Genomic DNA, 1104433 nt, shown 5'->3' on the forward strand with positions numbered 1-1104433 from the left:
ATATAAAGATACAAGTGAGTTGTTCTGCGGTTTCCGTATTGATATACAGATATTTGATAAGAATCTATAAATACGAGTGGAATGTCTGGAAACTTTTGGATGTCAGTTGAGAGAAGTTATTGTACTAGCGTATTGTAATTTTGTTTTGAATAAATACCAGAGACTGTACAGATGTTTTGTCTGTTCATATTATGTAATAAAATACAGACCAACCAGAATACATAAATAATTAATAATTTTAAGATGCGGAAAGCATATGTCCTAATAGTATAAAAAGTGCATTCTTTTTTAACATTGTTGGTGGCGAATTTACAGAATTGATAATTTTATGGTTCGTTCAGTTACATTAAAATTTATAACTCTGGTTACTACTATTTGAACTACAGTCAGCGTCAGATTTAAGTGATTAAGGAATTCAGAAATATTCCTAAATGCTTGTTATCACTTATCTCATACTCATCTAACTTTAAGAAAGCCTAATCTGATTCAAGATATGACAGTTTTAAATAAAAATCACAATTCTAACCTATAAAATACTACTAATTTTACCACTTTTGTCATACTTGTTGTCATTATCGTTTAAAGTTTCTAGAAAGTCTAGTTTCAGCAACTTTTATAAATGCCTCTTTTGTTAATTTTTAGTAAAATTGCAATTTCAATTTGTTTAAAATTAGGTTTTATCTATCGTTTCAAATCATTAAACAATGTCACTGTGATAATGTTGCCAGTTGTCATTTAATCTGTTAATTTTTAGTGCCTTAGAGTATGATGAAATTAAATTTATAATAATTAGATTGATATTAATTAGATACAATACAAGTGAGATTTAAAACATAAATTATAGAAGAGACAAAGTTGCGTACCTTTTTTAGTGGCAAAAACGTAATTTTGAAAAATAAAGTTAGCAATGGTTTTCTGATTCAAAATAGACAACAAAAGCATTATAAAAAAGTTTAATTAGTATTTAAAAAAATTCTCAATGTTGAAATTCTTCAACTTCCTCGAATTGAATTATTTCAAATAAAGTTTTTATAAGGAAGTAATTAACTGTGCCAAAAAAAATAATATATATTAATTAAATCAGATTCATTTAGCTGTAATTTTTTACTCACTTCTTTAATAATGATTTTCTCCTCAACAGTCAATTGAGATAGTTTTATAGTTTTTGATATTCATTCACACTCATACTAGGCTCTCATTGAAACTAATTAATGAATACTGAAAGTAAGATAGACTTAAGAATCTTAATTCCCCTCTGAATTCCCTCCTAACAGTTTGCAGTTAACATTTAATCAACATGAAATAATAAACTTCAAGTTGAATCAATTAATACCCAGTTAATAATTGCCATTACCGTAAGTATGTTATTTAAGCGGTTGACCCACAAACCATGTAAACCGGCTTTTACGGAAGACAAGATACTCGTACATGTTTATGTTTATGCGAAAGGATGAACAGTAAGGTCAGTGGCAACAAGATAGTCTTGAACATACGACGTTTTTCCAGTACGTCCATCTACAATGAACACATCGTCAAAGATTTGGTGGATTTTAGTATTGGTTAGTGTTGGTGTGAGTATTTGCAAAGCTTTACCACGTAAGTCAAATAATTATTGTTGTTTACTTGATCTGCATTGCAATTTGTTTTACGTTCAACAGAATCATGCCTTACTCCTGATAAACAGTCAGGATCTTGTGTGTTACTAGAAGACTGTCACTCTATCAACAAAAATTCCAACGACTTTGAATCGCCTATGACTTTGGAACGAATGCACTTCTTGATCAATTCAATGTGCAGCTACAAAGATGGAATTCTGACCGTTTGCTGTAGTCTAGAGGAACTGCGAGCCACTGAAACTGAAAGCAATCATTTGTTTTAGAATTAGAGTTGATTATTAAAGCTAGCGTATGTTTTGTAAATTATTACTAAACCGATTAAATCGATCGGAAACATATTAAGCTGAATGTTATTATTTGACGCCAAATTAAGCCCCAAAAACTGTAAATCTGCTGTCGTCAATATCATTTATCATGATGCAGTGACACTCTTTTTGGTCCTCTATATTTAATATTGCAAAAGCTTTAGTAAACCAACAGGGCACAGCGTAACGTCATGCCACTTTGAATAATAGGGAGTTAATCCTAGCCATCGTCCACAGTATTTTGATTTATAAGCTTTTAAAAATATAAAAGAAGGGTGGGAAATCATAAATATCGCTTTTGTTTTTCGGCTAATGCTTTTTTGTAATTTACTTTCCATTGGCGTACATCCAGAGTAAATCTTATGTGAACCTTTACGCATCCTGGACCATCGACCCTTACTGAAAGTAAACTAGGTTACATATTCGTATTTCATAATGTTGGCATATATTGTAATACCATATTTAATGTTTTCGAAATTGATGGTGAAAATCTCCGCCTATGATTTGGGGAAAGAAAATCATACGTTTTAATAAGCATATAACATGGGGATTGTTGAAGGATTTACGATTCAGCAAACAAAAATATTTTAAAAGCCCCGTTATATCGGTCAGTAGGGGATTAATGGTTCTCGTTTGCCTCGCATTTTTACATTATTAAAATGCTCAAAAGTGTTGATCGTTTAGTTGTCAAAAGCAATTTTTTGCATTAGTCGGCAGTTTTCTTTTGTTCGTGTTCTCCATATTCTATAACTATAACATTGATTGTTGAAGAAGTTGGAGGTTCTGATCACTTACGTTTAAGTAACAACACATATGAATATCTGAAAGTGGTTTTTCTACTCCTTTTTCCCCTGAGACTAAATTCTAGTTTCCATAACAGCTCCTTTATGTCACATTGACTAAGGGTGAACACAAGCTTGTATGATCAAAGTTTCCAATAACAAAGCAAGAGTGCAATTTGCTAACACAGATCTAGCGAAACACTCGAAGAAATGCCTCAAACCACTAGTTCAAAGTCCATAAAAGGCATGAAAAGTGGGGTTTTCCTTATTCAGGCGTCTGTTCCCTCAAAAGATCTGTTTATCACGCAATATATCTTTCCGGGTTCTCATCTTTTAGACTTTTCGGTCCTTTTGAAGTCTAGTTTCATTTTACTGGTTTTCGGCCGCATATATTTTTCACATAACAGCCTACATGTTTTAAAGGCCTTTGTCCGTTGGTTCGCACACACCGTAAGGACAAACATCAATGACTTCTTTACGGGGCCGCTAATCAACGTGTGCGATAAACGATCAAAGGTAGGGGCTCAAATTAATCAAGGCTTGAAAGTAGTCGTAATTTGGAATGTTTAATAACTTTTAGGGTCCTTGAAAAAGGGTGGTCTGAATGAAACTGGACCTGACCGCGGCGACTTTCGCCATAGAAACCATTATCTTGATGTCCTTTAACCTTGTGCTTTATATTCAACTGATATGACATAAAAAGCAGCCATTCTCTCTAACTTTGCAGACAGTTTTAGGAATATTTAAGTGGAGTTTTAGATCAAAAATGAACTAGTTAATTTTAATTTACAAAAAATTGCATTTTTTGAGAAAAACCCAGTAGATCTTCTTTTACATGTTTTGGAAGACTTTTGTGGATAGGTTCTATTCTGTTTTTTTTAAGTAGTTTTCTGAGTTAGGGAAAACTTTGTCAGTCCTGTTCTTTTTTACCTTGAAGATATCTTATAATGCAAAACTTTAGTAATTAACTAATAAATTGGTGTTAGGTTTCGTTTTAACATTTTTTTTATTGGCATTATTTTTGTTATTATATTTTTCCCAATTTTTCTTGCCTTTTAATATTTTTTTTGCGTTAATTATATGTATATTTAAGTCAATAAACAATAGATTGACATATTCACTTAAGTCAAGATCCCCAAATATCACTCATGTTACTATTATTTTCTCGATAGCATTGTTACAACTCAAACACTACACAAACTCAATTTACGAAAGGCGAAAAATGTCATAACATGTAATAACATAAACATGGAAAAAGAAGATCATTGGGGCAATACATTACCCAACTCATCACAAATAATGATAGATAGTTGAAGGAAAATACTACATCTTTCTAAATTTATAACCTGCAAAGAAATCTAAAAATGGCCTCTACAACTACAAAATACACAAAATTAGATTTTTTTTACATTTCTGACAAAATCGTTAGCAAATTTAGAACTAAAAATGTTAAGAGACAAACAGATTTACTTTATTTGCAAAATCACTAAAGAGTAAACAACAAAACAATACATCTTATTATAATTTCATGGAATGATGGTATCTTGAATATTTCATATTTCCTGATTGGTCCATTTCCGTATACAGGGTGTCTAACGGTGTAGGCTTGCTCAAAACTGACCACTCTTTTACCAAATCTTTTTTGATGTCAATCACTTCACCTCCTCCATTGTGTGGCATATTACCCTGTATGTTTTCCAGTAAATTCGAAATTACTGGTCCAGTTGAGGGTGGGTAGTTGATCACTTGAGCTGCGGTTCTCATTTTTTCTAATATTGCGTACTTTCTGTCATCCTGCGGTCGAAGGACTTTGTTTTTCTTCAGGGAGAAGTAAACGTGTTCTAAGATTCCATGACTTCTTAGCAAGTAATCTCGTTGGGCTAGACGTTTAAGTCTCTCTTTTTCCTCCGATTCGATTATCTGTTGTGGCATGAACGATTTTTTAGAATTTGATAGGTTTAAGTGGAATGAAGGTGTTGTTGGTGTTACAGGTTTTTTCTGTCTTGATGAAGGTTTGCTTGCAGGAGCTGGAGCTTCGCTTTTTATTATTTGAGAAATACGTTTAGAAGCTTCCAGTTTCTGTCGTAAAACCATTTCTCCTCTAAGTGCATTCTGCGCAGCTTCTCTAGCTCTGCTGGATACAGTGTCACAATATAGAGTGTTTTGGCCTTGGTCAAAGAACTTGCCGTAAGTATGTGCTGAGTTGGAGGCAGGATAAACCAGTCTAAACCCTCCACGATTGGCAAATTCGCTTTTGAAGTAATCTGAAAAAGTTCTGACATCTACAGACTGATAATCTTTGTCTTTAGTGCCGTGAAGGAGTCGTTCACGAATGCGCTTTCTATCTTCTCGCATCACTTTTCTTTTATCACATTTTTCGAGATTCATCATGGCAAACATGTCAGAAAGCAGAGCTTCTTTGACTTCAGCATCTAAAGGAGTGTCAGTATGAAAACTTGGTGAGTGGTTTACCTCAAGGACTAAAGGATTCATCTTTTTGTCGAGTATTATATCGATTCCCAGTAACTCACAACAAGCTGGTATTACGTCATGATTAGGAAAACAAGCAGCATAACTGTGTTTCAGCACTGGATAAGCACTAACAATGGTCTTGATTATTACATCATCAATTTTGTTCCAGATGGCATTGACGTCATACTTCATAGATTTCATGTAGTTGTTAAACCAGGTTAGTTTTCTTTTGCTACCGTTTCCATCTATATCTTGATTGTAGGTTCTGCTATGCTTATTTACAGCATAATTGGTAAGGTGCATGAATACATTGGTGATGTTTACTCCATTAGGTTCTTTATATTGACTAGTAGCAAATCGTACTAAACCTTCATTGTAAATGTATATTCTCAGAGGTTCACAGCTGGTTATAAGAGTGTAAACTCTCAAGTCAAACTTGTATCCATCAATAAGTAAAGGTCTAGAAATATACACCTGGCAAATTCCTCTGTCACATGGTCGAATGTCTTTAAGAGACTTTGTGATGATTATGCCTCTACCTTGACTACCCGCCTCTGGTTTTAGTATAAAAGTTTTGTTTCTGCGTAACTTTGCATAAGTAATAGCATCTCCCAAGTCAGCAGGAAAGCACCAAGTCTTGGGAAAAAAGTTGTAATCTCTAGGAAACATTCGTTGCATCCTTATAAGATTCCTAGCCAACAAATCCTTTCTGCATATCTCCAACATACCTGGAAAATGGTTGATTTTCTGAAACCTTTTCATTTCCTTGCATCGTTCTACGGTGATTGACAAATCCGTCCAGTATAAATTCCAACTTTCACCATCTAGCACTTCCTTATATCCAAACTTCTGAGCGATTTTTCTGATAACATCATACCTGCAATGCGTGAGACATGCGGTAATAACTTTCGTCTTCTTTCTTCCAGCTTTCTGGTCTACGACAGGTTTTTTCTCTTCCGCAGTTGGTAGTTTGCTGATGATAGTTTTTGGCTTGAGACTGTTTTGGTGATTTTCAGTATCCGAGGTCCAGGTGGAACTGTCGGTGGGCTCGTTGATCGCTATGCTAGTGTTAGAATCGCAAGCCATATGTTTGATGGTTTATTAATCAGTAAATTTCATACATTTTATAATTTTTCCTGACAAGTGTCAAGTGACAACACGTCAGAAATGGTTTATTTAATTATACAAGGATGTTGAAAGGTTAATTTATGGTGCAGTTCAGGTGGGTTGCTGAATGGATTTGAAGCCAAATTGCAATGATAAACCAGAATAAATATCTGTGTTCTGAAACTGAAAAAAATTACTTTAAGATGTCAGTTTTCTAATTTGTAAAAGTGTTTAAAAGACGTTATCAAATGGTGATGTGTGTGATGATGTGTTTAAGTTATTCAGATAATGCCTAAGATTTTTATGATTTTTCTATGATAGAAAAGCATTTTAGAAGTTTCTTCTTTTTTTTTAAGTTTCTGATTATATCATCTTGATAGCCTTTGCTGCTCATTTCTTGCTTTTTAAAGGAAATTTTCTAATTTAAGAATTGAGTGGTGAATAGAAAAAGGATGAAGTTCTCATCATCTTCAGCTGGTTTGGCTTATCCCACAATATAATATAAAAAGGTCGTGGTCGTATATATAATATAAATTGTGTTAAGCAAATTCTTATTCGGATCCTAGCTCTGACAGTGTTGACAAATATTACAAAAAATCTCAATGTCGAAAGTGCTTGCTTATTGTTTAATAAAAATGTTTTTTTAAGTGTAAAAATTAACTTTACGTTACGTTTACGTTTAATAACGTAATTAGGGTTCATTATCTATGCTATGGTGTTTTAACTATAATACGTTTTTTAGTTTACTTTTTATACTTATTTTTTCTATATCCTTGTAAGTGTCCCAAATTGGAAGAATTTACTTTTAACAACGTATTCTTCATCAAGTAATAATAATTGTAGTTTACCATATAACAATTTAAAATTTGTGTTTTTTAAATGTTTCAAGATGGTTAAAAGTATTTTAACGTAACCTTAAAGGTTTGGTAACTAAAAAGCACACTTTCTAATAAATAAGATATTTTTTTACCTAATTACAAATTTTTTACAGAAATAGGTGGTACGCTCCTGATTATCAGCTTATTTAAGCATTTATCGGCTTTTTCTTTCAACCTTCGATAGCTCAGTTGGTAGAGCGGTGGACTGTAGAGGAACAAAATAACGGACATCCATAGGTCGCTGGTTCAAATCCGGCTCGAAGGAAACTTTTTTATTATTTTTTTAATGATCGAGTAATTTTTTTTAATATTAAGCTTATGTTACGTGTGGTTTGTTAACGGGATTGGCTAATTAGTTGTCTATAAACGTTATTTTAAAATAATTATCTGATAAATCTTAATGTAGAAAAAAAAATTAAGTATGTTTTTTTTTATTTGTTGATCAAACTATTTTAATACTTAAAGTGTGCAGACGGCCTCGCAGACGGCACTTAACGAGGTAGTTCTGTAATAACGATTTTACAGGGTGTTCAAGTTACATTTTAAAAATTCGGTTTTTTAATTGTTTAACATTAATTATTCTTTTTAATGCTAAGAGGTTGAATTCACCCTTGTCATTTACTAAATCACTTAAAAATTTCCTACTAGAAGGTGCTAAAAAGGAATAAAATGTCATTGGTATGTTCTGTCACACCCACAAAAATAAATTAAACAAAAATTTCTTCCTAAATCCTTTTAAGGCAAATTTGACTCTTGCAATATCCAAATTTTGCAGAAAAAAATAAAGTAATATCTTGTCACAAACCATGGTTTTATTTATATAACTTACGTTATTTTTCTATGATTTAATTTACCAAATTTCGAAAACCAATAAAAATGTTCACTTATCAAATCTGCAACATGATTGTGCTCAATTAATCACGGGAAATGCGAATAAAAATCCTAACCAAATTGAGTATTTCCAGTGTGATAGTCTCGTTTTTAATAAAACCCACAAACTTAACGTATTACTGTTTTAAGTAATAGTCAGATTGGATTATAAAGCTTTTATCACTCAAGTTTGGAAATATGGTAATTAGTAGGAATTTTCTCAATGAAGTCATAAAATGTCTCTTATCAATGCTATGGCAACCGGTTACGGCAACGGCCACCGGTTTCGAACTTCATAAAAGCTCAATATTTAGTTTTCTTGCCCCAGTCAGTAAACAAAATGTATATCATACAGTTATGCTTTTGCGTTAGTGTTTTCATTATTTTATGTAAGGTAATTAGGTAAGTTTTAGTGGCTTTTATATATAATTTTCTTTGCATGCAGGGACGTCCAGCGTCGTTTCTCTAGAATTACAATGTGTACCACTAAAAATTTCTTACGATCTGTGGTGGCAAAGTCGTATGTTAACTATGGAATTTCTGGTGTCTGCACAATGCGGTCATGATGAAAATGGTAACGTAAAAGTTTGGAGCATTTGCTCATCACCGGATGATCGAAATAGTATTTGTACGCCTGCCATTGAATGTAACAAAATCAATCAGAATAGGAAAGAACAAGTTACGAATATTTTTCCATGCCACTATCCTGGAAAATCTGATTCATTGAACTGTTGCTTTTGGGCTTCATCGAAGCTGAGCAGTGTTTTAAGACCGAAAAGAGAACAGTCGAATAATCATCCGCATACCCATCGTTTTCACCATCATAACATTTCTAAATTCAGATATAAACCTGAATATCCAAAAGGACGATTTAGTGAAATAAATACATGTATGACACCAGATAATGTTAAAGGTATTAAAAATTCAAGTGCTGTTGTACTCAGATATTTTTCTAACACTTTTATTTTCAGGAGTGTGTACATCCCTTTATTCTTGTCCCACCATGATAGAAGCAGTAAGACAATCATCATATTCTCCCAGAGCAAAGAACTATTTGAAAAAGTTTGAGTGTTCAAGCAACAACGAATCATATGGAGTGTGCTGTGTTCAAACGAAAATTGTTATACCAACAGAAAAGAAAGTCGAAAATGCAGAAACTCATCTAAAGCATCCTAGTGTAAATGATAATAATTGTATCACTCCGGACAACCTGAAAGGTTTTGCAGATTTACATTTTTATACTGAGCTGTTATTCTAACATTTCTTTATTTTTAGGAGTGTGTACATCCCTTTATTCTTGTCCCACGATGATAGAAGCAGTAAGACAATCATCATATTCTCCCAAAGCAAAGAACTATTTGAAGAAGTTTGAGTGTTCAAGCAACAACGAATCATATGGAGTGTGCTGTGTTCAAACGAAAATTGATATACCAACAGAAAAGAAAGTCGAAAGTGCAGATACTCATCTAAAGCATCCTAGTGTAAATGATAATAATTGTATCACTCCGGACAACCTGAAAGGTTTTGCAGATTTACATTTTTATACTGAGCTGTTATTCTAACATTTCTTTATTTTTAGGAGTGTGTACATCCATTTATTTTTGTCCCACCATCTTAGAAGCAGTAACACAAATTGAATCAATAAATTCTGCGGAAGCAAGGAACTACTTGACGAAATTACGATGTTCCGACCAACCCTATGAAGAAGTGTGTTGTCTCCAGTCGAACATTGTTATACCAACAGAAAAGAAAGTCGAAAGTGTAGAAACTGATCTAAAGCGTCCTAGTGTAAATGATAATAATTGTATCACTCCAGACAACCTGGAAGGTTTTGCAGATTTACATTTTTATACTGAGCTGTTATTCTAACATTTCTTTATTTTTAGGAGTGTGTACATCCATTTATTTTTGTCCCACCATCTTAAAAGCAGTAACACAAATTGAATCAATAAATTCTACGGAAGCAAAGAACTATTTGACGAAATTACGATGTTCCGACCAACCCTATGATGAAGTGTGTTGTCTCCAGTCAAACATTATTTTCCCAAAACAGGATAATCTAATAGCTGAATTAACCACGAGACAACCAGAAGGTATACATTTATTTTTGATTGAACCTACTGAAACAATTCAGTGGGTACATACCAAGTTCTACGCATGGTTTGATTTCATTTACCATCCTAGTGGTCGAAAAAATTACACTTTTTTTAAATACAGAAAGGCAGTGTGGTCGTCAAGATGGTGGTGGTTCTTGGGCTGTCTCGCTAGCATATAATACAGAAAAAGGTAGAGCATATGCTTGTGGTGGTGCTATCATTAGCAAAAGATTTATTTTGACTGCAGCCTATTGTCTTAGTACAAACTTTCTCCGACAAATGAACTTATCACAAGTGTATGTAAATTTGCTTTTTATTTAGAAACGTTTTATGTTCCTGTACTTATTTCAGTGAGAAAGTTATTTTGGAGGAGTACGATACACTGAAACAAACCGATTGCTCTTTCACCAACTTTGGCAGAATTTGTGTTGATCCTGCTGACAGTTTTGGGATAGAAAAAATTATTACGCATGAGAGATTTGATGGTAGCATTAATGATATTGGACTAGTCAAGGTTGATCGAGATATTTTGTTCAGTGGTAAATGTTACCTACAAAATTGGTGGAATTAATTACTAAGCTACCAAACTTCTAGACTTGATTCAACCTATTTGTTTACCTGATAAGACTTTCCGCTTTGTAAAAAATGATGTGTATTTTATTACGGGAAGAGGACAAACAGAATTGGAAAGTCTTATGCCAAAGAGCACATTGAGACTTATTAAGAGGGAAAATTGCACTCAACCAATCATGGGACAGATTTGTTTGGTAAATGCAGAACAAGGAATTGATTGTTCCGGTAAGGAATAATACACTATTATTTCATGTTATGGTAGACCTTTAAAAGTTCAATAAAAACGACTCTTATTATACTCAACATCTATTAGATGTTTATGAATAATGAACAAGTAATAATGACAAAAAAAAGTTTTTGAAATACTCATATTTTTTAAAACAAGCACCTTTTAGGATAGATTCTGAACGGAGAAGACGTGGTTAAATTCAGGTCTAAAAAGTTAACAGTTCTTCTTGTTCACAAAACAAGTGTCTGAGTTGTTGTTCTTTGCAAGTTTTTCATTTTTTATTTTGGTTTTATCCACTTTCGCTTTTTCATGACTTGGATTTAGCTCAAAATGAACATTATTGATAGATCTATCTTAAAATAATAAACAAATATTAATATTCAAGAAAATTTACTAACAAATGGATTTATCTATTTTTGTCTGATATTAGAGAGTTCTTTACACTGCACTTTCCTTTTTTTTGCGTTATCTGTCAGAAATTCATTCCCTAACTAATAGATACCGTAACGATAAGTTACGTCAAATTTGTCAACTCAGTCAGTGTTTATTTACTTTTGTTTAAGGATTTTTAATTTGTGTTGATTTGTTCCAAAAATTAGTTTAAATTACTTTAACGCAACTTAACCACAATTAACAGAGTTTGGTACTGCAAAAACAGTGAAACGGACTATAGCTGAGAATAATAGTTCAACCCTTGAAATTGTTAATTCCGGTAAAAGTGATTTAATTTAATTTTTAATTTTACTACTTAGAAAAGCTACCTACTTAGAATCTTAAAAATAAATTAAGCAATTAACCAAGAAAGGCGAGGTTAGAATAATATGAAATAGTTTAATTTGGGTTAATGTAAGAGTAAGAAAAAAAACTTTATAAATCAAATTCCTTATTTAATGTAATAACATTTTCGCTAGTAGCTTAAACAAAAATCAAAAGAACCTTCTATTCAACATTTTTCTTGCCGTGAAGTCTTGATTACAGAGAGTTATTCAAAAGTTGGGGTTATCCTTTTACTACCAGATTTTCATGTCGCAGATTTGAAGACATGATTTTGAACGTAGAATTCTACGTATAAAAAGCAGGGTAGGTTGGGGTAAGATCGAATTACAGCCCTAAAATTCACGTATATGAGAAACCACTACTACTACTTTGTACGATAGTAAAGCACACATCTTTGTGTCAGATTGTCCAAGATGAATTGTAAGTTACTGTTGTTGTTAATCATTTTTATCAACAATCAACAGTTTAGCATTTGGGATCATTATTAACCCTCACAATCTCTGTGGCATCATCTGTGGCAATGTTCAACCACATTAATGAATGTACCTTTAACATGTGTTTCATGACATTTAATTTTTAATTATTTTTGTTTATTTCAGGTTATTTGGGAAAGCTTATAACAAAAACTACAACTATTGCTGGAAACACTGCTACATATGTGATAGGAATATTGTCTCACAGTATTAATGAGACGTGTTTAAAACATGCTCCAAGTGTTGCCACTTCCGTTCCCTTCTACCTAGACTGGATCAAGGCAAAGCTTGACGAAAACTAGCTCAAAGGCATCTACTTTAAGTTCTTAATAGACACTAAATCTAAATAAAGTGATTAGAAATCAATTATATGTACGAAACTTTGCTTGAATAATAAAAACGAATTCAGTAACATTCTATACACACTGTATAAAATAATACGCCCCTCATCAAAACGTAAACCCTCCTACAAATCAATAAACTGACTGACCTTGAACTTGAATTTGGGGATGCAAAAAGGGGCGAGGACAGTGTTGCGGAAGGGGAACATACGCAGGATTCGAGCCCCTGCAAGTTGCACCGGATTTTGAGCCTTAACGACAATAACAGGATTATTTTCATTTAAATCCAGTACATGAAAAGACAAATTAAACTATGCATTTATTAGGCAACAATATTTTGATGAATCCAGTTGACATACTCCGACACTTTGGTGTATACTCCGTATCGATCCGTAAATCCACACCCAACTCCAAAAGATACAATTCCAGTTAAGTACCATCGTGGACCTGTTTGCGTCGAATTTAGTTGGATCATTGCTGGTGCGCCACTGTCGCCTAAGTTTGGTTTGATTGAATTGATGTTTCTGGAAAATATTGAAAACTTACCCACACAAGCGTCTTTGCCAGTTTCACCTCCAGCACAAAACTGCCCTTGGTTTAAAAAGTGATGACTTGTTATAAAGTTATTTAAAAACATCCTGGAACACTGTGACATTGGAATTACTGGAACTTCCACCTTTTGTTTAATTTCACTTTCCTCGTTGTAGTTTTTCAAACCCCAACCGGAAATGGTCAATCTTGCGCCTGATTCTGGGTGGTGGTTGATGTTTGGCAAACAAATGGGGTAAATGTGACCTGATGATCAGATTTTCTTTAAAAAAGTAGCATGCAACTAAATTTATACTTACTATTTCCCTCAAACTTCACATCACGACTCAATCTGATCAAGGCAATATCATTATACCTGTCTCTAGTTCTTGGATTGTAGGCAGGATGGGGTATAGTTTTCTCAACACCAACATCAATAGCGGCATTAACGCAAGTTCTCCCATTTCCCTGTTCCACACAACTTTTTTCTAAACTTGTCTTGTTCCAAGCACCAAGTCGAACCGCAACACTTCAAATTTAAATTACTTTTTAGCTGGTGATTGTGACTGTTGCACTATTAACTTACAGTTTATTATCAGGATTTGGGGTAACACAATGAGCCGCTGTCAAAACGTATCTAGAAGATATCAAAGAACCTCCGCAGAGAAAGAATCGACTATTTGTAGCAACGTCTTTGTACTGAAGTAGAACAACCCATGAGAACTCATTTATTTCAGAGTTAATACCACCGAAAATTCTGTTTGTTATGGAAATATTCTACAAAATTTGAAGGTTTTTAGTTATTAACTTTATAATTACAGTATGAGGGGAACTAACTAGGTTGCGCTCCTGTTTGTCGTTTGTTGGTGAGACCTGTGGATATAAATAAAATGAGTCTCTTTATTTCAATTTTTGTGCTAATAATTTATAATTTGGGTTTCAAGACTTTAGAGTAGAGTAGTTGGTAAATGTAAGACTGTTATTTGTCATTTGTTACCTAACAGTAATGTGAAATCGGTAAAATCGTTTGTGAAAGTTACCCAAAGTAGATATACTGGCAGGTATTAAAAAGCAATCTTTTTTGGTGTCATTGATGGCTGTCGTATTTGTAGTTACTAGTTGGTATAAGCTAAATCGTATTTGTAATTTTGATTAAAATAAAGGTTAAATTACTATTAAAAAATATAATTTTTTTCTGCTATTTATATCTACCGTTAATCATAAAGACAAACAAGTCACCATAATTGGACATTTAAGTAAGGATGTGGCCAAAACTGGTAAGACTGTTGATGTCAAGAAAAAGTTTGGTCAATATCTCTTTCAAAACCGATTTCACTTCCTATTTTATATTTGTGTACAAACAAAAATACATAATTTTTTAAATATCTAAATGAATGCAAGTGAGCAAAGCTAAAAATTTCCAAACGTGTGGCCATAACTGGTATAGGTCGACCCTACTTTTTCATATTTAAGCTGCTCATATTAAAAAACTAACCTTGTACACATTTTTTACTTTAGACTTTTTTTATTAAATTTTAAATAAAATAAGCAAATTTTTTACCTTTATGCCGCATTGCTCAGTGGGTACTAAAGGATTGGCTTGAAAAATCGCACTTCGAGCTTCGTCGGTATTTTTGAAATTGACTGCACTGCCACAGCAGACAAATACCGTCCCGTCCTCGTATCCGCAATTCGATTCTCTCAAAAACCTTCTTGAATTCTTGTCGCTTAAATTCATAGCCGCGTTCAAAAGTCTGGGACAATTGAATATTGAAATGCATTGTGCTAGGTCACCGTTTGGAGTTTGGCAACTAGAGGAATTCAGTCCTGTTCAATCAAAACCGTTTTTAGAAATTATTTTATTATTTAGTAACGTGTTACCTTCATTAATTACACTTCCAAATGTATTCACAACTTTATTATCCGAAGGTAGGTTCAATAGACTGCCAACTGTAGAAGAAGGTAGTTCCCCACTTGGTGAAGGACAAGGTGTTGTGGTTGGTTTGACATCCAACTCGCTGACGTCACAACAATATAATTTGCTTTTATCTACGTCATAACCGCATATGGATCTGGTTACAAATGTTTGTTTATATATGTCACTGTGGTTTGCTATACGATTTAAAGGTGGACAATGCTTTAGCTGGGTGCAATGTCCTTCTGTTCCATTTGGAGTTTGGCATGGATTTATTGGAGCTACAATAATTAAAAAGTTTTAGTATTAGAGCAAGCTTTTTAGATCCATTTTGTTTTATATAAAGTTTGTATAACAAATAACTAATCACTTACAAGGGCAACTATACACATTTAAACGTAGGACACAAATGAATAACACAAGCACAGTAAACCACATTACAGAATCGCACTGAACCACTCCTACATCTTATAGAAATGCAGTGAAGTAGTAATAATTACAGTCCAGCCTTAAAACCATTATAATTAACGAGAATCTTAAGGCTAATTCAGTAATATTTTTGATACAGAACTGTTCGCCAGTTCATAGAGATCTGAAGTGAAGACTTGTTAATTAAAATTCAATTAAGCCTTAGTTCATTGTTAGAAAAGCTATTAGGAATCAGTACTCTACTGTAACACAAAATTCCTTAACTGGAGAACAATCTGGTCAAATTTAATACCTACAATTTTAAATAGTTTATTAATCTAAAAGTATAACCTCGTTGAAAAAGATATAAACAGCCTGGTCTTTCCAAGGTTCTGCTGATAAACACCCAACCATCCTTTCAGATATTGGTTATGGTGTGGGTACAAAAACAACATGCTGAAACGAATATTTAATTAAAAAATTTTTGTCACAGGCACATATTTCATTCTTTTATTTTAAAAAAATAACCAAACTTTTCAGTAATATTAATACTAATTGCATATTATGCTTATTAACTGGAAAACCCCCATATCAAGTTTATGTAGGAAATTATTTTTTTATAAAAGAAGTGTTAATAAATACCGAGAAATGGCAAACTTGCTCGACCAGTCTGAAAATCATCTTGAAAGCTGAACATTGTTGCCACGTATAAAGATTAGCAAGTTTGTTACTAAGAATCTGCTTAACGTACCTATATTGTCACAGACTGTCAAGATTAAGAAAGCCAGCTAGTCTGTCCAAAAATATGAAAAAAAAACTTCCTATCTTAAACATGCTTTTTCTTAATAAATACCCCTTCATCGAGATACAGAATGTCAGTTGAGAAAATAATAATATTTTTTGTTTTTTTTTATGGGTCCTATCTTCTACGCCACTGGAAAAATGGGTGCTTTAAAAAAATTCACTATGTATGTAATTATGTAATTATTAATCGTACATTTACTAAATAATTGACAATCTCACAAACAAATGTACTGAAAAAAAAAATGATACTCAAACTGTTAATTATTTAGTTACAGTTAATAATTGCAAAATTTAATTTTGACAAAAATTATTAATAAAATTAAACTTTTCTTATGAAGTAAATGTCCCGATTTATTAAATTGCTTTCTTTTAAGTTCAAAGTTTTCTTCAAAGACGGTTATGTTTCTAAGAGTTTTCTGAGAAACTATTAAAGTAGAAAAGTAGACACAAAAAACCACGGCAACATCGCCATTTACCAAGCGTATAACATCTTGGAAAGTTCATGTAATGCAATTTTAAACCTTCAAACTATACTGTACCATCGACAATGTCTTTTATAGTGCTGCTTTTTATTGTCCTTTTTCTGGGACATCCAGTTTTAAGTAAAAATGACGAAAGTTTAGGTAATGTTACGACCTTTTAGCATTAAGTAGGCTCAATTAGGTTCTTTTTTAGCCGAAAAACCTTTAGTATGCAGAACACCTAATGGAGAAAAAGGAGATTGTCTTAATATCTTTGAATGTGAACCATTTCTTAAATTGCTGACTGATCGAACCAAGATTAGTATGCAACAAAGGCAGTTTATTCGAGCATCCGAATGTAAACGACGCAAAGCTGGGGAAAGTCCTTTTGTTTGCTGTGGTACGTTGACCAATTATACGCAGATGAATAAAGCAAAAGTGAAAAGTTAAACTAAAGATTTAATGTAACATAGAAACTAATAAAAAGTGAGAATGTAGTATTTGATTTATTGTGCACTTGTAACTGACTGGGTTATGAATCCACTGAACATATTTTGCAACTGTAGTACGAAAACCAGGATATCCTATAGTTCCACATCTACTATGTTCAAACGATACCACTTCTCTAGGCATTATTCTTGAGTTAGCAGTGGGAACAGTACTCATCAACGGTCCACCACAATCACCTGGTTAATTATCTTGAATTCTCACTTAAAGGTCGTAAATTCTTGTCAAATATCTTGGCACGAATTTTTCCTCCGCCTTCATTCTTCTCTCCTTCTTCCTAACCTAACCTAACCTAACCTAACATAACTAATTATCCGTCAATGTAAAAACATGGAAATTAGCATATTTTTTAATGTTATTCTCGAATAATTGCATACGGATTTTCACGTCGTTACTGGTATCTTTTTCATTAAGACCCCTTGCAACAACATTTCCAGTCATTCCAGCTTCGTTAGGCAGATTGGTTGCACGTAGTCTGAAAACATTAAACAAACATGTTCTAGCAATATTTATATGTCCGGTTTATTGCAGAACGTTTTACCATTTTGGTAAATGCAGTCTTGACCCAGGCTGGTCGTTATATTTGCCCAATCGAATATTGGCACTAAAATTGCACAATATCAACTATAAACAATCAGTTTGCTTGATTTTGTGTACAGTTCCATTGTTCTCAAATTCCGTATACAATGCGCAGGAGCATATGCAGGATTTTTTTCGTAAAATTAGATATTCGGGGGTTTTTGAGGATAAAAAGTTTGATTTTCAACTCAGTTTTAAGCCGTAGGGCGTAGAGATCGCCAACTGCAGCAAATAATTTGCTTCGGCCAAGTGACAACTGCATGGAACCCGAATATTTGATTCCCAATATCTTGTATCCAAAAAAGGTATATCTAGCTAGTATCTCTAAAATCACCGGTTCCAGAGATTATTATTATTATTAGTATGGGGCTTGAAGCAATTATGAGAAAAATTTAAGAAAACTTTGATTGAATATTAATATTTGTGTAACAGATAAAAAGTCAAACATTTAAAAGTAATATATTTAATTTATTAGTTTCGAATAAGTAAAAAATTACAAAATAGTTTTCAACTCAGGGCCTGACTGTATTATGAATCCAAGGAACATATTTAGCAACTTTAGTATAAACACCAGGATATCCTGCAGTTCCACATTGCGTATGTCCAAATGACACCACTCCCTCAAGCATGAATCTGGTTCTGTCAGTGGGCAAATTTCTCATCAATGGACCGCCACTATCACCTGTTTTTGTCATCATTTTAGTATGGTAAATTTAAATTTTTATAGTATACCTGTGCAGGAGTCTTTTCCATGTTCACCACCAGCACATAACTGATTCTTTGTCAGTGTGACACCCTTTGTGCTAAAGGTTTTAGCGCATTGTTCAAAATCAGTTTTAGACACTGATAGCTTCAGCTTTACCTCGCTGTTTCTACCTTTTTCAGTTTTACCCCATCCAGCAACAATTAATTGTTCACCTGTGGCTGCCTCATAGCTAGGTTCAGGCAAGCAGATTGGTTGAACAAAGTCTGAAAACAGTCAAAATCACTTTACAGTTTTAATTTTTCAATTGTTTATACCTGTATATTGTACTTTTCTTTCCAATCGAACCAATGCTATATCATGTAAATTATTATTGTCTCCTGTATAGCTTGGATGTGGAATCAACTCCTCAATACCTACGTTAACTTCAGGCCGATTACAAAAGCTCTGCCCACTCTGATAAAAGCAGTCTTGTCTTGGACTGGTGATGTTATACTCGCCAAATCGAATGTTTATACTACAATTATGAGATTTTAGACTGAGGAATTTACCTAGAGTTTCAGTGTGGGTACGGTTGTCCAATTTTTTTTAAAATTGGTCCAGTTAGACAATGCGCAGCTGTGAGTATGTAGCGGCTATTTATGAGGGAACCTGCGCAAGCTATGCGGCGTTCACCGTTTGGTTTTAAGTATTGTATAACGGCCATCCAAGGAAACTCATCGAATGCAGTGTTTTCGCCATTGAAAATTCGATCAGTAGACTAAAAATAAGCTCTAAGAGTAACTTAAATAAATTCTAAAAGTTTATAGTTATTAACGAACGATACGAGGCCGATAAAGGGTAAATAACAAGCGGGGTTTATAATAAACAACGGTTTTAATCACGCTGTAAAGGCTTCTTTTTAAAAAATTTAAATACCCGCCATTTTATTAAAAGTTGTTGTTTGAAAATATCGAAGATATCCAGGATGTTTCAAGACATTTTAGCATAACGTCGAAAAAATTATTTAAAAAAAAAATAAAAAAGTAAGTAAGTCAGCTTTTTTAGTTAATTTTTAAAACCGTGTCATTATGCAAGAAATAAACGGATCTGGATTCAATATGCCCTATTATTATATTATATAGTATACAGGAAGATTCAGAAAAGCGTTACAAATATAACTTTGATGAACAAGAACAAAGAAAGTTTTTTTTCAGCCCTTGAAATTTTTGCTTTTTTGTACTGACATGAAAAGTGTCTTGAAAAAGCTGTCAAAATAGATCAGCTTAGACAGATTCTGCTGGCCAAAATCTGTATAGTGGTCTAAACATTGCAATGCCAAATGTTTGCAGTTTTTAAGATATTTAGGTTCAATATTGTCCTGACAATGTAAGTGTGGCCTTCAATGTCACAAAACTGAACTATTTTTTTCTAAATCTCTGCCTAATTGACAGCATATTCAAAACACTATGATTATTTAAAATGATTCTCATGGCTCAATTCGTTGGTTCGTTTTCTAGTTGGTCTAGCTTGCATTGTGGCAACTTTTAAATAAATTACCTGCCATCCACATTCATTTTTACTTGGTAGAGATGGATTGGGCCTGTAATTTTCATCAGTTACATCAACACTTGCGGTTACTTGGTTAAAACCCGATCCACAGCAAACCAAAGGTATCCCGGTAGAGGAAAAACCACATCTAAAATATAATTTACGTTTATATTTGAAACACCATATGATAAAATGAATCAATTCCTGATATCAAAATAAGGTCCTATGAATATGCGTAAATCTATTGTTACCATGCATTATACAGTATTCAACATTCAAACTAAAAAACTGAATGACATTTATTGATATTTTTAGAACCGGTTGCAAACACAATAAAAGAGAAAAAACTTTTTGTAACAAAATTTTAAATACATTTTTGATTTTAATCTTGCCAATGTCGTAACCCAAAAAGACTTTCCAGATGTGTAAAAACGTTAGTTTGTGTGTAAGTGGTTGCCTAATATATTACAATTATTTGCATTTGCATGTTTGTATAAACAAAATTCTATTTTAATTTCAAGCTTCTAATATTAGAAAAAATTCTGAATCACCTTGAATAAAAATACAAAGAATACTTACTTGGAAGATATTAAAAAATTAGTTTGTTCTTGAGTCCTACTAGAGAATCGAAGTAAAGCTATTAGCGAATCACACTGGTAGACACTAATGCATTTTGCAGACTCTCCTGAAGGAGTTCTACAAAATCCTCCTAAGTTTTCTATTGCCAAATACCATAATATTAAAAAGCTGTAATAATCAAATAGAGATATACGTACGGGAATGGACCACTGACAAAAACAATCCACATAAACAAAACACGTAAACCGAAATCATTTCCTTTGATACCCCTACTGACCTCCTCGAATTCTGCTACTGTAGTGAGCCAGAATGCAGCCACTTCGTTACAATCAAGTGTTCTTTCTGTGTGATAAACCGGTATTTCCTTCATTTTCACTACTTCCTTAGAGCTTTAAATATAGATAATTTATATACACATCAGCCTTCGGGTAATCCATTTCGTCGAAAGAACCTTTGAAAGTTCGAAGGTTGTTTGATAAGTGTTGTTTAATGTCTGAATCTTTTGTTCTGCAATTTATTTTTAAACTATAACGTTTTTCGATTTGCTCCAATTTTTATTTCTTACGTTACGTTAGTATTTTTGTAGTGTAAAAAATTTTAACTGCGATGATACATTTTTATTAAAAGTATTTATTAAACCTATTGGTAAAATACACTAGTAAATTATTTTATATCAACAACTTTTTTTTCTTTTTATTTTTCCTAATTTTATGTGATTTAGTGGTGATGTCTAAAATTTGCAGTTTAATCCAATTCAGATTCAACACCATAACTCACAAGTCCAGCAGCATAATGAGTATTTAAAAAAAAATAGATTTTCACAAAAAAAATTAATGAAAGTTGTAATTTTCAGCAAACCCTTGGTGCTCGCTCATCAAAGGACTTTTAGAATCTCCATTGCAGCTATCTTTAAGTTTTTCCCCTCCTGCGCATATTTGGGACTCATGGATATCTAGTCCTAAGTATGAGTTAAATCTTTCCTTGCAGTTTTCTTTATCAAAAGGTTTCAGGTCTATTCTGAGCTTGATAGGATTAGTTTTAGCTGTAAAAATTAGTTAGGACGAGTTACTCATTTTGATTGTTCTCCTTAGCAAAAAATTGGAATTTTACACTAGTAACAACTGAGTTGAGAATCATTCAGACCACCAGCATAATTAGATTATTATCAACAAATATCTGAAATTACCTTCTTTGGCTAAGTACCATTTTAAATAGATATTAGCAAATTAGAAACAAATTTATTCCGGAAACCAGCTTACACTAGAAGTTAGTTTATATTTTAATAAGTAATATATTTATATTGATTTTAATTTATTACTATCGTTGGTCTAAAATTGCCGGAAGCCCTTTATTGATCCTTATCAAATAAAAAATTGTAAAATAAACTGTTGGACTGTTGTTACCGTAAAATACTTACTTCGAAGACTTTAATGAGTCGGTCTGGTCTGCAGTTTATTCATAATTATTCAGTAAATCCAATAAAAAACTACAATCGTTAATACTCTGCGAAAAATGGTTTTGGAGTGCTGTTTTTATATTCATTTATCTTTCTACAGGAGGTCTAATCAATTCAAGACTAGAACATATTTTGATTCACTCTTTAAAACTGTATGTCCATAACGACCATAACAAAACTTTGGACCATAGTTTCTATAGCAAACTTGCTTTATTTTTTGAAGCTCTGAAATATGACGCATTTATTGTGGAAAACCATGTATAGAAGAGTTTGGACGTTTTTGTAATTTTAGATGGTTGAATTCAGTGTATAGTGCCACCATATTGGAAATTGAGGACTAATACTTTCTAGATGTTTACACATAGTTAGGTTGATATCCATATATTTTAAGTAACCTGAAATACCTCCAAGATTTGGAACCGCATGTACCTATAATAAAAATCCACCTACAAGGCAAAGTATCATTAAGATTGCTCCTTAATTCCCTTCCTTAAATAACCTGTGTAACAGATAAAAAGTCAAACATTTAAAAGTAATATATTTAATTTATTATATAGTAATATAGAAATATGTAGTTTAGAATAAGTAAAAAATTACAAAATAGTTTTCATTTCAGGGCCTGACTGTATTATGAATCCAAGGAACATAATTAGCAACTCTAGTATAAACACCAGGATATCCTGCAGTTCCACATGGGATGGGGCCAAATGACACCACTCCCTCAAGCATGAATCTGGTTCTGTCAGTAGGCAAATTTCTCATCAATGGACCGCCACTGTCACCTGTTTTTGATATCATTTTAGTATAGTAAATTTACATTTTTAGAGTATACCTGTGCAGGAGTCTTTTCCATCTTCACCACCAGCACATAACTGACTCCTTTTAAGTGAGACACCTGCTCTGCCTAAGATTTTAGCGCATTGTTCAAAATCAGTTTTAGGCACTGATAGCTTCAGCTTTACATCGCTGTTTCTGCCTTTTTCAGTTTTACCCCAACCAGCAACAATTAATTGTTCACCTGTGGCTGCCTCATAGCTAGGTTCAGGCAAGCAGATTGGTTGAACAAAGTCTGAAAACAGTCAAAATCACTTTACATTTTTCAATTTTCAATTGTTTATACCTGTATATTGTACTTTTCTTTCCAATCGAACTAATGCTATATCATATAACTTATTATTGAATCCTTTATAGCTTGGATGTGGAATCAACTCCTCAATACCTACGTTAACCTCAGGCCGATTACAATAGCTCTGACCACTCTGATAAAAGCAGTCTTGTCTTGGACTGGTGATGTTATACTCGCCAAATCGAATGTTTATACTACAATTATAAGATTTTAGACTGACGAATTTACTTAGAATTTCAGTGTGGGTACGGTTGTCCAACTTCTTTTAAAATTGCTCCAGTTATACAATGCGCAGCTGTGAGTATGTAGCGGCTATTGATGAGGGATCCTGCGCAAGCTATGGGGCGTTCACCGTTTGGTTGTAAGTATTGTATAACGGCCATCCAAGGAAACTCGTCCAATGCAGTGTTTTCGCCATTGAAAATTCGATCAGTAGACTAAAAATAAGCTCTAAGAGCAACTTAAATAAATTCTAAAAGATTTATAGTTATTAACGATACAAGGCCGATAACGGGTAAATAACCAGCGAGGTTCATAATAAACCGAATGCGTTAATTAGGTTTTCATCACAATGTAAAGGCTTCTTTTTAAAAAATTTAATTACCCGCCATTTTATTAAAAGTTGTTGTTTGAAAATTGCGTGTTTTGTGTCAAGACTTCGTCCAATACAAACGTATCTGTGGGAATGTACAGGAAGATCAGAAAAGCGTTACAAATATAACTAAAACGGACTAATTTTTGAATTTAAAGTTTTTTTTAATCAATTGAAATTTTTACCTTTTTGTACTAGACCACCATGTATAGAATATTTTGATGTAATTTACTAATCTTTATGACCTGAAAAGTGTCTTGAAAAAGCTGTTAAAATAGATCAACTTAGACAGATTCTGCTTGCCAAAATCTACATAGTGATCTAAACATTGTAATGCCAAATGTTTGCAGTTTTTAGGATATTTATGTTCAATCTTGTCCTGACAATGTAAGTGTGTCCTTCAATGTCACAAAACTGATTTTTTTCTAAATCTATGTCTAATTGACAGTATATTCAAAACACTTCAAAACACACACTGATTCTTTAGAATGATTCTCATTCCACTATTCGGTTTTTTTTTCTAGTTGTTTTGCATTGTGGCAACTTTTAGATACATTAAATAAATTACCTGCCATCCACATTCATTTTTGCTTGGTAGAGATGGATTGGGCCTGTAATTTTCATCAGTTACATCAACACTCGCGGCTACTTTATTAAAACCCGATCCACAGCAAACCAAAGGTATCCCGGTATAGGTAAAACCACATCTAAAATATAATTTACGTTTATATTAGAAACACCATATACCTGTACAAAATGACAAAATGAATCAATTCAATTATTTGCATTTGCATGTTTGTATAAACAAGATTCTATTTTGATTTCAAGCTTCTAATATTAGATAAAATTCTGAATCACCTTGAATAAAAATACAAAGAAATACTTACTTGGAAGATATTAAAAAATTAGTTTGTTCTTGAGTTCTAGTAGGGAATCGAAGTAAAGTCATTAGCGAGTCACACTGGTAGACACTAATGCATTTTGCAGACTCTCCTGAAGGAGTTCTACAAAATCCTCCAAAGTTTTCTATTGCCAAATACCATAACATTAAAAAGCTGTAATAATCAAATAGAGGTAGGTACGTACGGGAATGGACCCTTGACAAAAACAATCCACATAACCAAAACACGTAAACCGAAATCATTTTCCTTGGTACCCCTACTGACCTCCTCGAATTCTGCTACTGTAATGAGCCAGAATGCAGCCACTTCGTTACAAAGTGTCCTTTTTTATCACACAAAAACCGGTATTCCCTAAATTTTTACTACTCTAAATAAAGATAATTTCACAATTTTAAATAAAGATAATGACACATCAGCCTTCGGTTAATCCATTTCGTCGAAAGAACATTTGAAAAGTCAACGGTTGTTTGATAAGTGGGGTTTAATGTTTTAATCTTTTGTTCTGCAATTTATTTTTAAACTATAGGGTTTTCCGATTTGCTTCAGTTTTTATATACAGGGTGTCCCACGACGAAAGACCTCGATTGATATTGGAAAAAGTATAAATAGGAGAGTTTTGAAAATTTGGTAGGATACTGATGTGGGCATGCCCAATCCAACTAAAATATTTTCAAGATGGTTGCACTTCCGCTTATACCGGAAGTCGATCACAACTTTCTTATTTTAAATAGAACACCCTATATATTATTACATATTTGGATTCCTCACAAAATTCTGACCAACTTTTGTATAGAATGCCCTATGCCTATCTCTAGCCGTTTTCGAAATATTTGATGTTTTTCCAAAAAAGTGACAGTTGCAACGCTCAACATATTTTTGTACTATGTTAAAACCGTATTTCATTTTGCAATGAAACTTTGGGTTATTGTAAATAAAGGATCGTTTTATTAAACTGAGGGTGCGTAATGACTCATTTGTATACAGGGTCGTCAAAAAAAAAATCATAAAGTTGCCACTAAAAAAAATGAAAAATCTCAAGTTTTTTAAATAGAAACCCACATTTTTTATGACGGAATCATTTTGAGCATTAAAAATTACTATAAGTTTCAATTTACTTGCCTATACCTAAATCCAACCCATTTCGTTTTATTTGAGAATAAACATTTTTTTATTAGGCTGCATGGTTGGGATTAGCTGGTACTCTAGTTAGCCATGCTTTTGACACACGGTGATATTGGAGAACTGCAAAGCATGTTATGTTGAGCGTTGCAACTGTCACTTTTTTGGAAAAACATCAAATATTTCGAAAACGGCTAGAGATAGGAATAGGGCATTGTACACAAATATTGGTTAGAAATTGCAATTTCTACATTGGTATTATTAAGGATTGGTTTTGTTTTAATAGCTTTTATCTTCACAGATCCCGTATTCTTAAAATTTTCAATTATTTGCTTGACAGCTTTTCGTGATGGCTTTGGTTTTTCTGGATAACGAGCGGCAAATACCTCACACGTTCTACTCACAACTTTATCACATTCTCCGCAAATAATAAACAGATTTAAGTAATCTTGGTTTGAATAACGTAACCGCGACGGCATATTTGCAGTTGTCAAAACACTCAAAACTAGTGTTATTAACATGCTCTGCAGGTCTCCAATATCACCGTGTGTCAAAAGCATAACCAACTAGAGTACCAGCTAATCCCAACCATGCAGCCTAATAAAAAAAAGGTTAATTCTCAAATAAAACGAAATGGGTTGGATTTAGGTATAGGCAAGTAAATTGAAACTTATAGTAATTTTTAATGCTCAAAATGATTCCGTCATAAAAAATGGGGGTTTCCATTTAAAAAACTTGAGATTTTTCATTTTTTTTAGTGGCAAGTTTATGATTTTTTTTTGACGACCCTGTATACAAATGAGTCATTACGCACCCTCAGTTTAATAAAACGATCCTTTATTAACAATAACCCAAAGTTTCATTGCAAAATGAAATACGGTTTTAACATAGTACAAAAATATGTTGAGCGTTGCAACTGTCACTTTTTTGGAAAAACATCAAATATTTCGAAAACGGCTAGAGATAGGCATAGGGCATTCTATACAAAAGTTGGTCAGAATTTTGTGAGGAATCCAAATATGTAATAATATATAGGGTGTTCTATTTAAAATAAGAAAGTTGTAATCGACTTCCGGTATAAGCGGAAGTGCAACCATCTTGAAAATATTTTAGTTGGATTGGGCATGCCCACTTCAGTATCCTACCAAATTTTCAAAACTCTCCTATTTATACTTTTTCCAATATCAATCGAGGTCTTTCGTCGTGGGACACCCTGTATATATATATACAGTGTGACCCATTTAGAATGGAAACACCCCTATAAAATTTTAGGTTATTAACCGATTTCAATGATTTTTTTTTTGAAATAATTAGTAATGAAATGTCTATTACGGGAGAAAATTTTAAATATTTATTTCAGTTTTCAGGTCATATTACGATACTTTTTCTTGATAGAAAATGGAGAATTTTTATTAGCGATTTTTTTATTGAAAAAATTACTACGCCACTGGATCTATAGTGCTTTCAAATAGCTGTGACCAAATTTTTTGATTTTTTTTTTTTGATTTTTTTTTTTTGATTTTTTTTTTTTTTATTTTTTTTTTTTTTTTTAGACATTAATCAATTAATAATTAATAATAAACAAGTAAATAGTAACACCATTTCTATGGCAACAGTTGATGCAGGGTGTTCTTTTGTGACCGTTAGCTTAGAGGATTTTTGACTTTTAATTTGTCATAACTTTGTTATTAATGAATGGATTTTCATGAAATTTTGGTCACAGCTATTTGAAAGCACTATAGATCCAGTGGCGTAGTAATTTTTTCCATAAAAAAATCGCTAATAAAAATTCTCCATTTTCTATCAAGAAAAAGTATCGTAATATGACCTGAAAACTGAAATAAATATTTAAAATTTTCTCCCGTAATAGACATTTCATTCCTAATTATTTCAAAAAAAAAATTATTGAAATCGGTTAATAACCTAAAATTTTATAGGGGTGTTTCCATTCTAAATGGGTCACACTGTATACCATACAATCTTTATTCTCCAAAAGAAAAGGCTATCGGCCCTAGTGGCCTTGCTGCCCATAGTAATAACAGCATTTAGAGATTAATAATATACACTATTTATAAGCTATCTATATGTATGTACAATTTCAATAATACAATACTTATATCTAGAATTAATGTATGTCTTGGTAGTGTTCTGTCAAAGTTGTGTTTGGCGTCAGGTAACGTGAGGTTCGGGTCTGTCGGGTGAGGCATAACTTATTAATTATTGTCCAGTTGTCTTTTTTGTTTTTCCATTTTGTTTGTATTTTTTTATGTCGGTCCGTTATTTTAATTAAGTTAGTCCATTCATACAGTAGGTCATTAGATGGGTTGAAAAGAGGAATTTCTGGGTGCCGAATTTTTGTAATTAGTCTCAAGGTGATTTGTTCTGTCGTTTGAATGTATTTTTTGGTTTTGTCGTTTGCGTTTGCTAGTATTATGTTACCATAGTCCAGTAAAGGTCTGCAGATGGACTTATAAATTTTTGTAGCTGTATGTGTACCAATTCCGGCTTGTTTGTAAGTAAGTCCTCTGAAGTATTTTGCTCTTTTAGTAATGTTAACCCTAATATTTCGTAAGTGTTTAGTAAATTTCATTTTTGAGTCCAATATCATACCTAAGTACTTAACGAAGTAACTTGGACTAGTCGTCGGTTTGGCAAGAGAAGTTGGTTTTTTGTGGGATTAGGAGTCAGTCTCCACTTGTAGAACCATTCCTTGTAGAACCATAGTTTTGTTTGTAAGTAATTGTAGTTTACTTGTCGCGTTTTTAGTCGTCTTGTCATGTACAATCAAAGCAGTATCGTCAGCGTATTGTCCAGAGTTGTCAAACGTAAGTTCGTCTTTTTGATTGTGATTGTAAATGTCATGACAGTAGATATTATACAATAGAGGGGACAGCGGCGAGCCCTGAAGAAGGCCCTGTTCAGGGGAGAAGGAAAGGACAAAGTGTCGTTGATGCGGATTTCTAAAAGGTTGTCATTGAGAAGGTTTCTAATGGTATATAGTAGGTATTGCCGAGTTCGTAAAGTCTAAAAAGCATACCCTTGTGCCAGATGCTATCAAAAGCCTTATTTATGTCCATCAGTAAAGTAGCTGTTCGTCTGTCATTTAGGTGAGTAGTTTGTATATTGTTTGTTATCACAAATAGGGGATGAATTGTCGAGTTTTTGTTTTTAAATCCAAATGGGCCTGTCCCACAATTTTTTTTTATTTCATAACTACAAAGACGAATTGAAAATATTATACCCGTATTTTTTGGTTTTCAAAAATATTAAGTCTAAATAGAAAAAAAAATGATGATAAAAACTACATTAATCTCATGTTTTAAATGCCCGCCGCCGGTGACGTACTACACTATCAACCAATCAGCGACAAGAAGTGAAACAGTTGGCGTGCAACAGCCAATAAAATCGCCCAGAATTACGTACGTCACATGCGCGCCAAAACAGATCTTTTAAATTTAATGGACAAATTCAAACTAATGTAGGAACATTTACGACCATAATTTTTTCTTCAAGAATATGAAAAATTAGTTTTTTGATCCTATTCTTTCGATTCCAGTCATTAAAACAAAAATTTATGATATGTGGGATAGGCTGGTGTTCGGGTTCAGTTTTTATTTCTTACGTTACGTTAGTATTTTTGTAGTGTAAAAAAATCTAACTAACTAAACTAATTTTTATTAAAAGTATTTATTAAACGTATTTGTAAAATACATCACTAAATTATTTCAACAACTTTTTTTTTCTTTTTATTTTTCCGGATTTTAGGTGATTTAGTGGTGATATCCAGAATTTGAAGTTTAATCCAATTCAGGTGATAGGGAATGCTGGTGTACACTCCAGGCCAGTGTTCCATTCCGCATCCAACACCATAACTCACAAGTCCAGCAGCAAAGTAATGAGTACCTAAAAAAAATAGATTTTTAATAAATAAATCATAAAAGTTGTAATTTTCAGCAAACCGTTGGTTCTCATCAAAGGACCTCCAGAATCTCCATTGCAACTATCTTTCAGTTTTTCCCCTCCTGCGCATATTTGGGACTCGTTGATATCTAGTCCTAAGAATGAGGCAAATCTTTCCTTGCAGTCTTTTTTATCAAAAGCTTTAAGGTCTACTCTCAGCTTGATAGTACTAGTTTCCTCTGTAAAAATTAGTTGAGACGAGTTACTCATTTTCTTTGTTCTTCTTGGCAAAAAATTGGAATTTTACACTAGTATCAACTGAATTCAGAATCGTTTAAACTACCAGCATCTAATTAGATTATTACTAACTAATATCTAAAATGAATTTCTTTGGTTTATTAGCATTTTTAAGTACCATTTAAAATAGATATTAGCAAATTAAAAACAAATGTATTCCGAAAACCAGCTTACACTAACCGATATTCAAATTTCAAATCCACTAATCTAATAATGACTAAGAAAGGTATAAGTATAGACAATTTTCTATGGAAATTAATTTAGTTAAACATGTATTAACCATTAAATAATTTAGAACCAAAAAGATAGTTGTGCCATATACAGGGTGCCTCAAATTCGTGGGTAAGTATAGTGATTTTGAAAACGGTAAGAGATTTCTCTTTCATAGTTGGTTAAATGGCGAAACTGGGCAACTTGAAGTTAAAAAAAATAGTTTTCAAAATTTCGGATATCTCTGGAAGTAATAGAAGTTTTTGAAGTTTTAAGACTGCATATTATTAAGCTCCAAATAGCGTAACTTTGCCACGATTTAACCAACTTTGTGTCTTACCATTAATTTTTGAGATTCCCAAACTTACACACTAGTTTATGGCACCCTGGATTAAATACATGCATATTTGACTTATTTGACTATTTAAAACTATGTTTAGTTAATGTTTTCTATGTTTTTTTCCGATTTCTTTAGTTTGTTGTCTAATAAAAATTAATTTTTTAATAGTTGTTTTATCTTAGATTTTGCTGCAAAATTGACTTTCAGTGCAGTTTTCTCCACATATAACTCTTTTGGTGTGGACTTATTATATTACTTATTTTAAAACACAACAAAAGCGACTTTCTGATATAAGATTTGATAAACGAGATTGTATTGTTAAGATCCATATTTGCTTTGCATTAATGAAAAAGTATTTTCCTCTTTGAGTAATGTTAACAAGCCTTGCTTGGAAGAAAGAAGAAGTTTTTAAAAAAAATGTATTAACAGATAACCTTTTTCGGTTTTTCCCCAGCCACTAATGTAATACTTTCTTACATTCGGGTCATCTTCCTCTGGTAAACATATGGGACGAACAAAATCTGGAAAAATGCAAATAAATAAAAGTAAACAATTTCTAATTACCTTACACTTACCTGTAACTCGGACTGCTTTGTTCAAGTATAGTAAACCTATATCATTGTGATGGTTTTTAGATTTTGCGGAATAATTGCCGTGTACTATTGTTTTGTTTATTCGACTTATTTGTGGTGGGTCCGCACATTTAGTACCACCGGCTGAACAATCTATTTTTGATGTAACGTTGTGCTCTCCAAGTAGTACTGAATATCTGTTTTTAGTTGATTAATAATGTCATAGAATCAAGAAAATGTATACATACGGTAGTCCTCTGATATCAGTGAATTCAGATTGAATACAATGAGCTGCAGTGACTACATACTTCGGATGAATTAAAAACCCAGCGCAACCGTAATTTTTCTGCCCATATTTATTTTTGTGAATCATTCTCACCATCCAAGGATATTCCCCAATAACTGCCTCAGTACCACCATAAATTCTTGGTCGAAAAATTGGATTTTGTTTGCCACACTCTTGGGGTAACAATGGATAATCAAATATTACTTTGGGACTGCTTTCAACTGTAAAAAAGTTTTTTTTTAACACTGAACCAAAAATAACCATTCCACACGAACCTGTGTTATCAAAATCACTGCGATTCCTAAAATTGTTATATTTTCCACAACACACCTTAAAATCCTTTGGATTTTCATTTTTCGGGCCGCATTTCGAAGCTTCAACGAATTCTGAGTATTTCTTTTTGTTTTTGACTTTTTCTAAGGTTTCGCATTTTGAAATTTCTATACAGAGGGTCACTTCGTGGTTTGGTGTTTCACACGGTGTTGCAAATCCTGAAAAAAAACTAGACTAACTGCTTCTACATGCTTCAACGAATAATCTGGAGTAAGTTTATATGAATAGTGAGGTGCAAGGTGTAAATTATTAAAAAATTATCGAAATCATGTAATTAAAATCTCTATGTAGGTATATGATGAGCACCTTATAGACCTATCCCACTAAGTAAAAAAATAGTTTTATCATTAATAATAGTGCACAAATATAATATTATTTAAATTCAACAAAAAATCCCATTACAACAATTTCCCCTTCTTTATGAATCACCCTGTAGGTATAGTAATTTGGTAATGGTTGTTCATAATTGCTTTTTTCAGTTTGATGAAAGGTATTTTCTTAATTTTTCAGTAAGTCAGTTTTTTTAAATAAATTTAAAATGTATTTTAATATTTTTTACCTTTTTCTACAACTAAAATGTTATAGGTAAACTTTTAATAGTCTCTGTAAGAGTTTGAGTACATCTTTTTTTTTAAAAACTCTGTGACAGGAATAGTCACAATTGGTGTAATAATTTTGCAATACCCTGTAAGTCTAAGCTGTCACATTTCCAACCACTTAACCTACATATTTTATACTGTAAGTAGATAAATGTTCAGTTTGTTGTAAATTCTGGACGGTGTGGTACTATTTTGTCACATTTAACTGCAGCTGAAGAAAATACAAAGACCAATTAACTAAGAATCAGTATTCTTAACATCTAGAAAGCAAAAATAGCACACAAAATTTCCCAATCAGTTGTTTATATAATGACGTAGGAAAGATTATAACTATAATTGAAATTAAATGGACTGAAAAGTACCTAATAAAAAATCCATTCCAATTAAAACTTGAACTTACTCATATATTCCGTAAGTTTGAAAGTTTCTATCGAAATGTCTGTGACGGAAGTGATGGTTGTGGCTTCAACTTCCGGTTCAGAACTGTCTTCTAACCCAACACAAACTCCAGTGCAATTATAGGGTTCAGCATAGGACTTAGTGACCAAACAAAGCACCAAAACCCACTTAAACACGTCACATTCTAACAACCACTTTCTAGTTTGCATTTTTCGTTGAACTAAATAGTACAATGCAAAATATTATGGCTCAACGTTTAATCATCACTTTGACCTCTCAACTATTTATCTTAAGTTTGTCTGACTGTTGTGTGACTTACTTACAAATAATCGAAGATTGTGAAAATTCACGTTATTGACGCCACATGCATTTCTTATCAAATTAGCCCTTTAAAACGTGGGGAAACTACGGAAGAAAATTTAAAATTCCAGCTGTATTATACGTTCAAGCATTTATCGAGTCAACAATTGGCCGTTTAGTATGCGACATGCGATTTTTATGATCGAGATTTCCAAATATTCGATATTGAATGGAATTAGGGTCTTATTGTTGCCACGCTCCCTCATTAAATGCTTTTTTTGTAATGCATTTTGTGTAATAGCGGTAGTGGTGCTGAATACCAAATTCCAGTCGAACTTTCCATCCTGTGCAGTCTATTTGCTCCCATTTAAGTTCTGTTTGCCAGAAGCAAAAAATACCCCTTTTTTGAACGTCCCTTTAAAAACGACATACGCAAACCCTACTTGTATTACAAAATGTTTACATTGGAAGTCCAGATTGAGAGTATAATGGCGTATTGAAAAGTATAATGTTTGTTGGGCTGCAACGGACATGTTATCGGGGGATTTTACAGAAATATGATTGAGTTGAAATAAGGTCATAAAAGAGGAATAATGATAATTGTGGGAAAATACGTAAAGTTTGGGCCAAGGGAATAGTTCAGGCAAATTAACATATTTTAAAGCAAAAAAAATTGTAAACTAAATAAGAACAATAAAGAGATGGTCTAGGAAAATAGAGTAAACGAAAAAATAAATAAAATGCGAACGTTTTTACAGAAAATAGAATTTTCGTTCTGGTCACTTTTATACATAACATAAGCGTTTTCAAGACTTTTTTCTAATGAATTTATTTCTTCAGAAAAGTCGTACAAAGTTCTACAACCCCACATTTGTTTTCGTTTCTACTTTTTGTTAAAATAATAAAAAGATATAATTTCCATTTAAAAACGTGTTCAAACATTTAAACAACTCGATAAATGACTCGATAAATTAAAATTGATTTGTGCCATAATGAAACACAAAAGAAACATTGTTTTTTAATGTTTTCCTTAGAAATTTTAAAGTTATGTCAGAAAATTGATTTTTATACAATTTATAGAATATAATATAGGTACAGAGTTTTTTTTGATTCGCCTGGACTATAAGGAATATGCAAGAATTGAACCTAAATAATCGTAAACCACCAATTTTAGAATTGTCTAGTATTTCAGGTCTGTATCAAGGAACAAATGTAATATTGTATATGTATAGGTTTATTTATTTATCTACAACAGTTACATAATATCGTAATTTCGCACTATTCTCAGTGTCATAATGACGTTTATTACCGCACTAGTGCTTTTTTGAATCTATTACCGCACTAGTGCGTTAATAATCGGTGAACAATTTGTTTGTACATCTGGAGTTCTGTTGCCTCCACTATCTTGCTTCTTGTTAATATTAATATTAAAAGTAACTTTTAGTTAGATATTTTTTAATTAAAAAACATGACATACAATTACATGAAAACTCAATTATTATTAGGATAAATATTAATGTTAAACTCTTTACAATTGGATAAATTAATGCCATATGTTGACATGCCTAACAAGTTGCTGAAAATATTTTTATTTATTTTTTTAATTTTTTTAATTTGTATTTTTTTTATTTTTTTTTTCAATTAATTATTAAAATAATAATCGTTGTAGATAAAATGTTGTACGTAACACGTAGGATATGTTATTAACGCACTGTGTGATTACACGACTTGGCCTGCGGCCTCGTCGTGCAAATTTTCACATGCGTGCGTTAATAACATTCATATCCTACTTGTTACGTAAATAACTATTATGTATTACTAACTCACATAATATCCCATATACAGCTGGTGGATTTTAATTATAAAAATCCGTATTTTTTTCGTAATGGAAGTTTTTGCTACTATATTATGGATTAGTCCATCCATTACAACTGTGACTAGTTTGTTATTACAATGTTTATCAACCGTTTTGAGTTCAAAAGTCTGACCAACATCACGATTATCCAAAATGCTGTTTTCTTTACCTACCTATCAATCAACAAGCCTAATTTTGTTTAAGAAATACTAAATTTTGCACTTTACAAATATAAATAAACCGGCCCTCTTATGTATGATAAAACCAGCTTTTTTGCGTATATGTCTATTTATTTATCGTTACGAAGCAGACATTGCAGACGTGATGTTCCGGTTTGCAACAGATAGCAGGAAATATGTTCCTGCTGCTAAAGTGATATCCGGCTGTTCGGACTTGTGACAGCACGAATTCAATAATACAAGCTTTACGAATATGATACATCCCACAAACAATAGACTTTTTATACAGTCAGAGTAAATGGAAAACGTTTTTTTTTTAGGAAGCACTGATCGATTTTAGTCTGGATATCATTACAGGATAACTACCTAAGGTTGTTTCGTTATAAAAGCCCTCTTTATATTCGCATATAAAAGAACGACCTGATAAAATAGAAATATAGATAAAGACGTTCTATCTATACTTTTCAATTTTGCTGCACCCCAGCCGGATAGAGCTGTAAAATTTTATAAGGTTAAGGTTTTTTAATTTAATAAGGTTTTTTTTTGAACGCCCTGATTCTGTTCGTAATACGACTTTTGACGGTTTTCCCTGCAGTTTTGTCAAGGAAGGGGAAAACGGTTTGACACTAAAAGACTTTATGAAGAGGGCAATTTTCATAAACAGCGTTTATCTAAATGGTTAAACCAGAAATGAAAACGTTTTGCCTACCAAGTGAGATGTTCAATCAAGCAGTAGTGGTACAAAAACTCTGCCACATCAAAATCGCCCTACAAAAATATTTCAATTAAACTACTAATCAAATTAATGCATCCTACCGATAAATCCACCAAACGCATTTCCATGCCAATGGTGCTGAAATGAATCTTAACCATCACGTTGCCATGTCCTACATAATTTACTCTCTTCAATGTCACGAAATACTACACAGGTAAACTAAAATGTTAGTATTGGCAACGTTGGGTGACTTGTTAAGGCACTAAATACAGAGCCTGTCTTCACCGTATTTCTGCCCTATTAATTAGAGGGGCTGAAGATCCGATTAAATCTTGGCTTTAATTAAGACAGTTTGAAATCAATCAAGTGATTCCAGGAGAAGGATTTGTAAAGAATTCGACGCAATCGTGGAGGGTGAAACGACAAATTCTTGGGTTTTGTGGAAAACGGCGTTAATTTCACGATTTAAAGGACTATACAACTACACAATAAAACAACTTTTCATTACGTTAATTCGGGATTTAAAGGTTTTAATGGGAACGTACACGGGAAAGTGGAGTTTCAAAGCGGCGACCAAGCCAATCCTACGGAAAATGAAAATACTAGTTAGATTAACCCTTTTTATCTATACTTGCACTCCGTCCTAATCCCTTTTTAATTCCCTCGGGAAGAATAAATAGCAGAGGATTTGCAAAAATGCCATATTTTGCTGTTATCAAGGTCATTATCAAAATTACAGCTTTTGAAATCCCAGGTCCATTGTGTACACCAGGGGCGTGCATTATATTAACCGGAATGACCGAATTATAGACGTAATCTATGAGATTACGCTTTCAACCCTATAGCTATTGTACAACAGAAAATGTCATTATTAAACAGTTTAACAAGGATGAAAAAAGTTTTCCTAGCTGTTTACATAATTATTTTTCACTAAACTAATACGCAGAAGAGATTATTAATCTGATAGACACATATTCTGGTAGAATTAATCAATACAGTACAGTACAGAACAGGAATAATACCAAACGATTTTGTTGATTTTGTGGAAGTAATTATACGAATAACATTAGTAACATTTAACTAATTTTAAGTTTAATCAAACGGAAACCTTCGTACACATGTACTTAATTGTAACATTCCATTCTCGCCAATATTCGTTGGCAGGGAATGCGGCCTCAGATAGATGGGTCAGGCAAGACCCAGTCAGAGAGAGGAAGTCGCTACAAGTCCAGGAATTATCCCTTTCAGGAAGTTCCCAGAGTTGCATCGGCGTCCTCTGTCCTGGGAGAAGGATGTCCCCCCTGACGGAAGGACTCTTCTGGCGCTCTTCTTGTCCTCCATTTCTTCTTTCTTCGTCAGCTCGTCCATCAGAACTGTTCTCTGTTGGTCGATACGACTAAAAAGGATTTTAGTGTATGTCAACAAACGAATGCTTGCTATTAAAAGAATGGTTGCTAAAAATGCCAAGCATTCTTCTGACTATCGCACAATAAGCCTAATGTCACACATAAGATCCTGTTAAAAGTGATCCATAATAGAATATCCAGGAATCTTTATATAGATACACAACGATACACAATTTTGATTCCGGTAAAGCTTAGGGACAAGGAAAGTCACTGATTGCGCTCAATGTTCTGTCACAGAGATGCTTAGACATGAATCAATATCTACAAGTATGCTTTATAGACTACACTAAAGCTTTTGATAAAGTAAAACACAGATGATCTCAGAGACATCAGAATAATTTCAGAAGTACTATGGTCATAAAGCTGTAATACGAACAGAAAATGGTGTGACTTCTGAGATACGCGGACGACACAGCTATTTTAACTACACCTGAAGATCTACAGACGTTAATTAATAGAATAGTAACAAATTGTAAAGAATATGGACTCTCTGAACATAAGCAAACAAAATATATGCTGAGAGCAAAATCACCCCAAGACATACGTTTATATAGGTTATATGTACAGAATCACCCTATTTAACGAGTAAGAGAATACAAATCCATGCCAGAAGCATATTTGTAAGAATTAAGATAGTTTCCTGCTGTCGAGTGTACATACTGTGTGTTATCTGTACTATACTATAGGATGGAGGCATAAACTCTGAAGAAGATTGACATGAGTAGACTGGTCTTTAAAATATACTGGAGATTTCCTGGTTGGAGAACCAACGAGGGAGTGATGAGACGTATGCATAATAAGTGAAAAATAATTCCAACAATGCAGAGAAGAAAATTGGAATATATAGGACATGTCATGAGGACATCGAATATAAGAATTATTATGCAGGAAAAAATCCAAGGAAAGAGACGGAACTCTGACTGGTTTTGATGCAGTAACAACGAATTCTTTAGAGCCGCGATCTCAAAAGTAAGGTGGCCTGACGATTGCCACCTAAAGAAAAAGCAGAAGAAACTAATACAATTATAGCATTTTTCTAACTTTTACTAATAGAAGTTAATAAAGTAAAAATACCCGACACTGTCTTTTAGCCTTACCGAAAGCTCTCGGACAGTAGTTTAAAAGCAGACGTACAAAAACAGCCATTAGGAAAAAGCGGAACGGGCATTGTCAAATTTGTTTGTTATTATCAGGTACTTTATTACGCTCCCTTATCACTAGAAAAGTGACTTTTTTCCAACGTCCGCCTGGAAATTGTAGCAAAGTTTTATGTTTGTTAAAGCGACATTTTCTTGTGTAGTACTTTTTTTGTGGGGCTGTTAAGTGGCTAAAAGCTCTACACGAGAGGGCATTTAAGCTTTTACACACCGATAATCGTTCTTTTGTCCACCGCACTTCAAATCAACTTCGCAGCTTTAAAGTTTTCCAAACTGAACCTCCTTCATATTATTTTCGACTTTTCAACAATTCCCAAAAAAAAAGGTATTTTAATTTATATTCGAACAATGGAAGGGCGGATAAAAAGCTCGCGAACTAACCACCCCTTGATTACAGGGACGCAAGCTGTCATTGTACGTGTTGGCCCATTGAGGCTCCCTTCGTGTTCTCCCCCTTTTTGGGGTCCTTAATTCCGTAGCGGGTTACTGGACCATCTCAATTAATTCCCAAAAAAACCCGCTGGCCCACACTTTGAATGTCACGTCGAAATCAGGTTATGTTACTTATTTTAGGGCCGGGAGATTCTTTCATATTGTGACAGAGTCGTTTTAAGGGCCCTGGCATTAATTGGAAGCTGGAGGGGGGTTACCATTAACGATAACGTGATTGGGATTTTTAATTATTATTGCGGACAAAACGTTTTGTTTTGGCTTTTCAATAAGCAGTCTTTTTTGTTGAATTTTGTAAGGGTTTGTATATTTTTTAGTACAAAAATGGTTTGTAGTTTGGGGTTTTTCATTCAAATTTCAATTATTCAACAGCACGTATTACCAATACAACACAACACAAATTTATTTATATCTAACCAATCAAAATTATTTATTTTTCTGCAATGCCAGTTGTTTGTTCATTTTGATTGGTATATAATGTAAATATCCTAAAATTAGAATTATCTAAATGTAAAAAAAAAATTATTAGAATCAATCATGTTCTACTTTGCCTTTTAAGTTCTATTTTTTGTTATACTTTCTGGTAATTCAAATATTTTAACTTATTATATTCGCATGCTAAAATCTCTTGCATGCAAAAAATTAAGATTGTTGTGACGTCATAAAACTAGAAATTTAAAATCACTTCTACTATCTACTACTTTTATGCTGAATTTCTTTTAATGGGAATTTTAACACAATTCTGGGAAATATTCTTACGGTATTATCTAATGACATATTAATATTTAATAGCAAATTAATGTAAATAATAGTTTTAACTTTAAGCTCACAGGTTTTTTCATGACGGTATAGTGGTGAAGGCTATAGTTCGTCATCATTCATTCATGAGTGCCAACAAGGTTGAAATTTACGAAAACCTGGCGTGGCTGAACTGAAGTATATACTAACAAATCAAACAAAGTTAGGATGATGTCACAAATAAATATATTGATAGTCCGAATAAGGGCTCAAAAAACTCTATAGGCGTTAAGTCAAGTGATCTAAGTGATAACATTACCGATTTAGGAAATTATTGCTAAACTTACATGGTTGTTAATGAAGGAATAGAGTAGATATTAGTAGTAGATAAGTAGTATTCTTTCAACAAAAGTAAGTATTAATGGGTTTTGACTAATTGTAGATTCATTTTTTAAATTAATATATCTACTAGTTACCGGGCTTCTAAGAGTTAGGAAACTGATGCCAAGCAAATTTAGTATTAAATTAAAACTTTTTCCAGTGCCAAACAGACTTAAACTGTTCCTTAACTAGTTTCAATCAAAGTCCCTGAGACTTTTGATATCCAGTTCTCATTAGGCAGGAACAGCCGCTACTGAACTCCAGGCAGGTAACTGATAACCTACAAAGTGTAAAAACAGCAGAACACCGGGAGAACCTAATAAACAACTTCAAAAATTGTCCAGGTATTTACAAAATCTTCATTTTCGAGTCGGAAAAAAGCTGAAAAATTCAAATTATCAATTAATTACGTAAGCATAATTAACTGCTTTAAGATAAGGTGGTACAATGGCTTAAAACTGACCAACAAGCCGGTCAAAAAAAGCTTTTAAACACAAAGATGAAACAAGTAATCTATAAACGAAAGAGTTAAACCAAATTAGCATTGTTTTGGCTCCAATGATTGCAGATGTTTAAAGACGTAGACGTACGTAGACGTACTTACTACTTTTAACCCAAAAACGTGTCCACAGGTCCAGGACTGTAGCTCAATGAACCAGCTTTATAAAACGGAAGACCAAAAAAATAATCCAAAGAGAGAAAAATGTCAGTTTCCTCTTCAATACCACCACAGTCTTTGGTATAAAAATTCAGTACAGAGTACTACAAAACTGGAATATATTTTTGTAATAAAGTTTTACTTGGTGTATCCTCGAATCATTGATAAAACACGTTTTTAAGACATAAATCACTTTTCTCGATCGAACTTATCACGATATAAATCTGGTTTTTCTCGCGGAGAAACTTTAAAAATATGAAAGTGAAGAAACTCGCCTGCCCTTTTTGCGTCGATCATTTCTTTTCTACTAGAAATAATCGGCAAGCCGGAAACCTTTTATTCTATTAGTCATAAAACTTTGACGTTTTACGTTATGCTTATGGCTCGTCTTCGCCGGGAGTTGCGAGCGAAAAATGAACCAGCCATTTGGATTATTATTACTGAATTTTTAATGCTTCCTGTTTTCGTGGAAGGTACGTTTTTATTTTTAAAGTTCTTAGACGGAAAACTTTTCTCTCTCATCCAAGTATAAGGGTATTTAATTAAGTTAGACAATGCAGACTTTTTCAAACTTGCGTCTGTCTCTGGGATGATTTTCGAATAATTTTAAATTTCATTACGTCGAGTCGAAATAAACTTGGTTATCTGTGACTCTTTTTTTTTTTGTAGAAATAATTCCCTTCAAATATATGTTACCCTTAAATCCCTTTCACCAAGCTTTGTTACATGCTCTGCTAACTCAATTAAATTTATCCGATTTCACCAATCAAAAAATCTATTATTTGGAAGACCAGCTTGGAAAAGTTATCATAATTGATATCTTCGCTTCCTCTGTATAGAGTTCTTTTTTTATCGTTTCAGATCAAATTTTCTGTCTATCTCTCTTAGGGAGTTTTATTAGCATGTAAGCTACTTGTATATCATACTGTAAAATTCCATTAAAAAGGACTTTATATAGATGAATTTATTTACAGAAAAATGCTATCCGCTTTTAATTAAGTTTTTTTGTTAGCTTTTCGACAAATTAAAAAACCTTTTTCCTCTCTCTTTTCCCAAAAAGAAAAGCTAAATTAAACGGTACACAAACATGCTGTTTCAAAGTATTTTCGGGGATCTACCAACCCCTTTAGACATTTAAATTTGTGCGTTTTGTTTTCACGAGGCATCGCCATCCGAATTTCGAATGTACTGAAAAGAGTCGCCTCTATTTAGCCGAAAAGTAATTAAAGGGAAACGACTCTTGGAAAATAACAAAATGGATCAAAAATGGGAACGAAACCGGAACGACAGTTTTTTTGTAATTCAAACTGATACATTGTGAAAATACGACACTGCAGAAATATCGAAGAGGAAAAACCTTGAATATTTGTATACATAAAGCGCGTTTCCGCGTTGTATGTACGCTGGAAAAAATTCGAAAAGGGTCTGGCAAAAAGATTTGCTTTGACGAATAAATTCTCCAGACACATAATACACCTTTTAGGCTTGCAAGTTTTAAGGTGCCGGTTTTTCTTTATTATGTATCGGAATATATTTATGTGATTTATACAAAGGGTCTTATGTCTGATGTATGTATTTTTCAAGCAGATCCGGACTTTGTAAAAAAAATACAGTAAAAAGTTCAGAATGTATGGGTTTATCAAATTTATGATTAATAAAATATAACAGAGGTCAATCAAATAAAACGTTTATTTTAAATACTAAAAATGTGTGGTGCAGATGACATTATTTGATGTCCTTATGGGATTTTCCCGAACAGATTGATAAAGCAACTACGTCACTCTTTGTTTTAATTATAATGGTCGGTTTGTTGTTACATGTAAACACTTTTTTTAATCTGTGATAATACTTTAATATTACGCATCACGCATTCATTAATTTAATTATTAAAATGGCATTAATTAAAATAATCAATGGTTGTACAGAGTGACTTATCGAAAACAATCCAGGAACACTTTTAGGAACCTTGAAGATTACTTCGAAAAATTCTTAGATACGTCAACTTTATTTTTTGGAGGGACGTTATTATATACAAGTTTAATACACAGGGTGTTTCAATTAGGCAGAACAATAATTTTACCACACAACAAATCTGGACAGTTAGCCAGCACAATAATTTTACTACACTCTTCTATTCTTTTTTGAAAAGTTTATCTAATTAGCCAACACAACCAATTCTGCACATTATTCTACTCTTCTCTTGAAAAAGCAAGCACAATCATTTCAATGCATTCTTTGGCTCTTTTCCTGAAAATTTTAGGCAATTAGCTACAATACATTCTTCTACTCGTCTCTTGCAGGGCTTTTCTGTAGATGTAATCCGAGTACAGATTGAAAATTGCAGGAAATAGTACGTATCCCTGTCTTACACCACGTAACATTTGCATCTCCTCTGTTGCCTCTCTCTGTCTAACTTGACACAAGGCATATCTGATTCCAGTAAATATTTCTGATGAGTTTGAGGTCCTTCCTATTCAGGCCAGCTTTTTGCAGAACTTCCATCATTTTCAACCAATCATTTTAAGAAAATATTTTGTGTCCTAAGCTGAAAGTCAAATAAATATTATTTCAGTGATAGCAAAAAATCTAATTATCGAAAGTTTACCAAAAACGTGTTTTCATGTTTATGTTACCCTGTACTTTGAATTTTTAATATTCTTTATTTCCAATTAAATTATGTAAATACAATGAAAAAATGTACAAATGTGAAAATTATAGATAAAGAAACGTCAAAGTTTACTGAAACAACTCATGTAATAAACTGTATGGGCTAATTAATACAGATTTCAAAGATTTCTTAATTACATTTTAACAGCCTGTGTTTGAGATATTCTAAATGTCTGATATTGTAATCATTGCTACTCTCGTTCCTAACAAATAAATGTCTATTTTCAAATGTCATAATTGTTGCCCTCTTAAACATTTTGTTAATAATCCTAATTATTATTCGTCATTGTAATATAATTACAGATTGATTACTACCCTGAGTGTTTTGGTGGACAGTTTAAGAGGTCGAAATATACCCACAATGGAGGGAATAAAGAGAGTGATGACAAAAATGTTAGAAGCCACAGGATTTTTTGAGAAATATTGAGGTTATGAGTGGAAAAGTAAATGAATACATTACAAGGGAAGGTGTGTATCACTAGGCAATAAAATGTCAGTAAAAGAAATGTAGAGAAGATTTTACAAACCAAGCTAAAATCATTTTTGAACATTAATTGTATTTAATCCAGTTCTCTTGACGACTTGGTGATGGCCCACTATTATGTAAACGGTACTACCGTTAGTACCATTGAGTACCAATATACAACCTAGAAAATGTTCGATTTTGAGTGTTATTTGCTAGTTAAATTACTACAAAATATTTACATTAAGCATCTTTAACAGTGTTTTAACCACCGTAATTAACATACACTACATACATTTAAATTTAACAAATGATCTGCACTTGATTCACCTTTATACGAAAAAAAAAAGTCTGAAATAAAACACATTGAAAGTCTTCTGCGTACACCTCCATAACCTTATCTCCATCGTATCTAATAAAACCTGGTAATATACAATATTATAAAACTTTTTAGGAGGAGAACTCGGAGGCCAAAGTATGCGAACATAAAAGCTTCAAAAAGTCTATTCAAGTGTACGGAGATGACATGCTGTCCCTTTATGACAAAGTTTCTCAACTTTGCTTATATGTGTGTATGTGTGCCTATATCTTTGAAAAACTTTTTTATTTGTTGCATGTTATTTTCCAGCTTAAGGGACGTACAGGTGAGCACTGGTAATAAACCGGGTTCAATCCATAAAAAAGGAAAAGAAGTTTTCGATATTCGCTTTTCTATTCTACAACGGATGCATTTAAATAAATTGATTTCTAGTAGAGTGGGTAAAACTCTGTTTACGGAAAATACCCTTAACTCACTGAGGCTCTTATTATTTTATCTTAAAGTGGTTGTAGATAAACTCAATATTTTATCAAAAACCTAGTCCTTGTGCTGCAATATCCAGACAGATTTTCGAAAGTAATTTCGCAGAAAATCCTTTCTATATGTAAATTTGCCTATAGGTGCAGGGAAAGCATCTCAAAATTATAGTGCGATCAGAAGAGCGCTGGTTTATGCGTCTAGGTTCAGTCATGTGTAATAGATATGTAAAACTTTTTAAAAATAATCTTTTTTTTTTAAATAAGTTTCAGTCACCCCTAACTAGTGAACAGCATTTAATTAACAAATCGACCTTCGTGTAGTTTCCTGGCCAGAAACAAACTTTGCATCTAAAAGCCTTTAATAAATTAAACGATACGGCCCGAAATTTCCCATATCTCATAGTAATTGAATTTGCCACTTAAACGTAATATAAAAGTCAACCTTGTACATAATAGAAGGGTACTCTTGTTGAACAAGGGATATTAATCTGAGAAGAACGTTTTACTGTATATTTAGGGCTGGCTCTCTCCCCTAAACAAACTTCGCGAGACGGGCACTTTGTTTACTAATTGAATCTGCTGGCAAACTTAGAAAATGATAGTAAACTACCAAATCTGCAAGGTACAATGCAAAACCATAATCAAATATAGGTCCTGAGTTTAAATTATTTATTGTGTATAACTACAAACCTTGTTCCTCACGGCTTAGAAGATTATTGTTCCAGAACAATACTAGTAAAACAGTGCATTCAACAAGTATTACAAATATACAAGTGTCACTAAATTTAGATATGATAAACCAAAATCAGCGAAAAATATATTGGAAGAAGTAACGGAGTTCGTCTGTCACATTTCCTCTCTAAATCTTATTTTCAAACTCCTTCGAGAACTATCTCGACGAAATTTATAAGGCAGGCAAAAAGGCTGAAAGAGAACTCTTTTATTAAGTTGTGTTTATTCACGAATATGAAATGAAATAAATTTGTTTTAGAGTACGGTGGGGAAAAAACCGGCCTTATAAGGTTAGAGAAGGATGTTTCGGGGGCGAGTTTTGCTTTTTTCACTTGCCCATGGGAGTAAACATCTGGACCTAATCCGATTGGTTTATATGTATAACCTACACTCTTCTCGATCAGATACATGAATAACGGATTGCGATTGGAATGATTAGTTTTGATTAGACCTTCCAATTATTCGATTGAATATTTAGCAAAGTTAATCATAATGATATGAGTTTTATTGCAAACTAAATTTAATTTTTTTATAATAAATTATTATATTTATATCCTTAAAATATTCAGACCGATATGAAATTGTGTTTTTCTACTTAGTGTAGAAACACAGCTGACGAATATTTGTTACAATTTATCAATTTGTAATAATTTATAATAATTTTTAGGAAACTCTTGTAAATGTTGACGTCATAGATAAATGAGCCAAAAAAACATATAATTTGCAGATTTTAGTTCTCAATTATGTTCCTACAGGTATGGAACTGGTATGACATTATTTAATAGTTGGTCACTCAAAATCCTGTAACTGTCACATCCGTTTTCGAAGCTGAATTCTATCTTTGTCTAGAGTATTGATTTGCAATAGTTCTCGTTTCGTATCATCTAAGCATCTTATAACTAGGTGCTCTTATGTTGGAACAATTGCTTGGAAATAACCGTTTAGTGATGATAATGACAAAAGTATTTTGCAAATGTATACTTAATAAACTAATTGAAGTTAAGGGGAGCCTGTTATGATAAACCAACTAAATAATAATGAGTATTATGCAAAATCCGAATTTGAAACACAATATGATATTTCTAATGAATATGAAAAATGTATTTCATCTACCACTAGCATAGCATAGCTGATTTAGCTTCACATTGAGTTAAGTATGAAGCGATTTTACCACACTAGTCCAATAGTTATTAACTCATACATAACTCGTATTGATCAGAAAACAGGAAAAACAGGAAAAGTGTTTGAAAGATCCTGAGAAAATCAACATTAGCGTTTTAAGAGCAATTAAATAAAGCCACATTTTAATATTTAAAAAATAATGTCCTGCTTTTCATTTTAACAAAGCAATATACTTAAAGACAGCAATACAACACTCATTCTGTTATCGTAGAGATATGGAAAAAACTCTTCATTTAACAAAACAATTCAAATTGTAAGCAAAATCAATATAAAACAAGTTTGCTTAAGTGGAGGTGTGTAATAAACACTTTAAATTTGATTAAAATTTATCTGAATTACTTTATAAACTTCTCAGTGCAAATCACAAAACCGGCTTGTTTACTAAATCGCTTCACTTGAACATGTTGACGTACTTTTTAGTTTTGTGTTTGCTAACAACTTGGTAAGCAACCTAGCAACAGAATATTGGCTTCTTCTAATAGGGATGGGATGTTAGCTTGGGTGCAGATGACTATGTGGTAAGCAATCGAAAGTTTCCTTCAACCTTCAAGTTTGGTACTGCATCAGCTGCTTACCAAATTGAAGGAGGATGGAACGAAGATGGCAAAGGAGAGAATATATGGGACAGAGCTACACATGAATACCCAGAGAAATTTTCGAATGAAAACGGAGATGTAGCAGCTGATTCGTATCATAAGTGGGAGGAAGATGTGGAACTTCTGGCTGGTTTGGGAGTTAACACTTATAGGTTTTCTATTGCATGGTCCAGGGTTTTACCAACAGGTTAGATGCAAAAGTGATTTGGACATCATACAGTACATTGTGTTGTCTTTAAAGGTTTTGCTAATGAACCCAATTCAGCTGGAATAGCGTACTACAAAAATTTAATTCAAGCACTTAAAGAAAGAAATATTGAACCTTTAGTGACTATGTATCATTGGGATTTACCTCAACCTCTTGAGGATCTGGGAGGTTTCTTGAGTGAAGATATCCAAGAATGGTTCCTAGATTATGCAAGGTTGGTACTTATATCCAGTGGCCAATGTGTGTGTACCTATATATTTTTTAAGATTTCTGTATGATACTTTTGGTGAGGATGTAAAAGACTGGGTTACTTTCAATGAACCAAAACAAACCTGTTTGGGAGGATATGGAGTAGGCAATTTGGCTCCTTTGAAAGAAAAAAACGGGATCAACGAGTATATTTGTGCTCATAATTTGATTTTAGCTCACGCCAAAGCGTATAGGTTGTATGAAGAAGAATACAAGTCTACACAAAATGGTATGTAGTTTACCCAAGTGTAGAGTAGTGCTAGATTTTTCATTGTTGAGGAACAAATAGGCTTTGGCAATTTGTTCTTAAAATAATAGAATTCCAGAACAAAATATTGGGTTTCAGGAAGAGTTACAATGGTTATCGACACTACCTGGTTTGAACCTGCCACAAATAGTACCGAAGATGTTGAAGCAGCAGAACGTCGTCTACTCTTTACTGTAAGCCTCACATACACTAGAAATAATTAGATTTTTAATTGACGTAATAATTAGTATGGTTGGCTGGCCCATCCAATAGTATATGGTGACTATCCGGAAGTAATGAAGAAGAGAATTGCTAGTCGTTCAATTTTGGAAGGTTTCAACCAATCACGACTACCAGAATTCACAGAGGAGCAACAACAATACATTAAAGGAACTGCTGACTACATGACTGTTAATATCTACACTTCTGCAATGGTATAGAACAAGCTAATGTTGTTGGTAGTTATGTCATCATCATCTTAGTATGTCTTTCCCTACATCACAGGTTTCATTTAATTCTGTAAGATATGGCAACATTGAAAAGTAACAGTCACCATTTGTGATGGCCTAACTGTCATTACACTTGATTTGGACCTAGTTGGTTTAATAAAAAACATCGTAGGTTCGTGCAACTTCGGAACCAGCTATCGTGCATCTGGAACCTACCAGAGACAAGGATTGTGGTGTTGAAACCTACCTACCTGACGAATGGGAGACCAGCGATGTTGCCGCTTGGTTTAAGGTACTTCACTAATAATCTTGTCCTACATTCACTGAGAAAAACCTTTGGTTCAGGTGGTACCATGGGGTGCTAGAAAGCTGCTGAAATGGATCAGCGATACTTACAATCAACCAGAAATTGTTATCACTGAAAACGGGTATCAGGACAACGGAACAGTAATTAACGATTTGGACACCAGGGGGCGCTATCACAAGGTTTTGTTTTACTAATTGAAAAAAACAATTTTATTTTCACTCATAGAGTTACAGCTCTACTTGAGTAACACTCTTGATGCGATGTACGAAGACAATGTTAATGTTACAGGCTACATGGCTTGGTCATTGACTAACGATTATGAGTGGCAATTTGGATACACGTAAGTTTCACTAAAAAAACTCTTAATCAAAAATTAATTTCGTAATTCCAGGATTGGGCTGGGATTCTATCTAATTGACTTTACTGACCCCAACAGAACGAGAGTCCCTAAGGAATCTTCAGCCTATTACCGTCACGTGGTTACAACCCATTGTTTGTTAACGGATATTGAATGTATTGATTAATGTAGTGAATTATTTACGACATTTTTAATAAGGTTAAAACCAAATTTCTTGCAGACCTTATTCTCATAATTAATAATTTAACTAGTAATATTTATTAAGTCCTGAAAATGATACTTAACGAGCTCTAATTTCCATCAATTTACAAAATGATGAGGGTCTAAAAAAATGTTTTCTGAATTTGACAAGGGTCACTATTCTTCAGTCTCTCTGTACGGGCAGTCGTTATATTGGGTGACAGACAGCAATTTGTGCATAACAGTTTTATAATAAATTCATATTTGAACTTAATAAGTATTTTATTTCACTTTACAGCACTAATCCTTTTATAATACTCCCTGATGTGTACATCTCAAAATTTTAAATGTTTGCAAACTGTATTGCTTGTGTTAAACTGGACACTTCAAAAACTAAGTAAAAAGTAAATGTAAAATCCATACCATTCTATTGTAAATTTCCAGTTGTTACCGGATACAAATATCTGGGACATTTTAAAAAATATTTTTTTTTAACTATTTACATACTTTTTCAAGTTTTTTATCTACTTTAGTAATCTTATCTTTTCAAGGAGGTTTTTGTTATGTTAATGTAACTAACGCATGTAAATTTTTGAATGAGTTCAAATTCCACTTTAACCTCTCAAAAGGTGATATTTTTGATTAATGGAACTATTTACCTGTTGCGTTTAAAGTTAAGTAGACTTTCAGTTAACAAAAGTGTTTATTTAAATTTTACTTGAACGTTGTTGTTTTTCAAACTGTTTGATAACTCTTTAAGCACATTATAACTTAATAATTTAATTCAACCGCACAATATGTTAATTACTTTTAAACATTTTAAACATTGTAAATAAATTAGAGTTCATTCATTACACACGGAATTATGTGAGTTCAATCAGTAATGCACTTAAAATATTTGAGGTCAATCAGAAGTACTTACATTAATCTTTATTTTTTTAAACAAATATTTGAGGCACTTATAAAATTCGCATTATCGCCTATTTGCATTAATACTAAAATTTCCTAAAGAATGCAAACAATAATAATTATTAAACGTGATTTGACGTTACGTGCCCATACTTAATAAGTTTTTCTCAATAATAACAATTCAATCATTGGTATAATAACATCCATATTTAAAGGATGAGAACCAAGGTTTGACAGATTTTTTTTAAACTTGATCTGAATATCATTTGTTATAACGTTTTTCCTTAAGTAAATTTGAAATTAGTTTTAAAATGGTTGAACCAAAATAAAAAACTAAAACTTACTGAACTATTTCTTAACCAAAACCTATTCATATTAACGTTATTGCACACTAGTCTTATGTAAACAAAAAGCACTTATTGCATCACTTCACGTGACATTTTCAAGCACTTTCTAGATAAAAAAAATACTTATAAATTCAGTATCTCTGCATCGAACTGCTCAGTTTCGTGGATGTCCAAGTAAACATCAACATGAAACTCTTGCTGCTGTGTGCCTTAACAATTTCCAGGTATTTTCTCTCTTGAAACAGTTTTGAATTTTTAACTAACAAGGTTTTCAGCGTTTTAGCTGATGATTATGTAGTAAGCAACAAGAAGTTCCCCAGTGACTTTAAATGGGGAACTGCGTCTGCGGCTTACCAAATTGAAGGTGGTTGGGATGCCGATGGCAAAGGTGAGAATGTTTGGGATAGATCCACCCATGAACATCCTGAGTTGAACAATTACGAAAATGGTGATGTTGCTTGTGATTCTTATAATAAATGGGAGGAAGACGTGGAACTTCTGGTTGGTATGGGTGTCAATACCTACAGATTTTCTATTGCATGGTCCAGAGTTTTGCCCACAGGTTAGTTTTGATTTGTTAAATATAAAAGTGTAACCCTTGAACCTAAATTGTATAAAGGTTTGGTGAACTCTTCAAACGAGAAGGGTGTGGAGTACTACAAGAAATTGATCAGCGCCTTGAAGGCAAACAACATCGAACCTTTGGTTACCATGTACCATTGGGACTTGCCCACTTACTTGGAAGACTTGGGAGGATTTATCAATCCTGATATTCAGGAATGGTTTGTCGATTATGCCAGATTTTTGTTTGAAACTTTTGGTGATGATGTTAAAGAGTGGATTACTTTCAATGAACCTAAACAGGCCTGTGAACACGGGTAAAGAAATCCCACACAACCTATCTATTACAATTGCATCAACTAGTTCTTGCTTTTAGATATGGTACTGGTGCTCTTGCTCCTAACGTAGTTAGTCCTGGTGTTAAGGACTACATTTGCTCCCATAATTTGATTATCGCTCATGGAAAAGCTTACCGTCTATATGAACAAGAGTTCAAAGAAAGACAAAACGGTTAGTAATACTTCTTAATATAGTTTGGCAGCATATAAAGTATATGTGACTTACTTACAGGTAGGGTTACAATGGTTGTTGATAGCGAGTGGTATGAGCCTGCTTCTAACAGTACTGAAGATATTGAAGCTGCTGAACGTACAATGCTTTTCACTGTAAGTAATACTTCTTCACTAATGATTTACCTTAACCTGTTTTTATTGGTTAGTATGGTTGGTATGCCCATCCCATTGTCTACGGTGACTATCCAGAAATTATGAAGGAGAGAATTGCTGCTCGATCTTACTTGGAAGGATTCAACGAATCTCGTCTTCCCAGCTTCACCGAAGAAGAAAAAGAAATTATTAAGGGAACAGTGGACTTTATGTGCGTCAACATTTACACTTCTTCTCTAGTCAACGTATGTAGCACAATTTTTTACATGAGAGTTTAATTTACAAAGTTATATTTACTTTAGGCCATTGAAGAACCATCAATTCAATACCTCAGTCCCACCAGAGATTTAGATATTGGAGTAAACGTTTATCAGCCAGATGATTGGGAACCCACTGTAACCGACTGGTTTAAGGTTAACTTAAAAAAACTATGAAAAACAATATTAATAAAAGAAGAATTCTTTATAGGTTGTACCTTGGGGTGCAAGAAAATTGGTGAAATGGATCAGTGACACTTACAACCAGCCCGAAATCATTGTCACCGAAAATGGATACCACGACAATGGTACCGTAATTCACGACCTAGAAACCAGAGGTCGTTACCACAAGGTACGAGTAGTATTTGCAACTTAAGCGAAACGTCAAGTAAACCAAAATTTTCCTCCACAGCTATACCTTAGTAACTTGCAAGATGCTTTGTACGAAGATGGAGTTAAACTAACCGGATACATGGCCTGGGCACTTACCGACGATTTTGAATGGCAATACGGTTATAAGTAAGACTACGTTTGTTTAAATAACTTTCCAGTTAAATATAACTTGATTTTCTTAGAATCCAACTTGGACTTTACCACGTGGACTTTAACGACCCAGAGAGACCCAGAACTCCTAAAGACTCTGCATCCTATTACAGACAAGTTGTAACTACAGGTTGTTTGTTGGATGATGGAAACTGCGAAGAGTAATTTGTGATTGTAATATTTTAATGTTTGACTTTATTAAATTAATATAAAAATTTAAAAAAACATTTTAATGTGCTTATATAATCCTTAAAAACATAAAGGAGATGTTGGTAATATGTGCGGTTAAGATGGGAAGAAAAAACTGGCAGCAAACAAAAGAGAAAAATTGTGATTTCTTAAGGATTTTGTGAAAATGTGGTTTTTAAACTGTTAAAGTAAGTAGGCACAGAGTGGATCAATAATATTCTTAGACTCAATTTATATGATTTTAAGAAGTGTAGCAGACGAATGTGATGAAAAAGATGATTTTTTGTCTTCTAAACCTGGAAAAGATGACGGATTTATAGTCTTCATGGCCCATGAAGGTTTATGACCACCTGGTGGACATAAATACAGTTATAATTTAGTTAAACAAAAATAGAAAGACATTTTTATGTCAATTTACACATTTGAAATAAGCCAAAAACTTTAAAACTTAAAAAACAAATATTTCATGAAAATTTTGAATAATTTTGTCAAAAATGGAATACCATGACAATTTCACCTAGTGAAGCTACTTGCGATCTACAAATTTAAGAAAATTATGATTTTACAGTTTAGAAGAACGATTTTTTCATCCCAAATTAAACGTTTAACAAATCTAAATAAATCCCAAGTATAATATTGTCACGAATAACATAAGTTACACCATGTTCCGGTACCTAGTCTGGCCCCGGTCTCCCCCAGTGCACTGTCGCAGATTCCAACATTTACTATCGTACTATACACCGAATAATCGCGTATGTCAGCAAGTCTAGTAGGAATCTGGGTCAATCGACGAGTATTTATTCAGCAAGGCTGGCTATCTAAAATCACTGGTCTCCGGGTTGGTCGGCGAGCAACATTCCCTAACTTGAAGTGGTGGGTCGGCTCGCTACCTTCTTAGGATCCCAGGCTGATAAGAGAAGGGTTCTCTCGCAACTTGAAGTGACCGTTAGAACCCTTAACCCTGTCAGTTGTTCACTTGGTCTTTTGGTCACATCGTACAAGAACACCTTTGCGTGCCCCTTTACGGTGTAGCCGAAGGGCCAAAACCCCACTCGTCTCCCCCGAACTCACATGCGATTTACAACATTTACGGCCGTGTTGGCCCTTCTTTTCTGGGGGTAAGAATAACCCTCTTTAAGTGTTTATTTTACATTATTTATAATAAATAAGGCTTACCTGTAACCAGAGTTGTTTCTCTACCATCCCTCACTACGCACCCCTAAACGTGACATGGTGGAGGCGCCTCGTTTGATCTCGGACTACTGATCTTCATATCAGTAGTCACACCCCAGCTCTACCCCTGACGCTACGACCCTCCCAAAAAATGAAGATGTTGAAGATTTTGAAGGACCAGTTTACAGACTCGCATTTGCCCGAATCGAGTAGGGTAAAGTAAAGAGCGACCTGGAGGACGCCCTAAAGCAACAGAGTCTAGGCAGTGCAGATGAGCACAATAATAAGTATAATTTATATTAATTTAGTAAAGGTAAAATTTAACTGAGTAATTGGGTATAGTAGAAATAAGTATATAATTTGCATAGTTGCAGTTTAGTAATAACATTGTCTCAATTTTCTAAGCCAGTTCCTTGCTGAGACAGCAAAATAGTGCAAGTATCGTGTGTTTATTTAAAACTAGGTCAAGTGCAAGTACTTGATATAGGATTCTTTGTTTATTAATTTAAAAAATATATATATATTGTTTATTTCAGTGGCCACCGGACGACCTTGTTGCGTCTATCAACGCATTGCCATATCATTTAAGGAAGTAAAGCAGCAAGTCTTGGAGAAGCTGACATCTTCAGATGGGTCCCGCCACGACGGTTCTACTTACACCCGTGTGCACCCAGAGTCTTGAATAAGTCGAGCTGAAGAAGCATCTCCAAATGTGCTCACGTTAATTAAGAAGAAGTATACATGTCCAATGATAGGTGTGTTAAAGGAGCACGCAAAAGGACACAGTAGGAAGAAGTGAAGCTAAGCGATGAAGTTTGCCGCTTAGAGAATACAGTGCCAAGAGACGGCACTACGAGATGAAGCCTAGGTGAAGCGTTTCCACTTAGATGATGGTGCCCAAAGGAGTATACAATACAATGTGCAGTTGACGTAAATTTTGGCCAAAATGGAGAGCAAGAAGATAGACGCAACACAAGGTTGAAAGGTGACCCAAGGAAAGAATTAATTTTTTTTGTGGCTGAAAACATTATCTAGGAATCTAGAAGTAGTTTTAAGAGAAAAGTGTTTATATTTTTGGAATAAAGTTTTTCCCATACCCTCTCTAGCAAATAAGCAACATCGGTTAATTTTAAGATTCATATGGAAAAAGGAAAGACGAGAAATTGATTTTGTAATATAGAATTTTAGTGTTCGGGGCGAACACTTGTTGGAAGGGGGAGATGTCACGAATAACATAAGTTACACCATGTTCCGGTACCTAGTCTGGCCCCGGTCTCCCCCAGTGCACTGTCGCAGATTCCAACATTTACTATCGTACTATACACCGAATAATCGCGTATGTCAGCAAGTCTAGTAGGAATCTGGGTCAATCGACGAGTATTTATTCAGCAAGGCTGGCTATCTAAAATCACTGGTCTCCGGGTTGGTCGGCGAGCAACATTCCCTAACTTGAAGTGGTGGGTCGGCTCGCTACCTTCTTAGGATCCCAGGCTGATAAGAGAAGGGTTCTCTCGCAACTTGAAGTGACCGTTAGAACCCTTAACCCTGTCAGTTGTTCACTTGGTCTTTTGGTCACATCGTACAAGAACACCTTTGCGTGCCCCTTTACGGTGTAGCCGAAGGGCCAAAACCCCACTCGTCTCCCCCGAACTCACATGCGATTTACAACATTTACGGCCGTGTTGGCCCTTCTTTTCTGGGGGTAAGAATAACCCTCTTTAAGTGTTTATTTTACATTATTTATAATAAATAAGGCTTACCTGTAACCAGAGTTGTTTCTCTACCATCCCTCACTACGCACCCCTAAACGTGACAATATCAGTGTTTAAAATATAAACTATTAGCTTTCGTAGCTCTGTTTGAATATACTACTTTAAACCATACAAAAATAATACAAACTATGCTGATTCAAATTTCATCAGGCAATAATATTAATAATTAGCAAAAGCCTTAAAACTATATTCCGCACCAGCTTGAGAGCTTTACGAAACATGTGTTGATTGAAAAAACTGCCTAATATTAATCGGTTCATAAAAATTCGTCGGCCACTAAAATTAGGACTAAACAAAGAACCATTAAACTAAGAAGAAACTCATTTTTTTCCGCTAATGTTTTTCTAACCACATGTTTTTCATTTCAAGGATGTAACATGCAATGTTAAAACAGTCCCACATATATTTTTATTTCGGGAAGATGTTGGTAAATTTATGGGCCGTGAAATTAAAGGATTTTTCTCAAGTCGGGAGTGTTGTGATGGCTTTGCACAACAGAAATACTTCTGACTTGAAAAAATTTGGAATTTAATTAATGAGACATATGTTTATTGCAGATTGGAGATTTTACTAGGCAAGTATAGTTACAAGAAAACGTTTGAGTAAATATTTAATATAATACAATCAACACACAAATTAATTTAGTCAATTCGAATTACTACATTTAAAAGTTTTTGTAGTTTTTAATATCTGTTTCAAATATGCTGGAAGGAAAGATGAAAACTACGCAATGTTAAAAAAAAGTCATATCTGGAAACCCTTTCATAACTACAGAAAAGGCAAATGAACAAATATACGTCTAATCTAATTTACTGACACAATCAACTTTGACTTGACAGAATGTATATCACGCAAAAGCAATATAATTCAAATAGGTTGTCCTTCCTTTAAGCACTTACGACAGCAAGCAAGAGCAACTTATGAGAAAAGTGTTTACAATCCATTCCTGATGGGTTGGTGAACTCAAGTCGTGGTATTTGGCAGTACCACAGTACACATGAAAGTACCAACCCTAAAGGTACTGTTTTATTATTTGGTTTAAATTCAGATTTTCTTAATAAAAATCATCAAACTAGACGAGTATATTTAGGGTAGGCTGTAAATTAAATATTCTTTCGTTAACAGGATAAAAGAAAAAAACTCTTGACAAACTTACTGAAAAATTCACTAAAATATTTTAAAAATTAATCCTTATAATTCACCCTGCACTCCCCCCTTAAGGGAAGTCAAATCTTGTTACCGCCTTGAAATGTGCCTTCCTTTTTAATTTAACCCTTCCCTTTCGATCTTCTGCCATCGCAACGTTTTTTTACTGCGATGCTAAAGTTAAAATTAAAATTTATGGCTATCTAATCATGCGAACAATTAGTCCAAGTTTTTTAATTACCGGTACATTTAAACGACATTGCTCGCCCTTTGCCCTAAATTATTTAGAAATTGCTTTCATTTGTAATTTTTGTTCCTCTGCTGAGGTAATTATTTTTTTCAGTGTTGTCTCTGATTATTCATCTGATTTACACGCTATTCAGCATCCTTGTCAATTAATTTAAATATTGTCAAAGGTTTAAAAAAAGATTTGTTTTTTTCTGCATAAACTACTCTAAAAATTAATCTTCACATTTTGTGAGAGCTTGATGAGTTTCATTAGTGTTGCGCCACTGGGCTATCTTAAATTAAATTTGAAAAAATCTCAAACCCCTTTTCGAATAATCCGTTTCGTATTTAATTACTTTTTTAATAGACTTTCGCTTTATTATCATCGCCAAATCGTCATTTTCAGGAGGACCGGTTTTTCGGCGAATTTAATTCAAAACTAATAAGAAGGTTTATTAAGATTTCGGATCATACAAAAACACCTTTTGAATGAAGATAAATGACAGACATGTAGTGAATGTCCAATTAGGCGGCTGAACGTACGTTAGTTAGTAGAGTGCTCCTCAAAAAGTTGCTTAATTGCAGACGAACTTTAGACAAATTTCGGGTTTTAGCACTAAACAAATATTTACTCCATCCATCTAATAACAGCAAATATTAAGGTCCTAAGTACGTCCTTCAAAAATGTATTTCACTGAAGGATTACCATCAGTAAAGCAGACAGCATGTTCAAGAGGATAAAAGCAGCGGAGAGCAATTTGAAGAGGCAAGATTAAAAACAGGAATAAAAGGACGAGCACAGTAGGGCTTTGGGTGATATTGTTCCATATAAGGGAGATTTTTGAGACCACTGGAAGGGTTTAAATTAATCGACTGTAAACTGTTCTAGAGTTGCATTGCCTCTATTCACAATCAAATATGTTGTTCTAGTAATCTAACAGGTTATAGTAGTAATACAAAATTCACCCCAACTTTTTTGATTTAGGGTTTGCTTCTCTATGTCACTCAGATAGTCTAACAAAGGAGTAGGGAGCAAAGGGTGAATATGGGGCAGTAGGTGGTCCAAAGTAGGTGGAGTGGGCACCCGCTGACACTGTTGAGAACAAAAACTAGTGTTTGGTTTCTCTTTGTCTCCCCTACTTTAATATATTGTTATTGCTTTGTGAATGTGCGTAGTATTTTTTAATTGAATCGGAAATCGTTGTTTTTTTATGTCAAATTATGTCTGTTTTTTTGGAAATATATGGAGAAAGTCGATTAACAAAATTTATTGATAAGTATGTCTCAGTTTTTAGATAGATAGTTTCTTATTTTGACTCAGAAGCCTAGCAGTTTTTGTGAAAAATAATTTGTCCATATAGAGTAAAAGAAAAAAAAACATTCCTCTCAACCTCCTGATCTTAAATTTTCCAATATTGGTTTACATTTCTTATTACTTTAATTAATTATGTTGACCAGTTCAGAAAATATGTTGATGCTTTCCACCATGCTTAAATTTACATGTTTTAAAACTCAGTCCTATTTGTACCAAATTTATTATAACTTGATAATTCGCAATTTCAATTGTTTAAACCAACACGTAGAAAAGTCAATATTTCAACTAAATAATATAAATAAATAACTAGAATATAAAAAAAAATTGTGTTTTATTCAAATCACTTATTTTTTTTTAAGTATTATATTTTTAGTAAATTTTTTATAAAAACTTCTTAAGTGAAATAAGTAAAAGTTTATAGTTGAGCTTTAGCTAAAACACGTTTAGTACCATTAGGGTCGAGTTTAGTCACCCAGTCTGCAGAGAGACTCATTAGGACCCTGATTGGTTTTTTAAGCTAATTTGAACTATAAATTTAAACATTCTTCAGAAAAGCGCATTTATGCTTTTAAAATCTAAAGCTGAAATATCTACTAACAGTAAAATTAAATCATTAACCTACTGTTATTTAGGCTCTATTTTGCATACCCCAACTTTATTTGTTAGAAATAGCTATCATTACCCGCTAATTGAATAATATACTATTTTTTTCGTTTCGTATTTCTGCTTTATTTAACCACTTTAATTATTTTGAAATCCTTCAAAGAAAAAAGCGTTTTTATATTCGTTTTGCGTTAATTACGCAGCTGGTTCAAAGAGGCTATACAAATGAACCTACATAACAGAATAACAAGCAAATTAATTTGAAAATGCACTTTTTATGGGTTGCGCACAAAATAAACGGGGTTACATTGCGGAAATATATTGTGGGGGTGATGGTTAATTGCGAATTCTGCGACAGGCCTATATGTAGTAAAACGTACCAAGCAGTCGGTCGTAAAGTGTTTATTTCGGTAGTAAACGCTGTTAGTGGGATTCAATAGCACTTGCTTCAGTTTATCCACCTGATCCTCAAAACTATTAAGCGCCACTAGACCCTAAAAATATTGCAGTTTAGCTTTGAAAGTTGCTTTAAAAATGTTTTAAAATGCAAACCTGAGATTAATACTGAAGACCTGAATTGCTGCTAAACAAACCCACATGTTTTCACAAGCAACGCCATTTGAGGCCACCCTCAATCCACAATAAATAAAATTCCCAACCCCCATTTAGAAAATTATACTGCCAGGGTGCCCGAGGGGTTTTTCGTGAATTTTCAACCGTATTTCAGTCGAATTCTATACTGGTCCCCCCTTTTACGCGACCCAAATTTTATTAAAGAAGTATAAAATGTTATATGTGACAATAAACATGCACGTAAACCACATTCAAAATTAAACCGGGAGTGCGGGATTACCGACCTTAAAAGCCTGCAAAACGTTTCAATGGGACCCAACAGGATAAAAGGGCCGTATTTGCCAAGTTCTATGGATAATGCTTCGAATGGAAAACAGGATCATATACTTACTCTAAAAACAACGTGACATGTTCAGGTTGATAGGGAAAAAAGTCTCACAGGATTAAATAAGTTCAATACCAAAAATAGAAATATTCTTATACGATATTTGGTATAAGTTAAATTTGAAATTCTTACTTGGACCGTGTAAATATTAGTTTAAAGTTTGGAACGTCCCCTACCTGATTCTAAAGGTTTAACTAAACGCTTTATAGATAAAGGGGAGGTTTTACTGCCTTGATATTCACAACAGAGTACGAACGATGATATTTAGAGTTATTAAATTTGTATAATTAAAGTTGATTTATGCGAGGGTGAGGTAAATTTTAAAAAGGTCGACTGTTTCCTGGAGCAATAAAACTAAATACCCGGTCCTCTCGAAATCCGGACAGCCTTTATCCCGCCGGTTAAAATTTATTCTGTCATGTGTTCCGGACATCAAAGAAGTTAAAGTTGATATAGAGTTCCAGTTAATTAATTGGGGAAATAAATGAACGTCTCTCTATTTATTTGGCGAGGATGGTAAACATGTTCATTTGCCACAGCTAATTTAAGGAATAATTTAACCCTGGATCTAAAGGAAAAGGTTGCCTCGAAGGACGTTAAGGCACATTTTCTGAAGTGTTTTCATATCATTTGTTTTCGAGAAAAAAATACGAGGTAGCAAAAAAATGTTAACATTTGGCTGTCAAAGGACACCCTTGGTTCTACTACATGATGGCTTATGCTAAATTCAGCGTGAAACAAAATTGTCGCCAGGAGAGTTGAAAGAAGAAAAGACAGTAAAATTGCCTCAATTTTACTTTAATAAAAATGTTTTGCTTTTGAATTGAATAGGTTCAGTTAGTTAACATGATTTGTTATTACCATTAATGAAGAGTTGAATGTTTTCAAACTGAAGTTCATATTTTGGTTCTTGCAGTAATTAAGTAATTAGAGAGTTAGTTCTCTGGGTTCTCTGGATAACTGGGTTTTATTAGGAAACATTTTTTTATATTTTAACTTATAATTTTTGAAAAACACGCAATCGAAAGCCTTTGACCATTCACAAAGCTAATAAAGCAATATTTAAAACGTCCAGTAGTAAATTACTTGCTCAATAGTTATCAAATAAATCAATGCTCTTGACGAATATGAAAGAGTGACCTCTCAAGTGGGATGTGTCATTGTATGTTAATTACTTTTTTTATCTCGAATGAATTCAATCCGTTTGGTCAATCGGATGAGATAATTTGCTACGAAAACAGCGACAAACGGATTGCAATTACTATTAATATTGACTAGTCCATTCTAAAATGTAACTGAAACGGCATGCTCGATCCTATTAAAAAGGATTGGAAATACAGCTGATAGCGAAGCCTGAAAAGAGAAGATGTAGGTTATGCCGACAAGTAAAATATAGGGGAACGCTTTAACCATAATCACCAAACTTATGTTGTGTTTGCTGTTTGATTTTGATATACATATTTACTAAATTTATTAATGGTAATAATGGCTGGTTGCGAAGAAGATGCAAAATGAAATGTGAAAAAATGGGGTATGAGCATGAACATGACAAAAACGGATATATGCCAGTAGGAGATGGGGACGAAGATCAGAATCTAGAGTTGCAAAAATTAAAAAAAGTGCGAGAATATAAATATCTGGGAAGCATAATCTCGAGCAAAGGATCTACAGAACGTGACATAAAACACAAAGAGCCTGTCGCATATCAAAGAGAGCACAATTCGACTAATGAAATTGGGCGGGGAACAAATAGAATTCTTAGAATCTCGACAGTTAATATGGTATGGGCAAGTACAAGGCAGGAACAAGAATAGGTGGCCCAAACCTCTAGCTCTAGAATACATTTCAGGAAGCAAAAAAAAACGTAGAAGACCAGCAACTACATGGATAGAACAATCCAAGAGGATTTATGGAGAGATAAGAGAGTTTGGTGATCAAAATGAGGGATGCGGCAGAAGCTGTAGGACCCCCGCTTATACATAGATAAAAAAGCAAAGAAACTAAGGTGAACTCAGTTTAGTATAATCCTATCTTTTAACAACTGCTCTGTTCACTGTCGTGTGATCCATGACCATTGTATCAGAAAGCATTATTGATTTTTTGTGGATAACCGTCACATGCACTCCCTTAGCACAAGGTGATCCGACACATGTCACTAATACCACCAATCCTGATGGAGAACATTCTACTGCACTGCTTTCTTTCTTCTTGAGTGTGATTATAAGTTTATTTTAATTTACTTATGACCAAACCCTTACTAACTTTAATGATGGCATCCAAACAAATTGTTTTTTTGACATACCAAAATAAAAAATTCACTCCAACTGCCTAATAGTATTAGTTGAAATTTATTCATCGTGTCTTAATGTTGTTTATAGATCACGTCTTTTAGAGAAATTTGAGCATAGTTTAGAGCAAGATACAGATTTAGATGTTTACTCAAGTAGCAGTCGCTTTGTTTAAGCTATTTATTAAGAGGGAGCGGTCGAGGCGCTCGTAAATAGGGACTAATGTGCGGCATTGTGTAGCTTTTTGTCTGCACTATAGATTAAGACAGTGGGTTCCTTTATCTTATAATTGTTTCGCATAACTTATTGCACCTTTTCTTGTTTGCTCCTCTTTGGGGAAACGGAGCCCTTACAAAGACAGTTTAGACGATGCCTTTTAGATCGTTTTACATTACCCTAAGACCCCTTGTTCGTCCCTAATTGCTGATTGGGCTTTTTGTGTATTGGAGTTTAATTTAATTACAGCATGTCATTGGATGGGATATTGTAAACGGCAGATTTCAAACTGTGTTTATGTAATATTCAAATATCCAAATATGAACCGTTAGTTGTTATGGTTCATAATTCACAGTTTCGGTTTGGGTAATGGTTATTGTCGCGTCCGGATTCGTATTTATTAGGATATATTGTTTGCTCTTCGTCAACTGTCGTATTAAAGTCTTGCAACCAGCAGACTAATTACTGTTCAATTCATTTTGATCATTCGTACAAAAAACTATATACAAAGGACACCCTATTTCATCTAAGAAACCTAGGGCTGACCTATTAAACTACGAATACATTCACTACGCACTTCTTTATCGTCGTCAATAAAAATCACTCACCTCGGCCTTAAATGAAACAATGGTCCATTGAGAACACCTGGATTTTTATTCTGAATGAAAGAAGGGTGCGATATGTGTAAGTACGTCGTACAGGCAACCTTACACAAGTTTATGCTTGATTGTTGAAAATAATAACCAGTTTTATTGCGACCTTTGTGCATGAAAACTGCTGGAGTTCAGAATGTTTTGAGAACATATTGGGTAATCCTTTGAGCCAGCTGGAATTGCTATCTAGACACTTTGTTTAATCAGCTGCACCTCTTTGAACGAGGTTTTTTTTTAAGTTCCAAGGACGCCAGGATGTAACCTGACTACATTATATGGGTCAGATATCGAAAAATATGACGTAGCAAAAACTTACAAATGCCTTCTTAATAAACTGCATCAACAAATGAGATATAGACCTTGGCCAACAAGAATAATCATTTCGAAAAAGCAAATCGTTATTCATTGTTAAAAACCGAGTCGTAATGCGTTTCTTTCACATCCAGTGGATGCCATCATTAATTAGACAGGTTCAAAGATTGTATCGTTAAATAAAGGGATGTGGCCTAGTTGATCATTTCAGAAAACCATTCCCAATTATATCGCCGATAAACATCGGTTTCGTGAGTTGCATCACGCCAACTTACCCGAAAATTTCCATTGTCTTTTTTCGCAAATCCCGTTCTCATTTCATGGGAATATGGCTTCAATAATCGATTGTATTTTTTGTGCATTTAGACTACTCCAGAACTGTACTCCAATATTTCAAAAGCTGGATTTATTGAATGTTATTCCAGTGCAAAAAGATAACTTAACATTGTATCAAGTTTGACAAACTAGCTTTTATTTCAAAGATGACTCAATTTTGATGATTCTGAATTTAGTTACTTTAAAAATATTATCGTATCGTCTGCTAACGGGACTTCCTTAACCCCCGTATTTATGAGGTTGGAAAACCAGAACCGCCGGAAGTAATTTGGGATGTTACATTACCGTAATTTTTAGTTTCGTTAAGGGGTAGCGTGGATCTTTTGTTCCGATAAAATCGTAAGCATGAATAATAAACCACGTCCTTGTTGCCTGCATAATTGCCAAATAATATACAATTTTGTGTTCACATAGTGGTAAAGTCTGAACAATTTGATTTAACCATTAAGAAAATATTTAATACAATAAACAGTGAGATTAACTCAGAAATACACGTTACATTTATGTGTAACAGTATTATGGTATCTATAAATGTTTTAATAAAAAATAATACATCTACCAATTACGTCAATATTTAAGAAAATAGTATGAGTTCTTAAATTTCAAGAGAGAATGTTTGAGAAAGAAACACACTGTATTGATGTATATTTTTTACTCAGACTTAATCTGGATAAAACACTGTCCTTAAAAATGTAATTTTTTTGGATTTTTGTGATCTTCGGAAGTTTTTCTTTTTTTTTTTGATTTTATTTATTGTACATAGAACCAAACAAATGACACTTCTCTACATCAACTTTTAAAGCCGACATTTCTTCTTTTCATCATCTTTGATCATGATCTATCATCAACCTAATTGTTTTAAATACATTACCAATCAATAGACCATACATAGGAACTTACAACGAACAAGGACCGAACCATTCTGTAGCCCATAAAAAGTACAGATTACTGCAACTTGTTATGGAGGGCAAGATTGAGGGTAAACGTGATCCTGAATGTAGACAGTGCTCTTGGCTGAAAAACATAAGGGATTAGACAGGCTTAGATTTAAACTTACTGCTGAGAAGAGCCCAAGAAAGGCTCTCAACTCTCACACAAGAAGATGAATTTTACCAAAAGGTTTAACTGCAACAGTTGCTGCTAAGATCTGCTTCTGTTTCGGTTGATCTTCAAAATAAACTAAAAGTATTAGAGCTGCAATTCTTTAGTTTTACATCACTTCCTATTTTGTTTCATTCTCCCTGAGTTTTAATGGTTTGTTTACACTAGTAATAGCTACATATTTTAGTATTCTGATAGGTAACCTACTGCTTTGTTCTTCTATCCAGCTTGGTGTGTAGTATGCTATTCATCGTACTTGTCGAGATACTTTTCTGTAAGTGTAGTAAAATTATTATTAATCAATGTTAACAAACTTTGTCAAAGCTTATTTTTGCATATAATATATTCTAATATTTATTATATGCAAAGATGATATTTTGTTAGTAATAGTACTAAATTGTAAAATCAATGTTTCTACAGAACTTATTGTATGCAATCATGACGACTCAGAAAAAAGTTACATTACTCTTTTCAGAAAATAAAAATCATTCAAATACTGCAAATTGATATTTCATTGTAGCATGCAGTGTGTAATAAAATGTGTTGTGCAAAAAGCTGTATCTCTAACATGTGTTAGACTCAAAACACACACACACACGTTTATGATACGTTGAAACAACGTTCTAACTATTGTTTTAACGTTTCTCGTCGATTTTTGGTTATGGTTTTTTTAGTTGATTTAACGTTGAATGCCTTATTTTATAACTTGTTAAAAACTAAATTCAACAGTTTGTTAATCAAAGTTACACATGTACCGTTTACGTTACACATAACACGTTTATATTAAAGTGAAATTTAACGTTAATTTGTATGATACTTTTAAACAGGAATATAATTTTACAACTCTTTATTACATTTTCACAACAACGTAGCTAATCATCTTTTAGAAACGTTTTATAATATTTTCAAAGTGATGTGGAACAAACGTTGTAAGCTTTTCTTGAAAACGTTAAAAAACATTTGCAAATCAACGTTGCTGTTGCAAATTGATTCAAGTGACATTGTTACTAAATTTTAACGTTTCCCATTCTACCAAAATCATCTTTAATAATAACACGACGTTTCTACGAAGTAGTTGTGGTTATTGGGTAACGTTAAATACGTACGACTTGCAAACGTTGAATTACATTTGAAAATCAACGTTACTGTTGCAGGTTAATTGAACGTTGATTCAAGCCACTTTATTTTCACATTATCCAATCTTCTAAATTCAACGTTATATTGCGTTTTACCACGTTGGTTCCGGAATACTACATTTAAGCCGAATTCCAGAGCATGTTAATATTTTCCAATAATCTGAAGTGACATTCTATGTTTACTTTTAGTGCCCTAAAGAGGATCGAAATGACAGTTCAAACGTAACGATTACAGTTACACAAACACACAAAAAAAAAACAATAATTCTGATAATAATGATAATGATGATTTTTTTAATGTAGAGTTGGTAATTTGCTGTAGAGCATGATAACAAAGTGTTTGTCATTATCAATAATAGAACATTAAGTAAGGGATTCAGAAGAAAGGAATGCTACACTTAAATTATATAGCAAAACGTCAAAAATGTTGTAATTTTTATGCTTGTAGACCAACTGACCAAAAATACAAACTTTCCTAGTAAGCAATCGTGAGAACAGTTACTCACAGTCTAAAATTGACTAATGTGCTATTATCAAAAAGTTATGTACCACACATTTTCAATTTTAAAGTGCTTTTTGACCTTTAATCCAGATATTGTTAGTAAAAATGATTCAAGAAGTGTTTCTCTAGGGAAAATATCCTTAGACATGTCACCTCTTTCGTTCAGAATTTTCTTATAATCCAGAACAATTTTCTAGATATGCTTGCTTTGGAAGGCTTTATAAAAAGAGGAATTGAGCTCAATAATCATAGTGTACTTTATTTGCTAGAAGTACTGCTGTAAGTGTAAGTAACTTATCACAAAATCAAATAATCATCACTGCTTGCAATCAAACAGAAATACAGGCTCATAAATAGTCTCGAACAGCTGAACCGATAAGCAAAACATTAATACAAGAGAAAACAAATATGTATTTGCAAAATCTTTCCTTGTAGGTACTTAAACAAAAATCATCATAAATTCATTGACACTGTCATTAACGCCCACTTAGCTACTCCAAGATCACTATACAATCCTAGAAACAGATCAATATTGCTGATAACAGTTTCAGAAAAGTACTTCTGTTACGCATTTTTGTTTATGAGAAAAAGCAAGACTTATAGTATTAGTTGTGTTCGTTTTATTTCTTAATGTTTTACAAAACTACCATAAAACAAAGCAGATTTTGCCACCCTGGGGTCGTGCAAATGCAACTCGCGAATACAAACCATCCATTCTAATACTTAAGCTAACTAAATTACGACTGCATAAAGTCAGTCGCGTGTTTCGTATAGATTACACAGTCTGGAATATGTTAGCTTTTCTTATAAACGTGCTTGCAGTCTCTTGTAATAAGCACCGTATTTACTGTTTCGAAATTCTATTTATTTGGACTTTAGTGGACTGCATTTAATTTACTTGAAAGCGTAATGTATTGCGTATGTCTGTTTTAACAATGCAGTGGATAGAAAAAAAAATCATTGAAACTCAAAATGCTTTTAGATAATATATTAACTAAACAGGATCCGTCATTAAAATCCGCCAGCATGGGCTTAGCAGCCTGATAAAAGAGGATTAAACGATATCAAAGAGGATCTAAATACTGGGCAAATGTGCGCTTAAATCTAAATATCGCCCATACCGCCAAAAACCAAACCCCATCCGCCCAACCGCCCACATAACAAAATGACCTCATCTCGTTTGTATCCCTTTAGAGCAGATTGAAGAGAATGAATCAACTTCCATGTTTGAGTGCTGCGCCGTGATTGGTCCGAGGAGGGTGTGTAACCCTTTTACTTTGTCGTTTTGTTGTTTAATTTGCAGCCAGTGTATGCGTTAATTCGATATATTTGTCAAACTGTTGGAGAAAAAAGATTTTTTCAAGCAGATTGATTACCGAACGGTGCAGAGATCCGTTAGTAGAAAGCTAAAACTGGCGTCACACACACATGATGCATATTAACTAAACCGAAAACATGCGGTTCCGTCTTCAACTTTGACTGGTTTACAACTTTAAAAATCTCATTATATTAATTGGACATTGCGTAAGCGAGACCCTTAAAAACACAAAGAGCAAAACATAAACAGTTCACAGAAAGAGTTATTCGACACGATAGATTTCAAAACACGCATTCGTCGTTTTCTGAACGCGGCCTTTTAGATCTATTTGATGCCTGTGGGTCACACATTTTTTTGGTAGATTCTTTGTTAGCTATTATAAGAACTATGCCCCGTTTGCATTAGTTTCGACAAAAAAATCGTAAAAATTTGTTTTATGCCTTGTTTGGAAATATTAGTAGCTCTTTGATGTTTCCGGACTTCTTTACGATAATAAATATGCAAATTAGAAGATTTGTAAGGATGTGGTTTTCTTGGCGTTTATTATGATTGTTGTGTATGACATGATTTATGATTAGGAGAGTTTTGATTTAGAAGACCTCAGTAAAAATGATTGTTAGTTAATACATCTGATCAGCATAAAATATTGTGTTGGTTTTGTAGAAAGGAGAAATGCGAAACCCAGTCATCATTTACATAGCAAATAGTAGTGAAAATAGAAACATTTTTTTTATTCAAATCGCTATTGCTACGTCGTGTATACAAGTAATTTGCTATAGATACAAGTTGGTCTAATTGCTACAAGACAGCTATTTTTAAAGAGTAAAAATTGGACCATCGATTTGTTTTTATATTTTTTTAATAAAATTTTTTCTATGTTTAATGTTCCTTGTGCAAGTTATCTTTGTTAGTTATTGATTCCTCCATATCTACCCAAAAACTACCCCTTTTTTGATTATGGTATTAGACTTTATAAACATCCTGCATTCTTTGGAGTGATTGTATGACATAAATACATAAGTGCAATGACAATTTCAATCATCAAATTATATGTAGTAAATTCATTTTTGTTGCACGAATTATAATAAGGAAGAGAATTTTATGAAACATGTTTCAGTTCACTTAATAATCTTTAGATAGAACAAACCAAAGTGAGAATCAGAGTCTAAACCTGCCTTAAACTTGAACAATCAAAATGACTTGCATTGTATACTCCTAAAACAAAGTCACTTTTGAAGGATAGTTTATTTAGTTGACGGTTTTGATTATTTTGGCTATAACATTTCCTTTTAGAAATTTTTTGCTTATAATAAAAATAGATCTAATAATATGATTCAACAAGTTTGTACTAAAAAGAATGGGCGACTGAAAATCAGCTCTAGCTTAAAAAAGTCATCCGACCTTATTTAGTTAAAACCAATCTGAATTCTGATTTTTTTTCTTGCGTTCACAACCCAGACTAGCTGTAGGATACGATAGAAGGACGAATTTTTTATTTGAATATTTGAATAACAAAATTGTAGCATAACAGATCCAAAAAATGAACCCAAAATGTGACGCCAAGTCAGAAGAGTTCATTGGCCCAATAGAAACAAAACACAAAATTATCAAAACTAATGTCATCAAACACAAGTAGTCAGTACAAATAATTTTCTGGTCAGAAATTTTCGAATATTTTACGAAATTTGTCGCGGTTCGGAGTAAACTCAGTAAAAGATATTGAGAGAATATCTATCAAACTACTCATTCAGAAAAATACAAAAAGTTTAAAATGGTCATTTTGAGGCAGTTTAACGCATTACTTGCCGAAAAAAGTTACAAGCTTGACAGGACAACGTTTGTGGAAGATTTCTGTAAACTTGGCAAGATGCGAGGCAACAATGTGCCAGCACACAAGACAGGATGTATTGTGAAAGTGTTGTAAATACTGTGTGGAATGTGGAACTGCTAAGAACTGTACGATAAAGAGTTTGCTGGAGTTATTAACTCTTTTTGTGACTTTTCCTTCTCCTTCTTCTTCTTCTTCTATGTTAGCAGTTATTCATCCACTCCTGAACATTGTAGACTCTCTCCTAATGCTTTCCACGTCATCCTGTTTTGTGTAGTAGACCTTCCAACCTATTTTCTGGTTTCTCCTGGTCTCCAAATCGTGATCTTTATGGTCCATCTCTCTCTTGACCTCCTAAGTAACCCAACCCTCTGCTATTTCATCTTTGCTGTACATCCTATGAGGTCTGTAACGCGTGTGCGTATTTCAATGTCCTCGTTACGAATCCATTGCTCTCTGTGTTGTTCTTACGCTTCTCTCTCAACTATCTCACCAGAATCATCATCAACCAGCAGCTACAACATAATATCTGGAGCAACAGTTATTATAGTAACTGTATTTTTCATTGCACAACCTTTAATAATCAATTAGGTGTAGTACCTAAGTGAATGTGGTTTGTTTGATACCTAGTGCTAATAATTAATTATAATATTGTTTCCTGTTCCTATATGCTTTATTAGATGCTGCTTGCTTTAAAATTACATATTTATTCCAGAAAAGACTGAGAATCGCAATTAAATGATGATTGATAATTGGACTAGAGCAAATTATCTCTGTCATTCGCCTGTGATTGAGTTACAGTAATAATGAAATACCGTTTTTCATTGTGGAAACATCAAATTTAACAGATGAATGAAATTCTCAATAAAAAATTCCTTTACCTTGTAAATTGGGATTTCGACCAAACGAAAACAAATAACTACCAGTATCTTTATCAAGGATTTTCAATGTAAATTCCGTTCTCTCCTGCTGATTCCTCCAAAAGGATTTAGATTGAAGAAAGGGGTGCATTTGTAATAGCCCTAATGTTCCAATTCTTTTCGAAAAGTTAATTTTTAAGACCGGAAAGAAAAACGGAGTAATACCGGGGCGTATTACAATAAATTAGCCCCTAAACAGATGATTTAATTAGTCGCTAGAACAGATGCAGGAGACAATCGAATTAAAAAATGGAACATTCGGCTCTTTGTTTCGACCGTTTTGTCTAGATGCTTAATTAACTGCGGCAATTTATTTAACATTCCGTATATGCGTCGTGGAAAGAGTTATGTTTCCTCTTGTATATTTTTCCTAAATTATTTGGGATTGGAATAGGTTTATGGCGGTTTTGTAGTGACGTATTTATTATACCAAGAAAACAATTTTGTGAGCTTAATAAAAACAATTACATTAACATTAGAAAGTGGATTGTATTATGTTCGTGGAAAATGTTCTGGTTAACCTATCATTACCTATCACATATCTAGATAAGTTTGTAAAATTAGATGTTTTATGTAACCTATATACGCGAAACGGAACCGGATGTGATGCCGTACCGCCATTTAAGACACGCATCCAAAACCTATACAAAATGGGGTTCGTCCCAAAATTGGGACGCAACACGCTATAGTTTTTGATCCGCTGTTTGTTTAAAAGGAAATTTGTTTTATCTGATTCAGATTTGGTCGAAGATTAAATTTTAATTAAAATAATATTGCGCTAACAATACAATTTTGGAGAACAGGCACGGATTTAAAAAATGAAAGATATATCAAATTCAGTCGTAAAACACACCATTTGCCGCCATTTTCTTAAAAATAACATCCATATTTTAAGGTGGAAGTTTATATCCGCCCTCTAAAAGTACAAACATTTGATAAATCGTTTTCAATATGCATGTAACCGTTGTATATTTTATAAATAACCTGTCGAATTTTATTGAGCTAATTTTTCACTTTTATTGTGATATTTGAGTTAAATCACACGTTTTGAGGAAACGTATATATTACGATCAGTTTTTGTAAGGGTCTCGTTCCAAGCCAATAACTGAATAATAAACCCCCCCAAATACTATTATTTACTTGTTCGTGTTCAGTGCATATAGAAATAGCCAGGCAATAAATCAGAGTAAATTTGATTCAAGCAATAGACTTGATGAAAATCCAAGCAAATATTTAATAATTTCCCCGCAATAATGGCACATAACTCTTTCACTTTAATTCGATTTTAAGACGTCCTACGATAAAGGGTATTTTAATTTACGACCTAAAACTTCCAACACAATTGCTAGAGTGCTTTTCGGATACAAACGATCCATTGTTGTTACAGCGTCAATAGCTCGGCAATTATGTCAATTCAAGTTTGAAATATAAATAAGACAGACTACAGGAATTTTATAATAATCAATTCTAATTAGACAAAAATGGAACAAAAGACTATTTTAATATGGTCCAGTATTTTAGTGTATTGTATTTTAGAGACTTCCTTATGGAAAATTAACAGAAAATATGTGTAAAATTTTCAGCTGACCTATTACCTTAGAGTCAAAATTTTATAACACTTTTTTATTACACTTTGCTTTAGTATTGACGTTTCATTTTCATATTTTTCTACTTTTACATTATGAAGAGTCTAAATATTAACTATTTATGTGCCAAGGGCTTTATAAAAAAGAGGTTTTATGATGGACATAATGTGCACATCACAATGCTTTACGTTACATCAAAATATTAATTATTAGCAATGAAAAGGCAGGGTATACAAGTTTGTCATGTTTTAAGTGAAAGTGACTTATTTGATGTTTCTGTCAGTCAGAAATGATTGATTATTTAAACGGAAGAAATTTTGCACAATATAATAGAAAACAAGGCGTAATCTACAGAAGATATGTTCATTGCAGTTCGTAAAGTTGATACACAATTACAAATAAATTAACGGGGGCGTTATACGCGGGCATTATCATATAATGTATTTTGTTTCTAGTATGTATTATGGACTAAATACATAGGTAAAACATTATATATGGGATTATATAAACCCGTTCTTAGGTATTTACGTAATCGGATGCGACCAGGACCGAAAAAAATGAATTCATTATGCCCATATAATTCCTGCTATCTGTTGGCCTTGGCCTTGAGAACTAATTTTAGAAGCAGATGTTTTTGTTTACCGTCCTTTTGTGAAAGTCATATACGAGGCACGAGGTCGATTATAGAGTATTCTCACATGTTAAGCTTGTATAGGGTGTTGTAGGTTTAGGTTATGTTACTATGGAATGTTTGGTGATTGTTCATACCCCAGTACAAAAAATTTAAGTAAATTACGGTAATATTGTTTGAATTGCGAGTATCAAAATTGAGTTAAAAAGAAAATGTCTCTTTAAGTTTAATCGTTTTTATTATCATTTTTTTACTGAGCACTCACCCTTCAGTTCTTGAATTGAATGATGAAATAGGTTAATATAATTTTTCATTCTAAACACGGAAATGTTCCAAAAATATAATAATTAAAAATATTAAATGATTTTTGGAACAAAAGATTGAAATTTTGGAGAATTGATAATATTCCCAGTTTAATAGAGTACCTTGCTTTGTCTTCGAGCAATAAAGCCATCTTCAAGACTTACCATGGCAAACTTAACAATTACAATTAAAATTCCAAATATCGTATTTTTTAAGACAAGGAAATAAATGATGAACTGAAGTAAGAACTCAAATTTTCAGGAAAAAATAGGGATAATGCATGGTACTTGTTTTCATGAACGTTTCAACCTGTTGAAACACAAATATACTGCTTTAAGAAGCTTAATTAAATTTTGTTGCTTATAATTGAAGTTAAATATCTAAGAAAATTTGTGAAGTAAATATCGATAGATTGTTTGATAAAAAACAATATATCGTAAATATCAACTTTTCTGGTTTATTGTCTGTCGAATTTTTTGTACACCTGGCAAGTCTGCGTTTTTTTTTAAGTTTGAAAGTATGCGTCAAATTTGAAATAAGCGTTCTTTTCAACTGTTAGTTTGATCACTAATAAATAGACACAACATAATTGTGAGAGGAAGATTGTAGGAAAACATTGTAGGAACAACAGTCATTTTTCAATTTTTCTATTTTCGCATTTTTTCCTTGAAAACATAAAACTAATAATAATCCTTTATACAGGGTGGGAAGTTTTCTATAGATGCTTTGTTATTTGGATTTTGAAAACGGTTATAGATTCCACGACAAAAAATTACTTTTGGTTCAACCGCACAATAATCATCGTTTAAACCTTCTTTAATTTAAAAACAAAAAATTCATCAATTTTAACTTCTAACCTTCTTCTAACTTATGAAATTTCTATCCTAATGTCAGTTATTTTTTAATTTAAATTGGAGTTTATGTGTTCGGTTTCGTGTAGATTTTAGGGTACTTACCTATTTATCTATGGTTATACCTACTTATTACTTTTCATACAATGCAAAAAACTACCTACTACACATATTTTGAAACCTATCCTAAATATAGTATAGTGTTTTACGGTCAATGCATTGAAATAAACAGAATTTTGATTAGACTTAAAGCCTAAAGAATCTTGCAATGGAATGTTTAAGTAAAATAAACTGCTTACTATCACACCCTATATTCTATATGGTTTCACAACTATGTACAGGGTGCTGCATTTTCGATGGTTTTACGGGGTACAGAGAAAACGGTAATAGATAGAAAAAAAGTAGCATACGTGTTCCGATCTCATTTTCTGAGCTGAGATGATTGGCGAAGAGTGGGCTGCGCAAACTTCTTTCGTTTCAAAGATACGGGGGGTTTTTGAAAATTGGTCATTTTGGAACATCCTCTGTATTTCATTTGCTATTAAAGTTATCAAAAATGGAAAAACGGTTTCCGGTAGAAGTTTTGACGTAGAATCCAATGGCGTAGTCAGTTTTTTTCTATTACGTTTAGTTTCTGACATATGACACTAAGTTATATTTTTTTTAATGGAACACCCTATATATTTTTAGGTCATTTAATTCTGTTGATTTTTACTATTTCAACGGTGTATTAAAACATATAAGTTTGTAAACGTTAATCTTCGTAATTAGAAAAAAAGCGTTTCCTTAATAAAAAAGTGCTAAATAATATGTATAAAAATACCCACAGTCGAAACCAAATTTGGCTATATTCATATTAACATGTTACATGTCGTTTATAAACAGTTTTTTTAACTTCTACCTTAAAAATAGTAGAAAATAGAAATGGCCACTTTTCTTATTAAAGTGACGGTACAACTGTTTGTAACTTAGATTTTTAATAAGATTTATTAAAAATATTTAATTTCCTGATGTGTTAGCTTATATGATTTCCGATTTTGTTTGGTATTTTAGATATTGGTTATTTTTTAGCTTAGCAAAGGTCCTTTTTTTAAAATAACAGGATTAACCTCTACAAACTTATATGTTGTAATACACCGTTGAAAAGGTAAAAATAAACAGAATTAAATGAACTAAAAATATATAGGGTGTTCCATTTAAAAAAATATAACTTAGTGTCATATGTCAGAAACTAAACGTAATAGAAAAAAACTGGCTACGCCATTGGATTCTACGTCAAAACTTCTACCGGAAACCGTTTTTCCTTTTTTGATAACTTTAATAGCAAATGAAATACAGAGGATGTTCCAAAATGACCAATTTTCAAAAACCCCCCGTATCTTTGAAACAAAAGAAGTTTGCGCAGCCCACTCTTCGCCAGTCATCTCAGCTCAGAAAATGAGATCGGAACACGTATGCTACTTTTTTTCTATCTATTACCGTTTTCTCTATACCCCGTAAAACCATCGAAAATGCAGCACCCTGTACAGGGTGATAGTTGTTTAAATTTTACTGAATCGCTAACTCCGTTAATTTTGATTGGACAGCACAGTTTGGATTAATAAAATTGCAGTATGTTTCTTGAATCGCCAGAACTTGATGTCAAAATTGACAGATATCAATTACTTGTCACATTTTTGATATTCATTTTAATAAATAATCATGAAATGAACTGACCTGACACCGGAAATATAGTTTCTGTTCATGTCTGATTTTTAGTACTTCCAGCACCTGTTTTGGAGGCAGAACAACTGACTTAAAGAACTTGAAATTAAAAAAATGGAATTTAGAAATATTCGATTACCTAGAAAACGGTTTTCCAAAGTTTTGTGAACCGAACATACCCAATTTGCGGTGATACAGCTTTTTTAGTAAGCCTTGAATGTTTTATGTTAGAATTTTGAAATTTTGTATAAGCTTGGAATTGAGCATACATTTTCTCCACCATACATACCATCCTCAATCCAATGGTCAAGCTGAACGTTTTGTAGAAACTTTTAAGCGAAGTTTGATTAAATTCAAGGAGGAAGGAGAAATGAGCGAAAGAATCCAAGAATTTCTATTCACCTACCGTACAACAGCTTGTTCATCAGGACTTGATGGCAAGGCGACTGCTGAAATATTCTTTGGACGGATTGCCACAAACCATCCTTAGCCTTCTTCTACCAACTACAACCAGTTGTGTTAGAGACGAAGCAATGGAATTGCAATTTAACCGCCACAATGGTGCCAAAGTCCGAACGTTAGCCAAAGAGCGGGAATTAGAAGAGGTGGCTGAAGACAATAATCTAAATGCTCTTTTTGACGCATTTAGGATCCCGTCCTCGTTTCGTCCGCAAGTTCCGGTTCCTGCTCAAACACCTATCCAAAATCCATCTCAAAACATTCCGGACACATTGGTTACAGTCGGAAATCAAGATCAAAATGAACAGCCTATAGAGAGCTTTGCAGATCTTGAACCCAGACTCAGGCACTCTCAGCGGGACCGACGCCCTCCAAAGCGTTATGGCTACTAAAAGGGGGAGATGTTGTGAACCGAACATACCCAATGTGAGGTGATACAGCTTGAATGTTTTATGTTAGTTTAGTTGTTATGTCAGTAATCTTTAAGTGTTGTCAAATATAAAGTTCCTTTTTCGTAAGTAAGCGTATCTTTGGATTAAACCACTAGGACACAACAGTCATATACACTATTTAGGATTTGTTCACAAGAAAAACGATTATGTCAAACAGTACCATAAAAGATACTATTTGATTTCACAGCATGCTTATTAAAACAAAATGCATATTTTTGTCACAGTAATTTAGTAAAGATATGGGGTTTCAAGACGAGTTTACAAATCCTATAATTTTTAATACCGTTTCCACGTACTTAATAAGTAATTTTCATAAAAGTTTCTATCATGTATGTATACTTCATACACAATTTAATTTTTTTAGTAGTTGATTGTAAGTGGCGCGGATCACCCTGTTGGAAAGCCATGAAATGAATCTTAGAATCGTAAAAATGTTACTCGAAAGACCATAAACTATAAACTAACCTATGGAGTGAGATGAACTTGATGCAGAAATGAGAAAAGCTGGTGCAGCGTCGTCGTCGGCATCGCGACGCTTTCGCCCTGCCGCCGTCGCCGTCGGTCAGGGCCTCCGAGAGTGAAAAGCGGCGCACGTCTCGGCGCCGCGAAACCGAAAGTGGCCCCCTCCTTTCGCTTTTCCCGGTGGCCACGCGGCTTACTACACGCACCGGCTTCGCATTAAAACCAGTACTCAGTAGGCTTCCACGAGGCCTGGTGCTGGTCAGGTATATTACGTGTCTCTGCTTGTCGGTCTTTTTTTTGGCTAAGCACCACGATCGCTACGGAAACGGAAAAGCCCTTGTGTATCGCGCCCACCCTCATGGCCCCGCGCCGAGCCAACGGGATGGACAGCGTCGTCGTCTTAGGTGTTGACGGTCCTGGTTACACCAGGTGTTGTGTACCTTCCGGAGACTGTCTCAGGGTACAGCAAAAACTCACCTGCACTCATCCTGGCGAAGATCCCATGCTTATTGCCCTCGACGATCTTCGCGACACTGTCAGGGTTAGTAATTTCTTATTTTCTCATTGCCAAGTTCAAGGTTAAATTACCATTGAAACCTACGCCTGTTTAAAAAATAGTCGCAATAATTAGCAATTTTTTGTTACCAATTGAATTTTGTTATTGTTTACTAAGTCCTTCCTCAACTGGAAGATTTTACTCAGGAATACTGGCAAGCTTTTGACCTTTCTTAGTAGATTTAAAGTCATCCTCAGAACATTAAGATAAATCAGTAGAAAGAAGATTAAATGATTTACAAACATTTAAATATTAACAATAATAATTACTACTAAATTTACAAAAGGCCAGTTAAATTAGCAAGGTACCAACCAAGGTACCTAATACTAGTTCTTTTGGGTATCTATTACCCAGGACCTTTAGGTATTTGGACATGAAGCCAAAAATTGTTTTGAGCCAGGTTTTGAGAATTGCTTGTTTTTCATTTCAAAAAATACATTTATTAAATTACACTACACATTTTTTTTATGAGATCAAAATACAGATGTTGAAAGAGCTGCAAGGTACTAAAGCACTAAATTGTTTTACTTCAGTTTTACAATGTTGCTTAATTTGTTTTAATGTTCTTCACTCTCAAAATATAAATTGGGCAATAAATGCTCCAGAACCAGATTTACCATTGCTTGTTATGCATAGCCTACAAGTGTGTATATGCATCTTATTTATATAAGTGTAACATTTCATAAGTCATGAACACTAAATAGTAATAATTATTTAGTAGCTAAATAATAAATTAAGTAAACTAAGGTCGCCTTATAAAGTAGCTAATACCTGACTATTGGTCTACTAAAGTGTACTCCAAAGACTATTTCCTTCATTGTACCAGCCAATCAAGTTTAGAGAACCTTGCATAGGTCACCTATGCACAATTTACCTGATAAATAGGTTAGGTTAGGTTAGGTATAAAAAAAGAGACACGAAATGGATACAATAATAGTACTTTAATTATGTACCGGTCAAAAAAAAATTAAAATCGTATGCAAACTTACCAGCAAAACAAGTAAAGCTTGGGAAAAACTTAATTTAAAATTCAACACTCAATATTATGAAACATTATTAATATTTAATAAAATGCTAAAATTCTAGAAAGAAAGTATGATGTATTGAAAAAGTGTTATTGAAAAATGTAGCAACAAATTAGAATATTATAAAACTGAAACAGGATAATTTACATTTCAGTCTCACAAATGTTCAATATTCAATATATCTATTCTAAAAATGTTCTTTGGATTACTATTTTCTCGTGCTAATTTTAGACAGCATTGAAATTTTATAAAATTGTTCTCCTTCTATTAGCTACTTTATCTGACAAATTAAAATTCATCAAATAGACTAAGTACCAAGTACAAGTAGAAACTTGTACAACGGTTGATATACACAACTAAGTTTTTTTGTCTATTTAATTTTTTTTAGTTTTTTTTTTTTTTTATTGAATACTCTAATAGAACAAATTCATATAGTGTAAAAAAGTAATTTTGTAGTACAGCTTTAAGGAATTAACTAAACAGATTAATTTGAAATTAAGAAATTAATTATACTCAGCATTCTTAGAAATTCATTCATCATTAATAACATCTGTAAAAATCTTTTTTTACCATTGTTTGAGTGATGCTTGTTTAGCAGTTTATTGAATTTGTGTACAGGAAGTTTCCTATGGTCTTTTCTATTTATTTTCGGGTTTCAAAATTGTTTAATTGTTATTCAAACAAATAGCGCAAATGTTTTAACAGCCATCAGTATTTAGAACTTATAATATAACCTAGTTTCAGACAAAATTGGCCTAGTGACAGGAAACCTTGTAGTCCCCTGAATATACATCTAGATCTACTAGTATTCATTCGATTTTCAGTCGGAAATTATTGAGAATTGCCTTATTTGAATGTAATGTTCACTTTATAGAAAGAATAATTTGATTTGTTTTATTATTCAATGGGTCGGTTTAAACCGAAGTTGAATCCAAGTTTGAAACCGCTTATACTAGTGATCAATTACCTAGTTTAGTTTTTAAGTTTGTTTATATCTAAGGTATAATTTTCTTCACTTCTTTTAAACACTTTCTGGAAAATTTGATTTTCTTCTCTATAGTTAAATTCTCAATAATGTACCGAGAATGAACCGACAATATTCTGTTCATTATTGAAAAAAAAAGGATGTTTAGGTTTCTATGAGAGTTCTGAGTCGTTGAAAATGCCATTTATTAATCTCAGTAACATGTATATTAAATATTTACTTGGATTTTAACTTTCGAGAAGATTCAAGTCAGGAAACTTTGCTGGCCACTCAATTGATACGTCTTTGCCTAGTCTTGGCAACATTGCCATGCTTAACAGAGTGTAGGTACAAGTATTATAGCAAAATCAAAATAAATTGAGATGACATAATTAGTAACAAATAGACGACTTTTTTCTTCTCTCAAAGATGTCTACTTAAAACAATTCACAACAACCACATTGAGGCTGATTTCTCCTAATTCCATTGACTAAATTTTAAATAAATTTGTGTCAAAAGTTTTGCTGTGCACTTATTAGCATTTTTTTCATCATTCTATTAAATTGTCATAAAATTACTTTTTTCTACTCGCATATGCAAAGTATCTATTGCTAACTTTTTGCTTTGCTACTACTATTTCACACTCTAAAAATACATTTCTGACAATTTTCTATCTCTAATCATTATTGATGTTTATGTTTTTTGAGCAAATTCATAAACATTAATAATGATGACAGATTAGATTAGTTTCAGTTTAGACTATGTTATTTTGCACTTGATCTGTTACATTCAAACTTCAACTCATCTTAGAATCGACTTGGAAGTGTCCGGGAAACAGGTATAAGAACCTTGTTTTAAGTTTTAAGATCAACTTGATACACAATTACGTAGCTCTAAAAATAGCGTAAAATTCAAAGTGTGACAACTTCCAATCTCGTTAATATGCTAATTTTATTACAATTCCTATTATTTCCACGTAGCTCCAAGAAAATTCCTTGTAATTCCAAGAAACGCTTTGCATTTTTAAAGAATTCCATCTACTGGTTCACTAAAATTCCACTACTATTTTCCCATCTATAAATACTGACCGCCGTATCATCGATTTTGATTTACTCCTACATAAATCTTATTGATACAGGTGCAGCATTTTAAATCGACAGCCTGTAGATTTTTCTGTATCTAATATAAATTCACAAATTCGTTACTAAACAAGTTTGATTTATTGTTTCTGACCACCAAAAAATTCAGCACAAATTCAGTTAGCAGACAGAGGGCAATCAAAGCTGCGAACCTCAGCATATTTTCCAATAAACTTTCTCATATCTCCACGGTTCGTTATCTGTTTTCACTTTTGCTTCCACAACAGCGTTGTTCAGACTGACCCTGAAGTACGTAAATAAAACGTAAAAATGGTTAGCTAAGGCTGTTGATTATGCATGTGTAGACCGCAAAAGCCGGCCGGCATTTTAATAACTTTTAAGCGATATTACACCGGACTGGTTAGTAGGAAAGGTTTGTTTATTGCAGCTAAAAATACCAATTTACGAGACTCGCTTGTTTTGTATCAAAATGTCAGAGGCGGTATTAGATTAAGTACACACAAGATAATTTTTTTATTATTAAAGCTGTTACAGTCGCATCAAAATTTTTTGCTGGTTTTTGATGGATTTGAAATGCATTAAATTTGAATTTAAAGGCCAGTTAAATTTAATACGTCGGATTTATTGCATAAACCCCCATGAAAGCTCAAGCACATCAATAATACAAGCGATACTTGAAGTTTTATAATGTTTTGGCAAAGAAAGTGAAGTGGTTTAAGTTGTTTGTAGCTGAAGTAACTTAAAAGGTTCAAGTAAATATCGATTCAATAGATTTGTTGTTATTTAAATCTTGTTAAAGTGCGTGTTTTAGTTTTTATAATGCCTTATACCGGTTTTTATAAAATCTTGTTTACTTTAAGTTGATTCGAGTTTTTTATGTCACTATCGTTAGTATACACTAAGTTAATAAATTAAATACCTGCAGTGAAACTATGTAAAAGCAATTTTACACATTCTGAAATTAATTCATAATTATAGGTATGTATTTTTTTAGAGTACATTTTGTGTTTTATAAATTTAAAATAAAAAGTTGCTGTAAGTTTGGACCCTTTAAGAGAATCAGAGCAAAATTAATTTTCTTCAATGTTGGACAGAATAAACTAACATTTTTGCAAAGGACGAAACTTTAAAGTTTTTTTTATTTTGTTTTGGTCTTGAGGCGGATTTTGTTCGATTTGTTGATTCTTCAGTTGATTATCTTATTTCTGTTAAGTCTATTTTCGAAAATTTCGTTGTGGAGTAGAGACAGTGTTGCCAACCCTTGAATAATACATTTTGAGTTTCACTCAAATTTCTCAGATATTTCTTGAAATGTTGGCTTTAATTCTTATACTTTGCAAATTCTATGTGCTCACTAAAAATGCTATTATTATCTCTACTCAACATATGTTGCTCATAAAGCCCAAAAACTTTAATTTGAGCTTTAACAGATTTTATTAGTTTTAAGAAATTATTTGGTAGTTGCGGTTTTTACACGTCAAAACTGCCAAAAAACAACTTATAAAACTATAAAATGTTCTCCGGGATGTTCATAATGTTTTGCAGTTTGTAAGAAGCGTTTTTTGGGGATTTTAGTAAACATCGAGGTAAACTTTAAAATGCTGTAGTTTAAAAGCGCCCCAATTTTTTATAATATTAATAGGTAATTTGTAGCTTGTGGAGCATTTTTATTATTGGCTCCAACATTTCTTTAAAATGGATTTCTCTGGACAATAATAAACTCTCTATATTTTACCTCTTCATCTCTTACTGTAATATACTAATGTTTAGGTTGGTTTTTGATAACTTTTTTTATGCATAACTGAAATCTTTTTTTTAGGTTACCTGCAACAATGAACTTTGCACCGTCGGTAGATATATGCATCGCGAATGTTTCGACCAATGGGAACAAACCGTTTTGTCCTACCTCAAAACATGCGGTCGCGCGCGATCCTGGTCAGAACGGCAACGTCATCAGAATCTATGGACCAAAAAGGGATACGATCTGGCTTACAAGGCTTGTGGATGTCGGTAAGTCATCAGAAAATCCATTTTACATCACTGCTTTCCGTGTGTAAAATTACACTTTCTGCATCCCTCTAGAAATATCCTACTTTTCATTGTGCATCAATTGTTGCTGCGAGTGGGATATGTTAGGTTGTACTACTAAAGTTTAAAAGTTAGTGTGTAATGTATTTTACAGGCAAAAATAAAACTAGAAGTTCCTGTATACTTTTGCTGTTTTAAAGTGCGCTCTCCCTAAAGTGGATTTTCAGGTCATAATTTCGAACCTACAAAGTATCAAGTATGGGTTGTAACCGGTATCACAATTACGATCTAAAAATCAGATCCCAAGAAACCGGACTTGAAAAAGCATTTGGAGCACCTTTTTACATTTTAGTTTTTGTTCTATTTTTACTAGACACATTAATCCAATTAGTTTAAGAACTATTTATGAAAAGGACCAGCTATTCATTGTTAACATCTTGAATGTGTGCAAGTACAGTACAAAAAGTAAAACTAATAACACAGCAAGAAAACCACAAAAAAGCAAAAGGAAGAGACAAGAAATTTTCTATTGTCTAAAAGCTCAATATTGAAACTTACAGTCTTACTTTAAATAAGAAATGTAGACAAGTATATGATTTTATCAACTAAATTAAATGCCTGAATTTTATATGTAAAAGATACAAGTTGATAAAACACAAAAAAATGAAAAGATTGAAGAAAAAATGAAACCTTGCAAAAGAAACAGGAAATAGTATTTATAAATCCACGCTTTGAAGAAGTCATTAAATTATTTGCATAGCAAACTTTTTGTCTTAAATAAAAAGATTAAGAACACGAAGCATAAAAAAGGGCACCATTCACGACACACACAATGTCTGGCAACTTTCAGAATACAGGGTGTCCAACTTAAACTAAGGTGTTTTGTTTGAACCTGAACAACTGCCTTATTTGATTAATAAGGTACGGACTTTTACATATCGATAGATAACCGAGTGGATTGGAAAACCAATGATTTGGGTTTGGAAACAACAAAGTAGTATGTAAAAGCGTTACTTTGAAGTTGACATTTTTTGAAGTAACGTTAATGATTAGTTTGGAATAAAAGAAGAACACTAATTTTTGCTTAGTTCTGTATCCGACATTTAGAACGATTATTCTACAGCAAACTTGTTCTTTTTTAATTCAATCGATTTATACCATCTGAACCATATAATACTAAAACGTTTGGTGCACTTGGCTTGAAAGCTCTCCTTTGTTTTCTTCAGATGCGGACGCGGTCATCTGAAGAAAGATCTAGACTGGATGCCGCCGCCGCCCACAGCCAATATATTCGGTCGTATCGAAGAAATCGACACAGGAATGGCAAAGAAGAAAAAACGTCGCAATCGCAACTCTAGACCATCATTAACTATCGGTCCCGTCGGTCCATTGGTCGATATTCGGAATCGAGCTGGCAGCTTGTCCTGCTCCAGCACCGGAAGTAGCTCTCCTCCAGCTTCCGGTTCCGAACCCAGCGTATCTCCTGTGCATGGATCTCATTCGAAGAAGAAATCAAAGGTTGAGATGGGGAACGTCGTTCCAGAGCGACTAAGGTAAGTTTTTCCTCATTTTAATGTTACTGCTGCAATAGAATTGATTAGTCAATAACTAAATTAGTATTTACATATAATCGTGTGCTAAATTAAGCTATTAGACATAATTACGGAAGTCATGCAAATAAAACAAACATCCAAATTTAAACTAATTAAATAATTGGAACTGAATAACAAATACGTCAAACTGCAACAACACAAACTATCGTTTTTAGCAGTGCATACTTAATGTTTGTAGTTTTTTATTGCCATTATTTCAGTTATCTAGTACAGAACAAGACTACATGAAAGGTCAGTTTCTAGTGTCAATATCTGGGATCCCTTTGAATATCCATTTGAAATAAGATTTCTTAAGAATTTTTTATTATTAAATACGGTTCTTTTTCTTTACCTTAAAAGAAATATTTGCGATTTAGTTTAGCTACAGTTCTTTCACAACCATGCCCATAGATAACATAACATAAGTTATTGATTTCTCAGAATCTGGAGTTTACATCCCTTAACTAAGACAGCAAACCGACTACAAAGCTGGTTGATTAAGATCGTAAATCCAGCACACGCTAACGACACAATAACGTATCGTTAACGACCTGAGTCGTTAACAAATGGATATTTCGATCCTGATTAGCAATTAAGCTCCGGATTTATCTTTAGGTTTCTGGTTTCCTAAGTTTAGCGTCGTAATCAAACTGTTTCCATTTTCCGGTTGGGCTTACTCTATAATTCCAGACGTTCTTGTAAAAGTGAAAGTTTGCAGAGCCCGAGCACTTTTCCTGATGCATAAGTTATGCATCAGGATATTTTGACGAGGTTCTCGTTAGTCAATATTTACGAAAACCAGCTGGATTGAAACCTATATTTAGCGGCAAATATGATAATTTTCAAAACATATATTACGAAACTCGACACAAAATATCCAATTATTGAATAATATTCGGCTGGTTAAAATCAACAAGGGAGATAAGCTCTCGTTAGTGTTTACTTGAATTTTTGCTGTATTTTTGTATTTACGCACATTTTGAGACACTAATCTTTAATACCACCTTAATACACAACATTTCTCTGACAGTTCTTGTTTTTGTGTGTTCTAATTTTTGCATACATTCTTTATGACTACTCACGCGAACTGTAGTATAATGTTACGGAAGTTTGCTAAACATTCTTAGTTGTGAGCAATAAAAAATTGCAAATATTTGCACAAACCTGGAACAAAGCAATATTCCTCACAGTTTTACTGATGTTGTTTGTCTGACGAGTTTATTGAATTACCTGGGCATGAATCTTTCGTGTGTCAATATAAGCGACCTCCATTTTTATTTCCATATAAAGCATAAATTAAGCAGTATTTGTTGTATAATAATATTATTATTTTGTGAAAGTGAATCTCATTAAACCCAATACTTTTTAACACAAAAGTTTAGAAAGGTGTCTGGTTTTCGTATTGTTTGTCCGGATTTCAAAAGTTACGCACGTGTTTGCATATTTTTTAATAATATAGATAAAAATTTTCACAATAGTAAACATTGCTGTTTTGTTGAAGCATTTATTTTTAAATTCAGTAAACATGAAAAGAAGACATATTGCAGGTATAACCCTAATACCCTAAATTTATCCTAGTTATTCAGTGTTTTTCTCATTCTTCTTGTCTCTCACACTACATCCTATTCTTGCACATATTACCCATAAGTAGCCTAGAATAATGTTCACCAGTATATTTGTACTAATCGGGGATATGCATAATGAATGACAATAAATAATCTGAGATTCGCTGACGACACAGCTCTCTTAGCTGGAACAAAGAAATTTTTGCAGTAATCTCTATTGGAACTATCGAGAGAACTATATGTAAGCCAAATGAAAATAGGTTCATATCTTTATCAAATTAGATGAATGACCTATCATCTTGGTACTTGGATAAGGCTTCAACAACTAGAAATCAAAACATATATTTTAAAGTTCATATTTGTGGTCCGATATTTCCTTTTGTAGGAACAGCATAAAAAAACATCCCATATGCCCTCAAGTAATTTTCAGGTATTTATAAGACACCCAGTATACCTAGCTACCTATATTATAATGTTTACCACGGTGTAATATAGGTAAATCAAACTTACATCACCTGGCTGGTTCTAATTTTCTTTTCCAGCTGGTTTGATCAGTGTGACCTTTCTATTATATTATTAGAAAATTAACAAAACTGAAACTCTTCGTCTACTTTGTTCTAAACTTAGCAGAGTTGCTTTGCCACTTCTTTGATAATTCGCTAACCAACCTCGAAATGGAAATTTCATATTAGCTAGGTCAAGAAACAGCCCCTTTGATGCCGGGCCTTATCGATCGACAAAAAGACCCTTCTAGACGTTACCCACAGGAATAGCCGGCTTTTTGCCGGTTTGGGACCCGTTAAAGGCTCCCGTGATACTTCTCTAACCTCACTATTAAAATTCTTCGCACGTGTATACCGATCTCGTCAGTAAAAGTCCCGTTTTTTTCCTTGGATTTGTTCGCTAGCCCTGAATGCGTATATTGGAATATCTGGGGAAAACAAGTGGGTAAAAAGTTGAATTTATCGGGTAGGCGGATACTATTTTATCTTTACAGTTATGAATTAAACTGTGTTTTATCACCTACACCAACGAGATTAAAATACTAATGAACAGGTCTCCGATAAATGCTATTTTATAATAAACAAGTAATAAATTTTATAATTTCACTGTGTAAAAATAACTTTGTTTATCTCGTTTTCAATCGTCATAAACACAATAGCCAATCTGCATATTTGTGTATCTGTATAGCAGAATAAATCTACATAATGTTGATTAGTTGCAGTTTTATAGCAATGACATATTTCTGAACTCCAATTTAAGGGAAATGCAAAGGAAAATAGCTACAAGGGAACGAAAATAAAGCCTAAGTAGGGTGCATCATAAACTTTTTAACATCTGTCTCCCTGGATGAGGAATAAAGATATGCAAATACCGGCAGGAAAGGGCAAAAAGAACGAACATCAGGAATATAAGATCTGATTAGCGTTCTGCAGGTTGAATATCTGTCTGTCTGGCTGGGAAACGAGGCACACAAAGAATAGCTTAATTTAGAGAAATAACGAGAAAATATAATTTAGACGTGGAAAAATCGTTGCTCCGCGTTTAGACTATGCGGTTTGTTGTAAAAAAAAATGTTAGAACATGTTTTATATCATTTTTAAAACGGAGTCTTTTCGCATGTAAATTTCCTTCACCCAGCTGACATTAACTAATTCAAATTAGCATCCAGAACCGAAAGAACTCTTTCATAAAAGAGCCCCTTTAAAAATAACAGAAGTTCCATAAAAAGTTTGATTACTTTTCCAACTTCTTTTCATCGAGAAAGAAAGACGAAATTTAAACATACAGACAAATTTCTTTGCTAACGGTCTTTAAAAACTTACATAAATCTGGAATTTTGGAATTGAAAACGCCTGGAAAGTTAAATAACTTTTTACGCCTTACAATAGATTATGTCGTTTTTATGCATCAGACCGATAAAAGTAATCACACTGTGTGATGCAGCTATTGTTGGTACAGCGTTCAGGTGACACATTGATGTGTGTTGAATTTTATTTATATGACTGTTTCTAACACATGTTTGATAACAGATTAGATCACACCCACAGAAAAAATGGTGAAAACAAGTTGATAAGGTGTTTTATTAATAGATTTTTAATTAAGTGTCAGCATAATATTTGTTTTTCTCAAATTTTGTCACTTTGATAACCGTTTACAATAAGTTGTTGAATTTAATAAATTAAGACTTATTTTTAGTTTGATAAATCACTCAGTTGTGTGAGCGATTTTTCTATCTAAATGACAAGTTTGTCACATTGTATCCATGTATTGCCTCTTGCAGTTTAATTTCTTATTCAAACCAACTATTTTTTTTAAGCTTATTTGACTACAACATAAATTACAACTGATCATTCATATCACGTAACAATGTATTTGACGGTAATAGAGAAGAAGGGCATTACTCATAGTTGTCTATTCTTATTAAAAAGTGAGAGAATAGTTATTATTCAATGCTCTGTAAACCTACAATCTGTGTAGAAGATGATGTCTGTTTTTTTTTGTAATTATGGTTTCTAACTGTATTCCATCAAGATGTACAAGAAAAGTGTTGTTGCATTGTTCTTGGGATTGAGGGCGTCCAAACAACTCGGTTAAGTCTTGTCAGGATTTAATAATGGATGATATTTAAAAGCACTTATTATTAAAAGATTTGAATGTCTAGTCTGATTGGTGTATAGTAGGAACATCAATGAGCAGTCTTTAAGAAGCCACCAGAGTTAACTGACTACTTTAGACAAAATTGTTCATTCAGAAAAAAATAATACTTTAACTACTTTGCGGTGTAATTGGTTATGATTGTTGTTTACTATTTTTGAAAATCCAGCGAGGTGAAATTCCTAACAATGCGTGACTAATAAGTTATGAAATAAATCATTGCAAAAAGATACTTTGCCAATAGTAAAATAATATGTTTACCAATGCGTTTCAACTACACATAAAATGCCAATATCCTTCGAGACAACAATATCTGTTGCATATGCATCAGCAGTCTTAATTCATTTTACGCAGGAAAGTGTTTTTTTACATCTTAATGGCTTTCATTAGCACAAACATCAAACGGTTCTCTAATGTGGAGGTTGGACTTATTGCTCTAGCCAAGGAAGGTCGTTAAAATGAAACAATGCCAACCATATTCACGGTCTGTTAGATGCAGAAGTGAAGTCTCGAGTAATTCTTGTAGCCGCGTTAATAGCTTTCAAAGTGTTAAAATTGTTTTCCTCTAGTGATGATGTGATAACCCGTAATTATTATGTTCGTGGCAGAGTGACAGCGGTTCGCTACGTGTCGTTTTTATGGCACAAGAAATCGAGAATGTTTGAGATTTCTGGGCAATTTCTACTAGAACAACCGCGTTCTTTTATCTCGCAGGAAAAAAATCTGCTTTTAGTCATTGTTTTGTTAAGTTTAAGGCAAAACCACACGTTCGCTTTATTTATCTTATCAGAGACATGCCGAACCGATTAACATTATTGTTATAGAAGAATAACCGCAATACATTTTGGATTAGATAGGTTATGAATCAGGATATTTTTATGTACGCTGCATTGTGGAATTAGGTTTTTGTTAATCGATTTGTAGATAACTTTAAAATTTATGGGATGTTTTCATTTTAACGTCAATTGCTATTATTGGAAGAATGTCATTAAAGATTAATTACTAATTACAATCCCTAGCAGCAAAGTAACTGAATTATTTTCCAATTACTATCATTCAACTGAATAAAACGTTAATTGGTGGAGTCTCAAATTAATTAGATCATAAATTCTTTACACAGTACTGCTTTCTGTGCACTAGACTGCAGATATGCAATGTTTACAATAAATTATGGAGTATTGTAGTAAAACTGTCTAAATAAAGGATTTCCAATAAGATTTTGGATATATTGAAACGGAATAAGTGAGGATTAGCCTAGTCTAGGTTTGAGTTATAGTGATATTGATGGCATCGGTCGATTGAGGCTTATTTTCAGATTGCAGACAACTGCGATTTTTAAAAATATCCATATCGTAACAATTTGGTGACTAAGTCACTTGTACAAAGGAGCAAATCATTGATCTAAAATGTCTTGTGCTAATTGTTTAAGGGACGTAGTTGTGGAACCAGAGGTATTCAAGTGTTTGGATGTAATAACTTTGGCCACAAATCTTTTGAACGTCTAAGTAGTCCCATAGCTGACAATAGTAGAAATTCAAAGCAGACTGAGCAGCAGTGGTTCTTCAAATGGTGTTTATCAATAATTATCAAACCAAGATGCTAGGACAATTTGAACCCGAGTTAGTATAGTAGTCAGTCAGGACTATCAATGTCAATTTCCTGTGGTGGTTGCTAGTAATTTAATAGACGTTGACATATTTTTAAGCAGTTCTTTTGGAACAGACTGTTCATTGAATGACAAAAGATTGCAAATCACAAAGTTGTAGTAAATAACGCTATCAATGAACAGGACAACTGCTAAGTCAATAGACTGAGACTGACATAGGTGCTTATATTGATGAACTAAAGCAATGACGAGTAGAAAAAGTTACTCCAAGTTATCAACCTTTATAATGTGAAATATATGATATAGAGGAAATAATTGGAAAACAATTGGATTCCAACAAAGCCTTTGAAAACCTTAAGAAAAGACGTGACCACGAATCAAAGTTGCACATTTCACGTTCACTAACTCCAAAACGCCCAGTGAAAGAGCAGCAAAAGGAAGAATTTACGATACAAGATCCACTACTGGCAAACACTGCAGAAAAATATTTCTCAACTATTTTACTGACAGTAAGAAGTAGGTAAATGTGTCCTTAGTTCTGGCACATCTCTCAACTCACACATCATCTTTAAATAGAGAGCTGTTTCACTTTTAATTTCATTGTTCTACTTGTCATCCTGCATCAACCTTAACAAATCCACTTGTAATATGTGCTCTAGAGTTTGGTTATTACCAAATAATCGTAATCTGCTGTTAATCCACTAAGCAGAATCACTCCCAAAGGATCATCTTCTACAAGTTGTCCCATATCAGCTCAAAAGCTAATTGAATAGCATTTCAAGTAGATTCAGCCATTTTGAAAAATAAGTTGACGTTTAGAACAACCACCTTTTTGGTTAAACGAAATCACTCTTTAAGCTTATGAGTTACTTGCACCAGACCTTTCTACTGATTATGGGCCTACTACGAATATAACCTGTTGAATTAAACTACATTCATTTAAATGTTAGTTTAGTTAACTGTTTATCAAAATGAGTTAATAAAAACTTGAAAGGACAAAACAGAAGCTAGACAGACAAAGACAAAACAAAACCATGAGGACCAAGAAAAAGTTAGAAAACTGAAACAGCACGTGGTGTATGATGACCGAGATGATGTCAAAAAAGGAAGAGAACGCTATTGAAAAAATTACGAATGAATAATTGAACTATTTCCTGCATTGACTCTATTGACAGTGAGACTTTTCAAAACTGTTTTCTTTCACTTCACTTTTCGTAACTGGTGAAGAAAAGTTCTTTTTGTCACTCCCTGTTATGGAACACTTGAGGAAGAACTGGTCCATGGCACATAGTTGCCACATGTTATACAAAGTGTTATGAAAGTAATATTCTTGTCGAATGACTATCAGAAACATGACAGATTTTTGTGGAAATAAAGTTTTGCATCAAGTAAATTTAGACCATTTTCCATACAGATCATGTAATAGTATAATATTTCTTTGAACATAGGGAATGAGGGACATTAAAAGTAGCTGTTCATTAAGATGAAAAGCCCTTGAAAGACCAAATGATCGTTCCCGTATTTAGTTTTTCTAAAACTTTTCATTAGTTGTCAAGTGGCAAGTTTCAGTCCTCCAGCAGGAGAATTAATTTCCGAAATGCTAATGGCATACGTTTCTTTCCCGGAAACTTGTTCCGCAAAAAAATTATCTCTAGGGCGGTTTTATAGCCAGCAAGAGCCAACGGAAACATAAATTTTATTAATAGCTTTTGCACTCCTTCGTCACTTTCCTGTTTTTCCTTTTGTTTAGTTTTTCAAGTTTTTTTTTTATTACTGGAAGTTTCACCCAAGTGTATTTTATGTATTCCCGACTGAAACATTGATACCTTGCTTGAATAGAGCCGGATCTTGGAACGTTGAGTATCTGCGACATGATTATATTTAAGCCGAGGTATTTACAAGACAGAGGCGCTCCTAAAAGACTCCCCGTTCTGGTGTATAAAATTTCAAAGCAAAAAACCTTTCATCACCGTCTAAAACTTTCTCGTATAACGTCATTTTCCTTAGAAATAATTTCCATCAAAATGTTGGTTTAACGACACCCTTCATACAACAGCCAACAAATAAATTTAAAGCGTTAAATACGCTTCGGCAGTAAGTAATTGCAAAACAGTTGTACGACGTTTATTCCTTTGATACAGCTGCACTTTTAAGATATATGTGCAGGTTTATGTCCACGAAGTTAACTAAATAAGGCTCGAAAATTGCATATCTTGCCAATTCAGAGGTGTTTTATGACGGCAATTTGTATACTGGCAGCAAAAAGGTTAGCGACGTGATTTGCAGCGGAGCAACAAGTTCTTTGGTGAATCCGAGAGGAAAAGGGTGGAATCTGTTTAGGTAGGTAAACGTCTTTATTTTCACGACTAACTGCAAATATATTACGAACAGAGCAAAGTTTTAATAAACTCGTTAAAAATCGAAACGAAAGGGTGGCGATAACCAATTACAGTTAACGGGTTTATTTTTCCGACAAAACTTTGAATTATTTTAATCGACTTTCTAGTTAATTGCCTACAAATCAGATAAAACACAAACAGAAAGACCCAACGGGGCAATTTTAAAATGTTAGTTTTAACGGTGTTAAGTTCTTAAATTTGTTAAGTTTGCTTAACTATCATTCGTTGAAACAAATTATTAGTATTTTAATAGCTGCACTAAAAGTTTTTGATGAACAGCAATTCCTAGATTGAGGCATGTTGTACAATGACTATCTTAAATCAATTATCAGCAGTGTTAACAATAGAGGTGATAATGGAAATCTAGTTTGAGGATGGTGGTGGAGACCTCAAAACTGAGGCAATAGATTTTGAAAGGAATGTTTTACTATTCCATGTTTCAAAAGCATCACTTTTCATCTAGTCTGTACCAATATTTTAATTTTCCGTGTCTCATTAGTTTGTTAGAGATTGAAACCCTGAGATTAACTGAAAAAAGTTGATAATTACATGTTTTTGTGTCTGTTGCCAAATTGCCAGTTGTTTAACAATCCATTAACAGTTCTCCAGGAATACCAAACAAAATGAATTAAGTACGAGTTTGTTATTGGGAATTAACTAAAATACTGATAGATTAAAAATTGCTACTACTATGCAGCCAAATTTTTCTGGTGTTATTTTTTAATACATTTCAGATATTCTTCAAGTTTTGATATGATTCATTTGGAACTTGACACTGTTCACAAAATATCAACTAAAATTGTTGTGTAAGAACATGGATACAAAAGTATAGTATTTTTTTTATAAACCAAGCCTATATTTGTACTAATAAGATTATCCTGTCAACTCGAACAAACCAATCATGTTGCAGGTTTTTCCCCCCACGTCATATCCAACTAAGTTTATTTAATATCTTTCGGCAACTCCGTTTATAACTCCGAGGCCTGAGCGGCAATTTGCAGTTCCCCCAAGATCAATCTTCTGGATTTGATTGAAAACACGTTCCAGGTAATAAGTCTTAATATGTTTGTGTTCCTGTTCAAACAAGTGATGGTGTTTTGGGGATTTGTTCGTCCTCCTTTCTGGTCGTAAAAGCTTTAAGATTCAGGGCCGTTCCTCAAAGGGCCGTTTCCTTTTTTAATTCTCCGTAAACGTATTAAAACTTTGATGCTTTTATTAACGCTATTTATTAACACGTCATTGCCTGCATACGTAAATTGTCTCTGAATGCTTGGAGATTCGATTGGCTGACTGGGAGATAGTAATATCCGTGGAAGATCTCTATTAGCAGTTATTAAAAAACGTACGCTATACAGTTCATCGGCGTTCAATGCCTATAGAGTGCCTTCAAGCGAAAAGTTCAGGAGAATGAAAATTTTATATTGAATTGAGTTTGAGGGCTTTATTAATAATCAGAACGTGCCATTGAAATGGAATTTGTTTGGAAAGAGTGTCAGCGAGAAGAATGAAGTAACGTTTTTGGTTTGGTTTTCTCTATATTTCATTAGTTCCCAGGTTATACAAGTTGGCATACTTAATGTAAATAGAAACTTGTATAGTGTCAAACACACTTTATCCTTGACAGACTTTAGTGATGATCAACCAAAGAGTAAAAAAAGTTCACAAGCATTACAGAAGTACTCGTCAATAATGACGTGCAAAAACCTCTCTGATGTTATTAATACCAGTTTTTCTTGCTCTTGAAATAATATGTTATCCAGATGTTCCAAACAAATATTTCTTTTATAAATGGTTAATTACAACGAAAATGCTTTCGCATAACATAAACCAACCGTTTATTTATATTGCCAAACAAACACAGATTTTTTTTTAGTTTTTGGGTTCACTAGCCTTGTTGCAACTGTTCAATGTGTAGGTGTGCTTGGCGCAACATGCTAAAGCAGTAATTTTTCTGTCATTAAATGCAGATTATAGCGGTTTATCCGCTATAAGCAATAAACCTTCCCAGTAATCACACTCCAATAAGTTTCTAGAAACCCCTCTTCGACAAACCGCATCTCCTTGTGAAAAATCCTCCATGGGGTGATAATAAAAAATATTTATGCCTTTCGGAGTTATGCCGTGACTGGATCTGACTTTGAATATTAGAGGAATTCTCCCGAATGTGTGGGGGTGAAACTTTTCATAAATCCGACCTTTCCTTTCGGATCGCCGTCTGCATGGGTCGCTTGACATTACATTATAAGGGTGCGGAAAAAGGTCGTAATTCTGCCATCCAGCGAACAACAAGCCCATAAACCAACCGCAGCTTGTTTCGTTCCCTCTTTCTCATTAGGATCTCCGTACCTTTGTTTCAGGAACGTTCATCAGGGCTAGTTCTTAATTGATATCAGTGACAGCCAAAATCCTTTAGTAGTATTTATTTTGGGTTGTACATTTGTAGAGGTTTTTCTCTATAGTTCACTGCATCACGCAAAGGAAAACCCACTCCTCTTTCGACACAGTAAATCCGCATTTTTTAAATATTTCACGCTGAGTAATTCACACTGGTAAAATACAAAACCTAACCGTTACGCGGTGATAATGTATGTGGCATGTGAATATTTATTACCTTTAGACAAATGTGGCGAAGAATAGGGAGCATTAGGGCGGCGAGCTTCGAGAGACTCGCTTTTTATTGGTGACGTTCAGAAAAACGACTTTGAATGACGCCATTACTTTTCCTTTGGATGGTGTTTTTGTTCAATATATTATTGCCGATTTTGTAATGTTTTATATCATTGAATACTTTTTGCAAATGCTATCTAAGTAGTATGTATCTTCTAAAAGTATATAAGTATGATTATCTGACGTAACATATAAGTAATAACAGTTTTGCTATGTTCTCATAATATAGCAAATATGGTCTGGAATCTTTAGCTAATTTTTGGGTTCGTGTGCTTATGATCTCCTTTTTTCAACAGCCTTTCGTGGTCTACTCTTAGACATAGGCCTCTCTTTCCGTTTTCCATGCTTCCTTGTTGTGAGCCATCTGATGCCAGTTTCAACTAGCCTTCTCTCTAATATCATCCGGCCAACGTTTCTGCCTTAACTCCTTTGGCGTGTGACATGTCTAACTCAGCTTCACTTCATCCGAGCTATTCTTGCCATGACATCCTCGACTCGTGTTCTTCTTAACATCATTCGTTCAATGGCTCTTTGTGTTATTATAAATTTATTTGCGGAATTGATGGTAAGGGAGACTGTTTCCATTCCGTAAGTCGAAACATGGAGCACACAGGAATTAAATACTTTTCTTTTTAGATTAATTGGGATATTATTATCCTTTAGTATATGTGACAGTTTTCCTGTAGCTGCCTATGTTTGCTGAACTCGTATATTGATTTCAGCGGATTGATTTTCTTTGCCCAATTTAATAATGTGTCCCAAATAAACATACTCTCTATATTTCTCTTTAACGTGACCTCCAAGAAGTATAGCAACATTTTCAATTTTAGTCATAATTTTTGTCTTGCTCAGACTCATGGTTAATCCTATTTTCTCTGATTTCATCTTGAGAAATTCTACCATATCTTGCAATTTTTCAACATCCTGATTTATGAGAACCACATAGTCTGCAAAGCAAAGATGGTTTAGATATTTGCCATCAATTTTTATGCTATTTCTCGAGCTATTTCTGCTCCATTCCAGTGTCTTGAAAACACCTTCCAATGCAAGAATGAAGTTCAATTTATCATCTTATCGTTCTACTGTTTTTTTTTGCATTAAAAATTAATGTTTTTAATGATATAGAAGCTTCAGACTGCTAAAATGCAAATAAAGTGCTGATTTTTAACTTTTCCCTGTAGTTTTTTGACAGTTTTAAGGCACTTTTCTACAGAACATAAGATGAGATATGTTAAGTATCCTAATAAAATGTTACAGGCACCATATGGGCCTTATTGGATTTTTTTTTTATTGTGTCACTTAAGTCTATTTTATGCACTGAATAAGCAAAACCAAACAAAAAAGCTACAGAAGTAGGTAAGATTTTAGTAATACACATTTTCTTATTTTCACCAAAAAAGTATTAAAAAGTTTATACAAACCTAATTCACTAATTTCATCTTTAAATTTAATTTACAAGAAAAGTTTTACACTAGCAGTGTTAGTTTAGCTTACTATTGTTGTAAACTCTGAACCAAACCGTCAGTATGCAACTCCAACTTTAAAAGGTTTCCAATTTTGGTTTGTATCTTATAGTTTAAGCAGAAAATGGTAAACTATCCCTTACTTGACAGTTAAAGTTTGAATCTCCAAGTTTTAAAAGGAAGAAGTTATATAATGGTTATATCCACTTTATTGGACCTGAAGCAATATTATCTTAGCTTGCCTCCAAATCTTAACTAAGACAATTTGGTGTTAGGTCTGAATATCATTTTACATTGATAATTCAGGCTCTCTCTGCGACAAGATAGTAACATTAAAAAAGGAATCTAAATCCATTATCGGAAAAGGTGCTAATTTAGAAACAGAGGACAAAGTTAAAGATATTTTTCCCCAGAACTAATGAAAAATTGAAGCTGTACTTTCTGTGCAACAAGTTTAATTTTAGTTTACTGTCATTTCAGTATTATTAATGTATAAAAGCAAAAACCTGTCTCCTTAATTTAAATAAAAAAATAACGTATGTTAGGGTATATTTACTTGTGTGATTTAATTTTTATATGTGGATGTTCCTACTTTTTCTGATAAACAATTTTTTTACAGGCAATCAAATCAAAATAACTAAATTTGACAAGTGATTTACTAAACGTTTGATCTTATACTGATTAAAGCAGTAAATATACGGAACTGTTAAAGCCTTAATTGATGTATACACTTGTAGCAATAAATATTAATTAAGTTTGGACAAGTTACCATTAAATCATAGGTAATTATAGCACCTAAGAAGTTCGGAAACATTAATAAATCCTGTAATATTCTAATTAATGACCAAATAGCGGGAACCTTGAACAGAAACATCCGAGGAAACATCTGCAGGAAGTAAAACTGCATCTAGTGCATCACATTGGACAAAACAGCCAACAAAGCAATTGACAGCGGTATTTTTATTATTTTCACATGCATTTTCTTAATTACTAGTTACATAAGATGACAAAACAAATAAACATATTTGTTGCATTAACTTTGAGCTAACAAAAATGTGATCGTTTACTGAAATGTATACAATGTTTACGCAGATAAAGTGTTAAAGAAAAATTGTCCCACCAAGCTTATAGCGGCTTAACGTGGACTATCTCAATATTTTTTTTATTCCGATAATAACAGTTTACATAGTCAAGGATCCAGTGTAAATAACACAGCGGTTATCAACAAAATGCAGTTTAATTTGTTCATAGTGGAGGGTGGATTTTTTTCGAAGGCATTAACCCAATAAAAAGCCCAGCTGGACACGAATAAAATTTCCAACCTCATTATCTCAATTCAATAATGGAGATATGCGGACGCCTATGGAAGGCAGACAATTTAAAAAGAAACGAGATTCGAGTATAAAAGAACACGGCTTCTATTCAACTCGCAAATAGAGGAGGCGAACCGAAAAATTAAAACAATCGGGATTTTTTTCATCTTCCCAATGGAATAGAGCACAACAATGCCATCTTTTATCTCTATCCGTCGTTTGCGTTTTATTGCCTTTATCCAGCCTTTATCATCTATTTTATTAATCTCTTCAAAGTTTAACGATCTGTCGTGTACATAAGCTTATCTCACAGATTACAATTGTTTAACCGGCTTGGTTTATAGGTATGGCAAATCCTCAGCAATTCGATCATGTTTTCAAGTCTTCTTTGGTTCACTTTGGCGAACTAAATTGGCCAAAAGGCGCGAAGCAAATACGTGAGTTTCAGGCTAAAAGGTCGGTTAGTAATATGAAACCTTGGCTAAATGGTCTCATTTATTTATACAAAGTTAAAAACACGATTAGCTTGAATAGGATACTTCAAGGTCAAAAAATCATAATATTTTTGAAACATTTATTTAAACAGGCAGTGACTATGTCCCTTTCCACGATGGAGTGGCTTTAATAAATATGTGAAGAGGTGTATTTTTGTGAAAACATTTTTGGTTGTTGTTCAACTTGGCTAGGAAAACATAATGATTCAAAATGTAAACAAGGAATTTCAAATAAATCTAATCAGAATCAAAAAGTTAAAGGTGACATTGCCATATTTTTTCAGTGTACTTAATGTGTCGATGACCTTCCTTGCTCCAACAGACTCTATTATACAGCTGAGGTAGCGTCTGAGAAAAGTGCAATTTTGTTTTGTTACTTCAGCAATATCTTTCATATTTACTATCAAAAAATGCACCCTTCAGGCTCGTAAAGCTGACCGTTTCTCTGCCTAGACAGCTTCAAAAAATAGCGCAAGGTAATCGGAGATTCTTTCAAATTGAAAAAAAAAACATAAGTGCGACCATTAGCATACCATCGGGTGGACAAATAGAAATATTGTCACCGATAGATTGACACACCTAATTGGCTGCCAAATTTCCGGCATCGCATCTGAGCCACACAATTTGGCAGCTGAACCTAGAGAAGCGAAGGATTCGAGCCAGTACCAAAATAACAATTGAATTTATTATTGGACCTAACGCGAAAATAGTTCCTGGTGCATTGAATTCATATATGCCGGAGGTGGTACATCACGGTGTTTGACCAAGGCTAACGAGTGATACGTTGAGTTGGTCAGGAATGTCTATATTTAAATTTTACCGCTTAATTGTATGTATCTATTGGTAGTTATCTACTTACAGTTACTAATTTTATGCATAATTCCAGTCATTTAAATGTGAGATCGTTATTAAGCAAGCAACTTTCCTAGTTCATGCAGCGATAATGCTATATTAACTTATCAACACACTTCGTTAATAGATTACCTAGTGAAACAGGGGCTAATATTGCCACTAATGGTAATATAATACTATAGTAATAATCGATGCTGTAATGCATTTAAAAGTAAATAAAACTTTTAACTATTCACAGTAGTAGGTGTAACTTACATCAGTATAATTAATACTATTTGACTTACTTTGGTTAGTGGTATGCAATTTTTTTATGTTTGGAAGTTTCTTTCGGGTACATAAATAAGATATTACAATCCATAACAAGCTCTTTGAAAAAAAAAAGAAATTTCAAACTTCCAATAATGCTAAAGTTTAAGGAATAATGAAAATCTAACACTACGTCAAAATGTAAGGAGTAAGTGAGTTTTGTTTGATCTCAAATAGGAAAAATTGCTGTTTATTTCTACATACTACAGTCAATTGACAAATTACGAAATTTAGTCCGATGTTAGGTAGTCATTGTAGTAAATTTCCACGTAAGCTTTTAAGATATGACAAATATACACAACTCAAAAACAAGTGACGGAAATTCACATTGCATTTCTTAACGAAAATTTTAGTTCAGAATTTTTCATTCAGTTTTAAGTATATTTTAAGCCTAAACTAAATTAGACAGTTTTAAAGTATTTTAATAATTCTATTTTGAATCAAAGGAAAAAATTAGTAAAACTCGAAAATTATTTCTACGAAAAAATGTAACATAACGTCGAATTGCAATGGAGCAATGATAATGATTCTGGTTGTAAAATGTAGTAATTACCTAAGTAGCCTTGCACTTTTGTTAATTATTTGTAGAATTTTATCAACTTAATTTCCATTGCTTTATTACGAAAAGTAACAGCCTACAAATATGACGAAAGGAAGTAGTGTGGCATTGAAATGTAAAGATACATAAATTTTCAAGTAATTCAAGCTTGTACGTAGGTACAAAATAACGTAAATAAGTTCAGGAATATGTGTACGTTATTGCACGGTTTACATCACTAAAACAAGAGAATCTTCTCAACAACTCTTCCCAAAAGCAAAATGCATCGTTTTTCTTAATTAGTAGCTGCTCTTCGACAAAACATTTGAAAGAAGAATACATTTAAATGAGGAATAATACTTTTTAGGCTCAATTGTTTGAACCAACTCTACTGTAAGTAGACTTTTTCTTTAAAAATTCAGAAATTCTTGTCTTCAAGACAGTGTTCTGTATCAGTTCTTGATTATCAACTCCTAATTTCCATAATTCAACAACTAAAAACTTGTTAAGATAATGTGTCGTACAATCTCATGTATTTGATTCATCATCAATTAACATCAAGTTTCTTTACGAGTACAACTGCCTTTGTATTTTTTGACATATAAATATTTATTAAACGTTAACTTTCTCCTGTTTATCATGAATGATACCGTAAGTGTCCTTAAAGATGACCCAATTTACTTATTATGTTACATAAAAAGTAATGTTTTCGCCGAAACTGACTTATTACAATTGCGAAACAGCCGAGATAAACCAATGCATTTTATCGGCAATTTGTTGTTTTTGTTGCTGGTACCGATCATTCTGTATTTCATTTACACAGATTATAGATTCGTTATCGTTCCACTTTATTGTATTTTTCTACCCCCAATTAACCTCGATTGTTTTGCAATATTGATGTTGACGAATTTTAATGCTATCATTTTGTACGTAATATTTTGTAATTAATGCATTTTGTAGCAGTTAGTTACAGTCGTTGACACTTGGGTTGATTAAACTTATCTAGGTAATCTCACCAATATGGGTGTGACAAGAATCTCATTAAAAATCATTATGGTTTTAATAATGTATACTTTCTTTTTATAAAATTCGTAATGATTTTTTTTATTATGGTCAGTAAATTTTCATCTCGATTGTTTGGATGCATATACGGGTGGCTTTAGGCAATAACCTGTTTTACTGAGGAACAAATGGAAGAGAAATTTTCTTTGAATGTTCATATCGTTCGCATGATTACGCATTCCAATCCTGCGGCGAAACGAATCACAGGACTGGACTTTTACGTAACTTAACCAAACTGGTAATCGCAGGCACAGTGCAATGCACTTTGAGGCTATTAATATGTGATAATATTTGATATGCCGCACCTTTGAGTTTAGCGTGGCCGACCAGCCATGCATTGGGCTTTCATTTGCTCGTCCAACCTCGTTCAAGGTTGGTCTGAATGATTGTACGAAGTACCACACCTTGTCGAGAAATCTTAACGTGAACTTATTATTGTGTTTTGTCTTTGATGGATGACAAATAAAGGCTGAGCTTTAACATTTTATTGTATGTCATTTTTTTTACGTTAATGTAGCTAGAGATGGGCAACAATTCAAGTAATGGAATTTTGGGCCAGTAATTCTAAGATACCTTTTCCACGTGGAAAAACTTGAAAATTACACTCAGATCAACGTTGCCAAAGCCAAAACTTTTGATTCAGTCATTTTTGCAACGTCGAAAAGCTTTTAATTCGTGTGGTTGGAAAAACATGGACCATCGGAGATTTCAATGTTTGAAAACATTTTCTTGGCATTTTCTTCAAAAATACATTTCGCAGAATTTTCTAGCTCTAAATGTAGCAGTGTCGGGTCAAAAAACTGAAGCAAACTTTACGCGGCTTATACACGCCAAAACCAATAAACAATGAAATAAGTTTCTCCCGATACTGTTACGTCACAGCTGAATATCCGGAATGATCCTCCAGACTCTCCCGGGTATAAAGTTAAAAAAAGAGACAAAGAATATCACCTGGGACCGCATTACCAAAATCCCGCCGAGCCTGAATGCTTTCCCGTCCTTTATTTTCTATCAGCGCTGAGTCAAAAGAGTAAAACAGCAAAATCCCCGTGAATAAACTATGATGCTATTTTTGAAAGGGTTTAGTTCGGTTCCCGTCTATATGTCCGTGGATTAGACTGTCCTGAAGCAACGAACTCGCCTTTGTATCCTTTCTACCTTTTTTTTACAGGAAAAACGAGCCAAATCCCTTTAAACTGCTTTCAAAATTAAACCGTCGTCGTTAACGATCATCCACTTTAAAACATCTTTTCCAAGATTTTCTCGTCGTGGAAATGGAAACGTTACCGTTATCGCCATTAGGGCTTACTTTAATGGAAATTAATTTGGACTGTCTTAGGTTGTATTTCCATTATTTCTTCGCTACGGTATTTTGTAGATATTTATTACCCCGAAATGTCACGTCATTTCTCGAAACGAGACGATTCCTATCGCGTTGTAGTGAAGTTAATGGTTTGGACTTCATTTTATGTTTGCTGCTACCAGATTTACGTGGGTCGTGTTTAAATCCCATTCAATATTATTGGCTTTTAACTATTTCTTGGTGGAATTCAATCAGACTGGCATGTTTTATTGCAATATCCATATTAGGATGATGTTCTAAAGCAGATAATTGCAAAGGTAATTTAAACTTGAGTTACTACATAATCTACGTATGTGGAAAGCTCTGTTCATCGACATCAAAGAATACAATCGGTTAGTACAGTTTATAGGTCAGTTATCTCAATCTTTGTTGAGTGTGCATTGAGAAAAATGTCGATTTATTCGTAAAAAAACTGAAAATTGTTTATATTTGATTCTCGATTTATTTGATGAGATGATTGAAACTCATTATACACATTTTTTTTACTTTAACCAGTATTTACTGAATTTGGTTCAATACCAAAAAAAAGCGATATATTAGTAATTAAACTACTTTGTATTTACGAAGATTTTGACTTCTGAGTTGGTTTGTTTTAGAGATTTCAAATAATGGGAGTTTATGACCCTGACTAACATTATCTTCTGTTTAGATTCATCTTACAAGGTTGAATGCATTTTAAATGAATTCAATGCACTTACTTTAGAGGATCTATATTCTTAAGTTTTCATCAAAATCCCTGCTCTTTGAAGTGTGTATTGGGTCTTGTCTGCAGTGTTCCATGGCTACTTAAAATTGGTGTTCTTGCCTTGAGTGTTATAATATCCTTAGCTCATGTGTCTCACTTTATAATATGATAAAAGAGCAACAAAGTACTGTCAGGGCCATTATCGACTTTTCGATTTTTTCTCGAACGATTTGTTTAATGCTAACGATTACTCGCGTTTTTTTATTGTCTCTGTCGCCGTCATTATTTTCTCGTTAGCTTTTTAAAGCTATAATCGGACCATCCTGATACACGAAACAATACGAGCTATTTATTTTCTATTAGCGAAGTTTCTTCACTGTGACCTTTGATTAATACAGTTTTTTCTTATAAGTAAAACACTCGAGCGTGATGGTTTCTAAGGGCAGCAGCCATACAAAAACGGACAATAAATATCGTTGTTTTCGTCGACCGGTTTCCAGGATCCAAGTTCAACAAACACATCAATATATTACGAATTATTGGCCTTCGAGCGCTGCAACACTATTGAGCAGTATTTCACGTGAATGCAGAGAAATAAAAGCAGGAAACAAAGCGATTTGCTGCAGAAGCGTAAAAAATAAAACGGCTTTATAGGTCCAAAACCGCTTGTTGTGTCTGGGTCGAGGTTTGGTCGGGCGTTAATTTACGAGCCCGAAACGTTTCGGCCAAAACGGCTCAACATCAACAAACTCTTTTAAGGGTTTCCGTTCGGAAAACAAATTGTTATTCATTATCGAACGATTTGTTTTTTCGTGGGTTTTTAATGATCATTCAGTCTTGGATTGTTGGCTTTCCGATGCTGCCATTAGTTCGCATCGTTGCTCAGCTTTGTCTCGGACTAAGTGAATTTTTTTTTCGTATTGACCAAAAATAGCGTTTCATTATTCAGAGTTTTTCCAAAATGTTTTTCTGGTTTTGGGTATCATTTAAGTGTTATGGAAAGGTTTTTCTTCTTATTTACTACGGTAGTACTTTTTGGAAATTGTCATATAGTTTCTGGCGTTTGTCAGATGGTTTCTGGCAATTGTAATATTTGATCTAAGTAATTGATGCTATTTGTAGCTTCTTCTACTTTTTAGTGCAAAATTCCATTTTCCCAACAAACTTTTTTGTATTGTTGGGACAGAAGACCCAATTAGCAAAGAAATCCTTCATGATCAGTTTTGTTTCTAGATTAAAAACATTAAAATTTTCAATATTTGAAGAGTTAATATAAGCACATAATAGCAGGTAAACGGTTGAAGATAAAGTTAAGTAACAGTTTTTATCTTACTTTTTTGAGCAATATGCTACTTGTGTATGTTATGATATGTTAATAAAATTATAAAATTTTAGGTTCAAACCTCCTTTTGAAATCATTTTTACTTTACTGCTCTAAATACAACGGACGTCATGTCTTAAATGCTCACCAGGTACATAGCTACGTTATTGACACTTGCAAAAAACTATCTAGCAATGCCATTTATCTGGAATCGACTAAAACTATCGAACAATTATCAAAAACTATCTGACATTCTCATAAACTATGTGACAATTGTCAGAAACTATCTGGCAACGCCAGGAACTATGTGACATTGCCAGAAGCAATCTGAAGTTACCAGAAACAATCTGACAATTTCCAGAAACTCTCTGGCAATGCTAGAAATTATCTGGAAAGGGCAAGAAACTATCTGACTTTGCCAGAAACTCTGTCTGTCAGTCAGAAGCATTCTGGCACCTGCCAGAAACAATCATCGGACCACAGATAGTTTCTGGCAATGTCAGGTTACTTCTCACCACCAGATAATTTCAAACCTCTTTTTGGGTTAGGTTAGTTGTTTTAAATAAAATGTTAGGTACCAGAATCTATCTGGTCCTGTCAGAAGCAATCTGACATAGCTATCTGGCGCCACCTGAAGCAATCGAGAAATGCCAGAAACTATCTTTTTCAGAATATCTTTAATTGTGCTAGAAAGTATCTGGCCAAGCCAGAAAAAATGTAGGTACATTACCCCCCAGAGCCACCGTATTTTACTAATTTTATTCTTTTTACTGTTGCAAAAATAATTTATTTTTTAGATTTCTCACAGATATGGAATCAAAATTATGTCTATAATATCAGCGATCAGTAGAGAGAACCATTGCATTTAGTTGTTTCTAACAAAGCTGGAAGAGAACTTCATAATCGTTTAAGTCAGTTTCTGGAACATATGTGACGTAATTTGACAGTTACATGACCACTTTAAGACGTTTGGCTACATCTTTGTTGGACATAATGCTTTATACTAGCTCTCTCTCTTGTCGACTTTGAATTTTTAATCCCTCTAACGCCTAGTGACTTAACTTTTAAAAAACTATGATAGTATAACTGGATCTTAGAGAATAGTTAACATGGAGGTTTTCCTTGCAGATTGCATGTCATACACAAAAATCACAATTTCAAACTCATCTCTTTTACGGTTTTTTAGATTTTCTTAGAAACATGATGTCCTATATAGGTTTTATGAATTCGACTTTATATGGAGCCAAAATGTAAGTCACTTCATAAGTGCAAACCAATTTCGAGGTAGTAAAATAGACAGATACAAAGTGAACATAATTATCAATTACAATCAAATGCTATTAGACTAATTTACAATAACACTTTTGTTTGTAAACTAACTTTTCCATATCATTAGCTGTTACGTTCAGTTTGTTTTTCTGCGCAAATCAAAGATAAACAGCCGTCATCACTTTCGATTAAACTTAACACTGCACTGACCTATTTCGATAATTGGCGGATGCTAAAAAAGTGACACATCCTTGACCCCTTTGCAAAATGCATTTAGGCGATTGGATCTTCCTGTGTTTGCCATTTGTGTTAAGGCCGCGCTGGATGGTCGAAATTGGCAATAAGTATTTCATTATTGCTAGGCAGAGGCCGTTAGGGCCCTCATGTTGGAAATTTATCGCAAATCCTCGGAGAAAAAATGTCTCAATTTTCCTATTACTGACGACAATAAAACCGCTCTTAATAGCTATTAAAGACTCGGTCAGCAGAAAAGAAGAAGAGCTTGCCAAACGCAGGCCTGCAATAATTTCCAAAATAACTGAGACGTTTCGGATTCCTTATCTTTTCCACGAAGGGATCCTGGAAAACAATTATTGAGTAAATGACCAGAAATTCTTGAATACACAACGATGTAGTTAGTCATGACTCACCAATTTTGTACCATTTAAAAGTGTAAAACACTCCCATCTAATATTATCTGCTAACATATCGTATGTAATTCTAATAGTGTTTGCATGAATCGGTGATTAGACGCCCACGTGTCGTTAATGTTTTTTGCTAACCAAGCTCTTATAGTAACTCTTATCTGCAGCCAAATAATTGCCATTTATTGGTTTATTTTTAGTTAAATTACTTTATGAAATGCAGATCTAATTATTGCTATTTGTTAGGAGTACAAGGTCGTTTAGTACGTTTTAACTAGACTTTCGATTTCGTTCAGAGGAAACCTGTAATGATCCCAACTAGTAAACAATGTTCATTACTGTCATTAATAAAAACAAATTCGGTTACGAAGCACGTTTTTTTAAGACATAATCACTACTTGGATTCCTAACCTGAAAAATCAGAAAACTTTATTGGAGTACTTAATGATATTTCCAAAATTGTAAGCAAACAAAAACCTGCAGACAATAATGGAAATGAAAAAAATGATGATTAAAATAGCTGGCTAAGCAGGAGAACCAAATGAACAAAATGAAAAAACTTGACCATTTCAAAGCCTAACTATTCTAATAATAAGCTTTGAGGTTATGCAAAAGCAAATGAATGTCCGTTTTGCCAGCAAACATTTTAAGAATGCAAGGAACTGTTTTAAGTTACATTTACTTAGATAAATTAAATTTTACTGTTTTATATCTTTGCCACATCGTATATAAAGTGTGTCCCACGATCGATATAAGAAAACTCCTTTTTGTTTCAAAGTTTTGATAATATAGTAAAGTCAGCATGCATGATGTCTTTCGTCGTGGAACACCCTGTATTATTTTTTTTTTGTGTTTTATAGTGTAGGTTCTACAGGGTAAGAAGGTGTTATTTGTAGAACTAATATTAAAAATAACTAACTAGAATCATTCCACAATAGGAACTTTCGTTTGTAAGATGCTGTAAAAGTATACAAATTTAGAACAAGGATGTTGAAACTGTTATCAATGAGGAAAAGAATATTAATTGTTGAAGGAAATGCTCACAACAAGTAACGAAAAATTTTGACACTTTGACAGTTTGGAAAATGTGATACTTTGTATGTATGTCAAAATGATAGAAACGTATTTTTTAAAGGACATCTTTAGGTGTGACAAAGTGTTAACCTGCTGTTAGCAGCTGTAGTACTAACAAAGACTCCTCCTCTTTTTGTCAAATTATTCCACTCTGACAGGATTTACATATGTCACTTACGAAATTTGTCTTTATGTTTGTTGTGAGAATTGGATTGCAAATACCGCCAACAATATTTTAAGAAATCTTGAGTTTAGAAGAGAGATCTTGTCTTGTGACGATACGTTGGGAATACAAATGTAACGTGACATGAAGATTCTATATCAAAGCATTTTGTGTCTATTTTTCTAAGTAGTAGCCAGAGGAGCATGTCCAATTCGTGTTCATAAAGCAACTGAAAATAAATCATTTATTCTAATAATACTGGAAGAAGTACTGCGTTCATATAATTAATAGAAAATATTGAAACCTTCAGAACAAGATTCTTCTGGTCGTCTGATATTGAAATGTCAGTTTCACAACAGAATGTTGTGTGTGAAGAAAAAACTGAAACCTTGCATCAGATTACAACGTAATACCACAAAAAATGTAAACAAAGCGGTACTTTCAATTACCTAGATAGTCGTGACGAATACAGTACAATTAAGTGCGCCAGTCCCATGAGTTTTCGAAGGTTGTACTTTACTACGTAGTAACCTTGACAGTGAACCTTGACAAGTTGCGCAGAGTGCGTTGATAGAATCAACGATCTCACTTCCATGTGAATTTTGTAAGTTGGTTTAAGGACTTAAGGCAAATCGGAAAAAAAAAACGATTGAATAACTTGGAAAACCTGAACATGAAACGTTCTGCATGGGCAATGTCAATACAAAAAGATCTTCCGTAGCGGTCACATACACACAAGTGGAAGGAAGATCACTTAAACAATGGGGACCTGAAAACCGGACCCAGGTCCCCAGTCAATATTTGGTACCCATTAATTGCATAAGCTCGTTATTATTCCGTAGATGTGCAGGAACTGGTTTTCGGTTACCTAATCCGCTCACCCTATACGAACAACAAGAAGAAAAAAACCGAACGAAGTTTGACCAGATGATGATGATGGCGAAATTCAAGGTTAACAACTACGCGAACCGTGCGATTTTTGTTTGGTCAGGATGCTCCACTGCCTTCCATTTCATTATCGTCATAGAGAACTCCTTGTGTCGTTTCAAGGCTAAATCATTCGATTTAATGGGAATAAAACGGAGATTCGGATAGTGCCAATTGAAATATAAACTGGAGTAGCAGGATCATTAAAAGTCTTTTTTTAGATTCAAAGATATTTTTATATTACAAACGCTTAAAACAAGGTGCGTTGACAACATGGCGATAGTGGTATTGAAAAATCGTAAATAAACATTAACGAACTAGTTTTTGCGCAGCATTTGTTAAATCGTATTTGCTCGGTAAACAATATGTCTGGCGCCAATATAAAAACCGTTCTAGTTTAATACGAATGAGTCAATTTTTAATTTACTAGTCCAAATAAAGAATTCATGAAGGAATTAGGTTACTGGGTACAGAACGGCTCTTAGAAGTAATCAATTTATTAACATACAATACTCATCGTCAGGAACTTGAAAACTGATGAGAATTGCTATGCTCGGAAGCGTTCAACCTTATTCAAGGTTGCGTATATTTGCTAACTGAATTCATAACATTTATATGGGAAATGAAACTATTTTTAGACGGTTAGTGGTATTTTTGCCCGCCATTGTTATATAATATGTTTTCGCAAACTCATAACAACTGTGTTCCTTACTCTCATGTCTGCAATTAACAATCCTTAGTACTTTCACTACTTGCTATACTTTGGAGTAAGTGCTTTGTCTTGTACTGTTTGTCTTCATTTACATTTCTGTTTTATTACACTTTGTTTTTAAATGTTGTGTGTATTGTTATTCATGATACTAGTTTGGTAAATACTGTTTGAACGCGTAATTTGCAATGCAAAACAGGCAGACGAATTTCCAAGGTACATCTGCTATAAGTTGAGTTTGGTTGAAGAGGCTAAAAATTAATGAATGCTGCTGATCCGTGTTGTTATTATGAAAGTTGAAAAGAAAAGTTTTAAGAATGATATTCAACATAACTATATGAAAATCTTAATGGGCTTTGAAAGTGAGAATTTAGGTAATTTAAATTAGGTAAAGCATGGCAAAATTAGACAAGACTAGAATGTAACCAAAGAACTTTACATGCTCTATTTTTTACTGAAAAGATGATAAATACAGTGAACTTCTCATTAGCTTGTTGGCTTACAACTGTGTAGGGTAAAAGGGTTATTGCATAGATAAAAATATTGTTTACTAACAGTAGGTAATATTGTTTACTAACAGTACAGAATACAGTAAATTGTTAGATCCTTTTTCATAATAGTGCTTAGGTTTTTCTCGCTGGGCTGAACTATACGAGATACATATGTCACAATTATTCCTTCATTCTCCTTTACATTGCTAAGAAATCGTGCAATCTCCTTATTGTACGAAGTGATATAAATTAGGCAGTTTAGGGGTCAAAATGGACTGGTATCAGATTTGCTTCCTTACAAATTAGGAAATGATCTTTCCGCTGAGATACTGATTTTTCCGAGGATTTTTCGTTTTGGTGCTTGCACTCTAGCCTTTTACCTTATTTCTAGTCTTCTTGGCCCATTTTTAATTGTAAATGTAATCTGTGAAGAACAGATATCTTTTCTTCATAACAATCAAATTAGCTTCTGGCAATTTCGTTAAAACATCCCTCAAATTCCTTAAATGTCTTTCAGTGTCTCTTCCTGGAATAACACTGTTATCTACAAGGACAACAACAAAACGCATTTATTTTAAAATTGTCGTGTTTCAAGTTTTGAATGTTTTCTTGTTTTCTCATTCACTTCAAATTACATGTATTCCATTTTAAGTAAATTTGTAATATCACTATTTAATTGACCAAACTGCTCTTCAATTCTAGACCAAGGGTACATCACTCGAATCTTTGTTTACAGTTTCTATGCAGTCAGCACACAGTGTAATTTGATCAATACTAGATTCTAAATTTTCTCAATATGCAAATGGGGATTTTCTTTCTGTGGGAACAGCCATTATACAAGGTGTCCTGAGTTGCACTTGAGTAATTTTAACAGCGTATTTTACATCAAAAAAATAATGCTAGTTTGCTATATAAACTTTAGTCGAAAAATCCTTCGTTAGGGAAATACAGAGTGTTAAAAAGGTATTTAGCCTTAAAAAAGCTCTTTTTGGTTTTTTATTAAAAGTTTATGTTTATTAGCTTGGTGATCAATCAACATTGGGAAATCAAGATCAGATAATAAAAAGTACATTGTTAATTTGATCTTTTAAATAATTTTTATGCAAACTAAAGTCCAGAATTTATAAGTAATGTAACGAATTTGACAGAATCTGAACTGTTATAATTTTATATTAGAAATTTTTATTTGTTAAAGTGAGAAACAGTTTCTTTTCCTCTTTACAAGTTCTGTAAAATTATTAAAAATAAACAGGTTAAACTTTGTACAGTTACATGATTACTCATAATCACTACACTACACTACATAAAACACTACTTAATATCTGACTTGAAATTGGAACTTTTTGTTTGTTTGTGAGTGAATGTTAATATGTATATTAACATCAATCCAGTTAAATGTAAAAACACTTTACTTTTTGATCGGTGAACCTAATATTCAAAGTGTCTGGGAGTTGTATTTTCGGACTATTGCCTGATGTTTCATTACAATTTTACTATTAAGTTCAATGGTAGTAAATATGAATTTGTGTTGGTCGTTAACTGTATATTATGTATTTTCCTCCAGAACGCTTCTTCTCTACTTTCTTTAACAAAACGTGAGTAAAACAGCAATTACCAACATGTTTATTTAACATTTATTCTGACAAATTATCATTTCAAGTTTGCGTTCATACGAGAACATACCTTGTTCCCCATGAAGCTCAGACTTAGAAGTAGTGGATGGCATAATAGAAAATTGATAAACAGCTCAGACAAGCAAACAGGTGTTTCATCTTCAATTAGGAGTTATTATCAGGTAGTCTGGACAGAAGTAACTTCTTTAGTCGAAGAGCAACAATAAGCGCATTCGATGCAATCCTAAAGGTTCCACTCTTAAAATTGTATTTTTTTATTTGCCCAAGCTATTATCTACGAATGCGGGTTTGCATAACTTGAACAAACACGCTTAAGTTTGCTTTCAGTCCTTAAGAGAAATGTCTGTTTGATTTACCTGAGCCTTGAAACATCAGCAACAAGGTGTAACACGAAGTACACTCAACGTTTGAGTTGTTTGCGTTGTCGGTTGAGATAGGTTATTATCTGAACGTTAATTGAAAAAAGCGTAAGGAAATTCACACCGTGCACAAAATAACTCCCTCGAAAGAAAAAGTTAATTAAGGCGACCAAGTGTACAATTCCATTGTCTGCGACCGGGTTCTTCAATGCAAAATAATGCAAGCAAATCGGAATGGTAACACCAGTCTCGGTAAAGAGCGGTCGTTTCAGCTGCAGGGTTTTATACAAACGAGTAATTCAATATACCGAGAACAATATATCGTTAGTAATAAAACGGGAACTAAATACTTGATAAGTAGTGGCATAAATAGTATGAAGGCGGGTGGAATTATTTGCATTTAAAACTGCAGAACATTGACCTCTTTCGTGGTGATAAGGAACTGAAACTGCCAACTGTTCCGTGAATTAATAACCGCTTATCAACTTTCATTGATAACTATTACATTGTTATATGTAATCGTTCCGATTAGAACTATTATGGTTAACGAGGTCTCCGTATCGCAAATAAAAAATCTCATTTCTTCGTGACTGTGCTATTAAATCTACCCTCAAAGTGAATAAGTAATTTTTACAGACAATTTCAAATAGAAGGCTTGTAATACTGTAATCAGAGTTTACAAGTAAAAAAATTTACTTTTAGATAAACTATAAAGAGGAAACAACTACAGAGAGCGACATTCTTATCGTCTAGTTCTAATAGATTCAAGTGTAGAGGGTTGCAGTAGTAATATTTATCTGAAGGGCTATTAGGAATCTAAATGTGCCCAAGTTCCTTCGCCATCTCTTTTATGGCTGCAATGTCTGCACTGCGACATTCTTTTAAACATACGATCAATTTGTAGACGACTCCGCTAATGGAATACATAAATCTACCGTATCTATATTATTAGTACCTAAGGCAGTTTACGTTTTGAATAAGAAATCAGTCGATTAGTTTCAGTGTTATTATATGACGGCAATAAGTGAGCATGCTTAAGGAGTATGAATTTAGTCGTATAATTGATTCCAATTTTAGTATTTTTAAACTGTAACCATTTTTGTCGACCATAATTGTCGTAAATTGACCTTATTAATTTGTATTCGCATAAAAGGAAGAACAAATATTTGCCAACGGTTTTAATAGATTGTCATTTACGGCTAACTTAATAATAAAACAAATTAGTTCCACTTATGGATATTCATGTTCGCTTAATTATGTAAGTATGTGTATCTGTTGAGAATATTTTAACGTGGTAATTAGAGCACGGAGAGCAGATTATTATTAGGATGCTATAGGCTGGATTTACACAGTACAACATAACATAGGTAGAGAGAAAATACCTAATTTTTGATTCAATGATCCAACAAACATACAAAGCAAGTATTTAGTTTTTGCTGAAAACTTGTTCTATAAAAACTGCCTAATATCAATTAATATTCTAATTTACAAACTTCCAATTTTATAGCACCCGCACAACAGGTTTGTTTAGTTATTCTAGAAAATAACTTAGATTTTTTTGGGCCATTTATTTGGTATTTATTGTTGGTAAAGTTAGTTCGATCGACTAAAATAGTCGTTTATTTTATTTGAGAATATAAGGTCAATTAAATGACAAATGTATTAAAGAATATTGTGTCACAATCATAGCCAATTTACATATTGTTTGAAAAAATGTAAAAATTTCCAACACTAAAGCAGTTTTAACATTAATATTTTATTATTTAGTTATTACAAAGTTGTAAAACAGTGTTGTTTTTTTTTTTGGTAAAATGCAGCCTTTGGCTTGGTTTACATACTATAAAACAATAAAGAAAGTATCCTAGAAACTGAAAAAACCGAAATATACATGGTGTTCCATTTAAAATTGGGTTAGGTTGGGGACTTGGGTTGACTTATCAATGCTACACCTGTAACAGACCAAAAAATATAAAGTTAGAAGTTAGTTTGGTTTTTCAGACCTTTTGAGAAGTCATGTTACTTTTTAGCCACCGTGTAGTATCTTATTGCATTATTTACCGCCATTTTCATTGTCGATTATAAGCTGAATTTAAACCAAGTTTAGGTTAAGTGTGGTTCATACTGTCATTTTGTTCATCCCTGTTGTTACAGTCTGAACCACCCTTAACTTTTTTACATCATACCCTAACCTCAACAATGATGTGAAAAATAATGAAATGCCAAAATCGACACTGAAATTAGTATTCAAGATGTCAGGATATTACAGGCGTTGATTGTGTTTTAAAAAGTAGACCTGGTTTGCTATACATCTTTGAGATTTTAGTTAAGAATTTGCATAATCATCAGATTATTGCTTCGAAACGAAACATGTGACTTAAAACATAAATATAAAATTTAAAAAGAGACAAAGTAAAAAAATAAACACATATAAACATGAAACTGTATCTCTAACCGTTTTCAAGATCCAAATAGTGTCCTTCCATATCCTGGACACACTGTATGTATAGTTATTTCAAATGAAAAACAATGGTGCATTCTTTATAAAATAATTTTTGCAAAATGCAGTAGTTGGATTGGTTTTGAAATTATAAAGCAATAAATTAGCAACTAAATTATTATTACTTATGATCCACAGTAGATAACTAAATTCAGCTTTAATGCTTTTTGGAAAAAAAATTTGTTTTTAGTTTTTTTCTCACATCTAAAAAAATTGTGTTCCATTTAAAATTTCCAACTTGCAGATTTTGAGTTAATTTACCAATGCTGCATCTGTAACAGACCATCTTACTTTGTAATCCTCTCTATATTTAGTGTGCATAGTGTGCTTATAGCATTTCGTAATTTTTTGAATTTTAGTTGATAATTTGCTGATGATAATTGCTTCGAAACGAAACCTAATGTGATATGCTACACTATGTATAATTTAAACTTAGTCTTGTATATTTAAAATTTGATGTTTGTAAGGCCCAAATAGGCAGGAACCTTACTGGTATTTTAACATTTTCACGCATATTTAGAATCAGTTCTACTCTATTTTGATGTGTACATATTTATTGGCTATTGCTAGCGTTTGCTTTGGAGATACCCTGTATATCCTGTTTTTTACTGCAAGAATATTCTGTAGAAATTGTCTTTAGTCAAGTAAAAAATGTGCCAATTTCGAGCTTCTTAAGCTTTAGTAACTATAAGACCTATATGTGACTATATGTCCAATTAATAGATGAAATTATGTTAGGTTAGGTTAGGTAATATTGCTTGATCTAATTTTTGACTACTACAAAACTGTAAACAGTAATTCAAAAGAAAAATGGAAAAGTTCGAAAATTATTAAATCACAAACAATCTCTAATGTAAATTGAAACCAACACTATTTGTACATGTTATATAAACAAAATTTATGCTAAAAGGGTAAAATATCATAATAATCATCCCAATAACTTAATTAATATATTGATATATTGTTATCAGTTCATGCCTGTGTAATTGTTTTAATGCACTGCAGTGCTGCATTATAAGCAAATCATTTAGGTTAAAACCCTAGTAAAATAATGGCTAATAAATTAATTTTGTGTAAACAATAATTATCCAGGTATTTTTAGTTCACAAACATCTGAGTTATGTCAACCAACAAAATTTCGGTCCGCCACTGTTCCATCCAGAGCGCATCGCTCGATCATAAATAATAAAGTAACTTAAGCCGAAAGTTTAGTTGGAAACCTGAAATTCACTTAGGTATATTTGTGGGTGGTATAATTATTAAATTTTGAACGACCTTAGCTGACCTTGCCGCCTGAATGTATCCTGCGGGAAACTCGAAGTTTGTTCCCAGAATTTGGAATCCTCCCAGGACAAATATGCAACGAGTTCCGTCGGGAAACTGTGGAATTTCAAATCAGCGGCGCAACTAGCAAAAAATCGCCTCGTTATGCTAATATTACGGGGAGGCATTCCTTAAACTTATAATCGCCAGGGAACAATTCGAATTTCTTCGCACTTAAACCCTTAGAAAATTACCATTTTGCTTGGAGGTCCTGCATCGTCAAGTTGCCACGTGAAACTGAATCGATAAACAGCTTTGGTTTGGGTTCTTTGGAACTTATTAGAGAATACAATAATCCTGAAAACAAGCTAGAACAGTGTTCCCTCTAAGTTTAACTGATTTAACTGAAAATTATACATACCGCCCGGATCTGAAACTTGTTGGTGGAAAGATCGATCAACAAACTTTAGAGTTTCATAGTTTGTAACTTTTGTAGTTGCTAGTGATAATCATGTTGTGCGACGGTGTATTACAATGTTGTTCCTTTCCAAATTCGTCTGGTTCTCAGGCAAACTTCCTTCGGTATAAAGTTTCGTTTTGAAATGACATTAATTTAATATTGTAGTTGAACAAAACTCTCCCGGAGCGAAAGTTGACGTTTAATATCGTCTCAAACCAGCACTCATACAAGTTGGATCGAAAATAGAGAAACGTGAGCCATTTTTAGCTACCATTTCTCTTGCTTTAATAATAAACAGAAGTTTATACTTAGCAGCATCCTACGTGTTTACTGGCATGTATGATATCATGTTTATCGTGGACGTCTAATTCTGAATATTAACAATGGAAATTCATAATTCATCAGAATAAAATTTTATCACAAAATTGGGTGGGTTTGGGTTGATACATATGTGTGCGATATAAGGCTTTAATTTTAAAATTTGCATCCGAGTAGGTTTAAATAGCGAAAGGAGGACGTGTATAAAGTGTTTTATCTTAAAAAATGTTACGTCCACCTACGTTCTACATAAGGAAACTAATTTGAAGTAATCTAACCTGAACGGGTCTTGACCTTTTAGGTTTAGTTTCCTCAATTATTGTTGATTGCCTAAAGGTTTTTTGTTACACTAATGTTTGTTTTTTAGTAATTACTTATGGTTTTGGTTCAATCTGGTTAGTAAAAAGTAAGTTATCGCAACCAACTAATAACGCTTTGTTTTCTGTTTGTTAATTTTAGTTACTCGCATTACTGCCAAGAACCTTTTTTCATAAACATGTTTATTAACTCGGTTTGTATAACAATGTGACATGATTTATTATGGTTAGATATTTTGTGTTGTTTTGATGATTTTTAGAATAAAAAATTCATATTTTTGGCTATTAACTAGATAACATCGGTTAATTTAATGCCAATTCAAGTGGAACTTTACCTTGACTACTGTTTTCATCGGTAATATTTATTCAGCTGAGAAGGTTAAAATATACAGAATTAGCGAGATGAAACCTGCTCAGAAGATACTAAAAGAGAATTCAGAACTTAAAATTGTAAAGTTTGACAGCTTTAACTGGTGGCTGTGTTCGTTTCTATTGGAAATGTGAACTCTAGCGATGGTTTTACCTGTTCCTATAGGTTACCTTGTGCTTTCTTACATTAAACCTTTTGGTAAATATATAAATTGATTTCAGCTTTACAAATAAATAGAAAACCACAAACGGTTTGAAATTTTCGCTATCTCATCAGTATTAGAGATATTATAAAAATAATGTAGTTACAAGAGAAGGTAAGACTCTGATATTGTGCTATTTTATGTACGGAACATTTGTTCTTTACTTGTCAGAAAATGCAAAATGTAACTTTCCAAAATAGAATCTATGGTTTAGCATTTTTCTCGGCATTTTCCTTATGTTATGTTTTTGTATATAATTAAATTTAGCAGCAAAACTCGCCAGAATTTGACATTCTACATTTTATCCAATCTCCTAAATAATCGTAATTTTCTAGTTTGGCAAATGTGTTAATAATAATATCCACCTTCATACAAATTCTAAGAGATTTTATGTGTCAAATTTTTGCTGTAGAGTAGTTACATTAATTTGTGATTTAGGAACATTTAAACATTTCTACATATTTTGCCAAGTTTGTATAGGTGATGTGAGATTGATAATTTCGATTTATAATGACCGATATCTGTTCCTTGTCCAGTTTTTTGTGTATAACCTTAATTCAAATTAAATTTAAAAAATTTGTTTAATTTATCTGTTTTCTTCAAATGTTTATTCCACCTGTCATCTGCATCTTTTTTGAAGCATTTTGTACTATTGCACCTTTTTATGTTATGGCACTAACTTTCCAAACAAAGTGGACAAATTCGAAGTCAAATTATTCACAATTCAAAATATTTACTTTCAAATTTGTTTTTAGTTTGTTTTATTTATGTATTGCTTTTTTTGCCTATTTAGGACTCAAGTCCGGTTGTACCGGGTGGACAAATTTTGATGTTCTTAAAGTAAATCTCAAAAACTATAAGAGATCAGAAAACTGATACCCGAGCTAATACTCCAGGCTCGGTGTTTGTGCCTATTAAAAAATATTTTTAATTTTGTTATTATTATCTTTTTAAGTAGATTTTAATAACATAGTTAAAATTTTTATTAAGTTTTTTGACTTATCACTTCTGTAATCACAGAGTTGTATTTTTTTATAAAAAAAATGTAAAAAGAAATCATCTTATGGTTTTCAAGATGTCTTATAAAAACATAAAATTTGGTATCATTTTTTGTATTTCATTTTCTAGCGATATAAATATTTAACACAGTTGACATTAATTTGTTTTGTGTTGTTGTACTCGAAATTCGAGAGTGTAAGACAGTGGTTGTTCGTATATTTCTCTATAAATTCAAAACTGTAACAAAAAAGGTTTAGAAAATGCAAGTTCAAACTTTAACTAAGTTTAAACCAACCTGGCATAAGGATAAGTAATAAATAGTTATTTTCTCAGGTTTTGACAGTGGATGGTTACAGGGCGTTGAAACACAGATTAAAAAATTGAAAACCTATAATTACTGACACTTTTTATCTTTATAATATCTCTGCTATTTTCCCCACAACATTTACGAACCAGAAAAGTAATGTTTTGTTAACGCAAGTTAACGTTGACAGCCATTTCTGCCGCGTGCATCAAAAACGTGAAAAAATAATTCCGCTATAAAATTTTGTTCAAATTTGTTCATCATTATCAACATTTACATTAGACAAGTTAATCATGTTTCCAAAGAAAGGTTCATATATTTAACGCAGAAATATGTGGTAGAGATTTGTACAGACATTCTACAAACACACTGTATAAGGAAAAGTTAACAAAACTAGCGTGAAGAACGTCAGTGTTGTGAATTCTTTCAGAATGTTTATTTATTACAGTTTCATTAATCTTCTATAGTTCCCATCAAAAAAGTCCAAGTGGTAAGTGGTGGGGTAACATAAAAAATTAGGGATTGACCCTGTAAATAATTGGTATTGGTGTTACATTACAAAACCAAAGTAATAAAACCTAAAATGTAATGCATAAACTTCTTCAATCAACTTCAATCTTCTTGATTTAATTTTAGATAATTTTTTAGAACTAATCAACAGAGATTGCGTGTAAATTCTAATTTACATCCAACGTAACTCTTATAGAATAAAAAATGTTGATCTCGTAATGGTAAATTTTAATAACGTGTTAATGGTGTCGGAAATTGCAGTGTTATAAAACAGGATGTGTTTTACGAAGTATGCTAGGCATTTATCAACTAATATCTTGCTGTTGCACTAATTGATTTAAAAATGGTAACTATGTATTACATATGTGGTTTAAATGTTATTTAAGGTGGCTGCAAGTCATTTTATGGCAACATTCAAGCCTCCATACAAGGAGCACATTAAATTTGCATTTTACAGCGCACGTCAATTAATTCTTGTTATCACAAATTAAACTATATACTATGTGCTTATATTCTAAGTATTATACCTCATTTACAAGTGAATTTTATTGTTACAGGATTGCTGGAGGTGCCAATGGAATCTTCACCCGTCGCTTAGACTTTAGTTCGTTCAACTCGCTTCCAAAGAATAAATTGAATTCCTATCAAATTAAGGTAAGAGAAGTATGTCTTTTGTTCAGTTTCAAACAATGAAGCCCGAGAAACCAACTTAATTAAAGGCGCGGTTGACTAGTGAATTATTAGAGTGTTCTGGTTTAATAAGGGCTGGCTTCATTCTGTATCACTTTTGAGTTGAAATGCCCAAGAGGCACTTATATTAAAACGCTGGATTAGCAGAAACGGTTTGTCCGGAGATTTTCCTTCTGTTGAGTTGCAGACGCCGTTTGACTTGATTTAGTTTACTCCGAAGTGTAGGATGTTGTCTATAAAGACCATTCGAGTAAATTGCCACGAATGAAGTGGCAGAATAAAAAAAGACCGAGCATTTTCGCAAGGTTACTATAGCTGGCAGCGCGCCATAAAAGTTTCATTTTGACGAGAACGAACAATAAAATGCTTTCTTTAGCGACTGGCTGTTACCCAAAAAAAACTATACCCTACAGTCTGGTAAGCAAAATGAAAATTGTTTATCTACTTTCACATGAGTCTGCAACTGGTAGCAAGTCGATCTCGACGACTCGCCCAGGTAATTGGTTGGCAAGTCGCGAGTATTCTCTATACACCGTTTAACTGTAAACAAGCCTGTCAGTATTAATTCTCCAGAGTTAATGTTAAGGATTGGTCATACCATATACGATATGGAAATAGACGTAACGAGAACGTACGAGTTATGGGAGCAAAGCGAAACATGTGTACGTCTGAAGCCCGGTTGTGATGGGACGCTTGTTACTTGCAAAATTAATGGCTTCACCGTGTATATATAAAAAAAACGTGAAGACTGAGAGAGAGAGCGAATCAACTCTAGTTACAGAAGCATTTGATGACTTCTTTATGATTTATTTGCACAAGACACTCAATAAATCATCGGAAAGTCATTCAGTTCCTTGAAATTCATTATTTTTAGTTTTTTGCTCTGCAACCAGGCAGTGATGTTTTTATCATTAATTAGGTGGGTTTGCTGTAATGGTGCTTTGCAAACAAGGATGTAATGTGCTTTTAATATATTCCTGATACTGTATTTTTAGCTTTTTATAAATGTACTTGAACAAAAGTTGATACAGAAAAGTTTTAGTTGTTTTCTAATCTGTGAATTGACATAATGAGTTTTAAGGCACTTTTGTGTCAATTACTTATTGATCAGTTCATTTCTAAACAATATTTAGTTTTATTAACGAAATTAAAATCAAGGAGACGCTTTTCCAATTTCCACCTAGTACTGGAACAAAAGATATTTATTAAATATATAATTTAGCGTATGTGATTTGTGTAATGTATAATATATTTTTTTTCGTTTTCGTTTCTGGCAATGCCAGTTAAAATCAACGAAGTTAGTTTTTCTGAGTCTATCTGACTTTAGCCCATCCATCAATCTATTTAGCCTTTCGTCTGTCCATCTTTGGACATAGGCCTCCCCCAGTCTTTTCCATTCCTCAGATCATCTTCCCACCTCATCTGGGGTCTTCCTCTGCTTCTTTTGTTATCCCAGGGTCTCCAGTTTAAAATACCACCAAGTTCCATTGGTCGTCTTTTTGTCTGGCATTGTGACCGGTAAACTTCCATTTTAACCTTGCTAACATCTAACATCTCTTACTTTCGTTTTAGTCCTTATCCACTTGTTTCTTCTTCTATCTATCCGTTTTATATGTAACATTTGCCTTTCTATCAATCTTTGTGCTTTTGTTACTTTATCCATGGAATTTAACCTATTTAGCTACGTAGTAATGTCGATGAATTTGTCGCAAATGGTCCAAAATTATATATCTATTTCCTTGATTCCTTCTAGATATTATCGTTTTTCGGATTTCGACTAGTTAACATTAGCATTTTCAATATTTGGATCTAATGTAATACTAGGCAAATGGTTGAAGATAGAGAGTAAAACGGTTTGAATGTTCCTATCTGAATTGTTTAAGATCTTATTTGATATTTTCAAAACTTCATATTTTGAGTAACATTTTTGGTTCAAACCTCATTTTTAAATCACTTTTAATTTCTAAATACAAGCGACGTCCTGTTTTAGGTGATCACCCTTTACATCGTAATGTTATTGACATTTTTTATTTTTTTTTACTATTTGACAATTGCGAGAAACTATCTGGCACTGCCAGAAACAGTATCTGGCTTACTACTACTGTACTGCAACTATCTGGCATTTCCGAGCTTTTTGACAACAATCAGAGCTACTGTAATAATATACAAGTACACATACAAGTGTGGAAATTTAAGAAAGAGAAAATTTTTTGTAATTTTACATATAAGTAAATATACATAAAGGTAAATATAGCAGGAATATGTTAACTATGCTGTCAATGTATCGCTTATTTTCTTAAAATATCTTATTTTGCGAAGCAAACCAAACAACTAGTAAATTTTAACTAATGAATTTTGATCACTTAACCGACTTAAATGATATAATTGACCATTTTAATTACCCAATACATTTTTTGTTGTATTATTAAAAATAATTTAAACTGGGCTATCATTGTAATAGTTTTTAAAAAAATTTAGTTTAGGGAGTACAACAGGCATTTAGGGAGATAACACTTGTCTAGATAGTCATGGTGATACAGCATTATGCAGGACAGCAACAGTGACTGTCCCGTTCTTTTCTCGTTTATAACTGCCACAAAAGACACTCCAACTCATGTTAAACGTAAGGCCCAATTTGCTTTTGGGCAAAACTTCGAAACAACCGTCGAAAATGTTTTGAATGCATAATTTTGCCGCCCTGAAAACTCTCTTCCTTTCGCCGGCGTTTCTTGCAGGTTGTGACAACTGAATGGGTCTCATAATTGTGACAAATGACGGTTTTAATGTCTCAGCAGTCTGATTACTTCATTGTTTTTGTAACCGAAGTACAGTCTGGGTCGGCCGAGTTAATTTAGGCTATGCCGCGCTTATTGCCCATTGTTTCCCTTTCGTTCGCAATTGCATTTTCGGACCTAATGAAAGTGCTAAGTGCCCGTTTCCCGTACACAGAAAAAAAAAACTAAAACTGGAACGTTTTCAGTTTCGTTGTTTAGTCTACCCGTCTTACAAACGCGAGTCCCTTTGGCCAAATTCTGCTAAAACAGAAGAATTTGGATTGTCTGGGTAATTCCATCATTTTAGGCACAATTTTCGCCTCGCTAAATTCCAATCATTTAGGAAAAAGCCCTCTTGAGCATCAAAGGTCCGGCCCTTGCTCCCATTAATCCCGAAAAGCGTTAACAAATACAAGAGATGCCATCAATTTGATTTCAGGCTTTGGATGGTTTTGTCAGCCATTGTTGCCAAACTCAAAAGAAATTAGTGTGCAATTTTCTGTGTCCTTGCACTTTCCCGGACTATCGACAAAACCACGAGTGCATTGAACCACTCGAACGTTCAAATCTCCCTAAATGTAATCACTGGAATAATTAAATTTGATAAGCACAAACTACTAGGCAACATGGCTAGCAAGAAACACTTCCTTCCAGTTGTTGCTAAGGGTAGCGGACCTACCCCAGGCTTTGAATGATTGGGGTTTTTTCCCCACTGAATTTATAATCCTCAGGACAGAGTTGCCAAGAGCGCTGTAAAAAAACGGCAACAGCTGGACCGACTAAAATATGGAAATTTATTGAGTTTGCTTTTTGTTGCGGATTGCTTGTCGAATGTTGCAAATGTTAGTTTTTTTGTTACTCACTGTCGTGCAACTAAGTTTTGCATGTTCAGGAGTCTGAGGAAAAAGTTTCTGTGCATATTTCCAAATTTGAGCTGTCGAATATTTTCAGGTTCTTGCAGTTGATGTATTACGATTTAAAACTTTTCACCCAACACAACTTGTTTGATTAGTTTATATATAAAAGTTGCTCGAAAAGTTGGCAACTTACAAAGGGTGAAAATTTATGGCATTTTAATTTTTTTTTTGTGCTACGTTATGTTTCGTTAATTGACTTGGATGTTTCTTAAGTTGGAAATTTATGAAGAAATAACCCAGTCGTTTCTATAGATATAAAATATAGAGAGAAAATTTTAATTTTAGAAGATTTCAAGAGAATGATGAAGAAAGGACTAATAAATGCACATCATAAGTAACATTACAGGCAATATTTGTGTTTCTTGGAGGAATCGCACTAAGTAAGTACTCTTTACTATTGTCGAAACCGATGCCAGTGACCTGAAACTATGTATAAAATTAGAAATAGTTGCCAATTTGAGGAATTCCACTGGAAGTAGTCTTTAAAGTTTCATGGGACCAAATTTGGCAGTTTGTAGAAGTTTTAAGATGTTGTAACAAGTTTTAACTATGAATAAGTTGAATATAACCTTCCTGACTTGAAAGAATCAGTGTTCAAATAATTCAACTTTAAAAATGGACTAATTGTAATTATAGTATTAGAACCACAGTCAATTTACGAGGTACTGAATTTAAAAATATCATTTTATAGAGCAAAAATTTGTTTAAAAAAAAGTTGTAGCAACGTAACGAAACACCTATAAAGCATGCAAGTAAAAAATTAGGCCACAAACTGAGAAAGGTTAACTATAGCAATAAATATAACCACTTCAAAAACAAAGCTGTAAAAGCCAAGGCCTATACGCAAATCTATAAACTAATGCACATTTGAATATTGAATTTCTAAATGCAATTAGCTTGGTTTCCACTAGCAGTTAAGATGTTTTTAAGGAAGGATTATGCATGATTCACCGTAAAAAATTCGCTTTTGGCCACAGGAAACCAAATTGATTAGAAACGAGGGTGGACAAATTATTTTCGGGTAACTGTGGTGTACCCTCCTTTTGTCCTTACCATAAAGAAGAGGTTCATTAGCATACTGAATTATTAAGAAGTGGCAATTAAGCGTTCTTTTTTATTCAAATAGGGTAGTCCTCATGCAAATTAATTATTCTTTAATGTATTGTACACGGTTCGTTAACAATGATTTATGTAAGTGATTCGAAACGTTTTTGGCATCGTAAATTTTGATTGATGTTGAAATAGGGTATCTTTTTTGATTTACATGCATAAAACTGTAAATGATAGTGGCGATTAGGAGCAGTTAAGAAAAAACATAAAATCGAATTATCTCAATACAGAAGCGTTTTTAGGTCGATAAATAAAACCGCAAATGTTTACAGACCACAGCGAAATTACTGATTCATGACCACGATCTTTGCAGTAAACACAATTAGAAACAGAAATTTTAATAACGCAGTAACTTGCGTCCTTGTTTTTATGCGTATATTGTTTGGAGTAAAAATTTTTTATTAAATTTTATATTGTTCTAAATTGTAAATTTGTGTGCTACTCGCTGCGTTAAAAATGGGTTATTACTGCGTCCAGACGCATTTATTACTTCCTCATTGTTTTTGCATGAATTGCTCTCCATTTAGTCATTAATATTTTATGTATTTAAAACGTACACTGCAATTTATTGCACACAAGCAAAGTATTAAAGTTTACCTTCACGTCAAATTTGGCTCAATGGAGTTGTAAACACAACTTACAGTGCAATTCCTCAAAGAAACACAGCTATTTGGCATTTTATACTTTCAGGTCACTGGAGAGTGATTTTTGACAGTTTTTTTTTTTTTTTATCCTCTGTTTAATGGCGTCACCAACTAGGGTATTTTGCCAGCTCGATACGAAAGAGGCTCAGATAGTCGGGCTTGTGCCCCTGAGCCCCAGATAGCTACTAAAAGTTCTAAAAAATCGCTTAAAGGCACAATCCGAGCAAAAGATGTAGTCCTTCCTCGTGGAAACTATAACCGTCACTGTCACATCCACGTGGTCTTCTCCTAGGTTTTCACCCTTTCCGCCTTTTGGAAGTGCACCGCACAAGACAATTCCCCGTAGACTTTTAGGAATCGACTTTTCCACCCAGAGCTCCCACCATCTCCACTCGACCGGCTGCGGAGTTCGGTCGTCAACTTCAAATTTCTCAGAACACCGTTTCAAGAAACGTGGTTTCTTAGCGACACAAAATGGCGCCCACGAAACAGACGTGCGATACGTTTCAAGTTGAAAATCGAACTGATTTTTGACAGTTATGAGAGCTCTCACGTGACGTCAGAACTGTCACATTTGAAGACAACCGTCACGTGACGCAAGTAAGGTATTAAAGTGTTCCTTAACGTTCCATCTGTCAAATTTGACTTAATGGAGTTGTAAACACAACTTACAGTGCAATTCCTCAAAGAAACACAGCTATTTGGCATTTTATACTTTCAGGTCACTGGAGAGTAATTTTTGACAGTTATGAGAGCTCTCACTGTCAAATTTGGCTCCATGGAACTGTAAAGACTACTTACAGTATGGTTCCTCCAAGAAACACATCTACTTGCTGTTGCTTTTGATGTGCATTTATTAGGCTTTTCTTCATCAATCTTTTGAATTAAATTTAAATTCTCTTGGCATTTTCTCCAAAAATAAATTCTCTAGACATGTTTTTCCACAAAGAAAATGTTGCATTTTATTTACAATTGCCCTTCGGAAACTTCTTCCAAATTCGACGCGGACTTCGGGTTTTTGTTGCCCAACGATAAGCTAATTTCATGCAGGTCCAGTCGTGACTTACCATTCGATTTAGTCACTTACGCTGATGTTTTAGTCCGGTCCGGTTTTTTTTTCTTTTTTTTTTGTTCGATGACCATTTCTTTGGCCCACGATGTATTCTGGCCATGACCTAGCTCTGTTTTATGTTTTAGACCGGTTCTTAGCGATGCGAACGTGAAGAAAAAAGCATTTAGCATCCTTAAAAGAGTTTGCCATATAACCATTACAACGGTTGCCTGTTAATGAAAAATACACTTCTTCAGGGTACAACCTTGGATGTCAGGAATGCTTGAACCGAAAGAAGACAATGTAATTTTGGTATTTAGAATGTGGGTGTATTTATGTTATATATTTAAGAAGTACATACGTAATCTGATAAATAAAATATTCAAGCAAGCGTTGTTCTACAAAGTCGAGAAAATAGAAATCTGGTATTACTGTGTTATTGTTGGCATTACTTGAAAGTAATAAAAAAAATCCGGTCAATCACTACATAAATTATTATTAGACTGTTTGGTAAAACGTCAATTACTACATGACATGTACCCGATTTCCAAAGTGCTAATAATCATTATTTTCATTGAATTCTTTTCTATAAGAAGGGATGTGTACTAGAACCAAAATGAGTGTCTTAAAGGATACTTAATCCAAAATTAGCACCGTACTCAGCAGTAGTAGTTTATTAGATAGTTTGGAGTATCACAGCGAGTGTAATAAATTTATATTTTTGGTTGGAAGGTAGACACTTCAATTTTGTAAAATCCTGAAAAACGGTTCAGATTTTTCTTCGACTAAAATATTGTAATCCCCTGAGAAATTAGTTTTAGTATTCATCAACTTAACTTTTTACTACTCCTAAGCATACTGGTTTTTTTCCGGTTTCGGATCAGAGCGAGTCAACTTTTAAGGTCGTCCTGCAATATTTATGAGATCTGAAACTTCGGAACGCCAAGTAAATTAGAGATAAAACGGGAGGAAAATTCGGAAAACTGACATTGCACTTCGACAACTAAAGAAATTAGCTTCCCTAGCGGACAAATTTAATTGCCATTGATCCGGTTAGACGGTCCGCTTAATCGTATTTGGCTGTAGAGAAATTTCAATGGCTTTGCGGCATTTTTGGATTCCTTCTCGGTAAATTTCCTTTTAAGCCAGGTTAGTCTGTTCAATTACCGTTCGCCTATTTTTTACGATTTAATAATGTGAATATTCGTGATTTTGTATTTTTTTATAATATTCAGTAGACTGTAAACAAAACGGAATAACAGATAAACATTGACAGAAAAACTTTACACAACACTAGGGGGTGGTAGTATAGATGATCTAAATGTGGCAGCCTCGAATGAAACTTATCTCGCTCGACGTCGAAGCGTGTATCTTTAATCCTAGAACGAATTTATTCTGGAATAACACAAGTGTTGAGTATGTGAATGGACGACCCTTGACGCTCCAACACGAACACAATTTGGTAAATGGCGTCTAATCTCTGCTGCTGAGAAAGCAAGATATTTCAGACTTTCTATACGTTCTAGTTTTTTTTCTGTATCGGCCTCTCCGTTTGCTTTTTTTTGTATTTAAGGGTCTGTGATCTTTTCTAATAAAAGTTTATTTTGTTTGATGATTTTACATACCAATGTAAGTATCTTTACTAAGCAGGTTTGCTACATAGAATCTGTAACAATCTCACGACTAAAAGAGTAACAGACGAAGAATAACATTATACTAAGACAGACATTACACAATACTTTTTAATTTAACCTACTGACGAAGTTTCCTTTAACAATAAATTATCAATGATAGTAACAAAATTAACATGATAGTACCAGTACCAGGAATGACAAAATCCTCTAAAAAGACAAGACACTTGACATCTTTTCCATAACTCTTTTAAAATTCCAGAATCCGCTAGGACCACTTTGAAATGCTATTGAAACTCTTTTGAAAAGTAAGAGAGGCCTCTACAAGTGTTTTAAACTGTTTTAATTTGCCAGAGGCCTCTAGAACAATTTTGAAAGTGTCAGAGAGCTTTAAATGCTACTAAGAACCTTCGAAAGACTGCCAAAGTCTTAAACCTCCCATAATTGTTTTCAATTTCCAGAGTTCTCTAGGACTGTTTTGAAAGGTCCCTCTAAATGCTATTGAAACTCTTTTAAACAGCACCCGAGGCCTCTAGCAAGCAAATTTAATCAGCTTTTATATTGTATAGAGTGATCATGTCGGTAGAACACACAGTTCCCGAGATATATACAAAAAACCAAAAAATGCGACTTTCAAAAACCTCCCTCCCCCTCGGTATAAAGGCTACGGGCGGGGACTTTTGATTTGTTTACCTCGTAATAACTAGTCCAAACAAAGTTACGAAGTCAAATATTTTCTTTTAAGCATTACATTGAAAAACAAAAAAACTTTCTATAAAAATGTTAAATAAAAGTATTTAAACATATTTCACAAACTGAGGATTGATTGACATTAAACTGGTATATGTATTTATGAATTATAAAATGTAACTATCTGTTTTGACTATCTAAATACTCATTAGATAATTGCTTTAGCGCCACTAATTTTCTATATTAAGTTCTGCATTGAAATTTATGATTGAAACCCTAAAGTATCAAATAGATTTTGTTCAACGACCTCCCATAATGGTTTTTTTTGGCTGTCGCAAGTATATTGAACCCTTATTCGGTGGTATTATTAACATTCGTGCCAACAAACACCTTACACGAACTTATGACGTTTTTTATTGCCCGTCTATGTCCATTATCCAATCAAAAGGTGTATAATTACTTGGCTCTTGAAGATGTTTCAGCTTTCTACGGTCAAACTTGGCGGATCTTTAAACTTAAGCAACCGCGTAAAAACTTGGTCCGGTGAAATATGTGGCTGACATGCAAACAAAAAAGTTTAGGAATATACAGGGTGGACCATAAGTAATGGGACATAGAGCTACAGCATATTCCTGACATCAAAATAATATGATTTAGCTGAATTGTCCTACACCGAAAGTTAATATTAAGAAAGATACAGGGTGTGAAAGTTGAAATTTTATTTTAGCTTTTTTGTCATATCTTCACGGTCTTTTGATATAAATTACTGAAAGTTGGTATAAAGGGGTTTTGGCAGGCGTAAAATACGATGCTTTCATTTGTTTTGTAGTAGCTGATAGGGGGCGCTAGCGGTAACCATCTCCGTCCCTTCAAGAGGCTCAAACTTTTTTTTACGGAACTGAAACGGCCGTATGACTTCAAAATATGATTCTAAGATGTTTTCTACGTAAAAAAGGTATACTTGTTGTAAGTCTTAAAAGTCGACCGTTTTCGAGTTATTTAATCTTTTATTATTGCATGCATTTACATGTACAGCAGATTTTAATTACTATTTTTTTTTAAATTCTAAGTAGGATTTGATACAAAAACAAAAAGGGCGTTCATAACAACTAGCTTTATTTTAAAGTTTACAAACATTTTTTAAACGGTCAAATTTACATACAGAAACTGTTATGTGTGTAACTTAAGGGTATACAGCACATATCGTATTAACATACGACAATGCATGCAATAATAAAACATTAAATAACTCGAAAACAGTCAACTTTTAAGACTTACAACAAGTATACCTTTTTTACATAGAAAACATCTTAGAATCATGTTTTGAGAGCATATGGTCGTTTCAGTTCCGTAAAAAAAAGTTAGAGTCTCTTGAAGGAACGGATATGGTTGCAGCTAGCGCCCCCTATCAGCTACTACAAAACAAATGAAAGCATCGTATTTCCCGCCTGCCAAAACCCCTTTATACCAACTTTCAGTAATTTATATCAAACGACCGTGAAGATATGATAAAAAAACAAAAATAAAATTTCAACTTTCACACCCTGTATCTTTCTTAATATTAATTTTCGGTATAGAACAATTTTGCTAAATCGTATTATTTTGATGTCAGGAATATGCTGTAGCTCTATGTCCCATTACTTATGGTCCACCCTGTATACTTATCTAAATTACCGCAAACATATTTTACGTCTGCTCCGCAGACCATTGAAACTAAAGATAGTATTTTTCTGTCAGAGATATAAATTTCCCACAAGTTGGAAAGTTTTGCCCATAGTGGTGGCAAATTTTTCAGGAGTCAATAGAAAAATAAATCTTTTGGAAAAGAGATATTGGCTGGCCGAATAAAGGAGTTCGAGCGTTGCTCCTAATTGTCCGAAAGCCATTCTTAAGAGGCTGTTCCACCAACATAATCCATTACTTCCAATATGTTTCCCACTCCCCCAAAATAAAGTCTGCACTTTTTCTGATTTGTGGCATGCTCCGGCTTTTCTTCTTTTTTAACCCAACAATTACCCATAACACCTCCATTTCTCATTCCATCTTTAGTCCTGAAAGTTGTTAATTATATCTTTGTTTTTGCGGACAGTCATAGTTGAAAAACCGACATAATCTTCCAATTACGTGTTTAATTTCGGACGGGTACATAAAGTCCTACCTTTGGCTGGCCCTTATAAGGAAGAATTTTTTTGGAAACCTGTATCTTTATAGTCTGCCTCGAAACGCCTTCAGCCAAAAGTCGGAGTGTTGTAAAGCGTTTTCACTTGACAATGGCCCGACGTATAAGGGGATTGTAATTATGATAGCTTGCTAAACTGTGTGGGCCTCGAATTGAATTATTTTCTTGTCAAACATACGTTTTGCAACCGTTGTGATATGATAACTACACAAATGATTTCTTTAAACAACTCATGTGATATCGCGGTGCACGCCTAACCAAATGAAGCATGACCGTTGCCCAATAGTTTAACAAAAAAAAAAACACTCTCTACTGTATAATTTCGGCCATTAACGAATTAACTTCATAAATCATAACAATTTAAATTGAACGAAATTGATTGGCTTAATTATAGCGACTATCCCAAGTTCTCCAAATTTCATAATTATTTAATTGTCGGGGGCCTTTGTCTAGAAACAATCGAATAAATTGGACTCCGCTGAATTTGCGTTTTGAAATTGACTTCTAGGCCAAGGACGATACAACTTTTTTTTGGTAATTATAGGTTTCTATACTATTCTAATGGGTAATATCCTCTGTAGAATAGTAATTTTCCAAAGCTTTTATCTGAATTGGTTTTTTGTAAACGTTATATAATGATGCATCAATTGAATCAGTTTAAAAACAGATTTTCAATCAATTAGTTTATGCATGTTATCACTAGTTTTTTCAGAATGGATTTTAAAATTATGTTAACGAGTAAAAAAAGTTATACTACTGATTTTCCGTACTACTAAATGGCTTGCATATTTAATTATTGCCTTCAAAGTTCATTTTTTCAAGGAAAATAGTTTTTGCATTTAAACATCATTAGTATATTAAATATTACCTAAAATTATTATAGCTTATTTGAATACAGTATTAATAACAAATTTCGATTTAATTTATACGTTTACTGTAAATCAAACCATCATTAGCTATAATTGCTTATGCATATAAAAACTCTACAGAAATGTAGCCATTTATTTATAACCTAAAATTGTGAGATATACATTAATGGTGATGATCCTGAAAATCCTCTACAGGGTGAGAAAACCTATAGACTGAGCCATATTTACCCTTAAGTCGTACAGATCCAGAAACAATCAAAGCTACACTACAATCATAAAATATATTTTATGTATATTTTTGTATTTCCTGTCTAACTTTAGCTGTTTCTAAAATATTAACAATTATTTCTTCTTTAAATGAACCTAAAATCGTATGTCTGTCGTTTAGGTTTTGATAAAATATACAAGCTAATTCAAATTTCAAATTCGACCCCATTGGGATCTTCGTTGACCTGCACATACTTTCAATGAAAATAAAGAAAAACGAGGTAATATTATTTTAAAACTTTATTAGAAATTAATTTCAAAGTCAGTGACAAAATGGCGGCAGTTATTACAATACAGGCACCACATTCGTGTTCTTTATCAAGTAAAGACACATCCTATGATCTTAGGTAGGTAATGAATGGAGCTATCACGTGACGTTGAGCAGACACTGCTAAGTAGCTCCGTTTGGCCGCTAGAGGGCGTCAAACTTGATTATCTTTTTTCGGACATTTTTCTAAATATCTCGAAAACGGTAGAGTTAGCAGTATGCTATTTTTACCATGTAGAAAAGAACCTTAAAAAATAAAAAACTAAATTTTTGACATTTTTAAAGGGGTAACCCGATGGTTTTGTTTTGAAAAGTTTTTGAATTTAGCAGCAAATTGTCTTTAACTGCCTTAATTAGTTTATTTTAATGGTAGAAGTGTGACGGAAAGTGTCATTTGTTGTGCTCGTATTAAATTTCTAATAATGACATCATTAGGAAACTAGACTTTATGAAACTGAATCTCTTTGATATTCCCTAAATTTTCTTTGAACTAACATAGACTACTTCTACGATTCAAGTATTTACTCTGCGAAACTAAAATCAGACTAGAAGCTTAAATTCTGACTACTGCAACACGAGAAACAAATCACATAGGTTATTCTTATTAAAGTGAAATTGTTTGATTGTTTATGATCAATTTAATGATGAACCAAACAATTTACTACCTTTCCAAATACACATAACATCAAATCTAACTGCGTGATAAAATTATTCAAAACTAACGCCACCTGTGCTGTATTGAAGTATGTTTTATTCATAACCAAACTTGTTTCTGTCCGTTCTCATCTAATATATATTTTAATCATCTAGTTCTATGCGGTTTGGAGGATTTCAGGTTTGGTTTCAATTTTAGATTATGGCTCTGAATAATTTCATATTGAAGAGTAAATCAATGTTTACATCCATATGATATTGTATTAGTTTCGTGGAAGTGGTGCATAAAGTATTCATAACATAATTTTTAAAAATACTCTCAGTACATTATTGCTACTGTTATTCCGCTGCCTACAAGGCAATTCCGAGAGAAAGAAAAAATGAGCGCGTGGTAGGCTTAATAACAATATTTCCATACGAAACATATAAATTAATTATACTAACAATAAGAGCAGTGCAATGGTATGTTATGCATGCATATACTTGAACGCCGGTCGTTTATTATCCGAACCGCACCCATGGAAAAGATGGGTGTAATGTCAGTGTAAATCATGACCCTTTTTGAATAAGCACAATGTCATTCTGGAATTCGTCTGGCATTGATTTTCAGTGCATTTTTTACGTGAACTTGTGACCTACCTTAAAAGTCAGTTCATCATACAAAATCAATTCTCTACTAAACCTCAAAACGACTTTCTCCGACTGACTCTATCAGGTTTCTTTACCGTAGCTGGATTAGCAGCGAAGTCGAGCATTAATCAATCATAGGAAGACGTCTGACAAATTCCGTAGTAATGAATTTGACCCATGATCGAAATTTGATAAATTAATCTAGACGACGTTAGACCGTTATTAAATTAAGTCGGGCACGCGACGAGTCATTGTATTTATCGTTCTGACTTTGTCTCCTTTGTTACGTGGAATATTCGCTTTAAAGAGTTAAGAAATCTCCTTAAAACAGAACGAAGGGATTTGTCTAGGGGTTTAGCAAATAATGACGGTCTATAGCGTAATGAAGTGGCTGGAATAGAGGGAGATATTTAAATTGTCGACGTGAAAGCGCTCGAATTAGAGCAAGCAGAAAATTCTCCAGTTTTCCGCCGAGCTATTAGCACTTAAAATATTAAGGAGCTTAATTAACTGCCGTTATTAAATGGATAGAATATTTCCCGCAGACATACAAAAAAACAGGCAAAAACCTACTCTACAAACTTTGCATGAAATTTCGATTAACGCGCTTTGGCTGGTTTAGTCTTCATTCGTAATAGCTCTAAAATGATACCATCCATGGAAATGTCAACTTTTTTTTTGAAAGGGGAGGCTTAACATTGAGTTTAACGTCGAGAGGGTAACAAAAGCCTCGTTAAGACACACACACAGGGAAACTGTTGCGCAACATTTTACCGTCCTGAGTCATCAAGCGGTCATATCGAGCGGAAAACTTATAAATTGGTAGGCCTCAAGCTGACGCAGTTAGTCACCGGAGGTCCCGATATTGATCCCGAATTTCCCCCTTTGCAATGACGGCTTCCCTAACCATCGACACAATTCTCCACGTTGCAACTGGATGCGTAGTCGGCATAATAAAGCACTGTCGGAGGTCTGTTCCGTCGTTATCCAGACAAACTGAAACAAGTGTTGTAATTTAATTTTAAGACAAACAGAAATGTAATGTTACTAAACGATTTTTAAGGAAAATTTGATTACACTATTTTACAGAATTTAATTGTAATAAAGAGTCTACAGGGTAGGACAAATTGCTGATGCTTTTATGGGAACTTTAAAAATACAAGGTCGGTTGAATGGGGAAAGTTTTAGAGATTTTTAATTCATGGTTAGTTTAGAAGTTAAATTACATAAATTTCCCTGTAAAAATAGTTTTGAAGTTTTGAAATTAAAACATTATTTAGTTTCGAGACATTTCTGCGGAGTATTTCAGGACGTACTAAATTCTATCAAAATTGGTGGCTACACTAAAAAATAATTCAATTTTGACACCGGATCTGGGCCTGTCATAAAATTCTCTAAAACTTTCCCTATTTAACCGATTGTACTTCTAAAGATCAATGAAATTTTCAGCTTTGTCCACCAAGTAAATCAGACAAGAAAATGCTTCAATCACAAACTCGTTATAATTATGTCATAAATCTGCTATTAATTTGTCAAATGTGTAATTTTTAAGGTAAAAAGTGGTCGTTTTGAACTCGATTTTGAAGTACTTTTATGGTCAATTGCGCCATCGTTTTAATTATTTAAAAAATACGTTGGGGCAATCCACCGCATTAATCTCATTCGGTGTCCCAATATCTCAGAATGTGTAATAGTTGTAAAGATATCCAAATAAAAGTCCAATAAACAAAACTTTTGTCATGTTAAACAAGATTCGTTCTGAGAGTGGGTGCAGAAAAAAGTCAAAATATATGATACAGGATGGTCAAAAAATGGGCTCAAAAAATCAGTTCTAAAAAATGTCAGATAGTCTAGTTGACAGCCACGAAATGAGCTTTCTATTGACGTATAAAAGTCGATTGTGGTCCACTAGAGGGCGTCACCCAGAAATTTAATTTGTAATACACACAGAAAAAAGACACACAGTCTTCTCCAAAACAAATTTGTTGTTGACAAGACTGTGTGTCTTTTTTTTATTTTGTATTTTTAAACCTCCACTGAGAGATTATGGACTTCTACTTTCTTTATGTTTTTTTTATGTTATGGACAAGAAAAAGTGGCAAAAACGGCGTTTTTGGTGGAAATTAGGTAATCAGGGATTTGTCAAAATAAATTTTGAAGCATCTAAAACAAAAATTTGTAGGAAAGTTGTAATACAAGAAAGGACAAATTATTGTTTAGTAATTTGAATTATTTAGCTTTTGATGAAAACACAACTTGCTGATTGCAAATTTCACAGCAATCAGTAGTACATACTACTGACTTATCTGTCATATTAGATATTGTATATGATATTTCTGAACCAAATCAAAAACGTCACTGCAATTTTTGCCTCTGACAAACTATAGATATAACATTAATTTCAACATGAATCAACCAATTTGACCAATTTCTCCTAGTTTCACTAAATCTAGTACGTACTTTATATGAAAAAAATTGAGCTTAGATTAGAACGTCTTGAAGTGCCTTTTTCATTAATAAATCATTCAATTTCTACTTTAAGATCCATTTAAATTTATTCATAGTTTCCTGAATACTAAAAGTTTTAATGAATCAGAGACATTAAGACACACAAATTTAGGGAAACTTGTTTTACAGTTTTATTTTTATAATTTAAAACTTTTAGTGTAAAGTATCTTATACTAGTGGATCTTTAGTGTGTAGATTGTTGGCTAATAATTTTCAATTTTGACCTAATTTTTTGTCTTGTCGATTTGAACTGACAAACGTTTTTGCTGTATCTACTACACAGAAAAACTATGTGTATATAATACAATTTTGTTTTTTTGTTAATCATTTGATAATTTGAACACCATGAGCATTTTGCTGTGTTATAGTATATACGAAGTCAGTTGAAACTACTCAAAAAACAATTCTGGTGGAATAATCGTCGGCATCTTTGTTAAACATGGGCGGCGTTATAAAAATTTATTAAGGCGCTTTTTGCATGAACTGATCAATAAAACAAGTAAGAAAAAGGTATCATTATTAATAAACAATGTAACTTAAACCCCCAAGAACTGTATTAAATATGTAAACACACACTGAACAATATTATTTATATTTTAATATGATACGAATGAAAACTCTAAATACCGGACTGCACTGCCTTTTTCACAAGTACGGAAGCTAATCGAGGGTCTAACAAGCATCTGAAAAAACTAAAAATAGTTTTTAAAATGCTGGCCAATAGAAACTGTGGTGCAACCAATCAAACAGCTTTACGGTGGTTATACTCATAATTATTGGTGACACTCACACATCAAGTCCACGTTGACTCGCTGCAAATTTCTACGGGGGACAATCACATACAAATTTGCTCGTTTTTTCCTATGCTTTATGTGGTGTGTTGATCGAACCCCGTATTTTGACCTGTCCCAACTGACTTCGTATAGACTATACCATAAACCGTTCTTTTTTCTTTCAGCTGCAAAAAATCTCTATATTTTTATCTTTTCATTTTGTCTTATTAAATGACACGTTTCAGAACTTATGCAAGTAAAAGTTTGTCAAATTTCAGTCAAATTTGCTTGTAAGTTTCAAAGTAAATATTTAAGTAAAATAACTATAAAAAATATTCATTTACTTAAGGATTTATTATTTTTGTAGGGATTTGGACATTGTGCACATTTAAAATATCTACTATTACATAAGTCATCATAAGTCATATTTACAAACAAAATCAGACTTTTCCTAAATGATTAAGGATATGTATTATTTACACTGGCAAAAATAATAAATTATCAATAAGTTGTATTTTACTTTTAATTAAGTGGTACAACACATTTATTGGTGTTTTGGAGGTTATTTTCAGGTGTGGGTGCTTATAAAATTGGAAAAGTTAATTGGATTATGTATTATTTTGTTCAAATCTACTTAGTTGGCTTTATTAGATTATTTATGATTCGAATCTTGCATGTCAATTTTAATGATGTTTGTTTATTTACGGATTATGCATAAAGCTTTATTTTTCCTACGTAAACATCACGTTAACCCACCTTTAGCTGGTCGTATTTCAAAAACGGTAAAACGCAAATAACCAATAAGATTGCGTGGTTTGCTTTGCCGGCAATTCAATCCGATAATGATTCATTTAAGTGCAAAAGCACTGAACGTAGGAGGCGACCATTGCATTTACAGTTATTCGGCATAATTAATCATCATTACTTTCATCTCTACACCAATTAGGTTCAATAAGAAACAAAACCGTATTTCTGTCGATTTGTAAACATAATCGTGAAATTGGCACTCCTTAAAATTAAGAGTCGTATTGAGCAAGATTGACGTGAAACGTCGATTAATATTTGCCACTAGTCGTTACGGTTGATGGGCGAATAAGGAAAATCTGGCTTGTTACGTCTCAAAACATCGGAATATTAATTTCACCAGTTATTAGCTTGAAGTACTGCTTGAATGTAATACCAGCTGCAATAACACAATGAACTTATTATATTGCGTAACTAGAAGATTTAACCATATAACTTTGCCATTAATAACGACTCGATGATCAATCTTAGCAAGAGTATTAATTCCATCGTTGACCGACTTAACATAGCCTTGACTGCTCTCCTCAGAGGTCAATCTTGAGTTTTAGGCCACCTGGTGTATTTTTTTTATTTCAACCCATCTATGCGTTTTTGTTCGTTTGTGGCGCTTGTTCAACTCGCATAGCAACACCGAATTTGGACCTAATTGCTGACTGAACAACCTGAATACAAATGCGTCTGTTCACAGTTAAAAATATAATCTTAATCTTGATATGCATATGAAGCGGTTGTATCAAAGATTCAGGTTTTAAGGAATCCTGGTAAAAATGTTAATGATTACCTTATAAGAGTTGGTTCCTTGATTATAAATTAAAGCACTGCCAAACTACACATAAATTAGTACGTAATGTTTAATTTGTCTGGAATATTATACAGATTAAGTTGTCTTCTTTCCTAGTGTAATACTGTATGGTTAATGGTAATCTGTAGTAACGGAGTGTGCATCAACATCTAAGTTATGGCCAGTATTACTACTGGTATGAATGAACTTTTAAGGGCTTGATAAAGCTGAACTTTTTTCTTCATGTACCTAAACATTTTTCGACCTAAACACGAAAATCAGAGAAAAAATGTGATTGAATTCCCCCTCAGCCGATTTCCCGAGGAAATGAAAAAGTGTTTCTAATTTGACCTCGTTCGATGAAGACCGAATTATTTGGGAAGTTTGCGATAAACTGCCTTCTGGATGTAATTTTGAGAAGTAAGATTAACTTTCCGACCCTCCCCGTTTACCGTGCCAGTCGTTAACGGAGAAATTATACATTTTTATCGGTTTATCTTAATTAAAGAGGCGGCGCTGAAACGGTGATGACAAATCATTTCCACGCCATTAAATATTGTAGATTTAAATTAACCGAATTTATTGTTTTACGCACTTTATGTCTTACTTTTCTGTTTTTGGTTTTTTTCAGGTAAGTGTCATCCAGCAAGTTTTTATTGTGCGGTAAGTTCATTTCTGCTATTTAGCTATTTATTCAAAGTATGTCAGAATGGAGTAAAGTAAAAAATTCTATTTAAACATAGAATCCATATTATTTACAAAACAACATTATTAGCCATAGACCATATAATTAATGATAGCTACTACTCACGAAGATGAATGAAGATCGTAGATCATTGATGAGTAATAGCCATTACATGGGAGTAGAATACATTACTCTTTTTTAACTAAAATGTTCTTTTTAGATGAGTCACACACAATTTAAAATATCATTTGATGTCAATTCTAAATTAGTGCTCACATACGTAAAATTCGACACAAAAATTGATACTATCGATCAAACTACGTCAGCTTCATCCCTTCTCTCTTCAATTTGACTGGTGTTTGTCTTTTTGTCTATGAGATTTTCAGTGTTGTAGACTACACGTCAGAATTCAGAATGGATTATATAGTGTCAAAATGTCATTCAAAAAATTGGAAAAACAATCACAGTGATTCAGAGACGCTAATCAAATTAAAAATGATCTAATCTAGATCTTACCAAAAAGTCAAATAATGAGAACTTTTTTTTAGGGTTTTTTAAATTTGCGTAAAACTGTCAAAATGTGATCTAAACTTCTAGTTGGTAAACAATAGGTAATAATTTTATCTTTTTTGCATTCTAATTTTCATAAAAGCACTAAAACTTAAATTTAACAGTGGTTAGAGTAGATCCAAAAACAACACAAACTAAGTATACATACAAACAGAATCAATTCATATTTTTCTTCATCGTAAAATAACTTGCGTTCTTAATATTTTTGCAGAAAAAGATATAACGACCTCTTCCATGTCATATTCAGTAAAAGTAGGCCACACGGGCCTTTTCGAAGGGATTAACTTTCCCCTCTTTTTACCGCTAGTTTGAGGTGACATTTGAGTTTTGGATGATCCGCTAAGCTTCCCTCAGAGGCGACTCGGAATGTCATTTTGTTATTCTCGTCTCTTCATTGCTTGGATATGTAAATCTTCAGCGTAATTACATACAAATTACACAGAGATTAGAGTCCTGGAAACCCGGTCGGTATTAGTGCTTATGACGTGGTTACTCGAGGAGAGGGCTTAAAAAGGCGTTGAGCTTTGCCCCGCCAAACAAAGAGTTCCTCCATAAAAGGGCTAGCTGAGAGGGCAAGAAATTTTCCTTTATGAAGTGTTATAACACTAAAATCGAGGCATATCCAAAAGTCTCGCACAAGATAATCGGGTACATGCACTTAAGAAAAAGCAGTTTCTGAATTATTTAGTTTACAGCTGCTCGAACTTTATTTATAATGCAACATGAGTCTGGTTTTGGTATCTCACATATTATTCCAAAAAGGAAATAGACGGCCAGGGTAGACGGTCTGAAACTTTGATAAACAACAAGAGACAAACGACAATATATTTGTCATTGATGGCGACCGGTAAATTATTCAGCTGCTTGGCATTGAGACCCGCAAAAACAAAAAGTCTTATCAATCATAAACCTAATCGAAAAATTATAGATTTTTCATTCGAAGCGATCCAAACGAAATTTAAAAGCCACTCACGAACGTCATAACCGTTTTAATGCGGGAGTATGCAGGCCGTGTTGCCGGTTATTAAATAAAAAAGCTCCGAGGTTATTAAATGCAAGCACATCATTTCGGTAATTTGTTGCCAGTAAAAAAGCACTGCCGCTCCAGACACTGCACTAGTAATGAGGATCATAATCCATATTAAGGAAACGGCAAGTTTTTAACTGGTCCGGAACGAAACGCGAAATCCAGGATATATACGATGGCAAGGAGATTTTAATAAAAAAGTAAGGAATGGTTTTAATCAGGGATTAAAAGAGCAACTCTCCTTGATGAGGCGAGAAACGCTGGTAATTAAAAGAGATGCTAATGATAATGATGACTGAAGATTAAGACGTGAAAATGCCTTTAGTGGCAAAGCAAATACTATCAAATCATGTTTTTTTTAGCTTTTATCATAATCTTGGTTGCATAATAAATTAGCGAGAAAAGATAAGAACAACTTTGTTAGTTTTATATTTATTGTAACTATTTTATACATCCTACCAATAAACTAATTTGACGTATTCTGATCATTTTTAACCAATTTTAAATTGGAAGCTTTAACAGTAAAAAGATTTCTCAAAATAATTGAATTTATCATAAAATAACTCCAAAAAAGCACCTTGAATGTATTGAATTTTTAATTTATGTTTTCCTGTTGCTGAACTGAAACACATTCTACATCCTCTTTATTTTGTTGTTCATTACTCCTGCCTGTGAGGTAATCCTGTGGTAGTCCTGCCAAGAACTGACTGTTGAACAATAATTATTCCTCTCGATCCTCTGTTTAACTAACCTAAATCGCCGCAATCGACCTTATTCCTTCCATTCTTGATGCATTCTTTGCTATACTGTCAACAAATCAAATCAATGTTTACATCTTCCTTTGTTCCATGCATATTAAACTCGAAGAAGTCAAAATCCAAAAGTTCCAAAATCTAATTTTCGGTCTTGCAAGCAAAAACATTTCGGTAAAGATTTGATTTTTCAATCGGTCACTTACTTAAAAATATGAAAACGTTTATGTCACTTTTATTATTTAACCAAAAATATGTTTGCATCGTGAATAAAGTATAACAGCAAACCAAAAAAACTACAAAGGTTATAAATAAGGAAAAAAATGTAGCGACAATACAAATTGCCAAATTATGCAAATATTCTGGGTTAGTATGACATAACCGTGCGGGTTTTGACATTGAAGAAGGATTTTAGTTGGTTATCATTCGCTAATAGCATTGTAATGATGTAAGGTGGTTTGGTCAGCGTCTAGCCTGTATGTATAAGTACTAATTGCATACGTGACACGATTGCCTAAAAACTACCAAAATTTTTTTGTATGCTTAACCGATAACCTCACTGTGCTGTTTAAACGTGCAATAAAAATTCAGTTGCACATTGAAAATATTATTTGTTCACGCATTACGTTCCTGCTTGGGATGAAGTATTATTTAATACAGAATAACATCCAGACTGCGGGGAGGTTTTATTTATTCACAAAACCAAAAAGGCAGACGCTCCAAACGCGATTAGCCTTTTGTTTCACTTAAAATTGCTCGTATATGTATACGACCGGGAATTATTGCGCACTCTGCACGTGTGCATTTTAGAATACACATACAGCTTCCATTTGCGGACTTTTTGTTTGCGCGCGATATGAGAAAAAAGCATTATCTCGACATGCGGTATGTCTAGCCATTTTGATGCGCCCGTATTAATTCAGTTTTAAAATGTCCCGATTTGGAAACGTCCACTGGTTTGTTTTAAATGTCACGCCAAATAACGTTTTTTTCCCTCTTTTAAAGGCCACCAATTTGTTTTAGGGCTAATGTCACCTTGATACAAAAAGAGAAAGAGATAGGTATATGTATAATACCTACTTATGATCTTGCTTACTTTTTGAGGCCTTATGTTCTGGTCTAACTCACCAATATGTTATCCCAGCCAGTGTTTTCATAACAACTCACTAGTTGCTAAAAAAAAAACTCTTAAAGACTCCTTAGCAAAGGAATCCTTGAGGCTACCTTGGTATTTTCATCTAATAATGCATTTCTTAAGGAAGTAATGGATAAGAAGAACAACATAGCAAAAACAAACGAAAAAAGAAATAGTGAGATTAGATCAGGACTAATCAAGAGAAATTTTCGTATTTTTATGGAAGATTGTATTAGTATGACTATAAACTATTTAGTATAACTAATATAGTGTCAAGTTTGACAGCTGTCAACCAACTATATACACTAACCTACAAATTTCAAACTCTCAAAAGACAAAAAGTGATCTACGGCGCTTTACACATGGATACCAACATTTTGAATAATTTTTTTTTAAAGTAATTAAATTGATATTTTTTATAGTGACATATTGGTAAACTTAAAAGTGACAGTTGAACCAACTATATATTAATCCTTATAGCAAAAAGTCTATAATGGTTCTATACGGAAAATCAAACTACATTGATGTGTGTGATTTTCCGTATAGTCCATAGTGTTGGTGGCTTTTGGTAGATGGATCCATACAATGAGTTGTACTTCTTACATAATGAAGGAGAACAACAATAATTTTGTATAATTTTACTCACTTGTGCTGGAAAGAGACAAAGTTTCAATTTTGCCAGAAACACGAGAAAACGTTAAGTTTGAAGGAGAATTTGTATTATTTTCTGGTATCCAGGATAGTTTTACCACGGTTTGCAGTGTTTTAAATGAGTTTTCATTTTCAAAATTCACATTTAAAAAAATCAAGATTTACTTTTTTGGACTGTTCCAAGTTTACCACTTTCTCCAATTTGGTATTTGACATGATAGTATGACAAATTGGGAGATATTGCAAACCGTCTAAAAATATTTTCAACTTTGCTCTTTTGACGCAAATAACCGAATTGTGAAAAGCCAAAACCGTGAATTTTGGATCGAAAAAGCTCACGTATCTTTGTTAGCATCGAATCATTTTACTAGAAATAGTTCAAATAGTCCAGAAAACTGAGCAAAAAAAAGCATCTCGTACCAACGGATTTTCTCAGTGTCTGTTTTTGCATCTTGTAAAAGTACTTTTAGAAAATTAAACTTAAAAAATGACTTTTACAAGAAATCTGTTTTAGGGTTTAAAATGCAAATTTTATTAATGTTGGAAGGTGGAGAAATATACAACAATGTTTGACAATTTGTAGAAAAAGGTTTGATGCATGCAAGAACAAACACGCGAATGTATAGACCAATTTTACAGTTGATTCTCAAAAAAAGATAAATTTTTGTGGTTGATAAGCTTGCTATACACTAATATTCTAATATGTTTGACAGGTGGTCTAAAGCGGTGTTGTAAAGCTTTTATCGGTACAAATGTAAACACCACCTTGAGCAAAATAAAAACACAAACATACTTATTAATTGCTACTAAATAATCGGGGCAAATATGTTGAATAGAATAAAAATTACTGTTCTAATCTAGGTTAAACAAAAACAATGAACAATGTAACATAAATCGATGAAATCACGTGCTTGACTACTTCTATACATAAAAAATCATGGTGTATAAATTAAATAAAACCCAATTAAACATACCTACATAAAGAGTCCGGTCCTGACTTCAATTAGTTGAGGTACACTTACTGGCTGGTCCCGCTTATTATGCCAAATTTGTTTTGATTATTGTCAATTAAACTGTTTTGTAGTATATATTTGAATCAAATTAAACACTTTAGTTGATTCAAGGTTGAATTTTATATAACGTTATTTCGGTTTGAAACAGTATTGTATTTTAAATCACACAAAACGCTTTTTTTGCTTTACTAACTAATTTGAATATCATATCCATTCATATATCTATAACCATGCTACCGGCTTTTTTTCTACTAAAGCAATTTGCATTTAAAAATTAAAAATACTGTTTTCGTCTGATGGAACTAAACAAAAAGACTCCAAATTCAAACACTGCATGTCTGGCATTTTCCATATTCGGAATTAATTGTGTATCGTGGCGGACAGATGGAAAACGTGGAATGCAATTCGGTGTTATTATTACGATATGAGAACGAAAAGAAAAGTGGAGGATTTTTTCACATTTTGTATGAAAATACAGGTCTCACCTACGTCTAGTTAAATCTGAATATTTATGTGAATCAAGTTCGTTGTTGCATATAGATAAAACTTAATGGTGCATGTAAGAAAATTCTATTTTATTCTCGATAACAGGCAAATTAGCGACATATTCTATGTAGGACATGTCAGGAATAACTAATCACCTTTAGTTTTTTTATCACTTGTTCACTGAATTTCGATACCGATTTATATACCAGGTGTATATAGGTTTTGCACTGTCATTTGAGTACAATTTACTCCGTGACTTGAAAAGATTTTTATCTAAGATGATATTAACCGCCCTGACTTAAATTCATCCGGAACATATTCCTATTAAGCCGGTTACGTGGTTAACAAATATTAACTTCTTACCTAGGCGGAACGGATATTAACATAAAACTTTACCTTTACCCATCCCAAAACTAATTTTCCACATCTGCATCTGGGCTGTGTTGCCATTAAGCTACCTAAACTATAATTTTGCCACCCAAAATTGCTTCGTTCCAGGATATTCAAATTTAATGGTTACTGTTATTCCAAGGCGTTTGTAGGCTAGCCTGTCAGAGAGCAATAACTTTTTTTTTAATTAATAATCAAATATGGAAGAATGGATGGTCTCAGGGTCTAACAAAAACAGCACAGGAAGCTGTGATGTATAATTATAGCGATCGACGTTGATATACCTGTGTGAAATTAGCATTTTCTATCCATTAAGCATAGTTCGGCTAGAAACAAATAAAAGGTTTCACCAAACAGTTGACGGTTTTATGAGATTTATTATACTCAAAGAGAGTTATTTTTTTATTTTATCAGATTCCACTTTAGTCCCAATTTTTTTTTTAAACGCCTTATTTTGAAACTAGATAATGACCAATACGAAACGGTATCATGCAATAAATGAAATCATTGCGAACGCTCCACATTTGGATTTAAAAATTTCTCTTACCATTCCGACTGACATTTTAAACTACATAAAATATTGCTAATTTAATTCCAAAGTTTTAGGTTACTGATTAGTTGAAATACACCGCAAATTCGGATTTTAGGTTCACTCGATTAAGCCTGCCATAGATTCGATCTCGCGTGTATTTCCTCTCCACATATATCACATAAGATATAACATTTGATTCGCTAGTGTATATCTCTTTTACTGCGGTTACCCGCACTCTACGCATTTCGCCCTAATCAGATACCCCAGAATTACGCACAATTTCCCCCATTTATTTAAACGGTTACCTGGACCCCATTTCTCTTAATGTTCCGAACGGTGTCCTAATGTACTCGAAGAGATAAAGCTTTATGTAAAGCCCAGTTGAACGACAGTCGCTATCTTACTTCCTCCTTAGGAAATTTATGTGGAATATAAAGTAGTCTAGAATCGTCTTATTTGATGGAAAAATGTTGTGATGTTTGAATTATGTTTACCAATAATAATTCAATATGAAAGTTGATAAATTACTGTTTTTCTATGACTATCAAATATTATACGCATTAATGGTATCAATTCCACACCACAGTGAATTCCAAATTGGAAATCACTGATGCTGTTGGTCCTAGTTCATTATGCACTCCTCACAGTCAATCTGACTGTAATATCAGCAACCAGACGGCCAAGTTATTAACCAGACACATGACAAGTGTCATAGAAAGAATTCAGTGCCTTACTAATAATAATAATACACTAAACTTGCTAAACTTAAAAATTAATTTTTTGTTAAACTACTAGGCCAAATTCATTATTTTTTTACACAATAGCTATTTATGTAACCAGTTACGAAAAGATCGATTTTGTGTAACGAATGAATGTTTGTAGGGCGAGCGTAGCGAGGTGCTACAATTTGAATGAGTTACACAATAAGACATTTTCGAAACGTGTTGCATACATAATTTTTTCTAATTTTGACCAAAAAGCGGTAAAAACCATCTTTTAAAGTGATTTAACACAAATATTCACTTTCATAGCACCTTGTATAAACAGTGACAACGACATGTTATGATGGATGTCGCCCATATGTTTCTACGGAAATGCATAAAAACAGGGAGTGATGAAATGAACATTTCATAACTAGTTACATTAGTGATACTTTATGTAACTAGTTACATAAAGTAAAACGTTTTGTCACTCTAATCAGTTTTGAAAAGTGTCACTTTATATGCCAAAATTAGAAAAATGTATTTTTACTTAGACAATCCTATTAATTAATACTACTTTTACTTTTCAACAGAGCTTCTTGATTGTTTTTTCAATGAACAATTATTTACATTTGATACTATCTAATGAAAATTGAGAGGAAAGAAAGAAAGGGCGAACATCGTGTGAAGCTTATCTGAGCAGTATCTCATAAGGGGATGATTAAACCTACTCCAGGGGTGAGAAGCTGAGCAATATATTTTTATCCCCCGTGGTTTTGCTGTCGTATAGTTGGTGGCCGGAATTAAATCGTAATTTATAATGGTTCGTTTTTGTTTCCATGCCAATGACTTTGTTTTAGAGTCGCATTTCCTGCTAAATGGTATATAATCATTCGTCTTGTTATAATATAATTCCTCCCTGAGGTTGTGATATAATAAATACTGTAATAGTCTAGTCTGGAATTATTTTAGTAATAATCTTTGAAATGTTTGGCGGATCCTTAAGCAAAAATAATAAACACCCGAGTCTTGCCTAATATGTGGTGCTTAAAATAGAAAAAGTCAACGACCAAGTAATAAAACGTTGGTGCAAGTTGCACGAGATGAATTATGCGGTAAATTACGTTTAGCATATTTCAAACGGAATGGTAATGTACTTGTCGTCATTAACCTGGCATATAATATGCAAATTCCTTCATTTGCGTGTCCCGTTGTGTCACCGTGACTATCTGTTTCCATTTCATGCATTCGGTGACATTTTATAACAAGATCGAGGTTTATATCAACTAAATTTCTGATCATTTGACTAGCTGTGAATAATATGTTACCCAACAAAATTAGGAATCTACTAACAGTTTTAGAGTAAAACTCATTCTAATACTATTATATTACTATATACTATATTACTACTATATAGTTCTATTATAATTCAATAGAAGCTATTAGAATTAGCACTAATTGTCATGTAAATTATAGTTTTGAATGTTATTTAGACAGTTTTAAGGGTAATTGGATTTTAAACGAATTTTTAGCCTTTGACCTAACTTGGGAATTAGGAATTTTTACATATTTAGCTTTTGTGCTTTTAAAATGGAGATATCTGAAGACGCAGATGTTACTTGTCACCATCTGAGCTGCGAGTCATTCAACTGGGTGGAAAGTACTCACTTCCCACCCAGGAAAGGGAGAGCAGGTAATTTTCATCTTTCCACCTGGTTTACACATAAGAAACATAACGTTATTACATACATGGTTGAACATATCTACAATCCTGACAAAAAACTAAAATTAACTTCATCAAAAATCCGAAGCTTCAATCAGAAAACGCTCGAACTACAGAAAAAAAACTAAAATGGAAAATCAAAAAGCAATTTTCCTCATCCTCGTTATGAAATTTAATTTGAGAACAATGTTAAATTGGGGAAAGCCTCCGGACAGATTGGTAAGCTTAAAGTCTACCGCAAAACTAAAATACAAAACACGTTCAACTCTTATTCGAGCGAAATTGATTTGGAAACCGCCACGATGCAGAAAAAACGTGATTTGAGTGAAGGAATTACATGGCTTCACAGTTTTTTTTTGTCGCGATAAATTCTGCTTGTCCCGAAAGTTTTAGATTGGAAAACGGAAAAGTTTTATAGGCTGTATATTAACCATGTCCCTCCTCCAAACCCATTATACCATAACAGTTTTTGTTTAGGTTTGTACGTGACGTTTTTACACTTCTCTGTAAACTGCTAAAGGTTTTTTTTAGTAGTAAAACCAGACTATTAAAGTAGTCACAAAGAGGTGAGGTAAACAAACACTGTTAATAGAGTATTTTTCAAAACATATGGACCGTGTATAACGTGTATAATTAGGCAAAGTTACGTAACCGCTACGTTATTGTATATCTAAGTTGGTGTTATACCCTGTAATTAAAGTTGGATGTAATTATAATGGGGTTATTTGGTAGTAAAAATTCGGATGTATGCAGTATATAGGTGTTTCCAAATGGCCCATTGTTAGCAAAGTTTATGAGGCATGTTAAGATGTAGTTATAGACCATTAGATTTTTTTTCGATAGCATAATAGGCACTAAAAAAGGTATTATAAAGGACACCTAGAAGGGAGACCAATTTTCAGGTAGAACAGTTTTAGACATGTATTAACCTTCCCAACCATTTCCTCATATTTACATGTTATAATACAGTTTTTATGAAGTTATACATTTGTCACTGAAATATCCTGGATTTTGTTTATTAATGGCCCTATTTTATTTATTAATTATTAATTCACAATCACTGAATAAATGTTTTGACATTATACTTTTTACTTTCAATTTTTCTTTTGATCTAGTAGAATACAATTTTTGGTGCAAAACTTATAACATCCATTATTGGCGTCTTTTCTTCTCTTCTTTCAATTATTCTTCTTTTAAAGGGTTTTTCCATAAGAACTAAGGATAGTTTGAATCAAATATGTACGTTGATCTTATTTGTTACTAAACAAATTAAGAAACTATGCACTTTTTCAAAGAGAATTTTCACCTTTTTGACATATCTGTAGATTGTTGTGAAAGTCATCTTTCGTGAGTGACTTCGTGAGTTTAATTCTTTAGTTAAGAATAACCTCTGTTTTAAAATCAGTACGTTTTCCCACACTAAAACTTACTCTAAGTAAAATTCAAAGAATTTACATTTACGGTCCCGAACAGTCGAAACTGTAGAAATCATTATATGGGTACAGTATTCAGGATGATTATGAAATTTCAAAATCAAAATATCAACAAAACAAGCACATCAGGAGGTTATCAGGACCTAAACATTAAATTCTCTAGGTTGGTGAAACTGTTTTCATTGACTTAAAAATTTGATAGATGTAAAATGAAATCACAGTGTGCTCCAAGAAATTTATGATTTTATTTGACGTTCAATTACTTTGGTTGAAAACTTTTGGTGTAAAACCCTCTTTAGGATGGTTAATTTTGACTCTCTCACTTAATTCTGTTCCTTTGATGACATAATATTTTGTTAGGGAATAGTGCATGATTTATGTGCAACCACTTACTTTTTCTAAATTTTTCAATCTTCTTAGATATTTTCAAGTTAATGATTAACCGAGAGGCAAAAAAACCATCGTCTGGAAGTTGATTAACGAAGTAATTGACTATTAGCCCCCCCATAGTGGCAATATAACTTTTCAAGAAAATACTTGATATACAGCTTAAAGTCGAGCACATAATGCAAAAGAAAAGAAGCTAAAGCTGTATAAGACAAGTAAATGAAGCACCCGTTTATCGTCATACCGTCTGTGATGTTACTTTACACATTTAATAACCTGCAATATGTTGCAGGCCCGTCTCTTTTGAGTTTGAGAGGCGGTTGTCATTTCGCTCATTCACCCCATTAACCCTAGCGCTTTTCTGCTGATAAACTTTCGGTGCCAAATTAACTGGAAACATCTTTTATTTGTTTAGGTATGGCGAACTGAAATTCGCTAATTTATGAACGTCAAACACTGATACGTAAACGTTTTCCCAGCTGTGTTACTGCTATAAACGAGGTGCCAGCAAAAAAATATGCATTCTTTTTGATAACAGCGGAATTTTTTCAGAACTCTCAAGTGACAAAAAGCGCCAATAACGGAAGTACTCACCGATTACAACTGGTTTTATCCAGAATTGCTAATGTTATTGTTCCTATCAGTATTCGCTTTCACAACAGCTGTTTTAGGTGATTTGGATAATTGCTGCATTGCTTGTCGCAACTCCACCTTGAATTCTGCATCATTTAGAACACATTAACATAATAATTTAGATTTCAACAATTTTTCGTACAGATAAACAAAATTACTTGTTAACAACCGCGTGATCTCATTCTCTCGCGAATAAATTAGTAACATTTTTTTTGTTTAAACACCTAGACCCCCATTTGTTTCAAGGTTGTTAAATTATTGTGTTGATTGTTGTTTTAATTGAGTTTTGACTAATTTTTAGATTACTTAACTACCTAATGTTAAACTGCTGATATACAGGATGGCACAAAAGTGTGACATAAATTTCAAAGCTGTAAGTATAAGTTCAAATAAACGCAGGAAATTGAACACTCTGTGTGAGTTGTTTTCTAATGGGAATTGGATCTAGGTGTAGTAAATAAAACAACTAAACTTGCAATCATTTCGCCAGTTTTATTTTGGCCTTTTCAGGGCAAATTTAATTGGTTTTTTAATCGATAAAACTAAAACTAGCCATAGGAAAACCGTGTAACTGACAGAAACCCTAAAAAATGTCCAAGGAGCCGGAAATTTTGCTGCGATGTTGTCCACACAATTTTTTTTGGTAAAACTGTGTAGGCTGGTTAAATAAACCATTATTTTGGCTACAATCTGGCAAAAAAATCCACCCCGTAGCGGTCACGAAACCAAAGTTACGGCCTGTCAAAGCAGATAGTGACTTTTTCAGCTTTGGCTTGGTGTCACTTTGATGTTTCTCCGCCTGGCGCTGCCACTACACATTTTTGTAGTAAAACTATACAGGGTGATTAAATTAACCATTGTTTTAGCTTCAATCTGATAAAGAAATCCATCTTGTAGGTGTCATAGAACCAAACTTATGAGCTGTCAAAGTACACAGTGACCTTTATCCAGAAAAAAATCACATTTTTATTTAAATTAGAATATCTTATCACCCAGTAGAGTTATGGACGTCATTCTTGATGTGAATTAAGTGAGAGTTTAATGCAGAATGTCATTAAACCAAAATTCACATCTCTCTGAATTCGTCGACTAGAAACCTTCAAACAAAATTTTGTGACTGGAACATTTCTAGTTTCTGGCAACATTTCCCCGAAGCCTAATAAATATTTTTTTAGGTTGTCTGTCTTTGTCTTGCGCATGGAATTATCTATGTTTTTTTCTCAGTTACACGGGGTTTTTCTATGGTCAGTTTTATTACTATAGCTGCATATCATAAAATTCGTTTTGTGAATAAATTCATCAATTTCTTTGACATCAAACTGCGCTGTATAAAACCTGCTTAACTGATCGAAATGTGGATACAGAAACTCCATTAAAAGTTACCAACTCCACTCAATCATAGTTTTGATGTTTGTCACCAAAAACTCTGACCTGAAACCAACTAAAACCCCCCATCATTACGCTGAAACGAGCTCAGCCCAAAAAACATATCAAACAACAGACATAATCAAGATACACTCGAGGAAAAAACTAGACTTCCCTTTACAGCGCAACTTATTTCACTTAGGAAAACGAAAAGTGACGTAAAAACGGCTTATCTGAGGCAAAATTTATTGTCTTTAAACAAACCAGCAGTTTACTGCTGACGGGTAACAAAGTATAAAGCGGGAACGTATGGAAAAGATAAGCAGATCTAAGTAAAGTAGTGTGTATAAGGTCGAATCTCCTGATGGAGTTTTGGAAGTTCTACGTCGGTTTTCAGGCAGATTACGATAGTCATAATTAAGTAAATTAGCTCTTACTTAATGTGGTTAAGGCTGGTTTGGAGTTGGAAGATTACTAAATAATTTACTTGGATAACGTCAAACATCCATTACTTTTTATAGTGTGCTTTATTGTATTAATGCTGCTTATTTTGTGCTTATAGAGTTCAATTGCTTTGAAAGCATTTTTAGAGTGATTCTGCGATTATATGGAACTTTGCCTGTATTTCTATAAAGTCCTGTGATGGAGGCAAATGATACAATAAAATAAATTCATTATCTTTTTTGTTTTACATGAGCAATATACAGGGCTAAACACCAAACCTTTGATTCAAATTTATTAAAATATATATTTGTAGAAATTTGAAATTTTGAAAATAAATAAGTTCAATGCGTGCTATATGTTAAAAATGTTTTCATTTTTCTGTCACTTCTGGTTTAACCGGAAGTAGGTGTCCGAGTAGGTGTCACTTGCTTATTTTGCTACAGAAAAAAGAGATACAGAATTTTCAAATACCATTTTCAAAAAAAAATAAAAATTTCGGAAACGGTTAGAGTTGCAGAAATTTTGAAAAAAGTTCAAAAATGTTTAGAATAACTTTCTGCACCCAGTGGACTAGGTTTACACCTACACATCGGGTAAACGCGTTACCGTCTAACTCTAAGTTTAACTCTTTCCTTTCAATTTTTTAAACACCCTGTAGATGTTCAATCATGTCGCGGTTAGTACGATGTGAAAGAGCAATTCAAGACGAACATTTTGAGATTTTTACAGTCGCTGAAACCCCAAAAATAGCGGAGATACGGGATTTTCAAAATTTTTATTCAATTTCCAAAAAAAAAAGCAAAAAAGAAGAGACAGACAGAAAGAAAATATGTTTATTATATAAAACACATGCACAATCTAGATTTTGTAACAAATTATTCAGTGAGTGTAAATGAAAATTGCATAGCCCCAAAATGGACAAAATTATTTCATAACACCCAATACTTGTTACAAATTAAAAGAATGACAATAGTGAGCAAGCCTTTTCACTCTAAAAAGACGACACTTTTGCCGGACTAAAGATCCGGACAAGCTCAAATTACTTCGTAAAGTTTCTTAGATCTTTCAACTCAATAAAGTTTTCCATGTAGAGAAGCTTGTTCAACTTTTTCATGCAATAGGACAAAAAACGACAAATCGCCAGTTAGTCTGCAGGCTTGTTGAAAATAACAGGACGAAAAGAAAGTTACACGTCCCGTGTTTTTCGATAATGGACAACCTCTTATTGTTTCCGACGCTCTTGTATTTTTCCCAGAGGTAGCCCTCATGATAAAAGTTTTCGACAGACGAAAATATTTCAGTTTTGTTTTGATGTTTGTTTCAATTTTATAACTCTATTTTTAGGATCTCTTTTATGTACTCTAAAGAGTGTCTATTTTGAAATGTTAGCGGCCTTTGCCGTCATAACAACGCAGTTTCATTGATTAATGTTCGTGTTTTCTTTTGCAGGTAAGAGCTATCTGACCATGAAAGTAAGTAAGGTTTTCCTTAAAAATGCTTTTTAGTAGTTGCCAAGCAAACACGAAATGTAGTTATTTGTCCCTCGCGTGGCAGTAAATATACAACTTGAATTTTCAGCTGTTCAATCTAACATGTCTGACATTCTGCGTTTCCTTTATCAGTTATGCTGTACGTGTTTCAGTGCGGAATTGTGTAGCGGTTTCGGGATAACATAAATAAAACATCAACTTGAGGAAAGTTAGTTTAAAATCCAACGGGAATTCTTCAACAGATTTCCCTGTATTTGAGTTGTCAATCAAGTGGAGGTAATGAGTGGTTTTTCCTCTAAAAGATTCAACAAACTAGCGTATATTCACATTAAAAGTTATCGACAAGTATCGTTCTTTATAAATCATTTTTCTTAAAGAATTTTTCGAAGAGACGAGCCAGACTTCCAAACAAGTTAGCCCAAGATATAAAAGTGAATAAAGATTAGGAAACTTTGAATGGAGTTTGCGAACACGTTTTAAAAACACCACTCTCGTTATCGCCTCCTGTGTTTATAAACGGTTTATTAAAACCACGTCTTTTCGTGTCTCTTTCGCTTTAATTTCCTTTTTCCAAGCATTTCGGAACGTGTCCAACTTAAGCTGCAATTGTAATTCTTCTCTAATAACTACCGCAGTCAATTCCAGCAAAAAAACAAATATTTGAGATACCCCCAAGATTTAATTATCCCTCCGAGAATATCCTACAGACGCAATTAAAGTGTTAGGAAAAGGAAAATCCGAAGCTTGTTCCGAAATAATTGGATAAGCTGCTTCTGAAAGTATCTCCTGGCTATACTCAAGCAAATATTTTTCGCTGTTTCGTAGCCGGCTTCTCAACAAGCGTCAAAACGTGAAAATTATGTCTTTGGCTTTCCCGGACGTATTTTACTACTTTCTCGTAATGAAAAGGCGAATTGGACATTTGCAAATTATCCTTGTAATTAAATGTCTCGAAGACTAGACGATGTTCAAAAAGGAAAATCGAAAGAAAAAAGTTTGTTGAAATGTCAAGTGAATGCTTTAGAATGTCGGTAGGAGGATAATTTTCTTAGTATTGTATTACTAGAATTAATTGTGTTTTGTTTTGTGAATGGTATTTTAGACATTATATTCTCAGTTGTGACTTAAAAACAGAAACATAAAAGTTAATTCTAGATTTCTGAACCATCGATTTTCGAGTGGTTCTTCTTATGGCCTTAGGAACAGCTTGCCTAACTAACCTCACTCCTCTCTTTATTCGGCATAAACCCTTATACTGACGCTCAACATTGACTTTCCCATACCAGATTACTTGTCTCTGCCCCATATGTCATTACTGGCAAAACAGTGTCCAGTCGCCCATCTCAGACCTAATCTTCTTTCTATCTCTGTTGTTTGGACCATCATCAGAAGATATGTAGAAGAATCAATTTATGAATAGTAATAAATTGGTTCTTCGAAGTTACTTTTGAGGTTTGTTGAAGCCGTTTCAACATTTGCATGGATTTGCCATTTGCCAATACTGTCGGACAATATCAGGTATTTTCGTAAATATTCTTGATTTTATGATTCTTGATTATGTTGATTTGCCAGCGAAAGCTTGAATCATTTGCTGCTGATCTATGTTATCGCACGTCTCTTCATGGTCAACAAATATAAGTGGCTTGTTCTATTCCACACATTTCTCTATTAGGGTTTTAATGACATGCAAGTGATCATTTGCACCATAACGCCGCCTCTTTATGCGGTTGGTATAAAATAAACATACATGAAGAAATAGTTATTTGACGTTTATTGGCCACTATTAACGGAAAAAGTCTTACTTGATGCCTTAAATCCAGTTTGTTTTTGCATCTGCTGAAGTCATCTTATTTTAAACCAACCATTCACTATTCAGGGTTGAATCATCTAGTTAAACAAAAGTCGGTTATGTGCAGCAGTGTTAGAATTAGGTAAATAAAACTTTACTTAACTCTATTGTAAATTTAATAGTTTCTAATTTCCTTAAAAGTGCAGTTGAGAAAAATGATTATACTAAACGAAGACGACAGACTAGAATTTAATGGGATGAAAAATTATACTATTATTTTCCATTTCTTAACAATTTTCAAGAAAAACTGACACTTTGGCTAATAACAACTTTGGAAATGAACAAAATAGTGATATTTGAGCTGCAGACCCATACGTACCTCTTACTTTATTATTACACACTATTTTTTTCATATCTGAATTAATAAAATGATTATTCAACTGAAATTTGTATTAGTGATGAACTCTACATATTTATTAACAAAGTATAAAGTACACCAGTAATTGTCAAAATAAAATTGCAAATCTACCAAAAACGCTATCGAACAGTGTTATAACCTCTAAATTAATCTCTCTACATTTTTCGGTTGAAATGCGTACGTGACATGACTCAAACTCCATTTTTTTCAATTCTGTTATGAAACCATATCTGACGTTACGGATAAAATGAAAACTTTGTTGACGTCCAAGAAACACAAACTGGACATTTTATACGAGTAATACGCCAGCAAACTAAATATTGGATAAGAAGCTTTATAGCGAATTTGATACTATTTTGTCTCCTGCAAGTTTACTATAAAAACGCCCCGTTCCAGCTTGGTTGGCATGATCAAAACGTCAACTTGTCAAAACCGCATGTGCGCCTAATTGCAATCTGGATATTGCCACAACCGTTTAAGGTATGTATTCCCAGCAGCAGGGCCCTTGTCGGATAATTTGCCAGCTAACTTGGAATTTCTGCATAATTGAATATCTCCGATATTGGTAAATCACTTCTCGTTGTCTGCATCAGTCCACTTTAGCTAAGTGTACTTTCATTTAACAAACTGTATTAAAGACGGGCATTCGGGACATCAAAAATGAAATTTTGAATCAAATATTCAGCGCTCGAAAGCTGATATCTGATATAAAATCTGCTTGAAATTCACTACACAAAATCCATAAATAAGTTGGCACTTCATGCGAAACACATCTATATTTTATATCTCGACTTGATTTCAGTCGAGAAGATCAAAAGTTATGGCGCTTGTCATTTATTATGTTTATAGTTTGGGTAACCTGTCTGCCAAGAGTGGCTGTAAAGAACAAAAGGTATGGATTTTCTCTTTTCCCTCTGATGTTTAGAGAAGGTTTTTACTTTAGAAAGTTTTTTTAATTGATTGTTCAGAAAACTTGATATTAGGTATAACTACAAATGTGTATTTACATCAAAGATTTCCATTCAAGAAAGACAATAGAGACTGGGGTACACAAAAGGTGTCTATAGATATTAGCAGACGCCTTCGCTCCGAGTTTAGTGTAGCCGTGTCTAAATACTAAATACACTGACATCGCTGAATTACCGGTTAGTATTTGTATGCCAGACTGCAAGCTAAATAGACGTATTAACAGTTTAATCTTGAATCGATGTAGATAAAGCAAATAATTTGAGTCTGTGTTTTGTGTACGAGCGTCGACTGGCAAGTCACTGAAACGTACAGTTTGGCTGCTTCATAATTGAGATAAATCTTTAACTCCCTTGACTTTATTGAAATAGAAATGTCCGAGTCCAAGAAATGTATTAGTAATAAATATAGAGTAACCGCAGTTGTTAGCTACCATAATACCGAAGTTAATTTGCAACGAGCGCTAACCTGTCTTACCCTAGCTCCAACGAGAAAATTGCTTAAATTATAGAGACCGACGCCACATTACTCAGTGGCTTCCTTTGTAATCGACAATAAATTATTCTCATTTAGCGAGCGTTCAATATTACTGGAATTAACATTGATTAAGAGCATTATTGCATTGTCTTAGATTAGCTACTAAGACAATGCAATCACAAGTCGTACGATAAATAAAGCATATAAAATTGAATCAACCACACTAATATGAAAACGAACAATAGAAATTATAACTTCTAGTTTTGGTTCGGCAAACGAGAAAAACTCGAATGCTCATTTTCAGAACTTTCCAAAACAACAAGCCCGCTTACGAAAATATTTCATTACAAAGTTTTGATTGCTAAATTAAATTCTGTGTGTCGGTAGTAAAATTCAGGTATAGGTCGGGTAGACCGTTTATTTTCGAAGGTAAAATTAAGATAAAAGGGTTTATACCAGACTTGGTTTAATATAAAGCGACTATGAAATCGATCAACTTTTTATACATAGATTATGCTTAAGATAATACTTTGAACGTTGGTAGAGACTAGGAAGTTTGTTTGTTTTTCTGTTTGGTTTGGGGGGAAAAATGGAATTTTTCTCTAATTTCAACTGAGTTAGAAATAGGTACCTTCAACTTAGTTAAGTCGACTCAAAGCTAGTTAGGTTGCAGACTTAGTTTTTCCTGACATTTCTGTCATAATTTCAGCTACGTCTTCAGCGATTCTGGTAAAGCGATATTAGTGACGACAATGGTCACGTGATCTTAAAAAAGTATTTATTAATACAGTTACGTGACAGCTGTCAAAAGAACGGTCATAGAGCTAATAGTATTGCTTCAAATACTGCGAGAAAACTAATCTAACTTACGGTTTTGACAGATTTTCGACAAAGTTTGTCAGTTTTGGCATTAGTGTCACGTGATCTTAACTACATATTCTAGCAGTCACGTGACAACAATCGAAATAACTTCTATAGAGCTGAATAACAACTTTAATTAACTGTAATTTTGACAAATTCCGACAAAGTTTGTTAGTTTTGACGATATTAGCGGTTGTCACTTATTTAGACAGTCACGTGACATATTTCACAATATCGATCATGTAGCTAAAAACCAGTGTTGCTTCAATAACTGCAAGAAAGCTGTTTTAAACTACAATTTTGACAGATTCTGGCCAATATTCAACAGTTTTGACATTAGTGACAGTTGTCACGTAATCTTGAGATACTGTTTATTAAAACAGTCACGTGACAATTGTCAAAATAACGATCATAGAGCTAAGAATAATCAGTATTGCTTCAAATACTGCAAGCAAACTGGTCTAAACTACGGTTTTGACCGGTTTTTCACAAAGTTTGTCATTAATGACGGTATTGGCGTGACACTAGCATACTACTTACTTAGACAGTCATGTGACAACTGTCATATAGCTGAAAAACAATCTCTATTAAAACGCTTACGTGAGAAATGTCCAAATATCGGTCATGCAGTACGAAACACGTCTTTTTTCGAATACTACAAGAAAACCGTTCTGAACCCTGATTTTGACAGATTCTGACGTTAGTGACAGTTAGTCATGTGATATGTAAACTTCCAAAATATGCTAGAGGCTTTTAACAGGCTAATTTTAACAGAAACACGTCAATTAACAACATTTAGTCGAAACCATTGAGTTTTGATGCAAATTTTTAATTTAAAACTAATTGGAAAATTATTACCCGGAGCGATGTGTCAAAAGTAACGTGGCAAGTTTGACAGTTAACAGTACAAAACTAAACCACATTTATCTACTTTTAACTAGTGATATTCACTCGGTTACTTACTGTTTTAACTCGTTTTACACAAGGTGGTTTAAGGGTAAAATATCGTTTACATAAAAAAAATGAAAATACACTATTTAAAGGGCAAATTCAGGGAAAGTCTGGTATAAAACTTTAAGTTACAGCATGTGGCTGTGTTCGTTCTGCAAAAAATAGTCTGTTTTTAAAACAAAAATGTATTGATGAAACCTCAATAGTAAATCAAAATTTCGGTCTGAATGCAATTTGAAATAGATGTTTTGATTGGATTCAATTCCATGTATTCCATACAAATGAGTATTTTTCATCTATCTACAACTTTCTGATGGATAAACTTTTTTTGTAGAAATACCAGCAGTTCTCCCATTGACGAAATACAAAAGCAATCATTAAATCGGAATTTTCATTGTGTCGCTTTCGTTTTTATACATTCAGACTGTGTAAATTCGCTTTTGTTCTCCAATATTGGACTCGCAAATCATTTCGTTTGGCTTTGGCTGCAAATTGAAAAGTGATATATGAGAGCGCATTTAATTTTTTTTAGAATGTGAATATTTTTAATCAGTTGTCTTTATTGATCCGCGCTGTTTTAATATACGCTCACTAGGCGAGTTAATTGCAGATTCTAATAGAGTTGCTCCGTTTTAGGTGCAAGTTTATGCGGTAATACAAGTCGGATTTGAATTTGCTTAGATGGTAATAACGAAACGCTCACGAATTCTCGTAAACCAGTCGTTTTGAATGAATTTGTGTGACACTAAAATGCAATAGAGGCGCCGCTTTCGCTAATATGGAATCTGGAAATGCCCACTAATATATTCAATTTTATTTTAATTCTGCCTGGCCTACGTAATTTCAGAGTATAAACCAAATTTGAGAGCATGTGTTTTAAGACTTTGCCCTAAAAATTTTACGACTACGACAGTTCAGCAATTTGCTTAATATTCGTTTCAGCTGCCGTCTTTTATCATCCTTTACCATAATTCGTTTATTCTTGATGAGGAAATTTATACTTTGCTATCAAATTTTACGATTGCGAAAATTACGACACCTCATTCCCCACAGTGACGATGACATTGCATACCGTCTTTAGTAAGATTTGGCCGGGGGCCAGGAGAATCGTTCGACTAATTCCTCCCTGTAAAATTAAAGCTACGAAATGAACATTTAGGGGTAAAAATCAACAGTGCGATCCAGGCTTTTACAGCTCTGTGATACTGTGGTCATAAAGCAGAAAACGACTTTTAACGAAAGGCAAGGGTTGTAAAACTCGAATTTTAATGAAGGGCAGAGTGCATTAGTAAGCATTTCTATTCATTCGATGCGCCACTTTAAACTTTTGGAATAAAGCTTAATTTCGGCGAAAAATAGAATACGAAATGGTGAATTATACTTTAAGCTTGTCGCAGACTATCTGGGACAATATCTCGTAATTATAGTCGCCTGGGCTATGGTTAATTTAAAAACTTTTAGTCGCTATAACGATAAATTACAGATTTTTAAGGGTTCCCGAAGAGATTTCCAGCCACTAATGCAGACTTTTGTAATATCTCATCAATCATTTTTTTTACAACCTTTAGCCATGAGGCCAACAAATTACGTAGTATACCCTTGCTAAATTAACCGTCTGTTTTATTTAAAGACTGAAACTTCTCAAAAAAAAAAAAAACGGGAAACTATGAGAGGCTCTTTGCTACCGTGTTTTATATCGCTCGGATATAATTTGGACGTAAATTAGCTCCCAATTTTCTCGCCTGGCTGGATCCGGATGCATTTCTTATTTATTAAATCTGGCAAAACTACGGTAGAACTTTGTACTTAAATCCACGACTCGGCTAATTGGTACTTTTTTAACTGCAGCACCGGAGTTGAGGGAATAATTTAAGTCTGAGGGTTAACTATTTGCTAGAAGTCCATAAAAGTTATTCATGAGGGTTTTAATTTTTCATTAGCGGCCCAAGAGGAGTTGGTTTTTGTTTTTTGTTGGTTTGTGAATTTTTAATTTCGTTCTTGCATACTTGACTGTTTTTGCTAATCAAAAATGTCTACTAAAAGTTTTAGAGTTAGGAGATTAGTTTTAACAATCAGTGTACATTGTTTGAGAGCATTTATTATTTCATGTAAACAATCAATAATTGATTTAAATTCTAAAAGTGAGAAGTAACAGGACACTAAGGACACTTTTATCCCATTTAACCAAAATTGTATCTCTAACCGTTTTCAAGATCTCCATAGGGGCCCTCTTTATCCTGGACACACTGTATATCACACTGTATACAATGGTCATAAAAAGCGAATAATACTATATTTAACCAACGTTTTCGAGATTCTAATGGTGAGAGTAGAATTAGAATTACTCTGTATACTGAAAGCCTACAGTATTACTTTACCTGAAAAAAAATCAGTTACTCTACATCTATTTCACGTTAATTGATATTCTATTGAGAAAAGAAGGAATTTTATAACAAAAACGTACAAATTTTCAATTCACTTTGTTTCTTAATAAATAATAATATATTCTGAGGCTTATGGGTTAGAGTCATAAAAAAGTATGTTTATATTTAACCAAAATGTAAAATACTGAAAAAGTTACTTTCAAATTAATATTTTAGTGAAAAAAAACTTTTGTTAAGTATATGGTGAGAGTTGTTTTACTACAATTCCAGTATTCCTCAAAAATCAAAAGAGGCTCAGAAACAAGAAAACATACAGTGTTTTTATACTATTTTTAACCAGTTTAAAAAAAATTCAAATGTACAACATATTTCTAACTATAACTCATAGCCACAAGTTTTTCTAATTTCAGGCAACTCATATTGTTCAAATATAAAAAAGAAGCAAGAAAAAATGTAAAAAAAAATGCTTTCTTACTTCGGTTTAGTGTTTTCAGTAGATATTAAACAAAAGTATAAAGCAGCAGCTTTTTAACCTTACTCCAATTTGAGACTTCATGGAAAACACAGTTAGAGTCTAGAGGAGCTGTAAATCTAATAGCAATATCAAGAACTCCTACAGTGACCAAGCTTTAAGGGTAAAAGATCTTTAATCGCAGTTTAAGGAAGTTGTAGTTAACTGTAACAGATTGAAGGAACTAACAACCAAACATCGTTATATTGTGTGGATATTGTACAGAGACCCTCTCTATAACTATTGTAAAACTGCATTTTTTTAACTAAGAAGGAGTTTCATTTATTTTTTCACCATAAAACACCATAATTTAAGTTATCTATAACAAAACGCTTGCAGAAGAACTTCTTCTAATTATTGTCTTTGAAGCTAAGGTGATCTGGAGGTATCGATCAAACACTCTTATAGTATCTCCAATTTAAAATTACTGCTGTTTATATTTTATAATGTACCATTACTTACCATTATTGTATTCCTAAAAAATTACCTAAAAATTACAGAATATGACAAATAAAGAATAATATCTGGCTAAATAACTCTTGGCCAATGCTCTTTACTTTATGAAGTTTTTGAATGATGAAACTTTACAGAAAACCAAAGAGAAAGAACCAAATTTACAACACTCTTAACAACATATAAAAATATTTTAAACCACTTAATGATCAAACCTACATCACCTGACAGTAATGAAGACCATTGAACTTTGTATGATATTTGAAAAACTCCAGCACGTTTGCTTAATCAGAGAACATTTATGCATTTCAGTAATTTACCAGTTCATAAACATTTAAATATTTATGTATTTAAGCGCGAGACACAAATTAAAAAAACGGAGCTTTAATTTGTAAACTGAAGTGGCGAAAATGTTTGAGAGAGAAGAGTGATGAACTCAACTTAAGCGTCCATTAACGCGATAAAATGCTTTCCATCCACATTGTTTTATCCCAAACATAACAAAACTCATTTATCCAATCTACTTCGCTGGCTTAAAGTGCTGAATCCCTTCGCAAACGGGCTGCCAACTTCATATTTTGGTTGTAGTGCTGAACTTTAACCATCATCGCACGGTCTAGTGGTCACAATGTGTTTGTCTCTTGGCGCCATTACTTCAATATGGCCGTTCGCGTCCTGACTTTATATTGTTTTATAAACGCTTTTGAATGGGAGGAAAATAAGAAAACTATTTATTAACAGTCCCCCTTTTCGAGGATCCATCGTCCTGCTGGTGGGTTTCGGTTAGTATTGATCGGACAGAAAGGGCAAAAACAAAATGTTGTTAAAGATTCATAGTTTTCTTACTTCCTTTGTCTGGCTAACCAGATTACGGATCCGGACTGAGATTAATTTTGTTTTAAATTTAATTAATCTTGTAGCGTATAAACGTGGCTTCTTGGAAGTCAAAACAACGTCGTTTTTTACGATTGTTTCGGGCCATCTTTTGTTTTATTTACGCGCTTTGTTGGAGAGGCTTGTTTTGATCTTAGGAACGAAAAGTAATTTTAATTAATGCTTTTTTATGAACGAGTCACCGCACGCGAATCAATCTTTGCTCCAACGATTATGCAAAATATGACCGGGAAATAAAGTTGACACTCTAATTACAGAAACCGTAAACATCGGTAGATCTTACACGACACGAAGTTATTAAGACAAGAGGATTTAAATTCAACGTAATGTTCGCCTCGATGCATAAACCTCGTAATCTGCTCAATCTCCTTGGCAATGTATGCATCTGGCGAATAACGTTAGCGAAATTATGACTCGCAAAAACCATTGTGCGCGTCATAAATAAGGTTGCATTTACAAAACGAAGAGGCGTTAGAAACGATAAAAAATCGCTCAGAAACTGGGTCAGACGTATATCGACTTGAAGGACTGCACCCATGAACTCGTGTCTGCGACAGCATCAGGTAAACCTTCATAGAAATGGCTTTAGTTATCGATCTCATAATTTTGTTATTTATAATGGATTACAAACCAGAAACACTGTCACAGAGAACTTTACCTACAAACGAGTCTTCTGAGTTTTCGTTTTACATTAAAACTGAGTTTATCAAAATTCTAAATTGATAATATGTATTTACTCCATATTGTCCTCAACAAAGTTGCAGATATCTAATATCTAAATGCATCTACTTTTTCATGGAACGTTAATCTGCTTATTGAATATTTGCCTAAATTGCAGTTTCACACATGTGTGACAGTTGTCACGTGATCTTGAGATACTATTTATTAAGACATATAAACTACAATTTTTACAGATTGTAACGGTCACGTGACATTGACAAAATAACGATCATGGCGTTAAAAACCAGTTTGCTTTAAATACAGCAAGAAAACTGGTCTAAACTGCGTTTTCGACAAAGTTGGCCAATAATCACGTTATTGATGTGAAAGTAGCACATACTTACTTAGATGGTCATATGACACTGTCATGTAGTAAAAAACCGAAATTCTGACAGATTCTAGACAAAGTTGGACAGTTTTGAAGTCACAGTTGTCACGTGATCTTCAGACACTCTTTATTAACACAGTCACATGGGAAATGTCAAAATCGAATTTAAGTCAACATTCTACAGTATTACTCGTAAAAACTGCTTTTATAAAATTGCTTATAAAGCAATCAGACTCATTTCTGTTTCTACTCATATTTATGAGCCCCTCTTTATTTATTTCTGACTTTTTTTAGTAATTTCATGATAAACACACGAATTTCAACTAAGTTATCATAACCAAAGGTGTACATGGTGTTCCAAAACGAAAGACATTATATACGGAATGTTAAAACATTCTTTATGTACAGAGTGTTTCTAAATATGTGTTGCAGCTGTGAAATGAATAAAAGATAAGAAGAAAAAACAATTTCTAGTTCTAGGCTAGTTTTACGATTTTCGATTATTGCATACTGGTATGGCTTTCTTAAAATTTCCTTAACACTACCATTGTCCTCAACCAAGTTGCAGGTATCCAATATGCATCAACATTTTCAGGGAACATTAACTTGCGTATTGAATATTTGGCTAGAATGCAGTCTGACACATGTGCCTCGATAATCGAGGACATCCTTACTAAGTCATACTAATTAACCGTCTGCCTCAGTGGCTAAAAATGGTTACAAGTTGGCGACAAGCGAGGTCGACGTCCGCCAATTTGTGTCGATGCAATTCAGTTTCAAGCAAATCGCATTAATCTTGTTGCATCCCAGCAACGCACTGTAATTTCATTCATTGATCGCGATACGTAAAGGCTTATTTAACTTGCTTAATCTCCATCCCGACGATGAAGGCTTGTGATATTTTCGGGATTAAGTGCGCGTTTCTGCAGTATATGTGATTGGAGGTAGCGATCAGGACGAGATTAATCGGAGAGGAAAAAGTTTAGAAAGCTGCCACAGTAGAACAATACCGCAATGAAAGTTTTTTCCAATAGTCGCTTCGGTATTTGTATAATCTAAGTGATGAAAACACCTGTCATTGGAAAGAATCAACCAGTAATTACACGCGCATGTGTCTGTCATTAATAGCTTTAAAAACAGGAAAAAAATTAGAATAGAATGTTCTACTTACCAGATGGACACACTTTTCTAAGCCTATAGTGATGGATATGCATAGAGTCGAAACGTTGGTGTTGATGTCTAACCAATATAAAAGTTTTATGTGAATTATACATTAGGTTACCACTGGCAGAACTAGTTTTAGTAATTGCTGTTTTATAATGTCCATTGGACATCCAGATTTTATTCTAAACAAGTTACATTGTCCATGGATTTAATTTGGATTTCCAATGGATTAAGTTTTTATCGGAAGTTACTGGAGTAGCTTGAATACAGAAAAGTAGCTTAGATATTCAAGTAGTTTAAGCTACTAAAAGTGGCTTTAGCTGCATAGATCATTTAAGGTTTTGTCATGGAGACACTGTATAAGAAAAAATTGAGAAAAAATTTCTTTCAGAAGATGAAGTGTTAATACAGTTTGTGCAGATTTTGTGTAAGTCTATCTGAAATGGGTTTGATAATGAACGTAGTAATACTTCAAAGAATAGTGCTTGAACAGCCTTTTTGAAATCTACCCTCCACGCATCAATCCAAATCACATGGAAAGAGCAAATTTAACAGGAAGAATTTGATTTCAATTTAGAAAAGAGAACGCAAAGTTAGGAGTATCATGTAAAAAAACCCCAGTGAATCTCGATTTCTTTTTATTAAAATGTCGTAATAATCCATCCATGAACATTAAGCGTTTAACGCACGAATAATCAGCGATGAAAACCCTACAACCAGAGGTCGTTTCAACAGGAAGGAAAACGCGCCATCAAGATTAAACTCGTATATTAAAAAAAAAACTGAGTCTTTCGCCCGTTTTATTTCGGAAATATTTCACTTTTGACGTGTCTATAAGGCCTATCTCCTGCAATCATCGGCGAATTGTTTCGTGGAGATGCGCCCTAAGCCAAAAGTAAATAATCGACTTTCCGCCGGCTTTAAAAACTAATAAAAATCTCTGTAGATGAGAGTTTAATAATTTTGCCGGAGCGAACATTCGATTGAGACGTATATGAAAAATCGATTTGATCGTTTTGTGGTTTAAACACCCTCGGCGAAAGGTTTATTGGATACAAATTCGATCTAGAAAGGGTAAAGCAAATTAAATTACGACCCCACGGAGTTATAACGAGGCAATATTATCAGCTTAATATTAAATAAAGTGAGCCGGAAAACTAAGATCAATCAACCAGACGAATAACAGACATCCTGCAAACATGTTTACTGTCTGTTGCTGGAGTTAACAAATGTCCGGGTCTCTTATGAAAAATGGCTTCTCTTTCATAATAGCAGCATTTTATTTTATATCAACTTTTTGTTAAAGCTAATACGTAGAGATGGAAAATTCTCATAGAAAATGCCAAGAAAATTTAAGATGTTTTGGGAGAATCGAAGAGAATAATGAAAAAAAGGCTAACCCAATAATTCAGGCAATGGAATTTGTAAATCATAAAATGCCAAGTAAATGTGGTTTTTTGGAAGAACCATACTGTAAGTAGTATTTATAGCTCCATGGACCAAATTTGACAGTTATGGCATTAAGGAACACTTCATGTGTCATAACTGTCAAGTTTAACGTCTAGGAACGTTAGGTTAGGTTAGCCTTTCACAGTTCAGTTCGTCAAAGTAGTTCAACGTTGATTTGAATGTAATTTTGAAGCTTTTCCACGTGGAAAAGACATTTTAGAGTCTGAAAAAGTCTTTTTCGATTTGTACAGGTTTTTTGGCGTGAGTTTAAAACTTTTCACTCGTCCAAAATTCCATTGTCTGAATTGTTCCAAAAAGCCATACTTTTCCTTTTACTTTGGTTTATTTCTACTAATACGGTATCAGGAAAACTAGTAGTTGACTATCAGAGATTGCTAAAATTCTGTTGAGGGATACAAAGTAATATCAAACCCTTTTATCAAAATAAAAACCGCAACTTGTTCCGGTCTAGTTGCACATCCTGCAACGTACATATAATCTTTTCAACAATGCAATGGTCTGCGGCGTTTTAGCGTCGAATAACCAAAAAGAAAGAAAGGACGGCTGCTGCAAATAAATGCAGTTATTTTTTAATTCGTACACGAAATATCCTGTCGGTTTACAACAAACTGCAACAAATCGTTTTGTCTGCTCGAGCATCCGAATGACGGTGTTTAACCAAAGCAGTCAGCGTGGTCGCTGATTCACTCCAAACAATACACAATAATGACTTGATACTTTCGCGAAAAAACTACATCAAAATTTCAACCTACTCCTTGAACTCCTTCCAAATTGCTCTCCAAATATTATATACAAGCCAGGCTTGTTCTCAGACTTGGGACAAAAAAAGTTGGGTAAAAAGTAACCCTTTTCACCGGAAAGTCGTAAAGAAAATTTATATTTTGGGCGTTATACTTTTTTTCCGGGCAATTCGGCAGTAAAAAAACAGTCTTTATGGGGACTTTTCTTAAATTTCAAGTGTCGTTAACGCAACACTAGAACCGATAAATTTTTCGCAGACAATTATTTTTGCCAATTTGTCTGGGACCAAAAATAAAAATATACAGTGTAGTTACATCAGTTATGGTTGCGATTCTTGAAAATTACTATATTAGATCTAATATTCAGATTCATTTGGTTGCAGTATAACTCTATGAATCAGTAGAAAATACTAAAAGTGAAACCATTTGAATAATGCAGCTTCAATTTTAAATCAAGCCCAAATTGATTTCAAAATCCTTGCAATGATCAGTGCATTGCATACATTGTTATTAATTAAATTCTGTTTAAAAACAAATAAAAAAATAAAAGATAGAAGCATTGTTACTTTCTTGCGAAATAACATTGAAGAGTAAATTCTACTCAAAAATGATGTCCAGGAAGTAAACTACTAAAATCAATCAATGGATAAATGTGGTAGATTTACTTGAGATGTTGCTGTTTGGTCAGAGTATTAGGAAATTTGCCAAGGAAGATAAGAATACTGCTTGGTCTCTGATTTCCAACATTACTAATATCTCCTTTGATCGTTACTCCATATTTGCAGTATTTGCGTAAATCACAGCACTATTCGTAATTTGTGATTGGTAAAAAAAACAGCATTCTGAAAGCTGCTTTTTTGACTGTCTTTCTAGAGTGTCAAAATCATGTAATTTTCAATGTTAATTTTGATACGTTATTTCTTTGTAACTAAAATCCCAAATTGTTTCGTCCTATGTTGTGCAATATTTTAGGAAAACTGTTGTATTCTTTGTGCAGAATATATTAAATTATCTTTGACGGACTGGTTTCGACTTGGTAGACCATTCATCAGCAACTGGACATGACAAGAAAAAGACAATAAAAACCAGTTGTGGTTTTCTATAATAGAAATATTTATAGATGATATATTACCACTTACTCATCAAATAAGACAGTTCACAAGAGCTGTAATAAGGTTCTTAGGATGTGGTCCATAATTAAACGAAGAGTTGAAGAGAAGACGATATTTATTTGGTTGATTATTTGGTTATTGGTGAACCAAATCAAATCTGTAATCGAACAACAAGCATTTCTTTCTGATTTAGGCTAAAATAACCAAAACATTGAACCTGACTCGCCCGTAACTTATAAAAAAAAAATGGTTGCCAATGCAATAAATGATAATGAAAAAAGGCGCGGTATCGACGCAACCATTCGGTGGAAATGGCGTGTGGACTAGAACAAATTACACCCGAAACGAACATTAATCGAGCTTGAAATCAAAAATATAGAGACGACACGACAATCAAATAAAACAGCTGTAGCGAGCGAAAAAACGATTTGCTTTTTAAATGTCGACCTGGATGATATCGGTTAGTTCCCTATTTGACTCGCTTTTTTAGTAAAATTTACTATGATTGCCAATCATAATTTAACGAGCTGGTTTAAAAGTGCTTGACTTAAAAAAAAGCTGAGGTAGTTCATTAGAAGGTTAGTGTGCTAAGGGCTTAATTACAGCTCACTTCAATGCCACACAATAAGGAAAAATGCAGAAACCCTTTAAATTAATTAAACCGTCGCGCTAATCCTTAATACAATGACACCAGAGTCGCGAATAAGAAATCATCAGCGTGAATTCAGACACTGCTATGCTTTTGTATAAATAATAATCGGGACCAACATTTCCTCTCTAATCCCTGCAAATCTCTTGCAAAACCTCTTACCCCACCCTTTTACACAGCAACGTAGGGCGGCCTTATAAATGATTATCGTGAAAAAGGGCGCCTGCTACCTCATGGAGGAATAATGTTCCTAAGCCGTTATTCGACCGAATTATTAAAAGGATGACTTCATGCCAATTATTTTTTTTAAGGAAAAAGAATCTGAAAGCAATTTTTATACGGATTTATGTGCTCGGGGATCTTGTAGGATTTTCGTGATTACTTTCGTACTGATGCTGCTCCTTATATTTTGCTTATATTGACATTAAACCAACTTGTCTGGTAGTTTTGTTGAACTCCAATGAACAGGACAACGTAATTAAATTGCTTTTTAGCAACATCAAACTATTCAATCTTTGAGTCAGAAAAGTTGTTTCATCAAAGTTTCGAATTTAAACTGCTTGATTTCGCTGGAAGGCAAAGACCATTTAGGGAACGTTACCGATTGGGTCTGGTCCCCTTTTACAGAAAACTCCTGGAAATCCCGTATGCTTTGCCTTTTTTCCCCGGTAATGGAAATGTCAGTCCTTAACAATATAAGTCAAAATTGAAAACGCTCGCGAACGGTTTTTCAGCGCTTTCATGTGCAAATGCCTCGAAGGGATACACTGTACGTAAATAGGAAAATTTTACGGCGAAGATATGTCCAGTTAGTCGGGATGGATTTGAAGGGAGATTTGTCCGAGTATTTGTATCTGTATACAAAAGGATTTGGAGGGACTTTTCGAGCCGGTTTTATGGGACACGAAACATCCGATTCGTGAGATTTGTTGCGGCTAATCTTTCGGTGTATGATGGATTCGTTTCTTGAAAACCAACAAGGTCCACGATAGTAAAGATTTATTGGTCTTTGTTTGTTTTATTGACTTTTTGCTTTTCAAAGATTATAAGTTTGAATTGTTAAGGATCAAAAGTTGAATAACATTTAAATGCAGAATGGCACGAAGCTTTGTTAATTGAATTATTGTGCTGCCAACACAAGTAATTTATAAAATCTGATTTTTTGAGAAGAAAATTAATAGCACGTTAATGGAAAGCAACTGGAGTTATATACTAATGGCATCATTAAAACAAATCGTTAACTCTGCTTAAAAAGTCAAGAAATTGTATCAAAGAAAATGGGAAGATGATGTAGATCAAAGCCTACCAAATCGTTAAACTGGGTGAGTTGGAGCAATTTTTTCTGACATTGTCTTGTAAATCGAATCTTTTTGGTGATTTTTTTGGGTCATTTTTAAAACCTCGCCCTTTAGAAACGAATCAACAGATTTTAATGCGGTTTGGACTGTCATTGGGCTTGGCTTATTGGCCTTTACAGACCTTACAGGGTGTCCAGCGACATCTTTATATGTATGTATGATCAAAACACCGTATCAAGTTATTGGATATTAGCCAAAGAGTAAAACAAGACAGAAGATGTAAAAGTTTTATAATTTTCCTACCACTTATATGCTTATCATTCACTAGTTTTGAATAGATAACAACACCTATTAATTACCTACTCGTGAGTAATGAGTCATTACTAACAGCTATTTATCATGGGATTAGTCTACTTACGGGCACCACCGATATACAGCAAAAATCACTCATCATGTAGGAGTATAATAGTGTTTTTAATGTAACGTCTGTGAACGTTTGCTTTTTCATTTATAAAAGTCAAATATTTTCCTTTCTGCTGCAAAGTAGTACAAAGTCCAAAGTGTTATTCCTAAAATTATATTTAATTTTCTATTACATTGTTACGTCATAACAATTCACTTTGATTTTGTCAACTATGTGGAAAGGCTTGAAAGATACATTCAAATCAACGTTTCCAAAGCCAAAACTCTTCATTCAGTTATTTTGGCAACGTCGAAAAGCTCAAGAAGCTTTTAAATCGTACGGATGGAAAAACGTGGACCACTTTAACGAACTGAACTAGCTATGACATGCAATGACAGGCTTACAGTCACCTGACAGCTATCAACTGTCAGAACTCATTCAGCGCCAACATACAACAGGAATACGTAGATTAGTTGTATGTCTTTGACAAATCGGTTTGCAAGTTGTATTTATTACTCCATAAAGTTAAATTTAGCAAGTGTGACAACAGACACTTTGACATGTTTTTACGTCACGTGACAGCTGTCAAAATTCACGTAGCTGTGACACAAAATTACCAATCCAAAATAGTTCTTCCGCTTGGATAAATCAAACTGTATTTTTAGAAACCCAACTGTCAAATTTGGCTGTTGGCTGCATGGAAGTTTATACAACTTCCAGTGTAATTCCTCAAATTAGCAACTATTTCTAATTTTATAGTTTCAGGACACTGGTGAAAAGGTTTTGACAGCTATCACGTGATATAATTAAAGTATAAAAATGTTCTCTATTTGGCTCCATAGAGCTGTAAAGACTACTTTCTTCCTCCCAGAAACAAATCTACTTGGCATTTTATAATTTCCAAATTCCAATGCCTGAACTGTTTCTTTTTATGTGCATTTATCAGCTTTTTCTTCATCATTCTTTTGAATTTTCTTTAAATTCCTTAAATTTCCTTGGTATTTTCTTCAAAAATATTACATTCAGTGCAACATTGGTCTCTTTTTTCACTTTTGCTATTTTATGTGTTTTGATGCTAGATTTAATAATTCGTTATTAGATCCATTTTGACTTATCACAAAAATCGTAATAATACGCTTTCAGTACTGATGAATCACGAAATAGTCGCACCCAAGATAAACTCCATAATATCCCTAATATTGTTCCTATAATTTCTTACGCCCTACGCATTTGGTGAATTACCTGCCTAATCATTGTAAGTGAAGCCATATTATTTATTATTTAATACACTGCATTATGTATTATGAACTGTAAATGATTTAGTTCCTACGCCTTTGTGTAGGTGAAGCTTTTCAATCTTCTTGTATATTAGCTCTAATTCCAAAACATTATCATGTTTTACCGTTTTAATAAAATCACAGTAGGTGACTGTATTCGAAAGTTTCTAGAGTTAGTGAATATCACACTTTACATAGTTGATCTTGATTTTCTGGCAATGTGGCAACACAGCTTAACAAAATGATTTATATGTAACAGAACTCACTTAAAAATAGATGGCCTTGTGTTCGTTATTAGACTGCCGTCTGTAAGTACTCTGGGTCATGGTAGGTCATACCGACTGGGTAATGTATGGTCTTCAATGTGTTGGAGCCATTAACAAGAATGCATATTTATTATTGCACCTTTGTAATAGGAGCCTGCTGCGGCTTATTTGCTTACATTAGGCTCATTCACACCTACGAAGATGTTCTGGTGTAAATCGGAGCAGACAAACGCCATAACATTTTTTTGTTTTCTGGAAAAGGGACACTTCGCGTTTTAAAGCTTCTTTATTGGAAGTGGCTGGTGTTAGTCATAAACTTTTAAAACTGAGAAGACCGAATGGCTTTTTATAAGTTTCTTCGTGTAGCGGTGCCTTTGTTAAAACGACTTTGAAAACTTTTGCCCTACGGTAAACGAGCGCAGCAGCTCTGATTTTCTGCATGATATAAATGGAAAGTTTAGGGTAAATAGTGGAAATTCCATTTGAAATGGTAATAAAATGCTAAGTGGAGGTTATTGGCGAATTTAATACAGTAGAGGCAAAAGACTACCGAGAACATTTTTTTACTAGTTTCAAAGCTTACGTAATTACCATTATACATCAAATCAGTTACTCCAACAGCTTGTTTAGACTAATATGTCATCATTAACGCCCATCCGACAAGAGCTTCCAAGCTCCCATGTTATTATTTAATTTTAGCTATTTCACCGGGGCTTGATTGATCGATTCGATTATGCATTGACTGTTGTTATCGGTTTATTTAATTTCATCAATTCATCTTGTCAAAACAGTGGCTCCGTATAAGACAATGTTAATGGAAATCTTCTCAACTGTTGCGACAGTCATAACGCCAACAACCAGGTGGAAATATTCAGACTGAGCTCCTGTTTAGTCAACATATAAGCTATTTATTATGATTGGAATGAATCATTGTTGTTTTCGTTGCTGTTAAACGAGTTTTGAATTTAATACGAATTTAACGATAAACAAACACGATTTACAAGGAAAGCATTGCTTCAATGTCAAGTTTTATTCATTTAATATACTGCTGAATAGGTTGACAGATATTCAAAGTGTTAAATAGTGATCATAAGTTAGTTAGTTTATTTTTTTTTGCATTATTTTCAACTTAACTAAGTTAAAAATAAAAAATAAGTTGAAAATAACATCAACCTAATCTAATCTAGTCGTTTCAACTCAAAACCACAGACTTAGGCTCGTTGGGACTACATTGGACGCTGAGTTTGGCTCATTTCTGGTCAATCTGTGCCAAATTTTATTCTTTCGTCTCAAAGATTGACTTTGGTGTTGTTCTAGTCTGCATAATTGTTACTTTTGAGTCATTCTATGTCTGTTGGGACCACATTGGACGCTGAATTTGGCTCTGGCGTCTTGATTCCTTCTAAGGTCTACTACCATCTTTAGAGAATCTAAAAAAGAAAAGATGAATGATAAAACACAGAAAACACCTCATAATGTGCAAATTGGAATTCAAAAAAGGGTTTTTTGTCAATAAAATTGACTTTTGTCATTCCAATAGAAAAGGTTGTCTTTGTCTATCGTTTGATTTGCCAAATTTAGAATATTAACCAGGTTTGGTAAATATTGAAAGGATATCGCAACACAGGAATTATAGTTTAATCTAATATATGCACCTTTATTTTACTTCTTTTTCAAAAAGTTGATCATCGTCAATGTCATATCGTAAATTTGTGAAAATCTTTTTGTTTGTTGAAAAAAGTTTTTTAGGGTCTTCTAATTTCGCTTATGCAAAATTGATTGGAATTGGCAAAATTGGGAACTTTTATATATCGGAAAATTCAAATTTAATGACTTACTGGATTAACTTTATATTTGGCAGATTTAATATTTTCCAATGACATTTGGTAGAGCAGGATACAAATGCGCTAGTTTTACTAGTTTTTTCAATTTTTTTGCACTAGACTTGGCACTTTTGCCAGTAGAAAACCTGATTACTGACTGAAATGATACACAAGAGAAAGACAATTGGAACATGACAAAAATCAAAATTTTTTCCAGCAAAATTTATTTCTTGCTTGAAAAGTTTTTACGTGTCCAACTCCGGCTGTTTCCTCCAATTTTTTGCTGTCAACTGTCGTACGTCGAACTTGGACATAAAAGTATTAAATTCTGAGCAATTAATTGCCAACTCTCTGTATAGTTAGCAACTACGAGGGTTGTTTGTGAAACTGAAAAATGTTTTTAAATAATATAATCTACTAGTTAATTCATTCAAAGTAGTTTTCCTACTTCATTCATTACTTAAGAAACATTGTTTAAAACATTTAATATAATTAAATTTGCTTTCATTTTAGTTTATACTTTTAAATGTGTTGACACCTATCTCAAATTTAGCATTGTCATGGCTAAGGCACCCTTCCATTGTGCGAAGTAAGCTAAACCAGTCTGGACATCCGGATATGGCAAAGCTGACATTCGTATTGCCTAGCCGATTGTTGGTGTATATAAAAAGTTCAAGGATCGATCGAGCAAGGGAGATTAATTGAAAAGATATCATCCACGGAGATTGCAGCAGTTAATAGTGCGTATCGCTAGCGCCTTATGGAATCTTTACAACGGTTATTGTGTGTCCGCCTTTATCCAAACATCTCTAACAGTAAATCGACAATAATGTAAATACCGGTAATGAGTTTTTTCTGTAGCATTTTGTAAATAACCGTCGGAAAAATGTTAATGCGAAAATATTTGCATAAATAATTACGCGGAATTAGCCAAAGCACTTAGCATTTCGGAGATAGTATGATGGTTGTTCCTTAGAGCTTTTAGCCTGTTTTAGACGTTGATATCACGTGCGTTTAGATGATTAGGACTGCATAGCTCAGCTACACGTGTCGCTAACTTGAAGGTAATTATGCGTTCTTGGCAGGTGATCAAAGCAACACCGGTATAAAATTGCATTCGTTAGTTTCGTAATTTATCTTAATGAGAATTTTTGTCAACTACCACCCATAAAAAAGGCACCTTTCATCCTGAAGGCAGTTAAAACTTTCAACGCTAGACGGCCGCAATCAATAGTAAAACAACAAAGCAGTAGTGAAACGCAGATGCATATGCCAAACTCACTTTCGCCTAAGGCCATTTCGAATGAGAAAGGAGAGAGACAATCTAATTTTACTAAAACCAATCCGAAAGAAACGCTGTCAGTTATATTTTTCACGTCGACGACTTCCGAATCTAGTTTTTCTCGGTTTCCCCCCGATGCCAGAAAATCTTTTCCCGGCGCCCTTCTTGATGGAATTGTTCGATGTCGACCTAACTTTGCTTTTAATGCTCCTCTTTTTTACAATCGTTTTCGATAGTTTTTCGACACGAAACGGGCGACAGCCTCAGCCGTATCTGCTTTTTGCCAAAGCCTATTATAGATTATTTCCTTTTCTTTTTGTCTTGACATATTTTAACGCTTTTATAGGAATCAACCGTTCAAACATTCAGTGATTATTTTCTAAATTTATTACGAAATACTTTCTAATTAAATTCGCAAACCTTTATGAAAATTTGGTAAACGAAGCAGAATAAGAGGCAAAGTCACAGTTGGTGAGTTAGCATATTTCATGGATTTTAAATCTGTTCAAAACTTTTCCAAGTAAATTGTGCTAATAAGTTGAGAAATCTGAGTGAATGTTTTTAAGTTTCTTGAGAGGGTCTCCTAGTCGCATTATCAAGAAGTTAAAAATTTTAAGTTTAATAATTACGTTCAAACATTGCACCGAATATGAAGGATTTTACAATGATCATTCTGAAAATCTGAATTTTGTTTCATTGACATGTAGAGAAAAAGCAACTTACAATAGATCTGACACCCAAACATTTTGATATTGATTCTTCATCAAGAATGCAACATTTAGCAATGAATATTACATGCACCATTTACTTGTATTGTATTTCGTCAACTATTTCACTAAAGTGGTGTAACATACTTTGAGCGACAAACTGAAGCCAGAAGAAATATATGACTACTTCATGTAAAACATTACCTTGCCGTACAATTAAGGAAAAATATTTCAAAATACGGTATAACATCATCAACAGTCACTTTGTGCAGGCTGAAAGGTACTACTCGTTATTTCCTCAACTCGTCTAGTTTATTCAAATAATCTGATGCAGTTTGCCCGCGTTTATCTACACAGAAAGTCATTTTGCCAACCTCTTACGCTTATTAGAATATATTTAAAATGCAAAACTTTACAATATTCCCTCCAAATTGCTAGACTCGACTCATCTTTACATCTCTCATCTTTGTGATGTAACCACGTTATCCAGCGAAACTGAGTTTAGGTTTTTGTTGTTTTATTTCATGAATACAAATAGTGGTTCTATGCAAAACGAAGGTAAAGGGGTAATAAAATATTTTACTGCCAGAAACGTCTGCGAATTTCCTTCCCATTCGGTTTTAAATTACGAGACCGTGTAATTGAAATCGTGTCAATATTAATAATAATAGTCTGGCATTGAAACTTGGTTAAGAATGCGTGCGATTTTCTGTCACCTCTGGGGAGTTTAATAAACCAGAAAAACAAATACATAACTAGATAATCATCAAAATGGAACGTTGCCAAACAAACATTCTAAATTTATTTCGGACATCTAAGATCGGAGTCTGGCTGCATCGCTCAGCATGTAACTCTGTCTTATTATGTAAACAAAAAATATGTATGCAGCGGTTGAACGAAGCATGTTTCCTGCTTACGGGGTGAATATTTCACTTTGATTTACGTAAGAATTGGGCAGAAACTGCCTTTGTAGACAAATATCAGGAAAGCTAATTTTGACTGTTACAGAACCACTGAACCAGTTAGTAAATTTTATTTTTTTTTGTAGGTTAAAACATTTGTTAACTGTTCCAAGACTTCCAAATTTATAGTTTTCTTACTCTAACATAAAATGGTATGTTTAACATCATCACTATAATAACCAGTGGCGGCTCCTCAATAAGTGCACATGTGCACGTGCACTCCCAAATTTTGAGTCCAAAAATGCATGTTTTTATTATAAATCTTATAATGATTGAAATAATTTTCTATTAATACCAAGTATTAATCTTGGAAATAAATAAGCTTTTATTAATAAATAAACGAAATCTGGACGAATTACGGATCACCGCTGCCACCGTGTGCCGTGGTAAAATCAAGTGCACAGCTCATGGGTATAGTAAATCTGATTGGTCGAACTTCCGCCGTCCGCCCCCTCTGTACCCCGCGACTGTCTAGAGTCAGTCGATGTTTTAAGCTGGCCCGTGTGCACAATTAGATCGTGCACTCGGGGTTTTTCTTAACAGTCACGTGTTATTTTTCTTCGCGACTTTTTAAAATGCCTCCAGTATTTCCTACCGTTAGTGTGCAATATTTGAAAACAATTACATATTTTAAAATTGTAGGAATTGTGGGCGTGGTCTCAAAAATTTTTTCGCCTGCGGCGCTAATTGGCCCTTTTTTTGTGCACTACCTTTCAAATTTACTACGAGCCGCCACTGATAATAACTATAGTGTTACGTAAAATTTAAGTGTATACACTAATCCGCTACATCCAATATGTACAGAATTTACTCAGACATATTGAATGTAACGGATTATTGCGTACATTACTTTTAGGTAGCACTAATTAGTGATGTTGCCAAACATTCCATTTTATTTATAGTAAGATTACTAGCAGCCCCTGAAGAAGAAAGCAATAAATTTTCGAAAGCTGAAAGTAGCTAACAAATGTTTTAAAATATACACTTTCAGAAGACTGAAAATACAAAAACTGATGAGAATATCCATACGTTAGACGTTAGGATATTATATAAACATAGATAGCATGGTTTAAGTAAAACATTAGTAAGTGCAAGGTTGTCAAAAATGAAAACTAAAGTTAGGATAATTAATTAATCATTGGAAAAAACATCCAGATGTCCAGAATGTCCAGAATAATGTCCATCATTCAGGATATTATGTTCTCTCTAACTCCCTTGGTATATAAATGACTATTTTCAATATGTAATAAATTTGAAAAAATCTAATTGACACTTACAAATGTGCAATGTTGATAAGTGATTTTTAAAGACCCTTTTGACCAATTGGATAAATCTGCTACAATCAAGCACTTGATATTGCAGTTGATAAACCCTAAAAGGAAGAAATGTTATGTCAATTTTAGAGGTCAAGAAATCTACACTTTTCCTGAGATCAATCAATGGTCAAGAATATTCACAGTTATGCATACACATAATTTATACATTAATTTAATTTTAGAAGATTACAAATTTCTAATTAACAATGAAATGTGTTGTGTCAACAAATGACAACTTTTATGGTTATCGATAACTAACTCAATAATATAATAAGTTTCTGAATTTTTTGATTGTGAAAGATTTATCGTCCACTTTAACCAAGAATAACTCTTTTGTAATTAAATGTTTACTGTGCCTCTCCAAATCAAATTTAAACGCACTCCTCCAAACAATATTAAATAATACCAGAAGACATAATTTCTGGTTCCTTTCATCTCTCGGCACTTAAATTAATTAAAATTTTCACACCCACATTGCCGAAACAAATCATTCTCGTGAAAGCCTTAATAAGAAATATTGGACCAGAGCACTATTAGCAGATCCTTAAATAAATCATTAAAAGCCTTATAAATCATTTAAAATGTTGCCGTTCTCGGCTTCTGGAGGCCGTCGGCCTTCAAATCTTCGGTCGAGTTTATGGTTGCATTTCGAATATCCTGCGTTTGTCTTCCTCAACTTTTTGCAGCTTTATGTGGTGGGAAAAAGTTCAGTCAACAAGGAAAGTGACAGTGTCTGGCAAAAAATCCATTATCGCCGATACACCCCTGTGTCGATATATAACGCTGAGATTCTTTAGCACGTAAGAACTGGGGTAAACTTTTAGTATGATATATGGGGGACAGTTAAGACAAAGGGAAAGCCATTAAAAAGAAGAAGACGTTCGAAATTGTCTGGTAATAAATATAACAGAAACAGATCTCTAAAAGTTTTGTGTGCATTTGGGAGGAACAAATTGAATTAAGGGCTTAAGATTTACATTTATGTTTCTTTTGCGTCTTCGTTTAGTTCCTCCATTTGGAATTTATATTTAATTGCTTTTCTTAATGCGGAATATTTTCTGGTGTTGCTTTTTTTTGCATTTAGATTAGATTGGATTTTTGTCGAAGTCAATCTTCCAGATTGATTTCATGTAAGTGAAATACAATATCCACACCGAGGGCTTTGAGGTTGGGTAAATAAACAGTTCCTCTTATATTACAAGGTTATCCGGATAGAAAGGTAATATTCAGTTTGGGCGTTTGCATGGAGCAGTTTATTGCATCCGGACATAATCCCATCTTATTAAACCCCGTTCCGGATATTGTGGTCCGGAATGTTTAAGCTTCCAGCATTGTTGTTTTAAGCACATTTCACTCACCTAAAGTGCAGACTTTGTTAGCCTGCTTAGAGACTAGTTGAGTGGTAATTTTCGCAAAAGTGTTTCGCAAAAAAGGACTTCCACGATCAGTAAACAGCCAACCAAAATAGAATAACACAGATTTGTTGGTTTTAATTAACGGACTCTCCAAATTTACATCGGCTTTAATTAAAGATGCCGACAGACGGATGCGAACCAACTAAAAAAATTCAATGTTTTTTTGCTAAAACGTTCCTAAAATTAGCTGAAAATTAGTATTCATTGAAATATTCAGTAATTCAGTAAAGGACTGACCGAATCATCTTTTGTTTCAGACCGAAGATGAAGGCAATCACGGCAACGACGAAACCAGATGCTTCATTTTGTCTACTTTGGCTTCACAGGGTCGATCCAAGGTACATTGTATTCTTTGCGAGGAACAGTTGCTGGTGTTTGATCGATATCCACTTGTCGATGGCACATTCTTCCTTAGTCCCAGACAACATGCTAAAACCTGCATAGAGGTAAGATATTTTTAACCATTACACAGTAAAACTCCAGGTGTTTAGAAGAAGGATATTCCTTAAAAGATATAAGGGAGCTTTGAAAGCTTTTTTCATAATTTCGACTTTATGAAACTCATTGAGTGTAATTCAGTGTGTTGAGAAAGAGCATCAATCAACCTTTTTTCTATTTTTAAACCTAGATTTGTAAGAAAGAGAGAATAAGAATAAGATGAATTTTCATGCAAGCAGTTCTTTTTATAACATTTCTAAACTCTCTTCAAGAAATATTCTAATAAAACAACAATGGAAACTTGGTTTTTCTTTCACATACTTAACCATTTAAACAATTACTGCAAAGTTCAAGTTTAAGCAACTCAACAACCAGCTAAAAAAAATGTTGTTTCTATTGACTGAGAGTTTACAACTTGGCCAAATATTTGAACTAAATATAGACTAAAGATCATTTTTCTTAAGTGGGTCTTAAGGATAAGCATACATTATTATAATTCGACCTTAAGGTTAAACTTGACTGAGACAAATGGGGTGAAGGTAATGATTGTGCAACCCATATTTTATTTATAGCTTCATTATATTCAAAAATTGTCCAACCCGTAGGCGTGCGATATTATAAATATATTGAACGAGTTATTCTTATTTCTTTTCAGGTGAAAGTTGACAATCGCACCCAATTTTTAACAGTCGTTTGCATGGCATGTCTGGAGGGCGTTAACGGTCGGGCGATTGTTTGCCGATTCTGCAATCAAAAATGGGATGGGTCGTCATTGATTTTGGGCAGCATGTATTCCTACGACATTTTCGCTGCCATGCCCTGTTGCACCGAAAGGATCAAAGTACGTACAACATTGTCCGTCTTGTTTTATAATAAATTGGACAAGTTCAAACAAGCCCGTGTCCGGGTTCATTGTAAATAATGCACCGTCCGAACTACGGTAAATTAGTTATTTATAAATGTTCGTCGCCGAAAACTAAACTCGTGAAATTGATGGTCAAGGAACTCTAACAAAAGGGTTGACCCTTATAAACTATGTAAATACACGGGCATTACCATGTCAGGCCATCGGAAATTGCAGGAATTATTATTTCAACAAAATGTACGTAACACGAGTAGTGTCACATGAAATGCCGGTAAACTTGGAAATGTTATCAATCTTTAATCTTACTTGTCACATTTACGATTCCGGAATTGTTTATTTATTTTTATATGTATATTGTTAATCATCTGCAGACTTGATGATTGAAAATATACGAATACTTAATATACTTGTGGAAAAAGGTAGACCGTTCCGAAACATTTCCATCCCTAAACAACTACCTAACAGGTGTCTCTAGTATTTTTCTTAAATCACATTACAGTAAATCTCATAATAATTGAAGATATGCATTGGGCTTTCTTAAATTTTCAGATTCCATCTTCAGATCTCAGAGGTTCTGTCTGGCTTAATTACTTTACTGTATTGAAAATTTCAATTCTATTAGCTATATCACCTTCTATCAATTGTTGTAGATCTCGTTTTTGGATTTCTCATGTTTTGGGTGCTTGTTTGTCTGTCCAAGCATCCATTTGAAAATAAATTAAGTAACTTCTATTAATTAAGATAATTAATATCTAATTATTTTACAGTGTAACTCCTGCTACAAGCCAGTGTTACATCCAGCTCAGCGTTTGAACTTCTTTAGTGACTACAGCCATATGGTCCCCTGTCCGCATTGTCGCACCTTGGACACCCACTTTGTGAAACCTTTAGGTTTCTGCTACACCCGCCAGGTGTCGCGGGCGTCGATTCTGTGGCCATAGCATGCGGCCCATGCGGCCAAGCCGCCTTCCCCCATCATGGTGCCCCCAGGTCCGGTTTTCCGACAAACCATCCCCCAGGTCAGCCAATCGGCTAGTTTGTTCGGAGCCGCCAGTTACAATCCCCCAATCGGAGTTTTAACTCCACCGAAGACTTCCTTGTCCACACTAAGCAATACCGTGTCGACGCCCAACAATATAGTAACTCCACCAAGGTGCGTCGAGACGCCAAGGTGTGAGGCGTCGCCAGATTCGATGGACTTGGATTTGGGGCTATTATGGAGGGAGTTGGCAGGGCTGCGCCTCGACGAGTTTTGTCGCCTTCAATTGACCAGAACCCGTTAAGTCGTGTCAATTTCGAAGGTTTGAGTTTAGTTTTATTTGTTAGTTGTTGCGTTTTTGGTAACTGTTGATTTTTTTTCTGTATGAGAAACTGATTGTGTTTACTCGGTAGTTGCGTTTAGTTTTGAAACGGTCGAAGCCGTTAACGCTCGACTTCAGCATTAGATCAGTTTTTCATTTTATTATATTATTATTATGACATTTGTTTACTTTAAATCCGTTATGTTATTAGTTTATTACAATTATTATTATTATTGTACAAGGTGATTTGCGGTCTGTTTATAGAGTTACAAATCAAACACTACTGAAAGTACAACTAATCCTCAAAACGAATGAAACAGTTTTCATAAACAGTTTAGAATTATCTGGAAATACTGAAAATATAGCTTAGTTGCCTACACAAGAAAGCAGAACATTCTATTTACACACTATTTAAGCCTTACCAAAAATTACTTATTGTCCCAGATTGATGCAATAAGTCCACATTAGGACAGTTAATAACAAACCATATTCCACGAACTTTACCATGGAGTTTTATCAGAATAAGGTTGTTAACTACAAGTTAACTCTCGTTAAATATAATTCGCAATAAATGTAATGTTGCTGAATGCTAACTATATAAGGTACATTTCAGTAGCGTTGACTGATTGATATGAACTCTCTTTAGGTTTGCTTTTAAATACACTGACTAAGCTACCAACTCAACTGAAAATGCAGACCAGAATTGCCTTGTACGTTTGTTAGTTTTTAGTAGAATTTTTTTAAAACTTAAGTCCCCGCGTGGACGTAATATTGAAGTGACAATTGTGATTACATAGATATACCCTTAAGTTTTTTCTAAACTCGAAATTACCACTCGTGCGGTGAACGTAGAAATTGTTAAGCATACGGAAATGTTTAAGAGTGAAAACAAGCAATCTGTTTTTTAATGTCCGTTAGTAGATAGATTTTCTAGTGTTACGTAATATATACGGCTCTTATGTTGGTTTTTTAATAACGTGTATCATGATAACGGTAGTTTTTTACTTAAAACGTAGGTATTTTTAGATTTTAAGGGCGAGACTATTTCAGAAAATTAACCCTGGCGCTAGAACTTGGTAGTCTTCGCTTTTCTTCTGTACTTTAGATAAGTTAGCTAATTTTTTTTGTTTTGTTGCACTCTTTTAGGCGCGGTAAGTATTCCCTAGCGTAGTATGATTTTTTATTTAAGTTAGCTCATTAAAGGCACTTTAAGTGATAAAATGTTTTAGTCTGGAAATAGTAATTTTTTGTTTTAACGAATGATAATTTTGCGAACATAATGCAATTTTATCTTAATCCCTCCCAGTGTGATGGCTATAATTATTCCATTTTTAAATAATAAGTTGTTTAGTTTTCTTTTCAGTTATATAACTACCACCAGATCTAGTGGCCCAATATGAAATCCGGACTACTTTTTATTAAACCCAATTTTAATAAAAGGCAGTCTTTAAAAATACGACCACAATGTAAATACGTTTTAAATGTAACGCAGCTGTGTCCCAATAATTATTATAAATAACGATAGTGATACGTACGCTCCAAAAAATGAGTAGAGAGTGAGAATGACTACTATCCATTCATCGTATGTTTGAGTGTGCAACTATTTATTAATCTATCACCTTGTTAATAAAAACCCGACCCCTATTTCCACTCCAATGAAGTCATTGTACGATAAGACGTTATCATATTCGAGTATCTGGATGAAACCCCAAATCGATTCAAATTACTAGCAGTAGGTAACGTTTTATTTGCACTAATAATCTCAGGGTAGATCATCCCTGCATGTGCAACAATATTGTGTGTTTCTATATTTCTGGAAGGTAGAATGCGAAAATGACATATAGGAACACCGTGTATACGTTCCCTAACCGCAACCCCATAGCCTTTTTAGAAACGGACGTACAAAATCACTCAGTAGCCGCTCAGAAATAAAATATATCCCGCCAAATACCTCTGAATAGTATCAGAATTTAATTGATTGTTTTTCTTGTAGAGTAATCCAGAAGTAACGCTCAGATTTTATGAGTCTTAACGTGCCTTCTGGATTTTGTAAAGGGAAAGTGGCAAGTCTAGGAAAATGCTTCAAGTACAAACCGTTCGTTACTTTTGCAAATTTTATATAAATACATTCTAAACAATTGTTGAGGGTAAAGTAATCCTAACGCTGTTTTAGTCAATTTTATTTAATCTATTGGGTTTTTAATTGCTCTAACTCAAATTTAGACCACTGTTTATCATAACTGCATTACCGGGGCAAACACTATTTAACGCGCAGATTATTCTAATCCACTATACCGCTTCTGGCATGGCCTTCACGCATGACAATACAAAACTGCTATAAACCGATCAAAACGAAAGCCCCCAAGTACCGAGAATTAATAGAAAAAATACTTATATTGTTAATTACGTTGAATTTACTTTTATTAGAAAATCGTTGTGTTTTTCCACACAAACCTGCCCGACCTGAAAAAATCATTCAAAGATTATCCCCACGTCTGACTGGTTTGTGGTGTTTAAATAAAATTACACAGGTACCTTACAATCAGTAACTGAAATTTGTTACGTTGTCCTCAGTATTTTCCCCATTTGTTTGCACGTTTTGGTTCATGTCCCTCTGACCGACTTCATCTGCACGTGTGAGTTCAATACAGCGTACTGCATTTTGCAAAAATGTACTTGTAGATTGTGTTAGTTGTCTGTATATAAGCGCTTGTAACATTAGTTGAAAGGTGTTTTAAAGCTTCCTAATAAAGATGGAAATTTCAATGTAAGTCTGCATTCGATAATTTTATTTAAAACTTGTAATTTCCAAATTTTCAAAAGTGAAAGTCACATAAACATCATCTGACAAAAAAAAATGAGTTTGTTTAAATTGTTAATCAATAATCAGTGTCTCTATAATTATAGTTTTGGACCTGATGTATTTGAAGTTTTACAATTTATAGATTATAGTAATAAGCTGCAATTATTACAAGCTTTTCACTTACAATTATTCAATCCTTTGTCGACGAACTATGTTATTATAGCTTTCATATATTTTGGACCAATAACGAAGTTATGACGGGCTATATTTATGTATGTCTGTACTTCTTTCATGCCAGTCAGAATGAAATATCATCTTATTATTAATTAAGACAAGTTTATATGTTTACGTCAGTCCTGTAACTGAAGTAATTAAATAACTTTCTGTCAATTTGTGTTTAAATAGTTGAAGTAGTTGAACGAAGTGCAATTAGTTTTGCCTTTTGGAAAGATTTCCAATTTTATTATTTCTGATAAAGATTTATCAGACACGGAAAGACGGATACAAATCAATTTTAACTCAATAACTAATCATAAAATTAGAATACAGGGGAACAGGATTTGGATTTTATTGTCAGACATATCCAAAAAGCAGACTTTAGAATGTGTTGATGAAATCTTGCTCATAAAGCCTAACCATTTCAGTTGACGCGTTACTTCTATTTTCATTAATTTTTAAAATTTCTTGGAAGGATTTCTTGAAATTTTGTGAAAAGTTTGGTGAAAACCTAAGAATTGTATGAAAGGTTGGCATATAGCTTAGAGGTTAGGGAAAATCAAGAAAACTCTAACCTAATGTAACCTTAGCTAAGTAAGCATAGTAAGATTAGGTTAAGTTTTTTTCCTAGATTTTACTTTTTTACTCTTCGGGAAAATTCTTCTAGATCGGCAAAACGACAGCAAATAAAGGCATTTCATGCCGATGTGATCTAAATTGTTTAGAAAATTTCAAGAGAGGCATTAACAAGTCGATATATGATTTATTATCAGAAGTCAGCAATTAAAATTTTAGAATTAGTTGTCGAACATTTTATAATAATAATAGTTAGTTAAATTCAAAATCTGATTTTCGGTCTTTGTTAATAATGAAAACAAATTTAAAGTTGATATCAGAGGGAGCTTTAAAACACCAAAAAACAACTAATTGTGCTTGTATTAGTTTTAGAAATGCCACAGCTAATAAGGTAGACACTTAATCACGGCCTACATATTCTAATCAACGGTCTACACAATGACACTAAATTTGTACATATTTAACTCGCTTTCCAGTGCTAATATTCAAGATTTGAGAAAAAACTCTCCTTTAGTACTCGTAGTAATTATTTCATACTTCGTATGTATCGATACTTAATAATATTTTACGTAAGTAACTACGTAGTTCTTAGAATTATAACACGAAAGCATTTACTGAAACTTGATGATTTGAAATTGTAACGATTTGCTATAATTTACAGAAATTATAAATATTCTATTTTATGTTTCACTAAGTGTAAATATAAATAGGTGTATAATGAGAAAATAAAGTGGCGTGGGCACCAAAGCTGGTGCGAGGACCAAAGACTGCTGAGGGTGTCAGGACAAATATATAAAATTGTCTCGGTTTAAATGGGACACGTGAATGTAATATCAGCAGTCGCAAATATTTATGTTGCCCCCACAAAGGGCTGCTATTTAAAAAAGAAAAAACTAAAAGAAAAGCACGTTTGAGTCTCCCACTGAGAGCTAAGCTCTTTCACTTTAATAAGGCTGTCGAAGCACAATATACGGAGGTTGTTCTAAAACGGGGTCACTTTTAGACCGCATCACGAGGGCAAAATCAGGGTAAGGGTCGTACCGTTTATATTGCACCACATTTAACTATTAGTCGTATCGTCATAGAGTCGTATTTAGGGTAACTGTGAAGTTCTACTAGCTTTTGCTTGCTGCTATTTTAATGCATTCCTGCTGCCAATCAAGAAACAGGTTAAGACGGTCAATTTACTCTATTCGATGTAGTACCCGACACTGTCGTTGGGACTTCCTAAACAAAAAAAAATAAAAGCTAAACTGTGATATTTATACTGTAGAGGCTGTAAGCCTTTTTGGTAGATGGTTTACGAACGTTTTATCAAATGGACTTTTGATCAGAAGGGCAGCCAGTTTACATTATACATACATACCTACCCTAAAAGTCGTTTGTACCGTTAGCTACTTAAACAGTGATTAATTATTGATTCCATTTTAAAAACTGTATTTTTGTTTCTCTGGTAAATTTGTGGTAAAACTAGGTAGTAATAGAATACATTTTATACTCGTAAATCTGGTCAAATGCTGGTTATTAAGCCCTACGAAACTCTGACATATATAAATTTGACTTCCAATTGTAATGGGAGAGTTTAATGGATTTAAGTTGTTCTACTTTTTTTGGGTGATTTGCAGTCATATGACTACTAACTTATCAACAAATAAAACATCACGTGGTTAGTTTTCTAAATGGTCACTTTTAATGAGTTTTAAGTGGAATGACGACTTTACTTTCTTAATCATTTTTTTTCTCTGCTGTGCTTAAATGTTGTATTATACAATGAGTGATCCAGAGATGGTAAGCAGATCCAGAGAGATGATAGCAAAGTGTCCAAAAACGTTCATATATTTCTAATTGCACAATCTAGAGCTTTTAGCCAAGAACGTAGCATTATGGGGCAAAACATTTCAGAAGCAAAAATTTGATAATTTTAAAGTTTATCTTATCCTATCTATCTATAGTTTTTTTTATCCGTTTGGTAGTGCTGGAAATCTCATAGTCAGAATTATCTATAGCTCTCTGTGTTCTTTTGACATAAAATTCAAATTTTGACACAAAATTTCATATAGTTAAAGGTCAATTTTTGCAAGTGAACATATGGAATTTCAAAGGCGTCAAAAGCCTTAGTAATCCAAAGGCAAATGTTCTAATATCATCTCTCATGGGTACTGCAGTTGTTCTGAATTTTTAAATTCTTTTCTTAGTCTTTGTAGTTCAGATATAGCGTCCTTTATTCATCCTCACATATTTATAACTTGTGCATAACATTTTGCTGCATTTTTGTTTCTAGTTCCTCTACACTTTCTGAGTAACTTCTACTTTTGTACTGTTTTAGACACTTTCTGTTTTGTGCTGTTGTTAATAAACTTGAACAGAAATTAATCAACTATTTAATGTAGTGGTACAAACGACCACTAACGCCAAAAACACCTTAAACGAATATACACCACAATTTTTTATACTGAAACATTTTTCATGTGAATGTCGAAAGTGAACGTGACCAGAATAAAGGCTATGTGTAGTGTTTTAAAGTGAAATTGATCGGTGTCACTGGTACTACATCGAATAAACGACCCTAAATGAGTGATTATTTTAGATTATAGAAGGTTGGAAATTATAGGCTTAAAAATTGGCGAAATTCGGAACGTTTGTGATATATATTTTTTTACCTACTTTGTACGTAGTAGTTTGTCTATAGAGTTAGGGTAGAGTTTCAAAATTAACGCGTTAAAAAGAAATCCTATCGAGCAAATTTTTGGACTGGTCAAAAGTATTTTTAGGGAACTGATGAGTGATAAAACCTTGTACAGCAAGCTAAATTTTTGTACTGAGAAATGAATTTGAAAAATAAGTATACCATTTTTTTAAGACATAAGGTAGACGTTACAGGTTTTTATACTTAGCGAGTTAGTGATTTGCTTTAATATTAATAAATTAGGTATTGCGTAAGTTTCTAAATTTTAAGGTACAGATTTCTTGCTTGGCAGGAATGCTCATCGCTAGCGCATGTGGGTGTGTGATTGACAGAACAATTTTGCATTTTGTGATTGACGTAACGTCCAAGCTTCATATAGAAACCAACATTCTTCATCGTTGTGTATGTAACCATCTCATTCATCCCTGCATGAAAAGGAATAAGAGCGAATGCAACTCGATTGTTATAATGTAAATAAAAAACAATCATAATATTACGATAAATAAAAAACAAATTGAAATCCATGTTTTTATGAGGGATGCGCTTCTTTGAAAGTTTTACACTACAATAATTTGGGTCATGATGGATTTGTAAATCTGGATTTCAATTACCTTTGTACGATAAGATACTAAATCAATTGTTGCCGATTAAACGAAATATATAGGAAATCATTTTCAGACTGCCTCAACTGCCGCTTGCACTTTGATGCAAGTGGCAACTAGTTAAAAAATAATACACTGTGACGCACAAAAGCATCAAGACTGCAACTAGCAACAGATTTACCTCCCACAACGTTGCCAATTAATCTAAAACGTTGCCAAAAATCAGATTTTTTCATCAACATTGCCGTTGTTCTGTTTGTCACCCGTTTAGGTTTCAGTCAGAGTACAAATTTTCCTCAGCACGTTTTCTTATTAAAACTTATTAATTACTAAACTATTATTATATACTAAATAATCATTGATGTTGTAGGTTTTGTGCGGACCGCAAATTTAGCGGCGTATTTAAATATTATGTAGTTCTTTGATAATAGTCACTAAGAAGCTCCCTCTATGTTTTCAATTAAACATTATTATTGTTGCGCGACGTTTTTGGATTGTATTGTGTTTTTTCCTTGAAACGTCGTGTCTGGGTAAGCAACCAAATTATAAATTATTCACGAACATACTCGAGTTGAAATTACAACAAAATTATGGTTTGGTTGTTGATCCTCTTATGTTTTATGACCTATTAACGGAAAGTGTTGAAAGAGATGAGAAACGTATTTATGTCTGTTTATAGCGTACTGTAGTAGGGGAGGATAGAGACGGCAGGGGTGTCTTTCTTAAGCCTGCATTGCCACCCCTTAGATCTAGTTAGGGGTCGTACTACTTTAGCAGGCTTAAGAAAGAACCAACAATTGTTATATCGTAATGTTCTTGCTGTTATGCTCAGGATTATTGATGGTCTCAGTTGGTGTTAATGTACTCATATTGAAACAATAAAAGTACATTAAAATCCACTGAGAGAACACGTAAAGCTTACAAAATCATTGGGTGATCACTGAATGAGTACAAATAGCTGCCGTCTCGTTACCATCCGAATTTATCATTATTATTATCATTATTCTTATTATAATATATTTTCAGAGTTTACCTTAAGCAATATCATCAGAGATTTTATTATTCCGTTTTTAAATTTCATTTATTAGTTTCAGCGCAGTGTATGACCATCCAAGTTTAAAATAGACGCAAAAATGCTCAATCTGGTTATAAATTGATGTTTCTAGAATAGAATAAATCACACCTCGATAAACTACCTCAAAAATATCTGTTTCGTAATTCAAAAAAAGTTCCTGGTGTGCTGGCAAAAGTCTGTTTTAAACGTACACTGAGAGAAAAGTTAACTCACCAAAAAAGAAGTGCCACGAAAGAACCCTTTCTTTTTTGACGATTCTTTTTAAGTTTTAACTTTTAATTGCCAAATTTTTATTTAACGCTGGGACGTTGGGTGGCGCTGTAAGCGTTCTATTTCTAAAGCAATATGTGCCATATACTCGTCATTTATACCAAAAACGAATGATTCTCGCCACGCAACACCCACGAAGAGAAAAATATTAAGAGTGTGTTTTACTACTAGAGTACCTATGATGAAGCTGGTGGAAAGTTATATCGACAGAGAATCCTTCAGTGTAACTTGTAAAATATATATTTGTAACTCTAGGCTAATGTAACTTTAATCAGTTGTAAGTTGTGCACGTCTGTCGACTTGTCAAAATCGTTGAGTTAACCATCTCACCTGTTTTGAGTTTTGGATTTTGAACTGTTTGACGGGCGTGTGTTTTGATAATAGAATATGTGGAAATGTTTTTTTATAATCGTGGAAATATCAGTATAATATAATGACACTAAATGATCGAGCTTTTATTGGCTTTTTATAATAATGTAATACAATGGGGATTACAAATTTTTAAGGCATATTTAATATAACCATTGTCTATAAAATAGAATCTTTTGTTTTATTTATCACTTTTTTTTCAGCCCAAACGGTTTAAATAATCACTGTAGGTAAGTATAAAGGTAAGTATGTAATTTCCAAGAAGTGTCCTTTAAGAAAACATTGTTAAACCAAGGGGTCGTGACGCCAATTTAAAGTCTGGACTGTTGGGTCATTTGAGCAGCATTAAGCCGAAATAGAGCCGTAAATTGTTTAACTTGAGCGTCACGTCACGTAGTCGCATTTGCGAGTGGACAAATTGCAAAGTGCGAAGGAATAAATTGATGACCCTTCGTGGTTATCTGGCAAAGCTGTGAACTTCCCCGACGGAAATAAGGTTACCGAGAAAGTTTTCAGTAGTTGAAGCTCAGTTTTTAAATTGAATAATTCAGAAGAGAATCGATGCATTTAATATACTTTAATCATAGCAAGTCAATATCAATTTTATCTAATTTTACCAAACTGCCAGACTATTTGCATAATAGCGGTCCGATAAATATATATGGATGGCACACCTAATTGAAATCTATGGCTAAAATCACATTATCCTGTTCACGATCCCTGTTTCCAATGATATACTGCCGATGGATTACTTTTATAATACAATCAAATTTAATGGCCTGAATGGACCGAACCTTGTTCGATTTATCCCTTGATATCTCTATAAATTCCTCTTTACTCCTGGTATTACACTGTCAGAAAACCTCAGTTACGCCACATAGAACTAACATTTTTCTAGTGTTTGTTATGCTTAAACTCTCAAAATTTATTTAAAATATAATGACTTAGCTAGTGTAATAAGAATAATTGCGTCAGGGTGAAGGGGTAAAGCGGGGAACGGTCAACTGGCCATTAGCATAAGGGTGTAAAGGGTGTAATTTAAAGAGACATTTGAAAATTAAAGCCTTTCTCTCTTCGACAGTTATGGTGTCGTATATCAATAGAATTACAAAAGATGATGGGATTAGCGTACAGCTTGGAACGAAGTCTGCAGTTTATTGGCTCTGACTGTTTCACACCATCAAACTTTTAGAATACGGGGCAGAAAGTAGTTGAACTGTGTTATATTTGTTAATCACTATAAGTTATTCAGAGTAAACGTAATGTTTTTTTTAAAGAAAACTTATTTAGTTAGTCACTCCACATTGAACAATTCTGTCGACGGCGGCAGTTGAGTTGCCTAACATGTACGTATTTTGGTAAAGAAGCATTATTGCAGTATAATTCTGAAATTCTAAAACATCTTGTATATGCATTCTACGAATTTGGCAACTTTTATTTTACAAAGCCATCATGTTAGCTTTACTTTTGCGATCGAAGAGTCTCCCTTCTGAGTTTGTCGTCAAACTTGACAAACTACTTCGATTTACTTATATGCAGAATGGCCAAAGAGGCGTGCCAAGAATAGTAACCAGTTTATTACCTTAAAAGACGTTCTGGGTCTTTGTGCCTCCGAACTGGGTGCATAATATATCAGATGAAGGACCTCGGCTTGGAGGGATAACCAAATATTCTTTGATTCCGCTTTATAGCCAAGTTTCAAATGTCCACTGAGCCTTAATAATTTAAGTCAGCGCCCCTGTGTCATCGTTGACCGAAAGCCATTTTCAACTGCTTTGTTACGACAACAAAGAGGCGTTAACTTCAACTTTACCATTAAATTAACTAACGCGATTTATTAGAAGGGTCAGTCTTCTGTCCTTTCTAATTGAATGCCGACGCCTAATCCGAACTTTGTCGTGCAAATCTAAATTAGTCCACATCTGTTGGCTAAGTTAGCATGTGTGTATAGGAAAGCCTTTCCAGTGAATACTGGACAGGAAGTCGGATGCTGCCCTATCTCTGCTCAGAAGGGTTTAAAGTGAAAACGCACTTTAGGTGGATAATAGAATAAAATAACTTACGCCCTTTCAACAAAGAACTCTCCTATTAGCTCATCTTTAACAACCCATTACTTCTGCTTAATTATTCAGAACGATTTCCTTTGAACAACGTGAAACCCTTAATTTTTGAGAACCTAAATAAGCCTGATTCCGAAAAGGCATTTCTTTGATATTTAAATCCCTTTTTGGCACAAAGGGTTCAAAACGAACGCGCCATATGATAAAGAGTTACTATTACGACACGCCTCTAGTAGCTATTACCGAAATTGCTTGCCAGAGTTGCGGCCCTTTAGAACACCACCTACAAATATTTGCGCTCGTCGAGGTAATACAGTGCAGTCTCAATGCGTCTTCATAACGCCGGTTCTTGTCTTATGATTCCCCAATTTATGATAACGGATAGGTCTATTCTAATTGCAAATTGCCTTAAAGATTACCCTAAGGGGCCTCTCGTTATGTGTAGTTTAGATAATGATCCGGAGTTTGTCACCGACGATGTCACCCCTTTGGAACTTGAGCCCTTTTGGTCGCCAGCCCCATCTGACCACGACGTTAAGAGATCATCTTTCTAATCACGTTGGCCCCCCCATTGAATAATAAACAATAAACTGATATTAGGTTATGCAGGAAGGGCTACTAGAGGGTCAGTGTATGATATATTATTTGGGTTAGTGGGAGATTAGTTGGAAATTAATGCAGGACGATTTAGTGTTACTAAGAAAACATTTTCTCAAGAATTGCAGATGCCTACTAGAAACTGATGGGAAATTAAATTGGTATATAAGTTTTGATCATTTGTTGTTTCTTTTTTAAGACTGGTTGGACAGAATAAAATCACAGACCACCGCTAAAATCCTATGAAATATGAAATAGACCAGTCATGGGCAATAATTTAGACTACCAAGTGTACGTCAATAGTCACACGTAGACTTGTCTACTCCAAGTTTACGTGGAACTGTGGATGTTTTCCATGTAATCAGCATAAAATGTAGACTAAGATCGAATACCGACTACCTCGAAATAGGGTTATATTATTTTATCTGTTTATGTTTATATTTTTACTTTTCTTCCATAAAATCATTATTATTATTAGGAGTTTACCGGTTTTTGTGATTAATCTGTCTTCGGTACGCTTTTCAAAACCCAAAAACTTTCATACTAACAAAAAGAAGTATGTTGTGTCATTGTATATTGTCAATAAATGACAATTTGATTTCATTTAAATACTTGATCACATTAATGGCCAAAAGGAGGAGAAATGTTCATTTGACAACGTTATAAATTGGACATTAGAAACATTGACAAGTTTGGTCTTTGGTTAGTCAGTTTTAGTAATATGACGGTAAAATGTCAATTTCACAACATTGTGAAAACTGGCTAATTTATAAACAACTCTTAAAAAAGTTAGTATCTCAAGAGCTGTTATATTGCTACTCTATAAATGTTTGAAAAGTGCACACTTTTAGATGTCGATGGATTTTGCATACTAAGTAACTTAACTCTTCCACACTCAAATAACAGTTTACTGCACTTGAGTTAGAAAAAATATTCTGCTAAAATGTTTAATCAACACTTTCTCGTTATTTAATCAATGTTAGAGTGATTTGGGCCATCAGACTGTTGCCTTTTCGTAGTAAAAAAACTGTCGTAGAACATCAAAGTGCGTGAACGAAAACCTCATTATTCTGACCGATACCCTCATTTGCCATCCTATAAAACGGCACGTAAAATGTCCACCTTCATTTTAGAAAAAGGAAAAATAAAATTGTAACTGGATTTGTGATGGTAAAGGTGACCGTAAAAGGGTACATTATTAATGCTTTAGAGGGTAGTATTATCACACGCGTGTTGTTTTTTTATTAAGTTTATGCTGTGCTGTAAAAACTACCCTAAAACTTTATAGTCTGTGAGAGTTTGATTAACAAATAATATGTCAGTTACAGAGAGCTGTTCCGATTTGGAAATAACTAATTTAGCTTCAAACGAATAAATTTTGTATGAAACCAAAAATCAACTTAAACATGACTGGTGAACATTTCCAAAGAAAAGGGGAGATTCTTAACATAGAACTACGCAGGAAATTAAGATGTCTCGAGGGCAAGCCTTTAACAACACGAACGATATATTATGCACGTGCTTTATATAAAGGAAATCTTATTTAACTTGGAATGAATTAAAATCACCTCAGTATACCTTACGTTTGAGCTAGAGAAGAGAAGGCATTATATTTTACCCACAAAGGTTGCTTTAATCAAATGCGTGTTCTATTGAAGCGAAAGTTAAATTGGTCCTCGGGCCATCCTCAAAAGGAATTCGATATCTCATTTACATTTCGCCGTTTGCTGTTTTGCCGCTGTAGTTGGGAAAATAAAACGGAAAAAGAAAGTTGCCGGTGTAAAGTTTCCGAGTGTTGAACCGTATTTTGCGGAAACCCGACTATATTCACGTTTGAATTTAATTAGCTCCGGGAAAATTGGAAACTTTAGATTAAACGATCTTGAAACATTACGCTGCCGTTGTGTTTTAGATGTTCTGATTATGTTATGGCTGTAGGAAACTCTTCGTCGGTTTTATATCTGGATCTAGCAAACTTGGCATGTTAATGCTGTAATATGCGTTTTATGGATCCTATTCCAGACATGTGTCAATACTGCTTGTACGGTTAAGTGTCGCATACGCGATATATTGAACAGTAGCTGTCGCTCGCAATTAAATCCCTTCTGCATTGTAATTTGGCTTTGCTCGAACCAGGCTAGAACGAACATACACGTCAGTGGCAGTGCATATCAAATGAACGTGGATTCACTTAAGATTTATCTTTATCAGTGTATTATCGTGGGTATTTCTACCTCTAATTCAAATTGCACGAATGTGATATGAATATACGTTACAATGACACTCTGTCAGTCAAAATTAATCACAAAATAACATCACAATACTGTTTGTTTCAGCTGAATCTGAGAAGAATATTTTTTATATCCTAAAGCCAAATTTAATTAGAGTAACATTTGACTTAAGCATACTAAAATACAAGTTTTAGCGTTATTAGAGGGTTTATCCTATTTTAACTTGCTCTGACAAAACGAGATTATCTACATTACTACAGCTTAAAACTTAGGTTATCAAGTTGACCAAAATACGCCTAAAGCCGATGAGAATAGCTCAATTAAAACATTTTCAACATAGCGGCACTTTCTGTCACACCGTAAGTAAGTTCTATTTATTGTCAAAATAGTAGTTTTTTTTAATTCTAAGAATCTTTTAAATATTAAGTTTCACGAATTTGCGACAAAAACATATTCTAAAATATTTTTATAAATTACAATCATTCTGAAAATAAACAACATTATAGTCTTGTCGAAAAGCATTGTTTCGCGCACTTTCGGGATTGGAGTCATAAAGTCATATGACAGTTGATGTGACCTCATACGCACTTTGCAAATTGAAGCGTATTGTGACAAGCTGTCAACTGAAGTCTCAACTTTTTCAAAGATCTTTAAATTTAATTGCTTTCGATTTATTGATTTTATTGTTTTAAATGTTAAAATATTATTTGAAAAGTCAAGTGACCGTTTTTCAGTTTGTACTGACAACAATACGTGGTTCTCTTTACAGTACAAAAATGTCAATGTGACTATTTTCAATCATCAAATTTCTCTTAAAAGGTCTAGTGACTCTTTTTTAAGGTCAAAAAGCAAGCTTGGTGGTTAAGTCATACGACTGTTTGAAATGACGAAATAGTATTTAAGACGTCACGTGACTGTTTTTTTTAGTTTTTAACACTGAAACTTTACGTGACTATTTTTTTAGGTTAAACATCATACTTGCAGACGGTAAACCACTTTGTTAATTTTACTATTAGAGCGACTCAATTAAAATAAAATAGTCATTAACAAAGAGCAGAAAATAGAATGTCAACTTTCCGACACCAAACTGAGACAATTCAACAATAGAAAATGCTAAATTAAATTGCTTTTTACATCAACAGTCTTCCACGAATGTCTACCAAAAGATGCGCGTTTTATTTGAAAACAAATTAATGGAAATAATACTAAATTTTCGCGGCGTGAAATATAATTTCGTATTCAGCACGCAAATGATAAAAAGCAGTCTGCACTTTTATACACGTGTTTAATTAATTTTATTTTTGTCTCGGCTTATTTTTCATTAAGATTAAACTTCTTGTTTTGCAACGGTTATAAATCACCGAATCACGCTACTTAGAAATTAGTCTGACTTAATTTATACCTTCACCAGAACAGTAACTAATTCAATTAGTAAATAGAGCGATGAGGGATAAGAGTTCTCAAACATTATAATATTAAACGCTGATTAGTTGAAACACGTTCTTCCTAAAATTTTCCGCTTATTCAAAATACAATACCTTTTATGTTTCGGTATTACAATTAGTAAACAGCGAGATCAAAAACAAATCGCAAACAGCAATCTTCTTTTAATTCCACTGTCTGTATTTTAATCCACCTAAAATTCGGAATTTATGAATATTGATATTTCGATTTAGCAGCTAAAAACGGGACTGTAATATTCGAGTGCAGATATTGCTTTGGATTTCTACGATTTATTGAAACTCTTGTGCCTTTGTTAGACTTTTCCGACTTGCTAGAGAGTATGCTTTTTCATTTTCAGCGTTTTTATTCGTAAACATGGAAACAAGAGATGTCTGATACTTTTTACGGTCCGATTTTTAGATTACTTTTTTTATAGTATTTTTAGCTGAATTTCCTTTGGCATTCAATCGTATTGTAGCGGAAGTTTGTTTATCAGTGATTTACTTACTTATACAAAGTATTAAAAGTGTACAATAAGTAGTAACAGAACAGGGAAAGAGCGTTAAATGCATAAATGTTAAAAACGGAATAGTGTTGAACTATGCCTAATCCTCATTGAGAAGGTTTTGGAGAGAAGAGTAGCAGCATAATATGTGACAACCCAAAGAATTGCGGAAGCATCGTTCACAAATAAAACCTTTATTAAAGTGTGGACACTGTGGACAAAACAAATTCCAGATTACCAACTTTTGAATTCAATGCTTGTGACAAACCATTAGAAAATGTTTTATTACTCTATGGTTTAAAGATCCATTTATTACTTTGATGGTATCTTAATGAATAACAGGAAGAGATCCTTAAAGTAGACTTTGACGTTATGTTTGACACCGACAACGATTGTTTGACAAAAATCGACTACAGTATTGCGAAAACCGCATGGCTCAAACTGACATATCCTGCAATTTCAACAAAAAATGTTGTACAGTAAAGGATTTTGCAGGTATTCTAAGTTTTGTAAGTGGAGATTTTACTATTTCAAATTTTCTAAGGTGTTCTCTCAACTCAATTATAACTAACAACAATATGTAACTCATTATTTGTGTTGAAACAATAATTATAAAATCGAGCAGATAATTTAGAAGAAAACTAAAGCTAAAGTTAATTATAACTTTATGTGCTGCGTTTGATTTGAAAAATCAAATTATCATTCAAAACAAAAATGAAAGTTTAGAGAAGAAATATTGCATTATTAGTGGATGTGAACAAACTAATATAGCTTTGTATTTTATCAATAACTTTTTTTGGTTGGTAGCTGAAAGCATCGATTTCAATTTAATAAACTTCCCGTTAAGATTTTTTTTTAGTTTTGCCGGGAATGCCGGTAACAGTTTCAGTGTTCAAATAGCTTCAACGCTGTTTAAAAATACCCACTTGTCCGTCTGGGATCTAATGGATCCTTATTGTTACGTCTTTCTTCATTATTTTATTAAGATACTAAAAAAGTATTATCGATTCCCCGTTTAAAGTGCATTTACCCCTGTTGCGCAAGAAAGCCTTTTTGGTATTATTAGTCTTTCCGAATCTGCAAATAACATTTTTGCTTGTTTGCTGGCAGTTTTAACTGCCGTAAATTTAAACTGGTTAGATTAGATATAAAGCGGGTTTCGATATGACTAGGGCTGTTTATACGATACCGAAATACCACAATGTTTGAATATAATTTTACTGCCGTCCGGGTTAGGGAGAGCGAAACAATATCATTCTGGTCAAAGGTTTATGGGCCGCATTCTACCACTGGCTATTTGACCAGTTCGAGCAGATTAATTTTAGAGGGTAGTCGCTCCCAAAACATTTTATAGTGTTATTTAGTCGTTTTAATTGCTATTATGGAATTACACTATAAATCTATGCAGACAACGGACTATAAAATTGAAAAGCTGTCTAAGAGGGTATTATTGCGGCAAGCTTAAATCTACTCGAATAAATTAAGATTTAATAACTCTCTCGCATACACCACGGATTAAAGGGATACGGATGGTTGAGCGTAAATTTCAAAATTTGCTGTTTTAGATTCAACCAGAATAGTCAGTGATGGCACTTTAATAGGTGGAGAAGCAGTGGCATTTGCGCTTCCAGATTACACCAAATCAAGTCCGGCAAAAATCGTGACCATTCCCGGAAGCTCGTTATCCCTTGTCGTGTTGGTATGCAACCCGAGTCTTAGCCGCCAATCTGCCAGGACCGCCTCACAATTTTGAATACATTTTGGCCCACCTTTGTCTTCAGTCCCTTCGTCTTATCCATTCGACGTTCGTCAATTTAAAATTGGTCCTAATAACGAATGGGGCTTGGAAAACGTGGCCTGCAATTTTTGAGTTTTTGCTGATATACAGTATGTCAAAATGTATGGAAACGCTTGATTAGAAGGAAAAACAAATTAAATTATGTTGTAAATTAGTTTAAATCGATGAGAAATTCACGTTTTATTTAGTTTTATTTTTTATGTAATTAACATGAAACACCAACCATTAAAACATAACCCAACTAAACTTTATTATTTTTTTTTATGATACTTTTTTCATAAGTTACTTTCTCACTTGACTTTTCTTTTTTTTTATATTCACATATATCGACCTAACCTATATTCCATCGTACCCTCCTTGGACTATTTACATTTTTTGTTTTTTACTGAACCTACATCTTACACTAACATTTCAACATACTCCAGATACTTCCCTAACATCTTCCTAAAATAATTAATCTTATTAGAAAGGACGTTCTAGTAAATTTGGACTAATAAATTGATATTTGCAAAATCGGTAAATTACTAAAGTTATTAAACAAAAATTTAACATTAATTTTCAAAATTTTGGTTCTTTTCGAATATCTCTGCAAGTAATCGGAATTTTTGCAGTTTTAATGAGGCATATTATTAAATTCCAAATATAACCAACTCTTGATACCTTACCGTTTTCGAAATTCCCATAATTACACACAAATGTGGGGCACTCTGTATAACAACAAATTATATTGGAATTAATAGTATTTACTTAATCGATACGTTAGCGAATAACAGAAATACCGTAAGGGTCCCACAAAATACAGACTTTTGAAAAACCCAGGCTGTAGTAACTAAATCTAAACAAACAAAATAAATAATTAAGATATCTTGCAATACCAAGCAAAAATGAACACAATGGCTCTTAATCAGATACAGATAGAGCAAAACTGTTTGCGTGTTCCTATCTTAACTTTTTGAGATCTATCACCCTGTAGCATTTTTAAATGTTGTATATATTCAAACATAAACATTTAATTATTTTTAAAGTTTACTATGTATTTACTTAAATTATTTAATACTACAAATACAAAAATATGTAGAACTTAACTGCCCTATCAAAAAGCGTAAACATGTCTTAATAAATAAAACCTTCCCGGGAAACCATATGGCATAAACAACATAACAAAATACATAAAATAAAATCCACAATAACGTTTTTTTGGTTGTTGGGTCTTCCATCACGTGGCGACACCCCCGAAATAAAGTGTTTCGGGCAATAAACAACAAATATTCCAAACAAAAAAAAATCCAGGATATTTATTCCAGTGTTCGGGGCCGGATATGTTTTTATGGGCCAAGAATTTCAAGCAAACCGCGGGAATTATATTCACTTCAGTGACTGCTTGGCGATATTTCTTTTATTATTGTCCATTCGTCTTTCATGTGTTTCCGTCCTTTGTTAGAGGCGAGGCGGCGCTATTATCTCGATCTGTCTATATGGGGATGAATTTGTAAAGCTGCTTTTAGGTTTATGTTTGGGGATAACATTTTCTTTATATTCAAATCGAATACTGTATGCGACAATATTTCTTTAAAATTTCAGTTAAAATGAACTGAGTAAACCCTTTAGAGTAACCTAATTAAAACCAAATTGTGCAGAGTTTCAGAACTTTCTAACCCACACAGTATAGCCTTTGGACGTATCCATCCAAGTTACCGTTAATACCGTTAAATTTCTGCTCTTGTGTTGCTGATTTGACTGGAATGGAGTAAATTTCAATTGTTAACGTCAAAGATTCAAACCGCAGAGACGTGGTCAGTGCCCAGACTCTGCCAGATTGGCTTCAACTTGAGGGCAAATAGATTACTGGTTGTGATAGGAATTTAGTCTCCGGGATTACGAGGAATTGCCGAGGATATTGAAAGTGACAGCTATTAAATATTATTCAATGTGAAGGCGAACGATTTCTTTTATTTTCTCGTGGACCGTGAAGTCTAGAGGAAAATGGAATGGTAATCAGTAAAACTGGTTAAATTCAATAGTAGATTTAATTTGAAAAATGTCCTGTCAATTGATAGTGTCGTGACCACTAGTCTAGTTTATTAGCATTATAAAGTAGAAATACGACTTATGCACATGCAAAGAAGTAGATTGAAAGTCTCATCTGTCACCGAACACTGAACTCATTTCGTTGAAGCCAATTCATTCTTAATAATTCCACAATGGAATCCTCACGCAATGAATTTTAAGCACTTCCGGGACAGGATTACGAGATTAAAATTATGGAGATATCAAATGTCGAATAAAAATTCATGCAAATGCCTGATCTCTCGAAAATTACATTGTGATTTATTTTAGCGGAATATCCGGGATTAAAATTTTGAAAACTCATGAATCATTGGTCTCGAATTAACATACGAACTCTAAGTTTAGCCAGTTTACTCTGTAAAGCTGTGGTTTTTATTCAGAATATTCCTTCCTCTAAAGGACGACTTTGCTATAATTACATTAGTTATAGACACGTTTAAGTGACATTTTTGCCCAAAAAATAATCTGAAGGAACATTTGTCTATTTAAAACTAATATTCGGTTATTTTTTAGGTTATTGGATAATAAATTTAATGAGAATTTCAAAAATGTGCTTAAAACAGTCATTTTCTTACTCCAAGTGACTTTTACAGACAATTTTGTTCCTGACTGTCCTTTCAAACTGTGATTCAGGTTAAACTGCCTGAATCACAGTTTGAAAGGACAGTCAGGAACAAAATTGTCTGTAAAAGTCACTTTGACACCGCTTTTCTCCCTGACTGTACCAAATTCTGTAATGTTTTTTTATGTTATTGGATAGAAAATTTAATGAGGATTCAAAAAATGTGCTTAAAAATAAGATTTGGTCACTCCAGGTGGGTTTTACAAGCGATTTTGTCCCTGACTGTCCTTTAAACCGTGTTGAAACTTTAGATCACAATTTCACTGAGTTATAAATTTGTTGCACCAAACCAGTTTTTCCTAAATAATTCGAAAACAGTAAAAGTTAAAAAAAAAATTGCACAAAACTAAAAATGTTCCTAATAAACTCCTTAACCCAACACCGTAAGTTTGCAGGAACGTTTTTGCTTCCAGTATACAGGGTGTGCATGAAAAGTATGGCGATTGACTGTTTTTGGTCACCCTGTACGCAATTTTTTAAATAGAATTTTTTGCTCAACACTACTGGAAAGAGGAGCTCAAAACGGTTCTTTTAAATGGTTGAACCACCCTAAACTCAAAAAAATAACCTTGTTATAGGATGTTCAAATTTCAAACCACAACTTCAACATTTGAAAATTTGTTGAATCAACCCAGTTTTTCCTAAATAACTAGAAAACGGTGAAAGTTACAAAAAATTTGCCAGCGGCCAAAAATGTTCCTAATCAACTTTTTAACTCAGCACCTCACTTTCACTAAAAAAAAAATTCTTACTATCTTCTGAAAACAGTCTGAATATAACCTCACTTTTGTTGAAATCCGTCAAGCGCTGTCAAATGTTACTGTTTTTGCTAAATTGTTTATTAATCTTAAAGGTAACAAAAATTTGTATTTTTTAACCTAATCTAAATTAACCGTACTTTATACATATTTCATCAAATACAAAACTTTTTAAATCATCGGTAAGAAACGCTCAAGCTGGCAACTACGGAACATGAAAGAAAATCTTTCAAACTAATCTAAGACATGAGTAAAATTCAATATGACGTCACAATTAATGTCGTCACTGCTACTTCCCCTGAGACAAAGCGTTTGTTACCTAACAATTTGAAAGACTTTTTGTCAATGCAACAATAGTTATATTGCGCTAAATAAATATTAGCATTTATTTTTACAGATTTTTTCATGAGTTGCATGACAAAAATTGTTTTTTAATCAAAAAAATATTGTTAAGCACACGAAAATATAATTAGTTGGCCAATATTGACTCGTTCCAATGTAAACTGTGCATGAGGTCACAGGCCGACAAAAATATAACGCACCACAAAATATGAAATGCTAATTAAATAGCTTCTCCACACGAAAAAGACCTCAAAGCGAAGAAAATATTTTCGGTATTTTCGGTAAATAAAAAGTTTTCCAAGTTAATTAATACATTAAATTTGCATTTATGAAAATCGAGCTTTAATAACGAAAGCTAAATTGTTTGGCCTTTGCTTTTTAGAGTTTAAATGTTTCTTTTTTCGTTTTGCGAAGCAGAACATTAAAATTTGATTTTTTTTCTATTGTTGACAAAGTTCATTTACACAATTTTGGACTAAGCATTGTCAAATTCTAGTTTCAATCTAAGTTTTCAAATATACATTTTACTAGAGTTCGATTGTCAACAACCAGTAGATTCAAAGTTTTGGGAGAACAACATTGTCTTTATTTTGTACCAATTTGCAGCTTAAAAATCTGAAAGTACGCATTATATTATTAATTTAATTGAAAAAAAGCTTTTTCAGATTAATTTATGACTAATTATGCTATGGAAATAGCTAGTCAAAGCACTGTCAATTACCAACCGAACATAATCTCAACTTTTCACCATACTTTTCAAATACGACTAAATTAATATCCCTTAAAAAGTCGGAAGTTTTTATTCAGACAAGAGAGTCGGGCCTCTTTAATATTCAAACCCTAATTGACTTAGTACTCCTAATAAAGTTAACCAGCATTATCGGTGAACGAGGCGAATAACTTTGAAAAATTTCGAGACCGCATAAAAGTTTTAATCAAATCGAGCTCGGCTCGTATTCATGTAACAGTATATTAAGGAAAGAAAATTGGAAGAAGGGTCCTTAACAATGCATCTGTATTCCTGAGGTAAACAACGGACGGAATTAGATTGAATTTGATCTCGGCTAATGCATTTTGGCATAAACAGATTTTTAAGGGCTTAATTTGAATAAACCTCCCCTGTTGACGTTCAGAAACGATAGGAAATTAAGATTATTTCTGCGTTTATTGCGGCTATAATAATTTATTGAGAGTTTCGTACTTGAAAACTAATCTATACCTGTCAGGACAAGCGTTATTTGGTCGTCTAGCCAGTCCGGTCAGACTTTTTTTATAATTTCGATAACTCGGGAACTTTTCATTAATTTTCCGCGTGTACCTACAGGTCTAAGTGCTTTTTTATGGACAAATCCAATTTCCGAAAGCAATATTGATTCGATTTGCTTGGTCCGTCATATTGCTCTCGTCTAACCGACCGTTAGGGCATTAATGGCAACTAAATGCAGTTGAGCCGGATCAATAGGACCGTACTCAATAGATATTGGTACGTTTATCCTAAAAGTTCTTTTGATAGAATAAAAGCTACAGCTAAAAGTTAGTTGACGGTAAAATAGCTTTTCGTTTCTGTTATTGGAAGCTGTGTTTAACAGCGGTCATCAGTCATAATTCATAAATAATATAAATAATAAAGTTTTTGCTCATCATTACAGTGTATAACTTAATATTATAAGAACCTTTCTAGAGCAGTATATTTTACACCAGAAAGCAATAACGTGCCTAATTTATCAAAATGTTAACCAAAATTATTCAAATAAGAATATTTGATTAAAATTACAAACTCTGTGGTCAAGTCGAATAACAAATTTTGTCGTTTTAAGATACAAATTGAATTAATTTTTGATCAAATCAAAAGGAAAGTTTAATGTACAGGGTGTTCGAAGCTTTTTTTAGATTAGACGTTTACGGAGAAAGAGTCATAGATTCTCAAAATTTGTTAGCAAAGTACGTGAGCAGGTATAATCTAACTTTTTAAAAATATGCTAACAAAAATATATCAACTTTTATATTTTATGTGAAACACTATATTTTTAGATAAGATAATATGTAATAATGTCACGAATAACATAAATTGCACTATGTTCCGTTACCTAGTCGGGCCCCGGTCTCCCCCAGTACAATGTTTGTGTCAGCAAAGTTAACGTAATGAGGTTAGCTGACAAGTATAAAGGATGCACCGTAGCTCGGCTAAACCACCGAACTCTGGGGTCATCCCCAGAGGGAGGTCACGAGCGACAGTCCGAACTTTCTAGTGCCCGGACGGCTCGTTACCCTGTTGCAGTGCCTTAAGTAAGTCCTTTGGGCGTGCCGGACATAGGGGCACCCAGCTCGTATCGAGCGGGTACCGCTTGGCGGCACTTCAGAAGGCCTTACACCCACACACCCACACACCCCCTCTTGGACGCTAAGAGTAATACAGTGCCTAATAAAGAAGACTTACTTGAGCTACGATTGTTGTTTCTCTTCCTGCGCCACCCCCTAAACGTGACAATAAGCTTTTGTGTAACACGTCACACAAAAGCTGTATAATTTCCCGTATAACGATTCAAAAAACACAAAGTAAATGTAATTACTAGGTAAGATTTGCTAAATTAAGACATTTTTAATTAATTGAGTTCACTCACTTATTACTCTTATTAGTAATGTTCAAGACTGTTTATACACAAGTTTTTTAATGGTTTTAATTTTTCTAGTTGTTTTGTTTGTATTGGTATTTTTTTAAATTTAATTTTGTCTTTTTTTGCCCGCAGTTTAGGTGTGGTGTCCTTTTTTGTAATGTTGTGATTAAACCCCCCTAAGTTTGCGAAACTTTGCCTTCACTTATGTCTACAGGATGTTCCATTTCAAGTTAGGCATTTCCTGCTAAAATCTCCCGTTTCCGAGATATGGAATCAACTAGTGCGGCAAAATAACAGTTTGTCCTCCAGTCACCTGACTGTATACATCAATAGACAACTTTTTGCAAGTTAAGCATTTTCTGCTAAAATCACCCGTTACCGCGACATCGAGTCAATTACTAGTAGAGCAAAGCAACAGTTAGTTTGTCCTCCAGCAAACGGCAAATGGCGGCTGAAGGACATCTTTTTAAGTTTAAAATGGGCAAAGTTAAGATAAATACACACACTTAAATGTTTTTCCACTCGATTTCCTTATGGAAACCATTAAAAGCCTGACACGTGTTTTTAAGTGTAAATACTAATCCTATTTACAACATAAGTAAGTGACACCCTTCTACTAAGAAGGTTTCTTTTCCCACAGATTTACTTCAAAATTAAATATTTTCAGCATCAAACGCATATCATAACTTTATAGACTACTATAGCTAATTCTTTAAATCGCTCCTGGCCAGAGCTCGTTTTCGATGGAGAAATTTCAGTACAGTCACTGAATAGCGGGTTAGTACTTGGTAATTTTTCCCTTTTTTTTATGTTTAATACGTTTTTAATACGCTCTGTATGTGTCTCTATCTGCTATTGCTTAGGTCAGTGTTTTCGGTACCTTCAAAATGGATGTCACGGTTAAAGTGTACAGAATAATCTAGTGATGGGCGTAAAATTTGATTGAGAATTGAAATTTGCTTGAAACATTCATTTTCCTGTCATGGCTGTCATTAAAGTCATTCTTATACCAAATGAGTTTTTCAATTAAAAAAAAAAAGTAATGAATAAGTACCTACGAGGGCCTAGAAGGGCCACAAACATTTTTTTTCTTAAATTCCGACTTCAAACTCGGAATTTACATTCTCACATTGCAAAAGCTCTTCAAACCAAATTAGACAAAATTTTTCAGTTTGGCAACATTGCAAACATCTTTGAAGCAAATTAGTAAAATTTGTTAACTTTGGCAACATTGCAAACACACTTCAAAGAAATTAGTTGAACTTGTCAGTTTAGACAGATTGGAAACACTCTTCGAACCAAAATTGTAGAATTTGTTAGTTTGATAACATTGCAAGGATACTTTTGAACCAAATTACCAAATTTTGTCAGTTAGGCAACATTGCAAACAGTCTTCGATCTAAATTAGGAAAGTTTGTTCATTTGCCAACATTGCAAGCAAACACACTTCAAAGAAATTAGTTGAACTTGTCAGTTTGGACAGATTGGAAACACTCTTCAAACCAAAATTGTAGAATTTGCCAGTTTGGCAACATTGCAACTAATTTCCGAGTTTGAAGTCGAAATTTAAGAAAAATAACGTCTGTGACCCTTCTACACCTTCGTAAGTATCATTTTCTAAAAAATTTACATTTTCAGGTTTTTGTCACTTTTTTTTATTATTTCATGTTTTAAGATGAGAAATTTGTGACTATTTCATTTACTGACAATTGTCAAAATAACTGTCATAAATATCAGAAACACGAAAACGTTTCATGTCAGATGTCGTCATCAATATGGCCGATTCTCACTTAGTCTGAAAATCCGTATTTTGACAGTGCAAACATGAAAGATGTACAGTGTTGCGAGTTCTAAAGTAAAGTAATAAAACAACCAAAATTAGTAAAGCATCGGCTCAGCTGGCAACACTGTTTGAATGAGATTTTCTACTGGTCTGGACCATGAGAAATTGTATCTATCATATTTCAGGCAACCCGCCATACACCAATGCCTTTTAAAAATACGGCTATCTGCGTTAAACTGTAATTTTTGCAAATTTCCACAATTTTGACATTAGATACAGGTTTTTGGTGGATAATTTAGCTAGACAGTCACGTGACCACTGTCATAAATCTCAGACCTACGTGTTGTATCGAATACTGCAAGAAAACTTTTCTAAACCCCGATTTTTGCCACTTTTGAACACAGTTTGACAGTCAGGGACATAATCATCTGTAAAACCCACTTGGAGTGGGAAAATGACTGTTTTAAGCACATTTTTGGAATCCTCATTAAATTTCCTATTCAATAACCTGAAAAAACACTACAAGATTTGGTACAGTCAGGGAGAAAAGCGGTGTCAAAGTTTGAATTGCCAGAAATACAATTTGAAAAGACAGTCAGGGACAAAATTGCCTGCACAACCCACTTGGAGTGGGAAAATGACTGTTTTAAGCACATTTTTGGAATCCTCATCAAATTTCCTATTCAAAAACCTGAAAAAAAACTACAAAATTTGGTACAGTCAGGGAGAAAAGCGGTGTCAAAGTTTGAACTACCAAAATACAAATTGAAAAGACAGTCAGGGACAAAATTGCCTGCAAAACCCACTTGGAGTGGGAAAATGACTGTTTTAAGCACATTTTTGAAATCCTCATTAAATTGCCTATTCAATAACCTGGAAAAACACCACAAAATTTGGTATAGTAAGGGAAAAAAGCGGTGTCAAAATATGAACTGTCAGAAACACAGTATTTGATATGATCAAAGCTAATTTACCCATCACTAGAATAATCTAAATAGCGTATACTAAAAATCAAACAAAAGTAATATGACGTCACAGCAGATTCAACCTGATACTTTGATGACCGAACCCAATTTTGTCTGATTATACAAGAAAGAAATACCATTGACACTCTGGACAATAGCAGATAAACAATGTTAACATTCTGGTGTGTGACGCTAATTCAAATATTATTTAAGGTCTTAAAAATGTCAGCTGTCATTATTTGTGCTCCACGTGTGCAGTATTTGCGTAAACCTCAGCACAGTAGTCGGACCAATCAGAAACTAGCAACCAGTGCTGCGATTGGCGCAAACACGGCACACGTGGACACTTGACAACTGACAGTCTAGATATGAATTTTGAGTCTGACTTTAATAAAACGTTTCCTGATTGAACGTATTCTCTGATTTAGACGTGGATGGAATCAAATACGTCATTAATTACGACTATCCTAACTCGTCCGAAGATTATATTCACAGGATTGGAAGAACGGCTAGATCTGACACGACCGGTACTTCGTACGCCTTCTTTACTCCGGGTAATTCCCGGCAAGCTAAAGATTTGGTTTCTGTGTTGAAAGAGGCCAATCAGGTAAGAAACGTTTAACCTAAAAAGGGATTTGATTGGTCAGAAAAAGCAGCATTCAGTTTGCTGCTTTTCTTTACCAATTTAGGCAAATAGTGCACACACACGTAAAATGTCCCAAAAACAGGTCGTTAATCCAAAACTAATGGATATGATGGGTCGTGGTGGTGGTGGCGGCGGCTACGGTGGTCGCAATGGTGGCGGTCGTTGGATCAGTTCAGGAAGTCGCGGTGGTCCTCCAGGAGGCGGTCGTAACGGGCCACCTGGATCGAGTAGAAGCGGCGGTTTCGGCGGGGGCATGGGAGGCTCTAGCAGAGGTGGTTCTCGTAGTTTTGGGGGAGGTGGACGTGGTGGTTCAGGTGGCGGACCACCTGGAGGTGGTTACAGGTAAAAATGCCTTGATGACTGTCTGTGAGTTGGTCGACTCTGAAATAATTTTCAGTCGAGGTGGAGGTGGTGGCCGTGGAGGTCCCGGAGGCAGCAGCAATTTTAGGAGCGGGGGATCGTCTCGGTTTGGTGGCGGTTCGGGCAGAGGATGTGAGTTTCAGATCAACCTCATATAACTCCAAAATTTCACATTTTTTTACAGTTAACTGATCCGGCATTACTGCTCTGAATAGTGGCAAAACATTCTAAAGTTACTAATAGAATCAATGTGAATATAGATTGAGGTTTTTTGATTTTTTTTTTTCCAGTTTACTAGATTGCCAGAATCTAAGATTACTCATCTAGTTTGTCATCACTATAATTTTGTATTTCTGATCATCTGTGATTTAATATCCATCTTAATTTCTGTAACTATAATTTAATAAACTATTTTTTAGTTTGTGTTGGTTTTTATTTAATTTACAGGAAACTGTATATTAGGCTGTAATTGACAACTGACATTTACTGTGTGTTGTTAATCATCAAACCCCTGACGTCTGACGTAACACTGGTCACATATTCCTATTTGTTGTATGTGGTATGTTTAATGTTAGTGGAAACACACGGAAAAGAAAACCCTTGAGTCATGAGGTAACACTAAAAAAAGTGGCTTCCATTTAAAGTTTCCAAATGAACCAGTTAACATAATTTATTACAAAATGTTTTTTACCACCTTAAAACTATCCCTTTTGGTGCTTTTCACCCTGATACAGTTTACAAACAACGCCTCCCTGGACATCCAGGGTAATTATGAACGATTCTCCGGCGACCAAGGCCTGTACAGCCAAAAAGACGACGTGGAAATCCTCACATCGAGCAACTTTAAGCAAGCAATAGCGGTAGGGCTTGGCTGGTCGAGTTCTACAACAGCTGGTGTGGATTCTGCCAAAAGTTTGCCCCCTCGTGGAAGGATTTCGCCACCGACGTCCGCAGTTGGAGGGATTTAGTGGTGGTAGCTGCTATAGATTGTGCCAACGACCAAAACTTTGCTCTATGTAGGGAATACGAAATTATGGCTTATCCTTCCTTAAGATACTACCCAGAAAACTTTGAAGAAGCCCCAAAAAGCTATGGTTATGCCATGAACCGTGGGGTGTCTGCTGAAGATCACAGACACGACTTGGTGAAAAGAATTATAAAAGAACAGAAAGAGGGAAGGGGCACACACTACCCTAAAATGCTTCCTTTTGCTGGAAGCACCATAAATAGTCTGTTTGAAGACACTCCCAGTGAAACCAAGTATGCTGTACTGTTAAAACAGGAATCGGACTCACTTTTGGGACCAGAGCTGCTTCTAGATTTACATAGAATTCCTGGCGTCATCACCAAATCCATCTACTCTAACCACACAGAACTTTTGTCACACCTACCAGCAGACAGTGGCACTCCAGCTTTGTATGTTATAGAAAAGGGCCAGGAAGCCAGACAGTTAATGGTCACTTCTTATGAGCGAAAAGTTGTTATAGCTGCAATAAAAGAGAACCTAAAAGCCAAAAATATCTTGTTTTCCATTGAGGAAGACAGTAAGCTGGGTCTGGACCAGTACGATAAAAAAAAGGAGGTGGATGCCCTGTTTGACAAAGTGCGCAAAATGGGTCATGTCGTTTTTCAAATGGACTTAGAAAGTGCTTTGAGGTAGGTCAGGGTCTGTTTTGTTTTATTTTTAGTTAAATATTACTTGTAAATTTATATAACCTTGAGTGTGCTGTCAAAAATGATTATAACCTTTGAAATGTCATTATCAAAAATCAGTGACGTCAGAAGTAGGACAGGTTTGCCTTAGTTATGCAACCATACAAACAATTTTTGATAAATTTGTTTCAGATACTCTTTGAAACGGGAAGTAGGCGGTTTAAAGGAAATAACCGGCGAGAAACTGCAAGCTTTACGTAACTATCTTAAAGTGCTGGTGAAACATTTTCCCTTTGGTCGAAACGGTAAAGTGCTACTGCAGGAAATCAGCGACATTGCCGAAAGTTCAGATCCGGTCCAAGGAATTGCCATAGCCAAACTGGTGAGAGAGAGTGAGAAGGAAGACAAACAAGTGTTTTCCACACCTCAAAAATGGTTGGGTAGGTTTGTCCCTTTCACAGGCAAAATTGGTTACCTAAATTGATTACTAATTAGGTTGCCAAGGCAGTTCAGTCCAATATCGCGGTTATCCTTGCGGTTTGTGGAAAATGTTCCACTACCTCACAGTAAACGTAGCCGACTACGAATTGGGCTTGAGAGGTGACAATCCCCGGATAGCTTTGGAGACGATGCACGGTTACATCAAGAACTTCTTCGGCTGTTCGGACTGCAGTCAACACTTTCAAGACATGGCGGCACGCAGGGAAATTGACAAAGTCGCTTCGTTCGACGAATCAATCCTGTGGCTGTGGAGCGCGCACAACGAAGTGAATAAAAGACTGTCCGGGGACGCCACCGAGGATCCGGAATTCCCTAAAGTACAATTCCCATCGGAAAAAAGTTGCCCTCGATGCCACAAATCGGACGGGACTTGGGATAACGCGGAAGTGTTGAAGTTCCTCAAGCAAATGTACAGTAGCGTGAACGTGCGCTATTTGGGAGCGGACACTAAAATCATCTATCAGGGATTGGAGGGCAACGCGACAACACCCGGTGGGTTTTTTATTGTAGACGCATTGAAATTTTACTTTTTGCTCTATCCGGCTATTATCGCTCTAATCTACATACTGATTAAATTGTTTTTGAAGCGGGGCTACAAACGGAAGATGTACAAATACAAACACGACCTGTTAGGGAAGGTTTAGAAGGAGTTGGAATCGACGGTGGGTCCACGTCAAGCAAAGCAAAAGATAAGGCTAATTTTACATTGTTCGTGTTATTAACCATTTCATTTATCTATTTTTAACTAAACGGACTCTCTAGACTTTTCCTCCTCACAAGCGTATATTAGTCACCTTTTATTAGTAGTGCATGCAACCAGTAATACACTAACCTGATTGTAAATTGGGCATTGTAGTCAGTAGAGCAACTAACCAGACAAATGTAGATTATTGGATTTGTTGTTATATTGGCATTCTTATTAATACCTGATTTAATCAGAATGACAATAACGCAAATAAACCAACCAGTGTAAACGGCAATGACGTTTATGTCAAGTTTAACACACAACTGTCACTGCCGCAAACACTGGAATGGAGCTGCGATTAACCCCATTGAACTTAGAATATTTTAAGTTTCAGATTTCTGATAATAATCTCTTGCAGCAAACTGTTTTTTTTTAACGATGACCTGACACAAAACGCTCACTCTGGCAACATTGGCTGCTAAAAAAAAATGAATCGCGGCGTGTGCGTTTGAAGTTACCTTATCTTTTGTCAAATGTCAATTTGACTTGATTTATTATTGAACTAAAAGCATGAGTGTAAATAATTTTGATGAGGTTGTATATGTATATAATGACAATATTGTTAACTTATTTTTTTTCTGCCAAAAACCGAGATTTCTAATATTGTATATGTTGAGTTTCTTATAAATACTATTTAATATTAATAATCGTGTTTTAATTCATACATACCTTTTCTTGAAGTGGGTGAAGGACTGTCACGAACACTTTTTAGCACAATGGCATGCTTTTGACCTTTTTTCTTGAGCTCTAAAACGGTTCGTGTACCTAAAAAAGAGCATATTTAATGATAACTAATATAATCACAAATAATAGCATAAACTAACAAACATCACATGCCAGTTTGCCTGCGGTCTTTAAAGTGGTCACGTGCTGCGTTTTACCGATTATTCTGATTGGTCGTTGATGTGTAAGTATACTTTTTTCAACTTGTTTGCCGCCTTTCCTGTTAATAAGAATTTCAGTTATTCGCAGCCATGCATACCTATTTTTCAACGCTATATTAAGTCTAGTGTTAGCTGCTTTAGCAGTCGCAAATTAAAACGGTGGCCGATAACCTTTAACGCGATTCCAAACAAAATCATAATGGCATCCTGGAGTTTAAAGCAATACTCCACATCCAATATAATAAACCTGAAGCAGGCCCACAGTTTGGTAGGACGTTGTCGTGAGGCCCAAGTGTTCCTGCCAAGTACTGGAGTGTCTAGGTCGCATGCCAATCTTTTTTTGATGGAAGGACATCTTTGGATTCAAGCCCTTCATGTAAGTCATAGACAAAAAAGCAAATTTCTTTATAAGATTGTTCCCCATATAAGATTGGAGGAGTATATCACAATAAAGCCTTTTGATTGGTCACTCTCAACTCTTGTTGATTTAGATATTTCATTCTTATCATATTAAAATCAAGTCTACATTTCTATAACCTTGCAAGTGCCAAAATGCCTTATTATGGTCAAACAGTTGCAAGTGTTTGACCATAAAAACTGTAATAAGACCTTTTTGGCACTTAATGCAGGCCTTAAATATAAACAACATTCTTCAGTGTTCAGTGTGGAATAAAATTCTGCAGGGTTCAAGTTAGATTGCTTACTAACAATGATTATGTCCTTATTTGTGTTTTTTTTTCATTGGTACTTGCAAAAAGCTTTTCAAGAATTATTTTCATAATACATTTAACAAATAGTATGATAATTCCACCAGATTGTTTTTTTTTTAATAGTTTCAGCTGACAAAACTGATAAGATAATACAGGCTGCATTCGTTTTCATGGAGCTTGAAAACGAATGCAGCCATAGGCTTACTTACTCTATGGAGTAAACAGAGCTAATATGTGACGTCACAATGAAGTAATTTGACAGGTGGTTCAATTATGGTTAATGTGAAATTAGGTCACCCTCCTTAATCTCAAAACTAATTGGTAGCTTTCAATGGGTTCTATTTAAACCATTTCTGGCCATTTTTTTTTAGAGTGTTAATGGCACTTTTGTCAATGGAACAAAAATTCCTGTGTACACGATGCATAAATTGTCTCCGGGCGATCTGATCGGATTCGGTATCTCCAAGCAGAAATACGCCCAAAGTGAGATACAAAAAGGATGTCTTTTTGAGGTGCTTCAAGTAGGTTTCTTGTGTAACTTTCCCTTGAATATTGTAAATGTAAAATTTTTGTTTGGGTTAGACTGTGGAAAGCGCCATAGCATCCACTTCGGTGCCCTTGGAACAGAAAAATCAGAAATCCATGACAAACAGTAAAGATGCTTTATCTGAAATTGCAATTTCAAGTGTGTGTTCTTTACACAGACAAACTAATATATACAGACGGTCAGAGCAAATGGAAGCCATATAATTTTGGTGAAGGCGCCAGACCAGTCAGACTAATAAATTGTTTTAAAATATTGTGATGACTCATGCGTAATCGGCTGCGATCGTCTGAACGAGCGAAATTTGTTTTCCGCAGTGTTGCCATATTTCTGCAGAGACGCGTTCGGCGCACGGCATTTATGATTATACAACTGCATCAAATCACCGGCGCGACGCGACGGGTCGGTACGGAATAGAAATAAGAAAAAAAGCCGAGCGCATTTTGTACGTATGCTTGCAAATAATTAAATTTAATCTAAAATAGTACGTGTTAAAAATTCTACCTAATTTTAAGGAATAGTACATTAGACAAAGATTATTACATTGATATTAAATTAAATTAAATACTCTAAGTGAAATTACTGATTGTTTCGGTCATTATAGTAGTTGAAAAATTACTTTCTAATGACAATTATTAAAATATACTCTGAGAATAATGCAATTTTCCGTTGTGTTTATATCAATTGTTTCGTTTTTATTGAAACTCATCAGCGTTGTGTAGAAATCGCAGAAAATAATAAGTGTAATACGGAATGCAACATTTTGGGATTTATGTGTGAATTTTTTTTATTGATTGATACATAAAATCAATCAAATTGAAAAGTACTGAATAATAAGAGAAATTCAAATTTACGTTGAACATTTTTTAAATTATGTTGTTTTTTGAATACACATGTGATATGACACTTCTTCATTGTCTTCTAGACTATACATTAAACCACAGCGTAAGCAGACAATAATAATAATTATTAATAAATAATAATCTACCTAAAATAGAAAAATAAAAATTACCTAACAAAGTGGTCTTTTCAAATAAAAAAGCAATGATTCACATTGTTACAAGAAGTAACGGTGTAAAAGTTAAAGCAAATTCTAAACGAGATTTGAAGTTCTTTTAAAATATTTCTACTTAATGAATTCTGTATGTGTAATGACAAAGAAAAAATCCATTCTTTAGCAAAAGTGTTCACGATATAGCGAGCCACTATGGAGATCTTGAAAACGATTACAGATACAGATTTGGTTGAACATGGGAGATAAGTTCGGTAATCATGGCCTTATAAAATGACATTAAAACATCTTTTTGTTCGGTTTTTGAAAGAAATGAATTTTTTAAATTTAGATTGTATGTTTTTGTGAAGCTAATATTGAACCTGATCAAAACTAATGACACTTCTCTACCGCCACTTTTAATGCTCTTTAAACTGGCGTGGTTAGTTTTTTGGTCCCACGCTTCGTCTTTGTGGAACCATCAACTAATTTTTTAAAATAGGTCTTTTTTTCCGAATATATTGATGTATTAAACTTTACTTTTTTTTAATTTAAACTTTTATTTTTGGAATTGGAAAACATTTTTTTCTTTCACTTTTAAGTTTAAGTTAATAATTCCACAGACCTCTAACCGTTTATAAGATCCCCATTAATGGTTCTTCTTATCCTGGATGCATGTACTTTGTATTACAATATTTTTTCTTGATTTCAACAACGAACAAGATTCACTCATTTATGGTAATCAATTGCCAAAGCGTCTAGTTTTGAAAATAAATAAGACGCTTTTACTCAATTTAAAGTTAAAGAACAAACCAGTAGCGATTTAAATTTCTAGGGTAACATGATTTATTTTAACATTTAAACTAGAAATCAACAACTGATAAATAAATGTAGATTTTTAGTGATTTAAAGAAATGTATTCCAGCTTATTTAACACAAAAAAGCTTTGCCTCAAGTTTTTATCGGACTAAGCAAATTGATGAGGATATACCTACATCCACATTACCTATATTGTTTCCTATAATTGAGGAAATGCTATGGGATGGTTCTCGAATCAGAAAGTATATGCTGTCAAAAATAATAGTTTAGGTTTTTTTTTTTTTTTTTTTTTTTTTATTTTTTTTTTTTTAAGTTTTGTGATGCACCTAATCTTAAGATTAACAAGCATCCTAAATATAACCTAATTTACTACAGTGATTTAACTGTGACATTCCCAGCGGTCCATCACAGGTTTTCGCGTGTTTCGCACCTGGTCAACTGTTGTGCCTAACCCGCACTGTACTCTGCTTTTTCACAGTTCACTTCACAGGTTCACAAGCTCAAACGGTTTAGTTCTTTTGAGCCTCCTCACTGTGTTCTGGTTGTCTAGCAGTTGAAGCGCTTCAACATTCGGATGGTTGTGGAGTCTTTCTTCATGTCTCCTGGCTGCTATCGCTATTTCTTCTTTGACTGTCCGCACCTGTAGCTCCCGATGCAGATCCTCATTCCGAACATACCAGGGTGCATTTACAATGTTCCTTAGTACCCGATTCTGAAACACTTGTAGGCAATTGTAATTGCTTGGTTTGGTACAACCCCACAACGGAAGGCCATATGTCCACACTGGTTTAAGGACCTGCTGGTAAACCAGTAGTTTGTTTTTGATGGAAAGCTGCGAATCTCTTCCCAGTAGCCAATACATGCTTTTATATTTGAGTTTTAATTGTTCAGTTTTCATTTTAACGTGAACTTTCCATTTAAGCTTGACATCAAGGTTAAGACCTAAATATTTAGTAGTTTGTTTGCGAGGAATTATATTGTTGTTTAATTGCACTGAAAGATGGTTTACTTTTCTATTTGTAAAATTCATATGAACAGATTTATTTTCATTTAATTTAATCCGCCACTGTGCAGTCCACGCGTTTATGGCATTTACTGCATATTGAAGATTGGCAGTTGTCTCTTCTATGGAATTTCCTACTGCTAGAACTGCAGTATCGTCAGCAAATGTTGCTAGTTTTACGTTGTCTGTTACAGGTATGTCGCAAGTATATAACAAGTATAGCACTGGTCCAAGGACACTGCCTTGGGGGACTCCAGCGTTTATGATTTTTAATTCCGAGTACTCGTTCTCTTGTTTGATAGTTTAGGTAATTATTTCTTCTCAAATGGTTGTAACTCTCTAAAATCGAAAAAATGTGGTGCCTATTCGACATAACACCTTTTGTTTGAAAAAATGAAATTGTAACGAAGTTACGAATATTTTTCTGTTTGGTTTACTAAGCCGTCCGTTAGTACCGTTGGATTTGCGGCGATATGCAGATAAGGGATCTATTAATAGAAGCCGTTTAGTAAAGTGACCAGTGTTAGTACGTTGCCAAAATACGATAAGCCGTATTATTAAGTTATTATATTTTCTCAGGATTGGCCAGTCCGATTTTTACCATTCTTGTTGGAAACCATTGGTAGAATTACAGGGTTTACAACAACGCTGCAGTTTGTAAGCGCGCAATAGGAATTTAATGGTTTACGGCTTTCCTTGTAATTATAATTCGCGAGTTGACGTAGCCGGCTAGGTTGGCCGAAGCGTACCGTTTTCCTGCAGTACTGCGGTTCTGTACGCGTCACTCGAGTAGGGCCGTGTTTCCCACTACCCGAAAGTGGGGAATCGGACTGACTATAAAACTGGCGTGCGCCGTCAGTTCGTGCTCTGTTGAGATCGCTAGCTCCCCCGAGCAACATCTCAACCTCCCAGCAGCACCGCCGCAACACAGTAAGTATACCTGTTTAGTGGTTAGCTCTCCTAGTGCACTGTGTACCTGTTATTTGAACACCGAGGCTCGCTAGACCGGGTGTTCGTTCCCTGTTTACTCCAACCCTGTACCGCCGTTTGTTGTAGCGTCGTGGCTCGCTAGACCGGGCGCTGCTGTAACGTTCACGTCACCTGTTTTCATTGCAAACGCTACATGGTTCGCTAGACCGGGCGTTTGCACCGTTAGTCCCAGTCCGGCCATTTTTCCGGCCCTTTTACTTCAGTAGCATCGTGGCTCGCTAGACCGGGTGCTACGCCATATATCCGGCACTGTAGGCTTCTATACAAACACTACATGGTTCGCTAGACCGGGTGTTTGTATACTTTTCCCCGATAGGCCAATTTCCGGCCCTAGTTCACTCTGTAGCGTCGAGGTTCGCTAGACCGGGCGCTACACGATAGTTCCACCTTCAACACAAACGCTACATGGTTCGCTAGACCGGGCGTTTGTGTCATTTAGTAGTCCGGCCGCACTTCCTGGCCCTGTCTTTTGTTGACTACGCTACATGGTTCGCTAGACCGGGCGTAGGAGGCAAGTTTCTAGATCCCGTTGCCAACAAGAACCACTACAAGGCTCGTAAAGACCGGGTGGTTCAGTAATACCCTGTTACAACTCTTTTACCGACCCGTGACACCGTAACTTTATTTGCACTAGGACGGTTAATTGCTTAGTTGTAAACGTAGACCTGCATTGACCCTGTAATTAACTTTGATTCATTTTGTACCTGTAACATTCATTGCACTGCGTGGCTTTTTAACTTTCTGCATTATACCGTTGACCTGTTTTGCATCGCATCCGACCCGTACCGTAACTAAGTTGCACACTCTCACTCTCGTTCTTGTTTAATTAAGGGGAGGGGGGATTTAAGATACGTTTGTTTGCATAAGTATTTGCTCTAGTTAAGTTTGCTGGCATTTTAAGTTAATCACAGAGAATATACGTTAGTTGATTGGTACTTTTGGCTTTTATTTGCGTTGTCACCAACTGAACCACTGTTACCACAGATTGTCGGGAACCTTGTCTCCAGCTGTATAAAAGCTACCAAGGCATACGAATTGTGTTTCCTGGTTCACATTTCGAAAATTCTAATTACTTTCTTTAAACCAGGTGGCGCCCGAGGCAATTCTCATTAACTTTTGTTCTAGAACATACTTTAATTCGAACTCCCGAATAAATAGCGTCACAAAATGTTATAATCTACTAATAAATTTCTGTTTACTGATGTTGATTATAAACAAAACTTAATTTTTTTTATTTTATACTCGAGCTTATAATACTGTTACCTATCCAAAGAAACAAAGTTTATCAGTTACAAATAGTATTTATAATAATAATAATTATAATAGAACAACCTCAAATAATATTTCTCGAATATTTATAAAAAAGCAGCTCCTTGTTTATTTTATTAACTAAGAACTTATGCAATAACGCATAATTTTTTTCAATAAATCCTATTTAATGCAAAATCTGTACGAACGCCACTGGTTAAAATTACCAAATTGTTTGCACATTAAAACATGTGCAAGTCTAGTCTATGATATGAATATAGTACTAATTAGTAGAATATTATCATGTTATTAAGCATCACCCTGTATTATAAAAGTGTACCTACCTACCTATTCGTAGGATAGTCAATATAGTCAATAATATTGATCGACAATAATATTAAAGAAGGCATGACCCTGAACAAATTGAATACCTATTGCAAAGTGCGACAATGGGTTTTTAAATAGTCTTTTAACTTTTAAGTAAGGTAATAGGTTAATACAGAAAAGCATCATGCGGCACTACATTAAAGCAAGCTAAATAAGAACATTTTTAGTTAAAAATAGCCCATACCGCAGTAAATCACCCACTTTCGACAAAGTTCAGGGTTCTTATGGGGAAATCTAAATAATCGGACACCGTCACGACCACTTTTTCCACAGTTTAAGTACTTGCACACATTTCCCGACATATTTGTAAATATCAGATATCTATGTGAGCAGAAAAAAATAAATAAATAACACAAAAGTTAAACTTCCACTACCGATGTCTGCACGCACGTACGGTTAACAAATAGCAACAGTTTTGATGAATTTGGCGGGAAAACATTATCCGTAAATACAGTGCCAATTATAAACTTAAATACGTTCTAAATAAAGTTTTATCTGTTCTAACTCCAATAACACGATTCCTAGTTACCCTCAATATCTTAATATTTCTTAATAAAACAATATAAGCAAATTGCAATGATCATTTAAAAAAATTTCGGATGGTACAAAGAATTCTAGCAATACCAGGCAACGTTGCGTAATTATGCCTTCAAACAAGAGCCAAACTGCAGAAAAATTTACTGGCTGCACTGCCATCTGTTATGAGACGCTCGAAATAGATACCGTCGATTCGCCGATGGAGACTGTTGAACAGCAAAGGGTCTCCATTTAGCGTTTCGTTTTTTAACCATTTGGCTGACCGTCTGTATATATTAGTTTGTCTGTGGTTCTTTAGCCAATGAAAAAACACAAACAAAACCTGAACAATCCCCAAATCCGGTAAAAATGGCTTTGGCACAAAATGAACTTGTTATATCGGCAATAGAACTGGATAAACCGGTTGCAGAAACCACTGACAACCCTATAGTGATCGACATAACGGACGACGCAGAAGATATGGACTTTTCCTGCAGTCAAATACTGCAAATGTCCCAGATTGTGAGTGATCGAGTTTCGGACGACGTTTACCAAAAAATTAAAAACGAACTGGCCGAAATGGACTACTGCAACGATGGCGTGGTGGTAAACGCCGATTTGATTGATTCGGATGACGAAAACTCGGGCGGATTTCAAAACACTCAAGAAATCTTCGAATTACTTGAGGACACAGTTGAACCAAACGCAGACAACGAAGTGCTCGGAGCAATCGACGATTTGTCGCGTTTGTTTGAAGATGAACCAGTCAATCGTCAATCACCAAGAAGCAACAGTCCTCACATGGAATTTAATAGCAGTCTTAAAGAAGAAGGACGTAAAAAGCTAAAAGAATTAACCGGTTCCACATCATCTTCAACCGTACAACCTGAACCAAGGAAAACTTTATACAGGAAATGCAAACGTTTAAGAGTACGAACACCTCCACCCACCATTTCGTTAACATTAGCTACGAATAAACTTGGCAACGCTGGAGAAAAGAGAAAAAGGGGTAGACCACGAAAAATCCTGGAAGAACCTAAAACCGTTCCCGTGTCGGTAAGTCACGAAATGTTTAAATTACGTATTTTTGCAGTTAGTATTTGCAGACAACTTCCCTGACGAGTAATACGGAAACATCGCTTGATTTGGATGGTCCGAAGAGGAAAAGGAGCAGGAAAAGTCTGGACGCGCCACCAGAAGAACCAGCTGCGGTGGAAGCATGTTCAGTAAGTGAAAATTTTCAAGTTAACTTGGATCTGTCAGTTCTTAAATTGTCATCAAAAAAAGCCAAATAAAATTTGTAACTGCACTCTGTATGGTCAAGTTTTGAAGTACCTTTAAATACTTCTAATTTGACAATTTTAGTTAATTTTTAATAGAACATATTTTCAGATTAATTGATAGATCATTCTCTTGCAATTTCAAAAATATACAGGTGTGGTAAATCCAAAACCGTGTAACTGACAGAGAAACGTAGATAATTGCATGCGTGGGACAAAGACAGTAAACGAAATAAGTAAGAAAGTAAAAGAAGTAAACTAAAAATTAATTTTGTCGACGGTATTGGATTTTGGCAACAGCGTACTAAAAATACGGCCTACTTGGTATTTTTTTCGTTTACTGTATGGTCGGTTTTGGATTTACTACACCTGTATACTGTTGACAGTTCGTTTTGCCATTTTTTTTGTGGTGATTTAATGTTAGCCAAATTTGACAGTTACATCTGTCAAAGATACAAGTTTAGTAGCTGATTCGAATAGTGAAAACCCAATTTCGATCGGTCAAACCGTTTAGGAGATACGGACGGAAATTAGGTTAGACTAACTGGACAAAATCTGGTCTTTTACTTTATTCAATTCAATATTGTCTGGTAATTTAGGAGAAATTTTCCATTAACACGTTTTTCTACCTGCAATCCTAAACGGATTACGTGATTGGTCAAAAAAAGCAACTTTTAGCTTGCTGCTGTTTTTTTGACCAATCACCAACTACTAATCAAATTAGAAAAGACAGTTTACTGTCAGAAAAGTTATTCTGGATTGTTAGCATTATTAATTTTTGTTTTTAATGAAATTCCACGTACAGTGGTTGTGGTCTAGTGTCCACAACTAGGAAGATACAGATCTCCAGATATCAGTTTAAAAAAACCTTGTTTTTTCTATAACTGTTAGAGCAATTTTGATTAAATTTGGAACACGTACTAGGGCTTCCAATGCCGGGATTTCCCGGGATTCTGGGTGATTTTGAAATCCCGGGACCTGTGTAGAGAAGTGTCTGTAATTTTATTAAAAACATAATTTTTTTTGTTAGTTTTCACATTTTTCGGGACTATCGGACCAGTCCCAGGACTTTTCAATTCAGTCCCGGAACTTGGAAGCCCTAACACGTTCTTATGACAAGTCACAAGTAAAATTTCTACCTGAGTTATTGTACGTTTTACTTTAAAACGATTAGAAAGTATTCAAATCTGGCCATCTGTGAGGTTAATTTTTGACACTGAAAATAGTAAAAAAATCCAAGATTTTTGGACTAATTTTTACTGGCATTCAATAGACTATACAGGGTGTCCCACGACGAAAGACCTCGATTGATATTGGAAAAAGTATAAATAGGAGAGTTTTGAAAATTTGGTAGGATACTGATGTGGGCATGCCCAATCCAACTAAAATATTTTCAAGATGGTTGCACTTCCGTTTATACCGGAAGTCGATCACAACTTTCTTATTTTAAATAGAACACCCTATATATTATTACATATTTGGATTCCTCACAAAATTCTGACCAACTTTTGTATAGAATGCCCTATGCCTATCTCTAGCCGTTTTCGAAATATTTGAGGTTTTTCTAAAAAAGTGACAGTTGCAACGCTCAACATATTTTTGTACTATGTTAAAACCGTATTTCATTTTGCAATGAAACTTTGGGTTATTGTAAATAAAGGATCGTTTTATTAAACTGAGGGTGCGTAACGACTCATTTGTATACAGGGTCGTCAAAAAAAAATTATAAACTTGCCACTAAAAAAAATGAAAAATCTCAAGTTTTTTAAATGGAAACCCCCATTTTTTATGACGGAATCATTTTGAGCATTAAAAATTACTATCAGTTTCAATTTACTTGCCTATACCTAAATCCAACCCATTTCGTTTTATTTGAGAATAAACATTTTTTTATTAGGCTGCATGCTCGGCTGCATGGTTGGAATTAGCTGGTACTCTAGTTGGCCATGCTTTTGACACACGGTGATATTGGAGATTTGCAGGGCATGTTAATAACACTAGTTTTGAGTGTTTTGACAACTGCAAATATGCCGTCGCGGTTACGTTATTCAAACCAAGATTACTTAAATCTGTTTATTATTTACGGAGAATGTGATAAAGTTGTGAGTAGAACATGTGAGGTATTTGCCGCTCGTTATCCAGAAAAACCAAAGCCATCACGAAAAGCTGTCAAGCAAATAATTGAAAATTTTAAGAATACGGGATCTGTGAAGATAAAAGTTATTAAAACAAAACCAATCCTTAATAATACAAATGTAGAAATTGCAATTTCTAACCAACTTTTGTGTACAATGCCCTATTCCTATCTCTAGCCGTTTTTGAAATATTTGATGTCTTTCCAAAAAAGTGACAGTTGCAACGCTCAACATAACATGCTTTGCAGTTCTCCAATATCACCGTGTGTCAAAAGCATGGCTAACTAGAGTACCAGCTAATCCCAACCATGCAGCCTAATAAAAAAATGTTTATTCTCAAATAAAACGAAATGGGTTGGATTTAGGTATAGGCAAGTAAATTGAAACTTATAGTAATTTTTAATGCTCAAAATGATTCCGTCATAAAAAATGTGGGTTTCTATTTAAAAAACTTGAGATTTTTCATTTTTTTTAGTGGCAACTTTATGATTTTTTTTTGACGACCCTGTATGCAAATGACGCATTACGCACCCTCAGTTTAATAAAACGATCCTTTATTTACAATAACCCAAAGTTTCATTGCAAAATGAAATACGGTTTTAACATAGTACAAAAATATGTTGAGCGTTGCAACTGTCACTTTTTTGGAAAAACATCAAATATTTCGAAAACGGCTAGAGATAGGCATAGGGCATTCTATACAAAAGTTGGTCAGAATTTTGTGAGGAATCCAAATATGTAATAATATATAGGGTGTTCTATTTAAAATAAGAAAGTTGTGATCGACTTCCGGTATAAGCGGAAGTGCAACCATCTTGAAAATATTTTAGTTGGATTGGGCATGCCCACATCAGTATCCTACCAAATTTTCAAAACTCTCCTATTTATACTTTTTCCAATATCAATCGAGGTCTTTCGTCGTGGGACACCCTGTATAGGTAGTGACAAACTGAACAGTCTAAAAACTTGTTGTTTACTACTAGGAAGTTTTTTTAAACTGCAATTCAATGTTGAGTGTCTGAAATTGGATTTCAAATACTAAAAACAGTCTGGAAATCGAGACAAAGATTGTTGCACATAAAACTCATTTTTTACTACTAAAAATAGTGTAAAAGTTGACTTTTAAGGCTAGAAATAACTTAGGTTAGGTTAGGGTGTTTTATAGGAGCGTCTTTACAGGGAAATTCAGCTAGTGCAGGCAGTTCAAAGGGTACTTTACAAATGGAACGACCAGCCACCGATTCACATCAGGTAAATGATCATAATTCAGTGCAGAACCTATGGCCAATCCAAAATTGGCAAAAAGAAGCGTCCAAACTGTTAATGTGGAGCAATGGCGGTCCTATCCGCAACACCCCTAACAACAGGTTGGCCAAAGTAAAAATCTCACTAAATCCTTATACTACTCGAGTGTTGCAGACGTTTGCCGGAAGTGAACGACATAATTCGGGAAATGGTGCACTGGATTCCCAACCGATTGCTGGAACAAGTGCAAAACGACGTGACAACACCAATCATTAAGTTACCGAAAAAAATCCCCGCCACTTTTGACAGTTTCCATCAATACTACGATACTTTCTCGAAAATGGTGCTGATGGAGAGCTGGCAGTGTTTGTACAAAGCGTTTCGCGATAGCAACGGGTGAGTCGGTTTCGCAGCTTTTACAAAAAATGACAGAAAACTTGGTTTTTACAGTACCCCAAGCAAGATGAAAATACAACACGCCAGAGTGGTTAATGACAGTCTGATTTTGGACTGTATTTGTGAGTAATTAAAATTTTAGTATCATATTTTACTAAACTTTTGGTGGTATTAGCGGTCATTTCCAAGGAGGACGTGACGCGCGGAAACTATTACAAACCAGAAGATTTTGTGATGCTAGAATGCGTCATGAAAAACAAAAGTCACGTGCTCAGTCTGAATTTTGGGTTTGTACAGAGTTGCCGCATATCGTTGGTTGCTAAAGGGGCCAGACACTCTATTGATCGTACGTTTTGTCTTATAATCCTACCCTATCCATGGAATCAAAAATTCATTACCAACAATTCAGTAAAACGTCAATATTCCATGAATAGGGCAGGCTTTACACCTTAATTGACACCATATTATGCACAGAATTGCTCAACGGACCAAATCCTCATACTATACTGGAATTTACCGTGATGACGCGCTATCAACCCGAATTGGAACTAAACACTAAAATGACGCATTTAATCAAGCCACTCATCAACATCAGAACATACTTGATGCTAATCAGAACAATGAAAGAGACGAAACAGTCTCCTTTGTGCAAAATGATTTTAAAACCCCAGGCCAGCGACTACAAATTTCCAATCACCCATCGCGAAGTCAGATTTCCGGTTCGTAGTTTCTAACAACAATTTTCAGGCAATTTTAAATGTCATTTCAGAGTAACAACTGGAACAAAGAGCAGAAAATGATCGTGTTGGAGGCGGCCAGTTTGTGTACGGGAAATCGGCCGGGAATTTATTGCGTCAAAGGGCCCCCGGGCACCGGCAAATCCACCGTGATCGTCAATTTGCTGCAACAAATCCTGTTTGCGGACAAACACCGGACAGACGGCGGCAATCCGATGGTTTTATTGACGGCACCGTCCAACACGGCCGTCGATAACTTGATTTTTAAAATTGGTGCTGCACGAAACAATTTACCAACTGGTGAGTATTGTGTAGCTTTTTCAGAGCATTATGTGACTTTTTTGACTCACCTGGAGGACTATTCTTGAAAGCAGGGAATGGAATTCTCAAGAGAAGTGTTGATAGAATGTGACAGAAGAAGCTGACAATGACGGGTTCCTGTCACATTCTACAGATCTTTTTCTTGATAATTCCCTTCCCTCTTTCAAGAATATGCACCCGAAGTGTGTTTTAACAACCATTTTGCACATGATGAACCACCCTGTATAGTACCTGCTGTAACATTTACAAAAAAACAGAGTGATTTTTTAGCAGTTTGCCAAAATACTGGATTTTGTTTGAAAAATACTTCCTAATGGGTTTTAGCAGACTTGTAGAGGGCGTAGCAGTTTTGGGAAGGCTTCAGGACACTTGTGGAGGTTCTCATTAGTATTTAGACGCTTTTTGCTGTTTTGAGAAGGTTTTCACTAGTATCTAGACGGCTCTGGTAATTCCAAAACCTTCCAGGAAGATTTAAGACACTTTATGGAGGTTCTCACTAGATTTAGCAGTCTCTAGCAATTTTAGGAATGTTTTGGAAGGTTAGGACATTTTTAGATGCTTCTTGCAGTTTTGAGGAGGGTTTTTCTAGTATCTGAAGGCCTCTGGTAATTCCAAAACCTTCTTGGAAGAATTAGGACACTTTGTGGAGGTTCTCATTAGTATTTAGAAGCTTCTAGCAATTTTAGAAAATTCTTGGAAGGTTAGAACATTATTTGTAGACACTTCTTATAGTTTGAGGAGGGATTTTCTAGTATCTAGAGGCCTCTGGTAAATCTAAAACCTTCTTGGAAGAATTAGGACACTTTGTGGAGGTTTTCTCTAATATTTAGAAGCCTCAAGCAATTTTAGGACATTCTTGGAAGATTAAGATACTTGTAGACGCTTCTTGCAGTTTTGAGGAGGTTTTCATTAGTATCTAGAGGCCTCTGGTAATTCTAAAACCTTCTTGGAAAATTTAGGACGCTTGTGTAGGTTCTCATTAGTATTTAGAAGCCTCTAGCAACTTTAGAAAATTCTTGAAAGGTTAGGGCATTTGTAGACGGTTTAGGACAGTTTTGGGGAGATTTTTTATTAGTATCTGAAAGCCTTTGACAGTTTTAAAACATTCTTGGAAGATTTAGGACATTTGTAGACAATTCTTGCAGTTTTGAGGAGGTTTTCACTAGATTTAGAAGCCTCTAGCAATATTAGGAAGGTTAGGACATTTGTAGATGTTTCTTGCAGTTTGAGGAGGTTTTTACTAGTATCTGAAGGCCTCTGGTAATTCCAAAACCTTCTTGGAAGATTTAAGACAATTTGTGGAGGTTTTCTCTTGTATTTAGAAGCCTCTGGCAATTCTAAAGTATTCTTGGAAGATTTAGGATACTTGTAGAGGTTCTCACTAGTACTTAGAAGCCTTTGGCAATTTTAGAAAATTCTTGCAAGGTTAGGACATTTGTAGACACTTCTTGTAGTTTTGAGGAGGTTTTCACTAGTATATAGAGGCCTCTGGTAATTTTAAAACCTTCCTGGAAGAATTAGGACACTTTGTGCAGGTTCTCACTAGTATTTTGAAGCAATTTTAGTAAATTCTTCGAAGGTTAGGCACTTGTAGAAGCTTCTAGCAATATAAAACGATTTTCTTACTTCTGAAAGTTATGGTTCTCTATTTTGGCAACTTTGTAATTTGGTTCAATTGGCATGTTAAGTGCAAAACCAGTATATCGCCGTACTGTTTCAATGACATTTGATAGAGCAGGAAACATTTACGTTGGTTTTGCACTAAACTTGCCAATCGAATACACCTTTAGTACTAGCAACCAGCAAAACTGGTCATCTTAAGTGTTGCAAAAGCTGTTACCCCATGAAGAAGCAAATCTGACTGTATAAACACAACAAGAACTACAGAAGAGAACAATGACATGATCAACTAAAATTTTCCTATTTTCTGATGCATTTTGCAGTCCAGTCCATAAAACAACAGCCTTATTTTGTGTTTTTTAATAGAGATGCGTCCAAAAATCAAACTGGTTCGTATTGGTCCGGAATCGAGCATCCACAGGGACGTTCTCAACTACAGTCTGCCCAAACTGGCGGAAAAACATTTACCGCTCAAATTACAGCATCATCCCGAAATCAAGGTGAATCTTGCTCTGGTTCTTCCTATTTTTTTTGATTACACCAGAAAGTGATTGTAGGCCGCCAGGGAACGCAAAGACAACTTGCTCGAAGTGGCCCAACATTTATTGGGCGATCAATACCAAAAGGAGTTGAGGCAATGCGAGAAATTGATTATCGAAAAAAGCAACATCATCTGTACCACTTTGAACAGTTGTATCAATGCCCGGCTTATTGAGGCGGTCAACAAGTGAGTGGGTTTTTCAGTTGTTCCTTTACAGTTTGGTATGATTTCAGGGGTTTGATTAAGTTTACTTGCTGCGTAATAGACGAAGCCACTCAGTGTCACGAAATTGAAAGTCTCTTGCCGGTCGTTTTAGGCATTGACAAGTTTGTTCTGGTTGGTGATCCTCAACAGTTGAACGCTACCATAATGAGTCGAGTGCGCTTATTAAGTTCACCCAAAAAAACGTTCAATTTAACGGGTTTTTGTTTAGGAAGCCGTTAAACTGGGTTTTGGGGAGAGTTTGTTCACCAGATTGGCCAACAATTTCGGTGTGGACCCCAGGTCGCCCATCAGAATGTTAACGGAACAGTACCGAATGCATCCGGAAATATGCGATTTTCCTAACAAACATTTCTACGAAGGGAAATTACGGTTAGGCGGGTTTTCTGGGGGGTGGTTGGAATGTTGAAAAGTGTTGGAATTTCAGAACGAGCGCAAACCCTTCGAACAAGCTCCCCAGTGAAATACGACCTTATTTGGTGTTCAACTGCGAGAAACTCAGTCACTCGGAGGATTACACCAATATGGACGAGGTGATTTTGATTAAAAAACTGCTGAAAACCATATTCGACAAGTTGGATCGCAATAATTCCTACACGGTAGGAATTATCACCCCGTATAATGCACAAAAGGATTTGTTGGTCAGTCATATTAGGTAAGTGTCAATTTTATACAGAGCAAACCACAACAAATGGTGGTTGCGTCATTAATTACAGTCACACCACTTTTGCCGCTTTTACTTAAAATTGTCTTGTCATCAGTGACGTTATCCTAATTTAGTTTGATTGTTCTTGTATGTGTTACACTATAATTTTTTGGCTGTCAGACGTCAGGACTACTGTCAGGTAACCATCAACACGGTGGACAGCTTCCAAGGTTCCGAAAAGGACATTATAATTATATCGTGCGTGCGCGATTCGTCCAATTCGTTCTTGCAGAACCCGAACCGGCTTAACGTGGCCTTAACGAGGGCCAAACAGGCTCTGTACATCATAGGAAACTACTCCCTTTTCAAGGTAATTTTTTTAGCGGAGATTTAGACTTTATTTGCATGCCGGTGACGTTTTTGTTTGCATTATTTGATTTTGATTGGTGGCTGTTTTTTCTAGAGTCAATTTAGGAGTGTACAGAAATTCTTAAAGGAGGTAATTTTTTTCGTAGAATGACCATTAAGTGCGCTGACATTTTACGGGATGATCGATTGATTTTGTGTGTTTTGCAGGAATGCCCGTTGCTGTACGATATCAGGGAGGATGCCAAGAGACGGAAAGTCTTGCTAGACATCAAACAAAATCCGAGAACGATCGAACATCTGAGAAGGTACCTGATTAAAACACGCAACAGCCGAGGCGAATATACTTAAGATTTGTTTATGAAATTGTCGTTTTTGTGTTTGTCGATTTGACTTATTTTTCCGATAACAGCGCTGTTTGTGTGAAATCGCATGTGAAGCCTAAAATTAGTTACTTTTTTTATTAAATAGGAAATATATCTTTATGTTTGTAATACGTATTTTTTAAAGCCTTACTTCTGCATTATGCATTCTAAAAACCAAAGTTTGATGTTACAAATCCCGTAAAGGCAGGGATGTAAAATTTCCGGAAATTCAATTTATGGAGTTTTTTACATTTTTGTACTATTAACTTGAAAAGTGTATAGACAGTAAAAGTTGCATCCCATCGAGGGGCATTTGTTGTAAAAATTCAGAGATATTGAGCAAAAAGCGAGTGTCAACTTTGACGCCCTCTAGCGGCTAAACGGGACAACTTAGCCCTGCCCGCTCAACGTCACGTGATAGCCCCGTTCATTAGCGTTCTTTGATTGTACGGTGGTTTTATACAGGGCGTTTCAAATAAGTGTAGTATTTATATATACATAAATACATATTTTTATTATACTACAGTCCAACAGACTATTTTTCTGCAAGTTAGGCATTTTTTCACAGATATCCGGTAAGTTACGAGTTGGTTTATGCTTCAGGAGCTGGCGAAAATGGCGGCTGGAGGACAGACGTTGACAGAGAGATTTCTGCTGATAAAGTTGGATTTTTACCTTTTGAGAATGACGTCATCTTTTTACATCTTTGTTTATCGCATATCAAACATATGAAATAAACAATTTTAGCAAAAAAGGCACGTTGTTAATTTTGTCGTCCTGTCAAATTAAAAACGTTGACATTTACTGTCACTTTGATTTAAACGAATATCAAAGGTATAAAAATGCTGTGCTACAATGAGAAGGCCCAAATGCTAATTCTAAATGTGCTGCTTTTTTTCGAGTACGAAAAGAAACAGTTTCCAGATGTCAACTGAAACTCTCTAAAACTAATTTTTCAAAGCATTTGTAGGTTAAAATTTGTGATCTAATTCCAGACATGCGTGTTTTTTCACCTGCTTGACGTCATTCTCAAGGGGTAAAATTTTGACTATATTACGTGCAACCTTGTTAATTTTGTTACTGACTAGTAAAGGTAATAAAAAACGTCAAAAAATCTTCAATTTTGTATATAAAATACAGAAGGGAAGCGGAATTTACAGGTCAACATACGTCAAAGCATGAAATTTCTTTAAAAACCTTGCAGACTAATTAGTAAGATATGTAATTTTAATTCGTAACTTGATTACTTCACTAAGTAATCAAGTTACGAAATATGTTCCGTTAATAGAACATAGTAGGGAAAACGAACACACCTCAGGGTTTTGACAAACTTCGAAACTAAGTTTAAACCCATATGCGGACTTCAACGCGAACTTTCCAGTAATCTTTATGGAATAAGAATGTATCTGCTTAAGGGTTGCAGCGATGAAGTTAGGTAAAGTTTAAAGTGTGTGTACTTTCCCATATGTGATTTAAAAGTTTACTTTTCTTTAAGAAAAATTGTGTTCTAGCCTGCAAACAAATTCACTCACAACTCGCTCTAACAAAATCTTAATTATTGTCGTTTAAGAAGCTCGTCAGTATTCAATCAATTTAGCGAAACGAGATTTTAAAATTTAATTTTTCGCCTCGTCAAAACCTAATGTAATAAGAGAAATAATTGTGAGTGAACGGCAGCCATCGACTTCAAATCGCAATTTAAATTTAATCTCCTGTTATGAGAAAATCCAGCTTTAATGGCTTAGTGTTTTATAATTATTTTGTTTCTCCTTTGTTGATTGTTTTCTGTTGTTGTGCTAGTTTAATATTGAATTTTATTGGTATTTAGACAACACGTATAAAACGTGAAATGGTTAAACGAACCGCACTGGATGAATATGCACCTACAAATTTGATGGCTCCCCTATATGCAAGGGGCCCATTCCACTGCCAAACTGCATACAAGCGAGAAATGCACGAATACATTCGGCGATACTGTCCATTATGGCAAAACATCCCGTCCTTTGGCATAATTCTAAAACCCAACGCGGATAAATGGGATCTCCCTCACGTTCTGACTAAATAGAGGGGCAGTTGCACCCAAAACATCCAACAAAAATATTTATCATTTTAGGCCTTCAAAGCTATAAATTTTCAGTTTGTTATTAAGTTTTCTAACGCTTCGTATCCAAAGTCAACAAAATGTCAACTTAAGATTAAAGTCTAAGTCGGTCGGACCTTTTCGGAATTGAGATAAGATATTTAGATTCTTTGTAAGTTTTAAAAGAACGGACCGAAAGAATCAAGGGCGGAATAATCTCCCTCGAAATGCAGGACGTGATAAAACAAAACAAATTCTCGGGACTTTAAAATGGATTTGTTGGTCAAAGAGGGTCCTTCTGTCCCTTATTTAAGTTAGGTACAAGTAGATTTCTTTATTGGAATTGGAATTTTTATTGGACGTAAGAGGGTGAGTTGTAAGGTAGAAAAATTCAGGTTACAGGAATAACCTAGTCTAATAGTAACTTTTTTTGATCTCTGAAGAGTTGACATTATTGATTTAAAAAAAACGTTTTCTGGAAAAACTGACTAGAAAAAACTAACTTAACACATTTTTCTAGCATTTTGTTATACTGTTGTTACATTTTTGGGTAGTTATGATGAGAAAAAAGTATCAAATAAAATACATATTAAGTAGTTAATAATAATACTTTTTATGTCGAAAAAAACAATCATGAAATTCAAGAGAAAAGCAAAGAAAAATCATTCCAACTGTCACTAAAAATGAGTTATGTAACGATTTGTTAATTATACGTGGCAAGTCCAAAGTTTGAGAGTTCTTCCTATCAGCAAATAAAGCTACTGTATGATTATTTTCCAACTTTTCTGAAATATCAACACTAGAAAAAATTATAAGATGTCCAAGTTCTAAATTTATATCGATATTTTCTACATAGAATCTAGAATTTATGAATCGTGTTATAAGCCTTATTTGTTATTCCTTTTTCTTTGGTCTCAGCACTTTTCGTATAGCATGTTTCAGTTTTATTTATTTAAAAAAGTAATGCTAAAAAACTAGTGCTAGTAGTACTAAAAAGCTAACTTTTTTTAGTGAAAATGGTCACGTGACAATTTTTACACTTTTTAAGGTTAAAATATCATCCTTTTAGACTAATATTTTTAAGGACTCTTTTAAGATTAAAAATTAAATTTATATTAAGTTAAGTAAGTCCAATAAGTTTCACTATCCACTTTATAAGAAGGTCGCTAAAAGTACAAAACTACATCACGTCACAATAATTTCGAATGTGTATAACGTTGAAAACTGAACTTGAATTTCCTTATACACAATTTTCCAAATCCGTTTTCTTGCAGCCGCAATGACATTTTCTAATTTCATGGTTGCCCAGATGCCAACATATTTTATGCTTCACCCTGTCATCGAGGTATAGCCGTTTTGAACTTCCCAATCCGGCGCATATTGAAAATAATAATAAACCCGAAATAATTTATGTCCTCGCGAGGGATATAAGATTAGAACGTTATTTATATGACATTTCTTTATGGATGTAACGTACAAAGTTTAGGTTAGCGTAAATCATTTCCTCACCCTGCCTTTCTCTATAATGCCAAAATTTTATGTAGGGACATAAAGCGATTCTTATTTGTTTCAAAAATTTCCGCTTCACTTGATCCGTTTTATATTATCCGTAAAATGTAGAAGGTGTGCGAAAACAGATCGTGCATTTTTTATGGGCCCTAATATCGAACCTACGTTTCACTCCCTTTAATAGCATAATCCCGTTTACAAAATAGAGCCATTTTCTATTTCGTACAAGGCATAACGAATTTATCAGCAATTGAAGTTTAAACGCAAACCAAGCGCGCCAAAACGACGTGTGACGTCACGGGGCACGTTTCAGTTTAGTTCGCATTTCCCATTATTAATTTTGTCCTTGCTTGTTTCTCAATTATTATTGAAGGGAAAATGGTTACTTAGTCCACAACAGGATTAAATTAAGAAGAGTTTTTCAGATAGAGAATATGTAAGTAACTAAAATTTTTAACCTAGCGAGGACCTACCTTTTAATGAACTATCTACTACTTTTCTAAGGTTTAGACACATTAGGACACTTGTTGAGTCATCTGACAATTTTTAGGACGTTTTTAATAGTATTTAGAGGTTTCTGACCGTTTTAAATTATTTTTCTTTGGTTTAGGACCGTTATAAAGGCCTTTGACAATTATAAACGATTTTTATAAGGGTCAGAATGTAGAAATGTCCTCTAAACATTTACTGGTGTGGACTTTCAGTAGTTGTAGCATAATCAAAACAGCCCCTGTTAAGCCTTCTCATCCATACTTAAATGGTAAAAATGTAGTGTGTTTTGACAGGAAAACTCCATTTCTCGGCTAGATAGGAAAGAACTAGTATACATGCCTAAAACTCGATTTTTACTTACAATGTAAGTATGTTTATTTCATATTTCAGTTATTCCTGCAAATAACTGAAATAGGTTGATTTCCTACAAAAAAACATTAAATAGAGATTTGAATGTGACAGAAGCCTCTGAAACCTTTTTAAGAGTGTTCTAAAATTGCCAGAGACCTCTAGACACATTCTGATGGACATTTCAAACTGCCAAAAGGTTCTAATAGCGATTTGAATGTGAGAGAAGCATCTGAAACCTTTTAAGAGTCTTTTAAAGTTGGCAGAAACCTCTGAAACATTCTAATGAACATGTTAATGTGCCAAAAACATTAAATAGAGATTTGAATGTGACAGAAACCTCTGAAAATCGTTTTGAAAGTGCCAGAGGCCTTTGAAACATTCTAATGGACATTTTAACTTACCAGGAGCTGCTAATAGAGATTAGAATGTTCCAGAAAGTCTTGAAACCCTTCAAGAGACATTGAAAGTTGCTAGAAGCCAGTCAAAACTAATTTGAAAGTGCCAGAGGCCTCTGAAACATTCTGAGGAACATCTCAAAGTGCCAGAAGGTTCAAATAGTGATTAGAATGTGCCAGAAGCATCTGAAAGCTATTAAGAGTCTTCTAAAGTTGGCAGAAACCTCTGAAACATTCTGATGGACATTTTAATGTGCCAAAAATCATTAAATAGAGATTTGAATGTGACAGAAGCCTCTGAAAATTGTTTTGAAAGTGCCACAGGCGTTTGAAACATTCTAATGGACATTTTAACTTACCACAAGCTGCTAATAGAGATTAGAATGTTACAGAAAGTCCTGAAACCTTTTAAGACACTTTGAAAGTTGCCAGAAGCCTCTGTTTTCCCTATTACAGGATTTTCATCAAGACCCAAAAGTGCCAACCAGAGCCTTTTCCAATTTCTGGATTTGCAGGAAATCTAAAATTTACAGAAAATGATAAGTCACTCAAACACCATATTTTTCTCTCTGGCATCTTTCCCAATCCACCACAATGTAGCGAGGCAGTGGAGAGCTGGGGGTCGCTTAGGCGTGCGGAATCGTTCGTAGAGGGTTACTCACTTAGAAAAGCTCAAAAACTAGGGCTGAACATAAAGTAACATTTATTGTAGCCATAAAATTATCACAAGTCATCTAGTCTCTGAACTATTCTAAAATTATTCAACCTAACCTAAGTCTTCTCTCTTTTCTTGGTTTTCTTGGCGGTCGGCCTCTTCTACCGGCAACCAAAATAATAGAGATATGGGAATTATTTTCGTTACAACAAAACGTAAACAAGAAATTACTAATTATTATTCGTACCGCGGCGTTGCCATACCCGCTCCTACCATTTTAAATCAACATATTCCTTTTATAGCTGCACACTTCTATATTAGATTATTCGATGATATTGGTGAAAACTACTTATTTTTATTAATCACATTTCAAAACATAACATAGACTGCTTCAAAACATGGGTGATATGATGAGACTTGGCAACGTCGCAAATTGTCGTTCGCACCTTCGTTTTCCAAGACGCTCGCTTATTTTTAATTTTGTATCCTGGCGCGAGTTTACACACGTTTTGTTCCGGTCACTTTGATAGCTAATAACGTCAAAACCAGTCCGATTTCACTAGGCTTGATGGTACTCATTTTCGACTAATTTGGGGACGGCGAATCCATTCCAGCTGTCAAAATGACAGTAACTGTCACTCAATTCGAGATCGGCCAAACGGTGTTATCAATCAACTCATGTGGGGATATTTTTTGTTTTCTATGATATTTAGACGTATGGTCCATTTTTTTCCCGTCGCGGTTACGTCATCATTTGCCTTTCTTGTCTATTACATGCGTTCCGAGCGCGATAGAATTTTGACGTCATCGGCCGCCATTGTTGGCAAATTAATAGTAAACAAAGCGAAATGTTTTATTTTTTAAGAACTGGTTGGTGTTCAGGCACTCTAGGACTCAGTGATTTTTTACAATCTATGTAAAAGACAATAGTTTTATAGACAAAGACACAAGTTTTTCGATTGTTTTCCACTGCTTCTTTTGTGTAACTAAGTGAGTGTGTAACATTATTTTTTTTATTGCAACAATTCTAAACTCGCTATTCTTTTTTGATTCATAGCTTTAAAAAATCATTTGCAAATTAAGAAAGTCGAGTTTAACAAGATTTGCCCACTTTAAATCTAATTTGCCCTTAAACAACAAATTAGAGTTTATTTTTGGAACTTATTTATATTAAAAATTCCAGACTTTGAGAATGTTGGGTCACAAGCTTAATATCAAAAATAGCTGGGTATTATTTAGGAAAGATTTACCTATAGTATCGTATTTATCATTTTACCAAATTTCTTGTCGATTAACAAATTCACGGAGAATTGAAGATGATTTTGATGACTAACAGTTTTTGGACTTTGCTAAACAAGGTGACCTAACAGTACCCAATTTTAATCGAATTAAACCGCGACATAAAACCTCACATATCACCACCCTGCACGTTTAAACCTAAGCGTATAAGCGTAAAACGTCGGGTAATAAAAACGATACTTTAACCAGAATTTTACGACACCCTTAGTGCCTTTTTACTATTTCCTTTCGACGGTTTTATCCAGCAGCGCCTGAATCTTTAGTGTGCAAATTCGAATATCCACTAAAACGTAGACGAAATAACGACCCTTCCATAAAATGATGTTGGCAATCAAATTTCTTAATCCCGGAACAAAGCGTTTGACATTTTGTGTCAGTAAAATGTGACGAACCCCAGTGCAGCAGAATCCAGTGCGTATTGATTTCCAAAAAACAAAACCACCCTTGCCCTTCAGTTTTACCGACCTCGATGCAGTTTTGATATAAAAGTAGATCGATATAAAGGGTTGCACTTTCCCTATCACGAGGGGTACGCAATGGACATGAGCCGCAATATGCATTTGTTGCCAGGGAACGTCGATTCGTTATTGTCCTTGGCCGTGAGATTAAAGGGCACTGGCCAGGGGTGTAGAGGGCCAGTTTAATTATTACATTAATTTAGGAGAAAGTTTGAAAATGTAATTTGCATGGGAGATGATGCGGCATTGCTCCGGTTCACCCCAGAGGATAATTTAGTTTCTAAATATAACTGCGCAATGGATCTTGCTATGAAGAATTTGTATCTGCAACAATAGGGGTTTTGTACCAAATTTATTTTTGGTTGAAACTTTTCTGAATCTTTTCAAAATTGCTCATGTTGATTTTTACCAATTACCAAAAATTCTGTAGAGAAAATACAGAAAGATTTTCAATTTAATAGAAAATGTTAGTGATTATTAATTTCCTTAATTTTTTAGAAATCTATTAACATTCACCTGCATGTAGTACTTCTTCTTGTAAAATGGCCAAAGGCCTCTAAAACTATAAGGAACCTCCCAAAAATTGTTAGATCACTCTACAAGCATGCATCAATGCATGTTTTCACGATACTCTAAATTTGAAATAGAAATCGATGTGTGCTTTAAATCTCCTCTTCTTCTTCGTCTGACTAGGATTGTTCCTGTTTGTCTGCCACTCATTCTGATGTTTCGTTTGTTGTTGTCAGTAGCATTGCTTTCTATGTAATTTTCTTCTACTTCCCCGTGTTCCTCAGTGATATCTCCGATACGTATAAATTCATTCATGTCCTTTTTTTTGTATCCGTATCATTTTCCACACTTGCTTCTGGGATCCATATTAGTCGTGCTCCATATCTCTCGTGAATTTCTCCCAGTGTTCTCTCTTGATGTTGCCTATTTCTTGATTTACTCTGTTTCTTATCCGGACGTATTCTTCTCTAAATTGAAATGTTTTTTGCTTGCTTTAAATCTTATTGAGTGAAAATGGAACAAGACGAAGAAGATATTGGTGATGTTCATTTAAATGAAGTATCTTTTTCGTGCCCATAAGAATCATGAGAAGAATCATCATCCCATTTTCCTCTTATCACAGAGTTTTTTTTATAACTCACTCGTAAGATTGAGCTAGAAAGGACTATTATGCTGTTGTATAATAGTTCTTTAGGTCTTGACCAAATTATCTTAGGTTTATTTTAACAAACATTCTATTTTAAAATTCACAACATTCCACTTGGTAACCTAGCCTAACCTAACCAGTGATTGACTAGCTGTGCCAGATAAGACAAAAACTTGTTGTCTACTAATTCATTAGCAGGAAAATAAGTTACCTGCAAATCGTTTTAATCCAAATGTCCAGCAAGATGATTAAATGATTAAATGTGTCAACACTAAATTAGCAATATAATGTACTTAAAACAAAAATGACTATCCATAATCCAGTTTAGTAACATTCAGAAACTCTGGGTTGTCTATTAAGTACTTATTGGAGAACAAAATCGTTTTACAACTGAGGTTTATAGGCTAACTTAACACCCACACACACAAAAAATAAACGGTTAGGAATATGAAACCATCGCCCTTTTACTAGCCCATAGATAGACCGAAAGCCAGCCGTATTTTAATATAACCTAGGACATTCACATAATCGTTAAGGCAAAACCCAATTTTCATATTCCGGCTCGAACAATGAGAACGTCTGGACAGTTAGTGAGAAAATGGACCCGATAAATTCGAGGAAAATGTTTCCCCGGGAGCAAGTGCCAAAGGATAAATAGATAGTGGACCTAATGGCCACTAGTTAGTTCTCACTTTGATGGGATTAAGGTGTTTTAGATTAGCATCTTTAATATGAAGTTTCTGCATGCTTTTAGAGAGAGACTAGAGTTAACATTGGAACGTAGATTTTAATTTTGTGAACGTACCAGAGTAGAAACGATATTAAGTGTTCCTTTGACGTCTTTTTTTTAATTTAAAAGCTTACTACTCCCCGCCCATATAATCCAAATTAAAATCATCCAAAACGAGCCGAATAATGAGCACATCCCAACGAGTCAAAGGCGCAATATAAAAAGCTCCTACTCTTCCTTCCTCTCTTTCCGTGTACGAATTAATTTTAATTCTAATTTTGCTAAGTCTCTTATGTTTTGTATTTGTAGGCCTCTTTTGTACTTTTCGAGCTCTTGACGGGAGAAAAGGTATAAATCGCATAATGCAAATCTTTTTTAATCTTCTTTAAAGCAAACAGGTCGTAATAAAATTTTAGGGTGCACTCGAAATTGTATCTCCAGAAAAAATAAATTTTCCTAATTAATTTTGTTGGCAAGGCCTGGGTTTATCGTTGGCGGTTTTTTCAATGCTGCTCAGAATTAAAATGTATAGTCCCTTAACGGCTTAACTAAACCGGAATATTAAAACCAAAACTATGCAAAGCTTAGGATTGTGACATTGAATTTTTGGGCGAGCGAAATAATGAATGATCATTAACACGTGTACGTAAAACGGAACAATTTAATATTTTGTCGGGTGCAAACTGCAAACATAGTTAATGACGTTAAATCCCCTGTACTTTATTATCCCCTAAACTTTAAGCGGATTACTATGAAAGGTTTCAAGTAAAAAAATTGCATTTTTTTTTTGGTAAAAAGTGAATAATTTTTGAAAAGTCTGCGAATTAAGTCCACTCCATTATACATATTTTTAAAAATTGATTGATGGCGTATAAGCGGTTAGAAGTTGGAGGTAATTGAGCTCTATATGAGCATTTTGACAAATTAGAGTCCCATTAATCATTTTTATACCTATTTTTTTACTATACAAGGTGAGTCAGTAGGATGTAATAATCTCTCATTATTCTGTGTTGATCATCAATAAAATATTGTACAGGATGATTGTCTATATTTTATTCCATAGTAATCCATTAATTTTCATCTGACAGCTTGGTTTAAATTAGCAAGGAAGCAGTATATTTCCTGAATCCCCTGAGTCTTATTTCAGAATTGACATTAAATTTTGACACTTGTTTCAATTATTTTAAATGGCACACCCTGTATTTTATTTTCAATCAAGAAGTCTTTTTTTCTGATTTTAAAAATACATATTAAAGTTTAGGATTAGGTTAGGTTTTTTGTCAATATTTCTGACTTGCCAACCGCTGAATGAAATTTAGACTGTAAAAGCGGTTGTTAAGTAATTTTGAGATTGCAACCTGTAAAGACCAGTTGACACCTAAAAATAGTCACGTAATTTTTAAAAAGTAGTTTAATTGTTGAAAATTTGGTAAATTAAATTTAGACAGTTGTAAAAGCTTAAATTGTAAGAAAAACGTCACGTGTGACTTTGATAATTCAATTTTTGAGCTTGCAACACTGTAAAGGTCAGTTGACACCTGCTAAAATCATCACGTGACCATAAAAATAGTTTGAAGTGTGAGTGTGAAAATTTTCTAAAGCTGAAAGTTGTAAAAGCTAAAATCTAAATTACAAGTCACGTAGCGTTGACAATGCAATTCTGAGCTTGCAACACTGTAAAAGCTAATTGACACCTGTCAAAATAAATCACGTGACATTGAAAATGTAGTTTAATCGTTAAAAATTTGGTAAAATAAATTTTGACAGTTGCAAAAGTAGGAAAAACAAAAAGAAACACAGATATCAGAGAACAATGCGAAATACGAAAATTGAGTTGCAAAAGTTCAAATTGGAAGAGACACGTCATGTCACTTTGACAATCCAGTTTTTGAGCTTGTTCGCAATTCGCTCAAATGAATGGCAACATTGGCAACATTGCCCAGACGGGGCCGTTTTTGTCTGCGCACCGACGCGTCGTAGCGTACCAACTAAATTGTTACCGCGGCTTCGATGTAAAATAATTGTACTATTTAACTGGACCGCTACGGTCTTCACCTTGATTTCCGAATTATGACTATTTTTAGTTTTGTTTTCGTTTTAGGATCGCCTTCGCGACACGAAAAAGTGCGTGAAGTTAGTTATAGTTTGTTGGCTGTAGAGAGTTGAACGCATATGAATAAAGTTCATTTCGCTCCCCCAATTTGTACTCTTTTTTCTCTGTGTACTGCAAAACCAATAGTTTTGTTGTACCACCCAAAGTTTTATGCAATATAACAAGAAATTACAGTCCTGTTTTGGTGGTATGAGAAGGACAAAAGACGCCTTCTCGTTTTAGTGAATTTGGAATAAGAAAATAACTTCTATCCAGATCAGAGCTTGCAACATGTAAAGGCCAGTGGACATCTGTCAAAACCGTCACGTGACCATAAAAAATAGTTTGAAGAGTGAAAATTTGCTAAATCAAATTTAGACAGTCGTAAAAGCTGAAATTGTAGAACACACGTGACGTGACGTTGATAATGCAATTCTGAGCTTGCGACACTGTAAAGGCTAGTTGACATTTGGCAAAATAAGTCACGTGACTTAAATTAAATTTAGTTGCAAAAGCTGAAATTGTAAGAGACACGTCACGTGACTTGCAACACTGTAAAGGCCAGTTGATGTTGATACCTGGCAAAATCAGTCTCGTGGCCATAAAAAAACAGTTTGAACTAAAAAAAATTGCTAAATCAATTCTAGAAGATCTTCAGATTGAGCAAATAAAATACAGGGTGTTTTATTTAAAGTAATCAATACACATCTCAAAAATTTGACAAGTGATTGTCGTATGTTAATTTTGGCATTTTTGGCACTAGTATCTAGCAACTCTGCTAATTTAAATTATGCTGTCCGATCAAAATTAACAGAGTTAGCTATTCAGTAAAATATAACAAATTAACGAACTTGTGTGCTATAACCTACAACCACTATTATTTCTACACTAGTAATGTAAGTAACTATTTTGGGATGTAGGTATATACTACAAATTCAAGTTCCTTCTATAGTATAGCGAAACACTGAATCACCCAGTTAAAACCAAATTTCCTGGAACATGTCGTATTTCCCGACACAACCGTGAAAACTCAAGATAAAAGTTTGGTAAACACCTGAAACAATAAACTCTAAAAAGCTATAAATTCTTTGACTAGGTTTACATACGAAACTGTAGGGTTGCTGGTTGGCTGTTCGCATTTTAACGACATCGTAAATTTTTTCGCTTGTGCTATTCTCCCAGTATGACGATGGGGTAAAGGTGGCGTTTACGGTATGTTTGGCTCGCGTGAAATTAAAAAATTCCAGACTGCAACGTAAATATTCAGTTTTGTTGACCGACGTGAAATGGGGAGGAATTAGTTACGTTTCGCACAGAGTTGTTGGTGCAAAATATTGCACCAAAACCTAGCAAAAATATGTGTGCCAAGTGATATGATTCTGCAAGTTTGTTTCAACTTCAAGCTGTTTGTAAATACACTTCATACAATTTGTGGTGGGACGGACATCTGAAAAGGCTGCTCTATTTAGAACCCCTAGATTTTTCACATTTGTTCGACAATGTTGTATTTTTACCATTGGAAAGTGGTATTTTCAGCCTAATCATGGCTGACTTAACTATTTTATTAACATATGACCAGATACTAAGACTAAGTTTGCAAGTATTTCTGTTTATGTAAGTGAGGGGTTAAAGAAAACTATTTTACCTAACAAATGAATGGATTGTCAAATCTGCTTGCTTAAAGAATATATAACAACTTGTTTGAGTTTCTTCTATTTTAAATAAGTTACATAACCTGCTTGAAGCCAGATTTTATTACTATTATCCACCTACGAATCAAAACAAATACTTTTGCCTCAAAGCTGTGAAGTGTGTCAAAGTTTTGCTAACTAAAATACCAAGAAAATGTTGTACTTTTAGATGATCCTAATCTTTGCAAGTATTTGGTTATATCCTGTTTTTAGAAGTTTTGGTTTTCAAATATGCAATCACCTTGATTAGTGTATGAGTGATGAAACCTTGGATGTATCAAAACTAACTTTACGAAAATAGTACTCATTCTCTTGTGTTGAAAATTCAAAAGTTTGTTCCAATATAAAAGAATATAAAAACAAAGCAATGTCTAATTCCTAAAAAAAATAACGTATTATTTACAATTGTAAATAAATATGCAAAAAGAAACGCACTTGCTCTGTTATGGTGATATTACGAATATATACAAACATATACTCTCTTTAATATTGCGTACTCACCTAGGTCAGCTAATAATGGTCATCACAATATAAATTAAAACCCGTGATAAACATACGTACTGAGCCTAGGCACAATATTATCTGACGAGTTTATTTACCTTACGAGTTGATTACTCACAATATGAGACAAAAAACACAGTAAACAATTCAGTTTTTGTTTTGTCCTAAAAACCAACGAATTTAGATGAACCAATTTCAATAATTAAAAGCACAATTCGAATTTTATTCCTAAAATATTACTTTTTGTGTATCTATGAGTCTGGTATTATTCATTGATATCTATTGTGGTTCTGTCTGTATCTATCTCGCCCGTTCACCTTAATGCTCAGAATTTAATCTAAGAATCAATGAATGTTGTATTAATAGTGCATTCCACTCAGATTACTTTAAAGAAGATTATAGCAATTATAGTGTGTAGTTGATCAGTTTGATACACGATAACAACAAATAATTCAGATTCAAAACGTTTAAATCTGATGGTTTACACTTTAGTCAAGCTGATGATTATGGAGTATCTATTTAAATGTTTATAATCAAAATATAAATTAGACCTAAAAGAAAATGAGTTATATAGAAACTATAGATAGATAATTAGAATAAGAATATTAATACCTCAATATGAAATCAATCAAACCAATGGCAAATTTGAAGAATTATTTAATTAACTATCACTAATGGTTATAGTAAATCATAATTGAGTTTAATTGAAGGTAATTGACTTTTTTTATTGTAAAAGGAAGATCAGTAGCAACAAAGGCAAGCAAGCATTAACGCCGAATTATAAAATAATTTTCAATTATTTCAAACCTAGTTTAAAAAAAATTGGTTTTAAAGTCCAGCTCTTCACAAAACTTCTACTCAAAAAACTAGGAAGGTTAATTTAAATAATGCTAAAATAAGGCAAAACGTAAATACCAAAAATAATATTTTATAACTAGTTTGGCTTACGTTATTTTGTCACAATTTTGAACTGTATTTTTATCTATTACTTAATTTCAAGTAATAATGTATAGTTTCAAACAAGGTAGGTAACAGAAGAAGAAAACAAAAATTACATATTTAATTGAATTAACAGAACTGGACGCCATATTTAAATAATTGTGAGTAATATTGAATCCAGAGCTGGAGCTTTGATAATGTTGATAGTGCAACAAATTACACTCCCAAAGACCATCACACTGAATTAGTTGGAACTGGAACAGTGCAATCAAACATAGAGTTGCAAAATGAAAATAAAGATGAAAGTATTAAAATAGCTGAAGATGATAATATAATAGTGTAAAAGGCAACATGTTCATTTGGGATTTAATTAGTGAAAATGACTCACTTAACTGAACAAAACGAAGAAAATGTTACAGAAATGTTTCCAAAAAAACTACCCGTTTACAACTTTGATCAAACTTTTTTAAAATCAAAGATTACCATAAAATAAATATCCTGCACCCTGTGTTCGTTGATTTATAGTTTTAGACATTCAACAGCTTGACAAGAAAAAACCTGTTTATTTATTCATAGATTACGAAATTGGCGGATTTTTAACATCACTCGGAGACTGAACACTCCGTGACAATGATAGAGTGAGGTGTCACACGTCTGCGAAATTTTAAATGCCAAGGTATTGTGTAGTTCGGGTACGATATTTCGCGGATAAAGGGATGTTTTTCAGGGTTTACGGGGCGTAGAGTCGCTGAATAAAACATAAAACTGTCGGTTCGATGCGTTTTGATTTCGAGGGTGGTGCAGGTATTTTATTCATAAATCTTTTTGATGGTGTTTTGTTTGTGTGTGAAATTTCCTTACCGGAGCAACGACAAAAGAAAACTGAAAACAAATAGTCAATTTTTTTTGTTTGCCTAATACGAAATTTCATTTCCGATATGTACAATACCGTTTAGAAAAAGGAATTACTTTGTCAAAGAACCAAAACGTTTACGGCTTAGAAAAATTGCGTTTAGCTTTTTGATTTTTCCATTTCCGAGCATCAGCTCGTTTTATTGTACGTGTGGTTTGAAATGGCATTTTAATATCCAAAGTGATGCCCATCAGCTTTCAGAGGTTCCTATTTCCTCCCCTATAGAGGCGGTACGTTACTTTCATCTCTGACATTAAAGATAGAAAATAAAATATGTTATGCCTTTTAACTGATTATGTTCTGCCTGTCTAGACTTTATTTTCAACTAAAACGAAAAATCCAACAAAATAAAGGCTTATATTGCTTATTCGTTGCACCAGAATTGACAACGTAAAAAAAGGTGGCATTATGTTTATAAGATTTAGCTCGTGTGCGTGCTTGAGTATGCATTCTATGCATGTCACCTTAAATAAAAGGGAATTTACATTGTATCAATGCAATTACGTAAATATACGCAAACCAAAAGGTGCGAATAGAAATGATACCTTTCCTGCGTTAGCACACTGTTTCACATGTAAATTTACATTTATGATAATTCTGTTTGTCCTTTTGACATTTACAACATAAAAAAACTGCAGTTTTTAATGTAAACATTAGTAATAAAGATCTTGCTAAACATTTATGAATGTAAATTTAATGTTTTTTAAACAGCTCTCTTCTCCAATATTTTGCATCTCAATGAATTGAGTTATAACCATTTAAAACAGGTTTAGATGATGTTGCTTATTTATTTGTGATTTACTGTATTAATTCATTAATTCACAGTAATATTAATTAATTCAAAGTATGTCAAATATACAGGGTGATTGTTTATATTTTACTCAATAACTAACGCTGCCAATTTCGATCTGATAGCATAGTTTAAATTAGCAAAATTGTCGTATTTGATATGATATATGTCAAAATTGATACATATCATTCACTTGTCAAATTTTTGACACATGTTTTGAATATTTAAAAAAAACACCTTGTATTTTATTTGTTCAATCAAAAATTCTCTTTTTTATGTTACGTTGGTCACTTCTCAAAAAACATACTGTTTTAATTTTTTTACCTCTATTTTCCTGATTCTTCTGAGTTCTAGTGATAAAGTTTCGCGTTTCAATTTTAATAATATTATTAAAAATGTCAGTTGTGAGAGTTTCAATGTTAAAATTTTACTGTTTTTCAACATTTTGACCTTCAAAATTGACTACAAGACTTCAAATAGTCCAGTAAGTCAATTTTCATAAAGTCTTACGATTTTCAATGTTTTTGCTTTGAAAATTGACTGGAATAACTGCAAATAATTCGGTAATTCAATTTCCACGAAGAAATTTAATTGTTTTTCAACGTTTTGACTTCCTAAATTTACAAGAATGACTGGAAATGGTCAAGTAAGACAAAGACAATTTTCATGAAATTTTATTATTTTCCAATATTTTGACGTTGTAAATTGACTAGAATGACTGCAAATGGTCCAGTAATTCAATTTTCATAAAACTTTACAATTTTCCAATTTTTTAACCTTAAAAATCGACTAAACAAACCCTATATTTTTTGAAAAGCAAAGGTATTTTCACTAAATAGCAGCAAATTAAACTTTATAACATTAACTTTGATCGGATTTTTCTGAAATAAATGCATGTCAGATTTTCCTCGTTTATTGAATTAAAATAAACACTTATTGTGGAATGTGGTTCAAGTTCACATATTGAGGTCAGTTGTGACACAACGATTATAAGTAATTATAAAGATATCAGAGAGAGTTAATCAATGTAAATTTGACTATAAAATGCATACAAATTGACACATAATTAAGCCTCTTACACTACACCAAATAAAATGGATAACATAGTTTTGTAAGTAGTCGTAAACACATTTAAACCTCAAAGACTGTTGGGTACTTAAAAGTGTACTTGGCTTGCAGTTTTTGCAAATTTTATTTCCCAAATATTTATGCAATAAAAGTCAAAAATAAAGCATAAAAAAAGGGGATTCTCTCAGACAACTCAAAGCAACACAATAATACTTTTTTATGCGTTGGAATTGAAATAAAACCGCTAAGGGTCCAGTTATGGCCACTTTTATTACACTTTTAATACCTCAAACACGCATTGACCGGGTATATAGCCCTGAATACTATTTCGTCAGACATAAGGGCCTTAAGGGTTTAGCTTCGGATTCGAATGAATTACTGACGCTCCGGTTGCAAGGTTTATGGTATTCTTATTATTAACATAAGATTAGGCCGATCCTGCCTGAGGACATAAAGCGGGTTTAAATTTTATATTTCATTTTAGGAATTTACGCCTTAGGAGATGTTGGTCTTATAACCAAACAAAAGGCTATCATTTTCTAATAAACGAAATTTGATCCATTAAAAGCAAGAACGAAATTGGGACGGAAAGCATGCATGTACAGGGTGGAACGCTTCAACAAACCCAAATATTAACAGATAATTAAAACTCTTCTCAGCATTGACACCTTGTAAATAAAATTGTAGCAAAATCCTTCATTGAACCGAGGCGAAACTTAATTAGTCTTTAATGATTAATTAGCCATAGTAACACCAGGTTTTATTTAACTTGTTTTAATTATACAGTTGTTTCTAAAGTTAATTCACCCAGTAAGTCAGTAACCTTAACACCGGATTAGAAACACCCTCGAAAAATTTGTTTTACTCTGACATCTAATTAAAACAGTATGTAATTTCATTTCAATGTTGCGATTACATAAGTCTTTGGGTCTTAGGCTACTCACATGATATTCAATTGGACTAATTACTCTGTGAGTAATAACATGACCACCAAGGAACTTGTATGATATCCTGAGTAAATTAATATTCAATTAATCGAATGTGTAATCACATATCAAGCTAAGACAAAATACTTGCTTATTAGTAATTTAGGTCAATGCAAGTCTGTGAATAGAAAAATAATTACAAACAGTAGTCCACCGACCAGAGAAAAAATTACATGTAGCGATCTTATGTTGATAAAAAAATGTCGCTTATGAAACCTTGCTGGTTTTAAACATATGTGATTAAAATAATTAGCCATTAAATAATAATTATTTAGTGCTCATTATTTTATCAAAATGAGAAGCGATATTAAAATTTCTTTTTCGAAACAGGTTTAACACTCTATACATTTTTAAAGTGCCCAAACAATACTTTCTCCATTCTTTATGCATATGTTCGGTTATGAAATTACCAAAATGGTGAAATTGGTAAAGTGGATGATATTTCATTCAGATCAGCTTTTGTGTAATTTTAGACAAATATTTAGAATATTCCATGCATTCCTTATATTTTTTAATACCATATGCTTCAAGAATTATTATAAACTTTTCATTTAGCTGAAATAGTTTAGCGTTTTACTGGCGCAGATTTGGTTTTTGAACCATATTTTCCAAAAAAGTGTGTTGGTTAAGTACAAGAGGAGCCATGACTAGTGCTTGTATCGAATTAACAATTCTGCCAGAAATTTTTTTAGGAGTAGTTTCTCCCATTTTACTGATCACATTTTTTGGGGAACCTATTGAATTCAAAGGATTAAGAAGATGAAACCATCATCTACTTACATTTTCTTCGACTTAAGAATACAGGTTCAAGTGATGATATTTCAAAAATGTCATCGTTTCTCATAAGATCAGAAGAAGAGCCTTCAAAAGCAACAAAATTAAAAATCGTTATGAAAAGGCAAACGATCTACCAATTTGTACATTTATTTACTTTAACGAAGTTTCCCATCAGAAGTTAAGATTGTCATCACATGTTGGACAACAAATGAGATGTGACTATCAAGTTCAGAATTCTCCAATGGCAAACAAAAGTTTATCTTAAGATTTCTGAGAGTTTTCTGATCTAAGATTATTCGTGGATGATTGTCTTGATGCTTTTGAGTGCACCGTTGTTTGCAGCTTAGCTACAGCCTACAGCTTTCAAGCATTAAAGCTTGAAATGTAAATAATACATTTTTTTTTGGCTGTTTTATTGTATATCAGTTCCCATCGACAAACCATTTAGTTTTTCTCTATGGTAACTTTTCCTAGAATGAACTAATTAATTATCTTCGCGACAGTTGCATATTTGCAAAATGTACATGGTAGCGTTACACAAAAACCACTAATTTTGATTGATATTTAGCGATAAATCGTATTTTTAACTGTACTTTCTTCAGTTTTTATCAACTGTTTTACTATGTTCTTAAGCATTTCATGCCGACGTTTCACACCCGGATAATTTCCAACTGCACCCATGAATGGTTTTGCTGTATTTGCTATGGCAAAAAACTGCATTCGTCTTTTCAAGCATATCCGTTCAGTTTATTTAAATAAAACACTGATTTACGTCATCAGTGATACTTTGTCTAAAACTCAATGAAAAATGAAGCACATAACTAATAATAAACTAACTTTATTTCAAATAAATAAAATTATTATTGCACATGTCGACAGTTGCTTTAACACTGAGTCATTTACGGGTACTAAATTAAATACTTAATCTAAGACGGGATTTAACAATATTTAACAAGCTCTAGAAGACTGAATAATTATTACTATTTACACGGCAGTGATGCACACCCTGTTTATTTACATATTCACAAATAGGGGCGTATGGACTCCAAGTAGGGTCGCTTTTGGTAGAAATGGCTCAGAAGAATGCGTAGTAGTACCTTAACCTTGGTCCTGGACCCCCTGTAATATTTACATTAGTTTAATAATATATTAAGGTATAAATAGAAAATTCAAGAGCACAGAACAAAAGGTTTGCATCCCGGAAATGGTCTACTGGATTTTGTAGCATTTTACATGATCGATTATGTTGCTTACACATAATCAATTATCCAACATTCCATTGAAAATTGTGGTCTAACAACGTACTTGGTGGAATAAACGGTCATTTATTTGCTGTCACCGGAATTGATTTATTTGAAACTAGCTGGGAAATAGACAACGCAGATCGTTGTGTATTACCTGTATTTTAACCTTTAAACGTCAACCAGATAAAAGGTGTAATAGTAATGAATTAAAATTTTGAAACAAAAATATTAACCACTAAGAGCAATGGAAATACCTTAAACAATCATTAACCTTTCAAGAACGCAACCTTGTCATTGAACCATAAGATGTTAGTTAACAAAGATCATCACCAACTCGTGACTGTTATAACAAAAAGAACTTCCTGGTTGCTAAAAAAAGAAGATTTTATATCAAGGATTCCATTAATCTTACATGTTTCCTTAATAAAAAAAACACACATACAGGAAAAGTCGCATAGTTAAGTAAACACTTTCTATGCAAAGTTTCTCGAGCGTGCCCCCAATCGACAACTCTGTATGATAATGCTGAATCAGATTTTCCAGTGGTAAAAGTTGATAATTAAGTAGCAATCTTTTTCTCCCTTCAATGAATAAGTTCAAGGTTTCGGTTTTTATCGAACCTTGCAATTTCATTAACCTTAACAGCTATAATTAATGGATTTCGTAACAGGTAATACGGATATACAGAGTTGGAAATGAAACCTTTTTCTTCAGTTGTGGTGAAAATTTGTGACAAGACAATTTGATAGAAAATTACATTATTCTAAGGTATCAAGAGAGAGTTTTCAATGTTGGATAAGGAAGTGCGTCTTGTCTAGTTGAGCAATGTATTTATTACAATCCTGTATTATTACATATTTTTGATTTGTCACTTAAAAATTGTAACCAGACACCATATCTGCGTTATGGTGCCCTTACTTTTGAACCACAAAATACACACTTTCATCATTACAAAACCGCGTACAAATTCATGAAGTAGATAGTTAACTAGTCCCAAGGTTTTAGATTCAGGAGATCATCTAAAGAAACGAGCTGAAACTGAATAAGGAAACGGAAAAGGATCTGGGAGAAACTCACTAGTTTGGACAACTCTAAGGAGTTCTTGGGAAAAGAAAATTGGTTCCTTGAAACAAAAAATTCGATGTAACTTGTGGTTTTCTTTGTCTGTGTTGTACAGTACAATTATTCCACACTCTCTATAATGTAGGTGGTCAACACCTAATCTTGAATGTAAAAGGATTTTATTATGTGTTACTTGAAAATTACTACATTCTGGTTTGTTCATTGTTTGCAAACGTAAAAGGATAAACGTGTTCTCCAGCAACTGTATAACTGATGAATAATGAGACAATAGGCATGATTAAATAAAAAGTGAAACATCTTACCTCACGTAGACTAAGCATCTAACATCTATATTAGGTTTCTAGATCTAGAACCTGAAAGAGAAATCCGTCATGTCAGTCAAGTAAGTAAAACTCAAATTTCATGACCAAGCTGATCTGTATGAAGGATGCAATATGTTACTACTACAAGTCGACGATATTTACGATGTGGTTATAAAATGACCAAACTTGTTAAGTTTCTACTGCTACTACTACTACTAATGAAGCAACTGTGAAATCAATTTTAGGTGTGTGTTGTATACATTTCTAAACTAAACCCTTGTCTTTGCCTTCATTTAATCAACCATAAGCAACTTGAAACTTGAGTGAGGTCTATAGAATGCAATACACTCTCATGACATCAAGACAATTTCTAACCGCAAATCCCGCAATGCTGGTCCCTTTTGTTCCTCGCTGATGCTCTAAAAGTGACCGCCTCGATACAATAAGACTTGTCCCAATTTAAACTCAAGTTCGAACATGTGCTTGATAAATTTTCTTGGGCGAGCAGTGGAAGAAACTTTAACAGCCAACAGCCAAAACCAATTTGAAACCAAACTGTTTTGGCTGTTCAGTAATGGATTTCCTCCATTGTACGGTTTAGAATAGGCACGTCGATATGGGATAGTATTGTTTTTAAATTGATTAATTGTAAATTCGGAGATTGTCGCTAAGGACAAGAGGGCAACATCTAATTGGGTCTTGGAAATGAGTTACAACGGGGGTGAAAGTCGAGGTATTGTAATCGAGTTGTCTCGTGGGATTTAAGTTTCCTTCAGTTCGCCTTAGATCTAATTAAGAAGCTTTGCATGCAAGATGGATGGACCCACAGGTCAATAAGTAATAACTGTTCAAAGGACTGAGTTATATGAAAGGAACCTCAATCATGTTGACATAATTATCAGCAGGAATTGTGTGGTCGTAAATTTATTACTCTTTGCAACTTAATAGTAAAAGTATATATTTTCTGCATGATCAATTACTGGTTTAATGGTCCTTATCTTACCTCTGGTGAAGTCTAAAATTACAATCACCGGTTATAAAACTGAAATACGTGGGTGATATTTAGAGGGCAAGAAGATGTAGAGAAATGACTGCATGAAAATTCATATTAATTACCATTCTGCCTTGACTCAAATGTGAATCATTGATAATTCAGATTTTTCTGCTATCCCCCGACTAAATTAATAACAAAGTTAAGGTCACTGCGCTTACTTAACAACTTAATTGCGAAAATTTCTCGAATTTATGAGACTACCAAAACAGCTCTGTTGACTTTACTCTCGTTTATGGCATCAATAAAGGAAAGGAAAACGAAAGAAACTTTCTTTAACTATCCCAACAATCCGCGTCATGTTTTAAACAATAACCTCAACAGTAATTACACACATTAATCACTGATTAGCGGAATAATTGAGCTAAAGTGAAATTAATGGTAATAACCGAAACCGTATAGTTTATGCTTTGCTATTTCATATTGAATTGTAAGCAGATGTTCCGTACCAGATGGCGAAAATTTTAATTACTATATACGGTATTGAGAAACTACCTGAATTTTGTTGGTGATTTACGAGTGTGCATGTTTAGAATGAAATTGTGAAAGGAGTCGGACAAAATACAATTGAGGAGCGGCAAAGTTGAAATCTAGACCCGTTTTAATTAAAATAAGTTGCATTTTAGTCTTTATTTGAGTGAAAACCGACGAAGTTATCATTAAGTATTTGGATTTCCAAAAGTTCAATTAAATTTGTCAATTAAGTTTGGAACTAATCGGTTTAAATGCAAAAGTGAAAATAAAATACATTCTGCTTTGTCACAGTATTATTTTGATATTTAGGGAGTCCAGACTAGTTCCAGAAGTTCCATTATCATGGCATTAACTGAATAGTTGTAAAGTAATACATGTAATAATAATGAGATTAAAGAATGTATAAATTATGTACGAGTATCGATAAAAGTTTAGATTGTAAGCTACCAAAGAAAAATAAAACAAACAGAAACGTAAGCATATTAACACTTAAGTATTCGGAGAAAATCAATGACAAATTGACACTTCTTGAACAACTGACAAACTTGACACTTCTTAAAACAACTCTAAGTAACAGGATATAAACAAAATTAACAATAAGTATAGAAATAATATTATTTGCTAACATTGCGGGGGATGAATTGCAATATTAACAAAAGTGTGTGTAATGGAAAACTTGTTGGATGATCTAAAGCTTTGAAAATATGCTCATGAATGACACTACTGAGGAATATGAATCATCATGCGCATGCTTATGTTTTGAAGTTGACTACTCATACAAATACATGTTCAAAACTACATTACAAATTGCCGAAATGTTAAATTAGTCATGAAAATGTTGACTAATACAAAATGGTTTCTGACTAATATGCCTGTAAAATTGCAATGAAAAAATAACAAATAAATTATTGCTTCAATTATGTAGTTGTAACAAAGGACAATTTTACAAAAAAATTTGTTGATTTTTATTCTTGATCATCATTTAACTTTCATAAATCTCAGCACAATGGGTAGTTTGTGATGTGAAAAAGCAGCGAGCTGAAAGCTGCTTGTTTGACCAATATAGCTTTACTATCTGACGTTATTTTTGAATTACACAACAAAATTGAAGCACTAATTTAATAGTAGAAACTGATAAAAAAAAATATCTTACGTGGGCTGTTTGGTGGTACGAATCCATATCCAGATGCACCCACAACCACTCCGCTAGTTTCGCCATTATCAGGGGGCGAAGGGGGAAATACAACGGGGCCCGTGTTCTGTCTGGGGTCTCTTGCAGAGGTTAGTGCACTATCCAGACCAAAGCCCCCATAGGAAGAGAATTCTAAACCTAAGCCTCCAAACTGGGCTCGAGCCACAGCTGCGAGACAGGCTATGCAGGCGGAGATGAATGTCTGGAAAAAAGATTTTCTTTGGAAAAATGCTTTTTAAGGAAATTACATGGTATTAGTAGTGCTTTTTCCGATTCCGTTCTTTTCTAGTATAGATTTTGCTTAGTTCTTACTGCACCACATGGATGTTAACATCATATAACATGGAAAAAATGAAGACACTATAAGAAAATAGAATGAGTGCCATTTAGATTCAAATTTTATGACAGTTTTGCTAATTGTACCCATTTGATTCTTAACATAATCTTTTTTTACGTGCTCTTAAAGGAGAAAGTAATTTTCCCAACTATGACAACATTAACCCAACCATCTAAAGAGAAGAGACCCATGAGTATAACTTTTGCCTATTTAGTTTCTAATGGTTATGGCTAATTGATTGAAATTAATTTTGGAAAACAATACAGCAAAACTTCATCTAAAACAATAACGTATCTAATTTCATTCTATTTATACCTGCAAAGTAAAACACTTAAATAATTAATAATGTTTAACTTTGATAAATGACCATTTCGGACAAAGCTCGTAACAAGCTTATTTATTTGGGCAAGTTGGGATGGCGTAACCTAATAGTTTTTGCCCATCAAACCGTGTAAAAGCATACTCGAGATTAGTTTGCTAAACTTTGTTACCCGAGCATACAGGAACATATCCGCTATCAGGATTAATCCTTTTTTCGTCATTACGTTGAAGTGAAAGCTTTAAAGCGTATTTTCATCGCGTAAATAGCCAATTTCGTTTGGGTTATTACTTTTGCCGTACCGCAGTTTTAGTGTCGAGTTTTAATTAGGATTTGATGTTCATTGCGTTTTCTAATCGAATCGAATTAATAGGGTTCGAAAACTCATTTTAATTAAACGCAACACAAGAATATGTTTGATTTGATTTATTTGACTTTTTAATGAAAAATTTAAGTTTATTGTATGGTGAAACCATGTCGTTAACATGGTTTTATTTAATTATATCTTGTTACAATTAATCCAAGTTTAGCAAATATAAGTAAATCTTTTTCTTAAACCAAAGACGATGTATACATTTCTAAACGCATAATTTGTCAATTCGTGATCTTAAATATGAATAAGAAGAAAAAGAAGAAAAAAAATCCTTGTAAAAAAAACAAAACAAAAATAAGACTTCTCTACACAAGAAGAGTCTTCAAGAATCAATTGAGGATAGCTGGCTTAGCAGAAGGGTGTGCCTTAATAGGTACAAAATCCAAAGATGTAGAATTATCTTCTCAATTACCCATCCTCATACTTGGTTAGGAAATAAAATGCAAATAAATCCCTACGATATGCGGCAAAACCTCTACATACAGTTTTCCTAATTAAAAAGTACCTATATAAAAAACAAAGCACACAGTAACATATGAGAACATATTCAGATTAACGATTTGTACCTATTACAAACACATTGGTATATGTCAATTTAAAAGATAAATGCAAATTCCATAATCTGCATGTGTCATACCATAAAACAACGGGCACGTGTTATTCAACCCCAATATGACAGATTTGCTGAAACAAACCGTGTAAACTAAGAACAGTAGATAATAAATCATAAAAGGTGGGTTGGTAACTGGGTTAGAGTTCACCACCACATCGTAGTACTATTATTACCGTAAATTAGAAGTTATTCTATTATATGCTAATTTAATCCGACATTAAGAAACGTAAAAGTTATAGTGGCGCTTACATAGTAGTTCGTGATTAGCTAATGTGCTTTATCCGTTTAAAAATCTTAGATCGTACACAGTCATTATTTGTTTGTATCAAAGAATTTAGAGAATGAAATTAACTGGACTGGGAGAATGAACGCATTGACGTCGATTGGCCATGAACAATACTATTAAATAGATAAAAAGAAAATCACGTTCGCCCAGTTTACTCGTATTAACGCTTTTTTGTTCTTCGCAAGAAAGCATAAAAGACGAAAAACCATGTTGAATTCCTCGAGCAGAACGGCATTGCGCTTTTCAGGCCTGAGGTCGCTAATTTAATGTATGAAAAAAACGAGCGTGGCTGTTTCCTAATATTTAATAACATATAATATGCAAATAGATTGAAATTGTCCAATGATTAAGCTTAAAATTGAATACATATAGGAATAGTTATTCAGGTAATGAGAAATGTCTATATTTGAATTTGAGCAAATAGTTAATGAGATTTGCGGGCTTTTTAGGGGCAATCAGGAAGTCCTTGTATCAAAAAAAAATAATGAAACTATAAGAACAAACACTTTATACTTTAAGGAAATGAAATTGACTGATGTTATACTAAATATAGTTGTGCGTTTCACGAGTCTATTCCACTCAGTTTGCTAATAAGACAAATGGAGCCATATCCTCAAGGTATTTTAAAGTATCAATATTTACCAACCCAATATCAATATTAAACCTATTTTTCAGCATAGCTAGCAGCTAAATAGGTTATCAATATCAGGACAAACAATCTTGTGTGGCGTAACGGCCCTCACATACACTTTACTTGAAGTCCAGCAGCAACAGCAACAGCAATTACTGCTATGCAGATTTTTTCTGAATTGATGAATGTTACTGCAGGGAATCAGACCGTGAAACTCACGAAATCCTGGGCATTAGCCGTTTATTGTTACAACAGAATACGTTCTCGGCGCGGCTGCTAACTGCCCACACATTCAAAGTGTCAGTTTCAATTGCTCTTGTGTTATCTGCATGCTTAGAAAGGGTTTTTAAATTCAATTAAAAAAAAACACCAAGCTGGGATAATGAAATTGTGATTTTGTTACGGCTGTTAATTAGCAGATACTTGCTTGTTACTACTGTGTCTATTGCATAGATTAATCAAGATTTTTTAGTCAAGTTGACTGTTGATGGTGTTTGGCAATGTATGCAAAGTAAGGGCCACTGCACTGAATTATTGGACGTTATTTTAGTTAAAAAAATTGTTACACGGTTAAATTCTAATTAATGACTTTCAATATTGTTGCCTTAATTGGAAATACATTTACGTATTTTATGAAACAACGTTCTTACTGTTTTTCTTTTTGTATGGTAATAGGGACGTTGCATAGTAGATTGCAAGTAATTTTTTTGCAAAAAGTAATTTTTGATTTTTTTTTTAGCTTTTTTAGTGGGTAGAAGTAACAAATAGAAAAGAAGTTACAGTAGGTAAAACAGAAAGCCACTTTTTTGAAAATTTATTAAGTTCTAGAGTACTGTCCTTAAATTGATGCGTTTAACGTTTAATAGTACTGCATTGCTTTTCAACTAAAGCAATTTGTAAATAACAATAACAATAAAATGGTTTTGAATTTTAGTTTTTAGAGTACACTCCTTTATACTAGCGAAGATTGAGAAGAAACTAATTCAATTCCTAGAATCTGTTGTTTTGTGTGACACTCTACAGTTTTGGTGAAGATGAAAAAAGTTTTAATTATCTATTTGTTAGACAGTCTATGCTGACGGTAATTTAGAGAAGTAAGGAATATACCGCAGTTTTCTTTTACACTTCTATCAAGTTTTCAGTTTTCACTTTTGCTTCTTTCCGTTTTTAAACTCGGAAGATTTCTAACTCTTCTAAGATAAAATTGATACCAACACGTCAGTATCTTTTGCATTTTTGTTTGGATTAATAATTATAATGAAGTGTCATTTTAAGTATAAGAAAATATAAACAAATATAGCAAATTAACTTTAGAAGAGTCAGAAACTTCTGAATAAAAACTTTAAGAGGCAGAAAGTAATCTTAAAACTAGAAACTTGATAGAACCATAAAGAAAAACTGCATAATGCAGCATATTGATCTTGAGCTGAGTTTGACGTTTAATATGGTCAAGTCTTGATTTGACTGTAACATACTGTATCTATAGTATCACATTCTAATTCCAACTAAGTTAAAAAAATATGTTGGTGTAAATCGTCTATAAGCTTCTCAAGTTTACCTGGTTAGAGATGATGATAATCAGACGTTAACATATTAAGTAAGGAATTGCGTGAGATAGATCTCATACAGAAAAAGTCGAAACATAACAGAAAGTACAGCTTGGAGTTAAACGGAATTTCTGACATGGGACAAATTTGTATGTTTATGGGAGGCAGAATCAGAAGATGAGCAATAGAACTCTTGCACTTACATTAGGAACACACACATTAAATCAAAGAGACATAACAGGCCTTCAGGTAATCCTTAAATGTTTCAGAAAACCTCTTACACATTATAGTTTTAGTGTATTTGTATACAGTATATGGTATTTAAAGCAAAAGTCGCAATTTTTTGAAAAACAGTAGATAAAGTTCAATGTCAGTCATTAGATACATTAGATACAAAAGTAGACAAAGATGAAAATTTTTAAAAATCTAGTGTCAAATAGTACTAAAATAATGTGTGACAAATCTATTACACAACAAATTAAAGAATAATGATGGGCACGAAACTAGCAAACAACTGTGAAATATAAAGAACAAAAATTACTTTAAACTAGAAGACTACAAAAACGATATAGATATAGATCGTGGATTGAATAAAATATAATGGTAAAAGCTACAACACAATGATTTATGGTTGAAATGATACAACAAGATAAAAGTTTTACGTTCACTTTGGGTCATAAAGCGAGTGGTTATTAAATCAGATGCCCAGTTGTAAACAGTACTCAGTCTAGACGATCACAAATTACTATAACCGCCACTTATTTAATGAGTAAACCAAAAAACTGACATTCTTAAGCCCATCTTAACTAATTTGTGTGGCAATCAGGAATTTTATACCAACGGACTAGAATTTGTATAATGGCACGCGTCACTATTACATAACAAATAGTTGAACTCTCGCCTTGTAATACCACTAGTTATCATATGACTTATCCAGTGTTGTCAAATCAGTTTCATCACTCACTCATAGTACATTCCAAAACGTAATGACCATTTTTGAGCTAAACTTCCTAGTGATGCAAGATCATCTGCCTAACTATTACCATTCTATTACGTCTGTAATTCAAAGAAAACTAGGCTCATTTGGCAGCAATGCAGTACCTGCATTACGGCGGACGTGACATAGTACGACCGCAGCACAGGCGACCTTGTGGCTTCACGGTCGCAACGTGCTTTCGCTACCATTGAAAGAATGCTACAGGAGCTCTCCGCGGTACTGCTGGCATTTCTTTATTGACCATTGAGAAAGGCGCGGTAGTACCACAATACCGACTGCGTTATCCTGCTACGCTGGGTACTCAGACAGTGTGTCTGGGTACGGTTCAGGATATCGTGAATTTTTCTACATTAAATAGTACTGATTCATAAATGCAAATTAGTTTTTTTTAGTACCACACCTTGTGTCTTAAATAGTTAGGATAAAGAGCACAAGAGTATCTGAATGATGGAGTCAAACTAACCTAAAGAGGCAACAGATATTTGGTTTTCTTCCAGATTTTTAGCTAATAGTCTTTTATTGATTCCCCCTCTCCTACTTTGGCAAAGTTTTCCTAATTTTCTTCTCCTCGAGTTATTATGACTGACATGACTGACACTTTTAAATTCCTTGTTCAATTTGGAAAAGAAAGTATTTCTTGTAAAATTCTGATTTGAAACAAAAAGATACATCCCCTACAAACTTCATCTTCAAAAATCGTGTTTCTTGTCATAATTCTGAGATTGTTGAAGGAATTTAGATCAACTGTGGTAAAAGTCCTGATAAAATTGATACTCATTACTTGACGAAATTAACTTTGGTGTAAGCTGTGCGTGTCGATACAAGAGAATTGGTTTTTATACCTCTGGGCTCAAATGGATGATAATTGATTATAATGAAGGGTTTATTGTAGGTGGCTTTAAGACCCGGTAATGAGAAACAGTTTCAAGTCCTTGTACCAAATTTGATCGGTTTTCACTTTCAACGGGCTGAGATTATGACAAAAAATAACGATTTTTCTGAACTTTAGAGGGCTTTATTTCTCTTAGGATAAGGTTTTTCTAAACATACATATCAACTTATTTTTTGAATGAGAAACCACTTCTTGCAGAATATAGAGAATAAAATTTTACAATGGGCTCATCCCACATTTTTTTATTTCATATTTTGACATACATCGATTTGTTCTTATGAATTGTTTCCATTAATCCACCAAACTGTTTTTTGACGCAATAGCATCTTCCTTCAATTTGTCTTCCATTCTTATTCCTTTTGACTCACTTTTTACTCACCAGCCATTTAGATCAACCTTTCGTTGGAAGTGGATTTAATTTCTCTGAACTAGCATAAATAGTCTAAGAGATCATTTCCAACCATCATTACAACAATAATTAAACAACATAAAAACGTCTCTTTTTACGGTTTTAATTAAATTAATTTGATCAATGGAAGCGTTTCATATGTTGATTTGATGGAATTTTCCTGTTAGCAGTAGTAAATTAACTAACCCAACAAGCCATAAAAAAGTCAGTTTTTATAATATCTTCTACTCTTCAATGTTTTGTCTTTAGCTGCGTAGTTGAGAAACAAACTTCCCCAGAAACTTTTCAAATTTTTAATATATGCCGAAACCTTCAAAGCATGACCAAATCAAATAAATCCTTTGTCCCTAACGCAAAATTAATAGCTAATGATACCCTGTGAACTAAATTGCATAGCAATTGCATAATGGCAAATCCTATTTGATACGCACCTTTCCCACATTATTAAGTCTGGTTGCACAGTTCCCCGTTTGTCGGATACGTTTAAATATCCCTAGTATAACTACATCGACAAAACGCCGTTTGAATTTTATAAAAGAAAAATAAAACTACCAATTATACTGTCATAGTTCTTTGGTTATCTGGTTTAAATACCACTACGGCTATTTGTTTTTGCTTCAAGCGTTATTTATGTGGATGTTACTCTCGTTTGGCTTTCACCTGTTCATTCAACGAAGATTTTCTATTTTTGTATAGATGTGTTGAAAACATTTTTAAGGCAAATCTCACAACAAATATATTGTAATTTATTTAGTGTGTGAATCTTCAGTCTCGTTTGTTTCGTCATTGTAAAGTCTATCTTTTGTTGCTGTTGTAATTTAAAGCTAATCTACAGAAATATCTTCAGCTATAAATATAAAATCGACAAAACAAACAGAGAATGATTTACATGCAGGTAATTACGATCCATTACAAAATATCCAACTCATAAATTCCACTGTTAATGAATTGCTCTGTTAGATGAAGCTATAGAAACGTGTCGAACAAGATTATTAATAATGATAGGACAACTTATATCGGTGAAGAGCGAAACGTAAAATGAGGATAATGATTTATAAGTGCAATTTGTCGTAAACTGCAACTTGCAAGAAACCAGTGACCGGCACCAATTTGAGTTACGTGGGTGCCATAAAAAAATTGATTAACAATAATCGGTTACTATCGCTGTAGCTAACGTGCTACACGCTCGATTCTACATTACATTCTTATAGCAAAATCGCTCACATGGAAATATTTCTTTTTAATCTGCAGCCCATGATATAAATCTAAACAATGCCCGTATTTATTAAATTAGTGTTTTGACTGTGAAAGTTTTGAAATTCGTTATGCTGACAATAGTTTTCGACACTTTTCGCCAATTAAGAAAAAACGGCGACTTATTCGTATTGTTGCACGTTTACTGGCTGGTTGCGTAACGTGTTCGTTTATGAAAAATTATAGGAATATGGGTACCACCTTCACTTTTTTTTTATCTAATAATATGCTTTGTTTGGACTTTTTTTTTAATTAAAATGGACTTTTCCTACATTGCTTTTGGCAAATGTGATTAAGCATTTATATACACAGAGTGTCTGTGTACTGTCATCCTCTTATTATCCCTTGAGCAAGAAGGAATGTTTCACACGTACCATATTTTGCAACTTAACCTTTTAATACTCATATAATCAGTATGTTTTATTTAAACTTTAAAATAAGTACAACTTTTACAATCTCAGGAAACAGAAATTATTGAAACATTCCTAATAATTCCAGTCTGAAATCTTTCAATAATTCTCTAATTTTACTTAATATTTGAATGTTGTAAATTTAGTGTTATTTTTTAATTTCAGATAAAATATACAATTTTTGTAAGGGTTTTCAAAGTCACCCTGTATATGCATCTAATAAAAATGATGCTGAATACTTAATTGATTTTTTTCAGAACCTGTTAACAATTCTTATATTTCCACTCTTGAGGTAACTGAGCATGCATGTACATACACTTATTAAAAAATTAAGTTCAATGATTTGCCACTTAATTACTAAAAGCTTACAGTGTATGGAAATATTTAATTGACAGAATGACAAAGAAAATTATCTGTTACTAACCAAATTACTTTTCGTAATCAGCTACTTTACATATCTCTGGCCTTTTTTCGTAATAGCCTTCTGATAAAGCTTACGTAACCTGGTAAATTATACGTGCTTTTTTTTATCACGTGCAGAGAATTTGGACCCAGACATATGAAATTGGCATTTTCTTACTCAGAGACTGATGAACCTGTGTTGAAAATCAGTTACAGCTTGTAATTAAGTAGTAAAAAGTTTTTATTTCTTACCCAATTACCACTTAAAATCAGTTGAAGTAGAAATTGTGTTTTTTATGTTTGCACTTTTTGGTAAATATCTTCCATAAAGAAGCATTTAAAGCAAAATTGTCTTCCTTCATTCTTGTAGACTGAAAAAAGTGAAATTTCGTACAGCTTTCAAGTTTTTTGGTCGCTCCTGACATAAAGGAGATCCAATCAGTTGAAGTTGAAATTATACTGTAATTTTTGTAATTATTTCTCTTATTCCATTTGTCTTATTAATTAATGGCCAATAATGTCTCCTTTAACCATTATCAGAATATCACTATAAGTTATTTTTTGGTAGCTCTTCACACAAAAGCTCTACACTTTTTTCCTTACAACATTTAAATTAAAATTGAATTCTTGTAGGGCATTGTAACTCCTTAAGTAGGGCACGCCCAAACACTCTGTATAATCAAACTGATATTATTGTACCTACAGTTTTGTAACAAAGGGCAAAACAGATGAAGTCAATAAACTAGTATCCATTGGTAAGAAACAATGGACAATACCTTTCAATTTTATAGGAACAAAAGAAACCAGCAAATTACTAACCGGATCAACGATCATTTCTAAGTGTTGGAGTGTTTGCGGAATTGAACTTTTTGCCATTCTGTAACTAATTTCAACCTTCAAACATTTTTTAATATTATAAAAGTTCCTCTCCCTTTTTAATTCAATCAAGCGGATATTATCAATAGTAGTGGCGGTTGAAAACAAATTAATAAATAAATTAAATCGGTCTAAATGTATAATATTCACATTATGCACATTGAATAACTTAAACCCTTCTCATTAAATCATATTGGAACAAATCAAATGAATTTCACTATTTTAATTGTTATTTAACGATGTTATGAAAGCCATTGATCATTTTATAGCGTTTAATTTCCGTTCTCGTCAAAACATGTTTCATTTTCATGGGAATATCGAAATTAACAGGATTTATCAAAACGCAGCGTGGTGGTATTGTCACTAATTAATAACTATTTTAGATCTCGTTAGCAGTGTACTGTAGTTCCGTGTAATCTAATTTTTAGGGTAATTACTTTCAGAAAAAATTGCGCTAAAATCCCGTTATTGATCCAATAATGGAGGATGTATGGCAGCTTTAAGAATTATCATTACTCATTAATTACGTTGAAATTTTCAACAATATTTACACTTTCAATTTACGTAATTATACTCGATACAAATTTTCATCGAGGCATGTGGCCAAAAACTCTGACAGTAGGTACTTGTGCCATCAAACAGATGGTAGAAGAAAGTTGTCGTTTCACTATAGTTCATCAGAAATTTTTAACGGCAATAAAACGAAAGAAGATCTTTAAATTTATATACGCAATAAAAGTCAATTTACTCTTGTTTGTTTCAAAATTATTGATGTAATTCCAGTCGAAAGTGAAAAAACACTGGATACGTGAAAAGTCATTTTAAATATCGAGGTCAAAATTGGTGTGTAGTGTGAAATAGAGCATTGATATATTAATATTTTTTTGGTTCGATTCGCGTATATGTTGTTACAGAAAGCACTTTAAATTCTGTTGTACACATCACACATTTGCGTAAACCATTAATTTTTATGATACGCCGATGCTGGTAACTTGGTCAAGACTAAAAGGAAATACTTAATTCAAGTTTAGGCAACTGGCGTATGTTACCGTTAATAAAATTTGTTCAGTTTTTATTGGTGAAGTACATCACGAATTTGAATTTAAATTGCACAAGCTTGTTAAGCAGGGTTTTTCAAAACGATTAATCGTGACCTTTATTTTATAACAAAACTTTACTGTTTACGTAAGGCTAATCAAAAGTACTGCGTGAACGAAAAAATGCAGACTCGCTAACAATGTTTTTTCGCAAGTATTGGATTAAGTTTTTAGCCAAAACTTCATACGCTACGTTAGGTTTTTTTGCACGATTTGTTTAGAAGTGTATTAAACCAATGATTCGGCGGGAAGCAAAATTTCCTGCAATACTTTCGTACAGATAATTTGTTCTTACATAACGTAGCTTGCCAAATGAGCAACCCCACACTTTTTAAATCACGTACACCAAACTAGATATTTCTGGGTAAAATCAGCAATTACCGATATTAATAAATCAAAACTCAATTAAACCGAACTTGCAGTGCTCAGAATAATTTCACAGCTCAATGATAACACTTTGAATAATTATACATACATGCTCGAATTATGTTTTAGGCACGTTAATGCTTAATCCAGTTTACGTAACAGTAAAGATTTCTCTAAGAGAAAAAATCTGAATCAAAGCAAATGTGTTTCGTATAAGGCAGATTACACACTGTGTCTTCTCATTATCGTTTAGCACACTAATTTAATTAAAAACCATTGCTAGAATAGGTGTTATTGCATATAAACATTAGCAACATTTCTTGGTTAAGCTATTTTTTCTTTAGAAGCTTGAGTTTGTGTGATTTTATCAATTTTGATAAATGAAAGAGGTATAGTTACTATTTGACCTCTATTTATCACGTTGTATGGATCATACTTTGTCCATTTATCAAGTAAATTTGTATGTTCTCTTCAATTTGTGACGTTACTTATCTTTCGTTGATGATAAAAGCAGGGAAAAATTACAACTTTCAGACATGATGCCAAAAGTACCGATAAGAATACGACGTTTTTTTTGTAAAAACAGTTAATTATTATTATCTTTGACTGCAAAAACAAACTACTTCTAGTTATATAATAATAACTGAAAGTCACCTTTGCAAATTACTTCTAAAATATTAATTTCACATTTATTTTTTTATACTTTTACAATATTGTATGAGAAGTCATTGATGAATGGTCTTTCAATACTTGTACACAAGACGCAAGTAGAGAAATATTAAACATTGAATTATCTATTATTATTTAAAATGCAGTAATGTTTTTGTCAAAATCAAAGACTAGCCAAACAGAACCAAAAATGATAAATTTCCGGTGTTTTTATAGCAAGACTTTAAGCAGGTCTTTTAAAAAAGTAATAAACCTACAGTTTCCCAGGTAAATTATATTAGAAAAATACTTTGTTTAATTTTTAAGTTTATTATCTCAAAAATTATAAGTTACATAGGAAAATTTAAAAAAAGCTTTCATAATCTGAATTTTTTAAACAAAGTATTTTTCTAATATAATGCTCATAAACTCCGAAATTTTGTATTAAAAATCTGGCTACGCCATTTTGTAAGAGTATCAATGCAAAATGAATTTTAAAATGTCTCTCCAAATAAGACGAAACAAAATATATTTTTGAACAAATGTATAACCCTGTATAGAAGTCAGTACTAATTTACAAATAATTTGTCTTTGGTTTTGTCCTCATTGTAGTTATTAAAAGATTAAAAGAAAGAACTAAGAAGATAAAACAAACAAGGAGAAATGAAAAGACTACCAGATAAAAAAAAAGAAGAACTAAAAGTCGGAGATAAACAAAAAAGAAAAGGCCGCCAATTTAAATAAAAAAGAAACAGAGAAGAAAACTAAACGAAACTAGCCATAAGATTAACAAAGAAGAATTGAAATGTGTGAAGAACAGTAGAATAGAAGAAGAAAAGGCGCCAAAATTAGACACCAAATAATTTTTTTCGGAAAAAAATGGTTTTTTATTTAGAAGATAAAATAGTCGACCAAATTGAAAGAAGAAAATTCAAAAGAAAAAAAATGGCACCAATACTAGGGAAAAAAAATTTCTCGTCAAAAATGGTATTTCTAACAGATTAAAAGAAAAAGAATTCAAAGAAAAGAAGACATAAATAATAATAATAAGGCATAAAAATTAAGTAAGTTATAAAATATTAAAGTAAGAAAAGCCTTTTCTTAGAGCATTGTATGACTGGGTCCCTTCTTCTCTGTTTAAAATTTAATTATTTTATTTTATTATCAATAAGCAACAAAACAACGTTTTACTGTGTTTCATGTCTAAAATGCATTATTTACTTTAAGTGATGGATAATGATTGATTTGTAAACTAGTTTCATATGAGGAAAAAACACATTATTGTCGCAAGCTATCGCACATGAAAGAGCACAGGAAAGGCCTTTAAATCATGGGCGAAATAACATATTATTATATAACTTAGTAATCAATCAATCAACTTTTGAAATAAAGTGATAATCATTTATAAGAAAATGTTAAAAAGAAGATACAAAAAGTTGTAAAAAATTGGTTAATGTCAATATTAGATTTTTTTTTAATTAAGTTGAGGCAAGGATTTAGCTGAGCCAGAATAGAGCCAGAAAGAGTATTGTTTTACTTGCCACTTACTGTTATTAGTTCTCTTTATTAACAGGTAAACTTTTTACCAAAATAAGGTAAGGTACTAGCACCTAATCCTAAAAATGAACGATTTGTCTACATATCTGGTACTTTGAGATAAATTTGAAAATATTCAAAATCCCTTTGAAAGCTAAATTAACCACAATTTTAAATACTGTTTCAAGGAAAAACCTTTTACATTAAACTGACTTAGTGATAAAAAAAATGGAAATTATTTACCACCTGAAACCGCATGATCCATACACAAACCAAAAAGAAAATTAATCCAAACTAGTAAGGCCACTGAAAAATAAAATAAAAAAACTCGCGAAAATGTATCGAGCGCATTCGGTGTCGAATTAGAAACCGAAATCGGAAAATCGCACTAAACTGCCGATGAACACCACCAACTAAACTGCATGAAAGCTTAGAATAGGCTTTTCTTTGACACTTACGAATCTCATGATGTTGGACGCCTACTTCTACGGGTGCACTAGGTGGGTGAACTGCTGTAGACAGATACGGGGCAAAATCGTGGAGGAGAGTTATATATATTGAAAATGCAGCCTCGCAGTCGAGGCCAAACTGGGTCGTGCTTCAGGTGACGACGTCCAAGACGCCGGAAGAACAACGTGGTACCGGATCACGGTGAAGGCCGTGTCCACGTGCATATGTAGGTGGAGAGGATGAGTTCCGGACTTCCGGGATTTTGAAATATAGGTCGCGGATTGTTCCGGTTTGTTTTTTTTTAGGTGAATGTGGGGACGTGTAAACCGGTAATTTATCATTCTCGTTCGATGGTCAGTTGTACACCTCTGGCTGGAACTAAATTGTTCTAAATGACTTTCTGCCTTACCGTTTAATTAATGCGATGTCAGAACATTTATTAGAACATGTTACTGCTATAATGCAGATGTTATTTAGTAAGATCATAAAATAGTTTTTGCCTTTATTCAAGTTTTTGTGTACAAGATGTCCTTTTCTTTCAATATTCAGTCATTACTGCAATAGCAATAGAATAGGTATAACGACTTTTGTCAAAATTTCATGAATATCATGACGTTAAATTAATTAGTATTAAATTAAGAGGCTGAGGATTATAGGCAATTAGCCAGCTCAATCAATTCAACACATTCTTCCGCACATCATTTTATTATGAATGGAGTGAATGAATTTTTATCGGATATGTAGTGTGTAGTCAAAAATAGCTTTATTATCAGGTGAATTTTAAAATTTAGACTATACCATATTTTATTGTAATTGTTGTAAATAGAAAGCTTTCTCATATCAAATCACTTTAGTATAGTGACCCGTAAATCTTCTAAATAAGTAATAAACTAGCTACTACTGTTATTAATAATTGTATTTGACCATAAATAATAGGTTCTTATAAATCATTAGCAAAATACGTGCAGATAGCTATCAAAACTAAACGAATAATGGCATATATTTAGCAGAGAAAAGATGATTTATTGTTTCCTCATGATAGGTAAGGTGGTTTTAGTTAATCCAATCTACTTACAATAATCAGTTAACTCACCTATTTAGGATACAAATTTAATTAGAGTAATAAGTCAATCATTTTCATTAGTGGCTCGTCGATATTTTTCAAAGACTGTATTAGTACTAGTATTGGCCAAAAAAGTAAACACAACTTGTTTGTTAACTAATTTAATAAAAACAAGTTTAACAGAATATTAGTAGACTCGTACTTTTTTATTTCAGGCTAATACACTTACTAAGCTAAACAATATCAATAAAATGATCATTTAATAACATTGCTGCTATTAAATAAATAATAATAATACAGTAAAAAACAGTAATAAACAACTTAAAAAAATAGTTTTTTTATTAACACACTTGACATAACTGCTAATTACAGTGGCTTGCTCTATACCAAAATACTAAATTATTGCTATGCAAGTATGGTATAATTTTCATTACTCTTTATACAAAAAATGTTGCGAATCCGCACTTAATATTTTCTACATTATTTGATACTAAATTTGAAGGAGAAAAAACTGGTTAGAACAAAACCAACTGAGCATGATTAAACGCTTTGTGCACAATCAGCTTCAAAATTATACAATCGATAACCTTAAATTTCCACACTTGATTGAAGGACGCTAGAATTTACCAACATTTACAAAAAATCCCACAGTGAAAAACTTTCGTTTCTAATTAAAAGAAAATATGGTTCATCCTTAGCTAAAATGTTTCTGTGTAACATGGTGGTAACATTCAAACCATGCCTAATAAATTACATAATGGAAAGCCATAGGGATTCCCTTTTTTATTATTGTGTTAAACCAACCAAAAACAGTAAAAGTGCGGTGAAACACACGTCAGGGTCCTTTAACATCCCTTCAATTTCTTTAAAATTTTTTGAACCAAATTAGAATGCGTAGGAATAAACTTGAAATAACAATGCCAAGGTTTTGTGTGTTTTTTAGAAATTAATTTCAGACAACACATATTACAAATTATGCATACAATTAATTAAACTAAATATGTTCAACTAGATGTTAATTTGATAGAGTGACAGTAAACCCTGTACCATTTTTTTTTAATAAACCAGTGGGCGTGTTAAATCCGTCCAAACAGTTTGATTAATAAATTGGTCGTATGCGTGTACTTTACTTTTATCCTTGCTGTAAATTCTTTCCGTATACACTCACACGAACAGGCTTCCTCCTTATAAGCGAATGCAATTTAGATAATTAATGGCTTGAACATTCAGTAAATATTAATGTTATTGCCATTCACGATACTTAAATGTACTAGATAAATACCGAATAAAAGGCTTTTAAGTTGGGTGCATCTGCTTGATACTTAACATTACAATAAATATTAAGTAATTGAACTGCTTGATTTGATCTAAATGAATTAACAAAGTATCTAAAGTAAGTATTTATTAAATTAATGTAAAATCATACAGTACAATATTATAGTACAGTTTTGGTATACAATTTGGAGAAATCAGAACAAAACAAAAATCGTTTTTGTTTTGAAAAATTTAATCGAAATTACTTTTAATTAGTAAATACCTAAAGAGATAAGCTTAACGACACAAACATCACCTTAACAATACAATAATTAGGAAATCCATATTCCAAATAGACCAAATTTCAGATTCAAGAACTTCTTTCAACTGAACTTTATAATTTAAACTTTAATTTTTAAATGTTAAGGCTAATCTAGGCTTTTCTTAAGACTGACTAAACCTATAAAACTGGACATAAATCGTGGACGACTCAAGGTTAATTTCAGTTCCTACACGTGAATAGAAACACTATACTTGAATTATAGCGTCAAACACCAAACTTCTGGTTTGTTAATAACATCATCCTTGCCAGGATTTCGATTCCAAAGTCATACAAAGTACTATAAAAATGTATTTTATTTCAAAAATTGTTAACTTACAATTATATTTAAAAACTCCTCATAATTATTAGAGTGTTATGACTAATTTGCCTGACAAAACATAAATGTAACGTTCTTTTAAATGCTTTTACCTGTATCTAATTGTCATTGCGGTAGAATTGTTTGAATGCTAAGAGAATGGCAGAAGTGTTACGTCAACAGTGCAATTAATATTCCTGTAGTTTAACTCTTATTTTTAAGATGTGCCCACCAGAATATCTTACCAGAAGTACCGTTAATTAACGATTGAACAAAGACTACTTAACACTTTCAAACAGCTTGCATACAAATCACTTTGAAACGCTCATCATTGCTTTCTATGTAATTTCCTATTTTTGCGCACATTCTTGACCAATTCCATTAAATGCATAATATTATCTTAAAATACCAAATCTTGGCACGCATGAGTGCGGATAGCAAATCGATACGTGCTAATATCATTCACGACTTAATAAAAAGCTCATTGGAATGAGAAGAAAACCGCAAAAAAAAACAAAAAAACCAAATGAAAGTGTAATCAGTTGAGAAGTGATATAATTAAGGACTAATTATTTTGATTAATAACATCGTGGTACACGAATACCTATATCCAATCACATAATATTAGGAGAGATTCCATGCGTTTAGGCATGAAACCGCAACATAATCAATTAAACGGCTCCTACCTTTTTCTGATCGATTGTTTAACGATTCGTCTTAACATTGACTTCTTTGCTAAATGCTCCGTATCGATTATTTTTATTAGTTAAGTAAATATACCGTAAAGATTGGGATCAATACCTCTCGGTCAAATTAAGTAATACTCAATATTAATCGATTGGGAAAGGTCAAAGTACCAATATTAATAATAATAGTAATTTATTCCATCAGATTATTTTATAAATAACCAGATAACGAAAAACAGGCATAAATTAATTTGTGCTGAATATTTAATTTTAAGCGGTTTTTCCAAATACGAAACGAAAAAATATAATCAAACCTCGTGTCAATTAAATCCTACGTACATTTAACAATAGTATTAGAACTAACCTGGCAAGAATGATAATAATAAGTTGGTTACTATTAAATTACAGACTGAATAACAGAACTACAAGAACAAAATTATAAGTTAGCTGCGATATCATTAAGGAATCAGAACTAATTGCTTTTGATGTGTATCTGCCTTAGGTTAATAATAAAGTAGCTTGAACATTGTTGCGTTATTTTTTGCAATTCTTTTGACTATATTATTGTTTACTCAACATGTAAAAAATGTAATTTATTACTACTGTTACAAAAAAAAATTTGCAAAATTGTGGTAACATAATTGTCATGTAAAGCACACATCAGGTATCTAAACTCGTGTACCCAAAGCTCTAAATTTTCACATGGGCGTAAATTAATTAAGCACATTTTTGGAATCCTCACTAAATTCCCTATCCAATAATCTGAAAAGTCAAAAAGAAAAGCGGTGTTCGAGTTTAAACTGACAGGAACACAGTTTGAAAGGACAGTCAGGGACAAAATTGCCTGTAAAACCCACTTGGAGTGAGAAAATTACAGTTTTAAGCAAATTTTTGAAATCGTCATTAAATTTCCTTTTCAATAACCTGAACAACACTACAAAATTTGGTACAGTCAGGGAGAAAAGCGGTATCAAAGTTTGAACTGACAGAAAAACAATTTGAAAGGACAGTGAGGCACTTGGGTGCATATTCTTGAAACGAGGGAAGGGAATTATCAATAGAAATGTGACAGGAACCCGCCATTGTCAGCTTCTTCTGTCACATTCTATCAACACATCTCTTGAAAAATGACGTTTCCTGCTTTCAAGAATAGGCCCCTTGGAGTGAGAAAATAACAGTTTTAAGCACATTTTTGGAATCCTCATTAAATGTCCCATCCGAACACTACAAAATGTGGTACAGCCAGGGAGAAAAGTGTAATTTACCATTAACTTACCGGTCAATTACCTATTACTAAAAATAATAAATAAAGGGATAATATTAAAAGGATATTTGACTAACATATCAATATGATGATTTGGATGTTTTACTCCATTTTATGAAAACAAGTTTTTAGTAACCCATATGCCTTAATATCTAATGAAATAATTCGGACATTTTATAATATTATTGAAATATTACTGCGGTATGAATAAATATTGCCACAATTCATCAATCGAAATAACATGCTGCTTTGAAACGGTTCATTACCGTTGAACCAACAGCAATATATTACTAAGAAACTTGATTATATGATTATATTATACTCTCACTTCCTTACAATTATTATCTGGAGGAAGAAATAAAATTTAGATGTAATCTATTAAAAGAAAACGGAAAACATAATGTTTTCCAGTCAAAGATAGTGTAAAAATACAATTTCCGTTACAAACTTGCCAAAAAGTTTTTGCAAATCAGATCAGATCAAAATAAGTTACACCTAATATGACTAAACCAACATTTATTACGGTATTTAAATGTGAAAATAATTCAATAAATTCTACCACATATCCGATTAGCATACAACAATGATCGATTAGACCATTATCTTATCGTAAAACACCTCCACATACGGCCGGTGTGATTTAATACACGCCGATTAAGTGGCATTAGCGTTATTATTATAACAAATGGGGTTAACCTATCAAGAATTCGCTAAGTTAACGCCAGATATGTGTTTGTTCCTTTCATTCTTCATATGTGCACGTAGACACCTCGCCTTTGTCCTAGAACTTGGGAAGGTGTCATGGAAACCCAACAAGGTTATAATCTTTTTAATTTAAAACATATTGATTGTTGCTAATTAGTTTTTTATTTGCTTTTGAGTTAAACTCATTCATGCACACCTTAACTGAATTACTAAGTTAACTTCTGCTTTAAGTATTATAATGCATAGGTACATACATAGTTTTAAAGCAACAAACTTGATTTCAATTATTATATTAAATATAACGTAACAGAAGCGGAAGTAGGAAGTCAAAGTAAGGTAAAGTTATTTTTTTAAACATGTAAATGGTGCAACAAAGCACTATTTACCTAGAAGCAGGTACGACCTCTTTGGAGTATTTGCTTAATATTAAACAAGATTTTTTGTAGTCGCTTGTAAATCAGCTGTCAATGCCGAAATCTAAATTTGGTATCAATTTTAAATCGTTATAGTCAATTATAATTTTCTGATCTGAAGATCACGTACCCACACTTTTCAGGGGCATATCACTGGCAATGGGAGTAGATCCGCGTTTAATTGCGACATTTTATTATTTATTTTGGTTTTTGCAATTTATTTCCTGGATATATTTCCAATTCGAAAAAAATTGTACTAGTTTTTTTGTGTTGGTTGGTACATACCCGGAAAGCCATTGAAATAGTTATATTACTCTAATAAGTACCCTGATGGAATTGTAAACGGATATAATTATAGCATTTGATGATCAAACCAGTTATGTTCAGAGGAGAAATATGCACTAGATTACCTTCATTCTATTTGCTTAGCTTCTGAGTAATATTCTTAATAATGTAAGTTTTGTATAAACTAATGGGGATCCTGTTGCATGTTTAATTATTTATTTAATCCAAATTTAAAATTTTCCATCATCTCCAGAAGGTTTTCGTAACCTCTCAAATTTACCAGAGCTTTTCCGCATCGATTTTAAATTGTTCACAGTTTCTGCCATGCAAAAGATGATATTTACCAGATTATGTATATTGTAATAAATTATCTTTTCTAGATCAAACAAAAAACCATCTACAGAAGATATCTTATACACGCATAATCTTCTGCGCTGTGGAGAAAAAGTAGGGTTTTATATCAAGAGTAATTTTTATAAAACCTTAACGCTCTATATGTCTAAAAGTAAAATGACTGAATCAAATTTTGGCTGGAGCAACGCTGATTTGAATGTAATTTTCAAGCTTTTCCACGTGGAATCTGTGGAACGTCATTTTTTCGGTTTGTGAAGATAATTTCTCTAAAAACCGTAAACTCACTACTGTTGGCGAAATTCATGGGCAATTCATGAGATACCATGTTATGATTGTGGTAAAATCTCATCTCTAGCTACTATTTTAATGTTCAGATCAAGGCAACAATATAATTATTATTTTTTATAGAATTTTATAAGTGTAAAAGTAATATTTAAAGGTCACATTTGGACGAACAATTGATTTGAAAAATTGGCAAAGAAGTAATACAAATAACTAATCCTAAGTTTGATAGCTTATTTGTGATTTAATCGGAATAATTACCAGTTCTGAAAAAACATTGTAGCAATCATTTTGCTTTATTAAAATCAACTTAACCATGGCGAAGCTAAATAAGAAAAATGCATAATAATTATGAAAGGAATTGGAGGAGACTTGATAACATAACGTTGTCTGTACCATTGACTGATGGTTTAAATAATAACAATTACCAAGAATACAATCAATTTCTTTTACAGACGAGTATCAAATTCGATTAATTTTTTCGATACATTTTTGGTAACTTTTTAATAATCAGGTCAATTGTAATGCATTAAATCCAAAATCACTGGAATAGATGAAAGTTACTAAAGCAAAATTTGTTATGCAATATAACCAAGCAGCAACTTACCTCTTTCTTCAATATATCGACGAGAAACCTTCTTTTTTCTATTATGTAACTTTTCTTTTTCTCTACTCATCTGCTAAAAGTGTATGGAGCAAATTATTAAAATCTCAGTCTTCACCTGTAAATGAATAGTGTGTAAAAAAACTCAGTATAATGAATAAAAAGAAGTATTAGCTTGTTTTTGTTTGAACTAAAACTTTATGAAGATTACTAACAATCTTAAGTAAACTCTTGTCAGTGTCAAGTAAAAGTCACGATTTACAAGGTAATACTTTTTTATTCAACAGTTCCATTGTGTTACTGTCTTTATTAGCACCAATTTTTGTCAATAAAATAAAACTCTTTAAGATAATTCTTCAAAAAACACAACTAAAACTCAAGGCACTCTTCTCACTGCATGTGATGGCGTGGTCATCATAGGGAGACCGAAAAAATCTACCTAAAAATGTTTACACCTTTATAAGGTAATAATTTAAATAAATAATAATATCGCTTAACCAATACACAGATAGTAACAATAATTTCAATTAGCAGCTCTGTTGAACAGTACAAAAATATTGCATTTACCTTGCAACCCTTACAAGGTTGGTAAATTAATCACATATTTGTTAAAGAATTATTTGCTATTGCTGACTTTCGCCTAATAGGACTTATAATGATAATTATTATGTACAGTTTGATATGATTTAAATTAAAACAGTTAATTCGAACGTTAACCACTCGCACTCAAAAATTATTCTAGTATTAATAAACTTAATCAGTCCTTTCAACAATAATAATTTGTTCTGGAAGACAGACAACTAAAAATATCAATTCTAATAAATTACATGAACCAAAATACATTTCTGCTTAAAAGTTTAAGATATTAACAATTCCAATTTGTTTTAAAAAGTTCAATCAATGTAATGCACATCTTTACTTGATTAAACGACAGCAAAATAATAAACATTTTTCTTTAAATCATGTAAATAAAATTGAATTTTCTGTTCTGAAAAAAAGTAAAATTAAAAATCTGGCTTAGCCGACTTGGTTGAATATCCGAAAATGACTCAAAAACCAAATTAAATTGTGATATGAATGGGCAAAAACAAACATATTTTTAAACCGTATAGTTGGGCACAGACTAGCATACTTTATCACATGCATGCGCAAACATGTATGTCACACATGGTTGTGATACAGCTAGTCTATGCCCACCTTATATTAAAAAAATGTCTCGTCTCACTTCAAATACTATTTTTTGTTCGTTTTAGACTGCCGCCAAGCGGTTAAGCAATATCGTTCACTTTTGTATTCCGATAATGCTTAATCGCCTTCCATAACCTTAATCCTGAAGCTCCGATCAACCCCAAGCCACGTATTTCTTCACGGTTGAAGTCGTGTAACACTTCCTCTAGTTTATAGCCGCGTGACAAAACCTGTTAATAACTCACTCAGTTGTACCAACACTTAAATCAAACAAAAACTTACTTTTCGTCTGGCGCTATCGCTAAGACCCAAACCTTCGAGCCAATTGGCGAGTTTGGGATCTTCTTCACCTTCATCGCACTCTTCCGGCAACAAAGTATGTCTCAACACTTCAGCTTGTGTTTTAGTGGTTTCGTAAATAAACGTTTTCAATGATTCCATTTCGTGCCTATGGGATTCTTGCAGTTCTTTTACCTGTCAGACAAAAATTGGAAATAAAAACAGTGAGAGGACTCAAGGTAATTTTCTCCACAAAGAATTTACGGAAAACGATAAATTATAATCTTCGTTCAATTCTTAGTAATTTACCAAGAATATTCTCTTCTTACGCTTTTTTTATTAGTCACTTGTTATAAAATCTAAAAAACCTAAAGTATTGTCTTCAAATTTAATTTCTATGGAGCTGTAAAGACTACTTATAATATAGTTTCTCCAAGATCACATCTACTTGGCATTTTATAATTTCTAAATAAGTAATTCAAATTTTATTGCCTGAATTGTTGCTTTTGATGTGCATTTATAAGCCTTTTTCATTCTCATTGAATATCTCATATCATTCTCTTGAATTCTCCTAAAATTAGTTAAATTTTCTTCTAATTTTCAACAAAAATAAATTTCTTGGATTGCAATTTTCGCAGTATTTATTTAATTATTGATATCATAGTTTATAGCAGGAAGGTTCTTGCTGTTATTAATACAAAAAACAGAAATAGACAGTACGATTTTACAAAAAATGTTTAATGAGAAAGCACAAAAAACTTTAAAAACGAAGGCAATTCAACCTTCATGATGCATGATTTTCAGCAATTTTACTAATATATATGATAAATTTTGACAATTTTCTGTCACTTTTTTTGACTGAATCAAAAAACGATATTTTAAGGTAAACAACACTTACCACTATCCGTTTAAGGTTTTCAACACAGTCATGGCATAACCTGGAGTGTTCGCCCTTAAGATGCATTAAAGAATGATCGATATCGTAACTCTCGTTGGTTTTACTGGATTTGGACGTATCGACCGAACCTTGAGGAGCCAAACTCTCGCCAAGCTCCGGAGAAAGTACTGTTATAGCTGCCTGAACGCAAGACCGTACCAAATTGTCTAACGCGAACATCCAGTGGGGTTTGATAGGGTGTGAACGTAGAATTTCATTGACTGATTCCTACGAATTAGTTTGATTTTATCGATTACCGAAAAAGATATTTTAAGTGGTAGTAACGGACTTGATATAGATATATGGCGAATTGCAACTGGTGAATTGCCGTGCTATCATAGTCCATTTCCTCTTTTAGTTCTTTTACAGTGGATTCAACAATACTTAAATTAGGATCAGTGATGTACGACTTTAAACCGTCCATTAATCTGTAAATTACTTTCAATTTAGATTGTGAAAAGAATAAAAATCAATTTAAATATACTTATGAAGGTGATCGGGAGTCAACACAGTTTCTCCCAAATATTTGTCATGAACTTTTTGCATCCAGAGATCGCATATTTTTTTACCATCATTAGCCAATACTTTTGCTAGCGTTGTCCTTCTTTGCGAGTCTTTTTTCAGTAGGTAAAAACCGTCAGATTCCAATTTTTCATTTTCCACTGTTAAAAAATAAATTAAATTTAACTCACACCAAAAGTCTAATAGGAATATTACCTAAATCTGCCTCAGGAGATAATAGAGTACCAGACGAATTCCTTCTCTCTGAACTGTGGTCTAAAGCATGTTCGCCACAGTCCAAAGATGGTGTTGAAGCCAAACTAGAATTCAATTAAGCAATTTTAAGTATACGATTTAACAAATGAATTTAGGAATGTGGTTGTTTTCTCAAAAGCACAAATAACATAAACAAAAGCGTACCTGCCAAAGTTTAAATCAGTTGGCATTTGAATCGGCGGCAGTAGCGAAGCAGTTCTGTTGTGACGACTGGATCTAACAAAATATGTGAGTAAAACAGATATTACGTGTTCCCGATTATAACAACAACTATGACCATAAGACATTATTTACATCAAAACCCTATGTCAAACCACAATATGGACAACAGCTTATCACAGAATTACTGAGTTTACACACTGGATGAAAACGTTATAAAAATATACTCACTCAGAATCTGGAGTTGCTGGCGTTTGATTAGGAGCGCTCGAATGCCCCGAGTTAACTCTTGAAGCCATTTTATCAACTGGGACTGAAACGCTTCTGTTAAATTCTGTAGTTACTCTAACTGCCTTTTTTCTTTCAGGGCCTAAAAGTAATTATTACTTAAATCAATTGTAAAAGCGCTGTTTATAAGGTGATTTGATGACTTCTGCGCACACACATCCCTTATCTCATTTTATTAGATGAAGATCAAATAAAAATGTGTGTTTTACATGTATCATACTATTAGCTATTGTCAGGTTATTTTGACGGTTTCATCAGTTTCGTAAATAAAGGGTGAACCAATTATGTGTCCAAAATGCCGTTCAGGTATAGTAAAAGAGTAGTAATAGTCTATAAAAAGTCATATCAAGACTTTTTATAGACTATTTCCAGAAGTAAAAAGTGGCTTGAAAAACATTAGTACCGCTAAACGCAGTTTCCAAGTTTTTGTTTAATACGCTTTTTTTGTTTTTTTTTAAGAGGGTTTCAGATGCTTTAAGCATTTCGAAATCTAACGTACAAAGTCTAGGCCTAAACGGTGTAAATAAAGATAAAAGTTGTAAAAAACAAACTATAGCGAAGTGGGTTTTCCAACGGCATATAAACATGGTAACGATTTAAATTACCAGAAACCTCTATGGCATTTTGAAAGTGCCAGAGACCTCTGAATGCCTTTGACAACCTTTTAAAAAAAAGCCAGAAATTCTAGATGAGCCTTAAACATTTCCAGAGTGGTCAGAGGCCTCTAGGACCGTTTTGAGTGTGACAAAGACCTCTAAATGCTACTGAGAACTTTCTGAAAAGTTCCAAAGCCCTCTACAACTGTCTTAAACTTTCCCAAAATTGTTTTAACTTTAAAAGATTATTTTTTTAAATTATTTTGATTTTTACTAGCCGTATTATCACAACCACTTTTCCTAAACTGTAAAGCTTATATGTAGTAAAAATATTGAGACGACTTCCTGAGTTTTTCCATCACAATTTTTTCAAATATATTTGGGGAATGAATGTTGATGAACTTAGTTTCACAGACTTTTCAATCCTGTATCCTGTAAACCACAAATGTTTAAAGAAAACGTATAGGTTATGTACTGCCAAGAACTTAAAACTCTTCCAATATCAACCCTATACTTTTAATAAACTTGCCCCTTTTAAAACATGATCGTGTGTACCTTTTCGGAACCATCCAAATAGGCACTTTTTCGATACACAATCACTACGGAAACGCATTTTGCACTACCGAGTCAATCGGTAAAATAACAACAAATTAACCTGATTTCCGTATTATTATAATATTTAACTTAATAAAATGGCACGACGTGACTAAACTCGATTTTTAACTCTAAAATATTTGGCAAAAACTGTGCAGTTTATCCTCTACTTTTCAGAGAGTGATCATAAAACAAACAAAGCAGAAGATACAAAAAAAGTTGACCCACAATTTACATTACTAAGCAGTGGCGTAGACTACATTTATTTGCCAATAAACTACAAATTTAATGTTTGACAAATTGATAGATAGTTAGGTAGAGGTAGGTAGGTAAAAAATGGCCTAACAGAGCTCTGGCAAATAATTGATTAATCAAAGAGAAAAATTTAAAAAAAAAACCTATATAATAATATTGGATATTTAAAAATCAACCATGCATATTCTGATTTGGTATACTTTAAATTTGAGAGACTCGGTCAACTTAAATTATTTATTCTGTTCCATATGAAAAAACTAATAAGTAGGTACTTACATAAAAAGGGATCTTCTGACAACTGCTCTGCCGTTGCTCTCTTATCAGGATCTGACTCAAAACACCGTAAAATAAAAGTGGTTGCTTTCTCCGATAACTCCGGAATCTCCGGATGAGCTTTATGGTAACCCACCTAAACCAAAAATGTAACTTAGCAACTGAACTTTATATTAAAGTTTTGGAGAATCAACTTACTTTAAAAAGAGCCGCTTGTGGTGAACCCAGCTCTATAAATGGGGGTTTTCCAGTTGCCATTTCAACAACAGTGCAACCTAAAGACCAAACATCTGCAGGTGCAGCATAACCACGTTGCCCCCTATACAGTTACACAAAAATTAAAACAATTTTACTGGAAGCATAACACGTACCTGTCAATAACTTCAGGTGCCATGTATTGAATGGTTCCAGTAAACGTTTGAGTGCTGGGACTTAGTCCTATCAGCCTTTTAGAGGTACCAAAATCCGAAATTTTTACCACTCCACTGTATGTGTTTACAAGAACATTATCACCTGTAAAAACCACAAATATGCACCAACGTTGAACAACCCATTTCTCAGACTACAAACCCTTAATATCTCTGTGCACTATTCGGTGACTATGAAGATACCTCAGGCCTTCAATAATTTGTTTTGTATAGGAAGCCATCGTAACTTCATTTTTCTGTAACGAGCCCCATTTGGATCGTAGCAAAGCGCTTAAAGACCCTCCAGGAACTTGCTCCATGAATATTTTGAAAAACCCTGTTTGTTAATGGTAGAAAATTTAAATAGTGGAACTACAATGAGGTGAAAAAATAGTACCGTCTTCTGAACGCGAACCAAGATACTGCACAATGTTTCTATGCCTCAATTGAGAATGTACTCGAATTTCTTCGTGCAACGGCTGAACTGCCCCTAAGTTTTTCTCAGGGACTTCCTTAACAGCAATTCTGACTATAAATCATAACAATCAATCAAACTTTAATGCTTGCATTGGCTAAATAATACCTTGTTTATTCAAATCTAAAGCAGCATAAACAACCCCGTATGTGCCTTTTCCTAAAATCTTCTTTTTACCCTGCTCATCCCTTTCATATTCGCATTGAATTTCCTGAGGTGGTTCAGGCTCTAAAGGTCGCTCTTCATAGTTTAATAAATTAACCAGTAGTTTATGGAAAACGTCCCTTAAAATAATCTCATTTGGACAATTCATATAAAAACCTGGAGGCAATAATGCTTACCTACAGGCCTCTGAAGGGAAGAATATTTGGAAACAGTCTGATATGGCAAGGACGTAAAGAAAAAGAGATCGATCATCCTGAGTACTTAAACTGAAACTTCTAATATCGTCAGTAGTAAATTCCCATTCATGAATTTCGGTACATCCGGTTTTTAAGCGTTTTAAGCAAATATTGCATACCTAAAATATCATTAATAAAATGAGACAAAGTTTAGCTCAATTTTTTTGAATCTTGAAATTGATGAAGTATTGCTGACAAGATATAGTTTTCTTCGTCAGTTGTTAACTCAACTTTCAACAACCTTTTGGACATTTTAAAAATACAGTTTAACTAACAAAGCACAGTCTATTATAGAAATTCACTATTAACTGTTTACGCTCAATAATATCTACCAACAATTTATTCACTAAACAAGCCAAACACCTCCAGGTGACTGTAAAAATTTCTGTTTACTGGTTCCAGAAACCAATATATACCATCTAATTACATAATCAAAGAAATCCAATGGACCACTTTAAATAAATAAGCAGTATTATAACTATCATACAAACCTTAATAAATAAGTCCAGTGAAACTAATAACACTTACTTGTAAGGTTTGTGGTTCAGCTCCAAAATTAATCCAAACATAACTAGGCATGTATTCTTTACTGGGTTCAAATATCAACACTGGAAAACGTCCTGGAGAATTATCTTGAGTATGATTAATGGCCTCAGTAAAAAACTCCATCCAAAAGTAAAATACTTGTTCTTCAGCAGAAATGTCTTCGTCGTCTTTTTTCTTTCTGAACCTGTCAATTAACTTTATGTTTCCTATAGTAGATTTCAAGTACCAATCGGGAGGTTTCAAACGAAACATGTGTTCAGCAGCCTAAATTATATTAAAAATGTTTGTGGATTTTTTGTACTGAGCGAAAAAAACTACCTGAATTGCGTTAGCATAATTCTCTGCCAAGACAGATATTTCAAAAAACGTCGCAACGTCCCAGTAATCTTTTAGAGACGCGAGGCTACCCTTTCTTCCAATTAAATTGTTTAAAACAATGGCTATGTGTTGTAATTTGCTTGATTTGCTGAGTTCTTCACCTTTTATTACCAGTAAAGTGGCTAAGTTGATTCCTATCAGAGGAGAAAACTGTAAAAAACCCATAAACAGCAGTAATAAATCCTTACCAGCATACTCATTTGGTTGTACTTCAAACCCTCTCTCATACCAACGAATAGCTTGATCTAAACTTTCTTTGTCCATATAATTTGACTCAGTGAATTTATCTTTATAAATCCGACCAGCTAGGCACAGCATGTCAGGAAAGTTATTCTCTTTCTAGAATGTTTAACATTACAACACTTCAATTAATACTGTGTATAATAACACAAACCTTTTGTAATGCTTTGATGCAGACTTGAAGAGCCTTTTCTCTATCACCGTCTTTTCTTCTCCGGTTCAAGGCAAAAGCGTAATGAAATATTATATAAGAATTCAGATACTTCTGAGCGGCAGGTACAGAGTGTAGACCTTCTACTATGTTAATCATTGATTCATATTCTTGAATATCTCGAAAACTGAGCAACAGATTTAAGATGGTATCACCTGAAGCAATTTAATAATTCAGTCCACACCGCAATTTTGTTTCAGTAATATTTACCGGACAAGACGTTTCGATCGTTCAACCGATTCACAATTTTTAACAAAGCGTCCTTTTTCTCAGGTCCTGATTTCATTTCATTGATTTTTTTCAGGTCTATCATAAAACGCTCTTTCATGTGGGCCCTATAATTATAATCAGCTTGAACACTTGAATGCAGACAAGTTTAGTAACGTACTTGCTTTGAATTTCCACATCTTGCAACGATTTTTTGAGTCTTTGATGTAGGAATTCAGTTGTATCCTCTCCCCTGTCCGTAGGAGCGGTAGTTAAGCATGATGTTTCGGATAGTTTGTATGAAATGAATGTGTAGTTTGCGCAAGACAACTACAAAAAAAGGATTTTATCGCTTATCAACTTATAATGTCAAAACCTCTAAAACTTAATTGGATAAGTTTTAGAGGGTGAATTTTTCACGAAAACCTTACGTTTTATTGATTCAGGGTGAAAACCAAAAAAGTATTTTTGTAACTTTTTCAAGACTTCCATGAATAAAAATTTTATTTTGGGGATAAAGGCTCTTAAATACAGACTAATCTGAACAGTTTTTGTATGATCAGATAGTCCACAGGTTATGAATCAGTCAAGAAGGTTTTCTGGGAGGTTTTAGTACATATGGTGGGCTATCACAGAAATATGAGAAGTGTTGGAATAAATATCAAAGTTTTTGTTTTAGGAAGCAAATTAATATTGACAGGTATCATTCCAAAAGCAAATAAGTTCTAATTCCAACAATAACTGTCACAAAATTGTAAAAAACATGATTTTAGAACTTGGATGCTTTTAATATAACCAACAACTTTTGTTTCAATTAAAACCTGCACTTGTGTCTACAGAAATATTTTAAATAAATAAATACCATAAAATTAGTTTGTATTAGCTTTCTTTCTAGGGAACTCAGGGATTGCACTCTGTTTGAACATTATAAATTAACCTTTTTTAAAAGAAAGAATATTTGGGGAGATGCTAACAGTATTATTACTCACAGCCACAGGCATATACCTAAATTGCCAACAAAATTAGTACAAAGTACAAACTTTTAAAAAAATGATTGAGAAAATTTTTCTTCTGGCAGTAATATGTTACTAAAATGCAATATTATGAAAAGATAGTTGAACTAAGTAACTTTATTTTCTTAATAAGAATTCTTGCAAGGCATCTTGTTTTTCACAAACTACTGGGATCACTGACTAGTATCATTTATACTATTTACAGTAATTCATAATGAAAACATGGAAGAGGTCAATGCACAGGTAATGTTTATGTGTATAACACACTGAATGTCCTTGTACTCAAATGAATCAAACAATAACACCAATTTTATAATTTCTTGCTTTAATTTAATAACCTTAACACCCTGAAAAACTCACCTTTAGCCTCAAAGTGTCTTCAGAATTGAGATCATTATAAATCAATATATTCTGTTTCATATTGAAACTCTCCCTGACTCCAAGATGGTATATTAAACTGCTTCGTTGAACTTGTATGGACAGGTCAATAATAACCACATCAGCATTGTAAAAACTGCTCACAACATTAGTTTCTCCAAAATCAAGCTTTTCAAACTAAAGCAACAAAACATTATTGTGCATTTTACTGACCTGTGCATAACTAGGTATACATACTTGAATGTGGGAGAGTGAGGCTCCAACTTGAATGCAAGCCATTTTGACTTCTTCAAGGGCTTTTTTCCTGTGGTCCAGATGCTCATTTTGACAAATATCTATAACACACACAACTTCCATATGGGGCTTGATCATTGTGGTGCTAGTATGTGTGGAAATATCTGAATGGGATCCCACACTATCTGTAACACTGTGACACTCTATGCAAAAAAAAATTGGTTTATTTTAGTTAATGACAACATTTAATAATGAGTCATTTATACCTGCATCAGTTTCGATAACAGTCGGTGGTATAGAAGGCATTTTGCTAACATTTATTAACATAAACAAAACCCACTAATAAAATAAACAATACTATTATATTATTCAAGATAGGCACTTTTTGCACAGCTGGTTCAGCAAACAATAATATCAAGACTTGCTGGTAAATAAATCCGAGTAATTCTCTTAATCAGTCACCAATTGAACAAATTAAATAAATAGCGTTAAAAGGAGTGCAAAATACTTTTCACATAGTTTCCACTTTGACCTTCCACATTTGGGGCCCAGCATATGAGGAACCTACGCATGTCGCTGTTGAATTTGACGTCCTCGTCGCTTTTCACGTAGTATCCAACCCGTTGCTGTTTTTGGAAATATCCCAATCCGTTGGTATTTTTGTAGTTTTGAGGAATCACTCCAAAAAAAATTGAAAAATTAAAATTATAAAATAAACATAGAAGCTAAAATGTCATTAATGATTTATGAAGACGTCAAACTACAATCAACATCGACAAGTGATGTTTAACTGACAGAACACAGATTCTGTTCATTGATCATTAGCAGCAAAGGTTATGCAACCAGGAAAACAGCATTGTATGTGATTTTGTATTATTTGTATGTTTTATTGTTTGAAACTGTTAAATTTTTGTAATTTACGCTAAGTTGAATATCTAAAATTAAAATATATATTATACATTGTACTATAGGCATTAAAATTGGTCGGTCTGCATATTTTTTTTTATATTTTTGTAAATTTTCAATATGGCAAGGCAATTATCTTAATAGATCGAGCGCTTTAAATAGTTAAAAAGTAAACTATGATGAGTCCACATGTGCAGTATTTGCGTAAATCACAGCTCTGTTTCGTAGTTTGTGATTGGTCAAGAAAATCAATTTTTGATCAATCACAAATACAAACCGAATGAAAACTAAAAGTAAAAGCTTCAATGTCCATTTATTTAATTTTTGGCTTTAAATATCTTTCACAATTTCGGAGGTATCGACATTTTGGTTTTAATAAAATGTTCTACCAATTACTAAACTATGGCGGTAAAAGGAAAAGCTAAAAAAATTAGTAACGTAACAATAAAGTAAAAAATAAATTTTATTGCCAAAGTTTCATTACATGTTTTGATCAAACCGTTTTACTTTTCCATTAAATCACGTTTAAAGTTAAACAGGGAATTTTTGTTTTTGTATGAGTTTTGCAAAACATTTTTGAACATAAAAGAACCTTAACAGCTATACAATTTGTAACAAAACTATATAATTTATCTACCTAGTTGTACAATAAACGAGTCAGTTCAAATTCCACTTTACTTTCCCAAAATGATTTTTCTTGAAGCGCCGAAGTTCTGTCCAGCTTGTGTTGCTCCTTTGTTGGATCCAGCTTGAAGACCAATCAAACCCTCACCCGCCCTCAATTGTTGTTCTGAGAAGGCTCGTTTGTTTTCTTCGGAAGGTCTAGGGCCTAGGAAACCAAAAAAATATTATTTAGTGGTTAGGCAATTTGACTTTTGCTGGTACGACTTACCCAAGAAAGGTCCCCTCCATTCAGGATGTTTGTAACAGGTACGACCAATAGCAAAAATGGTGGTAGTTACTAAGGCAATGTTCTTTTGGTCCCATAGGTCGGTGGTTTGGAAAAGGTCTACGTCAGGTACTCCGTATTTTACGCAGGCTTTTTGGAACCTAAATTATTTCACTTGTTTAGTAAACTCTACAGAAATACTGAAATGATTCATTAGTTTTTGAGTCATTACTCCGTTAAATTTACAGGTGGACAGTGCCAAGGTGATACCACATAATGACCACAACGATTGACACATGACAAACAAATTCTATTAACACTTACTGGCTAAGATTGTCCATCATTTTGTAATCTCCTCCAGAAATGTTGATTCTGGAAATGATGCCAGGTTGCAGTCTGTTCATCAACTTGCAGAGGATGATACCATCTCGCAGGGCCCATTCATAAGGAACACCTGGGGGAAACCTTTCTCCAATTACTTGTTCGATCCATGTTTGGGCTTCCCGTTCTTGTTCAGGGTCGCGTTTTCCGGCCACCTGGAAATAAAAAATAAAATACATCATAAAAATAGTTCTTTCAAACTCAGGAAAAACTACGAAGAATGTTTTAGTTCTGTTTACGACTCAAAAAATAGTTGGATCCAGGGTGTCCCAAAAGTTATATTAATGCAACCGGTTCATACGACTTAGACTATTGAGAATAATTATTATGATATGTTTTTGATTAGACAATACTGTTCTTTGAATGCAAAAATTATTTATTAACAGTTAGACTAAACACTTATCATAACATTAACAATTAAAAATTAATGTTAATACACATGAAAAACTAAATTGTTTATGAATATAGATATGTCTTTAGGGTTATCTAACAACAATTAGAATCTTATAATATGGAACGTTCTCTACCTAAGGCTCTGGACAAATTTTGTTGTGTAAATCCAGATAAAACTATTACACTTTACAATTGATTTTAGTGATTTTGCAATAAGGTCGTTGCAGTGCTCTAGAAATGCAAAAGTGAAAGGATCTATAAATCCATAATTTATATGCATGTTATATCAAAACTTTGTCTTCTAATAATAGATACTAATCTGTTCAGGTTTTTACGAAAGTGATATGTGGTATATGTGCCAAATTATTGTAAGTGGAAACACCCACGCTAGTAGTTTCTATCAGATATTGCAAAATAAAAACGATCGATAAAATTAGAAAACTTTTATATGAAATATGGCTGTTTTGGCAATCTTGCTCTAATATATCATTTAAGTTGTGCCACCGTTTTGTATGACAATTTGTTATAATGTTTTGACTGCATCTCTGTATTTGTTATTTAGCACACCTAAAATTGTTGTAAAATGTTATATTATTAATTTATTCATTATAGGAAAGTATAGTTAGTGAGGTTGCACTCTGTTCTTAAAGATCCAGAAACTCCAGTCCATACCACCAAATCCAGACTAATTTTATTATTAATTCAGTTCCTCTAAGTAAGATAATAAATATAAACACTTTGTCACTTTTCATGCACACATCTCCTACACACTTCCTACAATCCTACTTAAAAAAAATAAACGTGACGCGAATGAATTTACATTTTTTTTAAATCTGACTAATCAAAGTTTAGTAATTTCACTTTTTGTAAATTTATTAATTACCACTAGACTTTCTTTTGAGAACAACTCCAAATAAAGTTAATAATTCACCTGATTTACTTTTCTAACACAAACACATAATAATTCCGTGTTAATAAGTACAAATAGAGTTAAACAAACTAATATAAATGTACATAAAATACCAGATCAAAGAGCGCCTGTTTCACACAACAAGTGTACAGTTCCCGCCCCCGCCTTAGTTTCTCATAAAGACGATCTGACTTTAGACCGACGCCTCAGTTAACGGCGTCGCGACGCAAAAGTTAAATCTCTCCTTCTCTCTCACACATAACAAAAAATGTCGGTAAGTAGGTGTTTTTTCAACAAATACCCTTAGTTTTCTCCTTACAAGTAATGTTTAATTCAAATTCAAACTTTGTGACACAAGTTCAAAAATATTAAATTTTTTATGCATTTTTCCTAATTGGGCCCCAAAAATGTATTCTCAGCTAACGGTTAAAGTGTAAAAACTTATTTTTAGTTGTAATCTTCTAAACACACCTGTGAAATCGCCAACAAAACCTCTAAACTGGTTGCGGCTGCCAGAAACATTCTTGAGTCAGGTAGACGAGTGTTTACAATAACGAAAGTTCACATTTTCCACCTGAACATTACAGTGTCGTGTAATCATATAAATAGATGAGATATTTTCAGCTTTGGGACATCAAGAGCCAAAATCCGGAAACTCTTTTACAACCTACTTATTTTCACATATTTCCTTGAAAATCTAAATTACTCTGGAAATTATCAAAACACGGTTTGAACTAATATTTACTTATACGAAAATGGCATCATCAATATTTGAACCATTAACGTGAGGTCATAAAAAACATAAAATCTGAAATAACAAGTGAAGTCAATTCTAAAAATGAAAAACTCGATTTTTGGACCGGCGCCAATCAAAATTACAAACGGCAGTTCAAATTTTTGCCTCGCAAAACATCTGCAGTTTGCACACAATTTCTTCAAACTGAACCTATTTAATACAGAAACGCAACAAGGAAGTTGAAGCCGAAGTCCTCGATTGGATTTCCAAGGTTCTGGGAGAACCCTTACCTCCAGGCGAGTTTGAAAATATCCTCAAGGATGGAGTAATCCTGTGCAATCTTATGAACAAACTGGCACCAGGCTCTGTAAAGAAAATCGCCACAAAGGGCACTAATTTCCAGTTGATGGAAAACATCCAAAGGTTCCAAGCCGGTATGAAGGCTTATGGAGTGCCACAAGAAGAAATCTTCCAGACTGCTGATTTGTTTGAAAAGAGAAACGTTGCTCAGGTATATGGCATTAAATCATTTGATTCGTTTTGTTACTTTTTTTGTGATAAAATAGGTGGCTTTGTCGTTGTATTCTTTGGGCAGACAAACCCAAAAACACCCAGAATGGAACGGTCCAACTCTAGGACCAAAAATGGCTGAAAAGAACGAGAGAACCTTCACTGAAGAGCAACTCAGGGCAAGCGAAGGGCAACTTAACTTGCAGATGGGTTTCAACAAGGGTGCATCCCAGTCTGGCCATGGAGGTTTCGGCAATACCCGTCATATGTAATGATTTTTGAATTTTGTTTAGTCTATTAAGTTATAATTTATTTTTTATATTCGTTGTTATACTGGCAACTTATTGATTTTCCTGTGCAATAAACAAACAAGTTGTTTTTCTAGTCACTTCGTTATTGGTTTCTTAAACTTTAACTTATTATTTACATATAAATATATCAAACATTCAGCTGGCTTTGAGATTATGTTAAAGAGTTGCATTAAAGTAAATTCAAATTCGTAGCACAGAGACTGCTGACCATGAATGGAAGAGATAATGGTTATTGTTATTACTTTTGGTGTTTGTCAATTGAAACTATTAGGCCAGGTCGTAGAATATTGTTTTAAAAAAATTTAAAACTTTACTGATGGAAAAATAGGTTGAATCCACCCGAAACGTTATTTTTAAGTAACACAGCTGTTTTCGCAGATCTGTAGGTGTTTAAAGCTTTGCATCAGACCGTGATAACGTCAGCTATTTGGAAAGCCCGTCCAAAAATAACAATGGCGAATTCTGGAAAAACTGTAATTACACGGTCAGTTTAGTTTTGCCTGGAATAGATTTAGATGTAATGTCTGGCTTTTTTAAAAAATGGTAATTTAGATACGAATTCGTAAAACCTCCCATGCTCTATAATAATGATTATTTATGACCACTAAATGTAGTGTTTAGTGGTTCTTCGGAGTAGTAATGGAAATTACTTAATTGAGCTGTATTGGATTAAAAAAAATGGTCTGCATTTTTATCAAATGCCATTATTTTCCATTACTATTTGTTTTTTTAGGTCACCCTGTATAATGCACTTTTTAGATAGTTTGCTATAGCTATGCTTTTGCAAAAATAAGTAAAGAAATTGTTAAATTTAAAACAAGACAACTCTATTTTTGTTTTTTTTTTGAAATTTTGCGCCTTAACTGGGTTAACGCCCAAACTGGCAAAACTTTTAAAAATATGGATTAGATTATTAAAAATATGTTTTGTAATATGTTCTATTAAAATTACTAAACATGCTGAACTGACAAAACTTATGATTTTATTTTGATTGTTTTTTTCTGTCACCCCGTAATGCAGTTAATAAGTTTTTACTTAAATTGGGTAGCTTTAAGGGTAATCTTGCTAATTCCGCTTTTCTTCTAAAAAAGATCTAAACTCACTTGTCACTAAAATTATTATTTATTTCTACAGTCTGGTAGAAAAAGCAAAAAAGTCCAAAAATAACTAAATCCACATTGACGAATGGAGCCAAAATAAATTTCAGTCAAGTATGTTTTGCCAACATTATATCTTCAAACTATATGTTGAATGAGTGTTTCTCATATTTGTTGAATTATATTGTTAGTAGGTAGTCAAAAGTTCGTGATTTAAATGAAAATCAGTAAAAAATGACACATATTTTGTTAATAAATTTCAAGAAATTACAAAAAATAAGTGTCTATTTTAAGTGTGCATTTTTCATAAATCTTATTGGCACTCAATGAGTACCTACTAATAATTAGAGAAAGATTGTTTTTTCTAATTAGTAATTACTACTAATTAATTGCTGAAAGTGAGTTTGTTATCAAAAACTAATAAAACCCATACTTAGATGAAATTTTTGAAAACCTTTATTTGGGATATGGACTACTTTTTTGAATTATTCAAGCACATTCTTAGCATCTATTGGTTTCTCCTTAGTCCTTGGATAGTTTCCTCTCTTTCAAACTGGCGTTTAGAAAAGAATAATTACGCACCGTTAAATGGTAATTATTTGTTTCGTATGTAGCTTCAAATGTTGCAATTGACTTCAAAATATGTTGCATATAATAGTAAACCGGTATATTTCTGCGGTTACGAAAATACCGCTCTTATGGACCAACCCTATTAAGTTTACAGTATTATACGGCATGACCGAGTAATAATTATTGGTAAAAGTAACACCGAGTGCCCAACCGATGTGTGTTTGCAAAGTGGCACACGCTTTTTGAAACACCTATAAATTTTCCTATCTAAATTAGCAAAAGAACCACATGAAATCGTATTGGATAACGACAATATGTGCAGTAAAAGCCGTTTACGTAAAATTGAAAAAAAAAACGGTACGCATAATACAGTGGTTCATCGAATGAAACGAGGCAAAAACCGATTACCGAATTCCAACTAGCTATCACAAAAGTTTCCCAATAAAAGCGTATTTAATCGAAAATAGCGGTGTTATTTTATAAGGAAAATTATATAACGCTGGTTCTTTCTTTATGTGACGTTGGACCCAACAATGTTTAGTTTTAAATCTAGGTCAAGACCAGTGTACCACTTGAATGGGACAAAATATTGTTTAAAGTTTCAAAATCACGTTAAAACCTTAAAGGAAGATGTCCAAAATGAGCAGTAAATGTGCCTTTACAGTGTAGTCTTCAATATCTAAAAAAAATTAAAAATTTTCCTGTCGAAGAAATTTACGCTATACTGAGTGTTCCACATAGTCTGTACTGTCCATGTATCCTCAAACAAAACCCTTTTTGGCTAATGAATATCATCTGAAAGTTTAACCAACAGATTTAAAGGATTACCATGAACTAACTACCCAATAGATCGAGCCCCAACAGCCCCAAATATTACATAACATAGGACTGCGTGTGTCCATAAACCCAGAGACCTGCAATCCTCAAGAGTGAAAGTTATCGGAGTGTGTCTCGGTCGCTTGCAGATTGCAGAATCGACTTCAAGATATAGATTTTAATTAGCGAGGTCTTGTTTATTCGAACCGGCAAGCCAAAACGTATTCTAGTGTAAGATAAACATGGTTCCTCGCGGGTTCTTCGTTTGTGTATTATGGTGCCAGTGGTTCGGAGGTATATGGGCCAAAATTTTGGATGTACAACGTAAGAAAATTTTCTTTATTCAAATTTTAAAACTGAAAAGGAATAGTTTAGTAATTATTTTGGGAGTTTACTTCTATAGTTTCTGATGCATGTTACTCAACCTCAATTTTGATGATGGAAGGAAGATCGAACAGAATAGTACATTTATTCAAATAGTAAATCTTTAACCAGGTGACATATTTTTAACTAAAACACTCTAATGAAGCCAAAAATTAATATGTTAAATTAAACAAAAATTAAAAATTAATGTTGTTATGACATTTTCGGTTGTACCAGAAGTAGGTACCAACTTGCTTATTTTAAATGGAAGTTAAATGGAAGAGTCTTCTTTATACTTGTCTTATTTATAAAGCGGATTATTCATTGAGTTATGCAACAAATAGTAAAATTCTTGTGGTTTGGTGGTCATTATAAAAGCGTCTTGTTTATACAATCACATTATAATTTTGCATTACTTTTGTAAATAGATTATTTACTTAAACAATATAAAAACATTATACCACGGTTAATTGCTTGCATGTATCCATGTTAAATTAGTCTGTATGTAAATAGATCAGAATACAATTATTATATTATTAAGGACAAATAGAGTTCACTCAGTCATTAAAATGATTATGATAAAAAAAAATAAAAAAAACTTACACCTTTTAAAATTACTGTCACGGTTAATCAGTTCATTATTTAATTTGTCAGCAACTGATTTATTTTATTATTTACAAAGTATTTTTTGACAATAACAAATTTTAATTAACTCATCATTACTAGTTAATTAACTTTCAGCTGATTTCGTCAAAACATGCATGATTACCAAACCTACTGAAGAATTTCGAAACTGCTCAACTAATTCAGTTCAACAGCTTTTTTACGAGATACCCAAAGGAAATGAAGACATTGGTTTGCAGGTTCTGGATCCGCTGAAAGTTCCATTCGTAAAAGTAAGTATAGTTCAAAATAGAAACTAGTGGTCACAATTGAGTAACCATAGTAATTACGATTGAGAAATATGATTGCGTAGACATACAAACTGCATTAGATTCTGTTCAAGGCGTGTGTTTTTCTTCATTTCAATTATGCCAAGGAACTAGACTTGAGTTACTCATAAAGTTAATGATAATGATGATTTTAGATTCTTCAAGGTGGTGGAGGACCAGTCACCGTAAACGCCTCCCTGACCCAGGTTACCGTAATTGGTTTTGGTAACACTAAAATTGTATTAAACACCGTTGATCCAGATACTTATGACTTCTACACCACATTGCATTTACCTAGAATGAGGATTGACGGAAACTATGAACTTTTAGGACGAATTCTCGTTATTCCTCTACGTGGAAAGGGCACGTGTTGGTTTGATGCAAGTAAGTCTTTCCACATACATAAAAACGCCCACCAAAAGTCCGATAATAGAACAGTGTGAGCGATAACAAACATCTAAACTCCATCTGTACAAATTTCAGGCAAACAGAAAAACACAAAATTATCGTTTTCCATCAAATCATAGTTTTCAAAATATATGAAAAGATGGAGCTTGGCAATTTTTGACATAAAGCCAAATTCCTGAACTATTTTCAGTGTCCAGCCGCCATATGGCTGACTTAGTCGTACTAATTGCCTTGTTTACATGATCAACGTAACGACCTTTTGTACATAAGATTGATTGCTGGTGTGGCACAAACATAATGATCACTTAATCAGTCACAATTTAGTTGTACATACAGGTACAGGTACCTATGAAACTTAAATGTTAGAGCCAACAATTTTGTAAAATAGAGACCAGAGGTCAAATCTCAAAGATTTTTTGGCAGTCAAAACAACTTAAATGGCTTATTTTTGATATTTGTTGTTGTATGGTTTTTGGATACGATACGATACGATTATTTATGGATTTTCTCTGAAATCATCTAATATGTACTGTAGTTTAGGTTGGGACATTCCAAAAAAATTACTGCGGTTAAGCAAAGAACAAAACAAACCCTAAACCAACGTACTTTTTAGTACTAATCAGTACTAATCGCCATTTCTAGTATATTTGATATAGTATACAGGGTGTTTCAGGTGTTAATACGCAAACTTAAACTGCGTCTAAAGAAAACAGTAGTTTCCTATACAAAAATTTATTCCAAAAATGCTTCCCTAAAACTCCATTTATGAAGAGTTTTTTGGAAATAAGAAAACTTTATTTTTTTCTGCAGCCAGTACCTATCTACTGCTTGCTTGAAATCAATGAGCATTTTATTAGGAAAAATTGGCACTACTACACTGATTTTTAGGGTGTACAATTGTTAATTGATTGATTTTCTTATAGAACTAAAACTTGAATAAAGCCTTTTAAACAAACATGTTTATTTAAAAATATATTCATATTTTTTTGGGTATCTGATACAAATTTGCGATTAACCCAAGTCACCCTATAAAATGTCATAAAATTAGTAGCTTTTTATAATTAATTTTAAACAATTTTCAAAAATGGGTAAAAAGGGAAGAAGAAGCAATTACTGATAAACCATAAAAAAGCAATCAAGAAAAAGTGACTTGAATTACATGATTATGAGAGATATGAATATGCAAAAAAGTGAGAAGAAATTGCAAATTTGTGGTGTGATGATTTAGAAATAAATTAATCAGAAATTTGTTTTTAAAGCTGATTAAAGAACTTTAATTATCGTACAAGGTCAACAATTCTAATTATTTTTAGATCATCATAAGCACTTGAATTTATAAGGTTTCTGTCACATCATCATCAGTTAATAGCACTTAGAGACATAGTAATGAACCTTTTTCAGCTGAGAAAAATGACTTTAAACTAACAATTTCCCATTTGCTTTTCAGAGGATTTAGAAATTATTGTTAAGTCGGATGTAAAATTGGAAAAACATGACGGTTTCTACTTCTTCAACGTCACAGCAGTCCACGTGAAATTCACCATAGGTGGACTGAAATTGCATATGGGAAACTTGTTTGAGGGAATAAAAGCACTAGGTGAGCCATTGGTTTAGAAGCTAGTTTAGAGGGTTTTCATGATAATATCGAACTTTCCAGAGGATTCTACTAACGCATATTTGAATGCAAATTGGCGTCCTGTTGCTGAATCACTAAATCCAATTTTAGCAAAAACCATTGAAGACATCATGTTAGATATTTTGAGGAAAGTGTTTGACAACATTCCCGCCAATTTCTTCATAGGAGATATCGAAGAAAATGAGAAACTTAAGGGTCGACAGACATAATTTAGGTTTATCCACTGTACTCTTAAGTAGGTATTTGTAAATTGTTTAGCAATCTAGTAATCCAAACCGCAACTTGTACTGATCTCAGAATGTGACCCATTTTTTTAAACGTCCCTAACCCGTTTTCTGAAAATACTCTTGAAAAAAAAACGAAAGGTCACGGGTATCTAAACACAGACGCTGTAAAAATTACGAAAGAACCACGCTAAAAATACTTCTAAACGTAAATAATTTGAAAGCTCTAAGACATTCAAGGTTTTCCAGATGCGATTTTTCAAATACGTGTAAAAACCGCCTTAAGTATTTTTGTTACAATACTACCTAGTGATACATTTTTGTAACTTTTATAATATATTGTATTATTGCTGATATAATGTTTAATAAAAAGAGAGTTAGTTTCTTTCCAGAACCATTTTTCAAACTTTAATCAAAAATAGATCAGGTGCGTAACATGCTAAGTTAATAAAAGCTCCCTGACTCATGTGAATTATGTTTTCGTGGGGAGTTAAATCATTACAATACTTATTTGTAGCAGTAACCAAGTTCTCACCTCCCAAAATTCAAGAATTTCAAAACAAAGTGGATTCTTGAATTGAAGTTTGAGTTTTACAAGAAACCACTTTGTAACACTTTAATCAAGCAAAAAATTAAAATATAAACACATACAGGTGGTTTGCACTTACTTGCCAAAGAGGTCTAGACGGTCCAGGCATTTTGATTGATTTCCTTGAAGCTTTGAGGGGGTGAGGATTGGTTCCACCTGTTATCACTAAAGATCACTGGTGAGAGTACGAAAGATTAACTACGTAGATTCTCCAACGTCTCTCTCTTATAACGTCGCATTTTTACTGTAGCGTCGGCCACGCCCACTCAAACGTTTTTCCAAGCTTTATTTTAAGAGTTACAAGCGAATTTTTGAGGTGGATTACTAAGAATTTGTCAGCAGTTTGACGTAGCTTGGATTGTATTTTACTTTATATGGCCACCCTCGTTTAACTTCCTCTAAACTAAACCACTTAAAAAAATGCCCTTCCTTTAGATTTCAAGATAAGGCAAATTTTGAATTGGCTGAAATGCAAAAGTATTGTCAGTCTTAAGGACAAAATTTACGGGGTTGAGGAGATGAATCAGTGTTGACGTATGATTTGGAATCACCGTGAATTGTTTTGGTTCCATATCGTTATTTTTAAGATTTATTACTCACATTTGCTACTGTTATTTTGAGTTTCAAATAACTAAGCGTAAAAAACAATATCATCTTCCAAATTTAATGCTAGAGTTTTGTTTTTGTACACCTTAGTCTATTTGTCATTAATTATATTGAGCATGTAAAACCTTTACAATGTGTGGGCACTCAAAACAAACCAATAAAATGTGGTGAAACTGTTAAGAATTTGGAGGAAATATTCGTTACTCGTGCTTGTAGTTGAACTATAATTGTTTATTTTTATAATTATTTTTGGCAAAACTTTAGAGATTTAATTGGATAGGCTTACACTGATGTATGCGTAGTAAATCAAGATTGGTATTGATCAATTTATTAAGTTATTGAAGGAAATAATGTATAATTAAAAGTCCCGTGATTTTTATTTTTACTTGAACTTGATTTTAACTAACTGATCGTGTAAAGTGATTGGATATTTTGGAGCCAGTAGAGTCAGTTTTGACGAGAATCTATTGCCATATCCAAAGGTGTTTTTTAGGATTTTGGCACGCATTTTCACAGTCTGGGAAACATGATAAACAAATGACTTATAAATGGAATTTTCAATAAATTTTAATTATAAAATAGGGTTGTTTATCATACATTACTTACTGCCATTTCCGTTATAACCAAAAAGGAAACTGAATTCAATTTTCATTATAAATTCTTTAAATAAAATACACAGTGGTGTGTAACATAGACTTTTCTAGACCATTTTCAGAAAAAACCTTAATATGAACACAGTTACCAGTGAAATCATTTTTTTTTTCAATACCCACTCCAATACTTTTGCAAATATCTTAATAACATGGTTACACAAACATTTTCTTGATTTTTATCTGGACTGTGTTTTTACCAAGTAGTTCTTTTATTGACTATCATCATCATGGTTAATCGAAGCAAGAAAAAAGTGTGGCAGCGGTGGGATTCGAACCCACGCCTCCGAGGAGACTGGTGCCTTAAACCAGCGCCTTAGACCGCTCGGCCACGCTACCGGCGCTGCAATGTCGGTTGTATATCTATCACATTTTACACACATTCAGACCTTGACTTTAATTCATGGAAATTTTCATGTTATGATAAAAACTTAATTTTAAATACTAGAAAGTAGTATAACGAGTTTTTTCAAAATTAGAAAAACGTAAAAAAAAAAAAAAATAATAATTAGAAAGTTTAGAAAAGCAAATTGAGAAACATACCAACGATTCACTTGAATTTTTTAATAATAAAACAAAGAAAACACTACAAAACTCTTTAAAAATAAATTGTTCTACTACCTATTTACAGAGACAATTAATAGTTTTTTTTGATCACGTGATCCTTAGTTTCGTTATTTTAACAGAGTCACATGACTCTCATGACAGTACTCCACATACTCGCTCATTAACTCATATATCTCGTTACTTGGACTACATTTTGATAATTTATTTACATTATTAATTTTATTCCTTTTTAGATAAAAATACGATAAAAGAGTATTCAAAATTGCAAAACCCTGGCAAAACCATTCAAAACATTATAATATTACAGATGGCGCTAAATTATTTTCAAATTTTCACGTTTTGACGCTGTCAACTTTAAAAATCAAAGTCAGCAGTCAGCTGATAAATGTCATTCTCGCAAAATAAATTAGCAAAATTTTATTGATAAATTGCCTTGTCCCCGTTTTTTAATTAATCCGTAGGAAAATGTCCGGTGCTCCCAAATAGATGAACTAAACACCCAAAATGAATCTACACCAAATTGTAAGCGGTGCTTGCAATGCGGGGGACAAGTGTTTTGCGGTGGGCTCAGTGGAAGGTGTTCCTTTCACGGTAAGTACATAATAATACCTTTTGTTTGCTTTTATTACATGGTATGAATTTAGACTTTGCATAAAAATTGTCGCAGTTAATACACTGTAATGTGTAATAACAGTACACTCAATAACAGTCAAATGATTTGTAGGCTTATGCTGCTGGATGTAATATAGTGATTTTGGCGTCAACTTTCGAAAGGGTTCAAATTATACCTGGTGCAGTCCATGACTATATCAGAATTAGTTCAATTGACTGCTCTAGTGATACTGGCAAAATTGCTGCTGCTTATGATGACAATATTTGTATCTATGAACCCACACCACTAATTCACAACAATTCAGCTCATGTAAGTATTGTAGCATTCTAAATGTTACTACAGTATTTAATTAATTAATTATAAATTGTTTTTATTTCTTCTGTTTTATTAACTACAATACAGTGAATCATAATTTATAACTATTTAATCTAATCTTAATTATTGTCAATATTTCCTAATTCTGTATAGAATGTTTGTGTTTATGTGGTTTACAAATGTTTCATTTATTATCACTAATATTTCAGAGGAGAAGTAAAAAAGCTCGGGGGGTTAAGGTATAGTGGTGTTAGTATTATTTGCTTACTCACAGATTTTTATTGATTTTCAAGTAACAATGGGTGACATCCATTTTTAAAGTGAATTTTAACATGTGTGTAGCCCATTTTTATGGCAAGTCCATGTGTGCAGTATCACAGCCCTGTTTGTAGTTTGTGGTTGGTCAGGAAAAAGCAGAAACCTGTTTTTTCTTGACCAATCACAAACTACTCACTGTCCTGGGATTTATGCAAATGTGGACTTATCATTATTCCTTTTTTTTTGTCTTTGATTCTGTACTGTTTTAAAGTGTTTTATAACTTATCCACTAAGAAAAAGTACATTTGTATGCAATAGTGGATCTCAAAACTATAAGAACCTGACTTTTTGTAGTATATTGTTTGAAAACATTATTTCTTTATTCTTATTATATACACAGTATTGAAAATATGTATAGTAGGCAAAATATTGAAAAATTATTACTCATATTGAACATAAAGAAGTATTATATGGCAGTTATTAGGTTAATTAAAAGATTTACATTTTTATAGATGCAATTTACTTCCTACTTAGGAGATACCAAATAGAATTTTCACATTAAGTAAAAGTGATTGCCAAAATTGAATGAAAAACCTTATTGACAAAAGAAACAAACTTTTTTGCTTTATTTTCATTAGGTAAATTGAGACCTTGTAGCAGTATATAAGAAAATTACATAAAAAAGAAAAGTAAAGTGTTTCTACTGACTTTTACTTTATAGTCTAATAGAAAGCTTGAGATCTTTTGAGGCCCCTTTTTGAATTTGTTTCTTAATTTCAAAGACAATTTTTCTTGTATCAAAAATTTTTCAAAGGGTGTTACCTATACCTTGTAGCTATGTATTGCATTTGGTCTACTCAATTTCAATTTATGAAACATAACTAAGAGAGTTTTCACTGTAAGTATGTATGTATAACTAGTATGTTTCTTTAAGTACCCTACAACCCAAAAAAATTGAATGTCACTGGAGAAGTGCACAGCTTTCTGATGCAAAAAGAAAGATTTTTTTGGAAACATTTTTTACATATTTTTTTTCTTGTTTTTCAAAATCAAAGAAGATTTAGGACAAAACTAAAATTATATTTGAGATCCTTAGGGTTAGTACTTTTAAAGCCACTTTCATTGCTATAGAGTATAGAGTAACAGGAAGCTTGAGTGTGTAAGGAAAGTACATACTTTGAAAGCTTTAATGATCAGTCAAAATTGGATTTTGTGGAGTTTCTGGACTTGTAAATGGTCAATATTTTCTTTCCTGCTTAAGAAGGAAATTCTATTTTTTTCTACCACTTACAAGCCTTAAGTTAGAAATTGCGAAAATTGTTTTTTTATTATTTCATTTTCCTTAACTCAGTATGACTGTATAATTTGCTTGAAAATGACAAAAAGATGAAGGGTAAGGCACACGGGGAAATGCAAAATAAGCAACAAATTACTTAATCTTAAAATAACGATTACCTTACCCATTCTCTTATCTATCCTTACTGTTTCATGTACATCTAAAAAAAATGTCAAAAATCAAAAATTGTTGCCTATGACTACAAAGGGCAATAAGAGTATGATCATACATACTAGAAATACAATAATACATACTAGAAAGTCTGTACTAGTAACTACTATACATAAAAATAAACATTTTAGTTTCAAAAGTTTTACATTTTCCATTGAATTTTGGGTACTTAAGTGAATTGAGAATTCTGTTTTGTAGACAGATAAAAATACCATGACGACATTTTTCTTTCTAAAGTCAGGTACTTATACTTTGCATACTACTATAATACTAACATTCACTTCAAACTAATAGCTTTAAACTACAATAACAACTTCACCGCTAAACATTTAAGGACATTTCCCTCCAGTAATCGAAGATTGCATTGAGTTAAATATTCCTTAGGGGCTTGACTATAGATGGGTTCAAACTGGAACTTTAAAAACTGAGTCTCCAGTTCGAGCACTCAGCTGGAATTTGGAAGGTACTCGCCTACTGACTGCAGGAAGTGACGTTCAGCTTTGGCATTTAAAACAGCAAGCGCCTGAAGAGCCGTCTGTCACTTTCACTCTTGGAGGTGGCGGCGAGGAAAATGAAAATTCTGATGAAACTGACAAACCTCAAGGTAAAGACAATTAAAAGTGTTTAACGTAAGCCTGTGTATTTCCTGTGATTGACAATAAACAGAAGTGTTTTTTTAATTTTATATTTTATGACAGTATTTTGCCTGTAAAGTAAAATTATTTATTAGCAGAACAAGAACAAACCTCCTGGCATTGCGTGTGGAAAGCAAACACTGCGATACCGGTGCAACATTTGGCATTTTCGCCAGACGGCACCTTATTTGCAACATGTGGAGAAAATGACCGTCTGGTTAAAATTTGGTATGAAAACAAACATTGTAAGTTAACTGAAATAAACTGCGAATTTTGACCTCAACTCCAAATTAACATTTTCCAGTCCTTTTCACCTCTAAAAGTTCGGACGCACCTCAAGAACTCGATTATGGGTTCGTTTATATCGCGCATCCTAGAGCAGTCACTCACGTTTCTTGGAGAAATACTTCCAAATACATGCCTAAGTATGATAATTGTATTAATGCACATGCTTGGGTTTTTTAAAAAAACATTTTTCTGCGTCTTACAGAGGTTCAGTGTCTAATATGTTACTCACGTCGTGCAAAGACAACATTTGTCGATTATGGGTTGAAACTGTTTTACCAGAAGATGGATTGGTTAATTTGTCACAATTGGATCCGCAGGCAAACCATCCGAAATTTAGAACCCACAGGCATAAACATAGGTTTATGCAGAGATTGAAACACATGAAGTAAGTTTACACTCGGTCGTCAATTCTGTGTTGAATGTGTATGATTGTTATGTTTTAACTTAAGTTGGCTTGGCAATCTTACACATTCAGTTACTTGTATGTTCTTATGATGCGAATTAATTCCACTTTTTTACTATTAGCAAATGGATATCTATTTTTTTATATTATAATGTATCAAGGATGTTTTATTGTGGGTAAGTGTGAATGGGTATTCTTTGATGAGTGCGTCGCGCTTTTTTGCGAGTTGTTTCTTAAATGTAGCTTAACTATCACGTGTTCTGGTTAGATACGTTTTTGTATAAAATGTATCTAAACGGATCGACAAGATGATACAGTCAGCAAAAAGGTAAGGTGTGGGTCCTCATAAAGATGTAAAAAATAGATTTTCCTTTTTGGCCGATTGTATTTTTGTTTAAATTTCTGTGAGTTAAATCGCATCATCACAACGCTATTAATTGTTGTAAATAACCACAGATAATTATCGACTGCGCTGTTAGTTTAGCTTACTAGTTCGATTTGTTATTTTTTAACGACTTACTTGGTTTGTCCCATGTTTAATACCATCGAGTGTAGATTTATTTGCGTAATACCTGCTAACGTCTCAAATTTTTAAATACGAGTAATCCAGTTTTCCCCGAACACTGGAAGCAAGTGAAGTTGTATGTTTTAGAACTTGTTTCCATATAAGGAGAAATGCTAAACATCAAGCTCAAGGTGTGGTAGGGTCTTCACAGCCTATTCCAACTTTACCATCCACTTACAGCGTGCACGACTTTCATTCTTATGGGTATCACGGAACAGGCGAGTTTTATAAGTTTCCTGGATGTTATGGGATTAACTTTTTGTTAATTTAAACAACAGGGGTTACTCCAGGACTACACTTTCATTTAGCAGCGTCAGTAAATGCAGAAACTGACATTCCTTTAGTTCCCAGCATAAGCTTTTACAATCCAAGACCTGCGTTTGTGTTGCACTGGTTGGACAATAAAGAAATGCAATTCAGCTTGCAGGCTGAACTTTTCCTTGAAGAATTTGCAAGGTAATGCATAAGCTGAAAAAACTTTTGGAAGTCAGTGATGTTTTTTCAGGCCAGTTGTTGAAAACCCCGACTCTGAGGAAAATTCATTAGAACCGCTAATGGAATCGAGTGGACCAGATGGAGTTGATGCTAGAATTGAAAGTTTTCTGAGAGATTGGCATCACAGCCCTGACTTGTTGTTCAGTATTCATCCCGTGGATGGTAGTTTTTTGATTTGGTAAGACTTGATTTACTGTATTTCTGGGATTTTTTTTGAAAAGTATTTAGTAGTTTAAGGGCTCATTTTATAAAATTTATGAATGAAGGGCTTCAAACTGCTGTTTTGTCATAAGGATATTAGTTTGTTATTGCTTACTGTAAAATAGCGTAAAATAACACTTTTACGCCCATGGGCTTAAAATTTAAAAAAAAAACGCTTAGCGGAGTTTTTGTTTTTTTCAGCGAAACCCCGTGAAATAAAATCAACATACGGGATGACTAAAGTGATACTTACACCTTAAAAGTTAAAAATATAATTATTTAATTATTCCCGTCGTACAAAAAATGTTGTTTGCACCTCTGGCGTAAACCACTTAATACAAAAATAACTATTATAGGGTTGTGGAATGGCTTGATGAATTTCATCCCGGCTCGTTTCGTCAAGCGCAAGTGTCATTTTCGACCAGAATCCCTTCAGCTTTTCCGATTGGTGACTCGATGAGCATGTCCACTACGGTCAGTTTATACAGCACCACTCCTTTAGTCAAACACTTAGTTAAGGATGCAGTGAACAGGGAATATTGCAGTCGTAATTTGAGCAGTGTCAAAGAGGAAGATGAAAACAATCCGTGCGCTGAGGTAAGTTTATCTTCAAATTTGTCTTCTTAAGATAAACGGTTTAATTTTGCTATCTTAAAGTTCACCTAAAGTATCAAAGTTAAGAAAGAATCAAGATTGTCATTTTCAGCTCTTTACAGGCAAAACAAAATAAATAAACAATAAAAAGACTGGGAAAATAATAACTTATTAGGTTTTAAGCTTAGTTCCACATGATGTATTATATTTTTTTCATAAAATAAAATAATTCAAACCAGACTGTTTACACATCAAGAGATGACACTGAAGTTTTACTTTGGTATACCTAGGTTTGATAAAGTAACTTTAGTAATTGCTTAAATGTTGTACAGGAATTAGAGTTTATTTTGCAAACTGTTTGAATCATGGGCTACTTTTCGGAATATCATATCACCCGCAGTACTGACGTTCTTTAACTTCTCTATTAAGTCTCAGTTTTTGTATTGGATGACCATTTTTAGGGACTTTGCTACAGCGAAGATCAAAACGATACGGTGCCTGTTGTCTTTCTTGTAACAAAGCACGACAACGGCACCCTCAACCTTTGGCATCTTACGTTTGCCGACCAGAGCAAGTTTGCTCAAGTGCTGAGTATAGGCCACAAAAGCCGAGCTTCCGGTCACAGATTTCGCGTTAATGACATCACCTGCCACCCAGTATTACCTCTATTATTAACAACCAGCCATCATAACATTGTTGATCAGAAGGAAGCTCAAAAATCAACTGTAAGACTTTTAACTTGATTTAATCACAATTTTTACAACATGTACAACAATAATTTAGGGTTTCTGCAGTGAATTGATTCTGTGGAAAGTTGACGCGGTAGGACCTTTATCAAAATCAGGAGGAATCTGCGAGTTAGCTAGAATTAGTTCTCCTGAACCAGCTGCGTTTAGTAATGTAGCTTGGATTCCTACGTTGCTTCCTTCAAGCACGCTCGGAAATCTTTCCAACTCTCCAAGCGCTTGCTTTGTAGCATCTGACGGAGAATGTTTAAGAGTATATCAAGCTGTCATTGATGCGAGAACTTTACTGGCGGATTTGGCTTGCAAGGAAACAAGACAGAAACATAATGATCCCGATTTAAGTGATGTTTCCGATTTATCGTCCTTTAACGAAGACGAACTTCTGGAAAATATCAATATTGTGTCGCAGCAGAGCACGTCCAGACCTGGATGTATTATTCAGTTGGAAACCATTGCGGAGGCTATACAGTGGCAAAATACTACTTTTTTGCATGTTTATCAGGAACAGCTGATTACTGGTAAGTCATGATTTTTCTTATAAGAACAATAGAAACATTCATTAATTATTATATATTATTTTTTGTTAAAGGTCAACGAAGTTCTACTAAACCAGCAAACCTTGATGCAATGGTAGACCTTCAACAATCTTCAGTGTTTGAAGAACCTTTCTACATAGTCCTTCTAGACTGTACTGACCAAAACACAATTATACACACTTGGAAGCTAACTATAGCGTCCACAGACGCAGATTTGACTTTAACGGCCAGTCAGATGTATGTACCAGATTCAAATTTGGTGCAAGATGAAAACGATGTTTCTCGAAGAAACAGCGTTGAATCGTTACATCTCAAACAAACTCAAGCTACTCCACATATAACATTGACAGTGCAAAGAGAAATCAAACAGATTTTGCCGTTACTTGATGGTGTAGAAATTGTGCACGCCGCTGCGGCCGCTGGACATTTAAGTTCGGCCTCAATTTATCCAGCCTGTTTGGCACCCTACTGTTTTGCAACTGCCTGTACGGACGGTGTAATAAGATTTTGGGCTGTATCCACTATGGGTCATCACGTGGATGAGTTATCGCATTTGATGTTAGAGGAGAACCATGAAATTGTGAATACTAATAAAGTTTGGACAGAGTGGAACATGATTAAGGAGTCCGCTATCGAAATCGAAGGGCAGGTGTTGAATATTAGTGTAGCCTACTCAGGAAGATTGGCTTGCGCCTACAAGTACGGCAAAAGCTTTACAAGACCTAATAAAGCTGATCAAGATTCAAGATATATTAATTTATGCGTGGCCATATACGAATGCGAGTCTACTGGAGGAACCGAATGGATTTTAGAAGACATAATCCATTTGAAGAACATTCACCTCCCTAGAATTGACATCAATAAGCATTTGGATTTAAGTTACTTATACGATTCAAGGACTTTAAAGAAAAAGCAAAGGATTAACGAAGTGTTGCACACTTTATCGGCTGATGACAGACAAAACAACATGTTATCTGCTGAAACTATTAAGCCTACACTCCTGGCAGTACCCAGCTTCACTACCTTACAATCATTGAGGAAGTCAATCTCTGAAATGGGAAACATTTGTCCACTTACTCAAAAGCACATTGTCCAGTTGGATTGGGTGTCAAACGAGGATGGTTCCCATGTTTTAACAGTGGCGTGCGGTAGCAAAATTTTGTTGTACACTCCCCTGTCAACGGATTTGGCTCAGGCAAATGTGAAAGCCATGAAGGAGTCGATCAATAATTTCAGACCGATTTTGAGGAAGGCTAGTTCTTTAGCTCAGCCCATGTTTGTTGGTAAGTTATTTGAAATATTTACTGTTGGTAGGTTTTTACTATCATTTATTCATTTTTTTTATGTAAAATTTCATCCCCAAGTTTTCTGATCAATTTTGGAAAAATATTGTATAATGAAAGTCCAAATATTAAAGAGAGTTCTGTGTGTTTTCCCGTTTAACCGATGAAATGAATTTTAACTTTTACTACTTTGTCTAACAATTTTGTTTTTAAGTATTTTTTATTAAATCTTAATTAACTTGGATATTTAAATCAAACGTACTTGATATTTTTTTGGTTAAAATGCCAGTAAAATCGATCTAAAACAAACTTAAAAAATATTTTTTTTCATTTTTAAAACCCAAATTGATTTTGGAACAAACCAACGGTCTTTAATGCAGTTTGTACTGATTTTTTGGCTTTTTTCTAATGTAAACAGCTTATACTTTTATTCACTGTAAGTGTACTATACCGGTTAGGAAAAAAACGCGTGTATAATAAGTTTGATTTTTAGGTCGTCACCAAATAACCAATCATTTTTTTTTGGTTTTGTTTTAACATAAGGTGTGTTGTGTAGGTCAATATTTCGAGACGTTTTTTAATTAACCTTCTGTCAAAGAATAGCTATTTAACAAGAAGAGACAGTTGATAAGAGAAAGCGAATTAGAGAGAAATAGACTGTTCCTACCAAAGTTAAAAAGGCAATCGTCTGACATCAGCTATTTTAATGCCTTCTTATGTTCCATGTTTGATAAGAGTGATAAGACCTTACAGGGTGTCCAGAGAGAGTTAGTGAAACTTGAAATTGTTCTCTTTTTGAACAAGCTTTTTCTTACTTTAACTGTCTTTAGACACCCACATAGTATGATTCTATCGGTCAAGGAAGTTAACTTAAAATTATGTAACACATAATAGGAAACTTACGCCTGACTTACTGCTTTAATTCGAGATTGAGCATTGTTAAGTCGCACTTTTCGAATAAACGTCACGCGATATGTATCTAAACAACACTTTCCTTTGTTAAAGTAAAACCAAAGAAAAATATTGGTTAACTGGGGACTACTTGAAAAGTTAGCAGTTTTTTTGCAACTTATTTGTTAAATTATTTTAAAGAGGATTTCAAGTGGATGACTCTTAGAAAAATCGAGCTGCATACAGCTGACGGATTACCTGCACTTCCAATGCAAATCAGTTGGGTGCGAGACGGTATTTTAGTAGTGGGTATGGACTCTGAAATGCACGTGTATACTCAGTGGAAACCTCAGCAACAGAATCAAAAACAGATGCTTGGAATGACGGAATCTGATAGCAATAGGGAAATGGACTTTAGGTTAGTTTTAGTAGCGCTGCAGTCATGTTTTCTAATTTGGGTTTTTCTTAGAACTTTAACCCAAGAAAATCAGCGTAAATTAGCGGCAATACCGACCTTAGGTCGCATCAGTTCCGTAAATCTTCAAATTCTCGACCGGAAACGAAACAAAGATCAAAATCTTGACTACATGCCCGATTACGGACTGTTTGAGGCCTCTCGCATTGCTTGCCCTGTTTTGCCTCAGTATCACCCCAAACAGCTTATGGAACTACTGAATTCTGGCAAAATCCGATGGGTTAAAGCAATCCTAGCTCATTTAGTCAAGTGTATAGGTGGCAATCAAGAACCTCCAGAAGACATTCAAGGCTGGGCTAGGTCTAGAACCTTATCGGTTAGCTATCCAGCCGGAAGTCCTGAACACAGAGCCAGTATTAGTGAAATTACTTTAGATTACGACGAAATTAGCAATATTCCCCCTTTGCCACTGTGGACATTGCTAGCTGCCGACAAAGAAGTGCCGTTAACACAAGAAGAAAAAAAAGATTACAACGAATTGTTTGACAATAACGTAATGATGGAGGATACGCTAGATAATATTCTGGATGAGGACGATGACGTCGCTCCTAGAGAGCGAAGGGCTTCGGAACGAAACGTGGGACTTACGCATTTCACACCGAAGCAAGGACGAATCTTATCAAGATTGTTGACTCATATGCATTTACCGGGGTTGTCTAGTTTGGATCAGATGCATTTACTTGCATTAGCTGACACTGTTGCCACTTGTGATACTGATTTAGCTGAAAGGTAAGTTTGTTTTGTTACATGTTTTTATTCAACATTTCAGCAACACAACAAGCTTTCAAAGTTTTCTAAACTATTTATACTTATTCAGTGATTATTAATTTTTGTTTGGAACACTTATATTTACTAAACTAAATCACATTTGTATAGATTTGCAATAGACGCCGCAAAATCAGCTATGGTGAAAGAAAACTTGATAAATCAAAACGAAGAAGTGATGACCGACAACTTGGACGATTGCGGTTTAAGGTTCCTTTTAGCGATGAAGCATTACAGCTATTTGCTGCGTTGTCTTCCCCTGGCTCAACGCACCTTATTGCAAAAGAACGGCGTGGGCAATAACAATCTGGCCTGGGCTTTTCACTCGGAAGGTCAGGAGGAATTACTCAATCTGATACCGAGCTATTCGAAAGGTTCTCCGACGTGGAATCAGCTTAGGGAACTCGGAGTCGGTTGGTGGATTAGAAATTTGAATTTACTGCGACAGTGCGTTCAGATTTTGGCTAAGGCCGCTTATCAGGCTAATGAAGATCCGATGGATGCGGCACTGTATTATTTGGCTATGAATAAGAAGAATTTATTGTGGGGTTTATACAGGTAAGTTCTATCGACTTGGACTATGGAGTATATGAGAAAATCTAGTGAAGTGTAACCAAATTAGTTATTATTCTTCAAACTTGTGTTGTTAGTTTTTCATTTCAAACTCTGTTTTTCCGTAAAAAATAATGTTTTTACTATATATATATCATACATATAGCAAAATTATTTCAGGTCGAAAAGAGATCAAAAAATGACTGACTTCTTTTCAAACAACTTTTCGGAAGAAAGGTGGCGAAAAGCAGCATTAAAAAACGCGTACGCACTTTTGGGAAAACAGCGTTTCGAGCATGCTGCCGCATTTTTCTTGTTGGCCGGCAATCTAAAAGATGCCGTTCAAATTTGCATTCATAAAATCGAAGATCTCCAAATGGCTATCATCATCACTCGGTTATACGAAGGAGACGGAGAAAGTCTGAAAAAACTTTTGTACACAGAAATTTTAGGACTCGACGAAAAGGGTACTTTACTTACGCTAAACTAAGAACTGATTTAATTCCGAATAAACGCAGGTGAAAACCCCGACATGACCAAAGCACATCCTGACCCATTCTTGCGGTCGATGTCATTGTGGGCATTAAAAGACTATCAAGGATCGCTTAGCACTCTTCTGATAGGGAACGCTGGCACACAACATCCAGCTCACGACGATGAAGCCAGAGAAACTAAAGAAGCTGATCCGAACGTTTTTAACTTTTACGTTTATCTCCGTACCAACCCATTGTTGGTTCGTCAAAACTTGGCGAATAGCGGACATAGAAAAATCTGGAGAGACGGAAAGCAAATCATCGCGGATGAATTCATCACACCGTTGGAAAGACAGCTTTATTTTGCCACGGCTCATGGACATTTCAGGGCCGGCTGTCCTGCTTTGGCATTGGAAGTGTTGTCCAAACTGCCCTTAGTAGTTCCTGATAAAATTAAGTCTACACCAAGTTAGTTTTGTACGATTCTATTAACTAGTGGTGATAAATAAAATGTTTTTTACCCAGCGACGTCCCCCCATGCTCAACAAAATGGGTTCAATATCGACGAAATTGCTACGGGGATGATATCATGGGATAGCAAGCCGGCTATTAACCAAAATGCGGGTTCGTTTGATTGGAGCGGACCTGTTAAAAACAAAGTTAAAACTGATGATCTGGATCTTAAGTGGAGTGACGATGAAGGTTAGTAGTCTTTTTCCAGAGATATTTAGAAGTAGTCTATGTCCTAGACGAGATTTTTGTACGATAATTATCAACATTTTCCAGTAGTTCCAACAGTAGCAAAAAGTTTAGTATAATTATGTAGACACCAAAATATAGTTAGAAGGGATTTTTACAAAAAATTATAAGGTTAATATAGCCCTTTCTTATACAGCGAATAATAAAACCTTTAAATAAACTGCGTTATTGATAGAATAAAGTATGTTTGGCGATTGATATACATAACTAAGATTTATTTATTTGTCTAATATAAATAAGGAAGAAATACTGGACCTAACATATAGGTATTGTTCCGTTGTGGAAGTGAAGTAATTATGCTGCTCTAAAAATCTCAGAATACGTGATGTTTTGGAACCTTTTCGCTCCTGAATTCTACTTGAGAAGTCTTGCAATATACTGTTTTAGTTTTTCTGTAGTCTTGACTGGGTTTTTATCTCTTTGAACTTGTATTCGTGATTCGCTTTATTAGTTCTTCTAACTCATGAGCTCTCTCCTTATGTGCTTTCACTTCTTAGCATCTTCACAAGCTGCTTAATTGTGTCTTGCATTTCCGGGATTTGTTATATGATGCTCACAACTATTCAAAAGTCTCTTTCTTGTGGTTTGTGGTTTCTTCTGTTCTCTGCACTCTCTGTCATCCTGGACCTCTAACGTTTAATCTAAATGAGAGTTATTAAGTCAATCCTCCATATTTGGACGATTCGACTTGGATTCCTATATCCTAGCTATGAAGTGAATCTTGAACTAAATTTAAAAAACCTTAAATTCAGTTAATAAAATTCTTTTATTCTATGAAAACATTTTGGTTTTTAAGTATTAAGTATATTTGTTTTTTTTTTTGCTAAAACACGAAATCATCATCAACAGCATTACTAAATTATTTGTTAGGTTATCAAGTCATCATAAAATTTGTCTTGAATTTAACTTACTTTTACTTTTATATTCTGAATTTAATATCTGTTACACATTCTTCCTTCTTTACTTATTCTCTTTGTTTTTTTTAATAACCAGTTAGATGGAATTTTTCCAGAATCTCTATTTTCGCCTTATTTTCAATAACTTATTTTCTACAAACTTGTGTAAGTGTAAGTTTGTATAATTTAAGAGTGTAAGTTTTGTTTTTGAGCTCCCAAGCTTTGAGCCAACATTTTTGCTAGTTTCAGTCCCAATTATGGACGGATTTTTTATCTGAATCTGATTCACAGTGTTACATTCTTGTAGACCATAGACAGTTAAAGTGGAAGAAAAACTTGTGCAAAAAAGAGATATGACTTTATTCAAGATTAAACACGGTTTTATACATTTTTCCGAATAAATCGATATTTCTTTGTACATGACGTTAATTAAGAAACGCCCAAAAACGTCCCTAGATATTGACCTAAATTACACTTCTTTATATTAAAACAAAACTTAAAAACATTATTTGTCAACTAGGAATTACTTGAAACTTTTCCACTTTGTGTAGTGCAGTTACATTAAAGTCAAATCACAATGTAGCGCGCAGTTTAGAATGTATAAACATAATGTGAATTAATTTAAGGCGGTGCCGATTCAGACGATTCCGGTGGTATAGCAATGAAAATTGGTGGTGATAAAGACAAAAACGAACTAACTCGAGGACAAACCGTCGAAGAAGAACGGGAAGAAGAAGTCCAAAACCAAGTAGACATTATGGCTCAGCAACTTAAGTTTGTTGCCTGTCTTAAAATTCTTATGGAGGAGCTGTCAACATTAGCCACTGGATTCGAAGTTGATGGTATTTTTACGCTTACATTTATCCAGTTGAAATGTATCCATATCGGTTCTGTTTCAGGTGGACAACTCCGATATCAACTTTATATGTGGCTGGAAAAGGAAGTGGAAGCCTTAAAAGAGTTATGTAATTACACCTCGTCTGATGTAGTGGAAGCCTCCGATTTGGAATCTTCTCCTGAACCGGAACATACTCAATCTACGGAAATCAATCCAAAACCGTCGCTTCATGAAATTTTGGTGCAAGAGAAATTGGACTTTGAGGCTAAAGTGCAGCGGGCTGCTAAACGAAAACGATGGTTACGAGGTAAGTCTGGTTTATCTTAAAAACATAAATTTGTTCTTTATAAAATTTTAGGTAACGAAACTTTGCTTCGAACTCTATTGAGCTACTGTTCGTTGCATGGAGCAACCGGCGGCCTCGCTTCAGTCCGAATGGAATTAATGCTTCTCCTACAAGAACTCCAGCAAGAAAAAACTCATCAGCAGTTACTCAGTCCCCTACCTTTCCCCACTAGTTTGCCTTTACTGGCAGCCAGTGTGGCAAGTAGTAAAACTGTAATCGCTGATCCAATCAGATATTTACAAGGGCTCACACATGATATGTTACAAACTGTGAGTGGTTTTCAGTAAAGTTTAATTTTCAATTTTATTGATTGATATTACAGATGGTGGAGTTCCGAAATCCTTACACTGACCAGAACCAATTGTTGGTACTCAGAGATTTAGCCATAGCTTTGTCCGCTTGCATTTATCAATCGCTGTGCGATTCAGACACTTTCAAAGCAACGATTCAAGAGTCTCAAGTAATTAGCAACTACTAATTTGTATTATTTGAAAAACTAACCATTTTTCAGGATATAACATCAACGTATTTGGTTGGAAGGAAGCGAAAAGTATCTGTTAATGAGGCTCTCCAGATAGTCACTCTACCATCAAAGTGGCCTGGAGTGACTAGCTTGAGAGCACTTCTAGCGAGGGAAAAGGACGAGGATACTCCAAGACTGACGGTTTTACTTTGCGAGTCGTTTACTGCTACATATTTGGCACTCCTGTTGTACGGATTAGTTACCTGCGACTGCGTGATTTTGCTTCATGTTACAGCTCATAAACTGGATGGAGAAGTCTGGGGAAAGTAAGTAATAATTATTTTTATTTTGACTGTAAGTGAATTAGATTTGTGTATAACTTTATATCAAAAACAATTTATTTAATCAGTATTCTCATTTCATTTCTTTCTTTAATTTTTGTCGGTATTGTTAACAAGCAGCCTTTTGTGGTAATTTTGGCAATTACTGTAAAATAATTAATTTTTAGCAGTTTTTAAAGTGACTTGCCAAAAAAGTCAAATGATAACAAATTTCTGTTTGCGACACCAAATTCACCTTGGAAAGTTACCCCGGCAGCGCCTTTTTGATTTTTAAATGTCTTCGTAGTTTTGGAATTTTTCATATAAACAAGCAAATTAGATTTTGCTGCCTCGGTTATTTCCGTTAGCAGTTTAGTTAAATTTCCACCTACAAAGATGCATTTAGCTTTCTAAAAAAAACTAACACAATCTTAAAATGTACGTTTTAAATTTTGTACTATCGCTATAATCTCATACAGATTATTTGGGGGAGGAGTCAAAAAGCTCCTACGTACAGCCAGTTTGAGCAGCAATCCTGGAATGCATCATCCAGGTTTGCAAAGTCAAAACAGCGTGCAAACTCCCAGTGAAGAATCTAGCGGCCCCACAAACTGGCTCAACAAGCAACGATTCAAACTAAACACCAAATTATTAGGACAACAGTCCAGCGTTATGAAAGAGGACAAGCCCACTTACAGAGAGCAGTTTGTTCCTCCTGAAATGAGCGTTTTGGCGTTCCTTTTGCAAAAGGTTTGTTGTAACTCAATGCTCCTTGACTGGGGAAGTTAAATAGAAAGGTCTATATAGCCTGAATCCAATTACTATGTGGATGAGGTGGAGAGTGAAAACGAAGACGAGGACGAAGATGAGGACGTGTTTGACGGTCCGGTAACTGCCACGGCCACTGCAACTAAAGTAGTTAATGTTGAACACTCAGATCCGAATTCCTACAGTTGGCTGGTGCTTAAGCTGGCCAGTTTGAGAATATGCCAGAATAGATTGCAGGAATTTTTGGCCGTAAGCACTTTATCCGCTTAGGTAAACAAATCTTGAAGTTTTTTTTAAGGTGGCTGGTCTAGAAACATCCGAACTACCCGTTGCCAGCCCTTTAATTCACAGTGCTTTAAGGAGCCTGTCTAACTGGCAAGAGAACTTAAAACGCGAACTGGAATTGAGACAAACCCCTCCTGAGTATATTCCAGGATGTTTTGTTGAAAGCAACCCTACTGGTCCTCCTATACAAAAATACCGGTAATATTCTAGTGGTTTACTTAGCACTACTTCATCTGATCTGTTTTGTTTCAGACAACTGTTAGAGCCACATAATACACCGTTCTCAACTAAAAGTTCAGCCAGTTCAGCCCGAGTGTTGTGGCAGTACTTAGTGCATCAAGAATTTGTACAAGATATATTTATTAGGGCTGTGTTTGGCGGAAAAAGAAGGTAAATTACACTTCAATATTTTAATCAGTTATTATGCCACTTTATTGTTGCACTTCATTAAATTATTGCATTTTATTTATTTAAGAACAAGTGTATAATTTCATTCCAGATCAACCGCAGCCCTAGATGAAGTTATGCCTCATCCAGAGAAATCAATAGAACCTGTAAGAATTATTCACAAAGAACAGGACTCCATTTCAGCTTTCTCACTAAATCACGTAAGTAAACTCCTGCCTATTTAAGGAGCATTAACGGTTCTTTATTTTGACTGTATCTCATTGAAGTTCTATGAAGCGACAATTTTATGAAAAATACCAAAAATTAGTTTTATAAACTGTTTTCCATTAGTAACGCTTTAGTGGAATCAAGTGTTTTATCTCATAACGGTGTTTATGAGAATAGAACGTAAGATATTCACTTACCATTATCATTTACGTCGTTACAGTATAAAGTACGTACTGTACTACCGTGATGTAGTTACGATGGTTACGGTACGACTACTGTTAAAACAACTAGTAACAACTAGTTCGGTCATGATAACGCAAATATCTACAAATAAAATATTAACGAATATTTCAGTCTGAAAAATAACGCAAATATGACAGCTACATGTCAGATTTGGAACACTGTAGATCTGCATAGGGTCATTAAATTACAATTATCCGGACATTCCCTGAACTAAACTTTACTTCGGTTGCCGAGACTAACAAAATTATTTACATGCAGTTAAACGGTGGATTGATAGTCGTGGCAACTCCGCGCGAACTACAAGAAATGGACATATCTTTGTTATTGGAGCTGCCTTCCTGGTTGGAAGACGAATGCGAAGTGGATATTTTGAATTTGACTAAAGACTGCCCTGACAGCACTGTGCCGCCATTTTTGGTTATTCAAAGTGCCGGCGATAAGTCGAAAGACACTCAACCCAGCAGTCCACAATCCGGTATTGGAAGTCAAAGTGGCAGAGGAACAAGTGTGGTAAGTGTATGAGTAGTTTGAATTTTACCTTCAAGAGGGCGTTTACGTTGAATTTATTTATCATAAAGTTAGGTTTTACCAAAAATTATTAAAAGCAAGGGAAGACCATGGTATGTCTAAAATACTCTATCAAGTAATTTTTTAAACTTACCAAAATAGTTAAAAGCAATGCAAAATTGCAGATTTCTTTCACTTTTTTATTTCAAATTTCAGTTAGGTAATAAATCTTTACAAACATGTTATTGACCGTTAGTATTTTAGCTTTTGACTACTTTATTAATAAATGATTAACATGTGTGTGTTGTACGGTTGCTTAGATGAAGGGGTTAAGCTTCCCAGGCTGTCACGATGCGAATTTTGTCCATCTCGTCTTGCTTCGGTCAGCACACATGCTTCGACCGGTGTGTGTTCTAACACTGCTAGTTTATTTTTGAATGTTAGAAGCTTGTATTATTGTGTTGCCTGTATTTCTCTCACTGGATGCTTATTAATTGTTGACATGGATTTTTAAGTAGTGAAAGAGCTTCTGCATCGTAGAATTAGCGCTCTAGAAGTTCTGGCAGTATACCAAAATTAGGACAAATAGTAGTAGTATTGGGGTGGTTGGATCTTGGACAGTAAAACACGTTTATTTAACTAACTAATAAACTTGTATTAATACTAAAAGGGAGGTGAACATTATTGTAATACAACCGACAGACAGACACACGTATTCTAGAACATTCGAACGTCAATTATTTTAGGTGGCGTTGCTTGTCAACCTATACAATGTTGCCACTGTTACAACAGGTTATTTTATAAACCCAACACTCCCACGTAAAATAAACAGTTGTAACATACTACTTAATTTTTAGTAAATCTAAGAAGCACTTAATACCTAACTGACTTACAAATCTCTTAAATTTGATTACTGACAATGCTTTGGTGAAACCATCTGCTGTTTGATCATTGGTAGAAACATATTGAAAATTAATTAAACCTAAAACATATTGATCCCGAACAAAATGAAATTTTATGTCGATATGTTTTGTGCGTGGATGAAACACTGGATTTTTAATAAGTTTTAGAGCACTTTGATTGTCGACGTACATATTAACGGGCAAAATTATGTTTTCACCGAGGGCTTCTAGTAGATTTTTCAACCATATGGCTTCTCTGGAGGCTGTTGAGGCTGCCACATACTCAGCTTCTGTAGTGGACAAGCTCACACACTTCTGCTTCTGGCTTTTCCATGTTACAGCACTGTTGTTGATTAAGAAAACATAGCCTGTTGTAGAACGTCTTGTGTCTATATCACCTGCAAAATCAGAATCACAGTAGCCACTTAGATTAATGCCACAAGGGTCACTTTTATAGTGAATGCCAATGTTTAAGGTGCCCTTTAAGTACTTGAAAATTCGTTTAACAGCATTCCAATGAGCTGTGGTGGGATTTTGCAGATAACGACTTACTAGTCCAATCGAATACATAATGTCTGGCCGACTTACAATTGCCAAAAACATCAGTGATCCTACTGCTTCTCTATAAGGAATATTTTCTATTGGTTTGCCAAGATCCTTGCTTAAACTGGAATTAGGATCTGCAGGTACCGAGACAGGATTTGAATCTTCTTGTCCAAATTTATGAACAATTTGATGAATGTACTTTGACTGATGGATGAATATTGAGTCATCTTTAAGTCGCTCAATTTGCAAGCCCACAAAGTACTTTGGATCTTCAATTATGGTAATTTGAAACCTCTTCTGTAACTGAACAAGCACTAAGTCCAATTCTTCATCACTGTCAGATAGTAGAAGACCATCATCAACATATAATGCTAGAAAAACTTTTCTGTCAGTCTTAATGTAGACACAATTGTCAGAAGTACATTGATAAAAACCAATGCTTTGACAAAATTCCTTGAAAGTCTCATTCCATACTCGAGGAGCTTGTTTTAGGCCATAAAGGGCTTTATTTAGTTTGCACACTTTTTGTTTATTATTGTTTAATCCCTCAGGTAAGTCTATATACAATTCTTCACTTAGTATGCCGTAAAGGAAAGCAGTTTTGATATCGAACTGCCTCATTTTCATTTTCTGTTGTGCTGAAAGGGCTAAAAGTACTCTTAGTGTGTCATACCTTGTCGTGGGGGAAAAAGTCTCCTGAAAATCTACACCCTTTACTTGACTAAACCCTTTTGCACATAGGCGAGCCTTAAAACGAGGTTTGTGACCATTTTCAGCTTCCTTAACTCGGAAAACCCATTTCGTCCCAATTGTACTTTTGTTTGGTGGCAAATTAACTAACTCCCACGTTTTGTTGACTTCCAAAGCTTGTAGTTCTTCTTGTATGGCTGCCTTCCATTCCTGCTTATTTGGACAACTAATGGCTTCTTGGTAACTGGAAGGAACACTTATTTCTGTAAAATTAATCTCAGAAAAGTCAAGATCAAAGTTTTGACACAAATATTCAGGTGGATGTATATCTTTTCTAACTCTTAAGTTGTAAGGTGATACTTGTTCATTGTCAGTGTCATTTTGTCCTTGTATATCAGGTTCCTCAAAATAGTTTGGGTCAAGGTCATCTTGAGCATCTAAATTGTCAGATCTGTTATTTTCTATTGGAAGTAGAACACAGTTTTGTCTTGGGGTTTTAAATTCACTATCTTCATTAAAAATAACATGACGAGAAACTTTTATTTTATGTGTCACAGGATCATACAACCTGTAATTCGTTGAATCCCCTTCATAACCTACAAAAACATACCTCTCGCTTTTCTTATCCAGTTTGGTTCTTAAAGTGCCTGGTGTTAACAAATAGGCTTCACAACCAAAAACTTTGGTGTGTTGTAAGTTAGGCCTTTTACCAGTCCAGTGTTCATAAGGAGTGGTTTCAGACTGCTTTGTAGGTGTCCGGTTCAGCAAATACACAGAAGTATTTACTGCTTCTGCCCATAAAGTTTTAGGCAAATCCTTGTCAAATAACAGAGCTCTTGCAGACTCCATTATGGTCCTGTTGTCTCTCTCACAGCGACCATTTTGCTCCGGTGTATAAATACCTGTAGTTTCTAAAACTATACCACTTTCAGATAAATACTGTTTTAGTGACTCATTTACATATTCTCGCCCATTGTCTACACGCACTCTTTGAACTTTGTGCCCAAATTTAGTGTTGCACAAGGAAATAAAGTTCTTAAAACATTGGGTTACATCACTTTTATGTCTAATAAAATTTACTGACCTGTAGCCTGTATAATTGTCTTTAAAAAGAACATAGTATTTGGATCCTCCAATACTATCTTCACTCATCGGTCCACAGACATCGCTGGAAATTAACTCACCTGGTTTTGATACATGTTTTTCAGTGTTTTGGAATTTAAGTTTGTGTTGCTTGGCATATACACAGCTTTCACAAAAGAAATTGTCATTTATGTCTGTTATACTTATTCCACTTACAAGATTCTTTGTGAATAGTTCCTTAATGTACTTGATATTTAAATGTCCGAGTCTTTCATGCCATTGTTTTAAAGTCCCTGTAGAAACTACATTTACCTCAGTAATTGCATTTTTGTTCTGTAGGCGAATCAACACTCTATAAAGGTTGTTTTCGTAAGGTACTGCAGTAGCCACCACTTGGCCACTTTCAAAAATTTCGGCCTTCTGGTTGTCCTTAAAAATAGTAAAACCTTTATTTGTTACTGCACCTTCTGAAAACAGATTTCTCCTTAAGCCGGGTACAAGCCATACGTCTGTCATAACGCCTTTACACCAAGTCCCATTTACAAACTTCTCTATCAAAATTTCTCCGATTCCTTGAACTGGAAGTTCTTTATTATCGCCGAGTTTTACGAATAAGTTTTGAACTTTTCGAACTGATGTAAACATACTTTCCGAGTGACACATGTGTCTACTAGCGCCACTGTCTAAAATCCAAATGTCACTACAGTCAATGTCAACTTCAGGCACACTGTCATCACTGTCTTCAATGTTGAAAGCTCTTCCATTTGCAGTGTTGCCAGAGTTACCACTTCCACTTTGATGTCTAGCTCGACCACTTTCATGTCCACTATATCCAGATCCAGGAAAAACTGTCCCGCGCTCTCGTTCATTGTCATTTTGTCCACCGCTGCTGCTTCTATGAGTGTTACCTCCTAATTGTTGCCTTTTCGGACATCGGCAATCCTTTGCAAAATGTCCCCTTTTTCCACAATTATAACACTTCACATTTGTTGACGGTTTTCTTTGTGGAGGCCCTGTGTTTCTAAAATTTCTATTGCCAAACTTGTTCATTTGTGTGGCAGCTAAAGCATAATCTTCATTATGTTCGCTTGTACTTAAATTTCTTTCTTCATCAAGTAATCTCGAGGTCAAGTTTTCAATAGTCTGTCTAGCTTCATCCATAGACAACCAAGCTTGTCGGAATGGACCATATTTTGGTGGAAGAGTGCTCATTATTTTTGTAATAACAGCAGTGTCACTCAACTGGTCTCCTGAATTTTTAATTTGCATTGCTAGATTTTCAACCTTTGAAATATGCTGAGCCATTGAATCTGTGGGTAGCATTTTGTACTGATAAAATTGTTCGTGTACCAACATTTTATTTGTCTCCGTTTTTACGTCATAGATCGAGTTTAACTTGTCTAAAACTTGTTTACTGGTCTCACAGTTTTCTATTAGTGAAATTTGATTTAGCCCCATTGCTGCAGTTATTATACACATTGCCTGAGCATCTTTTTTATTCCACAATTCACCCTCTGCAAATACTTCTGGTTTCGGGGTACTGCCATCTGCAATTCCATACAGGCCTTTAGCTCGTAGGGCGCACTTAACTTGGAATTTCCACTGTTGATAATTTTTGCCTTCAAATTTAGCTATTTGAGCAATATTTCCCAGATCGACGTTACTCATCTTAATGGATTCTTCTTCAGAAAATCAGGTCCAACTAGTTTTAACCTCGACTTCTCTTCTCGATCCGTTCAGTTGATTCACGATCCTTTGCTGCCTCAAGCTTTTATTGACGCCTTTTTTATTTTATCGATCGATACGTCCGACACACGGGTTGCTTCACTTTTTCTTTTACTTCACTGTCCAAACCACTCTGGGCCCATAACCTATTGGGGTGGTTGGATCTTGGACAGTAAAACACGTTTATTTAACTAACTAATAAACTTGTATTAATACTAAAAGGGAGGTGAACATTATTGTAATACAACCGACAGACCGACCCACATATTCTAGAACATTCGAACGTCAATTATTTTAGGTGGCGTTGCTTGTCAACCTATACAATGTTGCCACTGTTACAACAGGTTATTTTATAAACCCAACAAGTAGTAAAACCTTTTACAGGTTAGATCATTTTAATTTTGTGTTTGATAAGGTAATCAGATTCCACCTTTTACTTTTTTAACAGAATTTCAATTTTTAATATTTTTTTTCACTTCATACTATTATCTGAAGCACACATTAGTGTGTATTGACGTTAGTATTGTTGTGGCAACATTTTTAAGTGTAGAAGTGGTTCCATTGTAAATAATATGTCAGTTAATTTTATTAAACATACAGCAGTTTGATAAACTTGTGCTTTAAAACACTACAGAATTTCGTTTAAATTTTTACAAACACGTAAACTACCAACATTGTGTCTTTGTGTAAACAGAAATTTAATTTAACATCTGCCAGTAGGTTACTTATCGTTGTTGCAGATTTTAAACTTGTAGAAAGTTTTCAATAATGAATCTAAGTGGCTGTTTGCCTTTCCGGATATTTCTTATGCAAAATAAGTTAAATGTTGAAAAAAAAGTCCTAAAAAGTGTAGTCGACTATTCAATTATCTCGCTTTGTATATTTCTTCGTATTGTGGAACAAATTCATGAACAATTCGTGTATTTTTCTTAATAATTGGGACTGCCAGACGGTTTACACACACTATACGGCTAAAAAAATAAAATCTAGGAGATGCGTTTGACAAGACTAGTTTAGATTAAGTAAATACTAATAATATTTGAGTTTTTAATAAAATATTTGGAACATTTGAAGAGCCAAGGGGAATAATAATAAAAGACCTTTTTCGAATGAGATACAGAATATTTAAAATGTTGATGCGATTTCCAACAAAAAAAAATGTAAAATTTTAATATCTCGGAAACGCTTAGCGTTAAGAAACAATAAATATGATGAATGCAAGCAGTTAAATTCGAGTGTTTAACGAAGATGATCTAAATTTTGTAGTCTAGAGAGCCAACTGTATTACTTATTTTACAGTATTTCAAAGTATATAAACAAAGACATTCAACCATAATATAACTCATAATTACTACAGGACAAAAGATGACAGATAGTCACTTTTTGGACATAAATTCCCTCTGTCTACTTAAATGACTATTCCAACAATTAGTTTAGCTATTCCCAAGTTTGACTCAATTATAGTTTTCAAGATGAAATCAAATTTGAATTGGTTTTCTATTTGTAGTTGGTCGGTTTTATTTTTGCGTTTTAAGTAAAAACATTTCAAAATTACGTCTAAAATTATTGTAGAAAAATATGTACCATTATCACTGTTTTATAAATAATTAACAAACATAATTATCTAATAATAAATATTTTATGTTAACAGTATTTATCAGTTTGTTTTTGAAATGTTAAATAAACGGCGACTGCTTTATATTTTGAAAGATGGAAACAAACAAGTTTTTGCTTCTTTAATTTTTAATTTTAGTTGGGCTGAAATTGCAAAATGCTTTACAATAAATTTTACACTTTTAGCTGTTTCGTTGCAACTAAAGTCTTTTAAGCATGCATTGGTAGTTTTTCTGGATTAATTAACGTAACTATTGAATCAGTTAGTTGAAAAACCAGTCACTCTAGTTTTTTTTAGCATAGTTAAGCACTTTTTATCAGTGTATTTCTTTATATTGGATTAGGGCTTTAAACAATTATAGGTTTTCAAAAAGGATTGTTTTCTAGGTGGTCAAACATAAGATCGACGGTGTGCGACGGATAACTTCACATCCTTTGTTGCCTCTATGTAAGTTTCAAACGTTTGTAAAGTGCGGGTGTAATTTGATTAATTTGTCAGATTTAACTGGTGGAACTGACGGGTCTGTACACTTATGGGAATGGGGCCATCAACAACCAGTGGCCACTCCCAGACCTTCTGGAACTTTTGCCAAAGTAACCAGGCTTAGGTTTTCTCAACACGGCAATAAATTCGGGGTGGCCGATTCTGATGGCAAGCTGAGTTTATTCCAAGTTGGGTTAAGTGCCAGTGTTACTTGGCCTTTCTTTGTAAGTTTGCCTGCTTTCCTTTCTAACCTAATTTGATAAACAATTCGTTCTTTTAGACCCACGTCTGTCACAACAAAGGTATTAGCGATTTCGTCTTTTTGGGATCATGCAGCTTACTTGCTACTGGTAAGTTTAATAAATGACTGAGTTGATTTGATAATTATTTTCGTTTGGTTGTTCCAGCTGGACATAGTTCAGAAAACAAGAATGTTTGCATTTGGGATTCTATAATGCCGCACAACAAAGCGCTGGTCATGGCTTTCACTTGCCACGATCAGGGAGCGAGCAGTTTGGTTTTTGCGCCCCAACATCAGGTTTGTTGGGTTTTTCTCCTAAATCTCTAATACAACATTTTTTATTAGCGTGAAATTATTTACATGCACGTAGAAAATTTAATTGTACCACTATTACTTTATTGGGGGCTTAACTAATATGTGGTGGTAAATTAAGGTTTATAGCATGTTTTCAAGTTTTGCACTGCTATTATGTTCACTCTCAATGACTAGCAATAAACGGATTACCAAGTTGTTTTTCTAAAAAATGCAAAATGTCTGCATGGTTTGCATTTTACCGAAAATATTAATTATACAGCTTTGATGAATGTTTTTTTATTTCCTTTAGGTTTTGATATCAGCCGGTAAAAAGGGCGACGTCTGCCTTATTGATATTAGGTCGAAAAACATACGGCACAAGTTCAACGCTCACGAAAGTGCTGTTAAGTGCATCGCCATCGATCCTCACGAAGATTATTTTGCAACCGGTTCGGCTGACGGCGATATAAAGGTAAATAATTATATAAATATATTTTGGGTATTTCAGAATCTCAATACTTATTTATTAGCTTTAGTGAAATTGAAGTTAGTTTATAAAAAGCAGTTTGGTGCATCCTGTCAGTTTTTGTCTTTTAACTCCTGAAGGAGGCGCAAAAACACCTTAATACAATCTTGTAGGAGATGATTTTCGTATTTACATTTTTTGTATGGATATTTCTAAAAACTTGCCCTATCAAATGAATATTAGAAAAACTTTTCCAACAGTCGATATTTGCTCAATAATAGTGTTATCAAGAATGAACTACAAAATTTTCTGTTATTTTTAAAACGTGACGCGTTACAAACATCAGTGCCCTGACCTTTAAGTATTATCACCAAAGCTCATTAATTACAGTTTTTTTTTATCTCGCATACCTAATAGTTATCTTATACAGTTACCGAAACACAGATTGCAGTCATTAAACTGTGTTGTTTTGTATGGAAATATCTGAAACGAGTGCAAATGTTTTTAAATTGAGACGTAAAGATTTGAATGGATCATTTGATAAAATGTGTTTATTCCTTTAGTTTTGGAAAATGTTTTTTTCTTAAATTAAAAAATAGAACCGTTTCAAAAATGAAACTGTTCTTCATTTTGACTAATACGCAAACTTTTGGGTATTTTAAAGAATTAAGTATTTAATGTTGAAGGTGTTATCAAATCGAAATCAGTCAGGCTTTCTGATAAAATGCAGTCACCTGACCAGTTGTCAAATGCCAATGTCGTTATCTGATCAGATTTATTTATTTACTTCCTTGTTTATTTTAACTGTCAAATTCTATACGTAGCTTTATACTTAAAATACTCTAATCAGAACCAAATAACACTCAGTCGTGTCCACAATGTTTTTTTAGTAGTTTATTAAGTTAAAAACAGAAAAAACAAACTGACTAAAAACGGATGCAAAAACTCAAACCATTAGGTCGAATTATCAAATGTATAAAATAAAAACTTGCCATTTTTTTAACACAATTTGATTGGTATATTTCATCGATAAATTAGGCAAAAATTACAAAAGAAAAAGTTGGGTTTTTATGTAGTTGTTTGTTTATAACGTTGCAGTTTTTTTAAATGGTCAAATGCTTCTAGAATAGTTTTGAATATCTCACAGGCTGTGAGAGAAAACCAAACCACTACTAAGTAGATTTAAGATATCAAACACTAGTTGTATCATTCAAATAATTATGTTCTGACGACTTTCTAGAAAGTCCACCATCTTGTAAAAGGATTTTAAACTTTCCAATTTTTTTTATATGGTCTGAGGGCTCCAGATTAGGTTTGAATAGCCCAGAGGCTCTTCAACATTACTGACAGTCTTTAAAATATTGACAAAAGCTTCTGAAAAGTTCAAAATCGCCCAAAAGGTTTCTAAAATTGCCAGACCAGAATCCCCGAATAAAGTGGGCTTTTAGGGACATCTGCTTACTACCAACTGATTTAAATTGTGGTTATTTCAACCACGTTCTTTTGAAAAACACAACACCATACATATATCTCTTGTAGATCTGGGGTGTGGCCGTACCCAACGTAATGCTTTCTCTACCTGCCGAACATGCTCGAGGAAGTTTCTTCAAAAACATGAGCCAAGGTGTCACCCAGATCCAGATCGACTCGCACGGCCGATTGTTTTCTTGCGGCGCTGATGGTAGCATGAAAGTGCGCCAATTACCCGACAGGGAAAAGTTTCTGAATCATCATTAAGCACTGAGTAAGGTAACCTTTAACTTTAGTGATACAGACTACTGGTACCAGTATGTCGAATAAACGAGTAAGATATTTGAAGTTTTGGCGGTAAGTTGTAATGCAATTAGTTAAAATAATATGTGCTCTGCTGGACCTTATCGGTTACGATACAATTTTTAGTGGAATTTGTTGAGTTATGAACGAAATACAAATCACTGTTTAACGCACTTTTAACTTATTGTTAAATAATATTATCTAATAAGGATATTTTCAAAGAGTATATTTAAAAAAACCAAAGCTGCTATACTAAAACGTTGTTATTTTTGTGCTATGGCATTTACTATTATTGTGTCGTGTAATGTGTATAGTTCGATAATATACTGATTATTTACTTAAAAATTACACATAAACTTATTATGCAATATGATAACGCCGTTTTCGAGGCTTTACAGATTATAATACTATTTAAGAGAGCCGCAGTGATTATTCAGATGAACTTTCCTCCTTACAATTATTCTGTATTCTAAAATCTACGTAATTATATTCTATTTAAACGCTTTAGTTATTATATTATTGTGATGTAAATTCGTTAACTGTTAGGACCTGTACAGTTCTAATTTAGGCCATGGCGTTTCTGTCATATTATTCGTTAATTCGAACTGAAATTCAGTCCGACCACCAATAATAATTAATAAATAAGAATACGCATTCAACCACTTTGGATAACTTCTAGTCATATTATTTTTATTGTATTTAGTTCTCTCACGTCTAACTAACCTATTAAATCCTCTACGCAGACGGTTTTTTGACTGCAGTTAGGCGAAATTCAATTTCTTATATAAAGATATTCAGTGTTGCAGTGGTCGATTGTGGAATAGTAAAAATTTCTTTGCCTAGTTGGTTGGTTATTCACTTAATTGTTATTTTATGGTAAATATTGTGAATTCTTATATGCGAATAAATATATTACATGTTTGTTTTGTTTTACTTTTTTTCCACTGTAAATAAATACTTAATAAATACAAAAAAAAAGAAAGTAAGTAGTAAGTAAATACACTGACCTACATAGTGAAAGCTATGAGCAATTTTTATTATTAGGAGAGCCAATAAAAGCATGTTTTTATACTTCTTTGTGATGGGTTTACTATTAGAAAAACAAAGTTATAATAATAACTTAATGATTTTTCCCAAACAGTAAAGATTTTTTGTTTCTTTGGGATATTTCTCCTGGATGAATGGATATTTACCAGAAGACTTAAGGTGAGTTTCCATAACCGCGTTTTGCGTCTGACGTCACTAATTTCCTATTAGTCAACAGTAAATTTTTAGCTGACAGATCTGGCAAAACTTTTTTCTGCTGTTCACAGTAGTTTTCTCTAAACATGATATTTTTAATTGTCATTTAACTGTTACAGTTCTAAATAGTTATTGTACTATTCAGCTAATTGTCGCATTGGAAACAAGGATGAATGGAAATATCTGTGACTGTCCTGTTCAGTGTGTTCATCAATTTTTTTTCAGTTTTACCATTAAGATATAACGTTTGCCATATGCGCCGTCCAAAACGTTCAAATTTTCAGCTTCTACCAATTGGAAATAAGTAACGTCAGACGCAAAACGCGGTTATGGGAACTTACCTTAACTTGGAAAACCACCCCCTTTGGGATAGTCTAATGGCGTTTTTGATTGGCATGTTTATAGTGCAAAACCAGTGTATTGTTTCAATGACATTCTAGATACATTCGTTTTGCACTAAACTTGCCAATCGAAAACGCCATAACTATCACAGAGACCAAGTTATGCTGTCAAATTATGACATCTTTGAAAAAACATGTTTACTGGTACTGCTCTATTTCCCTGTCAATATCTTAGTTATTTGTAATTTTTTTAAGAAATTTGTATTCAAGTAAAAGAATGTCAACATTTCGGGCTATATTTTGACGTTTCAACGAACAGCTTAACTGTCCTAGGAACCAAGTTAGGAGCTCTCAAACTGTGACACCTTCAATGAATTTCAGGCCAAATATCTCATCGGTTATTTGTAATTTTTGAAAGAAATTCGTACTCAGGTAAAGTAATTCCAAAAGTATGACCTGTATTTTGACGTTTAAACGAACCTCCTAACTGTCACAGGGACCAAATTATGACATCTTCGAAAAAACATGTTTACTGGCACTGCTCTATTTCCCAGTTAATATCTCGGTTATTTGTAATTTTTTTAAGAAATCTATTCAGGTAAATGAATGTCAAAATGACGTGCTACATTTTGACGTTTCAATGAACTTTCTAGCTGTCATAGTAACTAAGTTAGCACGTGTCAAATAATAACACCTGTCATCTTAAAAGAAACAGAAGAACAGTGGCACTTGGGATTTTTGACAAATGTGGCAACCCTGGTACCTGGAAGTTGCTTTTTCTTCTTACAGTTCAAATAGCATACTTGCAGTCACGTGAGTATTTTCAAGCGTCGAATGGAATCTTTGAAGGTCACACGTGATTCTTCTTAAAGTTAAAATAGCCTTGCAGTCATTGAGCCTTTTTTAAGGTCAAAAGTCATTTCTGAAGGTTACGTGACTGTTTTCAATGTCAAACTAGTCACGTTGCCATTTTTGTAATTAAAAGGACAAGGTCACGAAATTTTCAAGTTTTCAATGTTATATGAAAATCAGTTACGTAGGTCACTTGACTCTTCTTACGATTAAAATAGAACCTTGTAGTCACGTAATTGTTTTCAACTATCAAATTCATCTACAAAGTCACGTACCTAATACTATTTTATTTTTCGTTATGGAAGCGCAGGAGCATAAGGAAGAAAGGATAAGACAAAGCTAACTCGGAATTGCAGAAAACAGTTTATTGTTATACAAAATATACTACTTATTTAAACGATGATAAAGTACACTGTAGTATTTTTAGGTAAAAAAAATATACAAACAAATCACAGAAAGCGTATGCTGTCTAAAACAATAATTTTTAGTAATTATCAGTGTCAGTGTTTATCACTAAATCTAAGGATTTAACAAATATGGGTAGTATTATTTAAAGGGTTCATCAGAGCAATATACTATACAACTATTAATAAAAACTAAACAATATTTACACAAAAATACAAATCATTACACCTAACATATGCTGCAGGCCTACTAAAGTAAGAGGAACTGCTTGGACAAAGAAACATACTATTTACAAAAAATAGACAAATTAACCATCAAATTCGAGTTCTTAACTCGTTGATCTGGTGCAATTTTATGTATAACACTCAGTCATTCAATATTGCAAGGGGCATAGTGCCCTCTACATGATTACAAATATAACAAAATGTAGTCTCTAATGTAGTTTCATTCTTTTTGTGGTAAAAGTCTTGTCAAATGGATGTCTAGGGAATGTTGCTGAAACAATAAGATTTATTGGTTTATGATTTATGATCATGCTGTTTTTTGTTATTTAGACCATTTCCAAAGTGCTCTAAAAGCTCTTTAACATAGCTGACATACTCTACTACGAAAATAATTTATTTATTCAAAAACAGAAAAAAATTACAATATTTAATGAGCAGACAATGAAGTTTTTATTTCAATAGAAAAAGAATATAATTGATTGTAACTTGTTGCCATCAAGGCTGTCTAAGTGATAAATATCACTTATTAATAAAAAAAATTACATTTCATTAAAATTGGTTGAATTAAATTACTGAAAAAAGTGAATAGCAATTTTTGCACACTTTATTTCAGCCTAATTTAAATTTCTTTCACAAATCTAGATTTAGTTCTCATTTTTTATAATATAACCACGGGTGTCATCGTTCAATTAAAACGTTATTGAATTTAGGCCGCAAGGACGGACAAGTTTAGTTAAATCGGCAATATATGAGTTGGTTAGTATGCCGATTAAACAAATTGCAGCTAATACGAGTATAATGTCATCTTATCATTTGACTTGTCGACCTCCTTTGATATTTTTGTTTTGGTTCAGGACCGAGCAATTGACGCATTATGCGTCAGCTGATTTTGGTACCATATCTAATAATTAAGCAGTTTTATGGATGGTTCTCTGTTTGACAATATTAATTTTGGTTTGAAGGAGCAAGAACTGGGTAACTCAATTATCACACACTGAATTAGACATTTCCTGAGTTTTTTTTTACACAAATTTGAAGTGTTTTATACACGTTATTGAAGAAAAAACAGAATGTGTGACAAGAAACACCCTGTCTCAGCTTAAAACGAGTATAAAAATAAGCAAAAACGTACCTAAAAGCAGTTTTGGAAATATGTACGATTAAAGAGTGGGGAGAGACCAAACGACAACAAATATGTTACCAAAAGTAAGGTAAATTTCTTTGAATTTTCTTAATCCTAGAACATTTTCTGTAATCTACAAAAAAAAAAAGATAACTGCACTACAAAAATTAGTTGCGTATATTCTTTTTGGTAAAATCGTGTTGTAAAACCATAATTTTTAAAAAAAATAGCTGCCAGCAAGCAATTTCCGTCGTGTATAAAAACAATTTTTTTTTTCTATTATTGTTGAATCAATTAAACTTATCAAATCCTGTGCGGATTTTTAATATATTTGACCGAAACTCAAGAAAAACTCCGAAAAAACGTAACCTTGTTATTATAATACATAAAAAAACACGAATGTAGCCTGTCATTATCAATAACATAATATGTGTGACATTTTAGGTAAAAAAACTGGTTTGAATTGAATCTATGCCTAGTCTTGCAGGAATTTTTCATATTAACAAGATCCATTTATTTTACAACAAAGTTATCTTCAGAGATCTTTTTTAGTTAAATAAGTACCTACAATTAAAAAACTAGCACATTCTGATAGTTATTTACAGACGTTCTCTTGCAGCCAAAGGTTCAGGAATTTTGTTTTATTATTTGCAATCTTAAAAAGGACAGACAGTTCTGGAAATAAAAACTAGAAAGAGAAAAAAAATTAGATTATTTTTGAATTTGTCGTAGAATAAATAAACTGTAAATTACAAAATCTGCCAAATTTTAGCAAAGTTGTATTTACGCACAGGCTACAACAAAAAACTACTACAAATTAATAATAAAGTGTCAGTTAGACTTCTTTTCAATTTTCGAAAAATTAGCCATCTCAATCATATCAACACAGTCTTCCGCTCTTCTTTTATCAATTCCTCTTTTCTTGAAATTTCTGAACCATCAGCAAGGTCAATCATTTCAACACAATTTTACGCTCTTCTTTTATCAGTTAGTCTTTTTTGAATTTCGTGGGCTATCAGCCAGCTCAATCATTTTGTCACATTTTTACGCTCTTCTTTTCACAGTTCGTCTTTACTTGAAATTTCTGAGCAAATAGCCATCTCAATCACCTCCACTTCAGCTAGAGTTGAGCACGAAAAGAAAGTTGATAACTTTCGAAAGTTGAGGAAGAAATACGAAAATTCCCAGATTTTCTCTAACTTCAAATCAATCTTATGCTACTCTTTTATCTGTTAAACTTCTCTTAAAGCTTCTAGGCAATTAGCCAGCTTCATTTTTCCACTCTTCTTTCCGATCTCAGTTGGTCTTGTTTTGACATTTTTCACTATTTACCTATCTCAATCATATCAACACAGTCTTCTTTTTGAAGTTTGTCTTCTTTTGAAAATGTTGGACAATTAGTCAGCTCAATCTTTTCAACACATTCTTCTCTTATCAGTTCGTCTTTTTTTTTAATTTATGGGCAATTAGCCAGCGTCCAAAGAAGGTGTAAAGCCTGTGTATTTGTTCATTCAGATATGATTTAAGTAGTACATCTGTTATTTTTGAACTGAGAATATTCGAATTAGCTAAGACGAAAACTCTAAACTCTAAAATACTTCTCTGTTGCTTTGTTTTTAAACAAAAATGATCATGACAAACCTTTTATTGTTATTGTATTTACTACTCTTACAATTCAATCTTCTAATACCAATCAAGCATGGAATGGTAAGATAAACATTTTAAAAATCTTATTTTGAGTGGTATACAAACACTTCAGAGTGTGCTTTCCCACTTTGGAGTCGTAAATATTAGTTTTATTTAAATTAGTAAGTCAAACAATACAGGGTGTCTCAAAATTTGTGTATTCCAAAAACTAAAACTAACTGTCCATGTGTCAGATCGTTTAAGTCTTCATGTTTTAATATTTTTTTTGTTCAAAATTATAAAAAAAAAAACAGGAAATTTCCCACAATATTTTTTTATCAATTAAACCATCTTTAAAGGAGTCTAATTCTATTTCAGAACATTTGGCACTCTTATTATCGTTAATAATTATTAATAATAAGCCATCCTATTGTTCTTAAAAACACGGGTTCATTATTAATTTTTCGCAGTAAATATTTACGTACCTGATGGAGGTAATATCTTATCGCCTGTAATATATTTTGGCAGAAACAAGATAATCTCTGTGTGTATGGATGGATTAAACTGTTGTTTTCTGCCCCTATTTTTTATTATCAGCCAATTTAAGCTATTATGTAATCGAAGGGACCTAACAACAGCAATTAGCAACGAGTGTGAAAATAACGATAGTTATAATAGATAAATCTGCGCTATATCTGTTAACATTGAGTAGTCAGAAATATAGTACTAATAAAATAATAGTACAATTTCATTACAATCGTTAAAAACAGAAAAAACATCCCAAAATGTGCTGTAACCGGCTTAATACATTTATCAACAAATTTGAAAAATAATATCATCGCACAAACAAACCGAAAGTTGTACCAAATAGCACCTCCCAAGTTTCAAGCTTATATATAACGAGGATTGGTGATCGGAGAATCAAAAAGCGCCTTGCCAGTACGCCAGTACTATCGCAGTATTATAAATTAACCGCCGGTAGTACCATCGTATTATTTATTAGGGCAAAGCCTTCCTACAGACCAGACATGGCACCCAACGACAACTTGACGGCCGTTTTGTACGGGATCAACGATATCAGACTGGTAGGTTGTTTGTTTTTCTTTTTATTACAGCATTTTTTGAATATTTTAACTGTCGAATTTATATTAGTATTGTGTTGTGCAAATGGCGTGTTTAGGCAGAAATCTTACTGTTAATTTTGTAGTCATCATGTATTAACATAATTATTGTTTCATTCATCAATGTGACTTGTTGATTAATTATACAAACTGTGTACCTGTATGCAACATATGTTAATGATGAAGCAGTACTGTGTGTATCAAAATTATTAACCATGCAAAGCTAATACTGAAGTAAATGTATTTTTCTAGGAACAAAGGTCCATTCCAGCACCCAAGGATGATCGTAAGTTTTGTTTTAATTCGTTGATTAGGGTTAAGGAAAAAACGTGCCCGTAAAATTTAAAAATTCAACACGTGTTGATATTAAAGCAACAATAACACAAGTTCAAGCCTCGTGTGCATTATAGTAACAGATTAATCAACTATTTAATCGTCAGCAATTTCGTTTATCAGTAGTTTACGTAACAATTCAAATTTAAATAAGTTTCATAAGTTTATGAGATTTAGATTTTGATTGTAATTTTTTCCAAAAAAACAATGTTTTCTGTTTGTTTCTACTACTGACGTAACAACGGACTAAATTTAGACGTTTATCAGTCAAAGCCTTTAACAGCTTGCAAATTTTTATTTTTTGCTTCACTAGTTTACAAAAACACATCCTAAAACTCTTTATCAGTGCCTTGAGCTTTGCTGGTAATAATGAATAACAAATTTCAATTTCTGTATTAAATAATACATGAAGTAATCAAGTTTATTCGATAATTCACAGAAAACATCCACAAACCGTTCTATGGCCTTCACCTTAAGCAGATCAAGTTAGATTTGGAATTCCTTTATATAACGCTGATTAAAAAACAACTTGATTAATTATCACAACTTGATAATATATTAAGAAAAAAGCTTATTTTTAAAAATAAATTTATTTTTAAATTCTTGAATATTTGGGGTAATTTCATAATATGTCATCTGATCTACATATTTAAAAAACAAACCGGTGTCACGTGACAAACTGTCAAATGACTTGAAGTAGTATGCAAAGACGATATTTTTGAATTTGACCCTGTGCCTTTAAAAATTATTCCATTTTGATTTTTTGACGTTTCTTGTTATAATTTGAATTTATTGATTTAGTTTTTATTTTGTGTAGTTGTATTTGTAATTTTAATGTTACAAATACAATTATTTTTGTTTTGTGTCATTCACAGCAGAATCATGTTCCCAAAGTCAAAATTTACCGTATTAAGTTTTAATTGAATGAATAGTACCGAAATGGCGGCGGTCATCCAGTAATCCACTTGTGCAATTATCCAAAAAATTCTTCATAACTTCTCCTGGGACAGATAAAATCTAATTTGCTACAATTACTTATTTATCATCAAGAAAGAGACAACTTGCCTAGAACAGTAATTATGACTTATTTACATTAAGCTTGAGATCATGGTGAGAAAAATCTTGAAAAGTATTTAAAATACTTAAGTATGTAGGTATAGAAAGTAAAGCTTCTCACAACAAATCAGAAAATTACTTATGAAGCTTTAAAACTGGGAAGCAAAAGATAAAAAGGAGTTTATCTGGATGTTTTAACTACTTATTTAAGTTACTACTACAGAATTATTTTGCATTTACTATCTCTAACTCACTAAACAAGAATAAAATAGTTGTAACAACTCCATCTAGTAATTTTAATGAATGGAATTCTTGACCAATAGAACTCAATTAAAAAACCGTTGTATATAACACACACTCCCTAATCCAGCCAATAAAACCATTTGTAGTTACAATCAACGCAAATAGTAAATTCCTAGTATAGTTTCAAGGTTGAATTGTGCATTTTTTTGTAATTGTAATTACTGTTATATTCAGTAAAAATGGCGCGTTCGCCATAAATTATTAATTAGTTATAGTTGAATACCAAGTTCATTGTTTTTGCTTAAAGGTGAAAAATTGTTTTCCAATGCCGTTACTTTAAAAAATTTATAATAATAGTAGCCAAGAATAGAAATAATCCAAATGTTAGTAGAAAAATGCACTAAATGGGCTGTAATGTACACAGATTGCTGTCACTTATACATTAATAATATTTATAAAAATATACAAGCTGTTTTCACACACAGAATGTCTGACAGATAAACGGTGGCAGAACTTAATTTTTATGCAAGTAATGTTTGTTGTGATGACACTTGTGACATCACTCTACTTTAATTTAACTTTCAGTATACTTTGAAACTAGAGTTTGTACACTTTGGGGAATTGTTGATACAATTTTAAACTTGTTTTAACTATTTTAGTACAAACTTCATGGAAAAATACTAAATTATGATCATTTTCAGAGGTTCTTTTGCAAATGGAAGTAGTGGGAATCTGTGGATCGGACGTGCACTATTTGGTAAATGGTAGAATCGGAGATTTTATCGTTAATAAACCCATGATTATCGGTAAGTTGTTAATATTTATTTTTACAATTTACTAGCATTCTATGAAGTATATAGATCGTAAATATATATATCTGAAATATGTTAGTTAATAAATATTTAAAAAAAATTTCAATGTTAAAATCATATTTAAAGCTTCAACCACTATGCAGTAATTTGAATGAGAACGTCACTTTTAGGAGGTTTTTAGCCAACCATCATATTCAAAGACTTATAGAAATGTTGGGGCGTTCTGGTCTGGTATTGTAAGCACCCTTTTTAAACTCTCGTTATTTAGAAACGAAAAAACAAATCTTGATGGTTTTGACTGTTATACTACGTTTCCATTTTCGTAAATTTTAAGACAGTGATTAGTTTGTGATTGATCAAGAAAAGCAGCTTTCAGCTTATTGCTTTTTCTTGACCAATCACAAACTACAAACAGTGCTTGGACTTTGGTATTATGTTGTATTCTTCCTTCCTTCCTTCCTGAATCCCCTATCCAACTAGGGGAATATGGCTTCTGCTCCCTATAAGGGGCAATTTGCCAGAGGATGTTGTATTCTTACCTTATGCATTTTCAGGTCATGAAGCCTCTGGAACTGTAGTAAAGGTAGGAAGAAACGTCAAAAACCTCAAACCAGGCGACCAAGTAGCAATTGAACCTGGTGTACCATGCAGGGTCTGTACCTTCTGTAAGAGCGGCGACTATCACCTTTGCGCAGACATTTTCTTCTGTGCCACTCCTCCAGACGATGGTAATCTTTCCCGGTATTACGTTCACGCTGCTGACTTTTGTCACAAGTGAGTTGACAGCCTCTTATCGCAACAGGAACGTATTTGAGTGATTATACACTTTTAGGTTGCCATCCAACATGGATTTGGAAGATGGCGCTCTGATGGAACCGCTTTCTGTAGGTGTGCACGCCTGCAAAAGAGGATATGTCACTGTAGGAGACGTGGTTCTCGTTTTGGGAGCTGGGCCAATCGGTCTTGTGACTTTGTTAGCCGCCAAAGCTATGGGCGCTTCGAAAATCATTGTTACTGGTACACAGAACGGTTTTAAAAACGTTTAACTCAATTTAACCCATATTTGGTTCACAGATATTTTGGACGTTAAGTTGCAAAAAGCTAAGGAATTAGGAGCACACCATACAATCAAAATTGAAAAAGATCAAGACGAGGACTTTATTGTGAATAAAATCCAGGAACTCCTAGGCGAAAGACCCAACAAATCTTTCGACGCTTCTGGAGCAGAATTCAGTGTCAGAGTAGCTTTAAAAGTCACCAGGAGTAAAGGAATAGTCGTTCTCATAGGAATGGGCAAGATGGAACAAACTCTACCTTTGGCCAGTGCCATTATCCGCGAAGTTGATATTAGAGGAGTCTTCCGATATGCTAACGAGTATGTTTCCTCTTTGTCTTCGTAACATCACATTTATTGTTAACAACCTTTTCAGTTATCCTACTGCAATTGATATGGTCTCGACAGGAAAAATCAGCGTAAAACCTTTAATTACTCATCACTATAAAATTGAGGACACACAGAAAGCTTTCGATACTGCCAAGAATCAAACTGGCAACCCCATAAAGATCTTAATTCACGCCAATCCCGAATGGAAACCATCGTAACTGATTTCAGTTGTGATTTTCAAATAGAATAAGTTTGTATTTTCAACTTTTGCTGAAAATCTTAAGTTCATGTATGTTACATACTAAATTGGGGAGGGTGTTTGTTATTTTTAATGCCATTTTGTAAATAAAAAAGTTCAATTTTGAAGAATGCATCGATTTCTGTTTTGACATATCCTAATTCATTATTGTCTATAGAGAGTTGGTTTCCCAAAATTCAGCAGTGAAGATTTAATATTAGCTACTAATGGAAGATATATTTCTGCAAATTAAGTTGCGGAAGGGTAGAGAGTGGAAGAGAAAGAAATACGCTGAAGATAGAGATATAAAATGAGTGTGACTGAAATGGGAATATAACTAGGGTAGAACTAATAGGAAATACTTTAATATCTGTGCAAATTTGAATGGGTAAAACGAATGCGCCAGATGAAAAAAGAGTGAAGAGGAGGCAGTTAGTATAACAAGAGTTTTACAAGAGAGAGTGCAGGTAAATAAGAAAACAGGAGAAGCTTCAAAATTGTTCATTAGGCCTACTACTTAAGTCAAATTAGAAGTTTTGACTGGGACGTTTTATATGTCTAAAAACTTGCAAAGCTGATTTTCCGTAAACATTCTCTACTTGATTAATAAACAATTTCAAAATTAAATATCTAACCACTTTATTAGTCATAACCACCACTGTATTCAGCTATTCAAATTATCAACATTTTAATTTTCAATGTTTGAAATACTATAAATCTACATTTTATTATCATACCACTCCCATTTTTCAACTATTCGAGTTTGTAAATAATTTAATAAACAAATTGACACGACACTCCATACTCCATGAATACCACAAATAAATCGGAATTTTCTAAACATTTAAATGTAAGTACAAATAACCAATTTATTCTTAGTTGGATTTGCAGTGAAAACTAGCAAATGTTATTTTTGTTATTAAACTTTCTAAAGCATTTATAAGATTCCAATCTGATCTCAGGAATAATCTTTATAGAGCTTGAATTTGGAATTCCAACCATCAAATTGTCAATATAGAGGATCTGATGTCAATATAAAGAAAATGAACTTCAATAGAACACCAAACTTAAACGTCGCCCAAGACCCATATTCTGCGGTAATGCTGCAAGACGAAATATATTATTCAACACCTAAAACTGTGCCTGTTTTTGCCACTGAAATATCGTAAGATACTTTACCTTATAGTGACAAAGTTTTAATGTTATTTATACTTGTAGCTCGGCTGAAGACTTAGACCATTATGAAAACAGTAGTAAAGAAAATCTCGGATATTTTACCCATCATTTTGAAAGCCCACTTTCCAGTCGTCCTAAAGGTATGAAATACCATAGCTTTTCTTTTTCATCTTAACGGCTGTTTATTTAAATTGCAGTCGAATCAGCACAAACGTGCGTTTCAAAGCCCAAACCAACTACACTATTAGATGAATTGCATAACAGCCCTTACTATCATAATGTTGATCGTAAAGGCGCCATTCGGTTCTTAGAGAACATTCCTAACTTAAGTGACGGAGCTTTCTTACTAAGACCATCAAAAAAATACTTATTTGTCTTAACCGTCTACAACAAGAAAAACGTTTATAATATACCAGTGGAAAAAGATGCGGACGGACATTTTTTCTGTCAAGTAGAAGGCATGGAAACTAAGTTTAAAACCCTCGAGGCGTTTATTGAATATTACACATTAAATGGATTGATTATATGCGATGAGGAAAATAATTTCCCGCATATTCGTTTGAATAAATTATTATAGTCACTGTATATTTGCTAACGAGTAATTTAATTTAAAAACTTTAAATTATGCATTGTTTCCTTTAGTTATTCAATTCTGTTATTATACTGTCTTGAATCTTATTCAGTGTTTTTTTGTGTTGGTTGTTTAAGTTATTAAATTCACTCATTTATGGAAAGTCCACATGTGCAGTATTTGCGTACATTTGTAGTTTGTGATTGGTCAATAAAAAGCAGCAAGCTGAAAGCTGCCTTTAATCACAAACTACCCACTGTGTTAAGATTTAAGCAAATTAAAGCCGTACATGTGAATTCACCATTACAACAATAATCAATTGTCAATTTGTTGGAAATTTGCTACCTCCTAACTTATGTCGTTTAACTACCTATTTATATCTACGATTGAAAACCCTAACATTCAAAGTTAAGCACTAAAACATCAATATTGAACCAGTTGAAAAGAAAATAGGAGGATTAAATTTGATTGCAGAACTCAAGATGGCGCTTGATGACGTATTTATAAGCAAAATGACGTTAGACACAAGAAAACCTCAGAGAAACCACCAAATAAATATTGCCAATCATCAATCCGTTGCTGATATGAGTATTTCTTTAAAATTAAGATTTGTTTAAAAAAGTAAAATGGCGGTTTATGACGCGTCATAATGATGAGAGAGATGACGGAAGTAGCAAAAATTGTGGGAGCGCTAAGTGTCAAATTAAAACCAACATGTTAAGGAAATAGAAAGGTTTACGTTTATTTACGTAACCTAACCTATTTTACTTTGATTTTTGTCATGTATCCAGATTCGAAAAAGACAAAATATGTTGGGGTTACAAATTAAAAATATGCCATACAAAAATGTAACACGTTAATTTGGTTATCTTAAAATTATTCATACTTTCTCACCAAAAAAACCCATGTAAAAATTATGTGTCACTCATATTTACATCAGATTTTCTAGCCGCATTTTGCTTAAAAATAAAATTACAGACTATCTAAAACGTGATAATAAATCAGCAAAACCAAGATTATTAACATTTGAAAACATATGCTTAGTTTTTATATGGATTAGTGAGCGCTACTCAGCTTGATCGACGTGACCATAAAAACCAGATGGAAAAATCAGTGTCAATCACGTTTAAAGGGTTTGATTCAAACAGCATAAAGAAATATCTTGTGGGTGTAAGTATGACTTAATTGTCAAATATATTTAATTAATCCAAATTTTCTGTACTTACAGCATAATTTAAAGAACGTTGTCCAAAAATTGGGGACAATGTCTAAGGGAAAAGAAGATTTTACTCTGGTAAGAGATCAAATAACGTACCTACAGAAAAAAAATATTGAAGTGGATGAACATAAAAAGTTGCTGTTGTGTGTTGTTCATAATAATATTAAAACTTGCTATACATATTAACTAATAAGTTGGTATTGTTCACCCAATTTAGGTAATAAAACATTCTACGTTTGACTTACATGAAGAATATCAGAGAGTATTAAATATTCGGCCACCAGTCAAAGTGACATCCCAAAACACGTCACAGTTAGTAAATAAAACAACGGAAAATAGTAAAATACAAGACTCTAATGAATACGAGACCATGCGACAAAGTTTGCAAAATACGGAAGATTGCAAAAAAGGAAAATTGAATTTGAAAGATGAATTGTTATTATCAGATGACATGACAGACTATATAAATGCGCTTCAAGATTTGGGGCTTACTGAACCTGAAGCTGAAAGTGGCTATGAGGGAAACGATTGTCCTACTTCTAAACCAAGCACTTCCTCTAAGTCGGTACTGAATATTCAAGAAAATCCGGTGAAAATGTTACGAAAAAATCGGAAGACATCAGGTAAATGTTACCAAATTTGCGTAAATTTAATTCGTTAAATTATTAGCTGTTTTTAGATGATATCACCAAGATTCTGCCACCACGCCTATCAGTAGGTAGGTTTATTCAAGGTAATGCTTTGACACAAGTTCAATTTTAAAATAAAAATCACCTGTAATTTGGCAAACTATTGCATTCAACTTACTGATGTATGTATGTTATTACATTTTTAGCAAGACCTTCAATAGATCTGTATAATTATGTCAATAAACTCGGTCGCCGAGAGTGTGAGGCCATACTCAAACGCCTGTCCAATATCGCAGATGGTACGTACATACTTCGATCTTCGATGCGTTTTTTTTTAGCCATTACTGTTTATCATGAATCACAGTTTTATAATGTGGGTATAATTAAAGATAGAAAAAATAAAAATCTATACTTGCACACAGATTCTAACTGTTACAGACAAAAATTTTGTACTATACCCAGTCTTATAGAGTATTATAAATTGAACCCCATAATTGTAAGTAAAAATAAAAGGTGTGTTGATGTATTTTTAAAACAACCCCACCTTACATAAGATGCATATATGAGTACAAACTAAGAATAAACATATGTAATTATTCCAAGTTTATTTTTAATTAATATCAGATACAATTACTGCGTTAAAACTAAAATTAATATATTATAAATCAAAATATTTCCATTGCTTCAAAATTGTTTTCAATATTTTCTGTTGTTTGTATTGTTAAATAAAAGTTCTAATATGCATGGTGTCTCACTGAATCTTATCATATGTACCTTTGTGATTGGTTTAAAAAATTCATTCAAAACAGGATAATCAAATTCAAAGTCTGGAATGGTTGATATAAAATTCACGTAAAAACAACAGCGATGTCCTGTAGAAGGCTTTTCAGGATATTAACCAAAAAGAAAAATTGTCAACAAAAAATAATGTAACAATAATATTCATTTTAAAAAATATCATCTGAACTATTCAAAGAAAAGCTTTATGAACAAGGCTTGCTGCTTAAATTTTGACAGTTCTTTGCTGAGTGTCCTAAAATTTTGGCTTATAAATTCTAACACCTTTTTTATCTTAAAGCTTTTAAGATTCTATTGAAACTTTTATATTGGTTTCATACTTACCCTTAAAGTATCCTTAATCTGGATTTGGAACATCTTTACAACAATTCCAACTAACTTTTTGTGCCGAAAAAATACTATACTGCATAAGATTCTTTAAAGATATTTTTAAATGTACAGAGTGTCCCAAAAACGACTGAAAGCATGAGAACCCGGATTCTTAAATGAATAATATAAGAAAGCGAGAAACAAAAATGTTTCAGTAAGTCTAAAAATATTGTAAAAGGTCTAAAAACTTGCAAAAACGTTTATAAGTGTTGGAGAAGCTCTGGAAATGTTACAGAAGGTCTACAAATTTTGCAGAAGATTTAAAAATGTTCCTGAAGGTCAAAAAATGTTGTCTAAAGTTTAGGAATGTAGCAAAAATGTTGTCAAGACTTGTTGTTTTAAAGACAATTTTCCGTACCTCATTTTCAATGGATTATGGTTAAAAACAAACAAAATGTCGTCTCAGACTGTTTTTTTTAGTTTTCTGTAAAAAAACCGTGTTGTGCAGCATTTTAAAGGGAGTTTTTTACTTTTTTAAATGGTACCTAAAATGTTGTTCACAAAAATGCGCTTCCAGTTGAATATGAGGCACTCTGTACTTCCTAACTATCTAAATAAAGAGCTACATTTTATAAAAAAAAAAAGATTGAACGATTGCATTTTTTTCGGCAGTTTAGCAAGTTTTAATGTTTCAGATTTTTATTTCCCCTTCTCAATGCTTCCACCAGTGATACGTTTGTTGTTTCTTTATTAATTTGACTAGAATGTCCCATGTTTATACTAGAATTTGGCTGAATATCACTTGGATAATCTCGATAAATCGGTTCAGTTAAGTAATTACTACTTGATGCGCTATAACTGCTTTCATCTATTTGAAATTCATCTAGAACATAATTTCGTAATTTAGATTAATGCGTCACTTTTATATTAATTTACTTACCCAAATTGCTGTAGATATCAGTATCAATTCCACCTTGATACACATGACTCCAATCAGTAATAACTCCTTGACTTGCTAACGGCTGAGCTGAGTTATAATTGCTCACATAAGGCACTGTTTGAGTGGTGACGTAATTTTGGTTGTACTGTTCATCGTAATTCTGAGTTTTATTGTGATCATCTGCTTTTTTTCGCATTTTTTCTTTAGCTAGTCTTTTCAGTCTCTCCTTCTCTCGTCTCTCTTTCTCTTGTTTTTGTTTAATCCAATCGACGTACAGCCCCATTTGGTTGTCTATAAGTTCTCTCATTACTTCAGTGTGACTTTTTTTGCTAGTGTGAACTGATTTATATTTTACGCGTCTTCGTTTCGAATCCCTTTCCTGCATCAACTTTTCTTTCTCAGTTAACGTCTTTTTCTCTTTTGAGTCGGACACCTCCCTATTAAATTAGTTTTGTAAAAAAAAAATATAAAACAAATAAAAAACATACAAAGTGAACTCCTCAGGTTTTGGAGGACCATCACTGTGTTTAACACTGTAATCATAAAGAGCAAGTCGCTCATCAGGTGAATAGGTGCTTATAAACCGTTCTGATGTCAATGGATCTGGTTCCCGGCCATTCCAAGCTAAAGAAACAAGTGCGTGATGTTTTAAATGATCCTAAAGTTGTAGGTTAGGTATATAAGTCACTAATTAATAGTAACCTAATTAAAAAAGTAAAATTTACCTAAATAACTTATATACCTTTTAAGTTTCAGTACCACAACTACATAAAGAATTAGTTTGTAGTACACGTTTAAAAAAAGGATATTTCAAAAGGATATTATTGATATTTGATGGATAGTAAATAAAGTTGGTTATTACTGTCCAACCATAAAAGAAAGTCTGAAAAAAACCGTTTGATGTACTATTAATAAAACCAGACTACTTTCATCAAAACTGAATAAGACTGGATTTAAAATGTGTTTTAAATAAATACAAATATTGACATTCTGCTCAATCAATTATTATAAATCCAGCTTCCCAGTATAAGCAGAAGGCTCCTGCAATTTTTAAATATTTTACCAAGAAACTCAATAAAAGTTTCTACATAAAATATTAGAAAATTACACTCTACACAATTCAATTACCACAGCATAAATAAAACACTTCTTACCTGATTTAAAATCAGATTTCATTGACCTAGCTCCACTAAAAACTTCAATCTTTTTAGCCACAGACAATTTTATGTTGCATTTACTATCTGATAATGGGTCAGATAAAAACTGGTCCTCAAGACTATATCCTGCAGATTTGAGTGAAAACTTTTCACAATGGGTTGAAATTGTGTGTTCTGTTACTAAATGATTTTTATTTATAGGACAGCAGACTTGCTTGCTAGTTGATTGCTGCATCTGAAAACATGTTTTAAAGGCTGTTTTAGACTATCCAATTTCTTATACAAGATCTTGAACAAAAGACTGAAACAAACTTGCAGCAAATTTTGGTTCCTATCAAAATTTAGCCAAGATATGATCCTATATTGGATGCAATTAGACAGAAAAATGCTTTCTTTATGTCATTAGTGTCATTCCTAATGACATTACTGTTTTTGGATTGGTTTTTAATTAATTAAGAAAAGTCATAAATGATCCAAATCAAATGTTCTATTCTCCTGTTTGCTTCAGTACTCCTTTTCTAACCTGCACCTATACTTTAGGTTTTTTTGCAAACCAAATTTTATTGAAGATTAGAAAATTGTTTGTTTTCTATTGGCCCAGGCTTGAAATTGGCTGAAAAATAGAACCCCTTCTATTTTTTGTCCATTTTTCAATCCTTATCAATTTTCGGACCAATTTACTGTATGACACTATCCAATCTACATTAGACAGACAATTGTTCAAAATCTTGTATAAAAAAATGAATAGTCTAACCTTAATATGATCTTGGGTAATATCAAGCAATTTGTGAGAGAAATTAGGGATTTGAAATGTCTATCCCAGATTTTACACCCATATTATTGGTATCTCCCACCAAGAAGATAACATATAAAACCTACAAGTCTCAGTTGTGGTTATGTAGAATTTTTATTGTGAGTAGGTACTATGCTTTTGAACAATGATGTTAAGCATATTTTATGTTAAATATCACTACTTTATGTACTTGAATAAGCATATGGGGTACTAGGCAAAATAATAATGATTCTAAACAGGTCATTCTTACAGCAAAATAATGAAAAATCTAATTTTTATGCACTTTAAAATTAATCATGTGAGAACTATTTTCAGTTAAAATTTAGGCATCAAGCAAAACCTTTCAACAGTACCAGTGCTAACATGGCAAAATTCTGGATCTTAAGTGAAGGTACTATTTGTTAACAGGGTTGTTATTTCCAATATATTTTTATTTTCCTTTTTTTACTTAAAAAGTTACTCTACAAATTTTTCTTCTGAATTATCAATTAATACTTAATTTTAACAGCTGTTAAGGCAATATTAATACAACTGAAATGTAGATTATCAACTCCAGGGCAGACCAGTACTAAAGACCCAGAATCACTTGGATCTTTAACAATGTTTCTTGAAAATAAATGCTTTGTAAAATAGCCAAGAACTCTTAATTCTTCTTGTAACACACAATATTTGAGACAATATCAATACCCATAACTTAAAAAAATACTGGACCAGTCAATATTAGCCTACCTGTATAGTCTTATCTAAGTTCCATCCCAAAGAGTGAAACACAGCTGCAACATTATCTTCTGAAGACTTGATGTACTGTTTCAAACTGTCCAATTGTTTTTTACGGATTTCCAAATTAAATTCCATCTTAACAGTATATTATATATTATATATTTGTTATCACATTGATAATCAACTAAAGTTAAAACATGTATTGTAGTTGTAAGCCCTACAAACACAAAATGGCCTAAAACTATTGTGCAAATTTCAAAAATTATAGCAATGTAGATCGCTCACAATCGATGAATTTACATTTTTTAATAATTTTAGTTTTAAATAACATTTTATAAATAATTTTAAACAAATACAATCCAGTCCACTTGACACAGAACAACAATAACATAAAAATGACACGTATAGAACAAAAGACTACCTACTACCACGTGCTCCTCATAAATAAGTTCTATAAAACTATCACGTGATACTTCTGACCTCTTTATTTCTTCTCTATCTTTTATGTTCGCTGCCAGTAGTGTCAAAACTGTCACCACTATTTCCGAATCCGATTCTCGATATCCCGGTACATCCCAGATCCCAACAGTAAACTAGTGAACACATTTTAATTTTACAGATTTGAACAAAAACGCTAGCAAAATTCAGGGTTGATTTTCCTACAAACGCCCTACATATTTCTGAGACCTGACAAACATACTTTTTGTCACTATACGCCGGTAAGTTTCCAATGTAGCTGATGCACGTGTTGTTTAGGCTTTGGCTTTTATTGCTTTTTTGCGTATTTTGCAGTCTTTCATTGTTAATACTGTCTTAACAGAATGTTTCTGTATCTATCTATTCTATCCATTGATTTTTTCCTGTATTTATTATAATATGACAAAACAGTTTCCAAGGGAATTCCTATATTTGCTGATCTATAAAAAATGCATTTATAGTTCAAGAATCTTTGCTGACCCATTAGAAATTCTTGCTGACCAGCATGCAGACTTGTAGTTAGGACTATTTTACATGTTGTACAGAAATTTCAACAAAATCAGACAAAGAATGATGCATGTATCTAAGCCCTACGAAACTTTCCAATAAGTGAGGCTTTTTTGCTGACCATTAGAATTTTTGGTCAAGTTTGCGGGATCGTAAATACGTTACTTTCTGGCTTATTTTGACATAATTTATACACAACTTTTAGATTGTAAAATAGTCTCAAGTGGTCAGCAAATTAGGGACAGCCTGACAAAATATATTAAAGCAGCAAAGTGTATGTAGGCTTTATACTTTAAGGATGTTTATTATTGTTTGGGTTTTTTTATGAACATTTGGATGTGGTTCTGGTTAACAGCAAAGAATTATCAACTGGATGATATCTACATCTATTTTTAAACTAAAAGCCTCCTCTTTAAAATTGTCTTTTACTCTTTGGTCTTATATCTTTTTTGTTCTATTCTCTAGTCTCTGCCCATACTGATTGTCTCTAGCGTTCTGCACTATAAAACCATTGATGATAAATCATTTAACCAACATGTGCAGCCCTGTTGGTAGTTTTTTTTTGATTGGTGAAATGGTCTAGAAATAGCAGATAATAGCTTTGTTCCAGTTCATGATTCTGAACCGTTCAGGAACTGTTCTCAAGCTGATTTGGGGTATCTGCATTGATGGGATAAGTATTTCTGTATACTGGTTTACAGAACTAAATACAAATTATTGTGCAAATTGTCCAAGCCCATATTCTAAACAGTTCAGAATCAATAACCCAAATAAATAAAGCTACTGAGTACTGAGAGCAGCCATTTTTTGACCAATCACAAACTGCCAACAGTGCTGTGATTCCCCCAAGTGCTACACATGTGCAGTTACCCCACTTACCATCAATTAACAATAAAAACTCCAGTTAAACAGGCCAGAAGACTAAGGGACAGACAGTTTTAAGGACAGCTTAGATAAGTTTAGTTTAGACTGTGTTATTTTGCACCTGGTCTGTCACATTCTGAACTTAGCTTAAGTTGTACTTAAAATCGACTTAGAAGTGTTTGGAAAACAGGCATTATTCAGCTGTTTGACTGAACTAAGCCAATACAGCTAAACCCCCAGTGTTCAGCTGTTTTAACTTTTTATCATTCTAAGGAAAAATGTGCTAACCTCAGGGGTTATGTGCTATTATAACCCCTGACTTTTGTTACTCAGTTTTCAGAACTAATATTTGTGAAAAAGCCTGAGTGTTATCACTTGGTTGTAATTAGGTTTAAGTTAAAGGATGTTATTGAATATACACTGTGTGTAAGAATTTCTGGACCACCTTAATGTTTCACAAACCAGGCTTTCAATAAAAAAAGATTCCTGTATAAAAGTAGAGGCAGTCAAATCTCTGTTTTAAAATTTATTGGAATTATACAGAGTGTTCGATAAAGTAAGTCAATATCAAAATAGTATTTTTTAAAGTGGATTGAATTGATATTGATTTATATTCTTAAACTGCTTTAAATTTGAAGACAACTTTCTATTACATGTTCTATTCCTAAAATCAATAATTTGGAAAATTAAACTTTTTTCATTCATATTAACGAAATCTTATAAGAACAATTTTATTATTGTGCAATATAAAAGTAACAAAATTATGACCTTGTATCAATTTTGTATCATGGATGCCTTTCGATGATAAACGTCAGCTTTACAAAAAATGGTAGGTACCTAAGTAAGGAAAAACAAAAAAAAAATAGAACACAACATTTCTGACAAATTGCTTAGTTTACAAGCAAGAAAAAAAAAATTTACAGCAGTAAGAAAATAAATAGAAACATACAATACATTTCTATTTAAAAAATTTACTGAATTTATTTAACTGAATCATTCAAGTCAATTTTAAAACATTGATATTCCTCCTCATCTTTTATACAGAAACTTTTTTTATTGGAAGTGTGATTTCTGAAATATTAGGGTGGTCCATGACGTTTTGAATACAGTGTATAGTAGGTGTATGTTAGGTATTAGTATTACCAAGGAATGCATAAACTAACTCACCAGGTAAGTACCCACTATAAAAAAACCTAAAATTATTTTAAAATATTTTTCAAACATTATTTTATTAGTATTTTTTTTTTTGTAAAAGCAAATGATAGGCATTGCATGCTTTTATTTTAAATCTACTAACATACACTGTTATTCATGTTTCTATTTCTGTGTATAGGAGCAATGGCAAAAGTATTGACACCTCCGGATTTGCTAAAGAAATTGGAGTGCAGCCTATGCAAATGTTATTTGTCTGTCTTTCCTATCTACATAAGATCGGATGGAAATGATCCAATTTGCGGCCGTTGCAAGGTTCCTAGTGATGACTACATACGTGACGAAGCATACGAAGCCATATCACAATTTTTAATATTTCCCTGTGCGGAAGAGAAGAACGGCTGCGTTGAACAGATGACACCACTTACATTGAAAGACCATGAACACAGCTGCGTTTCGCGTAAATTGGATTGTCCATCAAAAAAATTTACAGTTTGTAAATGGAGCGGTCCAAACAACGATTTACTAGCTCATTTTGTTGCAACGCACAACGAGCTAGTGTTAGCGGATCCAAAATTTGAAATAAATTTCATTAACAGCACAAATGAAGTGATACTAATGCCGTTCCAAGACGAATTGTTTCTAATCAAAAAGGAAATGGATTGCAGAACTGGAACTTTTATTTGTTCCTGCACTCAAATACTCTTAAAAGCAAATCCGGACAAATTTAATTACTACCTTCGAGTGGTAACAAGAAACGGCTCTTATTATCACAAATTTTCGGAACGGTCTACTGATCCTACATGGGAAGAACGTACCAAGTTCACCATTAATGAAATTAAAGAGATACTAAACGATCCTCCTGCAGTTATAGCTGTTATAGAAATTGTAAAAATTGCACCCAATAAAGATAATGATAAAAACAATAAACTTGAAGTTGACTGGGAAGCACTTCGACATTTAGAATGTCCAGTGTGCCTGGGATATTTTCATGCAAACATCTACCAATGCGACCAAGGACATAGCATTTGCGATGACTGCAAAACGAAATTGACGAGCTGTCCTGTATGTAGAGGATCAATTCAGACAACAAGAAACTTTGTCTTGGAAAATTATATTGCAGACCACAAAAACATGATGTACCCATGTAAATATTATAAATCAGGGTGCTCAGTGTTCACGAAGCCTTCTGAGATTCAAAATCATGAGAAATCTTGCGACTATGGACCGTTAGAGTGTCCTGTAAGAGAAGATGGAAACTGTGTGCAAAAGTTCACTAAAGCTGAAATAATGAACCATGTAGATAATTGTCACAACACATACGTCTTAAAGACAGATAAAATTAATATTACATTTCCTAATGGAGTTGCATCGTCATCTTTCTGGAGAGTATATCTTATTAAGTTTTCAAACAGGCTGTTCAAGGTAAGTTTTACTGATGTATTTGATTTAAATGATTATTCAGGGCATTCCGGCAATATTGTGCTAAAGTTTTCGAGTTGGTCTCTAGCAATCTAGCATTAAAACCAACGTTCTTTGATTTAAGTGCACTCAACTTTTTAATTAGTAGCACTGGATTGCTTGTTTGCTTTTTATTTATTTTTGAATAGACTTTAATATGTTTAATCATTTTAGGTCTGCTTCAAGTATCGTTCACAGACTAAGAGTTGCTATTGGGCATTTCAGTTGTTTGGCACTTCAGAGGAAGAGTGTAAAAAGTTTAAGTTTGAAATGGAACTGATTAATGAGTCAAATGGGAAATGTCAAATCGTTAGGGGTCCATGTATGCTTTTAGATGTAAATTTTGAAGTAACATCAATAACATCATTAACCCCCCACAATATTTGTTTGAAATATGCTGACATAATCCAGCATATTATTGATGGTGACAATAATTTGTCGTTCCGAGTGCGGATTTTGGAAGGCTTAAATTAGTTTACGAAAGTATTATTTATGTTTTATAAAAATATGGCAAAAGTCAAAGTAAAACAGGATGACAAAAATGTACACAATTAAAACGTTTGTATGATCACATTATATTAAATTGGTAGGTCATCATCTCATTTTACGTTGATTTTTGTCTTATACATATGTTTAACTGTTTTTGTGCTCTTTTTAATTATTTACATCATTTTTAGTTTATAGGCGTTTTTCTAATGACGTCATTCAAGATGTTATCTTCAGATGTTTGTTATTATGATATAATAACTGAAACTATAATCATAATACATACATTGCAAACCATTACAATTAAAGGGTATTGAGGTGTGGAAATTTAATCATTAAATGCCATTGATTTCCTACCGATAACCTTTGAAACTTTCATACTTGTATGAAAATGTTGTTTTGATAAATATATTTTTAGTTGTAAGTATATTTTTATACATAATTACGGAGTTGCTATGAAAATGTTCTTAAAAGTTTCATAATAAAAAATGTTTTTATACAATTTATCCTACTTGATCTAACTTGAACTAAACCGAACTTTTTGATGCCGAGTACCGGTACATTTTCACCTCGGAATAAATTTATTCTTGGAATAATTTCTATAGAAATGGCAGAATTAACCAAAATAGTAGCATCTAATTTCACAAATTATCGGGGGTAACACCACGAGAGTTTTAAAATTACCGATAATTTTCATGATAGCATGTTTTTCATAATTTCGCTTGAGTCCTTTAGGACGAAATTTGTAAGGAAAACATGGTAGAATGAAAATTCTCTGGTTAATTGAAAAGCTGGAGCGGTATTTAGTGAGATTTCCTAAATTGTTCTTAAACTCAACTTAGGCAATGTTGGGGAAACGGACATTAATGAACTATGGTACATTAGCCGTATTCTTTCGGTTTGTGATTTTGGATCCAAACGCGACATGATCCAAAAATCACGTGGCCTCCGTATGGTTTAAAATCATGGGTGATGGGGGGGGGAAAGCGCCTATATACATACAGTTTGATGTATACGTTTTATTTCTTTCATTTTTTGAAAATAGAGATGTGATAAAATACAAAATATCTTAAGGATTTATATGAGTTATTCATAACTATTGTCAATAGAACTCAAAATATGAAATGAAAAATACTACAACATAATATAACTATATACTTGGATTTATTAACATTTTTAAATGTCAGGAAAAAAGAATGGTGAATGCGCCTGTTCTCATGGTTTAAAAAAAAAGATGACTACAAGCTTTACACGTTAGGTCTCCAGAGGGCGCCACCACCAACACCATAGCTCCGTTGCCAACTCTACCTCATTTTCCAAACTCGTTTAACTACATCTGCACATAACATACAATCTGTGAAACTGGGAATACAATCAGGATTTATTTAATTAATACAAGCATTTCATAACAATTTAATAGTAATCATGATTAGAATTATTACAGAACTGAAGGCCGTTGACTCGAATTGATATAGTGGTACAAAACGACCAGCAAGAACAGGCCAATCCCTAAGGCGTTGGACAGTACGGCTAAGTGGACGTCCGTAAACATTGTGTCCTAAGAACAAAAAAAGAAAAATGGCTTTTACTTTTACGCTACATTAACTAGGTAAAGGGGTTTGACAATTTGGCAACGCCGCAATAACCGACCAATATTCAACTTGACAATTTTTTAAATGCCCAATTTATTTGTAATTATTTTTTACATTCTTTAGGATTTAGCGTAAATTTGGTTGCCCAAACACTTATGAAGCTGTTTTTAAGTGTCTAAACCTCTAAAGGTAAGTGCAAAGTTTAAGATTAAATTTCTGGTAGTGTGAGTAGTCTGGTGTGTTTGTTCAGTTTATTTCAGCCAGTTAAAATGTATACGTATAAGATACTCACGTTGTTTATCACTAGTTTAGGTCACAAACGTTGGTCTTTTAGCGAATATTTCACTGAAATTCGTGTAATTACGTGGACTTGCAATGTTAGGCACCCCGGCGATGTACAAACCTGTACCCTGCTGTATGTTTAATGATTTTTTTGTTTACGTGGTTATTGGCAAACTAGACTCGGGGATGGCAGACGGAGAATGTCGAATGTCATTTAAAGTTGACAATCTGGCTGCCGCGTTGCCAACTCTATATTACTACCAATCACCCAGTCTCAGTAGTCCGAACCAGAACACTCCGAAATCCCAGTTCCCACTTGTACAACTTTTTATGTTTTTTTTATGAATAATTAGCTATTAAACACTGCACTTCTCACTCCTCTACTTAGTGAGTATTTTCAAAATGGCTGTTTTGCCAAAGTTCTGAATCACTGCACTTATAAATGAGTTTTAAAAAAAATGCTCTATTTTATCCATCATAGAAAACGAAAAATTCGTATTATTGAAATCTATTCGAAGAATTAAGGTATAAAGTTCAATAAGAATATTAAAGTTTGTTATTTAGTAAAGTAGTTTGAATTTTACTAACAAATTAATTCATTTATTATTTTCTTGGGAGTGTGAATATCAAATCAGTTTTACTAATGGTTTGATTTTGTCCGCAGCAACAAAATGTACATCGCATCAGCCTCTAACGTTGTTAACTTTCACGATTTCCCCGCTAATCAACTGATCTACACTTATCAACCAATAAGCAAGAAAGAAGATACTTGTCGCAGTCTGTCATGGACCAAAGACGGCTTATGGTTGGCTGTTGTCCCGCATAGCGGCCACGCCCAAATTGTGACTTTGAAAGGACAATGCAAGCTGCTCCACACTATAAATGTCGTCCCCGAACCCACCTGCGCCTCTTTCCAAACTCTAACCAAACGCACCGTAGCCGTAGGCACTCAGGATGGTCAAGTGCTCCTGTATGACGTCAAAGTAAAGAGTATTAAGGGACGGTACCCAAGAACGTCGAGTACCATCACCCACGTGGGTTACACTGCCAAGGATTCGCATTGCTACGTCGGATGTGGCAACGGAGAGGTGTTGCTGTACAGTAACACTACCAAAAGTTTGTCTTCTACTTTTAAAGTACCCAAATCTTCCACCTTGACGGCGTTAAAGCCTCACCCGCAAAAAAGAAACTATTTAATTGCAAGTAGTACTGAAGGAATCGTATGCGTTTGGGATCTTAACGTCAATAGAGTGAAATTTCAAAGTAATTCACACGGCGCCCCCATAACTTCCGTAATATTCTCCCCCGTAAACTCATCATTGGCTATATCGTCAGCTTTGAATCGAGAAGTCTACGTCTACGACATAGAGACCAAGAAAAGAGTTTCAAAGATAACAGTCGAAAATAGCATCGCGTCTTTGGACTTCTCGCAGGACGCTGTGTACATTGCAATGGGCGCACAAAATGGTAAAATATTTATTTACGACACCCGAAAACTCCAACATCCAGTACATTCATATAAAGCTCACGAAACTTCAGTAAAACACTTATTATATCAAAATTGTCAAGAAAGTTCCAAAACCAGCAGTGACCATTTGTTGAATATCTCAGAAGACGTCAAAACCGAACCTGGTGATGCTAACATAATTAAAGACGATAGCGTCATCCTCGTTCCAGAATTCCAAGAAGCTTCAATGAGCAGTGACAGAGAAGCCAGTAAACCTTCTTTAGAAGATGGAGATTCCTTTTTAAATGGTTTAGGATTGGGTAAATCATTTATCAACCCAACAGAAAGCGATGCCATTGATTCGACTAATCGAAACAACAGAAAATCAGTAAGTTTTACCCCAACACCTTTAAATCGTATCGAAAGCTTCAAAACACAAAAAAGTTCGACTCCAAATGCTGGACCAGTAGATTTCAAGACTGATTTAAGTCCAATGGTGATGAGTGATCAAAATCCAACTAAAGAAATGACCGAACCCCTTCCTGAAAGTAAAGAAATCAGGGAAGCAATAGCTGATTTAAAAGATGATTTGTCTGCAAATATATGCAATAAAGCTCAAAAAATCAGTTGGTTCGTGCTAGAGAATAGATCAATTTTCATCAATAGCACTAATGATATGCAAAGAGGTATGGAAATGATCAAAGAGTGTTTGCGTGCTAGGCCTCTGAGCGATCAAGAGAATCGAATGCTGGACGAGAACAAGGCGTTGTGGAAGATGAGGGAACAACTGGATAAGAAACTAGAAGAAACAGATAAGCTACTGCAAGAAATGCAGAAAGAAATGAATGAATTATTGGGCAAGTCGAATGGATGATGCATGTTTTTTATCATTGCGATGCATCTTAATGCGAATCTATTTTGTCTATTATTACATATTTCGGTGTTAATTGATGTACAAAAAACTTAATTTAATAAAGATTTATTTTATAAATATTGCTTTTTGGATCTCGTGTGTATTGATGAGCGAAGAGTGTATTGATGAGCGTTAAACTCTATATGGAGCGACTAGACCAAATGTGACGTACAAATGGATCATAGCTTAGCTTGACAAATCTGTCAAATTACGTCATCGTGACGTCACATTGCTTTCTTGGCTTTATTAGTTGATGTCTTTTAATTATTTGCCTGTGACAATTTTGAAATTTCCTGTATCTTTTCTCATTGCACCTTTTCAAGCTCTGCAAGAGTGCTTATGGATATTTGTACCAACGTTTCCGTCTTTTAAAGCATTTAAAGTGGACAGAAGCCATGACCGTCTTGTCAAAGAAGAGAAGACGTCCAGATTTTTAAGTCAATTTAAGTTAGGTTAGGTTAAAAAAAATTTGGAGTTTGAAGACTGTGCCCCTGCCCCCTGCCCTATTTTTGGTTTATAAAATCGAAGGGCAGAAGCTAATTCAATGTTGTTCATAAATAAAGCCTTACAACGGCTAGTTCTAATCGAAATACCAAATCTCCAAAAAATTGTTACCCGAAATAAAGCAAAGTGTGTTGAGAAACCTAGAATTGGAGTTGGAACTGCTTTTAGACGGATTGTTCACTATCCTAAAGACAAAGAGTACACTGTTCAACCTTTAAATGTAACTAATTTGGGTGGAAGAGATCCAAAAACTGGACGTCTGGTAGTCAAGGGAATTGGAGGAGGTATTAAACACAAATACCATTGGATTGACTGGAAAAGAGTGGGGCCTAAAGAAGGACCTCCACAGGTAATTTAATTAGCTTTTGCTTCATCTTGCACTTTATTGTGGTGGTTTAGGAAGAGCGAGTACTTAGGATACTAAAAGATGGATGTAGAACTGCTTTTGTGGCCTTAGTGGCTCATGGGGACAAGTTAAAATACATTCTAGCCACTGAGAATATGAAACCTGGGAATATTATCAAAACCTCTTGTCATATTCCAAGAATTCCTGGTCTGTTATTTACTTGTAGTAACTAAAAAATCACATTGAAGTGTATTTTTACAGTGAGGGCTCAAGAAGGTGATGCATATCCTTTAGGGGCTCTGCCAATTGGAACAAAAGTAAATTGTGTGGAAAAATATCCTGGTTTAGGAGGGTTTTTCATTCATTCTGCAGGTACTTATGCAACTATTACCCGTAAGGCACCTAATAAAAGAGTGGTAATTATGATGCCCAGTAAGAAAGAATTCAGGTAAGTACTGAATTAATAAACTCAAACCGTTTAATTAATTGAATTTGTACAGTTTACCAGAAGTATGCATGTGCACTGTAGGTAGATTGAGTAATGTTACTCATGGTGACACACCAATTGGCTCTGCACAGAGAAACCGGGAGTTGGGTAATAGACCACGATCTGGGTGGTGGCAAAGAAAAACAGGCAGATTTGGAAAAAAAATACGTAAACCACCACCTGTAAGAGAGATTTCTATGAAAGGCAGCCCAGATTTCGAGGAGATCAAATTGACTACAAATGATTCATTTGTTAAAAGTCATAGAGCGTATTTTCATTTTTAAAGAAATAAATGTGTTATTGTAATGTATTTTTTTACATAAAATTACCCAATTTCCTATTCCCATCCATCTTTGTTAAGAAAATACATTTTGGCTGTGTGGAAACTGGAAAAGTGAATACTGAAATGTCAGTATCATTTCAGTGGCCCTATTCGTTTTCAAGGTCCATGGAGCGAGCAGAGCGTTTTTGACGTCACAATGACGTAATTTGACAGTTGGTTAAATTATGCTTTTGCTAAATTACGTCATCGTGATGTCAAAAACGCGCTGCTCGCTCCATAGATCTTGAAAACGAATGAGGCCAGGCCAATATGTCCTTTATCGTGCCTGGCGCCATCTGTTCATACTTTCTCTAAATAGCGTTTGTCATCTGTGCGAGTATGTCAGATTTGAAATTGACGTGACCTTGAATTTTTTTTCTTTGTAATGGCCAAAACATTCTGTTTTAAAAACATGGCATATTCTGGGATTTCTCATTTAAAATTGCATACATTCGAAAAGAAATACTTGTTGGTTGTCCGCTATTCCGACCGTGAGCTAGTCTGCATTTAATAATTTGAACTCATAAGGAACTTACCACTACTAAGTATTTAATATTTAAATGGTAAGTACTTAAACATACCTCTATCTTTCCTGTCCTTTTTTGATCAATTTCTTTATGATGTAACCTACACATAAGCATAGCAGGTCTTAAAAGTCACTCTTTAGGACACCACACAGAAACCACCTGGAACCAGTCAGACAAGCTCCACATCTGAAAATCAAGACAGTGATGATGATGAGCAGGATCAGGATGAACCTTCATTTTCCACTCAACAGGTACAGTGTATCTAAACATAAAGAAAAAGTTAGTCAATAAAGTTATTCACTAGCAGGACAATAAATTGAGTGTTGAAGATGAGCTGGTTACATTTCGAACCAAATGGCAGCAGGAAATTCAGCAACCTAAAGTAAAACCCACCTCAAAACAATCAAGACCCTCTGCTAGTCCAAATGAGGTGCCTAAATATGATAACTACTCAGAAGAGGACATTGCAAGAAATTATTTTAACAAAGGTATCATATTGGATACTAATTTCTATTATTCACTTATTGCCTCATTTGTTATTTATAACAATGGTTTCTAGATAAGTTAGCTTTGAAGAAATTCAATGGCTGCATTTATAAGAGCTAGAAGTTGTTATTGTGAATTCAAATACACTTGACCAAATTTATTTTGCCTTATGAATGTAGTCAAAGCATTATTTAATGTAATTTAATTACAATTTTATTTAAGTTTGTGTGGTATGATTATCTTATTTTGATCATTCACATGGGGAATGATTTCTGGTGCTTGAATGGTTGATCCATTTATAACCCTTTAAAAATTGCAATTAAACAATTGTACATACATTATTATACTCAAAATTTACACTAATTGCCTAATTGCAATTAACAGCTTGCATTGTTATCTCTTTTAGCACATTCAAACTGCAATGAAAAACTCATCTGTTTTCTGTTTTACACCAATTTGACTAAATTTATTATAATTTAAACAGCTTTAACTGTTTAAAACACTTGTAGAGGTCTTTAGTACTTTTTAAAAGGCTTTCATAGCATTTAGAGGTCTTTGAAACCTTCAAAATAGTCTTAGAGGTCTATGGCAGTTTAAAACAGTTACAGGAAGATTTAAAACATTTGTAGTTCCGGTATTTTTAAGAAGGTTTTCAATAGCATTTAGAGGTTTCTGGAACCTTCAAAATGGTCCTAGAGCCTTCTAGAAATTTAAAGCAGTTATGAGAAGGTTTAAGACACTTTTGACACTTTTTAAGACACTTGTAGGGGGCTCTGACACTTTTAAGAAGGTTTCCAATAGCATTCTGAGGTCTCTGACACTTTCAAACTAGTTCTAGAAGCCTCTGGCAATTTAAAACAATTCTAGGAAGGTTTAAAACAGTTGTAGAACCGTCTGGTATTTTTAAGAAAGTCTCTGGCACATTCAAAATGGTCTTAGAATTATAGAAATGCGAATAGAAGCAAGTTTAAAACACTTGTAGAACCCTCTGCCACTTTTTAAGAATATTCTCAGTAGCATTTAGAGATCTCTGACACTTTCAAAATGTTTCTACCTCTCAGTTTAAAACAATTCTTGGGAAAGGTTTAAACGACTTGTAGAACCCTCTGGTATTTTTAAGAAGGTTTTTCAATAGCATTTAGAGGCTTTTAGAACCTTCAAAATGGTCGTAGAGGCCTCTGGAAATTTTAAACAGTTCTGGTTTAAAACACTTGTAGAGAATTTTGGCACTGTTTAATATACTTGCAGAGAATTGCAATTCTAGAAAGGTTTACAACACTTGTTGAACCCTCTGGCACTTTTAAGAAGGTTCTCAGTAGCATTTAAAGGTTTCTGACACTTTTAAAATGGACCTAGAGGAGTCTGGCAATTTGAATCAAACCACTTTTTACTTTTGGAAATATTCTATAAAGTCTTGATAAGTATTTATTCCTTTTCACTATACCTGAAAGGTATTTTGGCCTTTTTTGAGCTTACTAATTTCTCATTTTTTGTATTGTGGTAATGTTATTGAGATTGGCTCTTTATTAGTTTAATGAAGCTTTTGTCTATAAAGCAATTTTAGGTATTTGAAAATAAATGCTACAGTTGAATACCTTTCTATTATTTTTAGGAGCTGACTTAGAAAAAGCTGGAAAATTATACGAAGCAATTCAGTTCTATCGAAAAGCGGTCCAACTAGTGCCGGATATAGAGTATAAGCTCGACTCTAGACCGAGACAGACAGTTAACGAAACGGACATCGAGCATTGTGAAGGCACGTTTATAAAGGTCAAATTCCAATTTTAGTTTTAATATTACAATACAGATGCTCAAGAGGGTGATGACGATGATTCGTCGGAAGACGACGAGCCAATTGAAGATGGACAGCTTTTGCCTAGAATTCAGAAAAAAGTTGCAAAGACGGGGCCGTTTTGTGTTCCAAAGTTTGAACAAACCGTAAGTTACGTTTTGGTCTTGAAATCGTTTTTATTCCCTATCACTTTACCTCAGGCTACACATATATCAGTTCTGCCTTTAGAACTTGTCTTGTATATCTTGAGATGGTTAGTTTCAACAGATTTGGATTTGAGGTCTTTGGAAATGTTTGGATCGGTATGTAGAGGCTTTTATTTGTGTTCCCGAGACTCGGAACTATGGCGCTTAACATGTTTACGGTTAGCATTTGTGACCAATTACAACTATTAAGGTGTGATCGACTATGTTTTTAGAATTTGGGGATTAAACTGCGGCCCTGATCCAGGCGTGTACGGATCGTGGCGTAATATGTTTGTTGAAAGACCCCGATTAAATTTCAATGGCTGCTATATTAGTAAAACTACTTACATCAGACATGGGGAAAACAGTTTCCAAGATCAATTTTATAGGCCTTGGCATTTGGTGACATATTACAGATATCTAAGGTGAATGCTACCATTTTATGTAACACCAAGTACAGTTATTAACTCAGATTTTCGTTAAAGATTTTTTCCTGAAGGGTTAGTACTTATGCTCACCTCTCCAGATGATCCTGCGCAGTGTGTTGCTCAGATGAAATCTAGAACACCCAGACAACCTGTTATGATCGGTTATTACCGGTTAAAAGATGATAAAGTAGGTTTTAAAACAGGTTTTTAATTAGTTGTGGTTATTTGTCTCTGTTTAGGTAACATTAGTGGTTCAAAAGCAGGAGCTTACTAAATCATTACAAACTACTTTCAAAAGGTCTAACAGGAGACGTGAAGTGGATAATTCCGAACAGACGTTTCATATGGTAAGTGTCAATTCGTTTATGGCTAGTTTCAACTTTGTTGGTAACAGATACTAACATAACGCCGATGTTACGAGTATTTGTTTTTAAAACCGAAGTGTTAGGTAAACCACTAATTAAAATTTTGACATTGTTTACTTACAAGTAACAAACTTTCTGAAACCAAATAAAGATCCACGAGTTTGAAGATATTGTACAGAATTAAGTCTTGTTTTTGCGTTTTTATAAAATACTGTGTTGTCAACAAATCGAATTTTTGATTTTAAAGGAACTGACTATACAAAATCACAAAGAACGTCGCCACGTCAAGCTGACATGGTCGTACTATTCAGTTTTTACGAGGACTAAACAGGGCCACGAGAACACATGCAATTTTGACCTTAAAACTAACCGTTTCCCGCCGTTGTGGTTTTCTAGAGTAAAAAGCTACACATCGGAATCTGACCAACCTTTAACCTAAAAAGTACAATGGTATTTTTGTAAGCTTAAATATGCAATCTAATCTATTAAAGTTAAGAGTTTTATGGTCACTCTCAACGTAATAATTTAATAGTTAATTAAAAGGGATTAGTTTCTAGTTTTTTTTTAAATTTTACTTTAGACTCCTCTATCTAATCCTGTATAATAAATAGAAAAGCGCCACCAAAACTTGATTTGGTTTGTTTCACAATCACGACTTTGTATGGTCTCAGTTATATTATATTTGACAAAAAGGGATTGTTTCTAGAAAGTTTACAGATTTGTATGACCTCTTATGTCTCAAATTTATAACTGAGGTATCCTTCATTAATTTGTGTTAACTTAACTCAATTAAGGTTTAATATGTTGGTTCTGTACATACTGCTGTTATACTGTCTATATGAGACTGTATGTGATGTTATTAAGGATAAAATATATTTTCGATGTTAATCCTCTTGTGGATATATGTTTGGCAATTAATAAATCCTGAAAATAATACTTATTTTTTTTTTTCTATACAGAGTGTCCCAATAAGCCGTGCACGCGGCTGTTTCTCGAAAACTATACATAGTATGGAACCGAATTTTTATTAGTCAATGTGGCTAAGAGAAAATGCTGGAAATAATAATGACATTGCATTTGATTTTTTCGAGATATCTAAGATGAAAGTGCAATTTTTCTAAAAACGCCCTCTATCGAAAAGACCGAAAACTAAATGGAACATTGTTTTGGGAAACTCTACAGGACAGAAAATGCTCTATAAAATGCCGCAAAAACAAAGTTTTTACGATTAGCCGTTCCCGAGATATTTCATTTCTTTCAAAGCAAACTTTGGACTACTCCCACCACTTTATTTGAAGAGATAGAAAAAAAAGTTAAATAGGAAAATTCTTCGTAGAGAATAGGGATAGAGAATTAGATTTTTACTATACCTTTCCATTTAAACTTTCAGAGTTTTTGGACATTTTTTAATTTAGTGTTTTTTTTATTTCCAGCATTTTCTCTTGGCCACATTTACTAATAAAAAAGTATTTTTCTACGAATGTTTGCAAATAAGCTACTTTGCATACGTAAAAGTGTGTGCAAAGTGGCACTTTCCCGCACACTATGCGGGAAAATGTTTTTCCCGCACACTTTTTAAAATGCTGATTATACCTTGCAACAGTGGTACTATATAGACTATTATACATAAAATCTGCTTAGAATTTTGCGTAGAACTCAAAAATGTAATAATATTCAGGGGTTTCATATAAAAAACACGACTTTTTTCACATTATTCTTCCGTACAGTTTAGGTAAATAAACCACCTTGTCTTTGTCTTTGAAAATGAGGCTTGTTTCCTTAGAAACCAAAGCTCATTGTCAAACAACGCATTTATATGCAATTTAAAGTCTACAACAGTGTTTAAGCCGGATTTATAGATTTGCGTAGCGTAACACAACGCAATCCTAGCGCATCGTAAGAAAGTTGAATCATCCAGAATATGTTGATCAATTTATAGATGCACAAGCGTAGCGTAGCACAACATAAGTACAACGCAGCGCATCGCAAGAGTTGGTAATTTTCAACTTTTACGCTACGCTTACGCTGTGCACCTCGCGTCTAGCCAATGAAAATAGGTTAAATGTCACTTGTCGCTTGTTAGTCTTTGTTTGACGCGCATGTATTCAAAGGAACTCACATCTTAAACAAATGAATCTATAAATTGCACTACGTAAGAAAATTGCGCTATGCTGTGCTACGCTGCGCTAGGATTGCGTTGTGTTACGCTACGCAAATCTATAAATCCGGCTTTATTCTTACTTATTTAAGTTAAAAAAACTATTTTAATAATGGATATCACTGAAGATGAACTTCCGGAAGATGTTCTAAAAGCCGCCAACATGGCTAGTTTGCAATTGCTGCCTCTCAAATCGCGAGAAAAATACGAGAAACAGTACGAGTTGTTTACCCAATGGTGCGAACAAAAGGGGATAAAAACCTTAAAAGGAAGAGGTACTTTTAGCGTATTTTGTTACTTTAAGCAAAGAATTCAAACCCAACACAATGTGGTCAAAGTATTCAATGCTCCAAAATGTAATAAAAATAAAAAGAGACATCGATATCGGTGAATTTTATAAGCTCACTGCATTTCTGAAAAAGCAGAATGTTGGTTTTAAACCTAAAAAGGCGAAAATTTTTACAAAAGAAGAAATATTCAGTTTTATGAACTCCACACCAGATGAAATTTACCTGTTAATTAAAGTTGCCACTATATTCGGACTTGCTGGTGCATGTCAAAGGGAAGAGCTAGCCAATTTAACCACTGCAGATATTGAAGACAAAGGAAACCTCATAATTGTTAAAATTAGGGATTCCAAAAATCATACAGCAAGAAACTTTATAATATCAGAAGAAGTTCATAACGGAACCTACCTGCAACTGTACAGAAGATACACCGGCCTACGTCCAAAAAAGTCAAACAATCGTTTTTTCCTAGTTTACAGAAAGGGTAAATGTTTTTCGCAAAGTGTTGGAGTAAACAGTTTTGGAAAAATGCCTTCTGAAATAGCTATTTTTTTGAAGTTGCCAAATCCAGAACTCTACACAGGGCACAGTTATCGTCGATCATCGGCAACGTTCCTGGCCGATTCTGGAGAAGGAATCACTGACATAAAACGCTTGGGGGGTTGGAAATCGACTACGGTAGCTGAAGAATACATTGATGAATCCACAAGTTATAAAAAAGGATTAAGTAACAAAATTCTGACCTTCAATCCTAAAGAAAGTGAAGCAGTTCCAAGTACCAGTATTTTACCTTCAGTTGCTCAATCTGCGATCAATTTAAAAAACGCGACCAACTGTACATTTAACATTAATGTTGTTAATAACAATAAATAGTTATAAGTTGTTGTTTTTAATATCAATAAAAATTAAAAACAAAATGTATAGATATTTCATTCCTAGAAAAAATATTGTTCCTAACACGTGTGCAAAGTAGTTTTCCCGCACTTGAAGCTTATCCGAACTCCGCTTCGCGTCGTTCGTCTAACTGCTTTCGGGTATGGGAAAACATAACTTTGCACACTGAATAGGAAAACTACTATTTCGTAGCCATACTATGTATAGTTTTCGAGAAACAGCCGCGTGCACGGCTTATTGGGACACCCTATACAAAACTTCACATTTACACAATTTTCATGCAATGTAGATACTTTTCTGCGATATTAACGGTTTAGAGATTGAAATCTGCTTTTGATCTCCAAGATATTTGAACCGTTCCACTCTTCTAAACATGTTTGGGAGACTTCAATCAGTGTTTAGAATAAGAAAAAATAATTTTAACGTCATAAATAAGTATATTTATTGAAAATCACAGCATACACTTTCAATAAGTTCATATTCTACTAATTTTAAGGCTTAATTAATTGTGCGAAGAGGAGCCAATTACGGAAGCATTAATTTAAAATACTATTTTCTATTTGATAAGCTGTATGCTTCGTTACTGCAGTTGCAATCTAGTAAAACCTATGAAATTGGACTATTTATATCTAAATCACAGTGCTATTTTGACCTTTACCTACTATAGGAATAAAGTAGCACATCTACGTTTAATCAAACTATTGTTGTTTACAGATATGTAACTTGAATTTCAAGTTTGTTGTTAACGACTTCAGTAAAATGTTCTTCTATCACATCTCTAAGTGTGTATAAAATAAATATATTGCACCAAATAGCGCTACTGGTATCCATTAATTAAATATACTCATTAATTACTCAAGGAATATCGTATTGAATTAAAATAGTTCACAGTAAGAAGCGTATTAAAAACTGCATTGATTTTTGGCCATCCAATGCAAATCTAAGGCTGTGGCTTGATGCATGCTCCACACAGCCGCCACCACCAAAACGTGCATTATATTATGGGAGTTCAGGATCAAATCAACCGAACCGGGAAACCACTTTTCTGGAACGTGTATTGCACCTATGCAGGCTCCCAATATTGAAACCGCATCCTGCAATTAATGTTTCATCCAAAACTATGTTATAAAGATCAATTCAAGTACCTGAAGAATAACATGTACAAAAGCTGCGGGGTCGCCGCCCCCTAATTTAGTCAATCTCAGAAACCATAAACCTATTCTATTTAAAAATGGAAGTAGAAAACACCACCGTCTTTCCCATGGAGACCAAGCCACCATAGCCTGTATTTAAGATGATTTAGTACAAAAATTAAATGGGTGAAGTGAAAAGTACCTTGTATAAACCCCAAGTTGACAGGGCACAGTAGAACGTTATTAAAAACCATCGCGGAAGTTGTGGAAGGCATTTTGTAGTAGCAAATACTAAAGGAAGCGCACCTGAAAAGGAATTTTCGTCTTTTAAAATCTGTATTTAATATTCGTGATTTCCTACTATTATTGATAATAGTAGATTACCTCATTTTCATGAAAATGTCTAGCATTAATAATAATTAATAGCAGGGGTTGTTACTGACTTATTCTTTCTTACAAATATTGAAAATTACAATACATTGCTAGCTTTAAATATGACCCATCATACCTATACTCTGGCTGGTCCATATCCCAACCATGTCAATTTGCAACAAGACATAATAAGCCATTGGTCCATAATTTAAATTCATAAACATGTGGTATAGAAAACTACCCATCCAAGGACATAAAATTCCCGCTATGTGACACCAAGCCAGGAAAGTAAGTTCCTTGGAGTGCCAAGGAAGCACTTCGGGTACAGTTAAAATGATGTAGAATATTGGAATAGCTAAAGAGGAATAGTTCGTTGCGTGCTTAAAATTCAATATTAAACTTACCATGCGTGACGATATTTACAGTTTCATTATGCCACTGAAAAAGACTTTTTACACATCCGAGTGGCGGTTGCAAAGGACGATAGCCGTCCAAAATATATGGATTGAATTGTAAGTGATCAGGCATCTCTTTAATACAAAGCAATTTTTTAGTATTGTCCTTTTTGTTTTTAGGATCATCATCTTCATGCTTCCTCGAATCAGGCTCTAATTCATGGCGTTCTTTATCCGTTCCACATACAGTATCGTTTTCTTCATCACTTGTCGCCTTAGAATCAGTAATTTTACCCCTAAACCGCGTTGAGCTTTGCGTAAGCTCGCATTCCATCATCGTCATTTTGCAAGAGACTGAAAACAGTTAAGGAGGAAGACTAAACATTTTCATCCCATCACTAAAAATCTTGACTTAATCATCAGACTGACGTGATGACCGTGTGACACCGATTCCTGACGTTACTGACCTCGTTTTAAAGGGCAGTATGGAAAAATCGGTTTCCAGGAACTCAAACGGCATGCGCCTAGCCCTTCATAATCATAATTGAAGCAGTAAGGCACTCTGGGGGACGTGTTTATTGATCTGTGTTTATTCGATTTTGCATAGAGATGAACAAACGCACGCAAACAAAGGTAATTAAATTGTCCAGCGTTTCAGGCTGTAATTAGTGACATATTGGCATAAGAACTCAAGAGCGAAAGCATTTTTGCTACTCGCTGATGTTGAATAACTCAACATACGCAGTTTATTAATATTAAATTAAATTTTCCTGAGCTGAAAAGTTACTTTACTCCTAAAAAAAATGGTAATTCTATTATTTTCTTCTTGTAAAAATAATCAAATAATACATTTTCATTGACTAAACTTTGCACATTAAAGCAGAGGTAAATTTGTCTTATAACTTGATTGTTTAAATTAAAATAATAATTAAAAAAACTATTGCATGAAGTAAGTTTAAGAAGTCACTTAGTATGATTACATTACCATTAAAAAATACTAAAATAAGAAAAAAATTAAAAACTAAATAATCATTGCATAACCTACCTTCATGCAATGCAGCGCTTGCCATATAAATTCTAAGTAATATCAGACACACAAACAAAATGCTTTATACACTTCCGCCGATATAATTGCCGCTCTCATCTGCTATTAATAAAATTACGTAAGTCGAACATATGACTTATTAAAAATGCGCTTTGCAACACTGCTACATGTTGGCCGGATTTGCATTGAAATCTAGCATTCAATGATGCAAAAGGTGGTTTTTATGTAATTAGCAATTGTTTGCTGTAGTTCAAATGCACTGATGTCATGTATAAAAATGTATAGCTACACTAAAATGGTGCTGATGGTATTTGATACTCAGACACATTTTGCCAAGTTTATGAAAGTTAAGACACAATTAAAACGCCGAGTTAATACCATTAATTTATTACGAACATGATATAGTGTATTATCTTAAACAAAATAAAAAATTAAATGCAACATTCCAAGTAAAACACAGTAGTACCTTATAGTAAGGTGAAGTGTTACATAATATATCATCTCGAACTCAATTACATAGCTCAGCCTGTTTTTTTCATTTAATATAAACTCTTTTTAACATCCTTCATCAAAAAATATATGGTCACTCTGTACATTCGGTTTGATTAGCATCCTCCAGTTATCACAACCACTAGATACTTATAATGATATACCATGTAGATTTTTTTGGTAACAAATTTTATAAAGACTTTCATAAAATATATGTTTGAAAGTACAAAATAGTCACTCTAGTTATATTAATAATTCAATTTTGTGGTAATAGTTACATTGTACGTTTACACTTTCTTCTTGATTGAAACATAGCATATTCTAATCAATTTGATCCGTCACTTGGATACATAAAGACTGAAGTTAAAAATAGAAAAAGGGACGACTTTACTATAAGCCATTTTTACAGCTATGAGATGTTTGCGCTAGACGCAATACAATAATAATAATATTTAGGAATCAATATGTGTGCTATTTTTGAATGATATAACTATTAAATTACAGTTTGTGATGATTCATAAATAGATCTGCGCTAAAAGCGCTTTGTGGTATTTGATAGTGCCTCAAATGTTTAATCCACTTCTAGACCTCGACCAGATGTTCCCGCTAACGATTTTTAGAAATAACATACTTTGGCAAAGCTGTTTAAGGTTTTTATCAATTGCAAGATAAAAATTTGTGGGAACTAATAATGGAACTGTTAGTGGAAGCGATGGCAGTATTTACAGCTAAAACGTCAAACTATTTGGAGGATTCTATCTGGCTGTTTCATAGATTTTCACCTCATTTAAATTAAAATGTAAATTGTGATGCTCAGTATAAACTACCCTGTAAAAAACCAAAGTTATTTATTTCAAAAGAAAATCAGTAACATTTTGCATGTGTTTTTTTTCTAGACCGTTCCAGGTACAAGTTATCGTATAATACGATTTCCACAAAATTTTCCAGTACTCACAACACTTTCAAATCGGTAATAACAGGGATTAATGATATGTTCTTAGAAATGGATTTTATCCAAGAACTTTACTGACTTTTTGGCTATTTTCAAATTGTTAAGACTTGTAGATCCTTACATACTAAATAGGGTAACATTATTAGTATAATAATATAAAAATTAAAAAAAAACTCTTACAGATTTTAAAGAACAACAGAAAATAAATAGGACCGTAAATTTAAAAATTATAAATGGATGTAAGTACGTTTTAAAAGGCTTTACGTCACGCCTTTTTTTAAAGATCACAAAATACTGGTCGACCGATCAATTTCTTAAATTAGACACAATAAGCCATAAATAAAGCGTTTAAATTAGTCTTTTAAAAATCAGTCGAAACAAACATGGCGAGCGATGCGAAGAACTTTGTAAGTTAATTTTAAGTTTTGTGATGTTTGTGCTTAAATATTTAATAACTATATCTTATAATAGTTTGGCTCTAGCAGTCACTCTAGCATGTAATATATTATATTTTTAAAGAGTCTGAGAGTATGGCACATAGGAAAGTGTGTAGGTAATATTAGTGTAGGGACTGGTTTTATGGTAAACAATTTCCAACTCAGGAAACTTAGCTAAGAGGGTGGTAGGTAGTTTCAGCTAAAATGGGCTGATATAAAAATACAATTGGTTTTGGCAATTCGTGACAAAATGAACACATTTTTTGTTTTCATGAAAACTGAAATATTCAGGAAGAACTTTTGAAGAATTTTATATTGTTTAACTTTTATTAAATACCAATATCAATAAGAAGGCAGTTATGTTTACTTATAAACAACTAAAAATAAAGATTATTTTTGGTAGAGAACTCAAATAGAGAGCAAAGGTACTTGATTGCTTACTTTTTTGTACAACGTAGGCAAATTAACACCCATCTGCTTCATGGTAAACAAAAAAGCAAATGATTAAATATCAATGTAGCTGAGATTTAGTTAGACTTCTAAGGAAGCCACGTAATTTCCGTTCAATGGTCATTTGCGTCTTGGGTGGCTGCCCGGAAATTAAGGTTTTATTGTAGTGACATTAATTGAATTAATTACGGTTGTGTTGGTGATAAAGAACCAAAAAAAAATAGGTGGGGGTTTAATGAACGTTAGCCAAAACGTAAATTGTTTTAGGCTTTGTAACGATCAGCTCGATTCATGGAAAACGCTAGGATAAGCCCTATCAAGAGCCCCAGAATTTTAATACCGACCACTGCACCGAACACCCCTAGAATTATAGGTAAACTTTTGATCACCCACTCTTTAATCAAGACGTAGCAACCTTTATCGTAAATAATATCGTAATTAGGGTTTTCTCCCATTTTGATTTCTGTGGTCATTTCGGCGCATTGAGAATCGGCAATATTTTCGCGACAACAACTGTGCGGAATATTATATTTTGTAGGCTTCGAACCAACACTTAAGTTAATATCTTTGTTTCGAGACCAATCTGTAGGAATCTCGGCGCCGCAGCATTGCATCTAAAACGTCCCCAGGGTCTCAATAACATATTTAAAAATTCATGGTTATTATAAAACAAATTACCTTAGCTTGTAGGGTGTCCCAGATTTCTCTGACATTGTTGTTTTTCTCGTAATCCTCCTGAACCGTTTCCATAACTTTTGAACGGGTAAAATCGCTCAAGGGTTCTCGGTTCACCCAAATCCAAATTCCTGAAGCGACTTCCACCACAATAACGATCAACAGCAAAGAGAATGACTGTAACAAAGTTGCCATTGACATGATTGTACCAAGTGTTATTGTACCTTCATAAGAAGGTTTATTAGATAGTTATTTTTTATAGTAAATTGTGATTCTAGTTGTTGTACAGTTCTAAATTACTTACAACAACCACTGCCCATCTAACTTCTTTAGAGACACTGTAGATGCCCAATAGAGAAAGCAATATCAGCAATATGGCAACAATCAAGTAGATGATTGCGGCAATCATAAAGTCGCCTTGCTCTTGAGCAAAGTGAAGTGGAATGGTTTGATCGACCAGGATCCATACTATCAGCCCTACTCCAGCAATTCCAAATATCTGTAATAAAATCATATCACATTACAGTTATTAGCGAGGGGTAGACTGCTGATAATTTTTTACGCCAAAATGCCTTTTTGCCTACAACATCTTTAAAATACCTCACAATGCTTCTCTTATTGCTCAAAGTGCCTCATAGTGATATATTGCCTTAAAACTGTCTAAAATGCCTCAAATTGCCTTGAAACACATCGAAATACCTTTAAATTATTTATATTCAATAAAAATTACTACCTCAGGTTATGTGATTGCTTTTCCAAATTTTGAAGACCCAAAAGTTTAAATTTAAGAAAATGGGAAATAAAGGCAGGAAAGGGCAGGAAAATTGTAATCTGGGACAAATTATGTTTCTTTTAACTTTATGTACTGAAAAATAAGTCAGTGCCTAATCAAGTGTTAGTTAGTTCTTAATAATAAATGTATCCTGACAAAAAGTGGATCAGTTTTATTGGCGGAAAACTCTCCACATGTTGTTGATTTATTTCTTAAATCCTTATTAATTAAATAGTAATATTCTGCACTATAAAAAATTCAATATCCAATTCAAAGATTGCAGTTTAATGGCACCACCATTTTTAATGGAGTTTAAGGTGTATGAGTAATGTTTCCATTCAGTCAACATTGTTAAGGAACAAAATTGAATAATAGTATTATAATGATATTTTAAATGGGATTGTCACTTAAAGAAGAGTAATACTTATGGTAGATTTTCAAAATATTTCTTTTGATTGTCCTGCTCTAAATTACAGCTGTTCTCAAAAATCATATTGAGGGCTCACACAATTAAAAGTGTCATTTACCTAATTTAAGATTAGGAAAATATTATTTTAATAATTAATTTGGGTTTATAGCACAGTTTATGGGAAAAAAAACAGTGTCTGATGATATTATTCACCTAATAAAACTATGTATTATTTCCTGTATTATGTTTGATAAGGCTGCTGTTATTTTTGTCTTTTACAGTTGTTCCCAAGCCTGATGTGGTACATGCATGTAAACAGGTCTATTAATATCTTAATGACTCAAAAACGTAGGTATTATCATATTCATACATCCTAATAGCTGATGAATCTGTGCTGTTTTATGAAGGTATTCTCTCCCTTAAATATTTCTGCACTGGATGCCCCAATTCTTGGAAAAAATGCAATTTTGGTGAATGATGAATGGATTTTCTAACTGCACCAAAATGTTGTTTTATGAATAAACCAAAATGTTAAAAAATTAAAGAATGTATACATTCTATTCGCGTACAAATCTATCGATCCAAAACGGGCAGAACCACCGCCCTCTGTACAAGAAAGCCAAGAAGGTGCATGCCAAAAATTCCAATATGGCCGAAATATGGGATTGACAGTTTGCATTTGTTTGTATTGTGGAAATTGAGTTTTTCGATGATTAAATTCATTTTTAAAGTCAAGACTTGGGATTACTTGCCAAAGTAATTTTTGTTTGCTATTATATATTGTTGTTTATATGTTTGTTGTTCTAGTGAAAGTGTAGTTTGTGTTCATTTTATTGTGTTATCACTATTGTTATTGTTCCTTCATTGTTCTATAATTTGTTGTTGGTTTTTTAACTTAAATTCTATTGCCTCTACAATATGCCGTCACACTTGTTGTTTGCCAAATTGTAAAAGCAATTTGGAGAAAGGCCCAAAAGTGTCCTTTCCTTTCCAAAAGACCCTGCTCGAACCCAACAGTGGTTGAAAGCTTTGAACTGGAATGATTTTACTCCAACACAATACTCAGTGGTAAGTACAATATGCTTTCTCATTCAGTAAACTTATTGCCTCTTACATACATAAGTGAGTTAAATTTTGAGGCCGCCTGCATTTTGAGAGCAACAAAGGTTTACTCTGAAGAAACAGGACAGCTTTTAGAAGTTTCATTGGCACATTTACATTTTAAAAGAAAGGTCTTGGTAATAATATAAAACCCATTTACCAGTTTTGCTTACCTAGATTCAAGGATTTCCAAATTTTCTTTGATTGAGCAGTTTTTACATTAGTTTGTTGTACTTTCCAAGACAAAGGGTTCTAACCAAACTTGCTTTGGCTGGACTTTATTGGATATAAAAAGCCATATCTATACATATCTGGATCAGGAATGAAGCGTTCTTTGATTTTTCACTCACAACTTCTAATCAACTAAACGAAAAAATAAAAAAAAAACATATTTTCTACTGCATCTCCATAGGTTTGTGTACAAAAAAAAATCCGATAACGCCGCCATTAAAAGGACATTCTAGGCTTTCTTGTAAAGAAGGCGGTGGCAGAACGGCTCTAAGTGCACTCAAAATGGCCTCTAGCGTCCTAGATTTACCAAACATATTACACTTACCAAGAAAATAATATTCAGTAAAACAAATAGGAATTTCATACACGAGTAGCAACCCATTGTTTCCACTTTTTTGGCACTGAAGAAATTTGAATCACCGTGTGTTATATTAGATTACATTAATCCAGATCTGGAAAACTAGCAGAGTTTTAACGCACGCAAATACGAATGAGAAATCCAATGCTCAGCATTGGACGGTGGACATTGACTTGCCCGCATTGAACAAATAAGAGTGACTGAAAGGAAAAATCAACGAAGACGAGAACGCCATATCTTCTGTTTCTGTTTAATCGTGTTGTTGTGGTGTGCTTTGGGTTTATGCGTGCAGCGCAGGTACGTTACCGTAGCAACACGGTGTATAGCCTGTAACTCTCTTTACGTACGGTGCACAGCGTGATCTTTGTCGGGCACCTGCTATTCCCAATAACGTCAACCTTTTCTGCTGACACTGAGCAAGAATTAGTTGGGCAATGGAGCGTAGAAGATTTTTGACAGATGACGTATGACTTCATTCGTTTCAACATGGCTTGTGTTGATGTTACGCGTCCCGAATATTTTTCTGCAGAAAATGTGCAATTTAATGATATTCCCAATAATATTACAGCAATAAACGCATTTAAAAATTTACTGTCTCCACGTAAACTACTAACGTAAAACAAATTTAAGCGTATACATTAAGAAGTGATTAAATTTTAGTGCGGGTTTAACACACTTGTGTGCAAGCGTCTGTGCAGTAGACCCTGTGACTGATCCCGCGTTTTAGCCAATTTCAGCAGTGTTTGTTTTGATTTTGTAAAACAAAACATCCAACATGGACAACAAGGAGGACGAGGAGGATGAAATGTCCCTTCTTAATTACCGGTCTCCAAAAGGACAATTGATTAAGTTGTTGGAGCAAAAAATCAAGAAGCCTGAAATTGATGACAGTCTGGGAAAGGTATGCCACTAGATTTCATACATAAATTGTTTTACTGATAAAAAGAAATTTAAATAGCTTGCATGTCGGAATGATAATTTAAAATTGTTTGCTAGTTTATGTACAGTCTGTTGAGCAGCTTGGATAATTTGAGGTATTTGATAATTTGGTGTCCAGAGTATAATGTAATAGGGATGTTCTCACAGTGAATCCCCAACTAGTACTTAGATAAATATGTACAGTTGTGATCATAAATCCATGATTTAGAGTAGTGTAAGATTGGTCTATGTATAAATTTGTCTTCAGGGTGCCTGTAAATGTGGCAGGAACCTCAAATTGTCAGGTCTACTATCACATTCTCACATCAGCACTTTTCTTGAGAATCCTTTTCCCTTCTTTCAAGAATTAACATCTAGATGTCTTGCTGACATAGCAAGTGGTTAGTAATTAGTACAAGTCAGATATTGTCAGTAATACTAATCCTTCTAAAGCAGATTTTGGTGTAAGAGGCCATGTATAGCTTAATAGTGTACAAAGCCCAAATTATTACTCAATTGTGGATGATCTCAGTAGAAAAAAAAAATAGGCTTGTACCACTTTATTTTGAAATTTGTAGCATCATAGGCAGGTTTACAATGTACACAGACTGTCCCACTTTTTTATGAACACAACTGTATAGCATGTCATTGGCCAGACGCCAGAAACTGTCATTGAAACTTGAAACAGGTGTTTTTTGCATGGTGTGTGGATTTTATAGTTCTCAAAAACATTACCACAACTAAATTCGATTATTGAAAAATAAACTTTTGTTTTCGCACTCCATAGAGCCAGAAGAGCGAATGGGACGTGACAGCAACCTAAATTGACAGTTGGTCAAATTATTGTTTTGCCAAATTACGTCATTGTGACCTCGATCTACTATTCAATTAGCTCAACAGGGTTTTTAGGTCTGATAATGGCTAATGCCCTAAAATGGTTACAATCAAATAAAACATGTAGGTACTAGCAGGTTGTGTCTCATTTCACTGACTTCATCCCTCCCTTTACTCTGGCATCTTTGCCTTGGCGCTCTATGGACAATACAGAGCGATTTTGACGTCACGATGACGTAATTTGACGTTCAACATGTTGTGTTGTTAAATTACGTCATTGTGATGTCAAATTTGCTCAGCCTGTTCCATTAAGTGATAAAAGCTTGCCTCTATGTTTCTAAAGTAGACTAATTTGAGAACTGAATGATAGAGTCATAGTTAGTCAATATTTACTCCTAAATAATGGTCAGAGCTCAAAGTGAGCAGTAGTCATATAAAAATCTCTATTAATGATATTCCACTATCATGTAAAATCTTATTTTGAACCTCCCCTCCCAAACTGTCACTGCTCTATGTGGAAAATCACACTAGAATAGATGTCACAAATTTTGAAATTGCTGCCAACATACACCACAAAAAACCAAACTATTTTCATGAAAATCAAGCTAATTTGACAATTAGTACCTTGGTAACAGTGCCAAGTTTATGGGTTTGAAATGCATCCTAAAAAGAAGGAATATGGGGATGGAGACCAGTTTAATAACTCCTAGTTGATGAATGAAACCAGTATTTATAGCAATTTTCTTAGTAACCCCACAAAATGCATATTTTTTAGCTAATATATTTTATTTGAGTGTTTTTATAACTAAGTTGCACCCTTGAAAAGATCTCCAACAATTCCTGTGGTCTAAAGTTTCTATTAAACCATTTTACGCCAATCAAACCCTTGTAAACGTAAAACCAATTAAAACTAGTTTCTTTACATATTTAGGTGCAAACTAAATCCTCTTTTGGTAACTTATAACTTGTTCAAGATTTTGGACCAGTTTTCTCAAATGACAAGTGAACAAATGACTTTTCTGGATAATGGAGTATTTCACATGAATTTTGCTGAAGATGCTCTACTTCTGCAAGCCTGTGGACAGTTTTATGCTAAGAGAGTAGACAAGTTGTGGACTGAGATGTTGGAATTTCACACAAGACTGGTTAAACATGGCGATCACGCAGCCAAACATTGCACCAATCGGTAATTTGATCAATTTTAGTAAATACTGGTTTTATCAAATTTTGTAAATCGTACAGAAAGGAAAGAGAAGCCAGGAATATAGAAGTGTCCAAGCTTGAAGAAAGACTAAACCGCGGCAAAAGGAAGAAAATTAGGCTAGCTGAGCCGGACAATGACGATGTGCCGGTTGACGGAGAGTACATTATTACTACTGTTACTGCTGATGAATCCAAAGAAATATTTGATGATCCATCGTTTCGGTTCTTTGGGGAAGAAGAAGAACCAGTTTTGCCGCCTGCTACAGTTCCCTTCAAGTTAGTGTCACAGTTACGTTCTGAGTGGAACTCACTTCATCAAAAGAGTACTAAAAAACATGACAGTATAGTAGTAACTACCGACTACTAAAATTTTTTTTACAGTTCAGCGAGAAGCAGAAAGGAACTTTAACTCTTTATTTGTATCACATTATCACTATCTTCGTTACCGTTTCAAACATTATGGCATTCCAACTGGACGTGAAATGATTTATGACGCTACTGATCCTGAAGAGTTTAACGCCCGTGAAGGTCGACTTATTTCCTGCCACTACATTAGACATTTGTTTGACGATAATGACAGGTGTCTAATACCTGATGAAAATTATTTAATCGCCAGATTAAGGTGCATATAAAATATTTATTCAGTAGAGAAGTACTAACTAATGAACTACTACAGATTGTCGTATGTTTTGCGGAAAAAGTTTCTTTTATCCAATAAAATAAGGCCGGACGAACCATACGAAAATTACCGGGAAGCTTGGGAAGATTATTTGAAGAAGTTTCTTGAAAGGGAGAATCGGAAAATACAAAATATGCCGCAAGCCACTTCTGATCAGCTAATTACGTTCTTTAAAGCTTTGGCCAGAAAGGAGCAACTAGCTTACGAGGTAAGTTTATCGTATATTGGTACTGTACAATTCTAAAGGTTATATTTACATAGAAAGTAGAAAAACTAAAACAAATGGGAGTTAAAAACCTTCCATATGTCTGCTTTGATAGCGTCATTGTGGAACCTGTCAAAGATGGTTATGAAGGCATATTTGATCCGTATATTCCAGATGAATTTTACACCCCAAAACCTGTAAACCGTAAGTTATTGTATAATTTATTTTTCAGTCTGGTAAAACTGTTTGTATGTTTAGTCATGGATCTTTACGGAGGTATTGAATGTTATCCTGACGAGGAATCAAATGCGGAGTACAATTTAATGATGAAAAAATTAATGAGATCCGGTAAGGCCTTAAATTAGTCAATTAAAATTGTTTGATTTTTTTATAATTCTTTCTTACAGCCCGTGAGAACTATATTGGAGAAAATACTGATGAGGATCCTGAAGCAGAAATCAGTTCATTGCTTGAAAATATGCCTGATAACCCTGGTAAGTTTTTAAGTTGCAAATTGCGTGTTATTTTTTTTATTTAAGTTGCGCTTTTATACATTTTTTTGGTTTTGTTTTATGAAAGTGTTTCATACCAACTAAATGAAAAAGCAGATTAGTAGTGGTAGTAGTTTTTATAGAGTAGTTATTTGTTTTTTTTTAACACTTTACTAGTAAAAGTTACCATTAGATCAGTTATCACAATTTTTTTAATACTTCCAAAAAGATTAGTATGTAGTATATTTTTCCAGAAGAAATCATGTTTCTTTAATTTTTTTATATGTTCCACTTCTTTAGAATTTTTTTGTAAACTGCACGCGCCACCTCAACGCGGACAATGATTTTTTTTGGTCATTTTTAAACAAAACTTTCTTTATTGGCATTATATTTGGCGAATTCCAAAACTCACCCGTGCATCCACTGGTTTAGCCGCTAATCTACCAATTCCTTTAAATATTCAACCAAAAATCAACCTTTTCTAAATTGATCGGTAGAATATAAGCGGTGATCTACCGGTAGCAAAATGGAGGCTTGGAGACCAGTGTTAGTGTTAGTGTAGTCTCCAGTTAACCAATATTTCTTTTGGCCGTTTCTCAATTAGCCCCTAACTTAACCAATATTTTTTTTGTTTTATTTTAACATAGGGAGTGTCTAGAAATAGTTAAAGTGAGAGAAAAACTTGTGCAAACAATTTCAAGTTTTACTCACTGTCTTTGGACACCCTGTAAGGTCTTATCAAACATGAGGCTTGTCCTGAAAAGAACTCAGATTATGAGACTACTTTTTTAACTTGGTTTAATGGCGTTACCAACTATTGCCAGCTCAATACGAAAGAGGCTCAGAAAGTCGGGCCTGTGCCCCTGAACCTCTAGAATTTTCACAAAAGTTACTTTACACACACAAAAAGATAAGGGCTCGATCCGAGTAAAAGATATAGTCATTCCTCGTGGAAACTATAACCGTCACATCCACGTGGTCTTCTCCTAGGTTTTCACCCTTTCCGCCTCTTGGAAGTGCAGCAAGTGGCAAAAAATGGCACTCACGAAACTGACGTGCGGTACGTTCCGTTGAAAACCGAACTGATGAGACTACTTAATAATTTAACTATTTTGCACGCGCTTCTTTCCCATTCTGTATAGTGCAGTCATAGTGCAATAAAGTCAACGATTCTCACGTCAGCACAAAGTCAATAAATCAAGCCTAATTGTAATCCAAACCGCATCAAAATCCATCGATTCGTTTCAAAATGACGAGGCTTTAAAAATCACTGTCCCCATTGACGTGGCGCGCAGTTTATTTGTAGTTTGCTTAACTCATTTATCGCTAATCAACTGCTAACATTTTGATCACCGTAGCTTTAATTTTTGTCCAACGTGTTTCCTTTATTTTTACTAGAACATAGCTCCTCTGAGGCTAAGTTGAAAGGTAGAGCAGACTCAGGATATTTTGACGGTGGGTTTGCTGATGAGGATGAATCGGTTTGTGATGATCGATCGGAGGCTCCGGTTGTCGGAACCGAGACGCCTTTTGAATTTGACCAAGACTCTACCGCTAACAAAGGTAAATGTCATTTGAGTAGTGCATGTTTAGAGTGTGTACTCCATCATTTTTGTTTAGTTAGTAACTTTACTATTGGTGGTAACTGAAACATTCTGAGTGATCGTTTAATTACTTGAAATCTAGTGTGTATGTCTTCTGGGGGAATCAAGGTATTTAATACAATCTGTTTCTGTTAGAAAGTGAAGTTGATGAGGCAGGACCCGTTACTGAAACTGCCGAGCCTGAAACATCCGAACTCCCCACTGAAGAGCATAATTCTGAAGAAAATAATGTCATAGACATATCTCAGTGCAATGAAAGTGGAATTGAAATGAACACCGAATCTGGTTTTGAACAATTAACACCGTCCAATGCAATGAACAAAAAGCTTAAAGAGCTTTCAATGTGTTGTTCTGAAGACCACCAAGAATCAATTTACAAAGCGTTGGAAAATAGTTACTTTGATGATAGTCACGAGATCATTGCTATTGTGTACAACAAGCAAAAAATGTTAGAGCAGAATCCTGCTAATGTTAATAGAAAAGCGAGGACAGTCAAGCGGGTAAGTTTTCAAGGTTGAGTGTTAAGTTAGTGAGTTTCATAGTTTGACTTTTTATAGAAGGAAGAGGTGGAAGAGAATATTCCAGTTAAAAGGCGCAGGCTGTCCCAGAAACTAGTTGCAATATTGAAACAAAGCGTAGTCGCACCTATTAAAGAACCAAAGTGGGAGTACTTTTATTCACTAAACTATCAGCCAGAAGCTGGAGAAGGTACTTATGCAAAATTTAATAATCTTCCAATATTGTTTTTTGTTTGCATATTTAGGCGAGGTGGAGCGATTAAACTGGGAGGAAAGTGTTGGTGATGCAGATGATTTGGCTGGGGACAGTGATGAGGGAGGGCATGTTAATAACGAGACATTGGATGAGCATGATAATCTTGAAGAAAGTCGAAGCGAGTGTCCAGAGACAACAACTAATCTGAACAAATCAGATTCCGGCATTGAAACACTTGGAGGTAAGTTATTACATGTTGTAGTGTAAAAAGAGAATTTTGTAAAATAACTTTTGCACAGTTTTTTCTATTAGGGCACAAAAAATATTTTTGGATAGTAATTGTGCAAATTTTGTTTGGTCCCATTATAGACTTTTTTTAATATTTGACCTTTAAAGGCTTTTTTGTCGACAAAAATTAGCAAACTTAGCCTCCATTTGAAAATCCTTTAAATCCTTATCAAAGAGTCTGAAATGCTTCTAGTCGAATTATTATCAAATCGCAAAATTAAATTACAAAACTTGATGAACAAAATAATTAGTTTGAACATTCAAAACGCATTTCCTACAATATTACATTTTATTTACAAGATCTGAGAAGTGAAGCCGATACTTCTGCTACAAACACTCAAGATAATAATAAAGTTACCGAAATGGATTCAAGTGATTCAACATCAGAGCTGTCACTCTTCAAATCCTTAGAAGAAAAACTGGAGAAATGGGGGTTAGTATTATGTAGTTCAATATAATCTTTTGGTGTATTTTGTTTTACAGAAGTGAAATATTTAGTTTACACTGCGGGATATTCGAAATTTGTAATAAAAATGTGGAGTTTATAATATTTGAAGAAACTTCAAAAGTGAGAAAGGTATTTGATTGAGGAAAACTTACTTATGTGTTTCCTTGTTTGGACTGTTTTACTAGGTTTTACTAGAAGGGTAGACAAAAAGACAATTTTTTTCTTTAATAATTCTTTTCCTAGAAAAAATCTCAGACCATACTTTTATAGTAGTATACAGAGAAAATTTTTAACGTTTTGATCAGATTTTCATGATTATTACGATTTCCCATTTATACTGTAATGATGACAATCTTTGTCCATGAACAAGCAATGAAGATGAATGAGATATACTACAGGATTTTTGAAAATATAAGATGTACAGGGTTATTCAATAGTAATATGTTAAGTGCATGTAAAATTGCCGAAAATCATGCATAAAGGTTGTTGCCCTATAAACAGCTTGAATGAATTTTAAGGTTGTTTGACAAAAAGTGCCCGATTTGAAGAAGAATTTTGTGGATTATATCCCGAATAAAAAAGGCAACTCAAATCCAGCTTCCAAAAAAAACACCATAAACTATCAAACCGGGGATCATAAACCACAAATCATTAAGTAATTTCTCGGATGAAAAAACACTTTTGACCAACAAACTCCTTTGGAAGTCTACAAAAATGAGCAAGTGTCTTACATTCCTTTAACTCGAAAACAGCTAAGCTAAATGTCAACATATTATATATTTTTGAAATGAGAAGGAAAAAAGTCGTATCAAGTGTTACAAAATCCTTTTTAAGGTAGATTGGCACGGGAAAAAGTAGGCCCAGTAATCAAATATGATCAGCTAAATAACACAAAACATTATTAGAATATACCACAAAACAAAGTATGGTTACAATTTACCTAAATATGCGAGTAAATTGAGGTAAGTTTAACACAACAATTGGGCACCAAAAGCTTATTTTAAAACCGAATAAATTGATGGAACAAACACAAAATACGACGGAGGAACGTACGCAAAAACCGTTCCCTGATAAAATAATTCGACAGGGTCGTACTCCTCCGCTACACAAGTGATTAGAAAGAACATAGGGTGTCCCATTAAAAATTCATCAATTCAGTTTCAACCTTATTCCACCTTAAGGTCGATTAGTCAATTTTTGGGGAACGGTATTGAAATTGAAAAAATACTTCATAGTTGTCTATTGTCAACTTGTAAAGGTCAATTTTTTTAGATTTTTAGTTTAACAGTTTAAATTTGTTAAAAATTGAGTTCTTCATTTTAAAAACTAGTTGAAAATCAGCATGCATGCAAACCTTAATTAATTCAAATCTTACAAGGATCTTCAATTGGCATGGAAACAGTAATACAGGTCAACCGAGTGTTTCACATGTAAAAAGTAGGGTTGTAGAATAAATGGTTAGTGAAAATACTGCCTCTCAGATAACATGATAACTCATGGTCATCAGCTTAAAGATAGAAGCAGCGTTTGCCAAGTGTGCTAAAACAATGAAAAAAACTCGATATTTTCGATTAATTTGGCATTTCTCTCGAATGGAGAACACGTACCGAGCAATCATTTTCGGTTAGTTTGTGCATTCAAGAAAGAAATAAAAAATTTTTTTTGTCTACCCTGTATCAGTTAATTTGTCAGATGCTTTACTCTCACTCAAATATCTTTTTTCATACTTATAAGCTACACATTTGTATGTATATACCCAGTTTAGTTCTAAAATGTAATTTAACGCATTAGAGCTGAGAGAACTGAGCTACCAGAAACCGCCAGCACAACTAATTTGACACCACGCGAAAAGGAAATGTTGGAGTCCAGGAAACGAGTAGCCGAATGGCGAGCGTTCATAACGCCAAAACTACGACAACTGAACGATCAGGATTTTGATATCCACGAGTACGGCTCTAGAATAATGGACGACATGGAGATTAATGAATCCCGACCGTTCTCAGACTTTGTCGATGGCAAATCATCGTCTGAAGTTGTTAGGTTCGTTTTTCCTCAACTACAAAGCGTGTTATAGCAGTGTCGTTACAATCGTAGGTACTTCGTGTCCTCTTTGCAACTGGCGAACACGTTAAACGTGGAAATTTGCGGCGCCAAACCAGGCGAATTGTCGAATGACACGTTCGAGCTGAAGTTATTGCATAAGGATCGTTACCACGAGCACTTACAGGACTATCAAGCGCCTTCAGAGGAAGGTCTCAAAGAGAAACTGTTAAAAATAAAACAGATCCGGCAGCAGAATAAGGTTACTTGTACCACACTCTGGCTGGTTCAAAAGTTGTTAATTTTGTGGTTTGTGGGTAGGTTTTGAAGCGGAAGAGTGGGGCGAAAAGTGCAAACGAAGCGAAAACTTACAAATCGGCAAAGAGACTCAAAATCAAAGTTTCTCTGCCTCAATGCAAGCAGCTACAGAATAGTGATTCACAGGAACCGTGCAGTTCACAGCAAGCTGATGAACGCGACAGACATGTAAGTAGTACTAATAACATGTTCTTATCAATCACAGTAATTATTCGTTATTAGTAAACCTATCAAATATTGCTTTTAGTAATAAATAACACATTAAGGTGCATGTGATTTAGTAATACTTCACACTTTGAAATGACGTTTTGACCATTCTAGTGAAGTTTGTTATTTTTTATATTAAAAAATAGAATATCCACAACAAAACTATTGATAACTACTCTATTGTTGTGCTCTTATCTCTTTTTTAACAGTAATTGCGGATATTAGAAATAATAACACAAAAGCAGGCAATTATTTTATGTATGCATCTAATTATTGGTCATTTTTAATCAGAATCCAATCAACGCATGTCTGGATGATCTTGCACAAACTACAAGTCGGGTGAGTATTGAAAGTGGTTGTATGCCCGCCTGCGACGATGAATTTCTCGAGCAATTCGATCAGCTTCAGAGCATTTCTGAAGGTAATTTGCAATCTACCTTGCTTGTCCACCCAGTGAGGAACGATACAAATAGATCGCATCCAAATGATGGGTCCTAAATGTAAATGTATTTTATGTAAAGATTTTAGTTTTAAAACCCGAAAAACCTTGTTTTGGATATATTATCCAAAATTGCACTAGTGAGTGATTTTTTGGTTAAGGATTTGCCTTATCCTGCACGCACGGTACTTTTTCCGTACTATAAATTATTATTTACAAATTTGATTGATTGCAATCAGGAACGTGGTTTAGGATTTAATTATTGTAATGCAGTAATTCATTTTAGTTTGTCAGAACGAACTAGAATTAGCTAGTCTATCCTTTGATTACTCTTAAACCACCATTTTTATTCTTCATTATATTATACACATGATTTTATATTCAAAAACATAAGGGCTAAAAGAAGTTTATATAATTTTTTTTTTGTTACGTTGGAGGTGTTTTTTATACATTTAATACAAGAGTTGTATTAAGTTTATCGGTTAACGTTAACTGATATTTAACAAAGGCCCAGTACTTTCACTTCGGGATATACCTATTTATTCATAGGACAATTCCACTCGTGTACAAAAAGTGCCATACATACGTCATCAAATCACGGTTTGTTATCTGCTAATAAGGAAGGAAGAGAGTTTTTCTACTCGTACAGGGATATTGGTTCATTCCTTAACAGTTTAGAGAACGGATAAGTAGGCAATTGCCAACGGTTGAACGAATACAGAATCCTTAGACTTTCCGCAACTGTATGAAATAGACCAATCACAGGCAATTTTCAGCGTGGGTAATAGACCAATTACAGACAATCTTCAGCGCGCATAATGAAATAGACCAATTACTGCTAATCTTGAACGTAAACAAAATAATTCTTCTGATTGTCATCCTCACTGACAGTTGGCATCAAAACATTGCATTTTGGCTTATGTTTTGAGGCAATGAAAAAGCCGTTCAAGTTTCATTTAGTGTTCAATTAAAGAATAAAACATCTACTTTATTATTATGATAAAGCAAATGATACAAACTTACAATTTTACAATGATTCAAATCCATTCAACACCTCAACCTAAAAGACGAAGTTAATCAGCTGTCACTCGGTGATAATCCGGGACACCGGTCAAACTTTGGCTGCGTCAAAAGTGATAATGTAAACACAGAAACGTTTCAAAAAAATTAACGAACAATACCGTCTGATTTCACTGTTTCTATAGAAATTATTGTTGGTTTACTATCATCTCCTTACTTTTTTAAAAACGGCTTAGTTAAAGTAAAACATTTACAGAGGCAAAACTTACCACTACTACAAGCAATCGTTTCTAGAAGATTTTTCAATTTGTACAGCATTTTAGTCAGTTCATATGGTACTATTTTATCCCAATTGCAATAATCTTATAGTATCCTAAACCTAGTTTATTTTACCTTTGGTACTTCGGTTCAGTTTTAATAAAGTGGGTTTTGTACCCCATTTTTACCGCTGAATTTCAAGCTGAGTTCAGATTATCGTTAGCAGGAACCCTTGGTTCAAACTTAACAAAAACTATTTCGCTGGAAGTAATTAAAATTCAAATACCTGTTATGCAGTGTTTTGAACATACTTAATCAATTTAGTTTCCGTCAAATCGTCTCTTTTTAATGCAAGCTCTTTTTGAAGCTTATGCTTAAAGTTTAAAACTCTTGGAATTTTAAAAATTCAAACATTATTTCGCATTCCGCGACTGCCACAACTAACTATTGCACACAACGAAGGCATTGTTAAAAAAGTTTTACTTAAATTATATCTTATAACCCATTTTTAGATCAAAAAACATTAAGTCCTGTATAAACACATAGGAAATTCTAACCAAAATGTCCTACGTTGACCAGTAGCTGAACCTACAACAGTGTAGATGAAGAAAAAATGACAATTAGATCACAAAACGACGCACCGTAGTTAAATAGGTTTGGCCACGATTTTAAGCCGTTTTTATAGAAATTATCTTTAGAATAAAATTATTCTGAAGTGAAAGTACTGGCCCTAAATTGACACGTGCGTGTCAATGCGTTATAAAACTCTTGTATTGAATATGTTTTTTTTTTCTTACTAGGTTAAGGCTAACACTTTTTAAACTATTGTTTCACTCGATGTTTAGTGTAGCTAAGTACAAACAGTTTTTGAAAACCTAGTTCAACCTAAATATTTTTATATCCAATTTGGTATTCAGCCAAGTAAAAAATTGTAAAAATTGTTAATTTTTGTACAGTTCTACTTTTTGTACGTCGGTTATTTAAAAATAGATACAAAAATGCGTTTAGGCCGTTTGAAACTTACCTACTACCTGGTTTATATCCTTAAAAAATTTATATTTTTTTTTCCAAAATATACTGAACTATAATTCGTTGCATTTATATTTAGTGTGTTCAATGAACTCAGGTTCGTATAATGTTGTTCTTGTTGTACGTCCTTTTAGTAAAGTATTAGTTTTCCAGCCTGTAGATTCCGACGTTTCAGGATTGTTTAATTTTTCAATAAATGTCCTATAATAGCAAAAGCTGTTTTAAAACCCACTCTTATTTGTGACTTTTTTAATTGCTAAGAAAGTTAAAAAACATCTCTATTGCGATACACATTTAATTGAAAAAATAATGGTAGAAACAATAAACATACTAACGGCGAACTAAAAAACACATTATTTATAAAAACAGTCTGTTAATTACTCTCGTGAAAAACGATTTCTGCTAGGAAACCAAACGTTGCCTAAACTTTTTAAGAAACTCTTTGGCTTGTTTATCACCCTGTCGATATTCTAAAGCCTTTATTGCGTCGATTGCTGTAAATTACAATAATATTATTGGCTACTGACAACAGTAATTCAACTCACCTGAAGAAGTAGGCCTTCCAAGCCACTTTTTTATTTGCGGCATATCGCTGAGCGAGTCATTAGTGCTTGGGATATCCTTAAATCTTAGAAAGGTTTCCCCAATGTATTGATTGTTGTAACCCAACATGTCTTTGTCCTTTACGCTGAACAGTAAAAGACCTTCTTTGCACTCTCTTTGTTCAGGAGTTAAATTTCTAAAAAACAACTCATAGAAAACAAAATGAAATGTATTAGCAGCCTTACATAGAGAAGGTCTCGTCGTAAAGAGGAAATAAGGTTTTACTGTGAGTTTTGGTTTTCGGTTTATCCACATTGCTGAATTTGTGTTCTGGCAGGAGGTGTATGCGAACAAACGAATCGGTGGTACCTTAAAACAACAAATTAATATTCCAGACTTGAAATGAACAAGTTACCAACCATTAGAATCCATAACAGCCAAATCTCTAGCGTTTATTACTTCAATTTTTAGCACATCCCCATCGAATTTACATCTGAACGACAATTCTCCATAAGGAGATTCGGTTAGTTTGTCGAATTTTTCTGCAAGATACAAATGAACCTACAACACATTAGTCAGTTATGCAATTTAGTTTCGTTGACTATCTTACTTCGTGTATGAGATCAGAAGTTTCTAGTCCGTTTAGTCTCAAAATTTGTTCAGTCCTTTTTAAAGAATCACAGCTGGAGCAATCGTCTGGGTTTTTGTAAGCGCCCAACATTAGGGTTAAGGTTTTTTGCAAGTTGGCAAAAAACGATGGCGGACGTCGATTCTAAAAGAAATTTTGTATTATTTGAGTTGTATTAATAAGTTGGATCTAGAAATAACAAAAACATGAGATGGGGCTATTACAGCTTATCTGTGACACACAGAAACAGTAAAGCGGCGTACAGTGGGCCATTGGGCAATTCTAAGTGTAAGACTTACTATATTGAGGCTTATGAATAACAAAAACATACCAATTTAGAAATTTGTCGATTTCTGAATCAATTTATAATAATAGTTCTTTACGTAATAATATTGCTAGAACGCTAACCTAGTATATCTTAACAGATACCGTCTAAATTTCCAAATGCGTCTGAAGCAGTCCAGAATTTTCGTTATGCTCCTTAAATTGTCTAAAAAAACTTTCCAAATGCTCCTGAAGCAGCATAGAAGCTTCCAAAAGCCTTTGCAACAGTTTAAAAACTTCCGTATGATTCTAGAGCAGTTTAAAAGCGTTTAACAGTTTCTAGAACCGTCTAAGAATTCCAAATTCTTTCAAAGCGGTCCAGAATCTTTAATATGCTCTTTAAACTGTCCTAAATGCTACTGAAATAGTCTAAAAAGATTTCAGAAGCTTCCAAAGCAGTATAAAAACTCTAAAGGCGTCCAAGAGCCTTTGGAACAGTCTAAAAGCGATTTTAGAACAGTTTAGAAGCTTTCAATAATTTCTAAACGCGTCTAAGATATCCAATTGCCTTTAAGGCAGTCCAGAAGCTTCAATATGCTCTTTAAACTGTCCAAAAACCCTGCAAATGCTCCTGAAGTAGTCTAAAAAAATATCAAAATATTTTGAAAAACAGTGTCTAGAAGCTTCCAAATGCTCCTAAAGCAGCATAGAAGCTTCCAAAAGCCTTTAAAACTGTCTAAAAGCTTCCGTATGATTCTAGAGCAGTTTAAAAACGTTTACCAGTTTCTAGAACCGTCTAAGATTTCCAGTTGCCTCTAAAAGCAGACCAGAACCTCAATAACAGTTTAAACTGTCCAAAACCCCTCCAGAACAATCTAAAAGCTTGTTACTGCAACAGTTAGTTAAATCTTGAATATTATTATCAGTAATATTAATTACAATTAATATTACCGACCAATCTCAAAGCCAGAAAGGAAATTCTAACATTATGTTCATTGTCTAGTAGTTAGATTGCCACAATAGTCCACTGTGCGGCGTTAAAAAATAAAACAAAAAAGCCTTACAAGAAGGCTTGTAGTGCAATCAAATCATGGTAATATTCACTAAGCTCATGGTTCTAACACCATTTTAGCAAAATAACAAACTGTCAATTTTCACAAAAATTGTATACTAGATTAGTGTGTTTCACCCACTTACCTCTAAACTAGTTTGAATAATTTCATTCAAAGTTTTACTAAGCACGTCCCAAACAATTTCCATCGTTCTATTGAAATTCTCATCGTTCAACTCTCGATGCATAGTTTCTAAATTTTCGTCCACATACATCATTAGCCTGTCAATACTATTGCTGTCTTGATCGCAAAGTTCTGCACCTTCGATCAACAGTCGTTTCATTGAAGGAGTCATCTGCAAAAGAATATTGTTACAATCTAAGCCAGAACTTTCACGTAGGCAGCAACCTTTTCTACTACGGTCTGCAATAATTCCGCAATAGCGTTTCGCACGGTATCCTCGGCGTTCGATATGACTATATTCAAAGTGTCACTACATCTTTGAGCGTCTACCGGACTTTTCAGTTCAAATATTTTCTTTATTACACTTTCCATGCCCAAATCTTTGGCAAACGGTTCCAGTGTTTCGCGAACGTAGTCAATGTTGTTGATGGCCAAACACCATTCGTTGGTCACCTCGAATTTTTTTTCGTAGATATTTTCTACGACTCCCATTCCTTCGACTTTACTGGCCATTTTTTCTGAATAAAATATACAACACCGACAAATATCCTAAAAGGTTTTATGGTAACGTACGTCTTCGGTTAATACACAGAGACTTACGTCGATAATTTTTGCGATGAAAGTGTAACAACCTTCAACGTCTGGCCAGTTTAATTGTTGCCAAAATGTGTTTACCTATAGTTAAGTGAAGAATTATTTAAACTACCCTGATTGTTACAGTCGTTATTACCTGATAAAATATGGTGAGAGTGTCTACAGCTGAAGAGCTATATTTTACGGTGTTGTCTATTTGTACTAATTTATCTAGTTCAACAGCTTTTTCTATTCTTTGAAGAGCTTTGTACACTGCTATATCAAGCCATTGTGAAACACCAGCATGGAACCACTAAAACAGACACAAACCATTTTGCCAAAAAAAGTTTTGATGTTTCAAAATAACCTTAATCGAGTCTTGTGGTCAATATCTCTAGACGTTTTTGCCAATTTAGTGAGTAAGGGCCGTTTACAAATTTTAATGCAAATATTCAAAAATGGTGTTACTTTTACTTTTCTTGTTTTTAATTTAACAATTTCTTTAAATCTTTTGTGGAAAAAGAAAAGCAAGCAAGGTTACACTTAAAAGTACCCAATTTACGTACACGTCAAAAGAATTATTAAAATCGAGTCAATCAATTTGAAGAAACAGCCAAACCAAACCGCAATTCCAAACTCTACAAATATGCAAGCAAGGTGCTTAAAACGTAAATGTAAGAGATGTGGTCATAAATAAACATTTCTCCTACAAAAAACTTAATTTTTGGATGCCAGAAAAAATAAACATTGAAATTTTTCCTGTAAATTCTTCAAATTGTTTAAACACTCGTTGAATTATGTGGCCATCGCTATCGTTTGTTTACGCTAAAGAAAAAAACTGCTGACCAATATGAACACTTACCTTATGGAAATTTCTTATATGGAACGTGTTGTAATCAACAGGACATATTCCCTCACCCAACGTCACAAACCTTTGTATCGTTAGATACAAATTAAACAATGACGTTCCTTCTGCTAATGGATCTTCGCTAGGATCCGTATTCACCGGTCCATTTCCGAAATTGTAACCCGTGTAGTCAAGCGTTTTAAGGTTTTTGCACAATTCGCGAACTTCAGGCTCGCACATCGTCGACAGTTTCGCTTGGTAAAAAGTGTACAAACACTTGGCATATTGGAAACTCACGTGACTGTAAGAATATTACTACATCACATGCTGAAAAACTTTAGTCAAAACAATACTCACTCTATGAAAAGCTTGTCGTAAAATTCAACGGCTTTTTGTAAGTCACTTCTAATCAACTGGACTAGTTGAATTAAGTTTTGCAATCTGGACAATGCAGTTCCACTAGTTTCTTTGTTGTTTTCTACAATGTAGTTCAGCCAATCATCGGCTCCTTGCGTTATGGCGTCATTTAAAGCTCCATGGATATCACAGTTGGGACCGTCACCGTTGAAAGTTATCCACGGGTACAAATTAGATGGAAACAAGTCTACATTTTTGGGGCCTAATATCATAATGTAGTTCAGGATTTTCAAAACCTCCATCACCTAAAATTAAACCTCGTTGATTTATTTTTTGAACTAATCTTAAATAACCCTCACACCTGTTTCATTACAGTCTTCTCGGTTGTAGTTTTCTTTCTAATCTTCCTAATAATACTAAAGCAAGAAGGTAAAAGCTTCCTAGTAGCGTCCCAAAACAATTTCATGTCCTCTTCGGGGACTATTTCAGTTTGAAGCGGTTTGAGGAGCTGATCCAACAACTTTGAAAATAGGGCGAAATTTAACGGATGTTTTTGATGGATACCAGCGTAAACTGAATACGAACAGAGAGCCACTTCGGTTTGTGTTAGACCCGACTGCGCTATGTGTTGCGTTAGCAACTGATTTGCTTGCGGACTAAAGTTTCCGCACCACCAGTAACCAGACACCTAAAGTTTAAGAAAGTTTCATCAGTTTTGTTTCTCAAGAACCCTTGAAACTAACCTTAGAAACTTCGAGCTCGTGGAGTAAAATTATTCTTCTCATATGTCGATGCTCTTGTGCGGCCACTTGATTGTTTTTACCAGAACTAAATGACAGACGCACTTTTAGCACTCCTTGTCTGGTCATTTTGTTCTTTTTTTCTAAAGTGTACCACATTGTCATTCCTGATGCTGGGATAGTCTACATAATAATTATTATTAGTAACTTGTGTTGTAAGTGGTTATTTTCAGCGAAATTTTTTACTAAGTAGTAATTTGTTGAGGTTTTTGCTTGTAACTGTAATCAGTTATTGTGATTTATGCCCAAAATTAGTACATCAAACAGGGTTACCAGATTAGGGGATTTTTTTTCCGACGGATTTCTTCTGCGGGAAAAATATTAACTGGGGAAACCATCCCTTTTGGGATAGTTTGAGCTTATGAGGAACGCACTATACCTTCAAATATATCAAAGAGATTAAACTAAAGTTTTGTATTTTATTTTGGCGTGCACAACAGTGTATGATAGTTTAGGGATTTTTATTTCGACTTGGGAAAGTTGGCAAATGTGGCAACCCTGACATCAAAGCTGTATTAATGCCAAACACCTCACGCTACAGGAACAAAAGACGTCATTTCCTACAACCTTAAGTTTTAAAAAGAGTGATTCATACAATGGTCGATATTAGGATAAGAAGGCAGTCGATAACGTCTGCAACGAATAGAAGGGAATTACTGAATTTTTCCTGGTTTGTGTAATTCCATATACAGGCAGGGTGTCCAACAACAAGTTTATGGTATTGGATTTATGGACAGTGCACAACGTTGCCTGAAGTATACAATTCCAATAATAATTATTTTCTGCTGATTATCATTTGCATATTTATATGATTATCCTTAAAAGCACACAATGTGTCTAAATAGTAAAATATAAATTCGTAAAAGTACTGTTTGACCGCTTATTACTGCTAGAAAGTTTGCCTTTCTTGGCCTAAACCCAAACAATCTCATACAGGTACATTAAAGACTATTTATAGAGTGTTAACAAAACTAACCTTTAAGGGAATTCTGACCCTTCCGATCAGCTCGTTATCGTGCTGACCAGTAGTAGCTGTAACTGCGATTTCTTTAACCAACTTGCGCATTCCCTTCACTCCTTTGACGTCAAATAGTTTGCCCAGTTTCTCCTTGACACTTTCGGCTGGATCGAAGTCCCACACTTCCAGGCATAACGTATCGTCGATGGATTTATCTGTAATCGGCCTAAAAACCACCATTATTTTTTTGTAAAATAGAGAATTTTAATACAAAAAATAATACTTACAAAGCAAAATGTTCCTCCCAAGTAGGATTGAGCGTCATCGACTTCACCGAGGTGTTGTACCTGTGCGACGTATTAGAAGCCAAATACAACGTAACAAAAGGATCGCTCAATCCATTAGAGTCTTTAGGTCGAAGTTCTTTAGCCTCGATCACCTCCACGTTGATTATCAGCTCGGGATCTTCTTTATTTTCCGCGATTTCCATCAGTTGGCGATGTTTGTCATTAGCCACTTTGAATGCATCCTGAGCGTAAGAAAACAAGGCGTTTTGTCCCACCTCCAAGGTGACGTCGCATCCAACATTATGTAGAATTACGTAAAGGATTTCAGTGTATAACTCGTCAATCTGGAAAAAATAAGTAAATTGATGGGTTTTGATAACCTACTGGGTGAGCAGTAAATTTGTTGCTGTTCTAAAGTTCTTCAATGAATTTTAACTTTTTAGCTCTATTTACTCTAAAAGTAAACAATGATTCATACACGTGAATTTTCTAAACATGGATATTTTGTTTATTTTTCCAGCGCTTGAAACATATTGTCACGAATAACATAAGTTGCACCATGTTCCGGTACCTAGTCTGGCCCCGGTCTCCCCCAGTGCACTGCCGAATCAGCGAGACCGGCAAATTGGGGTCATGAGACGAGTATTTAATCGGCGTCTCAAGCCATCGACGACCACCGAACTCTGGGGTCATCCCCAGAGGGAGGTCACGAGCGACAGTCCGAACTTCCTAGTGCCCGGACGGCTCGTTACCCTGTTGCAGTACCTAAAGTAAGTCCTTTGGGCGTGTCGGACATAGGGGCACCCTGCTCGTATCGAGCGGGTACCGCTTGGCGGCACTTCAGAAGGCCTTACGCCCATACCCCCACACCCACGCATCTACACACCCCCTCTTGGACAGTGTTCAATACTAAGAGTTATGCAGCGCCGAATAAAGAAGTCATGCTTGTACTACGTTTGTTGTTTCTGTTCCTGCGCTACCCCCTAAACGTGACATGGTGGAGGCGCCTCGTTTGATCTCGGACTACTGATCTTCATATCAGTAGTCACACCCCAGCTCTACCCCTGACGCTACGACCCTCCCAAAAAATGAAGATGTTGAAGATTTTGAAGGACCAGTTTACAGACTCGCATTTGCCCGAATCGAGTAGGGTAAAGTAAAGAGCGACCTGGAGGACGCCCTAAAGCAACAGAGTCTATGCAGTGCAGATGAGCACAATAATAAGTATAATTTATATTAATTTAGTAAAGGTAAAATTTAACTGAGTAATTGGGTATAGTAGAAATAAGTATATAATTTGCATAGTTGCAGTTTAGTAATAACATTGTCTCAATTTTCTAAGCCAGTGACCTAGGTTCCTTGCTGAGACAGCAAAATAGTGCAAGTATCGTGTGTTTATTTAAAACTAGGTCAAGTGCAAGTACTTGATATAGGATTCTTTGTTTATTAATTTAAAAAATATATATATATTGTTTATTTCAGTGGCCACCGGACGACCTTGTTGCGTCTATCAACGCATTGCCATATCATTTAAGGAAGTAAAGCAGCAAGTCTTGGAGAAGCTGACATCTTCAGATGGGTCCCGCCACGACGGTTCTACTTACACCCGTGTGCACCCAGAGTCTTTTAATAAGTCGAGCTGAAGAAGCATCTCCAAATGTGCTCACGTTAATTAAGAAGAAGTATACATGTCCAATGATAGGTGTGCTAAAGGAGCACGCAAAAGGACACAGTAGGAAGAAGTGAAGCTAAGCGATGAAGTTTGCCGCTTAGAGAATACAGTGCCAAGAGACGGCACTACGAGATGAAGCCTAGGTGAAGCGTTTCCACTTAGATGATGGTGCCCAAAGGAGTATACAATACAATGTGCAGTTGACGTAAATTTTGGCCAAAATGGAGAGCAAGAAGATAGACGCAACACAAGGTTGAAAGGTGACCCAAGGAAAGAATTAATTTTTTTGTGGCTGAAAACATTATCTAGGAATCTAGAAGTAGTTTTAAGAGAAAAGTGTTTATATTTTTGGAATAAAGTTTTTCCCATACCCTCTCTAGCAAATAAGCAACATCGGTTAATTTTAAGATTCATATGGAAAAAGGAAAGACGAGAAATTTATTTTGTAATATAGAATTTTAGTGTTCGGGGCGAACACTTGTTGGAAGGGGGAGATGTCACGAATAACATAAGTTGCACCATGTTCCGGTACCTAGTCTGGCCCCGGTCTCCCCCAGTGCACTGCCGAATCAGCGAGACCGGCAAATTGGGGTCATGAGACGAGTATTTAATCGGCGTCTCAAGCCATCGACGACCACCGAACTCTGGGGTCATCCCCAGAGGGAGGTCACGAGCGACAGTCCGAACTTCCTAGTGCCCGGACGGCTCGTTACCCTGTTGCAGTACCTAAAGTAAGTCCTTTGGGCGTGTCGGACATAGGGGCACCCTGCTCGTATCGAGCGGGTACCGCTTGGCGGCACTTCAGAAGGCCTTACGCCCATACCCCCACACCCACGCATCTACACACCCCCTCTTGGACAGTGTTCAATACTAAGAGTTATGCAGCGCCGAATAAAGAAGTCATGCTTGTACTACGTTTGTTGTTTCTGTTCCTGCGCTACCCCCTAAACGTGACAATATTAAATAGTCTAATTTTGTTCAGAAAAACAGTTTGGAAAGGTAGCAGTTGATTAATTTTTGATTTCACCTCGTTCAGTCTTAATAAAACTTTAAACTTGACTTAGGGTTGAATGTAAATATCGCATTTTATGTAAACTGAAAATCGCGAGACTATTAACGACCTGCGGATCGTAGTGCTATAAAACGTGGATAGCTCAACCAATGAAAGAAAACCATTCACTAGATTTAGTAAGTAATCTATCACTTGAATTTTTGCCATAGTAAGTACACTCTCACAAAAGTGCGTGCTATGATTGATATTAATAATTTCATATAAACCTAGTGATCCAGATGTTCATATAAGCACGTAAAGGAGTTCAAAAATAACCCTCCACACGGGTAATAATTACAACTTATGTAATATGTAATTTCTGTTAGCTCAAGTTAAAGGTCAGTTATTTTCGTATTGTTCGAAAGTATGTGAGTGGAAAACTAAAATTAATTACCGATACTCGTTAGAGCATACGCCTGATCAATAATTATTATGGTGATAATTTTTATATTTTCTCCCGCAGTATTACTTATTAGTTTTTCTTGAAAAATGCAGGGTGGTAAATAATCAAGCCGTGGTGGTTCATACCTGTACTACTGTATAAAGACAACATTTAAACTTGTAAATTCAATCAAACCGGTAAAACTATAAGTTAATTTGAAATGGGTTAAATGAAAACTGAAAAATAAGATTTTCCAGTTTTTTCAAAGGAGTCTAAAATGAGTTGAAAACTTTAGAAATGATAATAAAAGCACAAGATTAGTTCAGACCGAAAACGACAGATAAAAAATTAGATTTTTTTGTTTATGTTGAAATTATAAACCGCCAATGTTGCAAACATAGTCAAAGAGGTTTAAATTTATTTTGAAAACCTTGATTATTTCCTCAAACCTATCAAACTAAGATTAAGAAGAAGAAATATTAAAAATTGTTAAGTACCTACATAGAAATTAAAAATACACTGTGCTTAATAAAAATTGGAAGTTACTTTACAAGATACTTCAATAGTTTATAGTTAGTCATTTAAAGTTTTGAGATCAGTAGTTCACTTGTCTACTTTGATAATTACAGAGAGATTTAATATATCAATTTGTAGCCCTTAAAATCCTGTTTTTCCCACCCTCTAGAAAAAATGTGAAATAACCGAGTTATGTAATTGGTTATTTTAACAACTACAGGGTGATTGATTAAATTAATGTATAGTGCCTAAATCTTATTTTGAACACGTTATCGTAGCAAAACGTCAAGTAACTGAGCTATTTAGTAATAAAACAGGATGGACTCAACTTTAACAATAAGTCAGTTATTGAGACAGAGTGAATCAAAAACATTCAAATTGACAGCTTATTTTTAATTCATCAATGGAACTGTTATTTAGATTTTTCTTATCACCACACGTGTTTACATGTCACTGTAATATTGTTCATTTCAACTTAATTAGTTTTTTGTTAAAAATGTATTATTAAAATTAAATTTAAATCTTTAGTTGTTTCTAAACAAAATATCTTAATAAATTGTAAACTGATAAATAGAAAAAAACACCCGTTAAATCTATCGTTAACTACACCAATTAATAATCGCGATACCATACATTTAACAGGTATTTAAAAACTAAAAATATTCGGTTAGGAATCAGACTAAAAATACATAATAGCCGTTGTCTTACAGTCATTGACGCCAAATACATGCTGGTCTGTCTTTGAAGATCCTCTTTTTTTACGCCGCGAAAATTGTTCCTGGGCAACGATCTCTTCCTTACAGTTCCATATTTGGATGGACCAATGCCGTTTAGAGCCATCTCCGATACACTTGATCGTATCATTTTGATTTTGAACTGTTTTGCAGTATGTTTAACTGAGCGCCGCACAGTCAGAGGCACTTTGTAAGGGTCAAAATGTTAAAGTACAAAAATACTTTCATTGTATGCAAAACTCGGCTTTGTTGCACTTTTAAGAAACTGGTTTCCAGACAATTATCAGCTGATACGTTGAAACAATGCCAAAAATATGTAAACAAGATTTTCACATAAATATATCGCGTCAAGACACTGAGATTTTTTTTGAAATACACTGCACAGTTAAAGAGTTTTCTTATTTAAGTCCGCATAGTTAATGTGTATTTTTTTCAAACTAAATCAATTTTTCCGGTACGACAATCGCGATTCGGTCAGGGTAGATACTGAGACTGATATTACGAATTTGGAGGGACTCGTGCCAAATTCTATTCTGGTTTAAAGTTGCGTGCTCCCGCCTCACGATTTGGTAAGAAAATATATGAGCGAATGGGCAACGATGAAATATGAAGGGGCTCAATAGCGGGAAATTGGCAGGAGTGGCAAAAAATCGATTTTCCTAGATTACTAGGTGTCGGAAAAATATTGATCTAACAACGAAGGCGGACTGACGTTAATCCAGAGACATTCAGTAACAGTTATATCCTAACGAGTATTAAGATATATTATAAACCTTTGCACATGGGTGATTAAAATAAAAAATGATTAATTTGCAAATAAAAAGACTCCGCCACTGCATCGATAGTTATTTTTAGGGTGGTATTTAAGTTCTCGCAGAGATTCGAGTGGGTAATTTCCGCTTCCCTAATCTTGACCAACCTTATTATTATAACAACTATTATTGTGGTCTGGAGTGATGGTAATAAAAGCTACTTCTTCCTTAAGTGCTATATTTTTAGAATATTATTAGTTTGATTTATAAGCCTCAATTTGAATGCACTTTGAAAAGTGCTAACCAGACTATTTCAATAAATTATAATGTCTTGTCTTGGTGCTAACAATGATTAGGAATTTGATTAATATTGAGTATTGGAATAATATATCAGTTCACTGAAGAAAGAAATTTAAAGGTTATAAAAGCTCTTTCCTGATTCAGAGAGCTTTTTAAGCTCCAAGAATGTTTTCAGAATCTCCATCTAACCTACATTCTAAATAGATGTCTTAATAAATCTGTTAACCCTAGATAACAAAAAAATATAAAGATAACATCTCTTCTGATTATTAAAAATCGATGTAGCCAATAAATTGATCATCATCCAAAATATTTGAAAAACAAATCCACTCCTAATTGCCAACTGTAACATTAAACCTTGATGTTCAAGACAATGACACTTAATTTCTATAAAAAAAGCGTCCTGAATGAAACGAGAATTACGTAGTCAGTTTTATTTTTATCATCCCACTTTAAATACCTTGACAAAATTTATTTTTGCAAGATCAGTGTTTTGAAAGCGCATCTGACATCCTGCAAGGCTTTTTAATCAAATCTTTGCTGTTGTACATTTTGTAAGCTTCCGCACTAGCTCTGACAGAAAGCTTTACGTTTACTTTAGCAGAAAGTATCACTTCCCCAAGAATGTTGGTGTTAACATGATTAAGTACGTTGATTTATTGAGCGATCGAAATGGGTCGTAAAGTATATTTATAAAAAGGCTTATTTTGTTAACCGATATAACCACATTGCCCCACTGAGATGCTAAAATTGGGAACATGCTCATTACAACTGATGATAGACGTCTTCAGCCGCGAGTACAATAAGTACATGCGGTCTTTAAATTACATAAACGAAAGTGCGTATTAGCTAGCGATAATATAGGCGTATAAATCAACAATCAACCCAGTTTAATGACATACACGCGCTCGTAAAGTGAAAAATGTAATATTTACATTTAATGCAGCAGCTAAAACGTCCTCCAGGTCTCCCTTCTCAGACTCGGAGTCTGAACTTTCTTCACCTTCGGTGGACAGAGAAGGAGTTTCAGATTCTTCACTGTCATCCTCCTGTAAATGTTAACACGGTTAGTAATAATCAAGTCAGCAAAAATTAACTTACTTTTGGAGCAATTTTGGCAGCTTGTTCTGCAACCTGTTCCTTTTCCACTTGTTCTCTCGATTGGGCCATTTCAGCTTGTTCCCTGAATAGGGAACCAAATCGTTCGAAGAAACCATTGTCAACTTGTTGAATTCTGAAATAAGTGAACGAGTTTCATACAAAATTATATTCTGTAAAAATAGAGATAGGAAATTATTTCAGATTTTAGAGCCTTAGCCTGTTGCGTTGTTACGTAACACATTTATCAAAATATCCTAAATACTACTAAAATACGAAAATTATAGTAATTTAAGATCTGAGAGAATAGATCTAAGTCTCGTAAGTAATTTAATAATTTAAGGCTTTAATAGGTGGACTAACAAAAGTTATTTTTGAGAAACTTGTAATATTTCTGCAAATCTCGGATATGTTCATCCAAATGAGCAGACAGTCATCCTTTGACTGTATAAACAATTATGTTCAGTATTAAGAGCATCAGTCCAGTTAAAAATACGCTAATATGCATATTCACTTGTTGTCTCACCATCTGCAGACTGACATATAGTCTGTCCAGTGACTTCTGAGTTCTGGTAATTAATGAGTCAAAACAGTACCAACATGGTCATGATGATATTAATCATGGAAGCCTGTTGTTGGTAATGTATACATTCTCAAAAGCCTGATATATTTCAAAAGTTTCTCTTTTCAATTGAAATTGGCAGGTACATAACAAAATAAAGACACAAAACTGCACACACTTAATAATTTAATATAATTCAAATTGACAATAATCAACAATAATAGCACTTTTATTGCATGGATATTATTTTACCTACTACAGTAGATTCTTTACAATATATTATATTATTAACTAATGGAAGACATTCTGTTGGAAGACATGGTTCAATTATTGTTCATATGCTTATCTTATAGTAATAACACCCTTCTTAATGATATAATTCAACTCCATTTAACATTTAACAACACAAGTCCTGAGAGACGTATTTTTTTTGGAAACAATTTTCTACACAAAAATGTAGCCTATTTGTGACATAGTATTCCAGTTATTTTTATTCTAATTAATAACCTAAAGTGAGTAAAATTTGAATAAAAAGACGTTTAGGATAAATTTCCGATGCAAGTATATTTGATATAAGTATAATCCTCCATTCCTAAATGAGACCCTTCTCTTCCTAACCCTGATTGTTTTATACCGCCAAATGGAGCTTCAGCAGATGAAATTAAACCTTCATTCACTCCAACCATTCCCACTTCCATGTTCTTACTGACGCGGAAGATTTGAGATACATCCTCAGAGTAAAAATACCCTGCCAAACCCACATCACAGCCATTTGCTATATCAAGAGCTTCTTTTTCAGTTTTAAACTTTATTATACTGATTACAGGTCCAAATATTTCTTCACCATACACTAGCATTGTGTCATTGATTTCAGTTAGGATTGTTGGTTCATAGAATAGTCTTCCCAGATGGGTTGCAGGGTTGCCCCCTTACATAATATTTGCATTAGTACTGAGTTAGACAACTTACTATTATACTCACCAGTAATCAGTTTAGCTCCCTTAGAAACAGCATCATTAACAAAATCACTCACTTTATGTAATTGAGCTTCATTTATGAGTGGTCCAAGTTGCACTCCAGCTTTCAAACCATCTCCAATCACTAAAGATTTAACTTTGCTAGTCAGCTGTTCTAGGAACTTGTCATAAACTCCTTCTTGAACAAAAAATCGATTGGCTGCCACACATGTCTGGCCACAATTTCTAAATTTAGCAGTCAATGCTCCTTGGACAGCTTTGTCCACATTTGCAGAGTCAAAAACTATAAATGGCGCATTTCCTCCCAACTCCAATCCTAATCTTTTAATACCATGAGAGCATTGCTTGTATAATATTCTTCCTACTGCTGTGGATCCAGTGAAGGAAATCCCTTCAACCAAGTGGTGTTCACACAATATTTTTCCTATTGCAGGACTGTTTAATCTGCTACTTGTAACTATGTTAATCACACCTGGTGGAAAACCAGCTTGTTCAGCATATTTTACCATTTCAACTGCAGTTAATGGAGTGTCTTCAGCAGGTTTAATTACCACAGTGCAGCCAGCAGCTAAAGCTGCAGAAGCTTTGCGAGCTATCATTGCATGTGGAAAATTCCAAGGAGTAATCAAACCCACTACCCCAATAGGCTGGTGTGTAACTAAAATTTGTTTTGAAGGGGTTGAGCTTGATATGATGTCCCCACGTATTTGACGGGCTAACTCTGAGAACCATTCCACAAAAGAATTGCCATAAACCACTTCCCCATTGGCTTCAGTTAAAGGTTTGCCTGATTCTAAGGTCATAATTTCAGCAATGTCTTTTTGATGTTCCAACATTAGATTGTACCATTTCCGCAACAGCAGCGACCTTTCTCTAGCTGTAGTGTCTTTCCAAATTTGAAAAGCTCCATAAGCTGCATTGATAGCTTTTTCTGTGTCTTCAACCTGCATGTCAGGTACAGTTCCAACAACATTGCCATTAACTGGATTATATACTTCTAAAGTTTTTCCAGTCAGTGAACCTTCCCACTTTCCGTTAATGTAGGCTTTGCGATTCAAAACGTTGAAATTTGTATTGCTTTTATGCATATTTCTAGTTAACCTCAAAATTGGATGGTTACTTAATATTAAGTTCCTCAACATGTTTTATTGCGCTTGCCGCTTATCACAGGTGCGGAAATTAACACGATACGTAAGAATAACTATAAACAAAACGTATTACGCGATAAAAAGACAAAAATAAAGGGAATTGATTGAATTGAAACTGATTTAAAATCAACTCTTGAGAGTTTGCGCGCTGTCGCTTTGTAAATAAAAACCTATTCAAATGTACTTGGATTATCATTACCTTATTGTTTAGAAGCTTCCATACCGTTAATACACGTTGGTCCAATTTAAATAAATTGCCAGAAAATTAAATTAAAAAGTATTACAAAATTGGTTGTTTACAAATTCAATTTTAACAATCAGCTGATGTTGACGTTTAGTTCGTCTATTAAAATCACTGTTACCCCTCGTTCACTTTTTTGCTCTCTCTAGGCTTTCATGCAGTGTGATAGAAAGAGAGCAATAACACTCGATGTGCAAAGGATCAAATTTATTTTAATTTTCTTTGTTTTATATTGCTGTGCCTACACTGTATTACACCAGATCGGTGAAATAAGTGTAATTCTAAAAAAATGTGTCAATGTTTTGCTAAAATTATTGTTTTCTTCATCTCCAGAGTTTTTGAGATAGGTATTTAGCTTACACAAATCATTTGACTACGTTTATTCCTACAAGATTTTTTTATATCAATTGTACAAATATTGAGACAATTCTAAATTGTGCAAAGTACTCTCATTAATGAAGTACACGTAGATCAACAATTAAAACAAAAATTTATTTTTAATGCTCATAAACACTACGTGACAAACTTACTAACACTGAGTTCACTCATATTAATAAACGTGCACTGCTAATCTGATTTACTCCTACTCTATAATTAATTTATAAACAGAGAGGTTTAAATTTGCATACTAAAAATTGTGTTCCAGTAATTTTAAGTAATAAATTAATATAAAACATTATGGTGGGAACTTTGTAATGTGTCTATGTTTTATGAGGCTATCAAAACTTTAATTACGGAAACAGCTGAACTAAGCTTAAGTAAATTTGACCTAATATTGATCTAATTATTTTTAAACAAATAATAAACATGATCATCATTGTTATTAATATTAAACGTACCGGACTTCGTGATCCGTTTTATCTGACTGGTTGACCGACTTTTGCGAGTTCAGTCTCGTGTAAATCTGCTTCCACATCAACTCTTCACTTTCCATGTCGCCCATTTTAATACAGTAAAAGTTAACACTAAACTATACACTTAAACACTATCACAAGCTAATTCTGCTAATTATTAATTCGAGTCGGTGTTTCGCACTAATGCACCGCCTTGTACAAACTAAACCCAGACTACCCAGAGAGAGATTTGGTTGAGTCATACCACTCTGAGAATAACAATCATCCACAATAATAATTTTTACTGTACAGTGTGTTCACTTCTTTTATGGCCTTGTCCAAACCATGTGGGTCGAATACTTATGGTACGTTGGTACATACGATTGCGATTACTATTTTTATGATTTCCACACTGTACTCGGTGCAGGTAATTGTTATTGACCCGATGGGTTTTATACATTTTTTCCGTTTTATGTCAGGGAAAGTGAAATGGAAAATGTTTATTTTTAAACCATAACCGGTTGTTAAAGCATACATTAAAGGTATCAGAAAAATAGGAAACATTGTGCGTGTGATATTATTTTTGTAAAAAGCATTTAAGCACATAGGTTTCAAAATTTTTTATGGTGAACCAAAATTTGCTATGACACTTATGGATAAGAACGAAAAAGAAAGACAACAATACAACAGAATCAACATACAAGTTCAAACAAATGTTAATGGCAATAGAAAACTAGAGTGTGTAGCAGAAATAGAACAAAAAATCACATGGAAGAAATATACCTAGTATAACAACTGTGAGTTGGATCTTGAAAAGATATTTGCGCAAAATTCAGACCAACTGATGATAGCTGACATACTTAAATTGTTAGAGGAAAACCAGATTACAATTCTGGTTGCAATCCCTTTTCTGTTACAAGGCTGCTTGGACTTAAACGAGAACCTTAATGTGTGTGCTTTATAAACTATAATGAAATATAGATATAAAAGTTGCTTAAAAACACGGTGAAGAATACACCTTAGAGACATAGGATGAGTAATATCAAATCCTTACTATGATAAAAAAGCTATTACAATACGAGTAGAAAACTGAAAAGAAGAAACTTTTAAAGCAATTGGTGACCAAAACATTAGGAATTTGAATGGTAAAGCAATAAACAATCTTAGATACGCTGACGACACCGTTTTTTTAGTTAAAACAAAGGAAGACAAACGATGTTTAAGAGAATTAAGAACGAAGAACCCAACAAACCCAATAAAATGCTAATAATCAATAGATCATTTTATTAGGAACTGCAGGTTACCATGCCGGATGCAGAAAAAAAAATGTGAAAATCAGCTACATCATATGATTTCAATGCAAGGAATATGTTGTTCCTTTATAATAATATTACTATTACCTATGTAAGTTATAAAAAAATAAAAACTTACAAGCTTTCACTTTTATTACAGTCACAAACACTTTTCGGTTTCTGAGAACTCTTATAAAAGAAACTCCACATTTTGTCCATTTTACCGCAACATAACTATTTCTACTGTTTAGAATCAGTATCATTTAAGAGTTAAAATGTCATTACAATGTAAGAAATTTCAGTTTATGTCTCATCGCTCGTTACCCCAGGAAATCCCAACTAACATGGCCAAAAGATCTCTCATTTAGAAAATCCCATGTTTAAGTTCATTTACACAGCTAATTACACAATATGTGACTGCGGTAACAAACGGGTTCATTGTTGATAAATTCAAATATAAATATCTATACAGTAGCCCACTCTGAAAATATCTAATTTTTTTCGATAAGAACTATGGATAAAATAAGTTTTAAGTTTCTACGTTGTAGCAACTTTTTCAATGCCACAGTGGAATAAATAATTATAATCAAGGTAATTTTAAAGATTCTGTGTGAACAAAACGTTGCCAATATCAAATAAAACTAATTTTAGCTTAAATAGTGGCCTTCTCTGGGAATTACGTTTAATTCACTAGTTGAAATAAAAAATATAATACAGAAAAAAATCAATTAGGTATTCTAAAATTTGTCTCACTGTGTACCTACTGTTAGATTGAACCATTATTAAACCAGACATAAGATAAAAAAATCGTTTATTGTAAAGTGTAATTTTTAGTCGTTCCATGAAATTAACAAATATTATTGTTATCGTCAAGCTATACACCCGATTTCCAGAAATAAACTTATACACATAAAAGTTTTTATGTTTGTGTCGTTGAAATGAAAGCTGTTTTAAATGTTTTAAATTGAACGCCTCAAAAAATATAATATTCATAACAAATAATTTAAAGGGACTCTTGTCTAGAGGAAAATTATTTTTATAGGAAATATTAAGGAATTAAATAGAATAACCACATCCTTTTTAGTAATTTTTTAAAGAATAATCAATTTCTTCATGTAGGAAAATAATAGAACAAAGTCATCAAAATTAAGCACAAAATCTGAACAATATGTAGTGCATCAGAACTACATTTTTATGAAATGTAAACAAAATATGTGTTTAGGTGCACTATTTACAACTTTTATAGCAAATTGTTCAACTACCTGTTTTGCACCGATTGTCGTTGAGCTTGTTCTCTTATCGTGTTTGCGATATTCTTAAATAAAATGTCTTCACTCATGATTCTTCTTTAAAATGTAATACACTTAAAATTTGATTCACTCTTAACTATACACCAGAGACCTGTAACAATCCCATTTACTAAATTGTATGATCGATTCAGAACAAGAGTAGGAAGCAAACTACATTCTTCTTCTTTTCTCGGGTACCTACTTTTAAATTTCAAGCAAATTTTGCGTGGCGGAAAAATTTCATTAGTCACATCCTAAGGTCTGGCTTTAATTACTCTGTATACAAAAATGTTACTATTCAGTTGAACGCTGATTTTACGATATTCTGGTTATCGTAAACTGTTTTTGTCACTAGTTTTAATATAATGAATGCTTTGAATGGAATTCAATGGTCAAACGTTAATAATGTAACAAAAAATTGTGATGAATGTTTAAAAAGCTGTTTTGTGTTTGATTTAATCATTTTACCACGTGTCCACCCTTAGGACCCTTTTATATGCTGACCTAAATATAACTTAAAGTTTTGAAGAACTTTATTTGAATTTTGATCTTTTTAATCAACAATAACCAAACCCAATTCTTTAGAAACAAAAATAATTTATATAGGAGGCCCACTAATGCTATTAAATCTGATAACTGATAACTATTTTTTCTTTAGTTTTATCGTATCCATTTGTCAAATTTCCTCTAGGTTGAGCATACATTTTTAAATTACCTGCTTTGCAAAGACTCTTCTCGAGCATGTTCTATTATAATGTTGGCAATATCCTTGAACAAAATTTGTTTCTTACTCATGATTCTGCTTTAAAATCACTACTTAACTAGTTTATTTACACTGACCACCATTTAACAGTTTCATTTACTCAAAAGTGTGTTCTGTTCAGAACAAAAGTAGGAAGCAAACTATAAATATCATTTTCTTTTATTGGGTATTTAATTTTATTATTAAGGCGAATTTTGCGTGATGGAAAATATCATTACTCATATCCTATGGTCTGGTTTGAATTACTTTGCATACAAAAATGGTTTATTCACTAGAAAGTGATTTAATGTTTTAGATTTGGATGAAAATACTGCTTTTACCACCAAGTTTGTAATATATGATACTTAAAACAGGTGCGCAGCTGCCTATAATATAAAACATTGAAAGTTGTTAAAAATATAAAGTAAACTATTTGTTCCTAAAAATATTTATTGTATATCTACTAGTTTATAGCTTCCTACAAAGGTCACAATCCAAAATTGTATATTAAATATAAGCAACTTCTATTTTTATTCCTATAACTACCTTACTTTTTTCGTTGGTAAAGCGATGAGTTTCCAGTATACATTTTCATATTCAACCACACAATATTAACAAATACACACACCACAAACAGTTTGTTTAAAACATGGACTCTACTCTATTTGCAGATTCCAAAATATTTTGGTTGTTATTTGGGGCGACGCTGGGCGTCGGCGTCTCGACGCTTATTGTGCCCGTCCCAAATTTATAGTATTATTTTGGTTGTTGTCGAAACGAATCGAAAGTATTCTAACGGTTTGCAATTAGAGTAGTAAGTTGGAAATGTTGCAGAGAAACTACAGTTTGTTTGAAATTCAATTAGTTACATACAAAGACCACAGTTATTGTCTCAGCTATGAAATCAATATCTGAACTAGGTTACAAGTGTAGTTATATAAGTTGACTGCATGAAGTTTTATTAGTATTTACTTTTTTATAATAATAATTAATAATGCTAGTTTGTCTCAATTTTATTAGTAATCTGCGCTAAACATCATTAAATCATTCCACGTTTGCTTGCTGCTCAAAAACGGTTTCATATGTACCGGGTGTTTCACGATAATATTGCCATATTACAGAAGTTAATTATGCAGAAAAAAACCCAAAAGTTGCTATAAAATTATGAAAATTGCAAAATTATACATACAAAAGATTAACGGCAGGAAGTAAGAAGTTTATGTGACATGTGCCAGGCTGTCCAAGAGAATGTGACAGATGGTCACATGACCACTTTATCAGGAAGTTTTATTTATTAAGATCTTGTTACCAACTGTCAAATCATGTCACGGAGACAAACAAAAGACTCCGTAACGTCATTTGACAGTGTCATATTCTAATCGGTTTGAAAATGGCAATGATGTCACGTAAATAAATGTCAACTGACTTAACAGAGAATAAATTGACTATAAAATTTAGACTTTTCCGCACTAGGGTGGGAAATACCTATAATAATAATACTATTTAGGTGCAAAAGAATCATTGAACACATTTTTTGTTATTTCTATGAGACATAGCAGCAACTCTAATTTTGAAGTTTTCTGAAAATTCTGAAATTTGAATTTATGCGTGTAGAGGAAGTTTTATTATAAATTACCAGATTTAATTAAAAATAGGAAAATTGGTGTATTTGCCTCTCAGCTCAAATAGAAAATAAAACCAAACTGGACATTGGGACAGTTTTCTTTGAACAGACGCCTTGTATATTTCAGCTCTAACTTTGTTTTGATTGTAACATTTTGAACTTGAACTGTCACCTTCAAATTTTTTTGCAAAATAAGAACTTGATAAATTAAGAGATAAATCAGTATAAGAGGATTAACGTATCAAATCTAAAACTCGTGGATGAGTCACTGCTATAATATACAGGTAGTACCACAGTACCTACCAGTACTATTTATAGAGTCAGTCGGTTCCACTTGAAGGAGTACACACACACATACGCATATACAAATCTGTTAACTGTTTTATAAAATAAAGAAAATGTATATGATTTCCATAACAGAAAACATATTCTAAGTATTTTTTTTTTATTTTTCAAACCACGTCCAAACATGGCACAGTTCTATTGTTTATTGAAACCGTTAATTTGTTTACATTGTCGTTTAAACTCCATTTGGAAACTAATTATTACGTAACGCTACTAATGTATTGGTTTACCGGTATATACAGGCTGTTTGTGAAACTTAATGACTAGAACTTACCGAGCATCACTGACAGTTAACTTGCCATTCTTCTTGTCACCACCTGTATTTCCTCTTAATAGTTGAGAGATGCGATTTGTCTTGGATATCAAACGAGCACCTAAATTGAACCTGTATTTGACATGTTTCATCTTGAGCAGTCGCAGTCTTTTCAAAATCCGTCTGAAACAACACGGAAACGTTGCAAAACTGCGTTTCAAAAATAAAAAAAGTTTATATTCAATAGGCGGACCGCAAACATTGGTTTATGGAATGTAAAGATTTATTTTTAGGGTTTCACACAAAAACATACTGGCAATAATTACAATAGCCCTGAATCTGTTTATAGTTTGTAAAGAGTTTCCAATAAGTAGTAATCAAAGCCATTGGCCAGAATTTGTAATCAAAGTCACGTGAACATCCAACCAATTCATCTGCGAACCACTGAGTGAAAACCTGTTTTTTCTCTATGATAAGGAGTACTAAATATACCTGCAGAATTAGCAAAAAAAATTTTACATTTATTTTTTTTCTCCATTTCTTAACGTAGCATATACAAGGTGATTAATAGTTTTTATTATGATAAGTTTGATTTATTTACTTATTATAAAAGATTTGAATTCCTGGCAAAACTCTGAACACACATGCAAAAGACCCAATGCACTGTGCCAGACACAGCCAATTTAAAGTCAAATTTTTAAAATCACCATTTGGATTTTCTCTCTTAATGGGTTTTCAAAAGTGTTTAACCACAAAACCCAGAAGAAAAAGACTTATTACAAAAAGACTACTCTAGAGATTAAGTTTATATGTTTGCTTATTGTCAAGAATCTGGTGATGGCAATTTTCATTTAAAATTAATTAAATTTATAAATACCTACAAATTTTTGTTTATGAAACCACTTAACAACACACAATGAATGTAGTAAAACACCAAGTACCTATATAAAACTACGAAATTGTTTAGATCCAACTTGAGATAAGATACTAATTAAACACATGTAATAATAATAAGCAAACACCCGGTGATACATGCATATATTTGATTAGCTTTAACAGATGTGTCACGTCTTCTCTAAGATGGCAGCATTTCGTTAGATATTTTCCTGAAACTTAAGGAAAAACTATAATGGTGCCCATATTGGATTTCCCTAAATTTAGGGATATTTTGGCAACCCCCACTCATGGTAAAGAGTGAAGAAAAAGTAGAACAATGATAAGAGAGGGAATCTAAAATAAGAAAAACAGACAATTTTCAGGTTTCTGATCAGTAAGCTTTTAAAAAATTGAAGAAGTAGGTTTTTTTAGTTTGAAGCAAGAAGAAACTCTTATTTTCGACTGATGCTTTCCAGTATTGTATAGAAACTGTTCTTTCTCATTTTCAAAACTGTCATGAATATGGTTTTTTTGGCTATTCTAGTAAGTGGTTGGGAAAATCTGAGAGGAGCTTTTGGCAGTTGTGAACGCTGTAGAACATTGCCACAGCTATACAGAAGAAAATATCATTTTAAGATCCGGAAGTAAGGGTCCAAATTTGAAAAGAAAAAGTGTGATAAAGAAAAAAATTACGTGTGTGTTGCAAACGGTAAACCAGAAACAAAAATTAATATGAAAGAATCTAGCTGGAGCAAAAGGAAAAAAGAAGTTACAATAATATAACATACAAGATGTTCTACAAGAAGAAGGAAATTTGTTGTTAAATTTACAAAACTATCATCTATTTTTTAATAAATTTTAAATAACCCCTACTTAACTGGACCATCTGAAATTCTAATGAATTTTGTTGAATCCGGTTATTACACTCATTTTTAACTTTTTTAAATAACTCACCTATAAAATTTTCCAGTTTGATTCGTACCAAAACTAGGCGGTACATTTCGAGCTCTTCTCAACGCTGAAGAGCGTCTCCCATCGATAACTCTTCGACCCTTTCTTCTCATCGCATTCGATCGCTTCAAAAGGCATTCATTGCAAGAATCTTCATCTTCGCTGGCACGATGTAACTCCAGGCTTCGTATCCACGTTTCGTACATCCTAACGCATTAAAATCACTTTCAAAACAACCAGTTAAAACTGTTCAATCAATCAATTCTCGAATCACGTATGAACTAGAGCGCACCTTTGAATAATTCGGAAATAGAGGATTAACAATGAAGAAGCCAAAAGAATGGACATAGCAAATAGGGGGGACATATCCGCTGTAGATTAGCCCATAGTGTTTTTACCTGTGCGTTGTTATGCCCCGCATGACTGAAGACAAGTGCTTTTGTATTAAAATAGGAGTTTTTGCGTTGTTTTAGTATCTGTAAGCACTAAACTCTTGTTTAGTAATGATATTTTGCAACAAATTTTAATAATAATGTAAAGTAGTTGCATAGTTGTGAAAGTTTCTCGTTGAAAAATTAACAATATTTAAAAGTTACCACATTTTGGAACTTTGTGAAATGGAAGAAATTTAGTCACAAATGTAAAAGTCCAAGTTGGAAACCTACTAACTTTTTCCATAAAAAAATGGCAATTGGAAAAAAAATAGTTTTGTTTACTGTGCCAAGGTTTATCTCCATTATTATTGCGATATCTAATCTTACTAATAATTATTGTCATTTATTATGCATAAAGCAATAATTACTGATGTCCTCTTCTGTATGACAACACACAGAATTTAAATCAGTTTAAACTCTATGAGATGAAGTAATGTAAAATGTTCTGAAAAAGACAATACAATTCTTACATTGTTAACAGAAAAATTATAATATGGGCATGGATTAAATGAGATAACGATAGGTAAAACTTCTAACAGCATAAACTTACCTGGAACAACTAAAAAACTTTCTATTAACACTAATAACTGCTTTGGAAAACTCTGATTAAATACGGATGCATAACAATTTTTACGTGGTTTGCTTCATATATCATCATTTCTATACGTCATAATCTCAAGAATGGACTAACAAACGCAGGTGTGCGTTTATTAGAAACAATAATACAAAGCAAACAAAAAAGTACCGTAAATGGGATAATAGAGTATACGAGATACAACGTCACTATGTCGTCAAATGGTCATCAAGACACACATTTTTTATTGTTTCATAAAGAACACTATATTCATTCATTTTCTTACTTGAGGAAAGATGTGCTTTACTGCACTAAATTGAGTGAAGGACGTATTTTTGATTTCCCAATTAATAATTTAATTTTCAATCGTCTTTTTTGTCCTCAATATTGCTTGGGACATTAACAGGAGCCCCTCAAAGGAGCCAAAATTAAGCATCTTTGTGTGTCTTCATTTTTAACAATTTTGCAGAGTACATTTTCCAGACAGTTTCACAACAGGACGTTAAGGTCAATTTTGACATCAAATATCCCCCGGAAACAAGACACTTTAGCTACAGGGTGTCTAAAAAGTCTGAAATATTGCAATTATGTTGAAAACTACTGATTATCTTTTTTCAAAGTTTTCATAAGTTATAAAATCGTGTATCGTTGAATTGGTCTTTATGAGTAGTCTTAAAATCTGAAGTAGTATACAGGTGTTACTTTGTGACTGATTCTGTATACTTGTAAAACCTTGTTTAACCCTCACGTCATGCGCTACTATTTGCTATAACAATATGCAAACTTTAAGAAAAATAAAATCAGTAGTTTTTGAGATATTTGCAAAATTCCAGACTTTTGGGCCACTGTGTAGCTCTGATTGTGTGCAATCTACTAACCAAAAAATATATAGGGCGTTCCATTTAAAATTCTTTTTTTTTTCCTTTTGGCAGTTTTAAGGCATAATGTCACTTTGCAAGCAGTTCCTTCAGGATGTTAAGGTCAATTTTGATTTCAAAATATCTCGGAAACAGGACACTTTTTCTATAAAGGTGGTTGTTACACCTTTTCTTTTATACTTAAGTAAAGAAATAAAGTTCGGTAAAATCTACTACTAATACACCAATTTCTAACTGTTATAGTTTATTGAAATGAGAGCTCATACAACACTATAAGCATATTAATACATGTCGTGTTAAACTTTCACTAAAAGCAAAATATCACGTATTCACATTCACAAAAATACGGCCTATATAAAAGTTTTGATTATAATCGTGACAAACGTGAAACTACCTATTAACATGAAGATATTGCTTTTTCAAATATGAATCATACAAAGGGCGATTAGGATATGTTTGCCTGATTTAGCACCCTCGTGAAAATATTAAAATCAACAAAAAAACAATACACAATAATTGAGTGAATAATAAGGAAATTCCAACTGATAAATAATATAACTAATAACGGTTTAAAACACGTGGTACTAGAAAAATTTAACAAACAATATTCTTAATAAAGCAATTAAACTAAAAGAATAATTCAACTAAACCGTGCTAAAAACTACAACTAAAAAAAATTAAACAAGAGGGTGCATAATATTCAGCAAAAAAAATTGGTTAACACAAAAAACTATTATCTCTAAAGTTACATCAAAATATGCTTTAATGTTACTACAATTTTTGGAAATGTGAAAGACACAAACAAACTATTAAATTGTACAATTCAAAGGCACACCTATTACAATAAATTTTTTTTTGTTCTGGCTAAATTTGAACCACAATCCTCGTAAGAAAAACGTTTTGAGTGCTGTTTTATAGAATTGTGACCTTGTTTAGGGGAGTAATCTCATTCAAAATGAGAAAAGCGACAATGTGGACGGAGAAGATTAAAAAATAAAAACTGGATTTGAAGAGAGAAGCTAATCACAATTCTATTAAACTTTTAAACATTTTGAAACAATGTTACGTATAAGAATAGATGTTACAAGTGTTATTATTTTAAATTTAAAGAGATCAGCTACTTTGGAACACTAATAAAAAAGTACACTCATTTCTCTCACGTTAAAAATTAGTCCGCGGCTCAAAACCTCAAAATCCGTAATTGCACTTGACTTATTGCGGTTGTTAACAATAATATGATAAGAACACAACGTGAGGATTTCAACATTTCTAGGAGAAAACAAACTAGCAACATCTAAATAATATGATTAGTTTAATAAAGTTTTGTCACCACTTATTAATAAAATAAAAACTAACAAAAGCCTAAAAAAACAAGTAAGTAGGCCTGTAATGTTAAATTAGTGTTAATAACAAAAATTAATAACTCGTAACACATACAGGGGAGGGGGGGGGCACTAAAGCTAATTTGCAACCGTTATATGCACAACAATTAAAAACAAAAAGTCTATGGTGAGCTAAATCTACAATGATACCCGCTGAATGTTCCTAGGATGCCTCGGATAATTAATATCTGGCATTAATACTAAATTAATGTAATGCGGCTTGAAATGTACCGTCTAAGGAATGAGATCATGAGTAGTTTACTGACGAATTGATTATAATGGCTGCCGATGTTAATTAGATGCACAAAATGTGTTTACAATTACTGTTTATACTTTATTAGAAAAGTTGTTTTTAACGTACTCAAACCAAGTTTTCAAACTAGAGTTGTTTTGTAACATAAATTTGGACTTGGAAACCAGAGGAGAGTGACGTTTGTTATCTCATTTGTTTTGAGAAATACAATACTTTTGGATAAACAGGGTCGATCATAAAAATGTGACACATAAAATATGACTTTTTCTAAATAGAACCTGATTGGTTAATAATGTCATATACCTAAACTTTATAGTTCTTATAATATTTAAATTCTTTTATTTTTTTACATATATTTTGACTAATTCAGCATAAGTAATGCAGAAAACCTTAAGCATTATTCGTTTTTCTGATCGAGAAGCAACTTTGACAAATAATTTTTTGAATTTTCTCAAAAATTTGATTTTTTTCGTGGGTAGGAAGCCTTAAGCCTGCCCGTACACAAAAAATCACTGAAAACAAGAAAAAGAAAACAAAAAAATTCAGGTTAGTGGCTTAAAATGTTTTAATTTAATTAATGAATTATTTTCAACCAAAGTATTCAGGATTCAATTGAGATTTTTCTGTGAGTGGGGGGGCCCCTAAACATGACCTGCCCTCAAAAAAAAAAAATTCTCAAAAAAAAAGTTCTGTATCGTACTTTATGACCTGAAATTTGATTGGCAATTGTAGTTTATAACTAAAAAGCTTACAACAAACCAAATATACAAGTGTTGTCAAACATTGACATATCAAATAAGTAAGTTTGGTTGTAAGTGACGAAAAAGAATAGAACAATTATGGATTTTCTTAAAAGTGAATTAAATCCATATCTTTTTAGAAAACCCCATAAATGTTTTATTTTTGTACGTCACTTACAACTACAATTTAAAATGTTTATTCTTACTCAATTGATATGTCAAAGGCAATGTTCAAATTTTAGTTTAGTTAAGATAACAAAAAACGAAAGTAAAAGACTATTAAAATTAGGTTAGGTTATGTTATTTTTTTGAAAAAAAAAATATTATTAAAAAAAAAGCTTCAGAATTCCATGGAGAATCTAAAAATGTCTTAAAAAATAGGCTTCTATTTAGAAAACTATTATTTTATCTGCCACGCCTTTATGAACCACCCTGTGTAGTCAAAAATAACCTAATAATCTGAATATTCTCTAAAACTTTTCTATTGTTGACTCGTCCTGTACATACAGGGTGGCTAAATTTGATAATTGAAATGGGAACTGCCATTTTAAATAGAAATTGACTTTTGTAAAATCAAGAAAGCGATGGTAAGTTCACATGTGCAGCATTGTTCGTAGTTTAGGATTGGCCAAAAAAAGCAATTAAAAATTGCTTTTTTTGACCAATCCTAAACTACCCACCGAGTAGAAATAGCATTAATGGTGGGCGTAATCGATTGAATCAAAATAATCGCCTTTAATAATCGAAAGGTCATTCGATTATTCAAACGATATTCAAACCATAAAATAATTGTAAATCATTTTATGCATCCAATCTTCAATTTAAAAACTATCTTCATCAAAATGGTAACTCCAAAATTACCAGCAATAGAAACGCAACTTTTGCACTAATATCTGATGAAAGATTGTACTTAAGAAAGGTTAAAACAGAAAATTTGTGAGATTCGAGTGAGGTGACTAACTAAGAACAGTTCCGAGGGTCCTAAGCCTAAACAACTTTTATTGTGTTAGAGGTAGTTAACTTGTGAAGCAAATATAAAAACACTTATACACAATAAGTCTAAAAAACCCATCTGAACATGCAAATTGTACATTAGTTTACTGGTGTATAAGGCGATTCTGTTTCCAAAAGCAATTGATAATGATATTATAAGTCTTTCTGAGAATGTTAGCAACGATTACGTAGACGTGAAACTAAAATTTACTAGGAAATCTACAATAGTTGGTTTGAGTGCTGAAATACGTTACAAAACTATTACGGGATTTATATTATAGAAATATGGTCTACCTTTACTTTGGTGCTTTGCAATATGTATAGTCTAAACGACGCAAGCGAAAGGTCAAGACTACCTGATTGAAGGAGCAAAAACACACTTGAGCGTCACATAAAAATACATCGATGTTCAGCTAGGAACCACATCAAATATATGCGACAATTGCTTTTTGAAAAACAGAGCACATATCTAAGACATTGATTGCAAAGGCTGTTTAGCGTGTGTAAGTAACAAAATTACATGTTATTAAAACTTTAGTGAAAAGGATTCCTATTAAAGTGCATACCAGAAATGTAACAAACTTTTAGAGTGACTGTAAAGAAATCCATGTAAGTCACTAAACGTTTAAACCGAATGAAATGTAACAAAACGAAGAAACACGCAAGTATATTATGTGATAATAGTTATTCTACATTACTGGCAACAGTGGCAACTAATGGCACCTCAAGAATATTTCCACATTCCTTACTTGTACATTTAGGGATAGATTATGCTAATAGTGCGTTTCTTTGCGACGGCATAGCCGTTCTCATTCATTGTTGTTGAAGTAGTCGGAAGCATTTCCTCGGCAGATCGGGCATGTTCGGTTTGACTGCAATGAAAAATTGTCCAAGTTACTTTGAATCTAGATTTAACTAAACCAAAGTTACACTAAACTAACTTACTCTTGTATGTCACAGTTTGTTTTATTTAAAACGAGCAACCCAAAATAATTCGAGAATGATTTTAAAAAAATGTTGACATCGCTTGACATAAGAGAATATAATGAGGGTGAGTTCATTTGACGAATTAGCACTATTCTTGTCAAAGATTTAGAGTTAATAAAGTGATATTGGGTAACATTATTTTAAAATGCTTTTAATTTCTTACATAAACGTGTTTTTGTTCTTCACTTATTTTTCCGGAAACGTGAAACACAGTACTGCGCAGGGATATAAAATTTTCGGAAAATAAGTTTATAGTTTATAGGCACTAAAAAAAAATAAAACTTACTCTGAGCCATTTATCAATGCACTTAGCGTGGAATTCATGGGAGCAAGGAAGCACTCTGAGCATTTGTCTAGCTTCGAAGTCGCACATACAGACGACGCACGAAGTCTGATCGCCTTGATGAGTTTCGGCGTTGAATTTATAGCTCACGAGCTGCTCAATTTCGAGTTTGGCCAGTCCTCTGGGTTTCGCTTCGCCTAACTGTTCGGCCAAATTAAGCAAAGCTTCATAATTCTGGAACAACCGATTATTTTGTCCTAATTCAACATAAAATGTTGTTTAGCAAGCAAAAAACCCCTTTAGAGACCACCAAACCAGTTAAACTAATAAAACACTGTTTTAAGCGTGTGTTAAATAAAAAAATGTCTACGGCGGCATACTTACAGTAAAAGTCATTACCTCAGTCTCAGTACTGTCCGAACTGCTCAGATCGGTTTGGCTGAACGGCGACATAGGGGGATTCGAAAACATGGCCAGGAAATGCAGCATGAAGCCGGAGTACCGTGCTTGGGTCATGATAGAGCTGTGATGCCAACGATGGGCACGGGCCGGTGCCAATCTGGCCGCGTGATGAGGTCCGCGCTGTCTTAATAACTCCAAAGGACCGCCACGTGCCTCCGATAGGAACAGAGAGGCTGAGGCAGGTACCTGCAAGAAAATGTTTGATTCGTTAGTCACACAAACCAAAGAGTAATTAAATTGAATTAGAATTTAATAATAATTATAGTCTATTTAAAAACTAGGAGGAGTGATTATGAATTAGGTTGGCAATAGTGGTCAAATGTAACCATATTCACATTATGAATTTTCAGGTTAATCAGTGTCAATCTGATTTTTTAGCATTCTAGAAAAGCAATTTATAGTGAAGGTGAATAAGCAAATGTTAAATGAAGAACCGGATGCAAAAACCATATATACTGTATCAAAAATAAGTGAAGCAGGTAATGAGATTGGAAATTCAAGCTTAGCATTCAATTTTTATGTTTATGTTAGTTCTCTCTTTGCAACATCTCTTTGGTGGAGCAACAAACTGGTGAAGAAAAAATACCACCAGAAAAATGTATGTCATAAGCTTACTACTCATAAAGTTGGGGATTCATATTGATACTATAATACTATTTTACGTAGAAATATTAGAATACATCTTGTATGAAACACGTTTCAAAAATCTTTTTATTCTTTACTCAAAATAAGGTCTATCAATTCAATAGGTAAAAGTTGAAACTTACCTGAATCTGAGGCACGTGCAAAGAAGGATGTGGATGCGGCGCCAAATGAGGCTGATGGGCGTCACCCCTTTGAAGTAATTCAAGCTCTATTTCTGGCCGCGGGCCTAATCCATAATGTTGATGGTGGTGTCCAGGTACCGGAACCGGAGCTGGTGCGGGCGCAAACGGAGGGGGTGGAAGACAACCGGCCAAAGACGGCACAGGAGGAACTAGAGGGGCACCTTTAGATAAATTTAAGTTTGTGGCGCAAATGTGAAGAAAACTCAAAAGTGCTATTTTAAGAGAATTAAAAAAATTACAAAAAAAAAATCGGTAACTTACTGTACATATGTCCGTGGACGTGGCACGAATGCAAATGAGGTGGAGCACCTGGAGGAGCGGCGCATAAAGAAATGTGAGGGGCTCCGGTAGGATAGCCCCACATTGGAGCTGCTGGTCCGTCAGGGTGATGGTGATGATGATGGTTCATTGGGATAGTTACAGGAACCTAAACAATACCAGTTAGCTATTAAGTCATTAAAAATGTAGTAGGAAATCAACCTGATTCAAGTCAACCATAACAGTATTTTGATGAGGATGCGCGTGAGCTACAGGTGGAGGACTTGGAATAAATTGTTGAGGATGCGAGTGTGGAAAGTCGTTTCTATCTCGGTATCTTGGTCTTCTTAATGGCGGACTTCCCTGTTAAGTAAATTAACATCCAGTAAAATTGTCCAATAAGAAAACTTCAATATATGTACTAATCAATCAAAATTTTAAAAAATCTACTAGTCTCAAAATAATACAAACACTTACCTGCATTTGATGATGAGAAGTGGACGGCAAATGTTGCCTTGGAGACCTTCGAGGAGGTGAAGGTGGTCCCTGCATATCCAAGTGATGTCCGGATCGAGACAAACGTCTGCGTTTCCGCGAAGGACTCTCACTTTTAATACTATCATCGCTCGCCTGCCTATAATACTGCGGAGATTGATGCTGGAAGTGCACCGGTGATACGATCATGTCTCTAGCGTTCATCCTTTGCGAAAAATCCATCAAACCTCTGGGATGCATATTGTCTGAAGGGCCCGAGTTATTGTCGCAAATATTGATGTGCAACGGCGGCGAAATGTGCCGACGATCGGCCAATCCTGGCATAAGTCTACGATCGTTGACGTTATGGTAATTCGGTTGAAGGTTTAAACGTCTGTCTGGTTGGTTTGGAAGGATGTTGTGTCGTCTGTCTTGATGAGGGAGACCTTGACAAATAACAGTGAACTGTCAAGTAAAGGATCGGTAAAAAGAACATGTCGACACGGTTAAAGTGACCAACATTATCTTGGATACTTACCTGCCCCATCTCCGTTATAATGAATGTGGTTGTTCCTTGTTACAGGGCTCAATTGAGCATTTTTCGGGTAACCGTGACCATGACCGTAATTTGAATCTTTTGGGCTATTGTTGGTTGCTACTGAGCATTCCCTACAACAACAAAAAACACATACAAAATAGTAAATTTACTGCACATATACTCTGCTATTGATAGGAATAATGATAAGATAATGTAAGATTACCCCCAGAATGCTCTAAGAACCTATGTTCTTGACATTGACATTTTCATTAACTAACTGTAGTTTGCAACCAATCAGAGCTTGCATAAACTGTAAGAAAAGTAGCAAATATTTCTGTAATAGTAAAAAATGTACCTATAAATCTTTACAAACTATAATCTTAAAATACAGTGGTTGTAAAAGTAAACTGATTATTACATTATACCATGAGTTACGTCAATAAGTAATTGAATGTAAAAATGAACAAATATCAACACTTATCAACTGCCATAAAATGAAATGTTCCACCAGGGATTTTTTAAATTATGCATCAAATTTATTACAGCAACATAAGAATTTTTATCAAAGTAAGTAATTTCTTTATGGTCTATTAGATTATATCGACACTTCTTTAAAATATGAATAGATAAATAAATAATTGAATCATCAAGTAGGGCTTTTTAAAACAAAAACTGTTGTCCAACTGTTTCTGTGTATGATTACCTAAAAATTAGGCATTACAATAGTGGCTTTACCTTGGGATTACTATTGTTTTACAAATAAGGGAATCTTTTAAAGAAAAATTTACAAAGTGTCTACTTTACAAGGCAATATTTAAGTCCAATTACTTTTAAGTCAAACAGTACTCAAGAATCACAGTGAAATATTGCAAATATTCAGGGCCAGTATTTCTACCTCAAAATGATAATTTCCTGGAAACAAATGACAAAACAATTCCACAGAAATTAATCTAAAAACAAAGTTATTAGGAAACAAATACAGGCACTTTACTGTTTAAATGATAACCTGTATGAAAGGTGGAATCAAACATTATATACTTTTTATCTAGTATTTCCTGTCAGCTACTTTATATTTAGGAAGTTTCTGAATTACAGTCAATTAATTACTTAGTAGGGGCACACACTACTATATTAAGACTTTCAGTTATTATAATATTGAGCAAGTTGGTGACTATGTACAATTTTACAACAACATTTTTGGAAAGGTGTCTAATTTGCTTTAACCATGTTTTGATCCCTGAGTAAGTCATCAGGAATCATATACAATATGTGTGAGTTCTGCTACACATAACTTAAAAAATTGATAAAAACTAAATTTCTAACTAAAAACTAAATTTCCAGTTAGAAGTTAACTTTTGGGAGGGCAAACACAGCCATTAAAACACTTTCTTATGTAGGTATTTGGCTGGCATTTTATGAAATATCAACTAAAAGTCTTAAGAAAGTCGCTAAATGTAAGCTAAAACTCTATGTATTCATAAGAAAGTGTGTTTTAATGGCTGTGTTTGCCCTTCCAAAAATTTCAATCAGCTGTTTTTGACATTTTATTGGAGTACCTAATTTTCTGTTTCTACTTAACCACTGCTTCCAGATTTTGGGCACATATTTTAAAATAGTAATCACTCATTTTAGTCATTTTAAGTAAATTCACAATCCACTACTAATTATCCATGAAATAAAGGAAAAACATCATAAAGCAGGGATTTCTAAAATGACAATAATGATAGCATTTCCTGTGTTTGCCCTTGCAAAAATGACATATAATGTAAAACAGTTAACCAGATTTACTGGAGTGCCTAATTCTTGGATGACAAATCCACATTTGAATTTCACTAAAATTCCTATAAAAATGACAAATTGTCTATCAGTTATGTTCCTCATTCCATAGTAGTTACCAGTAGCCAATTTTAGCTTACAGCTGAATCACTTTAAAACAATTCAATTGTGGTTGTTTTATGACCCAACACTAAAACTACAATAGCTAAACTTACCCAAAAATGGTGTCCTACAATAAAAACAACTTAGTAACTAACAAGTAATTCTCTGAGCATTAACACTGGTATTTTGTACAGTTTTTTTAATTACATATGCACTTTTTAGAACCTTCCCAAAACTCCAGCAAAAGTTGTGACAAGCCGTTTGTTTCTAATCTAATCAAGCAAATTAAAAGCCATATCTGCTGTCAACCTCAACCAAACAACTTATGACCATTTTCATCAAATATGCATATTAGGCTGAACTTTCTACCAAAGTTACTATTAAAACAACTTACCCTCTATTGAAATTGTTCTCATAATCCCTGCTGTAGTCCTTAGGAAAACGGTTAGGCCATCTCTGATGATTATGGGGGTGGTTGGGGCGATTTGAATGATTATTGGCATGTCTATTAAAATTACTAGAGTTTTTTCGCGACTGATTATGGTTATTGGGGTTCATTGCTCCGTGATGATCCACAGAAAGTCACCGACAATCAACGCAATAATAATTAGAAACAATATAACAACCTTGTAATAAAGGTACACAGTCACTATTGAGCAAGAAAATGATTAATTTTATTATTTGCTCAGCCACTATTGATCCACTTCGTTCATTTTAAAGTGTCCGTGGGGGCTCCAAAATGGATATACGAAAAGGTGAAGTGAACGGGAGTGAAACGCATCTAAACGTACATTATTTACGACTAAAAAAATGAAAGAAAAACCACTTTTACAAACAAATTAATAGACAGACCACACAACTTCACCGTTGTGAAATCAGCAACAAACACCCTTCGAACCCCCACTCTTTTTAGAAAAATATGACATTTTTAGTATAATTGACAACATTGATGTTTATATGACATTTGACAACACTTGAAACTTCACGACCAAATGAAATCAATGAAATGAAGTTCAAATCCGTTCATATGTTAGAGAGAGAGCACAAGTTTTTTTAATATTTAAATTTTAAAACATTCAATATATAGAAAAAAATTATCTATTGTCATTAATTGCACTATTATTACTTTGGTTTAACATTTATTTAAATACAATGGTATAACCATTATGTAAAACAAGTTTTCTAGTTTTTACAATTACCTGTCCAGTTACGTATGGTTTTACGATTCGTAGAGTAGAATAAGTGAGGTTATGTGTAATGCCAATTTTACATATTTACAATGGGAAAAAATTTTAAAAATCTTTTATAAATCCTTTATTTTTCACAATTTTGATTAATCGCAAATTTTCCATGTTAGAGGCAATTGAATTCTTCATTGCTATTCCCGGTCTAACTTTGTGATTACATTAAAAAGTTAAACATAGAAGTGAATGAGTAGTTATCATGACCACAAGAGTACTCAAAATAATGCTTCATTCAACATATTTTACAAATTGCAATAGATAGCTGGATTTTTAGGATCTTAGATGGTTTTTAATTGAACTGAAATTCTATTATTTGAAACACAATGGAAAAGATGTCAGCAGAGGGCCAAGCTGATGATCAAATTCCTTTATTGAATTTGTCTGAAGAAAATGTGAAACTTTTAAGTGATGCAAATGATATATTAGAGAACGGCATTCTTGTCGAAACTGATAAAGGGTAAGGCTGCCCCATTTCAGGTTGTTTATTAGCTTTATTAAGTGAAATTATTTCAGGTTATACTGCATGTCTCTAAATGATGCAATATCATCTAACATGAATCTCTCTTCTGATGATCTGCAGTCAGTTGCAACACAGCTCATTCTCCAACAAAATCTAGTACCAGCTAAAGCTAGTGCTCTACCAGACTTACGAATTACTTGTGATAGTGATGGAGGCTTTTCTAGTGAATGTAGTGATAGTACCTATACAACTACTGCCTCTAGTTCCACTTATCCTATGATTACCAAAGTGTCTTTATCCACAGATGAGATTTTACTGAATAGTTGTTTAGGAAGGCCAAAAGGTTGTTTTTTTGAAATATTTGCTTGTTAAAACAGTTATTGATGTTTTAATTTAGATAGGGTTAAGTCAAGTGAAGAGTCTGATTCTACAAGAGGCAGTCTCACTGTGTTAAGTGAGGAAGGCTGTCCTAAGCATCCTCATCAAATCCTACCCAAAAAGAAGGGTAGAGGTGGCTGGCCAAAAGGGAGAAAAAGAAAACCAGAACTGCTTAATTTACCACCTAAAGCTCCAGCTACAGGATATAATCTTTATTTGAATGAACAAAGAAGTTACTTTAAAGATAGTTCCTTGCAGTTTTATGAGATTACAAAAATAATAGGAAACAGGTGGTCCAGTTTGACTTTAGAAGAAAAAAAGCCTTATTTGGATAGAGCTGAAGGGGATAAAAAAAGGTGAGTTAACTTTTAACACACTGAAAATAAAAACAGCTAATTCAAACATGTATTATTGTGCAATAAAGTAGTGTTTTTAAAAGGTATTACATTAGGTATATCAGCTATAAATAAAAGCAAAAAAAGTGTTAAAATTATATTAACAAAATAATTAATAAACTGATGAGGTGGTTGGCAAGGAGAATGTAAGAAAGATTTGTAACTCTGGTAACTTATTTAGTAACTATTTAGCCAGAGAACAAAGGAGTTTAGGTGTTTGCAAATGGTAAGTTGTGGTTAGTTTTACTGTTTTTTTGAAAATTTATAAAAATACTAGTCTTCTTAGTAGTAAATAAAATGTCTTGTCTGGTACTCTTCTCCCATTTTACAAGGGGTAAACCTCTGAGTACAATTTTCAATGCATAGACAATGAAATGAGCTTTCTAACAATCTCCCAATTCAAATGGATAGGTTAGACGGTTTGGCCGCTAGAGGGTGTCAAAATTAAACAAATTTTTTTATGACTTTGTTGGTGCATTCTTTCGTTAAATCATCAATAACTAGCTTATTTGCCACACTTTGTATAAACTTTTATATGCCAATGGATAGCCAAGGAAATAAGCTTTCTATTGACGGGTTGTTGATGGGTTAGGGGTACGGTTTTGTCGCTAGAGAACCTGAAAATTTTTAAAAGTAAAATTACAAAATTCATAATTTTTCATTGTATTCCAAGGGAATTCATTGAAATTACCAAACTTTATTTATATTTAAATTTGAATGGTAGATGTCTGGAAATTTGTCAAATGACCCTTAGTAAAAAGCTTAGGAAAATACACCCAGGTTTTTTGTTGAAGTAAATGTAACCAAATTAAAAATGTATCATGGTGGATTTACACTAAAAATGTGTATCCTTCTATAGAAAAAAAAAATATAATTATATTTTGGTATCAATTACAGATACAGGGAGGAACTAAAACAATATAGACAGTCTGAAGCTTATAGGGCATATTTAAATAAAAAGAGAAGAATAAGACTTCAACATAATGTTCTATCAGAAAGCGATATGGATGCCACTGACGATTTTGATGTATGATTAGCCCTTATCACTTTACCTACTAATTTTATTACATATGTGACTAACTATACAGGAAGAAGATAATGAAGAGTTGTATTGCCGTACTTGCGATCAGTGGTTTCACAGTTTGCACAATAAAAGGGAACACCTCCTAGCTAAAAAGCATTTAAATTCTTTAGCCGGTGATATTAATCGGGAGTTGTCGGATGCTGACACTTCTAGCATTATTACTGTTAAAACAGATTGTAGCATGGTATGTTTATTGACAACTTCGGTTAGGTTTGAGTTATTTTTTTGGTTTAAATAGGACGAATCAAGTCTTGAAGGTTCAAACTTTGTAAGCCAAGAAGTTGGAAAGGCTTCCACAACTAGCGTTTATGAGGCAATGTGCCAACTTGTCACATTAGTGCAAAGTAAGTAATTTCGTTAAATTGGTCAAAATATTTAAAATAAAATTTTCAGAACAAGAAAATGAAGTAAAAACCTTAAAAAATCGACACCAAGAATCGATAGAAGAAAACAAGGCGTTGTTGCAACAGTTTCATCAACTGAACGAGCGGGAAACCACACTACGCAAAGACTTGGCTCTCAAACAAGAAAAGGAGAAAGAACTGGAAGGTCAGGTGTATCAGTTATGGCAGGTGCCGAGTTTATTTGTTATGAGTAGTTTTGATAATCTTGAAGATGGCGCTACAGATTTATCAGAAGGAACCAGTTAGGTATATTTTTAAATTGTTTCAAGACATGTTATTTAACTTAAAAATGTTCCAAACAAGTCTTGTAGGTACTGAGTGTTTGAGCTATCAAAATCGTATACCATTGGTATTTATTACTATATTTGGCTGCATTTACGGGATGTTTCAGGATATTTTTAAACTGTCAAAGACTTGTTTGACAGCTTTTTTTTATTTGATAAATTTGTGTTGCAGAATTGTTTTAAAAATGACAGTACAGGTTTACATTCTATAAATACTGATCATGAACCAAAAAAACTCTTTCTAACATTCTTTTGTGTTTATTTCAAATATCCCATTTATATTAACATGATTATTCATATATTATAATATTTCTTGTTATTAGATAGTATTTTTATTACTATCAATAAATAGATTGTTTAAATAAAATGATTATTTTATTTACATTTAAAAGGCACCTAACATGTTTGCATTAAAGCAAATTCAATTCAAAATTACAGACCTTTACAAGAATCTTTATATTTTATTTAATTTTTGAGTTTCATTTTTTGGTGTCTTCTAAAAATGTAGGTAGTTTAAAAAATTTGAAAAAAATACAAAAGACATTTCTTAGTGGTTTCTAATTAACATATAAAAACAATAAAATTATACACCATCTGTTCTTAATGTGATATAATAAACAGCACAGTGGAACATACACACCCCCATAATTTTAAAAACATACTTTTCCTGCTTTCTAAATATTTTAATGAGTGGGTTATTTTGAAACTCCCACCAGAGCTGGTCGTAACACTCTATCATGCAATTTGTACCCTATCTTTGAGACAACTACCACAGTACCAGGTTCTTTGCCTTGAACCTCCTGAAATTCACTAACATGTAAAATTAGCCTTAAATTGAGGTGTAAATGATACCTGTTGAAATAAAGCTTCATGGAAGTTAGGATTAAACTTCTCATCCAATGGGTTGACTGGTTCTAAACCATGTCTTTTGAAGACACTTTTCAGTTGTGCTTCAGTCATCACCAAACCTTCGTACAAGCTTTTTAAGTGGGGATTGCTGTCTTTGATTTCATCCTTTGGTACTGTTTCAGTTGCTTTACCAAGAACATCAGCCACATCTAAGAGATCTTTACAAAAGCTTTGGATTCCATAGATTTTAGCCTCTGCTATTTGTTTTGTAAGTCTCTGTCTGAGGTTCTCACCATCAGCTAATGCCCTCTTATATTTATCCTAGAAAAACGTCTCTTTAGCACTGCTTCTCCAAAATACACAATAACTTACCAAAAGTTCACTGTTCTTCTCTGTAAGGTCTGTTATTTGCTTGTTCAAATTCTCTACCTCCTCACTAACTTTAACATCACTAGTAGTGGAGGATGGAGTGGCACTGTCAGTTTGTGTTTTCTTGGTTTCTTCCGCTGTATTCAGTTTCACTTTAGATAGCATTATACTCCTTAAAGATTTAATATTTATTAGGATTTCCACTTATTCAATGTGTGCTTACCTTGAGTTGAAAAGGAGGGAATCTGTGAGGTTTTGACTGCACCGTAAAACACTTCTGATACTGATTAATGCCATTTTTTTAAGGTTTTGTGCCTACCACGTTAAAGCAAATCGACGGAATAGTTTTTTTTATTTTCGAGTTTAAACGTATTTTTGATAGAATAATCCAAAATCTCCAATTTTATTTTAGGTTATATTGCGTAAATGTCATATCTCATCAAGGTTGCATTCGTTTTCGAACACCACGAAGCGAACAGTACGTATGTGACGACACGATGATGTAATTTGACAAAACTAAAATTTGACCATTTGCCGAATTACGTCATTCTGACGTCAGATTCGTTCTTGTGGAGCATGAAAATTGGAAACGAATGCGAACGCTGCATGTCATTCATGTTAACTGAACTGACAAATGACATTTTTCAAATTTTTGATTTGGCAACGCTGTTTCCTGTTTCTAACCTAAAAAAATAAAAGTTCCATGTTTTGGTTTTGAATTTATATTATATTCCAGCTTTTATTGTTTAAAAAGTTAATTTTGCCGTTTGTTTATTACTCCTGGTCTTCCTACTATTAAAAATTAACAGTAAACCCACTTTGTTGTATGATCTGAAAATCTTACTTTAATTAAGTATGCCTGTATCACTTGGATTTTTGGAAAAAAATGAACCTTGGAGACTAGAAAGCCGATTTTTTCCAAGTAAAGTAGGCGGAAAACCTGCCTGGTTGAGCCTTGGCCAATACTTACCAAGACAGGAAGAACTAATATGCCAAAAATGCAGTAAAGTAATGGTTTTTCTATGTCAAGTTTATGCACCTTTCGAAAGTGAATCCACACTAAACACAGCTAATTTGGATGACAATTTTCATCGCACAATATTCGTTTTTGTTTGTCGAAACCCCGATTGCCACACAACTGGAAATTCCACCAACATTAAGGTGTATAGAAGCAATCTTGCTAGAGTAAATGATTTTTATTCTGCTAGTCCACCTATTGAGACACCTGAAAATTCTGACCCTGTCCCTGTTAAGTTTTGTAACTTATGCGGGATTGTAGCTCATCAACAATGCAGTCAATGCAAAAAAGTTGTGTATTGCTGCAGACAACATCAAGTGTTGGATTGGAAAAGTGGCCATAAGTCACAATGCACAGAAAATGCCAGTATAAATGTTAAGTCACAATTTCTTTTTGATGAATGGGAATTAGTGAATGAGGTGGAAATCTTAGAAAGTGAAGAAGTTGATGAACAGAAGGAGTTGGAGAAATTCTCAAAGTTGAAAGGTAAATATGGTATGAAATACAAAAAAATGTAGTTCAAATCTAAATTGAACACAATGATTATTAAGGAGGCTTGTTGTGAAAAAACACTTATATTATTTTAGCTGATGGTAAAACAGGAACTTTAAAGGATCTGCCAGTGGATGATTTGGAGGCCCATGCAAGTTCAGAAAATGACAAAGTATTTGCCAAATTTAAGAAAAGAATTTCCCATTATCCAGAGCAAATAATAAGATATGACAGAGGAGGTGAACCTCTTTATATTGCTGAAAAGCCCTTACCTACTAATATTCCTGATTGTGAATATTGTGGAGCACCAAGAGAGTTTGAGTTTCAGATAATGCCACAATTATTGTATGAGTTAAAGGAGCATGATATTGATTGGGGTGTTTTATTGGTTTACACTTGTAGAGATAGTTGTAAGGGAGAGTCAATTAATAGTTATAAGAATGAATTTGTGTTCAGACAGGATGTAAGTAGTGAAATTTAATATATTTTTTGTTTTATAGTTTGAGTTTTAAGTACATTTTCCCAGAATTTAAAATAGAGTTGTAATAATTTAATACCATTTACTGGTGTTAAGTAATATTGGGAATGATTACAGGACAACTGAAATCAGTTACCTGTGGACATTTTAAGGGTTGGAACAAATTCCTACAAAACTAATTAATCTTCTTAAGTTTTAACAACAGTTACTTGCCCAAGACTGGAACTTAGCAGTGGTAATAGTGAAATAACTATAAACTTTCCTTAATACTTGGGTGGGCACTTTCTTTGCAGAGATTACATTGTTTTGACCAGTAAAAAAAGTCTGTCCAGATCCTTATACAATTGTATTTACAACATACTTATAACTACTACTAATTAATAATTATATTTAATAGGTATGTACACAATATGTTAACTATCTAACATATCATCAATATCCTTAAGAAGATCCTCTTCTGACTTAATATTAACGGTTGTATCGTCATCAACGTCATCAAGCAGTAACAAGGTTTCATCAAAAGTTTTAAAACTTGCATCTTCTTTTTCGCTTGGAACTTCTTCCATCAATGAATCTTCATCCAAATTGATTTCAGGAGGTTTCTCAATTTGCTTTGTGGCATTACAGGTAAGCTCAGTTGCTTGATTGTTTTCAGACTTTGTTTGTTTTTCAGGTACAGGTTTTTCGCGTTTGGCTAAGATTTTCTTAATGTTTAGTCTGCGCAACGGTTTTAAAGGCACATTTTTTGTTGGTTCCGGATCGGAAATTTTCATTTCAGCGTCATCGTTGCTGGTACTGCTTACTTCAGCTTCCGCAATATTCCTCACGGTTTCGGTTTGTTCAGTGTTTGCTGGATTGTCAAGCCGAGCGTTTCTTTCCGCTCTGATTTCCTCCAAAGTCTTTATTTTTATACTTTGGTCTTTTTCATCGGTGACTTTTCTACGTTTGTTGTGCTCAAAGTAGCCAGATTTACTTTGGTCAGATTTTCTTTTTAAGTCGCCCAACGAATCGTCTCCTAATATTCGTGCTATTTCACTAGCGCTTAGTTTTCGAGAAGAGACTCTCTCAATATCGGTTGGGTTCACTCGGTTCCGTTCTCTTTTTAGGATTTTTTGGCGTAGATCAATTTCTACAGGCGTTTCGAATGTACCTTGATCTGGTGTGGGATCTGAAACCGTCAAATATTTAATGAAAAGTCATACATATTTACGAACTCAATGAAATGTTGTAGGTGTTATCTTTTTTGCTCTCTCTAAAGTTTTATTGGGCAAGGTTAAGATAAAAGGCATTGACAAGTCAATAAATCTATAGTCATCACTGTCCTTAAGAAAATAGTACAAAAGCAGCAAAATTTTTGAAAATTGATAAAAATCGTTTTGATTTTGATTGGAGACGCCTTTAAAAATCGCATAGAATATATTTTAAGCAAAAAAACTCACTTTATGTTTTCTTTTTAAATTTTTTAAAAACTGAAAAAACTCACAGTCAAAATGACAGTTTTAATAATGAAAAATTCGATTCTAGATGGCCTTAGAAATTCCAAAAAATTGATAGCCAGCAAAATTATTAAAATCGAAAAAACAGTTGCGGCCAAAATTGCCTTTAGAGAAATAAAATAGTTGGTTGGCGTAAATTTCTTGTCAACTGTCAATCTCAAAAATTTGAAAAGTTGGCCAAAAATTCAAAATTAAAAATCGGAATTTTCACACAAAAAAATAGATTTAATAGACCATTTAGTTGAAACCGATTTTGAGATCAAAGTTACATTTGCGGTTGAATAAATGGCCACTGGAAATTAATTTTACACAATTTTTAAAGTCATCTACAATCGATTTGTCGTCATCAAAATGATCAATTTCAGTGTATTTTACAATTTTCAAAATTATTTAAAAATTTAAAACCTCAGTTTTTTTGCTGGAAATTGATTTTTTAGCATTTTTAAAGTCATCTAAAAGCTAGGTTGCTAGATTTATTGACAAAGACAACATGGAAACTCGCCTAAAAATCTCTACCTGTGACATCTCTAATCAAGTGCTGCAGATCAATTACAAAGCCATTAATGAACTGGGAGTCTTACAATGGCTCTGACAAAATCCAAAAAAAGTTGAAACAGTTTAAGTGCAAAATTCGAATTTAAACTGAACAGAGCTTCTGAATTCTAGACAGTAGTAAATTAAGCTTATTAAATATAGCATATAAAGGAACTTGAACCCAAAAACAGCTTATGCAATGTTTAAGGGCTTGGCAAGTGATTGAAAGACTTTTCTAAATTTGGTACATTTTTACTGTTTTGTGAAACAAAGTCTTCTGAACCTGAAAACTATGAGTGCACTAAATTTTCTGCTTAGAACTGGTTTTCGAAAACATTTATTTATAGGTCTCTGAAATAGTCCGGACTATAAAACTTATTAAAAACATTCCTAACTTGTTATCAATTCTTCAGGTGTTTAAAATTATTGTTATATACAATATTTTTCAGATTAATTTTCGTCCACTACATACTTTCTAGGTTCATGAAAACATGCCTCCTGAAGAGGCTTGTATTGACAATATAATATTAGTTGATAATCTGGGAACCTAATTTGCAGTTCAAATTTATTTTATAATATAAAGACACCTTTAAAGTGTTTTCACAAATGTCAACTTTTAATAATCAGACACCTTCAGTGATTCTTAAATTTTGTAAAAAAATTTTCCAAAAACTATCAATTTGGAAATATTTGAATAAATTATACTTTAATTATTTTAATATTTGACTAATATAACTTTTAATTTTGCAGTTATTTTTAGAGTAAAATCACTTAAAGAATAAAATAAAAAACAATAAATCAGACTTACCATGGTATGAATAGTAGGCAGCAGACGCGGCGGCAATCTTTTCCAACTTAATTTCCTCTAATGTCTTCACCTTTGCAATGGTTATTTTGGCTGGAGAAGCAGATGGCACCGCAGATTCCGAGTCGGACTCTACAAGAATACACCTACATTTAGCTACTATTTAAACATTTTACTATGATAATACAATTTGCAATTTTTAAGATACAGTCAGGAAGGTGCATTCTTGTAGAGTTCAACAAGTTCATGTTTACAAGCCTAGTTCTTACTAAATTGATTTGAATTCCCTTGAAACGATTTTGTAATTATGAGGCAGTACTAAAACTCAATTGCATTTTTTTGCTTTTATTGTCAAAGAAGAATTAAAAAAAGTCAATTCTCAGTGTTAACAATTCGGTATTAACTCACCGTCAGTAATATATTAAATAAGTTCTATTATAGAAAAAAAAATCACATTCCTACACTATCAGCGTAATACGTATCACACCAATAACTTTCTCGTTTCAGTCTTTCAAAAAACTGAAACTAAAAAAAAACAATCTCCAATTAAATATATAAATCAAAATTAACTAGAATATACTTGTCAAAACAAAAACTGTAAATAATCCGGTCACCTTCCAGAAACCAACTAAATATAATATCATAATGTAAAAAGCGTAACTTTTAACAAGATTGAATTAACTGACTATAAGCGCAACTCCACTTCAATTATACGTAATTTATTGTTATTGAGCTATTTAACTAGTTGCATACCTTCTTCAAAATTCACAACCAGGCTGTCTACAGATGGTGTACTCCTGAAAGAGCTTGCTTGGGTACAATTTTCGGCAAGAGTGTTTTCAGCTTTATCTGAAAATTAAACAAAAATTATAATTTTCCAAACAAAAGCAGGAGTTGTGTACACTTACTTAATTTATTCTCTTGCTCATTTATTCCTTGTCGTTTCTGATGCATAAAAGGACAATGAGGTTTTAGACAACCTCCAGGTTGTGATTCCCAGTAGCAGGCGATTGCTTTTCGATTTTTCTGCAAATAAGATTATATTACAGAAAATATTATTTAAAACAAGCATGAGTATAGTAACTTACTCGTAATTCCATATGGCGAAAGTTGCAGTGAACATTTAAACATTTTCCTTCCTTCCAAAAGGAACAAACAGTTTCACAACCCAAAGCGGATGGTTCATGCCTGAATCCGCATTCGTCTCCCTGAATTTTAAAATTTAAATTTTACAATGTGATCATATTTTAATAAAAAAAAAAACTTTTTCTGACTTCAAAATTCTATTATAAGAAAATACTAAGAAGTATTTCAACAACCATTTGACTTTGATTGATTGATTTTTGACTTTTATTTTCCACACAATAACACTGTCATAGAAGTGGCTTTTTAACCAACCTATCAATGAAATTATGGCTTCTGAACTTAAAAACTTTTGAACCAAAGCCTTGAATCTTTGAAAACTACTTTAAGATTTAGCCAATAAATTTTTACTAAATACTTGTCAACAAGATTAACATAAGTCCACATGTACAGCATTTGCATAAATCCCAGTACTGTTTGTAGTTTGTGATTAGTTATGATTATATTATTATATTATAGATATTGTGATTAGACAAGCTGAAAGCTGCTTTTCTTGACCAAACACAAACTACCCACTGTGCTGAGATTAAACATAACTTATGTCTTTTTAATTAAGCTAATTAACATTGTATTATTAAAAAGAATTAACATTTTTGGAACAAGATAACCATTTTAGTTTTTAACTTTGTTCTTGTTGGTCTCCTTTAGTAACTACTACTGGATTTCAATCATCAACAATTGTTCAAAACTCAAAGTGTTTTTAAAAACAAGAAGAACAAAGTAACAGCAATTTAATACTGTGACTGGTTTTGGCCTAAACCATCTTCAGACCAAGTATTGGTGTACGTCTGTGACATTGGTCTCAAAATGGTAGTAGACCTGTATAAATTACTGTGGCAACAACTTTGAGTCTTTGTTTTCGAACAAGAAACACTGTCATAAAATTTAGATTCTACTTCTACTTTGCATGCTAAAACATAAATAAAAATTATGCTTTCTTTTGTGTACATATTTGCAGTTACATCATTACACTTGCTAGATTAGATATTACATAAATTATTGACAATTTTTTTGTCTGTCTAAATTTTCAGTAACAGCTAGTTTTTTTCAAATGGAGAAATATGTACAAAAATCTGCAGGCTTTCTGACTTTGTAGTCTTGGGTCACTTCATACATGTGGTTAATAAGAAGTTTAAAGCTTTTCTAAATAAAGAAACAGTTCTGCAGTCAGCAGAACAGTGCACATGCAATGTAAAGTAGTAGTGCCCTTTTGGTACAGTTTTTTTGTTATTTGAGTGATGTAAGACCAAATTTTTCAATCATTTTATGAGTTGAACATCATAGTTTGTTCCATATGGTCAGCCATATGGAGCTATGCCAATGAATAAAGCCTCATTTTTCCAAATTAAGATGTTACCTGCCTGATTTTACATAAAATTGCATAACATTTTAAATGATCTTACCTTAGAACATGTTGAGTAATAGTAAAAGTAGCAGTCATTGTTTCTTTTTGGAGAATCCAAGTCAGTCATTTTCTTGAAGAAGTTGTCAGAGCTGCAACAAAAGACAAAGACAGTTTAACAATAATGATTAACGTGGTAATAACTATGGGAATTTAAGTAATATTACTACAAGTCTAGGCAATTACAGAAAATGTTTGATTAAGAATTACCAGTAATAATCTGCAGGCATTTTTTTAAATATTTGCAGGTAGAATTACTACCCACAATGCAAGTTCAATACGTACAACTAACTAAACGTATGCAGAATATTTACCTTAGAGTAAAACTATTTTTTGTTGATATGAAAATTCCTCACAGTACTTTTTATAAGCTTTTTTCTCAAAAAAAAGCCAGAAACTATGGCAAAGCAAATCTCAAATACACAACCCACAACATACAGCGTGCTTCTGACAGTTCTGACTGCTATATAACGTCAGAAATGTCAAGATTGTCAAGTCAAGCAATGTCTAAAATCAAATAGCCAGACCTCTCTGTCTTTCTTTGATCCTAATTTCAACAAGGTAGAAAAAGAGAGAAAAAGTTGTGTTACAAATTACAGGTTAGCCAATCCCACCCTAAAAAACTTAAATTTTAGTAATGTTACTATAAATTAAATTAAAGTCGAAAAATACATTTTTAATTTGCACTTGAATTTTGGTTAGCACCTACAACATAGGTATAGCAAATATGAAACAATTATTTTATATACTATAACAAAATAAAATTTAATGTTTACATGTATGGCCATCAAACTAGTAGATTTTGTATTATATTCGGGTTAAGATTGGCTGTCCTGTTTGTTTTAAAAATAGAGGTTGGAATCAAAACAAACTTGAATCAAAACACAAACAAAACTTTAAAAAGTTAAAAATAGTTTATTATTAAACTTGGACTGGTTTTAAATGTAAGTTCAAGCAGAATAAGCAAAAATGCTCTTTAATTTTAAGTTAATCAGTATATTTAAGTGAGGGTTTTAAAAGTAAAAAATTTGATTGTTTTATAAAAAAAATTGTTTTAACTGTATAAAGTTATTTTTATATTTGTTCAATTTCCTATGTAATTGCGTAATGGAAGACAAATTTGAACAAATTCGTAACGAGCTAGACTCTTTAGGGTATACACAACCTTTATTACCAGAATGTCTACCTCTAGTCGAAAAACTTTTATTGGATTTGAATAGAACCACAACCAGTCTACAAAAATACCTTCGGATATCTCAATATGCTTTGGAAGTACGTGCTAATAGTAGGTTTATCATTTTGTACTTAAAAATTTGATTTTTTTAGGAGAGAGATTTGCTGGAGTCTGGGGTAGAGCCCTACAAATGTGATAATGCAAAGCTTATTAGGGAATGTAATGATTTGCATCAGGCCTTCATTCACTTTAAGGAACAACACGAAAAAATTCAGAAAGGTAATATTTTTTCTGATTACAAAAGTTGGTCAATGAACATACTATGTTTTATCAGTTTGTTACCTGCAAATCTAGTTCAATATTCTGTATTTTAATAGAAATAAAAATAATGTAAATAAAAATAAAATATAGTATAAAGGTCAGAAGAAAATCCTATTGGCTCTAAAATTGTGTTTTTCTGTATATTGGATTGTTTTTTAATTATATGATCAACTTTAAGCATGCCAACTTTCTCATCAAAATTTTGACAGTTACAGTCATATGAACCATAATTCATTTTGAACATTTATGTTTAGACTGTTAATTTTTAATAAATGCACTACAAAGCCTAAATCACATTTTAAAATAAATTGTTTTGAAGTTTAAGTTTAAAATGCACACTCTGGAAGTTCTAACAGTCTAAACAGTCCATTATATTTAATAATCTAAATAGAAAAAAAATCTTTAAACCTCAATAGACAGTTTAGATATTAATGGTCAGTCCACATGTGCATAAATCACAGCACAGTGGGTAGTTTGTGATTGGTCAAAGTCAAAAATAGCAGCTTTCAGCTTGCTGCTTTTTCTTGACCAATTACAAACTGTAGACAGAGCTGTGATTTACTCAAATGCTACACATAGGGACCCTTACAGTTTATTAAATTAAACTTGGTGTTGGAGGTGATAACATTTTGCAATGCTTGTCACCAAATTGATATTATTGTTTTAAGCTTTTATTTGGACTTAAATTGATATGTGAATTTGTAAAACAATGCTTCATTTTATTAGTAATTTAATAACAAACTTTAGTTTTAGTCTTAGTTTAGCTATTTCAGAGTAGCAAAATAAATTAATACATAAATTATAATAACTTTATTAATTACCTACATAATTGCATTTGACATTAAAGTACCTACTTAACTAAATATTAAAACATAACATGATGTATAATTATGCCATAATCATTATCAATGTCACCTAAAATGTCATTCAATCAGTTTTGGTGAGTTTAAATTAACTAAATTGTTTGTTTAAATTAACTAAATTATCTATCAGAATCACTTCCTTTAAATGACAAAAAACTTCTAATAAAGCTACTTTAAATGTAAATCAATTATTTTGTTAGGTCTATTGGCTTGCATGTTAATGTAATTTTGGCATCTCTTAACATTTACTTCAGATTTGAGGCATCAAATACTTGCTCAACAGCATCAGTTAGATACATGCTATACAGAGAAAAAGAAGCTAATGAATCGTATTCAGGAATTAGAAAGGGAAAAAGTCAGGAAAGGTATGTAAGTAAATTAATTGAAATAATAAATTACTTTTTCCGGTTTTTTTTTCTTGAGAATTAACAGTTACTAATAAAAGTGCTAATTTTAGGCTCAAAATTTGAGCAGTTTAAAGATAAACCTGCATTAGGGAAAAGTAATAATGGTGTAAAGTTAAAAGAAGATAATAGTCAGCTAAATTATAAAGTGAAGGACCTGGAAAGTAAGCACTCAAAATTGGCTGAAGACAACGTTTACCTCAAAAATCAGGTACTAGCAGTCTGTTACTGGAAATTACAACTTATTTGAGGAATAACTTTTAGATTAAAAATCGTGATGAGCAAATAGAAAGACTGCAATCATTAGTTGAAGGGGGTAGATCTTATGAAGCAGTCAACAAAGATTGCTGCTACAAAAATATCGACGCTCAAATGTCGACATTGCAAGACGAGATTACAAGGTTAAAATCTGAAAATAATCATTTGCAACTGCAGCTAAAAGGTCAGTGCTCACTATATTATAATATACAAACAAAAATCCATGGTAATTGTTGATTTTAGAAGCTGTTGCTAAACAACATGAAGCAATGCGTCGAGCTCTTCATTTGGTGGAGAGGAACCGGCAACTTGAAAAAGAGTTGAAGGATGTTGACGAAATTGCGCTTGCTGTTGAAACTGAATGCAATAACACAGTTAGAGGCAATTCGGAAAAGGTGACCAGGTTAGTTTCACAAAAAAATGAAAAACCCTCAGATTCATTTTTAAGAAATTTCTAGATTACAAGACCGAATAAATGAGTCTTTGATTCTCATTCAGAAACTGGAGAGAGAAAACAGTGCTCTAGAGAAAGCTAAAGTAGAACTTACAGCCGATTTAGATTCCTTGAAATTAGAAAGAAACATTTTAAAACGACAGTTTGAGAAGGAGCAAGAAAGTAACAAGAAACTTACTGACAGAATAAACTCTCTCACCTTAATTGGTAGTTAATTTTAAATATTTTTCCGGTTAATGCCTAACTGTAATAAATGTTTTGTAGAAAATGATTTGAATTTAGAAATTGACCGACTTACTCAACTAAGTGCAGAGCAGAAAAGGAGAATAGCAGAATTGGAATTTAATCAATATGGTGGTGAAATTGGAGATCACAATATTGCAGTAAGTCGTTATTTGTAGCACCTTTTAAATATGTCTGAGTGTGTTTATATTTGTTGTTCAAACTGCCTTTTAGTACATCATTGCTAACCTGAAAAATTAATTTAAATGTCTTTTTGACATTTTTCTACAACTCTACACGTTCCCTGACTTTATTTGCAGTATACTACAAAACCAACTGGGGACAAGACTGAACATGATATGCCTCAAAAAAGTCGCACAACTACCGGTTCTTTAAGCACAAAATCAAAAACTGGCCATAAGAAAACGTGCAAAAAATCGACTGCAAGCAAATCGTCACCTTCCAAAAGCCCTACAGCTACCAGCAATACAATCACAGAAGTAGTTAAAAAATGTTGCTGCGAGTCAGGCAATTGCATTAAAAATCTCAGAGATTTACTGGATAAAGAGGTGGAACTAAGACAAGTTAATGTGAGTGGGCTTTTTCGAGTTTTCTGAGCTGTTTATAAGTGTTTTTTTTGTAGGCCAAACAGTCTCTAGAAGATCTGCGAAATGAAAAAGAATATTACATGAAAGAATACCATCGGGTATTAGAACAACTTAGAAATGTCCCTAATCGTGAAACGTGTGATAATGTAAGTACAAATTTGTTTTATTGTTGTTCTGCTAAGATTGCGAAGTTTATGATGGTGCTATTAAGGGTGTTTGACTTGAATAGGAAATTTATCCGGACAAATATAAGCGGTTTTAATTTGGTTGATATAGATGTGCCTACTCAGAGTTAAGGCTGTAATAGCAAACATTTTTTGAACAACTTCAAAGCTACACAAGTTTTTTTTACTGTAGATGATATTCTAGTTTTATGTCACAAAAGTCATAACTGTCAAACTTTTCTCAGTGTACGCGTGAATCTGCTAAAATCCCACTTTAAAACAGTTTTTTTCAGTATTCCAGACAAGACAAGGTTTTCAGCTTCTTAACCTAATTTTGACAATTATCACATGACTGTCTAAGTAAATGGTATTGTAGTTTTATGTGACACTTGTAACAAACGTCAAAACTGTCAAACTTTACCCAGTCTAGGCATGAAGTTGTAAAAATCACAGTATAGGACACTTATCTTGCAGTATTCAAGGATTGCAGTGGTTTTCAGATTCCTGACCATTTTTTTTACAGTTGTCACATGACAGTCTAAGTTAATACTATTCTAGTTTAAAGTTTAAATAAGAATTTTTAATTTATAATATTGGTGGGGTGCCGTAGATGGTGCCCTCTAAATCTTACAATAAAAATAGATTTAAATTTTAATTAATCGCCTTACTAAATCTTTTCTAGTCGAATTTTGAAACAATAAGCTAATTAGCAAAAAAATATGCGAAAACTAAAACTAAATTGTACATTTGACACTCATCCACTTTTGAACAAAGGTAAGTTGGGTTAGATCTCCATATTTATGCCTCAAGAAGGTGTGATAGCATTTTTTCACTCATCATTTTGCTTAAAGTACTTTTAAGTAAAACTGTTTTGATTCTTCTATGTAACCTACAATGTTGTCTAAGTGCAAAAATCAAGCTTGTAGCTTTACAATTATATTGTTGGTTAACAGCCACATACTACATTGATCAAATAGATGTTAAAAAAGCTTGAAGCAACACTATTTTGCTTGATAATAGCTGGAAATGAAATATATGAAAGTTTCCATAAGAGAAACACGTCCAGACTAAAAACAACGAGAGGGAAAGCTTAGTTTAGAACCTTACATATGAGATAAGTAATAACGACTTACGATGATAATTATAAGTGGACCCCTGTTGAAAAAAATAAATCAAACAATTGGATCAAGTGTTTTTGACCCTCATATTATGAATAAATTACATTTCGTTTCATTTTAAAAATATTGCTCTCCATTTATAATTTTTTCGCGTTTTTATTTAATTTAGGCAGTTGTTCAGTTGACTCAATTAATAAAAGAGAGAGACAATCAAATTAAAAAGTTGGAAGATGACATTAGAAGACTGCAAAATGGAAATCTGTTATTGGATGAACCGTCGGGGTCTGATGGCAATAAAAGACCTTGTCAAAGTGTAAGCTATTCTCCTTAATTGCGTTTCTGATTTAACTGATATTGTTCTTTAGTCCAATTGTCGAAATAGAGATCGTGAACTGCAAATAAAGTCGCAGGAATTGAGCCACCTTGAAGTGGAAAATAGTACTCTGAAAACCAAGCTTCAGGTAGATAATTTATCTGCGTAAACTTTTCTTATTTAAGACATCCGCAATTCGTAGGCTGTTACTGAAAGTACAACTTTTAATGAAGAACGGATTAAAAAAGCGTTTAAAGATATGGAAGAACATATTCGAAAATTGGAAGACGAGAGACGAGATTTGGTGAAAGCCGAGGTGACTCAAAGGTCGAATATTTCACACTTGGAAGATGACTACCGGAACGTTAAAGATCAGTTGAAGCAAACTCAAAGCGAATTAAACAACTTACGTGCTAATTACAATCAACTGAAGTACTGCTTTGTGTTATAAATATACAACTGGCGTTACAGTTAATCTCTTCTTGCGTAGATTACTTCACGAACAAACCGATAGGGCATTATCCGAAGCTCAAAGTAAGGTAATCCACAGTGAGACTGAGTTGGCAGACTACAAGTCGAAAGTTAAAGACACTTCTAGAAGCAATGGGATGCAAGATAAGGAGATTGCCAAGCTCAATTCTGATATTCAAATCATGAAGAATCAACTTACAAAAATTGATAAAGAAAAAGATGAATTATTAGTAAGTTGTGCTGTGTTGCTCTTAGTTGGTTTTAATACAATAAAATGTTATTTTTTTAAAGAATAACTTGGATGATAAAACTGAACGAATTGCCGCTTTAGAGGAAGAGATATCACAGAAAAACAAACGGGTGGGTAGATTAGAAGATGAACTGAAAGAACTAAACAGAAAGCTCAGGTAAGTCTCTACCCAATTTTGATGTTACATTTTATGTTTTGTTATAGTTTTTTTCAGTTTGCCATGGATACAATGGTTAGTGAATTGTTTTTTTTCATACTGAAACGAAATTCTGTTGCAATATGCGTGGATCAGTCAATTATAGAAGAAGTATGAATAAAAAAATCTTTAAACTTGGTAACTGCAATTTAGATTTAAAAAAAGTCACACTAATGTGAAAATAGTCTAATTTTTGCTCTTCCATAATCGATTGATTGACACTATACCTGTAGAGGATTATTTTATTTCTTTCTCTTCCCTGCTCTTACTAACAAAGCGTAAAATGGTGTGACAACCTGTAAAAGGTTTTATATCTTTGTGCTAAGCTGAATGTTTAGGAAAGATCTAGTTTACAGTTGAAAACAGTGACTAATAATTCTTAAAACAACCCAAAAGCTGAAAATAGTTCTTTTCTACTAGAATAACTAAGTTGCTCATAATTGAATGGTTAAACTGTGACTATTTGCATTGAATTTATTTATTTTATACGTTTAAGATCACATGTTTATTTACAGTCGGCAAATTAACATTATTGTACTTTATCTAATTGAGCTTTTGTAAACGTCCGATTCAAAAATTCCAACAACACAGCAGTTTGCGGCAAACACTCTGTAAGCACTTTATTTTCGGAATTTCTCATTTTCCGTACCACATTTCCTGGAACACACTCGCACACCCCACCAATCGGGTCATCACTCAACAGTTCCCTTCCTGCTCTTGAAGGAACAATCCACTCTCCTTTAGCGCACGGCCCTTGAGTATACATCTTATAACATTTATCCGCATATTTTACTAAACCTTGGCTTCGATCGCAATCATTTTCACCGTCATCTGAACAATCTTTCTTCCGGCAAACGCAAACTCCATTGAAAGAAATCCCGTCTATTGACGGTCTAGTTTCGAAATCAAATGATATAATTTTTCCCCGTGGACACGGTCCTTTAGAGCCCACTTTGTAGCATACGCCATCCTCTGGGTAGTACAACTCACCCCGGGAACAAGGTTGTTTGATGCAGGTGTCGGTGTCGATAAGGAATTCGTTACGTTGACATGGTCCTTGGGTGTATGGTCGATGACATGATGTGTGGTTTTTGTATCTGATGTTTCCAGGTCGGCAAACGCAACCTCCATTGCTGGTTTTAGGTAATATTGAAAACATTTCTCCCTTGTCACATGGTCCTAGTGTCCCTTAAATTAGAAAGTTGGTTGTGTGAAGAATATTACTACTTAATTTATCATATTATTTTACTGTAGAAGATGACTGAAATCGGTTAGCTTGTTGTATTTGTTAGATCAATAATTTGGTGTTTTTTAATGTAGGAAATGCAAAGATCAGTAGAAAATGCTCTCGGGGAACTTGGCATGTCGCCAATTTTTGTACCAATTTTTGCTTACACGGCACTTAGTTTAATGCCAATGTGACACTATCAGTAGATAGCTTATTTTGCATAGAGAAACAAAGTTATCCTATATTTTTATCATAAAAACGCACATAAAAATGTTGATTTGACATTGACCAAAGTTAGACACAGTTAAACTCATACAATTAAGTGTTAAGACATACCAAAATTAGCCATACTCACCCAACTCATAACACTTTTCTGTATGATGATGGTAATGTGGCAGAAAACTATGGCAGCCGCACGTTTTGCCCGGCAAGAATAAGTGTCCTTTCTCCTTACAAGGTCCTTTTGTAAAATGCTGATAACATTTACCGTCACTGGCCCTGTAAACTTCAATTTCTTTCTGTTTATTACAAGCACAAGCCGGAATTTTGTTGCTGTCCATTGTTAAAAGTTGCCCTTTCGGGCAAGGTCCCCTAGTTAATTTTTGATAACACTTTTGAGTTCTCATCCAATAAATCGAGTTTGTGCTCGGACATTTCGGTATAATTTTACAGGTTCCTATATCCTGCTTTGACCTGTAATTGTTTTGGTTCAGGTGGTTCTTTTTTTAGATGTACTATACTCACGTGGTAACGTTGTTTTTGTATACGGTTTCTGGTCCGAAGAAGGATCCCGGTAAACACGGACCTATCGTAAACAATTTGTAGCACTTTCCATCTGTGTTTGATAAGGCATATTCTGGGGGACATCTGCATTCTGCATACAATTCCTTTCCATCCTTACTTTTAGCAGGGATTAGTTCCATTCCATCTGGACATGGTGGTCCTATCTGTTTCAAGTTACTTAATGTTATTCACTCCCGGTATATTATGTAATACTTTTTTAAGTGGTTTGTAAGTAAATATATTTTCTTTCAGTGCATTTAGTATTGGATTTACATTTATTTGCATCGAAATAAGCCTAATCGTTATGTAGGTTGTTTGGTTTAGCCTTGAACAGCTTTTCGTTGTATTCATACAAATTGTTGTCTGATTATATAATATCGTTTATAGAATTTCCAATTACATAACAGAAAGCAATGCGTGTTTCCGTAAATTACGTTTTACTTGGAAGAAATCAGTCGCACAATGCAAAAGAATTTTGCTGGAAGCTTATAGGTTTCAATAATTTAGTACATACTTGAAATATTTTATAACAGCCACCATCAGGCGGCCAAAACAGAAGTTGCCAGCCTGAGGGCTGTTTTGCACATGGATTTAAGTCTGGATCGGCCCAAGGTGGTGCAACTACAGCTCCGCTATAGCCTTCCGCAATTAGGAGTAATTCAAGTAACGCCCATATCTGTAAATTAATTAATAATCCATTATGTAACCGTCCTTTTTCAGACAGTAGCAAACAAGATCAGTAGAATTACGCACCGCATAACGATCGAGAAATATATTACATTAGCTGGTCGAGTGAATAATAACGAAAGTAGTTAAGCTTAGATCTTCTTCATTGTCTTCGTGCTCGTTTTTCCCAAAGCAATAATGACAGTTCCTGGTTTCGCGTTACATCAAATCCTAAATAATTACCGTGCGTCATGTAACATCATCTTTGTTTCTTATTGATGATACGCATGTTGATGTAATATTTATTGTGATCCACTAACTTTAACTCGCTGAGCTTTTTCTGAAGGTAATATGTTAATTGAACCTGTGCATATAAGATTTAAATGGTTTCTTTAGGTCTTTTGTAATTTTCTAAAAATAACATGACTACCGAACATTGTTCAATATTGCATGGTTTCATCGAATACTAATTCACTCAATGCCAAGAAAGGTGATTATTAATTGTATAATAGGCGTACATTACTCCATGACCCGCTAAACTGGGTTATTTCATCGGTGAATGCGGGATTGCACAATTAATCGTGCCACATTTGTTTCGTTCCAATCACGTTAAATTGAACTGATTTACATCAATCTTCTTTTTAACATGTTTTTATTGTTGCATTGAACTTTCTTAGTACATTTATGTTCCGATGAAAGATAATTAGCAGGTACTGTTTAATTATTGTTATAGCTACAAAGTAAATGCAAATGTTAGTTGATTAAATTATTATTAATCTGGGTTTAAGAAATCGTCACTAATTTTTGTAGGTGAATCGAAATATTTGCAAAATATTCTTTGGAAATCAAATAGCTTCGAGCAGTTTTTATGTACAATTTACTAATAACGACTCTTGCTGCTAGAAGTGGATTGTTTAAACTTTAATCTTTAAATTGGCGTGAAGGAGTTTTTTTGCCATTGTTTGCGTTATTGTAATTTTACAGAAGTCAATAAGGATTAAACGGCAAAAATTCAATTTTTTTTTACATTAAAATCAATCAGTATGCAAATATCTGAGTATCAAATCAATCAGTGTGATAGTGTAGAAGTACCAACTTTAGTTTTTCAAATGAAACATCTTGCATCTAGTACTGTTTTTGAATTCCACCAAAATTATGTCGTTTGAAACAGAAACTGGATTGCATTAGATTTCCCTTTCTGATACATCATCACCTCATTTTGCTTTGATTTTTGTCATAAAACTACACATAAACTTACTGAGTGGTTGATAGCATTCCTATAATGTACTGTTACCGATCAAGCAATAATTTTATTGTTATTGGGAATTTTTATTTCACATACAGAGTGTTTCAGTTTTATGAACTTGCCTTTCATTCCATAAAATAGTCAAAGTAGAATTAACTTATTATCATTTCAAATCGTTCTTCAGTGAGCTTAAATACTGCAACCTGTTGGTTTGTCACTGTTTATTTATGAAAAATTAGCATTCTATTCTTTGTTCAGCCTGGAAAAGAAATCTATAATCCGTAGATTTATTGAATAGTTTCAAAATATGCGTTAATAATTTACATGAGTGATTTTAAAAACGAGTTTTTTAACTGTGAACGTTAAGGCAAGTGTATAGACTCTTAAACTTAAATTCTTCAGTATTTTACTCATAACTGGGGAAAACATTGCATTTTAATAGAACATAATACAATCCCTAATTTTTTCAACTATTAATAAGAGGGTAAATGCTTACCAACTTCTCCTGTGATCAATTTGATACTGTTGTACCTGGGATTAATGGTCGATTCTAATTAATTTGATACCTATATTTAATTTAACTTAATTCCTGTTATTTGATACAAATCAGCATTTGCACGTTTCTGACCTTTTTGTTTATAAAAATACAGACAACTGATTTAGTTCTTAGTTTAGTTTGAGATAATTAATAATACATTTTATTAGGATTATTATTAAGATCAAAATAAACAGGAGTATGAAGTGGACTGGAACAACTTTTAGTTATTTTAGAAAAACAAGCCTACTTTTGATTACTTCTCATAGTATACCATAATTAATTTTTTTTTAACCTGGTACGGAGTAACTAAATTGACGCATTGTTGGTGAGACTTTAAAAAAAATGTGTTAACAATTTTACTAAGTTCAGGTACTCACCAATCGAAATTGCTTTATATGTTTGTAACAGTATTTTAACATAAATAAATCCTTTTTTTTTCGTACTAACGTTAACCAACGATGCACTGTTTGTTCGGTCACTTTTTTAATCAAATTCGGAAGTTAAAGACTTTGCGGTCAAATTGACTGTCACGATTGTTCTGCATAACTTGCTGCTTACGAACCGAGGTTACCATTCAGTCTTCTACAGAGGCCCGTTCAAATGCATTTGCAGGACTGTATAATATCATATCGCGGGACCTTTCTTTCTTAAACTCTTGCCACCGCCGCCGATAAGTTTATTTGTTAAGGTGCAAGAGCGTGGCAAATCAAGGACGCATAAAATTCGGTTTTTAATTTAAAGGCTTCTTTTTAAGTTAGGTAACCTGAAGAATATGTCTTAGTAGTGCAGAACTTTGAGGAATAAGTAGGAAAGCTTTTTAAAGTTTTGGTCCGGCCCATATGAATATAATAATCTTATTTTGTGCGACATGGAAACCGGTTGGTACCCTAATAAGGATTCAAGTAATTTATGGAATGCTGAGTGTAAAGTTGACCAGACTAATATATTTGGTTCCTGCAAACCTCGTATTTCATTGTCATCGACTTTCTGAATATTTTTAGGCTTTCGTGAAAATAAGCTGTATTGTCTTTTTTTCAGTAAATATTCTACCGAGACCAGCACTCAAGATAAACAGCTCAGATCAAAGCATCAAGAGTACATTCTATTAGAACAGGAATACGAGAAAGAAAAGCGGTTAAAGGAAGCGGCCCTGATAGAGAATAAGTAGGTTCTTGAAATTGGTTAATAAAATAAATTCTATTTTGTGGTGGTTTTCAGGAGGTTGCAAAACGATCTTAGCAGCGTCACCTGTGACTGCAGAGAGGCACGAAACGAGCTGGAAATTAGCAAACGACAAGTTGAAGATCTGAAACGACAATTGCAACATTATGTTGCTGAAGTCAAGCGCTTCGAAGACCTTATGTCTCAAAAGGTAGAGTATGACTTGCATATAATCACACTTTAGTGCAGCAGCAAATTGCTACAATATTAATTTTCCTCCAAGTACACCATTTATATTCCACACGTATTACGCTAGTGAAGACTATGTACTTCGTCATATTTTGTATGTCTAGTATTGATGCATGTATTACCTTGCTCGGGTGCATACAAATTAGGTGTTAAATATTCTTTAGTCGTTTTACTATGGTTTGATTGAAGGCTCCTTCACGTAAGTTGGTTACTCAAAATAGGAATTTTTCTTTGAACTGTAAGTTCAAAGAAATCTTCTAACTATAAGATGATTACAATAATTTCAAAATGCAAGTGCCGAAAATGTTAGGTAAACTTTAGCTGAAAAGAAAGCTGATAAATGTATCATTGTTTCGCTGTTTTTTAAAGGACCGTTTTCTAAATAATAAAACTGGTATTAAAAACGAGCCTCAGGTAAAATTACATTCTACAACGTCGTAAAACGTAATGTTGCAACTCAAAAGACGTCATACGATGACGTTATATTAATTGGGTTTTATCGGTATTATGATGTCATAACTTGGTGTTTATGGCCGTATGCACCGATTAATTTCGATGGTTTAATTTTATACTTAAATTAGACATTTTTCAGGAACTTGAGCGAAGCGAATTGTTGGATCAATTCAAGAGTCTATCTCAAGAAGCTGGTATTCTAGAAAGCAACAATCACACCCTAGAAACCGAAGCCAATCATTCGAAAATTCAATTACACGTTGCTCTAGATCACACCACTGAATTAGAGCAACAGATACAGCACCAGGAAGCGGTAATTAAAAGTTACGAAAAACAGGTTTGTTAACCTTTACCCAAAAGTTTTAGATTGTATTGGTTTTTCTGTAGATAACGGAATTATCGGAAAATGTAGCTAGGCTGGAGATGAAATTAAGGGAACACACAATAGAAAAAGATCAGTGTAAATGCGAAATAAAACAAATGCGAGACTTGTGTATGAAATTAGATAAGGAGAAGGAAAGTTTGAAGTCAGAGTTGAAGAATAGAGATGAGAGAAAAACTCAGGTTATTTTAAAACCACATCCAACTAATTTCAGTTATTATCATGGTTTTGTATATAATTAGGTTCAAGATATATGCCAGAAACTTTCATCGGAAAAAGACATTTTGGAAAGGCAAGTCGAACGTGAAAAAACTTGTTTAGAGGCTGTGGAAAAACTACTGAGCGATGCCAGGACCGATTTAACAGAGCAACGTTTACTTAACCAAGACTTACAAAGGGAAGTGGGCAGTCTCAAACAGAAAATTAGCGAATTAGAAGAACGGCTGTAAGTGAATTATTAAATATTTATACTGCTTATGCTTTGCCTTAGGCTTCTTTTTGTTAAGTAGTGCTTTTATGCTTTTCAGAGCTTCAACAACTGAACAGCTTGACATATACCAAGGCAAAGCTTTGGAATATAGTCAACAAAATAAACAGTTACGACGGGACATCGCCAACGAGCGATTTTCTAGGTCTAGATCTGACGAAAAGGGATATTTTCCTTCTTTGTGATTTTATAGTGTTTTTAGTAGTGCACCACAATTTTTACTAACTCACTTAGTGGTTATTGTGACTTTTACTCTTATTGAAAGCACACTGAAGTGTATAACAGTTTAATTCGTTTGATTGTATTTTTTAACCGAATGTGAGATTTTAACTTAAAAGGATTATAACGTCGAAAAAAGTTGAACGCATGCTTTTTTTTTGTCATTTTCAAATAATAGGTTTTTTTGGGGTAAAGATTAGTGCCGCTAAAATGAACTACTGCGTTGTTTCATGTTTTGATTTTTCAATGCATCGTTTTCAGAGTAAGTAATAGTTAAAAAACAAACAATACAGATTTACAAATTTAGAGCGGCAAACAACGTATTTGAGAACCTCATGAGAGACAAATTAATTTGGATACATTAACTTATTGCTACTTATTAATACTTACTTGTTAATAGATATTCCCTGCTATCTTTTTTTGCTCTTTTTGCTACTGCTTGTGTTTTTAATGCCAATTATATTTGGAATTTTTTGATATAAAATGGAATTCTGTTTAATTCCTAAATCAATTAGAATTTAATGTCCAATGATTCACTGGAGAATGGAATCACTACAAAAACTTTCTTCTTATAGTTTAATAACATTTAAAGCTAGTCCGGTGAATTAATAAAGAAATTATAGATATCCTTGCAGTAAGCTAGTTTTAAAGTGAAGACAACTTCCATTCACGTTAATTCTATTTAGGCGCCAGGTAGAACAAACGTCCAACATACCACCAACTAGAGGAGCTTCAATTTTATCAACCAAAACTTTAACTATACCGGGCTCCACACAACTTAACGTGATTGGAGAGGTTCTCCATGAAGACGGTCGTGGTTTTCCAAAACGTTCTATTCAAAACGATAATATAACTGAAGAAGGTTTAATCGGCTCAAACAGAGCGCTATCACAACCTACTCAAAAATTGCAACGGTTTAGCGAAAAAGAGGAAGACGTTATTATCGATCTTAATAAACTAAACCAGAACAACATTGACTGTTTCGAGCAATGTAACAGGGTGAAATGTCCCTTGCATAAAAAACTTTTCTCAGTGGCTAATAGCAAGGAATGTGAGCATTGTGCTGGATTATTACAGAAATTACAAAGTGATACTAGAACGCAAGATAGACGACAAAGTGATATACAAGATGCTGAGAGACGTAAGTTTTTGTCTGTTGAAGGAGGTTTTAAAGTGGTAGATTTTGCATTAGGCGGTGTTAATGTATATCCAAACTATTCTACCAATAAGTACGGTAGGTTGATTTACTTTTCTATACTGTTAATTTAGGTGTGAATAAAATAAAAAGTGTCTGTTTTCAGAGAAGAATGAGTCAAACGAACAGAAACGTTCTGTTAGAAGTCACGATTTGCCAAATAGAAGCGTCGAATCAACCAGAACTTTAAATCTCATCGAAGCTGATGAAGTACGTAAACGAACTAAGGGTACCATTAATTTACATAAAGACGGTGAATTTGAGATACACGACGAACGTAAGTTGATCTGGAATGTGTGGCTTATATTGGTCAAGAATAAAACTTTTCAAGATGAAGCAAGAAATCAAGCACCCAAGTCCTTCTCTAATATAGAAGATATGACAGAGAATGAATCAGTAATCTCTACTAAAAGTTTAAATGTGGCAGAAACGAAAGATTTGCGCAGGCGAACAATGGGCAGTGTCAATATACATAGAGATATTTGCAATGCTGAACAATTCCCAAAACGTAGTCAAACTGGCACTGAATTAGCTTTGCAGAGCAGTTTGTCACAAATTGCAGATGTGTCTAATAAGCCGGATTTAACATTCAAAGCGCCAACGAATGTACTATGCCAAGGAGTGCAAGACATTAATAACCCTGGATATCGCAACACTAAAAATTGGTGCTTCACTCAAGAATGTTCTCAACCATTTGTCAACAAAACTCAACCTTCAGAATCTTTTCTATATAGTGAAAATCGTCATTCTGGGCAGGTTAATAACAGCCAATGCTTGATAAAAACTTCAACCAATGACGTTAGTTCTAATATTACAAATGGCAATATTGATGCAACAAAAGTTAGGAGTAAAGTAGGCTCGTTTATGTCGGCTTCAGAACCAAACGGATTGTCAGCAGAAAAGCCTGTAAATATAATGGATTCCAAGTTTTTAAAGGCAAATGGAGGTAAATATTGTAACTTGATTATAATTTGTTTGTTGTTATGAATTCCACTCCAGAATTGTTTAATATGCTTTTATATTTATTTGTAAGGTAATTTGCAAACACCTTGTATGCTATATCATTCACTTTTCAGATCAAAACGAATCAAGATTTCAAGCTGGGAGTAGTAACGCTAAAGATTTCAATAAATTCAAACAACATGGTAGCAATTTGCGTTCAGGGATAGAATTTACTAAACACAATGAGACTTGCGTTAAGTTTGACCAGAACAGCGATTCGTCTGCCATTTTTAGGAAAGTTTTCTCAGTTGACGGTGTTGGACTGGAGTGTCACTGTTCAATCTCAAGTTTTAAGTGTTCAACTGACAATAAATAAGTTTTGATATATCATTTCGTGTGTATGTAGTATATTATGTGTATTTTTATATTTTAAAATTGAGTAGGTTATTTAACCCTTTTAGAATTATTTCCTTATTCGTTTCCTCCTTTTAGTAACAATCAATTGGGTCAGTCTTATTGGGTTTGTTCTTCTACTGTGCCAAAGATATTACATTTTTTCACTTTTTGTCATGATTAACTTGGAATATACAGAAGAGGAATAAGAATACATTTTTAGTTTATAATCGACGTGAGATAAGACATTAATAAAAAAGTATAGGTAAAAAAATTTGAGCAGATTAAACACAAGAACTTTCTAATACTAAATATAGGCATCCTTCTGAAGATGATTTACATTGACCTGGACAAAACACAATTTCCAAAAACTACTCAATATATTTGTAGTTTGGGGTAATTTAACCAAATGCCGGATAACCACAAGAAGATGCCAATGATACTTAACACATTTGAAACTTAAAATCTTCTAGATAAGAAAGGAGATAGCTTTACAGCATAGAAAACCGGAATGCGAAATATACCAAAGGTTCTACAAACCTAATATAATTTTTAATAATCCTCGCTTATTTTATAATTTTATAGGACTTAATATGTCTATGGATAGCCAACAAAACGGGCTTTCCAACATTATGGCAACACTGGTTTGCAGCTTTTACCGTTTAATCGCTAAATGGTGTCAAAATTGATCACAACATTTTAGCACACACACGCATTCATTCAATCCTAAATAACTGACTTATTTGACATACTTCTCTAGGACTTTAATATGCCTATGGATAGCCGCTGAAACGGAATAGCCAATAAAATGGGCTTTTCAACGATACGTCTGACACAGAGGGTGTAAAAATTTTGCTGTGATTTACAGATAGACTTATCAGCTTGGAGCATCCCAGGCATATCTCTTAAATATGAATAGGCTTTCTGTGCTTTGTGGGACTTAGGTTAGGGTAGTCTTATATAAGGCCTATTGTCAACATGCTATTATTGTAATTATGATGTTATGTCTGGAACATGTATGAGAGACGAGAGATGATTTGACCTTTGCTTAGTAAAAAGCTTTACATATTCATTGAATAGGTTATTGCAAACTTGAAATAAGTGAAGAGTGAAGTCTTTTGAAAATAAATCTAATTCCTTTAGCTGATTTCTTGGATGAATTTTACTTAAAATTACTGTGTGGTGACTTGAAAGCACCACACAGATAAATATAGATAAATCAAAATCTTCTAAAGGAAACGATGATCTGATTTATATTAAAACCTTGTGGTATGATGTATGATTTACATTCGGCTGGAAAAATGAAATTTGTAAAAATGATTGTAGAACAATTAATAAAGGTTATCTTACCTTATCAATTATACAGAACCGAAACTAGCGGAGGTTTGATCACTTAAACGGTGTGTACTACAGCCTTTCGTAAGCAATTCATTTAAGTGGTCCAAAACAGTAGTTGGTTTTTAACTGTTTTACTATCTGCTAATAAATCTGTCTCAACCACTATTATCTTTGACAAACATGTTAAACACAGCTTCCGTATTTAAAATGCATTATATGTCTCTGCCCGCTTGCCAACAAACCAATCCCATTTGGTCGACATGAAACATGTGCATCTTTTTGGTGCCTAACGTAACATAATCTGTGTGAGAGATAACACTTATCTTAAGCTAGAACGTTGAACATCATTATCGGCGCAAATATTTTTTGTTGTCATTATGGTTGTATTGTTCGATTAAAACGGATCATCGCGTTTTAAAGTCGACGTAATACTCTATAATGAGAAGATTAATGAATCATCAGCATATTATGTATTTCGGAAAACTAAATATCTCTTTCTTTGTTTCCGATAAATTATTTATGTCTATATGAAATAATAATTAAAAGATAAGATATGATTTTGAAGTTATCAGCGAACCGCTTGCGGAAAAGAGTGGGCAGTGCGGTGCCGTTCCTTGTATGAGTGATTTATGTTTTATATGTATTTTGTTTAAAATTAACGTATCAATTATTTATTTGTGTTGTGGTTTTATTTGTTTATTAAGTGGGTTATCGGGTTTAACTTAGTTGTGCTTGCCAGGCTGGTTTTGTAGACATTCCCTCCTAATATGAGAATATTTCGCATACAGAAAGTGCTCCTCTTGTATCTGTTTGTTCAGTTTGTGGATTCAGAAGGTGATTATGTAGAGAACAATCTGGCGGAATCTACTACAATCACTCTACAATCTTGCGATGACAATTATTATAGTAAGTATGTGATTATTTAATTTTTAAACTTAGTTTCATGCTGTTTTTTGTTTATCAAAATGCCTGCAAAGAGTATTCTTTTTCTGGGTTGGTCCAGATGCAAATTATACACAAGTCATTATAAAGAATAATAATAATTGTAGTATACTTAGCAAACATTTTTGTTGTTAAATTCCAACATAACCTGGTCCCTTGAAGGCCTAAAATAAAGTGCAATAAATAAAATTAAGATAAGATTGTTTTAAGCTCATTTTTTGCGTCAAAACATAAATTAAATATAACAATTTTAACATAAAAATTTCCAAGTAAAAGTCATATTGTATCAAATTAAGGTTTGCGGTAGGATCGGTAAATAAGTTGTTGTGATTTATCTTATTTGATATACCGGAAGTAAACTGATTGCAAAGTTTTGAAAATTGAACCTACAAAGTAAACCAAAAATATATGAATACCATGGTTTTCTCAACTGCTTTCTTACTTTTTCATTTAGTAATTTTGTTAAAAGCAAATAGGTAGTAATAAATGACCTAAAGTATCATTTGTGTACACTTTGCAATTGTTCTTATAATTTCTTGTTTAGAGTGACATGTGGTTGAAGACTATACAGAATGACGTAGGTCAGTTAAGCAAAAAAACTGCTGTAAATACAAAGTTGAAGCAAGCTAAGATTGTGTGTTTAATGTTTGTTTCAGGTGTTATGATCAACGAATTAGAAGTTTTGGCTACTCAAGCCACATTCAACGTCGTTGTAGAAAATATGACAACCACTGTAGACCTTTCGTGTGATGTGGCCACTTGGTTTGTTAATTGTAGCGCAACTGACAACGTAAACGTAAATGATTATAAGAATTTCTCTACAATTGAGACGGATTCCTTTAATTGGACCATTGAAGGTTTTGAGGAATATACCACCTACAATTGTACTTTCCAACAGGAAAATGATTCAGTCAATGTTATAACTGTTATATTTACCACACTGGTAGAGACTGGTAGGTGTAATTGTCCTATTGTACGAAATATTGCTATAGACTACATTTTCTATCTAGCACCTTCCATGCCCACGGACTTTTATGTGGACGATGTTACTGCAACAAGTTTCAATTTGACTTGGTCAGAACCTGATAAGGTACGAACTTTATTGGGATACAATTTGACCATTACTAGAACTGGTGTGGTAAATGAAAGCCATTATTGGAGTGGATGCGAAGGCGATCATGAAAACCCAATATCTGTTGGTCTGAACAATGAGACATTCAATTATGCATTTGCAGAAGCTTTGCCAGATTTTAATTACGATGTTGATATTGCTGCTTGGTCTACGGCAGGTTTAGGAGATTCGAATTATTTGTCACTATCTACAAAAGTATCAGGTAAGCAAATTTTATGGATCTAATTTGTCTAAGAAGTAGCAGCAGTTTGCAAATGGTTTCTTTCATTACAAAAATGTTTCCTTATTTTTTGCTTTCCTGCTAAATTGTTTCTTACAGTAACTCCCTAAATAGACTCTATTACTATTTGAATAACATACGTTTAGAGCATTTTGTTTCTGTTTTTTTTTTTACTCTTACTGGTTTCAAATCGTTGTCGAAACATTTAGAAAAATCTGTTTATTGGCTACACGTTTTCATATTAGAAGTTTCAACTCCAATTAATATAAGAATCACTTATAAGTTACCAAGAACTGTCAATCGAAAAAGATAAATAATCATTGTTCAAATTTTCTGCTATTTTAGTTATTATATAATACAGATAGGTATATGAAATTGTATTGAAGTAGATCGAGAATTAAACGTAGAATCTAAAAAAGAAACAATATACAGGGTGTTTTATTTTGTTCATTTCATTTGGCATAGCCGGAAATGTCGTCACCGTGACATGATGCAGCTAAATTTTCTGCTTGTTACAGTTTTTTCATAATTGATCGCAGCAGTTTATTGTGGTCCACTCTGTATGTTTTAACTATTGCCAAACCGGAAAGTCATAGTCAGCAGAAGCTGTCTTTTGCTAAATCTTCTATTTTTTTTAGAGCATGACATACATAATTTTTTAGACTTTTTGACTATAGTTGCAGTATTAATTGAAATAAAAAGAACATTGATCAAATCATGTACTTTGTTCTAGCATCTAAAGAACCACAAAACGTTCAATGGAACCTCATAGAAATCCAAGAAAACAACAATGTGAAAAACAGTTTATTGTTGTCATGGGACATGCCATGTAACACAAACGGACCTGTCAGCTTCTTCCAAATCAAATTATTTGGAATTTACAAGTACAACGAAACTGTAACGGACGACCGTACTTTTAATGAAAGTATTACCAGTGAAGATCTTAATTCTAATTTGGAAATCCTTGACTTGATGGCCGCATCTAATTATCAGTTAAGTTTGCTTGCAATCAGTGATGATGCTGTTGAAGGTGAAGCGTATTTCAACGACTCGTTGGTGACCGAAGAAAATTGTAAGCGGAAATGTTTTGATAAGGACTAGAATAATGAACTAAAACTTAGAAGTTGCAGATCCTGGTACAGTGGAAGACTTTACATTTGATAGTTCTTTGCAATTTTCGTGGAAAATGCCTAGTAATAATCCGGGAAACGTTACTCATTATGAGTTTACTTTGGATTATGTTAATCTAAATTGGGAAAGAACTCAGTGGTGCGCAATTGAGTCAGACGTACCAGAAAATATAAAGGAAAATGTAACAGAACTATATTATTCAGTAACTAAATTAATACCCGGTACAGTATACAATGCTTCTATCGCTGCTGTTACATCTAGAGGAAGAGGAAATATCACGTATTTGTCGATTACTTCTAATACGACGAGTAAGTATTAAGTATTTTCCTTTTTACGACTGGTTCATGTTTTGCTGTGTTACAGAACCAGAACTAGTGAACGTCACTTATGACATCCAGAGAATTCTGGTAGTTGAAAACAATTATAATGTCACTAGTCAAATTACAATATTTCCTGGTTGCCTCAATGGTCCGTTTGAGTCCTACGTTATACATTTTCTGGGTACACGATCTGGTTATGATAAAATAGGTCCTAACGAATTAGAAATAGTGGACTGGACTGAGACTAATCTAACATATGTGCTAGAACCGGAATACACGTATAGCATAACAGTTTCTATAAGAAATTCGGAATTTCTCAGTGACGAAATAACTATTAATTTTACGGCTCCAGCGGGAGGTAAGCTGCACTTTTTACCTTTCAGTGATTTTATTGGTAAAGTCAATTTTAAGTGCCAAGTTTTGACGATAGCACCATAGCAGAATTGTCGATGACAGCAAGTACCACCAACGCTAAAATATTATTGCAAAGATCACAATTCAGTGATGATGCTGGAGAAATACTATACCTAGCTATAATAGTGTCTAGTGCAAACGTGACTGGAGGAAATAGTGATTCTTGGAATGGAGTTGAGTGGCCTGAGGCTACTTTATCCGATATAGACGATGTTACGTATTATCAAGCTACACCCGAACGTTGGTGGCCCTTTACAGGTATGGAGTTTTTCAAATTTGTTTTTTTTTTCGATTGAATTTGTATGACAGAATTCTCAAAAGCCAGATTGGCTGAGGTAATACATTTTTCCGTAGCTTTGATACTTCTTTCTTTCTCAGGGAACTTATTTTTTAGTGTTGCTTCATGCATTAAATCATTTAGGTTTCTTTGGCAGTTTTAGAAAATTCAGGCAAGGTTTAAGACACTCTTTAAAGGCTCTGGCAACTTTTGGAGGGGTTTCTGTAATATTTAGAAGCCTCTTGCAATTTTAGAAAATTGAGGCAAGGTTTAAAACACTCTTTAAAGCCTCTGGCAGCTTTTGGACGGCTTTCTGAAGTATTTAGAAGGCTCTGGCAGTTTTAAAAAAATCAGGCAAGGTTTAAGACACTCTTAAACGATTCTGACCATTTTTGAATTGTTTTCTATTTTAAAAGCTTCTGGCAATTTTAGAAACGTCAGGCAAGGTTTAAGACGCTCGTTTAAGCGTCTGGTAATTTTAGAAAATCTAGGTGAAGTTTAAGACACTCTTAAAAGCCTTTGACAACTTTTGGAGTGTTTTATGTGGTATTTAGAAGCCTCTGGCAGTTTTAGAAAATTCGTGTAGCTTGGACTTAGAAATTTGATTGAAATGCTCGATAAATGTTGATGATCATAATGATCAATTGCCGATTCTTATCAAGATTCTTTACAACGTCCCTTCTTTTTTGAAACAAGAATTTTATGATCATTCATACAGGCTATTCTTATCGTTCTCGCAATTACACCCTAATTTGCGGTAAACACATTACAGCTAGAAGGAGAACCCTCTCAGGATCCCCAAGAAGTTGCTGATAAGATAAACTTTGTTTTTTAACCATGCTCAAGTTATAAATCTCTCATTATAATCCTCAATATCATCATTCGTTCCTGTGTGATTGCCTCAAAATTACTATCAATGGCACTTTCATGACTTTCTTCTTATAAGACTAGAACACGAGGTTTCTTAGCTGGGCGCTCCTCTTCTTCATTATCTTTTCAAATTAACTGTGGTATAAACATCGTTTTCTGTTACGTTAATTGGGAAGCATTTTTTTTTGGATTGAAAACATTATTTTCATATCAATAAATAAGTAAATTCACTTAACTCAGAACTGACAGTTGCAAAAACTGGAAATTAAGTAGTTAAATATCTCCATCTGAGATGCTTTATCAAATATTTTTGGATACTTTTTGAACTGCGCACATATGTGCCAAAACTCCAAATAACTTTTGTTTCAGATTCCGATTCTGTTGACTATGTTATCGGTGAGAACACTTCATGTACAGATGAGGAAACGATCTGTAACAGACCATTACAGCCCGAAACGACATACTACGTGCTAGTCAGGGTGTTCACCGCTGACTATTACAGAAATAGTATGCCCCTAGTAGTTACCACCGAACCCCTTAGTAAGCTAGCACTTATTTTGCTGCTTACTATCAGTTTGACATTGTTGGCCGTCATCGCATTTATAGTGTTCTTTTTATGGAAGAGGGGAATCACTAAGTATGTATATAGTTTTTACGATAAGGTAATTAAAAATTACCGAAAGACGTTATTTTGATTTGTCTTGTGTGGTCCAATTTTATTCTGCGCGGTGATAGAATATTCAGAAAAAATTTGCTTTATAGTAAATATTATTTTTAAGTGAACAGACAAAGTTGAACTTTGTCATTCTGATAACCAGTCATTAACGTGTTTTAAAGTTCACGTTTTTTTTAAGTTTACATTTGGACCACTCTGTTTTGTACTTTTTCCCTTTAAATGCATTTTGTAATTATGTAATGATGGTTCCATATTATTTAATCGCTTTTTACGTGTATACAGAGTACGGTCTTAATTTTTTTGTCGTTTTAAATCACATTTTACATTATAACATTTCAAGCTTATTGTTTTAGCTTCATAAATAAAGGTAGAATTTGTGAATTCTTCCCTCACCAAACCAGAACAGTCTATAGGGCCAGTGACCATTCTATGTAAGCGTTAATAATTGTATTATTGTGAATAACAATTATACTGCTAAATTACAGTAATACATTAATTCATTGCATGATTCATCAAATCCGTTTCTTGTTTGTGGCATGACTTCAATCATCTTATAACCACAATACCTATAACGTTCCATAAGGCATAGTTACTAATGCTTAAGTGTTTTGTGTAATGGTTAAGGTTAAATAAATAATAACATACAAAATGCACGTGGGCAAAGTAAAAAACTGTCAAACAATTTGCCAATAACTTAACATCGTTTAAATTCTGTACTGTATTGCACACTTAAAACAAGATCTAAAGGCAACTAAAGCACAAATTGTCAATATTCTTGCTAATTCAAGCCTAAAGCAGATCCTTTCAAAAATACGATGTTTCAGAAAACTCATTGGAAACGAAATTACAAGTCCTCGATCAAAGACATTGATTCCCATTGATCAATTTGTGGAACGCTGCGACTATTTGGAGCAAAATCGAAACGCGTTAAAAGAAGAGTGGGAAGAATTACGCGCAAAAACTGAGGAGATGTCTAGCGTTTTGGAAACGGACGCCTCTCTTCTTCCGCACAATAAAGCTAAAAATCGGTATAATGATGTCCTACCATGTAAGTAAATTTTTGATGTAGTGAAATCAGTTCAGTTAGAGGAGTGTACATTTTAATAGTCTAAAAATCAGAGAGTATTTTTTGCAGACGATCATACCAGAGTAAAACTCTGCTCCGTAGATCAAGACGATGAAACCAGTTCCGATTATATTAACGCCTCGTATATAAAGGTGAGTAGTTTCGACCTGTATTAGGTAAATAGAGAGAGAATTTGAATTTACTAATATATGTTCTAATCTTCAATTAACGCTAATCCAGAACATTTAGTTAAGACTGTCAAGTGTTTGAACTGTGGACTTTGAAATGGCCAGTCAATTAATCAAGAAGGAAAAAAAAAATTAAGTTCAGTTAATTAAATCATTAGTATTTTCGATCCATAACCTTCCGTATAACGTAATATTGTTATTGACATATTGACAAGCTAAATGAAGGTCATATAACGTCAGAAGGAGTAATGTGCTTGATCTGCTGGAATGATTTTTGATGTCAAATTTATATAATGTTTTATTTGGAATCCTAAAAATCTCGTTGAATACTTATTTCCACTTACAGCTTCTTAAAACAGTATTGCATAAGCTCCTGAGAGGTTTGAGTCACAATCCTGGAGTTTTATTAGTAAATAATTGTCGTACCCACCTTTCTAACTTACTCCTGCTGATCTTGGCTGTCACTTTTGCTATTCGTTTCTCATACTTGGATGTCCTAGTTAACTATTCCAGTTTTCTGCTTATGATTGATTGCTAATTCGTATTGTTTTAGTGTCCACACTTATGATAAACTACTTTGCTACTGCTTTTCCTTATGCCTGCATGGATTGGTCCTTTTTACTTAAGTATTCACACTGCTGATGATAACTTTATTCTGAATATTCTATAATATTACTTACTGCTGCCCCTGTTCAATCATTTTTTTTCTCAATCTCAAAAAGTTTTTTAAAAGAGTAACTCTGTGTTTTGTGTAATATACTGCTCTCATAATGAATTTGGCTTTTTAGGGTTTTTCGAGGAAAAACGAATATATAGCTTGTCAGGGGCCTTTAGAAAGTACATCAAGAGATTTTTGGCAAATGATTTATCAAGAAAACGTTTCTATGATTGTCATGCTTACTGGTTTCGTTGAGAAGGACAAGGTAAGATTTTTCTTCTGTGACTGTTAATAATGTGCTTATTACTCACTAGAGTAGATAATACAACTTATTATTTATCCGTCTATTACACACTCTTTCGGACCACCCGCGCGCACCACCGTTATATAGCAAAAATAAAAGTAAAATTGAGTGACGTAACAGTGTAATAGGAACAAATGTTTTGAATATAACGTTTGTTTCTTCATTTGTCAAACTTAAAATATTTACCTTTTTGTGAAAACTGGAAAATTCAATGCCATAGAGGTACAAAACCATGAAACATACTTGAAAAGTAACAAAATCAGTGTGACTTTGGTTGAATGCATTTTATACTTCCATCAGTACATTTTTGATATTTGTAATATTTGGTTGTCCATTTCTGACTTACTTTCAGTCTATTTTCAAATAGAACGACTGTCAAAATCCTCTCCATAAAGCTGTAAAACTATAAAACAGTCTTAAAATCCAGTAAAATCAGTATAAACAGTACCAAACGTATTTGATAGCTTTATGAGTGCAATTTTGACAGTTATGACATTTGGTCAGTTACAGGTCTGTCTTTTGTTCTGCTCTAAACCTGAAAATTAACAGTCAAATTCAATTCCATGGAGATACAAAAGAACTATGACAGAGTGGCTCTTGTGGACTTAGTAAAACACACAGGAACTTATACTGTTTAATTAATGTCTGGTAAAGTGCGAAAAATACAAATATTTAAAGACTACTACTTGACAACCGACGTACAGTGTTGCCACACAAACTAATTTTCATTGTCTTCTCCAATAACAACGAAACATGCAATCATACTTGAAAAGTCACCATGATATTTTAATTTGTGTGTGTTATTTACTTTCATTGTAAATTCTTACCAGAGCAGTAAGAAAAGTATAGAAGTCTACACGCATGTAATGGCTAATGATTTACTTATGAAAACTTTATTTTTGATAGCTACTATTACATGCTCATTGAATAATATACTATTACCTGCGTTTAGGAATCTGCTTACCAGTTTTTGCACAGTTTATTTATGATTTTTGTAAAATTTTTATTTATCTTTGATTAGTTGATGGTCTTACTTTTCAAAAACTAACTAAAACATCAAGAATGAATAGGTAAACTAATTTCTAAACTAAATGTAATTGATTTGTTTTCTTCTCTACCAGAAAAAATGCCATCGGTATTTTCCGAAAAATCAAGAAACTCTACTCTTCGAACCTGATATAGAAGTAAAATGCACTATGGAGTTGTTTTTCGAGATATACTACGTCAGGACACTTCAAGTTCGAAAAGTATGTTGTGCTTTACGTGTAAAATTCTACAATTTAAGAATGTACTTTTCTAGGAAAATGCACAATTTATAGTCACACATATGCAGTACATGGACTGGCCTGATCATGGCATACCCGACTCTACAAAAAATATAATCAATTTTTGTCATCAAATGAGAAAACGTTGGGAAAATGAGAGAGGAATGGCTGTTGTACATTGCAGGTTGATTTATGATTTTGTTACATTAATTGGGGATAATAAAATTCTGATTTCTATTTTTGTAGCGCTGGTATTGGTAGAACAGGAACCATTATAGCAATAGATACTCTTTACCAGGCTTTACGAGCTCGTAATGATATAGACGTTTTTGAAACAGTATTAGAATTAAGAAGCCAGCGAATGAGGATGGTTCAGACTCAGGTATTTATGAGAAACTCTTGGTTTTTAGTTGGTCCAATCCTTTTGTGATGGTCCGAAACTTTTTGTCAAACACATACATTTTTAAATCAATTTGTAACTTCCAGGACCAATATTTGTACATCTACATGACGCTCAGAGATATATTGTTGAATAATTTTATGGAAGGTAGGAATACAGTGCGATGTTTGTTAGGTAATTTACGTGTGAAATGTTTGATTATTTAAAACTCTAGATGATCAAAGTAATAATGATGAACATATATACGAGAACTTTATACCAGGACTTATATACCAGAACGGAAGGCCAAATGTCGCACCTGCAGTAGCTGAAATTAGTTTCTAAAGAGATATTATTGTTTGTACAGTGTGTCGTTTTGTTTGTTGTTAATATGTAAGTAATCTACTGTGTACTGTTTGATATTGTGTATTTATAGATAATCCTAGCCAATTGTTAATTGATAATCTAATGAAAATTACAATAATAATGAAGGAAAAGGGTCGCAAATTCTGATTCTCAGATACTTTGAGACAACTTGAGTATTGTGAGAGGAGTCTCTATCATGTGGATATTTGTAACTGAACCGTACAATTCACTACTTCCAAGCTGAAAAATGTGTTTGTCTTTTACTACCTGAAAAATCAAAATCCATTTAATTGACAATATATTATTCACCGTCCAATTTCGCGAATATTAAAGAGATAATCATAAAAAATCATATTCTTTAAAAAACGTTTTTAAAAAATAATATGTAGGAACACGATAGTGCGATCAGCCATTAAAACTTTAATCAAACTAATTTACCGATGTTATTTGACGAAATGATACTCTGTCGTAATTTTGTTAGTAATGTAATTACTTTTAAATTGACACATTTTCGCACTTGGCTAGCTACCGCACATAAACAACAAATAGCAATCCTAAATATAGTTTCTGCTAATTGAAGGGAACAAATGGTAATTTTCCTGCAATCACTAACAATGGTCTGGGCAATGTCGGCAACAGCCGGAAACAAAAGTAAGTACTGCAACAATCATCAGAGATACAAATTATAGAATACCATCAGATTGATCATTGACCGAAAATTAGTAGTTAGGTGCTTACAAATCGTAAATGGTATTATTATTATTATTCCGTTGTTGTTTTAGAAGTAAAACATAGGAGGAAACGCTCGTGTAATAAGTGCTGAGTAAATAGTTCTTGTGTTTGGTTTATTCATATTATACATTATGCATTAAACGTTGTAGCGTAAATTCATTGCCGCCGAGCAGGTATAATATGGGTTTTTAGTGGACATCCTTGGATTTTGCACCGTAAGATACCAAACTTTCCGTTTTCCATCTAGTTCCTTTGAATTTATTTGCAAGATGCGACGGTAAAGTTAAACGTTTTATTAATTTATACAAGTTTTTATCGCAAACATGTTGAAAGTGTATTGTCAGATTTTGGCAGCAATTTGGTTACTTAATTACTGCGGTAAGTCTGTTTTTCTCTCTTTCAATTCAAATTTACCGGTACTTGAAAAATTTGTTTTAGATGCTCTCCCAGTGAGTCAAATTAACTTTAATGATGAGTGGAATTATAGGACAGATACTCATATTCACCCAGTGCTCAATAGTTCTCGAAATAACTTTTTAATGCCGTTTTATACATTTGCTAAGGTAAGTTATTTTTCTAATTGTATTATCTGATTGACAAACATTTCAAGAATATCCCTAGAATATTAGTGTTTCTTAAACTGGATACATTTTATTAGGATTTGAATGTACAAGCTTTACAAAACAACACGTCTTTGAAATCACTACAAACAACTAGGGAATCGAGGATCGTAGGTGACATTATCAGATCCAAAATCTCTTGCGGAGTTTGCAATTTAGGTATGTGTACTTTTACTTACTCATAATATACATACGAAACAGCTGTTGATTATTATTCAATGATATGGTTCAGATGAACAATTTTTTAGAGAACAATGGAAGATTTTTTCTTATTGTGTAGGTAGTACATAAAAAATGTTGATTAAAACAGTTTACATTCCAGTAATCAAATCCACTTAAATTGGAGTTTCATACAAATTTTTTTAGGGGTTGGATTACTGTACCAAGAAGTACAAAGTGGTACTTCCTTTGAGGAGATCAAAGCAAAGTTCGTGTCAATATGCGTGAGTTTTAAAATTGAAACTTTGAGTGTATGCAGTGGAATATTTGATATGTACGGACCTGAAGTTATTCCAGTGATGGAAGTAATGACAATTGGTGAGTTATTAGTGAAATGAAGTCATAACAATATTAACAATCTACCTAGTTTTTACTTTTAACTATGGAAATAGGTATTTTAACCCTTACCACTTTTTCCAATTTATTAGCACTGCTCTAAAAATGCGATTAAAAGTTCCAAACAGCAATTCACTCCAGAAATCTTGATAAGAGAGCAACTATTTTAAGACACAACCCATTTAGACTTTTGTTTTAAAAATTTGCCCTGGAATATAAATTTATTACGTTTCTTTAAGTAACACTCTGTATAGTTGAGGGGTTTATATAATTTTCAATAGTTTTATCATCTTTTAATTAGGACATCTCTCATGGTCCAAAGTAATTAGCATTTTGTCAGTAATTACTAACAGACTGCAATACTGAATGTCGTTGCAGATACGATGTTTCAAATTCGAACATTTTCCACTTAATATAGCGTTGAAATGGATTGAAAAAAAGCTTAAAATATCATTATTTCTTATTATTAATTTCATAATTTTTAACTGAAAATTTTAAACTGTCAGGACCGCATGATGTATGCAAGTTGATATTTGGAGAAGTGTGTCCAACAGCTGACGTCACCACGCACGATTGGAAAGTTCACATCTCAGAAAAACCTAAGCAGATACGAAAATCTGCTCAACCACCAAAGGTAACAAATCTAATGTATTATTTTCTATGAATTACATTTATTCAGTTTGGATTGAAAAAAACAAAAATAATCTAAAGTTTGTTCACATTTTTCTGCCTGTATTCAATTAAAATTTAGCAGTAAAACACAAAAAAACTTTTAGAATGTTGCTTATCATATCAAATGTCGATTTCTGCATTTTGCTGTACGATTTCAGCAATTAAACGGTCATTTTGTTTGCTGCCAGAATTGTAACGGTAAATTTTAGCATTTTTTGGAAAAGTGTCTCAATTTTGCTCATTTTAGCATTGGGTTTGGTAATTTCATAATTTTGAAACATTTTTTGAATGTGATTTCAGCATTTTCCTAGAAAATTTACTTACTTAATTGAACTGATTTTTTAATTCAGAAAAATTATGTCACAAATTTAGCAGTTAAAAATGTATGACTGCTATTTTAATTAGCTCATTAGCTGGTTACTTTACTTTTAAGGCTTTTGGCAATTTTCTGGTTAAAAATGTATCACAATCATTCTTCTACTTATAATTATACTACAATAACAATGTAATTTGTTTTATAGGTTGGTTCGCCAGTGTTTAAAGTGTTGCAAATCTCCGACACTCATTACGACTTGGATTACGTTGAAGGTTCAGTGTCAAATTGTGAAGAACCTTTGTGTTGTCGCACGTACAGCACTCTTCGAGATGGTGAAGACTTAGTACCAGCTGGAAGGTTTAACATTAAATTAATATCGTGTGAAAGTGAAAAACTACTGTAAAAGGTTTTGCAGATGGGGATCCTACGAAAAATGCGATACACCCCGAGCATTGCTCGAAAACATGCTCGAGTTCATCACTTTACAGCATCCGGTATGTTTTTGGACTGTAATGGATTTGTTGAACTCTGAAATATTTTAAATCTAGGATATAGATTATGTTTTGTGGACTGGTGACTTGCCACCGCATGATATCTGGAATCAAACCAAACAGGGCAACTTGAATGTAATCAATCAAACAACTGAGATGGTGCTTCAAGCTTTTCCTAACACCCCCATATTTCCTGCTATAGGCAACCACGAAGCTAGCCCGGCAGGAAAGTATGTTTTCACTTTTTACAAAAACAATTCTTACAATTTCTGTTAAAGTTTTGCACCACCATGGGTAAAAGATCCAGAACACTCAGTATCTTGGTTGTACAACAAACTTGCACCTTCCTGGCTCAAATGGTTACCCGAAGGTGTAGAAGAGACTGTGTATCATGGAGCATTTTATTCAGTCCTACTACGACCTGGATTTAGATTGATTTCAGTAAATACAAATTACTGTCACTCATTGAGCTGGTATGTACTGCTGGTTTCTATCGTCTACAAGGTTTCAAATGCCTTTAAAGCATTTTAGATGCTCTTTAAACTGTTGAAACGCTTTCCAAATGCTACTAAAGTAGTTTAACAAGTTTTTAAAACACTACAATTACTCCAAAATGCTTCTCAAACAGTCGAAAGTCTTCCAAAACAGTCTAGAAGCTCCCAAAAGATATCAAAACAGTCTAAAAGCTTTCAAAAAATTCTAGAACCGTCTAAGAATGTCCAAATGCCTCTAAAGCATTCCAGAACCTTCAATATGCTCTTTAAACTGTCCAAAAAATCTTCCAAATACTCCTCAAGTAAAGTTAATATTTGTTCAATATCATTCATTCAGTTAGTAAAACCTTGAATTACTCTGCTTTTGGATTATAACCAAGATTTATGGTCATAATAAGTAATTATAGGATTATTGGACAGAACTTTATTTATTGGCTAATTAAAAATTCACGACCACAACAGGTGTTGCTCTTCTGAAATATTTAGTTAATTTGGTATGTCATTAAAGAAAAATAATTACAGGTGGCTTCTTGTAAATAGCACTGACCCGGCCCACGAACTAAAATGGCTAATCCATGAACTACAAGGAGCCGAAGAAAGGAGTGAAAAAGTGCATATTATTGGTATTTTCATAACATTTTACCACCAAACAGGAAAAAAGAGTCTTATTATAGGTCACATCGCACCAGGCAGTTCAGACTGTATGAAGACTTGGTCTAAAAACTTCTACAACATTATAAACCGTTATGAAGATACTGTGGTTGCGTTATTTTACGGTCACAGTCATGCAGACGAGTTTGAGCTCTTTTATGACGTCCAAGAATACAGCAGTAAGACTTCGATTAGTAAACGTTTTCGGTGGTGGAAGAGCAAAAATATTAAAGACCTTAAATATACAGGTGATGGGATTGCTGATAATTTTTTCTTGTTTTTTGTGGTCACTAAATCACAATTTGTTGTAGTGTGTATTGCTTGTAGGTCGACCTACTGCAGTTGCCTATTTAGCTCCTTCAGTCACAAGCTATACAAATTATAACCCTGCTTTTAGAATTTATTACGTTGACGGTGACCATGATACTACAACAAGGGTAATTGTAATCAACGTTCTTGGAATGTAACAGCTTTTATTGAAGCATATTTTTTAGGAAGTTCTGGATCACGAAACCTGGACATTTGATTTGTCCACTACGAATCTTCCACACAATACCCCAGAATGGTATAAGCTTTACTCAGCTAAAGAAGCATACAGAATGAAGAGTTTAAGTCCGAATGAGTGGAATGAGCTTGTTGATCAAATGACGGTGAATGAAGAGTTGTTTGATACATTTTACAGGTAGATTTGTAACAAAACCTATTACTGGAATGGTAATTAATTGCTTTGATTTAGAAATTACAACCGAAATTCGCCCACTGCTGCCAATTGCGATACCAAATGTCGAGTTCAAATTCTATGCGATTTAAAGTCAGCCAAATCGCACAGCAGGAAGCAGCTATGCCACGAACTAGAAGTTGCGTTCAAAGCTTGACTGTAATAAACATTTTCTAGTAATTTTTATTTTTATTTAACCTGCAAAATGTGAAAAATACAAAAGAAGTTGCATTTGAAGCGCCATTTCACTACGACATTACTTTTGTTTATCTTTTTGGACTGTCTTTTCTAGTACATCTGTCTCCAGTTAATTAAACCAATATGATTTCCGTTAGGTACAACCCAGACTAGTCTTATACAGGGTGTTACAAATTCGATGCATTAGCATTGCTATCTCAGAAACAATAATTGATTAAAAAAAAACCGAAACGTCTGAGCGGAAAATGAAAACTATTTTCTTGAAGAGCATAAAAAAGTGCCTTCAGAAGATGCCATTGGTTTTCCAAAATAATCAATAATAAAGTGGTAAAAAAATAAAATAGAAATTTGACAGATGATTGATCAGTTCTTTTTTTACCAAATTATTTAGCAATAAAATGCGCAACTTTGTCTCCATTTAACTAAAGCTCTATCAGTTATTTTTTCTGAGATAGCAATGCTAATGCATCGAATTTGTAACACCCTGTATTGGTCTTTCCTGTGATGTTTTATAACATATGCGCAGGATGATATGGCAGCTTGCCCCAAAATATGAAAATAAGTTAACTTACCCTCTAAAATTTTGCATTTTAGAGATACATTATTATATAAAGATACTTTATTTTTTATGGCCACTAAAATAATATCCGACCTACACTACTACTAGTACTATGTTGAACTCAATATTTTGAAAATGTTTATCAACGTTGACATTCGTGGCTCTTAGGTACTTTTTCGGCACTCTAATAATTTTTTTATCAATGTATTCCAAAAATTCACCAGCATTCTCTAAATCAGCATGTGGTATACTGCAATTATTAACTATTTTGAAGATCTGTGCTGATTTTGGCAACTCTTTACACACTTCTAAATTAGTAGATTTTGGTTCTTACTAGAACTGCAGTATCATCCGCATTGCAAGACCAGGACATTCTCAGTACTAGTAGTAGAAGTAGTATCGTCATTTTTCAAGTGATTTTTTGACCTCAGCTTTACCATCTCAGTTGTTTGTTAATGCTTTTACCAAAGTAAATAAGTTTTCTCTTCTGCCTTATTGAGAGGCACGTATTCTACACGCTCCCGCTCTTTTGTTCCATGATATTCACTGTGATGCATGTGCGTTTTTTTCTAAACATAAATCCTCAAAATCACTCTCGATGCATACCAGCTTTTTTAACATAATTCGACAGTATAATTAAAAGGCCTAATTGATAATTATTTTAAAATCTGCTGTGCTTTAGCAGGAGTGAAATCCCTATTCAAACAGCTTAAAGATAACCGACACATAATATCTGTTTGCGATATTGTGAGTAATAAATGATAACAATATTTATTTTTAACTCTGCTACGAACATAATAAAAGGTTCAAGCGGAAAGCAACTTCAACTTTGCCGTCGCATTAACTTGATTATGGTTGAAAGTGCATGTGCTCTGATTGATATAGTGTGTAGTTTTGTAATAATCTAGGATATTAAGTTTCATCGGAGATTAATTTGGTAAGTTTAAACGAAGTAACAATGTCGTTTCTAAGTTTGTTGTTAGAGTAAGTTAAGTTGTTTGTATGTGTAACGGAAGGTTATGGTAAAGTATACTGCCAAAAAAATAAAGAAGATTAAAGCGATTAACAACACTTTGTTTTTTTGGAGTAGATTTACTTTAAACAAAAGTATAGATTAAAATTAAATAATCAATGAACTTAATCATTTATTTGATTTTACAGTTTCATTACCAATATTTTTTTATTTATTACACTATTTACTTTAATTAATTGGATGAGGCCTTTTCTTCTGCATGTTTTTTTAATTAAACTGGATTTTTTATTTTTAGCGATGGAAACCTTAGACCTAATTGTTGCCGAGTTGAAAATCCATCCGAGTTATATGATCATACTGACCTCACTTATTATTAGTTGCATTTTAGCAATTTTAATTTGTTTGCAAGATACTGGCAAAAGATCACTCAACATTAATGATGGACATGAGATGGAGGAAATCGAATACAGTCCAGTGGGAGAATTTAGGTTTATACCAGGTGCAGAAACCGCTGATGGTTGGCCATTGTCTGAATCTAAATTGTAAACTTTTAAGTGTCTTGTAATTAAATTATAATTTAAATGGGATTAAATTTTGTCTTTATAATTATTGGTAAATAGCAGCTGGTTAGCAAGCAGGATTAAAAAGAATCACTTATACGTTGACTCCGTTAAAACCGGCCATAAAATCAATTAGCAAAATCGCATATATCGTTTTCTCAGGCCAGAAAAAACGAGAAGAAAAAATGTCATGGCAAATGTTTGCGTCCCCATAAGTTGGTCATGCGAGCGTATAACAGACAATAAATATATGGGTATATCTGGTCGAGAGACTGCGGAATAAATATTACCATTAAAGGTGAGGTTTAACAGCGGGCGATTGGAGCGCCCCTGTGGCGAGAATTACTGCCCAAATGAATAACTATATACTTTATTACATACTAATAACATGATCGCATTAGCATGTGACTGTTATGCGGGGATATTAATCAGCTCGGCACCGGCGAAGCCGCTACCTTTCACTACATTCGAATATTACACTGGTACACTACGAAACTAAAATTATCAGTCAGTTACAAGGAAGTTAATTCCCAATAATTAGGAATAGTAGTGCCAATTAGAGATTATCGAGAGGAATCGAGGAAACCTGGTGAGTGAGCGTATGTTTCTTTTGCTCAATTTTACAAATTCTTTACTCCTTTCCCCATTGTAACCTCCAAGAAGTTTCTTAGAGTGCGCTAATCCAGTGAGTTGCTTCCAAAGCTTGGCTATTTCGTGCTCCTCCTTCAATTTGAGCTATCAAGCCCCAAGCCTCAGAAAAGGGTTCTGGTCCTGTAAAAGGAGTCCCGACCCCTTTTTTAGCCATAATTTTGGCTTTCTCATTTCCCCCAATTCCTCTGTTTCTTGGAACCCAGAAAATAGTTTCAGCCAAAATAGTTCTGAGTTCAACTATAATCAGCTCTAAAATAATATAGAACCACCTATAGGAACCGCCTCTGGGTTGCAGAAGAAAAATGGTAATGTATTCTACAGTCCTTTACAGCGTCAGAACCTTTTTGTAAACCATCTACTGCTTTCTGTAAAACATTTCTCTCAGTGTAGTCCGAGTAGTACCTTGTATAACAGCGACCACCGCCAATCTCTCGGAGAGTTTTAGGTAATTTTGTTGATTTATGATACACTACACCCATACTTCCTCTAATAATTTATTGGAACTGTTTTGACAACTATAAAAGTGAATCGAAACGCACGTTAAATTGTTTCCATTCGGCTATATCACGTTTTTTTCATTTCAGTTATTAATGCGTTCTCACATAATGCCTTAGATTAAATTCAATTTATAAACAGGAATTTAGTGAAACGCTACATTCATCCGATCTTTTCTTTAGCTCTTCCCGAGTTGGAAAGTTGCTGTACAAATCAAAAGTTTTATTGCCTGCATCGTTAAAATCCGCACTCTTTAAAACTTTCTGCATGGTCCATATGAAAGGAGATATTTTGCAAATTAGCATTTCAACACAACCACTACTGCTGCTGTGTAATGACCTTTCTTTAGCGTATTTTACGGCCATTTCAGGTAAATTGGGATCAAGTAAATCCGGCATTATTTCAGGAAATTGCAAACTGTTGATTATCCATGTGAAAGACTTGTCATGGTCAATATCTTTAACATTGTCGAGATTTGCAAGTTTGGATTTTGTCAATGCAGAAGCTAACTAAAATATATTCTACTTTATTTTAAATAATAGGAATTAAGTAAATTTTACTTACTAGTTGAGCTAAAAAAATCAAAGCGTTTATTCCAGCTGCGGCTAGTTTGGTCTCATCCAAACTCATCAGCTTTAAAATACTTGTCATCAAATGGGCTGTTGCAGATATGGTCGAATTTTTAACTTCAGCCTTCTTTTTTACAGCAGAATTTAGGTACTGCATCATTTGGATAGTTGAAGAAAAATTGTCGAAAAATGATATGTTTAGCATTAAAGCTGGTGCTGCCATCAGTAAGAGCAAGAACCATGCAGCTTTAATCCTCATTTTAGCAGAACTGTTAGAAAGTAGTGGTAATGACAAATTAAATAAAACGTTCAAGACAGCAGCAAAATTTCTGGCGGAAAATGTTATATCCCTAATTAAACATATTAATAATATAACGGGTGTTCCACTTTTTGTCAGCAGCATATTTAGTTGAAGCGTATCTAATAAATAACTATTAAGTCACTAGTGCTGGTACTACTTCTTTCTTATTTTTTGAACACTTCAAACGTTTTGTGCAATTATGAATTGTTTTAAAATGTGCTTGTTTGGGTTGATGCTACTCATTCTCCACGTAAATGGGTTTGATGATGATATAGTGGATGTAAAGTCTTTAACCAGTCTTCCATTAGAAGGACTATTGAATATCAAAAGAAATATCTTAAACTTGGAAATGCTTGAAGGAGATAACATGGAAAGTTTAGAAGCCAACACCACAAGTTCAGGTAAACTTACAACCGATTTTTATAATGTACAGGGTGATATAGCCTGAGAATGTCTGAAAACGTTTCCCATTTTCATGTAGTGAATACATCATTTGTTGTGGCAAAACGGGAGTTTTTCTTCTGACCATCTTTAGTTCTCTGGAATATTGTTATTGTCCAAGGATAACTAACATTTTAGTTTTTCTGGATATCTGCCCAGTAGGGAAATGAGGTTATCCTTTAACAGAAAAAAATACATTCATGGTCATTAAACGCCCTCTGACAATTAAATTTCTTGAATGAACCATTTTCCAGAAACTGTTTTTCAATATTACTTATGGTACTTTATGACATGGTTGGTAAAGCAGAATAGTTGTCTAAATAAATTAATAGCTTTGATTTGTTTTATCCTCTTAGCCAATCCAATAATCAAACAATTCACATTTGGTATTTTGGTTGATAATCCAACAAATGGTGGTGTAAAATCTTTTTTTAGTTTTTTCCACAAAAAAAACCATCAATTTACTGAATTTAATTTAAGTTATTATTATTTCAGAAGAATCAAACCCTCAAGCTTTACCCTACCAAGGAATACAAAGTAAAACAGGATATTACAACCAATACCCGGAACATTCACAATCAGACAATAAAGTGACGAAATTCTTCCAATACTCGGTTACAACACTCTCCTTTCTGGCTTTTGGTGGATACTTACTATTTTTGGTCGTGGCTGCCGTAAAGGGTAATCAATTCAACCAAATGGTTGATCCTGCCACCACTCAAATCATGCAGGCATTGATAAATGCCGGGGTGCACAAGAAAAGGAAAAGGAAACGAAAAAGGAAGAAGCTGAAAAAGAAAAAACGAAGACCCTTGCGAAAACCTGTTCAAGTTGATAGTTACTACTATGGTTACAAAGACTACTTCAAAACTGATGGGAGGTCAATGGTAAATAGCCAATCAAATATCGACTACTACTTCGATGTCTTGTCGCAATTATGTGCAGGTTATGTAAAATATACGCAATATAATAACAGTTAATGGGATCAACCACCATATGCCACTGAAACGTGCGATATAGGCATAAAAAGAAACGCAAATTGTACATCACTTTGAATATTATGTTATCGATATATTGGATGCGATAATCATCTGAAATACGAGACATCCTTCAGACATTAAAATTCAGATAACTGCCGGCTTTAAGCTCCATTCTCGTAAACATCGAAAAATATCATTTTACTTCTTATTGTCCCTTTGTAAGAGGTTCCAATCTTGTGATTGTATTTTATGAGAATTGTCTTTGAATATCAATTTATTTTTATTGCACCGTGTAATCGTTACGTATTTATTTGGTTCTATATACAGAGTGTAACCAAAGTACTGACAAGCAATTTATTTTTTTTATTAATATTATCCAAAATACAATATTGTATTAATGCCCACAAGTTTGTCAGAGTACTATTTTTTAATCACTCTGTAAAGGAGTAAGAACACACAGCGACAACATCGTATATGTATTTTGTGTACTGTATTTATTTAGAGTAATATATTATTAAGATAACTAATTATACAAATAAAAATATAAAGGGTAGAGCAATTCAGAAAGTTTGTGTAAGTGTATTTCAGTTTAATTTATTCAGAATTTCAGCTTTGGTAATTGTATCCGCAGATAATGTATTTATGGAATTGCCTTTGAAAGTTCTGAATTTAAATTGATTTTTTCCGAATTGCACTTGATGGTTTCTGAATTACACTTGCCTATTCTGAATTACGCTTGACCTTTTTTGAATCTCACTTGGTCTTTTCTGAACTACATTTGGAAATGGTGTAGCTCTAAATGATCCATTGTCACTCCAGTCAATAATTTTAACATATTGCTTTAATACTTGGTTATAAATTATTCAAAATAAATATTTATGACATTGTAGTCCTTATTTCTAAATACTAACAGAATAATGTACTAGATGACGAGGATCCTCTCTCACGGAAAACAGTTTGAATTTCCAGACGTTTGACTCGTCTCGTCATCAGTGGTTCATTATGTTATCATAAATATAGAGCAACAAAATGATGATGCTTCTATGGAATTGGTTGTGGAAAATATAAACGAGAATATTGTTTCTCAGTGTGGCTTCAGTCGGATTGCACCTATACACATGCTTTTGACTGTCTTTCAGGTGTTCTTGATTTCTTTTTCACAAAATTAAGCTTTGTGTTGAACACGGTGAACACGATGACCATTCGTCCAAAGAAACAATGCAGATAATTGGACTATTATGGCAAGAAATATCATATCGTTTCGACTATATCACGATTCTTAAAAGTAATCAAGGTTATACAAAAACCAGTTAGAAAAAGCCTTGCGAGTGTCTGACATATCATCAATCTCAAATTCGGAACATTCAAGAAATACTACTTCTTAGGTTATAAAGTTAGCAAAATTTGAGTTATTCGGTATCCATATTGGTGTTAAGTTAGTGTAACACTAATTGTTATGTTAAGGGCTTTGCGATAACTTGATGTTTTAATATAATTATAGAAAATTTCTTTGGCTTTGAGGCCAGTTAGGTATTGCCTGTTCCTAAAACTATAAGTTCCCTCAGATTTCTATGTTTTGTCTCATATTTTGTCAATATTTTCTAAGGCACTAGAGAAAATTATGTCAACTGCTTGCCATGTATCAGGATCTAGACCAAATCACAGCACTACAACGAACTTGCTTAAACTGAGGAGAACGCTATTCTCCTGTTCTGCTGAATTATGTATTATAACACCATGACCTTTATTAGCCTCGTTAATTCTATGATGATTCTATGCTTCTGGCTAAACATACTGTGGCTAAACTATGTTTTTGTAGTTGTGTTGATTGCCAATGATGCGGTTAGTCTTTTTGAGAAGTACTTGAATTTGTACGATACCTTTAAGGAAGCTTTAGAAGACACAAAACATGTAGTGAAAGTCAACGGTGTTCTTTTGAATACAATTAAGTACGCAGATGATACCTTGATTTTCTGTGATGATGAAGAGTTTCCAACAGTTTATTGGTAAAGTAAGTGCAGCTGGAATGGAGCAGGGACTGAACATTAACGTCAGCAAGACTAAATTTACAATATTTAGCCAAAAGGGACATGAGAATGATAGGTTGAGCTTGGGCAGTATAATTACGAATAAATGGTGAAATGCTATATTTGGTCGGTTCTTCTCTATGGGCTGGCCCAGTTTCTTGGATCGATATATTTACCAATGAAGAAATCTTCTTCAAAAATTGCCTATCTGGGCAAAGTATTGTGTGGAGAAAATTACCCCTTCTACAACTCATTCTCAAAAGAAAAATAGAAGGAAAAACATCAGGCAATGGGCAGAGGTTCGTAAGGCTGGTGAGCTTTTTAGATTGGCAGAAGATAGAGAAGCACACTCCACCGTAATCCGGACAAGGCACATAAAGAACCAGAGAATGTAAAAGAGATGAGATGTCGAAGTCTCTTATTCTAAAGAAGCGTTTTCCATAAAGAGGTGTTATTGGTTTTGCACAGCTGATTTTGCTGCATGCTTTAGAAATCTGGTTTCTCATTCATCAATATGATGATGACTTTCTATGATGATCATTGATCATCATCTTGATGAAATTTCTAGAAGAGAAGAAGATATCTTCGATAAATCTTTGCAAAAGTCTTTTGAGTGAGTATTTGTTTTGACTGTAATTTTAGTTTGAAGAATCATGTTTGCAAACTCAGGCGAAGGCTGGTGTTTGGATCCCTTTCATACAGAATACGCAAATTTGACCATTAGCCTGTTTGTTTGGTTGGCTAATCACAGATTTTTGTTCAACGTATATAAAACTAGTAAACTTGAAGATCCATATCTTTTGGATAAACTCTTTAGAGTCTATAGTGTTTTGCAAACAATCGACAAGGTTATCTCTACTCTATTCCTAAGATCTACTTTGTTTTTCTCTATGCTGAGTTTGTTGCTCTATAATGCTGCAAAATTTTGTCCTTTCCCTCAGATAGGCAAGGATTCTCCATCTGCAGTCTCTGTTAGAGTTGAATTTAGAAAAGATACTCAAATGTGCTAGAAAAGATTTAAAGTCGTCTCTTCTTAGATACGTTGCTCATTATTTTGGTTCAACTTTGGAAGCTTGATTGATAATTTGATTTTTGTTCTTAACCAATCAGATATTTGGTACGTATATCTGTGTTCTGCCTTCTTTCTAATAATCTTTCTTTCTCTTTCTAATAATTTGAAATTGTACCTTTCTGAGATTGTCTATAATTAAAAAAACATGACACGATATTGATAAACTCAAAATTGCAATTATCTTGCCTGACATGATTACTATTTGTATATTTTCACTCGACGATGGGGGATTAAAATAACTCTGATGTTTGTCCCTTCATTCGGCACCAGCGGTGCTTAACCGGTTACCGCCTCACGAATTATTGGCCACTGAACCAATCGAATCGGTTCTCTTAGCTTAAGCAGGTACGCCTCTCAGCTTCCGATCTACGCGCATCACTGCCTCCGATTCGCTTCACCACCTATTGGGATTTTAATTAGTGTTTGCATGTCCACGTCTTAAGGTTCTTGTGTTGGTTTTTCTTGGTTCCAGTGCGTGTTGGAGATTTTCAGAGCAGTACAGTGTGCAACAGTGAGACACCCTGTATGGTTAGAGTGTAACTGTGAATGTGGATTTTCTGATTATGACTATTAGAGCATGTAAGTATATTTTTATAATTATTATCCAGCTTAAGTGACTTTGAAAACTAAGTTTAATTTCTACAGGAAGAACTTTGATGGAAAGCATCAAATCAACTTTTTAGTAAAATTAAGAAAAATACAGAAAAGCACTTAAATAAGTCCATAAAAGTTAAATAATTTTATAAAAAGTCAAGATGACACTGAGACAAGGATCACAGTAAAACGAAATGCCGCAACAAATTAATACAAAAGTTAAATGTCTTCATTGTTTGCTTCTTAATTTGTCTTTATTACATTGTTACGTCATTTCATTTTACTTTGATTTTCACCATTTTTTAGGTTAGATTATTTAAACAAAACACTTTCTATAGAGCTTTGATGGTTAAGGCAGAACTTCCAGATAAATAAAAGATTTAAAATAAATTTTAAATTTTGCTAAATATGCAGATATTTAAGATTACTGATGAATTACTGCCAAGCTGCAATATTCTATGTATCAATGTTTCTTTTGTGAGGATTTGAATAATATAGCTTTAATGAACCAGTTGGGTAACTCCAAGTTTATTACCTACGACAAAATGTAAATAAAAATATTTACAACAAAGCAGGAAAATGCTGTGAATAGTCTTAACTAAAAACAAATTTCTCTCACCCCTCATCATCACCATTAAGATAACTTCCACTTTGGTGTTTATGATATTATATTATTCGTTGCAGGATCAACATGGAATCGTCTAATACCGCTTCTGACATTAAAAAACTGGAAAGAGGTACGACCAAATTAAAATTTGGAATTGAAAGACTACTAGCACAGGATAAAAAAGAGGACGAAACAATGCCTAGTGTTTCTAGGATGAACAATCCAATAACGAAACCTGTGCCCCAAATTGCTGTACCGTGCTCCGATTGCGTTTCTTCTATATTTAGATGTTGTAGGTAGGTAAGTTTAAATTTATTAGTAATTGTACGTTCTAGCATTGGTTTAATTGGAGACACCCTTAAAAGAAAAAAATTGACAATGAACTAACATGAATTACAGATCCAAGAAGCCATTTATGTATTTTTGTTTTTCCTCTATAACAGTGTAATTTTTTCCAATCTGGAAACCTTTACTAGTACCTATTTCTTTTTGGAAAAATATGAGAGAAACCACACTCCACTAAAGCATTTTTAAGAAGTTTTGATTTTAGGACGGTTCAGATAAAACGGTTCTTAATTCAGTTTTTACTTTTGGGTCAGTTTTTTTTCACTTACAAAAGAGACCACGAGACAAGAAAAGCGGTTGTTGCATATGGCGGTCGTAAATGCCCAGAAAGTACCTCTTCTTCACATATTTTATTATTACTTACACATTTTACTTGATCATTTCAGCCAGTAGTATTACCTGCTTTCCCTTGTGTTTTTCCTTAATCCAGTTTTAAAAACTTATCGGTCTTCTAATTGATTATCTTCTATATAAAGGATTTTTAGATTATTTTGAGAGGTTCCAGTCTTCTTCTCTACAGCTTTGCATAATAGTCTGTGATTGCTTCTGCTCTCTTCTTTTCATAGTTAATACGGTGCGTCCTGACAAAATGAATGAAAATATGTAATTTTTAGAGCATTGCTCCAGTTTGTCATATAGTTTCATATAGTTACTTATAGTTTTTAAACTTCTGGATCAAAGAAGTTGTTGGTCTGCTTTTTTAACATCTTGAATAGCAGGAACATCAGACATTTAAAATCTGCACAGACAGTTTGGGGGAATATTGTGATGAAATTATTTAAAAAATTCTATGTCATTCTAAATAAAAATAATAATCCTCTTTTAGGATAAGATCAAATGGAGAATGTCAATCAGATTTGTTACCTGGAATTTCTGGATTCCTCGGCAACCACACTTACAATACTGGACATGGAGATTCAGTGTTTACAGTGCAACCTATTAAACCTTTTGCCACTCGGCCAGGTAAGATTATAGTTGCTATTAAAAAATGCCATAAAATTATAATAATGCAGTCGTTTATTTTACATTTAATAAGCTGTTAGGAATAAATAATCATTAAAAATCGTTTAAAATTTCGATGGCAGGAAGTGTAAAACCGACAATAAATTTCCACGAAAGTTACGTCAACAAAAAGGCATTGTAGGCGTTAAACAGCAAACTGTCCGAATTAATCAGCATTTATATAGCCAGTCGTTAAATTAGCCACATATAATGCTTTTATTACGCCAAATGGGGCCCCGAACACACACTTAAACACTCTTTCATAAGTACATATATAAACTTACAACGTGCCATGTGTTTACACAAATGTGAAAATACTTAAAACTCGAATTGTAAACGTAACCGTCTAAAGTGTTTACGTGATAATAGTAATAGAGCGGTCTTTGTTTATGTTGGGATCGAAATTTGGAAGCCATCAACGGTTTGTAACGTGTATATTTACAAACCAGTATAGTCTGTTTTAAGTTTTATGAGGCCCTAACTAATTAAACTTTTCTAATACTGATACGTTTTCGATGGATACTTCCGCCATGGCTCGCTATTTCACTGTCTTATATAAGTTACGAATGTAATTGACGTTTGCTTTACATGTGTTAGTAACCAGTGTAAGTAATTTACTTATTTATTTACTTTTCTAACAGGAAAATACTAGACCAAAGTAAAAGCAAACATTAACAACGATATATTTATTACAAAAATTTTTAATCTAGTCAATTCTCAATATCAAAATATTGGAAAATGGTAAAATTGTAAAAACATTGACATTCAGATCAAAATTAACAGCTTTAGCTATTGAGCAAAATATAAACAATCACCCTGTACATACTGTAATTTAATTTTTATTGCAATTTTTTGTTTCAAATTTTTTCTTAACAATTTCTTAGAATGTTTACTTGGGAAAGTAAACACAACAATTTTTTTTTGTAAATCACAAAATTTTTGCATTTTCCAAACATTAATTAGGAAAATTATTATAATGTTCGATCACTTAATACCGAATATCTACGGAATTAATGGTATTTTTATGTGCATTCTTTCACTTCTCACGATGAAAGCAAATATGTTTATTCATTCGTTGTTTATGAAGATTGTGGTATTCAACAAAGGATATTCAAAGATAAATTGGCAATTTTAAGTCATTCGCACATATGACAAAATTATGCTTTGAATCTTGAATCATAAAGATAACAAAGGAAAATCCAATATTGAGCGTTATTCAACAATTGAAAATGATACAAACTTCTCAGAATTTAATATTTATTATGTTATTTCTTATACAGGTTGTTTTGTTTGCAATACATATTTTTTGAAAATTACCCAGTATAACCTGTAATTACTTACACAGTGTTGTAAAAGATATTGAAATTAAATTTTAAATATAGGTGCATGGCACATTTTAAAATTACTCAGGACTATACAGAGTGTGTTGCATTCATAAATTTTCCTAAAAACATGTAAAAACTAAGTTAGTTTAATTCCATTTAGTTCGTTCTGTGTACGGATATCGTATTGTTTTCATCAAGCGACGAAAATTACGACGGTATTAAAAACCTCAAGTTCTCTAAAAAATAAACAGAGGGCTTGTGGATTTCCCAATAAACCTAAAGCCAAATAAATACACTTAAAGTTTACGTGTAATCCAAAATAGTAATTATTTATCTTGCTGGCAGCTAGTTTCTCAATGTTTCGTTTATTCGAACGAATGTTTTAGGATTTGCGTGAACTGGTTTTCTATACTAATAAAATAGCATTAATTCAGTCTCACCTTAATAATTTTGACAGATTAACGGACCAGTTTGAATAACATGAATGATTTTAGGTTTGTAGGTAACTTGTAAGGTCAGAATTTTGATAGAAGAAAGTTATAATAAATTACCTATCCATGATAAATGGCTTTTAAATGTTATTTGTTTTTAACCTCGAGCAATCTGTTATTTTTGGAAAGATGAATTAATTTTTTGTTTAATATTTTAGTTTTATTTTATTTTAAACAGTTTGAGTCAATCAGAACGTTATAAAAACTTGAGAAAAAACACACACACATCAAAACTTTTTTCTTGGGTAATTGTGTTTATAAAATTTGATGGAATCAAATGATATTTAGACCAAATAAACACCATCTAGACATTTTTTTTACATTTTTGAGACATTGAAGACAATTTTTAGATTGGAAATATAACTGGTTTTGCAGATAAAGGTTATTGATGTAATAATCTAATTTTAAGCATTAAGTATCTAAAATAAGCTGAGGTGAGTCTTGAAAGATACACTGAAACTGTTTATAAAGCAAAGTGTTTAAAATCTGTTCACTAATAATCATCGGTCTTCAAGCTGGCCAAATATTTGATTTTTATGAGAAAATTAATTAGCAAAAGTCGAACTGAAATCGTGTTTATTTGAAGAAAAATCGGGGCTTTGCCCACGCCCGTTTATATTTTCAATCGACTTGTTGAAAATCTGATGTGTAATAAATGACAACGTATACGCGAAAATTGTACTTTAGAGGCTGAGAACTATTTAAATCGAACCGTCTAATAATGTTTTCAACGGAATATATTTCCCCGCGGGCAAAGTTAATAAACAAACGATAAAAATCAGCGAGAAGAACCCGAAGATGTTTGTATATGCCTTTAGATTGAGACTGACATTTAACAGTCTGCGCCCATGTAAACACTCACAAATTGCTATACGCCTTATATTGTCTGTTTATTGATGATGCCTTAATAACTTTTACAACACCGCATACAGGGTGTTTGAATCTTTAATTATTCACCATCAGGAATCAAATGATTTATTGGTTTTAGCTTTGAGGCTGAATGTCTCTAATACTTCACCACCATCACCGTCCAGTCATTCTTGTGTGGGCAGTAACAGCAAAAGAAAAAGATCCTGGTCCAGGGCCGTATTTAGTAATTTACAAAGAAAAGGTTTGGAAAGGAGGTTTCAACTTCAAAAATATATCACAAAACCGGATAGGAGACAGTTAGCCGCAACTTTAGGTAAGAAAATTTAGTTAGGTTAGTTAGTAAGTATTAATGGAAGAATGGTATTTATAGAGGTATTTTGCACAACATGCTGTACTTCTTCAACTTTGCAAATAATTCTGGGGATGTGAATGAATTATGGAATAACAAATCTGCCTAAGATGACAAAATGTGACTTTTATTGTTAATTGCTACAGGTTTGAAGTCCTAGACATCTAGTTTCTAAGTCAATTTTCTAGTGTCTGAAGGACTAAAGCAGGTTTTACACCGCAGTATAATGTCAAAGAAATGTATTCATAAAGCAGCTTCAAGAACCAATTTTATCAGTGTAAAACAAAGTTTTATGTCAAATTTGTATTCAAATAATTTTACGATATTATGTTTCATGAAGTAGAAACAACCACCAACTACCAACTTGTGTAAACAAATTAAGAAACTACTCATTTTTTCAAAAAGAATATTCACGTTTTTGACTCATCTGCAGATTGTTGTGTAAAAGCTTATAAAAAGTCTTATTTTAAGTTAAGTTAAGTGTTTGTCAGCAATATTTTATCTAGAAATCAGTACACTCAAAACTTAAAGAGACCTAATTGAATTTTTGCTGAAAACCATAAAACCTGGCAAATTTTAAATCACCATATAAATTTTTTTTTTTTCTAGTCTCTAAGTAATCCTCCATAGTTTTAGATGATTTTTCTGTTCCAAATTCAATTTTCTTTTTTCAAAAGTGTTGTGCAAAAATTTGTAAATTGACGAAATCAATTTTTGATGGTACTCTCTAGTATTGAAGATTTTTTTAGAGAAACAAGGTTATAAATGTTCAATTCAAAGTCAGATTTTGTCCTTTTAAAGGCAATATCCAGTTAATGTTAATTTTCAAATCTTAGATGTTTGTTAAAATTATAATAACACACTGGACAATTGATTTGAATTGAAAATTTCAACTACGGCCCCGACAATTTACTTATGAATATACTTGCTACTATACATACTATATAAATAATAAATATGAATATTTTCATGTATATTTCAAATATTCCCATATACTTCATGGTTTCATCCACACGTAAATAACATTACAACACTTACAAATAAATTTGCTTCGTTCACTGAATGTGTATTGTTTTCAACAATATTTATTTAATATAAACTAATAAGAATCTTATTTTTAGGTTTGACCGATGCTCAAGTAAAGGTTTGGTTCCAAAACAGAAGAATGAAGTGGCGCCATGCCAAGGAAGTGTCCAAAACAGGGGACGGTACAGTTGATTCGACTCAAGAAGAATTGCACATAGATGTTGATACTATAGATGACAATGATGATTATTTAGATAAATAAATTAATAAGCCTATTGGCTTATTTATTAATACCAATCAATTTTAGTGTATTATCCAAAACTAAGATACCCAGGATTAATGCGACAATTTAATTGGTTTGAAATTAAGCTTGTAAATTTTGAAATCTGAAAATAGGTGCTTCTTTTTCAAAACAAACTTTGCATTCTCTTCCACTTTTTTTTTCATAAGTAGTGATTTTGAACGTCTTTCCGTTTTGCTCTAAGATATAATAATCAAGTTTGCAAGTATGTAGGAGCTTCTCAAAATAACATTCACATGTTCGGCTTTGCCTCAAGCTGCTCCTTTCCGCTCCTAATATAGAATATACTATATAACTTATAGTCATCAAACACTTACTCTATAAGGTTGATTGAAAACTACCACTTAAAGATACACTTAAAGTGAAATATTTATTGCTTTTTGTAACACTTTAACAGAACATAACTAAATTTCTAAATGTTAAGGAAAATATAACTATAATAAATTAAAGCAGAAGTACAATTTCAAGCTTCAAAAAATGTACATCTACAAACAACCTTTGATACTGATATGTTTATTAATACTTCTCTCATAGAGAGAGAGTTTTGCTAGTATTCCTTTTGGTATATTGCTTTATTTCTAGAGCAAAAATGCTCTTGATTATTCCAATAATTGTTAAACTGGTTCAATGCTGCTTACTGGCAGCTGGTTGACTGCTGGCTGTTTTTTCTCTAATTTAATTAACAAGTCAATTACTGTATCCATTTTTTTGTCCAAGTCAGTTATCTAAAATTAATTTAATAAATTTAAATAAAAAATTGGATGGAGAAATGTACTTGTTGTTCAACTTGGTACAGTCTAGCTCCAATATTCATTGGTTTCTTGATGCTGATCTTATCTTTACCAAGATAACTACAAGGCCGTCCAAGTGTTTGGTCTAATCTTCTTTGTAATTCCTGTAAATTGAATGACTATAATCAGTTTGAATTACTAGTTTAACTACTACTTTTATGCGCCACATCATGTTTAAATGTCCCTGACTGTACTGTTCAATCACGTCCCGGACGTCATAAGGTTTCCTAGCCTGTTGAAACTTCCTCCTCGCTACAAAGTATTTAATTTTTCTTATGGCTCTGATGGCGTTTTTGTGAGCTTCAGTTAACCTAAACGTCATTAATGATTACAAAGTTTCGGTGAAAACGTAACTTAGATTACTGAGTGACTCTTGGAAGCTCAGTTTCGTCATCAACCTCATCAGAAGCAGTTTCAGTTACGGTGCTATTCTGGCTGACAAACATTCCTCTAATTGGTTCGCTACGTCTAAATGACGGACCTTTAAAACTCATTTTATAACTTGCCACATTCAGTTAAATGTCTACAAACCAGGAATGGCATCTTCTTTGCATAATTGTATATCCGTATCAGAGTTACACTGCAATATTTCACTTCCTCCAAAAGGTGAGGTTGTGGTAACTTCTTTGAGTGGGGTGTGAGTTGCAAAGTTAGATATAGAAGTGGACAGTGCCTCCATTTTGGTTCTGGATCTCATCCGTTTGAGGACTGAAGCTTTTTTGACTACCTGCTATAGTTTCAATGCTATATTTTATGGGGTTTATTAAAAGTGTTTAAAACAGACCTGAGAATTGTCCTTCAAGTACACTTGCCACGTAGCTACAGAATTGAAACTCTTTTCAGAAGCACAACATCTCCACAAACACTGGATCATCATGGCTGCTGCTGGTATTTGTCTGTTGAAGTGTTTCTGTCGTTGTTTTTGTTGTACTTTTAGTGCAAACCCAGATCCTAAGATACCCTGCATATACAGTGTAAAGAATTTGTGACATAAACTCCTGTAACTTACAGCCGGTAAAGCAAAAAATGAAATTGCAAATACACTGAAACCTGATGCCACAATTTTCCCCATCCATGTTCTAGGCACGGTGTCTCCATAACCGATTGTAGTTACCGTTATTACACCCCACCATAATGCGTCAGCATAACTGGAAAAATCTCCAGTATTTTTCCCATCTCCATCAGGCGACGCATCTTTTTCTGCCAGATAAACGAAATAGCTGCTGAATATTAGGCCGAGAAAACCGATGTACAATGTAGTGATTAATTCCTATAAGAATTTGAAGAGAATTTAAAAAAGATTTTTTGTGGGAGGTTGTCAGTACCTGACGATGTATATACACGACAGATCCTAACAATCGCCATGTTCCTCCTTGTCTGTCCACGTGGAGCATTCGGAGGATTTGCAAAAAACGTATGCCACGAATGGCAGATGTGGCAAAAACTTGCCCATTTGATCCTAATGTTAATACGACAATGGAAGCAATCACAATTATTAAATCTGAAACAAATTATGTAACCAGTCAGAAGAGAAGAAGGTGATTTGCAAAAAGTGATTTTTCTAATCATTTGCTACTTTGAGTATGTTTAAAAATTTCTAGTAATTTTATATTAATTTGAGCACAAATGAGTAAGCTACAACCTGCAAACTGGTAAATTTAGTACATTTGACATACTGTCTTTTTTTTAATTTATTACAGGTTGTTCCCAATGGTAAGTGTCATTTGACAATTTTGATTTTTCGTTTTTATTAATTTCTAACATTATTTGAAGCCATTTACCAAAACTAAAAGCACATTTACCGTCCGACGTTTTGTTATTTGGAAACCATCATCAACTTCATTTTTTCTTATTTTTATATGAGTTATAAGTTTCTTTGTAATTAGTTAAAAATTTCAATAATTACCAATTTTTTGTTGACAAAATTTCTGTTTTATACTTAATACATTAATGAATTCCCACCCAATACATGTTGAACAAATTTGGGACACAGTGTATGTATACATAGAGTTATAAGTTTATTTACTTGTAACCGCTTAATATCAAACATATTTTTAGCATAAATTCGAAGAGTTTGTCACGTCATTTTCGTTTACTTTGTTGTTCTGTATAAACGTTACTCACCGATAATGCAAATTGGTTTTCTAATAAATCTAAGACGTCCCCAGACTCCCATATATTTTGATCGGCAACCAGCTGACCAAAGTCGAACCAGATATTCTGCCCCAAAAAATAGTACCAAATATATTTCCTGAAAGCAAAAATTCTCATTGCTATACATATTTTGATGGGTAATTTAACGATTAACAACACATAAGCTAAGCAACAATTATTTAGTATTAACTTACCATCCAAAAAAGCGTTTCATTAGCAAAACTTGAATATGAATCGATTGTCGAGAGTACGCTAAATATTAAGCAAACTAGGACCAAAATAAATCTGCAATAAAATACATTAAACGTACAATTCAGAAGACGCAATTATTGTAAAGCACAAATAAAACCAATCAACTTAATGGCGTATTTTTAATCAATCGCATAATTGCTTTCCTTAAGTAATGGTAAATTTTAGCATGGAAATTAATTAACGTTAATGGACTTGCAAATAATTAATAATAGCAGCGGGCTATTATAGTCCTTGAAAGTTCCATTAAAACCACTGGACATTTTGCTACTTCAAGGTTGACTTACACTATAATATGATACAAAAAACACTTCCAATTATCAGGCCTTTCCAAAAAATTGTAGACTTGTCCTTGGAAAGTTGCTCTGCCGGCAATTTTGCGATGTTGCTTGGTGGCGTAGCGACCAGCCTCGCCCCATTTTGGGGGGTTTTCCAGAATTAATGGGTTGCCAGTGGTTGACGTGACAGGCACTAAAATTAAAAAGCATTTATAGAAGCGAATAAAGAAAAATTCAATATTTTGCACAGTTTCCGGCCGGGAACGCGATACACATTAGCAACCCTGGAAATAGTCAAGGCCAGGATCCGTCTTAAGGCGATTAGCGTGTCCCTTCCCCAACTTATTTCAAAGGATTTTAGAAGCCGCATAAAGTTAAAAACATGCTTTTTTAAATGCTACAAATTGATTTAAATCAGAGTATACTGACCTGAGTTTAAAAGTACTTCTTGTTCTTCCATGGCCATGCTGGTAGGTTGATTCTTATAAGTATTAATAAAATGATTGAGCACCTGTAACAAATCCAGTTTATCAAATATACAATGTGCACAAATGTATGTGTTAGAACAAAGTTTTGACGAGTAGGTAGTAGTTTGTTTACTGCTAATTTGAACTTTCTTCCTCCAGAAAGTGTAAAAAAAGTCTAAATTGTACTTTTAAAACTTGTTTGACATTATTCACTGTTGGAGTAAGTATGTAAGGTTGGTTGGGTCAGATTGTCATATTTAAGCCTCAAGAGCATAGTGGCAGCAGTTTCTTGCATATTCAACTGTTTTCAAGATATTGACGTTTAAAAAACGACATTTTCACATTTTGGAGAGTCAGAGCTTCTAACCAGAATAAGATAGAGCAAAATGGCTTGCATGTTCACATCTTAAGTCTTTCTGATCTATGCTATGATCATACTGCAAACTTTGACAAGTGATAATTTTTTTGGTTATCGGGTGACAAATCTCTAAAAGTTAAGATAGGAACATGCAAACCGTTTTGCTCTATCCTCTAAGAGCTATGACAGTTCAAATTGGGGAAATGACATTTTTCAAGCATCTCGAAAATAGTTGTTGGTAATAATGTTATGATACATAAAATATACTTGAAATCGGTAAGAAAATCGAAAAAAATTATAAAAACAGAGTGGTCCATTTATAACAGTGAAGCTTGCAGCAATTTGGAGGCGTAAACGCAAAGACTAAACACTGAAATTTTCAAAGTTATCTTCTGTAGTTTTCAAAATATCGACAGCGGTAGTTCCCGGTGGGACACCCTGTATAAAGTACTTACAGGGGGACTGCTGTACGTTCAAAAATATAATAAGAAGTTAACTTTTGGAATTTAGAGTGATTGGAAGGCAAATTTCGAAAATTCTGAAAAAAGGTAAATAACAACCTAAACAAATGGGATTTTTGGGAATTTGGCCCCTGTGATTGAATTAAATGTTAAATTGGGCTCGTTTGTATCAATACAATACTCGATCACATGATTTATCATCACACATATCGTTATTTATCATATCACATGAATCGTCACACATGTGACTTATGACATTTGTATCCATCTTTGTCTAACCTATTGGTCTTTTCAGATTCTCTCTTCTTACTTTTACTCTATTTTTGAAACATTAAATTTACATAATTTGAATCGCCATGTAAAGATGGTTTTTGTTTTCTTTTATGTATGAAATTTGAATTTAACTTTAATAGCTCAATAATATAGTATATTATAACTGCTTCTTTTAGAAAACATTTACCAAAAAGGAAATTTATAACGAAAAACCGGTCATGCTAACTTGACCAGTTTTTTGTTATAATTTTGTTCTTCTGTATTTCTAGTCCAATTGTAAAATTAAATTAAATGTATAGTACCGTATTTAAATCAATTTGTTATTAATACTCTTAATAAATAAATAATTTACATTTATTGTTAGTTTTTAATGAAATTTACTGAACTAAAATTAATCGTTTACCTTCTAGTAAAAGTTTCAGGGGGATTTTCTTCACTTCAGCTGGTTTTCAGTGAGGTTTACTTTTTTGTTTTAAGCACATCTACAGGAGGTTTAAATATTTCATATTTTAGATCTCAAAAAGCAAAAATTACAGCGAAAATGTAATTAATAAATAAATGGGTTTGCCATAAGAACTGAATAGTAAATGGACGCAAATGACATATTCTTTGTTAAAAATTATAAATTATTAAATTAGTTAAACCTTCAACCATATCATAAACAATAATGGATGTTGTTTATGTTATGTTTTACTCATTTGCATATTGTACAACAAATTTTTCTGTTATTTCAAATTTTATGTAATGAAATATTATTTAACAAAAGTATAGAAAATATGGAAAAAAATCACTTCACATACTTAATTGATTGTCGGCTCGCAAGTAAAGCTACTCCTTAACTATTACGGCTTCATTTAATCCGATTATTGCAAGTTAACATTTAGTGATCAACAATTTGATACGTGAAGAAACACGAATGGCAAAACACTGAAACAGTGGCGGCGCACATTTGCGATGGCAAAAATATCGATTATTTCCCGCTTTTACGGCAGGGAATAACTATTTCACGAAACAGGGTCACGTAAACTAGCTTCATGGAAAAACTGATATTTTAGTATTTAGGTGGACATTAATCGAAGGGACGAGTTTGCGTGGAACGTCAAAGAAAATCACTTTTTGATTGATATCTGTGTTGCGTTTCAAATATGTCTTGTACCTAAATATGTTTATTATGCGGCCGAAGTCTAATTTCCTGCATCCACTTTATGAAAAATGGTTTTAAATTTCCCAGTCGTAAACTTCTGATAGTAAGTTCAAAATGGTTGCAGCTAGTTTAACGGTTAATCAGAATTTAAACAGAGAATTAACTTAACCAAAGATTAATTTACTAACATATTAATGATATCACAACTCTACTTATTCGATGCAGAAACTTATAACACACAAACATTATTCTTATTTAGTATGTCTTAGTATAAGTTTTAATCAAAAATACCTTCCTAGAACATCACAAAATGGTATTCTTCAGAAGTGCTAAAGTAATATTACTGTTATACACCGAACAACGGACAGTGAAACATTCATAAATGCGTGCGCGAGACAAAGACAGAAAACCTAAAAAAGTCCAAGTAAGCGAAAATCTTACTATCGTCTTTATGAATTCATCGACTAGATTGCTTGCAAAATTTATTTTGTTATTGGGATATTACTACTACTGTCTAATGTAGTAATTTTGATCTGTCAAATAGAAAAATTTAACAAAATCACAAAATGAAACTAAACAATAAACAATAACAAGTATGGGAAGGATCTTGGAATAAGTGATCGATAATAAAAACACAAGAATCAATTACGGGAATAAGTGGCAAAAATTCCATTATAGACGTATAAAGTAACTTAAGTTGGTTTTAACAGAAGCGAAAATCACATTCTAAATCAACAACGGTGTCACAAAATTCAAAACGCAAGTATAGACGTATAAAATAGTTTGAGTTGCAACACTTTTGAGTGGTAGCACATTCTGCACTTTACATCTTCATGAAATTACTTTTGACACTTGCATGCATATACGTCAAGTGTCATTCTACAAAAAACAAACATAGGTACTTTATAATAAGTGAAAGCAAAAATATTATCATGCCCTTTATATCTCTATTGGTGTGAATATCTTCATAGTTAATGAATTGAAATAGATATCTGACAATATGACAACACTGCCCCAAAGTTTTTGCCAACTAGACTTTTTATTGGATTTTATGTCTTTGTCTCCCGCATGCAATCATCGATGTTTCTCTGTCAGTTACATTGTTTTTCTTTTACCAGACCTGTATAATGATAATAATCCTTAAAATAGCACAAAAAAATTTCACAAAAATTGTCTTGTAATAATGTGTACCCAATTCCTCTTTGACAAAACACTTAAACATAAGCGTAAACGAATAAGATAACTAAAGTGAAACGTACCTATTTGTTTACAATGAAATGCAATTTTTTCTTGCAGATTTTAATCAATTATAACATACAGGTATACATAACGTAACACAACGTTAAAAAAACATAATATTAACTTAATATTTTAAAAAGTAATCGCATGATGTACTGGTTTTCTCTTAATAATAGGTCCAGCATCATTTTCCTCTACTTCACTAAACTTCGTTAAACCTCCATCCGAATTATCGCGTACATCAGGATTTCTTTTCAACTTGGATTGCATCAAAATAATCTGAGGATTCTGTGGGTTATTCCCTTGTTGCTCCTGAATACAGGTTTGCAGTATATGCAAAAAGAACAGAAAGGCCAGTAATGTGAGAATGCTCAATCCTACGCTCCTTTTTCCTTGGTGATGTTGATTGTTTGACCTTTATTAACAACGTTGTGTTCGTTTTTTTTTTTAGGAATTTTATCGATTTCTTACCAGTTAGTCTCGTATCTTTGCAAAATTGGATTTGGCCGCAAAGTTTGACTGCGATCGAACAGCGGATTTTTGTTGATAATGTTTGGTTTGTTCACGGAAGAAATTGCGTTTTCCAATTCGTAGTTTAGTGACATTGCCATCGTGGGTTCTACTACAATATACATGGAAAGTAAATTTGATTTTAGAGACATCAATAATTAACTCACCTATTTAGTAACACGACACAGCTAGTTCGAGTTTTTTAATGGAGACAAAACGTGGTTTCAGAAAATTTGGTTTAAAGAACGGTACTTCTTGGTTTGAGATAGCGGAAATAATGGAGGTGATATTATCTTAATTTGCGGTGATACCGTTTGCTTTGTAATAGTCTCGTAAGTCAAATGTGAATCATTATAGTATTATGTACAGCGTGTCTCAAATTCGATGGTTTTATCTCCAAAACTACCAAAGGTAGAGCAATGTGGTTTTTGCAAACGTGTGGCTGATTTTTGTGAAAGAAACGATGCATCCACAGTTGCACCCATTTCTGAGCTACAGGGTGATTTTGAAAATATGACATATCTCCAAATATCTAATTCGTTTTTTTCTGAAACACATCATTATTATGATATGAAACAAATAAACTTTTTTTAAATCGGACACCCTATATATTTTTGCAGACTTGAAATGAGCAAAAAATTACATTTTCAAAAATCTATAACACTATAGAGATAAATTAAACAAATTAGACAAATAAATGACGTGCCTGTGGGTGTCAAGGTTTTTCTATTATACGGGTGATATAAGACTGCATTCGTTTTAAAGTTTTTTCAGCTCAGAAACAACAAGATTTAGTGGCTCCAAAATTGTCTTCTGAGTCTTGAAAGTATTATAAGTTCTCAAACGGTTATTGCAGGTCAAAAACAGAGGAGCACAATTTCGTGAAAACCGCATTTTGCAAGTTTTGGAGATACCCTGCAAAAAAATAGAATTTAAGACACTCTGTACAATTCCAAAAGAATGTATACAGGGTGAAGTCATACGAACAGGACTTGTTAGCATTCGTTTGAGCAGGTTATTTTAAGATAAATGTGTCATCATCCAACACATCCAACAGCATCGTTTTTGAAATACTGGGTATCAAAGTTCTGTTTTTTTTTAAATAATCTCAATTTTATGAATGTATTTTGTTGGTTAAATTACTATTAACATCCTGTATACTAACTAATAAACTAGAGTTGTTTTAGTTTTACCACCTCAACCTCAATAAGGGTTAATGCCATATCTAACGCGTATTCTAGGACAGCAAATTCCGTGCTTCATTTATGCTAATCTGTATTATTCCAATCGATTATTCATACACCCTGGAGAAATTTAAATAAACTAGGAATACCGTCAACGTCCTTGATAATCTTATACAAACATATAAAATTTAATGCTAATTATTTTAATCTTGATTTCAGTGTGTTAACATAAGTAAGGCCCTCTATCCTGGCTCTTTAAACCACTATACAGAAAACTGTGTTGTGTGTGCAGAAACCTACCCATATTTCCAACAGACCATCGATCTGTATATATTTCTTGACGTGTAGGTGATTCACTCTATTATTGCCTCAACAACCCTCAACCCTCAATTTTGAAGGAAACAGCTGATTGCGATGTTAACGCTTGCGCTAGGGCAGTTGGAACTTGGCATGAATGTGTTTGTTCGGGGTGGTATAAATTTTAATAATAAATGTTTTATTTACGACGTTTGAAGAACTATTTTCTTTAGCCTTTTTCGACACCAAACCAGTTGTTCAGTCCGATGTGTGGATGTCGAAAATAAGAGGTAAATCGTGATGTTTTTTTTATAGGAAGTTTAGGGAATGATTTTTGTTATTTGGGTTACCTATTATGTCATTGTTTAAATAATAATTTAGGGAATTTGAATACCATTTTTTCAAATAATAATGTATTCTTTACCTCTACACTAATTGGAAATTTAACCTTCATTATTAAACACCAAAATCAAATAAAAATACGGTAATTTTTTTCTGCATTTTAGGGGTTTCATCTTCATTTAATTCAAAATTTATGAGGGTTTCTTATCTGTAAAAGTTACATCTTGAGAACACTTTATCCCGTTGAATTTGCGGCCGACTGGTATGAAAAGTAACCGTCATTTTTACTCTACCAAACTGTTTAGCTGTCAAGATAATATAACGGAAGTTAGTTTCCTCGAATGCAGGCTTTATGTTTCTACTTTACTTTATCTCTTAAATAACTGGAATTGCGTCAGTCAGAATGTTCACTGGAAGTTTGGGTTCATTTTATGTGCTTGTAGCATGTGAGCATGCAATAAAAGACGTTGTGATGATATTTCAAAAAAAAATAAAAATTATTTTTGGTTTATTAAATTTTGTATTTCACTCAAGTTAAAAAATCTGTACTACATGTTGTACAAGATGTGAATGTATTCTAAAAAGGAAAACAAAAAGCTGATGTGCTCGTAATAGTTTACATTATTTTCAGCAGAGAGTTAGTTCTTTAAGTTTTTTTGTAAACGTTGAGACCTTCTTTTCCTTTTTTTAAGTGTGGTTTAACATCAGCAAATTAACAGCTTTCCACAAATTTTACTAAAAAAAAATAAAACTCTATTATACCTACTTAATTACGTTATCCAATTATTATGTTGTAAATTGTCATGTTATTGCCAAAAACTATCTTTCCACTTTGTCAACGTTAAACAAAGTAAAAACGTTGACAAAGTGGAAAACTTGTACTTTCCCCTACATCCTCCAAATCAGACATAACGTAGATAAACACTAAAGCATACGAATATAGGACACAAAAGGATCCAAATAAAATGTTTCTCACTCATACACCCATAAAAAATAAACGGTTTCAGCATAAATAGCTCAATTTATAAGAATGTCTGCGTCTCCTCCATGTATGGAAATGTTCTGGATTTTTGCGACGACCCAGAGGAAATTAAACAGGAATTGGAGAAAATAATTGCCCATATACGGATATTATGTAACTAGCTGCTCGGAGGAAAATCCAGGAAAGCACAGGGTCCCTATTTCCTGACTGACGCCGATAACCATCCGGGTTTTAATGAAAATACTGTTTATGCCCTTCGGTCATCGGTTTTATTTTGTGAGCCAGCCAAAATTAAAAGACGTCCAGACTTTAATAAGTTAGACCATATCACATTACCAATACATATTTAATATCTTTCCAGATACGTGCAGGACGAGCTTATTGCGATTTTTTCGTAAAGCAGTTTTAAAGTGGATACGTAAAATATGTATGCCTGTGCCCCTTTTGAATTCACGATGATAGAAGTGCGTGTATAGCGCTACGAAAAACCGAAATTTATGAAAATCGATGTGACAAAAGACCAGTTTGCATATCTTATACATACACCCTTATATGGCATAAGGGACAGATAGGGACCTTATTTATTTATAGGGGCAGCACCATATTTTGAAACATTTTGAAAGAATGGTCTTTTATATCATCAGTTGAAATCTTTATCGTTTCGGTGGCGAAAAAAACTTCACCAATAAAACAGAATTGTTTATCGTTAAACGCATCTGTTATCGATGCTACATTTTAGTTATTACTCTTCCCATTATCCACGACAAAGCTCTTTTACATTATATTGGCATCTCGTCACTTCTACTTGACGATATTAAAATCCACTATAAATATGTCCCCCAGCGTCCTAATGGATATTCTACATGCGTGCTTTACAAAACACTTCAGGACCAATTTTTCATGTATAGGTTGCGAAATGACAAATTTGAAAGGCGTGTGATGTCATTTTAACCAAAAGTGATGCTGCGATTTAACTTGTAAATACAAGCTAATTTATTCGATAGTCTGCAGGAGATTTTTGTCAAACTAACTTGAACTCAAAATTGTTTTGTAAAGTATGTTAAATCGTATAAAACCGTAGAATACTAAGAAAATCGTGGACAGGGAAAGTGACAAATATGGAGGTTCTGGGGAGGATGCGGAAAGAGAAAGAATTGAAACTTAGTATTAAGAAACGAAAACAGCAATACTTGGGACATGTCATGAGGGGGAAATATAATTCTCAAAAGATCCATCCAGGAAGAAGAAGGAATTCATGCCTGAAGAACTGGAGAGAATCGTACAATTGCAACAACTGCCAACTGTTTAGATCTGCAGTATCACGCTTTGATGATAGCCAAACGTTGGAACTATGACGGCACCTAAAGAAGAAGAAATATAAAAAAAAGAACCTTAAAAACCTCAGAATTCTTTGAAATCTTCCATAATTGTTGAAAAGTATTGTGTATCTAGTAAAGAATTTTTCAATATTTTTCTCTCAAAAAACATTCTGATTTTGAGTTGAAATAACTTCTACTTCTTTTTAATCTAATTTTGTATTGAGATACACATTATTTGAAGCTAAATTAATGTTAGTAAGGAGGTAAATTTTATTAACCATTTTACACAATTTCACTGTTCTCTTTGAGAAAATAGAGCAGCAAAGTCACCTTTCTTTACTTAGTTAAATTACAATAAATTTTATAAAAGTTTTAAGAAGATTTTTCTTCAAAAATATATTTTTTAAGTAATAAAAGAATAATCGTAAACTAAAAAATAGGCATTTGAAAGGCGAACAAAATTTACATTTCGTCGTTGATATATCCTTATAGCCCTTTGACACGCATGTTGAAATATGTGCCGCTTTCGATTTATTTGACGAGATAATTTGGGTTACGTTTCTTTCTCGCCCTTTCAGGCCAAATTTATCGAGTCTAAATTATGCTGAAATCGCGTGACCATGTCTAATAACTGGTTGGCTTAATTAATTTGGAATAGAAAAATGTCCCAAAATTTATTATGTTTACGTAAAAAATAATCATAGTTTAGGGTTAGCGAAATTGTAATTTGCTTGTCAAACTACATTTCGACATGAAGACTAAAAGGGTTTTTTCATTTCAGAGTTTCCTGAATCAACGTACATCTACCTCACGTCAGAAGCCATTTTGTAACGTAGAAATTTCAAACATGCCTAGCAAGTGCAATATTTTTAATATTGTCATATTGGACAATGGTTGTGATATTTCATGTTTCCATCCATTTTTAACTAGAAAAAACGCGTGAAAATTTGAAACTATTTTAACTTAAGAAATGGCGCAAGGATCTTCATCTAAGAAGAGACATAGCAGTGGATATGATCCTCTGGCTCGACTTGGAGATATCACCAGGTAAAAATATTGCAGTTTTATTAAAAAGTTGTATTTATATTGTGCAGTTCCTTTCAATACTTCCTATTAAATGTTCAACTGCTAGTTTTGTTTAATGTAATTTAAGCCGGAACTTAAATATTTTATGAGCTCGAGAATCATAATTAATTGAGTAATCTTTGGATTAGTTATTTACTTTACTATGAAAATTTGACCGGTAATCTACCAGTAAATTACAAATATTGTGTTTCTTTATGGCAGTCCAAATTTTGACACCGGTTTTCTCCCTGACTGTACCAAATTTTCTAGTGTTTTTTTTATGTTGTTGGATAGGAAATTTAATGAGGATTCCAAAAATGTACTTAAAACAGTCATTTTCTCATTCCAAGTGGGTTTTACAGTCGATTTTTTTCCTGACTGTCCTTTCAAACTGTATTTTTGGCAGTTTAAACTTTGACACCGCTTTTCTCCCTTACATATATTTTTTTAGGTTATTGGAAGAACATTTAATGAGGATTTCAAAAATGTGTTTAAATTTGTTATTTTTGCATTCCAAGCGGGTTTGACAAGCAATTTTTTCCTGACTGTCAAACTCTGCTCAAAAGTTGCAAAAATTCGAGTTTAGAAAAGCTTTCTTGCAGTATTCAATACAAAACGGGTTTCTCAGATTTATGACAGTTATTTTGACAGTAGTCACGTGACTGCTTAGCTAAATTATCTTCCAAAAACCACGTGATATCTATTGCTAATGTCAAAATTGTTCATAAAAAAAGTCATAAGATTGGAACTTATTTGGTACAAGAATCATTTTGTCAGAAAAGTTTTATTTTATTTATTTTTTTATTATTGATGAGCTAAAATCTCTAAAACAATAAATAACCATTCAAAACAGCCTTTTATTCAGTCTTCATTATTCAGGATTTTATTTTCACAATATTTACCAGAAATGACTTTAATGAAATTAGTGACCGTCATGACAGGAAAATGATATTTCTAAAGCAAATTTCAATTAGATCCATTAAATTTACTGGTCAAAATCTAATTTACTGTTAAAACTGGAAAATTTTCTTGTCACTGTTACTTTACCGGTAAATAATCGGTCACGGAAAATTTACGCCCATCACTAGTTAGCAGCACTATTTCACTTTTAACTTTCTGTATTCCCATCTTTTTACAAACAATTTCCAAAAGAAAATCGTTATTTAAGGTTATCCCAATCAACGCCATCATCTCCAAGACTTCTTCCGCGTCGGGCTAAACATTCTTCAGGATCTAGTGCTAGTGCTAGTGCTAGTGAAGTGACCAATTCTAAAACTCGGGACGGTCTTTTAGACTCGTTAGAATCTGGACCTAGTAATACACCTCTTGGAGAAGTGAATTGGAAGGAACGTTGTCTGGAGTTACAACTAGAGCTGCAACGAAATCGTGTTCAAGCCACCAGGACCCGCGATATGCTACGTGATAAGGTAAGGTTAACGTAGTTTGTGTTTAGGCAAAAAAAGCAGCAAGTTGCTTAGTTGTATGGTTTTTTGTCCCTCCTGTAAAATTTTACTGGATGGAAGAGTTCAACAGAACATACATTTACACACGCAATTTTGAAAATATTTTAGATGCACGACAAAAAACATTTTTCTGATTTTACTTATTTGTACTTTTTCCATAATTGATCGATGCAATTCCCAAAGGTCTACCCTGTATAAGTTGATTTCTTTCTGTTTCTGGTGGTCATTAAATATTAATAAGTTGAATTAACATTGATAAGTACCTGCATACCGACTATATTTAATCATTTTGTATTTGGCTCCCATAATTATTAGTTTATTTTGTATAAAACATGAAATGAGTTTCCCTGTGACAATTTTACAATAAAACTACATTTTCAACAGTTTTGATATTATTCTATTAACCAGTTAATTGAGAGGAACAAATTTTAATGGTACTCCAACAGACGACTGTAACACAAAACTTTTCAGTTCAAACTTAATTGGAACTGGAGTTTTTTCCGTAGCTTCTAGTTTGTAGTTTGAAATTATTGATGCTAGCCCAGTTTTAACTCCTAACAAACCAAATCTGGCACCTGTAACAAGCTCATGATTACCTGTAATCTGCTAAACATATTCCAACTTACCAATACAATTTCTAGGTCCATCGCCAAAAGGAACGTAATACAATCCGTTTTGGTTGATATTGGATTTTTCTCTAAATCTCTCCGGGTCGTATTTATTGGGCTCAGGGAAAAAGTTTGGATTGTGATGCAAGCTGAACATTGGGATATAAACAGGGGTGCCCTTTTCTATAATTAAATCTGAACCTTCCACTTTGTAATCAGACAAACATTGTCTGTCAATGAAGGGCAGAACTGGGTATTTACGAAGGGTTTCTAAAAAAATAGCCCATTTCAAATAAAACACGTAACCGGGAAGACATTTTGCTGAAAATAGCCAGTTAAGCTGGTGGTTAAAAAGCCACGCAGATAAGTGGAAGAACTTTTTCTTGTCACAGCAATGTGTTATCTTGATCGTTTTAGCTTTTGAAATAAATGGATTGGTTGTCAGGGAGATAATTCGCTAAAATGTCGTTTAAAACTAGAAAAAAGTAAATTCATACCTGCTACACACATATCCAAATATTTCATTTCAGACACTCCGTCATAAGTAATCCCATTGTACTGTTTAATATTTTTTAAAACTTCATCTCTCAGTTTATTCTGGATTTCAGGTTGAATGCACAGTTCGTATAGAGTAAAACTTAAAATGCCACTAACAGTTTCAAATCCGGCAGCAAAGAATTGCAGTGCTTGACCTGCCACCATGTTATCATCTAGATAATGATTTCATTACGCAAACAAAAATCAACATATTTGTGTGATAAATTTTACCAAATTTAGCCGATATTTTTGAATTTCTTCTCGCTTCAACAAAAATGTCAACCATATCGTTTCCTTTGTGGTTTGAGGTCATCCTGGTGTGAAAGACATCAAGAAATATATCGCCTAACCTCTTAATTATAAAAGGTTCAAGAAAAGTTATATTGAACGTGTTTGCAAATTTTGGAGCTAGCATGGATGCAAACTGTCTGAGAGCTGTGGATGTTCTAAAAAAATAAGGTTATTTCTGAATTTATAAAGGATCAGGACATTTACCGAAACTCAAATATTCTCCTTCCCAGATTCCTAAAATTTGTATGTAGTTTTGAGGAAAGTTTTCAGTTAAGAGTGGCATTTACCTGAACTCAGCACTATCACTCTTAAACGACTGCGCATCAACAGCAAAAGCACATTTGGCAATAACGTTAGTAGAATATTTGGCACAAATCTCTTTGCATTCCACATCTGGCACATTTTCAATTCCAGCAATGTATTTAGTCATAGTTTGACTTTCTTCAAGAATCAACGGAAACATTTGCTTTAATTTTCCTGACGTAAAAACAGGAGACAACTTGGTCCTAGCTTCCTTCCATTTAGAATCTTTGGAGAAGAACATTAAATTTTGCATTACGGGGTCATGATCGTAACTGGCCACTGATCTGTTTTGGAAATATCCAGAATCTTTCTGCAGTATTGCTTTTACTAATTTGGGACTTTGCACCACCAAAACTGGTTGATCGAAAACAAAAATTCCAAAACAGTCTTCTTTGGTTTTCTTGCATAAATCCCCTAACCATTCTGCCAGGGTTTGTTTTACTTTAAGGGCTGACAGAAAGCTGCCCATAAGTGGAATGGGTTGTAGATAGAATAGATTCTTATTTTTCCAGTATTTGAATTTCCTGGTAAAGTAAATGTATGGGAGAAGGAATAAAGAAAGACAAACAACTATTGTCCATAGTGATCCGTAAGAACTCATCTACAATTAAAACCGTGTTGAAAACTAGTTAAAACATTTTAATCTACTTACGTCAGAGTTATGAGCTGAAAATGTGTCTTCGTTTCTTTTCTTCATACTTTATAAGTTTAAATCACGACCAACCATAAAATTTTTATGATTTCCTAATTGTACGCTTCTTCTGACCTAGGAAAACAACAAATACTATTTAAATTTAATTTGTTTGCAATTAGAAAAAATTATTTACAATTATGCACTGGTTATTTCCGTTCAGGATATCTATCTCAAAATTGGTCTTCCAGGACCGGACTACTTAAATGAATTTGCAGTTGGTACTTTGTCTTCTGTAAATGATTATTTATTATTTACTACGTTACTGTGTGAGCATAACTGTTACGGGTCATATACTCACAGCGTCATAATATAATGTTTTTTTGTAATGAAGATATGCATGATTTTTTTTACTTTTAACATGTTTGTGTCTGTAAATAAATATTTATTATTTATAATTATTGCATTTGACATACTACTTCGTTTCTAGTACGATTTCCCACGGATGTTTTGCATGTAACTAAGTCATAAAATTAAGTTTTCGATTTATGAAAGTATAAAATAATGTTAAAGTGAAGTAATTTAGTTTCAGTTTTCTCTTGAATAGAAAAAGAAAATAGTCTACTTTGGTTATTAATTGGTTAATTTTCAGCTCAGTATACTAAGTACCACCATCAAGGTGTCTATTGGATTTTTTTTAATTCTTAGCTTTTTACCTTATTGAGAACTGCACATCAAAAAGACACTACAAGTCGTGTTGTAATCTGTCCTAAGTGTTCTAGAAAGTCCAATTTTTAGCTTTTTTTGATACATTTTATAGTGTGAACATTGAAAAAGAATAAACCTCTAAAATCAAGTATTACAACGCAATTTTGGTTGCTTTAACGTCATCCTGAATTTCCGAATAAGGTTTTGGTGGAATATCCAATTTGACCAAATTCCATGAATAATTCAGTCAACGATCCTTAACGCAAAAAATTACTAAGGAAACGGATTTAGGCCCGTGGAAAGCATGCGACGGTAATTTTCTGCTTCAATTGATAGTGTGGGTCCAGCTAAATGAGATTCTAATGGCTTTAAGCTGATAGAGTGTCGAGGAAAAGAAAAGATTGAGAAAACGACAGTTTTGCAACTTTTCAACTAGAGATTCCAATTTAAATTTCTCTACATTTGGAATAGGATAAGATGGTTCTTATTTAAAGTTCAGTTTCAGAACTACCTTTATATAATCATTTGGATTTGTATAAAATACCAGGTGCAGAAAGCCAGAGTTAAGTTTAACGAGTGAGAACGAGATACATTCAATTTGTAACTTTGTATTATATTACACAAGTATTACACAGTTCCATTTAAAATCAATAATATTCCTCAGGGCCTGAACCTGAATTATGTATTGGTGAGGCAGCTTGAATAGATTTGGAAGCCTTTTTGTTCTAATATACATCCCAAACAAATAGTTGTTATCTAATATACGTTTCAGTGAATCAATTAGATATTCCCATATTGTACAAAATGTGTGCAAACTCAAAAACTAGTTACAAAAGCTAATGGATATGGTATTAGTTATTGAAACACTAAACAGGTATTATTGAAAACGTTTTTTTGAGTATAATCTTTTTTGCTCTTCTTGCCAATTTTGGCTTATTTTGTCTCTGCCATTTTTTCAAATATTATGTAAGCAGTATTTATAATACTATCATCAATCTTTCCTCTCTTGAAAAAGTGATAATTTTGGTCTATATAGGATGTTCTACTTAGATGTGAAGATACTTATCTACTTCTCTCTGTAACGGTCATATTAGCGAAAACTTAACTCGCTATAGTCAATTTTGTAGTGTTTTTAAATGACGACAAGCAGAAGAATAGTAGCGCACGATTCTGCCTTTATCACCAATCATTTCCGGATTACTTGAATCATCTTTGTATAGTTTATAATTTTTAAAGTTCCTTGTCATATATCATAGTTATTTTAAGAGCTGGGTTAACTATTATTTGAAGATGATTATTGAAAAGTGTCACGGAAACGCAATCAAAAACAATTATAACTGATAGACATCCAAACAACACAATGGATGTCAAACGAAAACAAATAACCCATAACATAACTAATTCCAAGAGCTCGAAATAAATGGATTTCATATTTTATACAGTTCACTAAGCTTCATCATCATCATTCAGCTTCTCGTGTCCACTGAACATAAGCCTCCTTTCTATGTCGCCAAGAATTTCTATTCTTCTCTGAGTTTCTTTCTTCTTCTGCTCAAGTTGCATCCAATTGTGTTCCATTCTTCGTATATTCTGCCCTGACTTCTTCTATCTTCACGGGGTCTTCATTCTAATAGTCTATCATCGTTGTCTTGCTACATGGTCTGCACATCTCCATTTTAGCTTTGCGATTTTCTCTATGATGTCCTGTATCCCCGTTACGTGTTCCATGAGCTTAATTTCTAACACCGATCTTTCCATTTTCTTCTGTGATATCTGAAGCTTATTTATGTTGTTTTTAGTGAGCATCCGTATGTTACAACTGGAAGCACACATTCATTGTATATCTTTCTCTTAAAGTTTAATACGTTCTTCAATATGCCAAATGCAGTCCAGCCTAATCCGATTCTTCTTTGTATCTCTGGTGTCTGGTTGTCTCTAGTGATTTTCAATTTGTGACAAGGGTATTGATGTTATGATAAAGTTTAGAGATCGTGATCACTAAACTTCAGTTAATGTTAAACCAATATTTTAAATTTAGGATTTACCAAATTGCATGTTGTTTCATAGCAAAATTACACACAGACAGTAAATATAATGGTTTGTATAGGGTAGAGTACAAAACTTAGATATAGCAAAGTTAATATTAAAACTTTTCCGACTGAGTTTAGCAATTGATGGCCAATCAAAAAAACTATAACGTCTTATGTCTTGAGAGTTTCTATCCAAAACAACGATTTTGAATATCAAAAATTAAAAAACATAGAAAATAATTATGATTCGCCAAAACCATCGTCTCCACTTGGTAAATGTGAAGTGTGGGAATGTGAGGAGAATGTCCAAATATGCACTAGCCACCATATTTTAGGACTGCCATGGATAGAAGAAGAGAGGAGAAAAAGGAGAGACGTTTGCTGCAAATCAACAGTTGGAACCTTCTCTCACTGTCAAAAGGCATTTAAAGGTGTGGGGATTAGCAAAGTAGCATCAAATTTAGTGGTGAAGACGCTAAAACAGTTAGGAGAAAGAAAGAATAATACCCGGCATGAAGGCCAACAAAGCAATAAAAATGCGGACGACACAGATCGTGAAGGTAGATGACCGGAACCTTTCCATGGTGTAGCTAACTTAATTTCCAAAACGGCCATAAAGAAGAAAAGGGCAGATAAATAGTCCCAAAAATGGAGAACAAACAATAAGAGACACGCAACATTTGGTTGAAGACAGTTTAACTGCTGATTCCATTAATCTAATCGGAGTAGAAGTTAACAAAAATGTGGGTTCTGCCGTGGGTTCTGCCAAGAAGAGGACTAATCTGTATTTCCTGTTCCATTTCAAGGATGTGTTGGGGAAAGCTTAGTGCTGTTTGGTTTAACAACACCAGAAGCAAACAATCTCCACTAAGGGACTACTGCCCAAAGTTATGGAGTCTGATCAATGAGGGAAAACTATAGAGAAAGTTCTGTAACTGGGATATAATTATTACAACAGATACTGTTTTGCAAGACTCTTTTTGTGCCCATTCTCAAACTCAAATCGACTTGGCACAAACCAAACTGAATTTTTCTAACTTTCATTTTGAATGCTGTAAATTTGGACGTTGGGGGAGCAACTGGCGAATTTAAAACCTAAAAAATTTATGATGTCCGCTCCATTGTGCGCCCATAAGTTAGTCCAATGTTACCAACACCACTGAATTAAATAATTTACGGGTTCGAGCCTAACGGCCTAACAGTGGCAGCAGGCCCATTATTCCCAAACGGTCCCGACTTGACTAATTTCCTCCACGTGCATCAAACGGTCGAAGCGCTCGCAAATCTACTGCGAATATTCACAGAACAACGATTTACGCCACACGGCAAGTTTATGTTCCAATGCGGCAAAACTTTTCTAATATCGTTCGATAATTTGTTAGTGCCCGAGGGTATTAACGGTAAATTAGTGTCGGCGATCCGTGTCCGGTATTCCTAGATCCGCTTAACTGGTTTTAAGGTTTCCAGCTTTTGGAATTATAACTAATGGGACCCTCATTATGTATTCCTATCTTTTATGTATCTTCATTTTGGTCTACCGCTATATTTTACCGAAGTTTTTAAGTCCGTTTTCCAGTTGAGTTAAGGGTCACTTTAATTTTAGTTTTGAGTGCTATTTTTTTACAGATTCACTATGTATTGTGGTTTGAAAGTAAACTTATGGATCAACATCTGCCTTGACAAAAGTCCTTTTTAAGTACAATCATTTTACAAAAAGTGGAATCAAATGTGGTCCATCGAAAACCACCACAAAATATTGCCTAAAACTTTTCTCTGGAAAATTAGCAACAACTTTATGGAAACATTTCTTTAGAAGAGCAATTTTCAGAGGTTTTTAATAAAACTAGTCACGTGACCTTTGTAGATAATTTTTTCTAGTTGAGAACATTCACGTGATCTTCAGAAATTTCTTTCAATCCTAAAAAAGACCACGTGAACTTCAGAACAATATTTGGGTTTTAAATAGTGACTGCAAGGTAGCCAATTTAACCTTAAAAAGAGTCACGTGACCTTCAAGATTCCATTAGACGCTTGAAAATAGTCACGTGACCTTTGTAAGTCAATTTGTTAATTGAAAACCATCAATTGCCCTTTTGGAGTCCCTTTTTTAATACTAAAACTGGTAACGTGCCCATAACGATGCTTTTTTGACATTGAAAACAATAATTGGTCACGTGACTGCAAGGATGGTCATTGAAAACCGTCACGTGACCTTCGTAATTGAATGTGCAAACATTCACCTGACAATTTTTATGTCTCCTTTTAATCGTAAAAATGATAATGCAACCTTAACCTAAAGAATGCTATTTTGACATTGAAAACAGTTACGTGCATTACAGAAATTCCTTCTAGTAAAAATGGTCACGTGACAGCAATGATGGTAAAGAACCGTAGATGAGTCATGTGACCTTTCAGATTGGATGCTTAAAAATAGTCACGTGACCTTTGTAACTTGACTTTGGAAATTGAAAACAATCACGTGAGCGTTTTTAGGTCCTTTTTTAATCGTAAAAATGATAGCGTAACCCTAAGGATGCCATTTTCACATTACAAACAGTCGTAGACATAATCACGTGATTGCAAGGATAGTCATGTGACCTTCAGAGCAACATTTCGGCTTTAAATATTGTCACGTGATAGTAAGGTAGCTTTTTCAATCTTAAGAAGAGTCAAGTGACCTGGAGAGAAAGATTCCATTCGACGCTTCAAAATAGTTACGTGACTTTCGTAACTGAATTTGATTATTGCAAACAATCACGTGACCTTTTTTAGGTGCCTTTTGTACGGTGAAAATGGTAACGTGGCCTTAAGGATTCTATTTTGACATTGAAAACAGTCACTTGACTTACAGAAATTACTTTTAGTCGTAAATATAATCACGTGATTGCAAGGTAGCTTTTTTAAACTTAAAAAGAGTCACGTGACCTTCACAATTATGATCACGTTACTACAAGCATGCTATTTGTACCTTAAGAAGAGATAACAACTGAATATAGATATAGATATGACGACGCGCAATAATACATCAAACATACATAGTAAGAAAGTATTCAAAAATGTAATAATATACAGGGTGTTCCATTTAAAATAAGCAAATTTGAGTACCTAGTAGGTAGACATCAAGGTACTTACAACTTTATTTTTTTAAATGTAAACCCACGCAAATAAGTATAAAAAAAATTAAAAATATAAAATATTTGTTGTGTGTTAATAAACAAAATCCCAAATAACGTGGATCACCGCAGTAATTCATTTTTCTAGAAAAAGCATTTCTTATATTTCCTTCCTAATAGTTTATAGATTTAACTAAGATGATAATCAACTGCTTCGAAGGAAAAAAGCAAGCTATAATCATTGATTTGAAAGTTTTGGTGGAGGATGAAACAAAAACAACATCATAAGTCTAATATTAATAATAATTTGTATCGATTCTTAGTAATTCTTCCAGTTTTCCATAACGCTGAATCATATTTTCGGCAAACCGTTTAAGTACCTAGTTGTATAGACAAAAGAGCCGATAAATCATAAACTTCAGAAGTTTGCCAACCACGTATCATTATTTACAAGATGGCAACACTCTCCCAAAAATACCTTTTACGAAGCGAAAAAAAAGAGCAACATGGAAGGTTTTAAGGTCAAGAAACAGTCAAAACTAGCCACAAAATAAAGAAGAAATAGCCACAAATCAAAAAGCTGCTGATAACATTTAACGGATAACACGATCTAAATGGAATGACCCAGATGATATAGAAAGAATGTCCGATAACAAAAGGACTAAAACATCTTTTAGAGTAGTGCCCTAGGGAGGACAAGACAGGAAACATTTATCTCCACTAACAAGAGTTTAGTTCCATTGATCTCTATTCGGTTCAAACTGAAAAAGCTTGATATTTGGTAAATATTATTGATTATTTCGTTAGTAGCTTTTATCAGTTTTAGAACAAGAACAATATAACCGGACAATTTAATCTAATTCTGAAAAATTCCAAAACTCAATACAACAACCATTTAGGGTGTAATTTTAGGGGGAATGTGGTTTATCGCATGCCGACGTACTATTAGATTTGCTTATCTCGAAATGGTTTAGGTTTAGGTAATGGTTTAAATTTTCTGTTTTATGTGCGCCATTGTAGTGTGGGTCCCTCTTTTAGCTTCCTGGAGTTCGGTGATTAATTTAAAGAAGTTCGTCTTACGCTATGTGCTAGGAAAGAGAGGAAATAGGGCAAACCAATTGGAATGAAACGAGTTAGGGTAGTCAGTTCTCCATGTTTACTTTTGATTACCTTTTGTATATTTTTAGCAATGATGACAATGTATTTGTGTTGTAAGAAGCACCAACACTAAGTTTGTGATACACTTTACCTACAAATATGACCACCAAATGAATTACCCAGCTTTTGCTGTATGTAACAGGAGCCTTTTACCAACAGTGTATGATAGTAAAAAGTACAAACAGGATATACATAGAGAAAAGCAATTTTGTTTGTTGGAAAGTGGAACAAGTAATTTGGAATAACCATTGAAACTTTAAAGACGGGATGCGGTTTGGAGTTATTAACTGCTTCATTACTCTGATTGTTCTCCCCTTTGTCAGAACAATTACAGAGTCTTGTAAAGCTTTCGCTCAAATTACTTCTCTTAGGGAAAATATTGCTGGCGCAGTTGGCACTAAAAGAACGGAACAAGCCAGTTGAAAGCCATGAAACATTAGAGAAGAAATAGCGCCTGCCAAAATATACTGCTCGAGATAAAACGGGGCGACTTTGGTGGAAATACTCTATAAATAACGGGGATAGAGTATAAACCATTCCATTCGACCGCAGTAATAAGGCTTAACCCTGTTTTAAGGAGACCTTCGATTTAAAATATTTGGCCTTTACGTAGCGACTCAGCATTTTTGTCACAAACGGATTCCCCTACCGTAAATCGAGTCGCAGGAGATATGTTTTCTGCCTTTTCATGCTCCATTTAACCCAGATCGAGATTGTAAATGATTCTTTTTCTTTCTCCGGAAATTCTGAAAATGATTTCACCGAAATTAAGATCTACTTTCAAAAATTGAATACTCCTTGAATGTTTCGTGACTGGAAGAAGTTTGTTATATTCGCTAGTCCTCTTATAACAAATAAATAATAGTTTTTTGTGTATTTGATTCTAAAATAGAGGTTTTTTTCAAAGTAAAGCCTAAGGTAAGGAAATTAATATTCTAGAAATGTTCTTATTAATATCATTCATAGTGTGACTCTGGAAAACAAATTAATTTGAAAAATATTATTCAAAATCTGGAAATGAGGTTTATTTCACTATTACTAGTTGTACCGGCAAAAATCAATAAACCAATCTAACAACTGATGAGTGATAGTAATATTGTTCAAGTAACTGCGCCTTTTAAAGTTATTGATCTAGTCTATTCTTAGTATCAAATTGGCAACGATTTTCATAAATTTCGTACTAAAACGCCTATATTTAGCAAACAAAATTACAAAATTGAATGTATTCAATATGTTTATTATAGGAAAAACATTTCGTAGAATAAAAATCTCTAAATAACTCTTCCAAAAGATTAAGAAGTTAGTTCCTGTCAATGGTCAATATAAAAAACATATTTCTTGGTACACTAATATTCTACACCATTTCTAACTGTAATTTTTAAAGAGTCAAAGGAAATTTAGAATAGTCAATTGAAATTCAGAAAGTATATCAAGTGTAATTCAGTTTAATTTTTAACCTAAATTGTGTTATTTTTTTCATAACATTCATTGTATTATAATAGTATATTATTAACCAAGGTTTAGACAGACGCTTTTATTGACAATGTGTCAAAATTAAATCCCGAGAAGCAAAGCGACTAAGGAGGGAGGGATCTAAGACATAAGGTAAATAAAAGCTGTCTTAACCTAATCTAGCGTTTTTTCCACCATTTACCATATTTTTGATTGTCCTTTTATTGAAAATTTAAAAATGTTGGATAACAACAAAACATGAAGATAGTCTGTCAAGTCAAGTATATTTCATATGCCTTAAGAGACATTGACATTATTATTTACCTAGGTCAGTAATATTTCTTTTTTTGTTGTGTTTGTGCCAGACTAGAGCTAGAGATTAGACTCTATTTTCGATCTAGATCACAATGATGATTAAGATAAAGAAAACTAATTTCTCAAGTTACTAAAAGGTCAATAATGGTATTTTTTCAATGTTAGTAGTGGAAAAGTGGAGTTTCAGCTTTGGTAATTTTATCCACAGAGAATTTTATGTAATTGCCTTTGTGTTCTGAATTTTATTTGATGGTGTCTGAATTGCAGTTCCTTATTCTGAATTACGCTTGACCTTTTCTGAATCTCACTTGTCCTTTTCTGAACTACACTTAAAAATGGTGTAGAGGGCTGAAATTATAAGAAGACTATAATCAGATTAAATGAACTTTAAAACAAGGTTGCTGGTCAGAAAGAAGTTTCGAAATACAACTAGATCTTTATAAAGAAACTTTTAAAACTTTTTCTGTTCATATCACTAATAAGTAATTTGACAGAAAGTTAATAAACTGTTCAATAAACATAAACCAAAGTTGATGTTCTCTGAAAGTTTATGGAAAGAACAAATCGAAGCTCTCTCACTACGAGTCCCCGCATGCTACTCAACGTCAGCATATTTTAAATATAACGGCAAAAATAATCCATAAACAAAGCATCGTATATGCTGTTTTATATTCAGGAACACTCTTGCCAGCTTTTTATACTTTTTAGCAAATCCATTTTCTCTCATGTCTGCAACTGAAGCGTAAAGAGGAAAAATATCAGCAAAAAGCAAGCTGTTATGACTGAAAGCTTCAAATTTTATTAAACGCTCCCGTCTTAAATATTATATAATATTTTCTTTTTACCCTCGATTAAGCTGCTTTCATCGTCCCGTTGGTATTAAAACGTTACGTTGCTTTCACTTTGATAACTCTCATGAAATTATAAACGACTAGTAGGTTTATAGAGGTCGTCTGCTATTAAATACCCAATTTTTCGGGTAGCATTTTAAAGGTGGCAATAGAATCTTTGAGGATATAAACGTCAAATAAAATTCCTCTCTCAATATATTATCTTCTCAAACAAAAAGGAACCTCCAATTCTCAATAATGGCAAGCAAATAGATATCCGACTCTATACCGAGCATGGTCGCTTTACTCACCACGCTGGATGAATATTAAACAGCAATAATCGAACCTATATCACATCTGATGTAATTTAAATGCATGAGTGCATCTTCCCATAAATCGCAGTCCATTAAAGGTGCATATTTATACAGTTGGTGACTTATTCCTAGATTATGCCACAATATTCAATTATTAATTACTTGGTTTGATTTAAGGTTAATTTGTTTGCCTGCCAAGGCAATAGGTAATAAATATGTCCATTATAATGCGGAATGTTCGACATTACTGTAAGTCGAAAACGGAAGATTGATGTTGGTAATGGCCGAGCGGACCTCTGCTTAATCTGACGTTATTAGTTCAAATTAAGAATATATGCGATCGTTACATAAAGCAGTGAAGATCCATAATTTTTTGTTAAAGATAAGAGATGTACTGATTAAAATTTACCAAACTAAAAACGTTTCAAGTGATCGCCAATTTGATACTAAGAATGAATCAATCATCATGTCAGTTATTATGTTATTTGCAGCTAGAACCAGATAATAGTTTGCTTTGAATCTTGGTAAAGAAACAGTGACAGAAAACAATGAGACCATTTCCATATTGTGATAATGCTAATATTTGTTATTTTTTTCCCAGAGTCACGCTCTAAATGACATTAATAGAAACATACGTTGGATATTAATTTAATGATTCCTTACTAAGGAAGCAGGTATTACTTTGAGGAAAAAATCTGTTTTAGAATCAAATACAAAAACAAATGTTGGTAGAATTATCGTGGAGAAGACTGAAGAATGTTTGGTTTAAGTGGAACAATTTTGCTCTTAGATGAATTCTTTATTTTCTTAAACAAATCAACTTCCTCTTCATAGTCTTCATCTATGGTTCTTCAAAAAAAATTAGAAAATCGTTGAGTTTCAGAAAACAACTTTTCTATTCTTCTCAAATTGCCTCCTTAAAGGAGACGACAACTAAAAGAATATCTCAGAAATTGAAACACATTTTCGGACTTAGATTCTAGTATTATTAGTGCAGATCATTCAGATCAGCAACAAAACATTTTAATTTTTGCTTGTGTATATGAACAGTCAACGAGGTACTCTTTATATGTTTTGTCTTGATATTCCTCACTCTTCTATTTATATTATCCTCAGATTGACAGACTATGACATTTGAGTAACGACTTTATACCTCTTCTTCTTAAGTCAAGAAATTGTTTTTGAAACAGTTTTTTTACTTTGAAATTTCTTCTTCATTAAAACTTAGTTTGTATTTTTGCTTTTTTGCCTTTTGATGACTATTTTCTAGCACAAAGATAGTGTCACTTAGCCACTGGTTAGTTACTTGCTATACTATGCTTTGATGGACCACTTTGTTAATGGCTGTGAAACGAATGAAATTAACTAACGTTCATACAAGAAATAAGCTTGTGTTGTTGTACAAAAGAACATTTTTCTTTGTTGTTAACAAAAACAAAACTAAAGCACCCTACTTTTATACCAAACTTCTAGGATTACTCTTGTAGATAAATCGTTCACTCCAATATAAAGTTCCTCATTAGTTAGAGCGTTTGGTTGGTGAGATGGTGTGCAGCATGTCGACGTAAAATGCGCAAATAAATTTTTATAAAACGGTCGGGGAGAAAACGAAGAAGAACTCCCCCGTTGACTGATGGATGTTTTTTCGAGGATCAACCCCTATCAAACGTAACGGGGACGAGACTTCGCGGAAACACCTGGGTCCACTCGGGAAAAGGGAGCCCCAAGACGAATAAGCTTACTTAGACCCGTTGACATTTCACTTACGTCATCATTCATCTTTGTTGGACGTGACGCCATGGCGCAGCATGCAATCTCCTTCGAAATTCCTCCTTCCGAGCTGCAAAATTATTATTGTCGATTACGGTTAAGATTCTTTTTTGTTTTATAACGCTCATCTTTTATGGCCGCCATTTTTATTTACAAAAACTACGGAAAAGTTGGGTAATATGTCATTATTTAATCCTTTTTGTTGAAGTTGAAAAGTTTAATTCCCTTGCATATAGGTATTTGAGTTCTATATAACTTTAAGTTAAATGTGGTTTACAACACTGGTAAACTGGCTACAGCTCGATATTCAATTTCACCTTGATTAACTCCCCTAAGATACTTAAAATATCCACCTAAATCAGCCCAGTCAGTATTCCAAGAGTTAGCTACTAGCCAGTATTTAGTGTCATTTTCCACACCCCAGCCAAGTATCTTAATTGCATGTCCTCCTATCGGTATATCAGAGTGAGAGATGTAAACTCCTACAAAATATAAAGGAAGTAAAACATTACAATATTTTTCTCAGGCTTACCACTTTTGTAATGAGCAAAATCTGCAAAAACCGTAAACGAACTTTCTACCGGTCCGTTTTTGTAAATTTCCAGCTGGATTTGTTTTTCATTGGTGAACATATAAACCGAGCCTCCAAAAGTAAGGGAGCTATCATAATCCAAGAACGTAGACTTGTCTTGTTTGGTTTGAGTGAATGCATATTCTGTCTGACATGGCTTCAACAGCTCCAAAAGCCTGAAAACAGTTTAAAGTTATAACTTTCTGACTCTTATCGAATAAATTGTAATAGAGAAACTTACCCAACACGACCCACAATCAGACTGATCTCTTATTTGCCTAATTGACTGACATTCTGGCCATTGCTCTCGAGCATCAAATTCTTCAGGAACTTCTTCTGACTCATCATGAGGATTTATGCTGCCATCTGATGCCACTTTTAATATCCAAGGCAAAATTCCTGATGCAATTCTTTTGAAATAATCCCAGTCTTCCAATGCAAAGTTTCTTCCTGCTCTCCATGTGGTTGCCTTTTCATTGATTAAGGCAATGTACTCATCTGAGAATGGATGAAGAGCTGCGGTGATACATAATGAAGTAGCAAGTAGAACTAGGACTGTATTGATAAGTTTCATTTTGTGTAGTTGTCTAATAACTTTTACACACTACAGAGTTATGGTTTTTGGTAACAAAAACATGATGTTATATATAGCCTATTCAAATAGTATAGTCGTAAAAGAATGTTGATAACAAAATTGGTTTCGTTTAACACTAAACTTTTATTATTAAATTTATTCTACCTGTTGGGTAATCACAAGAATTAATGAATAATATCAGTTTCGTAATTTTTGTACCAAGCTGGCTTAGTAACCATGTGTAACTTACACGTTTTAATATCTTGTTTTAACATGCACTATTCTTCTTGTCTTTGATGAATGGCAAGGAGGAATAACAATTGGAGGACGAAAAATCAGCAATCTCCGCTATGCTGATGATACCTTAATACTAGCTTCCTCAACAGAAGAACTTGAAGATATTATGAATAGATTAGACAGTGTTAACAGAGAATACGGGCTCAGAATTAATGTACAGAAAACCAAAGTGATGATTATCGACGGGTGCAGAAATAATCAACTGGAAAGACACTGACATAACTAAGGACACCAAACCAAAGCATTCTGAGATATTTTGGACCTATAACAAGACGAAGAGAAGGTATGGAGAGACTAGTAGTTGAGGGAAGAAGAACTCAAGGAAGATCTCTACTGCGATGGTTAGATCAAATAAAAAAAATCACCAATTACTCCCTCTCCGAAGCAGCACAACACGCACAAGAAAGAGAAGAATGGACAACAACAATAAAACGAATACCATAACGTCTCTAAAAATAAAAAAATACTAAAATTTGGTTCATGAAATCTTCTGAACACACAGACAAAAGTACATCTTTCTTCAGATAATACTTTATTAAGACGTAGATGATGGTATTGAGTGCACCACTTTCTATGTTGAGTTGTAAGTGAAAATAATGTTGCATTACCAAAACGTTTTGAAGATGGTCAACAAGGAATATCCAGCAACAGACACCTTTTGAAACTTAAACCATCTTTCTGAGTTAGATTATAAGGAATAACATCTTTTCTTGTAAAACTTCAATGGGCTTTGAGTTCTAAATCGTTCCATTAACAAACATTTGCTCATGAGTATCTACTTGCAAGTCCAATGACGAGTTTTAATAGCAATTGTAACAACTGGTCTTCTTGCAGTAGGATGCCAGATCTGTTTTAGACAAACTAGTGTTTTCCTGTTTATTTGTAATCAAATAATGTTTTGAAAAGTTCTCAATACGATTGGTAAGTTATATCATTCTTACTTAATCAAAAACAATTTAGTATTATGCCTATAATACGCAGTTTTAAAAAATGATTTTCAACAAACATGATACATTGAGTTCTGAGACATTTCACATAGAATCTACAGAGTTTATACATATGTAGCTCTTACTTAGTATTTTTTGTTATTGCATCATTAAGACTGATACCTTCTAAACCATTAACCACAAACTATAATAATCGTTTTTACAGTAAAATTCAAAAAATACTTAATTTATTATCACTTAAACATACATTCTACAATAATGGTAAACTGGCAGCAGTTTCGCTTTCAATTCCACAATGATCTACACCTCTAAGAATCTTAAAATACCCATTATCACCCCAATCATAGTCCCACGAATTAACAACCAACCAATATTTAGTTTCTTGCTCAACACCCCATCCAAGAATTTTTATTGCATGACCTCCTACTTCCTCTGTTGTAGTTGCTTGATAAACACCTAAAATTTCAACTGTTAATCTCAATTATTTAATTTTGTAGAGTAACTTACCAGATTTGTAACTGAAAAAGTCTGCATAAACGCTAAAAGCCGCCTCAATAGGTCCATTCTTGTAGATCTCCAATTGGATTTGCTTCTCGTTGGTAAACACATACCCATTTTGCCCGAAAGTCAGAGATTTCTGATAATCCAAACTAGTATCATAACATGATTTAACACAATCTGGTGTCGTAAAGTCTAGTGAAGTGCATTGAGGCTTGTCACCGTCAACGTGGTGCTCGCAAGGTTCCAGGGAGTAATCTTTGCACCCTTGAGAAGAGTTGTAAAGCCCCCCGGTTACAATACCGTTGGTACGCCAATAATCCCAAGGAAAATCGATGTAACCTCCATTGCATCCCATACCACAAGCAGAAAAACCATAACAGCAGGCCATGAGGTCTTCAGCTGATATGTAAACTTGTTTGGTTTGGTTGGAGTGAATGCAGATTCGGTCAGACATCGCTTCGACAGCTCCAAAAGCCTGTAAATATTAGCACAAAGACTATAGATTTTGTACAATATAGAGTATAAATTTAAGGTTTAAGGAAAGAAGATGTAATATGTACTTAATGTGGTTTTTAAGAATTAGAGACTTGAATTAAAAACCAAACTTACCCAACATGATCCACAATTCGATTGGTCTCTAATTTGTCTAAGTGATTCGCATTTGGGCCATTGTTTTCTAGCGTCAAACTCATCAGGAACTTCTTCACTCTCATCATGAGTTTTCATTATTCAGAGCCCTCAATCGTAATTTTTTAGGTAAAACCCCAGAAGCCATCCTTTTCGCCTTATCCCAGTCTTCAATCTCAAAGTTTTTCCCTGCTTTCCATGTTGTTGCTTTCTCGTTGGTTGCTGCGATGAACTCTTTTGAAAGGGGGTGATATTTGGCATTGCAAAAAAACACGAGGGATAAAAATAATAATATAAACTGACACATCATATTTGTTTCTGTAAGATATAAACTTAGAAATTAATGTTTTGCTTGTTGCTTACGTTTTTTAAACTGACCTAGTTTTAGGAGTCAGTTGGTCTTATTTATACTTTACCGTCAAGTAGTCGACTAGACGCAATTTGAAGTACTTGATAACAAATATTAGAAGATCTAAATCAATTGCGAAACTAGCACACAACATGTTTCCCATTATTGTTTTGTTGTTAATTGTTATCATAAAAATTGTTGAAGTTATTAGTACTGCACTTGTATTCAGACAAAATGTATGAAACAAGTGGACGTATGCAAATGTTATCTTTTTGTGAATTTTTCACAGTCTATTTCGAAATAACTCATTGAGCATTTGTCGAACAAACAGGCATATAACCCACCATAAAAGCCGATCCTTTTTATAAAATTCTAGCAAAACAAAACACATTAGTTATTTCAGAAAATGAAATATCTAGGTAACTACTTTTATTGCATTTATTATTATTACAGTCAAATTTAGCAACATTAATTATTATCAGTTAATGCAGTTTGTTAGTAAATCATCGTAAGTAAAAATTATTAGGTATGGTTTTTGTTCTGATTCATTATAATTGATTAAATATAGGTAGAGTCAACGTACTTATCATTTTTCAGATAATAATGTTACACCTATTCCCAAGTAGCACAAATAACTTTTTTCTTAGAGATTTCAGTTAGTATGAGTGACAAGGGAAAAACCCGACAAATCCACTTAGGTCAAATGTTGGAAAATTTACAAAAACTCTTTAAAGGTGTTCTAATTGATTAATTGTTGTTTGTACATGTCTAGAACATAATATAATTTAAACCAAAAAAACAACTTTTTTTGTTCTGTAATATAGTAAAAATTTAATTGAATAAATTGGACTTGTCACGTTTTGATGTACTAAACATAATATCTGGAATATCATTAGAATATTCACATAAATTACTTTCATTTACGGTTACGTCTTAAATTCTGTTTTCTGAATTAGCATCGTATTTCTTTGTAATACTTCGTTTTAATTTTTTTCCAAAAGTGAATTTGTCGGGTTTTGAAACCGGAAGATTCAATTATTCAATTGGATGCTGGAAGTTTGCTGGTAATGGTGGATTTTCTTCACCAAAGTGAACGTCGCAGACACACTTCGTATCCGTAAATCCATATTTCTGTCCGAACAATAATAATAAAATAAATATTTGTTGCGCCCATTTTCCGAATACCCGAAGCGTAATAAAAAGTAACAAAAATTGATAGGTTTTGTGTATTCCAACGCGGAATCTCAAACTATCTAATATCCTATATGGAGGCTCTTAAGAGGGCAATAAAAAGAATATCAAGGCGTTTCTGGTCAACTTTACGGGAATATGGTTTATGGGACAATATCGAAGGTCTTAAGATTCTCCGTCTAAGACCGTAAAACTTACATATAACGAAATCCCGACTAAAGGGCCACATACTTAGAATATTATTTGAAAATACGTTACCGTGAAAGAGCTCATTTCTATGCATTTTTATTTTAAGTCGTTTCAGAATTTTAGGATGTGTACACTGACATGCAGGCAACTGCAATTTTACTCTCTGATTTTGTGCATAATATTCATGTACGTGACAATTTTTTGAGAATAATAAATGATACATTTTTAGTTTAAAATTGTGAATCAGTTATAATAATGTTCTGCAGCTGGTGCTCTACTTTTGATTGAAAGTAATTTAAATTCTAGTATTCTGAATCCAATTTATACTGAAACCAAAGAGAGGAACTCCAAAACGTAGGAACAACTGAGGATGTTGAAACGAAAAAGGGCGTCCGTCAGGGGTGCATCTTGTCTCCGATGTTGTTTAATTTGTAGGTATGTGGAAAGAGCTTTCACCGAGTTAATCTCCGACAGTCCCATGTACAATATTCGATATGCGGATGATACCGTGATGTTAGCGGATAGTGCAAATCATCTACATACTCAAAAAGGCTCCAAAACATACGACAATAGACAGGAATACGGGACTTCCAGGCACTACAAAACGCTGCAATTAATAGAATCATATGATGAGGGAAACGATGGACGCCTACGCAGGAATCTGCATGACACTTTAAGAAGAAGATACTTTAATTGTTTAAGTATGCAACAATAATAGTGCAACATTAACATTAATCCATAAATTCTTGTTATATTAGTATTATCTGTAGTTGCTTCGTACACTGGCCACTCATCACTCTGTACACCAATACGATTGTACTTAAAGATACAATAGGATACAAAGGAAGAAGCTTCAACACGTTTAGGAATCAGGAAGTAAACATACGTCAACTGTATCTCTAACAATTTTCAAGATTTCCTTATCCTAGACACACTGTAAAATCAACTCTAATCTTAGTGGACAAAATTCAGTATTTTAATTATTTCTCCAACTAATGCTCGTTCGAAAAGTCCAAAATAACTTGTCGCCAACAGTGAGAAACTATGAACATTTCTACATAAAATGTTCAGCATACGGACTCGACAGCAATTTATTCGTCCCCAATAGCTGGGGTTAGGCAAAAGCGGAATGTCTGTTTATGATGTTATGCCGTCGTTTGAAAATGAAAATGCTACACTCTGGCAGATGTATACTCGTATAGAAACGCATTCACGGTTTGATTTCAGACACTCATTATTTTAAATTGTGACATCCTCAAAAATATTTGCTTTGAATTTTCGCCAGCTTTTTTGTGCAGGTAAGGACAAAATACACTTCACTTGTACTGTGGCCTGGAGGTTGTTTCAAAGAATGTTTCTTTTACCAAATTGATCAAAAAGATCAGAGAGACATTATTATTAACGTTGACGAACAGCTCAAAAGGCAACTCAATTACGCAATGTGTATTTTAAATTAGAGGAATTGGTCCCGAGACACACATCCCTAACGTTTCAAGGAAGAAATTCCTTTTACCGTACCATTTGCTTTTGCGTCAGCTCCTCTCTTTTTGCCTCGGTGCTGATCACCTTATTTCACGGTTCGCAAAATACCAATTGCCCATCTTTGCTCCTACCTTGTATACATATATTTTTTTTGGGACCGATATAAAACGTAATGTTATATTTCCGATCGAATTGATTCGCGGATTAACGGTTTTAGGCACAAGGTTTCCAAGATTCTCTTGGTAAATCAAGGCATGATAGCTGAACTAGGTGAATTTGTTTATGCCGAGTATTCCCCTTTTCCCATCCATTATCAAATAAGCAAGGCAATTTTATTATCCTCCGGTCTTTGGAAGTACGGTCTCAAAGGGTCTTGTTAATGTAGTTTAATGGATTCTAGTAATTATTAGCTGCTATCATCAATTTATTATAATTATCATCAAATTGGGTCTGATGTTTAAAAGTAACATTATAAGACGTTATAGCAGCTAGTTAGTGTAAAAAGTTCAGGCAGTATGAAATAGGCCGAAAGATTTGGCAAGCAAAATAAAAATATTGTCGACATTGTTGTTCATACCGTTTCAGTATTTTCAATCAAACTGATAGTCTTTTCATATAATCAAAAAAGCAATAACTTTGCAAAACATCAGTCATGTCGTTCAATATTCATACATCACTTATAATTTGAGGATGAATAGGCACATTCGAACCCTCAATATTTTTAGGCGGAGGGCTACACAGTCTAAAACAAATGATTATGGCGTGAGGAGTCATAAATATCGTAAATGCATTGCTGCATTTATATAATACGTCCCAAAAGGCAATGGCCACCCGCAACGGCGATAAATCCAATTGGATCCCCCACATGTCAGAATCAGTGTTTGTCAATTGCTTTCTTAGCACTGACTCATTGGTCACGAGTGAATAAATAATGAACCAGACGATTTAAGTAGGATTAGTGATTCTCGTATGACACGCATCATGTATTATGTTTTATTGAGGTAAATAGATCAAAAAGTAACAACACGAAACGTCGACATTACTTGTCTTCCCATGTTATCAGCATGAATAAAGCATTTTTTTCATCTTTTCATCCATTCCTGTAGAGAGGAGGAAGAAATTCCATTGGACCACGGCTTATAAGCCCGGTTAACTTTCATATTTCAGTATATTTATATCTGTCTGTTTCAGCAAGCTTCTTAAATGCACTAGTTTCTTTTCTTGTCCTTCGTCTTTTCCCATAAACTACTTTTACTTCACTCGAACTGTGATAAATTCCATCACAATTTCAGTAAATATTTTCGAAATCTGGGGCCCTGAAATTTGCTGTGTAACTAGTAAATTGATCTTCAAATCTAAAGGCGTACTGTATTTTTTCCATAAACAAGCCTTACTTTACTGAAAATGTGACCATTACCATCAAAAATGAAATATAATGTCAGTTTACATGCAATGAAACACAATTTCAATCAGTATTTTGAAAATCTGGGGGTTACTACCAGATTTTTACTTTAAAATATCTGTCATAGCGCCGTGTCATTTCTGCATAACAACAGTTTAAAACATTTTTGGTATTTTTTGAATTTCAGCAGCAAGCACTAAAATTCCTTCGGATATCTCTTCTTCTGTTCGATGTAAATCCATAAAAAATCGCATTTTGTAATGTTTGGTAAACGTGATGCCTACTTATTTCCCAAGCAAGTTAATTCAGTATTTTTATTGGTAAATTTCTACAGCTTTTCCTCATTTAAAACAACAGTTTTTCTTTTATCTTGTGGAGTCCCGAAACAAGGTAATTGTGTGAGTTGTTGTAAGTACCAAAGTCTCACAACCAACTAATTTTCATGTGTCAATATTTCTAAACAGAAATTCGACAACAAGCAACAAAGTTGTAACAGAACATCCATTTAACTATAGACCCAACATTCAATCAATCCTAGTAAACGCTACAACGTAACAAACTTCGAACTCGGCCTAAACCCTTCTTCTTAATAATTCCCGTCTTAGGTGGTAGCGTATTGAATAATTCATGATTTCGGCCAAAGAGGGATTAAATTAATTCTACAAATCTCCTCGTTCGGTTTACTTGCTGCACTGTTTCGTACCGGTTAGCTCATTAATAGCTGTCAATTAAAGTCAACCAGTTAAATGATGATAACGTCTAACTAAAGCAGGCTCTAGGCGGAGTTGCTATAAAATTCTAGCGGCAGATTATAATAAAAATTTAATGAGATTTTTGTTGCCTCAAGTAAACTCGCGAATACTGAAAGGAACGATAACTTGGCACATTCTCTAGGGAGTTTCAGTCTGGCCATCAAATCCTGATACGTTCTATGTTTTTCCAATATTGCATTGACAATATTTTGCGGGTGCTGCAATTTTTGTTTAAAATATCAGGTGTGGAGTCAATAAGGCTAGCGGACTGGATCCACTCCAAAATCCAGCGAGAGCACAATCTGGAGAAGATAACAAAAATTCGTGCATTCTGGCACGATACGTGTGGCTTCTTTGTGTGCTCAATCGACAATCATATCTCGAGGGCGCTTAAGCTTGGAGAGCTGTAGTCCCAATTCTAAGCGCAAAGAGCAGATAATGTAAATGGAAATTGAAGCCGCTTTGTTCGCTAATAACTTGGTCGTTGAGTGTAAATAATACCACTCACGAATTTGAATTCCACTTGGACGGGCTGAAAATAATTTCTAGCAATAAATATTGTTACGGTTAAGTAACGAGACGTGCATTTATTATTTTAATAAAAAGTTTCAAAGGTAGAATCAAACCACTTGATAGAAAAATAGAATTTAATGACTAAATGACAAAATTATCGGTTTATCAATTTATTAAATCAGAATAAATCGTTTAAACATAATCGCCAAAAGTAACACTTTAAACAATATCTTTTACATGCACAAAATATTACAATAATTTAATCATACTTACATTTGTTAAACAATGATGAGGGCAGCTTTCTGGAGGGTTTGGCACTCGCGATTATTATAATTTTGACTGATTTACTATTTCATTAATTTACGAACTCCGTGCAGGTTGCAGAATTCGGGACGACTACATTTTGTGGCACGAGACGGAGTCTTCTGACTGTCTCCGACCGTCTGCCTTACTAACGGATGTCCAGCCTTACTTATACCAAGTCGGTTCAGTGACGAAATCTGTTAATGTTCATCGCTCGTTTTCCATATTCCTGCATAGCAGTAGCGGTGATTTGTCATTGCTAAAAATAGGTATAATTCTGACTGCAACCTTACCTTGTGCATTTTATTATTTTGTCATCTTTCAATATCTGCTTTAATTTGACAATATTGTTAAATTTCTCTATTCTGTAGTGTTTTTAATGGACCAGTGGGCGCGTTTTCGTGACAGGCAATAAGAAGTCTGGTATAGAGATAAAAGATGGGTAAACGGACGTTTACCGCCCGTGAAATGGAGGGATGGGAAGAACATCGGACAAACTTGTAAAAGGCCATAAGTAGCTGGAGAAGACGTGGGCTTGAAAAGACCAAATGGACGAAATATTTAGTTTCGTAATTGCTACTGCTGATCGATGTTCCGAACTTATTGGCCCTCTTTTCTGTTTTTGTTGTTTTGGGATGGAAAAGTTTAATTGGCAATTAGACACCTATTTCATTTATGACCAATGGAATTAATGTATTTGTGTTTTCATTCTTTCCTAACTCAGTTAACTACTTCTTTTTATCTGTTTTCATCACCTCAAATTATTTGATCCACCATGGAATTACCAATTTATGATGGTCTATTGTTACATTATGATTTAATGAGAAGCAAATATATGAATTAAGTCAATTTGTAGTAGTTGACTTATTTTGTTTTTTAATTCATTTGCCAATCGAACATTTTATGTATACAAGGTATCAAACCGAGATACAATTCTAAACATAGTCTTTTATCCAAACAGATAATAACATACAATGGACAGCCAAATAAAATTTTCCAATGCCAATGCCAATGGTGACTGGAGTTTTGATAGCAGCTTAAGAAAACTTACCTAAAATTATACAACTTTCATTGTACAACTATTCTATGGTATGAGCAATAATGACGATGATAAAAGGTTAGTCATTTACAGTGAATAACCCTGTACTTAGACACGAATTTGTGGCATCTTATAAAACATTTTCAATTGAAAAGTGTAGTAGCCTGATTCAAACCCATAGCAATGACGCAAGTTTAAAAAGCATAAAATCCATAGAAAAAGCTAGCTCTGCTCCTTCTTAAATATCCAATTTATACAATATCGGTTTAACGAAAGTAAATTCGAGTTTTCCCATCTACGAAGTCGTGAACTATCCGCCATAAAACAGAAACAGTGTTACTTTTTTCTGTGAAAAATCGAAGGATTTTGCAATGTTTCTGAAACACGGGGGTTATTCAGTTTCTCGATCTATTGCTCAAAGTATATCCGTTGCGACGTTTATTTATTTGCTTGGATTTAGCCGAAACAATAAAACTAGCTGGATATCTGCTGATGTACTATCAATTTGTTTTACGATCCGACACGACAATATGTTCACTTACTGTCGTTACTTTAATTCCCTTTTGGAGTCTTGAGTGCTTCAGGTGAAACACGATTGAATTAAACTTTAGTGGGCTTTTGGACTGTTGAAGTTAGAATCAAAATGAAAACAGTGGAAATCTAATAATTTGAGCAGTAGTTGAATTTACTTGCGAGTAAATAAACGAATTTCATTATAAAAACAATATTCCACTCCACTTTCGTATTCTTGGGAAATTTGAACTTTTCCAACGACCCGGCAAATTTCTAAGCACTCGCTTCCTATAGCGAGACAATGAAAAAAGTTTGTCGTATAAATTTGTGTGCATGCTAATTTATTTAAATTAAGCGTTATAAAGCAAGGTGAAAAACTAGGTATATGTATCTAGTTGGTTTTTGCACCAGAATTAAACTGTCTAGAAACCTCCCAATTACCTTAATTTTGGCCCCGTTTACATTTAAAAGCAATTTGAATGCACCCTTCGTGGGATTTTTTGGAAACTGTATCAATCCATTTAAGCTGAAGGTAATTAATTTAATGAGCCTAACAGGGTAACGCAGTGCGGAACTTCAGTTTATGTTTGTGCGAGAGCCGAACGGGGAAGCTCTAAAATATGGAGACGAATATTGGGGAACGGCAAAATATAGAGCAGGTGCGTTAAATTATGTGTACTTGATGAAAAGTTTTGTGATTAATTTTGCCAACGCGCACCATTAATATTAATAACTTTTCGTTATTCAGTGACAATTGTCTATATTAATTAATAACTATCTATAAGTGTTCATTTCTCACAATTCTTCCCTGTATATTTAATATAAATAATTATCTAAAATAATGCAATAGAATTCCGCATTAATGATAATTCTTTAATTAGCACAATCTATTTTCTCAAAGTTTAACCAAACATCACCTTTGGCCTTTAATATTAATCCTCGAGTATCAAATTTAAGTGGCATTTGCATCTTTTCGCTTAACGTCACTTTGAAATTCCGGATTACTGTCGCAATTCCAATTTTGGTTTGCCACAAACCAAATCGTTTACCTGAAATTAAAAAGTTATTCAGTACACACACAATGAATTTAATTAAGTATAACAATGTAAACAAAATATACTTAGAAGAAAATTTTCCAATATTGGATTTTGTCTAATCAGTGCATTATTTATTTCAGTAATAAACTTTTGACATGTTTTCTTCTCTCGATCTGTTTTGACCAGTAATATACAGTCTGTCCCAAATTCGATGTTTTAAAGAATTACATGGCTAATTCAAATATCTTTTGAAAAATAACCCAGCATTTTTTGTTTTCGAGATATTTGAACAAAACTGAAAAATAATGATTTTTTCGTTGGCCATTATTGTGCAAATCGTTTAGTGGACAACTGTTAAAGGAAAATAAATATTTTTATACTATGCGATACATGTGATGTTTTGGCTTATTAGATGATAATAAAATTAGATATGGCTTCCATAAGTAAAAAAATGTAGTGTCCTAACCTCAAAAATTAAATAAAGATAGAACTTTTTTGGGACAACCAAATTATTCTTCAGAACAAAGTGTCCTAACAATGCACCGGCTGTACAATAAACAGTTTGCAAAATAATGGCCATGTAAGAAATCATCACTGTTATAGAATATTTTTCAAAAAAGATTTGAATTAGCCATATAATTCTTTAAAACTTTTCTAATTTAAACATTTTTGTTACTTCAATAATAACTGAGATCCCAATGGTGAGCATCGAATTTGGGACAGACTATAGGTAAAAATTATTAGAGTTTCATAACAAAACTTACCCACACAAATTCTAGGACCTTCGCCAAAAGGCAAATAAGCACAATGAGACCTTTTGGCTTTATTTTCTGACGTAAATCGCTCTGGATCAAATTTTATTGGATCTGGGTAGATATCTGGATCGTAGTGAATACCCAAGTTAGAGATTAAAACAAAGCTATACTTTTCAAGTATGACATCAGTTCCTGGTAGTTTATACTCTTTCACACACATTCGTGGTAGTATAGGAAAAACTGGATATTTTCTTAGAGTTTCTGCAACAGTTTGACCTTTTCAATGAAGGGTTTTTATGACGTTAATTATTTACCATTAACAACTCGATCTAAGTAATCCATTTCGTTGATGGCATCATACCCAATTTCACCATTGTATTTGGTGAGAACAGTATTGATTTCATCACGCAATTTGTCTTGTACGTCAGGATTGAAAGCTAACTCATATAAAGCGAAAGTTTGGGTACCGGAAGAAGTTTCAAATCCAGCTTCAAAGAATACATACATTTGCGATGCAAACTCGTTAAAAGTTAGCGGGTCCATAGTTCCTTTTCCATTAAAGTCCGAATGGTTTTTCGTTTCATCACATAAATCAATCAACAGTTCTGCTAAATCGTTAACGTTACGATTTTCCTTTTGGCGATGATCTTTGATTGCAGCAAACATTCCCAAGAAGTATTTAGTTATTTCAGCGGGAAAGTATTTAAAATGAAAGAATGACAGAATATGCCTGGGAATCATAACTACTAAAGTATTAGCAAATCGGCTCCATTGGGAATCGAAAAAAGCCTTTGAGTTTGCAACCAAATCTGAATTTTGACCTTTTAAAGTGTTGCTTTCCATACCAAAGGCACAAGCTGTGATAACATCAATGGTAAACCGACTCACTTCTTCTTTTACATTCAATGATTTTGTTTTACATGTCATCACCTCTAGTCTCGTCACAAATTCTCTACTAATTCTTTCCATTATAATCACGTTTGTTCTCATTTTAGCGGCAGTAAAAACAGATGGTATTTTTGCCCTAAGGTTTTTCCATTTGTGATCCTCCATATTGAAAATATGTCCAGATAGTGGTTCCACATCCTCACTAATATAAAACCCGTGGTTGGGGAAAGTCCAAAAATCAGAAATCAATATTGATTTAATAATCGTTTGGTTCACAGGAATGCAAATAGGACGTCCACCAAAGTACCCTCCACCGGCTTTCCAACCGCGTTTTTGGAATTCAAGGTACCAATCATGAAATAATACTCCAAAACTGACTCTACCCATGAAAAAATTGGAAGCATTTCCGAACGGAATTGATGGTTTAATATAATTTAATCCTCTTGTTTTCCAGTACGAAAAAGAACGTTTAAAATATACTGCAATCACTATCGCCAAGGTTATTGTCAAACTTATGAAAACGTACATAGTGTTTGTGGTATCTGGAAAAAATAATTAAGTTTATTTAATCTGGTGTAGATGTCCAAATAGTTCAAAATTATACATTACAAATCAACGTAAAAAAGAAAAAACTATTGCAAACCAATGCTTTCGAAAAAGGTGAGGCAAATACATTTTATAGAATATGACGTTGTTGATCAGATGACTACTTTGTCATGATTTCTTGTGGACAACTGTCAAATTAGTGGCAGAAAGAAACACACAAACCACTGACGATTACTACTTGACGATTGACGATAGTTCACATATTTTCGTTTACTTTTTGTTCACTATATTGTGCTGTATTTTAAATCACCCTGTTTGACGGATTTTAAGTACTTACATAAATCACAGTTTATATTTACTATCTCTTATTAATAATTAGTTCAACATAAGTGAAACTTGTCGTTTTTTCAATGCGAAACAAAATCTATTTTCTCTAACCTCGCTCAACATTTTGTAAATAACGACCATAAGAAAGTTATGAATTTCGTGAATAGTAACTACTGATAATACTATATGACATATTTACTTTACACATATATTCAGAATAATTAATATTAATGTTGTTTTGATTGTCTACAGTACTGGAAAATTAACTATTATCAGCTGGAAAATTCATATTTATCACAGCTACAATACTGTATAACGTATTCGCTACGTTGCAAATTTGCAATCAACTGGAAGTTTAGAATTACTATAATTAACTGTTATCGTTGTTCTTGGTAAATCTAATTTAATGAAATCTACATTAATTGAGTATTTTTACGCATTGCACACAAATGTATTTTACAAATGGAACAAATATTATGCACATAACTAAACCCAGATAAATTGATAGACGATAAATTTTGGTCTGGGTAAAAAAAGTATTTTAAAAAACAGTCTTAGTCTTAAATTGTTGATAAAGCTGCAAAAACAATCGTATAAATAAAGATGCATTTTGGATTTGTTACTACCAATCTTTGAAAAAGGACCTTTACCATGTTATGAGAAACATACAAATATAAATTTTTTTCTAATTAACAAATTCAATAACATTCAAATAGTAAGAACAACTTACCAACAGAGGAAACTGTTTAACTATGCATGTAGGGTAATGTATCACATAATTTCTACAAGAAGAATGAGAGATGCATAATATTGTTTTCACTTTATAGATAGTACAATGAAAACAAATTGTTAAACCGACTGACCTGTGATCTGGTAAGGAAAAAATTTCTGGAACTACATATCTGGTTAACACATATAAATGCTCTAGATTGGTTTGCAAATATTAGGCACAGATACTTTATTATTGTATACCAACATTGCTATTTATTGTTTAACCAGGTTTGGTTTTATCTTGTACCAAATGTTGTCTTGTAGTTTATTTCGTTCAATTCTACTTGTATAAGCCTTCACAGTAGTGCTTTGCTAAGTATTTAGCACAGCTTCAGAATTAAAAAAATTGCCTCAGAAAATTAGGAAAATGGTAATCATAAATTATGCCTTATAGTAAAATTTTTAACTAATTTTGCTCGTGCTGTAAATTGTCACTTTTACACAAATCAGAAATAACTAAAAATTATGCACAAATACCTGCACAAGACTGTGTTCATAATGTGTTTTCAAGGTTTAAAATCATATTTCCCTTCCAAAGGTTTATTACCAATTATTAATAATCAAGTAATAAATTATCCTTACACGATTAGCAATTTGTTTCACATTTAAATAAATTTTAACTGTGATTTATATAGAAATAATGTATCACGGAGTAAACAACGAAGCTGCAGCGCATTTGACAATTTTCTTTCCTGTCGCTCAATCACTAGACAAAGGAAAAATGCTCCTTGGAAATTTCTTTTTCGCCGACAAAGGGTTTTTGTTCTGAACGGATTATCCTCAATTCAGTATTTTTGTATTACTATTGTAATTGAGGGTGCTTGCGTGTTCAAAATGGCTTTCCGACGATATCCAGCTTTTTTGTCAATTTCTGTTTTCGAGACAATGCGCTTGAAATGCATCGGAAATTGGGATTATAAATAGATTCACAGAAAATTGTTGGAAAAACAAAGTTATTGTTGATTGAATTTGATATCGATTGTTGTGTTTTTATAATAAAACTACAGCTGCTTGATGTTACCTTCAAGTTCAAGATTAGTTTGATCACAATAGTTAGTCAATGGTTATTCTTTTAAAAAATCGTAAATCGTTCGATTAACACTTCTCAATTATTGTATAATGGCTTTAGCTGACTAAACAATAATTTAAATTGGCATAAAACGTTTACCAGAAATAGTGTTAGTACGGTACATAAATCCTTGTTTTGAGCATTTGAGAAGCGTCGATTGTACTATCTGTACGGTATAACGGTAATTTAGCTTTTAAAAGTAATTATTCTAATAAAATATGTAAAAACCTTCTAAAAGTGGTAGGATTGTGATTTGGAAATTAACCCTAACGTCTGAAATCCTCTGAAGGAAACGCTCTAAAACTCAGCTTAAATACAACGTAAGATATCTAATGGAAATTCTTAGAAGAATCACGATAATAATTGTGAAAACTCTTTGCACTTTGTAGAGGATTTTTGGAACATGTGAAACCTTCAGAAATATTTTTATCACACAGTTTAATACTCTAAAATATTAAATCTAATAAAAACAAAAATATCAAAAAGAATACTAGTACAGGTATGTAAAACCTTAATGTGTGCAGACTTCCTAAAGTGGATGACGAGAAAAGCTTAAATAAAAAATAATAATTAAACGTTTTTGCAATAACTAAACTTGTGAATGCTTTGAAAGAAATATTAGAGTCTTAAATCATCTGAAGACAAATTTGTGAGAACTAATAGTTAAAATTAAAACTGTTTAAAAGATAGGGAACAATTTATCTAAAATATTTTTAAATTGTTCCAACAACACCAATATTTGGCACAACTTTTAGATCAATTTTTTAAAAAGACAAATTTGCTGTTACTTAAAATATTTTACCCCGAAGTTATAAAGAACAGTTATCATAAAATTCACCAACTTGCGTTAAATCACCAAAAGTTCAGGCTGACACTTATTCAAATTGAATATAAGCCACCCTCTTATCTTATCCGTAGAGAAGAATTATGAGAGCACGTAAACAGGGGAGCTTTTTCAATTAAACCTAAGGGCTATCTAATGACCTCTGTAACAAGAAGTTTTCTAGGGTATTTTTTATTTTCATCATTCCCTTTCCTTCCCATTCGTTGTGTAGCCGGACATATTAACTTTTACAAATCTGTGAAACGTTGATAAAAGAAATTTGAGTTTTAGAGGTAAAACATTTAACTAGAAGAGGTTAATATCGATCTGAACTTCACATTCCTACGTCTATGTAAAACCAACGACCGCATTAAGTCGCCCATGGGAACATTCGAGTGCGCTTGAAGAAATCATAAAGAGATTAGGGGATTTATTCCCGAATAACCTTTACGCACACTAAAACAGTTTGGAAAAAGTTTTCCAGAGTAAGCGGCTTATCGAAAATAATAAACTGGAAAGATGCGGAGCTTTCCTTTGGAAACTGTCTTACTTGGAATAAAGAAACTTATTTTTTGAAGAGTTTGTTGGTTCCCCCCTTTGTGGAAATGAGCTTTATATCCTCCTTTTGTTATCGGCTGTAATCTCTACGCAGATATTTTGGCCCATAACGCTGATGACGCCAATCGCAAATTGATTTTCCAATCTCGAAAGCGTCATTTATTTCCTGTTCAGGGTGTTGAGTGAAATTTCCATAAATTAGACTTTTTTCCAGCAAAGCTATAGCACCTTCCTAATTTACAAGAATTTAATTAGGAAACAAAGCTAGCACTCAATTTACGGAACTTAGGGATAGCTCTAGAGATAACTTTAATTGAGTTAAAAATTCGATTTGTGCAATTGTATCAAGAAAGTTTAATTCCCAGACACGCTCTCCTCCGGGTCCAATTAATTGACTTTTCCTTTATGAAGCAAACAGGATTTCCTTTTGATGTGTTTCAGCAAACATTTCATGGTTTAATAAATGCCTCTCAGTTATTTACACAGAATTGCCAACTCACAATGTAATAACGTGTTATTTGCTTGCTCTAGAAACTGCTTTTATGTATTCTGATATAATGTGCTCAAAATGTTTGAGTCAAAGTAGTTCAGATATATTCCAAATAGTTTAATAATTTTTAAAAGCTTAACTCATCAATGGTAAAAAGTCTAATTTGTCTGTCATTTTAAGAAAGAGTTTCATGTTTTAAATAAATTTATGTTTAATGCTATTTAACTATAATTATATTACTAATTGCTTATCTTGTCCCATTTATTACAACTTTTGCATTGAAGGAAAAGAAATAAGCAATTGATACGGATGTTATTAAAAGCCAAAAGTGTTTTTAGTTGTTACGTATTAAAATAATGATCAACAGTTTGCAATGCAAACGTTTTTGTAAAATCATTTGTGTTACATTGTTACATTATCCTATTTTACTTTAATATTTGCCATATTTGTTTACGACAGTCTAATTTGTAGCTTATCATTCAGATTGCATTTTGTTGTTTGTCCATGTATATTGGCTATTTCATTCATTTTATGTCAGATCTGTATGTGGATTTTTCTTATTCAATCCATTAACAGTGCTTGCTTTGTCAATTTTTTCAGACTGTTAGGAAACTACTTTAAAACCTACAATAAACAAGAGCAAACATGATGGCAAAGTAAACGAACTGTGACACAAACTGTGTGCAACGAACTATTCCATGAATACGCTTTCGAAAAATCAGAGATTAACTATCGCGAAAAAGAGCAAAAGAAGAATAACGATTCGGGGAACTTATTGATTGATTTATGCGACGAAACAAAAGATCATCCGGATTTCGGCGGCAAAGGAAAAATGGGCCTGCTGACTTTTAACGAGTTTGCATCGCAGATGTATATATTTTTCGTTGCGAGATTCGAAACTTCTTCGAATGCGAAGATTTTCGTTTTATATGAATTAGCTGTCAAACTGGAAATTTGAAACAGATGCGTGCATCCAGCCAGTATGTGAAGGAGAGTCCATGTAAGTTCCAATCAGCATGTTTTTGTTAAAAACTTCAATCCAACTTATATTAGGCTTAGTTGACTTTCTAAAGTTATTAATATTTTATCACTCTAAAGTTATCACTACAACTAAAAAATTACATGAAAAGATGACTTGTGTCAAGAGAGACAAAAATTTTACTGTGACGTTCTCGTTTAGCAGCCAAATTGCAGTTAGGTTGCGACAACTCTCTAATTTAGTAATTTTGAACTAACCTTAACCTAACTTCAAAATAATGTTTTACAGATTGTCATATTGAATATTACTTAATATTACTTTCGAAATTGCTTTGTGTCGTTTGTAAGCCTTGTTTAGTCAAAAATTTGAACAAACAAAAAAGTCTACGTTCCCAGATTAATTTGTTAGTAACATTTCCAAAATGTTGACAAATGGCTACGTTCAAGAGAATTCTAGAATTTTTTTTCTATTCTGTTTTCATATCTTTTGGGAGCTTCTGGACGAGTTGAAGAGCATTTGGAATTTTTTAGACTGTCATAAAAGCTTTTAAAAGGTTCTAGATTTTTTTGAAAAGCTTTCGACTGTTTTAGAAGCATTTTGGATTTTCTGTAGTGTTTTAAAACATTTTTAGACTACTTTGGAGCATTGAAGGTTCTGGACTGTTTTTAAGGCATTTGAAACTTTGCAGACGGTTCTAGAAACTTTTGGAAGCTTATAAACTGACTTAAAATGAGAGCTGAGAGCTTCTTCAAAGTATTCGACTGCTTTAGAAGCATTTTAGAGTTTCTGTAGTGTTTTGAACTCTTTTTTGACTACTTTAGGAGCATTTCTGGAGAGTTTAAAAAACATTGAAGGTTTTGGACTGCTTTTAAGGCATTTGAAAACTTATGGACGGTTCTAGAAACTCATGGAAGCTTTTAAACTGCTTTAGAAGCATTCGAAAGCTTTTAAACTGCCTTAGAAATTTTTTGAGAGCTTCTAGACTAGTTGAAGATCATTTGCAAGCCTCTAGTGTGTTCTAAAAGCTTTTCGACTGCTTGAGGAGCATTTTGGGGTTTCTGTAGTGTTTTAAAACCTTTTTAGACTACTTTAGGTGCATTTGAATAGTGTTTGAACAGTTTAAAGAGCATTGAAGGTTCCAAACCTGCTTTTAAGGCATTTGAAACTTTGTAGACGATTCTAGAAACTTTTGGAAGCTGTTTAACTGCTCTAGAAACATACGGAAGCTTTTAGGCTGAAAAAAATACTGAAATTGAACACCCTGTATTTTCTTAACAGGTTAAGCTTATTTTTGGACGTGGTTCTGGTATAAAAACATCCAGACATACCGTAAAGAGACTGACTCAGTTGACTGCATCACATTGAACACAAAACATCATTTTCAAAGTAAAAAGTTGTACTTTTCACTCACAATACATAAATAACTATTATGCAATGAGTTTTAGCTAACTACACATAAAAAGTCTTACAAAAACACATTTAATGGTACAGTACAATCACTTAACTATTAAGTCCATTAAGCAGATCATTAACTAAGTATCTAAAATTTACAATAATTGTAAGGACGGTTTTACTTGTCCTAGTTGACTTTAATTTAAATATTTATCTGACTAAAAGTATGGTAAATAATTTATAATCAGTTTGGTTCAGTTAATTGACATTTTAACGATATGATTGAATTAAATTAACGAAACCTGAACTTAATCTTATAAAACACAATTTCTATTTATTATGCCTGAGAAACTATCAAATCCTATATACATATTTGATATAAAATTAAAGAAATTAATTAAATGTTAGTCTTCCAGCAGACAGCTTTGCTAAAAAAGTAAACTGCAAATCTGGTAAAGACAAAAATTGCTTTTAGAAAATTGGAACGTGATTGACACATAATACTATTTCTCCTTCCTGCAATTCTCACGTGAAAGGAGCTTTATTATCCTATTTCCTAAGGAAGATAACAGGTTATGAATGAGACGTGTTTTAAAATAAATTTGTCAATACAGGAAGGTAAATCCAATTTTTCATCCAAATGTATCGCGCGCTACGTGACATTTTTATGAAAGGAAAACGTATAGCGCTAATTCCGTGTTCCATTCTAGCTCGAATGCTAGTTACACGAAAAACGGTAATTTGTCCCTTCGCAGACGTGTGTATTGGGTGCCCGAATTTTTCGGGGAACAATATTCACCACCGAGTTTTAATTAGTTTTGTTCGGGGAGCAGACTAGGGCGAGAATAATTTAGAAAGTCTAATTCAGCACATAAAAAATGCGCTCATAAAGTTCGTCTTGCTGAAATTAGGTTTTTAGCACAGGTGCCATATTGCTATAGTGGAACACCCATTTTAATTATGCAGTTTCTTGTTTTCCAGTTCCGGAAAAGTTAAGCGAGTAAATTTTAATTAAACAGCTTTAGCGACTCTGATTCCGCAAAAGTGGACAATAGCAGTCCGTTCAATGTAAGTACTTCAAACTTTAAGCAGACCCGCCTCTTATCCCCTAAACAAAGTGTTAATTAATTCCGAAAGTCATTAAATTATTGACATTCCACTAAGCCCGGCAAGCTTTCAATAAGCATTTATCTCAGAACATAAAGAGATCTGGTGAGTCGTAAGCTTTGAAAGCGAAATTAAATTTTAATTCTGCTCCTATAGGGCGCTGCTTTACACTCGGTCTAAACAGAAAGCAAATAAAGAGCAGATTAAAAACTTTTCTGCTTTAAACTTTCCCCGTTTACGTAAACAAAAGATATTTCGGCTAAAAACGGGCCGAGGTAGAGAAATATCGCCAAAGTGGTTAATGGGGTTTTAGAACATTTTTGGTTTAGGTGGGTATAATGTTCTATACTGCAGCTGAGCCTTTTATGTTATTTCTGTGCTTTCTACTCTGGGTTTTACTGCAACCTGAGAAACAATACAAAATTTGGTATAGTCAGGTCAAAATTTGAACTGTCAGAAACGCAGTATTTGTAATTTTGACTTATATGTAATTGAAAAATTTTCCAGGTAAAAGAAAATATTACTTTACCGGTAATTTCCCCATCACTAATTATTAATGAATATAACACATACCTTAAGGGTGAATTTATTTTCATCCTAGCTGATTTTTATAGTTGAGATGTGACTATCTAACCTGGAGGCCTGAAATCCGTGTTCAAACCAATAAAAACTGACTTTAAACGTAAAAATTTCGGTTTCAAAGACAATTTTAGAGAAAATTGCTTGGTTTACTCATGAATTATTATAGTTTCAGAGTTCATTTTTGGTCTGCAAGTCCTAAAATTAAACTAAAATAATATTAATCTCTCTAAGGAGTCGAATTTTTAGTCACCAATTAAATGTTCATGGGTTTGACGTCAATAATCTGCATTTAAGTTAATTTGTAGTACCTAAACCTTGAAAATTGTCTAAAATCGATAATTTTTAATCTTCTTCGACTAAAATGATGACATACAATCCATGATTTTGTTAGTAAAAGTTGCATCAAAGAGTTGACAATGATTATTATTGAATTTCCACAGAAACTTCTACATATTGTAACTATTAGAATTTTCTGAGAGTTAAAACGAATTTGTTACAGACAGTTTAATAGAAGAAAAGAAAAATTATTTTAACTAAATCCAGCTTCAGGAAAAGTTTGTTGGTTGCGTGATTGCATCGAAACTAGTTAAAAGCTCTTTTGTGGTCTGCAGAGCATTGTTTTTCGTAAACTCTATTTCACAAAAGTAAACGATTTAAATATTGTGCTATTTTGTTCCTTTTTGGTGTTTAAAGTGTTTTGTTTGGGAATACAATAATTTGCATTTTAAAGTCATTTGATGATTTAAAAAGGAAAATTCAAGAAAGTTCAAATTTTATGGCAGAGTAGTATATTGTTTGTTTAACCTAACCTAACCAAACATATGTTGTTGCTTTACTCTGCTTGTGGATTATAGCAAGAAATAGTATGTGATAATAATTTTAACACTTCACGTGATTTTAGAATACTATTTAGCTAAATGATTACGTGATAATTGTTAAAATAACTGTCATAAATGTCAGAAACAGTCTTGTTTTGAAAACTGTGACAAATTTTGGTTTTAGAGGACAATTTAGATAGCCAGTCACGTGACCTACTTAGAGTAAAAAAATGACTGGTTTAAACACATTTTTTGAATCTCCATTAAATTTTCTATTCAATAACTTAAAAAAACACTACAAAATTTGGTACAGTCTGGTAGGAAAGCGGTGTCAAAGTTTGAACGGCCAGAAACACAATTTGAAAGGACAATCAGCGACAAAAATGTCTGGAAAACCCACTTGGAGTAAAAATTGACTCTTTTAAGCGCAATTCTGGAATCCACATTAAACTTCTTTCCAATAACCTAAATAAACACTACAAAATAAAACATGTAAATTTGGCAATTTGCAGTATACATGTTTCACATAATGGCAACGTTATTTAAAACGGTAAAAAATAAAAACAGGAGAACGGTAGAAAACCACAAAAACGCGCGATTGGAGGTATTTAGGCAGACAAAAACCACAAAAAAGAATAGAAAGAATAAGATAATAAAAAAATTATGATATAAATTATTATAAAATTTAGAATCAACATACATAGTATATTTGAACGTTACAATGGCTCAGTCTTTAGCTGTATTTTTGTCTACTGAATAATTTAAAACAGTTCATAATTTAGAAGGATATGACATACCGTTAATTAAAGAAGAACTGGACGTCATATTCTCATGAATTATGTATACTCCTATTTGGTTGATAGCAAGTTATTTGAAAGTATCTTTTATCACTTTCTATCAAAATTCTTTTATTCTAAAATATGTCTAGTTTAACCCATTATTTTCAAGAGTGTCATTATTAAACTATACTACAAATACTTGGAATTATTAGTAAATCTTGGAAACGACTTTATTTAGGACGTTGTCTAGTTGAAAAAAATGTTGAAAAATGATGTTATTTCTTCTTTTTTAGGGTAGGTTTTGTGGTTAATGTCATATCTATACTTAATTATTCGAGTTACCCATAAATCTTGTCACTTAAATTATAATTTATGAATGAATCAGACAATTTTGAAAAAGTGGGTGAGTTAGGTTAGGTTAAGCAGACATAAGCATTTACTGAACAGACCATCAAACGTCTGAACGTACAAAATCTGTTCACTCATAAGCAATTAGCATTTTCAAATAATAAATTCATATTTTTGATACACAATTTACGGTTCTTGGATTACACTGATGTTAAATGTTTAAAGCAATGTGTGTCATAGGCCAGTGGATTGTGAAAATTGATCAGAATTTCCTGTTTTCGATGAGCTGTAATGAGTAGCAAACGACATAATAATCAAAATAATTGAATCATTATTAGTTTTCCAGTAACAAAGGAAGACTAACCATTTTATTGATGGGACACGTTAGCCTGTCCACCACATTTCATTCGTTTCAATATAACAATTGTATACAAAGTAGTTTATATTACTTGTGTCTCAAATATTGTCAACTCATGGTTGGGATGAAGAGAGCAAATTGAAACTGCATCTCCACTATATTATCCTGTAACATTCATATTGCAACTCGCGGCAGCAAATTTCCTGTTTAACAGCAAGTCATGGAATTTTTGCTCTAACTGGAGAGCATTAATCTTTTAATAAAAATACACATTTTTCAAGTCTGTTGAAGATATTAATTTCGATTACGTTATGACAGGTTTTTTTTCTCTAAGGCAAAAGCAATCCATCAACTACGACTGACTCGACCCGTTCTTCTAACGTCAAAAACATAGACGTTATCAATTATGGCACATTCCCATAAGGAGGAGAGTGAGTTTCGATAGATTTTTGCACCTGTTTACAGGATGATAAGTGCACATGATATGATGTTATAGATTAGATTTGGTAAAGCGCGCATGTCATTTTATATACAGGCCTTCCCTCAGCTTTCAGCCAGAGTTTCGGCATTAAGTTTCGAGCTTTCGCTATTTTCAGTGCGCTTTCGGTCCTTTCCGGAGCTTTCGTTTCCAACTCCACTGAGCTTTCCCGTTCCGGTTCTATGTTTGTAAATCATTAACTTTCCGAATGCTCGCGTTTTGTTTGCCATTTCGTTACGTGCATAACTGAGTGGTTTTTATATAATAATGAGTGAAGTGCGGTGCTTTGTTTTTGTCCGTTCACTTTTGCGATTGCTACGGTAATTATTATTATTCCCGCTGAAATATGATTGTTTGGTCTCGTTTATTATGTTTTATTACACCCTAAATATATGTTTTCATTTTTCTTCTCTAAATGTTTCTACTGGATGTGATGTTAAATTATTGCTGACAATTAATAACAGTCCGCAAATCTCGAATAATTACAGTTGTCACAAAAAATGTCCCTGCACAAACAAAAAAAAAAGTCATATTTTATGTTGTCACGCCTGTCTGTAACGTGCCATAACAATAAATACGGACGTTCAATTACCAATATTGCTTGCGGTAGTTTGTACCTGATTTTAATATCGATATGACACTATAAATACGTTTATTTCCACACTAATAAAAGTGGAAGTATGGAAAAATAAGGTAATCAAATGGAAATTTCATATTCAACATGCATATGGACGTGTTTAAAGCTTTTATATCTACTTTCTCCACCATAATGGGTGATAATAGCTCTGAGAGGGTTGGTTGTTTACTGGAATTATGTTTTAGTTTATAAAAATGGAATGTTTATTTAATTTTAATTAGGTTTAAATTACTAAATTTGTCAACTTTCAATGTTGATTTTTCAGAACTTATTGACTGATCTGCCGTTACATTGCAGTTAAATTGAATAATCCATCATCTCACATGACAAAGTGACATAAAGTTTTTAACAGATGAGTCTTTTATTGAATTTTCTGAGGCTATTATAATAATTATACTTACCATAATAGGCTAAGCTGTTATTTTATTGAAACACATTTAGTTAGTATGTTACAAAAAAGTTTTAATTAAAAGTTCAGTATTCACTTTAATCAAATGAGTTTTGGCTTCAAAGCTGTCACTTGAAAAGTTCTTATTGTTGATTTTTAAAGGGAGTATTTCTTAAAACTAAAATTTGACTGTGGTTTAAAAATATTTATAATATAAAGCGAAGATCCAGTTCCAGACTGTCTTCACAAATAAAAAAACACGAATTAAGAGGTTGGTAGTCCATAAAATCGAGTTTTAAACTATTTAGCTCTGGCAAACCTTTTTCTAATATATATATATAAGTTTGAACTCACTTATCAGACAATTTTCAGCTATAAAAACAAGGAATTTTAACTATTTACAGTCCAGAAAATTTGAAGCTATTCAGTCTATCCTTGGAAAAATGTTTGGATATATTAGTTCCTTGAATTGTATGTCCATTTTTAACGTACTATTAAATATACAGTGTGTACCTAGTTTAGTAAATAGTTTGCCCACCTCAAATAGTGATCAAAAATTTTAAATTTACGTATTCTTAATAAAACTACCTGAAACGCATAAAAACAAGGTGATTCACTATATTCACTATTTTGTGAATGATATATTTGAGGTATCTAGAGAACAGTTCAATGTAATTTACTTAAAACTCAATTATGCTGTCCAAAAACCCAGACTCTCATTAATATAAATCCAAATAATTTTTCATAATGTCTCTTAGAAATAATGATTGTCTTTAAATATTCTCGTATTCTATTTACTATTGTAATGAATAAATTTGCAATTCAGAATATAGATAGGTACAAAGGCTGAGAATTTGCAAGTCGATCCGTAATAGGAAACTTAATAGGTATTAGTTTAAAGTTCAGCGTACCGTACAGCATTCAATGTGAGGAGAATCATTCTGTGCTATTCAATCAGTAGCGTAATGAAAAGCTTAAGAGCTTATTCATATAAGCAGAATGAAAAGGCGTTAAAATTGCGCTTGTATTACAGGATTAAGCTTATCAAAAGTAGGAAAATAGAAAGCGCTCGACTGGCATTGTTTATGTGTTTATTCAAAGTGCACGTACGTGTTGATTACACACCTTTATTACTGTCTCTAACAGTGTTATACTGGCCAATCAAACAAAACCTCGTCACTTACGCTATATTAATGTCCACTAAATTTAGGTGTGTGCCAATAGTTGATTGATATGTGGCAATTCAATAGGGTAAAACGAGGACTGGGGGAGCTGTGATTTTGATGTGACAAAACACGTCTTCATTCAATTATATTATTATACTGGGGTCTAGAAGAACCATAAACCGAGAAGATACAATCTGATAATTTGTAGTAAGTAGTAGTCAACGTAGAGGGAAAGAATGATTTTGTTTGCTTTCATATGATAGAATAGCTTACTGTCATTATATAGAAATTTACAGGATTTTCTGGACTATTCTAATAATATTTTCTGTTATTTTGAAAGAACATTTTACTACATTTGGTTCATCCTTTACGTTCAAAAAGGAGTGTTTCAAAAATCACCATAAAACAAAATATTCTTCAGGAATAACTTCTTCCACATACTTAACCAATATCTACAATAGTAATAGTCTACTTGTGATTTTTAATGTATTTTCTATGTCTCATTCACAATTTTGTTTAGTTTGTCTTTCTTATCACTATTCTATGGTGTTTTACAAAGGTCAAGTAAATTTTTATCTGGCAATGCCAGTTATATCGTTATATTGCCAAATAGTTTGGAAAAATTCCACCGAGTTCTAGCAATATCAGTAACTATCTGACAATAATTTATAACAATTCCAGATAGCTTCTAGCAATTGTCAGATAATTGCTGGCAATGTCAGATGGTTTATAACAATAATACCAGATAGTTTCAGGAATTTCCAGATACTTTCCAACAATGTCACATACTTTCTGGCAATTACCAGATAGTTTTTGGCAATGCCACTTAGTTTCTGACATTTCCAGTTAGTTTATGACAACGCGACATACTTTCTGGCAACGCCAGTCAAGTTGTGGCAATTGACAGATAGTATCTGGCATTGTTAGAAACTTTGTCTGACAATTTCCATAAACTGGCATCGTCAGAATCTATCTGACAATTGGCAGAAACTAACTAGCATTGTTAGAAGGTATCTGGCGTTGTTATAAACTATCTGACAATTTACAGAAAGTAATTGATATTACCAGAAACTATCTGGCATTTTTAGAAATTATCTGAAAGTTTCCAAAATATGACTGCCATTGACAGAAACCGTCTGGTATTTTCAGAATCTGGAAATTCCAGATATTATCTGGCAATGTTAGAAACTATCTAGCAATGCTAGAAGAAAATTTGTCTTGCCCTTCAGAGCCACAGTACTATTCTAAGCGACCTTATCTGTATTTTTTCTGTTAGAAGTCGTGATATAAACCATTTTCTTCTTCAAAATACAGATTCGAGTAAATTGTGAACAGATTAAATCCTGATTGGTCTATTTACTCAAAGTGTCTCATTTCTTTATTCTCTGTGTCTTTTTTTCAATCTATCATCCTTTTTGGGTTCTCCTCGATTTTCTTTTTTTCTCCTTTTATTCACTTTGATTGATAGTTACTAATATTTTTCTACCACGTTTCTTTTCTTTCAGCTTGCTGTTTTCGCTCACATGATATTTGTTCTATCTACTCCTTTTAATCTGTTTAAATTCTGTATACATATTTCTTTCTATCAGAGCGTTCTTTTTTCTTTTGTCCTTGTTTAGTGGGGGATGGTCCAATTTATTTAAAAAAATAATTACTAAAATCATGCATACCAGCGCAAAATGTTAGAAACCAATACTTCTGGTTGATATTTAATCTCCAAGGTTCTTCTGACCATCCAGACTGTATAAAGCATCATTTTGGGACTAAAATTAAATACCTAAAAGATGAGGAATCTCTGTAAACGACTTGAAAATCTGTAATAACCTGCAAAATTCCAAGCAGAATATGAGAAGGGAACTTCAAAGGAAAACTCGACGAAGCCCGAAAAAGCTAGTGTTGACGACAATAGCGAGACACGTTTTTCATCGGGAATGGGGCAAGTAAAGCTCTAAACCAGGAAAGTCACACTTTAATAAATTGATAAGGGAAAAACGTTGGCCCACTGACACTCAACTGGAGGTGTAGCGGAACCATCAATACAAACAGGCAAAAGCTGCTGAATATGGGTCGGTCTGATCAATATTTAGCAAAATCAGTGGCGTGGTGATGAGCAGGGGCCGATGTGGCTCAGGAATAATGAACTGCACAAAAGAAGTGCCGTTTTATATAGGGGGAGCCCAAATCGGAATTTGATTACATCAAATCGGTTGTATGAAAGTGGGTGAGTGTCGTTTAGCAGTCTTTTACTTCTGGTTGTCCTAGTTTATATCTTCACGGCACATTAGGTAATGACAGTAGATAAGAAAGAAGGAAAAAACAATTAAATTTTATGAAGGTGGAAAAGCAGAAGATTATTATTCTGCTTGCAACATGGAAAATTAAACATTACCATTCATCCCGAATTCAATTACAATTTTGTAGATGGACGCTGTAATGAAAGCAGATAATTTAAAGAGGAGTAATTAACTTCTGACAGTGAAGCGCCTTTAGGATGACTCGGAAACGTTGTCTTTTATCTGTTAGGCACCTTTCGTGGGCTATTTAAATTTACGTTTTCTATACAATTCTTCGATAAGGACCCATTTTCTTTCCTCGATAGTGCGAGAGGTAATTTAAAATTTGTTCAGCAGATTTCCATTGAAAATGGTAAATTTTAACGACGGTGTCTTCCGTTTCTTCTATACCTTGAAAGTTACCTAACTTTTTCTTTAAGCAGAAATTTAGTGATGATGCTAATGTTGAAACTCCACCTAAAAGAACTTCCGTTGATTTATTTGCACTTAACTCCATCAGCGTTTTTTTTTTTGTTCTGAAGGCATCAACCCTCAAAACGCCAAACTCATTGAAATGAAACCCACCAAAACCACTAATCATTGCAAATAACGATGGTTTGCACGAAATGCCCCACTTTCAACATCAAAACTTCGTCAGAAAATAAATGGCTTTTCTCTAAAGGTTTACTTAAATAATTAACGACCGATGATTTTTGTGTCCCTTTCCAGCATACACGATGTTGCACTTAACACTCCCTTTGAAATGTTTGAATAATGATGCCTCTGCGTCCTAAATGGAACCTATATAATTACCATAGGACCTGTATGTTGTAAGGAATGAGAAATATTAAATAGTTCCTCTCGGAATTATAAATTGGTTGGTTTTGCTCTCGTCCGTAAAGTAGGTAACTCTAAAATGGAGAAAGCACGTATACGGTTGTGGTTTAAAAGCATAAGTATATAAAATGAATGGGAAACTCCACTCCGGGTCACTGGTAATAAACATGTTAAGTCGAGAATGTGGTTGTAAATTTTGAACAAGATTTCAAATGCACTTACACCTGCATTATGTTAAAATTTTAATTTAGGCATTTTTCAACTCACAAGACGAAAAGAGTGGTTTATGTTCTATTCTGTAGTAAACACATATTACGTAGTAATATTTTCAAATCAAAATTTTATGTGTTTTAGTACTTGCATAAGAAAATCCACCTACTGAAAATTTCAGTTCATAATTTCCTTCGATAAATTAAAAGTTGGACACCCTCCAACGTTTTTTATTAAAGACCGGTAAATTTCGGAAAATAGTGAGGTACGAGAATAGATAAATGAGCCGGTATAAATTGGGAACACCGGAAATGTTTTATATGCAGAGTTTATTCGGCGACCATCGTTTCGATTGGTCTTTTGATGCTCCAAACCTTTTATCGTTATTTATTTTATTTATCCTTAAGTAGGTCGTACGGCGGTAATTAAAGCGACAACCGTTCTAAGGAATTAAATCATCAAATATCCGAAAGTTGTTTTTCATCAAACTGCCTCCAGGTCCAGACATTAAAATTCACCTGAACTGCCAAGAACAGTGGAACGGTAAATTATTAAAAACAAACTTTGTTTATTTAATAAATGAGAAGAGGTTAAAAAGATCAACAAAGTTTTTCCTAAAATCGCTTTTCTCTCTCTCTTGTCGGATCAAACGTTTTCGTGGCGGTAAACATCATTAATAAAAGCAATTTTCTCCCCCAGATTTTATTTAAATTGCCCGGCACCAGTAAGAAGAAAAAAGGGCCGAAAAGACTTTCGAAAACTTTTCCACGCTCAGGAAGTTTTAAATTCAATATTCATGATACGACTTAGAGGAAAAGGGTTGGCTGCGATTTATTTCCTGTTCGAGCGATTCGCGTCAACTCATCTTCAGAAATGACACTTGATTTCGGGAACTTCCTTAGAAATCAATTTACAATTTTAACTTTTTAAGCTGTGGCGTTACGAAGTTTGGTAAAATTTTATTAGTCTTGCAACAAGTTGCAGTTGCTTTATTAATAGACTTTCTAACGACATTTGGTATTTTGTCATAAGAGTAGTGAACAGTGTTTTACTTACAGAGGGTTGAAAATGGAAGATTACCTTCACCATGACGGAAACAATGTGTTTTCCTAGAGAGTTGAGAAAAACTAGTTATCATTGACATATTGAAAGAAGGACTAGATATTCGTAAATTTGTTATGTTATTTTATTGGTCTTCATTACCCACCAACTGTGTATTTGTCTGTGTTTTGTAAAATAAACTAAAATTAAGTCAGAAATCCAAAACCAAATGTTACAAAAGTCAAAAATTGCACTGATGGAGATAAAAAATGCATTCAACCAAAGTCAAACTGATTTTGTTACTTTTTAGCCAGAGTTAATGGAAAAAATTGTTTTGTTTTGCAAGACAAGACAAAACAAGACAAAAAGTTTCTTTCGTACAAGTTCTTTGATTTTTTCAGACATTCTAGCTTTGCTTCTTTAAACAATTTTCACGTTATCATCTCGTACCTTACGAAACAATTAGTTAGTACTTATTAATGGATTTATTCAAACAAGTGAGTGTTAAGAAAACTATTAATTTGAAACTATCCATTTAATCAAAGGTAGACAATAAAAGCAAACTTCTTGTTGACGGTGACATTTCTAATTGATGAAGCAAATATTTCAGATCTTACGAGATAATCAAGTCTACACATAACGACTATGGAATTAATAAATCCCCAGCGAGGCCATAATTTTTGGCAAGGTATTTAACCATGAAGATAGCGGTAGGCATCTAACCATTCACGTCGGCCTAAATTACTCTTTCATTAATATTAATTAAGCTGCCCCACATAGTTTCAACCCTTCCGTGAAATGCATCTGAAATTAAGCTAACCAGCCATTCCATTACAACCTCATCGTTGATTTGAATATTTGATCTTGGAGGACATGCGTGCCTATTGATATTTAAACTATCATCAGCAGATCTCAATTGCTAGGAACACAATAAGCATATCAGTAAATTCCTAACTAGGTCAAAGCTGAAATTGCTGTTTTAATATCTTATCCAAATTGCATAGGGTATTTGTACTTTTAGGTGACTTTTTGCTAAAATTATAACACCATTTAAGCAGGTTATTGTAAGGTAATTTGCGCAAAGTTGCATGTAGTCTCCACTGTACTCAATCTAACTTATAATCGCATTAGGCATGCCACCTTGGCTAGTAATTCTGAGAATAGGACGGTAATTGCAAAGCTTCTCAAGACTACGCTAGTGCATTTAACTTAGAAGCTAATTTAACCCGTAGCTTTAAATTAGAGTCCAAACTTGCATGTTGCAACATGAAACGTATTAAAACTGCTTAAGGTACCTGGCTGATTCAAACCCTCTCACATTTATAATTCAGAACGTATTGTTGTTTGACTTGTGCTAATACTAGTTTTTAGACTTTAATCATAATTTGTAATGTTTCTGGGTTAACCTAATGGTTGTTGTCTAATTCTTCACACCTTTAGTCTGATTTTTTTACTATTTGAATTTAACGACAAGTATGTGACAGATAAAGATTGTGTTTGAATTGCTTTTTTTAATTGATTAATTCACTTATGGCAGAATGCTTTCTGAACAAAAACTCAACAGAACAGAATAAGAAATTTCCTGGATAAGCTAGTTTCTCAACCAACAAAAAAGTAATAAAATTGTATGTATGAAGAAATGTGAACTCCTATTTGTCATTCTGAATGAGTGTCAAGATTCGAGGTTTTTCAATATATCACCAGACCTACGAGTTATTGATTTGCAGCTTTTTTGCTGACGTGCGACTCCCACTCGGATATCCCACAAATAGAAATAATAAAGATGTAAATCTTCAAACAATGTTGGTTCTGCGTTATCACAGCATACAAATTCAAGCTGGCAACGAGTTAAGTTAATTATTCATTACAGTTTTCTTTAATAACGCATTAAAAGTTCCTTAACTGGGAATGCAGTAGAACTTATACCTATAATCTCTATTCCGCATTAGTTGGCAGAAATTCAAGAATAAGTTGTTCGTCCGTGACCTGAGAAAGTAGAAAGACTGTTACATTTCCCGTGGGGAAATAGTCGTAAATCGTACCTAAAAGGTTTTCAATTTAAAGCCATACCAAATCTCGATCCTGGCATAAAATTTACAGTTTATTTTAAAAGTGTGCACGCCACTGAAAAGAACGAACCAAAAAAACAACTTGCCAACCAAAGACTCCTTTATTTAAGGGCTTAATGCGATACTTTCAGATTCGTTAGGGTACGTGGAACACATCCAACATTTCAACGAGCGGAGTAATATACATTTTTATCTCGGGCGAGAAAATTGGATGATACACATTCGTAGGAAACGAAAAGATACGATGTGTTTTATTGACAAAATAAGCAGGAGTATAAGTGATGCGAGTTTCGTTTGAGATAATGGCTCGAGCGCATTTATCAAATTAAACCTAAACTTTGTTTCTATCTCTGTTTCCTCTGGATATGGGTGGAAAAGTAGAGTGGAAGTTGCAGTGGAGCGACGTGCCGATAATGGGTTTTTCCTAGCATTTTCCAGGTGGCGAAGTTTTTCTTTTTCTGCGATATTTAGTATTCCTCATGGCGGCCGACCTATTTTCCTCCCCTGTGGATAAGTGTTAACTTTTAATTTTTTTTGGTTTCTTGTCCATTATTGTGGCTTGCAGGGACACTGGAGAGTAAAATTTTCTAGTACTTTTTTTAATTACATGTAAACCCCAGCAACGTTTATTTTCCTCTTACGTCTAGAATTAAATGGAATTAGAAGGTGGGCTTTTACTTTTGTTACTTTATTAAAATAGAAGCTAACATAAGCATTAAAAATTGCTAATTTAGACAGTTAAGGCAAAGCCTTTTTTATTAGGCCAAGGTAAAACAAAACAAAAATTTACATTTCTTTTTATATTTTTATACAAATCATTTATAAAAGATTTATTAGGAACAAATATTTCTAGAAATTGGAAATTTTCTGGAAATATTTTTTAATTATTTGTCACTTTCGGTTTAACCGGAAGTAGATATTAACTTGCTTATTTTAAATGGGACACCCTGTACTTATCGTATTTTTGGATTCTACTACATATTTTTTGTATGATGTCGTCTAGAGAGAGGTAGTAAAATTAACAAAACTGAATAATACAAAAATAGTTTATTATTAGTTATTATTTACTTTGTCAGTCATCTGAGCTCGGAAAAAGTACTCTACACACTTATGCTACCTTTTTTTTCTTTCTATTACCGTTTTCCCTGTAGCATGTCAAACCAACGAAAATACAGCACCCTGTACATCAGAAATTGCATTTTACAGGTGTACCAAATTTCAAAGAGATTCAATAGTGCCCTTGTGGTTCCACAAAATTTTTAAATTGTAAAAAATCAATCGTACAATACAATCAAAACTAAAATCTCTGTTCAAATAGCGAAACACAAACCGAAATAGTGATTACCTCAATTACCCCCAATTACGCATCAGAGAATAACCCGATCAAAATACAATTTACAACTTTAGATAGGAACGTATTAACCCGCCCCGCTCTAACAGGCTCAAGACCCTTGCATGAAAAGGCAATATGGCCCTAATTTGTTTTACAAATCATATTACTTCTCCCTTTGCACCTAATAGGGCCTAATAAATTAATCATAACCTTGTTTCGCCAGGAAATGCTTGCTTTTAGCTTATATTTAGTAGGGATTAGAAATGGAAAAAGGGCTTCCGCTCTATGTTACGCTATTCAGATTTAGAGATAAGTGTTTCTTTTTCTGATGAATATTTAGTTTTTGATGTAAATACATTAATTTATGGAAAAGACAATTTGAATGTATATTTGAGGAAAAACCCAGTGAATGAGAAACTTCACGTCCAATAAAAAACAACGACTTTTTTAACAGAAAATTGCTTTCGTCCAATTTATCTGAAAGTTGAGCATTATGTAATCAAAACTTCCACAAAAGTTAATCAAATCGTATGAATAGGTCTCCATCTAAACGCAATTAAAACTTTAGGTTTTGTTGACTTTTTTCCATAGTAGTTCCGGAAGTGTAGCCAAAAAATAACATGCAAGACTGGAAGCGAAATGGGAAAATGTACTCGTTGATGTGCAGGATTTTAAAACTGAAATTCTCTGTGATGTTGACGGAAAATTTCACCGCAAATCCACAGCAGCAAAACTGATTAACCAGGAATAGTAAATCATTACGTTCAGGTTGCTCAAAATTGTATGCCCTGACTCATCCAGCTTACCCGTAATTTTATGATTTTGCTCTTCTGTTATTACGGGCACTTAAACCTCGTTTACACTCATGACATGTAATAAAAAATATAGCGGAAGAAGAAATTTAAATTTAGAACGAATCCAATTTTAAAATCCTGGTCTACCAAAAATACTAGTGTCAGTTAGTTACATATTGCCAGAATGTGCATTTCGTCGATTTTAATTTCGGAACAAATGATCCCACCGGATACTCTAAATAGGTTACAATTGTTAGATAAAACAGTTTAGTGTCGTCGGTCTCCGGTGTAGTGTGTAATGTGTAGATTGTGTTATTCAAACAGGTTCATACCAAAATAGATCCTAGGTCAAGATTGCTCTTCCTTAAATTTAAAACTAAAGCATTATTTTCTGCTGGAATTAGTAAAACTACATTTTTTAGTGTTTACCAGCGTTATTATTATCAAACCATTAGCTTTAACAAGCGCATAAATGCCAACTAAACATAAGCCCTAAAACGCGGTTGTGTGCTTATTCTAGTTAATAGCACATTAATAAATTATGTGGAGATTACAAACCGTTTCCACCAATTATTTCGCTTCCTTTTTCCGAAACCATTATTTTTCTAACTAAACAGGGAAAACTGTGGACTGCTTTTTTATCTTTGCAAGCGAAATATTTTATTCACAGAAGGTACTAATCAATAATGCTTTTATTTATTTTGTTTATATTATTATTGGTTGATGTAAATAGAGTATTTATGTTTGCTTAAGCTTTAAGAGGAAGAAAAGTCAAGAAGATGATGAATTTAGTGAATATAGGGAATTGTTACTTTATCACCCTGTATCTCGGTAACAACGCATTTTCAACTTTATTACAACTTTCTGTTTAAAATCCAATTCTCTAAACATGGTAGAGGTTTGGCCGGTTAATCTTGACTCACCCTGTATAACAAGTTACTCTATGTGACTTTGTATGAACTTTATTCACTTGGTCATATAAAGTATTAATAATGACATGTTCATATTTGAAATCGACAGAAACCTGCTTTAAAAAGAGTGTCTCTTAAATTTTCTAAATAAACTCTGTTGAGCCAGGATACGGTGTGGTAATCAATATATTACTTATTTCCGCTATTTAGAGAGTAATAAACGAGAGACGAGACCAAACCATCAGTGAACATTTTCCTCCCTAGTGGCTTTTAAGTGTCGAATAAACATCAGCGCAGCTTAACGTTATCAACCGTCCGAAGCAGTGATTCAGTGTTTACAAATAAGGTGTGTAAAATGAAAATGTGACAAGTGTGGAAAACAGGAGGGTGAACGTAAAGCCGAAGCTGAGGTGGACACAAAGAGGGGGTTAATCGAGCGTGTGCATGCACAAGAGGGCATCATCGCCGGGGATTTATCTACACATGGTGCAGCCGAGCAACAACAACAACGGAAGCTCCGACATGGACTCGCTCGAGGACATGCTGCGGAAGGTAAATATTGTTCTTGTTTTGCTTTTGCCCTGCCTCTGACCATCGACCCTTTCAAGGTTTAATACAATAAAGTTAATCTTTTGCGGTGGCTTGTTTATAGATATTACATTTTCCAGAGGGCGGGCTTCGTTTACTAACTGCCTGTGGCCCTATTTTCCGAGGATATGATCTTTTCTTCGAAGTATATAATAATTTGTTATTGATGTTTTGATGCCAGTAAAACTTTAAAGAGAGTCATATTTTTCTCAGGGATTATTATTTATGGTTATTCAAAAGTCAGAGAGTATTCCGATTTTCCTGAGTAGGAGGATCATATTGATTCTTTTAAAGTACTAAAATAGTATATTACAATATGAGATGGGCAATATTTTATTATTGCCTAGCGAAGTTGCAACAACAAACAAACTTTCGAGACATTAGTGAAAACTATTATCGAGTATGGTAAGTCCAACATGACATTGAAAAAACATTCTTATCATATTCCTTAGATATACTTTAAGGAACGTTCTCTAAGGAATACTTATATAACATGATAGTAATATTTTGGTATCATCTATAATAGAAGTATAGAAGTATCATTTCCGAATAGCACCTCTAGACAAGTCACATTATTTTTGTTATATGACCATCACATGTGCTAATTAATGTTTAATGTCGGAGTTTTAGTAATTAACCATTTTGATGGCTTTCAGCATTATCCGATCATTCATCATCTGATTATCACTCTCGGCTCCATTTAAGAATACAATAAAATCCTTTTTTATGTATCACCTCGGATTAAGTTAAGTAAAGCTGATCTAGAATGAGGAACGTAGTGCTAATAATATTTATCACAATGCTTAAAGATCAGAACAAGTCTTTTCTTCTTGTTCAAATAGGTTTTCAGCCTGTTCTTCCAGCTTTAAGGAGTTCCTTGCGACGTCGACATATCAGCTATCCCTCCACCTCTTTGGTGGTCTGCTTGGCGGTCTTCTAGAGTGTGGTTTTCCGTCTCTCACAATTTTAACGATTCTATTGTCTTCTTGGTTGGAGAAGTCAACAATTCCAATTCAATCTTCTATAGTTATTGAAGACTTTAACAAGAATATTCGAGTACATAGTGAATATCCTGTCTTTTGGTGGAATTCAACTACAAATTCAAGTGGATTGTGAGACTTTAATGAAAAGTGATTTACACTAAGGAAAGACAAGGATATACTTCTCGATCTTGAAAATTGTAAAGCCTTGTGCAGGTTAGAGCATTTATCGTTTAGCAAAAATTAACTTAACATCATACACTAAAAATTAACAACATGTTGCTGGATTATTAAAAAACTAACATCTAGTGGTTAAGGACAATTGATTATAACTCAAGGATCTTCCTATAACGGCCATGGGTATTGTCCTAATGACATCGTCAACACATTATTTGATGAATGACACATCATGCGATATCACTTTAATTACGTATTAAACGAGGTCATCTAAGCCGGGTGGTCAGAACCTTGATGTCACAATAGATAACATCCATCAATACGTAATTAGGTGTAAACTCATGGAAAATCTTGGGTGCAGAGTCTAGAAAAAATGTGGAGTTATAATTTTATATTTGTCCTAAAGCTTTCAAGCCCTTAACAACAAGCTTCGTAGGTACCAAATGAACTAATTTACCAGGTCAAAACGAATGATGAGAAGACTGACTTTCGTGAACAAACTTAGTAAAGCACTTGATAATAATGTCTTTTTAAGACTTTGATAACAAAAATTATTTATTGTTGATTTATCACTTAAAATAAAGGTAATTGCAAAAGACATTGAACAAAAAACAGATTTTTAATGTTCTTTTTTTATCCAGGACATCTGAAATGGTTATTCTAAACTAAATTAAATCATAATATTTTAACTAACTTAATGAAAGAAAAGTATTGTGTAATGACTCGTTTTAGGCCTGCAGTTTCTTCTGTGGAGACTGGCAACTTGTAATAATAAGTTGTTAAACCGTTTAATTTTTTCCCTGCAATTTTTGAGATATTTACACCTTCTGAGGCCTACATCGTTCAATTCATCTAACCTTTACAATAAAAAGTATTTATATTGTAAACTATTACTATTGTAAACGTCCATTGACCAGTTGAAAGTATAATTTAAAATTTAAAGATCCACTAAATTTTAAACGTCTTCGACAACTATTTCCTATAAAGCATTCCAAACTGCACATGGAACGTGAGATCTTTCGTAACCAAAACAAATCCAACAAACATTTTAAAAATAAATGTTGACAATTTGAAACGGAACTCTATAAACAAAACCCATTTACGTGGACACGGTATGTTGATGCCTCCTATAAATAATACCCCTTCCCAAAGGCATCATAAATTTTAAAAGGGATAGCCAATTTCTCAGGGATATGCGTGATCTACTACGTGTCAATTGCAACAAATGCTTGACAAAACCCACACGTTTTCCTCGTGTTATGGAATGTTTTCAGTTCTGGCACTATGAATACATAACTCATGTTTAGATAAAATTGTTGTCTTTTAGAATACGTTAGTTCGTGACATGTTTGTAATAGTTGCCGCTTGCATACGACGTGTTTGCACAGTTTGATAGAGCCACTACATCATTTTAACCTGTAATCACTCGCTCTAAAGTGCACGTCCTTTGCAGGCGAATTAGAATTCTAGCAGCATCATAAAACCCAAATAACTGCTTTAGAAAAGTTTTAAAACTTGTGGTAGTTTCACTGTGAATTATTTTATTCTTAGTGCTTCAAGACTCAGACACATTAAAAACTGAATGTCAATGACTTTTTGTTAACAACCACCAGAACCGGTGCTACACGTTTTAATTACACGGTACAATTATGTCAAGCCAAAGTAATTCATTGCTTTCTATTAAATGCAAAAATTCTTTTTGCCGTAAGTTGGTTATTTACGGCGACTTTGCACGCGAACAGATGGTCCGAACACAAAAGTCGAATTTTCCATGATGAAAAAGCTTACAATTAATCCAGAAGAATGACTCTATTTGCGCAAAACGCAATGCAAAAACGTGTTTTGCGTGCTCTATGCAGATAAGTTTAAATTTATTTACCTTGGGCTGTAGCAGCTCCAGTTTTTTCTGATTAATTTGCCATGCGTAGAATGAATAATGTGTGGATTTTATATGAGGGAATTTATTTTAATGAAAAATGAAATAGCTGGTACAAGTCAAATGTTTAATGTATGAATTCAACTTTAAAATAGTTATTAAAGCAACAAGTGCAAAAAACTTAATTATTTTGTGTTGTTTCCAGACTGAATAGTTTATTCTTTATGAATTGTTTTTATACTTTTTAATTCTACACAATTACCAATCTAACAAAATACAACGCAGGAATATGAAAGCAAAATATGAATATGTCTATGTAAGACGGACGGTAGAAGACTCCGTCTCGTGCCACACCATGATGTATTCGTAATTTCCCACCATGATGGTTCGTAAATTACTGAAATAGTAAACCATTTCTAAATTATAATAATCGCGATTGCCAAACACGTTCAAAAGAAATGTTAATAACATTTTTTATACGTCAAAGACACATAGTTGTCAATTGTCATTAAACGTGAGCGCCTTGATAAGTGGATATCTAAATTAGCTGCAAAATGGACACCACAAAAAAAGGAGACAAAAGCAACATGGATCAGTACAATGAACTATGTGAGAATCATCCAGGAAATTAGGACACCATAGAAGCAGGAGACTGGAAACTCACTCTAAACTGTAAAAAAATTACGTATAAATCTTCTTGAATAACACTAATCTTTAAAAGTAAAACAATTAACTGCACAACATTTTTTTAAAATTCTTTGATTCACCGAGTTGTAATAATGTTTCCAACTGCACTTTGACAATACACCGACTCTTTCCTATATTCGTCCGGATGTTCATTCAATATTGGCGACCGTATATCCTCGACTGCTGTTTTCGCATGCGAATCGACAGCTGCTAGTAATGGCAGCTAGAAATGATAGTTTCACTGTGTGTTTTATAGCTTAACTTTCAGGCAAGTCCAGTATTTTCATCGACAAGAGTGGAAAGCTTCGATGGGAAAGTCAAATATTAAAGTGAATCGGACTGGCTTTGGGATATCCCCGGAATATTTCATGACTTCGTCAAGTTGATAAACCCTCGTCATACATCAAGAAAGAAATTATTATGATATCAATAATGTCCTAACCTATTTTTTCTTATTTTGCACCATTTTACTTTCTATTTTCATAGTAATTTCGTAAGGCAAGGTTAAGATGATAATTGAAAGTGAAGTTGTGATAAAACAATTTAACGACAGGTTGATTAATGCGATTGTTGTGCGATTAAAGAAACGTTTTCCTACCCATTATCCTAATATGTAATTACATCGGTGTGTTATGAAATGTGATCCCAAAAAGCCATTATTTGAGCCCTTTATCTCAAACGTCACGCAGCGAAAGGCCGAGTAGTGCCCAATGTTTATTCAGCGTACATTACAATATTAAATTCCTTATTCATGTATATTATGCTCTACGTCAGATTCTTAACTTTGATTAAGTGAATAATGGAAAACCATCAGTCCCAAATTAATTCGAAATGAAATATTCGTCAATTTGACATCCGACTTCTGGGTGTGTATTCTTGAAAAGAATAGAGTTACAATGGAGAAAGATATGCAGAATGTGACAGAAACCTGCGATTGTCAGCTTCTTCTGTCACATTCTATCAACACTTCTCTCGGCAATTTTTACTCCCTACGTTACCAGTTCGACCAAGACTTGGCAAATCGGTCCATTAATCTCACCTGCACTATACCCACAACTCAAAGCCATAAAAAATACGTTTCGTGTAAACCGGCTTTAAATCAAACCCCCCGAACGACCACGGTACACATAAGAATTTCCAAATAAATCTATTAATTTGGCAAAGAGCCGCAATAGACCGGAATGGCCTGGCAATGTATTGTTGGAGGCCAATTCAATCAGACGTTGAAATATTACCATTGCTCGTTAAATATTTGATTCAATAGCGCCGACGGTGGAAACAAATAATAAGGGGCCATTATACAGAGTCCCAGCATCAGTTTATTCCCAGCTGAGTAATTTTAACCCAATAATCATTTATCAACCCCTTGATGTATCAATAAAAGCAAATAGCGTGTCAATTACCTTTTATTACTGCAGCGGAATTTCTATAGTTTGCCATAATGCGGTAATAGGGTGAATGATTGTGATTGCATTTGCCACCATTTTTGTCACCATTAATCTAATTTAATTGCCCAATAACAGTAATTAAAGTATACAAAATTTGTGTTATAATTATACAGATCATACATAAATGTTATTTAATGGTCTCATTTCTACAGAAAATTAATGCGTTGTCCAAAGACAACATTTTTTTAACAGTTAGTGACATGACAATACAATATTCCAGTTGGAAAGTGTTTCTTTTAACAGTGTTTTGGACTGAACAAATTGAGGTTCAGTATTATTTCGTTTGCAAATTCACGTTTCTCGGATATTTATTAAGTAAATAACGTTCTGCTACAGTGTAGAGCATCATTATCCATGGTTTTTCAGCGAGTCCCTGTCTACATCGACAAGAAGTGTAACAGAAGAAACGTGCAATCCTTAAGTGAATCTGCAAAATCATAATTTTTTGATCATTTGGATTGTGCCTCTTCCTTGTATATAACCCACGAAAAATCAGTTATTTGGGGTACTTGGTGGCTAATATTCCGAAAAAAGACATTCCTCTCATATCTGCATTATTTATTAAAATGCAGGTAAAAGTTCTTTTCTGATTTGTTTTAGTTAAAATATCTGTTTTATCAATAATTTTATGCACTTCCTTTTTAATGAGTTAAAATGCGACATCATTTTCTGATCTCGTTTCACGCATTTAACAGAAATTGGATCTTTAAATCTGTGACAAATCCACAAACATACTCTTAGTAATAACACTACATTGGTTTTAGAAAGCTTCAATTTTCTTTCTTGTAGTGCAAATAACTATTGAATTATTACAGTCAAAATAACAAAATTTCAATTAAAAACTTTGTAAGGAAATAAATAAACTATGGCAATGAATACTTGTGGACAAAGTATAGTGTTTTCACCTTGCTTTTTATATCCATTGTTGAGACGGGAAATTTTCAGTCATAAAAATCCCTCATAGAATTGAATAATATACTAAATTTGTTGCAACCTTGTTGATGAACAATTTTTTGTAACTTTTGATAGTCTTTTCCAAACTCACAATATAGATAGGCACATATCAGCTCTCTTCAATGTAATTCCTAAAAATTCTCTAAGCTTACAATCGCGAAAAGTGCTAACAAATTGAGTTCTAGAAACTGGTAAATGTTCTAACGAAAATTGACGTGCAAACGTGTGGTGAGGTTTAATCCCACGTGGTTGCAGACAGAAGTATCACTTTTCCCGTCTGTAGGGTATATTTTCCGCGAGGTAACTGGAAACTCGTAAAACTAGACACGGCAGATTTTGAGCGTTAATTTAATATTCGCAAATTACGCCCAAGTTCATCATCAACTTTCAGAAACTTTAACCTCGGTGTACCTAAATCTTGCTTCCCAACTTTACTTTCTGAATAAAATAAAGGATGCACTCATACATTACTAAAAGCTTTACTTCCTCGCTCCAAATTAAATGAAGTGTTTCAATTTAAATATTTACTTAGGACGCCAGGACACCTTCTTTAAAAAAACACTAAAACTCGGTTTGATTAACATATCCATGTTAAAAGCAAAGATTAAGATTGTACCTACAGTGTAATAATATGTTAAAACATGACTCTGAGGTTGATAGACAGGCTTGCAATTTGCAAACTATTGCCCTTCGAGGCTTATTGGATCTCAAGGTATTTACAGTAGACTCGGTTTTAGGGCATAATTAAACTTGTGTCCTATTCCCACAGCAAATTGCTAGCATGCAATTTAGAACTTTGTGGATTAACAAGCAACTTAACGTGGACAATGTCTCTATGATCTGTGAAACTCATCTCATCTGCATAATGTAGGTACGTAAGTTTAAGGTAATGTTGTTAATTTGGTTTTCAACTTTGTTCTATAGGTAAATTTACACTGCTTATTTAAGCTAACTTTAATAGGTAAATATTTGTTGGAAGTGAGTTTCAATTAGCAAATGCCGTTGTAAATATTTCTCTTAATTATTTTATAGTTCAGCAAACTTTCACAAAGTTTAGTATATTCGATTATTAACCAATTTAAAATAGTATTTTCAGAGTTTGTTGATTCACAGTATTCTTTTTATTAAAATCTTTTTTACAGAATTATCACCATATTGACAAAACAAATGTACACGAGTCTGAGTACAATGTCTCACACCTGAACTGGGGGTTGAACATTTTTGTAGATTTCACTGAAATACTGAATTATGAATGCTAAACATGACCAAAAAAGCATTAACTTGACGTTTTAAGAAAATCTTGGGTCTCTATCATTCCCGATAATTTAATATTTTTCATTGTGGTGTAAGTTTAGAACAGAACAAGTCATTATCATACTACTTACAATTCGATTTACGCCATTTTCAGACCTATAATCTGAACGTTATGAATAAGTAAATAGTGTGTTAATAACTGATTTGTCAAACTGAATAATCTACCATTACAGCTTTTGATTGATGGTATTCTCAACATGGTCAATACTATAATCATTACAACACTACGAAATCTTAACTATTAAGACACATTTTCATTACAGCTTTCGCTTATCTTTGTATCACTCGTATATTTATTAATTAGAAGTTACTATGCATATCCTAAAGTTATTTTAGATTAATTCAGTGTTGCACAACATCTTGATATTTTTTGATGTAACGACAAAATGTCGAGCATGTGTCCCGCGTGTTTTACTTCAACACAGTGCTTTGACATTCTAATAGCTCGTTTGGGTCCACTTAAGCCCTGGCAAGAGACAAGAATACAACTAAAACTTTTGTCACAATACGTGTTTCTGGCTCAAGAATTTCATTCACTACTTTAATAGACACACACATTTGATGAGCTGGTGATATGATCAAGTTTACTTAGGTCATTAATAGAATTGTTTTCCCCCGACACAAACACAACTTGACTAATATTTGTAGTCGACAAATTCAATTATGATGATTTATAGGTTCGGTTGACGAAAAAAAAAACAGGAATGAACCCCGGAATAGACAAATAATGCAAGACCACGTGTTGCGCTTGTTTAGCAATCAAAATGCCTTAAATTTCTCGGCACGTACGAGATATAAGCCACCCCCTGGTGTATTCTGACCTCGCCTGTGCCATGACGATAATAGAAAAGCACTGTTCTGCTCCTTTCGTAAAAAATTGGTCTAGATTTCGTATACTGAGCAAAAATGCTCAAATCTTCCTTGATAGTTCTCAATAGTTTAAATGTTTTTTTTTGTTTTGTGATTTTTTTACAGTCACAAAAATTGATGTATCTTGTCACAAAGAGATTTAGCCACAACAATACCAACCAAGATAGGATAGTAAAACTAAATTTGTTATTTTAAAAACTGCATTTAAAATTCTTTTTACAGGATTGGGACCGACGAAGACATTCTACTTTGTTTCACGAATAATAATTTTATACTCTTCTCAACAGCTTTTTATTCACGTCTTAACCCTTCTTTTATGAGGTAACTTGGGAACCAAGAGTTATCAAAGTTCACACTTAAAGCTGTGTTTAAAGTAATATTAAATCGACAACAAATAAGGAACAAAGACTTTTCAAAGGACCAAAAAAAGGGTCTCCTAGGTCCTGTTGTTACTTAAGGGCTAACTATAAAAGTGTTAATGGTATTCCAAAAGTAATGATATTTGATAATATGAGGTATCTAATATCTATCTTATTAGATCACTTCTACGTGATGTTAACAGTTTTTGAAAAGATCGTCTGTCACCAAATCAGTTAAAGGTTAAACTAATTTAACTATTTTAAGAGAGAAAAAAGGACAAATTTTGTGGTCAGAATATTCTAGCTTTAGGAATGAAATGGAACCTTATTTTAGGGAATGTCAAATTCAGGTTCAAACTTGGTTATTTCTACCCTTATTCAAAAAAACATATTCGATCGGTCCTGTAATATATACCGCTCATATTTTTTGGCAAAGTTCCTTTTCGGTCAAGACACAGAAGGGTATAATATAATATATTTGGCTGAATCTACTGCACCCATTCCGTTTGATTTATTATTACTTTTAAGCGTCTAGATTTCCGGCAGGGCTTTTCCACTAAACGTAAACAATGGCCTTGGTGGAACATCTTGCCGGTTCAAATCAAATATAATGGACCCTTCAGCGTCTTTGGAAAATATGATTCGAGTTTTACGATTGCAGCCTGCAGGAGAGTCGATTGGATCCGTTCCTGTTCCAGGCTTTTTAATGATATCAATGGAAGTAACGAGTGATCAAACACGTTCGAATCGCCGCTCTAAATCACTTAGGGACATGGGCTTTATCATATTCGAGTTGTGATTTCGAGTTTATCGACGTTGCGTTGCCAACATTTACAGTAATTAGTTGGAAGAGGATGAAACCGCCGGCTCTCAAAGCATCAGCTTAATTGATAGCGGTTTATGCAAGCGTTAAGCGCTGTCAGTTCAACGTACCCATTTCACAAGCTGGCCAGAGAGTCTCTCTTTGCCCTTTTTGTTTAGTAAAACAACGGGTGAATCCTCAGTAAAGTAATAAAGCTAGGAAAATACTTTAACCCTCAGAGTTAATTGTGCTCATTTCTTGTTTTGACAAATCTAATTAGTAAAGAAATGATTATGAGATGTTGTTTGTAAAACACATCACAACAAACAGAAGATGTATTAGTCTAACATAGTTTCTAAAGATTAAACCATTAACAGAGCATTTTTAATAACAACTGAAAAGTATCATCCCAGAAACGTGGCAGTACTCTCAGATGATGCTATTACATAAGAGGAGTGATGAAGTTAAACATTGAAAAATTACCGACTGTTCAAATTATTATTAAATTATTTAATTCAGATTGAAAGAACAACAGTACTTTTAATAAAGTATGTATAGACAACCAAACTGTAATACAATGGAAATACATTTTAACACTTTAGCATCGAACCCCATGTTTTCCACTTTAAACCAAGTTACCGTAAACCAACAAAGTTTCACATTTTGTATTTAATTAAGACGAGTCCGTGGTAATAAATCGTCGCACAATGGAAACATCCCCCTGAACAATACTCCCCAAATCCATTCGGAATTTATTTGCACAAGCCTTTTGTGAGGTCTTGTTCGTATTTATGGTGAATTCGGTACAGTAAGCGGAAATCTGCGATATATGGTGCGTGCAATCTAGCGCGAACCGTTTTCGCTGATTTATATCGGTCTTGAGAGGTAACATACATTTGCAGATGTCTTAAAACTAAATGTATACAGCGACCCGAGGGTGCATCTAGTCTAGAGCATACAAATAAAATGCAAACGGTCGTTGTGGTGCATTTAAGGACGAAACGATTTACGAAGGATACACAAATCTATTATGCTTCCTAAATGGACTTATCCGTTTATAGTCAGTTCAAGTGATGTATTCGATTTCAGGAAAAGGACTTTAGTGTATAAATCTATTGCTACTTTTTGAAAGCCACTGGAGCATCTTTTGTTTACAAACTGGTATAAGGGTATATAACACAAACAAAGTCAATTTGGTAAACTAAAACCTAAATAGTTAATATTCATGGAAGAGATCTCATATCACAACTAATCGTACAAAATAAGTCCAGGATACCGATAACTATCAGTAAATAGCCCTATACTGAACAATTTTTTTGTATACTATAATTATGATATGGATATTTCCTGCTTTCTATTTCCTCAACAACATATAAAGCTTGAGCTCAACTTTGTAAATGAGTATAATAAATCAGATTAAGAGGAACAATTGGACGTGGTATATTAACAAAGAACAAAAACTGATGTTGCACAAGTTTGTTGAAAATACTAATTTAAAGACTTTAGCAACTATGCAAAAAAACGAGCGCATTGCAGTCAGTTCCTCTACACACCAAAAGGACGAGCGATAAATGGACGATCCATCCAAAATCGGACAACTTCCTCCGAAAAGTCATTTTGTTCTTTTTGTAAAGGGGTCAAGAGTTGTATGACTAGATTTCCACGGAGCGATAGAGCCGACCAAAAAATTTGCCACGTAATCGTTTAGATCATTTATCGTACATTTCTGGTCTGAATTATCTTAAAATTGAATGGTGAAGCAATGAGAATGATTATTGCTTGTAAATTTTTTCTCAACATTTTCTGTTATTGGTTATACCTTGAAGAAAATTGAAAAGTTAAAAAGATAAAATTCTAAAAAAGTATTACATTACCTTTGATAGCTTTGAGTTTCTCATATTTTAGAACAGTAATGTTTTGAGTAAAATTCCTAATTTAAGCTCAAGCCTGTAGCATATTTCTTCAATTATTTTACTCTAAAATTTCGTTATTTGTACTTAGAGAGCTGTGTCATCTGCATACTACTGCAAAATCAGCAGAACCAGCCTTAGTACAACAGTAGTGGTGACCAATAGTTTAACTTGATATCTCTATATTCAAGTCACAATCATCAAAAAAAAAAAGTCAAGTTGATCATAAAATCTAATTTTTGTAACTCTTTTTTAGTATAATAAAACCACATTAATCTAGTAAATGAACTAGAAAATTACAAATGTTTGTTTAAGAAGTAATAAATAATATTTGTCTTTAAGTAGTCAATAAAGCGCCATCTTCACTTCCTTCTTGTAAGCTTTTAGTTTACCCTCTCCCAGTCAGAGGGCAGATTGTGTACATTTTAAGGGATGTGTATCATTTAAGGGGTGTAATATCGATTTTCTCACATCCTTCTCTCTCTGTAAGTTGTTTTAAAACTTTATAATAATACATCAGAATTTAATTAAGTCTGGAAGAATAAAAATCTGATGAATTTTCAATTGTACGGACGTGATTAAAGTTTTATAGACTCAAATTGCTTCCGAGAAAATCAGTTCATAAAAGAGGTGTTTGCGAAAATGGTAATCTTCATTTAATCTTAATAAATGCTTAGTCCTGAGCTGAGCTTAGCGGTTTAGGCGGATTTTGTCTTGGAGCCGATTTCTTGTTGGTTTCGCTTAATTAAATAGCTGTCTCATGACAGTCATTTTCCTTAATGAAATGATAAAATCCTTTTCATATGGTTAAATTTATGTTCATTTAGGGTACAGTTAACGGCTGTCGCCTAATTTAAACAGATTATTGAAGTATCTAGCTTCAGATTCCTTGACGCGAGTTGGGTAATAAACGCGGTGGTTTTTTGTGGGGTTTCCCTTCCTCTTAACATGTAGGTGAAGGTTTTCGTCCCCATTTTTATGACTTTTCCAATATTTTATGGGTGATGGTGAAATCAAAATCCCATCCTGTATGAGATGCATTAGTGAGTCGTAAAGTTCTAATATATTTTTATTTTTATTACAGCTTTCCGAATTGGAACAGAGAGTATTGGAAGCTGAGGGACGTGCGGAAGAAGCGGAAGATAAGGTGAGATATTTTATGTATTTTAAGAATATCATACATTTTCCACCAAAAATATTGAATATCGATAAAGTCAATATATCTCAGAAAAGCTTCCTTCTGTTTGACAGTTAAGATTTTTTTACGTCTGTTAACTGGAAGTGACTTATAAAGAGAAACATCATAACGTTATAGTCAAAAGTGGACTAAGATAATGACACTAAGTTTACCCCAATTTCATCATTTTATTTTCAAATTAATACATTCAGGAGAGAAATTCAGAGTAGAAGAATCACACGGAAATTCAAATCTCATAACAATATAATTATGATAACTATCAATCTCCTAAAGCTGAAAGTTTTTTGTAATATTTAGTTATCTGGTTCAAATTAGAATGTAAGTCAGTTTCAGTAATTTCATTTTTCTGTTTGGTTAAGTTTACCCAGTTTTATTGCGAACAACATTAACTTAACCGTCGTAATACAAAACTTCCAACATAGACTGTCTTGAAACCCGTTTAAAGTTTTGGTGATAATTTTGCTACCGTCTTCAGAGAACATTAAATAAATAAAACAACAGCAAAAAGATAAAAATTTCAGAAGCTTAAAAATTGTGTTTGTAACCAGTTTTCATGCAAATCGAGAGACTTTGATACTAAAAATTGACTTGTAGACATAAAAACTACTTTTTCAAGAATTTGTTACTACAAATTCATACATTTAAACCTTAAAAATTGACTTGAACCCCAAAATGTGACTGAACTAATGAAAAGTGACATCAGAAGCTTAAAATTTGCATTTGAAGTAAGTTTTCATAATTTTAAGACAAATTTCAATATTTTAGTCTTAGATGCAGGACATTGACATTAGATTCATGAAAATTGTCTTGAAAACGAACTTTTCGTGCTTTTTACTTTGCTCTGACTATTTTTAGTTCTTCAAAACTGCTTTCAGCTTGGAAAATCGAGTTTCAAGACTATCTTCACCAAGTTATTGACACTGACTTAAAAAACAATTTTTACATTCTTCATAGACTTAAAATGGCATTCCAAGCTTTGTCACTATTAAATCGACTTCTAGACACCTCAGTGCTAAAAATTCAGGTATTTCTTAATAAACTAGACTGTTTTTAGTGTTTTATGGCTGTTTTCAGTGCCTCAAATCGAGTTTCAAGACTATCTTTACAAAGTTTTTGACTTATCAGGTCTAAAAGCCAGTGTGTCCACTGACCATAGTCATGAAAATGTTATTTCAAGCTTCTTCACTATTAAATTGACTTCTACACTCATAGGTGCAATAAATTGTAGCATCTCTAAGAAATCAAGTTTTTAATGCTTTTTAAGACTGAAAAATCGAGTTTAAGACTATTTCCAAAAGTCAAGTATCTTCAGTAATAAAAGTAAAAAATTTTGGTACCAAATGCTACAATAATAGTCTTGAGAACTAATTTTTAGAAATAAAATAGTCCGAAAATTTAATTTACTTCTAGACTTGTTGTCCAGTCCAGAAAATTGAGTTGTACACCAATTAAAGTCTTGAAAATATACTTTTGGACTCTCTTTAGTCCTAGTAAAGTCAGTTCTAGCATTAAAAGTCAACTTTTATATTATTTTTAGTAGTAAAAAATGAGTTTTATGCACAATACAATCTTTGTCTTGATTTTCGGACTTTTTTTAGTTCTTGAATGCCAGTTTCAGACACTCAACCAAGATGGCATTCCTAGTAGTAAAAAGCAAGTTTTTAGACTATTCAGTACAAATTTGGACTTTTACAAGCCTTGAATGTTCAGTTTTAAACTATAAAACGATTTTTTAAATTGAAATTTGGAGGACTGTATCTTCCTTAGGAAACGTTTTTCAGAAAAATGACATAATGCAAGTCAACTTATTTTTTGATTATCTGTCAAATGGTGAATTATTGACACTTAAAACTGGATCACCATGTATATTTTAGGAAAAGAGTCCACTACGCTGACTTAGAGGTTTAGTATTTACATAACAGTGGTTTTCCCAAAAATACAATATTTGTCAGAAACTTTTCACAACACAAAGTGACAAGTTTTTTTGTCTCTAATTACGACATCATATAGAAACAACACAGGAAAGAAGGAGACAGATCAAGATCATTTCTCTTATTTGTTTTAATATTTACTTATTCCGCTATAAAACTGAACATTTTTGAAAATTCTGACTTTATGTAACTCACACCGTTCGGACAACTCGGTATACGCTCTTTTCTCGAAAATCCGTTTGAACTTTCCGCTTTTGAACGTATATGAAATAATCAGGGTGCTACTCCCTTTTTTTGTTTAGGGTGAAACGTTCGACTTTTACTTCCGCAATCATAATGACTAAGATAAAAAAAAAACGGTCACTCTAATTCGAACCCTCATGAACACATGCAGAAAAAAACCACCCCTTTTAAGCCTATTCCCCACGAAACGTGTTACGTACAGAGCATCGCGAGGGATGAAGCCGATTCGAGGGTGGTTGCTTGGTAACCGTTCTAACTTTCGCTATCGCACTTTTATTGATTATTTTTCGTCGAGACAGCGACTGTCGGCAATGGCGGCGTTCAGCTGACAGAAAAACAGAAAATCGCGATCGGTTTTTGTTTTGTGCAGTTTAGTTTTTTCCGTTTGTTTGTTCTCAAAATAGTTGCCTTTCTTCGGTGGAATGGAGTTGTCGAAAATGTAAGTTTACGCTAGTTTTTACCAGCTTTCTGGTGCTCCCGGATTGGCGATGACATGAGCTTCCGACCTGGAATAGGGTCGTAAAAGCGAATCAAGTGTTGTTACATCTGTTTTGATTGTAATGTTTCAAACATGCTCTCGCTTGTACAAACAAAGGCTTTTTAATAACGTCATAAATTTGCAATGCATGCAAACCGCTTTTTGCTGTTATATATGGAAAATTCAATTTTAGTACTCAAACAAGTCGTTGTTTGCTTAGGCTTAAATTTATACATTTCATTTTAAAACTTACCAAATTTGAGGAAAGTTACACACATTTGTTAAAATAATGGACATAAACTAAGCATCCGTTATGGTTTTGAAAAATTTTCATTATAGTTTAATGCAAATTATGATTTTATTATACTTTTAGATAAAATGTTAGTTTGTTATTTAATACAGTCAAGAATACATCAGTGGCAATGTAAAACACTTTAAAATCATTAAAAATCATATATCAGGCTCTAACAGAGTGATTTGAATTTTTGAATGACAAACTTTGTTAAAATATTGTCATATTACGTATAAATACCTCGTGCTCAGAGCGTTAGATAATTTATAGTTTGTTATAAAATTGTATCCAAAATTAGATTTTCAAATTTTATTTTAGTACCTATACAAGGTGTTTTTTTTTTCTGAAATAACATTTTAATAGGAAAAAAATCGCAAATGTTACATGTAAAACGTTTCCAATTCTTTTGTTACTTAAATTAACGTTAATTCAGTAAAGTAAAACAGAATCAGTTATATTTTGAGTATTGTTAATTTTTTCTGTAAAAAATAATAATTTTACGTAACGGTAAATCACTCTTAAGTATAAAGGCGTATTTGCCTGTTATTTCTGCTTAGAAAAGGTATACCATTTTTGAGAAAAATGCGTTTGAACTACTAAATGTACGTTAATCTCAGTCTGAAACCGTCTCCAGAAGTAACTTTTGGATTAAGGCAAATATGGCTAAATCGCTTTATTTTGACCCCAGCTAACTGCGACAGAGCGCTGTTAGCTGGGGTTCTTTAACTTTCAGAGACACCCTGTATAGTATTTGACAACATTGAAAAGTAAGTAACAACGACAGTAGGTGACTGCATACATTACGTTTTTATAAAGATTTGTCGTTTTGCTTAGTTACAAACAAAACTTCTTGACCATCTTCCAAATTTGAAATAATCTATTTGGCATTCGTTAAAAAATAAAATAAAATTTACTGACTCATTTCAGTATAAAAAGGAAACGTTAAAGCAAAAACTCTTCAGTTTTAACTTACAGAAAAAGACAAAGAGAGGAATAAGTCATTCACTGGCGCACTTATTAAAAGATTAAAAAACTAGACTCGAGCAAACAGCAAGGTGACAAGGCAATCAATTTTCCAGAAATTCTGATGCCAGAAATAGAGAGACTGCACCCTTTCGTGTTATTAGAAGTCATGTTAAGGACCTTTTGCGTTTTGGCCCGGTGCCAGTGTAAGTATGACTTTTTCGTTCGTCATGCTTCTTCCACTTCAGACTTTTTAATATAGCACTCAAGAAGAGTATTATCGAACTCCTCTTTCTCATTTGAAGCGTGAATATAATTCCGAAAAGTAGAAATGATCTTGATGGTAGTAAAGTATTATTTGTCACTCTGTCAATATTATTGAAAATTGTAGCACTTAAATTAATGAGATTTTCTGAAATTGATTACAAATCGGATCTTTTGCTTTATTAAATTTTTTGTTGAAAGGAGTTGTGTTGGAGGAAAATTGAAAATAATTTAGTGACATTACTGTAGGTTCTGCTTGACTGACATATCTACTAATCTACCAGTGTGCTCATAAATAAAAATCTTTTGTTGTGCGTGAGCTTTAAAAACCATTTCTCTTCTTTTGTAGAGAGATACCAACATGAATGCACATATCGAAAAAAAGTAATCACAAAAACGTTCATATACATCAGAGTCGAACCCCAGTATTAATTATTTCACCAACTCACTGCAAATGAAACAGTCAGCCCCTTTTGCTTAAACACTCCCAGAGGTTTTTGTCCCAGATACACATAATACAGGGCCCCGATATTGGAGTTTGGGGGTTACAGTTTCCGCCAAAGGTTTGTAGACTTTTGATCTTAGGTGGATTGAAACCAGTCTAAAATATTTTAAAAAAACTCATGACAGTGTGATTAACTGAATAAAAAAGTGGTCAAAACTGTACCACTACAGTGCCAAATCGCTGCAATATCTTCTCATTTGGTGCTAAAGTCTGAATGATTACGAACTGAACTAGTTTTAAAACACACTCATATGATTAAGTTATATGAGGAAAAATACCTACACTAAATGCATGCAAAAAAATACGGTTCAAAACTCTTCAGTTTGTGGAAAATCTCAGATGATCGTTGAATTCTACACTTTTTGTACTGCAAATCATGACAAGTGTCTTCATATCTTAGCAGCACTGTTCATTATCCAGACATTCTTTTTCTACAAGTTTTTCTCTGGTTATCACTTATCACTTAATTATAGTCCATATACCCTAGTAAATATAATTGATTATCTTGCAATATTTGATCAATTGCTTGTTCTTCGTTTCGTTTCTCTTATTCAAAATTTGGGCGATGATAATCGTTTCTGTTTTTGCTCTTTCTCTCCCTGTCCGCCCAACATGAACCGATGTGTTCTATTACACACAATATACAAGAAGCTTTAGAAATTCTCCTTTAAAAAACTGCATCGTACATGGTAATAAGGTGTTAGGTTTGGTTAGTTAAGCGTTTTTCAAGTTGAATTATGCTAAATGTTTCCATTCAAATCGTAAACTCAACACTCTATCAGCATTTAATTCATTAAATTCCTCCAGAACTGTACTTAGAAATAGATTGAAAATCGTATATTTCTTGAAGAAATGCGTGGTAGTACACTTAAAACTGCAATATAAAGTGTAATAATAATCGTTTTGGACTGTTGTGAGTGACAATTATTATGACAGTGTGAACTGTTGAATGTACTCTACTTCCGGGCACCAAGAAAGCACACTAACTGTGAATGGCAGCCTTTTGTGTAAAATTGTAATTATTATTATGTTCATCTAGTATTTTGAAGTAGATATGAGTAAAATATAGACATCTAATCTATTTTATACAGATCTGACAGAATTAAGAATATAAAAAATTTATATCTTCTAGGGCTACGTGCAGAATTGATGATTGATTCTCGTTTAAAACCTTTCTGGCTCAACACCCTGTATATAAGTCTACCGCTGGCGCAAATATGAATTGAAAGACAGTGTTACGCGCGTTGCACACATACAGTCATAGTCATAACGTACACAAACAAAACAATCCGATCGAGTGTGGAGGCGATGACCGGCCCCGAGTTTGGGGTTCTCTCGGGGAAGTTTTGTGACAAACGGCCAAACGACGCCGCCGTCGGGACGCTCCCACCGAAAACCGGCGTCGAATATAACCCCAGTTTCACGATCGTACTCGTGTTTCAAACAAACCGCGTGCCAGCCTCGTAAATAAGTGCCTTCGTTTAGTTTTAAAGAGTGCATCTCGTCGTAATCGCCTTATTATCTCAGAACAACTCTCGCGAGAATAAGTGATTGTAAAATTGGTCAAAATGGCTGAAGTTGGTAAGCATAACTCCAATTTAGTTTACAATTTATTGTTTGTAACCAATAATTAAGAGAAAGTAACCTCAAGTTCAGCACTGAATTTGCTCCTAATCTGATTGAAAATTCAATTATTTCCAGATATTACAATGAAATGTTTTTGACTTTGTTCCATTCGCAAAAATTCTATAGAACACCATCGTGTAACGTGTATTTTAATTCATGCTTCGATAGATCCAATCCTATTATCTGTAATCTACTCCCTACACTTCTAATTCTATTGAAATTGTACTGCAATCAGCTGCAAAAGTATCCATATTTTCTTTTAGCATAGTAAATCATCGAGAAAGACAAAGAACATAATAAAGTAAAAATTTCTCAAAATCCGTGAAAGCAAAAATGTTTCTCAAAAAACTTGCTTTCCTATGGTTTTCGGTTTAAATTTTATTCAGGAATGTGCCATTGAATTTACGACTTATTATTAAAACACCCTGTATAGCTCACAAAGTTGCACAGCAATTAATAATTAAGTAATTTGCATTAATTGTACAGATCGCGAAATTAATCAAATCCTTCTTGTACTCCCATTTATTTTGTGGTACGACACTGACCTGTCGGTTAATTTGAATTTTCTGTTTAATTTAAGCCGTTTTTGGTTTAGCTTTTATTTGCATCTAGCAGGCGCCAATATTCTTCTTGGCTGGGAATGTGGCCTCAGATTGATGGGTCAAGTAAGACTACTGCTTTTTACCCTCCTATCGCTGTAGACCAAAAGGATAGGTGTGGAAACGGAAGTCGATACAAGTCTAAGAATTTTTCCTTTTCGGGCAGTTTCCCAGAGTTGTCCTGGGAAAAGGATGCTGACGAATGGGCTCTTCTTTTCCTCCATTTCTTCTTTCTTCGTCAGCTCGTCCATCTCTGGTGGTCCTGGCAAACTATAGCATGTCCAAACAGCCGGCTTTCGTGTAAAATTCTAATGTAATTGTCTCAAAAACGTCTCAAATACAAAAACATAGCAATAACACAAGAGAACACTACTATAGATGGATCAGACAACAAAATGCTAAAAACTAATACCAGATTCAAACTTTTTTTTTAAATTAATGATGTATTTATTTACTTTATGTATATCTATAAAAAACTGAACTGCAGAGAAGAAACAAACAAAAAAAAAGAAACAACTTGTAACATTTTTAAAGTAATGATTCCGTTTATTTGATATTCCGGCTAGAAAACTCAACTTCTCTCATTTTAAGGTAAACAGGAAAAACTAATTTGGTTAATGACCAGAAAACATGCTGGAATACTAACAATTTTAGGAAACCACTCTACAATAATTTACGTTTAACTCGTGTTTATTGTACTGCAGGCTGGTATCTATTTTCTTTTAAGCGGCTCTTTCTGATAAACCTCTTGTGTACTCCGCACAAATTGTTTTAAGTCCAAGATGGACTCGTAATAGCTCATAACTCAGTTTATAGGTCGTTACACTAAGTGTACGTCTGGCTTATTTTCAGCCAGAGGCGTTTACTGTATACATTTCAATTTCGGCTTTTTCTACTGTATTGTTTAGTAAAAAAGAGCGAAATTAAAGAAGCAGTATAATATAGAAAGTGAGACAAGCACCAGAGTGGTTTCTGCCTCGGTTTTGGAGTGGGTTTCTCCATTTGCACTTAAAGCATATGGAATAGGGTGATTTTGAGGCTATACACAGTTAACGCTTGGCTGGTCTAAGTGGTATTTAAAAGCTTCCAAAAATCGAACACTCATAAAAGTTTCATAGCCCTTTCAAGCACAGACTCAATTGGAAACTTTTACATCTATTCGGTAAAAAGTTAGTCAAATCAACAAAACAGGACTTCCGTTGGATTACAAAATTCGTCAGGCACAATAATTAGTAATGAAAATCCCCGGAGAAATTAATGCTCTGTAGCTTCGAAAGTTTTTCCAAACCCAGTCCCCAAAGGGCGATATTCTGTAGCAGGGAAATCCAACAACACAAAAATTAAAAGGAAGACTTGTCGGTCCTAATTGGGCACGGTTTGTAATTACTGCATCGTTATGCAGATGAAGCTTTTTTCTAGTTTATCTAGTTTTAGAGATAAGAAGTAAATAAACCATAAATAACGTACTTAAAATATTTTTGATACACATCAGATTAAAATAAGAACTTAAATTTCTGAAACTTGTTCAACCTACTAAAAGAGAAAATTGAGACAACCTCGATTTTGTGTTCTTATCTAATTTGTTGTCAAGAAAATTCTAGTGTTCCAAATTTTCTATATCTAATAATAAAAACCACGTGAAATCTCTATTGGTGGCTCTACTCTATTGGTGGGTTTTGTATTTGCTTTTCAAGCAAAAGTTCCAATAAAACAGATTTTGTAAAGCTTAAAAATAAATTTCAGTTTTATTTAAAATCTTTAGAAATGTTTGCCAGAGAGAGATTGAGATAATTGCCAGAGGCTTTCAACTACTTCGAAAGTTTTCCCAAACTAAGTTTATAAATGCCAGATGCATCTATAATGCAGCATTTCAATCTTCTTATCTAGTTTTATTAAAAATTACACAAATTCTCAACTTCAGATTCGAAAAAGCCAACGGTTTCTAAATACTTTTTAAACCTTTCCCATTTGTTATAAACAGTGATTAAACATTTTTTCAAAATGTCTAAAGCTTCTGCAAGATATTACAAGAAAGAAAGCCAAGTGTTAATTACAGATTATTTCTTCAAATTTTCATATGAATTTTAATTTGGGCCACGGAATTTTATGTACAGGGTGACAATGTTTTTAACCTTTCCTTTGTTTATTTCAAATAGCTTTGTTACTAGTTTCAGTATTACCACATAACTCTGTAGTAGGAGGTTTAGTGGTTGGAACTCCCAAAAGATGCTAGCCACAAAACTTTGCTAGTTTTGACACCCGGTATATTATACACCGTGAGCCAAATTTTCAATTAATTATAAACTTTCCAGTGACAAGTTAATGTATATTTTTTTTAAATGCACAACCGGAAATGTATATAAGCTTTATCTAATCTAGATTATTTTGATTGTTTCCGTAACTAACCTGACCTGATTTATTTAAATTAATAAATATATCTAATTGCTTTATGGTGTTGTATATTAATCATTCATCAGATTATTCTGGAAATAATAAAAATCTTTGTGAGTTTTCTACTTATATAAACGTATTTTCCAGATCAGTAATACGCAAAAAATCTAAGCCTGTTTGACTCAAGATTGTGTGATTAACTTATTAGGGAAGGATAATATGATAACTACACTTATCACATACAACTAAGCGATAAGCAGATCAGACAGTTGGTCTCATTTCCTCTATCAATTATTGTCACAGTAAGTAGTAATGTGAAGGGTGATTGATGGTGCAATATTTACCATAAAGGCAAGTTTAGTTTACTAACTAAATTTAAGCGCAAATTTGTATTATTAGGAAAAAATTGAGATCTATGATTTTAAGGTTCGCTTATCTCAGCCCCAGTGATTTACTAATTATATTTCCAACTTAAACATCCAGGAAAGCGATATCGTTCCAGACAAAAAAGGAATAAAGATGAGTGGACTAAATCAATAAAATGCAGAAATCCGGAAATCTTTTAAAGTCACTGCATACCGCGAGTCATAAAATAACGAGCAGAACCTGGGAAAAACAGTTCATAAAAACGTTCGTGAACCACCCCTAAGGACATTACGAATTCAAGTCGCGTGCTTTTACTGTTACCAAACCTGGCGATTTTCATATTACATGTGGCAGATGTTTAAAATTATATGACCGTGGAGAAAAGGGCATGTGGTGTTGCCATGAATAACTGCACGAAACGCAATCCTCGGTTTTTGGTTTTAATTGCTTCCTAATTCGGAAGTTTTAAATGGCAAATACTTTGTATACTTTACTATTGTACAACTAAAATCACGACTCACATTTTGACTATAACTGCAATTAATTAATAATCCTAATATAGTATCAAGCAGCAAAGCATTTATATAACCTTAACTAGAGTGATATGTTTAATTTGATATTTTACCTAATTTAAGAAAAAACATAGTCAGACTCTTTTAGTTAATTTCGTATTCCATCGCTACAACACCTTTTAAATTGTGATATGTGAATTAACGCAAAATATTTGCCTTATTGTACTTATAATGTAGTAGGTTAAATAACGATATTTGATAGTTCATTTGCATTTACACAATTTGCGGTGTTTGCAATATGCGGTTAGTTCTGAAATTAGGAAGACTTCTTGTAATATGATCAGTGGCTGGACACCATATAGGTTGTTGCATTATTATTACGTAACTTAAAAGTGATTTGTATTACTTGAAATCAAATTCTAATTAAGTGCCAGAATAAAGTCTTAACTAAGCAGTTATACGGTTATTTTGTCTCCCTGAAATCAATCAAATCCCAGCATCTTTTTGATACCAAATACAACCCCTCACTATTCGTTTAGTAGTTTGTTTATCTGGTGCTGACAGGTTAATGGATAATCAACCAATTCCCCCTAAGACTCGTTAATTTATACATCTCTTTTCAACTTACTCCACATAGGTATCATTTTCGAAGATCAATCATTAATATTGTATTGGATTGATATGACAAATTGGGCCTCGTTTGACAGTATTTTTGGAGAAAAATTTTAATTATACCTTATTTTCAGGTGCGAATAATGGAACAGAAGCTGGCATGGTCTGCACAAAGTGACGGCAGTAACGCGCAAATTCATCGACTCGAAGGTGAGGTGGAAGAACAACGGCAGCTGCGTCTTCAAGACGCTAGACAGGTTAGTAAATAGCTCCAGAAAATTTAAAACAAATTCTCAAAAAAAGTGGTTCAAAAATTAGATTATCTGGTATGAATTTAAATGGTATTGAAATAGCTGAGGGTGATGAAAACCACATTAATATCAACTTAAGTGCAACAAATCAAAAAATCCAAAAGTAACAAATCTGGTTAGGGTACATTCATTATGCCTCTCCTTTAAATCCGGTCCTTCTGACACACAAAAAACCTGCACAATTTTGATGAGCCTCCTTGTACGGTTGTACTACTTCAACTTTTTACCGAAACAATAACTTTCCTAGGTGGAAGCAAAAGCAGCACGTATCAAAGAATGGGTGACAAATAAGCTTCGCGAACTGGAACAACAAAATCAACATCTTCGAGAGCAGAATATCAAATGCAACCAGCAGCTTGAACTTTTGCGCAATCATTTAGCTTTGGCGGATCGGAGACGTTCTGAAAGTGGATCCCCTGAACCGCGTCAGGTAAATAAGAAAAAGGTACCAATAATCTGATTACAACTAATAGTTAATGCACTAGAGCGTAAGCACTTTAGAAATATTTTAACACTAATATTAAAGAATCAAAAAAATAAAAATTTATTTTTTTTAGTTGCCCTTATCGGCCGCTTCACCTTACACCAGCGCTAAACATAGACGACATCAGTCTGTTTGCATTTCTACTAGCACAAATTTTGAACCTGTGGTGCCTAGTACTTTAGTAACCAGTGTTAACTTCTCAAACACTCCAAGGTATGAATTTTTATACTAGTTTTTAAGGTTCATTTTTATTGAAGATTTGTTCTAGTATGGATCCATTAACGGATGAACTTCGAGCTGCTGTGGATAACCTTAGCATCGGAAGGATACCAAGTAACAGTGCTAGTGATCCAGATTTAGCTCATGACTATGCGGAAATTTACACACCCAGTAGAGAGAAAGTGGCATGGCCTAGGGCACCTACTCCACCTTTACATCGATTTCCAAGTTGGGAAGACAGGATCTATCAGGTAGAAAATCAAATTTTACTATAAAAAAAATCATTGTTGTAATTCATTGATTGAGTAATAGCCATTACAACATTACATACATTTTTTTTTTGTCAATGTTTTGGCTTCCCCAATCTAGAAAAAGTCGATGACTTCTCTGTAGGACATACTGCTGCTTCTGTAATTTCAGATGCAATGACATTGTTTACTTTACTTTGTCAGTAAATTCGGCGCAAACTAATGATTGAATGCTTCATCTATTCAAAACTAGTAAATAATAGAATAGAAAAACAATGTCTATTTTAGGTAGCAGCAGATGGACTGACCTTAACTGGAACAACTCCCAGTGATATAGGGCCTGATCAGGCCGGTTATCAGGACATTCCCGTTCCAGTTTATGCAACAGTTAAGGGAAGGGCCAGTCAAATTAGATCGATGCCCTTTACCGGTGACTCATCAGATGATTCGAGCGATGGGGAAGGGAACAATACTCAGGTAGGGCAATTAATTTGATCCAAATTGGACAGGCCATGAAATGTTTATTTTTATTGAGTCACAGAGGTTTCAAGAGTAATTGGAATGTTTAGTCAAAACATTGAATTTCTAGTTTTATGATATTAGCAATGTGTATTTTAACACATTTTAGAGGACATGCATGTATATTGTTCTTGTTGCAAGTTTTTATTAGTTTTCCAATATCTCAAAAACGTTAATGATTTTAATAAAAATGGTACTTTTAAGGCCGTAGATGGAACAAATACTCACAGTCGAAGTTCAGGAGAAACGTCAGCGTCCAGTCCAGGAAAACGAACTGGATCTAGTAGTAGTGGATCACCGAGCAAAAGCAAGACCAGAGGTATGTAACCAGAAGAAAACTAATAATTTGAAGCCTTGCGGTAAAAACTGTTTGCTGTGTATTAACTGAGTATTCCATTTTTTTTTGGACTGCATTATACAGGATATTAGAAAATTGCAGTTCATATACAACCATACAGATTTTGAAGGAATATGACATAATTTTGCTACTAAGTCTAGATAGTATTGATGACAGACTTGTAATAGGTAATATAAGATTTCCTCTACCGTTCCACATTGTTGATATACACGGTTTTCACCAATTCCTAGTATGTAAAGGCACATGTCTGTGGAAGTAGAGTTTCTTGGCATCAACTATTTAAATGTTCTCTGGGCTTCTATTGGGATTTTAATCCACTCTTTAGTTATCTTGACTCTTCCACTTTTCTCCACGCTTTTTTGTGTGTGTCTTTTACTTAATCTTTGTGGAGGTTCAGCAGATCTTATGCTCTCAAAAGCCCCAAGCCTTGGGCAATTGTATCAACCTATTCGGTTCCTGGGAATTTCATAAGGTCATACTTGGTTTACTTTGCCACTTTGTTCAAACAAAAAAACCGGGAAGAAGAACCAAAGTGGTATCATATCCAAAACTTTTTTTTTACTAAAAGTTACTATACTCACTCTTCATTTAAATACATATACCGGGTGGACAAGCAGACACTCTTTTCTGTTTAAGTAATTGAATTTATTACCTATTAACTAACTATATAATGAGACTTTTTGCATTATTTCTTTACTAAATTAATCTCAAAAGTGGTTTCAGATATATCATTTGAATCTGGCCTTTCCGATGATTATGCGGTGCCACCGGATGCAGTGAGCTGTGATACAGTCAGTTTGGAATCCTCCATGATGCTTCGAGCTTCCTATTTCGATAGTCCTAAGAGAATTGAAAGTCTTGAAAAATGCGGATCATTGGCTAAGCTCGGTAAGCACACATAAAAAGTTTATTTCACTTTAAATCAAATACTCCACCCTTTGACTGAACTATTCCAACTTCAGGAGGGAAATTAAAAACCTGGAGGAAAAAGTGGTTCGTCTTGAAAAACGGCGTCCTGACTTACTACAAAAGCCAAAGTGATATTAATAGGAAACCCCAAGGGCAAATACTTTTAGACGAAGCTTGTAAGATTACGAGGGCTGAGGGCTCGAACACTTTCGAAATAGACACTGGAAAGAAGACTTACTACCTGACAGCCGATACGATTACCGCCATGGAAGACTGGGTACGGGTTGTCTTTTAATTAAAAAAAATCTCCCTTAGGATCGTGATTGATCGCTTTAAGATTAAGGTAATCGTCTAAGGGCTCTTCAGTTTCTCGGGAAAGCCAGTTCAAAACCCTTTTACGTGGATTAAATATCAGTTTATGTAGTTGTCTACTAAAATGTTAATTCATTAATGATTTATGTCTTCATTTAAGAAGTAAAGTTGATACTACTTATTATTTTCAACTTCAATAAGTTTCGACACTTTTCTCTGCAGAATTCCTTAATAATCACTCCTTTTTTAATTAACGTTTGTTTTGGATCCCATTCCACAATTATATTAAAAAACTGAACTTTAATTTCTATTTACTCAGGTTAGAATACTACAAAACGTACAACGAAGAAACGCTACTAAAATTTTGCTTAGCAAAGACGAAAATAAACCTTCAGTCCAAGGATGGCTTACCAAAGTGAAAAACGGTCACGCTAAAAGATGTTGGTGTGTCTTAATTGGAAAAATGTTCTTATACTTTAAATCGCCTTCAGAAACGGTTAGTGAGTAAAGAGTGAGTTAGAAAATATTTTTGATGAGGTTGTTCTAGACCCCACACGGACAAATTAACATGAGGGAAGCCCGAGTGGAAGAAGTGGAACATTTATCCGATTCCGACTCAGAAGAACGTGATTCCGAACAACCTGACCTCACCATAGGAATATTTCCTAATAATAGTGGACCTACTTATTTGTTATGTCCAGGCAAACAGGTTTTACTTACTAAATTATTTGTGGTAAGCATTTATAATGAATGATTGTATTCCAGGAAAAAGATGCCTGGCTGTACCATTTAACTGTAGCGAGTGGTTGTGGCCCTAGTACCGGCACCCAATACGAACAATTGATCCATAAGTTAATGGAGGTTGATGGTGATCCCAATTGTGTTCTATGGAGACATCCAGTCTTGCTCCACGTGCCTTGCACTAAAGATGGTGCTGTACCGTCCTATTTCCCTCTTACCAGTCTACCCAACGAACTCTTGCAGGTTACCATAACATCTACTTATCTAAAACAATTCAAACTTACTTACTTACTTTTTAAAAACTTACAGGCAGAAGCAATTAAACAATTCAAAAGCCTTCAGCTATTCTTATCGGCAGCGGTAGACCAAGCTGGAATAGACTATCATGTAGTTTTAGCCCAAAATGCATTGCAACAGTGTTTGGATATGCCAGAACTACAAGCTGAGCTGATTTGTGCTCTGATCAAGCAAACCAGCAAAAGCGTGCCTTTGCCTAAGCTAGGAGTGCAGGTACCAACACAAAAATTGCTTAAGAAAGGCGTAAGTGGGCTTTTTTATTTTCAATTTTTGTCTTATGTTTGGTATGGTTTTGCTTTTGTGCTTTTCATCAGTAATGTTATCATTATGTACTTTCAAAATGTGCACTTTATTCATGTTTTAATTGTCAGATGATGCTACTAATGAAATACTAATTGTATTGATTGATGATCCTTGACCAAGTATGGTCTTGTTCTATAAGCATTGTCTGTTTTTAGAAATAGCCAGGATGTAACCCACTTTTAAATTAACTTTTTCATTTTAAATTCAAAAAGTTGTGAAAATCCTGATTCAAGAACTAGGATTAGCGAAGAGGGGATTGCTGAGATGCTGAACATAACAACACCGATAACTTTTCACTTTTCACATTCTAGGGAAAATAACTCGTTCTAGAAAAAGCTCTTTGTGTTGTGTATTATGGAAAATTCGTCAGAATAGTCTTCTGAGTCATCATGATTCTGATTTGCCTTCGCTTTGAACAGGAAGTAAAATTCCTGGAGCATTTTACTCTTAATGTTGCAGGTCATGAAGTAGGCCTAGAATTCCACTGTTTTGGTTTTCGTTTCTAGCACCTTTAAAGATTTTATTTTGACCCCATTCCAACACAACTTATGTTCCCTGGTTAATCTGTGGTAAACCAGTGTTTCTCAACCATCAAAAGTTGTAAGAAATGATCTAAGTATAAACAGACTGTACCTATTATCTTTGGTTAAATGTTTTTTAATGGAAACTCAGTCAAAAACCCTTATAGGTAGCTAGCTGTTTTATTTTATATTAGTAAAAATAGTTTCTGTGTTTTCATAAGATAGATTCCAGATTGCAGATATTGTTATAATCAGTATGTTCTTAAAAAAACATTAAATTTGTGGCATGTTTCTGGATTTACACGGTAATCTAATATAAATGTATATTTCTTAGACATTATAATGCTGTTGATTTTAAATCTTAAGCATTTTTGTAGTTAATAACCTTTGTCAGTACTAAACTTGTATATAGTGCACGTTATCTGTTTCTCCTAAAGAATGTTGGTGTTTCTATTTTATTACACATTTTATATTTTTGAGACTTAGTTTTCTCTTACAGCATAAAAGTTAAGTTTTTTGACTTCCTGTTTAGTAGTTGTCCTTCATTATTTTTGTTATAGTTGTAAATAGATGCAACTACTATCAAACTAATGTTAGAAGAACAATGAATATGAAACATAATATACACTCACACCACTGCATTTCAACAAAAAATAAATCATACATCATTAGTTCGCTGGTCTCTGTTAGCTGGAATGTTTTTAGGGCTTCCATATAAGGTGTCACTTAAGCAAATCGAAACACCAATAATCTTTTCAGCAATTGCTACTTTGTGCGACGCAAAGTCTGTTCTCGTGCGAAACGAACACGCCGAGCATAAACAGTACAGCGTCTGATGATCAAATCGCATTGTCCAATATACAGGCGTCCCAAGAAGAAAAGTACAGGGAACACAAGGAGTGCTACAAAGAGCATAAGGATTCCAAGGGACCTCCGATGTTTACGTTATTGCAAGGCTGGCAGTTGTTGGCGCTGGCCGTCAGTTTGTTTGTGCCAAAGTCTTCCAGGTTGTTGTGGTTCTTGAAGCTTCATCTACAGAGAAATGCTGACAACAAGACTGAGTGTGGAAAGTATGCGGCGTATTGTGAACGTGCACTTGAAAGGACCATTGTAGCAGGTCTGTATTGGTAGTTAATTCTCAAGAACACTCATTATCATTAAACACAAATTCATTATTTTGCAGGTGGTCGTGAATTAAAACCAAGCAGAATGGAAGTCCTTAGCATTCTCCTCAAAAATCCACAGCATCATGCCCTCCCACACTCAATGCCAGTCCATTTACTAAACGGCACTTACCACATCACCAGTTTCGACGGTTCTACCACTATAAAAGAGTTCCAGGACACTTTAGCCCACGAGATTGGCTGTAGAATGAACAACGGATTTGCACTTTTCAGCGATGACCCCATTGAAAAAGACTTGGAGCACACTCTAGATCCGAATGCTAAATTGTGCGACTTGATCTCCAAATGGGAAATCGCTTTGAGGGAAAAAGGTTTAGGGAAATTTGAGAACAGTAAAGTGATCCGTATGACCTATAAAAGCAGATTGTGGTGGAAGAACAGTGCTAGACTAGAGACTGACAAAGAACGGTTGTTGTTGTGCTATCAAGTGAACAAACAAATAGTAGCTGGCCGATTCCCTCTTAGCAGAGATTTAGCTTTAGAACTTGCAGCGTTAATGGCTCAGTTAGATGTGGGAGATTGTCCTTTAGGCACTGCAAAAGCTGCTAGTGCTGGTAATACTCTGACTAGTCAAGCCACAACTTCCAATATTAAACCAACTCCAAATAAAGTTAATGGGACTTTCAGTCCACCACCAAATTTGCATAATTCGTCCACTTTGAATGCACTTAATAACGTCCATGGAATATTAACGGCACATTCCAATCAAGCTTTGAATGCTATTGATAGATTTTATCCGTACCGGTACAGGGACCAGTTAAGTCCGGATGGTTTGGCTGAACTTCAAGCTAAATTGCTGGCAAAGTGGAGAGCACTCAAAGGACGAACTCAACTTGACTGTGTGAGGATTTATTTGACTTGTACGAGGAAATGGCCGTATTTTGGAGCTACTTTATTCCAGGTAATTGTCAGTATGAAGTGACTGTATCACTGTATTTTTTTAAATACTGATTGAATTAAGAGAATGCCTCTGTGACATTAACTAAACTTAAAAGAATTTGGTACTAACTAGCATTGTCTTCGATGACTGCGCTTAGATTTAGCAGGTTTATTATATTAGTGTGGCTGTAATTAACTTACTTTATGTATGGTTTTATGGACAACTTAAAAATAGCAATTTATTTTCTTGAAGATGCGGATACATGGTGCAGCATCTACAATGTGTCAACAAGGTGTTCCAAGTCTGTCTATTATTGATAAATGCTTACCAACATAGTATCAAAAAGCCTTCACTTCCCCAAACCAAGAAGGCAGAAATGTTAAATGAATTGCACCAAAGTTAGTTGATATTACAATGTTTAATGTAGAAGAGGTGCCGTTTTCAATATTGTTGTCATCCACTCATCGAAAATAATGCCAAAATGCTCAATCTTTTCCCAAATTCATTAACACTAATTGTGCCCGAAACCATTCATCAAGTTGTCGTATAGTTCAAAATTTTCTTAAACTGTGTCAAAACCACATAACACTTTCTTTTTTAAGCTAAAGATGCATGTTCATGTTTGTTAAATGCATATAACACAAAGTTTGATTCCTCGAAACTTTCTGAAATTATTTGAATATGGTATAACAAACAGTAAAGTACAAAATCGGAAAAATAACGGAAAGATCAAAAGACCAAAAATTTCTTGAAATGATTATCTACTTCTATCTTAAGATTAAGAACTTGCAGCTATGCAGACGATACTGTCCTTCTTGCTGAAAATATGCGTGACCTACAAGAACAGCTGAACAAGCTCTTCATTGCTAGTCGACAACCAGCAGCTGAAAAGTGATAAAATGCTTTTTTATACAGGGTAGCCACCCAAACTATTCATTAAAAGTTTATTAGGATCCAAAATTAATAAAAATTGGAAATTTTGGTATCAAATTGATGAGTGCTATGTTTTAAAAATATTTTCATCTACTTCCGGTTAAACCGGAAGTGACAGAAGGATGAAACTATTTTTTAAATATAGCACGCATCGAGTTTATTTCATTTCGAAACATTTCAAATTTCTATAAATATTTGATCCTGATAAACTTTTAACGAACAGTTTGGGTGGCTAACCCTGTATACACTGTAACTAGCCAAAGATGTTTTATCTCATACTAACCCAATACTAATTGCTTAGAAAATGCAAAAAGAGCTTGGAGATGATTTCTTAACTTGCTCTATACTGTTCTCAAGTTGGACAACTATTTTAAATGCACTTTTGTTGTGCTAATAAGTTAGAAATAGTGAGCTCTAGTATTTTTGAAAGCTGTAAAAGCGTACTGAAAATGCTTTCATCTCGTTTTGCCATAGTAAATCAACATGATAATCTTAAGGATTAAGTTGATCAATTAGAGAAGCTGTCAATCTCTGTTTAGTATGTTACAATGAAGATAATATAAAGAATTCCCTTCAATTAAACCCTCATCCTTTCATCAATTAGAGATAGATTATGAAGAACTGTGGTCAAATAGTACTATCTGTCTCTTAATATCTTTAATTCGCAAACACATTAATCCTCTCCCAGTTTTTGCACCATCTTTAATTACTATAAGTAAATAAAATAATTTATTGTTAATAGGCAAGACTACGCCAACAAGACTCACCAATGATCTGGCTGGCAGTAAATGAAGATTCAATAACAGCATTAGATCTTGCAACGATGCAACAACGGCACCGCTACCCTTACACTAACGTTCTCACCTTTGGTGGTTGCCAAGAAGACTTTATGCTGGTTGTGACCCAAAACGATCAACAACCATCCCAAAAACTGATTTTCACTCTGAGCAAACCGAAAATTCTCGAATTGACCCTGCTGATTGCGGACTACATGAATTTGTTGATCACTAATCCAGGAACGCCGCTACTAGGCACGTTGAGCAGAGGAACGATGGTTTCGGTCAATCAGTCGGTGGTGAACCAATCAATGATTAGTCAGACATTGGCCAACCAATCACAGCCGGATATTTTGAAGTCGACGCCTGATCATGGCGCGGTGCAGCGAGTGGAGTCGAAACGTCGTACGCATGTTGATTCCGGTCTTGCGTGATACTCGTTTGAACATGTGGTATGTAAAAGATTGTAAATAGCTTGGTATTAAATGCAATTAGGTGGTTTAGCAAGTCCTGTATAAGATAACAAAACTTTAGTCTTTATATTTTACTCAACGTTGAGGTTTTTGAAAACTTGACCATAGAACAAAAATTCCATTTCGCTAAAAATTTAAATGTCTGTGAAACAGTCGAATATGTCAAACCCTCCTTACATATAAAATATGATTTTTGTACAGTTCTGAAACTAGTCTAGTCATTTTATAAACTTAGGTTAGAGCTCTAGTTATTAATAGAGCAAACGTGAATAGTTAAGTCAAAAAAAAGTCAACGATTAAAGTTACCATAGTGTTCCAGGTAACACGACTAATGCCAGTCATAAATCTTAGGCAAGCTCAATTAGCTAGAGAATATTTTAAAGCAGCTTTTTACCCATATTTTATTGCGCATATAAATTTATTGTACTTATTAACCTCTTGTATATATAAAAAAGCTTTTTATCCATTTATATTACAGTTCAGTTCCAAAAAGACTATAAGCACTCATCAACATAAATTATTATTTACGACATATTTGCCAAAAATTGGCTACTCAGTTGAATAGCTTTAATTACGACTTAAGTAGAATTATTATTTCGTCAAGGGTGTGTTTGACAATACTGACAATATTTTTTCATTTAAAGTATTAAAGGCTGATATATTTGTAATGTGCTGTAGTAATTTTTAATATAAACCGAATGGTATTAAGCACATTAATAATTCAGCTGTTTTTTTTTTCAGCTTTTTCTACTAAAATCATTTATTCTGCAATTATTTATTGATATCTTATATATTTATAATCAGTTTCAAGTCACTTAATTTTTAATTGGATTTAAAAACTGTTACCATAAAAACCCTGATTGAAATTACCGTTCAAATAGTCTAAATGTTAGGTATACAAGGCTTTACTAAAAAAAAATACTTGACGTCATTGTAACTGAAAAATTTTTAGATCAAATTTTATAAAAATTGGCATTGGATATCACTACATATGTTACCTTTTATAAATATATATGTTAATTAATTTTAGAAAGTGTTTTATTCAATTGTATACAGGGTGACAGGTTGTTTTATGGCACCACATGTTTATTTACATCTAAAAACAAGCCTAATTTTTTTTATATTAGTTTGGAAGAATGATAACAAAGAGTGTTCTCCACAAATTAATTATTAATGATAATATGTATTTGTTATAAAGTATATAAAAGTAAAAGAAGTCGAATATCTCCGATACTGTTAGAGTTACGGAAATTTTCCAAAAGACTAAAAATATTGAGAGTGGCTTTCTGCATCCAGCGGACTAGGTTTTTCAATTTCTTTTTTGAACACCCTGTATATGTTTTAGGAAATTTTGCAAGAGATCAAAAAACACTTCGTCATAAACCACCCTGTATACTTTTAAGTGTTTACTATGCTAGTTTCTAGGTATATAGCACAGCAAAAAACAGTAAACTCTACTTCCCATCGTACTGTTATAATATAAATAATGATACGGGTGATTTTAATCCAACATAAAAAGGATATGACCAGCATATGATAATGCTGAAAGAGTTTCTAAGATAACCGGTTTAAATGGGTTTGTCAAGGTAACGGTAAATTTGGCGCAGAAATAGCGCAAAGTAAAACCGCATGATTTTTTCCGAAATCATGCACATCTGGGAAAGGTTCTGTTGGATTTAAGCAAATCAGTCAAAGTCAAATGAACTCAATTTGTTAGTTCACGTCATCAGGTCACAAGTGATTCGTTTTATATTATTGGGAATTATGGAGGTTTTTGACCGTCCTGTGAAATATATCTTGTTATTCTTCCTATAAAAGCTACTTTTGGGAATTATGGTTTATCAAGAATGTAGACAGTATTCCATGAAACTGTTCATATGTAACACACAAATTTGTACTTGTTCAGTAACTTAATTAATTTGTAAACTGGAGTAGAATAGTAAATAAAAGTGATCGTTAACGAGAAAAATCTGGAAAAACCAGTTTTCATCAGAAAAACCAACAGAACACGCACCATTAAACTACTAAGACTACTGCAACTTTATACCGGCATATCTAAATGAAAATTTGTTGCGAGATTTCCCAGAGTATTATCCACAAAACCACCAGATGTGCACTATGAATTTAGTAAATAGATATAATTAGACTAACCTGTTTTCTTATTTTTCCCGAATAGCGTGTGTAAATTAAAAGATGCGCATGAAAACACTGGCCGCAAACATTCGCAGCATCATTTTTCCGAACTATTTTCAACAGACTGTATAGGTAGGCCCGAAGCAAAACGGGGATCTTAAAATTAGTAGCAATTTTTACGGTTTATGAACAAAGCAGCAGTGTATTAAGTGAAAAGCTATAGGCGAAAGCCTCGTCAAAATATCAGACTCGGTTGTAATTCCACGCATAGTGTTGTGTGTTTGATAGTTTACACTTGAATTTAATGTACATCCAGTATGCCGTCAGGATCCAATCCCAATCTGTCAAGTAAGTATACCACCAAAAAAACTATTTTAAGCTTGACTAGAGTATAAATAGAGTTTGATTTTTTATTTTCAAGCTAAATTTACTACACGGTTTCAACCTCAATGCAATCGAAAATCCAAAACAAAGAAACTGTTGGATTATTGACCTCGCATTAATTATACACGTTAAAACTTTCAGTTTCTATTTTAGTTTTTCTGGGAAAAATTGTTTGTTTATTCCAACATTTTTAAAACTTCACATCAATATTCAAGTATAATTTGTACGGAATTATTGCAACAACAAACAATTTTCAATGCTGAATCTGACGAGGTAGGTAATTAATGGAAATTACAGTCTGGTTGGTTAGAATGACAGTTAAAAGCTTTAATTACCCTTTGTCAAAGTAAAACGTTCTAATTAATATAAAATTACTACCTCCATACAAACTGACGTATTTCTTACGAACTCCTAAACAAAATAACATGTTTTCCGTACTGGTGTTAATTTTCGAATTTCATGTTTCAAATAATAGCAGGAGGTTACAAAAATCTTGAAAATCGTGGGATCAAAAAATAATGGTCGGGACACTGTAGGGCTGTAAATACGGTAATCTTGATTGGTAACTCTTTGCGTTTCTTCACTCCTAATACCAAACCGGATTTTTTTTAAATCAGGAGCGCAAACAAAATAATGTAAGTATATTAAATTCACCTCTTTACGCTTCTGCACCCTTAATGTATTATTCGATTTTCTGTAAAAATTTGATTTTCTAACAGAAGGTAAATTAGGTTAAGTTCACTTGACAATTTGATGAATGAGGGAAGTATTAGGAGTAGCCGAAATGTACCTCCTTGCGGGTCTGCTCTCCTAATTCTCGATATTCTGCCAAAATTGGATTTTCTATCAGGAGCGCTGAAGTAAATTACGTTTTTAATATATTCTCGATATTCTGCAAAAATTAGATTTTCAATCAGGAGCACAGAAAGCGCAGGAGGTAAATTACGTTTTCTTGAAAATCGGTGGAAGCGCCCAAATGTTAGAAGTACCTAAAATCTATCTCCTTGCATTTCAGCTCTCTTAACACAACTTTCGATCTTAAAATTGGCAATTTTCTTGCAAAAATTGATTTTTAAATATACAACTAGTCTCTGACCATTTAATTTTTGATCGCAGGATATAATTTATTAAAGTTTCAATAAAAAAGCTGTCTTTTTTGTCTCAGACACTGACACTGTATATCCAGAACATTTGTCCAGACTACACAGACGAGTAGTGCCTAAAAAGCGAAAAGGCGGATCTACACGATATCGCACACAGCCCGTAACATTTTCGGAGATTAAAGTAAGCTTTAAACTTAAAAAACTGAAGAAAATCCGTATTTATAATATTATTCTAGGAAGTCGATGAAGACAACGTGCCTGAAGAAACGGCATCATGCAGAACAGCCTCGACTCAGGAACTGCAAGTTTTAAATGAAAAATTCGACATTTTTCGAAGAATCGACCTGGGTATTTACAGTCACATTGAGGAGCCGACGCATAAACACGACACAGTCCAGAAAAGTAATTCCAACGTAGAATTAAGTGCAAATTCAAAGAATTTAGAAATATTTTCACAAATCGAGCCAAATATACCGTACAAAGACGCAATATAATCAGCGTACAATGACTAGTCACTGTTTAAAAGTATTAAACCCATGCTGAATGCAGTGGAATTTTTCAGGTTGTAGTTTTTTAACGTTTGCCTGCTGTTCTGAATTAATTCATTTATAGTTCTACATATTCACAAAATTTTGATACAGTGTGTGATAATCTTCGGTAAAAATTAGGTTATAATCGTGATAAGGACCGCAAAAATTGTATTTATAATGTAATGAATAAAAGCATAACTAAATAATACAGGCGTCCACATATAATTACCTTTAATTTACATGTAAACAAAAAATTTTACTTGCATGTCGTTAATGATATGTTCGGCTTCAAGATATATATTTTTTTAATTATTATGTGTACATATGAAAATGGAGACCTTTTTATGATTCAAACGCAATTAGTTTCAAAGTGAAAAGGAAAAAAGAGGTTAAAAACTTATGTGTGGGGTATAAGGTTCCACTGAAGTAATAATTCTTTCAACCCATAAATCAAAAAGCTATAACTATTTTCCAGCAAACAATTTTTTTCATATTTAATCTAAAATTAAGTTAAGAGTTTATTTACGTTCAATTCTGCAGAAACATTTAGTAATCGGAAAAATTCAACATTAGTTAAAATACTGTTTAATAGTTGATCAATATTTATGTTTTTTTCTCAAACAAACTACATTTTCCTATAAACAATGATTAAAGGTTTTCCAAAATATTTCTAAACGTTTTTTTTTCAAAGAAACCAACTGTTTTAGTAAAATAAACCAACCACAAAATTAGTGATACTGATAAGTTTGCCTAAATATAAATTCTGCATTCGGTTTTCTTAAATGCACTAAAAACGCAAAATTAGAACGCTAAAAAATTATTTACACATGTTTTAGCCTTCAGAGGAAACAGTAAGCAAAATTGTACGTACAATGGATATTTTTAATAACAAACATTTGTGACTAATTTGAGTGAATACGACGGCAAATGCACTTAATTTTAATTTAGCTACTTTTCGTTTTTGTTAATAGTGAAAGTTTCTCAAGGGTAACTCTTCCCACGCAAGTCACAACAAAAACGGTAATTTACTGTTAATCTGTTTTAAAAATAGCCGTTTAAGTATTTGACACACTCCAGATTTTAAAACGGGTAGAATGCCCTCACGGAATGCCATAAATTTAAGCTGTTTTCTTTTAAACTTGCACAGGTTGAACACTCCAGTGTAATTTTGTGTATAAAATTTAGCAGAAGCAGTTATTCAGTGCAAGATTACTGCTTTAGAGTTCGTAGAATATATAATATAATATTATACTCGTAAATAAGGCAACTGTTACTTACCAGCATAAATTAAATGTGGAACTTGGAACTCAAAGGAGCCGTTTGTAACAAGGAAAGTATCAAAGAAAACTCTGAGTTATCATCAAGACTTGTTCTGGCAATCGAAAAAGGTATCAAGTTTGAAGATCCTGAAATAACCAAAAACAAGAGTTTACTTCAATGGTTACATTCAATTAGGATATTTCAGGTGCAGTAGCTGCAACTGACCTTTTCAAAGCACACGAAAGCCCTCTGAAAATGGTCTGCAAAGTTTCTTCGTTAAATTCATAGTTACCTGCTTGACGAAGATGTTGCTTCAAGGCAGATGCAATCAAGAGTGTTACAGAATGGCTGAACATGCAGGAAGATAGGTCAGAAACTCCCTCCATCCTCCGTACGTAACTTCAATAATTTAGACTTTGGCGCGGTAATCTTCAAACAATTGTGCATTGAAACACACTTCTGTCATAGTTCTGCTGAGAGAAATATTAAAAAACATTGACACGGATATTCCCATAACATTTTTACCAATGTGTCTGGGTCTTGTAGGTTTTAGGATTTCCTGATTTATATTCTTTTGGCGTTTTGGGTTCAATGAAAATATCTACTATCTTAGCGTAGAAGAATTAACAGTGGTTACAAAACCTGTAAACAAAGACGTTTGACAAGTAGCTTGATGTTTATTTGAACATTCAATGTAATAAGTCTGTTGTAGAACTTGTGACAGTATTTTCAGAATTACTTTCCCTTATTATCACTGCCATAAAATTTTCATAATCGTAGTTTATGCCATAAGCCATTCACATAATATGTGAAAATCCAATATTTAACTCTTCTTCCATTTACACAAGCTTGTATCTCCAACGATTTCCAATATCCTTGTGTACATCATTTTAAACTGGACACCCTCTATAAAAAATTTGACAATCTACTTCATAAAACAAAACAAACTGTATTTTCTCCCACCTCTGTATTTACAACGGTCAAACAATATTTATTCACATTTAATTAAAAAAAAGTTTAAACATTTCTACACTAAAATTAAAACCTCATTCCGGCTGTTAAATCAGTAAAAGGTCTCTTACAGTATTGTTTTTCTTTGAACATACGCAACATTTTTATATTATACTTATATAAATTATGCTAAATAAAAAAGAAGCATGACATTAATCTAGAAGGCAACAGACTGCTTAATATACAAACAGTTTATTTCATTATACCTACTACGACTACTTTTAAAAGCACTTGATATTGTGTTTTCAGTTTATAAGGCTAGTCTACGAATGACGTTAACACTTTTCGGTTTTAGCTAACAATTATTTTATATCACTTTAAGAAAACAATGTTCAGTTCTACAACCAACAGACAACGGAAAAGCAGGGATTCGCTGGTTTTGTCAAATTAGAGACATGATTTTTGCTCAGCAAAAAAAGTTTGTACAAGAGTACAAGTAAGTAGTTCCTAGTTTTTAACATAATTGAAAGTAACGGTTTAATTAAAGTTGAAAATGCAGCGGAGCCTCGTCTAGATCAAGTAACAGCGGCTCTTAGCCAAGTCGGTTCCTGCTAATAACCGTAGCGATCCTAAAAATGTGGGAAAAAAGATATGTCATAATTTTTTGGAGCCTTTGCATAAGTAATATCTAGTAATATACATGTAATATAATACTTCAAAACATTTTTTTCTAATATTTATTAAAATTGCTTGAAAGTTAAACCTTATACAGGTATTCAAAATATTGGTATTTTTAACTTTAGCTCCAAGAAGAATTCCTTTGTTAATTCGTATCAAAAATAAAACATTTAATCTATAGAAAACGTTATTTATTTGTGGCACTTGCATAATCAGCACTAACCTGTATTGAAGTGACAAGTCCATTGGCTAAAGATCCCAATCTGCCGGCTACCCGGTTTACACCTTGGCGAACACTCTCTTTAACATCCTCTAAATCGTAAGCGGGCATTTGCACTGATGAGCCAGATCGAGGCTCTTCGTTGCGTCCGAAGAATTCCGCAGAAGAGATACTATTCGAGCCCTAAACAAATCAGTTAAACAATTAAAATTAATCAGATACATTTTCGTAAAACTATCCGGGGTAATTGCACGAGTGCATAAAAATTACCGATAATTTTGCATGAAAACTTGTTATCTCTTAACTGCACGAGTTTATTTTCATATTTTTTTGGCGAAGGGCCCCACACCAAAGGTGGAGGGCTTTTTTAGAAAAAAATTCTAATGATGGTTTAATGAGTTAAACCGTACTGATGACAGAAACATACAAAATAAACTTACCTGAAATCTATTAAGGCTGGCTTTGGCTTCGGCATCAGCTTCACCATCGCCAAAGTATTGAGCGGACGAAATCGCTTTAGCGTTGCCAAACTTCCGGCGTGCTTCATCCGTACTAACGTCCGGTTGCTGATTTCTTGCTGGAGACGGTTTAGAGCGCGACTTTTCCATTACAACTTCAACGGGAGAACGGCGTCCGCGCTCTGGAGGATCGTCCACTACCACCCAACTATCTTTGCTTAAGGAAGAGGAAGACGAGTACACACCGGTGCCGTTCATGTAGTCCTCGAAATAGTCCGGACCGTCACTTAACGTTAACCGTCCTAGAGTGTCTAATGTTTTAGAGTTGGATGCCGGTTTTTCCTTTGTAAACCAAAAAGAAAGGATAACAATTCAATTAGTATGTAATTAATGAAGAGAACCTACTTGCTCTATGACTTGCATGTCCCCTAAAGCAGAGTGGGATACGCCCCCTCTGGAGCTCTTTGATACTCCCATTCCTAGTCGTTCAACCTGAGCTGCTTTTTCTTTTGACACATTTTTGGTCGACTCCTCTCGTTCTCTGAAAAGAATCTTAATTTGAAGGCGATGCAATAATCTAATAACTCTAATTTAACCTTAGACTATCAAATTCATTTGAATATTTTATCTTACATACTTATAAGCAAGCCTCAAAGCAGCCTCAGTACGTTCAGCGTCCTCTACGGCTTTCAAGTTGGCCTGTTCCAGCTCAACTCTTCCACGTTCCTCTTCTTCAGCAGCTTGCTCCGCTCGTTTTTCTATAGCGGCAAAATCGGTTTTAACCTTGGTAGCACCCAAACCTCCTCCTAAACCTGTCCGCTTGGCACCAAGCTATCAAACCAATAACACAATACTAGAAAATATTTTTTTCTGTTTGTATTAAAACTTACCGTCGATTTTTTCGCTGCACCTTTCTTGGCTCCTAAAGTTGACCTTTTTGGTTCACTACTTAAATTTGATTTGTTGTCAGAATTGAGACTCTGACCTGCAGTAACTTTGGTCTCTTGAGTTGATGGCAAAATCTAATTTAAAAAACATTCTCTGTTATACTTTCCTAAATACCAATTAAGCAAACATATTAAATCAAGTTAGCAAGTTAGCTTAATTACTTCCCTAGTGTTTATGATACAATTTAAAACATAACCTACAATAGAAAAAAATAAAAATGATAAATTACTTTGGTTTTTTGCAAGTCTTCAAAGGAATCATATTTCAGATCTTCGTGTTCGGCAAAAAAGTCCGGTTGTTCCTTGACTGTAGGTTCCTCCTTTTCATGTACAATATGAAGCTAAAAATGTAAATGCCAATTTATCCATTTGGATTAATTTAATTTGTTTATTCAATAATTTGGTAGCAATCTCTTGATACCTAAATAATGACTAGCTTAAATAGCAATTTATCTACAGTATGTTAAAAGTAGTAAGAGTAATAAAACATAAAAAAAAACTTGATTTTTACAGGTAGGTACATGAAGAAACATGACAAATTGATAGTGATGAGGATAGGCTAGCAAAACTGCTGAAATAATTTTGTAGAATTTGGTGGTTGAATGAAAACAAAATAAACTTTCGTTACAGTTTTATAAAATTATAAATATTACCCACCTACCTACATAATTTATTAAATTAGATAAAAATGTTAAAAAGCTTAAAACCAAGCTGAAAAAAGTATGAAACACACAATTATTACATACACTGAAAAAATGGCTTACCTGATCATTAGTTTTCAAAGAATTCAATGCAGCTTGATGGAGTTTTTCACGATATAATAAAGCACCTCTGGAGTTGTACTTCTTTTGACTGTCATTTGTATTGCAGTTGTGTAAGTTGAAGAATTGGGTCTAAAGTGAGCATTTATTAATATTTGGTATCCACAGTCCATTCAAAAAAGAAAATAAATAAGTTGGAGCTGGTACAAGTACCCACTTGTGATGATCAGTGTGTTACTTTAAAAAACTATAATATGTTACTTGTCTGAACAATTTCTAAATTTATATTATCCCAATATTTGCATGTAGGAAAAAAACATAAAATGCCTGAATTGTAGCATTTCTTGTTGTCCCTGATAGTCTTCAATTGTTAAATAAATACAACTGATGTTATTAATTGTATGTTTAAATTAACACAAATAATTTATAAGCACCCTCTCACATTTTGAATTATTTATTTTATTTTTGTTTACACAATTTTTATTTTCCTATTTGAATTTTTGGGTCTTTAAACAGCATATTATGAATACACAAAAATCATATTACCTACTTTTATAAAACACTGAAACTGATTTTTACTCTATAAAAAATGTATTACAATTTTTTCTTTAATCACCATCTTTATAACAATCAGGATGCTAAATATTGTTACAATGATAACTCTGTATTGGTTTTATGGTTTCATGTAAAGTCTGATACTAAATCTCAAAAGCAGTGAAATTACATTTGTATCCTTAAAGAATACTTAATATAAAATGTTTCAAAATCAGTGTAAATAAGTCATAAAATTAGTAAAAAAATATGTCAGACCCTGGGTTAGACATAGTATGTGTGTAATCTGTTCTAATAGTTTGTTTCAAACTGAAAATCAAATATGGTCACAAAACTTGTTAAATACTAAAATAGAAAGTAGTTTCATCATAAAAAATATACCAGCTCTGATCAAAATGATATACAGCAGACAAGATATAAATATAGAAATTCCTATTACAGCCATGAAACTTATTGGAGGCAAAAACTTACTGCTGCAGAATTCCCTCCCAACTGCATTTGGCGTATCTGAATCATAGTCCAATTGGTGTCTAATTGAGTTGATCTAACAAAACTTAAGTGCACTCCAAGGCTTCGATGTACTGCTGAGCAATCAAGGCATATGAAAATACCATAAGTAACACTGGACCATGTTGGGTTATTGGCACCACAATCAAAGCAAATCTAAAATAATAAAGTCAATTAAAAGTCTGGAATCTGGATTAAGTTCAACCACAGGGTATATCAAAGTGCCTTATTTAAGAGAGACTTCAAAAAATAGTAATTTACAATAAGTTAATATTATATGGAACAATACATTCACTAAAGCAAAAGCCTAAATCAGTAAATGGGGCTACACTTGTTTTACTTTTTTATGGTCAGTGTAAAGATAATTCATTTGTACTTAGAATAGGAAATAAAGATTATGGGATATCAAGTAATGATGTCATCATTAACTTGGTAAAACAATTAGGATAAAGGCAACTACTGTTACAATAATCTACTGAAATATAACAACAATGAGTTAAGTTTGATTCTGAAAGTAAAAGTTATTGGTTGTTGATTAAATTAGTATTAATAATAGCAGAGTACAGCAATTCTAAAACTATTTTGCAAAAGATTTGGGGTTTATAATCGTATTTTCAAAGAATTTCCAAACAATTCCTCCTGAAATATGGTCAAAAACTTTCTTATGTGAGAACAAGGTAATTAAAGTTTAACCATATCCACCATAACAAATAAACTGTTTGGAGTCAAAAATTATCATTTCCTCTGTTATTTAACTCAAAGAAAATGGAAAAAACAGAAGCAAATCCCTGTGAAAATCCAGAAAACGAAAGACACGTCACATAAACAAAAAAGTAACTATTTTCTCTAAAGTACTCGCCTTGTTGGCAGGTATCGCCCTTAATCTGTGAAACACGGCTTCTATGTCCTCCTTTGATAATTGAGCGCTCATGGCTGTGAATTAAAAAAATGTACTTGTAAAATGTGAAAAGAAAAATTCAACAAATTTTGGAACAACGATTGAACAAATAAATCACACTAAATAGTGAAATGACAGTTGTTGACAATGTGGTAATATTAAATGACAGATTGACAGTTCAAAGACAACTACAGCATTCGTTTTCACACTGGAAGGATCGAGAAAAACTGGTGTGACGTCACAATGATGTAATTTGACAGTTGGTCAAATTAAAGTTTTGCCAAAAAACGTCAGCGTGACGTCAAAACCACTCTGAACGCTCCCGTGAGCGTGAACAGGATTGCATAACTACTAAACAGCTGACCTCTGTCATTAGTCTACGTCAAACAGTCAGTCATCAGTCATCTGTTTGTTTACTTGCATGTTATTTAAAACATTTTGTTCAATTGCAAATTAAATTATGTCGTAGTTTTGTACTGCCAGTTGCTTATTTATTAAAAAAACAGTGAAAAAAAAAAATGTATAGAAGCTTGGTGCCTATTTGTATCTACATTAATGTTGTATGACTAATTATATGTATTGTCAGCAAATTAGGTGATAAGAGAAACTGTTGGAATCACATTGATAACTACTCTACAAAGACAAGATAAATTGAATATGAACAATGGAGGCAGTAGCGGAGAAAAAGGTAAGTACTTTACCCTGAATTATATTAATATGTAAAATAAGTTCCCAAACTCTCCAGCCAGTTCTGCCTCTTGTAAGAATTTCCCCTTACTTTGGGGGGTTCCCAGATATTTTCATGTGTTTTCTTTTAGAAACAAAAACCTAAGAAAAAGCACACGGTCCCAGACAGGATTGTCCAAAGTCCTACACAAGCTGAAGATGTAGCAAACTCATCAAATTTATCAGATTTAGTACATTGTCCTGAACAAAACAATGTGGAATCTGAAACCAATAAAGTGGCAAACTCTGTGGAATGTGAAGAGGAAGGAGAAGATGCTTTTAAGAGCCTCACAGAAGGGAATACAACTGTGGAAGATCCAAAAAAAACACCATGTGAAGAGCAACATGCAGAAAATTCAATTATTGTAAATGAACAAAACACTCACTCAGATAACCAAAACATGTGTTGGGTTCAAAATGGTTCAACTAGCTCAGCTCCGCCTGAGTCCATGGAAGACCAACAAGAAAATGCTCAAGATTGTTCTGAGAAACAGCTGGATTTTGAAAAGTACTTGAACTTAAATAAGCAACTAGTTCAAACATTAGACAGTCTAAACTCAATTCCTGCCCAAGTTGCTGGTTGTTCCAAAGAAATGTTAGCTGTAACTGTGCAAAATTATACTGCACTACAAAATTGTCTCATTAACCCATACACAGAACAACAACTGAATGCCCTCTACTATAATACTGAACTTGAAGTCCTGGATGAGTTTATGGGGACTTTTATTGAAAATGAATTGAGAAGTCAACAACTTAAGAAGCATTATTTATATGAGCTGTTGGTTCAATATTTGGCTGTTAGGGAAAAAATTACAGGTAAGTTTATATGTTAAATTGTAGTTAATAAATTAAGTTTAGAAGTATTGATCTTTTGTTAATTCAGTTACCAAAATTACAATTTTTAGAAATGTGTAATTGGAGTTTGTGAATTGGTTGAGTTAAGATTTCATCTGAGAAATTCCAGCAGATATATTTTTCTAAGAATACAAAACTCTTATTTAGTGTAATTGGACAGCTGGATGTCCAAAGAAGTTTAACTCTTTGCAATTTGTATTTTTAAGAACAACAGACTCATTAAAACTAAATTAAGTAAGTCTAGGGATTAATATGAAATGTGCCTTGAATAAACAATCTTAAACAGATATCCAGTGTACTAGTTAACATCATTTACTTTAAAAAGAAAGCTTGAAAAATTATACTTAGTTAAACAATAACAACATTCAACTACTGTAGTAAATGATAAGTACTAGAAGGTAATACAGTTTGTATGTAACACATTATTACAGAAATATTTCTTTTTGCTTTTTTCTGATAAACATTTTAAAGGATGGATAAGCAGACATAACTGCTTGTTGTGATTGATATGAAAATTACTGACCAATCTGATATGGATTGGTTATCAAATACCAAGAATTAAACAATTCTTAAGTTTAGAACACTTGTAGAACCCTCTGCCACTTTTAAGAAGATTCGCAGTAGCATTTAGAGGTCTTCAACATTTTTAAAATAGTTTTAGAGCACTCTGGAAATATAAAACAGTTATGGGAAGGTTTAAGACACTTTAGAGAGCTCTGGCAGTTTTTAGCAGGTTATCACTAGCATTTAGAGCTCTCTGACACTTGTCAAAATTGTCCTAGAGGCTTTTGGCAATTTAAAACAACTCTAGGAAGGTTTAAAACACTTGTAGAACACTCTGGCACATTTAAAAAGGTTCTCAGTGGCATTTAGAGGTCTATGCTTGGGTCTATGGAACATTCAAATTGGTCTTAGAAGCCTCTGGCAATTTAATAATAAAATTTAATGGGAACACTTGTAGGACCCTCTGGCACTTTTAAGAAGATTCTCAGTTTCTAAATGGTACTATCATGTTATACAACACATATTCTTATTAGATCTTTGTCAAATGAAATGAGATAAGGAATGTGGCACAGTCAGTCAGACGTTTTTGAAGAGAGTTTATAAAATTTACCAATTACATCCATGAGACATGACAATTGACAGTTTAGTAGTTTAATAGGGTAAAACATAATCATAAAAAGGTGCAAACATTATGCTTCACACTGTATACTAATTTGTCTGTTTAATTGTGACACCTTAAATAATGCATATTTTGGCAACAATACAGTTTCCATCAAAGTGAATTTAAATTGCAAGATTTTTAAGGTAAAAATTAATTTAAAATATCAAGTTACAATGCTTTATTGCACATTCTATAATATGTCTTAATTTAATTTAAATCAAAGGAACCAACATTGAAATTGATGACTTAAGAAAGGAGTACCACAATTTACAATTAACTATCTGGACTCAAGACGTTTCAACAGTGGGTGGTAGAGCAACTTGTCAAGATGGAAAAGTAGTCCAAACAGTCCAAGAGTACAACCGAAGCATATTCCATAGATCAGTTTTCCAAAGTCTGGTCCGAATTCTGGACAAAATACAAAAGTCTGTTTACGATAAATATGTTTTATTTTCATATCGCGCGGACAACATAAAAATGCAGGTGAGAATATCTATTTTCCAAGCTGACAGATACTTGATTTGTCTGTGTGCAATTCCAGATTGAAGCTTACGTTGATGGTGTAATGGAAAATGTCATTAGAGCGTCACATATTAGTGATAGAGTGGGAGTTATGTTGGTGATGGACAATTCCGATCGTATTCAATCCTATGCAAATGAATTGAGACTGTCAATATCGGTTTTATTTGCTTTTCAACGGAAATTAATTAAAGAACCTATGTTTGTAAAGGATTCAAGGGATTGGTTGACCAAGTTGATTGCAGTATTGTTGAGAATGGCTAATTATCAGGATCATTTGTTCTTATTACATCATGTTTTGAGGTAAGTACATACAGTTAAATGTTTTAAGTATTATTTAGATTCTATGATTTATTTAACTTTTCTTCAAGTTGAGGGTTTAATAATGGATATTTCTAGATGTCCTGCTGGAGTGAGTACTTGGGGAGCTTCTTTCATTCAAATTCCTCTGTATCTGCCAATTGACGTTCCTTTCGGTTGTTACGAAATTAATCATCTTTTGAGCATACTCTCTGTGATGTTATGTCCTATAAAAGAAAGGACTGCGTTTTTAAAAGATGTATGTACTTTAGCGCAATTTATCTTTTTTACCCAGTAACAAAAATTGAAATACAGATAGCACATTCTAATAATAACACATCGGAAACCAGCTGGGTGGTGGTTGATTCTGATGGCGAAGAAGATGAAGAGAGTGGCACTTCACTTAGGGAGAATGATTTAGTAGCCTTATTAAATCAGTTGCCTTTTGGAGACATGTTTAGATCAGTTTTATTGATAAGTAGAAGTGATGACAAGGTAGTCCTGTTATTTTCAACATTTTTTAATTATTGCAGTAATTATTACTGTTTCAGGATAAGTATAATTTAGACTTACTGACTGAACAGCACATGTTACGCTATCTAGCATTTTCTTCCGTATTGTTACGAATTGTTCGTCAGGGCTTAGACACATATTGCCTACCTAAATACAACCAGTTCTGTAAACGACTGAGTCGAGTTATACGACATATTGTCCAGTACGCTACCGATCAGTGGGAAATTCTACTCAAGGTACAACTTACTAACAATCACATGAGTCTTCTGCTATAAGTATAACTGTATTTCCAGAGAGGAGATTTTACAGATAAAGCTTTAATGCAGCGACTCCAAGTTGAATACGACTCATTTTTTTTACGTGCCATCTACCATTTGTATTCGTCACAAAAGTTGTTTGTGTGGCAATTTCTCGCTGTAGTGCCTTATAACATGATTACCACTCAAACTTTATGGAAAATTTACTATTTCTTACATTTGCCGGACGATAAAGCGGAAGATTTAGTCAAGCTGGAGTCGACTCCTGTGAACTATAAAGAGCTGGTCTCGCAGAGTGATTTACGACGTCAATTTGAAGAAAAACTGCCGGAGTTAGGAGCTGCGGAAGTGTATTATTTGCTAAATACGTTTGCTAATATGGCTTTAGCTCGAAGTGAGACTGATTTGGATTTTATACAGTTTTGTACTATGGATATTTTACAGGTAAGTTGTAAAGTAAACTGAAAATTAGATTTTAATAATCCAGTACTTTTAAAAGTAGGGGAATGCTATAAATTCTAGAAATAGACAGAATTCTTTAAAAAATAACACTTCATAACAAAATTTGGGTCATGTTTGGTCCCATCGACAAAACGTGTTTGTTTTTTGGTTTCTTGGATCCCAAATAGTGGGAAACGGCCATTGAGAGCTCTCGAAAAATTGCCATAAGCTCAGAAAAATCGGAAAGGAACTTTTGCCAAAATTTGATATATTTTAGCAGTGAGCAGAAATTTTTGGTGTTTTTATTAATGTGAGGTGTAGGATCGTCGAGACTCCAAAAGAGCCAACCCACAATTTTGGTTGGGTTGCCTAACCCATATAATCTACTTACACTAGGTCATTTTAAGTCAATTTTTACCCATTTCAAAAAGAGAGAATCTTGTAATTTTTATTTTTTGATTGAGCCTGGATATAAGGAGGAAGGAATATCCATATTAAATTGAAAAGAATTGCCCGACACCAATGAACTTGGCTAGAATATTAAAAACTATCGTAAAATTAGCTAAAACATGGACTTTAACGATTTTGGGATTTTTGTTATTAGAAAATTCGATGTTAGCTATTTTCAATAACTATTAGTTTACATCAACAAAACGAAAAATAAGAATTATAATATAAAGAAATTGACCCACAGAACCACTAATAATATTACATTTACAGGCAATATATTAAGTTGCTGTAGTTAAAAATATAGCCAATAGTTTTTGACTGAAATAAAAAATTTGCAATTTCCTTGTAGATTTTACGTTTAATGTGTGTTGTGTTGTTCAGTGTTATTCATTAACCTGTATGGTTTTTACTCTTGCAAAATTAGCAACATCGCAATTTGTTCTAACAAAAATCAGAAAATCGATATAAATCGTATGTGCATGTTTTTCGCTGAATTTACGATATAGTTTTTGATATTCTAGCAAAACCCATTGTCGGGCAATTTTTTTCTATTTACTATGGACCTTTTTAAACGCTTTTAAAAAACACTTACAATGTGTAAGAATTGTCCTAAAATAGACTAATTTAAGTAGGTTATGGGTTAAGCAACCCTACGAACATCTTGGGTTAGATTAAATAAACATGCGTGTATTTCATAATTTAGTTTTACAAGTTGTGCCATTTGTCGTCAAAAATTGTGTATTTTTAATTTAAAAGTGTCCAATTTATTCCCTCCCGTCCTCCACGCTCCAGCAATTCGTTAGCCTTGTTGAAGTGATCACATCCATAAAATCCTTTTCGGGCACTTAATGGGCTAGGATGAGAAGTAATTAAGAGATGATGTCTGTCCTGATCTATCAAGGAACTTTTGTTTTCGGCTTGTTTTCCCCACAGACAAAACACAACATCGGACGCGTTTTCATTTATTTCTTTAATAATCGCTTCAGTAAACTTTTCCCATATTTTTTTATGGGAGTTTTTTACGCGTGGTTTGACGGTTAATGCAGAGTTTAGAAGAAGGACACCTTGTTCAGCCCAATGCCCGAGAAACCCATTTGAAGGTATCGTTCCGTTTGGGTATCCAATGGATCGGTCTATTTCTTTGTAGATGTTTTTAAGGCTGGGAGGCAGGTTTACTCCACTTGGCACTGAAAACGCCAAACCCATTGCCTGTTCTGGATTTATATACGGGTCTTGTCCAATAATAACAATTTTAGTGTCTGGAACGTCAAAATAGGTAAACGCCTCAAATATACTCGAAGGTTCCGGACATGATTCGTTATTATTTAAAGCATTACCGAGGTCAAGTGTAGTAATAATCTTTTGGAAGTATGGTTCACTCATTTGTTTTTTAATGACAATTCTCCATGTGTCTTTAACGTTAACCAACAAGTACTCCATTTTACTTCTAATTTGATTGCACTATACATACAAAATTACACTACAAAATTGCGAAATAAATATCTACTTGCGTATATTATCAGTATTTTATCATCAACTCTAGTTTAAAATATAAAAACACGAATGACGTGTTTAAATCCTTTAAATCCTAAGTGGTGGGTTTTCCAAGTAGACTCTATCAATATCATTTTTATGATTTAAACTTATTTATCATTAGGAAATCGAAAACTTCCAATTCCATAAAAATAACAACTCAATAAATAATTAAAGCTTAGTTTGCTCTGCTATATGGTTTTAATTTACAAAAATTGAAAAAACATTAGAACATTCAATAAATTTAAATGACTAGACCATATTACAATACAAGCATGTTAATTTTCAGGTGGGATTTGTATCACAAACTACCCAAGAAACATGCTGGAAGTCTTCCAGAACTTTATTGACACACTTATGTTCAAAATTCCCATGTTTCTTGTCGTCTATCCTAAAAACGGTCTACGATAATCTTGACCAAATTGGTAGTCTAGCTCTAAGTTTATACGAGGATATCCCTTTACAAATCTGGTCTTTAGACGACGTTGATTTTATTTACATCGAACGGTAATATTTATAAAAATATATTGATTAATGATGCCTGATTTTGTTATGGGGACTTTTTAGACTGCTGTTAAATTACCCTATTACGAGTGATCACAGTAAGCTGGCCAGAATGATTTTGTCACGACTTAACTGGGAATCGATTTCGTATGAGAAGCATTGCCAGACTGCTTTGATGGTATTAAGGGCAGTTGATCAGGAACCTTTATACATCAACGTAAGTGTAAGTTTCAAAATAAGTTAATTTATTAGTAGATTAAATTTTAGTGGGGATGGCAAACAATTCTACGCTTAAAATTACACATAAGCGATCGTCTTTTTGATGACTTGAGAAAGGTTGATGAGTTGGAAAGGTGTGATATTTTGTTAAAAGGTAACTTTCACATGAACTGCCTACAACTGCATAAAAAATATTTGCCGCGGTTTTAGGGATTCGAGAAAACCAACCTTTAGCATCTTTTGTGGCCGTACTCATGACAACTTGGGGCCATTTAGTGCCGTTAGTATGCAGCAACGGTTTGGATCAGCTTGCTGTGTTGCAATCGCACCAAAAACACGAAGCTGTTCTGTTTGCTTTGTATCAAATTTTGCCAATTTTTATTAAGCACCAAGAGTGTATCATAAATAGCAGCAAGTTTCAAGATATTATTGTAAACATGTTAAACGCCGATCGCGGCTATATTTCCTACGCTAAAAGCTTTTTAATCACCCAAAATACGATTCTGGAACAGTTCGGAAATATGGTTGAAGCTCAGATTGCTAATTATGGGATTTACAATCTTCCAAGTCCAAGATTACTGGTAAGTTGTTTGATTTTCCTGTGTGATTTATGGGAGGTTTTCATGTTCGTAATTGTTCTAGTTACTATAATTTTTTCCGTCTTGAAAAATATGACTTTCTAAGAAAGTGATTCAGTCTGAAGTGACTTTACGTTGTCCGATGTTTTCTATTTTTGAGTTTACTAATTTTTAACGTGATACGCGTGTGTTTTGCACTTTTTAGATTAGGTGCATTTGGTGTACCTGACTACTTAGCATTAAATTTTATTCTGATCTGCCTTGGTGACATTATTTTCTTAAATAACCCCCTTTTTACTATTGAACACCATTATCAAGACGCTCTATAAAGGGGTTGATAGTATAATATGTGTTATATTATTTTTTTCTAAACATTTTCTATAAACCATTCCTTAACTGGATAACTTTTGTTGGCATTATTTTGTTAGTTGTATGCAGTTAACAAGACTTACAATAGTCAAAATGTAGCTTATATTCTATGTTAATTCTAGGTTAGGTTATGGATGAATTCGTTGATATCTATCCCTAACTGGAATAAAGATAGTGGCATTTTATACCTTGTGGACATAATTATTCGCAGTGCTTTCCTTTATCCAGAAGCACTGCAAGTGGTGTATGAAAGTTTTCGAGATTTATGCACTGTAAGTTTTAAAAAAATTTGTAAGACGTAAATGTATTAACCATTATTTTAGGCGAGTACTCCTCAAGAGTCTGGCTCTATAATGAGCAAACTTAGATGGTCTTCATCCAACAATAAGAATGGATATACTTTATTGCCAATATCGCTAGCCCAGTATCCTTGGCTGTCGTATGTTTTTCTAGATATCGAACATCAAGAAAAAGAATATCGCACTGGACTCTGGCCAGAGTTATTGAAAGAATTGGCGGGACAGAAAGGCAAAGTAAACGTCGACAGTGCCATTAAGGTATAATGTTCAATTTTTTTTAACCTGTTGTGCTTAGTTTGAAGGTTTTAGAATGTGACGGGAAATTTAAAACTAACAGCATTCAGTTCCAGTTATCTTTGCTTATATCGGTGGGCACAGCAAGGGATGGATACGAGTGCAGATCATCCAATACTGCCTTTAATTTGGCAGAAATTTTTTATTCTATATTTGGCTAGATTAACTGAGTCTCAGTATGTTTATTTTTTGACATTTTAAATGAGTAGTTTTGCTATTAATATCTTGTTTCTTAAAATTTTAGTTCATTAACGGTTACTTGCGTAGGAGAAAGGTTCTTTGACGGTTTAATTAATTTCGCATTTTTGAAGAAAATTAAGAAACGTCTTCAGGAAATTATCGACCACTATAAGACTAAAGTTGAGACAAGCACTGAAGACAACAGTAGCGATAACGTGCAAGTGGAACTCAATAAATTAAAATACCAGTATGAAATTTACTTAAATGGTTAAAACCACTCTTTATTAAAATAATATTTTTTAGAGTTTTTCAAGCATTTTTGCTTTGGTTAGAAGAACCACGGCTACAAAGCGGCAACTTGCTTTTACAAAGTTTACCAGCACAGTATGAACCTAATTTACTGGCTCTTATAATTCAACAAAATGATCAGGTAATCTTTTATAGCTGTTTGAACTTTGCTGCAGACTAATAATTATTTTAGACTCCTTGGTATCAATACATTGATCACAATCGGATAGTGCAAGACCAAATGACAGCAATAAAGAATTGGAGAATGGCCAATTTTCGAGAAAAATCTAAGTTAAATCAGCCTCTCATCAATCCTGGTCGTAATATTGAAAGTGACGATCCTGTGGAACGAATTTTAAGAAGGTATGTGTAGTAATACGTCTTTCTTATTTGAGATAATTGTAGGTATTATTTTTTCTATAATTTATAATAATTGCTTGTAGTTCGTTATTTTTTTATCTATACATTGTCGTATGGGACATAGAAATGTTCCTATATTTTTTTTATATAGTTTGGTAAAAAGCAAGTAATTTTAGAATTTGACTCATTTAGAATCTTGGTTACTTTGGTAGGTAGGTATTCAGTTCTAAGAATTATTGAAAGGAAAACTATATTAATTGCTGTTTCTTTCAATGTATAGTATTTACTTCAACAACTGACTTGGAAGTTTATATCATTATATCTTGGCGATTTCATAAAAAACAATTTTATTCCTGAGAGTGTCAACTTTATTAAGAAACAACATACAAGTTCCGAATGTTTTAATACTGCAGCTTAAGCAAAGAATATTCTTTTGCAGATTAGCATCGTACGACGCTGTGCAGCCTCCACCTAAAATTCAACGTAGTCCGGTTGAACTGACAAAAATCGAATTATGTGGTACTGAAGAGCTGCTAAAATCATTGGAGCCTAATTTCAAAATATTGGTCGATTTCGCTCAGTAAGTATTTGAAGAAAAGTATTGTTTTTTTTTAAACATTAGTTCAGACCTTTGTTGGAGATATGTTCCTACGCGTTACTTGTTATTACTCATTTCTTTTTGCTGGTGGGTTTAACTAGTATAATCCCAAGCAGCAAAAAGAAATTAACTGTACTTACTAACTAAAAAAACTACGTTTTAAAAGTTGGTAACGGTTTAAGGTAAAAGTAGTGGTAAAGTATGGTAAATTCACATGTATACAGCACTGTTCGTGGTTTGTGATTGGTCAAGAAAAAGATCAACCACATACTCACTGTGCTGAGATTTACACAAACGCTAACACTGTAAACTTACCATACTGTATACTTACCAGTGTTACCATTGACATATGGATGGCTAGATAGTAAAAAAGATTATAATACGCCGCTGATTTTGTAAGAACTAAAACGACGGTTTACAGATATTAGAATAATGCTTTTAAGATTTCTTAGTGTATTTATACAAAATAGTTGTTTATTTGCTATGAAATCAATTTCAATTGAAGGTATTTTTTTAGCTCACATTTTCTTAATGTCTCCAATCACAAAGCATTAGACTGCACTTTTCGGGAATTGCTACCTCAACTGTTCACATCGGTTACCAAAAATGTAAAAAAGAATGTTCCATGTAGAGGAAGAAATGACACTGTACTTTGTTCTGGACCTGCTGTTATAAGTTTGGTATACCAGGTAAGGAAATGTATGTGTTTTTAAAGAATATTCACTCAGATTGATCGGAATGATGTCGAGTTGAAGTCTAAGTTCTTTACAGTTAGAAAGTTTTTATGCTTTCTGAATACCCGATCAACTATTTTTTTTTCAGGAAGCTAAGAGGAATGAAAGAATTGATCACGAGATTCAAATTAACAGGCAGGCCTACGAATCTCTTCTTGAAAAATCTTTACAGCCTCCTCCGTCTACTTTGTGCAAAGCTTCAGTGTCTCTGCAAAATTGCGTTCGGTAGGTCAATTTAAATGTGTTGTGACTTAAAATAATGTTTGTTTAGTATTTTAAGTCTGACACTTTCAGGGCTAAAAACAAGTCTAAAATTATAGAATTCCAAATAAACTTCATTTTTAGTGATACGTTTTCTTTATAGTATTCTTCAAGAAGAAATAAAAGTGCATCCAGCAACTTCGGAACTTGGCGTCGAGCTATTTTACCGCATATTGTCATATCTGCATGATGAAGTGGTTTCCTATTTGCCTGCCAAAACTTTACTGGCAAGTTGTCTCGAAAAGTTGGGACAGTCTCATATATCTGGCGTTGAAAATGAAATGCCTAGGTAGGACAGTTGCATTATAGACTTAAAGCAGAATTGTATCATAATTTATTGATATTATGTTTTAGGCTTCTTCGATTAATATTACAGGAACCAAAATTGGGAGCTTATTTAGCCCCTTACTTCTCTCCAACTAATTGTGGCAATTCCAACATGTTATTCATGTACTCGACGATAATTAAAGAGGTGCCCACTAAGTATGAAGTCGCTTACGCTCTTATGTCAAAGGTATTACAACATTACTTTTCTTGCGTTATTATTTCTAATCAGAATGATTTTTAGTTTGACGTAAACGACTGGTTGAACCACAAAACACCAAACTTAAGCCAGCGGACAAAAATTATTGAAAATCTTATTCAAGCTTTATCTGGTTTAGGGTTTGATCCCCCTGTTGATTCGCTCGCTCTTCATAGTTTATATATCAAACATCTGGTTACAGGTGAGATAATGTTCATTGATGACGAAAACAGTGTTTAGTAAAACTTTGTGGTTTTTGATGCAAAATTGAACTATTATGTTTTTGTCAGTTTGCACCAAAACTATAACTTGCATATGTAGCCTGTCTTGGATTATATTTAACAAAATTACACAATATAAGTGTGGGAATTTTCAAACTAACATTTTTATATTTGTTAAGTATTCTTAAAAACATAATATTTGCAAAGATTAATATAACAAACACTACACATACAGAAAAAAGGTAAAATAAATATTTAAACAGGCATCTGTAACCAAAGGTACTTGTCTCAATTTCCGCTCCTAAATCTTAAAAATTTTGGAACAGTTTGATAGAAAAACAACAATGAATAACAGATGTCAATAAAATATCAAAGATTTGGGCTACATAACATGAGACAAAATTGTTACCAACGCAATAACCGGCTAATCAACTTGATTTTTATGCAAGAATCGTTTTTTATTGGATTTTCTGTTTAGATATGTTAATGCACTTTTTTACCAATTATTTTCTAGAACAATTCTATTTGTTTTTTCTTCTAGTGTTCGAATATCAATTTCCCGAGCATTACGGTGAAATACTCATTCATTTACTAAAAGCCAGTAATGGAACCACAGAAAGCAGTTTGGTTTCTGAAAGTGTGTGGATCGCTATTATAAATTCTTTGTCCAAGCCCACCAAGTTATCTTTGAAATCGCCTTTAAAGTGAGTTTATCATTTTTTACTTGGTTTTTTTTTGTTTCAAACCCTGTCAATGTATCGTAGAGATCAACTTAGAGAGTACGCACAGCTTCAAAAAACATTAGTTTACCAAGATTTGCTGGATACGTGTAAAATGTTTGCTCAGCATTTTACACAAGACAGACTGAGTTACGGACTTTATGGTTTATATCCAAAGTGTCGTATGTACATTGATGTGTTTGCTTTGTTGCTGGAAATGGCCGGTCATGCTTTAATTGTCAGTATGTTAAACACACATCAAGGAATTTTAGGTAAGTTTTTGTATTTTTATTCCGTATGTAATTTTGACAAATAAACCTTAAAGGAGAAAAATTATGTGAAAAAATCTGGCCGTACATTCGTGACATGTTCACACCGTGGTTAGTACCTTACTCAAAAAATGTCTTAAAAGAAGACTTGGCAGTTTGGATCCAGCAACTAACTGACGATAGGACTATATTGCTTCCATGGATACCAGCCGATCAGGATTTGGCAACAAAATTGTTAAATAGTTTCTGTCAGTGCATTAACTTTATACTAGATACTTTACCAGGTAATTAATTCACTTAAGCCATCGTGTTTTGTATGAAAATTTGTTATTACAGCCGCCTTAAACATTTTGAGTTATCTTTTCCAATGGTATGTAACGTCGTACGCCCATAAATCTGTGAAAGAACATATTTTAACACCGGTTCATAAAGCGTTTGTTACATTCCCTTGGAACAAATTCTGGCCGTCTCAAATGGATTTGGAGTTTATGTTGAGAGTACGTAATTGAAAGCATTTAGCAGCTGATTGCTAGAGTGTTTTTTTAGGTGGTAGATCAATACTTGCCTGAATGTCACTCTTTCTTAGGGCATGTATTTTTATTGGTACCGTGGGCCAATTGGATTAACGCCTACAACGGGGCTCCTCCCCAAATAAAATGTCGCACTTATTCGATTTTCTTAAGTTTACTGGTGAAATTAACGATCGAACCGAGCGTGCGTAGAACCAATTCTGAAAAGGCTAGGTCGATTTTGATCCAAGCGGAAAACTTTGATTGGAATAATCTTGATCCCACTGGTTTTCAACATATTATGGACTGGGTCGTTATGTCCTGTGATAGTTCTGTGATTTTTAAGACTGATATATTAGATTTAGACTACAGATTACTGAGGTAAGTGGTTAAGTGTTTAAATTAACGACATTATATTGCTATTTGGTTTTTTTAGCGTGCTGAAACTTGCCTCCGGTTATAATAAAGTCCTGACGGGGATCAATCCTGATGTCAGAACAAAAAGGCAGATATTTGTAAAAAGTCATATAAAATTACTTTCAGTTTTTGTGGGTAGAAATAAAGGAAAAATTTATAATCAAAAGGAGAATGAAATTGGATGTGTTATTAATGGTGAGTTATCACATTTATGTTTACCTTTTATATTTCTGGGAATTAGAAATTTGACCTCTAATAGACAGAGTTTATGTATTTGTTATATTTATTTTACCTATGTCACCAATGAATCGCTTCAGTTCAATTATAATAAAGTAAATTTGTTCCCAATTACTATTATAGTATTTATGTGCAGAAATATTATTAGGTAATATAACTTTTATTTGATTAATAAATAACGTTCTGAGCAGTCAGAAGACTTGTTAAGATAAGTTTTTATGCTTATTCCGTGTGAAGATAACAAAAAAGTCTGACAATAATAACTAAAGAAAAACAACTGTTCCACAAATAATATTACAAAAAATACCTACTTTAACAAATTTCATCGCACTTTAATACATTTCTTGTTAAATTTCTCTACCTCATATAGTGCTTAATGAAAATAATAATTTCTAGAGTACCTAAATGACTTGGATACCGTAGTAACCACAACTGAAGAGTTGGAAGTGTTACTAAAAGAAATATTTTCCGTAATCAACATACCTGATATATCTGAAACGGCTTTGAAAATCGCTGTCAGATGGATAGAAAGCAAAACCTACGGTTATACTGTTAAGGTTTTGCTAAAAACACTTGGGACTTGCGTAGTTAATTGCAAACACCTTGCAGTTTTATATGAGGCGACTTTGACCAGTTATTTTAACATTAGCGGTAAGTTTCTATTCTGTTTATTTCAGTCAAGCTGTATGATGCAGTGTACCTTTTTGTGTATACAGTTCTAGAAAACAACATAGAAGACCCAACTTGGAGTGAGGCTAGTCAACTAATCCACTTTTGCGCTCTCAAACCTTCCGATTTCGAGCAGGCCTTACTAGAAGAAGGGTCTGTCCTCACTCTCAATGCTATTCTATTGCAGAAAGCAAACAAAAATGTTCACAATGATACGCTGTTAAACGTTTGTATTAGTTGGTTAGAAAAGATTAAACCAAGGTAAGTGTTTCATGATTTTTATTAAGCAGCATAACGTATTGTCGTTTTTAAGGGATTCAATAGAAGCAAAAATTCCGTTAATTTGGTTTACTGTGATTAACTTAGCGTTACGCAGCGACGTCAAAAGCGAAGCTGAGGTCGCTAATCAATTGTACAGATTTTCGCAAATATTGATACAATTTGCTGAGAATTCAGGTTCAGGCTTATGGGGTAGAGGATTATTGAATGTGATCGGATTTAGTAAAACTAATTCCGTATCTCTGAAGTAAGTAATGAGTTTTTATGTTTGATATTTTCAAGAAGAATTTGATTATGTCTTGTCTGAAATCGTAACACTTGATTTTCAACCTTCTTAAACCAATAACTGTACTGTATTTTATTTTTAATTTATTTCAGTTTTCGTTTCTTGTGCCGTGCAATAGCTGGTTACATTTTAGCCCAACTACCAGACACAAAAGCACTACCAAAAAAAATCCGCCGAGAAGCTAACGCATCTGGTGCTATAGGAACACCCGGTGGAAACTCCGAGTGCGCTAAGATTCTACTAGAAATTGATTTCGGTCAGTCTCAAGGCAAAATAAAGGAAAGCGCCCAGTTTTCGTTAATTAAGGTAACTTTTATTACATAATTTGTGGTATTGTGTGTATTTTCATATTGTTGATCGCAGATTCAAGATCCTGAGAATTCGCTCCATAACGGCAACGAATTTTTGATGACTCTCATTAAACTGTTTTATCGAGATGCTTTCCTGAATAGTGTAAACGAATAATTTACCATGATTTATTTACTTTTTTATAGTTAATATTAGTGAGCTCGATGTGGTGTTAAACATTGAAAATTTTTTATTTTATTTCAACCGATTAACATAATAATTATTATTAAAAAGATGAATTGAGAAAATATTATGTCTGAACCATATTTTTGTTCGACTAGATTTTAAACATGATAAATTTAACCTAAGAGTTACTGTGATGATTTGTAAGTATACTATTAGAAATAAATCTATATTTGTTATTGTGTAGCAACGTTTTTTTACCTCTAACTACAAATCTTTGAATATTTTCTACAGACTGAATTCTCCTTAGAAAGAAGAGAATGAATCTGAATCACTTTTTCTAAAATTGTCTTAAAAATATCTATTCTTTTTAAGATTTATTCATTTTCTTTTTTGCGCAAATTAAAGGTTATAAGGGATGCCAGGGATATTCAGGTAGAAATGTCAATTTTTGATAATAATTTTTAGAATTGTGTCAGACCTTTTATCTGATTTTCCTGTGAAGCCAAAGTTGCGGACTGCTACAACAGCTTACAGAAAGGTCCAAAAGGTTGATTCACTTTGTGTAGAAAGTTAGCCAGAAATACGGTAATTTTCACCCTGTTCCTGTCGTTTGTTGTTTGAGGACTAATGCTGAAGAAGGTGAAATCCCAAATCTACATTGAGCAGTTTGAATCAGGTGTCAATTGGAAACCTTTGTTGCTGCTTAAGAAAGCTAGTTGGGAACACCGCAAAGCTATCCAACAGATTTCATCTTTGAAGAGCTAGAGACTAATTGCTGCTGTTCAAAACGATAGTGATACCCCGATGATGTTGTGAGCGAATACCAGAAAACCTGAAGTAGGAGCAATAGTGCGACACACCACGCGGCCTTTAGATGTTTTGTTTCTTGGACTATAAATCCGTAAACGTGTCAGAGACAGTAAGTAATTATAGGCTAATATAGACAGTAGTTCATATAACTAAAAAATTGTTTCTGGTATCCGATCTATTCATTTAGTAGTAGTAGTAATGTATGTACACACTGAGCGCCAAACAAGTACCCTGTTAGTTTCTGAATGGAAGAGTTACTGTAGTAAAGTAGTTAGGTTAGTTTTGTTTTAGGTTTAGTTATTTCTCCATTTATAAAATAACTTGGCATCCCTGGGATCTATTTTTTGTAGTTTTTATTTGAAAGAATGGATATTAATCAAGATAATCACTCTCGAGGCAGTTTTGATGACATAATTTTGCAATTAGACAAATCACTAGAATTGTGTGGTCCGACGGTTCAAGAAAGGAAATCTTTGACCCAGTCCGGAGAGCGATTGTCTTAACAAAATAACCTCAATGTTTTGTTTATTTAATGCATCTCATTTATAAAATCAATTCAAATTATCCGCACAATACAACAAACATGGGCATCCATCTGATAGGTTGAAATTATTTTTAAATTTAAATAACCCCTGTAAAAAACTACACTACCTTTAAAATGAAATAATATACACCATATTCAGGAATATATTAAAATATATTAATCTTATTGCCAATACATGTGTAACAAAAAAAAAACAAAAAACTACATTTATTTCGAATATTTTGTAGGTGATACATAAGTGGATGCGCATGACGTTCTGCCTTGTCTTGAGTGTTGTAAAAAGTCAGGTGCAACAAACATTAAAAATGCCGTTTTATCCACAGTAAATTGGTCAATAAAGACATACAGTATAAATGGCACAAAGAATACAAAAACCCCATAATTGAGTACTAATTGACAAGCATAAGAATAGTTAAATATGGGGGTTACTCCCTTATTAATTACTCAAAATTGCCTTAAAATAGAGTTATATTTAGTTTGTTACTTACGCAAATGGTTATGTACAACCGTGAAAATATAAAGAACTATAAAATTGCAATATCAAGAAAATATCAACCAGAAAACGTATGCAGAACAACGCGGCTGAGACTACTATTAATGATATCAAAATCTATATTACTATTATTTTGCTGTCGTTAGCACCGTTTTTATTTTAGTAGGCAGTAATTATAAAATGCTCATTATCTTTTACCCACAAAATATGTTTTTCTCCTGTTAGTATTAAAAAAATAATAAAAATAATAGTTGAATTTTCAAAGCAATAAAGCAGTGATGATATGCAAACCTGAGCTCCAGCTAAAATTTGAGCTTCACCGCGCTTTTTGTTTAAGTCACAGCCATTGCTGAACTCGCTTAAATTCAATGCTTTATGCTCAAATTTTCAAGATACCAGTCTTTCTCTTAATTTTACAATATTCGAAGTATCAGTGATTCTTGGAGTTCAGATATTTAAAAGGTAACAAGATCAGTTTGATACAACCTTAAGGTATTGTATTTAATTTTGTTGTATTTATTTCTGACTCTATTTAACCAAACTTTTATCACTTCAAATACCTGAAATCCAGTGATTAGGAATTAGTTTTTTGTATGCACATGATTAATTCACTTTTACAAATATTAGAGTGAGATTAATTGGTAGCTTTAACATGATTATGAAGTTAGAAAATTAGCAAATTCCTAATATCAAAACACACTATTTTTTTGATTCTTTGGTTAAAAAAATGTCACACCCTAAATTTATGACAAAGCTTTTAATAGCATGATAAATCTTGGGCGGTCACGTCAGTAAGTGCTTCTAGCCCTTAAAATGGTGAGATTTAAGTGAACTTATTTGCAGAAAAATGTTTGCCTGGCTGCTGAAAGCATTTTGACTAAATGCATGTTTGTTACAAAGTAATACAAAAAAGGCTGCTTATTTTTTTTTTTTGACTTTACAGGTATTAGGGACGGATATTTATTCTTCAGGTTGGTATAAAATTTGAACTCTCTTAAAAACATGTCTGGTTTTTTTAGCACTGTTTTTTTGTATGACTTTATAATAGTTATTAAACTCGAGATACAAACTGTCACACACAGAACATAAATGCACAGCCAGTCAATGCATGAAAAGTAATTCCGTCCTTTCAAAATAATCTCAATTCACTTAAATATACAAACATTACAAACAAATAAATAGTTAAAAAAACTCCTAAAATTACATTAAAATACATTTTCGTTGACGTCTTTTTTGCGGCTCTGGTCTGAGCACTGCACGTACAGCTTCATCAAATACCTGTTTTAAACCTCGTTGCGTTAAGGCTGAACATTCCATATATTTGACGGCCCTAATTTTGTTAGCCAACTTTTGTCCCTGTTCTCTTTTAATGGGACTCAGACCTTGATCTGCTAAATTGTTAAGGGTTTCTCGATCGTCTCGCAAATCTATTTTCGTACCTAAAAGATAAAACAGTATGCACAAAAATCATTCGCGGCATATATCGATGACATTTAAAGACAAAAAATGTATTTCGACTAAAAGTCAACTGGTTTTACCTGTTTGCTTCATTTTTTTTTTGGCCAATTTACTAAGAAATTGTCTGAACAGAGTAATAATAATTAACCTATACCAGAATAGTTTCTTAGGTTAATAGCCTTACCCCATGACGCAATTTAGGGGCAGATAAGGCAACTGGAGTAACATAAATGATCGCGGACCGGATTTTGCCATTAGAATGGCAGCCAATATATGGTTTTACAATTTTGGTATTGTTTACTATTCCTTGAGTAAAGTAATTGAAATTTGTTTTTTTTTCAATATTATTCACTAATATCTCCTCTCTGCACAATGAGACCTGGCTGTATTAGGAAAATATTAAAATTGAATTTATAACAAACCTTCTTTCTTACTCTTCAAACTGTATGAAGATCAGTGAAATGTCAAATAGTCCAAATATTTTTATTTAAAGCAAAAGAAGGGCAAGCTTTTTGAGTTTGTCATAAATGGACATTATTAAAATGTTACCACACTTATTTAGAAAACTGCTTATTACAATTTGGTTATGAAAATACCTATCACTATTACAAAAAAAAATAGTTATTACCAATAGAAAATCCTCATTTCCATCAAATGTAAACAATTAATAAAATGGAGAGCACAATAAATAATATAAAAGAAGTGTGTTATCCAAAATATTGATTTTTAGATGTGACAATCTTTCTAGAATAAAGTAAAAAGTTCTTGAAAGGTAAATAAACATTTCTAACATAAAACTACTAATATAAATTAAGTTAGAAAAAAAATAAAATCAGGAAATATGGGGATGTAAACCAACAATGAAAAACAACCAAATTTGTTTTGCTGTGGTGAACTGGTTTGGAATCATTTGAATAAAAATAAAAATGTAACTAATTTGAATACCTAATATGCACCTCTATTTAATTCCCTATTCAGTTAATTTTTATAACACAAATTCTTAATTTTTAATATTAGTATTGAATATGAATACAAGATACATAAAGAAACAATTTTATTAATAATTTAAAATGTGGAGTATTCATTAATCACCTTTTTCATGACTTGGTAAATATGATTGATTGGTGTATTCAAATTTCAAAATTAAATATTTCAAATAAAAAATACCTTAAAAGTTAGTGCATAAAATGTCAAATGAAAGTTGATATGCAATTGAGTCTGGAATTAAAAATTAAATAACAAAACTTACCAACAAGAATCATTGGGGCATCTGGACAGTGATGTTTTATTTCTGGATACCATTTTGATGTAACATTCTCAAAGGAGGAAGGTGAAGCTACACTAAAGCAAATCAAAAATACATCAGTCTGGGGGTATGATAAAGGCCTCAATCTGTCATAGTCCTCTTGGCCTGCCGTATCCCATAAACCCAAGCTTACAGAAATACCATCAACCACCATTGGGGCTGAATAATTATCAAACCTATAAAAATGTGATTGTTTATGTTAACTATAAACTCAACATTGGTGTATTGTTTACTTACACTGTAGGGACATATTCGCCTGGAAAACTGTCTGTGGTGTATGAAATAAGCATACAGGTTTTTCCTACAGTACCGTCCCCGACAACTACACACTTTATAGGCCGACCAGACGACATTTTTAATTTAACTAGAAAGTCCTGACCAAAATAATGGTAATTGTAAGATCATTCACTATTCACTTTGGGCTGGGCCAAGGCATATATCAGTTTGAAAAACTGCTATTGCTTTACATATGCATACCAGATCTCTAAATAAGAAACTCCTCTAACACTAGCACTCTAAATAAACAATATAACTTAATAAAATACACAAAAATGTTTAATATTTGTTATATTTTCTTTTTGGTAGCTCTGCTGAAAACTTTTTGAAGGAAAGTTTGTGATTATGATGTCCAATCGGGCAATGACCGCATTCAATAAATTGGTCCGCATCATGACGGTCACATGACCGCTTTAGAAAGTTGAATCAATGAGTCACGTGGCTATAATCCACGTTTTTGTTTTGGACACATCATTTGTCACTTTTGACAATAGTCAAACAGACAGTGTCACTGTCAATTTTTTTTCTACATTTCAATTTTCATCCCCGTAAATCCTTATTTTTGTCTTCAAATAGCGTCTCAGGAAAGGAGGGAATCGGTTGTTTTCAGGTATTTATGTACTTTTCGGGATAGAAACTGGACGGGGCATCGTACTAGCGGCTAAATCATGGACCTTAATTTATCCAGTGATATCTGGAAAAATTGGGAGAAGACCGGTCGTCAAGAATTGTAAGTTGCTCCAGTGCAATATTATTTATGAATTTTGCAACATGTGTACTTACTACTTACTAACAAAATTTGTTTATTCGGTTATTCCTTAATAAATTCAGTGGAATTGTAGGTTTGCTTTGCTAGGTTGATTAATTTGTATCATTGAATACTGCTGAATTGAGAGGTTCAGATTGCAATATGCTACTATATGTTATTTTTTTGCCACATACAACATAAACCAGTATTGCAATTGTATTTGTAAATAGTGACTTGTTGAGTATATTATTTATTTACATCAATTACTTTCAGCTGGTGTTGAACCCTGTAGGCCTAATTAAAAGAAAGCAATTTAATTTTTTTCAGTCTGTAAAAAAAATCCAGATTTGAAAGAACTATTTTTCAAACAATATTATGTTAGATACTCTGTAAATATGAAGGCTCATAAGTCAATTGGCTGGGTGTTATTTGTTATGTCTGTAACTGTATTATATTCATTTGTAATTTATTTTCTTGTGTGGGTGTGAAATTTCAAACCTTTGTCCTGTATAGTAATAGCATTGTTTGGGTTCTTGATTCTGAACTGTTTGGGATATGGGTTTGCACCATTTACACAATAATTTGTTGTATATAATCCTGTAAATCAGTACACAATATTTATCCCATCCATGCAGATAGTCCATATCAGTTTGAGAATAGTTCCTGAACAATTCAGAAACATGAACCCAAACAAATGAGATGTATTTGATTAATAACAAAACATAGTGAAACTTATAACACAGTAAAGTAAAATAAATCATTATTTTACAACCATCTTGGATATGATTTGTCAGAATTTATATTAATATAAACACTTAATTAAACTACAATATGTTTTAGTAAAACTTGTACTTATTGGTAATTGTTGTTAGGCAGAAGTAGAATAACAATTTTAACTAACAATATAGCAAGTATAACACAAAAATGAGGTTTGGTCTGGTGAAATTGTATTACCTTAATATTCAAAGTTAGTATACTCAAAATAAGTTATTTTGCTGGATTTACATATTCCATCCCCATTGTCAGTTAAAAACTGTGAACATTTTATAAATCCATTTTCTTTAATGTTAGTAATTTTTAGTCATCGAACTCTTGTCTTTTAATTAAAGTACTCTCATCATCAAGAAAGTTGAAGATATCTACAATTACCTACTGCTATTGAAGCTATTGAAACAAATGACATGTGCATCAATAAATTCACACTTTGACTGGTGTTATGCTGTGTTTTGTTAATTTATAAATCCTGCTTCACCTATGTAATTAAACTAGAAAACTGCATGCAAAATTACTAATTTATTATATTTTTCATTCAATTTAAAGATATGTTACTCTCAAAAATATTTAAGAATAATTGTTTAAAGTCACACACTTGCAAACACAATAAAGCTGAAAAAGAACAACAGAGCTAAGTTGATGTTTAATTTCAGTATAAAATCATGTGGTACTCTACTTAAAAACCAGTCGCCAATTCTTGATGGGAACGTGAAAACAGCACCCATTGCCAGCTACATCAACCTGTTAATTGACAAAGGTGTTAAAGGGGTTCTAAAAAGGGAATCTGTAATGAACACTTTACAGGAATTAGTGGTATGAATACCATTGTTCAATATCATGTTCCATTGGTAAAAACAAACTTTTTTTAGTCCTTGCATAGTGATGTTGCTTCCATAGTATGTGACGTCCTGAACATGGTTGACAGTCTTACCTCACAGATAGAAGTGGAAGATTCCAAAGACAGAGCCAATTTCTGTCTTATTGTCAAGGACTGTGAGAAGGTATTTCAAAAAAAACTTCTGAAGTTGTGTAACTTTTGAGTTTAAAATTTTGTTTCGTGTTCTAGTTTATATCAGATAAGTTGCTCAAAGAAAGACTGGAAATTGAGACTTTACAGGAAGTTGGTATTTTGAAAAATAGGACTTTCTACTCGAAATTCATAAAAATTAAAACCAAACTTTAGTAAGTCACTATATTTTATATTCATAGTAGTTATTTTGTATTTGGTAATAATTCCAGTTACAAACAACGAAAATTCAATCTGTTCAGAGAGGAATGTGAAGGTTTTGCAAAGTTAAAAACTGAATTAAATAAGCAGTTTACACCAAGTACAGACCCAGACAGTCTTATTGATATTGTTCATTCTTTAATAGGTCAGTGAAACCTATATTTCCCAGAAGAACTTCATTTACAAACAGATTTTTTCCAGGTTGTTTCAACTTGGACCCAAACAGAGTTCTAGATATAATTTTAGAGAGTTTTGAAAACAAAACACAAGATGCACATATTTTTGTACCCCTAATTAAGAGTTACATTAGAGATCCGTATATTATAAGCGAAGTTTTGTCTACTAAGTTAGCTTTTCTAAAGAATTCGGAAGAAGAAATACCTTCCTCGTTTTACGTTTTGTTGGCCTATTTGTTGCAACACTCTTTAATAAGCCTGGATAATATTTATCCTAAGGTAAGTGCGTATTAACAAAACCATTTCCCAGGTTAAAGTTTGTAATAATTTAGTTGGTACCGGATGACAAAGTGATTCAAGACGATCACAAAAAGTCGTTAGCAGATGCGGCCGAATATGTTCGTAAATTGCAAATTATTTCTATCAGCAGTAAAGAAAAAGAGGACGATAAAGAAGAAACGGAATCCCCGGAGGACGTTTTTATCGCAAATCAAAAATTACGTGAGTTGTTAAGTCGATATTGACTCTGGGTCACTCAGGATGAGGAATTTTAGGACTATGTGAAGCTCTGCTCTTAATTGGAGATTGGAAAAATGCAAGGATTCTCATAAATTTAATGCCCGACCACTATGCTGTCGGTTTTGAACCTATTGCCCTGGCTATATGCAAGTTGTTGCATTCTCTTATTGAACCTGTATATGCCAAGTAAGTTTTGAATGGAAAAGTTGTTTTGTTATCAAATCAATGACTTATGTTTAGTTTTACTCTAAATTTAATATTTTTTACTAACGTGTAGACCCCATTGCCTACACCCAAAGTCAATCAAAATTTTGTTGCACTTTTAATGTATGTTTTGCTGACTGTATTAGTTTAATTTTTCAGGTATTGTCTTTTCGGCACAAATATCAACAGAAAACCAGTTCCACCACATCCCAACCCTATGGCACCAGGTGTGGTTCAAGGTTTTGTTGATTTAAGAGAATTTGTGTTTCCCATGTTGAGAGTTTTAGGCTCTTCACTTCACTACGATCCGGTGCTGATGAGTAATAATATTTTTAAAGTCGGTGATTGGTTAGTAGTTTTATTTTTTTTCAGGCAAATTCCTGCGTTTATTTAAAGCTATTTTGCAAGACATGGGCGTCGAGGTGGGGAAGATTTTTGAACCCGATGAACGGTCAATCCTATACTACGACGTACTGACGCTTTTAGACGTTAGCATTTTACCTTCGTTATCGTACTTAACCTGCAACTGTTGCATTGCCGAAGAGATTTGGAATTGCTTGAGACTGTACCCATACCAAAACAGGTTTGTATTTTGTTTGTATTTTTGGGCTGATAAAATTGTTGAGTTTGTTTAGGTATTGTCTGTACGCCAGATGGAAGAATGACACTTACTCGGTGTATCCGGAATTAATGAAGAAAAGAGCAGATTCAGAAAAACAGATTAAAAACATTATGAAACGAGTGAGCAAGGAAAACATCAAACCAGTGGGCAGATTGATTGGCAAATTGACTCACTGCTCACCCGGTTTTCTGTTCGACTATGTCTTGCTACAAATCCAAGTTTACAACAATTTAATCAATCCAGTGGTTGATTCTTTGAAGTATTTAACCAATTTGAGTTACGACGTTTTAGGTTATTGCGTTATAGAGAATTTGACTACTGCTGACAAAAAAAGGTAATTTGGTTGATAAAAAGCTTTGTGGAATACTTAAAGCTGTTTTCTAGAGTGAAACACGACAGCACTTCGATCTCAACGTGGTTGCAAAGTTTAGCAATTTTTGCCGGTGCTGTTTATAAGAAATATTCGATTGAATTGACGGGGCTATTGCAGTATGTGGCTAATCAGTTAAAAGCTCAGAAAAGGTTAACTAATGAAGTTTCTGATTTGCTAGAATAGATGTTTGATGAAAACATTTTACCGATTTTCAGCTTGGATCTTTTAATTTTGAAAGAAGTTGTCCAAAAAATGGCCGGCGTTGAACCCAACGAGGACTCAACGGTAGATCAACTGTACGCTATGTCGGGCGGAGAACTTTTAAAGGGCGAAGCCGGCTACTTTAGTCAAATTAGAAACACCAAAAAATCCTCCTTAAGACTGAAAGAAGCCATGAACGACAACGATCTGGCAGTGGCTTTATGCCTTCTAATGGCCCAACAAAACTATTGTGTCGTGTACAAAGAAACGCAAAAAAGTCACTTGAAGCTTGTGGGGAAGCTTTCCGACCAATGTCAGGACACTTTAGTTCAATTCGGGACATTTTTGGGATCTACTCTAACCGTTGAGGAGTATGTCACCAAGTTGCCGAGCATCCAATGTATGTTGCTCAACTATCATATTCCTACTGAAGTAGCGTTCTTCTTGGCCAGGCCGATGTTCAATCATTCTATTAATGTAAGTACTTTTGGTAGTGTGTTTTTCTGGGGTATTAGACTTATTTCATAATCGTTTAACCTAAGTGGGCATTTATTGGAAGTAAAGTAAGCTGAGGATGATTTGAATTTATAAAAATTGATTAACCAGCAAAAATATAAACAAAGACAATCAATCATTAGATTAATTTTATTGTGTCTTAGAATAAGCTGTCAAGGGTTAAACAACACAATATTGACTCAAAAATAACAAATGTGAAGGTGTAAGCTTTGTTCAGTGACTTCTGACTGTTGCGTCATATTCCTGATCTCATTTCACTAGACAAAAATCGAATAAGAATATGTGTTTTATAACGTGTTAGTATCAGTTATTGACAGAACTCCAGAACCATTTGGAAAATGTCAGAGACCTCTAAATGCTACTGAGAAGCTTCTTAAAAGTACCAGAGAGTTCTACAAGTGTTTTAAACCTTCCCATAACAGTTTTACATTACCGGGAGCTTCTAGACCCACTTTGAAAGTGGGATTTAGAGGAGTAGTAGTAGTTTTATTTAGAGGTCCCTGACGGACCTCTAAATGCTACTGAGAACTATTTAAAAAATGCCAGAATCCTCTACAAGTGTCTTTAAACCTTCTCATAACTGTTTTAAATTTCCGGAGGCCTCTGAGACGATTTTGAAAGGTTCCATAAACCTCTAAATGCTATTGAAAGTCTTTTAAAAAATGCCAGAGGCCTCTAGGACTGTTTTGAATGTGCCAGACACTCTAAGTTCTAGTGAGAATCTTCCGAAAAGTGTCAGAGCCCTCTAAATGCTACTGAGAATTTTCTAAAATGTGCCAAAATCCTCTACAAGTGTCTTAAACCTTCTCATAACTATTTTAAATGTCCAGAGGTCTCTAGGATCATTTTGACAGTTTTGACTCTTGTATTGCTATTGTATATTTTCTGACTAATTGATGGAGATTTTTCTTCCAATTTCAAAAATATATAATATATTTAGTTGTACCGTTTTCAAATTAATAAAATGTAAAAAATTGTAATTTGTAGCCACATTCGAATTGCTGCTTCATTCCGCGTGCAGAGCGAATTTGACGTCACAATGACGCAATTTAACAAAACAGTATATTGATCAACTGTCAAATTACATCATCATGATGACGAAATGTCAACATAATATATTATTTTGGAATCAGAAGGAAAAAATCTATCAACTTTGTATTTGGTATCACTTTTGCCATGGTTTATTTTATTCAATAACATTATTTGGTGATGTAGGAGAACCCTTATAACTTTTGTATTAACAGTTTTTTCCTACCTGCACAAAATAAAGTTGCCACAAGCTGTCTAAATATACGGACCAACCCTGTTACTGGCCATTTTTTTGTTTTTTATATTTTTAACCTTGTATATTATTTTGTGTTTGAAGAAATCCTCTACTTAAGTGAACCACTTCAGAACTTTTTTTTAAAGAATCATTTATAGACATATGTAAGAATGAGTAACATCTTTTTAGCAACGTTATGATCAGATCCGTAAATCGGATTCCAATTACAAGAAAATGTCCACTTCTTTGAAACATCAAAAGTACAACGAGGCGGTGCAGGAAATAATGGAGCCGGTTTACAGTTCGCTGTTGCCTTTGCACTCCCCGAAAACGTGGGAGGATATAACGCCGCAGTTTCTAGCTACGTTTTGGTCTTTGACTATGTACGATTTATGTGTTCCCGAGGAGATTTATCAACAAGTAATCGGTAAAGCTAGACAGCAGTCGGCTACTGCAGGCGAAACCAGCGGCACAAAAGGTTAGTTCAAAATAACCCTTATATTTTCTTTTGTCTTCTGAAATTAACTATTGTCATCATTGCTATTTATTTAACAGTGCCAGTCACCATGTTGCTTTTTCATAGTAATGAGAAATTAATTAAAATATTAGAAAAATTATAGTTGTGTAGTAGTAATTGATTAGCTGAAGGATCCTATTACATGTTCACACAGTCAACACAAACAACAAAGTTATGTCCTGAAGTAGTCCAATAAAACTGGTTTATTTAAACCTCCATCTCTACAGGAAAAAAAGAACAAGAGCGCTGCAATTCGTTGGTGGAAAAGTTACTAGATGAGAAAAAGAAACAAACCGAGCATGTAGAAAAGGTCCTCTACCGATTAAAACAAGAAAAAGACAGCTGGTTTTTGTCACGGGCAGGCAGATCAGCCAAAGCCGAATCGATCACCAGATTTCTGCAGCTGTGTTTGTTCCCCAGATGCACTTTTACTCAGATCGACGCTATTTACTGTGCCAAGTTCGTGCACACTATTCATATCCTAAAAACACCAAACTTCTCGACCCTGTTGTGTTACGACAGAGTGAGTTTAAACAACGTGTTTTCCCTCGCATCTCTTTTAATTAAGCGTGTTTTAGTTGTTTTGTGACGTAACTTATTCGATAATATCTTGCACGGAGAATGAGGCATTGCGATACGGTCGGTTCTTGTACGCCATGCTGGAGACGGTGATGCGATGGCATAAATCCAAGGATGTGTTTGAGAAGGAGTGCTCCAACTATCCAGGTTTTATGACAAAATACAGGTAGAGTTTTCATTTTACTGATATAAATGTTTACGGTAGAGTTTCAGAGTGAGAATTACATTTTTTATTTTGTTACATTTATTAAACTTTGATACCATTTTATTGCTTTAGAGTTAGTAATCATACCGCGGATAGTTTGGACAACGTGGGTTTTGAAAACTACAGACACGTTTGCCACAAGTGGCATTACAAACTTGCCAAAGCTGTGGTTACCTGTTTGGAATCCAAGGATTACGTGCAAATCAGGAATTCTCTGATCATTTTAATCAAAATTATTCCGTTTTTCCCTGTTCTCATTAAATTGGGTATGTGTGTGTAGATTTAAAACTTCTGTAAGTTTATTATGTTATTTAATACAGCTCAATTTTTGGAAAAACGAATTGAGAAAGTACGCGACGAGGAAAAGAACAACAGACAGGATTTGTTCACTTTATCAAGCAGTTACTTAGGACAGCTAAAACAACGATTGAATGGCGGTCATATGATGAAAGAAAGCGAATTTCACATTCCTGTTGAAAAAGATAAGGTTAATATTTGTAGATCATTTTTAATAGTTTTACTCAAAGTGTTTTTTTTTACTTGCAAAGGGAGCTAAAAACGGCCAGGAAACCAATGCTGCTACCGAGACAGCTAATGGAAATGAAACCACTAAAGTTAATGGTGATGCAAAAGGTTGGGTCAATATTAAGGGGTTGCACTGGTTTATTTATTTAAATTATTTTAAATTCCTTAGAAAGGGCTGCAAAAGATCAACAGGAGAAGAAAACTACACGAGTGGCAGTGGAGGCACCAAAGTCAGCCAGGGTTACTATTGAAGCGCCAGAATATGGGTAAGTTTTGTCTTAAAAAAATATTGTTTTTTCCTATTCTAACTGTGTGAAAGTTATCAAACTTTATAAAAGACATTTTGTTACACAAAATTTATTAAATCAAATTAAAAAATCTACAAATAAAGTCAGAGCAAAAGAAAAACGTTAGTTTTGTGCCTTGAATCTGAATTGATTTGATTGTAACCAATAATTACCGTGTAACAACTGTTTAAATTTGTATGCAGAAATACTGATAAACACGAGGACCGAGCTACAAGTAATGACTCGAAGGATAAATACAGTAAAAAAGAGGAGAAGCGGACAATAATTGAATATGATAGAGACGTGAAGAAAGATAGAAAGGACGAAAAAGAGTTTGAAGAAAAAAGCAAGCGTACGACTGATCAAAAAGTAAGTGAAGCATTGTTTTGGGCATTTATAGTGGGTTTTCTAATACATAAATAATTTATTTTAAGGAGGAGAGGTACATAGAGATAATGAGTCCAAGAGACGACCACCGATACTCCAACGAGAGACAAGACAGATTTTACGACGAGCGTAGCAGCCATTACCACAAAGAGGAACGGGAAAGTGGAGGAACATCGGGAAGTCTAACAAAGCTTGGGCAAGACCCCGAACCAGACAGAGGTAAGTACATTTTCGTACTGTTAAGTGATGCTGATCGTCAATACATTTATGTTATTGGTAAACTTGAAAATGTACAGAAAAGTAATCAGTTTCGTAAGTTGTTGTTTAATAACGCTTTTTTTGTTTGCTACTGCTGGCATATTTTAAGGAGGGTTTCAGATTTTCGAATTTCGAAAACTAGCTAAATATAAACTTTGATTGTTTGGTCATATATTATGACTTCTGCAGAATTTAAACTTAAAAACGTTCCTAGAATTGATTTAAATTACCAAGGACTTCTAAATACTACTGACAACCTTCTAAAAAGTGCCACAAGCTTCTATAAGTGTCTTAAACCTTTCCAGGGTTGTTTTAAATTGTCAGAGGCCTCTACGACCGTTTTGAATTTGCCAAACACCTCTAAATACTACTGAAAACATTCTGAAAAGTTCCAGAGCCGTCTGCAACTATCTTAAACTTTCCTAGAACTGTTTTATATTGCCAGAGGCATCTAGAACCATTTTGAATGTTCCATAGACCTCTAAATGCTATTGAGAATCTTCTAAAAAGTGTCACAGGCTTCTACAAGTGTTTTAAACATTCCCAAATTTGTTTAAATTGTTAGAGACCTCTAGTACCGTATTGAATGTGCCAAAAACCTCTAAACGCTACTGTGAATTTTCTGAAAAGTTCCAGAGCGCTCTGCAACTGTCTTAAACTTTCCCAGAACTGTTTTAAATTTCCTGATGCCTCTAGGATCATTTTGAAAGTTCCATAAATGCTATTGTGAAGTTTCTAAAAAATGCCAGAGCCTCTAGAACCGTTTTGAATTTGCCAGAGGCCTCTGTGCTACTGACAACCTCCTAAAAAGTGCCACAGGCCTCTACCAGTGTCAGACCTTTCAAGAATTGTTTTAAATTGTCAGATAGATTCAATAAGAAAGTGCCAGTGGCTTCTAAATGCTACTGGTAACCTTCTACAAGTGTTCTAAACCTTCAAGACAACGACAAAAGGCATTTATTTCAAAACATATTTGAGTAAATCACAAAGTTTGAAACAGGTTACCAAACAAAAGATTAAAAATACAAATGTACACCAAAAAAATCAATAGATCAAGTAACAAGTTTAGTACATAATCGTCAAGTATAAAATCGAAAAAACGAAACATTACATTACAACCGACTTAAAAAACTTTTCATGAGCATGCACTGGCGGGGCCTATAAAATTCATATATTCCCTTAAAGAGTATGGCTCCATATTACAGAGTATAAATATAAGGATGTTTTAAAGCTACTTGAACCTGTCAATGTTTTTAATGATACAGGCAGCACATTGTATAGAGTAAGACATGAGTAGGTACAGTTTCTCTCGCTCAGAGTCAGATGGTGTTTAGGGTAATTATAGTTACATAATTTGTTTCTAGTGTCAAAACCATGTGTTATTTCAAAACGGGAAAACTTTTCAGAATGCATCTTTAAAAAAACAATACACTCATAATGTATAATAAACCTTGTATATGAATTGTTTAAAATTGCCAGAGGTCCCTAAATACGACCGAAAGAAAACCTTCTAAAAATTGCCAGATACCTCTACAGTCTTGTAGAAATAGTAACCCTTGTATAAGCCTGACAAGTGTTCTAAAGGTCATTGGCACTGACATATTTAAAGGCAGCCTAAGCTAAGTTTTCATTTTACTGTGACATTTTGCACATGACCCATACAGTCAAAGCATAATATAGCTTAAGTGGAGCCCGTTTAAATAGATCGGTGCAACTCGCCACAAACCTTCTAAGAATGGTTTAAAATTACCAGAGCCTCCTAAATATATCTGAAAACCTTATAAAATGCCATTCTTTATGGTAGCTCTTGCTCTCTTCTAAACTAAAACTATAATCATTTTGACAATCATTCCACATCACATTTAATGAAGTCACTGAACAGATTATACCATAAATGGTTAAGGCATAAATAAGACGATCTAGGACTAAGTTAATAATTAAAAAAATTATAACAGAAAACGTTTTTTAATATTTTGTCTTGGTTTTCCAGATATTAAAAGAAGAAAATTGGACGTCAGTTCCTCCAAGGTTAGTATCGGAATAAGATAGCATCGGTACAAGTTTCAGGGTGTACTCATTGATTGTTCGCAAACTATTCATCACTTCCTCGGGAGATTGGGCTGGACTGTGTAAAACTTCATTCCCGCTTGTCAGAATTATCGCGATACCCGACACCCGTTGTCCAATCCAGTGAAGCGTCCTTCTACCATACCAACCAATTGTAGCTGTCAATTAATCAAGTAAAAGAAAACAAGACGCCATACACAAAACCGTTAAGACTACAAAGCCTGATGCTATAGAAGAATAGAAACATTAAATCACTGAAAATATGCCTCCAAGCGAAGACCGTCAGTTCAATAAAAGCACCAACAATTGCAACATTTGTGAATATAATTAACTAAGCCAAGAAACGAGACGCTGCAGTACTGAACCATTTTGAAAGACATCGTGGTTACCAGAATTATACAACACTGAAAAATAGTACTAAACATTTGAAATGGATCAGAGAGAACCCGGATATGAATTCATGGGATAAATGAGTCCTGGATCTATCAAATTGACGAGAATCAGAAGTAAAAAAGAAATCCTACTTGGTGATCTAATGGGGCAACCACTCAGCGACACGGAATTCTAGTCTGCGATTCCTGAAGATATAAAGTTCACGAACTCTAAAAAGTGTTGGTTGTGTTTTTTATATTCTTGAAAGAAGTGCGATTCTGACAGCCCAATCTTCCTTGATTTTCTCTGTCCGAAGTTGATTAAGCAGGTAAGTATGTAGGTTAATTATAGTTTAAGGGACGACTTACGCTTGTCTGCCTACCAAAATGACAATTAACTTTTTTACTTTTACAATCTTGGTGTATATTCAATTCAGTCAAGAGCAAAGTGCAATTATTTAAGTTGAAAAAGGTTAACACTACTTGTTAAAATGAGTTGAGCAAATGGAATGAAATATCTTTTCTATACTTTGTACACAAAATTACAATTATTTCAGTTTTGTTTGATCTTGTAATTAATTACATGTAAATACATATGAATTTTTAAAGTTTACGTAAGTATACGGAAATCGCTATTTGTATATTAAGAGCACAAAGATGTATATTGCGGTTTTCAGCGCGCTTGACCTTTTACCAAGTTCTATAACATCATATCTTAAGTAAGTTAAAATTGCAGAGCACACTAATATTACTCTTTCTACTCGGAAAAGTAATTCATAATGATCAATAAGTCTTTAGTTGACTAAAGAGATTATTTAAGATCCCCTTGTGACTTTTCATTTTAGTTTAAAGCTAATTTTCACGCGCCATGAAGCTTTTTTTGCCAGTATCAGATGATCTCATTAATCCGCGTTTTTAGGCAGGATTACTTAAGAATTACAAAAACCTGTATTTTTTGTCCTCTTTGCTTGAGAGGTTATTAAACTGTTTGCAATTTATTTAAAGCCTTCTAACGGTTCTTGTCAGAACTTTGGTTGAGTTCTTTTGTGAATAAAGGTATTTTTCTGCCCAATTGTTGGGCAGAGCTGTTTTGTCTCTGCGTATCTTTCTCTGGCGACTTCTGATTTTTCTCTTCTGTTTCTTCAATTTTATAATGAGATGATTTAGTCTTTGTGTTTTTTTTTGTGGTTGATGAGAATGGAATAAGTTTTCTCATAGTTTCTGTCTTACTCAATTGATATCACAAAGAAGATGATTCGAGTCCTATCCAGTTACCAACTGTCACTACTACAATCCACAAGATTTTTTCTGGTTAGCAGGACAATCCTTTACGTAGATTACTAATAGACTACAGAGTCTGTTGCTGTACCTAGTGAATTAATTATTAGAGGAGCTACATTCCGGATTGCTCAAGAATCCTCAAGCGAGGACGGAAACTAGAAAAAGATGAGGTAGTCCGTTCTTATGTGAGCGGGAACCGTACGAGCATCAACTGGACTTTCTATAACGCCGATTAACGCTTAAGTACTGAAAAACACAGTTTTGGACACTTGTAGACTTATTTTTCCTGTTTTTAGTCAGTTGACCGTTGACAATTTAGCTTGTTTGATGCGACTGCATATTAGGTACTTTTCCAGTTGGAGGGCTAAAAGGACTGTCAAAGAATATAATACCACCCTTAACGAGTTTTTTCCCTTTTGTCACTGTTTTGAAAGCTTAATCACTATAGTTAAGTCAAGAAAACCAGTTGATAGTCATTTAGTAAAGAAATTTTGTGTCAAACTTTTCGCAAAGATTCGTATTAACAATTAAGGCAACTACATCTTCAGAAGTCAAAATGAACGCAAGGACGGGGGACCGTCTCTTCCCTTCAAATAACTCTATTATTTGCAGAGCTCCAAATTTGACGATCGGAAAAATGTTATATCTCAGTCGGCTGATATTTATACTGTAAAGGAAGAGAAGAAGGAGCGATCCTCGAAGGCGAAAGAACGTCGAGAAAAGTCTGGCGACGACGATTCTAAAGAGTTGAAAAAGGATCGTAGATCTGCCAGAAAAAGGGTACCAAAAACGACACCTACAGCGCTATTGATTTCTTTATCCGTTTCATGTTGAAGGATCGATTAGAGGAGAGTTTGCAACAAGACTCGACCAAACGGAGGCGCGACGAGGAAAAGGCGAAATTGTTGTTGCATCAAAACGGTGACAAGTTAGAAGCTCCTGCACCGGTTGCCCCCAGGGAGAAACACCACAGGAAGGGCGAGTCTAGGGAAATTAGAGAACCTAGGGTGCGCAAGTTTGCTGAACGTTTATGTTTCAAGGTGTATGTTGTTTTATTTTAGGAAATATCGCCACAATATTCGAGCAGCAGGGAACGATCTCATGAACGCTCTCACGAACGCAGTGAGTCCAGGGAAAAACAATATCCTTTTTATTAGCTGCTGTGTATAATTTTTAAGGCAACTTCAAACCGTTTTTCTCAAGTTCAAAGCTTCTTTTTACAGTCTTCTAGTTGTTTTCCTAACTTATCCATTCAGAATCAGTCATATATAAGGCGTTTTTATCATTAATTTCCCATTCCACTTATAATCTCGGTGATCTTCTACACCGAGAAGAACCTCTTCCCATCGTTTGTTCCATCCATTATCCTTTTCTCAAAACTCTCTGTATTTTGAGGTTGGTGATGATAAGGTTTTGGTCCCCGGAAGTGGCGGTTACGTCATCATATGACTTTCTTACATGCTATTTAAGAGCAACAAAATATCGACGTCTTAAGGTAGATGCCAGTGTTGCCAAATTGCTACTTGTGTCTCATTTTAGAAAATAATACTAAAAGTAATGTACCATCATCATAACGGTCTTTCTAAGCGTCAAGTGATGTTTATTGTAACGTGTCAATGCTAATTATAGAGTCTAAATTGTTCAATAAATCTAGTAACAATAGGATACAAATATAAACTTGGCACGTCTGAAGCAAACCTCGACTTGAGTAAATGTTAATTTGACAGCGCATTCGATGACGTAACCACCAACTACGATGGCTTTCTCTGTACCAGATGTCGCGGTGAGTCGTGGTTTAATATTTTGTGGAAACACAACGTTGCTGCCACGTCCATAAATTCGTAGAAACTAACACCACAAAATGATCGAATAGGATTCCTTAACAATTGTTTACCAGGAGGAGTTCAGAAAACAAACGCAGATAGCTACTACAATCGGCCATCCTGTCCGAGACTTTGAAAATGATGGCCAGGGACGCACTGAGGAAATAATTAATGCTGTATCCTAAGTGTTTGTAAATGTACTTTATTGACCTTGAAATAGATCTTAGTTTTTGACACTGTCTTTTATTTGGTAGTTCAAGCAATAATACACTACCTTTACAATGAAATACCTTATTTATATTAACAACAAACAATTAAATTGCGTTTTTATTATTATTATTACAATTCGCATCGTAGCGGTATAAATATTTTATCTGTAAGTACCACCGGAATATAAATAATAATAATTATTAAACCTACGCTAATAATAATTTTTAAAATCAATGAACAGTCTCACTCAATCACTCGCTATAACTTACTATATTTTCAGGCACCATTCACACGTTGCGGCACAACAAAATAATAAATAATTAAAAGTAGTAACATTGGTCTTAAAAACAATTTCCAGTCGATCGAAACTATTACATGTGGGTTTTGTATCCGATTTTCATTGGTTAAATCAGAAGTTAAATTAGAAAACAATATTAAAATTAATACACCTCATTACACTCTAAGTAACCCATCTCACAGTTATCACCGGACCGACCCCGTCTTCCAGCTTCGTACAACAAATCGAAAGTGGTTTTTGTAGCTGATTTATCGAGGACGAAGCTAGCTGCGTAGCTGTAAATGAATTAATTACTTAAATCATTGAACGGTCAGTTAATAGTGACGGAAAGGTACCTTCCAATATTGCAGAACAAAGAACTTGGACCAATGTCTCTGGAACACTCGTTGTTAGCTTGGCAAATGTATTTGGCCATGCAAGAACCCTCATTCGTGCCAAGAGATCTGACGTATCCTTTTGCCATGGTCAAACCGGCAAGAGCGGCATCGCTGATGGAATCTTTCCTGCCAATGGTTCTGGCAGCGATTGATCGATGGGAGAAAGAGGTTTTAAGGGCGTCCAGAAGGTTGACGATGATGTTGATGAACTAGAATAGATAGTTAAATCGTTTGTAAGTGTTGGGGAAAGTTCGGTTTGGTCCTGTGCATTGGTTGTTATTACTATCAGAAACCAGTAAGTTGTCATGTTATTACTTGTGCTGATTAGGTGATTTACATGTAAACAAATTAGACGACTTGAATATCAAGTAATTAAGTGCTTATTGCTGTCACCTTGGGTCGGTTTTATCAATTTTATATTGCCTTTCCAGGAGTCACAGACGCTCATAGAAGTCCAGGATTTTTCTGAAATGGATTTGTCAACTATCTTTTGGAGTAAAGGTCACTCCTTCCAGATACTTTGTCCTCTTGGAGGTCTCCGTTTCGATAACGCAGAATCGAGATTTTTTCTCAGCTGATAGTTTTCAGATTATGATATGTCTTTTCTGATCTGAATCAAGAAATTCATTGGCTCTTGGAGGAAAAGGCTGTATCCGTAATTAGTAGTACTTGGCAAACTAGCTCAAGGGTTTTAGACCGTAGAAAAGCTGAATCAGTATTTTCGACACAAAATTTGACCCGCAATATATAACTGTATGAAAACTAATACACTACATACTATAACTGTTGGAAACTAATATAATTAACGGTCTAAGAAATCAGAAAAGTACAAGAGAGGTTGAGATGTCAGTGGGATTAACTAACTATCAAGTTCTAAAATCGAACTACTACTAACTCGGTAGTCTAAGCAATCTGCAAAATAGATGGGTTGGCTCTTCCAGACCAGGCCAAATTTTGAGAAGAAGCAAAACTACTTGTTTGTAACTGCATGTTGCCTCGCTATGTACAAATGTGGTGAATTTCACATAAAGCTTATATACACACATGCATGGGATAAACCACTATGAAAGTGCTTTTTATCAATATTTACATACCTCTCCAGCTTGTTTTGCCATCATATTGACTTGTTGAGGATCCCTGGCTCCCATAACAGACGATACTACAGCGGCCAGAACTCCCTGTGCAATATACAAGAAGCCAAACTAACTACATGACCACCTTTTGTGTAAGACTTTTGTAGAAAATATAAAAGAAGGAAATCGGGTGATCTTCAGTCTGTAGGAGTTTTACGATTTACCTGTGAGTCTTAATGTAAATTGTTTATGGTAAAATAGGAGTTTTCAGTTCATATATGTACACAAAAAAAAATAGGTACTCTACTTCAGTCAAACCTCGATTTCATGCAGTTTTAACTATATAAATTGTTATTAATTCCTACAGCAAATCAAAGAAAAGCGACAACATGTCAAACGTCATCCTACGGTTCCGTTATTACCTATAAAAGCAGAACCGTTAATGTACACATACTCGTCGTTGCTTCAATTTACATAATTCAGTCTGAACACGTATACCTAGACTAATAACTATACCAACCTGCAAAGGAGATCCACCGTTATCAACTTTATCGATACCATCGCTCTGGGCTGCAGCGCCACCGCCCAAAATCGCAGTAAGGATTTTCAGACCAACGGAAAGTAGGTTGGCCCAAGGTGAAGCAGCTGCTACAGGACCTTCATCTAGTCCCTCAGACTTATTAGGACCAGTGGCAGTGCCTCCACCTGGATTGAAGATCATCTGCATGATCATACCTGAAGAAAATTGGGCCATTGAAAGACAAGTCTACTACCATCAAGGCTCTAGAATAAGCAATCAAAATAAAAACGACTACCTAGTAAATTTGACCACGAAAATCCACCTCCTGCTGATCCAGATTGGGAAATGTCATTGCTTTGGACGTCGTCCAAATCATCCAAAGCTACCTTTTTGATCGCGTTGGGTTTTTCCGCAAATTTTCGCTCTCCCCTCGATTGGTTTATGGATGGTTGCACTGCACTGTGGACGCCTTTATACCCAGGAGGTGGTTGACTGTTGGGGTAAGCCATGGTGCTTATGAGGGCACCACTTACCAGCAGAAAAAGCATATTATATCCTGCTATCTTTGAATTCATGACTCTAAAGAAGAGAAATTTTATTAGTGTAAAAAATACAAATTAGTTGCAGGTACAAATAAGGACTTAAGTTTACTATCCTTAAGAGCCACATATTTCTGTTAAGTAAACGTTACATTTAAGTCATGAGTTAAAATGAACAACGGTCTTAAAATTAATGCCCTGAATTATGAGTTACTCTGTATAATACTAATGGAATTGCCAGGTTTACTTTGAATATTAAAATGATTGATGTTTAAAGAATACTTAGCTGAAGAGACTTTGAAACTGTAAATCCAGATTTAAGAAAAAATTATTTGATATTAATAGCTAATTTTTTACTTTTGAGCTTCCTTAATCTAAGGTAGTCAAATTAAAATAAAATTTAAATAAATAATTTATCATGATTGTCTGTAGAACTGCTATACAAAATTTTTAATAATTATGATTATATAAACAAATTTCGTGTTGTAACTGTGTCATCTCGGAAAATTTATATGTGATTACATTTAACCTAAAACAATAGCGTGTCGTTAACAATAGCAGGTTTTCAACAATACCGAATTATTATATTGTTTTTGAATTAAGAAAGCAGAACCAAGGCAGTCTTTGATAGTTATTGTTGCAATAAATGATACTATTAGAACAAACTGTACTTTTTCAGTGGCAGTAAATTAACATCTCAAAAATGGGCTGAGGAAAATCCAGGTGAAAACTAACAACAAACCCAACCATTATAATGTAAACACACGGAAGCCTCGATTTTAAACGCAAATACGACACGAACAATCTCAATATTTGCTCACCGTTACACTAATTAACGTTAATTATATCTGAAAATCTCGAATGTTAAGGCACAGTTACAGAAGACCTAGTGATCTATTTTTCTTCCTTTAGATATGTCATTATATTGTTGGGTTTGAATATGCAACCCTATAGTCTCTATTTGCTTTATGGAAAACAATAATAAAGTTTCGTGTTAATTGGAGTTTTCATTAGGGAATTCAGGAGTCTTGTCCCTTGTATACAATAAAAAAAAACCACTATATTTGATTAGTAAACTGGGTCACTGGGTTTTTTAGGTCATCTTTAATAACGTGTTATTGCGAACGTTATAATTATTATGAACCTGTACCTGGAAACTGGTTGAGTTAAAATCTTCGTCAAAAGTGTTATTAAATGTCTTGTTTTATAGATGCATTTTTTTGAAAGCGCCGCATTCTGTTCGTATTTCGATTTTCAAATTTCTTAATTGCTGAATAACAACAAGAAAATAAAACCACCCTGTACAAAAAGTGTAATTTCAAAATAACTATCTTAATAACTTAAAATTTTTTAGTACGGTTATTGTGTAACTTCTTCAACAGAAATAGGGACTTACAGAATAAAAAAGCAAGCTAAAGAAAGAACTTTTACTTAATTAATATGCTTAGAGCGCCCTTATCATACAAAGTCGATAGGGATAATTAGGTTTAGGCCCGGAAATCACATCACTTTACAGTTTTGCCGACGTTTCAACTTAAATTAACTTTCAGATTTTTGTTATTTTTATACTATTGCCATTACTGGTCGGTACAGCCCTGGTTGACCACCTTGTATTATTAAGCTACTACCTTTTAGTTAGTTAGCCCCCAAAAACCATGTTTTATGTTTTAAGGCACTTTTAAGGTGTTTAAGTTCAAATGTTGAACGTTTACTGATACTTAAAACAACGGCGTAACATTTTTATAGCATATACAAGACCTTCAAAAACATATTAAAAATGAAGTAAAACGTTTAACGCTTCTTAATTGTGTGATATGATATAGAGCACAACAAAGTATGCAACTAACTGAAAGTTGTGATAAATGGAGATTTAATTAAGAAGTGCATTGCAGTCGACTAGCTATACAGGGTGTCTCATAACGTAGTGTCACTATACTCAATGTACAATGTGTTAAAGTTTTGTTAATTTGTCATTTCCATTTGGAATTATGTCAATAAGGTAAAATCTGTGGTACTCAATAGTGTATAATTAAAATTTTTGGTAAACCAGAGTGGTGCATTATCATGTCAGTTTGCAAGTAGTGGACGAAAAAAAAAATAGAAAATACTAAATATCACTCTGTATTTGGTTTTATTAGAATATTTGATCTTGTACTAATAGCAGCGAATATTCTTGACAAACAAGTCCAAGATCGCAGCTTTTCCACGGTTATTTTCAAATTAAGTGTAACACAAGATGTAACAAAAATGATTTGAAAGTTATCATAAAAAAAGATTTGCCACCCTGTATGTGATTTAAGTCTTTTTTTACTGGCTTTGTGTGGTAATTATAAAATAATATAACTGCAATATCTACGGTTATTAACTAGACACTATACAATAATTAACCAAACGATTTGGTTACGTGGTTTTTACACTCTGTATAGCGATAGTTCCGGCTACAGAGGCGGCACATATCGGATACGAATAATTGTTCGATGAAACTTTTACATTAAGAGAATATGGGACGTGTATAAACACAGTGAAATTTAAACCCGTTATATTCGCTTATTGACGTAGCATTGGTTGTTTTCACTTATACTGTTATGTTCAAGAATGGTATTTTCAACTGATTCTCGGTTCAAAAAATTGCTATTTTTTTTTTAGGAATTTGGGAGGAATGATTTTTGGCTGCACCTCCCCTTTTATTTACTAAAAAATACACTTATTCGTTCACATCAAATTAGTTAAAATGCGTTATAACAATTTTTATAAAAAAAAAATATGAAAATATTAGCAGGTGCATTAGGGCCTGTATTGTACTCTGTGGGCCTACCCACTTACCTGATTTAGTTTTGATTGATCACTATCGGAAACGCACGGTATGAACGAACTGACACGCGAAGACCTACAAGCGCAAATGCTTCTTCAAGTACCTTGAACTTCACTTTATATACGATGACCCACTTACCTTCGTCGGCTAACAGAATCGGTAGAAGACGTTTTTAAACTGCCGCAACTATTTAGACCGCAATCATTGGCGTCGCCAAATTGCCCGAAAGCTGTCATCATCATCAGTTTCGATTTTTAATTCATTTTTTAAATTTTTTTTTACCCGGGGGAAAACGGGCGTTGCACTTGACTAATTACAGAAAATAGGGAGAAAATCTTATAAACTTAGCATATAATGTGAATATATGAAAGTTCCAACAGTATATCACATATTAATCTAAAAAAGATGCCATAACAGTACTTCGTAATATTTTGATGTTGATAACAGTACCACACCCAAGTGAGAATGTGTGCGACGCCAGATCATAAAGTAACAGGTTTCTTCCGTGAAGATTTGCTTATAATTATATTAGTTTTCTTGACCCGACCAAATTCCACAGTTCTAGAACGGAACATCAAAACGCAAAGATTTTCAATAAATTCATAAAATCTCCCAAACCGTTTTGGTCAATTCAATACGTTTAAATGAACTGAAAAATGGAAAAGTGTATGCAATGTGTGGAAAATAAAAAAATTACAAAATAAGCAACCGTAGTAGTCAAAATATAAGGTATACAACTATGTATGTTACTAAAAGCAACAATTGAAATTTGTTAGTTCTTTAAGCTGGGGGGACAGCCCACTAAAATGTATAGCGTCTTAAAATCCTGTGTGAATAAATCCTTATATGTATAGTGGTCTCTAGGGCGTCATTACAAACTGTCCCAGGAATATCGTCCGTACACGGGGAGAGGATACTGGACACCTTATTAAGACATGTATTGCCAACTGTTTTCCGCCAAGTATAGGATCTTCGAAAATACTATCAAGTATTGATGTCGTCTCAGTTGGTAGTAGCTGGTCAGAGTAGTCAGTAGGCACTTTGTTTTTTTTTGGCAGGGCCTTTCTGTTCTGTCTCATATTTACCAAACCCACACAAGACATTGTTCTTCTTCTGGGTCAGCGCTTCCAGGCTATTCCAGAGTTGTTGTGCATTCTAGAACCCGTTTAGAGTACCCTTTTTTACACACTGGTGGCAGCTGATGGGTTGTCTTGCGGGCACTGCTATGACACCACATGGTACCGCTCATCCACTAAAGCACTCGTGCCCTCTTGGAGGCTGCTCGTGCCCTTAAGCCGTAAAGATAGGACTCATAAGAGATTCGTAGAAACCAACTGGTTTACAGTGGTGGAGGGCTGATGACTGGTGAAGAGTTTATACTATGACTACAGCGGAGAAAAAAAAATGTAAAAAAAGTTCAGAATTCAGCTGCTATATTCGAAGACTTAAAGAAACTGTATACATTTTGTAGTCAGAAAGACCCGGATAACTGTATTACTTCATCCAACAAGGAATTTGGAGGCTATGTTGCTTAACAACTCTTTTTATTGATATAATAAACTTCCAATTTACAAAAACATATTTTGTCGTTCAAATTTTCAAAGTTTTCAGAATAGGGTTTTACAATAAATTCATGGGATTTTTTCTTGAAAAGCATTTTTTGGACATTAATCGTTATTTGGCTTTTCAACGGAATCCTAAGTTAATGCTGTTATTTGTTGTAAAATAATAATTACTAATTTTACTTTTCGAGATGTTTTTTAAACTTTTTCACAACTTCATAATTTTTTCCAACCTGAATATTAGGAAGATTATGATACATTTTTTTACAACAACGTTAGTTTTAATATACTAACGTAGTGTTTTTTATTATCGAAAATAACTCTTATGTCTTTGAATACAACACACATGCAGAGAATGTGTAAGAATCCGAGTGATTGAGACGATTTTCTTTAAAGCAGTACCTAATCGATTTACTGTTTACGGAGACTCTACTTTCACTTTTACCAGTCGAACAATGTTTTTTTCATAAAACATGGCGGCAAATAAACGTCCTCATAAAAGAAGATCGCTAATGGAACACTTTAGTAAAAATAATAAACGAAATTGTTATTGAGGATTGAGGGAAAATGTATTAAAAATGCTTTACTAGATTAAATATCTATATTACGAAAACAACATCCAACCACCACAAAGTGAGAATATTTTTAATTAATTTTTTCATTTGATTTGAAAATTGTATTTGACCACTCTGTTGGCGTGATAGTTACAACAAAATGTTTCAACCTTAATAATTACATCAGTTCATAATTTTATTATTTACCTATAGCAGAAAACCCGTTTGCTAATTGAGTGATATTCTTGATGAGTATCTTAGTCAATTCAATAAGCTGAATTGAAATACACTCCAAATAGTGTTACAACATGACTCTTCAATGTTTCATATTTTTGATGTAGGAATCGCAAGGTTTTCTTTTATTAATGTAAACTGGTCGCTTTAGATTAGATATACAGGGTGTCTCACGATGAAACACATCAATCTTTATATGAAAAACTATACATAAGAAAGTTCTCAACATTTGGCAGCGTAATAAGGTTCAGAATGTTTTTTTCTAGTAGTATATCAATCAAATGACTTTCATTGTGATCACCCTATATTTCAACTCAGGTGGGAAACTATAGTGTCTTAAAAAACAGAGCAGATATTACCCAACAAAGATAAGGTTTCGGTGACGTCAAATTTAATTTTCTAATGCCTGTTTTCCCGACATTTCCAAGTCGATTTTAAGTTTGAATGTGACACATTAGAGGCAAAATAATTAAAACTATCTAAGCTGTCCTGCTCAACTTAGTCAATGTTGGGGAAACGGACATTACCAAACCAAAAACGTCACTGCAAACTTATCATTGACAGACTTTATGTTAATTTATTATATTTTATTATATTTATTTTAGTTTTTTGATATGGTAAACTTGTTAACTGTAAACAAAAGTGCTTTCCATCACCTAAATCAATATGTTTACACAAAAAAACACCAGTAAAAATACTGGCCGCTTTACTTAAAACTAAAATTATCAAATAACATTTTTTAATATTGGAAAAAATCCCTTTAATCAATAATGTGAGCCAGAATAATCATTGGAAATGTATATGTAATATAAAGTTAGTGGAACAACTCAAAAAACGTGAATCATAAATAAAAAAAACTCAACATTGGTCCAATAATATAACAGGTGACTTAAAAAAAAAATAAACGCATCAACCCTCTTTTTATTGTTGGGGTGGTGGGCTTTGTGCCACTATTTCCGGACCAAGCTTGGACACTAAAGCAATCGACCTGGCGATAAAAACTTTAGCAAATTGGGGCACGTTAGGCTTATTAGCCAAACTTTCGAAAAACAGTCTCAATTCCCGGAACATGTTTCTCGTGTACGGGTTTCGTCTGGACGCGTACCTTTGCACCAGGAATTTGTAGTATAGCATAGGAGTGAGAATGCCCGCTTTACCGCTGAAATTTCAAATATTTTATAAACTTTAACTTACAGTTTACACTGTAAGTCACTCACAAAAGCACCAAAATGACCGTGAACGGCATCAGAATGATCTCGGAAAGGGAGATGAATCTCAGAATGTTTAGATACAAATGTTCCACCACTAAAATGAGTAATCTGCAACCCCACCATGAGTTTTGGCCAATAGTCTGCAAAAATTAATTATTAAATTTTAGAGTGAATTTCTGGCGCTGCAAAAACTCATAAAGTGTAAAAGTTTCTTCACAGAGTTATGAAATCGTTTTGTACTTTGTTACAGGATTGGTAAAAATAAAATAATTTGTAAATTTTACTCTTATAGCCCAGCAAGTTTAAATGAGGTTTAAATGAGGCAAATTTACTATTTTTGTACTCTGTATGGAGTGTCCAAGTAACAGTGTAGTATGTACAGGGTATAGAAAAGGTTGATCAAAAATATTGAAATCCTAAAAAATGTACAGCTACAAATTTTGTGATTCTCATGTTCCCAGTTAAAGTATTTTTGTTTTTTTTAGTATTTATCTGAAACTGGCAACACTGTACTACTTGTGCTTATTGTAACAGATATACAATATTGAAGCACAGTTATTGGTTAATAAACGAAACAATAAATATCATTTTGTAGATCACAGTATAGATTGAAATTTAATCAATTAACTGCAGTGAATAAGTAAGATCTGGACAATTAGTAAGAATCAAGGGCAAGAACTTTACACTTTGGCTTCTACTGAATGTTAATAATAATTAAATACCAGCAATTTGCTCCCCAACAACAGGTAGACTAATTAATTTTATTTAACCTTTTAATAGAATGTAAATTTAACACTAAAATATTGCAGTAATTTTACTGAAAATAAAAAAATTATAAATAATTACTTGAAATACTTACATCCAATAAAGTCAAGGAATAACTGGATGCATGGAGAATACAGAACAGCACCACCGGTAATAAAACCACTAGTAATTTTTGTCAAGGAAATATGCAAAATTGATAAAAAACATAAAAGTGTGATTTTAAATGATGATTTTTACTTAAATCACATAATTAACTAATTTTATTCACATGTGAAATGCATGTTTTTAAAATAATTAGCAGTCTCAAGTACAAACTGCACATTTTTTAACCAACTAAAGGTCTTTAATCATGTGAAAGGATACAAGTAGCTGGAGCTACATAAATGAAGATCAGTGAATAAAACAAATAGTGACCACTGTCTTCCATGAGCAACTCAGCTAGAAATTGTCTGGAAAGCTGAACTCTTCCTAAATGTTGATGTAACCTCAAGGCACTGACAGCTGCATTTGCTAGTAGAACTTTATAATAAGCACTTTGAGAGTCTCTGAAACAACCAATAATTTATTAGACCCATTCATTATGTATGTAATTAAGAATGACTTTCCTAACAACAACTTACAAATACACTTATAAAATATTTTAAAAAACTTACATAAAAATTGGTATGAAATATCCTATAGCAAATATAATTGCTAAAACTCGAATAGCCCACATTCCACAGTCAATTTTATTTGCTATTACATGAGTCTTAAGAGCCTCCAGGCCCCCTGGACGTGGAGGTGCACTAGTGGAGTCACTCATGTTAATTTTTTACTTTAAATTCAGTTTTTGTTATAAGCTAAAAGTAGTAGTTCCTGTGGAAAAAACGAGGTTTTTAGGGTAATTAAATACATGTAGATATCATAATTCAATACATCATCAAAAAGTTGTCTTACTTGTAATGCTGAAAAACGGGATCAAACCCACAGAAGTCTTACTCTAACCTCACTTGGCCAGTAATATACCAATTTTGGTGTTTATTTAAAAATTTTCGAGTCCAAAAAATTCAGGTACATTCGAAAAAAAGCATGTAATGGAAATTGTCTATTTAATAGCACATAGCACGGTAAACTGGGTAAGGCATGTAGAAAGTAAATAAAAGGGAAGGGGAGTAGGATTAATATGTTAATAATTAATTTGACAGATCAGATCAGATGACATGCTCTGTGACAGCTTGCATGTGGCAAGAGGACGTGAGACACTATGTCAAATGATTCACATACCCTGTGTATAAGAGGAAGGTGATTATAAATAAACTAAGCAGAAGTTTCAAGAAATGATTATTAATATGACCCTCAGTCAGGTCAGATAAGAAAGCGTTCTGGTGTTGTTTATAAGATGATAATTTAATACTTAATTCTCTATTCCTTGTATTTTGTATTATATTATTTTTTTCTGTCATAAATGCGCTGCAATACAAACTGATTCATTTGGTATGTTTGTCCTCCAGGCATATTAATCAGCTGATCATGACAGTCCTTTGGTCGTACGATGACCTTGAAAGATTTAATGACATTTTGAATTTATTTATAGTGAGATAAGAGTGATAAAAACTCCCAGTCCAATGTTAAAGTTTAATTTTAAATCGAAAATAAAGAAAGATATTATGTGAAAAATATGAAATTTTGGCATTGTTTACCATATTTTTAAAAACGCGTAGATAAGCAAAGCGCAGTGCGCATTTGGTTTGGTTATCTTTTGGTTTAAAGGTTTTCTTCCAGCAGGTTAGTATATTATACCTTCATCACTATCATTCTACCATTTTACAGCCTCTATTTTAGATCTTTAAACGTAGCTTAGAATACTCATTAAATTTATTTTTATATTTTTTGTAAAAACAAAATTTTACCATTTAGATACCACACTTATTAGTTCCAAGATGCGAGTAGTGGCATTAGTTAGTGGAGGCAAAGATAGCACATTCAACATGATGCAGTGCATTGCTGATGGTCATAGCATAGTTGCCTTAGCCAATTTGGTACCTCACAGTAAAACTGAGATAGATAGTTACATGTACCAAAGTGTAGGTAAGTCAAAGGTTTTTAACAACAACTTTCTGCTGGTATTTGGCTGAGTTGGGTAATGATACAGTTTGTTAATGGAAAACTGTCTTTAACCAATGTTATTAAATGTTAAATTTAAATTTAATAGTATTATTGAGTATAGAGAATTAACAAAGTTTTGCATACAATAAAAATAAGTAATTGTTTGCTTGTGTTTTTTCTACGTTAATAGTTTTTAATATATTGTCACGAAGGATAATAAATCAAATTTATTACTTGAACGGAAACATTAAAAAATGTTTATATTACTTGAGCGGAAACATTAAAATTGTGGAATGCGGTCGGAGTGCAACTGCAATTAGGATGCATTTGCTGAATTGCGAAATAATGTGGAATGTTTTCCAAGTACCGATGGTCGAAGGTCGTCACGAGTTGTCGGCTAGACGAGGCCAGGTCTGGGAGTTTTGATTGGTGGAATCAGTGTCTGGAATGCTATAAAAAAGAGGTTGCACCCTAGAGAGGGGTTCAGTTCAGTTCAGTTCAGTTCAGTTCAATCAGTTCATTCCAATCAATCCAGTTTTGCTGTGCACCACGTCGGAGAAGGCAGTACCTAGCCAGGAGACTCCGCTCACGCCACAGAATGTAGTCGTCCTGAATTCTGCAACCCGCACTGGGTTTACAAATTAATTAAATAGTAAACCATCTCTTAAACTATAATAAACCGCAAGTGCCAAACCCTCCACGAAGCTGCCCTCATAATTGTTTTACAAATGTAAGTACAGATTTGTTATTGTAATATTTTGTGCATGTAAAAGGTATTGTTTAAAGTGTTACTTTGGGAATTATGTTGAAGGTTTTATTCCGATTCACCAAGTTGATAAACCAACCATTTTGTCAATTAGTTTTAACTATTATTTAGTTATTAAATTATATTTTTCTACCAAGTGGTTTGATTCTACCTCTGAAACAAGATCTCGGTAAAGGCGTTTATTAAAGTAATAAACGCACGTCTCGTTTAACTTGTTGGGCCAAAAGGGCTTTTCAATTTAAACGTGACATTTGGTGGAGGCGCCGGCCTTGTGTCAGAATGACATTTGGTGGAGATGCCGATTTTGTGTCAGAATGACATTTGGTAGAATTGTTTCAAGTAGATGAAAAACACTGCTAAAAAAAAAAAAGTGAATTTTTAAACCAGAAAAAATATTTTTGATTTTTCTTATCGTGAATGAAAATTACCTCTTTAAAACAAAAATATATTTTTCTTTTTGCATAATTAATTTTTTCCTACATTGTCATTTTGAATATTTGTTTGCTAAATTGTTAAAAGCAAGTCAGTATTACTGAAACGATTGTGTCTTATGTTAAAAAGTCAAGAAATTAATGGCTAATATAACTTTACGTACAGCACTGGCCGAACAAAAAGCCCCGGCCATCCCTAAATTTACGTGTCCACCTACGTTTAATCCATCAAGTGATTGCCCCATTACATTTTTAAATAAATATGAAAAGTCCGCAAGATTAAACAACTGGACTTATTCTTTAAAGATTTCATATTTTAATAATTATTTGGACGGACCAGCACAAGTTTGGTATCAAAAATATGTAAATGATCCAAAAAATGTTTTGAATACTTGGGCAATAATTCGAACAGATTTTCTAAAAGAATTCGCAGGTGACCAGCCATTTCGTAAACTGAAATTTAGATTAAACACGCGTAAACATCGGGACAATGAAGACATTAAAACTTATTATTATGACTTACGTTCTTTGGCAAATGAAATTAACCCAGACATGTCTTTTGAAACTTTTAGAGATTATTTTGAAAACGGTTTAAATCCGTCGTGTTTTAAAATGTATTATTTGCTAAGCTCTAATAATAAAAATTTGAGTGATTTAAACCAACTAGTCTTGAAAATAAGTGATATTAAAGAGCGTGTATTCTTTAATCAAATGAATCGGCAAAGTAAATTTTACATTTCGGACGGAATGAATTTTCGGTCTCGTAATGATCGGTTGAAAAACAAATTTGACAAATACAGTACTAATCGTACTTGGCCAAATAAGTATTCTCAAAATTGTGAATTTCAGTCCAACAATTATTGTGAAAATAATAATTACAAAGGGACCAAGTTAAAGAAAAATGATTTCTACTATCAAAATGTGTCACGAGAAAAGCAAAATTATTCTAGGCTTGATCAAAATCGAGGTATAAGAAATAGTAATACCAGAAATAATTATTCATCAAAATGTAAAAATTTTAATCGAGGTAGCAACAAGTTTTACAATTTTGGACAAAATAAGAATGTTTCTACACATCAGAATCCTAGTAAATGTGAAAACTCAATGTTAAGTGTCGATGAAGTTGCTCTAAACTCGACAAACAGTAAAGATAGCAATTTATTGTCAATCAAAGCTTCAATAAATAACGAAGACAATTTGTTTGATGTAATTTTAGACACAGGATGTGAACCAAACTTAATTGATTTAAATCTTATAACTAACATGTCTTTATCATCAGAGAAAATCCAATTAACTTCGGTAGGAGGTTATACTTTTAACCCAGTTGGTACTTCGAAAGTAACTCTAAAAATTAACAACATAAAGTTGGATATTGAAGCATTAGTAGTGAAAAATCTTTCTAAACCTCTAATTTTGGGACATAATTTTTTATCAAATTTTAACGCAATGATTGATTACAATAAAAATATTTTGAGTTTTTCAACAAACAACAACGATAAAGTAAGAGTTAATCTCAATCGACCTGATTTAGATGTTACATCTAAAAACCAAGTTCAGAAAGAGTATCTAATGGGTGTAGAAATTTCTGACGTCAAAAACACAGTAAAACCTGTAATAAAATTAAAAGTTGCTCGAAAGTATATTGTAAAACCAAATACGCAAATAACGTTAAGATTGAAAACAGCGAATAATGTACCTGATTTAACGAAATGCATTTTTATTAAAAGAGACAGTTATTTATGTCCAAGAAATCTGTGTGTAGATACACCATTTTTGCAAAATGGGCACAATTTATACATTAAAATTGTCAATAAGGGATTTAGAACCGTTCCTATTTTAAAGCATTCTGTTATAGGTAAATTCGACGTTAATGAATCAATCAATACAAATACGACAAAGGATTCAATGTTATGCATTTCAGAAAAACGCAAATCAAAAACTGCTAATAAGTTTCAGTCCGATTTTCCTGTTCAATCGAAAATGTTACATGTTAATTTACAGACAAGTAACATAAATGAAATCGATAATATTGATTATCGAAGAAACGTTGCGATGTTTAAATCAACTCATAAAACTTCACACCAAAATAGAGACACAGCTGACCAAGTCGAATTAAAAAATGTAACATTCCCAGTATACGAATTTTGTGGATTACAATATTCAAAGCAAAATGGGTGCTTTTAGCATTTCTATTTAGTAAAAGTTTGTATAAAATTTAAGCTAAAAAAAAAAATAAAAAAAATAAATAAAAAAAAAAAATCAAATAGTTTGGAGAAAAAATTTAATTTTACATACTGCAGCATGCTATTAAATTAATTTTTAGATGTCTTCTAAATGGGAAGTTAAAAATAAAAGCGGATTGTGTTATTTCGATGTCGATGTCAAGCATTCCCGATAACGACAAAAAATGTGCCGATGCGCTAAATGAAACTTCTATTTGTCGACAAATAATTTTAATATAAGGTTTACTTATTATGTGTAGGTACCTGTTTTAAATAAAAGCATAGTGCAGAGTTTAAAGAGGATTTCCATATGTTTCCACCGTTCAAAACTAAGAGTACATAAAAAATCGAAGGTTATTATTTGGTTGCTTACAAAAATCGCGACATTAGTGGAAAATAAAGTAAAGCAGACTAATTAGTTGTATTTGACGCCGCGTGCCGGTGTGACCGACTTGCTTTATTGCACTCGTCTCGTCGCATCGCCGCGAAGGTGTCGATAAGAAAACTGCTGATTGATGAATTTTAATGTTTTTTTTTTCTAAATGCACATGATAATTTACCTACATGGAATAACAAGTCGAAATGTAGCATTGGCTAATAATAATTAAACTTGATTTTACTATGGAAAAAAATGACAACTGATTTAAAAAGTGACCCAAGTTATTTTTTTGAATACGAATGTACCATGATACATTTGTAATAAAGTATTTCTGAGGTGATATTTAAAACATTCAACACACATACTACTCGAATGAGACGATAGGACCCACACATCATAATAATGTGATTTTATTTTTACTTTATTTCTGCTGAATTTCAACCTGTTAAATAATTTTAACCTGCTATTTAATTGAGGTGAAAAACGCTAGCTGAGCGTAATACCTTATTATGTAAGTGGCACATTGAGTTTGTTTCTTTAACCGACCCGTTGTAATGAGTTTTATGAGTACTAAAGTTTCAACTTACATGCAGTTGAACTATTTTTGGTGCATCTGTACGAAGATGTCCAGCTCAAGATTCATGATTAAATAAAATAATTACTGGATTGCCAATGAAAAAATATTGGTATCTTTTATAAAGGAGTAATTTAAATACTCAAGAATTCAACAGGAAAAACAGTATAATTCAATGTTGGTAGGAGTATTAGCTCTCAAAGTAGTTGTTTCTGATTTTTCCCTTCTCAGTTGAGAAGTTTCTGATACAGAAAGGTCTGTATATGTTGAGAGATATTTGTTTTAGTGCCACACAGCAATACTGTTTGCTGTTTTCAATGTTAGGGCGGTGCATGATTTTTTCTCAAAGAACAAACCAAAAGCATTTTTGAATGCGAAAACTAATAGCAGGCTGAAATAATTGAATGATGAAACCTTATACAAACGTTTATTAGGTTTTGAAAATTGGGTCTTTGAAGCAAATCGATACTAGACTTCTTTAAACTCGGATATAAAAAGGTCCATATAAAGTAGCAAATTTGTCAATATTTTCAGGCAACGGAGATTCCTATTCCTGACAGCAACCGGTTATACGTTATCCTGGAAGTTTGCGTATTAGTTGCTTTAATCGTTTACCTTAATTCCGTTTATAGGATCGTCTCATTACGATGTACAATAAGTTGTACAAATTTCTAGCAGACTGACTACGACTACTTTTTGAAACAAATATTGAACTGCTGAATAATTCAAAGTTACAAGTTACAAGCCCGATAAAGTCAAAATGCTCATAATTAAGTTATAAAAATTTTTAATTTTTATTTGCTTAAATGAATTATCCTACAGTAGGATATATTTTGTTTTTTTTGATTAGATAATTCTTTTCTTATGCCGCAGGCAGATGGTGATCACTTTGTTATTTAAGTCATCGCGGTACGAACGTTCACAAAAACTGCGTATGGATAAATATCATTGTAATTTCATTTTGACATGCAAATTTTTTGCATATGAGAATAATTATTAAGAAAAATTGCCATTGTTATTATAAAAGTGAAGAAGTGTACACTTGAATTTTATATCGTGATTTTTCATTGTATGAGTAAATCGATTGATTGAAGACTTTATGAAACAAAGCTGGGCTAAATACTTATTGAACATTGACAAATAAAGACTGGATTGCACGGTCAAAATGTCAACAGACTACTTATTACCTATGCTGGTTTTTATACTATTTGGAGAATAGTAAGACAGATACATGGTATATTTTGAATTATACCACACGAAATAAAAAGTTACACACAAAAATACATCAGCTCTTGGACTAAAGCAAAAGCGAACATCGCTGCTTATCGTCCGGCTGATAATCCGAATGATGATAAACTTTAGCCTTGATTCCGCTTAGTAAGACAAAGTGAAACTAAGACGGACAATGCAAATTTGTGGTAATGCAATAATCAGAGTTTATTTTTTATTAAAAATAAACCAAGCCAGAAATGATTTAAGTTAATCATTTAATACTTGCGTTTGCATACTAATAACATATTTTTATTTTTACAGAAATCAATGAGGGAAAAGCATTTGATTGAGGACATTACATCCAATTTTTGATAAAAAAATCTTCTCCAAAAGGATTTGAAGTTAATTAGAAACGGTTAATGTTTCTGTATTTTTTGAAACAGACAAATACGTTCTACTTTCCATAACATGAAAACTAGAGCGTCTAGAGCGAGTCGTTTATATTTACGGAGTTCAAACTTTTTAGTTTCAGGACCGGATTCCCGATTATTTTTACATGTCAATTAACTTTATAAAGTAATACGCAAGATTGCATGCAAATTAGAATTTTAATATAAGTATATTAGGCCTTAATGAACACATATTAACCTTTGTTCTTGTTTTCATTATATGTAAAAAAACCATGCACTTGAGGGAGCCATAAGGAGCCAATGTACTAAGTGACGCTGTGCAAAGCCAGTATTGGAAGACCAATAAAGATGACACTTAACCTTATCACCAACGTCAACCACGTGATGTTAATGAAACTTAAGCAGGAAGGACTATGAAATTGACATTGCTAGACTTCAACTACTGTACTATTTGGTGACCAATGAGGGACAAAGTCATGGACAGGGCAATTTATGATTGTGACAAACATTTTTGTGCGAACAATGGCGCAATACAAATCGCAAAATCAAAACTGCGTATATTGAAGTATATGGTGCGTAGTTAAGCGCTCCCCAAGATTTCAAATGTGTTATGTTAATTTAAGGGTTAGTTTAATGATTAGGATTACTATAATTTTAAGGTACGACGAAGCGATGACGGAAAATGGAGAAAGTAAGCTTTTTAGAAAATATATGAAAAAGAAAATTAAAATTAAAATCAAAATTTTCTCTTACTCCATTTTTCTAATAATATTATAATAAGATGAATTTTATATAAGGCTAGCGATAACTAGATTAATAATTAGCATTGTCAAATGTAGGAGTTACCTCTCTTAGTTTAAACTGGAGGGCCAGTTTCATGGAGGAGGGGCAAATGTCACGAAGGATAATAAATCAAATTTATTACTTGAACGGAAACATTAAAAAATGTTTATATTACTTGAGCGGAAACATTAAAATTGTGGAATGCGGTCGGAGTGCAACTGCAATTAGGATGCATTTGCTGAATTGCGAAATAATGTGGAATGTTTTCCAAGTACCGATGGTCGAAGGTCGTCACGAGTTGTCGGCTAGACGAGGCCAGGTCTGGGAGTTTTGATTGGTGGAATCAGTGTCTGGAATGCTATAAAAAAGAGGTTGCACCCTAGAGAGGGGTTCAGTTCAGTTCAGTTCAGTTCAGTTCAATCAGTTCATTCCAATCAATCCAGTTTTGCTGTGCACCACGTCGGAGAAGGCAGTACCTAGCCAGGAGACTCCGCTCACGCCACAGAATGTAGTCGTCCTGAATTCTGCAACCCGCACTGGGTTTACAAATTAATTAAATAGTAAACCATCTCTTAAACTATAATAAACCGCAAGTGCCAAACCCTCCACGAAGCTGCCCTCATAATTGTTTTACAAATGTAAGTACAGATTTGTTATTGTAATATTTTGTGCATGTAAAAGGTATTGTTTAAAGTGTTACTTTGGGAATTATGTTGAAGGTTTTATTCCGATTCACCAAGTTGATAAACCAACCATTTTGTCAATTAGTTTTAACTATTATTTAGTTATTAAATTATATTTTTCTACCAAGTGGTTTGATTCTACCTCTGAAACAAGATCTCGGTAAAGGCGTTTATTAAAGTAATAAACGCACGTCTCGTTTAACTTGTTGGGCCAAAAGGGCTTTTCAATTTAAACGTGACAATATTTCAAGCCCAAGTTGTGCTTTAAATTGACATTTTGACAGATTGAATATAGTATGCTGCCCTGCTTAGCCAAAAAGCAGTACTTCTAGAAAATTGAACCAAATTACTGTCTTTTGGAAAATGGTGGTTACATACCTATGAGTTTTAGCCATTATGACAGTATGTCAAGCTTTCTCAGTTGTTGCACTTAGATTTCACCATTCACACCATTACCTTTAGAGCTCCTTAATATTAGGAATGGTTAAAAAAAGTACCAAAAATATTACATACTTAAAGTGTGGTAGTATACAAGAACATTATCCACAGGTAACATTCCTATATGTAAATTATAATCTAAGTAACTGGATATTTTAACCTCATCTAGTGCCATGGTGACCTATCTTAAGTGACATTAATCACTTTTATATCTATAGTGCAAACCATGATCATTGGCAGTTATGTCATCTTCTACTCCACTAGTTTGAAAAGTAATTTTTCAGAATTTTGATGTCAAATTTACAGTTTTTAAGTCAATCAATTTTCCAATAGTAAAATTTGTTTAAGAAACTTTGTATTGACTTAACTGGCAAAATGTAACTATTACCAGCTTATAAAATAAATTTTTATGACATTTAGGCCTCCTTGTTTGCATGGCCAATTTCATTTAACCAACTCAAACATTTGGGTATTGTAATTCCGGGTCACTGCCTATTACGGCTCTGTGAAGGGTTTCCATTGATATTTCAGAAGCTAAATTCTATTTGGCAACAATGTTTTTAATTTTCAGTGCAATAACTATTTAATTAGACATATTTTTGTTTTTTTGTTAAATAAGTACTAGGAATTAGTAGGATTTTAAATATATTGGCTATTTTCAAAGTTTTTTGAAGAAGTTATTAATGAGGGAAACAAAGTTACAGGCTTTTAAAATTTTCTGAATAAAGACATTTTGAACAGTTGTGCAGCACGGAGGTCTAGTTTAATAAGCAACGTTTTATTAACCTGAACAAGTTTTACAAATTAGGGATTAGAAAAAAAAAACAAACATTTTAAGCTGTTTCTTATCTAGCTGTATATCAAATCATATACTAATAACTACATATAAATAAAACCTAAGGAGTAATAATTTACTTGTTCACTTAGGACATGAAGCTATAGATTTGATAGCACAAGCCATTGACTTGCCAGTTTTCAAAAAAGAAACTTTAGGAGTATCACTAGAAAGGGGAAAGACTTACGATCCTTCCGAAAATGATGAGGTAGAAGATCTTTACTCCCTTTTAAAAGAGATAAAGCAGCACATCCAATTCGAAGCAGTATCCGTTGGCGCTATATTAAGTGACTATCAAAGAGTTCGAGTGGAAAACGTGTAAGTTTCGTCAGCTAATTGATGTTTTATATTTAATTTTTAAACAATTTTCAGCTGCATAAGACTGAACTTGACGCCTTTGGCCTACTTATGGCAGCGAAATCAGCACGACCTTCTCGACGAAATGCTAAAGTGTGAGGTGGATGCCGTGCTGATTAAAGTAGCCAGCTTGGGGCTGGATCCAAAAAAACATTTGGGACGCAGTTTGAGTCTTCTTCAACCCCATTTGTTGGGGATGCACGAAAAGTACGGCCTAAATGTTTGCGGAGAAGGTGGAGAGTATGAGACTTTAACTCTAGATTGTCCTTTGTTTAAATGCAGAATTGTGGTGTAAGACTGATAAGGACAAGATGTATAATTCAGAGTATAAGTTGAAAGTTTCAGTGAAGATTCTGTAGTAGTAATGCATCAAGTTGATCCGGTGGCTCCGGTTGGCTTTCTAAAGTTCAATTCATTAGCACTGGAGTTTAAATTGCCTGCCTTGGATTTGCAAGCTCGTTTGGATGGTTTACCTTTGAAAGATAGTTTCGGTTATGTTAGTGAGGATGAGGCCAGCGATGAGTTGATTCTCACTAATGATGAAGCAGGTATGTTGATTTTGTTTTTTACTTTTGTGTGATTTTTGTTTTTGTTACTTCACTTGCTGCATTTGTTATTCATAACAGTTATTTCTAGATGAGTTGTTATAGGTATTAGCAAATTTATTTTGCCTTATGAATGCAGTCATTGTTTGATTTTCATTCAAGTTTCTGTGATATGATTATCTTATTTTGATCAGCAAAAAGAAGGCTCAAAAGATTATTGAATTATATGGAAGATTCACATGGAAAATGATTTCTGGAGCTTGAATGGTTGATCTACTTATCTACCCTTTAAAAATTGCAGTTAAACAATTATACATTATTCTACTCAAAATTTACAATAAACTAAAACTTAATTTTATTAACTTTAAATGTATATTGAGTAACTGCAATTAACAGTTTGCATTATTACCCCTTTCAACATATTCAAACTGCAATGAAAAAGCACCTGTTCTTTGTTTTGACTGTCGTACACCAATTTGACTGAATTTGTTAAAATATAAACGGCTTAAATTGTTTAGATGACTTGTAGAGGTCTCTAGCACTTTTTAAAACGTTTTCAACAGCATTTAGAGGTCTATGGAACTTTCAAAATGGTCCTAGAGCCCTCTGGCACTTAGAAACATTTCCGAAAAGGTGTAAGACACTTGTAGAAGATTTTGGCATTTGTTAAGGGTGCATATACATATTGTATAGAGTGCTCTGGCACTTTTAAGAAAGTTCTCAGTAGCTTTTAGAGGTCTCTGACACTTTTAAAATATTTTTAGAGGCCTCTGACAATTTAAAACAATTTTAGGAAGGTTTAAAACGCTTTAGAACCCTCTTTCACTTTTCTAGAAGGTAGCATTAGCAGTCAGTAGCATTTGGAGGTTGTTTTGACACTTTCAAAATGGTTCTAGAGGCCTGGCAATTTGAAACAATGCTAGGAAGGTTTACGAGTCGATTACACCGATATATTTAAGGGTACCCTAGGCTAGGTGTTAATTTGACTGTGACATTGTGCACATGATCTGTCACAGTCAAATCACAAATTAGCCTAGGTGAACGATTTAATTTAACTTTTAAAACATAAGAAAGTAATTGAACTTTATTAAGTTTAATAAAATGATTTGGCATTCCACTTTGGTTTGATTTAATATGTAGATGGCGAGACAATTGAAGAAGAAGAAGATCTCATTAATTGTCCTCATACCCAAGTGATACAAAAAGAAAACTATGGTGTTTGTACTAAAGGCAACTGGTTATGGGTAGGAAGTGTTCAAGGAGAGAGTACTGATCCTGGGAGTGCCTTAGAGGAAGCTATAAGTAAACTAAAGTGTAGGTATGCATTATTCTAAATAATTATTGAGGATTTACCTTTGTTCTTCTACACTGAAACGGCTTAGGTTATCGTGGAATGAGGAGGTGAACAGAAACATCCAATTAACTGTGGTGAGACGTTTTGTGATTACAACAGCTGAGTGCTTGAAAAAGTGACAATTTGATCCCGAAACGTCGCACCACAGTTAATTGGGTGATTCTGTTAACCTCCTCATCTCCCTATTACCTAAGCCGATTATACTATTCTTTTTACAGCGATCCTGGAATCTAACGACCATTCAATAGAAAACCTGTGTACAGTCACATTGTACATAAGTGACATGTCTCAGTTTGTACATCTAAACAAAGTTTATATTGAACACTTTCCCAGAGTAAATCCCCCATCAAGAGCGTGCGTGCAAGTCAATTTAAGCTCTCCAGTTCTTTTGGAGGCTTTATCCTGGAAACAATCGTTGAACGAAAATGTTGAAGGAGCTCCTCAGAGACACACTATGCACGTGCAGAGCATTTCGCATTGGGCACCCTGCAACATCGGACCGTACAGTCAAGCCGTTTACGTGTCGGATTTCATATATTTGGCTGGACAGATCGGCTTGGTTCCTGGCAATATGGAAATGGTTCCAGGCGGTATCAAGGCGCAAAGTAGACTGGTGGTGCGGCACATCGATCGTATCCTTAAGGCCATCGATCCGGGTGTTAATGTTCGCGATGTTGTGCAGGTTGAAACTGGTCGGCCATAATCGCTCCGGGTTGCCTTTTGTCAAAGCGGTTTTCAGGGCATCTGTTACGTCACCCGCGGCGCCTACATAGAGCCGGCTAGGAAACACTGGGAGAGCCGAACCAACAACGCCATCGTGGAGTACGTGGTCGTGGGAGGACTTCCTCGGGGAGCACTTATAGAATGGCATGTATGGGCGCATAAGCACAACAATCAATTCGAATGTAAGTCGATCTTGAAAGCAGTTTAATTTCTTTTAGTTTATTTTTTTTGCTTTTTATAATTTTTTTTTATATTCAGCAGCCTTCAAGTACTAGAAATTCCAACAGGAAAATGTTATTTATACAGTTCAAGCAAAAAATAGGTTGCCTTTAATTTTCACGTAACTGTTGTTCTTCAATTACAAACGAAAACCACTAATTTATTCATTATTTGTGATTATTATAAAGAATAATATTTAAAAACATATACAAACTTCCTCTATTTGTTAGGACAGCAATGTTAGTTGCACAAAACGTCTTTCAATTGTTTAACTCAAAAACCATGTGCTCCATATGACGTAATAGTTACGTCATTGTGACGTCAAAAACGCTCTGCTCGCAAAATTTTGTAATTATACGTCATTGTCGTCAAATTTTGATCTCGCTCAGTTCACATGTAATAGAAAAGGAACGACAATTATTACGTCACTGCCCCTAGCCCTGGAACGGACTTTAGCTATTGTTATGAGTAATTTGACCAAAAAACGGACGGACTTTTGGAAAAAACGTAAAGTCCCATTTTACTATTCCAAGTGGGTAAATTGAAAATCAAAAAAAGTATTGTAAAGTGTAATTTGTTTGATTTACTATGAAGAAACCTAATATTATGCGTGTAATTAATTTTTAAAAACAATTAACAGGGATTTTCATTTTTTGGTTTAGTAGTATATAAGTTTTATGTTCTTTTTTCACTTTCTTGATATTCTTATATTGTTGTCCACAGAGTAATTTGCTTGTTTTTATGTGGAACCTCCCAAAACCATAGAGAGATATTTTTTATCTCTCTAGTCTAAAGAGATATTTGTTATAGTTTTTTGCTTTCATGTAACTGACAAATTTTGAGATCTTGGTCACTGTAATATGTCATGACAATAATGCGCGTATCTGAATCTTTACCGGCACTGAAAGTAATTACACAATCGTTTTTAAAAAGAATATCAAATGCAATTATTACCACAAAATCGAGCAAAGTTATTACTGAATAAGAAAATTTGGTTATAATTATTTGCTTTGGTTGGCAAAACGTTACACACAACGAAAATTGGACTAATAATAAGTACAGGGTATACCAAAAAAGTTTCTTCATAGTTTTATTTAAATAAACAAAAAAAAATATTTATAGCACAGTGAGAACAATGGGTTTCAAACAAAAATTGTTTATGTGAACAATAAACATTACACACAAGTTACGTGGGTTATTCCACGCTAGATCAAACAGGCTTAAATTTGACAACTACTATCGTCTATCGTCTGATTGATGAAAAGTGGAATAACCGAACTTACTTAACGTTTCCAACTGTTACCAATGTTTTCTGGTACTGTCGGAACCATCGAAATATAAATCGTAATATGATTTATATGCTTGCTGGTTTGCATGTTTGCAACATTTAATTAATTCATATTTTGTTTTGATATGTGTGTTTCTGCAAGACTTTTAGTGTTAATTAGGCTAATAACGCAGACTTTTTTCTCAAATAACTCTCGTTTTTCTTTATCTAATTTGCTGATGACCTCAGATTATGTCTCTGTAGAAGTTTTGATTTAAAAGAAAAAATATTATAAAACAAACTGGAAAATGGCTGTTAAGGTCTGGTTTGGCACTTCAGGGCCCTAATTCTTGAAAGCGGATAACGGAATTCTGAAGAGAAGTGTTGATAGAATGTGAGATGAGAAGAATCTGTTCCTGTCACATTATACAGACCTTCCCATGATCCTCATTTCAAGAATACGCATGCAGATAGTTTATGGATGACCGATTGCACCAATGTATTTTTAAGCTTAAATTAAGTAGAGTTTGAATGTGAGAATTCATGTGCACCGTGGAAAAAAACAACTAAAGAGGCTTAAAAATACATTGGTGCAATTCAGCCTAGCTGGACACATATCAGAATTTGTCAAAATGACAAATGTTTGATTGGCTTTCATTCAGTAATAAAATAATACAACAATCTGTCTACGATTTTTAATACTTACTGATCGTACCTAGGTATGCACAATTTTAAATACTAACAGATTTCTAAAAAAAATAGAATTAAAAATGTAATATAAAAATGAATTACAGACGAGGAAAGAGGAAAGTGTCTGGGACAATACTCCATCTCGCTGTATCGACGAGTAAACTACGAAAATAACGTGGCTGCTATAGTGTGCCGTCTAGATAGTCCGATACCAGAAGATGCGACTAGTGAGGAAGCTTTTTCCGAAACACTGGCTTACTGTGTGGAGAAGCTGCAGCAAGGCCTAGACAACACTACCGCTCCGGTTTTTAATCTGAAAATATTTTTTTCGGTACTCAAATTCCAAGATGTCAGCCCTCTGGTTGCTATAGTGGAAAGGTTTGTTACATGCGGCCGTTTGGTTTATACTTTTGTGCCGGTGATTAAGCTCAAACGTGAGCATACTTGTCTATCTATATGCGGAGTTCGAAATCAATAGGGGTTACGTAGATCTTTTACGATTATTTAAATTTAAACGCCTTATATATGGTTATTGTTTAGAGTATTTTAATAATAAACATGTTTGCACTTTGTTTTTTCTATAGTTATTAAATCCAACCGAGTTCAGCAAAAAATCGGTTTTGTTATACCTATTTTATTGCTTTTATTATTTTATATTTAAAGTTTGTGACGTCATCTTCATTTTATTTAGATTTTAGTATACTTTGCTAGGCGCATTCAAGTTGACATGGAATTCAAAATTTAAAACGTTGGAGGAGATCATTAAAACTATATTTATCCTTGTTTAATGTGTTCTACAGAGATGATCTGGTATTTGAAATGAATTGGTCACACACACCACATTGGAATTGAATGAATAAGTGCAAATTTGAGTGAATTGTCTTTTTTGTTTTCACGTTTCTAATTAATTGTGTAAGTTCATCGGAAATCGCAGTTTTATGCCTGCTTTCCGTGCAGTTATAAATTATAGAATGTTATGTCGGCTGTTTGTCCCTCAAGGAATTGTTTGTGACAGTGCGTTGGACCGTCTTATACTTATATTGTGTATATGACCGCGCTATTCCCCCAGTTCCCAGCTTCAAGTTGACAGTTGATAGAGACGCGCCGCCGCGCACCTCTACTTAAAATTACCCATAAGCCCCGAGAAGCAAATGTGCAAATGGAAAACAAACTTTAGTTTGAGAGTAGCAGTTGCCGGGAGAGGTCTATCAGAATGAAGGGCGGATTTAAAACTGGTGATTTAGTTTGGTAGGGCTGTAAAATGTTTTCCGATAGTGTAATTTTTAATTTGGCGTTTATTTTCAGGACGCGCATTAAGAACCACCCGGTTTCGGTTTGGCCCGCTCGCGTAAGTACAAATGCCTGTCTACGTCAGTGTTTAGAGTGTTTTCGCACCGATCCTGTTATTTGCATCAAATTTTGATATTGCTATCTCGATTGGACCAATCACAGTCAAGTATTGGGCGGTTAACGTTTCTGTGCCAACGAGGATAATCGTGCGAAAGCTCTTTTTTGCGCGCGTCTTTTGTTTTTTGATTCCCAACCTCAAAATTTTCAGTTACACAGGAAAACTTTTTCTTATTATCTTGTTGTGGTTTGTAGATTGAGCCCCAACCGGACACATCCAAGAAAGGACAAGTGTATGTGTTCTTTTTTGGTGCCAAGCCAGATGAGCAATAGTATGTATTTACTTTTCCATTAAAAAACACCTCAAATTTCAAACTGTTGTTTTTAGTGGCTGGGTCTCACACACTGGCATTATTGAGTACAATAGTGAATCCAGAGCAAAATTGGAAGAAGCATCAAACAGAGCTGATTTCAAATTGGCTATTGAACAAATAGAATCTGAATATGTTAAGGTATGTTTATCAGTTTAGTTTGAGTGAAACTAACAATTATGTGTTAAATCAATTTGTAGAAAAATGAAGATGTTAACGATAATGAAGAGACTGAATCCCAATCTAGTGACTCATCAAGAAGAGCACGCCAAGTAATTTTAACTATTTAATAACTGTTACAATGCTAGTTCACACACTATTATTTTAGCCAACAAGAAAATTTAGTATTGAGACTGGAGAACCGTCATCTCCAACTTCAAAAACACTTAAGGGAAAAAGAAAGGCTCCTTCAGATCGAAAGGAAAATGGCAACAGTGCCAGCAAGCAATATAAAGTAGCTTATGTGAATGAAAGTGAAAAGGAGGCCAGTACTTTACTGGATGATATTAATCTTCCAGGAATGGATAAAGTTGTAAGTACAGCTATAATGTAAAGTAAGAATATTTATTATAGAACTCAATTTGCAGGATATCATAAACTTTAGTGAAGTTTCAAAGGTGGCACCTACAACCACTTATACCATTGGTTTTTTGGGTGTAGGAATTATGGGGCACGGTATAGTCACTAATCTGATCAAGGCTGGACACAAACTTAACTTGTGGAGTCGGGATAATGAAAAGGTAAGTGATTTTGTTTTTATTGTATTTTGACATAATTTCATGGCAAATTGTTTAAAAGAAACAATAAGAATGTTCAATTTTGTTTGTGTGTTGTAAACAACATACAAATATGGAAATTTCAAAATTAGAGAGCTCTAGACAAAGATGGAGATAAACTTACAAAACTGTAAGTGACATGTGTCAAGTGTGCTAAAACGGATGTGACGTCATTTAACGACGTTGGTCACAAGATTTTAATTAGACGTCCTGATAAAGTGGTCATGTGACTAACTGAATGTGAACATTGAAACATGTCATTTACAAAGTTATGCTTCAGCTTTGTTTCCAGCATTGATTTGCATTAGTTCTCTCTTCATCATGGGATTCCTATGTATAGAAAATGGCAATTTTGATGGCGGTCGCTCCATGGAGCGCGCAGACCGAATTCGACGTAATTTGACAGTTGATCAAAATATTGTTGATTGTTGTGTTAAAATACGTCATCGTGACGTTAAATTCCCTCTGCAAGCTCAAAAATACCACAATAATAGGTAATATTATTATTTGCACAGTTTAATTAACTGTTAACTACTCATAATTATAAATACACGAATAATATGTGATAAATTGCAAGTTTTTTAAAATTATACTGCTCGCCAGGTCTACCAGGGCAGTGATGTTTTTGGGTCATTTTTAAATCTACGCCATTCTGAAACGGATGAAACAGATTTTAATGCGGTTTGGACGTCATTGAGCTTGGTTCATTGGCTTTTTACTGATGTAAGTTTTGCTTTAATGCACCCCAACTGCCTTATACAGGGTGTGAAAGAAGTGCGTGCAAAACAGTGAAATTTTCCGAGATATTGACCTAAACAACACTTCCTTAAGTTAAAACAAACCGAAAACAAATTATCGATCAATTGGAGACTACTTGAAAATTTCACTTTTTTGCACGCGTTTCTTTTCCACCCTGTATAGTAATTAAGCTCAATGATAGTCCAAACTGCATCACAATCTGTCGTTTCGTTTAGAAATGGCAAGGTTTTAAACTGTCATCTGCCAGTGACAGCCGGTTTAAACAAAAACGGCAAACTGGCAACAATCCACAGAACCTGTCAAAAATCGAAATTAAAAATGTTGAATGAGTGTCAGAAAGAAATCGCAAAATGTCGAAAAATGTCAAACTCACTACTGCAACGATCTCATTACTGCAATTTTCCTTATAATTTTGAAATTTCCTAGCTTGAATTTTTGTATGGATCACACACTGCCACTTGTAAAATTTAAAAAAAAAACACACCCAAAAGAGAATTATTTCTTGTTCTAATATAAGAGACAAATATTCCCATATTAATATTTATAAAAATGAAAAAGATGGCACTGTTTCTGTAAAATTAATTGTCAAAAAATCTACCTGCGAATTTACTGTCTGGATAAGGTAAAATTGGACTTTTCAAATAAAACATAAAAATGCCTTGTGGTTCAAATTTTCAAGTCAGTTTTGCAGCTTGAAACAAGAAAATGTGAAAATTCTCTATTTGGTCAAATTATTATGTAAATTTTCATATCTAAAATGTAAATTTTATCAAATTATCTACTTTCAAGACATCTCTGAAGTTTCAAATGTCAAAACATGAATAATGCCTTGTTTTTCAAGTTTTCAAGTCAATTTTATATCTGAAATGTAAATTTCATCAATCATCATGTCTGAAATGTAAATTTCATATCAACTTTTCAAGTCATATTTCAAGTTTTAAATATTAAAACATGAAAAATGCCAGTTTTCAAAACAAATCTTCAACTGGAAACAAAAAAATGTGAAAATTCTCTATTTAGTCAATTTTCATATCTAGAATGTAAATTTCCTCAAATTATCTACTTTTCAAGTCATTATTCAAGTTTCAAATGCTAAAACGTGAAAATTCTAGGGTGGTTTGGTCACAAAAAAGTACATTTCAATTGTTGAAACTGGAACTCATATTTTTTTTACAACGTGTTCGGCTGTATTGTTAAAATTATCAATTTAATGTGTTGAAAAAAGCTTATTAAACTAATAGTTTTAGTGTTTACTTTTCTGATTGCAATGATACCACAGTACAATGGCGCAATAGTGTGAGAATGTTCCATACTGTTGTTATTTTTTATTGTGCATAAATGACTGTAGAATTGCAATCAATGCATCAGCAAGTTCAGCCAATAAATGTGATAAATGAATTATTGTTTGCTTACTGTATACATTCTTAGGTATTTACAGTAATAAATATGTTATGACAAGGTTTATGATATAACTTTTTCCTATCATACAGCTTGAAAAATGGAATCAAAGTAGACACAAGATTGACAGTTTGATGAATGAACCAAAACTAATTATTGTGTAAAATGACCAGCTAATGCCTATTTACTTCACTTGTCAATTTAGACTGGGGTTGTTACATTATACAGTATGTTAGAGACAGTGTATTTTGTGGGGAAACTAAGGAAGAAAGAATTTTTTCCTAGAAACAGAACAAGATATTCAAAAGTGTCACATTAAATACATCATTTGACAGCCGGTTTAAAAAACATTGACGCAACTGTTCAACAGTACCTAAAAAATGAATGTTTACTGGTATGGCAAAAATAAAAGTCTTGTAATTATCACCCTTTTATTTATAGTAACTATCATTAATTTCGGTCACTGCAAGTGACAAGAATCAGAAAAACCACCCTTAATTAGACAAGTACGGTAATAACAGACGATAGTATTTATAGTACAGCTTTCATTCGTCACAAAAATAGACATTTGAAACAACAATATTAGATCCGAATTCTTAATTTGGTAGTATAGAATTACAATTATCCCATAAAATTGATAATATAGATTTCATGTGATTAAAATTGAAAAGATTAGTAATATCACACTGGGACATTTTTGGGAAGATTTAAGGGCTAAAACTAGTAGTAACACAGTTAAGAGACTATACTCCAATTTTGCCTACAATTTAGTGCTTGACTAATCACTAGAGAAAGTGAATGGCCTGAATTGATTTAAAAAGTTGAATTTAGCTTTGCGTGTTATGAGAGGAAATTTAGGAGTCATTTAATTATTTTATTATCAGTCTTTTAAGCCTTGTTTGTAAAGTTTTAAGTGAAAAAGGAATTTGTTTAAAATGCTACAAGCAGCGGTACCAGTCAAGAATACACTTTAATAATTAAGCTGCTTGATAAAACATAACACCTAAAAGGGAAAAACTTGCACTATCGCAGATTTTGCGCATCCAGTAAGGAAGTTCCTTTATTGCCCGCGCACAAAAAAATGTTACCCTGGTTAGAGATTTGACTTACAAAGAAGTTTCGTGGTTGGTCAGGTTGTTGTCCCCTCCTGGTCCACTTTTAGCTTCCAGTCCACTTTTGCCCGGTAAACTATGCAAATCCGCTGCTCCTGAGATCACGTCTTGCTCAACCACCACTACACTAACTGTCACTAAATCACCTCCGCTTTTACACGGACTTTCCGGATTGACGTAAGCGTCTTTGGAGGTCGATGGTCCATGCAAAATAGGCATAACCGGCCGGTTTTCGATGTAATTGATATGCACTCCCGCCAAAACGTCTTCGTCCATCGGAGACATCACTTTTGATCCGATCGACCGTTCAGTGGGCGTGTAATAGAGCGACAGTTTGCTTTGCGTCAAATCCTCCCCCTCGTCTACCTCTTCATCCAAATTGCTCAGCTTTTCGATCTTGGATTTAATATAAAAGTCCACGCTTTCCAAGTCGGTGGGATCAAAAACGAGACTTTCTGCCCGCCCGCAGTTTCCTGCTCGGCAATTCTCAAAGTATAAACTGGGCAAGTTTTCTAAAACCTTGTTCAAAGTCTGCTGCTGGTATTTGTAGGTTTCCCGTAGCTGGAGCACTTTGTGCGCGCTAAATTTCCGGATCTTATTACGTTGGAACACATAGTTTTCTCTCACCCAATTCAGTTGCGTTGTTGAGTAATCCCGTACTTTACGCACCTGAAACAGATAACCACCAGTCTTAGCTGGGTTAAGAGACTGAGAGAGATAGGTATTTTTTGTTTGCCGCCTTTAAGGCAGTTAGATTGAAACACACTATTGCTGCATAAAACATAGGACATGTCTAGTATCAAAGTTATGATACCATGTAGAGTTTTCTAGTTTACTAAATTATGTTAAATGTAGAAGTTCCAGTAGATTGTTAGTAAAATGGATTTTGTTTACATGAAGACAAACTATATTACAAAGTCATTCAACTCTGCATCATTCCTAAACTGTAGAAGTTACTATACATAACTTTGTTCAATAGGGTTTTTTTCGTTAATTTATGTTGTTTGCAGTGATAATGTATAACTTAGATCTTTTAAAGAAATTGGTACAAACAAGAAAAACTTTTCTCTCTATTTTTTAAGAAACTTTAGCTATTAAAGCTCTGTTGAAAATTGTTTAATTGTATGGACAGGGTACATACTTGATCACAGTACTGTCCTCTTAGGCTGGATAAATGCTGACTGCCGATATCCCTAAAATCTTTAAGGTGTTTTGACTGCGACTGATAACTGTTCTGGATCCATTCCATCTGTTGGGCACAATTGTCTTTAATGCGGCTGACCTAAAACGTAAGAAAAGTTTAGATAAAACTTCACAAAGTATTCAAATCACCTGTTGTGTGTAGTTGTCCCGCAATTTCTCCAACTGTTGTGACTTATAACGTTCAATGTTGTCCAGCATGGCGTAGATCTGTCTGGCTCTAGGTGAAACTTTGTCACGTTTACAGAAACTACAGAAGTTGTTCAGAATACCAAATCTGAAAAGACAGAACCTCAGTAAACTAGTACATTGAGACAATTAGAAAGTACTCACTTATCAAGAATGTAACGCAGAAACTGTATAATGAGAGTGAGTCCCAGGAAGCCAGCGGCACTTTGAGTGCCGACGATAAGACTGATGATCCGTATGTGATTCCAATCGGTTGGGTCAATGTGCAGCAGCACATCTTCAGTGTGATTGGCTACGGGATTACTGGCATAACAGTAGTAGCGACCGCAATCGCTGCGTGTCACATTACGGATCCAAAGCGTACCGTTGTCCAGGACCTGGATCGACTAAATGTCAGAACGTACAGTACTTTTTACGGTTGGAGGTCTGGACAACAACGCCCCCAGATGGTGTTGAGAATATATTGTATTTTTGAATCAATAGTATGGATGAGATGAGTTTATGAAACCAAAATGCTAATAAGCTTATTAGTGAAAGTAAATAAGTTTGAGGATATACACTTTTTGACTTATAATAGGAGCAACTCGCAAAGTCCAGTTTAACTAGAGTGGTGGTTAAGTCATCGTCTGAGTTACTTCTTTTATTTGTCGTCAGGATTGTGGGCCCGTTGATGACGCCATTTTGGCAGCGGGTCACAAACAGGCGTACAATCTTATAACTGACATCGAATTAATCCTAAATTTGTTTAAAAACCTGTCACTGTCATTCACAAAATACATGTACCGAGGTTGCTAACTTTTATAGTCTATTGCCCGTTTCCCCAACATTGACTAAGTGGAGTTTAAGGACTGCTTAGATAAGTTTAGTTTAGTTAGATTGTGTTATTTTGCATCTGATCTGTCAAATTCAAACCTCAACTTAGCTTAAGTAATACTTAAAATCATCTTGAAAGTGTCAGGGAAACTGGCATAATAATTTTTTTGCATAAATGTCATTATATGAAAAACATTTACAATCTGAAAAATATGTAGCACCAAAAGGAAAAAGGGTCAATCTGGCAATATGTGAACATTTTAAATACAAAGTAGGAAAAAGATTCTGGAGTAAATTTCAACATGGTGGCACACACGATGACGTAAGCGCCAACAATAGTGAAAAGTTTTATATCCCCAGTGCTGTTTTGAATACTTTTCCAACTAACAATAAAATTTGTTTAACAAATTTTCAATTAAAACAAATATACATCTATGATTTATAGAAGCTTATCTTTTGCACACTAAATATTAGCTAAAGACAACAAAATGTATGATGCTGTAATTATTATAATTGTTATTTACAACCTTTAATAACGGCGCATATGTGAGGTTTTACGTGTTTGTTAATTACTGAAAATTGTAATTAAACCTAACGTTTGACGTCTGCCTTTATCCGTTCGCTATTTGTAATTTACGACCCAACTCTGGGATCCATTAACGTTAATATCCTAATTCACTTCCAACTTTTTAGGTGAGCTTGTGTGGGGATTAATTAATCGACCTGACTTTTAAAAGTTTGCACAAAAAACTCACACTAGAAGGTTACACATTGAAGCGTCGGTATTAATCCGCAAGGAATTTCGGGTTATTAAAATTATATACAAACAAACGGTTGCCAAAATAGTGATGGCGGCATTCCAGACGGGCCAGTTATTTAAATAGATGTGAAAAAATTACCAACAATCTTGGTCATCTTACCTGGATTCTTGGTGGAATCACTCTTAAAGGTGTCATAAACGAGTCGTGAGCGTGGGGGTGTTTCTTGAAGATGTCAGGGATACCCGTGTCAGGATTCCAGTGGAATACTTCCCGTTTAGGGGTAATCCATGTTATGGAAGGGGGAGGATTTGCTGAGAACCTGAAAATCACATTTTTTTTTTTAATTATCAAAATTTGTGTTGTGTTTGGTTATCGTTTTTAGAGGTTTTATAAATAACTCTGAGCTTATCTTAACTTGGAGCAATGAGGATGGATTAGAAAGTATTCAGTCAGTTTTATACTGTTACGTAGAAATACAACTTCTAAAAAAAGAGCTATTAATGCATCCAAGTCATATTTTATACTGTTTATTTTTATATCCAGATGCGGCCCAGAAAAATCACATTTCAACTGCATTTCAGCCAAATATAATATTTATGTCATTATGATCAAGGACATGCTAATTTGAATCGGAATTATCTAAGGTCTGTTAAATATTTGCATCTCAATAGTGATGTAACAGTGCAGGTGTCGATAAATGAAAAGTAACATATTTCAAAGCAGTTAACACTCAGGTTTTCGGTACAATCTGTTTCAAGGGTACTGTTAAATTTGTGGTTAACATGCGATAAAAAAGTAATAAGCTGTCAAATAATTTTCCAAAAGTTGCTTATAACCAAAAACATTAGCCCCAGAAGGATAAACAATAAAAATGAATTATTACTTAAACCTAGTCGAAACTTTCAAGTTGTTTTCAAGTGAATGTTGACAAAATTTCTCGATAAGCGGAAACGTTCGACCTTTACGCAACAAAGGACCTTGACCCTACAATTCTCATGAAAACTCGAAGGAAACGGACGTGGGCGAGCGTAACTTGATTACGCCAAGTTGGAATCGTTTAAAAATAAACTTGGAGGTGTTGAAAGGGATGACATAAACGCAATCTTTCGGTCTGTCGTAAAATTTTTTTGTTGACTTACCTGCATTCAAGCAAAGCATCAGACTTTAGCCTATACAGCCTAGTTGGGGTTTTATAAACGATCTGGGGCCTAGTGCAGTTCAGATGCTGTAGAGTCAGTAACATGTCGTTGGGGTAAGCATCAGGGCCGCATGTCAACTCGGACATGGTGACGTTTTTCCTGGCCTCAGTCCAGTCTGCGAACCAATGCATTCTGCAGTCGCAAGCCCAAAAGTTGTTGGAGATATTGAGGTAGTTTAATCTGCATAGAACAAACCCTTATTTTTTTAATTTCTAAAAAAAAAAAACATCCCAAAACGTACCTAGTTAAGTTGGCAATGCTTTTTGGCAGGAAGGTGAGCGCATTTCCGCTTATATCCAAACGCTTCAATAATGGAGTGTCGGCTAGTACGAAATTCTCCACCACCTTTAGTTTCTTGTTGTTTCTGAGAGATAAATTTTTCAATTGAGGCACGCCCAGTAACTCCGAGTTATGAATTTCCTCGATACTAGTGTTGTCGATAGTGAGTGATAGTAGTCTAGGGCTGAAGTGCACTAACCCAAAGGTTAATTGAGTGAACTGGTTTCCACTTAAGTTCAGCTCTAGAAGGTTACGCAAACCTCTGAAAGTCCCGCTGGCCAGATCGGTTAAAGGATTATCCGCCAAATCCAAGAATTCTAGCTTGTTAAGAGAGTCGAACAGACCCTGAGCAATGTGGCGTAATGAGTTCTTACTGAGATCAAGCCTTCTGAGTTCGCTGAGGTCAGCTAATGAGTTTGAAGTCAGTTTTGCGATACGATTGTTATTCAGTAGTAGAATTTCGATGTATTTGTTGAATTTGAAGAAGTGGTCGAGAAAGGTTGCCAAGTAGTTGTGACTAAGGTCCAGCTCGGTCATGTGTTCCATGGCGAACACCTTTAAATTGTTGTGAACGTGTAGTATTTATTTGAGGGATAATGGAAGAGATTACCTGGAAGGGCAATGCTTGAAGCTGGTTGTGGCTCAAACTAAGTGTTCTAAGTTTCTGGTTCTTGAACACAGCTCTAGGCAAATCGATGATGCTGTTGTGGGACAGATTTAGATGCACTAAACTGGAGAAGTTGCTGAACGTGTGATTTTCCACTTCGTTGATGGCGTTATAGCTCAGATCAATAGTTTTCAGTCCTTCGGGGTTGACTAAGATGTTTTTCAAACGTCTCAGACCTGCCAGAAACCATTAAAATGTTTTTAAATTGAAACACGCCCTGGATTAACTCACCGCTCCAGGTCCATTGCAAGTGACGCACAAACTTCAAGTCCAGTCGGACTTCAGTGACGTTCTTTAGCTCTAAATGAGTGACATCACTGGCAAACGTGATGCCATCTCCAGGGCGATCTGCGCAGCGTAGAAAAGTGGGTTTGACGAAGAGACAACCCCAAGGCGCCTCCGTAGTGGCACCGTGTCGCGCATGCGCTGTACACGAAGCCACTGTCAGAAATAGAGCTACCCATAATAGAGGATGGTAGCGTCGGTTAAACGACGCTACCGCACCGGCGCATGTCAGCCGGCCGAGCGTAACCATTCTCGAAAGATCATCGTCTGCAGAATGAAGCCGAAGAAAAGACAGAGACAGCTGTCTTTATCCCTTGTTCTGAAATTAAATTTAATATATTGGACTTTATGTCAGTGTTGTTGTTGTATATAGAAAACAAGATTTTTTTTAAAGGAATTGCATAATCTGATAATGTATTTACCGCTTAAGCAATGTGTTGTAGGTAACTGTAATCGATTTGAAGGTGAAGGTTTTGGTGTCAGTTTGTACCACTAACTGGATGAATTTCTTAATAAACGGGGAATATTGCAATATTTAGATTTAGGTAAACTTAACCGAGCAATGAATACTGGCTGTATCAACGAAATCGATTCCTGAAACCCAATCGAACAGATATTAGTAAATAAAACACATTAGCAACCAAGGTTAGATGAACTGAAACCCCGCAGATATTTTGCACGTAATGAGATTCTCTGAAAATAACTTTTTCAGGCGTAATGCCCACGTTATGCTTTTCACCATTTACTTAAATTGACAACCAAAAAGACAATTTACTTGAATTGTACAAGAAATATAATGAAAATATTTTATCATGTCTCCTGTCTAATTTGTATTTACACAAGTTTGATACTTTTTTACAGTCAAAATTGATGTAATAGAACTTATATAGTTTTATTAACGGTTTTCAATTGTAACTTTTAGTAACTCAGTCACATAATAAATATAAATCTAGAATGTCATATTAACAATGATAAATAGGTGCAATAAATTCACTATTGCACAGTTCATTATCAGTTATCTTATATCAAAGCCTTATGGTGTACTTAAGGGGACTTTTATAATATTAGGCACATTTTAATAACAACTAGTGACTGTAAGTCAAACTTTTTTCTTTTTGTTGTTTAAGTATTTATAGTTATCTAGGAAACAAACCACTTCAATTATCTTTTTACATACAATTTTCGAATTGACATAGCCATTTTATATTTAGAGGCTTTGGTTGTTGTTTGGTTTTGTTACTTTTTAAAAATATTTCAAATAAGTCCTCATTTATTGTCCAATATACTGGATATTTGACAAAATGAAGTAACATCATTATAAAAGTTATTTGTAGAAATAAGGCCCTTAAGGTGCGGCGTTCTAAAAGGTCGTTTGAAAGACTAGGAAAAGGTCAGATTACGCTTAGTTGAAAAATGCATTGAGCTTCAGCTTCGTCAGCTATAATTAATAGTTGCTATGTTTCCTCGTATTCCTACCAAGTTCAAATGGATTGTATAATTAATGTACCTAATAATAGGTCTGGAGTCAAACCTTACCGGGTTCAAAATGCTTTGTTTAAATAGTCACATTTAAACCAGCCTGATAACAGATGTTATTTACAACACCGGTAATCGATTTGATCTAAATTGCTTCGTTATTATTTGCGACACTTTATACGATTGGGTAACTGACGTGAAAACTTACGTCTGTTGTTCTAATTGAGCGGCTTCGTTGCTAAAGTTTTTAATTAGATAGAAAGCAGCGGTCCGCAAGTTTTCCGCGAAAGTTTTGAAACTATATTTGCTAAAATAAATGTTTATAGTACACACGCGCCCTCCTAAGAACTTTACAGTTTCTGGAAGTTTTTTGCTGGATGTTTTTAGTATTCCCCTATCGAAAAAGTATTTTGATAACACTGATATACATAGATTAAAACATTTAAACTAACTTACGTCTGAGTTTAAGAAGTTTGAGAGTTTATACTTGCAAATTTCTCCAAAAGTCTCTCTGGTACACATTTTTGCTTCCTGAGTAAACAATTTAACGCGAATTATGTCAGCAGTTTACAGAATGTGACAGTGATTGTTGTTGTCATTAAACCCGTCACATCTGTACACACTTATCTGGTAAACGAGCGTTGCTTCCAAGAATTATGCCCCAGGTAGACGGTTCATCTGTATTTGGCTTAGACTTCTTCTTGTTTTCCATTAAACCGTGACAAACTTAAACGGTTTTCGTTGAAAGTCCCAAACCGGAATAGAAATGCTCTTTGCTCCTAACTGTCCCGACTAGGCAATGTTGATGTAAAACTTGCATAAAATATGCATGTAGAAAAGCCGATACTCGACCCAGTCCAAAACATCATTAATAGTTCCAAGTAATTAAATAATAGACGCCAAAGGAGATAACGACTCCTCTGCTTGTTTACCATTTTAATTTCATTTGAATACATAATTATATAAAGTATCACATAACCGAGTTACTGCCAAATTTAGCAGTTTGTTGGGCATTAAATTTTTGAATTACATTATACACTCAAAGCGGAAACGTTGGAGACAAAGGGAATTTACGTTCATTAGGCTTTGGCAGTTTGGCATCTGTTTCTTTTAACACTTCAGTGGCAAGTAACCCTGCTTTATGATTGTCTGTGTTGTCCCTATTAACCCAAATAGTAAATTTTTACCTGACTTGCTGTGCTAGGTTAAATCTGTGATTTATATTAGGAAATCTTCTAGTCTGGTTAACTCTTAAATGAATATTTTCAAAAATAATTACTAAACTAAACTTACCAGCTGCATTTATCAGTATTTACTGTTTTCGACTAGTAACTAACAAAACATAATTATGGCCTGGATTAATTAGTAGTAAACCTTTTATTATCAACAAAAAGCATTCATATCAGTGGTTTAACATTAATTATAGCCAAGCCAAAAATTGTTGTTGAAAACCTGGAAATTTTGAAAGCAACACAGATTTTTTTTAAATATTTTGTTATATCCTAAATTATTGACTTTTTTAAAGAGTATCCATAAATTACAAACACAACTGACTTAACCACATTTTTGTATTCCTGTAACTTTCCAGCAAATTTGGTCCAAGTTGTAGTATTGTAATTTTGTTACCTTTAGTGTAATATTTATGTACCTCTCAGTTTTTGATGAAAGTAATGTAATTATGTGCATATTGTTACTTAACAACTTTGCTACCAAGTTACAGAATGTTAAAACTAATTTATCTCAATATGCATTTATTATAAGAGAAAAAGACATATTTTGACCCCAAGAAAAGATACCTACATGAATTTTTGAATCATTCTGTATATTTTAAAACCTTAATTCTTAATTCAAATTAAACCAATGATTGTTCTGATTGACAGTTTTTAAAGGTAGCTCTGTGTATGTTTTTTTAAAATGTATCCGCATTCATTGTTTTTTAATTTATTTACTTAATTTATAAAAAATAATGAGATAAACCTTTTTACTTAGGGTTACTTATTTGTAACATTCCAAATGTCTACTAAAGCATTTACCTTTTTATGCCCAAACTACATCACATCATTTTACTGCAATTTTTGTCATACATTTATTCTGTTAGAATGAAGTCCATCCAGTATTAAAAAACTAATTGAACAATATAACGAACATATAAAGTCAAAAGTGAGGTTCCTAAGAAATATTAAGTTAATAATTTCCTTTCTTATTTGTGTTAAAGATTAGTATGAAGATTGTATTACTCATAGCTTATTGTTGTAATTACAAGGGTTGTTTTGTCAAATTGTGAATAATTTTTCCAGAATAACCCCTGATATGGGTCAAAAGAAAATAATAGAGGTAAACTTTGTCCCATTCAAAACATTTACTTTTCTATTCCATTGTTTGGTAATCCCAGATTACTTTGATTTCAGTTGTTGACTTTGAATTAAATAGGTTGATTGGTTAGTTTTGTTGAACTGTGGTTAATGTGTAATGTAATAAATCAAAATATTATAAAACATAACTAATGCTTTGACAACATAGGCCAGGGTAACTGTAAAACATTTAACAGCATCTGAACATTACCAACTTAAAATTCTCACAAGTTTAATTTTTGTGGGTTTGCAACAATGTAAATGTTCACAGCAATCTGTATAAACAATTGACATTCTGTAAGTGCAATGGTATTCCATAGAAACAATAAAACAAGAAGTGATTCATTCACTTTCTGTTTTTATGTGGGACAGTTAAAGAAATGTTGATGACTGTAGGTTTTAACACATCCTACTATTAAGGAGTGAATATAACTTAGTTCAGGTTATTGTAAAAAATATAGTATTTTTGTGATGATATTAAATCACAGCTTTGTAGTGTAAATTTCAAGAGATAATTTCATTTAATAAAATGAAGTCAACATTTTTTTATAAAATAAAATTGCTATTTAATAGGTCTTAATTATTTTTTTATAACTGTATGTTTATACAACAGTTTTTGCGTAGAGTGGACCATTGCACCCAAATTGGCCATGAAATGATTACTGTACGTTTTACTTTTTTGTCAAAACATCAAATGTTTTTATTTAATTTAGCTGTTAAGTTGATAAAGCTTAAGTAAATATCCAGTTAATCAGGCATTGTGACCTGGAAATTGAACTCCAAAGGTTTTAACAGAACAGTAAACAAGTTGAAGAAGTGCAAATTTTCCTATTGTTTATTAGTTAGTAGTTAATATGGTTTTATTGGTATTACATAAAACCGAAGCAAGTTATGAAGTTTCACTTTTTATTGAGCAACCCTGCCTTTTATTTGTATATCACTTTAAAAGGCGAGGTCGTTAGTAAATCCATGGTAAACTAGTAAGTAACCTGGTAAAAAGTCTCCTTCGCGTCTCTTTAAGGTAAAGAGAATCAGAGAGAAAGATCACTAACCTAAACCAGATCGTCCTCTCTCTGCCGACTTATTACCGAATCACTATTTCCACTCCATTGTTGTCTTTTCAAATCAATGATACAATTAAACTATCTTCACGTCAATGAAAACACTCCGAGAAATGGCAAAATGGTGGAAACGTGCAGTAGAAATCGAAATTTTTTTAACGACGGCACTCACTTGCACAGCCTTCTCGACCACGTCGTTTTCGAACTGCACAGCTGTTCGGTGTTCAGTCCCTTCAGTTGTTTTGTGTGTTTCTCCCGTTCTCCGCTTGCCCGTGCGCAGCAGCACCGGACGAGGTCTGCTTCCATCGACCCACTATAACCAACCATGTTGCCATATATTTTACTTTTATACTAATTACTAGTTGTTATTTATTCCCTGTTGTTGATTCAAATAAATGATAAATACGACAACATTGCATGTGGATTAAGCGCATTTTTGTTCTTTATTGTACAATCAGGAACTTTTTATTGAAATGTTTGATGATAATGTGCTAAAAATGGCACTTTTGCTTTTTCAGTATCCCCTTATGTTTGGATAACCATTCATACAATGTCTATTTATTTTTCTTTTAGACAGACATATTAAATTTACCTTCTAAAAGGATTTTTTTAAATATTTGGTTTATTGATAAATATTCTTCTAAAATGTATTTTTATTGGATGTAACTGCAGATTTTGAGACAAAAAACTAATTGACGTCACTGTGACGTAATTTAACAAAACCGTAATTGAACGTACTGTCAAATTACGTCATCGTGACGTCAAATTCGCTCTGCTTGCTCTATAAAGCGTCAAAACAAATGCGGCCCTAATATTCTCAAACAATAAAATAAAATGTGGTATAATAAGTGTTTACAAATAAATTTACGATTCTGCTCACCGGAAATAACGTATTTGATGAGAATGTTACATGTATGCCGAGATAATCTTCAATGTAACTTCTTTGTTCTCAGTTTTTTATTCTGTTAATTCTTATTTCTTAAGGCGTTAAAACCGTATTATTGAACAGTGAGCTCTGTTTTCACAAGTTCTGAATCCTTAATTCTTAGATTTAAATGTTACTGCAAACAACTTCCATTATCCTTGAAAGTTCCCAACTTTTAACTTTTTACGAATTAAGAAACATATTCTTTGGGCATGTGTAGATTTAACGTTCTTCTGCAAACGTCCCAATAAATATAACCTTAAACAAACATTATTAGTTAATTGTTTGCTATATAGTTAATAAAAAACGTATTAAAAAAATCAAATTAATACGAATTTTTTAAATCGTTCTTAAAGGAAAAAACTAGTTATACCGTAATTTGGCTTGGTCATATTTGCTATTTATACTGATACACAAAAAAGAAAATTTACATTTTTATTGATTCAGCTTTTAATGAATTTTTGAATTATTTTCCTAGTTTTATCATTAACCATATTAACTTCTATTCGTTTGGATAGCTTCTATACAATAATTTTATTTTTTCAGTGTGACAAAGTGAAGGAAAAAGCAGACGCATCGGAAGAAACCCGGGGCAAGGTAAATGTGTGTCTGGCACCGTGCGACGTGATGAAAGAATCAGATATAGTTTTTAACTGCTCTTCTGATCCCGAGGCGGCAAAAAAAGTAATTATTTGATTTAGTATTTGTTGATCTAAACGCATTTAAAATCTATGCAATTCTAGAATGTTTTTGAAAACTGTGGCGTTATCCATGGCAATGAGACCCTGGACGGCAAAGGCTTTGTCGAATTGACTGGTATCGATCCTCAAACTTCCATTAAGATTAGTGAGGGTATCCAGGCTAAAGGAGGAAGGTATTTTTTTTATAAAAGACACACTTTTACAAGCTCTAAATATGAAAAATTTTAAGGTATTTGGAGGCGCAACTTCAAGGTAGCCGCGAAGAGGCCGCCAATGGTTCCCTGGTGATTTTGACAGCTGGTGATAACAGTTTGTTCGTAGACTGCCAGAGCTGTTTTCAGGCCATGGGAAAGTCGTCTCTATTTTTTGGTGAGGTAGGCACGGCTTGCAAAGTGTACCTGATTATGCAGCTGATGCAAGGTAACTTTTTGAAAGAGACTTATATGGTTTGGCATTATCTGGTTGGTTGGCGTTTAGGTATTTCTCTTGTTGGTTTGGCCGAAGGACTGGTGTTGGCCGATCGTTGCGGCATCTCTGGCAAAGACATAATTAATATTTTCAATATGACTAATATGGCGTCGCCTTATCTATGCAAGAAGGCCACTAAGATTATCAACAAAGACTTTAAAGAAGTAAGTTTAACCTTTTTTTATTTATACTATTTTTGTAATTATGTATCCGAAACTCAGTCTTAATATGTGTTATACCATGGTAAACAGAAAAAAACTGAGTTGAAAAATGTTACAATATAAAATTGCGTTGAAACGAAAAACTAAATTTCCGTATCGTCTGACCTCCGATATGATTAAGTTTTGAATGACTTTGTCAAGTCAAACCCAAAAAAACTAAACTGAACTAAAGTGCATACCTTAATAGCAAGTACTAAATACTAATCAAATAAAGGTTATTTGGAGTTAATTTGATAGAGCACTTGCTATTAAACCTTACTAGAGTAAGCTGCTGTTTATTGCCTTTTTGACCAAATAGGTTATGTAGGCTTCCACTAGTGTTAATAACAGTAATGGGTAAAATAATACCGACTTCCACGTTTTTTAAAACTCCCGGTTTTCCTAAATTAAGCTTTTATCTATGATGTACCTCAAATTAGTTAAATTGAGCAAAGTCCGGCTTAAGCCACTACAGTACAGCCGAACTTAAACAACAATTCGTTTGCCATTTAATAGAATTGCATTATGTAAATTTCAGGTTGAACAGTCCATCAAAAATATGCAAAAGGACATTAAACTGGCGCTGGGACTGTCCGACGATTTGATGCAACCCCTAATGATGGGTTCAGCCGCTAATGAGGTATACAAATATTCGCGAAAACTCGGTTACGACGACGACGACTGTTCATGCATCTACATGAAAGCTAGGTATTAATTCTAAATTTTTTTCAACGAGTGTTCTTTTATTTTGACTTATTTTTATGATTATTTGATGGTTTTTTATACCTTTAAATCTATTTTAGACGTTATTATACACACTTCTAATATACGTAAAGAAGTGATTAAATTTATTTTATAACTCCAGTTTTGGATAAAATAATTCTTAGTAAAATGTTCTTATAACAATTTTATGTGCAACTTTTTTATTTTCTTTGAAATCTTGACTAAGGATACATTTTGTAACTAGAAAAAAAGATCATGATTTAAATATAAATATAGTTCTCTGTAGGAAATGTTTTTTTTGTAGTTCGAACTTCCATTTCCTTTTTGGCAAAAATAGCCTTAATTCCATAAAATTTTCCCAAATACTTTGATCCTTATGCCTTATAATAATAATTAGTAAGAATACATAATAATTAAGCAAAACTTCTTGAAAATAAATAACAAAATAACAGTACACTCATTTTACTAAATACAACACCAAAATATGTAATGAACACTAAAATGAGTGTGTAACAAAGTATAATATAATGTTTGATGTGAGGAAACAAACTGTCATATTTCAAATATAATGCCGCTAGTGCGGCCAAACCGCTAAAATTGCTATAAATAACGACAGGGAACTATAATATTAATGGCAATAATTGTATTAATATCAACAGATTAAAAGCTTCGGTTAGAAACTGTGTATTAAAAGTTAGTGCTAGACTGTTCACATGGAAGTTACCTAGACACCGTGGCGTTGAGATCTTAATTTAATAATGGCGGATTGCACTGACGTATTCTAATTAAGGGCCCTAAGATTCCCCTAATTGTAATTTGACTGTGACAGATCATGTACAAAATGTCACAGACATATTAAAGCTTAACCTAGAGTGGCCTACACACGTCGGTGCGATCGGCCCTTATGTACGTTTTCCCAACATTGGCTAAGTTGAGTTTAAAGACAGCTTAGGTAAGTTTATTCTGTGTTATTTTGTATCTGATCTGTCACATTCAAGCCTCAACTTAGCTTAAGTTGTACTTAGAATCGACTTGAAAGTGTCAGGGAAACAGGCATTAGAGATTTTAAATGTTAATACGTAGATGTTCCGCATTTTTTACCGTTTACCAAATTTGCATACTTTTATTTTCTATACGAATTTGTGGCAACCAGGAGAAACTAGTATACTTTCAATTAAGGCATATTTGGTCTCCTAAAGTTGCTTTTTTGTTTTCGATAATATTTACCTTGCAACTCATTCGTCTCATTCCAATTTGACGCATGCAGTGACTGTAAAAATACTGTTTTATCAGACGTCGCTCATTTTCTTAGAAATATGCTCTGCTAAGGATGATAAAAACGGATTCGGTTTTTTCTTTTAAAATGCTATTATAATGCAGTAATGTTCACTCTCTCTTTGATTAGTCACTATATGAGAAGAAAATAGTAAAGCAATTTCAATCCTTTAAAGGGTGTAAGACATCAATTTCGAAATTTTAAATCTGAACTTACATTCGAGTATTCAGATTCTTTTTGTCAAATTTCAAGTTACATATTTTGTTAAGCCAGTCCAAGATGGTGACTTACTGAAATTCATTTGTGTCATTCAATGGGAGAATTCATCTGTCAAAGAACAACACATACGTTGATTTAACATAAATGACGATTTTAAAAATCAAATTTGAGGTCTCAATTATTCTAACCGCTAATTATCAGAAAATTCCAAACACTTATCATTAATGCTCTTTAAATTAAATCCTGTAAATGAATGCATTTTTAACTCCTTGTCAGTTTGTGCGCGACAATCCAACTGATTTAGGAACTTTAGAGTGTTCATTGATCGATTTGAATGTGTCATTCTCCAAAGACACTTTTAATTAACCTTGTTTGAGTGCGATTGAGTTATTCGAGTTGATTCTCTTGAAACAAGTGTTTGAACCAATTATAGCAATAGCATAGGAGCTGTTGTGTATAATCAAATAACACAACTTTAATTCATTTGTCAATTTATAACTATACCATTAAACGTGTAGCAACAGTGTATTTACTCCCTCTAAGGGAATAGAGTTTGGAGGTTACTAATATTTTAATTTTTTTGTCTCCCCTAAAGACAAAAGTTTACATATTCTAACTATTATTTTGAAATTTACCAATAGTCATAATAAACTGGCTGTTTTTTTGTTTTTTGGTCGCTTGTATATTACTGGCTGATAATCGTGGATGGGCGCTATTTGCGATTGCATTAATGGTTATTTAGTTGATAGTGTGATGCTTTTTTGGTTGATACTCTGTATTCTGTTTAGATTCTTAATGGTCGGAAAAGTCACGAACATCTTGTCGGACTGCTTTTCTAAGCTTTAAGCGAATAAAAGTTCCAGTGTATCAAGATCAGTAGTTCCATTTTGACCCAAATCCAGTCCAATAATTTAGTCGATGCATGAAACAAGTAAGTCACATTTAAATTATTTACCTTTTTGTTTTTCCTTCACGATACGGCAACAATGCAATTTTATTCCGTTATCACGTCATATTTTTATTCCTTTTCCCTATCATACAGGTATGGAAATTTACAAAGCATTGTTCTTGACAAATTTAAAAAACTGAAAAATGTGTCAGCTTGTAACGGGGTCAATCAGACTGATAAAGTGGTTATAATGACAACTGTTGAATGACATTATATCCTGCGTACTGACGCATGTCACTTACTTTTCCTCTTTATCGAGAGAATTTGTTCACAATGATTTTCTCCTTTTTTTTCAACTACTGACACTCATGTTTATGGGACATCCTATATAAAAGGGTGCTCTTGACATAAGTGTGCTAATAGCGAATGTGCAGTCGTTAATAATTTACATATTTAACAATAATGTGTTGTTTATCTACTATCCCTATAGATAAAAACTTTAACTACTAATGTCACCCTGTAGCTTAAACGTTAACTAGAAAACCGTTTGATATCTTTACACAGTTCAAACCGCAAGGCCTCAAACGTACTACAGTATCAAATCGTTTCGAAAAGGTTTTAGTTGAACCCCAAAAGTATAACGAAACTGCAACCGAAGTGATAAAATTGAATAACCGCGGACGGTAATTCGATTGCGATTCTATAATTTCTTTCTATAAATCTCTTCGACTGGTATCGGGGCGAGCAATGAGTCGAAAAGCGAAAGGAAATCCAAGAACGGCCATCAAGAGCGCGAATTCTTCGGCTTCAATAAGAAATCGGGCCCGTCACTTAGTGTTTGTGGGGCCGCGCCAAGGACACGATACGGGCCTGGAGTTCGAGTTGCCGCGTAGACGATAATCAATTATCGAAAAATCCGGACGCGATTTTCATCCATGTCAGTCTAGGCGAGGGTACGTTTTTCCTCATCCTGGTGCTAGTGCCGTGCATTTGCTACTTAATGCGAGTGAGTACGCGTTACTGCGTCGGCGCAGATCGTCTCTGTGTGTCGTGAATCGGATGTTACGATTGGATTAAGTAACTCACTTTCGGTAATAGGAGGAAAATGCTTTGTTAGATGTATGAAACGGAACGCACACTAAAAATGTTAATACAATGACAACATTGCATCATCTTATCGTTTCAATCCCAATTTAAAGAAAAATTTGTATTTCAGTGGTTTTTTGTTTGTCGTTAGAACTTTTCAAAGTGTTACAAAACGTTTGTGCAAGTATAGATTCATAAACGCCTCGCTTTTTAGGTACCAGGTATTGCAGTTTCAAATTATTTCTTGTGTATATCACAAAATATTGAACTGTAAAGGTGGTATCCAAACATCACTGCCTTTCTATAGTAAGTTTAAAGTTACTTGGCATCCACCAAAATTGTATTAATAAAATGCACTGACGGTACCTAAATTGACCAGGAAATTGGTATACGTAAGAAAAAAGTCGATTATTCATTACGAAACAGTTTGGGAGATTAATACGCCATAGAGACGAAGACAAGACGTTCTAGAAATCACCTACTTCAAGCCTAAACTATAGTATATTTTTAACATGCGAGCAAAATGCCTCGGGGTTTAAAACGTCAAATGTCAGCTAAATATTTGTAATAACTTTAAATTAATAAAAAAACTTCCCACACTGTAAAAACTTGAACTTAATTAAGTCCAGAAGAAAATAGAGAGTATTTGATTTTGTCTCTTGTGATACTGTAATTATGCTAATAATTTTCTTTATTATGTAATATTTTATATCGGCACTGAAGATTGTTTTTAACATCTCCTCATCATTTTTTTGAAATATCTGTCTGGTTTTGAAGAAAAAAGTTGATCTGCAGGATGTCTTCATATATATTTTTTCATAAAATTTTAATTGTTGTGATGAATTAATTAATTTAGTTCTTCTGTAAAGAAAGCAACTATATTTATGGAGCCAGTCTAACAGTTGATGGTGAAATTTAAGACATTAAGATGTCCAAATTCCTCCATTGGCTCTGCTAGACGACGTTAAAATTATTTTCTTATTTTAGTTAATACATTGAAATTTGATTGCATTCGGCACATAATTTTTTTATCTCGTTTAGATTGGCGTAAATCTTATTGCTTTTGGGTTATTTCACCCCAATCTTTTAGGTCTTGATACCAAAAGAACGTGTGTCGTTTTCAAATCCGTAATGGTGTTATGTGACTATTCCGGTGGTATCTTATTGTGCTAATCGACCTTTCACTCTCTTCCACACACAATAAAACGTTTAAGTCCCTGTGATTTCTTCGCTTTGATCTTCCCTTGCTTTATGCCTTCAATTGGTTATTACTGTGCCTTACGAAACCTTTTGACAGGTCCTTTATCAAACTCTCGTATTTTCCAGACAATTTTGAATTTTTCTACTTGTTAAACGCACTTACTGTAGATGAGGAATTCTCACGTGCTCTTCTATTCAGCACACTCGTCCAATTAGCATATTAGGATCGCTCAATTCCAGAAATTTTGTTTACAAATGTGTACAATACATCAGCCTTGCCTGTAAATCAAAAATAGTCCCTTTTCGGAACAACCTTTTGGTTGTAAGGAGATCACTTTTGATCAACCTTAAACTCCACTCCTTAACTTCTTGTCCTCGGCATCCACCGAATATACCAAACAGTAAGAAAAAAATCTCAAAATTCTCTCTAAATTCTTTATCAAGTTGGTCTGAAGGATTCAGGGCTTATCTGCATTTTCATTAATTTTTTTAAGTTTAAAATGTCCAGAAACCCTTGGCTTTCCTAAGATCATCGCACTCAAGTCATAAACATCCACCACTTAATGCCCTTGATACATAAATGTGTTTGTTACTTTTGTTTTATTCACTTATTACAGACCAGGCATACAAAAATAACATACTAGGTTTTTCACTGGCATATTTTTCTACCCAATGGTATTTTCACATTTACTTTCCCTGCTCTAGATGGGATTTTATAGATGTTCTTCGTACAATTTGATTCAATAGTGAATAAAAGAACGGCATATTGTTAAAAATTAGACAGGAAGAGAATAGACGAAGTGAAAGTTTTTCCGACCTTCCTGAGGTCAAGACTAAAAATATCGCACAACCCAAAAGCTTATTTGTGTTCAATTTTTTAGTTAATTTCTGTTTTTTCGTTTCTTTAGCCAATCGACAGTGTCAATCAATTTTTAAATTGTTTCTTTCTGTCACTAAACTGACAGAAGCTTAGTGAAACTATCAACTGTTATTTGCAAGGTTCACATTTTGGTGTAAAATATCGACTTTTTTGAAATTACACATTGCCTTTAATCGGCTTGGAAAACTCAAGAAAACTGCGACATATGCTGATTATTTATTTATTTAAAGCTTCTAACAAAAGTTTTCGAACAAAGTAGTAGTTAGTTTTACGAAGACTATTATACAAGGGCTTTATAAAGAGAATGGTTTTATTACAATTTTATATAATTGTAAGATCAAATAAAAAAAGTAAATCAACCTATACGGTCAAACAGATTGAATAACATTAAACTACTAATTAATTAGTTTATGCAGTGATGTTGGACAACGTTATTCTACGAAGTTGGGTGTTTTCATTGTCACCCTGAATAGTGTGCGTTCCTTTTCTGGAGACTAGGCTGAAGTTAGATTAATAATTCATCATCATTTAAATTAACGGTAGTTTCGCATATTTTAGGGTTGATGTGAAAATTATGAAGATATTTCGAACAATCAACTCTCAATTTTTTCATTTGTAATATAGTAAATTTATTTTCTTATTATAAAATATGAATCTGACGTTGTACACGATTGACTGATTAGGGTTGTAGAGAGGTTTAGGTATGTTCTACAGTGTACCATTACAGATTCATGCAAATTAACTTCGTGAAGGGGGGGGGGGGGGCAATCTACCCTTATTGGTAAATCTCGTAAAAGGAAGTAATACAGTAATAGTCAATCACGTGTTTTAAACAATGTTTAAGTAAACTTTGTAAAGCGGTATAAATTTACTCTAAAAATAAAAAAGAAGAAATATCTTCATAATTTTCACCTTTGAATCCTGAAATATGCGAGCGTACCATAAATTTAAATGTTGAAAATGACTGGAGGCTACTTACTATACAATTTTTAAAATTCAGCTGGTTTAAAAAAAACTTAAAAAACCTCCCTCAAGTAAACAACTAAGCAAAATTAATTTAAATAACCGTCTTATTGTTGCAGGAGGTTCACCTCTCTCGATCCTTTATTTACGATACTTAGAATGAACAATAGCGACAGCCGTTCTGATCGTCTGTTTGACTTATTGCATGTTATATACCGACTAGAAAAAACTGCAATTAACGCTTTATTGTTACTATTCCACCAGTGATTAGCGAAAAAAAAACTGTTTGTGTAGTGTTTTCTGATTTGGTGCTAGTAGTGAATTTCCGCCACTTATGTGTCGCCTCAGGGACATCACAGCCAGTAAGGACGTCCGTTGGATATTAGCCAGGACAGTATTGGAAGGGCCGAGGCCATCATGAACGGGAATTTTTACAAGAATCCCCTATTGAAGGCGAACAAATCCAGGTAATGTAACCCCATTTTAGAGATAGAAGATAACCCGGTTATCCGTGGGTTGTATTAATTTGATATACACATAAATAAACAGATAAAAATGGTTTAGTGCGATATAGAATTAAAGAAAACAACAGCGCGCTGTTGTTGCGGCTGTGCGGTTTTAGTTTTAATTACGACAAAATGTGAAAGTTGTTAGCCGAAGCACAACAACATTGCTCGGTACCATAGAATTATTCATCTATCCCTGTAAAATATGCACGTCTGTTTCTTTTGGCTACTTTTACCGTTCTTCAGGTTTGTCGCTTCTTATTTTTTCGAGAATCTCAATGAGATTTTTAAGACTGCACAACTTACCATTCACCAAGAAGATACATTTCTCGGTTTTTAATTACTTTACAACCCCAAGTCAATTTTATATACAAAATGTATTGATAAAGAAAACTTTAAAGTTGTCTGAACACGACATTTTTTTGCATACTTAACTACAAATTTGACCTTTATTAATCGGTATACAGCCTAACAATATGTATCGACCTTGCCCGCATTATGTTTCGTTGCCACCAATAAAATTATTTCTGTTTTGTTTCCAGTGGTACGTCACACGTAAATACCCCATCGTTTTGTATGACAAAGTAACAATTTCAATGAAATATCTTTTTAACTTTAAACGTTTACTTTGGCCTTGTTTCCGCCCAGAAATACACAACAATATCGTGCACTACCACAGTTCAACATGTAGATCCTGGCGCCTTCGCCATAACATTACAATATTAAATTTAATAACCCAAGCCTCTGTATGGTTGTTTACTTACTGATATTATTATACAGCTAGTTTAAAAAACTTGAATTATTGAGGCTGGGCTAAAAAATAATTTTTGAACATTTTGTACATTTCCTATATCTTAGCATGAGTTAGACAGAGAAGGATAGCTGATCTCGATCTTACCGGGTGAAGTCAGTGCAGTGATCGTCGTATTTAATTGGGTAATTTGACAACTGTGGAAGAACCGCTTGGATGCGTTTCTACCGGTATCGAGTGTTCGGACAGTTTTTTTTTTCGTTTATTATGCTCAAAGATGGCGTTTTAATTAGCGTTTGAAGATGGCGAGAAAAGAAATCGAGTTATTAATAATCAATTTGCGTGCCGTTTAATTGTTTATCAGTTTTAACTGAATCGAGAACGAATGTAAAGTATGTATACAGGTTGTCGCAAATTAGTGAGACAAAAAATTAGTTTTATTTAATAGATGTGAAATACTTTTGACACGGATCTAGAAAGTTTCAAATGTAAATTTGACGTTTTCATCTTCTTCAGTACGATTTAATTACGGGGTCAAAAATAACACCAACTTCATAGAAAAAGACATAACACAGGGTGTCAAATCAATTTTTTTTAAAACGATGACATTCTTTTATTTTAAAAATGTTTAGTTTAGAAAATACTGGGTGTTGATGATTTCAAGAATTTTTTCTTTTTTGTCACATTATATTCGTTTTTACTTTTTATTAAAAACCTCATAACCAAAGAAAAAATCACATCTTAAAATCTGTAGTTTAAAAGTATAGTTTATGCTACAACTTCCTGGTATTTCCTTAAAAAGAGTATTTTTTAGATATAGTTTAGCAAATTAGATTTATTTTTGGAAGCAGAAGTCGTGCTGAAAAAATGCGGTTACTAAAAATGGACACACTGTATAGTAGCTTAAAACAGGAATAACACATTATACGGCTTTATCAATCGACACACATTAAGGATTTTGATAGTATCGGAAAGTGTTATGTTATTATTCTTCATCTGTTAAGAACAGGTTTAGAACACTTGCAGATGCTTTTGAAAATTTTAGAAATTTTTTGGAAAACCTTTTGGCAATTTGAATAAATTTGCTTGAATGTTTTGGTAATTTTCAAAAATTTCTGGAATGTTTAGAACAATTGTAGAAATGTTTGACAATATTAAAAATTGCTAGAATGCTTTTGATAACTTTCAAAAATTTCTGGAAACTTTAGAACACTTGTAGAGGTTTTTGGCAATTTTAAATAATTGCTAGAATACTTTTGGCGATTTTTAAGTTTATGACCACCGGAGCGAGCAGAAAGGAACGTCACAATGACGTAATTTGGTTGAACTATAATTTGACCAACTGTCATTGTGACATATTCGCTCCATGGAGCGTAAAAACGAATGCAGACTATATTGCAAACTGCCATTATTTTTTGACGTAAGTACTATACGTTATGAAAGTTTCGTCACTTAGTTTTAAGTACACCCTGTATTTGTCTTCTCCCAAACTGCCCAATATTTTAATTAAAAACAAAAACAACTCTTGTAAACCGTTAATAAAACAGATATTAATTTTGTAAAACATCAATGATTAAATTACAATATAACAGACAAAGTGCACTTCAAAATAAATTAAAAGTCATCACAATCAAAGGGTAACAAACCTACTCACTGGAATAGAATAGATCAATTGGCAACTAAGCACTATACGAACTCGATAAGTGTCGCCCTCTCTGAACAGTGTCTCATACCACAGCGGGAGGCCGATTGTTGAACCATTCGAACATGAGCGTTTAGCAAGAGTTTGGTAACAGCCTTATTAAAATTGTTAGGTTGTTTAAACTGTTCGTTTAGATACGATATTTGGGTTTAATTGACGATTAGCAATGCGTAAAGGTGAGCTGCGATTTAAAAATAGTAAAATTATCGTATAGCCATCGTGTTTCAGTTCGCGAATCGTTGCCCTGGTTCGGTCCACTTCGCGAAAGGGGAAGACGGTTGCCTAGTGAAATCTTTAATGTATGCAATGTGAGCAGCCGTGTGCGCCGTGTTGCTTTCGTCCGATTACATTTCGATAAAAATATGTCATCGGGAATCTGTTTACGGTCGTTTCCACCACTTTACTAGTGCTCCAGTAGTTACGTATCCCTACGGGAAACGTCCAACCCCCCCGTTAATTATGGTTGGTCGTTATTTATAGACAAAAGCCTGTCGTGTGTCCGAGTGCATTCCGATGGAGTATGATTTCGCGGAAAGCTGAAGAATTAAATGAAGAAATCACCTTGGTAAGATAACGATGAACGACTAAAGAGTGATTTTATTTGTGTGGATAATCGGTAACAAACCGTAAGTACGTGTTGCCTAGGGCTAGTAGTGGTATATTTGTTTTGTAGGATCTAAGTAGGCTAGCTGTTGTCAGATCGTCGTCAAATATTCCGCTTCGGCAACAACCTAATTTCCATTTCCGTATTCGTAAACAGTTTAGTTCCTGTCAAATTAACACTTTTGATAAAACGACCGTTCGCTTTTAACAGTTTAAACTCTCTCTTTCGTGGCTTCAATTACGTTTCACATAACCTTGCCATCAACAATTTGACTCAGCAATAACTTATAAATATAAATCAATCTTTTAGCAAAAGAAAAACAATAGAATCACTCCTGCTTACTCTGATTGAACAGTTGTCAAATGCTTCAAAATGGTTTCCGTTTTTCTGACATTTGGTTGTCAACAAGTTGTTTTCCTTAACCTCACTTTTTATCAGGGTTCTTGCTGAGATTCTGGTAACTCAAAACTAAATGCTAAAGAAAACTTTTTTTTTGCCCTGTTAACTGGTATGTATGTGTACTTTCTATTTTAATTAGTTTATAAATTTTCTAAATTAGTGCCTAATTTAATTGGGAGGTTAGATAGAAAGAATGTCTGGTAATTAAATTGAAAATTGTTATTTACTTAACAGGGGGGGGGGGGGGTCAATCTTTATTGCTCATACCTATTCAGTATTTATTAATTGTTAATTCTTCATTTAAAAGTGGTTAAATACAGATTCTATCTTGTACAAATTAAGAAAATGACATTGGAAAGATTTTTGAGTCTTGAATGTTCATATTGTCAAAGTGAAATAAACAAACAAAGCTAAGTTCCAGTTTTATAGCATTTATCTGTGAAGTTGTATTTGTAGTTTGTGATTAATCAAGATAAAGCAGCTGACTAATCACAAACTACCCACTGTGTTGAAGGTGTTGAATTTACACAAATATTGGACATGTAGACTTAGCATTAGTCTTAAAAATATCCCATAATAAAGGTTTTGAAAAAAAGTGGTACAGCCAAAGCTTCACTTGATTTTTTGGTGAAGTTAAAGTCTTCTAACCCAGCTTTTACACAAATTAATTTCTTGGATTATCTCAAAGGTGAAATTATGTAGAGCCTTATTACCGACTTATTACAAAAGGAAACAATCACTTAAATACTATCTTATCCTGTGCGGTGTTATCTTAGTGTTGACGACTACTTAGGTATCTAAAAAAACTGTGATAACTATGAACAACAATTTAAATTTGAAATGTCTTTCTCTTATTTGCTGGCTTAACTATTTGTAACTAAAAAATTTACATAAACGTGTGGAGAAAAACTGACTAGATACTTAACAGAACAAACTATGAATGTATATGAAAAAAAAAATAATAAAATATGGTCTATTATAATAATACAATATATCTTTTATAAATTATGATGAATTGTCACAATATGCTTCTTATGAACCAGAGCTTCTCTAATGTGCTCTTTTGTATTTATGTCTGCTGTTGCTTCCATCCTAAGAGACTTTTTAGGTTTCTTTGCCAAATCTGGTTCATAAATCCTCCTGATTTGTTCTGATAAGGTTTTGAGAAGACTTTTTGGTTAAGGTGTTTGTTAGCTCCATTATTGATGAACCAGCTAGTGTAGACTCAGAGAGCTGCTACATCATCATTTTGTTCCTAGAAATCATCCAGTTTTTCCACAAAATGTCTAGGAATGCTTAGTAAAGCTGTCCATCTTTCCTGTAAAGCTTCTACAGGAAAGCACTGACAATGTGCTTCAGTGATACATCTAATTTATGTATGTTTTAGTGTTGTAATATCCCTACTGTGTTCCGTAATTTTGTGGGGTCCAGAATGGTCTTGACTACTCTGGTAGTAGTAGTTTATTGTTTAAATAACAACTGTTGCGTTGTTTCTTATTTATTGGTAAACAATTTACAAAAATCAATTTTGTTTAGTGTCTGTGGATTAAATCAATCAAAGTAAGACAGAGCAGATGGTGATAACATGTGCAAAATACACATATAGCTGCCCTAATAAAATATTGTTTGTTTAGGCAAAGTATAAAGTGTCAAAAATATTCCTAGTGCTAAAATAGTGTTGTGTCTATATGTTGGAGGGCGTGACCTGTGTATGACATTCTTTCAAAAGGTATACTTTCAGTTTAACCTTGACATGAATAAAGATAATTATAAAATATACATTTTCATGTAAACAGATTGTCTCGTAAAGATTTGCTAGAAATATATACTTAAGAATTACCCAGATTTGTTTTATTGCATCAATACAGATCAGTGCAGAATCTAAAAGTGAATATTTTTTATACAAACAGTTTACAAGAAGATATCTTTAGGATTATGGAAAAGGTGAGAAGTGCCTGCAAAAGAACAAAAAAACCACAAAGTATGATTAAGTGGTAAGTTGCGGTCCGTAGGAAAAGATTTCTCCTTTATCGTCTTTCCAACAGATTCCGCTTTTGCGGGAACGTCTTTTTTCCTTGAGATTTACTTGACCAAACAAGATAAGGCGCTTGCAAGCCCACTCAAAGCAATATGAGAAAAGAGTAGCTGAATTCAAGCAAGCTTGCTTACGTTGAACAAGACAGGGAGGTAAGGGTTTTTAATTTCTGAAATGTTAGTCCGTGGGCCGTGAGAAATCCCCCGCACCAAAGTGGAAAAGTAAAATAGGGTAGCAAGCTTAAGGCGACGACCCTTAAAAGGGGACTATTTTGGTCTCTTCTAACCGTCTGGTTGCTAAATTTTTAAAAGCCATATTTCGGAGGGGGTTTAATTTTTCGTTAAACGGTTAACCTCGTTAACTAAAAATAGTCTAACAAAAATAGAAAAGTCATCGAAAATGTAGTCATGGAGAAGTTGAATGTTCAAAGGACATGGATTTGAATACCAAAGTGCTCTTGTTCTCTCTGTGTGCAAAAGGAACTGGAGAATACTATTCGTTGCAATCATTACGAAATACGAAAAGGGGCAGCTTTGCGTATAATACTGGTTAATAATGTAACCGATTGCTTGAGTCATGCCGAAATAGGATCGTGATTTGTACGGATGTTATAATAGTAGGTAGTACATGAGTAATGTGTAGGTATTTAATAACGAAAACAAACAATTTCGGTTCGATGAAAGAGTAATTATACGTTACAAACGATTGAACAGCAATAATCGAAATGGTACAGGGACCTTTAAGATTGTGAAGGTTTGAAATTAGTCCAGAAGGTATTTTTTGACAGATTTATCTTTGATTTGTAATGATTGGAACTTTTTGTAATTCGGCAATTTTAGTGTTATTTATTTAGAGGTTATATCTATCTGAATGCTTGGAGATAATGCGTCAAATTTCTTCTCTCTCTTTTACTGTTTCCGAAATTCACATGTAGTTATTTATTCTTGATTCTGACTGTTAAATTTTCTATGGAATACCATTGGTAATTTTTCTATGTAAAAAAAAAATATTTTTTTATGTAGGCAAGTGACAACTGGAACCCGAATATCTGTTTCCCTGAAAAAGGTATACTTAGTTAGCAACCCTAAAATCACCGGTTTTAGAATACCTAATTTTAGCAAGAAACTCCAAGAGGCGTGTTATTTGAAAAAATGCATTTTTAAAAAATTACTTTGACCCCCTGCATTTCTGTTTCTGTTGATATTTCGTCTGAGGTAAGTTGTGCTAAATCGTATTGGTTTGACCCTATAAATACACCGATAAATTATTTACCATTACTTATGGGACACCCAGTATTTTCAAAATCACCCTGTAGCTCAGAAACAAGGATAGATCAATAACGCCCTGTAGATAGAAGAAGGACAAATATGTTTTATCAAAAACATTTAGGGACAACTCGTGTAAGGTGTAAGCATTACGTTAACTTTAATGCACTTTTTTGTATATTGTATTAGGTAACAAAAATGGTTTTACCAAAACTTTGCTTAAAACCCAACGTCATATTCTAAAAGTAGTTTAAGGATAATTAAGTATACAGAGTATAGGATTTTCCAAAGGGATTTTCCAAAGGGATTTTCCCCGCTATTTTCCCAGTCCAAGCATATTCCTGTAGTAACTAGGTTTGGCAACATGGCGTGGCTATGAAAACTGTGACGTATCGCCGGTTCACTACGTCACACGATGCTGCCTAACAACTAATGTGTAGTAGGAAATTCGCATCGGTTTTACGTCAGAAAGTCTACGAGCGTATTCGATTTGGGAGATGAATGTCATTTTAACAGATTAAAGCCCGATAATTAATAGGGGGTTCTTTGTTGTTTGTTGTCTTTGTTCCCCGCTAAACGATTACGACAGTTTTGAAGGCGATTAGGCGGTCGCAACATTATTGACCTTTAACTTTTCCAACGTTAATTATCAATTATTGTATTAATTTTATTGAAATATCTAATTTTTGTACTATTTCAGTGCCAATCGAACAGGAGTCGTTTGCACTAGTGTTAAACCAGCAAGGTCAACATCACAACAGTAAAAAGAGCATAATATAATAATGGCAATTGTTACTAAAAATAAGTGCCAAATATGTTTATTTACGCAAATGGGGCTAATCAAGTAAAGATAAAGGAACAATTTTGTTCAGCGATTCCGCAAAAAAACAATTACGCGCGATTACTTCATTGAATTCACTCCATTCTGGGGAATTAAGCGATGGAGGTGCGGCAATATCGCCGATTGAGAGATGCTACGTTGCCATTTATGGTAAAAACAATAATTATAGAGTCCGACTTAACAACGTTTTATACTGTGTAAATATGCCTGGTAATTATCTAAAAGAAAATTTGTCAATTTTATTGCTCTCTCAAAACCTAACAATGTGGTCAATTAAATTTTCTAAGGATTGTACAACTTGATGTGACATCAAAGGTCTGTTCGCAGAGGCAATCCCTGACTGGTTTCCAACTCAGAAACAGTAAATATCAAGTTTTATTGGTTGGAAAAAAAAAGTTAGTAAAACCACACTTTTTTGGTACACCATATACGAAAAAGTCCCAGGTGACTTAGAGAATTCCAGTTGCCCGGAACTGAGCGAAAAAAAAATGTACCTATGGACATATGTCTTCAAAGTTCTAATTTTCAAAGTATCAACTATCATTCACTGAATCACATTCTAGTGTCGTTGCAGGTGCCAAATTGCCATATTCACATTGTTTTTTAGTTTCAGTGTGTCACCGATTTATAATAAACCCATACAAAATAGATCAAAGTTGAAGTTCTGTGTAATCAAACTGAAAAACAATTCCAACAACTTTTTAACGTCTAATTGGAAGTTTCTAGTCAAACTTCTAGAATTATTGTTTAAATTGAATAACTCAAAATGTTGTCTTAATAGTTAAAATTCACATGTCATTATTTATAACATTATGCAAGTAAAATTTTCCTTCCAAAAGGAATAGCTTGGCAACATTGGTTTAGTACCTGAAAAACCTTTCAATTCAGCACGCTTCCTTCTTTATTACCCTTAACACAATTCACCCTGTAGTCTGACCTTAAGGGCCATTCAACTGAAATCACATTGAGGATGTCTATAACTTCTTATAACGGAAGTCGTATTTTTAAACTGAATTACCCAAGTTTTATCCTATATTTGGATACTAGGGTAAGTTGTGAGAGTCGTCTTTGTCAAATCAACTTAATTTTGTTGAAAAGTAGTGAATAAAGTTGCTTGTAAAGGAATGTAGCATATTATGTAAAATAATACAAGTAAAATACCGATGTCTCTTACTATATCTGAAAGCTGAAGAACTGAAACGTTGTAGAAGAAAACTTCTTTACCATTATTAACTTAACAAAATTTGGATCGTATGTGATCCCATCGATAAAAAGTGTTGTCCCAGGTTCCTTGGGTCTTAAATAGTGGGAAACCGCCACGAGAGCTTTCGAAAAATTAGCAAAAGCTCAGGAAAATCGGAATACCGCATTGATTAAAATTGAATTTTGGGGGACTGCTAGGCTACTGCAGGTATATTTTTCAATCGAATAGTGCAAATAATTACTAAAAGATTAGTTCTAACTACAATGACTGTTAGTCGAGATATTTTACTAGACCAATTTAGCGGGATTTATCCTGAGAGTTGTTGTGGGACTTATCCTCAATTAGTGTACATATTGTGGAAAATAATCCTGATTATTGAGAGTTTCAATTGATGTTCCAGGGCATTATGCTTTAGCGATTCGACAGTTTCCGCAATATTCCCAGTTTTGATTCTACTATTTTTTTTTAAATCATAGTCATGTTTTGCGTTCACTATAAGGAAGTTAACGGTTAGCAATTTGAACAAGTGATTTTGCACTTTTATACGTTCCTAGTGTTGATAAAGAAATAATCGATTTAATGATCAGGCGGTTCTTTAGTAGAATTTTAAACTATAAAATCCTTTAATAAGATAAATTGATCTACAACTGAATCTTCTTGTTTTATTTAAAATTTTATGGAGGGGCCAAAGCAATCACCGCGAATATTTAACCGGGAAAATAAGAGTTTTTAGTTCAGTTATACTCTCTATTTTTTCGTAGTTTGATAATGTTGCTTTTGTCGATTTTTTAAAATATTATTTGAAAAAGAAAGCATGTGTTACTGATGTTTCGAGAAAGTTATGCAACAATATGTAATCAATCTAACTAGTTGATTCCTTGGAATTTCGTGTAATGTAGCATCTAAACAAGTTTGGTCTTGGCGTCGTGTAGTGAGTGAATGCGCGTAATCTAATAATTTTGCATTAATAGAGAAGTCCGCTTTTATCATCTAATCGCAGATAAACAAAAAAAAATTACATTAAAAATCGCTGTATAAATTTTAAATAGAACCTATTAACTGGGAAAATTTTCCGGTTCGATATGGCAACCCTGCCGCACCGAGATCTTATTTTGGATAGTCGAGGTCGACGTCGACTGTCGGCACGATTCTTAGTGCGGATAGTCATGGTGCATGCCATAGCTTGTCGCAAAATGGCTATAAAAGCCACATAATGGCATCGTAAAAAAGCCGAAAATTAAAGGAATAACGTGCGAAGTAGTTAAGGGTGCGTTTACAACGTTAATAGCGGCGCGACATCGGCCGGGCGGCAAATTCAAATCACTGCGCCGTTACTTAATAGACGGCTATCGCGACAAAAGTGTGACGAAATTTGTTTTTTTGTGTGTGTGTGCGCTATTTTTGAGTGCAAAAGAGTGTGCGGATTACTGATCAAGGTCGGCAAAAAAAAAAATTAGCGCTGTTCTAGTGTCGCTTAAATGTGCTTAAACGAATAGTAGTGGATTTTGCGATAATGAAGGTCGCGGTTGTGATTCAAAGTGATTATCGGTTGCTCGATTAGAGCGGAAAATCCCTCTTAACCGGACCTGTATTGCCCATATACCATAAGGATAGTAGCGATTTATCGTTGTCTCAGCTAAAATGGACACCTGGCGGTAACTGGACTTCTATTGTCACCTATAGTTCTCATCTGCAACAGGTAATGCCCAACAAAAGAAATTCTATTCAAACCCCTGCCACTTTTGTGTTTTATTCCCGGTCAAACCTGATAAATTCTGCTCTGTTAAAGACATTTTCTGGTCTCTTTTTGAGGATCGGATATTGTTTACTTTAATTTAACTGGAGAGTTGGCTAGTAAACAAATTACACACAGTTACTGCGCGTTTATTTTGAACCAGTTTTAACTAAGGTTAATCAGGATTCTTATTAAGGCATTTAGGACACGGAACTAGTTAATTAAAGAACAGGCCATCACCCTTAAAATATCACTGAATTATTTAAAAAGCTGATTTTTGACCTAGATATTTTTTTATTGGGGGCTATTTAACCCTAGTAAATTCTTCTTTGGTAGAAGCATTTTTGGGTATCTTTTTGCAGATAAGTTATGGTTTACTTTAATTTAATTGGATAGTTGGCTAGTATACAAATTACACACAAGAAGTTACTACTCTATTAGTAACTAACATAACTAACATATTAACAACCATAACAAACATAACTAACAACCGTTGATAAAAACCATCACCCTTATAATATCTGTTACTGCATTATTCAAAAAACTGATTTTTGATCTAGAAATTAAAAGCTGGGTAAAACGAACAAATTTTTTTATTTATTATTTAGTGTATGTATTAAAAATCGAAATCTGTTCTGTATAATCGAATTAATCATATTACCTATATGAAATCCTTGATAATATCGAAATTAAACGATGACATCCAAAAACTGATATTCTAAGTTAAAAACTAATCTAATAATTAAATTAGTTTCATATATCAATATTTTCCAATTTGCATTCTACTCTGAATTCTAGTATATCTGTTTCCATTTTTCTTCTCAATTCAGCACCACATGCAATATTTTTCTAGGTTTATGTCATTCATATTGTTAGTTCAAAGTTTCTCTCGAGATTCTTCTTATTTATGGAAATGTTTGTGTATCTGTCAAATCGTTTACGACTACTTTCCTTATATACTGTTTAGTTTTCGCGGCGTAGATTTAGTTTTTATTTTTCCACATCCAGTCTCTTACACAAAAGAAATTTTATTGTATTTAACTCTTGGTGTCTTTTATTTTAATCAAATGTGTATACCTATAGTGTTTTATAACTACGAGTAAACAGCTGCAAATGTGATAATTTTAAATGCTTCTCAGCTCTAATATTACAGATGTATATTTACGGGCTGTTTCAACATTGTTGATTAGTGTATCTCTAATATGCTAAATATCTCAAATTGCTTTAGTCAGAAGTCATTTGACTTTTGGACAACAAAGGGTTATACATTTTTCCTGACAGTAAAAAACTGCCTTATTGACGTCTTGATTACCTAAAACTGCGTTTGGCTGAGTTTCTAGAACAATCTCCAAAATTCATTCTTGCAAATTTTTTCTAGTTTTTTTTCGAAACCAGGTACACCAATTTAGCAGTTATGACAAGAGTTATGAGTTTATCATGAAATTCACCAAAACTTTCTCTATTTGACCAATCTTGTATGTGCTATATTTAATAATTTTCAAGTAAATTTGCAATTTAAATTCATCGGTCATTTGAATCAGATTTGTCCTCAAATTGAATCAAAAACTGTTCTTAGCATCTTAAATAAGCTCGTAAATAAGTAGGATTTTGTTGTACTCTGTTTAGCGAAAACATAGATAATCCGTCGGATAATCCTTAATTTTGACAACTTCTTTAAACGGGTTTGAATAAGTTTTAAATTTGGACACTACTAGAAGCTCGATTAGAACTAATTTACATAAACTACTGATTGATAGTATACTGAAGCGGTCTCATTTATCGCAGATTTGTATTGTTTTTAATTAAAAATGGCTGGTAATAAACTTGAAACTTGTTCAAGTATTTGAAATATTTAAGTACTTGTCTTAACCAATCAGATGCTCAAACTGTATTCACTTATGCATGTCATGAGTGTTAAGTACTTGACTTATGTTGCCAATTACCAACGCTTCTACAGGCAAGGTCTGGAAAGTGGATTTTAATGGCGGCGTTAGCGGTTTTTTTTGTATAAACAAACACAAGATTACCTTGTTTAGTAATAGGGAGTTTGTTTGGTATTGTTGGATACTTCCTATATATATATATATATATATAAACAATCTTTATTTTCCAAGAAAAAACGGCTATCGACCATTACGGTCTTTCTGCCTAGGATACTTCCTATTAAATAGTAAATGTGAAAGAAATTTAAACAATTTAACATTCTTTAAATCTAACAACAAAACATTTTTATTAAACACAAGATACTAATAAGATTTTAAAAGAAAGAAAGATTCTATCAACCTTGAAATCTTATTTATTTTTGTTGCTAGACAAGGGAGGTCAATGCATTCAGTGTTTTAGTATTTTCTACAGTCTGTAAACATTAAACAAATTAAATTATAAACAACGTTTTAAGGTGCCGTTGGTATACAACCTGTATTATAAGGTATTGTAGAATTTGCTGAAGGATACGAAATTATTGATTGTGCCTAAAAATTACAGCTCTAGCTCTCTCTCCAGCTCGTGTTAGAAAACCCAGGTACAGGTGGACATGTTCTCCAACAAGTGTCCATTGCTATCTCATAAACCAACACCCGGCAACGCCCTAAAGTGAGTCATTATATCTGCCTTCATTCCTTAGAGCAAGAGGAAGTCTGTTTGTAGCTTAAAAAACAATTTCTCTTATCTTAAAACCTAGAAACTGTTTACTTTAAAATATTCAACCTAAACTACTTAATATCTTAATAATAGGAAAAGATTTTAGCAAACCCAAGTAAGGCGTTGTTAACGTTGATAATAATGGACTGTATTTATTTCTTTGATTTACACTTTATTTCAACTGAAATATACGGAGCAAAGGGGAGGCTCGTGTCCACCTTATAAGACTTGTAGATGCTCTCTCGGTCCGCGGTGTTGCCACTTCTCTCGCACCTCAACATTCCGCCCGCCTTGGAAGTACTCCGGTACTTTCGAAACTATTTAACTAACAACTAATATATAAATTTACGCTTTAAGTCCAATGCTACAAGAAACTTGAACAACTTGCTTATAACTAACTTAATCTAATATTATGTACTACTGTTTCCTTAAAACTTACATTATTGTCATTTAAATAAACCTAACAGTAGCGAAAAAACAAGCCAACAGGCCTTTTACATATCCTTAATATCTTAATTATGATCGGTCTTCTGAGTCCAATCATCATTTGGCAAAACACAAAGCTTGTTTACACCTCTCGTTACGTTGTTATTTCTTACGCGCACTTTCACAACACGTACCACACCGTCCGCTCCAGGCATTAGTTCGGTTACTCGTCCTAGCGGCCAGTTGCAGGGTGGTGCATGATCCTCTTTCAAAATCACTAGCGATCCAATTTGGAGCAAATCTGAAAACTTCTGTTTCCACTTGACTCTGGTCTGTAGTTCACATAAATATTCTTTATGCCACCTAGACCAATAGTGTTGACCCATTACTTGGAGATTCTGCCAGTGTTTTAAACGGTTTTCTGGCACTTGAGTTAAATCTCTTTCTGGAAGAGCTGTTAAGGATTTGCCAATCAGGAAATGCGCAGGAGTTAAAGCTGAACAATCTTCAGGGTCAGACGTCATCGGACATAATGGACGCGAATTTAATATACCCTCGATTTGTGTCAAAATGGTCGCAAGTTCCTCGAACGTTAAAGTCTTATTACCAATTACACGTTTAATATGCGATTTTGAACTTTTAATACCGGCTTCCCAAATGCCTCCGAAGCTAGGCGATTTTGCTGGGATGAAATGCCATTGAATTAGTTCGTTTGAGAGTTGATTGGCAATAATTTCAGACTTTTGTTTTAAAAATTCATAAACAGCTTTAATTTCATTATTCGCGCCTACATAGTTGGTCCCGTTATCGGAATAAATATTTACTGGTCTACCTCGGCGACTAATAAATCGTCTAAATGCAGCCATGAAAGCCTCAGTGGTTAGTTCAGTGACGAGCTCTATATGAACTGCCTTGACGGACATACAGACAAATAAGCACATACAAGCCTTTGTAATCTTTGCTCCCCGAGTTTTTCTATCCTTGATATAGAAAGGACCTCCGTAATCAGTACCAACATTTGCAAACGGTGGTGAACTGTTTACTCGACAGGCAGGTAAATCCCCCATCAAATACTCTAACGGTTTTGGGTTCGCCTTAAAGCACACCACGCAATTGCGAACAATATTTTTGCAAACACCTCGTCCCGATATCGGCCAAAAACGCTCTCTGATTGAGCAAAGAAGCGTCTGGACACCGCAATGTAATAGTCGTTCATGTTCTTGCGTTATTATTAATTTAGTTAACCGATGTTTACTAGGGAGAATTATCGGGTGTTTTTTGTCAAACGATTGACTCGCGTTCCTTAATCTTCCTCCTACCCGAATTAAGCCATCATCAATGAATGGATATAAGGTTAACAATTTACTTTTTTTATTAATGGGTTTATTTCGAGAAAGAAGGTCGTATTCGAGTGAAAAACATTGTTTTTGAACGGCAATAATTAAACATTTTAAAGCTTTGTCAATTTCTAAAGGTAAAAGTGCTCCTAATTGTCTCTGATTTTCTTTAATATTTTTAGTAAACCTTAAAACGTACGCAAGGATTCTTACAATTTTCGGTAGAGACGAAAATCTATTTGTTAACTCTGTTATAACATCGTTTTCTTTTGTTAATAACGTGCAAGTCAGGGAATTGCACTGTTCTGGTATAATTTCTGGCAAAACTTCCGTTGGTAAATTCCATTCAGAAAAATTGAGCTTGAGCCATTTGGGTCCAAACCACCACAACTTACTCTGACTTAAATCTGTTGCTAAAGCACCTCTTGACAATAAGTCAGCGGGATTGTCGCCTGAATTCACATGTCCCCAGTCATTGGCGTTGGACAACGTTTGTATCTCACTTACCCTGTTTGCTACGAAAGTTTTCCATCTGGTTGGGGTACCTCTGATCCACGCTAGTACAATTGTTGAATCCGTCCAAAGGTACTGCTTACTGGGCTTTATTTCCAACGACTCGGCTACCTTTTTTACTAAATTACTCAACAGAACAGCTCCGCATAACTCTAGCCGTGGTATATTTATTTGTTTCAACGGAGCTACCCTAGACTTTCCACATAATAAATTTGCAACCCACTCCATCGAGGGCAACTGGCAACGAAGATACACGCAAGCTCCATAAGCTTTGTTTGACGCGTCGCAAAATCCATGTATCTCAAAAGCAACATACCCATTTATCATGGCATGTCTTGGGATCCTAATGCTACCAATATTGTCCAGATCTCGATGAAACTCACTCCAGGACTCCAGTACTTGCTGTGGTATTTGCTCATCCCAACCTACCTTGTGTTTCCATAAATCTTGAATGACTATCTTTGCCCTGATTATCAGAGGACCTAAAAGCCCTAAAGGATCAAATATCTGACAAATTATTGATAATATTGCTCTTTTACTAAGACACTCAACATTTAACATATTAGGAACATTGATTTTATAACAGATTAAATCATTGTTGGAATCCCAGTATATTCCAAGAGTTTTATTTTGTTCTCCTTGGCCAATGTGTATCATGCTGACATCTAAACTTTCATCCAGCTCAAACCTTTTCAAGATGTCATCATCATTACATAACCATTTCCGTAGCGAAAACCCGGCTGATCTGAGAACTGAAGTTACGCTTTTTTGGAGTTCTAATATTTCTTCTTGACTGTTCGATCCTGTAAGCAGATCATCCATATAAAAATCCCTTTTTATTATTTTACTAGTATATGGATGCTCGCTTTCTACTTCTTCAGCCAAGTAAAATAAACATTTTACTGCTAGATAAGGCGATGAAGCATTGCCGTAAGTCACGGTATTCAGAGCATAAATCTTAAGTTCATCGGTTTCTGAAAAACGCCAAAATATCCTTTGATATTTTCGCTCATCTGTATCCACCAGTATTTGCCGATACATTTTTGAAATGTCGGCTGTCATGACATATAAATGAGTTCGAAATCTAGTCAATATAGAAAAAATATCTTGTTGTAAGGTCGGCCCTACATACTGGACATCATTGAGGGATAATCCTGTGTCAGTTTTGCAAGAAGAATCGAAGACTACCCTGCACTTAGTAGTTAGACTAGTCGTTTTCAAGACCGCATGATGTGGTAGGAAAAAACCTTCACTACTTTCTTCATCACATTCTGACATATGTTTAAGTTCGCAATATTCTCTCATAAAATCGTTATACTCTACTCTAAGTTCTGAGTTTTTAATTAATTTTCGTTCAAGCAGCTCAAATCTTCGCTTGGCAATTTCTTGGGAACTCCCTAACATTTTTAGATTGGGCTTAAACGGTATTTTAACAACAAACCTTCCTGACTCATCTCTTTTGACAGTCTTTGTAAAATAATCTTCACAAATTTTCTCACTCTCAGATAATATTTTAGTCTTACTTAATTCTTCCAATTCCCAAAACTTAACAATAATATTATCTGTTAGTGCGTCTGAATTTATCACCAAATTGCAATAATTAACTTGTGAAATTTGTGAACTGCCAGACATTCCTACTTCTCCTGCAATCACCCAACCAAATAATGTATTTTTTAATACAGGCAAATGTTTTCCTAATGTCTCGTAGCCAGGAATTAAAATTCTCCAAACAATATCAGAACCCAACAGTAAATCTATGTCACTTACCTCGTTAAATGTAGGATCTGCCAATTTCATCCAAGTTGGAATTTTAATTATCTGTTTATTAAAACTGACAGTTGGTAATTTGCATATTATATTAGGTAAAACAAGACATTTTATTTTTTGCTGAAAATCACCATTACACGATTGAATAGTTAAACTTGCTAATTTATTTACATTTGTAACTGTTTGACCAATGCCTTTTACTATATGCTCAATTGGAGTCGATATTAATCCTAAACTGTCGCATAACCTTTCAGATAAAAAATTTGATTGTGAACCCCCGTCCAGTAAAGCGCGTGCCTTTATTATTTTACCATTATCTCCCATTAGTAAAACCATCGCAGTCGATAACAAAACTTGGGACGGTCCGCCCAATCGCGCAACGTCGCATTGCGATTCGATTATATTTCGATCGGCCCCGGTCCCAACGCGTGCAATGGCGGCGGTCGAATTCTCGGGTGATTCTATAACGTTTTCTTGAGCGCCAGCGGTTGGCACATTTGGTTGATTGTTAGGAATTTCTCGGTCAAAATGTAAAACTGTGTTGTGTGCCTTATGACATTTGAAACATTTTCTCATTTTGCATTTCCAAAATGGATGTGTGTCTCTAAGGCAAATAGAGCACAATTTTAATCTCTTTACTTCGGAAATGCGCCCAGCTACCGACAAACCCAAAAATTTACTGCAATTAAATACACTATGTTCTTCATGACAGAAGTAACATTTCATTTTTTCAATAGCCGAAAACCCGTAGCCTCGAGTTTTCTTGCTAACTTGACTTTCACCTGAGGGTTTATTAAGTTTGCAGCTTTCCAACTTTTCCAGAATATCGCATTTTTGTTTTAAAAATGTATTTATATCATTCATCGTTGGTAAGTCGCCTGTAATTTTAAAACTTTCCCAATCGCGTCTAGTAACTGCATCAAATTTATTACACATAATGTATATAATTAAACGATCCCAAGATTCAGTTTCTTCTCCTAATGCTTTAAGAGCCCGCAAATGTTTTGTGTATGTGTCAAATAAATTTCTTAACTCAACGTGTGACTCTTTAACAATCTTAGGATGTTCAAAAATATCTCGAATGTGACTGTGAATAATCATATTTTTGTTTTCAAAACGATCTGACAAACTTTGCCAGGCAACAGCATAATTATCAGAGGATACTTGCAACGACTTAATACTTTGAGCAGCCTCCTTCACTAAAGAAGCTCTAAGGTAATAAAACTTCTGTATATTTGTGAGTGTTTCATTATCATGAACCAGTGCTGTAAAAATGTCCTTAAACTCTAACCAATGATTGTAATCACCATCAAAGGTTGGTATTGATATTGGAGGTAATTTTACCATAGAGCGAACCTGATCGTTAGACGTTGAACCAACCACTGATTCAGCATGAACCGCACTCAACCGATCCACTGCAATTAAACTCTCAAAGCGAACCTTTAAAATAGCCTTAACCTCGCCAATCAACTCAAAATATATATTTTCAAACAAAGTTCTTTCATTTTCGCCTGCGTCGGAATCATCTAGCAACTCTATATCTGACTGTAGTGTTTCAAACTCTTCGAAAAGAGGTTCTGTTTTTTCCAACCTAACTTGTAACTGATTGTATACACTATCAGGAACATTAATTTTTCCTATAACATTTTCCTGTAAATAAGTTCTCAAACGAGTTAGCTTGGATTTTACAGCACCCCTTTTGGCTTTCAATTCCGTAATGTTAGCCATTTATGACACAGTCGAAGGTATATTTTACAAAATAATAAATAAACTCTACTTGCCGTCTGACCCGTGGCGCAAATTTCTTGAAATTGCGTTTTCCTTCAAGTGGCGTCAAGTGCACGACTGCACCGCGTTAATAACTTCGTCGATGTGGCCTTTAGTTTCACTAATATGGGCACTGTTTTTGGTTTATTCTTCTCCAAACTTCACCAAAATCCGGTCGATGGACCAATGTTAACGTTGATAATAATGGACTGTATTTATTTCTTTGATTTACACTTTATTTCAACTGAAATATACGGAGCAAAGGGGAGGCTCGTGTCCACCTTATAAGACTTGTAGATGCTCTCTCGGTCCGCGGTGTTGCCACTTCTCTCGCACCTCAACAGGCGTTGTTGTCATCATTTTGCCAATGAGTCTAATAAAATATTTATTACAAAAAAGGGACCAAAGAATCGCTAGAAAATATTTTCAGTTTCGGAAAATGTCCACAAAAAGGCGTACTAATAAGTTCAATTCAAAAAAGTGGCAATTCTCCAAAATTTAAATACAATGTTATTTTGACAAGATTTTTTTTTTTAATTGTACACCCTGTACCCTAAGAGAGACACAAATTCCATAAAAATTTGGTCTTTTGTCATAAAATTTAAAATACCATAAATCCATACTGGGGGGTTGGTTTTTGCTTGGGTGTGTGTGTCGGGTCTAGTTATGCGTGCCGACTGGGGTCATTTCCTTGAATTAGTACACAATTTACAAGTTATAGCTATGCCTCAAACATAAATCAATATATTAAAAAACACTGAAAAAGTTATAATTTTTGACATATAAAATATTACAGTTTATACAGGAAATGGCATGGTCTTTTTTGAATGTTTTGTTTTCTTATATTTTGCTATTTATTTTGGTCACCTTGCATTCGTTGAAACACTTCATATTACTTAACATATCTTGCTTGTTACTAATTTCAATTTACTAATTATTACTACTAATTATTATATATTTAGCTATTTTTGACAAGTGCTGGTTACCGCTTTCAAGATTGATCACTTTAGATACAATAAAATTATTATCTGCTTGATAACCATTTATCGCTAATAATAAAGGAATAAACCAATATCATAAATTTGTAGATAGAAAGATAGAAGGTAAGTGAATAGGAGTGGAGAAAGAATAATTTTTTTAATAATAAAACATAAGGAAAAAGAAAGAAATCAAAAACATAACACAACCAGACAGAGAAAAATATAGGTGCTAATAAGAACTTGGTGAGTTAGAAAGTTTTTGATTAGTTTAAATGACTTTAAAATAAATAGTGGTTAGTTGGTTAAGTTAATCGTAAAAACCATTGAAAATACTAAACTAAATATGTCCAAAAAGATGTTATTCACAGTTAAGTCGTATGTCTTGACTATTCAGTTCGTAATTAATTTTAATCAAGATTATTACTTGTTGTTTTAAACACTGTCAATTTACTTTCCAAATCTGCTGACAGCTTCAATATTTGCGAAGATTTTGCAACTACCTGGTAGAAAAAAAGGTGTTTTTTATGACTTATTGATTTATGACTATAAGTGCCCTTTTTTAAATCTAGAGAGGATGCAAAAAAATGCAAATATAAAAGACGCCATTTCTTCCTAATGTTTTATTGGTAGTTTGCTAGTTTCCGACTCTTCCAGTTTGATTTTTGTCGTAGTCCTGAACGGTTTGTCGTCGGAGTGTTTTCTTTAGTTTGCTTGAATTGAGACTAAATCATGGTTGATAGGACCAATCTAGTGGCAGTACGTGCTGCCAACGGAGAATTGCAGTATTTTAACCGTCGCTTTGATTATCTTCGGTAATTATTTTATATACATATTTTCTACTAAATAGTGTTTTTCTAAACGGTTGTTTGCAATTTTATCCTAAAATTTGTTTTTATCTAGGTTGGTTAAAAACTCCACAAAACCATATAAAATCCAAGAAACTAGGTGCTACCTTATTTTTTTTAGAATCCCAATGTTGCAATATACACTATTGGCAAAATAATTAACTAAGACAGTAGTTTTTTCTCGGTGTGTTTTGTGTTAAAAGAATAATATTTCAGGGTGTTACAAAACAGTTATTTGCTTAAAAAAAAGTCTTGTCTGTCCTGTCCTGTGACTGGTTTCTTGTTCTGAGGGATGATTGCTAAATTTATTTATATTTTAATTTGCTATTATAGTAAAAATCCGGCAACCCGGAATTATTTCGAAAAATATACAACGTATAACACTTTTTTTTCTAATTTGAGTGAAACAATGTTACTGGTATGGTATGTTGTAACTACATATTATTCACTTGCAGTAAAAAGAGAAGTTATGATTAACTGAAAGTTTTTAACTAAAAGAGTGACAGTGACATAATAATTACGTTTCTTTGATTGTTGATTAAGCAAACGAGAGAATAAAAAATACCAGTAATATTGAATATGCTATAATACTTTTGTGATTTTCTCGCTAAGTATTGAAATTAGAAAAAAAGTGTCATACATTTTGGATTGGGTATTTAACGAGGCATCTAAACTTGGTAAGTAAATTACCATTGAAAGCCCTTTTCAAAAAGCCCTTCCCTAAATTTATTTATATTTTAATTTGCTATTATACTAAAAATCCGGAAACCCGGCATTTTCGAAAAATATACAACTTATGAAAAAACTTTCTACATATAAAAAAATTGACGCATTTTAAACGTTTTACGTTATGTGTCAGGAATATACAATGTGAGCTAATAGGTGGCAATGAATTAAGGTTATGTTTTTTTCACCCTTTCATTTTGATCACATTTCATGTAACATATATGCTAACTTCAACAGTTTGGAAGCTATTTAATTATTTATCTGAACTTTTTTCTCTAGTTAATATGAAATTTTAGCAATCAAAATTTAATGTTGAAAAAATGTAATTCACAAATATCCAAACACCTTTATTTGTTAGTAATGGTAGACAGTTTGGTTTAAAATTTTGTGATTTAAATACGTTTTAATTTAACAATATTAAGTTTTGTAACATACACATACATACACGTTTAAAAATTTAATTGCCTTTACAGTCCTGCACGGTAAATTTGGTTCAAAAGATGAACATCTTTTTTGACGTTTATGGAATTTGAAATTCATTTAGATAGTACTAGCAAAAGCCAGCTGATCGGACAGTAGGTTGTGCAAAAATAAAATTCTACTTGTCGCCTCCTATCTATGTCAGTGTGTTTTGAGCGGTTTTCATGAGCACTAGATGCTTTTAGAAACTACTTAGTTTATATTTTCTACTAAATTGTGTTTATAAAGGCTTGTAAACAGGTTATTTTCTTAAAAACAGTCTTTTCTGTACGGGCCTGTAGCTGCTTCCTTGTTCTGAAGGTTGCTAAATTTGGAAATATTTTAATTTGCTTTTTGTTTAATTTCAGCTCTGCATTTGGGTTTCTACCATTTTTTCGAAACTCTGTTGTTATTGTTTTGGTTAATGAATTCGTTGACATCAAAATTTGGTCAATATTGACCGTAGTTTAAATAGGATCTTTTTATTCCGAATTTTATGACGTATAATTGAGTAAAAATTCCTAAGATTGAAAACTTGTTTCATGGCAAAATTCAAAACTCATGTCATTTACTAAAACAGGACTTTGACCATATTTAAGAAACTAAACATCATATAAGTTTGAAATGAAAATTTTGTTAATATGATCCTATAGAATACATTTTCGAGGTTTTAGCGTTACCAATTTTGCTTGAAATTATAGTGGCAACAGCGGATTTTTGGACGACAACTTTTAGTAACTGATGGTAGTATCAGATTTTGCTACTTAGTAACTTAGTATAGACAATTTTTTGTAATCTAATCAGTTTTTCATTAATATTGTTGTTGTCGAGATAATGACCATTAAAAATTGGAATTTTTTATGTTTGGGACACTGTAGTTAAGAAGAGCAAAACGGTTTGCATGTTTCGTTTTTGAGATCTATGTTATTATGGTATTTTCAAATTTTTAATTTATAATTAAATTCAAAAAAACGTTTTCCTTATTCCGTAGTATGATCGTGAACTTCTGCCATTTTGTATGTAGACATTACAGTAATTCGTAAAAAGTCATACAAAAGTAATAAATAAGTCTTTTTTTTTTACAGCGTCGCACGAGACCGCCTTCGCGAACGCGAAAGACAAGCGAGAGCAGCCCAGATGTCCGTGGTGGATCCAGAGGGACCACCCCTTTTTAAAGAACCCAGAAGGGTGAGTTAATAAATTTTTTTACGTATAATTGAATAATTGGGACTTTCAACTAAACAAGGTCCATTCTCAGATATGCCTTGTATTTATGAAAATTAACACTCGACACACGATCAATTAATTAGATGTATTACAAGTAATTAACAGGGAGACCTTGACTCTCGGCTGCGATCACGATCGCACAAATATAATTTATATTTATTTAACGTTAAAAGACGGTCGAAACGTTTTAGTTTTATCAACAACCACCGTGCATTTGTCAAAGCTAGCTAATTGGCCTTCTCCATGGGTTATGGCAATGGCATGGTTAAAAAAAACCGTATTCGCCGGTCTTGGTCGACTCACCTTGAGGGGCCGCCATTTTGTCTCTTTGAATTGCCATCGCTACTGTTGTCGTCGCTTAAGGGGTTCGGGAGGAAACGAGTTAACCAGTTTTCGAGAGAAGTTCTATCCTGCGCCCCTAATTAGCCCATCTTGAAAGTTTCAGCTGCACAACGGCAAGTTCCTGTAATGAACTTGACTGAGTTCCTAACCGAGTTGCATTATTAAAGATCCCCCCTATCAACGGATTGTAACGAAAAGTCCACTTCCTGGTTTTAATTTACTGGCATAATGTGTTGCTAATGTTTGTTTAGTCTCTTGTTCTCCGTGATGTCGACTATAATATACAAGGGGTTTTACTATATTTTAAGGCTTTAAAGTGCCTCAGAAAAACTAAGCTTCAAAGTTGTTTCATTACGGATATACAAGGTGTTAAAGTTTGAATAAAAAAATTGAATTTTGAAAGAACCAGAACTTCTTCAGATATTTGAACGAAACTTTATAGGTGCCAAATGTTTTTCAGGAAGCACGTTTTGTAATAAAAAGAGGATTTGTCAGTTTTACCAGTAGCGGCCTTATCTTACCATGTTACTGGATATCTTAACAGAAAAAGTTAAGTCCTGAAAACCTCACTCAATTTAGAAAGAAAGTCTTCTAATAAAAAATAAAATACATGATAATGTATAAATTCGTGAAATTCAATAATAAAACATCATCAAAACGGTTTATTATTCCAAAAAGGGCACTGCTTGATTTTCACTATCAAACCCTGAAATGTGACACAATTATTGTGAAACACCGTGTATATTTTGTTTATATTCTGTGTAATAGGTCCATATTTGTATTACCTACTTTTAACTTGACAAATATATCTTAAATTTCTTTAGTTTCTACTAAATTTTGCATTTTAAATCTATTTTTGCGGATAAGTTTACTGTAGGTAGGTTGACAGGGGTTTTATGAGGCTACCTCAAATTCCGATTAGTGGACGGTCGGCCTAATAAGTTGGAGCAGTTAAAAGTGAAAGGAGCGTGATTTGCAAGGTGATTTGTTTCTTTTTGGACATTGTCCATCTAAAAATTACTTACATTTTATCGAGCATTTTATAGATTTAGTGCTGGTACTTTTATAAATTGCACAGACCTTTGCAGAAAAGAAATTGTTATATCATAAAATTATGTAAATTGTGAAGGCCTCTTACCAGTTTATTACCTACACTAATTATTCTATTTTCGACACTTTTGTAGGGCTATCTCGGTTATTATGGGTTGGTAAACCTAAACATTTTGGTTCTCATTATATTTAGTTGGATTTTTGCCACAAAAGACAGGTCCAGCTGTTAGTAAACTTGAAAGCTAGCAAATGCTATTAAATTTTTTTATTTTTGTTTTTTATCAATAAACAAAACTGCACATTGGTCCAAGGAACGAACTTTTGAAAGTCGCAACAAAGTTATCATTCTAATTTTGCTTAATTTTTGTGATTTCTAGATATAAACATACTTTAGTACTGATAAAAGCAAGGATAAAAAAGGTGTTTAACTATTTTACGATAAAGCAGAAAAATTGCATCTTTTTAATGTGTAAACAAAGCAGCACAAAAGTTTAAAATCAATAAATGAAAGACCAGTAATCTACAGTACTACTTCATTGTTAATGAACTTACATTAATACGCTTTTTATTAACCTCATTTTTATCACATTGTTGCTTCGTGTTACCCACTCCTTAAAAATTGTCAATGACTACGCTTGGCACGCATTTGCTTATCTTAGCTCTGGGGTCCTAGGCTAGTTTTATTGCATTTAATTACTTAAAGTAATTTGCATGTTTTTTGTAGTACATTTTTGGGGGTTGAACTGTTCTAGTCTAAGCTCACGTCTCAGTTTCTCTCTTCTTGCTTCGGCATTTCCAGTGCTGTTTGTCGTAGCTGTCTGACATGCTCCTCCATTCATTTACACGTCGTTGACCTTCGAACTTAGTTCGCTCTGATAATGACGGGTTCATTACATTCAGTAACGAATTGGAGTAATTTCTGCAATTTTTTTTTTTAAATACTTTTGATGTATTTTGTGCGTAACTACAAAGAAAGCAGAATTTGTCCGTACATGAAACTTATGATCATTCGGCTGACAAATTAAAATTTCAAGCAAAAATTATCCAAAATCAGTCACAGCAGGCCACTTCCATCTTGTTTACGGGCTCGCTTATTAAACTCATGAATACGGCGTTCCCCCCATTTGTCACTCGTTTACCGATTATACAGTTGGTAAAATATTCGAGAACGTTGTTGGGTCCATGCCAGCCAGAGTCATCTCGCATTCTTTTGTGATTCATTTTTGTGTTTTTGGCCTCGATCTCCCTCCTCCGTTCCAGTTTATTCCTAAATTTACTGAGGTGCACGCTATCCGTTTAAGTTGATTCTGGAGGTCAACAGTTTTTTGTTCAATTAAAACTATTACCCGCTCCGTTTTAATTATATCTTGCTTTCCTCTTTACGCATTATTTTCTGCCACGCAAAGAGGAAAACGTAATAACGGATTGGGGATCGGGCTGTGAATGACAGCGTCGGCTAAAAGAGACGTTTACCTCCATTTCTTCAGGAAGCACTTCAAAGAACCCCTTAAGCCTATTCTGATGACGAAATTGGGATGTTTTTTCCATTTCGCGTTTGCGGTGCCGTGGGACTGACAATATGCTGCCAGAAACGGAAGTTGTGTTTAGTTTTCCCCTTTTACACAAAACAGGGAAAAAAATCATAAAATAAAAATGAGAGAAACAATCGACAAGCCCTGTCCTACATAAACGGCGGCTACACTTCGGGGTGAACCTTGTGGGTAGATCGATTTCCAGAAATTTACACACGTGCATCGCGAGGGGCTCTCCTTATTAAGACCCAACTATCGATCCAGAACCCTCGACGAAAGGACACTGCCGTCACCCTTGACATTTTAAAATGACGTTCCTGAAACGGTTTGCTTATGGGCTCTAATTTACTCCGACGATACTCTCTATGTTGTTACGACTTTTATTGGTGTCAAGGTTTTATTTTCTTAAGTACTCTTATTGGCTACCAGCTTTATTTTAACGATATAAAGAAGCCAAAACAGTGGAAAATTAACGCAAACGAAAAAAATTAAAGGGAGTCGTAAACATAAAACGAGAAACAAATGTAAGAGACCGAAGAGACGTTGATCGCGTTGGTCGTCCCGATAAAATCCCAGAAAGGCCGGCGAATTCGGTAGGAATTCATGCACGACGTCACGTATCAAGTCTAAAGCTCGAAGAGTTTTCGTCTTGATACCATTTAATGTCGACTTGAAATTGAAGTGACGAAGTGAGCGTTCTCAATATTCTAGGAGAAAATTATTTTTGCATTTAGGGCTCAAAGCTATAAGACGTCAAATTAGAATGTTGTTATTGTTGTCACTCTCAGCGATAAAAAACTAAGACAAAATTAAAATCTGTATCATCATACACCAAATCTTCTTCCGTTTTTTTTCTAAGAGAAGCCTAATTTTTAATTTCGATATTAACTAAGTTATTATATTACACTTGATAATATGGGGACCAGCTTTTTTGATTATGTAAGTTAATTTGTTAAATTGAATCATATACCTACATTTTGTAGCCTGGTTGAGCAGAGCAAATATTTTGTAATTTGACAGTTAATCACATGAAGTCAACCAGGTTTACGCATAATTTAAGACTAAATCCTCACGATAAAACCAAATAATTAGACTTATTTTTGGTACAAGATAAGTGGATTTACAACAGAATAACGATAAGATTGAAAATACTTTCTTTTCTTGACAAAAACAAGCTTAATAAAATAGCAGTGAGTATGTATAAAACATACTTTGATATTGCTGCCAAAAATTTTAGCCCTGGGACAAGTAATATAGATAAAATAGCTTTAGTGGGAGATTCTAATAGCACAATTCCAATCGAGTTCGTATTTGTTTGTAATGACTGTTTAGTATCTTGCATATTTTTCCAAAATTGTCGCTGCAACTTATATGCAGTGCAACAATGTTCAACACCCTAATGTAAAGTCTAAGAACCACAAATTAGATGCAGCAAAGTATTGAACATGTTAATGGAAAGGATTACAATAATTTAAATGTATCAAAGCAACGTTCAATTAATTCATTAACTAGAGACTTTGTGAGTGATATCAATTCATTTACTGAAACAGTTATAATAAGCAAACACTCATAACTTAAATGACTTTAAAGGTAAATCTCCCACTTGGCACTTATCACGCAAAAGATAATTTGAAAGACGATCATTCATCCCAATTACGTGTTGTGTCTATTAATTTTACCTGATCAGTGTAATTCTGCTTTGAAACTGAATTTGTAAGGAAAAATTTACTATTACTCTTCCATTGCACAAGAAGGTTCCATTAGAACATTGGTTAAATTATCGGGTGCAGAATGATTTATGCAATATTAATAAGAATTTTTGTAAATCGCAATTTCCTTGGAGTAAATGAGGTAGAAGTGTTTCTATAACATGTCCTCATGAAAGACAATTCCCAAATTTTCTACTATTTCGGTTTGACTCCTGAATTAAATCCCAAAAGCATGAACATCAATTCTGGTATGATGCAACAATTGCACATAGTGGGGAATATTGTAATTTATTTATTTTAACATCATTAAAAGCAAGTTATCGTGTGCTGTGCGAAAATGCGGCAAACAAGGAATGACCAGGAGAATGAACTCTCGTGTGCACCGACCGACGATAGAGAAACCTTTTGTGCTTTTTTGCTGAAATGGAATAACAATTAAGAAATCCAGGCCATTTATCAAATTATTAAAACAGAGAAATTAGCGAAACACCGTCCTGCATAATTCCGTAATAAACGAAGGCGAGTGTTTGCATTGTAGAGGCAAAGTTTCCCTGGGCCAAAAGTCATTGGCAGCTTTTGTTTAGTTTTTGAAGAGTCGGATCGGCACCTGCGGAATGCCGATTCTTAATTTAAATGTGTCGGACCACTTAAAAGTTCTTTTTGCGTTAATTAAAAGTGCCATCCAGTCGATATACATTCCTAAAAATATCCTCGACCAAGCTATTTTTACATCGAACAGCGTAATTTTAATCTACGGGCGTTTCCTCAAGGGGACCGTCCAAAACAAATAGAGCCAATCATTGGTAGCTTTTCTACTACTTACTATAATTACAAAGTTTGCCGCCAACTTCTGCTCTTAATTTGTCAAAAAAAATTCAAATGCTCTACAGATTTTGAGCGAAAGTGAGGGCGCAAAGAGAGTAAACGTAAACCCGCACTGTGAGCAGTTAAACCTCTATTATGTGATTAAACGAGTTCTAAACTCCGAAACAGAGCAACGTCTCTCTTTGTCGTTTATATTTTCGTCCTTGTCCAGCTTTATGAAGCGCGGGTAGCCGACCGGAACATTAAAGATCAATACCTACTTTAACTGGTTGTTTGGGTATTCGAGTTCGGATTGAGAGAGAGAGATTGAAAGCTTTTGTTGGTTCTTAAGATCTGATAGCCGTCAATTTTCTGTCGGCGTTTGTTATTGTCCCACCTTAACTGTCTGCTCACAAGTTTCAAGTTGCTGCTTACACTAATTTGCTGACAAATTTACTCTTTATAACTTGGAAAGGTTTTGAATACATTTGGAGGAATGTTATTAGCACAGTATTATAATACATTGTTGTAAAACTACTCAAAGCAATTAATTTGGAACATGCAACTTGCATGGTCTTTTCTCAGACAGCCTCTGATAAAAGCAATTTTATGTAATCGCTGAATTCTTTATCGATGCACGTGCTTGAGTAACAGAACCACTTTACACCCACTGGATCAATTGTACGATCATATATTGCTTTTTATTGGTAGTTTGTCAATTATTAGAATTAACTAATTATTTACGTCACAAATTTCAAGATAGCTCCACCCTTTATGCCAATATTTATTGTTTTTATAGAGGTATGTAGTTTTAATATCCATGTGACGTTATAAACGCGTTTATTTCTGATTATCAGTAGATTTGATTTACGTATGAAACGACCTCAACAGGAGGTTGACCTCCATTTTGATATTGTTGATTTTAGGTGTATTGCCTGACAGTTTCTATTGTTGTGGTGGGCTAAATTAAACAGTTCCGGTACCTTTCCAAGTAATATTTCATTCCAACCAACGTCCGAAAGTTAGCTTATAATATTGAATATCAGACTTATTTGATACCGCTATACTTACAAGCGAATTGTGGAACCATGTATGTTTCAAAAGCTGCTCCTACATTTGGGAACGCCATTCCTACGTTCTAACTCATAAAGTACAGATGTTACACAACTACTATAGGCCATCTTGTTTTGTCAGAATGAGTTAAAATGAGATGGACAGTGTAAACACTCTATTAAACACAGACGCCAAAATACGTCTAAAAACAACGGTACAGGTTTTTCGAAACAATATTGACAATCTTCTTGAAAAGTTAAAAGGCTGGAAGTTATGAAAGGTGTGCAGAGGAAATAATAACATCATGATATGGCTTCGATTTTGTGCGTTCAATTCAAAAATTGCTATTCTTACTTAATTTGATATGCTTTTGGATAATAGCCAGATTCAAAATAACTCTGTGAAGATCATCGATCTGTTTCTACTAATTTTCTAATGGAACGTGTCACTTATGGTCACACATTGCATCTATTTATCTACGTTATTACTGTGTAAATGAGCAGGAATGCAATTGATTTGTTCTAGTTAACAATGGTGGTTGGAAACGCTTTTGAAAGAATAACAGTTTTGATTTTGAACGTTGTAATGGAAATGCTAACTTTCTAGAAAAACCAGAATATTACCAAAAAAATACAGTAGGAAGGTTAGTTTAGTTTTCTTGTAGGGCACCTGTAGTATAAAATAGTTATTTTAGTTCACAGTACAAGTACTTTTTATGTACATTGGAAACTCTCGTCGTTGGTCAAATTTACGTCCGGTTTCTTTAAAAGTAAAATGAAGTTTCTTAGAGTTTTTCTTTCGTTTTTGGGACATCGCGGGTCTATAAAAATCCGCGAAACGCCCGAAGTAAAGTAAAGTAATCTTGGCACGTCATTTCTTGAGGGGGCCCAATTCGCGTTCGTTCGCTTTATTTGTCCTCGCCTATACTTTTATCGTTCCCGTTAAAACTCGGGAGAAAAATCGTTTGTCCCCGTTGTCGGTTTGGCGTGTCCTCTCAAGTTTATTACAGCAAAGAAAAGCGGTTTGTTGGCTAAAAGGCGTTTAATAAAAATGTAACAAGCGCGGCATGTAAGCAAGTTAATCTTGCGTGTTTACGCAAGGTTTTCGATTCGTAGCCCGAGCTTCTAATACGAATCCACCTTGGTCATAAATCATAGTCCTCTTATTTGATCGGTAGCATACGGTGCCTTCTGTAAGTACTTAATTTCTCTTCGGGGCCCAAGCGACGCAGCCAACCTAATTGATAATAATTAGGTACTAATTACCGAAAACTGGTTTCTGGCTGTTTAGTAGCTTAATTTGCTTCCTGTGCTAGCTACTTCGAATCGTCTTGTTCTATGTCTGCTAATGTGCAAAACAACGTCAGATTCTTCGAATTCACTAACTAGACACCCATAATAAGCATAATTATTATTAAGAAAGATGAATCTTTTAGAAATTAAGTAAAATCCTTGTGAAACCACTGTTAAAAATTCAATTTAAATAAACCCAGTTGAACACAAAAATAAGAGCAATAGATTTTCCTCCCTTGCGCATTCTGTATTTAGGTTAATGACTAAATTGATAAACTAAGAATAGATAAATAAGTTCCAGTTGATTGAAGGGATATCAATTCGCAGACAATCATCTCAACTAATTTTAGTCGTGACATATAAAATAGACCAATTACAGCTACGATACTGCGTTATACAATTTACTCTATATGAAACTCATATTTTGATATATTTCAGGTTTCTCCCTCTTCCAACGACGGAATCACTCAAGCAATCCGTAACGCGTTAGGAGATTTCTCGTTGGTGCGGCCTTACTTGGACAAGTCTGCGGGGTTGATTGGTGTCGATGGGGTACCTCCATCCCCAGGTCCAGCACTACAAACCACCTCACCACCTCTACGTTCATTGGGAAATGGCAGGTAATTTAAATTCATACGATTGTTTACGGGGTAGTTGATTGGCTGATCGTAGCGGTACATGTAAAGTAGTACTGTTACTTTTTCCGTCACGCCGTTTAGAAAGCACCAAGAGGCGAAATGTAGAGTTGTTTGGTTATACGCTCGATTATACGGGCAAATTTTACTTTAACTGGTACTTAATTTTTACGTGTACAAGGGTTTGCAATTACCGTACGGTACTATTCTGGGAATAACACCAACAAAACGTAATTCACAGGAGTGTTTTGTTTAACACTTAAACTGGTTATGGAAAATAATTGCGTTTTAAGCAGATCAATTTAATAAAACTTCTTAGTAGGCTCAATCGATAACAATTTATTCTTATGGAAAGTTTTTTTAAGTAAAAATAAATAACTTTCCACATGTGCTATCTTATCTATATCAAATTTTGATTCAAAACTTATGATGATAGAAAGATAGAGAGATTTTTAGTATTATCTTTAAAAGTCTGTTAAAAGGCAACTTAGTAAACATTACAATTGATATCTTCTGATTGTCAGTATATGACATAAATTATAACAACAAAACTGGATCTTCTAAACGTTAATTTTCAATTTTTGTTTTGTTACAGTGCCATTTTGACTTTTTTTACAAAACACAATAAGTTGTTCAAATGTGGATTTTCTTACATCTTTGACTTGTATTCAGATAGGCCATGATCATCTAAAGATACCATTACCTTATACAAGTTTAGCCTAGTTTGGTGCACGTTCCCAACCTATAAAACGTGTTCCACACTGAGATGTGGAATAAAATTTAAATTTTACACGTGTCTTCTGTGAGAAGTTGTAAAGCAGACGAAATTAATGTATTACTATTTTATTAGACAGAGTGGAGAGTTTTGGAAGAGGATCGCTTGTTTATTAAAATTCATGTGATCCAAGTTCTATCCAGAAGTTACTGCAGTACATGATGGTGTTATTTATATTTTTTTCAAACGTGTTTATACATCACAATGAATATGTCTGGTCGAAAATCTACACTAACACCAAGGACGTCGACCAAAATCACGTTTCGGGTTAAATGTTGGCTTATTCGGCGTTAGGATCATTGGCCCATACTTTTACGAAAACAATTTGACCGCAGATGGGTATTTGCACTTTGTAAGGACCTGCCTTGCGGATTGATTCAATGCCGTTTAACTTAATCGCTTCAGTAATTTTCAAGCAGGATGATCCTCACCACATAGTGTTAAAAGAATCTTTTTATGTTTCTATAACTAACTAACTAACTATTGCATTCTTGGTAATCGAAAATTATCTATTAATATTGAATGGTTTTCACACATAAATGATGAAATTCATCCCATCTAATGATCTTTAACGTCAATTTGAATGACGAAATATTTGGCTAAATTAAGTCTGCAAAAACCTCCTCTGACCTCCGGTTTTACTTTTACTGGTACCGTACGTACCAAAGAAAATAAAGCTTACGCAACGCTTTCATGCGTGGTGCGTGACAGGTTACCATTGTTTTTAGACCGTTTTCTATTTAAAGGAACAAAAAAATGAATACAATTTTTAGGTTAGGAGCGAGTTTAAGAAGCGTACTCGAGTAAAATTTCTTTAAAAGTGACGATCAACTTTGCGAAACTTTCTTTCTAGGTTGACGATGCTTGAGATTTCATTCAAATTTTCTGCTCGCACCCACTTGTGCTATTTTATTTTGTTTTAGACATCTGTCAGCATTTTTTTAAAATTTATTTCTTAACGAACCAGCCAGACTTTTTATCAAAATTTAAATATCAAAAGACACTTTTGTGGTGTTTTTATTACTCACTTTCACTTCCGATAAGCTCCGTAAGTAGCGTTTAGAAGGTTGAATCTAATGATAGTAACAGTTCCGTACAGTGGTGTATCCTATAATTAAACCACCGTTTTCTATTATTCACTTACTACATTAAAACCTGGGACGACTCTAAAGTAAATGTATTAAAGGGAAAAAAATCTACATTTTATTTATACAGTTCCCAGTACCATTAACCAGTAAACGATCATTATTTAACGATTTAAAAACGTGCTAATTGACGACCGACATTCCTAATTAACATCCCAAACAAAACGAACAATGACTGTTAATTTTAGATAAAAAAAGCCGACGGTCCCACAGACGAAATGTAACTTTTGTAATGTTTTAGGTCGCAAACGTCAACGGATGATCCTAGGCTCGAGTTCAAAAAACCCCATCAACATTCGATACAACCGTCTTCCTTGGCAAGTCATTCTAGAGGAGGCTACGTCAAACCGGCAGAAGGCAAGCCACCTTATGGTGCTCGAGGGAGTTATCCGGGACAACCGGTGAAAAGAGGATCCGCTGTGGGGGGGCATAGGGCTAACGGGATTGCTCCTGCCAAAGCCCCCCCTGCGCCCTTAAATTTGGCTCCTGTCAGACATCAGTTTGAGATGGTGAGTTTTGATTAAAGAACTGTAGCTGTGTGTATTTAGCAATGTGGGAATTAGCAATTCGTTTTGGGGGGGTAACTTGACTGGTGTGAAAAATTTTAAACTTTCTCTATTAGTTTAATGCAAAACACAGGAAATATCGAGAAAGTATTTTTTGGTAAAGCAAATAGTGATGACTTAAACGAAATAGTGATGAAATGTTGTGTCAGAGAATGAAAATTTAATTTGAAATTTATCTGGAAACAAACCAGGAAAATAATGCTGTTACCTTACTTTAAGCCGTCTTTGTCGACAGGAGTTGTTTACAATGTTTCTTTGTCCATAAAGGTGAAATTAGATATAATTTTATTGCAAGCTATAAATTACATAAAATTTGTTCTTCTACTCAAATTATTCGCACTTCTAAGTCAATTATTATTGTCTAGACAAACAATTAGCAAAACTGACACTTTTCTGGACAGGGCCATTTTTTTTTGCTTTTTTGTAACTTTTTTTAACGAGTTGGTAATAACAAGATACAAATTTCCAAGACATATTCAAATCTCACCAATAGTTAATCGAGGAAAACACTGTTTTTTATTCACAACGTGCCACGGTCATTACTCCAACAATAATAACGAAAGCTAACGTTGGATTAAAGTGGACACGCACATAAAATTTTAAAAATGTTAGATCAAACTTATTGCTTGGAATTAATTAGTGTTCTACGTTGTACCAGCAGGCAAAACTGATTGGACAGAAACATGCATAACGTACATAGGGGAGTAAAGGGTAGTTTATTGTAAATTGTTGATAAAGGCAAAAACTATGGTTTTATCGGTCATGGGCAATGTGATTGACTTTTTGCCTGAAAGTAGAGAGCGTGCATGACAATCATTACTCGACTAGACTATTATTTCCTCTTAGAACTAATCTCTTAATTCTGGGTTGTAAGTCCAAGTCATTTATACTTCTTTTTGCTAGATTAGGAGAGTCAACGAAAAAAGTAGTTGAAGTTGGGAAACAATCGAGAATTAAGCTCATAGTGGATTCGTAGACAAGGAACGTCGTAACGCTCCATTTACGATACGACGTCGTAAACGAGTCATTTTAAATTCAGCGCGCATTGTTTTGCGGGGGCCTCCCCATCTCTTTACTTGACCGGTCATAAACAAACGTGATAATGGGAGTTCAACTATGCTCTTTCTAGGAAAATTGCGTGGTGAAGAATTTTCACACGATTCTGATGAGACTGATGAGAGCTAAGACATAAAAAAACCGCCAGTGAAAGTTGATACTTTCAGATTAGCATCATTGACTTGCAATTGCTAATCTTTGGTATCGCATCATTCTATTAATATCTTTATCGGTATATTATAGGAAGCGATTAAACGATTTTATACCGCATCCTACAAAAAGAAAACACAAAGCTTATCTTGGCTGTGCCAACACCAGGATTGTCGCGCACATAAACCATTGTTTTGGTTGGTAAACACCTCGAAAATACGCCAACAGTTAAAAACAAATCAACATAATTTGATACATTTGTACCGTAGTAAGTTGGGCTGTTACGTCAGTGTTTATTCTTTATTTTCTTACATAGTGGTCGTAGTAGCAACGATTGACTTGTTGCCCTGAGCTCCTGTACATGGTGTACAGTGAGTAGCAGTTAAAAATTAATTTGTAATGTCCGATTTAGGAAATCCAACATGCACATTCATATTAAGTATTAAAACAATTGCATGCAAATAATGAATCATGCTCTACGCGTTTGAACTCAATGAATGTTTAGAATCAGTCAGGTCTGGGGCTTCCACATACATAATATAAGGTATGTGAAAGGTTATCCAATAAGGACAGTGACGCGGTGTTTTGTAGTAACTTTGTATATTAGCTCTACTGTACTTGAATGTAGGAAAGTCAGAAGCATTTAATTATGGGTGAATTGACATCTCCATTTATAGAATTAGTCTCTATTCAGTGATTGTAGCTAGACAACAAAAATTACCATAAATACAATGACAGACCTTTTTGCAGAATTAGTTCTTCACCGTTTTTCATTTAACTATTCAAACTTTGGGTATATCTTGTCACAGTGTTTGTGAAGGCAGAAAATATTCTGCAAAATGCGCCACTGTTCGGTTTTTCTAAGCCCGAATTCTCGATCACGACGGGGATTCGATAACTTTGGAACATCCGCTTCGCTATCACTTACTGTAGCAATGCTTACTAAACTTCTTACATTTCGACGTATTTTTGGCGCTTTTACGTCATAAAGAATAAAATGTCGGATCAATTTGGAGCAAGTTTAGTGTGATGATAGTAGAATTTACAAAAGAACATCTATTTTGATAAAACATTTAGTCAATAACCAAGAAATGTTTATAAGCAGAGCTCCAAAACTTCTAATTCCCTCTGATTTATCATTTTTGACCAAGCATATATTGGATACTCTCTCTGTATATTGTATTCAACCAATTCAATGTTTCCTCACTATTTTCTTATGTAAATACAGGGTTAGTACTAGTAGCTGATAAGAAGTTAGCGTCTGACTTTATGCTTTACATCATGTAGCAAAACATATTTAACGGATTGCACTATTTATTTATCAATATTGAAAGTTTGATCACTGATCACATAATGAAGTCAAAATTTTTAATCACTGTTTAGGCAACTTGGTGCATATTTCTTTAAACCAGAAATTCATTGATCAGTACAATCTTTATATCGTCCTTCTCTGTTTTAGAGCCAGGGATCGACAAACGCCCCAAGGGAAACTTTACCATCCGCCACGCCTGCTCCCCACGAAGTCAACAACATTCTGGAGGTTAGTTTTACTAAATTGTACTGTCACCCTAGAGTCTAATTAGTAATAATTATTTTGCATAACAGGAGATGCGGATGATCATGCCGTCAACGCCTGTCTCCTGCATTGCATCCACCCCAAGGAGTTGTATTGATACTTCTCCACAGCTAGAGAAGAAGTACCAATACCACCCTGTTGCAAAGGTAAGCTGCTTGTTTGTAGTATTTTAACTTTCAACTATTAAAATGAATTGATAAGCAAGACTTATTTTAGATCACTCACTGAAGTAGTAGTTAAATAATTTGTTATAAAACTTCTGCTGTGTTGATTATTGTACGTCGGTTAGTCAAGTAGCGTAAAATTATCAAATACTTTTTTTTGCAGATGCCGGAACCAACCGCAGTGACGCCGATCAAAAGTAAGTAAAACGTTTATTCTGTCGCCATTGAGCTAATATGTAATTCCGTGTGCGCCCCCATTCTAACGAGCCCAGTATACACTGCGCCTTCGTTCCAATCTACGTATTAAAATTGCTCAAACGTCGGACGACATGTTTTATTAAACTGGTAAACGACGAAGGCCGCCGTAGAATTACGGGGCACCGGTTAATTAACGCTTCAGCGGGGGGCGCTTACGGATCGGTTATTGGATTTCTGCGACCGTCTGCCCGTTAGAACGAGTTGGCAGCGTCGCGTGCACGAGGGGCCCCGTCTCTTCTTTCATTTCCTTTCTGGCCGGATCCGACCGATTTCCCACCGCTTACTACTCTAGGGCGAGATTTATTTATTTTGACAACCGCTTCCTTTTTACCTGCGTCCGCGCCCGACAAACTTAGCACATTTTGACTTTTTATTGACACTTCAACCTCACTAGTAGCAACATCATCTAAAGTCGTTTAATCCGTTCTATTATTATAAATCGATTATTGAGGAGTATTAATTATCTAAAATAATCAATTATTGTAATGCAGGGTTAATGACCACCTTTTTTAATTTACTGTTTATAATATGAATGAAGTTAAAATATTCAATAAGATTAATGTATTTTAAGAATATTCATGAATGTTTTTTCATTCAACTCATGTGACCATTCCAAAGAGGGTTACTATATTTTGAAACTTTGGGACAATATTTATAAAACTATTTACTGGTCAATCTGCCGGGGGACTCTCATTATGGATCATTTGAATTTACGTTTATAATAGTTTTTTAACACTTATATGATAAATTATCAAATCATTAGTTGCCCCAACTCTATCAATATCATTCATTCGACAGTCTAATTGATTTTTTTATAAAAAGTCAATGAATGAATTGATACAACAAAAGTCAATAATTTATTAGTAAGTGTCAAACAATGTTATTTTGATTGACCGCAATCAATTGTTTGCTAATTTTTTTTTGTTTTTGATCGTTAATTCAATCCTGCATATCCACATCCTGCAACATAACTTACATTCTCAAATGTAAGCTAAATGTTTTTGTAATGTTGTTGCAGTCATTAGAAGCAGGGTTAGGTTAGCTTGTAACAAAATCAATATTATTAACGTTTGATAAAGAAAAAACCAAAAGCTAAATGGATATGGTAAAAGGCGCATGCTATTAACCTTATAACGACTCGAATTGACCTCACATTTGCATTGATAAATGCCTACTATCCATGTTTAGTTTATCATTCAACTATATCCCGGTTATATAATTAATACACTACTTAAGTTTGTACTTTTTGGTTAATCATTCATTTTGATCTTTAGTCATCAAGTCACTGTAAATGTTGGAAATTGAGTTCTTTGATAACAACTTTCTGGATTTTTAGTTTGTATTACCATGTTCATCACGTTGACTGAACTTGTTACTTGTAAAAAGTGTGACTAATTTGACCACATTCTGGTAAAATCATAATTGGGATTGTCTGGCTGAAACCTAATTTTGTAGTAATCTAGTACACTAATTTGCCTTCTTTGAAAGTGTGGTGAATCATAGAATTAAAAAAATTAGTTGCATTGGCTTTAAATATTCATTATATTTTCGCTAAGTTGAAGATTAATTGTTTGAACAGCAAAAAATGGTAATTGACAGAATGCGTTGTTGATACTAATTATTTGCATTGCAAATGGGGTAGGTACTGTCTCCTATCGCAAATAGCTGATTTTTTAAGTAAAAACTTAGAGAAAAGTAGACTTTACATTACACTGCTCGTCGGTAACGCTCTTTGGGTAATGGCATTCTACTATTTGTTGATATGTAAGTCTTGTATGAAAACCCATCGAGTGATATTTCTCAGCAAAAATTTAAGACTGCTCAAGAACATTTATTTTAAATTTTAAATAGAAAATCAGCTTATCTGCTAGATCAGATAGAAATAAAGTAGAGATAACTAAAGATCTAATAAGGGTTTAGGTATATTTATGGCCTGTATCTCAGTAATGAATAATGAAAGGAGAGGAAGTTTTGCTTTTACTTCAGACAGTATAATTATTTGGCTTAGTTTGCAATGCCGGTTAAGAAGGCTTTAAATTACAATTTAATGATGATATTGTGGATTATATCCAGAGTTCGGTATTAAGTTATAACTTCACACTTTGGCATATGTCACACTTTACTATAATAGTAATTACACTCACTCAGAGATCTGTAACTGACATTCAGGAATCACCTATTGTTTTGAGAAACCACTTTCTGTTATTGTCAATCCAATTTAGGAACTATCAGGCTAGCCACATGCGCCAAAGGTCGTTTTTTTGTGATAGTCGCCAGACTATTCTGAGTAACGGCCAGCGGGCTATGAAGTCATTTAAAAGGTAAAGTGTAATTAGTGCCACCATTTAAGTGATGTTCGCTCCAAGCGTTAACGCTCTATATAGAAATCACCAGCAGTTAATAAGCAATATAGGTAGTTTTCTGAGTAAAAGTTAATTAGAAAAACCTAAATGAAACTTTAGGTTAGGTTAGGATTTGGTTCCGAGTTAGGATCATCAGTGATGTGTCAATAATCGGGGGTTGTAATAATAAATGATCATTTATTTATGGTTGTCAACTATTTTACTCTACTATACGACTATTTTAGCCTCTACTAAAGTAACGAAAATGTGCCTCTTGGGTCTCTACTAAAACAATGAGTTAACACCTTCATGCACCAACAGCTTCAATTATCCTTGTAAACACAAACCAGCTAACTAAAAAGGGAATCCAAACAGAAAGGTGGCCAGTTTAATAAACAGGTAACAGGGTACTCTGTTCTTCGCGGTAGTAGCAACGAAACAATGATGATGGCATCATGTCTTAAAGATTTATGGACTGGAGATTCTCCTGGCTTTGGGTTAAAAAAATGGATTGCCTTTAAAGATGCTGAAGGTTTATTGTTTAGAGAGTTTAAGGGAATTAGGAAACTGGTGGAAGGGTTCTGTCATACAACTAATGTTACTAATTATACTAGGTTGTCAGAAAGTGAGTGACAACGGTCAATGGATCCTGGGAAGATCTATTCTGTATAACTTTAGTAAAATAAGCTTTGGCAAAGCTATAAAAAAATCGAGTAAACCTATTTTTATCCAATAATTTGGCTAGGCAGGTGCCACCCAATTGATTGTAAGAAAACGAGGGCAAAGAAAAGACGAAGAAGTAATGGGGAGAGGGTAAAAAAAAAAGAACGACAAACAGCTGACTGTAATTCTAACCGTGGGCTCATGGAAGAGGGTTCTCCCCACCCCGTATCTCAATAGAAACCGTCACGTAGGCCTATCGAGACGTTCCCTTAAAAAACTTGGCAACGCGGCGAAATGGTTGCAGTCGTCCGCACTTCTGTCGACATTCAACAAGCTCGTCTGCCGCCATTCGGTGTTTACGCTTACGTAATGGCCGTCCGTTCGTCCTGCGATTAACTTTTGTTTTTGTCCCGCGGCCTGATCTTTGGTGTTTGCGTCCGGAAAATTCGCATCAACTTCCAACGTCGGATATTTTTCGCGCGTTCGGACAGTTGGTAGCGGAATTAAGACGGCCGTGGCCGCGGATTGTTTACGGCACGGGACGATTTTCCTTTGTTTGTTGGTGTGGGCCCGCGAACACATGGCGCGCGACGGCGGCGTTTTGCCACGTTGCCGCGTCTTGCGCCCTTCAGTTTTCCGACCGTTTCCCGCCCGGTTTGTTGTTTACGTGCCGATGGCGGTAAAGATCATGTCGTGACACCTGCCTGATCGGTGCGTTTCTGATTCGCTTTATGGCGTTTTTCTGGGTTGCTAGTTTTATGGATGAGATTGTATCGTTGTCGACGTTTCGGAATTAATTTATGAGCTCGGGACGTTGATTAACTCTTAATCTTAACTCGTTATCGGATGTTTTACCTACAACTTTATTTTAATTTAATTAGCTATTAGTAAAGGTCATCATTTTTTTCAAATATTCTGGTGTAGATAAGTGTTTCAATAAGGAGGGTTGTAATGACACATTGGTCACCAACCATTTACTCCCCTACATGTCGACATACCGTTTTTGTTTGATCTAGCATATAGGATTACTTATTTTATTGAGCTTTATCTAACATACATTACAAGATATTTAATCAAATTAAAATTTCTCACTAAATTAGTTGCAAATTGGTGGAAAGTTATCTAATGTACTTATATCTGAAATAAAACTTGGGAGTAAACGCTTATCTACTACATTGTCAAAAACAGCAACTGATTAGATAATCAGTTAAGTAGGTTCCATAAATACTTTCTATTGTGATTTAACGTCCAAATCTTTGGAAGAGAATTCAAAATAAGAAAAGTTGATCATTTTTGGCTAGTTTGAAAATCTGAATCAAATCCATACAAAAAGGAGCAAAAAATATTTATTCCGTAGTTCGAATCAGACGTTCTATTTTGGGGTCGTGTTGTTGAAACAAGGGAAGGGGGTTATCCAAAGACCTGGCAATGTCAACATTTTTATCAATATCACAAAACACTAATCAATAATAATTTTCTTGAAAATTATGTTCCCTGTTTCAAGAATTAGGTCCTTCGACTCAATGTCATCCATTTTTCTTTAACAATTTCGAAAATTACAAATTTTATTCCCGATATTAGTTTGGAAAGTGTGGCATCCAATCTGAAAGGATATTCCCGGAAAGCGGACGCGAAAGTGTTTCATTCCCTCCGCTCGTCTAGACTGTTCAATATGAAGTGTTGACAAAAATAACCATAATTTTACGTCTGTCGATCTGTTGTCTTAATTGATTCTTACTCGCGAGTGTACAGTGGAAAATTTATACGGCCATGAGCCTATTGTTCCACTTAGGAAGGGCATAAAGAGTTATTAAAAGGGGATTTGACCGAATGGCGACGCGATATGCCGAGGGGTTGTTCAACGCGCTGCAGGGGGAGCTGAATGGGGTCTTCGACAGGGAACAACGATCGGGATACCGATTTTATGCCGAGGCCTCCACCACTACTTGCGACTTTTCCGAATTGTTTGGGGGTTTAAATGGTAATATAGTTTTTCATCGATCACTTACTTAGACCAATCACGCTCTGCTCAGTGTAAGCGTAATTGTTAGATTTTGCGTCCAGTGACAAGAAATGACGATGCTACTATAAATTTGAAATTCAAAAGCATAAACGTTAACAAAAGTCTTCTGCCCCATTGAGTCATGACCTAATCCAAAGTATAAATGAGCAAGAGCTTTATTGGTTTATTTTAATTGTGTAATTCCAATGTAACGTTTTATAAAATACAGTTAATTTTCCTTAATCCGAACTAGTAATTGCAAAGAGATTAGTAAATAGTTGCGCTAACTCGAGAACAGTTAGTTATATGCATATTGTATACATATAACCTGAAGTTACCACCAGTATCTTGGTTATCAAATTTGATTTAGGCAACACTGTCGTAACTTTCTGCTCTTTCTCAGTCACTGAATTCAATTTTAAAGTTATCAATCGCAAACTTTTAATCCATAAGTCTGTTCGTAGAGAGAATCTCCAACTAGTAATCAGAGAAATAGATACATCCATTGGCCACAAGTCAGAAAACGTCATAGTCACGTGAGCATTCAACCAATGAAACTTGACATTAACTGTTTCTGAGTTGGAAACCAGTCAGGGATTGCCTCTGCGAACAGACCTCATGTAACTGACACTGAGTCATGACGGATGGTCGACACAATGTCTAAAAATAATTGACGAAAGGACTGTTTACTAATAACATGTATATCGGTCAGAAGGTTAACAATTCCTGATCCAGGATAATGCCGAGAATACTTCTGTGAAAAGTACTCCTGTAGCAGCTTGTCTTTTACAAGGTGTCTAGGTTTCTTTAGAATTGCAGGATTTTCAGTTATTATTAAAGCTAATAACATGCACACGGTTTTCACAATACTGTACTCTTTTATTGTCAAATGATTCTTTTGCCATCATCTTAGTTTCCTAGATACAGGACGATTTCAATATGATCAATTAAGAGATAACTTCAAGTCATTGATTTTCTTTGACTTCATACACATTCTCATAGCAGTATAATCACTTTGAAAGTTAACAGCTATTGTACTTTGTAGTATACACAAAAATGTGAAATACTAAGAAATATTAGTTGAAATGACCCGATAGAAATGACCTTAAAGGTCAGCTGATTTAACATAGCTTGACGATTTTCTATGGGATCACTAACATCACTATAAACTATTTCAGAAGAATTATTCACCATACGATAATAGATTTAAATTTTAGTTCACAGCTGCATTATGAGTCAACCTGTATATTTCATAAGACTTTCAAAACAATTGAATTCTTTAACCTGCATAACTTTTGTATAGAGTATTTCCTAATAACTAGTCCGTATTTTCCAGATAAGAATACACTATATTGAGCTGATACATTTGTTATTCATTGTCTAGAGATTTTTTTGTACGTTTTCAGAATAATGCTCTGCAAATGATGTATATTCGGGTTAAGTTTTGCTATGGGTACGAGTTAATTGTAGTTTATCGTTTAGTGTTGGGCTTGACAGAGTCGGAAGGGGCATTAACAAAATCAATGCGCATCGGTGACCGAACGTTATTTGCATACAAAGCCTTTTGTGTGTGTCGTTTGGCTGGACACGTTCGGAGCGTTATTTTATTAATTTTCTTTCGAAATCGATTCTGGTCCGCTTAATATAATGGCAGGGCCGTCCATAGTGAAGCCCTCCCCCTGCTGCCACCCTACTTTAACCCACCCAGCAACCTGCAAAATAGCTGATATAACGAGGTCGAGTAATTGCCGCCCAACTAGACAACATCGCATCGGTTGCAGGTGAGGTACCGCCGGGTGCCCTAACGAACGGTTTCTCGAGGTACCACCGCCGTTTTCTTTGTTTCCGTGGACGACGGTGGTACCCGCTTCCGGCGGTGTCGCGGGTTGTTGACACAATCGGCCACTTATCGCCCGTAATCGGGCACTAGTCTCGTCGACGTATAAAACGTCTCAACCTAAACTGGTCGACCTACGAAATTCTTGTGGGATAATTTTGATAGCCAGTAAAAACGGTGTTTTTCCAATCATCCGAAGATGGCGGAAACCACAAACACTGACGCAATCGAAATTAGCCATATCCGGTACTTTCTCGTTGGGCCTTCGGTGTGGCACTTAAATCTATCGACAAGATGTTCCAGTCGATTATGCGCCGATGCTACCATCACCTGGTGCAGGTGATACGCGAGACACACGCCAAACAGGTGGCACCCCTGTGCTGCAGACCACAGAGAGAAAAAAAAAACAGATTTTTTTTCTTATAACCTAACTGGTACTATGGCGCGAATGGTACTTTGTTTGGCACTTTAAGCTGCCAAGTTCCGCTCGTCAGTTCATCACCACGTAGAGCCGTTTGTGTACCACAGTTTGAAGACTGTGAAAAGGCGCTACTGGTGTTCTTCCTAGAAGCGCCTTGTTTTTGTGGGGACTGAAACCGGTTAGGATGTTTTAATTGTCTGCAAAATGAAATTGCTGTAATCAATTTAATGTTTTCACTTTTTTAATAAGTCAATAAACTATGTAACCTTAAACTATTGTTAGTTGAAAGATTTTTGGAGGACTTTCCGGGAAGTGTCGATAATTTATCTTTGGTTTTAGGAATCCAAAAACAAAAACCCAGCAAATTACCATTAGGCAGAAATTATGTTTTAATTGTTACCGTTGATTTCCATCATGTGATCCATTCTTAATGTAAACAGACACTGAAACAGTAGGGCATTACACTACATTTAAACGTCGTTAAATTGCCAATATGTAAAACTAGGATGGTCACAAAAAATATTCCTGAACAGCTGATCCGGTAATTATCCTTCACAATTCAAATAAACTCAGCATTTGTCCTAGTCCATAACTGACAAAATTAGATGTTAAGAAGATACTGACAGTTGTAGTGTAATGAATAATGTAGGTTTGTGTAAATGTTGTCTAGGATGTAAAATATCAACTGTGCGTCACGAACGCCAATCATATGGGCAATTCGAAGAAGAAACGATTTATTGGCCTAATGAAATAATAATTTCCATTTCTATTAAACCGATCGGCTTCGTTCCATCGTTTTGTATTCATGATTCTCCGTGACGACTCCGGAACGCACGTTATACGTTGAAGCTCGATGTATTTTCGAAGCGGAAAATGTGATCAAGCTTCGAACGTCGTCAAAAAATTAATTGAACAAATTCTTAAATCTGTCTATGTGAACAATGAATTTATGAATGTTTCAGTGCCTCTTTAATTACTATATAAAATTACCCTTTTAGTTACCGGAACAAAATGTGTTTGTTACCGCATTGACCGTGTTTGTGCAGTAACTTATCTAATCTTTAATCTGTTCGCTAGGAAAGACCCAGGGGAACCAGTTGTAATAAAAAAACAACCTCATAATAATTCAGTGTTTCGAAACTGACAGGAACAAAATGCTTGTTGTAGAACAGTAATTTGGCAGTCGCTTAAGCAAAGTTAAGATGTCAAACGCGATTAAACACACGCTCAATCCTAATCCCTGCAGAATATACTCGGGTTTGAAAGAACTTAAATAAATCGTAACTGGTAACCATTCCAAAATCAGGACAGTAATACTGGTAATAGTCTCAATGTGATCTATACAACTTGTCTAAATTTAACGAATCCGTCCAGACTTCTTCGGACTTTTCACGAACTTTTTAATCTCCCTCCCACTTTCAGTTAACTGGCTCTTGAACTTTTATATGGCTCGATCTGAAGGTTCATTCCCTTCCGTTTTTTTTAGTCGCTGAAATTTTATCGTTTTACTCCTAAAGATGGCAGACTAAAACCTCAATTTTCTATCTTTTTCACTGCAGGTTTCGGTTCTATTGTTAAAGCGGTTTAACCTTTATGGGGGACGTCACAGTCGCGGAACTTTAATAGAACTAGCCGGCAATGAAAGTCGTCGGTAGAAACCGTGGGAAAAAGTTTTACCTATTAATTCGAACCAATTAGGGACGTTTAATTCTATTGATCGTAATGTACCAACTTTGTATTCTTTCAATGATGTTTCATATACTACATCCATGTGGTTGTGCTCGCTTTTTAACATAATAGAAAGAAACATAACGCGCGAAATTAGTGGGGTAACATACCGTAAAATATTAGTTGATATGTATGTTCCACATTTACTTCTAGTAGAAGTTGGCCACTATAATTTTGTTAGTTACAAAGTGCTTTTTTAGTCTCCAAATCAGGCAAGCTAATTATGGATTTAGAAGTTTTACCTGTAAACCTATAACTTATGTTGTAAGCAACATATTGATCAGGTGAACGAATCTTCTTGCTTGTTTTCTTGTATCATACAAGATTTACAGGGTGTTTTAGTGTGTTCAGTTTTTCTGTAAAATCTCACACCAGTGTCTTAAAATGCACTTTATTACCAACAGTTATTAATTTCTCATCGATAAACGATTAAATCAATTATTTATTTAAAGATTACACAAATCCTTGACCTAATATGTCAAAATAAGAATGCTTTTCCAAATGTGTTCATTAATGGAAATAATCAATGTTTAGCAAAACATGTTATCTGCAGTATTCTGGAGTTTCTATCTCATCTTTATAGAATATACAGTTTCCAGGCTTCTCCAGGTTGATAAGCTGTATTAACTTGGTGTTACGTTTTTCTGCAAAGTTACTTATTTCCTGGTTATTTTGCTATTTATTCAAAAGCTCCTATTAATTTGTCTCTGTCTTCATTTTCTGATATAATTTGATGGTGGTGAGTAGTGGCTGGTAATGGATTGGCTGCTCTACTCCTTCATTCTTCTTCAGCCTTTTAACTCTAGTTACTAAGAAAATTATTCTCCAATTTGTATAAATATATAAATATTAATACTAAATTCAGTGTTGTGAAAGATTTATTGGACCGTAAGCATGTTATCTTCAAGTGTGCTTATGGTTTCTGCCAAATCAAATTAACACCTACTTGGAGGGGTAATTATGATGCGTGTTCATGGCAGGTAGCTTCTGGGTATAATTTCCTAGGTCAAATTAATATTGCCTACCTGCTTTGGTGGTAATTATTATTCACAGTTCTTTATCTACACCAGATACACAGTAGCCAGACTTTGCTAGATGGTAGTTTCTAGTTTTTTTAGTAAAAGTTTTATGAAACAATCAATGAAAATAAATGTACTGGTAAGGCCAGAATAGCTGGGAGTGCATCTAATACTTCCACATATTAATCTGACATGTGAAGGAAAGTGATTATTATCTTTATAGAATTAAAGGGACCGTGGAACGATTATCGTATCAGGCGCGTAATAGGTAATTAAAAAGTAACGAGTCTATTACGGTAGTGATGAGTATCGAATCTACACAAATAACGATCGACGAATGAGAAGAGAGAGAAAGACTTACAGATACGGTCCGTGGGTCGTACAATGGACATTAATACGCCTTGAAAATAGCTTATAATTTACCATAACCTGAAACCCCATTCTACCTGAAATGATTGGCAGGTTGGTCGCCGTCTGTACCGGGCCGATCAAACATTTACGATGCGAAAGGTGAACGTTCCTTATTCGCCAAGTGTGGTCCCTGTTCCCGGTTATTAATAATTTGCCGTTTTTTTTCTTTCTTCCGCCTTTTTTTTCTGTTCTAGTCCTCCACCCAAACTAGATCATTGATCGTTGTTGCGACCGAAACCAATTTCCTCTACTGTCGTCGTCACGGTTTCCCGAAGGTTATTAATTTGTTACGTCGATAAGTTTCCCATGCGGATTGACAATGGGGCTTTAATGCACCGTTAAAGACCGACAACTAATTATTGCGGCTATTTACATAACAAAATCTAAAAGGACTAGTTGTGTGGTCGCCTGTTAATATCAGTATTATAGTAATAATTATAGAGTACCTACGTAACAGTATTATTCAAGAAATGTAATAAAATTGAAACTTGTGTCCAGTGGAAACATGACAGTCGAAGGTCGACACAAAAGCCTTTTTTTCTGAATTTTTAATCTGTTTGTGTTATTTATGCCTTTCGAGTTATACTTATTGACGTACATGATTCGTGGAAGGATACAAATCTATAAAGCGGAACAAGTTTTTATGGTTCTAGAGAATCTTGTTTGAGCTCCCTGACAGCCCTAAAGTTGTAAATGTTTGTTAGAGTCAGGTGAATTGCATTTCAAAAACCAATTGTATCAGTTGCTGTTTTTATTATGGGGTATTTTTTGAGTGATTTGGAAGTTATCTTCTTGAGCCTTAACAACCCTTCTTCATCAGATGTGAAAGTTAAGGGATCGTTTTTTTTTAAACACTTTGACATGTGTACTTTGTAGTTCAAAACTTTTAATTAACTCCATTGGTTCTCTCTTGGAAACTTTTGCAAATATCAGTTTTGCAGCTGGCAAGTAATAATTTAACTGCTGTATTATTACTTTTAATGCGTTCGTAGTAAATAGCGTGCAAGCGAATAAAAAGCCGCAAGTTGGTTTGCAGCAAGTTGAAAGCGAGTACCTAAATTATTTACACTGCCAGAGTAAAATCCCCCTTCTTAATAATTTTTAAATCATAACCTATCATTTGCATATTACATTTTAATATTTTTACAAAGCCTCGGTTGCAACATGTTCTGCTTATTGAGAAAAAAACTAAACAACCACAGTTACTGATGAGCTAAGAATCTGTTCGAATCGACCCTCTTTTGTAAGAGGAAATTATCATCCACATTCCTAGAACAGAAGACAATACTGGAAGTCGTCTCTGGAAGTTCGTTTTGCTCTTCGGTGCTTCTCCGACCGAAACGAATTGAAAAACTTTTCAACTACTTCCGTTTGTTTAAGCTTCGCCTTTAGTAAGGAACGATTTAATTTTGAGACGGGGACATCCTTAAGTCTGATTCGATTTATTTGCCACCCCTAAACATAAGCAAAATTTCAGCTTTGAGTAAAAGTTTATTAATGGAATTTTCTTTTTTTTTGCAGAGAAAGAACGAGCCGTTGCCAGATTGCCATCCACGTAAGTACTCGTTTATTTCGTTTATTTCCATCAAATATAACAATGTGTTGTTGATAATTATATAAACATATTGTAGTAACGTTCTACAGAAATGCTGCTTAATTAATTAAATTACATTTTTAAAATTTTCGTGACTATGACTATAATTGACAATATAAACTTATGATTTTAAATGGTCCAATGCATAAGAAGATTTTCTATCTTCGGAATAGATGCACATAAGCATCTGTAAGTTAAACTAATTTCATTTTAACTGTTTAATACAATCTTCGTACTGAAATACAGATCTGATTACCAGTTTCCAATTACCTACTAACTAATTTGTAATAATTAAAATGTAAAGTAACGTTTTTCTACGTTAGTCCTAATATGTAATAATTATTAATGCTTATATTCTATAAACATTAATACGTACACGAGTTAGTCGAAAAACTTGCACTTTGCCAATTACAAGGACTTTGAAACTTTTGTCATCACAATCACCATCATGACCAAGTAAACCAGGTGGGTAATAATTAGAGGGCGATGAGAAATTAATCGCACGAGCGGCTCAATGCATAATGCAAGCCCGTTCGCTCATTATCAACGACGATATGCAGATGATCGCAACCCATTGCCGTTTAGATGCTGATTTAAAGCCTGTTTACTGAATATAACACCACCTACTCGCGTTGTTCGGATTTAATACGGTGACTTTGAATCGGATGCGCCAGCTTAAGTCACCTGGTGTATTAGAAAGTCATTGTTTAACGTAGTGCAATATGACTAAAAGCTTTCTAGTTCACCGAGATTGTTGTTTTTAATTGAAGTTTTTTTTATTTCAGGGATTTACGCAATGAACTGGATTTGTCTGAAGACAGCGACGACGAGACCAGGAGATCACATCACATTACTTCAAACCTGACTGTCGATAAGTGAGTATCAATTTTATTATAGCTTTTACTGTAACCATTCTAACTATAACAAGTTAATAGTTGTTTTACGGCTTACACGAGCGTTTACCTAACTGACATCAGTAATTAGAATGTAGCAAAAATTTGTTGCATTATTACAAAGCTTCAACAATAACAGCCAGTCATTTTTGGTGACCTTAACATCAATTCAATTCGGGGAGGTCGACTGCTTAACATTACTCGATCGAATGCAAAAAAGTTATATGCGATCTTCTCTTCCTTTTTTGACCAGGATCAGGGTAATCGAGCAGGAAGGTGATGTCATTCGTTGAATTTCTGTAAGAAAACCTTTTGCTATCTCAATCCTTCGAGACTGCTCTATATGTTATTTTATACTCGGTTTATTATCGACTCTCGACAAAATCCATTTCTCTTCGTTAATAGAGGAAAGCAACATCGACCCGAGGAAAGTCGGAGATAATCATAATTCGATACCACCCCAACGACTGGCCCTGTTCTCTAATCCCTCGGTCGATCGATTAGCGCTCTCTCGGCCTCCTGTACTCATTGTTTTAGTTAATTATCAGAGCAATCCTGGTCGCGTTATTCTTTTTATGGCCAATAAAATCGTATTATTTACATTATTTTCCGTTGGTTAATTTCCAGTAAAATAGGTTTTGGTTTGAGATAATGTGAATATGGAAGCAATTTTCAATATTAATCATAAGAAGAATATTTTATCATAAAATTGCTACTGACATTACTCAGTTATTTATGTAGTTGTACACATGGTCGTAAACGCAATGAAACTCTGCATTACTCTTTTTTGTAGTTATTTACAGCAGAAAGGCATTATTTTATTACTTTTTATCAATGCCTAGCTTGAATCTATCAAAATAGTGTATTCCGAAAATCAAACCCAATTAGGATGACGTCCCAGCAGCATAAATCAGTTAATGTTAATAATAAAATGTCAATACAAATTGCGTCACGTAAGTACAAGGAAATAATTTTCGATATCAGTAAATTTTAATATGACGGGCATAAAAATTCACACAAATCACTAATGTGATGCACATTATTATACTACTACTGCATATCTTCTGTTGACAAGAGTTTCTAAATGTTTTCTATTAAAACCACATTAAAAATTTCATTCTAACCGAAACTTAAATTAGACAACAAAAATTCCTACTTGCAAAACCGTGCACATCGTTCCTTGAGTTTGTTGTTTTCAATATTGGACCGTCTCCAATACGAATTTCTCACTAAATTCTAATTTTCTGTCGTATTTAGTCAATGACGATTTTTTCTATGAAACCCTTTGCCAATAACACGTCTAGCTGTTTTCGTGTTTAATCATTCTTTGCTAAAATTTCAATTAGAATAATCAAAATAAGTGCCAGTAACAGTTGTTCTCGTTGTGTTATAATGAAAATGATAATATTGAAATGTGTCTGTTATCTCTGGGAATTGGTTATAACTTGAGGTATATTTCTTCTTTAGCTTAAGTAACTAATATCTCAGCCTAAATATTTAAAAATCAGAGAACTTTTTCTATCTCTAACTGAAAAACAATTATTATTAATTAACATGTATTTCTTTCAGAATGCTCTCGCCAATTCACCAAACACCCGCGCCCCATCAGTCGCGACACCATCACGAGAAGCCTCCGCCATTTGTAACTGCAGACACGCGGCCTTCAGATACCCAGCGGAATTCAAGCTTGTCAAGTACCAGTGACTCGGGAAGTGATACAAACGAAACGGATAGTGAATCCAGTTCCGAAGATTCTGCCCCTGAAGAAAAAGTGGACACATCTCAGGCTGAACGGACCAGTCCTAGTCAAAAGACGTTAGAGGAGAAACCGGTCAACGTTGCGCCCGCCGTTCATAACTCACCACCTCATCGCAATGAGGAGCAAGAGGGCAAAATGCGATGGAATTTAGCCAGTTTCGTTAACAGTCAAACTGACTTAACGCAGATGTCTCCTAAGAAACAAACGATGGTACAAAGCACTAGTCCAGACTCAAGAAAGCGAGCCCCTGGATATTCGAGTGAGTCTGAGCACAGTAGCGATTCGATAGCGGTGAAGGAAGCACAACGATTGGCGGCCCTGGGAAATCTGCAACTAGTAAGCAGTTTATCGGACAGTGAGGATCAACAAGAGAAAAGACCAACTGTCCAAGAGAAAACGGCAGTCAGAAGGAAGCAAAAAAGACAGCGGCGCGTTGGAGGACGCCGGTCGAGTAGCGATAGCGACTCGAGTTCGAGTAGTGAAGGGGAAAAGTCGCCCGTGGTGAGGACGTCGCCTTCAAAGGCTCCTAAGCCAATGGTCAGGCCTAGTCCGAGAACTAAGTCAATCGATTCGAGCAGCGATTCCAGTCCTAGTGATGCACAAACTGCCATGAGGACTTCTGAACCACCAAGGCAAGTATTTTATGCTACGATACGAAATATCTAATTTGTTTCTTAATTTTGGCGGTGTGAGTGATTTTTGGGGCTTAAACATGAAAATTCAGGTTACTATACAACATTTGCTTGTTTGTTATCTTACAAAACAGTAGTAACGTCTTTTACTAAATGGAAAATCCCTTATTCACATTTTAATTAAAATTATTTTTTACTTTTTTGCAGGGTTCCGCCTATAATTACCACGGCTATTCCCAAGCCGCTGGCTGACGTTTCAGATTCAGAATCTGACCGTCCTCGGTCAGAGAGAACTAAAATGTCTAAAGTGCCTTCCACCTTAAAACCCATTATAGCTGAGAAACCAATCAAAGGAAAAGGGAGAGGACGACCGAGAAAAATTCGGCCTGAAGGCAGTGAAGCAGTTGAAACTCCTAAGAAGCAACGGGGGAGACCGCCTGGTACTGGAAAAAGGGGGAGACCTCCTAAAGTACGCCAGTCTCCTCCTAGCAGCTCCGAAGATGAGGTGTTCGAAAAACCCCAAGCTCCACCTAGGAGGAGGACAAAGTCGAAAAAAGATTCATCTAGTAGTGATTCTGATGACAGTCCTAGTCCGTCACCTGCTAGGAGACGTCCAAATTACCGACAGGAATCTGACAAAGACTCTTCGTCAGTCAACAATAATGCATTAATGAAAAAGAAGAGTTCTAAGTCGCCGAAAGCATCTGAAGAGTTGAAACGGTCGAAACGGGATTCAGACGATGAATGGGGCGAACGCAACCGGTCCAGCGTCAAGTCTCTATTCCAAGATCGTGCTACGGACAGAACCGAGTCTGAGCCACTTACCAGGAAAAAGCGCGAAAAAATTAAGGAAAGCACTTCACCGTTCCGAAGGAAAAACCAGAAAAGTCAAGACCTTCTTAAGTGCAAACCAGTTGTGTCCAGTAGTAGTGGCAGTAGCGACGAGGACAGGCCACCCCTCAAAAAGAGAAGCATTAGGCCAAATAGTAACGTTACCAGTCATGCCATTTCAGAGGTGCACAAAATATCGGATTCGGAAAGTGACACGGAAACAGTTGGCAAGAAGGCCGAACTGAAAGTGGACAAGCAGATAATTGCCGATAAAAAGAAAAGCGATACGCTAAGAAAGTTGTTTACACCGAAGCGAGATGTCGAAGGTGGTGGAAAAGGAGGCGGAAAGGGAGGCAAAGGTGGAAAAGGTAATTAGTTTTTTTATTTTTTTTAAACAAAATACCTCTGGCTTTTTATGTTATAAATTATTGAATTCAATCAAAAGACTTAAAATTAATATTCATGACTGTTTCCATCAGGGTGTGAGCGTATTTTGATAAAGAAAAAATCTAAAATTTGATTAACATTGACTTTTATTGTAGGAAAAGCTGGCGTAAATGTGATAATAGTCGACGGTGACTATGAAAGGACCAGCTCTTCCGTCGAAGATGAAACTATGCCGACCATTTCCAATCCTAGTCTTCTATCACCAATTTCCACTGACCAAAAGGTGTGTTTAGTTATTTTTATAGTACGAACTGCAAAGTAAAAGTTGACATTTGGTTTTAGACGGGTTTAAGCGACGTTTCCAAATCCAAAAAGAGCGGTGGCGATAGAACTGACCAGAAAACCAACGATAGGATGGTTTTACCGGTGAACAAAGAGGAAAAAGTGCCACCGACCCAATCCCTTATGGTGCGGCTTGACCTGTCCCGACTCAATTGGGGAGCAGCTTCTGCTGCTTTGAAAAAACGCTTTGAAGAGTAAATAAAGTTTATTTTGTGATTGACAATATGTTTGACTTTTTGGTCGTTATTTCAGGAGGCGGCAAGGGCTGACAGAAGACCTGAAACCAAAGACTGAAACTGTCAACAAACAGCGCGAGAGTGAGTTTGAACAGTCAAAGGAAGGGAAGAAGGCCAAAGAGATAGATAGCAATAGGGAAGGACATAATCGTGAAATTAATGCTCACAAGGTGAGTACATTGTTTTATATTTGATTTTCTATAGAGGTTTGACAAACTTTATCAAATTTTAGCCAAAGGTTAAGAGGAGAAAAAGAAGAAACAGTGAGAACTCGGAGTCTCCGGTGTCGCCTTTGAATACAGTCTCTCAGGACAGCACTGCTAAAAGGGAGAGAAAAGACCACCACAGTCGGCACAAATCTAAAAGGTTAATACTAATAAAAATACCTGTGTAAACTAGATTAACTTTTTTCCTTTATTCAGACGAAAAGAGGAGCAGGAAGATTCTCAGAGGAAAACCAGTCCAGTGACACAACCACCGTCGGTTCGGCAGGATGAAATCTCTCTAACCAAATCTCATCCTTCCGAGTCTCTAAACGCAATTCACACGCCACCGACAAACCACGAGCGGGACGCCACAGCCCCGCCACGTGAGTGGTACTCCTACTTCGAGCAGCTGGAACAACCCGAGTTGAACGAAGAACGGGATCACAACCGGTTCCTCAGCGAAGCTAAACGGCTCAAACACTTGGCCGACAGAGAAACTGATCCTACTGAGCAGGTTATGCTCTATCTGGAGGCCGTTTTGTCCTTTTTGTTGACGGGTAACGCTATGGAACAGGAGGTGATTACGGAAAAGGCGGCATTTACCATGTATAAGGACACGTTATCGCTAATAAAGTATATATCGTCCAAGTTCCGTGGTCAGAACAATATGTCGGCTGTGCATACCAAATTGGCCATTCTAAGGTAAGTTTCTTGTTTGTATAGTTTACTTCCTTTTTTAACTATGAAAACATGTTCTTAAATACGTGGTTTTACCTCTCAATTTTGCAGAATAAAACAAAAAAGCATTAAACAATCCATTAAAAAGTTTTAAGTTATTTAGACCGTTTTGAACGATTGGGATTTTCAAATTTAAACCACAAACATTGTAAACAAAGATACTATTCTACTTTAAATTTATATTGAAAGCAATTTTTTTTTTAAATCACTTTTAACACAAATATTACACTACTTACATTCTATTTCAAAAGTTTAGTTTTAGTTTAGTTTAAAGTCGAGAAAGAAATACTTACAATGTAAAGCTGAGAAGGATGGTTGTTGTATCGAATGCACATATGTCTTGTCACTTGTTGCCATCATCAGGGACGGCCCCCCTACTTCTAAATTTGTGTACCAGATTATTTATAGTAATTTTGGATCTTAAACCTTTACTAGGATAGTAAAGTTTAAACCGTTTTGTTCCGCTACTTATTTAAGTAAGAGTGCGATTTTGCAACTTTTTTTTGTAATAGTTTGAGAAAAACTAATTGAATTTATTTTAATTTTCAGTTACCGGTGCCAAGCGTCACTCTACTTTAAGCTCTTCAAAATGAGGAAAAATGACTCTAGAGACATACAGAAAGTTATCAGTGAGTACTGCAATAAGGTAAGTTCCAATTGCTTGATTTAGGAAATAGTGAGTATGTTGTTGAGTCTCAAAATTGAAGTTATGGGCCAGAGTTTTCAATTTCCAGTTGGCTTTTTTCTTTTTGTAATTTTACCTTAAGATGACTAAAACAAAGACGATAATGATTTTCATAATATAGAAAAATAAGTGAGTGATCCAACTTAACTAAATTGAATCTAATGTTTTCAGAATGCCGCCATTCCAATGGACCAACCCTGCCCTACAGGCCAAGGAACCCCATCACCCTTGAGTCCTACGCCATCGCCGGCTGGTTCAGTGGGTTCAGTAGGCAGCCAATCGTCAGGGTACTCCAGCGGAGAGCTACGCGGAGGGCCTGCTCCAGTACCAGTGGGACCAGCCGGTGGCACTTGGATTCCACTGTCCGTTTACGGCGCCATGGTAAAGCAAAACCAACACTTTACCTATCTGCTCAGTTCACAGGATTTGTGGGAAGTCGCCGACCAGATGATAATTAAAGGCAAATTTACCGGTAAGTGTTTTTATTTTTTGTATTTTGACGAGTTATCTCTTATATGCTAAGTGAATCATTCAGTTTAACGTATCCTATAACCGCGAATAAAACAAAAATTTCTATAAACATGCTTTTAAAGACAGTAAAAACTAAATACCAGGAAACAGATTTTTCTTTCTCATTTTGTTGCTTTTAAATTCAGATAGAAATCCGAATAAGATCTTATTATAATCAGATCTTAGAATCATGATATAAACCTGCTTGAAAACACAAACGTCTTTAAAAAATATATTAACAAAGTATGTTAATTTTATTTAATAAAATATCTTTCTAGTAATTGATAATGAAATAACCTTGTGCATCTGAAAGAAGACTATTTTAGAAACGACTCACTAGAACTCCTATTAGTAATAAAAACGTTGGAAACGTATTAGAAAATATGTAAAATAATGGATTTAAACTAACCCAAACGCTTTCTCATTGATTTGACGTTAAGTGATCTCGGTTATTTGAAAGTATACAAGGAAGTGTTAAATTGGGACAAAGTTGCGCAATTTGGAGTTCAATAAAACGCCGCTTTTAAAATTGCAAATTTGTGAGTATTTTCGGAGATATGGGAACATGACCAAAATTTTCGAAATTAGTTTTTATTTTTTTGCTAATTTCCACTTCGCTTTCTTCTACGATGTGGAAGAATGATGTGCAATTTGCAATTTCGTAATAATAAGAATTGACATTACTCCACGTGTTATTGCTGCCATTTGCAAAATAATGTGTCAACATGATGACACGAAACGCGCTCTAACCTAATTTATCGTTGGTTATCATGTCCAAGACGCTGTTTGTAAAAATGCAATTTGTTATTTTAGCTAAATTGTTAAACTTTTGATATTAATACTTGACTGTACTCAGTACTAAAAAATTATATTAAAGAAGTAGAAATCCTGAATCCTAAAACCTGATGATGGTTGCTACAATCTGAAACTTTTTATCTGATTTATGATAATGCCATATTGTAGAGGAGGAAGAGTGTAACAGTAGAATGTCATTTGGTTTTAGTTATCTTATCGAATAAATCAGGAAAGACTCAGAAGTGCCATAAAATAACATCAATCCATGAGAAAGTCAGTACGAATAGGTCATTTGACATTGTTCTATGCTAATCGATTTGAAAATGGCAATGATGTCACGTAAATAAGTCTCGAGGGACTTAACAGAGAATTGTTGAGCTGCTATCTTCAAGAAACTCTTTATAAAAATCATCATCGATTTTTTATTCTTACATAAAGTTTAATACAAACATATAAACATTCATTCCAATTTATTAAAGTTAGTTGTTTTTTTGGACATAAAATACAATTTTCTTCAAAAAAAGGTTTTTTGATGTAGAACATCTAAAATCTATCACTATCACAAAAAAAAATTTCCTAGGAGACTATTCCTGCAAAAGCTGCTCTCAGAGCAGGTATTTTTACGTTCCGATAAATTTATTCTTAGGATAATTTCTATAGAACCGACAAAATTGACTTATAATAGCGTCTGATTGCACGGTTTCTGATTAATTTTGGAATAAAATTTTTCTGAATTGAAAGTACGGGCCCTAAATGTGACAAACAGTTCCGTAGATATTTACAACACAATGTTTTTAACTTTGTGTGCATCTCAGAGAAGGGATATTAAGAGGCTTTCATGTTTATAAAAATCACGTTTCAGTTTGCAATTCAATGATAACAGGAATGTAACTTTCAATCGTTTATATTATACGAGCATTTAATTTATGTATTATTTATTGTTTCAGATTTCTTTATCGAACTGGACAAACGTAACAAGCCATTAACGATGCACAGTTCGTTGAAAGATTTGGTTCAGTACGTTTTGGAGGGCATCCGTCAGCTCAGAGAAAAACCGTCGTCGTGTAAATAGGAAAGCCAAAGACTTGTGTGCGTTTTTTTCGGTCAATTTGACGGTGAAGAATCAAAAAAATAACTGCGTCGTTTTCGTTGTCAATCAAAATTTTCGCTCCAAACGTCATCGAACACTTCTAGTTGATTTTTTAGGGATAAACAAAAACCAAAACGAGTTTGTTTCAAACTCAAATTTGACCAGTTTTTATAGATTTATTATATTTCTATATATTTATTATAATTATATAGTGATTTAGAGGATGTTTATGGTGCGCGGGATCTAAAGGGTCCTGGCCCCTTTAAGAGTATAGAGTATATTTTGACTTGACACTCTCTTCCCCCTCTTGTATACAATTCCTATTTTCAGACCGGTTAAGTGACTTAAACAAGGGTCTACGTCGCAACAAATATAGTTAATTCCATTTGCTTCGGGGAACTTGGAAAGGAGAAAAGTTGTTTACGTAAGAATTCCGATTTCTTAAGTGAAAAAACTTTATTCCGAGTTCCCGTAAACTAGGATTAATTTTTGAGCGAGATCCACTTGTGCGTGTACATATTTTTCCTTGTAAATAATCTGCGCATTCTAAAGATGATATATATATGAAATATATGAAAGGTATATATTTATTGTTTGTACAACGCTCTAAGTAATTATTTTAGGCCTATATAGGAGAATCAAACGAGCCGCGCCCCGGTCAATTGAGAGCGCCAAATCGCTATTAATATAAAAGTAGTCAACTTGTTATTTTTGCATAATATTTTATATATATACTAGGGTAAGTGTGCATATTGTACCATTTTATGTATATCTTGTACATTTTTGATTAATATTAATTTATTCTATTCTATTTTTGTGCTCTTCTGTTTGGACTACCCCAGCAAGAATGGAAGTTAGACCCATCACTTACTTTCGTTTACTTAAAAAAACATGCCAAACTGACGAGGGTTTTTGTTGATAGTATAAGACCCCCGTCGTAGACTGATTCAAGACGCTTGAACATAAGCTATCGAGTATACTAGTTAAGCCTCTTTTATTTCCAAACCAGGCTAGGTAGGTCAGTTCAAGCCTATTTGGCTCGAAAATTAAAGAAAATCCGACAAAGAAAATCAGCCGATTTGTTGAAGCGGCTTGATATCAAGTCTACGATGTATAGGCGGTTATGTAGATTGTTTCAAAACAAATCCAATTTTGTGCCACGATTGTTTTTTTTTCTGAAAAATTTAATTATCTTAGTTATTGTATTGTTTAACAAGATCTTTATTTGACAATATTAGTAGTGTTTAAGCTATGACAATTTCCTAACATTTCTTCATTGTTAGTTTTGGGTCTTCTATCTACCCACACAAAAAATTTTCTAACATCTTAAATGTACCCTTATTTTTGATTTTTGTGGAAAGGTAATTGTCAAAACTGCAATAAAACTATTAATAAGAAAAAATCCAAAGTAATATTTTTGCTATTAACACGTATATGTGGAATTCATAGTTAATTATTGTTTTTTTTTATTTCGGGTCATTTTTTGGAAAAATTGTTTGATATTATTTAAGTTTAAAACCCCGTTTTTGTCGCATTGTTGCAAAAATCAGTTACTTATTGTTTATTGAAATAGTTGGTTGATCTCAGTTCTAAAAAATTTTAATCACGTTTTACCATCAATATAGCTCGTTTAGTTCGTCAATCTGTAGCGAAATGTTTACCGTATAATTAGAGGGTAATCTTAATTTTTATTTATGAACAAGGGTTAATTTTTTTTGTTACTTTACAAAATAAACTTATTTTACATTTACTTTTTCCCCGAGTTTTTTATATCGTAAAAATTCTCAAAATGCATAGAATCATAAATTGATGAATTAGCTACTGCGAAAGCGAGTTTCAGCTTTGTTGAATATGAATAACCAGGAATAGTGGTTTTACTATCAATACAGAAACGACTAGAAACATAAAATGTTTATTCTCTGCATTCACCATGTGTCAAGATTTCTGTTATGGCCACCTGTGGCTCCCTCTGCTCGCAACTTCTCGAAACAGCTACAACTAATTTAATCTTTTCTATTGAATTTCCAGTGCATTGATCACCATGTATTAAGATTTCTGTATTGGTAGTAAACGAAGCTAAAACTCTTTTTTACAGTAGCCAAGGCCCGGTTGTACAATCACAGTTCAAAGACCGGTTCAGTTAAACTGCTACTGGTACTTGAACTCAAATACATACAGTTTTGTTCGAAAAAGGTGGCCGATAAAAAATATTGGTCGAAAACACGGAGTGCGCATGCGCCGCGACAATGTCGCATCTTTTAGTTAGAATCAATGAATAAAAAAATATAGCAAGGAGCAATAGCAATCAAAGAGGGGGACAAAAATCATTCAAGTTTGCAAAAATTAACCTTTAACGGACCGAAAAGTAAAACAAACAAAAACAACAAATCTTTGCGATTTTTAGCTAACTTCACATATCACCAAATATAAAGAAAACTGTTTTACGACTAACTTCGGAAGTTTCATTCAATTGTGCAGTAGCCGAATGTGGGGGACAAAGATGGCGACTTCCGTCTCGGTCGCTTAATGCACAAACGGGGTATTTGCTACCTCCTGATTCTTTTTGCTCGAAGGTTTGACATTTTACTTTTATAAAATTGGCATTTCATTGGTGCGCACGTAGCACGTGATGTAAAATCAGACTTACACTGCGCATGCGCAGTATCGATAATTCAATTCACATTCAAATTCAGAGCCTACTAGAGGCCACCTTTGTAAACAACGGCCCATATAGGATATTGTCTGTATTTAACTATAAAGTATTTGCTTGAACTTTGCCATATAAAATACTGTTCAGAAACAACGCTCCGACTGAAAAGGGTGCGTTTTCTCATCTCAGTACCGTTCAGAAATACTAATTTTTCACTTTACTCTGTGCGTGCTTAGCCGTTCAGAAACAATCGAAGCGAACTGAAAGTTCTGTTTGAAGTCTGTTGTACCCAGTCTAGATTGGGTTACTTTGGACGTTACCAGGTCAATTTCATTGAACCAAACATTGAAGAAATAGTCGTTTATTTAAAAAAATTTGAGGTTATCTTTTTGTTGTGTCAAATTGATTTTGAAACACAAAATTTAGCACTAAACTGAAATTATTTGTATTATAATTTGGTTGCATTAAGAATAATGCAGTATAAATGTGGGATTTGCAAGTTGTTGTGCAATTATTGCTTTACATGAATGTTTTATCAACTAAGATAATGAACTCTTCAGAGATGGGCTCTCTAGCTAAAGTTGTCAGAGATAAACGATTCCAGGCAGACGCTTTGGTGGCCAAATTGGACCCAAAAACATGACTTTCAGTCTGACGGAAGTTACGCATCTGATTCTTGATCTAAGATGAAAGTGCAATTTTTGTAAGAACGCCCTCTAAGGAAAACTAAATGGAACATTGTTTTGGAACACTCTACAAGACAGAAAATGCCGCAAAAAGAAAGGATCTACGATTAGCCGTTTTCGAGATAATTCATTTCTTTCAAAGCAAACTTTGGACTACTCCCACAACTTTATTTGAAGAGATTTTGTAGCAGTTTAAACCGGCGTTTGAAACTCCGATTGTACAACCGAATCCTAAGCAGTTAAAAATGCATTTATAGTGAACATCAGTAGGCGTGGCAGCCAACAACCTACTGTAACTAAAATTGCAACTTTCTTCAGTTTTTTCAAATATATTTATAAGATAATAAAAAGAGTGAAGGTTCAGGGATAAAATACAGGGTGTTTTACGATAAATCCGTCCAAAGCTTAACAGTGGCATCAGAAAGCAACCAAGCTGGCTCTACTTGGGTTGTTTTCTGATGCACCGTTAAGTCCTAAAATATGAAAACAGATTTTAGCATCTTGTAAAAAAAATACTCATTCAAACGCTTTCTTCTGTATTTGCCGCTAAACACTTGTTCAGTAAGAAACAGCTTCATCGCTGATTCCTACTGAACAAATTATTCATTTGTGCATCTCACATTTAAGGAGCCTCTCCTCTGACTGGAACTTGAGCCATTTTGTGGTTTTTGGCCAAGTAATCGGCGAACTCCTGGTAAGGAGTCCTGGTCAAAGGCATTTCTTTCCATAAGTCTGGAGTCAGGTAGGCGTAGGTCTTCGCGATAGCCGCGTAAGTAGCTTTGGCAAAGTTACCCAAAGTACCTGAAAGTGTTTTTTAAAAATTACCACAAATACCAAGTATATGGCGCATTAATATGTTTTATGGAAGAAAATCAGATATTCTAGGCCATCACTGAACCAAAGGGTTCACTAATAGTTCTCTGGTGGAAACCGCGAAAGAATAATAATTATTCATCATGTAAATTGTCTTACTGTCTCATAAACTTTCTAAGCTTATAAGTAAATCAAAAAATAACTTACCAGTTGAGCCTCTGGCGGAAGTGTAACAATCCTCAATACCAGCCATTTGAAGCAACTTCTTGGGTACAGGAGCAGACACAATACCAGTACCACGTGGCGCTGGGATAAGTCGCACCGTTACGGAACCACATTTACCAGTCACCTGTAAAGTTGGAACCCATTATTAATCCACTAAGTTGAAAATTTGTAAAAATCAGAGATTTAATTAAAATAAGTCAGAACTTCTTGGCCGTCACTGAACAAGTTCTCCGGTGGAAACCGCGAAAGAATTAAGTTATTCATCATGAAAATTACTAAATGTCCTAACAAAATTCAATTTTTTCTAGTCAAACTTACCTTGCATGGCACTGTATGAGGTTGACCAATCTTGTTACCCCAATAACCTCGGCGTACCGGAACGACAGAAAGTTTAGCCAGAATGATAGCCCCACGAATAGCAGTAGCCACTTCCTTGCTGCACTTAACCCCCAATCCAATGTGGCCTTTGCTGTCACCAATAGCGACAAAAGCCTTAAACCTGGTACGTTGTCCGGCACGGGTTTGTTTCTGTACCGGCATGATTTTCAGAACCTAATCAAAAAGTGGTTTTTAACAAAGGTTTCATACACTTGATTAATCAAATGTATTAAAAGGAAAGTCAGACACTCTTGACTATCATTGAACAAGTCTCCAGTGGAAACCGCGAAAGAATAATGTTACTCATCATAAAAGTTTTTGTAAATTTATAGAGTTAACAGGAAGCTAAAACTCACCTCATCATTTAGGTCGCTACCAATAAAGGTATCAATGATTTCATATTCTTTAATAGGGAGAGAGAATAAGTAGATCTCTTCTAGGGATCGGATCTTGCCGTCGCGCACTAATCGTCCCAGCTTGGTAACTGGTACCCATTCTTTAGAGTCCTCCTTACCACGTCCACGACCACGACCTCTTCCTCTACCTGTAATTAAATACAAAAATTATAATGAACCTATTAGGCACTTCGACAAACTGTCATCAACAGCTGTTTTGGACAGACGTAAATTTTTGTTAGGGCAAACAGTCCATACCTTCTTATGGGAAATAGGGATTTATTTATCATAAATTTATAGTTTTTGAAATTTACAAGAAGAATATGCCCGGTTTTTGTTGTGTGATCAAATGTGGAAGTAGAGGAAACAGGGACAATGTAGGGTTTTTCCGTATTCCACGTGTTTTAACCCCAAATCACAAAAAGCATCTTATTGAACTACAGGGGTGGGCATAAGTCACCTGGCAGCCTTGAAAACAGTTCATGCGTCAGACCCACCACTCTCGCTCGGAATTTCTTGAATTTTTGCAAATTTGTACTATACAGGGGTGGGCATAAGTCATCTGGCAAATTTGCAAAAATTCAAGAAATTCCGAGCGAGAGTGGTGGGTCTGACGCATGAACTGTTTTCAAGGCTGCCAGGTGACTTATGCCCACCCCTGTACATAGTAGTTACTCATACTTATTCTCTCTCTGATTAGAATTTATAAATCACTTTTAACTGCTTTAAAAAGCTCAAAATCACAAGAAAACTGCAAGTAACACTTTAAAGATCATAAGACACCACACTGAATTTTACGGTGTTTGCCCTAACTAAAATTTTTGTGGTACATCAGCTGTTTTCCTTAAGTGCCTAATTTATGTAATCAGTTGGGAAAAGTACGTTTTGGATGCGAGTTACACAAAAACTTAATTTCCCAACGTGTTTCCTACAAAATTTTTTCTAAGGGTCTTGTAAAGGTTAAGCCTCCACGAATTTTACGTTAATTTTTTTTTAACAGTTAGACTACGGCTTCTATAGTATAGATAAAAGAAAAAATTTGCGGTTAATTCATAGTTTTCTTCAGAAAATTGCGATAAAAATCATACACCGGTGTACCGGTATGAAATGAGCGTTAGGATACAATTGTGTCGGTAGGGATTATTCGTTGTGAACGGGCCTTAATTTTTTTTCTGTTTGGTTGGTATGACATCTGTCAAACATAACCAATAACCTTCCAGTCATTGAACAAACATCATATTTTTTTATTGTGTTGAAAATGTCAAATTTTATATCGGAAAGTGATGATTTGCGGAAAGCATTGATTTTTTGTTTCCGTTTGAAAAGTGCTGCAGAGTCGCATCGAATGCTTGTCGAGGCATATGGTGATCATGCTCTATCAGAAGCAACATGCAAAAGATGGTTTCAACAGTTCAGAGATAATGATTTTGATGTGAGAAATGAAGAACGTGGAAGACCACCAAAAAAGTTTGAAGACGCCGAACTGCAAGCAATATTGGATGAAGATGATACTTTGAGTCAAAAGCAACTGGCAGAAATGTTAAATTTGAACCATGCATTGATTGAAAAACGACAGAATGGACCAGAAGACACGACAAAGTAATTTTGTTACACGACAATGCACCTGCACACAAAGCAAAAACGGTTCTGGAAACAATCAAAGCACTTGGCTGGGAGCTGCTACCCCACCCGCCGTATTCACCAAACTTGGCCCCTTCCGACTACCATCTGTTTTCATCGATGGGACACGCATTGGCAAAGCAGCACTTCGATTCCTACGCAGAAGTCGAAAATTGGGTGTCTGATTGGTTTGCTTTAAAAGACGAACATTTCTATTGGCGTGGTATCCACAAATTGCCAGAAAGGTGGTCAAAATATGTAGAAAGCAATGGTCAATACTTCGAATAATTTTTTTTTTACTTTCCCATTCAAAATTAGTGTTTAATTTTCACAAGAAAACGCTCATTTCATACCGGTACACCTTTCTTTTCCAATGCACTTTCTTATGATCAATTACAAAAACCTTATTGACTTTTATGTTAATTTTTCACTAGGAATACTTATCTTATTGAATATAAACAATTCAAATATTGAGTTTTCGTTTATGCATTTTAGAAATTAAAAAGTGGTAATCTGTGATTTACATATTGGCCTGCTTTACTGTGTTTATTTTTTTAATATCAAATTTTCTTAGTTTGTTTCTATAATTAGTTTAAGTAAATTTTGTATTTACAGATGTTTACTTCACAATTTATTTACTGTTGCAAGAAATACAGTAAAATAGACCAATTTCAAAATAAGGCTGTTATTAGTATGAACTGAATTTGACTGTTTTGCTTCCAAACCCCTCAATTATTCAATAAGAATTTAGTAAAATATACCTCGTCCACGGCCTCCGCGTCCACCAGGTCCACCACCAAAACCTCCTCTGAATCCGCCACGTCCACCGGCTGGAGCTGCGTCCGCCATTTCTGCAACACAAGTAGAATATTTTTCTATACATCTATTATTACTATATTAAATGTAAGTTAATTTAAAACGTTTAAATCAGACATTTCAAGCCATCACTGAATAATGGGTTCTGCATATTCTCTGGTGGAAACCGCGAAAGAATAAATTCATTCATCATGTGAAAAATAAATAAGATATTAAAACTAAACACAAGAAGTTGCCTGATGACCAAGAGGTTTATGCATGTTTGCTTGCTAATACTATGTTTTTGTAAGTAATCTCCATCAATATTTAAAAACAAAAACATAATGTCAAGTAAATTATAACTTATTTTGAAACACACCATGATGAGCTTGAACAGAGCAAATTTGACAATTATTAATAAAAATATTGTTTTGTCACAAATTACGTCACAGTGACCTCACTCCTCAGAGGTGTTCTGCATGCCCCATAAACGCTCAGTTTGTTTTGATGCTTATGGAGCGAGTTTGACGTCACAATGACGTAATTTGACAGATAGAAAGTAAAATAAGTAGCATGCTTCCTGGCAGCATGTCACATGTTACTTTGGTGTGAAAGCCCACTTAGGCGTATTTTGGCGGCAGTTTTAACCTGAGTTTTAAGTTGTAGTACGTCATTGTAACGTCACATTCGCTCTGTAGTGCTCTGTTCGCCTCATAGAGCGAAAAAAAAACGAGAGCGGCAAGACTGTCAACTGAGTTGTACTTTGCAGCCTAAACCCCAAATGTGTAATCTGAATGTCCTCATTTGTAAAATGAATGTGCCAATAAAAACTGGCATGCAAGTAAATTAAATTTGCTTTGTAAGCATCAACTTGCATGCTAATTGAATCTTTGAGCGCATTCAACTTCAACAACTCTCCTTAAGACCAACTGCACTTTTTTTCTCACAAATTACTCACAATTTCTAAATTTGGAAAACTACATAACCTCAATTTTACTATCGCTCTAAAACAGTAAACGTGGGGCGCTACATAAACAAATTATATTCACAACTATAAGCACATTTGCAGTTCACATTAAAAACGCTGTAAAACAGTACAAAATAGGCTTTTGAGAGATTTCATGTGCAACTTGCACGTGCATATGCCGCATTGCTGCAGCTCAACGGTAAACTTGTCCTAAACATAAATTGTAGGTCTCCTGGTCGGCAACGTAAAGTAAACGCGTTTACAATAAAAAAAATAACAAAAAACAGCCAGTTAGGAGTATTTAACAAAAAAATAAGGAAACTTACCTCCTAGATGATCTTTCTGCTTCGAATGAACACGAAACAAGAGGCAAATATGGCGGAACTTCTTCACCAAGTAACATCACGCTTCGAGAGGGGGCGCTATTATCAATTTCCAGCCAATCAGAAGTATATGCGACGTTGCCAACACCCTCATGTTGGTTCAGTTTCCTGTCTGAACCATACAGAAGAGAAGAAGGCTAAGTATATGTCCGTATAGAGGTTGTGTTGGAAAGTTGGTAGAAAAGACTGTCAACATAACCTGAAAAAAGTTTTTATTAAACATTTTTCAGAAAAACTTAAATATGTTTAAAATCGTCCAATTACTACCGAAAAATCACTTGCTAAAGCAACTGGAAGTCAACAAATATCACAACTTAAGAACATTTCTATCTCAAGCTTATTATTGTGAAGAAGTGTGGAACAAGCGCCTGAACAGCCCCTTACTACACAAAATCAACTTGGAGGAGCTTTATTATGAGCTAGAACAACGATTCAACAAGAGCAAACAGCTAAATGCTATCGACGTAGACATCTTCGCCAATGCCATTCAGAAAGAATTATTTTGTGATGAATTGCTGGACATTGTCCACAAATTGAGACTAACTGCAGATTGTGGAAATATATTGGAGTCAACTGGTCATGCTGTGGTTAGGACCTTGCTTAAGGCAAATCAAGCTGATGAATTGTTGACGGCTTTAGATGATCGGCTGAATTATGGTTTGTTTTTGGATTATTATACTGCCAATTTGTTAATGGACCATTTCTGGAAGTCAAAGCAATATGTTCATGGAGCTAGAGTGGCCAGTTTGCTAATGCTTCAAGAGGAGTTTGAGCATCCCTTGTCAAGAGATTTTTCACTATTACATTGTTATAATTATTTATTAAATCCTGTAGGTTGGCCAGAGTATGTTCCACCCCCAGAACCTGAAGAAGAAGTGAAAATCAGAGTGAAATATTTGAGAAACCCATTTGATGATGAACACTTTGATCTTAAAGATCCAAATAAAATTGTAGGGAAAACCTTGGCTATGATCACTAAAGGTAAAACTGATCCCCTCAATCAGAGCTTTTATATTTTGGGACTGGCACTCTTTGGAAAGGATGATGAGGTGCAGAAGGTATGCTCTAAAATTACTACCCCTTTGTATAAGGAGCTTCTAGACCTTGTGCCTGAAGACAGCAAATCAAAAGATGTAATAACTCAGCTAAAAAGTGAGTCAGCTGATGTAAATGATATTCTGGTAAAAAATGTTGAGGCAACTGCAAGGAAAACATCTGAAAGTGATATTACACAACAATGTCAAGTATTTGAAAAATGGGAGCAGGAAAGACTCAGAAGAATGGAAGAACAAAAGAAGAGGTTAACAACAGCAAAAAGATTGGAGAATATTGAAGACATCCAAAAGGCCTTGAAAGAAAAAGAAGAGCGCCTGTGGTTCTTTGAAAATGAAGAACAGATTGATCTTGAAATTGATGCAAAGAAGAAGTACTATCCTAAAAGGTGGTTTGGACACCGAAAACAGGCTAAGCAGGTTGATGTTGGATATATTCCTCCTGAAATAACAAAAAAACGTACTGGGAATGTTAAGTAAATAATAAAACGTGATTTAGTTACTATGTTGTATTTTTGGATTAAGATAAAATTCTTGGACTAAAGTTCCATAAGAAGTTGAGGGTTTTTTCTCTATTCTGTCACATTAATGTTTCAATTTCTTTTCTGATTTCAGCTAAGTCAATTTGGACTTTTCCCAGTTTGTTTTGTATGTCTTTATTTTTCTCAGTTTCAATTTGTTCCTCCAGATTTCTTAGCTCTCTTTCTGCCTGTCCCATATCAGCAACTGATTGAAGAATACCATTGCATTCTTCTCTTAAGGCAGCTAAAAGTTTATAAGCTTTCCTGGCTGATTCATCATGTTTGCAGTCCTTAAATTTGCAAGATTTCCTAATTAATTGTTTCATAAGATGAACTAGAAGCACTTACACGAAATATAATTTCATCACATAAAGTGAAAGACCTGTCCACTTGCCCAGTCAAATTGTTAATCTCTTTCTGAACCTGTCGAGTGTCTGCTAAAATCTTCTGTATTTCTTGATTCTGCTTTTTGGTGTTACCAACAATTTCCAAAATTCGCTTTGTGTATGCCGCCCTAAAATCCTCCACTCAACAATTTGATGACTTACCAAGTGTGTAGTACTGACCTGTGATTTGTATTATTAAGCTCTTTGCATCTGTCTATTAAAGCCACCTCTAAAGAACATTTTTGTTTATAGTCAGTCACCATTTCTTTATAAGATTTTTTTAGATTATGCAGCTTGTTGTGCTCATTTTGGTACTTTATACCATCAAAACTCACTGAACTGAAAAAGCATTTATAATGGGCAATTTTATGACCAAAATGGGAATAATAAAAATATTGAAAATTGATTTAAAAATGTAAATAAATTATTAACTGTGTTGACAACTTTGGGAGGGATACATTTTGGCTGATTATAATTTGGTTAATCTACAATATTGCATAAGAAAGCACTTTAAGTCCATAAGAAGGATTCATAGCAATTAGCAAAGCAATTTTTATAGAATAAAATACATTAACTAAATTTGACAGTATGGCAAATAGTGGCCAATAATCTATTGAAATTATTATATTTTCTCTATAAAAATATACTGAAAATAAACTTACTTATAATACCAAACTTTATTATTGAATTTTACAAAACTGAATTTATAATTTTCAGGTTCTTCATATAACAGAAATTAGTGATTAATACTAACTTACCTGACCTGTGCTTCTAATTAAAAGAAAATACCTTTTCAAAGTTTGATATTCCTCCAATAAAGGAGACTGCACTTCATTCCATTGTTCAGCTAATTCAGTCAGTCTATTTTCAGCTTTTGAAATTAAATTTTTCAATTTAACTTTATTCTCTTCATTGCTTAACACTGCCAGTGTTTTCTTTTTAACTTGAGCCTTTACCAGTGATTCCTCCAAAGCTTTTTGATCAATTTCTCTCTGATTTTTTAACTAAAATCTTCAGCATTTAAAACACCTGTTAGTCAACAAGCTTTAACTCACTTTATGTAGTTTTTCTTCCAGTTCTTTTACATCTTCCTGCAAACTAGTTAATGTAGCTTTTTTGGTCTTAAATTTGGTTAAAAGTTCCTCTACACTATTTACTAGCCCAGACTCGGTGTTTTCCGATTCTTTTCTAATTTCAGCATCCTCTGAAATGCTGGTAAAGCTATCTAAAACACCTTTGGATATACTGCCTGTTGTGACTACAGGCAGTTCAGCAATCATTTGCTTCCAATTGGCATTTACTAGGAAATCAGTTTGAAATAAAAGGGAAGGTAGTAATTGATCTGGAAGACACTGCTGAGTAACAAATGGAACACTTGCAATTTCTTCATTTGCAACAATTAATTTTACAGCTTCTACAGGACAACTGCTACCAAGACTATTCACTACAACTCCTGTTTTAGTAATCCTGGTGCCACTATAAAGAGCTTCACTAGGCAACCAAATCTGGTTCAAAGCCAACCTAAGTTGATCTTCTATTTGCTTTACAGTTCTTGGTACATAACCCAAAGGTTCTGTTGACGCTGTGGGGCTTTGCTCTTTTGGAAGTCTTTCCAAGAGAAACATAAGCACCCGGCGTACTTCCACCAGAAATTTTAAAAATTCAAAGTAAGTATACTTAAAGTAAATAGTGCAAAATTAAAACTTACTTCATTGCAGTACAAAATTGTTTGATATCCCATATCTCCTTTAAATCCAAACTGTTTAATTTGTTCAGCTAGACTAGAGGCAAATCTGATTCTAGCACTCATTGAGGTAGGGAGTTTTCGAGGGAGCTTTAATTGGGAATTTATAAGCTCTAGACATGTTGCTATGGCTGCTACTACATTATCAGGCTCAAACTGTTTCAGTGAACTGATATCTTCGTCTATATCACTGAAAAAATGTTTTTTTTTATAAAATTTAAGAGAAAATGTAATATACAGTCAAAAAGTTTGGATTAATTTAGAGTGTTAATATTTCCACTATTTTTTTCTAGTTACCTTACCATTTTAAATGTCTTAAAGAATCTATAATTATTTTATCCACTTCTTCCATTATTTATTAGCAATTATAAGATATTTATTTAGTAAATTAATTAGTATGGAATGATAAATTAATTAAATAACCCAGCATTTGCAGAGTTGCAAGAGTTTTTAAGAAAATCAAAATAAACAAAAGTTTTTGACAGTTGACAAATGGTATTATGGTGTATGGTATAAGTATAATTCCTATTTTTTTTTCTTGACGATTGAATATTAATATTTATGTTGTTCTTGCATCGGAAATCATAGTATTATGCCTGCTTTCTGTGTAGTTAAAATGTCGGTTGTTTGTCCCGCAGAGAATTGTTCTGATTGTTTCTTGGATCAAATAGAAATAAGAGTATATAATCGTTATATCCGTGTACTAACTGACATTTGACATTTTTCATATGAACATCTTGTCAACTTGACAGTTGACCGGGTTTTAATTTATTTTGACTTGGTGTAAACAAAACGTCAGCGCCATGGCGGAAGAACATTCTGATGTGGCCAAAAATTTGGAAAATCTCAGTATAAACGAAAAAACTACCAGTTTAGACTTGGAAAATGGAAATCCAGATAAATTGGAAGATGGGCTACCCCTAGTGGAAGTATACAAGCTGGCCCTTAACTTTTACAAGGGTAATTTATATTTCTTTCCTTGTACACTTTTGCCAATTACCACCTTAATTTTTGCTTTTTATCTATTTAGTTGTATTATTTTACTAATAACAATAAAGCAAACAAGCAACAAGTAGCGCTATAACATTTTGAAGAATATTTTTTCAAACGATTTCTGGTATTTTCTAGAAAAAGTTGGTAAAGCATTTCACTTTAGCTATGAGGACAACATCCAATTAGTAGCCTTTTCTCAGCAAGTTGTTCATGGTCCTCTAAGTGATGCAATCAGCAAACTTCCACCATTAGGTACATTAGATGTAGTTGGTAAAGACAGAAGGTATTTGTACTAAAACATCTAAAGTTGTCTTAGCACTCAATTATTATTATTAAAATTTTTAGGGAGGCATGGCAAAAGCTAGGCAATCTATCCAAGGAGCAAGCAAAGACAGGTTTTGTAGAGTTGCTCAGCAGAAGATGTCCATTGTTTTCCACTTATATTGAGGCGCACAGACGTGAGAGACATGAACAAAAAAGGAGAGAGTATGTTGTGCACAATTGAGTTAAGCATAAAGTTACAATAAAAAACTTTAGGGAAGCGGAGGCTGCTAAAAGATTAGCTGAGCAAGAGGAGCTCAGCAAAAAAGAAAATGAAGAAAGGCTGGTAATTGAACAAGTGAGGCAAGAAGAGGCTGTAAAGAGACAAATACAGCAGGCTTTGAATCAGCAGACCTATGAACAATTTAAAAAATATGCAATACAGCAATATCCAGGTAAGTTTTTATTTTCAATGTCTGATTGTTTTTGAATAAAAATTACTGTTCAATGCTGTAAGATTATTTAATGGATAAACACAGTTTCTATAGAAAGTAGCCAATTGTATGTTAGTGTCATATTTTTATGCCACACAGAGAGAGAAAAAAAAAAATATAAATATCAGAAATTTTGGACAACTGTTTGCTGTATTGTAATTTCCCATAACAAGTATGGGATAATAAAATTCTTTTCAAACTTGTAACAGTGATATTTAACAGTGTCTTGAAGTATAAAATTTAATTTTTCTTTTTTGGATAATAGCCACTTATTTAGGTCTCTTACTCTTCAGTTACTGCAATAAAAATAGAAAAAATTATATGTCAATAGATGAAATAAGCTTTCTATTGACTTCTCTGACTTCTCTGATTATAAAATATTCATAATCATTTTGCGGTATTTACCATAGGTGATCCTGAAAAGCAAGGAACTTTAATTAGGCAACTACAAGATCAGCATTACATTCAATACATGCAACAGTTGGAGTTGTCACAAAGGACACAGGAATTGAATAAAGATGGGTTGATTGAGAGTAAAGAGGATGTCAGCCCTAATGGGAATGTATGTAAAATTATAACTGAAGAAAAATTGCTTGAAGCAACTTTTGTGACGGTATTTACAGATACAACCTGAAGTTACAACTAGCAATGAACCAGAAACACCTGAAGTTAGCCGAGACGACGATGGATCAGACTTTCAGATTGCCTCAGCCAGTATGTGGACTTTGCCAGATATTGAAGCTTTCAAACAAAGGTTAGTTAAGTATGATACTATTGTGTTTGTGTTATTTAACCTTCTACCATCTTTTTCGCTGGGAAAAAGACTGTATGTATATGTTAAAAAAACTCTTGAAGACATGGACAAAGTCCGAAATAATCAAATTGTACATTTGATTATTTCGGACGCCAAATTCGTCATTTAGAACGACAAGTAAAGAATATGAAAGCTCTATCTAACTCAAACTATCCTCTATGCTTTATTAAAGATTCAGTGATGGTCAAAATTCCAGATTCCAGAGGGATGATTTTAGAAACATTCTTATGACAGTTTTTGATAAAACAGACGACGATTTTTATAGGCTTGCAAATAACAGGATAATTTTCAGGAAAAGGTTTTCCAGAAACCAATTTGCTGTGTGTAGTGAACTGTTTGTAAATCTGGAAAATCACAAAGAAAAAACAAGCACTTTTAGGTGGTCAAGGTTATAAACAATTAAATTGTAAAACTAAATGCATAACAAACAAATTTATTGTAAAGCAATCTCTGTAACTCAAAATGTCCCAGCAGTTTGGCCCCTTTGTACAAGTAAATTATGGATGATGGTTTACTTTACTTTGTTAATTTACAGTTTTAGTGTTCCTATATTACATATTTGTTAAAGTTGCATCTTAATTAAATGGGTTTTTAAAGATTAAGAGCCTTATTGTTATATCATTATTGGTACATTGCCTTTTAACAACGCAAAAATTTATAGAATTGCTGTTTATTCGGATAAATATCGAATCATGCACAAACTTAATAACATTTTGGACTTTACCTAGATTCTTACGACGACATAACATTGATATTTCTGTCGCAGAGTCTCCCAATCAGAAGGTGATTGCGTTGTGAGAGTAGGACATGGAGAAACTGTGACGGTAAGAGTACCTACTCACCCTCACGGCTCTAGATTATTCTGGGAATTTGCGACAGACCACTATGACATAGGTAACTTAATCTCTAACTTTAAAATCGTTTACTGAGTCGTGATATAATGGAAGGTTTTGGAGTGTACTTTGAATTTGGCACGCCGATTACCGAAGAAGTGTCAGTTCATGTTTCCGAAAGCGACGACGAAGACGAAGAGATCGATGAAGAGGAGCTCTACGCTGACGAAACACTTCGTTGCGACTTGGAGTCTGGAGGTAAGTTCTGTTTTTAAATGGTGCAAATGATTTTATTGCTCCCGTATCTGTCAGGTATCGATTTATCCTCAATTACAAAGCCTACAGTAATGGAAATAGTACCAGTGTACAGACGAGACTGCCAGACTGAAGTCTATGCAGGCTCACACTCTTATCCTGGCAAGGGAGTGTATTTGTTGAAGTTCGATAATTCCTATTCATTGTGGAGGTCTAAAACGCTTTATTACAGAGTTTATTATACACACTGATCAAATTTTATTGGGCTAAAAGTTGTAGGTGTTATCGTTATTTATGAATAATTATTTAAGTATGGTGTGACTGTTTGTAACTCTAGATTTGTCTAAAGTGTGACTGCGTGGTCAGTATTTTCAATTAAATATGTTAAAATATTTGATCTTAATTGACTAAAAGGCTTCCATACTGTCTTATAGAGTCCGGACAACAAAAAGTTCACAAAATCACTATTCTCCCTGGCAAAACCCTTTTTTTTTCAGTTAAAAAACTGTGATAGTCAAAGTTTTGCTAAAGCTAAAGTTACACGTCTTTATTTCAGTTGTAGTAAGTTTACTTCCAAGCTTACAAAACAGCAATACATGCTTTATATTTTATTTTTTTAGGCTATTTATACAGTAAAATTAGTGCGTGGGTTTATAGTGATTTTTTTGTTTCAAATTATTGTTTGCAACTCTCCAGTTTTATTTTAGATTTCCTGATTGAACAGAATGTGCTTAACTAAATAATTAGCTGTGATTTTGCATTTTCTTGTCATAATGCAGTAACAAATTGCGATTTTAGTTTCATTTTAAACACTGATAATTAGTAGCCGGATTTGCGGCAAGTATGAACTACTTGAAGTAAAATATCTTTTGTTTTGACTAGAATAATGTTGTATTTCAGTGTGCAATATTCTTAATAGAGTATTATGAGTTTAAAAACTGTTTTTATTTTTACTTTTCAGTTGATGTGTTAATATTTAACATAATAGAATCTCAAGAAGTTTTATTATTTTGGACAATCAGTCCCAAGATTTTATTTACTCAAATGATTCCAAAGCTTGCCTGGCAACTCGTCTTTAAATTATTATCTTCCCGTGTAGAAACCTCCATTATACGCTCCTTGGAGAATATGCCATTATTTCTAAAATTTGGGCCAAATTTAGTTCAAATTCTTAGAACAAAACCTTGTTTGGATCACTTGCTTTACAATGATCTACTTGCAGAAAATTCAGTTCATTCAGTTCAGCTTTTAATACTCGTCGAAAAGGATCAAAATCAGGAAAACCTCCTGAAAATTATATGAAGAGAGGGCATATTTGGACTGAAGGGAATGGTCAAAATATGGGTCAGAGACAACGCTTTAAATTCAACTGTTATAACTGTGGCAAGACTGGACATTAAAGGTCAAATTGATGGAAAAAACAACAATGGGGGTTCTCGACGCAAGATATAATGCGGACAGAGCTGACTAGGACCAAGAAGAGGAAGATGTATTTGCATTCCTGACCTCTGCATGCATGGTGACCAGTGGAGAAACTGCTCTAGGAACTGTTAAATGGTAGGTACTTGGATTCTGGAGTGATCACATTGTTAAAGTAGCAAACTATTTCAAAGAAAGCCGTAAGTTAGACAAACCACATTGAAGGAATGTTAAAAAGTGAAACTGGTTATGTAGATTTAACATTGAAAGATGTTTTGTTTGTGTGATATTTAAAACATAATTTAATGTCAGTACAAAAATTTGAAAGACTTGGATTTGATGTATTGTTTAGAGCAGGGAAAGTGTTTATTAATAAAGGAATGCAGAACATTGCCATTGGGAATAGGATTAATCGTTTATATGAATTGACATTCAAATTAAGGAAGTTTGAAGCAACCAATTGTCAATGTTCAGCATTAACATTGAATAAACAAACTGATATGATGACTTGGCATGAGCTAAAAGTATAAAAGTATAGTATCAGTCCTTTAAGCCCAATATTTCTACAAATACTAAATACTTATAAATTGATTTGTTCAGATTTAACGAATTAACTTTAATTAAAAAAACAATTGTTACCTCTTAGTGAAACATAAATAAACGTACTCTTTAGAAATAACTCTGTTACTCTAGTATAGGTAATATTTAGCTAGTTATATGTAATTACGCAGGATGATATGCAGTGCTCGCTTCGTACACTTCATAAGAACTCAACGGACAGAGAAGCGAAATCGAATGGAAAGTTATCAGTGTTTGCTAAGCAATAAAACAGGAAAATGCGCCCTTAAAATTCACCACGAAAGGGTATTAAAGGCGATAAAAAGCGCACATTATTGCCGATATCAATATGGGAGCCAGTAAATTTTGCACTTTTACGACTGGTACATTACAGATTTATGTAAATTCTCACTCGTGAGAAAATACGGTCGTCCACGGACCTTAAAAAGACCGAAATCCATCAAGCCAAAGAGCGTCGAAGACACAATGTAGAAGGTGCTTATAGGCTATTTTCCGGATGGCGGAGCCGATTTTAATACGTAACGTGTCACATAAAATTACTCCCCGCATATGTGCAACCCCGAACACTGGCTCGCTCCGATAAAAAGCCTTTTATTATGTTATAGATGTATAGATTCTCAAGCCCCGATTACCCCATAAAAATATATAAGCCGTCGACTTCGTGCTCCCCGCTTCGATCGCGAGAATTCTGCACCGCGTCAATAAAGAAACTTTGTTGTTTCTTTTAATTGAACTAATCACCTCAAATATCCTGAATTGTACTAACTGCAATCAACCCCACACCCTGACCATCCACCGAATTTACCGATAAACCATTTACGCGTTATAACGTTGCCTGGAAATTGGATATTCATCTATTATGAAGTATCCCCGTCGTCGTTATCGTTCAGAAACGTTAAACTCGGACCGTAAACAATGAAGCAATGTCCAGATAGGCAAACACAATTACCTGCATTCGGAAAAATCTATGCTCGGCACCGGCCCTGGACCTATATGTGGACACCGACATTTCCACACCGGACCCCCAGCTTTATTGGAAATATATACACGAGCAACAATGGATCTCGTATCGGCCCATCAAAATGGCAATTACAAAATTTGTAAAACGTAGGATGTCATTAATTTGGCTTATGGAGAGAGAACGCTCGATCGCATCAACGTTCTGACACTGATTAGTTCCCCGTTTCCATGTGCCCTTTTGTCGCTCTCTATCCCTATTGTTTACTGTCCTGCATACTTTACAGTAGAATAAAGTCATCGTTTGAATTACACGCGAATGTGTGTATTCAATGTTGTTTGACATCCACCACTTTTTTGAAATTTTCTATTTTTTAGATCAACGGTTTTTTGATGAGTAACATCTTTTAAAGCTAAATCGAAGAGTGGGAGAAATTTATTATAAAAACCATATATTTATTTTTTCGGAATATATTCTAACAGAGTCCACTTTTCATTGTTTTAAGTTAACTTTTTAGTTAGTTTATCTTAGCTTAAAGATTATGTACAGGATGCCCCAAATTCCTGAAATTTGTAAAGGAAACAAGGAACGTCGGATATATTGGAGAAAAAAAAGTTTTTAAAAGCCAATTTTTTGGTATAGTGCCTCACGTGGTATACAGGGTGTCCTGCGAGATAAAGAACACAATTTCACTATGTGTTCTTTAGGTCATAGGTAAATTTGAGTCAAAAATGTCCTATAAACATGGATGTGCTTCCTTACCAAGATATGATTTTTTTAAATTTAATAGTGTTATTGTGCCAAAAAGTACAATGCTATAATAATAATTATCTCTAGTATATTAAGAAGTATATTAAGCATATATGAAGAGTTTAGTGTATGTATGTATGTATAATATGGCTGACGACCTAAAATAACCACCGTGTTGGGAAAAAAGGGTGAAGGTATCAGCCACATCATCAAAAATCTTATCTTGGCAAGGAAGCATTTGCGGACCCATGTTTATAGGACATTTTCGACTCGAATTCACCTAAAGAACATGTGGTGAAATTTTGTCCCTTACCTCGCGGGACACCCTGTATTTGCCAAGTATCTCTTAACAGCAGTTATGTTAACTTTGTCAAAGGAACTTGATTCTCAATACATTAAAATACCTACTTTTGATTGTTTCGTATTCGGTTTCTGTTCATATTTTCATACGATTTTATATTACAGTTGTCCTAGTTACAATTACCACGTTTTTGTTTGATATCTTTATGTCTATCTTCTCAACTTGTCCTTGATACTGTACTTTTAGTCAACCCTAAGAGAAGCTCTCTAGACCCAAGAATTAATTTACTGCTCTCCATTTAGCTTACAAGTCTATAACTTCCTCCAGCAGCAGTCACTAAGTCCACTAAATAAGGCTTCTTTCTGTATGTCTATAACTGTCAATCTCTTCTTATATTGTCTCTTGTGCATTCCATTATTTCAAAAATTTCTGCTTAAAAGGCTGATGCATATTTCCTTACCTATAGAATGGCCAATATTAAAATGACATATCCGCCTACTCTCCATATCCCTGTGTACCAGACATGACCTTCCATACACAATTTTGAAGTTTGGTCTCACTATTCTTCTATTATTGGTATGACAATAGAGAAATTTCTGACAGATGTGAAGATATGTGCATTTGGACTTGCCACTGTCTTGTTGCTTCTATTTCGTTTTTGAATTTCTTGTATTTGGTTTGTCATGTAAACCACCATTTTTACCCTCTCTTTTTGTTATCTGATGTAATAGTCTAAGATCTAGCATAGCTTCCCATGCCTTAAAGCTATTCTTATGCTGTTGAAGTTGTTCTCCAAGAAAACAATCATTTTTATTTGAGTTTGGGTGAGTTTGCTGGCCAATTTACATCAAAATCTCCGAACGTTGATACTAAAAAACTAAAATTATATTAAAATCAGAACAGCCCAACCTTCTCATCAGTTATAGACATCGATTAATATTTCATTTTAAAATATCTAAAATTTTGAATGGGGTTGTCTACCATAGTGGTATGACTGTGGTAACACTGAAAATGATAAACCAACATTCTGTATTTTAAAGTGAGTATGGCAAAACCACCTGCAACGACATTAGAATGTGATTCAATGAATCACAGTTGACACTTTGGTAAAAATTCATATAAGACAACTTTCATACATATTTTGTTTCGGTCAGTTCGCTATAAGCAGAAGAGAGATGGGGCAACTGGCCTTTTTTACGTCACTTAGGACTTTTTTGTATAATATGGTGTACCAAATAAGTGTGGTTATTACTAACGTTTTTTTTGCAGCTAAATATATCTAGAAGAAAAAAACATATTGTGTCTCATATTTTTCCGAGTAAATACTACTAATGAGGGCAAAAAAAAAATTTAGTAGACGACCTTATTAAAAAAATTACCGTGATTTTAAGGACACCCTGTATGTTTTTAGGCCTATTTTATGGCATACCAGTCAAAATAAATAAGGTAATGTAAGTAAAATGCAACACTGCGATTTAACAATGTAATAGAAAAGTTAATGTTGTGAACACGTTTGACAATTGTTGGTCACATTCAAACCATTCACTTTATTTTTATTTTTATTTTTGCCATAAACATCAACATTTGTGATCATTTTCATACTTTATGGACTGTATTATAAGGTAATAACTTATGGTTCTTTCTTCACTTCACTCTTTTACAGGGTTTGTTTTAGGATTAAACTAGAGAGAGGACTAAACAAGTAAAAAATCTAGTTTTTACTATACTTTTTGTGATAATGGCACTTCATTTCAGGTATAAAACGAAATAAAAAAAAGTGAGCAAGCGGGAAGCATTAGTTTACGGGGCATTAGAGGTTCACGGGACAATGATCAATGGTTGGCACGGAGCCACCCCAAGTCAATCCCTGTGTAAATAGGCAAATAAGAGTTTCGAGAAGCAAATAACGACGCTATCTGTTGCTGGCACGACTCAGCGTCGCTGTATCGGAAAGAAGCAGAACAGACGACGAATGACGCTTTCGATGATTTATCTGCACGACAACCGTCGAACTGTTAAAGAACCAAAATCAGATCATCTTTTTCTGTGGCTAGGAATAATTTAAAACTTTAAACAAAACCGGTAATCCGTTATTAAGTTGCATTGAACGCTTCCTTTTAAACCCTACTTCGTTTCATATACGCAATTTCGTTTGAGTGATCCATCATATGAATGTCACTTTGGTTATTGTTGTGAAGTTCTCCAGCTATAGCCGTGCATAAAATGCTTAAATTTAACCTTTATCCGAAGGGGAGAAAATGCAAGTAGGGAACTGTCAATTCATAAATATAATAAATCGGAAAATAATATTTTAAGAAAATGGTTTTCAGAAACAACTAATCTGGGTTAAGCTGGATTTGCAAATTGATAGACTTTAACAACAAAAGCCAACATTTTTTTTCTTGTCCACTCATTGTAACAAAAGGCAAAAATGTTAAGACAAAAAATTTACAGACAAAACAGAAAAATGAGTATTGTAGTAAAATTGGAATAAATAACTTGAAAACTTTGAGAGATTGATAACAATAAATTAAATTATTTAAGATTTAGTTAGTATTTGCTCATATACATTATTTATAAAAAGAACAAATTTTGACTCCAGGAATAAGATTGTTTATTGATTTTTAATTATTCCTCTAAGCAGTTTCAATGTTCCTGGAAAATAAGTAATTGGGTCGTGATGATGATGCGATCACCAAAATATCTTTTTGTGGTAATTAGTAGTACTCGGAAAAATATAGGACACATGTTTTTTCCTTTTTGCTCTAGATATATTTAACTGCAAAAAAAAACGTTAGTAAAAACCACACTCATTTGGTACACCATATACGAAAAAATCCCATGTGACGTCAACTTTCAAAGTGTCAAATGTCATTCAGTGAATCACATTCTAATGTGGTTGCATGTGGCAGGTTGCCATATTCACTCACTCACTAAAGTACAGAATGTTTGTGTTTGCGTTTCAGTGTTTCACCAAAATAAACCCAGACACACTAAAAAAATATTTTTGCAGCTTTTTACTTTTTAGGGTTGCAATCGTGGACACTCCAACAGAATAAACCCAAATTAACAAAAATAAGTTGATTGATTAAGACATTATCAGGCAAGTGTTAATAACTATGGCAACAATGCACTGCTTACAAAGAATTAATAATTTGCCTCCCAATTTTAGCCTTCCACCTACGTTACGGAATTGAAGAGTCTCTAATTACGTCACGGAAATCGTGCCAGGCTCATTTTAACATTTTATTTAATCTTTTTATAAAAATACTGGCAATTTAATAATATTAAAAAGCACTAAGACTTAATAGCACATTGTAAAAGATAAACTGTATTAATTTTATATTTTGAACCTCAAATTCCACTATGGTACTACTTCATTGAATAAAAGTTAAGGGCAATTTGTACTAAAATTAACTTTATAAAATATTTTCAGAAATTCTGCTCTAATCGAGAAGATATCAAAAAATACTGTTTTTTCTGTCATATTGTGTAGGATTACATCCATATTCTCAAAATCAAACAAAAAAATGCTTCGAAACGAAACGGAGTTGTGTACAGAAAAGATAGAGAACTGCAGTTTTTACACCACGATAGATTGGATTCTTTATGGAATAGGTAAGAAAAGGCAATACCAGTGCATTTGATTTATTCGAGCTATCTAGGATGAAAGCGTAAAGCGCAAACTAAATGTAACATTGTTTTGGGGCACTTTAAAGGACAGAAATTGCTCTGCCGCAAAAACGAAGTGTCCACGATCAGCCGTTTTCGAGATATTTGATATCTTTCAAAGCAGACTTTGGACCACTCCCTCCACTTTATATGAAGAAATAGAAAAAAAGTTAAATAGCAATATTGTTCGTCGTATTTTTGCTTTACCATTCCATTTAACTTTTCAGAGTTTTTGAATATTTTATATTTTTGTGGTATCGAAACGCCCACTAGCGGTGGAATTAGAAAGCTGAAAGTTATTTCCAGCATTTTCTCGTGCCAACATTTACTATAAATAATTTTTTTCCCACAGCCCTACTATACTGTATGTATAGTTTCTGAGAAACCGCCGCGTTATTGGAACACCCTGTATAATAATAATAATAGAATTCCGTCGGAAAAATAACATACAAGATACAAGGTGTTTCATTAAAAAAATACAACTACCACACCATAATAGTCCTAATTTTAAAATGTACCTACATCCATTGCCTACATACATATTCCCAAAATTTCATTGCATTTGGATGAGGAGTAAATCTGTAAGCATCTGAAAGATTTCAAATGCAGAATACATTTTTTTTAATTTTGTTATTAATCTCAGAGTACGAAAAACGCTTTCAACTCTTTAAGAACAACACCCTGTGTATAGGAAAGTGTATGGAACTATACTATTGCAATGCTGTGTTTATTCTCTTTTACCACTTAGACTCGATACAAGTCAAAACTTTGGAAAAGCTCAAAAATGTTACTTTGGTTTGAGTTCTGGTCCTAAATCTAATAATCTCCACAATTTATGAGAAAATATCATATTTCTTCATAGTTGTTTGCATACATGTTTTATGTTGCATGCACTACTTTCGCTGAATAGACACAATATAGGTATCAAAGAGACACTTTATTAGTTATTAGTTATGCTAATTGAAGAGAATGTTAAATTTGAGGTTCACAAGTAAAAACTTTGGATTCTATCCAATTCCAAGCTTAGAATGACTTTCAAATAAAATTGTTTTCGGAAACTATAACATGCTCTGCTGCTCGCAGACTCGACTGATATAACAATTAATTACGAAAACATTAATTTTGAAGTCATATACCAATAAGTTATGACTATTTTAACTGTAGCAGTTCAAAAAATGTCACTAAGTGGTTATTGCACCGTCGTACTATAACTGAGATTGTGACTTTTCTCACTCAAAACCAAAAACCTTAAATTCGGTTTAAATGGGGGTCAATTCTTTAAAATTTCAATGATAAAATTTCAGAGCTGTAACCTAAATTCGGCTGGATCAGTACAGTATGAAATTTTTACAAAAGCACTTTTTTGAGTTAGCTATTTCCATCGTTAATTCCGCTAATTAAAAAATAGACAATGACAAATTCCATTAACATTGGCCGCATAAAGCTTGCAAAGAAACGGTCTCGACGTTTTTCAGCAAAAATTCCGGTGATATTGGAGAAACACATAAAACCCTCGAGCAACGCAATACCCAGATAATAAAATTTAATTAATAACCGTATAGGAAACGGCAGAAACGAATAGCAATGAATAGGCAAATAACAAAACGGAAAAAAAAAACGAGAGTGGAAAATAAACGGCGAGGGACGAGTAGGGGGTTGCATACATAGAGAAACACCCGCGCGTCTGCAGACAAAAGCGACTCCCAGGCTGGCGCAATTTAAGAAAAACAAAAGAGCGCGGCGTACCGGGCGGATCGAGAGAGAGAGAAAACAAAAGCAAAAATTAAAAAAAAGAAATTCTCAACGATCCCCCCTCTTCGTCCCCGGTCCATCGCTTGTATCGATTGCGTACAGTACGCGGTGACATTCTTTATCAATACGTCACAGCTCATATTTCAAGTTTTCCTCTCCGGCACCCCACACAAAGAAAATCACAACTTCTTTCGGTAGCCGGAGGGTGGGGCTACAGTGTATTGCGTGGTGGGGAAGCCAATAGTAGGGCTTCGTTCCGTTCCGCCGGCCAATAAGACACGCCCCGGCGCCCAGGGGTGGGGCCGAGGAGTAGCCCGAGTTTTTCCGAATGTTTTTATTTATTACATTTGTAGTCGGTCGTCGGTACAGGTTGCGTTCAGTGCGCAGGCATAGGAGGCCGAATCTCACCCCGCCTCATTCGATTTCGATGAGACAGACAAACAATCGTCGTGGGCGAATTTAGCCCATTCTCCGATTGTCGGTACGTTTCTACGGATGGACTTTGTGTTGTAGTAGCCGCGGTGTGTTTGTTCTCTTGTTGTAGCCGACTGTACCTACATTCTTAGTAGATCGACGTGTAAGCTAGGGTGGCGCCTTCCGAAAGGTACAGTCGCGTGCGGACGATTCTAATCGAAGTGTTTTCGAATGATGATGATGGACAATTCTGGTGCGGACTCTGCCAGTGAACATAGTAGTCACGCTTCCTCCGGGTCCCCAGCAGTAGCTGTAAAACCTTCTCCATCACCTCCGAACAACAACAACACAATTTCCAGTCATCATCATCATCATCAGCATCAAGTCCATAGTCCGCGTCAAGCCTCTCCATTAGGCCCTCCAATGTCGATGGCACATCCGCTCAGTCCACCACCGGTGTCCAGCGCTTCTTTGGCCCGCAGCATGGCCTTAGGACACCTGCCACCTCCGGGTTTGGGACTTTTAAACTCTTTGGGGGTGCTGCACAATCCTTTGGACTTGATGGCCCATCATGCGCCTCCGCGTTCTTACAATTCACCACCGCCAATCTCCACCTCCGACCCAACGGCAAACGAGTGCAAATTGGTCGACTACAGGGGACAGAAAGTGGCAGCTTTTATTATTGCCGGCGAGACAATGCTCTGTTTACCCCAGGCGTTCGAATTATTTTTGAAACACCTCGTCGGTGGGCTACATACCGTTTACACCAAACTCAAAAGACTCGATATCGTTCCTTTGGTTTGTAACGTGGAACAAGTTCGGATTTTGAGGGGCTTGGGCGCCATCCAGCCCGGTGTCAATCGATGCAAACTTTTATCGTGCAAAGACTTCGATACACTCTACAAAGACTGCACCACTGCCAGGTATGTATTTGCGAATGCCTTTTTAATTCTTTAAGTTAATTACTAATGTAGTTAAAATACCAATCAACCCACTCGGTTTTGCGACAATAAATTTGACATAAAGTACTATAGGTGAGTTGTAATGTAGGTGTCTAGAGCAGTACCTAAACTACTCTAGTTAACTCAATTAAAGAAAAGATCATTTTCTACTTCATCTCTTTAATCTCTCTGATTGTATGTATGCTTTATCTGAATACGTAAATCATTGATGTTCTTCCAACTTTCTTACCACATAATCCAAGCATTTTCATTAATTCTTTTGTATTGTCTCTTGAGCTTGGTAGCATCATGTGCTTTATAAAATATCGAACAAGTCTCACGATCTAGCTATAAATTTCCATCATGTTGGTACACTTGAGATCTAGTCTCGACGTTTTCAAGATAAATGTGTTTAGATGATATGCCTATCGTCTAGTCTAATAAGAGTGACTTCCTGACACAAGAATGCAGTCTAGCAACACTGCCTTAGATGTCAGTGTAAGGATTCAAATGTTCATATCTGTACCAAGCATTGTTTCATGATTTAGTAAAATCATAAGAATAGCTCCCTACTGTACGCCATCCCAATCTGTTAAAAAGTCGCGCAATTATCACCCCTTAACTCTCTTTTGTAATAAATAATTCTTTTGAAATACTTCTTATTTTCTTTTAATAATTGAATATGCTATCAGTAAATAATTAGGATTTTCTCGAAGGCGAAGTTCAGCAAGTTTTTACAGGACCGTCCTTCCACAAATCTGTTAGGTACTGAAGACAAACAAAACAAATGTTATGATAATAATGATACTGACGATGACAATATGAAAATGATAATGAAATGAATTTCCGAACTTGAGTGATATCTTTGAATAATACGTATTCCTGAATTCTGCTCGTAAGCTGCAATAATACTTATGTGATTTTACCAAGGTAGGACAGAAAGTGAAAATGAGTATACCTACCCTTAAATTAATAATTGTTAAACATCGTTAGGAAATATTCTATAACTTTAACAGAGACCTTAACAATGTGTAGGTTTTAGGTGTCACACTCATAATGCAAAATTAGACTTTTACGGAATATTTTAAGGTAGGTATTTTGTAAAGAAAGAATGAAACTCAAGCCTAAAAAAGTAATTAATTATCTATATAAATAAATTCGGGATATCTAAAAGAAGAAAAAGTATTCAACAATCCTTCATCAGGCATCAAAACGTTTCTGATAAAGTAATAATAATCAAATCATAGCAAAAGCACATGGTTTACGATTTGGTGGGAAGTGTTTCAAAAATGTTTTTGTAAAGTTAACAGTAAATAGTGACAACTGAAAGAAATGGGTATTGTTTTAAACATATGAAATGCTCTTCTAAATAAATATTTGTTTGTTGGTAGCATTTGCATCAATTTTAAATTATGACATCGTAACAAATGAATTTAATTCTAAATACCTATACTAAATACTTATTAGTAATGTTAGACCATACTTTCATTTTCACTTCTATAATATTTATGTACTTCTACATACATTTTGTCGGCTGTTTATAAATTGCCAATTCTGTAAATATATTTTTAGTCCAGAACTAAAGTAAATGGTGTTTTTAACTTGTAAACGTGTCCGAATTCTAGTATAAAATGATACTCATTTATCCTGTCAAATAAATACATTAACTACATGAAAACTATATTAACGTTACTTATTTACGAACTTTTAAATTAAATAATTACTTCTGACTGCAGATCAAGGTTTATTAAAGTGTTTCTTTAAACGGTCTGAAATTTCCACTGTCCCAACTAACAAAAACATGCATGAAGCACCACTTTTGAAACGCTCCAGAAACGAAAACCCCAACAGCACGTGCTTTATCGTAGTCGGTCCACTCTTGATAGGAATCCCCGGATCGCATTTAATGAAACGCGACTCAATAAAACATATACAGATACCTATATCGAAACAGGGCAGATATGTAGGGCAAAAGGACTTTCGATGCACCCTCACGCGTTCCGTTTTGTAATTATTATTTCCAGCTTCATTTAGAAAGGGGAGAGTTTGTCTATTGTTCTCTCAATATTATTGTTGGCCGATAACATTTTCATTATTTGATTGTCGTAATTTCATCGTGAATATTGAATATTTTAGTATTTCAAACTTAAATCAAAAAAAAAATCAGTTTATATATACGTAAGCATAGCATAACGCAACACAACATAGCACATGACATGTAGAATCAAAGTAGGTTATTTGTCTGGGTAACAAGACATTTTTTTATTCACTGACCTTTGACAGATCGGTTCTGGAAAAAAGACCATTTAGTTTTCCAAAAGTTTTGACCTTTTTATTTGGGAAGGGGTATATTAATGAACAATTAATTGAACTTTTTCAAGCTCTCCGTATTTTTTATGACTTAAAAAATATTAATTTTTAAAATATTGTCATGCGTTGCAAGCTCATAAAAAAATATACAATTTGGAGAATTCGAACCACATTCGGGAAAAAAATTTAAATTTTTTTAACATATTTAAATCTGTCACTACTCCGTAAAGCTATAAAACTGCAAAACCTGCTTAAAGCACTGTTAAATCACTCAATTAACTAAGTTGTAAATCATATTAAATGCTTGTTTATAGGTTTACGAGTACAAATTCGTGACATTTATCTGTTTATTTTGAGCATATTTCAATCTGTCATAAACTGGGAAACTATCGAAAACTTCTCCATAAAGCTGCAAAATAACAGAACTTTCTTAAAATTAGTGCAATCAGTTAAATTTCACATTTTTTAATGTTTTAGAGCTTTATGAGCAGGATTTTTTGACAAATGTGAATTTTATCATTTAAGCGTTGGCCACACTGCCTGGAAATAATGCGAAGTCTAGTAACTCATGTTTAATATGGTTTGTAGTTCAATTAGCAAGCAGACTAGAATTATTATGTAATTCTATCCAACGTTAACATTTAAACACAAAATAATTTCGATAATACTCTTTCAAACAGGAGTTTTAACTCACTTTATAACTTTATACTCGATTCCATAATTTTTAATATCCAAGAAATCCAAAATGATTATCAATTAGTTGGTGTTCTTCAAAGCATTGAAAAACTATACCTACACATTTTAAATTGTAAACAAATACTATCCTTATGGAACATCAACAATAATCAGTCGCGGTTCCATTGATAACTTTTGAAACTACATAGACTGATTATTACTACAAATCTAGTGAAATTAAATTGATATGACAACTATGACTTATGCTACCCCATCAGGCTTGCAATAATAAATTTAATTGGAAACAGCTCGGACCCCCCGTGCAATTATAGAAACTCATTGTTTCGGTATGCGATTCATATTTGAAAGGGATGGGGAATGGAAAGTGGTTTATAAATAATCCAAAGCGGAACAATTTCGTGCCTCCTTCCCCCATAAATTGTTAGTTACGAAAGGGAACCTCCAAAGGAATTAAATTCATTCCAACTATTTCTGCGTCTAGAGTTCTAAAATCCGGCTTTGTATTAATTTATGTCACAGGTCGTATTTACTTAATTATTAATTGTGACATTAATTTAGTCAGACGTAAATTATTTGACTTGGAATGAGCAATGTGTACTCATATAACCAAAAATTTATGTTGTAACAAAAAGGTAACTGTGACGGAATTAATATACGACACATGGAATATTTATTTTGTAAAATTGTTATAAGCGGTGGTTTTTGTACTGACTGGAAAAATTATACGTTTATCTAAAGCAGGAAATTTGCGGTAATCGGAAAAAGCTCGTTGGCAAAACATACATAATTTGTAATGTTTAAATTTAAGTTCAGCCTAATTATTTATGCTAAAGGTTGATGTTGTTTTGCATGTAATTTAATACTAGATGAATAATACTATAAAGCTCAAAGCAAAACTGATTTAACTATCAAAAGTTAAACAACATGGTTTTTTTTGTCAAGTAAAGGATGGAAAAGACAATTTAATAAAAACGGCGCCTTGTTGGACACTTCAGACGATTTTAAATACCTAACCCCTTTGTTTAACTACGTCATAAAAAGAGGAAATTTTTATTGCCGCTGATATTGAGGTTTATTTGCAGGAAACACACTGGGTTTTGTATTGCTTATGCAGTAGGCTTTTTCGTTTTAATATCGTATTTTTATTTGAGACTGCAATTGCTCAAAATTGATGCTCTTAGCAGATGACACCTTCTAATTATCAGATAAAATCCAACAATTACAAGAAACTGCTTTGATGATGCTACTAAAGCTACAAATACCGATAACAAGGTTAAAATGAGGCTTGTTACATATAGAAATAGCATATTATAAATACTAACTTGTAGAACTTGATTGTATTGAAAACTGATTATTTAGAAACCTTGACATTTCATTTGTCCAAGAAGTACTAGAGACGTGTTTTATCAATAGGAATTTGCCAATACACAGAAATTAAACAGAATAAAAGCCAAATTCACTTAAATAACTGAAATTTAAAATTGTAGGATCATGAAATAGCAAATGTATAGGGATTTTCATTATCCAAGACATAAAGAAATAGAAAAAATGACATACTTGTTTTCTCGTTTTTCGAGAAAAGGAGTAGGAGTGTGCAACACTACGTTTTGAAGGTTGTCTTATTTTTTATAAACCAAGTCAAAAGAAATTTGTAGTTAACACCTTATTACGTAATTCTATGAGATATCCAGAAAAAATGTATTGGCGTTTGTTATCAAGTTAAAAGATAAATCTTATGAACGCCATTTCTTTCTGCATTATCGAAATAAACTAATAATATTTCCTTTACCAAGTAATTGTAGGGCGTTAACTTTTATTTAGTAGTATTACTTTCTGCACTTCTAGTCAATAATTAGAGCTGTTAATATTGGAAATTACGGTCCAATTTTCTCTTCAGTAATTTTGGTTAACAAGGCAGTTTTGTATAATACTCATTACATAATTTGTTACATTTTCCATCTCTAATTGATTTGAGTAAGTTATAAAATTTTACAAATTATCTAAATATTCCCTGACATTCTACAGTGAGTTAATTCGTTTGGAATTGGGGGTCTTGCCCTGGCAATTAAGCCTTGTGAAACATATTTAAAGTGATGTATGGTTTCTTTAGTTTATCTCAAGCTTTACCATTAATTATCTGAGCATTTAATTTGGGTTTCTTAGAATTTTTTGGGTTTGGTTAAGGTGGTAATATAGATGTTAACATTTTATACTGAATAATTAACAAAAGTTCACTCGCCTGGATATTTCGTAGGGTTGCAAGTCATACTATCATCAGATTTGAAGAGTAGACTGAAAAAGTTAATCAATTACAGAATTGCCGGTAAAGAAACTTAAAGGATACATTATCCATATAGAACAAAGAAGAGGATGATAATTATACATCCAAGACGTAAAAAACCAATTTAAATAGGAGTCTAATCAGAATTCTCCCGAGTCATTTCGTCAATTTCTTCGGACTATCTAACCGCAGTCGCCGAGGCGCCTAAATATCAATAAATTATGACGAATCATCTGTAGAAACGGAACGAGGGACCTCGGCTGACAGATCCTATTAGCAGCCCGGCCTCTTGCACAAAGACTCCGTTTCGAATCTCCAGCCGAGATTCCTCAGTACCATCGCTGCTACCGATCATTTATTATACAAATACCGACTGTTTATCGGCCATTGTGCACGATATAATGGGAAAAGGTGTTGTATAGATATCTGGCTGATTGGTTTTCATTATTACGAGGAATGAAGTTAATGATAATGTTTAGTCGTCCGGTTCGTCAAAGATGTTTTTGATTTTTTGATCATTCATTTGAAAAGCTCGACGTAATACACAGTTAGATACGTAATGTATCGGATATGCTTAACAAAACCATTGAATATGTGGGTTAATTCAGCGTATTTACTCGCACACTGACAAAACTGAAGTGTGTGCACATTTCCACATTACTAATCACGTTTTCCCAGTGCCTTCTACAATGGGCCCCGTTTTTTTCCAACGCTTCATTACTTCCCTTCGGTTTCGTATTTTTAACTCGTCCTTTGGTCCCATTCGGGGTTAATCCATCCACGGGTCAGATGAAACAAAACGTGTGGGTTTTTTTAACATCGTCCAGATTTGCCATTACATTTCTTATTTATAACTAAATGCATAACGTATAAGAAACGGCAAAATGCAAAACATTCGCGTGACGTTAAAGTGCATTGCGTGATCGGGACCGCGTTTGCTGATTTTCGGCCTTAAAACTGGGGGCCTCAAGGGCCAACCCGGACCCACACGCAATTCCTATTTGGCCAGACTTGATTGACATCAAGCAAATGTTCTCTTTGTCGCGCTCCATCCAGATAATGTAATCGCTTTAAGTCGTCGTTACTTACTGCAATTTTATTTTGGTCATTTTGAAAATTTTGAAAGAGGCATAAGGCTGCAGGATCTACAGAATCTACCTAATACATTTTGAGCTGAACAAGTTCACATAATGCTGGAGCAGAACGTTGGTTAAAGCAGACAAAGAATCCGAGAAAACGTTTTCAAATATACTTTTTAATTACTCTCTAGTCTTAACTTCGACTATGTTGATTGGTTCAAAATATAAAACTACGTAGTAAGTTAAATTTTCAGGATTTTAGCATAGAAGTTTCCATCACAATGAGCCAGTTTCCATTACAATAACAGACTTTTAAAACATATTTTATAATTTGTTTTATAATTCTTAGGTTAGGTTAGTGTTTTCTAGATTGTGGGTTTTAGCGCAGTTTTTTTACTTTAGGTTAGGTTATGCATTAATCACCGTCAATCACCAAAACATGGTCCGCTCCAGTTAATCCACTTGCAAAAGAGGATTGAACTGAGTTTTCTTATCCGATTAAAATGCGTGTATTCTCATGTTATACCAATGGATATGGAGCTTTAACGATTCAAGAATCAGATTGAAATTAACTTTCGATGTGTCTGGTCATGGACACTTACATTTTGATATTTTATAACCGTATGCACCGAAAGTCGTTTTGATGATTTAAATCAAATTGCATTACCTGCAACAAAACCAGTTTGAAAGAAATGTGCATAAATAGTAAGATGAAATCCCCTGGATATTGGCCCCATAATAGCACAACTGCATCTATTCAAGTAAACTTACTTTGACAACAATATCTTTTAAATGACTTGCTACTTTTTTGAATAAAATTCTCTTTCTTTTCGTTTTCTAAAAAAAAAGAAACAGAGCAATCCGAAAGGAATTCCCCCCCATTGAGAATTGATACACATAAAGAAAGCGGGAAAGTGGCACACGCCGTCGTGCCGTCTGCTCCCGACGAAAATAACATTCAGAGAAACGAATGGAACGACAGAGACAGCATGTCCCATTCAACAGACGGAGAAACGTGAGGGGAATCCCGGGGGATACCGCCAGACGGGATCCCAACCTGTGGATTCCATTCCTGGCGCCAGTTGGGCCAGATAAATCTCGTTTTTGTTGACGACTGTTTTGCCGTTTGTTCTCCCCCACGTTTTGTTCCGAAGGGGGGAAAATCGCGTTAATTTTATTTTAACGGGAATCGCTTTATTTTCTACTCGGAAAGCAAGAAAATAAAGCAGATTTGGCCTACATTAAGTTGAATTAAAAATTAGTTTTAGAAAAAAATTATCTTCTTGTTAGGAGGTGGCATTCTATCTTAAATGACACATAATCAGGTTCAGGTCTTCACAACACACAAGAACATAATGATCATTGGAGAGAAACTTAAGAACTCCATCACTCAATTAAAATGATAAAACCCCCAAATCGTGTTCTCATTTCTTAACTCTTTTCTAGCTTTAATTCTGGACTCATCTATCAATTCACCGTAACCTAACTTTTCCTTAAAACTAGTCGGGCCACTAAAATAACCATAAAACTATTAATGTTGGAAACACTACAAGTTTCGAATTTCATTTATGACCAACTTCCTTATATTAAAAAAAATTCTTATAACAACTTGCTCACCAAAAGATTTGCCTTGTAGAGTAATGCTTCATCTGGTTGAAGGTTTATTTTACTATAAAGACTAGTAATTTAATTTAGACGGATGTTTTATGATGGTATCAGTCAATTTGGTACTCATTTCTAAAGATTTAATATAATTCTAAAGTCTGACTGTCTCTGAGGTCTACTTTTTGATTGTGTCAAAATTTGACAGAACTGAATCTAAAACAGTAACCATGATACCTATAAAATAATAAAATATATCAAGAATTTCTTAATCATAATTGAAAATACTTTTAATGAACACATTCATGTGGTTGCTTTTTGTTTCATTCCTAAAAGGCTTCTGTCCTCATGACTTTTAAGGCTGTCATCAACAAAAATAGTTATAACTTGAAAAGCTAGTGTTTCTCGTTCCTACTTGAACTCGACAATTTCAAAACCCATTCTTTTCATACTCGTTTCGTATTAACCGTCAGTCGAGACTCATCTTCTGCCATTGTATACGTAGATTGCACCTCGACAAACACTTTTAGTCTCTTCATTCTTCAATACGTATCAAATGGGTTGCGGAAAGGGGTAGTGAGGGGGAAAATGACCGACCAGCGTCCGGCTGCGAAATTAATTGCGGATTGCGGTAGGCTAGGTTTCACGTACCCGATGTTCTCTTGTTCTTCCATCCACGGTTTTGTCCTTCGATAAAAAAAAACCGTTCCAGTTTAATTATAACCTGCTGTTTACTGAGAACTTGGAGAAAATAACTCGGTTTGTTTATCAAGATATGGAAACGAGAGAGGCTTTTTCGTTTTTCTGGACGATAATACTTAGTTGCATGTCGAGTGTGGTCATTCCATGAATGCTAAATGTTAACGGACCAGGATGAGCAACTTTTAAGTGTAGACGCCCTCTAAAATTCATTGAATTCGGACTGGAAACGGCCTCTAAATCAACAGAAAAATAAATACAGGTTGACAGTTACGCGGAGCTAAAACAATCTTTTCGATGGGCTGTTACCAGTTTGCGGTTACCATTTACCCGACAAGAGTTGGGTTATTTATGGCAGGCGGGTGCCAAAGGTTGCCAGAACCCATGGTCGTGTTCAGGTTTATTGGTTTTTAGTGTAAACATTGTCAGTGCGGTAATTACTTTCCCGCCGTAGATCGGTTTGGTTGGTCGAACGGTCGTAAATCATGCCCGCGAGGAGGCAAAATTAAATACCGTAATATGTCATTCGGAACTGACCACACCGTAAACGGACTCGAGAGTTTCATAATCCCACATATGAGTGCCCCACGAATTTGTAAACACGGCCTAATCCCTAAAACAACCCCCCCAAACAATGAAATCAGAAGCATATCTACAGGAGGTCCCAAAAAATCGCGGCAGCGTGAAATCAAACACGTTACAAGCATACGACATTGGTGCTTACGTATTCGTTGAAGCGACAGGACCGGATTAATGGGGGCCGAAAGGGGGCTTTTAGGCACCCTCAGGTGATGCCGCTTGCACCTTTATGCCTTATCAGAGCGTACTATCGTGTCACTTACACAAGCTTTTTGTGTCATTTTTCTGGTTGCCCGCGTTGCAATGACCAGATTTGTGCGAATGCTGCTTTTGTTGCGTAGATATTAAATGCGAAGATGAAGTGTGTGAGAAACGCGGTCTTTGCTTTGCGCCGGATTCACTCAAGTAGCCTTGAGTGCGCTATTGTGTTGATTTCTTCACATGTTATTATTTAATATCATTAGGATATGTTTTTATGCTCGGTACCGCTATATAGGGTTATTATGATTATGGTCTAATTATCGAAGACTTAGCATAAGAATTGTGGTGCCGCTACGCCTGGTATGAAAATTGCGATGCTTTTAATGCATCAAGCGTAATCTATTATACAGGTCGATCAGAACAGTATCAACCCAAGGAAGTGTTTAAGTTATTTTATTCAATGTACTTATTTATCTTATATTTCTATTTCCTGAATGTGTTGAAGTTGAAGCACTTTCCTGTACCAGTTACTTTCAGCTTTTAGTATGTTCTCCTGTATAATCATAACGCAACGAGCTTTTTTGTCTATACATAGTTGATCTTAATATTTAATCCATATCCCAGTTATTAATACAAGTTTGGTTCAAACAGCTTCCGTATATTTGAAGTTCAAGAAGATTGTATAAATATTTTTGGGTGACACAAAAAAGAAAACTCCAGACAATTTACTTACTACTTTTTAATTCAACGTTTTAGAAATTGTTTGATTGAACATTGTTTAACACGTAATGCACCATGCATAACTTCCACCAATATTAATGTTACTAGAGGATTTTGAAACCATGAACGAAATTTATGATAATAAGACGTAATTTCTTTTGCACTGATCTTCTATCCATCTTAAAAGCTTCATTCAATGTTGAGTTTACCTCTATTTAAGAACAATTTTTGTGTTTGTTTTTTTTTTGCCATGAAATGTTTGGTTACAAATAGTTGAAAGTGAATTGGGTACCAAATTCAGCTTTAGTGATTGGAGACAATCTGCCAAAATCAAAAAAGAAGACATGCTGAAAATGTTTGGAAGAGTTGTAATACAATGGCCTCTTTGATCAGCTGACTTAACGCTGTGTTCCATCTAACTCGAAAGAATTTTAGAAATGAAAGATTTTGGTAAACATTTTGAACTTAGACTTCAATGAGATAATTTACTTTATAATGTATAGAGTGTCCCAAATTGGACTGAAAGTCTTGGGATTTAGTAATCTATTTTCAGTTAATACTCATAAGCAAAAGTTCCTGTTTTGACGACAACAGAAACCTAAAACTCGTCATATTCAAATATCTTATTAGCAAAACAAATACGTGTCATAATGTCATTACTACAGCACTGTTCGTAGTTTGTCATTGGTCAAGAAAAAGCAGCAAGCAGAATTACAAACTAAATACTGTGCAGAGATTTACGCAAATGCTGCACATGTAGACTTAGTATTATAGACCATTTCAGTCAAAGACTGGCGTAAGAATTGTCAAAATTTCAGTAACGGATTTAAGAGTAAGCATTTTTAAATTTGTTATCGGATATTTTTAGAATTAGTAGAGTAGAAATACGTTTTCGTTCGTTTAACGTGGTCTAGATTTACTTGGAAATTTGATATTTACCTAAAAATCCTTAGAATACAGAATCGTGAGTCTATTTCTTTCTGAGTTTCGATTAGCTGCGAACAGTTAAACATCATTTTTTTCCAATAACATTAATTCCTGATTAAAAGTGTAAACAAGCAATATCGTCCACGTCAGCGTGCATGTAAATTTTCAAATCTCACTACATCAATATCCACAGAATGATTATGCGACCGTGGGGCTCCATTATTATTCAAGTGCGAGATTTAAGCAATTGTTTCGATGCAACGGGCCTGCACCTATCATAAAGCCGCTTATAGACTGACTGATAGATATGAATTCATCATCGTAGGCCAGACACCCAGCTTGTGTGTATATACACTGCCTATTCAATTCAACAAAAGCTGTTAGGACTGCCGGGCTACGTCATTATCAGATGGATGCACTTCATACGCAGACATTATTAACATCGAGTCGATGGAAAGCGACTACTCGAAGGAAATTTTGATCAGATAAACGCGTGAAACGGTAATTATAGAAGTCATATAAGGCAAACGACTGAGAATAAAGTAACTAGAAATGCATTGAGTACATAGAAATGTGTTGCAGAGGTTGATAAAGAAAAAGAAAGGACTCTGACTCTCGTAGTGAACGTTATCTGATCCGGATAGATGATCAGGAAAAGACAAAACTTCCATTTATACCAGACAGATGAAACGCAAACACTGATAGAAATAAAAACAGACAGCACCAGCCAAAGGAAACGTTACACCAATCTTGGCCTTTCCGCACGGATGTGTTTGAACAGGGTCCTTTCTTGTCTGAAAAACGCCACTTCATAGATGGTGCGGGAGATAAGACCCCATTTTCGCACCCGTAAATTTTTTACCCGCTCATTTTCCTGGACCAAAAACCGGATCGTTAATGGCGGAACGAATCGATTCTGAGGAGGATCGCCCAAAACGTGGACTGCCAAAAATTTAAATACTTGACCAATCAACGTCCGCTGTTCGGGACGATAATTTAGGCCTTGCAGGGTGTAATTTGGACGCGGGTTCTTAGCCGGCGGTCACGACTGATCGATATTCGCCAATGTCGATCACGATTTGATATGGTTTTTAGGTTTTATGGCTGGATTTTTGAACCGTAAAAAAAGCAAGAGATTTATTTGTGTACACTGATTTTCTTCCTTTATTTATAACAAAACTGTATCAAAATACTTATAAAACACATGTGGAAAGGGTATTATTACCATTTTGTCCGCTTATAATAGCAAAGCTTTGGGGCTTGTGAAAAAAAAATAGGAAACAAATAACTATCTCAAACTGAAGTCGTTTTACCAAATTGTTTATTCGACTGCATTTAGTACTTGAGTAAAACCTCATCACTCTAAATTGTTGCTTAAAATTAAAGAGTCACACAAACTTGTAATTTACTCATTTTACTGGTATTTCAATGGTTGAATATCTTTAAGTTCCTAGTGTTATTAATGCAATTGAAGTAATTAAAATCATTTGCTATGTTCATTAATATAAATTATTTGATTTTTTGCGATTATACCACTCTGACAAGGTAGTATTAGTGTACTCCTGTCTAATTTTAGACACACACTAAGACAATAAAAAAGCGAAACACACTGACATTCAGTTTTGTTCTAAAATAGTTCGAGGTAATTTACTCGATTATAGCAAGCTTAAGACTTAATTCACTGTTTCAGAAAGGTGTGGAACAAGTTGACATTGCACGACAACTCAGTTTACACAAAATTGTTGTTTGGAAAATCCATTTACTTTAAAGAAGATCAATATCAGTGTTATCAAACCAAGAAAGAGGAAAAGAACGTTAAACAGTGTTATTAATCTAACGTCATAAGGCTTGATGAATTGACATTGATAAGACTGTATTTCACATTGGCTGCTAAAAAATGTTAATTCACTAAACTGTAGCATGTTGCCATTTCGATACCGAACAAATAAATTATTTATGAATTTTTGCTATAATTAAATTCTTAATAATGTTCTGTAAATTCAAAAAGGTCAGTATTTAGAATTCCATAAATTCCATATTATGTAGCTTATACGAGTAAGTACTGATTCTGAAATGTGTTGCTAATAGGTTTGAGTGAACTGAAGTTTACTTGCACCATTAGCCGAAATAAATTCTAAAACAGTTCAGAAATAAGGATCAATCATTTTTTTGTCTTGTGGCTAATTTGCTAAACATAAAAATAAGTAGTAATACAAATTGGGACACTTTTTCTGTATCTCCTTCTTTAATACAACACCGGTTTGGTATGTATTAACATGGACACTTATTGTCAAAAACTTGAAAACCTTGTCTTCTTGTTAAAAAAACTCTAATGATACAAATAATATTCCATTGCACTGCCACTAAAGAATTCAGTCCCGTAATTTTGGCAAGAATGTAAATGTTTTGAGGCAATCTGGCGAATATTTGTTAAACGGGTTAACAACCCGCAAGAAAAAAAGAAATTTTAATGACTTGTACTACATAATGTATGCATCAGGTGAAACATGGATATTTCATGAATTTAATTGGTCCAATTGGTTTCTTTATTTTGTCTGAAATACTTACTTAATCGGTGTGAAGGGTAAAAACAAAAAGTTAGTAGCAAATTTACCGGTATAAAGATTCTTATACCGAGTGTTTAAAAAAAAGGTTCAGTTAATTCTAAAAAACTATGCTGTTCCAATTTTTTTCCAAAATTTGACTTTTTTTAAAACACTTTTACTTTTTGTTCATTTTTTACTCTCCAGTATTTTAGATTTGTTTGTATACACCGTGTATTAGTTAATTTATAAAGAAAACATTGGTGTTTTTTAGGAATTGATAATGTTTTTGAACAGTAATTGCTAAATTTTTCTAGATGTTTAGTCCAAACATTAAATAACATTTTAAATTAAAATCAACGAACATTTGACACTATACAAATCTGAGGTATGTAATACATGTACAAAAAACTACTATTAACCTGATCCAATGGTAAAATAAAAAGCACAATAATAATTCAAACCCATTATACTGTTGCTGGCTATTAAATAAAAATTAAACCGCGGTTTAACCTAAAATGAGGGGTAGCGTGGTTTGCGTTCCTATTGTAATGTTTTCGGGCTCGAAACGAAACATTTTTCGAATTAAAATTGAATTAAAAGATCATAAACTACCAGAACTAGAACCAGCGACGTTGCCACGTTTTTTAAACTGTATATGAAAGGTGGATGAAACCACTTCGGGGGCAACTGTAAAACAGGAGGGTGCCCTGTATGGAACAGATACACAGTATCCATCCCTTACCGCATGTATCCGATTATACAGAGTCCTTTTCACGAAATGCACGCATCCGTACAATATGATTTGGCTCATTGCCCCCGAAAAATATTATATTCGTTTTTTAAAACATACCCGAAATGAGGCTGCGGTTTTCACTTCTATTATCTTCGAACCAAACAGCTGCCGGTCTAGCTCCTACCGCTTTTTAATTGCTTTTTAATACCACTTCGATTCTATATTAGTCATTTCGTAGCAGCGTCCAGGTTTGATTCATTCGGGGGGCTATATCTAAAGCAAATTTGTTTCCACCATATCCGAAGGGCTTTACCTAGTTTAAAGTCAACATAAATCAAATTAAATGCAATATCGGCGTCCGTTTTAGGAAAACCAGTGCTCCCCTTGTGCAATTATGCAACCAGACGTTTATTTACTGTCCCCACTGTGTCCCCATTCAGTTAGCCAAAGTGGCCATATTAAGAATCAGTGGCGTTCATTTATGTCTCCGTTCATCCCCTCACCTTAATATTACATTTGACATTAAATTCTAGGTTGTTAGTAATTGTCATATAAAAATTAATGATTTTCAAATCAGTGTGTCAAATTTTTCAAAACATGAAATATTTTACGAACGGCACTGGTTTTATAGGCCGGACAATTCCCTGCAGCAAATAAAGTTGTTACAGCCGCTGCTTGGAGAGGTCTGTGCAGGGGATGTTGCGGTTGCACCACGGGGTTAGGTGAGATAATATTGTCCTGCAGGATTTAGAACGTCAAACCGCAACAGTTAACGGCAAGTTGTTATCCGCCCCGATATGACCAGAGGTCGTTTAATTTGCACCGTACCGTCATACGGCCTCTTGTTTATGAATTTCGCATCGACATTGAGAAGCTATAAACCGAACCCAAGTTTACCTTATATTAAGCTTTTAACACTGTTACAACCACGTAGTGGCCACAAGGTTAATCAGTATGACGTTTAAGAGTATCTGAAATGAAACTCTTTAGATCATAAATAAATCGATTTGATTATGTTTACTGATTGTGGTTGATTTACTTATGAAATTAAACCTTTAGTAACCTAGAACCTTTACTGACCTCAATTGTGATTGCAATGAGGGAATAAATTAATACACTCAAGAAGAGATAAATTTATTTTTATGTTGCACATTTATACAAAATATTGGTTAATAGCTTTATCCCCCTCACAAATTCTGCTCCACATAGTACTGCTGTTCCTTAGGTAGCTACTAGCAATTTAGTTTGAAATTTTTCTCATTTTCCTTGATTTCTATAGTCGTTTCATAGTTTTATTAGCTCTTTGAAACATTTTTTTCACACTTCTTGTACCCCGGAGTTTTCAAACTTCAAACACTATTCTCTAATAACTTTTGTTCAAAAATCACTAATTTAGACTTTTGAGTTTGATTACTCTACATTATGTATAACTGAATTTAAGTCCCTGAAAGAAAATTGTATTACGGTAGAAAAATTCTTTAACATAAAAAGTTGTGTTTTGTCTTAAAAGTGCACCATCACTAAGTGAACTTATGTTTATTTCAGAAAAATCATGATAAGTAAAAAATGTTCTGTTGCTATCTATTAGGCTTGGTGAAAGTTCCTGTAAGTACCAATTACATGGATTAATATTCTAAAAGGCTTTTACAAGGTCCCAGGAAGGGATTCACCATACTTTGGCTTGTATTTTGGTCTACTGTATTGGAACTACTCGTAATGGTTCTTTTACGTACTGAAAATACCACAAAAGATTTGTTGAAAGCTAGAAAATTCGCAAATCTTCTAACAATATGCAACTGAAACTTTTCATATTCTTAACTGGTTTCACTGCTATAGTTGTAACTTCTAGCAATTTATTACTTGTTATAAGAAATTCATATGCAATTTTACATAGATTTTTAAGAGATATTGAGTAGTTCGATTTCCTTAAAATCTTCTATTGTGCGACAAAGTATGATTACTGTTAATGTGTTTCAGAGTAATTAGAGTTCAAACGTTTTCTTTTCCATAAGGAATCTACAGATGTTTGGTTATTTATTTAGAAACACCCTGTAGATGCGCTTTTTAATATTCATAATTTCTAAACTCTCAAAGATATGTTTACAGTAACGTCAAAAGTACGATTGACACTATACAACTTTCTTTTTACATATAAGGTGGATTAATAACCTTGTGGGCAGCATGATATGCTTTTGTTGTTATATTTACAGTACTTTAATGAAATGAAATTACTATATCAAAATAAGTAGTAATATCTATCATCTGTCATTCTTAATAATTTTATTTTGACATAATAGTTAGGTTAGGTTAGATACCTATTCTATTAGGCACTCCAATGAAATGTCAAGTACAGCTGATTGAAACTTTTGGAAGGGCAAACCCGGCCATTAAAACACACTTTCTTATGAATTTGGCAGGCATTTTATGAAATATCAACTGAAAGTCTTTAGAAAATTGCAAAATTTAAGCTAAAACTCTATATATTCACCAGAAAATGTGTTTTAATGGCCGTATTTGACATTTCATTGGAGTGCCTAATTGAAATGCACTGAGACCCAATGAAATTTTGACAATAACCAAACCAAAAAGGTCACTGCATCCTCATTGTTGATAGACTTTAATGCTAACGAAGAAGTCTACACGTAAAATAAGCACAGTGGGTAAATCGCTTTCAGCTGTTGATTTTCTTGACCAATCACACAACAACAGTAACTATTTACGCAAATAATGCACATGTGAACTTACACATGCATTGCAAATAAATAATTTAAGACTTTTTTCTACACTTTTAATTGTGCATAAGTTCAGGTGCTCCATCTGCACAAATATTGAATATGAATTAAAATACTGAATCTAGAACATAATCCCCCCATTCCGATCCGCATAAAAGAAAACCGTAATTATAATTCCTTTAATTAACGTCCGTGCCTTAACGATCGCAAAATGACATTGCATAATGAAAACCGCAAAAAGAAAAATGTACTTTGGAGCTTAATAAACATCTTATTCGGTTGTAGGACTGCCGCCCAAAAGGGCTCGAAACCATAAATTTCCGTTGTTAAATCTGCGTTTCTGTTCTAATTAATTATTCGGGGGAGGGCTCCGGAATCGAAAACGGTTCCTTATCTTTTTAGGTTTTTCTTTTTTTTTTCGGCGCGGTTTTTGTAATTAATATTTTTTAATTCCGCCGCTTTGCTCAAAAGGCTTAAAAGATTCAGATACCCGACGTATCTAATTTATATTCGTCTCAATGTATTTTTACCGAATTGTTTCTAAATGAATAATCCCTGAAAGTGGAGGGTGTCCGAGTTGCGCCTGTTTAAAAAAGCGTAGTAACAATAAAAACTCCCCTGATTAAGCTGATCAATCATTGAGAAAGCAAATATCACACTATCCGATCTCGATCGCATCTGTCAAGAGTGCTGATATCGAGGACCCATTAAGGCAACTTTTTTATTATGCCATAGAAAAAAAATAATAACTAGTTACGGCGCAACCTTTCGGGGGTCTACCCTGGAATTAGGCAAAACGCTCTAAAGCGTTCGATGGGCCACAGCTGGGTCCCACCAAACTACATTAAGGCTGTGACTGGCGCATTTTACCCCACTAAAGATTTTTTGCATTCGTAATTACAGACCATCGAGTGTACTATAAGTAGATGATATTTTTTGAATGATGGAAACCACTGAGTGACAAATACTCAAAACTGTCTGTGTTACAGTTAAAAGCCGAAAATTGAGTTTGTTTTCCGGTCAATTTTCGCTGATAAAATCTACGGCTGCGGTCTCATAAACTAATTTGGTTCGATGAGCACCTGGTACTGCCAACGGCAATTTTTCATTTCTTTTAATTACCGACGCTGCAAGATGATAGATACCGCCTTTTTGGCGTTTCGGAAACGGTTAAAATGCGTTCTTAAGCGACCTTTGATTGTTTGTTGGCGTTCCACTCAAGAACTCGAAGAATGAGTGCCTACAACCAGCACGAAAAGTTGCGTAAATCTTGCCATTTACCCCTTTGCAATCTTGTAAGTATATGCAAACAACATATTAATCTCTAAATCGAAAGTGGACGTAATTGGATTCGTTAAATGCAAATTGTCGCTTTTCTGAGCTCATTATATTCAAACCAAATAACAACTTTACCTACAATAAATCATGCCGTTTTAATAAAGCGATAACGAGCCCACCCCGAACTAGAATAAATCCACTCGAATGTCAAATTATTGGATATTCCTATATAATCCCATTTAATATCGCACTTATCTTAAATAAAAGAAACAGTAGTAAAAGGTTTTATCTGTTTGGTGATTGGTCCGGATATCCTTATGCAAATTAATAATCGTGTTATTACGTGTATATATGTGTAATTCAACCAGATAAAGTAAATATCGAGTGAGGTATTAAACTATCAGGCTCGAGAGGACCAGAATGTCCAATCACCTGCATGAACACCTGAATAAGAAAAAAAAACTGTTTGCTGAATGAAGGGTTTGTTTTAATTTGTAGTACTTCAGTTAACTTAAACCGTTTATCATAATTAAGCAGCACGTGTATGGTAAATTTTGTTGGTTATCCGAAAATAGTCTGTAGAAATAAACCATTAAAAAAAAACAGTGCAATTAAATAAAGGTTTGCCTCAAATATCCGAAAGTAAATTTGAAATAACATAAAGTAAGTCGATTTGAAATCTGTAAATTTGATTTCTAATCTGAAAATGTAGTGAAAATTAGGTTATTACAAAATTGGAGAAAAACTGTATTACGTAAATGTGCCAAAGAATTAAAATTTGTGATCATCACGTGTAACAATTTCCTATATCAGAAAACAGTGCACGTGACATTTTATTTTTAAAAAGTTGAATCAGAAAAGTAGTACCAAAATATTCGTAACCTTCTTCCATTTCTAATGGATCACCCGGTATATTTAACTATTTTCGGAATGTGCTCGAAATTCTGCAAATATTTTTACAAAAAAAAAATTTAATAATTTTTCGAAATTTATTTTTTGGCAAACCTTGTATATTGATTATGAAAAATTATAGAGAAGACCATTTATTAATTATAACTCTGGAATCATAGCTATAAACAAATGAGGGTAGAATGTAAGACGTGTTTTACAATTTTACAACAAACTAAAATAAAAATATCAAGAAATAAAAGAAGAAAAAAATTAAAATATCGTGGTCATTTTTGGATTCAACTTTTTAAACTACATTAAATGGCTATTTCAGTTTTGTTAATTACATACAGGGAAGTCAGAAAAAGGGGGTTGGTCAGTCCCCAGTGAAAGACCCTGTACACCATTCCAAATTTTGAATTTCTATACCTAAATACTATGTTAAATTTAAAAGGATTCGTAGGAAATCCACAGTAAGAAGAAAGAAGAGAGAAGATTACACACCAATGCTCTAGAAGAGAATGATGAAAAGCTTCAAAGCTTTTTTGCTCTAGAGGGATTGCTGCTCTCAGAGCAAAAAAGCCGTTCTTCTCACTCTTAATACATAATCAGCTATTTTAACTCATTATTAGGCTTTCTTCAATATATCTAAAACAAAAAAGAAATTGACCTATAGATGTGAGATAGACACAAATATTTAATCACCTACAGTGATTTTCAAAGATAAGAATATTTTAGTACACAAAATTTTAATAAAATTGCTTTTTCCTTCTTTTCTCCTGTATTCTACCACTTTATGCCTAAACAGTTTTAATTGCATTACTAAATAAACACTAAATTACCGTTTTAACTGGTATAACCGCTTAAGTCTTGGGAAAATGCACCTGTGGCCTACACACTAAATCCACCCTTATTTGAAAAACCCCCAGCCATATCTAGGCCACGGTGCTTCCTTGTTTATTGTTTTCTATGTTGTACCATCAACTAAAGTAAACATTCGAATTAGTGTTTTCCTGTTAAACATCACCTTTAAATCCACATGTATGGCTGCTCAGTTGTCTCTATCTAAAAACTCTACAGTAGCCAAAATAAACGGTATACTTTCCCATGGTGTTAGCCTTGGAAGGAAAAATTATGGACCGTACTTGCGGTGTTAAAGTGTTGCTAAAAAACTAATTTCTTTGGATGCAAGCCGACAAAACGTATCTCCTGTGCAACTAAACAACAATGGGCGACCGAAAAAAAGTTGCTATTAAAATGCCACCTTTAAATTAATTAGCTTTTTTGTCCGCCCTGCTCGTGCAACGTAATTATATTAGTTTAGTCTTTTTTTGTAATTGATCAGACATGTAAGGTCTTTCGCAGGAATTCCTGCATTAATAAATAATTTTTCATCCATTTGGCCGCCATCAAACTGGTTCTGTTTAAGGTTACGCACGACAATTTATCAAACCGTAAACGGGGCAACGTCATCTATATTCTGTTGCACTGACAAACTTGTCATAAAATTTCAGCTAATATTGATGTCTTAAGTAATAAATTGAAAAGGAAAACCCCTTCATCGAGAGCGTAGTCTTAATTGATAGAAATTAGAGGAAAAGTAACCCTTTGAAGTTGTATATGTGCGCGTTTCTCATTATACCCGGAGAAATAGCTTCTTAATTCGGCCAAAAACTTGTTAACCGCAATTTAAATTTGCGTTAAAATTTGTTCCCCTCTTCTTTCGAGGTTGCTTTCACGACGCACTCGAATGGTTTATGAAAATGTGATTTAATAATAACTTGTTACCCCCTCAAACAAAGTAACTGCAATTTTCATTTAAATGTATCCTAACTCTGTTTAATCGACTTTTATAGTTGTAAATTAAAAATTACTGAAAATAGTGTATACAAAACTAGTCTACAATCAATATGCATATAAAAATTGATAAAATGGATTTATTAGAAAAAGTACAGTTGTCATTTTCTTAAAACATGATTTTTAAATCATTATCTACTTTTGTTACAGTGTCCCAACCATAAAGTATATTAATTCACTTTTTACACAGGGTAGTTCAAAAAAGCGTGGTAACTAGGATTACTATTTGTCAATCTTGTCATCTTTATACGAATTTGGGTTTCTGAAAGCGAAAAATTAACATTTTATATAATCCTCCTGTAGAGAGTATCAATAGAAAAAAAATGGTAATAAATATGGGTTAGTGCAGTATAGTGCTACAGGGCGTTCCAAATAATTAATGTATTTCTACTTTTTTAAAAGGGACACTACGTACTTTTACACTTTTACTAATCCCTTCAACTTATTTAGAATGTCAATTAACAGTCTTAAAACTTTTGTAATTGACACTTTTTTCCTAATGTTCAAAACCAATGAAATTGAACACCCTGTAAAAAATACTGCAAATTAATAAGTATGTAAATATGAGAAGATTTGAATCTGTTTACGGTACAACTACATGTTCAGGCATTATTGTAATTTTAGTAAATTACAAGGTAATCTACATCAAAAATTGCGCAAAATTTTTCGTACGAAAATACAGTGCTTGGAAGTTTATTTTGAAAAACACAAAAACTTGCTATTTTTTACTGGCTATTTTTCGTGGTACCACGCACACTCTAAAGTTTCTCTTAAATCTTTTCATTAAAATATTTAAGAAAAACGCTGTATTTTGACATTAAAAAAAAAATTGTTGTTAATTATTACAGCAAAATGTAATTAATGAGAATGTAGTCGGTCATGACGACATTAATAGTTATTTACATTACTAGTGTGGTATAAGCATTTTTATGGTCACGAGTGAGCAGTATTGGTGAGTTTTTTAATTTGCCATACCACACGGGTAATATACAATCCTTTATCTACGATTAACTCAGAATTTAGTCTTTTTTTACTCTAACTTTGAGTTACGTAATGAGACTTTACAGTAACTAGTGCGATAATAATTGTTTTATAGTACTCTCACGGTGCTTTCGATCATTACGTAACTCAAAACAAGCTATATAATGGATCATTACCATGTTAGTCGTAGATAAAAGAAATGATCTTCTCTAGTATTTCTAATCAGCTGTAATATCAAACCATGCGAAAACTCAACACCTTTCATCAAAATGCATTTTCTGTAAAGAGCAATGTTCTGTTGTTCATAAAACATGCAACATCTTATAGACGTATTAAAAATAAACAATTTCTTCAATCTTTACATATGTTCATACTGTGGTTTCCTTGTTTTCTCACTCGAGTTTTGTATAAACACCTTTTTTATTTTTGTAAAAATATCAGGGAAATAGTCACTAATTATATCAGTAATAAGCTATGTGATATTTTTTGAATTTGACTAAAAGGAGAGCGAAACTGGAGTAGTATTTCAATAGAAGAGTTTTGCAAAAAAAGGAGAAATGTATATTCCAAATAAAATAGAAACTATTTGTGGTATATGGTAAGATTATATCATGAAAAAGCTGTCACTTCAGCTGGGAAGCTTATAAAAGGGTGAAAATCTTAGCACCATCAAACAAGTAAGAACCTGAGATTCAATCGAGTAACATTTTGTTATTTGCCAAGCTCTAGCTTGGTTATTTGACAAAAAATGATACTCAAAATGTTTACAATATGGTGCAAATGCAGGAGAAAATTCATTTTAACTTTAGGGGTTAATTTCTTTTATCTATCTATCTTTACAGAGTTATCGAAAATTACTAGCATCAACTAAATAATCTTAATTAAAAAGTTGTAACTGTAATGTAATACACTGGAAAATCGATGCAGAATTAGGATTTTTTTGGTATCCTTTGTATACACATGTCTAGTTTCTCATTTTTTGTTCATTGAGAGATTTAGAGCTGGGTAAACGATAAATGCTTTGACAAATACCAAAATATTTTAAACGGTTTTACTTGCCTAAAATAACTAGAAAAAACTAACTTAAAACATTTTTTTTAACTGATTGTTTGGTATAATTATCAAACTCAGCTAATATGACTTTGTCCCTTTTAACCATCTAACCAACTCTGCTTGAAGAGTTAAACTAAAAAATATACTAAAATAATTGTGTTGCAAATTTTATTTACTTTTGTAATAACTGTAGTCTACAGTAGGTGTACCTTCTTTGTAATTATCGTTTTACGGGTGCTACCAAAGAAGAATAATAATGTTAAATTTAAGTAACACGTAATAACTCTCGTAAACATTAACATAGGATATAATCGTTTACGTAATAAGCTCCAGAACGTAAACAAGCCGCTACTTTTTCTTTTTACCGATTTGTCTTTTATTAAAAACATCTTCCGATTGAGTTTATTTATACAAAATTGAATAAAAACAGAAATATTAAAACTTGACGCTAACAAACGTCCCGAGTAAATTTTTAATGATCTTTTAATGGACTGTATGTCTGTGATTAAAGTAAATATTCCTAGTTATGAAAATATTAATCTAAAATAAACTTCCAGGCGAACATATGACACTAAAACATTTATTTTAAGCCCGGTTCGGTTGTTTCTAACCAATCGACGAGTGATCGGCTGCAGAGGTTCTTTCACTTTGTTTATGCCAACAGGAAATATGAATTATTAACTAAATCATCTCAACAGACTCTAGCCAGAACAGATATTTCTCGGTTTCAGTTTGTTTGGTTCCAGGGTGGTATTTCTTTATCTTAGTGCCAGGGGCACTTGAAGTCATAAGGGCGTATCTAAATGTCAAACCCGAGGGTGCCGTACGACGAATATAGTAAACAGATGTTGGAACAAATTACCTTCGATGCTTTAAGTACCCAGGTTTATGGCCTTTTTGACTTATCTCAAATATTACGTCTGTTTTACTTAAGACCCACTGCTCCCCCCAAAATTTTCATACGTTGTACACAATGACCGTTGATTGTACAGGCCTCAACGTCTAAATACTGCTCTAATACCCTTATTCCTTTGCAAAAATGGGCGGGCAAGATACAATTTCCCATTTTAATTAGTCGTCTTATTGACTGGGGAGGCAATAAGTGCGGTGTCGGGTCGCTCCGGCCCTGCCTTGTTTTAATAGCATGTTTGCCATGTAATTAGACTGAGGCTCTCGCTAAGAAATTGAACCCCGTACTGTCAAAATGGCAATTTGTATCATTGTGTTCGCACTAACGATGTTATTTATAATTGTCTAGTGCGTTATATACGCTTGTGGGTCAGTTTGAAAGAAAAATCATATAGCGGTCGTGCCGTAATTATGTGCGCATTAGGTAGCGATTGTGCTGAATTAATGAATGCAAAATCGCACATTATAATGCGCTGAACTTTGTTGGTGTTTGGTGTTGCTTTTTTTACGAGACATGCATAGTTGGTGGTTTACTGCTGGAAATAATATGAATTTTATTTACAAAGAACCCAAAATTTGAGTATTTGCTTTCTACAGCTACCTATTATTTAAAATCGCAATTTGAAATTTGTCATTACTTGAATAACATAATGGGCCTATCCCACATATCATAAATTTTTGTTTTAATGACTGGAATCGAAAGAATAGGATCAAAAAACTAATTTTTCATATTCTTGAAGAAAAAATTATGGTCGTAAATGTTCCTACATTAATTTGAAGTTGCCCATTAAATTTAAAAGATCTGTTTTGGCGCGCATGTGACGTACGTAATTCTGGGCGATTTTATTGGCTGTTGCACGCCAACTGTTTCACTTCTTGTCGCTGATTGGTTGATAGTGTAGTACGTCACCGGCGGCGGGCGCTTAAAACATGAGATTAATGTAGTTTTTATCATCATTTTTTTTCTATTTAGACTTAATATTTTTGAAAACAAAAAAATACGGGTGTAATATTTTCAATCCGTCTTTGTAGTTATGAAATAAAAAAAAATTGTGGGACAGGCCCATTGTTGATATCCTAACCTACTAGGAACAAGTGTAGATTGACTGAATAAATGCAACTGTAAATAATAATATCCAACATACTTGTATCAGATTGCTGCGATACAGCTTTCTACATTGTTTCAGATTATAGAATGTTATTTAATAAAGCAACTTAAAAAGAGTAAAAGTGAGAAATAGCATAATTTGTGAATAAGAAATGTGAGTTTTTTAATCAATGGCGCATTGAAAACCAAACTTAAAAAGAAATCATTTAGCGGTACAAGGTGTTTGAAAATCACCTTTTTAGCCTTGCTTCAAGTCAAGAAACACTCACTTTCTGATGTGTAATTTACTTAATACATTTGTGTATTGTTTGAAGTATCGGTTTCAACATTTTTGTGATAAAACCATCTTTAGGAACTTTTTTTATTAAAACAATGTCCTTTCTTTATACTTTAATACTCTTGGTGATATATGTTGATAGGAACTTTTTATTTCTTTTTATGTTCACTAATTTATGGGTCACCATCTCTACAGGGTAGGAACTTTCAAGGTGAAAAATGTGTCTAGGTTCTTGTGGGCGCCACTTTTATTTTTCTTATGGGCGCATATGGTTGTTTTCCTATATGGTTAGGAGCAATTTGGAGAGGGAATTGGGGTAAAACACCTTAACTGATTGTTTGTACTGAATGGTTTTGGTTCTATGGTAGTGATCCAGTTTCGTATCCTAAAGGTCCATTAAACAAGGGTTAAAAATCAATAAAAGAAACTCAACCAACTGGTCTGATGGAAATTCAATTGATGAAATTTTCTCTGGCTCTAGGGAAAGCAAATGAGCGTGACTGAGAGCCCACCGAAGCGCACTAAGTGCAAACGGTGAAGAGGGTCACGGAGATGATCTCCAATAAGGAAATTCGGCTTTTAATTACAAAAGATTTACACAAAGAGCTTCGTCGAGAATCTTTTGCGGGGGTAATCGGGTGGATCGCGTTGGAAATAAATAATTGTTCCGATTTGTTTGCGTTAGGCGGTAGATTTGTCCGACCGGATTACGTAGCTGAAAAGTTGTCTTTAATGATTTTACTGCCGCTACTCACTCTCTCTTTGCAGTTAAATTGTTAGTTTTAACCCCCACGGATTTGCGCAAAATAACGAATCTCTACTATCAAATGAATTTACTTGATGAAGCTAACTTCAAAGCGTAATTTCGCACTTTCCCATCATCTCTCTCTCGGTTTTATACTCAAGCGGCCCGGGCAAAAGTTAGTTCATTAGTGGAAACATAAGCAGTAAATAATTTCGCTCTCGAACTGGTTACTAATGGCTTGAAATAAGATATCGTGACACGCAATGATACCACTCTCATAACTCTGGAGACTGAAGAGGATTCGTTTTCTTGCGGCGGTGGCGTGCGAGGCGCCGACGACCGTTTTGAGCTTTAATTACGATACAATGTTGCCAAATGAAAATTATTAATAACTCGAAAAAAATCAGAAATGTATGCAAAACGTATATTGTAAAATGAACACAAGGCTTTTCAAGTTATAAGTCCATATGTGCAGCATTTGTGTAAATCTCAGCACAGGTAATAGGTGGTAGTTGGTGATTGGCTTTTTCTTGACCAATCACAAACTAAGGCTGAAATATTCTAAATACACTTGATTTTGCTCTTTAAAAGAATGATGAAGACTCGTGAAGTTTGACATCCCAAAGAAAATTTGATATTCTTCTTGCTCATCGATTATTGGTTCTTCTGGTCATCATCTGATTTTTTACTGTTCCCTTCAGTTTGCATTTCAATACTGTAAGTAATTCTGCCTTGCAGTGTACAGGAAACTCAGACTATTTCTCGTAAGATTGAGAAGGGAAAAATCTTCGTTAGCCCTTATTAAAAACACTGTCGTCGGTTTGTTAATCCTCACCGGAGGGAAAATTGCTAGGCATAATTCTATCTCAGGATGGCATTAATGAAATTTTCTTATTTCAGGGTTTATTATTGCTGGGAAATAAAGACCTGTCCTGGCGGGTGTTAAATCTTTCCCGAAAATATACTATCTTTCTTGGTTATTCGAGTAAGAGTTAAATACCCAATACTAATGTAGGGTGAGTGAAGAAACTTGATTTACATTCTTCTACAAAAACTTATAAAGTAAACAAGCGCGTAATAAGGTGTATTACACACATACATTTAAATGCCAATCATCGAAAATCTAATTCTACATCGATTACACTACAAACGGATCTTGTAACAGGCAACACAAAAAATTATTCATCTAAAGCTCGCTTTCGAAACCGGTCCGAAATGCGAGCGGGAGCGAAATGGGTACATTTACAAATTATTTAATTTTCCGCCTAAAAGAACAGATTTGTTTTCCAAAGCGACTCAAGTCGACTGTGACTAACTTCCTTCCAAATAACAACTGTTAAGAAGACGCGATCGTCTTCTGTTTGCAAACCCCCTCTTACTCTTCTCCCCGGGATGCTCGATTGTTTTAAATTAGTTGTGCCTTTCGGCAAAAAATTCTAACTTTGTATCCTGCAGCCCCTGAAGGAATTCGATTCATTTTAGTCTTAAGACAGCAATGAAAGTAAAATTTTCTTGAGTTCAATGATCAGTAATTTGAATAACTTTTGAGCTATCTCTGGCCTTGTGAAACATTTTACTTTAAGACTATTAGATCCACTGTGAAGCTTATTTCTCAGGGTTCGGGCAATGAAGATAAAGAAATAATAATTACTTAAGAACTACAGCCCGAGGCCAATACCGGCCGCGGCTCACAAATTACGAGTGCTGTTACTATTTTTTACGTCTACAGATTACAGCCTTCGCCGTCTTCAGCCAGTACCAAATCGTGTACTCGGTACTATTATACGGCCTGTTTATTGATGGTTACCTGATAGAGCCCCCAATGGAACCGAGATCCCAGATCTAAATTAGTTTTCTGCTATTCGGATATTACGTCGTTAAAGTTCTAAATGAGCGCATTAAATCCTCGAGGGGGGGTTTTTAAGGAGGGTGCCGGCACCAACAAATGTATGAAATTGATAATGATGCAAACAAAACGTCATCGAAGAGAAAAATGTTTAAGAGCATGCCAATTAAAAACGAAGATTTTCTTTGTTGTAAATTGGAAATGGGGCCAAATATGCACTTCCATAAAAAATATGGGAAAAGTAAGTCATGGAGTGTTTGTAGGAAGACTGCACAGCGGGATCAGTTTAGCATTTAAACTGACCTTTTTTTACACGAAAAAATGTTATTCTGATTTGATGTTTATTATACTGTCTGTGTAAATGAGGCACTCTATAAATAGCTAGTTAAACACCGTTTATCATTTCAATGATATGCCACAGTATATGTTTTGTTTTGTACTTTTACAAAAATCGTACCTAGGAAAGACTCTCTTTATTTATTACAGTAGAATAAGGATTTTAAATATGGAGAATGAAATAATGTAAACCATAAATATTACTTAAATCACCACTTTCTTACCTGAGTAATTTGTGATAATAAACTTTTCAGTTGACTTGAAATAAGTAACTATCATAATGGATTTGTCTGTAATGGTATCATTTGGTTTAATAAGTAGATAAATTGATATCATTTCAAAGAAAATTATCACGATTTTAATACTTGCGGAATGCGGGAAAATTTATCATCAGAAGGTGTCAAATAAATATTCTTTGACCACCTCTTAAAATGTCAAATTTAGGGATTATAGTTCAAATTATCGCACGAGGACGAAAATTCAAAAGTTTTTGTTTCGATAAATTGTATTTCTACAAATTAAATTTTGACAGCAGTGATATGACAATCTGGCTTCCAACGGTTTCTTAACTTGCAATTTATTGGTCTACACAAGTCACGTGAGTGTTTGGCTGGCTTCCCAGTACATTTTTACTATTTTCAGTTTAAACTCTGATTGGAAAATATTTTCCTAAACCTGTAATTGGTCTTTTATGGTCACGTGACTATTTGGCTCACTTTTCTAGGTTTCAGCGGTCTTCTTACGTTGCAATTGGTCTACACAGGTCACGTAACTGTTTGGCAAGCGTCCCAGTATATATTCACTATTTTTTAGCTTAAATTTTGACTGGAAAATTTGTTTCTAAGCTTGTAATTAGTCTTTTGTGGTCACGTGACTATTTGACTTACTTTTCTAGGTTTTACGGTCTTACGTTGCAATTATTGGTCTACACGTCACGTGACTGTTTCGCAAGCTTCTCAAAACATTTTTACAATTTTTGCCTGCAGAAAATGTTTCGACATTTGTCATTAAGAAAAAAAAGACAAATTAACCAGTTTTTTTGACAAAAAAAATAAAAACATTACAAGGATGTGTGTTAATGGTTGGTTCTTTTTGTGTTGAAAACAGCATAACATATAAGAAAAGCAGTTCTTAATCAGTTTCCGATAAAAAAAAATCGGGGGATGTTTGCGTTATAAAATTTAATATAGTCGACGATTCATTAAAGGAGGAATCTGAAAAATCAAATATAAGAGTGCTGCAAGGGACGTAGAGCAAGATATAAAAAGTCCATTAGGAATTTTTAATCAAGCCTTACGGATCTGGAAAAAGTTTTAAAACTGCTAATCAATCCCCGTCTCCTCGCTCTCAATTTCGAGATCGAAACGGAAAAAGGAGGAAAAATCCACACGCCAGTTAAACGCGATCCAGGAATGTTCTTTGGGGGTGCGAATTCCCGGCAAATTAGCTCCGGGGGACTTAATGAAGGAAAGAAACTGTGTACGTTTGGCTACTTATTTAAAAAAAAGGGGAGAAATAAAGTTCTGGCAGCCGACTTAATTAATTCGTCACCGGGGATTCGGGGGGCAAATTTTTTTTTAAATAAACGCGTACAGACCGCCCGTGAATTCTTACGTTTTCCTCTTGGACCCTTTATTAAATCGCGCCCTCGTCCCCTTTACAAAAATCAGGGAATTAGTCCGGTACACGTAATTATTTTTGCGTCTGTCTAAGACGCAAAGGACAACTTAATTATTGCTTTGCATAATTTCCGAGAGATGTTTACTTGTCGAACCCCCAGACGACGACCGTCATCATGAATAAGTGGATGAATTTAAAAAAGGGCCTTTTCAGGGAAAATCAACCCCTCTCGACTGAATTAATTGACAACGATTTTGTAGCAGTTCATCTGCAGATTTTGGTCTTTGATTTTGAATTAGTTTGTTAACCAAACACTCTCCTACCCCTAGAGTAACTAGAGCTTCCCATAAGGGGCCCCCTATATACAAAGGGCAGTAACACCGGGATCTCAAGTGCGGAGCACCACTTCCCATTGTTTTAACATGTTCTTGTCATCCATCTTTTATCTCGTAGGCAATTCAGAGGCGATATTGAAATGCGATATCGAGAAAAGATGGGGGTGGATTTTTTTTTGTTTCCGTGTTATCCGGGGCGCTTGCTGGAGGGCCTACGGCTCGGAAAAACATGCTGATAAGGCTTTATGTTTCGATCAAAACCAAGATGAAACAGGTTTGGACGGATAACCCTTTTATTATCTGATACGTCAGAATTTGTATACAATTTTGTTATTTACGCAAAAATGTTTTAATATTGGCACTTAGCATCTTTGCTATTTCAACGCCTCAATGGTTTTGCAATAATATTCATTAAAATTTCTTATTATCATTTTTATAAAAATATTTGTGCACCAACCCTGTTTTAAATTCACAGGTCTACTGTAAATTCAAATAAATGCAAATGCGGTCTAAACAAATATTTTGCAAAGGTAACATGCAATGAATTAAAAAAGTCCACTAGCCTTTTCTAGTTTTTAGCACACTTTTCCCATGCGATAACCTGTATTTACAATTTGCGTTTATATTTTTAGTCTACAGAATGGTACTCTGGGTTATGTATAAGCAATTTTTGTTGAATTAATGTCAGATCTATATTTTCATGTTTTCAAGATAATGAAAACCAAAAATCGAGGCTGTTTTTGGAAATCTTTCAAATCTAAAGTACATTTTTAAATTCCACTTACATAATTTTCAACTAATAACGTAAAAGGTAAATGTGGCTAAATTGACTTATTTTGGCACCAGTACTAGAGCGTTTTCCAGTCCTTTGAGAGACACCTTATATTTATTGAAATAAATCTTGAGATTTACAGTATAGAATTTTAGTACACAAACCTATTAGTGTCCCATAAACTATATTTTCTTATTGGGTTTTGCCTAAATTTAGTCTTATTATCATCATCAGACACTTATATGTGATTTGAATGACGAATTCGGAAACATGTAGTAGTAATAGTCAGGAAACTGACATAAAATAATATTTCACTATATCGTAATGCTCAGACAGATCAAACCTGATCTAAATTAGCATAAGTGGTTTTAAACTAGTCGCACTTAGACGGATTGCTTCTTAATATGATATGATACTCGAACATTTCTGTTAAGTATCACACATCATAAACGTCAATATCTGTGATGGAATAGTGCCTATTAATTTATAACGTCTTGGTGAAAATAAGTGACAATTCATAAAAACATTAAATAAAGCTACATTTAAAAACAGTCAAAATTCGTATACGTATGTTAATAAGAAATAGAAAAAAAAGCGATTTTCTGAACTAAATAAGCTGCTGGATCTGATGATAACAAATAAACACTATTATGAAAATTTGAAAGATCTGGATTATTAGACATGGCAAAAATCAACTTTTGACTTTATTTTGAATCAGTGTGAACAGTTCTAGTACTTGATTTAATACAAATCCTATTTAATTACTTATACACACGAAAGCACTCTATTTCACAAAAGTCTATTTTCAACTAAATATTTGCATCCCTCGCACCCTTCGCGCGTGTGTGTACATTTTTTTCGTAAAACCATCTGCTCCTAAAAAGGTATTTTCACCGGGAGGCGTTCAAAAGCAACATCCTTCATCGGAGCAGGATTTTTTAAACGCTCTTTCGTTCTCCAGGTGCCCCGGTGACAAGTTATGATCGATGCTCCGTTACGGTTTTTTGGATTCTCTATAGCGAAGCTAATGCCCTTTCGTTGTTTAAACAAGCTAATTGTTACTTTTTTCGGCGGCGGGGTTCCCAAAAGCGTTTTCAAATAAAAGCGGAGTGATTGATCGGCCCAATAAGACTTTATGTAAGCGATTGAGTTGTCGCCCTCGGAACACAATTCCGCCTAATTTGCATCCTGATGCGTATTTAATCTCGTTTCTTGGGCGCAAAAATTCCTCTCCGCCTTGACAGTGATCTATTAGATTTTAAGATTGTTGCGTGCCCAGAAATAATAATATTCAAATTAGCTTTACTCAATACGAAAAGGGGATCGCCGCGCCGCCCTTGTTGTTCTTCAAACTTTAAACTTATATTATAATATATACGCTAGCACAAAAAGCCCGTAATGGATTTCGAATCGAGTCTTCAAAATTCGCCCTGTTGGAGTTCGTTTTTCTCTTATTAGTTTAGCTCTCTCAGCCTGCCATAATATTTTATCCCTCTACGTTCTCGGGGTATAGAATTACAATCGGCAATAATACTTTTACTGTTATTTGCCCTGAAGGCACTATTTCCGAATCGGACAATAGGGCCGTTTTATGATCCACAATACATCTGTTATCCTTTGTCCGGCGCGGAGATGTGATTATGAGGATCAACTTTGAAGGGGTTGCAACAACCCTTATTGGATTGTATGCATCATAACATTGGCATGGTTTTGATGAAATTGTATCTAATATGTTTATATTCCAAACTAAGTTACTTGAAATCTAACTGTTTTCCTCATCCATGTAAATGTGTATTATAGTGTTCTCAATTATTAAAACTTTGAACTCTCATATTGTCAAAAAATGCTAACAGAAGTGTATTAATTAAGCTAAATAGTTTTTCAGTTCAAACAGTTTAGCAACTTTTGCATGAAAGTAAATTATACCTATGACTATACTTGAGAAAAGAAAAATTAAGAGCTATGAAATTGTTACTAGACCAAAATTCCAAAGAATTATAAATAATTCACTTAAACATTTTTCGGTTTTTGCATATTTTTTAATTAAGCTTTGCAATGATGACATTTTGATTTAAATGTAGGGTTATGATGTATTTAGTTTTAGAAATAGTAATTCAACAAGTTTAAGTTAGGTTTATTTTAGGTAAACCTCCTTAAATGTTACCTGGTCATTTAAAGAAGTGTATATCATACGACAAAAGATTATGAAAAAATGTTTGACAAAAAGTTATAATTTGTTTGGTAAAAATAGATAATTGTCATAAATATACGCAAAACACAAACACGAATTAACTATACATTTAATAATAGTGGTTATAGTAGTTTTTTGTTTAAAACTGTACTAAAAGATCATTAGAGAAATACAGGGTGGTAAAGCTAAAACATTTTGTTTTAAGGTATAATAGCAAGAACAATTTTTTTTTAAATTGATTGAAAAAGCCTAACTTAAAAAACAGTGGAGCATCACTTTGTTCCTAAACGATCTAGTAACGTGCTTGTACTAGATAGTTACGCCATAGTTAGATAGATCAGTACGCAAATAAGTATGGAAAATTTCCTTTATATTTCAGAACGTTCCTGACAACAGAAAAATATGCTTAAAAAAAAAAGAAAATTAGGACATTCTATATATTTGTACCCAGGTGACAACAATTTTCTATAAAACAAAAATATTTGTATTTCCTTCAAAAAAAAATTTTAGTCTTAAAAAATTAACAAAATGTTAATAGAGTTTATTAATCTTAAGAACGGAAGAAATAATGACTGGAATTTGAGGCTCAATTACAAAATATTTTTTCTTATAAACTATCTGATGTTTAGAAGTTTCTAGAAGGTTCAAATTGGTAAGTAGTCATTAATAAAGCTGAAATTACTTTTTAAAACTGTGTGTTACTATTGGCACTGATTATTTAAGAATATTTCTGCATCAATTTTCTCTCTGATCATTGATGACTAACATCTGTGAAATTTACGTACATATTTGAACAAAACTAAATTCAAATTGTAAACAAATATACAGTTCTCATCTTGCATATAGTGACGTTTTTTCCGTTAACGGGGGTTGATTATTTGCTTTTTATTACAGTCCACACTCCCTATCCAAGCAAAGGAGACACGTGACGAATAGAACAGTCTCGCCCTCCACCTCCCCTCACGTTTACTACACGTCACATCGGTGGGAACTCTTTCCATCGCCTTAAAAAAATATTAGTCTTTCATTTCTGGCTAAAGCATATTTTGTGTAAAATAACACCCCCGTCGATGCGCACACTTATTCATGACCCGTTTTTCTTTATTTTTAATGTTATTTTTCTGGAAGGTTTAATTTCTATTTGGGCGCAAACGCCGGAAAAAGGGAAAACCTCAACCGAATGGGAATATCAATTAAATTTATTGGGCAGGGACTCGCGCTCGTGTGTGCGGTAATCAAATAATGAGGTTTGATGCTCCATTAATGGAAAATAAACAGGGCACGTATGAAATGTTGAGGTTTTATGGGCTGACCGACAGCACAAAGCATATTTGTTTTTATTTTAAATATACTTTATTTTTTCTTTGAAACAAATTGATTTTTCTTTACTAAGAAGGTTAAGTCGATCAACCAAACTTATTCTTGGTCATAAAATAATACAGAGAAGCAATATTTCAGAATCACTAAAACGAAAGTTAATGTCCTGAAAGCTTATCTTATCTCGAGCGATATTTTTGGCGCGTATCCATCTGCTTTCGACCAGATTTCGTCCCTACGAGGGGGCGAAATCACAGCTCAGTCCGTCGTATTTAGTGAAACTCGATCCTATAAAAACCTATAAAAAACCGGCGTGTTAAATGGATCATGGAGAAAAACCGCATAATTCACTAAGCCGCCAGAAACAGTGGCGCACCCCCGTATTGTTGCACTTCATGTTTCAGTCGGTATATGGTTGAGCGCTCCTGAACGTTGCAACCTAAAAAGTCGGTTTCACCCTAAAAAAGTGGTAAATTAAAATCGCGAGGAGGGTCACGTGTTTGGATTTCGGCTCATTGTCCCTTTGTGACTTTGTACTTTTCATCCACAAAAGATTAGGTCTATTATTAGTTACTGGTGGGAGCACTTTTCATAAATCTTTATTATCGGCTAGGGTGGATTGAGAGATATACCCTTCGGTTGTAGTTTGCTTAACGGCTCAAAACCAAATTTTGTCTTCCTAAAAGTAAAACGTTTTGCTGAATAAAAATTTGTGGAGCTTTTAGCGAACCAACCGCAGAAATTAGGGACTGATTCCGGTTTCTCCCATTTCGGCGGTCATAAATTAATTAGTGATTGTAATTGAGTATATGGGGATGCCAATCCTGGCTATAATTAACTGTTGAACCAAAAAGAAATCCGTTTTTAAAGCTGCAGCTAAAAGATTGTTGGAAGAAAATCTTTTTTTACACAGTTTTAGCATTTTTTTAAACAAAGAATTAGTACGTAACTTCAGAGGTTGGCAGACATGCAAAATTGTACTCAAAGCACTTCAAAATGGTTGTTCTATATAGATTTTAGCAGGTTAGATTTAATTTCCAGAATTGTCACTTAATTATAATTATTATTTTTTGTTGTCTTTTTATAATATATATATTTTGGTAAATTCGGCATAATGATGGCAAATACAACATACAACTGAAACCCAGTTGCTTATTTCAATAAACATTTATTTACAATTTGTATAGTTTCAAAATAATTCTAAGAATATTTGTTTGTGTTTTTTTATGTACAGAGTGTTTCACGATAATTAAAATATAATGAAAATAATAAAATTAGAATTATGTGCTATACAAATTAATGATTTTGGAATCTGATTTCAATGATGTGAAACACGTTTATTTTGTGAATTAACAGAATGTACTGAGTTAGTAAATATTGATGATGATCCAAAAGTAAATTTTACATATTTGATAGGTTAGACTATGTTAGGTGGTGACGTGGATTAAACGTAATTTTTTGCTTAATTTAACCAACTTTGTACCTTTTACCGTTTACGAGACCTCCATACTTAGCCTACTAGGGTATATTTTCTACTTGAAAATTTGGTTAGAAAGTTTCAGTCAAGTTTGTCTAAGCCTAGGGTTTAACCTGAATAAAATATACATTTCCGGTGTAGGAAAGGTAAATAATTAATTCAGTTTAAGACCGGAAACATTCTGCTAACAAGCGAGGGAGTCCAATTTACCTGTGTGTATTTGATATTGTTAATGACGATTTCAGATAAAGCAATGTGCACCAAAGTCAACATAACCAAACTGAATTAAGATGATTTTGTGTTGTTGGTTGCTTTGGTTCATATCTTTATTGTTGCTTTTTTCTGTCAAGATTATTAAAATCTTTTTCCTTGATTAGTCGAGATTATTATTACTTAAATATCACTTACAGAGAGGTTCTTAGGATATTGTGCAAATACATTTACTCTGTCTGCTTTAATGCAAAGTTGTCGACTGTAACGTCCTCCTGCTTTACTGAATTCATCATCATCATACTAAAATCGGAACTAAGTTGGCAAGAGGTAAACTATGGGGATTATAAAGTCAGTCAACTTCCTGACCTGACGGAAAGACTGCAAAAAGGTCAATATCGATTAATTCAGCAACATATAGCTGACCCGTTGGCCTAGATCGAGCCGCCCCCAAAAAAATCGCCCCTTAGCGGAAGCATCCCCGCTTGTAATAAACAGGGGTGAGCTTTTCGCAGCCGGGAACTTAGCAAGAAACAAACTGAAAACTGCACTGCCTACGTTTTAGTGTTTTATCGATTACGCCACCGTGTTTCGGCCCAGTTTATTAGTTAATGAAAACAGTGAGGAAAGCGCAAAAATCAGCTTCAATCGCTTTGAAGCCGTCACCTAAATCCAAATATTATTTTCCCTAAAACCGTGCGAGTAATAAAGTTGATTACGCGTATTAATCCGAGACCGTGGTAAAATGCCCCGACTAGGGAACATAAAACAGAAGCACTCGAGTAAACAATAATAATTTAGAAAGCATATTATCGCAGACAAAAAGGAGTTAAATGAAGTCCCTGTTTAATTTAGACGGTATTTAAACAACTCCCGGTGCCACCGGTACTCTCTTCGTGCAGTACATTATATATCTGGTATATCTGGTGTCTTCCTAGATTTAGTGTTGTCTTCCGCGGCTTAATTGCCCGAAAGTAAATATTTAGGTGTTTCGTTGGCGCCAGTACTAAAAATGATACACAAACGGAAAATTTTATTGTTTCGGATCGCTTATCCTATACAGAATGATTCTAAAGTTTTAGAAATACACCTTGTATGCGGAAAATCAAACTAGTATGACGTCAAAATTAGCAAAAGCTAGTTCGTGGATGATGGATAATGAAAAGTAACAATTTTAAACACTTTCCTGTAGATACCGACAATACCTAATTCTAATGTTTTCTTCATTCTTAATTAAAGTCTAATCTTGAAATGAGGGAAGAGACCAAGAGAAAAGTATGCAGAATGTGAAATAATTTTGCAATAATCTGTGATACGCTGACGATACAGTCTTTATCGCAGACAACCCACAAGCACTACAGAACCTAAAAAATAAAATATCTGCCGAAGAAGACCAGCTTTCCCTAAGAAATAATATTGATTAAACAAAGGTTAAAAGCAGAACATCAAACATCCGTACCAACTTCCCCTGTGCACAATAAACCCATTTGACAGGTTCCAAATTCAGGTACCTGGAACTACACACATTATGACAGATCACATCACCAACTTTACTACAAATCATTAAACGTATAAAACCTGCCTACCTTGGGCATATTTTTTACAATGTCAAGTACCAATTTCTGAAGCTAATAATGAAAGGCAGGATATAGTGTAAAAGAAGCTTAGGCAGGAAAAAACACTCATGGCCAAGAATATTAAAGATTGGACTGGCCTAGATGCTTACACATGATTGTGATACTTTGCCAGGATTGTCGCCAACATCCATTGAATGGATATGGTACCGTAAGAATAAGAAATAATTTTTAATTTGCTGAGATGACGATGGTTTTCTGTGAAAAGTGAGTTTTGGGGGAGGAGGTTGAAAGAGGCGACGATTTTCCGATTGGTTTTCCCCCGGAAGGCGTTTTGACAAATTGCACAGTTACCAATATCGGATTTGACTAATCAAATGGCGTAATAAATTATCAGGGAGTTGGGACAGCCCCGGGGTCATCGATTAAGCCCCAGTTCGACGATTCGTAAAATGAGGAATCCTTCAATTAACACCGACACGGCGACAGACAGACAATCGAGCACCGAGCCCCCGGGGCTATTAAAAATAAATAAGCCAATTGTGGCGGGATAATTTTTCATGGCACGCAGATTAATTCGGATCGGTTTGCCAATTTGGATCCGATATTTCCCGAATTAGGCCCTTTTCGGTTCGGGTTTGATTGATATACGGTTTAATGCGATTCCCGGAGCCCCTGGTCCGGTCAATTATTTTCGTGTTTTATTATTGACCGGGCCTGCGCGATTTTTTTCATCAATCATCCTCCACCGAGACTCTTCAGCTTAATTTGCCGGACACGACTAAATCCGAAGGAGAGAAAAACGTGAAAAAGCAGAAACAACGCACACAGCAAGTGTAATCCCTCGGAAATAAAAAATAAACTGCGAAGCCTTAACCTGATTTAGGACCTATATTTCTCTCCGATAGTTCTTTTCCGGAACTATATAAAACTCAATTACCCGAGGGACTTCCTTTATTGCGTATATATCGCACCCTGGCCGTTTATTAAATGTTCCGTCCTGATAAGGCAATCCGACTTATTTTCGGGGTGTAATTTTTACGACTCGCTGGGACGTCCAGTTTTATCGAAATAGCTACGTTCCTACTATGTTTCATATCAGTTTTGATGGCGTTTGTGCCAGCTTTAGCACACCAATAACAATTATATTTGGATTTTCATGTCCTACGTAGGCTATTAACAAAAATTGACAATACAGCATATACGTTTGTGTGCATTACAAATTTAGAAATACCAGACATTTTTAGTTATTCTTGAAACTAGTGGAATCATATTTTGATTCTCTAAGATTTAGCTTTTTTATCTGTTCAAATGGAAATTATAGATGAGTTAGACTGTTCAATGGGTCTGTTAATGTGTTTTGAGACCAATTTTTTATTATTCCATGTTTATTTTATAAAGTGAAGTCTTGGAATTTGCTAAAATTATAATACAGTCTTAACAATGTAGATGTGAATAAAAAAGTCAGTGATTGGTGTCAAAATTTAGTTTCGGTACACTTTTTAAAATATTGCAAATCTAGCATATCATTTTCAATAATTTTTCACGTTTTTGACCTTAATTACTTTGAAAATGTACAACCTTATTTTAAAACTTAACTTAAGTTTCGAAATTTGATTAGGAAGCCAATTTCCACAAATTTTACAATAATTAAAAACAAATGCCAAATATATTGAGTTTGTTTTATAGTTACAATAATTACCAATTTTATCCAAATTGGATTACAATGCAGTGAGAGAGTGTACATGAGATATACTTTACTTATCAAATTTTTGAGTCATAATCAGTAAACGAAGAAGAACTATTAAGAAGGCCCCCATTTCGCCAGTTGATTGGTGGAATCCGAGTGAAACGCGTTACGAAGCAGATCGAAATTGGCACATTATCCCATTTAAATTAATCTAGAACGAGCGTAGCGTGGAGAATCTTTGGTCGAACGCATCGGCAATTTAGTAATAGAAAAATCGTTAAAAAACCCCGGCCCATATAAGGAAAATTGATTGGTTTCTGCGTATTTACGGGGTCGACGGACTCGTCGGCGAAAACTTTCGGCATCCCCGGACCTCAATTATCGCCCCTTGAGGGCTCAATACATTTATACGTCAAATAAAGGGTCAATTTCACGGCAAATACGGGAAAAGGGAGGCATTTTGCGACTGGTGTTTGTCGACATCTTGATCCATTAGACGGCGTCCGGCGTCAATATCAGATATCAACCCTCGGACGGTGGTGGCCAGTCGACAAATCGAACTCCTTTTGATTTATTAGTTTCATTTTCTTCGGCCTCATAACTCTTCTTCTGCCTGCCCACAAACAAGTCGGTTTAGTTCTGAAAAATCTGGCCGGAATTTTGATGCCCCCCACATACATCAAGGTGAAAACGCGATTAAATTCGTAATACCTAGCATTAGGAAATGCGAAACGATGGGGCTGAAGCATCAAACTTTGCTTATTAAACCCCCCTCCCCGACAATACTGCAGGGCCGGTTCTTTAACTTTTTATGCGAGTCGAAATGATGCCTCGCGAAATAAATGCGGATTCTCCATTTTTACCTCCCGTTTTCATTATTCATTTTCTAATTTTTCCATCGGCACATTACGGAAACTTTCTGGCCGGTCTGGAAACGTTAAATCTGAATTTTTAATTACATCATTCGGCGGGCAAAACAAAAATTCCATTTTTACTTTTAATTAGTCCGCGGCCCTGACGCCCCTGAGCCCTTTAGGTTTCAAGAAAGAAATTACGGCTGAATTTGTGTAATTACGGGGTCTTATAACTGGCGTTGTAATACCTCTGGACGCAGGTGCCTCTCACTTTTTCGGGGCTCCGCGTCTTTAATTAATGCCATTACATATTCATCAGTCGAATTTTCAAACCGAAGGGTTAACTTACCGCTAGTCGATTTACTGGCAGTTTTTCATTATTTTTCAGTTTAACAACCAAAGTTAAGGTTTTGGTTGGTTAATCAGTAAATTTGTTGCAGTTATAGCAATCAATAATTTTTAAAGAGTTATGCAAGATAATGTCTGTCAAATTTGATAAAATGTCACATATTTGAGTTGAGTATAACAACTTAGTGTTTCTTAGCAAAAAACTAAAATAAAAACTTTTCAAAATTTGGTCATAATTAGGTGTCTAGTCTATCCCACACAATTAAATAATACCGTTTACCAATTAATTCTTGGCGTCTCAGACAAGTTAATGATGCATTAACTCTAATTCACGTTTTCCTTTACACACTACTTGAAAATAATCATGCATTTGCCACTCTTAAATTACACTTAGATTTTGTGTTATTACCATTTACTTAATTGAGAATTTCAAATATTAACAATATGACTAACCAGTAAATTTGGTATATTTGCAGATCAGGATGAGATACATGATCCAAGAAATTATGTGACTTAACAGCGATAGGTTTTTATCTTTGGTGTACATTAAAGATAAAGTCAATGTTTTAATATCAAAAATAAAATCTACGTGAGCTATATTTGGACTGTGATTAACTAGATTCAGCCTGAGCACTAAAAAGTATAACAAATATTATAATACAGATTGTAATAATATAATTTAAGAAAGTGTCTAAAAAAAAATTAACTTAGTTATTTTTAATTCAAAATTAATAATTTTTTTCTCTTGAGACAAAGTTTCCACAATTTCGTCGTTCTTAACAGATTTTAGTTGAATCTAAGTAAGAGCTTTTAAAATATCTGAAAATATTAATAAACATTAATAAGTGCTAATAAGCAAAAAGTCACATTCATGGTAAAGAAAAAATGGAATACTGTGGCCATCTGATGAGACACGACAAATATCGCCTTCAGCAGTTTATCCTTCAGGGCAAAATGGACGGTAGAAGGGGTTCGGGTAGAAGAAGAAATTCTTGGATGCAAGTTCAAATTGCCATATTAATAGCCAACGTCCAAAAGGGACAAGGCAATTGAAGAAGAAGAATAAGCAAAAACAACTTTTCATATGTTCCTTTTTGAAACTTGATATCATTCTTTAATGACTGAAATCATTAAACAATTCATTTGTAATTGATTAAGTGAAAATCCAGCATTAGAATGACAATTTCAAAGATTACAATGTGACTCTAAAAAGCCGGTTTCTTTGAAGTCCCGAGTAGAGAAATATTACATACATCATCAAATATGGCTCGTGTATCATGTAGAGGAAGAATCAGTGGCACGAGATTCGATTAGAGCATACAAAGCGAGTTATTAAAAGCCGGCACAGCAAAGCGAAAGGGAAGGGGGTTAGACGGGGAAAGTAATATATCCCAGAGGATGGTAGGAGGCGAAATCATCCAGGTAAGTAGTAATCCCAAAGGAAGAAATAAAACGAACGTAAAAAGATTCATAATCCGAGATTAAGCAAAGAAAAAAGGGCCAATTTGGGAGAACTAAATGCTCGCTTCTTTGTGTCTAAATTGCGATCGGCCCGCCGAGACTCTCTCTGGCATTATGGCAGTTTAAAAAGTGTTCTGTAGGAGTTTCAACACCGGGGAATTCTGATTATTCCTTAAATCTCTATTCTTTCGTATACATTAAGCGAGTGGGTTGTGTAAATACATGTCATATATTATTACGGATCATAATAACAGGTCAGTGCGTGATTGACTGCAGTCCGCCAATCGCGTTCGCATAGAAATAATTAAGGTGGGGCCCTCGTTCTTGCATGTATCAGTAGACATAATTTGCTGACAGTTGGTGGGCATTTTTCTTTTTATGTCTGCCGGCTGATTTTCCCGGTCCAAACGACAGTAATTCTCTACCATTTTGCAGTTCCAGGCCCGGCCGACCGCCAAAACGAGCTCCCGTAGGACTCAGCCTGGCCGCTTCTCATCTTCAACAACAACAAATGAAGAAACAAAGGATGGATAATGGAGATTATCCTTACGAGAATGGACACATGGGTGGTAAGTGTCTAAATCTTTAACTAATTATAGGCAAATAGTGGAAATATTACTAAATTATTTAGAAATAGTTCCCTTACGACTGACTACTGGTATTTCACCAATCTTTCTAAGAAAATGTCGGTCAGAAAAACCAAAATAACTACATTTACGAAGAACACAATGAGAGATCAAATTATTGTGTGCTAAAATAGAATTATTATGTATTGTAGGAATGTAAATTTTGCAAAAAGAATTACTGGACCAAATTGGAGAACATTTAAAAACTTGCTTGCATTTCTGTCTTGCAAATATGATGGAAACTAGCCACATAAAACTATCTCCGACTGGTAAATCAGTCACTAATCTTAATAAAAGTTAAAAATGTTGTTAATTATCAAGCTGTGATTTAAGTTTTTTTGTTTTTTCTTTAGATTTCTACTGTGAGTGTGAATGAATAATGAGTGAAGCTACTTCTTGATCAGCGCCATTTTTTCAAAGCATTTGCAGGTTAAAATTTGTTATCTAATTCAATGTCAAGGCGTGTTTTTCACCTGCTTGACGTCATTTTAGATGGGTAAAATTTTAAGTACCGTAAAAAATACCCATTGTAGGAATTATCATCATCATTCGAGCAGTGGCGTAGATTTCTTTAAATCGATGTCAAAAGCCAGTGTGTCGGGTATTAATGCGACAATCGGTCAATCTGAAACGAGCACTTAAACAGCCAGGCTCAGTTTGTCACCCAAAACCCTTCTTATCGGACAGTAAAAAGAAAACGTCCGAAAGTCGGCTGCCAAACGTCAAAGCCCAAAAAATAAGATAGTCTGATCGGATTAGGCGGCGACATTTTTTTAAAAAGGCGATCCCGGGAGGAATTATTTGTTATTTATCGTAAACGATAATCGTAAGTTGCATTATTTTAACGATCAATTTAATATCTCCGAGATTTTACAACTTCCAAAACGAATTTATCGCCCGGCCGTAAATGTTGCATCCGCGGAAAATATGGGGAGTATTATAATTAGTTTTTTCGGTTTATTCGCCTTAAGTTCCATGTGTGTTCTGTTTTTGTTTGGATGTTTTTGTAAGCCGCAGTATTGGGAATAAACCCTTCCAGATCAAATTCGACCGAACGATAATGATAACGTTGCAAAAATTCCCTCGTCGGTTGTATTAATTACTGGGTGTCACTGATGAGGCTGAAATGCCCGAACACGGCTCTTATTATTCTTCGTTCTGTCTGTCCGACTGTCCGACCAAGACGTTGGAAAAATGGTTTCTAAGAAAAGTTGCCAACAACGCGTTTCGAGATCAAATTTCGACACGCCCTTCTCTTGATTACACCTCGATTCTTAATTCGAGGGAAAACATCGAAAATTTTTACCAAATTGAATCGACCATGCAGAATTTAAGTATTTCACCTGTCATTTACCTCAATAAGTCTTATCTTATTCTGTAGAGGACACAGATGAAGTGTCGAATGTTTTTAAAAATAAGTCGATACAAATTCTGTCTTTGTCTCACAGTTAAATTTTATTAAAATTTTTATATGGCAACATGTGCAGCATTTTTGAAAATCACAGCACTGTTGCTGGTAGTTGCAATGGTTTACAAAATTTTGATTTTTTTTTAAATGGAATTACTTGTTATTTTGTTTTTCTTCTTTCTATAATATTTATTGGTTAGGTATGGTATATATTAAAATGAATTAAGATATTGTATGTATCTACATATTTGGATCATTCGGAATCCAATTTTGGTTTTATATACATCGAACAATTAGTAGCATAATTTTTTTCCGGTTGAAACGATGGGAGGACATGGTTTTGTATTTCTATACAATATAAAGTCTTTGTACTGTAATTAATTTTTATATTGTGTAAATAATAGACTAAAGTATTTTGCATAACGAGGAAAATATCTAGATCTTTCAAAAGTCCAATTAAATTTGTTACAAAAATTCAATTAATTACTAAAATAAATCAGTTCAGAACAAAATTTCTACAAATTTGGGTTTAGCATAAGTTCTAGAACACTATTTTGGTTTCGGTAGTATTTTTCAGTAATTAAAAATGTCGCCAAAACACCGTTTCTTCTTCTTAGGTTAGGTTAGTGTTGTTGGTTAGATTCTGGGTTTTAGACATTTTTTGTTTATTGAGGAGAAAAAATAGCGTGAAAAATAACCTAACCAAAGAAGCAAAAAAATGGCATCCAAAACACTGGATTTTTGACTGAAAGGGTGTGGTTTGGTGTCATAAAAAAAGGAAGAAAATGACGCCTAGGCACTGTACCATATTTTTGCCACCCTTTCTTCAGTAATTCAAAAGACGAAAAAACAGCACTAAAACACTAGATGATATACTACATCATTTTGAGAATTCTGGTCTACAGATTCTTGTTAATAGTCAACCCTGTATAGTATTTTTTTAATACAATATGTGAAATTTTTTGAACGTATTATTTATTCCTTACTTATTTTATTATTCAAATATTCTGGCGCATATTCTCAACTAGAATAACTTCTCTTAGTAGATTTACTACAACATACTACTAGGTGCGTATTCTTGAAATGAGGGAAAGGAGTTCATCAAAAGAAAGGTCTGTAGAATGTGACAGGAACAACATATCAACACTTCTCATGATAATTCCGTTTCTTGCTTTCAAGAATTAAGGCCCAGGATTGTTTCCAAGTTATCCAAGTGGGTTCTTTACCCTAACTTCGATAATAACCGTCAATAAATCTCACCTAATAAAAAGAGCTCTGACACCAGTCGAAAATCAACCACTCATTATCCCAAAAACCTCATTCTTAACCTCGCACCCATCAATTTGAGCATTTGAGTTGGCAGCGAAGGGGAAAGGAAGTTGGTAAATTATGTGATTGATCCATCCGAACAACAGAGACACACACGGGATCGGCGTTAAACGTTAACCTTATAAACAATAATTCCAAGTCCAATCGGTTATAATAATAGCTCCGAATTATAGAAAATTGCTGTAATCGGACGGAGAAGCCCCCCCGGGGCTTTCGAACGCAAAACAAATCGTAAATTGGGGGCCCACAAGTTTGGAACTAAAACCTGAAGGCATATCATTCAGTTTGGGTAGTGTCTTTTGTTGTAGTGTTAATTTGAAGGAATAACTTTGATGACGGCCAGATTACTGAATTGTTTGCCAGTTTTAGAGTTAAGCATCAATAATAAAGTAGGTGTATCAATTAAACCTCTATTCTCAATAGGAAAAACTGTTTTAAATCTTTCCAAACTGATGGATTAAGAATAGCGAGTTTCTTGAATGGCTGGCTCTCTCGTTTGCTCGACTTAAATTCCTTAGACTTGTATTTTGTAAAGGTATTAAATGGAGTTAACATTATACGGATGAGAAAAATGAAAAGTTTTCCAATAGATATAAAAGCTTATTACTGTTACATCATTGATAAAAAAGTCACAAAAAATTGAACAACTGCATCAGATATATGGTCTTGGCGCCAGAAGCCAATTAAGATGTTCGTAAATCATTCAAATACGGTCATAGTGGTCAATTTACAATTTTTTTCCTGTTGTCAAAGATGTAAAAAAACACAGTCGACCTTGTAAAATGCGTGCCACAATTTATGGACTCGATGGAAACCGCAAAACCGACGCCCAACCGCGAAGCTCGCGCATTCAGTTCATAGTAAATAATAATTAAGCGACCGCAGTGTTTTACACAGAAAATTTTGTTCTTTTTTTCCGATGTATTGTTTGTTTGATTTCGATAGTCCACGAGGAACAAAAACTTTATGAATAAGTGGCAGCTACCATGCAAATCCGGCCGGTTGTGGAAGTCGAAAAATGCGCTAATTGGAATTGAAAGGGCCCCGTATTTTAACAACGTACTGTGATACGATATTCGTTTCGAATACCGCAAATCGGTCGTGTTATTGTGTCCGGATTTATTAATATATTCCAAAAATGTCGTTGCCGATGCATGGAACATTGGCGCATTCCGAAAACCTGGGGCCTTAATTATCGCGATTGTGTGTTCCAAAAGGTTTAATAACTCACATACCTGCAGCACTTCAAATGAAGGAATTTTATTGTTACTACACACTTTCCCAAACCCCCAAGGGAGATAAAGGGCGTGAAGCTTGCAAACATGGAAAGAGAGAAACTGCGAGAGGAACATTTATTTTAGAAGAGGGTTTGATACAGTACTAAATCTGGTTAAAGATTTTAAATTTTAAGGGAAAGAAGATAAAAAACAGAAGCAGTAATGCAGCACTAGGGAAAATTTGTTGATCACAAGCTGATCATAATAGGAAGACTTCTTAAAATCATTAAGTTATATCAATATTTAATTTGTATATAAGTAAACCAAAAGATGGCTAGAGAAAGGCTATTAAAAATCGCTTGAGATGATATACCACGAACACGACGCTCCTTAGGAAGTCCTCCAAAGAGATGGATAGAGTGGTGATTTTCAGTATCTTAAAGGAGTTGAAAGTTGGAAAATACAGGCCTATGGCCTACAATATGTGGAAGAAGAAGAAGAGAAGATTACTAGAAAAGTCATCAGTAACAGAGTACTACTAGTACATAGCACCTGTAAATTGATTGCAAAAAAATGGATAAAATTTTGCACCACATGAGAAAACAAAGCATAATCTACAGAAAAGTATTCATTGCAGTTGTTGAAGCTGGTGGTTCTAATAAAAGCAGATAAATAAACTTGGTAATAAGCAAGGCATAATCAAATTAAGAAATAGCAGATATTATCATATAATATTTCGTTCCTAAGGTATAATAGACCAAATCACCAAAACATATCACAGATATGGAAATAGATAAAAGTGTCTGATATCCTCTAAAAAAGCTGTGAAGAAGTCCTGTGACACTTTTAAAGTTGTTTTTACAGAAACATATCAAAGCATCCTGAAAATAATGCCAAAAATACATGGAAAACAAAAACTGTTTTAGTTAAATTTTGTTAAATAGAATATTGTTGATCTCTGACATTCTGGTGGTAAAACTCTAATTTGGAGACAACAATATACATCAAAATTCTCTAAAGAGGTTGTCAATTATAATAATTACGACAAAAATAAATATAGAAAATAGTATATTTTAGTAAAAATCTCTGAAAATGTGTTACATTGTAAGAATAATTGAATGCTTCCACCTAGTTTGTGTGGACTCAACCAAGCCAAAAGTAGTTTAGTAATGCAAAACGAATAAGACATTAACAAGCCATATCTCGAATATTTTATCGCGTAATGTGCAAAAAACTATTAGTTTTTTCTGTTAAATATAATTAATTAGTTGAGGAAACGCTCCGACGACACTGAGGCTCATTTTTTCCCAGATTGTCTAGTGATATTTCTTACCCTCAACCATGTAATTATCCATCCAACAAACAAAGATCGTTTACACACAACATCATTATTCATTCTAGTCGACTCCGACATGACCTCTTCCTATTCAACTCGATTTAAAAATCACCGAATAACAATATTCAACGGGGAGAGCCGGCTTCAGCTAAACGAATTCTGCCCTGCCCTAGAAAGAGTCCGCGGTCTTCAAAAGACTCCGGACCTGTAAAAGACATTAGCTAAAATGCAAATTGCTGGTTTCCATTTATTCCTTCTCGTCGTAATATCGGCAACAATGCATGTACTCTTAATGGCTGCCTTTTTCACGGTTTGATAGCCTCACCTCACAGTCTGACATGGTATTCGCCGTTCAATGCACAGTCTTAGCCACAGAGCAAAGTAATTGTCGATTATTATGCGAAATTGCCATATTGGCTCTCTCGCTTCGCCGATATTCTTCACCGAGATTGTTGCTGTAATTGTGTTCTTAACGGACGCCACTGAGTCATAAATACGAACCAACCAAAAATAAACCACACAAAACCAACATCACATAAATTCGTCAAAATTCCATCGACCAACTCAGGCCTGAAATTATTATTTCATTGCTTTTGTACTCGTGTAATTACGAAACTATTGTTATCTGCCAGGAGCTGAAACCATTTTTTTTTCTACGATCGAAGTAATAGCATTAACTAAAGTATATAAACAGAGAAACCGAGAATGATACGTGATCGGCCGGTGCCGCCAAAAGGAAGAGCAGAGAACCACCCAACCACTAATCAGATTAGACATTAGCAAGAAAAATATTTAATAAATGTTCAAAATAGTTTTTTCTAATTATGGCATATAAAGTGACACCTTTCAAAACTGATTAGAGTGACAAAACGTTTTACTTTATGTAACTAGTTACATAAAGTGATCACTTTATGTAACTGGTTAAGAAAAGTTCATTTCATCACTCCCTGTTTTTATGCATTTCCGTAGAAACATATGGGCGACATCCATCATAACATGTCGTTGTCACTGTTTATACAAGGTGCTATGAAAGTGAATATTTGTATTAAATCACTTTAAAAGATGGTTTTTACCGCTTTTTGGTCAAAATTAGAAAAAATCATGTATGCAACACGTTTCGAAAATGTCTTATTGTGTAACTCATTCAAATTGTAGGACCTCGCTGCGCTCGCCCTACAAACATTCATTCGTTACACAAAATCGAACTTTTCTTAACTGGTTACATAAATAGCTATTATAGTGAAGAGAAAGATAGAATATTTGTCACATATACAAAACATTGATCTGTCACGTCATCCTATTTTGGTTTGATTTTCTGCATATAATAAATTGTTGTTCCTTTCAAACCAAGAGGTTTTGCAAAAATTTTATTACACATAAATTATCTAATAAATGAAATGTTTGCAATGTTGCCAATACGTATTTTTTCGTAAAAATGAACACTAAGTACATTTCTACATTTGTTGCCAATCATCTAGTTTCAAAAAAAACGAATACTAATTAATCACCATTAATCACATTTTCTTGAAATTTAAAAAAAATTGTTTACCAAAAGTCATTTTTTTAATTACTAGACTATTCTTTGTGTTGTTTTCACATTCTGTTCATTAGAACATATTTGCTTAAAGTTTTTTTGAATGTAAATACAAATAGCTTAAAATCATATAAAAATCCCATTTTGTCAGGTCAAAAAGTATCAATGCTGTCGGTAAGAATAGAGCTTTGAATTGGAAACTTCCCCGAAATGCACTTCAAAAGTAATATTTACCGGTCCCACCGTCAGTCACCCGCAATAACCGTCAAATCGGCAAATAAAGAGAGAAGCCCTAAAAGGATTCCGTCCTTTCGAGCGTCCGCTAAAATAATATCAAAAAAATAATATCTGGTTCTTGTACGAAGGAAGATTTTTCACGCTCCATCGGCTATTTCGTTTCTGGTTTCACAAAGCCGGAGGCCCCTCTCGACTTCTTGGATTTCGAATTTTTCTTTTTGTTCTTTTTATTGTTTTGCTCGCTTTTAGTTTAATGTGCGACAATATTTTGCTCGATCGAATGGATCGAATTATCGTCCTGCCGGACTTTCAAGTCATCGATTTTATATACCTTCCCAAATTTCCAGTATATGTCTGCCATATGCCGTTGTTGCAAGGAAACAGAGTATCGGGTTATTACATCTGTACACGGAACTCAAGTAGAAAAATGCGACAGAACCTTTACTTCGGTGTGCCTTTTCCGGTTTTCCAATTTTAAATCATGGAAATCGTGCAAGTTTTGATGGTCATGCAATTATTCGTGCAATTCTACTCGCTTTTTTCTTGTAAGCTGGAAAAATGCTAAATTTGACCTGGTCTTTGAAGGCAATTTACCGGGGTAAAACTAAAAATATCAGAATATTTTTCTCCTGAAAAATTTAAATTAAATCGCGTCTCGAAATTGCAGTAAAGTAGTTTGGTGCTTAATGAATAATTATTATAAAACTTTAGTGGATTAGTATGGAAAATTTGTCTCTTCCAAAGAAATTCAAAAGCGTTTTTAATTCGGAGAGAGTATCAGGTTCTGGATAATTCTGCATTACTTTTTGTACACGTTTTATTATATGTTAATTAATAAATTTGTTTTTTTTAAAGAAATCCATTCAGCTGCATAGAATAATGTAAATAAACTGAAACGAAAAAAATCTTTAAAACATCTTATCTGATGACACTTTTAGAAGTTTTGCTTCCAAAAACTTCTTTTTTAGAGTTTTTTAACTTTGCAACTGTGCTTAAATTGTTAAAGTCAGAGGCTTGTAAAATGGTTTTGGAAATGCCAGAGGTTTCTAAATACTACAGAAACCCTTCCAAAAATTGCCAGCAACCTTTACGAATGTCTTAAACCTTGCCTGAATTTTCTAACAGGAAGTTCTAAATACTACAGAAAACTTTCCGAAAAATTACCAGAGGTTTTTAGGAGTGTCTTAACCCTCGCTTGAATTTTCTTAAATTGCCAGAGGCTTCTAAATACTATAATAACCCTTTCAAAAGCTGTCAAAAGTTTTTATGAGTGTCTTAAACCTTGCCTAAATTCTCTAAAATTGCCAAAGGCATCTAAATATTACAGAAAACCTTCCAAAAACTGCCAGATAATTTGACAAGTATCTTAAATCTTGCCTTAATTTTCTAAAAGTACCAGAAGCCTCTGGAATCTTTTTGAATTGCTAGATTCTAAAATGAATTGCTTCTAAATACTACAGAAAAATAAAAACACAAAAACCTTGCCTAAATTTTCTAAAATTGCCAGAGGTCTCTAGAATGATTTTGAAATGCCAGATGCTTTTAAATATTGCCTGAGACCTTTATGACTTTATGAAATCTTTTATTTTATTCTTGTGACAATTTTTACAAGGTAATTCATATCAGAATCACTTTCTGTGATTGAGTGCAATTTTTTTTCCGACACTGGATTGATCGAAGGCTTTACCAACTTTACGATATTGTTTCTTCATCCCCCTTTCTGGAACAAGGTGAAACGTACACATAAACAGAACGAACCCCCGAAGATGTACGATAATTCATTTAAAGGAACATAAAAGCTTTGACAGTTGTAATGCGAGGCCATTAGGGAGGAATGTAGATCGAAACAGACATCGTCGTGTCACCGACGAGGGGGTTCGGCTTTTGCCAGTCAGTTTGAGTTAATTATTTGGAAGTGATTTGCTTTGGCTTTCTACTGTTGATTTTTATTTTCGTTAATTTGTGAATTGGTTACGTACAAAGGACATTTTGGTGTACAATTTTCATTTCGTGACGAAATCCCTAAACACACGTTCCTTTTTGCGACCGGTAACGGACTGTCACCGACACAATCGTGGAAAACCGTTTCCATTAGCAATGGAAACACCTGAACGCCTGAAAGGGAATTAATTAATTCCTTTTACAATTGCTTTTCAAAGCTTTTCATTTGATTCAATATATCCCCGGCCTTATAACACAGCGCTTTTATATCGATCAACAACACTGAGGGCTTTGTGTGTATGTTAGAGACGTAGGTATTTCTTGTGTTGCAGTTCGAGCAAAATTGTAATTCCGTTACGATATTTTTTATAGAATAATTGGAATCTTCCTCCCGAGACGCGCAATAGATAAGAAGGCCGGGAAATAAATAGTACTACTTGAAATTAGTCTGACAATTAAACAATACGCTCGTAAATTACGGAAATTATCAGGCAGCTTGTCTTCGCGTAGAAATAAATTAGGTTTCGCCTTCTTATTCATATTTTTCTCTTAATGCACATACTCTAATTATCTGATAAGATCAATGGCGTCACATCGTAAAACAATTCGAAATCATTTAACAGAAGCTATCAATGCCATCTTAGTTTGTTCACGGGTATGATTTAGGGCTTTTCTGTATGAGATGTTGCCAAACATGATTTTTAATCGTCGACTATCCATAGAAAAATGAAAATGAAAAAAATTTAAAAAAATTAATGCTCTGTAAACATTAATAATTCTTCAATTAGTAGAGAATTGTGTTTTGACAAAATCAGTAGTTTTAGTAATTATCAATAAAGGTTGATAAAAATATTGACTTTTTGACATTAAGAGGATACAAGTTGAAAACGTGATTTCAAAATGAAAAGAAAGTTATTATTTAAAATACTGCATCATTTTGAATAACTCTGTATGGGTAAATTATGCATGGTGTCTCTAAAGATTAGCATCTTAAGCTAGCACAAGTAACTAGTAAAACTGTCAATATTACTTGAGTAAATTCAATAGAATTTTTTATAAATCATCTTTTGATAGTCAATCCGATCTTATTGGTGGCATAATTGGATGATATATCAGGATTCTCTTTCTGAAACAGAGTATAATATGTGGAAGACTAGAGCTAATGTCTAAAGCAGCGAATAGGTATGGAAAAAAGGGAAACAAAATTAAAAGGATAAGGACGTTATAAAGGAACGAAAGTGATTTTGAGAGTGAAATATCAGTATCTGAAGTTTTGCTTAGAAAATAATGTGTAGAAAGTGACTTGTGGGAAGAGAGAGGAGAATGTAAAGAATATTATGGAACAGTATTTGTGGATGTGAGAATGAGAAGAAGTAGAAAGATGAGATGTGGAAAAATTGAGGAAGAAACCAAAACTAAATACGGCTTATGCTGAAATACGTTTGATGAAGAAATAAATAAACATGTCCTTCCTGTTGGTGTTTGGCGAAATGGAAGCCATTCTGGAGGTAACTCATCGTTAGCTTTAGAGTGGTTTTCTTGGCTTATTGAGGGAAAAACGCCTGCTATGAGAAGACTTGGATTTTCCAGTATGTAAACGTATTTACCTAGAAAAGAGTTTGTGATAAGACATAGGAAAGAATTTAAGATGAATAAGCACGAAGACATACATTTAAAATAACGTTCTGTTAAATAAATAGGTTATGTAAAAGATACAATAAACGATAAGGGTTTGGCAAAAATAATGAGACGTTTCGATTGAGAAGTGGACTGATGATGACATTTAAGAGCAAACAGCTGCTTACGGTCAGGGAGACACTCGTATGTGAGATTAAGACAGAATGAAAAAGTCTTTTATTGAGATTGTGGGGAAAGAGATTTAACAAATCTTAACTCATATGCACTTATACCATTATATCATTGGCACCTGTACGTCTAAATCTAGTAGTTTTATATTTGCATATAAATGTTTTTAAATAGTCTTTTCAAACCCGACCAAGACCAATTAGCATAAAAAGCAGATCGATACCTGTCAAAACGATTGTTCCCTTTATAGAGGCTAAATGCAAGAAGTGATCTAGAACGCGGTTGGACGCGGACTCCCAACAGGGCAGACTTGCGACCTCTTGGTTCCCATTCTCATTAAGAGAAATAATTAGACGTTTTTAATTGTTTCCAAGTCGGCGAAATATCGTTATGATTTCGGTGTTTACGAGCCGTCGTCGCGATTAAATCAGTATCGGGTGCCCAGTATCGTATTTACGATTAATAAACGGATGATGATGAATACAAAAAAGGAAACATTGAAAGTTGAATAAAATCGACGATTTGCGTGACTGGAACAGTGATTTTAACATGAAACTTAATAAGTTAATTTACATCGTCGATCTGGATCTGATATTTTGGCATTTGCATTTCTAGTATACACACTCACCAAATAGTGTATACACACAGCGTCGTGTAGTTTTGGCTTGATCTAGCGATCCAACTAAGCAGATTAAAGCTGAGTGAATTTTCGAGTGAGTTTATACTGAACAAACACTGTTTAGGCTCCTCTTTAGATGAATGTGCCATTCTGTGTTTCTTATTCTATTCCCAGAAACGCATCCTTGCTAAACCCAATAAAAGTTAATTAAAGAAAATATTAATAAAGGCCTTAAACGTCATAAGTCACAAGCATCGCATCTTTTATTGTTCGAAGACCATAAAAGCGAACGATATAAATATAATTAAATTATTTCCGAGATTTTATTGGTTTATATTAGATTCGTAATTTCGAGTTAACGATGTGTCATCGCCTCGGAGCCGGCGAGGCCAAAACAGACTCGTTATTAGCATTGCCCGATGATTAGGGTTTTATTGCCACGAATACTCCTTGATCTCCGATTTAACGGTCCTGTTTATATATCTGCTAATGGACAATAAACGATTTTTGTTAATCGAGTCCGGTTTGGTTGTTTTTGTCCATTAAATCAGATCGTAAAGTGCGGACTGTCTGTTAGCGTTCCTCGCTAAAATTTTCAAATTCCACTGTACCCACATATTTGTTTAAAAAAAAACATAGATATCGTGTTTCCAAGCAATTACAAGCCACCTTAAGAAAACCGAGCTCCATCCGAGAAATAAATTGTATTTGCTCACTAATCACGGTTCTGGATCAGAACGTGACCCAATGAAGTCAGTCCGACGTTGACCGGATGTGGGCGCTGGTTACGTGTTATTTTTGATAACTCTGGAAACTTATAATTGTGAGTTATTACCTAATTTAACATTCAGTTTAGAACGGAGTTACATTAATTTGAAAAACGAGGTGCATTTAATAATAACAATAGAAAAGGGAATATTTTAAAGAAATTATTTTGGTAGATAAGCCACGAGTTGTCCCACCAAAAATTGTTAAGAAATATTACTTAGTTGGTGACAGCTTAGTTTCCAGATATTATAATTAAGAGTGTGATAAATAGCTCTATGAAAAAAGTTGGACAAAATCCAAATTGTCACTTACTTTGTATTTCATATTTGTTCGAAAACTACTACGCTGTTTCTAATTTTATCATAGTTACATTAATTGAGTGTGAAATTGACTTTTTGGATTGAGTAGGGACAAGTAGAATATGATTTACAAAGTCTGCAAAATGACAACAGTGGTTCAAGATGTTAACGTCATCAAATTTGACAACTTTGGTCTAATTTAACTTGTTACTTTGAAGGTTTAGAAAATATCAATAGTGGATCATTGCCAAAAATTATCTTTTTTTAAAGTTAAATCATAACTCTTAGAAATACGCGTAAACTATTATTATAAATAAAAATGCTTAAAATCCATTACAAAAAATTGACATTGGCAACTTCAAAAATATAAATTTTTTGATCTGAATTTTAAGCTGTCTGTCTCGAAAAAAGACAGAAGCATAAAATTTAAACTATGTGTCAACATTTTACTAATTATGAATAGCTTTCATAACTAAGGCAATACGCCATTTTAAAATTTCTGTTTCAAAAGGCACATTTTTATTCTTAAGTCGAATATCTCCAAAACGATTATACCTAAGTTTAGGACATTATACAAAAAATGTTTCTGAAATAACGTAAATAGAATTCAAAAAAATATACAGTGTCCCATTTAAAATAAAGTTTTAAAATAACTATGTATAATGTCTTCCCAATCTCCTGAATGTGATTTCTGTCTTACTCCTGAGTGACGATATTGTTTTGTTTCATTCAGAAATCCATTTCAATAATCTTTTCTTTAATTGCCCAATGAATTTTAAATTGAAAAATTGTATTATATACATAAATATTAGTCGTTTCCTGTCACGTGATATACATAATCGATATGTGGTCAACCAGCCCGAAATCCTGCTGGTTTTTCTATTTCGTTAGGACCAGATTCTGGTTCTATTCCACTCAAACTAAACTGCAATAAGATCAACTCAGAAAAGACCTACATACTCACATACTTTCATCAATTTTACGGTTGAGAATGTCGAGCAATTTTTGGTCACTAATACACAACAACAATACAAAAAAAACTGGACTTCATTATTTCTGCGATTGATTTTTGTAAAAGCGCTTTCATGTATATCCTGATACCTGCGTGTGAGTTAATAGAATCGACACACCTTCAGAAACAATAATTTGTTATTTCGATATCGATTTAATATTTAATTAGTTTTTTTCTCGATTTGCTACTATTGAAAAGGAAATATCTAAACTAGGCAATCAAGTAATCTAGGTCGCTGCGATGTGTACGTTAATGTAAAACCGCAAAAAAGACAAATCTTGTAACTGACAGATTTAGTTAAATTAAATTCCCGTCCCGAATTCGCTTTGTCAATATTAGTGTTTAGATTACTATCCTATCGAATGGCAAGTGGGTTAAATAGAAAAGGTTTGATCAGATTTCCTGGTTTTTGTACGACTATTTTGTTGTTACATTAGCACTTAGTCCGTTATAGGCGAGTAAAAACGCAAGCAGTCACTTTAACTGGCCTTAAGCTATATTATTTCAATACTACTTTGTACCTACAGAAAACTGCAAACCACAAAAAAAATGTGGAACGTATTCAAATTCGAATTTAAAATACTTTTTGAATAATTTTACTTACTTGCAGTGAAGTGACAGTGAACAGCATAAACCCCACAATATTTAATTAACTCCTCATATTTTTTATATTTAGCACTCATTGGCTTAATTAATACTATAGTAAAGAAGATGATGTGAACATGTTAATGTCTCTTATAGTTGTCTTAAAGCAGAAATATAATTTCCATACTTTATTTGGTAAAGATATGTGAGCAAATATTGTACCATAACGATCAAAAGTTTCAAGAATTTCAACGTGTGTCAGTTGTTAAGTAATTCAGGATATACAAGTTGTTTCGGTTGAATCCTGAATTGTTCACCGTGCACACCCAACATCAACAAGCAGAACATGTTAATTAATTGACAAACGAAGAATATCTACTTAAATTTGGACTAAAATGTATTACTTTTGTTGCAGATATGGGCCGATTAGAAAAATCCCCTCTTCTAGCAAACGGTTACAATCATCCCCCTCATCTTAGTCACATGCAATTTATGCAGTTACCGCATCCTGCAGCGGCGCATTCGGCTCTGTTATCACCGGCCATGCCCCACAACTTGAGTCGGCACGACGGTTCCATCATCAAAAACCAGGGTATGCCCACTATGGAAGCCATTGCGAGGTAAGTGTTCTCGACGATCATCTTTAATCAACACTGAAACGTTGTAGTGTTTGTTCGTATTAATGTTGACACAATATCGGAATGGTTCGCAGTCGAAAACGAACAAAGCCACTCTACCTGAAGAATTAATGATGGCGCTTCTTCGTGACGTGTACACGCATTTGTTCGAACGGATTTGCATTTTAATTGCCGGGCCAGTGCTGAAATGATAATGACGATTTCCATCGTAAACAACGACTGTTCCACGTCTTAAGGGCTCTTAGCCGACGAGGAAATTAGGGCACGGTCGGTTTTCTGCATTTCTGTAGCGATAATGTCGACAGCGACAGCAAGAAAATTTAATGCTTAGTAGTCAGATAGTGCCTTGAATTTTTTCAATAGCTGATTCCATTATTTGGATAGAATACAATAAGTGTACTTTTGCAACCATTATGCGTTATGCTTAATGGATACCTTCCCCTCTCTTTTCTAAAATAGTGAGAATGTGGTATTCATTTCGCACTGTGGTATTCTAGCTTTACTTCATCCAACATTGAGCAGGGTTGAAGTAAACGAAACCTTAGGAAAATCGGACAAATTAAACGCGCGGTTACACTAAAGCCGCGTAATTAGTCCGTGTCCGCATACTAGCGGCAAACTAATGACGCTAAGCTTCGGTTGCGAAGTTATAAATTGTGGCGTTTATCCGAAAACGGCGGCGCATCGTCCACCTAATCCCGCCCCCGACCCCTTTACGTGTCACACTCGACGAACTGCCGGATTTAAGTTCAAAGATCTCGAACTCCCCGGTCTCCCGAAAGTAGTTTCGAGTTTATGCAATATTTAATGCGACAAACATTCCGGGATTAGGAAGAAAATTACTTTCGCAAAGATGGATTCGGGAGAGCAGCTGCGAAGGAGCCCGGCTAAAGTAAATAATGGAATATGGATATGTATGCAGAAGGAACTCTGCTCATTGACCTAATTCTTGTTCGTAATCTTTGCTTTAGGTTACAGTAGGGCTACTTTTTCCTATCATTCACTGAAACTTTCTTAGAAAGATTAAAGTTTATTTTTGTTTTAGATCAGGCATTTGGGAGAACTGCAGGGCAGCCTACGAGGACATTGTTAAACACTTGGAAAGGTATGTGGATTATTGTAGTTATTTCTTAAACCTTAAGTAAATAAATAGGTATGACAATGTACTTGTATTGTTTTGAGCGTTGTTTGAGCTCTTTGTGTAAACAAACGAAAAAATTGTTTTTAGAAGAAATACGGCATATGATCATTAGAATCTATAGTCAGTAGAGTTTGAAGTTGGAAGAATCCCAGATGATTCTTAATATAGGAAAATTTGTTCATACATCACTCTTGCTGATTCAAGTCAATTCCTAAATCCAGGATTGAACAGAAACAACTTATATCAAAACCAACAAACTCCAAGCAAAACAACTCCTAAATTTATCTATATCTGCTGTGTTATTACCTGTATTGGATGATTGTATCCTTCAGAACAGAACTGAATAAACATCTAGTTTGAATGACAATCTAATCTATTACTGAGCATGTTCCACATCTTTAATTAATATATCAATAAGCAATTTTCAATGAAAATAAATATTTGAAATATTTGTCATCAGCATTTCGTATCAGTCTTTAACATTCAATCCTTCTAATCATTTCTCAACATTTTCATGCAAAATCCATGAATGTTTTGTTGGTAAAAACAGCAAATACGATTAAGGTGTGTAATTGACTACCATCAATAACGTGAAAACGAAAAGAACAAAACCCGAAAACTGCGTGTCCGAACTTCATAAAAGCGGTTGACGTTATTTACACCGGCGGCATAGTTGGGGGTGATGGCGTTAATAGAAAATCTTACAAGGGCATTACATAAATCTGTCACGAGAATTATACGATTCCCTCTTATTGTCCCTATTGTGGCAACCGGATTGGATTATATTTCTCCACTGTCTCATCATGGTCGCATTAACCTCTTCTCCTTGTTTATTACTTTATTTAGGACCTAGACCGGGATTATGTTGAAGAGGGGAGGAATTGTAGTAAATGAAATTTTGTTTGTTGTCAGTTTGCAGTTGATTGTTGATATCAACGAGTACAGTGATCGGAACTATTAATATCCATCCGGTGGCGGCGGCTTCACCAGCATCTGCAACGAGCAGGAGGCAAAGAAATATTCGCCTTGTCTAGCTAATTGGCCGGGTCCGTGTCTCGACGTGAATTCATTAATTTTCGGGGGGCCTTAATTCGAATTTGAGTCCCAGCCGGGCGTTTTGTTAATTCCGTTTCCCGTTAATCGCTCGGACAGTTCCGGATTTCGTTTACGCCCCAACCGTTTATTTACTTTAAATTTTGTAGCAAATAAATCCGCGTCGGTTTTTGTTTCCGTCGTCTGTCCGCGAACCCTAACCCTACTAATTAATTAACTTTCAGGTTTTCTTCTTGTCTCTTCGTTACCATTACAACTTTTATTAAAAAAAAAAATAAGAAAAAACTCTGAAACTGTTCAAGGGAACTGTTTAAGGGAAAGAAATGCTCCTGACAAAGATGGAGAACAAAGTCTTATAAGTGTCATGGGACAGAGTTTCTGATAAGTGGTCATGTGATGATCTGTCAAATGAGCTTCACATCCCATCTTTTCTCCATCTTTATCAGGAGCACTTACACAAAAAATGTTCAAAATACATACACAATGAGTAAGATGGATAGTCTCTGTTACTTACAGTCTAGAAGCATTTCAGTTAGTCGCTCTCTTCTCTTCTCGTGTATAATCTGAAGTTTAATTCTTCCTTCACAATATGAAACTCACTTAAAAGATTTGCCATTTTATAGAAGAAGTAATTACTTTTTTCCACTAAGTCACAGAAATTTCAAAATAATAATAGAACACACTTTGAATTAAGAATTTTGTACACGTATGATAGTTATTATAACGTATTACTAAAATAATTTGACCAGAATTGACCAAATGATACGAAATATGCGTTCATCCAACTGATGGCAGTTGTAGCAATAGCTTTGGCTATTTTTATGACAAAACACGTGGCAAATGTGATTTTAAGATCTAATTTGGTTTTCACCAAATTTTTCACACGCGATAGCAAATGAAGCTTTAGATAGTCGTAGAGAAAGTATAATTGCTTATACCTAAACATTCACTCAGATCATTTCAAAGTTTGCTAACGACTTCTTTTGAAATGACATTTCTTTCAACTTTCCCATATTAAGAGAATCAACCAGTAATTCTGCTAATACTTTGCTTTTATATCTTCAGAAATGGTTCTCTCTTGAAATGGGAAAATGTATAAAGTTGACCCTGGTCCAGGTTTTAAACTGGAGATTTTAAGGATTTTTTTTGAGTGCATTGTTTTTTACCTAAATTTTAACAAAACTTGCAACTCCTACATATGAGCCTTATCAGATAAGATAGGTTTGCTAACAAGGAGTTTTCAAGAGAAATTTATACAGAATGTGACTCAACACTACCATTGTAAAAACTAGTTCTTTGATATTCTATCAACACTTTTCTTGAGAATTCTGGTCACTCCTTTTAAGAATTAGAAGAAATATTTGTTTTTACCTTTTGATAAGGCAGCTACTTGCACTAATTGCCTTCTTTCTAAATGTAAATCCTGATTTCTATCCAACAAATACATAGCATTAACTATAGTGTGATTAGTGAGGTAAACATTATTTAGGCGAATAAAACATAGATCTTGGCAATACAAGAGACAGTTCCATATATCAGGACCGTATGGTGATACAAACCGGGGCTTTAAGCCTGGAGAGAATCCTGGCTTAGTGACGATCATGATTTGTAACGGCGGATGAGTTTCATTACGTGCCGTAGCATTTTTACCATTGCTAATCTGGGATGGGGGGGGATTGTTTGATGAAATCCCCCCCGGAAAGGGTTTGCTGGTACTCGAAATTTATCCCCCCTATCCTGATGAAAATTAATGATCCCGCTTGCCGGCTCGCGTCTATTCGGATCGGCTGCGTTATAAATTACGGTTTTAAAAACGTGCGTGGACGCTTTGAGAATTTATTCGTCCCGAGTTTCTTTGGTCGCGTGATGCGGGTTTTCTTCTTCTCCTTCATCGCAGGAAGAATCACGCTACTTACCAAAGTGGACCGGCTGAGCCGTTCATAATATGGTCTTTTTATTTGCTCCGATGACGGACATATTAAAAAGGTCCGCGGCCCAGCAGCAGCCACCGATGTTACGACCGCACTTTTATTTATATTCTCTACGTCCAGGCCTTTTCGTAACAAAGTCCGACGCACGCGAATTGTCAATAACAATAATTAACTAATTGGCGTATTTGCATCCGATCGTAAATCTGCACGATTGCCATTTCTTCAACATCTCCAGTACTTTGCTTGATCATACTGTTTATGACTTATTCTCTCGTGATCTTTATTATGCTAAATAAAATGATTTACTTATGTTATCGTCATTATTATTGCTTAATGTTCTGATGTCTCAGTTGTTTCATTTAGTTTTTAATCCAACCCTTGAATGCAATGCTCATGAATTTTAGATCTTAGATTCACGTTTCGTTGATATCGTCACTTGTTCCAACACCTGAGAAAATTTAGCAAACTGTGACATGTTTTGAAAAAATGCTCTAGTAATTTTAAAGAAAACATTTATAGGTTTACTAGAATAGTAACAAGTTTTAGACAATTTGAATACACCAGAAGATGTGTTTCTTAGAAATAATAAAAAAATTGAAACAGGACTTCTCTAAGGCCTTCGACATGGATTATCAGTAGATTTTGATATTCGAAGATTAGTCATTTCATGATTACAATTACTGTGTTTATGGGATGCATATTAAAGTATCAAAGTTTCTTACGATGGTTTGGTCTCAAACTCTCATTTAAGTTTCACAAAAGGGTACTTTAGATTATCAAATCATGTTCAGAGCACAATCTTGCAGAGAAATTACTTTTCTAGATGTTTCTTCTAGCCACTGATTTTTAGAATTAAATGTTTGAGTTTTGTTTTGGGAATGTATTGAAATTGTTTTCTCTGACTCCAATATCTCGATTAGAATACTCTGGTTTGGACTGAAATGGACGTCATTTACCAAAGTTAATTCTAATCAATTTTAGAAAACTGTTAATGGATTCCAAAAGTGACATTCTCACGCACATCTAAGTTAAACTTTTTAGATACAGTGGAATAATATTTAAAATTATCCATACAAAATTAACTTCACAGTTCACTCTTAGATGATTTCAAAATTTGCCTAGAACTCTTGTAATTTCCATCTTCCAGAATAATAACCATCGCTGAAGAACTATTATGGCATGCAAACCTTTTAAAAAACAAATGAGTTGCCTCATTAAACTTCATTCTTTTGATAAATTCCAGTTGATAACTATTCTATCAATAGTCAATCAATTGCTCGTTGATCACAGAGTGGCGGTAATCGACGTTATCACGACAACCTAAGATATCCAAATTAAGGGCAAGGGGAGGCTGACTGGAGAAGGGCTGTTGGCTCTCCCCTTTGTCTCTAAAATTGCCTCTTAAATCCGCATTTAAATAATAAAATGAGAAAAAAAGACAAATTTGGCCCGCATCTCCGAGGACTGCTTTACAAGTCATCGGAGTTGTCGCCGAGCCGGATTTTAAGAATTCTCCGCGACATTAAAAAGCCAGAAATGACACGCCGGATGACAAATGATCGAGGACAGCGTCGTCGACTCCCCTCTTTTATTTCCAACCCCCGCGAAACTGGGAATGTGACTCTCAGAACCATCATTCAGTTTAGAATGTCACGTCCTAAATTATTGGGTTAATGAATGAAAAAAATTTGAAAGCACCCATGTAAGATACGACACTGGCTTGGAGTGAAGGGGGGTGCGTGAAGAAAATTACGGGGGTCCGCGATTTGAATAAAAAATAACATTCGCGAAAGTTAATAATGGAAACGTGATGCGAAATCTGATTTCACGCTCCGGCTTTTTATTTTAAAGGTGCGCGATTAGTTTTTTGACAACGGAAATACCCCCAAATTGGGTTTTATGTGCGGGACGTCGTTTTTCTCGATTGTCGTTTTCCGTTTCGTTTCGCTTTTCCTTCTTTCCAACTTCTAATCCACAAACGTTTAAGTTATATTGAAAAGGATGTCTAGACAAGATTAGTGAAAATTGTTTTGAATATGAAAATCATCTCTATTCTATATTAAGCAAAGATTACGAGAGAAATTCGGTAGAGTCATGTAAGGACACTATTTTTTTAGAACAAGACAAGTTTTGTTATATGATGGCCATTGGCCAAAGGAACTATATCAAGAAAAGGCAAAGCCTTTTCTGAAAATTGAGCAATTAATGTTATTCATCACCCAACTGAGCTTATCTAAATGAACACAATTGCTACTCAAAGAATATTAGAATATCTGTCAGCAGGAAAATCTAATCTTTCCCATATAGATAATCGGTCGGACGGTCTTTTCCAAAATACACCCATAGTTCATTTAGATTATGGGGTAGTTAATTAACAGGTTTGAAAGTATGAATATAACACTAAATCTGTATCGAATATCAAATTGTCCAATACACCGCTTAGACGTTTCCTCCTAGAACATTAATGATATTCCTAAGGGACAGGATCGAAGCGTGTCCCTGTTCTAATTATTCCATATAAATAATTGCAAAAGTGTCATATTTTAGAAACAAAAGTCGTCGATTATCGAACACGTTCGTTATCCTACCATCCCTTGACAGTTGACACTCGATTCGAAAGGAAAGCAGCGAAGGGAGGCAGCATAATTAATTTTTCTGCACTATACGCGCATAAATTTAGGTATCGTATAACATTGAGGATTTTTCTTAATAATAAAGTCCCAAAAGGTATTTTTTAATGTCGCTTCCACTCTGGATGCAAATAGGAACATCTAAATCTCTACTTTGCATATGGTATAAAATCTTTAAAGCCTATCCTGTATCTATAAGAAATACGTCTTGTTAGTTGCCATCGTTCCCCAAGCTCATTGTTTCTTTTCCAGTAGTTTAACCCTTGCTTTGATGTAATCATTGCCCCTCTCGTCGACTTGTTTCATTATTATTTCATTATTTTCATTTCAGTTACAGACGTGTTGTTTAATATTCTTAGGCGAGAGGGCGAAGAACATTGGGGGCTGATAATGTTCCAGGTGAAAGGGTGGATGAAAGGGATCGGCAATGTTTCTAAAATTGAATGTTAATTTCACTATTTGCATTCTAAAAAAATAATGATTTAAATGAAGAAGCATGACTATGCTTTCGATTATTAAGCAATTAAAATGAGAAAGGAAGGTCGGGAAAACAATAAAACCTAAAATTTTCAGGTAATTATTTCTGCAATGATTGGCAAAAAAATCAAACCCGTCAAGAGTCGTCCCGTTTTAATCCGATGTATTTTTGTGGGGGGCCTGCCAATAGCAGGAAATTGAAAATCTATTTTAAAGTGACAAAGATACGGCTTGTAGCAACCAGTCCAGACAAATTGGATGTAACTTGTTGATTGGATACGCGTGAAAATTAACAAGACGTAAACAAAAAAACGTAAAAGTGTCGACGCTAGTAGATTAATTAGAGACAAATGAGACGAAAACAGAGCCGAACGGTCCATGAAATGAGTCTCTTTCATCATCAGGGCCTGACAGGCAACACGATGCTCTCTTGTTAAGGCTAATAAGCATAATACGGTTTTTTTTTCTTGCTACGCCCGATACCTTTGAAGATAGAAAGATAATAATTATCAAACGAATCTCAAAATAAAGAAACGTAATATATCTGTCACGATGATTTATTTCCTTAATTACGTGGGATATATACGCGTTATTAATTGATTTTTAATTTTGACAAAAGCCGAGCCATGTTTCTTAGCCGGTCGATGCTGATTATACATACCTCAAAACCTGTATTATAGCCGTGGCTCAAATTATCATAACTCTATAGACAGGGGGAAAGATTTAAATTACTCGCGAGTGCGAGCGAGAGAATCTCTTCTCAACGGACAAACGAGGAGAAAAAAATGGTGTCTGATTACCTTGAAATAATTTATTTAATGTGTAACCGATTTATCATGCGTCCGTGGCATTAAAATACCCGTGTATTTTAATTAAAACCACGGTTGTTCGGACTTGTACTGGCTCGTCTTTAATTAAACAAACAAACCAGTACGACTTTTTTAGGGCCACACTGCCCACGCCCGCACAATACAATAATCCCTAATACTGAAAACTTTCAAATTTTTATTTGTTTTACACTAATTTCTAATATGCCAGAAATGCCCAGTAATTTCTTGTAATGCCTAGTAATTCCTAATAATTAACCTAACCTAACCTAACCTAGCTTAACAATACCCACTAACTTCCTGAATTATCACAACTGAAGGAAAAAAAGTAAAAAAATATGTGTGCAACGAATTAACCAGAATGGGATACCCTGTATATTTTTTCATTTTATTCTACGTCAAATTCTAGACATATTTTGTGTATAAATGTCACATACCTATCTGTATCCGTTTCTGAGATATTTACCATTTTATGTGAAATTTGATGTTTTCGCTCTCCAAAACATTTTTAATTTATACATATCAGGAAAGGTTTTTTTTTTCGGTTTTTGTGTTTTGCCATGTTAGACAAAGTTTGTTCTAGGAATGAGTGCAAAAAAACGTCCAAATATATTATACAGTGTGGTCAGAAAGTCTAGTTTTTAAAACGGAACACTCCTTATTCTTAAAATTCTGTCTGATGCTCTGTTCAAAATTAAAGAAAGTTTGTATTACGTCACAAAAAATCACTTCACCCTGTAACTGTCAAAATAACCGAATTAATGAAGATTAAAGTAGTAGTTATCAAATTTAGTCAAAAATGTCTTTATTGTCACACACAACACGTCATGTCAATGAATAGAAAATAAAGTGGGCTTTCAAAAAAATATGGTCGCCTGTGTTGATAGGTTGCTTCGTTAGTATCAATTTTGCTAATATTAAACTAATTTTTTTTTGGTTTAAATTTAATGTGAAAACAGTTTCTTTTTCGTTTTCCTGAAAACGAATAATTTGACACCATAACTGAAAAAAAAGAAGGTACATAAATTCCCCCATCGGCGGCCTGCGAATGATCGACGACATTTCAACTCGAAATTTACATATTCCAACAAAAATCCGACCCTTGAAAAGCAGAAGTCAGCACGTTTTTAAGTGGATTTAGTTTGCTTTTCAAATCGAATCGGCGGGGTTCGATTTCGTCTCCCCACCACCCCCTTTTTGACGGGACTTTTATTTGGCCGGATTTATAATGCCAAGAGGTGGAAAAGCTTAGAACTTTCCAGTTTAAAATCGTAGAAGAAAGGAGGGGGAAAGACATCGCTAATTATTCTGTACCTCTTTTACGAGTCCGGAAATGAGCAGGGCTACGTATCCCGAAGGACTTTTCGTCGTTGCCTTCAAGCAGGGTTATTGTTAACAAGGAGCAACATTTCCTAAAATACAATTATAATATTAGATTAGCGGAGTGGATAAGACTTTCTCGGCCCTTTGAATTATTACCGTTCGGTAGTGGAAAAAGCTCCCGTTAAGTGGATTAATTATACCCCCAGTCAAAAACGCATTTTCTCCGTTTTCCGCTCGTGCCATTTTAAAATTTTGTTTGAAAACGGAGATTACTATTTGGGCAAGGGTCCATCCATTCGTAATGCTAAGTCAACATAGGGGGAGTCCATTTCCTCTACTTGCGGAAAACCACCTTTTTGCGGTCGGTCCCCCAAAACACATCCCAGGATTCGTTCGGTATTATTCCATATTTGCCCAAGGATGGTCCGCCGATCTTCAAATATTCATACAGCCATAATTTATTCAAGACCTTTTTGGCGTTGGTGTGGATTTGAATTAACGTTGTCCCGGTATAATGACGTTGTGAAGGTGGAAACTAGCAGGGCACATAAAGGCCGAATCACAATACGACTATCTTCTCCTTCGCTCCGGAAACTATTAAAGGACTAATCAGAATAGAGTTAACGTTCTCGGAGACGATAAGAATCTATTTGAAACGGCGTTAAGAGGTCCTAACGCAATCTCCGAGATCCAATTATTCGCTCCTTGCAGTTTTGACTCTAAATTAGACGGCGCTATTTCTAAGCTAATTCCCTTTATGTATTCCTCCTTTCGAATTGGATTTCTCAGACCCTTTTAACTGTTCTTTGATTCAGCTTTTAATTCCTTACATTGGCCGTATTGACGTATCTTGTATAGTTAATACTATATTGCAATTTACTAACATTTTAAATTATAGTAGAACATTGTTTGTTGAGTTTTACGAAAAATGCAAAAAAAATAGACAATGTCTGTGTTACCCTTGTTTTGGTCATGATTTTAGAGATCAAAAATTTGGCTCCCCTGCTAACCTAACTTAACATTAGACTTATAATACAGTTTTCTTAGACTAAAAACTAAAATTTTTCTAGTACCACCGTACTTAAATAAATTCATCAAATCAACCAACTTTTGTATTTTCAGGCGTAAAATCTGCAAAAATATTAAACATTTCATTGCTTCAAATTGATATTACAGTCATTACTGTGATTTCAACCACCAAATTTAAAAAATTAGAACAAAAATATCAGAAGGAAGTCAATTTTAAAAGAGAGGAAATTATCGAAGGGTTCTCAAAATGTTCATCAATATCTCAAATATAATTTTTAAACAGTGTGGCATTACAAAAATCGTATGTTTTTGTCGTAGTTTCTTTGCTTTCGTTGCATTATTGTTTTTAACACTTTTTACTGGCTATTTGGAATGATTTATTTTAAATTCGAAACTAATACAAATGTGGTTGTTCAAAATAACATCAGTCTGAATACCGAAGCTAACTGAGCTAAATATCTCAAAAATTGTAGTATTGTAGACTTATTGTCTTAATGACTTTTAGGGTAGGTTCTTGTTCTTTGGAAACAAATTGGCATAAGCCGGATTCTTGTTTTATTTATGGCAAAACTCAAAGTAAAGTGAAATGACGTAACACAAAATATAGCAATCGGTTAATAACAGGTGACTTAAACCAAGTTTTTTTTATAATTTTCATATTTTTACGCACTTCCTGGATATAGTTTATAGAGCAAACTGGGATTATTTATGGACGTAGAATACGTGGTTAAAATTTGTCTATTAAAACCTGAATCACACTGTATATTTTGCTTAAGAAATTATAATTATTTACTTTGTTTTCTCTTTATAATACAGATCTGTCACCTTAAGAACATTGTACTTCTTGATGCAGTATGGCATGCTTTATACACTTTGGTATTTCTAGAACATATATCTAAGAAGCAAATCACTGTTTGTCTTCAGTTAATTGGATTATGCTTTACTTTGTTTGATGTATAAAAACTTTTTGATAATATCGTCTCTTTAGAATAACTAAACTGTCGGCACCTGTCCTTATTAGGGTAGCCAAATTTTTTTGCGAAGGAAGCCTAAAAACTGAAATTTCATTATTAAACTAATTAACGTTAAAATTCAAAGCTTATTAATGAAAATTATTCGTTGCGTTTTTTGGGGTGCATTTATTTGCAATTAATTGACACGACTAGTCTGAGTTTCTTCTAAAAAGTCCGCAGGAGTTCGGCAGCAGTTCCGATCAAAATTTAATTACGTTTTGGAGCAATTAGCAGCCAATCAGGACAAGTCGCGAACAGGAGAGTTATTAAATAATGATTAGCAGTGCCTACTGTAGATGGTAATCACCCTCCGGTTATGAGGACTTAATATTAATTTCTTGCATTTCGCGCTCCCGATGATTCCAGGCAAGATTTTCCAGTGGAATAATCGCACTTCCAGGACCGAACTTCTGGAAGTTTAGTGCGCTGGTTATTGGGGTATATTGCATTAGGGCGAACAATCCGGCACTGTTAGCGAAAATTGATACTCAAGTCGGTTTTCAGTTTTAAGAGACTTTTGGGGTTGCCTTAATTAAAACAAGGCACGCATCTTGGTTTACGATACGTATTAGTTTCCGTTTGTGTCCACTTTTAAACTGTTTAATTATACCGTCATTATTAAATACAAAGCGAGTCATGTTCCGGATTAAATATTATTCCGAAAGGACCAAAAAAATGCCGACTTAATTAGTCAAGACCACATGTAATAATAACTTCTCGAAGACACCTGCTCGATTTAAGGAGATACGCAATGCACATTAGGTGCTACTGTAAATAACCTTATTAAGACTCGCGACATAAGGTATTTTGGGATATTTTCTCGTAATTTAGTTAAAACGGCCTCCTGAAATTCCGTACTCGAGTCCGTTCGATTTGCAAATAACATCATTGCCACGCAATGGTAGCGATGTTATCTTCGTGGCCGCTACTTCAATCTTCACGCAGCTACCAGCAGCAACGTTTAAAGTGGCAGCCCGAATATTAAAAACGCACACATCTAGAATAGGTAATTATCTAGATAAAACAAGGGAAACGCCCATCGGCCATTCTATTACAATAGGAATTCAATCGAATAGCGCCGACCAGCGGCTACCGTTTCATATTCAGATTCCTATCAGCGCCGCTCCGCGTTTAAATTGTGTCTATGACTAATCAAAAACGCGATGAAAGCTTACAGGATCGGGCTCGAAATGCATTCCCCGTCTCGAAAATCAACTCGTTCATCTACTTAAAAGTCATTTTGGAACGGGCAAAGTTCAAGGCACTCGTCCGACCATAATATGAAACAAAAAGGTTAATGGCAATCTATTTTTCCTGTTCATACACATATTGTTATTTATTTAGTTAATTAAAACATATGACAGTCAATAAAAAGCCTTTATGTTTTTTGAATTTTGCAACAATGCTTATGGTCAAAGTTTTTTTGTTTTATCTCAGTTAGGTAAATAAAGTCTGGCAAAGTGAGCACATTCATGGTAATCAGTAGAAAAACTGGTGGAAGATACGGTTTAACGTTCACCTATCTGACAACCATGATCAATGATAACAGAAACCACACACGAGATCAGGTCTATAATAGAGAAAGCAAGAGCCGTCTTCAACCCAATAATTAAACTGATTAAAAGTCCCAACCTCAACATCGACATCAATATCAGACTTCTTTTACAGGAAGAGAATCAGAGCATCAAAAGTGGACAGAAGGACCAAATGATGGCGAGAATGAAGAAGGACTTGAAGAAAGTTATGCACTTCATCAAGAGAAGAACTCTTGAGTACCTCAAATATATTATGAGGAACAAAAACAAATATTACCTTTTAAAGTCCGTTCTACAAGGGAAAGTTTATGGCAGAAGACTACCAGGAAGAAGGAGAATATCTTGATTTAAAAACTTAAAAACATGATTCTCAGAAACTACTACTGAACTATTTAAAGCAGCCGTGAACAAAATCATCATATCCAGGATGATCGCCAATATTTGGAACGAATAGGTACTTGAGGAAGAAGAATGGTCTGACCAAAAAGAGGAATGCCCGCAATGCAGTGTGTCGAAATAAGTGGAGAGAAGTAGTAAGAAAAGCTGTAACATTTCATTAGAATTGTCTGTGATTTGATCACTACCCTTCTGTCAAGAAGAAAAGATGAAGAAGAAGAGTAAAATCAAAATAATTTTTTTGAGGACTGACAAATAACCAGTCAGTATAAATCGAGCAGGTGGCTTCCAATTATTAAGGGCATTAGGAGAAAATTGGTATAGACAACCAAACAGAAAAATTGAAAAGAAGGATAGGTTTAACTTATGCCCGATTACATCAAGATATTTTTCACCTAAGTTGGAATTTGAATGTGACAATTCAGGTGCAATATGTCACAGTCAAAACGAAACTTTTAGTTTAAATCACCGTTGGTGTAATCACAGTGTAATCGGCCATTAAGGTTTTACAACCAACAAAACTATGTGTTTCAAAAGTTGTTCTGCCAGACGGGGCATAGACACTGTCGTTAGAAGAAATGTTTAAAAATCAGTGTCGGAAAAGACGTGAAGAAAACGTCAAGTGAAGCTAAAATATTAATAAATCTTCAAGAAAAAACAAAATATATCCAGATAAACGTTGATATGCTGTTTATTCTCTTGTATTTTTTATTTGTTACCATCAGTTGTGTAAAGTTAGCCTATTCTAGTGACTAGATTGCACGTGGTGTAACAGAACTGATTTCAAAAACAAGAGACAGTTTGAACAAATGCAAATTTTGCTCCTGAAGATCATAATCATACAAGTGCATTTAACTGAATTCATTTGAATACGTAGAATATAAGACAAAAAAGGAGAAAACCTACAAAAACTAGGTGTTCTATGTCGTAGATTTGGTCAGAGTGTTTAAGTAGGAAATTCAAGGATAGGTTAGATTGCGTATGACAGTTTTGATTGTTTATAAATTAGTTACACGACTAGCGTTTGACCATAAAATTTGTTAAATATCTCATTTGGTTATACTTGTCACTTCACACATTATGTTACATTTTAAAAATCTTATACCCGTTTTGCGTGAATGTTTTTGAATATACCAGATTAAACAAGTTTGAATGCTATGGGTACATTTTGTACAAATTGATTCCAAAGAACGACTAGTCTGTTCTATTTGCACGCTAATATGCATCTAGCTATGTCCATAGGGAATTAAGTAATCTACTAATAGTCAATTTTAAAGTAATATCGTAAATTGTGTGGTTTGTTATAAAAACCTGCTCTCGCATAACACATTCCATTAATAATGAAACAATCGTTAGAGCTCAAAAAAAGGTAATTAGCAGAGCTGATCGCTACTACTTAGTCTCGACATCATTCATCCTTTTTACTTTCTACAGTTTTATATTAGAAAAACCAAAATGAGTAACTAATTTCGAACTAGTAAGAAGCATGAGAATTTTTTTTTTAAGCCACTGAAAAATTCTGACTAATTCTGATATTATCATTTCACTTCTCAATCTCGAACTGAACATATTTGGCGTAAATCCTTTCCTTTTAATACGGATGCATTATAGACGGTTACTTAATCCTGAAATAACGCATTCGAATTAAATCATTTATAATGGTAATGAAGACTGTAAATGTGTCGCCTTAATGGTTCTTGTAAGATCTGCGGCTCCTGATATTGTCCTCTTCATACGTGTCAGATTAAAGTCTTAATGAGCTCAATCGGATCGGTTGTGGAGCACATTTAAATAAATACAAAACAAAAGAGTGGAGTAAAACCACTCGGACACATTGTTTATTAGTCGTCTAAGATTAAATAATCCAGCCCATCATCTACACCTGCAAGGACAAGTTTCATCAGCACATAGCACGTCCAAAAATATCCCGGTATTTTAATAAAGCCGAGAAGTACGTGGATAATTAGTCAAAACAAAACGGGTCGGAAAGACGGGTATTCCGCCCGCCCTGGGTGCGGGTTGGGGACTAAAAAGACATCTTCCCTTAATAAAGGTGATACACAGTAGCAGTATTACATCCGCCGTTATTATTAAAATGAGGTGATTAATCATTCCGGAGTGACAGGCCTGAACCCTGGATGTCACCGTATCCACTGTCGGTTTGAAATAATAAAGCCGTTGAAATCGGCATCGTTAAAACGGAAAGTTGATTAGTTTTTTTTTTAGTCAGGGGGGTTACATATTTAGTGGCAGCCTGGAGGGGCCAGAATTGGCAAATATAAAATCGTTCATCCGAGAACTAACTGAGAAGATGTAGAATAAGAGCGAAGGAGATATCGGGTTTCGGACTTGGATTAACGAAGCATGGCAAAGTCGTTGCGACTCGGAAAGATATTCGTCTAATTTGACTGAAAACCGAATCAAACCCTTGTCCGTAAATAAGTAAGAACCGGGTAATCCGAAACCCGTCGTGGAAAAACGGCTGATTAGTCAAGTCAGTCGTTTCGAACCATGGGGGGAATTCGATTTTAAATTCGATATTATTGTGTATTTGTCGTCGGGTAATTTCCTCATCATCGGCGAAACCGTCTAGTCATCGCCCTCTCATCATCTCGCCAAATCTGGGCGAACAATCCAAGAATGCAATATTAAGATTAATTATTTAAACCCCCGGACGGTGGCAGCAGTTTCGGCGGCTCTTATCGCCGCAAAACGCGAAACAGTAACGCCGTATCCCCAAGTCCTATTCAAACAAAACAGGAGTCATTCCATGTTTGGAAAAAGGGATCCGATGGGAGAAAGCGAACACTCCCTGCTTTTCACGGGAAGCCCTTTTTTGCCTAATTTAATACCGATAAAATTTCTTCAACGTCTCGTTAGGTGTTAGTTTGTTCACATCAATGACATAAAAATTGTTTGACGGTGTGAGTGAGTTTTCTCTTGGTCAGGCAAGAGTCCAAAAAGAGCTTTCCCAGAAAAGAAGAAATTCTATTGTAAAACCCTATTTTGAAAACTTCCCTTAAATAAAAAATAAGGCAAAACGAATTTTAAAATGTGAAGTATTGTTATATTAATAAAGAGTTGATAAGCACCATAGCTTCCAAATTCATTGTGAAAGGATGAATATCCAGTGACTTTTTTGTTAAATTTGTTCTACAACAATAATGACGAATCATATTATGGTTCGACGACGTCTTTGTTTATAAAATTTGAAGAAGTGTATGAAACAAGAAAGTATTATTTATGTGGTATGCTCAAGTGATACAATTGATTCTTTTGACTACAAAATTTAGACAGTTTCTTTAGAGTTATTCGACTTTTTTTGGTAATTCCATCAAAATTTTGAATACTTCTTATTTTAGCCATTTTTGGGGTCCCAGCGACTATGAAAAACTCAAAATATTCATCTTGAATTGCTCTTTCACCTCGTGCTGATTGCATCACTGGGTACAAAAAGTTGCTCTAAACATTTTTGGTCTCTTACAAAATTTCTGTAATTTTATCTTTTTTCGATAATTCGACTTTTCTACTTTTTTTTAGAAATTGTGAAACAAAATGAAAAAGAGTTAATTTTTAAACTAACGCTCTGCCTGTTGTGACCGCGTTTACCCAGTTCTAAGTGGGTGTAGAAGTAGTAGTAACCTAATTCACTAGGAACAGAAAGTCATTCTGAACCTTTTTGGTGTCTTGTCAAATTTTCGTTACTCTAACCGTTTCCGAGATATTCTACTTGTTTTCTTTTTTTAGGGTTTCAGCAACTATAAAAAGCTCAAAATGTTCGTCTTAAACTGTATAATACTGATAATGTGAGGCTCACTTTGGACAAGTATTTAGTATTATAATACTTATCGTATGAAAGCCATGGTTACTACACAATGTTATTTAATAAGATGGTTTACCAACTGGCCAATTAACAATTTATGATTTTTGAAGTTATTTTCAAATAAAACAAACTACAGCTACTTGTAATTGACTCACTAAATTCAGAAAATATTACGGTGATTGGTTATCGCAGAGACTTCTTGACTGGATTTTTTGAAGTATCTAATAAGAAAATCTGAGCCTAATAAAGTCGCGGCACGTATCCAGTAGCAGCGCCCCGAAACTTTCCCACTTTGATTCAGAACTAAGTAATTTCAAGAAGGAACCGTCAGCCGATATCAAAAACATCTTTCGTCAAGTCTGGATACATTTATCACGAAAACAAGATACGTCACACTAACACGTGTACGATAGCGGGGTCGAAAAGAAAAGTAGGGACGCGTTTCGGAAACTCGATCAATCATCGAAACGTTTTGTGTGAAATTGAAAATTTTATACGCGATAGCGCCATTTTTTCGACTCTTCAAGTCATTGATATTGGTATACAGAACAGACCGAGAAATTTCCGTTTCTTGTCAACCACATGCTATGTATGTAAGCTGGTGATATGTCTTCCTGGAAGAAAGTATCAGGTTGCTATATGAAGTTATTTAGAAACGTAAAAGTTAATCTGAGAAGCACAGCAAAATTAAAAATGGGACAACCCATCTGGATTACCAGTAAACACAAAAGGGAAAAGTTACATCTGTATATAATATTTAAGTCTCTCTCAATACATGAACTGGGGATTTAAGGGGGAGCGTTAATGGAGCTCCGCGGGGGTCTTCGAATCCCATTTAAGCGTTTTGCAAATGAAAGGCATTTACTGCTTCTTTTGATGCTCCCCAATATCAAATGTCATCAAAAGGCGAGCAGCTGAAAGAAATTTTTGGATATGTTAGAAATTCAGATTTCCTAAAGAAGCCAAACACGATATAAACCCGCAAAATTGCTTGCGTCCATCAAATCATCATCAGTTATTTAGATCTTTCAGGATAATAATATGGGGGGGACGTAAACATCGCCCTTTCGCGTTCCTTTATTTTTCTTTAGATAATTCGAGCAAAGTCCGCACCTGAGACCCATCCGCGTCGGATAATATTCCAAAATTCTGGCTCCCCGCTTCCCGACTCTGGATGTGGGGCTCTTAATGTGGCCCTTCCCGGTCTTAGCGAGCCGCTTAAAATATTCATCGTCAGTCAGGACGTCTCTAAAAGCATTTGGCCATTAAAAAATTAAGCGATGGCTTTCTATTACATTACTGTATTATTTTATGCGCTTAGCTGCGAGGTAAAATGGGAGAAAGAAATCGAAATTAAGGGCGACTTTTATTACTTTTCGTGCGGGTCCTGATGAGTCGTAGTGGGATTTATCATTTAATGGATTCGCCGTTTTCGTCTGCTTTGCTTTTGCGGTATTAAATTATCCCCCGTTTTCTTAATCACAAATCTTTCAGATGGTGATTAGTTACGTCACAGTCTGAGAAAGCACTTTTCAAGATTGTGCTGTTTCAGTTATGTAAGTAATAAAAGATTAATGTTTTCAGTTTATCATCAGTTGCTCTATAGTAGATTATAGGTTAAATTCGGTTTTAATAGCCATTTTTGGGAAGAAAATCAGATCCCAGTTTTCGTACTTTCAAACCTCTTAAAACTAAAAGTGATTTTCTGAAAATTGTTGTCTACACTTTAGTCATAAATCTGGCTTGAATTAAGGCTTTGAAACCTCACGAAAAACACAGTTTTAGGGTTAAAACTAACTAACATCAAACATCCAAGTACTCCTGTAAGTTTCTATCTTGTTGAGTTGTTTTTACTTAGTCCAGTATTTTTAATATGTATTAGTCGTTGAGGAATCAAGAAGAGTTTCTGTTTCCTGGTGTCTACAATCTCGGTAAATACTATATTTTCGGATAAAAAAATTGAACTTTTGAAATATTCAGTTCACCCAAAAACCGTTTTTTATACCTTTAGTTGGATTTACTTTTAAAAAACAATAATTGTAACTGCTTGTTTCTGAGGTTAGGTACGTTTGTTTTAACTCAAAGGAATACGATTTATATTTTAGTAAGGCATATAAACTTTTCTGCACAAACTAAATAACCATTTATTATTGTTCCAATAATTAATTATTTACATTCTACAGGGTGATTGACATTTTGATCAGATTCTGGCGATTCAGATATAGTCAGCATTCCAAGTAAAAGGTGAACCCCTCAACCATTCACACATTCTGAATGTTTTTTTTTTAACTTACTTGGCAACACTGAAATCTATTGACAAATTCAGATACAACATAAATAACTTTAAACGGTCAACAACTATGGACAAAGTCGGTTCTTTCACCTCCGTCCTTCAAAATATAATTTGCAACAATGTCCCAAAATCGTAAAGTTGATGGTTTTAGCGAATCTCCTTCAATTATTGAAAGCGCGGGGCAATAAAGCAGGTAATAAATTGGCGTGTCGTAAAAGCAATCCACAAAAGGAAATAACAAATAATATTATACGTATTGTAAAATTGAATAAAGTTGTGCCGACAGCTCCCTCTGCACTTGCAACATCTTTATGACTTCTAATATGTATGATGGCCCCGGGGTAATCATTTTCAATTTGCTCTTCTTCCCTATCTACGCACCAACAATAAAATAAATTTAAATTTATCGTGTTTTTTAGTGATCACATCACCCTGTATAAATGAGCCCTACAATCCACCTGAGCCGCACTAAGCTTTAGGAAAAATCCCGTTTATTGTTGGTTAGCCTGTTTTCCGGGGCTGCTTCAGAAAGGGCCGGGGTTTGAGGGGGATCTTCCCGTGTCCTGCTGGATCTAGTATTAATTAAAATTTCCAGAGTGTTTGTTTTCTAAAATGAAGAGTGTTTCTTTGTGCAGGATTGATATTTAATACTTTTTTAACGGCTTACCTTTTTTTAATAAAGGATTACTGTGGTCCCTCTGGAAGGCTTTAATTGGAATATTTCAATAAAAGTTTCACGTTTTAATCAGTAATTAAATCGCCAGTTACAATGTTTAAGCATCAAAAAACGACATAAAAATGTACTGTACTAAATTACCCGACCTACGAGGAAACCTTAATAAAAGCGAAAGCCGAAGTCAGTCATTTGTCAGCAGGAGTCGCAGCTGCGAGATTCCGGAGCTGCAGTATTTTAATTCAGTTAGCAAACACATTTTTTGGTCGCTTTAAAAATCATCAGTCTGTCTACATTTGTTATCCTGTAATAAGGAAAAACTGTTCAGGGGGAACTGGGACCCTTTTATGTTCCGCATAATTCTGTAAGGAATCATCGCCATACTGCTACAAGCAGAAAGATAAGAAAAATGGTTTTATTTCTGTCAAACACATTTTACTTTATATCATCATTTAGCATTTCTGTTTTCTTTTGATTCTATATTGATATAAATGTGTCTTAAGTTGTATACTAGTAAATGATGTTAACTGGTCACAACAAATCAATTTGGCTTTTTGATGAAAATGATCCCTACTAACCCAATAGTTTAAGGTAGAAAGTTAGAAGAATAGTTTTTCTGATTTCCTGTTGAAAATTTTATATTATTGTATAAGTAATTTAAAAAAAATACAACTACTTTTGTGTAAGACCTCCCTTCGAGAGGGAGATTTATGAATAAGTCTTACCTATTTACGTTTTATAACATTTTAGGTTGCTATGAATTTAAACGTTTTTAAGCAAATTTTCTTTCTTGCAGGTTGAGGGAAGAAAGATGTGACCCAGATAGACCAATGCCTTTAGATCAAAAACCTCGAGATCTTAGTAGTCCTAGAAATGGTAAGTTTCGTTTAAAGATTCATGTACTGGCATTTTAAAGGTGCAACTTGTTGGTAGGTGTGAGTAGTGTAATATGTAGCGTTAAACAGAACGGTATCGCAAATAGCCATTATATTCTGATTCCTTTAACGTGACATTCAAAGTGCTGACATTCTCATTACCCATAATAACTCGGCAACGGCTCTCGACCGAAAATAATAAGCCGAAGCAGCCGAAGAAGAAGAGGAGCGTTTGCAATTTAAGCCGCAATATTTTACATTAATCTTCAGCTTTGACAGCGGGATGCCTTCGTATTGCGATCGATGCAAAATAAATAAAAAGTTAACCATCGGCCAGAGCTCGCCCTTAACGTGCGGGCGATTTAATTAATGGCCGCGAAAGTGGGACTTTGATCCATAAATTTCCTCTACACGATACAATTTTCCTTTCTAAATCGCTCGATTTTTCCTTTACAGGCTCCCCGACCGAACACAGTCCGGTCCTGAACTTGTCCAAAAGTGGTGGGGGAAGTGCGGGCTCCTTGGGGGACAACGACCACTCGGGTAGCGAGGCGGATGGTCCTGATGTTCCCCCCTCACCCCGATCACCCAGATCGGCAGTCGAGGATGAGGAGGAGGACAATATTTCTGAGCCAGAAGATGAAGAAGAGAAAGACCAAGGTAAGGTTACGGTCGGGGTAATTACGAAAATTTAACCATTTTGTTTAAGTATAACAAAAAAGGAATCTGCACTTGAACACTTTAGTCCGTTTAGCATTGTTACGTTCAGAGGTTACTGTACTTGGTTCCAGTGTAAATCCACCCACCTTTAGACTTTAGAGATTTGAATCTGTTTTTTTCTGTCAGTTAGATTATCAATGCCCTTATGGCACAAATCATTGTATCTAACTTTTTATTTCTAATACAACTAAGAACTCCATAAACAGAATAAAACAGTAATTTACTATGTTTTCCAAATTTGAAACCTTACAATGATGTACCTACTTTTGACTGTTTGGTGCTAATACTAACAGACACTCATTTTTGCTTCCTCCGGAACTAATTGTCTGTCCTTTGACCCATTTTCAGTGTATGAATGCATTTTTTGCCTTCTTTCAGTTTAAATTAAAACTTTCTTGTCAAATGCCGCTTTTTTAACTTCCTGGCTCGATTTAAACTGGCTTGTAAAAGTAGGTACCTAATTGCATTTAGAGCAAAACTACTGCATTCCGTTTACTTGCAAAACATTGAATACTTTTAGTGCACCGTATTTTACTTACTATTATTGAAATCCTATTGAATTGTGCATTTAAAACGATCGATATTGTATACGATATTGTATTGCCAGATAACGGAACGTCAAGACATAAAGAGAAGCCGAAAGCTTTTATTCTAAATTAGGTTCGCAATAATCATTTTTACTTTTTGTTGCACAATTGCACGTAGATGCTTATTAAAAGCAATAAGTAAGATATTTTTATTTGAAATTATGACATTTTTCAAGACTACCGGGTGTTTCAGTAATTCTTGTAGATACCTATAAGTTTCATCATGGCATGTATTTAAACAAATTTGTAATTTTGATTTACATTCTTAATCCTGAAAATTGAACAACCATCCTGTTGTCGGAGTTCTATTTTCCCACTGAAAAACTGATCACAAAATAATTTAATTTCCTTTACATTTACACTCGATTTATAAATGATTGGGCAGGAATTTCTCTTTAAAAAATTAGCTATCCGTTAATATAATTTTAAATTGAGTTATGGTTGGGTATCAATTCGAAACGACGGCTATAGAACATCGAGACTGGCTAATTGTACTTAAACGCGGTTTAAGTATTGGTTTGCACTAGTGCATTTCGCTTCAATTTTCTTTTATTAACCGACTGGAATTTAATGGGTTCTATAATTTGTATTTCCTACCTTTTGAATGAAAAAAAGTATTACCACAAAACCCTTAAAAACAAAAGTAAAAGTGCTAACAAATTAGTACTTGAACGAGAATATGGTGCCCATAAGTTTGTCCCAAGCTGAATATAATAAAACTGGTACTAGTTAGGTATCGAAGATAATTAATCTAAAAAACCGGCTAGGTCAAGTGAGCCGTCACAAATGCGAGAGAAAGAGAAAGAGAGGAGCATGTTAAGGAGCCATCTATATCTGTTCGCAGCAGCATTAACAACATTCCAGTCTCATTTTTCCCATGAACGAAAACAAACAAATTAGGCTCGCATAATTCACGATCATCTTTTGATGATGTAAACTGTCCACCAACATGGAACTTGAAAATTTAATAATAATTACTTATACTCTCAAATTGTGAAAGTTATTATTGGTTTAGATGTAATAAGGTTCGAACCACGACAAATGGCAGTTACTACTAGATTACTGTTCTAAAATTTGACCCCAAATTGAATATTTTCTTTAGATGAAGCTCTATTCTTTTATTACAAAAACTATTAAAAAGAAGAATTGTATTTGAACAAAACTGTTTGTATATTATACGCACAAAATGATAGAGTCTTATACATTATACATCAGAAAAAATGTTGACTTGTAGTTACGGTTTGTTCTACATTATGTTTATTAATAATTAATGCTCTCGGTGCAGTAGATTGTAAATCCCTTTTCTCGACCAAAGTATTTCCAGATAACAATGCTTAGATGTTTATTTGCAAAATTTAGGTGGAAAATATCCAATTTGACTGAATACAGTACTTTATATTATTTTGGTCAAGCTCAACTAAGTCAAATTATACAAATTTTTTTAAACAATTTTGGAATATCCTTCAATCTGTCACGTGATAACCTGGTTATTGACGTTGATAGATATTGACGTAGAATCTTTGATACTGCAACTATTTTTGTTTGACTGCTAGAGGGCGTTAAAGTGGCAAAATGTTTGCAGATTTTCTGTGTTAATTCTATTTAATTTAATTCATTGTGCTCAATTTTAATGGCATATAATTTGGCATTAGTGTCTCAAGATCTTAATATATTAACAATTTTTCAACATTTGTCTAATTTTAGCAGATTAGAAGATAGCAAAAGTAATCCCTAGCGATTGAACCTAATCTGTACTACGTAAATGGAGACACTCTGTATACATGCTTACTTATGCTTAGTCAGATAGTAATGTTTTGAATCAATTATGATTGGTTTTATATGTAAAAAATCATAGTAATGGGTTTGAATGTGAAAAACATAGAAGCAAACATTGATTCTGGCTCTATGATATTCATCACAAATTTTTTTCTTCATACTATAAGTTTGTTTTTTATATTATTTCATTCTTAATTCTTTTCAGATTTGGATGATGGAGATTTACCAATGCAAGCTGCCCCTGGTAGCGATTCACAACAGGCCGCCCTTAATTATTCGACTTTGGCGAGCGCAGTGGCGTCCGCCAACGGTCCGGTATCAGGTGAACCGGGTATTTCGTCCACCGAAACCCTCCTCAGGAATATACAGGGCCTGCTCAAAGTGGCGGCGGACAATGCGCGGCAACAGGAGCGGCAAATCAACTACGAAAAAGGTACCAACAGTAACATGGTGTACTTATTAAGTCTTGCGCAGTACTATATGTATTTGGCGGCGACGCACAAAAGTTAATTAAAAATATTTGCGAAGGTGGCGCCGCTCCACGAATTCGTGCACATGTAGGAAAAGTTTTGTGTAGCGCAGTCAAGTTAGTGGTTTGATTTGTTTTTGTTTTTCGTTGTTTCGGTTAGGACTTTTAGGTTCTGCCTCGTACGGTAACTACGTGTAAATAGAGTCTGCAAGTATCTTGATCTCTTTTCAGTTTCTAGATAATCTCAGTCTGTACAATCTGAATGTATATATTATAACTATTTAAAAAAAGCTAGCGTGAACATATCGACCTTTTAAAAACAAAGTTCGCTCTTTTGTACTGAATGAGCCTGTACATAGATAAAAATTATCAAATCGAGGTTGTAAATAATATATTGTACACTACAACGGTAAGCCAAAATCGCCTTTAACACTTTAACAAGACAATTTGAAGATGACCAAGAAAATCTCGAAAACTGCTACAATATTTCAAAATTACTTGTAATAGTGTGCCGTTAAAAACTATTCTGTTTAATTAAATTTTACCTCTATTTTTTACTTCTTATTAGGTTGTGTGACATTCTCATTGTTAACCCTTTTCTGTTAAGTATCAGGTTCAAAATTATCACAAATTTTCAAAGCACTTTCTTTGAAGGGTTCATAAGACTTTTATGGACCTAATAATCAACAAAACAAGAGTTAAAATTAAATAAAACTGTTTTGTGGTTTTTAATGGTGTCGTATTTCACAGTTTGATTTATTTAAAATTTTTATGAATTGTCTGAAGAAATTTGTGCATTTTCTTTTTGGAGAAACTCAGCCTGCTTTATTCAAATATTAGGAAAAGGCGTTAAGTGGCAGGGTTCGCTTAATTAAAAACCAACTTACAAGATTTCACCCTTTTAAGTATTATTTTACTAAGAACGGGTACTTTTACTTCCGGATAAATTTATCCTTAAGATAATTTCTATAGAAATTATCCTACCACTAAATTTATCTATAAATAATATAGAGTAAATGTAATAATAATAATAATATTAATATCAATGTCTGCCAATAACGTCATCCATTACTATAATGGATAATATATTAACAAATCTAAATCCAGAATATTTGAATATGTCTGTGTGGTTTTTGTTTTCTCCACTAATTCCATTAAAGAAAGCAATTTAAAGATATGGAAAGAAGGTTTTGGTTGGGTATTAATTAAAATTTTTAGACAAATATATTGATTAAGAATAAACTTAAAGTGGCTCTTTGGGACCCTCATGTAAAATATCAATTCTAATATTGAAAATCAAACAAAGTGTTAAGGGTGGTTTTTGCTGCAATCGGGGGCACACCGTAACAAACCTGACAAGTGACAGTGATGGATTTTGTTGTCTGTCAGCTGAAGTTAGCGTATTACACGAATATGTGCCATTGCGACTAGAGTAGATAATGTTTGATTTATTTAACTAAATTTCCTATAGTTAATTTATGTTATTATTACTATTATTTAACGAGAATATGCATACTTACTATTATAAATAATGATAATGTTATAGTCAAAAGTTTGGGGTGAAAGTTTTGATACACCTGAAGTGTCGGTCGTGTTGTCAACTGTAAATACTATTTCAAAAAATTTTTAAAATAATGACACACGGCCTTGAGGTTGTTTATATAAAAATTTTGAATTTTTTACGTTTTCTCTTCATGATATCAAAATTTTCCCCTGCCCAGTAAATCGATGATCAGTAAACCTATTACTGTCTTTTTGTTTAGATAAGATATACTAAGTGTGATGTAAGATGTTATCTCTCAAAATTCATAATAACGATTATAATAAACGAAATTACTAAAATGTTGAGTTTTGGTTTCTTTTGAGTCCCCCATCTCAAACCAAAAAAATTGGCAAACTTACTTTTTTGGTTACTCGAGACGACATTTTGCTGCATGCACAGCTCTTAGCTAGGCACCAAAATCCACCACTGTTTGCTCCGGTCAGTAGGTGATAAACCTTCTCCGAGTAGAAAGTACTAATCGTAAATCAAAAAACCTTTTAACAACCTATAATTAATAATCGATTGGTACCGATCAAGAAATGTTACTAAAGCTCAAAGGTCAGATCAATTTATTCACGCTCTTTTTGATAATGAGGTGCTACGAAAAGTGCTCTCTGATCGTATCGAAGATATTTTGGTAATGCGTCAGTCGACTCGCTAGCTAAAAATAAAGTTTGCCAATTTATTTATTTTGCTCATAGATTTTAAATATGATGCTCGTAAATTCCCGCCCAGAAATCGTTCCTATTCGAAGTCATCAACAACTTTGTAATTTATTAGTCTGGATGATATTTGACGAAAAATTGATTGCTGCCTAAGGTAAGTTATTAATGAAATAGTGTACGAAATGAATATATCCTTGATAGTCAGCCATAATAAGATTCTGGATGTATATGTAATTTCAGACAAATGTTTAAAATCAAAGCAATAGATCAAAGCCCTCAGTACGTTTGTATGGATGTAGTAGTGCCTAAGTAACACGAGTTATATTGACAAAATTTTGTCAACATCACATTATCGAAAATATTTTTGAATAGAGCTCAAAGGGAAATGAACATTAAAAAAAAATTAATCCGTTCTCTAAATATAATTCATATCATCACTATGAATCAACCTACAGTACAGTTTGTAGCATCTTCAGGAACATATTGAACTAGAAATCCTGAAAAGCTAAAAGATTTTGCCAAATTTCTTTTGAGACTCAGAAGTGTTAATAACTGTCTGAAGAAGATTTTATGAAGTGTCTCAAAATAATGTAGTGTCAAAGAAAGCCTGAAAAAATTAAATAGCTCATTATGGGGATGAATTCATCATCTTAAAAGACTTTGACAAGATATCAAAACATAGTGTAACAAAATGGAGATACCTAAATTTTAGCATCTTTATCAACAGAAGAAACTTTATTAATAATCGTAACTCTTTGAAGTAGAAACTACACTACACTACACTTTATTAAGTATTGGTGTTATAAATCAAGAACTTCAATCAATAATTCAAATTATACAATAATTTTTTATTCCAATGTTAGTGTTTTGCTGCTTCCAAATATCAGGCCTAAAAAAGTTTTCTCAGTCAAATTTAAGATATTTAAAGTCTAGGATAAGTCCTGTGAAAATAAGAATATGTACGACGCTATGCTAAGCAGAAAGCTATGCAGAAAGTCAAACCAAAATAGGATGACGTAATGTAATAGTCAATTACATGAATGTGACGTTTGCTTCTTTCTTTATTTGCCACTTTTACATTCAAAACATTTTCGTGTCTATTACATTGTTACGAAATTTTGTTTGATTTTTTTATACTATTTACTCACACACTTAACACTCTTGTTTACTAACTCAATTTTTTAGATCCTAGTCTGTGCTTAAAATCCCTGAATTGCAAGATAGTCAAATACAAAAATGAGCATATTACATAGCAGAATAGGTAATTATTTATATCGCTTATATAATGATGGATTACAATATTATTCAATCAGTACACCCATTATAATTTTTGATATAATCACATATGAGTTCACGTTCACATCTGTTACTGTTACAATTTTACCACTTTTCCAAAATCGCTCACCAAATGCTATAAGTAAAACTGTCTGAAAACTAAACCATTATATTAATAACGACGATTATCGATTAAATTCGTCCCAGTTGCATCCAAAACGGGCAATTTTTAACAGATCGACTGAAAAAATAATTAAACGACCCCACGAAAAGAGCAGTCGCCCATATACGATTTAACTTTTTTTGTATAAAAGGTTGAACTGGAAATAACACGGTGGGGTAATTTGATATTCGGTAATAACACGGTAGGACTTGATTGGTTGGCCCTCAAAATAATCGCCTCGAAATTAGGATAGCTATTTATCGTTTTCGTTATTAAATGATACTTTTTTGGCTCTCTCAGAACATTAGCTTTATAGCTTCAACACCTGGTCCTACTCTTTTCACAAAGGAGCTTTCCCATTTGGACCCACATATCAAAATAATCCCTATTAGTACAATTAAAATATTAAATTTCCATCTCTGAGGCATCAAGATTCGAACTTATAAACCGCTTAAGGGAAACTTGGGTCCGCACCGACTGAGGGGGGAACGTTGTCGTTTTTAAGGGGGCGCAAAGCCTAAGTAAGCGCCTCGGGGGCTCCTTTCACTACAGCGGATTCATCCCCGCTACGACTTTTTGACGGTTACAATCTAAACATTTGGAATATTCTGACAGTTGGGCACAATTATAGAATCAGTATTTAAATTCATGATTTAATGAGTACCTACAACAAAATATGTTATGAGGAATTTTATCTGTGAAAGTTGAAGAGAATAAAAACAAAGTTTCTTATACTTTCATAAATCCCCTGTTAAATGATAATAATATACTTCCTAAAAGTAAAAAAAACAAAAATAAGAAATCATAACTATCAACTGAAAAAATCAACGATTACCACCGCATCCAACAGTCAAAAAGTGATTGATTGATAGGTCGATGGGCGCATTGAAACTTCTCAGTAATTGCAGCCGCAGGGCCGGACCAGCTCGATCGACCTAATCGGGCCCATATGGTCGATTATGCAGATTGCTCTTTTCAGATCTTCGAGACGATTTTCGGTTATAAAATTAACAACTACGAGACCAAAACGAAAATGTAAAGCAGCATAAACGCCGGTCGTTTTATGGTTTCACCCTTTTATAATATGATGTATGGTTTATTGCCTCGTGGATTTTAGTGGGTTGAATTATCTGAATTTTATTCCAAAAATTACTAAATACACCATAATATTAGAATAATTATGTTTAAATAATATAACTTATAGTTGAAGAACAACAACATGATCTCACTGCAAATCGACACCTGTTGTTTTATTGTCTATTTACTTTAACTGCTAATCTTGAGGCACTCGATGGTAAAAACATGGAAAGCTTTTAATAATGTTTATTCATTTTATCTGCTCTGGCAAATAATACGGCAAAATAGAAATTGATATCTATTAATTTGGTATTTGTACGTAGTATGTTGTTGTAACTGGCGCAGATAAGGGCTGGATTGATGTGTAATTAAAGGCGGTAAAGGGCTTTTTTGTGCGTATGGTTACATGATCGTGCATGCATTGATTATATTGACCTTTACTCGAAAATTGATGTCTGATTTATTTAACCCTGATTTGTTGTTAAGTTTTGACGTTCTTTGGGTAGTTAATGGTTTAATCCAATTACTCGTTGGGCTAAGAAAAAGCGAAAAAAAATTATACCGGTGACGTAGCTTCATCCGGAACCTCGTTTGCTAATCCAATTGGCTAAAAAGACATTTTAAAAGAAGTTCGCGTCTCATCGATCACAGGAGGCGCCTCCGGTGTAATTTTTTGATTAAATTTCCACGAATGCGCGCCAGAGGAGAGTAAGAAGAAAACGGGGCCTTCCTGCGTTTCGATATCAAAAAAACATTCAAATATTTGCCCAAACGATTATTCCATTAAAATGAAATTTGCTCTCTCAGGTATACGAACGAGGGCTTTTTATTCAAATTGGCCCGCTTTAGGGGTGGCGTTCCATTGTAGGGCTTGGGCGGGGGGGCAAAGGGGGAGTGAATGAAAACGAGATGGGAAACTCTATTGTTTTTCAACTCACGGCGAAGAAAAATGCGCGGTTTTCTTATCCTAATCCGACACTTGTTTGTTTTTGATCGAGTCATTTCGACTCGACGGAGATGGGGGGATTTTATTGTGCAGTTTCGGTGCCGATCAATTAAAATTAAATTGAATGAAAAAGTTGATATAGAAAACGAAAATATTCTATTGTTTTTGAAATATTTACCATTGAAAATGGCAATTTCATATTTATGAAAGCTCCTAACAAAAATAATGTAAGCACAACAGTTTTCATCTTCTTTTTGTATGTGTGTGTTTTTAGACATCCATAAAGTTACTTATTATTTTTATCTATAAACGAGAGAAATGAATTACTACCATTGTCAACTACTTCTGTAACATTCTATCAACACATTTCTTGAAAATTGCTTTTCTTGTTTTCAAGAATTAGTACCTTGACAGCATTACTGTTTTCCTTCCAAATTGAAAAACTGTTTTTAGTTGAATTCTCAACTACTTCATATGCTTTAGAGATGTTTGAATGTTCACGTGTCTACTTAATAAGTTAGCCATTTTGGCAAAAAACTTTTAAAAATTTAAATCCTCACATACATCCATAATGCGAGGCAATCTCGTGTTATGAACCGAGTGAACAATTCTCAAAGTCCCCAAACAGTGCCGCCGTATATTAAAGATACGCGAATTAAAAGTGTAACTTTAAAAAGTTCTACATTCATACGGGTCCCCGGGGAACCCGACCGAGGAATTTAAAATAAACCCCGATAAAAATGCTGTCGTGCTCGGCGGATAATAACAAAAGTTTATTCGTAACATGATGGGGTGGAGGGGCTTATAAACCGCAGTTACCGTGTATATCTTTCTTTACGATATGTGTAAGCAACCGCTGACAATAAGTTGGGTAACCAATTTGCATATGTAACTATGTTTCCTATATTGTTGGCGCTCCTTGCCATATCAGCCCCCTTAACGAGAAAAACCGTCGGATGATGAGAATGTACTTTACGACAATGGCAGAAAAGAATCGGGGATTAGACCTTCTGGCCCTTCTCCTCTAGAGTTAGACTCCTTAGAGGGGGGTTAGGGGGATAAGGGCAACGCGTTTCTGATCTTTCACCTGCTGAAAGGAGAACAGCATTATTACGTGCCCATTACCATAAATGTAATGCATTCGTCATGAACAAAGGAACATCGGGTCGTTTAGTTTTACACGTCAGAAGTTAATGACGGGGTAATTGAATTTTTACAGCAATGCGAGGTGTGAAATTTGCCTTTTATGTGCAAAAAATGGGGAATGGGCACTATTAAGTCATTGGCGTCACCTAGCTACGCCACTGGTGGTCAATGGGAAGCGACCAGGTACCCACGGTGAAGGCTTGGGTTATTATCAAGGATTTGTTGCGACAATTTAATGGTTTAATTGATGCGTGCATTGGGCTCTATCTACCCCCATTCTTTATTTCCCTGTTGACTTTGATACCCCAACCGACCGATTCCTGGCACTAAATACTGGTTTAATATTCTTACTTAATTTGAACATTTTATGATAATATACACAGATAAACTAAGGTATTGTCCTCTCCTAATGTCTGTAAGATGCTATCTTATTTTTATTTAATTAATGAACACAGTTACAAAATAAGCGCTAAACATATCAGGAAGCCTGTGTTGTTCAGACCAACATTTCCAATTCTACTACTTTTTGACTATTTTAAAGGTTCAAATTCTATAATATAGTCTTCGTCTATAAAACAGTCAGAAATATAAGAGTTTCTGGTTTGGTTTTACTCGAGAGTCAAAATTGCTTCAAACTATGTACTCTAATAGTAAATGGTTTTATTGAATAATCTTAAGTTTGAGTTATTGAGAAATGCAATAAGAATCAAGCAATTTCCTAAACCCTTTATTTGCTACTTCCAGGGATAACAATCTTTTAAACATACCAGAAGCAGTTATAACTTTTTATTTAACTTTAATAGTAGCTTTCTGAGCTGTGCTCACCTTTGAAATTTGAGCAAACTATGTCAATAGCACCATTCTGTTATACTACAGCTACACAGAAAGTGAAATACATTTAGAATCACATCTAAGATCACCTGACAACTGTCAAAACTATTGTCAGGGGAGTTCAAAAATTGAAGATATTATTTCCTCGACACTGGTTAAGTTGGATTTAAAGACGGCTTAGTATTAAAAATCCCAAGATATCTTTTATTTATACAGGGTGTCTCAGTTTAAAGTGACCAAACCTGTGCACGTTGCGTATACATACATTTATGCATATGCACTTATGTATGCATGCATTTGTTTCCTAAACTTAAGATAAAAAAATGTTATGCCACTGTCTTTTTGTAAATTATTATTTTTTTTTGTAAACGATTGTCCAAAAACCAGTTATCTAACATTAGCTTTGTTTGGGTTATTGGTTCTGAACTGTTTTGAATATGGGTTTGGACCATTTGCACGATAGTTTGTATATAGTCCTGTAAATCAATATACAGCAATCAGTATGACCCAAATCAGTACGACAATAGTTTTGTAAGTAAGTAGTAAGGTTCTTCTTCTTCTTTCTTTCTAATATGAGTGTCCATATAGGTAGGCTAGTGCCTGTTTTGTCCTATTATGCCTCTTCGGACGTTGATGTCCACTACTCTTTCCATCGTTTTAGAGGTCTTCCTTGGGTTCGTTTTCCGACAGGATTGTTTGTTTTTGCGATTTTTACAAGTCTGTTGGATTCCATGATGTCCGCCAATCGCACCCGGTCGAAAGCTTTAGTCATGTCAACAAAGCACATATAAGCTGGTTTATTGAACTCTAGAGATTTTTCTGTTATTTGCTTCACAATGTAAGTAGTAAGTAACTAAGCATATGTCAGTGTACACGTTACCGTTTGGGTAAAAGTCAAAGTAAGTTTTCTGAGGAGGAGGGATAAATCTATCAATAAAATCGTTATGTTTCAATAAAATCAAAACTATAATGTATGTATTGAAAAAGAAACTTAATTTGAACACACGACATTCAAAGTGTCCAGTTAACGTTTCGTTATTTATTATCGGACAAATCGCAGACCGGAAACCTGAATTTTGCGGTACGTTCCCGAGGCCATTTAATCATACACAGACACTCGTGTAATATATTAAAACATACACAAATACACGGGCAGATTGGTTTCGTAACGTAGGCGGACAACGTGTATGAAGTAGTCCGGTTAGCTCGCTACTGGCTATTTGGAATCGGGCCGCTACCAATGTTGCTCTTTATATTCGAACCTAAAATTATGACACCCGATCGTTTGTTATATTGTTGTGGTAACAACTTTATTGAGAATAAAGTGGCTTCCGGCGACACACGGTATATTATACTACCGGGCTCAGAAAATCTACAGCTGTTTTGATAGTGCTTTTTTTAAATCAGCTACTGCTGTTAGTTACCGAAAATGATGTCCTAAAGGCACCAGAAAGTGTATCCCGTTCATTTGCAGAAACATGCAACTTGTAAATACTTACAATACGTCCCAAAAATATAGTCCCATGTCTTTATTAAAGCGTGTTCTCACTGTTAATGCTAGTTAACTTTTAGAACATACTTAACTTGTTTGTCATTAAGTGAAATTCTGAAAACATGTAGTTTGAACTGAATCGTTTTCTTGAGTAATTAAATAAACCGGTAGACAAGTCTCTGTCAAACAAACCTCATGAATACTAATCAATATCAACTTCAGGTTTATTACATAATTAAATACAGATAGCGGAATGCATTTAATGGCTCAACCAGCGTAAATCAGTCGGACTGTCAATCAACAACTACATGAACAAACACGTCTACGTCCAAATCCGAAACAATGAACGGCCGATAACGTTCCTCGACACTTTCGGTTTGTGTGTATGTGCAAGTTAACGCATACATTTAACCAAATAATCCACGTATCTCTCATGCCCCGCCATATCACCTCCATATGTTCCATTATTTCCATATTATTCCTATCTATTATCCGACTGTGGATTGCTATGCTGACTGCCAGTGGGTCAGTAAACCTGTAAATTCAGGACAAAAATTGAGTTTGTAAGACAAAATAAATAAAATAGAATAAGATAGTATTGGGAAGAGCAGAAAAGAATACATTTCGGGAGGCCAGTGTGGTATTAGAATGTAAAGATACTCAGAACAGTCAGAACAAGCAAATTCTGGGTGTCAGAACATGGAGAATCGGTATTAACAAAAAAGTAGTTCTGTTAGCTAAACAGGGAGCAACAAAAACATTGTTTAGTTCAAAGTATATTTTAGGAGTGACCAAAGACAACAATCAAGGACAGCTCAACTAGTTGGACAATAATAGTAATTAAGGGCACCAAGGGCATTATAAGGACAATAATTATTATTTCCTATAATGCCTGTGGTGTCTTTAATGTTTAATGTCCGTGTTTAATTAAAATTTGAGATTTAAACGATTTTCTTTAAAAAGTGGTCAAGGGAATAGGTGTTCTAAATAGACATATGGCAGTTACGACACACTCAGCAAAATTACTGGAAATATTACCTACAGATTATAAAGAAAAGGAAAAACAGTGATAAACATAACATGCCACTGTAAGGCACTAGAACAAATAAAGCAGACGATGTTCTTCTAATGAGGTAGAATAACTGACCCTCATTAGGACAGCTGTAACAGTTAAAATATAACTAAGTAGGTCAAACACCATATGCCTATATAACTGTGGGGTTATTCTTTGACCATCACAGGTATGCAGGGTGTGTAGAAATCTTCTAGATGCTATATTAGATACTATTAATTGCAAAACGGAAGAGAGAAACTCTTTACATGAGTTGTCTTTGAAAGCTTTCTCGAGTAAGCTTTCCAACCCTTTCTGATGTTTAAGACTACGCCAATTTTCAGATTAGTTAACTCCACTCATTTTTTAGCATCTCTCTGTCTCACATATGAAACACGTGAAATGGAAGATCTATTTCTTTGCTGTCCAGATGTCCTGATGGTTATTTTCGTTAGCTGCGTATCAATTAAAATGCCGTGATCAAATCATTAGAAGTCTGAAAACAGTTATAATGGATTTTTATGTTTATTCTATTGGATAAGATAATGTTGGTCTCTTATCGATATTATTCAATATGATTGTTGCATGTACTCCCTAATAGATTATTGTCTCAAAACAATAACGGTTTACCCCTTTTGTTGATTTCCTAGAATATATTTAAAAAATCTTCTTTATATATGTCTAGGTTTATAATGAAGAAGAAACTTAAACTTTTTAGTCACCCCATATAGATGGGGTTAGACTGATGCTGATCCAGATTAACTTAAACCCGTTTAGACGATCTTACTTCTTTATTAATCAACCTGATGTTGATTTTTACCTCGAGGGTAAAGGGTTCGCGTGGATGCTTAACCTGAACTTGAAGATTAGCGAAGATCGTCGATTTTCAAACAGATAAATAAACGTTTTAATTAAGGTATGTAAATGTGGGACTAGCAGGTGCCCATACGGCCGGGGACTCCGTCCATTCTATGTAAATGCGACACTAACCGCTAATGAGCCGCCGCAATACTCTATGGGGCCCCGATAGAGATCCGCGCGCTTCGAATCGCTCTGCTCGAGTTTTAACAGTAGCGAACTGTTCTTATCTGACTTCGGTATCACACGTTGCGCCTAAGTGGAGCATTGTTTTCTACATCTTCATTAAATCCAGTCCGACTGTAATTATTTACAATACTAACAGTTTTGCTGCTGCTCCATGTCCTATCGCCCAGCCTGATTTTAATCTGGCTGAACGCTACAAGCCGACTTCTTCGATCTTCGATTTAGCTACACTGAAAGCTACAAATCGACAAAGGACAGACTTTTAAGGTCTTCATTCAGTGGCGGGCGCCTCTGGCTAAATTGACATAAAATTGGAAATGTCCTAATTGATGCAATTTGGCAGAGGATAAATAAATACACGTCAATTTATCGCCTCGATCTAATTGATTGTTAACCGCCATTAGGCAGATGTCGATTCGACTGATAAACTCGACATTAACAGATGTTTATGCGATTCTTAATCGGACTGCGTGTGATGCTCTTTATATTAATCAGTTTTTGTCAATTATTATCGCAACTTTAATTAAGTGACTGGGCTGAATTGATGCAAGTTTAACCGGATTGGCAAGAAACACAATTTAATGTCCTGAAGAAGAATCACTTGATGTTCATTCCTTTTGTAGGCCAATCACAAGTATCAAAAGTTGTAATCAGTCCATATCTACGAAAACTTTAGTCCTATTTTTTTAACACTAAAATGTAACACTCTATTTGGCCAAATTAAAAATAAAAACATCCTTTCATGTTCTCTCGCTGTTTTATTTTAAATTTAATGTTACAGGACAACTTTTCGTATTCTAAATAACAATTTAACGTAACCTACGAGTACGTTGAACCTCTTTTGTCAAGTGTCAGAACTATATTAAAAATTGCAGGAAAAAATTACGCAAAGTAGTAAATCATTTAAAAGTGATTTTAAAAATATGCCTAAACACGACCAAAAAAATTCCGGAATACAAGAGTCGGAAACGTCAGATTTCCTCGTTATTAGAGGGTGAAATGATTTAAGGGTCGGGCCCGGCCCTGATGATGGCGAGGGTGAATAAAAAATCAGCTTATTGCTAATATCGAGGCCGCAATTACACCAAATTGCTATAAAGCGGATTTTTCGGCTGTCGCTGGAGCATTATCTTTTATTTTATTGCTAATTGTCGGTGCTTTGTAATTTTTTCTTCGGTTCAAAGTGGATCGAGGGGCGCTTCGTCGTTACAATTTTAATAAGCCTGGAGAGTTTATTTCTACTTTCCAGAGCGGCGTTGTCAGTTTGTCAGCGTATTATCTAAATAGTCTGGTGCGAATGCAAATTAACTTTAAACAATGGGACCCTTTATCCAGAGAGTGAGCGAGAGATAACAGTTTAAATTCAATCTGGCCTGGGGAATAATAATTGAAAGGGTTCACAGGTAGTCGGTCCATTATGCCGATTTCTATGAACGCACTTGTTGATCTGCAGCAATCCAGAAACCGCTGTCTCGATGAATTATTTCTATTCCCCACGCCATCCAGTGGACCTCAATAACAAGCCAAAGCTGGCAAAAGTGCTTTTAGTAGGTAGACAACAAAATTTGATTTATTACTAAAGTTTGTAGTTCCAATAGTTTTCAAACACTGTATTCCTCCTTTTTGATATGATGTGTATACAAATTTATCAACTACATTACACAACTCTTTGAAGATAAGAGACGGCAAATTTGAAAATATAGAAAGGGAATTCGGTCCAGACATAATAAACGATAAAGTGATATATGCAATAAATATGCTAAGAAACAACAAATCAGCAGGACTAGACCAATTGCCAGCGGAGATTCTTTTAAACTGAAGGACCAAATTCATAAGAAGGTAGTATTAATCAATACTGTATACAATACTCAATAATACTGAAAGAATGGTTGCTACTAAGTTTTATAACTTTTCCAATAAAGCATTGTTCTGATTATGCACAATAAGCCACCCTGACGATTGTGTTAAAAGTGGTAAACAATTCGGATTTCGGAAAGGCTTAGGAACAGGAAAAGCACTGTTTGCGGCAATATTCTGTCATAAATTTGCTTAGACGTGAATCAAGATCTACAATTATGCTTATACAGTAAAGATTTTGATAAAGTAAGACACGACCACATTGAAACATTAGTAAAGAAAAGGATAGACCTCAGAGACATAAGGATAATTTCAAACCAGTATACTATGATCAAAAGACAGTAATACGAATAGAAGACATAACATTAGAAGATATAGTAATACAAAGAGGTGTACGTCAAGGATGTATACTTTCACCAATCCTCTTTAACTTGTACTCAGAAGATATAGTAAATAAATCAGTTGATGAGCAGGATGCAGAGTGGCAGTAAGTTGCCTGAGATACGCAAATAACATTTATTTTAGCTAGGACCCATGAAGATCTACAGACGCTAATTAGTAGAATAGTCACAGTTAGTGAAGAATATGGACTGATCTCTGAACATAAGCAAAACAAAATATGTGGTGATAACAAAAACACCCTAAGACATTTGTAGGAAATATGTAAACAATCACCCTATGGAAAGAGTATCTCCCAAGAAGTACGAATCATAATAGAACAGGCCAGAAGCACATTTGAAGCTTTTCTGCTGTCGAGATCTAAATCTTTAGCTAAAAATACGACTGATGAGATGCTAAGTGCTAGATGTACTACACTATGGGATAAAGGCATGGACTCTGAAGGGAGTGGACATGAAGAGACTCGAAGCGTTTGAAATATGGATATACCGAAAAATACTGGGGATTTCTTGGGTGGAGAGAGTAACCAATGTGGAAGTGATCCTAAGCATAAGGAGAGAGAAATAATTCCAACAGTACAGAGAAAAAAATGGACATGTCATAAAGGGAGAGAAATATCCAATACTACAAACCATTGAGCAGGGAAAAGCCAAGGAAAGAGATCTATAGGAAGGACACGAAACTCATGGCTGAAGAACCTTAGGGAGTGGTTTGGATACAGTAACAACGAATTACTTAAAGCCGTGTTCTCTAAAGCAAAGATCGTCCTGATGATTGCCAACCTAGTATTCAAATTTAAATCGAAATCACTCGTTTGGTGGGCAATAAAGACACTACTACTCCTACTCCTACTCCATCATGATGAATAATTTGTTTTAATTTTACAAAAGAGAATATGTTACAAAAATCAACATTTTTCATTCTGTCTAAACGTCTAAATTCATCTATTTATACAGGTGCTAGTTGAGTTATAAACCCAAATGACGATTAATTCCAGTTACAACCCATTATTACACTGGTGTGTTTCGCGGAACTGCTATATCCAACTATATTGAGAGTTTAATCAAACTGGTAACTGCGGGTTATAAAATCGGTCATTAGTTGTTAAAACGAATGTCCTCGGTTTTGGTAGCGTTTAAAGACATTCAATTAAGGCTTTTGTCGGTGGCCTGGATGAGGTACGGCAGTTAATGGGCCGACCAAATACGTCGTAAGTCGATCGTCAAAAATTGCCTTATTAAAAAGTATGTATAGTAACTCTTCAGTTTCCATCAACGATACCAGCGAGAATTAATAATGACGCTGTTGTATGAAAAATGGTTGAATGATAAACAGAAAAGTTTCGACCCAGTCAAAGAATTAGCTGGGGGAGGTAGAAAAGAAAACCGAGTAAATCTTTATCAACCGCGAAAAACTTCTCACTCCGTTGATAAATGGATTGCATTCGGGGCGGCGAGGCGGAAGAACCCGGGGGCGGCTAAATTTTCAATGCGATGATTCAATTTTCTTTTCTTTTCTCACCGTCTCTTAATGCAACTCGTTTATAAATCATTATTTACCATCCCCCCAAATCGAAATCACAGCATTGCAAAAAAACAATTCTAGATATTTGAAGAATTCCTGCTTCGGTTTCGAGGCAATATTTGGTACCGAGATAAAACCGCATCGAAGACACGACGACGAAGAGCTTTACGCGGTACTTACGGTAGTTTATGGGTTGGCGATAACGGGCAGAAGAGTTTCTGTGTTGGGCGGCACGACGGCGGCTCTCTCAAGGTGGTCGGCCTATCTTAAAATGCTGAAACAGTATTGTTCTATCTCCTGCTGGATGAAACCGATCTACCTCGACACCAACTGAAGATAAGCATTCTTCTATTTGGGCTATTTGGCATATAATGAAAAATTATATCATAACATCATTTACCTAAGATGTTGTTTGAATTTACTTTTGAAAATAAACGTTATTACAATCTTGTGGTATTAATCAGATTCGTGTTTATCAAAACTTTCATTTTATGAGAAATTTGGTTAACAGTAGACTTAACTGGGCTGGTATTAAGACTTAAACTTACTCACTTATAGAATACAATTTTTTTAAATCAAATTAGTATTCTCCTGATTTAGTATTCCTCAGTATTATATTAAATAATTGATAAAAGATCTTAAAACCAAGTTATACGCTATCAATATACATCTCTTACAAAATACGAGTTTAAGCTGCTTGGTCTTGAAAGCAATTAATTTTTTATGGATTAGTTGAATTTCTACCACTTTGGTAAGTATTCTGTATTCAGCAATATCAATTTTATTCCACTTGATCTCAGGCTAACAATGAACACTAAGTTAGACTAATTATCACGTTTAACCTTAGGTAATCATTACTTTGACTGCTGCTGCAACATTTTCCCTCAACAGCATTATTGTTTAAAAAAAAATGTTTGTCAAGAAGCTTCAACAGCTGTACTTAGACTTTACATATATAATTTCAATACATTAAACTGAGTTATTAACTACAACTAATAGGTACAGTTTAGATGAAACCATATTTTTCTCCAGTTTTACGATGCAACAGAGTTAAAACCGAATCCATAATAGAGGTTTTAAAGGTTGGCAATAAATTTGAAGCATTAATATGGGGAATTTATGCGCTAGTCCTGATAATTCAGCAATTTTCAGGTTGCAATTTGCACAGAGCCCCATTGAATGAAATTCCCTAACGTAGAATTCGCTTTGCAATCTAAGGTTTTAAGGTTGGGCAGTTCTTTTAAGAATCTTATTTAAATAACTCTAGCTTAGGTGGTAGCTAAACGTAAAGGTGAATTTCGCTTGAAATCGAGGATTAAAGCGAAATTCCGGCACTGTTCTTCGTGAACATAAACTGAACAATGTTAATGCCGAATGCAGCAGGTTGAGCATTAATCGTTGCGAGCTGTAAAACTTTAACGATCGCTCGCAGGCTCTACATTGTCTTGTCCTGTGACTATATCGCGGCAGACCACATGGTTTCAACTCGGCCAAAGACATCTATCCGCTTTAAGCTCGAACTTAAAAACGTTACATTAAAATTGCACGACAAGCCTCAAATTGACGATGGGTCCGGGCAATTAAACCTGAATAATTGATGTCGTTCTTTAAGCGAAACCACCAAGTTTAGGACGATATTAGATTTTTACCGCTCCGAGAAAGAGGGTGAATTTTAATCTTTTTGCTACATCAAAAAATATGATTTTCATTTTTGTTTTCTTGCAGCCGAACTGAAAATGGACGTCCTGAGGGAACGCGACGAGAAAGACAATCTGGAACGGAAACTGCGCGACGAACAAAAAGTCCGTGGTAAGTACCAAGTACCACACCAAAACAGTTTTCTTCGAGATTTCGATAAAGGCGTATTGTTAATCCACACAAAAGGGAGGCAAACAATCGCGACTCCCATTAAAAATCGCTAATTAAACTTGTCCGAACAATGGGCGTTTTTCGACCTGGATTATTAATCCATTCAAATCGGTTACACTGTGCAAGAATATTTACGTTCTTGGAGACAATGCCGTCTGTAAAAATAACCCTGGGAGCTCCCCAAACAATGCCAACTTTTCGATCAATGAACAATTATTTAATGTTTCCTTTTTTAATGGAACGTTCACGATAGATGTTGTAAAGTTTGTAAATCAAACGACATAGAAATACGTTTTGTTATAATAATATGTATTTTTCATTATTTTCAATTTTGTTTTAATTTGAGTGTGCTTTAATGTTCTTATTTCAAAATACAAACAAATGTTATTCTATATTTGAATTTCTCTGCGTACATGATTATTCACGTTATTCGACACGGAATAGTTTGACTAAACTATTTACTTTCAAAAAAGTTTTGATTTTGGGATACCTAGATATAATAGGTCCCGGTTGTCCCAAATGCAGAAAAAGTATCATAATTGTATTTTTTTTTAAATAGAACACCAAAAATATTACTTTATTTTCTGAACCTACGTTGAAAATAAATTACATTGAATTTTGACACGTATAAACTTAACAATTTCTCAGAAATTCGTTATTTTGTAAAAATGTAGAATACATTTTAACGTTTAAACATTCAACCTTCCTTTGAGTTTTATCGACCAAAATTGGCTTGGGCGCTGGTAACAGATCAAGTCTTATGATCTATAAGTGATAAATTGTCTACCTCATACAGGATGTCTCAAAAGATTAATAACAATTAAGAAGAAGAGAGAGAAACTACAGGGTTAGTAACCCAAACTGATCATTAAAAGTTTTTTAGGATTATTGGAATCAAGTTTAAAAAACAAGATAAATTGGATGCTTGCTATCTTTTAAAAGCATTTTCATGTTTCTGTCACTTCCGGTTTATCCGGAAGTAGATGCCAATTTGTTTATTTTAAATGGGATACCTTGTATAATTTTGCATCTATGTCAAACTCTAAACATATATCATGAAAAATGCCATGTATCTGTTTCTGAGATATTTACAATCTGAAACAAATAAAAATAGCACAATTTTCGTTCAAACACTTATCCTACATTTTTTGTTGGCTCTGTATCCCAACGAAAAAATGTAGAAATGTCTCTCAGGGGTTCCACTGTAAAACGAACGAAACGGGGCTGTTCAGGGTGTATGAGTATTATAATCCTGAAATTTAATATAAATTCAAACCACCTGTGGAGAGTTTTAAATGAGCTACTATGTTGACCAACTTGTATAGTAGACATTTCTGAGTAGTGAGTTTTTAACAGAGTAATTCGACTTTTAGTTTAAATGTGCTAATTTAACCATCAACACTAAAATTTCCAATAAGGTATGATTGTATGATAGAAACGCGATTTATTTGTTACGTTTTATTGGCCATATTTTGTACCTTACTAATGTATACCTATAATTTTAAATGTATATCTATAATTTTAATTTTGACAGCATTTTAAATATCAGGTCGATTTTGACATAAACAGGCAGACAGTTCTTAGGGTAGTATATGTTTAAACAACAAATTTTCACTGGATGAACCTCATAACGTTTAGTTTATAAACCCTCTGTAACATAATGGAATCTGTAAAAAAAAAACATTTGGAGATGATTCGCGAATAATGATTTGAATAAAATCGAGGGCGCATAGCCCCGAGAAAAACCCACCTGGGCGTGAAAAACCTTATATATCCCTCGATTTTCGTCCGAGGGAAAATTATATTTATTTTTATCGTTCCTCTGTTCCGTACGGTGTTCAGATTGAGAACAAGATTATCCACGGTCCATTGAGGGAAAATTGCTCGGGGGCGACGAATACGTATTCATTTTTTAATTGTACTTACTTAGGTGGAAACGGCCCAAATTAGAAACCGTTGCTCGTCCGACCGCATAATGGACCGAATATTTTCCATTTTCGATTGAGATGTGCTTTTTTAGGGAATACGGATATTCAGTAGCGTACATCCCTACTAACTAAAAAAGTGACATCATATAACTTTGAATTGGAGACATAAATAAATAACAAAATAGGTAGTCAATTCAATGAGGCTCTATGATGTAATAATAATCTTCTGAAATGATATTATTTCTTTTGTGTTGTTGCCATCAACCGAAATAAGCAAAACATTTAAACACCACCATCAGAAAAACCTCTAAAAAATGTTTTTTATAGAAAATGTAAAAAATTTTTGTCATTATTTTGAATTACAATTTTGTTTGCTTAATTTTTAACTTAATCCTAAAAATGTTTAAATAAAATGAATGTGAGGTAATGAAGAAAAATATTTCAGAAATTTTTCAAATAAAAACATCCATGTGTCTCTAAGAGTTCAGTGGCGTGCGCTCCCCTTTTCAGAGTCAACGGCCCCCGGGGCGCTTTCAGTGTCGAGTGAGCACGCAAATTAGTAATTTTTTTCTAAATTGGAACCTAATCAAGCGTGCACTGAAGCAATGTATGTGGAACAATAATTTTAGCGAGCAAATATTTAAATTGACTATTATCACCTCGTTAAACCGGGCAATTATAACGCCGTTTGCTGTTAAATACACGTTTCAAATATTTAGAAATTTTTTATGGTCTATTTCTACAATGGATAAATACAATTTGAGCTTGGAAACGGTCTATTCAATCATTGTTGTTGCACGGCGGCATGACAAACTTCCTCTTATAGTTCAACCAGGATGTGCGCAATAAATAATTGTGTGTGTGTGGTTAGTGTGTGTGTGAATAGGGCGTTTGTTATCTGTTAGTTGCTTCCTTTTTCGTATTTAAACTAATAATTTTCGTTACTTATTCGTCTTGAATAAAACGTACTAAACAGAATCAAAAAGGTATTATTCCCTCTTATGAAAATATGAATTATTCTTATACGGCAAGGAAAATTGCGGATCCCGGGAATTTATCGTGACATTTAAGGGGGTTGTGGAAGAAGGGCGCCATTGTTCGTGGGTATTATTTTCGATGTTAAAGATATTCCGAAATCACCCTTGAAGAAGATATATAAGTGCAGGGGTTAGTTGCCTACTGCCTTTTGTAATGTCTCGGACTGACCTTTGGGGAAATGTCGTCCTAGTATTATATTACCGTCGTCGTGAACGAATGTCTTATCATTATTATTATTACCATCTACAATCGGTTTTCTTAGAAAATTATGATGGCATTCTGAGAGTTCTTCTTGTAATCATGTTCACCCCGCGAAGATGTCACAACAAGCCGTCATCGATCGGTGTCGACGACGACGTCGTCAAAGAGCCGACGCCCGCCCCCACGTCAGATTAATGACGTGCACTGTCGAAACCACAAGATAAATCGTCTCCAAGTTCGAAACGTACCGACTTGTGCACTGTTCGGTTAGTTATCCACTTGGAGGAAGTTCCACCCCCGATCCAGATATAGATCATCTCCGATTGCGAAACAAGAAACGGAAAGGCGAAACATTTGAGGAAAATCTCTCCCCAGAGCTGAGTAATTATTAAATTTATGCTGATTCCACGTCTTAGTCGTCGGCGCTGTTCGAATTACGGCAAGATTTACAATATTACCTTGATACGCCTTGCTTAATTCTAATTTATCTGGGGGAGCGTCTTTGTCTGAGCTACGACTATTGCCGAAAGTATCCGGTCGCAATCGTAAAATTAAATTATGACGTTTATAATGGGCTTAATGGGCTTCCGAACGGCCCTGGCGGGGCTGTAATTGCCCCACGAGTCTCGAATTAATAATATTACTCCACGCTCTCTCTGTGGCAGATCTCTTCAATTTCTGATGGCTTTTAGTATCTATATGTGTGTTCCATTATAGCCTTATATGCTAGACAGCTATTTCATAATATCTAAAGAGCGACCTATTGGACATAAACTGACAGAGACACATAACCGCTTAAAGAAGAAATTAATCAGTTATTGCTAATTCGTACAACTTTAAGAAATGTTACGATCAATACTAATCCATTTGACTGACTAATCGTTCGTTAATAAAGCTTCAACGTAGAGATTTTCATTTTAAAACTTCCCCTCAGTCGGAATGAGAACGTGAAGAACAAAAAGGGCCTAAACGTCCGAGTGCGCTACATTTACAACACAAACGGACATTTCAAATTCACACTCTAAAAGCATCCGGGCGGGTCTTTGGCGGCTTTGATCTCGGCCAGTGGTCCTAATTTTATTCGCTTTCTCCCGTCTAACTCATTTATCCAACACAAATGACCATTGGTCTCGGCAAATTACTTGTCAATTGCTTTCACAAAGCTCTGCAAACTTTAATTTGAACAGCGACGGCGGCACCCTTCCGCGTTTTCAGACATTTACCGAAACCCCTTTTTGCTCCCCAGTTTCCATTATTTTCGTTTATTTCTGTTACATTTTCATGATTGAATAAACTCGGGCGCAAACTAGTCTATTAAGGTAACTTAGATGTTTTAAATATGACGGTATGATGTCTCTTGAACAAGTATTATTATTTGTCCCTATGAGAAATCCTCATATAACAGTAGTAAGAATAAGCTGAGAGAGAAAAGGCTCAATCACATTAGCGTAACAAGTCACTAGGTGCTCTGTTAGGTTAAGCTAGGTTTTTGATGTCTATTGTGTCTAGAAATTTGTATTATACTGTTGTAGATGGAATGGAGTAGTTACTTGAAAGAAGCACAATGTAGGTACTGTAGCTTCAATTGTAAAACAATAAATCCAAACTTTTAGTGCAAAAAAGTCTTTATTTGAAACATATAGAAAAGTGGGTGTAAATTCAAAATAAGCAAATTTTGCCCATATTAGTCAAGTCACATGTTATTAAGCAATTATGGTTTACACCTAAAAAAAAGTAAATGTAAGATAGCAAGATTGAATGGTTAGTTTTTGGATTAAACCTACCTATACTGATAAACTTAATTTGCAAGTCCGTATTCTGTTCCTGGAGGGGATTTCAATAATGCTACAGCTTTCATGGGTTTTCAGATCATTCCAAGCTTCCCTACATGCCTGAAGATGATTTATTCGTGGTTCTTTTCTTGGACAATGAATTGCATGCGTTTTGACATTTTTACTGAACAAAAGTTTTCTAAGAAACAACCGTATTCTGCGTGCAGCACACATTAAATCCTCTCGGTGAGAGACGATTTAGTTTCGTTCAAAACCTTTGCATTCTTCCCCGTACGCTAGGAACTATCAACCCAAACATCTAAGTAGTCATATTTCCAAAAATAATCCTGCACGGGTTTTATTCCTACTTAAACTTCTGCCTTATACTGCCTTATAATAATGAGAGCAATATTGAACTAAAAGATAACATTAGTGCTGCCACATTCAGATTTAGGGATAACCAAAAGCTGGCACATACTTATACAGGATGTAAGGGTAAGTAATAGGAACAACAGGAATAGAGTTTGATATGCGGAACTTTGGGAATGTTCGTCATTGCCGTCTCGAGCAAATGTCTTGAGGCATCAGGAATTCCTTGACGAGACAGGAATGCGTCGATCGCATACCTGTCGCCCCTGTAGGATTAATCCTTTGCCATTCCCGGTCCGTTACGCGTGCTACATTTTAATGCGTCGTGTGTGCCGAAAATATTTGGCTCCCCGAAATTAATATGGCTCCTATGTCTTTCGTTTTCTGCTTTGCAGGTACGAAAACGGACATAATTTCTGCTTTCAGTTTTTGAAATTTGATATTAACTTGAAAAACTGGAAATTATTTATTTTATGCAAAAATAATAAAAATATGATGTGTTCAGTTATTAAATGTATTAAACAAACATATTTCCATAAAATTCAGCCTGGCGTATCGATGATTTAGCTAGATTTGTCACTTTGAAAAAATATTGTAGGTTAAAAATGCTAATGTAATTTCTTACATAACGACTTAAATTTACATTTTATTATTGGTGGTCAGTGAATAAAATGGTTATTCGTGGGGTTTATAATACGGTTTTAGGCATATAAAACAGCTAATTTACCTGAGGGGAACTGCGGTTGCTAACAAGTGCTTTAATAGAATGCAATATGAAAATAGTAATCCTGTTAGGAAATCAAAGTTTTCCCAACGGCTGATTTATCTGAACACGCAAAAACTACCTAGAGGAGATGATAAGATAATTGACAAAATTATTGAACAAGGTGTTTTCAAATTAATTAGAAGTATTGAATAAACAACAAACTGTGTGATCCACTCTTCTCTTATTTGTCTTAATTTTCAAGTTCAGTTTCTCAAAATTTTCAGTTCAGAGTTTCAAACTACTCTACTGAACATTTGGTAAAATGTTATTGTATTGATTGAAATGACAATATTATTGGCCGTGTTTACTTTACTAAAGTAAAAGACCGGTCCTGTACTCTGCCCACGAAAAATGAAACGTGAATAGCCAATAATTATTTGAGTTTGTATCGTTTCTGGGGGCGTTTTTGCGAATAGAATAACCGGCATTCAACTGTCAAACTGGCCATTTTAATGCTAATTTGGCATTGAAAGTCGGTAAAGCCGCTTCGACACACTCACAGTGAAACACTTTTTAATATATCCGCATTAAAGTCTAAACGCTACTTTAAAATAAGATCGAGGGAGATTTGCAAATAATACCACTATACTGTCAGACTTTTTTTGATACCCGGATATTAGATGTCCGAATTGGCTCAAGTGGAGGTGGGCTAAGGGTGGGAAGAACAATTAAAAATTCCATTTGGAATTTTTTTGTAAACGAGCAAGAAAAACTCCATTAAAAACTATGAGCAAGGCAAGAACCGGGCAAGGGATTAAACAGAAAAAATTCCCCCGCGAAAATGAATTCTGTGAAAATGACCATGCAGGATTAAAGGCAAAGACTTCGTATAGAGATACGTCGGATTTACCCGCAGCGAGATTGTGTATGTATTTAAAGCTTTTAGAGCGGGCCCCTTGTAATTAAGAAGGGGAGGAAATTCATCAGGATGGACTTTGGAATAAAGTAGATTTTTGTTCTTTGCTTCTGGCTACTGCATTTTAAATACCTTTACCAAAAAATGATGAAATTTATTCAATTTTCCAGGAAAGTTGTAATTCTCTTCCTATTATTCAGAACTCAGGTAATTACATAATAAAAAGAATACTGTGATATTGTTTATGTTGAAATATGTAATTGTCATTAGAAAAACGTTTTTGAAATGTTTTCTGGAATATGTCAAGAACGTATCTATGGATTTGGATAAAAGTTTTTTGATATTTTACAATTAATGTACTTACTGTGTGAATATACAGGGTGATTCCAAAGTTGGGGCTTTCTTTTTATCTGCGATTCAACAAAGAATTCAATAATAATATTTATGTAGGTTTGACTAAGATAATACTAGCACTCTATTTCCTCTTTGAAACATTTTTTGAATAAACTTTATATTCCAGTATAGTCAACTGGCCTTATTTTTGGACATAAAAGTCTTGGACACAAGTTTAGAAGGACTTGATACCCAAATTTGCATTTTCAAATTTAAAAATCTCAAAAATTGTATCAGTTTCGACACTATAACTGTATGAGCTATTTATCAAAAGGTCCAAAAGAGGTATTTAACCCATATTTACGCCTAAAAAATAAATAATCGTTAGTATATTTAGTACAACAATCAAAAAAGACCCAATCAACTTGAGCTCAAGACATTTTGTGTGAAGGCAAATGAACGTATTTTTCTTATAGAGCAAAAATATACAATATAAATACAAAACGTTCCAACAAGCTTCCTTGTGAAATAAACTTTTATGGTATAATTCTAACTTTTTTTAGTGTAACAACTTTATGTAAAATTTTAAATACGGTCCTGATTTCCTCTCATTGGCTCATCCATTCGGTCAATTATTATTGTGCGGTCCCGATTCTGTTTGTTCCGACAGATTTGTATGCATGGAATAAATGATACTCTCTATGTCGGTACGTTATCATATTATCCCTATCGTCGACCTTTTACTTTAATTGACTGTACTCATCATATACTGTTCCGCCTATCGGTCATTTCGTTATTCCGCAATGCGAATAACCGGCAAAATGGACTTTTAATCAACTTTGATTTGTGTTGTTCGCACACAACGATCGCACGTATAGAATATTTAACGTTTGACTAATTAAACCCAATAGTACAGCATTTGATACTTAATTCAGTTTGTTCAATAAACACCGCGTTAGTTTGGAACAGAATAAATTATTATCATTCAGCCTGTGATTTCGTTTTGGGTTTACGTATATTTTAGGGACGCAAAACGCGTATACAAAAGATATTATAGGAAATCTCTGGAAAGAACCTTTTTTCCATACTACGAAAACCGTCACCGGTCATCGAAATCGAATTTACGGCTGGAAAATTGAAATAGCCCACCCTACTCGAATATCTGTCGTATATTATTTTTGAATTTGTCACCGAAGCATATGCTTATCTTGTCTAGAAAGGGGACTGTTTTTCTTTATAGTCAAATCTGACGCAAAAGTGAAAATACAGGACTAAACGCGCATTATGTGCAGTGCTATAATAGTTCTAGTTTTTCAAATATATTCTTTCCATACAGACATATTTAAATTTAACTAAATTTTTCCTCTCACAAAAACGAAACGCAAAAAATTCCATCTTATGCAACATTACCAATTTCTGGGCAATACGTATTTGAAAGCAACAAACAAATCCCGGTCTCATACAGTCCTTGTGTGAAAATTCAATAAATGGAACCAAACCAGGCGTAAATATTTAGACTAGACTTGGAACAATACCCAATAAAAATGATGGCGCTGTTAATTACATATTATTTGTTTGTCCGTTGTCTCGGTACGACATTCTCCAACCAATTACGTTGCCTTAACTATTATGGGCGACCAGGCCAATCGTGGTAGAGAACGTTAGTTAGTACTATCTTTTAACGCCTACTACAATGTTTGTATTTTAGTCATGCAGTGTGCATTATATGCATATACGTACATAGGTATTTGGTATACTTAACTCTTACCAAATAGGTACTAAAGGGTAGTACAAATAAGCAGTGACAAGGAGTTTTACTAAAGCGATTTTAGAGTGAATGTCCAATAATGGCAGTATAAGAAGACATCTTACCGAATAATAGAAGATGTTCAAGTTTTTTACTGTGTTTTAATTTTGTCAATATCATATTATTCAAGAAGAAAATAACTCGACTAAATGAATATAAAAATAAAACGCCCTGTATCCATGTGATAAATATTAATAATTATATTTGACTAGGAATAAACGGTTCTTAATATAATAAGCTTGTAATTGAAAGCATGTAAAAACTCGACAAACGTTTAACTATTATTAATACTTAATAAGTTCCATGTTGATGAAAACACAAGAAATAACTGAAACTATAGTCAAGAAAAACCGTTCAATGCCACTATTAAATTGATAACCATATCTGGAATTGTAAAATACAAAATCTAATCACTCTAGTTCCTAAATATTGATTCAACAAACATAAAACAATCAGGAGGAAATTACGTTTATAAAATCATTCTGACATTGACGAAGGTTAATTGCGCCAACTAAAAATGAACAATAAAAAGTCAACTAGAAATAATTGTATAGTTGATTGTATTTTATATGCCGTTGATTGTAAAAAGCTAAATGCGGACTTCTTAATTTTTTGGTCGTTAGCCACTGAATTTGTTTTTATTTTTTTTAGTAGGTAAGTATGTTTTGTCTAATGAACTGTAAAATTTGATATTTGTGTTCTTTTAGTTTAAGATTGTTTTCAACTGTTTGGATAAAAATTGAAGAAAAATTTGGGTTTAAAGACATTTCCTATTGTAACAAGCAAATGAGAAATATCTGGTGAGATCAATTGAACTTTACTAATAAAGAAAATAAGGTAAAAAAAACTCGTAAATACGGTTTTTAAAAATTTTTAGAAACTTTGAAAGAAATTCAAAGTCTAAGTCTATTAATTATGGTCATAATTAAATTTAATAATAAAGCATACCTAAGATGTGAATTATTTTGCTGTGTATTATTGGAGAGGCCACATGTGCAGTCTTTGTCAAAATCACAGGTCGTTGTTCGTGATTGATCTGCTTTTTTTGGCCAATCACAAATTAACTACCCACTGTGTTGAAATTAAGCAAATTTTGCACATTGGGATCTTTTAAACACAAGTAAATAAAAATTATTTGCTTCAACCTTCAAAGCGATGAAGGTTAGGAGTTAGGAAATATTTGTAAGAACATCTCCAGAAATACAAATACTAAATTTTCTCTCAAGTTTGAGACACCAGGTATTTTAATAAACTTCCTAAAAATAAAGTACACACTAGATTATGTATTTTGGAATATTTTGCAAAAACAAGGGTGGTTACTTTGTCCAACATTTTTTTATGGAAACTGAAAGGTTCCACATCCTTTCTTAGTAGCTCATGCAGAACATGTGTCATTTGGCTGTCAAAGACTAGCTACTTTCGTTACAAACGTTACAAAGAATTAAAAGAATTTTCTAAACACACGAAATGAGCAGTAACCGACTTTATCCCCCCGCTTGGTACACAACATCACATGCACCGAGAAAGCGGGGCTGATTGCCAAAGTTATCCGCAAGATTCGAACCTTGGCCGGGGGGAGGGCTGCCGCCCGCCCTCTTATATGAACATCGCCCCTTTGTTCTCCGTTTCGCGTTTACCAGGCCTTTCCTTGGGGGGAATAAGGGGGGAAGGGGCGGCCGCTTGATCGACGTAAGTCGGCAGCAAGTCCCGAATTTATAATTTCTCCCTCTTAGCTAAGTTTAATTCCGGTGTTTTTGTTTAGCATTATAATCCCGGATTGTGTGTATGTGTTTCCGGGCGGAAGCCCTATCCCCCCTGGCCCCTACACCCTTGTGCATCTTATTTCGATTTAATAACAGCGTTCGTTATTACCTACCTGCGAGCGTTTTACTTATCAGAATTTTAATTTTCTTGACGGTGCGTGGGCTGTTGTTTGATTGTGACAGCTGATGATGATTTATTTTATCTGTGTGGCTGTATTATGTGGTTATTTGAACGGTTTCTAGAAAAATAGATGGACTTTTTACTTTCCGCACTTTTTAAAGACAAAAAAAAATACAGGATATTTTAAAAATGTAATGGTCAATACAAATTGCAAAACTGAACGAATGCTTGATTACTTCTTTGGTAAATTAGCTGGGTTCACTGTTTGGACGGGCTACCTGCTGCGAATGATGGGTATTAGGGCCCTTCCAAACTAATTACAACACTCATTACAGAAGTTTATTAATCTTGGTTCGACAGTGATCGGTGGCAGAACCAAGCAGCTCACCGCTCTAAGTTCAAAATCTGAAGTTGGCCGCATTAAGACTAGGAAAAAGTGGTCCGCGATTGGCTGACCGAATTCGGGCCGCGAATCCAATCAGTTTCCGAAATTAATAGTAGACAGCTTTCTTTGTTGTTTCCGAGATTAAGCGCGGAGAGGGAGTTTTGCCTTTAATGCCAAATCGAAATGTAATTCGAATCGATATTAATCACCTTTATGGATGACGAGACGAACAAAAGAAGTTAATAACGTTCTGGTCGAGCGGGCACTGGAGGCGCCACCTGGTGGGTGGTCGTGCACCATCTTTGCTCACTTCAACCAATACCACTCAAGCCATCATTACTATGCGAATTGCCCTCATAAAACCAACTTACCATTTTCCGAGCAATTTCTTAAAGGCGTTGTTTTCGGACGGCGCGTTACGAAAACAATTTTCCCCCTAAAAAACAAAGTTTTTCCATTTCTCATATCGTCGGCTAAAACCGGCGTCACGAGAAAAAACCGCGTTGTTTCCCTTCTGTCTCATTTCATCCCCTCATCGATTTTCTCCTGTTGATATTTCGTACAGAATTTCTAGGTCAAATTAGCCCCTATAGGTGCGGTAAACTGAAGGGTAAGAAGATGATGCTTTAGATTGTAAAATTATGTGTTTTTGGTTACAAAACCGCTACTTTATGAATCTTTTCTTGATACTATCAGATAACAATAAAAAAAATAAGAAACACAATTATTTGAATACACCGGAATAATAAATTAATAAAAATTTAGTTAGGTTTTAATTGCTTATAAAACTGACAAACTAAAGATAAAACTTAATTTCGTGGCGAAAGTTTTACATTCACTCGTTAACATTTTATTATAAAGCTTTTGTTAGTTTTCCAGAAGTATATCTCATTTTGGTCTCACACTCAACCTTTTGAGGAGAAATAAGAGTCAAGGGACCTTAGTTATGTGGTAGTTCTTCTATTATAGAGTCCCTCTAAATATCTGTGATCGATGGCGTTCATAACTTCATAGTCTAAAAACACTAAAGACATTCCTGCATATACCTTAATTAAGTTATTTCCTTCATGAAAGATACCAATAGAATTGTTAATTATACAGTTATGTACCTATTTACGAAATAAATAACCACAGTTTGTAATCCCACGTAAAGTTAAAACCGAATTTTTCTTTGGCTAGATAACAAATTCTTAGTCCTGTACTGTATACTAACCCTCACCCAAAAAAAAAAAATCCAACAATAACTTAATTGATTAGCAGATATAAAAATATTAGGTGGTTTCATATGTCTATTAGGAAATTCAGAAAAATTGTTTTTTGGGGTCCCCGGGAGACCGACATGCCGCAGTCACGCTCCAATTTCATTTCCGAATTGCACGCAGCCCGGAAATTACAACAAATACTGAATCAATCGATGTATTGACATGAGCAATGTTGGCATGTCAGTTTTGTTTAATCTTATTGGTTCTTAATTAGCAGATGTTTAGCAAACGACCGTATCTATTACCAGTATTGCCCTCCAAAAAGTCAGCAAAAGCCAACAAAAAGAAAAGCGAAAAGAGGGAATCCATAAGAACTCAAATCAGATAGAGAATGAAGAAGAAAATAAGACTGAAGAAACGAAGACCAAAAGTATCATTAATTTTATTAATAATAGTATCACTTGCGCACATTGTATATTAGTTTAGATATTCCTGAGGTCAAAACATGACGATTTAATCAAAATTGGACAGTTTTCGAAATTTAGGCCGTAACAATTCATATTAAAAAATCAAAGTATGTAATAGGAAATTCTGTGCTTTGTCATAACAGTATTGATTTTAAATGGTTTTGCATGTAACATCAAAAGGATAAAGTTCCATCAAAGAATGCCAGTCAAAACGGTAGTAATTTCGTGGTCACAGAAGAGCCGGCAACATAGAAATCAGACACTTAACAAATGATCGGGAATGTAAACATCATCTTAAAGAGCCGGTCCGATAGAGGGCGATAATTAAAGTTCAACTTGACTCCGGTGTCAAAGGAGTCCGAGTCGGGTCCGGTTTCTTTGATGTCCGCTGTCTTAGTGTTACAACGCCGGACCCGTTCCGGGAGGTGTTGCGGTATTTAGCAATGCACAGAAGCCGGTGTTTGTCTACTTTGGGGCCCCCGGGACTTTGTTTCAAAGCGGAAATAACTAAACTCCCGCGAAAAGACTTATTTGCGCACGGTTAAAACGCCTTTGTGTGTGCTCCGAGTCGGGGCCAGGCGAATAAAATGTCACTTGAAAGAAATTATTTTCCGCACGCCAAACGAATAGTCCAAGCCTGAACACCCTTGCTTTGTGCACGTGCATGTTCCCGACTTGTAATTATAATAGAACCATATCAAAGGGAAAGGTTTTTAATGAAACCGAGACTATTATTAAAAAGTGTTCGTTTTACTCAATTGGTTGTATTTTTGTTTCACGGTCACACAATTGTCAAGTAAGCAAAAATTTCAAAGTTTAAGTTTCTAGTTTATCGCGATTGTAATTAATATTAAAGAAACGACTATCTTTTATGAAGGCATAACGAGTTGAACGTTGCGACTTCACACTCGACTTGCTATCGTCAGTCGAATGGGTTTGACATGCTTGGAATTTTTCGAATTTTCAGCTTTTTTATCCAGGTGGGTGGCGGTCTGTTTAATTATCGAATCGGATTATCGATTATTATGATTAGCGATGGAAGTATATTGAATTCCTTTTGACGTTAAAGGTCGAAATCGTTCAGATATGGTCAAAAGTGGAAACCATACCAATGATTGGTTAGCATAAACTATGTAAAACAGCACTATATTATGTAATACCCATTTTTAGTGTATTTAATAATTATCAAACTATTTAAAATATTAGATTTTCCAGTGTTTTTTTTGACTTAAAGAGAAAGTCAAGAAAACCTGGAAGTCAATGACTTGAGCAAGTACTAGAATAAGAATATTTTATAAACTCTCAAGACAAGACAAAATAACTGTATTTTTTTATAACCCACCTAGCAGAAAATAGAAGCAAAGACAAAAATTAACTTCGTAAATTGTTTTTACGATATTATTAATAATTATAATCCATAAGGCAAATAAAAAGTATCAATTCTCAAATCTAAATTATCAAAAATTGTTTATTTCCGAGACGTTAAACTTTGAGAAATTGAATGATTTTCATTTCTACCAAGTCTGCTGAAATTAAAAACTGTTAAAATCGTCAAATAACTGCTGGGAATTGCAAATCAAATATAAGAGTACAGGGTGTTCCTCAAAAGATTTAACAACGCTATACAGGGTGTCCCACGACGAAAGACATCAATCAATATAAGAAAAACTACCTAGAAATAAGTTTTGAAAATTTGAAAATGTGTTGTCATAATGCGTGATCATATTTTAAAATTTGTTTTGTGTCAGTTTTTTAATATTATAAAAATTTTGACACCTGTCAAATTTAAGAATGTTAGCAAATGAGAAATCCCAAAAAGTTAGATAAGAACATCCAAACCGTTTTGCTGTATCTGATTCTAAGGAACTATGACACTGCAAAATCTAAAAATGTCATTTTTCAAATGTCGATATGTATCTCGGAAACTGTTGCAAATAGATAGACGTTATAATACATGAAAAATAATTTAAATCAACAGAAATATTCAAAAATTAAATAATATACAGGTTGTTTTATTTAAAATTAGCAGATTGGTACTTGCTTCCGGTTTAACCGAAGGTGTCATAACATTGAAAATATTTTAGTTGGATTAAGCATGCTAATTCCCATCATTGATTATTTAACTGGGGGGCAGGGGGAAATCAAATTCACAGATTTATAATCTATATATAATATAATAATATAATATAAATGTGTTAAATTAATTTTAATTCATCTGTCCATCAAATTCTCCTGTTGTTAGATCGACTTTACAACGTTTAAGATCAATTTCCTCAAAATCAAAGTTACCGGAATCTTAAGTAAATCTAAGACAGGTTTTAGCCAGAGGCTTTTTACCTTACCCACTGCTCTAGTATCGTTTCAAAATCGACCCACGCACAAACTCCTTAATCGGGATTTATAGTGGCGTTTCCCTCGCAACAAAACTGTTTAAGACAGCTTTTCCCAAGGACTGTAAACTTGTGTGGGCATGGCAGGTATTTTCTTATTCAAATGTCCCAGTCCGAACCTGTCGATTAAATAATTCTACCGCAAGCTGACATATGGAAGGAACGTTGATTGGTCGTCGCGACAATCACGGTACCATCGACTTCTTAAGCTCCACCTTTCGACCACGACAAGGACCCAACGGACCGCGTCTGTCATGGGGCCTGCCGACACCACGTCAGCCCCTCAAAACCATGCCGGACCGCTGTAACTGATGTATTTATGTAAATGCCGCAATTATAGTAAATTTTCGTAATTATTTCCAGTTGGGTCTTTTTTTACTGGTCGATTTGTGTGTTATTTGATGGTCGGGCGTTGCCCAGGCTACCATTACCGTAGGGATTTGGTGGGATATTTTATGACAATTTTAAGAAAATCCAAATCTACAAGTGGCGAGGCAGGGGAACAAAAATGCACTCAACACAGAATGTGTTTTTTTGGAAATATACTAAAACATGAAAATTCTTTTAACAGAAACGTAGCTACACGTTTTTCCCTATAAAACAGTAGGCCATCAACCCCCTAGGGAATACTTTTATTCAATCCCTATAGATTATATACAAACAATTGAATATTTATGTTGTCTTTACGTCACACTACTTACCAAGTCGTGTTCTATTTGTAATGTTAGAAAAGTTTTAGTACATTTTAACTGATTTTTCTATAGGAAAACAATGGCCCCCGGAACGATTATTTTTTCAACTTCCCCCCATTAAAGACAATATTGTTTTCTCGGTAAATGTATCATAAAATCAAAAAGCACCTAACAGTAAAAATCGCGACGGAGTTCCAGCTATCAATGATAACACTCGCATAAAAGTAAATAGCTTCTCGGCATTTTCACGAAGGGAGAATTTCATCTCTTTCCACAATAATTCGGTATGAGAAAAATCAGAGGCGGAACTTAATGGGAAATAGTGTAATCCATCAGGACAGGGTTCTTAATTTGTCCGTTTTTCGATAAGCTGATGATGGAAAGCAAACGAAACGGTTTTGCTTTTTGTTATTATAGTTTGAATGTGAACAATACTGTTTTCTACCGATTGTTCAATAGAACTCTAGGGTTTTTTCTCACTTAGTCAGAGTTAAGCAAAAAACACGAAATCTAAGACAAGCAGTTGGAGTGACTGTACTTATTATACAGATTTACTGCCACTATACTAGTTTCAAAATTTTGAGAAATTTACAATTTTTGAGGTCCTACTCTGGGTTATCTATATATTTATTTCTTGTCAAACAATGCGTTTCCGCCAAAATTTACAACTTAAGATTAGAATATTCTAGCAAAAACTAAAATTCTAGGATACTTGAACGTCAAGAAATTAACCTAGTTTAATCAATTTTAGATTTATTTAACCAGCTTTTAATAAAGTATTTTCAACCATTAGTTTCATTTCACTTGCATTATGTTTATATTAACTAATTCAAAATGATCATTAAAGAAATTAATATTCAAACGTATATTAATATATTAAAAAAATATGTAATCATTAACTTTCACTTACTTTGGCTTACTACTCTTAGAGTTTTCCCTATGTAACACCTCAATACCGAATTTATAAATTTTGCGGGCCATGTTTAGGCGGAATTTTGAACGCGGTATTTAGATACAGAAAAGGAAATAAAAGAAGATTACTTATGTTTATCTCTTTGATTTTCCAGCTATGACACAAATCAAAGTAAAATTATATGACATAACAAACACTTCATAGAAAGAGCCCTTTATTTGTTACGTCATCCCATTTTACTTTGATTTTTGACATATAATATAGTTTTTTTTTTATATTTTACAGGTTAAAGTGTTTTAACTATTCTATATCATATTTAATTAATGCAAACTAATTTTTGATACATTGTAAAAGACATACATTTAGTTTTCAATTTAACAGCAGTGGAGATGATAACAGAAAATCGAACGAAGATTATTTAATTATTTTCATTTTGATTGACACATCTCAATTTGTCAGAAACCATCTTAATCAAAGCAACTTAATCGATAACTCTATTTGTTCAGGATTCTGACATCCGCCAGAGCAGCTTAAAATAAATATGTAACTAGGTCCTTCTAATGCTTTATTTTTTAATATTGGCAACAAGACATTCTCCCTTTCAGTTCTTAAAACTTGTTGGAGAGAGTTTGAGACAATTTACGAGTATTTAACATAAACATAGGACATTTCTGATAGCTGTTGTGCAACATCCGGTGACATCTGTACTCAACTCTATGAGTTAGAATGTACAAATGGCGTCCACAAATCAGGGAACAGTCCCATTGATGCTGCATTTCAGGACATTTCTGTAATAACGAAACAAAATAACATAAAATAAGATTCAATATACACAGTCATAGCTTAAAAGCGTATTACGTAGTTAGCCTTAAGTCCTTAAGTTAAGAATTGATTCTATTCTAAGATTAGTTTGATATGATGATGATATTCTGATGCTTTATGGACACCATGATGAAATTGAAATACTCTTTGATAAGTTCTCAATATTGCTGCCTAACGAATCCCCTTAAGACATTTTTAAGATTACAAGACTTCCCGTTATACCGGAAGTCTGCCATAACTCGTTTATTTCGAATAGAACATCTTACAAATTTGGATTACTTCTACCAATTCTACTTGGGCTTTAACAAATTCTTGAAAACTGATTCTACGGCACTGTTTCAAAAGGTAATCGGCTACGTTGATATCGTCGTAAAATTCGGTATTGCATAGGCAGAAAGCCCCCGTATTAGGATATATCATAAAAAAACATAAAACCGTTCCCGGATCGGGGGGAATTCAGAGACAAATCTGAGAGAAAGCGGCCGATAAGTGTATCTTTTTTGCTTTTTCGGGGTGATTTGCGAACGGCGATAAGCCAGACGTGTGACTTTTCCAATACGTTTTCTTTATTCAATTTGAGGGATCGAAATAAATGATGCGGTTTGATATGGGGGCCGTCCAGATGGAATCGCGCCCTAACCTCCAGTTCTTTAGCTTTGGAATTTATAGAGGCGAAATCAATGGACTCATTTTTTTTTGCTTTATTGCCAATCAATAGATAACAACTTATGTTGTAAAATGTTGAAAATCAACAATATTGTACTGGTCAGGTTTTTTTACCAGAAACCAGTCCTTCAATTTTCGTTTTGCTCATACATAATGTATGTGCAATAAAACATATAAACAACTAATTTGTTACTTTGTAGATTCGCTGCGGAAATTTGTAAAATTTTATATGAAATTTAAAATTAAAACTGAGCCGATTTCGCAAAAAAGATAAACAAAATTACAGGTCGAAACAGACAAATTACCGGTTTCGATACATCCTGCCGCAGGGCATAAATCAATATAGTCCATTCCGATTTACATATTTATGGGAAATGCGAGTTTTGTATGCGGGAATGCACCTTTTTCGATAACGTTTCATCCTTTTTTTAACAGGTGCAATATTCCTCTTTTATTTTTTTGACTTTAACGTATTGAACAAGGACAGACATCTTTACTTTGGTTTGAGGCCGGACTTGATTATTGACTAGAAAAACGTTCTCCTTTTTATTAGTTTGGATATAAAAATGTACTAAAAGGAATATACTTGAACGAATTGACAACATTTGCTGAGTAGTACTTTTGTATAAAAGTCCTGTTGACAGAACATAAAACTCAATCATGACATGACAATGTTAGAATATATAACTATTTGTATTATGTTATTTACATCTACTATTCTTTTATAAGAATTGCATGTTGGTTGATTATATTAATACCTGAAAAGTTCTCACCTATGTAAAGAACATCATCGCAATGGTTGTAAAATTAAAGTGTGGCATGACAAAATACGTTTAAATAAAAAATACCTTGATCTGATTGCGGTAATTGATATAATGCCCCACAGTCAGTTAAGAGGCAATTACACACTTATTAAAAGCGCAATTTAATATACATATGTAAGAAGAATCTTATCTAAATACGGTATTGTTTGCGTTTTATTATCCGGCTGTTGCGGTTATTAATCCACAAATCGTATAAAACCACCGATTATCATGCAACTTTTAATAACGTTTTGGACTCGGGATATTAGGTGCGAACACGAACAAAGACGAGTCGTTGATAGCAAGATCGACTCGATAAGAAAACTTTGTATTGTAGCAGTTGGAAGAGAGGAAAACTCGGTTTTAATGACTGGCAGCCCATCATTAATTCAAGAACACCACAGAAACCGGACCAAAACAGAATTTCGGTAATTGGTGGCCGGGCGCAAGCGAAATGTAGTTTTAACCCAATTTATTAATAAAATCGTTTATTAGTTTGCCGTACATCGAGAAACAACCGCCAAATTAACGTAATTAATTAAGCCTTTGTCCTAAGCGAATTTAAATATTATATTTGCTGTGCGTCATTGTTCAATTTCGAGTCTAATTAATTTTGCGAATAATAGCTCTTGAACTACACATTGTTTGTTTTACTTTGCTTTGCCATACCGATGAATTTTACTTGCTTTTTAAAAATTTTAATAATTAAATCATGTATATTCTGTGCTTATTTTATTATTACTACTTAAAAATTTAAAAAAAAGTATTACCAAATTTGGTATGGAGCACTGAATAATGAAACATACAGGATGACGCAATAGTGGCACAAAGTACCATATTGCTGTTATTTTTGATTTTTTAAAAGAATATCACAATTTAATAAAAATAATTTGGGTTTTACGAGAATTGCGGAGCAGAACATAATTCTATAAATTCAATTAATTAATTTGAATTTCTTGGAAATGGCGACATTTTCAAATTAATGAAGAAAATATTCAAACTGAGAAAAAATTTTAAATCCATGCAATCGGTGATAGTTACCAAATTTCTTGTTATAAAGAAAATTGGCATAAAGAAGTATAAACTGTAAGTAAAAGTTTGAATAGCCGCTGAAAAATCAGTCATTTTAGCTGTTTTCCATACAGTGCTCAAATTGTGAATTATCACAATATGTTTAATCATTTTTTTAAAATGTGCGACCCGGTATCTGACCATTGCAATAGCCTGTATCTATTATTCAATTGAGTAATTTCTTTAGTATCTGTTATACAGGGTGTTTCAGAATACATATTACAAACTTATAGGGCATGTAGGGAATGTAAAAATAATAGGAAAATATTATGTTGACAAGTTTTTGCGTTAAAGTTTTAAAATTTATTTAGTTTTTTTATGTTATGTCAGCAAGTTTATATCTGTCATTTTAAGTATTTTTCATAACAACCCTCTTGTTCGATAAGATTATCTTGTACTTGCTCGTGATGACATACACTTTTCAGATTAGTTTTATAAGTGACAAGAGTCAGTTGCCGAAGGAAATGTGATGACAGTCACAAGATGATCATGTGACTAACTGCTAAGGAGTCACATTAGTTTTGGCAGAATGACACATGTCACATACGAAGTTTGTTGCCATCTTTGACTAACTCGTTGATTCCTAATAGTTCTCTCTTTAAAATGTATGTAAGTTATTGTATAGTTTTCTTGTAATCAAAACTGTTCCAATTGAATTGCTCAGCCATAAGCTGCAGTATCTTATTATTAAACAGAATAATCAATTACAAACAAAACTTTTCTTCACAGACTTTTTATTAGTCAGCGAACCTGAAAAACCATAATTATATTAGAGGCAAAACAAATAGTGTCGAGTCGTCTTGTGTGGCCCCATAGAAATCCAACCACCAAACGAAAATATCCATGAAACCAGAAACGATTTTATTAAATCGACCCATTCGGACGGCAGTAGAGCTCGAATCAGCTAAGAAAAGGCCACAGGCGTCATCAAACGATGATGTCACGATCTCTGTACGTCTCGCTTTAAATATTGCTGCTCTCGTTAGAGCTCGAATCAGATGAGAAAAGGCCACCGCATCATCAATGACGCAGTTTTTAAAACTATTTCTTTCTCCTTCTACAGTTGCCGTCGCATTAGATATAATCAGAGGCGTCCTATTAAAATATTCCCGAAAATATATTGTTAAGCGGTCAAAAAGCCACTTGGCAACGTAGTACGGTTTTTACTTGGACACAATTAAAACAGATGCGGCAGCGGCCAGGGACATTTGGACCTTTTTATATGCTTTTACTAGCCGGCACTCTAAACGGTGTTGCCAAGTTTAAAAAAATGTAGTGGCGGACAGGGAGACTTAGGGGGTTAGGTTAGGTTCCGTTTTAGTCTGGTGTTTTGGTTGTATTGTTGATGGTCGCAGTTGAAGTTCACATAGTGTTATGAATAAAAAACGTTATTTTGTCAAAATGTCTTTCAAAAAGGTTGGAAAGAAAGGTGTTATCATATACAGCCAAGGCCGTGAAATCGTCAGTAACGTCTTACAATTTATGAAGAAAGAAGCAGAAGGAGTTTCCATTCCTTTGAAAAACTTGTTGTCTTTTATTTTCTTTATTAAAAACGACGAAAATGTTTCATTTTACTGATAAAATAATAGCACGCCACTGACTGGCTGCAACAACTTGGAAAGTAACGAGAGCAGCAATATTTAAAGCGAGACGTACAGAGATCGTGACATCATCGTTTGATGACGCCTGTGGCCTTTTCTTAGCTGATTCGAGCTCTACTTTCCAAGTTGTTGCAGCCAGTCAGTGGCGTGCTATTATTTTATCAGTAAAATGAAACATTTTCGTCGTTTTTAATAAAGAAAATAAAAGACAACAAGTTTTTCAAAGGAATGGAAACTCCTTCTGCTTCTTTCTTCATAAATTGTAAGACGTTACTGACGATTTCACGGCCTTGGCTGTATATGATAACACCTTTCTTTCCAACCTTTTTGAAAGACATTTTGACAAAATAACGTTTTTTATTCATAACACTATGTGAACTTCAACTGCGACCATCAACAATACAACCAAAACACCAGACTAAAACGGAACCTAACCTAACCTAAACCCCTAAGTCTCCCTGTCCGCCACTACATTTTTTTAAACTTGGCAACACCGTTTAGAGTGCCGGCTAGTAAAAGCATATAAAAAGGTCCAAATGTCCCTGGCCGCTGCCGCATCTGTTTTAATTGTGTCCAAGTAAAAACCGTACTACGTTGCCAAGTAGCTTTTTGACCGCTTAACAATATATTTTCGGGAATATTTTAATAGGACGCCTCTGATTATATCTAATGCGACGGCAACTGTAGAAGGAGAAAGAAATAGTTTTAAAAACTGCGTCATTGATGATGCGGTGGCCTTTTCTCATCTGATTCGAGCTCTAGTTCTGGTAATTCGGCCGATTAGACCGAATGTTCCAGCACTTTTTGAACGATTATTTAATTTGTCTTTCTCGTTGGCCACGGGGACGGTACCGTTTTTCAGGGGGAACCCAATGACCCGCGAAGCGCGACCATGAGAGAATTTCGAACGGCCGCAACGGTACCAATTCGTGGTACTATTACTATTGGTTTTCCGACGACTGATTTGCATACGTACCATGGGGACAAAAAGAACGTCGTTCTATCGTGTAATTACCTGTTGAAAACTGCTTGGTAATAAGTTTAATTTATTTTCGGTTTGGCCGGTATATTGTATTAGATTAATAGAGGAAACGATAGCTATTTCCTTTTCAAACGTCTATTTGTCTATTTTGTTTTATATGCATACTTCGGTTAAGAAAAAACTAATTAACCTAGAAATGGGGCAATGTGTATAAAAAAATTTCATAAACTTGACTGTGGGAAATGTGCAGCTTTGTGTTACAAAGTAGCTTTAAGTGCAACAAGTTATTTGCGTATTTTGTTACAGTTGCAATACAGAAACGTTTGCGAAGAGAAAAGAGAACTAGAAAACGTCTGCAGGACCAGTTGGACTTGGAACTAAACCGACGCACTCAACTTGAGGATGCTTTGAGGAACGCCGGAGCAGCAGATCATATCGAAGCAATCAACGGTAACTCAACCATCTCAAACTCATTTTTTTCTATGTTAACTCTACTGACTTTTTAGACAAAATAACTCAACTTCATCAGCACCAACAACCTCAAAAACCTTCCACACCAGCTCCAGTGCGACAGTCGCCTACTATGCAACCAATGACACCGCAGAACCGAACTGCAACTCCAGACAGAATTCCAGAACGTTTAGAAAGAATTAAACAAGAGGTGGAGGATGCTCCTCCACAGTATATTGCTAGTAGGGATATGAGAGATCCACAACCCATGGGAATGGTTCACCAAGAAGCTAATAAAGCGTGGGGATATGCTGGATTGGATCTTATGAACAGTGGCGCCGCTTCAGCTTTCTGGCAGAATTATTCCGGTAAGTTTGACTTTAGAGATGCAAACGGTTTGTCAAATTTTGGATAATTATCATAGTGTTTGAAGGAATTAAGGTTTAGTCATGTATGCTAAATAACCATTGCTCTTCTACTTTTTAGTTTGGAAAATTTAATGCGATGGCGAAATATAAAATGATAAAATAACTGAATTTGTTTGTTCTGAGGATTTCCAAAATTCCAGAACTTGTCCACTCTTCTTTTTGCTCCATCATCAAACTATCACCACGTAAATATGCATATGAACCATGAAATGTCTGATTTTGGGATTTTTTCATTTATAATTTAATAAAAAATTATCTAAAAGAGTCATTTGTAACTAAGAAAAAGTTGATATCCTGCCAGTTTTTGTAAAAGATAATTAAAACCGACGTTTAAAGTGGAAGAGCATACTCAATGGAGACCCTAATCATACCAAAATTTAAAATTCTAGCAGCATTTCCTTGAACATTTCAGATACATTCGTTCAAAAATTATCTGGCTCTATCATTTGTGAATTGTTGTTGATTTTACGATTAAATATCCAGATCGTTCAGAATTATGGTCATACAGATGTCAGATCAAAATTAACGGAATTATCTATTGAGTAAAATATAACTGTTTTTTGACAATTAATCCTTTTAGTCCATATTACTTTATATTCCAAATTACAAAACTTGATTAACAGTTTTTAGCGCGTTTTTTTTCACAAATATGAAATAAATAGATTTAAAAACTAAATACAATTTTAATTTCTGATTTGACAACAGCAATTTAGTGATAGCCTTTCAGGCAAAACCGCGAGGGTAAATATTCACACCTCCAAAACCGTCCCAGGCGAAATGTATATCATCAGTTTGTTAGGGCAGAACGGGAATACAGGGGTGGAAAAGCTACTCGAAACAAATTTTCCGTTTATTTGGTTTCACAAAGTGTCTATCTGCTTTGTAGAGGGAAAACGATGAATACTGATTTCGTTTTAGCGTCGCGCTGACAAAACTCGAATTTTCACTGTCACTCAGATTTAAATAAGAATCGCTCCGGGCGGCTCGCATCCAGGACCGGCTTCTGCCACCCACGGGACAAATCCGGCCCTGTGCCACTGTATGGCAATGGCACCATATCTTCAAATTGAAATTCCTTTTCGGAAAGTGTTCGACTAACGACCGAGCGTTTTAATTTTCAGTGGCATGATTCGCCTTTTCGTTTACTGTTGTGTCCTTTCTGGCGAGCCGAATGAGCCCCTTTGTGTGGGGCCCTATTCAGAATCACAAACGATTCCTTTTCAGGTATTTTTTAATTCGGTTTTAATTCTACGCGGTATTGTGCCCGTGTCGACTACCGGAATTGACTGCCGCTTTGTTACAGATCTCTAATTTCCCAAAGTTAATTGCCCCCCGATGGATTTGAGATTGGTTTGTTGGCGATTAACTGACAACAGAACATCGACAGATCGAAGAGAGATCCGAGAGAAAAAAAAATTTAAAAAGCGTTACTGATCTAGTAACCGTCAATTAGACACGGTCTTTTTCCCACCGGGAATGTTAAAAGGACCACAGGTGGTTTTTGATAATGTCACTTAACTGTGTGAGAGTCTCACAAATTGATTCTAAATTGTGGGATCTCGGTAATCGTAAAAGTAACCCATTCGGTACAATGGGAGAACTTATTTTGGTTGACAAGGACATCATTTCCAAGATGATTTAAAATCAAACCATGATAGAATTTTGTCAATATGCCATCGTGTTGCTGAAAAGGCGTCTTAATAACTACTATTAAAAAAAAAATATTTTTTTCTTTTTTTTCTCTTCTATACTTTCACTTTCATTTTCATTTCATTTCAACCTTCAAAGGATAAAGTCTGCTCGACTAGTTTCTGACATATAAATGGCCATCTTCAGGAGCTACAAGAATAACTTACTCCACTTATGTACTACTTGTGTACCAGATGTTGAAAAAGCGAGAAAACATACCTCAATCAATCAAGGTTCACACGTTGCCTCAATTTGACCACCTCTAATAATTTTGAAATCAATTAGAAATACAGAACTACTCAAATTGATCAGACTACCTGATCAATATAGAATGTGGTTTTAATGTGTACAAGGTGTCGTAAGTGGCGCCCTCTACATTTTAAATTTAAAATACTTCGGAAAAACTAATACGAAATTGAATCTCCGTAATCATCGACTTGGACTGAGGTAAGTTGGGCTATATCGTCATATTTAAGCTTCGAGAATTTGTGGTATCATTTTTTCCCCACCTTTCAGGGACACCCTGTATAAGTGTTTCTTGACGACCAAACTTCGTTAGTAACTTATGCCAGCTTGACTAAAGTGAGTGCAGAAAATGTGACGTCATTTGACAGATGATCTTGACCAAAACACCTATTTAATATCTTGTGAGCACCTGTCAAAATATGTCACATTTACTCGGTTCATTGTTTGCATTATCTTGCATGTTGAGTTATCTGAAAGAGTAGAATTCATTGAAATGATCTTGAACTTTTTTATAAGTAATGTCATTTAATGTCATATTTGACAGTTGTCTCTTTACTTAAGACAATCGAAATATGCAATACGAAAAACTAAGATTACGCAAAATACGTAATATGTAATTTGAAAAAATGCAGTATGGCGCGCGTGTCTAATTACTTCATTAAAGCGGGCATAAGTGCGGTCAGTCGGACGGCCTTAATTACCTACGTGATTCGTCGATGAAAATAACTTATTACCAAGTCGAGCGCCCCGATATCGCCTCGTCATACCCCGTCCATTATGCTTCAATTAAGTACGGAATCGTAACAGTCGTCCCGAAAGAAAAAAACTAAATTTGAAACTGTAAAATTATACGACTACATACCGTCCGGTCACATACGGACACGTACATAAACGCCGAACGAACCCGAAAGTCGATTACCTACAAACACCGGCGGCCATTTTGATATGATAGTTTGACCGCCATTATGGCCGAAAAATTGCATGTTTCGACGAAATTATTCGTACAGTATGCAACGACTGTAATTTGAATACGATTATGGAACTCTCAGGGGGCCGGATTGTGTTTTCTTAAACATGGTATGTCACGCTAGATCGGGCATCTTCCGAAAGGCAGGATTTCCAATTTTATGTTCACCTGCACCATTCATTTTTCTTTTCCTTTCTTTGTATATTGACCTTTTAACTGACGGTAATCAACTATTCCATCATTGATTACCAAGTATCCATTACAGTTAGTTTCCAAATGATATGGTAATAAGACATACTGTCGTCATTTCTAACAACCCTGTTGCATATAAACTGCTCAATTTTTTTATATTGAGACTGTTCCATTTGGCTATTTTAAGTGTAGAACTGTTGGAGTAAATAAGTTCACATTCAGTCAACAATTTGGTTTAAATACTCATGAGACCCCACAAGCCCTAAGGGTGGCTTTCAAAGCCCCTGTTAACGCCAGCAAGTCAGAGTGTCTGCCTGAGCCCACTTTGTCACCAGGGCAAATCACATTATAAATCGTCGCTCTAGTCCATTACCGCACGAGCCAAAGGATTTGACGACTGGTATATCGTTGTTTTGTTTTTCATTTTGTTTGTTTTATTTCAAAGCGGCCGCAGATCGAAAAGGGGGGTTCGATCAACCACCCCGGAGGGCGTATAAATTTAGTTACCTCCGGCTTTTCCTTAATACACTCCAAACAGGGGCCCAAAGTAAATCTTGTAGTTGGCGAAGTTACACAATAGTTTCCGGCATATCGGGCCCGGCGAAGACATAGTCCGACGATCCATATTAATCCCGCAGTAATTACAGTTAATTCAATTCGATCTCCCGGTCCCGGGGGAACAATGGGCCACAACTTTCCGGGTTTCCGCGTATCCTTCCGTATATGTAGTCTTCTTGGAGCTCTAATGGGTCCCAAGACGGAGGCCTGCGTGGACAACAGGAAGCCCCGGCCGCGGAAGAACCAATTACCTATTCATTAACCCCAAGGCTTAAAGTGCCAAGTTCGGCCCTGAATTATTCCTTCTAAAACCGGAAGGAAATTCCTGCCGAAACGTGGGGGTAAGACTGCGGAAGGTGCGGTCTTAACCCGAGCTTAAGTCAAGCCGGACTTTCTTATTTAGATTGATGAGAGTGTGTCGTAGAAGGAAGTAGGACAAATATCTCAGAAACTTATTGCACAGAATAACAAGAGTTGATTTAGCCAAAATGGTAGCTGAATGTTTAGCTAAAATGATGACTTCATTCATCAAATCTTTCCTAAAAAGTCTTGTACAACCATGGATAATGTATATACTAGTAAAACTGCGGATCTTGTTCTATTCTATTTCATTCAAAATTCAAAAAAAAGAAAACGCCATGAAGAGAATGCACCAGAAAACGAAAAAGTGGAATAGCTGAAGAAACGTACACTTAATTCAGGGTGTAAAAGTATTACATGGCAAGGAATTAAAGAAAAAGGATTTGGCAATCTTATTCCATGCATTTTATTTGATCTGAAATAGATTAACTTAACAACTCAGAAGTTGAAATCCAAGCTGGATAGGCTGTATGGAAGGATACTTGCATTTGTGAAGATGCTGAAGAAGTTTGAACAAGTGGTAAAAGTTGTGTAAATGTTGCCAACTTTTAACCAGAGAAATCCTTGGAAACCAGAGTTTAAAACAGCTGCAAAGATCATATAATAGAGACATTCAGTAAGCTATTTTCAGTTCAGAGTGTCAAAAACTTACTTAAAAGAAATTGCATCTTGAAAACGGTTCAAGTCTCAGACAACAGATTTTGAGACATACTGTATAATCCTTATACACCAAATTTAGATATTAATAATGTACCATAGCATAATCTTCAATCATTCTTTTGTTATTTATAGTCCAAAAATCTTACCTAGATATAGGATCTTTTGTTCTTTATCTATCACTGTTTTTGACTTACTTGAGAAGGTATTTCAAAAATATACCATAAATCTGTCCTAGGTTTATAGCATTTTAAATACTTCAGGCAGAGAAATTTTCTTAAAAATGCTTCACAAGTTGCATCAGGAACGTATTACAAATAAGTTTCAAATGATTTTTTTAGACTTTTTTGTGGAAATAGTCAAACCTGGGACACCCTGTATTTCCCTCTGTTGCAAATCAATTGAAAGTCTCATAGTCTTGTCAAAGTTGTTTCTACTTTGGCTAGTGTTAAAAATTGAGCCAATTTGATAAAGTTTTTAAATACTATCTTTACTTTTGATCAGTTTTCTTACATTGCAATTAACTTGCTCCATTACGATTTTAACCAAAGGTTTAGCGGTTACCTCCCGCAATAACAAAGTAACCTTAGAAACACAAAGGAAAGAGCGGTCCCGAGTCCCTTGTTGTCCTTAATGGAGCAATATCTCGGTTCGTTTTGTACGTTGCTTAAAGTGAAAGGGTTGGATTCGGTTTGTTCTGGATAAGCCGAGGCATTCAATTAAGAAGTTTGTTCGGGCACCTAATCGTCCTCGCGTTGTTCTTTTGCCAGATTAGGCCGCGTTCACAAATGCGGATTATGCAAATCGATGCTGTAAATGTAACGGCGGTTATTGTTTCGTAAAGGGGCGTCCGTGAAATATGGACGGATTTGGGCGCAGCAGATGTCCGGCCGAAACTATTCCGCCCTTAAACTGGCCATAAAGTCCCCAAATATTTAATAGTTGTAATTTAAATGGCGCGGAGAAACATCAAACGCCTTGTTTGGCCGTATAGCTCAAAGGAGTCTAAATATTACACGGCCGACCATGAATGCTAAGCACCTTAAATCCGGACACACAAACCCCACCGCAGGTGAATTGTCCCTGTTACACATTCCTGTGGGATTTTCGCTCTTGCATCTTTCTCTAGATAACTTTAAACTAGCCAGTGGCATACTTATTCTTAGATTGTCAAAAAATGTTTAAATTTATGATCTTTAGGTAAGATGGTTTAGAAAATTTGCAGTAAACATTCTAAAATTAACATTTTTTTGATTCTGCAAATTCTTCACTTTAAATTGGATTAACAATTGCCGAAACAGTTAAAGTTGAACTGTAGTTACATTACATCCACGTGTATTAGCAAAAAAAATACCATCAAATTGTAAGGTATCACTAGAATGAATGAGACGCCGCTGGTCAGATAGAGGGGTCTCCGGAATCGGAACTTATTATGCCGCAGCATAATTTCCTCCTTCCTTCGAGGAGTTTGCTCTTAGTTTACATAATGTGTTTATGGGCGGAGTCGGTCGCTGTTTGCCCGTGCAACTTTGCAACAACGAATGTTGCTGCCGCTAAGCGAAATTCAATTTAGCTCTTATATTTGTTTGTAATATTGATTCGAGCCTTCCAGGGCCGCGCCCCCCTTTCCCTGTCTCGTCGGAATTGAATTAATTAATGCCAACTTGAGACCGCCCAGGGTGATTATGTAATTTTATATACAACTGACGGATTATTTGCATATTATATTGCGCGCATGACTGACAATCTGGTCTACAACTTTGAATATTGACATGCAGCAACATTGTTAGTTGCTTTCGAATGAGTTTTGTGTAGGAAATTTGTAACACGGTGTAGTTAGCATAAAAAATGGTTTTATTGTACAAATTTGAAGCTCGGAAAAGTGAAAGTTAATTTGTTTACAGAATCGAACAACCTTAAATAGTTCGAAAGAATGTTTGAGTACAACTGTAAAAAGGAATTCCAAAATAAGTAGTAGAAGAAAAATCAACAGATCTACCCCAAGACAGAGCCCTCAAAAAAAACTGAAATTGAAGAAACATTACATTTACAAGCATATAATTTCATTTGATTAGAACTATAAGGATGAGAGACATCTTTTGATTTAGACTTTAATATGTCAGTATGAATCTGATTCAGAACTATTCATGCCATGAGTTTCAATTCTCTACATGAAAATGTGCCTTCTTGCTAATTGATTTTTTCGAATTTTTGAAAATTATTAAAAATAGAAATAATTATCTACCAGATGTTATTTAGACGAAAGAAAATAGGACTACGCAATAGATCTTCAAAGCTAAGATAAAGTCATGCAAGCCGTTTTGCTCTATCTCATTCAGGTTATAGGAGCTATGAACCTCCAAAATCTAAAAATTTTATGAAACTTCTGGTTAAAACAATTATATTGAAGAAAAAAGTTGAAAATAAATTACTAATAAAACTCTTTGCTGCCTTCTGCTTAATAAAACTGTTACCTAATACTTTCCAAAATTAGGACTAAAACTGCAAAACTTAATTTTTCGTTTTTTCAATAGTTTCAATTTCTGCAAAATATGGGATTAAACAAAAGGTAAACTGTTTTTTGAATAAGCCAAGTCACTGCAACCTGAAGATAACAGTTTTTCCAAAAAAAATGCAGCTTAATTAAAATAAAATATTTTTCTTGAGTTGTCTTTGTCAACTGAATTAAGCTCCCTATGTATCTGAGATAAGCAAGACTTTCTTAGTCCACTCATATTATAAGATTTATGTCTTATAATATGAGTGGACTTCCCTACGTCCTGGAGATGCTAAATTTAATAAACATGCACAAGGTTATTTAAATAATTAATATTTTTTGTATCTACTTTTTTTCAGAATCGTTGGCCCAAGAACTAGAATTGGAACGGAAATCCAGACAACAGCAGGCAGAAAGAGAAGTCAAATCACCCTTACAGGATCGTAGCGGGTACTACAAAAGTCCGGTCATGTTTACGAGCAGCGCAACGTAAAAAATCGACTAATTCCGTTCACTTTGACGTGTACATTATGATGTCCTAACTATTAGCATAAAGTAATAAATAATAATCGTTATTCATACAGGTTCATTCATAAACAGTAGCGTTTTAGTAGGGTCGTGTAGTTACTTTGACTTTTAAGTAATAAGAGTACGTAGGTTACAACGTAATATTATGGAAAAGTTTTTTAAAAGAATTGTCATCCCTTTGCATTGCTTGCTGGATACGATATAGGACGTTCATGAGGCATATCAATGTAATATTACGTAGGCTTTGTGAATATTTAGCTTGATTCGTAATTAAATTAAACGCCAAATCAATATTGAATTAACTTTAGCGGTCTCTGCAATAACTGTTTTTTTTTATTTGACAATCAAACCAACTTTTTCTAAGTTGTCGGTTATTAAGAAAGATGGACCCTAAAGGAAAACAATTAAAAGAAACTGCTTCAACTCGTTTCAATTATTGCTAACGTGTACAAGACAAGGATGCATGTATTTATTGTACATATTTATGTGTGTGTGCCTTGTAGAAAATAAAATTATTCCAAACGACTTTGATTGTTTTATTGCATAACGAAATAACTAGAATACTGGAATATGTAACCAGTAAATGATCATCAAATCATCTGCTTATCTTAGACAATACTATTGATAGTCTATAGCAATGGAGAGAACGCTTTAAGAACATTCCCTATTTCACTGCTGCCTTTATGGTAGTTGCTCCGAAAGCAGCTATTATTGTCCTGTTTTTAGACTAGTTCTTTTGCAATAAGCGCTATAGACCGTTAGGAAGTAGCCTATTTAAATTGTCCAGAGCTAAATATCAATTTTTCTGATTGATAGGCATATTGATTCATTTAGAAGAAAAATCTGTAAGGTCTCTGATAACAAATCTGCAAATATTTGCTGCAATTTAAACATAAAATAAGAAATGCTTTTTGGTCTGTATCACTTAGGTGTGTGGTTTCTGGTCCAAGATCCTTTCTTCCTTTGGGATCCAAGTATGGAAATAAAGTTTCCTGGCTTTTTGGCAGCAGAATATGATTGATGGCACATCTAACCTTTAAAGGTGTTACTATTATTCAATCTTGTCTTCTTGGTCTCTTTCTGGCAGTTTCAGTCTAAAATATGGGTTGACCAATTATTTGCGTTGCTGTAGGAAGATTTACCGAAAACCGAATCTATAGAATTGATACTAAGGCTACAATAAACACCGATTAGTAACACAGAGTAATAGTAACAGCAACTTGTATATTAAGTTATACAAACTTTCTGTGTATTCAATTTCGAGTCAGAAAATGCATTTTCTGTTTCTCAGACCCTGTCACGTTTGTCTATCCTAGTTAACAGCGTTTCCTTTTGATACATCTTCGAAATTTACAGTCAAATTGTCAAAATCTTTGTACTCTCCTGCTAGGCAAGTGTTTTAAGCTATCACAAGTGAACTACCCTGTATATAGGAAATAATTTTGGTTTTTGTTACGCTTTGCCAGTACACCTATGCGTACACGTATAAAGACGCGAAAGACATTCATCACCAAAAACTCGTAGTAAAACCGAAAACGACGAGTAAATTGCAAATTACAAAGCTCGTAAATAATTTCGCCGGTGTTAATTGCAATCACAAGTAACCCGGGGGGGGTTGAACCCGTTTATTGCGAACGTAAATAACGCCCTAAGCAAGACGGTGTCACTTTCTTCCCCCCTTGCCGCACGCAAACACACGTACATTTATGGATTTCGATAATGTGTAACTGGGAGGGATTTCTGTTCATTTACATAATTACAGACGCCGTGGGTGGAATGAGGAGACGGTTATCGGTCCAAAATATCGGCAATATACGCTAAATGCGAAAGGAAACGGGCATTTTGATTGACGAGTGCCGAAAACAGACGCTTCTAAAAGGGTTGAATTATTAACTGAGCGATTTCGTTAGGTTGATAAGCACAAAAACAGTCAGCGCTTATTACACACGGTCAAGCTACGGAAACCTTCTGGTATGGTATTTGTAGAAGTAATTTTACTTTAGTACGGGATTAAATTGACTTCTTTTACATTGAAACCCTGTAAAACCGCACTTATGAATTCTTACTCGTTTTCATTGTCATAAATATTCTAGGCTAGAAATCATTTTTCCGAAAAAAAAATTCGTAATATGTCGGAGGAATTCAATCGACTCGAGATTAAATAATGATATTTTAACATCGGTTATCTCCCCCTTAAAAAGGAATTCGTAAAATCGAGTTAAGGGGAAAGGGACAGTCAAATTCCATTTCGAGTCGAAATTGAGAGCGGACTTTTTAGACTACTGCAAAATTTGCTAAAAATTGTTTGGCTCTTGTACTATAAAACCGTAAAGGTCCACCCATTATGGTATCACACCCATGCGATCAAATTTCCTCTAATTGTGCCGTATTAATCTGGAAATGACTGCACAAAATGGGAATTCATCAGAGTGTCACATCGCGTATGATTAATGCGTTCAATGATTGGACCAATAAAAACAAACCCGAGCAAGTAATTAGAGTAGGGCCCTGACCTGATATCCTCTTAAGGTCCGATTTTCAATACGGATTAATGTATACTGTGTTAGTTAACGGCCATTTGTACTACAAGAAGGCTTTACGTAATTTTTATGGTATAAGAAAAACTAAATATTATCTTGGATAGTTTTTCCATCTAACATGATGAGCGATTTTGAGCATGTTTGCTGAAACTAAACAACATTTTGCTGTCAGCAAAGAATATTACACGCCGACTTGGTAAGGGAAAAGTGAGGAACGTCATAAAAGCTGATTAGAATTTCGCCCTTCTTATGCCAAATTGCTATTCAAATGTGCCGCTTCTCTGCTATTGGCAAACGATTTATTCCGGTGTCGTTCAACAGTAACAAGATTCCGGGGGCTTAATGCCCGCCGCCGATGCCGAAGAAAAATGTTTGTTTTATTTAAATTTAAGTGCCGAACAAACGATCATTATATTTAAATTATGTCGCCCTCGTCCCCCCACAAAGACGTCGTTGCGGTTTAGTCGCATTTTTCGCGCTGGTGTCCATGATCGGAAATCGCTGTTCAAAACAGAACGATGACAAATTACGATATTGATTTTCTTTTCTAACGGCTGTAAATAGATCAAAAGTTTAATAAACCATCCTGAAAGGTAGACTGACGTTGGTTGTTTTGATATAATTCACCAAAAAAATGTTTCTCTTAAGTTTAGCAATCGAACACCCAGTGTATAGCTGGATCCATTTATCAATGGAGCAGTAGCATTATACAACGTCTCTAGCGGCGAATCTGGCAACAACAATAAGGTCCAATTTACACTTAAATACGCATCGAGAACGTGTCACAACGTTCAGGTCCATGACTAGCACACAGTGATAGATGGAGCTTCTGTTTTATAGTCGACGAAGTCAAATCTGGCAGGGCTGGAATGCCAATAGGGCCATGACGGGCATTTCAATTGTTTGCCATTGTGTCATTCGACTGTTATTCCTCGCACGGTCGACCGGGATATGTTATTGAGGGTTTTGGATAAGGACAAGGATGAGAGGACCGCGATTGTATCGTACTGGATTTTGTGATTTTGGATCCCTATTTTTAGAAGTGACAATCATATCACAGTGATCATGAATCAAGGATAAAATTTCTGGTTATGATGAAGGCACAATTGTTAATTTTACTTCTTTGGTTACACTGTTCTACAACTTCTCTAACTTCTAAAACCCTCAATTATAGTGGTCAAATAAAAAAAAAACAAGAATGGAGCGAATTTTTATTCTGGCAGAGCTCTTCCAGTCAACCTGGTTCTTCATACTCCAAAATTAATAATGCAATTACATTTAGTAGTTCTATTAAATAGTATTTTGAACTGCCACTATTCAAAGAAGCAAATATTTAGAGAGTCTAAGTTTCTATATCAACTAAGAGCCTGATGACTGATTTGCTGGACAAGCAGAGAAAAGCTGGTAAGAGAACACGTATTCCAATTACTCTATGGGATCTATCTATGGAATCATCTATGGGATCAATGAGTGAAAAGCCACGAACACTTCAAACTGAAACTAGAACTACTGAAAACATTAGGTATACAGTTGAATCTTACAAACAATAACAATCCAAATTGTAAACTCTACAGCGAAAAGTGATTCTAACTTTAATAAAAGCCGACATGTTTTTGGTCGTATTTTTTCTAAATGAAAAATGATATCGGCATAATTCGTCAATCGAACCGACGACAATCCTTGTGCATTGTCACTCGGACTCCTGTTCGGATGATTAATCGAGCAGAAATCGACGTTTTATTAAACTTTCCCACTCACAAATGCGTCCTTTGTTTCATTACAAGTGCACTTTTTGTTATTTTTTCAGATGGTACTAAATGGGATGATGTATAAGAAAATTTAGAAAAACAAGAGTAAAAAATAAAATGTGCCTCGTCTGTCATATGGTCAATATGAGCAGGGTGGCCAGCGTAATATAACTTTTCAAGATTATTATCACAAAAATCGCAAGATGTTAATATAATGTACTTTAATATTTATGTAAGAAAAAGTTCGATTTTGTATAATGAATGAACTGCATCACTGTATAAAAAAAATATAGTAGATAATAAAGGAAAACAATAAAATATTACTGTTTTTTCTATATTTCTGTACATCTTTTTTCTATATATCCTTTACAACGAATAATAATTTACTAACTCTCCACTCCGAGAATTCTGGATAATCCGTTTTGGACGATTTTTATGTATTGTTTGTTTTTGGAAAAACATATTTTGCTTTTTAAATAGAACTATTTACAGTATTTGAGTTTTGTGTCTTTTAACGCTTCTACAAGATTTTGCCAATGAAGTAGTAGTTTACTAGTTTATAACAACTTCAGACGTGGCTTAATGCTTTACATCTGAGTTTGCTTACTGTGCAAGACTTAATTTGAAACGTGATAAAATATGTGATTTTGTCGATGTCGATTAACTTGATTTACACATTACTACAGCATTTAGATTAAATTTAAATTCTTTGAAATGATGTTAAGAATCGTGGAAAAAGCCGTCAAAATCCACCTCGTCATAATCGTCGTTTCGGGAAAACTGGGTAGGGGAAGGTAATGAGGAAAGCTATCATTGATATTAGCTGTTTAATCCGAAAAGGCCCGATCTAAATTCGGCGAAGATTAATCAAAGCGCCGTGAATTGTATCAAAACATACGGAAGAATAAATCACCAGAGGAATCCATTATGGGCTGAATTAACGTCATCTTGAAAAGAATTAAACGGAATGGAATTAATTATGAGATTGATGGAGCCGGCAGCCGCTAGTTTTAAGATTTTTCTTTTTTCCTTTTCATAATCGCTTCGGGGATTTTTGACTGGAAAACTTCCATTATGGGTTTTGGGACAATCTTTGCTTTTTCAGTGCGCTTTCGTCTTGCTTGGCTACGAAGTGACGATTATTGGAGTCAGGTATCGCGTTGGAAATTAAAAACCGAAAGAGAAAATGGTAACAATATTACAGTCGAGAGTACGAAGGGCTCTCATTAGATTAAGAGATAATATTTCCTTTTAAATAACTTTGTTGCAGAAATTAAGAAGAAGGCGCTCGCCCTGGGAAAATAATAATTAAAACACCCCCCGACGTTACTTATTCGTCTTACAAAAGCCGGGGGAATCAGGGTCGTGCCTGATATTTCTACAACATTTATAAGAGAAAACTTTTAAAAGTGCGCTACTGCATTTATGGATCTTTCGACCGCAATATCAAAATTTTGGTTGATTAAGGGGCCGCCGCCCTGCCAGTCCGCTGATAATGAATGCTAAAAGAAGTATCTATTAAAAGTTTAAGTACAAAGGACCGAAGGTATTGTTACCAACATCAATATGGCCACCGGTACATCGTCGTCTCAATTAAGACGTAACTCAAACCCAGCCAGGCCTTTGTCTTCTAAGAATATTGAAATTCCACTTAAACACCAGGAAGGTTTTTTGTGCTAACCAAATAACGTAATTAAGGCAAAAATCGGAAACAATTAAAGCAATTTAGAGTAAAAAAACGGTACAGATTCGAACACCAGATTGGTTTAATGAATCTAATTATTATCGAAAGATAGTAATTGAAAAATTTATCAGCTACTTTGAATACAAACGTACACTACGATTTTGCCGGGGTAATTTTCGAGGTAACAACCGACTCTAATAAGTCTAAAAAAAGCATTAAGATTGACGCCTTAAAGCGCTAATTGATTTTAAGCTTATTGTAATGTGGTTGTGTTCTGCAAGAAAGTAATTGCCATGCAGTCGTGCACTTTGAATATTAATGAACAATCTGTGGATGTCTAACTTTAGCTTTGACGCACCTGATGAGAACCAAGTTGGCTTCTCAAAATTAGATAGTCGATGTAGTCAACGTCCTGTACGTTATTGTTTTGTCTGGTTCCTTAGACAATGATTGAAGATTATTCAATGATGAAGTTTCCTAAACTGTATTTTGCAGAACTCTGAAGAAATATTAATATTATTTTCAAAATTAATAATGTTTTCAACAACTTAAGAAGTAAAAGTAAGTTTTTTTGTAGTGGGTTCTTAAAATTTGGCGGCAATCTGTTCAATTACTTTTTCCACTTAGGATTTCTTTGTATTTGCCAGATCATATAAGCTAGGTATCATCAAATCATAACAGATATTTTGCCAATAAACTTGGTATTAATAAGAGTTCCACTCATCAAAAAGATCAGAACGCTGTGTAATTTAACAGAAAATGAATGCTCCATGGTCAGGCAGAATTTAGTTTACCTACAAGTAACTTTTTTGTTTTCAAATTACTAATAATACTTATCTCACTTGTCAAACTTGTATAAAAGACAATTTTTGATATTCAGACCTCTAATTTAACTAAGTATGTCATAATTTTTTAAATTACTTATGCAAAATTACCGGTAAGAAAGGGAAATCTTTGCAAGCTAATGCTCTCGACAGAAATGAGGTAGGACTGTTCATTTTTTTCTATGACCTTGTATAAGTTAATTGTTAATATTTCTTGAGACACTCTAAAGAGTAACCAAAAAGCCACTTAGTTGTCAATTCCTTAGTTCCTTAAGATGTTCAAAATTGCAATTATTTTAGCTAATATATATTGAGTGGTCTTGGACGAAAGCTTTTGAAATAGCTGTGCTACACCATAAATGATGTTTAGAACAGACTTAATCAATTCTACATGACGTCAGTTTCTAAAATATTGAGTTGTTATGATTAAAAGCAATTTTCTGGTGCAATGAGATTATCAGAAAGACATTAAAATTATCGATCTCAATATGATCGGACCCGTTTCTGGATTCGTACCGGGCCTCCGCCTCTACATAACGAACATACAGACACAAACACATCAAAGCGACAACGACGAGCTCGCGCTAGATTGCTCGCGATAATTACTATGCAAAATTATTAGCATATTAATTAAAGAAAATGTAATTAAAATTGAGTTGTGTCGAATTATCATGTGGCCCGGAGTTGGGCAATATGCCAGAGTCGGATTTGCTCTACAGCAATAGAAACTTATTTTGCTTTAAATTTTCTATTACACTCTCAGTAATGCAGAACTTGTAAAAAACCATACTTTTCTAGCAGCTACATTAATACAACTTTCTTTGTTTGTCGAATCAAAATAAATAAATAGAAAAACGACTAAATAACCATCATAATTGTTAACAACAGAAATGGAATTCAGGTAACTTTAAAGGTATAAAACAGCTAGTGCGGTTCTGTCTGCCAGGAATCGGTTTGGAAACCATCTCCGGAAAGCTTGTCCAGAACAAATTAGCGGCTGAACATCTTTCGACGCCGAAGTCATTTATACACGCACCAAATTTAGATGATGTTTTTATTAGTGTGGCATTCATTTGCATGTTAATTTTCCGGCTTGTTTTTGATCTGTCGTTAAGGATTTCCAGAACAAAATTGGTTTTCGCCGTCTTTATTAATTTTCCTCTAAATATGACCGCCGTTCCGAATTTTTATATCCCAAGCGACACACTCACCGAAGCTTTCGGTATCAAATTAAATTCCAGCTCCAGTCAGAAGGCGTGTTTTAGGTTAAGTTTTCGTTTTGTTGTTTGAAAAATACGATTATTTTAGTATTGCTAAAGAGATAATTTATTACGTATACATTTTCAGTAAAAGTTAGAAAATGAGATCATAATGAACACATTGTATCATATATAAAACAGACTCTCTAGTTATTGGAGTTGTTTTTCTTTGCCAAGACTCACAATAGTATGGTTTTTGTGAGCAGTGATAACAACTCATTTATTATTATTGTTGGATAATAAACATGTGATTTTGCAACTGTGTGATCTTAATACCTACATATACCAAAAAATACATTTTCTCTTCCTCTTGATCAAAATGAAATGGTTAATATTAAATATCGATATGGAAACCTTATTCATAAAAAATGATGAATTTTCTGACCGATTTAGGTAATAACTCAGTATAAACGTCTGCATATTTTTTTCCAGTTCGTTTAGTAGCAATGCATATATCGACATCCCCCATTCCCAATCCATCCCGGAACGAATTATTCAAATAACTTTACCGTTTCGTTTCTAAACCGAAACGATTATGTCTCCCCCATCAGCCCGCGGTAAATTTCTTCTATTTCCTTTCGAATAAACAAAGCAGCCGCGAAATGCGAAACTATTAAAATGCAAATATTTGTTCCTTTTGAAAATATGGCCGGTTATATTTATGGACTTGGAGGGCGTTTCCCGGACGCCGTAAGGGTTGATTTTTTCCGCCGGTATTCAAATTGAGCTGTCGATTCGTTTGTCACGATTTTCGAGTTGTTATGTCTTGTACTGAATCGAAGTTGAAATTGGAAATAATTGTATTCAACACGAACGGTGAATGGAGCCGATAAAAGGGGCAACTGCCTCAAAAAAAGCAAACACGAAATACTTGAAAACGAAAGAGCGGGGAAACAAAGCTATTCGTATTAGTGTTATGAAGAGCCTGTTATTGAAAATTACATTCCTTTCTTTTTCCACTTTGGTTCGTTGCTTTCGTGTTTTGTCTGTAGAGAGGATTATAAATAATAGTGATTGGCTAAAAAATAAAAAACTATAAAAGACCTGCAACACCTGAAGGGCAACATTCGTCAATTCCACAACACTTCCATGAGCGCTACATCAAATGTTTGTGTGAAGAAAATACTCTTTCCTAAGACATACCTGAATTAGGTTACATTTTGTTACAAATTATAAAAATTGTGTTGTTCATGGAAACATGTAGAGCCACTAAAGTAATACAAGTTGAGTGGTGAAAATTTGAGCTAATCAAAACATTGACTGTCATTTCCAACCAGACAAACTTATAGAATATCAAACTAAAGCAGCAAAACACTAAATTTTTACAGAATTGTAATTCAATTTGTTAGAAACTGACTGTTTGCTTCTATATAGGTAAGATAGGGTCGTACACATAATCTGCTAATCCTCGGAAAAGCTTGTGCCTACTTGTCAGAAAATTGATTATGTATTGTCAACTTGTTTTCTGCTTTCAAAAGTTGGGGCCCGAACTATCCTGCTTTAAAAGCCATTTAAAGTAAATTTTGAAAATCTGTTTTTAGGAAAATTTTGAAATTGATAGTACCTCTTTATCAGAACAATATATTTTTTTGTTCTTTAGTCTTATACTGTCCACAAAAGCATTTCAACAAGATAACAGTCTAATTCACCAAATACTCTGCTCTTCCTGCCAGTGGATAATATTTCACACCTTCCAGATGGTTGAAATAATAATAATAAAGGACCCAATAAAAATAAAACATATTCATGGTGTTTTCCGTTCCGGTGGAAAATTTCGAATATTAACACCCGGAAAACTGAATCGACAATCGGTCCGGTTCGGCGTTTGTGCCTTTACAGTCGAATGACGAACGCCACAGGGCTACATTTTTATTGGGTATTAATATTCATAATGCCTCTCTGTATTAAGAAGCCATTCCGGAGTTTTATTGAAATTGCTTTTGCGAGTTGGATGGGGCTCAAACCTTCCTTTATTGATCCGTTTTCCACCGACTATCTGTCTTAAAAAAAGTTTTAGTCAGTATCGTTGGTTCGCAATGTTTCCGAATCCATGTATTAGATTTAACATTTAAAGGATAATTTTTCATGAAGTTTTAACTTTTGTATGCACCCAAGGCATTTAAGCAATTAATTATAATATAAATAATAATATAATTTTTATAAATAATAATATAAGTTGAAATTTCATAAAATGTCTGCATTTTGTTGTGTAAATTGTGGGAGTCGGGGAAATAAAGAAACTAAGCTTGTCTCTATTTCCCCGGCTCCCACAGTCTTTAGAAAATCGTTAAATTTAACCTAAAACTCTATCAGTATTCATAAGAAAGTGTGTGTTTTAATTGTAATAGCCGTGTTTGCCCTTCCAAAATTTTTGATCAGCTGTTTTTGACATTGACCAGTTACTCATATTTTTGTTGCTAATTGGGTATTCTAACAAAAAGTTAGTTAGTTTTAATTAGATATTGGAAAATGCAAACAATTTGTTAATCAGCAGTTTGATTCTTTGATCAGTTTTTAACCAAAATCTCCGGCCATTTTTAGGAAATTCGTTTTTACTGATTTGTACGAAAATATCTCTCAACATATTAACGACATAACAAAACAATGTTATTTAACATTTGATAAACTTGCAAAAATGATAAAAATGATAAGCAATTTATTCCCGAAATGATATAATTAATTCTCATAATTAGCATAATTATGATTAAACTTTTTTAAACTCAGATTTCCAGTCTCGCAAAAAATGTGAATTTTAAAACTATTACAAATTTTTCAAAAAAAATCTCATCAACATTTTTATAGTTTAGACTATAGGCAGTAGAGTTTACTCTTTACTACATTTGCTGCCTCTGACTTGAAGTTCTTTTGTTATTTTAAAATACTGGGAAATTCCATGGATATACTAAACTATAAGTGTGCTTAGCTCATGATATTATTACTGCTACTATTTAAACATGCATATCAAATCGTGCACCTTTGCCCTGTATTAACTAGCCTGACACTCGACATGCAAAATTGTTATAAGCCGAGGTGCGCCTAAACGAGAGTGACTTTTAAGTTTAAAAACCAATGTCACACTAATCAGCTGGGTGATCGCTGAACCGTTCCCACCACTGATTATCATTAAATAACGTAAGTCTATTTACCCACTTAACAGAGATAACATTGACGACTTACGCAAGATAAAAAGCAACCGAATGATCTTGTTTTGTAATCGGCGATTGTTTGATCAGTTCGTTGGTGTTCATCGAAGAGCGAACCGGTCGAATTGTAGACAGCATGCCTCTCGTTACCGATCCCCAGGTCCTTAAGGACATTGCCACCAGAATTCGAATTTTGAGTGTCCAATCTACTGCTGCTGCCAATTCTGGGTAAGAAACTTTGTTAATAGTATTTTCTCTTCTCATCTATTTAAACTAGTCAAGTAATTCCCACGTTGAACTACTAGGTAATCATAAACAAAACACCTTATATCATTATTTAATTTATGATTTAAGTAGGTTAATTTACAGCACTATTACAATCTATCCAAAAAGCTTAAAAAACCTGCTTAATAACTTCTATCGTCACACTTGTAACATTGACCTCGTTAAACAATATCACTTAGAGGTCAATACAAACATTGGTGCTGATTAAGGAACTGTAAATTATTTTTTGGTGGTTTGGTTTTGAAACAACTTATTTAATCATGAAATTTATTATGTAACGAAAGCACTTTCACTATCAGTGGCAAACATTTATTTTAACGAATAACGTGTTTCTAGTACTTCACTGTTTTATTACACGCAATACGTAATTCTAATTATCAGCACTTTACGTGAAGTAATAACGTCAGACGTTGAATCTTTATGCGGAAGAAATATGTATTAGAGAAATTTTTATTTGCTTTTAGAGTAATAAAGACTAAAAGAAGATGAATGAACATTGTTTTAGGCCTTTCATTGAGTTCCTATATTTTTATTATGTAACATTGCTAAGTTAAATCATTTTTCAGATATACAGTGTGACCCAAGTGATTCTGAATAAATTGAGTACAATTGTTAAAATGTTTTTCTAAGCCTGAATTTCTAGAGATATAAACTGACATTTTTGGAAAATACTAAATACAACTAATACTTTGACAGACATCCCACAACATGCGCATCCATTGCCGAAATCATCTCCGTTCTTTTCTTCAACACGATGCGCTACTCAGTAGCATCTCCCAAAGACCCCTCCAGCGACAGGTTTGTCCTCTCCAAAGGACATGCCGCCCCTGCTTTATATGCGGCTTGGGTAGAGAATGGCCTTATCCCCGAAGCTGAACTCCTAAAGCTCCGTCAACTTGGTTCTGACTTAGAAGGTCATCCAACACCTAGACTGAACTTTATCGATGTGGGTACCGGTTCCCTTGGTCAAGGTTTGGCTATTGCTGCCGGCATGGCTTATGCCACTAAAAACTATGATAAAATTGATGCCAGGTTGGTTGTCTAATTATATTTTTAAACGAAAATTTTCACTGGAATACTTTAGGGTATACTGCCTTATTGGAGATGGTGAAAGTGCTGAAGGTTCCATTTGGGAATCAATTGCTTTCATCAGCTATTACAAACTTGACAACGTGGTGCTTATCATTGACGCCAACAGACTGGGTCAATCTGAACCTACTACCATAGGACACCATTTAGACATTTACAAAGCTAGGTTAGACGCTTTTGGATGGAATTCTATCATTGTTGACGGACACAACGTAGAAGAACTTGTAAAAGCTTTCGATGCTGCTAGTGCTACCAAGGGAAAGCCCACTGCTTTGATCGCCAGAACTTATAAGGGAAAAGACTTCCCAGAGATCGAAGACAAAGAAGGCTGGCATGGAAAGCCTTTGGGCAAAGAAACCGATAGGGTGTTGAAACATTTAGAAAGCCTTTTGGTAAACAAAGGCAAACGACAATACACTATCCCCTCACCACAGCAACAAGTACCAAATGTGAGCATTCAAAACATCAAGTTGTCTTCCCCTCCCAACTACAAACTGGGAGAGGCTTTGGCCACTAGGCAAGCTTACGGTACGGCATTAGTAAAAATTGCTCAAAACAACCCAAGGGTAATTGCCTTGGACGGTGATATGAAGAATTCTACCTTCTCCGAACAACTGAAGAAATATGATCCTGAGAGGTACATTGAATGCTTCATTGCTGAACAAAACTTAGTCGGTGTAGCAATTGGAGCTGCATGCAGAGACAGAGTAGTCGCATTTGTGTCCACGTTTGCTGCTTTCTTGACCAGAGCATTCGATCAGGTAGGTCGGATCAATATAATGAATAGCAAATTAGTTAGTTAGTATCGGTGTCAACGTAATAACAGCTTGTTTTTAAATAAAATAGTACTCCTACACGAGAATCCTCAAATTGAGAAAATAAATGTCTTGTTTCCCACCTTACAACTATTGACCTCCCCTAAAATCCATCACTTTTTTTATTTCATCAGTTCTACTAGATTCTTCTTCCTTTTCGTTACTCAGAATTTAAATGAAGCCTACACTTGTAATTTACCGCTCTTCACTGTTAATCTTACTGACTAGATGACACATTAATTAGTCTCAAAAAGTCTCCTTCTTAGTGGTATAGCATTATTTGCTACTCTGACATCGCTATCTGTAATTTTTTGAATTAAATTTACAGATTCGTATGGGAGCTATCTCACAAACCAACGTCAACTTTATGGGAAGCCACTGTGGAACATCAATCGGTGAAGACGGTGCAAGTCAAATGGCTTTGGAAGATTTGGCTATGTTTAGATCAATTCCCGGCTCTACAGTTTTCTACCCAGCCGATGCTGTGTCAGCTGAAAGAGCTGTAGAACTGGCTGCTAACACTCCAGGAGTAACCTTCTTGAGAATCAACCGTCCTGCCACTAAAGTGATTTACGCTAACGACCACCAATTCCAGGTTTGTTAATTGGCATTCACTCAACTCCTTAACTGAGTTTTAACGCTTATTTCAGATTGGAAAATCTAACGTGATTCTGTCATCCAGCAAAGACCAAGTACTCTTTATTGGTGGTGGTATCACTCTTCAGGAAGGAATTACGGCCGCAGAACAATTGGCTCAACAAGGAGTTGGTGTGCGAGTTTTGGACTTATTCACGATCAAGCCTATTGACCGAGAAGGCATTATTAAGAATGCTAAAGAAGCTGGAAACCGAATCTTGGTTGTCGAAGACCACTATCCCGAAGGAGGTATTGGAGAGGCAGTACTGTCCGCTGTTGCCGAAGTACGTGACATTTACGTCAAAAAAGTGGCAGTACCAAGAGTGCCACGTTCTGGAACTCCAGCTGCTGTTCTCGACTATTACGGATTGACTGCTAAACATATCGTAAACTACATACTGGATGTCATTAAACATTAACCATCTTTAAATTGTTATTGTTTGTGTATTGTTGTTTGTATAAACGGTTTGCATTTTTTTTGGCATTTCTTTTGGATGTGATTAGATAGATCACCTACTTTATCAATTGTATGTTTTAGTTTTTGTAGTGAATCCAAAATCGTAATGCATATTTTGATATTAAAATTACCTTAAGAAAAGCATTGTGAATACAAGCTTAACAAATGTTATTCCATAGCAACAAATGTGCAGTTGCTGTTATCAGTAATTCGTGCTTCGTTATTTCTGTGTTGGTTTATATAATACCAGTATAAGTATCAAAAGATAAATCTGGTGAAAACAAATTATTTGGTGAGACCAACAAGCAGAAACAAGTGTTGCAGAGTAGTGATTGAATTGGACCAGTTGACAATCAACGATCTGTCTTTTTGTTATAATTTTTTAAGAAATTTGGCTGATTTCGAATTCAAATTTCTAAAGTTTCTTCTAGAACATCCTCGTTTTAACCGCAAACTTAACATTACCGATGTTCGCGTCTTGAATGTAGATTTAAAGCTTAAAACAAAGCACAAATCAGGTCAAGTCTGTCTAATCGAAAGGATTAGGAAGCAAGTCGGGGTGGATTCTAAATCGCAAAGAAAACAATCCGAGACGACAAAGTGCGAGGAAAGGGGGGGACGCTGCCCAAAGGGCCTAAAAGCGAAGAAATACGACGCAAAGCCAAAAGGGGTAAAATCTTGAGAGGGTCGCCGGCCCGCAACGGAGATAATGGAATCAGACTAAGACTAAATGGAAGCTTAACACTTGTAGCGGTTTCCGGATTTGGCAGTCTTTCCGAATCAACAGCTAATGCCCCATTAAATTATTTGCGTTCGCCTTCTTGTGTTCCGGCAAAATTTCATTAACTGTCGGCGGAATTTAAGGAGTATTTGCATTCGAGAGTATTATTATGACTCCCTGTGGGAAAGCGAACATCTTGGAGGGATCAGTTGTGCAAACTTGGAAAACTCACAGCCTAGTGAATTATTAGGGTTCGAGAATCAATAAGCAGTCTGTTTGATTTCGAATTACTTTGATTAAATTTCGAGGAATTTAAATAATAAAGGGTCCGGGCCGATTTCTATTTGTCTGTTTAGATTTCATGCCCGCGAGTACTTTTAATAAGAATATTAAATTTTCTCATCCAGGAAACCTTTACCTGCTTGTTCTTTTCCGAGGGTAAAAACCGAACGGCAGAGAGTAGAATAAAGCAATCACCTTACCAGATTCGAAGTACGAAAATGGATCCGAAAGTAAAAAAACAAACACGAAACAGAAGATTAATGCTCGGCTGTCTCGGAGCCTTCTTCGCCGTATTTTTCACGTAGTCATCCCTGCTATCGCACGTAGGTAGTTACACCTATAATTTTCCTCTAATCCAAATAAATTTCATCGATTTTTGACGAATTATGTTGTAATTTCCTCATACGTTTCTTCCAGAAAATGAATGATGTCGGCTCGACACGAACTTATTATTGAAAGCGCCCTTTGACAAGCAATCTGTTTTAGTTTGGCTTTCGTATTTTCAGCACCTAAAAAAAGATTTCCCGCCTCCATTTACTCGCACGATAAATCTACTGTTCCTTCGAAAACGAAAAAAATCATTAAAATATTAATAATCGCATACGATCTAGCAATCATTTTCAATCTGACAACAACGGAATAAAAATCAAATGTCATTTACGTTTAGCAGCAAATGTTTTAAGGTGATTTTTGGGTTCAAGTAAGAATAAATTAGAAGACGTTTTAGTGCCAAACATATTTTAGAGACAGTTGACGTTTATATCACTGTCGGTGATCACCATCATGCTAATATTTATTGGAGATAAAGAGAATAAAAAAATTTTAAAAATTTATTATTATTAAAATTAACAGATAAACTAATTAAAATTACTAAATCGACAAATAATGCTTATTGGCACTACGTCACTCACAAAATTAATAGTAACTGTTTCATTCACGTGAAAAAATGCTTTTTAAAACTTTTTACACTTTTTAAGTAATATACTGTAAACTGGAACTAGGAGGAGGAGGACTGGAGGTTTCGTGGTTTTTTAAATTTTAAAAACTTCCCAATTTTGCATTTCGTTAGTACTTCAGTCTTCTGACATGCTTGTCTTTATTTATTGTAAAACGATTTTCCACTCGTCTTGTCTGACGCCAAATGAATTTAGGTTTTGTGGGCAAACAGCCAGCTTCATCATGTCTACACATTCTTCAGCTCTTCTTTTCTGACTCTCTGAAACTTGGTAACTTGGTAAAATCTTGGTAAACAGCTTAATGAAATAGTGCATTAAATTTATAAAATTTTGATGATCACTGACATGAGTCAAAACCAAAACATCAAATGCCTAAATGTCTTTCAATAGTAAAATAGAACAACAACTTCTAGATTTGGAAAAATAGAGTTAAATTAAAAATTAGACTATTAAGATTAATACTAAGAACACACCTATTATAGCAAATTTATTTATTAGACAACACTGTATATTAAATCCTAATGAAATATAAAGTGCATCTTTTGGTAACCAAGGATCAATCTGTATTGTTTGGACATTGATTTAATAAGCTTTTATTTAATACATATAAACAAAACTGAAGTAAATCAATTTTTTGAGTGTCCCAGGTATTAACGTGTATTCCATCAAAAATGGGAGCATTTAAAAGTGGTGGTCATAAATCAGTCATCGAAGTTATGCGCAAAAAAATAAAAAGTGAAGAACCTGCAACAAAACATCAGATATATGAAGACCGAGAAGGATGAATCGAAACATTTTGGGTCGTTGCGTATTCAAAAAGTGGCGCTCTGAGCAGATCTGCCATCAAAAACCCGGACGGTAATGATAGGGTACCGGGACCAGTAATGGGTTCCCTTAAACGATCCAAGCCCATTCCACAAAGATTTAATTTGTTTTTATAGCTTTGATTACGGATCGCTATAATTTGAAAAAGGGTTTTTAATAAAAATAACGTCTCCACTGTCGCATTGTATTTTTTGCCAGCTTCACTCCGAATATGATTGATGGCACGTCTAACGGCCTATTTTTTGGACTTTATCTTTCTTTCTCTCCGTGTTCCACTGTAATTTAACTTTAATAAGAAAAGTTTTTTTTCCCCGGTTGTCTCAAAAGTAAGTATCCATCTTTAGGATATTGACGACCAAAAAGATTCTCGAAGGGTTAAACCCCTTCAAAGCCCCACAGAAAAAATTTAATGAATATTAATTCTTTGTTACAATCTCAACGATGTTTTTTTTCAATTTTTTATTCTTTGACATGTTTAAATTCAATCCAAAAAATGAATTGGCTCGGTTATAGTATTGGCAAAAACATATAACGAATTCGTTCCCTTTGACCGGGCTTTGAGACGATGAAGAATGAACCTTTCAATCCCAAAAGTAGCCACTCGATATCCCGACGGATGCATCGCTCCCCCGGGACTCTACTCCAGTAACTCCCGATATTCGGGAAATGCGAAATTGGCCAAGAGAGAGATATTGGAAAAGATAATGGAGCGTGTGCTCCAGTCCGCTTCCAGCTAGTCAATTTTAGTTTCATTTTTTCACTAAAACATCAATTATTAATTTGTTTTTACTACAAGAGCAAATTTGTTGGAAAAAATCCTGGGGTTGATACAACAAAATGTATTCGAGGGCAAAGACAAAAGCGTCCAGAACGGGGGGCGGACGATTAACGTCCTCTTTTGTCAGTCCAATGATGAATGTCCTGCGATCGCAAAACATCGCAAACTTTTAAACGAACCGGCTTGGAACAGCTGCAATTAGAATTTAATTAATTACGCGATATGAATGAGTCGGTATTCTGGATTCCTCGCCACGTCCCGATATAATGCGGTGAACCGCTTTCTTGTTCCTCGGCTCTTTTCACCGCGAATGATTTAGGACCATTCTAATTTCCTTTTAAACTTGCTGAATTATCGGCTAAACTTTTCGTCTGGTCGAGGGACAGAGGCGTTCACATTAAACACACCAACATCAAATAAATTACTCAAATCTGCTTTTTCATGCTTAATATTTTCTTAGCACAAAGCATTTCACATATTCTTCTTCATCTTCATACACCGTCATCCTTAATAAAGGTGGGTGATCCCTTCCATTCCAACAACTGATCAACACTGAATCTAGTCCACTATCTGATATTCCTCAGACAAGATTTTTCTTTCCAGAGTAGTTGTCATTAGAAAGTATGTGGCCCAAATATACTTACTTTGACGTCTGTCAATGTATACAGATTATCAATGTTTATAGATTGTTGCAATCCAATCAAGAAGCATCTCATTGGTAGACGCATCTCCATGCAGATAACTGCTAATTTCTGACGAGAACTAGTCTAGAGGAGGGCCTAATTGGATCACGAGGCTGTTAGTTATGCACGTCAGATTGGTGCCCAATCTAATTAGCAGACAATTTGTTAATGTGTTTTATCCCGTCTGCGATTGGATTCCCGGTCGCCTCCTCATCCAGGACTTCGGCCCGAATTTAATAATAACCGGATCGATGTGTGCCTCGTACGTAATTGTTCCTGTTTGTCGTCGACGACGGCCAAATTTGATCTTTGTTGATTGTCTTGTTTTGGCAACGGATTTCCCCGAGGACCGCGTTATACGCGGAAAAGGAAACGACGGCTTAAAACCCATCAATTTCCACTCGCTTAACGACGTTATTATTTAAATATCGTCTCGAACAAACGATAGGGTCCAGGCTGATTGAGTTGTCAGTGATTAAAAACACACATCATCTGCTATTAATTGGAGAATTCATTTGGGATTAATAGGTGCGTATCTTGCAGTTATTGTCCGAAAATCGCCAATCAGAATTAAATTAAATTCATTTTCTGCTGGATATTATGTATATTATTTTACATACATACAGGATGGCTTATCGAAAACAAACCAGAATTCTGTAGATTATTTCGAAATTGTCACCGTTAGATTTCTTTCTCTGGGAACATTTCAAATCAAAAATGTATGCTACACCTAACCTACCTCATTAGAAGACTTTATCCACCAGATTCTATAAAATGTTAGAAATCACTTTGAATCAAATTTGTACTACTGCATCTCAGCATTTAATAGCCTAGAACATCTTGTTGAGAACTTAAAATAATCTTAAGATGTCTTCTTCTCTTCTTGAACCTAATTGAATATGAAGACTTATTCTATTCATATAAAGGCGGCATTACTTATGCACATCCCCACTATCGAATAAGAAGCGCCCAACAAAAGACGGGTAAAAAATCCATCCATCTCTCCAGGAGTCCCGCAGGATCGGCAAGGAATAGGCGGTGTATCGATAACTGGATTGCGAACAATAAAGAAACAAAGGGAGATAAAGCGGAAAAGACAGCTGACAGCCGGGTAAAAGATTGCTATCAAGATGAATCGCCCAAAAAGTGACCAGGACGAAGGCCATCGATATCTCTTTCCATTCTTTTTAGTTTGAAGAGTGGTAAACTTAATAAAATAGTGAACTTTTCAATAAATAAATAAGTTGGTTTTAAGTGGGTCCTCAATCTATCAAAATAATATCCTTTATTAAGAAGACATGTCGATCCTAATCTATTCCTAGTAGCGATATGTCAATATCGACTATCGAGACTTGCATAAGACAATTAAGGGTTTGCATTCCCGCCAGCTGGCCTCGTGTCCAAGACAAAGTGCCTCTTCCACGGGGTCGGTCGATAGCTAAGCTTGGAAACGCCGCCGTCGAGGTGGTGGTGGCTCCCTTTGCCGCCCCCGGGCGTTCCACCAATTCGCACTTGTCTCTTTTCATGTCAGCGACGTAGCTCTTAGTAGACTCAATCAAACATATCTCATTTATATTAAAGCCCCGCCAGTTCTACACAATACAAAGCGCACAAAACTCGTTTAAATTTTGTGTTAGCTATAAAAATAAAGTTAGTAAATGTGAAGTAAAAATTATTCTACGGCGCCCCTGGGTCCTCGGCAAGAAATCCGATAAAACTCGAAGATATAACTGCAGAGAAATTTTAACTAAAATTAAATTTAAAGTTGGCGGGGCCGCATTCTTAGAGCGGAGGTAAAACAAAGCGGAGCGCGAGCAGGAGACATATAGAGCTCGGTATTAGAAGACGGCTTTTAGATTTATTAATTTAATATTCTTCTCTCCCAGGAAATTCTAAGACGAAGAGGAAGGCGGGACCGGCATGCTTACCGGAACGACTTGGAATAATAACAATAGTAAATAGACTTAGACATTGTTGAAATAATTAAACGGGAATCTATAACATTACATTACAGATACGCTAAGAATTATGTTATTAAAAATGATTATTCGAAAAATAAATTTAAATTAATATGACTGAACAAATGTGCATTGTTGCAATAGTGTACAAAATATAATTGCTTTTTTAGTAGTTTTAGGCAATTTTCCAGTTTGCAGTAAGGTTCAGTATGACGGATCTGTCCTCCTAAATCTAGAAAATTTTTTACAAAAAAATATCTGATTTCTAGAAGTATGTTACATTTTGAAAATAATTTTTAGGGGTCTCTTGCTACTTAGGCAAATTTAGAAGTAATTTTAGTCAAAAAGCTCCTGGCATTTTGAAAATAATTCTAGAGGCACGTGTTAAATACTAAACGTTTCTTGAAAGATTTCAGTTTCTACGGGCTTCTAGCCTCCGAATGACTGTAGAGGTTTCTGGCATTCCCAAAACGACTATAGAAGCTCTTGGCATTTCAAAAAGGCTTCTAGAAGTATTTGGCTAATACTAAAGCTTCTAGGAAGGTTTAAAAAAATATTTTTTTTACATTTGGAAATTGATTTTAGGGTCTTCTGGAAAATTTAAAATCTAGAAGCGTCTAGCAAACACCAAAAGTGTCTGGAAGGAAAAATTTGGCTTGGTTGAAAATTGTCATACTCTATGCATTATTTTAAAGTGATCAAACAGTAGGTTATGTTAGAGAAATACCAAGACTACTAGTCTCCAAGGATGATAAAAGAATAAATTGATTCGTACAAATTCTGGTAATTTTCGATCCAAGAGACTAAAGAAGTTAAATAAGTTTTGGTCAAGAGCTTATTGTATTTAGAATCATTAAAGTCGTCATATCGTCTTTACTGTATTGTCTGTGAAATTTATCACAACAACTATTGATTTGTGTAATTTTCAGTTTTTTTATACAAAATAATATTTACGCACAAATAGCTCTGTAATGTTTAATTACGTCTAGGTTACCATGGCGGATACCATGACTTTCCGCCTTAGGGAGGTAATAGAGGACAGTGATAAGTAACTTCAGTAGACACATGTACGCATAATTGGATTAGACGTTGATAAACGTGGAAAGTAACAGAAAAAAGAATAATTATCCGGGTGCAACTGATCGAGACTAATTTATTTCGAAAAAAAGCGCAATATTAGCTGCTTTGTATGCGCAATACGCGATACACTAAAATTAGTTTCTTGCCGGTTTATGTAAATTGCGAGTAGGAATGAGCATAATTAATCAACTCTTGTTGCTTCAACAAGAATGGCTGTCATTACGCTATCGAGGCCGTTATTGAAAAACTGACGCATTCAGTTAACGCCAATAAGGAATATTGGTATTAAGGCCGATTAGCCTTCCCCCCTTCCCTAATAATTATTCCACCACAAAAACTACGCCATAAACGATATTTAATTTGAACAACGTTCAATTTTCAATTATTTATTTATATCATCGAGAATATCCATCAGGTCTTAGTTAAGCTGTTATTCACCCATAAGAACATTTAATTTCAAACCAACTTTTTTACTTATGGTAAATTTAATACAGTTTGTTTTATGTTCGTATCAATTTTAAATGAAAAAATATGCATAAAATAATACAGTCTAAACTCCAGAATATTTATAGTATCTAATGATTGTATTGTATCTAAAATCTTCAGATGCTCCAGATAGAGATTACAATAAATAAAGTACAAGTTGAAGATAAGTGGTGGAAGAATATACCAAAAAAGCCCTAAACTTATACAAACCAAAGTACAGATTATAGTTAGAAAACTAAATGCAGAACAAAATTGAGGTGCATAAGTGAGGGAAACACGTATTTTGAGTAAGAAAATGAATTACTACAAAAAGCTCATAATACTGAAACTGATTTGATTGAAAAGCAAGTGATCGTTATGTTATTATTTTAGGTTGTTTTTATTGGCTTATTTGAACGTTTCAAAGAGGGCAAATAAAAATGTCTCTTCAATCTTAATACTTCAAACTTTTGATTATATGAATCAGTTTTCTCTTAGTATCAAATTGAGCGTAGATTGAAATAACGGACCAAAGTGCAATCGTTTCATTATTGCAATGGCGTGCCTTAATGCCATCAAACGGGCAAACGACTTTCTATCTCCTGCCTTAGAATGTTGAATGCGAATTTAAGTGGGAAAAGCATTACAGGGCTGCTTTGAGTCGACACGTTTTCCGTAAGGTCGGTAAAATTGCCTTCCTTTCTAGACAGATATGCAAAATTTAATTGTGCTAAATTGCGGTTCAACCCGCCAATAAAATTACCTGCTTTAGATGAATAGGGAGCTATCGTACTTTTTCACATCACGAATGTAAAAATAAGTAAAACAATTTATTAATTTTCTTTCATGTTTAGTTACCCCAGAGAGGTGAATGCAGAGACACATTTTTACCTAATTTTTAATTTCTTTTTGAATGTCAAAAATTATTTCCTTTCAGTTATTATAGTATCTTTGACAACTAGGTATAATTAAACTGGGCCAGTTGAATAAAAATGTTCATTTGCAAAAATTAAAGGCAAAATGTGACATTTTTAATAAGCAAAGGACCTTGATCATTAAATATGTTATCTAAGCTAATAATGTACCCTACTAAAATGTTAGGGTGAACAACTCCACCCAAAACATAATCATAACTTTTCGTAAAATAATTGGCTTGTCAACCAATCGAAAAATCGATTTATTACGTTACGTTTTCGTTTTCATTACGATCGGTGTAGATGGGTCTTTTTCCCATATATAAACTTAAAACTCATTTTTTAAACATTAGACAGATTCGGATCGGCTTTCATTAAAGAACACACAGTAGAGAGATAGGGTGCGCCGCTCAACCCTATGTATATTGCGAAACCATGACCGAGCAAAATTCAGACAGTTTTTACACTTTCCGAATGCCAGAGTCGGACTTCCGTTTCGACTTACGAGCCCTTCACTGATTGCCCATTAATCTACGTTATTTATTTTAATTAATAAACTGGCATTCATAACCGCGTCTCGTGTAAAAGTTTCTTTAGAATTTACTAGAACAGTGAACAGGAAAACACGACAAAAAAGATGTTAAATCCATTAAGCCACCAAAACAAAATCATTCCTCAATACGGCACTGTAACTGATATTCCAAAGAAAACATTTTAATTCGTCAGTATAATTGTCGTTGTTCGTTTGTACATTAATAAAAAAGAAGCAGTTTCCAGCCAGAATGAAAATGTAGAGTCACTCTCTCTCCCCTTTCTTCAGGACCCGTTTCATCCAGAAATCGTTCGGGAACGTGGCAGGGATTTCCTTCTATTGTTGACGTTCCGTTTTATATTTTAAATTAAATTTAATATCGGATGACTTTTAGTTTTCGCCTCCCTTTACCAGGGGGGGGGGGACAGACGGTCCAAAACGAGGAGACACCAATTCACTCTATAAGAAATTTTATTAGGGTGTTACCACTTTTGTTTAATAAATGATAGTATAATCTGGTATAAACTGAAACTATATGTTCTTCAGTTTGTTAGTGTGTAGAAGCTCCCAGACACCCAGTGGATGAGAATGTTAAAATCATACATAAAAACTCAATGGTAAAGAGAGAGAACTATTGGAACTAAGATGTGTGTCAGTGTGTCCGTTGGTCACATGACCAAGTGGTCATGTCATGGAACAAGTGATCAGAAAAACTGGTGTCTTGTGACCAACTGTAAAATTACGTCACATACTTTTTAGCAGACTGACACTTATTGATTCTAGCTGATATCCACCTTTTTGATCTGCTTGATCTAACTTCACAATTAAATAAAATTTTTTGTAAATTTAAATAATGCCTCTCAAGAAAGCGTTTTTCCAGAAAATTCTAGATTGTAAAGAACTTCCTCCTGCTTTTAAAAATGATATTGTTTCACAAACCTAATACGCATAAGGATGTTTGAAGAACGCGTCCTTTTGGTAAGATTTTGCTTTAACGATGGCTTAAAATGGAAGAATTTTAAAACATCTGTTTTTTTCTTGGTTTTAAACTCTTATGCAACACTTCTTGCAGAAGTCCCACTTGTACAAAATTCTTACAAAATTAATTACAGACTGACGCAACAAATGGACGCATACCAACCATCACAATATGCCATCTTCAAACAGACGTACAGTTTGAATTGAAAAAACCACAGAACATACCATCTGGCTGAGGGCTGCTATGGACAGACGGAAATGGAAAAATATGGTAGAAGCCTACATTCAGGAGTGGATGACAACAGACTGATAAGAAGAAGCAGAAGATATTTAGTCCAGCTAACCCTTTCTATTTGTGAAATTGTCTTAGTTAAATAAACCGTCAAAACTAAGAAATCAGACCCTTGTAAAATTTTCCAGAAACCTGAAAAGAGAATCAAGGACCAATTCTAGAGGTGTTGCGCAGTAAAAGGACAAACAGAGAGCAATCGTAGAAACCGAGGAATAGTACGAGAAAAAAAACGAGCAACGCGTCCGCCAATGGAGCAGGGCAGACGACGCCGCGCGCAATAAGATCCGCAGCAATGCGAGAAACTCTGTTGCAGGACCGAATGTTTCGATTGGCCCGCTCCGAATTTCTCGTATTGTCATTGGCGAAACGACACTCCAATCCTACAAAAGTCAAAATTACGGCTGCTCGTGGAAATCCAACCGAATCCGATTTCGTTTCCAGCATTCCCACTAATTTCGGTGTGATTCGGCGTCGGCATCTTGTTCAAAATCGATAAAATGCTCGCGAATGTTTTAGTCTCTAGGTTCACTTCCAGATAGACGCAATTTCAACTTTTGATTTAAAAAATTTACTTGAGACTTTGGCTAACCAAAGTCTCAAGGGACACTAAAATAATGTTCCCCATCGACCCAAGATCCACTTAAAACGTTACAGTGTAAGAGTAAGCATTTCATTTTATTGACATTTTTATGAGTAAAATATTATTATAATTTAGCCAGTTCTCCTTGGCAATAGACGGAGAGAGGAAAAGGTGGGGCCAGACCGCAAGATGGGAGACCGGGGGGGTTTGCGAGGGGGTAGGAGGAACCGAACTGGAAGCGGAATATCAATAGTACGATCGCAATTGCGACGCCGAAGCTGAAACGTTTCCTGGTGGAGGAGAAGGAGAAAGAGGAGGAGGTTGGAAGACGACGTGTCGTCCCGGCCGCTATCCGGGCCATCTTCAACGAGGAAACTTCTCGAATTTGATTAGTTTTTATTGGACAAGACGGTCTGCATATTGCGCTTCCGGCCTTAACGTAAACTTTCAAAGAAACGTGTATCGTAACTTAGTCAATTATGGACGAGTTGGTTTTATATCTATTGTAGTAGGTATTGCGCTATTCTTTCCAAAAGTATTGCTGAGGAAAAGAAGTGGCAGGGAAAAACGTGACAGGCGGACGGCCCTGCATTGATTTATTGTTCGTATTTGTGTGTTTCATGTAAAAAAGCTCTTCTCGCTGCCAGTCCCGGCTCAAGATTGATGCTTTCCATTTGCGATTTGGTCTGGGCTGGAGGAGTTAAGAGAACTCCAGTTTGAGAAGACGGATTTTTATCAGTTTTTGTTATTGAAGAACTATAGAATTGGAATAGTTGACCTACATTTTAACTAATCAGATGTGGGTCATTGCCTGATGCATTATAAAAGGACACAAATAGCAATAGTGTAAAACAAAATACATGCAGAAAAGCAATAATTGTTAGAGTTAGCAAAAATTTTTTTTTAGTGTGATAAGCAGGGGAAGTTAAAATTTGAGTAGCAAAATTCAAAATCTAATACTGGTCTCGCCATCTGTACACCAGTGCCCTAACTAGACCTAAACGTGTAGGAATTGATTTTATAGAGCACTCTGTAATTGTAATAAGTGTTTGAGTACACAAAATATTGCAAAGTTTATTGCCCTCGTTTTATTTGTAGCAATATCAATTATTATCAATGAATTGTAACTTTATTAAATAAAAGGTGTGGCATTATTGACACCTTTAAAACCATATCCATATATTCAATCAGGTAGAAAGTTTTACTAATTTAATAAAATTTTCAGACACAGACCTATTATCAACATATAAAAGGCTAGGGGATAAAATTCTTAAATTAACTTTAGGAACTTTGAAGTTTATATAATTAATCAGATCACAGCCAGAATATTTAGTGTTATTTACAATGTGGTAGATGAAGAGAACAGCCTGAGTTTTCCTCCTAGCACCAAGAGCAGTCAAGTCAAAACTGACAAGCATGGAATTGGGGATACACATTGTTTTCTTTTACGTATAAATAGCGCAAGAACCTTCTCAATTTCATTGTTATTAGAAATATCTGCTGGTGCCCAAACATTAGAGGCATATTCAAGATGAGGCCTGACCAGTGAAGTATAAAGTTTGATAATTGTATCGATGTTGAAATCTTTGGTATTACGTACGACAAAACCCAGTACTTTAAACGACTTGTTTATCATATAGTCATAATGGTTATTGAAAGCAAAATTACTTTGAAATTTAACTCCCAAATCACTGACCTCATTGCATCTCTCCTCTAAAATGAAACATTTTTTAATATTCAGTGTCATATTATTGTTATAAAACCATCTAGCAACCTCATCCAAGTCACCCTGGAGAATACAACGATCAGCATCGTTGCCTATCAGTCGTAAGGCAAATAACAAACCGGTAGAGCATTGCAGGCATTTCGGAAGGTCATAATAAAAATCATTAATAAAAATCAAAAAAAGTAAAGGCCCCAGAAAACTCCCCTGGGGTACCCCAGAAGTTGCAACATAATAATCGGACAATGAGAAGCCCACTTTAACAGTCTGCACACGACCAAGCAGGTAGGAACTCATGAGCTTCAACACTCCACCAGAGAACCCAGTCTCCCCAAGCTTACGTATCAGTACACTGTGATCGACCTTATCAAAGGCTTTTGAACAATATGTTAGTTTCTCTCTGGTCCATTTCCCTTAGAAGGGATTAGTGACTATGATGCTCCTGTAGCAGTATTTATGGTATTTTGCCACTCCGTTCTATTCTGGACCATGTTTACAGTTTGATGAAGGCCTTGGCCGATTAGATCTTTCGTTTGGTCCACCAATATCTTGGGTGACCTTTCGCGCGGTGCACATATGAATATATGAAATTACAGATAATCCTCTCAAATATCTTACTAAGAGTATTTAGTAAGCTGATATAAATCGAAACAAGATAACTAGCCACGAAAAAAACACAAAATTGTATTTAATAATAGACTTAGTAGAATAGGCCGGGTTTACCAAACTCCTTAGTAATAGTCATAATCATAAACTTAATTTTGTTCATAACAACACATAGTAAACATGTTGTAATGAAGAAAAACTAAGTATTACGGCTATGACTAAGAAGTCGGGTAATCCGGACTTACTTTACCTTACTGTCGGCAAATCAACAAGACCGCTTCACTTTTCACTTCAACAAATCTCAAAAGTTGCTTAACTTGAATTATTTCAATGTTTACAATTGAAATAAACCAAAATGACAACTATCAAATGCCAAATCAATCTTGATTACATCGATTATCCATCCTTCAATCGGATAGAGTATTTCAATGCTTTTATTTTCTACGACTTTTCAATGCAAATCACCAGTCGCTTAGAATTACTTATAATTTTGTGACATTTTTGAAAGATTTTATTAGATACAAAACAAATGCGCCATTTTCGTAAAGTTAATGCTTAGTCATTTTTGTATGAATGAATATAAATCATCCTAAAGTTGAGCTATAAAAAAATAGTTTTAGTGTAATTTCATAAAACTAATAAATATCGTCTTTACGAGATTTAACTTACTACTAATATTGAAAGCAGGTCATCCCAGACACAGACAGAGAGATTTAGAGAATAGCAAAAAAACCGTCACTTTATTTCTGAAAATTAAACACTCCTGTAATTGAAATTAAAAGCAAACATGTATTAAAAAAGATACTTTTAATTTTCCATGTGAACAAAATTACGGTAGTAATAGTAGCCAAGTATTAACAATCACAAACAATTTTTTCACATACAAAAACTTATGAATGCACTGCGTCAAAATCTTGGTGGAAAAACGATACTAAAAGCGATAAGTAGAAAAATAATGGGCACACCTAACAAATAATTTAAATAGATCTAAAATTATGATAATGTAAAAAAAACCTTCCCACGATCGAGAATCTACAACAGTGCAAACCTATCACAAAAAAAAAATCTCTCAACTCATTAGGAAAAAAATACCACCGACTCTCGACCGTTCTGATACCCAAGCAAGCCTCACTGTTGTTTGCATTGCTCTTGGTTTTTGCCACCGGCGGCGTTGGTGTCGGAATCTCCGTCCTCTTCTTCGTCATCCTCATCTTCTTCCTCCTCGTAATCTTCCTCTTCATCAGTACCCTCACCCGTGTAGTACAACACTGCTTTTGGTACTACCCGCTCTCTGAAATCCCCAGTTAAAAACAAACTTTTCAAAATAAAACACAAATTAATCACCTGATATAGTGGCCAATCTCAAAGTCGCTGGTTAATAAATTACGAATATCCTCATCCACTTCATCTTCGTTAGTGCCTTCAGGAATAGTGGGCGGCACAAAGAAATTAAAGAATGAATCATTCTGAACAGTTTTTGTGACCACTCGAACTACGCCACGGCTCTTGTGCTTCTGTTTCCTTTTCACTGTTTTTAGCGTTACGTTCTTCCCTTTGTTCCAATTGATGGTGCTACCGTTGCACTTATAAATTTCAGGACCTTCGAAACTAAATGGATCTTCCTCTTCGGGTACACATTTCATAAAATATTCCTTAGTAAGCACAGTGTTGGTAAAGTACTCGTTGGGACTAAAGTGGAACTCCAAAATAAAACTCTGTAAATACAAAAATTGTGTGTCAGTGTGGCATTAGAATAAAATTTTTAGGTTTCAGTATTAGTAATGATGTTTGAAGAGCAAACGGAGCAGAGCACACAAGCCAAACTGAAAAGCAATACTTAAAAAGTATTAGAATTAAAGCTGGTATGGTGTGTCTGCACGGGACTCTTCAAATTACTTTTCCTGTGTGCATCAAGATGCTTTGTATTAAGAACAAAACCTCTCAAATATCACAGGTTAAAAATGTTCATATAGGGTAGATAATAATAATAATAATAATAAGCATTTATTTCCAACAGGTAACAGGACCCACCTACACGAAATGAACAATACATTAAAAAGAAGTAAACAAAGTACATTGCATACACATAAATTAAAATTAAGACTTAAACTTATGGGACACAAGCAGTACGCCTATAATACTCGTAAATACCCTCGACCGTAATGGTGGTTTATAGTGATGAGCGAAATATAACGAACTGTGATTTAATCACTGATATTTAGAAATCACTGATCACGACTGCTACCAAAAGTATCGCAAAAGCGTGACGTGAATAACGTGATTACGATTACAGTTTTCTGATTTTTCCAAGTTCCCATCTCAAAGTTGCGACTTACTAAAACGCGGTTTTTGCTATAAAGTCGATTATCGAATACCATCGTAAGACTTAACACGAACCGCAAGCGACATCGCGCCTTATTAACAGCACGTACATCGAGCTATGGCTGGAAGATGATCTTTATTTCTTGTAGCCGAAATCGTGAATGCCTGAATGTCGTGATCACGTCACACTATTAAATCACTGATATCAAAATATAACGGTAACAATTAACGTTGTGATTTAAATATCACGGTATCGCTCATCACTAGTGGTTTAGTAAAGCGTCTATCAAAAATTTATCCATAGCCATTTTTATTCCTATTTTAAGCCTTTCTCTTTTTCTAGTAGTATTTACTTATTAGTTCAAATTTAATCAAACCACACTCTATTCTTTTATAACGATTAAAGTATTGATTGTAAAAAATAAAAAAGCAACATGCTTTACTAAAACACTATTAAACGACTTTGTGCCATTTTTATAAAAAAAATTAACTTAACTTTGGTACTACAAAACACAAAATATTTAAATATTAATCGTCGTGTGTGCTTACCTTGCCTATTGCATATACACGCGTTTAGCAATAAACAATATACACCAAATGCACATGAGATGTTGAAGACGTTATTGAGCAAAAAAACGGTTGTCAACTTAGACCCTGTTAGTAATGAAACAAACTATCATAATGAAACGCCGCAAGCCATTCTGAGTTAACTAGTTAAAAGTTTTTACCTTATTACAGTTTTTTAAAATGTGTATGGTTAATTACTGGCTGAGATGTCCTAATTTAAGTCACATGTTTTTCACTTTAAAACATTCTAGTCTGAATAACCTATTTACAGGTATTTGAATCTTGTCTCACTTGTAATCTTGTAAAAAAATGCAACCATTAATAAAACAGTTACTATTAGTATAAGTAGTAAAGTTTTAATATCAACCTCCAGATAAACTAACACATTTTTGTTATATTTTTGATTATTTACTCATCTGAAAAACTTAATTAGAGTTCTTGATAACTTTAACTGGTATTTATTATTTAATACTCAAGGTTAAAATGAACCAATTTAATGTAGGTTTATTAGAAACCAGCACTAAACAACCAATTATTCTGCGCAAAAACCGGACAAGAGATAACCCAATGTCATCATACCTAATTATGATCATTGATCTTTTTTAACAAATAAATGTATAATCAATACTCAATAGCAAGGGTTCTTACCATAGGCTCTTTGCAGATTGTTTTAATATCAAGCAAATGGTTGAGGATGGGAACATCATGGGGCTGAACCATTTCACTCAACATGCTGCAATTCCTGAAGATCGTCAACCAAAACTCCGGAATGCCCTTAACGTCGTTGTCGATTTTATTCTCTTCTTTACCGTTGGTTTCCTCAATTTTTGCGTTTTCCTTCAAGGAAGTGGCCAGCTCTTCTTCATCATCAGACACCCATTGAGATTCTTCGTCGGTCGGTTCGTACAGGCCATTTACTATTGTGCTGCGCTTCTCAAAAAGTGGCACATACATTCTGCAAATAATATACTGAAAGTATATTCAAGTGAAGGACCAATTTTAAATAGTTACTGTGTTTTGAATACAAAATAAGACATAATTTGATGTAGAGTATCATACTTTTTGTAAGATTGTAAGGTAAAAGTTTGGTCGCTAACAAAAAGTGTGAACAAAAACGTGGAATAATGTTCAAAGAGCAAACGGAGCAGAGCACACATGCCAATCCAAAAAGCAATACTTAAAAAGTATTAGAATTAAAGCTGGTAAGGTGTGTCTGCACGGGACTCCTTGAAATACTTTTCCTGTGTGCATCAAGATGTTTTGTATCAAAAACAAAACCTCTCAAATATCACAGGTTCTCTAATATACTCCCTGCACAGTTTTACACGAAATCAACTTACATATTCAAGATAATAATTTTAATTTTAAGTGAATGAAATACAACATAAATTAATCTAGCAAAATAAGGCACCTTAACAGATGTACACTGACTGTAATAAAATGTTTAAAAAGATATAAATATAAATAGGTATTTCAGAAGTTTTGAAAGCTACAAATAAACTGAAATGTAAAAATTCTCAAGAAATTACTTGATCATTTCCTCAAAGTGAGTGAGATTATAGTAATAAACCATTATTGGAGATCTTTTCACAAAATGGCACTTTATGATATGAAGTATCCTTAAAAATAATTATTAAGGTACTATTGGCGTTTTGAGATAAGAAATGATGGTTAAATTTATAAAAGGTTTTGGACATCCTAGCAGTCATTTTTCCGTTTGTTTACGTTGATTTTGATTAGGAATTTAGCAGGGGTTTCACAATTTTATGGTGTTTTCCGCCTTTAACTGAAGTTGCGGTACCGTGTGTAATGAAGAAACAGTACCGCAACTACAGTACTACAGATAAACAAGAAATGTTAGGTTAGGAATGGGTTGCCTGATTTTAGTTTCAAAAGGTGGTGCCATATTAACTTGAAATGCCAATATCAAGACAAATCCGACTTTATATCATGAATTTGTTTTTCTACTGTATTTGCCAACATTTCAAGAACACAGCACATACTTCTGGTACTTTCCAGAAGGATTTTCAAGATTTTTCTTTAATATTACATATGAAAAAGATAATTTTGTAATTTTAACAGCAGATGAATCATTAAATTCTTTACAGACTAGTAAGGCCAATACAATTATTGCATTTTATTTTATTTTTATTATTAACATATCTACAGTCCAAAAAGTGACCTAATTTGTTTGATTTTCAATTGAATAGAATAGACAAAACATTCTTTTAATAATTGGAGGTATAATTTACATAAATCCTAGATTTGGGCATTTTTTTAAGTTAATTTGTAGTAAATAATGCAATTAATTTGTAGTTTAGAAACAACAAATTAATTATTGCTACCAGGGTGGGTATTCTTGAAAGGAGGGAAGGGAATTATCAAGAGAAGGGTCTGTAGAATGTGACTGAAACTGTCAATTGTCTTCTGTCACATTCTATCAACATTTCTTTTGAGCATTCCGTTCCCTGTTTTCAAGAATTAGGGCCCAGGAAAACAATTAACAAATAGACATAGTACTCTGATTTGGGAGAAAATTCATTGAAAATGATGATAGTAAACAGTAATTAAATGCAAATCAATATAAATTGTTAATCAATGTTTTATGAAACTAATAAAGGACTTATTAATGTACAACATTTTCTTTCACTGTTAATAGTAAGAACAATTTGCCACCTCTTTATTTATATTTAAATAGTCCTGTCTGGTTGCTCTGAACAAGGGTAAATAAAGGAAACAAATAAAGATAGAACAAACATTGAATAACCCATTTTCAACCTTACTATAATGCAAAGTTTTTTTACTTATACAGCTGATTATTGTTTTAGGAACTTTGCCAAAACATGTTGTGATGTAAGATTCCGTTTTTCATCACACAATAAGTCCATTATTATTACTTTAAACTTTTTTCATTTTCAAGTAATTTAATGAGGAAGTAGACACAGAAACTAACCAAGGAAATAATATAAATAATGGGTAGTAAGGGTGAAAAAAATATTGAAAATTACCTATGATACTTGCACTCTAAATCATGAACTTCCTTAAAGAATTTGGCCTCAATGTTGGTGGTTTCGAGTTGAAGTTTTTTCAATGCTTTAATTCGTCGTTTAACAGAAGGTGGCAGGGCAGCAAGCATTTCGGTGTTACGTTGTTGGTTGGTCTTCAGGCTGGCTAACACATTAGGAAAGTCTAAGCTTTTTTTTGAGTCCTCTCCTACGTCCTCTTCCTCTTCGACGGATTCGATGTCGTCGGGACAATCGCCGCTCGTATCGTGATCAGTAGTCATTTTAGAAGCTGAAAACTGATTGAAATTCTGTTACAGATTACTGATCCCGCCACAGCCACCAAACAAAGAAAAGAACGGATTTTTGAACGTCACACGTGTTCCGTTTTGGACGATTTCAAAATGTGTCAGCCCGACAATGAAACCACTGCGCAAATAATTTGGCAATAATTACGTTGTCGAGTTTGTTAACCGGTTCAAAATGTGATTTTTTAGTAAAAGAGTATGAGAGATCTGGATTGGAACACTCACCTTGTTAACTACGCGGCAGCAGAAACAAGAGGGCAAACGAGATTCCTAGTCCAACAGCCCAAGAAGACTCGCCGGGAAAAGTGGGAAGTGGGAGATGAAATAATGAAGATTTTGAAGATGGTGGTTATCGAAAAAAACGTGCAAGTCTTCTTTTTATTTACAAGAATCGAAATCATATACTGCGCATTGTCATATACTTCTACTCTTTTATTATATTAGGTTGGTGTCACGTGTAACTCTGGTGTCAATTTTAAGCTACTCCCACCAATCATAAGGAGTTTTTAATTTTTTAAATTCAATGAGGCCAATAGCCTTCTAATTTAGTTGCCTAGCAACAACAACTTTTATTTCATTTTGACTGTTTACATTTTATTTATTCTGTTCAACTCCAATTATACAGGCAGTATAAAAATGACAGTAGCAGGACCGGCACTACCCCAACCCTACTAATACTAATGTATTGATTTGAAGAATTTTCGTAGGGCTGCGACAGGTGGTGCTGGCTTACAACTGAACTCTCCGATCGGTATTTATATTTATGTTAGGCCAAATGCTGATAAAAAAGCGTTAATTTATTAGAAATCACGTTTTATTAAGCAAAATTATGTCAAGAAAGTAAATCAATCTTTTAGCTACAGGTAAATCCTGTCAAACAATAAAATCATGTCGATTGTGTGTGAAGAAGTGTTTGATGAAGTTAGCCAACCGTCTATAGAAGGTAGGGTTCGGTTTGTTTACATTCTGTCTAATGCCCCAAATCTTTATTTTTTAAATGAATAAACTCTTCTAGGATGAATACTTATTGTTTAATAGCCAAAAATCAATTTTTGTTTGTATTGATTGCCTATGCTATAGGCGCCTATAATTGTTTTTGTACAGTGGCTAACTAACCAACTGGATATTTCTTTTTTTAGAAATTAAGGACTATGCACTCAAGATTGGAATTGATCCAGACTCAGAACCACAACTGTTGCCTTTAGCTACTGAAGGCCTAATGAAAGCCCTGCCTCCAGGCTGGAAGCCTTGGTAATTTTTCCCTTATAACTAAGGTTTATTTGCAAATTAAAACAACATTTATTTGTTTCTGTTATTCACTTTTCTACTTAAACTCTATTTTCAACTGTTATTTGAACATCAGGGCTATTTATTGACAAATCTTTTGTTGTTACTGGTCCCTCTGCATCATCATCCCCACCAGCTTCATCATCACTTTCTTCTTTGTCTTCAAATTCATCATAGGAATGCCTAGACAATTTATTTTGCAACCACCATATCTATAAACAATAAATGATTTCATTAGTACAGAAACTGGAACTTAAAAAATATAGTACCATAGCTTCTTCATTTATTTCAGTATTTAAAATTGTAGGTAAGATGTGATTTTGGCGAAAGTTTTCCACATCTTCTTCAACGTCTTCCCAAGTCAATTTGGCATGCACCCCATCCTCTCCATATCTATAGTTATACCTCTCATAATGCACATAATCCAAGAGTAGTCCAAGTCCTAAATAAAAATCATGTATATGTGACAACTAAGATAATACTAACTTACCAGGTGCCCTTGGTATATTTATTTTTTCTGTTTCAAATGCCTTGACCAGGGTTTCTTCACTTGTTTTTCTTCTCATAACTGCTAATAGTAATCCAATCATCTTCCTGATCTGATGCATCATAAAGCTTTGTCCATACACTTTCAGAGCACAAAATTCAACATCATCTTTTACAAAAGGAGGTTCACATATAAACGACCTGATAACTCTCTTAGAACTGGGATCCTCAGGTTTCTTTTTTGAAGTAAAATTGTGATAGTTTTTAGTACCCACATACAACTGTAGCAAGTCTTTAATTTTTTTGTGTGCCTCTTCTGATATTCTGAATCCTTTCTGTGGTACATCATCAGTGGTAAAAGCCACTGTGGGCAGTACATACATATAGGTACGGCCATCACACAGTGTTTTTGAATTAAATCCCTTTGTCACTCTTCTAAAGGCAAACAATTTTATTTGCTCTGGTAGATGTTCATTCACTTTGGAAATATCAAAATTTTCTTTAAGTTTTAGAGACACTACTTGCCTAGCAGCACTAACACCTTTATCTGTACGGGCAGCTCTTTGAAACTGCATATTCTGAACCACCTGATAACACTCTTCATTTATAAATTCACTGTCCAGTAATGCTTTGAACAACTCCTCCTCTATAGTTTTGGTATCAGGATTTCTCTGCATGCCATAATATCCTACTCCAGAATATCCCATCAAAACGGCAAATTTGCGACGCTTTATTTTATCAATTGGTTGCTGGGCTGACTCCCCCTCAACTTTCAGCAGTTTTGGCAATGTTGGATCCAAACCAGCCCCTTTATCTGTTCTTCTTTCTTGCCATTGGCGCTTCTTTGACCTACCATCATATCGCACCTTTTGCGGCATTTTAATTTCACTCACTATGTCTGGAAGTGAAAACAATGCCCTGACCTGACCCTTAAAATACCAAATGGGGTGGTTTGGTTTGAGGATACTTTGAACAAGTAAATTCATTAGATTTGACCTGTTAAACACATGTTTGACAATGTTTGCATTCAAGTTTGAGAAGTTTCACTGAGAAAATATAAGTTTGATATAAAAGCTTTTATTTACAAATAAATAAGATTTAACATACACATCACATGAAACATGAATGAAAGTGTATTCGTAATTTGTGAGGTTAAGTTCTTAATTTAATTGTCTGTCAAATGTCAGCTGACTGTCATAAGAGACTAAAGAGGTGCGGCTATAGTTCCGTATTCGTGTTTATTTGGCCAAATTATTAAATTTACGTTTTCGTTCTTCCTCCAAAAATGTTGAAATTAGGAATCAAAGAAACCTTGTTTAACAACTGCCATTAACGAAGTATTTGTTAATTAATAGGGTCAAATCTCTCGTTTGCTTGTGTATAAATCTTGAATTAAATAAAAAACATAGACGGGGATTTTTTTTTAATTCTTATTTAAAATTTTCATAATAATAATTAATGAGAGGCCGCAATAGGTATTTTCAGATAGTCTATGTTATGCAGCTTTACATTTTTTTAGTTTGATCCTAAACAATGTATTGTAATACAATTTAAGTGATAACAAAAATGTTTCTAATTTTTTCAATTTTCAATTTGTTTTAATTTTGAAGCCAAATTTTTCGATAATTCTATTGAGAAAAAGTCTTTCCGTAGTATAATTATTATCTTGGGTTTCAATTGTTCTTAATTTAAGTTGAAAATTCGAGATATTTATACCGAAAATCAATCAAAATTAAAATGACGCCATAACTGCAAAATTGACAATGTTGGTCCCCAAACCAACTTTGTAAACCTATCAAAAAAGTTCTTAAATTACTAGAGGCCTCTAAAAAGGTTCTATAGATTTGACAAGATTTTTTTTAAATTGCTAGAAACCTTTAAAAAAGTCCTGAACATTCGGTCATTTTGGAAGTACCAGAGACTTTTTAAAATTAAGTTTGACTGAAACAGAGAAATGGCATATTTGGTGGCAACAAAACATCAAAGACTTGAGCTATATTGGAATATTGTGACCTTACCAATTTCCTAAAAGGGAAGTTATAAACCACTACACTTTAACATTCTTTTGTAATAGAACCGGCAATTAAATTGTTTTGGTTATTTGCAGCTACGATGACAAATCAAAATCCTATTACTACTACAACAATCTGACAAAAAAGACCCAATGGGAGCACCCATTGGACGACATCTACCGTTCGCTAGTGAAGAAAGTCAGAGCCGAAAGCCAGTCTTTGTCATTGAATGAGCCTACAGAAGATGCAACTTACGCCAAGGAAGACGAACTTAAGAGCTATGAAGAAGCTGTGGCTCCGGAAGTGCATCACAAATTGCAGCCTTTGACTTTGGGTATTTTTTTAAACATTCTATTTATTGGAGATATAAGCAGTAAAGTTTGCTATGAAAACCATTATGTTTTAACAATTTGCATTTATAATAGGTATAACCTTTCTTTAGGTTCGCGTAGACGAGACGTGCGTTTATCTCCTTTAAAGATCAGTCCAGCTCACAGTCCACGACACGAATCGAGACTGTTGAAGCAAAAATCAGAAGACATTTTGATTGGTAACAACAAGTTTTTGCACCAATTTAGCAGTTTTGATGAGGATAATAAAGAAACCGGATTCGATAAACATCCGCGGGCTTTAGAGAAAATGGAACTGAAAGTAACCGGCGGCGGTTCGATGTTCCTTAAATCGAACACCAGAAAAAATGAATCGAGTCCTGGCCAGAAGAGTGACGGTCTGGACTTACCAAAAAGTATTTTAAGAGAAAGGGCCATGGAACACTCAAAGAGCGTCGACTTTGACAAGATTTCGCAGAACGACAAATCGGACAAAGACGATGAGGACAAAAAGAGTGTGCGGTTCAATTTGGATAACAATATCACCGACGTGGGCATTACGTTTTCGGATAAAAGTTCCAGCGACGAAGACATGAACGGCAGCGACAAACAACCGAAAGATGAAGTGGCTCCAACAATCAATAAAACGCGTTTTCACGTTTCAGCCGTTCCGGAGAAGAAACTGATTAAAGTGCCTCCCGACTTTGTTAAACCCAAACTTACTATCCGCGCAGGCAAGTTTTTCTTTTGTGTGTATACTAGGTAGAATGCCACTTGCAAACTTTTAGGATCAGACTCTGAAGAAGACAGTAAAAGCTTGGACAAATTGGAACTTAAAACGATCGAAGACATGTTTGACAGCGGCAGCGAGTCTAGTCCGGATGACAATGTTAAAGGCAAGTTGGAAATGAAGGCTGATACGAAACTAACGCAAGTGAAACAAAGGCTGTGGGAAGAGAAAAACGAGGAGTTGACTGGATTTAAAGCCAAACTGGTAGAGTCACACAAACATGAATTGGATAGAGTGTTAGAGGTTTGTTTTTTTTTAATTTAATGAATAAAATCAACTATTTTACTCGATTTTTTTTTTATTTGTTCGAAACCAGATCAATTTGAAAACTTTTCCAGATATTGCATAATAAAGAAGTTTTTTTTGTTTGCCCATTAAAAGCAGTAAAACCACATATTTCATTTACGTCAAATCATCATCTTTTGATCTAAAGAATGTCACCTTCTTGATCTTACTGGGCACCTTGTATACTGGTATTCAAATAAGCATTGAGTTTAAGGTATATGTGATTTTAACTTTCCCACTCTAGCACTGAAGAATAAAGTCCCTTCTCCTCCAACTAAACTATGCATTTTAATTAATTAACAATAAGATAGAAAAACTGTAAACATTTTTGTTTTTCTATTATGTTGTACCGTTTTTCCCACAGAAACAGCATTGGATACTTGTGTTGTTTACAAACTACACTGACATCTACTCTTTACAATCACAACAACAACTCAACCGGTCCTAGCCCTGCTGTTTATAATATAACCCCTTTATTTGTGTCATTTTCAGGACAAAGTGTAAAACTCCTGACGTTTATTACTTTTTAAAAATAATTTAAAATTAGACGGTAACATTATCTTATAGGTTAAATGAGAGCATTCAGCCGTCTAATTTTAATTTATTTTTAAAAAGTGACAATGTCCTGAGGATGATCCAAATAAAGGGGTCGAAACGTCGACAACAGTAAAAAAAATCCTGTGTTTTATTTGGCCGTAACACACCAACAAAAACTTTAAACTTGCAATGGTTATTACAAATCACATTGTTATGCTGCTTCTTGTTGGCCTATTCCATTTCTGCCCTTAATAATATCACGAGTGGTACAGATTTCTTTCATAGTTTTGTAATACTGTCCAACAAAAATATTATTTATTAATTTGGTAATTGCAAAATTTCAGGAAGAGAAATTAAAATTGGATGCAACCATAAAGACTGAACTAGATAGTTTTAAGACGCAATTGGAAACCAGGACCAAAGAGGAAAGACTGAATTATAATAGGAAAGTTACTGAACTGACTGCTGAATTTGACAAGAAACTAGAAGAAGAACGAGCCAAAATAATGCATCACTTTGAGGTAAACGTCTATGTTTTGGTCATGTCCACAATACAATGATTTGTTTAGGTCAAGAAAGAGGAGTTGGAAAAGTATTACGAGGACAAACTAGTAGAGATTGAAAAAGAATTAGCAGACCGAGTGGAGAAGCAGAAAGAAGAGCTTGTTATGAACCATAACGCTGACGTAGAACAACTAAAACAAAATCATTCGATTATTATTGATGAATTGAAAAGAGAGTTTGTAATAGAAGAGCAGATGTTAAAGCAAGAACATCACACTGATATGGCTGCTTTGCGCAACCGTTTAGAAAGTGACGTTGAGTCTGGTAAAAACAAGAGTTCAACTGATGAAAGACAATTTGACAAGTTGCGATGCGAGAAACGTTTGTTAGAAGACAAATACAGATGTTTAAAAGAAAAATACTTAAGGTAACATATAATACAAACAGTTCAGGTTTTCTTAATTGACGATTTTAAAAACTTTAAGACTCAAAACAGAAGTAAAGTTGTCTTTAGAAAAGCGACACCGCCGTAAAGAGCAGACTAGCACCAACACTACCGGCTCTGAAACTGAACAAAGTCATTCCAACAATAAAGACAGGTGAGTTAGCGTTTTTACTGTGGTCGACTGTTAATTTAGGTGACCCGATATTAGGACGCCGCTGAATTCACCCTCGAGAAAACTGTTACTGGACAAACCGCCTACGCCATCTAGTAAGGTGGAACCAAAGTTGGTAAAATTGCCGGACTTGGACACTTCAGTGAGTGACAATTGTTATCACAGCGACGATAAGAATCAGAACGATTCTTCAGACAGTACCAATCCAAGCAGAAGTAAAAAGAAGTTTTTTTCTAGGTAAGCATTTCATATTATGATATCACCGTGTGTTGTAAAGATGCAAAAGTTATATTTCTATTTGTTCAACAGAACATTTAAAAGTAAGTATTTTATTTATGCTGCAAAAGACTATATGGAATGGTTACATATATTTTAACATGGAGTAGTACCACGTTTTGTTACTATAATATTGATGAATTGAATATATTTAGTACAGCTAAAATCAAAATCCTTAAGGCAAAACTGCTTCACTTATTGTTTTATTAGGTTAAAAACTTCCTCGGTATCCAAAGTGGGCAACTTAACATCCAATAAGTCGAAAAGAAGCCATCAGAGATCCTGTTCGCCTGTCGAAAACCTGCGAAAGCAATTGCAAAAGCTCGAAGATCTGGAAGATCAATTTCCTCAAAATTCTCAAGGAGACACTTACCACTTACGGTGGGTTCTGATCACTATTGTTTTAAGATTTATTTGACTGATATCTTTACCTGTACAGATATCCATTTTCTGATGGACAAAAGTTTGAAGGAAGTTCCGAATTGGAGTTTTTTCGACACCGTATCCACTTGGAACGCGACTCTATTAAACGAGCTAAAGAGAGTTTGAGAAGCCAAAAAGCGTTATTTCAACAACGCCAAAAGGACCTGAAATTGAAGCATGGTTCCATGGCCAGACATACTTTACAGCAGTTATGCCAGGTAAGTGTCCAAGTTAAAGTGTCATCAGAGTAAACTGGCTAGATTCCAGGAAGAAAAAGACTTGACAGATATGGAAGTGAATCTACACCGAACCCGTAGCTTATTGGGTGAAAAAGTAATCCGACTGCGCCATTTGGAGCAGTCACTGCACCGCGCAAACGCTCAAACTGACCAAGGAAAACTAGACGACGCCACCTTAAGTGACATATCATCACACAGCGCCAGTTCGGGTATTAGTTCCACTGAATTCATCGACAACGCCTTGAATCTGCATCAAAAACCGATCGCCATACTTAAAACAGACTTTCAAGAACCTTCGGAAATTATACAAAGTTTGGAGAATTTGAACTTGGAGATTCGCGAAATTTGGGACGTGTTACGGACGCAGCAGCAACAAACCAGCATGGCCCAAGGTCGGTGGAACACCAGTGTTGCCTTAACAGAATCGAGAAATTTATTTGACTTTTTTGGGCAGTTATTCCGCCCTTGATGTATCCAGACCTTGGCTGGCCGGTTTTAGCAGGCGCAGCTAATGTTCCGGCACCACCATCCATCCCTACTTTAGCTGACAGATTGCACAACTACAGACAGCACGTTGCTTTAGCTAATGCTCAAAGTACCATTGTTACTCATGCTTCTCAGGTAAGCTTTTAATTTGAACAAATTTTAATTCAATATTAAATACTAATTATAATGTTTTGGAATCGAGTATCATATTACGTTTTGTTCAGTTAGGCATATTGATAATAAGGATTTGAAGTTGAAGTTTGCAAAAAGTAAGTTTTCAGACTGGATGATACCCTTCACAGGTTTAGTCAAGAGGGTTTGCGATATAAACTGCGCGCCACCTCAACCGGGACAGTGATTTTTTTTGGTCATTTTAAAAACTTTACCATTTCTAAACGAAACGACAAATTTTGATGCAGTTTGGACTATCATTGAGCTTAATTTATGAGATTTTAGTTGATGGAACGTGCACGCACTTTTTTCACTCCCTGTATAAGGCAGTTGGAGTCCATTAAAGCAAAAGTTTTTTACATCAGTAAAGAGCCAATAAACCAAACCCAATGACGGTCCAAACCGCATTGAAATCTTTTGATTCGTTTCAAAATTTTAAAAATGACCCAAAAACATCACTGTCCCGGTTGACGTGGCGAGCAGTTTAGTTCTTACGTTTAAGTCACTATTTCTTATATTATTATAAGCATGTTTATTACTTTGATTTTATTGGTTTCTACAGGGTGCTACTACTACTCTAATTGAGAGAACGCGTAATTTGAAACACTGGCTTAGACAGAACGGCACCGAAGCTACCGCCGACGTTAATCCCTCACAAACCAATCTGTAACTCTGTACTACTACTCATTTTTATTTGTTGATTCATTTTAGAACCCTTTTCTGATGTACACCTGTAGTAGTTTTACACGTATACGTATATAACGTTACGTACTTAATATCTGGTAGGCTATAAAGTTTGGAGTTTGCTTTTTTATAAACTCATTATTTCGTAAAATTTGACCCGATAAACTCTGCCTAGAGTGTGTGTTTATAGTCAATAACTCTTCAGAATGCTAGCTTCTTTCCATAGAATTTTCGTCATGATGTTTAAAAGTGTTATATTGGTCTTGAACCTCTATTATTATTATTATTACAATTAAACAGATGTAATGTATTTCCTGACAAAATGCAAAAAGGCTTAAACTACTTAACTAAACTGAACCTGAAACTAACACAAAACTATCAAAATTAATGAAATACTTATATTTCATTTATGGTAAAACATGGTAGGACGTCTAATTTAATACAAAAGCTTATTTCCTTAAGGGCCAGTACTTTCACTTCAGAATAACTTTATTCTAAGGATAGTTTATACAGGGTGGTCCAAATTGATTGTAGGATACTTAAAGGGTAGAAAATACTACGCAAAATAAAATAAATGTTCAGATAAACTTTTCCTAGGAAAAAGTATGGGCTATCACATGTGCCCCATCAGAACGCTCTAAAATTACAACTTCAAAGTCAAACTTTTTGAACATCTCCCGTCCAGAATATTTTAAAAAATTATAATAAAAATAAAAAAAAAAATTCATTTGAGTAACTTTTTTCGTTTAGGAATTAAAAATAACAAAATGGTTTTAGTAACTCACCTTTAAGGTGCGCTAACTCCGCTAGGAGGCATTTTTCGACTACACTTTATATGACACTTTGGAGTTTATTTTTTACGTACTTTCCATCCTTGATTATCCTACAATCAATTTGGACCACCATATATAGAAACAGTGAAATCCGACGCTACTATTGGTCTTCTGTCATTTCTATAAAAATTATGTTAGGAATAAATTTACGCGGAGGTGAAAGTACCAACCCTAAATCAAATACTCATTAATCTATGTGTGCCGTATGAATGATATGGCCTTACTATTAGGGTCATACTGGACATTCCCTAAAGAAAATAATTTTTTCTTTAAATAAACATAACTTTTGAATGTTTTACTTAACTTTATATCTATAATTATGGTCCCTAGATTTCAGACTGAGTATATTTATTGTGATAGATAGAATCTCTTAATATACCTATTTATGTAGTGCAGAAAAATCTATATTATGGGTAGGGTGAATTGTTTGTTTATTTGACCCATATACAATTTAAATAACATAGGAGGCTTATAAGGTCTGATTCTTCTATATGAATTCACACACTGTGTAGAAATTCAAGATTAAAATTGTTACCTATTGGTCTTTTGGCATCTTATTTATTGTTGTTAGGGCTTTAAGAGATATAATTACTTTTTTATTTACAAAGCTCAATCTGGACTTTTCTTAAAAAGTACAATATATTGTGCCAATTTCTGAGTAAGTTTCCCTGGTAGCTTTCCTTGTTTGATAATCTGTAGTGTTGAGTTTCTGAGAGCATTAAACTGTGATTTTTAGTTTTAAGTTGTTTGCACAAAAGTATTTGTAATTTATGAAATATCCTTTGTTGATTCTTTTGTGACATTAAAATGTTTTTACTGCACCAAAACTGTGATTTTAATGTCCTGCAACCATCAAAATACAGAAACACCAAAAATTATTAAACTTTTATTTTATTGCTTAAAAAAAAATTACAAAGTCAAAACTCCAGCTCTGAGAGCTTTCCTTTCCTTGGCCTTAATCTGACCAGCAATACGGTCAATGTCTCTCCTACCTTGTTGGGTAAGTTTTCTTCCGCCATCAGCAGATTTTTCAATCAACTTCAGACCTGCCACAACAAGTATTAAATATAACACTAACAATACACAAACTGAACAAACCTTCCAAGCTCTGTAGGGCTTTGCGGGCAATACTGCCTGCAGATCTGCAGAAGTGGGAGGGCTTGGTTCCATTACGTTTACGGGTACCAAAAATCTTGGTAACAGAACCCACACCAACGGGTGATCTGATGTAAATGTGCCTGACGACCGCAGAGCATCGCACGTAAAACCAATCCGGGTCATAAGGGGCCAACTCCTTAGCTCTGGAGGTTTTTACCAAGTCAATCCATTCCGGAACGCGAAGCTTTCCAGTTCTAGGTTAGGGCAATTCATGTTTCAAACTGTTTAATTTTAGTAACTTGAAATACTTACTTTTTTAAGAACTGTGAGAAAGCTTTAACAAACTTGTGCTGATCGACGTCTTTGAGTGTAACCGAAGGCATTTTGCTGGAAAAAAAATGCAAATTAATAAGTCAATTGTATCACCATGCTTTCAGGTATGGTAACATTTCGAGTTTTCACTCGTACTACAGCTGTTTACGTATACAAATTGAAGAAATATAGTGTAGGATGATGGGAAAAAGCCTTACATCTTTGTGAAACACTAAATTTTCCAGTAAATATAAAGAAAAATGAGAAAATATTTTCTAACCTGTCTAGCCAGTAGCAGATGACGCACAAGAAAGAAATATGTCGGCCAGAATGAAGTTAGATGTAAATAAGAATCGAGGTGGCGTTAGCTACCAAATTGTATAGCAACTGTCAAGTGTCAATAATACACCTACCGTTTGTGTAGAGATGGGTCGGGTGTGGTCACTGTCAAAATGATTTTGTTGTTTACATTATTTGTCGGTTAGATTAGAAAGGTAAAACCCGGTTTTAAAGGGATTATTGCACCTTAGTTTTTAATTAAGCGTAGTTAAAACTATGACTTTTTCACTTGTTCTATATGACATTCTAAACCAAACAAAACTTAACTCAGTTGTACCAAATGTATCAAATGTTTTCCTACAGTCCTGGGTTTGAAATAATATTGACTCAATTTTTTTCAAGGGTATTGAAAAAAAAAAAACAAATTTGAGAACAATTTTTAATGTTTAAATTAAGATTATACAAAAATAGGTACAAAGTAATTAACATTATTGTTAACTTTAAAACGTGAAAATTTCAAAAACGAAAGGGCATCTGGTTTTGTAACGAAAAAAATCCCTTTGAACTGCTAAATGGTACCGGTGCAATGGAAGCACTAGACTGCTGAAATTCTGGAGCAGCAAAAGAAAATTCGGGAACGTCTGTGACTCCACTTTCATATTTACCTAAAAAAGATCAAAAAGTATTATTATTATTTGTTAATGATGATGATTTTATATTGATATAAAGTCAGTAAATATGTATATTAGGATATAGATCTATTAGATACAATATAATCACTTACTTAGTTCAAAGTTCATGTCACTGGAACATCCTGTAGCAACTTCTCCACCACTGAGTGATATATTTTCAGTACTCCCCTAAAATTATAAAAATAGTTTTAAGTCAATAAGACTATTCTTCTTTAATTTTTGGTTCACAGATTTTATTATCCACATTTATAAGTAGAGTCCGGATTAAAAAGAACTAAAATCGTGAAAAAAAGCGCTTAAAAAGCAAAACTATTTTTCTCAAAAAAGCATAAAAATGCTGTAAAAAAAAACAAAATTCTTTCAGAGATGCAAATTTTTTCTTTTTTTGAGTCAAGGAAAATTTTAGACTGTTTTGAAAACTTTCAAAATTTTTTTGAATTACTTAAGAAGCATTTGGAATGATTTTGGACTATTTAAAGAGCATATTGAAGGTTCTGGAATGCTTCAAAAGCATTTGGAAATTCTTAGACAGTTCTGGAGGTTTTTGGGAACTTTTAGATCGTTTTGAGAGGCTTTCGACTGCTTGGAAAGCATTTTGAAGTTCCCGGGGTATTTTAAAACCTTTTTAAACTACTTGAGGAGTATTTGGAAGGTTTTTGGACAGTTTAAAGAGCATATTGAAGGTTCTGGAATGCTTTAGAGGCATTTGGACATATTTAGACTGTTCTAAATTTTTTTGGAAGCTTAGTTTTAGACTGTTTTAAAAGCTTTTGGAAGCTTCTAGATTGTTTTGAAAGGTTTCCGACTGTTTTAGAAACATTTTGGAGTGACTGTAGTGATTTGAAATCTTTTTAGACTACTTTAGGAACATTGAAGGTTCTGGATTGCTTTTAAGGCATTTGAAATCTTGAAGACGGTTCTAGAAACTTTTGGAAGCTTTGAAACTGTTCTAAAAGCATACTGAAACTTTTAGACTGTCTTGAAATATTTTGAGAGCTTCTAGACTAGTTGAAGATCATTTGGAAGCCTTTAGACTGTTTCAACAGCTTTTGGAAGGCTTTCAACTGCTTGAGAAGTATTTTGAAGTTTCTGTAGTGTTTTAAAACCTTTTTAGACTACTTTAGGAGCATTTGGAAAGTATTTGAACAGTTTAAAGGGCATTGAAGGTTCTAGACTGCTTTTAAAACGCATTTAGAACCTTGTAGACGATTCTCTTTAGACGAAGCTGTTAAACTGCTTTAGAAGCATACGGAAGCATTTAGACTGTCTTGAAATCTTTTGAGAACTTCTATAGATAAGTTAAAAAGCTTTTGAAAGCTTCTAGGCTGTTTTGGAAACTTTTGCAAGGCATTTTGGAGCCTATAGAAGCTGTTTTTAAATGTTTTTACAGTTTTTTAGACTACTTTGAAGCATTTGGAAATTATTTAGTCAGTTTAAATTTGTAAATTGATACTTACCCATTTTGCAACAGAATTGGTATGTTTTTGTCTCTTAGAAGCCAATGTAGCTATTGCAACTGTAAATTAACTTATACAAAATAAAACTATACAAAAATTGCAGCAAATTAGCACAAAAACTAAATTAAGCAGAAAAAGAAGAAAAAAGCAAAAAAAGCATTAAAAAAATATGTCAAATGACGTGTTTTTGCGTAAATCGTTCACACTAGATGTCAAAGTTTGGTTGCTTTTATTATTTACAAAAAGCAAAATTTCTATAAATCCAGACTCTACTTATAACTTTTCCTTTGACAGAACTCTTATAAAGCTGAACAAAAGAAGAAACATAAAAAGCATTAAATCTTTAGTTTGAAAGACATATAATTACGTCTAAGGGTCGTTTTTCTTAAACTTCACTGAACAGTTATCAGTTTTATGGCACAACTCTTTATAACATGTAACAATTTAGAACAATATTCAATTCAATTTTATGTTCGGTTTTAGCAAAATACTGCGATAAACGAATTAAAACTTACCGGTAAAGTGAAAGTCGCGCCTTTGTCAAAGCCTTTCGACATATCAAACATCGACTGACCGAAGGGTTGATCCATAATAAATCTTACCGTTTTTGGAGTTTCTCCACAATACTTTTTTTCTTGACTACTTTTAGAGAATATGTTACTTGCAGTGGACTTGGTTTGCTGAAATATTCATCAGCTTATAATTATTGTTTGAAATAGTTAGGGTCAGTGGGGTAAATAGAAACAAGACTCACTTTATGGTTTTCGTTATTTTTTGTGAAATTTTGTAATATAGACTGCTTATCAGAAGAGGCATAAACAGGAATCGTGCTGGCTGGCTGTGAAGCCGTTTGATTTTCTAGGGAATCGTTAAGTTCGTATTCAACGAGTTCTTCCTGCGGTTCAGCTGGGGCTTGGAACAATTTATTCCCCTACAATAACTCAATGGCGCAATGTGGAAGGGTAATTAAAATCTTACCTCTTTTGAGACATTTAAATCCTTCTGACTTTGCTGCGATAGTTGGCTTGATTGTGACGTATTTAATTTGTTACTCTTTTTTGCAACAATTTTCTGCCACTGACGCAACAGTAAACTTTTGCGGTTTATTAATTGTGTTTGAGGCATAGATTTGAAAAGAGGCGGTTCGGGTTTAGGCGGTAGCAGCGGTGCCCTGATCGTTTTATTTTCTAGGATCTGAATTTTTACTGCATTTTCCTTAAACTCATCTGCAAAACCTTTATTCGTAAATCGAAAATAAAATATTGATAGATTGTGACTTACCAGGAGTGAATGAAGGTTTTTCAGGTGGTGTGAATTGATTGCCAAACTGTAGAAAGTAGTTTAGAGAAAATAAACAAAAATTGTACAACTTACATCATATTGATCTAATTTTCTTTTAAAAGCCATTGTTTTTGCGAACTCTTTTTCTTTATGCCGCAAATTATTAATTTTTTCCTCTAATGCTTGGATGTTCTCCTGCATTTGCTTATATTCGCGCAATTTTTGTTCTAGGACGTACTGGTTTGCCAATTTAATAAAAACTGCGTAAAATTGCTTTCTTTTAATTTCATTTTTCAAAGCAATACGTTTCTTTGCGTTTACTACATCTACTAGTTTCATTTTTAAAGTTATCTCTGCTTTAAGGACTGCAACCTGAAATACACTCGTACAGTGATAATTTTCAGAGTAAATTTTTGAGTGATGCCATTACCCGATTATTTTCCATTTCTTTATACTCAACATTTTCCAAACATATGGCTCTTGCTTCAGCTGCTTTGGCAGTAAATTCAGCCTGTAACGCCACAGATTTTTCTTTTTCAATTATTAGTTCTTTACGAACAAAGCATCTTAATTTATTTCCATTGAACATAGCTTCAAGATGCACTTCTCGATTTTGTATTAACCTGAAAAATACCAGCAGTAGCTATGTTAGTTAAATAAAAAGTTCACACTAAAATTATCAGAAATAATTTACCAGGATTTAATAAATGACTGTTTGTTACAGACTGCCTGGATAGTTTTAATTTCCTCTTTATACCAATCTATTTGATGTCTTTTTAATTCTTTTATTTTACGCTTATTTTCTGCGGTTTCCTTTTCTCTAGCTGTAAAACATTATATCTATAGTAATTATGTATTTGAAGTATTATTACAAGAAAAACAACTGAACTTATAAATTAAGTTCTGTAGCCTACAGCTGAAAAGTTATAGGTACGGTATAAAAGACGTGTGGACCTTTGAAGGGTTGACACCATCATATTTTAAACCGAGTTTGAGCAAAGAATAGTTTGAAAAAGTCACAGTCTTAGCTAACTTAAAGCCTGCATGGTTTTTGGAATAAAACTTGCAACCTTTTGGAATACTAATAATAATAGTTTAAAGCACTTTGACAGGTGTGTCAAATTCGACTACTACTTAGTACTTAGACCGCATTCGTTTTCACGCTCCCTGTGTAGCCAGCAGAGGAAATGTACAAATTACGTAAGTTGACAGTTGGTCAAATTATGGTCACCGTGACGTCACATTCGCCCTGCTGCTCGCTCCCATCCATGGAGCTTGAAAACAAATGCGAAACAAATGCTTCTGCGTTGCAGGAAGCCATTTTGTCGCACCATATTGTAAAGAAGAAACTGGGATTGCCTTTAGGGCTCACTTGCATATTTCCACACACACATTTTTATAATCTGATCTCAGTACTTAATGAATAATTGTACAAAACCTATTTATAAATAAACTTTATAATATTGCAAGAAAAGGATTACCTTTTATCGTCAAACGCTTCTTTAATATTTCGGCGTCTCTTTCTTGAATGATAGCGCACAAACTTTTCATTTTTTGCACGTAATCGGTAACCTGTGTATCACTCATTTTTACGGGAAAATTAAAGTTTTTCCTTAGAAGTTTTCAAAAGATCGCCGAAAATGAATTGAAATTGGAAATATGGCGAACGGGGGTAATAATTTTACTGCAGTCCCCAGATGGCGCCAGGCGCCTCACAAAATAATACCAAAAAGAAGAGTAGAATACTATATAACTAAGTTTGTGGAAACAGGCTTTATGCTTTATATGATATTCTTAATAGATAATAAAGTAAAATGATGTATTAACTTTTTGAAATACATATTATTGTGTCAGTATATAGTTTTTAAATTAGAAAATAGTTTAATTGCAGTAAAAATTTGAAGACTTCTTCTTTCGATCAATCCATAATTTGTCATTTTGGTATCTGTCAATTTACTGTCAATCTGTCTTCTAATTTTTATTTACTTATGTTATGTTCTACAGTTCTATGTTGTTTTGGTGTTTTGATTTTGTATCATGCTGTCTGTATATGGACGTAAAGTCTTTAAACTGTAGAAAAACTAATATACCCAGTAATGGTTAATGAATATTTGTAGAGAATTTGCTTCATAATCTGATAGTCAGTAGTTCAATTACCATCCTCAGTCACCATGGACCAAATGCTTCCAAGCCCTGGTTTTAGCATTCCAAGTATTGGTAAGCAAATTTTCCTTTACAGCTTTATTTTACAGTATTGTATTACTGGAAGGAAGCTAACAAGTAGTTTCTGTTAGTATATTTAATAACGCTGACATTTACTTTCACTTGTTGAAGTACAGGACTATCATCAACAACATTATTTTGAAGATGATATGTTAAGTAAAAATAAACCTAATAAGTGTAACTAGATTTGCTCTTAATAAATTAAAAACTTAATAGGTATATAAAACCTTTTGAGGGTGAAGACAAGGTGTAGTATGGTTTATCCATCACAAAAGCATGTTCTAGCCTTATTATGTATCTCTAGATGTATCTGTTTTAAAAAGCCAAGAGAACAGTCATGTATAAAACCATATAGCAGACAGCAACTCCATCATAAGTGAATTTTCTTGATGAGGACATCTCCACCAAAACAGAATTTTTTTAACTTAAGAAATTTAAGAAGTCACTAGGTGTAATTTGCCTTGTTTGTTACAAACTTTGTTTACATATAATAGTTTTCCTGTATGCTCTATAATAGCCAACTCATTTGAATTAATAGCACAAAATTGTTTGTGTAAATTGGTATTGACCTGCAATAAAGAAAACTCCAGCATAAAAATTGGCTATTTAAACATCATTTATTCTCAGATTTACTAAAGAAAAAAGCTACTGGTGAAATGCATTTTACTTGTACAGTTTTCAAAGTCTTTGAGAACTGAATAGTGATTCCTTGGGCTAGTAGAATGCTTCATAAAAAATTACATATTTTGTGTCAGGAGGTATTGGCTTTTTAGTTTTTTTACTTTGACTGTTGTAGTGAATATGAAACTTGAGTTTATAGTTTGAGTCAATGTTTATGGATGGTGGCAAAATGAACATTTTTCTGTTGTGTGGAAGTTTTGCTGGTGTAATACAGCAATACTCAATTAATTAAAAGAGTATGTAAAATAACTTTACTACACATAAAGGTTGGTTGCTTGGCTGTACTGTCAGCATATCATGCATTTGTTGGGTCTAATCTACAAAACAATTTGATATTTTGGGATAATTCTAGTAATATAGTTAGAATATGTATACTTAAAAAAATGCATATTTAACATTAATTGGCATGATTCATGTAGGAAATGGTTTGTTGAGTATAAGTTACCTATTGTTACAAGCATATACATTTATCATGGTTTTATGTTTATTATTGATAATAATTTGAACCTTTTTGCTGACTCAGCTGCAGTGCACAAGTACTCAATAAGAAACCATAACCTGTTACTTCAGACTAAACATAACTTCACCTATCTGCAACCAAATCAACAGTATTTGTATAAGATCTGCAATTTGTTTCCTACAGAGTGGAGAACACTATCAAAAATTAAATTAAGAAGATGGCTGAAAATTTATTTAGTTGAAAAAGCATTTTATATCTTTAGATAGTGCTAACTCTATTTTTTTAGAGCAAGTTTGAATTTCTGTATTATTATACCTTTATTAATTATAGTCAGTTTAGAGACTTTTATCATGTATTCTCTTTGTGTTTTCTTTCTTTTTTTGACCATATTCCCTACCTTTTGCAAGGGTCTTTAGTGATTTGTACTAAATTAAACAAAAATAAATCTATGTAAATATCACATGACATAAATTATGGTAAAAACTTATGTACTGTTATTTATTTGGTTTTGATGCCATAATACAACACATAAACTATACAGGTACACCTTTACATCAGCCAGAAGAAGACCAGCAAATTCTGCCAAATGCCATTCAACAACAGCAGCAACAACAACCTGTAACTAGTCAAGTGCCACCACTAGCTCCAATGGGAGGACTCACACCCACTTTGGGGCTAGGTATGGGCCATGCTGTGACCATGCCCCACACCAAATATGTCACAGGTTTTTCAATGCCAATGGGGACTGTTCACAGTCATAGTGGCATGACACCTCAGACTCCAGTATGTGATTTTAAGTATATTGGACTTACTCTTATTTATAAATTCGTTAAATTACAGCAACACACTATGATGTCTTCAGTAGTAAATATGGGGGGGACTGGAGGTAATACCCCTAATATGAGTGTAGGGACTGCCGGACCGGCCACTCCATCCCCTATGACTCCCATGACACCCCACTCAGCTGATCCTGGTATAGTTCCTCAACTGCAGTAAGTGCTTAAGTGTTTTTTTTTAATTGTGTCAGCTACATTTTTTATTTCTTGCAGAAACATTGTCTCAACTGTAAATTTAAATTGTAAATTAGACCTGAAAAAGATAGCATTGCACGCGCGTAACGCTGAATATAACCCTAAACGATTTGCCGCTGTTATTATGAGGATAAGGGAGCCTAGAACAACTGCCTTGATATTCAGTTCCGGTAAAATGGTCTGCACTGGAGCCAAAAGTGAAGAAGATTCCAGATTGGCGGCTCGAAAGTACGCTCGAATTATACAAAAACTCGGATTTCCTGCTAAATTTTTGGACTTTAAAATCCAGGTAAAATCCTAGAATTTCTTAACTAGGACTGAAGTAATTTTTTTGTTTTTTCTATCTTCAAGAACATGGTGGGCAGCTGTGATGTTAAATTCCCTATTCGTTTGGAAGGTTTAGTGTTGACGCACAGCTCTTTCAGTTCGTATGAACCTGAACTATTTCCCGGTTTGATATATCGTATGGTAAAACCTAGAATAGTGTTACTGATTTTCGTGTCAGGTAAAGTGGTGTTGACTGGTGCTAAAGTGAGACAAGAAATTTATGAGGCCTTTGATAATATTTACCCAATTTTGAAAAGCTTCAAAAAACAGTGATTTGTTGTTTTTGTACGTTTTTATTTGACTGATTCTTTTCACAAGATTATAAGTTGTATCAGCGTATTTCTTGGACTTTACAGATTGTAAGAAAAACTTTTTGTTCAGTTGGACTACTACGATAGTTATCCCATTTGACTATTTTTATAAGGTGGTAAAATCTGGGACGGTACTTATGCAAAAGAATGGCTCCACTGGTAAATAAAGAATATTTACCTTAACTTACTTTAAATAAACTTTTTAATAATATTATTTTGCAATGACTTAGTAGGTGACAAAGTAAAAAAGCATTGTTTAAATTAATATTACGTTTTGCCACAGTTATAGCTGACAATCAGACTTGGAATATAGGTAATTATTTAATCGTGGATTAAGCTATACCACTAGACAACCTTAAACCTGATTGACTAGTTAATTTGTTGACCTCTCAATTTTTGTCAACATAGAATTTATTTAATTGTAATATTTAGTAAGAGTTAGTCTAGTTAATTAATATTTGGTACTCTGAAATATCGTTAAAAACAAGTAAATATTTTTCCAGTAAAGCGTATTTTTGTTCTGGTAGTGTACTGGGTGTTTCTAAATCGCATGCTAATATTTAAACAAACATTTAGTTAAGACTTTAAGTTAAGATCCATTTTGTACTGCCATCCGTGTAAGGGTAAGACAGCAAAAGGAAAGAAAAGTCATTACCGATTCAGTTTCAACATTTTTAATTTGAATTATGTAGATATTGAAAAAGCTGTAAGGTGATGTACACACACAAAAAAAATTGCTTAAAATATCACAGAATTCTTATAAAAGATCCTTCAAATTTGACGACTAATCAGGAAGTCAAATATCAAAACGTTTAGCTGCCTTAACTCATCTAATGCTAAGCTAAAAGATGTAAAACACTTGTAAAAAACAAAAAAAAAAGAAGGAAATTCTATTAAAATTCTTTCTGTTAATGGTTAAAACTGCATAATAATAAAAAAAAACTATACGGCTAAAAAAATTAGGAGAGCATGTAAAAATTGCTTCAAAAATAAGGGCAGCATATTGCCCCTAGGAACTTTCCGCGACAAAGTAACCGGTGTAAACCCAATTGGCGGGCCAACGTCAAATCATAAATAACTTATTATTTAAAAAAATGGAAACCTATTTTAAGCTACGACATTATTCAGTTTTGACAGCCTTATGTTAATTCTACAGAAAGTGGTGAAATTCCTGCAATCTATTCTGTAGAACGTGAAGTTTAATAACTTATTCTAAATATTCGGGAAAATATATGTACAATTATAATTTGCTTATTTACAATAATGATATATGGAAGACTGCTCGCTACTCAGTTACGCCCAATTATGGACAGTCGGTGTTTCTATGTTACTTCACTTGGTTTGTTACCATTGTAAACAGTCAACTTACTACTTAATTGGCTTATGTCCGTTTCCCCTATCTTTTAGGGCAATTTAGACAAGTATTAACATAATGTGTCACATTTAAATCTCAACTTAGCTTAAGTTGTCCTTAAAATCGAGATGAAAGTGTCGGGAAAACGGACATTAAAGTGTTAATAGTCCAATGCTAGTCTGAACCGATTAAATTTGTATCACAGCGATGACCATAATATTATTCAATCATTATTTTGGCACTTTTTAAAATAATAGTACAAAACAAAACTTGGCGTTCAAGTTTTGGATGAAGTTAGAGACGCGCTTAAATATAAAATAAATTAAACAATCACTTCATAACCAGCATTAAATAGAAATCACGCGACGATTCAATCACACGTAATTGCTGCCCGTGGAACAGTCTTCTTTACTCCTCCTGTGATTTTTATTTTTATGCCGGACGTGTTTGTCTTTAACGGCGCTGCCGTTGCGACCGTCCGGCGATTCTGGCTGGTGACGCACATTGTTATTGGCTAGATTTCGCATTTCGATCACGGTCGGATTCTGGAAAAAATCCGAGCTAGAATATTCTGGAATAGAGACGAATTAACCTAGTTTTAGTAACGCTCGAAAATGCGGCCGGGGGTTGACAACTATCCACTTGTTTATGTTTTTGTCCAGTGACTGTTCGATAGTGGTCAAACCCGTTGCTGTGACAAATACAGTAAGCAAAACAGTAGGACAGAATACGTTGTGGTTAGTTTGGTTAATAATAACACTAACAAATAGAACCAAGCAACTTTTAAAGCAAGCTCAGCTAAAAGTTCTTTATCAATTGACTACACCAAAACAATATAACGTTAAGCAAAGACAAACTCGACAATACCATAGTATTTTTTTATGTAATAAATAATAAAAAAAATACATTTAATGAAGCACCACCTATCTAGCCTTCTCTAAAGGAATACTAAATAACTTTTTTAAAAATCCTAGGTTTTTGGAGAGTTAATTCACATTTGCTCAAGGCATTTAAAAAACTAGTCATTTGCCTATAAATCATATAAGATTTTGCTATTTGTCTGGGTATTTATCATTAGCTCATACCTACTACTGTCATTTGACAAATTCCTAGACATTCAGGCAGAAGTTATTTAACTTAAGACCTGGAGATTCAATTAAGTATTACCATTTGACAAAAAACAATAATCCAAAATGTTTATGTTTATTAAAATTGTAGTTATAAGAATATTAAGCAACATATAGGCTTATGAGATACAGGATTGACGAAATATGTGGAGCTTGTAGTTTAGTTGTCTCATTTATTTCCCTCCTCCAAACGATCTAACCTCTCCCCCCACCGGACATCAGTTTGATATACCCTTAGCAATGTCAGCTTTTCAAGACTTTTAGGCTGTACCAATCAAGTGCACTGAACTTGTTTGTATAAAGCTTTTTACATCTGAATACATATACTGTGCTAAACAACTATACATAAAACTCCCTTTTCATACAGTTACAAATAACATTCCAAATGACTCCCACACGACAAACATTCGAGCAAAATTATACTATCCTATGGTATACTCTTAAGTGTTAATCTAGGATTAGTTAGGAAGAATCAAGAAATAACTAAAAAAAAACAAATTACTATACCTTACCTTATCAGTATCCGCCAGTGGATTAGAAGTAATGGTTATTCGATTGCCCGGCAAAGCACAACCATTACTCATGTGCACTGATTTGGGTTCGACTATGTAATCGCCACCATCAGCCTGGATGTGATGCTCTACCGCAGGTTTATCCTGCTCACCTACAGTAATTATATCAAAGTATGAGAATGTCACTAAAATTACCACTTAGGTCAGCAATTATAAGTAGAGTTTGTACCTGATAATTTATTTTTCTGCCACTTCCGGCAGACGAACAAAAGTATGACACCGGTGATTATCACTGCGCACGCGACTACTCCTCCGGCAATTATAATGTAAATATTATTATCCGGAGTGCTAGGTTCTTTGTTGACTTTCTTTGTATGGCTTGTGGTTGGTAGGGTAGTAGTCGAGGGACTAATTGGATTGGCTAATTTCACACAGTATTGTTAAAATTCTGGACAATCGGTAAACGTTTTCGTTCTCACCTCCAGTTCGACCCTTCACCAAAGGACTAAACTTTCCAGCTCCGACTGCTTGCTTAAAACTTTGTATTTTAAAGTCGTAACTAGATTCCGGCTGCAAGTAGTTAATGACGAAACTTCTGACGTTCCCTCCATCCACCGTAGTTATCATGTAATCATCACCAGCTCTTGTGGCTATTAAATAGTTAATGTAAAAACCGTCGATGGACATATTTGACTCGGCGCACTAAACCAAAACATAATTAGGACATTTTCTAAACAACCAGTTCTGATATTTACCTCCCAAATTAGCTTGATTGCGGTGTGATTGACGGTTTCGGCGCTGGTAATATCGCAAGCTGGTAAAGGTTCCATGTCAAAGTCCATCGCTCGTAAGTGAAACTTTTTCGTGTTTGGACCCATTTTTGAGTCGTTGTTTGTGTATACGGCCGCCACTCGAAATTTGTAATAATGATTTGGTTTTAAGTTAGAGTACTCGTACGTTCTGATTTCTGGAGGTATATCAGAATTGGCAGTCTCCCACTCTGAAAGCAAGTTAATAAAGTTAAGTTTGTGCAGTTTATGATTCTAGAATATAGTTTAAAGTAAGTGGTTTATTTATTTTTCTGCTGGCAAAGTGTTATAGTACCAATGGTCTAGCCTAGCATATGCTAATATGAGCTGGTGTCTACCAGAGAAGTGTACAAGACAAACAAACCTAAGGTAACTCTCATAAGAAGGATGATAACATTTTTCCAGAACAAAACGCTCTTTGCAGTAATAATAAAAGACCAACTCAGAACAAGAAAACAACCCAAAACCATTACCATATTAGAGGGAATTCGAAATATGACTTGAAAAACCATAGGCGCTCATCAATTATTAATGCCAATTACATATGTCAAAGAATCTTGTTTTATACCTATTAAGTTGGAGGAACTCACACATTTTAGAACTTAGACAAACAAAATGTTTGTTTTATAAAAGTTCATATAACAAAGAGGGTGTGTTTGTGTTGCACATCATATCTGAATTCTCTCCAAATCCTCCCTAACTCCATGCACTCTCCAATAGACTGTGTCGTAGGCAAATGAGCCTCTAGGAACGCTAATATGAAGTCTCTCCGCAGAGCAGGAACCCCCAAACTTAACCATCTGAGCTAATCCCATCAAAAACAACCTAAACCAGTTCAACATTGCACCCCTGAAGCCATAGTGTTTAAGCTTAAGCAGCAGTGACTGGTAAAACACAATCGGAAGCCTTAGTGAAGTTGCAAAACCTCACTGTAGCCACTCTACAAGTTCTCAAGAAGACTAGCATCAAAAGTGCTCATACCAGTACGAAATCCAAGCTGAAATGTAGATAGCATTCTTTGCTTAGCAAGAAAATAAGGCTTCAAGGGTTTCTCTGTAATTTTACTTCGAGAGATCGTACCTTTTTTTCCTTAAAGTAAATAATTCTTAAATATACTTTGGTCAAATGAACAATACGCTTACCGGTTTTGCCATGGCTTCTACGGTTTGCTGGACCCAAATCCCTAGACTGAACTTTGAAAAACTGGATAGGCAGTCCGGTATTACTGGAGACATTCCATCGGAGCACCACCGTTTCATCGTTAATCCGCGAAACTATCGGACGACTTGGGGGAATCATTTTAGCGCCTGCCTTATGTTTGCCATGTTTTTTTGTATGTGTCGGCCTCCTTCAGTTTAAACATTTTGATTGGTAATTGATATTTTGTATTGGTGGGATTTAAACGTACCTGGTATTAAAATTAGATGGACGTATAGGAGTTGTGATTTCCGTGGCCGTTATTGGAATCACTCGGATATTGATAATGCTATACACGGTTTTAACCACATTTCTTGCAAAAATTTGAAGATTTCCTGCATGCTTCTTTTCCACTTGCGTAAAGTAAATTTTACTGTTAAGTTCTTCGATTTTGGTATCATTCGAGACTGAAAAACCATTCAAAAACCACGCGACGTGAGGTTCAGGAGTGCCTAAACCACAAAACATACTAAATAACGCAAACACGAAATTAATCTCCTAAACTTACCAAACACATCGCATTTTACTTCTAAGTCTTCTCCTTGTGTCACATTGATGGTGGACACATTACAGTTTACAGTAGGCTCCTCGTTGTATTTTACAGTGATTCGATGGGTCAGGTTTCCGTACTGATTAGTGTGAGTGCAAGTGTACACTCCGTCATCTTTTGAACTAAACTGTTTGATAATCAGACCTCCAGGAACTTGTTTCATTCGTTCAAAAGGTAGCGCGGAAGGACCTTTGGTCCATTTCACTTCAGGGATTGGATTCCCTACCGCGGAACATTCCAAAAATAGTGTGGAACCTGTAAATGAGTTGTTTATTATATCCAAATGCTTATTTTGTTAAATGTTAATAATTAAATTACGTATATTGTCAAAAAAACAAAATACTAGCCTTTTACCCCTGTGTATTCCGTTAAAGGTTTTGATATAAACTTAGGAGCTTCCAAGGTGCCACGTGTTACTACATTCAAATTAAGTAAGGCGTTCAGATTTTTCTTATCAAAGGTATTTGTAGCACTACACCTATAAATGAATTAAACTCACAATAAAACACTCTCATCAAGTTTTTAGCCGCAAAAATCTCACCTGTAAGTATTCGAATCTGCCGGAGTAACATGAGGCAAAATCATACTGCCAATATCTCCTGCTTCTGAACGAGGAACGTACTGTTCCCCTTTTTGGTAGTAGACAAAAGGTGGAGGGTTGGACTCGGGCAACTCACACCTCCAACTGACAGTGTTACCGGCTTGGACGTTCACTGAAACAATTTCCTGATGGGGCGGTGAGCTCATATGGGCTAAAGTCACCCTCCATGGTACTGATGCCACCACCGAGGCTCCGTAGTATGCCAGACATTGGTAATCACCAACGTTCTCGTCTGTTAACTGTCCAAACAAATTTTTGTAAATAATTATGCAAAATAAATAAACATTCATACGTTAGCCATTAAGTGAAAAACATCCTGTTTAATAACAACTTAACGTATATCATCCTGACAACCTAATTAATTAAATAAATAAAATCTTATCCAGCATACCTTTAAATTGAGCTCCGACTTGGCTTTATCGGATGAAATAAGTTGAAACTTTGACGTGTTCAGTGGAATATAGGCTTTGCTGTTGTAGAGCTCGTCAGATGGGTAAAATTTCCACACAAATTTGTCGGGCTCTATGTTCATCTTACATGATAACAGGGTTTCATACGTCTGTGGCAGAGTCACAGGTGCGGGTTCCACTAGCAAATGTTCAAAATCTGGAAGATTACATTTTTAACTCAATTGAGAGCAAAATTATAAGCAAAAGCTAACCTGCATTGACGTAGTCACCCAACGTTACCAGAGTAGCTAAGAATAAGGCACTAAACCCGCGCAGATACTGCATGTTTTTTTCTTCATCCCTGAAACAAGACAAGAATAAATAAATAACAATTATCAATACTCTGTTAATGGTTGATGACAATTTTACATTTCAAGACTATAGATACTAGAGATGTGTATCTAAATGTACACATAACTGATTGGTAGAAGTATGTAGGTTGAACAGACCAGAAAAAGCCGTCAATTACCCAGCCCAACCTTATCCGTCATGTTCCAAGCGTACTTCTGCACAGTACCTAATCCATTTATAACTATAAGAATAATTCATTGATTGTTTTGCTGTAAAAACCGCAAGTACCAGTGGGTGGTTTAGGTGGTGACGTAGTGATTGTCTACACCGGTTATGGCCAAGAAAATGAAGCACACTCCCGTTTATAGTAAAAACCCATTTATTCTTCGATACTAGAAGTCGTGGGATCTGGTTGATATAGAAGCTTACAGTAGCCTTAATTAGATACCTACAAATACGTTCACGTTTATCTGTTTTGCGAGTTACGGAAAAGACGTTTTCCAATCTAAATTGTAATCAAATTAGTCGTTAGGGTGCTTCATTTTCTTTTGGAAAGAAAGCCCACAAATCGAAGAGCGGAACTTGTAATACCGACCGGATACCATAACTTCAAAAAGGGTCAGGCCTGTCGCGCACACGTGCAGGAATCAGCTTTAAATCACCCCCAGACTAGGTTGTAATTATCCATTCATGAGTGCGTCAAGTACTCGTCTTTTTCATAGATAAAACATGGCGGATATTCAGTTTCAATTGAGCTGGGGGTGGCCCTACATGGGTGGCTTCCTATTGTTTCGCTTTTTTTGTTTTATGTTAAGGGCGACAATGAAATTTACCAGCATAACGATGTCTTACAATGGAATACCAAAGATTTGTGATTTAATTATTTTACCTATCTAAGATAATTGAAAGTATTTTAATATTTAGCAGATCCTAGTATGACACATATTTGGAATAATGTTATTCAAAAACACTGCAGTTTCAAATTAATTTAGGTATTCTCTTATGCTGAAAACGTATCAGAACTACATAGTTTTTACCAAAAAACTTTACGCAAAAGTAGCTATTATTTGCAAACTTAAATTATTAGTAGGGTCCTGTTTTTGACAATAGTGTCAAAATACATGATTCCTTCCAATCCTGCTTGTCTAGGAGAATCGAACAACACTAAAATATACAATGTGTCCTATTTAAAATAATGCAGGTGTGTGGCTTTGAAAACTATGATTCCCTATGCAAAGTAAGAGCAAATATGATTGTTAAAATTTCAGAAAGTACAGCACATAGCAGAGGTTATTATGTATAAGGTCTTGTCAAGCAGAATCCAATAGGTAACCCAAAAATGTACAGGATGACCTATTTCAAATACTGGAGATTTGTGGATTTGAACGCAACTGGTGGGTTAATAAATTTATAGTGGAGAAGACTGTGTGTTATTCCGCACCCTGTATTCTTACACCTCCACTGCGAGACAATGGACTTCTACTTCAAACTCAAAGTAATTAGGCCAAAGCGTTATCACAAAACCACAAATTTCAATACTTTGAATATTTGTATTTTCCAGTAAACAGGCATTTTCCTGATATCAAAATTACAGTTGAAGCAAACTCATTACACTACTTCATGGTTTCTGAAATGCAGTTACAAACCCAAATTCCATATTTCGACACAATTTTGAAGTTTTACTTCAGGTGGAAAGATTCATTCATTAGGAGAAAACTGAAAATTATTGACATTAACAAGGACACACTCACTTCGTCATGGATTAACTGACAATCGAGTACCATCGTTGGCGCAAAAACTCCTTAATTACACAGCCACGGTTTGGTACTACCTCTAGAGATGGCGTTCTTTTGTGCTTCGTTTCCTTCTCGTTTTTTAGCGATTGTCTTGAAGGTTTTTCTTTCTCGGGGCCCATTGTAAACAGCGCGTTCGAACGTCTGGAATCGGAATGCGGCCCCTTGGTTTTCGTTTCTTTTATTTGGAAATGACTGGGCGTTTTACGACGACGAAGACGGCGACGACGGTACTGCCCCAAGTCTCTCGCGGCCACGCTATCGTTAATCTTTATTTGCCTTCGATGGGAATTTTGCACTTTGCTTATTAAAATATGCATGAGCGCGGATGGGGCGGGCACCTGATCCTAATAATTCTTCCAAGCTTACCCTAAACGCTTATCATATTAATTAAATTGCTGTAGTAATGACCCTACGAGAATTATTAGGAGAAATTCTATAGGAATAGAGATGAATACAAATGTGGCAGGTTTCGGCGTCGATGCTATTCGAAAACCGGTAGAACCCGTGATAAAATTGACTATAAAAGGCTGGAGGTTTTATCAGAAACGGTCTGACGGACACTTAAACAGATTTTTATGTTAATTTTGCGTTCATTAACATATTACTCATATTTAAATCAATGCCCGTAGATATCATCGTCGAGTTTTCCACTTAAGGAAATGCATCACGGTGTCAACTAAAACGCCCGAGCTTTCGTTTCGGGTTTGAATTCTGCGTTCCGGATCTTGCTTATCGCCTTTGGTGACTTCTTTTTTTAATCAAGTTATTAGTAATCTCCACCAGTATAAAATAAATGAGTTCACACAATCTTTTCAATTAAATCCCAAACTGGGTGCAGTTTGACAAGCCTTTACTTAAAAAAGCCAAATCTCATCCGAACATATCAGGATTTACGACTTATTTGCGAATTTGCACAATCCAGGTTGAGTGAGCAATTTTGCACTTGATTGATTGTTACTTGGTAGACATAATACAACAAACAACAGAAATCTGCAAATTTGAAAACGATTAAACTGATATAGTACCTATCACAGACGGATTATATTTTGGGATTAATTGAGCGTTTTATTTTGTAATCAATTTGTTAACGGATAATAATCATTAAGCATCTGAAGTTTGAAGTTGATCATTTATTTCATGTTTTAAAAAAAAATAACTGTTTTCTTTGTGAATAATATTTTAAATCATCCTGTTAGTCACAGAGTCTAACTTCAAGTCAGTCAAGCCAAGAGATCCAAAACTCAAAAAGTAGAACGTAAAACACACCACATATTATTAAAAACAAAAAATTACTGGAAAATCGAAATCGGTTCATCAGAATGATTTTTTATCGCGTAGGTATATAAAAAAAATTGTACATAAAAACTGCTTCCACATAACGTAGTTTAGCGATAGTACATACTGACTTCTAGAAGCTACTAACTTTGTATTACATAGATATGAATCCAATTTTGGTCGACAATCTCTTGCATTATTTATCTTTTAAAGCGTTTGTTAAAACAAGCACTTATGCAGTCTAATAAACTGCAAATCTACAGTAATAAACTTAATTTTTAAGCAAACACTTTACTTAAGTTGGCGCCAATGACACTTCATACCCTACGTCTCCTTCATTAAAAAAATTGAACTAATATTGACAAGTCATGAAAACTGTCGATTTACTTATGTTAATATGCAGTCGGCGTTATCAGTTTTTGTGGTGCATTACCATACTTTCAATGCCAAAATGCGAATTTTATGTACGGTTATTTAATACGTTTGGTTATCACTAAACTGTTAAATTTGGTGAAGTTTCAAGGTTTCGAAAGGGACAACCCACGTTTAAGTCAGTTACAAAAACACCTTAACCTTTTAGAACTTTAAAAACACGTTAATTACAATTGTGTCACACTTCGGTTTCCTTTTATGGAACTCTAAACACTCTCATCGTATTTTCATACTCAATCACAGATATAAATTGACCATTCACTAATAGCCGGAGGTTAAATGAATATTAAACGGGCGTAATAATCTTAAACACTCATGAAAGACGGCGCTACAAAAGCAAATAGATTGCGTTTACCTGCACGAGAATGAATTTTTATTTAGGAAATTGTGGTTATTTCAAACGTCCCACGCGTCGTTCGGCCTACGCTAAACATGGACTAAAATAAGGCTAATTAATGGGATAAAAGAAATTTTCATTTGTAATAATTATATTGGATACTAGTTACGTAACTAAATAAGGACAGCTCGCTCGGGGTTCAATAGTAAACTTCCTTTTATGGAAGCGTGGTAGGAAACGGTTCAGTGATTAACCCGTAACGAAGGTTTAGATATTATGCAAGTTTATTTAAGTCTTACGGTGTTAAGTAAAATAAGAATCACTAGGTCATAACTGTAACACCTTGGAAGAAAACTGTTACAAGAATTGAATTTTTTGTTTATTAAGTGGGTCTTAAGTTTGGTTAGTAAATACTTTTGATGAAACAATGTGACAACGCTGTAAGAGCTAGAAAAGGTACCCTTTTTATTAGATGTAAGCCTACCTGGAACCAACTAAATAAAAGTAAAATGTTGATTAATGATGCTGGTTTGTACCTTCAAAATTTTACTTCACCCACTTCCTGTTATATTTCATATTCATATTTTCCTCAGTCATAACAAAGTAATACACTATATTTTAAAAGTTCTATGCGTCTTTCACTGGGGACTGACCAACCCCCCTTTTTGGGCTTTCCAGTATGTAATTAAACAAACTGAAATAGCCATTTAGTGTAGTTTTAAAAAGTTGAATATAAAAATGATCAGAAAAATTGTAAAATATGTCTTATATTCTACCCTCATTTATTTATGGCTATGATTCCAGAGTTATAATTAATCAATATACAATGTTCGTCAAAAAAAAAACCACTGATTGATTTACCAGCTAATTCTCTAAACGACTTTTGACAATGTGTGCTCATAGCGAGCGTTTTAGTAAAATTGATCGTTTTCCTGTATATTTTGGAATAAAACAGCTCTATATTGATTAAAAATTTGGCAACATTAACAAATGTATACAGAGTGTCACAGATTCAGAAAATAAGTTACGGGGTAATTAGTAGTAGTCATTTTTTGTGTGAACATTTACTGTTTGTTCGGTGCTCAAATTACATGCACCAGACCAGATATTCAGATCATGGCAACTGTCATTTGCTTTAATTAATTTCGATTTGTATTTTGGTGTGTTATCAAAATATCTAGCTACAGCTTGGTGTGTAAAAGTTTTCAGGCAAAATTGATCAGCAATCAATTATCCAATTGAGGTAATATATCTAGAAGGACGGAAATTATTTATAAGGTAAAATTGTCATCGTGTTACTGTCAACTTGGTATATCTTTAGTAAACATCTTTCTCTTCAATCTTATCATAACATTTGTGATGATATTTTTGTATCAAATTTGGAACCAAATCTGATTTACGTTTGACTAACTTTGTCCCAAACAACATTCTATACAATAAGGAGAACAGTTTGCTCATCAATGCGGCCACTCTCTTACGGTTCAATATACCACGTGGGTAGCGAAGCATGAGCCGATTATTTTGCAATATAAAATTGATATTATTAACCTCTACGCCCATGGCTTAAATTATAACGACGCGTATTATTCTTATTTAAAAAATCAATAGGGGCATAATCTGGCCGGTCATCGGCGTGGCATCCCAAGGTTGTTGCTTTCGAGATTGATTGGACGAGCGAACCAAATTGGGTTCTCTATTCTCCTTTTTTCGTTGCTTACTAAAGTGAGATCCGATACAGGCCATATAAAAAAAACTTGAGGCCGGTCGAAAATCACTTTTTGAAAGAAATGTTGATCAAATACGTGTTGCGGTTAGCGACTCTGATTGACATCGATGATTACTCTCGAGCATGCTAAATTGAAAATCTGGTTTTATGAGGCCAATATTGAGATTGCTTCAATAATAATTATCAGGTATGCAACGTGAATTGATTGAACTTCACTTCATAAAACTTTAGAATGACGCGTGCATTCCATTCAACCCATGGCCCATTCTTCTCCCGTTCGGGCGTAGGTAGTGGAAAAGCTCACATAATGGGGCGCTACTTTCTAAACTGGACCGTTTTAATAGAGTTCTCATATCGCCCTGTACAAAAGACACGTTGACAGCGTCGAGATACAGCGTTAAATTGATAACTTCTCGGAAACCATTAAGATTTTACCATGTGTATACACACCATCAGTACAATGCGCAAATATTATTATCAACCAAATAGTGCATCGATAGAGTGGTTCCAGATAAAATACTATTGATTTGTCGGAGGTTGTGTTAACAAACAATATTGGTGTTTATGGCTAGTTTGGGTTGTATACCTACCTACTATTATCAGGGTCGGAGTAAGAATAGTCTTAATTAGTTTGGTTCTTTTTCTAAAGTGTTAGAACCTTTTCTTTACAGGAAAGGTTATAGTAAAAAAGATGCTCATTTCGTGATTTATAATGTTCTGGGCCCTCCGTTTGCTGTCATAATACAAATCTAATACAAAACCAGCTCTTTCTATGGAATTGAAGAATGCTTAACTTGCTATGAGCGTCCATCTAATGAGTTGGCAACATTAGTAGGTCTGCTGCATTATTAAATGAAAAACTACGATTAATAGACCGGAAATCACGTATATTGCAAACGTATGACCGAAAAGACATATGGACACAAATATTTCTCTTTCTAAAATGTTTGAGTGATGATATCATTAGCGGATATTGAGTCTGTCAGATCAACGAAGATACACGATAAATGAAGCACTTACCGTAATTGAATTTGTCACAGCTACTAAATTGTCAAAATATTGATATTTACTTGCTTTTAACTGTGAGGTGGGGTGTCTCAAAGAGTTTTGATATTTTTTGATGTGTTCTATCAATTTAATTTAACACACAGATTTCTTGAAACTATCAGAAGGGTATCAAGAAAGAAGACAACTAGCGAGTTTGATCGATCTTCGAAATGACTAGAAACAATTGAACTGAAATGCATTTCTTATACAGTTCACCTATCTTTTACAATGGTACCTTGCAATGGTCTTTTTGGAGTATTTTGCATGTCCAAAAAGACATGGTGTCCCAGTTCTATTTTTGTTGCAAAAACGACAGAAACAGTAGTGTTTTATGAATTTCAACATGTTAATTACGAAAAGGGCTTGAAAATTAATTTTTTCAACTGTTAGACAAAATCATATTATACATCTTGGATTTTGACCTTTTCAAATAGATCATTGTCAATGGCCACTACTGACAATGAATTCAAACGTTTTTGATGTATTATCGAAAAAAATAAAAACTACCTTACGTATGCATTCAACGAATAAATAAATAAAGTACAGTAGTCAGCTAATTACTGATTACTCGTACGTACCAAATTGAGTAATTATTAGTATTACCAGTCGATGCTATAGAGAAATTAAAATAAAATTGGTATTGCGTCACAATATTTCCAGAATTTGTACCAACTTAAACTTCAAAAAAACAAATATTATTTAAAAGAAAATCAGATTAATTCGACGGTCAGGATGTTGTCTGTTAAATGTAAATAGGGTGTTTATTAATATGTTATTTCTTGTACAAAGTTTAAGGGTTGAATCTTTGACAGAGTTTAAACAAAAAAGCCGATATAAACAGACGGCAAACGCATCATTATTAGATCTAGATCTAAAATTCTATATAACTACAGTTTTTGTGATAATGAGCTCAAATTTGGAACACAAATAATTCCTTAGCCTACATCGTTTATCTACAAAACGTCTTTTTCACTCTTACCTCTGACAATTTTTGAAAGCTGTATTTGTAAGCCCCTGGCATTTACTAAATAAATCTGAAAATCACTATTTGAAGAAAATAGAATGATTAAGACCTTCTTTTGATAAAGTTTACTTTTTTCTGCAATTTGACAACCCTTCAATTTTTCAGCTGCGACGTCATTCTAATTTTGTTTGATATAGATGTATTGGATATGTATGAATTTTCCATGAATTCACAACATACTGCGTTTATAAAATGTATTAAATAACATTTTCGTTTGATCAAATGTTTTTTTTTTTCATAATAATTAACTAGACCATACTTAAAAGAATTTGTACTTATTCGCAGGCTGATTAGGTATTTTGTGTTCAAAATGACATCTTGAACACCCAGATCTGTTCAGGTTCTTTTTGTCCTAGAACAGCTAGAAAATCTTCATTTGATAGTATGGAATATAATATACTGACTACTTGACTCCTCTTCTACTCCCCTTTTTTTCATAAAATCAATATAAGACTGGGATATAAGTATAACGTCCCAATTTAAAGTTTAAAGGTGATTAATAAATAATATCAACATGTATTTGGCATCATTGATCAGGATTTTGACCCATCATTAAATACAATATTAGATCATAATCTATGCTAATTGTTATTAATCTATTTATATGACAACGATAAAAAGGTGATAATCTGAATTGTTTAGCTTGTTGTTTGACATGAACACTATAAAAATAACTGTATGTATCAGATAATATAAAAAATATGATATAATTTGCATTAAATCTGGTGGTCAACATCTACTGCATATTACATTCCGCAAAACCCGTTTCTACCGTGCTGTCAAAACAAGCATATACTTTACTACCCAGTTTAAGACGATACAACTGCAAGGCAAGTACATAAATAGAGCTTACTAAAAATTAGTTTTGCCACGTTTGAACCTCAACAAAGAGACACATATGCGTTCGGGTTATTATTAAGCGAAACGCATATCGGACAACATGGTTCATATATTGGGCAGATCATTTTGACAGGGAAAAGAAATGTCGACAACATGTTCTTTCGAGTTTATTACTGCTGCACCTAAAGAAGGTGCAGTCCTGTTCGATATTGAAGACCTTGTTGGTAATGGTGACAGTACTTAAACAAGATCAAGAAAGTTCACTGTTCAGTCGGACTAGACGAGGATAAAAGATAAATTTGCATTGTGTTCGAAATCCTATAAACTTGCCGCGAAATAATTGACCGGGTGATCTTGCCGACCGATGGATATGCTAATGAAATGTGTTTTATACCGTCCTTGACTTCTGGGTTGTGAGAATACCCGAAATAATTCAAATTTTCTAGACACCACTTTGTGTTGTTTATCGGTGTTTTGAATAGTGTCGGGACATTAACGAGCGATTAGGAATGCGACCGGGTTTTATTTATGTTTTTATTGAAATTTATTTCCTATTTCGTCTGTCTTTCAGACATTAATATTGTTATGTAATGCAAATGCAAGGTATACCTGATACAACAGACTGATAAGTCTTGTTGACATGAATATCCCAACTATGCGTTCTCCATCGTGTGTTTCTTTATGTGGACACTGGTATAAATAGCCCAGCATCCAGAACTCAAATGACATCTTGCGGTGTTCTCATTTTTCCCAACAGGAAGTCTCCGTACTTTTAATAGCTACACATTGCAACGTCTATGTGTCACTAGTTTGGATTCTTATTATTTCATCTCCAAATGGTAGGTGTGTTTATTTAAAGTTTCTCACAACCAAGTAACATAATCCATTGAAGATAATCTTGTGGTGACATTGTTTTACGGCAAGTACGCCGTACTACAATGTCGCACCTAATCGGCTACGATTATCGAAAGAAATTATTTAATATGAATTAATTAGTAAGTTTATATACTCGTTTAAAAAACAATTACGTTCACATCAAGATACAAATTGTCGCGCTACATAATCGGTCTTGGTTTTGGCTCATGCTGAATATTAACCATTTTTTTCATCGTGTTACGCATTTCAATGAACCGCTGTCGGTTATTTATTTTTGTACTTGACAGCGTGTCAAGTGGAATTATTATTTACTCGATTCCTGCCTCGTCTCTACGTTACGCGTTGTTATAAATTGAGTACAACTGAGAAACAATTTTAAAATTCTTTCGATAACAATAGCCTATAAATACGTATTAGCGAAATTCGACGACTTTATCAAATACAGGTCGTTGTTCTCGACTACTAAATCAATAACCTAATGAAAATAAGAAATAAAAAATTATTCGTTCAAATCTCAGATTGAAGGTTACAAAGTAGAACACAAGTGAATTTTTTAAATAATATAAAACGATATAACACTGTGATGTAACTTACATAACGTAAACACTTACAATATCTCGAAAACATTTTGACCAAATTTTTGTTTGTCTACTTAATGCAGTTGACACGAAAACTTTATTTTCTTATAGAACACCTTATATTTTAGTTTATTATTGAACGAAACTTTTCATGTAGAAACAACTTGCTTAACTACCTATTATTGCCAATTTTGTGTGTTAATGAAATAAAGGAATTAAAGAGAGGCTTAAAGAATTGAAATTTCAATTATATTGATGAATATGAAAATCCCAATCGGAATTCTTTGAGTCTCTGAATTGAATAATTTCACTGACTGTATTTATATTTGTGTGATTAAACTGAATTATTGTCGTCTGCACAAGTAGACACGTGCACCAGAAGCATTCAATTCAATTGACCGAATAATTTCAACTCCACTTAATATGAGCTGTTACAAATCGTTTGTCTCGACTGCATTCCTTATTGAATTTCTTAAGCCTAAAACCGACTTTCACTAAAAGCTCGTCTTGTAAATCATACATTTGTATGTCATACAACAACATTCTGAGGTACTTCTGAAATAAACAACCCCACCGCAGAACGAGAGAACTGAAAAAACTGAAGTTCTAGTAAATGGAAAGAAGGAAAACACATCTGAATAATGTGATGAAAAAGTGACACAAATTATAAATCACAGAAACAGACACATTAGTGAAATTAAAAAACACTATACTAATGTGAAATTTTTAAAAGTTTACAAAACTTGTTTGGTTGAGATGAACCTTTTTTTGGAACATCCTGTCTACTTAATGCTAATGTGAAACGTGAAAACTATATTTAGCTTGTTTATTACTATCCCTTTATTAACAAATACTGCTATCAAAAACTCTGGGCTTTTCGAGTGCTGGTAGTAAAGTGTTTTACAAACCATAAACTTAATGTAAACAATCAGTTTAAAACTAAAATCGGTTCTAATGAACCCTCTGGCGGACAGGTGCTAACAAAACGTTTTTAGAATTACCGCTAAGTGCTACCTGTGAGCTACAAAGTTTGGATTTTATCGTGTCTTTGTCTGGTAGATGGTTAATAGTTTGCACAAAACTCTTTATAAAAATGCTGTGCAAATCCCAAAATGGTCCTGAAAAAACTGAATGGTAAAACTCCTAACAAGTTCAAACTTAGGTAGCCGGATTATGGGTCTAGTTGGTGCCCGAATGCACCTGCTATTTGGTGGTTTCTGTGTTTCTGTTGTGTTGGAAAAGAGGTGAATTAGTCAGAAATTTAATACCTATTTGTGTTTCCGAACCAGCCCGACACGCAAAATTCTCATTTAAGTAACGACTTACAAAAAGTTTTTGGTGGGCGGTTTAAAGGGTATACCATAATTACTTAGAAGATAATTTACACGTAGTTGGAATAATGGTGTAATTTCTGACTCTTGATGGTCGAATACCACAAGAAGCTAAATTATTAATGTTTCTTTAAAGCCTGCAAAGCAAAATCCTGTTTGCAATAATTATATTTCATAACACTCTTAATGATTTAATATCTGCATGTTCAGTTATACACTGTTGGAAGCACTTAATTGCTTCCTATCTACTAAATAAAGTTTAGGAAGCATGCCAAATGGTTTAATATTCCATGCTTGGGTTAATATGTCTACTTCAAATAATCGTTTTGCCTAAAATAAAGTTAGATTTGTAACGAAGTTAAATAAAGATTTAGATTATTCCTGGTTCATAAACTCTTAATTTTACTGAACAAAAAATTGTGTCGAGGTAAAGTTCTATAAATTTTAAAGTTGGCATAATAAGACAGATTTATGACTTCCGGAATAGTCAAACGTTCATAAGTGAATTTTGCTTATATTTTGCTAACTTTTGTAATTATGGAAGCTTTGTAAAAGTTATTCAAAACCTACATACTAGTAAAGTGTAACATAAATTACCGTCTACTTACAATATTATTTGATAACCATATCAACAAAATTAAAAGATTTAAAAAAATATCAATTGAGCAGCATATTATTCAAAATATCATAAAATGAATGTCAAAAACAATTTGGTGTGTCAAAAGAGTATTCTACACGAAGAAATCAAACGAAATAAGGTCCTATAACCAAGGGGAGTTTCATTAGTCTAGCTTAAATTAAGTTTGGTTCAGACTGTGACAATACAAGTGGAAAAAGTCACAGTCTGTACTACATCTAACTAAGCTTGTTTAAAGTGACTGTTGGAAGTGGCTTAATTCCAAATTACAATGTAATGTTTTTGACTAGACCTTAGAACTAGAGGATGGTACAAACCATTCCAGGAAGAATTTATGAGAAAGGCCCTGCGTACAGATTAGAGCAGACTGTAACAACAATTCGTCCTTTGCTTGAATTTGAGGCTAATGGGAAGGGATTTTAAGTATTGTAAAGTTCATATTTTACTATTAGCAGAGATTTACAAAATACAGTAAAAGTTATAAAATTAGAGTACTTTAGTATACAAAAAAATGTGATTTGTATTTGTAAGTAAATTTGAAACCCAAACTAAATTTATGTAGTAGTGATAGTAAAAAATTATATTACAATACTACTAAAATTGTTGCTCCAAAGATGGAACTAGCATTAAGTATAGCGTCGGTCAATTGTATTTATTACTAACTCCCTTAATATCGGGTTATTTAATTTTAAATGTGGGAAACATTACCAAAAAGAAAAAATCTAATCTAATAAGTTCTATTCAATTGTTTTCAAAAATACAAGTGTTACTTTGTGTAGCATTAGAGGTAGTACTATAGACAATTATTATAAATTATGTACTTGAACCAAAATTAGGTAAAAAAAATGAAAAGTTCAACAACCTTAAAACTCAAATTACTATAAATTAAAATCAAAACTTACTAGACACAGGCCATTATATAAAGTTTTCTCCTCCCTTTCGGTGAAAACCACACTTTCCACACTGCCAGCAATTCAGAGTTGCCTTTACGTAAATCCTTCCAAATTATAACATACAAGTTCAGTCAGAAAAACCGATTCGAAAACAATCGCGGTGTACAGTTTGATAAATCTCTCGTAAAATTGAGTCCGATTAAAGAAACACCGCCGCGGTACCAACCAGTAATCGATTTGGACTGAAACGTACCGACCGACTGAAGTGAACGCACGCTGAAATTTTTGTTATACCGGGTGTACGACGATGGCGCGCCTACCTTGAGAAAACGAGATCCAAGAACTTCGGCCCCCTGACGATGTTGCCGATACCACAGAGCCACAAGGGCCTGTACGGTTTTTTGAGCCCCGAGATGTTGAGCCGTAACGACCCAGTGCAGAAAGAATTATCGATGCTGGAATTCAGGAAGTTGCAAGTGTCATTGAGCGTCAGGAATTTACCTGATGACTACATTTACTTGTTTAAAACACATTTTAAATTTAACTTAATTTCATATAACCTCTATCGCCCATTAATAATCTAAAATTATTGATAATCAATGTTAACTTGGTAACGAGACAAATATAATTAACAAACAAAGATTCAAATCAATTTTACAATCTAAGTTCTTAACTATTTGACTTACCCGATAATTACACATTTTCCATAAACAAACAAATCAAAAGCATTAAGTAACAAACATAAGTACGGTAAGAAACATCTAATCATTCAAAGGGGTACCAAAATTGAAAATAAATTAACTAGATTTAGATTTAAAAAAAGTTGGCAATGCTTTTGACTACCTTTTTCTTTTGGTGACAAAGTCTTTACAATGGCCCCCAACTCAAAACCAATACAGCTTTCTCTCTCCTTCTCCACTAGCAATCTTAACCCCTTAAACATTAGCAAGTTCTACGAAATCACGTGATCTAGACCTAAACCTACCTAGAGATTCATCATCAGCATTCAGAAAAAGATCTTGTAATAAGTCAGATCCCTACTAGATTATGCTTATCTCGAGGAATATATTCAATGACACTCAAGTGCACAATTTGTCTGGTTTGGTTGGTTCCTCATTCTATTTTTACTTTAGCGTATTATGAAAGCTGCTTTAAAGCACGTTTTAAGAAGTTTTTAACTATCTTGACCCATTACACTTGAACATCTCACACTTGTGATAACCGTAAAAGCTATATTAATAGAAATAATTGTGGAAATATTGTTTAGATATTAGCCGGAGCAACATCACCAAATAACCCAATTTTTAGTCTCTTATCTGTATAAATACAAAAATTTCAAAATAACAGTCATCTACAATGCCCTTTTACAGTAAATGAACAGCATAACAAAACGTGCCAGTTCTACGTGACTCTGAAACGACGAATCTGCATAAAAACCCACTTTTATTGCTCAGACAGCCTTGGATATATGATGTGTTTAGGGTACATCATTAAAAATATGATCAATACAAAACATCAAAACACAGTAGTAAACTAGCCATTCGGTGACGCACAACATAGTGAATATCACAAGTAACGAGTACATGTTTGCAAATGGAAAACTAGCAGGTCTTGGCTGGAGAGTCTTCTACAACATGCATCTTAAAACCATCAATTTTCGAGGCGGTTCTTAACTTGATTAATTTAGTATTTGTGTAGCCAAACACGGTCTGTGTCACAACAACTTGACAATTACAATAAGAACTTTCAGTGTACCTGTCACAACAACGTGATTGTTGTTTACAAAACAACCAATGTGTGCCATCACAAGAAGATTTTATGGGTACAAGTGTAATGGGAATCTTGTTTGCAGTACAAACAGTTGCCAAATTTGGACTTATTTGTTGAGATTCTAGAACTAATTTGAACTTCGCTCATTCTCATATTTTCTTCAAAGTAATAATAATTTTTCTTGACTGACGGAAAATGTTTCGCTTTTTTTCAACTTTAGGAAGTTAAAGAAAATTAAAACTGTACGTAAAATATCTTAGCTATTGCAGATTGAAACAAATTAAAATAGCAGCTAAGATAATAATTAATTTGAGTTCGTAGTCAAAATTTTCCTAACTAACTAACAGTTTTTTGGTAGTCTTTGACCTCTCCTGCTGACTATTCAAAAAATGTTTTCATAAAATGGCTTTTATTGCTTCTGATTCTGGTCTCTGATTATACTTGACGAATGGTTTTTGTTCGTAACGTGTAGGACGTTTCATGATAAAAACCAGAGATCACATTTTGCAACTAAATATCTTGGCAACTTTTGACATTTGGTAGAAATAATGCTACAGAAGAACGAGAATTCGTCGTTCTGCACTTACTGGACAATGTAACTGTCAATGAAGGTAATGCAGTAGATTAATAACTTACAATTTTCAGTCAGAATATTGAGATGCTACGTTTTCTCAATGTTGCTATATGAAATGGAGTCCTGGACGATAAAGAAAAATATAAGTGATCGAGCATTTGAGATGTATATAGGATATAATGGTAACTGGGGAGAATGAGCAAGAAAAAGAAAATAATGAACAGAATTAAAATAAGGAAGATGCACTATCTGGGCCACGTGATGAGGGGAGAGAAATGTGTATTGTTGCAGAAATATTGTGGAGGGAAAGATACAGGGACAAAGAAGCAGAGAAAGAAGACGCATTTCCTGGTTAAATAAACTGAGAAAATGTTGCAACTGCAGTTCTGAGTTGTTTAGAGCTGCAGCATCAAAAGTGAAAATAGTCATGATTATAGCCAACCTTCTGAGAGGAGATGACACTTGAAGAAGAAGAATACATAAGATCACAGTAAATGTAAGGCATTAAAATCTTCTGAGATGAGTTCTGAGAGTCAACTTGCCTTATTGATGTGAATCCTACATTTCACCAAAGTATGGTTATAGTTTTATGGATAACTTCAGGTTAACCAAGACTGTGCCTGACACATATTGCCAGAGAATGGACTGCACTTTTATCATCACTTAAACAATCATAATGTGGGTAGTCTTTCAAGAATTCTTCAACAATTAGTGTGTGTCATCAGGTACTGGAAAACACACATTTTCATTTTGATAGTAAATTTGACTAGAATATATGACAGTAAGATTTACTGGGCATATATGAAGTATGTCATCATTTCTGGCCACTTGAGCATATTCCTCTTGAAATCATACCTTTTATACCATCATGTAATTTTCTCTGTAAACATTATGAGCATGTTGGATATTCTTGTATATTGTATGTTCAATGGGAAAGCCTGCATTAGATTTCTTGCTAATTGCACATTGAAGTACTCTGTAATATAATTGTTCTATTGTAGATATACGAATCTACTCATACATTTTTAGAGGCTTTAACTGTTTCAAGCCCATCAACACGTTTCCACTTTGGCAAACAGGCCTTAAACGTGCTTGACAGACATTATTTTCTTCAAAACATCTTATAAACAGGTTCGTATCGTGTCGAAAGGTGTTTAAGTACAACACAAGCAATGACTTTTAGTGGCTGAAGTATTTATCACGCAAGTATTGTTGTTGTGTCTCTGTACGGCTATTGATTAAATCGTGGGCTAAACAGCTTCGCTTCGGTTGCCTGACAATTTGAATATTGGAGGTCCACCTCACCAAATTAGAACAAGGCCCCGTATAATGGGATAATAAACGGTGGAGCGGTAAACTTTTATGAGACAGCTAAAAAAACGGAACTCGAAGTGGTCTCGTTAAATTAAGTTAGAAATGTCAACCGATTGGCTAAAAGCAAAAAAAAAATGAATCGAGCCTGCGCGAGGAGGCGGCGGAGAACAAAAGACGATCGCGAAACCATTCTGGGAAAACCGGCCCCGGTCAATTGAATTGTCAATTGCAAAAAGAAGAAAAAAAGAGAAGCGGAAAAAATGTCATCCGAAGCCTGGGATCGGAAAGTTGAGATGGTATATAGTATCGCGTATGTTCGACAAGTGCAGGTTATTGTATACCGGGTGTGCTCATTTCAATGACCGCCAAGTTTGCGAAGTGCATTCAGAATACCTATACCTCGAAAGGTGACTTTACAACTCGCAATACCCATGTCAAAAACGAAAACTGAATATGAATGCGGTAAATTATATGCACCGACAGGAATTCTGAAAACACAGGGCAATTTTATGATTTAAGCCACTGGTAGTAAAGAAGCTTGATAATATACATGCGGAGAAAACAAACAGACCAAACAATATTAATAGTCAAAAACAGAAGAAACTAATAAAACAAATACAAGAGTCACGTCAACTGTACAAAATAGCGTTTTAGCATTCACAGACTGTTTGCTCTTATACTAGTTCTTGAAAAATTTATACAACTGATGAGTGAATCCTCCTCTGAAGGCTGATGTGCTGACGTCCTGACTATGTGTATGTATGCAGCATTTTACAAAAAAAAACCTTTAGACAGGGACATTATTAAGCTGTGGATCCATGTTGTCAACATCAGCAACAACTGACAAAAGAGTGAGTTCACATCTGTCAATATGTTATGACTGTGATGATGATGAATCCATCATAACGCCCAGAAGGTATCTGGACAAAAGGTTATATTTTCAGTTAAACAGCATTAAGCTTGAGCTACTGGAACCCATTACTTCGGGGAAAACAAGTTCTCAAGGATAAATTAACCTGTTTAGCTTCGATAGAATTACATAAACCTACTTTCTTTGATGGAACTTCCCATGAAGTATCTACTTCACCCTATTTATTTTCCATTTATAATTAATTTAATTACTACAAATAACAATGTGCCATTTTCAAAAAAAATTGATTATTCCTATGTAAGCTAACAGCATAATAATTGACACTTTAACCTTCTCAGAGCAACCTCTCATCTTCGTGTACCTGTAACCTGTAAGTTTCACAACCTTGTCATCTAGACCTTGCTAATGAAATTTAAGTGTTAAAGCTTAAAAATTATCCCCTGCGCCTTCTCAGATCATCAATCATCAACAAAAAAAAAAGATAAAAACCGATATTTTAATCAACCCCGGTATGCAGCCTTCAGCCGCCTGCTTATCCCTACAACAGATATAACTAGCAATGGCAACCAACTGCATTTCTTTATGACGTTTAATATAATGAATAGCGTTGCAAAGAAGTTACGGAATGGACGATGAAGACGGTCCAACATCCATTTGAACCTGTTCAAGAATGCGCCCTGTTGCCACTTTGAAAAGTTGGCCGGAGATTCAAGACGGATCTTCCATCTTTTGAAGAACACTCAATTATTTCTAGATAGAGTTGCATAATACAGATGTTTTTGAGCAAGTTGGCAAAACACAAAAGTTTTGCTTCATGTAAAATGTAAATGTCAACCACTAGAAATAGATGGCGCCGTCGTACCTCTTTGTGTTTTCTAAGCAGGCTCATTAATTTCCTTCTTTGAGGAGCGTGAAGACATTTCCCAGTGTTAAAAATAATTCGGTATACTTTGGAATGCTGCATATAATGATATGGTTATTAATAGCCAGTGGCGCCACGAGAGATTAATCTTTACAGGATCTCTGTTTTTGTAAACTTCTTTTTTCTACATTTAAGGATAAAGGAGTTTTCAACAACAAGTGTAATCCAAAGATCTAAATATTGGGTTAACTTAGACAAAAGGCGACATTCAAGAGCGGAAGTTTTTGGTCTTTAAATCGACAAATCCCACCTTTTAGGTAGCAAATGAATTACGAGCTGGGATTTCGGTTTCGCCGGGCATAAAAGGTACTACAACACCAGGTGCTTGCAGATGTTATCTTTTTATAGTACCTACACGCAGTACTATGTTCAATACAATGCGTGTCCGGGGAACAATACCCCATTTTATGCCAGGTTCACACTAATGATGAAAGAGCGCACGGTTCCCTTTACAAAACTCAAATTGCAAACGAATTTTATGGGATGTTACAGGTGCTGTAACTGCTTGCGTATTGTAATGTTGATTTTGCATATACTGACCTAAGACAAAGAGGTATTTACAGTGGCTTGGCATATTGAAGAATGACTTTGCAGCTGCCCAATCGCCCACTTTCAAATGTCAACATGCTCTAAGCCTAACAACCGCTTATTTAATATTATCTCCACGTACGTTCAGTCGATTTCCTATACAGTTACCGAGGGAATAACCAAAGAAAAACCCGATCATCTGACATGATGAAATGTGGCCTCGCTTACGTTTTTTAATAAACTTGTAAAGATATACGATTGTATTGCCTTCGGGTCGTCCGCACTGCAAAACGGCTCATTATATGAAACTATGCACAGGGAGACTGGTTTTCGTTTTTTTTCTCCATCGCTTTCTACTGACCATTTTCATTCAGAATCTAAGGGCCTGGTTACATTCGCAAAAAAAGAGGGCGGATAATATACTGGTCCAGCGGATTTAATTACGGTATTGTCGACTTTCAATTTTGTTGATGCGCTCATACGAAAGATCCGGTTGAAAGTTTGTGTGTGCCCCTTTTCGCGGAAAACAACACTGGAAAAAAATTCCGAATACCACGATGCCATTACGATGTCAGAACAATTCTAAGCGGCCGTTAATTGAAATTTTGCATGCAGAAGGATTCGGCGGAATGCACCTTTAACTGTAATGGAACCGATAAGTACCAAACCAATTTCGGTTTGCTTCAAATGGGGCCTTGATTTTTTATTCTTTTTTGTAATAGAGAAGACGAAGATTTTTTGTAAACTGTTACTGGAAAAATTAAGTTTTAACATTTTTGGCGAGAAACTAAAAATATTTAAAATAACGGATATATGGCAATGTCGGGTAAATTGACGTTTCTGTTTTATGTGAGTGTAAGCACGTGACCTAAACACTGAATCTGATTTTAGGATCACATGATGCACTCAATGTTAATGAAAATGTTGAATTTAAATCACATGCGCAGTATTTGTGTAAATCATAACAGTTCGTACTTTGTGATTGGTCAAGAAAAAGCAGCAAGTTGAAAGCTGTCTTTTTGACCAATCACTAATCAGGTTCTTGGGCTAAGGTCCACAATTAATCAAAAAGTTGAATATGGTATCTATTAAGAGACGTTTTGAGACTGACTGGCCCCTTCAGTATGCAAAGTTTTTGAGGTTTTTCAGTTTGGTGCCCAGGTTGTCATCTCCAAATTGATGATAAATACAATCTTCTCTATCTCTTCGTTTAATTGTAGACAACACAAGTAATAACTAAAAATTTCGGTTTTAAACGTTAATAAACCTTTTTTTATTATACAGGATAAATATTTGTCATGTTTCATACAGAAAAATGTCCATTATTACTTACAGCCTATATCTGGGGCAATAAAGTGTTATAACAACAATACATTCATGAAAGAAAGCCGCTTAAGTAAAGTTTAATTACTCGACAAATTAAGTTATGGATGGCAATTGTGTTCTAAATTTCGCCGGTTTTATTGATTCACATTTTGTTTACCAGGAGACTGATAAACCTGAAATCGATTTAGAAATATTTAAAAGTGGAAAGCGGAACTCAAAGCGGCCTGGATATAACTTAAAAATAATACAAGAATAACCCAATTAAAGCTGAGATTAAAATAAATCGGTAACGTATTAGAGGCAGTTAAAAACAAAACGAATGGCCGTCCTATTCATGTTTACGGTTCATATTTCTGTTGCTCACTATAAGTCTTTCTTTTGATTTACATAATTACGGAAATGTTTGTTTTTATTACTACCGCTCGTAAATAAACACGACTTTGTATTTCAGTCAAGCAGTGTTGCCGATTAACTTCGAAGAAGGGAAGTTTTGGTCGGTCCAGTTCTAACGACTATTGGGGACTGACAGGGAATTTGTCTAAATAATTCCCTTCTGCAGTACTGCGAGAGATTAGACGGTGCGATCCTAATCTAAACGACCCTATGTCGGTTAAACCCTTACATCTTCATTTTTAAGTAACTCCATAACCGTGCCATTATGCATTTCAACTTCAAACACAACTAAAATCTCACTTAAAACTAATTCTTGACGTGCTTCTTAATCAGCTTTGCACTGCTCGTTTATTTTCTAATTTCTTTATGTAAACTAAACAGCTGGAAAAGCTACATGAAGATAACCCAAAAAACGACACAGACACGCCACTGGACGTAGGAAATACTAGAAAAGAAATAAAATAATATACAAACCCCTACGCCCTACGTAGCTTGAATACAACCTGCCATTAGAAACTTCGCGGGTCGCCACAACAATGTCTTGTTACAAAAGGGCCCTTGTTGGATCATTAAAAAATTGCCCACGTCATTATTCTTCCCTATATGGTAATTTTATTCATATAATATTTTATCACGCAGGTACCTGCCAGTGGATTCGGATTATTTATTTAAGCTCTTGGACTGTTAAAGTTGCTTGCTACCTTCCCGGTAAATGGGATTTGGAAGGGTTGGCTAGATCTGTATCTACTTACTAACTGCTTTAAAAATGGAAAAGATAACCTTTGAAGAGTTGATCTAGTAAAATAAGAACAGACAGAAGGATGTTGTAGGAAACCAAATTTTTCTTTAGTTATTCTTAAGTTTGTATGTTTTATCTTATCATTGATGATGTTTTATATCCAAATACAGTATTGAAACCGATTTTCGACAAGTCAGTTTTCCATGTTAATCTCCTATGTCCAGGGTTCTACTGAATAGCCTGTATACAGAGTGTGTCCCACAATGAAATAGTATACATAAGAAAGTTTAACAATTTGGCAATATAATAATTGGCTCAAATTTCAAGCTAGAATACTTTCAGTGTCTTAGTATACCTTTAAAATAGCTTGAAAATACTGTTGGCCAAAAAACTTTTCGTTTTCCACTTGTAGAATATACACGATTATCGTATGGTACACCAATTCGTGACACTCACTGTATAGAGTTCATAAATCGAGAAACTTATCGTCATAAAGTTCAATGCCAAAAATTCAGCCTGGACCCAGACCAAACCAAGGTTTTCAGCGGATAGTTACGCCATAACAAAACTATTTGCAGCTACTTCTTGATTGGGAATTTATTCATGAGCATTTGATTCGTTACATAAAAACTATTTTTTATCGAAACGGTACAGTTACAGTAGTTTGATTTATCTAAAATGTGACCGCCCATAACAGGATCGATTATAAACATAAAAAATCTGAAACGAGTGTGTATTATGGTGATTAATCAAAACCAACCAAATCGACGAGTCCCAAAAAATTTATACGATTAAAACGTCGTTTAGGTATGCATGTAACCAAAGCGAGATCGTCCTGTTTTGACATGAGAGCAAGTAGCCTGAGGTCAGTTTGCGATCGGACGCAGAAAAATGTTCACCTGTACCTCTCCGTTCGTTGAATTAACATACGATAAGCCAAATAAGGCCTTGCCGCATAAATATCCGCGAAATGAATCATGTAAACCGTTGCGAAAATGTTTAAGTCAGGTACAGGGATATGCACAACAGCATAGAGGTTTCGTATATTCATAAATCAGTGGACGTCCGGTCTTGCGTGTACGTGTTTAAACACTCTTTGATAATGATTCCGAGGGGTTTATTTACTGCTCCGTTGAGTGTTTCGATTCAATTAGGTTGATGCGTGTTGATCTTAATTCAACACCGGAATTTGATTCAAAAATCAAACTCTTTACATGTGTTATATGGCATGAAATCTGTAACAAGATAATGTCAAGCATTTTCTGCAAGAGTTGCACTTTTCTCCAGAGTTGTGCAACAATTTTTTTCTAGTAACAGTGAACAAAAGACAAGACAACAGTTAAATACTATCATACCTGGATGAAAGAAGGATAGAGGTGTCATACTACTCACAAACAGTGCTGTGGTTACCATTATTAAGGGTACGTTACTCAATGCGTTAAGAAAGTAGCAGAGACCCAATTTCTCTTAAAAGCATTCAAAGAAAAGGTACTGCAGGACATAACAGAAAAAGCATATAATGTGTCGCTTAACCTGCTGCCTCAAAATACAAAGATAAAGTATACCTACTCGGTTCAAGAATAGATGAGAGGAAAGCTAAAGAATATTTTGGAAGAAGTATCTTTAGTACATTTTTTGACTTTGAAGCTTATAAAGCACCAACTTTGCTCAAACATGAATATAAAATTAATAATCTTTCCGAACCTTTAACAGACAAGAAATTCGCACACTTATGTCGAGTGCTCCTGAAATATTTACATATGAAGGTAAGTTTAAATTAAAATTCCACTCCAGATAAGCGCTATTTTTCACATGGGATACTTTTGCAGGTTGCTCTCATATTTGGAATAGCTGGAGCCTGTCGTTGCATTTCATTAAAATGCCAGTGAATGGTATCAGTAAGAAAAGAGATATTTTGGAAAAGAACTTTTACCGTAAATAATGGAGATATAAATAAAGTGTCTCGCTTGGAAATGTATCGAAAATATGCTTCACTTCATGAAAATATCAATAACCAGGAATTCCACATAACTGAATTTTTGTGGGTTATCTAAAAGGAATATGTACACAATTCAAGTGACCGAACAAAATACCATTTCGAAGTTTTTCCCATAGACAGATACAGTTTTACACACAAGTTGTCACCCCAGTTGAAATAATTTATACTTTCAAAAATTGTAATAATACAACAGTTGATTTTTTACTTTAACACTTATTAATGACTAGGTATGCAGAACAAAAGGAATTTATATAAATTATTAAGATTTATGATGGATTTTCAATCAATAAAGAAGAAACTTTAGCTAAAGAGCAAGTCTAATGTAAAACTCTTATATCTGTTTTTGTTGTAAATTTGCCTACCTACTTACTTACTACTTAGAGTTAGGTATGTTAGTTTAATGCAATAAATCTTATTCCAAAGATAAGTGCTATCGATAACCATATTAAGGTCAAATATGTAAGTAAAATGGCTTTACAATATGTACTATTGATAGGCGATGCACTGACAAGGTTACTCAAGCAGCTTAGATACTCTTACTACTCCATCAGTACTCTTCATAAAGATACATTATCGAACTCATAATAAGAAAATAAGTGGTTAATAGTGTCTTTTAAGGTTAAAAAGTAGGTACAAAACTCAAAGTCAATGTGGTCGTAATCACACGGTAACCAGATATTCTGCGTGTTTGTAGCATGTAAAATATTCTTTTATGCAAACTGGTTGTCCGTTACCAATCTCGGGACAACCGTGATTTCCGAGGAAAGGTGCGTCTCTAGCGTGCCAACACTGCCAGCAGGTGGATGCTTCTGTTTATGTGTAGTTAGTTCCAGAAAGTCTTAGTAGTTTTTTAAATTTCAGTCACGATCAAGTCATCACTAGTTTATTGAATCTATTTTTACGAGCTCCAAACGAATAAAGTATTAAAGAACGGAATTTCAGTATAGTGTATTAACTGTTGGAATTGTCCCGCATGCTACCTACCATCACCATAAAAAGCTGGTATTAGTTTACGGATTTCGCTGCGTTCTCCAATAGAAAACTACTAAAAGCTCTTAACGTATGGTCGTCAGACAAAGAAATGGTCTTGGTATTTATTAGTAGTAACGACTCATCTCTGATAGCCAATGACCCATTATAAAATATCGAGACACGCAAGGTGGACACAAAAAGCGGCTATTTGCCCTTCTCATCTCAAAGTTGTCTGGCATCCGTGAAACAAGTTTATTTACCCAGAGATATTAACAGTTTGTCCACTATTAATAAACACCAAAATTAGCACCTACCTTATAAGTGAAGAGTGCGTCTAGTAAACATCGTGTTTGCCCAATCTTGCTGCTCCATAACGGAAAAACTTTCAACTCCTTTTTTAAGCCTGCACTAAAACCAGAAAATACTATTTACTGAACGTCAAACTCAATAAACTACAAGAAAAGGAGAACATAAATTACAATAAAATTAAAAGCATAGGCGAGAGATTTCGAATAAAATTGCAGTTAATAAAACAACAATAAAATTGCCAGACGTGAAAGTGTTATGCACTTTTAATTGGTCGCCGAGAAGTCACCACGTACATTCAGAATCCATTTCAATTTGTACTAATCAATTTCCTTGTCGTTTCTCTTTGATCATCCGTAGAAAGACCTTTTTAGAGATGACATTCAGTCTGATGTTTTATTGGCTTCACTGTAAGTTATTCATTGCATCAGCGTCTTGTATAACATTTAGAGCTATTTTTTTTGATGAAGCCTAAAAAATTCTGCTCTTAAGGTTTTTAGGGCATTTTGTGTATTTTCTTGCAGTCAAACCCTTCATCATATGTGAATGCCCACATTTCTGACTGTTGAACATTTTTGTGTCAGTTTCAAGACATAATACAACTGGAATGTTTACTATAAACGTTTATAACAAGATCTCATTTCTCTCACCCTCAGTGAATATATGGAAAGCCACTTACACTATACTCAAATAAAATTTGAATAAGATGCATTTGCTAATACTTGCTAAATTTAAAGCAAATGATTCAAATTTACTATATGAATCTATCTCTAAAAAGCGTTTTATGTTAATGTTGCCAGCAAAAGCTTGTTTTTACTCAAATAATCCTGTGTGACTTCAAAAGATCACTTTTAATATTCAACACAACGTAAGTGGAAGCCAATAGAAGATCAACAGGGATTTATCGGTATTTATACTGAAAATAATAAGATTTTATCACTGGAAAACTTAAAGGCCTTTGAAATTCAAGTAGACTGGTCTTGGCGGTTTGGCGCCGCCGGTATAATTCTTCGCGCTTTGGTCGTAACTTTTACATTGACTTGGCAACGGAGAAGAACAAGAATGGCTTCCAGTGCTCTAAAAAAGATAAGGAAAAAAAGAAGAAAAGTAAAACCGGCGCGACTGGGTTACAAAGGGCGTTACTTGATCACGCAAAAGAATCGAAATATTAAACACATGTAACATATTCAAACTCTTAATTTTTTAGAAAACTATAAATTGACTTTCTGTTTTAACTTCTTCTAAAAGTTCTAAAAAACTGACGTAAGTAGAACTGACATTCACCAAGTCGTCAAAAGCAAGGAAAAGAACCTGATAGTAAAATACACTTTATACTACAAAACTCTTTATCAAAAGAACAATTATTAATAATTAACCACAACACACTGATAAAATTAAAAAAACATTTATTAAATACTATCCATAAACTCACTAGGCTTCTGCAAAACATCAGGTGCCATTTTATACTTGCACATATTGATACTTCTCTGTAAATAATCATAACTAAGCCCAGCATCATTATAATCCTTGGCTGTTTCAGCAGTTTTAAACACCTCAAACCTTGTCCATTTATAATTTATACATTTACGGGTGCCTGGATAGCTTTGCAGTAGATGTAACACAGTTGGGTGAATTAGTCCAAAAAATTCATTACCTCTAGGTCTTGTGCTGACCACATTCAGTGAAAGAGCATCATTTATTTTTTGTAGTAGCAAAGAGTGACAAACATCTGGGGTGTCACCAGTGATTTCATGACTACCATCATCACAAGCAATTGCAAACAGTGGTAAACCATTTTCTTCTGATATTTTACAGGTGTAAATGCATTTTATTGTGGGGTCTTTCAAGCTCCCATAAATTCTGGTTGACACATAACCAACAGGAAAAATAGCTTCTTCAGAGTGGAACTCTGGCCGATCTGCCACCACATCTCCAAGTGAATGGATTGTTAATTTACCTAAATCTATTGGAAATATTGGTCTACCAACACTGTCAACTGGCACAGGCTCCACATATTTTTTCTTGCTACTTTTCATGCTAGGCCTGCGAGGTTTTGATGTGGATGATCGCCTTTCTATAGTGGCAGACTCTGAGGTTTTCTTTTTAGGTTTCTTAACATCATTCACTGTGCTGGGTGTTGTAACTACCCCCCTTGCTGAATTCTGCACTTCCTGGGCCACCTGAGGTTCATACTCACACAGTTTGCGAAGCAGAAACTTGCGCTCTTCCTTTCTAATTGCAATTTTGACCTGTACTTCCTCCAGTTCATCCACAAGGGCTGCGTTTTCGTGTACGTATTCCACAATCATACGTTTTATGACCGCTAGTTTTTGCCGATAACTTACAGACCCGGAACGCTTCGGTTGATAAGAGTTTTGATATTCAAATGACATAATTTCTGGCTAAAGTGGTTTTCCTAGTTTTATAAATGACAAAGCAGTAAAAAAAAACCATAACAAAATTGTTTCCAAAGAAAAAGTAAACAAAAGGCGAATGCAACTGACAGATACTTGACAGCTTGACGTTTTAACAATAACAAATCAGTTCTTTCTACTTGTCGCATGCAAAGCAACTCACCACAAAAAAAGCAGCTAAAACGGCTCAAAAGAACATAAAACTGAACATTTAATAATGCACTGCAAACTAAAAAAGCAAACAAAAATAAATAAAAATACAAAATGTTGGTCGTCAATTTTCGGACTACATCGGAATTCACTGGAACTGTCAAAATTATGTCATATGCTACCTCTCAAGGGCTATTGGTTTCGTATGCAAAAGCGAAGATGTAAAATTCACATGACACGATCATTACAAACTTACTCAGAGGCCACGTGACCTTACCTTTGGATCATAACGTGACTAGATCCGAAATCCTAAACAAAACGGCTGTTATATGTCATCAATGCCAAATTTACTAATATGCAACCAGGTATACACATAGTTTTTCGTATTTTTATTTACGTTTTTTAGTTTTGTTGCTATTTAAGCTGTAATGTTTTTACAATACTAATAATATTCTGTAGCAAAACCTTTTGGTCTATGTCTCCTGCAAACCAAAACAGCACTGCAGACTGTTTTAAATCTGATATTTATAAATTACTTCCTATACAATAATTTGTATTTTAACTATAGTTTGTTCTTTATTACTGAATTAGAAAACTTTTATAAAGTTGGATTACCTAATTGTTTCTAATTTACGTTTTTTGTAAGTCGATAAAAAATGATTTTAAAGAAGTTTCTGGCGCGAAATTTTGAAAAAGCGTCAAACGGATTGGCTTCAAACAAATCGGTGATATCATGTGTTTGTGGCAGAAAATGGTGTGGTCTTAATTTCAGTGTTTCGTTCGTGGATTTTCTTAAATTTTGTGTGTAAAGGTATGGAGATTTTCAATGATTTGTGCACCGTTCGATTCTGGCATTGCCCTGCGTCATGTTTTGCTTTTTTTTTCGATTTTATCCGATAATCTAATCGACAAAATCACTAATAAAAAAATCCAAATATTCACGTTGTATATAATGCATACCTACATTGTTTAATGGCCGCATTTTTGACCTACATTGTTTAATTTAAAAATATTGTTTGCAACTTTTTGGTTGAGCTTAAAAAGGCTTTGATAATTAGATACTTTTGTTTTTACGTCTATTGCAAACAATGGAAAACAACGACGACATGATGGGGCAAAGTCAATTTTAGTAAAATATGGTTATGTACTAACGCGTGGCATCAAAAACAGTTTCCAAAGCTTGCATTGAGAGCTTTCCATATTTGTATATAGTTAGTTTGTTTACCCATTTTTATGCAACTATATACTCATCATTATATGACATCAATTTCTGAAAGAAAAAACCTTATAGACCAGTACTAAATTATTTATGTGTGGTGGGTCTAAGTTCAGTGTTTCCATGCTCAAAATGACCTTAAAAATAGATTCTGGAGAATCCAGCCGTAGCCTGGAAGCTCAGGTAAGACAGGCCTAAATATATTTCAAGTCTACATTACATAACAGTTTTCTCTAAATGACATTGATTAGATGGTGCTTATTGTTTATCAGTGATAAACAGCAAAGAATGCTTTGCTAATTTCTGGGTTTAGACAATAACAAAATTTGGATGTTTTGCCACTGTGTTGATCAGTTAAATTGTAAATGAATGCATGATCATTTTACTTATATTGAAATGTAAACAATAACCTAATATGTGCTATAAGACTAGTTAACATTGGGTATATTCTAATCATTTGTGGCAATTATATGGATTAAACTACTTGTTAAGCCAAGGTTTTACTTGGTTTATTAATGTTCTTTTTAATGTTTAATCAAGCTATAAAAGTTCACATTATTGTCAATTACAAGGAACATTTATAAAAAAAATCCAAATCACAAAAATTCATTTTGTTGTCAGTCTCAGAAAGTTATGATATAGGCGAGGATATAGGTATTTAAGTAATTATAAATAATAGGTTTGATTTCAAAGATGAGTCTTAGTTGCACCATCTGAAAGACAATTTTAAGTTGAAGTCAAATACCTACCTACAATATAACATCATAAAGTAAGTAAAAACCTATACATATTTTGTAGGTAAAGTGTTTAATTATATGCTTTAAGGAAGTAATTAAAACTCACACACCTAAAAAAAAACATAAGTGATTGGTAAAACAGTTATCTCATAAGGGGTTTTGCAGAGATATTTTGATCAAAATGGAGATTTAATAAGTTAAGCATTGTTTCTGTTACTTTAAATGGATTATACAGTTTGTTTCAGAAAGGTGTTTGTCACATTTTAGGGTATTTAAGAGGACATGGAGCCTTACAAATCAATCTTTAAAGTGGTTATAAGTAGTTCAGTTAATATTTTAGTCCAAAATCCAGTGGATAGTTTGTGATTTAGACAAATACTACACATATGGAGTTCATACCATGATGGTTATTACACAAAATTGGCATATGCCAGTGACATACTGTTTTTTTTTTTTAACAATTGTTTTGACTTTAATGACAGCCAGAATACCTACATACAGTGTGGAGGTTGGCAAATCTAGTGAATTGGTAATCTGTTCTCATATAAAATTGGAAAAGCACCAGAGTATCCTAGTTTTACACTTAACTTGTCAATGGAAAATACATCATATTTGTATTCCTTTGTGGACTGATCTGATGGGAGTATTTTGCTTTTAATTAAAAATTAATACACTGAATAATAATGTGATAGTGTATTAGTCCTAAGTGTTGGTATGATTACCAGTATTATTATTTGAATTTTGAATACTACACAGGCTTGGGACTTAGGATTAGAAGACCATTATGACAAAATTTCTAACATTTATTAAACCACATCTCTGAGTATTGATTTAAATGATATGGCTTATTTAGTTTTTAAATGGAAGAATAGTTATGTCCTGTTATGCTTTTAAGGATCTGAACATACTGATTTACTTAATTAATAACAATCAATCATTTGAAATGAAGATATTTAATGTTTCACGCATCTAAATCGTATACAGACTTTCTATTTTTTCCTCTTTCCTTTCACACGAATTTGAATCATTTAACTAGGGCATTTATTTTAAAAATTAGCATCACAACGGACTGAAAAAAAAAAGTTTACAGGCTCATTATCTATCTTTATTCAGCCCTCATTGATCGTCCGTCTAGAATCTCCATATAGGGCCTCTTATTATTTACGTAAAACCATTTGAAAGCGGCAACTGGGCCGCGCGTTGCCACAGCAACGGTGACGCTGCAACTGACCCGCACAGCCCTACGACATACGTCATAGGGCGTGCAGACGAGTTGATCGTCAACCAAATAGTTGCCGAGCGTCCCAACTTACGTGCCCGGATGCGTACGGAATTGGTCTCCATAGCAACTGCAATGTCCCAAAGTCCCAAAATGCTAGCAAGAAGCTGTAGCTTTCATGGAAAATTTGTTGAAAAAAAATAAACTTGAAGTATGGTTTTCTATTGATAGTGCGATTTTGTTTCGGAGCGTTAAAGGGATTGCAGTCATTCACTGGTAAGCTGAAAAACTAAAAATTTACTGATAAAAAATGTTATATAAAACAATTTTTATTAGTGCAGAATCAAGACAATTTTGATGTACCCAGCAGGGTGTTGTAGTGTAAATAGGATGGGGAATGAAGCCAGATAATTCAGGCGGCGTTACGATAATAAATTAATTTGAGTGGTTGAGCAAATAAGCAATAAATGCTTTGAACAAGGTCAACTTCGGTTAATCTAGTTACCTACATTTTATATTTTGATTACCTGAATTCAAACTGTATATGTTGCTCTCATATTTCTAAATCAAACAATTTTTTGCTGCTTAAGTAGCTTCGATTCGGTTAATTGAGCACTAAATGTTTTAATTTTATGTTTTTACTCTTTCATAGTTTACTTGTGTATGTGTGTATTATTGAAAATGTACTTCTAATTTTGTTTCTTTTTTTGCTTCTTACGAGTATTTCCTATAAAACGGTTGCCTCACAATCTAGAAGAGACCAAACAGTAAAATATAGGGACAGCTTGTGCTTTATTTATGTGTTAGACAGAAAACTGGTTTAGTAGTAAGTGTACAATCAACACTCTGTATTTCAGAAACAAAACTTATGCAGCTCTATGTTTATATGAATATTCAGCGTTGAAATAAGACTGACCTTTTCCCTTAAAAGAACCATAAGAGAACATGCCTATCTAATAGTACTAAACACAGAAAACTTTTTCCAATCACACGTAAATAGATAATTTTATTTGACCCTGGCAAACAGTATTTCTGTTTTAATAATTTTTTGTTTTCCTTAACATGTCAATTTAGATGATGTGTAGGATTGATGATTTTAGAGACACTGCAAGCTTTTTAATATTTTGATTCCTCTTCTATGACTTTTAGAATGTTAATATCAATTATTTTGTTTTCAGCTGTTTCCCTCTCCCATTATTCGGATGTCTCCAGAACGACCGGGTTCGGCTCAAAGCGAGGCCGCACCACCTCCTCCACGTATGTCAGTACCAGGTAGCCCAATCGCGCTCACCCCCATACACAACGCCCAGTCTCCCATTTCGATATTGCTCGCGGTGGCGCAAAGTCAAAAAGGACCTGACGACGACTTGACCAGCTTGTCCTGGTTGCACGAAGGTGATATACTTAAAGGTACATGAATAGAAGAAGGTGTGCCATGCAGCAACCTATTCAAATCAGCAGTACTTTTATCACCCTGTACTATTTACTATTTAGCAAGTCACACGTGACTTTGTTTGTTTGTTATTGTTTATGTCATTGTTGTTGTTTACAACATATTCGTGAACTTATCCATGATTTTGTAATTTAGGGATGAATATCAACACCTCTCCAATAAATAGTACCACTTCGACGCCGGTAAAAAGTACGGTGACCTTTCTTCCGGATCAATCGCCCACAAGTGACTACGTCGACGATTCCTCTATAAGTACTCCAGAGTCTTCCACTTACAGTGCGGTAAACTCGCCTACTCCTCGAGGTTCAACCAATGGCAACCAACAGGTACTCTCTAAATTCATCTCCTAATTTTTTTTAAATTTAACATGAATACAGCAGCAAAGCAATAGCAGCCACAGTCCCCGCACTTCCAACGTGTCCTACGATCCCAAGGTACACGTACAAAGCAAACCACCGTACTCTTTTTCCTGTCTGATCTTTATGGCAATCGAAGACTCCAAACAAAAGGCGTTACCAGTCAAAGAGATTTACGCCTGGATTTTGGATCACTTTCCGTACTTCAAGAATGCTCCTACCGGATGGAAAAATAGCGTTCGACATAATTTGTCATTGAATAAGTGCTTCCAGAAAGTAGAGAAAGCGCCAGTAAGTAATAAAGTAAGGAACATTTTTTTATTTTTTGGTGTTGGGTGTGAGTGTAGTCTGAGGAAAGAATGAGATGTTTAGTGGGAATGGTGTACCAAAAAGTCTAAACTCTGAAAGCTATTTATTATTCATTCCTTCCTTCTAGAGTAAATTACAAAAAAAAATTCTTTACAAGATTCTTTCGGTATTAGATTTGGGGTGGGTGACTTATACAAACTGTTAACTAATTATACAGACAGCTATTTTACTTGTTTTCGGTATTTTTGACCTTTCAGAACTTGGGCAAAGGTTCCCTTTGGACTGTCGACCCTCAGTACAAACCGAATCTAATTCAAGCGTTAAATCGCTCCCCATTTCACCCTTGCGCATCTATCGACCCTACTTTATACAGTCTATCTTCCAAAACAAACCAGTCTTCCTCCAGAGATGACAGAAACGGTCTTCGAGGCTCAAATCTTCCTAATCCGGAACTGTTTCCGTTCTTAAGCAAAAAACTTGCGGCGACTGGAATGGCTGTTGATGGCGGTAAAGTTAAACGAGAGCAGCAGGTTCGTGCTTTTGTGCTGTCAAAGTTAACTTTGGTTATAGTTGCTTTAAATTGTGCAGGAAGAGTCATTAGACGCTGCAGATGCGGCTGCTGTGATGTTAAGTCTGAAGCATTCCGCTAGAGTGAACAGTGTCAAACAGGAAATGCAGGTTGGGGACGGGTTTTGGTGTTTGAATGACCGTTTTTCATCAACCTTGTGGATTGTTTTAGGTTATTACCACATCTCCAAGTCAAGATCATACCTACAGCGCTGCGGATAGCGGTGATAACGAGGACGAGGCGTTCGAGAGCGACGAAGATAAGTGAGTATTTTGAGTTTAGTTGATGTGGTTAATTTAGCAAATGATTAAAACAAAAATTCATACTAAGCAATGACCTTAGGATTATAAGAAATAGGTATGTTCATTTCATTTACACTTCGTTTGTTGATTAAAAAAGTTTTGGCTTTAGTTTTAATGGGTCAATTATGATTGTTTTAGGCGACGGGTGAAATTGGCTCGTCGGAAAATCGATTTTGAAGATGACGAAGAGAGGAAAATTAAAGAAGGTGCAGAGACGTTGCTCAATTTAGCTGGAATTGTTATGGGTAAACGGTAAGTTTCTTTGACCAGTAATTTATTTAAAAGCCATTAATTTAGTCAAAATTGTAAATAGTTGTCTGTATGTGTTTGCTGATTTATTATAAACGTAAAGACTGTTATAAACCATTTATAACTTGGAAGTCAAACAATTCATTATAGTTGCAATATAAAAAAATAGGCTCTCAAAGATATAATGGGTGTTTTAGTGTTGCCAGAGGCTTCTAAGACCATTTGGAATGTGCCACAGATTTTCTAAATATTATTAAAAACCTTTTAAAAAGTACCAAAATGATCTACAAATTGATCTACCTTGCGAGCATACTTGCGCTGACACATCACCTTGCTGATGTGTCAGCAATATCTAAATGCTACTTAGAACCTTGTAAAAAGTGCCATAGCCCTCTCTACAAGTGTCTTAAACCTTCCTATAACTGTTTTAAATTGCCAGAGCCTCTAGAACCATTTTAAAAATGTCAGCAATCCTTAAATGCTACTGAGAACTTTCTCATAACTGTTTTAAGTTTTCAGAGGCCTCTTGGGCCATTTTGAAAGTTTCATAGACCTCTATAAATGTTCTAAACCTTCTAAAAATGGTTTAACTGTTGGTATAAGCAGTTGACAGTCAAATGTGTCTAATTTAACCGTTTCAGACTTCTTTTTATGGGGTTTTTTGAAGTCGCGAGGTATAATGAAGGGAGAAGGCTGTATGTTCTTTTCCTTCATTTGTAACTCAAATTGTTTTATTTTTGAAGACAAAATTAACACCTTTACATAATATAATAGATTTTTAAATTATTTTTTTAGGTCACTAACGACCAATTACAGTGACTATGAGCCTCAAAGAAAAATGTCCCGTAACGTTGAGGGCCGTGAAGAAAACACCTTCGAAGAGGATCAAAGACCTGTTCCTTTCAAACCTAGGCTGTTAAGGGCAAAGCGGAAGGAAAATACCTCCCCGAAAAAGGTTTTCAACAACAACCAAGACGAGTGGCTGAAGCATAGACGCGAGCTCGACATCGACCAGTCGAGGTAATACGAACCGTAATAGGCTGTAGTAGACTCGTTTTTAGAGGAATTTTTTTGTCTAGTTTGATTTTTTTAGAAAGAATCTTTCGATTTATATTTTTCTTTGTACAGGCGCGGTGTCCTCTGGAAATGTTCGATTTATTTAGTTTTAACGGTGCTCCCGGCATTTCCCGAGAGGATCCGCGCCAATTGGGTTTTTCTGAGCTTTCTTTTCGCTCGGTATATTGTCAATCTACGAAAGTCATTGTTGGTAGCGCTTCTACGAAGATGTTTTTTATTCTTCGTCTACTTGACTGCAACGTAATTTATTTCACTCGTTTATTCGTCATTTCTTGTAGGTTTTTTCCAACGTTTTGTATGTTATGAACGCTTTTATAACTTGCTGTAATATTTACGATAATCGTACATGGTACAACCGGAAAAAGCCTTCGAGAAAATCACAGTCAAAGATTTATTATTATACACGATAGGAGATGAGAGTATAAATATATTTGAAAAATATGAAATCATGTAAATTACTATATTTTATTAATTTTAATGTTGTTGAAATATTTATTAAATTATTTATAATTTAAAAACGTTTTTTCTAAATGTTTTCTGAGTGTACTTTTTGGAGTGAATTTATTTGCGACGCTCAATAAGTTATACAGTATTTTTTGTTTGCCAAATTAATAAGAGGAGGCGACGATACGTGTGGAATAGCTTCGACTAATTATTGATATGGTTTGATTGGTCTGCTTTTGGTTGATTAGCTGAAACATGATCACAAAGTGTTATTTGGAACATACATCCTTTGAAATTTTAATTATTTTCTATGCAGTTGATGAACTATCTTAACCATATTGTTTGTATTTTGGCTGTGTGTTTGTCTGCTTTGTTGGTTTTGAAGATCATCAGGACTTTGCAGCACGGTTTTTATTGTTGTTTTTTGCAGCCAAATTCAGCAAAGCAGACTTTTTGTTCTAAAAGACATACGAAATTTTCTCTACAATTCTGGTTTTCAACTGAAAACAGTGCTCTTTTTTCTTCTCGCCGCTAATCAGATTTTGCTGATTAGCACGGAGAGAAAATGAGTATTATGCACTTTTTGGCAAAATGCTGTTGAATTTTTGAACTACCTCTGAACAGATATATTTTTCATGTGTGCTGGAAAAATATAGATGAAATGTTGATCTCCAGAATAATCTGAAAAATAGTTGATATGTACTAATATTCACATGCTGTTTTAAATTACCAATGCAAACAATATTTAAAGTACATTGTTAATGTAAATAAATACAATAATTAGTCGTAATTGTTCGGCTGCACACTCCAGTTGCTCAAGTCTTGTTTCGTTATTCTTAGAGCCCTTTAACTTAATTGACCTTAAATATGGTTGTCTTTAAATCATATTATCTTCTAGCGTGATTTTGTATCAAAAATTAAGCAATACGACCACTTGATTAAGTGTAAGTTAGTTACTCTTAGATAGAAACTTTAGTGGACATTGTCATTTAGTGGAAAATGCACTGGTAACTTGTCTTTTGATTTGAAAATTAACATGTTTATTAGGTACTCTAGTATTTATAGTGTTCAGAATGTCCAAGTGTGCAGCAGCCTCAAAAAGCTTTATGGAGTTCATAAAATAACAGTGAGTATGTGTAGCTTGCTGCTTTTTCTTGACCAATCACAAACAGTGCTGAGGCGAATGACGCACATTGTGGACTCGCTATATTTTACCATTATACCCTACTTCATTAATCAAATAATGAAATACTTCCTAAATTCAGTTTTACAACCTGTTAATGCTTTAAATTTGTTAACTTTGTTATAACTTTTAAAATTTTATGTTATTGCACTGTAAAGACTGATTTTTTTAGATTTTGAATACAAATTCAGGACTTTCTTCACCTAACATTGAATACTAATGACAGTGTTCAATCAGTAGGTTTGCACTTTCTGGTAACCTTATCGGATTAACATATTTAAGGTATGTGTAAAAAGGCTGTGCTAAAAAAACTTGAAAAAAGGGGAAATTTTGAACTATTAAATTACAATTAGTGTAAAGCTCGATGTACAATGCTGGTTTTTAAAATTAATAACTTTTGTAACTAAATATTGTAATTTTTAATGGTTTGTTGTTAATAGTAAACGGATGTTTTGGATTACGGGTATGCCTTAACCTGATGCGCACGTTTCATTTTCTCCACTGACCTATTTCTGGACACTTTTGTTTTTTTTTATGGTGACAACTCAATAATTATTATTGTTTACGTTAATTGCGACTGCAGCAGAACGGTGTTATTGACACGTGTACGCTTGGACCGGATAAAATATATTTTGGTTGATGTCGCCCACTTCCCGACTGAGCGCTACAGATGTGTTTTCATTTATATGAGGTCTGTTCGTAGAGGCAATTTCAAACTGGTTTCCAACTGAAAATTGGAAATTGCTGGCTTTTATTGGTTGAATGCTCACGTGACATTGACTTCTGCGAACAAACCTATGGTAAATAGGTCAGCGGGATTATTGGGACAGGACTGCGCTCAGGCGTTCCACGACTTGGATAATGAAATTTGAATAGCAATATTTTGTAGAGAAGCTTCCCATGCTTATTGTCTATTTCGCTGTTCTTCATCTTTCTATGATGTATTGTGCCAAAACAGTAGGTAATCGCTACAGTAGACAGAGTTGCGTAACGAGTTTGATAGATTTTCTTTATGTATGTATATTTTATGTAAAAAAAATTTAAATAGATAAGTTGGCAACTAAACTATGTACATGTTTTCTAAAATTAGCGATTACAATTATTATTATCATCGCTGTATGATAGAATTTTGCTGTTTGTACATTTTGCAAATGCGGTAGTTCGTGATTTTACCGACTATTTTGGCTCTGTCTTCCAGTTTTATTGATAAGGACTAAAGTGATATAGATTTGCTATGTGTACAAAGAACTATTTTCAAACACTGGTGTATTTGTATGTCTCCTTGAGTATAATTTCTTTTTGATGATTTATTGACAGCGAAGCCTGCCGATTGTGATAAAATACTGATATTTTATTTGAGCAAGGACAACGAAGTGGATGTATAAAATCTCGCTTCTGTTCTGTAATATTCAATTTGAGCTGGTCATTTTTCAACCATTTTTATCCTGAGATCTTATTGTATATGTAATTTAAAATCAAAATGGCAATAATATAAATACTGTATATTGTTTTATCCAATGACTTTTATTGTCAGCAACCTAAAAAGTACTGTAGAATATTAGAGTCACCGTCTAAAGATATATTTTTGTTTCACGCGTACTCGTAGGTTATCAGAGAATGTATTGGGTTAGTCATTAATTTTTATTATTATTTAGATTCGAAGAAAGTTCCAGAACCAGTTAATTGATGCATTAACACCGAATATTGACGTAAACCAATTAATATAAATAAAAAGCGGGCGTGTGTGTACACTTTATCAATGTGAAATATTGAGTTAAATAGTTTATTTAATTCTTGGCGTACAGCTCCACATTGTCGCACATGGTTGCATTATCAGACCATGTATTAACAAGCAAATTCTTATCAGTACGTTTCATTTTATTTGGCAAGTGGCAATTTTTGTTCCTTTTTATTAAATTTAGTAATCACAAAGTCGTGATTGGGTTATTGTAAGTAAAATTGCCGTAAGACTTTTAATTTAGTGGAATGCAATTAATATGCATTTTTTGTTATTATAATGTAAGTGACCTTAAGGTCAAATTAGCTTATTTAAATGACGAAATATAGTTATTTTACAATGAACTGATGATCAGACGTTCTAGGACAAAATAACCGCATACTTTTAGATTGAAACAAACACATTGAACGCGGTTATCAGCCACTTACCTTGACAATAATAAAGTTGTTATACAAACAGTTTTGAAAATATTTTTGTATTTTTTAGTGGTCAATTTTCTTTTTTGATAATATAGTAAATTACTAATTGCCAACCTTCTTGGCATTATTAAAACAGTTGTTAAAGTTACAAGTCTTTGTTTTTGAGCCATGCTTTTATGCACGTATGTCTAATACAATACTCATAGATCACTTTGAATGTCGTTTCAGGGCAAGTCTGATTATCGTCTCGTGTATTATTAACCGATATAATGCACCGTTACACTATTCTTAGGTACATCAGGTGTCAATCAACCTTGATTCTAATTGTGCTTTAAGTTATAAGCTAACACAAGTAGATTAACCTCTGACGAATATATGATGCACATGCGGTCAAAATGGGGTTAAATAGAAAATACTCAAAATATTCGTTTTATAACATTAGAATCAAAACATATTTTTTATTATAATGTTATAAAAAAATTACCAGACTTTTGTACAAGAATATGCATTGCACATTTTTAGTGAATATACGGATAAGATCAGCATATCGCATATTTTCAGAAATCTTTAATAAACTGATGGATTTGGTTGTGATGCTTTTTAACATCAATCCAAGGTCGCAACAAAAATTAAAAGACTAATTAATTTAAACAACAGAAGAAATAGGTCCTATACCTTCAAAATCTGTAAAAGAGAGTATATACTACAATTTCGTATTTCAGTTTGAGAAATAAGCAAGTTGACAGCTACTTCCGGTTAAACCGGAAGTGACAGAAAGATGCAGATATTTTTAAAATATAGCACGCATCAAATTTATCTTACATGCAAAATTTCAAATTTCTATAAATATTTGATCCTGATAAACAGTTAAATACTGTTTTTCCATAAAAACTCTACTTGACAAATGAAAGTAGAAGTTTTGGGCTACATTCTAAGGTTGGAACGAACCTCCTAGCTGTCACAGGAGGAAGTTATGAGCTGTCAAAGCTTATTCATTAGCACTGCTCTATTTAACGGTCAAGATCCCGGTTATTTGTAATTTTTGAAAAATATTTAGGTAAAAGAAAGTCAAAATTACGAGCCATATTTTGACGTTTAAACGAACCTCCTAACGTCAAAGAAGGAGGAAAAGAACAAACCCAATTAGGTGCTGTCAAATTGTGACACCTTCACTATTTCTAGTACAGTTACAGAGAGGTATTTCATGTCAAATATCTCGGCTATTTGTAAATTGTATTGAGATAAAAGTAAGCTGGAATTACAGATTATATTTTGACGTTTGAACGAACTTTCTAGCTGTCATAACGGATATTTAAAGAAACAGAAGAAAAGTGACAGTGTGGGGATTCTTTTATTTCGACTGAGGAAATAGAAAATTGATAAATTTGGCAACCCTGCAAAAAGTAAAGAAGGTTAGGTTCTTTTAGGGTAATTTTAGAGCAGTTAAGAAGGAAAACACGTGTAGAACGATTAAAAAATTAATAAAATCAGATTGCTCCTTTGTAAAATTAAGATTATTATGTTCTTTTAGTTATGAAAATTTAGTGGAGTTTTTACACTTTATTGAGTAAATTTGTTAAATAAATATATAGGAAATAAATACTCAGCCTTAACCTGTTGGCTATTATTCAAGTCGACCAAACCAAACGTAAACAAAAAATCTCTAATTTTGGATTTTCCTCGAATTAATTTCTAAAGTCCGTCCCTGGTTTAATCTTCTGTTGCGATGCTGCTGCCGGTGAATTGTGAATTTTGAACCGAACACGTCATAAAAATAAAAGTGTGTGGCCAGTGACCGTGACCGATAATCAGTCCGTCTTTCTCATACGCGTGGGCTTTTTTATCTCATTCACTTTTTCTTTTGGTCGAGGCCTCGACATCGATAGGTCGGCGAACGGACACGTGACAGTTGCGTCGCAGCTAAAATTTGTCGGAAACGTCAGGAAACCTAACCTCACTCACAGTGGAATGTCAAAATTCTAGTAAAAGTCACCAGTCACTGCATTATCCCAGATTTTTTGTTTTGTTCCTTGTTCTTATTTCTGTGTTGTTTACGTGATCTGTAGCACGTTTGACCCCCCAAATCTACCGGACAGTTGGAGCAGAATGGAGGTAATTGATTATAAACTTGATTCATTTCAAAACTGCTTGTCCTTTGTAGTGTTAGTGTATCGTCTCGTTTCGAGATAAATGCGCGTTTACTTTTGGTTTTTATTTGATGTGGCGTGTGGCACGTAAATAACATATTTTTGGGTTTCTCTGCGCGATTTGCCGCCTACGGATATATTCTCGTTTGTTGTCCATCTATTTTAGTAGTATTTGTTCGACGGCTAAACAATTAACATCTTAACGGATTTCAAATCGATTTGCGGTGAAGTGATATATTGTAAATTGTGAACAGTTTTTATTAAGTGACCTTCAATTGCCATGATCCAATTTCAAGTCAGGGAACCACCAGGCCCCAGAAAAAGTAATTTACAGTTATACCTACATATTATTTCTGTTCTGGGATTTTTTTTTTGTTTGTGTTTTTTTTAGGACTGTTTTTAAATTTAACTTTCTATTACCCCATTTATTTACTACAACTTGTCTTATCAGCTTAGTAGCATGTTTACTCAAGGATTTTTAAATTGATATGTCCCATTATCACATTGTTTTTTATTATGATTCATTTAGGTTTTATCTACATCCAATGATTTCCATGACAAGTTGAAACCATGAGGATTAGGAATAACTATAGTTAGATTAGTTGTATGTAGTGTATCTTTTTCTGTGTTTGTGTGTGTTTTGTTTACAACTTTATTATCATCCAATCACCTGTACAGTGCATTAACCTTATTGAATTTATTTAAAGATTATTTAATTGAAATTTTATAAGGTAAGACCACAACTCTTTCTGGAAAATCATTTTAATATCATAAATGCATAATATGTTAAGATTATTGAAGCACATTCATTGACTGGGTTCTCCTACTTAACAGATCAACATAGTAATATGGATGTTCAAATGTGACATTACAATGATGCAGATTTTCATGATAAACTTAAATGTTTAGCTATTGGAACTAGTGTTCAATAATGTTGAAAGTAATGTATTGGTGGATCCATAATTTGTTTTTAAAAGTTCCTAATAGGACCCTTTTTCTTAATACATACATAGTGTGGATGTCCTCAAAATAAAAAGCGACATTAACTTCAACAATCTATTCTAAATAAAAGTTGAGGCCAATCATATAAATGCTTATTCTCAAAAAAATTTTCCCTTTCAAATAAAACACAAAATTTCTTATACTTCTTATATCTACACTTACTTTTCTTCAAGTAATAATAATTTACTCAAAATGGGTCTTACTCAGGTTAATGTGCCTTGTCACAAAAAAGTGTTCTTTAGTTTAGGAAAAATTGGTTTTTACTATGCTTGTTTATCCTTTCCTTTTCTTTAAATAAAACAGATTATAGACCAGTTGACCTGCAAGTCATTTATGATAATAATTACTGTTTTTAGAACCAAACAGTCCAGCTTATAGATTGTAGCTAGGTTAAACTAGATCAAATTGTATTACGCAAATGTGTAAATTATGATATATTATTCTTAGGCTCAATGGTTTAATAATAAAATATCCTTTTTTTTACAGTGTACTTCTTAGGCAACATAACATCAAACATGGATTCCTTAGCAAATGAATCATCCAAAAAACACAAAGCGAGTAGAAACGGCGCATTTTTACCGTCTTTAGATCCCACTATCAATGAGTCTCAAATTAACAAAGAAGTAAAAGACACATCCAAAGTCTATCCCATATTTAATTTGGAGAATGAACTTCAGTCTTTAGTATTGGGAGCAGGTAGGCAGTTAATAACTAATACAATATTTAATCAGTACAAATAATCTTGTCACAATAACAAATTGTAAAATTAGATTGTGTTCTAGATGAACCTGATCCTAGAAGCAAAAATGGTATTCTTCTCATTGATGACAAAGAAGAGCTAAGAATAAAGTCAGAAGCTATATTTTTAAAAGCTCTAAATTTGGAACCTGGAAAGAGGGTGTGTTTATTTGATTGAACTTAATTCAGGCATGGTAATAATTAAACTTAATGTTTTGCAGGTGAAAGTAGTGTCTATATTTGGCAATACTGGAGAGGGGAAGTCGTACACATTAAATAAAGTATTTTTCAATGGAGAAGAAGTATTCAAAACTTCTTCATCACAGATATCCTGTACCTTGGGTGTATGGGCAAAGTACGATCCCAATTTAAATGTTATCTGTCTAGACACTGAAGGTTTGTTAGGTAGTTTGACTAGTTTTGGCCTTTTTATTTTTTTTTATTTTAAATATTTGTAATTCTAATTTAGGTATTACTAAAAGAGAAAATCAACGTACAAGACTGCTTCTTAAGATACTAGCGGTGTCCGACGTTATCATTTATAGAACAAGAGCTGAAAGACTGCCAAAAGATTTGTACACATTCTTAGGAGGAGCTTCTGAAGTATACAAAAAGCATTTTTCGTCTGCATTGCAGAAGGTTTTAGCTCGCTCTGAAGGCGATAGGATAAACACAGGTCAGTCAAGTTTACTGCTAGAGAAAGTATGTCAGTTTTAAAGTTTTTGTTTTCAGGGTTGGGACCTGGAGTTATAATATTCCATGAAACACATCACACCAACACGCTACACGATATACATGACAAACCAGACGTTACCCAATCTGCTGAAGATATTTTAAGGGAGAATTTCAACCACTTAAACCTGAACTGCGACGCTTTCAGCTTCTTTACTTACGTGGGCGTGAAAACTTCCGGTGACTCACAAACCTCTTTTGATCGTTTAAAGTCTGAAGTTCATAGACAGCTTGAAAGCTCTGAAGTGCGCTCACCTAGAGATGCCAAGTATATTTATCTCATGCTGAGGGTGAGTTTGTTGTGACTTTATGTTGGAATAGCTGTTTTACTGTATTATTTGTTCCAGAGTCTTAATGAAAAGTTTCAGTCCTCGATTAACGACAACAATCCTCAGAACTATTTGACACAGTTTTTTACTTGTCCTGATAAATGCCAGTCCTGTAATTCGAACTGTACTTTGTCAATGGGTCATAAAGAAGACGGTGAACCTCATAAGTGTGATACACCTTGCCAGTTCCAACATCAGTATCAGAATTCAGTGTTTTTATGCAAGGTAAGCATTTCTTTATTATTAAAATGTTCAAAATATAGGAATGTGTTATTTCTATGTACTTGTTCTGTAGAGATGCATTAAGAATGGAGAAAGAATGATAGTAAAACCCACGTACCAAACGACCAAAGACAACTCATGGACGTCCTATCTTAATTTCGTCTGGTCTGGCTATGTGATTGAATGTCCAAAATGTGGTGAAATATACCGAAGCTGGAAACACTGGTACGGCAATAAGAATCCAGAAGAGTGCTCTGTGCAACTTGAAATCGTCCACATGTGGCCAGGCGTAAGTTAAAACCTTTTTTTGAGGCTTATTCGAACACGGTTTGGTTTTGCTAAACGGGGTGTTTCCAATCATTATTAATCCTAATACCTTTGCATGCGATATTTTGTTAATACCCCATTATTGTTTTTATGTTTTGTTCATTGTGTTTGTCATTAATAATCTGTTTGTTGGTAAATGGGTGAGTGTTCCTGTGAGCCTCTGCTTTTCATCACATTCCTCTGCTCAGAAACTATAATTACTCTTAAAATAGGACAAACCGTTTTTCCAGGAACGAATGCTTTTCGGCATACACAATTCCGCCCAAAAAGTGGTTGACGGCGTCTCAGTGATAACAGACGCAGTATCTAGCGTTAGTGCACCTCCCGCAAAAATGTTGACAGATTGGGTTAATGACAGGTTAATCGCTCCCAGTTACTGGAGGCCCAACAGCGAAATAACGGTACTAGCTGAACGATTAAATCTTGAACGTTAATTGATTGACTTTTATATGGTTACAGTCTTGCACTAGTTGTAATGTTTCGTTTGTACCGGGCAACCAGAACAGGATTGTACCGTCAAAACATCATTGTAGGAGTTGCGGTGAAGGTTTTTGCGAGAGTTGTTCCTCGAAACGTTGTCCCGTACCTCAGAAAGGGTGGACTGATCCAGTCCGAGTCTGTGATAATTGCTATGGGGTAAGTTTAGAATTTCTACTAACTTGAAATGCAAAATGTTGTATGTGAAGTTTTGAAAATGCTTTTTTCAACAAAATCTGCAATAAAAAGCATTTAGGATTGGTTAAAAGACTAACAACATTGTCAATTTTGATGATGATTGAACGACGATTTTACTTTTTACTCTTCTTTTTTTTTTAGTCCTCTATACGTAAATAATTATTAATATTTCCAGTTATATACCAAATTTTCTGTCAAGAAAACACCAACACGGATAACTAATCTTGCAGAAAGTTAATTGTCTCTTATGTAATACGGTAATTCACGAATCATTTAGAAAAATAAATTTATTTCTGGTTAACCTTGCGGCTAAAGTTAGCTACATATATTTTAGAAAGTTACCGAATCTAACCATTTGCAACAATTTAATTTCCTGTATCCTCTAAGTAACAATTTTATTTTAATTTCACTTTTTCGTGCTTTTAGATTTTGCAATATTAGGTACTGCAGAAAAACTTTTGTACATAGACAACTTTGACCCATCTACTAAATGAATATTTTTTAAAACACAAGTCAAGTTTTATTATTGTTTTTTATTATCCATTAATTAATCTAAATAATCGCTTTCAGAGCGATCCGAACGTTATTGTGTAGATATTATCGAGAACGGTTGTATACAGGGGATCCACAATGGTATATTAGTAGTATCTAGAGAATAATCTCAATATTTTTCAGTGAAATCTGGAGTGTAGCCTAGGTTGGGTCCAAACTCTCTTTCCAAAATATTTGGGACTTAACGGTGTTGCCAGATCAGTCGGAATGAACACTGACTTTTGATTTTCAAATAGAACACCCTGTTTTTAATCTCAATTTTGAATTCTTCGCAAGAAGGCTACTAATTAATGTTGATACTTCCTTATACCTATCTTGCACCGTTTCCTAGATATTTCATAAAAATGGTAAATTTGTTAGCAAAACGGTAGTCTAAACATTAATTAAATTCTCAAGTTCTGAAAGGTTTGCTTATGTGACTTTTTGTTCTCAGTTAGACAATACCACATGGTTGAAAAGTTCAAAGACTAAAAATGAAAAAACCTTCAGGTTGGTCAATATTTACCTTTAAGTCGGATAGATAAAAAACTGCCAGAAGTTCGTTTTTTTAAATGCAACCACCAATGTATTATGGTTTGTAATAAAGGAACATTAAATTTAGAACAATTCTATGTATACTCTTCCTATACCTAACTTTAACCGTTTCGGACTTATCAACTGTTTTTTCCTTAAAGTGCGTATAAAATCGTACTCTATACTAATCTGAATACGGACACCTGCTTGTGCTAAGTTTGAACCAGTGTTGAATTTGACAAATATCTGTCACAGCATGTTGCAGTTATGGAATCGACAACTAGTCGTTATGACCAAGCAAGTGTCCGTATTCAGATTAGTATGGATTACGATTGAATGCGCCCTTTAAGGAAAAACTGTTAATAAATCAAAAACGGTTGAAGTATAGGAAATGTATACATGAATTTGTTCTAAATTTAATGTTCTTTTATTACAAACCATAAAATACCCATGGATCCATTTAAAAAAAAGGACTTTTTGCAGTTTTTTTATCTGTCTGACTAAAATATTGACCACTCTGTAGGTTTTTTCATTTTCTGTCTCTGCGCTTTTCAATCATGTAGTATTGTCTAACTGAGGAGAAAAGGTCACATCAGCAAACCTTTCAGGACTTGTGAATTTAATTAAAGTTTAGACCACCGTTTTGCTGACAAATTCACCATTTTTATAAAATATCTTTGAAACGGTGCAAGATAGGTATAGGGAAGTATTAACATTAATTACTGCAGTGAAAAATATTGAGTTGTTCTCTAGATACTTTTAATATACCATCACCCTGTATAGCAAAAGCATACTTTTTATTGATTTTAAAATACAGGGTGTCCAGTAAGCATATGATCAAAAGGGTGAAAAGTTTAGATCGAAAGCCGACGCTTTGACGAAATTATCATTAGGTAAAAAGGTGCCACTGCCATTGATGATCGAAGCTCTTCTACTAAGAGTACTAAGGCCTTTAAAAGGGATCAATGCAACAGAATAAAAAAAAATCCATTCACAAAATAAAAAGTTCTGGTACTTTTGAACCAAGACCCTGATGAACTTGCCACTGGCCAAAGGCAGATGAACGTGGTTTTTTAATCAAAACATGAGCCTTACTTGAAGACAAATTCAGAGCAAATTTGATTAAAATTCATAGATTTTTTTAAAGAATTTTGATCATAAATAGCAATTTTTTCTAATGGCAAATGTCATACTTTGATCTAAAGAATGTCCAACTATCCTTTTGATAATGTGCTTACTGGACACTCCAATATTTTCTGCTTTACAAAGTAATCCCCAAAAATCGGCGGGTAGCTAAAATTTAGCTTTTTTTGTTGTTTACGTCAAAACTTAACTTCAATTGCAGCATTTTAGCTCCAGTTTTATTATACTGAATTACTGACGTCAAATATTTAATACAAAAGGTATGAAAAAGTCTTTCTTGCTGTTGTACTGGGTGTCCTAAATTCAACAGGCAGAATGGGAATCTTGGAAAGTATAAAAGATAAAGACCACTAAAAGGCTCAGTATTTTAATTTTTTTGGTGTTGTATTGTGCTTGTCATATTACATAACAAAATAAACAATTCAAAAACTATTTTGACTTAGAATTAATTTCAGGAACTAGAAGGACGAGGCGACAGTCTTTTAGTAGGAATTTCTCAAGAAAAACAATCGACAGAAGTGCGAGCCCGATATATTAGTGAAACCATTGTCAGTTCGATTTCGGCCGTCAAATCAGTTTTAGACATCCCTAAGGACCTTATTAAGGTGGGCTTCAAACGAAACTTAATAGAGACCCAAGCTAAAGAACTATTTAATTGCAGGAAACAGCCAGGCCGAGTTACTGGACACCAGACAATGAATGCACCGAATGCGTATTGTGCAGACAACCCTTCGGTGTATTAACGTTGCACCATTGCAGGGATTGCGGCAAAGGCGTGTGCGATAATTGCTCAAAATCTAGGAAACCAGTTCCATTCAGGGGCTGGGACTCACCTGTTAGAGTCTGTGACGCTTGTCGGTAAGTTTTAATTATATTGCAAAGCTTTGTTGAAGTTTAACATTGTATTTTGGTTGTATTAGGTAAAACTGCTGACTGCAAAGGTGCTGTTTGGAATTATTTGTTTGTATATTGGACGTTATGTGAACAAGACAGCAAAGTTAAAAATTATTTACCTGCACATTAAGAATTAAGTTCATGTGCAATACTTTTAACTAAATTCTAAAAAATAGTATTCTTCATATTATGATTAATATTCAATCGTTTGCAGGGTTGATCTGTTTATATTATAGCATTAAATATTTTTTTTACGTGGCAATATTTATTAAAGCCGACTGTAATGCATAATACACATAATACATTAAGCACAATATAATGTTAAATAGAAAATTAGGGTGTAAGATGTTTTTTATAAACTGCTAGGATATTTTATACCGATTGTAGTGGACATACTAAGTTTCAATGGTTTCTATTAGGACCTACTTTGATAGTAGGGACATTCCGAGTGCGCGAACGCATCTGAAGCATTTTTATTTTATTAAAAAGATTTGTATGAATGCCATATTTATCACGGTGGAAGCGATTCACAAGCGGTATTGTAGCGTAATATACTCATTCATTCGTTGTTACATCTGCCTGACTGTTAATTAAATAGAAAAAAATACTGCTATTTTCAATGATTTTTTTTGCTGCATTATGAAACCTTTTCCCGGAGGATATAAACTAAAACAACACCGATTTCCAGCCATATTTTGTATTTTTTTTAAAGGGAAACTCTAAAAAAAACTAAAACTGAAATTCTGCTATACAAATTATTAGTAAATAGAAACAAATCGTCTGGTACCGACTGAGAATTCTAGCACCTAATGCAAAAGTAGTCGGTTCTCAACTCAAATACATTGGAAGTGTAAACTTAAAAATACAATATTCAGTATAACTATGAGCTGAAAATAAAAAAACTAATTGTAAAGTAATAAGTTAACGGTAAAACTATTATAATGTATAGTGTAATTTTTTGATAAATTGCCAATGAATTTAGTACAAATGATAACAAGTGGTAAAGAAATGTTACTTAATAGTAAGTAAAGTGACACATTAAGTTAAAGTCACGCTTTGCTCAGGCTTTTTTATTGCTAAAAATAATATTATGCCCTCTCTTGTCTTTAAATATACATAAATTGAGAAACCTTTTTTGCAAAATTGGCTACACACTTATTACTGGTGTATCCAAAGCCAATATTACAAAAGGTTCTGTTTAAGATTATAATGATCGTCAGTATTTTATGAAAATATACAAAACATGTTTGGTGAGTCACTAGTAGTCTAAATTATTATGTACAATAAATTATATCTAAATTGTACATAACGTAACAAAAGAATATATACTTTCCTAACAATTTCAGAATAAACCAATTTGTTCTACTCTGAATAAGAACACAACTTTTGATTCTTATAAAACGGCCGAAAAATACGAAACTAAAAAATATCATTCAACATTCTTATTATAATTATAGAGATTTAAATTTAAATCAGTTCTTTCTACTAGATTTTGAAAAACTTAAACGTTATGTAAATAAATAGTCTTATTTACACTCTAACTTCTTAAATAGATATTAAAATGTTTTATTTTTTTATATTTATACAACCTAATAAAGTTTCAATATAGGCACTAAACGTATAGGGAACCAAGCTGCTAACTTCCTCTAGAATGTCAAGCAGCGAATCAGGATAAACGCAGAGTAATCATTAATTGGTACAATTATTGAAAGCAACTATTTAACTGAGGATAGTAAATCACAAATTAGTTTACTGAAGTAAAAACTTTTTCTATAGTAAATTATATGACAGCATTAAGGTTCATATTATTGTTTGGGCCGCTTTGTATTAAAGTGGATTAGTGTGATAGTCCGGAACTACGTCATATTAGTGATATTTAGCTAATTTATACAATTTTTTGCTTAAATGATACCCTGAATTAAACGTGTAACAGAACTCAGCCTTCTAAATTAGGCAACGCTTCACTCATCGGTTTCGTCACTTTTCCGTCTCATTAAATTAATTTTGCAAAAAAACTTTAGGCACTTGTCCAACAACCAAGAAAACTAATCAGGGTTGGCTGTTACTGTCTTCACCAGTACTCGACCCATTTGAAGTACTTTTAGTGATATGCAAAATTGGACTGGGCGGTCCTCTCCGCACTGTTTGCGGAATCACTGTCAACGACTTTGGTATCCTCGGTATTATTTGAATAGCCGGATTGTTTTCAAGCGCAATGGCAGATATTGGCAACGGATCGTTTCCTTTGCCCAAACTTTCCACTTGTTTATCCAGTTTTTCTAGGATAGTTTCGGCGCTCTCGGATTGGCTGGTGATAGTTGCATTCGAACTGTTAATTATCGGCACCAGGGTGATTGGTTTGCTTTCGGTCATCACTCCTCCAGAGGTTTTACCGCCCATCGTGGGTTTTTTCAAGGCAACGGCTTTAAGAACAGAATTTTGATTTTGCAGTTGCTGTTCCTGGATTTTCTTTTGTCTAGCTTCGAAACTGCGCTTGATGGCGCACATTTTCTTGTAGTCTTCCAGTGTAATATGATAGGGCTTTCCTCCGGAAATTACCTGTTGAAATACAAAAGTATTTTAACAGAATCTCTAACATGATTTGAGAGTTACAAATAAGGCAACCGAAATTCAGGTAGATAACTCAGTAAAATTCATAAAAACAATAAAATGAGTCTTATTTATAGTTATTTAATGAAAGCGATTAATAATCGAAATGGTTAATTAAATTGAGATTATTAATCGCTCATTAATATAAGAGTTGGATACAACATTTTTCCGTCGACTGTAGTTAATAATAAATGTTTATTATTCTAAAAAGTTTGAAAAAAACTAATTGTCAGTTGTATAGGCAATACGGCAAATCGAAATCATAGGCACCCTTGACAATGACAGTGACAGTTGGTTCTGTCGTTAATGGTGGATGTCAACTGAATAATATGCGTCTATTTCTCTCTGTTTAATACAAATAAAGTAGAATAGAACTATACTATGAGACCTATTTGGTTGCCTTTGATAAAATCGTGCATTAAAGTAAAACAATTGAAAAATCATGCATTAATGAACGATGTTGTATCCGTTATCGTCCATTAAAAAAGCTGTTAATACGCGGTCGACGGAAAAGTTATTTAAAATTAAAAGATTGTGTCATTTGCTTTACGTTTCGATTTTTATACTTTTTTGTGGGATTTTGAGACTATTAACCCCGAAAATTCGCCCAAAATGCACCGTAGCTGTATATTGGGGTAAGTATACTTCATCAAAGTTATTTCTTCAACAAAGTTGTGTAGCTCCCTGTATTTATTTGTTTTTGTTGTGTATTTATAAGAATTGCATTGGACATTCATTTAAGATCAATTTGTAATCGATAATCTCGAGACAGGAATGAAACTTATTCCTATCGAAATATGTATACTATTCTATTTACATCTCTCTATTTACAAGAGAGTATATTGCTAATGTTACTGTAAACAACAATCACAAACCCCGGCCGTTTTGATGCTCTATATAGAGAGAGACAGCAGAGCGAGGGTGGCGTCGCGATGACGTAATTTGACAGTTGGTCAAGTTATCGTTTTGTCAGATTAAGTCCTCTTGACGTCACATTTGGTATGCTCTTTCAATAGAGCGTCAAAAGGAACTGGGCCAATATAAATAGTATCAGTTCAAAATCGGATTTTGAGTTCAATGAGAAAACATTGTTAAAACTGCCTTTGGATGAAGAATTACTGGCAGATTTTACATCTCAAAAAATACCACAAGGTAGCTATAATGGCTACGTGTCTGGAAAAAGTAACCTTAAAAGCTATCCAAACATATAAACTTAATAATACAGAGTTTTCACCTTATTAGCATTAATTTTAGTTTTATTGGCTACCTTTATTGTTTTATATCTAATTCATGGTTGTAATACAGACGAGTGTTCAACAGTTCTGAAAATGACTCATACAGGAGCAAACTTTTAGTTTTACTGTGGTATATTTCTATCTTTACTTGGCTTTTGCGTTAATTAAAAACGCTTCAAAAAATGTCAACAATAATAGCAAGATTTATAGCATTTTAGATGTTTTTTTTTTTTAAAGAAATACGGAAGTTGTTTAGGGGCAAAACAAGATAATTAATCTGCTGATCATCCTATAGATGGGAAAGGTTTTAAAGGGCGCAATAATTCCATGTATTTCTTTTGGACGATTGACAAAAAATCTTAATGAGTACAGTCGAAATTAAACTACCTTATTCCTAATGTAATTAAAGGTGAAATTCAGTAAATTAAAAACATTAAACACCCAGTTATTTGGTTCTTATTTTCAATAATCGATTACAAAGAAAATGCTCATTTTTTCTTACGGTAAATTGGAAACCAAAAAGGAATTATTATTGGAAGGCACCAAAAATAATGCCAAAAGGATTTGTCTTCAGCGCGGTCTGGTTTGTCTTCCGCTGGCATTTTGCTGCTGATTCTAGTTCCGTTTTCCAATCCTCTTTGTTACATTCTTTTTTATAAAATTTTATTCTTGACATGTGACAGTAACAAGTTATTTGCTGGTTAATTTTCTAAGTTTTTTGTTGGATTTTTGTGGAATAAGTCCGGAATACTGTCTGCCTACGTGTGACATTTCCTTGGCACCGCTAATCAGGCGCCCCCAAACAGGTAAAAAGAAAATTATAGGCAGCAAGTGAACCCATAAAGACGTGCGTGGAGGTTGAATTTGAATGTTTTGGTCACAGTCTACGTTTTCTGATTCTACAGGTGGTGGACAATCTTCGTTCATTTCTTCTTGAGAACTCATTTTGCCAAGTTTTTCACTAGTAATTTGGTAGCTTAATTCTTAAGTCAGGATTTTGACTAATAAGTCAATATGACAACTTATAAGGTTAAGAAGGGAAATAAGTAATAACTTAAAGCATTCTTTGAGCAGTCAAAATTGTAAACGACAAACAAAAATAAAAGATTCCGGTTGCACTACTTTAAAAGCACATTAAAAAAAATTAAACTTACTTGTACAAGTCCAGGTTTCTTTTCATTTTTCTTGGAAGGCTCGATGGGAATCAGATTAGGTCTCCAATGTTTGGTGATGGGAAATTTGATCTTTTGGCTAGGCATTTGCGGTCGCATCACACTGGGAGCGGGTGCTCTTTGGTTAATAGAAATTAAACCTGGAGGTCGATTTTTGACCGCCAAACTTTGTAGAACAGAAGGAGAAGAGTAAAGTGGCGGCTGATTCAATTGTTGTAGCGTAATGGGCGTTCGAGAAGTTTGAGGATTCTGCAATGCAAAACCGCCAGCTTTAAATCTAGTTTTCTAGAAAATCGAGTTGAACTCACTTCAGTTTTGGCCACTTGGCAAATAGTAACTGGTGGAAGTCCATTTGAAGTGCTAGAAGGATTGGTGATACCTCCGCCGCTGGTTTTGTTGTGCATTTTATTGAATTGCACCATGGTGGGTGGTTGGATGTTTCCGGCTTTAGTTGGGATATTATCATAAGCGCGCAAGCGATTGTGTACACTTTCCCGGTAGTTTACTGCATGATGGCTTGCCGTTGGTGACAGTACCAAATCTCCATTTCTGTAACAAAATCAAGTCTTCCGTAAGTTTTCTATTTTTAAACAATTGTACTTAAAACTATAGTCAGGATTGAGGGAAGTTACACTTACCTGAAATACTTCTCTAGCAACACCAAATGCCGCAAAAAACTGCTTTTACTGCCATATGGCTTCTGCAATTCCTGCCACAACAATTTGGTTTCCTCGTCATACTGTATGGTGGCTACACACTTTTCCCAGCCTTCAGGTGTACGAGTTAACACATTTTTAAAGTCGACATCTCCCATGAGACCCAGTTCTTCCTCGCCTAAGTTTTGATGTTAAAATGTTGCACTTACAGTAGTGATAATATTAGTACCTGGAAACAATTGTCGAACTGACAAGGACGGTGTTGAGAGCATTTTTCCGTCCGACCAAAGATCTGATTGTCCTGGTGTGTAAGCAGGTTTGAGGGAAATCGAAGGGTTTTGGCCTAGCTTCTGAGCGGCCAGATCGTTTGATTTGCTGCTGTTTCCGCTCATTTTGTAGGATCTGGAGATTTCTATTGAATTACCCAACTGTGGAAGCAAATTCATTATTCACTGCAAAACTGCAATATTGTAAAACTTACCGACTCCAATCTAGGAATTTTACTAGGAACTTCCTCGTTTTTCAGAGGCTCCTTCTTTCCTTCGTTATCGCTAGGACAATCCATTGCGATAGCAGGAATTAGAGTATTATAATCCACTTCACCGTACTCGTCACCATCTTCTGGTGACGCTGGCATAGAGTCGTGATTAGCACTTTGTGAATTGTTCGTGTCAGTTGAAGGCACTCTCGATCTACTTTTGTAAACATTATACACTCTACCACTCCATTTATGGTTTTATAAACTTACCTAGTTTCAGAGTCGTTTTCTTCCGCTGTTTGTTCATCCCTCTCGTCTTTGGAGCTTTCATTTGAAGAGTTTCGCTGTCGTTTCTTTTTCCTATCTGGTTCCTTCTTTTCGCAGATAGCTTTGTCATTTTTGCTTGGTACCATTACTGGTTCGTCCACAGCGGCAGTGTCCATTGGAACGATATCATTGAAATGAAGCAGTCTAAATTAAATAACCAATGTTTAAACCTGCAGTTTTGAATGTCACTACAATCAACGAACCTTTTCTTGTATTCCTTAAAGAAATTAATGCTGTTTTCCATGCGTTCTTCGGGATCTTTCAATATTATGGAAGCAAAGCATTTGCACAGTTTACATACTACAGGCTTATCAGAAAGAACAATAGGAATACCTGCGAAATACATCAGTTCTGATTTATTTTTTTTTTAAGAATTGTATGCACAATAGATATGAAAGTATAAACGGTTGAATAATGATACCACGAAAACTCATATGCACTAAATAATAGCAAATTTTTAGTTTATTTTAAACCTGAAGACGCTCTAATTTGCGAAATTAAAGGTAATAAATTACTTACCATCATCTTTCAAAGCTTCATTAAGTTCCTTAACCTCTGGTCCCAAGTAATGAATATGATTCCGAGCTAAACGCCTTTTGCACATAGCGCAAATCATCAAATGTTCCAAAGCCGTGAAATGCTCATCACAGATCGGGATAGAGTGCAGTCCGGGGTTATCTAAATCTATATTTATCTGGAACCCAATGCAACTAATTAATAAGGAAGTTTTTAGAAAGCACTATATCACTAACCACTTGACAAATACTCTTGCGCATCTTAATAATCCATTTTCTGCGTAAAATATTTGACGAAACATTATTGCATCCCAACACGTGACAATGATTTTGTCTTGGTCCCGGTGCCACTAACGAGTTTCTTTTCAGTGACTTGTTAATGTAGGAAGGAGAGTTTGATTTACGATCCACGTGCCTGTAACAGGCGTCGCAAAGGCACGAATCTCTGGTTAGGTGTTTTTCAGCTAAAAACCAGCAAAATCATTCAAAAAATCGTATTTTGATTAGCTGAAAAGTGTAACGTACCAGCTAAAATCTTGTTCTGTCTTTCGACACTTTTCATTTGAGCTATATGACAAGGGGTGTCGAATAGACCGAACTTTCCGAAACAGTACGAACACTCGTCTTTACATAATCTTCCTGGATGAATGCTGAATGAACTAGCTTTTTCCGGTACTATTAACGATTTTTCAGGCTGACTTTTGTCACCTAAAGTTTGCTCTCCATCGGATGTGTGATCACTACTGCCATCTGTAAATATTTTACATAAAAAAACAGTGAAAACACGAACGGTAATTTGTAAAGATAGACTAAATCTGTCTTGTGTTTGATATGTTTTTTTTAGTGTATCATTGTTATTATAATTTTAGACGCGGTAATGAGGATTAACTTTTTTTGGCAGGTGCTTAATCTTGCAAACGTTTTTCAGAAGAAAAACTTTGTAACATTTAGATTTAAAACAAATGCTTTACTGACAATTACTAACCCAAAACCAAGGAATGTATAGTGAAAGAATGCCTGCCAAATGCATCTTATTATTAGGTATGTTAAATAAAAGCGGGAAGAAAAGCGATTCACTTTAACTTGACTTTTGCATTGAACTACATGAAAATGATAAAACTGAAACCCAAAACCATAGTTACCCATGTTAGATCTGTTAGAATAATGTGACTTGCGATGCGCACCACCTGACTCTGACGATTCTTTGTTTTGTTTGGATGTGCCTGATCCACTCTAAAAAAAAATCAATTGACAGATTAGACTGAAAATAATTTTTAACATTAAACCATACCTCTTTCATTATTTTGTAACCGCCTTCCGTTCCGGCAGTCGCCGTAGAATCGTGCTTGCTTTTGTTCTTCTGCAATGTCATCTTCAGCGAGTTTTTACCTTTCTTCTTTTTCAGTTTTATCACAGTCTTTAACGTTCCAGTATACGGATCGTTCTTGACTGCTGAAGCCTTTCCTTTCCTTTTAGGATAAACGTGACTTTTCGCAGCCTTTAGGCTTTGCAACCCTAGAGCCTAATTAACAACATGAAATGTGTAAGCATATAACAGTGTGATTAATATTCAGAAAGTATCCTACGTTTAAAATGCTTTCCTTTTTCGCCAGTTCCTCGGGAGACTCTTTTTGCACAGCCTTTTTTGCCTCACCTACCGCTTTCTTCTTGCCTCTCGTATCAGTAATCTCACTATTAATAACATTCTTATCACATTCTTTTTCAGTCGATTGTTTCGTTTCTTCTACAGTCTTCTCTTCTTCTTGGTTATTTATGGGTTCTGGTTCCGCTGGAGCTTCAACGTTTGATATACTTAAGGTTGGTGGAATTTCTTCCATTGCAGCTTTGATAGAGTTTTCCGGATGATCTTCTGACATTTCGAGCTCTGGAGCCATTGGGGACGTGGACATTTCTTTAGTTACTTCTTCGGAATCATTGATATGGTTTTCTTCAATACTGTCGTTTTCTACAAGAATACTTCACCGTCAATACGTTTGAAAGTTTTTTTTAATAAACATATAATGCAGAGTGAAATTTGTTTGAAGAAGTAAACTAGCAGCTTCTTCAGAAATTTCATTTCTTTAACCAGTTTTTTTAAAAATGTATCCGTTTTCAGTAAATTGTAACTCAAGAGCAACCAATCACTCGGTTACACGAAGTTACACTGACAAATATAAAATCAAATACTGAAAATAGTTACAGCCACTAACCTTCATCAATAGGAACTTTGGCACTCTCCTCTACATCTTCAGCAGTTTCTGCATCCCCTCCAGAAGCTTTTTCCTCAAAACTCTGATTGAGTTCCTCGTCGCTCAAATGCTCAATGGAAAACAGCACAACGTTGTCTTTTTCCGTGACTGCTATTCCAATCTTGTGATCGTCTATAACTGGTTTCTTGAGATCGACCATTGGTCTGACTGTTTGAGGTTCCACTATCGATTCTAAGACTGGCGGTTCCAAGTACTCAAGATTTTGGGGAGGGTCTAGATTAACTTGTTTTTCTAGCACGGGAGCTTGGTCTGCTTCTGGCGGTAGGAACATAGAATCATCTAAACCAGTTTGGTCTTTAATGGAAGATTCTATTTGATTCATTAAAGGAGCGTTAATGGAGGACACTGGAATAAAAAAACCGCGTTATTGCTGCTTATGAGAGTAAAGCGAAAAAGTTATTAAGACTATAAAAAGCAGAAATTAACATTACTCACCAATTTCTTTCAACTGGTTTCTTTCATCTATAATATCTGTTTGCTCCAACAACAGTCTTAATTCATCCTCTTCAGGCATAGAAGTAACATTTTGGGTTAAATCACCGGTAGAAGTTGCGGCATCGGACATGTCTTGTGCCAAAAAGGCGCCGACCTTTCTCTAATAAAAACAAACTAGTTACGACTCCAATAAATATTTAGTGGTACATTTACCGGCAAAGCTAACGATGATTATGACAAAGATAACTAGTTTACAGAAATTAACCGAAGCAGGTAAGAAGGTTACTACAAAAATTTACCACTGAACAATGAAGTTTTGGAAATGGTATAGTCCAAATATACATACCTCTGGCTGAAACCCGTCAAAGACTGATGTAGCCGACAATAAAGGCAGTTCAAAAGTTTTGGACAACGAGCTCTCGCCACCCAACTCGTTAAACGTCTGTTTCATTTTATCGAGTAATAAACCTTTTTGAATAAGTTTACAGCTCTGAGAATCTTCCTCGAATGAAGAGTTTTTGTCCACATCTACCCCACTAAAACTATTAGGCAATTCCTCGTCCTCCACCCCTTCACACACATTAGAGTTGGTGTCTATCAGCGGTTTTTCCATATCTGAAGTAGTCGCTGTCGAGTTTTTCAGTTCCGAATTGGACGAATCGTCTAACAAACCATCCATCATGTCTTTGGTACCCTAAAAATTGATAATCTCGTTATAGTTTCGGTTACATTCTTAAGGAAAAATAATCATACAGTCTTGGATAGGTCGCTGTCCTTTTCGCTTCCGTGCAACGATGCCAAGTCCGAAAAACTGCTGTCCGATTCATAACCGGACAGTTTGGATGTCGTTTCGCTACCACTAAGATCTGAATGTACTCTTCTGCGCCGTTTGTATCCATCTAGTCCGTCCAGCAAGTTTAAATTCTTAAACTTCCGGTTCTTGCCATTTCGAAGCATATGAGCGGACGAGTCTGATCGTGTGGAGTACGGACTGGAATGGCTCTTTACTAGTTTCAAGGATTTTCTTGATGTTTTTGGACTTAGACTTCTGAAAGTACAAAAAATAAACGGTAAAACAAATTGATAAGCAATCTAAAAGCAACTTCTTTTTACATCATTCTTTTATTAGTCTTGTAAAAAGTTAATGTATTTTTTGTCTAGGTTTTTTTGAATTAGTCCTCGACCTCAAAACACCTAATTATTACAGAAATAAATATCGACTCATACTTACAATAATTGGGGACAACACTGTAAGCACGGTATACTTATTATAATGCTCATTCTGTACCGTTGCTCAATATAAACTGAGCAAAGTGAATATGGAGCGTTTTGAAATAAAAGCAACTCAACGAATAATTGAATGTATTCATAAATAATTCGCCTCAATAATGACGAATGTAATAGCGATTTTTATTTATTATTAGGCTCATAAATGGGAAGTTTATAGTTAATAATTGATTTTCAGTCCTTTTCCATTGTGTTCAGTAAAAAGTTTACTTGGAAACTGATTTTAAAAGTACCCTCAAAGATTTCATACATCAAGCACTTACCTCGGCAATTGATTGAAAACTGACAACTGTGGCATCAAATTATCTCCATTAGATTCCAAAGCACTAACCGGAAACTTTTCGATGCTGTGTCTCCGTTTAATCGTGGGTAAATCAGTCTTAAATTGTCTCACATTCAGATCTAACCGATCGATCACCTTCACGGCGGCCGGATCTAATTTGTTAAGCGTATTTTCAATATTTTCTTTCTTAACGAAGCCTTTCTTCAACAACTCTAAGCGCTGTTTTTTGGTCATCTTTCTTGGTTTCACCGCGTTTTTGCCGGATTCTAATGCTGGATCGTCGATTTCTTTCTTGATCCGTTCGCTGTCGATCAGGAAGCTCAAATCGGTGATTACGTCGTCGATTGTTGACGTATCCGTCTTGATTTTCCTGCAACCATATAATAGTTTTTTAAGACCAAATATTACTTACTGACAAAATCTGCAATCTACCTTTGCCTTTTTTTAACCAGTTTTGGAATTGGTGCATCCATCAGTGTAGGAAGCTCAACGTCTTCACTAGGACCTGCTTGGTCCTCAACAGGTTCTTGTTTTATATCTTTTATCTCTATTAAGGCAGGTAGTTTTAGCTTTCTGACTCGCTTTTTGGGCGTTTTTTTCTTTTGTTCCACGTTCTCTTCTTGAGGAAATATAGGTTCCAGCACTGGAGGAAGATCGTCACTTTCCTTAGGCTCCAACTTCACTTGGGGCAGTTTAGGTTTTCTTCCTCGTTTCTTTACTACATCTTTGCCGCCATTCTTCAATAATATTTTCTTGCCTTCCACACCTAGAATATAACTAAAAGCTTCTAGAGCAACTAGAGGGTGTCGTTATAATTACCTTTCCCATTTTCCATCAATACTCGGGCGAAATTTTTCGGATTAATTTTCAAGTTGACTTTTTTCGGTACTCGAGCTTTTGCTTTCAACTCGACAGTCTTTTTCAGACCCGGTACCGTCTTCAGCGTTTTAAAAGGCCTGCCCAGTTTCTTCACGATGCCATCATTAGGCAGTTTTGGGGGTCCGGGTTTTTGGGCAGGTACGGTGGTTGCGGCTCCGATATTGGCTTCGAGTTGTGGTAGCACTACCTCTTTTGACATGGTGGGGGGCTTCTTGACTTTAGTTGCCATGACATTTGGAACAACAGGCCAAGCGATGTTCAAGGCACTAGACATAATAATAAAACATTAAGAAATTATTGGTTTACGACCTTTTAGGAATAATAATGCGGCGTACACAGTGAAGTTCTAGGAAATTTAAGTTGGTATTCATCTTATTAAGTATAGTTTTGATTGAAATGCTAACCAATTTTTTACATAACATTTTCAATAAATGCGAATTTAAAACTGTAAATACACGTTTTTTATGGATTTTATAGTCCTACTATGTAAAATAGTCAACTAAAACGATAAGTGCGTTTGCAGATAAATAAATAATGTAACAAAGGAAAACCAGTTTGGCAAAGAGTTTATTAAAGCGGGTTTAGGCCCTTTTAAGACTTAACGTTTTACATTTAAGACTTAACTAAACATAATTAGTCCTGTTTATAGTCACACTAAAGATTGAAGGCGTAGCAATCTGATCAATTTTATGACATTTTAAAGTCCAATGTTGGTTTTTCTCAATGATTATGTCTTGAATCATTTAAGCGAATTAATATGAAAATAAAGATTAAAGGAAGTAGGAGTTATCAATTGGGAAAGTCATAATTAATGTTAATATCATGAATCAAAAAATGAAATACAACGACAAACGAATCGATTAATATCATTGAGGAAATTTATAACAAATTCATTGTCAAAAGGTTTCTTTCATTGAATGTAACTTTATGTTTAGGTTGTTTAATTAAAAACTTGTAAATCGTCCTTTCACTTTTTAATAAATCAAAACTACAATTCTTAATAATAAAAGGAGATCATTCATACAGAATGGTGATACCAAAGTGGACTAAAATATTTCAGAAAGTGATTCTTGAGTTGATTTCTTGTTTAGATTTTAAGTTAAGTATTTCTAAACTGACACTCAAATGAATTAAGGTGTTCGTTTTTGTAAACACTCTCTGTAATAGACCTATTCTTCATTTATAAAATATCTCATATTTGAAACTACATCTTGCTTACTGCTATCACATATGGCAAAGATGTTTAAAACAAAAAGTCACTATAAGTAAAGCATATTAAATTTATGCTATAGATTTTGTTTAACGTCCTTTATTGGTTACACTATTCTAGTGAATAGGAAAAAGTGACACTAAACCAACGTTTAAATTGATAGCTGGTCTTTGACATAAAACTATGCTAATATTTTTATGATAGAAAGAGAGTAATAATGAGAGATAATAGTAAGTAAAAACTTTATTTTTTACCATTCAGTAGAAAGTTTTTGTATACTTTTGTGTGTAACATACACATTTCAAGGATAAAATTAAGTTAAAAAAATATGATGCAATAATCTTAATAAAGCATTCCCATTATTGTCTTCATCCTTAACATTTTAAACCGTATTTCTTGCATTTTATATACCGCGTTGGTTATGCAAAACATCTTTAGAGATATTAAGTGCAATTACTGTCCTATGTTGTCATTCATTATTCGTCTGTTACGTGCCTTTCTGTTATTATTATTATTACTTTTCGGGAGTAAGTAAATCGCTTTATTTCAGTACATTTAAAAGGACTTAATAATTAATCAAATGCTGATTGCTATCAAATACGGCTCGATTGTCTGCCTTTAACTCTTATATTTTAATTAGCGTTTCCACGAAAATCCAATATATTACCATTATTAATTTAGCGTCAAACACTACTAATTTATAGATATGCGTAAAACCAGTGAGAGAATTGATTTTGAATATACGTCAGTCAGTTGCAGACAAAGTCGCCTGTTGATATCTCCGCTATAAGGTACGCAAACTCTGTGATATAATACGGTTATTTTTCTGCGCTTACGCTTCACATTAATAATTACTGCCTATTATGACTGATTCTGTTTAATATAGACGGGACTAGTATTATTGCTCTAAAAACTGCACATTTCAAGCAATATATGAGAAAGAAAATGGCTTGTATTACATTATACGATCGGCAGTTTAAGCTGAAAATTTTGGATTTCTTGCGATATTAACAATTTGTTGGGCATTTTGCTGTATCACGTAAAGACCCCATATTTGGAATTCTAGCAGGAACCTGAAACGACGTATTAAAAACTCAAATTATAAATATTTACAACGCTGATAAGATAATAGATATCTTGACAGTATTTCCGAAACGTTAATGGTTTTGCCTGCATCAAATTTAGCTATATTTTAGAAGTTTTGATTTAAATGGTTTTTATTTCATACAAATTTTATGGTCTTTACAGTGATAATAACAAAGTTGAGATGAATTCAAAGGCAACAATATTTTTTCCTTGTCTCAGAGAGTAATCTAAACACCATTTCAATCAAAATGTTAATCCATTCAACAGTTTTGGAAAGATAATAAAACTTACACAGGCAGTTTCTAAACTGCATTCATTATTCTATAATTTCCAGACATTTTACATTTCCATGCCAACTAAATCTGCACGGAGCACTAGTTTTATAAAGTTTTCACATTTTCACGTAGAATTAAGTGATGAATTGACTATTTTTCATGTTAAATAACTTTTGGAAGCGGAAAGAAAGGAAAGATCAACATGGTCCTTTTGAAGACACAGAATTTTTTATAAATTAGTGCGTTTCACGTTTCATGCAAAAAAGATGTACTTTTTGCACTTGATGCATAAATAAGAATTTTCTCATCCCCACAGTTTACCAGTAACGTGACGCCCAGGGCCCTAATTTTTGATAGCAGGAAACGAGAAGTGTTCATAGAATGTGACAGAAGAAGCTGACAATGGCGGGTTTATGTCACATTCTACAGACCTTTATACTGATTATTTCCTTTCCTCGTTTAAAAAATACACACCCAGATTGTTTATATGAGAACCACATGACAAGTATCATGTAACCTTAATGTGATGTAAACCCAGGTTTTTCATAGAAGTAAAATGGTTTTGAGACTGTTCTAGAGAAATGTAATATTACTATTATAACTGTAATATTTCAAATATAATAAATATGCGCTCTCCAAAACCAAAAAGAAAGATCAACCTTGCCCTTCTGGAAACATTTTTGTACATCGAGATATTCACACTTTTCATGTACAGGCCGGATCAAATCAGTTTGGGTTCAATGTCGTTATAGGTACTGGAACGTTCATATTATTTAAGTGTTTGTGTCAAAATACTTTCAAGGTAAGTTTGTAATTTTTGTGAAGTAGTGTCAGTTTGAACGTTATTTATGAAAGCTTTACAGAAAGTAAGCATACAAAAATTAAACCTCAATAGTCAACAATTGTGGTTTAAAATACAAAAGACAGTTTTTGCAATTTTTAACAGGAAACATGTTAAAATTACGTTGTAATATCAATACATAAGAACTGGACAATGTCACAAACGAGTCTTTCGATGATGACTTTGATATTTTCGAAACTGATAAATAATTTAATTTTTTATCAAAATATATTTTATAATACTGTACAAAGGAATTAAGTCCATTTGCGAAAGCTACTCAGTACTCTTATGTAAAGTTCAAGAACCAATTCTAGTTTAACTGAATTTAGGTTAAAGTTGAGGATTTGATAAAAGTTATTAATTAACGTCAGAAGAATTTACTGAGCTTTGCAAATAACCTGATTTATTAAAAAACTTTTTTTCTGGATAATTGAGCACATTTTTGTCTGGTGTATTTTAAGATGATTTATGCTGATTAAGTATGTAAAAATTTGAGTCAAAAGTTAATAGTTATTGTCAAGGTCATTAAGATAAGTAATAATAGATAACTAAAATAATCCTTAAAAGTCATGTAAACATCTAAATTTCAAATATTTTTAGCGAACTTGGTGAATACATTGTTACTCACACACACACTAGTTTTGACAAAATTTTATTAGAAAACTTGGTGAGATTCCAAGTAAAAAACAGTGTTTCTGGATGTTAAGAGTTTAAATACCATAGACATTGAATTGTATTTGTCAGAAGTGAACAGTTAACCAGTCTTAAATGTATGCGATTATTTCAGGAAGCTTTTGATCTGTCATAAAATTGTATTTTCGTTTATGATTGGTGTAGAATAAAATTTTGCATTTCAAAAATTATGTTAATTTTAGAGTCTACTAAAAGCTAAGCCAGATGTTGATCGCTTTTCATATACCATGTCGAAATTTTCAGACTACTTCTCAGTAATATTAAACAAAATTATGTATACTAAAATAATTATAAAATCCGTACACCGGTAAATTAGGATTCACAAGACAATTTGTTAAAACTAGGTCGAAACGTTGAAACGGACAAAATGCGGCTTTCTTCAACTACTTGCTATAGAAGATTAGTTGTGCTAAGCGATCTAAATATAACATTCTAATCCAAAAACAGAGAACAATATGAAACGTAAGGTTATGGTAGAGAAAAATACTCTGTTTGGACAGCTTTTATTATTACCCTTAAGTCTTAAATCCCTCGACGCTTTCCTTGCTGGAGATTCAATCATGACACTAAGTCAATAAAAGCGTTCGTCTAAACCTGTATAAAAGTTAATAATAGCAATTGGTCCTGATAAGAAAAAACAACTCAATATTAAAAATTGTTTTTATTCTTTAATTAATTTTTTGTCAAACTGCTTTTAAACATGATTAAAAACATTGATTAGGAAGTTTGTTAAGAAATGTTTTTGTTACTGTCAGCAATCGGTAATGAGTAAAGGCGGATTTGGGGGTCTTATTTTTTTTGTTGAAAACTCAATTTAAAAAACGTCGACTTTCCCATGAAAGACGAGATTTTGACTTTTTTGAGGATTTTACAATTTTTCATATTTGCAAAAAATAATTAAAACTGCACAACATTCTTACCAATTTCTATTTGAAATGAATGATACATATTGTCGTATAGCTAGCAATACCAAAATTAAACAAATATGGTTTTGGTTTTTTAACACTAAAAACTGGTGAATTGCAATATTTTAAGTATGTATTAGGTTTAATAATACTGAAGAGTAGATTTAAATAAAAATGTTTTTTTAGTTAAATAGTACGAAGGACTTTACGTCCTGTGGTGGATTTAAGTCCAGAAAATAAATTTTAGAAAATTGTTGAAATTGGTTAGCTTGTCTTATAAACTAATACATATTTGTAGTCCTAAAATTTTTTATAACTTTGCGTTGAAGTATTTTGGTCATATAATGGGTTTGGTTGATATTTCGGGACATGTTTGGGGGTTTTTCAATTTTTGATCTCCAAAAGAAATTACGGGGGAGGTATTACGAGGCATTTCGAGATATTTATTAGGCATTTGAAAGTATTTTAAGGCATTGTCTGTATCTGTATATTTCAAAATGTACTGTATTAATATATGTAACAAAATTGACTGAAAATTAAACAGAACAGCACAGGCACATGTAATTATTATGGTAAAACCTTTGTTACATGTTATTGAGTTGAAACAATATTCATTACAAATTAATATAATAATTCACTAATTTTTCAACATTTAAACTACATTTTTAAGGTCACGTGACTGTTTTTGACAGCTGTCAGTTGGCTTCGACAGTGTTGCAAGCTTTAAAATATCATAATCAAAGTCACGTCATGTGTCTCTTGCAATTTCAGCCTTTACAACTGTCTAAAATAGTCTAAATTTAATTTACCAAATTTTTAAATTTTAAACTACATTTTAAAGGTCACGTGACTAATTTTGGCAGATGTCAACTGGCCGTTACAGTGTTGCAAGAACATGCAGAATTGCATTTTCAACGTCACGTAACATGTATTTTGCAATTTAAGTTTTTACAACTGTCTAAATTTAATTTACCATTTTTTAAAGTTTAAATTTCGTTTTGAAGTTTACGTGACTGTTTTTGACAATGTCAACTGGCCTTTACAATGTTGCAAGCTCAAAAATTTAATTATCAAGTCACGTAACATTACAATGTTACTACTGTCTAAATTTAAATTACCAATTTTTCAACTGTTTCTTTTAAATGATAAGTGTTTTTATTTGACACGTGCTAACTTGGTTACTATGACAGAAGATTCGTGCAAACGTCAAAATATAACCCGTAATTTCAGGCAACCGTACAAAAAATAGTTTTTGTTTGTCAGAATTTGGAAAAACAGTTACCTGACCTTAGAAAATCAATTTGAAGCTTTCGGCGCAAGGTCAAATCAAGTGTCAAAAATTTGGTAAAACCTGTACGTTGTCACCTAACCTAACCTAAAAACTGTCACGGGACCTTTAAAAAAAACATTTTAAGCTTTTGGGTCTTTAAAATTTGGAAAAACAGTCACGTAACAACGTATTTCAAGGCACTTTGAGGCATTTTAGGCAGTCTTAAGGCACTATGACTATAAGAATGCTATAAGGCATTTTAAGCAATAATAGAAGCATTTTAAAGGCATTTGGCCATTTTGTATGCAAAAATGCTTTTTGGTGTACAAAAAATTATCGGCGATCTACCCCTGTTAATAGTGTTATTATCAGTATCAGTATTTTTTTGTTTTGTTTTGCAGTGACTACGTTTATATCGAGCAAATTGAATCAGCTTATTCAATCCGATTATGTAAACCGTCCTAAAATCCTCGATATAAACGACGCGGATTAACGATTCGGATTGACTAGTCAATACTAAAAAATAACAGGATTGAAATGCTTTCCATTGAAAGGGTGACGCCCATGCCATGGATGTCCGATGTAAACAGAATTGACTTGACATTGACACATTAATTTGACGGAGGGTTGTCATTTTTTATTTGAAGTGTGTACTATTAATTAGTATATTAATTTTTCAAACAAAACCTGTCAAATATTTTAAGGTGGGTTTATAAAACAAATAAAATACAAATTATTTAAACATAAAAATTAAATTACTGTTGGAAAATTCCTGTTTGCCATACTGTGTTTATAACATAAAATAAGAGGTCAACAATGTATGACTTTGAATTTTGTTACTAATTTATTTTAAATTAATTTAAAAAAAAGTACTGTGACAACTTAATTAAAGGATGTGTTGAAATAATTATTTTGTTTTAAAATATAATTTTAAATGTGACCATTTTGAATATTTTTTATTTAGCACCATAATAAATTGGAATGAAGAAAGTTTATAACCATGTTAGAACAGAAAAACGCTAATAAATAGTGAGAATGCATACAACATGCAACTAAGAAACAACATTTGATTCGTAGAAATCTAAAAACAAATTTTCATTTCCTTTCCAACAACCGTGTACAGCGACAAAGTACAAACTCGTAGCAAATGCAACGGAGCGCCGTAGTACGCCTGAAAATTGACTACGGTTATCAGCTAACCAACGTTCATGTCCGCTTAAAGATAAACGAAAATCAAAACAAAAAAGAGACGGAACAAACCAAAAATGACAGTCAAAACAGATCCTCAAAGAAACCGGTGCGTTTTTGATAACCAGAATACCATAAACTCTATGATCGATGATAAGCGCCCTCTATTTGCAACCTAAATGCATCCTCCTCCATAAACCAATTCTTTCCGACCTCACGCGACTTCAAAAAAGGGGGCACCACCACCATATCTAGCGCTCCGCTACGCTGCAGAAGTCTCTATATTCAAAGACGACAGCAGCGCGCAGTACTGATGCTACGATGTCGGCCTTTTCACAAACTAATTCACTAGACTGACGTAGAACCGAAGAGAACTAACCAAAAATAAATAATAAACCGACCGTAGCATTAGTTGTTTGGGTAATTTCGGAAAATTTTCCATGTTCCAGAGAAAAGGTTGAATCAAGCGTCCGCCCGCCAACCCCCCACATAATTCTGCGTCAAAGAAAGCGAATCACGAGGGTTACTTTGGTAGAATACGAAAAACTATAAACAAAAGTTAATGACCTGTTAGCAAATTTCCGTTGTCGGATCGGTCAAAAAACGAGGTTTTCTCTACTTTATCGAGCCGGAAAGTCGAATTTCTAACTCGATTCAGTAAGTCAAAGGTGCAATGTAAACGTATTTTACTGAAATTCCACGCAAAAAGCGCGATTAAGAGGTAAAAAACGAAACGAAAAAGTACGATTTTTACAACTTACCCTGAATGGTTTTACACGACAACCACAACGCCACCTATCTGATGTGCCTGCTTCTCTGTTAGGACGAAAGCACGTACTCCATCAGCGATGGCGAAGACGCCCGATTGTCGCCGACCGGTTGACGACACAGATGTTTGCTACAGAAATTATACAGAACCTCGTTTTAAAAATTCGCCTATTTTCATAAGAAAAAACGATTTTTTTGCCGGATTTTTGCACCGATTTAGGTAGAACGAGTCACGAGCTAACCGAATATGTAAAAATGTTTAAAAATTTCGACCGATTTTCGCCGGAAATCGAATGAAAATCGTGGCGTTATTTCGCCATCACACACTGACTCAACATTTATGTAGATATATTTTCAACTCGTCAAGTTTAGTGTGATAGGGACGTGGTATGGTTCTTAGCCAGGAATTTTTTGTTTAGTTTCCGAATTTGCCGCTAGGCGGACGGATAAATCGCTTCAACTTGGCAAATATATACGGGTTTATTAATTTTCCAGGCATATAATGCGTTTCGGTTCAAGGTCTATATACTCTTTATTATTTTATTTTGTTATGTACGTTTTATGGGCTGTATTTTGCTGAGTTGCTCGCTTTTCGAACGGATTTCTTTTAGTCGGCCACGCTTACCTTACTTCGTTGTCGTTACGTTTAACCTTTTACTTTATTCAACACAAAACTCTATGGAATTTAGGAGAAAGGAATGTTTTTCATTTTGAAAGTCCCTTGTTGCGATATTGAATGCTCTCATACCAGTTTATGAGTGAAGGCTATACTTGTTACGTAATATATTGCACTAAAACAGAGCATTATAACACATTTTACACTTTTCGTTTATGTTATCGTGTATTCCACGAAATTTTAGTCATCATGGCAGATTTAAAATTGTTTTCACATTATACAGCATGACTACACGACTATATTGTTGGTTAAAAATTAAAAATTTAAAACTCATAAATAGTCATAAGTGTATAATTAAAACAGGATTTAACTGACGAATAACTAAAATTAAAAAAAAATTAATTAACATTACTTCTATTTAATCTTAAAAGTTTTAGAGAATTTTTTGATAAACTCATTCCCAGTTTCCAAATTATCATCTTTTTCATTTTCTGAAAAAATGATAAAATGTGCAACACTGCTTTTTGCAAGATTGCCTTTTAGTTTCTAAACCACGTTTTATAGTTTTGAAATGAAGACAATATTAAGAAACTTTTTTACCAAGAATTCGATAGCGTTTTCAAAAAAAAATTATCGTTATTTTTGTTTGCATCATCGGAAAGGGCTTAAAATTTCCTTTTCAACGATGTATTGATTGAAAAATTGAGCTTTTTATTTTTTTTTAAGTAGACATTGAAAAGTTTCTTCAAAGAAAATAGTGAATTTACTCACTATCAAAGTAAAAAAAAACACACTTTAGATTAAATAATCCTACAAGATTACGTAAAAAAACTCTCAAAAATGCAGCACAGTTCTGGTATATTTCCTATTAAAAAAAAACGGGAAAAGATAATCCAATGTTGAAACCTGGTACGAGTTTTATAAGATTCTCTAAAACTTTTCCCATTTAAGCCACTCTGTATCTCTAAATATAAACAAAATTCACAAAAATACATGCATTGGCTCACTCTCTATTAGAGCTATGACTATAATGAATTTGCTTTCTGGTGCTATGTAGGTTGTACGTTCTTTTCACCCCTTGTCGTATTATTACACTGTAAATTATTGTTTTCTCAGGGTTTTGAAACAGAAAAAAATCAGTTACAATATACTAATAAAATATTTCATTTCACAAATTTTAAACATAATAAATCAATCCCTTAAAAGTGACGATTATACAATATACTATCACAATGCTACGATTTTACAAAATTAAAAAAAAAAACGGGTTATGATAGATATTTTGACTTGCTTATTGAGCCTGGTATTATACTAAAACAGTAATTTTAAATTTTTTCAAATTAACGGAAGTTGCCAATATGAAATTTGAACAGTTTAAACCTAAAAACATAAAACTAATACAGCCTTCTTAAAAGTTCTCCTATTTAAAAGTCCTGGATAAATAGAAAGAGCAAGGTCTCGAGTTTTATTTGCTTTTTTTTAAGAAACCGATAATTTTAGGCTAAATTTATATTCTTGCTAGAGGCCTAAAAACACCTGAATTAATAAAAATTAGAATCAATTTTTAAATGGCATTAGTGTACCAGTTTGATAGAGATTTTTTGTTTACATGAAGCAACATTAACAATTTACTTGCTAAATATTTTTTGAAGTCAAAAGTGCTCTACATTCTCTTCCAAATGCAATTATACTTTGTACTCAGTAGATTAATAAATCATATTAGTGGATAATTTAATTTGATCATTTGTTCACGCACATTATAAAAACCCAAAATTGAAGTTGTTTCACCTAATTATTATGTAAGTAAGGTTTTCAGAAGTTTAAAGTTTTTTTTCTAATATTATTTTTAAAATTTTTATTTGACGCTCTATCTAAGCTTTTGTTGGGGTTCAAAAATGAAATTATCTTTCCATTTTTTTTTCAGAAGTATATCGATCCAAAATACGTCAACTGCTGCTCTGCAAAAAACAAAACAGGTAAGTAGTATAAGTATTAAACCGGAACATAGGAACTTAGAATTCTATTTTTGAGTTTTCTTGGGTAAACCACTTATTAAAGTTTAGCAATTTCAACCAACTAAAAAGTAATTCCCTTAACTACACATAAATTGACAACAATTGTATAATTAAAAAAACGTTTAATAAAATTACTCAGAATCCAAAAGGTTTAAATCAGGAGTTTGTGCTGGCCAGGATAACTAAGATACTAAAAAATCTTTATACAAATCTAAATCTTTATTACTTTAACGTATCCTAAGCGTAAACTAGTACAAACCACTTCATCCTGGTGGGAACAAGATCTCAAAGTTCTTGTGTGTGTAAGTAAATTATTTTGACATTCTTCCAAAGAAGGTTTGTCAGTAAATAATGATGTTGTATCAAATTCTTAAGTCTGAAATACTCCTTTTGGATTGCAACTTAACAACAGCAAAAATAACATCATTATTTCTTCTCTCCATAATTTCGTGGATTAGAGTGTTTTTTCACTCATTTTTATGTTTCCTAAATTGCACTTTTCCAGACTGTTTATTTTATTAATCTTAAGAGAATTTAGTTTTTTTATGACTTCCAACGTAATTTTACTAGCTTTCTACCTATGACACAGTGAAAAAAAAAAGAATTTTTACTTAAACACCGGTAGATTTGCTAAAAAATTATATTGTCTCTTTTTAAATAATAATTTTAAATAACCACTACAACCTTTGTATTGGATTAACATGCATGTTTTTCTTGTTATTTCCGAAATTTACGATTTTCTTCAAGATAGTACAAGATATTACTAAACGAGAAGTAGTTTTGTAGTTATTTCATCCTCGATTGTGTTGGGATTTTTAACTGGAAAATTCGCCCATATTTACTAATGAATTATTGTCTAATTTGTAAAGTACGTATATTTGAAATATAAACACAGGTACTACTAACGTTTCCGAACATTTCAAATGGCACTAAATCTGCCAATAGTTATAAGTTATAATCTGATGTTTATATAAAAATTCTCTACAGTTGCTCTTTGAATTAAGTAATGAATCCTTTTGCTGAGAAAGAAATTTGTTTCTTTACTGCACTATATTTATCCAAAATTTGAATACCAGTGTTAAAGGTAACACTCAACTTAAATTTATATTCAGAAAATCAGCTTAAAATGAAAACTGACTTGGAGGTGAAAAAATGTAATTTATTATGCACAAGAGAAATGTGTGAAAATTACTTAAGATATTTGAAAACTTACCTAAATACCAATATTCAAGATATTTATTTGACTGTGAGATCTTCGAACTACTACAATGTTAATTATTTTTATAGTTTTTTTGTCATCAATTGCATAAATAAAATATGCTTGTTCTGCAGCAAGCAGATCTGAAACTTAATAAAAAGCTGAAATAGAAATTGTCGATGAATCAATGATCAGCAAGGATTAATTAAATTCTGAAAGCTGTTATCTTCTCTATACGAATTAGTTAGTGCTGCTTGTTTGACCCAGTTTGCATATGTACAGTATAAACCCAATCATCAATAGTCGAGTCGACCTCCTTTTTAAACCTATTGAATGTTAAGGAAAACACAAAACAAAAAGATTTCTTTTAAAATGTTAAGCTTAAAAAACATTACAAATGTCAATATTTCTGCGTTTACAATAATTGTTTTCTGTATTATAAATTAACAACGTTATCAGTTTGAATTAAGTTCGATCTTTATCAGACAATTACGTAACTGATAATTTGATTGCAATTTTATAATTCCAATTATTATTGTTGTATATTTCAAAACATATTTAGCACCTAATGAAAAATAATCAGTTGTAGTAGTAACTGTTAGGAAACTATTGGCTGCAGGAACTTATTTGTAAATTCAATTTAGAAATTCTCAGAAACTGCTCTCAAAGTGTTCAAGGGCTTCTTATTTGAGATAAAGTTATAAAAATACTGTATTTATTTGATATGATAATCTAACTTAAATCATTTTCTTTGTAATTTTACTGAAGGACTTTTAGGGTCCTATTCTTGGACTGGTTTACCTTAGCTCTCTCATAATTTAAGAGAGCAAACCGTTGTTAGTATTTTAATTAGTTTACTACTGCAAAAAGAACAGAGTGCAACTGCAACAGTAATTATTTATGTGGTTTTGGTTTCAATGTTTCATCTTCATGACTAAGTAAAGTGACGAAAGTTGCAGATAATTCTCAATTTTTTTTTTTTGATTCTACACATTATGGAATTTCATTCATTGTTTTTTAATTTATCTCAAAATATCTGACATAATTTGTACAATTTAATACGTATTAGTCATATCGATGATGTGTTTTCATTTCATCAGATTTACAATGCACAATGAGGTAGTAAATCACATTTGGGTGATAATTGAAAATAACATTATTCTTTATAATTAAAGTGATTAATATACATGCATCAGTACAGGAGTAGTTCGTTTCACTCATTAGAATGACACAAGTGAAGGTTGGTGGGGACTGTTTCAGTAATTATTTCTATAAGAGCATTTGACACGTTTTAATAACATAAAGAATTGCAGAAACTGCTAATCTATTCTAAGTCATGCAAGTGGTTATTAACAATTTATTCTGAAGGAATTTGTTTAAATTACCATTCCATGGCGAAAGGCACTCTGTTTTTATTATTGTATATTTTACAAATTCCTTATTTTTCAGTACAACTTTAGACTTTAAACCGGCGTAGTTTTGTTGCTCAGTGCAGATTCCTCGTAACATAACGATCGTAGTTTGAAGTAATTAGGTTGATCTGAATATTACAAAACAAAGAACATTTAACATTCATTAGAGCTTGATTGCATTAAATCTAATTCTAACCGGAATAATGACTCAACTGCCACTCAATTTTAATAATAATTAATCCACCTAGATAAATAAAAAGTCGTCGTAATGCCATTTCCATGTTTACAATAATGTATGGAACATAATTATGCAGAAGCGATCCAGTTAATCTGCAATTACAGTACCATTTTAACCATATTTGAAATATCTACTTCTTCGTTTCCCGTTGTTACGCAAGAAAGCTAAAAAGCTCGCGAATCAATCAAGATAACGCATAAAAGCAAAATGAACCCTTCACTCGACCATTAGAACAGATGTTTGCTGATTTATCTTTAACTTCTACGAGCAGATGGTGATAAATGTTAGGTCTCTTTTTTATTATTTGTTATCTTTATTGTGTGAAATATTGTCTGAGATTGTCTAAATCTGTTTTGTTTTATATTATTTAATGTTCAGGAAACATTTTGTGAGTTTAAAGTTGCACATCCAAGACAATCTATGTTTTAAAAAAGTTCTTAATCCATTGAGGTTTCAGAAATGTTCTTAAATCTAAAATCTTATTTTGAGATTTAGGTTTTTTTTCAACTCTGTCTTTTCAACAGTTTAACAGTAGAATTTTTACATCATTTTATAATGTTTTCTTTTCAAATGGAGTTGATGAATTGAAAAAACAAAATATCCAAACAGTATCTCGATGTTCAATATAACAGAAACTGCTTCCTAAAAGGTCCTATTTTATGTATTTATATTCAAAGGATACACAAAGTAATATTTTATTTAGATTTTCATAACCCTAACGTAACAGACTACGTAAACAGGATCAGAATTTAAAGTTATTCAAATATGTAAATTAAATGCATTAATTTTTGTTGTAGATACCAAAGCACAATATAAATAATAAATAGTTATAATTTCAAAGAAAAAGGACAATAAGTGTATGTTAATGACATTGTAATAATTGTCAAATACTATTTAGTTGTTTTATTTGTTTTTTTTTTAATATCAGACTGTTTCTGACAATTTTGCTCATGGATATGTAACAAGTTTTCAAGTTATTTTTTCTTATGTATTAAAATGAAGAATACAAACTTGGTAATCTGTTAAAGCAATCAGAAAATTTATTTAATAACGGCTTATGGACTTAGCAAAAACAAGCAAAGCAGGATTATTAAACCTGGTGCAAATCGAATGGACTTCAGCTTGTTTCAAAAAGGTTATGATAACCTTTAAATATATCAACTGAACAGGTTCAATTAAATACACGCTTACGAGGGAATTAAAACTTCTAGCATGTTTATAATACTGACTCTCTTTCGGTACTATCAATTTTATCAAACTCATTAAAAAAGTTAAATTCAGGATTTCAATTTCTATTGTTGCCTCAGTACAGACATTGATTCAATGTGCTAGATTGCAAAAATCAGTACAGAGGACGAATTCCTGACAATCAACTGTGGCTGCTATATTAATGAGGTGAGTTAACAAATATGTACAAGGTCATTAAAATTATTTTAAGCGTACGTTTGTTGGAAGTGTTGATCATCCACGATCGGAACGGTATTGCTTTTACTAATAGAAACCAATACACAAGTTAAAAACGTTTTTTAAGAGCTTGTTATTGAGGTTTTTTTCGTGTTTTCTAATGTCGGAAACCGTTCATTAAGTTGTCCGTTAAAAACCAAATAGCTCTGAACTGTAGGCTGAAGAATAATTACAATTGTATCAGTTCTATGTGTTATTAATGTGTGGATATAGTCGTGTTTTTTTGAGTAGTAATTACATACGAGTGCTACTGTAAGACAAACTTCTTGATCAATTTCTAGATAATCTTGATACAAACTAAAATAATTTAGATGGTTTTGTTTGATAAAAACATTCTTATTTAGTGGATTGTTCTTTTGACTTATTACAGACTATTTACAAGACTTGAACTTTACTAGACAATTTAAAATTGGGGAAAACCTTATTTTAAACTTTTCATCAGCTTACTGAAATTTAGATGAATCTTATGATCTTAAGAAGTTCTGTAACTTAAAATTCTATGCAAAATTTGTGTCTTTTCTCGGAACCAGTAAACCAAAAATCATTAAAATTTATGAAGCAGGTAGCTGATGTGTCCCTCCTAGAAAATCGTTCAATATTTTCTTAGTTTTTTGCTTTTTGGCGTGGTCAAGTCGTCCCTCTCACTAATCCTCACAAGTTCTTTAGATTATAGGTTATAAAGCAACTGATTACCAAATAAGTTAAACCCATTAACTACTACTACTACTGTTGGGTCTCTTTGAGGCTTTGTATTCAATATAGTTGTTTTCAACTAGTGAAATAATGTAACCAACTCTATTGTCTTAAAATAAACAGTTTAAGGTCATGTTAAACGATATAAGATTGTACAGAAGTGGGAAGCAAACATGTGATTTTATTGTGCTAATTTTTCGATTTTATTGAACCTTTTAGTTCAGGTATTATGTTGGTTTAGATAATCAAAACAAAATGGAATGTGCTTTAAATAGCGTCCTAGGCACTATATCAAATAATATAAGAAGTAAAAAACCGCAAATGCCTAACTTTATTAATAGCTTCACTTCTGAATATTTTCCAAAAAAAAAATATAATATTTTTAAAAACCTATTACAATATCAAAAAGTACAAAATTTAAGGCTTATTAAGAACTGTTCTTTCTTCTTGTTTTATTATAAACCAAAGGACTGTCATTGAATTTAGCATGTGCTTTAAAGTATAAATTGAATAAGTTTATATTTTCATTTTGAATAAAATTTAGATAATCAAATAATTAGAGTTCACATTAATGAGACCTAAGTATCTATAACATGTCACAAGGCATATTGTTAGTCTCCGTTTATGTAAGGTGGTTCAGAACTGAATTTTGCCTACTAAAAGAATATTGCACTAATTTAAATATTAAAAAAATCAGAAAATATGTTGTATCAAACACGTTTCGAAAATCTTTTATTGTGTGAATATTTCAAATTGCAGGTCGAGCGCAAGAAAGTGTAATTTTTTAGCCAAAATCAGACTTTTCGTTATTAATTAAATTCGCTTATCATTAGCTATTTATTTTTATAATTGGATTTATTTCTTAAAACTCAATTAAAGTCTCAAATTAATCACTTATTAATGTAAGCTGGCTCACAACCTTAATTTGAACCAATAATATTCCAGATTTTGTCATAATACATGAGGATACGGTTCACCTTTTATTATTAAGCTCATTACTGAGTATCAAAGATTTTTCTGCGCACCTTTTACTATTTCAACTTTTACTTTGTGATAATGAGAAAGTTTTGGATTTTTTTTAAATGTACAGAGTAGACTATGCAGGTTATTTCAAAGTTTTTTTGAAACATGTAGGATACAAAGTGAAATTTAGATTATGTTATTTGTTTGTGTTTTGTTCTTCATAGTAGATTAATTACTTCTAGCAGGTTAAGTGCCTGTTGAGTCTGTAGTAACTACTGTCTTTACAGTTCTACGACTACAATTTGATTACCTCTTGCTGTCACTTGGGTTTTTAACTATTTTCCTAGCCTGCCTGTTTATAATTTTGTCTTCTTGTTTTGATGTGCGTTTCTGAGGTCTTCTTCACTCAACCATGTTTAAGATTTGATATATCATCAGTCATCACCAGAGTTTCAATAAAATGCTTGATTTTAGAGGTTACTTCACCGAAAGTCTAGCCTTTCTACATCAAAGAAAAGTACCATGCCTCATCGTAGTATACTCTTAATTGCTTAATTCTTTCTCTAATAATCATCTACCAATCAGTCTTTTCAAATGTATATTAGAGAAGATGTGAGTCTGATTTACTTAAATAATTTTAGCTTGTTTGATCTCTCTTTGTCAGTATACTGATCACTTACCTACCTCTTTCTGGATATATTAAGGATGTCTCCTATAACTCCTATTATATAGCTACTGCCTCAGCAAAGATGCAAAGATCATCTTCAGTGAGGGTAACAGGATTTCGAGGCTTTTATATGAAAACTTAAAGGACGTTTATTGCGGAAGAGACAAAGGTTAACATCAGGTCGACTATAAGCACCATGATATAGGAAAAGATATAGTAAGTCTTTTTTCAGTTCTAGTCTTCTTTTTCTGTTTTACTGGTTCCCTTCTTATTATACACTTTTTCTGAAGAGAAGATTTTGATACTTTCTAGAACTATTGTCAGCTCTATTTGACGTGATTTGTCCTATTGCTTTATTCTCTCTATCTTGATGTCTTCAAGAAAAGTCATTATTATGTAATAGGTATATGGAACATCACTATTTCCGCATTGTTTCAATTTCTTATTTTGTGTCAAATTCAATTTATTTTTATTTTACTTTAGTATGTAAGTTTTGTTGGTTATGGAACAGTTGATTAGACGTACCAACATTTAACATTATGATTTTTTATAAGCAATTACTGTACTTTATTCTGACAAATTTCAGTCAATCAATAAGACCAAGGGCTTATAGCAAATGTAAAAAAATACTGAATTTTTAGGTAGGTACATATTCTTTATTACATACATTTTTGAGAATTACACATTTATTGCAAATATTTAAAACCATTTAGATACTTTTTTTAAGTATTTAGTTTTTTGTACAATTTAAGTACGAATTATCTACATTTAAACACAGGAAACTACAGCTCTAAATAGTTAAAAGTTACAAAATTCGTAACACATTATACACGTAAAGGTTATTTTGCACTTTTTCCGTCATGTCCATTTGATAAACATATTCAGTGACCTTAGTTCGAGAATACATTTGCGTTATGATCAGATTTACACTATAAACATTTTATTAGGCGTGAAAAACAAAGTAGTCAAAGCACCATTAACTCCATCCAGACCAGAATAAGTAATAAAAGGTTCCGTTAATTGCACTAGGTTACTTGACTGAAGCTGAAAGTATTATCTTTAAAAGTGAAAATATTTGCGCTTAATTCTTAATATTTTAGAGCTTTATGTACACTTAACTAATCCTGTCACTCTAATAGTGTTGTTTAGCTTTATACATAATAATAAAGTAAAAAATGTACAGTCTGAATGTTTCTAATCAGTACGAATAGTATCCGGCCAAGTGTAGGCAGTTTAAAGATAATATACAAATTTGAGATAGATACTACAGCGTACTGATTAGATTACACAAACGAATTATTGCACTGAAATCAAATAAGCTAAAACGCAAAACAAGATAATGTAATATTAGTTGGTAGCAAAAATACTCCTGATTTTTTCGATGTCTTACGGTTACAGTTTAAATAACATGTTTTTATATTAGTTATGCCTAAATTACTTGCTGGCTTGTATACAGGTTTAATAATGGAATGTGGAATGCTTCCAGAAAGTTTTAATTGAAACTAACAGAGTAAAAATGATGTTATTTTTGTCTATCTTTAAAGAATGGCATTAGATTTATGAAATGAGACGGATCAAAAATTCTGACAGGACAACAAAAACAAAAACGTAGTTTATACTAAAAAAGGAATGTTAATAGACTTTTTCTTGCGCACAGACTAATTTAAACGCTGCAGCTTGGTTTACGTTAAGATGTAAGCTGGATTAACCAATTTTTCTAGCTATGTGGGAAAAATTGTGATTTTTAAAATGAATTTAAATCTAAAAATACCTACACCAATGATATTCTATAATGTAGGAAGAGCTATTACAAATGATATTCAAACTTCAATTTCAAATTATCCAGATTAAACAATTTAAATTATGTTTTGAAAAAATTGAATTGTTGGATGTCATTGACTGGAAAATTAACAAAAAATTGTAAATAATGAAGTAAAATCTAAATTTTGGTTTGCAACAGAAATTCTCTAAAAAAGTCAGACACTTTATATGAGATGCATTAATGAATATTGTTAAATTTGTTTTTTTTAAAAATAAGCTTGGTATAGAAATTATCAAAAAAACTCTTATTTTACATAATATTTGATTTTTTAAAAGAACTGGCGTCATGGAAAATGATTACTCAAATACACATACAAGTCATTCTCTTTAGAGCATAAGTTTATGAATTGTAATATGTGTGATTGATACGACTCGTCTGATTTAAATTAATAATTTTAAGATAACGTCTGATTACTTTATCCTCTAAAATTAGGACCATTTGCATAAATGGAGTAAACACCATGAATCGGATGTGTGATCTACGTTTACATCATAGCACTTATTCATTATAATAACCTGCAGGCATCAGACGTTAACTTTCTATTAACAACTATTTAATTAAAAAAAAGAAAAACAAGGAAATTGGACTGATAATTGTTTGGAACTGCCACACTAATTATATGTTCTTCTTAAAATAATAGTCTATTTATCATACCTTGTTAAAAGATAAATAAAATAGCAGTTTGAAGAAGTATTTAATGTTCTGAAGCAAACTTAAAGGCTGTATGAAGCAGGAGAAAATTGGAGTAAAGTTTGCACTTTTTAAATTCAATACTAGAACTTCAGTAAGGAAAGCTTTTATGATAATTGGCCATCTTTACTCTATTAATTGGTTTAATCTATGCACATTTTAGAGAACGGGTTTAACAAAACTCTTCATCGAGTTAAATAGAGTATTTTTAACTTTAGTAATAAAACTCTGGATTTACTGATTGAACAGTGGGTTTAAAAAACTTTCCATTTGAATGTAAAAATGGTTTCACCGCTCAAAAGTTTACTAGTTAGGCCAGTGTGATAAAAACACGAAACACAATACATCCCGTTGATTTCACCCTAGCTCTTGGGCTTTAACACAGTATCCGGTACAGATTCAGGTATAAAACTCGTTCTAAAAATAGAGGGTTTAGCAGCCCAGCTGCTTTTCTGCTGGCATACTCTGTGTTTCAAGTCGTTTTTAATAGCATTTCGACTTGACTTCAAAAATACAGGCAGACGAGCTGACTAATAAATAGACTTTACCACAGCAATTTAACTGTATCAATGTTTAAGTTTTACAGTAAGGTTCTCAACGAATATAATCGACTTTGGCTGCGATAAAAAGAACAATTAAAGGTTTGTCATTGAGCAGCCTCGAGAACATGATTAAAATGCTGGTTTTCAACCTTGGTAAACGTCTGGGTTTTATTTCAGAGGAAGTCGAATACGTTCAAAGTGTACTGATAGGATTTAATGTCCTTTAAACGTTGAAAACCACTCAAGTAAAACTATTGCAGACGATTTCAGTGATTTTGGTTAATTGCACATTAATTAGCTGGAATAACCAAAAAGTTAAGTAACTGAACAGTATTGAGAAAGTGTGACAAATGTACGATTTGTTGCAAAAGATGACAATGTGAGCTTTTACACTTATTTGGCTTAAAATTCCTCGAACAACTTAAAAATAACTAAATCGATAAAATTTCGCTTTATACTTATGAATGTAAATGACTGGTTTGAACGCTTATTTTCGTATTCATAGAAACATAACCAATGCATGCATAGAAACGTTTAGAAAAACATTGGAAATAGCAAATTTCTACCATAGTTCTAAAAATTATTAAATTTATTGAAAATTTTTAGTTGAAAATATTGTTTTGTGTCTCAAAATACTGTGAACACTTCAGCAATGGAATGACGTGACATAGATAACAGTTCAAACCCTAAATCAAATAGTATTAATCTCAAGTCCTAAATATAGAAATACTTTCAGTTATAAGGCGATAATTATTTTAGATATACCTTTTCTGTAGGTAGACAGACTTCTTTGAAAAATGTCTCTAACACAAACAATTCATAACATTTGTACAGCTGTTTTTAAGATAATTAAGAAAAATTAGTGTAATTAACAGCAAGTAAGGTGCAATTAAACTAAAAACACAAACCATAAAAATGTTCTACAAATTAGTGAATTATTAATTCTACAAAGTTGTATAGTTATGAAAGTTAGGGTAGACTGGAGTACAAAAGGCAAAAAAAATGTCATAACTGGTTTGAATTACAAAACATAGTAATTATGGCAGAACTAAAAGAGTGATCGGCTTCTCTTAGGCAATTTTTGGAGGTTTTTTTAATCAGGATTTCTCTTGCAATCAACGTTAAAACCATTACGGTTTTTGGGACATTAGGTTGGTTGGTGTAAAAAAACCTGCGTTAATTCTGCATTTTGTTTCCAAAAAACCTTTCTGGATAACTCTGGATTCTGGATGAGCACAATACGGGTTGGAACTTTTTAATTCCACATCTTAACAAGACATATCACATCACAATTATTAAGTTTTCAACTCATAAAAATACCTGTAGTATAAACCAACAAGTTTATGTAAAATTACTTGGCTTAATCGTTTTGTATAATTAAATTCGAACTTAAAACAAACAGCGCCAATAATTTAGGAGTGATTTTATGGAAATTTACATTGCTTGCAGCAATTTATAATATGTACTCATTTACAACTATTATTTTAATGTCATTTTCTGTAGGTTATTCGTATGTGAACGAACTTAAATTCAATCAACATTTACATATTTTACACTAATCAATGTCAAGTATTACGTCATATCATGGTTTTTGTATGACTTTTGAAAAAAGTGAAGGCTTTTTTTATTGTATTGGGAAACGTTAATCTTGCTACAAGTTTTTCAGCAGAACCAAGTTTAGTAGAAGTAATTAATGGGTGTGTTAAATACTCTATGGGACATAATATAACTTTAAAGAAATTCACTGCATTTTCTATAACTTTGCCTGTTACTTGATCCATCAATGCTTTGACTTTTAACTCCTCTATGTTTCTTACATCGTCCTTTGTATATTGCATTGTTTTCTGATAAAGCTTACAGTAGACCCTGATTTGGTGTTGCATCGTAGCCGTTAGGCCGGCTCTTACTTTTAAATGAACCAAATAGGAGGCAAAAGTATTAATTAGATTGAAAAGTTGTCCATTTTTATAAAAACGTCCTAACAATATGGATAGTTACAAGAAATCAAAAGGTTTGAATCTGGCTATACTTCTGACCACAGTAGGAGTAGTATACCTAATTGGATCAAGAATTTGTTTTATACTAAAACAATTTACAGAATAAACACCTATTGAGCCATTCTGTATTTAAACAATAATTATTAATAAATCATATTTTTGACAAACCAAGGTTTGTTTATAAGCAGAGATCAGGGATATTAAATTGACAACCCACTTTGTGCTTCTTTTCCATGTTGACTGTATTTTTAACCGGAAAACTGTCGGAAAAACCAGTTGCCTCATATTCAAAATTACTTTATAAAAATCAATTAAAACTTCTGAAATTCCACTTAAAAACCACATTTTAATGCCTGTGTTAATATCTCTTGGAATTTCCGATACTGTCAACAAATTCACTAATTAGTTTTCCTTTGCACAAAAGTTGGCGTTTTGGTTTGATTGCTAAATACACAGGTCGATTATTTTCTTAAAACAGGATCAGTAAAGATACAGAAAAGATTTAAAAGGCTATGATCTGTTCTAAAATTATGTTATGATGATTTTTGAAGAATACCTTACTTTCGAAAAGGTACAGGGGAGCAAAATACACGTAAAAGCTGCTTAAATCTAGATACAATAAATGTGGGAAACGACTTGGAATGGACAAAGGAATAACATTTTCACTTTTTCCGGATGTTTCGTTGACACCCTGTTTATTCTAGCTGATGCTTTGGCTGATATTGGGGATTAGAAATCAATGTAGAAAGGGTTTTACCGTGCATTTTAAATGGGTTTGGGTATGGTTAAATATGAAAAAGTTGTGGAATATTGTCAGAAGCTTTTTTCTAAAAATCAATTCATATACCAAAAGGTCTGACATTTTTGCGAAAGACTTATTACTGCAATGTAAGGAACACAGAGTTATGTGGATGGTTTTCAAGACAGTTTATATAAATATACTAGGTCGTGTAACTGAAACAATTAAGGAACACCAAACAGTTGCTTTTCATAGGCCATTAAACGTGAAGATCTACAATCCAAAAACCTTCTTATATTTTATTAATCTCTATAAACTTATACACATTTACAACAATTGTAGACTGATTAAATCAGCTTTTATCTTCACATTCAAGGCCTATCCCTCATTCTGTCAAAAAATGCCCTGCTCACCTCCACCACCATCTTGATGGTGGAGGTTATTCTGGTTTGCGTCACAACCACCCGAACTGCTCCGACCACCACTTGTGTGCACCATCAGGTTGTGGTTGTTCAAAAGTTTAGCGCTGTGTTCTTGAGCTTTCGCTCTCAAACATGCAATGGAATTGTTCCGGAACACTTCCGGGTCTTCTGGATAGTTGTTCTGAGGCAATGGTTGAGCAGGCGGTGATGTCACCACACTACCACTAATGCTCAGCTGTTCTTTGCTATCCGGCATAGGATTTTGATTTTGGGAGTTGGGATTGCTGGGGTGGTTCTGAGAGGAAGTGGCGCTGGTGTCGCTGGTATCGGTGCGCATTGAGGTGGTGTCCTCGTGGTCGCTGGCCGTCTCTGAATCTTTGAGTTGCTCGGCAGCTTCCAGCGATTTACGATGCATACCTTGAAGATAGAGATAAAAGGTTAGTGACCGAGTCGTTTGCCTAGTTTAATATAATGTGTCTGAGCGTTTAAACCTCTATAATTATTACAGAAATTCGCGCTTTAAAACGTTCAATTCATTATCGTAATGAGGAAGGAAATTGCGATCTGCCTTTAGACCGACCGGATGCAAAACCGTGTAATAACAAAATTATTATTTCCCAGAGATAGGAGCGTCCTGCTGGCCGAAGAGCGAGCAGTACAGCTAGCAGGTAGCGCATCGAACCAGATATTCTCATTCTTATGATGGTTACTCAACTATTTCAACGTAAGCGTGAGACCAGCTGCGCTGTTTTTAGATTCGTTTGTCGAGTGTGACGGCAAATGGGGAAAATGGTAAGACTGCGATGTTGCCATATCGTTGTTGGAAAAGTTTCAATTCGACATTGTCCCTGTAACAATAGGCTAGACGAAATTGAATCACTAAACCAAATTATTCCATATTACTCATTCACTTTTTATTAGAATTCCGAGAAATGGAAGTTGATGTATTCACTCTGGATATACTGAAAATATTGATATTTTGCAAAAAGTACATTAGATCTTTGAAAATCAATAGCAACGTACCTGTACTCTAAGGAAAACTAGGTGACATTTACGGTATGACAACGAGAAAATTGAATGCTGAGATGAGAACTTAAAAGGCTAAAGTAATAACTTTTTATGAGAGTTAAAAGACGTAAATCTGGTAGATTTTCCAGCTTAGAACAACACAGTTTCGTAGTCAATAAATGTTAAAGTCAAATATGGTTTAAAAGTGCTTTTCAGTTATTCTTAAGGTCAGTTGTCATTAAAAGGCAATGTGACATTTTACAGCTTGTAAAATGTCACTACTAATTTTAGATTTAAACTCAATTTTTAACTTAAAACTGATCTTAGACGCATTAACAAGAAACTAAACAATATAAAAGAACTTTGACCTTTACGCACAAATGGCTGTGTAATGTTTGTCTTACGTCTTTGCGGAAACAAAGACTTTACGTTCTAGGGCTTTCGATCAGTTTTACAGTCCGTCTTTCAGGACAATTTGTTCAAGCTTTTCCATCCAATTCTTTGGCGTAAAATGTTGTACGTATTATGAACTACACCTTTAACTTGACTTTCTTTCAGCCCTTGATATGTAAATAAGTATTTGATAGGAGTTTTACAATTGTTGTAAACTGTTTTCCTGAATTTTTTAAGACGTTAAACTGAAATAAATGTAAATAACCTAAAAGACCTTTTTGAGAAAGGCTTAACCTTGGCCCTATAGATTAACTATATGAATGTGGATTTTTATCTTGAAGTCAAACTATTACAATAGCTGTTATTGACTAGGAAACTAAATAATCTAAAAAAGTCTTTTTTCTTGTTGAGCAATTTGAATTGTGGATTTTCCAGCTTGGAATCACACCATTTTGGTAGATCATTAAAGATTTCAGCGAGGCTTATGAATTTTCTTGCACTGGAGTCTAATATTGCTAATTGAGACTTTATAGAGAGTGACCAATTAGTTTCTATACAACAAAAGGAACATTGTTTCAATTTAAGGCAAACTGGTTCAGCATTTATAAATATCAAACTATTTGCAAAGAAATATTATTATGAAAGGAAGAAAATAACAAACAGTCTTCTCCACAATACTTTATTATGACCTTAGATGGTAAGGTCTGCTCAGCAGCACCATCTTAGGTCATAATAAAGTATTGTGGAGAAGACTGTTTGTCATTTTCTTCCTTTCGTACTCCTGCGACTCCACTGAAAGAATATGGACTACTACTTCGTTCCAAATATTATTATTATTAAATTTTATGACAGTTAAAGTTTAATTTTTAGAACCTTACTTTTTTATGAAAATTTGTCAGTTTGAGTGATACAACAGTACTAAATACTAAGTGTTTTGAATCAATACCCACCTAGTATATTATTGTGTTTTCAAAGCATCAAAGGCATCTTACACATTTGCTGTTTCAAATCTGGTAGGGGTGCAAAGTACCTTTATTTTTACCTGATGGATGTTTATTTTTAGCCCCTTTTTCTCCCTTGAGACTGATGTAAATATATTTTTTAGGAAGTCTGCCTGCTTCGGCAGAGTAAAATTAGGAACAAAATATCAAAGAAGTTAAAGCCTTCTTATCATGTGTAGTAAAAATACTTGTTAAATATGATTTTGTATCTGGAAATAAAGTAATTTTTTCAACCAGAAGTAGGGTTTAGCTAGTTTAGACTTGGAAGAAAAACTAATAAATGGGCAAAATAAGTGGTGTATAAAGGCATATGGACAACTCAACAATGTATATTCATGACTGACACTTCAAATGGTATAAAGGTGCATCAGATGGAAGTTTAGATATTTTTTATTTAACTTTTTTTTTTTTTTTATTAAACAGTTCATTTGACTTTATTGTAAACATGAACTAAAATTTACTAAAACGATAGTGGTTTCTTGAAAAAGAATATCATTTAGATCGTTAACGGTACTCACAATCTATTTATTGCTCATTTAAGATCACTTAACATGAATTAACATAAGTTGAGTGAACTTGATAGATTACCAGAATCTAAAAAAGATCATTTTTGCTAGGAACACTTTCTACTCTTTTTGATTTTGGAATTTGCTATTGATGACGTTATTTCTTAAGAATTCAAAACTGTTATTTTTCTTTAAAATCAATCAATTGAATTTCAATACTTTGTTCGTCGTTTGAGACGATCTAGCCCAAGAGGACAATACAGATTCTACAATTCATTCGAAAATCAAATTGGAACAAAAACAATCACAGAATAAACCTACGTGTAGGTATTATCGGATATAGTGAAATATGGTAGTTTCATCTCAAATTAGGATACATATTTGACCTATTACAGTGAAACCCAAACTATAAATTATGTAGGTAACAAGAGTTTTACTTTTCTTGTCCTAATGAGTTTGACAATAACAAACACTTAACCAAATTGCTCCTAGGAAAACAAGGAATTTCATCGTTGCTTTATTGACTCAATTCCTATAAAAACAAAGAACCTATTTTCAAATAACATTTAATATTTCCATCAAACATGTGGCAACGTAGCCAATTAATAAACCCAACACGTCAACAACAAATCCGCGTTGGCGTGGCCGCTCTCTCTTTTATTAGCACAAAGCTACGTGTTTGCTTCCTTGGCTACGATGATGCTACGGCGCGTTTCTACTTCTACGAATTCTACAAACAATGGCTGAATTTTTTTTTTCCGAAAACGTACGGAGCGCCCCCAGACAGTCATTGATCAAAACTCTCGTTCGATTACTCGAGGCATTCACGAGCCGCTCATTTATCGTATTGTCGATAAGTAATGGTTTATTTTATTAATGTACAAAGTCTAGTTTACGTACATATTACAGAGGGCACTCGATGATGTTGTACAGGATGTTTGAAGAAAACAGACACATTATACAACCTAATAAGAAATAGACATACTGCCTAAGGATTACCTAGCAACCATGGTGCTACACACTCGTTTTCCTTTGCGCTCTTCAAAATAGTTTCGGGAAGAGGTAGGCTGTGTCTCACCATCGCTCCGTACAGTCCGTATTCCGCCATTATTGTGCTTCTACCCCAACACTTTTCCGTCTTGCGCCATTTTGCCCTCCGGTTTTGAAACCATACCTGGAAAAAACATTTCTAGCAAATCTTAACAACATCGATTCCGCTTTTACACCCCCAAGTCTGATCTTAATTGGAAACAAGCAATTTTGCTCTTGTTAAATGCGAAAATTAATTCCAACCCTGGAGGGCTAATCGTCTATACGATTGTGGTACAAAATTACACCTCTTCCTAAATAAGGGGGGGAGTCACGCGCCACTTTAATCCACCACGGGGGAGAATTCTGTTCAGATTTGGTCGTTGGGTGGGGCTTCAAAACTGTTATTGACATTTATTTCATTATTGCGTTTTCTCCAGCATTGTGCCTAAAATTGAATAATTTCGTTGGAAAATTGGTTTAGAACCACCCGGAGTTTCAAAGTTTCGATGTAAAGCGTCGTTATTTACTAGATAGAGGTGGTAGTTGGGGTTGACGTGTATGCTTAAGATGTGTTTTCTCTTCATTTTTGGGTTTGTAGTAAAGTTTGAGCTACAACTATAAGTAAAACATTACAAACAGATGAGTTGTTATTCTGAGTTTTCTCTGAAATGACCTCATTCCACCAGTTTATCTTTTATCAATTCGTTTTGCAACCATACAAAAATGATAACCTTTATACACTGCACAGATTATTAGTCATTTTGCTGGACCGAATAAGGTATTCCTTACGAAATAATTTAGTGAGTCAAATAACAATTAAGTAATGTCTAGAAAAGCGTAATTTTAAACGCATCTTGAACTAAAATAATAAAACAATCATGTGAAAGTAAGGCAAAAGTAGTGCGTAACTGTGTATGTGTAAAGTCATGCCTATAAAGCGTGATCTTGAACTAAAAACTTTACAAAATTACTTACAATACCTAACAATGAAGCAGTAGCAACGTAAATATGTAGTAGATCTAAATTGCACGAGTGCAGTTTAAAATAGAAAATTTTAAAAAATAAATGAAACTTGTCAGTTTTCAGTTACATCCATTAGAAAACCAAGGTTTCTCAATAATTAAAACCAGAAGTCTTTAAATTCAAACGCTTGAATTTTTAACATAAAAAAGTACAAATTGCAATCTTTTTTTAATAACAAAAAAAATATTAAAACAAGAATATAGATTGTAAGTAGGGAACTTTCTTAAACTCTTTTAAATACATTTTCAAGCAAAGAAAAAGTTAATAAAGTGTTTAATTTGTATGACCACTTTGTCATACTTAAACAATTTTACTACAAAAAGTAAAATCTTTGGATTTTGAGAGGTGAAAGATAGAGTTTTCGAAACAACCAAATAGTGACAAAATCAAATAATAAACATTGTTTTGTAAACGTTTGCTAATAAAATGGAAGTGCCACTAATATTAACCTGTTGAATTTGGTTAGTAAGCAATTTCGTACTTAGGTTAAAACTTACTTTCGATATTTTTATAGTGTAAATTAACTATTTTACTGAAAAGCACAGTAGAAACGGCACACATTTATTTAGATGATAAAATTACACATAAAACTGATTAATTTCAACTAATATACTTATTATTATCGCAGCAGAGGTGAAAGAAGCTCTGATATTTGTGAACGATCTGGTGGACGAAATCAGTTTGCTCAATCTGCTCTATTAAACGCGTGCTTTTAGGGCACCTCTTAAGCAATCATATGTCAAATAGAGCCGTTGCAAACCAACATTTTGTTTCTAACAATAACAAGAGTTCAGATGTAAAACTGTTTTTTGACATTAACTGGTTTTATCAACATTTTAACTGTCTTAGTGCTTACGGAAAAGCTTTCCTTCACCAACGCATCAAGCAAGACCTCTTTCTACTAATATGAAGCAAATCAGAGTGAAATTGACTTCTTCAAAGCCTTTCTTTGTAAAATATGTATTTTTGTACAGCTTATCTAATTTTGAGGGATTAGAGCACCTGTTTTGAAAACGGGAACCTATCTACCAACGAGGAAATACCTGCTGTAGTTACCATTCAGTGAACGGGAAGTAAAATACAGGATTAAAGGAAATTTGTAAAAATATTTTTAATTTATTTAATAATTAGGATGATTTTAATGTAATCGCACAAAAAATAGTGTCAGCAAACTTTGTCATCGATCAGTAAAGCTTACTTACTCTTCTTGATACTTAATATACTATTACTTGTGTATTTAAAACAATTGTGGCTAAAAGTATCCTTTTGAGTACGAGAAAATACAAGAAAAGCCACAAAAGTTCATGTCAACATAATTGCCAACAAAAAACGTTTGTTTGCATGCAAATCAAATTGATTTGACATTTCGTTAGGTTGGTAATAATGAGCGATGCTGTCAGATTTAAGTATATTGCTGTTAATGTTGTCTCACTGTTAGTTTTTAGAGATTTTTTAGTTTTCTGCCATTTCCAAAGTGATTCTAAAGACATCTGGAAATATCACAAGATTTTCGGATGGTTTTGGACTCTATTAGCTTGTGGAATTTGTTATAGATTCTTTAGTTTTACTAGCTTATGGACCTCTGGGGCCTAATTCTTGAAAGCAGGGAACGGAAATCTCAGGAGAAGTGTTGATAGAATGTGACAGAAGAAGCTGACAATAACGGATTCTTGTCACATTCTACAGGTCTTTTTCTTGATAACTCCCTTCCCTCGTTTCAAGAATACGCACCTTGGGCGTTTTCAAAATCAGGAGTTTTAGAGAGTGGATGTTTTGACTCATAGACTATTGACGTCAGAGGGTTGCTTGGCGTTCACCAAAATGACGCTTTATCTTCTGGAAACCTAACAGATCTTCAACTGGTGGCATTTTTTTAAGTCTATTAGCCCCAAAATCGCTCTTAGATGTCAAGAATTTTTCTGAAAATCCGCCTTTCAGCATATTTTACATATCAGAGCTTCACTACACATTACAATTCATATTAACGTCAGACAGAAAATAATACGGTGTAAATTATGGTCAAAGTTGTTTACTTTCTGTAAATCAAAGGTTTCAATTACTCTAAAATCAGAATATGAATATCAATTTGTTGAAACCTACAAAATTTTGCACTAAAAGTTATACTTTTTAGAATTGGAGCATGAAAGTTAGCGTAGAGTTTTAATGTTTACTAACCTTAAAACATTATGCACTTTAGCCTTGTTGACTTTAATTATAAAAAATTTAAACAAATTAAGGATCATAATCTTTGAATCTGTAACATATTTGATTTTTCATGTAAGTGATTTCACTACCAAAAATCCTACACTCCCAATTACTACAAAAATGGATTAAAAAAAACAACGTCCGCTAAGTCGCCGCAAAGTAATTGGACGACGTCAGAGGGGCCAGTACGGCTCATTAGGCGTCGCGACGCGGCCAGGGCCGGCACGTGCTGCCCACGTGACCCCCTTTGTAGCGGGCGCTTGCCGATATGAATATAATTTCGCATTAAAGCGCGATTTTGTAATAACGTCTCTTTGTCGTGTGATACCGAATTTGTTAAATCCATATTTATTTAATTAGTCAATGGATTTATTAGGCTGTAATGAAATTGATATACCCTCATAGATGGGGAGCCAAAAGATGATTAATTCGGTCGAAATTTGTAATTTTGAGAGGGTTGGTTAAATCGGTTTTAATATAGATAATGCTGATAATGATAAGTTTGATAAATGTACCTAATAGTTTTGCACAATTATTATTTATTTTCTTTCGGTACAGTAACTGTAATTATTAGTTTTTTTGAGTTCACACACATGTGAAATTTAATGTAATCTTTGTTTACAATAGAAGTAACAGTTTAGTTTACAATAAAAGTATCAAAGAACCTGACAACTGACATTAGTAATAAAAAGCGAATGCGTAAACTCACAAGTTTCTTCAAGAATCAGACTGTATGTGCTTATTGATTTTTTTGGGTTGATCCATGATTTGGGCATAAATATACTCTATTATTCAGCTAGGAACTGGCAACTATAGCATTTACGCCACTTTATCAATTTCCAAACTAAACTTTACACTTGCTTTTTTTATCCTCGCCCTTGTGTACACATCATTATAGTGTATCCCGTGGTATTAACAAAGTATCCGCCCTATTATAACACTCTACGGGGGGTAAAAAAGACAAGGCCACGTGCCGGCCAAGTTGAACCCGAGCGAAACTCCAAAGGGATGGTTTTCCTCTCGTATTAGTTTCATTGTTGCAGTATAACAAAACACTCCCGTGAGATTTGCGTAATCGTTTTGTGAACTTTCACACACTCATTAACTGTTTCTCTCCAAGTATATCTCTGAAGAAAATCAGTCTTGACAAACGCAGTATCAAAAGGAATCGGTTACTGATGAAATGGTTCACTGATACAATAGGTTGTTATATTGGCTCGAGCAAAGGCTATCAGTTTTCCTAACATTGTTAGGTGGGTGGAATTCAATATTTGCGAAACAATATACGTTGCAAAAGCTAAGTGTCTATTAGCAAACAGCTACTCTTCTTGTTGGCTCTACTTGGATGTCAGTGTGAAACCAGGTGTCAGTTTCTCATGACATGGTTTAGGAAAGGAACAGAAAGCAGAAAGTTTTGCCACTTGTAGTATATAGTTAGATGTGATAATGTTAATTTCGAGAGGTTGTAAAGAAAAAAGTACAAGTAAAAAGGTAAAACGAATCTTTCCAAAATCTGGTGTCCTCAGAGAACATACGTTTTTAAATGGTTTAACAAACATAATAGTCATCAATTAATTCAACGCAAACCAAAAAAACTCGATTAAAATCGGATTGTTCTCATTTTGATTGTGAAATTGGACTTCAATTATATACGGAAAAATCCAGTATTGAGTTGAAAAAAAGCGTCCGATTAACACTGTCCGAGCCTAGTTGGCGAAAATATGCGAGAGTGAACCTGACAGGAGCGGAAGGACGAAAATGGAAATAGAGGCATTCCGATAATTTTCCGTAATAACCACTTTATTCGATCAATCAAAACGTTTCCACTTGCACAATCCAAACCCATTTCCCGGCGAAATTATCCAATTATTAAATGTGCACACAGTTTCATTGTATTTAGTTTATTTGGAGGCGCCGGGCATGTCGAAAACATTCGCCCGTCAAACGGGGCCCCGATTCAATAAGAGCCAGTTAGAAATAACTTTTTTTGTTCGGCAGCTTCCAGATTGATGTGTCAACGGCAATTGGATGTGCGGAAGCCTGTCAAATGACATTAATGGCTTATGCAGCACCGCGACAAAATTACTTTTCTCATTTTTCGCTCTTTTTTTCCGAATTCTACGTCCAGCGTCAGAATGACGCTGAGTTGGTTTCCAATCAATTTATTGCATCTCTGATTTATTTTTGTCATACTAAACTCAGTACAGTTTGGTGTTCGAATAGTAATTATAGTTTAACTGATTACAAGTTTTTTTATAAAATTACAGAGAAAAATGTAAGCAGTTTGCTTTTTTCACCCTGGTTCTCCGAACCTATTCTCAAAAATGATCATTTTGTATTCAGATCAAAACTCAACCAGAAAATGTTTCTGCATCAGCCAGAACTTCTAAGTTCTTCTTCTCTTCTTCTTCTTCAAAACGATTATTTTTGAGAATATGTCACTCTTTTATAGAACAAGCGAATAATCATTTAAGTTAATGGAACTTGGCACAATAATTCAATACATCGTTCTTAGAGTTAAAGGCAATCCCAAAAAAGTAAGTTCTAGTGCAAGTTGGACTGTATCTGTTGTATAGGATTATTTCCAATTAAGTTTTCCTGACAATATCGACAATTTTGAATACTCTCACTATCACAAAAGTGGAGAAATTTCAACCCTTCTGCAGTTCAAGTTTGTTTGTTGCACCATTTCCTTTTGGGTCTTTTGTGTGCAGGATGGTCAACTAAGAATGCGAGGTACTGTATCTAGGAAACCAAAAATGATACATATTTCAAACCAACATTTTATTGAGTAATATGGCTATAAAGAATACATCTAAAATATTTTCGTGATTTCAGCGTTGCTGCAACTATATGAAATCAGTGACAACAACGATTTTCGGGGGAAAAATTAGATGCACGAGGGATATTTGGTAAGATTATTTCAAGCCAGAAAGGGTAACACTATTCTTTATGTTGCTGTGAGGAGTGTGCAATTTTTTCGAATTTTTTCCGGAAAAACTGCTGACAGCTAAGTTGACAGTTGTTAAGTGATTTTTCCACTTAAAATTTACATTTGTTATACTAATTCTTGATAGCGATTCGTCAAAATTGGTAGGAAGGAAATGATCGTTTGACAACCCTAGTAGCTGATGCTATTTCTTGATTTTGTTGCTTAATCTAGACCACGATCTATACAGTTTTTGGTCGGTAGTCGTTTTCAAGATATTGACTATTAAACATTGGAATTTTCACTATTTGCAAGGCATATGGTTGAAGATAGAGTAAAACAGTTTAAATGTACCTATTTTACTTTTTTGAGCTCTATCTTTCGATAGTATTTTCAAAATTTGATCATTTTTTGTTGTTTTGAAATTTTTTTAGAAGTACCATCATAATCTAGATCTCGAAAGTAAGATACGAACTAAAAAAAAACCTATTAAATATTTTAAGATATAACTGGCTCAAATCACAAAACCAAAAACCTTTAAAATGAATAGAGAGGGCATTTCATATACAGAGTGAGTAAGTTTATACTAGCAGGAATCTGACATTGGAGAAAGCTGTATATTTTCAGACATATTACTTGTTACATTTTTAAGAGTTTCATGGCATAACATAACATAAACAAAAAATACCATGCATAATCAAAATTCTCTAATTTTATTATTAAAATGTGTATGCAGTGAAACGGTATATGCAAGAATCGAGGCAGAAAAATATTTTAAAATTATTTAATATTATTAATCGAGGTGTATAATTTGCACAATAAAAAACAAAAACACACGCACACATTTTAAAACACACAAATAACCGGAAAATATCGACCGTTTCGACGTAATCCTTGCGGGTGTGAATTCGAGAGTAAACTCGGGCTTGTTTGGGGTTTAAAAAGCCCCTCTCGAAGGGTGCCGGGCTAGTCATTAGGGCATTACTTCGAAATTAATTTACAACAGTTACAGCAGTTTGTCGGGTAATGAATAGAACACGGTCGGGACCCGGGATTTACCTCGCTCTTCCCTCTCGCTTCCCCCCAGGGAAGCCAAAGTCTCTAAATGTTTAAAACGTGTTTGCATTTGGAAATTGCCAGTTACTCTATTAGATGTTGAACAGTTAAGCGTGCTGACGATGACGAGCGTTTAATCTAGACTGGTTGTATCGAAATTTGCTAGGTCACGGTCCGTTGAACCAATTATTTTGATAGGACCGCACACAAAAATCCGTCAAAGACCGGAATCAAATTATATAGGGAACCCTATTATAAAGCTATACTAATCAGCCAAAAATTACCCCTTAAATAACAAAAACCTAAACGTCACATGCCTAGTTAGCCGTGCTTCGAAAACAGTCGAATCATCGTTCTTCACATGTTACGTTTCATTGTTGTCAATAATTTCAAAGCCCGACTGACTCAATGTGAAGGGTTTTCGACGTTATTCACATGTCCGTCAATTGCCACTAGATCATTTTTGGAAAAAATAACATCTCCGTCTGACCGTATGGCTTATAGTCAACAATTATCACACAATGGGAACGCTTAATTGGGTAATGTTTTCAAAAGACTATGATGAGGTTACCTAACAATAATACGTACACATCCAATCGTAATTATTATATCATGCTTCATATTTCCAAGTATGTTTCACGTTATCCCAATAACAAAAGCCGTGATAAATCAGGAGAACAAGCAGACCACGAAATAATCCGATCAAATCCGATAAGATATTCGATCGAGGGAACGAACTGCTAATCTTTCAGGTCTCGGTCCAGATTGTTGGACCGCGGACACAATCGTCCATATAATTTGATTTTCGTTCGCAATCAGGCTAAGTGCTCCGAGACGCAGGATTTAGGATATTATTACTATTATTTGCTGCTGAACGAGTTGCCACAACTTAATCTTTTGCTAATAATTATTTTGGGGGAAATTTCCCAAATGTCCAAACGGATTATTGACTTGAGGCTTTAGGCTACTGTCTTGACCGATTTAGGGTCAATCGGTATCGGTACGGATTAGTTTCTAGGTGTAGTGTAATGTATGTAGTTCTCAAAATTGGCATTAATATACAGGGTATGATCTACGTATGTAAAATATTCTGGAATGAACAGCTTGGCCGCTTGTTGAAGATTAATTTGCTATTTTTTTGGAGTTACTTTTCTAGGATCTTGTGGTCAAGAGTTACTTTAGACACTAAACAACTAAAGGATAACCAAATACCATACATAAAAAGGATTTTTGAATAATATTGTCTAAAAGCAAAAACCGAAGGAGGTTGTCTATCTAATGTCATTTATAAGATTCCATGTTCAATCTGTGACAAGTTTTCTATAAAGCAGACTCGTAGAAATGTTACAGTTAGAGTAATGGAACATCAAAATGATCAGACAAATTATACAAAGTCGACACCATTAATAGAACATAAAATCACAATTGAATTTGATAAGGCCGGATTTACCCAGCTTCTTAGTCATAGTCATAATCATAAACTTAATTTTTGTCCATAACAACACATAGTTACTTAAGTTATTTAAGATTTCGACTTTGACTAAGATGCTGAGTAATCCCGGCCTAAGCTTACGATCCTTGACACTTAAACAGCTAATTTTGATATACTGTTGTCAAACTACCTGTATTTTTAAATATTGTAGTGTCCTTGTAAGTAAAATACCGCGAAATTTCTACAGTTTTTGTTAAAACTTGATACCAACATCCCCGAATAGCGACACCAATATTATTGGCTTGTATCGGAATATAATATAAGGCGGTCCTTTGATTGGAAACCGCATTGGAAGCTTGAAAACGGTCAGAGACAGACAAAAGACAATATTAAGCTAACATTATTAGAATCTCATAGTTGTTCTAAAAATGCACATTTTTCCAGCTTCTTTCATTGAAACTAGACCAGAGAGTAAATAATTGGCTCTCTGATATAGTTTCAATGGAATTAGCGTAAAATTGTGCATTTTTGGAATCACTATAAGTTTATCCGTTTAAGTTCATGCCAACAGTGATAGTGGTGTCAGGCAATATTCCAAGTTTAGCAATATTTAACCAGGATGATGATTCGGAGATTTTTGAAGAAAGGATTGAACAATATTTGTTAGTCAATGCAATTTATGATACTAAGAAGGTAGCTGTATTGTTAACCTTGGTTAGCGAGAAGTATATAAAAGTATTGAAAAATGTGTGTGACCCAGCAAAGCCTAAGGATAGGACGTACGAAGTACTTATTGAACTACTGTCAGAACAATATAGACCACGTGTTTCTATTTATCGTAGGGGCATTGCATTTGATAACCTAAAACACGGCTCGGAGACTGTTAACCATTGGTACATCAGAATAAAGAATACTGCGTCTCTATGTGGTGGTCGTATGCTAGAAGAAAGTTCCATTTTCAACAGAAAACTGTTGGAAATGGCTTTAAATAAAGAGGCAGCTTTATTGGAAACAAGAGAGGCAGAATTACATTCAATTAGGAGAAGAAAAGTGTCTATACCAGTTGCTGTTAAGCCAATGTAACATTCAGTTGGAAAAGCAGACAACAAGACTACTGGGGTAAGCAAGTTTTAACGCCATTTTTGTGCAAAAGTAAGTAATAAGTGTAAGAAAAAGAGGCATATTGCCGCAGCTTGTACTTTTGAGCTCCATGCATGTGAAGCAATGAAAGAGAAAGATGAATTTAAGACAAGAACTCGAAAAAAGCATATAAACTGGGAAGTTTCAGAGGTCATCATAGAGTTTTTATTATATTTTTGAACAACTTAATGACAAAATTATGTCACTCAATATGGATTTCCCTTTAGTACTCTAGTGTTGGTTATCAGAACGTTATATGAGAAAAACATGATTAATAAAACAAAAATATAAAGCGGCCATTTAACAGTTTCTTGCACTGCATAATAGAATGGGTGCATTACTATGCTTGTGCCATTCCGCGTTTAAGTCGTATAGCATATTTTCGAGAAATATGCTCCTTCCATTAATATCTAAGCCCGTGATGTTGGCACTAATGACTATTAGTAACCCGAACTCAGTTGCCTCCATTTTAATGAGCCTGCTTTGTGGCCAAGTTTGTTCTCTAATGATTAATTTCGCCATTACGGTAAAATATACTGTTTCCACTTTTATTTAGTTCTGTTTTCCCCAGTCGAGACCGGTTTTTCCGACTATCAATATCGGAACCCTCCTTTTGGAACTAATTACTTATGGAAGCATTCTTTCCTGCTTTTTTCTCGGATTGATCGGCGGTTACCCCACACCGAAACTTAAATAAGATAATATTCGTTCATCAACCCACCTACGTCATCCTACACATCCATGACTATTCAATCCGGAATACAATGGGACCATTTCAATAGTCCGTATAATTACGATGTTGCAGTTCCTTTAGGTATTTACTCTCTGGTCTAAAGTAAACACTTCACTCTGTATAATTGACACGGAATTAGCGGTTGGCATGATAATCTGGGGGCTTGCTTTGAAAGCCCTGGGATGTTTATTCCAATGTTTTTTTTTTGTTTGTAAAGTACACCCATAGAAGTGTTTCTATAACCTGTTAAGGTATTTTCTTTAATTTTTTTATAAACTACGTGGTGCTAGCCCCCTTTTCCATGTTTGATATGATGGAAAGTGAAATTAAAAAGCCACCACCCTTTCTCGCCTATTGCCCAATTACTAAGGTAAAAAAACAATAGAAAACTGCACAGAAAAATCAGAGAACTCTCTCTGCAGAATGAGTGAAATGCATGGGACCCTTAATGAATGAGCCTGATTGGCCCAACGACGCGACGCCTACAATGGCTACTGCCAAAGACGGATTGAACGAAGAGAAATTGTGAAAGGGCACAGGACTGGATTTAGGTCTTTTTAGTACATGTTCACTTGGTTCTCTAAATTTCAACTAACGTCAACCTCAATCCAAAAAATGTGTAAATAGTTAGCGTTCATTGGCATTAAATTGGTCTTTAAGGAAGAAATAACAAAGTTTACATTCTGTTATTTTTGCGCAGCAAGAAAAGCCACTTCTGGTTATACAAATTAAAGAGTGGTTGATGCAAACAATTCTGTAGTTCCCTACAACAAATTTCATCATCACTTCTGATGTCATACTATTCTTGTTCAATAATAGAACTATTTTGAAGAAACACACCATTAACTGAAGAACATTAGGTTCTTTATCATTTTAAGATATTGCCTTGCAGATGAAGAAGTCTTGCCTTACATATACAGTTTGGATTTGTACTTTTTCAAAACTACGCATAAAAAACTACTGAATCATTTCAGCTTTTGGCACCTCTGCTTTCTTAATGTGACCAAACTTGCCATCATCATAATGTACAGTAATAGTTGTAGTTAAAAACAACACTCACCTGTATTCGATCTTCAGGTAAATCAGTTTTAAGGCTAAGCATCTCTCTGGCGTACACGTCCGGATAATGGGCATCTTTGAACGCCTTCTCCAGTTCCTCTAGCTGGTAGCTTGTGAAGATCGTCCTACCACAGAGGGACGAAGGGTAGTCATTCTGATTGACTCCAGTTGATCGTATCAACCAAAATTTGTCAGAAAATACTGTGTTTTTTGAACAAAAATTGAATAGTCATTTTAATCCGCCTCTTAAACCTTCTGTTTAGTGAATTTTTCGAAATAAGCTCTAGGGTTGTTAAAAACACCCCTGGTTCGTTTTCGACTAAAAATTAACTTTTATTTTGTCTGGCTGATAGAGAAAATTGTTTTGTGCAACTCTTTAGTGATACGGCACTAAGTATTCATAACTACGGATGTATTTGAATTAAGTAATCTCTACAGTAAATTAGTTGCTTTTACTTAATCAATATATGTGAATAAAAAATAACACTAAATTCACTTTCTGTTCATCTTTCTATTCTCGTAGTACTTAGTTATTTTATTTGTTTCCAGTAAAAGTGTCTTATAAAGCAACATAAAGTTTGTTAAAGCAATTGAACCGTTCCGAACGGTAGTATGGAAAATTGATGAGTGGAATTTTAAATTAGGCTGATTGAAATATTCATTGGCCAGATCTTTATAGGAAACTCATCCCAAATCGATTCTCGTCTGGGGCCTCGGGCTACATCAAATATACACGATATTCCAGTTTATTCCGAACGCAATGTTCCAAATATTGCAAGTATACAAAGGGCACAAGTTTAGTTTTGGAATTAGCTCAAATAGTTACCTATGACGTCGTTTCTTCTTCTTCTTTTTGTTAAAGTTACCTAGGCCGTCTTGGACCGTAAAATCTTTGGAATTATCTAGCTGTCCTGCAAAAGAAAAAAACTTTATTAGTTATTACAACTGAGTGGTAAAACTACAAAAAGCGATTAAATATTTTACACCCTATAGTCGAAACTATTCGGTTTACTACCGAAAGGGGTAACTAACGTGCACTTATATGAAATTCCTTCAGGCCATTGGCACAATTTATTACCGGCCAAAGGCAATTACGGGATCCCGGAACCGTATTAGCTTTCAAGCTCTAACCCTTTCATAAAGCGTTTAATTGCCCGTAAGATAAATGTATCCTGTATGTTCTAAGTTTGGTGTGACGAATCACTTCTGTACGGTATGCATACTATTATGTGCCCCAGTTTATCTCTCTCCCTCCCAATGACTAACAGTCCGAATACGTAAAATAGTGTATGAAAATTGATTTATTTCTAAGATTTTCTGTTTGGGTAAATTGAGGTAGATATCACCATGAAATCAACCTAGAGGTTTGAGGTATAAGCTAAATCCATTGGTACCTCATTACTTAAGCCACTGCCTGGCTTTAGTACAAAAAAACACACAAACTTGAGAAACCAAAAAATAAAAACTAAAACAAAAAAGCCTTCTTTGTCCGAAACGCGGTGAAGGGAAGAGGTAAGATTGAAGTGAGTTTAGTGAATGGAACGAGGTGTGAACTGCATCGCCCCACGCCTATTAAGAAGGCATTAACCAAGGTGTGAAACACCCGTCGCATCATGGTCGTTATAATGGGCTTCCATTGTTTTAGGGCTGCGCCTTTTTCTCTTGACGCGCGATTTTCGTTTGCTTTTTTATACTTCTCGCAGCAGGTCGGGTTCTTTTATTCTTATTGGCAACTGAATAGATTTCAGATGTTGAGCAGCATATTTTTTGTATAACATGTCCTATAACTGTTTTTCAAAAAATACCGGATGCATAAACGTTTCTAACTCCAAAATTTTGCTTTAATACTTGTATTGCTTGAGTTTGAAAAATTAGGCAAAACCATTCACTTACTTTTTTGAAATGTTATTAAACTGTATTTTCAGTGTTTGGCAATGTGCAATGTGACGACGAAAAACTCTCTTTGTATATTAATCATTTCCTCAACTATTGCACGCATACTTCGTATCCCATAAAAAAAAAGTGATTTAGGTCTGACGAATTGGCAAGCTATTTTAACACAGCCTTCTTATGTCCTCTTTACCCGATCCACCGGTTGAGACAAATAAAAACGAAGAAAACAAAGTCTATCTCATGCTGCAACATTTCTTCATCAGGGCAATTTGGCTTTAAGGGATCTGAAAAAAAGGGTGGAAATTTCAGAAATTGAATCCTACTTCTTCAGTTATAGGTTGTTTACGAAAATGGAGCTATTACTCTTGCTACTCTAATTTTTGAGGGTTATTGGGCATAAATCTGCATCATTCTATTCGGATTTGCTTTTACATTATCATCCTTAAGCTGTAAGAGCATTGACATCAATTCAAACTTGAAATGCAATGAAATAGAGGTGACATTTGACAAAGATTTTCAATGGAAGGTGAAGTGGAAGTGATTTTAGTAAAGAAACCAAGTGAATGGGTTTACTGGAAAATGAATATCGACAAGTTTATCTGTTGATATAAGCAGAATTTGATAGAAGCATTCTTGAGCACAACGAAAGTTTTTTAAAGCTTTTTTTAAAATGCACCTGTTTTGATGACTTCACAGAAATCATATTCTTCAAATAACTCTTCTACCTACTAGATTAACTTTCTAAAAGTGATATTGTTGCTTTCGAATTATTCAGTAAACAACAAATTTTGGCATAACTCAATTACCTCCAATCTGTGACAGAAGAGTTCTTCCAACGAAAGCATAACTTATTCAAGTTTTTCGAGATTTGCAACAAAATGACCAAATTTGGATTCAATTACTTTTCTGATTTCCTCGCGATAAAAGCTGACTAAACCGTGGATAATAAAGTGTTTTTTTCACCATTAACAAAATTTAGGATAACAACATAAAAAGACAACCTAATTTATCTGTCTCTCTCAAGTCAAGCATCTTACGTCAATAATATTTCCTTTTTTCAAAACTTTACTATTTTCTAGGTGTTTACATTATTTTGTAACTTTAAATTCAGTAATTATTACAATAGAAGTTTTTGTGCAATATCTTGTAAATAAGACCTTACAGGTGGATTTCCACATTATTTTTTAATTAAAATGTGTATGACGACCTTTAGAGTTCCTTGTCACAATTACTTGATTGAATTTGTCTTCATTTTAAATATTTGAATAAAAGTAAAATGGATTATTATTAAGCTGATTTTATTGCAACCATTGCGTGCATAGCGATTCCGTTCCATCACCAAAAACTACCACCACCAGGTTCTGGAAAGTCCAATCAATAAAAGATAATAATATGAGAATTCGAGTTGCGTGCAGGAACGATTATTAAACGAATTAAGCTGGCGTAAAAGCTATTTGGGGCATTTAGGGAGAGGAGCCCGATTTTATATACTCATTCGGCTTTCAAATTAACTGTCTGACGGCGGAATCGGAATTTCCAATAAAGACTTGAGACTGCCGACGGGGGAAAATTGGAAAATAAGACACCAACATTGGTAGAGGACTCGTGAAATAACAACCCGAATGCGTAGAAAGCAAATATGTAGAGTTAACACTCAACGTTTTTAGTTATATTGAGTATGTATCAGTTGTTGCTTACATATTCTGTATGTTTTTAAGTGAAGAGTTATATTTATTACCACAACTTTCCAAAACATCAGAAAATTGGTGTTCGTAGATTTTCGATTCGCGAACTTCTATGTTAATTGATTAGAGAAGTTATTATTCAGTTCATAAGCTGAATTAATCCTGAAAAGTAAAAGTGAAGTTACATGTAACAGTAAGAATAAAAACGAGATGATTGACATCAAAATAAAGTAAGGTTTCAAATATCAACTAATTAACCCTCTAAACCACCAAAACAGTAATTATCCAGTTTCTGAAATATCCGTGTAACTGGTGTAACAATCTCCCCCAGCTCCTTAAAGTCGACTAACAACGTAGCCCTTAAACCAAATAACCGTAAATTTAAAGGCAGCCCTAAAAACCATCGTGGCGACGTAAATGAAAGAAAATCACCCCCGAAAATATCTTTATATCTTACTTTTTAGCCCCCGCGAACACAAAACAACCCTCCCCGTTCCGTTACCGTGCTCCTTTAAGAAAACTAAAAAAAGGGAAGAAGTATTAATTTCGTCCGGTGAACGTCTATATTCTGAGTTGGCTTTCGTCGAAATTACTTTAGAAATGTGGGGTCGCAAAAAGAAAAAGTTTAGGTTTCAATCGAGGGTTGGGGGCTTTTGCGAAATCGAACCCGGTTTTTATTTTTGCTAATCAGTGGCTTCCGGGTTTGGGTTTCTAGTTAGACATAGAATTGTAGATTGCAGACATACGTTCCGTTATAGACGATATATTGAAAGGGTTTTACTATATTTGCTAAACCTCTTCTCTTCTTTTCTTTCAATCTGAAAATCTCTTTCATTCACTGAACGAATTCAATTTTCCAATTACAAATAAGTCGAGCTAATCCCTAAAATACCAATTTAAAGTTGCCGCGAAAGAGAGGCTAGACGCAAAGGGAAATGTAGGTTTAAAATTACCCATATGCCCTAATCCGTTCGAGCTGGAATTAGTTAGAACGAATAGGAATTGCCCAATCAGCTCTGGAAATTCAATTAGACATAAGTGCAAATCTCTCGGGAATTTCGACATTCCCGGTCTTTACAATAGAAAATTTACCTTCAAGATTTCCGCTTAGTACCGTTTTCGATTAATCTAATTCAAATTTCATACTAGCGAGTTCAATTCGGGCTTTGTAAAATGGAAATCATGTTACGGTCCTGGTACGGAATACGAAGATTACTGGCTGGAAAGTAATAAAATGCGGTGTCAAGATAAACTGGAAAAACGTCGACCGAGCATAAAATTTTCCTATCTGCACAGTAGCAATAAAACACTTGGCGCTCGCTGAATGCAAAATAATTCTAAATTATGGATTCGTCATGTGGATTTAAAGAAATGCTACTAAAATATGCGCATCCATTTGCTTACAATGGAACAGAACAAATTTATTGTATCGTGTAAAATCCAGATAACTTTACGGACTGTACGTAATGTATTATTTACTTTTAGGATAAATACTAGATTTAGACTGATTTAGTAGGTGAAACACGGTTGTCTGTTTATTATTAAGAATCATTTTAAATTTTTAAAGCCAACCAAAAAATTGAATAAATTATCACACCGACTGAAATATTATATTTTCAAATTTTTAAATTTTTATTCTACGGTTTAGGATCAGTTTTACAAAAGTCAGTGAGAGTCAAATTTTGTTCTGAAACTTTAGTGAAATTATTTCTCAAAATGTTACCAAAAAGTCTAATTTTTATTAGGTTAAAGTATATTTGGACATTAACCACATTAAATAAACCAATCGTACAGTGGCATTAATATAGTCAGGAGAATATTTTTGACAATCGTTTGTTGGCAATATTCTTACACGTGAAAAAACTTTGTTATTCTAACCATGATTTGCTGATCTACGTTCTTAATCTATCTAGTGAAAATTAATACATGATTAGAAACTATTTTGCTCCACTAATGTGCAGTTTGTAAAGTTTAACTAAACCGAGATTAGCCAATGTCAAATTTCTGTTTATTTACCGCCATTTACAAGCTGAGTTTAAGTCAAGTGTGATTCAGACTGTGATTTTTTTCATCTTTAATGTCACACTCTGAACCAGCCTTAACCTAAGTTTAGTTTAAAGTATGACCGTGCAATACCTTTTAAATATTACAATTTCAACCTTCAGAATGCAAAATTATTCTAAATTCTAATCTGATAATTCCAAAATTTGAATCAAGGCTCATGAATTAGATTTGTATATGTTTAGTAATTACTGGTTTTGCTATTAATTATAGTGTTTTATGTGGGGTGGAAAGTAAAAAGTATTGGAATTTTATTTAGGTATTCCCCATGTTAGCCACAATAATAGGTTATATAGGATTGTTGTGTAAATAATAATTTTGTAGTGCATTGAGTATATGGGTATTATTCACTTGTTTAATAATCTGACAAAGAATATGCAGGACTGACACTTGATGGAAAAGGTATTCCTATTCAGCTTCATAATACATTTACACCTTCCACCGTTTGGAAAATCATAATCAATTATATCTATGGTTTTTTGGAAGATGTTTTCTTCAAACCTTATTGTAACTCAATATACAGGGGGATTCACAGTGAGCCAAACACCTAGAAAATGTCTCAAATTGTTTTTTTTGGTTTTTTAAATTTGGGGTATAGGTTAGATCAGGTTCAAATTCTCTTTAAAGATTATTTTTGTGAAAACCCATATGTGTGTATTATAATTTGAAAAAAAATTAAAACAAAGCATCTTTTTCTATCTTTATTTAACGGTATATGATTCGTTAAAATGTATCTAAAATAATCGTATTATTTTGATGCATTTTGATTGGTACCCAATGATCAATTATTGTTCTTTGTAGAGATGCTTTGACAGAAGCAATATTTGTCACATTTAACACGATACAGTTTAAAATTTTAGAAATTAAAAAAATAATAAAATTCCTTTTTATATTTTAAAATAGTGGCACTGTGGTGATAATTATTATTTTTTCACCTATTCGTGTTACAAGACTACTAAAAGAAACTAGTCAGTATGTTGGAATGTACATATTTCTTCCTATTCAGGTGGTATGCTTGATTCCAGTTTAAACCGACAAGAATGATGGCTTATATTAATCCTGGATCAGAACGCCATAAACTTGATTTAATCATTCGTCCAACATCATAAGCAAAATTAATCACAATCAACATCCAACCTAGATCTATTTAAGACTAGCTGTGAGAGTTAAGTTTTAAAATATAGACAAACTGCAAAATATCACAGTCAAAGCAAAATTTAGCCTAAGCTGCTCTTAAGCATGTTGATGAAATTGAAATAAGAATAAAAACAATTTTTCTTCCGAGGCAATTCGAAACATCATTTCGGATGTATCCAAATTAAGTCTGTCACAAAATGTTATGACAAGTGACAGAAAATTGTAACACAAACATTTGTGACGAAAGGTGGCGCCGGTGTTGGGTTACACAGAGACGGTTCCGCCTGTTTGTTTTTACGAACGTCTTGTCTATACGGGCACTTGACATTTTAAACCACTATTAATTAGACGTGGTTAAAGTGCCGGATTAGGTGTCTTTAATAGTTAATTTAACAATAAAGCTGTCAACAAGACGCTGGTGCGTAACAACGCCACTGCTTTTACAATGTTACTGCAACATGGCAGAATACAATAAGGACAATGTATCTGGGCACTCGACGTAGTGCAGCCTGCATATTCTTTCATCATCGTTTGTAATTATAACTTTCAATCTGATTGGCGGGTGTATCTCGTAAATGGCATTTCAAGTGCCCCCATGTTTTATTATTAGATTTCGACGTTAAAAATCAAATTAGAAGTTGAGTATGTTGGCCTCCATTTTTCATTCAGTTGAATAATTTCATTTTTCACTGTTATGAGGTCTTCAGTAATGAGATATCATCTAATAATAAACTTGACATATCTTGAGATTTTTTTACCCACAACATCAGGTATCAGACTGGTGAGGTAGACTTCCACCATAACAAATTTCGACCATAGTAAACCATATTTATCCCCCATGGTAAATCCTTTCGTTATGGGCGTACACCCATAAAGGTGTGCAAATAAAAAGGTAATAAGATTACACCCTTTCAGGACCTACCTTTATTTTGATTAGTTTCCTATAGGCGACCATTGTGCAGTTACTTCAATAGCTTGTATTGGACCTTATTTGAGCAAGACCCGCTATTTTCTTAACAATGCTTAATGACAGGTTTGAAATGAAATGGGAGGAATGTTGACAGATGTTTACTGGCTCGGTAAATAATTATGTTAAGTACAGCACACTGTTTAGTGAAAGAGTTGCTGTTTTTTTGTTATGTAGTGGCAGCATAATTAGGCATCATGTTGTCTTATGTAATTTATGTATGTGCTGGTTTGTGATAAAGATATCAATCAACGTACAAGCTGTCACACTAAGTCATCCTCCCTAGGGATTGGACCTTTTCAAAAATTAAAGTATCTTGGGCAATAAAAGAAATTGATTATCCCCAAACATCTGTAAGAGTGGTCGGGGTAACTACCCCTAACTAAAGCCCTTTTGGAAAGTCCCGCGGGACAGACTTAACGCTCGATTAGGACCGGACTGGGATGTAATACACTCTTCGGCAATTTTCGAACATTTGTAGGGCAAATAAATTGAATTAGGTAGCAAACAGAATAAAGTGGGATGAAACTTGATAGCCTATCTTCACATGTTTCAAAACGCCGAGAAAACCAGCAACTTGTAATTCTTCAAGTGGGATAGTCACCCTAATAAAAATCAGAGTCTCCCCAACATAAATAATAATTACAGACAATGTTAGTAGTGAATTTATGAAATGCTGTCCACAAAACCGTATTTTTATGTCCCGTTCTGGACCGACAACGAGACCAGCCCCTAGAAAGCAATCGAATAATCTCCAAACATGTTGACACAATTAAATTTGGAGGAACTCCCGCTGAGAAATTTACAAGCTTAGCCAGTCATAAATTCCAGTGATTGGATGTTATGGTCGCATTACCAATATTACGGACAAATGAAGCCACCAGAATACATTTGTATTTGGAGGGAAATTTGGACGACCTCAAAGAATTAAATTAGATTTCATTCGACCAAACACAAATAAAGAATACATAGTAGAGAAGAGACTAGTAGAGTAGAGTATGTCAAAGCTTTTAGCATCAAGTATCTGATTTCAAACACTTTAAGAAAATGAGTTTTTGATAGAAAATCTACAGAATAAATTTTCTTTTCAGTTAGTTGAGAAAAAAGTGAGCATTAGTCATTTGCAGCTGTTACAAACCACAGAATTATTATACATATTTTGAGAACATTTTTGCTAAGCTACAACTTTTTAATATGCGTTTTTGCATTAGATATGGTGTGGCTTTTGTACAATATCAAAACTAAATAATTTTTACATGAGCACTACACACATGTTGTATGTCTTAGTATACACTGTATCTACATTAAAAGGATTTGCTACAGAAATCTCTGAAACGGAATTATTTGGCTTAAGTAGAAAAAGGTAGTAAAATGACCTTTTAACTTTTGACTTGTCAAATGTCAAAGAATAGAAATTCAAATTTCTTACATAGTTTAACCTCAGTTTAACTCGCTTCTTTTTTAACTTGGCAAGTAGATGTTAACATGAATGAACTATGAATTTTATAGATATAGGATAAAGGTACGGTTTTGCGCTGCCACTGGCACCCTCTTCGCAAAACAGAGCCAGCCCTTCTCAATGGGGGGCGAGAGCCGCCCCGTTTCCCCCGCAGCGCAGCTCATTATGAAGCCCCGCGCCCCTGAATTGGCGGCCATATTGGCCTCCACTCAGATTTTTTACCAAATACTTGCTCCCGGTTGTAATTATTACAGCGAACCACATGGTATAGTCAAGAAAAGGTGTTAGGTACTTAATTTGGTTTTATTTTTGCGTTTATAATTAAAAAAGAAAATCGTATAAAAAATTTAATTTCTTAATATTTTTAATTTAGATGACAGTTTTCCGAACTACAAAAATGATCAGAAGACTTATTAAGATTTAATTAATTATAAAGTAAATAAAAGTTTCTTGAAAAAATTGCATACATTCCAAAACATTACAAAAACTGCTCAAACTGAAGATCTTAAGCAGTTATGTAAGGCGATAAATGCAATTGTCTAATTTCTAATTCATTCTTGGAAGCAACTTTTTAAGAAGAAGAGAAAGAGAAGAAAATAGTACTGAAATAGGCATGAACATTAGGGTGTCATACTTTCATAGTTTCAGTTTGCTTAAGGGAAACTGGAGAAATGGTAGTACCCAAAGATTTTCTTGTTTTTGTGTTATTTGTTTCGATTTTCCATTCAAAAGTTATTTTTGAAACAGACCATTTTCCACTTAAACTTACATTCAACTTCTTCTTTCTTCTAATTAAATTTACTCAAAGCCGAGCAAGCTACTGAAATAAAGTACCTAGCTAGCTAGAGCTACTAGCAAAAATATTTATATTTTATTATTTAAGCTAGAATTTGGATAGTTGCTTTCTGAAAAAAAAAGTACAAAGTATCTGGAAACTATGATGGTTTACTTCAGTTACTTGTTACAATTTATTACCCAATGGTGCGTAATTGATCCATAACTATTTTGCTAGTCATATCGACTTGAGGGCGTCACCAACCCCTGGTTCACCCTGTATGTATAACCAAGTTTTTAAGCATCTAAAATAATTGTGTGAATTGCATCTATTAAAGTAGTAGGTATGTCTTATTGTGTTAAAATGTACTGCTCAAAATATGTATTGATTCTTAAGTCCAGATTGTTGTCCAGAAGTTGTTTTGTTTGAAAAAAATGTCTAGTCACCACCACTACATATACTTTTCTGAAAAGGTAGCTCCTGAATAGCCAAATTGTAGCTAAGTTAGTAGCTTAACTACTTAGTAACTAGCTACTGCCCGTATAGTTCTTTTAAAAGCCTTTTAAAGACTAGACATAATTTGATTATTGTTAAAGTTTTTAAGTTTGAAGTGTCGCATAAAGTATAATTGATTAATTTTAACCCTCCGAGCTCATCCGATTCGAATCAAAAACAGAAACCCCGAACTAACCCGCGTTACCAGTCGCGTCGTTCCAAAAATTAATATTTATGATACATGCACGGCTCGTCCCATTATCAGCGTATAATGTAGCAAAATTAAACTGGTTAAAGCCCTTTGTCGTCGTGCCAACACTGCTAAATGGCTGCGAAATAATCCAATTATGATAATGTACACGTCTAACTTGTCGCCGAGCTAAGCACTTATTTCATTTTCCGCTACATTTACTTTTACAGCCCGATTTGTTTTTTTATTTTTGGTTTAATGTCTAAACGATGGCTTCCGAAAGAAAATCAAATTGATTTTTTTTGGTGAAACAATGTAATCGATTTAGAAAAAAACAAATTTTTATGAAGTCATTATGAAGTTTTTAGTGTCGATGGGGTAACGCCTATGATCAGATGGATCTTTTCTACCTTTTGGCCCCCATCGAAAACAGAGCCCGGAGCCAGGTTTCCTGGAATTGGGGGGTAATTTACATAGCGCATTGTTTCACGTCCAAAAGGATCCATTGCGGGCGTGTGTGAGTGGAAACTGGAAAATATTCGGCCTGTTTGCGCACGACACCGCTCATTAGTCGATCGATAGTTCACTGGGTTTTTCAATTTCCTCTTGGCTAATAATCCTGATACCTAATTTAACCAGTCTCAATCTCTATTTATAAGCGACACAACTACATTTTAAAAAGTATAAGTTTGAAATACAAATTGTTAACCTAGAAATACCAATCTAGCACCAAAAAGTTTTTGAACAAATAGAGATTGTACAAAAATCCGTTTTGCTGGTTGTCGTGAAAACTCAGACTCACTAATAATCTTGTTAGAAACACAAACGTAAATCTGCTTATTCCGAGCCCTCGAAGCAACAGAAGTAAAAAGGCTTTTGAAAAACGTAATTATTAGGATTTAACAGGCTGTTAGCGCAAGTTAATCGGCCGAAAGCGTATAATAGCTTAGTTTCGTTTAGTCGGGGATAAAAAGGAACGAAGTATAACGACCAGAACGACAAAGTTTTAGAAACAAATTTAAAAAGGAGACGCCGCTAAGGTGTTACCGGAAAATCTGTTGGCTTATAGTTATCGGCTAAACACCTTTCAAGCTTAATAAAAAGAGCTCATTTCAATAATAACCCTCTGAGACTAACCTCATTTCACATAAACGTTCAGTAATTCACTTGGCTGAGGTCTGTATAGTGATTGTCACATAATTACAGATTACAGACCATTAATCCCTTAATCATCACCCTCATATTTGTTAACATCAATTTTCGGTTCCCTAAAGTATTGACCCGGCCGGCCGTAGTCTCGTCTTGTTTCAGGGGTGGCCCTAAATTCGATTATAGCCCCTTTTTGTTTGACAGATTACACAAATTGTAATTTTTCATGGTGTTACGATTAACCATTAATTTCAATTAATTTGTTCAGTACCGATATGGTTATCTGCTTAGATTTTTTTTTTGGATCGTTATTGAGCTTATAAACAACTAGTGCAAAGAATGCTTGTTTGGTTCCATGTAAATTTGTTCACAATGATTAATTGATATACAGTTATAAGATTTTTAAAATTATTCAAAGAAGATGAATGGTAAGAAGAAAACAATAATAATACAAATTATTGCAAACCAATGCTAGCTTGGTTTGAACACACACAACACTGAAACCGAGACTGGAACACTTTAAGAAGTGTGTATTAGAATTTTTTAGGTACTTCACTAGTTATCAAATAAATGTCATGAACACTGGACACTTTTCCATTCTCTTCCAGTTACACTTGGAGTATATTTCACTATTTTACACTCATTTATTATTTCAGATTTAAAAGTGATAATCATACTATTTAGATATCATTTTAAAAGCTTTAACATTTTTGTTTTTTTCGTCTCTCACCCAAATTGGAGTAAACTCTTTGTCTTTTCAAAATAGTTTTGTAACCCATTGTGTAAGTATAATTAGTTCTTCAGAAATTGTGGAAAAAGGTGAAAATAAGACAAAAAATAGTTGTGTAGCCCATCAATTTATACAGGTGATGAAACCCCCCTCATTATTTTTGTCCTGTTTCTGCCAGTCTCCATAACATTACTATAATTCATTGAGACACAATCTTCTTTAAAAACCTAAACTATTAGTGTCAGGTAGTACGACCTGTTTTTTTACAGTCAAAACTTAGAAAATGTGGTCTGTCATTGAATTCAAGAATATTGTTGAGAATAGCTAAAAAGCTAGGACCCTATTTGAAAAAACAAACCTAATACTAATAATAATTTCTAAAATTCAAAAGGGCGGATTTCAAATTCGGCGGAGAGAAACGGGAAAAAGTAGCAATAAAAATGAACTATTTCTAAACAACTCTTTAAATAACCTCATCAAGAAAGAATGAAACTAATTTTAAATCACATATTTAACTTCACTATAAATTCTACCAATGGGGTAGATCCAAAAATATGGCAAACTTACTTTACGCATTATTGTTAACGTTATGGCATTTGCTTTTTATACAATATAGATTCGAATTTATATAAAATAGCCTTTATAAAAAATGTTAGAGTAACTTATTTGTTACCTAAAATTAGTATTTTCTTAACTAGTTACAAAAGAGTTATTATCATTTTAAGGAACAGAACTCCATTCTTTACCAAATGTAATTTAAAAACATTTTTCTCCATTTCACTTTTTGTTAAATTTAGCTTGGAACACAAGGTCTATATTTGAACTAAAATATAATTTAAACAAAACCCTAACAGTCCTTTTAAACGGATCAGAAGGGCACATTGTTGACAAAAACTCCCGATGGAAGTTGGAACAAAAGCTCGGTCCCATCGCCCGGAGCATCCAATTATAACATTACCGTATTAGCGGAGAGAAACTGTCGTAATTGTCACTTCGGTTTGCAATTAAACAGGGCCCGAGCACTTATTCCCAATTTCTGACTAAGTGTTTCCCCGTTTCCTAATTAATCATTACTCAATCAATGCGAATAGATAATAAAGCATTGCCCAAGTTTGGTTATCTGCGCTACATGTTAAACCTAAAACTAGCTACTCACCTGACAAACAGGAACCAGGACTTGAGGAACTAAAGGAGTTTTTGAACTGTGCCAGGCCTGGAATAGAAATACCAACATTAAAACTGTAGCTCAAATTGCCGGTGTGCGCAAAAAAAGGAGAAAAATCAGATAATCCAGTAAACTTAAATGTTTTGACTTAGGACTATTGTGCCGTACATAAAGGGCATCGTTAAAGAATATAGGATTACACCTATTTCGACATAAAGCGCCCGAATATGGCCCATTATCCGTAAATCTCTGCCGTACAAAGGGGCATTTCTTGCGGTCAAAATATTTTTAAATCGATCCGGTACGTGAAAATAACCCTTATTTCACGATTCCTTAAGGACTCTGGACTGGAAACTTGTGCGGTTCGTTGTGCTCGAATATCGTCTTTTATCAGGAAGTAAGACCCTAACGCGCTTGAAGATTGAGCTTTTAAACTAATGAACTTCAAGAAATATTTTGTATATTCAGCATTGAATAATCGAGAGAGTTGACAAAAGTATACAATACATAAAAAAAATCAGTTTTAAGTTAGTTAGTAGTTTAGTATAATTTTCTTATTAGACACTTTAAGTGGCAGGAAGACGTAATACGTAATGATACAAGATGACGTACGTATTTAAGGATTTTGCGTTTATGTTAAAATTGACTCTAGTTTTTTTTAAGTTTTATCTGACACGATATTCCTGCTATTTCAGGCACAAAACACACAATTTGTTGATTGAATGAAGACAGATGATTTGCTGCCCATGCACAAAATAACGTATTACGTATAAGGTTTTGATGTCACTTAAAGAGTCTATTATTAAGTAAAAAATAGTCTAAGATACATTACTGAATCAGTTTCTAAATAACACCGAACCAGCAATCAATCAGACATTAATATAGTTGAACTGTGATATGTACATGAGTGTAATAGTCATAACAGATCATAATGTGATCCAAAACTGATACGAAAACGAAATTGACGTGTTCGGGTCTTTCTCAGAGAATCTTTTCCAGGTAGAAATGTTTTTCTGAAAAGTTTTGAAATAAATCCCTGTAGTACTATTCTGTGGGCGTAGTTCTGGAAGTGTAATGTTAATCTAGGTACATTGGAGGTTTAAATTTTTTGGCAGCTTAAAGTGTACCAAAATAAAAGATGTTTAGTTGACATTTGCGATACAGAAAGAATACTAAAAATGAAGATGATTGCTCTACTGCCTAATATGATGTATATTAAGGTTAAATCTATTTTTCTAATTATGGCATATAAAGTGACACTTTTCAAAACTGATTAGAGTGACAAAACGTTTTACTTTATGTAACTAGTTACATAAAGTGATACTTTATGTAACTAGTTATGAAATGTTCATTTCATCACTCGCTGTTTTTATGCATTTCCGTAGAAATATATGGGCGACATCCATCATAACATGTCGTTGTTACTGTTTATACAAGGTGCTATGAAAGTGAATATTTGTGTTAAATCACTTTAAAAGATGGTTTTTACTGCTTTTTGGTCAAAATTAGAAAAAAATATGTATGCAACACGTTTCGAAAATGTCTTATTGTGTAACTCATTCAAATTGTAGGACCTCGCTGCGATCGCCCTACAAACATTCATTCGTTACACAAAATCGATCTTTTCGTAACTGGTTACATAAATAGCTATTTAGTAGAATAAAATATCATCAGTTTCAAATAAAAGTGGATCAAATACAGTCACTCAAATGAAAAGAAGAAAATACTGTTGATGTGGCTTAAATATCTTGTAATGAATGAAGCAAAATATTAATAGATCATCTAGAAAATTGATTTAAAGTGGTACATGTGTTGGCAGGAATGGGTTTAAAGAAATAAATTTGTATGGATCTATCAAAATACTGGTTGAACATTCGTTCGACACAGAGAGAGGCGAGATATCAGATATTCGGTGATCTATTGTCAGTGAGCGGAATAAAACCCGAAATGCCTCGGTTTTTCTATTGTGGCGAGATGTGTGTTATACGAAATCGTTGACAGCCACTTAACATAGGTGTAAAGAGGCACAATGGACCACTAATAGACACGAGGAAGTAGCGTTCAATTCATGAGATTACCGGATTAGAAGGCAGGGGGCCCTACGCCACAGTAATTTGATACTTTTATTGGGATGCCGGAGATGCCTTATGGACTCCCACGAGTCCTCCCTCCACACTTTTAATTCGATTAACGACCTTCACACTCCTAAATTAAAGAATAACGACAATATCTTCTATTTAAAATTTGATTTTTAAATACTTTTTAATTGGACAAATTATGATAATCCTTTCAGAGAATTCATAATTTTTTGATCAGTAGTTACTACCTACTAATTTTTATTATATTATTTCAGCTTTTTTACACTTTACAGTCTTTACCTCGACATCGGGGTAAATAGCTGATTACGCATAATTTTCCGTTAAGTAATGACCTTCTTTACGAACAGTTGTTGTTTGCTATTAGATATAAAGGGTGTCCAAAAAGTCTGAAATATTGCAAATATCTCGAAAACTGCAAATTTTATTTTTCTCAAAGTTTTTATATTGTTATATTAAATAAGCGCATGACATGAGAGTGAATTGAGGTTTGCAAGTATACAGGGTCAGTTACGAAGTATATCAACTTTCTTAATTCAAACCTATCCCCTGTATATTACTTCAGATTTTATGAGTACCTACTCATAAAGACCAATTCAACGATACACGATTTAATAACTTTATTTAAGGAAATGTAAAAAAAATTAGGAAGATGTTTCTTACAGCACTAGTTACGTAATATACCATTAACATGCTGTACAAATTAAAAAAAAAGCCTCATGGCGCCAATTTCAAAAATATAGACCAACTAACCTTTGCAATAGAATAGAATAATTGAGAGAAAGTAGTAGTATCTCTCTTATAATTGATTAGACAGTATTCTGGAACTCTTATCTGTTGTGAGTTACTTTCGTATGCACCAAAGGTAAGCACGTTTAGGTTAGGTACTTTCGGTGCATACGAAGTTCAGTATAACCTGATGGTTTCCAGAAAAGTTCTACTGGTATTTTTGCATTTTATAGTGAAGAAATTCAAAATTCTTCATTCTCCAATACATTTTCCTCAGCACGTAACATATTGTAACTTTTAAAATATGCTAGTAGAATGGTAATAGAGCAACAGCATACACAGAGTTCACAATGTTCTATGGAAAATCGGGGCCCTGACCTTTAACTGCTTTGAAATATAGCATTTTTTCTAACATATTCCAATATATCTCATCTTTAAGATTTCCATTAATAAACCATTGGCCAATTACTTAATTTCCTGAAAGTTTTCTTTTTGTCTTTTTGTGGATATTGGGTAGGTACTTATTCTGTTCGACAGATATGGATCGTTTTCATTGTTCTATAAAAACAACATCTATGGTAAAAATTTCTTCATTCGACTGTATATTTTGTAACGTCATAACCTTAATTTTTACAAGTATGTGATTTTAGCAACTTCTGGTTAGATTCGAATGCTGTTCCAATGACAAAGCCAGCCATTTACTAGTAAACTTAATTTTCGTAAATTTCAGTTCTTAGTTTATTAGAGAATTTGTTTGAGAATTTACACTTCCAGCTAGTTAATAAGACAAGGACTTTAGGACCAATTCCAAGTTTCCGACGAAACCGTCTCATCAGGCTTCGGAATCCCACGGGCACAATAAGCTATATCCGAGCGACATCTGGAAGTGTGAAATTGCACCGGGGCACACTTAATTCGGAATTTCATTTGGTGCTCGCCAGGTCGCAAATCAGGAAAAGGGTAATTTCACGACCGGCGGAGTCTGTTGACTCGCCTAAATTAATGCCGTTACGCTCCTAGCGGAGAAACTACGCTAACATTATTACGCTACAGTTATAAAGACCCCGTCTGTCCCCCAAATCGGGTTATTCGAGTCAATTAAGGACAGTTTCTTTACCGTAAATCGCATTTTTGTTTATTTTTCCTACTTGATTTTGGTTGGCAGTTTTCTTAATTGTTCGTTCCATGGAGAAAGTGGGCGCTGTATAAGAGTCTAAATTATCTTGTCGCTCCATCAGACATTAAACACTTTCGGTCTTGTATAAAATTTACTTTACTCCGGCGTAGTAATAATAATTATTTCAAACGTGGATTATTAATTAATTGTTATTTCTACACTTGTATTAATTATCGACTGCTCGTTTTCCTAATAATTAAGACACTTAGTCACGTCTCATTAAAACTACAAAGGGCGGTAGAACAATGACTTAGGTATACGCTAGTTAGGAACATGAAGGCAAGACGGTGTTTGTCAAGATGACGATAGATTTTCATTGTCAAGATAAAATCGTCGACAAATTAATTATCCACTTAGGTTTCCGTTTATTTTTTAACGAATTAATAACACACGTACGCCCGCGGCTGTCAGTCACTCTACCTGTACTAATTTGACATAATTAAGGTTTGGAAAATTGTGGTGTGTAGAAAATGCCTAATCACCTCGTCGTTGCACGCTCACCTTTTGTTAGGCGACTGTTGTTCGTACTGCATAATGTCGGCTTTATGGGAATTACCGTTGATGCAAAAAGTCAGATTTAAATCATTTCAGTTTGCACTGAGCAAATAAGTGGAGAGTATATTTAAATTTTCATGTTTATTCTTTCCACAAGTTTATTTCCTTTTAATGCTAAATCTGATTTGTATCTCTCACATGAATTACCCATTCCCACAACAGATTAATTCACCATCAACAATGAATCACTCACTTGTTTCAAGAATTGAATCCTTGTTTTTGATTTTTTGGTATGATTTTAAAAATCGTAGCTCAGCTTTAATAACCTGAAATTGCGACATTAGAAGTCAAAGTAAGAGTTTGATGGCAGTCCAATAGCATTTTAGCTCTAAATTCCAAAGGAATTGACTCGCCTAAAGGCCATGATATACTAAAATATTATCAACATACAAAGTATAAAACAACTTGTGGCACAAGTCTAACTATACTCTTTGATTTTGGTTAGTAAAGCCTCTTTCGCATGTTTTGTCAAGGTTTTTTTTCGTACAAAAAGAGTGGCGTCAAAAGTAAGCATTACTCTGAGGGTGAAGCTATTTATAAGATAATCTTGAGGCAAGTCACGATCGCCTAGACGTCAACACAATAAAACAGGAGGATTTAATTAAACTTATTCATCTCGACAAAGTAGGCGGGTCAGCCGTAAAACTGCATTTAATTAAGAAGTCCGGATTCTTAGCATTTTTGGCGTAATTACGCGTTCCGGGGTCGCTTCTTTGTTCCCGGAATAGCTTTATCGTGGATTTGTCTGTCGCTGTTGCCAATAAGGATACACAAACTCAATTATTATTAAAGACTTAATTGTAAATGTAAATCCATAGCAGATTTTTTGATTCTATAAATTAAGTGTTTGTTTTCTTTAAGGTGTTATCACACTTGTATTCTAAGTAATAACCACACCTAAACGAAATAAGATAATTATTTTCAAACTTGGCAACGTCAGAAAAGCTGGAACCCAAAGGGCGGGGTTTTCTTCATTAAGGGAACGCTACTTACATAAATTAGTTTATTTTCCGCCTTTTGTGACGTCGCGAAAATGTTCGCGTCGCGACGCGTCTCTGTTCGGGACCGTTTCAATTTGCGAATTAAATTGAAAGTATTTCTTTGAAACTTAATTCGTCTCGGGTAAGGAATTTTAATAGCCCGCGGTAGGTGTAGGCAAACACGGAAACTTCTTCATTAAACTGTTGGCTAGGTAGGGACCTTAAGGGTTCCAATTCCAAAGTTCCTGAAACGTTTCCGGAATTGAAATTTGATTGCTCGCGCATTCTTTTATACCTAATAGAATGTGCGAACCAAAAAATGTCCCTGGGCATTTCGAGACGTTTTCAAGCATCTTATCCGGTGGCCCTGAACCACTCGAAAACCCATTCAGATAGGTGTCAGAGAATCGTGTGTTGTGCTTTACACCTGAACTTAAGTACCTCTTCTTCGACTCCTTTTCTTTCCTTTATAAACGCCTTCTATTCCCTCTGTTGTTATATTAATGACCCAATGTACTCCTACTGCTATTTTAATTCACACTAATATTAAAAATTCCTGTACGTAAATGATCCAGATCCAGAGTGCAACGTCATCCTTTACTTCTGGATAACGAAGCCAATAAGCGGCTCGATTTTCGTTCGGGGTATTTGGCAATAAGTTTAAAATTTGTAGCAGATAGAGGCAGGAACCTCGATACGATGCGTACTTAATGAGGATCAATGGCTCATTAGGGCATTATCCAACATTGGACTAATTGGTAATTTAATGTGAATCCGATTAGATAAAGAGAACAAAACCTCTTTAAAGGGTATACAGTATATGTAAATCAGAGGCGTAACAAATCGCCCATTAAATGGTTTTATTGTAGTGTCTTATTTGTAAATCTGCGTATTATGTAATAATTAACTTATTGCCTAATAACTAGATAGAATATTATGAAAACATGTTGTTGACGTATGACTTTCACAATCAAGAAACGTAAACATAAAGTTAATTTAATTTTTTTATAATATCACTTGTCTTGTTCCATGTCTTTGTCAAAGGTGATATCAATAACAGGTGACAAAACAGTCTTCAATATTATTGAAAACAGTTTTTACTACTTACATAGATAAACTAGATAAAATTATGTACGGAATACGTTTGCAAACTTCTTTATATAACTCCCCTTCTTTGCCATACCAGCATAGGAAAAGATCTGTTGGCTACATTGATAAAATTCGTCATTCATATTCATCATTCAGTCATATTGTATTCTTTTAGATGGCTGTTATGGAAGATGAAGAGATCAAAAATTTAGATGCCAATAAACACACACATATTTATTATATCTTCCAATCAACGTTCTGATCGATGTTTGAACGTTTCTCGTTGATTTTTGGTTGTGGTTATTTAGTTGATTTTAAGACAAATTATCAGAAAACCATAACCTTATTTTATAACTTGTTTCACAATAACCAAATTTGTTACACATTTAGGTAGCATAACTGAAATTCAACGTTAACTTGTATGTTACTTTTAAAAGGGACTAATAATAAAACAAACATTTTATTACATTTACACAACAACGTAACTAATCATCTTCTACAAACGTTTTATAACATTTGCAAAGTGACGTGGATCAAACGTTTTTCTTTCAAACATTAGATTACATTATTGCAAATCAACGTTGTGATTGCAAGTTAATTCAATGTTGATTCAAGCGATATTTTTACTTTATTTTAACCATTTAACGTTGTTCAATGTCCTAAAATCCACGTTTGACTGCGTTTCTTATAAAATAAGTAAATTTAATTTAATTTTTTTTGTACTGAACCTAAATCGTCTTATTGAGATGGGAATTTAAAAACTTGGTCCTCTTTAGTCTGTTTTCATATTTTTTGAACTTGATGTCTATGTCTATAATTGTTTTGTCGTATCGTTTAAGTAAAATATTGTTATATTTATGCTTTTATTAATTTTTCGAAAAATTCTTAGATTATTTTCAGTACGAAGCAATTTAAACAACTTCATTTTCAGTAGCATTTTTAAATTTAGAGGTGTTGAGAGCAAAAGTGTTCTAATACCTAAATTATTGTTTTAACAATAATACACAAAATCACCATTCAATTTCTAAACACTTTTAATTAAGACGCTATTTTTGTGTTTTTTATTGAGTTTATTTGAGTCATTTCTAGGCTGTTTAAAATCCACATTAGCTGTGATTTGTCTCATGTTGCTCAAATTAAACTAAATCCTAAAACTAAAACAATTTGTTCATTTAGTTGGGTGTTAGCTCAAATACATTTTTGAAAAAGTAATCGTTTTAGCTACCAAAAACTACAACGTGACAGTAGCGCCATCTACCAACACGAGAATTGTAAACTTTCAATCTATCAACTATAGGTGGTGCTGGTGTTGTAAAAAGCCAATACACTATTGGTTTACTAATTGAAGTGCAAATACAGGGTGTTCCTAAAAGTAACGAAAAAAATGCTACCACAACTTCTTGAGGCTGAAACATGACCTTTGATTCTACATAGGTTTTTATATTATGTAAAATTAATTTAAGCAGAGTTTTTTGAGATATTTGAATTTTGAGTTTAAAAATTCACTTTGCCAACGTCAAATCTAAATTATTTTAACAAGCTTTATAAGAAATACTATACCTGCTTTTCTTATTAAAACAAAAGTGAAAAGATTAATAAAAACCTAATAAAGAGACTGATAAAGTTGACATTTTCAGAAACATTAGACGAATTACTAAAGTGTTTACATCAGTGTCTATCTCAGTCTGACAAAACAAGATGGCTTATGTCTATGTTAATAAAGCTTAAAACTGTCGTCTTTTCTCTTATCTCTGTCATAATTATTACTAGACTTTTGTGTTTCACTTTGACAGCTCTGACCTCTGAGGTTCATAAGAATGAAGTTCTGATACCTAGCCAAATTTGAGTATTCAAGTAATTTTCCAACATTTTCAGATGTAATTTTCACACTTAACTCTCAAACTTGTTTTGCTTTACTGTAACTCAAGCAGTTCAAATTTAGCTACTGCTTTTTAGGTTACAGTTAACTCTAATTGAAACTATACTTGTGACACATCATCAATGCATTTCCAGCGCGTGATAAGGGCTATAATCCGTGAAAAAAATTAGCATATAATTGCCAGTTAAAGCCAAACAGGGTACATTCCGAATAATTTAATCAACACACAAAACCGGCGTGATACGATGCCTTGTTCTCCACTTTAAAATCGACCGATCGCGGGGCCAGTTCAGTTTGGCCCTTATCCAGTGCTGGTTTAAGGGCGATTTTGGGCCAAGGCTTCGCCTTAAACCCTGCGGGGCACCGTCCTTTGTCTGCTTGTCACCAGTAGATTAGGGACCGCATTCTTTAGGGAGAGAAGTAATACTATGCCTCGCTTATAGTGCGAAAAATTATATCTCATATTAACTCGATCTTAAACCGTACGAAGTGGGTTTGAAACCAGAAATTTATAGCACTAATTAGAAATTAGGAAAATAGGAAATTGAGTGATGAACTATAATGGTATTTTACCGTGTTATTATTAACTTTTCTTGTTACTTAGTAAACGGACTGGTAAAATTAAAAACAGAATGTTTATCAGACAACTTTTGAATTTCTGTCGGAAAGATAATTAAGTATAACGTTTGTTTTTAAAAGATGAAATTTCCTCTTTGAGAGAAAACAACGATTTCTAAAGCATTAACCTCTAGACGGCAAAGAGAGAAGTCTTAAAGCGCAAACAACGGGCTTTGGCACTTTTGCAGGTAGCCAAGCCTGGCAAGTTATTTATTCCCGAACACCTCGCTATTCAGCGACCTGAAAGGGGTAAACGGGGCCCTGACGACGGCGCCCCTGTCCCCCACTTCTCCGCCCCTGCGCTTGACATGTGCTGCCTGCTTTTCACACGTTTTAAATGCGACGACGAAACGGTGTATGGACCGCGAACATCACCTGATGAATAGCACACATTGAGAATTAGAAGTTAATTTTCTCATTTAAACGGGTCTTTTTAACTATTTTTTTTAAAGTAAGAGAAGCGTGAAGAGAAGTGTCAAAAGAACATTTTGGATGCATTATTTATACATTTTGTCACATTTTTAGTATTTTTTTATATAATACTAGTAATTATAGTAAACAAGACATGACTTACCGGAACCACCACCCTGGTGTCCAGCAGCCAAACCTAAAACGGCGGCGGCAGATCCATGACCGGCTCCTGCCGCCGCCGCATTCATTTGGGCGGCTGCTGCGATGCCGTGAGGCAGGAACGCCGCCGCCACCGCCGCCTGCGCGTTGAAGTAGGCCATGCGGCTTGCCGCCATCGTCATGTGGTGGTGGCTGAAGCCGTGCTCCGAGGGGTGGAACCCCGTCGGTGCTTGTAGTTGGTACTAGACGAGTTCGTTAGACAATACTTGAATTAACATTTATAAACCAAACTCACTTTTTGATGGGGATAAACATTGGGAGTTATGGCCGAAACTGCAGCAGTTGGCGACCTGTGGTGTTGAGAATCTCCTAAGCCCAGCAGTTCTTGTATGGCAAACGGAGATCTCTGTGGCATCGTTTGTGACGGCTTGTTGAGAATACTGGGCGCCGTCACATGAATAGTATCTGGATTAAAAAAGAACGTATTAAAAGTTGTCATTAAACAGTCGATAACTTGATTTCTTAATACACCAATTTTACCAAACAGAAAAAAAAAACTTTATAATTTGTATGACCAGAGCAAAAGTTTGAGAAAATCTGTCTGTCTAAGATAACTTATTCGCAAAATCCAAAGACCAATAATAGAGAATCGAGCGCTAGCGTTTGCAGGTACTAAGCGGTCTTAGCAAGAATTTTGTCAAAATGGAACGGAAATTGACGTAATTATAGTTCTGACGCTGACTAGCTTCAAATTTTACTGTATGCATCTGAAAATCATCTGAAGAAGAAAAATATTTGCTTCTTTTTGTTGAAGCTTTCTTTCAATCAACAATGTATAAAAATTTTTTCTAATATCAATACTTTTCCAGAAAATTACAAAAACCTCTTAGCATCTTTAAAATTTCAGTATTTGATTGGGTATTTAATGAGGCTTCCAAGTCGCAAATAAAATGCAGAGTGTTCCATTAAAAAAATAAATTTGTCAAAAAGTACGTTTTTAAGTAAATTGTCAATTAACTTTAGTTTCGCTTATTATAACAGTATGAACTAACTAGATGAAATAAATAATATTAACTAATAAAAAGAAAAATAATAAAATGTATTAACAGTATTTTCAGAATAACTTGCTCACTATGACTAATTTGCCTCTATACGTGTACAGACAACGAAGCAAGAAAATACCTCAATGCACGACAATTAAAAGTAACGGATTGAAATTCTGATTCTGTATTCAAGGTGTTAATTAAAGTCTCTTTGTGAATATGGAAACAAGAATAGGACATTTATTTCCAAAAAAGCTTTCAGGGGTACATCCAAATCACAAAACAGATTTAGTAGTAAAGAAATTTGAATAAAAAACATGTAAATTAGTGTAAAGTTAATGCTTTAATAAAATCGGCGTCGAAAGTACATTGTTGGCAGAATTTTGTTGAAAGTTAAGACAAATTTCCGTTTATTGCAATGTGTAGTTAAATGTCCATAAATCCATATGTGCAACCTGGTGCAACATTACCAAACACATTTCAGTATAAAAGTAAATTGTTTTAACGTACTTGGAGCTTTTTCTTTATTTTTGTTGAACAAATTAAGTAAATCTAATGGTAATATGCTGAAGGCAAAACGTTGAAACCTTGAATGCCACCTCCCAAAAAAGGTCAATGTATGGTATGAATATCAATAATGTATTAGCTAAAGTATAGCACTTCCAGTTAAGGAATTACTTTTCCTTCTTTAAAGTTAACAGTTAACAGCTATCTGTATTTGTCATTACCGTTTGCAAGAAGTTCCTTTTTCCATACTTTTTAATATTTAGTAATTTGCTCTCTTGTATTTAAAAAAAAGTTAAGTTTTGTTAATGTTCTGTTCAATTCAACCAATTCAATCTATTTTAACAAAATTGCACGTTCAATTTTTGTCAAAAATGCATTCCAAAATTTCAGTATTTCTCTTTTTCTTATGGTTTAACCATTTGATTGAGAAATTTTGTTTTCATTAGCATTTTATGACTTTTAGATGTGTCCACAGTTTTAATTTCACTACTCTCTAGTTATATTTGCTTGTTTTTTTCTATTCGACATTATAATTTACTTAATTACTTATTAATTATTATGGTTTGGTTTTTTGAACAGCATTTTATTTAACCATTTTACTTCTCCATGTACGTTACTTTGAATTGAAATAATGAGTCTAATAATCAAAAAGCTCTTCTCATACATTCTATAATATTATTAATAGCAACGACTTGCTCAATCGACAACGACTGACTCAATTTCTAATTTATGTTTGTTCATAGTTTTTTCAACTAAATTGAACCCTTCTCCGAGAAGGGTTTTTGTCAATAAAAGTTGACATTAATTTTGATTTTTGTCATTCCAATAGAAAAGGTTATCTATTGTTGTAGTGAAAGGTGGGTTATATAATGAAAACAAAATTACAAGAAATTTCAGTTTCCTTTGATATGTCCAAGTGTTATCTCCTCCTCTAGAATATTTAACCAAGTTTGGTCAATATTAATAGAGGATGTCGCAACACAGGAGTCATGGTTTAATCTAATATATGCCTTTTGAGTTCTAAATATTGTTCTGATGTTATATTTTTAGTTATTCGTTTGATTTTGTCAGAAATACCTGGAATGTAAGGTATAAAAAGGTTTGTAAGAGGTGAGATTTGATTTTGATTTCCAGATGGTTTTGGATGTTCTAAATCCCTAATTAATACATGCTTCAGGATATTTTTTTATTAAAATGTTCATTATTGCAAATAACTGTGGCACAAAAAAAAAATCAATTTTACCATTTGTTTTTTCTTCAGGTTCCTGGCTATCACCATCAAGAGGTAAACAGTCCTTCTATGTTGGTGAAATAAGTGTCGTTTTGTTGTTATGTACAGGGTGTCTCACTGAGCACCACAGTGTCATAACCAACCATCAAATATTGATTTTCTGAGCCTTATTAAAGTTTTTAGGCTTTTTTTCACATATTATTCTCAACATTGTATGTTCAATCAAATCAAATGCAAATACATGTATAGGTTTTGTTATCAATTTTGATACTCTTAAGTTTCCAGTTTTTTACTATTTCCTTAGTGAAATTAAACAAAATAATAACACTTTTGGAAACTTCTTGTCACAACTAAAATTGACGTTAAATTTAAAATTCGATTCCATTTCAGAACAGAATCGATCACCTAATTTGTTTTAAGATGTGTTTTATTTTTCTTATGTGTTTTATACCTCAGTATTAGATATTTTTGTATTTTAAATTAAAAGTTGGTTTGTTTACCAAAAATGTTTCACTTGTCAGCGTTTAGACGATAATTTGCAGTCCGTTTTTTTACTTTTTTTACTGTCGCAGTTACTAAAAAGTAATAGTTTAACAAAACATAAAATACTTAATACTTAGTAATGACAAAATTCCAAATCAACGGTTTTTTAATAACAAAACAAGTACATCTTTTACTACTGTATTAGGTAAGGTTATATAGGTAAGGCATAATGGTGGGTTTTAGAAAAAAAAATTGAAAACTATGCTACCTAACCTAACCTAACCTAAATGCGCCAACGTGATGCAATCGACGTTAATAAAAATTACTTTTTTTAAATTGCCACTTAATTTAATTGCTTGTTTTGCATTAAGAGTCAAATAAAGAAATGTAAGTAATTAAATTGCCGGCCGTCGGAAAGGAGTAAACGCTCTGGTAATAAATTACTTACCGGGGTATTCTGTTAGTAATTCATTTACTATTACTTTTCAAAAATCTTTATCAAGAATTAGCTATAATTTCAGAATTTTTGTGTAGATTTTTGACTTGTTTATTTCAAAATATCTGGATATGTATCTTTCGTTTCGTGTATTCGGAAAACATTTATGTATTACTTTCAACTCGAGTAACATAGAATAACGGTTTTGAACATAAAAGTTGATACTCGTATGCGACTAGTATTGTGCTAGTATCAACTAGACATTATCAGCTTTTTAAACTTAATTTAATAAGTTATTACTAATTTTAGGAAAAAAAAATGTTATTCCTACCAGAAAAATGTTTAACTCCCGCCTCTATTTCATTGTTCATATTGAGCACTATAACTGTCACTAATTGACGCCACTAAGAAAATCCTCAGCCATCGGCCATATCTGTCCTTGTTTTACCTACTGGACTATCAGTCATTACGAGAGAGAGAGAGGCAAAAAAGTTAAGTAAAGAACAAGAAAACCGCACTAAAAAAAACACTGTACTGCTTATGCGAGGTAAGTCCGAGAATTAAGTATTAGTGACCGTTAAGAGCCCCCTAGCTACCGTTCCTGTCGTGTCCCATCGTAAACTGAGGCGAGAAGTTAATACAAAAGGGAAAAATACCGGTGTAGGGAGGCTATTGACTACAAGATACTCCCTAATATTCCAGTTTGAATAGAAGTTTGTCAAAGAAGGCGGTGCTTCCCCTTAACCAATAAAGCGCCGCTCTCTGTTTTCCATGGCGCGGCGCGATTTTCGCTCTAGTCTGAATCCGCCATGAAGTCCAAGCTTGCTTGATTGTTTACGGGTTGCGTTCGCGGACTCTCAATTATCCGCCACTATTCCTGCGTGTCAGACAGAGACAGCTAGTGCTCGGTCAGGTGGAGAGCGGGTACTCGAACGCACCCCGTCGACGTTGAGGTGGAGTTTCACTGATGCAGCGCTAATGGCCCTATTTAGTGCGGATTTAAGGCCGATTTTTCGTTGACGCGCTAAACAATCGCTGTTTTCGGCGTCAAATAGATTTAAGCTTAATTAGTAATGATGTGTTCAATTATTATAATTGGGAACAATTAATTGGCTCGACGAGCCCGGGGTTTAGGGGCGCGACATAAAACAACAGTTTAATTTGTCTAATTTCGGTGTCAAATTGATTTTGTTTGTAGCTGTAGCGATGTCAATTATGTGAATATTAAATAGGTTTGTTACGAGAAACTTGATGGCCCATGATGATGGTGCTAATGACCGGCTACAGTTTAATATTCTCTATATTTATTATCAATATCGGTATAGAACTTTTGCGAATACCATCAGACAGCTGCTGTTTTTATACGTCTATTTTTGCAGAAGAAATATGAATCTTTCAATATTATGTTACTGTATAGGTGCTACCAAATTTTTGTAGCCTTGCTTTACAGGGCGACCCGAAAAAAAAACGGTTAAGTTCAATATCTATTACCTTATTTTTAATAAACAAGAGTAGACTAAGGAGGTTCACACGAAATTTAAATAACACAGCAATAATAGAGCATTTTTAAAAAACTATTTTTGTTTTTTGCTACTAATAGAAGAAAATTGTTTTGTCTGTCAATACCTTTTTTACGAGAGTATTCGGCAACATGGCATCAATGTGTTTTTAAAGTTAGCAAAGGATACATAAATATTGGATGACAGTTGACAGTGACAGGTGACAGTATTTCAGTTGTTTACCGATTTGACAAGACTCACAAGAGTGACGTTATGCTGGTAAAAGGCAAAATATAAAAACCTTCGGAAAAATTAAATCAGTGTGGTTATTATTTTACTTGAATTGTGCAGGCTGGTGTTGGTAGTGATTCTGGACTGTGCGTGTTATTTTTCTTGATGGGGAACCTGCAAAGTAAGGTAAGCAACAATCAACCCTCTGTATGTCACATGAAACATCTGTCTGCCCTCACTGTATTGTTTAGACATTTTCGGTTACCGAAAATATCAAAATATGAAAAACACAAATACAATTCACTTAAAATAATAACCTAATCGACAAATTTAAGTTGCAACGGGATAAGTTCGAAGAAACTGTCACAACAAACGCCAAATAATCAATATTATCAATTTTAAATGGCGTTGCCGACAGCGCCAACGCCGAATTTTCCCGATTAGTTAAAGAACATACGTTATTGACGTAAAAATTCCGTCTTGCTCAGTTCACAACTAATAGACAAAGAACGACAATTATTATGTCACTGCCGCTAGCCCTGGGATAGGCTTTACTTATGGCGTTTTCGATTGGCAAGTTTAGTGCAAAACTAATCTATCTGTATCCTGCTCTGTCAAATGTCATTGAAACAGTGTGGCAATACACTGGTTTTGCACTAAACATGCCAATCGAAAACGCCATTAAACTGCTTTGTATAATTTATGTCTATAATAGGTATACAAATTTACCTTACTTTCTTTATTTTTTGACGTAGGTATACTCCTCCATACTATAATTTGTATACCATTGTTTTTTGGGGCATCTGGATGTATGAAACTATTCAAAAACGCAAACAATTATTTATAATCTTTCATCTAATGCATTTTTAGTTGAGGGGTTGTATATTTTGCCTTGTTATTCTAATATACCGGGTATATCAAAATTACTCTGTTATACTTTAACGTAAAGCGAATTCTATATCCAAAAATATAACAAAAAGTTAATATCTACATACATAGATCCTCCTTAGGGTCTTAAACTCCAAATTTTTACCCCACTTTTTGGATCTCCAATACTTTTGAGTCAATCGGCAATAGCAATACCCTCGGCAATACCAATTACAAGATAGTCGTCATTTGTAAAATATTTTTGTTTCAGATATAAGTAACCCATAAAATTAAATTATAAACTGAAAAAATAAATGAAATAGAAAAAAAAGAATAACATTATAAAAAAAATTATCTGAGCAACTTTGTTTGTGTTGAATCCGATTATTATGCTTTAACTACCTAGTACATATTTTTTATATAGGTATTTAGTAACGACATTTTTAATCTAATACATTTTTTGTAAGAACATGAAGAGTGGTTCATTCAAAAGTAAACCACTGTAGGTTTAATATTAAAAAACCCTGGTAATGTATAGAAACATACATACTCCATGTGTTTTATAAAAAAAACTCCATGCCACTATATTTCTTTATAGCTTTTTGGTATTATATTTTGAATATTAGAATATAACCCATATAACAGCATAGAATCTATTAGGTTCACCGAAATTAAGATTGCATTGACAAAAATATTTTTTATAATTTACATCATAAATAAGTCCTTCCCTCAAATTGTGTTTGAGCATTGCATTGAATAAAAATACATTTTGCATGCATTTTTATGTGGTCATTTGAGGTTTTTTTCAATTTTTGAAAATGATTTTTCGTTCAAATTTCTTTAAGCTATAAATTTAAGGCATTCTGTTGGGGCATATGTAATAGTTCATAGTTCTTCCTAGAAAGGATTGTCTGGACATTTCTTTTTATTTTACATAATTTTTCAGATACCGTCATTTTTATACGCTTATACATGACGCAAAAATTTCAAATGGTCACTTCCAAATGGTGAACAAGCATGCCAAATTTCATGTGAATTTTTTTGTGTAAGAATGAAAATTAAAAAAACTGTTTTTTGGGCCACATTTAGAGCACTTCTCGACCATAGTTTATGTGACACTTTGGCTTTTATTTTTTATGTACTTTCCACCCTTTAAGTAAGACAAGCAACAAAATAAAATTAAGTCTAATACGGCACTGTTCCTATATAGAAATCCATTTCGTTTCGGCAGCGAATTTCTTAATTCGCATGAATATCTTTTGAGGCCATTCACAAAGAATGGATTAAATAAAACGGCCCCGAGAAATAACCCCAGCGGCGCAAATACATTCCGAAATTATTTCATCCAGAAGCCGAGTCAGCGAATCGCGGAAAATTTAAGTTATTACGCCATTATTTACGAAACGTTTTAGAGGGATAAAAGGAGTCTTTTGTAAATAAGCAAACTTTTAAGAATTAGATCTTTAAGGGGCCAAGCCGGCGGTCATATTTAATGCTTAAGCAGCTTGAGGGTTTATTTTGAATAAGCGAGAAATGATGAGCAGAACTAAGGCACCGGATTTTATACTTTAAGTACGAATTAATAATGTATCTAATTATATTTGTTCTAGGTTTTGTTTAGTTATCACTTTTATCTTAATCTGGACAGAAAGACAAATGTTAAATACTTGATTAAAACTTTTGTTTCCATAGTAATATTGTTAAAAAGCTTTAAACTGTACTTATAAAAAGAAAAACACTGAATACCAACTTGCAACCTTTAGGAGTTTGAGTTTCTAAGAAGGAAAACATTTATAAACAAAATGGGAATACACAATGCAGTTTAAGAAAATAAATAGATTCTCAGCAATGCCTTTATATATTTTTTTAATATAATATGGAAAAGACATCAAGCACAAGAAAGCAGTTTGCAACTGCATTTTAAAATATCCTTATTTTTGAATTAAAACGTTGCTGATGGATTTACAAGGTTCCTTAGGTCCTTTATTTTAATAACACATCTCGAATAAGAGAGTCTAAAAAGACACTTCAGGAACTTGTTTTGTATATTAAATAGAAATAAATTTAAAGAAAATAAAAACAGAAAATGGCAGAAGTAAAAGGGAGTAAAGTAGGTTAATTGTAAAAAATTTTAACATATATTATAAGAATTTTTTACTTCTTTGGGAAGCTTTATACATTTTTTTTTCTTTTATGCTTAGTTGTGTGTGTGTAAATCGTGAAATTTGAACTAAACATCTCAACGAGTGTATAGTCGGTATAGAGGCACAAAGTAAATCAAAATTTAAATACTTCATCACCTTGTACTTTCGTAATGAAGCATTGTGTCCATACCAATCAAACAGAGAGTAAACTTTAAGTACTATATTGCAGACAAAAATAGTATGTAAGTATACAGAATCTGTCAGTTTATATTCTAGTAGAATGTTTGATAAAGCAGCTTATTTTAAGGTCTTCTAAACAGCAAAAATTGAAGTAAAATAGAATGACTTAACAGTCCCAATAGTTAAAAATATTTTGAATGTATCCTTTTCTTTATTTGTTACATTCTAAATATTAGAAATTTCGGCACACATTTTCTTTTTCATGTACCTACAAGGTGTCAAAGTTTCAAATTTTACAGTTTTTGAGATAATCTATTTACACTATTTCAGTTATTTATTCATCAGTCAGTTTGTTGCATGTTTTGGTAGTATTTACATTTGTTTTATTTATTTCTGGTGATAAGGGGATAATCTAAAACTTTTTTTAGTGCGTTACTGAAATTAGATGTGATACAGCATTTTATTTGGAAATTTTATTGTCTTTTGCATTTTTATTAACATACTTTCTGTTGGTATCAATGGTATCCTGTATTTTTTTGTCTTTTGGATCAATTTTGACATTTTTTCTGAAACTACAATATGCTTAAATTTTTTTAGTTTAATTTCTACTTAAAGCGAGTTTACTGTCTAACAAAAGTTTGAAGAAGAAGACAGAAAGCACAACAGAAAAGCAGATAACAAAATACATATTTATCTGCTTTATCAGTACTGATTCTAGTGTAAACTGACTCACTCTGTATAGGTGGTAGAAAATGTATTCTAAAATAATCATGCATTTTTCATATTGTGCATAATTATGCATTTTTGCAAAATTAACATATTTTACTCCTCTTTTAAAAAACGTTTTTAGAACAGACGTGTTTATCACCACATCCTAAAAATTAAGTTAATTTGGCAAAGCCCAAACATTTTGGCTGCTACACGAAAAATTATCATTAAAAAGTCGACATCAGTCGAATTTTATGCAAAAAAATTTAACTAATAGAGGACAACTCAACATCTCGAGGTACTAAAGAACACTCCCTTGTAATTATTCGGAATTAACGTTAACGAGACATTTCAATTAAATCCCCCGCGGCAGTCGTCATCATGCATCTTTTCGAATTTCTCTAATACAGCCCCTATTTTACCCCATCCATCCAGCTTTAAAATCGTGCACATGCATTCCGGAGTGCATTAATAACTCGCATGGCTCTATCAAGCCATATCTTTCCTCCTCCTCCGACCCTCCAGAGTCCCTCGCCACCGTCTCTGGCTTTTAAAACAAAAGACTGTGGGCCGGGATAATTAAAAATTCAACCGTAGACGGGCTCTTCATTGGTTCAAATTATCATTTTTCCATCTCTATTTTGCGGTTTTGCTTCTTTTTTTTTTCGACTCCGAGTGCATTTAGCGAATTGGTGTATTATTTATAATTATTTCTTTGAGGACCCACCAATGTAGCAATTATCTAAATTTCTTGAGTAAGTAGTAATGGATTTTTAGATTTAAAAGTGTATAATGATACCACACAATATATGTAGTTAAAAATTGTTATTTTTCTATTACTAAACACATAAATTACTTGGATATAATTTTACAGTAAAAACCTAATATCAAAAAAATCTCTCTGGTTGTTTGTCTAGTTTAATAAAGCGCTAGTTAATATTCGACATTTTGAGAAGCACTGGTTTAGTCGATTCTTCCAGACCGTCAATAACCGCACTTTTCTTCTACCCTTTAGTTGGCTTCCGCACTGCATATTACAGGAACCTGTAATGCGAGCCGACATATTTATGCCTTCTACAGATCGATAGTGAACCAACTACAGAAAACTTTATGATTCTCAAAGTAGTCTGTTAACGATTTGGTTTGAGACTTTGGTTATACATTTCCTAATAAAGTTACAAAGTTTAAAAGTCAAACTGAATTTAACATTTTTAGTTAACAGTTTTTATTTAAAAGATAAGGAATAGTGCAAATTAAAAATTACATTTTTAGTTTATTACCTTCTGTAGTTTATATACACTATACACAGTTGTCTACAACATGATTACAAAATTAATCATTGGTACAAACTAAAATCGAAAAAAGTCTTATAGGCGTATAGTTTTTGACAAAACTTTCTTACATTGCAATGTGCAACTGTAATTTTTTTTCTTCTTTTTCTTTTATATTATTTTGAATCAATGGTAAATGAACGCCATTGTTCTCACATGAGATTAGTTTTCCTTATATGGAACTAGATATCATAAAAATCTGGTTGAATAATAAACTATTTATTATACACTTGAAATTTTACAAACGATCATCAAAAAAAAAATAAAATAAAAAAATATAAAAGGAAATTTTCCATCATGAATGTATAATTTCAAAACGTTTTTAGTAAGTGATACTTCAAATCATTATACATTTCCTTAATAATTATTCAAAAATAATTCATTTGTTTAATCTCTAAATTTGTTTCACATTTTCTAAGCCGATCAATGAAAATCAAAGACAAACTAACAAAAGTTTAATTTCTTTAATTCAAGTTAATAAGCTGCTTTAATTTGAACTTAAATTATAATAAATGATCTTATCATTTATCATTTTCCTTGGTTGTAATGTTTCTTATTTTTTATTAAATGATAAGAACTTTAGTTAATTTATAAACATATTTAATACGTTAAGGCCCAGTTGTACAACAGTGGTTCAACCTCAGAAACGTCACTTTGACAGCATTGTCCCTCCTTTCCAGGTTATGTTTCATCAGGTGTATGTCAGTTGGTTTTTGAACCTTCTTTCATACAGATGGTTACATGCCTGATGAAGCCAAAAAGCAGAAACACATGTTGCCGAGTTATCATCCTTGTTCCTTTCTGCTACCCCTTTTTTTTGCGTAATTTACCCAAAAAACATTTTCGTGTCACTAAAATTAATACTACTTGTGATAAATAAAAAATAACTTTGAGACAAAAACATTAACAAAATCACTATTAAGCAGAAGAGAAAATTGGAAAAACGAACAATAAAATAATGTCAAAACTACCCCAGCAAAGTCTGGATCGTGATAACGCGATAATTTCGAAATCGGATCCGAAAATTAAAACAATCGGGGAATCGTGGCTCGGTTAATCGTGCCATCTGGATGAGCGGCAGCGATCACAAATTACATTCATTTGTCTCGGAAATGAAGTGAAATCGTGTCAAAATCGCGGCGAACTTGTTACAGAACGCAGTTTGAATTCGATTTTCAGTTAATTTTTTGTTTGATTCGGATTCCCAGATTATATCGGGAGTATGGAAATCGCTGCTCCTCGTCTCGTTATCGCTTGGGTAACGATACGCCTCATTATTTTACCCGAAACGAATTTATGCTGGAAGGAATTTTAATCAAAACATTTTAAATTTTAGACGTTTGAGTTTTTATAATAACCAGCAGCTGCAGCAAAAATAAACAATATACTTGTAACAGTCCAATTCATAGTTTGACAAATAAGCGCAAGCCGCATAAACCGCAAACAGTAAGCAGCAAGAAAGAAATCATTTTCATTTCTTACCTTTATGTCTTTACCCCCATTCATGGATTTTTGGAATAGCATTTGACAAATATGTCTTTTGCTTTCGCCAAAAAATGGCAACCGACAAGATAATAAATAAAATGTTGATGTTATTTCCTTACTAAAGTCGAACTATGCATTGACATGGCTACGTTTTATTCCTAGTGCTTGCTGCATGCCGCTTCCTTCTTGCGGAATTAGAACTATGAATCTAGCTTAAGGATTCACTTTGTTATTATTTTGACACACCGGGTGTGTGTCTGAAATATTGCAATTATCTCAAAAACTACTGATTTCATGCTTCTCAAACAAACTAACAATTTTTGATAGATTAAACAATGACAAATTGTAAACTGCGTACTTAACAATACAATCTTTCCCGAAGCGATTTTCCGTCGGGATCAGAATTCGTGCTGTGAGATAACAACAGGAAAACTACCCTCCTAGAGCCGTTAGTGTTAATTTGCGAACAAGCTACTGCCTAACGACGTAACAAAGTTAATTGAAAGCGTCACCAAACTGAAAGCACGCGTCCCGACGCCGATTGGCGTCGTTGTTCGTCCAAATTAGACGTCGAAGGGTCGTCAATTTTTAATAGCTCACACCGAACCGTCCCTAAAAAGTTTTAATGGTATATTTAATTATTGTGTACTTTCCAGTTCCCTGAAAGAGCCTCAATCAATTGAGATTTTAATATCTTATTTTAGCGAACATCATTAAATTTATAATCATCATCATACTGTAAGCGTTACTTAGTGAAAAAAAAGATCAAAAGCTGCGAGGGCAAAGTTACCGATGCTAAGCGTGCAATATGATAATGTAGACAAGTAAAAAGTAAATAATTGCGAAGACCTCAAAAACCTTTTTAAAGTCAAAGAAGAAATCGCTTACCTAAGTGCTACGCGATACGTTTTGAAAAATTATTATAATGAGACACCACCTCTAAGATTTTCCGTCGGGACGCGCACACAAGGGTGCATTTAATAGCGGATCAAAGGATTTTTATCAATGCTATCCAGGTTTATTTTCCAGTTTTCCTACTGTGATTACAAATAATTAGGCTGTATTACTTTGAAGTGAAGTTTCTCAAAGAGGACTAAACCAGAAGCAAAAGTTCAAAAATGAAAAAATAACCATGTTCAACAAAAATACAAGCAACAAACTTTTTTTTTAAGGAAATTGTATGGAATTGGAGTGTCACGGTTTGTGGTTGAGTCGGTGGTAGGCACAGCATAACTTTGTGGTGAAACATAGAAAAAATAAATTTAGCTTGTTTTTCAATGTACAAATCAATTAGGGCAACTCGATGCCATTGCAAAGAATATATCAGTCACATATGTTATGCCATTCATACAAACTGCACAAATCGTTGAATCATGTATTAACGTAACAGTTAACAAAAATTCTATACTTTGAAACGTTTAGCTCAGAAAGATACTAGAGATCTTCTTTACAAAGCAAGAAATGGAAGGGTTTGAACAAGTTGGAATTTTCTCATACAAATTCTGCATTTAATTTAATTTAAAGATTTTGGAAAATCAAGATCAGACAGATATGAAAAAAAAGATCTAGACTACTGTTTCATACCTACTCTATATCAAAGTTTTCTATATACACTAGATTAGTAATGACCTAACCTTAACCTAAGTTAATTTCTACAACCATCAGTTTAAGAAGCTCAAAAGTTTTATAATTGGTCATATAAAGTGTGTCCCAAATTTAACTAGATAGGAGATTTAGCGAAAAGATCGTTAAGTCAAGTTCAAAAATCTTTTCTTTGGGAACCATCACCAAAGTTTCTTTCACAAATACGGTCCTGTCATTGTAAGATTAATGCTACTCTGAACCGTCTTTTTATTCAATTTGAAGTAAAAGATTTAAAATTTGATTGTATTTTAAAATTTTTCCAATTTTAGCAAATACTGCTATCTTGGCAGTTCTATTAATTTGGCAAAAGGCTGAACGTTATTTCCAAGAATATCCATCATTTTCAACTCAGATTTTTAATATGTGATCATTTATTGAGAAAGTGCCTTAAATAGCACCAAAAGGGAAATCCAGAGAGTTGTGTTTGTGCCAGACTAGAACTAAAGATTAGACTCTATTTTTGAGCTAAGTCAGCAATGACCATTAAGATAGAGAAAACTAATTTAGTAGTAAATAGTAGTGGAAAAAAATGTTTTCGATTATCTCAAGTAAATTCAGGAAATCTAAGAACGCTTTTTTAGAAATTCGTCTGTCCACAAATATCTCGGAAAGTACCCGAATTTTTGTACAGATTCGAGAATCTCATGCTTTCAATCTATTTGAACTTGTATATCTTGTACGGTTTGCTGCCAGTGTTTCAATTAAATCGTCAACAATTAAAGTCACTTTCTAGTTCTCTATTACTCTAATATAATTCACTATATTCAACCAAATTTAGATTTTTAACAATGTTTAAGAATAATGGTACAGAAAAATTTTGTCTTTTATTTTAAATCTCTTTATAATTCTGTCTATTTTTAACTATCAAAGTCGCAATTTTTTCTGATGTCTTCATTTTTGTCGCGGACTGTACAAATTAGAATATAAAAAGCTATCCCGGTTTTCTTCTACAATCCCCGCGTCCCGAATTCGAGAGAGGGGACGACCACCATCAGCCATCCTGCGTGGACGCGTCCAAACTGCTCCCTGCTTGATCTTTGGTTTGATTTTTCTGCATTACACTGATTTGGCAATCAAAAATGTCTTCTAAATTAATTTTTGACCAAAAAACTGAAAAGTGTTCATTCAGCTTTAGAGCATATCGTGTTAAGGACCGGATTTGTATTCAAGCTACTGGATGAGTCTGGATCCGTCCCATCGCTCCTTATATTCGCTGGGGGACTCTTTTAATTTTCTCTACACGTCAAAAATCTCCACCAATTTACAAATGGGCCGCTGAAACGTAAAGAGAGCGAAAACAAATTAAAAACGACGTTCGGACCAATCGCAACCAGTCTTTTTATGCGGCTAAACCAATGAGAGCGGCGCCATTGCGAAAAGGTGTGAATGCGAACATGTGTGTACGAAGGGAGAACGACAGGTAAAAGCAAAATAAATAATAATACGTATTCTGAGTGTAAAAACGGCTTAAAAAATCATTCGAGGGAACTGCCAGGTGCGTGGAAATAATGAACACAACCATTATGTGTGTGGATGTATTATAAAATGGCATATATGAAATTTCAATCAGAAAATATTTAACGTTGTAAGCCATAATCGACTTTAAATGTTAGTACACTACTAGTTTAAAAATAAAATGATAATTTTAATGCTAATTTTTACTTAAAATGAAATGTGACAATGAAAAGACATAGAGAGAAGTTTTCTTATTAAAACTATTATCCTCGGTGTTTTTATCATACCGTATAACGTATTAGTAATAAGAATAAACACACTTTATTTGAATTTTTGTTAGCCAATTTATCAAATTTTCTCTGTAAAGCTGTTCTGTATGGCATAACCGATCGATACAGTTGACACGTTAAAGAGACCTGGAAATAACATCTGGTAATCATTTCAGTCATTTTTATACCTTCTTAATGATATGAAAAGATAAGCCCAGCAATGACAGAAAACAAAACTATGAATGGATATTATAAAACTTAACTGATAAAATTTACTTATATCCCTTTATGACGTTCATTTTAACAAATGAATAGTTTCAGTAACGTTTTGAATGTGACATATTTTATTAGAAATATCACTACCTTAAAACACTTAACTAAAAACTTAACACTAAACTTAATTACATTTCATTTAGCTTCTTTGTGATTTCATTAAATTGTAAGACTAACATGTTAATTTAGTTAACTCTAGAATACCTATTATTGGACCAGGTTTCTCTATTTATGATTATAGGTTTGTTCCCACAGCAAATTTCCACGAAGTTCTTGTGACTTTCCAGATACGTAATTCTAATTTCTGATCGGGTATACCAACTGACTGTAGGAATAAAGTTGTAGTTTTGTAGATTGTGTCATAATATTACAGAGACATTGCGAAAATACCCATGTAAATCAGGACTAATCTTGATATAGCTAGGAAATATTAATCATACAACTTATGACTACACTATTTAAGACTAGCTTAAGCTATGTTGAGATTTGAACGTGACATTAAAAATGATAAATGTCATATCAGTCATCAATCTAATGTTAGTAATAGTTTAATGCCCGATCTAACTAAAATACTTATTGTAAAAGGTTCTCACAATAATTCTTTTTAATGTAATGCAAAAAATTGAAGAACTATTAATATAAGTTAAAACCTAAAACTTGGTAACCACATTGAGCAAATCAGTTAAAACTCAGAAACTCAGAAGTGCTTTGAACAGGAAATGCCTGTAATAATTATTACAGTGCATTTTCGATAAATAAAAAATGTAATCTTAATTAACTAAAACTTATTATTTTCTTAAACATTTTCTGGACCAATCACTATTATAAACCCCCAAAGCAAGCAGAAACAAAGATTTCAATAGGACCTTAGCAGGACAATTTGATTGTACAAAATGGTCGACCCTTCACCAATCAGGAATAATAAATCTCCTGACTGCTTTGTTTGTCTTAAAAAAAAAAGAATCTCACCTACCTCACAATTAGACTTTGCACCGTTGCCAAGTTGTAAAGGTATTCCAAACGAATTTACAACATTACTGTCATACCCACTGGAATTCGTTCTAAATTAACACACACTAAAGGAAGTTGTTGATATCTCATATTTTCGCTTTTTTTGAAGATTTGTCAACGTGGCAACATTAACAGGAATGATATTTTAATGAGCAAAGCGCAGTGGTGCAATCCCTATTTACTCTTGCACCTAGGCTTTTAAATACTGGCTAAATAATGATTAAAACTGCTATTATTTTTAAGTTCTGTCCCTTGGAGAGGAGCTTTTAAAACTCGAAAGGGCGCTTGTTTAATTAAAAGTCAAATAAATTGTTTTCGTTCTAATGATGTCGCCAGCTGAGGCACACTTTGATGGTAGAGAGTTTCTATAATATACACGTCAAAGAGTTTTCTACTTTCCATCTCTCTGCCTCGTTATCATATTTAAACATTCTGTGTGATTCAGTAATTTGAAGCAGTGACAGAAGAACACACGCAGTTTCTCACATTACCTTCATAATATCCATATTAAAAGTAATGACATGTTTTCCAATACAAATAACTAACAATAGACAGAGACGAGTGGTTGCTGGTCGGCTATTACAAATAACCCACCCCAAACACACACAAGTACAAAAGAAGGGAAAAAGAAGGTTGATGATATCAGATTAAATCTCACCTATTCAAAAATCACATCTATATCATTCATGTGGATCGGAAATGTGTTCTGACATTTATGTACACACAACGTGTTTGTTGGGGAACACGCTGTTAATTCATTACTTAATGAACAACACCTTTGAAACACCTGAAGTTTGATTCAACATTGTGCTGAAAGCTATTTTCGAATTCAATTTTTTGAAATGTTTTGAACGTAAAGAATGCTTCTTTATTTGTCACATTGTCATTGTTACGTCATCCTATTTCTGTTTGATTCTCCACATATAAAAATAACGCGCACTTATCCTAAAACGTCGGCAAAATTCTCAGTTTACCTCAGCACCCTTTTACGTACTTACTTTTCCATTTCTGCTCCATTTTCCCCAGAATGCCACCGCATTTTTCGAAGATGTATCGGTTTTGCCTCTAACGCAACAATGACAAAATAAATTGGATTAAGGCCATACCACCCTGCGAATTGTCCCCGTAGTCGCACTCAAGACATCGGCGTAGCATTTTGATTTTCTTCTTCTGATAGAAAAAAAAACAAGTTCCAGTAAAGTTATTGAAGTCGTAATTTGGGTTAAAAAATAGGACTAAAAAGTTGCTCAAAATTCGAAGCCCAAATCTTGCATCAATGTCTGCGTTAACACTGCCGTAGTTTTGTCGACAGAAACAAAGAACAAACACTGTTTTTTATATATTTTTCTACACGTAGGCCAAGCATCGCCAAGATCCCCTTGAAGCAAGTTGATCACTAAAATGCACTCCAGTCATGTCATCTGCAAAAACAAGAACTCAACATATGTTACAACAAACCAAGTTAACTTTCACCAAAGATTAACCCAGAATTATTGCCTGAAATTATTGTTAATTATCTGGATTGGGTGACAAAACGACTTTACAAAACTTAACTTTAAAAAATGTTGGTTCGAAAAATGATGGATTCTGGATCCAGCAAGTACAGACTAATTTTTAGAACATATTTAGTTGATATTATCGTTCATTGCAAATATAATATTTTCCAGTTTATTGATTCAGATTAATAACTCTTCCTATATGATAACTTTACATTTTTAAATGTACACTTCCTTAAAAAATAATAGAATCATTTCAAAAACGATTTTTACCTATAACTATTATTATCATTATTAAGTAACAAATTATATTAACGATTAATTTTCTTTTCAAACATGATACAGAAATAACACTTTTTGCAAAGATTGTATTTTTAAATACCTACAAGTATTTTACTGAAACGTCAGAAAATCGTTTGTTTTCAGGAACTTTCAAATGGATATTAATTGGGATTAATCAGCATGATTGTCAGAATATGTAATTGTATACTAAAAATAACGTTTAAATAACCAATTAAGTTACATTAATTTGAATTACTAATAATAATTATTAGAGACTAAGTCACCATCATCAAATAAACAACTTCTTATTGAAGAATACATTTCTTTTCGGTTTATTATACCACCGTTTTGATAATGTTGTCAATTCAATCGTGAACTATTCTATCTCATCTTTGAAATTCAAAGGAGTGTATGAAAATCCAGTTTTGTTTCGCATTTCTATGACCATTAATGAATTTATATCTTATAGATAGTACAAAAAGCTTACCCCGCCACTGTTCAACACAATAGCTCATCAAAAAAGGGGTTCTCCTCCTTCCCCTCAAAGACTTCTTCCTCGTTCCCCGCCTGCAAAGCAAGTTAAAAGTGTTTACTGAACTGTCAGCTCGGTAAAACGTCCCTAGAAGCATTTTATGTGGAAACTGAATCGAACACTTATCCAATCTTTGCAACAACCTTCCGAGAGGTTTGATGGGATAAGGGACTGCGTCGAGATGATTGGGTTTGTTTTATTTGAGCTCTATTCTCTCGTTTTTTATTCGATATCCAACGTGTCCTTCTGAAACAGCTCCGAGAAAGGAAAATGTAATAAAACACCATTCTTCCAGTCATCAAAAACCAATCTGGCTGATAAACATAAAATCGTTTCCGACCTCTATGGTACAACAAATAACCCTGGTTTTTTTCCTTTTGATTTGAAAATAATAAAGGAAACGAAATAAACATATTAAGAGCTGTTGTTGGGATGGTTCAATTCACTTATTGGAATTAAGCCTTTTCTGGTTGACAGGCAGTTCATTTCTTGTTCTCGAAGTGGCAGACAAAGACGCGAAACAAATCGTTCGGATTCGTGAAACTCAATCCGATCAATCAGATTCCGGTGTTGGCTGTCACAACACCGGTAATGTCAATTACATTAATGAGAAAAGATTGCTAAGGTTTTGATGATGACGTATTTATGTTTTGATCCAAGCTTTCAAATATAAAGACTAACTATTAGAACAACAGTTTTGTTACAACTGATTTATTATTTTTTATAATTACGTCAGATACACAACGTGTAAAATGTGTGAAAAAATGTTGTCACATATCCCAACTAACCTTAGTTCAAAAGTAGATGCTTTAGCAAATACAGAGTGTCAAAATTTGGTTTACTTTTTCCATTGATCTCTTTTTAATTACTGGCGTACCTCATCACGCTACTATCTCACTCACTGCTCTATCACTCGGTTTATTTGACCTGACTAAACTAGGTACTTCTAGTGTAAAGAAAAATAATGGAATTTTCTAGGTTACAAATAATTTTTTGAACTTAAAATTGTAAAGAAAGTACTAAAAAATGGTGATATATTAGTTGACTTGATGATCTATTTTAAGACATTATGCAATAAACGTCAATAATTGTATTGTAATTAGTTGTCAAACTAATTCAAAAAATCGATCGAATAGTGAAAAGGGTGGTTTAACAAATTTATAGTAATAAAATGAATTTTTATGTTTTGAAGTTAAATAATTTGCAATTGTTGAATACCAAGGACAATGTTTGATAGTCTAGTGTTAAACTTTTCAGTTATTTTCCAAAATGTGACAGTAAAATTTGAAAATTGCAGGGGGCAAGCTTTGTAAAAAAAAAATCAAAATTTAATGAAAAAAAAATGGTATTTAATGAAAATTCGTGAATAGAGTAACCAAAAGAGTCTTTCAGATTGTTTGAATGTCTAACCGCCATTTGCATTGTCGCACAGAGGAGACATTTGTTAAAAAGGTGACAGAAAGTAGGCCCTATAATTTACAAAATTTCTATACTTTTCCTGGCTATTATTAAGGTACTTATCATAATACTATAAATGATTTATAGCCAGTGGCACAAGAATATCCATCATTCATTAAACCCGAAAATCTTTGCTACCATTATTAAAAAAAAGTAATAATTATCATAATATTACAAGACAATCAATAACAATACTCAGAAATTGATTTTTGGAGAAAATGTCGAGAGAATATAATTGAAGCTGAAGAAAAGGCACATCAAAAGCAACAATCTAGGACTATAAAATTACATACAATTGCTTACATGAGGAATTAAACTGGAAGTTGTGTTTGAAACTCTATTGAGCCAAACTTGACAGTTGGGACGTTAAAAAACAGTTTAATATTTTGCTTGCGTCACGTGTCAGCTATCATAACTGTCACAACGCACTCACCAGTGACCTGAAAATTTAAAATGATAAATAGATGTGTTTCTTCACAGCTCGATGGAGCAAAATTTGTCAGTTCTGACGTTCGGGAACACTTTGATACTTTGATGTCAGTTATCGTCACAACTGTCCACTTTTGCTCCATAGAATCAATATAAATATTATTTTTAATGTAAAACTTTTTATTTAGTAAAATTCTAGTAAACATTTCCCCTTTGTGCGTCGTATTTTAAGCCAAATTTTTTTATCAAATTTAATATTCAGGTTTAAATTAAAAATAAGGAAAATGGTTGGATAATTACTTTTTCCTTCCGAATATTACACTTACACTTTTGCCTGTTGTCTTTTTTTTAATCACTATTTTATTGGAGTTAAATACATTCAGTGGTGTAATATTTCCCAACACCAATTATTTTCAAGTTCTGACTTATATTTTAAATTTCAATTCAAAATTTGTCTTCCCTTCATTTTATACAATTCTACATTCTCATCAAACTAATTCGCGTTATTTTGCCACTTTGACATCGCCCTCCTCAGGAAATTCCACGTCACTCGACGAAATTGTTAATCGAAAAACCGGTCCCAGGACGTTAGGTTCCCGAAATTCCCAATTACCAATCACTGACGGTTCCCATAATGGGGCCGAATCGTATTAGGGTCGACGTTTCGCGTCATGCTCACCCCCTTCAATTACAAATAATTGAATAACGCACGAAGTGTGCCACCCTACGAGTTGTTATAAAATTACACCAATAACGGCCTACGGTGGACCCGAGGGAGCTATTTTTTTATTAGATAGGGGACAGGAAAGATGAGGGACTTTCGAAGGGCAGATGCATCAAGGCAACTGTTGATTTTGATATTCTTTTTTTGTCAATGGTTTAATTTTAAAAAAGTAGATAGAGAAAATGTCATATTCTTGCAACCACTTGGTTTCAAATCTCGGCAAAAACGCTTTTACGGCTTTCTACTTTGAGAGTTTAATCACGATTTTTTCTTTGAAGTTTGTAATAGTTTACCATTGTTAGAGCTTTGTAAAGAAGTCTTTTTTCACTTATAATCCTAGTATTCTTAGCAAAAAGCAATTTTCACTTTAATTTTCGAGTATGTAATGTCAGAAATTGCGCTGGGGTAAGAAATTGTCAATTGAAATTAATTTAGGGTTGAAGAATGGATGGAGCAACAATCAAATGATGAAAATGCATCGTAAAATCCGCTTTTGTCGCGCCTCCCGATGCACAAAATGGCGGTAATTCGGCGTGTCTCGAGACTCTTTCTCGGTTCGTTAAGCTTCTTGATGAAAATCTCGTCGTCGTTTTGAGGTCGCGAAATTAAATCGCGAAAATTATAATGAATTCGCAATTTGATTCTTTGCCACCACCGAATGCCGGGGACGTAATTGACTTTAGACGTCAGACAATCGTCACATCAGCTGAAATGTTGTCGAGTGTTTTTTTATGCATCACGTTTCCGTTGCTAAACGAATAATTACAAGATAGTTATAAAATTGAACACAGATAAAATTGATAAAAAAATACAAAAATAAAATTTAAACAGAAAAATGATCAATAATGAGAAGAGAGAATTATTACAAATTAATGGAATAGAAATAAGCACAAGAAAAATCTTTGGAACATGTGTAAGATTGTCAGAACAGATATTTGACGTCATGTAACCATTAGAAGGTCTGAATATCTTGTGATCACCTGTCAAATTACGTCACGTCCGGTTCTGCAAACTGACACATGCCACTTTCTTCTCTTTTTTGTGACAAACTTGTAGTACCTACTTTTGTCACATGTTTTGATTATTCTAACTGGAACACTCTGTATTTAATTTACTCAATCGGAAGATCCTTTTTTCTGATTTCAAAAATATTTTATTAAGGTTATGTTAGGTTACTTTTTAGTTAGATTACGGTATAGTTTATGTATAGTAACAACAAATATCATAAAAATTGATTTAGCGAACCATTTTCATTCTAATCAATTTTTATGTCTAAAATGTTAAAATTCATGAAAATTGGCTTGCTTACTGTTTTCAGACGTGCTAGTAAAACGCTAAAAAGAATGAAGAAAAAAAAACAAATTCAGTTGGCTACTAAATTTGCAGTTATTTAAGTTAATTTTTGGCGTCAAAATAATGGAAAATATTAAAAATTGTATCCAATCATTCTAGTCAATTTTCAATGCTTAAACATTGAAAAACAGTCAAATATCATGAAAATGTACTATTTGCCGACATTTTAACCAATTTTCAACTATGATACTGACTGACATTTTGATGACGATCCTGGTCAACGACAGTCATATTTGAAATCAGGAAAACGAAATTTTTCGATTGAGCAAATAAAATACACTGTTATTCTATTTCAAAAAATAAAAACTTGTGTCAAGGGATTTGACAAGTAAGTGACATATCTCAATTTTGCTAACAACTATTCTGACGGATCAAAATTAACGAAGTTAGTAAAATACAGGGTTAGCCACCCAAACCTTTCATTAGAAGTTTATTTGGATTAAGTGTTCATAGAAATTT

The 1104433-nt window shown here is 33.9% G+C and overlaps 79 protein-coding genes, 7 long non-coding RNA genes, 2 other non-coding genes and 1 pseudogene across 179 annotated transcripts; 44 read left to right on the plus strand and 45 right to left on the minus strand.

Moving 5' to 3' along the window:
• The first annotated feature begins 1436 nt into the window (after positions 1 to 1436).
• On the plus strand, positions 1437 to 1954 carry LOC145730670 (uncharacterized). The gene is made up of 2 exons (XM_081982001.1): positions 1437 to 1596; positions 1659 to 1954. The coding sequence occupies exons 1-2, from the start codon at positions 1521 to 1523 to the stop codon at positions 1877 to 1879; spliced, it is 297 nt and encodes a 98-aa protein (XP_081838127.1). The 5' UTR covers positions 1437 to 1520; the 3' UTR covers positions 1880 to 1954.
• A 2198-nt stretch (positions 1955 to 4152) lies between these two features.
• LOC145730579 (tubulin polyglutamylase TTLL6-like) lies at positions 4153 to 6345 on the minus strand. The gene has a single exon (XM_081981850.1). It carries the CDS (start codon positions 6259 to 6261, stop codon positions 4222 to 4224), a length of 2040 nt encoding a protein of 679 aa, XP_081837976.1. The 5' UTR covers positions 6262 to 6345; the 3' UTR covers positions 4153 to 4221.
• Positions 6346 to 7334: 989 nt separating this feature from the next.
• TRNAY-GUA (transfer RNA tyrosine (anticodon GUA)) lies at positions 7335 to 7425 on the plus strand. Its single transcript is given in 2 exon segments — positions 7335 to 7371; positions 7390 to 7425. It is a non-coding gene; the product is annotated as a tRNA-Tyr (tRNA).
• Positions 7426 to 8321: 896 nt separating this feature from the next.
• Positions 8322 to 12480, plus strand: LOC145730465 (phenoloxidase-activating enzyme-like). The gene is made up of 10 exons (XM_081981682.1): positions 8322 to 8419; positions 8476 to 8943; positions 9002 to 9247; positions 9306 to 9551; positions 9610 to 9858; positions 9917 to 10123; positions 10248 to 10422; positions 10478 to 10665; positions 10721 to 10924; positions 12305 to 12480. The coding sequence occupies exons 1-10, from the start codon at positions 8371 to 8373 to the stop codon at positions 12478 to 12480; spliced, it is 2208 nt and encodes a 735-aa protein (XP_081837808.1). The 5' UTR covers positions 8322 to 8370.
• Positions 12481 to 12825: 345 nt separating this feature from the next.
• Positions 12826 to 20920, minus strand: LOC145730466 (ovochymase-2-like). Its single transcript, XM_081981683.1, has 15 exons — positions 20731 to 20920; positions 20534 to 20672; positions 19964 to 20102; positions 18997 to 19184; positions 18742 to 18941; positions 18454 to 18690; positions 18241 to 18403; positions 17520 to 17617; positions 14929 to 15243; positions 14609 to 14874; positions 13885 to 13920; positions 13634 to 13824; positions 13368 to 13576; positions 13066 to 13314; positions 12826 to 13014 (listed from the first exon to the last, which is right to left on the minus strand). Exons 1-15 carry the CDS (start codon positions 20786 to 20788, stop codon positions 12842 to 12844), a joined length of 2661 nt encoding a protein of 886 aa, XP_081837809.1. The 5' UTR covers positions 20789 to 20920; the 3' UTR covers positions 12826 to 12841.
• Positions 16637 to 17132, plus strand: LOC145731310 (CLIP domain-containing serine protease B9-like). The gene is made up of 2 exons (XM_081983032.1): positions 16637 to 16797; positions 16850 to 17132. Exons 1-2 carry the CDS (start codon positions 16722 to 16724, stop codon positions 17083 to 17085), a joined length of 312 nt encoding a protein of 103 aa, XP_081839158.1. The 5' UTR covers positions 16637 to 16721; the 3' UTR covers positions 17086 to 17132.
• A 1590-nt stretch (positions 20921 to 22510) lies between the features above and the next one.
• On the minus strand, positions 22511 to 32922 carry LOC145730467 (transmembrane protease serine 9-like). Its single transcript, XM_081981684.1, has 15 exons — positions 32666 to 32922; positions 31609 to 31824; positions 31296 to 31554; positions 31051 to 31244; positions 30910 to 30996; positions 29688 to 29867; positions 29445 to 29631; positions 29392 to 29395; positions 24794 to 24887; positions 24595 to 24733; positions 24276 to 24414; positions 23365 to 23552; positions 23110 to 23309; positions 22822 to 23058; positions 22511 to 22771 (listed from the first exon to the last, which is right to left on the minus strand). The coding sequence occupies exons 1-15, from the start codon at positions 32871 to 32873 to the stop codon at positions 22602 to 22604; spliced, it is 2502 nt and encodes an 833-aa protein (XP_081837810.1). The 5' UTR covers positions 32874 to 32922; the 3' UTR covers positions 22511 to 22601.
• Positions 32923 to 46627: 13705 nt separating this feature from the next.
• LOC145730343 (myrosinase 1-like) lies at positions 46628 to 49216 on the plus strand. The gene is made up of 10 exons (XM_081981515.1): positions 46628 to 46787; positions 46842 to 47128; positions 47183 to 47363; positions 47416 to 47627; positions 47745 to 47839; positions 47894 to 48079; positions 48267 to 48386; positions 48440 to 48580; positions 48635 to 48741; positions 48793 to 49216. Exons 1-10 carry the CDS (start codon positions 46747 to 46749, stop codon positions 48923 to 48925), a joined length of 1503 nt encoding a protein of 500 aa, XP_081837641.1. The 5' UTR covers positions 46628 to 46746; the 3' UTR covers positions 48926 to 49216.
• Positions 49217 to 50260: 1044 nt separating this feature from the next.
• Positions 50261 to 52446, plus strand: LOC145730344 (myrosinase 1-like). The gene is made up of 10 exons (XM_081981517.1): positions 50261 to 50419; positions 50471 to 50757; positions 50815 to 51073; positions 51133 to 51266; positions 51327 to 51421; positions 51475 to 51666; positions 51724 to 51834; positions 51890 to 52030; positions 52091 to 52197; positions 52254 to 52446. Exons 1-10 carry the CDS (start codon positions 50382 to 50384, stop codon positions 52384 to 52386), a joined length of 1497 nt encoding a protein of 498 aa, XP_081837643.1. The 5' UTR covers positions 50261 to 50381; the 3' UTR covers positions 52387 to 52446.
• A 24395-nt stretch (positions 52447 to 76841) lies between these two features.
• On the plus strand, positions 76842 to 191396 carry heca (hdc homolog, cell cycle regulator). The gene is made up of 7 exons (XM_081983011.1): positions 76842 to 77204; positions 82128 to 82318; positions 83563 to 83889; positions 119288 to 119384; positions 180281 to 180469; positions 181117 to 181302; positions 182094 to 191396. The coding sequence occupies exons 1-7, from the start codon at positions 77022 to 77024 to the stop codon at positions 182265 to 182267; spliced, it is 1347 nt and encodes a 448-aa protein (XP_081839137.1). The 5' UTR covers positions 76842 to 77021; the 3' UTR covers positions 182268 to 191396.
• LOC145731300 (uncharacterized) lies at positions 114924 to 115812 on the minus strand. Of its 5 annotated transcripts, none has more exons than XR_014178782.1 (4): positions 115672 to 115812; positions 115505 to 115618; positions 115263 to 115394; positions 114924 to 115207 (listed from the first exon to the last, which is right to left on the minus strand). It is a non-coding gene; the product is annotated as an uncharacterized LOC145731300 (long non-coding RNA). The 5 variants fall into 5 exon arrangements; XR_014178783.1 differs by having other exon boundaries at positions 115263 to 115446; XR_014178786.1 differs by having other exon boundaries at positions 115505 to 115607; positions 115672 to 115810.
• Positions 191397 to 206891: 15495 nt separating the features above from the next.
• LOC145730086 (uncharacterized) lies at positions 206892 to 210437 on the plus strand. The gene is made up of 5 exons (XM_081981082.1): positions 206892 to 207039; positions 209439 to 209617; positions 209739 to 209998; positions 210054 to 210148; positions 210201 to 210437. The coding sequence occupies exons 3-5, from the start codon at positions 209757 to 209759 to the stop codon at positions 210206 to 210208; spliced, it is 345 nt and encodes a 114-aa protein (XP_081837208.1). The 5' UTR covers positions 206892 to 207039; positions 209439 to 209617; positions 209739 to 209756; the 3' UTR covers positions 210209 to 210437.
• A 125-nt stretch (positions 210438 to 210562) lies between these two features.
• LOC145730085 (sulfhydryl oxidase 2-like) lies at positions 210563 to 213562 on the plus strand. The gene is given in 6 exon segments (XM_081981081.1): positions 210563 to 210628; positions 210751 to 210865; positions 210868 to 211672; positions 211862 to 212109; positions 212165 to 212662; positions 212758 to 213562. Coding segments are annotated over 6 exon segments (1875 nt in total). The 5' UTR covers positions 210563 to 210577; the 3' UTR covers positions 212916 to 213562.
• A 118-nt stretch (positions 213563 to 213680) lies between these two features.
• Positions 213681 to 231010, plus strand: LOC145730084 (helicase senataxin-like). 2 transcript variants are annotated; one of them, XM_081981079.1, is made up of 20 exons: positions 213681 to 213822; positions 213878 to 214175; positions 214881 to 215030; positions 215092 to 215200; positions 221318 to 222063; positions 222114 to 222233; positions 225602 to 225789; positions 225842 to 226063; positions 226118 to 226185; positions 226239 to 226409; positions 226538 to 226782; positions 226833 to 227100; positions 229108 to 229241; positions 229299 to 229468; positions 229516 to 229660; positions 229716 to 229876; positions 229932 to 230159; positions 230331 to 230520; positions 230614 to 230649; positions 230727 to 231010. In XM_081981079.1, the coding sequence occupies exons 2-20, from the start codon at positions 213999 to 214001 to the stop codon at positions 230865 to 230867; spliced, it is 3669 nt and encodes a 1222-aa protein (XP_081837205.1). In that variant the 5' UTR covers positions 213681 to 213822; positions 213878 to 213998; the 3' UTR covers positions 230868 to 231010. The 2 variants fall into 2 exon arrangements, with proteins under 2 accessions (XP_081837205.1, XP_081837204.1); XM_081981078.1 differs by lacking the exons at positions 213681 to 213822; positions 230614 to 230649 and having other exon boundaries at positions 213861 to 214175.
• A 4422-nt stretch (positions 231011 to 235432) lies between these two features.
• LOC145730362 (uncharacterized) lies at positions 235433 to 236498 on the minus strand. Of its 10 annotated transcripts, none has more exons than XR_014178602.1 (4): positions 236283 to 236496; positions 236068 to 236228; positions 235715 to 235934; positions 235433 to 235549 (listed from the first exon to the last, which is right to left on the minus strand). It is a non-coding gene; the product is annotated as an uncharacterized LOC145730362 (long non-coding RNA). The 10 variants fall into 10 exon arrangements; XR_014178599.1 differs by having other exon boundaries at positions 235439 to 235582; positions 236283 to 236495; XR_014178597.1 differs by having other exon boundaries at positions 235444 to 235592; positions 236283 to 236495.
• Positions 236499 to 250585: 14087 nt separating this feature from the next.
• On the minus strand, positions 250586 to 268720 carry LOC145731229 (uncharacterized). 3 transcript variants are annotated; one of them, XM_081982901.1, is made up of 4 exons: positions 268346 to 268526; positions 255071 to 255311; positions 252393 to 252443; positions 250586 to 250882 (listed from the first exon to the last, which is right to left on the minus strand). In XM_081982901.1, the coding sequence occupies exons 1-3, from the start codon at positions 268358 to 268360 to the stop codon at positions 252418 to 252420; spliced, it is 282 nt and encodes a 93-aa protein (XP_081839027.1). In that variant the 5' UTR covers positions 268361 to 268526; the 3' UTR covers positions 250586 to 250882; positions 252393 to 252417. The 3 variants fall into 3 exon arrangements, with proteins under 3 accessions (XP_081839027.1, XP_081839026.1, XP_081839025.1); XM_081982900.1 differs by lacking the exons at positions 252393 to 252443; positions 268346 to 268526 and adding an exon at positions 268561 to 268720; XM_081982899.1 differs by lacking the exon at positions 252393 to 252443 and having other exon boundaries at positions 268346 to 268530.
• Positions 268721 to 276392: 7672 nt separating this feature from the next.
• On the minus strand, positions 276393 to 286632 carry Ask1 (apoptotic signal-regulating kinase 1). Of its 2 annotated transcripts, XM_081982894.1 has the most exons (24): positions 286203 to 286631; positions 285940 to 286139; positions 285685 to 285879; positions 284493 to 284641; positions 284315 to 284439; positions 284048 to 284259; positions 283842 to 283992; positions 283594 to 283787; positions 283258 to 283539; positions 282670 to 282848; positions 282437 to 282612; positions 282251 to 282382; positions 282017 to 282190; positions 281818 to 281959; positions 281645 to 281765; positions 281450 to 281582; positions 279672 to 279810; positions 279426 to 279497; positions 279222 to 279325; positions 278989 to 279166; positions 278794 to 278932; positions 278466 to 278732; positions 277571 to 277762; positions 276393 to 277518 (listed from the first exon to the last, which is right to left on the minus strand). In XM_081982894.1, exons 1-24 carry the CDS (start codon positions 286261 to 286263, stop codon positions 277369 to 277371), a joined length of 3867 nt encoding a protein of 1288 aa, XP_081839020.1. In that variant the 5' UTR covers positions 286264 to 286631; the 3' UTR covers positions 276393 to 277368. The 2 variants fall into 2 exon arrangements, with proteins under 2 accessions (XP_081839020.1, XP_081839021.1); XM_081982895.1 differs by lacking the exon at positions 279426 to 279497 and having other exon boundaries at positions 286203 to 286632.
• A 141-nt stretch (positions 286633 to 286773) lies between these two features.
• LOC145731230 (uncharacterized) lies at positions 286774 to 287434 on the plus strand. The gene is made up of 2 exons (XR_014178769.1): positions 286774 to 286927; positions 286971 to 287434. It is a non-coding gene; the product is annotated as an uncharacterized LOC145731230 (long non-coding RNA).
• On the minus strand, positions 287288 to 297849 carry LOC145731227 (muscle-specific protein 20-like). The gene is made up of 4 exons (XM_081982897.1): positions 297687 to 297849; positions 288056 to 288267; positions 287735 to 287892; positions 287288 to 287671 (listed from the first exon to the last, which is right to left on the minus strand). Exons 1-4 carry the CDS (start codon positions 297714 to 297716, stop codon positions 287517 to 287519), a joined length of 555 nt encoding a protein of 184 aa, XP_081839023.1. The 5' UTR covers positions 297717 to 297849; the 3' UTR covers positions 287288 to 287516.
• LOC145731228 (myophilin) lies at positions 289532 to 291045 on the plus strand. Its single transcript, XM_081982898.1, has 3 exons — positions 289532 to 289689; positions 290375 to 290662; positions 290718 to 291045. The coding sequence occupies exons 1-3, from the start codon at positions 289684 to 289686 to the stop codon at positions 290931 to 290933; spliced, it is 510 nt and encodes a 169-aa protein (XP_081839024.1). The 5' UTR covers positions 289532 to 289683; the 3' UTR covers positions 290934 to 291045.
• Positions 293552 to 297404, plus strand: LOC145731226 (protein takeout-like). Its single transcript, XM_081982896.1, has 5 exons — positions 293552 to 293779; positions 294560 to 294714; positions 294906 to 295134; positions 296606 to 296755; positions 296816 to 297404. The coding sequence occupies exons 1-5, from the start codon at positions 293698 to 293700 to the stop codon at positions 297001 to 297003; spliced, it is 804 nt and encodes a 267-aa protein (XP_081839022.1). The 5' UTR covers positions 293552 to 293697; the 3' UTR covers positions 297004 to 297404.
• Positions 297850 to 299120: 1271 nt separating the features above from the next.
• On the minus strand, positions 299121 to 299202 carry TRNAL-AAG (transfer RNA leucine (anticodon AAG)). The gene has a single exon. It is a non-coding gene; the product is annotated as a tRNA-Leu (tRNA).
• Positions 299203 to 299814: 612 nt separating this feature from the next.
• On the plus strand, positions 299815 to 327804 carry Rbcn-3A (rabconnectin-3 alpha). Of its 7 annotated transcripts, none has more exons than XM_081982846.1 (38): positions 299815 to 300021; positions 300155 to 300352; positions 300568 to 300597; positions 302508 to 302727; positions 302854 to 303003; positions 303063 to 303183; positions 303249 to 303431; positions 304102 to 304232; positions 304293 to 304470; positions 304520 to 304687; positions 305067 to 305307; positions 305766 to 306029; positions 306088 to 306568; positions 306640 to 307869; positions 308962 to 309178; positions 309230 to 309964; positions 310112 to 310558; positions 310733 to 311019; positions 311071 to 311493; positions 311551 to 311727; positions 313307 to 313522; positions 313580 to 313825; positions 313877 to 314133; positions 314187 to 314324; positions 314376 to 314653; positions 315127 to 315397; positions 315455 to 315664; positions 315714 to 315898; positions 315953 to 316090; positions 316200 to 316308; positions 316817 to 317068; positions 317386 to 317469; positions 324013 to 324073; positions 324125 to 324333; positions 324390 to 324459; positions 324517 to 324647; positions 324955 to 325116; positions 326650 to 327804. In XM_081982846.1, exons 1-38 carry the CDS (start codon positions 299935 to 299937, stop codon positions 326845 to 326847), a joined length of 9183 nt encoding a protein of 3060 aa, XP_081838972.1. In that variant the 5' UTR covers positions 299815 to 299934; the 3' UTR covers positions 326848 to 327804. The 7 variants fall into 7 exon arrangements, with proteins under 7 accessions (XP_081838972.1, XP_081838973.1, XP_081838970.1 ...); XM_081982847.1 differs by having other exon boundaries at positions 302857 to 303003; XM_081982844.1 differs by having other exon boundaries at positions 308962 to 309964.
• Positions 327805 to 329668: 1864 nt separating this feature from the next.
• LOC145731209 (U11/U12 small nuclear ribonucleoprotein 48 kDa protein-like) lies at positions 329669 to 346582 on the minus strand. Of its 2 annotated transcripts, XR_014178759.1 has the most exons (6): positions 346205 to 346582; positions 344680 to 344917; positions 344014 to 344149; positions 343526 to 343962; positions 342601 to 343468; positions 329669 to 330218 (listed from the first exon to the last, which is right to left on the minus strand). XR_014178759.1 is itself a non-coding variant. In XM_081982878.1 (5 exons), exons 1-5 carry the CDS (start codon positions 346328 to 346330, stop codon positions 343269 to 343271), a joined length of 1137 nt encoding a protein of 378 aa, XP_081839004.1. In that variant the 5' UTR covers positions 346331 to 346582; the 3' UTR covers positions 342065 to 343268. The 2 variants fall into 2 exon arrangements, 1 of the variants encoding a protein (XP_081839004.1); XM_081982878.1 differs by lacking the exon at positions 329669 to 330218 and having other exon boundaries at positions 342065 to 343468.
• LOC145731210 (sorbitol dehydrogenase-like) lies at positions 333619 to 338014 on the plus strand. Its single transcript, XM_081982879.1, has 7 exons — positions 333619 to 333781; positions 334070 to 334103; positions 336151 to 336255; positions 336816 to 337035; positions 337094 to 337278; positions 337336 to 337636; positions 337692 to 338014. The coding sequence occupies exons 1-7, from the start codon at positions 333725 to 333727 to the stop codon at positions 337861 to 337863; spliced, it is 1074 nt and encodes a 357-aa protein (XP_081839005.1). The 5' UTR covers positions 333619 to 333724; the 3' UTR covers positions 337864 to 338014.
• On the plus strand, positions 338602 to 339737 carry LOC145731211 (uncharacterized). 2 transcript variants are annotated; one of them, XM_081982880.1, is made up of 4 exons: positions 338602 to 338733; positions 338861 to 339048; positions 339102 to 339199; positions 339257 to 339737. In XM_081982880.1, exons 1-4 carry the CDS (start codon positions 338692 to 338694, stop codon positions 339634 to 339636), a joined length of 708 nt encoding a protein of 235 aa, XP_081839006.1. In that variant the 5' UTR covers positions 338602 to 338691; the 3' UTR covers positions 339637 to 339737. The 2 variants fall into 2 exon arrangements, with proteins under 2 accessions (XP_081839006.1, XP_081839007.1); XM_081982881.1 differs by having other exon boundaries at positions 338616 to 338733; positions 338846 to 339048.
• LOC145730468 (uncharacterized) lies at positions 341220 to 341958 on the plus strand. The gene is made up of 4 exons (XM_081981685.1): positions 341220 to 341472; positions 341529 to 341582; positions 341685 to 341851; positions 341917 to 341958. The coding sequence occupies exons 1-4, from the start codon at positions 341220 to 341222 to the stop codon at positions 341956 to 341958; spliced, it is 516 nt and encodes a 171-aa protein (XP_081837811.1).
• Positions 346583 to 346729: 147 nt separating the features above from the next.
• On the plus strand, positions 346730 to 355454 carry LOC145731208 (protein NEDD1-like). 3 transcript variants are annotated; one of them, XM_081982877.1, is made up of 3 exons: positions 346730 to 346914; positions 349377 to 350620; positions 350831 to 351644. In XM_081982877.1, the coding sequence occupies exons 2-3, from the start codon at positions 349382 to 349384 to the stop codon at positions 351128 to 351130; spliced, it is 1539 nt and encodes a 512-aa protein (XP_081839003.1). In that variant the 5' UTR covers positions 346730 to 346914; positions 349377 to 349381; the 3' UTR covers positions 351131 to 351644. The 3 variants fall into 3 exon arrangements, with proteins under 3 accessions (XP_081839003.1, XP_081839002.1, XP_081839001.1); XM_081982876.1 differs by lacking the exons at positions 349377 to 350620; positions 350831 to 351644 and adding an exon at positions 353681 to 355454 and having other exon boundaries at positions 346732 to 346914; XM_081982875.1 differs by lacking the exons at positions 346730 to 346914; positions 349377 to 350620; positions 350831 to 351644 and adding exons at positions 352764 to 352923; positions 353681 to 355454.
• LOC145731213 (dolichyl-diphosphooligosaccharide--protein glycosyltransferase subunit 4) lies at positions 352542 to 352700 on the minus strand. The gene has a single exon (XM_081982882.1). The coding sequence runs from the start codon at positions 352692 to 352694 to the stop codon at positions 352581 to 352583; it is 114 nt and encodes a 37-aa protein (XP_081839008.1). The 5' UTR covers positions 352695 to 352700; the 3' UTR covers positions 352542 to 352580.
• A 357-nt stretch (positions 355455 to 355811) lies between the features above and the next one.
• mRpL2 (mitochondrial ribosomal protein L2) lies at positions 355812 to 357019 on the plus strand. The gene is made up of 4 exons (XM_081981536.1): positions 355812 to 356229; positions 356280 to 356433; positions 356488 to 356674; positions 356727 to 357019. The coding sequence occupies exons 1-4, from the start codon at positions 355921 to 355923 to the stop codon at positions 356995 to 356997; spliced, it is 921 nt and encodes a 306-aa protein (XP_081837662.1). The 5' UTR covers positions 355812 to 355920; the 3' UTR covers positions 356998 to 357019.
• Positions 357020 to 357399: 380 nt separating this feature from the next.
• LOC145730358 (F-box only protein 9) lies at positions 357400 to 361752 on the plus strand. Of its 2 annotated transcripts, none has more exons than XM_081981534.1 (10): positions 357400 to 357598; positions 357703 to 357813; positions 357867 to 358050; positions 359661 to 359804; positions 359856 to 359986; positions 360041 to 360204; positions 360259 to 360450; positions 360511 to 360640; positions 360693 to 360800; positions 361066 to 361752. In XM_081981534.1, exons 1-10 carry the CDS (start codon positions 357596 to 357598, stop codon positions 361255 to 361257), a joined length of 1359 nt encoding a protein of 452 aa, XP_081837660.1. In that variant the 5' UTR covers positions 357400 to 357595; the 3' UTR covers positions 361258 to 361752. The 2 variants fall into 2 exon arrangements, with proteins under 2 accessions (XP_081837660.1, XP_081837661.1); XM_081981535.1 differs by having other exon boundaries at positions 357401 to 357598; positions 357870 to 358050.
• Positions 361753 to 365004: 3252 nt separating this feature from the next.
• On the minus strand, positions 365005 to 367322 carry LOC145731129 (progestin and adipoQ receptor family member 4). Of its 2 annotated transcripts, XM_081982750.1 has the most exons (7): positions 367103 to 367322; positions 366525 to 366716; positions 366067 to 366411; positions 365799 to 366017; positions 365493 to 365596; positions 365303 to 365440; positions 365005 to 365251 (listed from the first exon to the last, which is right to left on the minus strand). In XM_081982750.1, the coding sequence occupies exons 3-7, from the start codon at positions 366398 to 366400 to the stop codon at positions 365060 to 365062; spliced, it is 987 nt and encodes a 328-aa protein (XP_081838876.1). In that variant the 5' UTR covers positions 366401 to 366411; positions 366525 to 366716; positions 367103 to 367322; the 3' UTR covers positions 365005 to 365059. The 2 variants fall into 2 exon arrangements, with proteins under 2 accessions (XP_081838876.1, XP_081838875.1); XM_081982749.1 differs by lacking the exon at positions 366525 to 366716.
• A 151-nt stretch (positions 367323 to 367473) lies between these two features.
• LOC145731130 (CD82 antigen-like) lies at positions 367474 to 373154 on the minus strand. The gene is made up of 4 exons (XM_081982751.1): positions 372944 to 373154; positions 370410 to 370604; positions 370109 to 370282; positions 367474 to 370044 (listed from the first exon to the last, which is right to left on the minus strand). Exons 1-4 carry the CDS (start codon positions 372998 to 373000, stop codon positions 369694 to 369696), a joined length of 777 nt encoding a protein of 258 aa, XP_081838877.1. The 5' UTR covers positions 373001 to 373154; the 3' UTR covers positions 367474 to 369693.
• Positions 373155 to 373444: 290 nt separating this feature from the next.
• LOC145731127 (uncharacterized) lies at positions 373445 to 385886 on the plus strand. The gene is made up of 18 exons (XM_081982746.1): positions 373445 to 373577; positions 373637 to 373877; positions 375703 to 375914; positions 375971 to 376254; positions 376313 to 376553; positions 376608 to 376818; positions 376872 to 377019; positions 377074 to 377163; positions 377223 to 377309; positions 378705 to 378869; positions 379046 to 379410; positions 379468 to 379618; positions 379674 to 379865; positions 380213 to 380345; positions 382152 to 382400; positions 382455 to 382662; positions 382722 to 382886; positions 383217 to 385886. Exons 2-18 carry the CDS (start codon positions 373752 to 373754, stop codon positions 383421 to 383423), a joined length of 3234 nt encoding a protein of 1077 aa, XP_081838872.1. The 5' UTR covers positions 373445 to 373577; positions 373637 to 373751; the 3' UTR covers positions 383424 to 385886.
• A 64-nt stretch (positions 385887 to 385950) lies between these two features.
• Positions 385951 to 410022, minus strand: stac (C2 and C2B_Munc13-like domain-containing protein staccato). The gene is made up of 19 exons (XM_081982745.1): positions 409805 to 410022; positions 407996 to 408157; positions 398672 to 398804; positions 398506 to 398619; positions 392164 to 392507; positions 391895 to 392102; positions 390862 to 391041; positions 390480 to 390806; positions 390119 to 390423; positions 389777 to 390062; positions 389072 to 389227; positions 388942 to 389016; positions 388567 to 388890; positions 388304 to 388513; positions 386825 to 386986; positions 386634 to 386775; positions 386460 to 386583; positions 386217 to 386410; positions 385951 to 386165 (listed from the first exon to the last, which is right to left on the minus strand). The coding sequence occupies exons 1-19, from the start codon at positions 410005 to 410007 to the stop codon at positions 386074 to 386076; spliced, it is 3741 nt and encodes a 1246-aa protein (XP_081838871.1). The 5' UTR covers positions 410008 to 410022; the 3' UTR covers positions 385951 to 386073.
• Ssadh (succinic semialdehyde dehydrogenase) lies at positions 399402 to 402083 on the minus strand. Of its 2 annotated transcripts, XM_081982748.1 has the most exons (3): positions 401555 to 402083; positions 400212 to 401408; positions 399402 to 400158 (listed from the first exon to the last, which is right to left on the minus strand). In XM_081982748.1, the coding sequence occupies exons 2-3, from the start codon at positions 401347 to 401349 to the stop codon at positions 399770 to 399772; spliced, it is 1527 nt and encodes a 508-aa protein (XP_081838874.1). In that variant the 5' UTR covers positions 401350 to 401408; positions 401555 to 402083; the 3' UTR covers positions 399402 to 399769. The 2 variants fall into 2 exon arrangements, with proteins under 2 accessions (XP_081838874.1, XP_081838873.1); XM_081982747.1 differs by lacking the exon at positions 401555 to 402083 and having other exon boundaries at positions 400212 to 401539.
• Positions 410023 to 411914: 1892 nt separating the features above from the next.
• mura (ring finger protein murashka) lies at positions 411915 to 421662 on the minus strand. Of its 5 annotated transcripts, none has more exons than XM_081982428.1 (9): positions 421157 to 421662; positions 418885 to 419015; positions 418350 to 418792; positions 418095 to 418235; positions 417876 to 418041; positions 417555 to 417775; positions 416725 to 416973; positions 416329 to 416526; positions 411915 to 415927 (listed from the first exon to the last, which is right to left on the minus strand). In XM_081982428.1, exons 1-9 carry the CDS (start codon positions 421318 to 421320, stop codon positions 415865 to 415867), a joined length of 1776 nt encoding a protein of 591 aa, XP_081838554.1. In that variant the 5' UTR covers positions 421321 to 421662; the 3' UTR covers positions 411915 to 415864. The 5 variants fall into 5 exon arrangements, with proteins under 5 accessions (XP_081838554.1, XP_081838552.1, XP_081838553.1 ...); XM_081982426.1 differs by having other exon boundaries at positions 416329 to 416559; XM_081982427.1 differs by having other exon boundaries at positions 416710 to 416973.
• Positions 421663 to 422002: 340 nt separating this feature from the next.
• Positions 422003 to 425378, plus strand: LOC145730911 (uncharacterized). The gene is made up of 7 exons (XM_081982431.1): positions 422003 to 422463; positions 422520 to 422809; positions 422864 to 423200; positions 424137 to 424266; positions 424328 to 424507; positions 424562 to 424667; positions 424717 to 425378. Exons 1-7 carry the CDS (start codon positions 422330 to 422332, stop codon positions 424971 to 424973), a joined length of 1434 nt encoding a protein of 477 aa, XP_081838557.1. The 5' UTR covers positions 422003 to 422329; the 3' UTR covers positions 424974 to 425378.
• Positions 425379 to 425550: 172 nt separating this feature from the next.
• Positions 425551 to 426676, minus strand: Roe1 (grpE protein homolog, mitochondrial Roe1). Its single transcript, XM_081982440.1, has 4 exons — positions 426453 to 426676; positions 426233 to 426401; positions 425864 to 426181; positions 425551 to 425811 (listed from the first exon to the last, which is right to left on the minus strand). Exons 1-4 carry the CDS (start codon positions 426524 to 426526, stop codon positions 425707 to 425709), a joined length of 666 nt encoding a protein of 221 aa, XP_081838566.1. The 5' UTR covers positions 426527 to 426676; the 3' UTR covers positions 425551 to 425706.
• Positions 426677 to 426884: 208 nt separating this feature from the next.
• On the plus strand, positions 426885 to 428234 carry Zfrp8 (Zinc finger protein RP-8). Its single transcript, XM_081982437.1, has 2 exons — positions 426885 to 427733; positions 427835 to 428234. The coding sequence occupies exons 1-2, from the start codon at positions 427085 to 427087 to the stop codon at positions 428218 to 428220; spliced, it is 1035 nt and encodes a 344-aa protein (XP_081838563.1). The 5' UTR covers positions 426885 to 427084; the 3' UTR covers positions 428221 to 428234.
• Positions 428235 to 428544: 310 nt separating this feature from the next.
• LOC145730913 (uncharacterized) lies at positions 428545 to 434072 on the minus strand. Of its 2 annotated transcripts, none has more exons than XM_081982436.1 (7): positions 433912 to 434072; positions 433599 to 433689; positions 432141 to 432260; positions 431961 to 432078; positions 431806 to 431901; positions 431056 to 431184; positions 428545 to 429385 (listed from the first exon to the last, which is right to left on the minus strand). In XM_081982436.1, exons 2-7 carry the CDS (start codon positions 433665 to 433667, stop codon positions 428631 to 428633), a joined length of 1287 nt encoding a protein of 428 aa, XP_081838562.1. In that variant the 5' UTR covers positions 433668 to 433689; positions 433912 to 434072; the 3' UTR covers positions 428545 to 428630. The 2 variants fall into 2 exon arrangements, with proteins under 2 accessions (XP_081838562.1, XP_081838561.1); XM_081982435.1 differs by having other exon boundaries at positions 433808 to 433968.
• A 209-nt stretch (positions 434073 to 434281) lies between these two features.
• Positions 434282 to 450352, plus strand: LOC145730904 (uncharacterized). Of its 3 annotated transcripts, none has more exons than XM_081982417.1 (24): positions 434282 to 434869; positions 434924 to 435050; positions 436210 to 436320; positions 436413 to 436570; positions 436624 to 436801; positions 436861 to 437020; positions 437076 to 437278; positions 437336 to 437454; positions 437614 to 437883; positions 437937 to 438047; positions 439353 to 439496; positions 439549 to 439644; positions 439699 to 439928; positions 439987 to 440197; positions 440259 to 440374; positions 445913 to 446038; positions 446093 to 446246; positions 446877 to 447074; positions 447125 to 447301; positions 447362 to 447564; positions 448512 to 449059; positions 449127 to 449297; positions 449352 to 449966; positions 450097 to 450352. In XM_081982417.1, the coding sequence occupies exons 1-24, from the start codon at positions 434705 to 434707 to the stop codon at positions 450336 to 450338; spliced, it is 4833 nt and encodes a 1610-aa protein (XP_081838543.1). In that variant the 5' UTR covers positions 434282 to 434704; the 3' UTR covers positions 450339 to 450352. The 3 variants fall into 3 exon arrangements, with proteins under 3 accessions (XP_081838543.1, XP_081838544.1, XP_081838545.1); XM_081982418.1 differs by having other exon boundaries at positions 448512 to 448966; XM_081982419.1 differs by lacking the exons at positions 448512 to 449059; positions 449127 to 449297; positions 449352 to 449966; positions 450097 to 450352 and adding an exon at positions 447647 to 447969 and having other exon boundaries at positions 434302 to 434869.
• On the minus strand, positions 440876 to 451945 carry LOC145730912 (uncharacterized). 3 transcript variants are annotated; one of them, XM_081982434.1, is made up of 6 exons: positions 445252 to 445266; positions 443178 to 443321; positions 442939 to 443100; positions 442386 to 442588; positions 441997 to 442334; positions 440876 to 441601 (listed from the first exon to the last, which is right to left on the minus strand). In XM_081982434.1, exons 4-6 carry the CDS (start codon positions 442562 to 442564, stop codon positions 440943 to 440945), a joined length of 1176 nt encoding a protein of 391 aa, XP_081838560.1. In that variant the 5' UTR covers positions 442565 to 442588; positions 442939 to 443100; positions 443178 to 443321; positions 445252 to 445266; the 3' UTR covers positions 440876 to 440942. The 3 variants fall into 3 exon arrangements, with proteins under 3 accessions (XP_081838560.1, XP_081838559.1, XP_081838558.1); XM_081982433.1 differs by lacking the exons at positions 443178 to 443321; positions 445252 to 445266 and adding an exon at positions 451706 to 451945; XM_081982432.1 differs by lacking the exon at positions 443178 to 443321 and having other exon boundaries at positions 445252 to 445468.
• A 126-nt stretch (positions 451946 to 452071) lies between these two features.
• Positions 452072 to 462149, plus strand: LOC145730906 (phosphatidylinositol phosphatase PTPRQ-like). 2 transcript variants are annotated; one of them, XM_081982420.1, is made up of 17 exons: positions 452072 to 452599; positions 453292 to 453588; positions 453646 to 453969; positions 454721 to 455059; positions 455118 to 455426; positions 455482 to 455796; positions 455850 to 456110; positions 457369 to 457636; positions 458029 to 458106; positions 458500 to 458723; positions 458811 to 458893; positions 459718 to 459852; positions 461013 to 461138; positions 461192 to 461340; positions 461403 to 461538; positions 461643 to 461703; positions 461771 to 462149. In XM_081982420.1, exons 1-17 carry the CDS (start codon positions 452461 to 452463, stop codon positions 461878 to 461880), a joined length of 3354 nt encoding a protein of 1117 aa, XP_081838546.1. In that variant the 5' UTR covers positions 452072 to 452460; the 3' UTR covers positions 461881 to 462149. The 2 variants fall into 2 exon arrangements, with proteins under 2 accessions (XP_081838546.1, XP_081838547.1); XM_081982421.1 differs by lacking the exon at positions 458029 to 458106 and having other exon boundaries at positions 452074 to 452599.
• A 139-nt stretch (positions 462150 to 462288) lies between these two features.
• Positions 462289 to 469472, plus strand: LOC145730907 (sphingomyelin phosphodiesterase-like). 3 transcript variants are annotated; one of them, XM_081982422.1, is made up of 17 exons: positions 462289 to 462552; positions 462684 to 462724; positions 462783 to 463011; positions 463072 to 463196; positions 463292 to 463412; positions 463620 to 463790; positions 464315 to 464442; positions 465002 to 465153; positions 465212 to 465290; positions 465345 to 465517; positions 465566 to 465760; positions 466304 to 466404; positions 466456 to 466680; positions 466760 to 466869; positions 466927 to 467114; positions 467169 to 467326; positions 469176 to 469472. In XM_081982422.1, the coding sequence occupies exons 3-16, from the start codon at positions 462957 to 462959 to the stop codon at positions 467305 to 467307; spliced, it is 1962 nt and encodes a 653-aa protein (XP_081838548.1). In that variant the 5' UTR covers positions 462289 to 462552; positions 462684 to 462724; positions 462783 to 462956; the 3' UTR covers positions 467308 to 467326; positions 469176 to 469472. The 3 variants fall into 3 exon arrangements, 2 of the variants coding, with proteins under 2 accessions (XP_081838548.1, XP_081838549.1); XM_081982423.1 differs by having other exon boundaries at positions 466456 to 466611; XR_014178707.1 differs by lacking the exons at positions 467169 to 467326; positions 469176 to 469472 and having other exon boundaries at positions 466744 to 466869; positions 466927 to 467067.
• A 1121-nt stretch (positions 469473 to 470593) lies between these two features.
• On the minus strand, positions 470594 to 471366 carry LOC145730919 (uncharacterized). Its single transcript, XM_081982441.1, has 2 exons — positions 471151 to 471366; positions 470594 to 471095 (listed from the first exon to the last, which is right to left on the minus strand). Exons 1-2 carry the CDS (start codon positions 471358 to 471360, stop codon positions 470718 to 470720), a joined length of 588 nt encoding a protein of 195 aa, XP_081838567.1. The 5' UTR covers positions 471361 to 471366; the 3' UTR covers positions 470594 to 470717.
• LOC145730917 (uncharacterized) lies at positions 471218 to 473766 on the plus strand. The gene is made up of 2 exons (XM_081982439.1): positions 471218 to 471857; positions 472393 to 473766. Exons 1-2 carry the CDS (start codon positions 471656 to 471658, stop codon positions 472875 to 472877), a joined length of 687 nt encoding a protein of 228 aa, XP_081838565.1. The 5' UTR covers positions 471218 to 471655; the 3' UTR covers positions 472878 to 473766.
• Positions 473767 to 476034: 2268 nt separating this feature from the next.
• H2.0 (Homeodomain protein 2.0) lies at positions 476035 to 482878 on the plus strand. Its single transcript, XM_081982438.1, has 5 exons — positions 476035 to 476555; positions 477255 to 477473; positions 478349 to 478485; positions 481329 to 481523; positions 482681 to 482878. Coding segments are annotated over exons 1-5 (720 nt in total). The 5' UTR covers positions 476035 to 476553; the 3' UTR covers positions 482848 to 482878.
• LOC145730920 (uncharacterized) lies at positions 477488 to 478496 on the minus strand. The gene is made up of 3 exons (XR_014178710.1): positions 478387 to 478496; positions 478176 to 478320; positions 477488 to 478103 (listed from the first exon to the last, which is right to left on the minus strand). It is a non-coding gene; the product is annotated as an uncharacterized LOC145730920 (long non-coding RNA).
• A 351-nt stretch (positions 482879 to 483229) lies between the features above and the next one.
• On the minus strand, positions 483230 to 488942 carry LOC145730910 (potassium voltage-gated channel subfamily KQT member 1-like). Of its 2 annotated transcripts, none has more exons than XM_081982430.1 (13): positions 488718 to 488942; positions 486788 to 486869; positions 486368 to 486551; positions 486026 to 486116; positions 485802 to 485928; positions 485003 to 485178; positions 484687 to 484947; positions 484462 to 484638; positions 484209 to 484404; positions 484041 to 484158; positions 483832 to 483988; positions 483662 to 483781; positions 483230 to 483611 (listed from the first exon to the last, which is right to left on the minus strand). In XM_081982430.1, the coding sequence occupies exons 2-13, from the start codon at positions 486822 to 486824 to the stop codon at positions 483501 to 483503; spliced, it is 1755 nt and encodes a 584-aa protein (XP_081838556.1). In that variant the 5' UTR covers positions 486825 to 486869; positions 488718 to 488942; the 3' UTR covers positions 483230 to 483500. The 2 variants fall into 2 exon arrangements, with proteins under 2 accessions (XP_081838556.1, XP_081838555.1); XM_081982429.1 differs by having other exon boundaries at positions 484209 to 484407.
• Positions 488943 to 490387: 1445 nt separating this feature from the next.
• LOC145731344 (uncharacterized) lies at positions 490388 to 490983 on the minus strand. The gene is made up of 2 exons (XM_081983092.1): positions 490772 to 490983; positions 490388 to 490715 (listed from the first exon to the last, which is right to left on the minus strand). Exons 1-2 carry the CDS (start codon positions 490960 to 490962, stop codon positions 490433 to 490435), a joined length of 474 nt encoding a protein of 157 aa, XP_081839218.1. The 5' UTR covers positions 490963 to 490983; the 3' UTR covers positions 490388 to 490432.
• A 1466-nt stretch (positions 490984 to 492449) lies between these two features.
• On the plus strand, positions 492450 to 582982 carry LOC145730567 (uncharacterized protein CG43867). Of its 14 annotated transcripts, XR_014178645.1 has the most exons (20): positions 492450 to 492581; positions 495716 to 495981; positions 497168 to 497426; positions 561586 to 561648; positions 572616 to 572738; positions 573040 to 573237; positions 573350 to 573489; positions 573545 to 573746; positions 574032 to 574220; positions 574467 to 574581; positions 575335 to 575508; positions 575583 to 575806; positions 576161 to 576337; positions 576389 to 576550; positions 576607 to 576825; positions 576892 to 577122; positions 578463 to 578820; positions 578887 to 579788; positions 580020 to 580165; positions 581443 to 581582. XR_014178645.1 is itself a non-coding variant. In XM_081981821.1 (19 exons), exons 2-19 carry the CDS (start codon positions 495905 to 495907, stop codon positions 581908 to 581910), a joined length of 4281 nt encoding a protein of 1426 aa, XP_081837947.1. In that variant the 5' UTR covers positions 492450 to 492581; positions 495716 to 495904; the 3' UTR covers positions 581911 to 582982. The 14 variants fall into 14 exon arrangements, 13 of the variants coding, with proteins under 13 accessions (XP_081837947.1, XP_081837954.1, XP_081837951.1 ...); XM_081981821.1 differs by lacking the exon at positions 580020 to 580165 and having other exon boundaries at positions 581443 to 582982; XM_081981828.1 differs by lacking the exon at positions 580020 to 580165 and having other exon boundaries at positions 578568 to 578820; positions 581443 to 582982.
• LOC145730568 (cytochrome P450 6k1-like) lies at positions 497837 to 499967 on the minus strand. Its single transcript, XM_081981836.1, has 7 exons — positions 499854 to 499967; positions 499186 to 499802; positions 499103 to 499132; positions 498839 to 499053; positions 498568 to 498780; positions 498089 to 498340; positions 497837 to 498037 (listed from the first exon to the last, which is right to left on the minus strand). Exons 1-7 carry the CDS (start codon positions 499896 to 499898, stop codon positions 497871 to 497873), a joined length of 1539 nt encoding a protein of 512 aa, XP_081837962.1. The 5' UTR covers positions 499899 to 499967; the 3' UTR covers positions 497837 to 497870.
• On the minus strand, positions 511691 to 512786 carry LOC145730577 (cathepsin B-like; annotated as a pseudogene). Its single transcript, XR_014178646.1, has 3 exons — positions 512335 to 512786; positions 512055 to 512269; positions 511691 to 512004 (listed from the first exon to the last, which is right to left on the minus strand). The product of XR_014178646.1 is annotated as a cathepsin B-like (transcript).
• LOC145730571 (cathepsin B-like) lies at positions 514117 to 515420 on the minus strand. The gene is given in 4 exon segments (XM_081981841.1): positions 514117 to 514367; positions 514419 to 514887; positions 515022 to 515130; positions 515132 to 515420. Coding segments are annotated over 4 exon segments (1002 nt in total). The 5' UTR covers positions 515350 to 515420; the 3' UTR covers positions 514117 to 514161.
• LOC145730569 (cytochrome P450 6a2-like) lies at positions 523632 to 527188 on the minus strand. Of its 2 annotated transcripts, none has more exons than XM_081981837.1 (4): positions 527056 to 527188; positions 524879 to 525994; positions 524574 to 524825; positions 523632 to 523821 (listed from the first exon to the last, which is right to left on the minus strand). In XM_081981837.1, the coding sequence occupies exons 2-4, from the start codon at positions 525978 to 525980 to the stop codon at positions 523646 to 523648; spliced, it is 1530 nt and encodes a 509-aa protein (XP_081837963.1). In that variant the 5' UTR covers positions 525981 to 525994; positions 527056 to 527188; the 3' UTR covers positions 523632 to 523645. The 2 variants fall into 2 exon arrangements, with proteins under 2 accessions (XP_081837963.1, XP_081837964.1); XM_081981838.1 differs by having other exon boundaries at positions 527052 to 527174.
• On the minus strand, positions 575320 to 584241 carry LOC145730578 (uncharacterized). The gene is made up of 3 exons (XR_014178647.1): positions 584101 to 584241; positions 576562 to 576846; positions 575320 to 575460 (listed from the first exon to the last, which is right to left on the minus strand). It is a non-coding gene; the product is annotated as an uncharacterized LOC145730578 (long non-coding RNA).
• Positions 584207 to 586305, plus strand: LOC145730576 (uncharacterized). Its single transcript, XM_081981849.1, has 3 exons — positions 584207 to 584430; positions 585632 to 585750; positions 585806 to 586305. The coding sequence occupies exons 1-3, from the start codon at positions 584400 to 584402 to the stop codon at positions 586061 to 586063; spliced, it is 408 nt and encodes a 135-aa protein (XP_081837975.1). The 5' UTR covers positions 584207 to 584399; the 3' UTR covers positions 586064 to 586305.
• Positions 586306 to 588311: 2006 nt separating this feature from the next.
• ArfGAP3 (ADP-ribosylation factor GTPase activating protein 3) lies at positions 588312 to 593461 on the minus strand. Of its 2 annotated transcripts, XM_081981839.1 has the most exons (10): positions 593293 to 593461; positions 592398 to 592589; positions 591378 to 591506; positions 590844 to 590954; positions 590557 to 590688; positions 590304 to 590497; positions 590072 to 590207; positions 589649 to 590008; positions 589212 to 589391; positions 588312 to 588939 (listed from the first exon to the last, which is right to left on the minus strand). In XM_081981839.1, the coding sequence occupies exons 1-10, from the start codon at positions 593362 to 593364 to the stop codon at positions 588922 to 588924; spliced, it is 1524 nt and encodes a 507-aa protein (XP_081837965.1). In that variant the 5' UTR covers positions 593365 to 593461; the 3' UTR covers positions 588312 to 588921. The 2 variants fall into 2 exon arrangements, with proteins under 2 accessions (XP_081837965.1, XP_081837966.1); XM_081981840.1 differs by lacking the exon at positions 590844 to 590954.
• A 277-nt stretch (positions 593462 to 593738) lies between these two features.
• On the plus strand, positions 593739 to 609620 carry Epg5 (ectopic P-granules autophagy protein 5). Its single transcript, XM_081981819.1, has 35 exons — positions 593739 to 594019; positions 594150 to 594873; positions 596301 to 596560; positions 596619 to 596899; positions 596996 to 597155; positions 597212 to 597391; positions 597448 to 597645; positions 597703 to 598110; positions 600380 to 600597; positions 600658 to 600811; positions 600862 to 600967; positions 601024 to 601394; positions 601883 to 602032; positions 602084 to 602317; positions 602369 to 602529; positions 602598 to 602780; positions 602837 to 602963; positions 603015 to 603184; positions 603621 to 603761; positions 604297 to 604468; positions 604602 to 604738; positions 604878 to 605063; positions 605129 to 605288; positions 605343 to 605499; positions 606060 to 606222; positions 606283 to 606509; positions 606563 to 606790; positions 606843 to 607003; positions 607053 to 607396; positions 607452 to 607627; positions 608066 to 608320; positions 608386 to 608599; positions 608652 to 608864; positions 608996 to 609209; positions 609267 to 609620. The coding sequence occupies exons 1-35, from the start codon at positions 593996 to 593998 to the stop codon at positions 609366 to 609368; spliced, it is 7359 nt and encodes a 2452-aa protein (XP_081837945.1). The 5' UTR covers positions 593739 to 593995; the 3' UTR covers positions 609369 to 609620.
• LOC145730574 (uracil-DNA glycosylase-like) lies at positions 599231 to 600070 on the minus strand. Its single transcript, XM_081981847.1, has one exon. It carries the CDS (start codon positions 599995 to 599997, stop codon positions 599302 to 599304), a length of 696 nt encoding a protein of 231 aa, XP_081837973.1. The 5' UTR covers positions 599998 to 600070; the 3' UTR covers positions 599231 to 599301.
• A 1245-nt stretch (positions 609621 to 610865) lies between the features above and the next one.
• On the minus strand, positions 610866 to 614624 carry Mtl (Rac family small GTPase Mtl). The gene is made up of 3 exons (XM_081981848.1): positions 614226 to 614624; positions 613932 to 614164; positions 610866 to 612663 (listed from the first exon to the last, which is right to left on the minus strand). Exons 1-3 carry the CDS (start codon positions 614339 to 614341, stop codon positions 612425 to 612427), a joined length of 588 nt encoding a protein of 195 aa, XP_081837974.1. The 5' UTR covers positions 614342 to 614624; the 3' UTR covers positions 610866 to 612424.
• Positions 614625 to 614798: 174 nt separating this feature from the next.
• Positions 614799 to 629423, plus strand: tho2 (THO complex subunit 2-like protein). Its single transcript, XM_081981820.1, has 27 exons — positions 614799 to 614994; positions 616440 to 616599; positions 616656 to 616787; positions 616853 to 616968; positions 617026 to 617159; positions 617216 to 617469; positions 617523 to 617691; positions 617745 to 617895; positions 618073 to 618233; positions 618286 to 618496; positions 618549 to 618869; positions 618920 to 619057; positions 619124 to 619586; positions 621079 to 621367; positions 621634 to 621929; positions 621985 to 622151; positions 622263 to 622456; positions 622511 to 622677; positions 622739 to 622823; positions 622885 to 622981; positions 623206 to 623371; positions 623437 to 623608; positions 625638 to 625675; positions 627979 to 628146; positions 628203 to 628373; positions 628428 to 628507; positions 629261 to 629423. The coding sequence occupies exons 1-27, from the start codon at positions 614933 to 614935 to the stop codon at positions 629289 to 629291; spliced, it is 4593 nt and encodes a 1530-aa protein (XP_081837946.1). The 5' UTR covers positions 614799 to 614932; the 3' UTR covers positions 629292 to 629423.
• Positions 629424 to 629464: 41 nt separating this feature from the next.
• LOC145730573 (uncharacterized) lies at positions 629465 to 635183 on the minus strand. 4 transcript variants are annotated; one of them, XM_081981842.1, is made up of 6 exons: positions 635030 to 635183; positions 631960 to 632246; positions 631668 to 631882; positions 631169 to 631252; positions 630033 to 630283; positions 629465 to 629972 (listed from the first exon to the last, which is right to left on the minus strand). In XM_081981842.1, exons 2-6 carry the CDS (start codon positions 632240 to 632242, stop codon positions 629840 to 629842), a joined length of 966 nt encoding a protein of 321 aa, XP_081837968.1. In that variant the 5' UTR covers positions 632243 to 632246; positions 635030 to 635183; the 3' UTR covers positions 629465 to 629839. The 4 variants fall into 4 exon arrangements, with proteins under 4 accessions (XP_081837968.1, XP_081837969.1, XP_081837971.1 ...); XM_081981843.1 differs by having other exon boundaries at positions 631963 to 632246; positions 635030 to 635182; XM_081981845.1 differs by lacking the exon at positions 631169 to 631252 and having other exon boundaries at positions 631963 to 632246; positions 635030 to 635182.
• Positions 635184 to 637162: 1979 nt separating this feature from the next.
• On the minus strand, positions 637163 to 640511 carry Kr-h2 (transmembrane protein 33-containing Krueppel homolog 2). The gene is made up of 6 exons (XM_081982793.1): positions 640281 to 640511; positions 639998 to 640199; positions 639708 to 639889; positions 639439 to 639506; positions 638586 to 638719; positions 637163 to 638527 (listed from the first exon to the last, which is right to left on the minus strand). Exons 2-6 carry the CDS (start codon positions 640144 to 640146, stop codon positions 638290 to 638292), a joined length of 771 nt encoding a protein of 256 aa, XP_081838919.1. The 5' UTR covers positions 640147 to 640199; positions 640281 to 640511; the 3' UTR covers positions 637163 to 638289.
• A 375-nt stretch (positions 640512 to 640886) lies between these two features.
• On the plus strand, positions 640887 to 655889 carry LOC145731151 (uncharacterized). The gene is made up of 9 exons (XM_081982791.1): positions 640887 to 641108; positions 641241 to 641411; positions 650255 to 650480; positions 650535 to 650810; positions 650865 to 651067; positions 652205 to 652378; positions 652637 to 653100; positions 653158 to 653323; positions 655422 to 655889. Exons 2-9 carry the CDS (start codon positions 641264 to 641266, stop codon positions 655793 to 655795), a joined length of 2031 nt encoding a protein of 676 aa, XP_081838917.1. The 5' UTR covers positions 640887 to 641108; positions 641241 to 641263; the 3' UTR covers positions 655796 to 655889.
• Positions 655890 to 656426: 537 nt separating this feature from the next.
• On the plus strand, positions 656427 to 674668 carry LOC145731153 (uncharacterized). Its single transcript, XM_081982792.1, has 12 exons — positions 656427 to 656565; positions 656623 to 656665; positions 656920 to 656996; positions 657053 to 657176; positions 657236 to 657307; positions 657364 to 657567; positions 657623 to 657775; positions 672833 to 672970; positions 673030 to 673160; positions 673217 to 673407; positions 673465 to 673619; positions 674194 to 674668. The coding sequence occupies exons 1-12, from the start codon at positions 656531 to 656533 to the stop codon at positions 674368 to 674370; spliced, it is 1500 nt and encodes a 499-aa protein (XP_081838918.1). The 5' UTR covers positions 656427 to 656530; the 3' UTR covers positions 674371 to 674668.
• Positions 660383 to 671588, minus strand: LOC145731150 (uncharacterized). 6 transcript variants are annotated; one of them, XM_081982788.1, is made up of 10 exons: positions 671353 to 671588; positions 666420 to 666792; positions 666132 to 666364; positions 665484 to 666076; positions 665183 to 665422; positions 664203 to 664362; positions 662614 to 662846; positions 662413 to 662557; positions 662222 to 662362; positions 660383 to 661770 (listed from the first exon to the last, which is right to left on the minus strand). In XM_081982788.1, exons 2-10 carry the CDS (start codon positions 666721 to 666723, stop codon positions 661075 to 661077), a joined length of 2745 nt encoding a protein of 914 aa, XP_081838914.1. In that variant the 5' UTR covers positions 666724 to 666792; positions 671353 to 671588; the 3' UTR covers positions 660383 to 661074. The 6 variants fall into 6 exon arrangements, with proteins under 6 accessions (XP_081838914.1, XP_081838911.1, XP_081838915.1 ...); XM_081982785.1 differs by having other exon boundaries at positions 662614 to 662855; XM_081982789.1 differs by having other exon boundaries at positions 660383 to 661749; positions 662614 to 662855; positions 671353 to 671587.
• A 2977-nt stretch (positions 674669 to 677645) lies between the features above and the next one.
• lilli (AF4/FMR2 family member lilliputian) lies at positions 677646 to 741598 on the plus strand. 7 transcript variants are annotated; one of them, XM_081981853.1, is made up of 20 exons: positions 677646 to 677853; positions 681011 to 681358; positions 704479 to 704581; positions 712841 to 713022; positions 715199 to 715466; positions 718189 to 718269; positions 718335 to 718451; positions 718633 to 718666; positions 730672 to 730705; positions 731530 to 731619; positions 733207 to 734028; positions 734236 to 735227; positions 735402 to 735529; positions 735589 to 735782; positions 735841 to 735994; positions 736057 to 736190; positions 736247 to 736732; positions 737318 to 737414; positions 737625 to 737925; positions 739706 to 741598. In XM_081981853.1, the coding sequence occupies exons 2-20, from the start codon at positions 681309 to 681311 to the stop codon at positions 739828 to 739830; spliced, it is 4392 nt and encodes a 1463-aa protein (XP_081837979.1). In that variant the 5' UTR covers positions 677646 to 677853; positions 681011 to 681308; the 3' UTR covers positions 739831 to 741598. The 7 variants fall into 7 exon arrangements, with proteins under 7 accessions (XP_081837979.1, XP_081837980.1, XP_081837983.1 ...); XM_081981854.1 differs by lacking the exons at positions 677646 to 677853; positions 681011 to 681358 and adding an exon at positions 683988 to 684415; XM_081981857.1 differs by lacking the exons at positions 677646 to 677853; positions 681011 to 681358 and adding an exon at positions 683989 to 684480.
• A 2109-nt stretch (positions 741599 to 743707) lies between these two features.
• On the minus strand, positions 743708 to 748776 carry RpS2 (ribosomal protein S2). The gene is made up of 6 exons (XM_081981873.1): positions 748704 to 748776; positions 747377 to 747466; positions 744957 to 745144; positions 744541 to 744774; positions 744205 to 744346; positions 743708 to 743985 (listed from the first exon to the last, which is right to left on the minus strand). Exons 2-6 carry the CDS (start codon positions 747462 to 747464, stop codon positions 743807 to 743809), a joined length of 831 nt encoding a protein of 276 aa, XP_081837999.1. The 5' UTR covers positions 747465 to 747466; positions 748704 to 748776; the 3' UTR covers positions 743708 to 743806.
• A 152-nt stretch (positions 748777 to 748928) lies between these two features.
• LOC145730587 (uncharacterized) lies at positions 748929 to 750315 on the plus strand. Its single transcript, XM_081981868.1, has one exon. It carries the CDS (start codon positions 749003 to 749005, stop codon positions 750290 to 750292), a length of 1290 nt encoding a protein of 429 aa, XP_081837994.1. The 5' UTR covers positions 748929 to 749002; the 3' UTR covers positions 750293 to 750315.
• Positions 750307 to 752930, minus strand: LOC145730584 (coiled-coil domain-containing protein 22 homolog). 2 transcript variants are annotated; one of them, XM_081981864.1, is made up of 7 exons: positions 752766 to 752930; positions 752426 to 752653; positions 751775 to 752363; positions 751509 to 751723; positions 750900 to 751058; positions 750682 to 750847; positions 750307 to 750623 (listed from the first exon to the last, which is right to left on the minus strand). In XM_081981864.1, the coding sequence occupies exons 1-7, from the start codon at positions 752813 to 752815 to the stop codon at positions 750393 to 750395; spliced, it is 1638 nt and encodes a 545-aa protein (XP_081837990.1). In that variant the 5' UTR covers positions 752816 to 752930; the 3' UTR covers positions 750307 to 750392. The 2 variants fall into 2 exon arrangements, with proteins under 2 accessions (XP_081837990.1, XP_081837991.1); XM_081981865.1 differs by lacking the exon at positions 752766 to 752930 and having other exon boundaries at positions 751775 to 752358; positions 752428 to 752569.
• A 307-nt stretch (positions 752931 to 753237) lies between these two features.
• On the plus strand, positions 753238 to 757051 carry LOC145730585 (Golgi resident protein GCP60). Its single transcript, XM_081981866.1, has 9 exons — positions 753238 to 753423; positions 753592 to 753739; positions 753802 to 753942; positions 753994 to 754172; positions 754622 to 754773; positions 754835 to 754965; positions 755792 to 755919; positions 755973 to 756116; positions 756171 to 757051. The coding sequence occupies exons 1-9, from the start codon at positions 753267 to 753269 to the stop codon at positions 756362 to 756364; spliced, it is 1374 nt and encodes a 457-aa protein (XP_081837992.1). The 5' UTR covers positions 753238 to 753266; the 3' UTR covers positions 756365 to 757051.
• Positions 757052 to 765906: 8855 nt separating this feature from the next.
• Positions 765907 to 897984, plus strand: dac (dachshund family transcription factor). Of its 2 annotated transcripts, none has more exons than XM_081981862.1 (11): positions 765907 to 766881; positions 809567 to 809700; positions 824264 to 824468; positions 825532 to 825591; positions 845427 to 845506; positions 845962 to 846165; positions 848794 to 849021; positions 865796 to 865879; positions 889194 to 889337; positions 889394 to 889705; positions 897291 to 897984. In XM_081981862.1, exons 1-11 carry the CDS (start codon positions 766190 to 766192, stop codon positions 897422 to 897424), a joined length of 2277 nt encoding a protein of 758 aa, XP_081837988.1. In that variant the 5' UTR covers positions 765907 to 766189; the 3' UTR covers positions 897425 to 897984. The 2 variants fall into 2 exon arrangements, with proteins under 2 accessions (XP_081837988.1, XP_081837989.1); XM_081981863.1 differs by having other exon boundaries at positions 809573 to 809700.
• Positions 781698 to 782290, plus strand: LOC145730726 (uncharacterized). The gene is made up of 2 exons (XR_014178674.1): positions 781698 to 781955; positions 782017 to 782290. It is a non-coding gene; the product is annotated as an uncharacterized LOC145730726 (long non-coding RNA).
• A 10763-nt stretch (positions 897985 to 908747) lies between the features above and the next one.
• LOC145730314 (transketolase-like protein 2) lies at positions 908748 to 911958 on the plus strand. Its single transcript, XM_081981480.1, has 5 exons — positions 908748 to 908885; positions 909639 to 909974; positions 910027 to 910792; positions 911175 to 911441; positions 911497 to 911958. Exons 1-5 carry the CDS (start codon positions 908794 to 908796, stop codon positions 911899 to 911901), a joined length of 1866 nt encoding a protein of 621 aa, XP_081837606.1. The 5' UTR covers positions 908748 to 908793; the 3' UTR covers positions 911902 to 911958.
• Positions 911959 to 926100: 14142 nt separating this feature from the next.
• Positions 926101 to 931885, minus strand: Nap1 (Nucleosome assembly protein 1). Of its 3 annotated transcripts, XM_081981872.1 has the most exons (6): positions 931737 to 931885; positions 931210 to 931502; positions 928850 to 929156; positions 926657 to 927027; positions 926430 to 926603; positions 926101 to 926360 (listed from the first exon to the last, which is right to left on the minus strand). In XM_081981872.1, exons 2-5 carry the CDS (start codon positions 931485 to 931487, stop codon positions 926441 to 926443), a joined length of 1119 nt encoding a protein of 372 aa, XP_081837998.1. In that variant the 5' UTR covers positions 931488 to 931502; positions 931737 to 931885; the 3' UTR covers positions 926101 to 926360; positions 926430 to 926440. The 3 variants fall into 3 exon arrangements, with proteins under 3 accessions (XP_081837998.1, XP_081837995.1, XP_081837997.1); XM_081981869.1 differs by having other exon boundaries at positions 926101 to 926603; XM_081981871.1 differs by having other exon boundaries at positions 926101 to 926603; positions 931210 to 931495; positions 931737 to 931875.
• A 27-nt stretch (positions 931886 to 931912) lies between these two features.
• Cep164 (centrosomal protein 164) lies at positions 931913 to 942297 on the plus strand. The gene is made up of 14 exons (XM_081981860.1): positions 931913 to 932454; positions 932651 to 932762; positions 935392 to 935630; positions 935739 to 936359; positions 936414 to 936658; positions 937582 to 937758; positions 937807 to 938168; positions 938227 to 938340; positions 938395 to 938595; positions 938845 to 939015; positions 939074 to 939275; positions 939325 to 939688; positions 939751 to 939917; positions 940516 to 942297. Exons 1-14 carry the CDS (start codon positions 932400 to 932402, stop codon positions 940621 to 940623), a joined length of 3138 nt encoding a protein of 1045 aa, XP_081837986.1. The 5' UTR covers positions 931913 to 932399; the 3' UTR covers positions 940624 to 942297.
• Positions 932810 to 934425, minus strand: Pus1 (Pseudouridine synthase 1). The gene is made up of 3 exons (XM_081981867.1): positions 933289 to 934425; positions 933068 to 933240; positions 932810 to 933010 (listed from the first exon to the last, which is right to left on the minus strand). Exons 1-3 carry the CDS (start codon positions 934268 to 934270, stop codon positions 932840 to 932842), a joined length of 1326 nt encoding a protein of 441 aa, XP_081837993.1. The 5' UTR covers positions 934271 to 934425; the 3' UTR covers positions 932810 to 932839.
• A 51-nt stretch (positions 942298 to 942348) lies between the features above and the next one.
• RpS19a (Ribosomal protein S19a) lies at positions 942349 to 943243 on the minus strand. 2 transcript variants are annotated; one of them, XM_081981874.1, is made up of 4 exons: positions 943161 to 943243; positions 942881 to 942955; positions 942569 to 942822; positions 942349 to 942516 (listed from the first exon to the last, which is right to left on the minus strand). In XM_081981874.1, exons 2-4 carry the CDS (start codon positions 942949 to 942951, stop codon positions 942380 to 942382), a joined length of 462 nt encoding a protein of 153 aa, XP_081838000.1. In that variant the 5' UTR covers positions 942952 to 942955; positions 943161 to 943243; the 3' UTR covers positions 942349 to 942379. The 2 variants fall into 2 exon arrangements, with proteins under 2 accessions (XP_081838000.1, XP_081838001.1); XM_081981875.1 differs by lacking the exon at positions 943161 to 943243 and adding an exon at positions 943099 to 943123 and having other exon boundaries at positions 942355 to 942516.
• Positions 943244 to 943584: 341 nt separating this feature from the next.
• Positions 943585 to 948268, minus strand: LOC145730081 (uncharacterized). The gene is made up of 10 exons (XM_081981075.1): positions 948071 to 948268; positions 947284 to 947413; positions 947020 to 947212; positions 946683 to 946961; positions 946590 to 946635; positions 946287 to 946534; positions 946063 to 946239; positions 945824 to 945988; positions 943944 to 944019; positions 943585 to 943824 (listed from the first exon to the last, which is right to left on the minus strand). The coding sequence occupies exons 1-10, from the start codon at positions 948174 to 948176 to the stop codon at positions 943676 to 943678; spliced, it is 1569 nt and encodes a 522-aa protein (XP_081837201.1). The 5' UTR covers positions 948177 to 948268; the 3' UTR covers positions 943585 to 943675.
• Positions 948269 to 948566: 298 nt separating this feature from the next.
• Tbp (TATA binding protein) lies at positions 948567 to 952129 on the plus strand. Its single transcript, XM_081981077.1, has 5 exons — positions 948567 to 948806; positions 950495 to 950736; positions 950794 to 950945; positions 951003 to 951273; positions 951336 to 952129. The coding sequence occupies exons 1-5, from the start codon at positions 948761 to 948763 to the stop codon at positions 951582 to 951584; spliced, it is 960 nt and encodes a 319-aa protein (XP_081837203.1). The 5' UTR covers positions 948567 to 948760; the 3' UTR covers positions 951585 to 952129.
• Positions 952130 to 952280: 151 nt separating this feature from the next.
• On the minus strand, positions 952281 to 985734 carry boi (brother of ihog). Of its 5 annotated transcripts, none has more exons than XM_081981070.1 (14): positions 985596 to 985734; positions 983027 to 983120; positions 958434 to 958522; positions 958164 to 958378; positions 957713 to 958011; positions 957519 to 957649; positions 957130 to 957426; positions 956833 to 957073; positions 956567 to 956772; positions 955371 to 955615; positions 955095 to 955317; positions 954845 to 955036; positions 954616 to 954767; positions 952281 to 953521 (listed from the first exon to the last, which is right to left on the minus strand). In XM_081981070.1, the coding sequence occupies exons 3-14, from the start codon at positions 958504 to 958506 to the stop codon at positions 953351 to 953353; spliced, it is 2445 nt and encodes an 814-aa protein (XP_081837196.1). In that variant the 5' UTR covers positions 958507 to 958522; positions 983027 to 983120; positions 985596 to 985734; the 3' UTR covers positions 952281 to 953350. The 5 variants fall into 5 exon arrangements, with proteins under 5 accessions (XP_081837196.1, XP_081837197.1, XP_081837195.1 ...); XM_081981071.1 differs by having other exon boundaries at positions 983027 to 983115; positions 985596 to 985662; XM_081981069.1 differs by lacking the exons at positions 983027 to 983120; positions 985596 to 985734 and adding an exon at positions 971314 to 971667.
• Positions 984334 to 985602, minus strand: LOC145730082 (transforming growth factor beta regulator 1). Its single transcript, XM_081981076.1, has one exon. The coding sequence runs from the start codon at positions 985409 to 985411 to the stop codon at positions 984428 to 984430; it is 984 nt and encodes a 327-aa protein (XP_081837202.1). The 5' UTR covers positions 985412 to 985602; the 3' UTR covers positions 984334 to 984427.
• Positions 985735 to 986752: 1018 nt separating the features above from the next.
• Positions 986753 to 996208, plus strand: LOC145730901 (uncharacterized). 4 transcript variants are annotated; one of them, XM_081982414.1, is made up of 9 exons: positions 986753 to 986981; positions 989933 to 990164; positions 990343 to 990533; positions 990588 to 990854; positions 991130 to 991402; positions 991461 to 991550; positions 991612 to 991703; positions 991881 to 991994; positions 992787 to 996208. In XM_081982414.1, exons 1-9 carry the CDS (start codon positions 986892 to 986894, stop codon positions 993013 to 993015), a joined length of 1578 nt encoding a protein of 525 aa, XP_081838540.1. In that variant the 5' UTR covers positions 986753 to 986891; the 3' UTR covers positions 993016 to 996208. The 4 variants fall into 4 exon arrangements, with proteins under 4 accessions (XP_081838540.1, XP_081838538.1, XP_081838539.1 ...); XM_081982412.1 differs by having other exon boundaries at positions 986754 to 986981; positions 990588 to 990866; XM_081982413.1 differs by having other exon boundaries at positions 986754 to 986981; positions 989933 to 990149; positions 990585 to 990866.
• A 2564-nt stretch (positions 996209 to 998772) lies between these two features.
• LOC145730899 (zinc finger FYVE domain-containing protein 1-like) lies at positions 998773 to 1006746 on the plus strand. Of its 5 annotated transcripts, none has more exons than XM_081982410.1 (13): positions 998773 to 998964; positions 1000488 to 1000697; positions 1000772 to 1000899; positions 1000961 to 1001144; positions 1001209 to 1001415; positions 1001472 to 1001761; positions 1001819 to 1002025; positions 1002096 to 1002311; positions 1002562 to 1002750; positions 1002809 to 1002985; positions 1005688 to 1005837; positions 1005894 to 1006090; positions 1006153 to 1006746. In XM_081982410.1, the coding sequence occupies exons 2-13, from the start codon at positions 1000517 to 1000519 to the stop codon at positions 1006154 to 1006156; spliced, it is 2130 nt and encodes a 709-aa protein (XP_081838536.1). In that variant the 5' UTR covers positions 998773 to 998964; positions 1000488 to 1000516; the 3' UTR covers positions 1006157 to 1006746. The 5 variants fall into 5 exon arrangements, with proteins under 5 accessions (XP_081838536.1, XP_081838533.1, XP_081838532.1 ...); XM_081982407.1 differs by lacking the exon at positions 998773 to 998964 and adding an exon at positions 999013 to 999322 and having other exon boundaries at positions 1000961 to 1001135; XM_081982406.1 differs by lacking the exon at positions 998773 to 998964 and adding an exon at positions 999015 to 999322.
• Positions 1006747 to 1006807: 61 nt separating this feature from the next.
• east (enhanced adult sensory threshold) lies at positions 1006808 to 1026856 on the minus strand. 3 transcript variants are annotated; one of them, XM_081982400.1, is made up of 22 exons: positions 1026503 to 1026856; positions 1018214 to 1018539; positions 1017827 to 1018160; positions 1017375 to 1017764; positions 1016578 to 1016872; positions 1016171 to 1016518; positions 1015825 to 1015984; positions 1015330 to 1015734; positions 1014706 to 1015085; positions 1014411 to 1014641; positions 1014304 to 1014352; positions 1013645 to 1013869; positions 1013357 to 1013583; positions 1013124 to 1013298; positions 1012808 to 1012937; positions 1012548 to 1012748; positions 1012281 to 1012494; positions 1012029 to 1012227; positions 1011782 to 1011977; positions 1011452 to 1011692; positions 1011126 to 1011392; positions 1006808 to 1008685 (listed from the first exon to the last, which is right to left on the minus strand). In XM_081982400.1, exons 2-22 carry the CDS (start codon positions 1018500 to 1018502, stop codon positions 1008176 to 1008178), a joined length of 5466 nt encoding a protein of 1821 aa, XP_081838526.1. In that variant the 5' UTR covers positions 1018503 to 1018539; positions 1026503 to 1026856; the 3' UTR covers positions 1006808 to 1008175. The 3 variants fall into 3 exon arrangements, with proteins under 3 accessions (XP_081838526.1, XP_081838525.1, XP_081838524.1); XM_081982399.1 differs by having other exon boundaries at positions 1012281 to 1012491; positions 1014262 to 1014352; XM_081982398.1 differs by having other exon boundaries at positions 1014262 to 1014352.
• Positions 1026857 to 1041954: 15098 nt separating this feature from the next.
• LOC145730595 (uncharacterized) lies at positions 1041955 to 1081417 on the minus strand. Its single transcript, XM_081981880.1, has 7 exons — positions 1081199 to 1081417; positions 1080908 to 1081145; positions 1071202 to 1071258; positions 1058331 to 1058415; positions 1057506 to 1057629; positions 1045895 to 1046069; positions 1041955 to 1042404 (listed from the first exon to the last, which is right to left on the minus strand). The coding sequence occupies exons 1-7, from the start codon at positions 1081400 to 1081402 to the stop codon at positions 1041959 to 1041961; spliced, it is 1329 nt and encodes a 442-aa protein (XP_081838006.1). The 5' UTR covers positions 1081403 to 1081417; the 3' UTR covers positions 1041955 to 1041958.
• A 4744-nt stretch (positions 1081418 to 1086161) lies between these two features.
• LOC145730903 (uncharacterized) lies at positions 1086162 to 1086747 on the minus strand. Its single transcript, XR_014178705.1, has 3 exons — positions 1086638 to 1086747; positions 1086441 to 1086507; positions 1086162 to 1086378 (listed from the first exon to the last, which is right to left on the minus strand). It is a non-coding gene; the product is annotated as an uncharacterized LOC145730903 (long non-coding RNA).
• Between the last annotated feature and the right edge of the window lie 17686 nt (positions 1086748 to 1104433).

The sequence above is a fragment of the Ips typographus genome, linkage group LG6, assembly GCF_016097725.1.
Source record: "Ips typographus isolate SLU linkage group LG6, UJ_Ityp_2.0, whole genome shotgun sequence".
NCBI lineage: Eukaryota > Metazoa > Arthropoda > Insecta > Coleoptera > Curculionidae > Ips > Ips typographus.

Coding starts and splice junctions, on each gene's coding strand:
- LOC145730670 (XM_081982001.1), top strand. CDS start 1,521: ATGAACACATCGTCAAAGATTTGGTGGATTTTAGTATTGGTTAGTGTT. Junction 1,597..1,658: donor TATTTGCAAAGCTTTACCAC/GTAAGTCAAATA, acceptor TACGTTCAACAG/AATCATGCCTTACTCCTGAT.
- LOC145730579 (XM_081981850.1), bottom strand. CDS start 6,261: ATGGCTTGCGATTCTAACACTAGCATAGCGATCAACGAGCCCACCGAC.
- LOC145730465 (XM_081981682.1), top strand. CDS start 8,371: ATGTATATCATACAGTTATGCTTTTGCGTTAGTGTTTTCATTATTTTA. Junction 9,248..9,305: donor CACTCCGGACAACCTGAAAG/GTTTTGCAGATT, acceptor CTTTATTTTTAG/GAGTGTGTACATCCCTTTAT. Junction 10,666..10,720: donor TCGAGATATTTTGTTCAGTG/GTAAATGTTACC, acceptor CCAAACTTCTAG/ACTTGATTCAACCTATTTGT.
- LOC145731310 (XM_081983032.1), top strand. CDS start 16,722: ATGTCTTTTATAGTGCTGCTTTTTATTGTCCTTTTTCTGGGACATCCA. Junction 16,798..16,849: donor TAAAAATGACGAAAGTTTAG/GTAATGTTACGA, acceptor GTTCTTTTTTAG/CCGAAAAACCTTTAGTATGC.
- LOC145730466 (XM_081981683.1), bottom strand. CDS start 20,788: ATGATTTCGGTTTACGTGTTTTGTTTATGTGGATTGTTTTTGTCAGTG. Junction 17,618..18,240: donor TGGATTCATAATACAGTCAG/GCCCTGAGTTGA, acceptor TAATGTTTTCAG/ACTACGTGCAACCAATCTGC. Junction 13,921..14,608: donor CTGAGCAATGCGGCATAAAG/GTAAAAAATTTG, acceptor TTATATCCACAG/GTCTCACCAACAAACGACAA.
- LOC145730467 (XM_081981684.1), bottom strand. CDS start 32,873: ATGCAAACTAGAAAGTGGTTGTTAGAATGTGACGTGTTTAAGTGGGTT. Junction 30,997..31,050: donor CAAAGCAGTCCGAGTTACAG/GTAAGTGTAAGG, acceptor GCATTTTTCCAG/ATTTTGTTCGTCCCATATGT. Junction 24,415..24,594: donor AATTTTTTAATATCTTCCAA/GTAAGTATTTCT, acceptor ATTATATTTTAG/ATGTGGTTTTACCTATACCG.
- LOC145730343 (XM_081981515.1), top strand. CDS start 46,747: ATGTTGACGTACTTTTTAGTTTTGTGTTTGCTAACAACTTG. Junction 47,840..47,893: donor AACGTCGTCTACTCTTTACT/GTAAGCCTCACA, acceptor CGTAATAATTAG/TATGGTTGGCTGGCCCATCC. Junction 48,387..48,439: donor ATGTTGCCGCTTGGTTTAAG/GTACTTCACTAA, acceptor CCTTTGGTTCAG/GTGGTACCATGGGGTGCTAG.
- LOC145730344 (XM_081981517.1), top strand. CDS start 50,382: ATGAAACTCTTGCTGCTGTGTGCCTTAACAATTTCCAG. Junction 52,031..52,090: donor CCAGAGGTCGTTACCACAAG/GTACGAGTAGTA, acceptor TTTCCTCCACAG/CTATACCTTAGTAACTTGCA. Junction 52,198..52,253: donor GAATGGCAATACGGTTATAA/GTAAGACTACGT, acceptor TGATTTTCTTAG/AATCCAACTTGGACTTTACC.
- heca (XM_081983011.1), top strand. CDS start 77,022: ATGGCCCCGCGCCGAGCCAACGGGATGGACAGCGTCGTCGTCTTAGGT. Junction 82,319..83,562: donor TACAAGGCTTGTGGATGTCG/GTAAGTCATCAG, acceptor TGTTTTCTTCAG/ATGCGGACGCGGTCATCTGA. Junction 181,303..182,093: donor GTTGCACCGAAAGGATCAAA/GTACGTACAACA, acceptor ATTATTTTACAG/TGTAACTCCTGCTACAAGCC.
- LOC145730086 (XM_081981082.1), top strand. CDS start 209,757: ATGGATATGATGGGTCGTGGTGGTGGTGGCGGCGGCTACGGTGGTCGC. Junction 209,999..210,053: donor CCACCTGGAGGTGGTTACAG/GTAAAAATGCCT, acceptor AATAATTTTCAG/TCGAGGTGGAGGTGGTGGCC.
- LOC145730084 (XM_081981079.1), top strand. CDS start 213,999: ATGGCATCCTGGAGTTTAAAGCAATACTCCACATCCAATATAATAAAC. Junction 229,877..229,931: donor TTCTACGAAGGGAAATTACG/GTTAGGCGGGTT, acceptor TTGGAATTTCAG/AACGAGCGCAAACCCTTCGA. Junction 230,521..230,613: donor GAAACTACTCCCTTTTCAAG/GTAATTTTTTTA, acceptor TGTTTTTTCTAG/AGTCAATTTAGGAGTGTACA.
- LOC145731229 (XM_081982899.1), bottom strand. Junction 250,883..255,070: donor CGTACCACCAAACAGCCCAC/GTAAGATATTTT, acceptor TAAATATTACAG/GGGGTCCAGGACCAAGGTTA.
- Ask1 (XM_081982894.1), bottom strand. CDS start 286,263: ATGTTAATAAATGTTAGCAAAATGCCTTCTATACCACCGACTGTTATC. Junction 282,191..282,250: donor TGGTTCGCGTTCAGAAGACG/GTACTATTTTTT, acceptor ATTAACAAACAG/GGTTTTTCAAAATATTCATG. Junction 279,326..279,425: donor ACTGATTTAAACTTTGGCAG/GTACGCTTTTGT, acceptor ATTGAATTCTAG/TTTGGCTTCAACACCATCTT.
- LOC145731228 (XM_081982898.1), top strand. Junction 290,663..290,717: donor AAAAGAGAAACGTTGCTCAG/GTATATGGCATT, acceptor GTGATAAAATAG/GTGGCTTTGTCGTTGTATTC.
- LOC145731226 (XM_081982896.1), top strand. CDS start 293,698: ATGGTTCCTCGCGGGTTCTTCGTTTGTGTATTATGGTGCCAGTGGTTC. Junction 293,780..294,559: donor CAAAATTTTGGATGTACAAC/GTAAGAAAATTT, acceptor ATTAACTTTCAG/CTGATTTCGTCAAAACATGC. Junction 295,135..296,605: donor CACGTGTTGGTTTGATGCAA/GTAAGTCTTTCC, acceptor TTTGCTTTTCAG/AGGATTTAGAAATTATTGTT.
- LOC145731227 (XM_081982897.1), bottom strand. CDS start 297,716: ATGCCTGGACCGTCTAGACCTCTTTGGCAA. Junction 288,268..297,686: donor CGTCTAGACCTCTTTGGCAA/GTAAGTGCAAAC, acceptor TTTTATTTCCAG/GTGGCCGGAAAACGCGACCC. Junction 287,893..288,055: donor ATGATGGACAATCTTAGCCA/GTAAGTGTTAAT, acceptor GAAATAATTTAG/GTTCCAAAAAGCCTGCGTAA.
- Rbcn-3A (XM_081982844.1), top strand. CDS start 299,935: ATGAATCTACACCAAATTGTAAGCGGTGCTTGCAATGCGGGGGACAAG. Junction 306,030..306,087: donor AGGAAGCTCAAAAATCAACT/GTAAGACTTTTA, acceptor ACAATAATTTAG/GGTTTCTGCAGTGAATTGAT. Junction 324,334..324,389: donor GTGTTACTTGGCCTTTCTTT/GTAAGTTTGCCT, acceptor TCGTTCTTTTAG/ACCCACGTCTGTCACAACAA.
- LOC145731210 (XM_081982879.1), top strand. CDS start 333,725: ATGGCACCCAACGACAACTTGACGGCCGTTTTGTACGGGATCAACGAT. Junction 333,782..334,069: donor GGATCAACGATATCAGACTG/GTAGGTTGTTTG, acceptor GTATTTTTCTAG/GAACAAAGGTCCATTCCAGC. Junction 337,637..337,691: donor GTCTTCCGATATGCTAACGA/GTATGTTTCCTC, acceptor CAACCTTTTCAG/TTATCCTACTGCAATTGATA.
- LOC145731211 (XM_081982880.1), top strand. CDS start 338,692: ATGAATACCACAAATAAATCGGAATTTTCTAAACATTTAAAT. Junction 338,734..338,860: donor AATTTTCTAAACATTTAAAT/GTAAGTACAAAT, acceptor TAATCTTTATAG/AGCTTGAATTTGGAATTCCA. Junction 339,049..339,101: donor GTTTTTGCCACTGAAATATC/GTAAGATACTTT, acceptor TTATACTTGTAG/CTCGGCTGAAGACTTAGACC.
- LOC145730468 (XM_081981685.1), top strand. CDS start 341,220: ATGCGACAAAGTTTGCAAAATACGGAAGATTGCAAAAAAGGAAAATTG. Junction 341,473..341,528: donor AAAAAATCGGAAGACATCAG/GTAAATGTTACC, acceptor AGCTGTTTTTAG/ATGATATCACCAAGATTCTG. Junction 341,583..341,684: donor AGTAGGTAGGTTTATTCAAG/GTAATGCTTTGA, acceptor TTACATTTTTAG/CAAGACCTTCAATAGATCTG.
- LOC145731209 (XM_081982878.1), bottom strand. CDS start 346,330: ATGGAATTTAATTTGGAAATCCGTAAAAAACAATTGGACAGTTTGAAA. Junction 344,918..346,204: donor ACTTAGATAAGACTATACAG/GTAGGCTAATAT, acceptor ACATGTTTTCAG/ATGCAGCAATCAACTAGCAA. Junction 343,469..343,525: donor TGATATCTACAGCAATTTGG/GTAAGTAAATTA, acceptor ATTATGTTCTAG/ATGAATTTCAAATAGATGAA.
- LOC145731213 (XM_081982882.1), bottom strand. CDS start 352,694: ATGTTTACGGACGTCCACTTAGCCGTACTGTCCAACGCCTTAGGGATT.
- LOC145731208 (XM_081982876.1), top strand. CDS start 353,688: ATGTACATCGCATCAGCCTCTAACGTTGTTAACTTTCACGATTTCCCC.
- mRpL2 (XM_081981536.1), top strand. CDS start 355,921: ATGTTGTTCATAAATAAAGCCTTACAACGGCTAGTTCTAATCGAAATA. Junction 356,230..356,279: donor CTAAAGAAGGACCTCCACAG/GTAATTTAATTA, acceptor GTGGTGGTTTAG/GAAGAGCGAGTACTTAGGAT. Junction 356,434..356,487: donor TCATATTCCAAGAATTCCTG/GTCTGTTATTTA, acceptor GTATTTTTACAG/TGAGGGCTCAAGAAGGTGAT.
- LOC145730358 (XM_081981534.1), top strand. Junction 360,451..360,510: donor ACATATTACAGATATCTAAG/GTGAATGCTACC, acceptor TTTTCGTTAAAG/ATTTTTTCCTGAAGGGTTAG. Junction 360,801..361,065: donor CCGAACAGACGTTTCATATG/GTAAGTGTCAAT, acceptor TTGATTTTAAAG/GAACTGACTATACAAAATCA.
- LOC145731129 (XM_081982749.1), bottom strand. CDS start 367,127: ATGGCAAGCGCTGCATTGCATGAAG. Junction 365,597..365,798: donor ATGGACCAGCCAGAGTATAG/GTATGATGGGTC, acceptor ATTCCTTTTCAG/GTGCGCTTCCTTTAGTATTT. Junction 365,252..365,302: donor TTGTACATGTTATTCTTCAG/GTACTTGAATTG, acceptor CATTAATTGCAG/GATGCGGTTTCAATATTGGG.
- LOC145731130 (XM_081982751.1), bottom strand. CDS start 373,000: ATGGGTTGCTACTCGTGTATGAAATTCCTATTTGTTTTACTGAATATT. Junction 370,605..372,943: donor TACTGAATATTATTTTCTTG/GTAAGTGTAATA, acceptor ATTTTATTACAG/ATATTTGGAATTGCTGGAGT. Junction 370,045..370,108: donor GGGACACCCTACAAGCTAAG/GTAATTTGTTTT, acceptor GGGACGTTTTAG/ATGCAATGCTGCGGCGCCGA.
- LOC145731127 (XM_081982746.1), top strand. CDS start 373,752: ATGGACAACAAGGAGGACGAGGAGGATGAAATGTCCCTTCTTAATTAC. Junction 378,870..379,045: donor AGACTCTACCGCTAACAAAG/GTAAATGTCATT, acceptor TGTTTCTGTTAG/AAAGTGAAGTTGATGAGGCA. Junction 382,663..382,721: donor AGATCCGGCAGCAGAATAAG/GTTACTTGTACC, acceptor GTTTGTGGGTAG/GTTTTGAAGCGGAAGAGTGG.
- Ssadh (XM_081982748.1), bottom strand. CDS start 401,349: ATGTTGAGGAACTTAATATTAAGTAACCATCCAATTTTGAGGTTAACT. Junction 400,159..400,211: donor GGGAGCTAAACTGATTACTG/GTGAGTATAATA, acceptor ATATTATGTAAG/GGGGCAACCCTGCAACCCAT.
- stac (XM_081982745.1), bottom strand. CDS start 410,007: ATGTACGAAACGTGGATACGAAGCCTGGAGTTACATCGTGCCAGCGAA. Junction 389,228..389,776: donor ATATAAGAAATTTCCATAAG/GTAAGTGTTCAT, acceptor TGTCTGTTTTAG/TGGTTCCATGCTGGTGTTTC. Junction 389,017..389,071: donor CTCTCACCATATTTTATCAG/GTAATAACGACT, acceptor ACTTAACTATAG/GTAAACACATTTTGGCAACA.
- mura (XM_081982424.1), bottom strand. CDS start 421,320: ATGAACCCCAATAACCATAATCAGTCGCGAAAAAACTCTAGTAATTTT. Junction 419,016..421,156: donor GAGAACAATTTCAATAGAGG/GTAAGTTGTTTT, acceptor TTGTTGTTGTAG/GGAATGCTCAGTAGCAACCA. Junction 416,974..417,554: donor TGCACGTGCCTCAGATTCAG/GTAAGTTTCAAC, acceptor ATTTTCTTGCAG/GTACCTGCCTCAGCCTCTCT.
- LOC145730911 (XM_081982431.1), top strand. CDS start 422,330: ATGGAAAAGATGTCAGCAGAGGGCCAAGCTGATGATCAAATTCCTTTA. Junction 424,508..424,561: donor TTAAAACAGATTGTAGCATG/GTATGTTTATTG, acceptor TGGTTTAAATAG/GACGAATCAAGTCTTGAAGG. Junction 424,668..424,716: donor ACTTGTCACATTAGTGCAAA/GTAAGTAATTTC, acceptor TAAAATTTTCAG/AACAAGAAAATGAAGTAAAA.
- Roe1 (XM_081982440.1), bottom strand. CDS start 426,526: ATGGCATTAATCAGTATCAGAAGTGTTTTACGGTGCAGTCAAAACCTC. Junction 426,402..426,452: donor TCCCTCCTTTTCAACTCAAG/GTAAGCACACAT, acceptor TAAATCTTTAAG/GAGTATAATGCTATCTAAAG. Junction 426,182..426,232: donor AGAAGAACAGTGAACTTTTG/GTAAGTTATTGT, acceptor ACGTTTTTCTAG/GATAAATATAAGAGGGCATT.
- Zfrp8 (XM_081982437.1), top strand. CDS start 427,085: ATGCCTGTATCACTTGGATTTTTGGAAAAAAATGAACCTTGGAGACTA. Junction 427,734..427,834: donor GAAATTCTCAAAGTTGAAAG/GTAAATATGGTA, acceptor ATATTATTTTAG/CTGATGGTAAAACAGGAACT.
- LOC145730913 (XM_081982435.1), bottom strand. CDS start 433,827: ATGCCTGCAGATTATTACTG. Junction 433,690..433,807: donor ATGCCTGCAGATTATTACTG/GTAATTCTTAAT, acceptor CTTTTGTTGCAG/CTCTGACAACTTCTTCAAGA. Junction 432,079..432,140: donor TTCGCCATATGGAATTACGA/GTAAGTTACTAT, acceptor TCTTATTTGCAG/AAAAATCGAAAAGCAATCGC.
- LOC145730904 (XM_081982417.1), top strand. CDS start 434,705: ATGGAAGACAAATTTGAACAAATTCGTAACGAGCTAGACTCTTTAGGG. Junction 434,870..434,923: donor TATCTCAATATGCTTTGGAA/GTACGTGCTAAT, acceptor TGATTTTTTTAG/GAGAGAGATTTGCTGGAGTC. Junction 440,375..445,912: donor GAACTAAACAGAAAGCTCAG/GTAAGTCTCTAC, acceptor TCTTTTTTTCAG/TAAATATTCTACCGAGACCA.
- LOC145730912 (XM_081982432.1), bottom strand. CDS start 445,293: ATGTTAAAATACTGTTACAAACATATAAAGCAATTTCGATTG. Junction 443,101..445,251: donor ATATAAAGCAATTTCGATTG/GTGAGTACCTGA, acceptor ATTAATTTACAG/ATATGGGCGTTACTTGAATT. Junction 442,589..442,938: donor GCTGTTATAAAATATTTCAA/GTATGTACTAAA, acceptor AACTTGAAACAG/ATAGGACCACCATGTCCAGA.
- LOC145730906 (XM_081982420.1), top strand. CDS start 452,461: ATGAGAATATTTCGCATACAGAAAGTGCTCCTCTTGTATCTGTTTGTT. Junction 458,107..458,499: donor AGGGCCAGTGACCATTCTAT/GTAAGCGTTAAT, acceptor ACGATGTTTCAG/AAAACTCATTGGAAACGAAA. Junction 461,341..461,402: donor ATGGCTGTTGTACATTGCAG/GTTGATTTATGA, acceptor CTATTTTTGTAG/CGCTGGTATTGGTAGAACAG.
- LOC145730907 (XM_081982422.1), top strand. CDS start 462,957: ATGTTGAAAGTGTATTGTCAGATTTTGGCAGCAATTTGGTTACTTAAT. Junction 463,791..464,314: donor GATGGAAGTAATGACAATTG/GTGAGTTATTAG, acceptor TTAAACTGTCAG/GACCGCATGATGTATGCAAG. Junction 465,154..465,211: donor GACTTAGTACCAGCTGGAAG/GTTTAACATTAA, acceptor AAGGTTTTGCAG/ATGGGGATCCTACGAAAAAT.
- LOC145730919 (XM_081982441.1), bottom strand. CDS start 471,360: ATGCTAAACATATCATTTTTCGACAATTTTTCTTCAACTATCCAAATG. Junction 471,096..471,150: donor TGATTTTTTTAGCTCAACTA/GTAAGTAAAATT, acceptor AATATATTTTAG/TTAGCTTCTGCATTGACAAA.
- LOC145730917 (XM_081982439.1), top strand. CDS start 471,656: ATGAATTGTTTTAAAATGTGCTTGTTTGGGTTGATGCTACTCATTCTC. Junction 471,858..472,392: donor AGCCAACACCACAAGTTCAG/GTAAACTTACAA, acceptor TTATTATTTCAG/AAGAATCAAACCCTCAAGCT.
- H2.0 (XM_081982438.1), top strand. Junction 478,486..481,328: donor ACCTTTTGCCACTCGGCCAG/GTAAGATTATAG, acceptor TATTGGTTTTAG/CTTTGAGGCTGAATGTCTCT. Junction 481,524..482,680: donor ACAGTTAGCCGCAACTTTAG/GTAAGAAAATTT, acceptor TCTTATTTTTAG/GTTTGACCGATGCTCAAGTA.
- LOC145730910 (XM_081982429.1), bottom strand. CDS start 486,824: ATGGCCATGGAAGAACAAGAAGTACTTTTAAACTCAG. Junction 484,639..484,686: donor CATTTTTTGCTTTACCGGCT/GTAAGTTACAGG, acceptor CTGTATATGCAG/GGTATCTTAGGATCTGGGTT. Junction 483,989..484,040: donor GAGCTTCCAAGAGTCACTCA/GTAATCTAAGTT, acceptor AATGACGTTTAG/GTTAACTGAAGCTCACAAAA.
- LOC145731344 (XM_081983092.1), bottom strand. CDS start 490,962: ATGTCTCTAAAATCAAATTTACTTTCCATGTATATTGTAGTAGAACCC. Junction 490,716..490,771: donor CAAAGATACGAGACTAACTG/GTAAGAAATCGA, acceptor TTGTTAATAAAG/GTCAAACAATCAACATCACC.
- LOC145730567 (XM_081981821.1), top strand. CDS start 495,905: ATGGCGCAAGGATCTTCATCTAAGAAGAGACATAGCAGTGGATATGAT. Junction 573,747..574,031: donor GGGAAGACAGGATCTATCAG/GTAGAAAATCAA, acceptor TGTCTATTTTAG/GTAGCAGCAGATGGACTGAC. Junction 575,807..576,160: donor TTACCGCCATGGAAGACTGG/GTACGGGTTGTC, acceptor CTATTTACTCAG/GTTAGAATACTACAAAACGT.
- LOC145730568 (XM_081981836.1), bottom strand. CDS start 499,898: ATGAAGAAAAGAAACGAAGACACATTTTCAGCTCATAACTCTGAC. Junction 499,803..499,853: donor TTTCAGCTCATAACTCTGAC/GTAAGTAGATTA, acceptor TTTTAATTGTAG/ATGAGTTCTTACGGATCACT. Junction 499,133..499,185: donor AGTGATAGTGCTGAGTTCAG/GTAAATGCCACT, acceptor TACAAATTTTAG/GAATCTGGGAAGGAGAATAT.
- LOC145730569 (XM_081981837.1), bottom strand. CDS start 525,980: ATGTACGTTTTCATAAGTTTGACAATAACCTTGGCGATAGTGATTGCA. Junction 524,826..524,878: donor CTTAGATCGAGTTGTTAATG/GTAAATAATTAA, acceptor AAACTGTTGCAG/AAACTCTAAGAAAATATCCA. Junction 523,822..524,573: donor AGGTCCTAGAATTTGTGTGG/GTAAGTTTTGTT, acceptor TTTTAATTTCAG/GTAAACGATTTGGTTTGTGG.
- LOC145730576 (XM_081981849.1), top strand. CDS start 584,400: ATGCCGTCAGGATCCAATCCCAATCTGTCAA. Junction 584,431..585,631: donor ATCCAATCCCAATCTGTCAA/GTAAGTATACCA, acceptor TTTTTGTCTCAG/ACACTGACACTGTATATCCA. Junction 585,751..585,805: donor TAACATTTTCGGAGATTAAA/GTAAGCTTTAAA, acceptor ATATTATTCTAG/GAAGTCGATGAAGACAACGT.
- ArfGAP3 (XM_081981839.1), bottom strand. CDS start 593,364: ATGAGCGCTCAATTATCAAAGGAGGACATAGAAGCCGTGTTTCACAGA. Junction 590,689..590,843: donor AAGACTTGCAAAAAACCAAA/GTAATTTATCAT, acceptor TTTTTAAATTAG/ATTTTGCCATCAACTCAAGA. Junction 589,392..589,648: donor CCAGCCTTAATAGATTTCAG/GTAAGTTTATTT, acceptor TGATTTGTTTAG/GGCTCGAATAGTATCTCTTC.
- Epg5 (XM_081981819.1), top strand. CDS start 593,996: ATGGAGGCAGTAGCGGAGAAAAAG. Junction 601,395..601,882: donor TTCCAAGTCCAAGATTACTG/GTAAGTTGTTTG, acceptor TGTTAATTCTAG/GTTAGGTTATGGATGAATTC. Junction 602,964..603,014: donor TAATTCAACAAAATGATCAG/GTAATCTTTTAT, acceptor TAATTATTTTAG/ACTCCTTGGTATCAATACAT.
- LOC145730574 (XM_081981847.1), bottom strand. CDS start 599,997: ATGGAGTACTTGTTGGTTAACGTTAAAGACACATGGAGAATTGTCATT.
- Mtl (XM_081981848.1), bottom strand. CDS start 614,341: ATGTCGTCTGGTCGGCCTATAAAGTGTGTAGTTGTCGGGGACGGTACT. Junction 614,165..614,225: donor GGCGAATATGTCCCTACAGT/GTAAGTAAACAA, acceptor ACATTTTTATAG/GTTTGATAATTATTCAGCCC. Junction 612,664..613,931: donor TGCCCCAATGATTCTTGTTG/GTAAGTTTTGTT, acceptor TTTATCTTTTAG/GTACGAAAATAGATTTGCGA.
- tho2 (XM_081981820.1), top strand. CDS start 614,933: ATGGACCTTAATTTATCCAGTGATATCTGGAAAAATTGGGAGAAGACC. Junction 619,058..619,123: donor CAGTTAAAAGCTCAGAAAAG/GTTAACTAATGA, acceptor ACCGATTTTCAG/CTTGGATCTTTTAATTTTGA. Junction 628,508..629,260: donor AGTGAGTCCAGGGAAAAACA/ATATCCTTTTTA, acceptor ACAATTGTTTAC/CAGGAGGAGTTCAGAAAACA.
- LOC145730573 (XM_081981842.1), bottom strand. CDS start 632,242: ATGAATTCAAAGATAGCAGGATATAATATGCTTTTTCTGCTGGTAAGT. Junction 630,284..631,168: donor TGGCAAAACAAGCTGGAGAG/GTATGTAAATAT, acceptor TATCTATTCTAG/TTCATCAACATCATCGTCAA. Junction 629,973..630,032: donor TTGTTCTGCAATATTGGAAG/GTACCTTTCCGT, acceptor ATTCATTTACAG/CTACGCAGCTAGCTTCGTCC.
- Kr-h2 (XM_081982793.1), bottom strand. CDS start 640,146: ATGAGTGACTCCACTAGTGCACCTCCACGTCCAGGGGGCCTGGAGGCT. Junction 639,890..639,997: donor TATTTCATACCAATTTTTAT/GTAAGTTTTTTA, acceptor TGGTTGTTTCAG/AGACTCTCAAAGTGCTTATT. Junction 638,720..639,438: donor ATTCCTTGACTTTATTGGAT/GTAAGTATTTCA, acceptor TAATTTTTGCAG/ACTATTGGCCAAAACTCATG.
- LOC145731151 (XM_081982791.1), top strand. CDS start 641,264: ATGCGAGTAGTGGCATTAGTTAGTGGAGGCAAAGATAGCACATTCAAC. Junction 650,811..650,864: donor TTTAAATGCAGAATTGTGGT/GTAAGACTGATA, acceptor TGAAAGTTTCAG/TGAAGATTCTGTAGTAGTAA. Junction 651,068..652,204: donor TCTCACTAATGATGAAGCAG/GTATGTTGATTT, acceptor TTTAATATGTAG/ATGGCGAGACAATTGAAGAA.
- LOC145731153 (XM_081982792.1), top strand. CDS start 656,531: ATGAAGGGCGGATTTAAAACTGGTGATTTAGTTTG. Junction 656,666..656,919: donor TTTCGGTTTGGCCCGCTCGC/GTAAGTACAAAT, acceptor TGTGGTTTGTAG/ATTGAGCCCCAACCGGACAC. Junction 672,971..673,029: donor ATCCCGAGGCGGCAAAAAAA/GTAATTATTTGA, acceptor ATGCAATTCTAG/AATGTTTTTGAAAACTGTGG.
- LOC145731150 (XM_081982785.1), bottom strand. CDS start 666,723: ATGGTTACGCTCGGCCGGCTGACATGCGCCGGTGCGGTAGCGTCGTTT. Junction 662,558..662,613: donor CTGCGTTACATTCTTGATAA/GTGAGTACTTTC, acceptor CTGTCTTTTCAG/ATTTGGTATTCTGAACAACT. Junction 661,771..662,221: donor GAGGACAGTACTGTGATCAA/GTATGTACCCTG, acceptor AACCCAGCTAAG/ACTGGTGGTTATCTGTTTCA.
- lilli (XM_081981853.1), top strand. CDS start 681,309: ATGAACGGGAATTTTTACAAGAATCCCCTATTGAAGGCGAACAAATCC. Junction 735,228..735,401: donor GGGAGGCAAAGGTGGAAAAG/GTAATTAGTTTT, acceptor CTTTTATTGTAG/GAAAAGCTGGCGTAAATGTG. Junction 735,995..736,056: donor GTGAAATTAATGCTCACAAG/GTGAGTACATTG, acceptor ATCAAATTTTAG/CCAAAGGTTAAGAGGAGAAA.
- RpS2 (XM_081981873.1), bottom strand. CDS start 747,464: ATGGCGGACGCAGCTCCAGCCGGTGGACGTGGCGGATTCAGAGGAGGT. Junction 745,145..747,376: donor ACGCGGAGGCCGTGGACGAG/GTATATTTTACT, acceptor ATTTAATTACAG/GTAGAGGAAGAGGTCGTGGT. Junction 744,775..744,956: donor GTAGCGACCTAAATGATGAG/GTGAGTTTTAGC, acceptor CTTTTTGATTAG/GTTCTGAAAATCATGCCGGT.
- LOC145730587 (XM_081981868.1), top strand. CDS start 749,003: ATGTTTAAAATCGTCCAATTACTACCGAAAAATCACTTGCTAAAGCAA.
- LOC145730584 (XM_081981864.1), bottom strand. CDS start 752,815: ATGGAAGAAGTGGATAAAATAATTATAGATTCTTTAAGACATTTAAAA. Junction 752,364..752,425: donor ATTTTGTACTGCAATGAAGT/AAGTTTTAATTT, acceptor AAAATTTCTGGT/GGAAGTACGCCGGGTGCTTA. Junction 750,624..750,681: donor GTGATGAAATTATATTTCGT/GTAAGTGCTTCT, acceptor TGCAAATTTAAG/GACTGCAAACATGATGAATC.
- LOC145730585 (XM_081981866.1), top strand. CDS start 753,267: ATGGCGGAAGAACATTCTGATGTGGCCAAAAATTTGGAAAATCTCAGT. Junction 753,424..753,591: donor GGCCCTTAACTTTTACAAGG/GTAATTTATATT, acceptor GGTATTTTCTAG/AAAAAGTTGGTAAAGCATTT. Junction 753,943..753,993: donor CATGAACAAAAAAGGAGAGA/GTATGTTGTGCA, acceptor AAAAAACTTTAG/GGAAGCGGAGGCTGCTAAAA.
- dac (XM_081981862.1), top strand. CDS start 766,190: ATGATGATGATGGACAATTCTGGTGCGGACTCTGCCAGTGAACATAGT. Junction 766,882..809,566: donor AAAGACTGCACCACTGCCAG/GTATGTATTTGC, acceptor ACCATTTTGCAG/TTCCAGGCCCGGCCGACCGC. Junction 889,706..897,290: donor TTTCTGGCAGAATTATTCCG/GTAAGTTTGACT, acceptor ACTTTTTTTCAG/AATCGTTGGCCCAAGAACTA.
- LOC145730314 (XM_081981480.1), top strand. CDS start 908,794: ATGCCTCTCGTTACCGATCCCCAGGTCCTTAAGGACATTGCCACCAGA. Junction 908,886..909,638: donor ACTGCTGCTGCCAATTCTGG/GTAAGAAACTTT, acceptor ATACTTTGACAG/ACATCCCACAACATGCGCAT. Junction 911,442..911,496: donor CTAACGACCACCAATTCCAG/GTTTGTTAATTG, acceptor CGCTTATTTCAG/ATTGGAAAATCTAACGTGAT.
- Nap1 (XM_081981872.1), bottom strand. CDS start 931,487: ATGACTACTGATCACGATACGAGCGGCGATTGTCCCGACGACATCGAA. Junction 929,157..931,209: donor TTAGAGTGCAAGTATCATAG/GTAATTTTCAAT, acceptor TATTATTTGCAG/AATGTATGTGCCACTTTTTG. Junction 926,604..926,656: donor GAGATTGGCCACTATATCAG/GTGATTAATTTG, acceptor TGGGGATTTCAG/AGAGCGGGTAGTACCAAAAG.
- Cep164 (XM_081981860.1), top strand. CDS start 932,400: ATGTCGATTGTGTGTGAAGAAGTGTTTGATGAAGTTAGCCAACCGTCT. Junction 937,759..937,806: donor AAATAATGCATCACTTTGAG/GTAAACGTCTAT, acceptor TGATTTGTTTAG/GTCAAGAAAGAGGAGTTGGA. Junction 939,276..939,324: donor CTTTACAGCAGTTATGCCAG/GTAAGTGTCCAA, acceptor GCTAGATTCCAG/GAAGAAAAAGACTTGACAGA.
- Pus1 (XM_081981867.1), bottom strand. CDS start 934,270: ATGAATTTACTTGTTCAAAGTATCCTCAAACCAAACCACCCCATTTGG. Junction 933,241..933,288: donor AAATATACCAAGGGCACCTG/GTAAGTTAGTAT, acceptor ATTTTTATTTAG/GACTTGGACTACTCTTGGAT. Junction 933,011..933,067: donor AAATAAATGAAGAAGCTATG/GTACTATATTTT, acceptor TATTGTTTATAG/ATATGGTGGTTGCAAAATAA.
- RpS19a (XM_081981874.1), bottom strand. CDS start 942,951: ATGCCTTCGGTTACACTCAAAGACGTCGATCAGCACAAGTTTGTTAAA. Junction 942,823..942,880: donor TTCTCACAGTTCTTAAAAAA/GTAAGTATTTCA, acceptor GCCCTAACCTAG/AACTGGAAAGCTTCGCGTTC. Junction 942,517..942,568: donor AGCCCTACAGAGCTTGGAAG/GTTTGTTCAGTT, acceptor TTGTTGTGGCAG/GTCTGAAGTTGATTGAAAAA.
- LOC145730081 (XM_081981075.1), bottom strand. CDS start 948,176: ATGAGTGATACACAGGTTACCGATTACGTGCAAAAAATGAAAAGTTTG. Junction 946,240..946,286: donor ATTTAAATGTCTCAAAAGAG/GTAAGATTTTAA, acceptor GAGTTATTGTAG/GGGAATAAATTGTTCCAAGC. Junction 944,020..945,823: donor GCGCGACTTTCACTTTACCG/GTAAGTTTTAAT, acceptor TTATAATTTTAG/GGGAGTACTGAAAATATATC.
- Tbp (XM_081981077.1), top strand. CDS start 948,761: ATGGACCAAATGCTTCCAAGCCCTGGTTTTAGCATTCCAAGTATTG. Junction 950,737..950,793: donor GCATGACACCTCAGACTCCA/GTATGTGATTTT, acceptor GTTAAATTACAG/CAACACACTATGATGTCTTC. Junction 951,274..951,335: donor TTTTGGACTTTAAAATCCAG/GTAAAATCCTAG, acceptor TCTATCTTCAAG/AACATGGTGGGCAGCTGTGA.
- boi (XM_081981070.1), bottom strand. CDS start 958,506: ATGCAGTATCTGCGCGGGTTTAGTGCCTTATTCTTAGCTACTCTGGTA. Junction 956,773..956,832: donor CCATCTAATTTTAATACCAG/GTACGTTTAAAT, acceptor TTTAAACTGAAG/GAGGCCGACACATACAAAAA. Junction 955,616..956,566: donor TAGAAGCCATGGCAAAACCG/GTAAGCGTATTG, acceptor ACTTGCTTTCAG/AGTGGGAGACTGCCAATTCT.
- LOC145730082 (XM_081981076.1), bottom strand. CDS start 985,411: ATGTCATTTGAATATCAAAACTCTTATCAACCGAAGCGTTCCGGGTCT.
- LOC145730901 (XM_081982411.1), top strand. CDS start 986,892: ATGTGTGGTGGGTCTAAGTTCAGTGTTTCCATGCTCAAAATGACCTTA. Junction 986,982..989,932: donor GCCGTAGCCTGGAAGCTCAG/GTAAGACAGGCC, acceptor TTTTGTTTTCAG/CTGTTTCCCTCTCCCATTAT. Junction 990,534..990,584: donor CAACCAATGGCAACCAACAG/GTACTCTCTAAA, acceptor ACATGAATACAG/CAGCAAAGCAATAGCAGCCA.
- LOC145730899 (XM_081982406.1), top strand. CDS start 999,280: ATGATCCAATTTCAAGTCAGGGAACCACCAGGCCCCAGAAAAA. Junction 1,002,312..1,002,561: donor TCGTCCACATGTGGCCAGGC/GTAAGTTAAAAC, acceptor CTCTTAAAATAG/GACAAACCGTTTTTCCAGGA. Junction 1,002,751..1,002,808: donor GGCCCAACAGCGAAATAACG/GTACTAGCTGAA, acceptor ATATGGTTACAG/TCTTGCACTAGTTGTAATGT.
- east (XM_081982398.1), bottom strand. CDS start 1,018,502: ATGGCAACTAAAGTCAAGAAGCCCCCCACCATGTCAAAAGAGGTAGTG. Junction 1,016,873..1,017,374: donor GTTTTCAATCAATTGCCGAG/GTAAGTGCTTGA, acceptor TTGTACTTTCAG/AAGTCTAAGTCCAAAAACAT. Junction 1,008,686..1,011,125: donor AGAAACCTGGACTTGTACAA/GTAAGTTTAATT, acceptor GTATTTCAACAG/GTAATTTCCGGAGGAAAGCC.
- LOC145730595 (XM_081981880.1), bottom strand. CDS start 1,081,402: ATGACAACTTTTAATACGTTCTTTTTTAATCCAGATACTATTCATGTG. Junction 1,071,259..1,080,907: donor ACACCAGGGTGGTGGTTCCG/GTAAGTCATGTC, acceptor TTTCTATTCCAG/GCCTGGCACAGTTCAAAAAC. Junction 1,042,405..1,045,894: donor TGTAGCACCATGGTTGCTAG/GTAATCCTTAGG, acceptor TCTATCTTCAAG/GTATGCATCGTAAATCGCTG.